The 1153433-nt window shown below is 44.7% G+C and overlaps 2 protein-coding genes and 1 pseudogene across 2 annotated transcripts; all 3 read left to right on the top strand.

Annotated features, from left to right (window-relative positions):
• Nucleotides 1-435455: 435455 nt before the first annotated feature.
• On the top strand, nt 435456-1060346 carry LOC146867498 (gamma-aminobutyric acid receptor subunit pi-like). Its single transcript, XM_085614996.1, has 10 exons — nt 435456-435585; nt 597953-598037; nt 814582-814694; nt 889707-889774; nt 890346-890563; nt 900517-900599; nt 944181-944318; nt 985892-986044; nt 1043357-1043550; nt 1057483-1060346. The coding sequence occupies exons 2-10, from the start codon at nt 597985-597987 to the stop codon at nt 1057792-1057794; spliced, it is 1332 nt and encodes a 443-aa protein (XP_085471122.1). The 5' UTR covers nt 435456-435585; nt 597953-597984; the 3' UTR covers nt 1057795-1060346.
• On the top strand, nt 702897-703215 carry NDUFA1 (NADH:ubiquinone oxidoreductase subunit A1). The gene has a single exon (XM_085614993.1). The coding sequence runs from the start codon at nt 702912-702914 to the stop codon at nt 703122-703124; it is 213 nt and encodes a 70-aa protein (XP_085471119.1). The 5' UTR covers nt 702897-702911; the 3' UTR covers nt 703125-703215.
• On the top strand, nt 758401-760404 carry LOC146867499 (uncharacterized; annotated as a pseudogene).
• Nucleotides 1060347-1153433: the final 93087 nt, after the last annotated feature.

Below are 1153433 nucleotides of genomic sequence, written 5' to 3'. Positions count from 1 at the left end.
CCAATCTGTGAACATAGGAAGGATTGGCTCCTATTTTTCTTTCCTTTTCTGCACTTATTGGTTTTGAGCCAAACCTGATCTTTGCTCCTTGGGCTGGTTGCATGGCAAGATTAGTTTTCAGAACAATATGCAAAAACCTCACCAGGACCCACCACAGGATGCACAGCATTGTGATGTATTCCTCAACAGATGCATTCCAATATTTTTCTCCTTGTTTTCTCCATGTTTATTGCCTTCAGTCAATGCATAGTTCATTTTCTCCAAACAAATAGATCATTCCAAAATGTTACCGCAAGTTCAACATGTGCCTATAATGGCTTTTTTTCAACCTCATGGGGATTCACTTCCCTTCATGGCGCGATGAAAACTTATTTAACCCAATGCATTTCGGGCAGCTCCTGCCCTTCCTCAGGGGTAACTACAATAAAAGACAATGAAACATATTTTAATGCCCAATGCCCTTCCCCAACTCACATGAACTGTTATTATATAATGCACACCTCTGCAAATGTAATTAAACTCCTATTTTCCTACATCCATAGTAAAGTGACCAAAATGAAACAACGTGTTCATACATTCACATCATGCAAGTAACCTAAGAACTTTAACCTTTACTTAACGCAAACAAACATACTCTGTGTTAATAAACAATCACCTTATTAACTGTGGCAATGTCGTGTAACATGAATGCAATCTAATGCAACCTTATTTCGAAAAGGCACTGTTTATTTATTTGTGGTAATAATCATGTTTTATTAGGATAAATGGTGGAGAAATACGGGGGTGTATTTTCACTTGTTAACAAATTTTAGTTAGAGCACACAGAAGCATCGTGTTTTGTGGTTTTCACCACATGGCCTAATTTGAATACACCTGGGACGTTTACGTTCTTTTGATGGAATATTTGCACTTCGGTGTTTGGGCAAGATGGAGCATGGTTGCGGTTGAAGGTACACTGCACATTTAAAGTTGTGAGCTGACAATATGTTTTAGAAACTATACGGCACAGAGCAGTTTCAGTATGTTTTTGATTCCACACAGGGTTTTGTTTTGAACATGGGGTGATGGTTTATTAACACAGGGGCATATTCTCAAGAACGTGTGATAACCATCGCAAATTTAGCTTAACGCAGCTTTGCATATCGCAGTCTATCACGGGAAAACAACGCCGTGTTAACGTAGCATTCACAACCTGGCGGCACCATGTGTTAGTCCCACGATAACGCGTCAAAAGACCGCGTTAAAATTAACGCGAAGCTGCAAAAAATGCGAAATGCGAACGTAAATAAAGTTGCGATGAGGCCAACTGCGATACAAAAATCAGAGATAACCAGCGACAGGCCTGCAATTCCCATGCGTCATGTGGGAAAATGCACTATAAAAGCAGAACAAGAAATACACCAAAAACAAAATAAACTGCGAAGCAACATGGATGCACCCGGAACAAGTGCCCAGGTCAACACCAACCCCACAAGCCCCTCAGATCACCAGCAAGGAACCTCGGGGTCGGGGAAGGCCAAGGGGAAGAGGAAGACAGGGTACAGTCTGCATGACATCCGGATCGTCGTCACGGAGGTGACAGAACACTAACAACAACTGCCCGTCACCTCCACTGTGTCATTGGCAACATAGATGGAAAAATGGCATTCCATTGTGAATGCAGTCTGATTGTCGAGGAGGCCAAGATGCGTCGGCACGATGTGAAAAGCCAAACCAAGCAGAAACCTGCTGCCAACAGGAAGGCAGCAACGGCGAATGAAGTTGGGAGTCCTGCGCCATAGGAGGAGCTGGAGCAAATGGTGGCCAGTCATCAGTGTGGAGACGGTGCAAGGAGTCGGGAGTCCAGACACTGCTCGACATGACCTGACACAACATCAACAGGGTGAGTAACGAACAGGGACTGGGGGCACGGGGGGAGACAGGCACAATGGCACACATGCACAACAACGTGTAGCACACCACACACCCACAATGACCCTGGGTCATGTTCCTGATCCCCGTGGCATACTGCAGCACACATGCAAACATCAAGTAGGCCCCCGTCCACCATGTGCCCAAAGGGATCCCAACCCACACATCACCAATTCCACAACACACACATGCACCCGTGCAAAACACAGCAACGATGCGTATTTGTGAGCCACACTGACAATGCAAGTGACACCACATGACGAGCAGCATGGCTGGAGTACAATCACCATGACATTGTGCACGCCACGAGACTGAGGTGGCTGAGTGTGGATCACATCCGGAAAGGTGCAGGTCACACTCTGACATATCCACCTGCACAAACAACCACTGACGTCAACAATACATCTGTAGACAAACAATGCACAAGAGTACAAAAACCATCCAAGAGCACAAATGACCCAAGTCGCCAACATCACAGCACCTTAAAAGCACACAATTCTAAGGCACACAGCCTCCAAGGGATAAGGGGCAGCAAAATCTCAGCTGCAGGTGCGACTCTCCCACAATGCAGCACACACACATAGCAATGACAGCACATCCACATGGACGACAATGTGGTACACAGTGCAACAATTACACTGCAGAACAGAGGACACTACGGGGTCCGTTTGTGAGTAGAAAATGTCCAATCACATCTGACATAGCAGGAAACTGTGGGATGAAAATGTACATGTACAACCTCACCTACGTCATGTAGCCCAAATGTCCACTGTCCCGCATCAAATAGTCCGCTCCTCCAAAACAGTCACAATGTACATTGTCATGCAGTCTGTATGTAAACGTGAACAATGCGTCAACATACATGCCAACACAATGTCAACAAGCATCTCCCCTTCACATTGCAGAGGAACAAAGAACACCTCCAGCAGAGCAGACCAGCGAACTCTACAGTGATGCTGAAGAGGACCTCCACACTTCCCAACACTGACACCCTTCAACAGTTCATGGACATCTTAGGCAATCGACCTCCAGGTGCAGGGCAACCCAGCTGCATCGAGGATACCCCAACCCCTGCACAGACAACACAGCTTGACGCACCCACCACCACGGCTGGCTCCCAGCAGCCCACCGAAGCACACATCGCAATCCTAGGCCAGGTGTCAGACTGCCAGAAGAGGGTGGCCGAACTGGTGCGGGTGGGGTTCTACCTCATGGAAGCCAAACTAGATCACATATGTGGGTGTGTAAGTCCCATCAGGGACCACCTACACCCCAACAGAGACCTACACTGCGACAGAGACACATGCCTTTGCACATTTCCAGTACTGGACCACACCCAGAGCCACGGGATAATCATCCACACCCCCACGCTGGACTGGCATACGCCGGCCCAGTTCACTCCTCTTACGTATTGAGTGGGGGACGAGAAAGCTACATGTGCAAGATCTCACTCGCTGCCTGCATTGACATGGCTGCATCCGCTGTACACGGCACAATGTAATGTTGTAAGACCTGGGGCCCTAATGCATACATCATGTGCACATGGACACACTCAGATATTTCGTTGAACTGGCTACGGGCACGTGTGCTCGACACCTTTATTGCCAGGGTCACATGTACAGTGACGCATGTGCTGGATGTGTGTGGGGTGAGTGTAAGCCGGCCCTCACGGAGTCGTTGGTGCTGGCAACAACTTGAACAGTGATCACAATTAAAGCAGGAACAGAAAACACCATCATAACAGAAACAACTGTGAAGCATCATGGTGGTAGCCGGAGAAAGTACAGTGTTCACCCAATATGCAACCAGAATGGTCCATGAGTTGTCGTGCACTGAGTTAGTAGCACCTGAAGAGCTGAGCAGGGTATCAAGCTGATGATGGCACCCACAACAGGTGTGGGCAATCTGATAGTCTAGCAGTAAGACACTTCCGACACTGGCACCTGTTGTTTGCAGTTGGTCCTGGCGGTGGTGGTGTGTGCATCCTGCTGTGATGCGACGTCCGGGCAGGTCAGGACTCGATTTGATGTGTGAGCCCAGGTGGACTGCAGTTGAGGCCAGAGGCAGCGGACAGCGCAGGGCCACAGACACATGGCCTTGATGACCCCCAGTCCATCGACCTAGAGGCCATCCAATATGCTATCAGACAGGGTCCATGACTTGAGCTGCACAGAGTTAGTGGCCCTGGATGCACTTCGGCCGGCACAAGCACACCACCACAGGATGATGACTTGCGGTGCAGTGAGATAGGGTCACGCGAGCTGAGGGGAGTCCTCGTCGATGTCCAAGGTGAATGCAGCAGAGGTTTGCAGGGAAAAGTGGAAGGTGTCTTCCATGGCATGATGCAGAGGGCAGAAGCGGGCCGGAAGCGGCAAATGGAGGAGTGGAACGCTACAGCCTCTTTTATGCCACACAGTCAGTATCACTGACATGATGATGAAGACAACCCCCAGTCCATAGACTCAGTTGCCACCAAAGTTCAACCAGAAAGTGTCCATGGATGTCGGGAAAAGACTTAGTGGCACCGGAGCTGAAAGGGGATGCAGTCTGCGATGAGGCCAGTACAATGATATTAAATCTGCCATAAATAAATCATGACTGAGTTCCCAATGTGTGACCTACTTGACCGCAGTGTAGGCCTGAGGCAGCGGTCAGCAGGGGCCCACAGCCACGTGTTGTTGGCTCGCGATGCACAGAGTTAGTGACACCAGAGTAGTTGTTGGCAGTGTTCGATCACCTCCGTAACGATGATCCTTTTTTCTTCCGGACTGAACCGCGTCTTCCTCTTACTCGTCTCCTTGCGTTCAATGATATGAACTCCGCCATGCAGAAATCAAGACTCAGTTCCTAATGTGTTACCTACTTGACTGTAGTGTAGGCCCGAGGCAGTGGTAGAGTATGTCAACGAGAAAGGAGTACAGCCGGCCTGTGTCGCGTTGGCCGTGATGGTCTGAGGAGGCTGCCAAGGTCGCGGGCCTCGGGTATTCGGCTTGCGCCGGCACATGGTGGGCCATCTTTGACATACGCCGGTGTCGGCAAGTGAGCAGTGAGGCCTGGCTGCGCAGGGGTGGGCATGATGGGTTCGGGGACCAGCGGCCTGGGGTGCAGCAGGCGCACAGTATCGCAGGCAACACCGCTTACGGCGTCAGTCTCGTGGCAGGGTGGGAGGTGCCAACCTGGCAGACACATTGGGCTTTCTGGAAGAGAACAACACCCAGAGGTATGTGCTTTTTATTCACACCCCTCCGCTGGCCTGGCATACGCCAGACCAGCCTACTCTGCACACGCTTACAGGGGGAACATCACAAGCTACATTTCCGCGATCTTCCCCACTGGCTGGGGTGACATAGTTGCGTCCACTGTCCAGTACACTCCAAACACCAGCAGTGCATGTAGATATGGATATGTCTGTGGTCTGAATACCGCAGTATGTCCAGCACATCTACGCCACACTTGGCATTGTGTTCATTCTCATTCATGGGTCACTTGCCTCCTTCGCACATGCCTGGTTCCCACCTATCACCACATTCTGCACTTGTGTGGCTGAGGTGCCATGCCATTGATGGCTCATGTACCGTCAGCCTGTGGGCAATGATGGTCAGGATGCAGAGGATGGTTGTCCATTTGAGCCTGTAGTGGGCATTGACATTGTCTGGTGTTAGGTCTGTGAGGCTGGTGCGTTTCCTGAAGGTCGGCTGTCTTTGTCTGCGCTGCCTCTGTGGTGGTCCAGGGCAGGGGCAGGTGGGGTCTGGGGGGGGGTGGCAGTTCTGGGGGTGGTGGCGATGGGTGTTGTTGCCCTCTCGGGCTCCGGAATCCTTGGTCGGTGGCTCCATGGCATCTGTTGTTCTTCTTGTGTGGCTCTGGGCTGGGCTCCCTTTGATGGTGCAGGTTATCATTTGACCTTACACCAGGTCAGAGCAGGTGTTAATTTCCTGCTGCTAACGCGCCTTATCGCCTGTTTTGTTGTCTTATCGCCGATCTGGCTGATCGTTGAGAATGTTGAGGTGTGGTGTTGTCGTGGCTTTTTGCTCGGGAACGCCTCCTCTGCATCTCATTAGCGATAGTTGCCGGGGTCATCTGTGGTGAATGTTTTTTGCAGATGCTATCGCAGGTAAACTGGTGGTATCGGCTGTTTGCACCAGCTTGTGAATAGGGCGATACTTTTATCGCGACTTTGGCTGCGAAAAAGTGCCGTTAACTCGGCGATATATCCTTGAGAATATGCCCCACAGAGTATGTTTTTTCGTGTTAAGTAGAGGTTAAAGTTATTAGGTTTATTGCATGATGTTAATGTATGCACACTCTGGGGTTGTTTCATTTTGATCACTTTACTATGAATATATGAAATTAGGAGTTTAATTACATTTGCAGAGGTGCGCATTAAATAATAACAGTTCATGTGAGTTGAGGAAGGGCATTAGGAATTGAAATATGTTTTTTTATTTTATTGTAGTTACCCTTGAGGAAGGGCAGAAGCTGCCTAAAATACATTGGGTTAAATAAGTTTTCATTGTGCCTTTATGGAAAGCGAATCCCCATGTGGTTTCAAAAAAGCCATTATAAGCACATGTTGAACCTGTGGTAAAAATTTGGGAATTATCTATTTGTTTGGAGAAAATGAACTATGCATTAACTGAAGACAATAAACATGGAGGAAACAAAGAGAAAAGTATTTGAATGCATCTGTTGGTGAATACATTACAATGTTGTGCATCCTGTGGTGGGTCCTGATTAGGGGTGGGCGGAATTTGCGAAATTCACTTTCGCAAATTATCGTGAAAATGTTAAAAATCTCTGCAAACACGTGGAAATATCGCGAAGATGCGGAAGTTTTTTTCCCAACCGTTCGCTGTATTTTCTGCATGGTCGCGGCTCGCCAACTTACCCATGGGGTTGCTCACGGGCGCGACCATCTTGATTTCACTTGTCTCGCGGTGCATGATCGCGAGAAGAAAGACGTGATCAACGACAAATGACGTTACTGCGGGCGCGAACTGTCGCGAGACAGCGCAAATGGCTACCAACAATCTAACATCTCGTGGAGAACGCGACCGGATCGGGAAAACTTGTCGGCGAACGCGGGGATTCAGGTAAGGCGATCGCGCGCACGCGAAAATGTATTATTTTACAGCGCGAGCAAGCAAAAAATTTCCGGTAAAATGCGGATTGTGGAAATTTTGACATTTTCGCGCTCTCCGTGGAACGCAAAAATGTCAAATTATCGCAATTTCCGTGAGCAGAACGGAATTTTAGCCCAGGCCTAGTCCTGATGAGAGTCCTGCATATTGTTCAGTTCAAGTCACGCTTACGGACGGAGCGTGATCCAGGGTAGCACGCAAATATTCTATGCCTTTGAGCATGAATAAAAGTTGATACAAGTAACTAGGTGTGCATCCTACAACATTTGAATGATTGAAGATTAGTTTTCAGTCAGATGCATTAGTGGGCGGATCCTTGCTGTCTGTGGGTGATACAGCCATGTGAGATGATGATTTAGTTGGGAAGCAACCAGTCGCGGTCTTCGTGGTGGGCATGATAGGATAGTTTTTGTTCAGTACTTTCATTGTCAGGCTGCAGCATGTGGGTCACCCTTTAGAGAGGCCTGGGTATAGATACGGAACAGGGAAAGATGCATTGGAACTTCACACTATATACATAGTATGCTAACAAACAGGGTTGAATAGGTTTATAGGCAAGTTAGGCAGTGCCAAAAGAGCTACTCTGATACAACAATGGGTAGACCATTACTCTGGTTTGGTTTTGGGTTTGTTTTATGGTCTGGTGCGCAGGTTTTAACTGTTGAATTCCATGATATTACCACAAACATTGCCTGAAGCAAGCGCAAATGCATGCAATCTCCCATACCTTGAAATAAACAGATAGTGTGTTTTCACAAGTTAAAAACTGCCCAGATGAACAAATGTAGACCACTTTTTCTAGCTCTCTGATTCACTAAGAGGGATCACTTTTATTTTGTTGTTCCTTTCTGTTGGACTTTGCCCTTTTTGCAGGATTATCCCAAACCTTTTTGCCTTCCTCCTCTTATTTTTCTGACCTTTTTGTTGGCTTTAGGACTCTGGGCACTTTACCACTGCTAACCATCAATAAAGAGCATGTCCTCTCTCCTCTAAACAAGGCATGATTGGTTATCACCTGTTTGGGATATTTAATTTACATGGAAGTCCCTTGTAAAGTGGTATCCCATATGCCCAGGACCTGTAAATTAAATGCTACTAGTGTGTCCCAGGATGCTTGTTTCTGCTCCCGGAGGACCTGGCTTGGCAGTTCGGGCTGGAATGTTCCCAAAAGAAACAGGGTCAAGACTGATTTGCATATGGCTAGGTCCAAACTGGGGTGGTGTGGTGAGCAAAAGAATGATGGATTTAACCCAGATCCTTGTGACTGGGAGTGAATGTCTGCATTGTACAACATTCCGCCCATCAATTGTTTCTTTTGCATATGTCGCTCTAAGTGGGAAGGATATGCCCAGACGTGGGTCCCGTGCTCAATAAACCACTGGATTCAAGCTAGCCTGGCTGATGAAGGGTGATGCCCTGAAACCAGTCCCAGGATGCTTGTTTCCGGTCCAGGGAGGACCTGGCTTGGCAGTTCGGGCTGGACTGTTCCCACAAGGAACAGGGTCAAGGCTGATTTGCGTATGGCAAGGTCCAAACTGGGGTGGTGTGGTGAGCAAAAGAATGATGGATTTAAACCAGATCCTTGTGACTGGGAGTGAATGTCTGCATTGTCCTACATTCTGTGCATCAAATGTTTATTTTGTATATGTCACCCTTAAGTAGGAAGGGTATGCCCAGAATTGGGTCCCGTGCTCAATACACTACTGGATTCTAGCTGGCTTGGCTGATGAAGGGTGATGCCCTGAAACCGGTCCCAGGATACTTGTTTCCGGTCCAGGGAGGTCCTGGCTTGGCAGTTCGGGCTGGACTGTTCCCACAAGGAACAGGGTCAAGACGGATTTGCATATGGCTAGGTCCAAACTGGGGTGGTGTGGTGAGCAAAAGAAAGATGGATTTAACCCAGATCCTTGTGACTGGGAGTGAATGTCTGCATTGTCCAACATTCCGTCCATCAATTGTTTCTTTTGCATATGTCGCCCTAAATGAGAAGGGTATGCCCAGATGTGGGTCCCGTCCTCACTACACCACTGGATTCTAGCTAGCCTGGCTGATGAAGGGTGATGCCCTGAAACTGGTCCCAGGATGCTTGTTTTGGTCCAGGGAGGACCTGGCTTGGCAGTTCAGGCTGGACTGTTCCCACAAGGAACAGGATCAAGACTGATTTGCATATGGCTAGGTCCAAACTGGGGTGGTTTGGTACGCAAAAGAATGATGGATTTAACCCAGATCCTTGTGACTGGGAGTGAATGTCTGCATTGTCCAACATTCCATCCATCAATTGTTTCTTTGCATATGTCGCCCTAAGTCTGAAGGGTATGCCCAGACGTGGGTCCCGTGCTCACAACACCACTTGATTCAAGCTAGCCTGGCGGATGAAGGGTGATGCCCTGAAACCGGTCCCAGGATACTTGTTTCCGGTCCAGGTCGGACCTGGCTTGGCAGTTAGGGCTGGACTGTTCCCACAAGGAACAGGGTCAAGACTGATTTGCATATGGCTAGGTCCAACCTGGGGTGGTGTGGTGAGTAAAAGAATGATGGGTTTAACCCAGATCCTTGTGACTGGGAGTGAATGTCTGCACTGTCCAACATTCCGTCAATCAATTGTTTCTTTTGCATATGTCGCCCTAAGTGGGAAGGCGATGACCAGACGTGGGTCTCATGCTCACTACACCACTGGATTCAAGCTAGCCTGGCTGATGAAGGGTGATGCCCTGAAACTGGTCCCAAGATGCTTTTTTCCGGTCCAGGGAGGACCTGGCTTGGCAGTTCAGGCTGGACTGTTCCTATGAGGAACAGGGTCAAGACTGATTTGCATATGGCTAGGTCCAAACTGGGGTGGTTTTGTGAGCAAAAGAATGATGGATTTAACCCAGATCTTTGTGACTGGGAGTGAATGTCTGCATTGTCCAACATTCCGTCCATCAATTGTTTCTTTTGCATATGTCGCCCTAAATGAGAAGGGTATGCCCAGACGTGGGTCCCGTGCTCTCTACACCACTGGATTCAAGCTAGCCTGGCTGATGAAGGGTGATGCCCTGAAATCGGTCCCAGGATGCTTGTTTCTGGTCCAGGGAGGACCTGGCTTGGCAGTTCGGGCTGGACTGTTCCCACAAGGAACAGGGTCAAGTCTGATTTGCATATGGTTATTTCCAAACTGGGGTGGTGTGGTGAGTCTCATCCCTTAGCAATCATGGGGCAGGCCAGGCACTTGAAGGCTGGATAGCCCAGCTCTGTCCCCATAGCACCACTGTGTATAGAAGGCCTGGGAGGGCTGAATTCAGAAGATGCTGGACCGATTGTTGAGGCCCGTCGCGACCTCAGCAGGTGCCTGCCTCCAGTGCCATTTCGGGTGCTCATGATCAGAGACTGTCAAGCCGCCCTGCGCTCTTCCGAGGGCGGCCCTGGGGAGTGCACCGAAGTCTCCTGCATCCCTCCTTTCTTCTTCTGGGATTGCACTGATACAGCTGCACCACACGTTGATGGGCAGCTGCGGTCTATGAGAAGAAGGAAAGGGATCGAGCGAGGTCTCTCAAGTGCCCCACACACTGGTGGCTTGCAATTTGGTCTCTCCTTAGGAGGCATGGTTCTGGTTCCACACTGACTTGGTTCATTGTTTTGTAGCCTTCCTTGGCTGTACGGTATAGGGTATGGCAGGAGGGACAGATTGCTTAGTGGAATAGGCTACCATACTGCATATGGTAGATGCGCAGGTTGGAGTGCACCCTATGTTTGCCTTCTGTGATTCAGGTGCTTTTCTTGCCATATAGGTGGCAGTCTCTAAACCTGATGCTTTACTTGCAATAAAATGGTGATTTATGTTTTTTCTTGCTCTAACCAAGCTGCTGCAATTCATGCCCTGATATTATATATGGTGTGTTGATTTTTGCACTGTCAGAATAATGGGTTTTAGTTCAGTAATTGCATTATCTATACAGTATATACGACATCTGTCGTTGTAGTCTACGTTAAGTACAATTTACTATATTTTTGTATAATCTTTTGTGGAGTCTCTTTTTTGGTGTGTTCAGTGTGTTTTTGTATCAGCATGTTTCGCAAAAACTTTACACATTGCCTCTGATGATAAGCCTGCCTGCTCTGCACCAAGCTATCAGAGGGTGAACACAGGTTATCTTTGGTCTGTAACTTACTTGCCCTGACTAGAGTGGTAGGTTCTGCCTGGCTTAGGTGCATACCCTAGCCAACCAGAAACACCATTTCTAACACTGCCTATTATCTGTCTCAGTCCAACCCTGCTTACAAATATGCCAAACATAACATGAACTACTAAAACAAATATTACACAGCCACAATCATATCACAGGTAAGTCCCCAACAGACTTTGACACAGCTCCCAATGGATCATCGTACAGCAACAACCAGCAGATCATTGCAAAATATGGAACAAATGATCACAAACATCTCAAGAATACCATGAAATACCCCCCAAAACGATATACTGCCACAAACACACTGCTGCAATCTCTCCAATAGATCCTTGCACAGATGCCTCCAACAGACCCCCACGAAGCACCCAACCAATGCTCATAAAGGTCCCAAACACCCCTTGTACTAGCCCAACAAATATCACACAACCATCAACAGACACCCAGCAAACTCCCCAAAACACTTTCCAATAAATAGTCCTTGATGAAATCCTCACACAACTCACAAACACACCCTGGAACAGCAGCCACAAACAGACTTTCGAAAAACCCACAACAGATTTGAACACTCGTATAAAATAACAGAGGCGGCTGGTGACATTTGAAAGTGGTAGGGCGTAAAGGTTCGGGATGTGTCCCTTATGGCGAGGGAGCATAAAGAGCAAGGCAAAAATCATAGCGGGCAAGGTGTTTGCAAAAACCCTACATCAGTCAAAGGGTTTTAACTAGATTCACTAACAGGGAGCACAGCAGCAGACAAAACTTCACCAACAGCAAGGAACAGTACAATCAGATGCGGTAGTGCAATCTTCTCTCGCTCTCTCTCACACATACAAATATACAACAGCTAAAGCATATTCTTCCCAAACACATAGGACTGGGATACACAAATCTATGTGTGTATAATTTTGGAAAGGAAGTTTGGTCGTTTACACCATTCACTCTGAACACAGACATCTCACATATTTATTCACTCAAAAAGTTTTCTTCTAATTTATTCAAGGTATCTTCCAAAAGATATCATCTCACTTGTGCTGTAATTCAATGTGGCTGGGCCAAATTTATAGTTTACAGAGGTCAAAACTGGCCCTCGATAGAAGCAAACGTCACAGAAATGGGTGCCTCCTCACAGGCCAGAGTCTGGGCCCAATGCAGGCTGTGGATACAGCATGGATGGAAGGACGACACGATTAGGGGGCTATAGCAGAAACAGGAGATTGAACTGCGTACGAATACTGCTCACACCCCCTGATTGACAGAAAGGGAAACCGAGCCCACTGCTGTCTATGAATAAAATAGAAAACCTGATTTGACTTTGACAACCTCACAACTACGGAGGGTCACTTAAGTAGAGAATTTATGGTTTATCTTGCCATTTTTAACTCTCTCCTAAGAGCAAATTAAAGGTTTCTGAGGCCTCATGCCAATGCTAGGTATATTTAAAAATCCATAATGAAAAAGTGCAGAGCATCCACTTGCCAGTCGTAAAGTAGGGCTGGGTGAAATTTAGAACGGCCACTCTCCCTGAAAGATCTTTGACCCGAGGGCTTCATGAGACACGTACATCACCAGGGGGGGCCCTAGAGACACCACCCGGTGCCTGTGCTACAGCGTTTTAAAGGAAGCGTGAGACGCCGAGCTAACCTGCACCGCGATATGGAGACACTAAGACAGGAGACCAACAAATGTTTCCACCAAATTTGTACAGACGAACAGTGTTGTAGGTTTTAGCACGCATGTGTGTATGCATACCTGCGACGTGGGGATGAAAAGGCCATTTTAAAGCATGTAAAACACACTATGGCGCGTGATGGACGTAAAGGCTCTCGGTTCGGTCATAACTACCCTTCGGGTCATGTCCCTTTATTTCGTCATTTAAATATCTACAGAGCCATTTACACTAGTCTCACTGCACTACAGAAAGCACTGGGAAGACCTGAATATACATTTTAGCTAGCCCGTTTGACATGAGACAAACTGTCGCTTTCACTCTCTTTAATCAGACAATTTACCCCCAAGCTTCCACCTCCATTAACTTTCACGGATCAGATGTCCAGAACAGCAACATCTTAAGTAACGTGCCACACCACAAAAATAGGCCCTTCTATTAGTGAAAGTCATGTCTTACCGGCAGCGTTTCTTTAAATTCCTTTCCCTTGTGCTGTGCGCTCCTTTACCGTGGCTGCAGGCGCGGCCTTTCTTTTTCAAACTGCTGCAACTGGTGCCTGTAGCCCTGTGGGTTAATTATATCGACTGGAGGGAGCAGCTTAATGGTGTCCGTTTGTTGCGTTGCGCGCCATAATAAACAGTCAGTCAAAACGTGACAAATCCCGTAAGAGCTGAACTAAACTCAGTAACCACCTCCCAGCAGCTTCCATTATCCAATGAAAAAGCCGCCTATCAGTGCAAAGACGAAAGCAGTGCTAATTGTTCCCACCCACTACACTGTGTTGCTGTCGACCAGCCCCACCCCTTCCCCTTAAAGTGCATGAGGCTCTGCTGACCGCGCCCAGGGCCATGTCAGAAGTGCCCCATTTGAAGCCCATTCACTGCTGCTTGGTGCAGCCACTCCCCTCAGGATAATGTGACTCTCCTCGCTTGTGCCTCGAGGGCGAGGAATTATCCTCGCCCAGTTCAGCTTCAGCACATGCGCAGGAGAGGACTCTCGTCCGAGGGTCCGTCCGACCTCTAAAAACGATATTAAAATGTTACTTCCTTAGGGGAGGAGCATGAAGCAGTGAGCATGCCATGATTTAAAGCTGGCAAAATGCTCCATGTGATGTTAATTATTTTCTCCCTTTTCTCCACTCCGAAGCTGGGAGGGCAACGCCCCTTACGCCCCTTAATACCAGCCACCACTGTAAAATAACCATCAACCCACCATTGCAAAGCACTAATAGACCCCTGCAAAGTTCACAGCAGACTCCCACTCAGGCCCATGTGCACCAGCCACCAACTGAGGCTTGCCAAACGCACAACAAATAAATGTTCACACAGGCATTAGATAACCACTACATAGCCACCAGCAAAATCACCAACAGAATCTAAATTCATTCCCAATACAGGCCCTTTTTCCATATATGGACAATTGATGCTTGCACAGGTTCTACAGAACCACTGCAGAAGCACTAATAGACCCTTGCATAGCCATCAAGCTTCACATGAAGTCCCCTGCTAATTTTCACTCAACTCCTAACAGCATGAGACAGCCACTCACACAACTCCCGACAAACTCCCATGTAGCCCCCAACTCAACCTGTAACAGGCCAACACCCACAAAAACAAATAACTTTTTGGGATAAAATCTTTCCTGTTTCCCATATGCAAGTTGTGTACAGAATTGCTTTATAGGACTAAACGAGTCTGTTTTCCATGTCAAATGTCAACAGGAGTCAATGTCATTCCTGCTGAATGACAGCAAAAATAAACATCTCTGTTGAGGGAAGGATGAATCTTCGGACCAGTCTGTACATGCCAGAATCTGGTTCAACTTCCCTCTAGTAACATAAAAAGCTGTGTACATAGTCCGCATTACTTTGAGAAAACTGTGTTGTATGCAGGTTCCTTCAATGTAGCCTGAACTCGGGGTACTCGCAATCCAAGAAGCTTTAATTATGATGGGGGTGAGCATTGTTAGGGATGGGCATGTATAAGGGATTTAGAGAAGGTGAAACATGTCAGCCTATATGTTGTGCATTCAATGCTTATGAAACGAATATGAATCAACAATAAAGGTGACATGTCACCCTGTCCCAAATCCATAATTAAACAATGGCTTGAATTGATATTCCATTGACGTGTGTTTCAAGAATGTGGTTATTAACAAGGCAGACTCCAGAAAAATAAATATGCACACACAAAATAATCCACATCTGAACCTTTACTATTAACATTATGAAGTTCCGGGTGGTGGTGGTGGTGGGGGGGGGGGGGGGCGTGGCTTGAGCCTGAGAACGATGGCTGCTTCAACCGTCTGCTCCACAGCTATCCAGCAGTTTTGAAGGATCAGAACGCTCCATGATGACCTGGGGATCCCTTCTCCCACCATAAAGGCAACTGAAGGCGAGCAGAGGACCTTAGGTACCGTTTTTATTCCAGAATTAACAAGCTTTAAGCGGATTGCACGGGTGGGCGCTCTAGAACCAGGAGAGGCAAGATGGCGGCCTACTGCGGACCCACGTGTCTCTGAGCAGCCGCTCCAAATGTCTCCAGATAAAAAGTAAAGTCGAAATAGGCATTATCCCCCCACCAGATGTAGTCTACCCTTTGGGCCCTGCGGGATCACATAGACTATTCAGACTAAAACCGGGAGTGAGCACTCACAGCGCTGAGCTAATCTCCAAGACTGTGCCACTGTGGAAGCAGACTGGGGGACATTCATGCACGTGGTCTATCATTGCGGCTAACATCCGACCACCAAACAGGTACTAGCATTTGGCTCTGGGTCCCATTTGCAGCCGAAAAGTAACTTGCCTTTTAAGTTCACCAGTGCAAGTGAACTTTAGATGGGGGCCACCCGGCGGCTCTGCATGGCCTACACATCTCAGAGTAGTATGCTTCAAAGGTCTACAGAATAAAGTATGGGGTCCATCCTGAATGGCATGAGGGATCACCTACTAAAGGCAGGAGTGAGCGCCTCTAAAGCCCTATCGTCCACCGCACAGATCACAGCGCATAGCAATCCACCATGACCGAGCCGCTGGGAAACCAACTGTGGTCACTCATGCGTGCCTTCTCACTTCACGGTTAACCATCAACCCCCAAAGGAAAACCAGAAACCACATAGTCCCAGGGGTCGACTCTAAAACAGCTTCAAGCAATTACAGGCAGCATGACAATCATACCATCCATTCACATACCTCAGCAGTTTCAAAGGGCCTCCATAGTGATGCGTTTCTGCTGACAAAATGGTGTCTGCACCCGATATCACAGCCAGCAGGTTGAATTATGGCTAAAACATGTAGGGAGAGAGCCTGGCACATTTCAATAAAGAAACTCTGAAATACGCCTCCCCAATGCCCCTATCCTTACGTCCCCCCTAACCTGTCACCAGCCTGACCACAGCATGAGGTGATCCCTGGGTTAAATCACAACCCATATTACAGCTAACCCAGCTGAATCAAGGGACCCCAGTGAGGCAAAATAATCCCTGCAATCGGCAATCAAACAGTGACCAATAATTCCAATGCTATGTACACAGGCCCTCCTCGACCGTGCCCAGGAGCCCCATGGAAGCCAGACAACACTAAACAAAATGCAGCCTCCTGTGAGTGCTGCAATCCTAGGTCCAGTTATGTCTCAATAATTTAAACCTGTTCTCAGCCATTGATAGCTGTAGCACAGAGCAGGAAGCATTAACTTAGGAGAATTGGGCAAAGCATTCATTGGTACCAAAATATTAAAAAGTAGAAACAAAAAACAATAAAAATCCCACTCCAATTTAGAAAAATAAAACAAAAATGAAATGAGAAAATAGACACAAAAAAAACAAGAATCAGATGTAAGGAATCGGAGATATGATTTTTCAAAGTGTTAGATGTGTCTTGTGCCAAAAAACTGAAAGCACCAACCTCGGGTATTTGGTCAGTCTAGATCAGGTCAAAGTCAAAAGGGTCATGCCTGACTAGGTCAAAGTCAAAATTTAAGGCCAACTGTGATGGAACACAGGTTGGATAGTGGGACCAGCTTAGTCCGGTGAAAAGTTTTACTTTCTAACTTAGTCTCTGGAATATAAGTGGAAATCCTCAGCAGCTAATGACAGCTGGCTGGAGCCAAGACAGGTTCCCTGAGGCTGGATAGCCACTGGTCAAAGTCCTAGTAAAGGTGTTGACATTTGGTGGGAAAGCTCAGACAGGGAGAAATTCAAAATTGGTGCCAAGGAAGGTCCCTCACCGGCTGGATAATGCTGGCACCTTCGCCTAATGAACATTTCTACCATTGGACTTAAAACCATGTTTGGAAATCAGGATCCTTTCAGTGGGGCGAACCAGCAAGTTGAGGCCAACCGGCAGTGCAAAGTCAGGTTACAGCGGCTTGAGGGAATCCAGTGGTAACCTCTGGTTCTTTTGGCACAAATCCTTTAAAAAGATTTCAAGTCCCAGCTTTTACGGTTAGGCAGGAGAAGTACACTCTAACACTTATCCAAGGACCCCAGGACCTTAGTAACAAAACTTGGAGTAGGAATTCACTCCAAGTGAATTCACCAGCAGGGTCCAGGGCAAGTCCATTTGGAAGTGGTCAAATGTGCTCTCCAAGAAGGTTGGCTTCTTGTAGCTTTCATGTCTCAGGAGGCTATCCAACTAGTCCTTGGAGGTCCGGCCCTTGGGGTTTCTCTTCACATGTTACTGTAGGTGCTGTGCTCTTTCTGAAGTCCAAAGGTCTCAGCGGGTGTAGTCCTTCTTCAGTCTTCCTCAGGTGTGGCAGTGTTGTGAAGAAGGTATCATCCAGGGGTGCCACTTTTATGCCCTGCACCAGCTTCTGGATGGGGCACACTCCCTGTCCAGTAGGGAAACGTTCCCAGGGGCAATCCTGCATACTTTGACATAATGTCCTAGGGGATTGACCCTAAACAATCCCATAGTGCATTGCTTTGCCAAATCTAAAAAGGCAGAATCTTCTTCCATTGGGCAGAGCTCTAGGCACACCCATGAGGTGCGTCTAAGAAAATGACAAGCTCCCATTGCAAACTAGTTCTGGAACAGGTTTTCTCCCCCACTAGGATTCGTGCTACTTTGGGTTCTTGGACAATGGGAGGGGCATGCCTAGGTGTGAATTACATGATGGTGGGTGCCCCTCTGAAGCTTATGCAGTTTATTGCCACATCCTGCAGGTCATTCTGTCAGTTCTAGCCAAGGCCCTTTTGTTACCCTTCTTAGAAGCCATTCACACCCCCAGCAGGATGTCAGGTGACAGTTGAGGATTAACTCTGAAAAGGCTACTAGAGGCTTTAGGAAGGAAAAAGCCAAGTTTCTAAAAGTATCAAATCAATAGGTGCCAGTACTGACTTTACTTCAACAATGTATGCATTTATATTCATGGTCACACAGTTAAATTACAGTGATCACCATTTATTTTCATCATAGTATATACAGCACATCTTAGTGATGATTTTTTGAAGTAGTCGTAAACAGTGGAACAACAAACACATTTGTTTACATTACATCAGCATTTTTTGATGATGGTAGGCCACATTACATATAACATAACTTCACATTATCCCATTGAATTCACCCATGCCACCAAAATCCTTAGAAGTGTATGTCAGAAACAATATGTCTCAGTTCTGAAATTCTACGGCCAAAGGAGGCCTATGTCACTTCAACATTAACAAAATCCTCTTCCTATTGGGCTATAACCAGAGGGTGCAAGTTCAGTATGTGTTCGAACAGGATATTAGGAGGGTTCAATCTTAAGCAATGTTGAACTTGAGTATTCCCTATGTGCCAATGACGTCCTGCGCTTCCTGGCTCTTAACACTGTTGATGGACCCCCTGTGCTCCCACGGCTGGTCGCTCCTCACCTCCTGCTGCTGCCTGCCGCTAACGGACGCCTCCTGCTGCCTGTTACTTCGCGACTGCTCCTGCTGCCTCATGCTCGCTCCCCAGGTCCTCCGCTTCCTCTGCCTCACCGCCGCTGACCTTTTGCCTCGGTAGGTGCTGCCGCCCTCCCTCACACGCGCCTTCTCTCCCGCCGCTGCCCCGGGTCCTCTTCTTCCTTCCCGCCGCTGACCCCGGATCCCGCCCCCACTCACTGCCCATTGGTCTCCCGCCTCCCAGCTGACCCCCCCTCCCGGCTCCTTACTTAGGGGACCGAGGCGGGCTGGTCAGTGTGACCCCCTGTGCTCCCACGGCTGGTCGCTCCTCACCTCCTGCTGCTGCCTGCCGCTAACGGACGCCTCCTGCTGCCTGTTACTTCGCGACTGCTCCTGCTGCCTCACGCTCGCTCCCCCGGTCCTCCACTTCCTCTGCCTCACCGCCGCTGACCTTTTGCCTCGGTAGGTGCTGCCGCCCTCCCTTACACGCGCCTTCTCTCCCGCCGCTGCCCCGGGTCCTCTTCTTCCTTTCCGCCGCTGACCCCGGATCCCGCCCCCACTCACTGCCCATTGGTCTCCCGCCTCCCGCCTCCCAGCTGACCCCCCCTCCCGGCTCCTTACATAAGGGGACCGAGGCGGGCTGGTCAGTGACCCCCTGTGCTCCCACGGCTGGTCGCTCCTCACCTCCTGCTGCTGCCTGCCGCTAACGGACGCCTCCTGCTGCCTGGTACTTCGCGACTGCTCCTGCTGCCTCACGCTCGCTCCCCCGGTCCTCCGCTTCCTCTGCCTCACCGCCGCTGACCTTTTGCCTCGGTAGGTGCTGCCGCCCTCCCTCACTCGCGCCTTCTCTCCCGCCGCTGCCCTGGGTCCTCTTCTTCCTTCCCGCCGCTGACCCCGATCCCGTCCCCACTCACTGCCCATTGGTCTCCCGCCTCCTGCCTCCCAGCTGACCCCCCCTCCCGGCTCCTTACTTAGGGGACCGAGGCGGGCTGGTCAGTGTGACCCCCTGTGCTCCCACGGCTGGTCGCTCCTCACCTCCTGCTGCTGCCTGCCGCTAACGGACGCCTCCTGCTGCCTGTTACTTCGCGACTGCTCCTGCAGCCTCATGCTCGCTCCCCCGGTCCTCCGCTTCCTCTGCCTCACCGCTGTTGACCTTTTGCCTCGGTAGGTGCTGCCGCCCTCCCTCACACGCGCCTTCTCTCCCGCCGCTGCCCCGGGTCCTCTTCTTCCTTCCCGCCGCTGACCCCGGATCCCGCCCCCACTCACTGCCCATTGGTCTCCCGCCTCCCGCCTCCCGCCTCCCAGCTGACCCCCCCTCCCGGCTCCTTACTTAGGGGACCGAGGCGGGCTGGTCAGTGTGACCCCCTGTGCTCCCACGGCTGGTCGCTCCACACCTCCTGCTGCTGCCTGCCGATAACGGACGCCTCCTGCTGCCTGTTACTTCGCGACTGCTCCTGCTGCCTCACGCTCGCTCCCCCGGTCCTCCGCTTCCTCTGCCTCACCGTCGCTGACCTTTTACCTCGGTAGGTGCTGCCGCCCTCCCTCACACGCGCCTTCTCTCCCGCCGCTGCCCCGGGTCCTCTTCTTCCTTCCCGCCGCTGACCCCGGATCCCGCCCCCACTCACTGCCCATTGGTCTCCCGCCTCCCAGCTGACCCCCCCTCCCGGCTCCTTACTTATGACACCCCCCCAGCGACCGCACAGCGGACGTGCGCAGTGGGAGCGCCGATTGAGCGCCGAAGGTGCGCCAAAGGTAAGCCCGTCTGCGCCCGTCCGCGCCTGGACCGCGCCCAGCGCCAGAACCCCTGGCCCCCGCGTCCGCCAACCCCCCCGCAGGACCTACGATGTCACCACGCTCATCGCACTCAACACCGCCCGAGCCCCCGGGTGCTACCGAGCATCCCCGCGACACACCCATGGACCCTTCGTCCGCCGATCCTGCAACTTCTCCTGCCTCCGAACCGGCACCGCACCCAACAAGACGGACAACAGCAACCACCTCAAGTGCATCCTGATCAACACCCGCTCCGTCCACAGACACGCCGTGGAACTCTGGAACCTCCTCGACACCGCATCTCCAGATGTCGCCTTCCTCACGGAAACCTGGATGAATGCCTCCACAGCCCCCGACATCGCCATAGCCATCCCGGAGGGCTACAAGATCATCAGGAAGGATCGCGCCAACCAGACCGGAGGGGGCATCGCCATCGTTCACAAAAGCACCATTCGCATCTCGACTGACTCCATCGACGCATTCAACGCCGCCAAATACCTGCACTTCCAGATCCACACCGACCCCAAGACTACCCTCAGAGGCACCCTCATCTACAGACCCCCGGGACCACGCGCACAGTTCTGCGAAGACATCACGGACTTCATCAGCCCTCACGCCCTCCCCTCCGCCGACTACCTCCTCCTCGGGGACCTCAACTTCTACCTGGAGAACAACAACGACCGTAACACCACCACCTTGCTGGACAACCTCGCCAACCTCGGACTCAAGCAACTGGTCAACACGCCCACCCACTACGCCGGCCACACGCTCGACCCCCTCTTCTCATCCAGCAAGCATGTCACCTTCAGCCACTCCACCGGACTTCACTGGACTGACCACAGCTGCGTCCACATCAGCTTCAAAAAGAACACGGTCCACCACCACCCGAAGCAGGTTCCCCACAGAAACTGGAGCAAGATCACCGTCGACCAGCTCGCCACCTCCCTCAGCCAGAACCCACCTGTCAGGACAACGGACCCTAACACAGCAGCCCTCGACCTCACGCAGTGGCTGACCTCCTGTGCCGACGACCTCGCCCCACTGAAGAACCCTCTCACCAGGCCCAGAAGCAAGAAGGCCCCCTGGTTCACCAACGAACTCAAGGACTCCAAGAAGGCCTGCCGCACCCTCGAGAAGGCCTGGATCCTCGAAAAGACCGCCGACAACATGACCGCCCTCAAACTCGCCACCCGCAGACATCACCAGCTCATCCGCACCACAAAGAAGAAAGCTCTGAAGGAACAACTGGACAAAAACGCCCATGACAGCAAGGAGCTCTTCAACATCGTCAAGGAGTTGTCCAACCCCAGCACCGGCAACAACGACATCACCCCCTCGCAGGACCTCTGCGACTCCCTCGCCTCGTACTTCCACCGCAAGATCGCCGACATCCACAACAGCTTCGGCGTCCCACCCCCGCACCCATCGGTCGAACCTACGCACCCCGCCGCCATCCTCCAGACATGGACCGAGGTGACCCCCGAAGACACGACACGCATGATGAACACCATCCACTCCGGATCTCCGACCGACCCGTGCCCCCACCATGTCTTCAACAAGGCCGCCGCTACCATCGCACCCCACCTCCGAGACATCATCAACACCTCCTTCGACACAGCCACCTTCCCGGAGAGCTGGAAGCACGCCGAGCTCAGCGCTCTGCTGAAGAAACCAACAGCAGACCTGACCGACCTCAAGAACTTCCGCCCCATCTCGCTCCTTCCCTTCCCTGCCAAAGTCATCGAGAAGGTCATCAACAAGCAACTGGCCGCCTTCCTCGAGACGAACGGATCCCTCCACCCATCGCAGTCCGGGTTCAGAGCCAACTACAGCACCGAGACCGCCCTCATCGCAGCCACCGACGACATCCGAGCCCTGCTCGACAACGGTGAAACAACGGCACTCATCCTCCTAGACCTCTCCGCAGCATTTGACACTGTCTGCCACCGCACCCTAGTCCAACGCCTCAACGACACCGGCATCCAAGGGAATGCTCTGGAATAGATCATCTCATACCTCTCCGGCAGAACACAGAGAGTACACCTCCCTCCGTTCCGCTCTGAGGCCACCAAAGTCATCTGCGGCGTCCCGCAAGGATCGTCGCTCAGCCCCACTCTCTTCAACATCTACATGAAACCCCTTGCTGCCATCGCACGCCAACACAACCTCAACATCATTTCCTGCGCCGATGACACCCAGTTGATTCTCTCCCTCACCAGAGACCCCGACACCGCCAAAGCCAGCCTATACGAAGGGATGAAAGACGTCGCCGAATGGATGAACACCAGCCGCCTGAAATGGAACACGGACAAGACAGAAGTCCTCATCCTGGGACCGTCGCCCTCCGCATGGGACGACTCCTGGTGGCCCCCGGCCCTAGGCACCGCACCCAAGCCAACGGACCACGCACGCAACTTGGGCGTCATCCTGGACTCCTCCCTATCGATGACCAGACAAGTCAACGCCATCTCCTCATCTTGCTTCCACAACCTCCGCATGCTCCGCAAGATCTTCCGTTGGATCCCGACCGAGACCAGGAAGACGGTCACCCAGGCCTTCGTCACCAGCAGACTAGACTACGGAAACACCCTCTACGCCGGTACAACAGCCAATCTTCAGAAAAGACTTCAGCGCATCCAGAACGCCTCCGCCCGACTCATCCTGGACGTCCCCCGACGCAGCCACATCTCGAGCCACCTGAGAGACCTGCACTGGCTCCCTGTCAACAAGAGGATCACGTTCAGACTCCTCACCCATGCACACAAATCCCTCCACGACCTGGGCCCAAGGTACCTCAACGACCGCCTGACCTTCTACACGCCCACCCGCCAGCTACGATCCGCGAACCTCGCCCTCGCCGTCGTCCCTCGCATCCAGAGAGCCACCGCCGGAGGAAGATCCTTCTCCTACCTGGCGGCTAAGACATGGAACTCCCTGCCCGTCCACCTGCGGCTGACCCAGGACCACCTCGCCTTCAGGAAACAGCTCAAGCCCTGGCTGTTCGAGCAGTAGCAGACCCCCTCCCCCAGGTGCCTTGAGACCCTTCCGGGTGAGTAGTGCGCGATATAAATTCCATGATTGATTGATTTCGAACCCTGTAAGAATTGTATGGGTTCTCCTGCTGGACAGTACATAAAGACAAAAACATAGGGGACACATTTTCAGTGTTCTGACTTGTTTACATAGTGGGCTTAGAGTCAATCACAGTTTGAGCTTCATCAATGCCCTTATGTTCACTTCAGTTGTGCAGTTCTCAATTGATCCATTTCCACATCTATATTTGAGCTCTGGATGCAGCTGGGAGGAACAGTAGGACAATGGTCAATTAGAACATATTTCCCATGTTAAAGAGAAGGCGCAAGTTGTCTGAAAAATGGTAGCTTAATTGGACTCATTTGGTTCATGAAACAGCTGAAGTCGCCGTTTCCTTTGTGGTTTCGCACTTTGTATATCTTTATCCTTTCAGTTGATTAGTAAGACCCGCCAAATGTACGCGGAGGGGTTGTGTGAAACGGATATCAAAGTTTACACCATGTCATAGTGCAGAGATGCGAGCAGTTCCAACTCAGATGAAAACACAGGTGTGTGGTTTGAACAACTACCAAGTTCAGAGTGGACTGGGATGAGGGCACGGGATTCCTCACTCAATGCACTGAGCTTGCTGATTGGAGATAATAGAGGCGGGTGTGCACGGCATGCACACTGCAACCATGTTGCGCTGGCTGACTTGTAACACTTACAGGAACACAAGTTTTGCAACAAAGTATTTTAGCGTTCTTTCAGTATTGGCACCACAGTAACCATCAGGACGCGGCATCAGTGAGGTTCAGGGAATTTCGGGGCCGGCATTTAACACTGTAGTAAACACACAAATAAATCCCCTGTGCGCTCGCGCTGTGTGGGATCATGGCAACTCTATGGAAAAGGAGTAAGGCAGCGCTGAAGCTCACTTTTCCAATGTCGGTCGGTCTTTTGCCTGGTTGCTTTGGTTAGCTTCCGAATGCTGTTAAGTGTAGTCCACTCTGCTGGTTGACCTTGAAGCCTTTAAATGACCTTTCGCGTCATAATGTTTGATATTCAATTTTCTACCAATGGGGGCGCTGAGTTGATGTGAAGTCATGTCCCACATTTTGTTGAGGGTGCCAAAGGCATTATGGGATCGTTAGTTTAGGCGGAATGTGTGATTCTGCATCCCGAATTCCGCATCTTAACGTGAAAGGCATTTTAATGATACAATATCATAGCTGATGCTTTCCATTGCCTAGCTACAGATAGACACCGATGAGGATTTGGGACATGATTTCACATCAAGTCAGCTTCCCCATTGGTGCAAAGTTGGATAATTTAATTGAATGATCACGAATGTAAATGTATAATTTGTTGAAGTAAGGTCAGTGCTGGCACCTGTTGATTTGATATTTTATAATAGCCTAACTTTGCTGACATTTAACTGGCCCAGCCCCTTTAACTTTGTTAAGTTTCTAAAGGTGACATTTAAAAATTGTAATTTCAAATCCGACTGGCCCATCAGATCAGATTTTAAATTCCTATTAAAGTGAGTCTATGAACCATGGTTCTACCTATTACCAAACAGAAGATATGCCTTATAAACGGTTATAAGGTAACCAAGTGCTTTGCTATGTAAGAGCCGCCCGCCTTGCTGCTTTGAAAAAGGACTTTTGAGATGTTTTCTCTGCCAGGATATGTAAAACTTAAAAACTCATGTCCTACTTTTTAAATACCATGCACCCTGTCCTGTGGGCCCTGTGGGGATGTAGTGCTTACATTGGAGGTGTATTATATGTATTAAAAAGGATGTTTTAGGCCTGTTAAAAGGGTGATTTTAACAGGTTGAAATGGTGGTTTTAAAACTGCCATGCTAGGCTTTTGTTGAAGGGCTAGGGCCATATTTTACATGGTCACTGAAGCAGGAGCACAATATGTGCTGCAGTCCACTGGTAGCATTCAACTTACAGGCCCTTGGTACACAGAGCACCATATACTAGTGACTTATAGGTATGTGTTGTGGCCTTTTGTTATATTATGCGTTCTCCCCACAGTCTTGATGTTTTCCGCTGCTCAGCCAGTGAGTGGGGACATTGTATGGTTGGAATATTGAGAGTATTTGTGCTTGGATGAGTGGGCAGTTGGAGAGAGAAGGGCTGAGCAGTAGGGGTGGGCGGAATTTGCGAAAGTGACTTTCGCAAATTATCGCGAAAATTTTAAAAATCTCCGCAAACACGCGGAAATATCGCGAAGATGCGGAAGTTTTTTTGCCGCCCGTTCGCGGTATTTTCTGCGTGGTCGCGGCTCGCCAACTTACCCATGCGGTTGTTCGCGGGAGCGGCCATCTTGTTTTCACTCTTCTCGCGTTGCATGATCTCGCGCGCGCGCGCGAGCGAGAATGTATTATTTTACAGCGCGAGCAAGAAACAAATTATCGCTAAGCTGCAGAATGCGGAAATTTTGAAATTTTCGCGCTCTCCGTGTAACGCGAAAATGTGAAATTATCGCAATTTCCGCGAGCAGAATGGAAATTTAGCCCAGGCCTACTGAGCAGGCGGATGCTGCTCCTGGTGGGGCTTTATCTGTAACCAACAACTAAGCTAATGAACCTACATCTTTAAACGTAGAAGGATCCATCTTCATTGTATCTTGATTGTAACAGCAAGATAAATATGCCAATCAGGGATTAGCCAATTCTGCATGTTTTTAAGGGTCAGAGTACATATACTGGGTGCTGGACGGCAGCACCCAAGTGTTCAGAGTTCAAACAACAGCAATAAAATCTAGCAAAAAAGTAGAGGGGTGATCATGCAAAAAGGACATTTTCTTACAGGGAGTTTGTTTCTAAAACATAAAAAAATTAATGACCCCCACACACTGGGAGTTTTCTCCATAGGTGTAAGGGTCATTATTTGTTTATTTTCTGTCCCTCGCCATGGGTTGTACCTGGTGGTAACAAACAGGAAAAAGGTCATTACCCCATCCTCTCTATATCGGGTAGGTGGTGTAAACCCTTCTTTTGATGGCTACTCCATTGGGCAATCAGAGGAAGTGTTAATTAATGTAGCAACAAAGGCTTCATTGACAGAAACCTTATGGTCCGCCCATCTTTAAATATGTCGGACGGACCAAGAGATTGGCACACAGGACACTCTGTCTTTTTGCAATGGAGTACACTGACCAACAAACTGTAATTCAAGGCCTAAGTTGAGAGCTTTGTGAGTGGATACTGGGAGCCTCTTTTGCAGGTCAGATTCAAAATTCAGTCTAAATTGATTTGGAGGTGCTAAAGGTGGGTGTGAACATTATTTACATCTGATTCACAATCAGGAAAACACTGGAAGAATGCAGCTGTGAAACACTACATATGCATTACCCAAACACAGATCATGACTTTTTGCAACTGTACAAATTAGGTTTTTGTGCCCCACTATGTGGAATTTTCTAAAAGTTATGTTTTAAAAAACACATGTCTGGGTGCCAGTTGAGAGCTTTTATAAAATGTATGGAAAATAATTCTGATTCGCAGAAAGTTAATGTAACCCCATATTACATTGCATGGCAACTGTTGTAAAGTGCCTGTTCTGGTGGCATTGAGTGCTGATGTAATTAGAGAAATTGTGCTGGAAGGCTCATACTTTAACAGAAATATAGCGTGGCCATCAGAATGCCAAAATGATGTCTTGCATTCAATTGAAAGTAATATAAGCATGCCGGAGACAGTGGGTGGATTTGGTACAGTATCAACAGTGCAGAGATCTGATTAGATGCTGTAATTAGAGTATTGGGAGATCTGTGTGTGACAAAGTGAAATTAGCAAGATGTGTGAAGCAAGGCTGAGAGAAGGTGGCTGAAAGTTATTGCCAACAGGAGCCATTAGGACTGAAAGAAGGAGTGGTTCTGAGGCTGACCACAGAAGAGTTAGGCTGTTTAAGGAAGAGTCAGAGTAACGGTGGAGTACCACAGAGTCAGTCTGCATCCCACCAGAGTGATGACTTTAGAATCAAGGATGTTTTCATAACTGTAAACCAGGTGGAAGGCCAGACTGACATTACTTCTACACGAGGACTCTGTGGTAGTGACTGGAGATTAGAGATATGACGAAAGCTGTATTCGTCTGGCCATGAGAAGGGCTTGGCTCCCTGGAGGGATTGACACATTTTGTTTGTTTGCTAGACTATGAAACATAATTAAACCTACTGTCCTAATTTTTCATGATTAACATATTTAATGCAGCTGTTGACCCGTTGGTGATGGCCTCACCACCTTTACAATGTAGACATCAGCAGTGGGTTGATGGCTGCACATGAAAAGAAACTACTTCTAGTAGAAGCACTACAAGCATTTTCTTTTCATGATTCAAAGTTGAGAGGCAAGGGAAGAGCTTCCCTCATATCCTGAGTTTGATATTTTTTTTTGTTTTCCTGTAACCTCACGGTTAAATAAAAAGAAAAGCGGCAAAATCTCCTATCCCTTTTGATCGAAGCTGAGGGGGAGGGTAACTCTGCCCCTAGCACCAATTGACACTGGAGAGGCAGCGTTGTCCCCTCTCCAGTGCTGCCTCTCCCTTCTGGATCACTCCTTGAGGGTGGCACTGGGCATGAGATCCCCAAGCATGGATTCACTCCCCTAGACACCAGGGATTCATAACTATGAGAGAGTGTCACCATTCAGCATGTGACTGTGCTCCCTCCACCCCGTGAGTAACAGTCTTTTTTCCCACCCTGGGGGGAGATAGGGAATTGTTTTTTAGGTCTGGGAGAAATGTAAATTAAGCTTATGTATTTTATATAATTTAGGGAATTTTGTGTTATGCCTATTATGTGGATTTCCCCAAGTGCCACTTCATGCAATTATGTGCCAATCCCAGGACAAATTTACCACAAACGAGCAATTCGTGAAAAAACTTACTGTGATAAGATCAATGGAACGCAAGCAACTTTTTATCATTGAGCTTTTGTCTAAATTCAACCTTGCACCAAAAATTGACAGAAGGACTTATTTTGCTCTAAAATATAGTGTGAAATGACAGATTTGCATTTTACTTGGTCAAACAACAGCCCCTGGTGTTCAGCTTGGGAACAAGAATGGCAATGACACCAGGGACATCTTAGCAGCAGCTATTAGGCCTTCTACCATGCATTAGTGAGGTAATTCTGGGAACTTATGTTCTTAACCTCTTCATCTCATCATTAGCCCTTTGACTAACTTATTCATAAAAATTGTTTTATTATAGGAAAGGTTAGAAGTTTTCTTTATTTGTGTTAATTGTCTTACTTTTCTGAACGCATATCTAGTGTGTCAGCATTTGTGGCTATGATCACTTTTATAGATTGACAGTGTGCATTGAACATACTTTATCTCTTGTAGCTGCTGGATCAGGTGATACATTGGCAACACCAACTCCAAAGTCATAGGTTCAATAGTTGGTCTCACAGACGTTATCCAGATATCAAATATCTTTGGCTTGAGCTGGTGAGTTGATATTGTTGATATATAATAATTCCATGCTTGGAACAACCCTTAATTTCTTAAGTACTAAGTTGAACTGTAGACACAAAACTGTATTTGGTGAACTTAAACTGCCTTTTTGCAGCTACTCAGCACATTGCGCTGGACAATGTTGCTGAAGCATCTATAAACAGAGGATGGCGGACAATTCAAGGAGAGAGTTTACTACTCCTCCAAGCAACTTTCTCAGCTGCCAACAGTGCTCAAAAAGAAGAGAATGAAGAGAAGTAAGACCTGGTCCTGGAAGAGGATGTTGTTGACCCCAAACAGAACACCTTCAAGAAAGCCACTTCATGGCCGGATATCAGTTATTTTCCTTGATCACTTCTGAGGACTTCCAGTGCCCAGCCATTAGCTAGGAAGGTACAGTTGCTTGTTCTACCTATGCATGATTCACTTCCTCACAGCCCTTAGCTAACATATACCTCTGCACAATCTCCTATACATGAAGGTGCATCTCTAGTTTTCCCTCATTCATCTGAGGGAGAGAATGCCCCTGGTGAGGGGCAGCACTACCATTTGTCATTCTCCCAATTGCCCAGATTGCACCCTTGTCAATGCTGTACAAACTCCTGGCCTTGTCAGACTGCCACACATGCATGTCTCGCATGGCCTAATGGTGCACTCTGGGAGGATAATTGTTTTCAACAGCAGTCAAATATACCATATGCGTGAGGACATTTATGCAGTTGGGGCTACTCAAAATGAGAAAGCTGTCTCCCTTAAAGACACACCCAAAGATGATTGACAGGTGACACATGCCTTGGATAATATTAGGAAATATTGCCAAGACATGACAAAGATGCACTGGGACCATCTTTGAAATTTTAGGAAAGAGAGTGCAAAACAATGTGCCTTGGCCATGATAAAGATAGTGGCAATAAGTAAAACATGACAATGTCACTCTTCACAGCCAGCACATACATAAGATTCTAGAGGCACCTAAACCTCTTTCACATCTACTTACACCACCTCCACCTGTACTACCTCCACCACCACCAACTGAACCAGCCCGTGCCGACCACCCACAAGACAAACAGTTCTTAGACAATCTCACAACCAGTATTGTGTAGGTGGAGTAGTTGGGAAAACCTTCAAAATTGCTTTTGTGAAATTTTCTAGCTTTATTTCTAACACACTCACTGAAAAACTTTTGGAAGAATAAAGTACTGTATCCTGTCTTCAAAAAATACCTATGTTACTTTCTTATCTGTGTTGAATCTTTGAAAATCTGATGTTGAGGTTACTAAATAGGAAAGTATTAATTATGTTCTATCCTTCATCTCAAAGTGTATTGCATTTTAAAATGTCATTATTATATTGAAAGCACCTTCTAAATAACTACACATTTCTTTTGCCTGCTATGCAATGCATTAATCTGAACATTTATAAGAATTAAGAAAGATGTGCATGTTTTAAATTTTAGATTGTTTTATATATTATTCGAATTAGCATTTTTTCAAGAAATATTATTTAGGAGCACATTCAAATTTTTCCTTGAGAATGAAAACGTTTAGGGGGTAGTCAGATATCAGAAACATGTCAGAAAACTTCAAGGAAAGAAGTCGATATACAAAAAGGACCAATTTAAAATAATGTCCATAAAGAACCAACAAAAATCAGACAATAAGATAATAATTCTTAATTTAGTTCCAAAAATCAAAGCTCACAAACAAAGTTCATTGTCGTAAAGTATAATAAAGTAAGCGCTCCAAGCTAAAGGGGGAGTCTAAGCCATCCTGGCTTGGGGGCAAAAGTTCCTCGCCATCCTCACCATTCACCACAACTATGGTACAGTCCTCCAATGTGGACTTTAAGTGGCTGGCTGTGGCAGCACTAGACACTCCTTGTAAGAAGGAAACAGAGGTGTGGTAGGGAAAACAGAGATTACAGACGAACTGGGAGATGATGACAAAAGCAGGCAGGGCAGGTTGGGAGGCAGACGCAGTGTTAGATCTACTATCAAGGAGTTCTGTGACAGGAGACTGAAGTACATACCCAGCTATGGGATCTTCCGAGATGCCATTCAGCCTCTCCTCAGGCATGACAGTCCAGGAAAAGGAAGAGAAAGTAATTTAGAAGGATATAGAGAAGGAAATGAGAAAAAGGACAGGTAGAAAAGTGAGAGAAGACAGAGAAAGGACAAGCACGAGGGAGGAGAGGAAACAAGTATAAAAAGAGATGAAAGACTAGGTGCTTGGTCTCTCTTCTAAGTGAAGGACCACACACCAGCAGAGCTCTGAGGATGACACACTTCTCTCCAGAATGACAAAAAGCAGGAATCGGCGAGGAGCACAGCAGGGAGTCGTCCCAGAGCAGAGTCAACCACAAGGAGCCAGAGGACTTGGATCCTTGGGTTCACCAAAGCCCAGAAAGCAGCCAAGCTGACACTCAAGAGGAGTGACCATCACACGGATTAGAGAAGCGCATAGGAATGGAGCATAGTGGCAACCCCAAGAAGGCTGGCTGGGCTGTCCCTTGGCGTGACCCAATAGGATCATGGCAAAGTCAATGTTTTTTTCTTAAACTGGTGTGGTGGCACTAAGGGGGTATTGACAGTAATTAGGTAGGGGGCGGTCATGGCATTTAAACTGAAGGAAAACCAATTGACCTAAAGCATTTAAATTGAAAAAGAAAGTTTGAAGATTTATTTTTAATATTTTGTTTTTATCTGAATATATCAGTATGGAATTATCTGCTTTTTCGGTCTCTGATTCCCAGACACCTGGCATTGAACTTGGGGATAAAATAAGAATTTTATTGGTAAAGCATATTTATTATTTGTGTGAAAAGCCTAGGCAGAAATGTATAGTTTTAGTGAGAAACCTCTAGGATGAAAGAGCGGGCTCGATCAAAAGGTTTATAATTTTATTTTTTAAGAAGTGGGAGAAAAAGAAAGAGTGGACAAAGGAGAATAGAAGAGATTTTACAAGCATGCACAACATCTCAATTACCTGAGCTCTGCTGTTGCCTTTCAAGGGGCTGTTCTGGGGGACAGCTCTAGAGCAGTCTGGGGTGCTGCCACCTCCTAGAGGAAGATTCGAAAGTCTATGCCATCTTGCTCTAAATACAAAGTCTTGGGTTACGGTAGTGTGTTTAAGAGGCATGGAAATAAGATGGAATAAACTTATCTGCTAACATTAGGTGTAGCCTGTTTCTACCCAGCTGTATCCACAACAATCTAATGAGTTAACATAAATTTCGGATTTCTTTAGTGACCATTTATCTGAGTTTCTGGACCTCTCCAACTAAATCTTGGATATCCCTAAAGATTGCTCCATGAATTTCTTTGATTGTCCCCAGGACCTCCATAAGAGCAGCCAAGGACACATAATCTGGGGGAAGGGGGTGAGCTACACAAGAGGGCTATGGGGTGTTGGAGACTAAAAAGTGTCCCTCAGCAGCTGTTGTTGTTCTGGGGAGGCACTTGGAGGAGGAGAAGATGCCTGGGAGCTCGGGTGGTATGGGGGCCTGTGGACTTATGGAGGTGGTAAGTGCAGGCCTAGATGGTGGTTAGGCCTGCTGTTTTGACACCCCTGGTTACTCTTGCTTTAGGCCAAGAGTATCCCCAGTATCTGCTCCTCTTCACTAGTGAGGTACACAGCCCCTGCCCACAAAGTTAGCTGTACAGCCTTCACATTCAAAGAAGAAGAAAGGTTTGGTCAAAAAGGGCGATATTTTACATATTCCTGTGATTATACGTTTAAAAGTTGCTTTGAAACGTCTTCAACAAATTACATATCATGAGTTAAAGGCAACAAAGCATTCTAAATGATTATGTCTTGTTTAGTGCAACATTTTCACACTTTTAAAAAAATGGAACTAGTGAACCTTTGCAAAGGGCCCTCCATTGTGCGGCAACATGTGTCGCTGCATTTGTTTAAACTTTTAAACTGTTTGAGCTAGAAACCGTTTTTTGGGGTTAAAATCTGAAGATTATGCTGCACGTGATGGATTATGTGGCACATGCAGCAAATCTATAATTGTGGCCGCACAATTGCATAATTCCAGTTGCCCTGGTCTCAGGACCCCCACCAGGATGAGGGTATTGGAGTACAGCCCTCATTGATAAAAAATCTCTAATTCTTCATCAGTGAATAGGGGGCCCTCGCATCTTGTCCATCAGTCATGTTAGGGATTTTAATAAAGTAACCAGCAGTAGCATGGAGGAGGATGCTGGTGTGGTGAAAGTATGGCACAGAATGACAGAAGAAAACAACTAAATTTCTATTCCTGTATATGATTTCCTGGTTGTTGAAGTAGGCAAAGGTCTCTCCACCTACTATGGAGATCTCTGCCATGCATGCAGAGTGGAGATGGACACATGTGGGGTGGAAACTCCACATGTGAGAATGAATCCTCTGCATGTAGAGAAAAAACCACTGTGTGCAGGAGGGACACCCCTGCGTGTAGAGAAACTCATTTAAATTGAGAAAATTCAAAGGATTGACCTTGATATTAATTGTGTATGTTATTTAAGTGTTTAAATTAAGATTGTGAGTATGTATGTTGTAAAGCATGAGAGCACTATGTGAGAGCTTGTACTTACGTGTCACTAATGAAAAGTATTTGAATGTAAGTAAAAATGAAGTGGTAATTCATTCATGACTAGAGCATAGCATGTTTGTTGATGAGATTATGTAAATTAGAGTCGTCTCTTGATTGTATGTATGGATGGTGTAGTAGTCCACCCTTCATCATTGACAAGAGACTGTCCAACCACATAAATGTAGCATCCAAACTAGCAGCTCATGAAATAAAAAAAATTCAACTGGTTAATCTCACATCCTGACTTCTTTCTGCACTTCATGCTGGGTACCTGGATCTGGGCATAGACACGGTCAGGATCTATATGAAATCCTGTTGAAGAGCAATGTTGTGCAACACACAACAAGCTACAACAATCTTGAACAGAAAAGGTGATGGGAGGAATGCTTGCAATTTTCAAATCACTGGCAATTGCTCGGGGTAGCATCCAAACCCATTGTTCTTTTGCCCACCATGCCATTTCAGTTTGGGCCCAGCTGTATGCAAATCAGTCTTGAACCTGCTCCAATAGGAACAGTCCATACTGAACTTCCATGCCATTGTACTACATCATACCTACATACATGATGTTAGTGTCAGGGTAAGGTTAGTGTATTGTGATGCAGTGAATAATGAGTAAGTCTGAGATGTAACCCCCAAGGCACATGTAGCCCCAGTTTGAGGTGTTGAAACTTACCAAACAGCCACATGTAACTCAAATATCCAGCAACTAAGTGACGTGCAAGAGGTGATTGACCGAAAATGTAGCTGTTGTGTCTGCTTCCAGGAAAGGCAGCGTACACATCAGTGAAGGAGCCCCTGGCATTGCATACACCTTGCCCATTGACAGAGTGCCAGAGGTGTCTGTTGCACAAAAGGTGCGCTGTATGATGATGTGGCTGAAGTGCCACATGAGTGCAATTAATGGCACCTAGCAAATGAGGAAAGTGGGCAAAGGCATAAAATTCCCTTGCCGACCTTTGCCTCCCCGCCAGTGACTGCCATAGCAAGAAACTGGTGCACTCTTCTGCTGATACATGTCAGTACCTAATCTAAGCATCAAACCTGGTTTGCCTGTGAGATGCCAACATTGTCAAACCTGACACTCTGAAAAGATCCAGTGGCAATGCAATGCAGTGCAGCCATTATTTTGACAGAGGCAGGGGCAGCCTGGGAGTGGGCAGTTTGTGAATTAAGCTCCTTCTCCCAGACTGCAACTGTGTCAAGGACTACATCAGGTGAGAAGCAGAATCTGACAATGACGGCTTCTCTGAACATCCAAATATGTTGATATTTTGCCTGTAAACCCTCTCTCCTCCTCAAATAATTGTTCCTCAAAATGAGGGGGACAGCAGCAAACATGTTCACTGACATAGTGAAGGCAGAAAAAGTTGTTTGGTGTGTGAGTTTATTTTGCATGTAGTCAACCTGGGTATGATTGGTTGGTTTTGAATTGTGTTTCATCTTTAGGTGGGTGGTTGTGTTCAGAACAATTACTCCTGGCATTACTAGGTATGTTGCAAGTATTCTAAGCCTTGTTTTATAATTCCGTAAGATTAACTTCAAAGAAAGTACAATTATTGTATTTGAATACGTTGAAGAGCATCACATTGGATTCCCTAAAAAGTTTTCTTTAAATTGGATCTTAAAAATGTAAACAAATAAAGCTTTATTTTTCTTCCAAAATATTTCTGTAGTCACTTTGTGGCTCTAATATATTTTATGGGAGTATGATGCAGTACCTGTAAGTGTCCATGTGTGGTGCTGGAGTTACTGCAAGGCTTAGCAGGAGTACATTTGCTACTGTTTTCGGTCATTTTTGGCAGTGGCAACTTGAGAAGCAGAGTTTGTAATAGCAATTCTTTTACTCTTTTATGGTGGGTGTCAGAATAATACTATTGTAGTACTGCTAAACATACTAAAAAGTCCATTTTGTGAGTAAGTCCAGTGGTGTCTAGACTACAGGAGTTCTGGCCACATGTGATATCACCCTACCAGTTGGGACATATTAAAGATAGTACTGCAGGGAACAATATCAGGTAAGCTGTGGCTCGATTTGAAATTGCTTACTGACATTAATTCCCGGTGGTGGTTCTTTTTCTTCAATGATGAGAATCCTTTTGACAGAGTGGTTTGAAGATACTTGCTCTGAGTTCAGTAGTAAATGGATTGGGTCCTAATATTCAAATACCTCATCAAATCAAATCTTGTTAGTCCCTAAACTAAGATCAAAGGGAATAGTAAGCTGCTCCAACTACAATGTTAACTAGGGCATCCGATGGGGATGCAATAGCATCCTCATCAGCCTTTGGTCTATAATTGGGATCACTCAAAAAAAAAAATGGTTTTGAGAGTATAAGGGGTATACAAACTAGGTCAGGTCATCCCTAAGCAATCTTGTCTGAAGATGATATTTTATGCTTTTTGATCCCCTGCCAGAGCTATTGACATTATTAGATAATTTCTCCACGTTATCAGAGTATAAGATTAATTTAGGGAAGTCACTGGATATGGGTGTTCATACTGACAAACAGGCTTGTAATCACCTATTTCCCCAGTGTGTTTTGATCTGGAATGCTCGACTCATTCCATATTTAGGTAACAATGTCCCCAGACAGATGTAGGACATATATGATCACAACTTCCCAGGTATTTTATACACTCTTTTCATGAATTTGTGATGGTAGAGCTGACTGGAAATGTCCTGGTTGGATAGGATGGCTGTGATATAAACGTTTTGTCTAGTCCTCTTTATGTTGGAAAATTACACACTCTGTGTTCTCTCAAGTGAATTCATGGCAAGTTGGAAGGCTTATTGTTGGGAGAAAGAAGACTGAAAGTGATGCTCTTGATGATCTATGCTTTGATTGGAGATGGCTACCTGGGATTCCCTCACATTGAAAACTATATAAGAGCTGCACAAATCTGACCATCTCTATACTGGGTCATGCCTGATCAGATTGGCCTGCCCAGATTCCCTGCTGCTGGGTGACTTGTACAACAGCGGAGAGGTGATGAGTGTTGAGTTATGTAGACAGGTCTTCCACTTGACACCAACAGACAGGTTTAGATTATTGCAACTGAGACCCTGGGTTTCACTCCAGGACGTTAAATGTGGAGGTGCTAAACATTTGCCTTTCTTTGAGGAATTGGTCAGGCGAAAGGTTACCGGAAAGGGATTTCCTCAATATAAAATTGCTTACACTTTACATGTCCTAATAGTGCTCACATACATAAAGTTAAGTGAGAGGAGGACCTAGATGCCACCATACACTAAGGGATCTAATTTATAACGTGAACAAGGGCAACTACAACCTCCATATAAGTGACACACACAGAAAATGCTTATAACGTTAATATGTGATATTACTTGACTCCAGATCGCTCGAAGGAAGTTTAGTCAGACAGCTATTAGATTGGTTGTTTACAGATTAGCAACATAGTGCATATCCTGCCATTTTCAAGCTTTGTTGTTACCCTAGTTAACTAAATAACTGAATTGTCCATACCCCTTAGCCCTCTTACATTATATTGGGTTATTCAGGAGATGATGTTGAGTACCACCTGCTATCTCCATTGAGCTGTGTGGCAACGTGAGAATTGTGTTGTTCCCGAGCCACAATCCCTGTCAGGGTGAACCACAAAAGTCACTAAATTAACCTGTGCTTAACCCTCTGGTAGCAAGGTGCAAAAGCAGTCAGGCTTAACCTAGAGGTAATGTGTAAAGAATCTATTCAGAAATCAAACAGTAATACATTGAATACACAACACATAAAAATTCCACACTGATTTACAAAAAAATATATATATTAGATTGATTATTTGACACCAAAATGACAAAAAGCTAATCAGTAAAATCGGAGTTTGAGGTAAAAACTAACACCTAAAAGATCAAATTGCCATCCGCAGACATCTAGTTACACAAGACCAGATCAAACTTAAAAATATGGGCGAACGAGATGGAGTGAGAGTTAGATACAAAAAGTGCCAGGTGATGGCCCACCCAGTCACATCCAATCACTCTGTTGTGTGGCTTTCTGGGAGGAATAAACACAATTCAACTGCCAACTACAGCCAGTCATGTGACCCAGGAATAGCTTGCAGGCACTAAATAGTTAGGTCAGAAAATGCCAAAATACTTTAAGTATCATTTTCAAACTTGTAACCTAAAATCCAACTTTACCATTAAAGAGGATTTTTAAATACAATTTCTCAGACACCATAAACAAATTGTTGACCTTTTCCCAATCAAAATGTCGCACTTATTAAATGTACTAAGGCAACCCAAAGTTATCTGATGGGAGAGGTAGGCCTCACAGCAGTGAAAAATGTATTTAGGAGATTTTCACTACCAAGACATGTAAAACTTAAAAGTACATGCCTAACCTCTTAATTACAATGCACCATGCCCTATAGGCTACATACGGCCTACCTCAGTGGTGACATATATGTAATAAAAGGGAAGTTTAAGGTTGGCAAGTTTAAAACTGCATTCAGGCTGAAATGGCAGACATAAGACATGTTTTAAGGGTCTACTTAAGTGGGAAGCACAATAAGCGCTGCAGGCCCACTAGCAGCATTTAATTTACAGGCCCAGGGTACATGGCACACCAGTCTACACGGGGATTATAAGTCAATTAAATATGTAATTCAAGTTAAAGCCAAATTTTCCATGCTTAAAGGAGAGAGCACAAGCACTTTATCACTAGTTAGTAGTGGTAAAGTGCCAGAGTCCTGAAGCCAACAAAAAGCAAAACGTGGATGGCTAAAGCAATACGCTTAGGAGAAGACCACACTAAGGCTGAGAGGTCTAACTCAACACATATGTTGTTACCCACAAAGCTTACAATAACATAAGCATTGAAGTCTCCTGATACTCCCTGCTTATTTACTTATTTGAAGAGTTTTATATAGCGCTGGCTAGACCCGGAGATATCAGAGAACTTTACATGAGGATATGGTTACAACAGAACAGTGTTACATGGTTACATTAGTTTCTGGAGCATAACATAGCATAGAGAAAGACAATGTTACATAAATATATCCGTTGCTAGAGCATAAGCTAACATTGAAAACAAGTCCTAAGGAGCATAGATGGTAGAGGGGGAAAAGTAAAGGGTTAGAAATACATATCAAGTCAGGTAGACCGGGATGCGAGGATGGGAGGCAACCGTGTCTCAGGTCCAGAAGGCAGGCGATGGCCGGAGGAGAGATCCCCCGCCATCTCCCCAGCAGCCACCAAGGAAGAAGGACATTTTCATCGGTGTTTCATCAGGAAGGCGGGGGAAGGAGGAGACACAGTGGAGAGGCGAGGAGAACTGTGCCCGATGTCCAGCTGGGTAGGTGACAGCCGCGGCGGTGAAACCGGAGCCAATCTCCCCTATAGCTGTCTAGGCAGCTCCACCAGGCATCAGCCATGATTGCTCGGGCTCCGCAGTCAGAACATCAATCACGTTTTCCTCCGAAGATCTCGAGCCCAAATGCGGGAGATTGGAGAGATGAGGACCGCCGTCAAACATGACCCCAGGTGTGTAAAAGAGTCCAAGGAGGCAGTAGAAATCAGGAGATTTGAGCCAAAAAGGCAATCCCTAGCCAGGAGCTCCCGGCCGGAGCTCCTCACCTGTCAGATTTGTCTCTATGGTGGGCTGAGATACAAAACATTAACACCACAGAAAAGCTGTTTGCATTACTACATGACAAGGTAGCTAAATCTGATACGCACCACATTTAAGACTTATATCCTAAAAGATCATGCTGTCGACAATCTCACCAGTATCAGCCAGATGTGATAAGGAGGGCAAGTACAGTTCTGATTCTTCTGGGGTGCTCCCTTGATTTGCCTTATAGATTTACAGCTGTTCCTAATGAATTGCATGGCTTCCTGGTCGATCAAGTTTGGTTGTTCTATGGGCTCTGCCCACTAATCTCAACGCATAAAGTCCAAATTCCTAAGTCATTTGTAGCCTGCTTTTGCCTATTACCTTCCCACATTGTGAAGAATCCTCTTGTAATGTGTAACATTGGTGATACAATATGAGGCCTCCTCTCAATGACTTAATCCTTCCTCTGCTGTTTCTCCCTTTTTTCATAATATTTCAGATTTTCTTTCTTTTTAAAGTGCTTCAGTGACTATCCGATGCACACTGCCTCATTATGAACTTATGTTTGCAAGACCCTTCACTGGTTCTCAATACATTGCATCTCTATGACCAATTGGAGTTTTGGTGGGGGGGGGGGGGGGGTGAATCTTTCTCAAGCAACAACCACAACTCCTGTCAGGGTGAACCACTTTAGTCAGTAAATTATCCTGTGCTTAACCCTCTGGTAGCTTGGTCCAAAAGCAGTCAGGCTTAACTTAGAGGCAATAAGTATTTATGCAGCACACCAACAGCAATAAAGTGAAAACACAAGCAAAATCTCACAAATTTAGAAAAATATAGTGAAATGTAAAAAATAAAATGAGACCAAAATGGCAAAAATCAGAAGAACCAAAGAAATGCAATTTCCAGGTTTTAGGTAAGTATAGCATCCAAAAGCAAAAAGTGCCACTTGCAGTTATCTTGTCATGTTAGATGAAGGGAATGTCACAGGTTCAGGCTGACCGTGATGGTGCACAGGCCAGATTCAGGGACCAGGCTATTGCCTCTTAAATGTTACCTTCTCAAAGTCCAGTGTGGCCTAAAGAGTCCAGTTCATGGTGGAGGAGGCCTTGAGGAGCAGGGAGAGAGTTGTGGATTGTCGTTGCTGTATCGTGAAGAGCAGTACGGTCATCACAGACGATCAGCGCTGTAGTGCAAATATCCTTTTGGGCAACATGGATGGTCGTAGCTGGAGATTGACATTAGCATTCACCAATGCTGTAGCGCAAAATGCAGATCTTGCATTGGCGGTCGACGTTGGCAGTCGCGGTAGTTCAAGGAGTTGGGTCCCCCAGAGCTTCACGTTGGTGGTCATTGCTGAAGGCAAGATCACTGAGTAAACGGGCCAGCTCATGGACTTCAGGATTTCTCATTTTCTTCACAGAGGGAGCTCAACTGATCCCAGCCAAGAGTCTAGTACCTGGTGAGACATCTCTTTTAAAGCAGGGACTCACTCAGCAGCGACCAACAGGGGCCAGCAGGGTTTAGGCAGGACCAGTTGCAGTTCTAAGCAGGTCCAGTTCAGGTCCAGTGTGGCAGGTCAATTGGGCAGTTGCAGGGAGGTCTCTTGAGCTTGTGGTCTCCCTGTAGACACAGAACAGGAGTCCACCTGAGCCTTGGAGTCACTCAACCTGAGGTGAAGTGAGCACTTACAGCCTTCCTTCCCAGACAGGAAGGCAGGCCTCAAGTGACAGGGCAGTCTTCTGACAGCAGGGCAGTCTTTCTGTAGTATCCACAGGTCCAGGAGTGTACTAAAGAGTGGATCTGAGGGTCCTATTTTTATACCTGGACCCAGCTTTGAAGTGGAAGAAACGCTTGGAGTTTTCCCTCCCCAGATGGAATTTACTTCCTCCCTGCCCGGTCCAGGATGCCTGGGGTGACAAAATCCTAGTGTCAAATTCTTTGTGAGAGTGCTGAAGCCGCACCTTTGAAATGTATGCGGGGCTGTGCACAACTCCACCCCTTTTATCCTGGCAGGATGGCCCATCCTGACAACATCTAGTCCACATTTGTGTAACTGTCTGAGAGGAATACGCAAAGGCCAACTGCCAACTATGCTTAGTCATGTGGACCAAGATACAGGCTGTTGGCACCAAGGAGACAACCCTAATGCGTCAGCTCAAACAGTCTATTTAAAAGTTCACTGCATAATTCAACGCGCCTTGCATGGGACATCAACAAATTTCATCTTGAATCAGATTAAAAGATATCTACCCACAAGAACTCTTTGGTCATCTGAGCATTTTTAAATGCTAAGATTCCAAAAGGCACGAACCAAAGGGGGTCGCCCTTTTTCCAGAAGAGCTCCTTTTTATTTAAATAAGTTAAAAAAAATGTTGTACATTTTGCTCAACTCATCTCATCTTCAGAAAAAAAACTGAAAACTCTACTCTCATTATATTCTGGACAGTCCATGCCTATAAAATATTCTCTGATTAGCACCAGAAGACCTTTGGGTGAGAATGTGCTTTATAAGTAGACATGACATAAATACTTAATAAAATAAACTGACAATGATTTGCAGACTTGGCATCCCTGTCAGCCACGAGGTGCATTGCTTCAGATTGGAAACTCACATACACCTTAGAAATATCTCAGTGAGAATACAATCTTTTGAAATAGGATGAGGCAAGAGCTTCACTCTCTATCCTTCATTACTATGATTCCTACTCCCTAGTCCCAGGAGTTCCATAATGAGTTTCGTACCATATGCTCCATTTTCTTACTAACTCCCAACCTTTCTTCTATCTCTGTCACACCAACCTAGGTCACAAACCTATAAAATATCCTCCCTCGAGCCTTATTTAGTTTGAAAGCTAAACATGTTTGAGCTTACCTCTCATTGAATTTTTCTTATTCTTAACAAAGTTTTTATATCTGTAATTTAAGAGCTGAGATGCTTTTGTTTATTAAATATTTACTCAGAACGTACTCTAGTTCCTCACCAAACAATCTCCCAACTCATGAAGACACCTTGGTTCTGGCACTCAGCAAGGGAGCTCCTGACCTGCTGTCATTGATTGCATCTCACCCTGGGATAGACTGCAGCAGTGCACTGTCTTTCTATAAAGGCCAACAGGCATGTGCTATGCATTTTCTCTTCATGCACCACCCACTCTTTTGCATGTATGCATTGCACTGTACAATAGCATGAGGTATATGTTTTTGTTTTAACTAACAGAGCAAATACAGGTCTTTTGTAAATTCAGAAATTGTGGTAATCAGGATAAGTATCTTGACATGTACAACCCCCAGCGTCTGGTGACTATGACAGATTTACACGACTTTGTAAACTCAGAAACTGTGGTAAGTGAGACACCAGGCCTGACATATGCAACCCCGAGCATGCAGTGACTGTGACAGAGATATCGCGGGCACTAATGTGTTAGGATGCTGGTGCTGCATGTTGGCGTTATCAGTGTGGTCATCACTGATGTGTTGCCTCCATGAGGATATGGGCATGTGGGGCACATGCCTCATGTTCCCTTAAAGGGCTGATGTCCCCACACCTCTCTTTCTAATGAATGTACTGGGGGCAGGAGTGCAGAGACAGGTAAACCCCAGCTTCAGAGGGCGGGTGCTCTAACTCAGGTAATGGGTGAACATGTGCCAGAGCTAAAGTCGAATCTGCCTGGAAGACTGCCAGCAGCCAGTGCCAAAGTGCTGCCCTGGCATAGTTCAGTACACGGTCCTGCAGGCCATTTGTCGCCCAAGCGCCACCACAATCACCTGCTTATTTCTTTCTTGATTATGTTGGTTGACGAAAAAAGGGACTGGAGGATTTTTTGTCTTGTTTTGTGACCGTTTACACTTTGAAACACATACATAAATAACCCATGTGTTTAAAGCGGATCTGACAGTTATGTGTGAGAATAGCTGTTTCGTATTCAATTAAGTTACTCGGTAAATGGTACGCAGTATATAGTTGTGCTATAGTTAAAATGGCGCAGTGACCCAGCAGTGCACAATGTATATGGAAATCTTCTATTCAAATAATTAAGAGTAAACAAATGTTTGTTAAAAATATTGAAACTCAAAATAATGTGTTTATAGGCATGGCGCCTCAATTTGTGGTCCATTTGTGATAATTCACTTTTTACAACATCTCAAGCTTACATCTCTGTTCAGAAGAGATCTGTAACACTGATGTTCACCAGGCTCTTTAGATGTCTGCACAAGTCTGTGATGTATGACTCAGTCCAATAATGTGGGCATAATAAAGCAACAAGCCAATGCTACATTCATTTAGTGTCTTCTCTCAGATGTGCTGTGCTCCTTCCAAGCAGAAGAGAAACTGTTCAAGGTTTACTGGTACCTGGTATTATGTCCTGGGGCTAGGCACTGACCTCTCTGTGGGATGCCGAAGACTGACTGGCTTGTGCAGGAAAAGGTCTATGACCTCAATGTGTCAAACTGTCTCTTGTTTGAGGCTTATATGAGAAGAACTGAATAGGTAATAATAAGAGAAAGCAACTAAGACGATTGTTTTCAATATGAAGGCCAGTAGATATTCTTAGAATTCCTGCTAAACTGGAACGGCATGTCAAGAATATGAATCAGATCAGATAGAAGCACCTGAGGGCGCCACTAGTTCTTGACTAAATCTGTGTGTGAATTTTTGGTTGATATGGGCTGGCTTAAAGTGTCGCAGGAATCATGGCTGGAAAGTTTTCCACCAACTAGGTATTTCCCCCGTGCAAAATCATTCCCAATTCAGAGTATTGAATGTGGAAATGGTGTATATATAATACATGGATGTGGTTTTAACCATTCTAGGATGCAAACCACGGAACTAAGTGGCTTTTCCATATTTTTCATCAAGTTTGCCCAGGAGAAAAATGTGCAAAGAAAATAGTGGGTGCATCAATGTCTTCTGCACAGCTAGTAATCCCGATTTCGACAGAAATTCCAGTTTTCACTGGGAACGGGATTTCAATACTACTTGTAATTGGTCGTGTGGAGTGTTATGATAGTTGCAAATATGTGATTTATTTGATGTTACTTCACATTTTTTCAAAGCCGAGAATTGAAAAATGTGCAGTGATACTTTCGTAAAGTCAAGTCGTCATACTACAATAAGGAAAATATTTCATGGCTCAATATATAACATATATAATTATATATATTTACACTGAATAAAACAATTAACAAATTGAGGTAAAGTAATTTATGTAGTCTTCCTATAAATGCAATACACCAAGTCTTTCTCTTTTTCATTCATTTTGTGGATCTGCAGATCTGCCGTTATGCCACCGTGAATCCTCCACAATTCCAGGAACACACCCAAACCTCAGCTTCTCACTGGATACAGTAAGCCTCCACGCATGCACATTGCAAACCACATCCTAAATCAGTTATTTAGTTTCACTTCTCTCTGGAGACAGACTGAAAACCACAGCACTATCCTGTTTTTTTAGCTTTCCTTCAAAAGTGTATAGTTGTAAAGTCAGGATGTCATCTGCTAAAGATAGAAGGGAAGGGGAAGAGCAGGCTAAAGAAGAAGAAGACTTACCACCTCCAAAGAAGTCCTAGGACATTTGGACTATTGCTCCATCACAGGGAAAAACTATTCGCATGGCACATCCTCTATGTGGAAACACCTGACAACCATATTGTTTGGCCTGGCTTTTCCAGCCGGTTTATCCCCAGACTTGTTGTTTTTGGGCCTCCTGTTTTTGTCCCTGTTTTTGTTGTTGTTATTACTTTGGGCACTTTACCACTGCTGATCAGTGCTAAAGTGCATATGCTCTCACTGTAAATTGTGTTTATGGATGGCGTTTCCCTGATTGGCTAATTTGAGTTTCTACTAAGTCCCTAGTACAGTGCACTGTGTGTGCCCAGGGCCTGTAAATCAAATGCTGCCTGTGGGCCTGCAGCACTGATTGTGCCACCCACACAGGCAGCCTTTCAAAGGGTGTGCAGACCTGCCACTGCAATGTCTTCATGCAGTTTCTACTGCCATGTTGACCTGGCAAGTGCACCCACTTGCCAGGCCCTAACATTCCCTTTTCTTACATGTGAGTCACCTCTAAGGTAGGCCCAAGGTACCCCTGTGGGTAGGGTGCAGTGTATGTGAAAGGTAGGGCATTACCTGATGTGTGTGGCATGTCCTGATAGTGAAATACTGCCAATTTTGTTTTTCACTATTGAAAGGCCATCTTTCCCATAGGATAGAATGGGTGTTTGTTTATAACATCTTATAAATATAACTTCCCATTGGGACAAGATAGAAAGATGAAGTTTAATATGCTTGAACTCAGAATATAAAGATGTATCTTTTAGTAAGGATGATTTTTACATTTTGTGTTTGAAAATACCACTTTTAGAAAGTGGGTATTTTCTTGCTTGTGTGCCTCTGCTATGTTTGTGTATTGATTGTCTGGCTTTGGAGGGACAGGGGCTGGGGATGTGTATTCTGTTCAGGAGCCACTCGGGGGTGAAGTGGTGTGTCCTGCCTTTCCACGGTGAGTCAGGGCTGGGTTGAATAGATCTGGGCTGCATTCAGAGTAGGTTTCTTTCACACCTGAATGGGCCTGCTCTGCCTTGGACAATGCTGTTTCCACCTCCTGCCGGGCAGCTGCACCAGAGAGGACAGAACTGGTTTTGGCTGGTCAAAGAGCTTCTCTGCTACCAGTGAACAAAGACATTTGTGCTATAAAAAGTGGGGCCCAGACCCCTAAACTTTAGATCAATTTTGGAATTCAAGAGGAACCTCTGCCAAGTAGAAGAGCTGGGAGAAGTTCTGCCCCTTTACTGTGTGCTGTCTGGGGTTGGCCTGCAGTAGCTGTTTCTACCAAGGAGAGGAACTGTGTGTGTATCTTGCTTGACAAAGTATCTCCAAGAGCTTCAGGTAGAGCTTGCCCCCTGTTCAAGAAGTCTCAGGAACAGCAAAGACGTCACCATCCTTCTGGGCACTGTCTCTGGAATCGCTGGTTTAAGCCACCACAGAAGAAACGAGCAGCCGACTCTGTCACAGAGTCTGTCGTAGGTTCCGTGTCATGAAGGAACTGCAGAAGGCCCCACCGCACTTTGCACCACATCCTTGGTCTCACCGACACCGTCTGGATGATCATTACTGAGCTGTTGTTTGCACCGTGTTCGGTGGCCACCACACTCAGCAGCACCTTGCCTCACCCTGCCTGGACATCACTCACACCGTCGCTGCATGACCCGATCATCGACTGGCTCCATCGCCTGCTCCGCAACCTGCCAGCACTGCATTGAGCACTGCCTCCCCCCGCACTGTAACCCTTGGTCTCACCGACGCCATCTGGATGATCGTACTGAGCCACTGCCTGCACCGCGTCATGAGGGCACCGCACCATGCACCGCTTCCATTTTTGCAACGCAACAGCAATGGTTGCTCCAACCGACTTGCACAAACGTGTAGGCCGCAGCAAGAAAGGAACTGTTCAAAAGTCTGTCAACACTTTATCAGGCCTGTACCAACGCGTTCGGCTGTAACTGTACCCACAGAAGGGGCTACAGATTTGGAGGAACTGTGTTTTGTGGATATTTCTACAATTTAAAGGCTTTCTTGCATACTGCATATTTTTCAGGACTGTATTTTGGATTTTTGTCGTTTTGGTTTTTATTTGGCTTAGATAAAGAATTGCTTATTTTTCTAAACTGGTGTGGTGTCCATTTTGTAGTGTTTTCACTGTGTTACTGTATGCATGCAGAAATGCTTTACGCACTGCCTCTGAGATAAGCCTGTCTGCTCGTGCCAAGCTACTAAGGGTGTGAGCAGGGCTTATTTTAGAAGTTATTCCCCTTAACCTGACTAGGAAGAAGGGTCCCTACTTGGACAAATTTGCAAACCATTGCCAACTAGAGACCCCCATTTCTAGCAGATATGTACAAGGATATATCACAGGATGATGAGAGATGGAAGGTGGTGCATCATCATCAGCAGCTGGACCATCTGTGGGACCCTACCCACCTGACCAGGTGGTTACCATCCCCCACTGTTTCACCAAACTGCGACATATGGTGACTCACTGTGGAAAATGCGATATACCAGTTGCACTCAAAATGTAATCTATTGCCTAGTTTAAGGATGTTGTCAACATAATTGTTAATGTTTTTTTACCTCACCGTTCCACTGTCCCACAGTTCCACCGTTCCACCTTCCATTCCTCTTTAAACACAAGTAGATATCTGAAAAGCAAATATAGAATGCATTTAACTTTACATTACATACTATTAAAGTACAAACTATAAGGAAGTGAGTAGTTACATAAGTTGTGTCAGTGTGTAAGAGGCAGTGCAAGTGTCTAAGTATGGGTGTGTAAATGGGTATATATGTGGCTGTATGGTGGGTGACTGGGTGTATAACTGGGTCTATGGGTGTGTAAGTGCATGTGTGACTGACTACCTGAGTGCTGGGTACATGAATGGCTGTATAGATCAGTGAGTGGGTGTGATAGTGCCTGTATGTATGTGTGAATGACTATGCAAGTGGATGTGTAGGTGAGTAAATGAGTGTGTGAATAGTTTTACAGGTTTGTGACTAAGGGCCTCATTTCTGGCGTTTTGGCATAGGGCAGCGAAGGCACCTTGCTGTGCTGCCCTACGCCAGAGTGACTGGGTAGGACTGCGCCGTATTTAAGCAATATGCTGGCATCATTTTGATGTCTAGCGCAAATGTAGGCACCCTTGCACCATGGTGCAATGCTGCCTCAGTAGCAGGCAGACTTGTTTTTGTACAATCTCTTTGCTGGTGTCCAACTTTTATTTTTTATTAACCCCGGGCGGAACACACGGAGTTGCGCCTCCCCCCCCCCTGCAAAAAATATTTTTTAAATTAAATTTGCAATTAAAGTAAAATAAAAGTGCATTTACCTTATCACAGCATCCCGGGCTGCCCTTCTCCTCCTCGCTGTAATCCTGTACGTCATGGTAGGACTGCGCATGCGCGCGCAGTCCTGCCATGATGTACGTCTGATATGGGGGATTACAGCGAGGAGGGCTGCCCTGGAAGCCGTGATAAGGTAAGTGCACTTTTATTTTACTTTAATTGTAGATTTAATTTAAAAAATATTTATTGCGGTGGTGGGAGGCAGGAGGGTCCGGGGTTGAATTCTGCTCCTCTGTGGAGTCAGAAGTTTTGCTGGAACTTCACGTTCCCCGCGGAACGCGGAGTATGCAAAATTCTGCAAACTCCGCCAGCAGAGCGGAGTTCGTGCCCAGGGTTAATTTTAATATCTGTTTTCCACTGCAAATCTCAAATCAGAAATATGGCAATCCTCCTCCACTCTCAATACAAAAGTACCAATAATGGCTACCCTTCCCATTGTGCTTTCACTCACACTCCTGTACTTAGCAAATCACAGACTTCTTTTCATCTTTTATTTTTGTTATACCACTTCTAAATGGTCACAATTTTTTAACCCTTTCCTGTAAAGAAGCTCAATTTGGTTGGGTTTTTGAAGATTTAAGGATCCACCGCAGGGCTCAGCGCTTGCCCCCTTTGTGAATCCGCCTCTGATCCACAGATCCACACGAAAGCCCTTAAAAGCATTCAACAATCTGCTCTTAATGCTTATCATTTATATTTAATTTTGTAAAATATTGTCGATTACAAGGCATTAACTCCCTACTGAGTAACTTGTGTACACCAGTCTGCTTTTCAGTTTCACATTGCAGTCTCTTTTGTTCCCTTTCCCCACACTCTTTTAGCTCAGTTTCCATAGTAATCATGTGTCTAATAGTCTCTGACTATCAGTAGGTCAAAGTTCACAAGACTTTCTCTCAACCAGGGTGGCTGTTCCACTACGGCGAAGGAGTGTCACCCCACTGCTCTGTGAGAAGTTCAAAAATGAGAAATAAAATTATAGTAATGCAATGCTATTATGTTATTTTGACATACTGGTTTAGGTACGGGGCATGGCTGGGATGGCCAGAGCAGGGGGAGGAGTAGTGGGCACTCTCTAAGTGCGCATGACGGTTGGGCCAGCCGTCTTTTGGGTGTCTAACAGTCATGCACACTTAGCATGTTCTTCACCCGGCTGTATTGCACAGCCTGGGAGGAGAACATGCACAGGCTACCAGTCCCTGTCTGAACACCGAACCATGGTGCTCAGACCAATCACGACGCTGCTGTCATGCTGGTGACAGCAGCGTCACGATTGGCTAGGGGAGCCTGGGAGCCTGTGTGTAGGCCTGGGCCAAAATTCCATTCCGTTTGCGGAAATTGCGATAATTTGGCATTTTCGCGATCCGCGGAAAGCGCGAAAATGTCAACATTTCCGCATTCCGCAGCTTAGCGATAATTTGTTTCTTGCTCGCGCTGTAAAATAATACATTCTAGCATGCACGCGATCGCCTTACCTGAAACCCCGCGTTCGCCGACAAGTTTTCCCGATCCGGTCGCGTTCTCCACGAGATGTTGGATTGTTGGTAGCCATTTGCGCTGTCTCGCGACAGTTCGCGCCCGCAGTAACGTCATGCGTCGCGCGATCACGTCTTTCTTCTCGCGATCATGCACCGCGAGACAAGTGAAAACAAGATTGCCGCGCCCGTGAGCAACCGCATGGGTAAGTTGGCGAGCCGCGACCACGCAGAAAATACCGCGAATGGGCGGGAAAAAAACTTCCGCATCTTCGCGATATTTCCGCGTGTTTGCGGAGATTTGTAACATTTTCGCGATAATTTGCGAAAGTGAATTTCGCAAATTCCGCCCACCCCTACCTGTGTGCTTCCTGCTTCTAGGAGCCGACCAAAGAGGCATGAGAGGCAGCAGCCGGACTGCAGGCAAGTGATATTCGTTTTATTTTTCATCTTACCCCCATCCCACCACCCCCATTAGGTACCAGCCACAGCTGGTGAACTTGTGCGTGCAACCAGGTTGAATAGTTTGGCACACACACATCTCATTTACATGTTTTAGAGCCAAGGCGCTACAGCATTTTAATCTGACGTTCTGTCAACCATGTGGATTTTGCAGCAGAATACATCCATACATTGAGCAACAACATATGCTCTGCAGTTCCTTCATAGGATTAGACGTGGGAACCATATGTATCCATTTACTGTAGATCTACTCGCAATTTTGAGGCAATTGACTTTCGATATGTCTCAATACCCGGTGATCGTGAAGTAAATTCAGAGGAGCAGATTTTCTTTGTGCTGTAGTCCCCAATGCTTTGGCCCTCCTTCCTTCTTGACATTGTCTAGCAGAAAGACAAGAAGCATGTAAATAAAACAAACCGAATCATTTCATATTGATGGGGGACTAATGATTTCATCTCTGTGAGAAAAATTGAATAAGACTAGACCCACATTTTTGTGTAATTTTACCTTTATCACTGACCAGGATTTAAGTTAGGTGATGAAAAAAATGATGTGTAAGGTAAAATAGAAAACGCCATTGATTATGATTTGGTATCTTTCGGAATAGGCTAAGATTCCTTTAAGTTATATCCTCTGAAATAGGTTTTATTACTTAATTTCAACAGAAAGTTTGAAAGTGAAATGTCATGAATTTTACAAGGCGTTCAGAATTCATTAGTTGCACAGTAGGCACTGTCATTCTACTTATGTAACGTGCATGCAATTGTACTGAGTTACCATGTCAGCCCCATCTGTTGTCGAGCTCTCTGCAACCAATGAGCAATTAAAACGCATTTTGTTTGTGGGCGCCTATCTAGGAAAATCTAGGAAATGCCCTTCACCGCTTCCCTGCTGTGCTTTTGCATTTCACTCAGACTGTCGCTCAACCAGCAGAAATACATAAATTCATCTTTACAGCCGATATTACGTTACGAACAACTCAATCGAGAAGCAAATATACGTTTCCGCAGAAATGTGCAGTAAAGCTACAATGCTTTTCTTCACATATTTCATAAATTTAGGAAGCCTTTGCTGTGGAAGGTACTTTACTTTGAAAAATAAAGAGAATCTAAGACAACAGCAGAGTATACTAACGTAATTATTGTTTTGATCCGAGCTTTCTTTAATTTGAGGTTATGATGATGTGAAAACATATTTTTCTATGTATTTCTAGTTCTGGGTATGACATGATATCGGGATGAATATACATATTTTATACGTAGTAAAGTGTTTATTTATTTTTTATAATTTTTGATAAAGCACAGATCAGGCCACTTCAGGTTTTGGATTTCGACAGAGGAGTCATCTATACACTACTCCTAAACAAGCATTGGCTAAGCCAACAGGCCTTGCCTTTTGGACCTATTGGCTTTGCCAATGTTGTTTGCAGATGCTGTTGAATAATAATGGGAACAATATTGCTATTATAAACACAAGCCCAGCAATCATTCCTAGTGACAGCGGGGAAACCATATTGCCCAGCGGGTCAAACAACGCAACAGATAAACAGTATCTACAATTGCACCATGTTCACTCTAACTACTAGTGATCTTAGAACACTCAACATTTTTGAATGATTTTTAAACAGTACACATAATGTCAATTTTATTCATTGTTTTATATGCTCCACACAATTACCATATGTAAGGTTATTGTGATGGTTTTTATTAAATTTCTTAACTTACAACAATAAAGATTGATTGATTGATTGAATGTTGTTTGCGGATGCTGCGGAGCATTGGCAAATAAGCATTTTGCGGATGCTGTACAGCATCGGGCAAAAAATAAGTAATGAAGTAGAAACATGTAATTTCATAGGCATGCACATGCGTGATAACAAAATGCCACTGATGCAATTTTTATGATTTGGCTTGACAGAGCACTTGTTGCCAGACAATTATGTGAGTATCACTAGAAAGAGGCTTTGGCTCCGCCCATATGTTCAGTGCCTGGAGTACATGTTTTAATTTGGCAGAAGTTGTGTGCTTCCACAAAACAATGTGCTTGCCCTTCACACAGCTGTGATCATATTGTTTATTTATTCAGCAACCTGAGATTGAACTTTCAGGGGCACACACATGATATTGTAATGCTATTAAAGTGTCTTGGATAGCAAAATAATTTATGTTGTAGATCTCTGGCACTGGCAGGGGCACAGACGGGAGGAGGTTAGTCATTAACCTACATGGATTTTAAGGTCTCACTTGACAGGTCAACTGTCAACTGACCTCTTAACCTACACCAATATTATTCTGCAGTTATTTGCTTCCACACAAATACATATGCTTTCCCATGCTATTTAATTGTAATGTTTTACATTTCCATACACCATTGTAAGAGGAGCATTGTTTTGTCGCCTCCTACCAATTGAGTTTTCCCAACATGGGCTTTTTAGTGGAAGCAAGTATTATGAGCAAGTGGAACGTAAAATAAATGCTCATTTGACTTTAAGAAACACATATGACTTTTATTAATTTGGAATATATGCACCTGACAAAAATATCTTTACTGTGTGTGGTGTTTTATGCTATATCATCATGATTTTATACACTTCTGGTTTGGGGAACTTTACATGTGCATTCTGGGAACTGTAGGGCTATCTAATATCACATGATGCAGTATATTTAATGAGTGTGAATATGCATAGTGTCATTTAGCTCCCTGTAAACAAGGCTGCATGGGAGCAACTGAAACGTGTCAGAAAATGCTGCCACTTTTGAAACCCTTCATTAAACATGGAATATGCCTTCCTCAGCGGCCAAGTATCCAGGAGGTTTGCCGCAAGAGGACTGTTAGTCCTGCCTTCTATATATATATATATATATATATATATATATATATATCTCCAAACAAAGGGATCCAAATTCCGGAGCTCAATCGCAGCGGGTGCTCTGCATACGGGCCGGATCCTGGCCACGAAACCACATTTAATTCCAAAGACGCGGCACTCGGGAAGGGGGTTTTTCAAGATTGTGTTTATTCACAACACAGCTCAACCAACGCGTTTCAGCCTACACGGTGTTGCTCACGGTCAGTGAGTCCTTTCTCTATAACACTATATATACCCCCACCTGGCCTTGATGTGGCATTGTGGGAGTTGTAGTGCAGTGAAAATACATAATTGCGTTTTTAGCACAAAAGGAATCAAAATTTATACTGTTATTAACAGGAAAAATGATCTTGGTGGAATTTCTAAATCAAGGTATAGTACCCGAAATTCAGTGTGCATAATGTCACATTTGTCAATTTCTCATTTTCTAGTACAAAAGTATTCAATATCATTAGTGGCAAAAGCATCATGGTACTGATTTCATCTTAGTTAACCTGTATAGTACAGTAACCAAGAAAGCAGCAAGAGGGAAATTGGAGGTAGAGGTGAGAAGGGGAAGGTGGAGAAAAAGGCAGAGATAGATATAAGGTTAAAGGTTCCAGTACATAATATTTATAGGAAAGAGACAGATAAGGAGGAGAGAGAGGGAAAGATTCTGATGTCTTGATCTTCATTAAGGTTTGGGAAAGTAATAAGTTCATCAATGTTCAATTCGTCATTCCAGGTGCACAAAAGTTCTTCATCATTGTTCATTCCTCTCGGTGTCATAGTTTTCAATTTGATGATATAGCGGGATTCTAGTTGTCGTAGTTTCTTAGTTCTATTACCACCTCGTTCATTTGGTATGATGGTATCAATCCCATAATAGCACATTGCTCGCCAGTTTCCATTTTGGCACAGTATCATATGTTTAGAAGTTGCATATGAAATATCTTTGTTCTTAACTGCTCGAATGTGCTCGAGGATACGCTTTTTTAGTGGGCAGATGGTACTTCCTACATATTTACGTCCGCAGGTACACTCGATGACGTAGATGGCAAATTTAGTGTTACAAGTTATTCTTTTCTTTAATGTTATTACATTTCCATTAGGCTCAGTGATGTTTCTTACATTTTTGCCAATTTTGCATGCCTTGCATGAATTACATTTGGTAAACCCATTTCGTTGTTCTGCTAGCCAGTTTATTTCTTCTTTTTGTACGAAGTGGCTATTGACGAGCATGTCCCTTAAGGATTTGGTTTTTCTGTATGTTACCGTTGGTTTTGTCCCGACTAATTTGCCTATATCAGGATCTTTTGTAATCAGATGCCAGTGTTTTCTGATTTTACTCATAATAGTACCGCTCTCTTTACTATAAGTAGTAATAAACCTTGGGACTTGTTTTTCGTCTTCAGATGCAGATATCGTTTTGGGTATTAAGGTGTCTGCTCGGGTTTTGTTGTCAATTCTCTTTTTATTTTTCTTTAAGGTGGACTCTGTATAGCCTCTCTGTTTGAGTCTTTCCATGGATTCATGAATTTTTGCTTCCGCATCTTCTGGTTGTGAGCAGTTGCGTTTAAGTCGCATGAATTCCCCATAAGGGATGCTGTCCAATAGGGGTTTAGGGTGGAAGCTAGTTCCATGCAGGATATTATTAGTGGCTGTTTCTTTTCTGTAGAGCGTTGAGTGGATCTGATCGTTCTCAATATAAATCAGGGTGTCAAGGAATGGAATCTCTGACCTACTCATGTTGCATTTTAAACAACAATGAGATTGGCCTATCTTTCACATGCAACATGAGTAGGTCAGAGATTCCATTCCTTGACACCCTGATTTATATTGAGAACGATCAGATCCACTCAACGCTCTACAGAAAAGAAACAGCCACTAATAGTATCCTGCATGGAACTAGCTTCCACCCTAAACCCCTATTGGACAGCATCCCTTATGGGGAATTCATGCGACTTAAACGCAACTGCTCACAACCAGAAGATGCGGAAGCAAAAATTCATGAATCCATGGAAAGACTCAAACAGAGAGGCTATACAGAGTCCACCTTAAAGAAAAATAAAAAGAGAATTGACAACAAAACCCGAGCAGACACCTTAGTACACAAAACAATATCTGCATCTGAAGACGAAAAACAAGTCCCAAGGTTTATTACTACTTATAGTAAAGAGAGCGGTACTATTATGAGTAAAATCAGAAAACACTGGCATCTGATTACAAAAGATCCTGATATAGGCAAATTAGTCGGGACAAAACCAACGGTAACATACAGAAAAACCAAATCCTTAAGGGACATGCTCGTCAATAGCCACTTCGTACAAAAAGAAGAAATAAACTGGCTAGCAGAACAACGAAATGGGTTTACCAAATGTAATTCATGCGAGGCATGCAAAATTGGCAAAAATGTAAGAAACATCACTGAGCCTAATGGAAATGTAATAACATTAAAGAAAAGAATAACTTGTAACACTAAATTTGCCATCTACGTCATCGAGTGTACCTGCGGACATAAAATGTAGGAAGTACCATCTGCCCACTAAGAAAGCGTATCCTCGAGCACATTCGAGCAGTTAAGAACAAAGATATTTCATATGCAACTGCTAAACATATGATACTGTGCCAAAATGGAAACTGGTGAGCAATGTGCTATTATGGGATTGATACCATCATACCAAATGAACGAGGTGGTAATAGAACTAAGAAACTACGACAACTAGAATCCCGCTATATCATCAAATTGAAAACTAAGACACCAAGAGGAATGAACAATGATGAAGAAATTTATGTGCACCTGGAATGACGAATTGAACATTGACGAACTTATTACTTTCCCAAACCTTAATGAAGATCAAGACATCAGAATCTTTCCCTCTCTCTCCTCCTTATCTGTCTCTTTCCTATAAATATTATGTACTGGAACCTTTAACCTTATATCTATCTCTGCCTTTTTCTCCACCTTCCCCTTCTCACCTCTACCTCCAATTTCCCTCTTGCTGCTTTCTTGGTTACTGTACTATACAGGTAAACTAAGATGAAATCAGTACCATGATGCTTTTGCCACTAATGATATTGAATACTTTTGTACTAGAAAATGAGAAATTGACAAATGTGACATTATGCACACTGAATTTCGGGTACTATACCTTGATTTAGAAATTCCACCAAGATCATTTTTCCTGTTAATAACAGTATAAATTTTGATTCCTTTTGTGCTAAAAACGCAATTATGTATTTTCACTGCACTACAACTCCCACAATGCCACATCAAGGCCAGGTGGGGGTATATATAGTGTTATAGAGAAAGGACTCACTGACCGTGAGCAAAGCCGTGTAGGCTGAAACGCGTTGGTTGAGCTGTGTTGTGAATAAACACAATCTTGAAAAAACCCCTTCCCGAGTGCCGTGTATTTGGAATTAAATATATATATATTTCTTTTTTTTTTTTCAGACACCTACTGTCGGTCCCCAGTTTATAGTTATAGTTAGGACCTAGTTTACATCAGTAAACATTTTTTGTTTTGACAATATCTTTGGTGTTGAAAGTTTCGGGCTGATCCATCAAGCGGGAGCCGAGAAAAAGGGGATCCCAAAATGCTACAGCCAGAACCGCCAGACAGAATTACACCAAATTTGGCAGAAAGTTACCCTTTTTGTTACTTGGTGTAAATCTGTTCAAAAGTTTTCGAGATATTTAAAGAAAAACACATTTGTAAATCTACATGCCTGAATACTTCAGGACTAATTCATGACGAATCGCAAATGCATGTGTCAGTAGGAATGCCATGATTGGCTGGCTGCAACCTGAACAAAAAGTTACAGTGCCATTTTATGTAATGGGAAACCGTCCTGAGGGCTCTAAATGTTTATACAAAGTGATAGAGGGGGTCAGGATAGAGGTACCCTGGCCCTGTGGGTGTAATATAGGGGTGATTGAGGGACCCCTTATGCGTAAAACATTTTGAAAAACAGTTTTTCCCCAAATGCAATATTAGTGAACGCGTTGCAATGCTCAGCATGGTCCCAATATAACCTTGTGATGAATTCACTCATAGACATGCTTACACTCTTGTACACCCACTCACAGATGCACTCAAAGGCTCTTGCACTCACTCACAGATCCACACAGACACTCATGCACCCACTCACAGACCCACTCAGAGACTCATGCACCCACTCAGACTCATGCAGTCCCTCATAGACCCACTCAGAGACTCATGCACCTATTCACAGACTCACTCAGATACCCATGCACCCACTCACAGACCCACACAAACACTCATGCACCCACTCACAGACCCACTCAGATATTCATGCATCCATTTACTGGCCCACTCAGGGACTCACACACCCACTCACAGATCCACTCAGAAACACATGCCTCCACTCACAGACCCACTCATGCATCCACTCATGCACTCATTCAGAGACTCACCTACCCACTCACAGTCCCACTCAGAAACTCATACACCCACTGAAAGATCCATTCAGAGACTCATGCAACCTGTTACAGACCCACTCAGAGACCCATGCACCCACTCAGAGACCCAGTGAGACACGCACACACCCAGTCACAGACCTACTCAGACACTGATGCATGCACTTACAGACCTACTCAGAGACTCATGCACCCTTTCACAGACCCCCTCAGAGACTCATGCACCCACTCACACACCTACTCAGAGACTCATGTACCAACTCACAGACCCACTAAGACACTCATGCACCTAGTCACAGACTCACCCAGACATGCATGCATACACTCACAGACCCACTCAGAGACTCATGCATCTACTCACAAACCCAATTAGAGACTCATGCACCCTCTCACACTACCACTCAGAGACTTGTGTACCTACTCACAGACCCACTTAGCGAATCACATACCCATTCACACACCCACTCAGAGACTTATGCGTCAACTCACAAACCCACTCAAACACTCATGCACCCACTCACTCACCCACTCAGAGACTCAAGCATCTACTCACAGACCCCCTCAGACACACACACTCACTCAGACACTCATACATCCATTCACTGACACATTTAGACACTCACACACCTGCTTACATACCAATCAGACACTCACGTTCCCAGTCACAGACCCACCCAGAGACTCATGCTCTCATGCTCTCACTCACAGACCCACTCAGACTCACACTCACCCACTCAGAGACTCATGCATCTATTCATAGACCTATTCAGACAATCACGCATCCAGTCACAAACATAGAGTCACTTATATAGTTGTGAACTTTAAATGTAATGGAGTTTATTGAATGTCTGCTTTTGTTTTGCGTATATATGACACATTTGTGAATTTGAAGGAAAAAAACTATTTAGAAAGAAATTGAACCAGTGTTTTGGAAATTGGATGGGTCTGAGAAGAGTCTTTGTGTTTATTGTATGTAGATGATAACTACACATTAAACAGGATGCAGTGTTTCAAGTTGCTAAGGGACACCCTGTTGCCTTCTGCCTTCATCTGTGAAATCTACTCCGTCATTTCTATAAATACCATCCATGTCAAAGTGTACGTTGTAGAAAGAGCCCATGTTATGGTCTCTGAGAAATGCAGAAACAGTTTTATTGACATGTTTCCTGGCTTTTTCTATCTGTGGACAGAATTCATTTGACCACTTCCATTTCTGTCTTTGGTATATGTTGGAAACTACCCTGGCAGTCTGAGGACAAAAGTACCATAAGTTGAGCAAAGGTATCCTTCATTAGGATTTCAAATCCTACCCCAGTAAGTGTGCCTAGGTCATTGCAACCACAATGCACAATCATGAGGTCAGGGTGTTGGCAATCCTCAATGCTTTCAACCAAAGGCAGCAATTGATGACACTTTAACCCTTTCTAGCCAATCCAAGAAATGTCCAAATTAGAGAAACTTAAGTCCTTGTTAATGCCACTCTTTCTAGCACACTCTCTAGCCCAAAACACAAAGCTGTGACCCATAGTTCACATTCTAACTATTTTGAAGGCAGGGAGGAGTAGCACACAGGAGAAGGTTGGAGCTGAATGAAACAGTTTTCAAAATGAAAGGCAGTTAAAATGGAGGACAGGGCCTGGTTTAAAAAAAACAACAGAATTGATTGGATGGTGTAAATATGCAGGTCTCTAAAAGTAGGTAGTATATCTAAATGGATAAGTAAGTAGATCTGTGATTGTCTCTGGTAAAAAAAAACATGTAATGCAAACTTGGATATGTTTTTAATTCTGAATAGTCAACCACACCTGCTGCTGTCCATTTTGAAACTAGTATGTTGTTTCTAGAATGTGTTGTGAACTTGTGGCCAACTGGTTCAAAAGACTGTTCCAAGGGGATTTGCTATGGAAGCTCAGCTAATATACTGTGGGGGAGGGGTATTAAGCAGACTGTAGCATATTAGTCAAAGTTAGAGTGGTTTAGACTCATTATTTAATGATAGAGGGCTTATTTCCCTAGTCAGCAATTTTTTATGTAGTGTAGTCATAAAGTATTAAGAGTACAAATCGAAATATGTTTTTGGACTCCCATGCATATTTGCAAATTTGTTGTGAAGTTACACGGTGAGAGTTACGACGAATTTGTGAAAAACACGCCCCAAAACACTACCAGATTGGGCTTCTTTACTGAAGTGCAAGAAAGGGTTAAAAAATACTGACCTTTGAGAAGTAGAATAACAAAAGTAAAATATGAAACAGATGTACTGATTTTCTAACTACAACAGTATCACTGAGAGCAAAGTTGAAAAGGTGGCCATTAATGGTTGCTTTGAATGAGGGTGCTGTACCATTCTTATGCTTAGTTTTCACATTTTCTGCGAGAATACAGCACTACTAACAACATAAAATAAATTACTGACCAACCAACTGAATTAACAGGTATGTGAATTAGAGTTTAGTTTGAAAAAAAAGTGACTGAAAACACACATGTGTACATGAGGTTGGTGAAAGTGTGTATGTTATGTGAAAAATTATTGAGAGTGCATGAGGGGATTTGTTAATGAGTATGTGATTGTTTTTGGAGGTTTATGAATGGGTGTGAGTGTCTGTGGATGTGTGAGTGTCTGTCTGGGTCTGAGAATGGGTGTATGAGTAGTCCTTTAATGATGTATGACCCTGGAATGGTAATATGTGCGTGTATAGTTTTACTGCATAGTTGAACTGTAATTAAATACTGCTTGCTAAGCTTTAAAGTCCTGTTTTCTGTAGACTAGTTAACCCTTAGGTAGGGTGTAGGTAAGTCATGGGGGAGAGTGTTATCTGCTTAGAAGGTAAGACATGCACTTTAAAGTCCCAGTCATTCACATGTGCAGTTTCAGGCCCCTAAGTACAGTTTAATATTCAGTATCTCACCCATACTGTAAACTTACATATACATTTACAAACCAGAGTCACTCACCCACCCAGACAGAGACAGAGACACTTACACCTTCAGTCACATGCCCATACAGCAAATATGTATCTAGCAGTAACAGTGCCAGTTGCACACAGTTATACACCACAAGCTCACTAATAAATCTAGTAAGTAATCCATATAGCCAGTAACATACACCTATAGAGACCCATAGAGATACTAAGATAGCTATTCATATAGCGCCAAAGTCACTTACACATCCAGTGAAAATACCCAGAGAGGGACTAATACACTTATTTTGATATTGTCACAAAAAGGGTACCTCTGAGCTGGAATCCAAGGAGGATGAGGTCGAGTGGTGGTGTGTTCCACATCATGTAAAACCTCTTCTATTTTCACAGCCTGTCAATACAGGAGCCTAGACAGGAGAACAGGACAACCACAAAGACATCAATTCGGACTTGCTCCAACCTGGCTCCTTTAAGTGGAGTCGATTGCCTTCATACTCAACCCCTGAAAACGCAGTCATCACCCGCGTGGATGGAAGCCGGGGGTTTGTAAGAGGATCAGAGAAGGAAGCCTCAGGGAGAGACACCACAGCGGAGATGGAAGACGGTAAACTAGAGAGAGAGCTTGAGAGGAGCAAATCCCAGAGCCCACCAGGAGACGTCCGACGAGGAGCAGTGTCTGCAGGGAATCTAGGGGGCCAACAAACCGGCAAATCATCCCTCCACGCTCCTGGAAGAGCATGGCTTACACAGGTACACATGCATCTCCGGGGGCTGCGTGAGAGGAGGGAGGTAGGAGGCACAGACAGGGAAAGCACCAATAACCCCTAACACGCCCCATCGTATTAGACAAAACATGGTGGTGAATTATGTGATCCCTCACTTCCCTTCCCCAAATAAGAGATTGGTAGTGTGATGGAAACACTTACCTTGGTCTCCTCTGTTTCTTTGAGGGTTATCAACCTGTTATCAAGAGTCCAGTGCTTAAAAAAGACAGACAGACCAGGAGAGCGAAGTTCCCTAAGGAAACTTAAGGACAAAGATCTGAAAATAAACCTATATTGTTGAAAAGTACCTTACTGGTCCTGCCTGGTCCTTACATATGTTTACAGCTATGTACTGAAGTACTGATACTCCTAATCATCCATGCAGACAAGTAGCCCTAAAAACATGTATTGGGCCTACTACTGCAGACCCTGTCTATCCAGCTTTACTGCTAAGGTTGAGGTGGCATTTAAAACTTCTTGCAAAGCTTTAAACTTTTCTTGGACTACATATAAGTCATCCCTAAGGAAGGGTGTATGTAGGTTGTAGGGCAGGGTGCTATGTGCTTACAAGTTAAGACAAACAACGTTTATGGTGTGCAAGTAAAAAGCTGAGAATAGAAAAAAGGCAAATTAAATGTTTTACTATAATGTGATATACTGTTACAGCATACGCAATGTGTACTGTTTAATTTCTGGAATTTTGTTAATGTAATAATAACTTTTTTCAACAGTGCTTGGTGTGGAACATCTTTAGAACATACTCTTTGTGCCACCCAAATATTTCTTAAACTAACCACTGGAGAGGGTCTCGTCAGATAAAGAGCACTTGACATGCTTTTCCACCACTTTTTACCCAGAGGGGATGGTGGAAAACTCCCATGCAATTGTTTGCTTCATTGCCGGGGATTCCTCCTCTGAAGAACTGTGCTCCACAGGGTGTGGCTGCTGATCCTAACTGACACCAGATGCCATTTTATTTGGAAATGATTTTTAAAAACCACCAAAATGAACTCAGAAGAAAAAAGAGCAGGTGCTGAATTGTGAACTAATTTTTTTCTACAGTCTTTGTGATTATTTCCCCCCCACACACAGTTCAAGGATGAATCATTATACAGTATCTTGTTTATGGTGTACAAGTACAAAAGATGAAAACAGTAAAAATGGAAAAGGAAATGCTTTACTGCAATGTGAAATACTATTACAGCATAAACAAATCACTATTTTCTTTATTGCATGAACGTATGCATTGCAGAAACTAAAAGTTTATTATGGAGTTTTGTAAACAGTAATACTAACTTAGATTTATGTTGTTTTTCTATTTAAACAGATGAATGACACCATCTATTTTTGTAAAGTAATTTCCTAAATACTTCTTCCTGTGTAGTTCAAGAAACGTACATTGTGAAGCTGTACTCCAATGGAGACCGCCATACAGCCACTGAGACATCAAGACACACACTAATGCAGTCACTCATACACACAGTCACTCACCCATATTCCTCCCACTCACATCCTCACAGTCAGCAACAAACCAACTCTTTTACTAATGCAGGTTTTACCACATGCACTCACTTCCCCATCCAGAAACTCACACATGCTCACTCATAGAGCTATTAACACACGCACTCACTCACCCCTACAGCCATTCTTACACCCACTCAGTGACCCATGCAATCACTAAGACTCCCAGTCACTCTCCAATGGAACCACTGACACACCCCATCAATCACCCATACTGCTAAACAGATTCCCAGTCACTGACCCATACAGCCACTCATATACCCACTCAGTCACCCCTACAATCACTAACATATCCAGTCACTCTCCCATGTAACCAGTGACAAACCTAATCACTCACATATACAGCTACAAACACACCAACTCACTAACCCATACAGCCACTCATACACCCACTCACTCAACCATACACTTACTAATACACCCAATAACTCTCCCATGTAGCCACTCAAACACCCAATCACTCACCAATGCAGCTACAAATACCCCCACTCACTCACCTACACAGTTACTGACACAACCACTCACTCACATATACAGCTGCTAACACAGCCAGTCACCCATGCAACTAGTGACACATAGTCTCTCATAAAGTCACTGACACAGTCACTCCCTCACCCATACAGAAACATACATACCCACTCACTCACCCACACAGTCAGTAACACACCGACTGACTTATCAATACAGGTTGTACCACATGCAGTCACTTACTCATACATATATTCACACATCCACTCACTTGCCCATACAGCTACTAACACACAAACACTCACCCATACAGTAACTCATATACCCACTCAGTCACCCATACAATCACTAACACTCCCAGCCACTCTCCTATGTAATCACTCACACACACTCACTCACCTATACATCTACAAACTCACCCGCTCATTCATCCATACACTCATATACCCTCATATACCCTCTCAGTCCCCCATACAATCACTAACACACCCAGTTACTCTCCCATGTAACCACTTACACAACCAATCATTCACCCATACAGCTACAAACACACCCACTCAGTCACCCATACAGATACTAACACAACCACTTGCTCAACTATACAGCTAACACAGCCATTCACTCATGCAGCTGGTGACACACACTCTGTCTGTCATACAGTCACTCACTAGCCCATACAGACACTCACAAACCCACCCACTCACCCATAAAGATACTCTTGTACCCACTCACTCACCCATACACCCACTCATGCACCCTCTCATTCACCATTTACAGCTACTCACACATCCATTCACTTACCCATATACTCACCCACTAATTCATGAACTCATAAAGCCACTCACACATGCATTCAGACACCCATACACCCACTCACACACCCACTTACTCACCAATACAGCTGCTCATGCACATACTCATGTACCCATACAAACACTCTCACACTCATTCACAAACCTCTTCAGCCACGGGTACACCCACTCACTCACCCACGTATCTACTCACACAACCATTTACACATCCACTTACTCACTCATAAACCTACTCACTTACTAACAGAAACTCACTCACTTATACTCCTTCTTACACATACAGACACATACATTTTATCTTTTTCTAAACCAAGAAAGGTGGTTAAAACAGGAACTTTTTTGTGGTTTTGCAGAACTTTTTTTCAGTTTTTCAACAATATATATATATATATATATATATATATATATATATATATATATTTTTTTTTTTGCACAAAGTTTAGTCGCACACATCAATCCTTCGTTTTAGATGTTTATTCAAAACAGAGCCAGTCTGTCAACCGACACGTTTCGGCTTTGCAGCCTTTGTCACGGTAGGGAAACATTACTTTCATCATCTGTTTTATAGTCACACTCATTAAGAGACAACCCCATTGCCTTCTGGGAATTGTAGTTTTTCAATGTTCCAATGACAGTTACAACCATATTATCATTATTTTGAACTATATACATTTTGACTTTATGGCATTTGCTAATATATTCATACTAATTAGTTTCTATTTTATCACTTGGAGAGTTCAATTCTTTGTATAGTACATTTTTCATACAGTTACGTCACTGTCTCTCACTTGTGACCTCTATTTATTGGATTAGTATCCCGTCACTTGCTGCCATATATGGGGATAATTTCTTGTACTAATTTTTAGTTCTTTTTCAGTTTCTCATTATCTTTGTTTCAGCTTTACAAATGAATGTACATCTCTTCATCATTATTCAATCCTCTCGGAGTCTTTGTACGTAACCGTATTATGTATTTTGACTCCAACTGGCGCAGTTTCTTTTTTCTATCTCCTGCTCTTAAATTTGATGGTATAGTATCCAGTCCGAAATATTCCATCTTCCTCCAATCACTGTTTTGACATTTATTAAGATGTTTTGCTGTTGCATAATTGATATCTTTGTTCTTCACTGCTCTGATATGTTCTAATATCCTTTTCTTAAGCATGCATGTGGTGCTTCCAATGTATTTTTTGCCGCATGCACATTGGATTACATATACAACGTATTGTGTTGTGCAGGTGATTCTCTGTTTTATTGTTATTTTTCTGCCTTCAGGATCATAGATCTCTTTTTTATTTATGGCAATTTTGCATGCTTTGCAATTTGAACATCTTTTGAACCCCATTTGTTGCTGTGTTAACCATGGTTCTTTTGCCGGTGTTGTGAAATGGCTTCGCACAATTTGGTCTTTGATTGAACTTGCTTTTCTGTAGGTGACTTTAGGTTTCATCCCGATTAATTTTCCAATATCATTGTCTTGTATCAGTAGATGCCAATATTTTTGAACAATTCTAGTAATTTTTGTACTTTCCTTGCTGTATGTCAGGATGAGTCTTGGTGCTTTTCCATTTTGTTCACTCCTTGAATCATTATTTTCTTCTTCGTGTGTCTCCTCTGTTGTTCTCGTTTGTTGGTTTTCATTTGTCTTGGACATCAAAATTTCATCATGTGTTCTTAATTCCACTTTCTCTTTGGCTTTATTTAAAATTCTCGGTCTGTATCCTCGCTTTTTTAGTGTCTCAGCACTTGCTTGTATTTCAGTGGTTGCATCAGATTCTTTTGAGCAATTTCTTTTGATCCTCACAAATTCCCCATAGGGGATGCTGTTGATAAGAGGTTGGGGATGGAAGCTTTTGGCATGTAATATGCTATTTGTAGCCGTTGTTTTCCTGTGTAAGGTAGTTTGTATTTTTCCCTCATCTATATACACAGTGGTATCTAGGAAGTTGATCCTGGTCTTACTCATTGTACATGTGAAGGATAATCCAATTTGGTTTTCATTCAGTGTATTAAAATACTGTTTGAATTCCTCTTTCTTTCCATCCCAGATAATAAATAAATCATCTATAAATCGGACCCATAGTACTATTTTTTCTAATGATAGATGATTCTCAGGGCCCCAGGCTATTTCCTTCTCCCACCATCCCATCGTAAGGTTTGCAAAATTTGGGGAAAAGGAAATGCCCATAGCAGTACCACAGAGTTGTTGATATAGTTCGTTGTCAAATAGAAATATATTATTGCTGAGACATGTTTTGATCATTGTTAATAGCATGGCTGAATGTTGGAGTTCTGTGATTTTCCTTTGTTTTAAGAAATAGGCACATGCTTGTAATCCTATGTTGTGCTGGATAGAAGTATATAATGATACAACATCAATAGTGGCCATGATGAAATTTGGGTTCCAAGTAATGTTTGCAAGTATTTTTAAAAAATCTCCGGTGTCCTTTATATAAGAGCTCAGATTTTTCACAATGGGTGCTAGGAAATGGTCAACGTAGGTTGACATGTTCTCATATAGAGAGTCACAGGATGATACGATTGGCCTGCCTGGACTCACCTGGTAGAGCGCTGAACGGACGGAGCGGACCAGCCCCACCCGGACAGGAGTCTCCCCGTAGGTGAGTGAAGCCATCAAGCGTTTAAATTGTCTCCCGCTCGAAGCGACTTGACGGGGAATCAAAGGAAACCCGCAGTACAGCAACAAGCTAGATACGCGATTTTCTCCCCAAAGTATCAATCCTACCGGCATCAAAAAACTAAAAGTAAAGAGCCAAACAACCAGTAACGTGAAAAACTAGGAACATTTAAGGGATAAATACAAGTACAAGCACGCAAGTAATGGAGGCACGCAAAGCGAAGCGAGCTCAAAAACTGGCAACAATGTTTCAGCCGATTACGAGTGAGTGCACGGAAACAACTGGCAAAACGGAAAGACAACGTGATGATAATTCCTCTCCCAAATATCTCTTCTTACAATTAGAAAAACAATATAAGAAAGAAATTAGTAAAAGCTGGGAAATCATGGCCCTAAATAAATATCTCGAACTAGACAGAATTCCGAGAGGTTTACGGATATTTACATTACCAACACATCCAGATACAAGAACGGAGATGTTGGAAGAATGGGGTCAAAACAACATGGAATGTTCTAAAAATATGCTACGAATCCTGATTAAATATGCTGAAATGGATCTGGAAGCAGCACATGCTCAGATTAAGGAATTGGAAAACAAAATAGAAACATTAAACAAAGATGAAGCAACTAAACTGCGCAAGGACATGGAAATACGACTAGAAAAATATGAGGATGAGGTGCAGGAACGCAAACACAGGAAGTTCATAAGAGACGAAAATGATTACAAGCAAGGAAAAATTCTCACGTTTGCCAAACGCTTTGACAACTTAAAATTAAACTATCAAACCAATCTGCGCAAGACAACAGATACAACTAGTGAATCAGACATTAGTGAGAATGAAGCAGCTACAAAATCAGATACAACAACAAAAAAGATTGATTTTTTAGAGGAAATGCGCTTGGTAAACCTGGACCAGAGCTTGTCGAGAAATCGGGGTCGAGGAAGAGGCAGAGGGCGTGGCAGAGGCAGTACAAAATCTACCCCAGCACCAGAAAGACAAGAAGATCAATCCGAAGGGAGAAAATACCCCCTAAGGAACAGAACCTTCAAGAAATAGAAGCAAGAAACACAACGAAAGAAGAAAAAAATTTAATAGTGAATCTCTCAAACTACACTTTATCAAGAGACGAACAGGCTGTACTAAACAAAGGACTCTCATTCTGCCCTGAAAGACATCTCAATTATACAGATACAAAAATCGACATATACAAATATGTACGAAAATTAAAACTAGCTAAAATACACGCTGGAAAAACTAAGGAAACGGCAGATGGAAATACAACAGAAAGCATTGAGAGAAGCATAACAACAAGCCCTGAAATAACTATAGATCAAATACAAGACATAAAAAATCTCTTTGATCTAGAACATAATTTGGATGAGGAGGAATACACAGAAAATCAAATCCTGGGCGAACTGGGAATAGAGACCTCTAAGTATGTAAGAAGTGGACTCAGAAACAAATCCAAACACTGCCCTCAACTAACACCCGGAAATAAGATCGATTTATTCTCAGAAGCAGTCATGAAAGAATTAGAAGGAATTCAAAAAATAAGAAATGAAAATAAAAATGAAAATCTTACAAGGAAGGAAAATCAAGCATTAACAGATCTAAAAAATAACCCCTTAATAATAATAAAACCAGCTGACAAAGGGGGTAATATAGTCATTTTAAACACATCAGACTATATTAAAGAAGCTCACAAACAATTGAATGACAATACAAAATATAAAAAACTAACTTCAAATCCGATTAACAAAATGATTGTGGACCTGAGAAAGAATCTAAATGAATGGCGATCACAAAATCTAATCAATGAGGAGGAACAACAATATCTGTTTAAAGAATTTCCAACCATACCAACCATCTACTTCTTGCCAAAAATTCATAAAACTTTATCCAACCCTCCAGGCAGGCCAATCGTATCATCCTGTGACTCTCTATATGAGAACATGTCAACCTACGTTGACCATTTCCTAGCACCCATTGTGAAAAATCTGAGCTCTTATATAAAGGACACCGGAGATTTTTTAAAAATACTTGCAAACATTACTTGGAACCCAAATTTCATCATGGCCACTATTGATGTTGTATCATTATATACTTCTATCCAGCACAACATAGGATTACAAGCATGTGCCTATTTCTTAAAACAAAGGAAAATCACAGAACTCCAACATTCAGCCATGCTATTAACAATGATCAAAACATGTCTCAGCAATAATATATTTCTATTTGACAACGAACTATATCAACAACTCTGTGGTACTGCTATGGGCATTTCCTTTTCCCCAAATTTTGCAAACCTTACGATGGGATGGTGGGAGAAGGAAATAGCCTGGGGCCCTGAGAATCATCTATCATTAGAAAAAATAGTACTATGGGTCCGATTTATAGATGATTTATTTATTATCTGGGATGGAAAGAAAGAGGAATTCAAACAGTATTTTAATACACTGAATGAAAACCAAATTGGATTATCCTTCACATGTACAATGAGTAAGACCAGGATCAACTTCCTAGATACCACTGTGTATATAGATGAGGGAAAAATACAAACTACCTTACACAGGAAAACAACGGCTACAAATAGCATATTACATGCCAAAAGCTTCCATCCCCAACCTCTTATCAACAGCATCCCCTATGGGGAATTTGTGAGGATCAAAAGAAATTGCTCAAAAGAATCTGATGCAACCACTGAAATACAAGCAAGTGCTGAGAGACTAAAAAAGCGAGGATACAGACCGAGAATTTTAAATAAAGCCAAAGAGAAAGTGGAATTAAGAACACATGATGAAATTTTGATGTCCAAGACAAATGAAAACCAACAAACGAGAACAACAGAGGAGACACACGAAGAAGAAAATAATGATTCAAGGAGTGAACAAAATGGAAAAGCACCAAGACTCATCCTGACATACAGCAAGGAAAGTACAAAAATTACTAGAATTGTTCAAAAATATTGGCATCTACTGATACAAGACAATGATATTGGAAAATTAATCGGGATGAAACCTAAAGTCACCTACAGAAAAGCAAGTTCAATCAAAGACCAAATTGTGCGAAGCCATTTCACAACACCGGCAAAAGAAACATGGTTAACACAGCAACAAATGGGGTTCAAAAGATGTTCAAATTGCAAAGCATGCAAAATTGCCATAAATAAAAAAGAGATCTATGATCCTGAAGGCAGAAAAATAACAATAAAACAGAGAATCACCTGCACAACACAATACGTTGTATATGTAATCCAATGTGCATGCGGCAAAAAATACATTGGAAGCACCACATGCATGCTTAAGAAAAGGATATTAGAACATATCAGAGCAGTGAAGAACAAAGATATCAATTATGCAACAGCAAAACATCTTAATAAATGTCAAAACAGTGATTGGAGGAAGATGGAATATTTCGGACTGGATACTATACCATCAAATTTAAGAGCAGGAGATAGAAAAAAGAAACTGCGCCAGTTGGAGTCAAAATACATAATACGGTTACGTACAAAGACTCCGAGAGGATTGAATAATGATGAAGAGATGTACATTCATTTGTAAAGCTGAAACAAAGATAATGAGAAACTGAAAAAGAACTAAAAATTAGTACAAGAAATTATCCCCATATATGGCAGCAAGTGACGGGATACTAATCCAATAAATAGAGGTCACAAGTGAGAGACAGTGACGTAACTGTATGAAAAATGTACTATACAAAGAATTGAACTCTCCAAGTGATAAAATAGAAACTAATTAGTATGAATATATTAGCAAATGCCATAAAGTCAAAATGTATATAGTTCAAAATAATGATAATATGGTTGTAACTGTCATTGGAACATTGAAAAACTACAATTCCCAGAAGGCAATGGGGTTGTCTCTTAATGAGTGTGACTATAAAACAGATGATGAAAGTAATGTTTCCCTACCGTGACAAAGGCTGCAAAGCCGAAACGCGTCGGTTGACAGACTGGCTCTGTTTTGAATAAACATCTAAAACGAAGGATTGATGTGTGCGACTAAACTTTGTGCAAAATTGAATTTTGGCCCTGGGTCCGGCCCGTAGCCTGCACCCGCTGCTGTGTGATCTGGCGTCCTGACCCCATTGATGTGGATATATATATATATATATATATATCAAATGAAATGACAACTAGAAAAGTTTTTTAATCAAAAAACTCGAAACTTGGGATAGAAGTGTAATTCAAAAGAAAATAGCATTTGTTGACTTTTGCTGCCTCCAGAACTACAGCAACAGATTCTTCCCCTACAGTGAGGACTTTCTTGCAGTCCCAAAAAAATGTCCCAATTGTTTTGAACTCTGGTGACCTCTCAGGGAGATGGTGCAGGACCTCAGTTGGTATACGGTCTCCTGGTGTATTTGGTGTTGTACGTGATGTGGATGCATCTTCGGCACTGCATTCCTTCTGTGCTCTTGCCAGGTGCTTAGAGTGGAACATCTTTAGGTGTGTCCACATACTCGTTGTGCCACATGAATATTTCTTTGACATATCCCTAGAGAGGGTCTTCTCACATAGAGAGCACTTCAAGTGCTTTGCCACAGTTTTCTTTTCCCCAGTTGGGATGGTGAAAAATTCCCATGCGATGGATTGTCTCTTTGCAGGGGTTCCTCCTCTGATTAATTGTCTTCCACAGGGTTAGGCTCCTAGGCTCCACTGCCACCAGATGCCATTTTATTTTTAAATTGAAACCCCAAAATCTTCAAAATGATTTTCCAGTAGATATAAAGCAGGTGCTGGAATGTGAACCTCCCATCTCAGCACTAGAAGTCTAAAGAAAAGAACACTGGGTGGGGTGGGTACTTCCATTCGAATAATGAAAAATGTTTTGTCCAATGAACTCCCTTTAAACATGTGATATTCAAACACCGACTATTCGCGGACACTGACGTATTCGCAATAAGAGGAAATGGAATAAAACAGTGTTGAAACAAAATTACTTATGTTATGTTACGGGTTTTGTACAGCGCACAGCTGTCCCAGAAAAGCGGTGTCCCAGCCTTGACTTGCAGGATTTGGGAGGCTACTAACTGAAGGCAGAGCCTAAAGCAAAGGGAAAAGGTGAGTTTTAATGGCCTTGCTGAATGCCAGGTAGTTGTCCATACTGCAGAAGTGCACAAGAAGAGAGTTCCAATGTTTAGCAGCCAGGGTGCGGAAGGAATGTCCTCCTGCACGCACCCTCCTCACCCGGGGAATAACTGCCAGATGCTGGCCCACAGACCGAAGTTGGCGAGTGGGTGTATAGGGTAAGAGCAGGTTTGCCAGAATGCCTGGAGAGGAGAGATTCATAATTTTGAAGGCGATGCAAAGGGACTTGAACTCGACGCGCCTAGCCACCGGCAACCAATGTATATGAAAACACTACTTTATATGTAATATTAGTAAATTACTGGTCACAAAATTTAATTAAAATACTTGTTTATGTTTTTTACACTTTCTAAAAATCACGCTGAGTTTGCGAATAACAGTGTCACCAGATTGAGCGTATTGCAACTGTTTGTGATTAATTCCCGAATACAAAAAAAGGCTTCTGTGCACACCTTGCAAGATAGAATATTTCTATAAATTTTAAATAATTGCCAGTGGTGCTCCCACTAAATGCATCTGCAGGGTGGACATGCTCTCACATGGTTTAAGTAACCCTCCCCAAGAAGGGGCGTGTCCCGACTCGAGCATCTGTACTGGAACACAGTTTTCCAAGTAAACAAATGGCTAAAATAAAAGAGGCTTAGAGCCGGGGTCCAGCAACCCCTTCAGCTCTCGCAGGTTCCCCATGTGAGCAGCTGAGTACTGGCAAAGTTAAAACTAATTAAAAGAAAAGTGAGAAATTAAAGTCAGTAAAAGAAATTAAAAGAAGTGGGAGGAAACTACCTTCAAATATGATGCCCAAATAAGAAACAGGGAGCCAGGCACCTCCGGACGGCAGTGAGTGCCTACAAGGAAATAAATCAGTGGGCTGCGTGCTCAAGAAGAGCTCATCCACAAAGCCACTTACATACCCATTCGCACATTGATAAACAGCTTCTCACACACCCACTCACTTAGCCATACACCCACTCAAACAACCACTCATTTAACCATTCAACAGATCACTCACCCAGTCACTCACCCATTCGCTCAGCCACTTAGTCACCCATACAGCCACTCACACACCCATTGATCCACTCACACAGCTACTCAGTCACCGGTACAGCCACTCACACCTACTAACCCACTCATACAGCCACTCACTCACCTATATAGCCACTCGCCCACCCATACAGGCACTCACACACCCATTCACTTGCAAAAAAAGCCACTCACAGTCACTCGCTCACCTATGCAGCTATTCACACACCTATTTATTCACCCATATATATAGCCACTTACACACCCACTCACACACCCATACATCCACTCCCACACTGATATGACAGTCACACAGCCACTCAGATGACATATGTTAGAAACAGTATCACTCATTTGTTGTTCAAAAAGAATAGTAATTTAACTTACACAGTAGCTTAGTATATATCTTTAAGTATCAGAAACATTTACGAAACACACTGACTGGATGATGTAATCAGTGATGTTATCAGTGACGTCCTTTGAGCTGTAATCAGTGATGCCACTGACCATTTCATGAGTGATGTAATATGTGAGGTCATAAGCACTGCATTTTAGGGGTGTAAGTTAAAATTAGCTCAGGTAACTATAACAGCTGAATCTCAATGGTTTTGTATGTGTGAAATCTGAGCCCAACTATAACGTCCCTGTAACCTTTGGTTTTTTCACTGAATTGCTAAGGATTTTTTAATCTCTATTTCCTAACTGTAATGTACCTGTAACCTTTGTTTTTTTTTAGTGAATTTCTAAGGTTTTTTAAATTCTTTTTCTAACTGTAATGTCCCTCTAATGTTTGTTTTTTTCAGTGAATTTCTAAGGTTTTTTTACTTCCCTTTCCAAACTATATAATCCCTCTAATATTTAATTTGTACACGGCTTTGCACAAAATATCTACTGAACTGGAGTACTTTCTATTGGCTAATTCGTAAGTACTACCTCGTTGGCCAAATATGTAGTGCATATTTTACAGATCAGCTGCATAATGTCTCCTGAGACCTTGTGTGCATTTCAGCAATGTGATTGTTCCTCATGAATCTTTATCCAGAAATGTGTGATAACATGAATACTCTTATAGAGAAGATTATGAGATTACAAAGAGGTGTATACTTACAATAATTTAAAGGGAGAACCATGTATTCTCCTCTCATCAAGAGAGGGCAGCAGAGAACCCACTTGTCACTGTCACTACGAATATCACTCTGATAGATGAAATAAAATGAAATGAAATGAAATGAAATGAAATGAAACGTGGATTTATAAAGCGCGAATTGCTGCCCTGAGGCGTCCAAGCGCTACCCGAAGATCAATAAGACATCACATTATCAAGCATTTCAGAACTTATTTTAACTTGGAACAAAACAACTTTGTGTGTATATATATATATATATATATATATATTCACTGAAAAAACCATAGGTTTCACACAAGTTATAGTTAGCTGTACATTTCACTCGTAAAAAACCAATGAAATTCCCCCGTTATAGTTAGTGCAGGCAACTATAACTCACGCGACCGCAATCCTCTGCTGATGCTAATACTGTATTTAGACACTTATTTGCCCATGTCTTCTTCCATTAAATTTTAGCCATACATATATTACAAATATTTTTTTTTCATAAAGACACATATGTCATCAGCAGAGGATTGCGGTCGCGTGAGTTATAGTTGCCTGCACTAACTATAACGGGGGAATTTCATTGGTTTTTTACGAGTGAAATGTACAGCTAACTATAACTTGTGTGAAACCCATGGTTTTTTCAGTGAATTTGCAAGATTTTTTAAATGCTAATTCCTAACTATAACGTGTGTGAAACCTATGGTTTTTTCAGTGAATTTGTACGGTTTTTTAAATGCTAAGTTACTTTACGCCATTCGTGGCATGCGCGCCCAGTTAACGCAGTTCGTTCCGTGCGCGCACAGTGAGCACGCGGTGCGCTTCGCGCACCGCGCGCCCACTTTACGCAGTTAGTGCCGTGCACGCACGGTGGTCACGCGGTGCGCTGCGCGCACCGCGTGCCCATGTTACGCGGGATGGGCCATGTACGCACGATGCGCTTCGCGCACCGTGCGCACATGGGGGACATATTATGTGCTTCGTTGTGAAAGGTATTCATTTTTAGTTTCCTTGAAAAATTTATGCCATGCACAAATGGTGCCCTTCGGGCACCATTTGCACACGGGGTGGGTAAAGTGTGGAGAATTTTTTTTTTTTAATAATTTTAACCGTACGCGTACGGTAAGCGTAATTGGCGATTTTACGCAGTTAGTGCCGTGCACGCACGGTGGTCACGCGGTGCGCTGCAGGCACCGCGTGCCCACGTTACGCGGGATGGGCCTTCGGGCACCATTTGCACACGGGGTGGGGAAAGTGTGGATCATTTTTTTTTTTTTTATAATTTTAACCGTACGCGTACGGTAAGCGTAATCGGCGATTTTTCAAAAAAAATTAAAATAGTTTTTTTGGCCTTGGGGATTTTTGGGGGACACCTATATCGATGCTGGGTGGTTAAGAACTTAATATACTACCCCTTTAGATGTTTTTTGACTTTGTTTATGCTGCCCCCCTCAGAGTGCGAGAGAGAAAATGGCGGCCGCCGCTTCCTGGTTTCGACCGATTCGAATGTTTACTTAGATCGAATAACCAATCAGAATTGTGCTCGCGCACGTCACCGTACGCGTACGGTAAGCGCACCGTAAGCGCACCGTAAGCTGGCTCAGATATATATATTGATTTAAAGGCTATTTTCTCAGAATCTACTGAACAGATTTACACCAAACCTACAAAAGGCACTTCCTTGACCTGTAGACTACCTCTCTGCCAAATTTCAAGGAACTCTGTTCAGCCGTTCGGGCTGTAGCTGTGTCTAAAGGTCCTATGGAAAAATGCATGGGAAAAACGCGTTTTGGGACCCCCCTTTTATCTCAGCCCCCGCTTGACGAATCCCCCCGAGACTTTCAGGGTAGGAGCGGAGCTCAGCGCCCCACCTATTTTGAAAATTTCGCGAGGATTCGTCGACCGGCGCCAAAGTTATTCAAAATGAATGTTGCGGTTTTCCTATGGAAACAGGGTCCTAACTATAACTACCTACTGGCGACCGCCAGTAGGTAATATATATATATATATATATATGAATCATGTAATGCCCTGGGTTGGGGGACGGCGCTCTTTAGTCGGGGCGGTGCGTAGTACAACCGGTAGGACAGCTGGTATGAACAAAAAGCAAGAGACCTCTGAGCCCAGAGGTCAAGAGTACACGCACTCAAACGGAATCCAATGGTTTAGTTTGCAGTTCGTTTTAATCCAAAACAAAGTTCATCAGCACAGCCAACAACAACACTGGCCCAACGCGTTTCGGTTCTCACTCGAACCTTGATCACGGGTTACCTACACAATGGCCAGACATTATTTATTTCAATTGTTGCTTCTACTTCCTGTTTTAGTGTTAGCAAAGCATTCTGGTCATTGTAGTGCGAATGTTTTTACACATTATGCTGGTGAGTTACAAGAAACAAAATTTTCAAAGATTAAATAATATAACAAGGGGGGAGAAAAGAAATAAAATAAGTTTGTCATAATAACAATCCTTTAGTGGACCACTTATAACAACGCAATTACGAGTAAAGTGATGAGTTGGGTGATCAGGTTTGCACAATTATAGTGTTTACCGTGCATGATGTGTGAATGCCAATGTGTGAATATATATATATATATGTTTACCCTCTAGTGGGTTTGTAAGGCGTAATGGCAAGATAGACAGTGTGTGAAGGGATCAATTACCCTCAAACCCGGAATCAGACATCGGGTGTTTAAAATAAAGTAAAGATGTTATCTCATCCCTCTGGTGGGGAAGAAGCTTTTAACACAAGGTTAAAAATGAAAAAAAAGCTCAATCTCATCCCTCTAGTGGGTGTTTGAGTATTATTCTTTCAAATGTGTCGAAGTCGGCAGATTGGACTCTTGTGTACCAAATTCCTATAATCACTAATGTGTATACTGTCACACCATTGATGGAATTCAATAGCAAAAAAAAAAAAAGAAAATTTTTTTTTTTTTGGTCATTACTATTATCTGTACGATAGCACGGGGGAATGATCCCTGGTCATCACAAAAGGGTTCACAAATGTACAAAGAGTTCCTCATCCTGATTAAGGCCATGAGGAGTCAAAGTTCTAAATGAAACAATATGCTTAGATTCCTTTTGACGGAGGAGTTTTTCTCGGTTCCCTCCGCGTTCCAAAACTGGCACTTGTTCAATGGCGTAGTAGCGAAGCAGTTCCCATTTGCTGTCATGCATATTTTCCATATGCTTGGCAATAGCATTAGAGCGGTCTGTGTTAATGGTGGCTCTAATGTGTTCAAGAATCCGTTTTTTAATTTCACAAATTGTACTGCCTATATACTTCAAATTACATGGGCATTCCACAACGTACACCACATATTTACTTTTGCAGGAAATATGTTGTTGAATTTTTCAATTTCCGCCTTTTCTGCCCTCCACTTCTTTTTTAGGGATGCCAATTTTACAGGCTTTGCAGTTTTTGCATGGCCAAAAACCCTCGATGTTAGTCCATGGTTTCTGTGGCTTGGTTTTGAAGTGGCTGCGTGTCTGCGCTTTTTATATATATATATATATATATATATATATATATATATATATATATATATATACATATATATATATATATATATATATTAGTTCAGATAACTATAACTCGCGCAACCGCTGTCCACTGCTGATGACGTCACATATTACATCACTCATGACATGGTCAGTGGCATCACTCATGACATCACTGATGACATCATCCTTGTGATAGAGTGGCGGCCGCGCAAGTTATAGTTATCTGAACTAACTATAACGGGGGAATTTCATTGGTTTTTTACGAGTGAAATATCCACCTAACTATAACATGTGTGAAACCTATGGTTTTTTAAGTGAATTTGCAAGGTTTTTTAAATGCTAATTCCTAACTATAACGTGTGTGAAACCTATGGTTTTTTCAGTGAATTTGTAAGTTTTTTTAAATGCTAAGTTATGTATGTATTATTATTTTTTTTATATATTTATTTTACAATAAACAACGTATTAAAAAAAAATGTAATTTTTGTAATTTTTTTTGGGGGGGGTTTTCACCGTGCGCGCACCCCGCAATTTAAAAAAAAAAAATTTAAATGTTTTTTTCTGCCTTCAGGGTCCTTCAGGGACCCCCTGACAAAGGCTTGGGGGTCAGGAACTCTCTACCCTGCCCCCTTTTCACGTTCGCCACGTTCCTTTTTCACTTTCGCACTGAAAACAAACAAAATGGTGGCTGACACTTCCTGATTTCGACTGATTCGAATGTTGACTAACATGTAACCACCAATCAGAATTACGCTCGCGCACGTTAGGGTGCTCGCACGGTGCGCGCACCGTGCTCGCACGGTAAGCGCATGGTGCGCGGCTATAGATATGTATGTGCTTGTAACTGCAATTTTCTCAGGAACTACTGAACAGATTGACTCCATATATGCAAAAGGCACATCCCTGAGCTGAGGACTACCTCTCTGCCAAATTTCAAGTAATTCTGTTCAGCCGTTCGGGCTGTACCTTGGACTAAAGGTCCCTATGGAAAATTGCATGGGGAAAACGCGTTTTGGGACCCCCCTTTTTTCTCAGCCCCCGCTTGACGAATCCACCCCGAGACTTTCAGGGTAGGAGCGGAGCAGAGCGCCCCACCTATTTTGAAAATTTCGCGAGGATTCGTCAACCGGCGCCAAAGTTATTCCAAATAGAATGTTGCGGATTTCCTATGGAAACACGGTCCTAACTATAACTATCTACTGGCGACCGCCAGTAGATAATATATATATATATACATATACACAAAAAACAAAGGCTAAGTTATAGCTAGGAAAACTTTATTTATGTTTAATATATAAACCCAACATAAGCTACACAAACATTAGAATTTGTAGAGTACTAGTTAGATCTTAAATTTATCATTTAGGCCCCAATTTCGCACTAATATAAGTCATACTTATCACTCACATTTCAACTTATGCACCACTTTAAAATGCACATAACCGGTGCACCTCTGTACACAGTGTTCTCACTTCACTCGCCACACTACACTAACTATAACTTGCCACTGTAACATGCAGTTCACACAAATCATTCAATTTGACATGTCATAAGTGTTGCTATTAATGCAGTAATATCACATGTTCTACCTTCTGTAATATGCAAGGGTATAGGTAGGGGAAGGGGAAGGGGTGAGTTATAGTTAATGTAGTGTGGCAAGTGAGGTGAGAAGATTGTAAACAGAGGTGCACAATTTATGTGAATTTTAAGGTGGTGCATACGTTGAAATGTGGGGACACCATTCCCCAGGCCCTTTTTCTTTACAGGGAAGGGACCACATGGTCCCCCTCTCTGATTCTTATTAGGTTTTGGGGACCCCATTCCCTAGGGCCTTTTTTTTGAAAGAGGAGGAGGCCTCATGTCCCCCTTCGCCAAGCCTTATGAAGCCCTAGGCACCCCATCCCCCAGGGCTGTTTTTTTAATTAAAGGGGAGGGGCATTGTTAGACATGGCACCTTGGCGTGGGTCTCCCTTCCATTTTTTTCTGTTGCCTCATATGTTTTTGCTGGTGTTAGTTGCTCAGGGCACTGTGCCACTGCTGTCCAGTGCCACAGTGCAAGTTCTCCCTATTGTACATTAATGTATAATTTGTGATTCCATGATTGGTTGGTTTGGTTTACCTGTCAGACCCTAGTACAGTGCACCTGGAGTGCCCAGGGCTTGTAATCCAAATACTACTGGTGGGCTTGCAGCACTGGTTGTGCGACCCACAGAAGGTCTGCCATTGCAGAGCCTGCGTGCAGTCTGGTACTGTCATGCTGACTGGGCAAGTGCACCCACTTGCCAGTCCCGAATCCTTCCCTTTTTTTCATATCAGACACCCCTATGGTAGGCCCAAGGGCAGGTCGCATTGTACGGATAAGGTAGAACATGCCCTGGTGTGTGTGGCATGTTCTAATAGTGAATTATAGCCATTTTCGTTTTTCACTATTGCAAGGCTAACTGTTCTCCATAGGCCAGAATGGGCAGTTTGGTTATGACATCTTATAATCCTAACTGACTCAGATAACATGGTAGAAATCCGAATTTAGTATGCCTGAACTCAGGATGATAAAATACATCTTTTAGTAAAGTTGGTTTTAACATTCTGTGTTTGAAAATGCCACTTTTAGAAAGTAGGCATTTTCTTGTCTAACCATTCAAACCTGCCTCTGCTAGGCTATGTATTCCTTTGTCTGGTTTCTTTGAGTGACAGGGCTGGGGAATTCCAGGAGACAGGGTGAGGTGTCCCAGTGGTGAATAGAGAGATCTGCATCCAGATGGGTGGGAGGAGTTGCACCTGGGACCTGAATAGGGTTGTGCCTGCCTTCCACAATGCTGGTTCCACCTCCTGTGGGGTGTCTAATGTTTCTGCTCTACACTGTGAAAGGAAAGGAGAAGTCTGGTAAACAGAGTGCTCAGGAACTGGTTTGGACTGGGCAAAGGCCCCTCTGCCTTCAGAGGACAAATGATTTCTGGGTATAAATATTGGGACCCTGATCCCAAAAATGTAGATCACTTTGGGAAAACAAGAAGAACCTCTGCTGAGGGAGGAACTAGAAGAAGCTGAGGAGGAAACTATCCCTGAACCTGGGGGATTGGCCTGCAGTGGTTGCCTTACTGCCAAAGAGAGGAGAAAGGAACTTTGTGTACTTTTGCTCAACTTGTGAAGGATCTCCAAGGGCTTGGAAAAGAGCTTGCCTCCTGCTGAAGTCTCAGGAACAACAGACTTCACCCCCCAGCTCCCCAGAGTTCTTTGGAAGTGCCGGCTGCTGTTGTTAGGCCTTCTGAGGGACTGCGTGTTGCAAGGAGCTGGAAGCACGACTCAAGAAGGAGAAGCGTGCCGCCGTCGGAGCTGTTGTCGTCGCATCTCGTAAAGTGTGTCGCCGCTGCAGAATCGCATAGAGCGGAAGCGTCTCGCATCATCCAGGAAGTGTGTCACAACGCCGAACAAGCGTGTCGCCATCGCAGCCATCGTAGTTGACGCATTGCACCGCATCAAGAGAAGAGTCTCGCATCGAGGAAGAAGCGTGTCGCCATCGCAGCCATCGGAGTTGTAGCATTGCACCGCATCAAGAAAAGCACATTCCATCCACGAAGAAGCGTGCCGCCATCGGAGCTACTGTCGTCGCATCGCGTAAAGGGGTGTCGCCGTTGCAACATCGCATCGAGCGGAAGCGTCTTGCAAACGTCGGAGAAGAGTGTCGCTGCCAAGGCTGCTATCGTCGCATCGTGTAAAGGGTGTCGCCACTGCAGCTGAAGCATCGAGTCGAGTCTTCTCGCAACACCGGAGAAGCGTGCCTCATCTTCACGTCTTTATTTCTTTGCACCAAGAACTTTATCGCATCAACATCGTTGCAACACTTTCGTTTCCCTGCGTGTCTAAAAGGTACATTGACTTAAAGTGTCGCATTTAAGAACTTAAGAGAACTAAGCAAAATTCTATCATCTAAAGTAAAAGTAGTGCGTGTTTTTGTCGTTTAATGGTCTTGTGGTAAATCTATATAAAGAATACTTATTTTTGATATAAAACCTGTGTGGTGTCTATCTGTAGTGTTGTCACTTGGTTACTGTATGTGTTCACAAATGCTTTACACCCGGCTTCTGAGCTAAGCCTGTCTGCTCGTGCCAAGCTACCAAGCGGGTGAGCAGGGGTTATTTTAGGAGTGTACCCCCTTACCCTGACTAGAGGAGAGGGTCTCTATTTGTCACAAGTGCATACCTGTGCCAACTAGACCCCCAAGTCTAACAGGCATGCATCCCCCCTCCCCAAGCCTTGTTATGACCCAGGGCCATTACTAAAATTAAAAGGGGAACGCATGCCCGTGATCCTTGTTAGGCCATTGGGACCCCATCCCCCAGGGCTGTGTATTTTTTTAAGTGGAGGGAATTTGTGGTCACTCTCCCTGCGCCTTTAAAAGGGCGTGTGGACCCCGTTCCCTTGGCCCCCTTCCCTAAGCCTTAAAAAAGCCCCAGGGACCCGATCCCCCAGGGCCATGTCTTTTTTAGGGGCCTCCTCCCTGAACGTCTACCAGCCCTGGGAACCCCATCCTGCATTTCTTAAAAGTGGGTGCCCTGGTGCCCACCCAAGGCACTCACCGTATACATTTTGGGTGACGGGGGAGCCCCAATATCTCATGCAGTGAGAGCCAGCATTACTTCCACCTGGAGGGAGCAACTACTAAGGCTTCTCCCTCGGGTTGGGAGCGATATTTTCATTTGTTTCCTTGCCCACTTCAGTGCGGGCAGGGAAACAGATCAAAAGTCTTCTCCGTGGGTGTGGACATTTTCCAAGCTTTCACCCGCTGGCAACAGACTTTATCTTTGCTCCCACTTGGCGGGAGTTTTGAAAATGCTTCTGCCAAGTTAGAGCAAAACACAAATTACCCTCCCCGCGCCGATGCGGGCAGGAAACCGCTATGTCCCAGGGATGAGCTCCCTGGGACATAGCTTGTGAGCTGGCTCAGGGGATTGGGTCCCCAAGCCCCTTAATGGCTCAGGGTGTGGGCAGCGTGCTCTCTTCCTTAAAGCAATCGTCCCTGGGGGTGGACTCCCCAGGGCGTTTAATGGGTCAGGGAGGGAAGCACTCAGGCTTCATCCCCATTTTGTTAAATTTCCACCCTTGTGGTGGGCTCCCCGGGGACTTTTGAAGCTTAACAAGGGGCTGTATCACCCCCTTCCTATATAAACACATGTTTGCATGGGGGCTCCCTGGGGCCTCTAGAGGCTGGAGAAGAGGGGCCATGCGGCCCTCTCCTCCCCTTTATGAATACAGCCCCAAGGGTGGGCGCACAGTAAATGCAGCCCGTCCTAATATACAACTATTTTTCAACCTTAATTTCTCAAACACTACTGAGTGGACACTTACCAAATCACAAAAAGCACAATCTGTGTACCAAGATCTAGCCTCCTTACAAATCTGGTGTAATTCCATTCAGCAGTTTTTGCTGTAGCCCTACCTGAAGAAGTCTATGAAAAATGCATGAGAATTTAGCATTTTGAGGTCCTTTAATCCTCTGGGAGGCCCAAAATGACCCATAAGCCACTCAGGGTTTGCAAACACACATCAGAGTTTGCAAATGGCACTAAAAAATGTTTAAAATAAAATACAAAATAATAAAGAATAAAAAAAATAAAGAAAAAAAATAATAGGTGCCAACCCCCAATTTGTGCTGCTACAGATCGTGCACTGGCAATGCTGGCAACTATTGTAGCTACTGTCGCCCGAGAGCTCGCAAATTCCAAGGGCAAGAAAATACCAAGGATTATCATCTTTTGGGGAATTGTGGGGATATTTGTTTTTATGTTGATTCCTGCATATTTTTCCCAGTCTTTCACAGGTAGACTACTTTCAACAGCTGATATTTTCCTGAAATTTTTCAAATTTCCACAATTTGAAATCCCAATTGGCAGGTGACTCCATTTACCGTCAATATTTGGATTGCTGTGGAAGCTCGTAAGGAAGCCTTTAGTATGATGTGTCATCGCCGAGCCTATAATGCAAGATATATCGTCATTGGGCCACCGTTCTCTGTGGTGTATTTTTTTCTCAAAGTATTTCTATTGAGTTTTTAAGCATTCATAAGACAATAAGGCAATTCGTCGACATCTAAATAGAAAAGATACAATGTAATGCCTTTTTTCACTGCTGTAAAGATGACGGCCACTGACCCACAAGACTAGAGCCGACAGAAGATCCTTACCTCACCTTGCAGCCAAAACCTGGAACACCCTGCCTCTCTACCTCAAGCAATCTTCATCGCTGACCCGATTTAGGAAGGATCTCAAGACGTGGCTCTTTGACTGACCCTAGCGCCCATACAAATCAGGAGCCCCTCCCCCCAGCGCCTTGAGACCCGCACGGGTGAGTAGCAGCGCTTTACAAACACCTAATTGATTGATTGATTGATTGATTGACTAGAAACTCACGTAGAAAAATATTATTCTGCAAATTGCTTATAATTTCCAGAGTATTGTTTATGTGCACAAATAGTTATATCAATTACTTGGAAATGATTCATATTGTGCTATATATCCTTGTTTAAAGACCATAAGAGCATCATTTATCTAGGCGGTTGCAGGTGGGTTAACCGGTGACCTATTTTTCAGCATCTTGACCGCGAGAAAGAAAACAAAAGACAAAAAATGGAGAAAGAAGAAGAAAGAGAAACATCGGAAAACTTTGAGAGACAAAGCAAGGTTTCAAAGAACATACAAGATAAAGAGATCACAATTAAGGGTCTTGGAAGAAAAAGGTGAGATGGAGTCCAGACGAGTCCGCCTTGGTATTCAACAACCCATATAAAAAAATGTTTTAAAAAAACATGGGAACTTTCACTTGATTATTTATTTATTTGTTAATTGTACAAATTAATCACTGTTAATAGAAACATTTCGATTTTTTTTTTTTTTACAGGACAGTTCACTGCTGCTATCTTGTATTGGCTGCTGCGTGACCATGTGCAAACGCCCTTCCTCACCGCTCAGCAACTGTTTGCTCCCGTGTGTGCAGATTCAACCCAGGGCCCTTGAAGGACACGTCTACTGTGGCATAAAACCCGTGGTCGTCTGTCAGTGTACTTTAATCACGGGATGGCGTGCGGAACACAGCCTGTTGTTCTGCCATTGTCGAGCAGGGTGAGCAGAATCCTAATTTCCTGGCTAACCCAGTCTGTTCGCTGTTGTTCCTCACAGTAATGGCACTTTGTTACTTTTGCCTTCTGTTTCGCTTCACGCCTCCTAAACATCGCGCAACCACAAGGGTGAAATCAAACCGAGTGAACCAAGGAACAGGCACAGATGCAGCCACGGCGATGAAATCGAAAAGAGCTTGTTAGATGAGAACAGTTAGCGGGAGATTGACTTGTTTTCACATTTTGTCAGACGGTAATCATTCTCACTTGGATAAATGCAGGATTTGACTGGCTGCTGGCTGTCTATTTGGTTAACCTTGCCCCGGACAGCGCGGGAATTCTACAGAATGTCACTAGTATTATCTGAGATATAAAAACGGAGGCGCAGCAAACAGAACGCTTCTTTAGACGTATGTTTGAGTATTCTGCAGGCATTAGAGCTGCACGTGGAACAGAAGCAGATTCCAATCAAGCAGCGTGACCTCTGACCTGCTTTAGGAGACCAGGCAGCAGTCTTCAATGGAGGATTAGTAAAGATAATGCGCACGATGACATTCCAAATGTCTTTGTGTTTAATGCACAACACATATTGCCTTGCAAAAGAGAAGGAGTGCTTGCAGATTTGCAATGTCTGCAGAGTATTCTTATTGCAAAGTGACTTCGGTAGGAAACATTTTTAATTTGATTATCAATACCTTTAATTTTCAATGAGCTGATATCTTATTCCTCATTTATAGTTCTCTTGCACACCTTTCTTTCTGTGTCTAATGTCTTCTACTACTTACCGTCTCAACTCACCAGTCAGTCAAAGTCAACCATGTTCTAAACCTACTGGGTGGAACTCTGCGTCTTACCCTCTCATAGGCAACAGATTCAGCCTCTCCTACCTCCACTTCTGTTTCAGAGGATAAGTTCGGGGCACATATTGAACTCAATTCTAGTCTGCATAGGGTGACCTCCTTACTCCATGGATTTACGGAGGTCCATTACTGAACTGTTAATCTACAAATCATTGATTTCAGGTGTGTTAGTCTAATTATTTAAAAAAAACAAAATCAGGCTGCAACATCCAGAAATCATACGGGTATCACACAAAGACCAGGGCTGGAAACAGTGCCCATAATGACGTGGAGCGAGGTGGTCACCCCAAGTCATCAGCGCATCATCCCTTGTTTTGCTGTTGTATTCATCCATCTGCTCAGTTGCAGCTAAATCATGATAGTCAATGCTAAATTTCAACTCACTGCAGCTCTCCTGTCACAATTACTAGATTGTGGTTCTCACATGAAGACTGGACTTGCATTAAAAAAAGTTCAAAGTGTCATTTGGCTCTGAGAATCTATAAGTAGTGTTCGGACCTCAGTGCAAACATCCAATCTTTCTGTGCTAACGAAGCTTGAAGGTCATCTGCTCCAGCAAACACCATCACTCTTGATCAAGAGGCCATGAAATGTAGGGTGGTGGTAGACAGTGACAGATGGATGTCATTTCCAATTATAGGTATGTTAACTGGAGTCCATGTGGTAGTGCTTATGCAGGAGAGAGAGAGACGGATGTAGAAGGAACCATGCCCAGCCTGGTCACACTGACTCTGGGAAATGAACCCCTTCCATGCCCATGACGGAACGGTTCTGTCATGAGCATCGGTTGCGCTGTGCTCATGACGGAACCGTTCCGTCATGGCCCCGCCCGCGCTCGAACCCTTCAGCACCGCGGGGGAATTCCCGCAGCGCTGAAGGGGTTAAGCAATCATGATAAAGATACAAATGTGACGTACATAGCTGGTTTGTTTTTACCAGAAGTAAGGGCAGCCGGGAGGAGGGGAAAAATGAAATTCCCCTTGTACAGCACAGTATTATGACTAGTGAAGCAAAGGTCATGGCAGTGGGAGGATAAAAGAAAGAGAGAGAGGCAGAGAGTAAGAGAGAGATGTAAATATAGGTGTGTCATACAGATGTTTCATGAAGGCACTGTGTTAGTCAGGGCCATTTGCTAAAACAAGATTCCACGACTAAAGATTTCTGTAAAATTATACATTTAGGGACTTAGTATATAATCCACTACTTGCTGCATAATTTATTGATTTGAAATAACAAGCATTTGTAATGCAATCGGTCTCGCCTTTGAGACCTTATATGTATTTAGCTATGCAGCACCTTAGCCTGGGTGCTGAAACATCTACTGTTCTTTAACATGGAGGGAAAGTGAGTACCAAACTGTGTGACACACCAGGTATGGGAACACATGGAGAGGAATTTTGCCTTTCAGCAGGAAATGGTATAGTTCAAAGCTCTGGTCATATCACTGAAAATACAAGATTTGAAAAAAATAATATTGTCTACGGGTGCTCATGGAAGACAATTTCTATGGACTGGAATCTAGAGAATGCTAAAGTGATTCTGGTATTTTACTGACCTCTACTGGCCGTTTTCGATCAAGAAAGTTAAATAGAGGCAGTTGAACAGAAAGAAGAAGTCTCTAAGTGGAAGCATACAAGTCCTGGGGCTGATCTCCAGAGTTCACAAAGTACATACACATATAAGTATATACTAAAGTATATACAAGAGGTCTCGAATGCTCGACCTAAAAAGCAATGTATTTGTACCTCAAAGGAGATTACATGTTATTAAACTTGCTCCACACAAAGTGTAACAGTGCAACAGATACTTTGCAAACATTAACCATCCCAACTGTTGATTGGTTTATTTAGGCATTTAGAGATGTATCAATTTTACCAATATATTATAAACATTCTTAACAGGCGGGGTCTGGGAAGAGCCTTTGTTTGCAGTAGGATACAAAAGCTTAAAATTCTTATATGTAATTCAGGCAAGGTAGAAAGAGTAATTTCTTTATTGTCATGAATGCTTAGAATTTAGAAGAGTCCTAAACAAGTTGCACCTCTTTTTAAATTCCATGGTCTTGAATTCTAAAGCGCAACTGACTGAGAGACATATTGAACACATATGAAATGCACAAGACTGTTCAGTGCGGCTGGTACGTAAAATAAAAGGTGCTTCCAGAAGTCCAATATGTGGACAAGGCTTCTCCTTTCTTTCTCTCTGTTACAGCTACCAGCTGACTCCTCTTTCCTTTTTAACAGTCGCCTCTCCCAAGCCCCATATCTAGAGCCTTGTTTACTTTTTGAGGAACGCAGGTGTGATTTGAGTCAGGTATAGAGAGGAGTGAGCCACTGAAGGCTAGAGCCTGGCTCACGTAAGATATCTGACTGAGCTCGAGCACTCTCCAGCCAAAACAAGCATCTATTTTGTGTGGTTTTCGCATGGCTCCCAATCTCTCACTTCATTCTCCTTCACCTTCTTTAAAGGACAGGAGGGGTTTGGAACCATGGCCTTCCATAGAGTAGCCGGCAATTCAAAAGGACTGATCATTACGCCCGTGGAATGTTCAGAAAGAGACTTTATAAAAGTGTATTCTCAAAATGTTTGGCCACAAACCAGTTACCCCTTTTATAACTTGTACTCACATCGTGATTTTTTTACTGACATTCAGGAAGCATGTACAAAGTTGTGCTGTTTTTGGAATAGCTTCCTCCATAGTCCCATTTGTAATTATTTTTGTGAGCAGAATTCAGAGTTACAGTGTGATTTTATTTTTTCCAACTGGTATAAGGCTGGGGGATTAGTTTGCATGTCTCTGGGGGTAGAATCTTAGGTGAGAGAACATGAGAACGACATCTCTCTATCTCCTGTTATTTGGTGGAACGGCGACAAGTAATTAATGTGTAGTGGACTTGCACCCAACTGCCCTAAAATCAAGCGTGGCTGGTTAGTTCCATAATGGAATTTAGACCCTCTGCCACCATACCACACCACGAGCAGTCTTTCTTTTGGAACCCAGAATATCTGCCAAGTGACTTCTAAAGCCCTCAACCTGGGGACGTTCACAAGGTGCCAAGAATGCAGACTTTTTCAGCCTGCAAACCTGTGTTCGAATTCTGTCTTTGACTCTTGACATAACATTGTGTAATTTCACGCATTTCAATAAGCACTGGATTTAAATCTGGGTGTTAATAAGACAACTGCTAAAAAATTGGTGGCTATTTCACGAGTTTTCCGAGCGGCAGAAAAACCAACATTTTGGCTGTCAGGAAAACCACTGTGGTAGTTTAAACACCAGTTGATAGAATGTTTGTGATTTGTTTTGTTGCTATCTGCAACAGTATTAAGTACTTTGGCAGTCTGAAAAAATAGAATTAAATGTCCCCTGTACAATGGGAAAAAGTACCTAGCATGTCAATAAAATTTGTTTGTATATATCAAGGAGAACTAGCTATAAGGAAGGTGCTCCTAGTGCAGTGGCGTCTGGTGACATTTGAAAGTGGTAGGGCGTAAAATCAATGTCGTACTGCACTGCGGCGAGTGAGCGTAGCGATCGAGCCCGAACAACCTATGGTGAAAGTGATACGATTTGTGAATATGATAGTGGCTTCCGCAGCAGGTCAGATGCTTCACAAGAAAATAACTTATACATGGTGGTCCGTAATTGTGATAGAATCTTTGCAGTTTAGGCACTGTAATGTGTAAAAAATAGTTCGGTATTGTGATGTATTTTCAGTATCCTTGTCATGCTCACATGTTACAGAAACACTATCCATAAAAAGAAGTTTTAAACGCTGGCAAAGAAATATCAGCTTAATTCACAGGTGATGGATCACAAAAGCATTAACATTTAAGGTAAGAAGGAGAGACAAATAGATAAGCATTTAGTAGTTAATTTGTCAAAGTGAAACAGAACACATGGATTAATTGCAGCTTCACCGATTAACCAAAATTTATGATCCTAGACAAATATTTGACTTCACCGATCATTCATTTTCCTCACTATCACATATGAAAGCACCTTCAAATCTGTGAATTTAACAATACCAGCGGTACAAAAACCTATTGCGGTTCATTTAATGGACTATACTGTTGCTTTATCTATAAGAATCTTGACGGGCCGGCTTTAGAGTGACAGGCGCCGAGTGTGGCAATCGTTTTGGAGCCCCTCCATCATGACCACCTTCTGCAAAGATTCCCTCACTCCCACCTTCCAACAGTTCCATTCATCAATGTATAGTCCCTCTACACACATGTATTTCTTGTTTTATAGCTCTGCTCATACTAACCCTAGGGTGTCAGAGCACTTCACATCACACACATTACACAGAGGCAATCTTACGTGTGTTCATCAGTCTATAGGAAATGTTACACAAACCAGTGAGGATTACCATTCTGTGATGTGCATGTACACGTTCTTTGCAGTAGGTGTATTAGTCCTCTGTGCTTCTTTATGGCGAATCAAAACTACCACTAGACAAAACTTCCTTTTCTCTCCAGGAGAAACATTAATCACTTGCGTTATGAGGCGCTAAATAAAATTAAATAAAAAAAATAATCTTTCTGCTCTTACTTGAGGTCATCACCTGCCCCCGGGGGTCTCGCTCTCTCTACCTCAGCTAAAAGGAAAATGTGACATAAATCATTTCCTTTAAACAATGTGTTAGCATCATGTCATGATCCGTCTAGAAAACACACTAATTAGAATCATTATAGTACAATCTCCATGGGGAATGATGTGACTCTCGCTATACCTCAGCTACATATAATTCAATTCTCTCTCAAAACACCTTTCTGTACCCTTTCTCTCTATACCACCCAGTGACTACCACTACCTCCCTACCTACCCGTTGTCTCTACTTCAAACACTCACTGCACCTCACCATTGGAAGGAACAACAAGCATTGGCATAGCCAATAGGTCTCGCCTTTGGGACCTTATAAGTGTTTAGCCATGCAACAGTTGCATAACTAAACACTTATAAGGTCCCAAAAGCGAGACCTATTGGCTACGCCAAGCGGCCGTGGGGCCGTGAAAGTGAAAGTAATCGCGGTAAAAGTGGCGCGCGCGCCCGCGCACATGCACTGTAGCTCTAGGCTGGCCTGGTAGCACTTTTTGGAGCCCTCTCAATAAGTCTCGCCAGACCAGCGCATGCGCTGGTTCAGGCGAGACCTAAAAAGAGGGAGAAATGAGATAGATAGATACTTTCTGTTTCATCACTTTCTAGCTCATAACAGGTATGCACCAAACAAGGGCCCTATACATTGCGTGCCACAAAAAGAAGGCCCATCCCTAAAATAAAGAAATGTAGTTTGGGAAAGTCGTAACTGTGAGAGCAGCGATTTGTGAAAGAGCATTAGGTCTTTAAAATTCGTACAAGATGAAGAGTCACATCATTGGTTAATGTAGTTTCAAAGTACACAAACTAAAATTCACTTAACAAGGACCTTAGGAATGCCACTGTGGGTCTGTCCCCCCTCCCCACCTCGACGTCCATCCAAACGGGCCTTAATAAGTTTTAAAAATGCCCGCCTGGGCATTACCTGGTGACTAAAATCAGGCAAGGATGCATTTTGGACTACAAAAAGTAAACAGCACAAGTGTTGCGAACAACGGCGTCTCTCTTATTCGTTCATGTTTACCTGTGGTAGGACTTGAAATTACATTATGTGGCATAATGATGTAATTTCTGAAAAAATTAGTGTAGAAAGTATAATGAGAAACACCAGAATTTTCCTAGGATTACGCCAGTGGCACAAGCATTTGGCCCTGCCCTAGAGGAAGTCTAACATTTGCAATAGCATTTTGTGATAGATTTTTAAGCAATTTCTGAATAATAACAAACGTTAATCTTAATTACTTGTTCGGAGTCCAGAATTTCATTCATTTTCACCTGTGGCCCCTCTCGCCCTTTGATTGTCACGGCACCTTCTTCGAGGTGACATTTTCAGCGCTACAATACAGGAACAGACCATAAATGCCCCTTCTCCGTGTGCAGGCAACTAAAATGGCCGTAAGTGAGTGACTCTGCAGGTATGTCCTTGTACGCATCAGCATGCACTGCTAGCCTGCTGACTGGAATCTGGGAAAGAGGCCTAACGCCACGGGCCTCAGCTGGCATGCTTGTGGGGGGGGGGAAACGCGGGCTGGGAATCAAATTAAAAGTTAGGTACATTTACCGCCGCCGATACTGTGCCCCTATGGAGGAGCTGCCTTTGCCCAGTGTTAACTTGTGTAAAAAACCCAATTACAGAAGTAATACTATCCCAGAATGGGCCACATTGCGCAAAATAATTAGTCTTTTCTTACCACATAATTTTGTCAACGCTCGGCTTCAGCATTATTTAGCTCCCCCCTGCCGCCTAGTTCTAGTGAACCTGAATAATATGTGTACTAAAAGAAAAGCACCCCCCCCCACGTCACTTACTGGCCTGTGTTGAACGGCGGCGGCCGGCATGCTCGAGGTGGGGGGTTGGTCACGGCCCGCAGGTGGGGAATAAAACAAAATACAATTAAAATAAAAGTAAACATACCTGAGTGCCGCCGGGATACCGCACTGCCTCCGCTCCGGCCTGTACTGGTGGGTCCACGTGTTCCTGCTGCAGGAAGCAGCCTGCTTCCCTCCATTACGCAATGCAAGGGAAGCCAATCACAATGCTCCTAGGCGCAGCAGGCTAGCGCCCCAGCAGGGACATTTTCTCTGCATAGAGAAAGACGGAGAGTGGGCGGTCCTGCATGAGGGCCGGGGGGAGTGGCTTACCCACTGTTGTGGGTACTGACTGTTTGGTCGGCCCTGAGCCGACCAAACAGTCAGTACCCACAACAGTGGGTAAGCCACTCCCCCCGGCCCTCAAGCAGGACCGCCCTCCCACCTGCCCTCAACCAGGCACAGAGGCACTTCTGCTTTCTCGCAGTGCGAGAAGCAGAACCATAAATGGTAGTTTATACCGTTTATGTTTCTGCCTTTTCGCACTGCGAGAAAGCAGTGGGGCAACGCCCCCACACCCCAATGGGGGAGCCGCCACTGTCCTAGTGTATGTTTGTACAGGGGAAACACATTTGTGTTTTTAGAAGACCCTCACTCACCAACCTGGTTGGTGACATGCTTCATCATCGGGTCCCACCCAAGGTACAGAGTGTACCTTGGGTGTGCTTCAACGACTGGAAACAGCGGAGCAGGTTTTGTGTAATGAGTGTGCAGTGAAAGTGAAGGAGGGAGAATTAAAAAACAATCCGAAGGGTCCCAGGTAACAAAAGGGACTATTTTATTGTTTGGGCCCTTGGCAGTGGTTAAAAACGAGAGGGGGATATCAGTAGAGGTCTTTAGTAACTCTGATATCCTTACCGGTCAACATGTTTCAGCCAGGCTCTCTTTATTGGGCTGGCTTTCATCAGGACCTTATGTGAGTGAATATTAAAGTGGTGGTCTAAAAAACAGTGTATTGAAGACCATCTATGTGGCGCACATGCTAAAGTGCGTTATGTGATAGAGGATGGTTTCCTCTAGCGGCGCATTCCTGTGGGGAAAGAAAGTCGATAGGCAAACATACAAACAAAAACATTTTAAAATGCTTTTATGGCACATAGTATTGTGTGACTTAGGAGCGTGGTGTCCGTGCTCTATGAGGGCAAAAGCGTAGTGAGGACGGAGCGTGGCGTTTAGTGACTCGTGTTAAAAGAAAAATGCCCCATTTATATGCGTTACCGTGTGGTAATCAATACACGGTCTACGTGGTGCACATAGTTAAATGCTTAGTACTTGAGAATTTTCTTACTCAGAGAATTTCAGGAAAGTGCCCCATGAGTTCTGTGTGGGGGCCCGACCTATAGTCAAATGCTGTGTGATAAGGAGAGTGAAGAACCGGGGTTTAACCCAGCGGCGTCAGGGGCATGCCTAAAATCTTCGAGGTCACCTGTCTTGGTATACAGAGACACGGAATACTTCTGGATGGCATCAGAGACCAAGTTTATTAGCTGCAGCTAGTAGCAGTGATCCTAGAAATACATCCTGGTCTAAATTCTCAGGAGACTGCTCATTTTACTAAGGCGAGACATCTCCTTTTATACCCAATATTCACAATATAAATGTACACCCACTGCACAAAATTCTAGCTAATAAGGTACATCTTCAAACAAAGTGTCACATAACAAAAACTCAATTTACAGTATCCCAACCCAAAAGTTAATTATTAGGAATGTCCCAAATTCAATCTCCACAAGCTGGACAAACCTATAATTAAAAGCATAACCCATGTAATGAAGAAACATAAAAAAAGAAACTGTAACAGATGCTGAACAAGATAAGGCATGTGCAAGGAAACTAAAAGTTAACGATGTCCTGAACATTGATTGGCAATCTCAGATAAAAATCGATCAGGGAAATTGGCTTTGCGGGGTCAGTTTCAGGTGCAGAGGTCAGTTTCTTACAGTTCGTTTCAGAGTCAAAAAGAAACCTAGTTAATGTATACATGAACTAAGAAGACCAGGCCACTTTATTCGCCAGGCTACCTTCACAGGCCTACGTGAGGGCAACACAAAATTGTGGCACAGAACAAAATGGAGTCAGACTCAAGAATTACAGAACCTCAGACCCTCCTTTGCCATTACGTAGGCAATAACCTAAGACTCATGTTAATCTGAATCTAGGTCTATGTCGATATTCATTAAGTCATCAAGGTGTTGCTGTAGCATCATCTTATTATTCTCTACTTCTCTCCGGACAGGTCTCCGAACACACATAGTAGCACAAAGACTACAAATGGCGGGACCACACTGGATGCAAAGACAACAAGAGAAAAGGATGGTTAAAACCATACCAAGGAATGTCAAAATCTTCCATCCCCATTTGGACAGCAGTCCCCAAAACCATCCCGTCAATGACCAGTCTCCTTCGTCTACATAGATAGACTCAGAGATTTTATACAACCTAGAGATGGCTTGGTACACTGTACGGGCATTATCTGGTATGTAAACACAGCAACTGGATCCGATCAATTTACATACTCCTCCTCGATCTGCAAGTATGATGTCTAATACCATACGGTTCTGCAAAGTCATAAGGCGGTCCGCTTGAAACTCAGCTGTAACATTACTAAGAGCACCTGCTGTCTCATTAATAGTAGCTTAAACAACGCGGACAAGCTGTCGAATATGCCTACTATTGATCATAGGACCCCAAAAGGGAAAGAAGCCCTTGAAGAAATCCTAATTTTCACATACACTGCACCCTGCCCAGGGGGGTATCTTGGGCCTACCGTAGGGGTGCCTTGCATATAAGAAAAGGGAAGGTAAGGGCCTGACAAGTGGGTGCACTTGCCAGGTTGACTTGGCAGTTAACAAACGGCACACAGAAACTGTAGTGGCAGGTCTGAGATACATTTTCAAGGCTACTGATGTGGGTGACACAATCAGTGCTGCAGGCTCACTAACAGTATTTGATTTACAGGCCCTGGCAGTGCAATTTAGTAGAGACTCACCAGTAAATCAAATATGCGAATCAGGGAGAACCAATAGTAAACACAATTTACACAGGGAGCACTTGTACTTTGACACTGATCAGTAGTGTCAAAGTGCCCAAGGCATCTAAGCCAGCAAAAACAAAATCCAGCACAGCATAAAAAATACATCTCCTACTTCGTGTGCTGTGGTATCTTCCTTATTGAAGACACCTCTACCATATCTCGTTCTATGATAGTCTGAAGCAGTAGTGTATGTAGGGGGAAGTAGAAACGCCACATAACACGTTCCTGAAAAATCAGGTGGCAACCATGTGTAGGCTCTGTCATGACAAACAAAATATGTGCCTTTAGCTGGCACAAACGGTGGAGAAGTCCGAGATGAATAGACATAGGTTTGAGCACACACACTCTTACCTAGCTGAGCTTTCGGATTCCGACCATTACCTTGAAAATAAAAGTGGCCTCGGTGGGGCACAATCCAAATAGGGGGAGACCTTTTTTGTCTCTCCTTCTCTGTCAAACTGGTACTATATCCAGTCACGTTCCAACCAACGTAAGGCTGCACCTCATCCTTAGGGATAGCATTATATGCATCAATATCTCGGATCATAGCTACTATTCCCCTTATTAAGGCACTATTGCTCGAGTTATCTTTAAGGGAACGTAAGGGGCGTACCTCATTTGCATAGATAAACATGGTCTGAAAAGCCCACACAGACCCATTAAAAGAAAAAGGCAAAACCAAATATGGCATACCTTTATCTGTCGTATGAGGCATAAGACCACAAACCCAACAATTAGTGGTATTTACTACTAACTGATGCTGATGCAACAACTGTATAAATGAGTTGTTGACAAATTCTGATCTTCTTGTCTGTTCATGTTCAGGCAACGTATAAAACTGGTGCAAAGAAACAGTAGTGAAAGAAAGCATAGGTTGGGAGGTGGGTGCAGATGTCTGTTGTGTAGCATAGACAGTCCAACCCACACAAGCTAATGTGATACTTAAAAACATCAAAAAGCACAATATTATAAAACATTTGCTATGTATCAATGTACAAAATCTTGTCTTAAGATCTATTCTCTCAACATCTCTTTCAGTTACAACAGACTCCATCCTCTAACGTGCTGCTCGCAGCAATTTTCCTTCTTCACTCAAGTGTGCGTCCAGGCATCCTAGACGTCCCTTGAACCGCAGACCTTTCGTCAATACGCGGGCCACCCCTTAAGTTCTTATACCGCGACCCTGCAGCTGAACCCGGATGGTGGTTCGAAAAAGAAAAAGAAAAATAGCCTCTTGTCTGAAAGAGTGTAATTCACAAAAAAATTCAAATTTTATTTGTCCTTTTTAGACCTTAAGTTGTAGCGTTCTTTACCAGGCACAGTTTGATCCTGAAAGAGTGTCTCTGGGTGCGTAGTATCAAGTCTCAAACATGGCGGCACAGCTTCTTGCAAGACTTTATCATCTGCACGTTCTGACTGAGTCCATTCCAGATGTGCATCGCTAAAAGGTACAAATCTCGGAACCCTTTCACTCTCGGAATCGGCAACACCTTCCTGGACCCACTTATCGTACGGTAAGGGCAAAGGTATCTTCTTACAATGGGTACCATGTACCCAGTTTTTCTTGCCGAACACCTTAATAGCAGTCTGAGTTGATAACAGGACTTGGTATGGACCGGTCCATCTTGGTTCCAAGTTCTTTGACCCCTGGAAATTCTTGGTTAGAACCTAGTCGCCAGGTTGAATCGTGTGGCCTGCATCTACAGAAACTGAAGGCAAAGTGTCATGGACCTGTTGGTGAAGTACACGCAATTTCGCAGTCAAATCATGTAAGTAGTTAACCAACATAGGGTACTCGATATCACTGTACTTCTTAGGCCTCGGCACACCCCAGACATTCGCCGGGCGTCCAAAAACAATCTCGTATGGGCTAAGTCCCACGCGAGAATGTACTGTCGTTCTCGTGGACAAAAGTGCCAATGGTAAAGCATCGGGCCATGGAAGACCAGAGCTCGCTTGCACCTTGGCCAACTTCAGCTTCAGAGTGCCATTATAGCACTCAACCAGGCCTGCTGACTGGGGGTGATTCGCAGCGTGGAACTTTTGCCTGATACCCAGACCTGCACACACTTTCTGCATAATCTGACCCACAAATTCACTTCCATTATCACTCCATACCATCCTCGGCAAGCCATATCTGGGAAAGAATTCTTTGAGCAAAACCTTGGCTGTAGACAAGGCAGTATTATCCTTTAGGGGGTAGGCCTCTATCCATCTGGAAAAGGCACAAACAACCACAAGGACATACTTCAAGTTATTACATCTTTCCATATGAATATAGTCTATCTGCAGCACCTCGAACAGATACGTTGGAGGAGCAAAATGACCCGCTGGAGTTGGGGTTCCCTTTCCAGGATTATGCATCACGCAAATCATGCAGTGTTTAACCAAATTCTCAGCACACTTAGGAATTCCACCATCCTGCCATACCGGAGCCAACAACTTACATATCCCTTTTGAACTAATGTGAGCCAACCCATGAGCCATAGTAACCACCGGAAGCACATATGCATCCGGCAACAACCATCGCTGGTGCTCTGACAACTCAACCCAACAGCCTGTTGAATCCAACATTCCCGTACTCTCTCTCCACATACTCAATTCTTTCTCAGTAGCTTCTGCCTGAATCATCTTCACACTTTCTGTTGTATCTTCACACATTCCTCCTTCCACAACTCATCTGGCAGGACCTGCAACATACATCTGACTCGTCACATCTTTCGCCGTTTCTCTTGCTACTTCATCTGCAAACGCATTCCCTTGACCCACATCATCTGTAACCTTCTTATGCGCACTACACTTCACTATCGCAATTTGGGTCGTCAAAGTAAGTGATTCACGAAGTTCACTCACTAATTGTCCATGGCTGTCCTAACTATCATTAAAACCAGCACTCTCACTTCCAACATAATAATCATCAGTGTAGTACTGAGCGGACTGGACGGTCAGAACATTCTGTTGGTCAAAATAATTCATAGAATTCTGAGGGGAAAAGGAACGTTCATTCTGGGGAAACGTACCATGTCCCCTACCCCTCATGTCCCCTACCCCTAGGTACGTGTTGGAAACCACCATGACCTCTCAGACCAGACATACCATTCGCACTCTGTAGCAAGATCGGGCAACTATTCTTGAAGTGACCTTCTTATTTACAATAAGCACACTGATTAGGGCCTAGCGGGAGTCGCGAAGCAAAAGACTCAGGCTTCTGCAACAGTTTCTGAAACTGTGGGGGTTGCTGAAACTGGGAAGGTTGCTGAAACTGACGCTGATTAGGGCGAGGCGGATAAGCCTGCTGCAGAAGAACTTTCGTTTTTAATTCTCGAGTCTTCTTCTCTACTTTATCCTTCTCATCTTTATCTCTATTCTCATAGTATTGTGCAGTAGCCAATAGCTGAGCCGAAGAAGAAACAGCCCATGAACTCTCAGAGTCCTTTAACTTATTAGAAAGTTCAGAAAGTAAATTAAGAACAAACTTATCTACAAACAACCTCTGACCACCTTCTGTACTCATATCCTGACCACTATGATCAATGAATGTTTCCTCAAACCTAGTGATGAAATCAGACACACTCTCGTCTTTCTTTTGTTTGCATGCTGCTAACTTGTCCCAATTCACCCGCAGAGGAGGCATCATAGTTTTCATTAAATTAATAATCCTACCAGGTAGTTCTGCAACTAAGGGTTCAGGTTTGGCACCTCCTACCTGCCGACCATCTGCAGCAGTAATATTAACCCACGTATCTCCTAACTCTGGCGCGTGATCCCCGTGACGGATCTTCGCCCACAAGGGTTGAGGAACTACATTACCCATCAACATATCTATGTCAGCTAAATTCATAACACACGCATCAACTGTCTGAGACAACTCCTTATAATAACCAGCAGGATTTTTACGGGGGTCAGGCAAAGTCTGCTTAAGAGCCAGGACCTCAGCTCTCTTCCAAGGGACATGCACCCACACTCGCTGAAAATGAGCCGGTGCAGCCGCAATACCATGAGCGGCATCAGCCACAACTGCCTCTCTCCATACAGGGGGAACCTCTCTCATCGGATACTGCTTCACTTTTCTCCTAATAGAAGGGTCAGGTTCGAACAATGACTGAGGTGGAAGTCTAGACCTAAAAGTGAGTAGTGTCTCTACCGCTTCCTCAACATCGGAACCCACTATCGTCCCTTTAGCAAATTCAGACTGAACATTAAGCAATTCCAGTGGAATTGAACCCAACTCATTATCTTCCCACTCCTGACGAAGGAAGGTACACATGACATCAAAAACATACCTTTGTTTTGGTGCCTCATACTGTAGGAAGATATCCATAACCACTTGTGGACTGTACTTGGAGGTATTCGAAACCCATCTATGAGCAAGGAGATCTAACACTGCCCGCTCTTCGGAACCAGGGAGCTGACTACGTCTCTGCTTATGTTCAGAAACAGGGGTCATATTCAGTGACCCAAAGAAAGGAGACAAAAGACTAGTGACAGTCTCAGTCATTCGTTGCCGAGCAGAAGGAGAAGAAGTTGACATGAGGACAGGAGACAAAGTGTTTTGAGGTGACAGAGACGTAGGGACAGAAATAAGAGAAGTCGAAGATAAAGGAGTGTAAGGCAAAGGAGTTTGAGGCAAGGGTGGTGGCAAGGCTGGCGGCCCTGGAGGGGGCTGCGCCGGAGGAGGAAGAACCACCTGTGAAGCAACGGGTGGCTGAACAACAACAGGGGGTTGAACGACAACAAGGGGTGCAACAACTGGAGGTAACGGAGGTGCAGTAGCACCCTGCACATAAGGGGGTGGTAATCTCAGTAAATGTGACATCAAAGGATCCTTTTCAGGGTCTACAGTCACATTTGAAAGGGGAGGTGGCAAAGCCGGGTAACATTTGTCAATGGCCATGCAATGTTGTCTGACACTTCAATCGCACGATCTTCTTCATCTTCCTTAAACTGCCTAGCAGCTTGCATTACCGATATATTCCTTTCCTTCCTATATCTCTTAGCTTGCTTCATTTCTCGCTGTTTGGCTTCCTTACGCCAAAGGCGGAAAGAGTGAAACATCGCCAACCGGGCTTTCTTCTTAAATAGTGCAACTTCTAGGTTATCTAAAACATCTGATTCAAAACTACCATGTTGGGGCCATCGTAAAACACCATCTTTCCTTGTATAACGGACCCATACTTCATTAAAGGTAATGGGACCTACACCATGCTTTGAATAGAGCTCATAAGTTGGAGTTCCAACCGGAGGTATCGGACACAAGTCCTCCAATCGGGAATCCCTATTACAACTACAACAAAACCTTTTCCTAAATTTGCTAAAACCAGGCATCTTTTAGCTCACTAGTCTTGCTTCAAACTGCAAGGGGTTATCAAAAATGATACACTCGCAAATATACGAACCCCCCGGCTTCGACTATTGCAATGACCGAATCAAAACCAAGAAACAAAACAAAGTCGTGGGAGCGACCCACTTATACTTAACCAAAATGTCTGTCACGCCACCAGAAGACCGTCTAACGTCTCGCCTTACAAATCATCACAAGAGGGTCCAAGACAGGGCGACAGTCAGGGCAGCAGTCCTTCGCAGCCGTCGGAAAGGGGAAGCCTCGCAGAAAAAAACCTTCGGTCCACATCGACATGCAGGGGTCGATGAAGTGGCGACCGTCCTCCAGAATTTCCTCACGGGGCTCCTCACAATCTTCGGGCTTGGACTAGTACCGCTGAAGTCGCCCCACGTTGGGCGCCAGTTGAAAAACCAGGGTTTAACCCAGTGGCGTCAGGGGCACGCCTAAAATCTTCGAGTTCACCTGTCTTGGTATACAGAGACACGGAATACTTCTGGATGGCATCAGAGACCAAGTTTATTAGCTACAGCTAGTAACAGTGATCCTAGAAATACATCACGGTGTAAATTCTCAGGAGACTGCTCATTTTACTAAGACGAGACGTCTCCTTTTATAGCCAATATTCACATTATAAATGTACACCCACTGCACAAAATTCTAGCCAATAAGGTACATTTTCAAACAAAGTGTCACATAACAAAAACTCAATTTACAGTATCCCAACCCAAAAGTTAATTATTAGGAATGTCCCAAATTCAATCTCCACAAGCCGGACAAACCTATAATTGAAAGCATAACCCATGTAATGAAGAAACATAAAAAAAGAAACGGTAACAGATGCTGAACAAGATAAGGCATGTGCAAGGAAACTAAAAGTTAACAATGTCCTGAACATTGATTGGCAATCTCAGACAAAGATCGATCAGGGAAATTGGTTTTGCGGTGTCAGTATCAGGTGCAGAGGTCAGTTTCTTACAGTTCATTTCAGAGTCAAAAAGAAACCTAGTTAATGTATACATGAACTAAGAAGGCCAGGCCACTTTATTCGCCAGGCTACCTTCACAGGCCTACGTGAGGGCAACACAAAATGGTGGCAAAGAACAAAATGGAGTCAGACTCGAGAATTACAGAACCTCAAGAGAAAACAGAGATCACTTACAGCACACAGGTCTGGTGGCGAAAGGACTCCGCAATGAGCCTGTCGGTGATTCAGAGATTAAGGAGCCCCCCTGCAACAAACCCACTTACTTCATCAAACTCAGGGACCCGCCTCCGTACCTACTTCGGCTGCATCAGAACTCCGACGTTATGTGCCCGGTGCGAGGAGGAGGCTTAAATGCTCTGTAAGCGGTTGCAGGTGCCGGTGGTCTTGCTCTGTGCGTAGCATCTAGGAAGTAAACAGAGGAGAGAGCGCAGGCACGTGTGGCATTGTAAGCTGGCTGTGCGTAAAGTTTTGTTGATATTGAAGAGCCTGAAAAATACTAATATAATACAGTGTATTTACAATGGTGGCTGGATTTGAAAAAATATATATCGTGCGAAAAGAAAGAAAGACTACTCGTTCCACCATGGAGAAGAGTAGGAGCCAATCTTTAATCTCCTGCACTTTGCGTCCATACTAGGCGAAAACATGTAATGTTATTGCAATATCGTGTGATGGGCATGGCTGAAAAGTTTAAAAATATTTCAAAATGTTTGCAGGGCATGGCTCCAAATATTTATATATAGTGTGATGGCCATGGCTCAAAGTATTTACATATTGTATGCGAGGCTCACATGAGACGTGTTGGTAGTAACCATGGAGGGAGATCGCCTGTGCATGGTTATAGCTCCATGATACTTTATGCAGTTGAGGCTTTATAAGGGCGTATAGGGACGTCCCATACTGGTAAACGGGGAGATCATGATGCAGGTTCTCAGTGTTGGTTCAGACTGTTCGACGGGATATTATCATTCAATCCTGTCTTATGGGTCCTGTCCAGCCACCAGATTTGTATTCACATACATTGTAAATACACAATTCACTAAACGCCACGCTCCGTCCTCCCTGCGCTTTTGCCCGCATAGAGCACGGACACCATGCTCCTAAGTCACAAGATACTATGTGCCATAAAAGCATTTTAAAATGTTTTTTGTTTGTATGTCTATCGATTTTCTTTGCCCACATGAATGTGCCACTAGAGGAAACCATCCTCTACCACTTAACACACCTTAGCATGTGCGCCACATAGATGGTCTTCAGTACAATATTTTTTAGACCACCACTTTAATATTCACTCACATAAGGTCCTGACGAAAGCCAGCCCAATAAAGAGAGCCTGGCTGAAACATGTTGACCGGTAAGGATATCTTAGTTACTAAAGACTTACACTTATATCCGCCTCTCATTTTTAACCACTGCCAAGGGCCCAAACATTAAAATAGTCCCTTTTTTTACCTGGGACCCTTCGGACAGTTTTTTAATTTTCACTCAGTCATTTTCACTGCACACTCATTGCACAAAACCTGCTCCGCTGTATCCAGGCGCTGAAGCACACCCAAGGTACTCTCTGTACCTTGGGTGGGACCCGATGATGAAGCATGTCACCAACCAGGTTGGTGAGTGAGGGTCTTCTAAAAACACAAATGTGTTTCCCCTGTACAAACATACACTAGGAGCACCTTCCTTATAGCTATTTCTCCTTGATATATACATACGTACGCGGGGAAGTGAACTGGCCTCAGTACTTTTCCTCTCTCTCCACCTTGATATTTGTTACTTAAATTTGCTTTTCATTTTGGAAGACAGACTTCCACTTTTGGGATCTGCCAACCGGAAGTACAAAACTAGCGCAGACCGGTCTGCTGTGCTGGTGTTGCATTAGGCAAACAACAAAAGTCTTTCGAGGTCTAATTTAGTAATATGTTATGCATCAATTGTTGATCGGCAACCAAATTCAATAAAAAATACATACAAATGAATGTAAACATTAGGAGACCTCAATTATGTATAGCAATCTTTTCTATACATATTTTTTACTTCAGGATCTACAATAAGCCAGAATCGTGCTCTGTGACCAAGTGATAACACAGTGAGAGTAGGTGCAGTGATACAAAAACAGTGACATGAAGAGGGGTGGACAGAACTCGTGGAATTTAACTCTGCTGAATTATGAGGAGTTACATAAAGATTCTGATAGATTCCACAGAATTACGCTAGCTGGCAGAATTTGGCACATCATGCTGATTTTAGCACCGGGAGATGGTTACGAGCTGTAACTTCCTGATTCTCACTTTTATGGTAATTGGACTGAGCGCATTTACTGTCTGTGTCTGCATTTTAAAATAAGGCAGATGCAGTGCAGGTATTGTAAGGGGCACTGGACTGGTTACACGTGAACACTTGTGCACGTGTGCGCACACATGAGCGGGCTGCATGTGAGACTACTGTTGTGGACAGCCTGGTTATTGCACACAGGTAGCCTGGTGCAGAAGGGATTCTGCAAGGATAGGTGCTGACCTGGTGTAGGCCTTATAATATTAGTGGGCATTTATAGATAACTCAGTAGGGTTTACTGGAAGATTTTTAACACATTCTTTGTATTATACATGTAGGTGAAATCTGCCTTAAAATGCAGTTTCACTCCACTTAGTCCTACACAGTTCAGTGATGTGTCAAGCTGGGATGAAACATTCACACCAAGTTTGATTTTGCAGATCACAATAACCTACATACTCATCTTACGGGTCGTCAAAGATCGCCATACTTCTCTGGCTCGGCTCAAAATCAGATTCTATGCTGTTGTCCCTGCTGGGCCAGATTAATTATGCCACTCCCCAGCAGAGAGAACAAAGATCTTTCCACAAAAAGAGAGCAATTTTCAGTGATTGACTCAGTTCCTGAGAAGGAAGATTGTGGGGAGGAAAATCTGCATCTGATATTTATCAGTCAAACTGCACCTGGGCTGTGTTAGCCCAGACCCATTGACTAAAAGTGGAATCCTAGACTTTTGGAACCACACAAGAGGAACTCCACTTTGAAGCTGAAGGTATCTGGCAGCGATGTCAGCTACGGGTGGCGCTGAGGCACTTGTAAGAGTTCTTCACAGAGAAAACTTGACAACACCATTTTGTATTGTCCGAGAATGCTGTGTAGGAAGATTTATACAAGAGTGGAGGAAAGATGGGGCATGTCTGGGTATCCTCCCTGATTCCAAGTCCACTCTTGGAACCCGCATCTACCCGAGACCCACATAGTTTAGCTGGGGCCTTGGACCCCTCACATGGCAGCGAATCGGCCCTGCTGCTGGCTTCTGAATGAGCTTATCGAATTATGAAGGAGAGGGATACAGTGGCCATCTTGATTTTTGACATTAGTGCTGCCTTTGATTCAGCTTCATACAATATTCTGAAGAGCTTTGGAATTGCGGCGATGCATTGCCCTGGCTGTCCTTGTTCCTTGCAGGATGTATCTTTCAGGCCTCTCTGAATTTATTTTTAACCTATTGTAGTGTGCACCCCCTGCAACAGGGAGTTCCACAGGGCTCTTCAATCTCTCAGACTCTCCTTAATGGGTATGTCCGCCCTTTGGTGAAGGTCATTGAGCGACATGGGTTTTCTGTTATCTCATACGCCGATGACACACAAATTGTCATCACACAGTCAAAGAACAGCAATGTTGTGGCCTCCTCCGTAAATGTCTATTAGAAGTAGCAACATTGATGGACTCTAACTACCTGAAACTTAATGCGGGGAAGATTAAGGTAGTGGTACAAGGCAAGCACATTAACATCTGGTCCAATACTTGGTAGCCCAAAGACCTAGGCCCTCTTCCCATAGTTAAGGACAAAGTTAAATTCCTAGGCATCTGGTGTGATGCTATGCTATCTTTTGATGCTCAGATCACTGCCCTTGCTGGGAAGTGTTTTGGGATACTGAGATTACTGAGGAAAGTCCTCAAGCTCCTACCAGAGGCCACCAGGAAAACTGTGATCCAAGCACTGGTGGTATCAAAGCTGGACTATTATAACATTCTATACCTGGGTATGTTGCAGGCCTGTCTCAATAGATTACAATGGGTTCAGAACGCAGCGACATGTGCACTGTTGAAACTCCGTAGGCAGGCTTCTATGACACCTGCACTGGGGAAATTACATTGGCTTCCAATAAGGCATAGAGTCCTTTTTTTTTCAGAATCAACTTTTTATTGCTTTTAAACACTTAGAAACAGTTCAGCATAATCCCGGATAGCAGATACTCATTTACATCTTCAAGAGAAAAAAAACAAAAAACATAGCCCCAAATCGGAACCCCACAGGGAATGCAACCACAGGAAACTGGAAGCTTCATTAATATCCCCCAACAGCGCCCAGCCATTTACCCCACACCCTTCGGTATTTCTTGGGGCACCCGCGCACCGTGTATCAAGCCTTTTCCTGTGTCGCACACCAGTCCACTCCTTTACACCACTTTCCCAGTGCTGGTGAATCGGGACAAATCCATGCTGCCGCTATATCGCTATATCGCGCTTGGCAAATATCATTGCTGTGTTAAAAAAGGTCCGGGACCCGTCTAGCCTGTCTGTTATCCCCAGTAATGAATGTCATGGATTGTGGGGCACTGTCCACCCCAAAACCTCCGTAAGTTCCCCCTCAATGGCTCTCCAGAAAGCTGCCAGCCGGGGACCGGTCCAAACCACGTGAAAAAAATTGGCTGGGGCCTGGCCACACCTAGCGCAGGACGCATCAGAGCGAAGGCCCGGTCGATGAAGGCGTACCGGAGTGAGGTAAGCGATGTGCAAGTAGTATAATTGGATAAGTCTAAGTTTGGCGGAGGCGGTAATGGTTTTAGGCGCCATGAGCGCATCGCGCCAATCCACCTCGTCCAGTGGCCCCACCCAGTCTACCCATTGTTCTTTCAATCTGTCCAACAAGGTGGGAGTGTTGTTGGTTAAAGTACGATATATCCGGGAGATACCCCCTTTTACCAAGTCCCGCTGCAGCGTCTGGGCTTCCGTGGGGCTGTATTGCGGGAGCCGAGTATTGTCTACGATGTGTACGTGAAGGGCGTGTCTTAATTGCAAATACTTATAAAACTGGGAGGGGTGCAGGGAATAACGATTGCGCATATCTTGGAAGGAAAGCATGTGGCCCCTCACCCAGACGTCCCCAAGCTGGAATATGCCTATGAGGTCCCAGGCTTTGAACCCCCGCAGACCACGCACTTCCCGTGCATAGAGTCCTTTTTAAAGCACTTTGTTATTGCTTTAAGGCTCTTTTCTCCCAAGGTCCACACTACCTTCAGCTGATGGGGAAAGCCTATGTGCCCACTGGAAACTTGATACCAGCTGTAGCCAAATAGGCCTTCATCCCGAAATTCAAAAGGGCCGGAGCAGGAGCCAGCTCTTTTGGTCTCCTAGCTCCTAAAGCATGGAATACCCTGCCTGTGGAAATTCGACAAGCCCCATCCATACTCCTGTTAAGAAAGAAGCTAAAGACCTGGCTTTTGTTGCATAGAGTGAGCTATTTCAACAAACTGGGTAACCGCTCGCCAACTGTGGCAGGACCCTAGTGCTGGGACACTCCTCAAGTTGTAGCCTTGCTCTTTATAAATCACATTATTAAAATTACTACTACTATTATTATTATTATTAATAAAGAGGGAAGAGGGTGCCCCACCCTCATGGTGACATGGGGCCTCTGTTCCATATGCCCTCATCTGGGGGCGGGGGGGGGTGGCTGAGCACTGAAGAGTTTACACTTTTCTGGTATGTGGCAGGCAGGGAGAATGAAGATTCCGGCTCCCACGCCGACAACCAGCAAAGTTGACCAGGCTGGGAGCCAGGTGTGGCAGATGGGAGTGGGCTCCCTGTCCTATCCCCACCATCAGTTGGCATCTGGGTGCCCAGCGTGGGACACCCCCAGATATAAAACCAAGAACCCAACAACATGGGTGGTAAGGCCATGGCTTGAAAAGAAGCAGCAGAAAATTCATTTTTCAGCGAGCTGGAGCCCTCCACAATGCCCTCTGCAGGTCTAGTTCATATATTTTTCTTAGCTTGTGGTGCCCCAAGGAGGGACACCACCCAAAAGATTAGTAAGTATTGTGCAGGGTTGCTGGGAGTGCAGTGACCCCGACCCCCGGAAGGTTTTGAAAAATGACCCTAAGTGAAAAGGATAACCTCCAGGAAAGGTGCAACATTATTTAAGCATACTCGAGCTGGGGCTTAGTGCGTTTGAACTCAGAAATTTAAGGACCCCTAGTGGTTGGTCCTAAGCCTTCATTTTATGTGGCCTGAACTGTGTAAATAAATACTCTTGACTCATTATTTTGATTTGCAATACTTTATCTTGAAGCTTTATTGACCATGCTCATTGATGACAATGCACTGTTTAAAAAACAGTAATGAATGGAATTGAACATGGTTATTCATTTTGGTAATACGTTGTAGCATGATTATTGCTCATATTGAAGTAATAACCCCTGAACAAAGCCAATAAGCCTGCCCTATATATTAATGTGGGGTGTTAGAAATTGTGTTACTGATTGACTGCAGTGTGAGCCCTGGTCTAGCAGCAATCACAGCCGTAGTCAGGGTACGGCACAAGCAAACCGCACATCAATCTGTGCTTTACCTCCAGTAGCTTGACACAGAGCAGTCAGACTTAATTTGAAGGCAATGTGTAATGTATTTGTGCAGCACTTCAAACAGTAAAAATGTGAAAACTCCATGCAAAAAGATCCCACACCAGGCAAGAAAACAATAGATTAATTTAATAAATGAAGCAAGACCAAAACAACAAAAATCCAATCGGTAGAACTGGAGTTAGGAATTTATAAAGAATAAACTGTAAAAAACCACCTAGAGACAGAAAGCGCCAACCACGGCTATCTGGTTGCTCTCAACCGGGTCAAATTCAAACGTTCAGGCGTGATGGAACACTCGTCAGATACAGTCCCAGATTAGTCCAGTTGAAGTTTTACCTTCTCAAGTTTTGTGCCAAGAGGCCTGTTCCTGTCGCTGTTTTTATATCGCTGAGAGCAAGGGGAGCGTAGCTGGCAATGGTCGGCATGGTGCAAAGTGCAGGCCGGGTGTCATGGATGTGCATGCTGGAGCCTCGTGGTGGTGATCCACGCCAGCAGACAATGCTCATTGTGTGAGGAGACAAACTTGCGGCGGCTTCGTTTGATTCTTGGTGTGAATGGTGTGGTTCCGGTGCAAATGGGTCTGTTTGCGGGCTGCAAAGAGGCCAAAAGCTTGATTTAGAGGGCCTGAGAGACACAAAATAAGGCCCCAGGACCTGAGAGGTGCCTCTTGGCGGGGTCAGGAGCTCATTGAATGCGGGTCCAGGAGCTGTGGGGAGCCTATTATGTCCCTGAGACTCAGATCAGGAGGCCAGTAGATTAGCACTTTAAGTCACTCTGGAGTTCCGGGTTCAAAATGTGTTCCAGGTCCAGGTAAAAGGGCTGCAGAAAGCAGGTCAGAACAGCAAGGCAGGATCTCCTTCAGCTGTCCAGCAGAATTGAAGTGCTTTCAGCAGCACAGCAGTCGTTGTTCATGGCAGCGTAGCCACAGGTCCAGAAGTATAGTTAAGTGATGGTGTCTGAGGTCCTTCTTTTATACACAGATGTGCCTTTGAAGCGGGGAGAAGTTTCTAGAGGCATACCTTTGAAGTGTCCTGGCTCTAACTACGGGGGCATGCAACCCTTTGCGTGAAGACAGGATATAGTCTATGCAGGTGTAAGTGAGGCTAGTTCCAGTCATTCCCTCCAATTCTGCCAGGGTGGCCCATCAAGCCACATCTAAGATCCCATTGTGTGTGGCTGTCTAGGATAAATACACAAAGCCCAACTGCCAACTACACCCAGTCATGTGACCACAGACAGACTGCAGGCACCAAATGGATACATCAAGAAAATGCCAACTTTCTAAAAGTAGAATAAAAATTGAATTGCCATTGCTGATGATCCTTTAATACATTCACTTTTTTCGTGGGCATGCAAATTAATTGCTGCGACCACTATTTATTTTTTCATATTCTTGAATATTCATAAGTCATTTTTGCATCAAAATCTCATAGACAGTTGTCCAACACAAATGAAAAACAATACCAGCAAATTTTTAAATCACATTAATCACACACAAAACATTTAACGCAAATCCTAACTTACACATGTGAAAACATTCAATAACCTATTCACACCTGTGCGTACACCTAAATAACCTTGTATCCTGGTTCTGAATTGAATATCCCACTGAGAGACACACTCATTTAACAATTCACCTAGCTCCTATCAGTTGGACAAAACCAGAAGGGCCTGACAAGACGTTTAACTGGCAGGTTGACATGGCAGTCTAAAACTGCACCCACAGGCTCCACAATGGCAGGCCTGAGACATGTTTAAAGGGCTACTTAAGTGGGTGGCACAATCTGTTCTGAAGGCCCAACAGTAGCATTTACAGGCCCAGGGCACATATAGTGCACTTTACTAGGGACTTATAAGCAAATTAAATACTCCAATTGTAGATAAGCCAATGTTACCACGTTATAGGGAAAGAGCACAAGAACTTTACCACTAGTCAGCAGTGGTACAGTGTGCCGAATACTAAGGCCAGCAAAAACGATGTCAGCAAAAACAGGAGGTCTGAAAGTAAAACGTTAGTGGAAACCACGCCAAGGTTGCAGAGTCTAACATGGGGATTCTCTGACAAAGGCAGTAGGCCTACCGTATACATAATCACACCCCCTTATATTGTGTTGTAATAATCTGGTATTGGTGAGAGGTAATCTGATTATGGGGGTCATGACCCACTAGGGATCCAAAATGATGTAAGGGTGTCATCAAAAGTATTTCCATCTACCGGGTTAACATAATTGTAAATTATTGCATATGATTTAGCTGTGTGTTTATGTAATAAATGTACTTTTCGTTTTTCAAAGAAAAAGCACTGACTAGACAATGATGTATTCAGTCTTGTTGTTTTGCAGTAAATGTAAATTACTAGATGAGAGAAGTTGGCATGGTATATGTGTGTTTGTACTTGTATAGCGCACTGCCACCCCCAATGGGGGCATCCTGGCGCTTTTACTCATACCGCTGTGGAACCCTTCCTGGCTTTCCATGTGAGGTGTCCACTCCTTGGCACCCCCATGGTGAGGCCAGGCATCCCAACGCTGTTGGGGCTGTTGTGGAGATTAAGCAAGCTATTGCCCAGAGTTGCAGCGTGGGACCCATGATTAGAATAGGGACTGAGGCGAGAATATCCGGTCCGCGGAATTTATAGCCCGAGACCCTGCCATGACGGGAATCGAACCCTGGTCCCGGACCAGTGCTCTGCATCGAGGTCTGCCACTCTAACCATTGAGCCACACTTCTCCACGTGCTCCATATGCTGGTCACTAGTTACAGTGGCCACCATGCACCAGTACAATCGACTCTTATGGTAGATAGGTTTAAGACAACCTTTTTAAGAAAGCTATCCTAGTGGTAGCTCTGGAGAGCAGCTTTCAGGCTAAGTCTTTAGATGAATGTGAAGCAGCTTGTTTTACCTTATAATCTCTTGAATCACTAAATGAAAGGACACCACACAGGTATATATATAAAATATATACGTATTTATTTCTAACACACTCAACTAATCTCTTTATGAGATTTGAAGTCGAGGACATATGCACAAATCAACCTTTCACAACAAGTTAAGCACAAATATGGCTGGGGCCCTAGGGGCGTACCAGACCATATACTAAAAAATAGATTTAGGAATATCGACTTGAGAAGAGACAAGGCCTAGGGCCTTCAGAAGCACTGGGGCCTCACTAATCCACCCAAGGCAGGTAAGTAAAGGACCAACGGGAGACGCATGCAGTGTGAGAACACAGCCGCGGATCCCAATAGACTTCAATGGAGCAAGTCGCGGTTGTAATTTTTAAGTTTTAGGGTACTTCGGGGGAGTCTACAAGCAAGTTACTTACAGGGTAAGTAGTTCTAGAACTACCAATAGAAACAAGGGGTCCCCTGAAGTCAAATGTAGGTAAAGGAGCAGGGGAAAAGACAACCAAACTAGACCAAAGAGAGACTCTACCTGTATCAATTCTAAGGGTGCTTTAAGTCATCTATTTCCGTTAACCGCTCTTGCTAAGCCGCCGCAATCAATAACAGTATTCAAAGAAGCATAGTCAGTGACTAATTTATTATTTTTTGACTTTTCTGTACATAAACATTAATACATTCCTGAGGACAAATCGTGACTATACAGTTTCAGTGAAATTCATCGGATCCCATTGACAAACAGTTAATTCATCAGCATACAATCACTTTCATACCCACAGCATACTCACACGAAATCACCAATACATACATCGCATATATACAAAAGCAGCATAATACGCACTGAGTCCCCTCTCACTGCGTGTTCGTGGACAAAAACAATTATTTCAAATAGGGGGATACCAGAATACACAATACAAGGATACCAGAATACACAATGTTTTTTTCTGATTTTAGCCGGAAGTTTGGTATCATAACACAAAAATGTTTTATAAGTTGATTACATTCAAACAAAACACAATTCCCAAATCGAAAATCAAAATGCAGAATAAATGAACGGAGGGGACTGGTGTGGAGCACCGACGCGCGTTTTGGTGGAACCCTTTATTCTTTTGGGTTATCACCTTCCTCAGGGCGCATGTAGGGAGTTTTCAATTAAAAAAGGCAATGGGACCTGGCAAGCAAAAATAGAAGTTGCATAATATATTCACATTGCATTATTATTATTATTTTTTTTTTTGGTGAAGACTAATAGTAATCAAAAGATAAGATGTGAGATACAGATTTTAAAAGATGCATAAATTGCAGTGGAACACAGTAGCACAGAGGGTTCAAAATATATATAATAGCCTGAATAACGAACTAAAGTAGACAAATGCATATGAAAAATAAAAAAATAATAAATAAAAAAATTTGAAAATATAAAAGAAAAACATGCACATAGGAATAAGGAAATTAATAATCGCGAAGAATCTTAAATGCAGACCTGTGGAACTCAGGTGGGAGAATGCTGACATAGCTGGAATTCTCCCAGTCTTAGAAACAATTGAAAGTGTTGAAAAAGGCAGACTGTGCCCTAAAGAATTATAAACAACAAATTGATAACATAAGAGGTGCTTAATTTATGAAGAGTCAATCACGCCTATTAATCCAATGGAGTAAAGAAGCCTTAGCAAAAATTGAAGGACGAGGTTCTACGGTCAGTGTTTAAATCCAATAGAAAAGAACCCCAAAGGGCATAGGGCAAAAAGCTTGGCCTATAGTATTTGCTGAGGTCGTCCTGGTAAAATCTGAAAAAATAATAATAATGTCAAAGTAAAAGTATTCAAGGATCAAGCAAAGACAAGCGCACAAGAACCGTATTTGTCTGCTCCATCTGTGGAGCAATCATAACTTTTTCTTCTGGCTCCGATGAATTTAACTAATCCTATTCAAAATATTATGAAATAACAGACATGCGTGAGCCAAGCTATCTAATCTTTCTAGGGAGCAGTTATAATGCTGTCCTGCATGTTCCAGGATCGAAATTCAACAGGGAAAGAGGGTCGCTGCCTCTGGGGAGGGAACAATCGACCGTGCTAGATTAACAAACATAACTCACTCCACTTCCCAAGAATTAGAAAACAATCCCCTATTCCAAAACATGAAAAAAGAGGGCAGCATGTTGGAATAGTCCTAACTCGAGCAATGTAAAATCTAACCAGCATGCAGGGTTGCTGTAGACAGAAAAGTAATAGCTCACCGCATTAATATCACACAATTAATGGGACTGATGCCCGAATACAGCTTGGAGGATTTAGCGGAAATGGTGCTGCAGAAAAGACAGAAAATAAACCAGCAATGATTTTATGTAAGTAGTTCTAGAACCAACACCCACAGGAGCACCGTAGTGCTGGAGTTACCTCACCCAGGGAAGCCGGGTGCATAGGTGTCTTTTGGTGTCGGGTCGTGGCGTCGTTTTCAATGGGAGCTTCGGACTCCGGCGGGAGCCGGAAAGTGTGCGACCGTTGATGCAAAGTTTTGGTGCCTGCCAAGCAGGGGAGTCACTCCTTGACTCCAAGGGAGATTCTTCAGCCTTCCAAAGGTAGTGGAACGTCGAAGGTCCAGGATTCTTCTTCAGAGCATCGTCCAGGAATATCTAGTTTGCAATGGCAAGGGTTCCCTAACTTATACTACAAGGAAGGGAGGGACTAGCTCTATGACCACTCCTATGGGAGGGTCAGGGGAGTGGGTGGCTACACCCACTTCCCTTTGTCCAGTTTCGCACCAGAGCAGGGGCTGGTAGCCCCTGAACCGGTTTGAGCTGGCATATGCACAGAGGAGCCTATTGCTCCCCCAGTGCAGGACTTCAAAGCACTCTAGGAGTGCACCCACCCAGCCCCAATACACTAAATCCTGTCTGGAAGGTGGTTACACCTCCCTGTGACAGGATGCCTATTGTTGGGCCTCCTCCACTGCGAGTTTCGGTTAGCAGCAGGAGGGAAGCCCAGTGTCTGTGCTGGTGGCATCCATTTTGTGATGCCAGGGCTCTTCAGGATTCTACCGTGTTTCCACAGTGGGTACATATCTCTCCCTCTAGAAGGGTGGGATCATACTCCCACACCAGTTACTGGTGTGGGGGTATGATTCCAAAGCGTTTGACACCAAACACAACATGTTTTGATGCAGCCATCCCAAAGATAGCATTTACCGCTAGGTTATAATGCACTTAAGAGTATATGGTTTAACCGCATCCACAAACAGCTACAGAGAATAGACTCTGAGAGCTGCAGAGGACCCTGCTCAGGCAGAGGCACCCCCTCACATGGAAACCAAGCACCCTGCCCTCAGGATTGTTAGGGCCTGCCTTAGGGGTGAATGATAGGTTTATATGTGTGTGTAAGGTGAGATATAGGGAACCTATATATCAGTGAGGAGTGCTAACACTACCTCACCCAGGCTGCAGTAGCAGGCCTGTGGTGTCAGATTTAATCTGCTTTCCAGGGGTGGCATAATGCATGCTTCAGCCCCTGGTAGGCCTGTGGAGCACCTATGCCCTTGGTACCTAAGGTGCCATATACTAGGGGCTCATAAGGTACCAAAGTATCCAATCAATAGTGCATCTAATATGCACTCCAAGTTGTTTAGAGAGAACAGAGAGGCTGCGGCCCTGATTAGCAGGGTCCCAGCCAGACTATAGCCAGATCCAGTGTAAACATCAGAAAAAAAGTGGGGGCAACATAAGTGCAGATCCTACTCTCCTACACTAGACCACACCCCCTAGCCTGAGTAAGCATTGCAGTGTTCTTCTTCACAATGCTAGGTGAGAGTTGTGTGTAAAAGTGGGGTACTTTGTTCTCAGTAAGGAGACAATTGGGGATCTGTAACTAAGGGTGGGCGGAGCTGGCGTAGTGCCTCTACGTGCAGCTCCACGGATTTCGAAGAAAACTCAGCGGAGATACGCTTCGCTCCGCTACGTTCCTACCTCCCCTCCCAAATTCTTTAAAAATTATAAATGAAGGCACTTACCTGCGGGTCTGCTGCCTCCCATGCCTGGCTGCTCTCCTTCCTGATCCTCGCGTCCTTCTTCATTGAAAAAAAACACAACATTGTACGCCTTGCACGTGCACATACAGCAATTTCTCCAAAAGCTGATGTCCCTTCATAATGGTAAGGTTAATAAATGTAGATCACTTTACTGACTCACAGCTGTTTTCTGTGATGTTCATGAGGTGCTTGTTGTTATTGATGAGTCCGGTATTACTGATAGTGTCTTTTGGTGTAGCGGCTTTATAGATAGATGAACCCTAGATGTGATGATTGATACAGTTGTAATTTCTTGACACCTTCTATTGCACCAATGTTGGTGTTTATTCTTGGCATTCTATGGCCATAGTCATGTATTTCTTCATTAAATAATGAGGCAGCAGACTCTGCCTATCAGGGGCCTGATTGCACCAAGTGGCCCAGGAGTGCAATGAGGGTGTGCATATATTTTTGTACTCCCAGGTAACTTTGGTATTACAGAAAGGCTGTGCAGTCCCTTCCATGATACAGATTGCACTGGTGCAATCTCAAGGCGCTATTCCCTCATTTGAATGGGGCATGGACCTACGCAAATGATAAAACACTTTAGCTTTGTGCCAACACTGTATTATAGGTGCAGACACAGAGGTGAAGAAGCTGTCAAAGAGATTAGAGCATAGGCAATGAGCTTGATGAGAACGACCCTTGGAAGGGTCTTAGGGGGTCCCATGGACCCCCCCCACACCACAAATAGTCTTCAGCAGGTTGGTGCAGTCACTCACTGCACATGCCAACATGAGAATCTTTGTCCCTCTTTGAAATGCAGACCACATTGCTGCCTGCAAAGTAAAATTGGTCCATCTTTCACTAATGTGGTGCTCTCAGAGCAGGCACAGGTTGGTGGCTGTCCTGAGGGCACCACATTAATTGTAATACAATGCACAGAACTGGTATGAAATAGGTTCACTCATTTAAAGATGCACCACAGAGCACTTCATGGCAGTGTGTCCTTTACATAAGACGGTCCCAAGCAGTGAATTATTCTGCAGTTTGTTAAGGTCCAATTCACATTTCCCTCAATGCAGACAAAAATCTTGGTGTCATTGAAGTAGTTCAATCTAGATGTTAATCCTAATGACATTGACTTGTTTCATATCTTTCGTAGAAGAGTTAAGTTTGAGGTGTACTAATGCAAAATATTATTTTTTTGTATTCTACACTAAGGGCCCGAATACGATGTCGGCTGGACCAGAGTCCGTCCGACATCGTTTGGGAACCAGAACCGAATGCTCTCCTGTCGTCGGTTCCAACCCAGCAAGTAGGATGCGACCGAATACTGTTTGGTTGGAATCCTATTCTTTACAATGGGAGCATGCATTCTGAACGGTGCCCCCTAGTCTGCCATCCGGACACCTTTCACCTATCACCTATGGGGGTCCTGCTGGGGTCCCCCAAAGTCGGTTTCCCACAACCTTTCTGTGTCAGAAAGGTCCGCACAGAAACGCTGTGGGAATCCTCCATCGTAATCCCTTGGCCTGAAAGAGCCACCCAAGGGATTAGTGGAGGATTTCCAAATGGCAGCCGGGCTCTCCGAGCCCGTCGCAAGCCATTCAGAAAGCCGGCTCGGATTCCTTTCTGACCCACCCCATCACAATGGGTCAGTCGGAAAGGAATCCAAACAACTAATTTCGATGCGGTTGGAACGGCTCCGACTGCATCAAAATCGGCCCCTAAGTGTGATAGTGTCACTTAGTGATATGATTCTGTATTCCATATTAGCATATCAGGTGTACGCTACTAAAAATGGGTTGGCCGTTAATTGTGGATAGCAACATCGGTATTGGCATTTGGGTATCTCTGTTTCCCAGCATAATGAGATAGCATGTCCAGGATGGATGGGTGTTGCAGGCATTGTGGTAGCATTCTGGAAGGAGCCTTGCTCTGTTATGGCTTCCTTCATGTCCAACTCTGTACTTTACAGGTATCATTATTATGGTAGGAACTATGGACAGTCCTGTGAGGTAGACGATTGGATGGAGATTCCATGCGGTGTGTTGAGCAGGTGCTCTTGCTGTAAACTCAGGGTTGTACTATTTTTTATTTAGATTTTACAGCTCTTTAGTGAGAGTCCTAGGAAACTATAATTTTAATATACTCTGTAAAAAGTCCTTCATTACCCTCCTCTGTCCTTGAAGCCTAAATCACACAGCAATCACGAAGTGCTTTTAGTCCAAGGTGCCTTCCATTTTACAGATATTACCTCAGGGGTATGCAAGTAATTTTTTGTCTACGAAACTAATAAGATACTGACTACTTGCTCTTCTATTTTTTTAACAAAAGAAAAAGTATTTCATGAGTTGACAAAACTGTAGGGAACTCACATCTTCAAGTAGCCCCGTGTTGCGTGTATATCTATGAATGTATATTTTCATTTTCATAAGCCTTTACGTCAGACAGAGAAAGCATTTTTACATACTTCACATTTAACAGAACAGCAGACAACCTCCACATCCTTCTCCACAAAATCCAAATGTCATTTCATCTTGGTTGCTTATTTTTCTTAATTAGTACAATTCTATAACGCAACTCCATTTCTGTCCTGTCCATTTTTGGAACTGGTTAGGCGGTGCAATTAATAGCTTAATATCTATAAATGGGCCAATTCCAAATAATTAAAACTGACAATCTGCTGAGAAATAAGGTTTGGGAAATTAAGCTGTTTAAGTATTCCAGCATCTACGGTTTAAGGGTTTTAACAGGTTTGTAAATTTCAAAAGGAAGTGACAGATGTTTAATTGAAGGCGCCACCTTTCGCTTCTGATTATCTGTAACTCACTGGAGCTAAAGGGCAAACACATGTGTAGGAGGAGGGAAAGGTGAAACTGGCAGCCCACGCAAGGCAACTTGAGTAAAAGTATCGCTTTGAGGGTGTTTAAGGTCAGAGAATGTTCAAAAGGAGGAGAAGAATAAGGGACATGAAGTTTTGGAGAATGAAAGGTAAGTAGAAGGGGGTCTCTGCAAAATGTAAAACTATCCAAATTGACTAGAAACCTGAGGCATTGGCTTGAGTAATACAAGGAGTTGTGGGACTACTTTTCTATGAAACAGAATACGAGCTTCCATTAGTGCAGCAGGTGCATGGGCACTGGGTTATGGAGGGTGAAGGACTCACGGTATCTGAATTATAGCTGTATTTTACTAACCATTAGGGGGCATGGGGACTGTTTCCTCTACTGCATTTAGGGCTTTAAGCACTGCACCGCTTGGTAGCATTCAGAACAATTAAAAGTTCCCCTGCCCTTTATTTGAGGGTGGGTGTTCCTGCACCCAAATAATAGAGTTGAACCAGTCACAGCCAGGATGCTTTGTTGTATGTTCCAGACAGACTGACCTGGATCTCTATTAATTATCCCTGCCTGTTGGACTCTTGTAACAAGGTCTATATTTTTGCCTATTGGCCCTTCTACATTTTTTTAACAAATCTTTTAACGAGGATGAACTGCCAACATAGTCTGCAAAAAGGCCATTGCTTTTCCACCTCTGAAAACCCCCGAGCTTGATCCCTGTGGTTTGGTTAGTTTAAAAGTATTTTTCTATGTCCTTCAACATATAAGGTCATGGACAGTATTGTGATGCAGCAACTTTTTTGTCAAATGTTTAGAAAATTTCATTCACAGGATTTGTTCTGCAGAAAAAGTCATTTAAGATGTCCACTTTTGCTGATCTTAGGATGACAATGTGTGATGATGGTATCTCTACAATGACCTTACTATCTCTCACTATTGGCTCACACATCACACCATCAGCTATTCTATTTCTCACCTGTCCTAACAAGAAGCTGAACAGCCCTTGGGCTGAACCTATTTTGAAGGTTATTAAAGCTTCCCTTCTTCCGACAATACACTACGAACACCAGGCCTTCCCAGGGGCTTGTGCCCCAATCTAGATTACATACAATACAGGGCCTATAGGAAGTTACTCAAACGTCCAAGATGTATCCGAAGGACCAGATCCGCCTGGAACTTGGTTTATCTAGACAATCGCTAACCTGTGAGGGCGACATCTTGAAATTCTACATCAGGGTTCTGAACGCTCCAGCCAACTCCCTGAAAGCTCATCTGAAAGAGATATTTGAGAGTCCTGGGAAACCTTTGCAATGGCAACTTCAAAACGAAATCACCTCCTTACAAATTGCAGGTGCAGCTTTAAAATCAGACATAGTTCCTTACACAGCCTGGAAAAATACCACAAACAAGCAGCAGGAAATTTCCTCCTATATGCAGGACATATGCTTTTGAAAATCTTCCAGCATTTTAGCACCTTTAAACAACTCCTACGTACCCAGGAAGCCACAAGTTTACCTCACAGAAGCCATCAACAGACAGTCATGTGGAGACATCTTACACATGTACCTACTAGTCCTCCCCGTGGCCGACCTCAACCCATGGGTCTGCACGGGTAAGGAGGGGTCCTGCAGACTCTGTCACTGTAAGCGAGAATCCTGGCTTCACCTTTTATGTAGCTGCCCATCGCTTCACTCCCTCAGGAGGCTCCTCCTGAAACTAATGTACCTAATGAAAGCAGTTCGCTCCTGCTTGGAGGCCTCGTTGCTGTGCTTCTCCAAAACTGATGTAAAGATTCTTTTGAGGTCTGGTAGATGTATTAAAGCACTCACACTTTTCCAACCCCCTCTGCAGCCTGTCACATCCTCTCAAAGATTAATAACGACTATTATAAAAAAAGCTCCTTGAAACACGAACTGACAAGACATCCGAAAAGTGTCTGTGGCTAGTGAAAGTGTGTTTGCCGTCTGGCAATATTGCACTGATCCCTTGTTTACTATGGGTAGTAACTCACCTACCTTAAATCCTTTAATACATTGGGAGTCACATACCTTGTACTTCATACGGTGCATTTTATGTTTCTCTGCACTAGAACTTTAATGCTTGGCGCCTTATTGCTTTGAACACCTATTTTTAACATGTGAGGCTCACTCACATTTTTTTAACAAAATGTAACCAATGTCACTCTTTTTTATGGATGTAACTATGCTCCTGGATAGAAGAATTGTAAACAAGGAGGGGTTGGGCCCGTTTACAGTACCCACACTAGGCCTCAATAATATATAACAAAACTATACAGTGTGTGGGTACTACAATTCATTTGAAAACTCCAGGAAAACGAAGAACCACCGTATTGGGTTGAGTGGTTTTATTGATTTCATCCCCTTTCAATTTACTTAACGTTTTTGAAAACACCTGTCATGAACATTTCAAACATGTCATGCAGGAGAGAACAACGGTTCAAAACATTTATAAGACATACATAATCACAAACATGAATACAAAAATGAGAAACATTTAAATGCATAAACATAGCAATTAATAGGCAGACCTGTCCTTCATTTATAGTTAAAGAAAATGGCGGCGAACAGATTTAAACACAAGTCAAAATGTGAATCCTGCCATTACACGCTAGTTAGAAACAAAAGGAACAACAGGCTAGTTGCCATGTTTGTTGACTGGATGTAGTCTAAGCTGGTTAATATCTTGTCCAACTGGATCAATGCGTTTTGAAACCCTTGAAATATTTGCAGGTTCTCCTCAGGACCAGGACTAGGTCACACACTACAAAAAGAATTATGATAAAAAAAACAATGTTTAATTCATTGTTAGGAATTATTCCCTTTTTACCTACAAACCATCATCTGGTGCAGATTCTGCCCTTTCCATTAGTAATAAATGCAGGAACACACTTGGATGTCCAGTGGTCAGGCTAGTCGTTTTGTTTGTGATTCTTGATTCTGAAAGAAGGAATGAGGGACATTTTATGGATTGTGTGAATAATTTGACTACAGAGTTTGAAGAGGTACACTCTAGGGAAACAGCAGCGTTGCTTGTTGTCGTTTAATCAGCTTTAGCGTACTGTTCTAATGGCTGTGGCTATGAAATTTGCATAGAGTTGGGCGTTTAAAGTCATTAAATGAAGACGAGGCACATTTAAACCCAAGGTTGTTTTGGAAACGACGACACATGCAGAATGCAGTTTTCAAATGTGTGTGCTGTGATAAAATACATGGTGGAAAATTCAAAAGAAGACTTGCCTCGGGGGCTGAAGAAGTTGAGGACACCCTCGTGTTCTAATTTCTTAGTGCAACAATGTTGCCAACCTGGTGAAATTAACACGGAAACCATCCTGTTAGTTTGTGTGCCAACGCAAATGTGGTTCTATAACAAGGCAGATTACATTTCACTCTTTCACTTGCCTTTAGGAGAAGCTCAAATGTTACTTCCTTCTTTACCGGCAGCAGCTTCCAACTGGCACACAGCTCGGTGTGTGTGCCTGACAGGCATCACTTGTAGAAAAGCGTCAATGAGTAATGGATGCGACATTGTGCATGCTGGGCTATGTAGTTTGATGTAACACAGGGTTAAATTGGAACTTAGTCTGGAGAAGCTGCACAGTGCTAACTTATAGACGGTTGATTTCAGACATTTCATTCAGTTCTCTGCTGGCTGTATTAAACTTCATAATTAAATATGCCTCTCATCTGAGCACGGATTTTTCTGAGTCTCCACCTCTCAGGTTGGGTTTAATTACATTGAGAACAGTCCATTGGAATTGCTGTTCATTGTGTTTCAGCTCTTGAAAATGTGCAACTAATGGAGCATTTTGCCCCTTATTTTCCAGCCTAGAACGATGTTGAGCAATCTGTAAAGTATCCGGACTTTTTTGTTTGTCCTCTGCTGTTCTAATTATCCGTTGGCCAATGCTGGTATTCTTCTTTAGGGCAAAAAGTGGCGGTTGTAGTTGCTCATCCGTGTCTTTGATGAGGTGCCAATTTCGTCGAATAATCTTTTTGAATATGTTGGTATGAGGGCCAAATGTGGACACACATACCAATCTGGTCATTGCAGTTTTTGACTTCTTTTTCAATAATTCTTCATGTGGTGTGAACTAGGCACTTTTTCTTGAGTGTTTCAGCAGTTTATGGGGGTACCCTTTTTCATTTATTTATTCAGTCAGCATTTTTGCGTGAAATTCATAATCGTCTCTGCTTGTACAATTTCGTCTCAGATGCAAAAAACTGACCATATGGTAGGTTGTCTTTTAAACTTATGGGGTGGAAGCTGTTAAAGTGTATAACAGTATTTTTATCCATTGGGTTTGTATACAGGGTAGTGAGCAGTCCTGTTTCCGTAAGTCTTCTTTCCACACCTAAGAATGCAAGGCTTGTTTGACTGTAGGCTAAACTGAATTGTATATCGGGGTTCCTGTCATTCAACCACGTGTGAAAATATACAAGATCTGTTTCCTTGCCTGCCCAGATACACCAGATGTCATCGATGTATTGGTACCATTGGACTACTGGTTTCCAAATTGGTTGTTGTTATACACGTACTTTTCTTGATATCTGGACATATACAGCACCGCCATTTCTGAGGCGAAGGGACATCCCATTGATGTCCCTTTTACTTGCATGAAGAAATCGTTCTCAAACTTGAAATAATTCCTCTTGAGTGCAAATGACGCCAGACTTAAAATGAATTGTGTAGGTACTTGATGGGGACGTTCTCTGCTATCCAAATAGGATTCAAGGACTTCCAATGCATCTTATTGGGGGATCTGAGTATATAATGAGACAACATCTAATGTCACCAGTCTATGGTTAGTAGGGTCAAATTCAAACCCTTCAATTTTGTTAATAAAATCCATTGTGTCTCGTAGGTACAATGTAACTTCCTTCAGAAATTGTTTCAGGAATATGTCTACATACTGAGACACAGGTTCCAACACTGAGTCACACCCCGAAATAATCGGGCGGCCAGGAGGGTCTTTGGCGTCCTTGTGCACTTTCAGCAAGAAGTAGATGACAGGTGTTCTTGGATATTAGTGTTCTTTGGGACCTAAAATGCCTAATTGCAATACTTCACCCACAATCTGTTTTATTTATTTCTGGATTTGCTTCATCGGATCTGTGAGGATGAGTTTGTACCAGATTTGATTGAACACGTGTTTTCTTCCCTCATTCAAATAAACGTCTCTGGACCAGATGACCGTGGCTCTGCCTTTATCGGCTGCCTTGATAATAATCTCTTTATCTCATTTCAACTCTGCAATGGCCAGCCTTTGTTCGCGGGGAAAGTTGTTCTTAATGTACATCTTCTGTGTGTTCAATTTGTTGAGGGATGAAAGCACCACTTCTTCAAAAGTTATAATGCCTTTTGGATGATTATAACTGGGAGGGCAGTAGGTGGACTTGTTGCACAATCCTGATATTTCACCCTTGCGTGTTACATCCTTGTCCTTGAAAATGTGTGAAGTTGTATTTTCCGGAACAGTTCCATTGCTTCCATCCTGAGTTGTGTCAAATATGATTTTTGACTGGGTATGAATTTCAGTCCCAATTCCAGAACTGATTCTTGTTCTTTTGTAAAACTTTTGTTAAAAAAATTGATGATCGACGATTTTTCTAAGACTTGTAGTACTGGTGTCTGGTGCGCATCTCCCAGGGCTGGGGTTTGTACCGCTCTCTTTTTTGTTGTTGGCCTACCACAAAAAAATTATTGTTGTTTTTTATTTGTTGGTTTGAGTGGGACAGGCCTTCTCCAGCATCTGATTCCCCAGTCGATTCGGATGAGGATGGTTCAGTTTGCAAAGGGAAGCTTCTTAAGATCATAATAATGGGATTTACATCATAAGAAATAAAACATTCTATAACAATAGTCTATTAGGAGTTTATAAACTATACATATCGAATATTAGTCGAAATATTAGTTCTTTTGGAATATATAAATGAAATATATCAAATGGTCGCATAATGTATGCATTCTTCGGTTTCGTGAAAATAAAACAAAAAAGTAAACAATAAAGTTTTAATTTGTTTAAAAAAAAGTTCCCTTTCAATGAGAAACTACAAAAATCATTTCAGTCACGCTCGCTGATATCTACGTCACATCCGCATAGACGTAACTACATCATTATGGTCTGATCACCTGTTTTTAGTTTCATCCCTTCAAACGTAATTACATCACCACGTTTTTACCACCTGAACGTATGACGTATAGACGCATCTATTTAAACCTGTACCATAGAGCGGAATCATGCTTATCGAGGAAACCGTTACATCCAGCATAGAAGAACACGTTTGAGGCGCGTCTTTTTTCCAAGAAGGTCTTTCATCATTAGGTGAGCAACTCAGCATCTAAATAGTAACGGCAACAATTTGGGGGTCTACGTAGATTATGGTCACCCCCGTATTCATAGCTAATGTTAGTTATCCCTTCACTAGTTAATAGTTTATAGCTCGATACTAAAATCTTGTCGTTTCTATTTTATATTTTACAGACTTATTTTGAAGAGAAGAATAAACCTATCTTTTCATCAGTTAAAGAATCAATAAGAAAAAATAGAGCATAGCTCCATACTAAATCCAAGTGCAATTAGGTAGGTAATATCGCCTGTTCAAGTAGTTTAACTTTTATGAATTGGATATCATATCATGATGATACACTTATATAGCATTATTCAAGTTGCTTATATATAATTATATATTATTTAGACACGATTGGTCTCTCTCGCTGCCTCTTCGTTTCCTTTTATCAAGTCATATATGCCAAGGATGACTGGTATATACTTACACTAATCATAAGGTAACTATTTGTAGCTTGCAGATTGTTATATACATCAACTAATAAATAGTACTAGTATTTATCCCCTTATTTTCTTGTGTGGTTTTTTCCCTCAGTGAACATCACATTTTTAATATCAATCCTTACAAAGCATTATCACCTAATCCATTACTACAAGTACGTTTTTGACTACTTATTTTATGTTTCTGGGTTTCTATCCTTGGTCTGTATCCTTATCGTCTTCACACCAACATCTTTTCTTGGGATATTCCAACTTTTCTTGAACTAATTGGTTCTCTCAATAGCACGGTGCACATTTCACTTTTCATCAATTTGCATATGCAATGTCTATATCAGCTATATGTCTGAACATTATATAGATTACTGTATAAGGTCACTATTGATTTATTTTCCTAAACTTTTTCTTACCTACTCACTTTTAATTACAGTCCAAACTTGGTTCTGTTATTTCTGGAAGAGCTAATTTTATTGTGATAATTGTCATCATAAAATCCATATAATATCATTATAAAGCCAGTGTACCTCTCATTTTTAGGAAACTTGTGTGGCTTTCCTGACGAAGGCGCTAGTGCGCCGAAACGCGCGTCGAAGACTATCTACTGCTGCATTTCATTTGTTATTTTTTATGAATTGTGTACTTGTATTGTTGCATTTGTATCTGTTTTTCACTAATTTTCTGATGATTGTATTTGAAGTATACAGTGTATAATTTTTATAATGTATGAAACATTTTGAAAAAACGTGTTTCTGTTTAAATGTGCTAATGTGTAACATTTATATGTTTTTTTATGAAAACATTAGCTTCTTTCTTTAATAAAAAGAAAAAAAGCCTAATTACAATTCCTTTGTGGTACACTGGTTCTTATTAAAAGTTATCTTGTTTTTTGGCTCTATATAAATACATTTACTGTGATATTTATATCTATGTGATTGCCTAGGAATTTATTATTCATTGTCGATGTTTCAGAGAATGTCAGGAACTTTCTTCTAGAGCGTTCTTGATAGTCTGGTAAGAACATGCGTGACTCTTCCCTGGAGTAGAAATCTTCCCTCAGATAGGGATACACAGTTTCAATGTTAAAGGATTTTTTGTCTCTTTCAAATTTCGTGTTCTTAAAGTTGATGGTGTTGTCCTTAAATGTGGACATTTCTTTTTTGATTTTCTCTAGCAAGCTCTTGGCCTCTGATACCGTGTGATTGTCTTTAATTGATTGTACCAATTTCTCAATTTCGTCAGCCTGTGCTCTCCAAATTCTTTGTGCTGTCAAATAGAGTGTACCATGAGGTCTCTACTGCACTTAGTGCTAAAAAAACTGAAGCCCTTCTTGTATTCGGGGTCTTCAGTAAAAAATACAGGAACATTCTTCACTTGAAGGCTCCATGGAATTGTACCAGCCTTAAGGTGTTCAAGTAAAAAATATCCATGCATTTCTGTCCTAATTTGTTTTTTCTGGAGTCTTAGTCCGGATACTTTACGTCCATTCCTGAAACTTCAATCTGTTCAAGGGCACCATAGATGTGGGAATTGTCAAGCCTGCGCATCTTCAACTGAAGGCACAGTTTTTGTAAATGGTCGAGATAAATCGACACACAAAGAATTCTCTAATTGCTGAACAAAAAACGTTGTTTACACAATCACTTGCCTTTGTTCCCTCATTTATATTGGAAAAACCACACAAGAAATTCACCAACGGATTGCTCAACATCATTCTAGGCTGAAAACTAAGGTGCAAAACGCTCCATTAGTTGCACATTTTCAAGCGCTGAAACACAATGAACAGCAATTCCAATGGACTGTACTCAATGTAAGTAAACCCAACCCGAGAGGTGGAAATCCAGAAGTATCCTTGCTCAGACAAGAGGCATATTTCATTATGAAGTTTAATACAGCCAGCCGATGGCCGAATAAAATGTCGGAAATCAACTGTCTATAAGTTAGCACTGTGCAGCTTCTCCAGACTAAGTTCCAATTTAACCCCATGTTACATCAAACTTCATAGCCCAGCATGCACTATGTCGCATCCATTACTCATTGACACTTTTCTACAAGTGATGCCTCTAGGCACACATTCCGAGCTGTGTGCCAGTTGAAAGCTACTGCCGGTAAAGGAGGATGTAAAATTTGAGCTTCTCCTAAAGGCAAGTGAAAGAGTGAAATGTAATCTGCCTTGTTATAGAACCACATTTGCATTTGCACAGAAACTAACAGGATGGTTTCCGTGTTAATGTCACCAGGTTGGCAACATTGTTGTACTAAGAAATTAGAACACAAGGGTGTCGTCAACTTCTTCAGCCCCCAAGGCAAGTCTTCTTTTGAATTTTCCACCATGTATTTTATCGCAGCACACACATTTGAGAACTGCATTCTGCATGTGTCGTCCTTTCCAAAACAACCTTGGGTTTAAATATGCCTCGTCTTCATTTAATGACATTAGACGCCCAACTCTGTGCAAATTTCACAGCCATTAGAACAGTACGCTAAAGCTGATTAAACGAGAACAAGCAACGCTGCTGTTTCCGTAGAGCGTACCTCTTCAATCTCCGTAGTCAAATTATTCACGCAATCTATAAAATGTCCCTCATTCCTTGTTTCAGAATCAAGAATCACAAGCAAAACGACTAGCCTGACCACTGGATATCCAAGTGTGTTCCTGCATTTATTACTAATGGTAAGGGCAGAATCTGCACCAGATGATGGTTTGTAGGTAAAAAGGGAATAATTCCTAACAATAAATTAAAACAATGTTTTTTATCATAATTCTTTTTGTAGTGTGTGACCTAGTCCTGGTCCTGAGGAGAACCCGCAAATATTTCAAGGGTTTCGAAACGCGTTGACCCAGCTAGTTGGACAATATATTAACCAGCTTAGACTACATGCAGTCAACAAACATGGCAACTAGCCTGTTGTTCCTTTTGTTTCCAACTAGCATGTAATGGCAGGATTCACATTTTGACTTGTGTTTAGATCTGTTCACCGCCATTTTCTTTAACTATAAATGAAGGTTAGGTCTGCCTATTAATTGCTATGCTTATGCATTCAAATGTTTCTCATTTTTGTATTCATGTTTGTGATTATGTATATTTTATAAATGTTTTGAACCGTTCTCTCCTGCATGACATGTTTGAAATGTTCATGACAGTTGTTTTCAAAAAAATTAAGTAAATTGAAAGTGAATTAAATCACTAAGACCACTCAACCCAATAGAGTGGTTCTTCGTTTTCATGAGGTTTTCAAATGAATTGTAGTACCCATACACGGTATAGCCTGGATGGAAGAAGGCACCTTTTTTATATTAACCGGGAGCAAATTGTTATGGTTTTTATTAACTAAAACATTAAAGCAAACTTAGATTGGAGTTGTGGGGTAAAAAGAAAATCTTTTCCTGGGATAAATCATAGTTTATTTGTTGCTAAGTTGATGGGGCTAATCCTCCTTTCTCCTCAAATACAAATTGCATTCCTTCTGGTATTCCTCTGGGTCACCTCTGCCATCCATTTTGTGTCACAATTACACTAAGACATTGCCTGCTCTTACACATCTTTTATTTTATATTTATGATGATGCAGTCCGGATGCTCCTAAAACTAAAGAGCTATCAGGGAGAGCCATCAAAACATTTCATAATATGCCTGTTGGTTTGAGTAGATGCAGATATGGTGGTTGGAAATATCCATACGTATAACAGAGACTGTGGTAGAGGGAGTGACGAGCTCTGGTCCTCAGTGCTGGCCCTTGAGATAGGGACCTGTTCTCTTTCAGTTTTATTCACTCGTAACCCCGGTGTTCGGTTTGATGCATCCTCATCTTTGCAAACTTAAACCAGTGGCATTGAATCTGGATGCTTCCTTCAGGTTTACATTCTGTGTTAAGTTTCACCTGCTCTGTATTTAGGAGTAAATATTACTCCAGGCGTATCCCTTGTCAGTTTCCGAATCAAAATACCAAACAACATGGTTAGTGATTGCGACTTTAACTACTAGAACTGTTGTAGGTATCAGTAAGTTAGATCCATTTTTAATTCTCCTGCATCACCATCATTGGTGCATGACTTTAAAAATGTTTTCCATCGTCTACTGTAACATATAATGGATATCTCTTGCTTTTCACTAGGAAAAAATACAAGGCCACTGGAATTATGTGATTCTTTGGCAGCAGTGTTTTCTGCTTAGGAATGGATTTTCTACATTTGACACATAATTCACCATCTTCTGCATAATTTTCAGATTTCATGCCAAAAATAGTTTCTAGCTGAAATGGATCAAAAGTTACTAAAAAAACAGAATTTGCTTCCACGCACTGGCAGACCCATTGCAAAGGTGGACGGAATACCATTCAGTTCCTGATTGCTATATGTGTCAAACTAATATCAATGAGGTGCAGCGTTGTCCAGAGAGTAATAAAATGTGTTAAACTCACAAAATAGCTAAATGATACTGTCACATATTGTCAGTGGCAGCTGATGAAGTTTGGGAGTGGTGAGGCAGGGGTTGGAAAGGTATGAGTTAACATTAGGGTTGCACTGGATTTTCTTGTGAGGCAGGTCGTGTTTCCCTGCGCAAATCTTGTTTTAAAACTTAAATAATGTGTTTTCAAGTACAATTCTTTCAAATAAAAAGAGCAAAAAACAATAGCTGTTTTTAACGTCAATGGTTCCCAGGTTAATGGAAGTTATTAATTTGGCATATTTTTGTATTTGAGCAAAACATAAAGGAAATTAGCAAGGAATTGAGCACAACAATGTTGTGGTGCGGAAAAACCGAAAAAAGATCAGTTGAAATGAAAATCTAAGAGACAATTTTTAATTAGGTGGCTGTTCAAACAGCCAGGTACCAGCATCCTGCTGACTAGGCATGGAAATTGCAAAAAAAAGCTATCATGCATGCTTGGCACTGCATAGGTAAAAGCTTCAACAGAGATATGTAAATTAATTTTACAATTAGTCAAAGGTACTTCGTGGAGAAACCAAAGAAAAAGAGAGGAGAAAAAGAGAAGGGAACTCTGCAAAGCTAATTCAGTCAGTGCTTTTTCGAGTTCAGATCTAGTTGTATGACCCCCAAATCAGTTGTGAAGAAATATCTGGATGTGGTAAAAATGAACAGAAACTGTGTTTTTAATAAGTCAGTTCTGACATTCTCACACTGTATTTTTTTTGTTTGCAGCTTTTATAAAGGCCAACTCGATCCTAGTTCCCCACTCAAAAAATTGGCCTCTTTGACATTCACATCGTCTCCCGTAAAGAAAATATGCCAGTCATAACATGTCACAAGCACACCTCACAGGATCATTTTGTTTACAATGACAACCAACTACTTAAAATAGCCCTCCGTATTAAACGCTAAAGAATTGTAAATACGTTCCTCCCTGTATTTACAAATTACATTTATACAATAAAAATTCCTCTCCCCCCCCCCGATCCTAAAAAGAAACTTTAAGAAAATATGAAATCGATGTGTCCATTCCAACATCCAAATACAATACATTTATACATTTTGTTGAGAGCATAATACAGCAGTGATGGTTGCTTGAATTGCTTACTTTACTTCCTTCAAATAGGCCAGGCACGAGCGAGTCACTTTCTCATTTCCCCAGCTTCAAAGTTTTTTTTTCTATTTGGTTTCTGGTCCGCCTACTGGATTTGGAACTGAGAGGCATCGTCAGGACTGACTCGGGTGAATCTTCAAGCGAAGCAAGGCAAGTTCTTTTATCTGAGACTGCACAGGACATCTACAGTGTTTGATGTCCATGGGCCTGCAGGAGCTAAATAAAAAAGGCGTTCTAAACAAATGCAGCGTGGGAAGCAGACACCTCTAGTCTGCGAAGTGTGTCTTCAAAATTCCTGACAATAAAACTGCGCAGACTCGATTTCTTGGATTCCCGGCTGCCTGTAGCCTTACATACACCCCTTCCTAGCACATCATGACGAGCTGGGAAAGGGTGTGGTGACCAAGCTCTCCACTCCCTAATTGACAGGAAGCCCCAGAGATACAGGGCTTCAATGAAACACGCCCGGGGCTGATTTTATCCCCACGGCATCAGGGGGTGGAGACTGGTCAACAAAGCCAGGTCTTTGCCAAGCTGATGACCTCACAGGCCTCAGGTTTGTGAGAGAGTCAGCCCGACAAATACTCTAAACTTTAGGCATACCCTGGGGCAGCATTTTAAGGAATGCTTGCTTCTGTTATGGAAGCAAGCAGAGTGAGTGTCAGGGTGCATCAGCCCCTGTGCCAGAAAGCACAAAACATATGCACATTTCATTAAAAAAAAAAATGCTATGTGGAAACATATTGCTTTTATTTAGTCCTGCCCTTGCGATGAAAGTAAAGAGGGCGAAACCCCGACTCCCAACAGCAGAAACCGCCGTTGCATCTTGTGCTGCATTATGCCTCATTGTTTATCTTTTCTTGTTGCATAAGTGTGTCAATTTTGTCGAGCACACCGCGGGTACTTGAGTGGCATAAATATACCAATTCAGATGCTATGGGTCTAGTTAGTTCAGTTCAATATTTATTGACAGTTAATTAAATCAATATCAGTATGAAACTATGATGGAAACAGAATAAGCAATAGAGCAAAATACAATCCTTTCAACCGGCAGTAGACCCTTTGAACATCGCAGCTAGAAATTGTTAATCCAGCATCGATGAAACTTTAAAATATACGAATACTTGAAAATTATAATTTTGTCAAAGAAAAGAAAGTCTCAAGTAAACTCTCACAACATTGGCTTGGCCCTTATTCCAAGCAGCCCAGAAAACTGCCTGGTATTACAAAGAGGGATTACTGTCCCCAGGTATCACACTCTCAGGAAAACTCTAGTTCAGAAGGCTGTTGCGCAGTGGCGGCTGGTGAAGTTTGAGAGTGGTGAGGCTGGGGTTGGAAAGGTATGAGTTAACATTAGGGTAGTACTGAATTTTTTTGCGAGGCCGTTCACGATTCCATGCACAAATCTTGTTTTAAAACTTAAAACATTTATTTTCAAGAACAATTTTTTTTAAATAAAAAGAGCATAAAACTATTTCTGTTTTTAACCTCAATGGTTCCCAGGTTTTTGGAAGTCATTAATTTGGCAGATTTTTGTATTGTAGCAATACATAAAGGAAATTAGTAAGGATTGAGCACAACAATGTTCTGGTGAGCAGAAACAGAAAAAGCTCATTTGAAATGAAATACTTTGAAGAGACAATTTTTAATTAGGTGGCTGTTCAAACAGCCAGGTACCAGCATCCTGATGACTAGGCATGGCAAGTTAAAAAAAAAACTATCATGCATGCTTGCCACTGCCGGCGGCATAGGTAAAAGCTTCAACAGAGAGATGTAAATTGATTTTACAATTAATCAAATGTACTTCGTGGAGAAACCAAACGCCACAGTTATTTGCTCCATTAAGAGAAGGAAACTCTGCAAAGTTAATTCATTCAGTGCTTTGTCGAGTTCAGATCTAGTTGTATGACCCTCAAATCAGTTGTGAAGGAATATATGGATGTGGTAAAAATAAACAGTAAATGTGTTTTTAATAAGTCACTTCTGACATTCTCACCCTGTATTTTCTTTTGCAGCTTTTATAAAGGCCAAACTCCACCGAAGGTACTGGTACACTTTACATGAGCACCAGTTGCACTAGACAAGGACACATTCACGTTCTATAGGCACAGGGAGAGTAAGTTATTTGCTCAGATCCACAGGATGTTGAGCTGACACCAGGACTCGATCCTAGTTCCCCACTCAAAAATCGGCCGCTCTGACATTCACATTGTCTCCCGTAAAGAAAATATGTCAGTCATAACATGTCACAAACACACCTCACTGGATCATTTTGTTTACAAGGACAGTCAACTACTTAAAATACACCCCATATTAAACTCTAAAGAATTGTAAATACCTTCCTCCCTGTATTTACAAATTACATTTATACAGTAAGAAACTTTAAGAAAGTATGAAAACGATGTCTTCATTCCAACATCCAAATACAATACATACATACATTTTATTGAGACCATAATACAGGAGTGATGGTTGCTTGAATTGCTTACTTTACTTTCTTCAAATAGGACAGGCCTGAATGAGTCGCTTCCCAACTGTAAAGTTTTTTTCTATTTGGCTTCTGGTCCGCTCACAGGATTCAGAACTGAGAGGCATCGCCAGAACTGACTCGGGTGAATCTTCAAGCGAAGCAAGGCAAGTTCTTTTATCTGAGATTGCACGGGATATCTACAGTGCTTGATGTCCACGAGTCTGCAGGAGCTAGAAAAGGCATTCTAAAATAACTGCAGCGCCGGAAGAACATCTCGAGTCTGCGAAGAGTATCTTCAAAATTCATGAAGACAAACTGCGCATTCTGGATTACTTAGCTCCCTGGCTGCCTCTAGCCCACCCCACTCTGTGACGAGCTGGGAAAGGGTGTGGTGACCAAGCTCTCCACTCCCTTATTGACGGGAGGCCCCAGAGATATAGGGCTTTGGTGAAATGCCTGGGGCTGATTTTATCCCCACTGCATCAGCGGGTGGAGACTGGTTGACAAGGCTATGGCTATGTCTTTGCCAAGCTGATGTCCTCACAGGCCTCAGGGCTGTGAGAGCGTCAGCACGCTAATACTCTAGACTTTGGGCATGCCCTGGGACAGCATTTTAAGGACTGCTTGCTTCTGTCACGGAAGCAAGCACAGTGAGTGGTAGGGTGCATCAGCCCCTCTGCCAGAAAGCACGAAATGTGTGCACATTTTATAAAAAATAAAATAAACATATACTTAAGTCACCCTGTTTCAGACGTTCTGATCGGGAACAATATTCGTGAAAGTGCTGACCGATTTGGGACTATTTGGACCGCTTACTTGCCCTGAAGAAGCCCACATGGGGGAAACGCGTTGGCTGTTGTGTATAAAAATTGGAATAAAAAGGATCCACAACATCATCTTTTGAAAGAATCATTATTACTGTCATCGCTGTCCTTCGTCCTCTGTGGGATTAGAACCCTATGATTGTTTGCTTTTACAAATTTGCCTCGCTCACCTTTTGTGCTCTTGTGCTGTATTTGAAACCATAGTGAGTGGCTGCTTTCAAGAGGTGGGCATTGTTTGTTAGCAACTGTATGGAGTATTACTTAATATTTTGTGACATACGTGAAAAAAACATTGGTAGTTGGTGCAGCCTCTGATACCCTGCCACCGTGCCCGCATGTAGTTGATCATTCAGGCAGCCCTAGAACATAATTAAAAGTGCTTTCTATTCATATTTGCTGTTCGACGTATGCACAGATAAGTGCTTAAAATGCAGCTTTAGGTGACTGCTTATTTTTGTACCGTCTGGGACATCAAATTAATAAGCTGGCAACCCTAATCATAAGACTGGAAGTTTGTTGCAGGATCAGCATATTATTTATTTCCTCACCCTCGATCCCTGATTAATGCCATAATAGCATAGCTTTAAGTGGGCCGTGTCCTGCCGGTGCTCAGCCCCAGCTGTTCATAAAAACCGGCGCTTAGACGGGTCCCTATCGGCCTCTCCATTTTCACCATCACACTCAGACTGGGAAAAAAATCTTTTCTCTGCAGCAGTTCACTGTTTTGATGTAACTTTTATTTTTTTGTAGTTCTGAAGTGCTAAACTTGAAGTGCTTTACATGAGCCCCAACGAGGACATCTTCATTTATTTTTTGGTAGACATGGACGATTAAGTGATTTGCCCAGAAACACAGGATGTTGAGTTGACGCTGAGACCTACTTCCTAAGCTCCAAAGATGGCAGCTCTAGCCATTACGCCACAACCTCTTGCACAAGAACTAAAGCATTTTCAATATTATATACAATGAAGCCATATTTGTATGTATGTGTGTAGTATATTTATCTTATTCAATAAACAACCTTTGACAAAGCCAATAGTCCTGGCTTGTTGTAGGTGTAATGTTACTTATGTGGAGGCAATAACAGAAGCAGCGAAATACCAGCCGGGCGGCACATTATGCTGAGCACAGATTTTTAGCATAAACGTTTTAAGCCATGCCCTTAAATATATCGCCCCTTTGAGAGACCCCTTGTAGGAAGCTGGCTCTGTATATACTATGCCAAAATTAGATACATTGTGCATAGAGTCCAGTGAACCCCAAAGATAGGCAGAGGTAAAAGTAGATAGCACCTTACTCGCTATCTGTGGTAGTGTGAGCGGGCAGTAAGGCTTTATCAGAGGGTAGTGTTGAAACCTTTATTGTTCACACTCAGGCAAGGAATGCATATGGCCATGTCTGAACTGGGGTGGCTGAGTGGGCTAAAGAACGGTGATGGATTAAACCCAGATTAGTTGACTGGGGGTGAGTGCTTGCAATGTTCAACACTCCGTCCATCATTTCCTTTGGTTTTTGCTTTGTTCGCCATAAGTTGGCAGGGTATGCTCAGACGTGAGTCCCTTGCTCACTTTGCCACTGGATTCAGGCAAGCCTGGCTGAAGACGGCTGAAATGCCAGAAACCGGTCCTAGGAAGCTTGTTTGCGGTCCAGGGAAGACATGGCTTGGCAGTTCGGGCTGGACTGTTCCCATGAGATACAGGATCAGACTGATTTGCATATGGCCATGTCTGAACTGGGGTGGCTGAGTGGGCTAAAGAACGGTGATGGATTAAACCCAGATCAGTTGACTGGGGGTGAGTGCTTGCAATGTTCAACACTCCGACCATCATTTCCTTTGGTTTTTGCTTTGTTCGCCATACGTTGGCAGGGTATGCTCAGACGTGAGTCCCTTGCTCACTTTGCCACTGGATTCAGGCAAGCCTGGCTGAAGACGGCTGAAATGCCAGAAACCGGTCCTAGGATGCTTGTTTGCGGTCCAGGGAAGACATGGCTTGGCAGTTCGGGCTGGACTGTTCCCATGAGATACAGGGTCAGACTGATTTGCATATGGCCATGTCTGAACTGGGGTGGCTGAGTGGGCTAAAGAACGGTGATGGATTAAACCCAGATCAGTTGACTGGGGGTGAGTGCTTGCAATGTTCAACACTCCGTCCATCATTTCCTTTGGTTTTTGCTTTGTTCGCCATAAGTTGGCAGGGTATGCTCAGACGTGAGTCCCTTGCTCACTTTGCCACTGGATTCAGGCAAGCCTGGCTGAAGACGGCTGAAATGCCAGAAACCGGTCCTAGGAAGCTTGTTTGCGGTCCAGGGAAGACATGGCTTGGCAGTTCGGGCTGGACTGTTCCCATGAGGCACAGGGTCAGACTGATTTGCATATGGCCATGTCTGAACTGGGGTGGCTGAGTGGGCTAAAGAACGGTGATGGATTAAACCCAGATCAGTTGACTGGGGGTGAGTGCTTGCAATGTTCAACACTCCGTCCATCATTTCCTTTGGTTTTTGCTTTGTTCGCCATAAGTTGGCTGGGTATGCTCAGACGTGAGTCCCTTGCTCACTTTGCCACTGGATTCAGGCAAGCCTGGCTGAAGACGGCTGAAATGCCAGAAACCGGTCCTAGGAAGCTTGTTTGCGGTCCAGGGAAGACATGGCTTGGCAGTTCGGGCTGGACTGTTCCCATGAGATACAGGGTCAGACTGATTTGCATATGGCCATGTCTGAACTGGGGTGGCTGAGTGGGCTAAAGAACGGTGATGGATTAAACCCAGATCAGTTGACTGGGGGTGAGTGCTTGCAATGTTCAACACTCCGTCCATCATTTCCTTTGGTTTTTGCTTTGTTCGCCATAAGTTGGCAGGGTATGCTCAGACGTGAGTCCCTTGCTCACTTTGCCACTGGATTCAGGCAAGCCTGGCTGAAGACGGCTGAAATGCCAGAAACCGGTCCTAGGAAGCTTGTTTGCGGTCCAGGGAAGACATGGCTTGGCAGTTCGGGCTGGACTGTTCCCATGAGATACAGGGTCAGACTGATTTGCATATGGCCATGTCTGAACTGGGGTAGCTGAGTGGGCTAAAGAACGGTGATGGATTAAACCCAGATCAGTTGACTGGGGGTGAGTGCTTGCAATGTTCAACACTCCGTCCATCATTTCCTTAAGGAATGATCTCAAACACTCAAAGACTGAACTCAGACCAATTTGTTTGTATAAAAATATTATTTTGTTATTTTAATTCTTAAACCAAGCCAGATCTGGTGCTGGTAAGTGAAATAATACTTGGCAAAATCTTATGCAGTGATTTACAGTTGAATGCAGGTTTAAATGCAGTTGGTTTATTTACAGGTACTTCAACAGTTCAAAATTACTTTTCAGTTACTTTACAGATTACTGTGTCTGTTACTTTTTAGATTACTTTTTACATTACTTTTGCTAATCAGTGTGATAAGCCTAGATATGACACTGAGACATTTCCTAGATGAAAGGTAAGTAATTCAGTTTTTACACATATGCAGGTTTTCAATGTTTCATACAAACCAACTCCACACTTAAAAGAATTTTCAGGGAAAAACAGTCAATGCAATCCTATGGGAGGAAATGAAGTTATCGGTTTGCAGGTAAGTACTGGTTTGAGGGAGTTGGTATTCTGGGGTTAGAACCAGGGTTCTCCCAGGGTCGAGGATGCACTCTCGGAACACCCTCAGCGGCACTAGAGCGGCCAAGTGCAGAGTGCTGAGGCCCAATGTTATCCATTTGTGGATAGGGCGCCGCCGGTTGGTGGCTGCTCACAAGCATGCCACAAGGTTTTGGGAGCAAAGCTCCTGGTGTTAGGCTCAGGGCAAATGGGGTCCAAGTTAGCAAACAAAGTGCACCCACAGCGGTACAGGGGCGGCCAGGTGCAGGGTGTTGTTTTGGCATCGGGTGCCCTGTTGTTTTAATGGGGATTGCCGGTTTTGTTTTTTGGCTGTAGGCTCTGTCCAGGAAGACTTCCTGGAGGAACCAACAGCTGGGCAGGTAAGTTGGAGTGCCCGGGGATGTAGGTGCACCTCGGGTTCTCTTCTCCAGGGCAGCTTGATGCAGGGGTGTCTTTTGAAGTCAGTTTTCATCATACCGGGCCACTCGCAGCTGGGGGGGGTCTCCGTGCAGAGGCTGCAGGCGACATCGGGGAGTCCTTGATGGGTCAACCCACAGTGGCCTCAGACTCTTGAGCATTGGGGGACCTCGCTGGGACCGGTGGGCCACCCAGATTTGGCCCGTAGTCGTCGGGTGCAGTGGTGGTTCCGGGCACCGGGTTTCTTTGCCCTCAACAGGTTTAGAGTCTGTCTTGGGAGTTTCTTATGAACAGAGCTGCTGTTCACAGGAAATCCGGTCTTTGTTGAAGGCAGTCAGTCCTCCCAAGGGCTCTGGAGGTAAACTGGCTGCAGCACAATGCGACTTTTGTTGCAGGATCTCTGGAAACTGCAGGAAGACCAGTAGGGCAGGGCCAAGTCAGTTCTTCTCTGCAGTCTCCTTTGCTGGGTGTCTTCTTTTGTCCTTCTTCTTCTTAGGTTGCGGGAATCTGTCTTTGTGGTTCAGGGCTGCCCCTTAAATACTGAATTTAGGGGACGTTGTAGGGGTCTCGAGGTCAGTAGCCAATGGAATACTGACCTTAGGTTGACTACACCCTTGGTGTGTTCACCCCACGTGGGGGAGTGGGCACACTCCCTAATCCTGATTGCAGCGTGCCTGTCATCTGCAAGATGGCAAGCACTGAGGAGTGGGTTTCACCTTGCCTCCCCCACCTGATGGGTGGGATAGGCAGAGGTGAGCACACCTTCTGGGCTGTGTAATTTTGCTCGCCTGCCTTCCCGCTGAAATGGAGGGGAGACAGGAAGGGGGCCTGCTCCTGATAGCAGGAGAGACTGGGGGTCGTGTTACAAAGGCAGCAAGGCCTTTGAAGCTCCCCTGCCACAAATGGCACTTACTAGCCTGGGGGAGGTGTGACCACCTCTGCCCAGGAAAGGCTTTGTTTCTGGGCCCAGGAAGCGATAGCTGCCACCCCAGGGGTCCAGACACATGTCTTATGGTGGCAGGCTGGTGTGTACCAGTCAGGGAACCCACCAGAGGCTGGTTGTTTTTCAGGGGGCATCTCTAAGATGGCCTCTGGGTGCATTGTATAATAAATCCCACACTGGCATCAGTGTGGGTTTATTATGCTGAGAAGTTTGCTACAAAACTTCCCAGAATTCAGTAATGCCATTATGGTGTTGTGGCGTTCGTAATGACAAACTCCCAGACCATATACTCTTTATGGTTTTACTGCACTTACAACATCCAAAAATGGACTTGGACACTGTAGGGGTACAGTGCTCATGCAACTGTACCCTCGCCAGTAAGTATTGTGCACTCAGCTAGAGGGGTGTCTTATCAATATCATTGGCAGTGGGTTGCAGGCATGGCACACAGGAATGTGTGCCATGTCGACTCTTCCCTTTTCTCTGCACCAAAATACGCAGCCTGCAATGGCAGTGTGTGTGTGTTAAGGTACCGGACCTCTAAGGGTGACACAATGTGTGTTGCAGCCCTTTGAGGCCTTCCCTTTTCAAAGTGCCCTTGGTACCCATGGGACCTTTTACAAGGGACTTACATGTGGCCAGAGAGGTGCCAATTGGGGGTACAAAGGTGCAGTTTTGGGAAAGAACACAGGCCCTGGGAAGCTGATTGGCAGGGACCCAGGGCACATCCAGTCAAAGTGCCTCAGAAATCTAGCAAAACGTACGGGGGTTACTACAACAGAAATCCATCTTCCTTCACTCCCCAGTTTTTTCATCTCACTTAAAACCCTGCATAATAGCAATAGTTTAACTTATATCTGAAACTTTATGCCGCCGTCAATAGCATGCTGAGTTACTACAAGTGTCTGGGAATGCACCCTGCATTCAGAAAACTCATGCCTCATTCTCACCCTTCACTTTCACGCTCACCCTGCACTCACAACTATCACAATGCTCTCACACTGATCACCATGTACTCACACCATTCACCCGCTCATCCTGCACTCACAGCGATCCCCCTGCACTCACAATGCACTTGCGCTGTTCACCCTGTACCTCACTCTGTATTTACACGAACACACTACTCACCACACTCATGTGACACTTCACCCTCATGTCCCCCTCACTGCTCAATCTGCAATCTCACTCAAACAAGCCCATTATTAACCATGCATTCATTCATCCCACTCTGCACTTACATCCGCACCATATGGTCACCTCACTCGCCCTGCAGTCACTCCTCTTACCCTACTCTTACACTGTCGCATTGCTCACCGTGCACTCACATGGGCACTCCTGCCACCCACACAGTGCAGAAGATTAATGTGCCTGCTACAAAGAACGTGTACCCTGCAGATCACAGAAGTGAGTGTGAGTATACTATGAGTAGCGCTATAAAAAAATGAAATGTTTGTCAGAAAGGTGCTATGAAGAGATGAGGCGCATTTGTGTTGAGTAGTACTGAGGGCATTCATGGAAAAGGAGGAAATGGGGGAGGGGGCGCCCAAAACAGATGTTGCACCATACGCGACCAGTGCTAGGGCCAGCCCTGGCTGGGAGTTTTAGCCCCCTCCCGAAGTTTGGATCGAGTTGTGCCCCTGGTTAGACTCCACCCCTTTCTTTGCTGAAAAATCTTGAGGATATGGTGAAACTATGTTGGTTCAAGAGGATTCATTCAGGTTCCTGTGATCCTCAGGTAAGGACTGGTGCAGAAGAGAGCAGACCAACTCCCAAATCCCACCACATAATTCTGCCTACCCAGTTGTGGGAGTTGACGAATGCAGGGCCATTCGCAGAGGTTCTCTCATTAGCTGCCGGGAGCATAGGCTCAATGGCGGTGGTCCTCCTGTCTGTCTGGTTGCTTTTGGACTGGCTCCAAATCTGCACACAAATGCCATCTCCCAATCCACAGGAGAGAGCATGCCATGAGTTAGGATGGCAATCTAGGTATTGCTGCATGGCCCTTTCTCAGTCTCCCCAGTGATTCCATGTAAGGCCCTGGTAAGCTTAATGAGTTCTGCGCGTCTTTGCTAGTTTAAGATATATTTGGGTCCAGGTATTTCCAGGATGGGGGATGTAGAAGGATTGGTGATAACTGGAGCTGTATACATTTGGGAAAGAATATGCAGGAATCAGGTTAACTGTTCATATCCCCTCTTCTTTTTTTCTGCTCTTTTCTGATATTCAACCAAGAGACTTTGCCTATATTCAGCAGATGATTCTCTGTAGCTGGAATACCAATGAAGTGCTGTGCTCCCACTATCTTCACAATGAGGGGCCTTAGGAGACAACTTATTGCTCTTTGTCATCTACAGAAACTCAGTGTCTTTTATAAAGCTAACAAAAAGCTCCTCAAACTGAAGATGCATTTCTTTATCAAGTTAGTCACAGCCCTCGCTACCTAAAGATATTTTATGAGCTGTAATTCTGCCTGCATTTGAGCTGCATATTTAGGGCCTCATTTGGACTATGTCGGGCAGCTGTTCATCCGTCTGTCCACCCGTCAGGGTGGCAGAGGAAATTACCCTCGATGGACTACCGCCCACCATATTTAGAAACATCTGCATGCTGTGCGAAGATCTCTGCGCCTCCAGAGTGCAGCCGCTTCCTTCAGTCTGCCGCTCAACAAACTATTCTGTTTTTTAAAGATAAACTCCCAAAGTAGGAGTTTATTTTTGAAAAACAAACATCTAATGACTCTGATACGCAAGGGTTTGGAGGGCCGAACAGAAAAAACAACAAATCACCTACTCTCAGTAGGGCGGATGGTCTGACGCACTTACATCAACGTCCCCAACTACCTCCGGCTGGTCCACCTGTGAAGCCAGTAGGGGCCAGCACCGTCGGATACATGACGTCATGACCGTCAGTCCGACCGAACATTCGAGTGGGCGAGCCATCAGTCTGACTGACAGGATTCTCCGCCACAAACGGCAAATTATAAATCACGCCCTTAATCCCGAAATCTGGAAACGAATGAGCACATTCTTTTGTCGTGCGAAAGGTAAAACAATCGAGGTTGCCCTACGTAAATGATGTAAGTTATTCCACATTATTTTTCCAGCAACCACGATGAAAGATCAGCAATATGGCATATACGTCTTGGGGTCTAATTACATTACACGCTTTATACCATTTTCATCTCACACAGAGCATTAAAGGAACTGCGACAGAGTGGAGGAAACACCTTGTGGCACCTATTATTTTGAGAATATTTGATCATTTTTTTCCATACAATAATTGGGGCCTCTTTACGTACAGATTTGGTGCTTTAAAGCAGCATGGCTCTGAGAGTAACGTGCATGAAAGGAAACGATTGTTATCAGTTTTAGAAAAGGAGACGTAGGTAAAGTCCGTCTAGTATTTCATATATTTTCCTTTTTTATCTTTGAAAGAAAAAGTCCCATTGCAATAATGCAGCACAAAAAGACAATTCTCATCCAGTGTTTAAAGTTATTTAGAAAAAGAACTACTTTAATAACGTCAATCAAAAATGTTTTATGATCTGGGTCATGATTTAAGATGCCTATATCCTTGGTTTCGAAGCATCACAATACCAAATATATTAATAATTATATCTATTTTCACTACTTTATGGTATCATAGAAGTAACTTTAACCTCTAGCAGTACAACTCCAATTCGAATTTCTACATTTTCTTTTATCACTAGATTCTCATTTTTTAGCCTTGAGCCTTTGACTATCCAGAAAAAGATTGAAACTTATTAGGAATCATAAACTGATAAATTGCTTTTTAAAACAACATCTTCTATACTGGAGACACCCTGGAAGTATTACAGAGAACTACAACAATCCAGTCCTTCCTTAGTCAGGAGCAATGCTGACCGGTGTAAAGAAAAAGAGAAATAGATGGAAAATAAGGACATTCAGGCCAAATCTGTCTGCTCTGCATAGAGGGTACATATCTCACATGGCAGGAAAATATGTGCCTGGCTTTTACTGTTCAGATTTAAGTGAACTATTCCGTGTGGACTCACCAATTCGCAATTCCAGTGGTGGTGCTTTAAGACTTTTTTCTGACATTAGCCAACACACCCAAAGTATACCTGTACAAACAATATGGGATGGCAGCAAGGCTAAACGCAAAGGGAACCCTTCCAGTACAAAAAGTAGCTTTTAATACTTTTCCTGTTATGTATGTCTTCTCTACAATGCAGCATACATTGAAAGAAAGAAAGACACGGAAAATGAAGACATTTGTCTAGTTACTCGTGTACCTCAAGGAGGCGTAAGATTTTGGCACAAATCACTGTCTATGATTATTTGCAGTTAAGAATTTGCATCATCAATGGGTGCTTGCTTGGGAATGACCATGTTCCACACATGGAACGTCCCCTTGATGTAATGTAGTGCAAAGCAATGCATGGAGCAAATTTGTGTTACTTTGGGAAACTATTCAACGCAAATCCTGATTTGTAACACAAACGTGGTGCAAATGTTTACTAGATCTGTGCCTAGGAGCCTTTGGCTGAGGAACTCGAAGTTTAATCCATATACTACACCTCATGGCTACGAGAAGGTGACCCAGTCGCCTTGGTGAGGGGACGGACAGACAGCACATGACTGAGTGAGGTTGGTGGATGGGGAAACGGCAACTTCGCAATCCCCCCCCCGCCCCCCCGGGAGGACCCGCACACCACACAGAACATATCATGTAAATGATAAATTCACGAATGCTTCATTAGAATCGGATGGTACCCCGGCCCCTTAGGCATGCAGAGTTTTTTAAGTTTTCTTTTTCTTTTATCTCTTCCGTTTCTTTTCTTCTTTTTCTTTTTCAACGGTTGAATTGTTAATGTTATTGATATAAGAGTGACATTGATGCGTACATTATCTGAATCCTGGGCAGCGGCTTGCACCGCCCACCGAGACAAGGCAGGGAATAGCAGTAGACAGGGGCTACGAAAATCGTGAATGTAATGAGGTTAGATGTTGGTGGTCACGTAAAGAGAGGTGGTCAGTAAGCGATCCTGCACGATAAATGCCACCATGCAATACCCGGAGAAGGAAAATTATGTATCCGCGTCTAAAAGATGAAAGAGATCAGTCCTGAAAAATTGTTGCAAATATTGCTTGTGTAACTGCATTAAACATGTCAGATGTCAATAAAAATATGTTTAAAAAAATATATACTACACCCCATGGGATAACATTGGCCTTGAAGGGTTCCCCAAATACGTGTACTGTAGTAGGTAACCCAATGAACATTATAATTGTTTTTGAGGTCATTTCTTGTCCACAGAGAGTTCTTTGACTTTTGCTGAACGTTCTTTGGCCAGCATGGTGACGCTATTTTGGCAAAACCGATTCAGGGGCCACCATATTGTTGTGACCTACTAAGCCTGTTTTTTTTATTTCTCAGAAACAAACCCCAAAGTCTCCAAAAGTGATGGTGTGGTCCACAGGCGGTTTCTTCCTCCATGTGGGGACTATTACGAAACGTACCTATAGAGGTAAGCCATGGCTCACATGGCGGACCTGTTCAGGAAAAATTCATATTAACAGGGCCACCCTAAACTATAACTAGATTTAAAAAAAATCGGTAATTTATCACATATGAAGAAGAATTTTGACTGAAATACGTTTAATATATAGACTGAAGTGTACTGCACACTTGAGCCTTGATGTGGAAATTTCTTTGTCTTCTCTAATTAAGGCAATATTTTGGGAGGGAATCACTGTATCAATCATAAGAAACAAGTCACTTGGTAAAACAAAATCCACAAATGTGGTAAAGATGTCAAAAACATTACCTAGGTACTGACACAGTAGGTGGTAGATTTGGAGGTGGCAAAGCCTGACTAACCTTCCACAATTTCCTGTTTCAGGAATCAAATGTAAAACTATCAGACAAAGCTGAGTGGCAGGAGGTTGCACCCTTTCATGGACACCAATAGGTGCTGGAGCAGGCAGCTGGTGCTGTGCAGGCGGATGGGTTGCTAGAGCTAGATAAGGCTAGGTTCAAGGCAGGTGGTTGTACATGCTGGGATAAACTGTGAGCTAGACAGCCTATGCCTCATGTTGAGGCAGACTGTGGAGGTCAAGGGTTGTCTTTGTGAGAGATGCTAGTGCACAGACTAGTCTTGATTCCCTGAGTGGGATGCTGCAAGCAGGTGACAAAGGGATGGCTACCAAGTGGCATCAGACCCCAGTTTCTCAGAGTCGCCTCTCATATTTCTTAAACCTCAGGATCTTAGCTCTTTGCTCTGCTCCTGTAGTTTAGTGAAAGTTGCTGAGATGCAATCCATTGCGCTAGCCAACTTCACACATTTAAGACAAAGGGTTCAACAAAACTGTGAAAACACCTTGAAATCTATGCCTAGATTAATGTTACTAATGTAGGCTTGGGAGTTATTATAAGTACTCTGTATAATTTCAATATCTGTTGTATCTGTTATTACAGTACATACTGAAATTATGAGTTGCGTAGATTTTATTGCACTCTTTTAATACTGGATGTAGACATTCACACCACCTGGCAAAAATTCAACAGGTCAAGCCCCCTAAAAAAATATATTGGGGGAAATATTTGCAGAAAATACTGGGACGTGTTTTTTAATGTGGTAAGCACCGAAACCCGCATTTCGTGCCCTTTTTTCCATCCAAAACGTGTAATAGGTGATAATTGGAACACTCAATAAAATATCCACACCTTGATTTTTGTCGCTTCCTGTTCTTTGCAGAGGGTAGAGGGCTCATCTATGGAGAAAGACAACTTGAGCTCTACACGTTTAAGAAGACAATTTATCTTGCGGAAAAAATGTCAATAAAAGGCGTCTCTCAAGAGTTCACCATGGCAGTAGTACACACGTTATGTAAATGGCATATCGGTCACATTTCTTAACGACTAAAAATAGGATGGAATTAATCACTGCTGAATAAGATGTAATGTGAGATATCAAGGCTAAGCTTGCGGAAGTCCTAATTGGCTTTATGTTTTAAAGCTAAGGACGAATTCCCTAAAAAAATCTTTTGATTCAAAACATCATTTCAAAATACAGTCAAATAAGAAAAGGACTGACTCAAAAGTGAGTTCTAGCGCTGAATTTAGAGAAAATATAACGTTTTATTAAGGAATCAATGTGCAATACAAAAATCTGAAAAATTGCAAATGGAGCAGCAATGTCACTGAAATACAAAGAAATCATTTGCCATGCAGGCTCTCAGTAATAGGAAATGCGAAATGATTGGGAAACTCAGAAATAGACTCAAATGTGCAGCAACCTCAGTGAAAAATAGGGAAGCATCCCTAGCTCAGGAAAGTTCTGCAGAGGGTCTCAATGGGAACTCCAAGAATCCAGGGGTTTATGCACAGTTTTCTTACTAGAAATTATAAAGGACGGGAAAGTCAGCATGGCATGATCATTGCTTTAACACATGCTATTTTCACATTCTAAAGAATCACATGGTCCTATCACTTTAGCACTAACAGACCACATGAATATTGATTCGCCTTCTTCTAACCTAATATCACCATGAGGTGTCAGAACAAACTAGCTACATAAACACCAACATTATTTGTGAAGGAGTGCAATGCAGAGTGCTAGCAGGAAGAGACTTGGAGATAGTCACAAACGGTCTCTTCCAGTGAGGCCCACAGTTCTTTGACAACAATATTGTCATACAAAATAATCTCAGGCAGAAATATAAACAGAGAATGAACATTATGATAAGGCATCCTTCTTAACTAAAATAGTGACAAGGCCTAACTGAGGCCTAGTTAATGTAAGCCAGAAAAACCCACTAAAACGTCATAAAGATTTTGTTTCAATTGCAGCCACTTAATCTCAATTCACTCATTTGAATTCAAGTGTAGATTAATTGTTCTTCACTTTATTATTAATGCACATTTGATTTAAACAAACAAAAGCTCCATTACGTACAACAGAACAAACAAATACATAATTTAAGTACTTACAGATACTAGTTCAGTTTGTGCAAATTGAGGTGAATAATTTATTTGGAAATAACCAAACATTTCTATCGGGTGAATGTAGGATCAATTCAGTTCATATGTTTAAACCAACATTTTTTAAAAGCAATAACAATTAAAAGAAAAATATTGGAGAGATAAAACAAGTTTACTATATGCTTCATTCATTTCTGGCCCAAATAATTTGACTACATTTGCCTCTTATTATTACCTGTAATATTTTAAGAGAAACAAGGGGGTAATATTGGATTTCAATAAAGGACTTGGACCAAAATGCTTCCTAGATAACATCAAAGCTTGAAAATTATCGAAGACTTAATTACTCCATGCCTTATTCTTCCCCTTACTTTTAAAATATAGATAGCAATGACTTATTTTACTTTCACAAATTCTGTATTTTTACCAAATCCTTTCATCGTTTTTGAATACCGTATTGCATTAGTGTTGCAATTGGCTTGCACGCAATCACTATACCCAGATTTCTTGCTTTATGGATCACCCGATTTTGGACATTTTACTATGGGCGAGACTCACTACATGAGTTTTACCCACAGTAATCACATGGCAAAAGGACTGCATGTGTTTTCTGCCAGGGTCCGACTTTTAAGACAAGGCTGCTACGATGTAGCAAGGATAAGGAGTCCTTGGCAGGCAACATATGAACATGTGTACACATGTGTGCGTGCTGAACGTGGGACACTACTGTTGTGTGCAGCCCAGTAAGTGCAGCCAGATAACCTGGTGCAGTAGAGACTCTGCAGGATTAGATATTGACCTGGGGTACACAATATAATGTTAGTGTACACTAATAGGGAAAGGCGGGAGGGGCACCTCAGGCAAAGGAGGACTCACAGATTGCAGAGTTCAGCAGGTGAAGCAGAGCTTAAGGAAGTCTTTGATGGCCCTAAGGCTTCAAGAACAGGGGGCAAGCCAGCAAGCCCTTGGAGAAACTTGGGTTCAAGGATGCAAAGAGCAGTTCCAGTCCTTCTTACTCTCAGGCAAAAAGCAACAGGCAGCAGGCCAACAGAGCAAAGCAGGTAGCAATGTGACAGTCCCTCCTACAGCACAGCAATCAGGAGGAGGCAGGCCAACACGACAAAGCTGTCAGCGAAGTGGCATACCCTCCTGCAGCACAGCAGCTCTTCTTCCAGTCAAAATGTCCTTGGTTCTAACCCTGGTCGGTGAACTCTGCTCCGTTCGCAGATTTTGGGGAGTTTTCCGCACTCTGTGCTCCGCAGAGCATGCAGAGTTCCCAAAACGTCAAGTTGGCGAGCGCGAGTGAGGACAATCCTCCTCCTGTGAAATTTTTCCTTGCTCACGCAGGTGGTCAGATTACTCAATGTGAGTTGTCGTGGCAGGTAGCAACCACTTGAGTTGGGAAACCTTCTGTTTGCATTGAGAAAGCTGCCGTCCAGGTAGAAAAGCTACTTGAGCAGCAGAAAGGAAGCTGCTCCCTCTTGCACTGCGCATGGTGCGATGATTTTACAGCACGGGGCAAACACTCGGCGCTCAGATCACCACGAACAGCAGGACCCTAATGTAGTCCACCGCTCGCGGAACTCCATGTAGCGCAACTGAATTTTTTTGTCACTTCGCGGAGTTCCGCAGCGGAACTCAGTGAACTCTGCCCAAGGTTTCTTGGTTCCAACAAAGTTCTGATTTGGTGGTTTCATGGGTGCAGTACCCAGTTGTGCCTTTGAAGTAGGAGAGACTTCAAAGGGGCCTTTGAAGACAACAAGGTCCTTGCCTTTCCTGCCTTGGTTCCAGGCTCACTTTAGGGGGATATGCAGCTCTTTGTGTGGAGACAGGAACAGCCCTATTCAGGTGCAAGTGTCAGCTCCTCCCTCCCAATTTAACTAAGGAAGGCCCATCAGCCTGGTTGATGGGCCATCAGGATACAAACGGCACATCCCAGCTCCCTTTGTGTGTGACTGTCTAGAGGGAATGCACAAAGCACAGCTGGCACCCAACCCAGACATGCATTCAAAAACAGGGAGAGGCACAGAATGTTTAAACTAAGAAAATGCCAACTTTCTAACAAGTGGAATTCTCAGACTTACAATTTAAAATCCAACTTCAATAATAAGTTGTGATTTTAAATTGTGAGTTCAGAGACAGCAAACTCCAAATCTCTATCTTTTCCCAATTGGAAATTCCAGTTAAAAGATGTGTTAAGGCAATCCCATTGTTAACCTACGGAAGAGATAGGCCTTGCAGTAGTGAAAAACAAATGTAGCATTTTTTCCATACTAGGACATGCTAACCTCAAAAGCACATGTCCTACCTTTTAAACACACAGAAGTCTGCCCATTGAGCTGCCTATGGCCTATTTTAGGGGTGACATATATGATAAAGGGAAGGATTCGGCCTGTCAAGTAAGTTAACTTGCCATGTCAAAATGGCAGTTTAAAACTGCACACACAGGCTCTGCAGTGGCAGGCCTGAGCCATGTTTAAAGGGCTACTGAGGTTGGTTGCACAATCAGTGCTAGAGACCCATTAGTAGCATTTAATTTACAGGCCCTGGGCACATTAGTGCACTTTACTAGTAACTTTTGGGTAAATTAAATATGCCAATTGTGGATAAGCCAATGTTATCATGTTCTGAGTACAGAGCATATGCACTTTAGCACTGGTTAGCAGTGGCAAAGTGCCCAGAATCCTAAAGCCAGCAAAAATGAAGTCAGCAAAAGAGGAGGTCAGAAGGCAAACAGTGAGGGGAATCCACATCAAGGATACCAGGTCTAACACACAGGCTGTGTGCTGAATTTCCCCTGTCCTGAGAAAGTAAATATGTTGAAAAGGTCTCTGCCATCCCTAACGTTGCAGCTGTAGTAGCTCACCTTCATAACCTGCCCAAACTCTCCATCTACGTCTAAAAAGGTGGCGAGTTCTGCCACCTATTTTAAAAGTAGAAGGGAGGATAATGAGGTATATAGGTTAGAGGAAGTAAGTGCAAACTCTTGCCAAAGTCTAAATGAAGGTTACAGTGTAAGAGATTCCCATTACTGAACTGGAACCAGCAGCTACAACATGCTCATCTCAGTGAATTGCATATTTATTATACAATCTAAGCATCTGTTGAAGGTGCTGTTGGCAGACCACAATCAGGCTTACTGGTGAAGGTACCTCTCTTGTCTCACCTGTAGACAGGGGTTGCCAGGACTAGGGATGAAAGCAGGTAAGTGCCTGCTCTTGTCAAGTTCTAAATTGAAAACACATTATGAGAGCATATCATTACTTAATTGGAATCAGAAATGACAGACATGCTGATCTCAGTGCATTGTGGCTTTTTCCGACACCCTCATTAGCCACTTCAAATGAAGGAACTTCAGAGCTCTAACCAACATGAACACTTGTCATGCCAATCTAATGCAGTTCACCTTCTGCAGGTGCTCTTCACTCTCGGCAAAGAGCACCCACAGAAAACATGTCTTTTATCTACTTGATTTAGACTTGGGTGAAAATGGAACAACTATCTAAGATCTGCAGCAAATCATAAACCACAGAGAAGTACACTGGTAGATTCTTCTCTGGATTTAACACTTCCTCTAAAAATATATGCATTCCCACTTGCAGTCCAACTTGGAAACTGGTCTTTACCAATACTTTAAGATATTTTTGACTGGAAAGTTGTTCAATTATCTGTAAGTCTGTGGCAATTGGAATAGGAAATATGTGCATAATGTTTTCTCCACATAGAAATACATTGACCGAATACATTTTCTAGAGAACTTGGAATAACTCAAGGTTTCTGTATTTGCATTTAGCATTGTACTTTATAAATTTATCATGTGATGCAATGATTTTGAAATAGGTCTTGTGTGATATTATAACAAAAGCTGAAATTGGGCAAGAAGAAATGCATCAGCTATTCATAGCACAAACTGACAATTCTGTTGCCTCACACTCCTTTGTACTTGGTGGCAGAACCATACTATGTGAGGTTAATCAGCAAAGAACCCAGCTACTATCCGCTCAAGTAACTATAGAACTCTACCTACAATAATGAAAGAATACACATAAAATTCGAACAAATGGCTTCCTTAAAGATTTTTCAAATAATCCTTCAATTCTGTGTTCTAAAAATTTGGAGCATTCCAAATCCTATTGTGTCATCACAAATATTTGGTGCAGTAAATGCCCTTTCCTGATACATTTTCAACTAAAATGCACAATGGACTAAAATATCTAAACCATAATAGGAGCAATCCAAATAAACATAAAAATAGAAAATATGTAGCTTTTTTAATGAATCAATGATAGAAAACTGACCTGGTCACCGAAAACAAATTTTATGCCAATGAACATATTAAAATAAACACATTTAGTGAGACTTCATGTGGTCTGTATTGCAAAAAAAGTTTAATTAATCCACAGTTTAAATTTGCAAATTTGCCTCTCTTGCATGGTCCACTCACATTTTTCACTTTTTCTTAACCATGATTCTGCTGAGACTGTGTCATGAGACACTGTTTGCGTGCTCAGGCCCTACAATGGTATTCATAAAATTGTTTTCACCCAATTGATCTATTTAAATTTCCTGTAAGGCCACAGTAAATAGCACAGCAAATGCACTAACACCATGGAGTTAAAAGTTATATGTAGGCTGCAGTGTATATTTACACCACCCAAATATAGGACCTGCCAGAAGACCAGTGTACTCTGCATGGGCTGCACTTTAAAGGCACATCATTTACACATGGCAAGATAAAGTGCCTTTGCCATGTAGGACATCCTATTTTACATATTAATTTACTTGTTACATGGACGTTATAGTTATTAAACAGAATTTAAAAAACCTTAGAAATTCACTAAAAAAGCAAAAAGGTTACAGGGACTTTATAGTTAGCAAATACAATTTTAAAAACCCTAGAAATTCCCACAAAAAACAAAGGTTACAGGGTTGTTATTGTTAAGCTGACATTTCACTCTTACAAAACCAGAGAAATTCAGCCGTTATAGTTACCTGAGTTAACTATAACTTGTGCCCCCGCAACTGCTTATGACCCTTTCTCCTCCTGGCGCACTGCTGCTTGGGGGATGAAGTCCACTTTAGTCCTGAAGCCCTTAGGATGCAAGAGGACCTCATCACCCCACCAGCAGTGTGCCGAGACTAACGTTTTCAGAGTGGTGGGAAAAGGGGTGTGGCCTCCAACCACCTGTCAGCAATCCCACTTTGTGAGGCTTACTGGAGGTAACAGGTGGGCTAGTTGGCCCCTAAGGACCCTCAGCAGCGAAGGGGACTTGATCCCCCAATCAAGAGCGTGCCAGGAGGTGCGTTTGCAGAGTAGTAGAGAAAGAGGGCGGTGCCTCGGCAAGTTTCCAGCTTTGTTTTATTTTTCATTTTACAAAGGGGGGCTGTGTAGCTCCCCTTCCCTTGATCCTTTTGGGACCCAGGGACCCTATCCCCTGGGGCCTGACCCATTTTCTTTAAATAAAATAAAAAGGGAGGGGGACTGTTTGGCCACCCCTCCTGAGGTCGATTTCGGTCCTGGGGACCCCATCCCCAGGGCTAGGCCTTTATATTTTTACATATAAAGGGGAGGGGGCCATGCCGCCATGCCGTCACCCCAGGACGATTTCAACCCAAGGGACCTCATCCCCCGGGGCCCGGCCAACTTGTTCTACATTTTTGTTTCTTTTCAAGGGCAGGGGACCGAGCAACCACCCTCCCGGCCCATTTTCGGCTCTGGGGACCGCATCCCCTGGGGCCAGGCCATTTGTTTTTTATTATTATTTTATCTTAAGGGAGGGGGACCATGCAGCCCCCTCCCCAGGCCATTTTTGACCCCGGGGTCCCCATCCCTCCGGGCATGGCCGTCTCCTATGGGACTGCTGGGGGAGCCAGAAGTCACCCGCGGTCCTGGCTGGCTCATGCCTCCTCCTGTCATCCCATAGCAAACTGCAATATCCCGGGGGTGGGCACCCTGGTCCAAGGCTAGAGCCAGCCCTGGGGGGTGGCTGTCCCCATGGCTATTTGGAAAATAGCCCAGGGAGGTGGTTTCCCCAGGGCATGTTGGGGGGGGCTGGCACCCACCCCACTTTATTTTTAAATATAGCAACAGGGAGGTGGCGGTTCCCAGGGCTGCGGGCGGGCCATGGGGCCCCCCGCATTTCACATAATTAGCCCCGGGGAGGAGGATATCTGCTTGGCGGGCTGGATCCACAGCGAATCCCACCTAAAATTAAAAAAACTAAATGCTTAGGGGGTCAGGGTGTTTCTACCCTGCCACCTTTTCTTGTTTTTTCTTATTTTTGCCTGCCAATACTTCCTGATTTGAAGTGTTGCCAGCCAATCGGATCTCAGGCACAAGATCAGGAGGGTTCATGGATCCACCGTAGCCACACTTGAATATCTTAGAACTCTTAAATTCACTCTGGAACTACTAAATAGATTTACACCATTTAACAAAAAGAGTGCTCTCTCGACCAATAGCTAAATTTCTGCTGAATTTGGTGTAGTTCTGTTCAGCAGTTCGTGCAGTAGCTGCATCAACAGTTTCCTATGGAAATTAACATGGAGAAAAAGCAATTTAGGACCCCTCCTTTTTCTCTGCCCCCCTAACTATAACTACCTACTGGCGACCGCCAGTAGGTAATAAGTCACTCCTAGATTGCACCTTAGAAGCCTAACAACACAGGCTGCAGAATATATGAAAAAGTTTACACTGTATATTTACAGACGATGCCCTCACAGATCTAAAAACTATTTTACTGGGTAAACCCAGCTACATTTTCCATAGGACACACCTAGAATGCAAATGTCTTTGCAGTGGGAATGTAATTAAATGTAATTTTTTTCTGAATTTTCAAAGTCTGACTTAATGGTGAAATCAAATTTCTGATATCTTAAGTGGCAAAATAGTTTTTAAAAGTGCACCTTAGTCTTCATGAGCCAGAACTGGCTTAAAAGCCATTCTGCAACTTACCACACCTCCAGATCTGGAATTCACCTCCTAAGCTGGGAGAGTTAGTTACCCTTACTCAGAAGACAGTGGCCTTCCTATGAAGTCAGGAAGGACAGGGAGGTGTTAAGTTCTGACCATTTAGCAAGGATTGGCTTACTGGAAGTGGAGACAGCTTGCAGAACAAAAGCTAGCCTTAGCACTACCTCTTTTGACTTGAAGATGCCAGGGAGAGTTTCTCCTGTTCATTCCCAGGGCTCTCCTAGTCAGTCATGCTCTCGTCAGGATAATGGAGAGAATCATTCTGGACACTGTCAGGTAGTAGGAGAGCTCATGTAAATACAAGAGTAGTTAAGGAGGAGAAGACAGGCCTGCCAAGTGACAGATCAGTGCTGCCATTTTGAAAGAAAAGCTCCTGGGTTATTTTACAATAAGGCCAAGAGTACCCTACTGGACCTTTGAAGACCTCTGCCAGGAGTAAAGACTGCTATGCTACAAGCATTGCCACTCTGCTTGAGCACTGAATTTCAGGACAACTGATAATGTGACACTGACATTGATGCTGCACATCCTCGGAGGAGGAAGAGGAGGAGGAGGAGGAGGAAGGAGGCGAGGCGAGGAAGAAAGCGAGGGCAACGGCCAGACACTAAGCGTGGGGGGGGTGATTGAGCGGCTTGTGCCGTGTGTCATGATCCGTGACTTGTGGTGTGCCGAGACGTGAAGAATCCACCTGCCAGCTTTTTGGAGCCTTAAACTCGCTCCAGTTTATAGATGAGAAGGACCTACTACGCTGGTGGTATCAGCGCCTACAAAAGGTCCTGCGTCTACCCTCCTCGGCGTTCCACCCTTCTAGTCTACCAGCCTACCAGCCATCATCTAGGCATCCAGATGTGGTTGCGGGTAAACTGTAGGCAGCGAACAATGAGCAGCAAGTTGGCAAGTAAGCAGCAAGTAAGCAGCTAAGCTAAGTAATTACTCCCATGCAGATGCAGTTGGAACCCTTGTTAAAAAAACTACGTGATCTAGCCTTAGCCTGCTAGCCTCTGCCACAGCTACAGCTCGGTTCTCTGCCCTCTGCCCCATGTTTCAACTCCAGTGCTTTAGCACGTCAGTGCTGTTTTTTTGTAGTTTCATGTCAAATTTATTTTCACGGACTGAACAATCCCCCTGACTCAGCAGAAGCGGCCCAGCTAGGATCGACTGCTTCTTGCAGCCACTGGTGGGGGGCCTGGTGTCAGCTACGTCACTGAAAACAGTTTGTCTCGTCATCTCTCTGGATGCCTAGTTAGACATTTGGCTGGGCATTCACTGCTGGGGAAGTCATTGTTATACCACTGCCACTGCCAACACCATTGTACACTGCTTGATTGATTTGGGAAACCTTTATAACATTGCATTAGGTGCAGGAGGGGGGTTTCCTGTGGAAATGGTCAGTCTAGGTGCTGGTGTGGTTTTCAGGTCACCTTCCCTTTCCTTCCAAGGATCTTCTTCTTCAAAATTCTGCAGCAGTGAGTTGGAACCCTCATGCCATTACCTGCTGTGGGGTAGTGGCGGATTGTTTATTCATGGCCAGTGACCAGTGAAAGGAGTCCGAGCGTAGTACCCATTTTGCATTGGTCACAAATCCTGTGCTGTTATCTATCTATTAAGACCAGGAATACGCTAATTTAATTGCTGAGCTCAGTCATCTTCCTCCTATATATACTCCTATATCTTCTCACATATATCATGACAGCAAAAAGGTTAAGATCACGGAGATTAATCTCCTCAAAGTATTGTTAAAAGGCCAGATCAAATCCATTAAGAAACAAGGCGCCACAATTTGGGTATTTTAAAGGAGAAATCAATGATTCAAACTTATTTTATTAGATCTGCTGAAGAGCACCTCAAGACGGAAGCTGATTTGCTACCTGTGAAAGACCGTTTGAAAATAAAATCACAAATAAAATCACAATTGGATAGACTTTTGGTGAAACTGAAGGGTAATCTTCATGATTCTCTAAGTAGTAAGATCACTCTCAATAATTCTATACCCTTTATCGATAACGATACAGGCCCAGTTGTTAAAGAGCATTCAATCCAAGGCTCTTTTGGTTTTAGATGCCCCTGTGTCCCCACATCAGAAAAGCAATATAGTTCAACAGTGGGACTATCACAGAGATACCTTCTTAATGGCTGAGGATACCCTTCCCTGGATATCACTATTTTAGGATGCCTCTACTGCGTTAAGTAAAGGTTTCTCAGAAAGAGTTGTACCGTTAACACAAAGAAAGAGAAAGTCAATGGAATTCTTCTGTAGTACACCTAATATTAACATCTCGTCAGGGCTAAATCTCTCACACAGCATAAGAATTAACATTTCATCCATCAGCGAATCTCCCTGCTGACTACGTCTGCATCTCTAAAACTATTCAATGCCTTGAGAGAATTCTGTCCTCCATTATGAAATTGTTGGAACAAACTACTGATAGCTCAGATCATTTTCTGGACATGTTATCTGTAATTCTGAAAGAGCTCCTGATTAAATATGAGGGAGTCGAAGTATCATCTGTTAACCCCTTCGCCGCGGCACGAATTCCGCCGTGGTGCTGGGGGGGTTTGGGGGCAGTGCAGCGCCGCTGGGCTCATGACGGAACCACTCCGTCAGGAGTCACGGGCGAGCTGTGCTCATGACGGAGTGGTTCCGCCACGACTCCGCCCACTGCGCTAATCGCCCGCACAGGCGGGGAATTGGGGTGGGAGGAGCGGCCGCCAACGGCCGCAGCATGACGGAACCACTCCGTCATGAGCACACGGTGCCCGTGGCTCATGACGGAGTGGGTCCGTCATGAGCACGGAACGGGTTAAGCAGATTACTCAAGCTAATTCTATTCAAAAGAACAATATTGGACTTCAAGTAGGTTGCCCCATATCGCAATTACTGACGATTCCATAAAAATTGAAGCTGGAGGTAGACCTATCTTCATTGGGGCTTATCTTTACAGAGAAGGACTCCTCTCTCCAAGTGTCACCAAAGGCTGCTTCAGTACAATTCATGGGATCTGAAGTTTTTCCAATTTTTAAAAGGAAAGAAAAAGGAAAGGGGCTGTTGAAAAGCCACAGTCTCCAGCCATAACTCCCAAAAAAAGGAAAGATCTAAAAATATCTAAAAGAAAGGTAAGAAGTCTAAGCAAAAGAGGGGATAGAAAAATCAAGTTACCTAAGAAAACTCTTCCTACTTCATCTTCAGTTGACCTTGGGGAAATGGTGAAGTCTACTATAGGGTTTGAGAATTCACAGTTAGCAGCTGTTTCTGGGAATCCTCAGGGCTTAAGCAGTTTAAATAGTGGTATACGATCAAGGGAGCAGAGTTAGTGATTAAAAGAATCATTATCTTAGATAAGGAGGAGGAAAAGATATCCCTTGATTCGGAGATCTTTGTATCATCTGTTTGTTCACAATGGGACTTGAAAAAGGATATAATAGCCCTAACAATTGCTCTTAACTTGATTTTAACAACCTTTGTGCCTCGTACATCATCTGGTAAAGTGGAAAATGGCCCTCAAGTTCTCCAAACTTGCCAGTCTAAAATGCAAAAGAGAATGTAGGAAATTACAACTTTGGATTTTATTGACTTATTTGAGAATGATTCTTCTTTTTTAAACCGATCCCTTTTGTTGAATCTGTTGGCCCAGGTAGACCAACTTAAGTTGCAAAGGAGTAGTGATTTGGAATTGGTGGAATTATTAGACACTCAACCAGAGAAGAAAACGGGGTTAGATTTAAGTCTTCAGTTATTGTAAATTTAATCTTGAACAACTGTGAATTTTTTATGTCTCAAGGAATTGACATTTGTCCCTCCCCTCTTAAATACAAGGGGCCCGATTCACAGAACTAACTTAAGACAAATTCCTAAACTTACTACCTTTTTCGTATTCACAGAAGGCACTTACTCACTTCGGTATTCACAGAAGTTAGGAGTCCTAACTTTAGGACTCCTAAATGCATTCTGTGAATACCGAAAGTCTTAAAATTTGGATTTTTCTCAGTTTAGGAGTCCTAAAGTTAGGATTCCAAACTTTACTACTACTAAACTGAGAAAAATCCTAATTTTAAGGCTTTTGGTATTCACAGAAGGCATTTAGGAGCCCTAAAGTTAGGAGTCCTAACTTTACTACTACTAAATTGAGAAAAATCCTTATTTTAAGACTTTCGGTATTCACAGAAGGGATTTAGGAGTCCTAAAGTTAGGAGTCCTACCTATACTACTACTAAACGCAGAAAAATCCTTATTTTAAGACTTTCGGTATTCACAGAAGGCATTTAGGAGTCCTAAAGTTAGGACTCCTAACTTCTGTGAATACCGAAATGAGTAAGTGCCTTCTGTGAATACCAAAATGAGTAAGTGCCTTCTGTGAATACCAAAATGGTAGTAAGTTTAGGATTTTGTCTTAAGCTAGTTCTGTGAATCGGGCCCAACGTTTTGCCAGTGGGACGGAATAATGATTTGCCAATGTCATGCCCCATTGAAGAATGTCCCATTTCATAGGAAGAGATGGATACCAACGCAAAATGAACATTAATTTCTTGTAATGCTGGTTCTAGGGTGGGTTCATGCAATGTTTATAAATCGGGCTTGATGTCTTAAAGTGATGATGTATTCTAATGGGCCTGGCTAGCTGGTTGGTTAAACACTGTAAAAATGGCTGCCCCAAAAATGCTGAAGTGGGGTGTTTAGTAGTGTATCTCACTCCTTTAAAATTGTATCATAGAATATAGCGGGCTGCTGGAATATTTATTAAGTCCTGTGGTCATTTGCTTGCAAGAAACAAGGGCTTCGGCCACTTTTGAGGTTGAAAATTTTTTTGTAAATAGTTGTCCTGCTATTAAGTCAAAGTGAGGTCATGCTAGTAGTGATATGGCCTCACTATTGTCTACAAATTTTACTTGGACATATCAAGTGTATTGGCTCCAAACAAACCTATTATATTGTATTGGATTACCAGAGAAGAATTTGGGGCATCACTCAGTTTTCCCTTCATTTTAATTAATCTTTATTTTCTACCAGGCCAAGGAAACACTCATTTGTTAAGTGAGTTCATCATTATATCAACACGATTATGTGTAAAGTGGGTATCTCCAAGGTCCTAATATTGTTAGATCTAAATGAAACTGTTTCTAATCCTTCACTTGCTCTTTTTGCGGACAAAGAGCAGGAAGAGGCTGTTAATATCCCAGCTATCATGTTCCCTTCCTCCTCCAGGACAAATAAAAGAGGATCTTTACTCCTGGGGGCATGTAGGGAACGTGACTCAATTGTCCTCAATGGGAAACTACAGAGCGATATCCCAGCTCATTTCATCCATATTACAGCAAAATCAGCTACAATACTTGACTATTTTATTAGCTCGTATATGGTTTTCCTGTATCTATCTTGTAAAGGTAATAAATAATATTTTGAGTGATCACAATATCTTCTTCTTACCATCAATGGGAAACCTGATGATGTGGATTCATGGCAGATCCCTGAGAGTGATGATGTGTTATTTAGAGTAGCGGACCGGAAAGTCTCATGGACCAAGAAAGATAAACAGTTTGTTGGAAATGGCCTTTTCTGCTGGGTTACACCCCGACTTTTTGCTTATTCCTCCTATTTTTCCTGACCTGTTTGTGTTGGCTTTAGGACGTTGGGCACTTTACCACTGCTAATAGGTGCTAACGTGCATATGCTCTCTTTGTAAATTGTTATTCTTATTGATTATCCTGATTGGCATATTTGATTTATTGGTAAGTCCCTAGTAAAGTGCACTGAGTGTGCCAGGGCCTGTAAATCAAATGCTACTAGTGGGCCTGCAGCACTGATTGTTCCACCCACATGAGTAGCCCTATAAAGGTATCTGAGATCTGCAACTGCAGTGTCTGAACGCAGTTTTAAACTGCCATGTTGACCTGACAAGTGTACCCACTTGCCAGGCCCAAACCTTTCATTTCCTTTCCTTTCCTTACATGTAAAGCACCCCTAAGGTAAGCCCAAGGTACCCCATGGGCAGGGTGCAGTGTATGTGAAAGGTAGGATATGTACTCGTGTGTAGGTTACACATTGGGAACTCAGTCTTGATATATCTTTAGCAGACTTGATATCATTGTACTCCTTTCTCGTTGACGTACTCTACCGCTGCTTCCGGCCTACACTGCTGTCAAGTAGGTCACACATGTGGAACTGAGTCTTGATTTGTGTACGGCAGAGTTCATATCATTGCACGCAAGGAGAGTTGTAAGAGGAAGATGAGTTTGGGTCTGAATGAAAAAAGGATCATCGTTACGGAGGTGATCGAACACTGCCAACAACTGCTCTGGTGTCACTAACTCTGTGCATCGCAAGCCAACAACACGTGGCTGTGGACCCCTGCTGACCGTTGTTCTGGCCTACACAGCGGTCGAGTAGTATGGCAGACTTGATATCATTGTACAGGCCTCATTGCAGGCTGCATCCCCTTTCAGCTACTGTGCCACTAAGTCTGTTCCCCGAGATCCATTGACACTTTCTGGTTGAACTTTGGTGGCGACTGAGTCCATGAACTTTTGTAGGGCGTCGGTGTTGAAAGTGTGGAGGTCCTCTTCAGCATCACTGTAGAGTTGTCTGGTCTGCTCTGCTGGAGGTGTTGTTTGTCCCTCTGCAATATGAAGGGGAGATGTTTGTTGACATTGTGTTGGCATGTATGGTGACGCATTGTTCAAGTTTACATACAGACTGCATGACAATGTACATTGTGACTGTTTGGGAGGAGCAGACGATTTGACAGTGAACATTTGTACTACATGATGTAGGTGAGGTTGTACACGTACATTTCATCTCACAGTTTCCTGCTATGTCAGATGTGGTTGGCCATTTTCTGCGCACAAGTTGTGTCCTCAGTTCTGAAGTGTAAGTGTTGCACTGTGTACCACATTGTTGTCCATGTGGATGTGCTTTCATTGGTATGTGTTGTGCCCCTGCAGCTGTGATTTTGCTGCCCCTTATCCCTTGGAGGCGGCGTGCCTTTGACTTTTGTGCTTTTAAGGTGCTGTGATGTTGGGTCATTTGTGCTCTTGGATGGTTTTTGTACTCTTGTGCATTGTTTGTCTGCAGAGGTATTGTTGACGTCAGTGGTTGTTTGTGCCCGTGGATGTGTCAGAGTCTGACCTGCTCCTTTACGGATGTGGTCCACACTCAGCCACCTCAGTCTCATGGCGTGCACAATGTCATGGTGATTGTACTCCAGCCATGCTGCTCGTCATGTAGTGTCACTTGCATTGTCAGTGTGGCTCACAAATACGCACCTTTGCTGTGCTTCGCACGGGTGCATGTGTGTGTTGTGGAATTAGTGATGTGTGGAACCCCTTTGGGCACATGGTGGACGGGGGCCTACGTGATGTTTGTATGTGTGCTGCAGTCTTCCAGGAGGATCAGGGACATGACCCAGGGTAATTGTGGGTGTGCAGTGTGCTACACATCGTTGTGCATGTGTGCCATTGTGCCTGTCACCCCCCGTCCCCCCGGTCACTGTTTGTTACACACCCTGTTGATTTTGTGTCAGGTCATGTCGAGCAGTGTCCGGACTCACGACTCCTTGCACCATGTCCACACATTTGCTCCAGCTCCTCCTGTGGCGCAGGGCTCCCAACTCCATTCGCCGTTGCTGCCTTAGTGTTGGCAGCGGGTTTCTGCTTGGTTTGGCTTTTCACATCATGCCAGCGCATCTTGACCTCCTCGACACTCTGACTGCATTCACGATGAAATGCCATTTTTCCGTCTGTCTTGCCAATGACACGGTGGAGGTGACGGACAGTTGTTGTTGGTGTTCTGTCACCTCCGTGACGACAATCCGGTTGTCATGCGGACTGAACCGCGTCTTCCTCTTCTCCTTGGCCTTCCCCGACCCCGAGGTTCCTTGCTGGTGATCTGTGGGGCTTTTGGGGTTCACGTTGACCTGGGCACTCGGTCCGGGTGCATCCATGTAGCTACGCAGATTATTTTGTTTTTGGTGTGTTTTTCTTGTTCTGCTTTTATAGTGCATTTTCCCGCATTACGCGTGGAAATTGCAGGCCTGTCGCTGGTTAGCGCTGATTTTTGTATCGCGATTGGCCTTATCGCAACTCTTTTCGTGTTTCACATTTTTGTGGAGTCGCGTTAATTTTAACTCGGTCATTTGGCGCGTTATCGTGGGACTATCGCATGGTGCTGCTGGGTTGAAAATACTACGTTAACACGGCGTTGTGTTCCCGTGTTAGACTGCGCTATGCAAAGTTGCGTTAAGCTAATTTTGCGATGATTATCACACGTTCTTGAGAATATGCTCCCCCTGTATTCTGGTGTTGTTTTACTGTTTTAAGAAGTGAGGCATTAGGAGCTCTGCAACCTGTTTCCTTGAGTCATATTTCAAGAGGCTTTTGTATCACAGCTAGTTGTCTATTTTTATCTCTGAAGTTTGGCACCTTGAGTATTAGTAGTGGATGTAAACAGGGGTGGGCACTAACTTTATGTCAAGGTCCTCGACACACGTTTCCCTTTAGCTGCTCTAAGATTCTTTTGCCATGCCCTAGACTGGATCCCATTTTTCTCTAAATTAATCTGTAGGTGTACAAAGAGTGTTGCATGATCATACAATATTTGTTTGCATTTCTCAAATGGCTTTTGTACGATAACATGTCTTATCTTCAATATCCACTTTCCAGTCTTCAGTCTTTCATTCTATTGTGGATCTTCTTCACGCCGTGTTTCAAAATACCTACATTGTTAGGGTGTTGATCTTGTTCCCTAGTATTTTATTGCCTTCTATGATCAATGTGCTTTGTTTCTTCTCATTGCTTGTGCTCATGTCCTTCACCGCTAAGGTAACAAGTCTTCAGAAGTTGTTTTGTATGAGGCCCCTTTTCTGATTTTATGGAGACTGAATTGATTGTTGTAGTGTGCGTTAGCATTTTTAGGGATGGTGTATGCGCTTCATGAACTGCATGTAGAAGATGTTGTACCGTATTCTAGGCAACAATCCTCCAGGACTATGGGGTTTTATTTATTCTAGAATAGAAAGCAGAATCTCAACATCAGAACCCAGTAATCACATGCAAGTGTAAATTGTGCACTGTGATATAGTCAGAGGCCGTGACTTGGCCTGTGCTGTAAGAGGGGACTACCTCAAGCAGTCACTGCTCGAGTTCCACATGAAGGCACAGGCCACCAATGTGTGAGCTCACAGGTTGTTAGCTCAGTTCCTTTGAGGGACTGGGAATATGAAACAGCCACATTTGTCACATATCTCTCAGAGAGTCTCAGAGTTCCAAAGCTAACCTAGGACTCTAAGACTACCATATGGTCTCTCAAACTGAAACTCAGCCTTCATTGCTTGTCACCAGTCGCCAATGGCACTACAGCCTTCTTTTGTGCCCCCTGCTAGTTCTACAGCCCATTCACCAGATGCTATCTTGGATGTGATGTGAGTTCTGAGTAGTTTCACTCCTATGTTCAGCATTTGAAACTGGCCAAGGGCCATATTATGGATGCAGCACATTTTTCTGGATTGTGCTGGGTGCACCTTTCAAAAGGTACGCCCAGCGCAATCCAGGAAAATGGGCCACATTATGGTGAATGTACTGCCCCCAGGGCAGCCACAAACTCATGCTGCCCTGGGGTAGTGCATTCATGTGAAAAACAGAGCGGCTGCTTTAAAGCCACTCGGTGTTTCACAGTGCAGGCGGCAACCCACCTGCACTTTTGAAGGGCATTAGAGATCCCCTTCCAGTCAGTGACTCTACCCCCCAGCAAGGGGATGTCTGGGGGTCCATGAGACCTCCCTTTCCCCCTGCCTGAGGCCTGCAATCAGGGGGCACACTGACAGTGCACTGCCTTTTAGGTGGCGCACTGTCAGTGCGCCTTCTGAGAGGTTCCTTGCCTCTGCGTCCATGTCTGTAATACGGTGGGGGCACAGAGGTAAAGGGATTTCCTCATTTGCATGGGGCCACGTCCCCACGCAAATGAAGGAATGCCCCCTTGAGGAAGAGCTGGTGCTGTAAGTGCGCCACCGCTTTCAGTATTACAGAAGGGGATGCAGAAGCGTCTATAGCCTGTTCTGCAATAACAAAGTTCCCTGAGGGCACTCAAATGCATGTTGCGCTCCCAGGGCACTTCTAAAATACAGATACAGCCCTAGGTTGCTGGCCTTCTGCAAAGTAACAACATTTTTAAAATGGCTGAGGGATCAAGTTACGTGCATGCCATCAACTGACTATGCATGTTATGCAGGCTGAATCTCAGCATTATGGAATCGCTGTCAAGAACACTGCTTCCTTTTACTCACTCTCTTTTGTATTTTGAACTCTCAGTCCTGCTTTTGCATGTATTGGCTCACTTACTGATATGCAAAAGCAAGTCTATGAAGGAGCTGTCTTGCCTCTGGGCCTTCTCTCTGAGCCAGTGGCCTTCCCTACTGTTTCCCTCTTTAAGACATCTGAAAAGTTTTTCTTAAGTGTTCCTGGTCTGGATGATCGTAACATGAAAATCCATTTTTAACCAATCAGAAAATCAGTTTTCAAAATTCAAAAATATAAATGCCTAATTAAGATATAACATCATATTTTACTTTAAAACACAAAATACTTAAGAAAAATATGATAATCCTACAAAACGGATGCAGTACATTCAAGTGTGGTTTGCATTCCAAAGTTAGTCATTCCCAGGAACAGGGAGAGAAGAATAAAGGGCTATAGTTTGCACCCGGCCAAAAAAGCCCAGTGATAAGGAAGTGACTTAACACCCACAACTAGAGAGTCCTGAATGTCAAGCTGCAAATACAGGTGTAAGTTGTATTGAATAGATTAATATACAAAGTTGTGGGAGAACGCTCCCTAAGAGCATTCTTTCTAGTTTTATACCTGTAACAAAAACAACCCAATGTTGTCATTTTAAAATGTGTGACACATGCTAATTTGGAAAGGAAGTCTTAAAAAAAGATGATCATCAAAAATATATAATTCTAAGCTTTGAATTGTGTTCATTAATGTATGATTTGTTTTGTAAATATTTTACGATAACATATCCTGGAGTGCTGGAGTTCTTCAAAGTGGCATGAAAACTTGCCACCACAGCTGTTTACACTTATCTAACTTTTAATGCTATGTAAAACATTACACGTAAAGCACACACCAAGTGTAGCCGGTACTTTATTATATTCTCTTGTATCTGTACCATAATAAACACTGATTAACCCCTTCCCTGCGGGGGTAATTCCCCCACGGTGCAGGGGGGGCCGCGGCACCGCTGTGCTCGTGACGAGCTCAGCTCGTCATGACCCACAATGGAGCTGTGCCTCGTCACGACCGCGCCCACTGATTAATTCTCCCGCACAGGTGGGGAATTATTCGCGCGTGGGTGGGCTGCGGCCGTTATGACGAGCTCAGCTCGTCATGAGCACAGTTCCACTGTGACTCATGACGAGCTGAACTCGTCATGAGCACGGAAGGGGTTAAGGAATATTGACCATCTTTAATATTGTGCCTGACACATTTTTTTTCTAGAAGTTTTGCTGAGGGTGATATAATTGAGATCTAGAAGTTGAAAGTGGTTAAGTATTAGCAATAGAATTGTGTCCACATAATAGTGTGAGGCCTATTCGCAAAAGCATTTTGGAGTATGTAAACTACGGGAAATATCGTTTACAATGCTGTTTCCACAACAGATGTCCTTACAACGCGGTCGTTACAATGACCGCGTTGTTACCACGCCTGCCACTACATTGCAAGTTGTCAGGTGGGTGCCTAGAGATGCCATAATTTTCTCCACAAAAAGGATCCTACACATTTATCTGATCCTCCTGTGGATCATGGAGGATTTTTAATGTATAGAGAGTAAAGCTATAGCTGGGGCATGTCTACGGAAGTGATGGTCCTACACCATATCTGTAGGCATCAACATGTTTCAGCCCTATGTCAAGGTGGCCAATGGGCCCAGGGCTTTAATCAAGACTTAGAAGCTATGTCCCGGAAAAAAGTCTTTTGTCTCTCAGTTAAACCTAACTCATTTGATCAGGAAAACACACAGCAGGTTACCTAATTCTGGCATGCACAAAGACCAATAGTGCCCTTAATTTTTATCATGTTCTCCTCTTGGAGTCCTGCAGGAGAAAAGACAATGAAACCACACATAATTTGTTTAGGTTTTTGTGGTGACTTGCTTCATGTGCATTACAAAGGCCATCGGTGGTGGTCTGCCAGACATCCAGGGCAGCAGTCCGACCACTGGATTATGATACTGGCGGCTGGAGCTCAGTGGGCAGGGGGAAAGACCGCCATCTACGATGGGCTTAAGGAGCCCGTCGGGGTGGCAGTTGTACCATAATCCCTACAATGGGGGCACTGCTGTAGGGATTAATATGTCTATTTCCCACAGCGTTTTCATGGCTGTCCCACGGCCATGGAAAGGCTGTCGGAAAGGGACTTTGGGAACCCCTAGCAGTGCCCCGTCCTTCGTGGTCCTCTGCTATGTGACCAGGGGGGAACATGTGGTGCCCCCCAAACATCCATTCACCATGTACCAGGCACCACATGGTACCTAGCTCGTGGTGCATGGATGTTTAAAAATCATCCTTTTTTTGATAGCGCCTTGTGCTGCGGCCCCTTCTCTAGTTAATCATGCAACAGCCATGTAGGCAGTCAGAAACATCCCATTTTGATTGCGGCTATATATATATATATATATATATATTACCTACTGGCGGTCGCCAGTAGGTAGTTATAGTTAGGACCTATTTTCCATAGGAAATCCGCAACAATCTATTCCCAATAAGTCTGGCGCCAGTTGATGAATCTTTGCAAAATTTTCCAAACTTTTGGCCAGCTCCGCTCCGCTCCTATCCTGAAAGTCTCGGGGTGATTCGCCAAGCGGGGGCCGAGAAAAAAGGGGGGTCCCAAAACATGTTTTCCCCATGCATTTTCCCATAGGACCTGTTGACGCAGCTACAGCCCAAACTGCTGAACGGAATTACACCAAATTTGGCAAAGAGGTAGTCCTTAGTTCAGACTCGTGCCTTTTGCATAAATGGTGTAAATCCGTTCAGTAGTTCCTGAGAAAATTAGAGTATAAAAGATAGATATATCTATGGCCTCGGAGGATCTGCGCACCCTAAGCGCACCCTAATCGCACCCTCCCCGAACCGAGCGCGCATCCTCCCGATCACGCGCTGAATGCTAATTGGCTGTCAAGTGTCTGTGTACATTCGAAACCAGGAACTGTTGGCAGCCATTTTGTGCCTTGGTAGAAGCGAGGCTCATTAAGTAAGGGAAATAAGTGTGTGAAAGATGTAAAGGGGCAGGGTAGAAATACTCTGACCCTCTAGTGTTGCTTAGGGGGTCTCAGAAGGACCCCCCTGGGGCCCGCTTTTGTAAAAAAAACAGCGAAATGCGCGCAGGGTGCGCGGGTCCGGCCGGAAAAAAAAAATACCCCGTAGCGCGTGCTTCCGCACTTCGTAAATAATTAGCCTCCGGATGGCCAAATCCCGGGGGCAAATTGTTATAAATTAATAGGGGGAGGGGGGCTGCGTGGCCCCCCTCCTGGAGCACTCGAGGGCCCTGGGGACAGCCACCCCCCAGGGCTGGCTCCTACAGTGTCCTGGGGTGCCCACCCCCAGGACACTGTTGTTTGATATGAGAGGGTGGGAGTCTCCCGCCCTCCATAGCAAACTTCGTTAGGATTTTGAAAAGAGAGAGCAGGGAAACCTGCTCTCTCTTTCAAAATCCAAACAATATTGCTTTTCCACACGGGGAGCTGCATGTCAGCAGCTCCCCATGTGGAAAAGCAATGCCGGCTCCCGAAGGACATGGGGAGCCGGCTGGGACCGTGGGGGCGTTGGGTCTCCCCCCACGGTCTCCAACTTTTTTTATAAGCCCCGGGGGATGGGGTCCCCGGGGATAATTAAAATTAGTGATAGGGGCTATTTTCTTTTTTTACGGTAAAATTAGCGCGTAGGATGCACGGTTTCTCTCGTGTTGGGTGAACGGTTCCTAACGCGTTGGGTGCGCGGATCCTAGGAAAAAAAACTGAAATTTTTGGGAGATAAACATCAAGCTTAAGTGTTTTGTTCTTGAGTGGCTCTAAAAAGAGCCGCTGTGTTCATTGAGAGTTTTTGGTACTTATAAGTAAGTACCTATACAGAGTCTAAAGTTGTTGAGGAAAACTCTGTTTTCTTCATCAGTAAAGTGTACTCCATCCCGCCTATACATCGCTGGCATATGAAAGCGCAGATTATTATTGTAAATGGAACCCATTCTATAGTCTCGGAGAAAAGCAGAAACAGATTTATTCACATGTTTCCTAGCTTTCTCAATTTGTGGACAATGATTGGACCAGTTCCATTTCTGCCTTTGGCATATGTTAGAATACACAAAGGCAGTTTTGGGAAAAAGTGAAATCAATTGTGCAAAGGTGTCCTTCATAAGCATTTCCAGACCTACTCCAGTCAAAGTGCCTAGGACATTGCCACCACAGTGCACTATTATGATGTCAGGGTGTTGGACATGCATAAAGGATTTTACCAATGGCATCAATTGGTGCTACTTTAACCCTCTCTGTCCATTACATTTAATGTGGACATTTGGCAAACCTAGGTCTTTGTGAATGCCTTTGTTTTCTGCATACCTTTGGCTCCAGAAAATATAGCTGTGTCCCACAATCCACACTCTAAGCATCTTGAAGGGAGGTCTGGATGCTCTCAGATGGTCTCTGTTATGTTATGTTATGTTAAATATATTTCTAAAGCGCGCGTACACCCAAAGGTTTCATGGCGCTATTGCAGTGTCGTACTGGATCAGGAGGTTACTGGTAGGCTTGAATGAATAAAAGAGTTTTGAGGAGGGATCTGAAGTGAGGCAAAGATATTTCGAGTCTGAGTTCTAAAGGAAGGGAGTTCCATGTTTGAGGTGCTAGGAAGGAAAAACTAAGCCCGCCGTGTTTTTTCCGGTTAAAGCGAGAAGGGGTGAGGAGATTGGCATGCGACGAATGGAGAGCACGCGTGGGGGAATAACGAGTGATTAAGGAGGAGATGAAAGCAGGCCCGCTACCAGTTAGGGCTTTGAAGGTAGTGCAGCCCAATTTAAACAAGCAGCGTTTGGCAACTGGGAGCCAATGAAGAAGTTTCAGCAAGGGCGGACATGTTGGATACAAGATTGGTGAGTAATGAGGCGTGCAGCCTGATTCTGAACCAGCTGAAGGCGATGGAGTTGATAGGCAGGAATGCCAACATAAAGGGAGTTGGCATAGTCAATCCGGGAAATGACTAGGGCCATGAGTATCACAGTGAGGGCCTCGGTGGTGAAAAATTTTGCAATCTTCCGAATTCTGCGTAGGTGTAAAAAGCATGAGGAAGTAACTGCACCGATCTGGGGCTTCATGGACAGGTCATAACTAATTATTACTCCAAGGCTTTTAACTGATTTGGAGGGTGTGGGAGGATTTCCTAACGAGGGCAGCCAAAAATTGTCATTCCAGGGGTTTGAGGGGCCGGTCAACACCAGCTCGGTCTTATCAGGGTTGAGTTTTAGTTGGCTGGTGTTCATCCAATCCCTGATAAAGCATAGAGTAGCCTGAAAGCTGGAGATAGACGCAGTAGTGGGGTTAATGTTAAACACAAGTTTAAGATCGTCCGCATAATTGAAGCAGACTACTTCAAAGTTGCAGAGTGAGTAGATTAAGGGAGCCATGTATAGATTAAATAATAAAGGAGATAAAGAAGAGCCCTGTGGTACACCGCAGGTTAGAGTGGTCTTTTTGGCTGAAAAGGTATCAAGGCGAACGGCCTGCGAGCGGTCCCCCAGAAATGAGGAAATCCATTTTAGGGCCGTGCCCTGAATGCCAGCATCTCTGACACGGTCGATCAAAAGCTTGTGATCGACCGTGTCAAAGGCAGCCGAGAGGTCTAGGAGAACAAGGGCCTGGGAGAGGTTGTTCTCAGCTCCCCTGCGGAGTTCATTCATCACAGCGAGAATGACCAGCTCAGTAGAGTGCGCAGGCCTAAAGCCGGCCTGGTGAGGGTCAAGAAAAGACGAACGTTCAATGAAAGAGCTCAGGCATTGTGTAACATGGGCTTCCAAGATCTTGCTCAAGTAGGGAAGGAGAGAGATGGGGCGATAGTTGGTGAGATTGGTAGGATCGGCATGGGGCTTCTTCAAGATGGGAATGACCTCAGCTGCTTTAAAGGAGGTGGGGACAGCTCCTGTTTGTAATGAGTTATTGAGGAACGCATGCTGGGGATCGGGGCAGGAGATAAAGGCTTCTTGGAGGAATAGAGGGGGGCAGGGATCTGAAGGGGAACCCGAGCTGACCTTTTTTAGAAGTATAGAAAATTCTTCTATGGAGATCAGAGGAATTTGATCAAGGAACTGAGTGTTTTTGGGTGAAGTCCCCAAAGCTGATCGGGGGATGGACGGAGGAATACTCTTCTTGATAGTGGAGATTTTCTGGATGAAAAAGTTATTAAGAGCATCACAGAAATCCTGGGTTGGTGCTGATTTGATGGTGACTCTGTCAGGTAGAGATAGTTCGTTGACAATGGAGAAAATATCTTTGGTAGTGGTAGACGAGTTAGTGATTTTTAGTGAAAAATACGAAGATTTGGCTGCAATAATGGCTTTTTTGTAATCAGTTAGTAGCTTAGTGAAGATGACTTTTGTGTTAGTGGAATAGCTACGTCTCCACCTACGTTCTGCTTGTCTGAGGAGAAGCTTTTTTTGTTTGAGATCCTCTGTAAACCACCGCTGGGCGTCATGAGGCCGCCTGATGATGGAGAGTTTGCAAGGGGCAACAGTATTACTGGCCGCACATAGCCAGTTATAGATAGCGGTTTCTTGAGCGTTCAGACAACTAGTATCCGTGGGCAAGGAGGTGGAAAGTAAGGAGCAGAACTCCTCTTTGTTTGCTCGGCTCCAGTTCCTGGTTAAAAATGTTTCCGAGGTTAGGGGTTTAACTGGTCGAGGCAGGTCCAAGGAAAATTGGATAGAGTAGTGGTCAGACCAGGAGCAAGGAGAGATAGATAAAGAAGAGATGGACAGATTAGCTGTCCATAACTGGTCGAGGGTGTGTCCTTTAATATGAGTGGCAGAGCGGACGTGCTGGGTGCAATTGAAGCCCGAGAGAAGGTCTGTGAATTCTCGGGAAAGAGGTGTTTCATAAGGGTCAGAAGGCCAATAGTTGAAGTCACCAATTATCATTAATTTAGGGTTATTTATTATGAGTCTCTGTAAATGAAATGGCAGTTTGAAAAGAAAGATTTTTCTAAAATGGTGGCTAAGATGCAGTTTTGAAAAAAGACAAGAAATCATTGGTTGTTTGACAACCTTCTACACTGAAAGGTAGGGTGCATGTTTCTGTTTTTTAAACGCATGATTCTTATTGGTTAACAAAAAGTGATTGAAAGGAACATTATATATGATAAGCTGATATGTTAAAAAGTCAAGCACACTTGCTGTTTTGATTAACAACATTGTGTGCTGAACTTGTGACCTGTGTGCTCAGTTCAGTGTTCCATGACCTGTTTCTATGGTAACAGGCAGAAGGCAGATTGGGGGTAGGGTTCAAATTTATGTCATTTGGAAAGGGTTGAAATGTTTCACCAATAGAAATGTGTGTTTGCTTTTGAATTTATGTGGGAAGGAATGTGATTTGATGTTTACATGTATATGTGTGGAAAATGAGAGGGAAACTTTGCCATTCTTTGGTTTTGCTGACAGGTGCACAGTGCAGAGATTCTGTAAAAGAAAATCTGGTGTGTGACTGATATACTTCTTAATCTACAAAACAACTTGAAAGGTGAGTTATTTAATTGTGAGGGGATGTATGTGGTCTATTTTGATTTTAATCAGACTAATGTATTTCTCCTGGTAAAGTGCAGGGAGTACTTTTTTTTGTCTACAATCTTATTGACAGTGTGTGTGCATGTAGAAATCATTCTGTGATAAGCATTTGTGTTTTTCATGTGTTTGCAGACAGATAACTGTGCTGTTTTTATATTTTGGTACAATTAGAAATCAGTCATTGTTTATAAATTTGCAAAATGAGTCATGTTTCTACACTAAAATGTAGTATTCGTAGATTGAGAAATGTGTTTTGGTATAGTGCAAGGGATAGTGTTGTTTGTCTAGGATCACACAGTGAGTCTATGTGCATTTAGGAATCATTTTGAGAGAAACGTTTTGGTACTAATCTGTAGAAGTAGATTTTCTGCAATGTGTGCAGTCACCTTAGATCTTCTAGACTAGTAAATGTGATTTGTACAAGGGATAGTTGTCTGTCTACAATCACACTGTGAGTCTGTGTGTATTTGGGTAAGCATTGTGAGAGAAGCATTTGGTAAAATGATGTATTTGCTGACAGACAATTGTTTTAAAACCTGTCATGTTGTCAAGTTGTAGTAGTATTAAAAGCCAGTCTTTGCTTGTGCATTGATAAAATGAGTCAGGCTTTGACACTAAAGTGCAGTCCTGAAATATGTAGATTGTGTGCAGTCTCCTTACCCCTTCCACAGTAGTGAATGAGTTTTGGTAAACTCCTAGGGAAAGTGTTGCTTGTCTAGAATCACACTGTGAGTCTGTGTGCATTTGGGAACCACTGTGAGAGAAGCATTTGGTAACATCATGTATTTGATGACAGATGACTGTTTTAAAACCGGTCATGTTGTCAAGTTTTAGTAGCATTAGAAGCCAGTCTTTGCTTATGCAATTTCAATTTCAAACGCTTTATTCGACAGTATGTCTTAAAAGCACATTAGTACATTATATACAACACAGTAAATATCATAAAATAATATACATACTTTAAAAAAACATTAAATCCAATTAATTACTGTCGAAAATATAATGAAGGCAATATTATTAAAAAATTCACTGTGCGAAGAAAGGATGTCTTAGCTCATGGATGGCACTAATTAACAAAAGGTTGGGTGGGCATTCGACTGCGTATTATCCAGGACCAGCTTAAAAACTTTGCCACTGCCACCGCTATATAAGGTGAACAATCAGAGCTCAACAACCTTAATGCTTCTTTGTAGCTTCGGGTTGCCAACCTAAGACAGATGGGTCTGAGCCACTTATGACGGGGGTAGCATAGAGAGGGCATACAAAAAGCACATGAGCTAGAGTTTCGATCATGTTTAAACAGTTATGACATCTATCATCCTTGGTCAAAGACCATTTACTTGTGAATGCCTTAACTGTAAGGGTCAAGTATAACAAGATTAGGGAGTGTAGAGGTAAGCGCTAAGGTGGATACATCCTCCACTTAGGTATCAGTTTATAAACAAAAGGATCCACCTTATAGAAGGAGGTACTCAAAAGACCAGATAGCAGGGGTAATGGTGAATGAGTGTCCCAAAACGTGGTTGGGCACACCCAATGTTGTTTAAATACCCCTCACACACCAAGAATGGCCCATGGTGTCATGCTTCATCATTGGGGTCTTCCCGCCCCGCTGCGGGACGGGGCGTGCTACGACCTACGACTACGTGGGAGCAGTTTCGATGAAGTACTATGTGTGATGTAAAGGGAGGGTCTATTGTAGTTGTGAGAATGTGTATGTTAAAAAGCAACTGGCCCAGGGAGACAGAAAAAACTTTAATTTGTCCCAAGAGGGCTGGTGCTAGTAAAAACAAAAGTGCGGAGTTTGCCTACGTAATGTGTGGTTACTCCTTGTGACACAGCGGAACCGCGGGAAGGACAGACTCGTAGCTGAGATTGTCAGCCAGGGCACAACTAAAGCTCCATTACGATCCTACCCGTTCTAGGTTCATGAGGCATTTTCCTCATATACATATAAATCTTCATACATACTATTAGGTATTGTATACACGTGCATTATTTACTGCATTTTTTTTCACTTTTACGTATTTACTAAGCACATGCTTCTAAGTTGGGAGGGATCTTTTCTCTGTCCTGATGAAGATGCCCAGCATCGAAACATGTTGACCCACAAGGAGTAACCACACATTACGTAGGCAAACTCCGCACTTTTGTTTTTACTAGCACCAGCCCTCTTGGGACAAATTAAAGTTTTTTCTGTCTCCCTGGGCCAGTTGCTTTTTAACATACACATTCTCACAACTACAATAGACCCTCCCTTTACATCACACATAGTACTTCATCGAAAGTGCTCCCACGTAGTCGTAGGTCGTAGCACGCCCCGTCCCGCAGCGGGGCGGGAAGACCCCAATGATGAAGCATGACACCATGGGCCATTCTTGGTGTGTGAGGGGTATTTAAACAACATTGGGTGTGCCCAACCACGTTTTGGGACACTCATTCACCATTACCCCTGTTAACTGTAAGGGTGCCTACTCTAAATTGGAAGTATAACTTCCGGTCTTGTGGCCTCTCAATGATGTCCCAGTATAATTCACATTTAGGACATATTTTATGATCCAGAAACCGACCAGTTAAATTCGTGGAAGTATTGATTCTGTAGAATTCTGTCTGGACCATTTCCCAGTATTTTTCTTTTATGTATTTTTTTGTTGGGAAAGTTGATACGTCCGGCTTATTCCATAGGATACTCAAGTCTAACTTTAACAAAAGAGACCTAATTTCCTTTAACCACTGGATTTTATGGAATTGGTCAGCCTCAATAACATCCTTCAGGCCCCGAGCATAATGCATTAATTCTGGGGTCGTCCAAATGCGTCTCCAGTACAACAATAGGCGCAGCTTGGCTATGTCAGAGATATTCCTTCTGCCCAAATCTGACAGAAGCGGAGCAGTTGGAGGGCTTTGAGGCACTCCCACTAATTTACGCAGAAAAGTATTCTCTGCTCTAGCCAGGCAATTCAAGTTGGCAAAACCCCAAAGTTCTGATCCATAGAGAGCTGTGTTAGCAACTTTCATATTATACACCTCAAGGGCTGGAGTGATTGGCCTAGTTATGGAGGACCTATGCTTGAGGGATAAGGCACCTGCAAGCTGATGGAATTTTAACAGGGCCATATCCAAGTGTCGATTCCATCCCATATTGGTTTGTAACAAGAGTCCGAGGTAAATAAAAGAATCAACCTGTTCGAGGGGTGTACCATTAAGCAAAATTTTACCCTTGAAAGAATTTGCTTGGTTCAAAGACATAAACTTTGCCTTTGTGATGTTGATCTCGAGACCACGCTGCTGACAGAACTCCCCGAAAGCATTAACGGCCTTCTGCAGGCCGCTCGGGGTTCGTGAGATAATTAAAGTGTCATCCGCGAACATGAGGACAGGCACGCGAGCTCCATCCAATATAGGGGCATCAGTGGGGGACCTACTAAGGTGTTCCACTATTCCGTTTATATATAGGGAAAACAGGGTGGGAGCCAGGACACACCCCTGGCGGACACCACGCTCAACAGGGAACGGGTCAGTGACCTCTCCCTGGGCCCCCCATCTGATTCTCGCGTAACTGTTCTCATGTAAGCGGACAAGCAAGGTCAAAAGATCAGGCGGCATCCCCTGGTTGGCAAGAACAGACCAAAGTTTACATCGTGGGACTAAATCAAAGGCCGTTTTTAAGTCTACAAACACTGCATAGAGTGTCCCCTTAGAAATCAGCACATTTCTCCAATATAACAAAATAAAGAAAAAAACTTGGTCAATCGAACTGGTGCATGGACGGAACCCAGCCTGGAAAGGGGATAAAATATTTTGATCATCAATTCATGCTTGTATTTTACTCTGGACCAGACGACCAACCAATTTTTGGGCTGAATCTATGAGGCTAATAGGCCTATAGTTGTTTGGTAATGATTTGTCCCCCTTTTTAAAAACAGGAATAATCTCGGCTCCCTTCCATGAGGATGAAATAGGCGCTCCTCTAGCCACTGAATTTGCTAACAATGAAATAAAATTTATATTGCGCAACAATGCAAAGTACCGGCACCATGAGGGCCTGTCACTCAGGAAGATGTCAGCTGGAATACCATCCATACCTGGAGCTCTACCTCTAGTAACACAGTCTAATGTCATGCCTACATCGTCAGGTGTAAACGGGTTATATTGAAAAAGAATGGAAGGTGGGGGGTTACCAACTGATAACAGCTGGTTACGAGCATATTGTGGTCTGAAAGATTCCAACCACAATTGCTGAGGTACATTATTTTGTGGGCGATCCCCTTGTCCATCCCTATCCCATTTCACCATGTTCCAAAATTGTTTGGAGTCTTTAAAAGCACATGCTAATTTCAAATCCTGCCATCTGACCTCATCCCACTGCCTTTTTGCCGCCTTTTGGGCTGATCTATAAAAATCCCTTGCCTCGCGTACTCTCATAGGGTTCTTAGCCTTTACTTTTTTCCTCAATATTGACCTTGCATCCTTACAGGATTTATTATACCATTTAGCTGTGGCCATTTTTATGTTTCTATTTCCCCTAGGGCAGGCCTTCTGAAAAAATTTCTTAAGTCTGGAGAATAGATTGTCATGGGCCTCTAGCATAATGTGAGGGAAGTCCTGTCTATCAATTTGGGTGTTTATTTTCATCAGTTCCTCAGTAACTACATTCTTAAGTGCGGCTATCTGGGCAGGATTCCCTGCTATTTTATCCCATTTAAGATGGCGCATATTGTTAGTGGCTACAATATCCAAGGTAGTAGTTACTCTGACTAAGGGCTCTGTTTTATCCCCAGTTAGGACATTAAAAGATGAACAAAGAGGGTTGTGGTCACTTTCTAACTGAGGTTTAATGACCATATCAACCAATCTGTGCCAAAATCTAATGTCCACCAATAAGTAGTCAATCCGACTACTGTTCCGCCCATTGTCAAAGGTGCATGCACCCTGTTGGTCTGAGGGGGTTCTCCCATTAGCTGCTCGAAGTCCTCTTTCAAGACACATAGATTTTAACTGAATTGCTGTGTCTGACCATCGTTTGATGGCCGGGAGGCTAATCTTAGGGATGCCCCATCTGTTGTCCTGTTCGGCAGAGATATCCTGATCTTCTTGGCCGAGTGGTTCATAGGTGGTGTTAAAATCGCCCCCAACTATTGGGAGGATCTGTACAGGGAGATCTTCTAGTTGGATATCAAGAGCTGTAACAACCTCTGAGGCGCGCCCTCCTGGTTGGCCTCTGGCATAGACATTGAAAACGGCCAGTTTGTTGCCATCTGGCCATTCAAGTCTAACTGCCAGAATATCATTTGACAGGACTCTAACCTTCTGTACCTTGCAGCTGAGGGTCTGGCGAATCCATATCACCAGACCTCCCGCAGGCCATCCTTTTAAGCTTTTAATGGCAGGGACAAAAAAATTTATGTAACCTTCACGGAAAACCGCGTCTACCGACCATGATTTCTGAAAGAGGATAATGTCAAATTGGTCGATAAATGAGCACCATTCCAAAGATGGAATCTTGTTGCCAATTCCAGCAAGGTTCCATGAGATAAGGGAAAATCCATCCTTTCTAGGTTGAGGGAAGTTCAATTTAGTAAAATTATTTTTTGGGCCTCCCAGAGACACAACTTGACTCTCTATACAATGCTCTATCTCTAATTCAGATAAAGAGTGAGGGTTTAAGATTGTGGCATGAGTTATTAAGGATTTTTCTACGTCCCTTGGGTCCATACTCCCGGTAGTTATTAAATGGTTGTTGTGGGAAGACCCTATGATCTTTTTTGGTTCCACCGGGGTACATGTAAATAAGGCTAGACCAGAATGGTCACCCTTAATTGGTGGGAGATGGTTGTTCAATTGAATCTCCCTTTGTGAGCTACTAAGACCATTTTGACCTAGACTCAGCAGTCAGTCGCAATCCTCCATATCTGTCAATGCCCCAAATCGATTCCTCACATCGATTCCATCAAAAGGAGATGGTAAGCCCCCTTTTTTTTGCGGGCGTGTATGAATGGACATTAAACTGGGCCTAAAGCTAGGTCCTTTACACCATGGATGATCATAGAAGAAGTCTGGCATTAATGGAATTATAACCGATCTCCTACATTGTGGGGGAAGTAGGTTTGCTAGGACTTCCAACAGTGCTTGGGGATTTGAGAAATTTAAAACTATGCAGTCGCCCCCAAACCTCTTCTTACACATACCCAGCCAGGGTACCCTTCTGGCCATTTTAATTTCCTTGGCTAGTTGTTGTTTTCCCCTATCGGAGATCCGCATATTATTAGATAACCAATGATAGACCTTGTCAATTAGATTACTTGCGAATTCTTCTTTTCCTGGGCTTATACAAGGAACATTTGCTAGGACAAGTACTAGGGGCATAGCCTCAGGAGTGAACTGGAATGCTTCTCTATCTAAATCACACCGAGCATCCGGGCTAATAATAGGAGTGGAAAATGCTACCCCCTTACCCGGTCTTGCTGGGACCCTAGAGTTCAAATCACATTCGGAGCCTGAAGTTTTTTCCTTCAAGTCAGAGTCAACATCCCTAGTTATGGTGTCAATCTGACTCAAGGGTTGGGGATGAGGTGTAACAGAGATTCGTAGAGTAGGTGGCTGGATCAATGGTTCCAAGGGGGGTGAATCGCAATGATCTAGGGGGGGTATTGTGTAAGCCTTTCACCCTACAACTCCTTTCTATAGTAGTCATTTTTTCCTCTAAGGAGGATATCCTAGCTATGATCGGGACCAGGATATGATCTAATTTCCCTTTAAATACAGGCCAAAGGGAGTCCATTTGTTCCTCCAAAGGGAGATTGGGGGTATTAGATTTGGCTATTTTAGGCCTAAGCTTTTGTGACCCCAACCACTTCGGGGGAGCAACCTTGCTTGATGGCCCCACCCCTCCAGCCCTGGTGCAACGTCTTTTCTTTTGGGCGGGAGGGGGAATAATGCTAGGTGTAATGGCATCTATCACGCCAATTGGGGAGGATCTAGGGGACTGATCATGATTACTCTTATCGTTTTCTAAGTGATCCCTAGAAAGGTCGGATACTATAAGCTCCGACTGCGACTCTATTTCCTCTGGTTCTACATGGACCACTGCAGTGGTGGTTAACCCTGTGTCCAAAGAAAGTCTTCTTTCAGTTCTTTCAATTTCGTCATTGAGCATACTGGATACTTTCACCAAATAGGAGTCCAATGTTGCAGCGCCCCCACCATTGTCATTAACACCTTTTAGTTTCCTTTTCACCATCCTCCCGACACAAATATCACGAACGAGCACAACAGTACCTTTTATATGTCGACCTTAGGGGGGTGGCCCAGCCCAGCCACCTTCAGCCCCTGACGGCCACAGATGGCCCCGCCCTTGTCCCGGTCTTACCCCCGCGCTGCCCGCGCGCGTCCCGCGACGCGGAGGGAGGGGTTCGTATTTGGCGCCTCCGGGCGCGGTAGAGGGAGAGTCAGGGGGCGGTGTTACAGGCGATGATTCTGGGACTCGTAGTCCTTCCTTCCACTCTGCAGCCGCAACGCCCACCAACAGTAGCGGCAGCGGGATGGAAAGGCAACCGGGACACAAGACTGATCAGCGGCAGCCCAATGTCTTCAGTACATGCCCCCAGGTAGGCACGCTCCGTGATTCTGGCACACTAAAGTTCCCCGCTCCACCGAGGGAGCCGTTCGTATTTGGCGCCTCCGGGCGCGGTAGAGGGAGTGTCAGGGGGCGGTGTTACAGGCGATGATTCTGGGACTCGTAGTCCTTCCTTCCACTCTGCAGCCGCAACGCCCACCAACAGTAGCGGCAGCGGGATGGGAAGGCAACCGGGACACAAGACTGATCAGCGGCAGCCCAGCGTCTTCAGTACATGCCCCCAGGTAGGCACGCTCCGTGATTCTGGCACACTAAAGTTATGCATTGATAAAATGAGTCAGTCTTTGACACTAAGGTGCAGTACTTAAATATGTAGATTGTGTGCAGTACCCTTACCCCTTCCAGACTAGTGAATGAGTTTTGGTAAACTCCTAGGATAGTGTTGCTTTCCTAAAATCACACTGTGAGTCTGTGTGCATTTGGGTAAGGATTGTGAGAGAAGCATTTGGTAACATCGTGTATTTGCTGACAGACAACTGTTTTAAAACCTGTCATGTTGTAAAGTTTTAGTAGCATTAAAAGCCAGTCTTTGCTTATGCATTGATAAAATGAGTTAGGCTTTGACACTAAAGTGCAGTACTTAAATATGTAGATTGTGTGCAGTCGCCTTACCCCTTCCACAGTAGTGAATGAGTTTGGTAAACTCCTAGTGATAGTGTTGCTTGTCTAGAATCACACTGTGAGTCTGTGTGCATTTGGGAACCACTGTGATAGAAGCATTTGGTAACATCATGTATTTGCTGACAAATAACTATTTTAAAACCTGTCATGTTGTCAAGTTTTAGTAGCATTAGAAGCCAGTCATTGCTTATGCATTGATAAAATGAGTCAGGCATTGACAGTAAAGTGCAGTACCGAAATATGTAGATTGTGTGCAGTCCCCTTACCTCTTCCACAGTAGTGAATGAGTTTGGGTAAACTCCTAGGGATAGTGTTGCTTGTCTAGAATCACACTGTGAGTCTGTGTGCATTTGGGAACCACTGTGAGAGAAGCATTTGGGTACTTCATATCTTTGAATACGCATAACTGCTTAAAAACTTTCCTGTTCTCAAGTTTTGGTAGAATTAGAAGGTAGTCATTGCTTATGTATTCACCCAGGAACTGTCCTCGCAATACTATAAACATTCAGTTAATATTCAAGTAGTAACGGAGTGAGGCAGGCCTTAGCACATGTATTGGTTCAAATGCTTATCCACTATGCATGCAGTTCTCTAACCATCTACACAGTTCTCTTTCACACCTCTAATTCCACAGTCAGTATCCATACACTTCAAGCAAACATCCTGTCACTCCCCATGTACTCCTCTAGTGACCCATTCAGCACCATGTACTAAACCATTCACTGCGCCAAAACCCAAACACTTATAAATTCACTCAGGCACTCTCTTTGTAGTACTCTAAGCATTCAGTCAGTATCCAAGTACTCATGCAGCGAGCCAGGCCTTACAACATGGACTGCTTCAAACCCCTATGCAGTATGCATACAGGCCTCTAGTCACCTACACACTTGTCTTACACTTCTTTAATTAACTAGTCAGTATCTATATACTTCAATAAACATCCTGTCACTCATCTTGCACTCATCCAGTGACTGATCTAGTACCATGTACTAATCTCTTCACTGCGCCAAAACTGAAAAACTTAAGTTTTACCCAGGTACTCTCCTAGCAGTAGTCTAATGATTCAGTCAGTTTCCAGGTACTCATGTAGTGAACCATGCATTACCACATAGACTGCTTCAAATGTCTATGCAGTATGCATGCAGTCTTCTAACATACTATACACTTGTCTTTAACAGCTTCAATTCCCCAGTCAGTATCCATGTACTTCCAGCAAACATTCTGTCACTCCTCTTGCACTGTTCCAGTGACTTATTCAGCACCATGTAGTAATGCATTCACTGCGCCAAAACTGAAACACTTATAAATTTACCCAGGTACGCTTCTTGCAATAGTCTAATCATTCAGTCAGTACCTAAGTACTAATGGAGTGAGGCAGGCCTTAGCACATGGATTGATTCAAATGTGTTTCCACTATGCATGGAGGCCTCTAACTACCAACACAATTGCCTTTCAGACCTTCAATTTCTCTGTCAGTATCTATAAACTCCAATAAACACTGTGTCACTTTAATTGCACACCTCCACTGACTCATTTGGCAGTAAGTACTAATCTATTCACTGCACTAGAATCTAAAATCTTAAAAAGATTCCCTGAGTCACTCTTTTTGTAGTACTGTAATGATTCAGTCAGTACTCAGGTAGTTTTGCAGTGATCCAAGTGTTACTCTTTGGACTGTTTCAAACGTCTATCCACTATGCATGTAGGCCTCTACCCACCTACATACTTGTCTTTCACACCTTCAATATCCCAGACAGTATTCATACAGTTTCCGCAAACACTCTGTCACTCTCCTTATACTTCTCCAGTGACCCATTCAGCACCATGTACTAATCCATTCACTGCGCCGAAAGCCAACCACTTATAAATTCACCCAGGCACTCTTCTTGCAGTAGTCTAATCATTCTGTCAGTACCCAAGTACTCATGCAGTGAGCCAGGCCTTAGCACATGAATTGCTTCATACGCCTATCCAGTATGCATGCAGTCCTATTGTGGAAATATGGATTTTTCTGGTCAGTTATGTCCCCTATCTTGGACCCCAACGGTTCTATGTGCATGTTACAAGTACATGTATGTTCCCTCCAGTTCTAGTTATGAAGACGCAAATACATGTGCGTCCATCGTTAACATGTCCTCTTTCAGATCCGCCATGAATGGGCCGGATATTCCATTCCTAAGTACAAAAGGCCACCGCCTTTATATGGTTCATTTATGCCATTTTACAGTCCAGGCAAGTAGGCCCTGATTCTGTCATCAAGCTTTTCTTGCTTTCTGTCTCTGAAGCTCCAGTCCGAGCCTGCATCTGTGACCATGAACTTTGTCTCATTCCCTGCGCGGCTCACGATGCCTGACATCAGCTTGCTGCCTGCCAAGAACTGTATTTCACCTTCGAAAATTATCTGCTCCGCTCCCTGCCCAATGCATTCCTGTCTAGTAGTTTGAGTAGGCATTCTGCCAGCTACCGAGCAAAGGCCCGGCTTCTCTGTCTTCATACAAGTAATTCATAGTCCTGTTACTATGGAAGATTCCTGCCCTCGCATCTAGTGTAGACACTTAGACGCTTGTACACGCACTAACAGTCAGTATAGTCAGTATAGAATAAGATTCTACTCCAAGAAGGCCTCTCTTTTGGATAACATAGTTCTTTAAACATAGGATGTTAGATATGATTTGGGATTAGGTTGACTTGACCCTCCAGACATCTGTCGCCACATGTAGAGCTAAATGTCAAGTCCCCTTCACCCCCTAGCTGCACGTCAATCACACGTCATGCTGCTGCGCGCGCATCTCTGCCAAGTATTTCTGCTGACATTACGAAATTCTTTCATGGAACCACCCCATTATGACATCATGCCTGATGACGTTCCTTTGTTACGCCCAATCACGCCCATTTTTGTTTACGCATGAATAATGTTATCTTCCTTATCAATTGTTACGCCTCTCGCATTTGCTCCACTGTAATGCCTATTGTATAAAAGTGAATAATTATCAATAATGTATGTACTTCACTTCCTGAACCTCCGTGGTGATGGAACTTGGAGGCCACGATTTCGAAATCGTCCATTAGAATAAAGCCCATTCTGAACCTCTAATACCACGGATTCTGCCTCTTATTTACTGAGCTATTTTTATTATGTTCTGTATCAAATTAAGTCCCGGTAATTAAATTATTTACCACATAAATGGCGCCCGAATAGGGACACTTTCTCATCTCACGCGCCGGCGGTGCGTTGCAGGCCCGGTCTCCTGCCACAGCTGGACGGACAACAACGCGTACCAGCAGGATTTCCTGTATCTCCCTCCGGTCAAGCGGGGGCGACTGAGGCTGCGATCAACACCCAGACGAGGCGGTGAGAAGTGCGAAGTATCCCGACCAGAGCCTAGCTGAGAGAGCAAGATCCGAGGTATACAGAGGCCCACCAGGTTTCCGATGTCCTGAAGTGTCCGAAGTTATCGAGTCGAGTCCAGTCCGGTCCAGTTCAGTTCAGTTCCGTTCCGAGGCCTTCCGTTCCGAGCTACCCGGTGAGTACCATTACTGGGAAGGCGTTCTGGCGTGCACATAAGTTGTGCCGGTCCAGACGGGTTTGGGTACACAAATCCGGTCTGCACTGTTCCAGCAGTGTATCTGTACTGTTTAGCAGTATATCCAGTATATCAAGTATATAATTTCAGAATAAATCAGTTAAATGCCGAGTATTATGTTTAGTGATTAAGTTTTCTTAGATCATCGTCATCATCATCGTTGCTCATTTAAATGTTAAATGTTAAATGTATTGATATGTCCTGCATGTGGTATGAATGACTGTTCATTATTGTGTTTTATTGTATTAAGTTTGTTCAAAACCAAGTATCAGACCAGTTCTCAATATGCCGCTCTTTTCAAAACTAAGACAGATCACAACTAGAAAAGGGGTACTCGAAGAAGCTGTTCCCATTCCTCCTAGGGACACTCCAGGGTACTTCATGTATCATAAACACGGCCTAGACGCTATATTATTTCTTGATCTATGGGTAGACTACACTAAGGAATTACCAGAAAGTCAGAGGTGGCCCGCAGCTGGGACCTGGGATGCAGAGTGCATCGTGAAAGTAGAGGAAGAATTATGGAAAAAGAAGGCTAGACAATCACAGAAGGACGCCATTGAATTATGGCGTAAAGAATCGTATAGACGCACAGAAAAAGCACGTAGACAGGAAGAGAAGAGTAAAGAGAATTCAAATAAAGTTCAAGAAAATCTATTAATTGAAGAAGGTACACGAGTAAAATCAGAACAAATAGACAGACAAAGACATGCCCTTATGAAGGGTATGTATCCCCTTCTGGCCGAGGGATTACCTAAGGCTACTGCGGGGATACCAAAAGACTTGCCACCCCCATTATTTCCAATAAAGGTACATCCTAAGGGGCATCCTAGAACCGCAGAAGATGTTTTTCTTTCCTCATATTTAGATGACGCAGCTCCCGAGTATGCTAACCCCGCCCCACACAGACCGTCGGCCGGGGAGGTTCAACGCCAAGATCCTGTATCTGTATCCTTACAGCATCAAATCCTGACACAAGTTCCGGCAAGCACGTCCGTTTCCACATCTGTTCCTACAGCTACTTCTATAGCTGTGTCCACACCTATAGTTGCTGTATCGCGTTCAACGAATCCTTTCACGCCCGATACTCCAGACGGGGCTACCGGAGGTGCTACCAATATTTTTTCTACGCCACCCAGAATAAATAAACTTACCTTTCAAGAGTCAGCACACCCACGTACCCCCAAACTCATAAATTCCCGCACGCTTAAAGAACTTCTTGTAGATTGTAGATATGACCCTGTGCCCGGCAAAGAGGACGAAATGATCCTGGCATCATTACGTATCAGACGAGCCGCGGTGTATTTAGGGAAGTTACCAGGAATGACTATGCATCTAGATAATATATATCATTTTGTCCAGACAGGGCGAGATTCTGAATGTATTAACAGAGCTATGGAATACCAGAAAGTGGAGATACAAGGGGAACTGTTACGTTTCCTCATAAATTGTGTGATCAGAAATCAAGACCGACCGGGGGTAGACCCGGAAACAATGGAAACTCTTACCAGATGGAGCCAGAATATATCAGAAGGGAGACATGACAGGCAAAAATGTATAATAGCCATGTGCAGAAAGATCCGTAAAGAAATAGAACGCCTACACGAAGAGAGATTAGCGGTAGACCAGTTTGAACAAAACGAGGAGGAGAAAGGATCAGGACTGCCCACAGGACAGTCAGACACCATAGCCTATGTAGGTAGAGGAAGATCTTGTAATAGTACTAGATGTTTTACTGATCCGATACGTCCGATATGTCCAGATAATAACAGGAATTTCCAAACACCTATAATAAATATAAGGTCCCCCGGGCATTCGTTCCAAGCCGCTGACAAATTACTGCGAGAACGAAGGGGTTATCATTTTCTCGATTCTATGGATGAACAAGAATTAGCCAGGTCAGCCGTTCATTGGGTTGACAGTCCCGGAAAGTATGATGATGATACAGTAGCACACACATTTTTGAATCTCACCCCAGATGAACAATGTTTAGCTGGGATTTATATGATTCAACAACTTCTTATACTATATAAAAGCCAACATTCAGATCCTGGTCCCTTACCTGATATATTGACTGAATTACTCACGTATAGATGGAAAGGTTCAGGTACTAAGTTAATTAAGGAAATACTAGAATCCAGAAGGCAGTACATTCTTTTTGTATGTCCAGAACATGTTTCACTGCCCATCAAGGAAAGACCGATGCATTACATGGACAGACAGAATCCCTTACGAGAAGTACACCCAATAAAGGGCGAGGACAATCAGTTTAAACGTGTATATGTATATACGCCCATATCGAAAATAGAATTGTTAGAAATGAAGAAAGTGGTACCCAGTCATGACAAAGACCCAGCAGGTTTCCACCGAGAAATTAAAGACATGTTACTCATGGGCGAGTATACCTATCCCGACATTATGACAATATTGAAGGTATTAATGCCTGCTGGCATTTATGAAAAACTCAAGGAAAAAGAGTGGGAGGTAGGAGACCAAAAGATAGATTGGACAGCATTAGAAAATGAAGAAAAGGCCCGAGGTCCAGGTTCGGGGCTTGGGGACAAAACTAAAGCACTACCAGGTTTACTAGTACAGGTACTGCCACGTTTATTAACCACGAAAAAGGAAGACTGGGGTGCAATCTCAGCCTGTAAACAAAAGCAAGATGAAGACACTAGTGATTTCTATGCCCGATTCGAAAAATGTTTTGGTATAAATAGTGGTATAAAAGCAAGTAGCGAGTCATACCCACATCTGTTTGTGACAAAATTAGTTGAAAATTCTTTGCCCCAAGTGAAGAATAGAGTATTAAAATTCGAGAGTACATGGCAAGGTAATACCCCATCACAAATGTTACAAATGTTACAGTACCATTACAATAGAATTAGAGAGGAACAAGAACATGAACAAAGACGCATGAAAGACACGAAAATGAAAATGCTAGTCTCTCAGACAGTTCCAGCTGAAGGTCATAAAAAGGGTACGACACATTCCGGTGATTCAGCGGGACCTGTAAAAGGGACATGCAACTATTGTAAACAGCCAGGACATTACATACACGATTGCCCAGTCCTGAAGCGTAATATCGCCACAGGTATTACAAAAGAAAGACCACGGCCACCTAGACAGGATCAGAATGAACAAGGAGCACCGCAGCATGCACAGGCCATGCCAGCTCCACAACAGTCTATACAGTTTGTGCCAGCCGCACCAGCGTTGCCTGCTGCGGCCACACAAACCACGACACGACAGCTGTACCAGACCGCACAGTATGACTATCCTGATTACCAACGATATGCATGAACCAGCCTAGAGAGGGAAGTTGACTTACCCCTTATCGAGGTCCCTGTAGACCAAGAAGGACCTTATGTACATAGTGAATTATTAGGCCAAGATAGAAAAATTTTACTAGATACAGGGGCAAGTCGAACAACTATAAAACGTAGTGAAGTTCCAGGGGCACCCCTCTCAGGCTCACAGAATATTTCCCTTGGTTTTTCAGGAAAACCTATTGTTAATGAAGTATCACAGCCTCTTCCACTTACGATAGGACCCTTGACCAGAACTACAGATTTATTGCTTACTAAATCATGTCCAGAAAACTTGTTAGGTATAAAAACACTGAAAGCTTTAGGAGCTATAATATGTTGTTCTCCGGAAGGAGTAAGATTGTTTTTACGTGATTTCAAAGGTCACTATGTGTCTCGAGATATGGATTCCCGACTGCAGACTTTACCGATACATTTATGGGCACAAGGCCCTACAGATGTTGGTTGCATGAACATTACACCATATCGAGTCACACTAAAGGCAGGAGTGGTACTACCACGAATGCGACAATACAAGTTACCCCCAGATGCTGTAATGGCTTTACTACAAATCATTGACGAGCTTATTGGCCAGGGAGTGGTTGTGGAGACTGACTCCAATGTATGTAATTCACCAATAATTCCGATTCTTAAACGAACTGATCCAAAGGCTCCCCCAGTATATCGATTGGTTATTGATCTGCGCGAATTAAATAAATGTATTGTACCACAATACCCCGTAGTTCCAGACATCTCTTCATTACTGACAGCTATTGATTCCGAAGCAACATTCTTTACTGTAATTGATCTCAAGAATGCCTTTTTCAGCGTCCCAATAGATCCGGAAAGCCAATACTTGTTCGGATTTAGTTTAAATGGACGTAGCTTTAAATTCACACGCGCACCTCAAGGATTTACAGAAAGCCCCAGCATCTATAGCCAAGCACTGAAACGAGAACTTGACAGTATCCACATGCCAGTCAACACTGCTCTGCTTCAATATGTCGATGATCTGCTGATCACCGCCCGAAGCGAACCTGAATGTGAAAAAGCATCACTGACGGTTTTACAATTTCTAGCCGAAAAGGGGCACAAGGTGTCCCCTTCTAAGCTGCAATTCTGTGTCCAGCGAGTTATTTACCTTGGTCACTCGCTGTCCAAGGAGGGAAGGCAGCTTACACCAGATCGTATCCAGCTAATTGCAAATATGCCAATACCCAAGACACAAAAGGAGGTGCGGGCTTTCATAGGCCTCACTTCATATTGTAGGCAGTGGATCCCTCAGTATGCGTTTCTAGCAAAACCACTCATTCAATTAACAACACAGGAGGCAGCCACATCGACTGTCCTCCCTTGGACTCAGGAACACACACTAGCTTTTGAAAGCTTAAAGAAAGCTCTATGTCAAGCACCTGTTTTAGCAACACCATGTTACAGAAAACATTTTACACTCTTTGTTACAGAACGAGAAGGTACTGCCTTATCAGTACTCACACAGGAACAAGCAGGATCACACAAACCGTGTGCTTATTTTTCCAGTACATTAGATCCCGTAGCTCAGGCTCTGCCTGCGTGCCTGAAATCTGTGGCAGCGACAGCTTTAGCAATCAGACAAAGCGATGCCATAGTGTTAGGACATCCATTAACAGTACAAGTACCACATGCAGTAGAGGTTCTTGTGAATCGAACGCAAACACAACACTTGACTATAGCGCGACTTACAGGTTACGAATTAACATTGTTTCAGCCACATATAGAAATCAGACGTTGTAACACATTGAATCCTGCCACACTTTTACCTGTAAATGGAACAGACCCACTAGCTCACGATTGTATTGATGTTATTACAATAACGACGAAACCCAGACAAGACTTGACAGATGTCCCATTGTCAGATCCAGACTTGACGTTGTATGTAGATGGTTCATGTATGAGAACAGGTACAGGAGAGTTAGTGGCCGCTTACGCAGTCACAACAGACACTGAAATTATTGAAACCAAGTGTATAAATACCTTGTCCGCTCAAGCAGCAGAGCTCGTCGCTCTGACACAAGCCTGTATTCAAGCCACAAATAAAAGAGTCAACATATACACTGATTCACGTTATGCATTCGGAGTTGTACATGACTTCGGCGTGCTGTGGCGAGAGAGAGGTTATTTAACTTCCCACGGTGCCCACATTCAGCACGGACCCCTCATTCATGCCTTATTAGATGCAATACATTTACCCATTGCAATATCGATTATGAAATGTAAAGCTCATACGAAAATTACTGATATCATTTCTCAAGGCAATGATCTAGCTGACAGAACAGCTAAACAGACTGCTCAAACTCAAACATCCGACATGACAAAGACAATAGTCCAGACACCAACACATTGCATGATGGTTAAGGATCCCGCTCTTGATGTAATTGACATACAGACACATGCTACTCCAGACGAAATAAGGAAATGGACTGAATTAGGAGGGATCCAAACGGATCAAGGATGGATGACGAAGGAAAAATCTGTATGGTTCCTTCCTGATTCAATGGTCCAAGTCATTATTAACACTGTCCATAGTCCAGCGCATCTAGGAGAGAAAGCTATGCTAGACAGCATTCAACACATTTGGTTCAACAAACATTTACGAGCAGCAGCGAAACAAAAAGTTCGTACCTGTATGATCTGTTGTCAGTTCAACCCAGGAAAAAGCATCCCCGTAGAGCAGGGTGGATTTCAGCCTCCTGATCACCCTTTTGAAATACTCCAGATGGATTATATCCAGATGGAACGATGTCGAGGATTCAAATATGTTCTCGTAGTTGTCTGTGCTCTTTCCCGTTGGACAGAGGCATACCCGGTTTCAGATTACACTACCCCGACTACTGCCAAACAGTTAGTTCGAGAATTCTTCCCACGATACGGTTTACCACGTGCTGTCTACTCAGATAACGGCCAGCCGTTCTCATCCGAACTAATGAAACACGTTTCACTTTTGTTAGGCTATCAGTGGAAATTCCACTGTGTCCGACACCCCGAGGCAGCAGGTCTCGTGGAAAGACATAATCAGACCCTGAAAATTAGATTGTCCAAAATATGCAGGGAGAAAGGTGTCGACTGGGTAGTAGCATTACCAGTTGCACTCTTTTACATGAGAATGGTAGCACACTCTCGAACAGGGCTATCTCCGTATGAGGTGATCTTTGGTAGACCACCAAATATGTGGGGGACGCCTATACCACGTAAAATAACTGATATTGACTGTAATATGCTGACAGATTATTTGGCTTCCTTGATGTCTGCACTACAATATTGTCGTTCACAGGTAGCTGCAGCTTTTCCTGACAACACTGAAGTGAAACCCCATGACGTAATTCCGGGGGATCTCGTTTTAGTGAGGAACTTTGATCGAAAGACTCAGCTGGATCCTAGGTGGAGGTCGCCACAATTGGTCTTGCTCACCACAAGGACAGCCGTGAAGATCGAAGGCAGAAAAGGCTGGGTACATTCAAGTCATATCAAGAAATTTTATGGACTACCATCGGATATAAAAACTACACCTCGTGTGTCTTCACCTATTGACTCAAAACTTCCTTTGGTTGACTCAAGTAGTCACGGACATTATAAACTAAAACTCAGATCTAATCAGTCGGGAAATTTGATTGTTTAAGTCCTCTCCAAGGTGAAGCGGTTGAATTTGTCTCCGACATGTATCCCTTAGATCTGAATAGAGAAAAAACCCGAAAAATGTTGAAACGACATACATATTGTAAATCACTGCGTAGTCATTGCACAGTGACGTTATTAATTTTGTTTTTCTTAAGTTTTTTTATAATTATTGCAAGTATATTGTTGCACAAATATTATCCTATTTCTAGACATGTTTATAATATTACTGCTGAACATTCTTTTAGTGAATTACCCCCGCATGAATTGTCATACAGATTTGCGCTGCGCAATAACACTTTTATTAGTATGTTACATCATTCCCATCAGGTTAGCAATGCTACAAATTGTTGGATATGTGGCCGACTCCCTCCCTATCAGAACTATAAAGGAATTCTACCCCTTTTTCCATACCCATTCACACACAACGGCTCCTGTGGAGCATGGTTTAGTTTAATTAATTCCTTAGATTCAAATTCTGCAGTTTATCAAGACAACTGGGTATGGGGAAATCTGAACTTATTTTTACTTAAAGTCTGCCACCCCAACAAGGAGGGACTTCCCAAAAGAACAGGAACTGATCTAGAAAATGAAGTATATGGATTAGGTAACTTTACGCTTAATCTTATGATCCTAAATATCGAATCCGAAGCTACTCCAATTTTGCCCGCCATGTCAGTATTTCCAGTAAAAGGTGAATTATGTGTAAGAAAGAATGGTTCCATACATATGGGCCATAGTAGATGCACCACTGTAATAGAATTCAGTGATCAAGGCAAGTCGACATTCAGAGCTTCCCGCCATTCCTATTTTATATGTGGTCAGACGGCATATGTACGTTTGCCTCTAGATTGGGATGGTACCTGCTACATTGGATTCCTTTTGCCACCTGTTTTCCTAGCTCCTCCTGATTATCACAGAAATACTCATTTAGTACACAATAGAGAAAGGAGAGATCTCCCAATAGTCGATTACACTGAAACAGCATGGGAAAAATACACAGATTTCAATAAAGGTCTCTTTCCCTATATAGGTACCGTTACTAATAGTAAGCTGATACGTAGATTGACTAGAACCCTTGAAGCAGTAGTGAACAAAACTATTTCCGCCTTAGGCAATTTAACAGAAGAGCAGTCTGCTATGCGGATTGTTGTGCTTCAAAATCGTCTTGTCCTTGACGTCATCCTGGCCGATAGGGGCGGAGCTTGTAGGGTCATCGGATCAAGCTGCTGCGTATTCATACCAGAAAATTCGCCATCTGTATATAAAGCTATAACGCGCCTTCATAAGATTGTGAGCCAGATACACCAGAATCCAGGCACTTGGACTTGGTCCGGATGGTTTTGGAGCGTGTTATCAGCCTGGGGATGGAGAGTTCTATCCTTCCTAGGTATTGGCCTTCTCATACTATTCAGTTGCTGTTTATGCCTACAATGTGGACCAGCGATTTGTGGTCTGTGTGCCACATCGTGTATTCCACATCAAGATTTTCGTTCAAAATCCCGGAAGAAGAAAGAAGAACAAATGATGCTATATGAACAGATCAATGGATTGATGAAGATTGATATCTCTTGACGGGCAAGTAGGGGACAAGGAGGGAATGTGGAAATATGGATTTTTCTGGTCAGTTATGTCCCCTATCTTGGACCCCAACGGTTCTATGTGCATGTTACAAGTACATGTATGTTCCCTCCAGTTCTAGTTATGAAGACGCAAATACATGTGCGTCCATCGTTAACATGTCCTCTTTCAGATCCGCCATGAATGGGCCGGATATTCCATTCCTAAGTACAAAAGGCCACCGCCTTTATATGGTTCATTTATGCCATTTTACAGTCCAGGCAAGTAGGCCCTGATTCTGTCATCAAGCTTTTCTTGCTTTCTGTCTCTGAAGCTCCAGTCCGAGCCTGCATCTGTGACCATGAACTTTGTCTCATTCCCTGCGCGGCTCACGATGCCTGACATCAGCTTGCTGCCTGCCAAGAACTGTATTTCACCTTCGAAAATTATCTGCTCCGCTCCCTGCCCAATGCATTCCTGTCTAGTAGTTTGAGTAGGCATTCTGCCAGCTACCGAGCAAAGGCCCGGCTTCTCTGTCTTCATACAAGTAATTCATAGTCCTGTTACTATGGAAGATTCCTGCCCTCGCATCTAGTGTAGACACTTAGACGCTTGTACACGCACTAACAGTCAGTATAGTCAGTATAGAATAAGATTCTACTCCAAGAAGGCCTCTCTTTTGGATAACATAGTTCTTTAAACATAGGATGTTAGATATGATTTGGGATTAGGTTGACTTGACCCTCCAGACATCTGTCGCCACATGTAGAGCTAAATGTCAAGTCCCCTTCACCCCCTAGCTGCACGTCAATCACACGTCATGCTGCTGCGCGCGCATCTCTGCCAAGTATTTCTGCTGACATTACGAAATTCTTTCATGGAACCACCCCATTATGACATCATGCCTGATGACGTTCCTTTGTTACGCCCAATCACGCCCATTTTTGTTTACGCATGAATAATGTTATCTTCCTTATCAATTGTTACGCCTCTCGCATTTGCTCCACTGTAATGCCTATTGTATAAAAGTGAATAATTATCAATAATGTATGTACTTCACTTCCTGAACCTCCGTGGTGATGGAACTTGGAGGCCACGATTTCGAAATCGTCCATTAGAATAAAGCCCATTCTGAACCTCTAATACCACGGATTCTGCCTCTTATTTACTGAGCTATTTTTATTATGTTCTGTATCAAATTAAGTCCCGGTAATTAAATTATTTACCACACTATAACCACCTACACAGTTGTCTTTCACACTTTCAATTCCCCAGTCAGTATACATACACTCCAGCAAATACCCTATCACTCCCCTTGCACTCCTCCTTTGACCCATTCAGCACCATGTACTAATCCATTCACTGCGCCAAAAGCCAACCACTTATAAATTCATCCAGGCTCTATCCTTGCAGTATTCTAATCATTCAGTCAGTACCCAAGTACTCATGCAGTGAGCCAGACCTTAGTACATGAATTGCTTCAAATGCCTATCAAGTATGCATGCAGTCCTCTAACCACCTACATACTTGTCTAACACACATTCAATTGCCTAGTCAGTATTCATACACTTCTAGCAAACACCCTGTCACTCCCCTCGCAGTCCTCTAGTAAACCATTCAGCACCATGGACTAATCCATTCACTGTGCCAAAACCCAAACACTTATAAATTCACCCAGGCACTCTCCTTGCAGTACTCTAATCATTCAGTCTGTACCCAAATACTGATGCAGTGAGCCAGGCCTTAGCACATGCACTTTTTCAAACACCTATCAACTATGTATGCAGTCCTCTAACCACCTACACACTTGTCTTTCACACCTTCAATTCCCCAGTCAGTATTCATACACTTCCAGGTAGTTTTGCAGTGATCCAAGTGTTACTCTATGGACTGTTTCAAACGTCTATCCAGTATGCATGTAGGTCTCTAGCCACCTACACACTTGTCTTTCAAACCTTCAATATCCCAGACAGTATTCATACAGTTCCCGCAAACACTCTGTCACTCCCCTTATACTTCTCCAGTGACTTATTCAGCACCATGTACTAATGTATTTACTTTACCAAAATACAAATACTTATAAATTCATCCTGGCACTCTCCTTGCAATACTCAAAACATTCAGTCAGTATGCAAGTACTATTGGACTGAGACAGGCCTTATCATATGGATGGATTCAAACACGTGTCCACTATGCATGTAGGTCTCTAATCACCTACACTCTTGTCTTTCACACCATCAATATCCATGTCAGTATTCATACACTTCTAGCAAACACCCTGTCACTCACCCAGTGTGTCTCCTTATAGTACTGTAATCATTCAGTCAGTTAGCATGTAGTCTTTTAGTGAGGTAGGCTTTAGGGCATGAACTGCTTCAAAGTAGTATGCGCTGTGCATGCAGTGTTTTAACCATTGTTACACTTGTGCTTCAGGGCTATAGTTTCTTAGTCAGTTTTTGTATAAAATGTGTTTCTACAGTAATAGAATAGTATACATTTGAAAGTTATTAATATACTTTTATTTGTGATTCTTTTTTACAGATACTGTTTTTAAACGTTAAAATAGAGAAATCATGCCAGAAAAAAAAGAAAAAGAAAAGAACAGAGACAGGAGAATTACTTGAAGAAACATCAACCACAAGTATTGAATGTACAAGATAATGTGGCTCAAAAGAAAAAATCTTCTGGTAAGATCACAAAGCAATTTATTTAAAATGTTTGTAGGAGAAAACAGAATGTACAGAATGCTGAAACCACTGAGAATGATTCAACTAGACAAAAAATTCAAAATAAGAGGAAAAGCCAAAAAGCAAATGTTCAGTCAAAGGAGTCAAAGTATGGTAAAAGAAGGCAAAATCAGTATAAGGAATTACGCCAAAAAATATTTTACAAGAGAGTAGTACATAGTTTGCTGAAAGATGTGACGAAATATAAAAAGAGAGCTCTATTTTATAAAAAGAAGAAGCATATTGAAAACATTGTTGAAAAGGCTTTTGAAGTAAAAAGGAAACTATTCATTTTAGTATTAAACAGAATTTGATCACTAGATAAACCAATCAATTTAATGAAGGCCAAAAGTAGGAGGAAAAGAGTAATTAATAGAAAAAAAAATGTGATTTTTTTTGGGAGAGTGGAAACACAGTTCCAGTTCAGAGCCTTTCTTTAATGAAGAGAGTTATTTACAGAGTAAAAAAGTACTGTATGCAGTTGACACCAGTGGTAGAGGTTATGAGGTTAGAGATGGTTGTCCAATTGAGAAGGAGAAAATGGTTGAAAGAAATGCAGAAGAAGTGATAGCTGATGAAGTTCTAGGGAGACGTCCTAAACACCCTGTGTACACTTGGGATTGCAGTAGTATTTGTAGTGTACGACAGGAATCTATTGATAAATTATGTAGTTTTTTACAAGCATATAGTAAAAAAAGTGTTAAACAAAAGATTGAGGTGTTGCAAGGACTAGACCCTTGCAGAGTGACATTCTCTGGCTTGTCTTTCTAGGAAAGATTGTCAAAGTGTTTTTCACCATTTCACGATGCTGGCAGTACATCATACTCAAATGCGGAAGTTAGTGAGAAGATAGTATTATGTGAAAAGTCCAGCACTAAAGTTAAATGAGTTGAACAGTGCTCTATTGCGTGGCTCAGTATCAGATGTGAAGAAGGTTTGTGATGATATTGAGTTTTGTTACTTTAGTTCTCAGCAAGAGAGTCCAGAACCTGATACATTAGTAGAACAAAATGTTGAAGACAATGTAGAACCGGTAATTACAACAAATTTTGAGGATGAAATCACAAAGTTTAAGGTAATTTCAGGTGAAAGACCAAATGTTTCTTGTATTTGTTGTCGGCGAACTCACTATAAAAATCAGACTAGGGGTGTCAATCTGTATTTAAAAAGTGAAATAGAAGATAATGATAAGTGGATAGAATTTGCAACTTATTTGTTGGTAGAGGATTATTGATTTGGGATCTGAGCAGCATATTTGCAAATATTGTTATAACAAATTAGATGAGAATAAAATGCCTGCTAGAGCTGTTCATAATAATCTAGAGTTGGTTGATATTCCTCCAGAGCTGATAGATTTAAATACGTATGAGTCTATTCTCATTCAATGTGTTCACCCGTTTCAGGCTATTGTTCGTATGGAGCCTAAAACAGGTAAATTACCTCCATCAGAGTTGCAAAGAGGATTGAAAGGAAGAGTTGTGTATTTACCGTTAGATTTAAAGAAAAATATTGAAATTATTGGTGTAGACCATGCAGAAAATAAGCCACTAGTCATTCTAGTTAATGGTGTTCCTACTAAGAATAAGTAAATCTGGCAAGAGTTAGTGGATGTTAGAAAAGTGCAAAAGCCATCATTGTATCTGTTAAAAAATAATGAGTACTATAGAAATGTGTTTGTTGGAGAAGAAGAAATAGATTTAGCAGAAGATACTGAAACATTAAGTGGACAAATGAAAAAAGCAACAGGAAGTCCCATGAGTGTATGGGAAGAGAGCTTGGAAGCTCATTGTTTTCCGCAGCTGTTTCCAACAGGAAAAGGTGGACGATATGATGAACGTCCGGTGCAGATTCCTGCATCTGAATATCGGACAACAAGATTATATGCAGAAGATCCAAGATTTCGACAATGTATCCCTTATATGTTTCATCTTCTGTTTGAAAGTGACTTGTCTGGACTTTCATATGCAGTAAATCACATTTTAAAAACTGGAATGCATCTTCAAAATGTAACTGCAATCGATTTTATGGATAAAGTGCATCAGAGAGATGATCATTTAGAATCTCAGTTGATTAATCTGATGGCATGTCAGCGTGGGACTAATGAATATTGGTACCGTCGTCATGGAGAACTGAAATGTATGCTACAGAACGTGGGAACTCCTACATGGTTTGTTACACTAAGCTGTGCTGAGTATGATTGGGATGATTTACATGAATTTCTTCGAGAGGCAAATTCCAATATAAAAAATATTGAATACAAGACACCTGGGGAATTGTGCTCTTTGGATCCTGTTAATGTATGCAGAAATTTCAATCATAGATTTGAAGCTATGATGTCTTTCATCTGCAATAAAAAGAATCCTCCTCTTGGAGAAGTTGTGGATTGCTTTTGGAGAAAGGAGTATCAGGCAAGAGGTGCTCCTCATATACATATGTTGTTATGGATCAAGGACGCCTCCAAATTTGGAACAGATTCAGATGAAACTGTTTTGTCTTTCATTGAAGATTATGCCACATGTGCTGTACCCAATAGCAGAGAACATAAAAACTTAAAAAAACATGTCTTACGATTCCAAAGCCATTGATGTGGAAAATACTGTAGACGAAAGTATAAGTCAAAGGATAAGTTCTATACCAAATGTCGTTTTGGATTTCCACGTCCTGTATTATCCAAAGGAAGAGTGAACAGTTTTATGTCAGCTATGCGACATACCATCACAAGAAAGTCTCTGAAAAATACCTACAACTTAAGAAGAAGCGAAAAATCAAAATACATAAATGACTACAATCCAGTCATTTTATCCATGTGGAACGCTGACATGGATATTCAGTATGTTGCGGACAATTCCATTGCTGTTGCTCGATATGTAACGTCCTACATTACTAAATCAGAAAAGACTGAATTGAATGAAATGTGGGAAGAGATTTCTCACGAGAAGACTCTAAGTAAGAAATTATACAGTTTTAGTTTGAAGATGTTATCGCATCGTGAAATTGGAGCATATGAATGTTCAGATCGGTTATCATCTGCAAGTCTATATTCCAAAAGTAGAAGAATCATTTGGGTGAGTCTAGGTCTTGCAGGAATGCGAAATCGGGTACTGAAATCTGTTCAAGAAATTGAATATTTAGCAGAAAAAGAACCAGAAAGTACAGATATTTTGAAAACGAATATGTTGGACACATATTACCCAAACAGAAGTCATCATCTTGAGAACATGTGTCTCTATGAAGTGCTGCAAAACTACACTTTTAAACGGAATACTACAGAGAACATCAATGATGGAAAATATGCAGTGATTGGTTCTGAAGGATGTCTGGTGAAACAAAGGAAAGGAAATGTAATTAATCACAGGAAACTGAGTTGCAACACTGCTGATAAAAGGGAATTTTACTATTTAGGCCTTTTGCAAATGTTCAAACCATGGCGTTCAGAACTGGAATTACTTGGAGATTTTCAGAGCTATGAAGATTCATTTAATGCTTGTAAAGATAGCATACAATGCAGTGCTTTTGCAAACTATGTGAAAATGTTGAATGATGAAATTGATCAAGGAGCTACAATTGCAGCTGAGATTGCTAGAGACAGTTCTCAAGACAGTCAAAGTTCTGCTGCACTGAGTCAAGATCCACCTGGACAACCAATTGTTGAAAATGAAGCAGCAAATGCCAAGAATGTGTTGGAAACAGCAATATATCAAGCTCAAGAAGATGTAATACAGTTAGGAAACTTGGAAAAACAACTAAATGTTGAACATAAACAAATATATGAAGAAGTGAAAGAGCAGATTGACCATGGATTACTTCATGAAAAGAAAGGGTGCTCATGTACATCATTTCAACCTATCCGAATGTATGTGAGTGGTCAAGCTGGAACAGGAAAACGTTTCATAATTAAAGTAATTACAAGTTATCTGCAGAAAACAACTGAGTCGCATTTGTCTTGTGTTGTCACTGCTCCAACTGGGTTGGCAGCACATAACATTAAAGGAATTACTTTACATCGTTTACTAATGCTACCAGTAGAGCATGAGAACAAATTGGAATACCACAAGCTATCTGGAGAAGCTTGTTGTGAAGTTTCAAGAGTCCTGAAGAAAATGAAACTTCTCATTATTGATGAGGTGAGCATGGTCTCAAACTTGATGCTTGCCTTTGTGCATTTAAGAATGCAGCAAATTCTTAAAACAGAGTATGACGTGTTATTTGGAGGAAAACACGTCAAAGTTTTTGGAGATCTATTGCAACTGACTCCGGTAAAAGGACAACCGGTATTTAAAACACTTGCACATGAAGATACCAGAAAGTCTCTTGGTAGTGTTGGTAATGTGAACATTTGGACTAATTTTGAATACAAAGAACTGACAACAAATATGCGACAGGCAAATGATGCTGAAGTATTCTTCAAGATATAAGAATTGGAATTCTTACAAAACAGGGCAAACAAGCTTTGGAGAGTCGATTACTTTGCAATGTGTTTCCAAATGAAAATGTAGTTCCTGCAAAAGTGTACATGAAAATTACTGAAAATAAATCCGTGATCTGTTTAATGCCAACACTGCGCGAGTGTTCCATATTCAACGAAAAACTATTGAAACTGGAAAATGAAGAAATTATAAAAATGGAAGGCATCGATAAAATAGAGCATGAAGGAATCACTATTATTTTGATGGGAAAGTTGAAAACCAAACTGGATTCTTTAGAAAAAAAAATATCTAAAACAGCTGGTTTAGAAAAAACACTATATGCGTGTGTAAACTGTCGGGTAATTTTAAGGCGTAATTTGGATGTAGAAAAAGGGTTAGTTAATGGCACAATGGGTAAAGTGGTGGATTCAGTTAATTATCAGAAAAAAGAAGGAATTGAATTTTTAAAAATTAAATTTGATCAGATTGAAGAAGTTAAAGAAATTGGTCGTTGTTCAGTTAGTTTTTTGCTTGTTAAAGATTTATATGTCCGTAGGAAACAATTTCCATTTTCTCTGGCATTTGCAGTGACTATTCATAAATCTCAAGGATTAAGTGTAGACAGTGCATTGGTGAACATTGGATCTACTGTATTTAAAGAGGATATGGCATATGTTGCTTTGTCGTGAGTCAGAACATTATCTGGTTTGTTTTTGATTGATTTTGATGAGACAATGGTTACTGCAGATGCAAACTGTGTAAAAGAGTATAATAGGTTAAGAAGGTTGTATGCTCCAAATTTAGGTCAATATCCTGTATTTCAAAAGCGTATGGTTGGTCGAAAAAAAAGGTTTGAGAATATCTGTTCTGAAGGTGTCGAGAAGGGAAAAGAACAAGATAATGTTGTCATTGCAAGTAAAAAGAAATTGGACACTGTTGAAGAGATTGTTGGTTATCAGTTTGAAAATAGTTCAGGTGTCAACTGCTATGCTAATGTAGTGGTCAATGTTGTCTTTTATCTTGAAGGTTTGCATGAACAAATTATGCAGAATCGACAAAAAAGATTTTGTTCTCTGTTGCATTCTATTTATGAAAAATTGACAACAGATACAAGTAAAATACAATCTGTTTCAGATGTTCGTGATCTATTGGATGTGTTTTCTGGTTCTACACAATTTACACAAAATATCCAACAAGATGCTCAGGAATTTTTAATGTATATGCTTACCATTTTTGAAAATTAAGGTGTAGAAATAGAAAATATTTTTGGCCTTTCTTGCAAATGGGAACATCATCGTGAAAATTGCATGTATACATGTACCACTAATGTAGACACTGAAAGATTTCTGTATTTAACATTACCAGACTGTAAGTCAGTGTCTTTCAATAAATTAGTTAAAGGTGCAAATCAAAACATGGAGTGTAGCCAATGTAAATCAGAAATGTTATCCACATTATTTTTAACAAAATATGGACAATACATAATTTTAATGATGCAACGTTGTACAGCTGATGGAAGAAAATTGGATACTTTAATAAGCAGTTTGTAGCAACACAACTATCAATATCAGGAAGGACTTTGTAGCAATTGCAATAATTTTCCATGATGGTCCTTCCACCACTTCTCGACATTACACTGCCTATCTAAAATGTGATAAAGGCTGGACACTTTGTAATGATTCCCAGTTGGTTTTCAAACAACGTTTGCCCAGGGAATTACCAAATTCCTTCCTAATATTTTTAAAGTCAAAGTTTTAGGAAGATAATTCATTCTCTGAGGAATTTATTATTATAATTTAATAGGATTACCATTTGACAATTTACATAAAAAGGAGTGCAAAAATACCATTTGGCCTCAAGGAAAGGTATATGTTTGAATTATGGACTTTTTCGTGCTCATTGACTCGGTGAATATTTTAAAGCGACAACATTTACAGTTTTTATAAGTTAAAATTATAAAATTTTGTTAGCCATAAGCATTTCATATATGTGTGATTTGTATTTTCTGGTATTTTACTGAGAATAGCATGTTGGTTTTTTTTAAACAATATTTTTGATTGTTTTTTTTTGCCCGCTGTTAAGTGATGAGTACGATTGAAATCACTATTTCTGGTGAAATTTAATATATTCTGAGAACAGCAAAAAAGGCAAACAAATGACTTTGTTTAAATTATGCTGTGTTGTAAAAAATGATTATTACATGTTATAACTATTTTTTCTTTTCTTTCACAGATCCTAATTTTAAAATAAGCAATTTACATCAATTTACATTGCAAAACAAATCTGAAAAAAATGACTACCATTTTTTAATTTCTATTACTGTGAAGGTAAGTTTAACTAAGTATTAATATGCAGAATGGGGAGATCTGCAAGAAGCTACAAAGTTTGAACACGTTTTTAAAAACACTCTGTTTATACCTATGTAGTTTTGAAATCTCCCTGTTATCGGATATCATGTGACCTCCAAAAAAACAGATTTGAGTGGTTCATAATATTTCCCATTGTGCCTTTTGAAGGACTGCAATCATTTCAATCATTCTTCTTTGAGAATCTTTGCAGACAAAACTCTGTGCTTACCTTCTATCATTCGCAAGCAATTTTAAAAACAGAAATATGTCACTTTTTGTAACATAATTATTGCGCAAGACACTCTTTCATATTTACAAAGAGATGAAAAGGCACTCTGTGTACTTTTTCTACTCCATGTAAATACAACTTCATCATACACATCACTTTGCGTTGAAAGGGTGTTCTATATGTGTTGTTTGCATGATTGCAACAAGACACATCTCCAGATTTATCAGAAATCATAAATCTCGATATGTGTGTGAATGCTGCACCATTCTCCAATTGGTGTATGAAAGCACAACAAGGAGAATTGTTTTCATTTTCCTCATTTTTAAATCTTCAATGCATGCTAAAATGTTCAGCATACATTGAAGGAAAAAAATGCTTTTCTGATTCTTTTTGTGCAGGAAGGTGTGTCTTCCTGCACAAAAACAAACAGCACATGGCACAGATATCCTTGCACCATGGTGCAAGGGTGCCTGTGTCACCACATGGCTGCAGTTTAAGCAGCCGTGCAGAGAGAAGCATAGATTTGCAACTTATTTATGTACATATGTTGCATCTCTGTGCTTCGGAAGTACTACAGCACACTGCAGTTAAAGAGGTTACTGTGTGATGCTGCAACACTTCCACATAGTTCTGCACTTATACATTCACAATACGCTACTAATGCATTCATTCAGTCAATTACATTAGAAGAACTTATTTTTTTCTTATTTTTTCTTTTATATTTTTTTGGGTTTTTTGAACAATTTTTAATTTTTTTGGGTTTTTCTTGAAAAAAAACCTGGTAAAAACAGTACTGGAGGAACATAACAATGAACTTCAGGGAAAAAAACAAAAAAGAAACTAACAATGATGGCTTTCTTACATGCTGCAAATTAAGTCAATAGATTGCTCTCCGTAGCATAGCACTGCATTACACTTCAAGATGAGGACTTCCAGTGTGGCAAACTGAGGAAGTATGTCCAGGTGTTGGTCCGATGGATGCACGTGAGAAGTACTTGGCTCTGATGTCTGTGAAGGTCCAGGAAGAACTCTCATTCTTCAGCACTCTTCACATGCCAGGTTTATTGGATGCATGGTTTTGAGATGTTTTTTCATGCTGGCTGTACCACATGAGTACTTCTTTGCTGGATCGCCACGGGAGAGCACTCTTTGACATATCTTGAATGTCACTTTGGTGGCATTGGTCTTGGATTGCCCCTCTGGAAAAGTAAAAAATTTCCAGACGATAGATGAATATCTTTCCGGGCGTGGTGCTTCAACCAGAAATTCATCTCCAGAAGAATGTTGAGATGCTGGAGATCCCTCCTGCCCTGAAGCCATTGTTTTGCAAAAAAGATTGAACTAAGTTTAAACTTAGTCAAAAAAAGTTCTTCTCAGCAGAGAGATGCTCCTCCAAAGAAGGTCTAAGAAGAATGATTGAAATGGGTGGGGTCTTTCAATAGTTAGAACAGGAAGTGTAATGAACGAATCAAATCTCTTTTTTTCAGGTCACATGGGATCCACGCACCGTGCGCTTACGCAGCACGCACCCAGCGCGCATCCGCAAAATTAAATTTAAAAGGAATATAGGATTAGATGTAAATATATATTACTTTCATGAGTAGTTTAGAGTTTGTCTTCAATTAATATTCACATGAAATACATATATATATCTTTTTTTAAATGTTAAATATTTCGCGGGATTCGCGCACCCACCACGTCACACACGCATATGACGCATCGTGGAAGCACGTAACCGTCACGTAACGTGTATCGTACGTGTCGCGTTTAGGCATGGAGTCCCGTACCGGTCGCATTGCAATCGCGCACCAAACACGTAACCAACGCATACTGTACGCGGATGCTTTCGCGTAGGGATTGAGAACGGTGCGCATAGGGTGCACGGATCCCCAAAAAATGGAGAAAAAAAATTAAAAATAAAGTTTTGAAAATGTAGTTTAAAAAATATTTTCAAAATATTTTACAAAATTAACAATTTAAAAAAAAAATATATACATTAAAAATATTATTTTTTCATTTTTAAAAGAATTAATTGTAAAAATACGTTACAAAAAAGGTGATAAAAAAGTATTTTAAAAAAACATAATTAAAGGAATTGACACACTGAAATTGAAAAATTTAGAAATTCAATGAAAATCATTAAACATCATAGCTTTAGAGATAAATTATAGATAGGAATTAGCATTTAAAAAACCTTTGAAATTCACTGAAAAAAACATAGGTTTCATGCACGTTATAGTTAGGAATTGGCATTTAAAAAACCTTAGAAATTCACTGAAAAAACCATAGGTTTCAGGGGTGTTATAGTTAGCTGGACATTTTCCTCGTACAAAACCCTAGAAATTCCCCCGTTATAGTTAGTTCAGCTAACTATAACTCGCGCGCCCCCGCAATGCACTGCTGATGACGTCACATATTACATCACTCATGACATGGTCAGTGACATCACTAATGACATCACTGACGACATCTCAAATGACATCACTGATGACATCACTGATGACATCATTCATGTAATAAATTAGTGCATCTTCTCACACCCTAATATAATCTTTGATACACCCACTCAAAATTTCAGATGGCCATTCTGAAAACCATAGATACTACAATACCAATAACTACATACCCACTCATTGACTCTTAGGTCTACACACACCTCCACTCACTCATCTGTAGAGTCACTCATACTTACAGTCACTCAGTACAGGATTATCATATGCATTTATACACCTACATAGACACTCAGTCACCGCCAATCATACACTCATTCATACAGCCACTCTCACAATCACACACTGTCACATATACCCAGTTATATACTCTTGCACACATATACCCTGCCTTTCACATATGTAGTTACTCACACATGTACCACTGAGATATACATTCAATCACTAACACACCCATACATACACTCAGTCAACCATACAGTCCATCACAGATGCACTCTTAAAACCATGAACCCATAGAATCACCCACTCACACATCCATGCACAGAGTCACACACACCCTACCCACACAAACACTCAGGCACCCATACAGATACCCAGACAACCAATCAATAACCCATATAGACACTCATATAGCTATTCACAAAACCATGCAGCCACTTATACACCAACAGACAGACAGATACAGACATTCACACAGTTTAGTCACTAGTCTGCAGTAAGATACATTTAATGACTCACTTATAGAGTCAGTCACACACCCAGAAAATCATCCATTCACACACTTATACACCCACTCATTCTTCCATAGGTCTTTACCTATATATATTAAACATATTAAAACTCTACAGAAACACAGACTCACTGGATGATGTCATCAGTGATGTCATTTGAGATGTCATCAGTGATGTCACTGACCATGTCATGAGTGATGTAATATGTGACGTCATCAGCAGTGCATTGCAGGGGCGCGCGAGTTATAGTTAGCTGAACTAACTATAACGGTGGAATTTCTAGGGTTTTGTACGAGGAAAATGTCCAGCTAACTATAACACCCCTAAAACCTATGGTTTTTTCAGTGAATATATAATATATATATATATTAACTCCAACTCCAGTTTTCTTAATCCGAAACGGACACCGACACCGGGCTAAGATTAAAGATATATTCCTAGTTTATTGATTACGCTATAACGCGTTTCAGCACTTCCTGCCTTGTTCACAATATATATTTGGCCCCGGGGCATAGCAATCCGATCTCACACTCGTGTCACAATATCGGGTTGCAGTGATAATGATACATGCTTCTAGCACATGCAAAAGGAATGGTTTGGCTGACATTCTGAAGGACTGGGAATTACCTACCATTTACATATGGCCACTAAGATACATGAAAGGAGTAAAGGACATGCTCCTTTAGTCACACATTAGTTCAAGGATACAGAGTGTCAGTTAAGTAAGACAAAATGGAGAGGGAGAGAAAAAACACAAATCATAGTAAAAGTGAACCGATGTGTTATCCTTTGATAGTTTTGTTTTCTACAAAATATAAAATCATCTCCTTACACGATGGCAGAAATCACAGTTAGCAGCATACATATGTTAAAATTATTCTAAAAGATTTCAAAAATGTTTTCAAGTAAACATCTAAAACACAATTACCTTTACCAGCTGATACAAAAAGGATCACGTTCCAATATGCTAGGCTTTTATATCACAGCAGCAGCCATTCTTTTTACCCACATCAGTTCCAAACATGTTGCAACTTCATAAGTAAGTAAAGAACAAGGATCACCTCTTAGAATCCCTAATGTTACATGATGGCTTGAGGTGTCCAGCCGCCTACAAACTGGTGCAATACAAGTGGAGCAGAGCTTGGTGTATGCAGGACACAAAAAAGCACATGCAAAATAGATTCAGTTTGGCCGTCACAAAAAGGGCAGTCCACAGAAACTTAAGTCCTACTTGTTGTGAATGACTTCAAGGGGAGTAACCCCACTCTAAACTGATGATATAGGTTCCTATATAGCAGAACTGTAATCAAGTCCCAGTACAGCTCTACACCATATGATGAGAGAGGTGTGGCTGCAGCATAGCTCACTTAATCTCTCCAACGGCCCCCAGTGCCTTGAAACCTTAAGGGGTGACATGTTTGCACTTCACAAATATGTGTTATTATTTATTATTATTATGGCTTAAAGTCCAGGAACTCCCCAGTCAAGGTTATACCCCAAACTTGTTGTTCCTCCCTCTGTAGAGGGAAAGCCCAATAATGATTTTTCAGGGCACCCTTGGAAGGAATGTTGTCTTATAATAGGATGAGGCCAAATACCACCCAACCCTAGAGAGTTCAGCAGCTCTTTGATTGAAGACAGCCATGGGATTTTATTGGACCTGTCAGCCTTGATAATCTCTTGTAGGGAAGCTGCATAATGCACCAACTCCGGAGTGACCCAGATTTTCCACCAGAAAAGCAGGGGTTGCAACAGAGCCTTATGGGCTAGCTTTTTTGAGCCTATATCCAGGGATAATGGGTACAGTGGGGTGCTAGGTGTAAGTGAGGCTAATGATCTTAAAAGTAGTTTCTTTGGTTCCACCAAGTCAGAAATATCACTAAAACCCCATAACTCAACACCATATAAAGCTCCTCCTAGGACTTTGGCTTCATAGACTTTCTGAGCTGGTACAACAGGCTTTACGTGAGAAGCATGATGCTCTCTTAAAATTCCACCAACTATCTCTCTATGTTTTATCCTTACCTTATTGCTATGTGGTTGCCATGATAAATTGGATGAAAGTTTAATTCCAGATACACAAAGGAATCAGCTCTCTCCAATCTGTCAATCCCCCAGTCCTAGGCTTCCCTTATGTTTTTTATGATGAATAAATGCCATAAGTTTAGTTTTGGCTACATTAATCTCTAAGCCTCATTCTGAAGAGAAGACACTAAAACTGTTTAGTCATTTTTGCAGGCCACTCAGTGTTTTCGAAATCAAAGTTGTCTGCAAACAAAAGTATCAGTGTCTTAATGTTAGCTATAGAAGAAGCATCAACTGCAACCTCAGAAAGATAGTGTACCAAGCCATTTAGATTTAAAGTAAATAGGATAGGGGCCAATAAACATCCTTGACAGACACGCTTCAATACCGGATTCCTGTCAGACAATAGGCCCTGTGAACCCCATTACACCCAAGCAAAGTTCTTATCGTGAAGCCGAATCAACAAGGAAAATATGTCAAGAAGCATTCCCATCTCTCTAAGGACCAGTCATAGCCTTGAGCGTGGAACCTGGTCAAGGGCGGATTTAAGATTGACAAAGGCAGCATATATGTTGCTTTTTCCAATCAATACCATCTTTCAATAAATTATAGCATATCGGGAAAACCTCCTCTATGGTGGATGTTTTAGCTTTAAAGTCAGCCTGTAATGGGCTTATGATCCCATTCCTCTCACTTGTACTAGCACCATGCAGCAGAAGACTTTGGTGCCGATCACGATCCGGCAAAAACCGGGTACGAACCGTCGGACGGAGCATATTCTCCGTCCGACGCGTACCCGGTCGTCAAAATATACAAACATGGAATTACGATTCGCACGGGTACACCATTACCGTACGAATCGTAAAAAAGACCGACCGAACAAAAAACACCTACCAATGCGATCCGGGAAAGCGCCGACCTGACGTCGGGACGCACGCAGCCAGCCATTCACGACCCAGGAATCACGATTCGCACCGACGTCACCCCGCACGGTGAATATTTTGCGGCAGCCAAAAACTGCCGGGAAATCAGGACGACGCGAACAAGGACCACCAGTACGCGACGGACAGACGGCGACGCGAACAAGGAGGACCAGTACGTGACGGACACACAGGACGACGCCACCAAGGAGGACCCGTACGCGACAGGACGACGCGATCAAGGAGGACCCGTACGCGACAGGACGACGCGAGCAAGGAGTACCAGTACGCGACGGACAGACATGGACCCGAACCTACGAGTCATCCCTGCCCTCATAGCAGTACACCTCCTCTACAGGTTACGACGCAGACGCCGCAGAAGGTCAGAATAACTAAGGGAGGGGGGAAAGTGGGGTGGGGTGGGGGTGGCACGACCAGGGCAGGCCACAAAACAACCACATGAGTGACACACTACACATGGCCTGGACATACCTGACTCCCATGCCCTGGTCACCACGAGGGGGTGGGGGCGTGTCCTGATAAGCCAGCGACCGCCACAACGGAAGTCCGTCACCACGCGAACCGGCAACACAACCAGACAGGTACGTCCCGTACCCACGCCTGAAGAGCGTGGGTACGAGTCGGACCACGCCCACACACGTCACCCCAACAATGGCGGGACGGATCGCACCCACGTGGCAAAGGCCTGGGTACGGGCCGCACAAACATCACATAGCGTGGGGACGGATATGTACGGACCCTACCCCCACCCCGTATGCAAGGAGCGTACCCCCCATGCCAACAGTGTAAGTACGACTCGAACCCCCACCCACGAATGCAAGGAGCGTACCCCCCTGCCCAACAGTGTAAGTACGACCCGTACCCACACCCGCGGACGTACGGAGCGTACCCCCAGCCCAACAGTGTAAGTACGACCCGTACCCCCACCCGCGGACGCACGGAGCGTACCCCCAGCCCAACAGTGTAAGTACGACCCGTACCCCCACCCGCGGACGTACGGAGCGTACCCCCAGCCCAACAGTGTAAGTACGACCTGTACCCCCACCCGCGGACGTACGGAGCGTACCCCCAGCCCAACAGTGTAAGTACGACCCGTACCCCCACCCGCGGACGCACGGAGCGTACCCCCAGCCCAACAGTGTAAGTACGACCCGTACCCCCACCCGCGGACGCACGGAGCGTACCCCCAGCCCAACAGTGTAAGTACGACCCGTACCCCCACCCGCGGACGCACGGAGCGTACCCCCAGCCCAACAGTGTAAGTACGACCCGTACCCCCACCCGCGGACGCACGGAGCGTACCCCCAGCCCAACAGTGTAAGTACGACCCGTACCCCCACCCGCGGACGCACGGAGCGTACCCCCAGCCCAACAGTGTAAGTACGACCCGTACCCCCACCCGCGGACGTACGGAGCGTACCCCCAGCCCAACAGTGTAAGTACGACCCGTACCCCCACCCGCGGACGCACGGAGCGTACCCCCAGCCCAACAGTGTAAGTACGACCCGTACCCCCACCCGCGGACGCACGGAGCGTACCCCCAGCCCAACAGTGTAAGTACGACCCGTACCCCCACCCGCGGACGCACGGAGCGTACCCCCAGCCCAACAGTGTAAGTACGACCCGTACCCCCACCCGCGGACGCACGGAGCGTACCCCCAGCCCAACAGTGTAAGTACGACCCGTACCCCCACCCGCGGACGCACGGAGCGTACCCCCAGCCCAACAGTGTAAGTACGACCCGTACCCCCACCCGCGGACGTACGGAGCGTACCCCCAGCCCAACAGTGTAAGTACGACCCGTACCCCCACCCGCGGACGCACGGAGCGTACCCCCAGCCCAACAGTGTAAGTACGACCCGTACCCCCACCCGCGGACGCACGGAGCGTACCCCCAGCCCAACAGTGTAAGTACGACCCGTACCCCCACCCGCGGACGCACGGAGCGTACCCCCAGCCCAACAGTGTAAGTACGACCCGTACCCCCACCCGCGGACGCACGGAGCGTACCCCCAGCCCAACAGTGTAAGTACGACCCGTACCCCCACCCGCGGACGCACGGAGCGTACCCCCAGCCCAACAGTGTAAGTACGACCCGTACCCCCACCCGCGGACGTACGGAGCGTACCCCCAGCCCAACAGTGTAAGTACGACCCGTACCCCCACCCGCGGACGCACGGAGCGTACCCCCAGCCCAACAGTGTAAGTACGACCCGTACCCCCACCCACGGACGCACGGAGCGTACCCCCAGCCCAACAGTGTAAGTACGACCCGTACCCCCACCCGCGGACGTACGGGGCGTACCCCCACCACACCAGTGTCAGTAGACTCGTACCCTCACCTCTAATGCAGTGTGCGTAACCCCACCGTGTATGTGCCAAGCGCACATATCCAGAAATCGGAGGTGTGTGTGCAGAGTCCACCCAGCAGTGCCCTGAGACAGGAGGGGTGGGTGCCCATCACTCCCAGCAGTGCCCAGAGACAGGAGGGGTGTGTGCAGAGTCCTCCCAGCAGTGCCCTGAGACAGGAGGGGTGGGTGCCCATCACTCCCAGCAGTGCCCAGAGACAGGAGGTGTGTGTGCAGAGTCCACCCAGCAGTGCCCTGAGACAGGAGGGGTGGGTGCCCATCACTCCCAGCAGTGCCCAGAGACAGGAGGGGTGTGTGCAGAGTCCTCCCAGCAGTGCCCTGAGACAGGAGGGGTGGGTGTGGAGTCCTCCCAGCAGTGCCCTGAGACAGGAGGGGTGGGTGCAGAGACCTCCCAGCAGTGCCCTGAGACAGGAGGGGTGGGTGGTGAGTCCTCCCAGCAGTGCCCTGAGACAGGAGGGGTGGGTGTGGAGTCCTCCCAGCAGTGCCCTGAGACAGGAGGGGTGGGTGCAGAGACCTCCCAGCAGTGCCCTGAGACAGGAGGGGTGGGTGGTGAGTCCTCCCAGCAGTGCCCAGAGACAGGAGGGGTGTGTGCAGAGTCCTCCCAGCAGTGCCCAGAGACAGGAGGGGTGGGTGGTGAGTCCTCCCAGCAGTGTCCAGACCCAGGAGGGGTGGGTGCAGAGTCCTCCCAGCAGTGCCCAGAGACAGGAGGGGTGTGTGCAGAGTCCTCCCAGCAGTGTCCAGACCCAGGAGGGGTGTGTGCAGAGTCCTCCCAGCAGTGTCCAGACCCAGGAGGGGTGGGTGCAGAGTCCTCCCAGCAGTGTCCAGACCCAGGAGGGGTGTGTGCAGAGTCCTCCCAGCAGTGTCCACACCCAGGAGGGGTGTAACACATGTGTGTGATGCCACAATTACCCACATCCATACTGCCTACAAGGGAACATGTCCCCATGAACTCATGTCAACTGACTCCACACACAAGTACAGTGATCACCAAGGATGCCACGATTGTTGCCGGTGGAGACATGGCCATGCATGCATGGCCAAAGTAGAAGGGCTCCGTCACACACACAGCTCATGTAGACACAGCTCTGCGCTAAACATTGGGAACACCCTGCAGGGAAGAAACTGGGTACACAGAGGAAGGAATACACCCTGGGACAATTGAACCATGCAGTAACTGCTGACATGACCTAAGGAAGTTAGCCAACACCTTGTGATGGCACACAGATCCTAGGGTGGCCCCAAAGAGCAGAACACTACTACAAATCCCACACACCCAAAGCCTTAAACACCACCCAAAACAATGTAGCAGCCCCACCAACACCAATACCACCATAGCAGGAGTGTGATAATGAAAAAAAAAATAAAGCTTTAATCAGCATGAGCACAATGTCCGTGGATCAACGGCAGTTCAAAGTCAACAAAGGCCATAGGGCAGTCAATTATTCCCAGCTGCATGGGGGACACAGTGGGATGTGTGTCCCCTACCTTGCCTGCACAGTCAAATGCCATCGTCTTCCATACTGGTGAGGGCATCAGGGGGGGGGGAAGCAACAGGCACCGCAGGGACATCAGGGCAAAGGGGCGGCGTTGTGGGTGCAGGGATGGAGGACTCAACCACAGGGGGTGTGTCATGGCCAAAGGCGGAGGCCAGGATGGCACTACACACCTTAGCAAGGTCCTCCAGGGAGTCCCCTGCACCCGAAGTGACCTCAGGCCCCAAGGAGGGGGGGGGTTCAGAGGGATGGGTTGCAGCGCCACCGGGGGAGGGTGGAGACAGGGGGGGAGACTCAACCACCCTGACCGAGGACTTCCTTGACCGCTTGCGTGGTGGCGTAACTGTGGGGCTCAGGGACAGAGCTGCCATGAAGGAGTCCTTGGGGGAGATGTGGCCAGGAGAGCTGAGGGGAGGGGATTTGGAGGGAGTGGATTGTGTGGAATGCGGACTCCCACTCTGGCTGCGTGTCACACGTTTGCCCCCCGACCCAGTGGGTGTGCCTATCTCACCCTGTGTGTGCGTGTCAGGAGGAGTGCGGTGGACCTTCCCTGCTGGTGTGGTGCCTGTGTCTGTTGTGGTGGGTGCATGCCGACGTCTGGGTGTACGTGGGACAGGCATGGAAGTGGGAAGTGTGGATGGGGCAGGGGTAGGTGGGGGGAGGTCGCGCTGCAGGAGACCCACTGCTGCAGTCAGTGTGGAGTCTAGGGACCTCAGCAAGTTGCGTTGGTCAGCCTGCAAAGAATGAATGCCCTCCAAGAATGCCTCGATGTTGGTGAGGGTTTTCCCGTGGGAATGGAGGACATTCAGGATCGCAGCCTGACCAACCTGCATTTGCCGCTGGATGTCCATAGACTCAGCATTGGCGGCAGCAGTGGAGACAGAGGCAGGGGGTGCGGTGCCTGGCAGGAAGGAGACATGCGGTGACCGGGCACGCTGGGAAGGGACACGAGCAAGTGGGAGGCGGTTGGTGGGAACTGAGGGGGCGGTGGCAGGTGTTGTTCCACTGTCAGCTGCTGGTGCAGCCTCCGCCAACCCTGAGACATCCTCCTCAGACCTGTCAGCTTCGTAGTCTGATGTGCCAGTCGACAGGTCCTCGGCCACACTATCCTCCGCCTCTGTCCCACTCGATGTGCCAGCCCCGATGTCACGGCTGCCACTGGTGCTCGGTCCCTCCGCCTGGTCCGTGTCCATGTCTCCCTCTGTGTCCCCCGACGATGCTGTGGGCAGGGTGGAGAGACAGAAATTAATCAGACACCTGTACACATCTGTCACATGAGTCCAATCTACATAGTCAACATTGCATAGCCTGAAGAGGCAGATCCCTAACATCTGCAAAACAAGGTACCGATGTAGGGCATGAAACACAGTTGGTTGAGCCACCATGCCACTGAAATACCATGGAGAGCATGAGACAATAGCTGATGACAGGAAACGGAGTCTGACATAGCACCCAGGCCCTGGGGACAATCCTGCACTGCCTCTGCACCACACAGCGTTTGTGAAAATACCTATGACCAGGGACAATATCCATGAACTTGAGACACATGCTGCATAGGTAATGCTGCAAACATGCCCAACATAACTCGGTCACTGCACCTTGCGTGTGTGTCCAGTAACATCACACACTGTCCAGACCCAGCAATTAGGAATCAGGATTTGACACATAGGCATTGCCCGCCCCAAGCAACCCCCACACGATGCTAATTGCTGAGACACAGGTGGCACCAACATCTCATAGTCTGGGTGATAAACACAGTGGCAGGCAAAAGGCAAGATTGGACGCAAAACAGCAAAGGTGCGCCTGTACAAATAATGAGGTACCAGTGCCCATCCTCAGATGAGTATAACAAGACACACAGGCACTGGCAACTGTGAGTATGAAGAGGGACAATCAGGTCAGGCTGCACAGTGGACACCTGTACATAATAGCACGTCTATATACATGGTGACAGGGGACAATGGCACAGAGCACAACCTACGCTGTAGACAGTGAGAGTGTCCACGTTGATGATGACACAAACAACACTGAGGATAAGGTGCCCCAGGGGACAGTATTGGGCACGCAACTACATGCTACTGAATGGCTGAATGGGAATGACTGCTACACACGTCACCATCCCTGCACTATGCGTAGCGCACACTCATGCACATCATGTCACAGGCCACTACATAGGACATGCGCGCTGTAAGGCATGACACATGAGAGACCAACTCCCATGTCTGGAGCCAGCATCAGTGCCAACTGACATGGAACCCACATGCAGTGAACTTGACAGTTCACAGGCAAGGTCCCACAACCTGTTACCCACCACCACCACCCATGATGCTACAGTCATTGTTCTCGTGGACAAAGCGCCAGCCTACATTACCTTGTGAAGGAGTGACTACACACAGACCAGGGAACACATTGCAAGGAGGGGAAGGGTGGCAGGGGCGCAGCGCTACACTTGGGCAAACTGGATGGGCACAGCACCTTTAAACCCTGCCAGTGAATTAATGCCACTGTGCCCTTACAAATGCCGGTGACACACAACAAACGCACATGTACCTACCCCCTTCCGCCTGCTGCATCGCCTGTAAGCGCCTCTCCAGGTCTGGAAAGACCACCGGCAGCACACGCCTGTGGAGGTGGGTCAGACGGCGGCGGCCGCGGTTCTTGTGGCTCTCAGGTGAGTCCCCCAGCAGGAGCCGTGCAATCCTCCGCGTCCAGCACCGGATATCCTGCCAGCGTTTCCTCACCTGGGACAGGCTCCGCCTCCGACCATCCACACGCCTCACGGCACTGACGGCGGTCAGCCAGATCTGCTCCTTGGCAGAGGCGCCTACCTGTGAGGAAGTACAAGTGACACCACATCAATACACCAGCCACATGTCACAGAGAGACATATGTGAACATAATAGCTGGTTACTACATGGCATGTAATGCAGCCGACGCATTGCACCTCTGTCATAGGGACATCATCCTCTGGTGAGGGAAAAGGCAGTACGTGCCATAGTGGGTACTCAGGTGGAATGATGGCAATGTCACAATCAATGATCAAGGCTCACACTGTGCATCACACCCACCCCTCCTGTCTCAGGGCACTGCTGGGAGGACTCCACACCCACCCCTCCTGTCTCAGGGCACTGCTGGAAGGACTCCACACCCACCCCTCCTGTCTCAGGGCACTGCTGTGAGTTATAGGCCCCCACCCCTCCTGTCTCAGGGCACTGCTGGGTGGACTCTGCACACACACCTCCTGTCTCAGGGCACTGCTGGGAGGACTCTGCACACACCCCTCCTGTCTCAGGGCACTGCTGGGAGACATCAGGCACCCCCCCCCTGGTACCCCCCCGACAGTACATGGCATGTGTGTCACACCGGGTCACAATGCCTGAAGACACAGTCACAACATAGGGACAGTCTGTGGCAGTGGCCTATGCACTCACCTGATACCCTGGTCGCCCATACAGCATGGGGTACTGTGGGAGGATCACATCCAGCAGAGCCATGTTCTCCTCCAGGGTGAATGGCTGTGTCCTCTCCACAGCCCTTGACATGGTTCCAGGGAATCAGTAGCAGCAGCTTGGTCGACAAATGCAAAGATGTGCAGGCAAGTAATCCCTCATGGGACCTGGCTGCCTTATATGTGGCCTTCTGCCCAGTCTCATGCACAGGAGTACAGAGTGATTGGTCACTCACATTTGCATCCTATGTTTCCACCAATCCCTTCAAACCTAGCAGTCTGTGGGTTCTCTATCGGTTTCATTCTCCTGCATGATGTCAGCCCCACAAACACATTGCAACAAAGTAGAAGAATTCCAACTGACTTCTGCTGTGCACCTTCCAGAACAAAATCGAAATTTGAACCTGGTCGCCATGACAACCAGCATGCATGTAGGCCTTAATACTTGTCCCCTATGTAATTAGGAGAATCACACACAGGTACGGTGCGTTTCCGGGCCCTAGGGCACCCCAAATGCATGGCAACGGCCCGTACATGCATGCCTACGTTCAAAATCACTATGGGTCTGCACGCGTATGCGTACACGTAGTGGTACGGACCGTACAAATGCCTGTACGCTCACTATCACTATGGGTCTGTGTACCCGTAGTGATAGTGAGCGTACATGCGAGTGTACGGTCCGTACCACTACGTGTACGCATACGCGTGCAGACCCATAGTGATAGTGAGCGTAGATGCGAGTGTACGGTCCGTACCACTACGTGTACGCATACGCGTGCAGAACCATAGTGATAGTGAGCGTAGATGCGAGTGTACGGTCCGTACCACAACGAGTACGCATACGCGTGCAGACCCATAGTGAGAGGGCCGTACACTCGCATGTACGCTCACTATCACTATGGTTCTGCACGCGTATGCGTACTCGTTGTGGTACGGACCGTACAAATGCGTGTACGCTCACTATCACTATGGTTCTGCACGCGTATGCGTACTCGTTGTGGTACGGACCGTACAAATGCCTGTACGCTCACTATCACTATGGGTCTGCACGCGTATGCGTACTCGTTGTGGTACGGACCGTACAAATGCCTGTACGCTCGCCATCACGATGGGTACACATACGGCAGCACTCCCACAGTGATTGGGGAACATACACAGGCCCTCTTAGCAGCAGTACGCCGGTTTGTACACATCACTGTGGTGATAGTCGACACACAGGTAGGAATAGGGCGGACATACTTGTCCATGGATGGACATACTTGTCCAGGAATGGACATCAAGGCATCGTCTGTGCATTACTACATGTGTGGGGCACAGGTGTGACAGGCTGTGATGTGGAACATGCCTCCTGAGTGGAGGAGGCACCAGATGTATGATGAGATGTGTACAGGTGTACTGTGTGAGGGTGCAATGTGTGCCAGGCATGCCCTTGACTCCTTTGACATGTGTGCATGTCGTACTGCGCACTTGGGGTGAGCGTCACTGGCATGGCACGGACACCAACACACGGAAGTGTCCCATGATGGCCGGTACAGGGGTCATGAAACCTGACTTGTCACTACCCACAGTGCACAATGTGACTATGTCATTTATGTGTCCGGGATTTACATCAGGTTGATGTTGTAGCACCCTCAAAAGCTGCAGCCGTTGCAGCAACCAACAGGTGTCTGTGTGTAGATTATCATTGCACACTGTTCCGCACACCATGCCACATGTGGTATCTGATGTGAGGTGCACATGTATGCATGGGACACGGAGTAGCGTGACAAGGCCATGTCAGCATCCTCACAAGGAATGTGTGGTGAGTCATGACATGTGCACCTTCATGGCAAGGTGTGTGGGCAGGCCTAGTGTAATGTCATGTGACCTGTGGCTCCGGTGTTCCGCTACCAGTCTCTACAATCGGCATCCTACTTCTGCTGATGTGTGGGTGTATGTCACTTCTGTCTTGCGTCGGGCTGTTCACTTGCACTGGGACACAGCTATTCCCATGGCGTGGCATGGGGAGGTTCTCAATCACCGTGTGTGGCTGGGTCTTGGAAGGAGTGTCACCTTGCATCCATACGTGTCCTGGGCATGTAGCACATGCCTGACTCCCTATGTGGCATGTGTGTATTGGCAGATTTACATGTGCTCAGTAGACATGCGTTGTTCTCGTAGTGCACTCACTCTTCCTTGTCACTTCCAAATTACTGCAGAGCGCCTCCTGTTGCCCGAAGAATTCCAGACTTGGCCACCATGCAGGAGAATGACAGGATCCGGCTCTACGGCTTCACCCAACCGTTGATTCTGGAGCTGACGGCGAGACTGGCACCACACCTGCAACCGCAGCACAGGTATCCTACGGCACTGACACCCTAGCTGAAGGTAATGGCTGCCCTACATTTCCTTGCCACGGGTACCTTCCAATATACCATAGCTCATGTTGGTGGCATGTCCCAGAGCATGTTCAGCGGTGTGCTGCATGATTTCTTGGAGGCCATGTTGATTCACCTGGATGACTTCATCAAGTTCCCAACCCCTGAACAGATGACTGAGGTCAAACGTGGTTTCTATGCCCTGGGAGGGATGCCCCATGTCATTGGGTCCATAGATGGGACACATGTAGGTTTGGTACCACCACACGCACGAGAGGTGGCGTACCGCAATCGGAAGCACTACCACTCCATCAATGCCCTTGTGGTGTGTCTGTCCAACATGGTGATTTCACATGTCTGTGCTCGTTTTCCAGGATCAGCACACGATGCCTACATCATGAGGCGTAGCGGGATGCCTGATATGATGATGCAGCTGCGCAACGAACGTGCATGTGTTGTTGGTGGGTACAGTCTGTCTGTCCTGTATTCTGTTTGGCCGAGCAGCACTACCGCTTCGCCTGTTCTAACGATATCCATGTGCTTTCCATTTAGGGGACGCTGGCTATCCCAACATGCCTTGGCTGCTGACACCTCTCCGCAACCCCATCACGCCGGCCCAGCTCCGCTACAACACCGCCCATGGCCGGACAAGGCGAGTGATAGAGAGGACGTTTGGCATGCTGAAGAGCCGATTCCGGTGCCTCCACAAGACCGGCGGCGCACTCCCATATGCCCCGGCGAAGGTCTGCAAGATCTTCATGGTCTGCTGCATGCTGCACAACATGGCAGTTGAAAGAGCTGTGCCCCTCATCCTGGATCAAGATGATGAGGACCATCCACCCGTGGAGGACGAAGGGCTTGGCAATGGGGCTAGTGATGTGGAGGATGTGGAGCCGCAAGAGGACATCCGGACTCGGCTCATACGCGACTTCTTTGCTTAGTGGTGAGTACCAGGGTCTGAGTGTGCACGCATTGGTCCCCGTGTGGCATGCGTTGTGATGTGTGTCTCCACCTGCATGTATGGCACGTGGGTCAGAGGTGTGTGTGGGTGTGTCACTGGAGTGATGGTGGCAGTGATGGTAGTATTTCCCCAGACATAATTGTGACCTAGCATGTTGTCATACATACATGTGTCGAGTACATGCACATGCAAGTGGCTGTGCTTCTTGTGGCTGACTTCTTGTGTGTCTCTCTTCCCCAGGTACCTGCGCATGCCGTTTGCTGGTTGCATTGTTGTGGCACTGCTATTCCTCATGGACATGGCATCGTGGGCTGACTCAGCGTTACAGGCACGGACACGTTTGGAAGTCTCCATGGGGTAAGGGATGCATCTGGGGTGTATTGGGTGTGGCAGTTGTTCACGATGTGTGCACACTGCCCCGGTCGGGGTTTGGGTCCTCTGCAGACATGTGGCATCCCCATGGGACACGACATGCAGCTGTGTACACCTGAATAGATGGGCTGCCTGGTTGTCAGTCATCAGTGATGGGATGGTGGATTGTGATGAAGGCATCAATGTGTGTGACACTGCCCTCGGACACATACGGTTAACATTGTCTTGACATGGCGTGGGACTTCCACATCAGCGGATGTATGGTGTATGGCAGGCTCTCCGTGAGCAGCTGTGGGTATTTAGCTATTATCCGACACTTGTGTGCCAGTTCCATGGCTATCACGCATTTGTGCTGCAGAAGGGGGGTGCCAGTGTTGGAGCCACATGTTACTCCACATGATGTGTTCATGTGTACTTCAAGTTGCCTCTGCAATCCCAAACACATGACTATTAAAGGTGTCCCTATGCCTCCAAGGTGCCTCTTCTCAGTCAATGCTGGTGTGTTGGCACGGTGCATCCTGCATGTCTGGCATGGTATTCCCTGATTGTGGCTATGTGTCAATGTGTCGAGTGGCAAGATGCAAGCTGTGTGTGTGTGCTGAGACTGTGTAATGGGCATGATGTCCATGACTGTGTGGGTATTGTGACATGTGCCATCCCCATGCATCCAACGTTGTCCATGACCCCATTCTCTGCATCCACCGGACTCAAGCTTGCAGGACATGGTTCTGCCACCTGTCTACACGTACCTGGGTGCCCCCCAGGACACGGGCCAGGATCCCTGACCTCTGCGCATGACTGTTGCTGTACTCAATGTGTCTGTCAGCACGGTTGTTCGGCCACCCCCTCAGCTGGTTCTGACCATCACGGGTGTGTATGGTGCTCCATGTCTGTCTTGCCTAGAAAACTGTGACCCATGTGTCCTGTGCCAGACTCAGGCCCCAGGGTGTGGATGGTTGAAGTGAACAGATGACTCAGGCATGTTTAGACTGTACAAGACACATGTTAGGTAATAATGCTACCAGCAGGCATCTACTCTTAATAGTGTGATTTATTATTGGGGGGGGGGGGGCAAGTGAGGGCCTTTCCGGGATTAGGGAATCCAAAGTTCAGTAGGGGAGTTGGTGTCCTTGCCATTGGAAATCCTCAGAGTCCATGCCACAGTCTTTGTCAACATTGGTCAGCCAGTGACCAGCAGGGCCATGTGGCAGAGAATGTCTCTTGATGCTGTGATGCTGTTGCTCCAGTGGGCCAGGTGCCAGGCCAGGTGTCCTGGGAGATGGTGATGTAGCAGCCACCCTCACGGTCCTTTCCGTGGACGACCCAGCTTCCTGCGGGGTACCTCAGCAGCAGGCCGTGACGACGTCTGGGATGCTCCGTCGGATGTTTCCTCCTCCTCCTCATGATCCCTCCCTGTGGGTGGTGATGTTCTCCGCCTTCTGGCACAGGGAGGGTCGGCCATGGTGTCGGCCATCCGACGGAGTTCAGCGTGAATCCCCTGGGACGCCGTCACTTGCTCAGCCTGTCTGTCCTCCATCCTCCGTTGGTGTAGCTGTAGACAGGCTATTAGCTCCGCATGTTGCTGGGCCTGCTGGACCTTGATCCCCTCGAGGACGGACACAACCCGGGCCATGCCCGTGGTGTCCTGCCGGTATGAGTCCAGGATGTTACGGACATGGGAAAATACCGGATCCCCAGCCAACTGGTCAGGCTCGCGCCTCCGCCGCTCTCCACTCCCACCACCCCTGCCCACTTGCGTCTGGCCTGCCCTTGTGGGCACATCGGGTCTCCGGGACCCCTGAGGGGTGGCATTGGCGTTGTCGCCTGCCTCCTCCTGGGTGCCCGGGACACCGTGTCCCTCCTGGCGAGCCTGGCTGCATTGTGGTGTTGGGGCAGGGATCCTGGGTGTCTCCTGGGATGTGGCAGGAGTGGGGGTGGTGGTTGGCACGGTTGTACCTGACGCAGGTGCTGCAGGTGGTTGGACACCAGAGGGGCCAGGTCGGTCGGGGTCGTCCGCAGAGTGGTGAGAGTGGTCGCTGCCGGTGGGATCGGTCTCCTGCAGATCCGGGTCCTGTGAGTGTTCCCCCCCAGTGTTGGGGGGTGCAGCACGGCGGTGACCTGTGTGTGAGAGAGACAATGTTACTTTTGATCCATGCAACATCCATGTTGCATCCGTTACAAAGTTGGCACATTTCCTCTTGGAATTAGGATCTGTCTTGCATTCCACTCACAGTGCACTTGTGCATGTGTGTGTCCCTTGGGCACCAATTTGGCCCCTTTAACTATGTGTGGCACAGTCTTACTTGCTGCGTCAAGTGTGACTGCAGTCAGCAGTGGAGTGTGCATGTGTGCCGAGCTATGCGTTTGCGCCTTCCTTGTAGCACTGTACATGTGCACATGGAGTGGATCCACACACTCATATGATGCAGGTGGCTGTCCTTGTGCTCGTGTACAGGTTGTAACATGGCCCTGCGTTTTGCCATGATGAAGAGGGGGGGTTCTGGCACTGGGCACCCTTGTCTACATGCACGCAGTCCACCTGCTGACGAGCAGACATTCCCACACACCAAAGGACTGATTTGCTCTCCCTGTGTCTCCCTCCTTCTCTGTCCCCCTCTCCCTCCCTCTCTGTCCCCCTCTCCCTCCCTCTCTGTCCCCCTCTCCCTCCCTCTGTGTCCCCCTCTCCCTCCCTCTGTGTCCCCCTCTCCCTCCCTCTCCCTCTGTGTCCCCCTCTCCCTCCCTCTGTGTCCCCCTCTCCCTCCCTCTGTGTGTCAGCCTCCTCCCTCTGTCCATCTTCCTGTGTCTCCCTCCCTCTGTGTCCCCCTCTCCCTCCCTCTGTGTGTCAGCCTCCTCCCTCTGTCCATCTTCCTGTGTCTCCCTCCCTCTCTGTCCCCCTCTCCCTCCCTCTCTGTCCCCCTCTCCCTCCCTCTCTGTCCCCCTCTCCCTCCCTCTGTGTGTCAGCCTCCTCCCTCTGTCCATCTTCCTGTGTCCCCCTCCCTCTCTGTCCCCCTCTCCCTCCCTCTCTGTCCCCCTCTCCCTCCCTCTGTGTGTCAGCCTCCTCCCTCTGTCCATCTTCCTGTGTCTCCCTCCCTCTCAGTCCCCCTCTCCCTCCCTCTGTGTCCCCCTCTCCCTCCCTCTGTGTCCCCCTCTCCCTCCCTCTGTGTCCCCCTCTCCCTCCCTCTGTGTGTCAGCCTCCTCCCTCTGTCCATCTTCCTGTGTCTCCCTCCCTCTGTGTCCCCCTCTCCCTCCCTCTGTGTGTCAGCCTCCTCCCTCTGTCCATCTTCCTGTGTCCCCCTCCCTCTCTGTCCCCCTCTCCCTCCCTCTCTGTCCCCCTCTCCCTCCCTCTGTGTGTCAGCCTCCTCCCTCTGTCCATCTTCCTGTGTCTCCCTCCCTCTCAGTCCCCCTCTCCCTCCCTCTGTGTCCCCCTCTCCCTCCCTCCGTGTGTCACCCTCTGTCACCTTGGCCCAGCTTCCTGGGCACACACTGTTAGCAGATCTTTGAGTGGCCCTTGGCCTGTTGATGTGAGTTTGTTTCTGATCTCCAGGCACCCATTTTGTCTGCTGTGTGTCTGTGCGCTGCTGCTGTGGTGGTGTGTGCTGCCACTCTTTCACACTGTTGGCTGTTCATTAGCTGCTGGCATGTGCAAAACGGTGCCTTCACCCCCATGTGTTGATGCAAGGCATTCGCCATTTGCTGGCAAGTCATTCCTGTGTTGGGACACAGTGTTTGTCTGGCTGTGACCTAGGCCATATGGGCAGAGGGCATTGTTGTCTGCTTTGGAGTCGCACTATGTGATTCTTGGTGCCCACACTCCCGCCATCCGGGTTACCGTGTCATGTGTTGTTGTCTTCTGTGGCCTGTGACTTGACATTGTCCAGCTGGGTGCATGGGGCATGGTGGCAGCAGTGGCATGTGCCTGCTCATGGAGTGTGGTTGAGTAATGCGATGGCTTGTGGTGGTTGCGTGCCTGTTAGTAATTTTGTTTGTGGTTGCAGTTCCCCCCATGTGAGGTGCGTTGTTTGTGTACTCACCCGGGTCTCGGAGTCCTTCTACTCCTTCAACTGCCTCCACCGGCAGTATGGCCATCACCCTCTCCTCCCAGGGATGGTACTGTACGGGTCTGCGGGAGGGCCCTCCTCCGGTGGCGTTGGCCTGGTCGTGTTCCTCCTGTCTCTTGGCTCTGACCCTCCTCCGCAGATCGTACCACCTGTTCTGGCAATCCTGCTTGGTCCTCCTGGTGTCCGCAACAGCATTCACAGCATCGACGATGGTCTGCCACATGGCTGTTTTGGCTGCCTGGCTGGTGCTTCTGACCAATGTTCCAAAGATCTGTGGCTCGACTCTGAGGATTTGATCAACAAGGACCTCCAACTCTCGGTGACTGAACTTTGGATTCTTGGTAGTGGGCATGGTGAGGGGTGTGGGTGGGGATGGTGTGGGTGTGGGGGGTGTGTGGATGTTGGGGGGGGTGTGAATGGTTGTGTGTGTGTGTGAATGTGATGAGAGGGTGTTTGTGAGGGTGGTCGTGTGAAGGTGTGCAAGTGTAAGATGTGGTGTCGCTTGTAGTCTGGTTCTGTGGTGTCTGGCAGCAGTGGGTCTGTTGCAAAGGCTCATGGTTTGTGTGTGTGGGCCCTTTTTATTGGTCCATGGGTGGGTGTGGCAGTGTTTGAATTTTGGGTGGGTGTGTTATAAGGAGTGGTGGTGTATTGGGCCTCTGTTTGTTTTTGACAGTTGCAGGTCAGTGATTGTGTTATTTTAGTGGTTGTTGGCCATGTTTAGTGGCTGTGTGCCTTTCGAATGGTGTATTGTTGAGTTGTTTTGTTTTGTCCTTGTTGTGTACGTGCGTTTTGAGCGTGTGTACGGTGTGTACATGGGCCATTTGGTTGTACGATTTGGTCCTTGTGTGTGGCTTTGTACGACTCGTACATGCGGTTGTGATGTTGGGGCATGGGGTGCGCTCCGTACTTAGGAGGTTGTGTTGGGGGTGCGCCAGGAACGTACTGGGGTGGGGGTACGACTGGAACGTACTGGGGTGTACATAGACGGTGGTACGACACGTACAGGGGTGGGGGGGTGTACATAGACGGTGGTACGACACGTACTGGGGTGGGGGTACGACTGGAACGTACTGGGGTGTACATGGACGGTGGTACGACACGTACAGGGGTGGGGTGGTGTACATTGACGGTGGTACGACACGTACAGGGGTGGGGGGGTGTACATAGACGGTGGTACGACACGTACAGGGGTGGGGGGGTGTACATTGACGGTGGTACGACACGTACAGGGGTGGGGGGGTGTACATAGACGGTGGTACGACACGTACAGGGGTGGGGGGGTTTACATTGACGGTGGTACGACACGTACAGGGGTGGGGGGGTGTACATTGACGGTGGTACGACACGTACAGGGGTGGGGGGGTGTACATTGACGGTGGTACGACACGTACTGGGGTGGGGGTACGACTGGAACGTACTGGGGTGTACATGGACGGTGGTACGACACGTACAGGGGTGGGGGGGTGTACATTGACGGTGGTACGACACGTACAGGGGTGGGGGGGTGTACATTGACGGTGGTACGACACGTACAGGGGTGGGGGGGTGTACATTGACGGTGGTACGACACGTACTGGGGTGGGGGTACGACTGGAACGTACTGGGGTGTACATGGACGGTGGTACGACACGTACAGGGGTGGGGGATGTACATTGACGGTGGTACGACACGTACAGGGGTGGGGGGGTGTACATTGACGGTGGTACGACACGTACTGGGGTGGGGGTACGACTGGAACGTACTGGGGTGTACATGGACGGTGGTACGACACGTACAGGGGTGGGGGGGTGTACATTGACGGTGGTACGACACGTACTGGGGTGGGGGTACGACTGGAACGTACTGGGGTGTACATGGACGGTGGTACGACACGTACAGGGGTGGGGGGGTGTACATTGACGGTGGTACGACACGTACTGGGGTGGGGGTACGACTGGAACGTACTGGGGTGTACATGGACGGTGGTACGACACGTACAGGGGTGGGGGGGTGTACATTGACGGTGGTACGACACGTACAGGGGTGGGGGGGTGTACATTGACGGTGGTACGACACGTACTGGGGTGGGGGTACGACTGGAACGTACTGGGGTGTAGGTAGACGGGGCTGTGACACGTACTGGGGTGGGGGTGTGGCTCGAACGTACTGGGGTGTAGGTACACGGGGGGTACGACACGTACTGGGGTGGGGGTGCGACTGGAACGTACTGGGGTGTACATAGACGGTGGTACGACACGTACAGGGGTGGGGGGGTTTACATTGACGGTGGTACGACACGTACTGGGGTGGGGGTACGACTGGAACGTACTGGGGTGTACATAGACGGGTGGGGGTATACATATACGGGGGGTACGTGTCGGACGTACGGGGGCTGGGGGGAGTGTTGGGCGCGTATGCGGGCACATGTCTCCATGGTTGCTATTGGTGTTCGGTGCGGACGGTGTTTTTTCCATACGGTTGTAGGCTCGGACGCACGGGATGGATCGTGATTCCTCGGTCGGACTTGGATTTTTACGTTTGTAAGGTAAATCGTCCGAGGACGTGTCGGACACATTTTCCGACCCGAGGACGTGTGGGGAATGATTCCCGGTGCGGGTCGTATGGACTTTTTACCATGCGAATCGTGATTGCCAGTTCGTACGGCATTTGTACGATTCGTACGGTAAAAAGACCCGATACGAGTCGCACGGGGGAATTTTTTACCGGATCGTGATCGGCACCTTTGTGTATACAGTCAGTTAAGTTGATAGGCCTGTAATTGACCAGGAGCCTCTTGTAACATTTTTCATAAACCATTATTACCTCAGCTCCCTGCTATGATTCAGGAATGTGAGCACCCATAGCTATGGCATTTGCGAGGATTAGAATGCATTCAGCACAGACATCGAAGTCATGAACAAAAACATCTACTGGGAGACTATCTGGGCCAGCAGCCCTACCTCTTGGAAAGGCGGTCAAAGAATTAATAACATCTATTAGTGAAAAAGGCAGTGAGGTAAAATTAGAAAAAAATGACATTCACAGTTCCCTAGGCAGAGGTAGCAGCCTTGTCATAATATAGGGCTGAAAAGTGGGTAAACCAGTCAGAGGGTGGAACATGGGTCTGGGGATCAAAGCCTGTTATATTCTCAACTCTAGCCACCAACTTCCAGAAGCGTGAATGATCTTTAGATGAACACGCTTCCACTAAATCACATCGTCTGTTTTTTGCCCACTCTTTCTGGGCTTTATTTTTACTGTGCTTTCTAGTTGCCGAAATCAAGGGAAAATTTTTCATCTTTATAGCTTTGGCTAAGAACGCCTTAGCTCCCTACACTCTCTACTGAACCAATTATCGCCTCAGTACAAAGACTTCTTGCCACTTTCAGAGAAAGTTAAATAATATGCTGCTATACTCTCAAAAAACATTTTATGCAGCTCAATAATCTCCAACGTATCTTTATTCATTTCCCTACAATACATCAATTTAGGAAGAATTGCTTGAATGTCATTCCTGATATTTAATAAAAGTTCAGGTTTCCCTGCCACATGCCGCCTTTTAAGGTGGTATTTATCAGATGCATGCTCAAAATCGCCAGTATAAGTAAGGGTAAAAGGATCAACCAAAAACGTGTTAAAAAGATCAGACATTGTAAGACATAGAGGATTGTGGCTGCTCTCCAATCTATCTCGAATAATCATATCTTCAACTGGATGCCACAATTTTAAGTCTACTAATGTGTAATCAATACAGCTTTTAGGCACATGATTATTAATGGTATATGCCCCCTTACATCTCATTTACTCCGGCAATTAGTGGCCCTGACTCCCAATTCAATGATAAGTGCTTTCAGTTGTAGAGCAGCCTGCTTCCATCTTTTCACTAGGGTGACCTCTAGCTGGGGAATAGCCCATAGTTCATCATCCTCTTCTGTGAGTTCACTATCATTTTTATCAAGTGGTCAAATGATGTAGTATTGAAATCCCTGGCAAGAATCAAATTTGACCCTGACTGGTTTTTATCCAAAAGGACTTCAAGGGTTTGGATCATTGGCAAGGCGAAACCACCCTTTTTCCTTCTTGCATAGATATTAAAGAGGGTCATACTAGTGTTTCTGCTTGTACTCAATTCAATGCATTGTTTATTCACACTGTCGACTTCCAGTTGCTGTTTATTACAATTCAGGGAAGCCTTTACCCATATTGTCAACCCTCCTGCTGGACTCCCCACCTTGCTTGGCCTTGCTGGGATGTGGTATGATAAATAACCTAGTTCGTATATAGGTTAGCTACACCACATTTCTTGAAAAAGGCATATGTCGTAAATCTCAATAAATCTGCTTCAATGAAGTAACAACTTAGCTTTGAGCGCTGCTACGTTCCAAGAAACAGCTGAAATAATAGATGGTCGCTAGTTCACAGAGGGGCTACTAAAAGGTTGATTAATGCCCTCAGTGTAATTAACAAATCACTTGTAGTGGTGGACCCCACTGTTTCTTTGCCAAGGCATATTAGATGAACGGGACCCAGCTTTCATCTTTCCTGAGAGGAACTAGAATTATGAAGAGATGGTTGGGTGACTTCAAAACTTGGATTATCAACATCATCAGGCAAAGAGGCCACACAATCTTTAAAAAGAGAATCATCTAGGCCCATCTAGTATTTTTGTATAGACCTGTCAATGTGGCATTATCGGATGAAGATGTTAAAGTGTTAGGAGGTTGAACGCTAAGTGGAGAGCTACTTTCAGTCGGATGGGCACCTTCTATGAAACAACCACTAGTATAGGGCACAGAGGCTAATATATGCAGGTCTTTACACGGAAATAGCACTCATTGGCCTCCATTGTTTGAGGTTGATGCCTGAAAGGGGCACCAAGGCCTTCCCTAAGTTAGTTATTACAATCCAGCCCTTATGTGGTGACTGACAAATTAGCTGAATTCCGCAGGTCAGAAGGCCTACTAATCCCCATGTATTTGAACGGGATTCTTGAATTATTAGGAGGACAAGACCGGATATCGAAAGCAACATTGCCATCAACAATGTCCCTATCCGTAAAGCATGATTCAATTGAGTCAAAGGGCAAATCTGTTTCAGAACTTCTTCTGGCTCCAATGATATCATCCCTGATAACCGAGTGGCAGCCCCTGATATGCCTTATTCTGTGGATTGCTTTATTTTAATAGACTCATCGTCTTCAAATATTTTTGGATCTGACAGTTTCAGAACATTAATCATGGCTAGTCTGAATGCAGTCGGAGGGTGGCTATTTGAATGATTATTCCTTCTTTGATTTTGTCATATCTTTACAAGCAGTAGGGAATGAGTTGCTGTTGCTTTTACTAAGATTTTTCGGGTGAGCTTTGGTTTAAATCATAGGACTATCACCCTAGGAGCTACTAGATACCACTTGAGTTAGATAGGCTGGTCTCAAAAGACTCACACTAGGATCATTTGGAGGATAAGACAGTGGAACTTCTGGATCAATTGTACTCATAGGTCCCCTCTTAGGGGTATGTGATTCCCAATGATGCATAATTCCTCCCCTAAGAGACAATACCTGATCCACTTTACCTGTGAGTAGACCTAAAATAGATTTCAACTGCCCCACCTGTGCCTCTAAGTCCATAATCAGAAAGACATAGGTAGCCATATTGGTTGCTGATAGGACATGAGATGGCAATGTATGCACCAGTATGATCTTATTATGATTGCTTACAAGTTCCTCATTTTGTCCAAACATTTGAAGAAATCGATTTTGGCATGGTACAGGGGAACCTAGAAGGGAAACTACAGGCAAATCTGATTCTGGCTGCACATTCCCCAAACATTGTTTGTGGGAATCGTGTGTTGTTACTTGTTCGTTAAAATAACTAGAATTGGTTTTAGATGTTTTTCAGGCTTTGTCTTTTACATCATTTTTAGAAACAGTGACTAGTGGTCTCCACCTCCTCAATTGACTGGTCTATTTCACGTCAGACTCTGGTTTTCAAGATGTCCAGTGGCATTGCTGTATTTGGTAACAACCTGTGTGGGTTGGGACGCTTTATGTTTCAAGGAAACACAAGGAGAGGATGGACGGAGCGTTGAAACTTTTCAGACACTCACCCTCAGTCACAGATCCGAGTTGAATCCATCATTGTTCTTTAGCTCACTTCGACACCCCAGTTCAGTCCCAGCCATATGCAAATCAGTCTTGACCCTGTGCCTCATGGGAACAGTCCAGCCTGAACTGCCAAGCCAGTTCTTCCCTAGACCGGAAAGAAGCATCCTGGGACTGGTTTCTGGGTAACATCCCTCATCAGCGAGGATAGCTTGAATCCAGTGGCAAAGTGAGCTAGGGACCCACATCTGGGCATACCCACCAATGTAGGGCTAACAAAGCAAACACAAGGAGATGATGGACAGAGCACTTTACGTTTCCCCATGTTATATAACCACACCAATTAATCAAAATTCTCCAGGGGCCCAGTTACTAGCCTTGGTCCCACCTCAGATAATTAATGAATGGCAAACATTTCACAAAGGAAAGTCCAATGCCCAAGCTGGTTTACACTATAGTTTAGATTGTCCAATTAGCATCAGGCTTGTATGTTCACGATGCACCCCCAAAACACTAACTTTTCCTGGCAAGCCAAGGGAAGGGACCCAGCCCAGCCTCTGCCAGGCGCTGACGGGCACAGACAGGCCCGCTCTGCAAATGCTAGCGCTAATTAAGGCTGGTAGACAACAACAGAAACTGCATGAAAGGCAACACAAGTGGCAGGATTAAGCAGTAATCTTTTATGTCAGTCGCAGCGGTGTAATGGGTAGCAATTATCAGCACCCTGCTGATTGGCCCCCCTCTGTACATTTTGATCCCACACTTCAGGTAAGGTTGAGGCATCTGACCTCAAAAGATCTTAGTTTCCAGTAACACAAGTCAGTTCAATAAACAGTTTTCAGGGGAAGGGGGCTTTATGATTTGTGCTGGGTCAATTCACAGGGCAGTAAGCAATGGGCAATACAGGGGGATCGTGCTACTTTGTGATATCTTGTGCTAGCGCCAAGCATAGCAAAAAGCCACCCTGAATAAAGTATGTTCTGTTGTCACACGATTCAGCGGGGCATATCCATTAGCCAACCAAGCTCACTCCAGCACTTTCAGGAGTCCCACAAACACCAAGGGTGCCTCAGCAGCACCAGCGCCAGACAGAAGGAAATGACAGGGGCAAAGGTTGGCTTAGCAGTAACAGACGGGAGCCCCAATGAAAATGAGCCCACTGTGTTCAGGTGTACTCACTGCTGTAGCCAAAACCCACAGTGTGGGAGCAGAGGGACCGGCAGCCACGAAGAGGCTTAGCAAACAACAATAAAGGCATACCGGGACAAGAAGCAGTGCCCAATGAAAAACTAAGGGGGGGGTGACCCTGTCCTGGCTCTTCCTGGTGATAATGGGGCCAAGGGTGCAGCGGGACCAGACTGCACTTTTATAGCACTGTCAGGTGAGTATGAGGCAGCAAGGTTTGATGGGACATGTGGTCTCCAGCAGCCCAAGCATCGGCGGCGTCAGCCAATGTAGTCAGACTCCCTCTCAATGAAATGATGCACTACAGCAGCGCTCCTTATAGTCGCGATGACTGGCCCCCAGTCACGCTGGACTACGGTGGGCTTATTTGTTTCCGTGGAGTGTCAGGATCTAGGTCAATAGTGTATGCGGGTGTTGTAAAATGACATACAGAGCAAGTTACACAGGGAAAATGCCCCACAAATTTTGGCAGGTCCCATAAGGTATGTTGTACCTTATTCTCCTGTTTAGGTCTTGCATTGACTACCATGTCCCTGAGACTCATATTTCTCTTACAGGGGAATAGCGGCTTTTCATCGTGTAGTCTTCCACTGTTCAAGATCCACCACTGTTTCATGATGATCTGTATGACTGCATTATAGATATTATTATAAGTACTTACGCAAGACAATTGTCTTGACCAGTTTTTATTTGTCTTCAAACTGCTTCTCTATGATTGTTACATGCTTGTATGTTAGCCCTGTCTATGATTTATTTATGGTAATGTCGAGCCATACATTTTTCTGTCAGAATGCTTTCTTTTGTCTTATAGTCTGTGAGGTCAGAGCAGTTTCTACGGATCCTCCGGAACTGTCCTGTGGGCAGTGCTTAATTTGTAAAATATGAAGTGCAGGTGCTCAAATCATTCAGCTCAAAACGTTTGTTTCTCTCGTCTTCACTGCTTGATTTTGCTCGCCAGAAAGTGTCATTCATAGTTGTTGAAATGCCACTCATAATTACACTAAATTAACTGAAATTATGAAAATGCCACTCATTTGAATCTGAAACCTTGTCTGCTATGCGGCGGGTGTCATTGTTACTGTTACTGGGCGAAGAGTGCGCACTGCAACTAGAGCAGAAGGACTTCACTACCTGGCAAATGAAACACAGGCCTATAAGAGAGAGGGTGGCCCTTTAATATAGCCTTATAGCCCGCCGTAGCTCGCTATACCGGCTGTTAATGGCCCACTGCAGCGTTAAAGGCCCGAGCCGAAGGCGAGGGACTTTAACAACAGCAGCGGGCCATTAACAGCGGTATAGCCCTGCTACGAAGGGTTATAAGGCTATTAGAACATTCTGCCACTAGAGGGCAGAATGTTCTACCAAAACAAAGCCCTTCAGGGAGCGCGAGGGGATTGAAATCCCCTCAGGCTCCCTGAAGTCTTTGTTCACAGCCAGAGCTGTGAACAAAGACAATCATTGGAATGTTGGAGCTCCGGGCTTATACCGGCCAGTATTAGCCCGGAGCGCTCCATTGTCTTCAATGGAGCTGCCAACGTTCCAATGTTCTAATAAGTGGTATTGGCATGCACAGTAGGTTAATCAAGCTGTTAGAGCAGCATTTCCACCCAATGATAATATGATGTTCTAAAATAAACAAGGGGAGCAAGGAACAATAGGCAAACACCGGAATAGTGGAAACATTGGAATGTTGTAGATCTATACCAGTCGTTACTAGTCATCAGCATTCAATTGTCCTAAAAGGAGCTCCCGGCATTCCAGTACGTGGAATTTCTTTGTATTAAGAGCAAGCTGGGTCAGGATTGGAAGAAAAACATTGTACCACCTATACAGAAAATTTAAAGTGCCACAGTGTAAAAAAGGGCTGTATGGAAATTTGAGGCAGCGGAACCACTGGGCTTGTGGGAATTAGATATAGGCTTTACTAGCTTTACCTTATGCCCTTTTTCAACTTTCAGCTTCAAAGTACCCGAGCCAGACACAAACCAACACACACAGGCAACACACACAGACAACACGCAATCAATCAATCAATAACAAGCTTTAACCCTTTCGCTGCCAGGCCTTTTCCCCTCCTGTGCCACGCCCTTTTTTGGCTATTTGGGGTAGTGTGCGCTGAGGCCCCTGTAACTTTTTGACCACATAAGGTATCCACGCCAAATTTGCGTCCTTTTCTTCCAACATCATGGGGATTCTAAAGGTACTCAGGGTTTGTGGATTCTCCTAGAGGGGTTACAGAAATGAGCCAAAATACAGCAAAATGTTGGGTTTTTCGGAAAACTGGGAAAAACGGGCTGCAAATGAAAGCATCTGGGGTTTTCCCTGCAAATGTTATCAAAAAAAGGTTTGTGGGGTTGAAATCACCATTTACCCAGCTTTTCGGGGATACCAGACTTTTGTCAGAAACCCAACACTTTTTACACAGTTTTGGCATTTTTCTGGGACATAGCCTATTTTTGCTATTTTTTGTGCTTTTGACCTCCTTCCAGTTAATGGCAGAAATGGGTACAAAGGAAATACATTTTCAAAAAGAAGACAGAATTCTGAATTCAGCAAGGGGTCATTTGTGTAGATCCATCAAGGTTTTCTTATAGAAACTAACAGTTAAATATAGGATAAATTGAAAATTAGTTGAAAAAAAGAGCATTTTGTGTCAACGTTTTCACCTGTAACTTCGTCTAATTATGACAGCTCTTTGAAAGCAATATACCATTACATCTGCTGGACATTACTGGTTGTGGGGATATATAGGACTTGTAGGTTCACCAAGAACCCGACGAACCCAGAGCCAAAAACTGAGCAGCAACTTGCAATGGTTTTTTATTATGTACCAGGTATATAGTAACTATTCTGTAAAAATGTGTACATGGAAAAATCGGTATGAAAGACACCTATGTATTTCTGAAATGGGAACAAAATATAGAGGTTAGAAACAATAGATATTTGCACATTTCTGAAATTGGGAATACTCATACTAGCATGAGAATTATCAGTCATTTTTTAGAATTACTTATTTTTTACACAATATCTTTCATTTGGAAGGCAGAAATGCATCGAAAGTCAATAGATAATAACAGTTCCTTTACAAATCTAAATTACCCTAAGTCTCCCGATAAAAATGGTACCTCACTTGTGTGGGTAGGCATAGTGCCCGCGACAGGAAACGGCGCAAAACGCAACGTGGTCACAACTCAATATCACAGTGAAAATTTACCCTTTTTTGGCAAAGTGCCTAGCTCTAGTTTTTGAACCCTAGCTCTGCGGGCACCTTGGGAAACCTAGCAAACCTATACATTTTTGAAAACTAGACACCCAGGGGAATCAAGGATGGGGTGACTTGACTGCCTCCCACCAGGGTCTGTTACCCAGAATCCCTTGCAAACCTAAACAATTGTTAACAAAAACACATTTTCCCCTGGGTGGTAGGATATTTGTGTCAGCCCAGTGATGCCACAACTTTCCCACACAAAAATGTGTGAAAAAGGTGATTTTTTCAGCTAAATTTGAGGTTTGCAGGGCGTTCTGGGTAAGGAAACATTGGGGGATCCACGCAAGCCATACCTCCCTGGAATCCCCCGGGTGTCTAGTTTTCAGAAATGTGTGGGTTTGGTAGGTTTCCCTAGATGGCCGCCGAGCACCGGGCCAAAAACCCAAGTGACCCCCCTTGCAAAACCAGGTCGTTTTGAGATAGGCAATTTTCATGTCGCCTCACTACGTTGTCGGCCCTTGCCTGTCGCGGGTACTTGGGCCTCCCACACGAGTGAGGCACTGTTTTTATCAGGAGACCCGGGGGAATGCTGGGTGGTAGGAAATTTGTGTCAGCCCAGTGATGCCACAACTTTCCCACACAAAAATGTGTGAAAAAAGTGATTTTTTCAGCTAAATTTGAGGTTTGCAGGGCCTTCTGGGTAAGGAAACGTTGGGGGATCCACGCAAGCCATACCTCCCTGGAATCCCCCGGGTGTCTAGTTTTCAGAAATGTGTGGGTTTGATAGGTTTCCCTCGGTGGCCGCAGAGCACCGGGCCAAAAACCCAAGTGACCCCCCTTGCAAAACCAGGTCGTTTTGAGATAGGCAATTTTCATGTCTCCTCACTTCGTTGTGGGCCCTTGCCTGTCGCGGGTACTTGGGCCTCCCACACGAGTGAGGCACCGTTTTTATCGGGAGACCCGGGGGAACGCTGGGTGGTAGGAAATTTGTGTCAGCCGGGTGATGCCACAACTTTCCCACACAAAAATGTGTGAAAAAGGTGATTTTTTTCAGCTAAATTTGAGGTTTGCAGGGCATTCTGGGTAAGGAAACCTTGGGGGATCCACGCAAGCCATACCTCCCTGGAAGCCGCCGGGTGTCTAGTTTTCAGAAATGTGTGGGTTTGGTAAGTTTCCCTAGGTGGCCGCCGAGCACCGGGCCAAAAACCCAAGTGACCCCCCTTGCAAAACCAGGTCGTTTCGAGATGGGCAATTTTCATGTCGCCTCACTACGTTGTGGGCCCTTGCCTGTCGCGGGTACTTGGGCCTCCCACACGAGTGAGGCACCGTTTTTATCGGGAGACCCGGGGGAACGTTGGGTGGTAGGAAATTTGTGTCAGCCCCGTGATGCCACAACTTTTCCACACAAATATATGTGAAAAAAGTGATTTTTTCAGCTAAATTTGAGGTTTGCAGGGCATTCTGGGTAAGGAAACGTTGGGGGATCCACACAAGCCATACCTCCCTGGAATCCCCCGGGTGTCTAGTTTTCAGAAATGTGTGGGTTTGGTAGGTTTCCCTAGGTGGCCGCCGAGCACCGGGCCAAAAACCCAAGTGATCCCCCTTGCAAAACCAGGTTGTTTTTAGATGGGCAATTTTCATGTCGCCTCACTACGTTGTGGGCCCTTGCCTGTCGCGGGTACTTGGCCCTCCCACACGACTGAGGCACCGTTTTTATCGGGAGACCCGGGGGAACTTTGGGTGGTAGGAAATTTGTGTCAGCCCCGTGATGCCACAATTTTCCCACACAAAAATGTGTGAAAAAGGTGATTTTTTCAGCTAAATTTGAGGTTTGCAGGGCATTCTGGGTAAGGAAACGTTGGGGGATCCACGCAAGCCATACCTCCCTGGAATCCCCTGGGTGTCTAGTTTTCAGAAATGTATGGGTTTGGTAGCTTTCCCTAGGTGGCCGCCGAGCACCAGGCCAAAAACCCAAGTGACCCCCCTTGCAAAACCAGGTCATTTTGAGATAGGAAATTTTCATGTCGCCTCACTACGTTGTGGGCCCTTGCCTGTCGCGGGTACTTGGGACTCCCACACGAGTGAGGCACCGTTTTTATTGGGAGACCCGGGGGAACGCTGGGTGGTAGGAAATATGTGTCAGCCCAGTGATGCCGCAACTTTCCCACACAAAAATGTGTGAAAAAGGGGATTTTTTCAGCTAAATTTGAGGTTTGCAGGGCATTCTGGGTAAGGAAACGTTGGGGGATCCACGCAAGCCATACCTCCCTGGAATCCCCCGGGTGTCTAGTTTTCAGAAATATGTGGGTTTGGTAGGTTTCCCTAGATAGCCGCCAAGCCCGGGGCCAAAAACTCATGCGACCCCCTTTGCAAAACCAGGTTGTTTTGTGATAGGTAATTTTGATGTCTCCTCAATTGGTTTTGGGCCCTTGCCTGACGCGGACACTAGGCCTACCCACGCAAGTGAGGTACCATTTTTCTCGGAAGACTTTGGGGAACGCGGGGTGGGTGGAATTTTGTGGACCCACGCAGATTCCAGAACTTTCCACCACAGAAATGTGAGGAAAATTTGTTATTTTGGACACATTTTTAGGTTTGCAATGGATTCTGGGTAACAGAACCTGGTGAGAGCCAGTCAAGTCACCCCATCCTGGATTCCGCTCGGTGTATAGTTTTAAAAAATGTACAGGTTTGCTAGGTTTGCCTACGTGCCAACTGTGCTAGGGCCCAAAATCCACAGGTATGCACATTGCTAAAAAAAAGGCGGCGCCCAGTGGGCTTTCTGCCGCCCTGGGGGGGAATCGGGGAAGGGGGTTTCATCCCGATATGCCCCTAAAGGGGCAGAGAGACTGTGGCTATTTTTTGTGGGGGTGGGGGCATTGGTATGACCATTTTGGGCAGCCCTCACCGCCACGCATAAAAAAAGCCTGCGTACTCGCTGGCGCCTAGTGGGCTTTCTGAGGGGCAGATCAGGGGCCGCTGCCGCCAACTACCGTCCCAGGAGGGCGGAAAGACTGGAGTTTCTCTGGGGGTGGGGTGGGGGGATTGTCATGCCCATTTTGGGGAGCCCTACCACCAACACTAATAAAACAAAAAATCCATGGTTTCTAGTGGCCTTTCTGCGCCCCCCAGGGGGGGCCAGATTGGGGGCTACAGCTCCCATCTGCCTCCTGGGGGGCAGAAAGACTGTCATTTTTGTGGGGAGGGAGGTTGGGGGCATTGGCGTGCCCGTTTCGGGCAGCCCCCACCCTAAAAAAAAACCTAGAAAGTAATCCCTGGTATTTAGTGGGCTTTCTGCCCCCCCGAAGGGGCAGATTAGGGGCCAATGCCCCATCTGCCCCCCGGGGGGGCAGAAAGACTGTAGTTATTGGGGGGTGGGGTGGGGGCATGGGCCTGCCCGTTTTGGTCAGCCCCCACCTCTATTTTTTTATTTTTTTTATTCCCTGGTGTCTAGTGGGCTTTCTGCCCCCCCCGGGGGGGGCAGATTGGGGGCCGATGTCTCATCTGCCCCCCAGGGGGGGGCAGAAAGGCTGTAATGGTGGCGGGTGGGTGGGGGCATTGGAGTGCCCCTTGCGGGCAGCCCCCACCCTAAAAAAAAAGTAGAAACGAATCCCTGGTTGTTAGTGGGCTTTCTGCCCCCCGATGGGGGGGGGGGGGGGCAGAAAGACTGTAGTAATTTTAGGGGTGGGGTGGGGGCATGGGCCTGCCCGTTTTGGGCAGCCGCCACCCCTATTTTTATTGCTAAAAAACTTCCCTGGGGTCTAGTGGGCTTTTTGCCCACCCGGGGGGGCAGATTGGGGGCTAATGCCCCCATCTGTCCCCAGGGGGGGCAAAAAGACTAAATTTTGCCAAACTTGCATGGGGGAGCAAAGGCCCTTGCCCAAGGGGCCGCTCCCCCCTCCCTGGTGTCTAGTGGGTGGATCCCTGCTTGGGGATCGCCCTCCTGTGGCAGGGATCCACTGGGGAGATTCTCCCCTTTCCAACGATACCTCTCCCGTCTTTCTACGTGCTCAGGGGGCTGAGATAGCCCCCTGAGCATGTAGAGAGTGAAACCTGAAATGAGCCTCTTGGCTCATTTCAGTTTCACTTTCACTGTAATGACGTCGGCGCAACGTGCGCGCCGATTGTCATTACAGTGAAAGGGGGGGGGGCCTCGGGAGCTGGGGAAGCTCTTCCCCAGCTCCCGAGGCTATTTAGGTTGAAAGGGAATCCCTCTGGTGCCCGCACCAGAGGGATTCCCTAGGGAATGCCTCATGACGAGCTGGACTCGTCATGGGCACAGCGCGACTGTGCTCCATGACGAGTCCAGCTCTTCATAGGCACAGAAGGGGTTAATCGGATCATACAAAATGTTCATAAAAGCATACTATAAAATACATTAAAAATTCATTTATAACCAGATAGAAGCAGCATTATTACATATTTAAAATACACATAATCTTTATACAATTATACATATAATGAAAATACACTTTATATTGTTTCATAGTTCAAAATTTCTAAGTGAACGAGTTCATTCCTTTGTTTAATTGCCGACATTATATAGCAGTTTACTGCATTACAGGCAAATACATTTTCAAAATTTCGTAAACAGTTAAAAGCGGCTTTATAGGAATACAGGGAATTTTCTTTAAAAATTGGACGTAAAAATTGTTTTCTAATTTCTATATAAAATTTACAAAAAATTAAAAAGTGAAGGGTACTTTGTTTGGACCTACCATCACATTGACAATTTGGGAGATTGGCACCCCACTTAGCCCTTTTTGGAAAGGCAAAAAAATAATGTAATGTGTTCATCCGTAGTCTGGTTAGGTAGAATCTATGCTGAACATTTGTTATAAAAAAGAGGTTTGGCTGTATACCCTTTACAATTGGCCCCTCAAGATAGGAGACAATGGTTATCTTAGTACTTGAAACCACATGTCTTGACGCAATCCTAGCGTTCAAGAGGCTCCTTTTTAATTCGACCCTACAAATTTTTTGAACATCTTCGGGTTGATTCCAATTCAATGCCAAGTTGCATTCTTCTACAAGGCTACTAATATAACTTAACCAGGGTATTTTCTTACATCGATCTTGGGATAGACAGTCTAGTATAATATCCCTCGTAATGTGGGTTTCTTCCCTACTCCAGACACGGTGCCACAACTTTAGAGTAGCCAAACTAATCAGATCATAAATATATGATGTCCCAGTTTCTGTATGCAAAATAATCGAAGGGGTGGAGGCAGGTACGGCTAACAAACGTTTTAGAAATTTGTTTTCAAGGGTGTGTATCGGCGTCGTATCTGCCTGACCCCATAAGGCTCCCCCATAGCAACTCCCTGTAATACATTTTGCTTCATATAACTTCAGGATCTCCCGTACAGGTTTATTGCCAATTTTATGGGAGAATCTGAAGATAGCCTCAACTAATTTCACAAATTTCATCTTGCATAAATGTATATGTGTGTCCCAAGTGCCCTTACTGTTAAAAAGGATACCTAAATAAGAGAAGGTAGATGTTCTCTCAATCCGTATCCCGTTAATATAGTGAGTTTTAATTTTAATATTCTTTTTACCACAGGACATGACCAAAGTCTTGCTCAGATTGATTTTTAAGGATTTTTCTGTCATAAAACTAGTAAAATTGTCCATTAAAATTTGTAGGCCCTTCGCTGTCCTTGAAATTAGGACTGCATCGTCGGCGTACAACAAAAGGGGAGTAGGCCGATTACCAATCTTGGGGACGTCTGCCCCCAAGTTCTGTAATAAAACATCAACACCATTTATATAGAGTGAAAACAAAAGAGGCGCGAGGGTACAGCCCTGTCTAATCCCACGTGTAATGTTAAAGTGCTTTGTGCATTCTCCATGTATTCTGTAACGTATCTTGGCGGAAAGACGAGCATAGATTTGAGATAAGAAACCAATAATATCCTCGAGGGGAACCCATCCCTCCCAGCGTCTCCCATAGCTTTGAATGATTTACCAAGTCAAAAGCACTTGACAAATCAACAAAGCAGAGGTGAAGGCAGCCCTCCCTTGCGGATGTATATTTTCCTATTATTAGTTCTAAATTCAAACATTGTTCAATTGTTCCAACACCTCGTCTAAGCCATACTGAGCTACAGATAGGATCTTTTTTGCTTCTACTCATTGTTCCAGCCTGGCCAACAACATTCTGGCCATAACTTTAGATGTTGAATCGAGCAAAGATATAGGGCGATAACAACTAGCACTACTCCTATTTCCTTTTTTGAAAATGGGGACTATCAAACATTCCGCCCAGGTGGCAGGTATCCCCCCGTCAATTGTGGCATTAAAAAATGTATGCAGAACGGGTAGCTAAAAATCCATATTACATTTAAATATGTCTATTGGCACCCCGTCGGGGCCAGCCGCTTTACCACTAGCGCTATTCTTGAGGGCTGTTCTTATTTCCTCTTTACTTATGCTTTCTATTTTGGTGTTTTTCAAAATTATGGCAGTTTTATCCTCATTATTTGTAAAGTCCTGATGTGTTTCATTAAAAATTGCTTCAAAATGGGTCAACCAATCTGCTGGAGTGACTACCGTATCAATTCTTGCTGATTGGACATCTTTAAAAAACAGGTTGGTCCAAAGTTTTCCAAAAAAGAATCACATTTTTAGTCTCCGCAGCTTTAATTAGGTTCTCCCAGGCATTTTCCCTGATCTCCAATTTTCTTTCAGTCGGGGCTTCTTTATATGATTTCCGAAGGGAGTTAATCTCATCCCTATTACGCGGAACAATTTTTAGGGCAGACTTTAAATCTCTATTTAATCTGGAACATTGGTTATCAAACCATCTAGGGAAATGCGATACATTAGTCTTAGATTTCCTTCATAAATTCTCAGAAATTACATTAGAAATATTTTGGAAGGCCATGACTATATCGGTACTGTTTGAGGATTCATCAAGGCAGGTTATAATATGATGATTAACTTTTGGCAAGATCCTATTTGTAAAAACTTCTGGATCAACACCTGCCCATTTAATTGAAATCCCATTTTCCCCCTGCGTTTTTATATCTACGGCATGAGTGCTTGATACAGATTTTTTAAAAGAGAGAGAGTTTAGGGTTAATAACAGGGGGTGATGATCACTCAGTAAACTTGGAGAAACTGTACATTCGAATATCAAAAACCTGAGATTTATTGAAGTTATAAAGTGATCAATACATGAGGATGATCTTGCTCCTTCATAAGTATAAACAGAACCCCTAGCCTCACATCCACTCCCCTTTTTGTCTTTCTCTGTAATTTCTAGATTGTGCTTAAACATGACAACATTTATACTTATATAATTATTATGTGGAAAGTGTGCAAAGGCACTACCTAGTTCCTCTTCATAACCGCATTGAATACCCGATATAAGATTAGAGGGTTCAATATTAAAATCCCTTGCCCAAATTAAAGAGCAATCCGAGCCTGTGCTCTTCATAAAGTCCGTCAATTCTTCGTCTAAGGATGAGATAACATCATGTCTTGAAGCATTAAAAATATTATTATAAAAATTTATCACTATTATATCCTGTAGTCCTTTTGCCGAGAAAAATAAAAACTGGAAATTTGGTGCCTTAACATAGAATTTTTTAAGAGTCAGCCTAGAAGACAAGGATATTACACACCTGTTCAGACCGCTGTGTGTGTGGGAGGGAAACCTACCCATATTTGTACATGTGCTCCGCCTCCACCTCTTTGCATCCCATCCCCGCACCGGCGCACCCCTGGGCCCCCTCCCTCATAGAGACTGAGTCAATCATTTTGGCTTTGGCAACATATAACACAGTTATAGCTTTGACAACAAGAGTGCAAGCTTCCCTAACGCAAAGACCAGTTACACAACAAGACTCAGAGAAAGCAGTGACAGCAGTGCAAGATTTCCTGGTGTGAATCACAAGCTGTGGCCTGCCCCACTGCCATGTGCTGCCATCATCTAGTTATGTGCATTACTTGCGCTTGCAAACTTTTAAAAGTTATAAATCAATAATGAACATTTTGTACAAGTTTGTACATAAATACTGCTGCTTGCTGCACAGCGCTAAACAACACCGCAGTCTTCTCTTGACAGACTACAAACGCACACATGCATGGCATACAATCGTTGGTAACTGCCTCATGTACCATAATTCTAATACGGTTCACAAGACGGTTGGTAGGATCACTGTTGTAAATCTCATAGCTGTTGGTATCACTCAACAGTCTATTACATTCATTGCGATACATTTCCAAGTTCATGAGTACAATCGCGCCCCCTTTGTCGGCTGGTTTGATTACCAGCTCTCTGTTATTCTTCAAGGATTGAAGTGCATTCCTTTCGCCTTTCGTCAGATTCTGGAAGCCTTTTGTATTCTGGAAATCAATTTTGTCCACCTCATTCAAAACTGCTTGTTCGAAAGCTTGAATGTTACACGGTACATCTTGTGATGGTGGTGAGAAAGTAGATTTCTTCCTTAGTCCGGTGTTGTTCTCGGAATTGTGAACCGTATTAGAATTATGGTACATGAGGCAGTTATCAACGATTGGATAACGAAACATGAAGCCGAATTCCTGACCAATGATAATCCTCGTACTCCCAGATTCTACATCCTCCCTAAGATTCACAAGGGCAAAACACCACCACCAGGTAGACCAATTGTGTCCGGCATCGGTTCACTGCTTGAACCTTTGTCATAGTTTTGCGATTGGTTTCTTAAACCAATTGTTCAAAAATCGAAATCGTACTTACGTGACACAAAAGATGTCCTATGTCATCTACGAGACCTTGAGATAAGTAGCACTGAAGACATATTCATTACCATGGATATTGAGGCGCTTTATACCAGTATTCCGCAGAGACGTACTCTGGCGGTAATTGAACAGATTCTGCTGAATATGGAATGGATCTACACCACCCCAATACCTTTCATTTTAGAATGTGCAGAAATTGCCTTAACTGTGAACTTTTTTGACTTCGAAGGTACCATATACCACCAGATCTCTGGTACCTCCATGGGAAGCACATTTGCGCCGAGCATGACATCTTTGTATGTACACCAATTTGAAGAGTATTTTATCTTCAACCAGAATAACCCCTATGGATCACAACTTAAGACCTGGAAGCGCTACATAGATGATATTCTCATCATCTGGCGGGGCACAATGGAAGAAGCTATTCTATTCACACAATTGATTAACTCTAAGGACGAACACCTGAAATTTACATACTCCATTGATAATAACCAAGCCATCTTTTTGGATTTGGTTATCTCTATGAGTCCAGAAGGGATCTACACCAAAGTACATAACAAACCCACTGATAAAAACAGCTTACTGTTATATGAGAGCTTCCATCCAAGGGCACTACGACAAAATCTTCCAGTGGGTCAATTCCTCCGGATACGAAGGAACTGTTCTGATATAGATACTTTCAAAGAACAAGCTAATCAACTGGAGAGGAAACTACTGGATCGGAACTTTCCCATGACCATGGTAAAAAAAGCAAAAAAGAGGGCCAGGAATAACCACCGAGAGAGCCTCTTAGAAACCACCAATAAAGAAAAAAATAATAGGATAGTCTGTGTGACTACCTATACTCCAGTATCAAATCGGATCCAAAACATCATCAGAAAGAAATGGTCTATTCTGAATAGCGCCAACCAACATTGGGAAACCCCGCTTTTTGCATTTAAATGCAGCAGAAGCTTACATGATGATCTGGTCCAGGCACAAACATACCAGAATGAAACCACAGACCAGATCACACTCTGGGGCCAGTCAAGACCATACGGACATTTCCCATGTGCTAATTGCGTAGCATGCCCCCAGACATACACAACCAAAGAAGTTGACATTGGGACAGGCAACCCCTGGAGGTTAAAGAACTTCAGCAACTGTAACACTGAGGGGGTCGTTTACCTTCTGACATGCCCATGTAACCTCAGATATGTGGGCATGACCACTAGAAAAATAAAAACCAGAGTTAACGAACATCGCAGTACTATCCGATGTGGTAGATCTAACACCAAGCTAACTAAACATTGCCTTGAGGCAAACAATAAAGACACTGACATAAGATGGGTGGTTTTGGAGGTTATGCAAAAAAGAAAGATGGACCTAACTAAAGCCCTCTTTCTAAGAGAACAACGTGGGTGTTCCGCTTACGCACTTGGGACGTTGGTTTGAATGACGAAATCCCCTGGCTTCAGATGGGAAGGTAGTAATCTTAATAGGAGCCTTGGGTATAAAAACTAAAAGGGAAACTCAATCCCTTCGGTAAATCCTGTTAGGAACAAGGCACACCTAATGAACTCCCTTCACTAACCTGTGATCCTATATTAGTCCCCCGCATCCCTCAAAAGAATATTTTTATACTTGAACAGGGACTCTCACGCTCTTCCTGCACTAGAGCAGTTTGTATAACTATAGTACTCATATGCACCTGGCACCATTATACCTCTTTTTTTATAAAAAAAAATATCATGGTACCCCTCTATACAATGCAAAGGATCTACTGTATATTTATGATGCCTTGACATAAGAGACTGACAGTGAATTCAACGAAGGGTTATCAGACACCCTCGTTTCACTGATTTGCCTGACTTCCGACTTCTCTGTTCATTGGGACAGAGTCTTCCTTTACAAGCCACGCCCTTGGGAGAGTAGCGTTAGGCAGTGTTTCCATTTACAACACGCAGAGGACGATACGAACACCGCTTCCTCTTTAAATACGGAACTTCACCTTGCACGCACACTAGATGAGATAGGCTCGCCCATTGGGAGCGGCGCGCAAATAGGGGGAGTGATAACTAGGCACTCCAGGTTCACCAAGATTGTATTGGACACTGGGTTCCACGGCAATTCGTAATGACGCATTACTCGTAAGTCAGGCCCGATCAGGCAACGAGATTGCCGGGCGCACTTTGGACACCGGATTCCACACGGGTGTGTCCTATCTATGGTAAAAGCAGGCCCCTCCCTGCATTTTACCAATTTAGGGCGCTATTTATAAGCCTTCCCTATCCAGACTCACTTGTCACCGGGGAGGAGAGCAGTATACAGCTAGGTGATACCGCGGAGAATGCACCTTGACAAAGTAAGGCGATGGGTTATGAGTGGACGTTGGATGCCTGTACAGGAGGATGTCTTTAACGTTCTTCTTTCTTCTTTGTTTGTTTCGGCCAAACCATGCTGCCTAAAACTGTTCTTTATATGCTTACCTCTTCAGGGTTTGACTACAGGGGTTCTCCTTTACTTCCCCCTCCCATGAAGTACATAGGGTTAAGGCTGTAGGTAAGAAGTGGGAGATAATTCTCGCCTGTGTTTTTATTCACCTGTGCATTCACGTATGACAGTCACGTGTTATACACTTGCACCACGCGCACTTAAAATGTGAGTAGTGGCTTTTGTCTTTTCGTGAATGACCTTCATACCTAACGGTTGCTGAGTATGTGTTGTTTATTTATTTTTCTTTTTTACAGGGTACTTATGACCCATAAAACAGCAGAGAGTGACTAAGGTCACCCCACCGCAGATTTTCTCTAACCACACTGTTGATAAGAGTGGAGCCCTGTATATATTTAAGTACCAAGGTCCTGATGAATGCCGAGTACCTCTGTTGACACAAGGCAGAAACATGTCGACCCAATTTCATACGGCGAAGGGGTAATAACTTTCCCAATTTCGCCGTTCACCTGTTTTTATATACCATACAGTCTCCTAGATCATTAAAAAGTAAATGAGGTTACTGTAGTGGTTTTTAACTTCACTCACTCACTTTGGGCCCCCACTTAGTTAGAAGTGCATCCCTGTCGTCAGGTGTATGCCCGCCCTCTATCAAACCGAGTTTTCAGAGGGCGAGGACTGGCCAATGATGAAGCATGACACCGGGTGGTGTATGAGGCCAGTCCTAAACTTTTTGTGAGATGTCCACACTCACATTCACATAACACTACTGAGCATATTTTAGGTCATTCTAATAGGAGCGGCCCCATTTGTGTTTAACAATCAACCAGTTTATTTAACATCTTTTCATGGCACATTTGATTTACTTGCCACTCTTAAGACGAACTGTTAGGGAAGGAATGGAGCCGGAGGATACTTCAAGCCTAGGGCAGGGCAGAACCTTTAGCTTCTTAACGCCACAGAATCCTGGCTGCAACACTACCAGTCATGGTTAATTGCCCATTGTGAATAATTTTCCAAAATTACGTATTGAGCAAAGCGTAAATTATGTCAGTGTACAGCTGCCATTTTACGGTATTCTTGCATCTACTTTTCGGCGCTAAATATTTTTGCAAGCAAAAGTTGGTCGGCACCGCAGCAAGTGTATCTGCAGTTCTGCACTGACGCAAAAGAGAGATGTAAATCTGACCCTAAACAATATTCCAGAGCTTTGATAATTATAGTGTGACCATCCATAGGAGCGCACTCATCACAGTCTTGTCTCTCAACAATGCAGTAGACTCTTCTCCTTACGTGACTCCTCCAGTCCCAGTCTCAAATGCCATCTAGGCCAGGGAGGGCAGGCGTCATCGAATCTTGTGGAGCCGCCGCCTGAGCTACCACAGTGCCCAACAGTCACGCCACTACGCAAAAAAAAAAAAAAGCTGCGTTGCTTTGGCAATGGGCATGGAATGACCTGCTTAGTTAGTGTAATATTACTTCTCGTGGTGGGCCGGGCGTCCGGGGTGCTGCCTTGTTTATTACACTGACTGACCGGATTATATAGCTAGGTAGGTGTGCCTGGTGTGCTGCTGCTGCCTGCCTGCCCTGCTCTCAACCTAACCGTCGTGGGGCTGATGATGGCTCGTGGGGTGCGGCAGGGTGTGCCAGCCGGGCGTGGCATTCACAAAAAAATCTGTGCGCGCCGCGCTGGCTACCCTTCATAACATCCTGCTATTCATGGCATTATTCAGTAAAAGCGAAGCCCCTGTTAATTTAAGCCCTGAGGGAGGATATCAATCATACGTTCAAACACGGCAGTGGCCGGGCAGGGCCTTTAACTTTAAACCCACAACCCGGCCGCCCGCCGGCCGACCCTATATATATGTCAAGGCTTCTTTAACAACTTAACCCCAGCCGGTCCTGGCCCGTTCTGATAAAATTATACTATTAAACACTACTGCTATTAAGTGTACCGTTACCGTACTACCGTGGGCCGGGGCAACAGCAGGCCAGCCAGGCCCAGTGCGTCATCGAATCTTGATGATGGCGATGGAGCTGGAGCTACGGCGGTGGTGGTGCCCAACACGCCAACACGGCGCTAAAAAAAAAAATGGATGCTTGGCATGATGACTGCTGCTTATGGCATGCATACTACATACTAGTACTTACGGTTACGCTCGTGGCCGCCCGGGGCTGCGGGGCACTGCCACAGCCTTTATTAACTACTGGGCCCACCGCCTGTTGCTACTGCTGCACACTGCAGCCTACCCTCAACGTGGTCGTGCTGATGACTCGTGGCTGGAGGTACGGGTGTGCCAGGGCATGGCAATTGGAAACAAATCTGCGTGCAACGCGCACAACCAAATCCAGCCTAGGCCCAGCCCAATCAGTGTTTGACTCTTGGTCTGACTCCCGCCCACCACCGGCAGCAACACTGAACTAACGGCCACCATGACGCCATCACACATATATGATTGATGATGATGCACTAACTGAAATTATACAGTAATCTTTGCTCAATACAGTCTCCGGCTCACAAGTCACAACAAAGCACTCACCGGCACTCAGGAGAGACTGAGAAGTAAGAACAACACTCTGCGCCGAGTCAGTAAGCTAACACCATGTAAAATGTATCATCCAGTCATGCAGACTCGTGTAGACCCGGCCCTAAAAAGTAAGTGACGGTGCTAAGCACCGGCAAGCACCAGCACAAATTAAGCACTGCCTGTGGACATGTTTTCCCTAAATGACCACGGATGTGCGCACTCAACAAGGGCGAAACATGTCCTGGGCAGCTTATATTCTGGTTCAGGAAGGATATGGCCTAGCAGTTCAGGCTGGACTGTTCCCATGAGGAACAGGGTTAAGGCTGCTTTGCTTATGGCTGGGTCAAAACTGCGGTGGCATTGTGGGTGAGAATGATGGATTGGGATGTGGCCCTAGTGATCACCAGTGGCTGAGAATAATTCAAGCAATCCATCCATCACTGTGTTTTTGATGCCTCCATATCTACTAAGATACACTTCTGCTCTCTCATAGCGCTGGTGCACTTCAGGCAGTCTTGAGCCAACACAGGAACCCTTGCACCACGTTGCAAGGGTGCCTGCTTTACACGAAGGATTGTGTAGGAAAAGAAAAACAAAAACAATCCTTAGAAGCATATTATCCTTTCTATATGTCCTGCAGAATGCAGCACATATAGAAAAATGAAGTATTGAGGAGAAATGAGGAGAAATGAGGATCTTTCGCCTTGTTACACCTCTCTCTGGTAGGCACACCATTTTGGTGCAAACACAGGTTTACTACCTTTAGTAAATCTGGGTTTGTCAAACACATGGGCGGATGCATGGGAATGCTCATGCTACATCAATGTAACGCCTACCCGATGCAGTGTAATGCAATGCAGTGCAAGGCATTGCATTGCATTCTTTTTTTTTAAAAGACACGCAAGACTATTCAATTCGGCCCTGGCGTGGCTTTTTAAATCTCAACTAGCATTTTGCGTTGTGGCTGTGCCCAAAAAGTGATGCAACCACAACACAAAATGTTAGTAAATCTGCTGATGGTTACAAACTATTTGCATAAATGTTTTGGAACTCTTAAATCTGACTTGTGTGATATATGAAGTGTGGATAAAATGTGCTCACAAAAACTGCACAACATACCAAATGTTTAACAAATTCTAAATTTGCAAATCAAACTTACAATTTTACATTTGTGATTTCTGATTACCAATTTTCAATTCTTATGTACTATCCACTTGCAAACTGTGGTTAGTCGCAAAGTGATGAAATTGCACGTACAATTTACCATCAAAAGGAAGCAGGTGGTAGCCAAGTGTAAAGTGTAATAGGACACCTGAAATAGAACACAAATTTTCACATTTGCAATACTCTTTGCTATGGTAAGGAAGATGCACATCCTAAGAGGAGCGCAGAGGAGGAGAAAGTAAATCAGAGGGTGACCATGTTTGATCAAACTGGAGGTTTATGGTTGAGACCTAAAAAGCAAGCAAGTGAAACCTGATTGATGAAATACATCCTGTTTTAAGCAGGTACACCCAATGCAATAAGGCAGTTCGCACACACATTCAGGTTTTTTGTAGCCTACACCTTCAGTCATCTGGGAGTTACTAGTGGACAGTTGCAGTTGCTGAGCGAATATCTCAGACTGCCTGCTCCACAGTTTTTCAGAATTTTGAAGATTCTGTCATTGAAAGGATACATTTACTTATTTATTTTCCGAATACCCCTCATGAGCTACAGGCTAAAAGCCACAATGTTATTCAAAAGCACAATTTCCAAATATATTTGTACTTATTAATGACACTCATGCCTTTATTTGCACCCCTCAGAGAGTGGGTATATTTACTGAAACCATAAAAGTCAACACTCTCATTATACGTGTGGTGTGTAATGAAATATCCCATATTCCTGACACTGTTGTATTTTGTCCTGAAAGTATACGTGGCTCATATATGATTAGGCAATCTACACTGTAAAAACCGTCTATTAAGAGGATACTTTTAAATGAGTAGTTGTTTTGTAAGGCTACATGTTATCAGAAATTTGTATAATTATTCTGTGATCTTTATAAAAACACACAATCAAAAATATATCATTCCTCTTACAGATTACAATACTTATTTCCTACACCTGTGGATTTATAACACCATACTTACATCCCCAGACAGTGAGAGAAACAAGAACCAATTCTGTACACAAGAATCCTGGATCAAATATTGAAAGAATATTTTAGTTTTTCTTTGCAGAAGAGTAGGTGAGCACTAGAGTACGATGCAATAACATGTAAAATACTAGCCACTTGTCCAATGTTATACAATAGAGCAATAATAAAAGGCATGCCAAAGGGAAACGTTAATCATAACTCTGATAATGAAGGTGAAAATGTATCCCTAGGGAGGATGCAGGTAGAGCTGTAGAGTTATGTTAAGGATAAAAAAACTAACTTGGCTTTCATGTATGTGGTACCTGTACTATTTGCTAATTTGGGCTCAACAGGAAAACACGGTTCAGACACAACACCGACAGGGAATTTACAATTAATACCTTCAGCAATTGTAACACTATGGTGCCGATTACGATCCTGGAAAAACCGGGTACGAACCGTCGGAGCGTTTTCTCCGTCCGACTCGTACCCGGTCGTAAAAATTTACAAACATGGAATTACGATTCGCACGGAAACACCATTTCCGTACGAATCGTAAAAAACACCGTCCGACGAAAATATACATACGAATGTGATCCGGGAATGCTCCGACGTGACGTCGGGACGCTGTCAGGCAGCGTTTCACGACCCAGAAATTACGATTCGAACCGACAGCAGTCCGGACGGCGATATTTTCACGGCACCCAAAAAGTGCCGGAAAAGCGAAGTATGCCGCAAAACGACCAGAATAGGGGGCCCGGTATGTGCCGTACCCCCCCCAGCCCCCGTGAGTTCGCACCGTACCCCCCGTGTATGTACACCCCCGTACGTACAAGTCGTACCCCCACCCGTGTATGTACACCCCCGTACGTACGAGTCGTACCCCCACCCGTGTATGTACACCCGCGTACGTACGAGTTGTACCCCCACCCGTGTATGTACACCCCCGTACGTACGAGTCGTACCCCCACCCGTGTATGTACACCCCCGTACGTATGAGTCGTACCCCCACCCGTGTATGTACACCCGCGTACGTACGAGTCGTACCCCCACCCGTGTATGTACACCCCCGTACGTATGAGTCGTACCCCACCCGTGTATGTACACCCGCGTACGTACGAGTCGTACCCCACCCGTGTATGTACACCCGCGTACGTACGAGTCGTACCCCCACCCGTGTATGTACACCCCCGTACGTACGAGTCGTACCCCCACCGTGTATGTACACCCCCGTACGTACAAGTCGTACCCCCACCCGTGTATGTACACCCCCGTACGTACGAGTCGTACCCCCACCCGTGTATGTACACCCGCGTACGTACGAGTTGTACCCCCACCCGTGTATGTACACCCCCGTACGTACGAGTCGTACCCCCACCCGTGTATGTACACCCCCGTACGTATGAGTCGTACCCCCACCCGTGTATGTACACCCGCGTACGTACGAGTCGTACCCCCACCCGTGTATGTACACCCCCGTACGTATGAGTCATACCCCACCCGTGTATGTACACCCGCGTACGTACGAGTCGTACCCCACCCGTGTATGTACACCCGCGTACGTACGAGTCGTACCCCCACCCGTGTATGTACACCCCCGTACGTACGAGTCGTACCCCCACCGTGTATGTACACCCGCGTACGTACGAGTCGTACCCCCACCCGTGTATGTACGGTGCGTACCCCCAGCGCTACGCGCTGGGGGTACGCACCATACATACACGGGTGGGGTACACGGTGGGGTACACGGGTGGGGGTACGACTCGTACATACGGGGGTGTACATACACGGGGGGGGTATGACTCGTATGGGGGTGTACATGCACGGGGGGTTCGGCGCGTACTTACGGGGGCTGGGGGGGTTCAGCGCGTATGCGGGCACATGTCTCCATGGTTGCTATGGGAGTTCGGTGCGGACGGTGTTTTTTCCATCCGGTTGTAACATCGGACGCACGGGATGGATCGTGATTCCGCGGTCGGACTTCACTTTTCACATTTGTACGGTAAACCCGAGGACGTGTGGGGAATAATTCCCAATGCGGTTCGTATGGACTTTTTACCATGCGAATCGTGATTGGCAGTTTGTACGGCACTTGTACGATTCTTACGGTAAAAAGACCGGATACGAGTCGTACGGGGAAATTTTTTACCGGATCGTGATCGGCACCTATGTATACAGTATATGTCATAGGCTGGTCCTGCAATAAAGTCTATGTAGGGAGCAGCACATGCAGCCTCAAAACTAGAATTCAAGAGCACATGAGGGCTGTCAAAAATAATGATGACAGGTATCCAGCAGGAACCAACATACATGAATCACATCCCATGGAAACGAAAATCTGGTTCCATGTAAAGGTTCAGGAGAGGGGTGGTAACAGGGAACCGGCATTGAGACAAGCAGAAGCGGGCTGGATTTGCCGCCTTAGAGCAATCACCCTAGGGCTGAACATAAATAATTAACTATGTCATTTTCTGTAAATCAACAATCAGGAGGGAAGTGTATAAAGTATACTTATTGTTGTTGCATAGAGAACTGTTGTAAATTTTGTGAAATTAGGATTTAAATATTCTCTATGGTTTCTATGCACTATGGCTATTGTCAAAATCTATTTAATTATCTACATTGGAAGCGAACCATGAAAAATTCTTATATCCACATGTCCTGTCAACCATACTGCAATCTTCTGGGCCTAGTATCCTATGGCTTTATCATACGATATTAATGGCGATTACCATCGAATGCTGCAAATATCATGCCATCTGAAAATCTGGCATCCAGGATCTCTTCCATTTAGCCTTTGTATGATGATCAATCCATTATATTATCTGGTGGCCCCCACTACACTCTAAAATGGCGGCCATGACAATGCTGGCACTATTGAATTAGAAAAAATAGGTGAATCCTTATAGAGGGCTATATAAAACTAAAGAATCATGGACACATAAAAATATCCTGAATCCGAATACAATTTTAAGACATTTCAAGATGGGGGTTGCAAAATTACATTGAAAGCGAGGAACTTGGTTTCCGAGTTTTCCAGTCTATAATATACCTGGGGTGTGTCCAACTCCAGCGTTTAGACTGACGGGATTTGCATGAAAAGGACTCTTAACTTTCGGCCATATTTGGGTCGAGTTACAGGGTTCTATTTACTTCCTGCCGAGCGAGCCTGTAAATTTTAGGTGAATGCGAATACATTTTTAAAGCAAGATGGTGGCCGCTAAATTACATTGAAAAAGAGGAACATGGTTTCCGAGTTTTCCAGTCTACAATATACTTGGGATGTGTTTAACTCCAACACTTAGACAAACAGGAGTTGCAGAACATGGACTCTTAACTTTTGGCCATGTTTGGGTAGATACATAGGGTTTTATTCACTTCCTGTTTAGGGAGCATATACATTTTACATGTCCAAAAGACACTCTAAGATGGCGGTCGCTTAAACACAATGCTGAGGGGATGCACGCAGTAATTCCTCTCAGGTGAAGTAGGCAGCGGGCTATTTAAATGTGGCTGTTTCAGCACAACAAGTTAGACGATCTGCGGACACAACGCGAGCCACATGCTACTGCTTTGAAAGTAAGTAAGGGACACAATGTGGGCGACTAAAATAATTGAGGGAGACACATTTTAGGGCATTCTTAAATCAACCACCACTAAGTCTAACAGGTGGGAAGTGTAGTAACTCTGTTGCAAATGAAGGGGCTTTTTTGGCGTTGCAGGCGCACCTTTTGATACTTAGAGAACCATATGCTTTTCGGTCTTGTCTCTGTACAAGAAGACCACTAGTACATTGTCTTACAAAGTTCTGCTGTAGTCGTTAATAGATTTGGTCCCCGTTCAGGAGACCATGCATACATTGTTTTCAAAGCCCTGCCTTACTCGTTTATCGAATGGGTCCTTGCACAGGAAGCCATTAATACTTTGTTTTTTCACACTCCTGTCGTCATTGCTTGTCACAATTGCTGAGCCTGATAGTTTGTCTGAGGCTTAACATTGCAGTCCAACATTTACTGATTAATATTGACTGGTGTATAACTAATGCAAACACATGGGAAGGGGCCATGTTAATTTACTGGGATTATTATCTTTATGGACTCATTGCCACTAGCTTGTAGAACTTATAGTGAAACAGTAGTCGAATCGCCTGAGCCTGAAAGCTTTTTGTTCAATTACAGGTTGCGGAATGGGATAACACCCATTATCATACCAAACTTTTGCTAGAGGTCGAATCTAAACAGAAGACTGGACATCAGAAAATTGCCTTATTTATTAATACCTTAACTTTTACATTGATAAGGTAGGAACTGTTTAGAACTTATATACACCCATACAATTGATTTACCTTTGTGGTTTTGGAATTTGACTTATAGTTACTTTGAATTCTACCTGATAGGTTACCACCAGTATCACTTTCAGAAAAAAGGATTGAACATAACGGACAGCATTTATAATAGAAAGCCAACACTTTTTTTGGGTAGGAACCAATTGAATATAGGTTAAAAGTGGGTATCTCTCTGGGAAACAGAGGATAATCAACATCTTAAAGCATTTAAATTAAAAAGTAGATGTAATTCATCCGATCTGGAGAACACAAATAGACAGTATTGGTAACATACAGCATATAAGCTCACTGCTACCTAGATATTTGAATTCAGCACGGATTAATATGAAAGAATCATGCCTATATTGCATACTAATGATATCACCTTGTGTTGCGTGATAAATATTTGACGTCTGTAAAAAGAGTTGTACTGAATTAGATAATGAAAGTGTGATGTATATGTTTTGTCATGAGTGTTTTCTAAATATTGTAAATATAATTTGTATTTGTGTATATTATTTGTAGCCCTGAAGAAGTCCGAGTGGAAGAAACGCGTTGGCTACGGTTTTATTTGTTGTGAAGAAGATTTCACGAATAAAGAAAATTGAAAAAACACCTGCTGAATTAATGTTGTGTATAATCATGTGATGTAATTCGAGAAGTTACAATATGGACCAAATTGTTGCAGAGCTGTAAAATTACGTGCCTGCAGCAGGGGCTTAACACAAGCCACCGTATCCTCCACCGTATCCTCCATGGTGCAGGGGGGGCAGCTGCAGGGGGCCCCCTCAGCACAGTACTGAGGCCTGAGTGCCCTGGATAAAATCCGGAGTGGGGGCCTGCAAAAGAGATGCTACAAACAATTTTTATATGAGAAAGGCTTTAAATCTTAAATAAATCTTTGTTATTTCTGATTATTTCTTTTAAACACAATTTCTCATTTGTAACATTTGTTTGCAAAATTCTTTAATCAATAAGGCTCTCATTATGGGTCAGTGGACCAGAAACACATCATGGAGCATACAATGTCCCACTACCAGAAAACACCTTCCTCTTCCATCCCTCTACTACCCCACTCCCTCCTTTCCCCCACCCCACCCAAAGATCCCTGCGTACATTTACCAACTGGTCAGTGCAGATCGTAAATGTACGAGCTAAACCCGTTGGGATTGGGAATTACAAGTGGTTTAAATAACGCAATATGCAGTACACATATCAATTTCCAATTCCATTTGCCTTTAACTTGGAATTGCACAACACTGAGTGGGTTTACCGCAGCTACAGTAAAACTGCATGCAATTTTCCATGCACCCAGTACCATCCAGCTCAAACTGATGAACTAACTGACCGATTGGCTTGATTTTAAAATGAAAAATAAGTATGCTTTTTTCTGTATTTCATGAAAATATAATATAATCAATTATATAAATGTATTATTTAGTCTAGAACTTCTACTAACATTTTTTTCTTTGGCCCGTTGAGTAACACTACACACTACCCTGCGCAATATGTCTTCTTCGAGTTGTGATTGTCTCTACTGTTATGACACACTGTTATGACACACTGCCAGCCCTTGAAGCCTCTTCAATTTCTATTGGTTCAGGGTTTGTCCAATTGTAGCTTTAGCTGTCTGTGTTTCCCCTAGTCTATCTGTAATTTGAGAAAGGTTTTTGGTTACATCGCCACAGTTGTAAACCATTTCTACTGGTGCGACTCGGAATATCGACCCCTGAATTCAATGAGACAGAATATCAAGGACAAAATAATGAAAAAAAAATATTGACAGGTAAGTTAGTCTTGATTTTTTATAGCTAACTCCACATATATGTACCTGCACTCTACATATATCTTCAAGGTATGTAGATGTAGAGTTAGGAATAGCAGCTAAATACTTCCATACATTCACTTACCTTTTGATATTATGTCCCTTGATATTCGGTCTTCGATAATCTTATATGACGATGTTCGTTCAACTTGTAAATATGCCGTGTGCCTGCACATGGTTGTAGGACTAGATTCCAGCCTATCGAGAGCGCTTCCTAGAGCCTGAGCAGATTTCTGTATACCTTTGCCTACACCTGTTTGTCTCAGAATCAACAGCAACAACTTCACCCAGGTCCTTCACTGTTTAGGTGTATATCAGACATATCAGATCTTAAGACTGAATTTGACTGAGACATGATTTTCCTAACCTCCTTAACCTGACTACTGACTTCACAAATAGTCCTATACTGTTTGCATTGAATTATTCTCATAGATTACTCTAATAAATGAACATGGGGTGTTATAGGAGTGGCTATAGGGCTAGCCCCTAAACAATCATGAATAACTTTACTAGATGACCTCTGCTGTGTGCCTAAAGACTAGTGTATTGACTTGTATGAATTAATGTGTGGTTTTGATTGAGGGACAGATTTATAAAACATTGTACATACTGCAATGCAATACACCTTGCTCAATAGCACCCATTGTGACAACTGCATGCATTTTCATGTCATCGTGTTGACAATTCTCCCAATGCCTACTGATCTTAGCTTCTAGCACCATGCCCTTTAGAACGGAATCCCTTTGTCTTGGGGTTCAGGAGAACAAGCAAGTTAAAGGTATTTTAGAAACAAGTGATCACCTTCAAGTGATCATATAAAGGAGACTTTTGGCTGATGATTTAAAGACGCACCATTTTCACTAAGTACACTTTCCCTGTAACTAAGGGGCCCACATTTTAGGACTCCTTCTTAAATCTACCCCTCATGGCTGAATTGGATAACTGATTTTGAAATTTCATTTTTGTGAGTGGAGATGTGTGTGAGGTGACTAATGTTTTACACAGGGCACGAATGACATGATGGACATTATACCTTGTTTTTCATAGCATGCACATCCAATGATATATTTCTAGTTTGAAGTGTTTTTGTTTTATTCCACCACATGTTATTTAAGTAAGAATCATAGCCTATGTTGTATGTTCCTCTTTTTTTGTACAGTGACAGTTTGCTAGAATTTAGTTTTGACTGCTCAGGGGTCCTACTGTCCTAATGAATAAATTTATACCCAGACAGAGAACAGCTAATAATTCTGTAGAAAACATATTGACATTATTGTAAAGACTGATTAACCACTGGTCCCCAAAACATAATCTCGTAGTCAAATCATCAAACATTTTTACCCATTTGTCGTATGGACGTTTGATAGCCTGATGTGCAGCATTGAAAGGGAGAAAACATCAACAGTACATTTCTAACTTGTGGAGCCAATGTGACCCAACAATAAGGAGTAGGAATCACTGAATATAGTTAAAGGGTTTTATTTCGGCCTGCCAATCAATCCATTATATATGCAAACCAAGAACACGTTCAGTAAATGAAGCACTACAATACGTAAACTGCAAAAATCTCAGTAGGTTGAGGCATAACAGAATTGCATATTGAATTCCAATAACTACAATTATATAAACATAGATTTAAGCAGACAGGTGTTCCATACAGAAACTTAGAAAAGGGAAGTTTCTGCCTCCTAAACATAAATAAAATATAGGGTCATTTATCAAGGTTCTCTAAATCGGGAGCACAGAAGAAGAAGCTGTTCGCGAAAACAGACTTCAATTAAAAATCCAATAATAAAAGGAAAGAAGTGTTTAGCATAAAGTTTCACACTTGCAAGAATAGTGCAAGCAGAGACGTCTGTATCTCCCTAAATCTAAAGAGAATCTGCTTCTGCTGTATGAACACCAATTTAAAAGTAACAAGAGAATCTGAAACGTTCTTATCTCCTTCACACCACCAAGGACCAAGCAGAACACTACTTGAGTGCATCTGCAACAGGGCTTCAGGTTCATATCGCATTAAACTAAAGCTTTGGTTCTCAACCTTGAACAATTTGCTATCCTATTACTGGATGAACAGAAGGCGTTCTTGGACCATAGTTTCTCCATGTTTACTGCCATGTTTCTCTAAGGCCTCCCTATCAGCTGTCTAATACAGATAATAAACCTTTCTCTACCTAACATAAATCATGATAAGGAACCTGCAAGGAAAAGAGAAAACATGCTGGCAAAACAAAAAGCATTTCAGCTGAGGCCCGTAGTCAGGTTAACTTTCGTTAAGCATTTAATGAGCACTTACAATGAATGGTTATACATGTACAAAGGGTAACTTCAAAATAACAGCAAAATGTGAGCAAAAGAATACATGTTTACACATGCAAATGTAACTTGAAGTATAAATGTAAAACGGGAGTAAAGATACAATGTCTTCCTGTTAATATATTAGTACACACACAGATATAGATCTCTAGTTTCTACAGTAATTATGTTTCATTTATGCATTTAAATGCTTCACATGTTACTAAAGTTAAGGCACGTGATGAGTCTTGTATCAGGTGCACGTATATAATTGCATCACTGTGATGTGTGAGTGTGGAACCTAAATTGCGCTTCTCCAAGACTGTGTAGGGTCCTTGTAAGGCACTCAATATCTAATGTGATGTTTTAATATTGTAATAGGAAGATCAGAAAAGAATATACCACACTAATCTTCAATTAAACAATTTTAACCTACCAAACCCCTGAGTGAGGTTTGATCCTATCCTCACCTTCAAATAGCAGCTTCATAATTGACAGAAGCCCACTGTGGACAACTGCCCTCACTAAGGTTTTGATAATGTTGGTCAGAGTTTAGTGACCTTGAAAAGAAGGGTCCCTCCAGTCCAGTGAGGCACTTAGAATATATGTCTAAAACCAGTCCAACACTGCAATAGGGTTACAAAGAGACTACCAGTAATCCTCTCCTATAACTTGAAGTCTTTGGGGCATGAGGGTAACTCAATTCCTTGGCAACGATTTTTATACAAACTTATCAACACTGTGACTGGGTATACTGCAACATTAAAGAGTGAGAAGGGACTACAAAACCCACCACTATGTAAATGATGCCAGTTAAGGAAGCTTGACACCATGCTTGCTGGTTATTCTTCATGTGCAAAGCAGGCTTTGTCTACAAAGTCTGATAATCATTACTTTTCATTTTCTTACTTCTTTGAACTCTTCTTGGTCTTTCGTGTACTTTTGCCAGCAGCATACCCTCTCTTCTTCTAATTAAAATATCACCCATAGCCAAATACCGTTAAAGCAATTAAACTTACAACTTCTTTATAATCTGCATATTCCTTTTATCAATACAATCGCGTCATGTCCCCTTTTATCTATAGTGCATCTTCCTTTTATCAATAGTGCCATGTCCCCTTCACTTGCGACCTCTCGCACAACCACAGACACAAGCAGGCGCGCGAGCCCGCCTAAACACACACACACGCGCGCGCTGCTCCTTCAGTCTTCATATTTCTTTTATAAGTATGCTCTCTGCTTTTCGCCCTATTTCATCTAAATTATACTCTAAGGACCAAAGGTGCTGGAGGCACGTTTATGTCATGAAGCCTGGGAACAGCAACTAAGTATGCTCTTTCAGCAGCCTTGGATTTATGCGGTTTTCCCTGGGAGCATCGCCTTCACGCAGAAGGGGTGAATTATAGTCCACACGCAGTGAAGCTATGGCACGTCTCTTTGAGCCGCACCTGAGCCCGTACCCCCAGACCTCCGACACTGACATTCCTGTGCTCCTGCGAGCCCACTTTTGTGTGAGAATTATGAGGGGCGCAGAGTTTTTCAATCAAATGCTTTAAGATTCATGGCGCGAAAAGCCTCGATAATAACTCTGACGAAATGGCCCTTCGAGATTAGTCTGTGTCCTGAAATCGTGACAGATCGCTAGAATTGTCTCGGCAAATACACGTCTTTTCCATCTTCCTGATTGCGTCTTCACCCCCTGTCCTCTTTCATGGTAAACTGCTGTCAAAAGCCATACATTAAATAGGGCTAAGGAGAATGTATTCACACCATACTAAACATGCCCATCGATCTTCCCTTCCAGTTATATGTTCCTTTTCATTATGACCGTCCTTAATACATCTGCTTGTGTATCTGTTTGAAAGTGAAATGAAATAGCTGTTATTGTTTGTGAAATATGTTCTCAGGAACGACAGATCCCACTGAACGCCCAGCATATGAGCAGCAGTGGACTCTAAAATTAGCAGTTTTGAAAGCCTATCTGCCCTTTGGCACTTCTATACATTGCACTGCTTGCCATGTAAACATTGCTTTAATTGGGTACAGTCAGCAACCCCCTAGAGACTATTTCCACACAAATCTGCAAAGCTCTGAGAGAATTGTTGAACTTGAGAGATATTTTTTGCATCACTCTATTTCAGAACCTCACATTATACCGAAAAGAGTGATTATCAATTTTTGAACTTGTACTGCAAATTTTTTTTTTTATATTAAGAAGTGGATGTTGCCTAAGTTGTTCTAGTGTGGTACCTTAAGAAGTGTATATGGCCTGAGTTATTCTAATATGGTACCATTGTTCTCATTTCAATTTCTCAATTTGGACTTCTCAAGCACTGCGAGGTAGTTGTTTGTTTTCTAGTAGGATAGATGTGATTTTAATAATGCATAACATTTTTCCTGTGAGTCGGTCCAGGGCCATTTCTAGGTGTTTGGCCGCCCTAGGCGAGAATTGAAAAATGCCGCCCCCTCCCTTTTACTACCATCACTCTCTTCCCCTGTCATCCAGGCTAGAAGAATTAATGCATTAGATCACAAAATGTGCCTCGTTATGCTGCATAATTTGCCTTTTTTTGATGCATAGTTTAGCCAACTCTCCACATAATTTGGTTCCCCCTGCGGCTTAATTTCAAGTGGCCCTGAGTATAAATAACACCAACAATCAAAGAGCACATGGCAAAACAGCTGAGTAGATTAACCGCTTGCTACAGAGATCTGCAGTGTTAGCTGGTCACAAATTGAAATATTTACACAGTCTACTCAGTCTTTTATCTTTCCAAGTTAAAAAAGAGTGCCTTTGTGTTCAGTAATATTGCCCTATTATCTAAGCCCGAGGCACAATTTAATTAGCGATGTATGTTTTGTAAGTGGGCGTATAGAGTGCAAATGTAGCCGTAGAACAGCGCGGTAAAATAGTTGCCTGGGTACATTTGAGTGGTAAATCAGAAAGAGCTTCCAAACTGATGCTAGAACCAGGTGGATTGGAGAGTCTCGCTATATGATTTTATCACGCAGGTCAAGCATCACGCGCTTCATATCTAGCCGCCGCTGATATGTCGCGCCGCATAAATCGTGACAAACAACCCCAAAAGCTAAAGCGCAAGAGGCAGAGCACAATGTGAACTTGTTTTTATTGCAGGTTAGAAAATAAATTATGGCTATTTGTTTTTTGATCACTATTTCCAGACCATAATGAGACCAGAACCTGTATTTTGGGGTTAAAAAACAAAAAACGATTTTCAGATTGACGTGATGGAAAAAATAAGCCTCTTGGCACCATATATTTTATTATGTGGGGCGTGCTATTCGCCCCTTGTTTGCACTGCTTAAAAACAAATGAAATTCGTGAATTATAAACCAATTACCTGACACAGTCATTTTATTTCCTAGGCACCAGAGCAGCCGACACACACTGTCTGTCCCCAGCGAAGAGAGAGGGTGGTGCGACGTAGTCACCGTCACCGGCTGCTGCACAAAGCACCGCTCGGTGACTGGCCAAAAATCATGCCCAGGGCCGTCATTGGTAGCGCTTTCCCGCGCTACAAGATTGACGGCCCTAGGGACCCACACACTGGTACCGCCGGCCCGCTCCACACACCACTATGCTAGGGTACGCTGCGCAACATGTACAAGCAGGTGCGCTTGCACTCACATTGTGCTGCTGCCTTCGAATACATTTATTTTTGCCCCTTTCGCCACCCTAGGCGGCTGCCTAGTCTTGCCTAATGGTAGAAACGGCCCTGAGTCTGTATAATAACACTAAGATAAGTTAGTTTTTGGTACTGGGTATTTGTATTTTGCAGCACTCACACATTACTTTGCCTCTCTGCTGTTTTTGCAGACATTACTTTCCGCTTTAGGTTCATCCTGCATAGGTTGTAACCCGACAGATGTTTTTCCCCAAAACACACTGATGTGGGTGGGTGGTTTCGAGGGTGTAGGTTATCCTCATGGCTGTGTTGTGTAAATGGGTTTGGGTGGTCAGGCCTAACCCATGTGAATACTGAGTGGGTAGACCCTGTGTAGTGAGTGGCTTGCAATAGTGATTTGTGTTTGAGGCCGTCCTCCTAAACCATGGCAGCTATGACTGTAGCGGCCGTTTACATTATAAAATGGTGTTGCAAAATGTTTTACCCACTTACTGGCACTGTGAGAAAGCAGCACAGCTCTCAATTGTGGTCCGTTATGAACAGTGTTTATAATGGGCCACGATTGAGAGCTCTAGGGACTGAACCAAGGCAGTGCGAGTTTCTCCCACTGCCTGTAAGTGGCTATGACAGCAATTTTATTAACCCCTTCAGCGCTGCGCGGATTCCCCCGCGGTGCTGAAGGGTTCGAGCGCGGGCGGGGCCATGACGGAACGGTTCCGTCATGAGCACAGCTCAACCGATGCTCATGACGGAATCGTTCCGTCATGAGCATGGAAGGGGTTAAAAAATAAAATAACGACTTATCCACTAAATTGTCCTCGTTTCCTCTTCGGTCCTGCTGCAGTCCAAGGCTCCAAGGCAGCAAGGAGTCTCTGAGCCACTCCCTTCACTCATCCTGATGCTGCTCTCATGCTGCTGATAATACCAGGCAGCATGAGAGCAGCACCAGGATTGACTGTAGCGGGCAGCCTCAATACGCCTGCAGTCTCTGGGGGTCTATTTCTGCTCTCCACCCAGCTGTTTAAGACAGCAGAGTGGAGAGACTTAAAATGCGTGTATCAGGCAGGCTGTCGCAAGACAGCCGGCCAAAATGCCACGTGCAGTTTGAACTGGAGCAGCCAGCAATGTTGCTCCCTGTGACCAATCAGCAGCTATAGTCCCGCCCAGCACTGCCACTCGGCTCGTCTAAACTGAAAAATTAAATGGTAATGAAATCTCTTCACTTCATTACCATTTTATTTTTCATGCTTTCTCCACTGTTAGCCGTGAGCGACGCTCCCCAGCTCCAATCGAGTAACTGCTGCTGAGCAATGGCGGTCTTCTCTCATAGAGACAATAGGCCATGTGACCTTTCAAATGACCCAGTGGTTGTGTGTGACAGTCTTTCTTGTAAGAAGTTTGTTGCAGTGGCGTAATGCAAAATGATGAGGCCACCCTGCAGAAAGTGACGAGGAGCCCATGAATATCCGATATAACACATATATTTATTGGCCTTGAGCTTAATGAGGGTCCCCTTCCTGGAGGTTTGAGGGCCACCTTGCACAGCAGAAGCTACAGGGGCTTGCATTATGCACCTGATTTGTAGATCTTCATCTCAGGTACTCCAGTAACCAGAGGCACTGTTAGACCTGAGACTCTTGAGGTAGTGTTTCCCTAAACCTTTACTTTTTTTCCTGGGTTTTTCTGATTCTCTTTTAGAGGCCTTAGGGATCTGGGCACTTTCCCTCTGTAATGCAGTATGAAAGTGTGTGTCACCTTCCTACACATGTTAGGAAATGGTGCTTACCTGATGTTTTTAGTAATAAATCGATTTTATTGGCAGAGCACAAATCAAGGCAAAACAGGACACTGGCGCCTACAACCCAACGGGCCGGCTAACATCTGATCAGATCATGGCAACGAGACAATAAATGAGAGCATACCGACTGTTATGTAACACAGCATGTCGCCTACAAACCAAAGAGGGCCGGCCGTGTAGTAAAAATGGGGAGAAGGGAGGCGGCCACCGCATCCCCAGCGCATGGGTAGCCATACGTTCCAGTGTGCTGCCAGGCATGTGAGCAGTGGTAGCCGGCAGCCTGTGACAGGTCGTAGGTTCATAGAGGTGCTGCTTTTCACAGAAGACAAAGAACAATGAAAAGAAGAAGACAACTCCCCCTCCCGCCCTCCCCAGTGAGCAGGCAACAAAGAAAAAAGGGAAGAGTCCAGCCTTTAGGCAATGTAGGGTGCAGGACCTCCATTAGTGTAAGGGGTTTGTGAGGCCAACGGGGAGCCACCATATTAGGCGGGGGTATTGTCCTCAGGGATCAGTTTCAGGAGCCAGAGATAACTAGGGCAGGTCAGTTCCCGAAATTCAGTGGAGAGGATGGCTATGAATGGGACCCAAATCTTGGCATAGTCTGCGTAGTTCCCCAGGGTGGCAATCGAGAGTCTCTCCATACCTTGAAGATACCAGAGTTGGTGCAACCATTGCGTATGGTCTGGGATCCTATCTGATTTCCACCCATCCAGAATCACTCTGTGTGCGGCGTTCAGCGCGAGCGTCATCTGTCTCCCTCTAGTAGAACACAGGGGGAAGTTCAGCGCATTGGGTAGGCCTAGAAGAGTGTAAGCTGGAAGCCTGGGAATGACGGTTTGGAAAGCCTTATCAATGTCGTCCAGTATTCTTTTTTTTTATCACACTAATGGGGTTATGTTAAGGGTGCCATTATCATCCACGGTACCACTCCATATAATCTGTACTCACAAAAAATAATAGGACGCTTTAGAAAAGTATATGCCATAAAATGCAAGACTAATGTAAGTGTCAGTGTTTTAAAAGGGACATACGTCCGTTTAAGACGAGAACCCTCACCCATCCAAAGGTAACATGCTTCATCATTGGGTTCCCTCTTGCACACTGTGACCACAAGGTACACAGTGTGGGCTACAACTCTCCCTCAGGAGAGGAGCGTGAGGTGTTTTAATCATCCAATGGAAAAGGGAGTGAGGTGCAGAGTGCAAATTACATATCAAAGTGTGATTTAAAACTCCCCTCCGACAAAGTCCAGTATTCTTTCCCAGTAACGTGTGAGCTTTGGGCAGTGCCACAACAAGTGGAGGAGGGTACCAGGGCTACCACACCCTCACCAGCAGAGGCCATCACAGCGTGAGTGCCACTTAGCGAGTCGGGCTGGGGTATAATACCAATAGGACGTAATCTTAAGCAGTTTCCGCATGACCCATGGAGTGTGTTGTGTGGTGTAATCGATAGAAAATATCTTCCCATTCCTTATCGGACAGTGTGCGCCCTAATTTCGCCTCCCAGTGTCTCTGCCCCGCTGTGCAAACTTTCTGGATGCCTAATGTGAGAAAAGAGTATATTTCAGAAATAAGCCCACGATTGTCCTTTTTATGGGTGAGCCATTTCTCGATTGGGCGGTGTCCCAAGGGGCGAGTCGAGGCTCCCGAGGTCCAATGTGTCATCTGGGTATGTTGGAAGAGATCAGAGATGTGGAGGCCATAGCCCTCCTGCAGGTCCTTAAAGGGGATGAGACCCTGGATGTCGAAGAGATTCACTAAGCGCTTGCAACCTCCCTCAAACCAGTGCACCGCTAACTTTTTGTCCATCCCAGGGGGGAAGGCAGGATTGGAGAAAATCGGGGTCATTGGCGAGGGAACCGTAGTCAGGTTTGCCCACAGTGAGACCCTGTCCCAGACTAACATTGTGGGGCGGGTGACTGGCGAGGAATAAAGCCCCCAGGCACGAGTAGGTCGTGGTACCCAGGCATCACGCCAGATGTGGTGGCCCGCCACTGTCTGATCAATGAAGACCCTCAGTCATAGGGCGGTTCCACTCCACTAGGAACCGTAGCAGTGAAGCTTGGTGGTAACGGGTAATATTAGGAGAAGGAGAGGCCACCCGCTTTCTTAGGGTGTTGTAGCAAAGTCCTCTGCAGGCGGGGGGAGATCGGACCCCACACAAAGCGCTCGATCGCGGTCTGAATATGGTGAAGTAAGTGCGGTGGGGGCTCCAGAGGGAGCGTTTGAAACAAATACAGAGCCCGCAGTTGTACGGTCATTTTAACAGCAGACAGCCTACCAAACCATGTCAAAGGCAGGCTTCTTCTTTGGACCGTTGTACTTTATCAATTAAGTGGCAGAGTCGTTTGGTATTGTCCCCACTTTGCTGACCCGGGATGAAGCCTGATTGGTCTGAGTCGACCAGACCCGGCATGTGAGAGTTCAATCGGGAGGCCAGAATGCTAGAGAACAGCCTTGCATCGATATTCAGTAGAGAGATCGGGCGATAGGAACTGCAAAGCTCCGGGTCTTTCCCCGGCTTAGGGATGACCGAGATAGAAGCCTGTAACATTGAGACTGTGAGGGACACTGTATTCGCGAAGGAGTTAAACAAGCGGGTAAGCAGCGGGGCAAGTTCATCACAGAAGGTTTTATAAAAAAGAGAGCTAAAACCATCTGGGCCCGGGGCCTTCATGGTCTTCAGTCGGGCGATAGCAGAGATCACCTCCTCAATGCGTAAGGGGGCCTCCAGAACCTCCGCCTCGATTGTGGGGAGAGGAGTGACCGCCGCTCCTTGAAGGAACTCAATAGGATCAGTCAGAAGGGAATGATCAGTAGCATAGAGATTTTTATAAAAAGAGCTGAAAACCGACAGTATTTCGGCATCGTCCGTGATCGCCGATTCGCCCTCTCCCTGTATCGCCTTAATAGCCTACGCTGCGTGCTGACTGCGCAGGCAGTGAGCCAGCATACGTCCCCCTTTATTGGAGCCCACATAGTATTTGTACTTCAGTCGGACTACCATGTGCTCAGTCCGGTCGAGGTCTAACCGCCGAAGCTGAAAGCGCTCTTTATCCAACTGCCACCAAATTCTGGGGGCCAGTGCATTTGTGAATAGCTTCCAGTTCACTGACATTAGCTTCTAGATCTGCGCACTTGGACTGTCTGGTTTGATTTTCATAAGCTGATTTGGCGATTAGCGATCCCCTTGCAACCAATTTAAGTGCCTCCCATACCGAAGATAGCGGCATAGAACCCACGTAGTTAATCGCTAAATAGTCAGTGCTTAATGTCGACCACGACAGCCGGGGATCGGAGCAGCGAGTCTTGCAAGCGCCAGTGTGAGGTGGGGAAGATCTTACAGAGGAAAGACGCATGGTCAAGGTAATGTGTGCATGGTCAGACAGGGAGCAGGCCTCAATGCATCTGTAATGCAGGCCCAAGCGGCTGGGGTAACAAGGAAGTGATCTAGGTGGGCATAGGTCTTATGAGCCGCCGAGTAGTATGAAAAGTCCCGCTCGTCTGGGTGCAAGCAGAGCCAGGCATCTCGGATCCCTGCATCGTGCAGCCAGTCACCACCTCCTCGCCGACAGGGCTACTGCACCTCCAGTTCCCGAGCCCAACCCTGTATCCATCACTAAGTTGAGGTCACACCCCACCACGACTATAGGGTCGGGTGTGTGCAGGACGTTGGCACATGCATCTGTTAGGAATTTCTCCGGTCGCTCGTTTGGGGAGTAAATAGAAGCTATAGTGAAGTGAGAATGCACCAAACTAAGGCGCAGCGCTAGGAGGCGTCCTTTGATCTCAGCGATGGGACCCACCACCGAGCCCCTGAAGCGTTTAGAGAGTAGGATAGCTACCCCACCCCACTTACTGTTCCCAAAGGACCAACATTGTGAGGGGAAGTGGCTATGTCGCATGCGGTGTGTGTCACTATGAAGCAGGTGGGTTTCTTGAAGGAGACAAACATCAATACCCGAGTGTTCAAGCAGGGAAAGACCCGTTTTTCGTTTGACAGGGTTATTAAGTCCCCGGGCAGTAAAGCTAACAATCTTGAGTTCCATTTGAAAGGGACAGGCCAATTAGTGCGAATATTGAGGCCCTGATTGATAAACTAGAGGGCCAGACCAAAGGAGAGGCCCCAGGGAGGAGGGAGACAAACAGCATTGGACAGAAGTAAGTGCGAAGGAAAAAAGGGCTCAATGGGGAGAGGACCCTCCCTAACCCAGAAGGAAAAAACAACCCCAACAACAACCAAGTATGAATCATCGCAAGCCAAAGATTACCAACCCAGGACGGGGAAGCGCGGGAAGAGAGAACGTGGAGAACTCCAACTAATAAGCATATGAAGGTAGTACAAAATAACTCAATTCCATAGGGGGACAGTAGACATAGATCCGTCTGCAAGGCAATGCCAAAGGGGGCCGGGCTCTTGGCGGCAGACTGTCGAACAGAATACGAGGAGAGCCAGTAACTGTAGATGGGCATTTCACTGAGCGGAGAGTGATAATCATCCCAAGAGCCCCTCTAGCCTCACTCCATGACGTCCATCCCCGCTTGCGTGTCTGGTGTGCTCAGGGTGAATACAGACGGTTGTGGGGTTGCGAGAGAGAGGAGATTACCGCTTCCCGTTCATTCGCCATCTCCTCCGGGTCTGCTTTTGCAGAGGCCATCGATTTCCCAACAGTGTGCCATTGTGAGAGTCTTCATGCGGCCATGCCTTTGGGGCTCTCCCACCGCTCGGCGTCCACCGTGTTGTTTCGCCCCAGCAGATCAAGAGCCTCAGCGAGAGAGTGGATCGGGCGCAGTTTCCCCTGGTGCTTAAATATGATGCGGAAGGGATGTCCCTACAAGTAGGGAATTCCTTTGTCACGGAGGTAGGAGGTGACCACTCAGAAGTCTCTCCGTTTGGCAAGCGTGGACGCAGCGAGATCCCTGCAGAGGATCTGCTCCTTGAGCTGAAATTCGTGCACACAGACGAGCACATCCGGAGGGGGGTCTTCTCTCCTCTGGGCAGGCCCACGCGGTGCACCCTGTCCGACTGAGTTTCTTGTGGGCCGTCGTCTACTAGGATCTGCTGAAAGAGTGCCAGGATGTAGGATCTTGGGTTATCTCCCTCCGCTCGCCATGGGATCGTTCGGATTCGTATATTATTCCTCCGTGAGTGGTTCTCCAGATCCTCCACGTGGGCTTCGAGATCTAAATTTTGGTCCTGTAGTCGGAGTACTTCTTGTTGGAGCTGGTGCAGATCTTCTTCACAGCACAGTTCGTGGTCTCGAGTATGGCCACTCTCTCTCCTATTTCATCCACGTCTCGCCGGATTTCCTTGAGGTCGTCCAAGAGCTGCCCCTTCAGATCCAGTATGTCCTCTTTAATTGCGGAGAAGAGTTCCATCATGAAGGCCTTCGTGGCTGGCCCATCCGCTCAATCCATTTGCTCCGGGTGTCCCCAATCCCGGGTGATGTGATCGCTGAGTCTGGGCCAGACGTCTGCTTTAGTAGCATATCATTGAGGGTCTTCTCCCTCATCGCCCGGGCCGACGCCATGGTGCTATGCGTGGTACGTAGGGAAGGGCTACAAGGAGGCCGCTAGGGGTCAGGGTGCGACAATGTCATGGCGCGAGCCAGAGTCGGCACGGTGCTGGAGGTCAGTGAGTTGAAGGCGTGTTCGTGCTGGGACGCACCAGCTGCACGTGGCCACCCCTCTAGTGTCGGTTCAGTCGTGCACAGGCAGCATGCGCTGGCCATAAGTCTTCGCCCCCCAACAAATAGCCAGTATGGGGCTCACCAGGCAGTCCGCAGCATCATTGGGCGTTAGTACTTGCGCCAGGCTGGGTAGGTGCTAGGCCAGCTGAAGGGTCCCGGTCAGCGCCAACCGACAACCCGATAAGGTGCTCAGAGCTCAGTCCCTCACTGGCTACAGGAGAGAGCACTGTCAAAGGCGTGGTCAGGCAGGAATGCACCAGCTGCACGTGGCCTATACAAGATTGAGCTGGTTCCAGGAACCAGCTCAATCTTGTATAGGCATCAAGCGCGGGCCCCCAGTCTTTGCCCTTTATCAGCAGTCCAGGCAGTCAGTAGCGTAGTTGGGACCCAGATCCCACGCCAGGCTGGGTGGGACGCTAGGTCGGCTGAGAGGCCTCTGCTGCTCCAGCGGGTAGTCAGGTGGGGTGCTCAAAGCTCAGTCTGTCACAGGCCACAGGTGTAGTCCCACAGTCTTTGACCCCTAACAGCATCCGGGTCCCGGGGGTGGGAGAGGGGAGACCCGGACAGGGCTACCTCCTCCGGAAAGCAGAGCAGTGAGCAGGAGCCAGGCAGGGTCAGGCAGGGTAGTTAATGGCGTGTAGGCCCCACTCACCAGAGATCAAGAAGGCTGGAATGGGCTGAAACATCGTCGGTCACCAATTCTCGCACCTGGCTGGGCAGGTCACTAGGCCAGCCGCTCTCCCGGGCTCCGTGGATGGGGGCCACAAAGCTCTAGGCCCAGCGCCGGGAATGAGGCAAAATGACGGGCTCTCCATAGGCCTCCTCCCGGGCAGCCACTCTATGTCACTTTGCGCTGTCAGCGCACCAGCCTTGACCCGCTGCAGGCTCCTCGGGCAGCGCTCAACCACGTCGCTGGCTCCGGTGCTCGTTCACACAACGCTGTCTCGGATCTCTCACGGATCTATCCAGAAACCCGGCCGTGCCCGCCGTCGCGCCCCACCCAGCCCAAATGCAGCCCGGCCATGCACCTCGCCAGGAGCACCGATGCGGCCACCACAGACCTCTACTCCGGCCCGGTATGAAGCACAAGCCAATTCTGGTCCATGTTTGGCTATTTGGGGTCCGGGGATGGGGCTGATACAATGCTGAGAAAAGGCGAGGCCGGAGGGAACGGAGTTTCACGTCCTACTGTGCCGCCAGCTTGGCCACGCCCCACCTGATGTTTTTAAACATGTCTCAAGCCTACCATTGCAGACCCGTGTGTGCACATGTGCATTTATGCTCAGGTTGGCCTTTCTAAACCTTTGGACGCTCCTGAGGGGACCTTTCACTACCACTAGAGCACCCCTAGGGTAAGTCTTGAGAGGTGAAGCAAATGGTAGGTGAAAGGAAGGACAGATACACATGTGTGTTCGCTGCCCAGGAAGTGAAGAATACCCATGCGTGTTTTCACTACCTATGAGGTTTGCTCTTCCCATAGGTTAACATGGGTGAATGGTCGAAATTACTTCAAGCCGCAATGGTGGTTTGCAGTGGAGCAGCCTCATAATGTTTCATATCATTGGATTCACAATGACAACCCTTCTTCTGCGGTAAAGGTGGATTTGTGATTAAAAGCTTAGAAATGCCACACCTAGGAAGTGGGCATTTCTCTGCTCTATAACTATTTGTGTGCCTTTTAGCTTGACTTCAGTCCACACCACTGGAGGCTGGGGGAGCACATCTATGCTTTCCCCAGAGACAGCTATAAACATTGGGCATGCAACTGGAATGGCAGACCTCTGCCATTTGAGGGCCTTGCTCGATAGATTGGAGGGAGAGGGTTTGACACTCGGCCTCTGGGAATCCAGATCATGGCCCCACTAAAGATTAAGATCAGCATTCCACAGCCTCATGGCAGACAGTACTGAAATTTAAGGGAGACATGTGTGATTCAAAGGGAGCCCTCTGAACTACCCCCTACTTGAAAGGCACACTACAGTATAACCACAGGTACCATACTTCAGCAGGGTATAGATACTCTTGTGGGGACTTGGGACCAGAAATCCTGGAACTATGTGGTGCTCACTGCCAGAGGAATCTGTTGTGCACAAGGAGGATTACTGCCATTGGAAGGGACTATGCACCCTTACTGAATAGTGGCTAGCCGGTGCTGACTGCCTGCTGCTGTGTGACACCCTGAAGTGTGCTCTCCAAGGGCTTGTTGGCTTACCCCCTGCTCTCTTCGGAGGTCTCAGAGACATCAAAGACCTCCTGCGAGGGATTCACACTTCAGACATGTGACACATTTTAAGTGCCCACATCGTCTGCTGAATATGAACTGGTAGCTCAGCATGAGCGTGGAACTAAGTATTGTGCCTGGAGACTGGATTGCCTTGTGCAGAGCTCCAAAGGTTTTGCCCGCATTTAAGGAGTGGGACCCTTGCATCTTTGGGGCGTCAACCTGCATAAGAGTCTTGTTGTGACCAGCTTTGTCGATCGTGCCTCCTTTTGTGTGACACGCTGACTGCATGCTCATTGCATGCGGTGTCCAATTCACAGGTTGCAACCCTCGGAGGGAGTGCCTCGTTCTACCTTGTGTGGCACTGTTGAACTTGCGGTTGTGTGTGTAACCAAAATTGTCGGGTGCAACTTGTATCAATGTGCACCAGGAGTTGTGCCTCATTTCCAGGGAGTTACAGAATTTGCAACTCTTCATTGTGTGTGACTGGTAGTGTCTGGTTTGACCCGTATCAATGCGCACCATACGTGGTGCTTCATTTGCAGGGAGGTACAGTAAAGCACGCTCCAGTGCAGCCTCCCAGCAGACGGGGTCTCTTTAATGGTTGGAGCACGCAGCCTTTAAGACTGCTCGCTGCACCATAAATGACTGCTTGTCATTCTGGAGTCCTGTTACTTTTCCTGCTTTGTGAGTTCTGTGTCTCAGTGCTCCCTGGTTCCTGTTTCCTGTGTTCTTCGTATGTCTCATCCTCACCATCTCAGCTGGAGCGTCGGTTCATTGGATTCGTCGGATCGGTCTTCCTCTGATTTCCTTCTCTGACATTTCTCGAACTATCAGCATCTGAAAAGGAAACAAGAAAAGAAGAATCATTTAAGTGGCAGACTCTTCACTGGATGAAACACGCTGCTAGCGTCTGAGAAGTCATAAATCATTTCACTTATCTAAGAATTTGCCAGTAGTATTTCTGATGACTGTCGCTTGATGAATTTGACCGTGTATAAACTGCGATATCTCAAAAGAGAAGACTGCTATTAATAATGTGTTTGTGATGAACATGAACTTAGGAAGCATTTTTAACATTATTTTTGTTGTGCAAAATATCAGACTTTAAGTACTTTATTCATTTTCTGAATGCACCTTGAGTTTGGTTTGAACTTTACCTAGATGTGCTGCTATCAGCTATGAAAGTGATCTAATTTGTTTGTTCAAAGTTCTAAAAGTGTATGGAAACTCACTTTTTATGTTTTCAAAAAGAAAGAATTTACTAGAAGAGAAAAGGGGCATCTTGTAAAATGATTTAAAGCCATTGAAGAGTAATTTGAAAGGTATGCAGCATAATAACTAGCTAACATTTTTTCCATATAGTTGAGAAAGATAATAATACTTACCCTGTATTTTCTTTATCGTAGATGCAGCAGTAGGTCCCTGGAAATCATCAGCACACCTGACAAAAGATGAAGGAACATTTGGTAATTAAAAGTGAGTTTGATACTAGAATAATCATCCTACGATAAGCCTATTTAAGTCTAAAATATTGTTCTTTATTTTATAGTAACAAGAATGTCAAGACAAGACTGAAGCCTTGAGGTGTCACTCTGACAACCACCAGTTCGTGTCCCTTCATCCCCTTGGGTCTGGGTTGTATCTTGATCCGCTTGACCTATTGGGAAGCTGGGAACTTTCAGTGTATTCATTTCACTCCTGCGAATACATTCTGGTAAGAGTCTGGTAGAACGATGAGGCCATGTAAAAAAAAACACAAAAAAACGCCTAAGTAAAATGGAGGTACGCGATATTTCCCTGGCCGATCTAGCTTATACGATCAGCAATTTACAAAACAGGCTCAGGTCTTAGTTCAAAGAATGGATGCCTTACAGTGTACAATTAATATGAATCCGAGTATATCAGGCTTTGATCAGGGTGGGAAAACCTCAGAGGATACATACGCTCAGTTTGCAACTGCAGGTCCCAATCGGAGTATAGGAGCTTCTATAATCCAAGTTACTGTTCCACCTACTATTCCACTAGCTCCTCCTCAGTGCTTTTCTGGGGATCCTACAAAATTAGCAACTTTTATAAATCAGTGCAAAGTGCACTTTCCTTTTAAGCCTGCTTGTTTCCCTAATGAGCATTTATTTTGCCGTATCTCTTCTTGAGGCAGCCTATCACAGTATGGACAATGCGCAGATGGGCCGGACCTGACCTCCCGTAGGAGATCACTCTCTTTTTTGACAGTCTACTACAACTCCGCTTGGAGTGGGCTTTACCACTCTGTCGGGAGTGTATTTTAATATTGCTCATACTGTGTGGTTCTTTTATTTATAGCACTTTCAGTGCAGGGATATGCCTGTCTCTCTTCTGTTTTTAATGATTATATGTTTTCCCTTACTCACTTTTCAGTTATCATTCTTATTTTAGATTGCCGTTTCTTTTCCAGTAGTGCCGTGCAGGGGAGGAAGCTCTCCTGATGTGTGCCAGGTTGCTGGATCTTGGTTGGTATTTCTTTGCCTGCCCCCCTTGTTTTATGGCCGAAGGATATGCAAGCCACTCTTGAGGCAGTCAATTTTAGTATTGCCGATGCGCGGACGAGCCGGACATGTCCTCCAATAGGAGATCACTCTCTTTTTCGACAGTCTACTACCACTCTGCTCAGAGTGGGCTTTACCACTCTGTCAGGAGTGTATTTTAATATTGCTTATCCTGTGCGCTTCTTTTCCTTGTAGCACTTTCAGTGCAGAGAGATGCCTGGCTCCCCTCTGTTTTTAATGATTATATATTTTTCCCTTTCTCACTTTTCGGTTATCATTCTTATTTTAGCTTGTCATTTTTTTCCCAGTAGCGCCATGCAGGGAAGGAAGCTTTCCTGACGTGCACGAGGTTGCTGGAACCCAGGTTGCTGTTTCTTTGCCCGAAGAATCGACACGCCCTGCTTGAGGCAGCCTATTTCAGTATGACCGAGCCACAGATGCACCGCTGGTGCGCCAAAGGCAAGCCCATCTGAGCCCATCCGTGGCAGTCCAGGACCTAGGACCAGAACACTTGCCTGTTTTAACCCGCAGTGAAGGCCCTACTCTGCCCTCAAACTCAGGAAACTGGCTCCTGCCCTACATATTGACTGCTGCAATTCTATTGAGGTTGGTGGTTCCCGAATCACACGTAGTTCATGTGGTTATTCTCCCAATCTTACTATGGATGAATTCAGGAAGAGTAGCCCAGGACAAAAAGACAGAATACGCTGCTTAACAATAAATTGCCTCTTTGTAGCCAAACACAAACGGGAGATCTTTGATATTATTAGTGATCAACAACCAGATGCCTTATTCCTGATGGAGACGTGGCTTACAAAAACATCTGTCCCAGACATTTTAGATGCCATACCTAACTTTTATGAGATCGTGAGGCGGGACAGCCATTTCCAGAGAAGAGGAGGCATTGTGATTATTTCTAAACAGACTCTGAAGTTCTCTCTTAGAGAGATAGACATAGCTGAGTGTGAGACAGCTCTTTTCTTATTATCCCTTCCCAGCAACTGTAAATTAACAGGACTTTAAAGATATCACCCAAGTTCATATCGAGCCTTGCTGACTTCTCAACTTGATGTATGCCACAACAAACTAATATTCTTAGGCAACCTCAACCTCTACTTTGAGGAGGGTTCCTACAGTGGGGCCAGATCCCTAATTAGAGTACTAGAAACTCCACACCTCATACAATGAGTTTCTGGACCCACATATGTGAAAGGACACACTTTGGATTCCAATTTTTCACATTTTTCTACATTGGTGGTGGATACCCTTATCACAGTACCCTGGTCTGATCACTTGATAATTCCTTTTTCTTTTCCACTCTCTGACTTTTCCCCCCATTGTAATGGCAACACTGCAGCCCTCCCTAGGAATTGGATAAAGATTGATCCTGAGGCCTATACGAAGGCACTTTTGGGTCTCCCCCCCCCCCCGATTTAGGTGAGGATGTAGATATAGCATACATGAACATCAACAAATTGATTGAGGCTGCTCTAGACTCTATAGCCTCCCTGGCCCCTAAAGATCAGGAACGGACCTCCCTCTCGGCACCCTGGTTTAACGAGGCCCTAGCGCCAGCCAAGAAATTATGTAAATGCCTTGAACATACCTGGTGGATTTATTATAGCCAGAGCAGCCGCTTTAACCACAAACAAGCTCTTAAACAATATTACAAGCTTATTAGAAACACTGTAGAGAGTTCTACTCTCAAAAGTTTTATAGGTCCAGCAATTCATCTAAAGAGCTATTCACCATACTCAACTCCCTATCATCCCTCGAACAAGTATATGCCACTGTAATTCCCTCTAAGGAGAATTTTGACAACATTGTTACCTTCTTTGCTGCTAAAGTGGCTAAAATCTATGATATGTTCCCACTCGAGGTGAAGGAACGAAGCAATCCACTAGCCAGTGTGGTACATTTCACCAGTCCCACACTACAGGAACTACAGGGACTCTTTCTACACATTACATCTGGATCCCCTCTTGATGGAGCCCCACTCAGAATATTGCACCTAGGCTTACTCTTTATTCTCCCTCATTCACCCCCATCTTAAACAGTTGATTATTATGTCATTCCACTCTGGGTGTGTACCCCAGAAATGGAAGCATGCAACTGTGCTCCCTAGTCGCAAACACTCACCCGTGATACCATGATCTTGGATCTTTGCTAATATCCTTGAAAAACCCATTAATAATCAGCTAACATGTTTAATTGAATCCAGGGACTTGCTTCCACAGAGTCTGCTTTATTACTTGTGACCAAAACTTTAAGAAAAGCGCTGATGTAGGCCAAACTTCAGCCTTGATATTGCTAGATCTAAGCATGGCCTTACGGTCCTGATTCAGCGACTAGAGGAGTGCTGTGTCGGAGGCGCTCCACTAAGATGGTTTACTTCTTTTCTGCTTAATCGCACATTGCAAGACGCCCAGAGACCCTTTACATCAAATCAAATAAACTTTATTCGGTTTCACAAGAATAAAACCATAAAAGTTGCATAAAATCCATAGTACATTAAGACAGCAATTCATTAAATAACACAATATTAAAAATATGAAGAGAAGACATTGCACAATCTATAACAGTTAAAAACATAGTACCATAAAAGCATCTCCCTTGGTTGGATTTACCCTTCAAGGATAAACTGGTCCTCCTCAACCTCTAAGACCTTAATAATTAATTAACCAGATGGCTACATATCCAGGCAGGCCTTGGTTTTCACAGTGGATTTTAAGTAACCCACGATAAAAAAAAATACAATCCTCCTTCAACAATTGAAGATACAGGAGGGGAGGACGAGCCTGGGTAAAATTCATCCTCTTTAAAATAGGGACTAAAAAATACCTCAGAGGGATCACAAAAAATTTACAAAAAAGCATAAAGCGTAGAAGATCCTGTGGAGACTGTCCGTCGCAGCCACAGGGTACTAACACTTGACCTCTGCTGCATCCTTTAGGCCTGGTAGCAGGAGGTGAAAGAGATTCATGCAAAACCTCGTCAATAAAACTGCTCATGTAAGGATAAAGACCCCAGGAGATAGGACTCGATGTAGGGAGTTGTTTTAAGCATTAAAAAGGTACTAACACTTGGATTCCGAAGTTCCCGCTCGTCCCTTTCCATTTTCCTAAGTGTGAGGAAGGATTCCCTGATTAACTCCACGTCCTTTTTAACAATAGTTTCAGGATTAGGATATAACTCAGCACACCCTAGCCCTTCGAGGCTACTTTTCATATAGTTAAGCCACGGTATATGAGATACATTATCTAGAGACATACACTCTTTTAAAATCAAATATTAAGTGTTAACACCTGATTCAACCAACACTTCAAACAAAACACAAGTGGGCGTAGTGCCAGGGTATCGCTTAAAAAAGGGACCCCCAATTCCTCCTGGGCTGCCAGGTTTGACAGACCACGCGGCACACCCAGCAAGCACTTCAAAAAATTATTTTCAGTCACCTGAAGAGAATCCACAGCGATATATCCCCATATTTCACTTCCCTAACTAGCTATAGCCTCACTTTTCGCTTGGTACACTTTCAACAGAGCTGCAATTGGTCTCTTCCCTAGTTTAGAGGCAAAGTTAAACATTTCCGCACCTGGGCCAAGTCCCCCCTTTTCCTAGAAATTAGTGGCCCCCATTTCATTTGATCATCCAAGAGGACCCCAAGATAAGAAAAAAGATCAGTGGGGGGACTTTAGCAGGGCCAACTTGAAATTCAAAACTTTTTTTTGGTCTAGACCCCACCTGCAATATATACGCCCAGAGACCCTTTACATCACAGACTCTTACTTTACCCCAGGGAGTTCCACAGGACTCCACTCTGAGCCCCACGTTATTTAATATTTACATCTGCCCCCTAACAGAAATCATTGTGAGACACTAGTGTCATATGTTGATGACACTCAATTGATTGTGACTCTCTCCCAGGATGGAGACGGTCCAGTGCAACAGTTTGAATCTTGCCTGGCAGAACTTGCCTCATGGATAGCTGACAGCTGTTTGAAGCTCAATGTCAATAAAAGAGAGATCCTTATCGTGGGTAAGGCCCCATCGGTATGGTCATTGGGGCTGGTGGCCTGATGCACTAGACCAGATCCCTGAACCCAAGCCTAAAGTAAAAAACTTAGGAGTATGGTTTGATTCCAAACTATCCTTTGAACAGCAGATGAATAGCTTAGCTGGGAAATGCTTTGGAACTCTTAAGCCCTTTACTTCTGCAATAGAATCATCTTCCTGAAAGGTCCTAAATACCTATGCACTATGATACAGCCCTAGTCCCCGCTAGGTAATCTGAGATCTTCTAAGGCCAATCTTGTGCAAGTTCCCAAGGTCTTTAGGGCAAAACTGGGTGCACGCTCCTTCTCCTTCCTGGCTGCTAAGGCTTGGAAATCCCTCCTGGCACAGCTAAGAGCTGAATCCTCTGAAACATCGTTTATTAACAAATTCAAAACCTCATTGTTCAGCTCTTCTTAGTGTCTGTTGCTGCTTTTCTGATTCAGACTCCTTGATTGTAGGTTAGGCAGGGCAGGGTATGGTGTAACCAGGCGCTTTATAAATCACTATATTATATTATTATAAATCCCTGTATTATATTATCTAGGGGGCACGGCTGCAACCTGGTGAATACCTTTAGTTGAGAGAGACAATCCATTGCTGTATAATTATTCTGCTTTTAAGACAGAATTAAAAGATTATTGGATTGGCATACTTTCATTCAGCCAGTGGACACTGAGTTGCTAAATTTCCAACAAAGGAGTAAGGATTTATTCTCGTATATAACCATGTTTAATAGGGTAGTGGCAAAATCAGTATGGCCCAAAAGTAAAAAGAGTTCCTTATTTTATATGGGACTTCAAGATGAACTGAAAAACCTGTTGGCTGAAGTGGTGGATCCTCCAGAAAACTGTAATAAACTGATTGCTTTGGTAGTGAAACTAGATCCTCATCTGGCAAATCGTCATCGGGATAAAGGACAGTTAGATAGAAAGATTGTAGTGTATAAAGAGAAGAAACTCAAGGAAGAACCTGAGCCTATGCAGATAGCAAACCTAAAGGGACCATTAAGTGTAGAAGAATGAAAACGTTGCAGAATGTTAAGACTTTGTTTGTATTGTGGAAATAAGGGACACTTCTTACGGGGCTGTCCAGTGAAACCTAAAAAGAAAGATGAGTCAGGAAACTAGATCGCCTGAGACCTAGAGAGGCAAGTGCTTCAGGGTTACTTCAGGAAATAGCCTAAAATATGTTAGCTCAAACATACTATATAAGACAATATCGTCATTTTCTTGTAACAGCCCAATTATCCTGGGATGGGGGTTTGGTTTGTTTTCAACTGTTTATAGACTCAGGAGCAGAAATGTTAAGGTTAAATCCCTAGTGTCATTATATGGTATTCCAGTGGAATGTAAAGATGAAATTGATGAGGTTAAAACAATTGATGGCAGCGCCTTGAAGCCAGGTCTCATTACCCATTCTACTGCTAATTTATGGTAAGACATGCAGGGACATCATTAAGAGAGAATTCAGTTTGATTTGATTAAAACCCCACAGTTTCAGCCCATTTTGGGAATTCCATGGTTAGAAACTCATAATCCAGATATTGACTGGAAGAATCATAGACTATCTTTTTGTTCAACCTATTGTAAGGAACAGTGTTTATATGAATCTTTTAACATGAATCATGAAAATAATGTAGCAATGTCTACAGATGAAAATGTTTCCCCTCGCCCATCTTGCTATCAAGACTTGGCAGACGTTTTTGAAAAACAAAAGGCAACTACTCTTTCAACACACCGGCCATATGATTGCACCTCTCCCTCCTCTCCTTTCTTTTTTCTACCAAAGAAGGAGGGTGAGTTACGTCTGTGTATTGATTATAGAGCCCTTAATATGGTAACTATTAAAAACCGTTATCCTTTACCTCTTATTCCTAGCTTATTATATGAAGTAAAGGATGCTCAAGTATTTACAAAATTAGATTTATGAGGTGGACATCATTTGGTGAGAGTTAGAGAGAGGGAGACGAGTGGAATCCAGCTGTTTGTACAAAATTTAGTCTGATTGAATATTTAGTGATGACTTTTGTCCTATGTAATGCACCTGCAGCATTCTAATATTTTATTAATGAAGTTCTGAGGGATTTTTTGGATTTGTGTGCAGTTGTTTACCACGATGATATTCTGATCTACTCCCCCACATTGGTTGAACATAAGAATCATGTAAGAGTCATTCTACAACAATTAGGAGACAATAAATAGCATGTCAAGTTAGAAAAATGTGAGCTCCATGTTTCTAGAGTCTCTTTTCTGTGATACATATTTTCACCTCAGGGAGTTAGTATGGATGCATTATCTTGTTTAGAACATGAGGATAGAAAATGTGAAACTGGATGATTTTCTATAATACATCCAGAACGTTTGATAGGACCAGTCATTTCTGAAAGCACCTTTTTAACTAAGATAACTGCCGCACAGAGAACCAAAGAAGCAGAAGAAGTCTTACAGAATCTCCATAGTAAGCAAATTGAAGACATGTGTTACATCTATGAAAGAATATTTGTAACTACAACTGTCCTACAGCAACAAACACTGTCGTGGTGTCATACACAAAGTTTAGCAGGTCATCCTGGGGAAAGGAAAACCTTAGAGTGTGTCTAACGACATTTTGGTTGCCCACATTAGTTTCTAACACTAAAAAGTTTGTACAAAGGTGCACTTTGCGCGTACAAAGTAAAAACATAAATAATGCACCTGCAGAGTTATTACAACCATCATCTACTCCCCTATGTCTGTGGCATGCAGTTTCTATGGACTTCATAACTGACTTACCCAAGACAGAAAACAGTCATGGTTACAGTAGATATGTTTCCCAAGATGGCCAATTTTATTCCATTGTCAGAATGCTAAAGAACTTGCATACAATTTCCTATAATCTATTGTACGATTACATGGTTTGCCATCAATTATTGTATCTGATTGGGAACCCCAATTTATCTAAAAGATTTGGAAGGCTTTGTGCAGAATACTACAAATAGAAATTAATTTATCTACAGGTTATCACCCTCAGACAGATGGCTAGACAGAGAGTGTAAATCAAGGTTTAGAACAATATTTAAGATGTCAGCTCTTTAAGACCTTTGCAGAGGTCATCAAGACTCATTTGTTTGTTGCAGGCTGACTGCTTGAAATTCTGGCTCATGCTTCTGTCCTGCTTCCACTAGTAGTTCTTTCTCTTTATAAAAATGTCATGTGCCAGCTGATATATCAGAGCCCTGCAATCACTGTTGCAATGCGAATTTATCAATTTTGCCTTTGGTCTTTTTGCTGAAGCATGCTACCATCACTTCGGCTGTCTTCCCAATTTAAGATGGTATTGTGCCCATTCCATGTCTTGTGCCCGCTGCCAAGAGTTTCCACCTTTCTTGGAAAAAAATACTTGAGCTATATGATTGTTGCAGTCTGTGCACATTTGTGGAGTGCCACGTTTTATGATGGCCTGTAAACAAAATGACGGGCAAACAATTCTATACTGCACGGTCTCCAAATATGTTTTGCATAAATCACCTTTACATACACATATATATCTTGTGCCCTTACTGTCTTTTTCCTTTTTTTCAGTCTTGTGTCCCCTTTTTTCACTTAGTTCTTCTGCCTCATTGTTGTTTCATTCTCGGTATCCACTCACTCAACCCTTCACTTCCCCAATTATGATCTTTTTCGTGCATTTTGACTCTTTCTCTCATTGTCAAATGGCTTATGTTGTTTTCTTTTTTCAACCAATTTACTTCAATCCGATTTTATCTTAGTCTTTACGGTCTTTTTTCTTTCTCTCCACCTCCATTTTTCTTAGTATTCCAGCCTCGGTGCCTTTCTTTTCCCTCTTTTCCTACTATGCTCTCCTGTTCTTTCTTTCATTTTCCTTCTACATCAATATTTTCCGGGTTTCTCCATGTGGCACTCTCCTCTTCAGTGCTTTATTTATGCCAGTGGCTGCATGAGGTGGACAAAATTTCAGATCAACAGGACTTATTTTTTAGACTTTGACTGACCGAGAACAAGAGAAAGGCAGAAAAGGGAGAATGGTGCAAGAGAAAGATAGAAAAATAGCGAATAAGGGCAGGCAGAGATGGAAAGAAACATTCAAGAGTAGACAGGACGTGCAAGATGGTGGAAAAAGAGGCACAAGTTGGAATTGAGAGTAGGCAACCTTGAATATCAACTATAAATGCTGCAGCATGTCACTGAGACAACTAAAAACAATATGGCAATGTCAATGAACAGATTTCACAGTTATAAAACAATAAATGTACTGGGGCACATAAGAGTTATGCTGAGTTTTAGACAGTGCTTAATTTGAGCTAGAGGTTGTTGGTCTCATTTTTGGGGACCAGCGCTTATTTTTCTCCATCAGACTTTGATCCAGAGAAGTAAAAAAATCAGGAGGAAAATAAAAGATAAACAGTGAGGAAGAAAGCAGGGATGTAAAAGACCCTGGAAGAGTGAAATAAAGGTGCAGGGAGTAATTGGTGGTAGATGAAAGAGGTATGAGGTGGATTCAAGACTACGTAGCCTTGATATTCTGTACTCTGACATACATTACCACTGGCCGCGGCTTCTGATCAAAAGGTTGGGTTCCTCCACTTTTTACAAACTAGGCAGTGGTTTTGAGATGGGTGATGCACTGCGAGAAAAAAAATGTATGGGCCTTTGTGGCCTGAAAATGTGTCTAACTAGCATTTGTTGGAATTTCAAACAATACTCAGAACTGGGCAAAAAGAGTTTACAACTAATGTGTAACTTGCTTGGCAGTGCTTCTTGCGGTGTGAGTCTCCACCTGCACCCCATCTGTGCAGTCTGTCACAGAGGCCGCAGTGCTTCCCTTGCACCCCCATGGTTCGACTATTCCCAGCACTGCCAGTAAACCAGTCCAGAGTGTAGGAGAGTAGTTTTTGCTTCTTATGGTTACCCCCACGTTTTGCTGATGCATCACTGTTTTCAACTTAGTCTGACTGGGATCCTGCTATCCAGGACCCCAGTCTAGCTGCTTTCTCCTTTAAATTGATTGCATGTACTTTAGGTACACACCAGATTGGATTCTGGGGTATCCTTATTAGTCCCTAGTATATGGTATACTATGTACCCAGGGCATAGGTGCCACCAACGGCTGGCCTTAGAACCTTCTGTGTTCCAAAGGGTTTGCTTGAAGTCCTCTCCGAAGTGTCCTTAAACTCTAAAATTCCAACCACGACTTTCCCATAGAGTTGTACGGAGCTCGCGCCTGTGTTCTCACATTGCACCCTTCCTCCGTGGGCCCCCTGTGTCACTAACTTGGGTGGTTCCTTGGGGTCCCAGTGATTCTAAGTGCTGTAGGCACTGTGTCTAGTTAAGTCGTGGTTGTTGTACCACTTTCTTAGTATATGGTTCGGTCTCCCCCTGGAACACGCTGGGTATTGTGCTATTTACTGTCCTTCTAGTGATTTCATTTTGTGTGCTTTGTGCTCTAATCTCATAAAAAGATTAGTAGAGAGTGTTTAGTAATAAATACATATTTTTTATAATAACACTTGTGTGGTTCTCCTTTCATTTGGTCATTCAGGATGTTATGATCTGGTAAAACAAGCTGCTTTACATTCCTTCGAGACTTTGCCTGAAGGCTGCTCTCCATAGCTACCACTAGGATAGCTTTCAATAAAGGTTGTCTTTAACCTAATCCTCAATAAGGGTCGTTTGGACTGGTGCAAGGTGCCCACTTTAATTAGTGGACAGCATTTACCAGGCCAACTTCTCACACCGAGGTCTAAGACTTCAATAGAAGACAGTCCTCATACCAGTGCTTTAAATGTGCCGGTACTTTCCCGTTGAGTACCGGCGCTTTTTTATTTTGAGAGGGAGAGTGCTGGAACTTCTCAAGAGAAATACACTTTTAATTGGAGAGTACCAGCACTTCTCAGAAACAAGCAGGTACTCTGTTGTAGAGTACCTGCACTTCAATTTTTCAATTTCAAGCACTGCCTCATACCAGGGGCAGGTTTAGAAGCGGACACGCAAATGAACTTGTTCTGACTTTGAGTCTAATGTGGATTTTGTGGCATGCTATTACCGATGGCATCAGTGAAATATTTGTCATGTGGGAACCCTCCTCCCGTCTCCTGAAAAACCGATGGTCTTCTGCTCCTTCCTGCTGCCGCCTTCCGGTGGCTTGTGGTTGGCTGGCAGGCCTCTGTTATGCCCAGGAGGACATCTGCACAGGACACTCCCCTCTCCTAGAAGCTTTCATTCAGTAGGACACATCCACTCTCCGCCTGATTTATAGGCACGGCAACTGGAATTATGCAGCAGGAGAGGCCCAGATTTTGCAGCAGAGTTGAGTAAATTATGCAGCAAGAAACGGCGAAATATACGTCTTAGTGTAGCACCGTTTGTGCTAGTATTACTTCATTATTTTGTCATTTTTATGCTTGTTAACACTGTCTGGGTAATGGATACATACCATTAGGGCCAGTTTAACACCCACATATAACAACAAGCAACAGAAAGGTTACAGTCATCCTTTGCGAAGGGCCTTCCACTGTGATGCAACAAGTCACTGCATCTTTCATAACTTTTGAACCGTTTGAGCGAGAAGCAATTGTTTTTTCTTAAACTCAGCAGGTTATGCAGCAGATTATGGATTATGTGAAAATGCAGCAAATCTATAATTATGTGAAAAATGTTGTGGTCATACAATTGCATAATTCCTGTAGCCCTGCTTACAAGTAGGCCACTGGAATTACGTGGCAAGGGAGAGTCAAATTATTCAGCAGATTTGAATAAATTATGTGGCAGAATGGCAAATTATACAGCATTATGTGGCACATTTTGTGATAGTATTACATAATTATTTGTCATTTTTAAGCATTTTAACACTGTCTGGGCATTAGTGGTACCTCAATAGTACCAGTTTAACACCCAAACACAGCAATAAGCAACAGAAAGGTGACCAGTCAACCTTTGCAAAGAGCATTCTGCTGTGATGTAACATGTGTTGCTGGGTTTTTAGTAAGTTTTTGAGGTAGACAGGGTAGGTTTGGGATCGAAATTAGGCCACGGCACTCCCAAAAAAAGAGGCCCACATTCCTGGATGTTTAGTATTTTTTGTAGCTTTATTTAGCGTGAACTCGGTGCAAAGTCATTGGGACTATTACCATGAGCACCAGCTACATTGCACAAGATCCAATTCAATTTTATTTTAGGTAGGGAGATTAAGTGATTTGCCTAGAATCACTGGATGTTCAGCTGACGCCATAACTCGAATGTACCCACATGTTCCAACATCACCAGCTCTGAGACCATAACGTTACACCCTATGGGTTTTTTATTTCCTCTGTGAAAGGTAACTTTCCGAGAGGCCCTAAACAAACACTTCCCCAGACTTAAAAATTACTGGGGCCCATGTGACAGCACCTGGCATCTAGCGAGGCCACTCTTACAAACCCCCTCCCCATCCCATCATAGCCTCAGGGTATGACTTGGCAGGGGAGGGGGTTCAGAAAAGCACACAGCTGCTAATGATTCTCTAGGGGGGCTAAAGTGAGAATGCCCTCCCCTGCTAGGCCCATCACACTCTCATGCTGGCCATGGGAAAACAAAATCACACTTCAAACACCCCTGTGGCAGGGCATGATGGGAGGGTTGGCTGGGACCTTTTGAGGATGATGATTGGAGGGACGCCCCCTAAGACCCCCCGGGTGATCACCAATTCAGCCAGATTGAGACTAATCCAACTTTACTACCTTCACTGTGCATACCTCACTCCTGTCAGGCTACAACGAGTGGAACGTCTGCCTGCCCCGAGATGCCCCTGCTGTGCAGAAGAGTCCGCAGACTTTTACCATATGTTTTGGTCTTGCGCCCCATATCAAAATACTGGGCTGATGTAGTTGGGAAGCTCAGTGTGACATTGGGAAGTGAGGATCCATGTATGCCCCTGGTGGTGCTCCTGGGGATCCAGGAGGGTATAGGAGGATCCAGGACAGACAAGGCATTCCTAGGTATGGCTTGTGTGGTGCCTAATAGAGACATTGCTGCCAAATGGAAGAGTTCCACCCCCCTACAATCACTCAATGGAGGAGGGGTTGGCCTGGTGCACCTCACAGGAACAGCCAGTATACATGGCCTGGGGATGCCCAAAGAAGTACAAACGAGTGTGGGGCAAATGGTTGGATCTGCTGGGTTGAAAAAGGGGGGGTCAGAGGTGTCTCCAACTCTGATTCTTCCCTTGGCTACATACGTGTATTAATAAGTCCATGCGGGTGTGTCAACTGGTACTTCAAACGTGGTCTGGGTAAAGCATCCGCAACTCATGTTCAAGTACTGTTGTCTCTACATTGTCTATTAAAACCCAATAAAATTTGAGTATTGAAAAAAAAGATCAATGACATTGCCATGAAACTGGAATGACCTCCTCATATTCGAGTACATCCAGTGTTTCAAATGTCCTTGTTAAAACCTGTTGCTCCAGGACCCGTGTTTCCTGCTAAACCTTCAGTAGTAGTTGTAGCTGATGAACCTGAATTTGAAGTAGAAACAAATTCGTCATTGACTTTATTATTTGATGCATTGGAAAGGTTATGGTCCAAAGGAACGTACCTGGGATCCTGCATGTCATGTGCACGCTCCTCGCCTTCTACGACGTTTTCATCACCGCTATCCTGATAAACCAAAGCTAGCTGGGAGGACCTTAGGAGAGGTTGTACTGTCAGGCACGCTTGAGTACAGCCTCCTGGCAGAGTGGTCTCTTTAATGGGTGGAGTGCGCTCCACCATGAATGACTGCTCGTCGTTCCACAGTCCTGTTGCATTCCTGGTGTGTGAGTTCCGCATCTCTGTGCTCCCTGGTTCCTGTGTTCTCAATACGTCTGCATTCTAGCTGTCTCAGCTGGAGCGTTGGGTTCGTCCAGGTTCATTGGATCTGTGGTCCTCCGATTTCCTTCTCTGACGTTTCTCGAACTATCGCCATCTAAAAGAGAAACAAGAAAAGGAGAATCATTTAAGAGGCAGACTCTCCACCGGAGGAAACACGCTGATAGTGTCTGAGAAGTCGTAAATCATTTTACTTATCTAAGAATTTGCCAGTAGTTTTTCTGGTGACTGTTGTTTGATTAATTTGACTGTGTATAAACTGCGGTATCTAAAAAGAAAAGACTGTTATTGATAATGTGTTTGTGATGAACATGAACATATGAAGCATTTTTTAACATTATTTTTGTTGTTGTGATGGTGCAAAATATCAGACTTTAAGAACGTGTTGGAATTTCTGAATGCACCTTAAGCTTAAGTTTGGTTAGAACTTTACCTAGATGTGCTGCTATCAGCTATGAGAGTGATCTAATTTATTTGTTCAAAGTTCTAAAAGTGTATGGAAACTCACTTTTTATGTTTTCAAAAAGAAAGAATTTACTAGAAGAGAAAATGGGCATCTTATAAAATGATTTAAAGCCATAGAAGATTATTTTGATAGGTATGCGGCAGAATAACTAGCTAACATCTCTTCCATATAGTTGAGAGAGATATGATTAATACTTACCCTGTAGTTTTTTTTTATCTAAGATGCAGCAGTAGCACCCTGGGAATCATCAGCAGACTTAAGAAAAGATGAAAGGACATTTGGTAATAAAAAATGGGTTTAATACTAGAATAGTCATCCTACAAGAGGTCTATTTAAGCTTAAAAAATAGTTATTTATTTTAAAGAATCAAGAAGGTCAAGACAACACTGAAGTCTTGAGGTATCACTCTGACGACCACCAGTTTGTGTCCCTTCTTCCCCTTGGGTCAGGTAGGGTTGTATCTTGATACGCTTGACCTAAAGAGAAGCTGGGAACTTTTAGCAAATTCATTTCACTCATGCAAATAAATTCTGGTAAGAGTCTAACAGGTAAAGAAAATGCAACTCTTCGTTGAGTATGGCCGGTATTGTCTGGTGTGAGCTGTATAAACGCGCATCGGATGTTGTGCCTCATTTCCAGGGAGGTATGGAATTTGCAAGTCTTCGCTGTGTGTGACAGGAACTGTCTGGTGTGACTCGTATCAACACGCAGCAGACGTTGTCTTTTATTTCCAGGGAGGTGCGGAGAAGTGGATTTGTGTTCCATTGTACCCGGATTGCTTGGGTGTTACTTTGATCGACGTGTGTCTGAAGGGATGCCTCCTTATTCCGAAAGGCTCCCCTGCTTTATCCCCCATTCATCGATTTTTTCTTTTGTGCACTCGGTGCGGTGGATCAACAGCCTTCTCCTCGCCTGGCCCCAACGACTTCATGTTGCTAGGTAGCATTGCCCGATTGGGAATGGGTGGTAAGAGTAATTGACTGGGCTGAGGAACTCTTTTGAGAGTGATAAGAAGTGGATCAAGAGACTGTGTGACCCAATCCCATGCTTCGCAGACTTGGGTTGGTGCCCAAAGGCCAATTGTGAAATCCTTTGATTAAACGACCCTCAGCCTCAGCCTGCTTCTGAGATGCATACCGTGGGTGAACTTCCCAAATGGTTCCTAAACCCCCATTGGTCGACTGTCTCCTAACTAGGACTGCTACCTACCCCCACATTTTCCCCTGGGACCCTGACTAAGTGTGACTCCGGCCGCAATCGGCCTAGTATCAGGGGGAGGTTTTCTTTATCTCCAACCCATGGGCATAGGAGGGTTAGGGTTAGCTGAAAGGTGGAGGAGGGTTTGGGCCACAGGGTCTGCATTTGTATTATCAACTGACCCGTTGGATATCAGTTGCACCACATTACGGTGCTGTGTGCATGTGTGTGACTATGCTCCATACGGACATGCCTGATATCCTTTGCATCACATAGCGGTGCTGGGTGAGTGTGTGGGAGTGACTGCATGAGGACCGCCTGCTAATAATCACTCTACTTTACATGTTGATTCCCTGCCAAAAGAATAAAACATTTGCCACTGGTTTTACCCGTGCGACCTTGGCCCACGTGCTGTTTAAAAGTGTTGTAATTATCTGTGTGTACACATTCCTGATATAGTTGTTCTCTGGGGTGCACCCTATAACTGTGTGTTTTTGAATTGTAATAATTGCCAGGGTGGGCCTAGTTCTGACACAGTTTCACACAAAATTAGGGTGCTGAGGGGTAAACGAGGATCCCACCCAAGTGTGCAGACTACCGAGGTCATTTTAACACGGTTGGGCCTAGTAGTGCTAGTAATATTTCCAAATGTGATTTATGCCCAAAAATACATGATTTTCATATTATGTTAATTAATGTGTGTGTTGAATGCAATCTTTATTTACATACACCACGTGGGAAGTATCTTTTGTGATGCTCAGTGTATTTATTGTGTGAGAGTGCTCTGCCAATGCTTTACACATTATCTCTGTGATAAGCTTGAATGCTCAGTGCCAAGCTACCCAAGGGTGGTGTAGGTTCTGCCTGGCTAGGCCACCGCCTCAGCCAACTACAAACTGCCAGTTCAATCATTTGTTGGTCAGTGGTGTGTTGATAGGACTTGCATTTGCACAGCATCGCATGGTAACTAATTGCGCTTCACAACTTCACATAGGCAAAGTATTCCTTTGTTCCTAAGGTGTCTCTGTAAGGGACAGAGAGATAGCTGGCGAGTGGTGATTTTTTTCCCCACAAAGTCCTCAATTTCTACATCCACTAGTTCGCTAACATGTCTGAGGGCTTACCTGAGGTAGTGTTTGAGCTACCGGATCTGGAAACCTATACAATGGCACAGCTTAAGGAGGTCCACCAGGCAAAGGGGGTGGCTTGCAAGGGAAGAGCCAAGAAGGTGGAGCAGCAGGAAGCCTTGAGTGCCTGGAATGAGACCCACCCCAAGGGGGAAGTGAATAGTGGAGGAGATTCTGAGGGTGGGGAAGAGTTAGAGCAGAGCCAGATGGGCCCTGACGGCCAACCTATACAGAGAGAGGACCCTCTTATCCCAGATCTGGTGGGACACTCTAGAACCGGCAGCAGTATATCCTCAAGGAGCCAGGACTGCCAACAGCAGGTCATAGCCCTTGCTAAATTAGATAAGGAGCAAGTCCTGGCTAACTGGAAAAAGAGCACGTTCTGGCAGAAGAGAAACTAGCCATAAAAGAGAAAATGATGGCCCGTGAGCTTAGCTTCAGAGAGTTGGACATTAGAGCCCTGCAAATAGGGTCCAACAACAGTAATGGTGGCACTGCCCCTGCAGTGTCTAATAGTGAGAGCAGAAGTTGAATCCCAAAGGATATGGCAAAGGATTATCAGGTTGGGGGATGACTTCCATAAATGGTTGATGAAGGGTGATGCCCTAAAAACCGATCCAAGGATACTTGTTTCCGGTCCAGGGAGGACCTGGCTTGGCAGTTCGGGATGGACTGTTCCCACAAGGAACAGGGTCAAGACTGATTTGCATATGGCTGGGTCCAAATTGGGGTGGTGTGGTGATCAAAATAATGATGGATTTAACCCAGATCCTTGTGACTGGGGGTGAATGTTTGCATTGTCCAGCATTCCGTCCATCAATTGTTTCTTTTACATATTCATCAAATGGTTGGCAGCCTATGAGTCGGCTTTGAAGGTACACAGGTGCCGGAAGAGAGCTGGGGAGGTAGTCTGTGGGGAGGGACACCCTCCTTACACTTGACGTGGAGAACCAGACTAACTACCCTACCATGAAGACCTTGTTGGTCAATAAGTTTGGACTGACCATGGAGAAAAGCTGCCAGAGGTTTAGGGCCAGCTGCAAACTGACCATCAGTCTACTCAGGTAAGGCATTGAAGGGTTGGGTGAACTTAGTCTTGAAGGAGCACCTCCTTGAGACCTGTTTTATTTACCTGCGCCAACATCTGGTAGACAGCTAGCTGGTTGATTGTCAGAAGCTTGCCGAGGAAGCGGACCTCTGGGCCAGCACAAAGCCATCCAAAAAAGATAACTGGTGGAGACTCCCAAAAGGGGGGCCAGGGTCCTCACCAAAAGAAGGAAGGGGGTAAAAAAAAGAGTCTTCTGTTTGCCCCAAAAACATTCACAGGGAAAAGAGTCTAGCCTGAATTACGAATCTGATCCCCAGAAGAAATGTTACCTGGACAAGAGTCTGCCGCTAAAGACCCCTAAGTGCTACAAGTGTTATGAGTATGGACACTACAAAGGAGACCTTAAGGGGCAGATTTACAAGCCCCCTGAGCCACCACTACGTCACTTTTCGTGATGTACTGGTGGCGCAGGGGGCTCCTCCATATTTACAAGGAGAGGAAAAGCCACCCTTCTTGACTTTTCCTCTCCTCGGAAAAATGGCCCTTCACATGCAGCACTGTGCGTGGAAGGGGCATGTCATGGGTGTTGCTGTGGGTGTTCCCATGCAACACCCATGGAACAAGACACATATCCAGATTTACGAGAAATCATAAATCTGGAGATGCATGTGAATGCTACGCCACCCTAGTGGTGGCGTAGCGAGGCGCAACGAGGATAAATGTTTTCATTGCTCCTCGTTAAATGCGTGATGCATTTTACGGATGTATGACGTTACAACGCATACTTTTACAACGCATGCACTTACAACGCATTTTTTACAACGCACAATCCATTACAACGCATTCCATTACAACGCATGACACTACAACGCATTTTTAAAAACTACCTTTACAACGCATTTCCATTACAACGCATACTACCTTTACAACGCATACCATTACAACGCATAATATTAAATTGCATTTAAGATAAGTATTAGATAGTATAGGGGTAAAAATTACTTTTCTAACTCCAGGGGGTGCAACAGTAGGGTAAGTGTTGGATAGTATAGGGGTAAAAATTACTATTCTAACTCCAGGGGGTGCAACAGTAGGGAAAGTGTTGGATAGTATAGGGGTAAAAATTACTATTCTAACTCCAGGGGGTGCAACAGTAGGGTAAGTGTTGGATAGTATAGGGGTAAAAATTACTATTCTAACTCCAGGGGGTGCAACAGTAGGGTAAGTGTTGGATAGTATAGGGGTAAAAATTACTATTCTAACTCCAGGGGGTGCAACAGTAGGGTAAGTGTTGGATAGTATAGGGGTAAAAATTACTATTCTAACTCCAGGGGGTGCAACAGTAGGGTAAGTGTTGGATAGTATAGGGGTAAAAATTACTATTCTAACTCCAAGGGGTGCAACAGTAGGGTAAGTGTTGGATAGTATAGGGGTAAAAATTACTATTCTAACTCCAGGGGGTGCAACAGTAGGGTAAGTGTTGGATAGTATAGGGGTAAAAATTACTATTCTAACTCCAGGGGGTGCAACAGTAGGGTAAGTGTTGGATAGTATAGGGGTAAAAATTACTTTTCTAACTCCAGGGAGTGCAACAGTAGGGTAAGTGTTGGATAGTATAGGGGTAAAAATAACTATTCTAACTCCAGGGGGTGCAACAGTAGGGTAAGTGTTGGATAGTGTAGTGTAATATTATGCGTTGTAATGGTATGCGTTGTAATGGTAGTATGCGTTGTAATGGAATGCGTTGTAAAGGTAGTTTTTAAAAATGCGTTGTAGTGTCATGCGTTGTAATGTCATGCGTTGTAATGGATTATGCATTGTAAAAAATGCGTTGTAAGTGTAGTGCGTTGTAAAAGTTGCGTTGTAAAGGTTGTTCCCCGCATTTTACAGCATGCATTGAAAGAGCATTGAAAGAGCAAAAAGCCTCTTGTGATTGTTTTTGTGCAGGAAGGTGTCCCTTCCTGCACAAAAACAATCTCCCCATGATGCAGGCATCCTTGCACCATGGTGCAAGGACGCCTGCGCCGGTGCATGGCTGCAGTTTGTGCGTCAGCGCAGGGGAAGCACAGAGATACAACATATTCTTGTAAATATGTTGCATCTCTGTGCTTTCCAAACTAACGCAGCACGGCGCAGCAAAATGACTTGTTGCACCGTGTTGCGTTACTTTGATGTAAATCTGCCCCTAAGTGTACAAAGCGAGTGCCCCCGCCTGCTGGATAAAAGGCTCTGGGGGTGGCAAGCGTAGTAATGGGAGAGGAGGTGATCCAATGTAATGGGTGGAGTTTAGTGGTGTTGCCTTAGTGTCCCTGGGTGACAGTGAGATGGTTCCCAGGATTCAAGTGCCGGATTATACAGCAACGTATAGGTCACTATCAATGGGCAGCAAGTAGAGGCTCTGAGGGATATAGGGGCTAGCATGACTATGTTAAGCAGTCAGCTGGTCTCTCCAGAGCAGGTAATTTCCCAAGCCACCCACTAGGTGGTTGTGGCTGACAAAAGAGACAGTTGTTTCCCGGTGGCCTAGGTGCCATTTGGAGGGGGTGGTTTGGGGTTTGTTGAAGGTCGCCATGAGTCTTGCCATGCCAGTGGCTTGTCTGTTGAGTAATGACCTGGAGCACACTATCTGGAAGGAAGTGTAGCTCCGGGCTCATGTGGAGATGTTGGGTTTACCTGACTGGATCTGTGTTACCACACGGTCCATGGCTAGCCAATAAGGGAGTCAGAAGGGGCTGGGGTCCATGGCTACCCGAGAAGGGAGTCAGAAAGGGCTGGAGTCTGGAACAATGATTCAGCCCCATGCTAAGAAGGGAAGAGGATGAGGATGGGGGAAACCCCCCTCGGAATGTACTTCCGGAGAGATGGATAGGGAACTAACCGAGGCCGCCCCAGAGTCCACTGAAGAGGACATTACTCCTCCTGGTGCCCTGCACCACCAGGGAAGAGTTCTGAGGTGCAGAGAGAAAGTGCCCCACCCTTGAGGGCCTGAGGAGGCAAGCTGAGGCCAAAGCAGCCTGTGATGAATCCCGGACTCATCACCTTTACTGAGAGGACAACGTTCTGTCAGAGTGCCCTGGTGGTCCCCCAGTGTTATTGGGAATTCTTACTGGAATTGGCCCATGACATTCCCCTGGCAGGAATTTTGGGCCAGGCAAAACCTTTGCCCCGCTCACTCCTCATTTTTTATTGGCCCAGACTCAGGGTTTCCTCAGATGCATTCTGCAGGACCTGTGTGACCTGCCAGGCAAGGGGCAAGGTGGGGCGGAAACTTAAAGCACCCTTTAACCCCTTGCCCGTTCTTGACACCCCCTTTGAAAGGGTTGGCATCGACATTGCTGTGCCTATGGATCCTCAGGCACCCGCAGGGCACAGGTTCATCTTGGTTCTGTTGGATCATGCCACTCTGTACCCAGAGGCAATCCCTCTGAGGACCACGACTGCACCGGCAATGGCGAAGGCCCTGATGGGAATTTTTTACCCGAGTGGGATACCCCAAGGAGGTGGTGTCTGACAGGGGCGTGAACTTCATTTCTGCTTACATGATGGCCATGTGGAAGGAGTGTTGAGTGACATATAAGTTCTCCACCCCATACCACCACCAAACTAATGGGCTTGATGAGAGATTCAACAAGACCTTGAAAGGCATGATCAGAGGCTTGCCAGAGGCCCAAGGAAAACATGCGATGCCTGTTGTTTGCCTACAGGGAGGTTCATCAGAAGGGAGTGGGTTTTAGCCCCTTCTAATTTCTATTCAGACACACGGTCTTTTTTTTTTTTTCCTTATCAGCCCTTCTGTTGCTCGCTTTTTGTGATTCCCTTACTATATTCCTTTTCCCTATGTGTTACTTCCTTCAAAGGTGTTTTTTTCACTTTGATTTTTCCAAATTTCCACTCACCGGTTTTGGACACGGGTCTTTGGTTCACTATTTGGTTCTACAAAAGTAAATTAGTATTTTCCTCACCACCGAAAGGGTCCCCCTCCTTCCTGGACAATGCTTTACCTCACTATTCCTAACTTTCCTATCACATTAGGATGTCACCTGCACCAGTCTTAATAAAAGACTTTATTACAATGATACAATATTGACAGTTCTTTTTTATTGTATGACCCTTGCAGCCCTGAAGAAGCCCTTGTTTTGGGCTGTTTTGTATCAAGAGCACACCGTGAATAATAAATAATAAAAGACAAAAGAACCTTAACAACGATGTGAATTTTCTCTTTGTTTCTCTCGAATTGTTGTATTCACTATATACAATTTACTTGAATATTGCCTCTCATACCCCTGTATAAAACTCGGTCAGGGGTCCTCTGCATTTGGTCAAGGAGGGCTGGGAACAGTCTCCTAAGAGAACTCCCAGGAATGTAGTAAGATACATGCTGGCCTTCCGGAGCCAAATGATCAGGTTGTGGAAGCAAGCCTCCCACAGCTAAGAAGCCAGACAGGAAGCCATGAAGGAGTTGTATGACAGGAACAACACTCCTGTGGAATTGAGACCTAGACAGAAAGTGTTGGTGATGGAGGCTGTAGAGCCAGGGTTTCTCCAGGACTGATGGACTGGGCCTTATGAGTTGATTGAGAGGAAAGAGGAGACCATCTACCTGGTGGATCTCAAGACACTGAGGCAGCACATTCGGGTAATACACATCAATCGCCTCAAGCCACACTTTGAGAGGTCTGAGGCCACCATGCTAATGTTGACAGATGGTGAGGAAGAAGAGGAGAGTGAACCTCTCCCCAATCTCCTGTGCTTTAAGGAGATGGATCGGTCGGTGGAAGGAGTAATCCTGTCCCCCACCCTAACCCTCGACCAGCAGAGGGACTGTCACTGAGTGATTGGGCAGTTTTCCTCTCTGATCTCTCTTATCCCGGGGCCTACCCACCTGTGTACCCATGGTGTGGGCACAGGCAAAAACCTCCCTATCAAGAGCAAATCTTAAAGGTTTTCAGATAAGGTGAGGTCTAGCATCAAGGGAGAGGTGTCGAAGATGCTAGAATAGGGGGTCATAGAGTTGTAGGTTCTGCCTGGCTAGGGCACCAAGTCAGCCAGTCAGAAAGTTCCATTTCCAATAGGCACATAAGCAGTGGTGTGGTGACCGAATGTATTCCCGCTCTGCATGTCTCCATGTTTTGTCAGTATTAGGAGATGGCATCCCTTCCAGGAACGCCACTGAAATCCTCAACGTTGTGGTTTAACAATGTTCACCTTCTATCATGTCTCAGTTTTCTTTAAAATAGGGATACAGGTTAAGTAGCTAGAACCTTGCCCTTTGTCACACAAGTCCCACCTACTGATAGCCATTTGTTGAGGTCTCATCAGCAGTACGCATTTTGTGGCGTGTTGTTTTGATTTTCTCATTGTCAGAATGACTTCACAAGTGCTAATATGTTTGCCCCTTCACAGCTATGTAACTGTGCACATAATCATTGAATACAGACTATGGCTCAGTGGAGGATTGTGGAAATGTAAATTGTGGAAAAATGGTGGCGCATTGACCAAACGCTGGCAACAACAGTGATATTAATGTTGGCAGACAGTTCATGTCAGGAGACCAGTACTTTTGTACAGTCAGCATTTTGTCCATCATTTGTTGCCGCAGCACTTTTCACCCTAAGTTGAATGTGTATGCCCAGATGTGGGTATCTTACTCGCTGTGCCACTGGATTCAAGCTAGCCTGATTGATGAGGGGGGAAACCCTGAAACTGGTCCCAGGATGCTTTCTCCCGGTCCAGGGAGGACCTGGTCTGGCATTTCGGGCTGGACTGTTCCCATGGGGAGCAGGGTCACGACTGATTTGCATATGGCTGGGTTTAAAATGGAATGGCACGATCAGCAAAAAACGATGGATTTAGGCCCAGATCTCTTTACTGGGGTGAATGTTTTACATTGTTGAACATTCTGTCCATCAATTTTTCTCTTTTGCAGGAAGTGGAAACAACATTTGCTATGTATTAATTGTGTTTCTTTGTCACGACTTGGTATATGATTGATTGTTCCCCAATAGCAAGGTGAAAACGCCTGTGGACACTATGTCTACTTTATCAAAAGATGTGGGACAAACCCAATCCATTTCCATGATATCACTATCAAATTTTATGTCACCTCCAGTGCCACCTCATCTGTAAAACAAGCACTGGTAAAGCCAATTCGTCTGACATTTATTTATATTTATATGAAAATGTTTCTTCAGTGATTGGCGATTTTGTTGTGTTGTTGTGCAGATTATGAACTGGGTTAATGTGAAAATGAGTCAAAGGGTAGATAAATGGCTGGATGAGTGTTTGGATGCACGGATGAATAGATGATTTAGTGCATATGTAAAAAGGTGAGTGCAAGGGTGAATGACTAGTAAGTGACTATATGAGCGGTTGATTGGATGAGTGTCTAGATATATGAATGATTGAATACATGGATGGCTGAACGAGTAAAATAAAGAGTAAGTACATGGACAGTTGCAATCATGTTAGATTCAGTTTTCCACTCCTGCCGCTGATTCTCACTCACGCACACATTTACCAAATTAATTCTTTAATTTCATGAGACATCCATTTGTGATGCATTTGGTCTTCCGTCCATGCTCATTCACTCTTGGCATCAATCAATAGAAACGAAAGTACTCAACAGGCTGATTCATTCAACAAGAGATACTAATGACTACTACTTCACTTATGTCTGTATTTCTATTGATATTCTCCTTTATTCTGCCATGTTGAAGTCAGAAGAAGAAAACACACCAATATAACTTATGCAGAAAAAGCATGTCATTACCACATGCTCAATGTATAGAAACGAGTCATCTGTCTATGTTTTAAATATGCAAACAGGCAACTTCACAGTCTAAAGCAGCAGCAGATCGGACTGCCAGAGGATACAGCAGAGCAGAGATCATTTAACACACGGCTGGCTTAGCAGAGAAAACAGTAATACCCAGCGCATGCTCAAAGAAGACCTTACAGACTGGGCATAAGTTGCCACTGAGCATTTCCACATAATAAAGACCTGTCTGCTGGGGCCTACCCTTTCTCGAACATCTTTTTTTGTCACCAGTGGCATTCTTCTGTAAACGATCATGCACGTCTGGTGTGACTCAGTGGCCTTGAAATGACTCCACAGGCAGACTTCCAGCATTTGAAGCACTCATCTTTGCATTTTAACCGTGGTAAGTGTCTGTCATCTGTTCATGCTTATTCACTCCTGGCATGAATCACTCCACTGAATGGACTCCATATGCTGACTCATGTCAATAACATGAGGCTGCCGCCGAAGGACAAACGTATGTTTAGAGGAGACATTTGAATCGTCAGTGTTTGCCCAGTGAAGATCTTAAGAGCTGGACATGAGCAGCACCTTAGCATCTTCAGATAATTTTTCTCTGTCTTGTGGGTATTCTCTTTCGTGGATTATCATTTCTGGTTAGTCTGTCTCCTGGTCATGGTCATTCACTCCAAGCATAAAAACGTGACAAGGAAAGCCCTTTATACCTTGACTCGTATAATGTGAGACATCAATCATGGCAAGCCCACTGATGCCCACATTCTGTTGTTATTTACCTTTGATGTGATGTGTTTCAAACTGAAGTAACTGCGCACGTCGGGGCAGATTTATATCAGACTTGTGCCACTTTTACGCTGCCGTTGCATCACTTTTGTGACGCAGCGGCGGCGTAAACCCTGCGCCATGTTGCGCCCCATTTACATCGTGACGCATCTATGGAGATGCGTCACGGTGTAAAGCCCTGCGCCACATGAAACCTGCGTCAGGTTTCATGTGGGCGTCTCTGCTCAGGGGGGGCGTTCCGTCGCAGGAACGCCCCTGAAAAGTGACTCAGTGAAATCTATAAGATTTCACTGAGTCACTTTCCCAACGCTGATGCGTCAAAATTCTGCGCCTGCTTGAAGCAGGCGTAAGGCTTGACGCACCATGTTAGGGATAGGGTAGGTTGGAAAAGTGCTGGAGTTGCGTCGCGCTTGCGACGCAACTTCAGCACTGCGCCAACCTTACGCCGGCAGATGCGTCACGTATCTGCTTGTCCTTGCGCCACGATGCACCTCATTGTAAATGCGGCGCATCTGCGGTGGCGCAAGGGCAAACGTGCGTGACGCATCTTCCCTGGCGCATCCATGCTGATTTGCAGGGATGCGCCAGGGAACATAAATCTGCCCTATAGAGCATATAGCTGCAACAGAAACAGTCGATTATCACATTTAAAGAAGGTGGATGCCAATCATCAGCCGGTGTTCAATATACGCGCCGGACAGCAGGGTGAGGCCAACAAGCACCACAACATACAATCAGAGCATGCGTAGAAGAAGACACCTCTTACTATGTGTTCAGAGGAGAAATACTAATGATCACTGCATCATCCGAGAAGATGTTACACACTGGGCATGATTAGATCCTGAGCGCTTCTAGCTTATTTCAATCGGTTTTGTAGGCACGCTCTTTCTTTGACCATTTTTTTCTATTCATAAAATGGATGTTGGAGGCACACAGGTCACCGGTGCAGGCTCATAGAAGACCTTAGGACATGAGCATTTTAATATGCTTTGCAGTGGGGGGGGGGGGTCTGCCCGGGCGGCACGAGTTTTGGGGTGGCGGCCTCCTCCCTCTGCTCTAAAATGCGGCCATCGCGAGGCGGCAATCAGCGGAATCTCACCAGCAGCCCCCCCCCCACCCACCCTGTTCTTCAATGTGGCCACCGGCGGCAAACGCAGAGACCGCCACGGGCTGCCAAAGGGCTACGTACGCCACTGCTGCTTTGTACGCATCCGCTATCATGAATTATCCATTTGTGATCCATCTCTATCTCCTGCTCATTTACTCCTGCTAACTGCAAACACTAATCACCACAAGCTGACTGTAATCCGTGTTTGCATTCTGCTCCTATTCAAACACTCCTGTCATGTGTCAGTGACAATGAAGGCATTCAATGGGTAAAACTCATACAACTTATCTACCCAGGGGAGTTGCCATAAAATTAAAATACCCCCCACTTTGACCCAAACATCTAATGTCACCGAGTGAGCAAGGAAAGTAAGCCCGACCCTTCCTATAATAGTTTCCGTCATCCTATAATACACTCATCTGTCTATCCATACTTCCACCCGTCTGCCCATCTACCATCCTTTCACCTTTTCATCCTTCCATACAGTCTTTCATTATTATAACTTGCCATTGAAATTCCATCAATCCATCTCTTCACGTATTCATCAATCCTTTTACCCATCCATCTTTTGACGTATCCATCCATCCATCCATTCACCCACCCATCCATTCATCCATACATCCAATGACCATTCATGTCACAAATAGATTGATCATCCTTTTACTCTTCCAACCATCCAACCATTCATCCTTTAACTCTTTTATCCATCGTTCCCTCTGCTTATCAAGCCCTCCATCAATCCTTCGCCCTTTTTTCATCCAATCACAAACTTATCTTTTCACCCTTCCATGCATCCTCTCATTCTTTGCACCATCCACCCTTTCACTCACTTTTTTCACCCCACCATTCATTTTACTTTGCTATTTCCTTCCTTCTTTGCACCTTTCATTATTTTCAAGTTCTTCCTCCTCCCCTTCCTCTTCTTTATTTTTTAAGAACTACAATTCTTTCTTTTCTCACATTATTTTTCCTTACTTGCCTTTCACTCTAGCACACTATTTTCTGCTCTCTCTGTAGGTAGTTCTTGTGTGCATCATCTATTTTTCACTCACCTTTATTTAAACTTGGCTTACGTAGCAGCGCCCAACCTCACCCCATTCTTAGCCATGCCATGCTTCTCCCGTAGAGCGTTTGTGAGATAGCAATGTATGCAGCCCTGCATAGGCCAGTGTAAAACTATTTAACTTTTAGTGGATACCACCCACTTAAGCTGCTAAAGCGGGCGTTCAAATTGCCACTGTATCTACCAATGAAATGCCTTTTTTTGGTTAGTGAAGAAGAAATGCATGCTTGGAGGTGAAGCACAAAAACAAATACAAGATGCTAGGACCTGAGCACATCTTGAGCATTTTCAGAAAATGATAATGTCTTGTGGATAGGCTCATTCATGGATGATAAAGTTGTACGTTCTAACTGATTCCTGTTTATGTTCATTCACTCCTGGCATCAGTCAATGCCAGTGAAAGAACTACAGAGGTGAACTCACAGAACTGGAGACACTAGTCACTGCATGTTTTCTGTAATGGGTGTATGCTTCGTGCTCATCCTCATTCACTCCTTACATGAGTCTGTTACAGTGAAAGAGCTCTATATTCTCAATGCTTGATTATCTTATCCACCAATTAAATGACTGGATGTTGGTGAAAGAAAACATGCTCTAATGAGAAACACTAATTGCCAGTGTAAGCTCAAGGAATATTTTAGGACATAAGCAGCCCCTGAGCATTTTCACATAATTTCAACCAAAAATGCTGCAGCGAAAAAAAATATCAAGAAAGTATTTCTTTAGTTATAGAATGTGTATATGACATAAATAAATAAACATGTGATGGCTGAGTTTTGATGTAAAATAGTCCCACATGCACTGGAAAGCAAGCTTTACCCACGGTGCAAAATGATACATCAAACAGCCAATGGAATGAGGTGTGAGAATAATGCTTCCTTGAAGTGAGGCTACATCCAACTCTATGGGTCATATTCACAAGAATGTGTGATAACTATCGCAAGAGTAGCGTAACGCAACTTTCAATATCGCAGCCCATTGCGGGAAAATAACCCCATGTCAATGTGGAATTCACAACACGGCGGTACCATGTGATAGTCTACCGCCACTGTCCGCGATGCAACCATCCCGACGAAGATAAAAACATAAACCACAACACCAGAAAACCTGCGATGAGCCCTTCCGCGATGAGGAATGCAGGGATAAGCAGTGCGAGGGCAACAAACTCAGGCGCAATGTGGGAACAAGCACAATAACAGCATACGGAAAATGCCACTGAACAAAATACAGCTACAGCGGAGTACCACAGATGCACCCTGACCAACTGCAGAGGACAACATGCACACCACAACATCCAAGCACTGTGGAAGGACAAAACCGACAGGCACACTGCATGAAAGAGACCAGCGGCATACAAATCAGAGCCGTAGCAGCGACACACCCACCGTGCAGCAAGCGCACATAAGCAGAAGTGCACCTCGACATTGGCAACATCCCGGTACAAACAGCAACCCCTACACAACTGAACACAGGACACAACTGGATCGGCAAATGTGCACAACCAGGCAAATCACATCTGTAACCCCAGGGATATGTAACATGACAATGCACAATTCCAACCTGTAACCTGAAAATATGTTTTATTCACACATGCAGTGCAATTGGACATCCACTACTGTCCCATGATTGCCACAGGCGGATACAATGTGACGTGCTCATGAGAAGTAGGTGTCAATGATGTAGTTCCTACGGGCCATTCCTGGCGCAGCTGCAGTGGGATGTGGGCCACCAGCCCCATCACCATCATCATCGTCCGGTACCTCTGGAACTGGGGTCCCTCGGGCCATGGTGCGAACACAGATGTTGTGCAACACACAACATGCAACGATCATCTTGCACACGACGTCCGGGCTGTACAGGAGCTTCCCACCTGTGTAGTCCAGGCACCTGAAACGTGACTTCAACACGCCAAATGTGCGTTCAACGATGCCCCTGGTGCGTATGTGAGCCGCATTGTACTGGCTCTGGGCGGGTGTGTTTGGGTCCCGGAGGGGTGTCATCATCCAAGGGCAGAGTGCATATCCTTGATCACCTGTGACAGTGCAGGGAGAAAATAATCAATACTTGGTTCGGCAGGATGTGATGGCAGGCCCACCAATTCAGTGACGCCTGTGCTGGCTGTGTGTGGTGTGAGTGTAAGCCAGCCCTCAGGGAGTAGCTGGTGCTGGCAACAACTCAAACAGTCATCAGGCACTCAGACATGCAATGTCAGAACCACAAGGGGGATGACTCGAGTCACAAAGGGCCAGTGGCCCCGGATGCACAGCGGCCGATACGGGTCCACAGCCATGGGACGCTGACCTGCGGGAGAATGGGGCAGGGTCATGAGGGCAAAGCAGTGCCTCACATGTGTCATGGCTGCATTCCGCATCTCCACACGTCAAGCCGTTGTGTGGCTGTGGTGCCATGAAATGTCTATTGGGTGCAGGTGTAGCCCAGGATGACCATGGAGTGGTGTAGTCGTGTCTGGTAGGTGGTCGTGTAGTCTGACATGTCGAATGTGGCTTGGTCACATGTGCATCCCCACAGATGTGCCTTGTGCGTTGGTGGCAGTGGGATGTGTGGTGTGTTGATTTGGTACTTACCAACCAGCAGTCCCGTTCCATATGTGCCATCCTGGAAGCGCTGGTTGATGATGGACTGTCGGAAGATGAAGGAATCATGCACACTGCCTGGATAATTTGCGACGACATTGGTGAAGAGTCCCCAGTGGTCCACTATTGCCTTCACTTTTTGGAATGCGTGTTCTTTCTGTTGCGGTAGTGGTGTGCAGTCTCCGCAGGGAGAACAAGTGGAACATGTGTGCAGTCAATTGCCCCCAACACAGCCGGGAATCCGGCTATGGAGTAGAAGCCTTGCTTTGTCTCTAGCTGTTCCTGCGCAGTGTTGGGGAAGGGAAGGTACTGAGGTATGAAGCTGAGGATGGCATCCAGGACAGGTGTGATTAACATTGATATGGCTGGCTGTGAGACTCCTCCGACTCTGGCAGTTGTTGGGTGGAATGTCCCAGAGGCCAACAAGTGCAGCACAGCCAGCAGCTTTGTCTGAGGTGGGATGTTGGTTCACCACTGTGTTGGGACCGTCAGCCTGTGGGCGATGTGTGTCATGATGCGGAGAATGGTTGTACTTTTGAGCCTGTAATGGGCAATGACTTCCGGGGGCGTTAGGTCTGTGAGGGTGGTGCGTTTTTGGTAGGTACGCTGTCTTAAATTGTGGAAGAGTAGGTCGCACACTGCTCGTCACACCAGCAAGTTGCCCCAAAGGACTGTGGGAAATGTAGTGGCGACGGCGGGTACGCCTATGCCACGAAATGTAAATAGAACAGTATGTGTTGCGTTAGCCATCCCTGGACACGTGTTTCGAGGTAGTTGCCTCTCGTCAGCAGGGAGCAGGTCAATGTAAAGGGGTGCCGTGTGGACTGCCAAAATGTAATTAAAAGCAGGTCAAGTACCTCTCCTGGCGCGCAGGTGCAGACCAAGGCTCGTCAGCCCGTTAGCTCAAGGAAGCCGTTTAAATTGTGGAAGAGTAGGTCGCACACTGCTCGTCACACCAGCAAGTTGCCCCAAAGGACTGTGGGAAATGTAGTGGCGACGGCGGGTACGCCTATGCCACGAAATGTAAATAGAACAGTATGTGTTGCGTTAGCCATCCCTGGACACGTGTTTCGAGGTAGTTGCCTCTCGTCAGCAGGGAGCAGGTCAATGTAAAGGGGTGCCGTGTGGACTGCCAAAATGTAATTAAAAGCAGGTCAAGTACCTCTCCTGGCGCGCAGGTGCAGACCAAGGCTCGTCAGCCCGTTAGCTCAAGGAAGCCGTTTAAATTGTGGAAGAGTAGGTCGCACACTGCTCGTCACACCAGCAAGTTGCCCCAAAGGACTGTGGGAAATGTAGTGGCGACGGCGGGTACGCCTATGCCACGAAATGTAAATAGAACAGTATGTGTTGCGTTAGCCATCCCTGGACACGTGTTTCGAGGTAGTTGCCTCTCGTCAGCAGGGAGCAGGTCAATGTAAAGGGGTGCCGTGTGGACTGCCAAAATGTAATTAAAAGCAGGTCAAGTACCTCTCCTGGCGCGCAGGTGCAGACCAAGGCTCGTCAGCCCGTTAGCTCAAGGAAGCCGTTTAAATTGTGGAAGAGTAGGTCGCACACTGCTCGTCACACCAGCAAGTTGCCCCAAAGGACTGTGGGAAATGTAGTGGCGACGGCGGGTACGCCTATGCCACGAAATGTAAATAGAACAGTATGTGTTGCGTTAGCCATCCCTGGACACGTGTTTCGAGGTAGTTGCCTCTCGTCAGCAGGGAGCAGGTCAATGTAAAGGGGTGCCGTGTGGACTGCCAAAATGTAATTAAAAGCAGGTCAAGTACCTCTCCTGGCGCGCAGGTGCAGACCAAGGCTCGTCAGCCCGTTAGCTCAAGGAAGCCGTTTAAATTGTGGAAGAGTAGGTCGCACACTGCTCGTCACACCAGCAAGTTGCCCCAAAGGACTGTGGGAAATGTAGTGGCGACGGCGGGTACGTAGAACAGAATATTTTTGGCAGCCTACGCAGCAACCCTACACACATACCTACTCCCTGCTGACGAGAGGCAACTACCTCGAAACACGTGTCCAGGGATGGCTAACGCGACACTTATTTTCATTTTAAACTTTTGGCATAGGCGTACCCGCCGACGCTACTTCATGGACCACAATTCTTTGGGGTAACACGCTGGTAGGACTAGCAGAGTGCGGCCAATCGGATTTTTGTTTACATTCAGGCTCCCTTGAGCCGGTGGGGCTGACGAGCCCATGGCTACGCACCTGCGCGCCTTGAGTGGTACTTTACCTGAGAATATTTTTGGCAGCCTACGCAGCAACCCTACACACATACCTACTCCCTGCTGACGAGAGGCAACTACCTCGAAACACGTGTCCAGGGATGGCTAACGCGACACTTATTTTCATTTTAAACTTTTGGCATAGGCGTACCCGCCGACGCTACTTCATGGACCACAATTCTTTGGGGTAACACGCTGGTAGGACTAGCAGAGTGCGGCCAATCGGATTTTTGTTTACATTCAGGCTCCCTTGAGCCGGTGGGGCTGACGAGCCCATGGCTACGCACCTGCGCGCCTTGAGTGGTACTTTACCTGAGAATATTTTTGGCAGCCTACGCAGCAACCCTACACACATACCTACTCCCTGCTGACGAGAGGCAACTACCTCGAAACACGTGTCCAGGGATGGCTAACGCGACACTTATTTTCATTTTAAACTTTTGGCATAGGCGTACCCGCCGACGCTACTTCATGGACCACAATTCTTTGGGGTAACACGCTGGTAGGACTAGCAGAGTGCGGCCAATCGGATTTTTGTTTACATTCAGGCTCCCTTGAGCCGGTGGGGCTGACGAGCCCATGGCTACGCACCTGCGCGCCTTGAGTGGTACTTTACCTGAGAATATTTTTGGCAGCCTACGCAGCAACCCTACACACATACCTACTCCCTGCTGACGAGAGGCAACTACCTCGAAACACGTGTCCAGGGATGGCTAACGCGACACTTATTTTCATTTTAAACTTTTGGCATAGGCGTACCCGCCGACGCTACTTCATGGACCACAATTCTTTGGGGTAACACGCTGGTAGGACTAGCAGAGTGCGGCCAATCGGATTTTAGGTACGCTGTCTTACTCTACGCTGCCTCTGTGGTGGTCCGGGGGGTGCGGGTCCGGGTCTGGGGGGGGGCTGACGGTCCTGGGGGTGGTGGCGGTGGGTGTTGTGGCCTTGTTGTGGCTCCGAGCTGCATGAGGAGCAGCTCCATGACGTCGTTTGTTCTTTGGGTATGGCTGTGTGCGGGGCTCTGTTGCCTACTGCAGGTAGGCGTCTGTCTTTACACCTGCTTGAGGCTAGATGCTGGTCTCCTTTGTGCGAGCTGACCACACTACAGCTTTCTAGAATTTTATTTGCACTGTGAGTTTTATAATGCTTTTTTATTAGTAAAATAAACTTGCACTCTTTTAAAACTTTAAGCCCTGTACCCCCACATACTTGATTGCTGCTTCTCATACTTCCGAGCCGCTTTCCGGTCAACCGCAGCTTGTGCTGATCGAGTGGAGAAAGCAATTGGCCCACTTCCGCCCTGGGCAGGTGAGCGTTCTAGTTTCTGGCACACCCTCGCCTTCAAACCAATGCTGCGACTGATGCTCAGCGCATTAGATGCTGGTCTCCTTTGTGCGAGCTGACTACACTACAGCTTTCTAGAATTTCATTTGCACTGTGAGTTTTATAATGCGTTTTTATTAGTAAAATAAACTTGTACTCTTTTAAAACTTTAAACCCTGTACCCCCACATGCTTGATTGGCACTTACTTGTTAGTCTTGCTGCTTCTCATACTTCCGAGCCGCTTTCTGGTCCACCGTAGCTTGTGCTGATCGAGTGGAGAAAGCAATTGGCTCATTTCCACCCTGGGCAGGTGAGTGTTCTAGTTTCTGGCACACCCTCGCCTTCAAAACCAATGCTGCGACGGATGCGCAGTGGATGCGCAGTGGACGCACGCAGCAGGCGCGCCACTAGCGCGCCGAAGGCAAGCCAGTCTGCGCCCGTCCGCTCCCGTCTGTGCCTGACCGTGGCCAGAGGCCAGGACCCCTGGTCAAAAATTAATTTACACCAGGGGGGAGCTCAACACACTTAAGAGTACACTCCATATACCACCCCTCCTGGATTCAGTCGCTGAGCGGCTCTGGTCAGAAAACCTGCTAGCAGGCAGTGGAAGTCCTTAAATGCCTCATGTACTGACACCGAGGCCCAGAGGCATGGGTCCAGAGGTACCCGCTAACTTAAAGATTGCCCTGCTAAATACTCGGTCCCTTCCTAAGCACAGTATTGAAGTATTTACGCTGCTCCAGGAAAGGGAGCTTGATCTCCTCGCATTATCAGAGACGTGGTTGGTGGATACTTCAGGGCCTGATATAGTGGCCTCCCTTCCTCCCGACTACAGTGCACAGACTTGTAATCGGAAGGGAAATAAAACGGGAGGTGGAGTTGCAATTCTCACACACGCAATATTTGCTACTGAGAAAATAGTAGAGGAGAGTCTGGATGGGGCCGAGGTTCTGGGGATTCGGTTGGGACTTACATCCTCATGTTTAATAGTGGTAGTGGTATACCGTACACCCTAGCCAACTCTGCTGTTTAATGATTTGTTCCATGAGGTCATGAGTGATCTGTGCTCGAGATATCAACAGATCTTGGTTGTTGGGGATTTTAATTATCATTGGGATCGAATACCTATAGATTGTACCTCTAGCAGGTTTGAGGAAGCCATGACCATGCTGGGGCTGCAACAAATCGTGGGGCGCCCCACTCATGAGAAAGGCCACAGCTTGGACCTTAAATGGACCACGTCATCAGCCACATTATGTACTGATTGCAGACCATGTAGCTGGTCTGATCACTTTTTGGTCAGTCTCTCACTCCCTGTAGACAGCCGCCCCAAACATCCATCTATAGGATGGAGGGTGGTACGGAATTGGCATAAGATTGAAGATGTCAAGCTGAGGGAAGTGCTGAACCGGACAATACATCTTGGATCTCTGTTTAGGGATCCAGATTTGAAGTATGAAGAATTTTTACATCAGCTAAAGCTAGCCATTGATGAGGTGGATCCTGCCCGCAGGGAAAGAATTGCAAATAGTAGTAAGTGGTCCCCCTGGTACACGCAAGAATTGAGAGGGGAAAAACAAGCTCTCCGTCAATGTGAGAGACTTTGGCGAAAACTTTCTGACCCTGAATTAAAGAATGCTTACAAAGCAAAGTTGGCTCGCTATAAAGCCTCTATTATTAGAACAAAATCTGCGCACTATGAAGCTAGGATTAGCGAGGCGACAGACACTCAGAAAGAGACCTTAACGTACTCAGAGAGCTGAGCTGTCTGAAAGAGTCAAGGACAGTCACCAGTCAGGTTGACTGTGACAAGATGCAGAATTTCTTTTTAACTAAGGTGGAAGATACTATTACAGACATAGGTAACACGAGCATTACCCCCTGCCCCTTGTCAGTGAAGGACTCGCCAGACTTTCAGGGTACTACTCTTTCGGTGTTCCCTGTGCTCGAACCACATGATTTAGCCCATATTGTGGCCAAAGTAAAATCAGGGTCACCTGAGGACCCTTGTCCACCAAAGTTGTTCAAAACCATCATCCCAGTGATAGAGGTTGAGGTGTTGTCCATATTAAATCTGTCTTTGGCTACAGAAAGGGTACCACAGAAGTTTAAGGAAGCCCTGGTGATCCCGCTGTTGAAAAAGGCAGGGGCGGACGCCAAGATTCTCAAAAACTTCAGACCCATTTCCAGACTCCTCTTCCTGGCAAAAGTCCTTGAACAACACATACTCAGAGTCCTCTTGTCCTTTGTTGAACAACATTGGCTGTTACACAGTTGGCAAGGCGGTTTTAGGGCACACATCAGCACTGAGTTGGTGATGCTCTCAGTGCTGGATGACCTGCGGCTTGCAGCCGATAAGATGATCCCCTCAGCCCTTATCCTATTGAACCTCTCAGCCGTATTCGATACAGTGAATCACGTGCAGCTGTTAGCCCGTATCCGGCGGCTGGGAGTCACTGGGACAGTCCTCCAATGGATTACTTCCTTTCTGGAGGACCGGTCTCAAAGATTCCAATTAGGAGATCATACATCTAAGCAAGGCAATTTACAATGGGGGGTCCCACAGGGCTCTTCATTGTCCCCTCTACTTTTTAATATTTACCTTCAGCCCCTGATAGATGCATTGGCCAGAACAGATTGTCATGTGTTTAACTACGCTGACGATACGCAGCTAATTGTGTGAATCGACAACTCTGCTGATTCACAGCGTAACGTCCAGAACATCCTCCGGTTAACCATGAACTGGATGACCTCTAATTCGCTGAAGCTAGATCCAGATAAAACAGAAGTGCTTGCCCTCACTACAGGGGTCTCGCCCTGGTCCAATCTTTTCTGGCCCCAAGAGCTGGGTACGACCCCAATGCCGGTGCCAGCAGTAAGGAGTCTGGGTATAAAGCTGGACACTGGATTAACTCTAAATAACCAGGTATCTGCTGTCGTGGAGAGCTGCGTTGGCCTGATGCGGCAACTTCGGAAATTGGCGACCTTGCTGTCTTCTTCCACCTTACAGACGGTCGTGACGGCATTAATCCTGTCATGCCTAGACTATGGTAATGCAGTCTGCACTGGGCTTCCCAAAAAACTCCTGGGGAAGCTCCAAATGGTTATGAATGACGCAGCAAGGCTGATCTATAAACTGCCAAGAAGAGCCCATGCCACCCCCCTGCTGCAGCAGCTATACTGGCTTCCCATCAAGCAAAGAGTTAAATTCAAGGGGTCGTGCATTGCACACAAGTCCCAGTTTGGAGAGGTACCCAAATACATCCAAGACTGCTTGAGGCCTTATGTGCCCGGACGCTCCCTTCGGTCATCAGAGTCCGGCCGGTTAGTTTGTCCACATTTGTAGGGGGCCGGGCATTTTCAGTTACCGTCCCCCAAAGTTGGAACAAACTACCAGACGGTATGCGTAAGGAAACTAGGTTACTACCGTTCCGGAGGAAACTTAAAACCCTCCTCTTCAGGGAGGCGTTTGGACAAGCTGTGTGTGGAGTATAGTAGCGCAAAAAGGATTCTGGACCTTCTATTCATGTTACAGCGCTTAGAGACCTCCCGGTGATTGGTGCTCTATAAATAAAATATAACATAACATAACAGGTGTTAAATACCTGCGGCAGGCACGGCTTATCGCCTGTTTTTGGTTCGCTTCGCAGTTCTGTCAGTTCCTTGTGAAAGTGTTGTTGTTGTTTTTTTTGTGTGTTTTTGCACGGGAACGCCTACTCCGTGGTGTTAGATTTTTTTGGCAGTTATCGCGGGAATACTGATGATGTCTGCAGTTTGCACCTGCTTGTGAATGGGGTGTTAAATCTATCTCCACTGTTGTTGCGTTAAGGTGGAGATAAATCGGAGATAAGTCCTTGTGAATATGCCGCTATGTGTTTAAGAAAATGATCACAAAAGAATCAGTGGTGGGGAAACTTTGCTTCAGAAAGGAGTGCATGAAGGTTTGAAATGCAAAGAGATATTTTCATGTGAGAGGGAGATTGTGAGGTATAGGACAACATCAAAAACTAAATCGTTTCTGGGTGCCTCTAGTCCATACAAAATACTTCAGTTGTGTATAAACAGTGAATACGGGAAGTTGTACTGTTTCTTTGTGCTGTTAAATTTTGTAAATAAATCAAATGTCGCACAAGGAGGGTAATTAATTTGTCTCGGTTTGTGATAAAGCCAGGAAGTTGTCAGCGTAATGGAGGTTTCATAGTTCCATACTAGGGTGAGCCCACAGTAGTGATAGATTCTTGTCTTTGACGGTGGGGACATGCTCACTGTTCTTCTATGGCTCTTACACTTTGGTTCTTAATAAAAGTCTGCTATACACCAGGAATACCCAAGATTAAAAGCTGAGGCACTCACACATGATCACACATAGTAAGCAGACCACAGTATAAAAGAGATGGAAAAAGCAGGCTGGAACCTGGACTGGGTCAAAGTTGCTGTTCTGGTTTGACTCTTGGGCGCTTGCTGTAACACAGTATATGCGTTACTAAAATAAGAAAGGCAAATCTGTTTTTTCTATGTACAGGGACTTGCAGTTTTAATTAAATGTAGACTAAGGACCTTATTATGAGTTTGGTGGACTGCGGAAACCCATGGTGGCGCAGTGCTGTCAGTGTGGTTACTGCCACGCTGGCCGTCCGACCGCCGTATTAGGACTCTGGTGGTTGGACCACCATAGGACCGCCGCAACCACAGGTGAACAGCAATCCCTGGAAGTGGAGCAGCAGACTGAGGGCATGATATGCTTGGTGGTGGCGCTGCAGCACCCCTAGCATATAACGAGTTTCCGCACTATCAGAGCTCTCATGGTGGCGGTCATGCCATGAAAATGCTGGTGGTGAGGAAACTAAGGGGGTCCTACAGCGCCCCCTTGCCTCTGTCCATACCATGCAGGAACGGGATTTAGCGATCCCATTGTGGTGCCCTTCTAATAGGCACCGCAGTGGAACTGCCAAAGGACCACACGCCAGACCACGAGGAAGCTTGTATCTGCCAGCAGCCAGTGGTTGAGTTTGGTGGGTGGGAGCGGGACGCTGATGTGGGAGCCCCCTCCCACTTTGCCAAACTCGTAATCAGGCCCTAAGACTTTACATTACCTTATATGTAGCAAAATGATGGGTCTTTCAATGTCTTTGCAATACTTTAGTACTTTGGCCCTTGGGGCACAGCAAGACCCCTGAAACAAATATGTCTATATTCTCCCTTTGAATGTAGTGGCTTTATTACATCTAAACTGCTGATGTGACCTGCTATAGGTCAGCTTCGGAGTAGCACCAAATAGACCTAAAATGGAGCTAACAGAGCAGTACTCACCTTATCATTGTACAAGCAAGCCATGCACCCAGGGACATGATTGTGTGTATGGCGCAAGTCTGAAAACAATACCTTCTACCATGCTTACACATTAGCTTTCAGCAATGTGTTGGAACTGGTTGGTCAATGAGTAACCAGATTTGCTACTTCCCATGTCTTGATTGAGGGTGTCAAGCAGTCTTTGGCCCCAAGATGAACAGGAGTCACTGAACATACAGGGCACAACTGAGTGTTTCAGACTGGCAACCTAGCACTGTAGATTTAGATGTTGGATCTCATGAAATAGTTTGAACCGCTGTCCTTGCTAGCACAGCAATAATGAAAGTAGTTGAAGAGGAATCAAATGAGCCTGGTTGTCCATCATGACGCCATACACTGAAGACAATAGCTGCGAGGCTATTTCAGGACTTTGGAGTGAGAATGTGTGTGCATGTTTGTGTGTGTGTAGGCATTGTGACTGAGCAAATGAGCAATTAAATTATCCACACAGAAAGTAATTACATTACACAGTGGAGATCCTGCTTCCATGTATTAAGTGGTATTATAGCAATACATGATAATGCAATGTTTAAAAAAACATTCAAGATTTGATGTGAATAAAGTAAAAGGCAAATTAGGTTATATTCCTGATTTTCCATTCTTTTCAGAATAGGGTAGCTTATTTATGGAAAGCTGTTGAGCACCATTTTATGGTCACAAGCCCTGTGATTCACTAAAGCTTTTTGCTATCTACTTAACTCATGTTATGATTCAGTAAAGCCTTTCGGAATTTAAAATTTGTTTACTGACTAGTTCCGAATAACTATTGGGAAGATCCCCTTTAATTGTGATTCACTCAGAGATTTATCAATGGTTTCTGACCGCAGCTGCAGACACAAACCATTGAAAAGTCACAGACATTTCAAAGGAGGTGATAGCACATTTCCAAAGATGAAGCTATCTCCGTTGGACAGCTTCCCCTTTGAGAATTGTTTAGGGCAACCTTGGGAGGTAGTGGTCCAGGGAGTCACTGCCTGCTCCTCAATATGTTTTACAAATTGGGAAACAGTTTTTTAACGCAGCTTAGACTCCTTTCAGGAACACAGGTTGCTTTAAAAAGAAATGATTTCCCATGTGGATATGTACAAAGGGGGATGGTGGTTTGTTGTTCCTTGTAGGCCAACATATCTGTGTCTGAAGCCAATGAAGAGGGCCACAAATGGTGACTGTCTAGTTCATTAGGCTGATCATTACAACCCATGTTCGACCGGAGATTTTACAACACACGCTATTTGTACGTGTTGCAGTCGAAAATCGACACAGGTCGCAAATAGTCAGCGCACAATTTGCGATCACTACTGTGTTCCTTACAGGAACCTGAGCTGCTTCGAAAAAAGTTTCACATTTGTAAACACACCGGGCGGAGCATGAGGAATGATGCTATCACTGGTATCGCTAGCGGATTGCTGGATTTCTTTTTTCCAACACTGGTTGTCCTCTGCTAGTCTTTAATTTGACAAAATAGAGAAGACCTTGGGACATTTATATTCACCATCCTGCATATATCCTCTTTCAAATGTTTACAAATCATTATTTTTCACCTTGTTTTAATGCTTGAACTGTAAGCCATAAGTGTCAAAACATCAACATGTACAAGTGGAATAATAAACTAGAGGCCACTATCTCACCACTTGTATGTATTTACTGCACCTATTAGTTTTATCATTTGTAATTCACACATAAAAACCAAAAGACCAAAAGACTGAATTCACTGTCAACACTTGAAAACAATATAGGTACACACGCTGACACAGCATTCTGCCTTTGAGTTTCTCTTTTTGGATAATACAGCATCTCTGATTCACTTGAACAGTTGTCCACTCCCTAAAGAAGTGCATGACTCATGATGCATGCAACATAATTTCTGGTTCTTTGTTGAGTAAACGTAGCCTGGTGAACCACTGTTTTTCAACTAAAACTGTTGCGGCAGGGAAGCCTTTCTTGACATTTTCTGTGAGGGTCATATATGAATTGACCTTTGTAGCATGCTTGTGTCAATGGTTGAAAGGAAGTGCTATATGCTAGGGAGTGGAGATTTTATTAAATACATTTGTTCGACCAGGTGTGGTTATTGTATCCTGCATCCATACTTGTGCTGGTTTTAATTTGCTACTTGCTTCTTCAGCAACCTGGTTATTGTCAGTCATGCTCATATACAAAGCAAATACTTGTATAAGAATATAATCTATGTATTTGCTTCGCACACAATCATCCATCTTTTTATTGTTTGTACCTGGCCTGTGTGTGGTACATACATAGCACCTAGGAAATCACCCCAACATTGGTAAATAAACCAATTATACACATTTTTAAGACTCGCCTTTCTCTGTTTTATAGCATTAGAAGCATGTCTCGTATTTATTGAATAAAATAAGGCCTCACAAAGCGCGCAGGCGAACAGATTGTAGCAAACCTAACTAGAGGCCGCATGTTAAGCTGCCTTATGGAGCCTAGCATGCATAGTGAATTGGCTTGGTATAGCTATCTCATTAAAAACAAAGCGATTCAAACAATATTTCACGAAGTCATTAAAATAAGGGAAGCGAAAACTCTTTCCAAATCCCCCCTTTACACTGAGGGGTTATGGGAAGAAGGAATACTTCCTGGTCTGTTTATGCATCTTCACGCTTCTAATATTGTTGGTATTCCTTACAGCAGCCCCGAGGTCAATAAATAACACAGCACAGCCTTTTTACACTGCATTCGGCTCAGTACATCCAGTCACGCGGTTTGCACTTAATATTAGATGAAAGTCACCCTTCTTCTTGGCTGAACATACTTATTTGAATATAAACCTTGTTAGTTCCTGGAAAAAGATATTCATCATCCTGTTACTTTTCACATGAGTTCACTTCAAGATGCAAAGATCTAGTTTGCTTTATATCACGTTTAACTGAATCTGACTTTTCAATCCTCTGTCTCCATGGCAGTGGCAATGTGTTTGTAGTTAATTCACTTAAAAGTAGCAACCTTCGTTGTATTTAATTGGAAGTGCTTTGAGTGCTTACTGAGATATGAAGGAATCCACGAGGGACTGGATTGGGGAAAGAAGCAAGAAGACAATTAGGTGACGTGCATATACTGTAATAAGCTACCTATAGTACCATTCATAAAAGTATTTATAAATAACAAGCTATTTTTATTTTTATCAGTGTTAATATTCATGAATTTATTTCACCTGGATGCTTTCATATATAGAGTGAAAGTAGAAGTACAGCATGGGATATGCTGTTTGCTGCCATGATTTATGAAATGTCAATACTATTACATAGTATGTTATACCATGCTCATCTGCATGGGTGATTTATAACAAGCAGTTTTTAGGTCTTGCTTCCAGACATCGTTTAGTGGTCTTTTGTTAAAGACCAATTATACTCAACACCAATAGCTACAGTGGGCTTTTGGTCAGCCAATTGCTTAACATGGTTGACTTTTTATCAATCTTATTTACTTGCTTATTTTTCAATGAATTTCCTTCGAGTTTAGGCAGTCAAGCATTTCCAAATGTTTTGACACATTCAAAGTAGGTTTAGATCAACATGTTACGCAAATTATTCAATTTACTAATCGTTACAGTTGGGCTATTGACTAACGTTCTGTGATAATAGTTGCCTATATTTTTGCAGAATAATTTTAATTTGTCCATGAACTCTTAAATCCGAAACTAACCTCATGTTATGTTTTTTAAGGCAGCATTGGGCTCTTTTAAAAAAACAAAAAACAAAAAAAACCCTGCACAGTAGCAGTGCATATTTAAACTCTTGGTGAGAAACTCCTATTTGAAGGTTATTTCAATGTAATGCTTGACAGCCCTAAAAACTTATGTCAGCTCTATTTAAGTTCTTTGAGCTGCTTAGCTGTAACCACCTCGTAAACACACCTATTCACACTGTAAACCGCCCTCTGGTCTTACTTCTCAATCAATCAGTCATAATGTAGTAAGGAATCCCTTAATACGTACATACATTGTTAAGTTAGCACAACCACGTTAGATGTTAGAAAGCCATCTTGCTGCTTTTGCGCACGACACTGCGTTTACATGTTATTGCTTAAACAAACTGCTGACTTGAGCTTTGCCTCACACGAAAGCAATCTGTTGTTACCATCCCGAGCTCTGCGCAGCGACCTTGGTCTGTACATGGCGTGACAAAACAGTCTGGTTTGTTAGACAATGCATGTTTTCCACTCTAGGTTGATCGACCCACTATTTAGCCATAACACACAGGCAGCTGCAAATACCTGAAAGTTGGTGCTTTTAATATCACAGACATCATGTTTAATATTCAGACCGAAGACGAGCCTTTCTTGCGAGAAGACTCCTGATGCTCCTGTGATGTGATTTCACTAAGCTGATCTTTGAGGTATGGGGTCCCCTATTCAAGCCTAAGAGACCTTCTATTAGCATAATAATAATATTAGCTTCTTAGTAAAGGGAAGGTGGTAGTATCCACTGTCATTATAACATGATCACCCCTTTTATATTCTATGGTATTGTAACGATGCTGATGGTTTTGATTATAATCATTTGTCTGCTTGTATTAGCCAAAGTACTGCATCTTAGGACACGTGGTCTATAAAAATAAACTCTTTTTATTTTCACCGTGTCTCTGTTGATTCTTGTTGTGGACTGATGTGAGAATAATATACGAACAGGTATTTCCGATTCCCACCATTCCTGAGAGTATACTGAGTCGCTTGTTCTGGGTTGTCTTTTCATTGGGATCGCAGAGCCAAATCTCGGATAACGAATGGGACACTTATGCTAGCCGGATACTGGGTTCTGGGTTCTGAGGTGAGTTTCTGGTACACCACAATTCACTGAGGTCCTGGGGTTCTACGCATAGTTCTGTATATAAGCAGAATCCCTGCAACAATAACTTGTAAAGCGCGACTAATCACCCGTGAGGTTATCCAGGCATCAAGGATCTTGTGAAGGAGGCTCAGTCTAACAGCTAGGTCTTGAGTCCTTTCCGAAGTCCAGTAGCAAGGGTGAGGCCTGGAGGTAGAGAGGGAGATCATTCCAAGACTTGACTGCAAGGTGGGAGAAGGAACTACTTCCAATGCAGCTTTGCTATATGCAATGGGTGTGAGAGAGGTGAAGGGAGACGGTGTGAAGTTGTATGGACATTTGGTGGAAGTTCAGAGGTGGTTGATGTATGCTGGTCCTTTGTTGTGAAGGGTTTTGTAGGTGTGGATCAGTATCCTGTAGTGCATCTCTTCTGAATGAGGAGCTAGTGAAGCTTCCTGAGGTGGGGGGTGATGTGGTTCCGCTTAGGGAGGTCAAGGATGAGTCTGGACACTGAGTTCTGTATGGTCTGTAGTCTCTTCAGGATGTGTGAGTTGATTCCTCCATAGTGTGTTGCTGTAATCCAGCCAGCTGGTAATTAGGGCTTGGGTGGTGGTTCATTTGAATGTCTTGCGATGTTATGTTGTCACATTAGGCCCAGTCAAGAACATCACCATTTTACATGCTCAGGTTTCAAGTTGACATCTTTTCTTGAACGTTGACACTTGGCACCACATTTACATGTGTCCCTGTATGGGATAATGTTTTTGGAAATGACTTTTGCTTACATTTACACTTTTTCATAGGCATATTATCAGATCCTTGAACATTCTGCACTGTCATATCCTTTAGGCTAGTCCCACCATGTACATACTGATCACATAAATTTTGTCCCGTCCACACGACAATAACGGTTTTACACAGGTGACCTTTTACCTAGAAGCTTGCTTCTGTCTCTTGGACATCAGGCTCTAGGTACTATATCATAATCCCTGTACCTGACATACATAAACATGTCTCCAGGCTCGGCAGATTTATTCTGTATAAGGCTCAACAGTTTTTTTTCATCCATGGCCAACAGCCAGCTGTGCATGATAATTTTTGTTTAGAAAAGGATTAGCGAAGGATTAGCTAATGTTTTAAAAACATATTGATTCTAGAAAAACCCTGGAGTGACCACTTTAGTATAAAAGACCCTCACTTCCCCTTACAATTCAGAGAAGAATTCCTACCAGGCTGGATCGAGGTTCTGCAGGCTGATCCTTCGACAGTCAGCGACCTGACGTCCCATACACATTGTAGGAGTACATCAATTCTATAGTTTTATATAATCAGCTTATATTTATCTTTGTAATTCATTTGTCCTGGATACAAAAATCAGTTCCATAAACAGATTCAATGATCAGAGTTTTCAATTTTAATACCACAATTTGATCAAAAATGTGAATTACCCCAGCCAGAATAATTTCAAACACTAAAGATCAAGAAAGCAAACATACAATGAACTGAAACAAACAGTGAGCAAAAAAACAATAATGCACAGAAAACCAGGTATAGGTATACAAACTGAAAATAAAAGACATATAAACATATACAGGCAAGCAAAGAGTGACCAACATTAATATAACACCTTTAGGCAAAAACACTACTGCACCCAAAAACAAAAATACTACAAAACATAGTGTACCGGCTGAGAGTGTATGTCGACGGCATTTAGATTCAATTAGTGCCTGTTCATGAGTACATACGAAGATGAAAAATGCAAGTATCACTACAAGAACTGACTTCTAAATTGGGGGGGATCTCTCAGGATATTGCTGGACTTCAACAACGGGTGGTGGAGATTGAAGAGATCAGTACAAAAACGATATCTACAATCGACAAACATGATATACAATTGTCTGCGCTTGAACTAAAAATTGAAGATTTGGAAAACCGGCAGAGACGTTCCAACCTGAGACTTTTTGGGATACCTGAAGGGTCTGAGGGCTCTGACCCCAGGGCCTACTTAGTGGGGGTTCTCCAGAAAGCTTTCCCAGACTTGGCAGACTGGGACTGGGACTCACAAATTCAGCGCGCTTATCGCCTCCCCCTGGTTCTGAGGAACAGGGGAAACCAGTTCCCACGTCCTTTTTTGATTTTTTTTGGCAATTTTTTACTCCGCCAAGCAGTCTGGCAGAAAGCATGTCCTAATTCCCCCATAGTTATTGGGGAACTTTCAATCTTTGTCCGCTCCGATCTCAGCAAGGAAACGATGGAAAGACGCTGGAAGCTCCGTAAATTGATAGATCCTATCAAATCTAGCGGGGGCCAGGCGTTTTTACAAGAACCGGCTCGTCTAAAAGTCATTAAAAACGGACATACTCATTTTTTTAATGATGTTAAAGCAGCTGAAGCATATGTATCTAGCGCCTATACAGACAAGAATTAGCTGGGGGAAAAAAAAAATAAAACATTTTTTGTAACCCCAATCTTAATATAATTTACAAACGTACATTTACAACTGCGAGGTTCTCCTCCACAAACTTGCTGGCAGCTGATGGATCTCACTATCTTGCTTGTACGAATAGGACGCTTGTAGGATATATAGGACCGTTCTTAAAGAAATATTGGTTAACCCTTTTGGAATATCTCCAACTACTGATATTATGATATGTCTTCATTAAGGGGGGGTAAAATCCTCTTCTTTTCTTTATTTAGTTATCTATCTTTTTTTTTCCCAGCAGAGGGAGGGAAGTACGGGGTTCTCTTGGGTGTCCAGCTACTGCGGCTGCCCTTCCAGCGGCAGCTGCTACTCAAGGGCGGTTCTTCCCCGGTTGGGGTAGGAACCAGGGGGGGGAGGGAGGGAGGGGGAGGGGGTTGGGGGGTGGAGGAAACACAGTAAAAAAATGTTTGCAGGCTGACGAAGATGGATTTTGTGAATTTATATTAGTTCTTTTTTTTCTTCTCTATTCGTGCGTACATTTACAAGTAATAGGAAATGTATCTGGGTATCTCGTGCCTGATCTTGTGCTTGAAGTTAGGCTTTTCTCCTCTCTTAACAAATGAATGAAATAAAGTGTTTAGCCTGGAATGTAGCTGGACTGAATAGTAGAAATAAGAGATCCCTAATCACAGAAGAATTAAAATTACACAACCCCCATATCGCTCTCCTTTCTGAGACACATATAGCCGGGAAAGATAAGAAACTACTTAATCAGTTGGGTTATGATACTGTGACTTGTTCGAGCTTGGGACATTCTATTAGAGGAGTGGCTATTCTAAAGGACAAACGCTTTAGAGCTGAGGTATTACAGACTCTTAGTGACAACGATGGTAGATGGGCGATTGCCCAGCTTTGTTTCGAGAATCTTAAATATGTCCTATGTGTGGTCTATGGCTCTAATACGGATGAACCAAGGGTTTTTGATCATTTGAATATCAAACTCTTGGACTGGGAGGGAGAACTTATCGTTATGGGGGATTTTAATTGTATAATGGATTATAAAATAGACACAACTAGGCCCGGCTTCTTTCAAAGGATGCGTAAAACTAGGTCATCTATTCTTGACCTATGTCGTATTCATAATATCAAAGATGCTTGGCGACACTTATATCCAAAATCACCAGGTTACACATATTACTCAGCACCCCATAAAATGTGCTCAAGATTGGACATGGCACTAATAAGTGATAATTTGTTAAAGATTAGCACTATGATTTTATGCCCCCGCATCTCCTCTGATCACAATGCGATAACTCTTATAATTACCAAACCACACAATAAGACTCTACCTAGACCGTTCTCTTTTCCCAGATATTTGATCTCAGACTCGCAATATCTGACACAGCTTAAACTACATCTCATAGAATTCATAGACATTAATATAGACTCAGCCTCGTGCAGTACGGTATGGGACGCTTGTAAAGCAAGCATTAGGGGCTTCACTCAAGCATATACATTTAGACAAAATTTGGAACGTAAAAAACGCAACGCCCAACTCATATTAAAAATAACTATCCAAGAAGAATTATTGGCTTCAGCGCTTCAATTAAACTCACCACTGACTACAGAAGTAGGACTCAAACTTGGAATTTTAAAAAATGAAGCTAAAACTAAGCTCATTCAAAAGAGCAGCATTAATATACATAAATTTAAAATAGCACAATATGAGGGAGGGGACAAAATCGGAAAAGGTTTGGCTTATAAAGTTGCTGAGGACAGAGCTCGTACTCTGATTACAGGAATTCGAGGGGATGATAATAAAATTTATAATCAACCAACAGATATAATAAAACAATTTGCTGACTATTATAGAAAGTTATATACTCCAGAAAACACCCCCAACCCAGATGCAATTAGGGATTATTTGGACAAACATATAACTAACTTACAACCCATACCGGGGATTGACTCTCTGTCGGACAGCATCACAATGGCAGAACTACACCAGGCTATATCTTTGCTACCCGCAGGGAAAGCGACGGGGGAGGATTTAATACCTCTGGAAATATACAAAGTATGTTTAGCTGAATTGGAGTCTCTTTTTTTGAAGGTATTGCAATCAGTTGGGCTCAATGGGAAAACACCTAAGTCATGGAATAGGGCGAATTTTTTTTTTTTTTAAAGAAAGATAAACCAAAGGAGGAGAGGGGGTCATACCGACCCATATCCTTGATAAATTCTGATGCAAAAATATATGCTAAAATTCTGGCACTGAGACTGGCTCCTATTTTGCCCAAAATCATTAATCCACAACAACACGGATTTATAACTGGGAGAGACACTACCATACATGTTAATATGGCTATCACGGCATTTGATGTAGCAGAGCAGGAGTCCACCCCACTCGGCATGATCTTGCTAGACGCGGAGAAAGCTTTTGACCGAGTGGGGTGGGACTACTTATGGTCCGTCTTGTCTAAGATGGGGTTTAGGGGTCAATTTCTAAGGGGTGTACAGGCTCTTTATGACAACCCAACGGCCTGTATTGGTTACGGTGGCTTGACCTCCTCAGATTTTTTAATACTTCGTGGCACACGTCAGGGATGCCCTCTATCACCCCTGCTATTTGCCCTTTCATTAGAACCGTTTTTGTCTGCTCTTCAGTCCCAAACCCAAATTGTACCTTTTAACTCCGGCTTACAAACGCTTAAAATAACTGCATACGCTGATGATATCGCAGTTTACTCACAAGATATTGAGGAGGCATTAAAAGGTATTGTTTCTGAGGCTAATACATTTGGGGATATCTCTCGGTATAAACTTAACTATCAAAAGACTCAGGTTATCGCTAATTATACCCCAGTCTCTTCGGTCCCCGAGATCTGTAAAAATGCTACATACCTAGGTGTTAAACTCACAGCTAAAATTCAAGAAATCAACAACTTGAATTATAATACACTAACCAAATCTACTATCTTATTACTAAAAAAATGGCACAGATTACCCTTGAATCTAATTGGGAGAATCAATTTGATAAAGATGAAAATAATACCTAAATATGTGTATTTATTTCGCTCTATTCCACTGACTTTAAATAATATGTTCTTTAAACAACTAGATGCTGCATTTAGTAGATTTATTTGGGGCTTTAAAAAAGCAAGAAGATCGCTGAATCTTCTGAAAAACAACATAAACATGGGAGGTCTTAACTTTCCTGATTTCAAGATGTATTTTTGGTCCGCTTTTGCTCTGCGTATTCGCTCTCTACTTAAAAAAGAAGGAACATTTTTTTTCACACTTTTATGTTAAAACAGGATTCAAATATGTTTTTGCTACGAGCTAACGACCCTAATTACTACAAAAGAGTGAAATTCAAGACTGCTAAAGCTTTAATAAAGATCTGGGGCAACATATCAAAACACTGTAAAATTACTTATTTTCATTCAAAGTTACCACTGTGGGGCAACCCGGGTCTGCCGGGAATATTCAACGATAATAGTGCTCATAGCTGGGCTAGGACGGGTATCAGTGTCTTAGGAGACCTTTACGGTACACATGGATTTTTAGATTTTAATACCCTTAAGTTGTTATATGATATTCCTGAAACTATGAGATATAAACATTTACAGATACATGACTACTTGTTTAATAAAAAACAACTTACGACGGTCTTAGATAGCGATATACTGAACTACCTATATTCAGCCAAAAATAAATCAGTAATAAGCGACACTTACCGTCTTCTAACCAGCTTTAAAGCAAATGATTGCTCTAAATTAGCTGATAAATGGGGAAAGCTAATAGGCATAAATATCACACCGAGGGAGATAGAGTGTTCTTTGTCAAATATTAATAAAAGGGTTTGTTCATCTAGTTTAAGACTTCAACAGTTCAGAACGAGCTGTATGTTATATTACACGCCCAAAATAATAGCTAAGTGGTCTCACAACAATTTATACAGCGATCGAACGAAATGCCCTAAATGCTCGGCCGAGGCCGCTGATCTGGTACATATGTTGTTCTCATGCCCTACTCTTGGGACCTTTTGGGGGGACATTCAAAGAGTTTTAAAAATTAAGACGGTTCAACTACCCTCATTCAACGCTGCCTTGGTCTTGTTGGATATATATCCCATAGCTTTTCCACAGGCAGGCCTGGCCTCAATCCTTATGTCTTGTGGTAAGCTAACACTGGCCAGAGCTTGGACCCGCCCTGATCCACCTACGGTATGGGACTGGTGGACATTGGTAACTGAGATTCACTCGATGGAGTTAGCATTAGCAAATTTAAGAGGGACACGCTCCTTGAGCAAATATGAAAAGAATTGGGGAACTTTTATGGAATGATCCGGCTATTGTGATTTGTTTAGTACTACGAAACATTCTCTCTCATTTTTTTTGTTATATTTACAAATGCATGCATCAATGTATATTGTCTCTTTTGTCTTCTGTCAGCCTGTTTACAAATAAAAAAATTTAAAAAAAAAAAGACGAAAAAAAAGAAAAAAGAAAGAAAAAAGAAAAAAAAAAAAGGAATTCATTTGTCCTGGATACAAAAATCAGTTCCATAAACAGATTCAATGATCAGAGTTTTCAATTTTAATACCACAATTTGATCAAAAATTTGAATTACCCCAGCCAGAATAATTTCAAACACTAAAGATCAAGAAAGCAAACATACAATGAACTGAAACAAACAGTGAGCAAAAAAACAATAATGCACAGAAAACCAGGTATAGGTATACAAACTGAAAATAAAAGACATATAAACATATACAGGCAAGCAAAGAGTGACCAACATTAATATAACACCTTTAGGCAAAAACACTACTGCACCCAAAAACAAAAATACTACAAAACATAGTGTACCGGCTGAGAGTGTATGTCGACGGCATTTAGATTCAATTAGTGCCTGTTCATGAGTACATACGAAGATGAATCACCTAAAATATACAAGGAGAGAAAAGGAAGGAATGGGAATGAGAATTAGGAGAATGAAGAAATCATTTTTTATTTTTAAAATATGTAAATTAGGGCCGTTTGACCCTAATATAGGGCCATTTTGCCTGAAAGGAACCCATACAATGACAACATATTAATGTGGAAGAGATATATAGACAATATCTTCATGATTTGGTTGTGTGAGGAGAACACCTTAACCACATTTATCACTTGGCTCAACACAAATTGTAAAGGACTTACATTCACATTCCAATCCTTTCTAGACTCACTGATAAAAGACAATGATGGTCAGCTGTACACCACCCTATACCGTAAACCCACAGAACGTAACACATTACTAGCATACTCGAGCTTTCATCCCAGAGCACAGAGGGACTCACTCCCAAACTCACAGTTTCTTAGGATACAAAGAAATTGCTTTTTCAAAGAGGATTTCTTCAGAGAAGAAGAGGTGCTCAAGACTAAACTGTTGGGCAGAGGTTACCCATGCAAACTTATCACCAAATCCATTAAGAGGGCATGGTTCAGTCCACGTGAGATACTACTCTCCAGTAACACTAAAAAAAGCTAAGACAAAATGGTATGTGTGACCATGTTTTTACTAATTTCTAATGAACTCAAAAAAATTATCCAACGTCATTGACATACCCTCAATACAGATGAATTATCCATTGAGCACCCACGTTTTGCCTTAAAAAAAGCAATAACATAAAAGAGCACTTAGGGGTCCATTAGGATGGCGGGTGGTGGCACCACCGCGGTACCTGCGGTGGCGAAAAATGCCTTTTTCCACACGCCAGCAGCGGGCCTTACGCCCACCACATTAGTATGGCCAAACAGAGCCGATTTCCCAACTGCCGCGGAGCGATGCACACCGCCATCAAAGTGCGCCCGCCACTGTGGCGGTTGGAGCCAATGGAGACTCACCGCCATGTGGAATGACGTCCCGTCCGCTGTACAAATCAGGATGCCTCAAAAAGCCAGTCGAACCGCAGTGGAGAAACCACCCAACTAGAGACGGCGGAAGCTCGACAGCAGAGCGCGAAACCTGATTCCCGGTCCCGACCGCAATGGACCCAGCTCTCCATGTCTTTCCGTTGCTGTACCTGATACATTACCAGCAACTCATGGACCGCCGCGTACGCCGCCGCAGGTACGCAACAACATAATCCCGCACACAACCACAACACATGGGCTGATACAGGGTCCCTGGCCACACCAGACACCCTGGTGGGAACAGGAACACATCCACAAGTGTACCCACATATGTCCTACCTGCCACAAAGTCACCCCTCCGCAGCCAGGTCACACATCATCACGATCTCTAAGTAATGTCCCGGTCACGTCACCGCAGAGGTGAAGACAAGGGAAAGCATGAGCACAATGCAGAAGGCAGGGCCAGTGCCAGGCATGGGCAGGGCATAAAGTACACAGGGCCACACCTCCCCACTCCACACACTGCCCCCCAACATGAATGGACATGCCATGTGCACCCCCCTGTGCACCCCCATGTCCAACACCAAGCTAGGTGAATCCACAACCTGCACCACACAGCAAACAACTAGGGAGACAGCCACAGCAGGAGTGGCTGCAGAGGAACACACAGCACAGAAGCACAGGCCCAGGGCAACCAACACACCACAACAACACCACATCCATGGCAAGAAAGCTGAGTACAAGCACCAAATGAACACACACACATACAATGGTCAAATGTCCTACTGGACACACAGCCTGCCAAGTCACACAGACATACCCCACACTGACACACAGCCACATACACAGATCACATGCCACCAGCAATGGAGCACAACATATAGGAAACCCAAAGTGAGGTTCACACAAATGGAAGGCCAAGGAGACAGCCAACAAGCATGTGCACATCACATGCAGGACAAGGAACAGAGAACAACAGCATCACCCCAGCAAAGCACACATGGCTGGCACAATGAGTGAACTCAAACCACAGTCACCGCAGTGCAACAACTCAGGAAGACAGCAAGGCAACCCATGTATAGGCACAGGGATGAAAGGAAGGCCCTGAACTCAAACTGTGAACTGCCACACATATGTACACAACAACTACACAGGAGTATGCCAGCAGCACAACACACAGGGCACATTGACCTACTCCATGACTGTCAAACACAAGTCGGATACTTCACACATACCCCCCTCACACCTGCAGCACACAACCTCAGTGTCAGACTCTCAGAAGGTGTCAATAATGTCCAGTCAATACAGACAAACAATCACACGCCCTAGGGGTATCCACAAACATCACACACACACACACACACACACACACACACACACACACACACACACACACACACACACACCCACACACACACACACACACACACACACACACACACACACCCACACACACACACACCCCCACACACCCCCACACACACACACACACACACACACACACACACACACACACACACACACACACACACACATGGATTACAGAACCAATGTCTGCACAAAACCAACAGCCAAACACAAAACTCAACAGAAACACACACAGAACCACAACAAGACCACACATGAACTGTGCAGCCAAACTGTGGGAAGGCAATGGGAGCACAGACACAACAGGAGTGCCCCACCCCATCAGTCAGGAACAATGCACCGACAACATACCACAACACAGACAAGAAGTGCACCATCACAGCCACATCAAACACACAACAGATGCACATGACAATCAATCACATAGCAAACACAGCAGGACATCAGGGGATGCACACCAGGCCAGGACAAGGCAACATACACCCACATCACTGTATGCACAACAGGCAGTGTGTTCACACAAAACATAACAGTCCCACACAGCCATGAGTGACACACCATGAACACCCACAACAACAATCAAAACAGCATACTGACAACATCACACTCAGGAAGTCAAGCAGTGCCCCAGCATACACACATACACCTTACACAACATCCATAGATGCACAAGTCTGGGACACAAAAGTGGAAACAACTTGACCAGAGAACTGGGTAGCACAGACAGTTGAACTGAAAATGAGCAACCATTCCTGCTGAACAGTACTAGAACAACACAGATAAATAATTGGGGAAATGTCATGACTGGCACAGTGCTCCTGGCCAAAGACCTGCACCACAAAGCACAGTGTCACAAATGAAGTGATGGGGAGGCACATACACAGGCAACACAAGGGGACAACTGACATCAAAGTGAAGTGGTGTGCACTTCATGAGTGGACATGGCAGGAGTGTTCCATACACAAATAGAGGGAGTGCTGACTCACAATGTCAAGGCATCTGAATCACAGATAGGGGATGGTATGACACCGCACACCACAGGCCACCATGGAGGCAACAAAGCACCATGTGACAGCAATGCATGAGAACATCACACCCACAATGTCAGTGTGGTTGAGCAGGTATGCACAGTGAGTACAAACAGTATCAAGACACACGGCTGTTCAACAAAACAAAACCCTGACTTGCCAGTCACACACTCTGCATACACACAATTGGAAAAAGCAACAAGTAGGCGTCAGCCAGAACTGCAAGGACAAACCAACACACTGCACAGTGCACAACATACAAATCACACATGTACACACAATCACAATCACATGCCTGAACAATCACACAAACAGGCACTCTATTCCTGGGTGACACGCGTGTAGTTGACATTGCATGGGCACACACACATCAACACTCCTGACAAACTCACACCCTTCACACTGCGCACTTCCTGACCACCCAAGTGCACATATTGAAAGTAACTCATGTGACTAGAATGACCGCCCATCACAATATGACCATACACCTACACTGCTGGGCACACAGAAAGTAAGAACACACATACATAATGATCCTGGCCAGCCTACCTGCAAACCTGTGAAAAGAATCACACACTGTGCTGGCAGTGCCCCCAAACCTGACATGTGTACAAGATAGCCAACTTGAACAAAGAATGAAAATTACAACGGCGTACCATCTAAAAGCAACATCATTGCACCCACAAGTATAACAGTCAGGAAGAACTGAAGACCCTGTCACCCCAGTACAAAATTAAACAAGTCAGACAAACCATTGGCAATGTTGAAGTGGCACACAGGGCATGTTGCACAGCAAAACATATACACACAGGAAAAACTTGATTTAGTAAGGACACTGACCAAACAGACAACAGGAGCAACTGTCTTTATTCACAAATTGCACAGATAGGCACCAATATTGGACAAGAGTAAGGCACAAAATGTAGAGCCTGTACATGAGAAGCTGCACAGGCAGGGAACACACAGCAGTGAACGACAGGGCCAGTGGGCAGGACAAAGTGCAGAGTGAGTCCATCAGAAGCTGCACAGGCAGGGGGCACACAGCAAGGGCAGTGGCCAGTCCAAGGTGCAGAGTGAGTCCATGAGAAGCTGCGCAGGCAGGGGGCACACAGCAATGAACAACAGGGCCAGTGGGCAGGACAAAGTGCAGAGCGAGTCCATGAGAAGCTGCACAGGCAGAGGGCACACAGCAAGGCCAGTGGCTAGTCCAAGGTGCAGAGTGAGTCCACGAGAAGCTGCACAGGCAGGGGGCACACAGCAGTGAACGACAGGGCCAGTGTGCAGGACAAAGTGTAGAGTGAGTCCAAGAGAAGCTGCACAGGCAATGTGTGTGACTGTACCCTGCCATGGTCAGCAACACAGTCTGTGGTGTCACGATGGGCAGCACAGGCACCGCTGTGGGAGAGAAAGGTGTGTGAGGTTGAACAACATTCAGACTTGGCTGTCAGTTGGACTGGGAGCTGGCTGTGTGTCGGGCACAGTCGGAGCACTGGACTGGTGAGAGAGAGGCCCAGCTGAGGTAGAGATATCAGTGGCCTGGGAAGCCGGAGGGCTGCTTGGACCAGGTGGGGTAGTGGCACGTGGAGGAGGAGTCATGCTGATGTGAGACACAGTGTGGGTGGGAGATTGTGGAGGGGTACCTTTCCACTTCTTGGGGATTCTAAATGGCTTGCCTGACTTTGGATCAATGGGAAGTGGTGTGGACACAACAGGCACACTCAACACCAAGGCTGCAGCAGGTGCAGACACTGGCCCTCCCTCTGGGGACGTGCTGGATCCAGCGGTACGCTTTGCCTGGCCTTGCCTCTGCCCCTCCATCCCCTGTTTACAAGGTGTTCCCCCTACAGTGCCCTCCTTTCCCTGCTTCACCGGGCTTGGAATGGGAGTCGAGGTAGTGGGTGAATCTGCCTTGGAGCCCTTCTTATGTGTAGCCTTGGCAGGCACCACCTTCTCAGTGGGCACGGCAACTGTCTGCTTGTCTTTGCGAGATGCTTTTAGGACAGGAGAGTCCTTGGCTGGGGACAGCTCTGAGGCATGTGACCCTGAGGTCTGCTTCTTCGCTTTTTGGGACTTGGTGTCACCTGATGGGGTTTTGTCTTTGCGCTCTGGGGTGGCTTTTGTTTTCTGTGGGGATGGTGTTTGTGCTAGGCCTGGGCTAAATTTCCGTTCCGCTCGCGGAAATTGGGATAATTTGACATTTTCGCGTTCCGCAGAGAGCACGAAAATTTCAAAATTTCCGCATTCCGCAGCTTAGCGATAATTTGTTTCTTGTTCGCGCTGTAAAATAATACATTCTCGCGCGCGCGCGTTCGCCTTACCTGAATCCCCGCGTTCGTCAACAAGTTTTCCCAATCCGGTCGCGTTCTCCACGAGATGTTGGATTGTTGGTAGCCATTTGCGCTGTCTCGCGACAGTTCGCGCCCGCAGTAATGTCATTGGTCGCGCGATCACGTCTTTCTTCTCGCGATCATGCACCGCGAGAAGAGTGAAAACAAGATGGCCGCGCCCGCGAGCAACCGCAGAAAACACCGCGAACGGGCGGGAAAAAAACTTCCGCATCTTCGCGATATTTCCACGTGTTTGCTGAGAGTTTTAACATTTTTGCGGCCACCCCTAGTTTGTGCCCTGGACCGCTTGGGCTGCTGCTGCTGTGTGCTACGTGTGCTGTATCGAGAACTTGAGGTCTGTGGAGCGTAGTCACTTTCGTCAGACGTGGCCACTGGCATGGGGGTGGACAAAGGGACTGGAGTTGGACTACGAGATTGTGCCAGTTGAAGGGCTGCCGTCACTGCAGAGGACATTGACTGGACAGTCCGGTGCAGCTCACCCACGTCTGAATGTATGCCCTCCATGAAATCAACCACCTGTGCAAATATTTTGTCGTGGTTTATGAATGCTTTGAGGAGAGCTGTCAGGCCTACACACAGCTGGCGCAAAAGGTCCACAGACTCAGCACCGATGGCAGCAGGGGGGACAGGGGCAGCAGTGCCTGGGGTGAAGGACAATCTTCCCCTCTTACTGGTGCGAACACGGGCAGCACCAGAGGGAGTGGCTGGGAGTGTGGGCATTGTTCGCTGTGTTGTGGAAGATGACGCAGAGTCCCCGTTCCCTGTGCCCGCCAACATGGATGCGTTACCACTGGCATCAGATGACGTAGAACTTTGCGTCTCGGGCTGTGATTCCTCCAGCAGACTCCTGTCCCCCTCCGAGGCGCTGGTCACATCTGTGTCACTGGGCGCCTGTGCAGCTGTTGTGCTTGTTTCCCCACCACTGGTGTCCGTACCCTGTCCCTCCGTGACCTCGGGAGATGCTGCATGAGAGAGAGAGATGTAGTGTCAGTTCAGTGTCAGCCACAGAACAAACATATGCAAGCAAAGCAACACTGAGGATGACTAAATCGACATGTTGCACGCCACCCTGTGCAATAACATTGTGCAAACACACTTTTGTTACTAGAACAGTGCGCATAAACAAGAAAAGCAGGCATAAGTGAGACATGTGATGACCACACAGCACAACATCCTACATGTGGCTCCGTTCAAACAGTAACAAAAATAGCTCTGACCTGAAGCCCACGACCCAGATTGCCATTGAAATGCCCGGTACTCGAATTCCCTCAGGAAGTACAGAGAGGACAAATGCATGACAGCTGCACCCAGCACAGATGCCACTTACAAGCTACTGCATCACACTACCAACATCACATAGCCCAGCACTGGCCCAGCCTTGGTACACATGCAGCCACTCACAGCCAAAGTCACCCTTTCCAGAACACTTACCCCTACTTTGCTGCTGACGCTCCTTCAATCGTGCATCCAGCTCAGGCTGTGTCATGGCCAAGATACGGCACATTAGTGGTGTCATGCTGAGCCGTGCTAACCTGCCAGTTTGAGGGAGCAGCCCCAGTGTCATCTCCGCAACGTTCTTTGCCAGCTGTGAAATGTCATCCCATCTCTTGTGGCAGTGGGTGTGCCTGCGGTTTGAGACACCTAGAGCCCGCACCTTGGTTGCAATGGCCCTCCACCCAGCCTTACGATGGTGTACTTTGAGCTGCAGGCATGGGAGACAAGAGGGGGAAAACATCAGTGACAGACTGTTATGTAACAAAATCTCTAAGTACAGTGGCATTATACTGACTCATCGCAACACCACATATATGTCTTGCAGAGACAGGAATGCATCTCACAGGGTACATCTGCGTGTGAGAAGAACACGTAAATGCATGCATGTGTGAGGGGGGACACAGTACATGCACATCTCATATACAAGCAGGATTCCAGCACAGTAAGCCATGTGTAGTCTGCCCACATCTACTGTCTATTTCGAGGTAGAGCAAGCCATACATCACATATCAACATGTGTTTGAGGGGAACCTCACTGTGTCCAACACGGCGCAGGCCTCAACGACCTTGCCCTGTGAATAGTTCACTGTGTCATGTATGTCACATTGAGGGACCTGATCTCACAAACCCACACCCTTCTCACAGGGCCAGTCTTGTGCAATCTACAGGGCTGATATGGCTCATTGATGGAGAGCCCTGCAAAAAACACACATGTAACACTCTGTACGTTCAGTGCTGTGTCCATGTCAGATTGGGCGGTGACTGTGCAGGCCAGGTGGGCTCACACTGAGATGGACAACGGAACCCACACAGCCAATGACACAAGCAATCACTGTCCTGACTCCTGCATTACCATGTTGCTGCGTCACTGTATGGCTGACAAGACAAGACATGTCACTCCAATCTCGATGTGCAGGCAGGGAAATGTGTATAGTAGGGTAGGCCCCCCTTCACCCTAGGAAACAGCATGTTAGGCAGTGCATGACACAACCCCACACATACTGCATCAGACCGACTACATGTGTGCACCCCCTGCACTCTCACCACCACTGCTGAAAACTTACCACGACATTTGGGGCACCATATAGCCTTGGGTACTGTGTGAGCACCTCGTCCACCAGGACCTCCGGCTCCTCGCTTGTGAAGGGACATGCACGGATCTTCTCAGTCCTTGCCATCACTGTGGACATGAGACAGCAGCGGCGGCAGTGGGTGGTGAGGGGTCTCAGGCAGGAGTCCCTGGAGGCAGCAGCAGGCAATGGGTCTCAGGCAGCAGTCCCTGGAGGCAGCAGCAGGAGAGGGGTCTCAGGCAACAGTCCCCGGAGGCAACAGCAACTGAGGGGTTTCAGGCAATAGTCCCTGGAGGCAGCAGCAGCTGAGGGGTCTCAGGCAGCAGTCCCTGGAGGCAGCAGCAGGTGAGGGGTCTCAAGCAGCAGTCCCTGGAGGCAGCAGCAGGTGAGGGGTCTCAGGCAGCAGTCCCTGGAGGCAGCAGCAGGTGAGGGGTCTCAGGCAGCAGTCCCTGGAGGCAGCAGCAGCTGAGTAGTCCCTGGAGGCAGCAGCAGGTGAGGGGTCTCAGGCAGCAGTCCCTGGAGGCAGCAGCAGGTGAGGGGTCTCAGGCAGCAGGCTCTGTGAGCAGATTTGTTTCAGTGGTTCTAAACTGCTGCAATTGATGTTACAGGTCAGCCATTTTCAATTCCATCCAATGACCGGCTCTGCGGTGGCGGATCACGCCTACCACGATTTACAAAATTGCATCATGCTACCGCTATTGCAGATCCCATTGGCTGTTAAGGCATAGTCCATGGCAGTGACACACCACAGGGTCCAGGCAGTAGCTTCCGCGAGTTGGGTGCCATACAGAGACATGGGTGACCTGGATTTGGATGGTGGAGCATGCCAACTGCCATTTCACAATGTGCGTATGCCTATCACTACCGCGATTGTGTCCCGGGCTTTTGCAGTGATACACCGCAGGGGCCAGGCGGTAGCTACCGCGAGTTGGGTGCCATACAGGGCCATGGGTGACCGGGATTTGGGTGGCAGAGCATTTCACAATGTGCATATGCCTATCACTACCACGATTGTGTCCCGGGCTTTTGCGGTGACACACCGCAGGGGCCAGGCGGTTGCTTCCGCAATATGTGTGCCATACATTGAATATACTGGCCGTGATTCTGGTGGCTGAGCATGCCAACTGCCATTTGAAGCTATGTATATGCCTATCTCTACTGTCAGTGTGTCTTGTAATGCACAAGACACACTGGCCATAGGGATAGGCATATACCTAGCTTCAATGGCGGTTGGCATGCTCCGCCACCGAAATCACGGGCCAGTATGGGTGGTTGCTACAGCGAGCCTGCAGCATCACATTGTTGACTCTGTGTGTTATAGTTTTTTGGGAGCACGTCTCGGGCACCTATGGACACATCATGCTGTGTCAATATTAATGGTAATTCATGAACTTAGAACAGTGGACACTTACATTTAATCATGGCACTGGATGTCATTGACAAATGACAGCCTTCACATAATATCTCCCACCAAATGCCACACCGTAATTACTAATGTTGCACAGCAATTGCCCCCAGTTTCATACCTGACACCATACATGACACCCAATTGCATATCGGAGACCAAATGTCACCCTAAATTTCAATTTTTAATCATAATTCATGCATGAATGTCATCAATGCACACATATGTCACCCTGTTGTCATTTCGGTAAGACCAGTTACAGCCATCATGTAATGTTATTGGACACACTAGCAACTCCTGCAGTGTATGTCCACATGTACATATGTGTGCTCTACATACTCAAGGATGTTGAGAACATCAGCGCCACACTTGGCAAACTGTACATTCTTACTCATTGTCACTTGGGTATATGCCGTAGTGGATGTTTTGTCTCCATATCTGCCACCTGTTGCCACAGTGACATGTGTTGTTTTGTCTGGTATGTGCTCATGTTGTTGGGCCTGTCGTATGTGTTTTTGTCACATGTATATTTCCACAATAGTGAGTTAGTTGATATTGGATTTGAGTTGTGTGGTGTGTTCCGTTGGTAGTCAAAAACGGCCAGTGCTTTTACATTGTTCACATCCATAACATAACCCGTGTATTTGTAAAGCGCACGTTCACCACTACGGGTATCTTGGCGCTGAATAACAGATGTTTATTGTTACCCAACTCAATGGTACTCATTTTATCGACCTCAGATGGATGAAAGGCTGAGTGGACCCGCCGGGATTTGAACCTGTGACCATGAGGTCGAACACAGGCCCCTGCAGCAGACGCATTAGTCCACTGAGCCACCAGACTCCAGAATGTTGCATTGGATGATGGACTGTATGCAAAATTGAGGATGGTGCTCACTGCCTGGGAAGTTTGATATGGCATTTGTGAACAGACAACGGTGGTCCACTATTGCCTGCACATTGATGGAATGGGCGTGCTTTGATTTGCAGTAATTGTGTGCGGTGTTGGTAGGTTGCACTAGTAGGACCCATGTGCAGTCAATTGCCACCAACACAAGGGTATGTGCGTGCTATGGCGTGTTAGACTTGCTTGCCCACCAGCTGTTCATGCACAGTGTGGGTGAACTGAATGTGCTGTGTGCTGGTGAATCAAGATGATGAGGGCATTCCAGACAGGTGAGATGTACCTTGACAGTGCTGCCTGTGACACTCATCCAACACTTTAGTTCATTGTAAGGTACCAGTGGCCAACAAATGATGCACAGCCAGCATCTTTGTCTGTAGAGGGATGTTGATTGTCTGCTGTGTCGGGCCTGCCTGCCTGTGGGGAATGTGGCTCTGGATGCATGTCCTTTGGAACAAGTGGTGTGCAATTTACATCCACTTGTGTCATGTGTCAGATGCTGTTGTGCATTTGTAAGGCACCCATTCCATTCATGCGCTGACTTGTTGGTATACTGTTGTGGGTTTGTCCTGGTAGTGTTGTAGGTTGGTGTAGTGGCACTGTTGTGTCTCCAATCAGCTGGATGAAAATCTCCATGGCATCTGTTGTAGTTCATATGTGTCTTTGGGCAGTGCTACCTTCATACTGCATATCAATGTTCAACTTCAGAGCAGAATAAAGGTTGTCCACACTCCCTGCTGATCACGTACATTATCCACTTTTTGTGTGCCACATTGACTATCTGTGTGCTTGTTGAGAGTATTGGGCAGTGGTGGAATGGTGTCTTGTTGCACGGGTACACATACTCTGCAAATGCTTGGCATTATCTGTCACTGTCAATATTTGGATTCTAATTAGCAGCAGATGTGGCATGTCTACTGATGACAGTGGATATTAGCACATGCTTGTGAATATGTATGTGAGTGTCTATGAACTTGTGTGGATTTTAAGTGGCACTGAACCCCAGAACAGTCCTACTGAACTTTCCACATTGTGTTGCTAATGTGTTCCTTGTCATGAGTGCACAAGAAGGTGTGTCAGGTACAGCAGCCACATGGAAGCCAGCAGTGTCTCTGCTTACCACATGTCCTGTATCATATACTCTCTGGGCTGGGTACACAAGAGTTTGAAATGTAACTATTGACATTCACAGAGATAGTTCCCGTATTGGTTCTGCTCACTGTGCAAATACAGAACAGGTGTACGACTATTTTGTCTCAAGGTGGCACAACATCTTATTTGCGCTGTATGCTTCAAGTGATGCCAGTCAATGTTAGCGCTGTGACCGCAGAAACTTGCAAATTTGGGCACATCTAATTGTGTGTTGCCATGACGTGTCCCCTTTCATCTCACCTAGGAGGCGACTGAATGTGTATTGCTGGCTGACATGGAGAATAATGACGTAATACGCCGATTCTGTCTGGACAGAACAAACCTACAAGACCTATGTGCAATGTTGGAGCCACACCTGCGTCCTCGCAGGATATATCCAAGAGCACTCATAGCAACGTCAAAGGTGATGGAGTTCCTGCAGTTCTTGGCTACTGGGTCATTCCAGAACACAGTGGGCATTGCAAGGGGTATTTCTCAACCAACCTTCAGCATGGTGCTACAGGATGCTCTGTCGGCTATGATTCAATACAAGGACCGATTCATACATTTCCCAAGGAGGCAGGAATTGGCGAATGTAAAGGGGGATTTTTATGCACTTGGACACATCCCGAATGTTGTTGGTGCAATAGACTGCACATATGTTGGCCTGGTTCCACCACAGGCACAGGAGCACATATACAGTAATTGGAAACATTTCCATTCAATCAATGTGCAGGTGGTGTGCCAGGCCAACATGATCATCTCACATGTCTGTGCCAAGTTTCCAGGATCAGCCCACGATTCCTACATCATGCACAACAGCATTGTGCCCCAGATGATGGCCAATCTGCTTCCGGAACGGGCATGGATTGTGGGTGAGTACGCAGAGTCATGTGCTGAATGTGTGCTATGCTGTCCTCGGCCACAGTTAAGACACTCAATCTGTATGTGTATTTCACACTTAGGTGACTCTGCATATCCCAACGGCCCTTGGTTGCTGAGCCCACTACCCAATCCCAGGACACCAGCTGAAGTCTGCTACGACAATGTCCATGGGAGGACATGTTGGGTGGTGGAGCGAACATTTGGACTACTTAAATCGTGTTTTTGATGCCTGGACCGGAGGGGCTCTGCAGTATTCACCCAAAAAGGTGTGTCAGATGGTAGTAGCATGCTGCATGCTACACAACCTGGCCTTGCAGAAAGTAATCCCCTTGATCCTGGATGATGATGACTAGTTGCAGCCACCACCTGCAAACCCCCAATTGTCGAGTGACGAGGATAGTGGAGCGGAGGAAGGTGTTGACCAGCGTCAGCAGCTCATCAACAACTACTTCACTTGAAGGTGAGTGAGAATGTACAATGGGGACGTTGTCTGCTAATGGTGTGCTTGGTGAAAAGGTCTATATGAGCTTTGTGACTGCAGCCTGTTGTTGAGTCAGTGCTGGCTGCAAATGTGTTGGTAACAGGGTCATTTGGCACAGCTACTTGATATCTATGTCGTTACTGTTGCTCATTGAAATGTGTGCAGATTGGAGTACCTTGAAGCCAAGTGTTGTACGATGGTTGAAAGGCCACCACCTGAGTAGCGAATAATGTTCTGTTGTTTTTTCTTAGGTCCCTTCAGCCTCTACTTGCCTGCAGTGAATCCCAGCTCCTGTGACATTGTTGTAATCATGGGTGACATTGCACATACTGTGATAAACATTTATTTATTTAGGAGTTTTATATAGCGCTGTCTGGACCCGGGGGTATCAGAGCGCTTTACAGCATATACAATTATGAGCGAATAGACGGTACAGGTAGACGGTAGAGCAAGAGGGATCGCGCAGGGTGGGGAACAGGTACATAAGCAAAGGGGAGGGGGGTGCACTACAAACCAGATGATCATCCTAGCATATTCATTGTTCAATTGGTTCGTGCAAAGAAAGTTTTCATGATCCGTGACAGTGACATCGGTCCTACATTTAGGTACGGTGGGGCATTGGCTGAGGAACATCCTATGCTCTATCGGTTCGTTCGAGAGCGGTCGAGGAAGAGGGCTTTGAGTAGTGTCTTGAATTTTGGAAACAAGGGGTTTGTTCTGATGTGGGGGGGATGGAGTTCCAGATTTTAGGTGTGTTTCCAGCAAATGATTTGGCTGCGGTTTTCTGCTTGCGAGTTTTTGGCGGGATGAGTAGTAAAGAGTTGGAGCTCCTGAGGTTTGGAGCAGACACAACTACATTGTTGCATGATTAGTGTTTATTTACAATGTGTATCTGTGAGAGGGAAGTGGATAGTTACATAAATGTGAATGGTGAATCAATGATTTGGCAGGGATGGTGGATGAGACAATCGAGTAAGCACAACATTGATGTTGTGACACAGTCCAACAGACGGATGCAATTTCCATGGCAGCGTGTTTGAGGACAGTCTACAAATTCTATGGCAGTGTGAAGAGGGGTGCCATCATGGCTGGCTCCTTGACTGGCGTTTTGCAGGTGCTTTGCCACGGGATGCTCCCAAGGTTTTCTTTGGACGGCCCCTTGATCTTTTGGCAGGGGGGACACAGTTGCAGGCTCATGGGAGTCTGAGAAGTCCCCCCTCTCCGTGACCGCAGGGGAGGATGTGGAACTGTCTTCCTGCTGGCCAAAGGAGGGAGGTGGAGGTGTTGGTTGTGCCACAGGCCTGTCCCTTAGTACCTCCACTAGCTGGCCCAAGAGGTCCATGATTTGGCCCATGCGGTCCACGAGTTGGCCCATGCGGTTGTCTATGGACCTCAGCAGGTGTTGTGGCTCACAGGCATCTTGCTGAGCCTGGCCCATTTGTCCCTGGCACCATTCATGGTCCCCAACAACTCTGGTGATGTTTGCCAGGGCTTCGGACCCAGTGTTCTGTTGGCTTTGAGTGACACTTGACCTCCCACCTGGCCTGTTGTAACGGACCTGTTGCCTCACCACTGTTGGCACCCGTCTACTCTCCCTGACATCCGCAGTTGTTGGGGTGGGGTTGTTATCCTCTGTGACAGGGCGAGTATTGCAGGCAGCAGTGGTAGTGGTGGTGGTTGTGGTGGAAGTGGTAGTGGCGGCACAGGTCGTTCCAGCAGGGGTCAGCATTGATATTGTTGCTGAGGGGGGTGGGGCAGTGGGGGCCTGGGACAGATTGCGCCCTGACACACCAGATGGTCCGGCTTGATCCGCCACATCCTCAGTTTCCTGGTAGTCCGCATCTGAGTGTCCATGTGCCGGGGAAGGAGACTGGCTCTGCAGGTTGTTGTTGTCATCCTCTGCAGTCAGTTGTTGGTCACCTGTGGGACAGTGGGTAGATGGTCATTGCCTTACACCCCTCATGCTTGCTGTGTTTGATGTCTCTTATTTACATGTTTTGCTACACACAGTTAAGTATTTCACACATTGTATGTGTGCACAGTGATGTGTGTCATGACATGATGCTGAATTATATTCATTTTTTTAAATGGTGTGACATGTAATTGGATACCATGCCCCACGTGTGGAATTCTCATTACGATGAAAGGTTGTCATCTGAAAACTGTTGGAAATACAACTTGATGTGAGGCATCTTTGCTGATTACTCTGCCTGGCAGCCATTACATGTGCGCATGAACTAGCCATCGTCATGTCATGCATACCTTGGTCATGTCCTGTGCTTGGATTTCTTTGTTCAACAGACCATGCTTGTTTGTTTTTCCTATGGTCCTTCATGCTCAGCACCCATGGAAGTTACAGATGACATTCGGGGCAGTGCATGTATGTTCCTGGATTTGCTTAAATATGATTTTTGGTGAGTCACAGTTCTGTGTCTGTCACAGTTCCGTACGCTTAACTGTCTGCATACTGACAATATATATTTAGTTTGCTCATATCTTGGTGTGAAGTGAGGCCTTGTGTTTTCATATGGCTCAATGTTTTTGGTGAGGGATGGTGGGGTGCATGCACTGTCTGCTTTCCTGTCCAGTTGTCATTTTGGGGGGGGGGGGGCGTTCTGGCACATGCTAAGGGGGGGGAGTGCTCCATCCTGCTGATGGGGGATGGGGGGTTCAGGGGTGGCTGGTGGGAGTTATGGAGCAGGCCCCCCACCCCAAACATCCCTCCCTGTGAAGATGGCTACCTACCTGTTAGGTGAGGGTGAAGCAGACAATGGCTGACACATGCTTCTGGCTGGGGTTGAGGGCTCCATCCTGCTGAGGGGCAGGGGTGTCTGGTGGGAGCTGTGGAGCAGGCCTCCCTACCCCAAACATCCCTCCCTGTGAAGATGGCTACCTACCTGTTCGGTGAGGGTGAAGCAGACAATGGCTGACACATGCTTCTGGCTGGGGTGGAGGGCTCCATCCTGCTGAGGGGGAGATAGGGGTGGCTGGTGGGACTTGTGGAGCAGGCCTCCCTACCCCAAACATCCCTCCCTGCGAAGATGGCTACCTACCTGTTAGGTGAGGGTGAAGCAGACAATGGCTGACACATGCTTCTGGCTGGGGTGGAGGGGTGGAGGGTTCCATCCTGCTGAGGGGGGACAGGGGTGGCTGGTGGGAGTTGTGGAGCAGGCCACCCTACCCCAAACATCCCTCCCTGTGAAGATGGCTACCTACCTGTTAGGTGAGGTTGAAGCAGACAATGGCTGACACATGCTTCTGGCTGGGGTGGAGGGCTCCATCCTGCTGAGGGGGGGGACAGGGGTGGCTGGTGGGAGTTGTAGTGCTTGTTGGCTTGACACATACAACTAAGTTGATGTTGGGTACCTTTGTGGTGAATCAGGTTGAGTGGAGGTTACAAATGTGAGTCCTGTGTTGGGTATTGTGGTGCAGAATGGTGGACTTGGGCCTAGGAGGTGTATCTTTGTAGTTGTGCAAGGCAGTACAGAGCAGTGTGATGGTATACATTTGTTAGTACTTACCAACCTCCACTCCCCCGGCTATTGCTTCAAGACTCTTTGGGTGCAGTATGGCAAGCACCTTCTCCTCCCACGCAGAGTATGTTGAGTATGTTGAGTTTTTATGCTCAACTATGTGGGTGTGGCAAGCAAGTGTATTGCTGTCAGGTGGGTTGTCCTGTGATTTGTTGGTTTGAATTTGCCATGGGGGTGTGTCATTGTGAGGTTTAAGGGTAATTTGGGGGCATAGCTAGTTTCCTGTGTGCATTTGGTGGCCTTATTGTGTGTTTTTGTCATCGGACGCGCTTTTTTTCATGGAGCCGCCACAGAGATGGCTGTGCTGCAGCCCATCCGCCGGATCTCACATTCATCACTGTTCACGACCGCAGCTGTCGGATACTGTGGAATCGGGGATATCATAATGTCATGGGCGGTTACTCCGCGTGCCTGGCGGCGGTTTGTTTCTTTTTCGCTGCGAATCCGAATGTAGCGGTTGGATTTTAACCAGATCTGCCGGTTACTGGCGGATTTTCGATGCCTACTACCGCCGCGGTCGGAATATTTTGGCCTTTATCATAATCTGACCGGCGTTTTTCCCGCTAGTCCGGCGGGCGGTATTTTCCCGCTACTATGGCGGTCGGGATGGTTTTCCGGCCGCCATCCTAATGAGCCCCTTAGTTAGGGCATGCCTTCCTCTTACTAAGAGAAATGTAACATTGCACGACCTGTGGGGATCCACATCTTTGGTTGGACATTTCAAATGTGGAGAATGCAGTGTGTGGGAATACACAATTTAAACAAAAGAGTTTGTTCACAACAATGTGAGAAATGTTTTAACAGAATTTTCTAACTGCAATAGCCAGAATGTTATTTATGTGTGCTTGCAAAATGATTTATGTAGGGCAAACCACGCAAAAAATATGCATCAGAATTTGCCAACACAGGAGTCGAATGTGATGCAAAGTGGCAAATGCACAACTGGTGGAACATTTCCAAAGGTGTGGACATGATGAGAATGACATCAAATAGCAAGTTGTGGATGTCATCAAAGCCACTATGCGAGGAGGAGACATCTCATCCATCCTCAACAAAACCGAATTAAAATGGATTCTGAAGACTGATAGTTTTCAAAAAGGACTAGACCGGATGGAGGACTGGTCTATGCTCGTGTGATCATGATTCATATAGCTGATTACTGGCTGTATGCACTAAATGACCTTGTCGCACATTCAAACAATATGATTTTGTCAGCATTATGTCCATTTGATGAATTTTTATTACAATATTATTATTTCCACACCAGTGGAAATTATGACGACAAGAGAATGACTTATTTAACAATATAATTTATATAATTTTGATAATAATATGACCCATAATTCTCTTCTTTTTGTTTCTCACTATACAATTGATTGTTTCTGAATAAGGCTTATCGATACTAAGAGCCCTTCCAAATTGGCTGCTGTCTTCTCTTAAACATTTACCATTCCTATTTGAACCGGTCCTATTTCTACTTTCTCTGTTTGTAAGCATGCTCTGCTTTTCCTTTTGAGCCTATCCTATTTCTACTCCCTCTGTTTGGAAGCATGCTCTGTTTTTCACATTGCTTTCGGGTCAGCATGAGACGAATACGTTTTTGTTCGGGACCACTTCTCTTTTAAGGTAAGACCCACCATCCGCACTGATAATTTATTTCTCTTTTGCCAAATAGACGCTTTCCATAACCGGAGGAGCTATTTTTTACACATTGTTCTCATGCTGGATTTTTTTGCTGTAATTCCTCCCAGAACAGGCATTGATTCCCACTTGTGGTTTACTCTTGCATCGCATTGAAAACGTGTGCCAATAGAAGCAGCACTAGCAAGGGTCTTCAGAATTAATATTATACTAGTCTTTTACACCAGAATATAAATTATACTCACTTAATTCCTTTATTTTAGAAAATTGATCATATTGTTATATGGGAATATATTTGGATTTCCCCCAAATCTGCGACAATTTTGGGATACAACAGTGCACTACCTTGAAGGTGTATCTGCCTTTATATTTTTTGATTATTCACATGTGCATGGAACTGCAATCACACTCTTATCAGTCACCTCAACGCTATGGATTATTGATTGGTGCGGTAGTAGTAATCATTTGTTGCCAAGGCACAAGACAACATGTTGCCTTCGTCTTAGGGTTCATGCATGATTGTTTTTGATCCTTTGCTTTCACTACTTCAAGAGAAATTTTCGCTGTACACATCTCTCTAGGTGCATGGCCCTAATATGCATATCTTAAAAATAAAAATGATTCTTCATTCTCCTAATTCTCATTCCCATTCCTTCCTCTTCTCCCCTTGTTTATTTTAGGTGTTCAAACTTCATATGATACTCATGAACAGGCACTTATTGTGTTGGAAAAGCCCGTTGTTTGTTTAATTACAGATTGTTGAAAAATCAGGTGCTTCATGTAATATATCAATTGATATCATGCCAGGCAACTGATCCTCAGTCCTGATGATGATCCCATATTTTTACGGGATTGAAACGTCACCGAAATACACTCTGACCTGGTATACTATGCTTTGTAGTATTTTTGTTTTGGGTTAATAAGAACTGACCTAAAGGGCTTATATTAATGTTGGTCACTGTTTGCTTGCCTGTATATTTGTATATGTATTTTATTGTCAGTTTGTAACACCTGGTTTTCTGTGCATTATTGTTTTTTTGCTCATTGTTTGTTTCAGTTCATAGTTTGTTTGCTCTCTTGATCTTTGGTTTTTGAAATTATTCCGGCTGGGGTGATCAAATTGTGGAAATAAAATTGAAAACTCTGATCATTGAATCTGTTTATGGAATTGATTTTTGCATCCAGGTCAACTGTATTTTATTTTTTGTTGAGGGGTCGTTGTCTCTAGAATTACTCAAGTACCCTTGGTCCCTTACGATCTTTGGGTTTCCCTTGTGTTCATATACTATATTTATCTTTCTAGCACTATGGTAGAACTGTATCTACTCTTTACGATATAGGTGTAAGCAATTACTTTTGTCTGCTCCTGTCTTTTAATTGTCGCAGCAAATATGTTTTACACGAGATGGACGCTTGACCAATCAATAATTATTGAAACCGTTCCAATCGTCATTCTATGTGTATTCTGAGAAAAGTAAGCACGAGTGACTGAGTGAAATATTCCAAATTGTTTTCCACAATATCTGAGGAATCAGGGTTGTCATGTTTAGTGGTTTCCAGAAACTACATACACAGCTGTAGAGCACAAGGGGGTGGTAGTGGAACTGTAGAGCTAGCTGGTCTAACGGCAGAAACGTCCTGTGGGGGTGTCCAGAGTTTGTCTGACACCAATCCCTCAATTTAGGTCATCCAAAACACGCACGTCCAGGGGAGGTCCTAGGAACGATACGACAGTACAAAAGCTAAAGTTCACTGAGCAAAATGTTGTTGTTTGTTATTGATCGCTCGGCGATAGTTTTGTCAGGATACAATCAATATTGACAGCCTGACTGGGGTACAGCATTCCAACATGGGTGAAGTTTATTATATATACAACATAACTCCTTTGCTGACACTGTCGGAGGTCGCCCCATGCCGGAGTTCCAGCCCAGCTGATTACTGTTTACCTCCGGAGAAGGATGGTGCCCAGCTCTACACCAAGACGGGCTCCCAGATAAAACATACCCACAGGTAACTGGGCAGTTAGATCACCTGAAGGGATTCTAGCAGATTCACCCACCCTAGGCACACTAGGACAGGAAGCGCTAGGTAGGAGTAGAACTATAACTATATTTATATGCAAGCATATATTCTATGTATCAGCACAATGGTTGAACTGTTCGCTTTCTTTACCATTCTTGTGATGCTGATTATTCTGTTTTGTTTACTTCTATTGAAAATTGCAGCCCATGTAATATACACAAGAATCTTATTGCTTCAATAAATATTTGAATTGCCAATTTGAGTAGTTCTTGTGTTTCCCTTAGAACATGCATGAGCTACCAAACAAAAGGGCTTTCGAGCTGTATCTATGATTTTCTTGGAGAGTTAAGGTTGTCATGCTCTGAGGTTGCACATACCACCTGTAACCTTGCTGGGTTAGGGGTACAGATGGTGCACTGTGAGCTCAGGCCAACATATCCTGATGGTGTGCGTGAACATAGTATTGCACCGTTTTGTCATTTATTTTCTCCAATAAACCCACAGTTTTATTGAGAAAGTATGAAACGTACAACAGAAGAGCATGTGAAGAGTGAGGAAGCAGGTGCAGGAGACTCTATTGATCTTAATTTTCATGGTGAGTTTGTTGTCCAGGATGATGCCAAGGTTGCGGGTATTGTCTGTTGGCATGGGTGAGGTTCGAAAGGCCACCAGGAGTCATTCCATGGTGAGATGTTGTTCCCAAAGATCAGAACTTCCGTTTTTTATGTGTTGAGTTTCAAGCAGTTGTTACAGTTGTAACTGATTAACAAATCAAGCAATGCAAACTGAGATGTGGTGGGACTTTCTGCTTTCCATTAAAATTGCTCTATAGTGGTATATTATGTTGCTGATCAAAAATAGAAAATGGTATTGTTTGCTTTACTTTTTACAATCAGTGTCATTATTATCATGCATCAAAGAATACATAACATGTGCTGTGTGAATCAGTTGTTATTGTATTTCAATTTCTCCTCTTATTCTGCCATGAAGAGAATAGCCGTTTCTGGAGTGAAGGCACATCCATCCAATTGATGTTCCTTTAATTGGATAAAAAAACTCATGATCTAACTTGAAGTAGTTCCAGCATAGGCAGATCTTGGCCAATTTTAGAATGAATTCAGAAGGCAACACAAGTTACCTTTTATCTTCAACACACATGTAGCAAAATAATTTCGAGAGCTATATTCTGGGGAATTTTCATATACAATGCCCCCTTGTCCTTAGTGACACTCATTCTATATCTTCTTGCATTTAAAAAAAAATTAGCTTTGAGCTTTTTTGTTGGTGTGAAGTCACCCTCCTGTAGTGAAGTGTGTTGATCAATTGTCTAGATACTTCCTTTTTGTATTCTTATTTCTCTTGAATCAGGGTAGGACAGTGTAGGAACCTATTAAAATAAATATGGCAAATGTGCAATAAGGTACAAAGTCATGCTTAATAAAATGCTATATTCTGTAAACAACCTCTCTGTGGGACTGACTAAGAGCACAATTATTTTCAAGTGTTTGTATATCTCTTGATACATTCCGTCTTATTAGGACAACCAATTGGGCATACCTGACATTGGGGATTTCCCAAAACTATCCAATCATTAATTAGACATTTAGATAGATGTTTGACATGTATACTCAAAATCTTATGATTTCCTTTATTTCTCAAGGCCTTGCGGTTACTCCAAACTCAGGACAGGTCATCAAGCCCTTGGACGTTCACCAAGCTCATATTAAGTATCATAAAATGGAACCTGAAACAAAATGTATTTTACATCACTACAGTTGCTCATTTGTCCACTACTTGGATGTTGATCTTCAAATTATTCTTTGCTTCAAATCAATCTATGACAAGTTATGTTATACAAATGTCTTTTTACTTTGTATATTTCTCTGAAAACTGTGTGTTCAAAGATCAATATTTCTACTGTTAAACTAATAGGAGGAAGCCAACAAGTCAAGGTTGCTCTAAACGGAGTATTCTCTGTTTGATTCTCCATCTCATAGTCTGCGCAAAAAAAATCTCAATTGAATTTCCCACAGTAACTGAACTATTTAATTGTTTAATTGTACAAAATTTGTGTTTCTTGTATTGACTAATGACAGGCCTTTAGTTAAGTGGCCCTTCTGTGCTGGTCAGTAGTATGCTAGATAGTTAATGAATTGGAGAATCCTCAGCTACAATTTGTCGGTCTTATTCCTCATTTGTATCTCTCTGGAACCTTGACTCTGCCACCATCTGCCTCTGTCTCTCACTCTCTGCTGACCTCTTCCTAAACAAGTGAATCTGGCAATACTTCCAGTGTTCTGTTTGAAACCTCCCGTGAATGGTCCTTTATCCAAACACGAACCTGCGAGTGATGAAGCTTCTGAAAACTAATAAAATATTTACTACTCCATCCTTTGTATTATTGTAGAACTTGTGGGTTATCCGGTCTATTCTAAAATTCATAATTTACATACAAATAGATATTCTCAAACTTACAATTAGCAATGTCTTAACAACAAATTCCTCTAAGTGGTTTTTGATTCCTAGTAGAGAGGATGTAGCTCCAGCTATTGAAGAACTATTCTTAATCTTGTCTCCTAATTCCCAAAAAGTTTGTCTTACTTTTTGCCTGTACTTTCTACCATTTCTATTGAGAACATCATCCACTTTCTAGAACAATTAGAACCCTATTCACAAAAGTAAATTTACACATGTAGATTTACTCACATGCAAATCTACTCTTAAACACTGTAGAAACTTTACTACTTTAGGCTAGTCACTATTTCCGAGTGTGAAGTTACTCCAAAGGGTTGGCTTACATGTCCCTTCTCCTGAAACCAGGAAGTGGAGCCAAATTTACAAGTGTAAAATTAATTATAGCAAATTTTAGCACATAAGCAAAGGTCTCCACCACCGGGGCAGATATCTCCCAATAGAGAAAAATAAAAAGGTTTATTGAAATTTAAGATACTTTTGCAACAATATTTTGATGCTACATATCAATGTGAAATAATTTATTATATATATTTTTAAAACAAGAACAGATAAAAAGCCGCAGAATCATTATCTCAAATGTATATTAAAATGTTATTAATTTAAATATATTTAATTACTTTATAATAATTATTTAACAATTTAGTGAAACAAAATCTCTCTACATTAAAATGCTCATGTTTTTGTAATCTGTATTAAAACTTCTAAATGTTATGTACAAAGTTAATTTTAATTAGGTTAAATGTTTTACAAAAACATTAAAAGTTAAATTTACTTTCAAATGTTAAAAAGTATATTAGTTTAAAATTAAATATTACTTATTTTTGCTTATTTTTTAATCATGTATACTTTTTAACATTAAATTAGAATTATACATATATTTTTAAAAGTCAAGTAAGTTACATTGTTTCAGCATTATTTCTTGTAGGTTTTTATTTTAAAGGCTTGCTTCCATTATTTCTTAGTGTTTTGCAGTTTCAGTGGTTGGCCATATGTGGTAGTGGATTCACTTAAGGTCTGGGCTGGAGTACATTTACAAATGTTTTGCAATCTTTTTGGCTGCAGTACCTCTAGCAGTACAGGTTGTGAATAGCAATGGCCTTGCTGCTTTGTGGGTGGGTACTTGTCCCTCCCTAAACTTTTCCTTATCCTTATGGAGGCATTCCATGGGTTTTGATGCACACCCATATTTACAAAGAGTTGCATGCATGGATTTGTACCAAAATGGTACAACTGCCTGATGGTGGCATAACGAGGAGCAATAGCCTAATTTCTCCTAGTTATTTCCTCTTTGCATTTCCTCTGCATACAAAGAGAAAAAAGCCATCAAGAATAGTATTTATGCAGGAAGGTGCCTCTCCCTGCACAACAATTGTCTGACCTTAATGCACTTTCTCTATGGCGGCAAGGGTGTTGGAATTGGCGCTAGGCAGCCCAAAATGTGCTTGCGCAGTGAGAGAGCAGAGCTGCGCGATTTATTTGAAAATATGGTGAATTTTTGCTCGCTTCTTTTGGCGCATAGCAGCCCAGCAACTTCACTTGCTGCGCTGCATTGTGTGAAATGTTTGTAAATCTAGGCTTTGGTCTCTGAAGGAAAGGTGAATAGAATGTGAATATTAACATCCATCTATGTACTTCACATACAATAATAGAAACACTAATGTTGCAATGGGTTCTAATGCCTGGGGCAGAAGTGGCAATCCAATCATTAGTTTTGCAGCTTTGCCATCATATCAGCAAAGCTAAATCTTCAGATTCTTTTAAAAGGAGAGAACAGAATGACCCTGGAGAAGGAACAATACTCCTCAAACAGAAAGGCCCATAAAAGAACATTTCTGAGAACTATGACGAAAAACCACAGATTTTAATAAAACTAATGGTAAAAACACTACAGACATAAAGCGGACCCTATGTTACTGAGAGCTTTTAAAACAGCAAAAGCACGTCAAGATATTACAGTGATCCAAGTTGGTAAGTGCTACGAAAAAAGCACAAGAAAAATAAATACACTATGACAACTAAAGTTAGTAAGATACGGTGTATTGTCTGTATAAAATGGACAGTTATGAAGGTAACTAAACATTTGGAATACTTGATTCTTAATGCTTCTTTCAATTACATGAAACCAGGTTACTTATGCGTATGTAGGCCACTGAGCCTATCCCTTCATTATCTGTAGACGTGAGAGGAGCCAGCACTTCCAGGAAATGGCTGTCTGAAAATCACTCTGCATCGCAAATTACAAACCAATTTGTGTGTGAAGTTTGACTTACATATGGACAGCATAACGACTTTTGCTAGTCACAAAAATCTTCAGGGAATTTATTCACATTAAAATTATTTTTAGTAACTTCGTCATGTGGGAGGAGAGCCTGCTTTCCAGGGCCGGAAGGTCCTGGAAGTTTGTGAGCACCCACAAACTTACACTTTTGTGGAGATTCTCAATTCATTTAGGCGCCCTCCCTGCTCTGGAAACTGTCAGCATTGTACTCCTGACAAGGATGGGAGCAAATCCCTTTCCATGAGGGAAAGAGACACACCCTAACAGTTTCTCCAAACTGTAATATATTTTCACCATTGAGAAGAAAAAGGAAACATTTAAGAAAGTGTATTTACAGTTTCTCCTTTTTGCCGTGTGAAAGTACATGTGTATACTTTCACTTTAAAAAATGTATCCAAGTTTTTTTTTAAATGGAATTAGCCAAGTTTTGTTTATGCCTGCAAAGTTGCAACTGGCATAGATTTTCGTTTGCACTGATAATTTAAAAAGTTATAATTCTGCACTCGTGGAATATAGTAAACATTCAGGTGAATTGTTCTGGTTCAGTGGTGTTGTGCAGGAAGTGGCACACTTAGGGTCACCCGGGTCACTCACGACCAATTCTCAGCCTTCCATACCAAATGAAGAGTCGGTCAGACAGTAGAGAATACAAACCAATATATTTATTCAGATACACTCGAGCGGAGCCCAGTCTGCCCAGTCTCTTAGGAGTGCTGCAGAGGGACTGACATCAGCAAACATGGAGATACATTATGTACAATGCAATCTGCCCATAATGAAATTTTCCAGGCAGATGCAACTGAACAAAGAAGTACAGCAGGATAGGTTTAGACTCTGAGGCCAGGCACACACTTTCTCCTACCCAAGGTCACTCTGTTTGTGCCCGCCGCTAGACTGGTGGGAGAAGGCCTCAATCTGGTGAGAAAGATATGCGCTAATAAGAACAGTTTATTCATTAGCAAAGCAAGGCCAAGGAGAAATGAAACTCACCAGAAACCGTTTTTCAGAGAGACAGACATTAGTTTCGATCATGGTTCAAATGGTGGCCAAACATAAAATGGTGCCGCAAATGCTAACTTACATGCACAAGCAAAAATACTGAAAACATTTTCATTACAACAGTTGGACTTGGCCCTTTCTGCTGGGTCATCCCCAATCATTTTGCCTTCACTCCTATTTTTGCTGAATTCGTTTTTGTTGACCGTAGGACTCTGCAACTAGTTTTAAAGTGCTTGGGCTCTCTCCTTAAAACATAGTAATATTAACTCATCCTCAATTGGCATATGTTAGACCTGTCAGCCGTAGGGCTTTAGCATGAGTCTGGTGGTTCACGGACTGCCTGACTCGCAGGGGCACAATGGTGGTGGTGTTCTGACCGCCCCATTATGACCAGGCTGGTCAGGTCGTCCTGGGACCACCACAACCGCAAATGATCAGAGATCTCTGGTGGTGGCGCTGGGGTATTTAGGCCGCAATATGCTTGGCGTGCTGTTGTGGCACTGCCAAGCATATTGCGAGTTTCCTCACCGCCACACTTTTCATGATGGTGCGAACGCCATGAAAAGTAAGGCGGTAAGGAAACAAAGCAGGCCCTACAGGGCCCCCTGGTGCCTCATATCATGTGGATGCACACAGGGGGACACAACATGTGCCCCCGTGTGCATGCACACCAGTACCTATATGGCATGGACTGCAGCAGTCCTTGCTGTGCAGTTACTGCCTTTGATGTTCTCATTGCGGTGCCTATTGCTTAGGCACCACCCTGGGAACGCCAAAGAACCAACCGCCAGAAAGGAGAAAACTCCTAATCTGGCAAGCAGTTTGCACATGGGTTTGGTGGTGCAGGTTGGTCCTGGTCCTGCACTGCCAAACTCATAATAAGGCCCTTAGAGTGGTCTTCCCCCCAAAGGTTTGCCTTCATCTACCATTTGTTCTGACATAGTATTTGCTGGCCTTAGGACTCCGAGCACTTTACCATGGCTAACCAGTACTAAAGAGCATGTGTTGTCTCCTCTAAACAAGGTAATATTTGCTCATACCCAATTGGCATATTTAATTTGCTTGTAAGTTCTCAGTAAAGTGGTACTGGAAGTGCCCAGAACCTGTAATTTAAATGCTACCAGTGGCCATGCAGCAATGACTATGCCACCCACTTAAGCAACCCTTTCAGGCCTGCAATTGCAGAGCTGCGTGAAGTTTAAACTGCCATTTCGACCTGACAAATGAAACCTTTTGCCATTCCCAAACCTTCCTTTTTAATACATATAAGTCACCCCAGGGAAGGATTTGGTTAAACCTTGTTGGATTTTTGACAATACAATAACAATATCTCAATAATGGATCGCATAAATTCACTTCGCTGTCAGAACTTTTCAAAATAATTCATTTAATCCATTTGTACATTTCACAATAATGTTAACAAAAAATACAAGTATCAGATATTAAACTGATTCATTTTCGCCCACTGCATTTCGGGCCTGTTAGTGGCCCTTCGTCAGGGGCATCTCTGTAAATAAATCAAAAAGATATGTAAACATTTAAACTGCGGTATGCAGGAGAACAACATTCACAAGGTATACATGTTATATGACACAACGTGTTTTGTTACATAGACCGAAATGAATGTCTCTTAATCAAATAAGATGTTATTGAAAAAAAAGATCACCTTAAAAACCAATCACCCAGTGTGGTGAACAGATAACAAGCAGAAAGATCCGAAGAAACAAAGGTACCTGATCGTCTTGTACTCTCACTGTCTAAAAAGAGGAGGAAAAAACACTGCTAAAACACAAACTAATCTAACACCTCTCGAAGAAGAAATGGAACCAGACTGGCGTCACTCAAAACTACTGACCTGTGAAATGAAACTGATCCACGTTTGTAAAAGCAACTTCACAGGATCGACTGTGTAAACAAAAGGAGACACACACGAAAAAAAGGCTTACTAACCGCTCTTTTATAAAAAACCACAACCCTCGTCCATATTCCACACTACTTGAAGAGCGAACCCTCACCTTTTGGATAAAACTATCATAGCTCCACGTAGTCACCGGTATCAAGCTGAACGAACTCCACTGAGCTGTGCCCTGTAGTTAAAACGGCGTCTGCCTTATACGGAATCACCGTAATCATCAAAGAAAAAGGACTAAAACAAACTACTGCAAATGTACTCGGCCGCCATCTTAGAAAGGGAAACTATTCTCATGAACAAGACGGACCCGCAAATGATAAATAAAACTAAGTAAGTTTTCGGAAGTACCCCTTCTTATAAATACTCAAATATTCAAAAATTAGAGTGCCTTTCTTCCATTTACATAACCCCAGGGAAGGCCCAGGACAGCCCACAGGGCAGGGTGCAATGTTTTTTAAAAGCAAGATCTGTACTTTTAAGTTGGACATGTCCGGTAGTGAAAAACTCTTAAATTCATTTTTCACTACTGCAAGGTCTATATCCCCCATAGGATAACATTGGGCTTCATATATTACCTTCTATAAGTGTAATTTCCAAACTGGAAGATAAAAGTGGTTCAAATTTGGTGTTTCTGGAATCCTAATTAAAAATACTAACTTATGGTAAAGTCAGATTTCAAATCACAATTTTGACAATGCCATACAAAGGGGTGCATAACCCCTTGTAGTTAGTCTGGAGACAGGGCAGGAAAGGCAGGACATCTGCGCACTTCAAAGGCATGCCTCTTGAAGCACCCCCCACTTCTAAGGCACAAGTGTTTCTTAAAAGAAGGGCCTCATATACCACCTCTTCCGTACACTTCTGGACCTGTGGATACTCTTCCAGGACGAAGGACTGCTGTCCTGCTGAAGGGTGACCACTCAGCTTAACTGTAGTCTGCTAAATTCCTGCTTTGCTGTGCTGGCCTGCTGCCCTCTGATCTGGGTGAGAAGAACTGGACCTGCATTGCTTGAACTCAAACCTTAGAGTGACTTCAAGGGCAAGTTGGCTGGCATCCTGATCTGAAACCTCAAGGACATAATAGGCTTCCAACCATCTTGCTGCACCTGCACCCTGCCATCTGTGAGTCTGCCCAGCCAAATGGTGCCACCTCAGTCCTGGACCCTTGGAAGTAGACCTAAGGTGCTTGCTAGTGGAATTGATGCATCTTCTCTGCTGAGCGACGCATCCCCCAGGAAAACTGATGCATCTCCTCTTCTAAGCAGCGCATCCCTGATCAGAACCAACGTATTGCCACTGGTTCGTGAATTGGGCATATTGCAAAGACCTGCATTGCCCACTGCAGTTCTCGGAACCAAAGGATTGGCCCAGCGGGACAGGCAGTCTCTGCATCACTGCTTCACAGCTCTTTGGAACCGAAGCATTGCCTGCTGTGCACCGCATCCCCGACGCTGGACTTTGCAATCGCAAGCCCCGTGGATGGGACCCTCGACGACAATGCAACAGGACCTCACACTGCAGCCTCGCCACAGTGGCTGCACTGCACAACACATCCCAGACATGGATCCATACAATGCTCCACAACCAGGATTTATGGTACTTTGCTAATCGGACCTAACTGGGTCCCTGCAGGGGGCCCACACTGTTTGCCTGAACTTGTGATTTTGTCCCATTCTGGTGTGACCAGATATCCGCAATTGGCCGCGCTTTGTGATTTTTGGCTCTATTTTCACTAACAACCATAAAATTCAGTATCTCCAAATCAACTAATTGTATTTTTGTTCTCGTCATATTTATTAACAAGTACTCTAGTTTTCAAAATCTGTCGTTGACTCCTTTCAAGGTGTATTTTCACTGTTTTTACTGGTGAAGTGTTGCATAATTTAAGACCAATTTGTTTTTTTTATTCTACTTGATTGGATTTTTGGGGTTTTTCCAAATATTCCTATTAATGGACTGTCTGAGACCATACCTGCAGCAATAAAGTTTGAGCTGGCCAACCTAGAAAGCTACTCAGAGATTGAGCTTAAGCTGTTCTCCAAGGAGAGGGGACTAAAAATGAAGAAGGCCCCCAAAAGTTGGAGCTTCAGAAAGCTCCGATGGCTTGGACAGAGGTCTGCCAGTTGATGGCAGCCATAGAGGAGCAAAAGGATGAGGATGATATAGAGGATCAGGGTCCAGACCAGAACAGCCCCCGAATGTAGTCTTTGGGGGAGGGGGAGAACTCACCCCCTGAATTGGATCCCACTGCCTGAGCAGGAATCAGTGTTTCGTTACATGGTCTGTCCCGGAGAAGCTGGAAGACAGGAAGGCAGAGAGGGAGTTTCAGCTGCCAATGGGCAAGTTGAAAATAGGGGAGACAAAGCTGATACTGTCTCATGAGCTGAAATTGAAAGAGCTGGATCTCAAGGCCAGGAAGGTGCAGTCCAGCAGTGATGGTGGCTGCAATTCTACAGTGTCTAAAGGAGACAGAAAGGTCTGCTTTCCCAAGGATCTGGTGCCCAGTTATGTGGTGGGAGATGATATTGGCAAGTGTTGTTCTGCCTATGAGGTAGCCCTGAGGGTGCACAAGATCCCAGAAGAGCATTGGGGGCAGGTGGTTTGTGGAAAAACATGCCTAACATGGGGCGGAACACACTTCTTACTTTATAAATTGGGGCCCAAACTAGATACATTCCCATGAAAGCCATCTTGATTGCTCAGTTTAGACTGACCCCTGAAAAGCACCGCCAAAGTTACAGGGGCAGTCAGAAGCTCCCCAACCAGTCCTGGGTAGATTTTGTGGATTTCTCCTGCAAGGCACTCAATGGTTGGGTGCGGGACAGTAAAGTTAATGATTACAATGGGCTATACAATCTGATAATGAGCAGGCAAATGCTCAGTATTTGTTTTCCAGAGCTGTACTACCACCTAGTTGTCAGCAAGCTGACTGACCCCAGGATGCTTGCTGAGGAGGCAGACCTCTCGGCTAGCACGAGAGTGATCAAAAAGGTATCTGGGTTGGATTTGCATAAGGGTGGTCAGGAGTTCCATCAGAAGAAACAGGGCAGAGAAAAGCTTAAAAATAAGGAGTTCTCAAAAGGCTCCCAAAACAATTCCCATGGGAGTAGTGGTAACCAGTCCCAGTATGAGCCTAAGAAGAAGGCATTCTTTGACAAACATACAGGAAGGTATGTACCCTAATGCACAAACTGCTACATGTATAGACACTCCAAGGGTGACTCCAAATGTCCCAAGAGGGCACAGCCCCCCACAGTGGGCAGACACGTGGGTTGGTGTGTGTAGGGCTTGGGGAAGAGGTAGACTCAGTTATCTTTGGGGAGCAGACAGAGATGACCCTAGCTTCCCTGGGGATAAGGAGATGGTGTCAAAAGCCTATATGACAACACTTCTGAATACAGGCAGTGGGCCACCATCAATGGGCAACAGGTGAGGGCTCTGAGAAACACAGGAGCCAGCATGACTACTGTAAAGTGTCAGCTGGTGTCCTCAGAGCAGATCCTCCCTAACACAAGTCATAGATAATTGTCAGAGTCTTTTACTGATGGCTCAGGTTTCCTTTGAGTGGGGGAGGGTGGGTTCAGGTTCTCTAAAGGTAGCTGTGAGCCATGCTATGTCTGTAGATTTTCTGTTGGGCAATGACCTGGAGCACACTATCTGGAGGGAGGTAGAGCTCAGGTCACACTTGGGGATGTTTGGATTGCCTGAAGGGGTCTGTATGCCCACAAGGTCCGCAGTTGCCTGAGAAGGAAGTCAAGGGTGCCTGGAGCATGGAACAATGGCCCAGACAGCTGCCAAGAAAGAGAGGTTTGAGGTGCATGGGAAACCATCCCCTGAAGTTCCCAAGGTCAAGTTTGACGGGCGCCTGAGAAGGACGTCCCCGATCCAACCAAGGAGGACACTGCCACCCTTGGTGACCTTCCTGAGCTTGCTGGTTGGCAAGTTGGGAGTGGGCCAAATAGGGAGGAATTCTGCAAGGTGCCAGAAGAGTGCCCCACTCTAGAGGGCTTGAGGCGGCAAGCTAAAGCCCAGGGAGCGTGTGACATTTCTGGAGATCACCTGATCTATTGGGAGAATGACGTCCTTTATAGCGAGCCTAAGGCCAGTGGAATTGAGGCAGCCCATGTGCTGGTGGTCCCCCAGTGTTACAGGACCATCCTACTGGGTTTGACTCATGACATTCCCCTGGCAGGACATCTGGGGCAAGACAAGACCTTTGAAAGTCTTGTTGCCCACTTACACTGGTCTTGAATGAAGATAGCCTCAGAGGCCGTCTGTAGGTCTTGTCCCACCTGCAAGTCCAGTAGGAAGTCAGAGAAAAATGTCACGGCTACCCTGACCCCCTTTCCTGTAGTTGCCACTCACTTTGAGAGGGTTAGCATTGACATAGTTGGAACCTTGGATCTAAGACAGCTTTAGGCAACAGATTCATTCTAGTCTTGGTTGACCATGCCACTCGCTACCCAGACGTTATCCCTCTGAGGTCAGTGACTGCACCTGTATTGGTCAGGGCTCTGATGGGGACTTTTACACATTGGGGATTACCCAAAGAGTTATGTCTGACAGAGGCACTAACTTCCTGTCAGCACACATGATGTCCATGTGGGATGAGTGTGGGTTAACGTATAAGTTCTCTACAACCTATCACCGCCAAACCCATGGTCTTGTGGAAAGATTCAACGCAACCTTGAAAGGCATAATAATTGGTCTAGCCTCTTCAAACTGCTCAATGGTTATCTTGTCAGGGGACTTCTCAGGATTGTAAAAGAGGGGTGGGAGCAAGCTCCCAGGAAACCCCCTCAGGATGTGGTCAGCTACATGCTGGCCCTCCCAAACCCTGGAAAAAGTAGAAAGGCAAACTTGAGGCCAGTCAAGAAGTTATGAAACTCATGTATAACCAGAAGGCCACCCTGATAGATTTTCAGCCTGGCCAAAAGGTGTGGGTTGTGGGTTGTGGGTTGTGGAGCCTCTGGAACTAAAAAGTGAGGTCGACATGTTTCTTGCCCTATTATCAACTCGATGGCAATTCTTCAGGGCCGGCCGATCCGTCTGGGTAGGATCTACTCTTTGACTCCGCTAAGAGAACCGACACTAGAATTCAGTGTCGACGCGGCGACCGGTACTGTTATGGCCTGGATCATAAATAAAGAGGGTTAATACTTGATTAGCTTTTTTCACACCAGAGGTACCCTCACATTTTTTAGGGTGCTGTAAGGGTGGTCACTTTTCACTGCCAGTGCTGGGTGTCCACCACCAAGAAATCTGTAGGTAGTAATCAACTAGGTCCTGAAGAATTGCCATTGAGTTGATAATAGGGCAAGAAACATGTCGACCTCACTTTTTAGCGTATCATAACACAACATAGGATGACTATACGCGACTCTTCATTTTCAATTAGGGGAATAACCAACTTCATTAAAAAAAAATGTGATTGGAATATTTTTCCCTATTTTAAATTCACTTCACACTTCACTTTCACCTACACTAGGACCCTTACTCGCACTTCACCTGCCGGCCTCGGAATAAAGATCTCCGTAAAGTAGGCCCCATCACGGGCGCCTGATCGGGCATTGCAGCGCCGGCCCGAGTAGGAGCAGACCCGATGATGAAGCAAGACACCTACTTGTCAGGTGTGTGAGGGTCTTTTTCCAACAAGGAGATCACTCGCCTGTATTGAACTGGTGCTTATATCACAGTTATTACCTGTCATCTCTTTTTCTGTCAGGAACTGCATACTCTTTGTTCATAAATATTGGCTCATACCCAATTTGCATATTTAATTTACTTGCAAATCTCTAGTAAAGTGATACTATAAGTGCCCAGAGCCTGAAAATCGAATGCTACCAGTGGGCCTCCAGCAGTGCTTGTGCCGCCGCCTTAACTAGCCGTTTAAATGTGTCCCAGGCGTGACAGTGCAGATCCTGTGTGTGTAGCTTAAACAGTCACTTAGATCTAGCAAAATAAACCTTTTGCCAGGTAAAACCCTTTCTTTTTAATACATATAAGTCACCCCCTAGGGTAGGCCCTGGACAGCTCACAGTACGGGGTGCAATGCATTTAAAAAGCAGGACATGTAATTTTAGGTTTTTCATGACCTAGTAGTGAAAAACTCTCAAATTTGTTTTTCACTACTGCATGACCCATATCTCCCATAGGACAACACTGGGATTACCTTGTTACCTTCTATATCTTCTAGACGTGTGATTTCAAATTGGGAAGATATGACTGGTTCAAGTTTGGTGTCTCTGGAATTCTCATTCAAAATCCTTAATTATGGTGAAGTCGGATTTTAAATTGCAATGCTGAAAATGCCACTTTTAGAAAGTTAGCATTTTCTTGCCTTAGCAATGTGGTTCCTGCAGCTTGTTCTGGTCACATGACTGGGTGTCGTTGCCATTTGGGCTTTGTATATTCCTCCTAGACAGCCACACACAATGGTAGCTTAGGTGTGACTCAGTGGGCCACCACTGGCAGGATGGGAGGGCGGAGCTGGGCCCTGCCTCACTTACACCTGAATAGGCTGTGTCCTGTCCCCACAGAAAGGGCTGCATACCTCCTTGATGTTAGCCTGAAGCCAGGGCAGGGAAGGTAGGGCATCTGTGTACCTTAAAGGCATGCCTCTAGAATCTCCTCCCCACTTCAAAGGCCCAACTGTGTATAAAAGAAGGACCTGAGATAGGGAAATACATTAAAACTCTTACATTGCGCTCGCTGCATCGTCGCATCGCCGACTCGGTAATGCGTCAAGCGCACAGTAAGTATTTATATTTATTTTACTTTCCTTATCCCGTCATCTGTCACTTTCACCCCACCTCGCTCCGCCCACAGTGTTTACTTGTATGGGCCGCCACTGGTAAGAAGGACCAGACCTGAATCTCTTGAACCCAGAACCCAGAATCCAGAGTTACTCCAAGGGCTAGCTAGCTGGCCTCCTGATCTGAAACTTCAGGGACATAAAAGGTTTCCAACCTTCTTGCATCAGCACGTTGACTCTGTCATCTGTGAGTCTGCCCCACCAAGTTGTGCGACCCGAGTCCTAGACCCTTGGAAGTAGGCCTAAGGAGCTTACCAACAGAACAGATGCATCTTCTCTACTGAGCATCGTATCTCCATCAGAACCAATGCATTTCCTCAGCTGATCAGCACATTCCCCAGCAGAACTAACGCATCCCCACTGCTACGTGGATTGGGCCCATTGCAAAGACCCACATAGCCCACCGTACTTCTTGGAACTGACGCATCACCCCAGTGTCATGGAACATCCACAGCCCAGGTCCTCACATCTCTTGTTGATGGTAACCTCGGTGACAGACTGCATTGCAGCCTCGCAGCTCCTCAGAACTGACACTTTGCCAGCTGCGCACCACATTCTCAATGCCCAACATTGCATTGCAAGCCCCATCAACGGAACTCACGAAGACGACGCAACAGGACCTCGCACCACAGCCTTGCGCCTCCACCAGAATTTAAGGTACTCTGTTTAGTGGGCCTACCTGGCTCCCTGTAGTCGGCCCACATTCCATTGTAGTCAGCATGGAGTTGTGACTTTGTCCCAGTCGGGTGCGACCACATATCCCCAATGGGCCTTTGGACTTTTTGGCACTATTCTCACTGCAAACTTTAAAATTTAATATCTCCAGTTCTAATAAATGGATTTTTGTTCTTTTGGTCTTGCTTTATTTTTTAAAACATACTTTGTTTTCTTTTAATCTGTTGCGGACTCCCTTTGTGTTGTGTTTTCACTGTTTTGTGCCAAGCTACCAGAGGGTTGAGTACAGGCTTATTTAGGGTTTGCTTGTGCGGTTGCTGCTTGACCAGGGCTCACACCCCAGTCAACCAAAAACCCAATTTGTTACATATGGGCACTAAAACTAACATTGCACCTGATTTTATAATATATATTTTCCCTAATTTGCACAAAGATTGGCTGTGTCACCTGCATTTTAGTGAACTGGGGCGGACAAACCCTAGTGGAAAACAGTGGTATGAGAAAGTTGTATTCTTTACTTCTAAGAATTTTGATTTTAATTACATGTTCACTATTAGTGCTATTCCTCCACATATGGATCATGTCATTATTCGTTCTTGTGCCCATATCACAGATTGGGTGTTCTGCGTCATGGCGCACCTCTGTCTGGGTGCACCGGGTGCAGACAAGGACAGTGCACCCAATTACAATAAATACATTGCTGCCTGCACAGCCACCAACTCCTGCCTGGCCCTGGGGCAGTGCATTAGTGAAAGGCAGACTGGCTGTTTGAAGCTGCCGGTCTGCTTTTCCTTATGCAGGCAGCAACCCAGACTACTATGGAAAAGAGAGTAGAAAGGCCCCTAAAGCCAATTGAAGTGAAACTCACCTTCAGGGGCATCTTTCACTTCTTACAAGGATCGTCTTAGAGGGCTAAATGTTTGTGTCTCATCTCTTTGTAGCACACAGTCAGTGTGCCCCCTGATATCTACTTCACCTCTCAGTGGCGGCTCCTCCAGGCACTGCGGGAAAGCTGAAGTGCCTGGTTGTGGGCGGTAGGGTGGGCAGTCCTGGTCGAGGGCAAGGGGGAAGTGGCCTGGGGCCGACCAAAGCAGTCATGTGCACTCTCACGCAGCCTACATAGAGAAAAGGGCCTCCGATGAGGCGTCTGGCTGGGGCGATGCGCGCCTGCACCTCACCAATCACAACGCTGCCATTGCAGCGTTATGATTGGCGGAGGGGAGAGAGGGTGCCTGTGGGTGGCAGGGCTGCTTCTTGTTGAGTACTGGAGCAGCAGAAAAAGCGTGAATCGGGACCCTGCCAGGAGCTGAGGCGGCCTGGAGAAGGTAAGTTTTATTTATTTTAATTTGACATAAAAACCAATAAGGCAAACCACAAAGGTGTTTTGCGCTAAGACTATGGCACCTTTTGGATAGTAAATACACGCTGAGATTTTGCAAACCGTTAGTATATCTGGGCCTTAGTTTGTGACTGTTCAGTGATGATATGGCGTTTGATGCGTTACATTGCGGATTTAATTATGAAGTATGTATCTTTTCGTTTTTTTGTTGATGGAATATGTTTGCACACGTGCACAAATGTACTGTTTACAAATGCAAGGTGAGATTTCACTGATTTATTATTAAAAAAGCTTTTCACCTCTTTGAGTGTACCAAGAGTAATTATACATGAAGGCACTTCACCTTGGTGATGTGAAAAGTATAAGAAACAATGGGTATGTTTGAAGAGCTGTGGAAGGCTGGGGCCAGAGCCTCGCGGTATAATACATTCCTGACCCCAGTTTGCACTGGCAGGTGATGGGTTTCGAATCCGTTCCACTGCCAGGGCAGGATGAGGGGTTGATTTGAGCACAGCCGGACTACCAACAGGTAGGCAGGACAGAGGGCAGAGACCCCCATAGTTCTCTGTCTGGGGGGTATGTAGGCGGCTTCTCCAATGAGATCTTGAAAATGTGAAAGAGGGCGAAAACGTCACTTTGCCTTCTGTGTAAGTACAGAGCGTGGTTGGTCATGAGGGAAAGCTTGGCGACCACTTTCCAAAAGCACGTGGTGACAACCAGAAGAAAAGAAAGGGGTGCCTGGTGCCCCAACACAATTTCCACATCATCATTTAGAGTCATTCCGGGAGTTTCTTACTTCCAATAGCCTGATTGCTGCTGAAGGGGAGGAACTAACTGAATGCGCGCAGAGAAGGAGCTTGGAAACTCTAGGCGCTGTACAGGTAAGCTGCTGAGTCACAGGAACTGCCACGTGTAAAGGTCGAACTCTGCTGACTCAGTGCACTTGTACGCCACGGTAAACTGGCCTCTTCCCAGCCTGGATTTGTGAAAGGCAGAGCTGGTCCATTTGCACCACAATACACAGCAGGCTGTGCTGTGTGCAGGGGCAGTGGAAGCAATTACTGTAAACAGGGCCTCACATGTGCTTCCCGGAGCCCCTGGCGTTCGTGCGGCCACTTTAAGCCTCCCTGGGGGAAGAAGATGGGGTGGTGTTACTTTCTGTGGCTATATAGGTAAAAGTGCGTGGGTGTAAACCAGTGCTTTAAATGGGAAAAAATAAGTGCAGGTACTCATTAATATGAGCTAGAGGCGTGGTGAGTGGGCGGGGCCAGGGGCGGGGCTTAGGGCAACATATGACGATACATAATGACTTCTATATCAGTTGCAGCAACTATGAAAAACACATGAAAAATGTGTTTATGTAACCAAAACAGGTTAACTCATTACACAAAATGAAACCCAAAAAGCATGATATGTTAACAGTTTATCGTTCTGTAATATTTGCTGCTTCTTAATGCCATGCTGTTATGTGGCACAATACTATATGCTCTCAAGCGTGCACACACATGCTCTATCTCTCCACATTCCCTCTAAAATCTACAGAGTGTCCTGATTCTCTCCCTTTTATCTCCACTTGCCTCTAATCTTCACTCAGCCTATAAACTTCTCACTAGTTCTGCTCCTCTTTTGCTTACTCTCCACAAGTCTTACATTTTCTCCCTGGTTTTTCCGTACTTGTCTCCTGTTCACCCCTCCATGCTGCACTCATCCCCTAAATTTACCGTCTGGAAAATTAAAGTTAAGAAATGCACCAGATTTTACTTTACAGAAATGTGTGTTAAAATACAATTTCTGAGACGATTAATGATTTCAAAACTCAACTACCTCACGTCTTTACATTCATCCCTACTCCTTCCGTCCACAAAGAGAAGCAGCTCCTGTCCTGAACAAAAAGATGAAAAGAAAACCGGCTTTGGCGAAGGCAGAGGATTTTGTTGGGCTGTCACTGCTTTAGAATGGCCAGTGCAATCAATATCCTGACTGACTGCCCGTCCCAACCCATTTACACACCTGATGGAGAGGGGCGGGGTGAGGCTAAAGCACTTTCAGCAGAATAGTCCTCGGGCACATGATCGACAGTGAAGGGTCTCTCTAGACCCTGCACTGTTAGTCACAGCGTGACGCACGGTAAGCCCTCTGCCCCCTGCAGGCTCAGGCCATTCACATGGGCACTGCTGGAATCTCCAGCAGGGACTCAGCATGAGGCTTGGCGCTCTTACAAGCTCCTGAGAAGCAGAGCGGCATCTGCCCTGTGCTAGAGGAGATAAATAACCGGAGCCTGCAGTGACATCTACTAGGGTACCGGTACTCTCCCTGGCGAATGAGAAGTGCCGGTACTGAGGGCCAGAAAATTCAGAAGTGCCGGTACTCAGTACCGGTGAGTACCGGCCCATTTAAAGCACTGGTGTAAACCCTGTGACCTTCGGAGACCAATTTATCAACTTTCCTAAATGTAATTCCCTGTTTTTTTGGGGGTTGTTTTCATACTGAGTAGCCAGCGTGTCCCTGATAAGTTCTTATTGGTTGACTTTTCCAATTTTAATGTGATCTTGAGATCCTCCAGTCAATGCAGGTGCAAGTAGGGCACAGTGTTTCTGCTGCTAGCTGAGCTCGCGTTATGAGACTATTTAAATGCACTCTTTTCTTGTTTATTGCGGATATGGAAACTGCCATTGTGTTTAGCTAAGTTATTTGAACATTCAGTTTTTTGGACTAGTAGTTAAGGGCTTTGAACGAAGATTGGAATGTTCTTAGTAGAGAGGACAAAATATCAACTGTCTTGTTTGCTTTCCTGTAGCCTGAAAAAAAGTTCCAGCTTTCCCCCCCCCAAACGGCATTTCAGAAAAGCGTCATTTTGTCCAGCGGTGCACAGGAGTCTCGCGTGGCATGGGTCCCCTTATAGAACTAGCTCTGCTCTGCAGAGATTCTTGCCCTGATGACATTGATTAATTCTTAATAATACTGTTTTATATACGATTTTACTTTAATTTTTTTTAATGTAGGTGGTGTGAGAGGCTATTATAGACATTTTTCAGAGAAATGAGGTTTGTTTCATGCAACATCCATATAAAAAGCCTATTTTACATCAAAACAGGACCTCACATGTGAAAAATGTGAGGTTGTCACAGATATTATTTGCAGTACTATTAGTGAGCAATATTGATGTTAAAACTAGAATTTAACAATTACTTTATTAACCTTCTTGCTTTCTCAAATATGCTTGAAAATTTACAATTTTTCTGCTCTTTTTTTCAAAATTTTCTTGGGGGAGAAACCCCCCTGGACCCTTCTTTTTGGCTGTCAGGCTTGCTCGCTGCGCTCACTCGCCACAAGCCACTCATCACTAACTTTTATGCCCCACCACTTTCAAGACTGTCACCTGTGTACCCACATCTATAATATGGTGCAGAGACAGCTTGTCCTTATTTGCATGGGCAATGTCCCCATGCAAATGAGGGAATGTCCGCTTGAGATTGTGCTGGCACTACATTTGTGTGAGCGGGATCTGTCATACAAAAGGGGCTACAAATGTTTCATAGGCTGCTTCTGTAATACCAAAGTGCTCCTTGGGCACAAAAAGAGCCCACATGATTTTTGCACTCCTGGGGCACTTTTGCTAATATAGCCACTGGAAAACAAATCTAAAATCTATTTATAGTGGAAGAAGAGGACTGGCACCTTGGTCAGATGTTATGATTTAATAACCCTGAGAATATGAAATGTTCATCGAATGATATACTTAATATAATCCTGTCTTGGTCGTCCTCATAGGATTCAGTAAGAAGGATGTGGCTTGAACGTGATTTGCAAGAGAGCAATTTGTACCCAAGCACATGCAAAATCAAGTCCTTTTCCTATTATTGTGGAATATCTATAGTTTTAGAGTGCATTTCTGCAATAAATAATGTGTTGCATTCTAGTACAATAACATGTCTACTGGAGTATTGTAGTACACAATATCCAACATATCAGAATTGTGTTTTTTTCTGAATAAACATGGGCACCCAAAAAGGCCATTTCCAAGTGGGTAAATTAAGGGTTTACCCCTCATGAAAAAGTGCTTATTAAACACATTACTCCTGTAATAGATGCCCTTGAAAAGAAGAAACAAATACACTGTCTTGGGTTAGATTATTGTGACTGTATTTAATATTTACCTTGCAGCCCTATAGCTCGATAATATATATCAATGGTGTTTTCCATTTCCTAAAATTTTGAACCAAATTGCAAATAAAGGGGGAGGGCATCTGGTTATCGAACCTGGTGATTCAAGTTCTCATCTAATCTAGACCTGGATATTTTCCTGATTGCCTTTGAGTGTTAACTTTGTAGTGCTGGGAGTATTAAAGATCCCTAGTTCTTTAGGATTAGCAGAGGCATAACATGTGGACCGTATGTCAAAATGAAGGTAAATGAATATGTTCACCATACTCTTGCAGAAGTAAATCTGAAATGTGGTATAGCTAAGGGCCACAAAATGAAGAGTGCCTTGTGGATTTCTTATAGTGCCATTTCGATGCCAAGATAGGGGCAAATCCCATTTTCTTTATTGCACTAAATACTGTTAATTTCTATATGATATTGCAGTTGAATATTGGATGCCTTCTCTGTTATTTTAAGCAACAGGGGGATGTTGGATATTGGGTAATAGCTTCTGATGTTATTGAAGGAGTTTTTGAAGAGTGACATCGTGCAGATCTTATATTTAGGGATGATGGAATCACACCCAGTCTGAGGGAGCTGTTAAAGATATCATATTTTAGTCCTTCCTTAATTAATCTTGAGAAGCATGGATCTCCCAGACACTATGACTGATTCACAGCCTTCACTTAACTTGTGATTTCCACCAATGTGATTTTTCCGAATAAGAAGGGGGCACTAAGTTACTGCTTACAAGGTAAATCTCCTAAAACTACCTTGTCACCGGCTTGAGTCGGGTTAGATCTATGCATATTGTATAGTTTGGCTAGTAGATAGTTATTGATGATGTCATGCAAGTGTTTTTCTCGAGAACAGCACCATTACCTTGAAGCATAGGATTAACAGTTTCCTTTAAGGTGTGGAAGAGGATTCCTGAGCACCTGTCTAATAGACATTGAAATGCTGGGAAAAGATGCTACGTTTACTCCAGAAAGGGTTCCACCTCAACAGAGAAAACTTCCAGGTTTGTACCACTGAGGGCTTCTCATCATGAAGCAAAATACTTTAACAGGACCACACAGTGAAGGTTTTTGGTCTTGTGGAGCCTTGTCTGGCTGCAGGATCCAGCTTTGTCCTACTGGAGGATTGCAAGAATCAAAAAAAGGGTTGAGTCAAAAGGCAGAACTTGTGACTGTACGTGAGGTGGCAAAGTAAACCCGCTGAGTTTCCCAATTTGCAGCTTTTTACGCTAAACAGAAGCCTCAATGAAGGTGGATGACGATATTATCACACTTTGAGAGAACATTACTAGCTTTAGTATAATGCCTGGCTCTTCAAGAGAATCTTGAGAATGGGGAAATAACAAAATAGTAGGGTAAAGCATTGATCATATAACTATCTAGGCTTACATGACCCTTGAATGTCTGGGTCTACCGCAACAATGACTTTCAATTGGTGCTTTGTGATATATTAGTGACTTTCCCATATCAGTTTAAAAATTTGTATCTTCTTTTAGCTGTATCTGAGTTTAATAATTTTTATCTATTTTTGCCTATAGATTTTTTGCTTGATCTTTCTGAATTTGTTTGGGAATTTCATTGTGTTGTGTTCTTAACTATAATGTTGTTTGGTACTACTTGAACTTGACATGCATTTCTCTGGAAAATTATATGCTGCTTCTGCTATTCCTAACAAAGGTTGAGCAGAGATTCACTTAGAACTGTGTATGACCTAATTAGACTGTGTTTATTACCCTTCCAAAATTAATAATCCACATTCTGATATACACCTAGATATTGTGACCTCTAACTGAAACATTATCAAATTGTTATAAACCATTCCATATTCTCATTAAGGATTTAGCCAATGTTCATATGCATAGTCAGAATCTGGTCCACACTACGACCAATATGATGTCCAGGCCAAATTGATTAGTTTTCAAACAAGTTAATCTAATGTTGCCAATTAGTGCAGTACCACCTTGCCTTTAGTATCCTGGTACCATAGATTCAAATAACCCAGACTATCAATTTTGTATTAGGTTATATTTGCGGCAAATACACATTAGCATGTTCTCAAAGTCAAATAAAGTAGCTTTATGGTGTATATGTCTTTGCCTCCTTATAATCTGTGTTAACAAATAACTTACTGCTTGTGTGTGTGTATCTGCATGGCAAATGAAAGAAGATAGGATGTGAATTGGCCTGAGTTTTCTGTTTCTGTCGGTATTTCTGAAATATTGGGAAAAAATACAATGGTATTTATCTGTAAGATACAGTAGTTTTAGTAGAACTCCAAAATATTTTTTAGAGCATTTTTGACTAAAATGTAGAGTGAGGAATTTAAGGTGCTATTTATACTGTTTTACTTTGCTTCCCACGAAAGGAGCAAGGGCTGCGATACTTTAGCATTTATGTATATACTGCTACTATGAAGGGTCTTAAGAGACATTAAACCATATCCTTCTTTTATGTGTACATTATTTGCAAACAAATAGGTCATATTCCCAAGTACTACTTTACAAACTCCAACATTAGCTTGTGATTTTCTCCTTCGTTTCACATTTCTTTTCTATACAGAGATCTCTGCCCAGGTGGTGGAGATCCACTCACATTTAGTAGAAAATGTGAGACGGATGTGGCAAAGATGTGAAAATTGCTAATCATTATAATAGAATGGGTGGTGGTTAGGACAATTCCCGTTCACATTCTACATACTTGCATTTTCTTCTATAGTCCTACTGACAAAAAGGCTTAAATGTTCTGTTGCTCATCCTCTGATAAGTCACACACCACACCTGGCCAGTCACTTATTCAGCCACACACTTCCCTAGAGCTAAATGGAGGCATGCAATAACACAAACACATAGAATAAATACAATAAATAAAATAAATTACATGAAATAACATTTGAAATAAACTTTATTAAGGAGCGGAAATGCTGCTTAATAAGTATGGGGTGATCTGCAGAGCTTGCGCTGCGGGGACACGCTGTATACCATTAGCATAATCTTGCCATGTCATTTAATGCAACCTTGTGTGTAATTTTAAACTGCTTCTTCGAATTGCATGTTGTTTTTAATTTCACCCTTTGCTCCAGATACTGTTTTTAAAACACTCACTGTATTAGCTTTGTGGGCACCATTTCTCTCCCCGTTCCACCACAGCTTGTACTGATTGAGTGGAGGGAGGTTAAAACGCAACCCGGTATTTGTTTAAAATTCCTACTTCCTGTTGGACACTTTGCGGGGGCCATTTCGACTAAGAGACGGTCTAGTCTGCTGGCTTACCGGCTGCCAATCAGCGATATAAACTGCAGACGGCGCCAACGCGCAGCAGACACGTGCCAAAGGCAAGCCCGTCTGCGCCCGTCCGCACCTGGACCGGGCCAAAGGCCAGAAATGCTACATCTCCTTTGCCAGGTCTGTCCCTTACAAGGGAGTTTTTACTATCTCTCAATACAGCACCAATTATTTGCCATAACATTTTAGATGCTGCTAAATGGGAGGAACCTATTAGTTGTAAGAATTGGAAAAAGGTGCTAAAGCCCACACAGGTCCAGGAAGTCAAAAAGAAGGCTATGATGAGCAGTCTGCGCGGCGGCCTCATAAATACTGGGTCAATGGGTAAACACACGCTTCATATTTATAATTTAATAATTAATGAAAACCTTGATTGTCTTTTTGTGACCGAAACATGGCTTAAGGCCTGGTGCAACCCAGACATTGCGAATGCCCTCCTCCCCAGATATCTCATTCAGAGATTAGACAGACTAGAGCAACGTGGGGGAGGACTTGCAATTATCTACCTTAGCACCCTTAGGTGCTCTATAGCTCAATTACCTGATTTAAAAGGAGTGGTGGGCATACATTTTTGTCTCCAATTACATGATTCCTTTTCATTTGCCGGAGTACTTATTTACCGTCCACCGGGACCCTATAAAGACTTTCTAGATCATATTGGAGCGGTAGTCAGTACATTAGCTCTTAGATTTTCCAATCTTACGGTGTTAGGAGATGTCAATTTTCACCTGGACTCACAAAATGACTCAAGGGCAACATGTTTTAAGGAGATAATGAATATACTTGGCCTAGAACAACGCTCCTTAGATGCTACAGATAGTGCAGGCCATACATTGGACTGTATCTGCTCCAACTTGGAAACCCTTAAGGTGAAGCCCCCAGTTGGGCAAACGTGGACAGATCACAAATTAATCCCTTTCGAGATTTTGTCAAAGAATGGGCTTCCCTCTAGGGAAAATAAAATTAAAGCCCCTCAACAGGTCAAATCTGGATGGAAGGAATTAATAGCTCTTCCAGATTTGCTCTCGGAAGCACTGATGTGTAGACCTAATTTGCTAGGAGACCCTATTGCCGATACCCAGCTTTTTGGCCATTGGATATATGCCCTAAAAGATCGGCTGGTACCCTCGGTTCCACATCACAGTCGACCAAACAAGAAGCCTTCTGCCCCATGGTACTCGCAAGCCCTGAAAGAATTGCAAGGCCATGTCAGGTCACTAGAATGCAGATGGTGCCGAAATCATGAGGATACAGAGCTAAACAATTTTAAAGTAGCCCTTAGGAAATATCATGCCCTAAAAAAGAATATTATACCGAGGCAATTAATACCACTAATGCAAACCATAAAGTGATTTTTAAAATAGTCAATCAATTTACGAACACTAAAAGCTTACAACAAGAGATTTCCCCCCTCTCAGAGTCTTTGTAATGATATTGCAGAATTCTTTGAAGAGAAAGTTCGTATATTACAGAAAGATTTTCCCCCGCCTATTCTTTCTTTCATTAATAATGATTTGTTGGCATACCTGGACAAAGTCTGTATGCACATTTTAAACCAATTTCCTTGGTAGAATCAAGACAGATGATTCTGTCTATTAAATCTGGCTCCCCTTTAGATCCCTGTCCCCCAATATTTTTACACGGTCTTATTGATATTGAGAACCCCTATATAAATGATATAATAAATTCCTCTCTTTCTAGTCAAGATTCCAGCAGATTGGAAATTTGCAGCTGTAAAGCCTTTCCAAAAGAAACAAATTGTGGATACTGCTACCCTGTCCAATTTGTGGCCCATCTCTCTCCTACCAAGTCTGTGTCAGATGACAGAAAAAATTGTAAAAAAGCAACTCACAACATATCTGGAGAAAGCAAATTTGCTTCATCTCAATCAATCAGGCTTTAGAGCCCAACACTCCACAGAATCTGCACTATTGTATACGGCTGAAACTCTCAAAGTAGCTATGGACCAGGGAAAAAGAGCAGCACTGGTATTGTTGGACCTGTCGGCGGCCTTCGACACGGTCTTACATGCCATCCTTTTAGACCTCCTTGCCTCCTTTGGTATCTCTGGTATTGTCCTGGCGTGGATAAAAAACTTCAAGCAAGTGATCACACTTGGCCAATACAAGTCACAAGAAAAGGCACTTCTCACAGGGGTACCTAAGGAATTGAGTCTCAGTCTGACTCTCTTTAATGCTTATATGGTGCCACTAATCAAGCTTATATTGTCCTTTACTATAGATACCATCTCATATGCGGATGATACGCAGCTAATATTGGTGTTGGAGAATAACACCACACAGGTAGAAGAAAATCTCCGCAAATGCCTTACCGCAACTTTCAGCTGGATGAATGCAAACCACCTGAAGTGTAATTCCGAAAAAACTGACATTTTACCTTTAGGCCAAGAACACATTTTTTCACCCAAACGTTGGTGGCCAGCAAACGCCACCCCTCCTCCAAACACAGTAAATTTGGTCAGGAATTTGCAAATAAAATTTGATACCACTTTGTCATTTAAACAGCAATCTTTGGCAGTTGCTGGAACCTGCTTCCATATTATAAAAAGTCTAAAGAAATTTTTCGATCTGATTCCCTTTTCAGCAAGGCAAACAGTGGCCGTAGCCCTTATTACATCCAGGCTAGATTACTGTAATAGCCTCTACTTAGGAACAAATAAGTCAGTCCTACATAGGCTACAAATGGTCCAGCATGCTGCAGAACGACTAGTACTGAAGTGGCCCAGGAAATCCTCTGCATCGGCGGCGCTAGATATACTTCACTGGCTACCAATCCATAGAGGCGTCCTTTTCAAGGTCCTCCTCATTACTTTTAGGGCTTTCCTCTCCTTGGGCCCTCAATATCTTCACACACGTTTTATGCGTTACAGCCGGGAAACCCATGGGTAGCTGCGCGCTTAATAAATTCATATATAATAATAATAATAATAATAATAATAATAATTCCTTCCCGAAGCTTAAGTTCAGGTAAGGCCAATCTGCTAAAAATACCAGCTTTTAGATTGGCATCGAAGGGAGGAAAATCACTCATAGTGTTAGGCTCAAAGGCATGGAACAAACTTCCCCCACAGCTTCGCCAGATTACATCTGAGTCCCATTTCAGGAAGGTCCTAAAAACCTGGATTTTCAGCGCATCTGATACTCTTTGCAAAACTCTGATCTGCAGTCCCTTTCCTACTATTAGCAGTCAACCAGGTTTGGGTTTTTTTTCATCCCTGGGTTCCGTTTAGAGCCATGATGCTCCTCGGAGTGACAGTTTGCGCTCTACAAATGGATTATTGCCTTACATTACATTACATTTAGAATGGTTTTATAATTAAATATGATTTTATGTAAAAATACATTTTAAATTGTTAACATGCATAATAACGTTTTAATAAAATATATTGTAAGTTAGAACTGTTTCTTAAAGTAAATCACAAATAAAATATTACTTAACTTACATTTATGATTGTGACACCTTCAACACAAATGGTACTGTAAGGATAGGTGAGGGAAAATTAGCATTTAATTTAATTGAAATAAATAAAATAATTTAAATACAAATGATTTTTTTTATAAAGTGTTATGTTTTAGTGCAGGTGTGTTGTCTCCTGTTACAATGTGAATACTAGATTAATAGGAGTTAAGGAAATGTGTTTTAATAAAAATTGTTTTTTATGTAAAATTAATTTTCTTTGCAATTTCTATTGCTTTCTATAGAAACTCTCCTTCCATGTCTCAGCGATCTCCACAACAATCCAGAAATTTACTAAGGCAACTTTATGGCTGTAAATTCTGTCAAAGGAGTCTCCATCCCCTTATTCGAGAGGGTGGGGGCTTGTAAATCTTATTTTAGGAGGAGAGCTCAACATGAAAATAGAGAATTCAATCTATGAGAAGATGTCCACCTAGGTGTAGCTCTCCATGTGTGGAGATCTCCATATGTAAATTTTCATTTCTGAATGAGGCTTATAAGGTTTAGTTGACAAATGTTGTTTATAAACATCAAGCTGTTACTTGTCAGAATACAGTAACACTCCTAATAGAAGTCACAGAAAATTAGATTTGTTATGGTATTCATTTTATTCAATATTTTTATGAAGAACATCAGAAACCGTTTAGAAAAGAGAATATTGCTGCATTAGAGGACCGGTTATTGTGCTTCTTTTTATTATGCAATATAAATACAAATAGTGTTTATCTATTTTCATTAATTGATTCTTGTATTACTTTGATTACAGAAATTGAAATTAGGTGTTGGTACTCAATTTTGAATTATAGTGTGTCAAGAAAGCTATGTTGAGCACAGTTTCAATGCATGTTTCGTCAGTTTCAACGGATCACGAATCAGAAAGCTCACAACTCGCCTCACTATGCAGGTCCTCAAAGTTAAACAACTATCTGGGGCCACATTACAGACAAGGCGCATTTTCTTTGTTTACACTAGGCGCACCTTTTAAAAGGCGGCGTAAACAATGAAATTGCACCCTATTATGTTGAATGCACAGACCCCCCCACCCCCCCCCCCCCACCCCCCCAGCCACAAACTCCTGCTTCCCTGAGGCAGTGCATTTGGTGAAAAACGGAGCGACACCTTTACAGCAATCGATGTTGTTACAGAGTGCAGGCGGGAACCCACTCTGAAGGGGGAATAGAGAACCCCTTGCAGGCAGTTGTAGTCAGTGACTGCACCCATCTGCAAGGGAAATGTGTGGGGTATCCATGTGACCTCCTTTTTCCCCGCTGGAGGGCTGCTCTCAGGGGACGCACTGACACCTTCTAGGTGGCGCACTGCGAGTGCGCCCCTGAGAGCTTCTTTGCCTCTGCGCCCACGTCTGTACTACGGGACAGGTGCAGAGGCAAAGGGATTCGCTCATTTGCATGGGGCACACCCCTATGCAATTGAGGAAATGCCCCCTGAAGATAGCGCTGACACTTTATGTGCGCCAGTGCTTTCGGTATTACAGAAGGGGCGCACAAGCGTCTGCATCCCCTTCTGTAATTCCAAAGTGTCACAGGGGCATGCAAAGCAGGCGCAAATGCCCGTTGCGGCCTCGAGGCACTTTCTATAATACAGCCACTGGTGTATATTCTGCTTCCAACTGCACACACCCAGAGTTGTTCTTCACCACAATCTGTTGCAGCCGCAAACTCTCACGTCGTAGGCCATGTTATTTCTAGTTGACTGATAAATTCCGATATAAATGGTAAATCTAGTTGCTGCACATATCAGGAAAACATGAATTTTGTGGTAAATACTGGAAGATCAAACTTTCTCGGTAAGCACAACAATCTGAATGTTATTCTCCAAAAACTCTCAATAGATTACATTTTCGCACCTGATATGTCCCCAACTTTGCGCAAGTTCTTATCAAGCACAATATTTAACTCTTCCGAATGTGGCAAAACTGTATTGCGGGCTCCAGTCTCCAGAGTGATGCTGGGCATGTCTCTTTTAGGTGTTTAAAAATATCAGCTCCACCCTCTTCTCCTTCATCTTCAGGTAGCAGTCAACAAGAGGCCAGGACACTGATATAAACCTGCTGTACCTCACTATGGAATGCCATGTGGGTTTCACACACAGAATGTTTTAAAAATCCATATTCTTGAGAACATTTTATTATATGCATGTATATAATTGTTTTATGTACATTGAAAAGGCTGGTTTTCCTAGTTTATTATTTATTTTTTTAATTCCTCTGACGTTTTCCCTTCCAGTCTGTTGTATCCACTTCACTGCTTTTCCCAGTGAGGACATTTCTGAAATCTAAGGAGGTGACAGGCAATGCCTACCACATGCCATCTTTTCAACACAATGTTTAAACTGATCCTCAGATCCTGTACAAGTAAAAACCCTGTACATCTTTTCCTAATTCGTGTGGATACCATGCTGTGCTGCTGTCTTGACTTCAATGGAGAGCAACCCCAGGGTCTGAAAGTCAGCTCATTTTTGATAATGTTAAATATTCATCATGGCGCCGATGCATTGCGGCCCGTTTGAGCCCGTCCAATAAAACGTGTGAAACATAGATCATATGCAGAGATTGATACGGCGCTGCCTTCCGTGCCAAAGATCCAGGCGGAATAATTGAATACAGCGAGCGGAAAGTTTGCTTGCTGCTGTGTGGGTGACTGAATCACACGACATAAATAAATGATGCCTCCGCTGAGAAAATCGGTGGGCCATATTTAATTTTACTGTAAACATCACTGTTTGATTCAGAACTTAAAGAGCTTGTTACAGGCGACATACGACGGACATGTAATTTGATGCACTGAAGCAGAACCAGTGTCTTAGCTCAACCCCCCACCAGTGGCAGCCAAGGAGCCTGCAAGGTCAGAGGAGATCTGGAAATTAAGACATAATTAAATCGGACGTCTACTTGAGGAGGGAGTGAAAGAAAAACAGTAGATAAGGTGTAGAGCTCAATTCAACCAAAATAAATTAAATGGTCAAAAACACGACTGGATATTGATGGGCAAATTGTAATGTACAGGCCATGGTTAACGACTAATCACATTCTTGGAAATCTATAGTTATTTAAACAAAGTCTACTTATACCCCACAAATCCCTGACATTATTGGTAAATGTATCAGCAAAATTCACTGTGAATTACAGGGGTGGCTCCTCCATGTGGTCAGAGAAGTGTCGCCCCACTGCTTTCTCGCATTGCAAGAAGCAGAAACATTAAATGGTATTATAAATACCATTTTATGTTTTTGCTTCTCGCCCTGTGAGAAAGCAGAAGAAGGGTTTGGTTGGGGTCAGGCGGGTGGGCGGTCCTGTAACAGGGCAGGGGAGGAGTGGCTAGCACGATGTTGCGGGCCCTGACTGTTTGGTCGGCCCTCTGGGGCCGACCAAACCAGTCATGCGCACTCTCCATTTTCTCCATGTAGGCTGCATGCAGTCTACATGGAGAAAATGGCCTCCCCATAGACACCTGTGCCGTCGGCGTCCCAGCCAATCACAACTCTGCCATTGTAGCATTGTGATTGGCTGAGGTGAGTGGAGGGAGGCTGCCTGCTTCCTGTTCCGGCAGAGGCAGGAAAGCAGGAGCAGGAGCCTGAAAAATGCGGGACCAGGGAAAGGTATGTTTTTTAATTAATATTTAAACCCCCCTCTTGACCCCCCTCCCTGCACAACCACTCGCCTGTAACCCCTGCGCCCACCCCTCCGCCCCCGTGAGCCATGTCGGCCGCAACAGGGTGAGAACAAACTGAGCTAAATGTCGGGGTACTTCAGAAAATCATATATAGAATATAGTATTGCTTAAAAGATATATTGTACCACTGGCTGTAGAATTTTGATTATTAACCATTATGGGGCGCTCATTTTTGTAAATGATATTTAGGATATAATTTTTATGTGACATGATATTCAAATGATGATATTTTGGTACCACGATGTAGTGACCGGCTGGTCACTGTTCTAGTGATTGTTGCACAAGCTACTCCCCGAGGGTTGCTTTACATTATCACCCCACACCCATCCATCACTGCTAATAAAAGGGGCCAGGCGTACATGCCCTGGGCCAGTTCTATTGGCCATATTACGGTGCCGGTGTCATCATTATTATATATATATATATATGGAGGCCTATGGCCCCAAACCTTTACATACAGCGATGAGTGAGTGGAACCACGTGTGCAGTCGCCTTGACGTTGGGTAAAGGGGGAGAATACGGACCGTGTCAAGGGCTCACCTGCAAACAAGAGGTATGAGGTGGGCAAAGCAGATGAAGCCTGCCTGTGACCTTTCCTGCACCAGCTTCTGCGTGTGAGCCTGTGGCAGCGCACCGAGCGTGTCTCCAGTAACAAAGAGGGACAAACTGGGCGAGTGTCCTACCTGGTGCGACCCCGGTGAGGCTATCGCGGAGCAGGCAAAGTACCGCAGACCTGGCGGATTAAGGTGAGCCAGGAGGTGACAGAAATGATATGGGGCTGTAACGACAGTGTGGCAGATGAAGTACCCCCACCTACTGAGGGACAAGAAGGCGGGCAAACTTTATTGTAAAGATAAGCAGCATGTGGTGGCACAGGCGGAGGCCCCGTGCTGACACTGAAGTGTCCGCAGTGTGTGTAGGTGAGGGGATAACAGGAGACTGTTGTGGTCAGAATAAGTGACCCCCACCGGCAGTGTTAAGAACAGCGCCTGCATATAAGTCCCAGGGCTCAAGTGCTGGGCCTGGAGAGCCGACACCGGGCTGAATGCACCCCACAAGTGAAACAAGCATTTGCAATGCAATAGGTCTCGCATTTATATGAGTTTGAGCTATTGGCATTGTAAATGACAGTGCCTTTTATTTATGTTTTAAAAAAAACAAACTTAAATAAAAGGCACTGTCATTTACAATGCCAATAGCTCAAACTCGTATAAATGCGAGACCTATTGCATTGCAAATGCTTGTTAGTGTCTTTCTGACACTCTTCTTGAGCTGCATTTGCAGTTTAAAAGCACCTTGCCCAATATAAATAATGTGAAACTGCTGTGGATTGTGGGATTGTTAGCGGCGTGAAAGATTGTACTATGGATTGAATCTTGGTGCTTGAACATGTACTGGTGGATGGCTGCGCAATGGACTCTGTGTGCTGGCCAAAGTTACCCATGGCAGTTTGATAAGGGGGCCATGGAAAAGACATTTTGAACTTGACAAAAACCATTGTGTGTTCTTGCTTGTTGCTGCCGCTGTCCTGCCCAAAGTATCACTAACCGAAGTAAAAGACAGTTCTCATTTAAGGATTCCCTGGTGCTTCTGAGTTTGTTGAACGTCTACAATTTTTAACATATCTAATCAAGAAGCGGTTGTTGTGTATTTGTTAAGCGCACTATCACCCACCAGGGTATCCTGGCGCGGAGGGTGTCATGGCTTTGGTATGGGTAATGCTCATTAACCTCTCATTAATCATGACCTATATTTGTGCCATTTGTTTAACATACACCCATTTTCAAGATTATGATCAACTGCATACCCATCTTTAAAAAGAATGTAATATTGATTATTTTCCTTCTGATTGTCTGATACCATGGCATAAACATGCAATTCTATAATGCTCAATCTTGGACCATAATCACGAGCAAACTCCAAATCCATTTGCTTACCTGCTCTCTCTTCCACTTCTACATTAGTGAGACATGCTGCTAAAATTATCTTTCCATATTCCGTTGCTGTGCGTTTCCCAAAAGATCTTGGAGTAATAAACGGTAGTGCATCGAATGTCTGACCTCTAAAGGAGTATAAATAAAGACGCTTTGGACAAGGATCATGTCCCCTCTTACCTATAGTTCAAATATTTTAACGATACCTCAAATGAGCGTTGCATTGGGCTTGAAGGCTAAAATTACATGCACAAAGCCCTACCTCGCCATGTATAATGTTATCACCCATCCTCATATGGGAGTGACGTCAGTAAACGTCTGCTTTCTTTAGTCTGACTCGGTGACCCGAACTGCTCCCGTAGCGCTTTTAATGTCTTATTTTAATTTCAGTACCCAGAAAAGGACGTAACGTCTGTCATGAGTGACTGATGCCAGCTAACTATATGCTAATATTCCCACATCTATGAAAGACCTCACAAAGAGTATTTGGTTATTTTCGATTTTTACTTTTGTAAAACGTTACAAGCAAAACAAATCAGAAATGAAAGTTTAACAGCTTCTCCCTTAAGAACGTTATAACAATGAAACGTTACAGATTTGTATTTGAGTGCTAAACGTCATAAGTCGTCAAATGCATTTTTTGCCACCCGAAATACGAAGAATGCAGTTTGGTTCCATAGCAATTCTTGACTGTGTATAAAGCCCTACCTCGCCATGTATAATGTTATCACCCATCCTCATATGGGAGTGACGTCAGTAAACGTCTGCTTTCTTTAGTCTGACTCGGTGACCCGAACTGCTCCCGTAGCGCTTTTAATGTCTTATTTTAATTTCAGTACCCAGAAAAGGACGTAACGTCTGTCATGAGTGACTGATGCCAGCTAACTATATGCTAATATTCCCACATCTATGAAAGACCTCACAAAGAGTATTTGGTTATTTTCGATTTTTACTTTTGTAAAACGTTACAAGCAAAACAAATCAGAAATGAAAGTTTAACAGCTTCTCCCTTAAGAACGTTATAACAATGAAACGTTACAGATTTGTATTTGAGTGCTAAACGTCATAAGTCGTCAAATGCATTTTCTGCCACCCGAAATACGAAGAATGCAGTTTGGTTCCATAGCAATTCTTGACTGTGTATATTCCATAGCGCTTAAATTGATGCTTTGACTTTACTCAATGATGCACAAGTGTTGGAACAAACCTTAGATTCTTTCAGCAAGTTGCAACAAGCAGGAAGGGGGTGGCAAATGGTGTTCACGGGCGCTTTGATGTCCTCAGTGGCCGCGCGGCTCACTGAAAACATCAAAGCGCCTGCGAAATTTAAGTGATCGCAATCGCGATCACACTTCAAAGCGCGGCCATGTGGCAGGCGAAAGTGAAAGTAGTTTTGGAAGTGCAAACAGTGGCTTTTCAGGCCGCCAAATGGTGCGCGCGCCCGGGGCACATGCACTGTACTTGGAGGCCTGAAATGCCACTGTTTGCACTTCCAAAACTCGCTTACTATAAGTCTCGCCAGAGCAGCGCTAAAGCGCTGTCTCAGGCGAGACCTAAAAAAGCAGTGCCAGGAGAAGGGCGATGCTGGTGAAGCGCTTGCAGACCGGAATCCACAGCTCAGCATGTTGCGTCACCGCAGAAAAGAGGGGACAAGGAAGTATCGGTGCTGCAGCAGGAAGTTGGCACACACTGAGAGGCATCCCCACTACTGCTGCTAAGGTGAGGCACATAGCGCCGCCTTTGTGATAGGGAAGGAAGCGAAGTTCTGCTGAGTGAGTACTACCGCATCAGAAGGAAGGGGTCACAGAAATCCGGGAAAACACCAGTCGACTTGCATGCACGGTCCCCCCTCCATCTCGCAGGCAAAAGGTAACACAGCATAGACCACTGCATCATGGAAGAGAACATCAAAGAACTCACCGTCATTGTGATGAGGAGGCAAAAGCCAGTGGAGCCAGTGGAGCCATCAGGAGAGGATTGTGAGGCCCAGAGCACAGCACCCTGCTCGGAGGATGGAAACACTGTTTGGCGGCCTGGCTGCCTCCAAGGCTGAATTCCCACTGCAATGAGGCCTGCAGTGTTAGGAAAGCTGCTAGGCCTATGAACAGAGCTGCAGTAACACCTAGAGGCCGTAACTGGACAATGAACCCATTTATATTGAATATATGACTAAGAAAAGGCCAGCTGTGAGGTGCTGAGGCCCAAAACTGCAAAGGTGTAGGCACCAAGAGGGCATGGCCTGGCAAGGAGACTAGGCAATGCCACCTCATGTGAGAAGAGACTGTGAATGAAACCAAGAGCTGCAGCAGTGTCTGGCAAAGAGGACTGCCAGCCAGTTTACATAACAAAGTGGAATTTCCTGAAAATACAGCCACGGACTGGTGGGCCTAGAAAAAGAGGGGAGTGTGTTGATCAGAGCAGAGAGGCCCCAGATGAGTAAAAGCCTTCAGGAAAAGATGGTGGGTAATGAGCACCCCCTTGCCGTCACGTACCACCACCGCAAGAGGAGAAACAGGGTGCACAAGGTGCCAGAAGAAGAAGCAACCTCCAGTGAAGGACGGAGTGTGCAAAAGTCCAAAACACTGCATTAGAGAAGCTGACAGTCCGGCAGGGAGCCTAAGAGTGAGTACCCTGCGAGGTAGAGGGCCCATGTAGTTACAGGGTGTGATAGATCCTGGAAAGCCTGCCTGAGTGCAAGCTGAAGAGACTGCCATGTCGAAGTAGGTGTGAGGCACAAGGAGTGTGTCAATAAGAGAAGAGGCCTGCAAGAGGTCAAAGAAGAGACCTGTGAGAGGTCGACAAAGAGACCTGCAAGAGGTCGAAGAGAAGAGACCTGCGAAAGGTCAGAGAAGAGACCGGTGTGAGGTCAGAGAAGAGACCTGAGAAAGGTCAGAGAAGAGACCTGCAAGAGGTCAGAGAAGAGACCTGCGAGAGGTCGGAGTGAATGACCAATGAGAGGTCGGAGGAAATGACCTGTGAGAGGTCGGAGAAAAGATTTGTCTGAAGTCGAAGAAATGAAGAAGGTCACAATGAGAGGTCTGGTCACTGGATGAGGAGAAAGCATAGTCCTAGGGGTTGGACATGGCCAGGGAGACCCATGTGAAGCACACGTCACATGGAGAGGTATGGTCAGAAGGAGAAGAAAGACAATAAGTCAAGATGGTACCAGACCATGTCGTGAAGAGGATGAAGATGAGAGTGGAGAAGTGGCATGATGTGAGAAGAGTAAATCAAGAGGAAGAAGATGAAGTGTAGAAGTGGCACGAGGCCACAAGTTTATATCCAAGGATTAATTGAAGAAAGAAAAAGAGAGGAGTGTGTGATAGACATCTGCCACACCACATACAGTGAGTGTTGTTGAGTTCAAGTGCATCTCCAAGAACAACTCCAGAGCTGTTGGACATCTTGAGCGAACAACTGCACCTATGTAACACCTAGAGGTCAGTGATGTATCCATGGCACCATGAGAGCCTGGCTGCCTAGAAGTCTTCGGTTACACCAAGCACACCTGAAGCCTGCGGAAGAGAGCAAGCTGGACCATTTGTGCCATCCACCTTTGGAGTTGCACATGAGACTGGATTGTGGTCCTGCTCGGACATCCTGAGTGACCTTGGCCGTGGGGTCTAGAAGAGGATCTGACCAATCCACACCAGACCTTGGTGATCCAGGGGCAAGGGCCTCAGGGATCACCGGTGAATCCTGACACAAAAGATGCGTCTGCCGCAGCTCCCCTGCAGGCCCAAGGAAGCACGAAGATCTTTTGTCGGAAGCTGGTTACCCCAAGGCTGTCCTTTCAATACCGGTGCACCAGAGTCTGGATGGCAGGAGTAATACGATCTGGAAACAACTACCTTCTAGACGGAGTGAGTGACTTGAAGGTGGGACTCTCAGCGATTCCTCCATGAGCCAAGAGTATGGCATTGGAGAGACACAGCGAAGTACACACAGTCCAATGGAAGCCTGGTGAAGAGGACCTCAGGGGAATCCCGTGAGAGGGGATACCTAGTATGAGAGGGGAATCCTAGTGAGAGAAGGATGTTGGAAATTGCTCCACCATCCTGCAGTTGGAAGCACTGCTGCATTTGTGGAAGACTCTTCAACAATAAACAGGAGGTCATTCATTGTAGGAGGCTTGATGTTCATGGAGCCAGGATGTCTTTGTGAAAACGTAACATCCACAGTCTTCACTATCGCTCCACATGCACCGTCACAGTAAACTGTGCATATAGACCTTGGTTGTAATCTTCCACGCATTGAGTCCAGGGAGGACATGATCCATAGTGCACCGCTGAACTGTGCCAATTAGAACTGGTGATCCTAGTTGCAATTGCACCATTGTCCTTTTCTGAAGGCTGCCAAATAGACTCTGTGGAGTTTTCAGTTGTTGTTTTATTCCCTCCCACAGGTTGGACTTGTTCCAGTTTTAATAAAGTTTGGGAGGGATGTAGTGACAGGCTGGTCACTGTTCTAGTGTTTATTGTACCGGCCACTCCCCGGGGGCTGGCTTACATTATCACCCCACACCCATCCATCATAGGCATAACAGGACATGTGACCCTGCTAATAAAAGGGGCCGGGCGCACGTCTCCTGTGTCAGTTTTAGTGACCATATTACGGTGTTGGTATCATCATTATTACTATATGGGGGCCTAGGACCCCAGGCCTTTAGACACACCACTACATCTATGGAAAAATACATGAACCACTTGGATAGGCTAATACTACACAGCATGGTAAATTGGTAACACCATGGAGAGATGATATCTTTTATAACATATTCATCAATAAAATGAACACACCATCATTGCAAATGGAAGCTATGCCAGATTAAAACCAAAACATAGGAAATTCCTCATATGAAATTTGCATACCTACACATTTTGTTCGTATGCATTTTCAAAAACGCGGTCCTAATACTTTGAACAGCACACTCTTGATAAGAATCTATTTAGCCGGCTCCTAAACTCTAGCTGACCACAGCAGCAGTCTCCCTGCTGCTCCTGCTTGCAATGGAGAGCCCGTAGACCCCAAAGACTGCCATCAAGGAGGAAAAGAAGTGTACAGTAAATGCTTTTGACTTTGGTTATACAGTACTGTGAACTTGTACTCCTCGGTAGATGCCTGCTCCTCCCTTTAGCAGCGCTCACCACAAAAGAGCTATTCTTGCAGAGGCCTTGAACTGCTACTGCCCCATTTTGTGAACTTGCCAAGGAAAATGTAACTGATTTAACAAGCATTGGTAACGCATCGGTTTCGCCTATATAATGAATAAAGAGCTGTTTTCATCAATTATTGTCCCGGAGAAGGAAAGAGCTCACTGACAGATAACAAGAGCGTAGAGAGAATGTGGCGCAGTGGCCAGAGCTCCTGACTCCATAGCTGGCAACATCCTGTGATTCTATGCAAATCACTTAATCTCTCTGTGTGATAAATTGTTATATAAATATGCTGCAATAGTAAAAGGCAAAATGTTATGAAAATATAGTTCCACCAAAGTGGATGTTATCAATTTTTGGGCCGTGGCAAACTGATAAGAGAAGCAGACAAGGAACGAGCCTTGGTAAATGCAGGAACATATGCTACAGCTATTAGAAATGGAAGAAAAGTAAGTGGCACTCACAGGAACCAATGAGAAGCCAGGAAAGAAAGGAGGTGGGATGTAAATCCCTTTTAAGCTTATATGAAAAACAATATGTTTCTCAACTACAGCGCAAGCATTGTGCCTGCGTAACTCAAAAAGGGGTGAGGTTTGTGGCACAGAGCGAGCATGAAGGGTGTGCCTTCTTAAACCAGTAGTCACATGAAGATAGCTCCGGTGTGAATAAGCAGGTGAAGAGGTAGAAGGGGCTTGCAGACCCAGTTTCAGAGAAGAAGGAATCTCTTTTTAAAAAAGCGTACTGAGAATTCCTCAAAGCCACAAGTAGCTCCAATAAACATTGGAAAAATAGCAGCATATATGGTATGAGTGAAGCCTGAAAGGGCTAACTAAAAAGTATACCTTTGCTAGTAGGGCAGGAGGAGACAGGGCACAATACACCTTTCTCTGTGATGGGCTATGCGTAATCTGTTTACAACACCTATATTGTAAGTTTCCCTTAAATTCCCAAATTTGTAAACATTATCTGATATAGCAACCGCTTTCTGCTCTAAGATTGTATGTACATATAGTCCATGTAGCAAAAATATAAATCGTACTACGGTGTGAGATCACATCTTTAGGTGGTTTAGAGAGCTCCGAAGAAGTCAAACATTTTCAAAGGTCAGGTCATGGTTACAGGGTGTGAGATTGAGAACAATGATGTTAATGTAGGCATTTCCGAGAAAAGGCATCCCCACAAAGCAGGAGAGCACCTCCTCTTTATGTAATGCACCGTTGGGTGTGACAGTGCGGCTTTGTGTTCCTTTCATAAACTGATTGATTGATTGATTGATTGATTGATTGATTGATTGGCAGCAGACCTTCACAAGACAGTGCTGTTTTAAATATTTTATAGCACTGCCACTCAGTGCCACATTTGTTTTCCATGTTAACGAACTGTGAGAAGTAAAACCTGTTTTTCTTATTTTTTCCTGCGGCCAGGGTGGAAGCATAGCTCTCAGGAACGAGTGCTGTTTTTTTTTTTACACTTTTACAGTGTCACAGGGGAAGAATGAAACGCCATGCAGAGTGATGCTGTTTATATTTTTTTAAATACATACCTTTTCCGAGATAACTGAACTGCTGAAAGTGGTGAAAATAAAAATAATCTCTGATGGATATATGGTACGAAGCAGATGGGAGTCTTTTTACTACACTGAATGAAAGTGTAAAACCGCGCTTAAATGGCTTCATAATAGTTTCACTGAGAATTAACCAAAATTATGAAATTTGTGTGTGTGGTTGATGTACAGGGGCGGTGAGTTGGGCCAGAGGACCAAGCTGAATGGGTCTTAAGACTTCAGTGCACAAGGACCTTACAAGAGCATAGAGGCCTAAGACTTTGGAGGGTGCCTTGTGATGGTGGGTGCCTTATGGCTGTGACAACAACGTCTGACGCCTGGAAAGTTGTTGTCATTTGATTGTCTTTTCTGTTACTTATAGAGCTTTTCTTTCCCGCAGGCAAGACTGGTAGGCTGAGGCCAAGTTGAGCTTCGTGTAATTGAATGGGACCCTTGTTTATTCAATTGGAGAGGTTTGCCGATATTGAAAACTATCCAGCAAGATCATGATTATGGCTAAGGCAAGGAAAGTCAGATCTTCTTCCAATTGGCAAAGGCATTTCTTCCTTATAGCCGAATTTTGTCTTTTTCTGAAGTACTGAAAATATTTAGTAAACTCATGGTTAGCTTTTCGGTGACTTTGGTTCCTGCAAACCAGGAAATGATCTTCAGGAAAATTCCATAGCTCTCTGACTCCCACTTTCTTGTGGTTTCACAGCAGCAGGCAGGCAAAAGTGAGGGGTAAGAAAGTGAAATATTAATTGGGGTGAATGGTAGCTCACCACAAGCAATAAAGTCATTAACCTGCTAGGTCCAGGGAAAGGGGCTCAAAGCAGACCAGCTTAATTTCCAGAAAATGCGTAACGCGTTTAGATGTACAAAAACAGTTAAAAAGTAAAAACCACAAAACAATAAAATCCCTGTCCAATTTATAAATGATAGAGGAAACTTTACCACCCAAAATGTCAAAAATCTAACAAGGGGAATCACAGAGATGAAATTTAGAAGATTTAAAGAAAAATAGCACCAAAAAGAACTAAGGGCAAATCATAGTCTATGGTCGCAGTACACCAGGGCCAAGGCACAATTTCAGGTCAACCATGATGGAGCACAGGTTGGCCACATCAACCAGGGTTTGTCCATTTTGGATGTTTTACTAGGCCTGGGTGAAATTTAAGTTCAAATCAAATCAAATCAAAACAAGCTTTATTCGGTTGTGCAAAAAAAACAGCCATAAAAGCACAATATATTGACAGTTAGCAAAGTTAAAAAAATTTCAAGAGTATAAAAATCATCCTAAAAATATCGTACAGCTAGCAAGTTCATTTAAGCACAGTACAAATTACTCGATCTACCCCAGGGAAAATAATTTTCTTAAAATATAATTTCTGCCAGCAGAAATTCAAGATGGAGTACATAAAAATGCTGAATACAATCACGACAAAGTGACAATGAGCTTAAAAGCTACAATTAACAAGTATTTAAAAGAAAAAAGTAGGTGCAACAATTTTAGAACAAAAAACAGGCACTAAAGGCATACGCACAATTCCCAAGAGCTTGTCAGAAGGAAAAAACAACCCGTACTTAGTCGAGGTTCTGCCTATGCCTAACAATTAGTTTAAAAAATGAGGCTATGGATTTAGCAAGAGGTTCTGCATCTAGATGTTGGAGAGCAAGAAATGCAGGGCGGCACCTACGGAGACCCCAAATTTTTAGAATCGGAATAAGCCACTGTTTCCTCAAATCCTGATAGAACTTGCAGAACAGCGTAATGTGGATTGTGGATTGAGGGGAAGACTCATCGCAGGGCAAACTTGCAAAGGTTTTTCCCAGGTGTTAATTTTGGGGAAGGTAACCAGATGATGGAAAATATTAAATCTAAATCTGGTTAGCAAAAACCTCTCGTAGCCCGAAAAATTAAGAGTTAAGTAAGGCTGAATTGTCATGGTTGTTTGGACCAGTAGTGAGTGTTGTACAGTGGGTTTAGAAGCTTCACCAGACAGTCTCAGAGACTCTAGATGAGCCAAACATACCTTTTTAAGCTGTTTTCTTGGTATCACAGCAATTAAAGTGGGGGAGTAAAAATATTGTAGCATGCCAAGGTCACTGAGGAATTTCTTAATATAAGAAATCCATCCGATCTTATGTGCGTTATCTAGGGAAAGACAGTCCTCAATGAAGCCTTGAGAAAAGATGGTATCATTTGATGACCAAATGCGGTGCCATAGGAGAAGGGGTTGTATCCTAATCAGGTCTGTAAGATAGGGCAGACCTGCTTCCAAATGGCAAGCATAGGTCGACGTGGCCCGCGGGACAGCCAATAAGAATCTCAAAAAAGTATTTTCTACCTTTTGCACCTCCGTGACCTTGGCAAATCCCCATAAATTATACTGCTGATACATTTTGCCTTATAGATCTCTAAGAGTTCTACCGTAGGTCGTTTACCTAATTTATTAGCAAAGTTAGTCAAAGCAGCAGTGGTTCTCATAAAAGTGAGTTTTCTCGATTCAATAGCGTTTTTCCAAGAGCTTTTATGGTCAAATACAATGCCCAGGTACAGATATGTGGTAGTGTTCTCTAGTTTTTGATTTTCAATAAAAATTGATTTTATGTTCTTAATCCTTGACCCGACAGACATTACGAAGGTTTTTTTTATGTTAATCTTCAGGTCAAGGTTGGCCATAAAGGTATAATATTTCACGAGAGCACGCTGTAATTCCATGGGGGTACGCGCTAAAATTACTGCGTCGTCCGCATAGAGTATAGCCGGGATTGGGCGAATATTTATGGTGGGGAGGTCCTGGGATCCCGTTAACATGGCTTTTTCCAAGCCATTGGTGTAAAGATTAAATAGAAACGGGGCCAGGACACACCCCTGTCTTACCCCCCGGTCCACTCTGAACGACCTTGTTACCTCTCCCCCATGCCGTATCTGACCCTGGCTGTGGCATCTGAATATAATTCACGTAGTAGGGTTGTAAGGGGATTCTCTATTCCCATCTCCGCTAGAATTGACCACAGCTTGGAATGGGTAACGCAATCGAATGCTGCTGAAAAGTCAACGTATGCCATATATAAGGCCCCCCCTTTTGCATCCACATATTTGCTTATTAATAAAGATAAGTTGAGGGCTTGCTTTGTAGTACCCAAGCCCTCTCGGAACCCAAATTGTAGATCAGACAAAACTTTGTTATCGGATACCCATTGCTGGAGGCGTCCCAGAATAACACGACCAAATAGTTTCCCCAAAGAGTCCAGCAGGGAAATGGGCCGGTAACAAGATGGCGATTGACGGTCCCCTTTTTTAAATATGGGCACAAAAATTGATTTGGACCAAGAATCAACAGGGCCCAGGGTACAAGATGCTTGGAGGAACCTAGTTAGAATTGGCAACCATAAATCCGTGGTAAATTTAAATAAGTCAATTGGGACCCCGTCGGGGCCCAGGGCTTTACCATTTTTGCTGGCCATTAGGGCGATCCCCACCTCCTCATAGGACATATTGATAGGGAGAGGGAAAGTTGAAGTACTTGACCCCGGTAAAGTTAAATCTGTTGCATTTGGGGGAAGACTAAATATTTGCTCAAAGTGATCAACCCATAAGTGTTCGTCAATTGCAACATCAATACTAGGGTTAGCCGATGTATCTGTAAAAAATGGGGACTTCACGACCTTCCAAAAAAGCAGCGCTATCCTTAAGAGAGCAGGATTTATGCAATTGGTCCCATAAATCTTTTTTTAGGTTATTCTTCCAGTGTTTTAAAGCCTGACTATAATTTTTCCTGGCGGTAGCGATTTCCTTTGTGTTGCTAACCTTTTTATGGAGGGCAGCTTTGAGATTTTGATGTGCTTTCGAACATGAGGTGTCAAACCATCTTCTAGCTTTATTTTTACTATTTTTGATTTTAACAAATAAAGTTTCCTTAATTGCTGCTAGAAGTACTGCAAAGTTTTCCATGATTCCCTCATTCGAGGTAGCTGGATCAAGACATTTATCAATCACTGGTCTTAAACTTTTGACCAGGATCGTTGTGATAGCCGACTGATCCACTTTTTCCCACCTTAATGAATAACCATTTAACCTATCTAGTATTAAGTTGTTTTGAGATAAGGTTGACTTTATATTAAACCTCTGAGGTGACTTGATAGTATTTAGGGTGATACTGATTGGAAAATGGTCGCTAATAGCGATATCATGGGTTTTACAGGTAAGTAACTGTTTAACCGCTGCCGCGGAGAAAAAAATAAAATCAATTGTACTTTGCTTGCCTCTACCATTAAAAGTAGGCACAACAGGGATAGGAGGATTCACCAAGTCATTAACAAGGGCAAAATCTAGGCTGAACAAGATATCGTTCAGGGAGTGCGCAGCCAGAGAATGCGAGAAATGGGTTACTGGGTCACCATGTTCGTCCACAATACCACAAACACTGTTCCTAATACGAGTACATAGATTTTGATTGAAGTCCCCACCCCATATTAGAACCAACTCCATGTGAGCCTTCCTTGATAGTTCTAGGAGGGAGGAGTGTATCTCCTTAGTCACCTTCAGTAAGCCATCCACAGGGAGGTTGTTATAAAAATTCACAATTACAAGGGCCTTGGAATTGTTCTGATGGAGAACCAGTATTTGGAAATTTAATTCCGATTTTAAACAGACTATAGTTTTAAATTGTAGGATATTAGATACAAATATAGTGAGGCCACCTTTAGCTCTACCAAAGGGAGAAGGTGAAGCTGGGGAAAAATACATTTTATAACCCTCCACGTGCAATTCGGAGGGTGCCCATGTTTCCTGCAGGCATAAGATGCCAAAGTTGCGGACAAAATCAAGCCAAATATTGTTTGCAACCTTTGCACGCAAGCCCGCCACATTCCAAAATAATATTTTCGAGCATGGGTCCTCTTTTTTTGTTGTAAGTTTAGAGGACCTTCCCATGGATTCCTCGCAATGGGCGGTCTGTGACATAGGTAGAAGGGTTGGTTCGATCATATCCAGGTAAACACCAGAGGTAGATGTATGAATCATGGTGTTAGGCGAAAGACCCTCCAATGGAAGTCAGTCCACCCTTTCCAGTTCAGAGAGCTGGTCAAAATGATTAAAGGTTGGGATATTGTACCTAATTCTGGGGTCCTCCGTCAAGTCCGCTTTTGATAAACCCCTATGAAAAGTAATAGGGAATAAGTGGGTAAGTTGGGGATAGAAAAAACTCAAGTCCCTTGTGGAGATATTACTATCACCACAAAGAGCAGGCCAGATGCAGATATGTTGGACCGCTCGCCTGTCCCTAAAATTGATCACAATGCAGTCCCCTGGATCATCCTTTCTTCTGTGACCCAACCAACTTAACCTTCTCGCAAATAGTATTTCTCCAGATATATTAGGCGGAAGCGGCCTGTTCTTATTTAGGCAGTGAGCTGCTTTGTTTCTTAGCTCAGAATAGGTTTCAGAATTTTCTAGGGATAGCTCCGGGACCCCCGCCAAAACTATGGTATAGGGTAGGGATTGTGGAGGGAGATCGATGTGTGGGAATGACCTCTTAGGGTTAGTATTCATAGGAAGTTCCCTGGAAATACCAGGGATACTGGTCGTCGATTCCATGGGTACCGTATCTTTACGTGGAGCACCTGCCTCACTTTCGATGATCTTAGGTTCAGGTACCCTTAAGGCCACCTGGGAACACCTGATCGTAGAAGCGGTGTTCCTCGGTGTTTGAGGCGTGAAGGGGTTATTAGCGGATGGTTACTGTTTATTGTTTCCAGAGCCAGAAGCATGGGGTCTAGTACGTGATTGTAAGTCTATGATCTTCGTATGTGCACTGACCAGCGGTTGCTCTGGAACAATAGAGGTGTTTTTCAGTACTTTCTCCAGATTATCTATCTTAACACTAATACATTTAACCCTTTCAAAAAGTGGGGACAATAAAGATCTCATAAGGTGCTCGATTTTAACAAAGAGTCCCTCACTGTGTGATTGAGAAATAGAAGGAGAAGCTGCTATTTCAGATGGTTGAATAAATAAGCCTGTATCCTTAGGAAAAATGGATATCGTTTCTGGTATATTGTTGCTAACAATTTTCCCTTCTGTTATGTTAGATTTGTCAACAACTTTCTTGAGTTTAGTGCCACCTAAGCTTCCTTTAGGTTTTTTTACGGGTTGCCCCACCTTGTTAGTGTGATTTGTCTTACATCTGGCCTTCTGACCTCTAGTTATTGCCCTCGGGGTGGGACTGTCTGCTCTTTGCGACAGGGCTGAGGGAAAGATCGATGTAATAGGTATGTCAAAAGACCTGTTACCAGCTAAAGACTCTGCCTGGGCGAGGGGAACAGGAAAGGAGTCACTAAGGGAGATGGTGGGAGTCAATGATTGTCTTGGTGGAATAGGAAGAAGTTCTGGGGAAACGATGTCCAAGTTAGCAACAGTACCCTGGGAACTAAAAGTATGATGAGCCCCCGGAAGGGCAACAAAGGATGGAGCCAAAATCGAATCCTGAGAGGTAATGGTGAGGGTCGATGAATTGGTCGGGAGCACAGGGAGAAAGGAACCTGCAGGAAGGGAAAGGCGGCGTTCTGTATTTTGAATTGCGTTAGCAACTACCCCAATAGTTTTCTGCAGCATACGGTCAATGGCTGTCAGACTGGGTAGTGGTTGGTTTGAAGTGTCTTTGTGCTTTGAAACATGGGCAGATGGAGCGGCGCGCGTCTTCCCCATTCTTCACCACTTCAAATGACGGGAGAATAGATTGTGTAATATCCACAGGAAACTGGTGTTCTCAATATTTGAATGGAGTTAGTAATTACACGAATGTCAATAGGACACAGCAAACAAATAGTGCACAGGTTTGATTACTAGACCACAAGACGCAAGAGGGGGGGCCCGGCCCGGACTCACCCGGACACCAACGGACACAAACGGTCCCGCCCTTGTCCCGGGCTACGCTCGGCGCGCGCTCGCGCGCGTCCCGCAAAGCGGGAGCCGCGCTGTTAGTTATGCGCCTCTGGGTGTGACAGGGATCAGCCAGGCAGTGTGGGAGGCGTAGTCCTCTCCCTCCGTGTGGGCAACAGCACTCGCGGCAAGACCTCAGCGGTTCCCGCGAAGCGCGAGCCGCGCTGTTAGTTATGCGCCTCTGGCCGCAACAGGGATCAGCCAGGCAGTGTGGGAGGCGTAGTCCTCTCCCTCCGTGTGGGCAACAGCACTCGCGGCAAGACCTCAGCGGTTATTGCAGTCAATATTGAAGCACAGCACTAACCGATTCAGATGGTCTGTCAGGGCGTTCGATGTATGCAGGCGTGTTACATGCCGCTGCACTCCGTCCAGCCACACGCCGCGGGAAGAGAGATCTGCCGCCGTCTGCCCCAAGACAGCCGCGCCACAGTCCCAGGTGCGACAGCGGCCGATGCCGAGGTTCAAAAGCGGGGCCGCCAAATATGGGACGCCCGGTAGGGGCTGACTTCACCGAGCGGCGCTCCGAGGCCCCGCAATGCTGCAGCACTCCTGCCGCGCCAGGGCACGCCGATCACCAGCTCGCCCTCCGTGGACCACTAGTGCGGGACCCGACTCCGCAGCTGCCACCACAGGTAGGAACCGTCCGGCAAGCGATCCTCCACAGCCCCAGGATCGCGTAATGGCGGGTACCCGGCAAGTCTCAAACCCAGCAGGGCGCAACACAGAGTCACTCACCGCGCACCGGGGACTAGGCAGTTAACGTAGAAATCAGCGGCTCCCGGCAGGTCACCAGTAGAGGAGTCAAAGCCCCAGGATGAGGAGACAAGGGACAAACAAACAAACACTTTCAGGGGCATGTTGAAAGGTCTGAAAGGGAAATTTAAGTTACTCTGGCATAAATCATATATTTTTGGGAATTTCTAATTAATTTTGTTAAATGAAATTTCAGAAATTACTCCATTATGACACTACCTGTGATTACATGCCAACGTGAATACACCATTTGACTGTTGTTGACAGTGTGTATGCATTCTTGTACTTTCTTTTAGCACAATATGCATTCTTTTGTGAAAAAATAATACAAAACGCATTTTGTGCTAAAATATAGCACATAACGACATATTTGTAATTACAATCAATTTGGGGGAATTTTCTGTAATAACATGAATGCAAATTACTAGGAATTCACACACCCCTACATTTTACCTTTGGACCTAGTCTTTGAAATAGAAGTTGAAATTCTCCAGCAGGGCAAGATTGCAGGCTGTCCCAGAGGAAGTCCTCTTGAAGTCGGATTGCTGTTGTATGCATGACCTCTCAGTAGTGTGGAGGAAAATGAGCAGCCCCCTCCTCTGTAGTCACTCAAAACCCATTCTGGGGGTAGTTCCCCTCCCACTAGTTTTGGAGCCAGCCAGCATGGGGGATATAAAGTGATGCATGGTGAACAAAAACACCTCCCCAGACCAATGTCGCTGCTCTGGAAGCAGTTTTCGCACCTCAGTAAGGTCATGCACTGGCTGGCACCTGCTGAGAGCTATTGCAAATTAGCCTCCAGGAAACTCAGGCAAGGAAAACGTAATTTCTAAAAGTTTATTTTCCACAATATTCATTAAATATCCAACTTCATCATTGAATTGGGTTTTTGATAAATATTAGAACTAGTGGTCAAACTGTTTTTCTAATAGGTCCTAAACCTGAGACTCCAGAATTCATATTTTAATTCATACTCCATAGTTTTCCTTGCAGGATAACCAGAACCTTATACAGTGAAAATAGCTGTTGCGGCTTTGTTAAGGTAAGGATATGGTAACCCCAAATGAACCCACAATACTCCCCCACCTCAGGGACCTCCACTGGCTGACTGTCCAGGTAAGATGCCAGTTCAAGATCCTCATGCGCGCCTATCAAGCCCTCCACAACCTAAGACCTGCTTACCTCAACCATCGACTGAACTTCCACCAACCCGCTAGACACCCGTGCTCCTCTTCACTCACCTTCACACACACCCCCAACATCCACAGCAGCGGTGGCCACTCCTTCTCCTAAATTGCAGCCAAGACCTGGAACGACCTCACCCTCCAGCTACATACCGCCCCCTCGCTGGCAGACTTTAGAAAGAGGCTCAAGACCTGGCTCTTCGACAGAGACATAGCACTCAGATACCTCTAGGGGTGACTTGGGGCCCGATTCACAGAACTAACTTAAGACAAAATCCTAAACTTACTACTTTTGGTATTCACAGAAGTTAAGATTTTGTCTTAAGACAGACTTAAGACAGACTTAGGACAGACTTAAGACAAACTTAAGACAAACTTAAGACAGATTTAAGACAGACTTAAGACAAACTTAAGACAGACTTAAGTTAGAATTTTGTCTTAAGTTTGTCTTAAGTCTGTCTTAAGTCTGTCTTAAGTCTGTCTTAAGTCTGTCTTAAGTTTGTCTTAAGTTTGTCTTAAGTTTGTCTTAAGTTTGTCTTAAGTCTGTCTTAAGTCTGTCTTAAGTCTGCCTTAAGTTTGTCTTAAGACAAACTTAAGACAAAATCCTAACTTCTGTGAATACCAAAAGTAGTAAGTTTAGGATTTTGTCTTAAGTTAGTTCTGTGAATCGGCCCCTGTGTGCGCTTTACAAATGCAGATTGATTGATACATATGGAATCAGGGGGTCTGCACATACCACAAATGGGTTTGTACAATTCTCAACTGAAATATTGTTCCTCAGCTATCCCTGATCCTCCAGCCAGGATAGACATATAGTGATCTTCTACCTTCTGAGGATGTATTTGTGATGCATGATAGAAATATAGGTCAACAACACCCCAGTCTGACAATCCAGTAATCAAAACCATGCCTTTTGCATGGAAAGCAGCACATGGTCTCGTGGGAGGGAGACAGTTGAAAATGGGTTCCGCCATTTTAGGTTGCCAGGATTATTTGCTTTATGATCACTCAGGTTTTGGGCCTTAACTGTGGGTGAGTCTCAATATCTTGGGCTCACGCACAATAATTGCATGGTAATTGGACTGGGAGTGTTTACCGCCAATGTCCGTCTTTGAACATAAGGCCACTGTGACACAGCTAGGGTAAGGGGCACTGGCCTGATTACAGATGAACAGGTGTGCACACGCAAGTGTGCACAGGTGCAGACTTAACATTTGAGACTTCAGTTGTGTACAGTCTGGTAGCTACACACAGGTAACTTGCCTGTGGCAGTTTTAAACTGCACATTCATCCTGTCAAAAAACCCCTTTAGACAGGCCAAAACCTTCCTTTTAAAAATTAATAAGTCACACATATGCATGACTTATTTCCCAGAAAGGCAGGGTGCATGCTATTTAAAAGTGGGACATGTAGAAAGTAATTTTGAACTTTTCCTTACAGTGAAATATCCCCCAAAGTACCTCTGAGTTCATGGCACACCATCTCCATGAATTTTATAGTGGCGATGTCTATCAATAAAGGCCACACAGTGATTCTGATGCCATAGAACACTTAACCAAGTTGGGCTTTACCAAAACTACATTTGGTGGTAAGTTTAGTGACTACATTTGCACAAGACATAATCAGAGAACATGGGATACCAAGTTCCCTTATCACAGACTGAGGGACACAGTTTCCTGCCCACTACTTGTGAGAACTGTGTGCAACGATGAAAATAGATGCAAAGTTATCAACTAGTTACCACCCAGAATCAGATTGAGCAACAGAGTGCGAATGATCAAGAACGAAGTGACCTTTAGAAAGAGACTAAAAACATGGCTGTTTCCTTAAGCCAACGTGCTCGATTTCTTCTTGTCTTTTTTCGTATCAGCACTGGGATGCCCCAAAGGTAGCAATGCGCTCTACAAATCCCTAAACCTAAAACAAATGCTAGAACAATATTTACAGATTCTGGCAGTCCAGCAGAAAGAGGAGTGGAGTTCCCATCTATAGATGACATCATTAGTTTATAATAACTCAGAACATTCTGCTTTAGGATATTCACCATTATTTCTCACTTATGGGTATCATCCAAATATTCTACCTTCTGAATGGTCAGCTGATTCCTCTAACCTTTCACTTCAGGAACACCACACAAATTATATACAGTCATCCAGCAAGCTAAGAACACAATTGGAAATAGCTAAAACACAAAACAAATGCTATGCGGATAGAAAAAGAGCGCAGGAACCCAGCTATGGAGTTGGGGTAGAGTATGGCTCTACACAAAGCATTTAGCTCTGAAAGGATATATAAAACTGAACTCTAAATATATAAGACCATATGTGATAATACAGGTATTAAACCCAGTAGTGGTATCTTTGCATTGACCGCCAACCCTTCGAATCCACCAAGTATGTCAAGTCACACTACTCAAACCCTGTCACCTGGATCTGCGTACAGGAGTTCCTCCAGATCCACAGAAGTAGAGAGGTAAATGAAGTATGAAGTACATAAGGTTTTAGATTCCAAATGCAAACACGGGACTTTGAACTACCTAACAGACTAGAAGGGCGCCTACATGTGGCCCACTCAAGCCCTAATTCCTCTATTTTGAACACGTGTCACTTGAAATAATATTGAATATTCATATGATTCTGTGTCCATATCGATTTTTGTTTACATATTTTATTTTTTTGAATTTATTACATCTTGCAATTGTGAATGTGTGAATGTAATGTCTATGGTGTTGAATGATTTCGGTATGAATGTGAAAGTTTGTGTGTGATTGAGCACGTCTGGGACCATGATTAGTATGTTTATTTTTATTTGAAAGGTTACTCTGCATGTATAGCAAATCAGCAATTGTACTGAATTTATCCCTCCAAAATTAATCTAATTTAAAAATAAAACTCTTATAAATTTGATTCTTGTTTATGTTTTGAACTTAATTGTCTGTATTTTTCTCTGCTGTCTTAGTCCAAGTTGTGATATACCAAAAAACGATACTTGTACGTTTCGAAATCTATAGGTAGAGATATCCCCCTTTTTTCGTATTTATTCTAGAAGGGATTTGGACCATAAGAATGATCTTGGTAACCCGCACACCACCTACATGCTCCCAGGCTCATTCAGCAATTTCACAGACAGTTTCTACAGTCACCAGAAGAACAACCGCTGAGACAGGTTTTTAAGTTTGGGCACTGTCATGGTCACACAAGCCAGTCGCAGACATGAGCACAAATCCACTCATGGTGTAACCCCAGACAGTTTATACACATGACCATACACGCTACCCCATAGATCCTGGACACCATGAGTACCTAATTATGATTTACAGTAGTGTGCGTCTGCCTCTAAAAATTAGTGAATGGGAAATATGGGCAACTCTATGGCTTTCATACATGCACCTCATGTGGCCAAGACAGAAGGTATGTGCACTGTTTCAGCACCACAAACATCAAATGCGATTCGAGGCAATCCAGAGATGAAACACTTGTCATGCTAGAACTTCTTTTGCGAGTGTTACCACAATCTCGGCAGTCATTTTGGAAGGAACTATATAAAAAAAGGCCCCATAGAAGCACCCACCTTTTGGTAGGCAATTGGTGCTTGTGGATGAAGATCTTTCATGAGTCCATTGATCCCATCTTACCTGATTGAGTTTGAGTTTAAAACATTTGTAGAGCGCACGTACACCTGGCGGTTTCATGGCGCTTTGAGGTACTGGACCCGGGAGGATAAGGAGATCCGGGAGGAGGGGGAGAATATGATAGTTATAATGAGAAAACTTTTGAAAAAAGGAAGGTTTTGAGCGCCTTTCGGAAATGTGAGTATTGAGTGGAAGATCTAAGGTGGACGGGAAGAGAGTTCCAGAAGGCAGGGCCAAGTGTGGAGAATTTCGTGCCCCCCCCACTTTTTGCGCCTAAAGCGGGAAACTGTCAATAGATGTTGGGAGGATGAACGTAGTTCCCTGATGGGGGCGTAGGCTTTGATTTCAGAGGAGATGAAGGCAGGGGCTGCGCCGACCCGAGCCTGAAAGGTGATACATCCCATCTTGAACTGGGCTCATTCTCGAATAGGGAGCCAGTGCAAGGACTTGAGAAGCGGCGTGACATGGTGGAATTTGGCCAGGTTGTAGACCAGGCGGGCGGCCTGGTTTTGGACCAGCTGTAATCGTCGCATACTGTAGGCGGGCATGCCACAATATAGAGCGTTGCCGTAGTCTATGCGGGAGATTACCATCGCCAGGACAATGAGTTTTAGGGCAGAAAAAGAAAAGAAATGGGAAACTTTACGGATGGTGCGAAATGAAAGAAAGGAAGAGGACACCACAGAACTAACCTGGGAGTGCAGGGTGAGTTGGTCATTCAGCTTGATCCCCAGAGTTCTCACAGAGGAGGAAGAAGAGGGGGGGAACCTAGGGAGGGGGGCCAGAAGAGAGAGGTCCAGGGAGTGGAGCAACCACCTGTCAGAACCAGCTCAGTTTTGTCTGGATTTAACTTCAGGTGGTTGTAATTCATCCAGTCCCGGATAAAGATCATAACAGACTGGAACTTCACCATAGACTCTGGGGATGGGGACAAGGTAAAAATAAGCTGCAGGTCATCCGCGTAGTTGTAGACGGAGACCTCCATTTGCTGGAGGGCAAAAATGAGAGGGGAAATGTACAAATTAAATAAAAGGGGGAAGTGGGAGGAGCCCTGGGGGACCCCGCATTGTACTTTCCGGAAGTCCGCCGAGAAGCCGCCCAGGCGTACTGCCTGGGTACGGTCCTTCAGGAAGGAGGACAGCCAGACCAAGGCCGAGCCTCCAATCCCCGCCGCTCTGGCACGAGAGAGTAGGATGGAATAATCAACTGTGTCAAAAGCGGCGGAGAGGTCGAGGAGGACCAAGGCCTGGGGGTGGTTGGTGTCCATGCCCTCTCTGAGGTTGTCAAGGACCGATAGCACCACGGACTCTGTGGAGTGTGTGGGGCGGAATCCAGCCTGGCGGAGGGCTAATATCCTGTTCTCCTCCACAAAGGTACTGAGCGTTCTGGTAATATGGCGCTCCAGTACCTTCCCCAGAAAGGGCAATAATGAGATGGGGCGGTAGTTGACAAGAGCGGAGGGGTCAGCGCCCAGTTTTTTAAGAATAGGAACAATGGTGGCTGTTTTTAGAGATTGAATAACAATGCCCTGGGACAGTGAACTGTTGAGAAGTTTGAGAGGGGGCTGCACACAAACAGAGTAGATGTGCCTAAGAATGTGGGCAGGGCAGGGGTCCAGAGGTGAGCCTGATTTGACCATAGGGAGGAGGGAGAGAAAAGCCTCCTCTGTCAAAAGGGGGAAGGAGTCAAGGCGTGCCCCGACTGACGGACACTGGGGGTCGACAAAGGAAGGGGAGGGGGGAGGGATGTTTGCTTTGATGTTTGAGATTTTATCCAGGAAATAAGTGTTAAGAGAGTCGCATAAGTCCTGGGAGGGAGAGGGTTTAAGGGTGGCTCTGTCAGAGTAGGCAAGGTCGTGAACAATGGAGAAAATTTCTCTGGTCTGATTTTCGGTGGCCAGAATTTTTGAAGAGAAGTAGACAGTCTTTGTAGCCAAAATAGATTTTTTGTATTGGGACAGGAGGGTGGTATACTGGGTTTTGAGGTTAGGGCAGTAGTCTCGCCTCCAGGCCCGCTCGGCATGGCGCACAATGAGTTTAAGGGCTTTGAGTTCCTCATTGAACCAACGGTTTGCGTCGTTCAGACGTCTGGAGGACACCCGCCTGAGGGGGGCGACCGAGTCGCAGCCTGACAGGAGCCAGGAGTTAATAGAGTCGGCTTGTGCGGAAGATGACAGACCGTGTAGATCCGGACTGGATGCGGAGAGTGTGGCGGAAAGGGCGGCCACATCCACCTGGCTCCAAGAGCGCGCCCAGATGTTTTTGGGGAGAGAGTGCTTCGTGACTGGGCTAAGGTGTAGGGAAAAGGATATCAAGAAGTGATCGGACCAGGTGCAGGGGGAGATGGACAAGGAAGCAATAGGACAATTAAGAGACCAAATCTGATCAAGGATGTGGCCCTGAATGTGGGTGGGGTAGTGAACGTGGGAGTCAAAGTTAAGGGAACAAAGGATGTCCGAGAATTCTTTAGAGGTCGAGCATTCTGCGGGGTCAGAGGGCCAAAAGTTAAAATCTCCTAGAACCAAAATGGAGGAGTTGTTGACCGCTAAGGTTGCAACTAGATCTTGGAAACCGGGGAGAAAAAGTTGAGAGGGTTGGGGGGGACGGTACATAAGCAAGCAGGTAAGTGGGACTCTGAAAGACGGTGAGCGGACGACTACTGACGATCCAATGGAGGAAAAGGTTAAAGACTGAAAGGAGAGTTCTCTACGGGCGATCAGAGCGACGCCGCCTCCCAATTTTCCGGAGGGTCGGTCGGCGTGCAAAGCGTAATATGCGACAGGAAGGGCAGAGTCCGGTCCTCCGTGGCAACACCAAACAACAGTGGCTGACCAGCTTCTCTCGGCAATCTCTGGAGTTGCACTGACATCTTACCTGCAAAAGAGAAGAGAAAAAAAATCACAGACAGTAAGTGGGTGTTTGCCCAAGGCCTAAACAAACTAAAACCTAAGTACTTCTAAGCAATCCCAAACAGTAGCAGCACTCACTACTAATATGCAGACCTCAGTGCACTAAAGAATTGATACCCTCAGGACTTCTAGCTAATCCCTAAATGTAGCAACATTTTGCTTCTTAAATGCTAACCTCAGCGCACTAAAGATTTGTTACTCGAAAAAGGCTGTAAAGTACAAAAGATTCCTTAGAAAAGTCAAGTGGTCAAGATATCCACAGAATATGCCAACACGCGTTTCGTCCTCTGGATTTAACCAAAGACTTCCTCAGGGCACCAATCGCGATATCCAATGCACAGTATTGAATTAAAGGCTACCGTGTAAGGAGATATCGGGGACATAATAGTGTGTTGTCATCAGTCGAATCCAGGCAACACGCCAGGATTCGACTCGGAGTACTGCCCGGACAGAACGTGAGAATTTTAATGACAATACCTGCTTTTATATATGCTGTTTCTGACTGATGACAACACACTATTATCTATCCGATATCGCCTTACATGGAAGCGCTTTGAACCTTGATTTTATTAATTTTGACAAACGGCGGTAGCCATTAATTCCATACTATGCATAGGATATCGCGATTAGTGCCCTAAGGAAGTCTTTGGTTAAATCCAGAGGATGAAACACGTGTTGGCATATTCTGTGGCTATCTGTTCTGATGCTGAAGAATTGAAACATGAATTGTCATGCACAAGATACCGAATAAAGTACCAAGAAGAAAAAACATTAAGAAGATTACTGCGTGGACTAATTGTGGCTGGAAACTAAGTGATTGTAGGTCAGGAAATTTAATCTGTATTTCAATTTAAGTGTGTGGACCTTGTTTACTCTATTGACACTGAGGGGTGGTCGTTGCCCAATTTCCTTTGAGCTCTGTCCCAGCGGACAATAAAATAAACTGTTTCTAAGTACAGGTTCACTTAACCTTGCGCAACTTATACCCCACTACCCTCTTTTTTTAAATTTAAAGTTGGTGGTGAGAACAGAGTGGGGAGACAGGTGGCCAAACCGGTTTTCTCTGTGGGTGTGTTGCGCACAAGTAGCCACACCTCTAGGGTGGGCTATCAAGCTCCTAATATCCAAGAAAGGGTCCCGACACCTTAAGAGTGGGCAGAATAGTGCACTCTGGGACTGCCAGATGCCACACATAGCCAGAAGTCATCATAGGGTGGATTGGATCCTGATAGCCCATTAACTAATGGCTGCATAATCCCCCCCAAGGACTTGCTGGGCATAATTATGGCACCCTGAATCTCAGATCATGACAGAACTGGAGAAAGGACTGAAGAAGGACAGCCCGGCTGACCCCTGGTTCTGATAAGAGAGTCGGCACTGACTACTGGACTGCACCTGCCGCATCTTGGGCTAGCAAAGAGAGGGCTGTCCTGTAGCTCCTGGCTCATGGAAAAGTCACTACTCCTGAGCCCCAGACCAAAGAAATGACTCCAAGGGTCAGTCCTCCAACCCCATTAAAACCAGCAACAGGGCCATCAAAGCTGAAGAAGCCTATTCCAGCATGTCCGTAGCCACATTCTTTCGACCCCCCTCGACAGCCACTTGGCAACTCAAAAGACTGATCCTTGAAGGTCAAAAGTTGCACCTGAGTCTGCTCATTCTGTGAGTGTCATCTAAGTCCAGATTGGCCACCAAAGAGGGACAACCGCGCTCACAAAAGGACACCGCTGGGCCTGATGTGTGCGGATATCGGTAGCCTAGCCTCAGATCGCCTTCCACTGTCTCAAAGAGGACTTTGAGGGTCACCGATCCCTGTGACCAAAGTCATCCCATCTTATCTGTGGACCAAGGAATAGCTGCAAGGACACCCCATTGACTGCAGAGCATCCAGAGCCTCTTTTAACATTCTCAGCATCCTGCATCCCCAGCATCAGGACCACAATATTTAAGCCTATGGCAGTCTTGATGAAAAGTGTGGAGCTGGATTTTAGACTACTTTGGTGACAGGTAACTTTCCAAATACTTCTTAGAGCCGCCCTGACCTTCCTCCTGTCAGATTTGTTTGACCCACTTGGGCCGGAGTAACCGAACACAACTCTTTAAAAGTTTGCAAATGTTTCCAATCTTTACGGTTACCAATGCTTATTTGCGCTTTAAACTTAAAGGCTGAGATTTACATTTTACTTTAAAAATCTATATCTCCAGAACCCTCTGTTGTTATGTTATGTTACTGAGACTTGTAGAGCGCTACAGTTGCCCTAGCAAAGGGGCATCCCGGCGCTGACACCAAGAAAAACTGACACATGCAGATGGAACAGACAAAAGGACTATGGTGCAGGGAAGAGGTGAGTCTTGATGGCCTTCCTGAATTCTAAGTAGTTCCTAGGCCACGGATATGCGCAGGAAGTGCGTTCCAAAGGATGGCCGCTCTACTGCGAAAGGCTTTGAAGGAGATACATAGGGCTTTAAATTCAATTTGCCTGGCCACGGGCAACCAGTGAAGATGACGGATGGCCTCGGATACCGGAGAAGACCTGCGCAAACCTAAAAGGGGTCTTGCTGGCTCTGGTGGATGATGCTCATCATGGTCTCTAAAAATTCATAACATTCATAATTATATACTGGCTTTCTTTTGTGTTGTTTGACTTTATTTTGTTGGTTGCTGCTTCCAAATGCTTCACAGTAGTTCCTTTGTTTAAGCTCTGCTGCTTGAAGACACAGCTACCCAGGGTTAAGCTAAAGTTTTTACAAATGAGCTTGTCTCGACCCTAAATAGTTTTGCGTGTGCATTACATGGTAACGTGGCATAACCATACCATATAATACACCACTATCCTCACATGGTTTAATTGATGTAACCCTGATTGTAATATGTAACTTACCTATAAGTCACTAGTACATGGTACAGAGTGTACCCAGGGCTGTAACTTAAATGCTACTTATGGACTGTAGCAACTATTGTGCCACCCACTGCAGTGGCAGAGTAAACATGGTTTCAGGCCTGCCACTGTAGCCTCACTAAAGCAGTTTTAAACCTCCAATTCGACCTGTCACAAAAAAAACCTTTCACAGGTTTAAAGCTCCCTTTTAACTATGAATAAGTCATCCCTAAGTAGGCCTTAAGCCCATCCGGTGGGGTGCATGATATTTAAAAGAAGAACATGTAGAAATGTGGGCTGGGGGATGCTAGAGGGCGCCAGGCAAGATGACCCCGCTTTAGAGCTGCTTTGCCGACCAGAGTGATAATCCTGTCAACATCCTGCAGTTCCAGCCTGAAAATTACACACCGTTAGCAGTCTCACGACGGTGTTACACCTCTGCCGACTTCTCGACGAGCAAAAACCGACATTAGAGGCGGTGTGAAGGTATAATGAGGCGACTCTCCCTGCTGACCTGACCTCACAAAATGGCGGCCTAACTAACGCACCGATACCTGGGGAGAGCCTGCGTGGCTGCGACAGCGCCGGGGCTGCTGAGGGAAGCGGAGGGGCGAGCGACCGCCTAGCGGACCTTGGGGACTGCGGACTGCCAGTGAGTGCGTGCCGCTGGGATGATCGCGGACTAAGCTACTGGGCCGCCCGTCAGATGCGTATGCCCAGCTTCCTCTGACACCGGGCTCCTGTAGACCGCAGGGTGTGTGGCTTTGTCTGGCGATCCTGCGGCACCCAGGCCCTGCGCGGCTGAGCTTGGTATCAAAGCTGTGGCAATCGCGGTGGCACCCACGGCCCATTCTGAAAGGAGTTTGCACGGTTGGTGGTGTGATGAAGAGGCCGGTGCTGAGGCCTGTGGCACCCTGGAAAACCCGCACCTGGAGTGAGGGTCACGGTGCCGTACCCCACTACGTTGCCTGACGGTGCAGTGGAGGAGCTTGTGCTCACCAAGAGCAGCGGGCCGCCAACGTGGCTAACGCCACCTGAATCCTGTGCTGCCTCGCTCCCACACCACTGCGGGACCCCGGCTGGGCGGCGGCGAATGCCTGATGGTTCAGCGGAGCCACTGGCGAGCCAAATCACACACGGTGCGCTGAGGTGTAGCCCCATTCAAACTGCTGATCGACCGCATTATATAAAGAGCAGTATCTGGAGGCTGTGCTGTTGATACGGGGGGCCATAAACCCACTACAACGACTGTACACTGGTGCGGGGTGTGCCGGCACCCCTTGACAATCGCAGCACTGGGGACCTAGAGGGTGCGATCAACTGAGACCACATGTGATCGGCCTATTTGAGAACCCAGCCTGACTTTCATCGCAGTGCTAACTGCTCCATCTCCGTGGCTGGAAAACACGCTGGGCATTGTTGGGACGAGCGGCGCTTTCTCCACAGCGTTGCATGGGATCCTTGCCGTGCACCGCACTCCCTGTCTCCGTCAGCTCGGGAAAAACAAAAAGAGCCTACGTGCCCAGGCTGCACAATGGGCAAAATGGGCCAAGGGCAGCCCCGGTTCACGTTTGAGCCCTGAAAATCTAGCAAGACACTGCAACATGCCACTCCAGACACTGAATTAGACAGCTCCACAGACAGTTTGGCTGCGATTGAAAAAACACCTGCTGCGGTTCAAAGTAGACGTTAACGACGTTAACGACTAATGTGAAGAACAATGAATGCAGCCGCCCATTTAGCCCTAAATTTACAGAGAAAGGCACCATCTAAAAATGCACTGAAAACACTGCATTGGTTGTAAAACGGTACGTCAGCTAAGATCAACAGGGACACATCAAGTAGACGTCCCAAAGATAAGAAGAGCACGCATGGGTGCACGCTCATTCAGATACTTCAGAGCAAAGAGCTGGAACGAGCTTCCTATTTCCCTCCGAGCGGAACAATCACACACAATCTTCCGAAAGGGATCAAAAACATGGTTGTTCACACAGTTCAACTGAAGGCAACCTAACTGCATGCAAATGGCCCTTGAAGTTATCAGCTGGAATTGAAAGAGCGTGGGGACACACCAGCTGGTGTAACCAGGCGCTTCATAAACCCATACTAAACTAAACTAATGACCCTTTCTGGTGAGAGCGGTACCGCCCTTGGAGACTAGCGACGGACATGCTAGCAGGTGCCTGGTGCATAACTGACATCGTATGGGCGATCCCTACTTGGACCTGGCAGATAAGACCTCAGCGTTATAACAATTGCTTATAGTCGTTCATACTGTTAGCCATGATATATAATGTTTCATGTATTGAATAGGATGGGATCTAACAATACTTTACTCCAATCACCTCCCTTTATATCTGGGAGGGACGTTGTGCTTCTGCGCATCCCCCCCGAGGGTGTTCCCCACTGGAGCTATGGGATCTCTTTTTTCTGGGAGGTTACTGTTTGGGGTGGTTCGGGATGGCTTTGGCAGGTTGGGGTTGCTGAAGTGGGTGGGGGGTCTGAGTGGGAGGGGGGACAGAGGGAATGGGTTGGTGTGGCTAATATGTACTAGGCAATCCGGATGCATGACATACAGAGATATAAAGGGGCTTGTTTGTGGTGCTTGTCATATGTTACACTCACAGTGGCTAGACGGCTCATGAAAACATTGTTTGTTTGACGTGGAATGTGCGTGGTCTCAATACCCCAAATAAGATAAGACAGACCCTAGCTTACCTGGATCGTCATAATGTCAACATTGCATTTATTCAGGTAACGCACCTAACACGCTAAACAGCTGCGCACTTGGGGTCTAGGTGGGCGGGCTACTGTCAGGCCTCTTCATATTCATCAAATGCTTGAGGAGTTCTTACCCTCATAAAAAGGAATCTACCCTTTACCATGATCAAAAGTTACACAGACTATGCTGGAAGATACTCCATAACTCTTGGCAAGCTTGCGGGTCCCTCAGTACGATGGTCAATGTGTATGGTCCCAATGTAGATGACCCTGAGTTTTATGAGCACATATTCTCTATACTGCGGGAATGGCCAGACGCTACTATACTGTGGGGTGGGTCTGAACACCCATCTAGATCCACAGAAAGATAAGTTGAGTGGAGTAGCGGGCCACTCTCCAAAATCCGCGGGAGTAATCAATGCAGGAATGTTGGAGCTTGTGCTATCGGACGTGTGGCGCCTGCGTAAACCGCTCACACTAGCAGGCACACATGTCTCCACCACTCACGCAAGCTGGTGCCGTCTGGACTACTGGCTAATGAGCGACACCAGTACCACCTGGGTATCGAAAATAGAGGTGCTCCCCAGAACATTGTCAGACCATAACCCTGTTAGGCTTGAATTCCACATCCCACAATCCTTCTCCCGACAATTCACATGGTGTTTTCGCAGCGAGGCATTACTTGACCCTCTCTTTACACAAACCATACAAGAGGCAATAGCACAATATTTTGAGATTAACAAGGGCACGGTGAATAGTGTAGCTGCCCTTTGGGAAGCCTTTAAAGCAACGATTTGAGGGTTGTGCATTGGCATGACTGCAGGCATACTAAAAGATATTCGTGGACAGCTGTCCCAGACTGAACACACCCTGCAGGACCTTGAGAGGGAATACGACCGATCCCCTAATCTAGCACTTCTCGCCCAAATAAAGGAAAACATCACCAAATACAATTCATTAGCAGAAGATGAAGTCCGTTATCTATCCAAATGCCATGTTGCCTGCACATATGGAAAAGGGGGTAGGCCGGGCTATACCTTAGCTATGAAGATCAAGACTAGAGAGGACGCACACACCATTGTTAACATAACAGACAACACCGGGTGGATCACTACTCAACCAGAGATATAGTGGATCAATTCCAGTCAGCATACGCAGATATGTATGCATCAAAAACCAGTGCACCAACCGAAGAACTTGACGATTATTTATCGGATGTTGCCCTGGCATGGCTCTCGGATGCCCACAGAGAAAACCTATGCCAACCTATAACAGAGGACGATATCAAAATGGCGATAAAATCCCTGCCGAATAAAAAAGCTCCAGGCCCTGAAGGACTTACCTGCGAATTCTACAAGGAATTCACAGTGGAGCTGACACCCTATCTCCTTGAAATGTACACGGAAGCTTACGAAGTCGGCTCTCTCCCTGCAACCCTTCGGGAGGCTCTCATCATTGCCTTGCTTAAAAAAGGCAAACCACTTAACCGGTGTGATTCCTATCGCCGCTCTTACTCATAAATATAGAAGCGAAGTTGCTGGCTACAATATTGGTGACCAGACTCACACCGCTGATGCCCCTTCTGGTCTTGCCGGATCAGTCCGGGTTTATACCCGAGAGATCTGCATCTCACAACCTCCGTACACTGTGATGTACCATATTCTTGATCCGGAGTTGCAGGCGGTGGCTGTGTTGCTTGATGCAGCCAAAGCATTTGACTCTGTAGAATGGAGTTATCTGTTTTGCATCCTTGATCGCATGGGTTTTCCACCACTATTTACCAACTGGATACAGTTGTTTTATGTCGCCCCCTCGGTGCGGGTTCACATTGAGGGAATAATCTCGGATCCCATCTCTTACGGCAGAGGGACGAGACAGGGTTGCCCCATCTCACCGCTAATATTTGCCATAGCACTGGAGCCTCATGCTTGTATTATCCGGCAACGACATAGGGCGTCGGCGCTACAGTTTGTCTATTGCCCCATGAGAATTTCCCTCTATGCGGACGACATGTTGCTATTTGTAAGAGAGCTGCAGACCTTTTTATCTCCAATTATTAGGGAATACATTTGCTTTTGTTGATTCTCTGGCCTTACCATTATTTGGTCTAATTCAGTGTTGGTCCCGCTCATGGCTTGCACCTCTCCCCACGCGTTGGAGTTCCCTCTACTGTGGTCGACAGAAACCAGTAAAATACCTGGGGGTGTGGGTGCATCGAGAACCAGAAGTTGTAATCCGTGAAAATTATGGAACCGCCTGCACAAAGCTCGAACAGCAAGTGGACGGATGGATACGCTTACCACTTTCGTTAGCAGACCAGATGGCGCTGGTTAAAATGGTCATTCTACCCCAACTCCTCTACTTCTTTAGCATCATTCCCATACCACTACCCATGACATTGTTCAAAACGATATGCAAGATTTTAATTAAGTTGATATGGGGGGTAAACAGGTTCATGTGAGCCGTGCGACTCTCACCCTTGACTACAGCAGGGGAGGCTTTATTGTACCTGATGTATACCTCTATTACTTCTGCGCGCAGGCTCAGTATGCCTTCTACTGGTACCGAACTCACGACTATGTGCCACACGTGGCTTTGGAGGATGGTGATGCGCATCCTGTCCCTTTGAGATTCATACTAACCCACACGCATAGGGGCACCCTCCGGTCAGACATCAGTACAGTAGATACTACCATAGCTGCCTGGCAGGCACTGGGTCGTAGAGCGGGCAAACTTCCGATATACTCTCCACTGCTGCCTATAGCAAACCATGCTGTGATTTCAGTCACACAAGAGACGGACGCAGTACGTACTCTCGCCCAAGCAGGTATTGACAGAATGCAGGATCTGTTCCCGGACGGTAGTTTCATACAGTAAGAGGACCTCGGTTATATACAAAATCAGACCCGTATGTTCATCTTTACTATTCATAGGCTTAGAAAAGCACTGCAGGCACATTACCCCACGATCCCAGCAGAACCTCCGACGCTACTATCACTACAGACACTACTTACTAGACCTACGAGGCAAAAATTGGTGACTAAACTCTATCGAGTAGTGAGGAATGACGTTCCACCAGCACAACTCAAAAGTCTGGAGCTATGGAACAAAAAGCTGGACCCACCACTAACAACAAAGGGCTGGGAATACTGCTGCCAAATAACTACAGCACTAACATCCAATGGCAACCTCAGAATAATACACTTCAAATACTTGCACCAAGTCTACCACACACCAGCTAAGCTATACAAATGGGGTCTCAGAGATCATTATAGGTGCAAACGTTGTAACGCCCCAGGAGCGGATTTCTCGCACCTGGCGTGGGACTGTAACAAAGTGTCAAAATATTGGTTAGCGGTGATAAACATATTACATGACATAACGGACCAAACCATAGAATGTACCCCACAAGCCTCTCTACTGGGATTCATCCGACTCTGCAGGGAACAGTGTGCAGATTTGTCAATATACCGTTATTGCTGGCTAAGCGCAGGGTGGCTATGTGCTGGGAGAGCCGGGTTTGTCCCACGACTGCAAATTGTTTAAAGAACCTGGTGTACTGTCAGGAAACTCTGGTGCGCTACGCTGAGGAATTGCCCACCATATCTAGACCCAATGATATTTGGGAGCCACTATTACAGTATCCCCGTTCACAGGACACTGGTGCACTACCCGACCACGATGTTTAAATTTACTGTGCTGTAACAATTTTGTCAAACCACTACGACCTACATATTGTACACTTGATTGATCTGAATGTATGTCTTACCGTACCGCTCAATGCCACATGTTCCTATGGTTGGTTAAAATAACTGAAATACTTCATAATACCATGTATGTAATGTACATAACTTTCAATAAAAAGCTCCAAAAAAAAACCAAAGAACATGTAGAAATGTAATACTAAACATGTCCTGACAGTGGCTGGCATCTAAAAGCTATTTTGGCTGTAGCAAGGCCTGCTATTTCATAGTGAAATACTGGGATGCAATATTAAATTTTAAAAATGCTATAATTGGCTGGGAAAAACTAGAGATTTCATTTTGGGATTCTTTGTAATATTTATTAAAAGCCCAATTCACTTAAGTTGGACTTTTGATAAATATTAAGGAAAAGGTCCCTTTTGAAGCTTCCATTTTCCCTGCCTAAAGTCTCTTGGGACTAGGTTGCATTGGCCTCCAGGTGCAGCTCTCCAAGTGTTCAACCTTGAATGATGTGTGAAAAGTAGCTCTCAGAGCATAAATAAAGACCTGGGTGTCGGGAGGTATTTCTGTTTCTCTGGAAGGATGAACATTCGGGCAGTGTCCATGAACGTAATTGATTTGAATGGGGCCTCTCCTGTCATAGGCAGATATCAGGAGACACCTGCAAAGGCCCCTTCTTTGTTTCCTCGGTCTGCTGGGCTTCCGTCACAGTGGGGAGGGAGCTGTCCCAGAACTGGTTTTAAATTACCACAAAGAAGGCATTTCTCTGGCTACACCTTTGGGCTGGGCACACAGGCTTTGTAGAAAGGGAGAAGGGTTTCACCATCTTTGATTTAGGCAGAGAGGGGCACTGTGGCATTGGTTGCAATAGTGAACATAGGAAATGCTGCAAAAGTGGATAGGGCCACGCCTATGACCTTTTATCATATTAGTTAGGGAGGAGCCTGTAGTCACCTCCACACACAAGCTGGTGCCAGGCATAATTATGGCATCCCTAGTACCCTCCTCAGAACACTTTCTGGACCTTATGAAGATCAGACGAGAGCTGAACCTTCACTCTAATTCCTGAGAAGGGCCCTGAAGGACTAGACTTGCTCTCCTTCTAGAACAATGAAGTGGACTCCAAAGGTCATACAGCTGACCTCCTGTTCAAGCTAAAGGTATACAACAAGGTGCAAGAGGCCTTTCCTGTTATTTTATGTTATATCATGTTGCTAGTATTTATATACCACATGTACACCAGGTCGGTTTCTTGGCACTACTTGCAACTTCCCAGCTGACCAGTTCCAACTGGACCTGCCCTCGACCATGATGTTGGCCTCTGTTGGAGTGAGTTTTAACTCCAAGTGCTATTTCTAAGGTCCTGCAACCCTGGGCTGTGTGAGACTGTACTCTTCCTAACATCCTAGGAAACCTGGAACCTAGAAACGTTTTGCCTCCAAAGACCTCCTGAGGACTGGGACAAACCTGCCAAGTCAATCCGATCAAGGAGCGTTGCTGCTGGGCTGAAGATTCAGTTTTCTCCCACTCGTAAATTTTCCACAGTAGTAAATTCAATTCAGGGTGACCTTGCAGAGGAGGTTTCCTGGTACATCGAGCCCTTTTTGGCTAAAGCCTGCAGCCTTGCCCCACTGAAGGAATCCAAGCTACAAATAAGTGACTATGGGACAGATGCACTTGTGTTCTTTTGCGGCTGCAAATGGGTTTTAGACCCGTTTGCGACCGCAAAAAACATGTGGCTCATGTACTAATCCTATTTTGCGAGTCGCAAATCAATTTGCGACTCGCAAAATAGGATTAGCGACTCGCTATTAGGAAGGGGTGTTCCAAGGCCATCCCTTCCTAATAGCAACTCCTGAAGCTATGTATTACTGTTTTGCAACCGCTATTGCGGACGCAAAACAGTCGCAGTTTACCACTCTTCACAGAAGGGTGGTAAACCACTCGCAAATGGGAAGGGGTCTCTAGGAGACCCCTTCCACTTTGTGAGTGGATCTCACAATATTTTGTAAGGGCACGCAGTGGGCCCAGGGCAAAGGATTTATTTTGCCAGGCCGACATGTCAGTTAAAAACTGCACACACAGGCTGCAATGGCAGGTCTGAGGCATGTTTCAAGGGACTACTGAAGTAGGTGGCACATTCAGTGCTGCAGGCCCACTAGCAGCATTTAATTTACATGGCCTGGGCACGTTCAGTGCCACTTTACTAGGGACTTACAAGTAAATTAAATATGACAATTGGGGATAAGCCAATATCATCATGTTTTGAGGAGTGAGCACACACACTTTAGCACTAGTTAGCAGTGATAAAGTACACAGAGTTCTAGGGCCAGCAAAAGCGAGATCAGCAAAAATAGAGGAGGAAGGCAAAATGTTGGGGGGATCACCCTAAGACTGACTGTTCTAACAGTTCGATTCTAATCTGAGTTGTTTATAGTTTTTGTTGCAGCTGGAGTCCTGGAATGTTTCTGCTGCCTCTGGGAAATACTTGATTCTTGCAAATGTGGATTAATTCAGATTTATTGTGCAGTGTAGTGGATTGATGAATGGTGAATTGGGTTCTTATTCTACATCGGATAAAATATGCTATAAGTGTGTCCGGCTTTGGTGTGGATAACATTAATTTCTGTGTTTCCATGTAGAAGAATGTGCTTACCTTATTCATGGAAATGTTTGTTTTGTCACCCTGGATATGAGACTCCAGAAATATTAGAATCATTCTCCTGTATTTAGCAGGTAACAAGGCCCAGGTAAACTTTCAGTTATTCACGCATAATGGTGTAATTTTAGGAATTTGAAGTTGCATGAAATTCCGAAAATTACACCATCAAGCCACGTTGCATAATCAGAGCACTGATTGAAGAGAATTATAGCGCTGGAGCAAGGAAATGATGCGAACAACTAAAACGCAAGCGGCTATTGTTTACAGCACTTGTGTTTTTTGCATTATATTTTACTGTGAAGTGTGCCCATGCATCAAAATAGTGCTAAATGACAGGTTTGAAAACATATATTTCACACGCCCCTACAGATAATCCTTCAACTGCATCAAGACCATGGTTAATAATATGTGTTGAAACTGGTACTTTCTGTTTTACTGAGGCAGTGCCCAATCCAGGCAAAACCTACCACTCCTGCCAGAGCTAGGTGATTACACTCACTTTATAACCTGCGCTCACCTTTGGGTAGCTTGGCACTCAGGCTTCTCATATAGACAATGTGTAAAGCATTGGCACAGGACTAACACATGATAAATACAATAGGGCAGATTTACAACAAAGTAACGCAGCACGTTGCAGCAAGTCATTTTGCTGCGCCGTGCTGCGTTAGTTTGGAAAGCACAGAGATGTGACATATTTACAAGAATATGTCGCATCTCTGTCCTTCCCCTGCGCTGGCGCACAAACTACAGCCATGCGCCGGCGCAGGCACATTTGCACCATGGTGCAAGGATGCCTGTGTCGTGGGGAGATTGTTTTTGTGCAGGAAGCGACACCTTCCTGCACAAAAAGAATTACAAGAGGCTTTTTCCTCTTTCAATGTGTGCTGTAGAATGCAGCACGCATTGAAAGAGGAAAAAACGAGGAGAAATGAAAACATTTCTCCTCGTTGCACCTCGCTACGCCACCTCTAGGGTGGCGTAGCATTCACACGCATCTCCTGATTTACGATTTCTTGTAAATCTGGAGATGTGTCTTGTCCCATGGGTGTTGCGTGGGAACAACCACAGCAACACCCATGGAACGTCCCTTCAACGCACAGTGCTGCGTGTGAAGGGGCCATATTTACGAGGAGAGGAAAAGTCACGCAGGGTGGCTTTTCCTCTCCTTGTAAATATGGAGGAGCCCCCTGCGCCACCAGTACGTCACGAAAAGTGACGTAGTGGTGGCGCAAGGGGCTTGTAAATCTGCCCCCATGAGTGTCACAAAAGAGACTTCACATGTGGTGTATGTAAATAAAAGGTTCTATTCAACATACACATTAATTAACCCCTTCGGTGCTCATGACGGAACGGTTCCGTCATGAGCCACGGTTGAGCTGTGCTCATGACGGAACCGTTCCGTCATGACCACGCCCGCGCAAGATTCCGTCAGCACAGCGGCGGAATTTGCGCAGCATGGAAGGGGTTAACAAAACATCAAGTATTTCTGGGCATAAATCACACTTGGAAATATTGCTACTAGTACTATGCTCAACAGTGTTAAAATGATATCAGTGATATAAACTCTTGTGAAAAATCTTATTTTACCCCATCACCGATATGTGGTGCGATACGTTGTCAGTACTGAGCCCTCCCTGGCAAATAACACAATTCAAATCCACACAGCCTAGGATGCACTCCAGGTCACAACGCTATCAGGAATGCGTACTCACAGGAATTTATCAAACTTTTCAGTAGCACTGGGGGTCAAGGCGGCACTGGTAAAACCAGTGTCAAAATGGAGTATTTGTTAGGTAATGATACAAACAAGTAAAACAACACCGCTACGTGGTGCAACTATTAGCAGGATGTTCTCATGCAGCACGCTCTCTTATACTCACACAGCACCGTAAAGCGGTGCAAAGGATATAGGCAAGTCAGTGTGAAGAACACTCACACACATACGTACTCGTCACTGTAACGCAGTGCAAATGATATCCAGCAGGTCAGTTAATATGAATGCATACCCCGTGGCACAATCCCTCCCCCACCTCTCTGTTAGCCTCCCACTAATCTGCCCATACGTTAGAGTTAAAAAAACAACACCCCTTAGTAAACCGGTTTGCGGCCAGAGTCACATATAATCTGGGGCCCAGGGGAGAAGGCTGGAGTAACTATCATAGTAACCAGGCAACAGTCGACAAATGGGGGGTTGGACGCCACACAGGAAGTTCCACCACTTTATGTAGAGCAGAAATGGGTTAGAGCCTGTCCTAGTTCAATCAAGAGGTCCTTCAATTTGCCTTGCAGCACCTGCCCATTTCTGCGACGCACAGGGGGGTCACGCAGTCTCTTGACCCACTTCGATCGCTCTCAGAAGTGTTCCTCAGCCCAGTCACTTACTGTTAGAAGTTGGTTTTGACATTATGGGCCGCCTGGATTTTTCGCTTTTTGAGCACCTAATTGTTGAGGTTTTACTGTGGGGGAGCCTCTTAAATTGGGACTCACCCACAGTGAACTCAGGATGTAAGAGACTGCATGGGGATTTAACTGGTGTCCCCCTGGCTTGACCAGGCCACTGCGCAGCAGCTGGAGTAAGGGACACCGGGCTGGTTACATGCAGACACATGTGTACATGAGTGTGCACACATGTAGGGGCTGCGCAGGGGAGATTCCTAGCGTGCGCAGCCAACGAGCAGGTGCAGATAGGCTGGTGCGGCAGGACTTATGCAGAATGGGGTGGTAACATGGAATAGGCTTTATACACTGGGAGGAAACATGCCATTGAAAGTCAGTGTGTTTTACTGTTTTTCACTTCATTATTCCCCTATGGGGATGTGGAGCCCATGGGCTAGAGTAACTTTCATAAGGCCTACAGATTCCAGACACACACTAAAGTCCACTGTAATGGATGTGAAAAGGAATATTCTGCAGAGTCCAAAGTCATATTTGTACTGCTTTTGGGTCATCCAGAAATGTCACATTTCTCTGAGTCAGTCATAACCAGGGCCTGGCTGAGGGCTGACCTCAGCTGGATGGATTGATAACCTTTCTTCCACAAGCTAAGGCCTCCTCTCCACGAAGAGAAGGTGGGTGGGGCTACAGGCTCATCCATCAGCAGCTATCACTGGGTGCCAGGCACCAGGCTGCATCAAGGAGGGAAGGCAGCAAGGGGGCAAGGGGCTTTTTCAGAGACCATGTGGCAAGAGACCCTGGACAAACCCGTTTTGAACAAACCCAGAGGCTGGGCAGGAAGAAGGGATTTGGGACAGTGATGTGATGTGTCGCTGCTTGATAGGACAAACAGAGACTTCCTGCCAGCCCCCTACTCAACTTTTTAAAAGTGCTTGCACAGAAAGAGAAGCTCTCTCTGGGGTGTGGTCTGCGGAGGCAGAAGGTGCTGGAGCTGGCATTATGGGCAGTTGGAAGGAGGAACACCCTGATTGTCCCAGAAGGCAGAATAGCACCAGGAGAAGACTCCAGGACCAGTGAGGAGCAGCCTGGGCCTCTGTGCAAGCAGAAGAGAGGCACAGGGGGAGAGACAGGCAAAAGGCTGGTGCAGGGAGCCAGTGAAGACAGCTCCCTGCTGCCTCAAAGAGGCCCTGAGGGCAAAGGAGAGTGCCCAAGTGGCTGGGGGGTACCACCAGGAGCAAGAAGACGCAAAAGTGGAAAGGATCGGACCCCCAGGGGCTGAAATATGAAACCCAGAAGGCAGGTGACCTATGAGCTTTCATAGGACCACTGAGAAAGCACGTGGGGGCTCCGCCGCTGGTCTGTCATGGGCCCCTGGGGTCCCGGGTGCTGCCCCCAAATGAAGTAAAGCCAGGGTGCACCGTCGCGCACCCCGTGAAGGTGTCCCCGTGGGATGCCAGGAGCCCACGCTGGCCCCTGCTGAAAACTAAGCTGGGGAGCACCGTCGCACTCCCTGTGAAGAGTTGCAGGGGGAGGTGCCCGGGATCTCAACTCCGGGCCCCGTGTGTGATGGAGGCAGGGAGCGCCGTCACTCCCCACATGAAGAGGCCACCAGGGGCCTGGGACCCCATCCCCGGGCCCTGAAGTAAAGCCAGGGGTGCAGCCATGCCCCCCGTGAAAAGGGCCCTGGGGGCCCGGGACCCCATCCCCAGGCTGTCCTCCAACACCGAGGCATGTGGGGGTCTGGGACCCCGAACAGGAAATGAAGAGCTGCACGGGGCCTGGGTGGGACCGGGCCACCGAAAACCGGCAGAGCAGCCGGGGGTGGGCTCCACGAGCCGCATCCCCTTACCTGGGGGTCCGGGTGGGACAGGACCCCCATCGAGGTCGGCAGTAGCGACGGGAGGCCACCGGCTGCATCGCGGCTCTTCCCAGCACAGCAGGAGAGCCGCTAATGTAATATTCATAAAAAGGAGCACAAAGCGGCCAAGAATGCCTTGCCAGGCATTTGGAAATCTGCAGTTTTGGTGCTTGGTGGCCCCCAGAGGAGGGGGTCACCCTCATGTGTGAAAAGAGGTGCAGGAGGAGCTGCAGGAGCAACGCTGCCTTCCCGAGCACAAAGAAGAACAGTCCGCCCATAAGTTTCAGGGCCATCTGAAAGAATAACCCTTCCAGGGCTCAGCCAGCATTTAAACACACCTACTGGGCTGGAACTTTTGTTCTACAGGTGGATGTGCATGTAGAAGTGTGCTAAGGGATGAAGAGCTGAGTTGGGGATGTCTAGAGAAGGGCATCTCCTGAAGGTCAAGAGGTGCAATTGCACGAGAAGTGCATTTTTAATGTTATTTCTGTAGAGTGCATTGACCAAGGTTATTTCTTTTTAGGAGGACTGGAAGTCACTTGTGTAATGTGAAGTACATGTGTATTGAGAAGTACAGGTGTAATGTGAGTCATAAGCAAAGTGGGGTTATGTTGCTAGACATTCCTGCTAGGGTTTCTGCCTGTATATGCGCAATCCTGTGATTTCATCTGTGATGCCTTTAGGGGCTGTATTTGCAATGCATTCTAATGATACACAAATGTGATAAGTACTGTCATTTTAAGTGATGCTTAAACATGTATTCTTGCTGCTGCTGTTTGGTGAGGAACAACCCAGACTGTTAGCCCGAAGATTTAGAGGTGCATACTTTATGGTCAGTAGGAGATGCTCAGTCAGGGTTGTGTCACCAAGGCAGGTGTACCCATTGTTAATGCTTGTTGAGGTAATGGGAGGGGTCGCCACTGGGATGGTGCAAGTGCGCAGGGTCCACGCCCCAGGTTATGTTCCACTAATTGCTTTAGGGGGCGAGATGATGGGCATTCATGAGAGTGGTGGTGCTAGACCTCACCCCCCTGTAGGAAGGGTGGAAATGTTATGCAATGTCACAAAGTAATTCCAACAGCTTATGTATATTTGTAAATTGGTGCATAGTATTGAGTAATGTGTGCGTTTAATAAATGTACTCTTACTTTTATAAAGCAAAGTACAGACTGGACAATCAATTATTGAGTGTTATTTCTGCGCACCTGCAAATGGCGATTACTAGCCCACACCACCTCCCCTGAGTAAGCCTCAGACTGCTCTGTAACGCTACCCTCTGAGAGTCAGGCGCTACAATGGGGTGTTTGGTTTCCAGTGAAGGACAAATGTTATTTGAGCAGGCCTCACAGATGCTGCCTCGTTTTCCAACACTTACTCTCACCACCCAGGCCTGATCTGGGCAACAATACCATGAAGTTGTCGGGCCGGGTGAGGAGAGGAAAGTTGATTCACAACCCTGAGGGCAAGACGGAACACTCAGTGAATTAGGGATGCAACTGTCCCTGCACCCCATGAGAAGTGATGCACAACGTCTGTGGCACGTTGATCCGAGTCGCACCAGACAATCTGGTCCCAATCAATCCATGGTTGCAATGTGGATTGTCTGTCTGGGTTTTGGTTGACAGAAGGCTGGGGAGTGGCTCCAGATAGTCTAGGTGGGTCAGGAAAGGGCTGAATAGACCTAGGCTGCAATTGGGGAAGGGGGAGGAGATTTCCTTGCACCTCAAAGGGCCTAGTCTGCCTCTGACCATGCTGTCTCCACCTCCTGCCAAGAAGTCACACCAGAGAAGGCAGAACTGGTTCTGGCTGGGCACAGACACTCTCTGCCTAAGAGATCAGAGGATTTTGGGATTTAAATATTGGGGCCCAGACCCCTGAACTTTAGAACTCTTTTGGACCAAGAAGACTGCCAAGAAGATGAGCCGGAGAAGCTGTGGGGAGGGACTACCCCATTGCTGTGTGCTTTGCTGTGTTGGCCTGCAGTGGCTGCTTCTGTCTTGGGCAGTGAAATTACTGGACTGAGCTTTCTGCAATCTTCTTTTGTGAGTTTCTCCAAGGGCTTGAGGTAGAGCTTGCCCCCTGTCCAAGAAGTTTCAGGAACAGCAAAGACTTCAAGCTCTTCTGCGTTCAGCGCTGGGGACTGTGTGTTTTGTGCTGCAGCAGAAGAAAACCAACCCGACAACGTCTACGATGCCACTGCTGACTCCGTGTCCTGAAGGCACCGCAGAAGGCACTGCCACAATGCTGAACCACAACCCTGATCGCACCGACGACTGCTGATGCTGCCACCGAGCCGCTGCTCGCACTGCAACCTGTGGGCACCGCACTCCGCACCGCCTCGCTTCATGACGACGCCTTGGTATCCCTGACGATGCTGCTCCATGCCGAAATCTATGCCGCTGCTTGGACCATGGTTCGAGGGTACCGCTCGTAAAGTTACACGACCGCAGCCTTGGCCTACCAACGCCGGCGCCATCGACTCGAGTTCGTCAGCGCTTCAGCAACAACAACAACGCTGCTTGCACCGTGACCTGCCAGCATTGCGACGAGCACCGCCTTCACCTCGCACTGTGACCCTGGTCCCACCAACGATGCCATCTGATGCCGCCACCAAGCCGCTGCTCGCACCGCGACCTGAGGGCCCCGCACGCCACACCACTGCACTTCGCACCGTAGCACCCGACGCCAGCCGACGCCAGCGCTCCTGACTTCAACCTAGAGGATTTTGATCTGCAACGCGTGTGACTTCGAGGGCCCCGACGACTCCTGCACTGACCATCCGGAACCAACGCATGCAGACGCCATCCTTTCAGAAGCTCAAAGAGAGGTCGCCAACGCCCTTCATTTCTTAAAGGTACTGTTTGTGGGTCTTCCTGACACCGTAGCTAGTCCGCGACACCGCGGTCAGCCAGCTGTTTGGATCTGTCTGCTCACGATGCTGTGATAGCCTCGAACAGAGCTATTGACATCAAGAAACTGTTTTTCAAGCATATTTTCATAGCCAAAGATTTTTAAGTACTGTATTGTGGATTTTTATCGTTTTTGGTCTTGTGTTAAGTATATAAAAGTATTGGATATTTTTCTAAACTGGTGTGGTGTCCTTTTGTAGTGCTTACACTGTATCACTGATGGTTATGTGCAAATGCTTTACATATTGCCTCTAAGATAAGCCTAACTGCTCGTGCCAAGCTACCAAGGTGAACAGGGGTTATTTTAGAAGTGTAACTCCCTTATCCTGACTAGAGTGGTGGTTTCTGCTGGGCTTTGGCACATGCCCTAGCCTACCAAAAATCCAATTTCTAACATCCACGCTCATACCGTACTGTAGTCAGGATTTGGTAGACGAAGTAGGCGCTTCGGAGGGCACCGCTCTCCAGGTGAAACACGTAGACAGTATAGGTCCCCCATGGGAGGCCTCCACAAAGAACAGGAGGCAAGCCAACAAGCCCTTGGAGAGGACACTTCAGGATGCCACACAGCAGCAGGTAGTCAGCCCAGGCCAGCCACTATTCAGGAAGGGTGCACATTCCCTTCAAATGGCAGTATCCTCCTTATGCACAACAGATTCCTCTGGAGATGTGCACTACGCAGTGCAGGATGTCTGGTCACATGTCCCCACAAGTGCATCTCTGCCCTGCTGAAGTATGGCACCAGTAGTCATACTGTATTGTGCATTTGAACTAGGTGGTAGTTCAGAGGGTTTCCTTTGAACCACACGTCTCCCCTAAATTTCAGTCCTGTCTGCGATGAGTCCTTGGAATGCAGATCTTAATCTTTAGTTGGGCCATTATCAGCCGCGGACGGTAGTGGGAGTAGCTGACGGGCGGTGACATGGGGAGGGGGCGGGGCAGGGGGGGTAGTAAGCTATGGATTACGGAGGTTTACAGGTAACTAAACATATAAATGAATAAAACGAATTTCGTTGCATACACTGCATCCCCAAATGTGATTCAGTGCGCGCAACGAAGCTTCTCTACTCTGCTGCTGCTCTGCCCTCTGTTTCTCTGCTCCTGCCTTTAATTTTCTTTCTGTTTTTCTTTCATTTTTTCTCCTTATTTTTTCCTTTTTACTCATCTTAATTTTTCATCTTTTTCTGCCTTTCTGCCACTTTCTTTCTTGTTCTACACTTTGCACTTTTGTGCCTTTTCTCGCTGTTCCCATGCCACTGCTCAGCCCCGTGGCCCTGTCCCACACTAGCACCGCTTTCTGTTTTCTGCTTTCCCACCTCCCTACTGTCCAGCCCTCCCCCTCACACTACTTAATGGTGGCTGCACCACTGGTGTGCCAAAGGTAAGCCTGTCTGTGCCCGTCTATGCCTGGACTACACCGAGTGCCATGGACCCTGCTCTCGGACCATCCACCACTATGACACCAGCACCCTCCATGTTCTCAACACCAGCCACCATATTGCCTGCCACCAGGCATCGCTGAAGGACAACCAAGGCCCTTTTTCATGCCAGACCTGCAGCTGCACCTTCACTTGCCACCTCACATCAGCTTCATTGCACCCCATGCTCTTGTCTCCATGTTCTACATTCTCCTTGGCAACCTCAACTTCTATCTGGATGACTCCATCAACAAAAACACCTTGTTCCTGCTGGATAACTTCACCACCATCGGATTCAATCAACGGGTCACCTCCCAAACTCACTCAGCAGGACACACGCTCGACCCCATCTTCTCCACCAGCGAAAAGATCACCTTCAGCCACACCACTGAGCTCCTGTGGACCAACCACCACTGCGTCCACTTCTCCTTCACCAAACCCACGGTACACCACCACGCCCACTGCTACCCACTCAGAGGTTGGAACAAGGTCACGAAGAACAGCTCCTCACCTCCCTCAGCAAAATCCCTCCACCGACATCCATGGGCGCTATTACCTCAGCGCGCAACCTCCACCGATGGATCTCCAGCTGCACCAACACTTTGGCCCTCCTGAAGAAAGTCCCAAGCAAGCGACATATCAAGCTAGCCAGCTGGTTCCCTCCCACCCTTCATGAGTTCAGACGCACCTGTAGATGGCTCGAGAAGAGATGCAGGACCCTGGAAGACCACTCCACCTTCAAGCCTGCTGTCACCGCACACCACCACCTTATTAGGATAAAGAAGAAAGTGGCCTTACAAGAAAGAATCAACATCAATGAGCTCAACAGTAAAGAACTTTTGGTTGTGGTCAAAGAATTTGCCAGACCCAGGACAGAGACAGCTGACACCCCACCCTCCCAAGACTTCTGCAACAACCTTGGTACCTACTTCCAACACAAGATTAACGAGATATGCGACAGCTTCAACAGCCTTGACATCCAAGATCCTCCCACCACACTTGCAGCCACAGCATCCCACAGCCCCAGACCCCAATAGACCCTACCCAGCTGGACTCCCCTCACCACTGATGACACCCTCAAGATCATTGAAAGAATTCACTCCGGCGCACCCTCAGGCCGTTGCCCACACCACATCTTCAACAGAGCCGACACCACCTTCGCCCCCCGAACTCTGCTGCACCATCCACTGTTTCATCAAATCTGCCACCTTCCTGGAAGACTGAAAGCATGCAGAGATCAACCCCTTGCTGAAGAATCACTTTGTTGACCCAACGGACCTCAAGAACTTCAGACCACCTCTCATCTCCCCTTCCCAGCCAAGGTCATTGAAAAGACCATCAACGTCCAACTTTCCAAATTCATCAAAGCAAGCCACATCCTGGACCTCTCCCAATCTGGCTTCCGAAGTAACCACAACACCAAGACAACCCTCCTTGCCATCACAGACAACAATCGCACCCTCCTCAACTGAGGCAAAACAGTGGTCCCCATCGTCCTAGACCTCTCGCCGGCCTTCGATACCATCTCTCCCTGCATCCTAGGAACAAGTCTCCATGATGCCGGCATCTGTGTCAAAGCCCTGGTAAGGATCCCCTCCTTCCTCACCAGGTGAACAGAGAGTCAGACTGCCATTCTACTCAGAACCTACAAATATCAGCTGCGGAGTGCCTCAGGGTTCCTTCTTGAGCCCCACTTTCTTCACCATCTTTATGGCCTCATTCGCATTCTCATCGTTAGGAACCACAGACTCAACATTGTCTCCTATGCAAACAACACCCAGCTGATTCTCTCCCTCCCCAACGAACCCACAGTCACCAAGAACAACTTCCACAATGGGATGAAGCCTGTTGCCATCTGGATGAAGAACAGCTGCCTCAAGGGGGGCGTGGCCAACTGGCGAACATGGCGGCCGCAAGTCTTTGAGGCTCCGGCCGTTACCCCCGCTTTATCCTGACAGTCATCCTGGGAAGCGGGCAGTCCTGACCTAAATAGTGCTGGTCGGGTGCAGGGCAGTGGCGGGGACACCCCCTGAAATCCGGGAGCCGCGAGGTGACCGCTCCTGGCCGCAATCAGCGAGGCAGCCTACGAGGCGAAGCTGCCCGCTAGCGGCGATCGCCGGCTTGAGGGTGTGTCTGGCGAGCGGAGGACGGAGAGCGCGGTGCTCGGGAAGGCCTGGAGTGCAAGCGGTGGAGGCCTCCCGTCGGAGGCTGCGATGTGCCTGGTACGCTGAGGTGCAGAGGAGTGGAGGCGGTGGCCTGGGCTGCGCCGCGCGACCCGCGAAGACATCGAGGACGACGGCGGGCGGAGTTGTGCCCCGGGGGAGCCAGCCTGGGCGGCCCGTGAGCGGTGCGGCCTGCGGAGGACACGGAACGGGGCGCCGACGAACAGTGAGTGGCTGGGAGCTGCGGGGCCCGCGAGGCGGTCTGCGCCCTTGCTGTGGGGTGAGCGGCGGCCTGTACTTGCGCCTGGACTGGAGCGCCCTGAGTGAGGAGGAGCGGAATCACAGGCTCAAGGCTGCGGGGGCAGAGCGAGACGGAGATCGGACGGCCTGGCGGACCCAGTGACTGGAGGACGCCTACTGCCGGGGACCAGTGGATGGATGCGGGCGGCGGCGGGCGCCACGTTGCAAGGGCCGCCATCTTAAGTGGACCGGCAGCGCACCTCTGGGCGTAGGTTCTCACTGAGGAGGACAGTAGTGCGACCCGGAGTGGTGGGGGCGCCCCTGAGAGGCTGTGCGAGGCGTGCTGGAGGCGGGAGGGGCCCCCGGCCGCCCCTGGTGGCTGAAACGTCGGACCGGAGCCAATCTGAGCACACAGCGGACTGCCGGCGGGCACCGATCGGGTGTACCCGGCGACGTCGGACGGAGCGCCTGCCTCCGCGCGGCTGCGGCGGGGAGCTGAGGGCCGTCTGGAGAGGCTGGAGGGTGTAGGTCGGAGGCCTGGCTGGCCGTGGATGGCACCGGTGAGGGGAGCCACGGAGTGTCCTGGGGGCTGGCGCACGCCGGTAAGGAGGACAGTGGAGCACTGACCAGGGGAGAGGGGCACGACACACTGGCCCAGGAGCCCTGAGGACTTCGGAATCTACTGATTGTCCGCACAGGCGGCCGCACGGAGGGGTGCGCAGTACAGGAGCGGAGCAGCGGCCACCGAGCTGCGCCTGTGACACTGAGATCCGGCCTGCGGATGCCGACGGCCCAACAATACGCGATGGGCCGGCTCCGGGACAAATCACAGCAGGGACAGTCTCGTACAGGGAGCGTAGACACGCAATCCCGCTCAGGAGGAGATGCGGAGCCACAATCTGCAGCACTGTCGGCCAAGATGGACGTTATGCTCGCGGCAGTGGAGAAACTCGGCGCCAGTCTGGAGCAGACGAGGGAGTCCTTAGAAGTCAGGATAGACAAGGTCACCTCCGACTTCACGCTGCTCCATGCAGATCACCGCAAGCTGGCGGAGAGGGTCACAGTCCAGGGCCAGACGCTTCGGGAGCTCCAGCCAATCACTCACAGCCATGGGGCTGCGCTGCAGGATGTGTTGGACAGGGTTAATGCATTGGAAGACCGGGTTGACGAAGCAGAAGGGCGCTCCCGGCGCAATAATGTACGTGTCGTGGGCCTTCCTGAGGGCGTCGAAGGCAGGAACCCGGAGCAGTATATCGAGCGCTGGCTGACGGACCTCTTGCCGCAGGGGGCGCTATCCCAGCACTTTGTGGTAGAGCGCGCACACAGGGTGCCAGCGCAGCAACCCAAACCGGGGGCCCGGCCCCGCCCGTTCCTCTTCAGGCTCCTGAACTATCGCGACCGCGATGCGATCCTGAGGGAGACGCGCAAGTCTGGTGACCCGACGGTTGGCAGTAGCCGTGTCATGCTCTTCCCTGACTACACGGCGGCGGTGCAACGGCGCAGGAGCAACTACCTGGCGGTAAAGAGGCAGCTTCGGGAGCTGGCGCTGCCCTACTCTCTGCTGTTCCCGGCCCGCCTGCGAGTGGTGGCACAGGAGGGGACCCGCTTCTTCGACTCCCCGGAGGATGTCTGGAACTGGCTGGAGGAGACGGGGCAGTGGAAGGGGGAGAGACCCGCGGGCGCGGCGCCTGATGGCCGCCCGGAGAGAGGACCCCGGAGGCGCAGGAGGCGAGGGGCCCGACAGCACTTGAGGATGGGGCTAACAGCGCCTAGCCCGGAGAGGATCAGAGTGGAGCGGCAGGAGGCCCTTGACGCGGTGGCGACTCTGGGGACGTCGCCTGGTGGAGAATGCATGGAGATTGGTGCGAGCAGCGCCCCGGGGACTAGCGGTGCCTCGTCCCCATCCACGATGATATCGGAGGACCTGGCCTTACCGGTGGTGACCCCGCAGACCGCCGATTTGATTACGTGACGAGACACTGCTGCACCGCACTGAGGTGGGCGCCATGCGGGGGTGGGTATGCCCACGCGATTGGCCTGCAGCTGGGCACCTGGAGTGGGGACGGGGCCTTGAGGGCGGGGGGGTTCTCCCGTTGGGGGCGCGGGCTTAGCGCGGGGGGTGTCTAGTAGTGCAGGAAGACCCGACAGTAGCGCGCACCGCTGGGCGGTCTAGTGGGGGGTCCCTACCGCCGCGTCCTAGAGCTCAGACAGCGCGACAGTTTCACGATACGATATGCTACTGCTTTTCCCTTCCCTTAGAGGTGATAGGGGAGGGGGGACATTGCGCCAGCTGGTCGACACTCTCGCGCGTACCCCCTCAGGCACTGTACTGACACATTGCATAGTTAATTGGTTCCTTTGATGTTTGGACGGATGCCCCGTTGGGAATACGCCCCTCTTTGTTCTCTTGTTCTATTGTTTACGGCAGTTACACTGATCACATGGCAGCGCAATTATATGTTCCCCTGGGTTGGGTGGCTGGCCCCTCGTCCCCCTCCTCAGGTGCGGCTGTCCTACCTCCAGCCCGGCTGGTTTTCCTATCTTCACGATGGCGCACACTAATGTGATGACTTGGAACATACGGGGCATGCACACACCGTCCAAGCGCTACTCTGTCTTCTCCTACTTACAGCGTCACTCCGTCGGGATCGCTCTCCTGCAGGAGACGCATATGTCAAGACCAGAACTAGACAGGCTTGCCAAGCGGTGGAGGGGGCACACGTTTGGGACCGTTTATTCGGCGCACGCGCGCGGCACATTGATATGGGTGCGAGCAGGGGTCCCCTTCCGATGCGAGGAGGCGGTGGTGGACGGCGAGGGCAGGTACACGCTAGTGCGGGGAAAATTGAACGGGCAGGAGATCTTGCTGGGGTCGATATACGCGCCCAACGTAGATCAGCCGTCCTTCCTGGAACGCCTGACACAAGTCCTGCACCCCTACGCGGGACTCCCCTGGCTACTGGGAGGGGACTTCAACATGGTGCTAGATGTTCAACTGGACAGATCCTTCCCTCCTCTGCGAGCTGCGGTGGTGGCGTCTAACGCTAGGGCGTTGGGGGACTGGCTTGCGCATTGGGCGCTGCAGGACCTGTGGCGCACTCTCCACCCGAGTACCAAGATATACTCTTATTATTCGGCGGTACACGATCTTCACGTCCGCCTGGACAGGTTGGTGGGCTCGCAGTCGCTACTCCCGCTCATAGCCCGCTCTGAATATCTAGGCCGCACGCACTCAGACCATAATCCCCTGTGGCTCCAGATTAGCTGGGTGGTGGAGCGGCAGCCGGTGCCCACCTGGCGGCTCCAGCCGAGCGCGCTCGAGGATCTGGAGTTTAGATCTTCCCTGGGCACGGCCATTCTGGCATACTTTGAAGCGAACGAAGGAATGGCGAGCGATGCGCTGGTGGAGTGGGAAGCCCATAAGGCGACCATCCGTGGCCACTGTATGGGGGCTACCTGGAACATACGAAGGGGCCTCACGGACTCTCTGACGCGTTTGGAGAATGACCTCCTGCGGCATGAGAGGGAGGGAGAGGGAGGGGGTCGCCACTCACACACTCTGGCAGACCTTCGGGAAAGACACGCGGACCTTCTGGAGCGGCTCCGGTGCCACAACTACGCTGCGCACACGGCCAGGACGCATGCTGGAGCGGATAGGGCGGGCCGCCTTCTGGCCTGGCTCATACGACAGGAGGACCGGCGTGCCCCCATCGGATCGATCCACAGAGCGGATGGCACACTAGTCCATACACAGCGTGAAATACACCGGGCCTTCACTGACCACTACAGGCAGCTGTACACCGCGAGGGGGACTGGCCCCCCGCAGCTTCTCGGGGACTTTCTGGCCTCTATCCAGCTCCCTGCGGTCACGGCGGCACACAATGAGGATCTTACCGGACCCCCCTCTCTGGAGGAAATAGAGGAGGCGATCCGATCGATGGCATCTGGGAAGACGCCGGGGCCGGATGGCCTGCCAGCGGAATATTATAAAGCGTACCGCGAGTCCCTGGCGCCAGTGCTGAGAGAGCTCTATAACACAGCACTGGAGGTAGGGTCGCTCCCTCCCTCTATGCAGGAGGCGTTCCTGGTCTCCCTGCCTAAACCTGACAGGGACCACACGGAGCTAGGCTCCTACCGACCCTTAGCGATGCTGAACGTGGATTATAAAATCCTCGCCAAAGTGCTGGCGGAGCGGCTGGCGCCGGTGGTCCCCCACTTGGTGCACGCTGACCAGAATGGTTTTGTCCCAGCGCGGTCAACATCCCTGAACCTCCGGCGATACTTCAGGGTGGCGACTGAGGCGGTGCACAGGTGGCCCAGGGCGGGGTGCCTCATCCTGGACTTAGAAAAGGCATTTGACAGCCTAGAGTGGGGTTACTTAGCCGAGGTGCTGCTCCGATACGGGTTGGACCGGGAATTCCTGCAGATGGTCGACCTGTTATACAGGCGACCCACGGTCCGCGTCCGTCTGGGCCCTCACGTCTCGGAGGCGATACCGGTGGGCCGGGGTACACGGCAGGGGTGCCCGCTCTCCCCGCTCTTGTTCGCACTGGCGATTGAGCCCTTGGCTGTGGCTCTGCGGGAGACGCTGGGAGATGGCTTACAGTTGGGGGACGCAGTCCACCACGTGTCGCTCTATGCCGATGACCTGCTAGTCTATGTACAGGATGTGGGGAGTGTCCCGGAGGAGCTGCCGCGGCTGCTGAGGACGTTCGCCGATATTTCAGGGTTACGAGTGAACGCCGCCAAATCATGCCTGTATGCCTTTAGCGCCGGTATAGACGACCCGCGATACTACCTGGATGGCACATTGGTCCAATGGAAGGCGGACACCTTCCGCTACCTGGGGATCCAAATCTACCGCTGCCCGGCCGACCTCTTTGATGGGAACCTGGGGAGGGCGGTCACGGCGCTCAGATCGCAGATACGATTCTGGAGCGCGCTCCCATTGACGATCACGGGCAGAGTGGCGCTGGCCAAAATGGTCATGCTCCCCCGCCTCCTGTACTACTTCGCCAATCTCCCGATGTACATCTCCCCCGCATTCTTTGGCAAGCTTAGTCGACTGCTGCGGGACTTTGTCTGGGGTAGTGCCCGGCACAGGCTGGCGCTTGCGAAATTGTATTTGCCAACAGACAGAGGTGGTCTAGCCGCCCCTTGCTTCGAGCACTACTATCTGGCCGCTCAACTACAATGGGTGGCCCGCTGGCTGGCTGATAAAGGCAGAGATGAAACGGCCTCGGGGTTGGCGCCCTACACACTGGAACAATTAACGAGGTCCTTCCACCCCCTTCACAGGGTTGCGCGCCCGCTGCCACTCCTCCTGGAGGTGGCGCACAGGTGCTTCCGGAGGGCCTTGTTCCTCACGCGTGCTGTTACCCCGTATGCGCCGGCGATACCGCTCGAGGGCTCCCCTAGCGGAGGGGGGGTGCTCACGGCTCACATGCTGGCGGACTGGTGGGGGGCCGATGTGCGCACGCTGGGAGACCTCTACCGGGAGGGTGAGCTGGTACCATACGAGACCCTGGTATCGGAGGACGGGCTCCCACCCGGGGGGTTCCTGCAACACCGCTCGCTAATGGCGAGCATGACTGCCCGATGGGGAGACATGACCTCGGAACCCGCCCTGCATCTGACCATGCAATACCTACATGTCATGGGGAGAGGAGGGCACTTGATACGCTGGTTCGCAGCCTCGCTGAGGGAGCTGACGTCCGTCAGCCTGGACCGCCTCCGTGCTAAGTGGGATTTGGACCTGGGTAGGCCGCTAGAGAACAAGGAGTGGGAAAGGATACTCAAGAGCCCAGTGCGTATACCCCGCAACTTGCGATTCCGCCAAATCCAGCTGTTTATCGTGCACAGAGCTTACCTCACGCCGGAGTCAATCAATCGGTACTTTCACCGCACAGATGCGGTGTGCCCTAGGTGCGGAGAGCCGGGGGCGGGACTCCTGCACATGCTGTGGAGCTGCGCACGGTTGGGTGTCTACTGGAGATCGGTCAGTGGGCTGCTACTAGAGAGTGTGGGACGTAGCATTCCATTTGACTGGCCCGAACACATACTACACCACTTTAAGCGACCGCGCAAAGATAAGGTGGCGTCGCGGTTCATTGACCTGGGGCTGGTGGTGGCGGTGCGACTCATCACGAAAAGGTGGAAAGCACATGACCCACCGTGCGTGCAGGCTTGGATTGCCTCGTTTCGGGCATGGGCCGGGGCTGAGGGGACCGCCATCCAGAGGGAGGAAACATTGGGCCTGCGGAGGGAGCCTATGGCGGACCGCTGGAAGCAGCTGCTGGGGAAGCTCAGGCATCTGGGTGCGGAGAGCGAAGAGGAGTTGCAGGGGGCAGCGGACGGCGCTGGCGCGGGCGGGGGTGGAACCGGGGAGGCCCCCCTGCAGTGCTGACATACCCCGGCTATTTCCTGCCTCCCCTGGCGTCACGACGACCACACTTGCATAGTGCCGATCGTACCCGGGGCGCGCATACACACACACACACGGGGGTTCCCGGGGGGGGGTGGAGGGGCGGGGGGACTAGACGACAACCGGGAGGGTATTGGGCCTGTCTGTACGGTTTATGCTGCCATTGTTGGGGGTTCTGTTTTGTATACTCTTTGGGCCTGGTGGGCATTTTGCCTGTTCTTTATAGTTTGGGGGCGGCGGGTAGCGCCCACGCATAGTCACGGAACCCAGTTGCGACACGGTTCCTGCTGTTACTCCTGTTGCGCCCAATACGAGACTGTCAGCGAGACTGTGGTTGGCACCGCTGAGGGCGGCGCTCGCACGCAAGACTGGTTGCAAGTCCTGGCGCAGTGGTTGGGGGTTCTGTTGCGGGGCGCTCCCCTGCCTATGCTCTCAACTCTTTGATTACCTGTTGTGTCACATGCCAAAGAATGTTTTTTGTTTACTTTAAAACAATAAAAACAGATTTCAAAAAAAAAAAAAGAACAGCTGCCTCAAGCTAAACTCAGAGAAGACCGAAGTCCTCATTATGGGCTCCACCTCCTTTGCCTGGGATGAGTCCTGGTGGCCCGCTCACGTGGTGCCCCTCCCACACCCAGGGACCATGCACAAAACCTCAGAATCATCCTGAACTACTTGCTCATCATAAACCGCCAGATCAAAGCTGTCTCATCAGCCTGCTTCCACGCGTTACGCCTGCTCAGAAAGATCTTCAAGTTGATCCCCACTGAATCCAGTAAGCTGGTAACCTACACACTCATCAGCAGCAGAATCGACTTTGGCAATGCACTCTAAGCTGGCATCACCCAGAAACTCCTCAAGAGACCCCAGAACATTCAGAAAGCATCCACTAGACTTATCCTCAACATCATCTTCCACAGCGACATCACCGGCCACCTGAGAGACCTCCACTGTCTACCAAGCAACTGAAGAATCACCTTCAAGCTCCTCATACAGGTCTACAAAGCCCTACATGACATGGAACCAGCGAACCTCAACCATGTCTCCCATTTCACGCACCCACAAGGGACCTCTGCTCTGCCCATCTTGCCCTGACTACTAACCCACGTATGCGCAACATCACAGCTGGTGGAAGATCCTGCTCTTACCTCACAGCAAAGACCTGGAATACTCTGCCTCTCCATCTCAGGGAGTCACCGTCACTGCATCAATTCAGGAAGGACCTATAGACCTGGCTCTTCGAATGCACCACAGTGCCTTCGACGGACCAGCAGCTCCCCCAAACACCTTGAGACTCTTACGGGTGAGTTGTCACCCTTTACAAGCCACCTGATTGATTGACTGAATGATTTCCCATGAATGAGACAACATCTCTAACCTTCTGATGAAGCAAATGGTATGTTAGCTAACAATGGGCTATGTAGAAATCGAAACATCTACAGTAACAAGAAAAAATATTTGACCAACTTCATCCTTTGGAAATGAAAAAGTATGTGCAAAGTGGTCAGATCTAGTTTATGTGATGCATTCTATATGTGATTATTTCTCATAATTCTACAAAACAAGGGGCATATTATCAAGGAAGGAGTTAAAAATTATCGCCACTTTAGCGGCAGAAAATTGCCGCTAAAGCGGCGATAATGGCCTTGATAATATGCTCTTGAGAATTCATATAGAACCCCAGGTTCTGGTGTGAACATGGGCTTCTATGGGAATTCTCCAGGGCGTATTATCAAGCAGATTATCGCCGGTTTAGCAGCAGTTTTCTGCCGCTAAACCGGCGATAATTTTAACGCCGTCCTTGATAATATGCCCCCAAGTAATTTGAAACAGACATTTCAAATCGTCACTGTATAAGTAGAAACATTTTGCAGAGTTTATGTGAAACATTTATTTAATAAAACATGTTCATTGAAATGTCAAGAATTAAACATGTTGTGCATGCTTCAGCACATTTTGTTCAAACTACTTGTTACGCAATGCTGCTTTAACCAGTTTTAAGGCCTAGTTCTAGTAAGTATAGCTATGTATTACAATTTTGCATATTTCAAAACCTAATTTTGCTTATTCAAACCTGGATGTTAACATTGCACATATATTTTTAACTCTTTTATTTTGCATTTTTCTAAGATCCCCCTATCAAAGACATTCGCGTAGTAAAATAATTGATTTATACCCAGGGCCAGACTGGACGTTCTATCACTGGCATTTCCATAGTAGGCTGTATACTAGGGGCTACCTACAGAACTTGATGGGATGCCTATACTTACCCACAGCCCGTGTATCTCCATTGTAGTTGTGATTTCCCACAGTGTGGGGCTGGTTTGAACGTTTTTCCCGAGCTGATTTTCCTTTCCAGTCCAGAATTTAGGCAGCCGGTGGTAGTCATGAGTGGAGCAGTTCATTTTCTCCATTTTTGTGCATCGGCACTCATTCCGTAGACCTGGCTTCACTGTGCATCTGTCTGTCACATACACTAACTGCCCTTCGCCAGTCTTTAACTGCCCTCTTTTACATATGCAAATAGGAGTATCTGATTATTCCATTTCTTAATCAGCTGTTCAAGTGTGGCTGGTAAATGCCTAAATTAAGGATGTCACGAGCATCCCTTCACTTCTCCAGTGCCGGTACACGGCTGCACTCTTTACACCCATCCTGCACCGCCTGCTGTCTGCACATTCCCATAGTAAATGATGAGAGACAGCCACACTTTGTGATCTGCAACACTGTCCTTCAATTTGAAAATGTCTGAGAAAAGTCTGAAAATAGTCGCCATGTTTTAATATAGGCCATCTCCAATGAGGTTCTCCCCAATTTATAACATATAATCTTTCTTTTCTTTTGGCAGGAGATAATTTTATTGGTGGAAAACCCGGTGTTGATGATTTCAGCTGTCTAAACCGTGGCACGTCTGGTGATTTATTCTTGCTTTATAGTGAGCGCTATAATTTCTCATGGGGAGCTGTCCAGAGCTGAATGTAGCGATTTCCCATTTCAGATTTACAGTCTGTGGTAATTTGAAAGAGTGGAGAAATGGAATAATTCCAGTCAGAAACACAACTTTGGTGGTACTCTGGACTGGTTTATCAACAGCATGTTGAAGAGTTGTCAGAGATTGCAGATCCTGCTTTTCTGTTATGCTTCGTTCTTTGAACGTTGTGCGGCAGGTGCGATGTGAGGATCGGCGACTCCTGAGTTAAACAAGAACAGTTTCTATTATTTTTGTTCACAACCTGATATATTCACTCACAGAACACATTCTGCACACACGGCAGCCCTCATCCTCCTGGACCTCTCAGCCGCCTTCGATACCGTCTCTTTCTGCACCCTATGCACAATTGTTCACAATGTCTGCCTTCGCGACAAACCCCTGGAATGGATCCGCTCCTTCCTCACCGGCCGAACACAAAGAGTCAAACTACCACCATTCCACTCAGAACCTACAAATATCAACTGCGGAGTGCCACCGAGCTGCTTCTTGTGCCCCTCTCTTTTCACCATCTACATGGCTTCGCTCGCAGTCATTGTTAAGAACCACGGACTCACCATTGTGTCCTACGCCACCAACACCCAGCTGATGCTCTCCCTCACCAACGAACCCACAGTCACCAAGAACAACTTCAACAACTGGATGAAAGCTGTTGCCATCTGGATGAGGAACAGCTGCCTCAAGCTCAACTCAGAGTAGACCGAAGTCCAAATCATGGGCTTCACCCCCTCTGCCTGGGTTGACCTCTGGTGGCCCACACACTTGGAACCCCTCCCACGCCCACTAACCATGCACAAAACCTTGGCATCATTCAGAATCCTCGCTCACCATGAACCGCCAGATCAACACCATCTCATCAGCCTGCTTCCACATTACGCCTGCTCCGAAAGATCTTCAAGTGGATCCCCACTGAGTCCAGAAAGACGGTCACCCACACACTCATAAGCAACAGAATCAACTACTTCAATGCACTCTATTCTGGCATCAACCAGAAACTCCTAAAGAAACTGCAGAACATTCAGAAGGCGTCCACAAGACTCATCCCTAACATCTCCTGCCACAGCCCCATCACCGGCCACCTGAGAGACCTCCACTGGCTACCAAGCATCCAAAGAATCACCTTCAAGCTCCTCATACATGCCTACAAAGCCCTACAGGACGTGGGATCTGCTTACCTCAACCACGCCTCGCATTACACACACCACAAGGGACCTCTGCTCCGCCCATCTGGCCCCGGCTACCGTCCTACGTATCCACAAGACTACAACTGTCAGTAGACCCTGCTCTTACCTCGCAGTAAAAACTACGAAAATAATAGATTTACGCCCAGAGCCGGACTGGACGTTGTATCACTGGCATTTCCCCAGTAGGCTGTATACTAGGGGCTGCCTACAGAACTTGATGGGATGCCTATACATACCCGCAGCCCGTGTGTCTCCATTGTAGTTGTGATTGCCCACAGTGTGGGGCTGGTTTGAACATTCTTCTCGAGTTGATTTTCCTTTCCAGGCCAGAATTTTGGCAGCCGGTGGTAGTCATGAGTGGAGAAAATGGAGCAGTTTATTTTCTCCATTTGTGTGCACTCATTCTGTGGCTCTGGTTTCAATGTGCATCTGTCGGCCATATAAACTAACTGCCCTTCGCCGCTCTTTGGCTGCCCTCTTTTACATACACAAATCAGAGTATCTGATCCGTGCATTCCTTTATCAACTATTGAAGTTCGGTGTGGTAAATGCCTAAATAAAGGATGTCACGAGCATCCGTTCACTTCTCCAGTGCCGGTACACTGCACTCTTTACACCCATCCTGCACCGCCTGCTGTCTGCACATTCCCATAGTAAATGATGAGAGACAGCCACACTTTGTGATCTGCAACACTGTCCTTCAATTTGAAAATGACTGTGGAAAGTCTGAAAATAGTCGCCATGTTTTAATATAGGCCATCTTCAGTGAGGTTCTCCCCAATTTATAACAGATAATCTTTCTTTTCTTTTGGCAGGAGATAATTTATTGGTGGATAACCCGGTGTTGATGATTTCAGCTGTCTAAACCGTGGCACATCTGGTGATTTATTCTTCCTTTATAGTGATCGCTATAATTTCTCAGGGGGAGCTGTCCAGTGCTGAATGTAGCGATTTCCCATTTCAGACTTACAGTCTGAGGTAATTTGGAAGAGTGGAGAAATGGAATAATTCCAGTCAGAAACACAACTTTGGCGGTACTCTGGACTGGTTTATCAACAGCATGTTGAAGAGTTGTCAGAGATTGCAGATCCTGCTTTTCTGTTATGCTTCGTTCTTTGAACGTTGTGTGTCAGGTGCGACGTGAAGATTGGCGACTCCTGAGTTTAACAAGAATAATTTCTATTATTTCTGTTCACAACCTGATATATTCACTCACAGAACACATTCTGCACACAAGGCAGCCCTCATCCTCCTGGACCTCTCAGCCGCCTTCGATACCGTCTCTTTCTGCACCCTATGCACAATTCTTCACAATGCCTGCCTTCGCGACAAACCCCTGGAATGGATCCACTCCTTCCTCACCGGCCGAACACAAAGAGTCAGACTGCCACCATTCCACTCAGAACCTACAAAGATCAGCTGTGGAGTGCCACAGGGCTCCTTCTTGAGCCCCTCTCTTTTCACCGTCTACATGGCTTCGCTCGCAGTCATTGTTAAGAACCACGGACTCACCATTGTGTCCTACGCCACCAACACCCAGCTGATGCTCTCCCTCACCAACGAACCCACAGTCACCAAGAGCAACTTCAACAACTGGATGAAAGCTGTTGCCATCTGGATGAGGAACAGCTGCCTCAAGCTCAACTCAGAGTAGACCGAAGTCCAAATCATGGGCTTCACCCCCTCTGCCTGGGTTGACCTCTGGTGGCCCACACCACTTGGAACCCCTCCCACGCCCACTAACCATGCACAAAACCTTGGCATCATTCAGAATCCTCGCTCACCATGAACCGCCAGATCAACACCATCTCATCAGCCTGCTTCCACATTACGCCTGCTCCGAAAGACCTTCAAGTGGATCCCCACTGAGTCCAGAAAGACGGTCACCCACACACTCATCAGCAACAGAATCAACTACTTCAATGCACTCTATGCTGACATCAACCAGAAACTCCTAAAGAAACTGCAGAACATTCAGAAGGCGTCCACAAGACTCATCCCTAACATCTCCTGCCACAGCCCCATCACCGGCCACCTGAGAGACCTCCACTGGCTACCAAGCATCCAAAGAATCACCTTCAAGCTCCTCATACATGCCTACAAAGCCCTACATGACGTGGGACCTGCTTACCTCAACCACGCCTCGCATTCCACACACCACAAGGGATCTCTGCTCCGCCCATCTGGCCCCGGCTACCATCCTACGTATCCACAAGACTGCAACTGTCAGTATACCCGGCTCTTACCTCGCAGTAAAAACTACGAAAATAATAGATTTACGCCCAGAGCCGGACTGGACGTTGTATCACTGGCATTTCCCCAGTAGGCTGTATACTAGGGGCTGCCTACAGAACTTGATGGGATGCCTATACATACCTACAGCCCATGTGTCTCCATTGTAGTTATGATTGCCCACAGTGTGGGGCTGGTTTGAACATTCTTCTCGAGTTGATTTCCCTTTCCAGTCCAGAATTTTGGCAGCCGGTGGTAGTCATGAGTGGAGAAAATGGAGCAGTTTATTTTCTCCATTTGTGTGCACTCATTCTGTGGCTCTGGTTTCAATGTGCATCTGTCGGCCATGTAAACTAACTGCCCTTCGCCGCTCTTTGGCTGCCCTCTTTTACATACACAAATCAGAGTATCTGATCCGTGCATTCCTTTATCAACTATTGAAGTTCGGTGTGGTAAATGCCTAAATTAAGGATGTCACGAGCATCCGTTCACTTCTCCAGTGCCGGTACACTGCACTCTTTACACCCATCCTGCACCGCCTGCTGTCGGCACATTCCCATAGTAAATGATGAGAGACAGCCACACTTTGTGATCTGCAACACTGTCCTTCAATTTGAAAATGTCTGTGGAAAGTCTGAAAATAGTCGCCATGTTTTAATATAGGCCATCTCCAGTGAGGTTCTCCCCAATTTATAACATATAATCTTTCTTTTCTTTTGGCAGGAGATAATTTATTGGTGGAAATCCCGGTGTTGATGATTTCAACTGTCTAAACCGTGGCACATCTGGTGATTTATTCTTGCTTTATAGAGCGCTATAATCTCTCGCGGGGAGCTGTCCAGTGCTGAATGTAGCGATTTCCCATTTCAGATTTACAGTCTGTGGTAATCTGGGGGAGGGAGCAACGGAATAATTCCAGTCAGAAACACAACTCTGTTAGTACTATGGGCTGGTTTATCAACAGCTTGGTGGAGAGTTGTCAGAGATTGCAGGTCCTGCTTTTCTGATATGCTTCGTTTTTTGAACGTTGTGCTGCAGGTGCGACGTGAAGATCGTGACTCTTGAGTTTAACATGATTAATTTCTATTATTTTGTTCACAGCCCGATATATCCACTCACAGTGCACATACTGCATGCAACGATTCGTGGAGTATATCGTGCACACAATTTAACCATATGTAGTAAAATGGAACGTTGTAAAAACTAACATCTCTTGGTCTGTTGAAGTTGTTTCCAAACGCGCAGTAATAATTATTGGAAGACATTTTCCTGCAAAATGTATTGGATTGCCTTTTCATTTGTTTCAAAGAAAGAAAAAGACGTCCACCCAAATCAATCGTTTGAAAATGAAGCGTGTCATATGTGCACAGCTTCATGAGCCGCACACGCGTTGCCATTCCTTCCGAGCTCGTCTCTACCAGCCCCCTCCCCTGGACCCCGCCTCGTCTCACAGGGCTTCGCACAGACCACAGGCTCGTGCGCCCGCACAGAACCGCGCCGCTCACAGCTCTCCCGCTCGCTGGGAAAGGTGCTCGAGATCCCAGACCGGGACCGGAACCGCATCGAGAATCCGGCTATCGGACTGAGGGGACAGCCGACTCAGAGCCCGCGCGCTGCTACCCAGGCGCAAGTCAGCAGGTTCAGTTCACAGAGGTATGTTTTCAAAGTATAGCTGGTTGAAAGTTTGCGTTTCTGTAAAAATGCTCCAAACTATACTGCCTGGTGAATCCCTGGTGTGGATATTGACCGAAATGCTTCTTCAGTAATTTTTGGTCTGTACCTCCTGAGATGAAGATAGCACGCGGCGCATTAGTTATTACGATTCCCGTGCACAATAGTGACCGGCCGAGCACTGCGTGTGGTTGGGACGTTCACTGCAACAGAAGGTGTTGAGGTACAGAATGTTCGCTGGAAGCAGCCTCTGAACACCACAGCCACGGAGAACAGCTCTGCGCGCGCGACAGATGTAAACCCACCGCATGAAAATGAATCTAATAGCTGGCAGATGGTCTTCTGGGAAGCCTACTTCATAAACAAACAGCCTAATCCTGACCCATTGGCTTTTGAAAGGCTTCAAAGCTCTGAGATGAACGTTCATGTGCAAATGATTCTTAAATGAGGTTTGTGTTTGCTGAACTGCGCGTGTGCCACTGCCTGGCAGTATACGTGGGATCGCATGAAGGAATGATGCCAGCGCGTGCATTGCATATGTCAAGTCAGACTTAATTCACTGTGGGTGCCTTGCTGGTACATACGTATGTCCCTATTATGAGCAGCTAGAGCCGTCAGCCCCCCGCGCTGCTCCACGCTCTTCAGTCAAAGTCGTGTCTCCCCGGTCTGTTTGTGAATGCAGTCAAAGTCCTGTCTCCCCGGTCTGTTTGTGAATGGCGCTGCGCTGGAGGGACACTAAAAGCGCCCGCGGAGAGCTAATTAGCAAAGAAGTCTTGCTGTCAAGGTCATGTCGTCATGGGTAGACCAATGAACATTCCACCGCAGACAGTCCGGAACATAGAAAGCAACAGCTGGCCCAGCAGGAGTTCACATCCGGCCGCTGTGCGCTCACTTGCTGGTCAGGCCACCAATGGCATTCCACACCTTGTGATTGGACTCTAATTAGCTGAGGCGGCGGCGGCATGGGCGTCATCACAGGTGCACGAGCGCCTCACGGCCTCATCTCATCACCTGGCGTGCAGTTCAAGTGTCAAGTCAGCGTTTATATTCATTAGTCTGTGGTCCATGACTGGAGTTTGGCTCCTTCAGTGACCATTGCTTTGTTTATGGAGACGCCCCCAGTTTACTCGCGCCACTGGTGCGAGTCTGACCGGTGCAAGCGCCGCTCTGAGCCCCACATCCGAAGGGCAGTTTTGTGTACATTGAATATCGCTTTCTTTCAGCCTACAAACCAGGGATGACGCGGGATTACATAAGATTATCTGCATGGATTTGAATATGCAGCACATATGCTTGCTCATTGGATTTCACGTTTAAGAGCACGCAATGGCCACGGCTCTAGGGACCAGCATTCCCCTAAAGCCAGCCTGCCCATGTACCCTGTCACGTCACATTTACTTCGTAACACAATCAAAAATTGAAATTACGCACAACAGTGTGATACAACATAGCCCACGTATGGCACAGTAACTCTTAATTAGTTCTGCTGGCATGTGAACATATGTTCTTAGCACATAATGTCCCTTCTGTCTTTGAGCTGCTGCATACACTACTTAAGAAGGCCCAGAGGCGGCTGGAAAATGGCGCCTCAGTGCAGTAAGGGATGCTTCTTATTAATAAATGTGCTATATTGTGCTTGATGTTGTAAAGTGAATTGGTTTGTTATGTATGACGATGACGTTTTATTTTGCCTGAATGACTCGTGTCCAATTTTAGGTAAATGAATAGAAAAACTTGACAGAGAACATGAATATTGTTTTATATGATAAGGTGTCGTTGGAGTCTCATATTGTTCAAAAATGGTGGCGGGAAACGCGGTAATCTGAGTGAGTTTGAGGGTCTACAGAGATGTATTGGCCACAAGTGGCTCTTCACCCATGAATTTTTGAAAACAATAGGGTAAACTAGGGAGTTTTACAACACATTTTTTCACATACGTTTGCTGAATAGGCAATGGCCCTGGAGGAACACTTATGAAACATTCTACTATTTTTATAGGGTGGCATCTAAGCCGGCCCATCACCAGACTTGTTCAAGGGTGACCTTCCCAAACATCATTTTAACTAAGTAGTGACAAAACGATGCTTTTACAATGCAAAACCCTAAAGAATGGGAAGAAAGCCACCAGTAAAACAGGCAGGTCAGAACAAGCAATTTAACGAGGGCCATACATTTTAATAGGCATTAATCTACAATACTACATTTGATTTCCTTTCTTACTCCACCATCCCACTTCTGAGTGCATTCTCAATGACATCTTATATATCCTGTAAGCTCATTTGAATGGGACGGAGTAGAGATATAAAAGAATGCACGCATCTTGCAGCCTAGAGCAGTGCAGGGGCATGTTCAGCCTCATACAGCGGTGCTATCGCTCAAGATGTGAAAACCTGGCCGTCTTTGAGCAGAAGAGGTGTTACACAGATCACACAGGCCGCTCAGACAGCAGTAGAGATAACAGCGTCAACAGTATGTCTGGAAATGTAAGCATTTTCTCTCCAAATATTTGCTTGCTAGTTTATGAAAAAATACATTTTGCTTTCAAGCACGAGCTTTTTGTTCCAGAAAAATAAACATGATTTGTCCCAACAAAAGCTTACAATTTAATGAAAAGAAAATACGTTCTGCCCTAAAATACCATCTTTTAAAGTTAATGCAAGTTCCATGGTCAAACATGAATATATAATTTCCATCGTGTATTTACATGCATAACTGCCACACATCTGTTTTGCCCTTGTAACTCGTTCTCAGTCATGCCATTGATACCCACCATTATATGGTGAGGGTTTCCATCCATACCTAGGGGCCAGTGTTTGCCTTGGGTAGGTATCAAGTGCCAAGAATTGTCATTATTATCTAATGGGTGCACAACATCCTGCCAAGGATGGCCTCAAAATGTGAAGATTTACCACCAATATACCAGGGCTTACATTTGTGCCTGAGGAGCATCTGCTAGCTATGGATTCCCCAAAAGTCCAAGAATTGTCACAAATATGCCAGGGGCGTTGGTTTACCCACAGATTCATCATCATATCAAGGACAGTGAAGTCCCACAATGCCAAGAATTATCACCAATAGTAGTGGCCAGCGTTTTGCCACTTGTGAACACCATTATACCCTGGATACACCCAACAGTGAAAGAATTACCGTTGATATCCAGTGCCAACCAGCCCCTACACACTGACATGTACATGCTAGCCTAGCATATACACACATATAGAAAATTGCAGATGCATATAGATTTGCACCCACTTGTAAGCATAGACAGAGAGCCACACACTCACTCAGATTCACATACACATATAATCACACTCAGTCACTCCAAGTCTTACTCACACAGATGGTCAGACACACATACTCACATGCACACCCACACATACTCTTACATAAGAACACACAGACATTCATGCCAAAGCAACTGCCCACCCTGGTTCTCACATCTTCTCACCTTTGAGGTGGGTGGTGGCAGTCAATCCCGACTATAAGGACTCTTGAGGCTCCCAGTTACACTGTGGCCCTGATTAAGATGTTGGGCGGACTTGCGTCTGCTGGACATCGTATCGGTCTAGAACCGCCTAACCATAGGTCGGCAGCTCATACTGCCTGATTTGGATGCAACCTCTCATAGTGCGCTAGAAACAACCATTCTCTAATGGGAGTTTGTGCTGTGGTCCGCAGCACTAGCTTCCATTGTAGAATTAACGTTTTTAAACATCACTGCACCATGTGGCAGGCACCATGCGGTGCAGGGATGTTAAGGGGGGGCACCATAGGTGCCCCAGGCCCCATAGCAGAGGGCCAGGGGGAAAGTGGGGCCCTGGTAGGGGCTCTCAATGTGGCTTTCCAACAGCCTTTTCATGTCAGAAGGCCTGACATGGAATGGTTATCGGAATCCGACATCATAATCCCGACGACGGAGCCGAGCCTGGCTCCACCATCATTCAAGGGATTATGGCGTGTTCTGAAGCACCACCAGGCTCCGTGAGACTGTCAGTAGCGCCGCGTATGGTCCCTCTATCCAATGCCTCCACCTGCCACATTATAATGCAGCGGGTGGACCGCTGGGGCAGATGTTGGTGGGTCTGACATCAACATGCCGTCATTGTCAGACCCACCAACATCATAATCATCCCTATTTTATCCTTAGGTGAACAGCAGTTGTGCAGGCTCTCATTGTCTCCGGGATCTGAAACACGTCCATTGCAGCTCTCTGCCGCCAGTGGCATGGAGAAGGTGGGCAGCACGGATACCTAGGGCAGGTAGCAAGGCTCGGCTTTGGGAATAAGGATGTTCAGGAGTGAAGCCAGGGGCTGTCAAGCCAAGGCTTTCATGGCAGAATATACATCTGGCACACAACTATCCTTCGATCCACAGGGTGCAGTTGGAGTTTCCTCCGCTGACTTCAAGTTTTCGCACCTCAGATGAGGTCAGTAGCTCACTGACCACAGCCCAGCTTCTAAGAAAGTTGGAAAAGATGGAGTAGAGATGGAGTCAGAGGAGGGACAGCCTTCATATGAGGCTGGCTTGTAGAGCCCACTGTAACGCATGGGATACAGTTGTAGTCAGAGTTCGTGAAATCTCTTGCAAATAACCATGTGACAACGATTTAAACATCAGGAAGAAACACAAGGTAGATTGTGAGACTAGCGTACTGAAATCCAAAATGCTTTATGATGTCGCTCTATGTACAATCATCTATCCCTATCTCCACACCATACTGACGTATATCAATTGTAACATTATAAACATAAATCACTGCCCCCCTCCATAGTAAGATATGGTGTCTTGACTGTTTGATTAGGGGATGCAGTGTCTCGTGCCCTGCCCATGGCTCGGCAGGACGTGCTCTCCTTCAGAACGTTGTTCTTGGACAAAGAGATGAGCGGTAACGTTGTCTTTTAACATTGCGACAATGTGTGCGAAGTGTTTGTTGTGCAAGTGGTGTCTTGCCTAGACCCAATTCATGCCTAGCCGCGGTTTGCAGAGCTTCCCACTTTTCCTACAGGTAAGCCCCGGCAATATTTCCTCGCAAGCTCTCATTCGTTCATTGGTGCTGAAAATGGAGGTGCCATTTTAGGAAATTCTAAAACTACTTCTCTTGAGACTTTGAGCCTGGATAGATAGGGCTAATCTTTTTTTGTTTAAACAAGTTAATAGCAGTGATTCATTTGAGACGGTGGTTATCAGTCCGTGCCACCCCACTCATTTTTTGGGGACGGGCACTTATTTTTCCACAACAGACATCAACCAAGAGTAAGGGAGGGAAACAAGCAAAGTGTAAAGACGGAGGAAGAGAAAGACGGAAAACCCGTCACAAAGGGAGAAGCAGGGACCGGCAAGAGTGAGATAAATGGGCAGGGAGTGTCTGGTAGTGGAGTAAAGAACCATTATGTGATTTAAGACTATGCAACTTTGGTATTGCATGCGCCAACTTTTAATCCCACTGGCCGTAGGCTTCTTAAAAGAGCTTCCTGCACCGGAACTCCTTATTTTACAAACTAAGCACTGCTTAAGAGGGGTAAGTAAGTCTTGATGTAAGTGTTGAAATCCTCTTGCAGAAATCTCTGCTAACTATGAAGAGTAATCAGAGTACATGTAAGAATTAGGGGACATTTGTGAGGCATGATGATGCCTAGTTCCAGAATCCTGAACTGCCTGAGGGCCAAGTAGAAACTGTGTCAGTGAAGTGACATAACAGGTAATTCCTGAGATTTACTCCTGCACTGTTGTGCATGTGAAGCAGTGTGGGGCGGGTGTTTAACAGAGCATCGCATTCCACACGAAGTTGGATAAATGAAGGGTTACAGGCACCGTAGTGTGTAGGTACACCCCAGCAATGGGTGAGTTTAGAATTCAACGCTGAAAAAGCATAGAATGACTGGGGGAATTTCATCCATCCCTCACAGGCCATTTAATTAATCTAAACTCCTTAAAACCAAAATCTGCTTCACTCCAATTTGCTTTTCAAGCAATTCTCAAGTCTACAAAACAGTCTACCCTCGAATCTCTGTTGAAGATAGTAAAGGCTAAACTCATCACCACACCGGGGTACGACACCGAAGAAACTGGGCACCTTTTTGAATAACGCTCAGAGCGTCGTCTTCAGATCACTGTTTAAGTTCCTTTACTATACCTCAGCATCCCAGATGAGGCTAGAGTTCACGCCAAGCGATCATCTTCTGGTACAGAAATCCAATGTGCTGACATATATGCACTCCGCATGTCCTGCTACAGATGGCACACTGAAGAACTTAGGGCCATATTATCAAGAAATGCGCAAACATTATCGCCGTTTAACGGCAGGAAACTGCCGCTAAAGCGGCGATAAGAGGCTTGATAATATGCCCTAGAGAATTCCAATAGAAGCCCAGGTTTGATGTTCTTGACACCAGAACCTGGGCTTCTATTGGAATTCTCCAGGGCATATTATCAAGCCCCTAAAGCGGCGATTAATGTGGCTGGATGTGCTCTCCCCAAATTGTCCGGCATTCCAAAACCCTTGGAAGAACATCTTCCTTGAAGCCTTGGAACGTAAAGGTGCAACAGCTCTCTGGAACTTGCACCTCTCGCACCAGCAATTCAAAACAGCTTTAAACAAAGAGGTTCATAAGAAATCTTTTGCATCTGATCATCAGACCCTTATAAGAAGAAAACACGCAGGCTTCATCATCAGGAGCTAAGCCCAAAGAGGGGTTCACAATACATCACGGAATCATTCTCACACCATTGCAAAGTTACGTATCGCCACCTCCGTATGGGTTGTTTCTCTTCATTAGACTTTCTGTCTTCATGGGCATGCTGCCCTAGGAGTAATATGTGCCCTCTTTGTGGCTCGCTTTCAGAGTCACTACCTCACCTGCTCTGTAGATGCCCCACGTTATCTCATGAACGCAGAAGTTTTCTGCGCCTCTTCTGGATTAAACAAGGGACACGGACAATACAGGCTACCGTGGACTTCCTCCTGAATGATGCCCACCCACAAGTAATAGCCAGCATGATAACATATTAAGGAATTCAGCCACATGCCCAACCCTTTTAGGGCCCTAAGGACATAACCCCGGCATGCACCCAAAGTCACGATAATGGCATGGCACTTCATTATGTAGCACTTAAGAAGATTTTCTTGGCACATGACCATTTCTTCTTTTCAGAGTGTACAAACAGCAATTAAATGTTACTAAGCTCAGTTCCAAAAGCCTTAAATTAATCACTTTTTCACCACAATTATTGGTAGCTACACGAGCCCTTCATTATCTTTCATTTATCCTCTGTTGAATTTTGTCTACACTGTTATCCCAGAAATTTACTGATCAGTTTCGGATGCTGGAAAATAATTTTTAGAACAGTTTCATGCAAATTTTCTGCATTTTTAATGGTAGTGCATGGCATTTTATGATTCAGTACTTTAATATAATTTTTGTCCCTCGACCAATTCTTGCTTTTTAGAATGTATAACTAATAATTAAATGCTTTTATGCTCAGCTCCAGATGTTTTAAATTAAGAAAAATTTGCACCACAATCACCATTATTTGACTAGACTATCTCAAGATTTCTCACCCTCCAGCTACAGTTATTGGAAACCATTATGAGGTTATTTAGTGAGGCACAGTTGATTTTAGCATTTGATGTAAATACACAGCTAAATGACCTGATACCTGACAGATATTTCAGCAAAATAGCACACTAGGTTTAAACTTCATGTATTTTAGGATTGCACGCCTGTAACTGTAATCCCATCAACTGCCACTGGCCATAGAGGTTTGTGGGTGGTAGGGACCCCTGTGCAGTTTACCAAGGATTAGGGAGAGACGGGAATATTCTGTGACCTGTTGCACATGTACATCAAGGTGCAGAGGAATCACATTAGATTACATTCCAGAGAGGAGGGCAAAAGGGTAGCCTTTGGCTCTGAGCTATAGGATTTACTGCCACATTTTGACCACTGCCTACTCTGAGCTATAGGATTTACTGCCACATTTTGACCACTACCTGCTCTGGGCCACACGCCCAGAATACATCAGTAAGTACCTATTTAAACATAAGCATGGTGTCTTACAGGCACAGAAGTAAATTCTGCAGCCTGTCTGGAGACATTAACACCTCAACCATTCTGAATATATCATTAGGGAGGTGAGTGGGAGAAGTTGGGTGGGAATAAACAAGGGGTGGGCGGAATTTGCGTAGTCACTCTCCGCAAAGCTCCGCAAAACGGTAAAAAATGCCCGCGAGCACCCAGAGTTCCACGAACACGCGGAATTGCTTGTTCTGCCCATTTGCTGTGCTTTTTTCCTGTTCGCGAACGCTTTTTGCGGGCTCGGGGGGAAATATCTCCCAAACACGCATTTTGAAAGCGCAAACAAGCAAAAAATCCCACGAAGCTGCGGGTCGCGGAATTTTGGCAATTCCGTGTTCTCCGCGGAACGCAAAATTACCCAAATTCCGCGAGCGGAACGGAATTTACCGCCCAGGCCTAGAATAAACAGTGGTCTCCTCCATAAACATCATGTCACTACATTGAGGAATTATCAACTGATTCTGATGCAGATGATCATTTCTATGTTGCTATCATATTGAATAATGTACCCCCAGTAGGTATATTTATTATGACTCATGCCTGAGCTATTTTTTTAAATATAATATCAGTACGATTGGGGTCGGCGTTTGCTATAGAAGAATAAATTAAGTTATAGTTTATTTTCACAGAGCTAGCCTAGAACGTCCCTTTAATCACTTCATATGAGTCAGGTCTGTCAGGTGAGCCTGGGTATAGGAGAATGGTCTCTGATTCTGCAGGGGAGGGAAGGGGAGAACATTTGAGCTGGAAGTTCAGTTCTAGAGGGTGGCAATAGGAACAGGGCTCATATTTGTTAAATAAATTAAGTTTAGAATTTTTGGTGTGAACATCAACAGGAAAATAGGCATAATATGACAATGCACCTATTGTGCCATCCTCCGAGGCACCGTACCTAAACACCCACACACTGCCATTGCAGGCTGTTTGGTTTAGAGAAAAGTGAAGAGTTGACAAGATGCCTACAACCCACTGCCTGAAGCCTAGGTTAGCCACCCCTCTAGCAGGGTTCACTAGCCCTCATGTGAGGGTACAGTGGCATGAGCTCTGTGCCCCTACAGTGTCTAAGTCTATTCTTAGACATTGTAAGTTCAATAAAGCCATAAAGAGTATATGGTCTGGGAGTTGGTCTTTATGAACTGCACAGCTCCATATTGCCTTTACTAAAACCTTTTGGTTTGGTAGCAGACTTCTCAGCACTTCTCAGCACTTTAGCCCACACTGATGCCAGTGTGGGATTTAATGTAAAATGCACTCGGTGGGCATCTTAGAGATGCCCCCTGAAAAGCGACCAGCTCTGGGGGTTTCCTGAAAGACTGGCTGCCATTTGCCACCACCTGACAGGATTCTGGACCCCTGGGTAGAGAGCCTATGCTCTCTTGGTACAGAAACAAAGCCTGTCTTGGGCACAGGCATCCTGCCTCCTCCCTCAGGATGGGTGGGTCCATGAAGGGGAAGCTTCAAAGGCCTGCCACCTTTGTGAGCTGTCCCTGCCTTTTGCTGCACACAGCAACTGGTTCCCACCGGTTCTGCCACCAATTTGGGCGGGGGAATCAGCTGGAAAACCAAGCTTGGAGGAGAGGTGTGCCCATCTTTGCCAACCCCACCCCTCAGGCGGGGGAGGCGAGGTGAAGCACACATCTCAGTCCCCTCCATCTTGAAGATGAGGGGACCAAACCAATCAGGAAAAGGCTCTTTCCTCCCGCTGGAGGGTGGCATAATACGGGTGTACCCACCCCAATGAAGGGACCCATTGGTCCCGACCTGCGCACCCCTTCTAATGTCCCTAAATCTAGTATTTAGGGTCCTCCCTGAACTTTGTCTCCTTAGATTCAAAGAAGAAAGAAGAAGGTCTGAAGAGCCATGCTGACTCAGGAAGAAGAGGACACCTACTGCTTTGACCCAGCCCTACCTGCCTGTCCCACCTCCGACCTGCCTACAGAGAAGAACCCAGCAGCCAGCAGCCCCCCAGAGCATGGAGAATCTGCCCTGCACTCACCTTACAGACTTTGTCTCCCGTGAGCACCGGATTTGCTAAACAAAGACTCCAAGACCAGAATCCGGATCCTAGCGACTCCGGGATTCTGCACCTCTCTGCGCCCTATGCCCACGGCCCGAATTCAAGTGGACTAACACCACGAGGAGGTCTCACCAGTGATTTAATCTGATGATCCCCGACCTCCCTCAAGCTGATGCATGTAGCCTCAACCTGAAGGGTCCACCCAACCCGAGATGGTAAGAAAACACCATGCCAGAAGACACTGCTGCACTCAACGCCCCATGGCCTTGGGGGGCCCAATGAACGGTGTTCAGGCATTTCCCAAGAATCCAACTTACCTCTCCAGTCAGTGGTTCCCTTTTAGGAAGCCTCCCTGCCCGAGCCTGCAGCAACTTTGCCGAACCAATGGTCTCCATTGAAAACCACAGGGTCCCCGATGTCCTCTTGGCACACTGCACCCTGCTGCCCCTGTGCCGCTGGTGGTGCAGCTCCTATGCTGATTAGTGGGCCCTGCAGTGCAAACCTTAACCCCAGGAGCCTTGCTCCCACACCTGAGTGGCCTGCTTATAAGTAGCCCCTAAACGAAGCCCCTCTTAGCACTAATCAGTAAACTCGGGCATGCCCCAAATATTTGCTGCTCCCATTGTCCAAATCTGCTACTTAACATTGAATATAAGTTCATCTCTGAACTGTTTGCAATCAGGCTTCAAAAAATAGGGCAAAATCCTGTTTAGAAGGACTAACAAGGATTCCTTGTGAAGTGATCTTTAGTTTACAAACTCACAACCATTTTATCATCCATAATACTGGTTTAGCCATTATATCATATCATGTGATCTACATATTTTAGATATCAAAAGTCCTTGAATGTACATTTATGTGCACTTATGTTGTCCTATGTAGTTTCTTTAACGTTATCTAGAGCAAGTGATCACATGTTAAGGTACCACTTCTGTGCCGGCCAAGCATTTTTGGCCACAATTTATATCTGACCTCGAAGTATCATCCTAGTTCAATCAGTTGTTATTCCTCTAGCACAGGCGTTGTGGGTCAGAGATCCAAATCGAGGTGGCAGAGAATATTTTGTATTAATTGGTTCTTCCAAGTGTGGTGTCAGCACATCTGATGGGTCTGTATTTTATCCACATTTTTCCATAGTATTTGTGTGCTTATCCCACAACCGACCAGACAGGCTCTCCAAAATTCCTTCATGCCACTGCAAAGAGTCTGCTGTTTACTGCACTACCTACTACTAACTATTGTGATGAGCAAGGATAACCCGGGTTACTGGTCATTTTTTTATGCTTCGCAATATCATGAAAGCTCCTTTTCTTTTTACAACTACTACTCTTCTGTATAACATCTGACTTCATGTCATTCTACCCACAAAGGGAGGTTTCATAATCTAATGAGGCTCTCACTGGGTGATCTAGGTATTTGTTTGATTCTCTGCTATTCTGTTTGTCCAACACCCACACCTCATGTTGACAACACTAATATTACTTTTTTCATTGTCTGTGTGGCAATTGGCACTGACACATGAACACAGAATTCTTTCACACTAGGTTCAGTTTAACACTATAGAGTTTGACAGCCATCCCCAACTGAAGCACACTTTTGAAACAAGGATAGTGAAAGGGGTGGGGGCTTCCACAACATTGTAGGAAGTTTCTGGATGGGACATATTTTATGGAAAACATTCATGTGTTTTTTCTTTCATCTCCATCCTCATCACTTCAGAAGCCTCACCCTTTCAGCAAAAAATGTGTACTAAACTACACAGGATCTAGATTACATTTTGGTAGCCAATTGTAGTTCAGTCACACTTCATATTAACTCCTTTATACTTCTCAATCCTCTTACAGTCACATAAGGTATATCTGTTAGGACTCTTGTCCATCACCCAGTACTGTACCATTCTACAAACAAGCCATTACCAACTGAACAGGCATGGAATAACTGAAGAGTTCTACCACAATATCAATAGGATGGCTCTAATCTAGTCCACCACTGTAGGTCCCAACTAGTTACATGCCATGACCACTTCTTTACATCCCACAATAACATTCAGATATGGGATGATAGTAACAACGTCTAGCAGATCTCCCCTTTTCTCACCAGCCATGCTTGCTTGGGACCAAATAATTTAACTTACATATCAGGTTGGACAATACCATACAGTAATCAACTAAGGGGCATATTATCAAGCCAGGCGATAAAATTATCACCGCTTTAGCGGTAAAAAACTGCCGCTAAAACGGCAATAACTGGCGTGATAATATGCTCTATGGAATTCCAATTGAAGCCCATGTTAGATGTGAAGGACGTCTAACCTGAGCTTCAATTGGAATTCCATAGAGCATATTATCAAGCCCATGATCGCCGTTTTAGCGGCAGTTTTCTGCCGCTAAAGCGGCGATAGTTTTATCGCCTGGCTTGATAATATGCCCCCAAGTAGACTATGATGATAAGAAATACCATAAAGATACCTACAGAGCTGCTCAAAGCTGACAACTTACTGAAAAGCATAAACTGCGTGTATATCTCTCACAACCCTTCCCACATCACACTACTAAGCTCTGTGTCCCATATAAAGGTAACCACACCTCAGTTATCATTCCACACAGCATGGGAACACTACTCACATAGGTTCAAAAATAAAAACACACTTCTAACCAGACACCCTACATGGCATAGTTTGCTTCCAATGTTGACAAGCACTTCAGTGCCCTAAAAAGGCTTAGTAAGTGCTCTGTAAATTTTGCAGAACAATATAATGCATGCATATTTAACTCATCCCTTTCATTATGATACTAAGCAGGTGAGTAGACCCCAAGCACCAACAATCCCATTTTGCTTCCCAGTCTAGTTTCTAGATAGCACATCCTATTTTTTCTTATTACTAAGGTTATCCAACTACCCTCCCTGAAAAGGGAATTGCTAAGTAAATGTCTTCCGAAAGAGGAAACAGTGCTTTATATTTGTAGACATATTATGTGACAATTCCCTAAATAATCACAATGAATTGAGATAGTAGATATTTTGGGCGAATTCCCAAAGCCATGCAAGAGTACATAAAAAGTACTCCGGGAGAAATAATTTATGTATTTGAAAATGCATTTCTAAGTAAGCCCCAAAATCTCTTTGCGCCACATGTATCATTATATCAAACAGCGATTACCTAAATGTGATTCTCTACGAACCGCAATTAGGTAATCGCAATTTGAATGTATGAAATTACACGCGTTTCATTTAGCGATTCCTAGGGGGTCGGATATCGACCTAACTCATGAATTATATTGAGGTAGATTTCCATTAGGAATCGCTTGAATCACAGGGATGGTGGCCTGCTGGGATCAGACGACCACCATGTCTGTGATCACTTTTAAATGAAGCAATCCATTTTTTAAAAGATGCAGCCTGTTTTCCTTACAGGAAAATGGGTTGCATTAAAAAAGAAAAATTAAAAGTTTCTTTTCATTTTTTCAGATCAGACTGAGACCACTTCCTGGTCTGAAAAAATGTTTGTACTACCATTCTCAAAGGGGAAGGGGTCCCTTGGGGACCCCGTCCCATTTGCAAATGGGTTACTACCAACTTGAAGTTGGTGGTAAAATGTGAATGTTTTGTGACCGCATTCATGGTCACAAAACATTCATACATACTGTTTCAGTATTTGGAAGGGACGCCCTAAACACGCCCCTTCCAAATACCGAATCACAAACCCATTTTGCGATTCGGAAACAGGTTACTGAATCGCAAAATAGGGTTTGATAGATGGGAAAAGCCTTTTTTACATTTGCAAATGGGCCAATTCTGCAAATCGGCCTGTTTACGAACGTAAAATTGCTTGATACATGTGGCCCTTTGACACCCTTTTGTTTCAACTCTTGTGGGCAATTCTATACTGACCTTGAATGCCATAAGTTCTCTCAACCAGTTTTCTAGGGGGTGTGTTCTCTTTGGGTTCATTCGGGTGTACCTGAATTGTGACCCAAACATTTCATCCCCTTTATAAGGGAGCCAAGAGCATATTCAAATATATTGCAAGTAAAAAATCTTCTCCCTTAATTCCTGGGGCACGAGTGCAGCCAAATTATTATCATTTGGGTTTAGCCCCAAGAGCGACAGGTCTCCATCTCTGTTTGTAAGGAGGGATCCATTCACAGACAGCATCCTCCTCCTGCTGCCCGGGATGACACTGCTCTGTGCCTTCTCTTCCTGGCAGACAGTACACTACAAACTCCTACACCTCTACCTCTTCCCTAAGTTTGATGCCTTATGCATCTTACTGAGCTGTTCCCCTCTTTATCAGTGGCTCTTCCTTCCATAGTATGAAGTACTTGATTTTTGCTTCTATTCTTTCAACCCTCCCTAGTGCCACAGCATCTCCACTCTTCTTGCAGCTCTCACTGTCCTACTGTGACCTGCAGAAGTGCCCGGCTCTGTTACAAGACCATTTGTTACTATTCATATGCATTTGACTCATCTTATTTTTCTCTGTCCATTTCATCTCAAGTATTCTCATCCTTCATGCTTATGGTTCTCTGATCATGTGCCATCGTCTCCCATCCTCATTTCCTACCTCGTCCATCTCTGCAGCACTCTTTAATTCCCACTATTCTGTTCCTTGCTTCTTGAGTTTCATATTTGTCCATAGTGTGTAGCATTACAGACTGCCCTCGCTATTGTGCCTGCATCCTTTTTGCCTCTTGCACCTCTACCTTCTTCACCCCTCCACTCTCTATACATCCATTTTATTACCTTGTTTCTCATGTGAGTCATGTCCTATCTTCACCATACGTCCCATTCTAAGACTTCTAGCATAGTCTCATCTACACGGCAAGGTTCTTCCATTAGACTTACTTTATAAATGTCCAAGGTACAGCCCTATCATCCCCCGCTTTTGTTACTATTCTAGCTTCCCGTCCTCTGTTTAGCTGGCGGGTCGAGTTTCTGACTGATTTTGGCAATATCTCTCATGCTTTCATCATTGACTGAGGATAGAAGTGATGTCAATGTTTCCAAGCTCACCTGTTCTCTTTTTTCCTCCACCCTGGCTTGCCCTTCCTTTCATGCCTATCCTTCAAGTCAGCTGCTGTGCTCCTTTGCACTGGGCCTCGCTAGGCCTCCACTATTCTTCCATGAGTTCTCTTCTTCATGTTATTCTGTATGTGGGTACAATCCTCCATGGGGAACTAAGGTACTTCAGCTGCTTCAGTGCCAGCCTGGTCAGTCTGTTTGCCTCCATAGTCTGCTTCCCCTTTGTGGTGTCTAGCTTGCAGGGAGCCCCACCTACAATGCGCTTTTGCTTGTCTAATTGTTTAGGAACACTCTGAGCTTTGCCAATCAGCCGGAGGCTTATTGTATTGTCAACTTGCACCTCCACTACCTGTCCACCTGCCTATGTCTGACTCTACTTGTCCAACCTTTAACCCTCTGTAGACTTCTGCCTATGGGTGGTCTAATGGTGCCAATAATAGTGTTGATGAAACTGTGTAGACTGCACTCTGTGGATGTTAATTAGCACTTACCTTCACTATGCACTAGCTCTCTAAGTAGCGACTGAAACCCATAAGGCTTTTGTGAACTCCATACCTCCCTTATAGCATGTATGCACAATGTCAGACCCCACTGGGAACAGACCTTCTGGCTAGTTGGGTGTCAAGCAACTGCTAAGCACAATATCACACCACTGCAACAACCAAGTGGGTCATCTAGAGCAAGTGCTATATGATGTATCATCACCACAATATCCACACCTTTGTTTGAGCTCAATGCCCCACAGAGCACTGACCAGCACTTGTGACCAGCCCCTTTCCCCTCTAAGCCCTTTAGTTTCTATTGTTAAGGTATCATGGTCCTTGCAAGGTGCAGCTTCTGGTTGCCTAGTGTGTCCTCCAGATGGACCCAGCTCTCAGCTCTTTGCCACCAGAGGCGCCTTTCATGAAGTTCTTCTTCTGCACCTAGTTGATGGAGCCTACAGCAATGCAACACCCAGCCACTAAAGGAAACAAGCTTTTCTGTGCAGGAATATCACAATCTGGAATGAAAAGAGTGGCTTGGGGCATATAAAATGCTGAAAAAGCAAAGCTACAAACTACAATTACAGCCCACCACCACATAATAACAGATTATTTGTGTCAGGCAGTGTAATGGTAGCACAAAAACAGAACCTCAATGAACCCCGTGCTCAGAAGGCACAAACAGCAAAAGGTCTCTGCTTTCCACCTTCCAAAGATCCACCCAGAGTCATGGGTTATTTCCAGTGCTTAATTTGTAAAAGAATATGCGCCGGGGGCTAAAACTTTGCTCCGGAATCCTCGTTCAGTGCTACTGAATGTCGCCATGCCAAAACCAAGGCTGCGAGTCTAGGTTCCACCTCATGCCTTTTAATTCCCTGCCCCTTTATCTCACTCTTACAGGCTCCTGCTTCTTACTTTTTCCAAGGTTTTCCATCTTTCTCTTCCTTCTTCTTCCCCCTTGAGTGTGTTTCCCTCTGGTACAATGAATCAAAATCTGATGAGGAAAAGTAAGTGCCGGCTCCCTAAAATGAATGCCAGTAGTCCCTATCTGCAACCATTGGCTCAAGCAGAGCTCTGGTCATTTCCTCTCCAATGTCCAGCCCAATCCCTTTTTCCCAGTAGAAGCTCCTCCCATTCTCTGCATGAATGATCTAATCGACCAATCCTCAGGTGCGGGGCTCAATTTATAATCGAGACCTGTCTGCCGCCTGTGATATTTGTCATGTGCGTGACATTGATGCGTCGATGCCAAGTTTGACTTGCGCCCATTGCAGTCCAGTAAGGTACTGGGAACATCTGCCGATTGCAAGCACATAAATAAATTACACATCCCGCAAAAAAAGCAATATGGAAGCACTGTTTTTAGTTCTACATTTTTAAATGCGCTTTTATGAATTCAGTGATGACGAATCGTGGTTTAATTAAAGATTTAAAGCACAGAAAGGTTCTTCTTTGAGTTTTATTTAATATTGTTGAAAGATGCTTGACAGCAATTGAGGGAATTATATTTGATGTAGCAGAGGAGACTTCCTCCCTGAACTCCAGCAGCCATCTTTCTGTGTAATTAGCAGGGCTCGAGCGAAGATCCGCCTGCTTGCTCATTCAGTCTTTGGTTTCTTGCTGGGAGTGCCAACTAGAGCACCTCTTCCCGCTCATTAGTAGACCATTTTATCATATAAACGACTGGATCTGTGGCTGTCTGTGAGGGGCTAATGAGGGCGATATATTTTCAAAATCCTGAACACATGTAAATGATCTCAAGTGGAACATGCTACATACCAATAATTTATGAACCTAAGCCTTGCAGCACACCTTAGATTTCTACACTGAAACTTCCACACAGCTCTGGTGGTATTTGGACAAAATATTGGGAGACAGAAATATCAGGAAACAATTCCAAGACACAAAATTATCGTGAAGCAGAAATATCATTGTTCAAGAATATCGTTTTATCCGGTAAGTAATATAGTTATTAAGAATACCCTTGTGGGAAATACCGTTTTTTAATTATTTTACTGTGTTTTAGTTCATATAATAATTATATGTGTTATTATGGGTTGTTTATTTGCTGCTAATATGTTAAATATAGTTTGTACTTTTAAATGCTAACATATTTTTTTCATTTAATTATTAATAGTAATTTATAGAGTTGCAGCAGATTGCTGTGTTTGTAGGGGGACTGAGTGGGAGGTTAATTAAGCAATTATTAAATTAATTATTAATTAATTAATATTTAAGTAAGTATATGATTGATATTAATTATGTATATTATGTAATACTGATTATTTTACTTATAGTTTAGGTGCAGGTTGCTATGTTTGTAGGGGTATAGGATGGGAAGTTAATTAGGTAATAATTATTTACAATTAATTTGCAATTTATTAATAATTACTTAATTAATTTTTAATTATGTAACCATACATTTTAGTTAACTTTTAGGTGCAAGCTGCTGGGTTTATAAGAGTATATTGTCGAAAGTTATTATTAGTTTATTATTAATTATTGGAGTGATTAATAATGATGTACATTATGAAAATACTGATTTACTTTGATTTTATTTTAGTTATGGGTTTCTTGCTTTGTAGGGGTTATAAGGTGGGAAGTTAAGTAGATAATATTTAAAAAATAATTATTATTAAAGTATATTTAAATATTTAATTGATTAAAAATGATGTAAATTCTGTAATAATTATATAGTGTTTTTATATTTTAGATGTGGGCTGCTGGGTTTTGAGGGTCAATGGGTGAGAAGTTAATTAAATATTTATTCATTAACAATTAAGGGCCTGATTACAATGCCGGTTGGACAAGCGTCCGTCCGGCATCGTTGCAGTAAAGAGATTGGCGGACAGGTAGTCGGTAGTCCCGACCACCAAATTAGGATTCAGCCACCAAGGAGGCCATCGGAAACATGCCTCTTTGCATTGACGCTTGTGCTGTGGCCCGGAAAATGGCCGCAGCACAAGTCCCAATGCCAAAAGGTATGTTTTTAAACATCCCTGCACCCTGTGGCAGGCACCATGTGGTGTATGCAATATGATGCAGGGATGTTTAGGGGGGCACCAAAGTGCCAATAGCGAAGGGCCACGGGGACAGGGGCTCTGCTAGAAGTCCTAATACAGCCTTTCAACAACAGCCTTTTCCCATTGGAAGAACCAACATGATATGGCTGGCGGAAAGGTGGATCCTCACGGTGGTGCCTGAGAAGGCAGCGCCTCCAGTGTAGGGAATGCGATCTGACTGACTGCCCGACAGGCTCCTTGAACCCGTCAGAAGTTGTAGGTCGGTCCCAGGAGCAATTATTCCCAGAATCAAATACTTTTCCTAAAATTGTGAAAATACATTTTGTAATAATATTTTAAAATAATATTTTGTATTTGTTTATATTTTGGATTCCACATTTTTATAATATCTTATGTAAATGTCTGTTTCTCAGTAACATATTCAATGTTTTTGGATTGAATTGTTTATATATATATATATATATATATATATATATATATATATATATATATATATATATATATATATATATATATATATATATATATATATATATATATATATATATATATATATATATATATACTGGCGGTCGCCAGAAGGTAGTTATAGTTAGGACCAAGTTTCCGTAGGAAGAGCATTTTTTGTTTTGCTTATAACATTGGCGTCGTTTGATGAATCTTATTGAAATTTTACAAACAAATTCTTTGTTTATATCAGCTCGTATGTGGGAAGTTTAGGGGTGATTTGTCCCGGGGGGCTGAGAAAATAGGGGGGTCCCACAACCTGTTTTCTCCATGTTAATTTCCATAGGCAACTTTAGACAAGGCTACAAGTCGAACGGGTGAACGGAATTGCCCCCAATTTGGCAGGGAGAAGGGTCGTGGTCTAGAAAGCATGCTTTTGTTTATTTGGTGTAAATCCATTCAGTAGTTTTGGAGACATATTGAAATTTACAGATATCGATATTTCGGAATTCTGCCATCTGATTGGCTGAGGCGTTACGAGCACGAGCTTGCTGCTTATTGGCTGTGAGAGGTGCGAGCGGTTGCAGCTAGGAAGTGTTGGCCGCCATTTTGTGATTCCGTTGAAATGAGTAAGGGGGAAAAGGGGGAAAAAAGTAGGAAAGGGGAGGGTAGGAGCACTAACGTCTATGGGGTGTTTACGGTGTGCTATACAGGGAGTGTGAAGCAAAGTATTTAGTCCTACCGGTGTGAAAGTGCTGTTTTGCCGAGAGTGGGAGGGTGCTGAGGTGAGGTGCTGGTATACTTGGGGAGGAAAGCGTGCGCCTAAACCATGAGCTGAGTGCTGTAAACTGATGTGCTGAAGTATTTATCCCTACCAGTGTGAAAGTGGTGCTTTGCGCAGAGTGAGATGGTGCTGAGGTGAGGTGCCGGTACACTCGGGGATGAAAGCGTGCACCTAAACCGTGAGCTGAGTGATGTAAACTGATGTGGTCTGGGCGCTGTAGCATACTGGCTGCTGTAGGATAGCTGTGCAGGTGGTGTTGGTATGCATTTAGAGTATAGCGGGAGTGGGAAGCAAACTACTCACTGGTACTGGTCTGAAGACTCGGGGATGAAACCATGAGCGTAAGCTGTGAGCTGATTGGTGTAAAGTGATGTGTGTGGGCGCTGTAGGATACTGGCCGCTTTAGCATATCTGTGTAAGTAGTGTTAGTATGCATTTATACGATACAGGGAGTGGGAAGCAAACTACTCACCTCTACTTTCTTAAGACTCAAATGCTGTGTTTTAGGAAGTAGGAATAAAGAAATAATCGTGAAGAATATAATGCAGAATGTTGCAATGCCACAGACGTGAAATGGTGAAATCAGGTGTGTCTAAGAAAGTGGCTGTGTGTAATAAAGCGATGGAGTCTGAAAGTTATATAAAGAGTGTCGTTATTTAAGTTGCCATAAATGGATCCACTGGTGCAAGAGGTAAGACATTCAGTTGAGGCAAATTCCAACCGCTTCTGCTGTATTCAAACGTAAGCTCTTGCATCAGTGAATTCCACATTACATGTTACAGTTCCATGTGACATAAACAATACCTATTACACTGGAATGACTCAAATTCTATAATGAAAATAAAGGTAGGATACGATTAGCACATGTATCCTTTAAGAAAAGAAACCAAAAAAGAATTGCAAAGTGTAATCATAAAACTTCTTCGGTACCCTGGTACTCCTTTGTTGTAACACAAAATTATCAACAGTAGAACAGTCAGCATTCTCTTGTACGGTAGATTCAATCTGGTGCGTGTCAGAATTGGTAATAGTTCTAGTCACATCGGAACTGTGAGGAGGAACACAAAATTGTGCTTCTGAGAAGCACATTAGGTACCCTTCCCGTCAAACCATACATTATTGTCTTCAGCTCTTTAAAAAAAAAATTGTTGTGCAAAGAGCTAAGGCACCGAGCTGAGGCAAACGCCAACCGATTCTGTTATATTCAAATCTGAAGCTGCTGCATTAGCGAATTCCACATTACATGTAACAGTTCCATGTGACATAAACAATAGCTATTAGACATGAATGACTCAATTCTATAATGAAAATAAAGGTAGGATACGATTAGCACAGTGTGCCAACCAGATCCTAAACAATGTTGTGTATTTGATGTTGATTGCCAGTTCGTGAGTAGAGGCTGAGGATGAGTAAATTTGTGTGAAAGGGCTTCTTGGATAACAGGCAGGCAGAGAGACGTGTGCACAAAGAATAGAGATGGTTTCAAAATGGATGTCGGGTTTAGGCTAATCTAGAAAGTAAATAGCGTATTTAGAAAAGCCATATATCACCCATCCCTGGTTAGACTGGAGACGTAAGGGGCAATAATGAAAACAGAGTTCAAATGCCTGAGCATACTTAGAAAGTTATTATATGAAAATAGTTCAATTGAAGTGTATTAAAAAAATTGAAAGTAAAATGTAAAAAAAGTTGGTAAAAATCAATCCAAGAAGAACGTGAATTTCTTACAAGTCTTGGAGATTGCAGTTCGGAAGTTCTTCAGCGGCTTGAGATACGTAATGTTCCAAGAGGTCATTGTTGCCATTGTGTGAGAAAAGGGAAGCGATCCAATTCATATCTTCGAAGGGACAGTAATGTTTCTCGAAAGTTGGAGCGGTAATTTGAATTGTCAGGCAATCTGCGATGTTGTCAAAGGTCGTACTTTGCAGTAGATCTTTTGCGGCTGCGCAGAAATCCCATTCCGCCACGATACCTTTTTGCGTTGCATCCGCCATTGCTCTACTGCCTGAACAATCGAGTTAATGGTTTTCAAGATACTCCATTACCTGCTGGATATCGGGAGCGATTGTTGGGATGTTGGCAAGGCATACATCCATTCGCCAGTCGAATGGGCAAGTTTTGCAATAGAAAGATGCTTGGACGCACATTGGATATGTGTAAATAAATGTCATGTTGTAGCTGGCTCCGATAATAGATAGAGGCAGGCAGCTGAAAAGTAGTTCAATTTTTTCACGGTATTGATGTAGCTTCGCGTAGAAGCATATTCTGCCGGAGATGCTTGTTACCACAGGGAGCGCAGTCATTTTTTACAAGTAAAAATAGTAGTAGGATGGCCGCAAAGAGAGCGAGAATTTTGGGCACTGTTCCTGTTATTCCAGAGATGATCAAATCAATGAAGTGTGGTCTTATACCAAAAACAGGTTGAAAGGCTGCGAGAGGGCCGGAGGAGACCGTATTAAAAAAGTGTGCCGTACATTGAGTGTGAGATGTGTTAAAAATTGGGTAACAATTCACAAAGTGTAATGGGAGGTTCGAATTTAAAAGGGACTGTATTTTACTGGAAGTTCGTGCTATCTGCAGGCCATAAATTTCTTTTGCAGAAGTGAGGGACACTTCTGTTCTGAAGAAAAGCGCTTTAGTTTGGTTAGTTTAATGAAATCTGTTTGCAAAGTAGGGATTCAAGGCCAAGTTGAAGTTTGGGAGTTAGTTTGTGTGGGTGGGAATAGAGATTGATACAGGAAGTTACTCGGTTTGAAACAGTAAGGACATACGGTATGCCACCTCACATTCCATAGGAGTGCATGTTATTGAGAAGCAGATAACTGCCGTTAGAAAGCTGTGTGAATGTTGGTGTGATTGCGGGAGTTGGCGTGCTTTCAAGAAAGCACGCCAGATTGGGGGCTGTAAGATTAGAAGCGTCGTGCAGTTGGACATTCTTGCGCAGTAATGAATGACTGCCATTGTGGTCACAGTTTGCACCTGTTAGAAAAACTTCTGTATGCTCTTTAAGACAGTGATATGTAAATGGGAGAAACCACTGCTCGTGAATAAACGCGCTACCTTATCTAATCGCATACAACATGACAAACAACATGTACACCTATCAAACACAATGACACTACGTACTGTGGGAACCGTGGCTAGCCATGTATACATGGCATAGCACCTCTGTTACACAATGCAGAATGCAGGGAGAGATGGTAGGAAAGTATGTGCGAAGGTGGCAAGTGATTCTCGATTATAAAAGTATACAATGGAAAGTGTTGAGGGGATGTTGCAAACAGACTTGAGTATGCAGAGCACACACATGTACATGTGAACATACACTAAGGGTCTATTGAGTGAAGTAGATAGTGGACGGAACCATAATAGTACAGTCAGTAGGGAAGATGTCGAAAACATAGCGCGTACGTGCCCTTCTCCCCCCCCAAATCTTTGGCGCAGTGGGCTGGCTAGCGTAGGGGTATGAATAAAAGGCACGTTTCTCTGGGTGTGGTTCTCTTCCGGAGTGGCAAACGTGTCTGCCAGGTCTGCACAGCTTACACCGCCAAGAGGTTGACCTCATGGGTGAAGGTGGCTGCGTGAATGATGCTCTCAGCCTGCTGGTCCTCAGAAAACGTTGTGGCCGCTGCGACGCACATATGCCCCACAGTTCACCTTTTGCTACCGCATTATGTGAAAGAGGGCCCACCACGTGCCGGTGGAAGCTCCTGAGGTGAGGTCTGCGAGGTCTGCGAGGTCAGAAGGTTCCTCAGATCAACGCTGGCTACCGCGACACAGGTACGCAGCGTTCAGTTTGAGGCCCAGCAGCGTGAAGTGCTCTGTATACTACTAACACAGTAGTCGAACAGGTGCCAACAGTGGAACGGTGTCTTGATCCCACAATGGAGGATGTTAGAACTGCATCTGAAAGTGGAGATGAAGGTACTCCCTTGGAGCAGGTGCAACCAACTCTAGGCCACAATAGTGGAACGGTGTATTGATTCCAGAATGGACGATGTCCGATATTACTTGCAAGTGGGTTTTCACAGAACTCCTTCTGTTCACGTGCATCAGACTCTGTGCTTCCATATGCTGCACATGATTATTGGACTTTGGCTGACTGCAGTGCCTGGAGTACACCGCGCTATAGCAGGGCCGAACAGTGGAACGGGGTCCTGATCCCAGAATGGACGATGTTAGAACTGCATCTGAGAGTGCAGATGAAGGTACTCCCTTTGACCAGGTGTGACCAACTCTAGGTCACAACAGTGGAACGGTGTCTTGATCCCAGAATGGACGATGTCCGATATTACCTGCTGCTGGGTTTTCAGAGAACTCCCTCCGTTGAGGTGCATCAGACTCTGTGCTTCCGTAGCTAATTGCTGCACATGATTATTTGGCTTGGCTGACTGTAGTGGCTGGAGTACACCGCGGAACAGCAGGTCCGAACAGTGAAACGGGGTCTTGATCCCACAATGGACGATGTAAGAACTGCATCTGAGAGTGGAGATAAAGGTTCTCCCTTCGACCAGGTGCTACCAACTCTAGGTCCCAACAGTGGAACGGTGTCTTGATCCCACAATGGACTATGTTAGAACTGCATCTCAGAGTGGAGATGGAGGTACTCTCTTCCACCAGGTGCAACCAACTCTAGGTCCCAACACTGGAACAGTGTCTTGATCCCACAATGGACGATGTTAGAACTGCATCTGAGAGTGAAGATAAAGGTACTCCCTTTGACCAGGTGCTACCAACTCTAGGTCCCAACAGTGGAACAGTGTCTTGATCCCACAATGGACGGTGTCCGATATTAACTGCTGCTTGCTTTTCACAGAACTGTTTACGTTGAGGTGCATCAGTGTCTGTGCTTCCGTAGTTAACTGCTGCACATGATTATTGGGCTTGGTTGACTGTAGTCGGAGGACTACACCGTGGTATAGAAGGTCCGAACAGTGAAACGGGGTCTCTAATATATGATTGAGGATGTCAGAAGTTAAAGTCTGTGATGATTTCTGTGTACCCCCCTCCGACCAGGTGCCAACAGCACATGGCAGTGAGGTGTTAATGACTACTGCCTCTGGCTTACACTGTGGTTAGCAGGGCTCACAATTCAGATCGAATGGTGATTGTTTAATTACAGAATTCAGTAGGCAACTAACTACAACGTCTTGAAATATACAGAATATTCTTTTAGTATATTTACTTGAAGAATTTAGATGAGTTATATGTTTAGTACAATGGTGAAATTCATCTTGCAAGTTCAAAGGAACACTGAATAGTCTACACTGTGGACAGTAGAAATCACAATTGTAATTGTTTTGATTTATTTATTACAGAGTTTTTTGTAATTTATGTTGTTGTATTTTGGGAAGAGGAAGTGAGAAAAAGTATTAATGGATGTCTGTGTGACTAATGCCTTCAATTTACACTGCAGACAGCTGTGTTCACAATTCAGATTGAGTTGGTATTGTAGATGACTCAGTCCTGTAGGAAAAGACATTGCTGCAGTACGCTCTGTCCGCACCATGCATACGCGTCATCACAGGCTCCGCACACGCTTTTTCTTGCTTCGCGTATGACAAACTGTGTAGCTCAAGTCCACCTTACGTAGCTGTGGGTCCTTGCTGACCGCTCTCTCTGGCCTACACTGCAGACAGCAGTGTTCACAATTGAGATCGAGTCGCTATTGCAGATGATGCAGTGTTGATGGCAAGAGGCATTGCTGCTAGTACGGCCCACTCGCAGCACACTTCATCGCTGGCTGTGCACATGCTGAATGCTTTTGATGTGGCAATCTGAGTGCACTTGAACTGCTGGACCCTTTATGATACAATCTTTTTGTGTATTATTTCAGATCTTTTGCCTGTGTCTGAATATAGCACAAGTTTTGGTTCTGTTACAATATAATTTTTCTGTATTATTTTACATCTACTGTCCCTACCTTACTGCAGCACAAACTATTGACTCTTTTATTATTGAATCTCTGTGTGTGATCCAATGATTACTGTTGTAGTTGATGCTAGCAGCAACCATTCTCTGAGGACTGGTTTACACTCACCCCACAAGCATCCAGCACAGACGTCACTAGATATGTGACCCTGGTAATAAAAAGGAGTCGAGAGCACGTGCCCGTACCCAGTTCCACTATCTATCTGTGTCCGTGTGTTCTTTGTCTATGGATGATAGTGCCCCTGGGCCGTACCACATTACATTGTGCTGTGGATAGTGTATGCAAGCATGTTACCTCTGGCAGTGGGGAAAACTTCGGTTATGTAAGTTTTAGGTGTGTGCCTATCACAGATGGAAGGCTACTTTACAGAGCATGAATATTGATGAAGATGATGGTTGCATGTTGTGTGTAGTGTAAGATATGTGTATATAGCAAAACGTTTTCAAAAAAGCTCTCTAAGCAGATGAGGTGTGTCTCGTCAAATGCTGTAGAGAAAATGACTAAAATGGGTGGCGTTTTCCAACTGGTAGAAAGGAAAATGTTATGAACCAATCAAATGCTTTTTTTTAAGATCATATGGCAATCGCGCACTCAGCGCGCAAGGAGACCGCACCCGACGCAATTTTGAGAAAATATATTTACTACAATATAAGTTTATTACAGTTAGAAATATACAAATGTTTAAAATATTTTAGATTATCGCTTGCTCTCATATACACTTTAAAGTTATGTAGATATAGTTTTGAGACATACAAAAAAAATGAGGGAATGGCGTACCTGGTGCGGCACCATACGTCAATGATGCAAAACAGGGCCTGGCAGCATGCAGTCATCGCATACGCAACGCGCAGCGGGCGTGACCCCAAACGTACATGACGTAATGCGCGGCTTGGTATTGCGTACCCGTCGCATACCAAAGTAGCAGCTGGCTCGACCTCATACGTATATGTTCTTACGCGGGACATGGTGCCACGAACTCGTCGGATATGAAATGCGCATCATTTCAATATGGCGGATAGGATTTGCGTGCTAATGGAGCTTGGTAGACTACCGGTACGGGACTCTAGTTTTCTCAGAATATTTTTTTTTATATAGAATATTTTTTTGAAGATATAAAACATTACATAATTTTTAATGTTAACAAAAGGTTTATAGAGTTCCAAAATATTATTTAAAAAAATAGAAAAAATATAGGTTTTATAAATATTAAAATATGAAATTAACATTTAAAAAGCCTTCGAAGTTCAGTGATGTCATTTGAGATGCCATCAGTGATGTAATCAGTGATGTCACTGACTATGTCATGAATGATGTAATATGTGATGTCATCAGCAGTGCATTGCGGGGGCGCGAGTTATAGTTAGCTCAACTATATATATATATAGTGCTTTTTATAGTAATACATTTAAATAATTCAACAAAAATGAATAGAATGTAAACATATAGTTTTTAATAATTGTGTTACATTTTGTATATATCATATATATACGTAATATACATAATATATATATATGTATGTGTGTTTGTATATATATATATATATATATATATATATATATATATATATATTCACTTAAAAAACCATTGGTTTAACATGTTATAGTTAGGTGGATATTTCACTCGTAAAAAAACCAATGAAATTCCCCCGTTATAGTTAGTTCAGATAACTATACCTCACGCGTCCGCAATCCACTGCTGATGACGTCACATATTACATCACTCATGACATGGTCAGTGGCATCACTCATGACATCACTGATGACATCATCCTTGTGATAGAGTGGCGGCCGCGCGAGTTATAGTTATCGGAACTAACTATAACGGGGGAATTTCATTGGTTTTTTACGAGTGAAATATCCACCTAACTATAACATGTGTGAAACCTATGGTTTTTTAAGTGAATTTGCAAGGTTTTTTAAATGCTAATTCCTAACTATAACCTGTGTGAAACCTATGGTTTTTTCAGTGAATTTGTACGGTTTTTTAAATGCTAAGTTATGTATGTATTATTATTTTTTTTATATATTTATTTTACAATAAACTACGTTTTTTTGAGGGGGTTTTCACCGTGCGTGCACGGTGCGCGCACCCCCGCGATTTAAAAAAAAAAAAATTAAAATGTTTTTTTCTGCCTTCGGGGTCCTTCAGGGGGTCAGGAACTCTCTACCCTGCCCCCTTTTCACGTTCGCCATCTTCCTTTTTCACTCTCGCACTGAAAACAAACAAAATGGCGGCCGACACTTCCTGATTTCGACCAATTCGAACGTTGAATAACATGTAACCACCAATCAGAATTACGCTCGCGCACGTTAGGGTGCTCGCACGGTGCGCGGCTATAGATATGTATGTGCTTTTAACTGCAATTTTCTCAGGAACTACTGAACAGATTGACTCCATATATGCAAAAGGCACATCCCTGAGCCGAGGACTACCTCTCTGCCAAATTTCAAGTAATTCTGTTCAGCCGTTCGGGCTGTACCTTGGACTAAAGGTCCCTATGGAAAATTGCATGGGGAAAATGCGTTTTGGGACCCCCCTTTTTTCTCAGCCCCCGCTTGACAAATCCTCCCGAGACTTTCAGGGTAGGAGCGGAGCGGAGCGCCCCACCTGTTTTGAAAATTTCGCGAGGATTCGTCAACCGGCGCCAAAGTTATTCCAAATAGAATGTTGCGGATTTCCTATGGAAACACGGTCCTAACTATAACTATCTACTGGCGACCGCCAGTAGATAATATATATATATATATATTATTAAATATTAATATGAGTATCACATAAAGCCCTGCTAGTGCATCTTGCTCTTGGTCTGTAACTGCAGCCACACCCATTGTTGCCTTTAACCTTTGCTTCCCACTACCCACAAATAACTCTATGAGGGCAACATTCTTTCGTCCAATTTCTAAGGCAGGAAGGCTTAGTGCAAGGAGGTTGTTGCGCTTGCTGTTTGTCTCCTGCACATGCTCTCCCAACCCCAAGTATTGTTACATTGTTCACCATATTATCACATTCTTGCCATCTAGCACTGCCTCTTTTTCCAGTCCGTTTTGAGAACCACATTTTATAATTCCAACTAGTTCTTCTGATGCCCCCAGCTTTACTTTATAGACCGGACAGGCAAATCTGGCTCTGACCTCCAGCACCTCATTACATGTTAGTACTGGAAGCAGTCTTCCCAAAACCTGCCCTACAGCTCAGCTTGTATTCCAGTACTGGTGCTCGCAACAAATGTACAGCTGTATCAGAGCACTTTCGTCCATTTGTGCTGCACCCATTGCTATTTCTGTATTGGAACTTTTGCCGTTCAGTTTTGACACTGAAGTTTCTACTGCTATTGCAGCACAGCCACACATAAACACACACAGTCATGATTATTATTTTCATCATGACTTGTAGACCTCCCTCTTGAAAAGAAACAGTAGAAGAACTCACACACACACACTGCCTCTGTCTCTACCTGATATCTATCTATCTATCTATCTATCTATCTATCTATCTATCTATCTATCTATCTATCTATCTATCTATCTATCTATCTATCTATCTATCTATCTATCTATCTATCTATCTATCTATCTATCTATCTATCTATCTATCTATCTATCTATCTATCTATCTATCTATCTATCTATCTATCTATCTATCTATCTATCTATCTATCTATCTATCTATCTATCTATCTATCTACATATGATTTTATATTAGAACATCTTCATTATTTAGTTAATTTGTGATCACTTGTTTGGGCGGTTTGCCTCTTTACTAATTTCACATGGAGCACCAACTAACCCACTTGGGCGTGATTAGCACAACCCCTCACATGCTCTACATCGAGTCTTGTACTCCCCTATGGTTTGAAATGATTGACACTTGGGGGACTTATCCCAACATAGGGATTCAATATGTTGGCTTACGTTTGTAGCCCATGGGCCAATTTAGGCCAGAATTTTAGGGCATTCAAACTTGCTTATTGTATCACCTTCATGATGTTGATTTGCCATTTGAAACGTTATCTGTATTCTCGGATGTCCTTGAGGCCCATCTGATTTGTTGTTCTCATATAAGTATCATTGACTTTTCCTTACTTTCTATGGTGACCTGATTATATCAAGCAATATAGACTTTGACATTTTGTATATATGATGTTATAACTGCAATGGTAGAGGATGGACCAAAATAACAACATGCACTTGTAGTTGCTTCATGGTATGAACAATTGTATTTCTTAATGTTTGCACATGTTACAAAATTGCTGCCAACCTGGATGAAGACTTATGTCACTTTTCCATGCCTATGATTGTATGCACTTATACTATGGTGCTGTGCACTAATGTTATACGTGAGGAACGCCAGGAGGGCTGAAACATGTTGCATTTTGCTGGTGTCCATATTCTATTAAACACCCGTGGAACTGAGTCACGAGTGCCCGTGAAATAATTTTCCTGCAAACGCTGGTATTTTATGTTTAATCGGGTCTGCTCCCGATAAACATGTGCCACCCCGCTGGGAATTCAGCCCTGTTGTGGACTTTGTCATTTGCAGGATATATATACATCTATATATCTCTATATCTATATCTATATCTATATTCACTGAAAAAACCATAGGTTTCACACATGTTATAGTTAGCGGAAATTTTACTGATAAAAAACCAGTGAAATTCCCCCGTTATAGTTAGTGTAGGCAACTATAACTCACGCGACCGCAATCCTCTGCTGATGCTAATACTGTATTTAGACACTTATTTGCCCATGTCTTCTTCCATAAATTTTTAGCTATACATATATTTCAAATATTTTTTTTTCATAAAGACACATATGTCATCAGCAGAAGATTGCGGTCGCGTGAGTTATAGTTGCCTACACTAACTATAACGGGGGAATTTCACTGGTTTTTTATCAGTAAAATTTCCGCTAACTATAACATGTGTGAAACCTATGGTTTTTTCAGTGAATTTGCAAGGTTTTTTAAATGCTAATTCCTAACTATAACGTGTGTGAAACCTATGGTTTTTTCAGTGAATTTGTACGGTTTTTTAAATGCTAAGTTACTTTACGCCATTCGTGGCGTGCGCGCCCACTTAACGCAGTTCGTTCCGTGCGCGCACGGTGCGCTTTGCGCACCGCGCGCCCACTTTACGCAGTTAGTGCCGTGCACGCACGGTGGGCACGCGGTGCGCTACGCGCACCGCGTGCCCACGTTACGCTAGATGGGCCATGTACGCACGATGCGCTTCGCGCACCGTGCGCACATGGAGGACATATGATGCACTTCGTTTTGAAAGGTAATATTTTAATTTTTCGTAATTTTTATAAGCCATGCACAAATGGTGCCCTTCGGGCACCATTTGCACACGGGGTGGAGAGAGTGTTGTTAATTTTTTCTTTTATTATTTTTGTTTAAAATATTGTGGTTTTTCACACTTCTAATAAGCCCTGCACATTTGGTGGCCTGCGGCTACCAAAAGCACAGGGGGTGGGGAGAGTGTGGATAGTGTTATTTTTTTTTTTACATTTTTTACCGTATGCGTACGGTAAGCGTAATCGGCGAAATTAGCGAAAAAATAAAAATTGCATTTTTGGCCTTGGGGGGTCTTTCGGGACTCCCTCAACATGGCTATGTGTGTGGGAGCTGTCTAAACAGCCCCTTTACATGTTTATTGGTTTTATTTAACAACCTAGCTCTCAGTGCGAGAGAGAAAATGGCGGCCGCCGCTTCCTGGTTTCGGCTGTTTCGAATGTTTACTAAGATCTAAGAGCCAATCAGAATCGCGCTCGCGCACGCCACCGTACGCGTACGGTAAGCTTACGGTAATCGTACCGTAAGCTGGCTCAGATATATATATTGATTTAAAGGCTATTTTCTCAGAATCTACTGAACAGATTTACACCAAACCTACAAAAGGCACTTCCTTGACCTGAGGACTACCTCTCTGCCAAATTTCTAGTAATTCTGTTCAGCCGTTCGGGCTGTAGCCCTGTCTAAAGGTCCTATGGAAAAATGCATGGGAAAAACGCGTTTTGGGACCCCCCTTTTATCTCAGCCCCCGCTTGACGAATCCCCCCGAGACTTTCAGGGTAGGAGCGGAGCGTAGCGCCCCACCTATTTTGAGAAATTCGCGAGGATTCGTCGACCGGCGCCAAAGTTATTCAAAATAGAATGTTGCGGATTTCCTATGGAAAAGGGGTCCTAACTATAACTACCTGCTGGCGACCGTCAGTAGGTAATCTATATCTATATATATATATATATATATATATATATATATATATATATATATATATATATATATATATATATATATATATATATATAGATATATATAGATATATATATATATATATATATCAGGGGGCCAATTGGAGCCAAATGTTGTAGGGGCTTATACATCCAGCAATGTAGAGCCAAGTTTCGGGTGGGGGGCTAATACTTCCAGCAATGTGTCCTTGTATAATGTAACTGGTGCTCATGCAAAAGTTTCTCAATACCTTTGGGGGGAGTTCGAGCTGTATAAAAGTGCAAAAAATCAAAGCCTAACTTTACTTTTCAGGAAATGCATTCTCACACCGTGGCAGCAAATGTAATTTGCTACTTTAAGGAATAGTCAGAGTGGAGATTCTCTAGGAACGGGTAAAAAATAACAAACAAAGCCTCTTTATCAAGCAAATGGTCTTTTACGAGTGTGAAATATTTGGGTGTGGCTGCAATAGGACGCCAGACCTGCCAGCCCACAGTGTCTCAAGAACTAAGTGTGGGGAAGCTGTCTCAACCCGGGCTGACATACATGACGGGGGGAGGGTGCTGAAGCCCTTTGAGCCCTATGGGCATTGGACGCCTGATATATATATATATATACATATATATATATATATATATATATATATATATATATATATATATATATATATATATATATATATATATAAAACCATAGGTTTCAGGGACGTTATAGTTAGTTTGACATTTCTCTCGTACAAATCCATAGAAATTCCCCCGTTATAGTTAATTCAGCTAACTATAACTCGCGCCCCCGCAATGCACTGCTGATGACATCACATATTACATCACTCATGACATGGTCAGTGACATCACTGATGATATCACTGATGCATTCTCAAATGACATCACTGATGACATCATCCATGTGATAATTTGATGCATCTTCTTACACCCTAATATAACCTTTGATACACCCACTCTAAATTACAGACTGCCATTCTCAAAGCCATAGACACTCCAACACTAATAACTACATACTCACTCACTGATTCTTAGGTTTACACACACATCCACTCACTCACCGTACAGTCACTCATACTTATAGGACAGTACTATCATATGCACTCATACACCTATATAGACACTCACACACCGCCACTCATCCATAGAGGTACTCACACACCTAGTCAGTCATGCAAATAATTAATCACATGGCATTTACTCATCTATACAGTTATACACACACCAGCTCAATTACTCATACAAATACTAGCACATCCTTATGTTCTTATACAATCACTGATACAGGCACACACTCATCCATACAGCCACTCTCACAATCACACACTCTCACTTATAGCCATTTATATACTCCAACACACATATATACTGCCTTTCACATATGTAGTTACTCACATATGTACCACTGAGATATACATTCACTCACTAACACACCCATACACACACTCACCCACCCATACAGTCCATCACATATGCACTCTTGAATCCATGCACCCAGTGAATCACCCACTCACACATCTATGCACAGAGTCACACACACCCCACCCACACAAACACTCAGGCACCCATATAGATACTCAGACAACCAATCAGTAACCCATATAGACACTCATGTAGCTATTAGCAAACCCATGCAGCCGCTTACACACCAACAGACAGACGGATACAGACATTCACACAGTTTAGTCACTAACCATGCATTAGGTCCAACTAGCCCACCAGGTGCTTCCAGTAAGTGCCACAGAACTGCTTTGCAGAGAGGTGTAAAAAGGGGAATGGCCTAGACCACTTCTCTGCAACGCAGAGCAGTGGCGCTTACTGGAAGCACCTGGTGGGCTAGTTGGCCCCCAGGGGCCCTCAGGATTGAAAGGGAATTAATTCCCCAACTTTAAACGCGCCACAGGGCGTGTTTGCACACATGTCACCTCAGGCCCCACCCCCTCCCTTCACCACTGTGCAAATGCGCCCCGGGCGTGTTTTAATTTGGGAGATTAAGTCCCCTTGAATCCTGAGGGTCCCTGGGGTCCAACTAGCCCACTAGGTACCTCCTGTAAGCGCCACAGAGCTGCGTTGAAGAGAGGTGTAAAAAGGGCCGTGGCCTGGACCACATCTCTGCAACTCAAGCCTGTGGCGCTTACTGGAGGCACCTGGTGGCCTAGTTGGACCCCAGGGGCCCTCAGGATTGAAGGGGAATCAATTCCCCCACTTAAAATGCGCCACAGGGAGTGTTTCCACACATGTCACCTCAGGCCCGCTCCCTCCCTTCACCACTGTGCAAACACGCCCCGTGGCGGGTTTTAAGTTGGGGGATAAAGTCCCCTTGAATTCTGAGGGATCCTGGGGTCCAATTAGCCGAGGAGGTACCTCCAGTAAGCGCCACAGAGCTGCGTTGTAGAGAGGGGTAAAAAGGGGCGTGGCCTGGACCACCTCTCTGCAGTGCAGGCCTGTGGCACTTACTGGAAGCACCTGGTGGGCTAGTTTGCCCCCAGGGGCCCTCAGGATTGAAAGGGAATTAATTCCCCAACTTTAAATGCGCCACAGGGCGTGTTTGCACACATGTCACCTCAGGCCCCACCCCCTCCCTTCACCACTGTGCAAATGCGCCCCGGGCGTGTTTTAATTTGGGAGATTAAGTCCCCTTGAATCCTGAGGGTCCATGGGGTCCAACTAGCCCACTAGGTACCTCCTGTAAGCGCCACAGAGCTGCGTTGCAGAGAGGTGTAAAAAGGGCCGTGGCTTGGACCACATCTCTGCAACTCAAGCCTGTGGCGCTTACTGGAGGTACCTGGTGGCCTAGTTGGACCCCAGGGGCCCTCAGGATTGAAGGGGAATCAATTCCCCCACTTAAAACACGCCACAGGGAGTGTTTCCACACATGTCACCTCAGGCCCGCCCCCTCCCTTCACCACTGTGCAAACACGCCCCGTGGCGCGTTTTAAGTTGGGGGATAAAGTCCCCTTGAATTCTGAGGATTCCTGGGGTCCAATTAGCCGACGAGGTACCTCCAGTAAGCGCCACAGAGCTGCGTTGTAGAGAGGGGTAAAAAGGGGCGTGGCCTGGACCACCTCTCTGCAGTGCAGGCCTGTGGCACTTACTGGAGATACCTGGTGGGCTAGTTGGCCCCCAGGGGCCCTCAGGATTGAAGGGAAATTAATTCCCCAACTTAAAACGTGCCACAGAGCGTGTTTACACACGTCACCTCAGACCCCGCCCCCTCCCTTCACCACTGTGCAAACACACCCCGTGGCACGTTTTAAGTTGGGGGATAAAGTCCCTTTGAATCCTGAGGGTCCCTGGGGTCCAACTAGCCCACCAGGTACCTCCAGTAAGCACCACAGAGCTGCGTTGCAGAGAGGTGTAAAAAGGGCGTGGCCTGGACCACCTCTCTGCAACACAGCCCTGTGACACTTACTGGAGGAACCTGGTGGGCTAGTTGGCCCCCAGGGACCCCCAGTATTGAAGGGGTATTAATTCCCCAACTTAAAACACGCCACAGGACGCTTTTGCAGAATGTTGCTCGGAGGAGCTGGAGCCTCCAGCACAATCTTTGTCTTATTTTTAAGAAGTGGGGCTGTGTGGCCCCCCTTCCTTTCCTATTTTATGGGCCCTGGGGACCCCATTACCCAGGGCCTGACCCCTATTTTGTTTTTAAAAGGAAGGGGGCTGTGTGGCCCCCCTTCCGAGGCCATATTCGGCCCTGGGGACCCCATCCCCCGGGGCATAGCCAGTGTTCTTTTTTATATATTTGGAGGGGGGCTGCGTGGCCACCCTCCTCAGGCCATTTATGGCCACGGGGACCGCATCCCCCAGGGCCGGCCTTTGCGTTTTGAATTTAAAAAAAAATAATTTTATTATTGGGGAGTGGGCCTCATTGCCTTCCTTCCGGGCCACTTCTGGCCCAGGGGACCCCATCCCCTGGGGCCTGGCCACTTCGTTGGGGACCGTGAGGGGAGCCCCAATGCCCCCACGGTCCCTGCCGGCTCCCCGCCTCCAGCAGGAGCCAGCATTGCTTCTCCACACGGAGAGCTGCTGACATGCAGCTCCTGTGTGAAAAAGCAATCTGGTTTGGATTTTGGAAGAGAGAGCAGGTTTCCTGCTCTCTCTTCCAATATCCAAACCAGAGTTTGATATGGCAGGGCGGGAGCCGCGAGGCTCCCGCCCTGCCATAGCAAACAGCAGTGTCCCGGGGGTGGGCACTCCAGGACACTGCAGGAGCGGGCCCTGGGGGGTGGCAGTCCCCAGGGCCATCACAGGCTCCAGGAGGGGGGACGCGTGGCCCAGCCAGGGAGGTGGTGGTCCCCAGGGCTTGAGGGTCCGTTACGGACTCCCGCAGTTAAATATTAGTGCCCGGAGGAGGTGGCGGTCCTCGGGGCGTGTTGGAGGTGTATTTTATTTTTTAAAAGCCCCAGTGGGTGGCTATCCCCGGGGCTGCGGGGGGGCTGTGTGCCCCCACTAATTAGTTAATAAAAGCCTCGGGGTGGTGGTGCCCTGGGGCTTGGGGGGGCCTCCAAGGCCCCCCCCACGGATTACAAAAGAAGCCCCTGGTGGTGGCGGTCCCCGGGACTGTGGGGGGGGGGCAGCGTACCTGGCCTACTCGGGGGCTTAAATACATCGAAGCGTGGGAATCCGCGCTTCGTTTTTTTTTTTCTCAGCCGGATTTGCGCACCCAGCATGAATTCGGGCGATTTTCTTTTTTTGTTAATGCTTTTTTGGGCCCTGGGGGTTCTTGTGGGACCCCCTGACCAGGCCTAGGGGGTCAGGGTGTTTCGAAACTTTCTAACCTGGCCCCTTTACTTGTTTTTTGCATTTTTTTTCTGTTTTCTGGCTGCCAACACTTCCTGGTTTGGAGTGTTGATAGCCAGTTAGAATGAAGCTTGTGGTCGGGAGGGTGCGCGGATCCTCCGTGCCTTTAAGTATCAAAACTTTTATTTTTTGATTTTCTCAGCAACTACTGAACGGATTTACACCATTTAAAAAACAGCGATTTCTGAACCAAGCACTACCTTTTTGCCAAATTTGATGTAATTCCGTTCAGCAGTTCGGGCTGTAGCCTTGTCTAAAGTTTCCTATGGAAAATTACATGGAGAAGACACGTTTTGGGATCCCCTTTTTTTCTCGGCCCCCTCTTAGCGAATCACCCCAAAACTTTCAGGGTAGGAGCTGATCGGAGTGGGCCACAAGTTTTGAAAATTTTGCGAAGATTCTTCAACCGGCGCCAAAGTTATTGGGAAAAGAAAAAAGCGCTTTTCCTATGGAAACTAGGTCCCCCCTTCACTCTCCTTCTGTGTCTTCCCTCCGTTTTTCACTCGTTCTTTACCCTCATCTCAATCTCCTCCTTTTACTCTCCTGTGTCCTCTGTTTCTTTAATCCACTCTTTCTTGCACTTTTTCTGTCGTTTTCCCCTCATTTCAAGCTCCCCCCTTCACTCTCCTTCTGTGTCTTTCCTCCATTTTCACTCGTTTTTTACCCTCATCTCAATCTCCCCCTTTCACTCTCCTGTGTCCTCTATGTCTTTCCTCCACTCTTTCTTGTACTTTTGCTGCCTTATTTGCACTTTTCTCTCTCTTTTTGCCTTTTTCCTTTTGCCTTTTTCAGCCCGTTTTTCCCCGCTGCTGCTGCCCCCGCGGCCCCTCCCCCCAGCACGACCAGTGCGACCAGTCAAATCCAGCTCCCCTCCCCGCTCCCGCCTCCCAGCTGTCCAGCCCTCCCCGACCCCTACTTAATGGCGGCCGCTGCAGGGACAGGCGAGCAAGACCACTGACTCATTGTCGGGGCACCAAAGGCAAGCCTGTCTGCGCCCATCGCGACCCGACTGCAACCAGCACCAGGCACCCTGGATCTCTGCACCACCAACGCTACAACCCAGCGGCACTCCACGCTCTCAACCCAGGCCGCAACAACAACTGCAAGCTAGCATCACCAGCCAACACTCACGGACCATTCAGCTGTCACCGCTGCCGGCACACCTGCAGCACTGCCAAGACCACTGACCCAGCGCAATCCGCCGCAAGAACACAACCAAACCAATGACCCTGCAATGCATCCTCCTCAACGTCCGATCCCTCCACAAACACGCCACCGAAATCTGGGACCTCCTCGACAGCACTACCCCAGACATAGCATTCTTTACCGAAACCTAGGGACCGGACACCGCCCTCGCCATTCCCCTAGGATACAAGATCTTCAGGAAGGACCGCCCCACCCGCCCGGGAGGAGGAATCGCCATCGTCCACAAATCCACACTCCGCCTGAGCACACTCCCCGACGAGCCCACAGACCTGATGGAACACCTTCACTTCAAGATACTGGCCAGCCCTACCTCCACCCTCCGAGGAACCCTCATCTACCGACCCCCTGGACCCCGCAGACTTTTCGCCAACTCCATCATGGACATCATCTCCCGCATGCCATCGTGTCCCCCAACTACACCCTACTGGGAGACCTCAACTTCCACCTTGACAACCAACTGGACCCCAGCACCACTTCCCTCCTGGACAACCTCCACAACATTGGACTCCACCAGATCGTGACCGAACCCACGCACTCAGCAGGACACACCCTCGACCCCCTCTTCACAACAGGAAAATCCATCGCCTTCAGCCACTCCACCAACTCCCATGGACTGACCATCGATGCGTCCACTTCACCTTCAGAACACCCACCATCCACAGACACCAGCACCTGCTCCCACAAAGAAACTGGACCAGAATCACCGAAGACCAGCTAACTTCATCACTCAGCAACTCCACCCCAACCATCACGGAAAACGACGACGCCAACACTGCAGCCCGAACCCTGCACAGATGGCTCTCCAACAGCGCCAACACCATAGATCCCCTCAAGAAAAACAACAACACCCACACCAAGAAAGCCAGATGGTTCACCACTGAACTTCGAGAGTCCAGATGCACTTGCTGCCGTCTCGAAAAGGCCTGGAGGAACATCAAATCCACAGAAGCCCACAACAACTTCAGAGCCGCCACCAACTCTCACCACCAACTCATCAGAAAAACGAGGAAAAAAGCGATTGAAGACAGAATCTCCACTCATGCACACAACAGCAAAGAACTCTTCAACATCATCAAGAAGTTTACCCAACCCACTAGCGAGTCCACCAACATCCCTCCCTCACAAGACCTCTGCGACAAACTCACCACCTTTTTCCACCACAAAATCAAAAGCATCTATGACAACTTCGACGAAGACAACCTACTCACTGAACCCTCACCAACCACCCCCGACACCCTGAAGCCAGCGATCGACAACTGGACAGCCCTCACCACCGAAGACACACTGAAGACGATGAAGTCAATCCACTCCGGGGCCCCCACGGACCCCTGCCCCCACCACATTTTCAACAGAGCCGCTGACACCATCGCACCCATGCTCTGCCACACCATCAACCGCTCCCTGGCAACCGCCTCATTCCCTGACGACTGGAAACACGCTGAGATCAACCCCCTCCTGGAGAAACCCTTGGCAGACCCCACCGACCTCAAAAATTACAGACCCGTCTTCCTGCTCCCGTTCCCAGCGAAAGTCATCAAGAAAGCCATCACCAGCCAACTCACCACATTGATCGAAGAGCACAACATCCTCGACTCCTCCCAATCCGGCTTCAGAAAAAAACACAGTACGGAAACCGCCCTCCTCGCCGCAACAGACGACATCCGTACCTTACTGGACAAAGGAGAAACAGCAGCCCTCATCCTCCTCGACCTCTCAGCGGCGTTCGACACAGTCTCTCACCACACCCTAATATGCAGACTCCATGATGCAGGGATCCAAGACAAGGCCTTCGACTGGATCCGCTCCTTCCTCTCCGGCAGAACACAGCAGGTCAGACTCCCCCCTTTCCTCTCAGATCCTACACCTACCACCTGCGGAGTCCCCCAGGGGTCCTCCCTCAGCCCTACGCTCCTCAACATCTACATGGCTCCGCTCGCCCCCATCGTCAGAACCTACTGACTCAACATTGTGTCATACGCAGACGACACCCAACTCATCCTCTCCCTATCCAACGAACCCAACACCGCCAGATACATCTTTCGAGAAGGCATGGAAGCCGTCGCCAAATGGATGAAAAACAGCTGCCTACAACTAAACACCAACAAAACGGAAGTACTCATTATGGGCCCAAACTCAGATGCCTGGAATGACACCTGGTGGCCCCCTGCCCTCGGAAGCCCGCCTACCCCCACGGACCACGCACGCAACCTGGGAATCATCCTGGACTCAGAGCTCAAAATGGACCACCAGATCAACTCCGTCTTGTCCTCCTGCTTCCACACCCTCCACCTCCTACGTAAGACCTTCAAATGGATCCCCCTCGAACACAGAAAGACCGTCACTCACGCCCTGGTCACCAGCAGGCTTGACTACGACAATGCACTCTATGCCGGAATAAACAAAAACCTCACCGCAAGCTACAGAACATCCAAAACGCCGCTGCAAGACTGGTCCTCAACCTGCCAAGACACTGCCACATCTCTCAGCACCTTCGAACACTCCACTGGCTCCCCATCGAAGCTAGAGTCACCTTGAAGTTGCTAACCCACGCTCACAAGGCCCTCCACGACACCGGACCAGCATACCTGAACAGCCGACTCAAATTCCACACACCCAAAAGGACCCTAGATCAGCCCAGCTCTCCTACGCAGTGGTCCCCCACACCAGAAAGACCAGATCAGTACGCCGCTCATTCTCCTTCCTCGTGGACAGAGCCTGGAACGACCTTTCGCTCCACCTCAGACAGATAACATCGCTCCCTGTCTTCGCAAGCAACCTCAAACCCTGGCTCTTTGACAGACCCCCTCCTTGATGGACTGGAACCTGCAACCCCCCCCCCCCCACACCCCCAGCGCCTTGAGACCCTTAAGGGTGAGTGGTCACGCTTAACAAACACCTGATTTGATTTGATTTGATTTGGGGTTGAGAAAAAAGAGGGGACCCAAAACGCATTTTCCCATGAATCTTTCCATATGAACTTTAGACACAGCAACAGCCCATACCAATGAACGGATTTACACCAAATTTGGCATAAAGCTAGATCTTGGTCCAGAAAGAGTGCCCTTTGTACTTTGGTGTAAATCCGTTCAGTCGTTTTTGAGCAACTAATGCTCAAAAACTTTGTATGTGTCACACTTCGTAGGATCCGCAGGCCGACAGAGCTCATGCTGAGATGTGATTGGCTGCCACCACATCAACAATGATGTAGCATCGGTCATTTTAGGACTTGGTACTCTGCCCAAAGACTTAACAAAAACATTAAAAAATACATAAGGAGTCAGGATAGGGATACCATGAACCCCTTTGCCCAAACCATTTTTGTTTTTTAATGTTGCTTCAAATTCATTGAGGATTTGTGTGTATCCGTGGTAAAATTTAAAAAAGAAAAGCGTGGGCTTTTTAAAAAATTACCCCCTTTGGTGTGGAGCATTGACAAATAAGGGGGAAAAGGGCGCATGGTTTTATTAAAGAGTAGGGGTTGCCACGTGACCCCCTCCCTGAGCCTCCAAGAGGCCCTGGAAAACCCATCCACTTAGGCCGCCATTCAAATAAAAGAACAGGCTTTGCACAGTGCCATCCACGCTGAGCTAGAAAGGGACAAAGTCTTTTGCCATTTCCACAACATAGGGGCTGATTACGATGTCGGTCAAAAAGCCTCTGAACGGCAGTTGGATTCTCCTATACCATGTTGGAACCTTTGAGTCGGAAACATTTCTGACCGACCAATTACGATGTACGCGGTCGGAAAGGAAACAGTTCAGTCATTCCGAATTGGTTCCGACTGGCATTCGGAGAATCCGAGTCATCAAAGCCAAATCGTACATCTCTACGGACCGTGTTTCCGACCGCACGGATTACATTGTTGGATTCTGACAGCCTTTCCGACTCGGTCTGTCCGTCATGGAAAGGCTGTCAGAAACTGACTTTGGGGTCCCCTAGCACACCCCCTTCATTCTGTAGCCTCCGGTTGGGGCCTGTAGGGGTAGCCAAGGGACCACCCTGTACAACCATGCACAGTGTGGCATGCACCATGGGGTGCCCGCGACAGGGTGCAAGGTTTTCCGCAACCACCCATTTTTTCAGTGGGAGCTTGTGTTGTTGGTCGGAACACAGGCTCCCAGTGAAGTCAATGGGAGAATTTTTGAACGGTGTTCTGTTACATTGTAATAGGTCATGCGGACACGCTGAACACGAGTCGGTTGGAACTGATTCTGGAAAGAAGTCGGTCGGTCTGCTTTCCGACCGACATCATAATGAGTCCCCAAGTCATTAGGCATAGGACTAGCTAGTGTCTTCCATGCTGAGCAGTAAAATGACAACTTAAGTTCATGCTGCTTGAGACCATGACTGCCACTCCTCTCATTACAATCCGGCTAACTTTGGATAGTCAGGCATACCCTTACTTTCCATAAAAATTAGGACTGGCAGCAAGATTTAATAATGATGAAGGGCGACATACCCTGAAACCAGTCCCAGGATGCTTGTTTCTGGTCCAGGGAGGACCTGGCTTGGCAGTTCGATCTGGACTGTTACCATGAGGCACAGGGTCAAGACTGATTGGCATATGGGTGGGTCCAGACTGGGGTGGTGTAGTGGGCAAAAGAATGATGGATTTAACCCAGATCTCTTGACTGGGGGAGAATTTCTGAATCATTCAGCATTCTGTCCATCATTTGTTGCAGTTACACTTTTCGCCCTAAGTGGGATGGGTATGCTCAGACGTGGGTCCCTTGCACACTGTGCCACTGGATTCAAGCTAGCCTGGCTGATGAAGGGTGACATACCCTGAAACCGGTCCCAGGATGCTTGTTTCCGGTCCAGGGAGGACCTGGCTTGGCAGTTCGGTCTGGACTGCTCCCATGAGGCACAGGGTCAAGACTGATTTGCATATGGCTGGGTACAAACTGGGGTGGTGTAGTGGGCAAAAGAACAATGGATGTAACCCAGATCTCTTGACTGGGGGAGAATGTCTGACTCATTCAGCATTACGTCCATCATTTGTTGCAGTTAGCAAGATTTAATAAACCACTCACAAACACTTGCTCAGAGATTTAATTGGTATGAAAAACGTGGGGGTGGTGTTCTCAAAAAGGGGTGTGATAAAAAGTCTAATTATGAATACAGTCCAAGAGGTGAGGTCCATGTAATTAAGGATGTGGCTTAAAATATGTAAACTAAAATCCATAGTGTGCCAGACAACCATTATTTGTATACCTCTCTGTGAGCTTTCAAATATTGCATCCATGCATATCACAGAGTAGCAAACATGCCCCTAAAACAAGGCAGATCTATTGGCTTTTCCACTACTTGTTGGCAGCATTAGATAAACGAGTAACAACTATAATTTTGTTGTGAATAACTGGATTGTCAAGGGTTTCAATTCTGAAATTATGAGACTGTGAATTAAGCATTACTTATGTCTGTGGAAGGGGTAGGGGTATTTAGAGTGCCCCAGTCACCTCCTCTTTACTCTTTACACAACTTTCTCCTGCAGCTTCTCACTTAGACACTGATGCCATTCATCATCCTCTCACTCACACACACAAACACACACAAAACGCACACAACCCATCCCCTTGTAAGTGCTGCATTTTCCTTAACTTCTGCCTGTTAAATATTTTGACAGCAATTTAGAGTCTTCACACACTTTGGCATAGAATCCAAATTATAATTGGCATACTTGAAAATTGCAAAGTATACTCTGAGGCCAAGGATCAGATGAGCATATATTCTGAAAAGCTGAATGTCCCACTGGCAGTGTACAAAACTCACAGTGCCTTCAGCCTGAACTCCAGAACTTTCTATTGTGGCCCGTTTTAAACACCCACCCATAACCTGAACTCACACAGATACCCATAGGTGACTCTTCACACTGCACACTATACATGAGTAATATGTTGCATCATTTTTTTTTTTTAATTCAGCATCCTGCGAAATGAAATTACTCTTAGGAAATGCAATAGTAAGCCAAACTTGAAGTGTATTTAGAAACATCATTGGTGACATGGATTTCATTCATGTGTTTCATACAGTCTTTGTGCAGAAAATGATCAGCGTTTTGTTTTTTGGTTTTAAAGTTAAGGGCATCAATATAGCAGTCGCCGCCGGCACGACTCGCGGGTGGGTGGGTTGCGGGGTCACGTGCGGGGTGGTCGCGCAGGGGTGAGGTTAATTTAATTTACAATATATATATATATATATATATCACATATATGTGATTGGTCAGGACACCGACCAGCCAGGGGCTACTGGGAAGGCCGTTTTCACCATGTAGGCTGCATGCAGCCTACATGGAGGAAAGGCAGAGTGCGCGTGACTGGTTTGGGCGTCCCCAGGGGGCCCACCAAACAGTCTTTGAACACTCGGGAGTGGGCAGGCACACCACTCCACCACTCCACTGCTCTCAGAGCAGCCCTGCCCACCCGCTCACCCACAACCAAACATAAAATGGTAATAACGGAAAGGTATTACCATTTTATGTTTCCGCCTCTCGCACCACGAGAAGCAGTGGGACGATCCTCCTCCGCCCTAGTGGAGGAGCCGCCCCTGCAACATAGGGTTCAGTTTCAACTTTAGTTTTTAATTACTGCCACGTCTGAAACTCGGATGGACTCATCTCAGCCTTACTTAAAGCACTGCTCCTATTTCCTCCTTTTCCGGGCTAAGAGCTAGCAGTAGCCCTAGTGCAGGTGGTGACCCTCCATCATGGCCAGTGGTGTTCCACTTGGCAGTCACATTGGAGACCTGGCAGGCAGTAGATTGGACTTCAGCTCACAAGCAGCAAGCTGCTCTCTGAGTGCTGCAATGCTCAGAGGTTCCACTCTTTCTGCTTTTATCTGCCCTGCAGCGCTGTCATGTCTGGCCTAGCTCCTGGCCTGAACCCCACATGTGTATTCATCAGGTCGGCCACATGGCAGGACTTCAACACCGGATGACCCGCTTTTGACATGGGGTGGCCGATGACCACGACACTTTCTGGCCACAGCCTAGTCATCCTTGCTCTCAAGTCTGGTTAGGCTGCCCCTGCACCACCCCGGAGGGAGGTGGTGGGTGGGTAGGCAAGTTACAGCTGTGGAACCGATTGCACCTATGCTCCCTCCCCAGTGAGTCGCGAGCTGGTATCACATAAAAATTAGGGGTGGGCGGAATTTGCGAGAGTGACTTTCGCAAATTATCGCGAAAATGTTAAAAATCTCCGCAAACACGCGGAAATATCGCGAAGATGCGGAAGTTTTTTTCCCGCCCGTTCGCCGTATTTTTTGCGTGGTCGCGGCTCGCCAACTTACCCATGCGGTTGCTCGCTGGCGCGGCCATCTTGTTTTCACTCTTCTCGCGGTGCATGATCGCGAGAAGAAAGACGTGATCGCGGGACCAATGACATTACTGCGGGCGCAAACTGTCGCGAGACAGCGCAAATGGCTACCAACAATCCAACATCTCGTGGAGAACGCGACCGGATCGGGAAAACTTGTCGGCGAACGCGGGGATTCAGGTAAGGCGATCGCGCGCGCGCGAGAATGTATTATTTTATAGCGCGAGCAAGAAACAAATTATCGCTAAGCTGCGGAATGCGGAAATTCTGACATTTTTGCGCTCTCTGCAGAACGCGAAAATGTCAAATTATCGCAATTTCCGCGAGCGGAACGGAAATTTAGCCCAGGCCTAATAAAAATCAAAGGAACGCAAACCTGCAGGCCTAACAGTGCTTTTGCCCTTTTCCTCCTGAATCCTCTTTATCCCCTGTCTTGCTACTTGCTACTTTATGCATACGCCATCTCTCTACCTGTGTTTATGTGCTGGTGGAAAAAATATTTTTTTTTCACTATCCAAAGCCAAAACATTTGACTTCATCAATGCGGGTTCTGTTTTCGGCTGCTAGAAGGACAGAGCTGCAATAAGAATCCGACCTTATGTTCAGCTTGTGGTTAGTGGGATTTTGGGGTAGGGGATTCAGTGATTGCAGTATTTATTAGAGTTAATGTTGGCTGATAAAGAGAAGACTTGCCAATGTTTCCCCTGGTCCGGACACCGAGGTTGGAGATGGGATACCTTCTACATCAGAGGAGTTCCATAGCATCTGGCTGGATACATGATTATTGGAGAAGACTGTGTGGGTTTTATAGTCATTTATTTATATGTGTATATTTTAAAGATTGTTATTAGGCGGGTGTTTTCGGTAGGTGCAGTGACATCGGACTCCAGGGGTTTGAGGGACCCACTGCACCCCTGTTATGTCTGTCGGATTCATTGCTTACCTTAGAGCTAACGAAAACTTTGTCAGGCCACTGGCATTCAAATACAATAATTGCGGTTCCCACTAAAGTGTGTTGACGCCTTTTTAACATGAAATCGCCTTTGCGTTTCCTCTAATCTCACCGATGCTTTGTTGTGATTAATTATGCATGCTGCGTTCACCGTGGAATGCCTTTTTTTAATTACACATGTTAGTGGTCTTTAATATTGATTGGAACTGTTGTACTCTGGCAAGGAATGTGGCGAGGGCGGTGTAGAGGAGGGGCGGGCAGGGTCATGCATAGGGGGCACATTAAATTATACAAACATGATGTGTTGGTTAAAAACAGCGAACGCCTGCATACGATGACCTTCCGGTGTCCTTTTTCAAAGGCTACACTGGATGCATCCTGATTTTCCGTTACCCGTGTCCCCGTAAATTGTGATTGCATTTCCTAGCATAGTGCAATGTTGCTTAATTCATCTGCACGCCAGACTCACAACCCCCCCATCCACAAACACACACACCGCTTGTTAAAGCAGGTGTCTGGCACAGTGCTGACCAGAGACTCGTGCATTTCATAAACGAAACGTCACAACTTTGGAGACAATTAAGGGGTTTTCAATAGGGGTGGGAGGAATTTGCGAAATTCACTTTCGCAAATTATCGCGAAAATGTTAAAAATCTCCGCAAACGCGGAAATATCGCGAAGATGCAGAAGTTTTTTTCCTGCCCGTTCGCGGTATTTTCTGCGTGGTCGCGGCTCGCCAACTTACCCATGCGGTTCCTCGCGGGCGCGGCCATCTTGTTTTCACTTGTCTCGCGGTACATGATCGCGAGAAGAAAGACGTGATCCCGCGATGAATGACATTAGTACGGGCGCGAACTGTCGCGAGACAGCGCAAATGGCTACCAACAATCCAACATCTCATGGAAAACGCGACTGGATCGGGAAAACTTGTCGGCGAACGCGGGGATTCAGGTAAGGCGATCGTGCGCACGCGAGAATGTATTATTTTACAGCTCGAGCAAGCAAAACATTTCCGGTAAAATGCGGATTGCGGAAATTTTGACATTTTCGAGCTCTCCGCGGAATGCGAAAATGTCAAATTATCGCAATTTCCGCGAGCGGAACGGAATTTTAGCCCAGGCCTAGTTTTCAACTTGCACACATGTATTAGATCTCAGTAAGTTCTTGGTCGCCTATTATACATATTGGCAGTGGTTTTTATTGGTTCCACTTGAGGTTATTGTGTTTTGGGCAGCCCATCGTGTGTGCTCAGCATTTGGCATCTGGATGTGAGGAAAGAGATGCCTAACAGGTCAGCTGGTATTTCTGTTTTAGAGCAATAAGTGAAGGATATATGTTTCTCCACCCAGCCAGATAGCCAGTGATTCTATACAGCTGCCCAAAGCTTATCAGGCAGGCAGTACAATCAACACTAGCATATGCTTTCCTGTTGTTAGTGTTTTATGTTTGAATTGACTGCTTCATGCTAAGTGCTGCCATAAACGGACGCTGTTTCATGGATCTCAGCTTTTTTTCAAATATTTATTTGTGACGGTTTATTGCAAAGAATCCTCAGACCATGCCTCTGAGTTTGTTTTCCATAGTGGACCTGACATTTGTTACTGTTTTGAGGGCTTGGAAACCTGCTTTGCCTCAGTAAAACAGTGACGTTTTGAATCTTAGCCACTTTGCTGAGATCAGTAAGCTGGCCCTGCTATCAGACTGACATTTTAGCCACCTCAGAGTAATGGGGTAACCCAGTCACCCTCAGAACCTGGGAAATCTAGTGGTATGCAACAACAGTTGGTTCTGTGGGGGAAAATATTTCTTCTATGAAACCATAATCAATATGATTATGGTTTGATAGAAGAAATATTTCCCCCCACAGAACCAAATGTTGTTGCATACCAGGACATTTTAGCCACGCCCGGCTGGTATGCAGCTGTCTGTGGCCGCACTTGTTCTATGGTATCTGGTGTGCTTTTTGTGCACTGATGTGGGTTGTTGGCATGTGTCATTCCACCAAGCTAGGATGCGTTAGAGAGAAGAGGTAGCAATGTCTAATTAGCGGATGTGTACATTCAATCACACGGTGTAGGGAGCATGTGTGTTCATGAAGTGATTTTGTTGTAGAGGAATGATAGTGGGTTTTTGGATCAACACCTTGCTTATGATTGGATGGCTTTAATGTCTGAGACACTCCTAATTATTCATTGGATTGCCTTCCATTCTTGTGTTTATTCTGCCACTGAGGCATCTCTTCTTTACATCTTTTCTGATTGGATGGGTTGTATCATTCCACTGCTAACGAGAGGGGCCTAAAGCATCGCTTGCCTAACCCTCCATCTCATCCTCCAACTTATTATTTACTTCTTTATTTTTTATTCTTTTTGGAAGGGCATTTGCTCCCACTTCATCCCCAGCTTTATTTATTTTTATATTCTATTTATGAAGACTCAGCATTTGCACACTGCTACCAGGCCACCTGCTTCTGGCTGTCTGCTCGTTCTTACCCTTTTCCATAACTCCTGCTCCATCCCCGATTTCCACTATCTTTTTAAAAATGTTGAAATCTTTTTGCATGGGCCACACAACTGCACACACTACTGGGCTGCTGACGTCTCTGACTGCTCATAGGAAATACTTTATTTCTCTGTTTACTTTTCCAAAACGGCTCTCTGAGTACTACATTTATAGAAAAGTTAAGAAAAAATAATTCCAAGACGGCCCCTGTGTGTGAGCATGCATGACAGGCATCAGCAGCCATTTTACTATCATTTTGTTGCACTCTGGAAAAAAAAATGGCGGTCTGCATGCACATGTCTGTGCACACAGAGCGGCCATCTTGAGTTTCTTCTTCTTAAGCTCAGTAAAAAATGTATTCCACTATGGCCTCCATGCATGCACGGACAATTATGTGCACGAATGGCAGTTTTCTTGAAAAGCTTTCCCATAATGGTTAAGAAGAGGGCTCCAAGATGGACACTTGCACGTCCCACTATTTGGTAACAAAGAACCATTGATAAAGCTGACAGCTCTCTGTCTGGCAAGACCTATTGGATTTGCCAATGCTTGTTATTTTGTAGTCATCGTTGGCCTAAATTATCGTCATTTTACAGCAAGTCAAAGGATACAGTACTTTTTCTTTGCACCATCAAGAAAACATATTTTCCTGCCATTTTCAAATGCCCCAAACATTTTGGGTATGAGTTTCACGAAGCCATTTGCCGGTGAAAGCTTGGCTGACTGCAAATTGACTTTTTGAGCCAATGCAAACCCACTGATGGACTTCACAGAAGACACTTTTAGACTCGTACAATGATTTAGTTCCACATAGACTTTTGAATGAATTAATCACCTCATATGGCTTGTGAAGTACTAGATATTCCAGGGTTTGAATGCCTTGTGCTTTTATGTATACTCACAAAATCTATTTGTTTGCAGGTTTGCACAAAAATCCCTCTGATAGGAAAAAATCCCTTTCAGGGTAGGAGTAGGAAGGACAAGGAAGCTTGGATACTAGCAACAGTTGTATGTTTGCAGGTCCAATCTACAACAATTTTGTGAATTTAAACAATAAATATATCAATAGTCATGGCAAGATGTAGAGTTATGGGTATAGATTTTACTTATTTTTGTGTGAAATAGGTGCGTATTATCTTCTTCTTCCATTTCAAAATTCTGCAGGTCTCAGGTTTCTGACCCCACCTCGCCTCAGCTCTGAGGTTTCTGACCCCGCCTCAGCTCTGAGGTTTCTGACCCCACCTCGCCTCAGCTCTGAGGTTTCTGACCCCGCCTCAGCTCTGAGGTTTCTGACCTCGCCTCAGCTCTGAGGTTTCTGACCCCGCCTCAGCTCGTCTTTAACATACATGATCATATGAGCTGACAGCTGCTGCACAGAAGGGCGCTCTAATTGAAAGGTGGCTGCAGAGAAATGCGCACATCTGCGCCGTTTCCATTGTTCATATAACCTTGTTTTAATAAATAAAATATCAACTAATTTTTTCTGATGGTAACGCTTCCTGTTACGAAATTCGGAAGGTAAATGTGACTTGTGGCGATTCCCGCCCTTTATTTGGCAGGATAAAGTGTCCTAATGCATATTTTTATGAAAAGTTTAGAAACAAATCCACTGATGAGCCTCCGCTGCTATTCAATGGTGCTAGCTTCATGGATATAGGGGATTTCTAGCACATTCTAAAATACTTCTATTGGCAAGGACGTGTTGGGACCGCTTGCCTTTGTTATGCCTTTTCAGAAAAAAAATATTTGCACAAGCATCCAGAAAGCAATCCTTTCAATTCAACAGGGCCAAAACAGCCTTCATGATTCAAAATCCTGATCCTAGTCCAACTTTTTGAGATCGCTTTTCATTGTTTCATTTTGAATTTCTCTGGCTTGCCCGATCGCTTGCCTAACATTACCCTGCAATAGCATATACTCGTTGAATCAAAGCTGTGATCTAGTGCACCTTTCACTACCTGAGCGTGTCATAGGTGCAAACTCATCCTCAAACATCGCATAAGCGTTATAATGTCGTTCTGTCTCCTGCATAATATTCACATCCTCAGACCAATTATAATTTTCTCTACTAATAATGTTTGCCAGTTTAACAGGAGAGAGGCACTTAACATTTCAACAAAGTGACACACGTGGTCTAATTATGATGCAGCCAAGCAGAGTATGCGCATGGCTTTTGGAATTATGTGATTGGGTGGCCGCAGCGTTTTTGCAGAATTCTTGGTTTGCCACATAATCCACCATCTGCTGCCTAATGTGCAAATTTTAACCAAAAAAACTGTTTACAGCACAAATGGGTCAAAAGTTACGAAAAATGCAGCAGCACGTGTTGCCAAGGAGTGGAAGGCCTTTTGCAAGGTTGACAGGTCACCTTTCTGTTGCTTATTGTTATATTTGGGTGTTAAACTGTGTTAGAAATGGGGTTCTCTTGTTGGCAATGGTTTGCATCATTGTCCAAGTAGCAACCCTTCTTCTTAGTCAGTGTAAGGGGGATACGCTTCTAAAATAACCCCTGCTCACCTCCTTGGAAGCTTGGCACGAGCAGACAGGCTTATCTCAGAGGCAGTGTGTAAAGCATAGGTAATCTTTATCTAAACCAAACAAGACCAAAACAACATAAATCCACAATACAGTAATCAAAATATGACTTTTAAAAGGTAGAAACAGTTCTATCCATAGCAAATTATAGTTGCAAAACTTCCCACACAAAGTACCTTGGATGTGTCATGTGTCAGAAACTGCCGCACGGAAGGTAATGCATTGGTTCCCTATGCCCAGGGAAGGCGATGCATCTGTTCCTTACTCCAGGGGAGGTGATGCGTCGGTTTCTTACTGTGCGGGGACGGTGAAGCATCGGTTTCTTACTGCGGCCACGGTGTTTTTGCAAACTTGGCACCCAGATGCGATGCATGATGATCGGGGATGCCTAGGTTCTCGATGCTGCGGTGGCAACGATGCTGCGTTGGTCTCTCCAGTCCCAAGATGCGCTGGTTCCTGCAGCCGCAAGGCAGGGCCTGCGTCGGAATCGGTGAGGTGATCTTGGACTTTGGAGATCGTGCACGGGATTCGGTGTGCGGCAATTTCTCGAGCCACTGGCAGGCGCGAAATCGGTTTCCTCAGCGATGCATCGGATAAAGGTGTGGATGCGTCCCGCTTCTTGAAGCTACGTTTCTTTTCCAGCTCCCAACAGCAGGAACAACCGCCGGAGGCCTAAGACAGCAACAGACACCTATTGGTAGGTCATAACTCCCAGCAAGGAAGCTCAGGGGTTCTGGTGGTGAAGTCTTTGTATCTCTGAGACTTCAAAAACAGGAGGAAAGCTCTACTTCAAGCCCTTGGAGATCTTCCTCAAGCAGGAGACACAGCACACAGAAAAGTCTTTATCCTCTCCTTGGCAGAAACAGCCACTGCAGGCCAACCCCGTACAGCACACAGCAGAGGGCAGTACCTCTCCTTCAGTTTTCCCAGCTCTTCTTCTTGGCAGAGGTTCCTCTTGAAATCCAGAAGTAATCTACAGAGGCTCCTCTTGAATTCCAGAAGTAATCTAAAAGTCTGGGGTTTGGGCCCCACTTTTTATAGCACAAATTCCTTTGTTCTCTGGTGGCAGAGAAGCTCTTGGCCCAGTCAAAACCAGTTCTGTCCTCTCTGGTGCCGATTCCTGGCAGGAGGTGGGGACAGCATTGTCCATGGCAGACCAGGCCCATTAAGGTGTGAAAGAAATCTCCTTCCCCCTACTCTGAATGCAGACCAGGTCTATTCACCCTAGCCCTGACTCACCCAGGAAAGGCAGGACACACCTCATCCCCCAAGTGGCTGTCTGAAAAGAATGCACATCCCTAGCCCCTGTCACTCCAAAGCCAGCCAGTCAATACACAAACCTAGCAGAGGCACACTGGATGGCTAAGCAAGAAAATATCCACTTTCTAAAAGTGGTATTCTCAAACCCAGCATATAAAACTCATCCTAACTAAAAGATGCATCTTTAGTTCAGGCATACCAAACTGCATTTTCCTATCTTGTTCCCATGGGCAGTTTTACTGATAAGATGTTATAAGCAAACTCTCCATTCTATCCTATAGGACAGATAACCTTTCAATAGTGATAAAAGAAATTGGCAGTATTTCACTACCAGGACATGCCACACATATCAGGGTATGTCTTACTTTTCACACACACTGCACCCTGCCCAGAGTGGTACCTTTGGCCTACCTTAGGGATAACTCACATTTAGGAAAAAAGGTTAGGCCCTGGAAAGTGGGTGCACTTGCCAGGTCGACATGGCAGTACTAGACTGCACACGGATACTGCAATGGCAGGCCTGGGACCCTTTTGCAAGTCTGCTTGTGTGGGTGGCACAATCAGGGCTGCAAGCCCACTAGCAGTATTTGGTTTACAGGCCCTGGGCACACACGGTGCATTGTACTATGGTCTTAACAGTAAACCAACCAGTCAATTATGTAAACACTATTCCATGACAACAATTTACAGAGGGAGCACTTGCACTTTGGCACTGAACAGCAGTAGCAAAGTACCCAAAGCATCTAGACCAGTAAAAACGAAGTCCAACACACGGTAAAACCACAGGCAGCAAAGGCAAAAATACAGGGGAAACCCATGCAGAGGATGCCAGGTCTAACTAACTGGTACTAATGAGGTGCCACCAATGTCCAGACAGTGTTAACAAGTGTAAAAATGAAGTAATACTATTTCAAAATGTGCTGCATTACTCCACACAGTTTCTCTTAAATTGCTGCATAATGTACTCAACCCTGCTGCATAATATGGCCCTTCCCTACTGCATGATTCCAGTGTCCCTGAGTATGCCGCACCTCATTTCTGTCAGCTCCCATTGTCAGTACATATTCGAGTATATAAGCCCTTTCAGAAGTGGTCGGGAGGAGGATTTTTTAATCCTAATTCTTAACAACATAAATTGGATTTTCAAGCCGATTTGTCTGAATTACCATCATACCCCCAATTGAAGTCTCCTAAAATAATTATCTTTGAAACAGGAGTCATATGGAGCAGGCAATGCTCCGAAAGCATTGTTCAAAGTCCCTGATCTGCTTGTGAGGTCCATGTATGAGCATCAAGGTAATGTCTTCCCTGTCTGACACTTCGGAACCGTGTATTCAGAGAGATATTTTGACAATGAGCTACTTGACTGACTAGACAAGTTCAATTTCTTTTGTCAATGTTATCCATCCATATTATCACATACGAAACAAGATTTTGAGCAGGTGATCAATCCTGGAATCCTCCCCCAAGCAAATTACCGTCACTCACAGCATATCCCACTACTAATGTAAAATAGTATCTTTAGTTACATTTTTATGCTATTTTCATGCAAAGGGAAGCTTTCAACCTCATTGGAGCCCCCCCACATTAACACTCACACTGAAAGTACACATACAGACATGAACCCACATAAACACCAGATTACATGAAGACAGTCACATATCCACTAACACACCATTCACAGACTCACAAACTCACTCAAATTCTCATATACAAATATACTAGCACTGATACTTGCTCATGCTGACTGTCAGTGTGCATGGCTGTGTAACTATGAATGAGTGTGAAGATATGTGAGTGAAGTGAGAGAGGTCAGTTTGATGAACGGTGTAAAGAGATGAGTGGGTAACGTTAGTAATGAGTGAGTGTTGAAGTGAGGTGAGTGTGCTGTGTGTTTCAGCAGATGAATGCTTTCAGAGTATGAGTAACCGATCAATCAAGGATTAATGAAGTGTGCATATCACCCATGAGGGTCTCAAGGCGCTGGTACCTGACTACTTCACGGTGATCTATTCATTCGAACAGTCAGGTCTTAAGTCCTTTACTGAATTGCCGTAGCAATGAGGCAGTCCTGAAGTGCAATGGAAGGCCATTAAAAGCTTTGGCTGCCAGTTGTGAGAAGGAGCATCCTCCGCTCTTGTCCTGGAGAATTCGGGGGGAGACTGCAAGGAAGAGGGAGGCGGGTTGTAGTTGTCTAGTCGGTTGGTAGAAAGTCATGTCTTTGTTGCTGTATGCTGGTCTTCCGTTATGCAGGGCTATGTATGCATGGGTGAGCAACTTGAACTGGCATCTCTTTTTGACCGGGATTCAGTGTAGCTTTTTGAGGTGGGGTCTGATTTGGGTCCATCTAGAGAGGTCAAGGATGAGTCTTGCTGCTGAGTTTTGTATTGTCTGTAGTCTCTTCAGGAGGCATGCGGTGATTACTACATAGAGTGTATTCCCACAGTCCATCCTGCTGGTGAAGAGGGTCTGTGTGACGGTCCTTCTGGGAAGATGGGAAGGTGTTGACAGTGGTGAATAGTGATGAGAGAGCTTCTTTCGGAAGAGATTTGATGACGGACATTGGTAAGACATCATCTTTCATCTTCTCAGGAGGTGGCTTTGAGGGAGTTGGGTATGGCAGCAAGATCTGCATGAAATGGGACTTTGAAGAAGGTCTGTTGCAGTATGCTGCAAGAAGGGTTGGATCTAGGAGAAGAAGCAGGCTTGTCATTGTCGATTTGCTGTCCGATCTTCTGTATTTTTTCACTGAACTATTGCTATGGCAGCACTGACCTTCATGAGAAGATGGTGCATGTATTTGCATGACTTACAGTGGTGCAGACAACAAATGAGTCAGAATATCTGATTTTCAATTTCAGTTCAGTTAGGGATTTAAACGTTCAAGGGCGACTTACGAAGGAGAGCTCAAAGTGAGTGGAAAGGTAGCTGATTTTGGAATTTATGTTATGGAAGCTGAGCATGGTTGACATGAAACCCAAAGTAACGTAGAAACAATGATTTGCCTTAGTTTCCATTTTATGAAAATCAGAGGTGTGCATGAATAAGTAGATAGGAGATGTTCTTATGGTTTTATGGGGCTGATTACAATCATAAGAGTTTCTATCTTCAAACTTTTGGGTACTTCTGTAAGCTCCATTGTTTAGTGAAACTGATTGACTCGGATAGCAACATGGTCAGAAAAAAGGCTGCAGAATACCTTTCTGTGGAGCCAAAGCCCCTAAATCAAGTGATGACTGCTGTTAATATTTGTTGTGCCTGTGGAATGGCCAGCTAGGATTTACACTTATAGGAAGTTTTTTCCTGAGGTGACCGCAACATTTGTTTTGTATTGCCTTTTGGATCAAAGCAGGTTGGGAGAAAATGTGATATTTAATGACATTTGGAGCCCTCTACCATGTAACTTATTGTCGTTGCTATTTAAAAAAAATTCTCATGGAATTTTAACAACCCTTTTCTCCCACCAGCTGGCCCGATGGAACCAGATTGTTTCTTCACTTTTTAGGGAGACTTGAAGCTTATAGAATAGATTCCTCTTTGTATCTTACAGTTTGACACTGTCTGCCTTTACTGACTTATATTTATTCTTTATCACTGACATTTCCAAACTAAATAGAAGCTTTTTCCTCGGCCCATCTATAAAGATATGAATGACTGGAAGTCTTTTAGACGCTATTGTTCTGCTACTCGAAATCAATCTAATCTTTATTTCATGTTTGGGACATGTCAGGAGGCAGCAATATTGTTTCTCCATAGTTTCAGATCATTTCAAGTGATGATAAATTCTCAATATGGAGGTCAGCACTGAGATCACATGTAATACTTTTAATTCAATTAAAAATAAAATTTAGACTCTGCAAGTTCATATTTCACTTTAATCTGTGGATAAGAATTTGAAGACCTGCACAGTTACACTATTTCAAAGCTTATATAAATGTGTAAAAACAATAACCATTAAATAATGAGCAAAGAGAGGAAATGGGTCGAGAGGTCAAAGAATAAGAGGAAACAGAGGATATTAAGAGGCATATGTATGAGGAAGTGGTGGAGTGAGGTGTTAGCTGTCATGGCTTAACGCCTCACTCTGCCACTTCTGAAAGGCAAGGCTGCACCATAATTACAAGATATGGTGCAGCCTTGCGCTTCCACCTGCGCTACTCTTAGCAGTGTAGCGCCAACGCAGGCACCCTTGCACCATAGTGCAAGGGGGGTCTGCTTGCAGGGGAGGATTGTTTATGTGTAGGAAGGTGTCCCTTCCTGCGCATAAACAATCCTAAAATTCAATTTTGTCACTTTTATGTGTGCTGTTTCATGCAGCACACATGAAAGTCACCACATGGCATTTTGTTTTACAGATTGTTTATGTACAGGAAAGGGAACCTTCCCCTATGGGATTCCAATGCAAAGTTCTAAGTTGGTTTGATTCTCTCTTATCCAATATGTCTCAAATGGTGAAATAGGTGATCACTTTTCTCCATGTTCAAAAATTAGGTTGTTGATCGTTGACTAGGATGTGAGCCCCGGTCAAGCAACAGCCACAATCCCTCGCAGGGTGAACAACAAAAATTCTCTAAGTTAACCTGTTGTTAGAAATTGGGTTTCTGGTTGGCAGAGGTATGCATCCTGTCCAAGGAGGAACTACAGTCCAAGTCAGTGTAAGTCAGATACACATCTTAAATTAACCTGTCACCCCCTGATAGTTTGGCACAGAGCAGGAAGGCTTAGATTAAGAGGCACTTTGTAAAGTATTTGTGCAACACTTTAAAAAGTAAAACAGTAGAAACACCACACAAAAAGAAACCACACCTGGTTGGAAAAATAGAGTTTAATTTAGTAAACAAAACTAGACCAAATCAACAAAAATCCAATAAGTAGAACCAAAGTTATGATTTTTAAAGGATATCTTGAAATATAGTGCTTAAAAGCAGAAAGCACCAACTGGGGCTATCTGGTCGTGCTTGACAGAGACAAAGTCAAAAGTTCAGGCCGACCGTGATGGAGCATGGGTCAGATGCAGAGATCAGCCTTGGTCCGGCGCAAAGTACCTTATTGCGTCATGGTCGGATCCGAGATGAAAGTAGTGAAGGGGAGGTGCATCATCGTCAAGCTTACCGCTGAAGGCGATGCATTGCACATTCAGTAAGAGATGGACTGGATCCTCCCAGATATGTCAGTAAGGAAGGTGCTGTGCCACACAGTCAGCAAGTGATGTACTGGATTCTCGCAGATGGGTTGAGGAAGATGCACCAGTTCCGATTGGCACAACATCGTCGATGCGTGAGTTCTGGCAGATGCAGCACTTTACACCCACTTCCAAAGGTCCAGGACTGGATTGGCACCACTTTGCAGGGCAAGACTCATATATGGCAGAGTCCAGGTGCTGGTTGTGGAGAGATTATAAGTCTTTTGTGTCCCTAAGACTTCAAGCAGGAGGCAAGCAGACGCCCTTGGAGTCACTCCTGGTTCAAGTGGGGTAGGTCCAGTGCTTCTCATCCAAGCAAGGAGGGCAGCAGGGAGCAGGCAGGTCAGCACAGCAGAAAAGCAGTTCTTCCAGAGCAGCAGTCCAGCAGGGTGGCAGACCTTCAGCAGCACAGCAGTCCTCCTTCCTGGTCCAGAAGTGTACTGAACTCGCAGCATCAGATGTACAGGTCTAATACCCAGTGATGCCTTCGAAGTGGGAGAGACTTCAAAGAAGGGCTTTCAAGTGCACCGGGGTCCTTCCTTCCTGCCATGACTCCAGACACACTACAGGGAGATAAGCAATCCTTTGTGTGGGGACAGGACAAAGCCTATTCAGGTGTAAGTATGAGGCTGTGCCCAGCTCCTCCATCACATCCTCCCCATTATGGCCCATATGAATGGCTCATTAAGTCACACCAAAGCTCTCATAGTGTGTGACTGTCTAGAGGGAATGCACAAAGTCCACCTGCCACCCACCCCAGACGTGTATTGGAGATAGGCTGCAGGCACACAGAGCTAAGAACAGAAACATGGCATCTGTCTAAAAGTGGCATTTTTAAAACTGTAATGATAAATTCGACTTTACCAATAAAGAGGATTTATCATTACAATTTCATATGTACTAAACATGACAGGTATACCACCTTCCCATTGGAAATTACAGCGTATTAGATATAACAAGGAATCCCCAATGTTTACCTCTGGAGAGGTAGGACTCAAAAGCCTCACAGTAGTGAAAACAAATTGGGAATTCTTCACTACCAGGACATGTAACCCTTAGAAGCACATGTCCTACCTTTTAATTAGATAGCACCCTGCCCTATGGGCTACATAGGGCCTACCTTAGGGGGTGATTTGTACATAAAAAAAAGGGAGCTTAAGCCTTGGCAAGGGTTTGTGAATGCCGAGTCGACCGGACAGTGTAAACTGCACACACAGGCTCGCAGTGGCAGGCCTGAGACATGTTTAAAGGCCTACTTACTGGGTGGCACAATCAGTGCTGCAGGCCCACTAGTAGCATTTAATTTACAGACCCTGGGCACATGTAATGCCTTTTACTTGGGACTTATAAGTAAATTAAATATGGCAGCTGTGGATAAGCCAATGTTTCCCCATGTTAGGGTCAGAGCACATGCACATTAGCACTGGTTAGCAGTGGTAAAGTGCCCAAAGTCCTAAAGACAACAAAAACAAGGTCAGGAAAAAGGGGAGAAGGTAGACAAAAAGATTGGGGGTGACCATGCAGAAAATGGCCATTCACAACACATGTCCGTAAACCTGGATAGCTTGTCATAAAAAGCAATCAGGCTTAACTTTGAGGCAATGTTTAAATTATTTATGAAGCACACAAACAGTAATAAAGTGAAAACATCACACAACAAAAATCCCAAACCAATTTAGAAAACTAGAGTAAATGTTAATAAATTATTTGACACCAAAACAACAAAAATCCAATCAGCAGAACCAGAGTTTATAATTATTAAAGTTTTAGTGAAAGATCAAAACGCCAACCGCAGACATCTAGTCACCCGAGAAAGGATCAAAGTCGAAAAATATGGGCAACCATGATAGAGCGTGGTTCGGATACACTGCGTGGATTGGGAACGGTCAGCATTTACCTTCAAACTCAAAACATTCTGAGAAGGAGTATTGAGGAAGGTAAATATTTAGTGGGGCAAGGCTACAGGAAGTCGTCACAGAAGGGAGCGTCTTCATCGGATAGATATGAGTCGTGGAAAAGGTGAAGATTTCTACGTTCCGACTTAGGGCCTGATTCTGATCTCATTCGGACAGCATACCAAATGACTCGGTCCAGAATGCTTTCCATACGACTCGGATCGGGGGAGTCCGACCAAACGAGTATGATGCATTTGAATGCATCCGGATACAATTCAGTCTGACTCCCATTGACTTCAGGCTCGCATTGACAAAAGGGATGGTTGGGGATAATCGTGCACCCTGTGGCGGCACCCCATGGTGCCTGTCACACTGTGCATGGTTGGGAAGAGGGGACCCATGGGTAGCCCCACGGGCCCGATTCAGAGGGCCCCGGGTGAAGGGGGGCCTGCTACGGGCCCTCAAAGACCGATTCTGGAAGCCTTTTCGGACAAACAGAATCGGAAAGGCTGTCCGAATCGTTCATCGTACTTGCTTGCTCGGCAAACCTAGTCCATAGAGTTGTACGAATTGGCTCTGGAAGGATCTATCTCTCTGAAAGCCTTTCGGAACTGATTCGGTCAGTGCTAAGGCTTTCCAGGCATCTTACTTGGTCATTCAGAACTATGAACGATTTGGCCGGAAACAAGGGCTCTGGATTGGTTTAGGCAATTCCGAATCCGATTCGGAGCCCTTCCGACCGAGATCGGAATCGATCCCTTAGTCTCTGGAATAGAAGTGAAAAATCTCCAGTGAGATGAGGCAGAGGGCAACAACTGAAGATAGTTTTATGAGTCAGGATACCTCTTTTGTTGAAGGATCGCTGAAAAGGATTCGCTGCTTAGGGGAAAAATATAGCAGGAGAAGCCGCAAAGTCAATCCGTCCGACAATACACCTTTGGCAGACAGGCGAGCAGGTTGGTCCTGGTCTACTCCTGGTTCTAAGAGCACTTTTAAATTTTGACTATCTGGGTACATTTAGCACCACTTTCAAGGGTCCAAGATCATAGTGGCACCACTTGGAGGGTCAGGATTCACTCAGGCTGGGTCCAGGTCTGGGTTCAAGATTGAGGTAGCCTTTTGTGTCCCTGTGCCTCTGAATATGAGGGGAGCAAACTGAGTCACTCTAGAAGTCCTGGGACAGATGAAGAGCCAGTCATTGTACCCAGGCAGAAAGCAACAGAACAGCAAGGTACATGGCAGAAATACAGCAGGGCAGCAATCATTCAGAGCAGCAGTCCAGCAGAGTTGCAGTCCTCCCTGCAGCACAGCAGTCCTTATTCCTGGCAGAGTATCCACAGGTCCAGAAGTGTACTAAAGAGTTGGTGTCTGAGGTCCTATTTTTATACCCTAGTGCCCTTCTTCTCAAAGGTGAGAGACGCTTCTAAACAGTGCATTTGAAGTGCAAGGAATTTTCTCCTGCCCTCGATCCAAGCTGGCTGTCAATATGGGGTTGTTAGGCTCATTGTGTGAAGACAGGGCACAGCCTATTCAGTTGCAAATGGCCCTGTGTTCATTCCGCCCCCATTCCTGCCAGCAGATGGCCAGTTCAGGCACCACTAATCCCTCTTTTGTGGGACTGAGTGGGAGGAACTCACAAAGTCTAACAGTCAGTTAGACCCGGTCATGTTACTCAGGCCAAGCTGTAAGCACAAAAGGGCTAAGGGCAGAAAAATGGCAACTTTCTCAAAGTGACATTTTTAAAATTGTGATAAAAAAATACAACTTTACCATTAAATAGGGTTTTTCACCACAATTCCAGATACACCAAACATAATGTAACTTCCTGCTCCCAATTGCAAATGCCAGCTTATTAAATGTAAGATGGAATCCCCAATGTTATCCTAGGTATAATAGTGAAAAACAAATTAAGGAGTTTTTTCACTACCAGTACACGTAAATGTAAAAGTACACACCCAGCCTTTTAAGTGCCCAGCACCTTATCCTATGGGCTACCTAGGGCCTACCTTAGAGGTGTCTTATCTGTAATAGAAGAGGCATTTAAGGCTTGGCTAGGGAGATTTAATGACAAGTTGACATGGCAGTTTAAAACTCCATTCAGGCTGCAATAGCAGTCCTGGGGCATGTTTTAAGGTGCTACTTATGTGGGTGGCTCAGTAAGTGCTGCAGGTTCATTGGTAGCATTTAATTTACAGGCCCTGTGTATATAGTATACCAATCTACCGACCTATAAGTGAATTTAATATGCCCAGTGTGTATAAGCCAATGTAAACGTGCTTTTAGGGGAGTGAGCACAAGCACTTTAGCATTGGTTAACAGTGGTAAAGTGCACAGAGTTCCAAGGCCAAAAAAATAAGTGCAGCAAAAATTGAGGAGGTGAGGCAAATGATTTGGGAGAAGACCACACTAAGGCTGACAGGTCTAACACTCACTCAACTACTAACATCTTCGGTGTTCCCCAAGGCTCCATTCTGTCTCCCACTTTATTTAATCTCTTCTTAGAGCTACCATGCCTCATCACTAACCCTGGGCGGTGAACTCCGCTCCGCTCGCGGAGTTTGCGGAGTTTTACGCACTCCTCGTTATGCGGAGTTCTGAAAAACTCCGCACCACATAGGGGAGCGGAGCTTTTTACCTCGCTCGCGTTCGTCAACGTCAAGTTGCCGACCACGAGCGAGGAAATCAACCTCCTGGCAAGATATTTCCTCGTTTGGGATAGCCAACATCAAGTTGGCGAGCACGAGCATGGAAAATCACCCCACCGGCGCGATTTCTCAACGCGGGGTGTCAGGTTTCTCATTGCGAGTGGTCGTGTATGCTCACGACCGCTCGCGTTGAGAAACAGCCCGTTCGATTTGAGAAAGCTGACGCTCGAATAAAAATCTGCTCAAGCGGCAGAAAAGGAAAGCAGGGACAGCTTGCTCTGTGCATGGTGCCGTTCGCGATGATTGCACAGTGCGGATAAGCATCCGGCACTGTGCAATCACCACGAACGACATTTTTCTATTGTACTCCGCTGCTTGCAGAGATCCGTGTAGTGCGGCAGAGGTTTTTTTTTGTACTTCGCGGATTTCTGCGTAGTGCAACTCCGCGAACTCCGCTCAGGGTTACTTATCACCCACAACACCGATGTCACCCTTCACCAGTACTCTGATGACACTCAGTTCTTTCTAAAGACTTCAACAGTTGATGGCATCCTCCTCCTCAGAAAGTGTCTATCTCAGATTCAATCACTGAGGCATCAGAACATCTTTCTTCTCAACCCCCCTCAAAATGGATTCCTTCCTTTTGTCTTGTCCTTTTCTACCAAAAAACAGATTTGATCCCTAGTTCCTCAAGTATCTGAAGCCCAAAGGCTTAGCCCCCATCACAACCTCGATGACTAAATCTCTCAGTTTCTTTCTTGACTCTATACTCAGTTTTACCCCAGATATCAGCAAGATGGCAATCACAGCAAATTTTTATCTTCATACATTTAAAAAATCTGCCCCCTTTTCCCTCTGGTTCTGCTAAAAATGACTGTTCATTTTGAGATTTTACTTTGGGAATGCAGTGCCTCAAATGTCTCTGGCTCCTGACAAAGCAGCACTTCATTTGACAGCTAGGATTATCCACTCTGCTAGTAAATTCAATCACATTAAATCTATACTTCGCAAGTTGAATTGGCTGCCCATTTCAAAGAGGAGAATCAAATTCAAGATCCGCTGCCTTGTCCACATGGCCTACTATGGTAACAATCCACTTTACTTGGTCGACTTGCTTAAGATCTCAGGCAATCAAAGAGGACTAAGAAGTCATAATTCTCTTCTTCTTAAAATGAATCTCCATTGAATTATTTAGAAACTAGAAAAGGAGCAGAAGTAGTAAAAACATAGAACACATAAAAGAGTTTATGGGAATAATGCTGCAAATAGCTGTAATATGCACAAGTGCAGAACATTCATGAATCACAAGAGATAAATGTATTAAGTACTCACAAAGTATGCGTACATAAGAGCATGACATATGCAATGGATTGTGAAAACAGACAAATATATCTATATATGCACATGTTTTAACTTAGATTTCCAAAGTGGGCCTGAGCAGCGGCCAGAGAAATATAGTTTGCATTAGGCTACCAATAACAAATTATGAGAGCTTTGGATAAACACACATATATTCAAATCAAGTTGACATTGCTTAGTAGATTCCACAGGATACAATACATGTTTAAGTTAAAATAGTATTACCAATTTCAAAAAGTCGATTTTGCTAATTTCCTAATGTTTAAAACTCAGCAGTTGTGTATTAACAGCACTTATAAGAACGTAGCTGAAAACATTTCTAATGTAATTGTTAGTCTGAAGCACATTTCATATATACTCAGATATTTCACTTTGTTTGACCCTACATGATATTACCAGATATGCGCTTGGTCTTTTGTGGCTGTTTCTGTAGTCTTTGCACTGTGGTACTAACATCAAATACATTTCTTGCCGCAACTTGCAGAAAAGATAAGCATTTTTAAGATGGACTTGAGCCTGTTGACGTATACTTATGTCACACACATTTATTACACTTGGGGGCATATTCTCAAGAACGTGTGATAACCACCTCAAGTTTAGCTTAACGCAACTTTGCATATCGCAGTCTATCGCGGGAAAACAACGAAGTGTTAAAGTAGTATTCTCATCCTGGCGGCACCATGCTATAGTCCCATGATAAAGCGTCAAATGACCGCGTTAAAATCAACGCGACGCTGCAAAAATGCGAAACACGAATGCGAATAAAGTTGCAATGAGGCCAACAGCGATACAAAATCAGCGATAACCAACGATAGGCCTGCAATTCCCATGCGTCATGCGGGAAAATGCACCATAAAAGCTGAACAAGAAAAACACTCCATAGACAAAATAAACTGCGTAGCAACATGGATGCACCCGGAACGAGTGCCCCAGGTCAACGTGAACCCCACAAGCCCCACAGACCACCAGCAAGGAACCTCGGGGTCGGGGAAGGCCAAGGAGAAGAGGAAGACGGGGTACGGTCCGCATGACAACCAGATTGTCGTCACGGAGGTAACATAACAGTAACAACTACTGTCCGTTACTTTCACTGTGTCATTGGCAACACAGACGGAAATATGGCATTCCATCGTGAATGCAGTCGGAGTGTCAAGGAGGCCAAGATGCGCTGGCATGATGTGAAAAGCCAAACCAAGCAGAAACCCGCTGCCAACAGGAAGGCAGAAATGGCGAATGGAGGTGAGAGTCCTGTGCCACAGGAGGAGCTGGAGCAAATGGTGGCCACATTCATCAGTGAGGAGATGGTGCAAGGAGTCGGGAGTACGGACACTGCTCGACATGACCTGACACAACATCAACAGGGTGAGTAACGAACAGGGACTGGGGGGACAGGCACAATGGCATTCATGCACAATGACGTGTAGCACACCCACAATGACCCTGGGTCATGTCTCTGATCCCCGTGGCACACTGCAGCACACATACAAACATCAAGTAGGCCCTCGTCCACCATGTGCCCAAAGGGGTCCCATCCCACACATCGCCAATTCCACAATGCCAGCCCAGTTCGCTCCTCTTACGTATTGAGTGGGGGATGACAAAGCTACATGTGCAAGATCCCACTCGCTGCCTGCGGTGACATGACTGCGTCCGCTGTACAGAGCACAATGTAATGTTGTAGGGCCTGGGGCACTAATGCATACATCATGAGCACACCAACACACTCAGATAGTTCGTTGAACTGGCTACGGGCACGTGACTCGACACCTTTATTGCCATGGTCACATGTACAGTGACGCATGTGCTGGATGTGTGTGGGGTGAGTGTAAACCAGCCCTCATGGAGTCGTTGGTGCTGGCAACAACTTGTACAGTGATCACAATTAAAGCGGAAACAGAAAACACCAGCATAACATAAACAACTGAAGCATCATGGTGGTAGCCGGAGAAAGTAGTGTTTACCCAACATGCAAGCAGAATGGTCCATGATTTGTGGTGCACTGAGTCAGTGGCACTTGAAGAGCTGAGCAGGGTATCAAGCTGATGATGGCACCCACGACAGGTGTGAGCAACTCTGATAGTCTGGCAGTAAGACACTTCCGACCCTGGCACCTGTTGTGTGGAGTTGGTCCTGGCGGTGGTGGAGTGTGCATCCTGCGGTGATGCGACGTCCGGGCAGGTCACGACTCAAATCGATGTGTGAGCCCAGGTGGACCGCAGTTGAGGCCGGAGGCAGCGGACCACGCAGGGCCACAGACACATGGCCTTGATGACCCCCAGTCCATCGACCAGAGGCCATCCAATATGCTATCAGACAGGGCCCATGACTTGAGCTGCACAGAGTGGCCCTGGATGCACTGCGGCCGGCACAGGCATACCACCACGGGACTGTGACTTGCAGTGCCGTGAGATAAGAACACGCGAGTTGAGCAGGTCCTCGTTGATTTCGAAGGTGAATGTAGCGGAAAGTTGCGGGGGACAGTGGAAGGTGTCCTCCAGGGCATGATTCACAGGGCAGAAGTCGGTCGGTACCGGCAAATGGAGGAGTGGAATGCTACAGCCTCTTTTGTGCCACAAAGTCAGTATCACCGACATGATGATGAAGACAACCACAAGTCCATAGACTCAGTCACCAAAGAAGTTCAACCAGAAAGTGTCCATGGATGTTGGGGAACAGACTTAGTGGCACCGGAGCTGAAAGAGGATGCCGTCTGCGATGAGGCCAGTACAATGAGATAAAATCTGCCATAAATAAATCAAGACTGAGTTCCCAATGTGTGACCTACTCGACTGCAGTGTAGTCCAGAGGCAGCGGTCAGCAGTGGCCCACACCCACATGTCGTTAGCCCACGATGCACAGAGTTAGTGACACCAGAGCAGAGGTTGACAGTGTTCAATCACCTCCATAACGATGATCCATTTCTCCTAGGGACTAACCCGCTTCTTCCTCTTACCCATCTCCTTGCGTGCAATGATGTGATCTCCGCCATGCAGAAATCAAGCCTCAGTTCCAAATGTGTGACCTACTCGACCGCAGTGTAGGCCGGAGGCAGCGGTCCGCATGGGCACACAGACACGTGTCGTTGGGATGCTATGCACAGAGTTGCTGGCACCAGAACGAAGGGAGTACAGTGACATAAATTCTACCATGAAGTGTGTACTCTGCCACTGCATAATCAAGACTCAGTTCCACATGTATGACCTACTTGACTGCTGTGTAGTCCGGAGGCAGACATCAGCACAGGCCAACTGCTGTTCAGCAAGCTCATCCTGGAACTCTAACACATGACGTTGAAATGGCATGTGGGGATGACTTGTGGTTGTTGGAGGTAGAAGCACCAGAGCTGAGCAGATTAGTCAGCGACAATGCTGTGTCCTACCGGGTACGGACTGGATTGGATTGGTGTGATGCCTGCTGGACTGCAGTGTAGGCCGAAGGTGTAGTCATCAAGGGCCCACAGGCACGTGTGGTTGGGATGCCATGCACATACTTTGTGTAATCACATCGAAGGGAGTATAGGGATTTGAACTCTGCATTGATATGTGTACTCGGTCATTGTATAACCAAGACTCAGTTTCAAATGTGTGACCTACTTGACCGCAGTGTAGGCCCAAGGCAGCGGTAGAGTACGTCAACTAGAGGGTAGTAAAGTGGGCCTGTGTCGAGGAGGCCGTAATGGTTTGAGGAGGCTTCCAAGGTCGCAGGCCACAGGCTTGGAGCTTGCGCCGGCACGTGGTGGGCCATCTTTGACACACGCCGGTGTCGGCAGGTGAGCAGTGAGGGCTGGCTGCACAGGGGCTGGCATGATGGGTTCGGGGACCAGCGGCCCGGGGTGCAGCAGGCGCACAGGATCGCAGGCCACACCGCTCAAGGCGATGGCGTCGGTCTCGTGGCAGGGTGGGAGGCACCGCCTTGACAGACACATTGGGCATTCCGGAAGAGAACCATGCCCAGGGCTATGTGCTTTTCCTTCACACCCCTACGCTGGCCTGGCATACGCCAGGCCAGCCCACTCCACACATGATTACAGGGGGGGAACGTCACAGGCTCCATTTCCGTGATCTTCCCCACTGGCTGGGGTGACATGGTTGCGTCCACTGTCCTCTACACTCCAAAAACCAGCAGTGCATGTAGACATAGACATGTCTGTGTTCTGCATACTTCAGACTGTCCAGCACATCTCTGCCACACTTGGCATTGTGTACAATCTCCTTCATGGGTCACTTCGCACATGCCTGGTTCCCACCTCTCCCCACATTCCGCTATTGTGTGGCTGAGGTGCCATGCCGTTGATGGCTCATGTACATGACTCACCAAGGTTGCCACAGTAAGTTGTGCTGTCGTGTCTGGTGGGTGGGCATGTTGTTTGGCATGTTGTATGTGATTGTGTGATGTGTGCATTGCCAGAGTTGTGAGTTGCATGATTGTGGAGTTGAGATGTGTGGTGTGTTCATTTGGTACTTGCCAACGAGCAATGCATTCCCATAGGTGCCATCCTGGAAGCGCTGGTTGATGTTGGATTGTCAAGGAGAATGAATCATGCACGCTGCCTGGGTAGTTGGCAACGACATTGGTGAAGAGTCCCCGGTGGTCCACTATTGCCTGCACATTGATGGAATGCGGGTGCTTTCTGTTGCGGTAGTTGTGTGCAGTGTCGGCAGGGGGCACAAGTAGGACATGTGTGCAGTCGATTGCCCCAACACGTGCGGGAATCCAGCTATGGTGTATAGTCCTTGCTTGGTCTCCAGCTGTTCCTGCCCATATTGTGGGGGACGTATAGGTACTGGGGGACCTAGCTGATGATGGCATCCAGGGCAGGTGTGAGGAACGTGGATGGGGCTGGCTGTGAACCTCCTCAGATTTTGGCGGTTGTGGGCTGGGAGGTACTAGAGGCCAACAGGTGCAGCACAGCCAGCAGCTTTGTCTGAGGTGTGATGTTGGTTGTCCGCTGTGTTGGTACCGTCAGCCTGTGGGCAATGATGTTCAGGATGTGGAGTATGGCTGTCCTTTTGAGCCTGTAGTGGGCATTGACATTGTCTGGTGTTGGGTCTGTGAGGCTGGTGCATTTCTAGAAGGTCCGCTGTCTTTGTCTGCCCTGCCTCTGTGGTGGTCCTGGGGGGTGAGGGGAGTGGCGGTCCGGTGGGTAGTTACGGTGGGTGTTGTTGCCCTCTCGGGGCTCAGGGATGTATGGTGAGTGGCTCCATGTCATCTGTTGTTCTTCATGTGTAGCTCTGGGCTGGGCTTCCTTTGATGGCACAGGTTGTCGTCCGACTTTACACCAGGTCAAATTAAAACATAAACAAATTATTGCCAGTACCACACTTTTTCTCTTTCTTTGCCAAACTCTAACATCCCTAATATGTTCAAGATGCACCACCTATTGGACAGTACAAAAATGACACACTTATCCGGCATTTTAAAAGGGAAGTACAGTATATGCATTGTTTAAAGTGATTCGTTGTCAATAGTCAAAATACAGACATTCCAATAGGTATAAAAAGTATGTAGAATTGTCGTTTTAAGGCAAGAAACTTTTATTACCACAGCCTATAACCCCCCCTTGCTGTACTCTGAATAATTTTGCCACCTATATTATTTGTATATATATTTTCAAGTAAAGATATCTTATACTATCCGAAATCTAAAATAACACATTAAGATTTGCCAAGTGATGAGTAAGAGAACCAAACACACAATTTTACTAGGATGTCTGCTCAGTTCTTCCCAAGATGAAATTTGACAACCGCAAAATGTTATTTCCTCAGTTCCACTATCGTAAATAGACGCAAGCCCCCTCCCCCTCCCCTTCCCCACCAGGCCTATATGCACCGAGTATATTTATAATTTATGTTAGTTGCGCACTTTTCACTCACGAGAGATGTTGTATTATTATCAACACATTCAGAGACAATTGTTGCAAATTTTCATGTCAGCAGTAAATCGCATCCTCACAACCCTACTCCGAGGAAACACAACGATGCCATTTAAAAAAAAAAAAAAAAGAAAAAGATCTTACAGCCTCTATTTGCATGGTCTCAGGTGTTATATGCACTGAAGGGCAAAGATCCAGATTTGCTTCCAGAAAGCGTATTAACACTATTTATCAGAAAGACATTCGGTTAGTAAACTGATTAATCAGAAGTGTCGGTGTCATCCTTTCACTGGCAGGAAGGAGCCTGAATATTCATCGGCTCTCCTTCACAAATCCCTCTTTCCAGCTGGGACGCTCCCTCGGGTCAATGGAACCGTTTCAGCTCCTGGTCCAGAGTGGGGCTCAGCCTTCTCTTTAATGGAAGAAGACAAGTTGGAATTGGATTATATGTTACTGCTCGATTGGATTTGTGATAAATATACTAGCCTATTGGAGAACACACCAAGTGGTTGGATTATGGAATTACAACTACCTGTGATACTGCAGGCTATAATATTATTATCATTATTAACAACAAAAATGGTAACAATAATATTATTAACAATAGCCAAACAATAATAACAAAAATGATAACAGCAACAACAATAATAATAATAATAATAATAACAATAATAATACTACTAATAATAATACTAATAATAATAACAATGATACTAACAATAATAATAATAATAATAACAACAACAATAATAATAATACTAATAATACCAATACTAATACTAATAGTAATAATAACAGTAATAATGATAATAATAATAATAATAACAATAATGCTAACAATAACAATGATAATAATAATAATAACAACAACAATGATAATAATAATAATAATAATAATGATAATTATAATAATAACATAATACTATAAAAGCTCGGTAGGCAGGGACCATCTTGTTCCACCATAACTGTGGTTGATGTACAAACCGGATGTGACGCTTCAGCTATGAGGCAAGAGTATCAGTGCAAGTGGGTGATATGGAAATTGTGCTGCTGTTGATGACACTACTTCTGGTAAAACGTACATATCAGTGCATTCACTGCAGTGTCCCCTGGCAGATGCATCGGGCGCATGCATTGTAGCAGCTGCATTGCAAGGACTTTCAGACGCCCGCTCCCTCTCCTAACAATGCAAGTACAAAAAGTGGTCTCTGTGGCGGCGACCTAAGGCGGCTGCATGGTATCACCGCAATATAATGCCACCCTCATCCGTGGGTAGTAAGTTGATGTTGGTATGCGAGCACATCATTTTGTGCTGGCGTGTCCTCTTCTTACCAGCTGAACCCACATCTAAGTGGAGATGCTGAGTAGGAGTAATTGTCTGAACTTCATCGTGGACAGGCTGTGGTAAAGGGAATACAGAAGATTCCCTGCGGGGGGCATTTACAGAACTGGCAGCACTTTAGAAGAAGGCTCTGCGTGGAAGGGATATTGACTAGTACCACTAGTACCACTGTTACAACAATTCCATGCTGCTTCTTCAATTGAACTCACAATATGTGGCAGAGAAAATAAAAAGGGACACTTTTACACTTACCCTACAGTACTTTTTCAGGAAGAGACCTTCACACCTGCGTACCAGAATGTAGAAAAAATAGGGAACCAAAATAACCGAGGTGTAACAAAGATTCCTAGTAACTGATGTAACATGGGTCGTAAGGCTCAGTGCTGTGAAGATGTCCTGAGAGTTGAAACCAGTGATACTAGTACAGACGTAACAGATACATTATTTTGTGTTTCTTTAGAGGTGTTTCTACAAATGACCTTACTATTAGGAATCAGAGACAACCATGTGAAGGTGCTGGCTGTTTCTGGTCCAAGACTGACTATAATTTCTATTGAAAGGCGTCTGTCAAAGTTTTAAAGAAAAGGTAAACAAAATGACTGGGGAAACAGAAGTGAGTAGTCAAGTGTGATCTGTGTATAACAGCCACGCTTAGCTTGTAGCTAAAATATATTTTTTTAGTCTCCATCATGATTCTTGAAAGCTGAGCAAAAAAAGATATCCAAGGGATAAGCATTGTGTCTTGAACATCTTCCTGTAGAGCAATGTATACTGCACTGGGTCAGTAGACAAAGATTGATTGGAGGATGATGTTCGGTGTCTGGCGGGTGGGAAAGGTAACACCAACTCTAATGAAAATATCTACTACCATTTACAAGCAAATTACTAGATTACTGAAGGCAAGGGCGTTCAAATGGCGTCCAAAAGTGGTGAAGGCAGGATAGTGCGAAAAAGAGTGGCTGTGTAAAAAGTGACACCACATACAACAAAGCACTGTTATCGGACAACACATACAACAATGGCATTACTATTGTTTTATTTTGTTTTTTTTTTAACGGAAAACCCTATTTTGATGTGTTCCGGAGATGAATAGGCAGTGCAAATCAAATGGAAGTGGATGGATTCGTTTTAGAAATATTGTGTCAATGGCGTAGGATAGATTTGATGTATTTAAAGCAGTAATAAGGGACAGGTAAGGGAGACTTAGTGAATCTTTAATTGTTGGGGGAACCTAGAAAGGGGAAGTTGGTAATTGAGAAATCATGCAAAAGTTGGATACATCAGTGACAAACTACTATGGAGTTTCAATAGTGCCATTGATTAAAATAAAGACAGATGATAACTGTGACAAAGATGATATCTCCATGGAAACAGAAGATCAGGCAAAGGACCAAAAAAAAGGAAAGAAAGGAAAATGTTAAATGGGACGTGGATGTGGGTACGGCACCTCGGATGTATATCAGAGTTAAGGAGGGGAGTGCACCAGTCTCCTATCAGGCAGCAACTCCTTCATAGTGCTGCGCTCTAATGGGAAATTGCAGTCTATTTCTCTTGTTGTTAAGAAAATGTGCACATCTCGCCACATCATTGGAGTGTCGCAGAGAGGATTAGAATATGAGGGATTTTTGGGACATTAGGGTGCATGCGCTCTGTGTGCAGCCTTTTGGAAAAACATCTTCATTCGTATGTCTGGCTTTCTGGCCTGGACATTGTTTAAATGTCCACAAATAAGCATGTGACAGAACTTCCTAGTGTATGCCTTTCTGCACTCAATGGGGCATATGTTGTGGCGGAGTGAGGCGTTGGCCTCCTCGGCTTAGCGCCTCACTTCGCCACTTTAGAAACGAAGGGCTGCATCATATTTACAACGATATGTTGCAGCCTTCCATTTCCCCCTGTGCGGGCGCTACACTTAGCAGAATAGCACCAACGCAGGCACCCTTGCACCATAGTGCAAGGGAGTGTGCGTACAGAGGAAAGATAGTTTATGTGTAGGAAGGTGTCCCTTCCTGCACATAAAAAATCCTAAAATGCCATTTTGTCACTTCCATGTGTGCTGCTTAATGTAGCACACAGCACACATAGAAGTCACAAAATTTCATTTTCTTTTAGTTAAAGGTTGTTTATGTACAGGAAGGGTGGCCTTTCCGTACCTAAACAATCTGAGGCATTTTGCTTTTCCATGTGTGCTGCACAGGGCAGCACACATCAAAAAAGAAAAAACGAGGAGAAATAAAGCATTTCTCCTCGTTTTCTCCAACTTAAGACCAGGTTTTCCCTGGTTTTAATTTTGGCGCTGCCTCCTATTTACGCTGCCCTTGTAAATAGGGGGCAGTGTCAAAATCAATGGGTGTTGCAGTGGAACGCCCACCACAACACCCACTGGCCACTGCCCACCCCTTTAACACTAATCATAGCCTAAAAGGGGGCCTTATTTACAGGGCAGCGTTAAGCCACGTTGAGTGGCTTAACGCTGCCTGGTAGATAAGGCAATGCCCCTATCGCCACCACAACGTCATAAAAAGTGATGTTGTGGTGGCGATAGGGGCTTGTACATATGCCCCAATGTATCTTACATTGTATACATTATACTAGTGCATGATGAGGTGTATCTGATTGTCACATGGATGATGTCATCAGTGATTTCATTTGAGATGTCATCAGTGATGTCATCAGTGATGTCACTGACCATGTCATGAATGATGTAATATGTGACATCATCATCAGTGGATTGCGGGCGCGCGAGTTATAGTGAGTACAACTAACTACAACGGAGAAATTTCAATGGTTTTGTACAAGTGAAATGTCCAGCTAACTATAACAGCCATGAAACCTATGGTTTTTTCAGTGAATATATATATATGCATCATGCCGATCATTGCACTGCAAATAAAGGAGTTAATTCTACTTACCTGCGTGGGCTCAAGTCCTTCTCTGATGGGGAGGGACATTGGTTCTGATGTTTGGTGCTCGCCACGAGCACTTCGAGCCCCGATCCTCAAGAGTCCGGCGATTTGTGGAACTTTTGGTTTTGCCTCAAAGCGCTTGGGGAAGCGCCGGACCGCCACACTCAGCAGCGATGTGTTAAGCCAGGATCCGCTGGGCCATGACTACTTGGCTACACCCATGCTCACTGTAGTGGTGGGTGTCAAGACCCGTTGTTGTGAACTGCGGCTGGATAAAGGAGTAGAATTTCCGTTCCTACACTACAAGATCCATGATTCAGAGGTGTAGCTGCAGGCACCGCCCACTTGGGAAGTACTGACACAGGTGTTACTGCAGCTTGGAAGCTTGAGACATCTCGTTTGGAGTACCCGCCCCTGGACTCGTGAATGAGTGCCTCAACCAATCGTAGAGAGACACTCTATTTTAAAAGGTGAACAGTGAATGACTATGTTAGAAGGCATCTGAGGAAGGCGACTACGCTGAAATGCATCATGCCGATCATTGCACTGCAAATAAAGGAGTTAATTCTACTTACCTGCGTGGGCTCAAGTCCTTCTCTGATGGGGAGGGACATTGGTTCTGATGTTTGGTGCTCGCCACGAGCACTTCGAGCCCCGATCCTCAAGAGTCCGGCGATTTGTGGAACTTTTGGTTTTGCCTCAAAGCGCTTGGGGAAGCGCCGGACCGCCACACTCAGCAGCGATGTGTTAAGCCAGGATCCGCTGGGCCATGACTACTTGGCTACACCCATGCTCACTGTAGTGGTGGGTGTCAAGACCCGTTGTTGTGAACTGCGGCTGGATAAAGGAGTAGAATTTCCATTCCTACACTACAAGATCCATGATTCAGAGGTGTAGCTGCAGGCACCGCCCACTTGGGAAGTACTGACACAGGTGTTACTGCAGCTTGGAAGCTTGAGACATCTCGTTTGGAGTACCCGCCCCTGGACTCGTGAATGAGTGCCTCAACCAATCGTAGAGAGACACTCTATTTTAAAAGGTGAACAGTGAATGACTATGTTAGAAGGCATCTGAGGAAGGCGACTACGCTGAAATGCATCATGCCGATCATTGCACTGCAAATAAAGGAGTTAATTCTACTTACCTGCGTGGGCTCAAGTCCTTCTCTGATGGGGAGGGACATTGGTTCTGATATATATATATATATATATATATATATATATATATATATATATATATATATATATATATATATATATATATATATCAAAACAAAAGTCCTGAACTCCCAAATGCAAGCTGGGGAGTTTAGAAAGCAGGTACGGACCTCAATCTATGCACGATGCTGCCGTCCAAAGAAAATACACCAAGCGGTTTAACATTTCAGTTCTGACTTTTATTCCATGTAGTCAGACAAGTGTCCGCCTCAGACGCGTTTCGATCGCCTCCGCGATCTTGATCACCTGACGCGCTGATACCGGACCTTCCTTTAAAAAGATAGTGTCACCCAATCAGATCTCTTATAATCAATGGACATAAACAAAATACTGGAGAAGTGAAAATGCATCATCATGAGACTATTGTAAATTCATTTCAAAACAATAAATAACCCAGAGAATCACAATGGATAGTACAAATCACAGTGATAAGCATGCATTAGCTATAGAAAGAATATCTGGCAAGTATATATATATATATTTCAAGAATAGAAAAGAAAAAAGAAGTACATACATTTTTAGCAAATAGTCATACTCAACAAGTAAGTAGACAGAAATACCTATACATATATCTATATCCAGGGAACCCCCTAGTTAACTCAAAACATTTCCATATACGACCAAATCTTTGCAATGAACATATACTTCTAGTTTTAGCTAGTGCTCGTTCCCTTTCATAAATGTCTTTCATAAGAGCCAACAATTCAAAAAAAGTAGGAGGGTTAGGCAAGATCCATTCTCTCGCAATCCAAAGACAGACATCTACTAGTAAAATAGATACAAAGCTCCTAGTAGCAGGATTATCATACGCCTTAAACCCCAACATAATCTCTTTAGTAGTGAAAGATAGATTAAGTTCTCAGCATTGACCAGCATATTGTGTTACCTTCTCCCAAAAGTCCCACAGCATAGAGCAGGTGTAGAACATATGAAGAATGTCGGCTGCCCGTTGGCCACACTTGGGACAGCATGTTCTATCCACAGGCTAATATTAGACTCCTTTTATAATCCAAACATCTGTAATGAGTGGATTTGAAGAGTGAGACTCAGGCCCAGGTTAATAAAACTGTCACTCAATGCAGTTCAGTACCCACAGTTGCTGGGCTGTGTTGCGTGCCAGGGAGGTAGCAGAAAAGTGCATATCTACAGATATATGGCATTATCCTGCCCTCTCCCAAGTGCCAGTGCACTATTGGGCAGCCGAGCACCATGCACACACCTTTCCATCATAGTGCAATAGTGCAAAGGTGTTTATGTGAGTCTTGAAGAGGTTTTGTACTGGACGAGTACCCTTCTACTACAAAATACTACACCTTTCCAAGGTTTCCTACTTCCTTGGATACTTTAGGAGATGGTACCATATCGTCAGGCCAGGGGCAAAGTTGCTCATAATTTTTCCAATCGCCACATTTGAGTATTTCAGTTTTGAATGCATTCAGTTCAAGATGACTCCATATCATCCACTGATCAACAGCTCTGAGGTAACTGAAGATTTTGGGAGTTTCCAATGTCATGTGGGATTTCCAGTTTAAGAAGTATTTATGTGTCATTGTTGTAGTTATAGAATGCAAGCTGAAATTAATTGATCATTACTACTAAGGACTTCATGTAAAGGTTGAAAAGCATGGGTAAGGTGATAGAGCCTTGAGGGATCTCTGCTTTTGTAAAGTCTGATTTGGATGAGAAAAAGAGTGTATGGATGATATTTGTTCTGTTATGAAGGTGAGATGTGATTATGTCGAGAGCAGTCCCCTCTGTGCCGACTTTATAGAGTCTTTGGATTAGAGTATCATGATCAACTGTGTCGAAGGCAGCTGAAAGGTTCAAGAGGAGTAGTACAGAAATCTCATTCCAGTCTACTGTGTTTTTAAGGTCATCCCAGATGGCGATGAGGGAAGATTATGTGCCTCCTACTGGACGGAATCCTGTTTGGAAGTCGGAAAGTATGGAGTTATCTTCAATGAACTGTGACATCTGGGTGAATGTCAATCTTTCTATCCGTTTGGCAAGGAGAGGTCCATTTGTAATACGTCAGTCAGTAAATGAACTTTATTCGCTACACTTCTGTAGCATGCAAGTGCAACTAAAACAAAACAAGCAATAAAATATTTTCATGACTTCAATTACCCTCTTAAAATACAGTTAAACCACAATATTCACTGAGGACTTCATTTAAGCCAACATCACCCTTTAAGTTACAAAACTTAAAATACTCCATCCCAATAAATGCATTTGAAACAACATTTCAATAAAAACTACATTTGAACTACCCCCGCTCAAAGAATCCAAATTATTAAGTGCTATCCTTCAACCTTGCAGCATATTGTATCTACAGTCTTTTAAAACCACAACGCAGAAATAAAGACTTTCTACGAAAATGCTAAATGTGTGTATATAAAGGAATTCGGTGGTGCCATAAAGTTGCAGCTAACAATAGGCCCCGGCCCGGGCTCCCAAGTGCAGTTGCAGTGCCATCTCAACCGGCTCCCTTCATAGCAAGGCAATCTTTTTAGCTTTAGGCAATTCCAAATGAAGAGGACCATAGCCTGACAGAACAAACGTCCATCAAGTTGTTGCAGAAATTGAAGAGCAGGTGTGCACTGTCTAAAATTATAACTTTTAAGTGGAGGATCGATATAATTTTTCCTTATATGCAAGCTGGATTGAGTGTAAGTTCTATTACACGGGCAGGGACCTAACTCCTTCAGAAAGTGACACTTTTCAGGATAACCCACCATTAGAGGTAAATAATTAGGATGGAATCTAGTTAGAAAAAATCAATGCTGCTGGTTCTGAATAGCAGACAAATGAGATTGCAGGCCTACAAAAGAGGAGACTGAATTGTAGGAAAGTACTGGAACTTTGTCTTTATTAGACTCTGATATTTTTACAGCAGCATTTGCTAGAAATGTCTGCTTCAACTTTGTCTTGCTGCAGGCCAAACATGAATATGGTGAAGAGAATAAATCAGGAAGCCCAATTTCCTCCAAGGTCGACTTAACATAAGTGATCCAGGATATGTCGACGACTGCTTGTAATTTCAGGCAATCCTCAAATACCCACTGATTTAGCATTGCGGTTTCACTTGTCCAATTTGAATGCCAGAACAAAAGTAGTGCTAACTTTATTTTGTCCATGATATACAGGGTTCCAAAACACATCATGGCACATGACGTTGGGGCAGCTATGTGGAACTGCTAAAAGTTATTTTTATGAAAGCATTCTCAACACACTGGATTTCGTGGATGTCAAACATGCCCCATATACCAGTCCCATTTACCAGCCCCATAAGTGGCTATTGCCACAGATTTTGCCGATTAGCTGGTCAACAGCTCATGCACTGGTTTCACATATGGGGGATATTCTCAAGAACGTGTGATAACTATTGCAAAATTTGCTTAACGCATCTTTGCACATCGCAGTCTATCGCGGGAAATGAGTGCTGTGTTAACGTTGTATTCTCAACCCGGCGGCACCATGTGATAGTCTCACGATAACGCCTCAAATAACTGCGTTAAAATCAACGCAGCGCATAAAAAAGGCAAAACACCAACGCGAACAAAGTTGCGATGTCCCAAATCGCGAAACAAAAATCAGCGATAACCTGCGATAGGCCTGCAATCCCCATGCCTCATGCGGGAAAATGCACCATAAAAGCAGTGTAAAACAAATACAAAAACAAATAAACCGCGTAGCACCATGGATGCACCCGGACAGAGTGCAGAGGACACCGCAAAAACCTCAAGCCCCACAGACGACCAGCAAGGAATCTCGGGGTCGGGGAAGGCCAAGGAGAAGAGGAAGAGGAAGACACGGTTCAGTCCGCAGGAAAACGGGATCATCGTGACGGAGGTGATAGAACACTACCAACAACTGTACCTCACCTCCAACGTGTCATTGGCAACAAAGACGCAAATATGGCAGACCATCTTGGACCATGTGAATGCAGATGCAGCATTGAGGAGGACAATGGAAGAGGTCAAGAGGCGCTGGAAGGATGTGAAGGGCAAAACCAAGAAGAAACTCGATGCCAACATGAAAGCAGCAACGCTTATTGGAGGTGGGGGTCCAGTAGCACACCAGGAGCTGGATGACATGGAGAAAATGGTGGCCACAGTCAGCAGTCAGGACACGGTGCCAGGAGTTGTGGCACCGGGCACTGCTCAACATGACCTGACACAACATCAACAGGGTGAGTTCCGACCAGGGACTGGGGGGAAGGGGGGAGATAGGCACAATGGCACACATGCACAAATTAGCAGAGCACACTGAACACCCAAAATGACTCTGGATCATGTCCCTGACACCTGTGGCGCAATGCAGCACATACAAACAAGTAGCCCCCGTCCACAACGTGCCCAAAGGGGTCCCACCGCACACATCACCAATATCACAACTAACACATGCACACGTGCGAAACCCAGCAAGGATTCGCATTTGTGAGCCACACCGACAATTCAAGTGATACTACACGACGATTAGCATGGCTGCTGTCCAATCATCATGACATTGTGCACGCCACGACACTGAGGTGGCTGAGTGTGGACCACATCCGGAATGGAGCAGGCCACACTCCGACACATCCACGTGCACAAACAACCCCTGACACAACAAAAAATCTGCGGACAAACCATGCCCAAGAGTCACAACTCGACCAAGAGCCCAATATAGCCAAGTCCAACACATCCCAGAACTGTCGAAGCACAGAAGTAAAAGGCACACCACCTGAAAGGGATAAGGGGCAAGCAAATCTGAGCAGCAGGGGCGACTCACCCACTATGCAGCACACACACATAGCGATAACATCACATCAACATTGACGACAATGTGATACAAAGTACAACACTCCCACGACAGAACAGAGAACACAACTGGTTCCGCCTGTGCATGGAAACTCGCCAATCACATCTGGCATAGCAGGAAACTGTGAGATGAAAATGTACGTGTACAACCTCACATCATTGATGTAGTTCAAATGTCCACTGTCCCGCATCAAATAGGCAGCTCTGCCCAAACAGTCACAATGTACATTGTCATGCAGTTCCGAGGTAAACATGAACAATGCGTCAACATGCATGTCAACACAATGTGAAAATGCATCTCCCCTTCACATAGCAGAGGGACAATCAACACTTCCTGCAAAGCAGACCAGACAACTCATCAGTGATGATGAAGCGGACCTCCACACCTTCGACTCCGACGCACTACAACTGCTCATGGACATCTTAAGCAACCCACCTCCAGGAGCAGGGCAGCCCAGCTGCATCCTGGAGACCCCAGCTCTTCCACAGATCACACAGCAGGAAGCAAACACCACCACGGATGGCTCCCAGCATCTCACAGAAACACATCGCATTCCACGGCCAGGTGTTAGACTGCCAGAAGGAGGTAGCTGAACAGGTGTGGTGGGGTCTGAAATCATGGCAGCTGAACTCGATTACATATGTGGGTGTCTAATTTCCATCAGGGACCACTTACACGCACGAACAGACACACACACTGCGACATAGCCACACGCATTTGCACATTTCCAGTACTGAACCACGCCCAGAGCCCCGGGACAATCATTCACACCCCTACGCTGGACTTGTGTACGCCTGCCCAGTCCACTCCTCTTACTCCTGAAGGGTGGGGCGACAGAGCTACATGTACAAGGTCTTACCCACTGCCTGGTGTAACATGGTTGCGTCTGCTGTACAACGCACAATGTAATGTGGTAGGGCCCGGGGCCATCATGCATACGTAATGAGCACACAGACACACTTTGATAGTCAGTTGAACTGGCTATGGGCACGTGCGCCCGGCCACTCTTTATTACCAGGGTCACCAGACCAGTGACACCTTTGCTGAATGGGAGTGGTTGGTGCTGGCAACAACTTGAACAGTGATCACCATTAAAGCGGAAACATAAAACACCAACATAACACAAACAACTGCGAAGCATCATGGTGGTAGCCGGAGCAAGTACAGAGGTCAACTAATATCCAATTAGAAGGGTCGGCGAGTCACAGTGCACTGAGGTAGGGGCACCAGAGCTGATCGTGCTCGTGTGATAGAATTGTCCAAGATTGTGTCCCTACGGGATATTCCTGCTTCAGCTGCACTAGGGTGTGTTACACATGCCACATCTTCCCCATCATCGTCCCAGGTCTTCCCCACTGCCTGAGGTGACATAGTGGCATCCAAAGTCCACAGCATATACCTCATACATGGCTCCTGGTGTGTAGCTGGACTACCACCTCCAATCTGGATTGCTGCCTTCACGTTGTTGCCTCCTGCCCTCCCATTGTCCGTGCCTTCACCCCTCAGCACACCGGCCACATCATCCCCATCATTGTCCCAGGTCTTCCCCACTGCCTGGGGTGACATTGTTGCATCCACTGTTCACTACACTCCAAACACCAGCAGTGTATGTCGACATGGGCATGTCTGTGGTCTGCATACTGCAGTCTGTCCAGCGCATCCACGCCACACTTGGCATTGTGTACATTTTCAATCATGGCTCACTTGCCTCCTTCGCACATGCCTGGTTCCCACCTCACCCCACATTCTGCTATTGTGTGGCTGAGGTGCCATGCCATTGATGGCTAGTGTACATGGTTTGTCTAGGTCACCTCAGTAAGTTGTGCTGTCGTCTCTGGTAGGTGGGCCTGTTGTTTGGCATGTTGTGTGTGAGTTTGTAACATGTGCATTCCCTGAGTTGTGAGTTGCATGATTGTGGAGTTGAGGTGTGTGGTGTGTCCATTTGGTACTTACCAACGAGCACTGCATTCCCATAGGTGGCAGCCTCAAAGCGCTGGTTGATGATGGACTGGCGGAAGATGTAGGAACCATGCACACTGCCTGGGTAGTTGGCGGCGACATTGGTGAAGAGTCCCCAGTGGTCCACTATTGCCTACACATTGATGGAATGCGTGTGCTTCCTGTTGCTGTAATTGTGTGTAGTGTCAGCAGGGGGCACGAGGAGTACATGTGTGCAGTCAATTGCCCCCAACACGTGCGGGACGGCAGCTATGGTGTAGAAGCCTTGCTTGGTGTCCAGCTGTTCCTGCGCAGTGTGTGGGTAGTGAGGGTACTGGGGTATCAAGGTGATGATGGCATCCAAGACAGGTGTGGGGAACTTGGATAGGGCTGGTTGTGAGAATCCTCCGACTCTGGCAGTTGTTGGTTGGAAGGTCCCAGAGGCCAACATGTGCAGCACAGCCAGCAGCTTTGCTTGCGGAGGTTTGTTGGTTGTCCGCTGTGTTGGTACCATCAGCCTGTGGCCAATGATGGTCATGATGCATAGGATGGTTGTCCTTTGAGCCTGTAGTGGCCAATGACATCCTCTGGTGATAGGTCTGTGAGGCAGATGTGTTTTCTGAAGATCCGCTGTCTTTGTCTGCTCTGCCTCTGTGTTGGTCCGGAGGGGGGTTGGGGGGGTCCGGGAGGTGGTGGGAGTGGGTGTTTTGGCCCTCTTGGGGCTCCGAGCTGCATGGTGAGTTGCTCCATGGCATCTGTTGTTCTTCAGGTGTGGCTCTGGTGTGAGCTCCCTTTATGGTGCAGGGTGTCGTCCGACTTTACACCAGGTCGGAGCAGGTGTTAAATTCCTGCTGCTAATGCGCCTGATCGCATGTTTTGTGAACTTATCCCCGATCTGGCTGGTCATTGAGAATGTTGCGAATTGGTATTGTCGCGGCTTTTTGCACGGGAACGCCTACTCTGCATCTCATTAGTGTTACTTGCCGGAGTCATCTGTGGCGATGTATTTTGCGGCTGCTATCGCCGGAAAACTGGTGATGTCGGCTGTTAGCACCAGCTTGTGAATAGTGCTATGATTTTATTGCCACTTCGGCGGAGATAAAGTGCCACTACCTCGGCGATAGGCCCTTGAGAATATGCCCCATAGTTTTTTGCTGAAGCTTAGCAGAGCCAAGATTGTCTTTTCTAACATAGCCACTCAGTCAGACGCCATTGGCTTCAAGGAATATTTAACATCATAGAGGATGCCCAGATAGGAAAAGCTTACCACATCACCCACCCTAAGCTTATTGATACAAATCACAGGTGAATCCTTGGTCTTATTCCGCATTTCATAGTAAAGGTTTTGCTTTCATTTAGCTATAAATCTAGCTCCTGCATAAAGAAAATATGTTCCTCAAATAGACATTGCAGCGTCCGTTCTGTTCTTGCCATCACACTGCATCGTCCACATAGAGTAGTATTGGCAGGGCATGTGTACAGATGCATGGCATGTCTTTAGCTCTCCTCACATGAGCTGCTTTATTACTCTATTAGTGCACAAGGAGAAGAGGAAGGGGGCTAGAATGCACTCTTGCCTTATCCCCACTTGATCTTAAACAACTTTGTGCATTCACTCTCATTATCAGAAATCCCACAGGCACTCGCATCAGAATACAGCTGCCTGATAAAGGTAATAATGACATCCTCAATTCCCATCTCAGAGATAAGTGCCCAAAGCTTGAAGTGTAAAACACTATCAAATGCAGCTGTTAGATCCATAAATGCCAGGAAGATGGAACCTTCTCGGAAAGCGGCATACTTGCACATTAGCATACTCAATTTTAGGCATTGCTCGATGGTACCTAGACCCTTCTTAAAGCCATTCTGAGTGTCCACTAGAATACTATTAGCTGCAGCCCAATCCTCTAATCTGTGAGAATATGACCCATTACTTTGGCAGTGGAATCAAGTAGGGATATTGGTCTGTTATAATTTGGATGTGACCTATCCCCCTTTTTATAGATCGGAACAATTATTGACTTTTGCACAGTAGCCGGAGGACTTACCCTTGGAATGGCGATAAAAACATTCACAAGCTGTGGGGCCCATAAAGCCTGACAGTCCATAAAAACATCAGCTGTTATCCTATCATGGCCAGGTGCCTTATCATTGCTGCATTCACCCAAAACCCTCTGCACCTCTACTAAGTAAAAAACCAAAGGGGTGTCGATCAGTAGGTTTCCTGAAGTAGGGGGCGTTTCACACCTTCTAAAAACCAGAACTATCCTTAACCGTGCTAGCTGTCCGAAGAGCATCCCAGGTCCTCTCCTTCAAATCCCATATGTTGACTGCTCGGGCCTCTTTTTAAACTGTGTGTAACCATCCAACGAGACCTCTATCTTTCAGGTCGGTTCACAAGGCTAGGTGTAATTTAGCCAAGGCATTTGCGCATGTTGAATCACACCATCACAGGCTTGCAAATTTGTGGGACAGTATTCACATGACAGAGCATGATTTTTTATTGGTCATAATACCCAAGAAGGCCGGCATAACCTGCGATGGGACCGCGTCTGGGTCCAGGCATACAGAGACCTCTGCCTGGCGACAGTTAAGAAAAAGACACACAATTGATGGACGGAATGCAGAACAAATCAAAACATTCACCCCCAGTCAAGAGATCTGGGTTAAATCCATCATTCTTTTCCTCACCATGCAACCCCAGTTTAGACCTTACCATATGCAAATCAGTCTTGACCCTGTGCCTCATGGGAAAAGTCCAGATTGAAATGCCAAGCCAGGTCCTCCCTGGACCGGAAACAAGCATCCTAGGGCTGGTTTCGGGGTTTCACCCCTCATCAGCCATGATAGCTTGAATCCAGTGGCACAGTGAGACTGGGTCACAAGTCTGGGCATACCCGGCACACTTTGGGCGAGGAATCAAAAGACACACAATTGATGGACGGAATGCAGAACAAATCAAAACATTCACCCCAGTCAAGAGATCTGGGTTAAATCCATCATTCTTTTGCTCATCATGCCACCCCAGTTTAGACGTGGCCATATGCAAATCACTCTTGACCCTGTGCCTCGTGGGAATAGTTCAGCCTGAACTGCCAAGCCAGGTCCTCCCTGGACTGGAAACAAGACTGATTTGCAAAGCCATTTTTTCTCATTACCACGGTTTAAATCCCAGCCTGGGCCGAGATTTACTCACCCTCTCCAGCTTCAGACTACAGGTCAGTTTGGCATGGCCCCTAAAGCCCAAGAATAAAACCTCGATGTCAGCTATCAAAGTGCCTATTACCCCTGATGCTAGAATGTAGTCAATTGTAGATTCACTATCAACCCCCCAAAAGGTAGAAACGAGACAACCTAGTGGATCTAACATCTCGTTTATCATTAAAAGGTTTAACTTCACCAAAAGACTACAAAGAACGTTACCATAATCATTGTATTCAAAATGTACCAAGGCATCCTCATCATTATCTACTAGCCCGTAAACTGGCTTCCCAACCTTTAAACAATGATGGGCATTAAAATCACCCACCTAAAGAAATTTCAAGGCTGTGGGATGATCATTTCCAATAGAAGTAAGGCTGCCTCAAGTGCTGCAGCAACCTGTGAGGCATTTCCGTCAAAACAGTTATTATAACAATTAATAATTAAGAGATCCTAATCCCTAGCAACATCACACACAAGACAATGGAAATAGGGGGAATCATTATAAAACTTAACTCCTCAAAAAGGGTTTGTGATTAGTCTGAATATGCCACTGTTAGCTCTACCAGCATTTGAATCTAGGGCTGGAGAATGATATGTACAGAAATGCATCTCAGTAACTTGGCTCAATCTACCAAATTTCTTGTAGGCAAATCACATGATATATAGCCACTAGCTTGAGCCAATCTTGAACACCTAGCTTTCTCATCAGTCCTGCAATATTCCAGGTTAAGACCTTAACTGGTTTGAAGGTTTTAACAATCATGTTTACATCTGCTGACACATAAGTCTGTAAACACCTCCCTGCTATTAGGAACATCCACATCTGGTAGAGTAACCAGTCAAATGCACCCCTCCAGCCCTTCCAAGTGTGTATATTTGTTGTTAAGCACCACCCCGGCAGGACCAGAAACACATTGTAGTCTCTAATTTTCCTGCATTAGCTATGGGTGGGCGGAGTTTGTGCGGTTTATAGAAATACCCCAAAGGGAGGACAGATATCTGGAAAACTCTTGAAAGAAGAGGTGGAGGTTGCTGTAAGGGAGTTGAAACAATTCTTGGATTATTAAATTTGACCACTATACAGTCGTCGGGATTGTTTTAAGAGATGGCCATACCCAATCAACACTCCTTGCCATGAAAATATGTTCAAGTGAGGGGTGGTTATAACCTCTGAATTTCATAAGCCAGTGGAGAACTTTTAAGTTCAGCTGGCCTGCAGTCTCGGCCTGAGCCAGTTTGAGCCTAGGAACTTTCGCAGGGACATAAGGGAACGCTGCCGAGGAAAGATTTAACACTTGAATTTCTATACCAAGACTTCCCTTGCTCATCTCCCTACATTTTGTACCTGTCTTAGAAACTCCCCTTTCCCCATCACCTACTTGTCCAGAAGGTAAAACTGGTGTTTATTGCGGGGGGAGGAGTAGAGACTTTGGTCTCATGTGCCTAAGTAGATGGCATTTGTCTAATTTGGGTCTCAGATAGCATAGCACACCTACCCCTCAAATGTCAACTGATAGGGACAATGAGTTGGATGCACTTAATGTCAAGCGCCATGCTACCCAAATTACTGGAATGGTAGAAGAATGGGAGAGGACTAGGGGCATCTCAGGGGCGGAGTTAGTTTTAACAAGACTAAGGGCCTGATTTATATATGGCTAACGGATTACTCCTTCACAACAGGGGTGGATATGCCATCCGCTGAACTCTAAATCCCATAGGGTATTATGGGATTTATTTTTTGGTGAATGGGATATCCGTCCCCTTTATGACAGAGTAACCCATCATCCAATATCTAAAACAGGCCCCAAGTATTTATTTTCTCCAAATGCTCCAACAAATGACCATTGATCCTCAAGATTCCTTTTACCTATGTACCATTGATGTCACAGCCCTTTACACCTCTATCCCACACGCAGCAGGCCTTGAAGCGGTAGAATGGGCTTTATTCAAAATGGAAGACATTGACATTGAGAAGGTCTTTATTTTGCAGCTTTTGAAGTTCTGCTTACACAACAGCTATTTTCAGTACCAACAGAAATTTTACGCGCAACTGAATGGCACTTCAATGGGCTTTTCGGGAGCACCTGCTTATGCGAACATCTATATGGCACAATATGAACAAGATCATATTATTTCAAATACTGCATGGTGGTCCAAAATACGTTTATATTGTCGCTACATAGACGATATATTCCTGATTTGGAGTGATTCAGCACAGTCTTTCATCTCTATGATAGAGACACCCAACAGGACTCATACCCATATCCAATTGACCTATACCATTCACAAGGACTCCATTCACTACCTGGATGTACAAGACACTAAAACATCAATGAACAAATTTCACACTACAGTTTTCCATAACCCTACTGATCGCAACAGTCTTCTAACCTTTGCAAGTTTTCATCCCCGCCATCTCATCAACAATCTACCGTTGTCTCAATTCACTCGAATTCGCAGAATTTGCTCAGACCCTGACAACAGTACCCTTCAATTACAAATCACTTCCGAAAAATTCTCATCAAGAGGATACCCAAAGGAGGTGCTACATAAATGTCTTACACGAGCAATGACCACTCCAAGAGCAGATTTATTGCAACAGAAACCACGTACTGCCTCTAAAAGACTTGTATTTGTTAGCAACTTTTCTACATCCTCAAACAAAATCAAGAAGCTTATTCTCTCACGGTGGGAATTGTTACAACAAGAACAAGATTTTCAAAACCTTTTCTTGGAGAAACCCATGTTCGCATACACCAGAGGTAAAAACTTACGGAACCTCCTGAAATTCTCTAAAACTACTGACAAACCTGATGCTTATCATGGAACTCGTAAATGTCATTCATGTATTCACTGTAATAACGTTATAACAGGAAACATCTTAACTCATCCCACATCAGGGTCCAATATATGCCTGAAACATAACAGTGACTGTAACACTACCCATGTCATTTATTGCATAAAATGCCCCTGCGGCAAGGCCTATGTAGGTAAAACTGAGCGCAAAATAAAAACACGCATTACGGAGCACAAATCCAGGATTAGGAACAAAAGTAGTACCTCAAGCCTTGCTATGCATTGGCTAGAAGCCAAACACACAATTTCCCAACTTCGATTCCAAATTATTGAGACTATTGATGTTAGACCAGGCGTAGATACCACTAATTTACTTCTGCGTAGAGAACTCTTTTGGATTCAGAAATTGCAGACCTTGGCCCCATGTGGGCTTAATGACCGTTTAGACTTTTCATGCTTTTTGTAAATATAGTAATTACATGTCTGTTCATTGCATTTTTGTATCCAGTGAATCATTAATGGTCCCCTTGTTTTACACCTTCATTAAGTACTCTCACTTTTGTTGTTATTTTGCATTTCTTTCTTTGACTATCCTTTTCTCTCATTGGCTATCACGTTTATATAAGCACTTTTCTAAACTCTCTAATACCTTCGCTATCATCTGATTTCACATTTTTCACAACCCATCTTATATCATCTCGCATCCAGATTTCCATTAGTTTGTCCTTTATTAGATCAAGCATACCTTCATGTTCCCATGACCGGGCACATTTATATATACTTTACTTATGGTCCTTTCCCTTATCACATGCCTTACGGGTAATACACGCACACGTTATTTCTCTGTTCCATCTTTTAATTCACCAACAGGATCTCTTCAACAATGGTGACTGTGTATTCCTATAGACACTTTGTTTCAACAGCACGGCAGCTACGTTTTTAGATTAAGCGAACACTTGGTTGTTTTTTCTGTTGCTTGGTTACACAGTGCACTGATTTTTTCCGTGGTTGACTTTACCGTGTTAGTTCACATGATCTTTCATTGTATACACTTCTGTAGCCTTTTAATTTTATGGTTCCAGATTCGGGTTTTCCTTTTTTAAAAGGGTTATATATACTCTTATACATGGCGCTACCTGCCAGTCCTCTTTCAATCGTTATTATTTCTTCTTCCGTTTTCGACATCCTCATCGCATAAATTGGCGCGCGATTCGCATTTCTAACATCCCGTTGCACCAACAGGACGCCAGTGTGTTTTCTAGACCACGTATTATCGTCGGGTCTCTCGAGTAAGTAACCTGAACTCGTGTAGTTGCTCTTTAGTCATTGGCTCTGAACTCGCTAAGTTAATATGCCAGGATTAGTCCTTACTCGTTACGTTTTGTTTCATTTTAGCGCTTCCTGCTTAGTCGGATTAAGCACAATTGTTCTTCCACGTCCCATTTGGATTGATTGATCTACTTCGGATCGTGCATTATTTATATCCTGCACCACGCTTTGGAATACGACTTTCTTCTTTTTTATTCCTTGTGAGTACAGTCATCGCCTGTTCGCGTTTTTTCATTAGAGTTATTAATGCACTACCCTTTTCCCTTTTTCAACATATTGTGTTCTCATGTTTTTTTCAGTCATTTGTCTCATCATTTACTTAATACCATACAGTTGGTAAGTTGAACCTGGTTTTTTTCCCACGCATCACTTTTCATACAAGTATTTGCATTTACTCTATTATTATTTCGTTTTCTATTTTTTTCAGTTGCAGTTAGCTGTACACATTCATTCTTGTTTCTGTTATGGACTTGCATACATAATATTCGAGGTGAGGTTATATTCATCCTTCATTCCATCTCATCACATCACACCATACACTTACTCTGGACGTTTCTTACATTACTTGCACCGTATCGACTTCCATTACTTTTTCTTGAGCTACTTTCGCCTGGTATACAGTCACACTTTTGGGTGTCTACACTAATTTTCTCCTTTCAGCTTATGTAAGGTCTATCTGTCATACGTTTGGGTCATTGGATTGTATTATTGATCCTGTTAATTGCACAGCTCCCCACCATGGACCCTTCTTGTATAAATGTACCTATTGCTTTGCTATTGACTATGTCATATATGTACTCTTTCCACAGATTGCCCCTGACGAAGGGACAGTTAAGTCCCGAAATGCATTGGGCTCACCAACACATCATCTTGTGACCATCTTGAAACATTATGTTGTACATTACATTTTTTGAATCGTTTGTGGTAGATGACTACCATTATGCACACTTGTTGAGTTCTTTTTGATCCTTGTAATATGATGTTGTTCCTACATATATGCTGAAAAAATATATGTTTAAATGAACACCACTGTTTTGCATTTTTTGATGTTTTGCTAATGAGATTAAACCATTGGTAACCTCGTTACCCATAGCACAGTGCGCAGCGTCAATCACTAGTTGGTTGTCTATTACCCAAGTATTTAAGACACATTTTCCTCTATAGAATCAAGATGGTCATGTACAGGCTTTAGGTTTACTTTGACCATACCTTCTATCCTGGTGTGCAGTTCATCCATGTTGGCGGAAGCCATCAGTGGCATGGCATTGTCCTGAATCACTTTGGTCTCATTGTAATCTAATGACCTCTTCTTGCGCAGCGTGTCGCCTTTCTTCTTTTTCACTGGCGGTTCCATACAAGACGAATTATCAGCATGGGGCAAACAGGCAATGTCTAGCCTTAGTTGGGAGTCAAGCATTAATTTTTCCTCCTGGATTGGCCAAACAGTCAGGAAAAAGCATGTTACTCCTTACCTCCTCCAAGGAGAGGCATCTTTTTGTGAGTCGGGAAAAGTTATATCAAATAATATTGGTCTGATCTGTTTATTATAAAAATGTATGACGAAGACAATAGGCCTGAATTATTTATTGTGAAAAGAATATGGTAAAGGTGGTAGGCCTTATGGGTGAATTATTATTACACTGTGTCAATTCCTGAAGACCCGCATTTACTAATGCAGACCCCAGGTCAAATACTGTAGGAATGGGCTTTGCATGGTGACCAATACAGTAGGAAGGAGTTTTTCATTGTGAACTCTGTCAAATAATATTGGAAGGGGTTTTACATTGAACCGCTTGTCAAAAACCAAAGTCAGTGGCTATATATTGTATATACTTTGTCAAATAAAAATAGAAAGGAGTTTTACATTGTTAGCTTCTTGCCAAACACCATAGACATGATCAAGTGAAACTACAATCTAACAGGCAACTCAACCCTTCCTCAACTGGGTCCAGTCCATAGCAAAATTGAGATGAATTTGCCTCTTTCTGCCTGGAAAAGACAAGAAAGATTGGCAGTGACTTTCGGTCAGCATTGGAGCACCTTCTGGTCATAACACAACAGCCCCCTCCACCCCAGATCGATGAGCCCCATTGTTTCCCAGGGCACACACCCAAAAACAACGCTTTGTGGAAAATTTTTAAAACATTTGATGAAATCGACTTTCTCAATATTCAAAAAGCTCTGAAACCTTCCCCCTACTTCAGCAAACTGAACTTCTGCAGTAAGATGAAGACGTTCATACTCCCACCTTGGAACAAGCAGGTAACGCTTATTTTGAATAACCCCATTTCATATCATACAGATCTAAACAACTTCCCACCAATCTCTAACATTCCGACTCTGGCGAAGCTCCTTAGGAAATGTGTCCATGTCCAATTCTGCAACCACATAAAATGATCCCTCTTTTAGACCAATTCCAATCTAGCTTCTGTCAAAGCCAAAGCACGGAAACGGCTCTCACTCATATAGTCGATGATGTGCTAGAATGCAGGATCAGAATGAATCTTGCCTTCTAATCCTTCTTGACCTTTCATCAGATTTTGATACGGTCAAACATGACAGCCTCCTAGACGTACTGGAATGCAGGATGGGGCTTTCAGTGTCCGCCCTTAACTGGTTCGCCTCATTTCTCCATAATAGAACTCAAAGAATCCACGTTAATCAGTCCCTGTCCAACTCCACACAGGTAACATTAGGTGTCCCACTGGGGCCCACGCTCTCACCCACTCACTTCAACCTGCTCATCTAGCCTTTAACTGAAATTTTCTGACATCCATTATCGCATGTATGCCGTTGACACCCAACTATACCTGAAAATCTCTTCCCCAGAAGATATCCAGTCACTCAACATAACTCTACTAAAACTCCAAATCTGATTGACCTGTAATCGCCTCAAACTAAATGGTCTCAAAACTGAATCTCTTTTAATCACCCCACCCAACCAGTCACCAGATATTGAAGAATGGATTAGGCATCTAACAGCTCTTACCTGTGTATCACACGTTATTGATTCCACAAAATCACTCAGAATAACCCTAGACAAGAACCTGAAAATGCAGCAGCATATTAATTCAGCCACCAAAGGAGTGAACCTCGAATTGAACATCTTAAAAAAAATAAAACCCTTCTTTCCCCCTTGATTACTTCAAGTCAGCTGTTTAATCCCTAGTGATTTCTAGATTGGACTATGGAAGAGAAACCCTCTGTGGCCTACCTAGATATAAGCTGGCACAACTATGGGCCTCTCTTAAGTCTGCTGCAAAGCTCCTCAAAGGATCAAAAAAATACAATCATATCACTCCTGATTTGAAATCTCTAAACTGGCTCATTTATGTGGATATGATACAGATAAAAATTGTTTGCATGAACCATAACGCCCTACACTTCAACACCCTGAAGTATTTTGCTGAAAAACTGAAGCTATCTGGTGGCTGCAGATCCTCTACAAGCACCAGCACCTTACTGTTGAAACCAAAGACATTTCATACAAAAAAAAACCTACAACCAGGCCTTCTTGGGTATTTCTGCGAGAATTTGGAACTCCCGACACCCTGAAATCAGACTGATCCCCTCATCTGCATCATGCAAAAAATAAGTAAAAACGCTAGTAATGAACACATTTCTGACCTAGAACCCACAAACTCTGCACATGGGGCCACAATCTGGCTCAGTGTCTACAGTCATGTTAAATATTGTTTTTTTATCCTTGTTTACCTGTATGTTAGCCTGGTCCTTTTGAGGGTCGTGTCCCTTACTTTGGGAGTGACCACATCATGTATTGGTCACAAATATGATTTTTATGTTGTTGTTTTGATCTACCTGTTTCTCCTTTTTGACCACTTGTAAAGCACTTTGACACCCTCAAGGGTCCTGTTTGCGCTTTATAAAACTTTATAAGCAAATAAATAACATAAATAAAAATATACATTGTGAACTCTCTGAGGAATGCAATAGGAATAGGTTTTACATTATGAACTTTGACAAATGCAACAGTAAGGGCTTCAGGTTGTGAAATGTTTGAAAAGTGCAATAGGAAGGGGTCTGAAAGGTCACTTCTATGACAAACCCAATAGGGATAGGCTTTATATTTTTAAACTATTTTGCAAACACAATAAGAATGAGTTTTACATTGTGAACTCTCTGCTAAAAGAAATAGGAAATGGATTTACATAGTAAAGAATTTTTGAAATACAGTAGAAATGGGTTTTTACATTTTGTACTATGAGACACCCTCAATAGGAAAGGGTTTTACAGTGCAAAATCTCTGATACATGCAATAGGAATGGGTTAGTACATATCCCTTTAAGGACTGGCCATAGTAAAAGCTTGGTGTCTACAGATGGAAAGCCAATGTTTATGCCAATGTATACTTTGATTCTGCATAGGCAGAATGTGTGCTAATAACTTCTGATTCTCCCTAGACCACCTGATATGGATTTCTCTAATACAATATGAAGGGAAGTTTCATAGGGAACTATCTGTCAAATACAATAGGAAGGAGTTTTAGAGTACAGACTCTGCCAAACACCACAGAAACGTGATTTACCTTGTGAACTCCCTCACACATGCAATAGGAAGGGGTTTTACATTCTGAAGTCACTTACAAAACCAATAGCAAGGAGTTTCATACGTGAACTCTCTATTAAATGCAATCGGGAAGGGTTTTACATTGTGAACTCCATGATAAACACAAAAGAAGGGGCTTTACATTTTTGAACTATGTGACAAATGCAATGGGAAAGGTATTTTCATTGTGTGCTCTCTGGCAAATGAAATAGCAAAGGGGTTTAGCACAGATGCCCCTTTATATGCCTAGTCACAATGAATGCTTGTTATTATTAAATGGAGACTTTACGTTCATGTCAATTTATACTTTGTGTCTGCGTAAAATGTTTGAAGGGTTTCTTTATGCACAAACCATATGGTAATGCCTTTTTCATGTTAAAACCAGCAGGAATAATTTATTGATTTTAAATGTGATCACAAAAGGAGAAAGGCTCTCTTTATACACTGTGAATAGGTTGACAAACCCTATAGGTTTAACCTTGCAGATTGTGAAAAGCGTTATTTGTTGCAATTGGACTATATAATGACATTGCTGGCTTTTAGGATTAGAGGCTGATGGTGAACAAATTGTCACCTGGTAACACACAAGTAATGGAGCAGACTGGGTGTACTAGCACCCTTTGGTATTTTTTTGGCGCACCCTGCAATTATGGCATGGACTTTTAGGAGGCGGTTTTATTTACAATTCCATTTGAAATCTTGTAAATATTTGCAATTTTGTGCATAGTTTTTAGTTGTATGCTCTTTACAGTACCTTGCCTTTTTATTCAAGCATGGGACCGACATCATTTTATTGGTAAATTTGTTAAAGGGTTTTTATTTTCTAATCCATATAGTCTCTCTGAGCCAACCTTGAACTCCTCTGCCTTATTACCTGTGATTTAAATGGCAAAAGGTAGGCCTGGGCGGTAAATTTCGTTCCGCTCGCGGAATTTGCGATATTTTGACATTTTTGCGTTCCGCGGAGAGCGCGAAAATGTCGAAACTTTTGCAACCTGCCGCAAAACGGAAGTATTTTTCTTGTTCGCGCTTTAAAAATGCATTCTCGCGCGCGCGGTCGCGACTTACCAGGTCCCTGCGTTCACCGGCGAGTTTTCCTATCCGTTCGTGTGCGCCACAAGATGTTGGATTGTTGGTAGCCGGTCGCGCTATCCTGCGAGAGTTTGCGATCGCGAACACGTCATTGCGATCGCGAACAGGAAATAAGCATCGCGAGGAACTTTGCAGCGCCCATTAGCGACCGAATGCGCAAGTTGGAGATATATTTCCCAGCAAGCACGCAAAAACACATCGCGAACGGGCGGGAAAAGCAATCTCCGCATCTTCGCGAAAGTTTCGCATGCTCGCGGAGATTTTGCGCAATTTTGCGATAATTTGCGAAAGTCAATTTCGCAAATTCTGCCCACCCTTAGCAAAAGGTGTGCTTGGTCCCCAGTTTGACGAACCAAGTTACAGAGGTTCCAGGACACCAAAAAAGAAAGACCCGTTTAGCACAACTTGGACAGCCTGCACTGAGACATCCTGACCTGGATATCTGAAACAAATAGGAAGGAGACTTGCATAGTGAACCTTCTGATAAATACAGTAGGAAGGGATTTTACACTCTGAACGTCTTGCCAGGCTCCACAGGACAGAGCTTTAAATTGTGAAGTCTGTAACTAATACAATAGGACGCGGTTTTACATTGCAACGTCTGACAAATGCAATAAGGAGTTGGTTGTCAACAATGACACTGTGTCCCCTTCTTCCTCCTTACACTATCTTGTAACTGGTAGATGAGTGTGGTCCGGCCTCCCCTGGGGGCTCTCACCATGGGTTTTTAGTGTTCTTGCCTTGCTGGGGTTTGCTGTGATTTTTTGTGTTTGCTTAAAATTGAACCTTTGCACTTCTCTTTGTACTGTACTGGGGACGCATCACTGTTTCTAATTATCGATGCTGCCGAACCTCCGGGTTGTCGGCTGAATAGCTGTGTCCTGATTTTTAAATAAAGGTTTTTCAAAAAAAAAAAAAAACAATGACACTGTGTGAGTAGGTTAACTTTTTGACAACTTTAATGGGGAGAGTGTTTATATTGTGTACTCTGAAAATAGAACAGAAAGTGAAACTCTAAGAACAACTTCATAGAATGGTCTTTTTATTATGAACTCTCTTTCAAATACAATAGGAACAGGCATTAGAGATTTCTAGCAAATGCAAAAGGAAGTGGCTTTACATGGAGAACACAATGGGAAGGAGATTTCCTTTTTGCATATTGAAATAAAAAGGGGTTTCATCATATGTCTCTTTCTTGGTCTGGCATCAGAATTTTTTTTTATTCCAAGAGGACATTTAAGATTCATTTCTCTGTATATTTTGCACCTTCCTCAAATGTCTCATGGGTCTCTGTAGGCAGAGACCACATGGTAATGTGTATTTTCATATTAAATCAAACAAGCTTGCTTTATGTTTTATTAAATGTAGTAGCAAAGGCAGTAACACTCTCTTTTTACATTTGGAAAGAGCTGACAAAGCCTGTAGGCTTAACTGTTTTGATTGTGAGATGCCCCATCTTTCCAAAAGTCTTGCATAAAAGCATTTCTTTTGTCAGGATTAAGGCACAATGGCATATAGAGTGCCATATAGTACTCACAGATAACACTCTTTCACATGTTTCTTGCTCCATAGTGAAGATATTCCGACCATACAAGTTCAGAATGAGCTGTGTGCCTCTGAGAGGTCAGGGCACTGCACAGTAAAGTCAGACCTTTTTGGCATTTCCAGTGTCATTTTTCAGAAGGGGTCTTAAACCTATTTGTATTGTCTTCAGTAATACCAAATTGAGGCAAGTAGACGAAATCAGGATGAAAAACCATCCTCTCTTAGAGAAGCAGACTTTGTGTTCTGGGCAGACCGCCGTGCACCCCATCTCCTTCTGATGGGATTAAAAGGCTGCCTCAATGAGCACGCACCAAGAAGTCCAGCTGTGCAGCAGACCTTACAACCAACTCACTTCCCGGTCATCTGCACCACATATAACACTGCGCGCATTTGTAATTTGTAAAAAAAATATATATATATATATTTGCCCTTTTTTACTATTGAAAATGTGCCTACTTCCATATTATGTCTGCTCCATTTCCCCATTAAAAGCACGTCATTACATTCTCAGTTACTGCTTAGCGAGATTGCTTTGCTCAACGAACCTTGAGGTTTCTCTGCTCTTGTTATTTTCAGGGGCCAGGGCTGCATGTTATCGTACCAAGTACTGAAGTGTCCACCATGGGCTGTGAAATGTACTTTTAGTATGTAATAACTGAGGCGTAAATACAGAAAGACCTTCTCAAAAGGAAACCATACTGTGGTGGCCAAGAAATGTGTGCGCGCACACACAAACTTGAACACACACACACACACATATATATGAATATAAATATATATAAATATATGTGTATTTATCTATACACATATAAATCTATAGATAGATAGATAGATAGATAGATAGATAGATAGATAGATAGATAGATAGATAGATAGATAGATAGATAGATATTCTCCCTAAACTTCCTGTTTTATCAAAATGACTTCCTGAAGAAAATATTAAAATGTATGGTTTGGGTGTTAATTTTTGTGCCTGTCGCACCGCTGTAGCATTTTGAGTCCCTCCCCACCATGAGAAGTCCGAACTACTACGAAAAGTTGGAGGGGTGTGCTGAGGAGTTCGGACTTCTCATGGTGGGGGAAGGACTCAAAATGCTTCAGCGGTGCAACAGACACAAAAATTACTGTCCGGACAAGTGCTTCTTTTGTCAAAAATAGAAGGACTTTAATATGCTCCAAAACAAAGTACTACACAGAGAAATAAAAAAGGAACACAGAATCTATATTGGTTTAATGTTGAGCAAGGGCTCATGCCCACTATCAAATGAATGGGAAGCTTCCATGGCGTAGCTAGGCCTCATGCCTAGCTCCGCCAACCCTGGCTGCCCCTGTTTTTGCTGCGGCGGTGGAACCCTGGCGGCCCCTGTTTTTGCCACGGCGGTCGCCAAATGTAAGAGCGGTGGAAGTGCTGGTGATTCCTGTGGTTGCTGCCCTGTGACCGCCGCAGGTAAGAGCAGGGGACCCTTGTAACGCCGCTGAGCTTCCCTATTTCTGTAACCTGGAGGTGAGCCCTTACAGATGTCCCAGTATTGAGTCTCTAACGTTATGGAGTTGTTCCAAACCACTTTCGGTCAATGTTTTAGGAACTCATGAAAGTTCAATTGTTCCTGGTATTACGTGTTGTTCAGATGTCATGAGCACTGGTCGGGTTCAGGAGTTAGATGCAAGGGTAAGCACACTTTCCTTGGATTCTCTAAGCGCATCAGCAGGCTGTTCTTCAACTCATGGGCCATCTTAATGAGCCCGGGCACTCTGCTAACATGTGGATGTGTAAAGACCTCGGGGTCAGCAGAGTCATCACTAGTACATTTGGCTCTTGCCATTAACATTTACTAGTTGGCTCAGAGCATTTCCTCATAGCTGCTAGTGTTTCAGGTCATATTTTCTCCTAACTGGTCCGTATCTCAGATCACAGTCACTCCTATCTTCAAGTACTTTAATTGGTTGTCACTTCTAGCTGTATAACTCTCAGGTGGATCATCACAGCAGCAGCTGTACCTCTTGCTGGAGGAATTGTTTTTTTTAGATTAGGTCAGAGAAACTGGGAGATCCATTCAAAGTTGAGTCAGCATCGTTTACACTACCCATGGCAGGGCAGTCTGCAATTTCTGAGGCTGCTATATGCTTCTGTGCACAGAATTTGGGAATATCATTCTTACACTTGTCTTCCTCCTGCATGGATCAAGCACTCTTTTCCCTCTGTCAGTAGTCCAGCAATTCCAAGATCACAGACAGACCCAGAGCTCTTATCAACCATATTGTAGTCTTTAGGTGATATTCCCTTCTATCTGGGATTCTTCGCTGTGTATGACATTGGCCCAGGAACTCAGTGTTTCTTTGGGCACTTGGTTGGTCAATAAATACACTGGAAACAAATGTGCAATGCCACTTTAATAGTCTTCTTCCAGACAGGGGATGTGGATAGGTGAGTCAAAGCCTTGGAACTGGTTTGGGACAATTCTACTACTTTGTGGATTCCATCTCTCTGGAGCAGACATACGGCCTGAATACACGTTTGGTGGAGTGGGAGCAGGCCACCACACCGCTGCACCGCTCCCACGCTGCAAAATGGGGCCACCTGCTGCCTGCTAGTTTATGAGTTTTCCCATAGTCTGGCAGGCGGTCCTTTGGCGTTCCCGCGGTGGTGCCTTTCAAAAAGTCATCGCAATGGGAACGTCAAAGCTCATTCCTGCATGGCATGGACTGTTAATTCCATGCCGTGCAGGAAAGATGGTGGATGCAGACAGGAGGACCCACCATGTGCCCCCCTACATGCATCCCATACCCTTGAGGAAAGAAGGGGCTGTAGGGCCCCTTTTTTCATCACGCCACACTTTCAAATGCAGTCTCACCACCATGGTTAGGGTTGCAGTGAGGAACCTGGTAATATTCTTAGCGATGCCGCAGTGGCACTGCCAACCAAATTGCGGCCTCAAGACTGCCAAGCCAGGGATAACGGATCCTTGTCAGCTGTTGCGGTCCCATGGAGGTATGACCGCCGTACTCATAATACGGCTGTCGGGCCCCTGGTGCCGCAGTTCCGGACAGCCACCACACCTCCGCCGCTAGTTTGGGGGTCTGATGAACTGCTCAGAAGGTAGGGGCAAGGTGTATCTCCAACCAACTGGAGAATCCACAACAGCAGCCCTGCCTGAGAGAATTCCCTTTCCACCTAAAAAGAATTTGTTTATCTTCCCATGCCCACTATATGCCCTGATGGCAGTGCTCTGAAAGAGATAGGGACTACAGGGACTCCTCCAAATGATACCCGTTGAATTTCTAAAGCAGCCCTGTCACCATCCTCCCACATTTCAGTATCAGGGGAAGTTCCCTTCAACCCCGAAAAGCCAGTAATACACTTCCTTACCGCCATCTTGTTCTATGTTGAACCAATGGCCATCCAAAATAGATTTCCACCCATCAGATCCAGCACACACATTTAACATGGATCCCTGCTAACAGCACCACATACATGCATTACACGTGCACATTCACTCTGGATGTCAGCGCAGGGTCTAGCCTCTATATTCACACAGAACTTTAACAAGATTGGGGCCAAGAGGCACCACACTCTCCACCAAAAGGAACAAGCATTTGCAATGCAATAGGTCTCGCATTATTTAAGTTTGAGCTATTGGCATTGTTAAATAATGCAACACCAATAGCTCAAACTTTAATAATGCGAGACCTATTGCATTGCAAATGCTTGTTCTGAAAGGTACTGTGTATTGTCATGTCTCTTCTCCTAATGCTGATTGTCTTTTACAGATCGGCGTTGCCATTTTGGTGCCGATCACGTTCCGGTAAAAAATTCCCCCGTGCGACTCGTATCCGGTCTTTTTACCGTACGAATCGTACAAGTGCCGTACGAACTGGCAATCACGATTCGCATGGTAAAAAGTCCATACGAACAGCATTGGGAATATTTCCCCACACGTCCTCGGGTCGGAAAATGTGTCCGACACGTCCACGGACGATTTACCGTACAAACGTGAAAAGTCAAGTCCGACCGAGGAATCACGATCCATCCCGTGCGTCCGAGGTTACAACCGTATGGAAAAAACACCGTCCGCACCGAACTCCTACAGCAACCATGGAGACATGTGCCCGCATACGTGCCCAACACTCCCCCCAGCCCCCGTACGTCCGACACGTACCCCCCGTGTATGTACACCCCCACCCGTCTAGGTACACCCCAGTACGTCCGAGTCCTACCCCCACACCTGTACGTGTCATACCCCCGTGTACCCACACCCCAGTACGTGTCGTACCACCGTCTATGTACACCCCAGTACGTTCCAGTCGTACCCCCACCCCAGTACGTGTCGTACCACCGTCTATGTACACCCCAGTACGTTCCAGTCCTACCCCCACCCCAGTACGTGTCGTACCACCGTCTATGTACACCCCAGTACGTTCCAGTCGTACCCCCACCCCAGTACGTGTCGTACCACCGTCTATGTACACCCCAGTACGTTCCAGTCGTAGCCCCACCCCAGTATGTGTCGTACCCCCGTGTACCCACACCCCAGTACGTTCCAGTCGTACCCCCACCCCAGTACATGTCGTACCACCGTCTATGTACACCCCAGTACGTTCCAGTCCTACCCCCACCCCAGTACGTGTCGTACCCCCGTGTACCCACACCCCAGTACGTGTCGTACCACCGTCTATGTACACCCCAGTACGTTCCAGTCGTACCCCCACCCCAGTACGTGTCGTACCCCCGTGTACCCACACCCCAGTACGTTCCAGTCGTACCCCCACCCCAGTACGTGTCGTACCACCGTCTATGTACACCCCAGTACGTTCCAGTCCTACCCCCACCCCAGTACGTGTCGTACCCCCGTGTACCCACACCCCAGTACGTGTCGTACCACCGTCTATGTACACCCCAGTACGTTCCAGTCCTACCCCCACCCCAGTACGTGTCGTACCACCGTCTATGTACACCCCAGTACGTTCCAGTCCTACACCCACCCCAGTACGTGTCGTACCACCGTCTATGTACACCCCAGTACGTGTCGTACCACCGTCTATGTACACCCCAGTACGTTCCAGTCGTACCCCCACCCCAGTACGTGTCGTACCACCGTCTATGTACACCCCAGTACGTTCCAGTCCTACCCCCGCCCCAGTACGTGTCGTACCCCCGTGTACCCACACCCCAGTACGTTCCAGTCGTACCCCCACCCCAGTACGTGTCGTACCACCGTCTATGTACACCCCAGTACGTTCCAGTCCTACCCCCACCCCAGTACGTGTCGTACCCCCGTGTACCCACACCCCAGTACGTGTCGTACCACCGTCTATGTACACCCCAGTACGTTCCGGTCCTACCCCCAACACAACCTCCTAAGTACGGAGCGCACCCCAGGCCCCAACATCACCACCGCATGTACGAGTCGTACCAACCCACACACAAGGACAGCACCGTACAACCAAATGGCCCATGTACACACCGTACACACGCTCAAAACGCACGTACACAACCAGGACAAAACAAAACAACACAAGAATACACCATTCGAATGGCACAAAGCCACTAAACATGTCCAACAACCACTAAAACAACACATTCACTGACCTGCAACTGCCAAAAACAAACAGAGGCCAAATACACCACCACTCCTTATAACCAACCCACCCAAGATTCAAACACAGCCACACCCACCAATGGACCAATAAAAAGGGCCCACACACACAAACCATGAGCCTTTGCAACAGACTCACTGCTGCCAGACACCACAGAACCACACTACAAGCTACACCACACCTTACACTTGCACACCTTCACACAACCACCCTCACAAACACCCCCTCATCACATTCACACACACACACACACAACCATCCACACACCCCCCAACATCCACACACCCCCCCCACCATCCCCACCCACACCCCTCACCATGCCCACCACCAAGAATCCAAAGTTCAGTAACCGAGAATTGGAGGTCCTTGTTGATCAAATCCTCAGAGTCGAGCCACAGATCTTTGGAACATTGGTCAGAAGCACCAGCCTGGCAGCAAAAACTGCCATGTGGCAGACCATCGTCGATGCTGTGAATGCTGTTGCGGACACCAGACGGACCAAGCAGGAATGCCAGAACAGGTGGTACGATCTGCGGAGGAGGGTCCGAGCCAAGAGGCAGGATGAACACGACCAGGCCAACGCCACCGGAGGAGGGCCCTCCCGCAGACCCGTACAGTACCATCCCTGGGAGGAGAGGGTGATGGCCATACTGCCGGTGGAGGCAGTCGAAGGATTAGAAGGACTCCGAGACCCGGGTGAGTACACAAACAACGCACCTCACAAGGGGGGAACGGCATCCACAACCAAAATCACCAACAGGCACGCAACCACCACAAGCCATCGCATGACTCAACCACACTCCATGAGCACGCACATGCCACTGCTGCCACCATGCCCCATGCACCCAGCTGGACAATGTCAAGTCACAGGCTACAGAAGACAACAACACATGACACGGTAACCCGAATGGCGGGAGGCTGGGCCCAAAAAAGCACATAGTGCAACTCAGAAGCAGACAACAATTCACTCTACCCATATGGCCTAGGTCACAGCCAGACAAACAGTGTGTCCCAACACAGGAATGACTTGCCAGCAAATGGCGGACGCCTTGCATCAACACATGGGGGTGAAGGCACTGTTTTGCACATGACAGCAGCTAATGAACAGCCAACATTGTGAAAGAGTGGCAGCACACACCACCACAGCAGCAGCGCACAGACACAGACACTACACCCAATGGGTGCCTGGAGATCAGAAACAAACTCACATCAACAATCCAAGGGCCACTCAAAGATCTGCTAACAGTGTGTGCCCAGGAAGCTGGGCCGAGGTGACAGAGGGTGACACACGGAGGGAGGGAGAGGGGGACAGAGAGGGAGGGAGACGGACAGAGGGAGGAGGCTGACACACGGAGGGAGGGAGAGGGGGACTGAGAGGGAGGGAGAGGGGGACAGAGATGGAGGGAGAGGGGGACAGAGATGGAGGGAGAGGGGGACAGAGAGGGAGGGAGAGGGGGACAGAGATGGAGGGAGAGGGGGACAGAGATGGAGGGAGAGGGGGACAGAGAGGGAGGGAGACGGACAGAGGGAGGAGGCTGACACACGGAGGGAGGGAGAGGGGGACTGAGAGGGAGGGAGAGGGGGACAGAGATGGAGGGAGAGGGGGACAGAGATGGAGGGAGAGGGGGACAGAGAGGGAGGGAGACGGACAGAGGGAGGAGGCTGACACACGGAGGGAGGGAGAGGGGGACACAGAGGGAGGGAGAGGGGGACACAGAGGGAGCGAGACACAGGGAGAGCCAATCAGCCGTGTTGCGTGTGTGAATGTCTGCTCGTCAGCAGGTAGACTGCGTGCATGTAGACAAGGGTGGCCAGTGCCAGAAGCCCCCCTCTTCACCATGGCAAAACACATGGCCATGTCACAACCTGTTCACGAGCACAAGGACAGCTACCTGGATCATATAAGTGTGTGGATCCACTCCATGTGCACATGTACAGTGCATGGCTCGCCACACCTGCCCACTCCACTGCTGACTGCAGTCACACTTGACGCAGCAAGTAAGACTGTGCCACACATAGTTAAAGGGGCCAAAGTGGTGCCCAAGGGACACACCCATGCACAAGTGCACTGTGAGTGGAATGCAAGACCAATCCTAATTCCAAGAGGAAATGTGCCAACTTTGAAAATGATGAAACATGGATGTTGCATGGACAAAAATTAACATTGTCTCTCTCACACACAGGTCAACGTCGTGGTGCACCCCCCAACACTGGGGGGGAACACTCACAGGACCTGGATCTGCAGGAGCCCGATCCCACCGGCAGCGACCACTCTCACCACTCTGCGGACGACCCCGACCAACCTGGCCCCTCTGGTGTCCAACCACCTGCAGCACCTGCGTCAGGTACAACTGTGCCAACCACCACCCCCACTCCTGCCACATCCCAGGAGACACCCAGGATCCCTGCCCCAACACCACAATGCAGCCAGGCTCGCCAGGAGGAACACGGTGTCCCAGGCACCCAGGAGGAGGCAGGCGACAACGCCAATGCCACCCCTCAGGGGTCCCGGAGACCCCATGTGCCCACAAGTGCAGGCCAGGTGCAAGTGGGCAGGGGTGGTGGGAGTGGAGGACGGCGGAGGCGCGAGCCTGACCAGTTGGCTGGGGATCCGGTATTTTCCCATGTCCGTAACATCCTGGACTCATACCGGCAGGACACCACGGGCATGGCCCAGGTTGTGTCCGTCCTCGAGGGGATCAAGGCCCAGCAGGCCCAGCAACATGCGGAGCTAATTGCCTGTCTACTGGTACACCAACGGAGGATGGAGGACAGACAGGCTGAGCAAGTGACGGCATTCCAGGGGATTCACGCTACACTCCGTCGGATGGCCGACACCATGGCCGACCCTCCCTGTGCCAGAAGGCGGAGAACATCACCACCCACAGGGAGGGATCAGGAGGAGGAGGAGGAAATATCCGACGGAGCATCCCAGACGTCGTCACGGCCTGCTGGTGAGGTTCCCCGCAGGAGGCCGGGTCGTCCACGGAAAGGACCGTGAGGGTGGCTGCTACATCACCATCTCCCAGGACACCTGGCCTGGCACCTGGCCCACTGGAGCAACAGCATCACAGCATCAAGAGACATTCTCTGCCACATGGCCCTGCTGGTCACTGGCTGACCAATGTTGACAAAGACTGTGGCATGGACTCTGAGGATTTCCAATGGCAAGGACCCCAACTCCCCTACTGAACTTTGGATTCAAACATCCCGGAAAGACCCTTACTTTGCCCCCCCCCCCGCCCCCCCACTAATAAATCACACTATGATGAGTAGATGCCTGCTGGTAGCATTATTAACTAACATGTGTCTTGTAAAGTCAAAACATGCCTGAGTCATCTTTTGTCTTCAACCATCCACACCCTGGGGCCTGAGTCTGGCACAGGACACATGGGTCACAGTGTATTAGGCAAGACAGACATGGAGCACCATACACACCCGTGATGGGCCCAACCAGCTGAGGGGGTTGCCGAACAACCGTGCTGACACACACATTGAGTACAGCAACTGTCATGCGCAGTGGTCAGGGATCCAGTCCAGTGTCCTGGGGGGCACCCAGGCATGTGTACACAGGTGGCAGAACCATGTCCTGCAAGCCGGAGTCCGGTGGATGCCGAGAATGGGGGCCTGGCCAACGTTGGATGCATGGGGATGGCACATGTCACAATACCAACACAGTCATGGACATCATGCCCAATACACAGTCTCAGCCCACACACACAGCTTGCATCTTGCAACTCGACACATTGACACATAGCCACAATCAGGGAATACCATGCCGGACATGCAGGATGCACCGTGGCAACACACCAGCATTGACTGAGAAGAGGCACCTTGGAGGCATAGGGACACCTTTATTAGACATGTATTCGGGATTGCAGAGGCCACTCGAAGTACACATGAACACATCATGTGGAGTAACATGTGGGTCCAACACTGGCACCCCCCTTCTGCAGCACACATGCGTGTTTGCCATGGAAGTGGCACACAAGCGTCGGCTAACAGCTAAATACCCACAGCTGCACACGGAGAGCCTGCCATACACCATAGATCCGCTGATGTCGAAGTCCCACACCATGTCCAGCCAATGCTAACCGTATGTGGCCGAGGGCAGTGTCACACACATTGATGCCATCATCACAATCCCCTATCCCATCACTGATGCCTGTCAACCAGGCAGACCATCTATTCAGGTGTACACAGCTGCATGTCGTGTCCCATGGGGATGCGACATGGCTGCAGAGGAACAACACATCGACAGGGGCAGTGTGCATACATCGTGAACAACTGCCACACCCAATACACCCCAGATGCATCCCTTACCCCATGGAGACTTCCAAACGTGTCCGTGCCTGTAACGCTGAGTCAGCCCACGATGTCATGTCCATGATGAATAGCAGTGCCACAACAATGCAACCAGCAGACGGCATGTGCAGGTACCTGGGGAAGAGAGACACACAAGAAGTCAGCCACAAAAATGCACAGCCACTTGCATGTGCATTTACTCGACACATGTATGGATGACAACATGCTAGGTCATTATAATGACTGGGGAAATACTACCATCACTGGCACCATCACTCCAGTGACACACCCACACACACCTCTGAGTCACGTGCCATACATGCAGGTGGAGACACACATCACAACGCATGCCACACGGGGACCAATGCGTGCACACTCAGACACTGGTACTCACCACTAAGCAAAGAAGTCGCGTATGAGCCGAGTCCGGATGTCCTCTTGCGGCTCCACATCCTCCACATCACTAGCCCCATTGCCAAGCCCTTCGTCCTCCACGGGTGGATGGTCCTCGTCATGTTGATTCAGGATGAGTGGCACAGCTCTTTCAACTGCCATGTTGTGCAGCATGCAGCAGACCATGAAGATCTTGCAGACCTTTGCCGGGGCATAAGGGAGTGCACCGCCGGTCTTGTGGAGGCACTGGAATCGGCTCTTCAGCATGCCAAACGTCCTCTCTATCACTCGCCTTGTCCGGCCATGGGCGGTGTTGTAGCGGAGCTGTGCCGGCATGATGGGGTTGCGGAGAGGTGTGATCAGCCATGGCATGTTGGGATAGCCAGCGTCCCCTACATGGGAAGCACATGGTCATCGTTAGAAGTGGTGAAGCGGTCGTGCTGGTAGGCGATACAGAATAGAAGACAGACAGACTGTACCCACCTACAACACATGCCCGTTCGTTGCGCAGCTGCATCATCATATCAGGCATCCCGCTACGCCTCATGATGTAGGCATCGTGTGCTGATCCTGGAAAACGAGCACAGACATGTGAAATCACCATGTTGGAGAGACACACCACAAGGGCATTGATGGAGTGGTAGTGCTTCCGATTGCGGTACGCCACCTCCCGTGCGTGTGGTGGTACCAAAGCTACATGTGTCCCATCTATGGACCCAATGACATGGGGCATCCCTCCCAGGGCATAGAATCCACGCTTGACCTCAGTCATCTGTTCAGGGGTTGGGAACTTGATGAAGTCATCCAGGTGAATCAACATGGCCTCCAAGAAATCATGCTGCACACCGCTGAACATGCTCTGGGACATGCCACCAACATGAGCTATGGTATTTTGAAAGGTATCCGTGGCAAGAAAATGTAGGCCAGCCATTACCTTCAGCTGGGGTGTCAGTGCCGTAGGATACCTGTGCAGCGGTTGCAGGTGTGGTGCCAGTCTCGCCGTCAACTCCAGAATCAACGGTTGGGTGAAGCGGTAGAGCCGGATGCTGTCATTCTCCTGCATGGCAGCCAAGTCTGGAATTATTCGGGCAAGAGGCGGCGCTCTGCAGTAATTTGGAAGTGACAAGGAAGAGTGAGTGCACCACGACAACAACTCATGTCTACTAAGCACATGTTAATCTGGCAATACACACATGCTACATAGGGAGTCAGGTATGTGCTACATGGCCAGCACACGTATGGATGCAAGGTGGCACTCCTTCCAAGACCCAGCTACACACGGAGATTGAGAACCTCCCCATGCCACGCCATGGGAATAGCTGTGTCCCAGTGCAAGTGAACAGCCAGACGCAAGACAGGAGTGACATACACCCACACATCAGCAGAAGTAGGATGCCGATTGCAGAGACTGGTAGCGGAACACTGGAGCCACAGGTCACATGACATTACACTAGGACAGCCCACACACCTTGCCATGAAGGTGCACATGTCATGACTCACCACACATTCCTTGTGAGGATGCAGACATGGCCTTGTCACGCTACTCCGTGTCCCATGCATACATGTGCACCTCACATCCGATACCACATGTGGCATGGTGTGCGGAACAGTGTGCAATGACAATCTACACACAGACACATGTTGGTTGCTGCTACGGCTGCAGCTTATGAGGGTGCTACAACATCAACCTGATGTAAATCCCCCACACATAAATGACATAGTCACATTGTGCACTGTGGGTAGTGACAAGTCAGGTGTCATAACCCCTGTACCGGGCATCATGGGACACTTCCGTGTGTTGGTGTCCGTGCCATGCCAGTGACGCTTACCCCAAGTGTGCAGTACGACATGCACACATGTCAAAGGAGTCAAGGGCATGGCTGGCACACATTGCACCGTCACACAGTACACCTATACACATCTCATCATACATCATGTCCTCCATGCCCACGGCAAAACCCTCACCAACATCGAGGCATTCTTGGAGGGCATTCATTCATCGCAGGCTGACCAACGCAACTTGCTGAGGTCCATAGACTCCACACAGACTGCAGCAGTGGGTCTCCTGCAGCGCGACCTCCCCCCACCTACCCCTGCCCCAGCCACACTTCCCACTCCCATGCCTGTCCCACGTACACCCAGACGTCGGCATGCACCCACATCAACAGACACAGGCACCACACCAGCAGGGAAGGTCCACCGCACTCCTCCTGACACGCACACACAGGGTGAGGTAGGCACACCCACTGGGTCGGGGGGCAAACGTGTGACACGCAGCCATAGTGGGAGTCCGCATTCCACCCAGTCCACTCCCTCCAAATCCCCTCCCCTCAGCTCTCCTGGCCACATCTCCCCCAAGGACTCCTTCATGGCCGCTCTGTCCCTGAGCCCCACAGTTACACCACCACGCAAGCGGTCAAGGAAGTCCTCGGTCAGGGTGGTTGAGTCTCCCCCCCTGTCTCCACCCTCCCCCGGTGGCGCTGCGACCCATCCCTCTGACCCCCCCCCTCCTTGGGGCCTGAGGTCCCTTCGGGTGCAGGGGACTCCCTGGAGGACCTTGCAAAGGTGTGTAGTGCCATCCTGGCCTCCGCCTTTGGCACTGACCCACCCCCTGTGGTGGAGTCCTCCATCCCTGCACCCACAACGCCGCCCCTTTGCCCTGATGTCCCTGCGGTGCCTGGTGCTTCCCCCCCCCCTGATGCCCTCACCAGTGTGGAAGACGATGCCATTTGACTGTGCAGGCAAGGTAGGGGACACGCATCCCACTGTGTCCCCCATCCAGCTGGGAATCATTGACTGCCCTATGGGCTTTGTGATTATTGAACTGCCTGCGATCCACGGACATTGTGCTCATGCTGAATAAAGCTTAATTTTGTTTTCATTATCACACTACTGCTATGCTGGTATTGGTGTTGGTGGGGCTGCTACATGGTTTTGGGTGGTGTTTCAGGGTTTGGGTGTGTGGGATATGTAGTAGTGTGCTGCTCATTGGGGCGACCCTGGGATCTGTGTGCCATCACAAGGTGTTGGCTAACTTTCTTTGTTCATGTAAGCAGTTACTGCATGGTGCACTTGTCCCAGGGTGTATTCCTTCCTCTGTGTACCCAGCTTTCTTCCCTGCAGGGTGTTCCCAATGTTTAGCGCAGAGCTGTGTCTACATGAGCTGTGTGTGTGACGGAGCCCTTCTACTTTGGCCATGCATGCAGGGCCATGTCTCCACCTGCAACAGTCGTGGCATCCTTGGTGATCACTGTACTTGTGTGTGGAGTCTGTTGACATGAGTTCATGGGGGCATGTTCCCTTGTAGGCAGTATGCATGTGGATAATTCTGGCCTCACACACATGTGTTACACCCCTCCTGTCTCAGGGCACTGCTGGGAGGACTCCACACCCACCCCTCCTGGCTCAGGGCACTGCTGGGAGTGATAGGCACCCACCCCTCCTGTCTCAGGGCACTGCTGGGAGTGATAGGCACACACCCCTCCTGTCTCAGGGCACTGCTGGGAGGACTCCACACCCACCCCTCCTGTCTCAGGGCACTGCTGGGAGTGATAGGCACACACCCCTCCTGTCTCAGGGCACTGCTGGGAGGACTCCACACCCACCCCTCCTGTCTCAGGGCACTGCTGGGAGGACTCCACACCCACCCCTCCTGTCTCAGGGCACTGCTGGGAGGACTCCACACCCACCCCTCCTGTCTCAGGGCACTGCTGGGAGTGATAGGCACACACCCCTCCTGTCTCAGGGCACTGCTGGGAGGACTCCACACCCACCCCTCCTGTCTCAGGGCACTGCTGGGAGGACTCCACACCCACCCCTCCTGTCTCAGGGCACTGCTGGGAGTGATAGGCACACACCCCTCCTGTCTCAGGGCACTGCTGGGAGGACTCCACACCCACCCCTCCTGTCTCAGGGCACTGCTGGGAGGACTCCACACCCACCCCTCCTGTCTCAGGGCACTGCTGGGAGGACTCCACACCCACCCCTCCTGTCCCAGGGCACTGCTGGGAGTGATAGGCACACACCCCTCCTGTCTCAGGGCACTGCTGGGAGGACTCCACACCCACCCCTCCTGGCTCAGGGCACTGCTGGGAGTGATAGGCACCCACCCCTCCTGTCTCAGGGCACTGCTGGGAGGACTCCACACCCACCCCTCCTGGCTCAGGGCACTGCTGGGAGTGATAGGCACCCACCCCTCCTGTCTCAGGGCACTGCTGGGAGGACTCCACACCCACCCCTCCTGGCTCAGGGCACTGCTGGGAGTGATAGGCACCCACCCCTCCTGTCTCAGGGCACTGCTAGGAGTGATAGGCACACACCCCTCCTGTCTCAGGGCACTGCTGGGAGGACTCCACACCCACCCCTCCTGTCTCAGGGCACTGCTGGGAGGACTCCACACCCACCCCTCCTGTCTCAGGGCACTGCTGGGAGGACTCCACACCCACCCCTCCTGTCTCAGGGCACTGCTGGGAGTGATAGGCACCCACCCCTCCTGTCTCAGGGCACTGCTGGGAAGACTCCACACCCACCCCTCCTGTCTCAGGGCACTGCTGGGAGGACTCCACACCCACCCCTCCTGTCTCAGGGCACTGCTGGGAGTGATAGGCACCCACCCCTCCTGTCTCAGGGCACTGCTGGGAGGACTCCACACCCACCCCTCCTGGCTCAGGGCACTGCTGGGAGTGATAGGCACACACCCCTCCTGTCTCAGGGCACTGCTGGGAGTGATAGGCACACACCCCTCCTGTCTCAGGGCACTGCTGGGAGGACTCTGCACACACACCTCCTATTTCAGGATATGTACGCTTGGGACATACACGGTGGGGGTACGCTCCATGCATTGGAGGTGAGGGTTCGAGTCATACTTACACTGTTGGGGTGTGGGGTACGCTCCTTGCATATGCGGGTGAGGGTACGGGTCGTACTTACACTGTTGGGGTGTGGGGTACGCTCCTTGCATACGCAGGTGAGGGTACGGATCGTACTTACACTGTTGGCATGGGGGGTACGCTCCATGCATACGCGGGTGGGGGTTCGAGTCGTACTTACACTGTTGGGGTGTGGGGTACGCTCCTTGCATACGCGGGTGAGGGTACGGGTCGTACTTACACTGTTGGGGTGGGGGGTACGCTCCTTGCATACGCGGGTGGGGGTACGGGTCGTACTTACACTGTTGGGGTGTGGGGTACGCTCCTTGCATACGCGGGTGAGGGTACGGATCGTACTTACACTGTTGGCATGGGGGGTACGCTCCATGCATACGCGGGTGGGGGTTCGAGTCGTACTTACACTGTTGGGGTGTGGGGTACGCTCCTTGCATACGCGGGTGAGGGTACGGGTCGTACTTACACTGTTGGGGTGGGGGGTACGCTCCTTGCATACGCGGGTGGGGGTACGGGTCGTACTTACACTGTTGGGGTGTGGGGTACGCTCCTTGCATACGCGGGTGAGGGTACGGGCCGTACTTACACTGTAGGGGTGTGGGGTACGCTCCTTGCATACGCGGGTGAGGGTACGGATCGTACTTACACTGTTGGCATGGGGGGTACGCTCCATGCATACGCGGGTGGGGGTTCGAGTCGTACTTACACTGTTGGGGTGTGGGGTACGCTCCTTGCATACGCGGGTGAGGGTACGGGTCGTACTTACACTGTTGGGGTGTGGGGTACTCTCCTTGCATACGCGGGTGAGGGTACGGGTCGTACTTACACTGTAGGGGTGTGGGGTACGCTCCTTGCATACGCGGGTGAGGGTACGGATCGTACTTACACTGTTGGCATGGGGGGTACGCTCCATGCATACGCGGGTGGGGGTTCGAGTCGTACTTACACTGTTGGGGAGTGGGGTACGCTCCTTCCATACGCGGGTGAGGGTACGGGTCGTACTTACACTGTTGGGGTGTGGGGTACGCTCCTTGCATACGCGGGTGAGGGTACGGGTCGTACTTACACTGTTGGGGTGGGGGGTACGCTCCTTGCATACGGGGTGGGGGTAGGGTCCGTACATATCCGTCCCCACGCTATGTGATGCTTGTGCGGCCCGTACCCAGGCCTTTGCCACGTGGGTACGATCCGTCCCGCCATTGTTGGGGTGACGTGTGTGTGGGCGTGGTACGACTCGTACCCACGCTCTTCAGGCGTGGGTACGGGACGTACCTGTCTGGTTGTGTTGCCGGTTCGCGTGGTGACGGACTTCCGTTGTGGCGGTCGCTGGCTTATCAGGACACGCCCCCACCCCCTCGTGGTGACCAGGGCATGGGAGTCAGGTATGTCCAGGCCATGTGTGGTGTGTGACTTATGTGGTTGATGAAAAGCAGATCTACATTTACCAGAAAAGAAAGAAAAAAGTATGCTTTGATATGGAACTAAAACACATACATGCTAACACTCTCAGTTTAGGCGGGAGATTTCTATTTTCTCGGCAGATTTTGTAAAAATATTTTCCATACTTTGTATTCAAAGTCTAAGTCAATGGCCAAAATATAAATTTTGCTCTTTCACGCTCGTAGAAGTTCTGACTTGTTGGCAGTTAGTTATGCACTCGGGATGTGTGGGGAAACTAGAGATGTCACAAGTATGATTTATTGTTAAACAGGTATAAATAATGGAAACCCAACATCCCACAATTAACAGTTTAAACTTTATCAGTTTTACAGTGCTGTCAAATGTAGTGTAGACATACTGAACTGTAAATCATCGTAAGCACTAATTCAGTGCAAAATAAAGGCCATTTTTCCAAAAGAATTGTAAACTAGTGACAAGTCTTCATTTTAGAAGTAGTCTTGGCGCTATGTGTGTGAGTTACACAATGCTGTGTTGTCTTTTATAAAGATGTTCAGTGTGGTGAAGTCTCTGCCATAGATTTGTATCTCAGTGACTTAGTATGTTCTATTTTCTTCTACAATATTTGTAGGGCTTTGATTATCAGCAGAAACTCATTCAGTTACAGAATGAAACCCAGGATTTCGCTCCTTTGATGGAGACATTCACTGTATCCGATCTAAGAATGCCCTGTGTTTATCGCCTTTCTCTGCTGCGACCTTGTTGTGACAGTGTGTCTTGTCCTTGTTCACTGTTATCCTTTATGAAGGGATTTGTTGCAGTCCACGAAGATGTGACCTGTTGAATTACCGCTCAATAAAGAGACTTTCAATATAAACAGCTGTTCTCAATGTTTTCATTTGGACGGCTGAGACTTATGCACAATTCACCACGGGGTTCAGTGAGGGAATAAAAATACCACCACTTGTTAGTTAAAGCACATACAATCTGCAGAAACACGGTATAAAGCGCTATAAGAAAGCACGTTGCTGATATTATTAATATGTGCTGAGAGAGCTTCGCGCACACTGTGTGAGTTTGCTTCACCCCTTGGGGACCAGGTGTCCGAGTTAAGCTGATTGTTGTCTCGTGCGAAAGTGTTTGTGTGCCCCCCACACAGCTGGGGGATCAGACGCTCTCCTGCAGGATACTCTCATACACGAGTGAGGTCTGACACCACAGAGAGGAGGGCGGGGCACTGATCAGGGTGAGGGGTGGCGGAAGTGTGGGTGGCACAGTGTGCATGGGCATGCTTCGGGTTCGAGGTGCTGCATGCAACACTTTACTTTTATTTACATGCATAGCTATTGTACAACATTCACCCTGTTAATAAACAGGGCCGGGACACAGGTCTGACTCTTCCTTATAAATTAACTTAGGGTATAAATTGGCGCTGCATTGACTCCTATTCCCCCCCCCCTCCCCCCCCCACTGTAACTCCTCCTCACAGCTGACACCTCTTGAAGGTTCTCTAAAGCGCGGATTTCACACACCAGTGAATTCTGATTTATGGGAGGACGGGGGTGCTTTGGTGATGCTCACAGCTGCAGCCCTGTGGCTGTTTTTTCAAAGTTTTATATAGCTCAAAGCCTCGAACTCGCCCCAAAGGTCTTGGAGACGGTACATGAGCACCAGTTACATTACTCAAGGACACATTCATCTTTTGTTGTCACGGGGAGAATAAGTGATTTGCTCAGAATCACAGGATGTTGAGGCGACGCCCAGACTCGAAGCTAGTTTTCCCAGCTCCAAAGTTGGCAGCTCCGCCGCTAGGCCACATCCTCTCACATCTTGTATTACCTCCTCGTCAGCCCTCCCCGTCCCAGTCCTAACCAGTTGAGCATAGCTCCTCCCACCAGACACTTACAAGCAACTTGAAACCCATCCCTTCCCTCCAGGCCACACCCATACCCTGAGGCATATAGCACCGTGACCCGCCACTCCACATCCTGTTTGGTTTTTCTGCTGATTCACTTCCGGGCAAACTTCGACGGAGATAGGAGGTGCTGGGTCTTCAAGCCTCCTGTCAGGTGAGTGTGAAACGGGTTGTTTAGCGCCCGTTTAAACCCCTTAGGTGCCGTTTTTGAATTATTGAGGCATTTACTTTGAGTCCCTGCTGTAGCGGGACCGTGGGGTTGGGGGGTCAGGACTACCTGGTGTGGGGTGGTGACTCCCTGCTGCGGCCTCCTCTCTTCCGAGTTTGTTCCCTGCTCTAGCGGGATCGCCCGGGGGGGAGAGGAGGTGTGTGAGGCGCGGCTTGCCTTTCTGCGCGCCAAGGGCGTGACGGTTTTGGCTTCTATATCTTTTTTTTGTCAGTGGGGGCATGTCTCCTGTTTGTTTAGCGTTTATACAGATTGGTTTACTGATTACTGTTTGACTGTCCGTTTCGCGCTTCCTCGGATCTTGGAGTGGGGTGTTATTCTCCTACTGGTTGGGGGTTGCTGCATTGTAGGTGCCCTGGGGAGGAGTTTCCACTGTCCTCATGTCTGTCTCTATTCGGATGGGGGTCGTCTGGGGTTTTTTGTGGCTCTAATCTCCTACTGCTCTTAAGAGTCACTGTGGCCTTCTGGTTTATGTCTGGGGCTCTGACTCTCAAGGTTACAGGTTCTACTCCCTTTGATTCGGTCTAGGCAGGTTTCTTCAGTGGGCTTTGGGGGTATTTCTTACCTTGTTCACTGGTTCCTGGTGCGGGGGCTTCTGGGTTCTTGGTATCCTTAAAGGTTGGGCCCTGTCCTGTCCTTTCCTTTTATGGGATGGGTGGAAGTCTCTGATTGGCCGTTTTGGGGCCGGCCTTCTGTCCTGTTGGGGATTGGCTGGGGATCGGTGGGGCTTTCCCTGGTTGGCCTTTGGGAAAAACATTTTTTTTTCCCCTGGTTAGGCTCGGTATTTAATGGGGTCTGTTTCTCTGTTCTTATGTTCACAACATGGAGGGTAGAGGTGCAGATGTACGTGAGCTCGGCTGTGTGGATGAGGAGGTGGTCGCTGGGTCTTCCACTGCTCCTTCCTTAACAGATATTCAGAAGATGATTGAGGCGGCGGTGGCGGCTGCCTTTGTGGCTCGTGATCCCATTGGGCCTAAGAAACGGAAATTGGATGCCTTGGCGGAGGTAGATCCTGACATGGACTCTGATGAGGAGGTGAAGGGTCGTTTTGTCCAAGGGTCGGACCTTAGTTGTGTTCTACAGCATGTTCGGGACAATTTGGGGTTCCCTGGTCCCGTGCCGGGTGGAGAGTCTGAAGACTTCTTCGCTAATTACCTGAAGAGAGAACCTGAAAGCCTCCCCATTCATGCTTCTGTGCGGAGGGTGCTGGAGGGGGAATGGAAGGATGTGGACAAACATGCCTTTCCCCGGTTTCTGGCTAGGAGGTATCCCTTGCAGGGTTTCTCGGAGGAATTCCCGGCCGTGGTGAAGGTGGATTCCCTGCTTGCTGGCATGGCGTCTCAGAGCCTGGTGGTGTCTGAGGATGCGGTTCCTTCTGATCCTGGGGACAAGCGTGTGGAAGGGGCCTTGAAGCGGTCCTTTGCTGCCTCTAATCTTGCAGTTCGGTCTGCAGCTTACACCAGCTATCTTGTGCAGTCACTTCTTAAAGACTGTCAAAGTATTTCTGCGCAGCTCATGCAGGATGAGGATCCCTCGGAGTCTTTATCCATGTTGGAACAGCAGTTGCGTTTCTTGGCAGATTTGTCCTTTGACTCCCTTAGCGCTGCTGCGGCGGCTGCAGGTGCCTCGGTTGCTGCTAGGAGGCAGTTGTGGCTTAAGTCTTGGAAGGCGGAGGCTGCTCAGAAGGCGGCCGTGATGAAGATCCCCTTTACGGGCTCTAAACTGTTTGGTGAGCCGTTGGAGGCTTTGATTAAAAAGACTGCGGAGGACAAGAAGTTGTTGGCTCCGGTCCGCTCTTCTCAGAAAGGGAAGTTTGCGGGTTATAAGCGGGCTTTTGGGCAGGCGTTTCAGTCTAAAATGGCGACCCAGCCCTTTCGTGGTAGGGGACGTGGCCGGGGTGTCCCTTCCTTCCACAAGTCCCGGGGTCAACAGGGTGCTTCCTCTTCGGCGGGTCCCTCCAAGTCGTGACTATGTGATGATGGGGTTGCCGGTTGGGGGTCGCCTCTCTTCTTTTTTTCCTGTCTGGGAGGAGTTCGTTCGGGACCAGTGGGTCCTGCAGGTGGTCCGGCTGGGCTACAGAATAGAATTCGGAACTCCTCCGGTGGATGTGTTCAGGTCTACCCCTGTTCCCAGGTCTCCGGCGAAATGCCGTGCTCTGTTGGACGGAGTTCGGGACTTGGTGTCCAAGGGGGCTGTGGTGCAGGTGCTTGTGAGTCAAAGGGGTCGGGGGGTTTACTCGATCCTGTTCTTGATCCAGAAGCCAAATGGGGACTTCCGTCCTGTGCTAGATCTGAAGGCGGTGAACTTATGTATCCCTCATCGGTCCTTCAAGATGGTGACTCTACAGTTGATTCTTCCCTTCCTGTCGGTGGGGGATTTCCTGACTTCGCTCGATCTCCGGGACGCTTATTTTCATGTACCAGTGCACGCGGATTCTCAGAGGTTCCTGCGTTTCTGTGTGGGGGTGGATCATTTCCAGTTCCAGGTATTACCGTTTGGCCTGTCGGCCTCTCCGAGGGTGTTTACTAAGGTGTTGGCTCCCTTGGTGGGTTTGTTGCATGCTCGGGGTATTCAGATGTTCCCTTACTTGGACGACTGGTTGATTTCTTCCTCTTCTTTCCTTCAGGCTCAGGCTCAGTCCATGGAGGTTTGCAGTCTCCTTCAACGGTTCGGGTGGATTCTGAACTTGGAGAAATCCCATCTTCACCCCACTCAGGATCTGCTGTTCATTGGGGGGGTGTTCAACACCAGGTTGGGAAAGGTCTTCCTGTCGGAACCTCGCAGATTGACTCTTATGCACGAGCTGAGGAAGGTGTTGGGGGCTCAGTCTTCCACGGCTCGCCAGTGGTTGCGTGTTCAGGGGCTAATGTCAGCTACTGTTATGATTGTTCCTTGGGCCCGTCTACACTTGTACCCCCTGGTGAATCATCTTCTGGAGCATTGGGATCCGGCCTCTCTGAATTACGAACAGTTGATTCCGGGGGGGGTGTCCATCGCCCGAGAATTGTCCTGGTGGCTGGTGGATTGGAACCTCTTACAGGGCTCGCCCTTTGTGTCCCAGGAGAGGTTGGTCCTGACGACCGATGCCAGCGAATTGGGTTGGGGTGCGGTCTTGGGTCAGGAGCCGGTGCAGGGTCTCTGGTCTGTGCCAGAGGCGGGCATGTCCTCGAATTGGAGGGAGTTGAAGGCGGTTCTGTTGGCTTTGACTCATTTTCTGCCTTGGATCCTCCAGAGGGATGTGATGGTACGGTCAGACAACACGGTGGTGGTGTGTTATATCAACCGCCAGGGGAGCGCGAAGGTGGCTTCCCTCAATTTGTTGGCACGAAGTATCGGCCTGTGGGCGGAGTCTCACTTGCTGTCTCTGAGGGCTTTGCATCTACCGGGGATTTTGAACACGGAGGCGGATCGCCTGAGCAGGGTGTTTCCCTCCCTGTCGGACATGTGCCTGACTCAGGAGGTGTTTGGTTGCCTGATGGCTCAGTTCGGGATCCCAGTGGTGGACCTGTTTGCCGCTCCGGGGAACGCCTTGAGGGAGAAGTATTGTTCTCTGGTTCGCTCTGCGGCGGTTTGGAGGGTGGATGCCCTGTCCTTCCGGTGGGAGGGGGGTCTGCTGTATGCCTTTCCCCCTATTGCTCTGCTTCCGCGTGTTCTCCTGAAGGTCAAGCGGGATCGGGCTTCTGTGATCCTGGTGGCTCCGGTTTGGTCCAGGAGGCCTTGGTTCCCTATGTTATTGAAGTTGGCGGTGGGGCCCTGCTGGAGGTTGCCGGTGGTCCCTTGTCCCTTGTCATTTCCCCCTCTGTCTCGGGAGTGTCTGGTCCGCCTGCGATTGGCGGGTTGGCTGTTGAGAGGATGAACCTTGTGGCTTTGGGGTGTTCTCCTTCTGTGGCGGAATTTATTCAGAGGTCCAGGCGCCCTTCGACTCTCAAGTCCTATGCCCGGCATTGGGTTTCTTTTCGGTCTTGGTGTGAGGCGCGTGGGTGGTCCGCGCTGGAGGTGGATCCGGTGCGTGTCTTGGAGTTTTTGAAGGACGGGTTTGACTTGGGTCTCGCTGTGTCCTCCCTGAGGGCTCAGTGGGCTGCTGTCCGGGCCTTTCGGGGTTCGGTCTGTGACCCGGTGGTTCCCCTGGTGTCCCGCTTGTTGCGGAGTTGTTTCCTTCAGAAGCCTGTCATTCGGACCTTTGCTCCTAGTTGGGATCTGCCTCTGGTTTTGGGGGCTTTGCAGATGGCTCCCTTTGAGCCTCTGCATGAGGTGTCTTTGAGGTTTCTGACTATCAAGGTTCTGTTCCTTGTGGCTATTACCTCGGCTCGGCGGATTGGGGAGTTGGGCTCCTTGCTTTGTTCTGCCCCTTTTTTACGTTTTTTTCCTGATCGGGTGGTTCTTCGGCCTGATCCTTCCTTTGTTCCCAAGATCCCTTCCTCTTTTCACTGCTCTTCGGATCTGGTGTTGCCTGTTTTCTGTCCTGATCCTCTTTCGGAGGTGGAGGTGCGGCTGCACTGTTTGGACGTTCATAGGGCTCTGGAGGTCTATTTGTTGCGTACTGCGCCTTTTCGTAAGGTGGAATCCCTTTTTGTGACCTTTGGGCTGGCTGGTCAAGGTCTGAAGCCTTCTGGGGCTACCCTCAGTCGTTGGCTGCGGTGGGCTGTGGGTGCTGCGTATGAGGCCTGTGGGGCGTTGGCTCCTGGTTCTGTTCAGGGGAGGTCGACTCGGGGGGTGGCGGCTTCCTGGGCTTGTTTTCAGGGGGCTTCCATGGCCGAGATCTGCAGAGCTGCTACCTGGAGTTCTCCTCACACGTTTATGTCCCATTATCGTTTGGTGGTTGGGGGGACTGAGTCTGCTGGGTTTGGGGACGCTGTGTTGCGTTCTGCTCCGGTGGTGTGACTTTTATATGCTTATTAAAGTCTGTTTTTCTACTGAGTGAAGCCGATTATTGCTTTGGTATCTGCTCAACTGGTTAGGACTGGGACGGGGAGGGCTGACGAGGAGGTAATGACCGGTTACTCACCGGTAATATTCATTACTCCGAGTCGTAGCCCTCCTCGTCCCAGTCCAGGTTCCCATCCCTCCCTCCCTGTTCGGCTTCTTGTGCTTGGTTGATACAGGATGTGGAGTGGCGGGTCACGGTGCTATATGCCTCAGGGTATGGGTGTGGCCTGGAGGGAAGGGATGGGTTTCAAGTTGCTTGGGAGTGTCTGGTGGGAGGAGCTATGCTCAACTGGTTAGGACTGGGACGGGGAGGGCTACGACTCGGAGTAATGAATATTACCGGTGAGTAACCGGTCATTACGATTCATTTGCATTTAACAGTACGATAACTATTTCCCCTCCAACACTTTACCATAATGCGGACTTCTTTTCACCCCACGTGAGGCTGAGTGAAATGTGCACACACAACACAAGCCACTCAAGTCCGCAGACATACATCAGTGACAAGACGTGCTACCTTCTCACGAGGTCACACAATAAACCACGGACCCCCTCCCTGCACCCCTGAGTCTGCGCTTGAATGGATGGATCTGAAGCTTCCAGGCGTTTCTCACACTGAGGCCCAGTTACCAACTGAAGGGACAATGTGAGGCGGAGTCCGGCCGAGCAGCAGCTGCAGAGAGGAGGGGGCAATGGGTGGAATGTGAGGAGGGGGGCTAAAGGTGAGGGTTGGGGCAATGGACGGAATGTGAGGAGGGGGCTAATGAGACGTGAGAGAGGCAATGAAAAAGAGCAGATGGTTCATGCATCTGCCAGAGTCACCTGAGAGCCCCCCGCGGACGCTGCTTCTAGCCGCTTCAATCCCTAAGAGGTAAACAGAACAAGTCCTTGTTATTTACAGGCCCACCAAGTACCACAAATGTGGCACGAGAATAACATATAGAATCACTTTCACAGCCGTCAGGTCTAACTTTACCGTAGTGTAAAATTCTAGTGCATTGACCAAGAAGCTGTGTTTGTGCATACACTTCCTTGGGGGATGCATACACATGCGTAAGGTGTAAGTGGCCAGCGGACGCACTGAAATGTGTATTCGGAACACACTGGATTTCGAACAGTTCGAGCAGAGTGCTTTTAGCTAAAACGTTTTCTAACGAGAAACTGCTGAAACACTACATTGCTTTTTTAGGAGCGCTACGGCCCCAGCAATCAAAACAAAACAACTTGTTTCTATATAGCTTTCAGTAAGGCTTTTTACTGCCGCCCCCCCCCCCCCCAAAAAGGGTCAGTTTCTAAACCCCCTACAAAACGGCTCACCTGCGCGAGCACTGCTGCGCAGTGCATCACGAGGGGTGAGCCCTAAAAAGGCCTGTTGATGACTATCAGTTTGAACACATATGCTGCACTCATACCACCACCGCTTACTGTATATATCTCAAGACACAGGGAGTACTCTCATGTCAGTTCAAGGGTAGGCTCCAAATCACAGAACCAGCCTCTAGGTCTAAAAAGTTAGAGGATCGGATAGGTCACAGTGTGCACACATGATGGTCATGGTTGATAGCCTAAAATAAATCTGTAAATATACCAGCTCATGAAGCTGGGTTACTCAGGACAGGGGTTGCACATCTGTGTTATCATGTGGGGAATTTCCCATACCAACAACGAGGACCACCTTTTAATGCCAGAAGTGTGTACATGTAGGCTTGTTTTCTGCTGACTGCAGCATTTTATATATTTACACAATCTTACTTTGTGAAGCAGAAAGGACAATGTTAATGAAATGCCTATTCATGCGTTTCTTTGCAAGTCAAAATCATTAATTGTAGGTCAACAACATTTTTAACCAGATCTGCTTAAAGTGCATTTCTTTTCATAAGAAACCTATGTATTTGTTGCACTGGGATTCCTCATGTATCACTGTGTATTTAGAGTGTAATAATCCTTTAGAATGTGCTCCACGAGTGTTTTTATTGACATACTATTGTCCATAATCTGCCTTTTGTGCTTCAAGATGTTCCTTTGAATACAATTAGACCATCAAGCCACATATTTTAGTCCTTGATTACTGCATATTTCCAAAGGTCCTGATTTTGGGATATGAGCTCTCACTGTAGAAAAGTCACTGCAGCAGTCACAACTGGAAATTGCTACAGCCACAGCCACTGCAGGTAAGATAGGTGGGCTGGTTGGAGAAAATTGAGAGAGACGATCAAGATAAAACAAATTATTTATTTAATTTCCCCTTATGGTCGTCTCTCGAAACCCCCCCCCCCTCCCCCCTCCCAGCTGGCCCCACTGCCCTACCGCTCTTAACTGCAGCCGCTGCATCTGAATTTCTATCCAAAAGGGCCAGAGAAAATAAAGAATTAAAACAGAATTTGACCATGCACCCACTCAGCACAACCTGTGAAGGTATTTAGACAAAATATTGAGTTTGAAATATTGAGCTGCGGAAATACCGGAAAGAAAATATTGTGATATAAAAATATTGTGATGCAGAAATATTGTTGTCAAGAATATTGTTTCTTTTAGGTAAGAAATATCGTTTTCAAGAATATCTCTGTTGTTAATATGGTTTTCAGTGATATAGTTGTAAAAAATACGTTGTTTAATGATCTTTATGTGTTTTAGTTCATATATTAATTTAATTGTTTGCATAGTTGTTATTATATTTTAAATATAGCTTGTGACTTTAAGTGATTTATAATATTTGATTTCACTGTAAATAGCAATTTATAGTGTCGTATGAGGTTGCTAGGTTTATAGGGGTATAGGGTGGGAAGTCAATAAAATAATAATAATTAACTAGCAATTCATTTATTATTAATTCGTCAATTGAATAATAATCATGAAAATAACAAATTCACACTTAATTATTTTTTATTTTTTCAATTGACTATTAATTAAGTGAAGTGTGCATTCATTATATTTTGCAAGTTATATATTAGATGTGGGTGGCTGGGTGTGTAGGGTTGTAGGGTGGGAAGTTAATTAACTAATCATTAATTCATAATTAATTATCGATGTATTAATAATTATTTAATTGATTATTAATGATGACAATTTGTTTTATTTATATATTTTAATCTATATATTGGGTGAGGACTAACCAGTTTATAGGAGCATAGGGTTGGAAGTTAATAAAGTAATAATAATTGATTATTAATTGATTATTAATTATTTAATTAATTAATAATTATGTAAATTGTGTTATACTTATTCATTTCGGTTATATTTTAAGTGTGGGCGGCTAGGTGTGTGGGGGTATAGAATGAGAAGGTAATTAAGCAATATATATTTTGTAATTGATAGTTCATTATTTAATTGTTTAATAATCATGTAAATGTGTAATTGTTTTATTATTTATATATATAATGTATTTTTTGGGCAATTAATAATTTTCCTATTATGAATTTTATATTTTTCGAAAAATTAATAGCATAATATATTTTGTGTTTAAAGTGAAGTACTTTCCTTAATGTTGCACAGACTGGAGTGGAACAGAAAATTCTACCCCTCTGAAGTCCAATGCTTTCCCTATTGTTGCACAAACTGGAGTGAGAATAGTACATTTTCCCCCCTCCGCTCCCAAATTCCAACGTTTTCCACACAAGTGCATAGACTGGAGTGGGAATATGAACTTTAATCCCTCCGAAATCCAAAGCTTTCCCTACTGTTACATAGGGTGGTGTACGAATAGCATATATAAATTATTGTTAGACTTTTCCTAATATTGTTTGAATATATTTATTATTTGCTTATTTTTACTTGTAACTTTTTTTATATATATATATTTAATTTTTATAATGTTCTAAGCAAATGCTTTTTTCTGGATTCAAATTGTTTCATATTTAATTAATTTGGTAATTTTGTAATATTTTGTAACTGATTTGTTAATACCTTTAAAGATATACAAATATGTATATATATATATATGTATATATATATATATGTTTTTTATAAAAGTACGCCTTTAAAAAACAAACTGAAATATAATGTAAAATATATGCATTTGATACTAGTGCTACTTTATATATTTGTATATATAAATGCACACACGCATATATTTCTACTATATGAATGCTATATATTAACATATTTAAGATTTACTCATTTAAACTATATATATATATATATATATATCATATATATATTAAAAACAACATTTTTGTATGTTTTAAACGATATTAGAGTAAAACTATATTTTTTAAACATGTTGGTACTTACCATTATAAGTATAGCAAAACAATATTTTTTAGATCACTATTTTTGACACAATATCTTTGGTCACAATATTATTGGTTCTGATATTATGTGAGACATCCCCTGTGAATGTGTGTTCATGTTTGTGTATTTATTTGCATGCATTTGAGTCTGTGCCAATAGATATGTACAAGATAATGTCTGAATGTTACTTTCTCATGCAGGTAGTTCTAATACGTGTGTTTGTGTGCATTTGTGTTTTTTGTGTCTGTAGGTGTTACACAAGCACGTACCTCACTTCACCCTAAAAACTTAAATTAAAAATCCCATTAAAAATAAACATACATATGTGCACTTGCATATAAATCTGTCTATGTGTGTTTGTTGGAAACAAAGTATTGAATACCCACACATAGATTAGCAGAGGTACAAAACCCCTCAAAGGCTTATCACACAACGATCAAAATACATAAATAAATCCACTAGAATGTTTAGGTGAAGAGAGAGGTACAGTTTCGTCCATAATAGATACTAATACGTGCCTTTCTAACTTGTTAAAGACACCTTTTACCACTACCAGCCCAGCCACATCTAAATATTGTCTACCACATTCTCAATCATTTGCTGGTTGCAATGTGAAAGAGGGTTCTTTGATAGCCATTTCAGAGCTCGTTTCGGTAGCTTCACTAAGTTAAAAGGTTTGTTTCAACAAGTGGTAATGAGTGATGGAGAAATGTAAGTGCAAAACATACTTTCCTAAGGTATGGGAAGGAGCTCTAGTAGTACCTAGCTAGGTGGGGGGATGAGGGCCTAAGGAGGTTATAAGAAGGTGGTGAACGGATTGGTGGATCACAACAGTAAATAAAGTACAGCGTAGGATTATTTATTTATTGCAGATGTATAATGCGCATGGCTGCCACAGCAACAAGGCGTCCCAGCGCAGTCCAAGGACCAGAAACGAGAGACTAAGCGAGAGTCGAGGCAATTAAATGGTAGAAGTGGGGAAAAGCCATGTCTTCAGAGCTTTACGAAATGCCAGATGGTTGGGAATAGTTCTGATAAGGGTTGGAAGTGTGTTCCAAAGTTTTGCCGCCAACCAGTGGAAGGAACGCCCCCCGGCCCTAGCCCTCCACACTCGGGGAGTACAGACCATAGCTATGTCGGCAGATCGCAACGAGCGCTTAGGCACGTAGGCCTCCAACAGATGAAAAATGCCCAGCGGAGCCTGTCATGACAGGGTCTTGTGTGAAATGCACAGTGCCTTAAATTGTATCCGTTTGTCCATTGGCAACCAATGGAGTTTGGGGAGAACCTGCGCTACTGAGCAATGTTTAGTTAATGAGACCAGAATCCATGCTGCCGCATTCTGAACCCTCTGGAGGCGCTTGATGCTTGCCCTAGTCGCTCCCAGGTAGAGGGAATTGCCGTAGTCCAATCTTGACAAAACAGACGCCTGGGCGTAGGAGGGAAGAACCCGAGCAAAGGTTTTAGACTCCGCAGGACTGTAAAAGACATGAAGACATGTGGGGGCACACTGTGGTGGATAGTAGGTGTAATTTTGAGAAGGGGTGGCGTAGTGGGCAAGATGCATCAACAGGTCAAAAGTCTGTCTTGAGAAGAAGGTTGCTCAAACATTCCATAAATATAGGTACTTGAAATGCTTGCAAAATCTTGACCTGTACTCCTCTTCCAATTTCTCACTATAATTACTTGGGCAAGATGGGCCCGATTCAGTGGCGTAATGAAACTTGAGGGCCCCCCTGCAAGGTATGTTGAGGGGCCCCCTCTGGGCTCAATCAGGAGCTCCCGGGCCGGAGCATTGTGCTGAGGGGGCCCCTGGAGCTTGTGGGCCCCCCCCGCACTGCGGGGGATGCGGGGGCCTGTGTTACGCCCCTGGCCCGATTCACAAAATTAAAGTTCGACAAAAGTATAACTTTACGACTTTCGGTATAAAGGGCATTTATTACTCGTAAATGCCCTTTGTGAATACTGAAAGTCGTAAAGCTAGACTTTCGTCTAACTTTACCTTTGTGAATCGGGCCCGAGATTTATGATCTAATGACTAATTACACACAATCGGGCATAGAGTGAAATAAAACTACTTTTTTATTTTTCAATTCCTAATTTAAGAAAAGATGCCTGAAAGACCTTTAGTGTAAAGGATAGGGTAATCTGGAGATCAAAGGAAATGTTAACTCAAAAATATTCAATGCATCTTTCTATACAGAGAAAACGTTCTTCTTTGACACTTTAAGTAATACATGCCACATACTGCCGCGGCCCATGCAGGTAAGAGTGGTGAGGCGGTGGAGCCAGTTGGCGGGGGGGGGGGAAATTCGACGGACGATCATGAGAGAAAATTAAATAAATAGCACACTTTCCCTTGTCATCATCTGTCAAAATCCCTGCCCCCCCAGCCCCACTGGCCCACCGCTGTTACCTGCACAGGCAGCGGCTGGTGGCATATTTTTATATATATATTATCTACTGGCGGTCGCCAGTAGATAGTTATAGTTAGGACCCTGTTTCCATAGGAAATCCGCAACATTCTATTTGGAATAACTTTGGCGCCGGTCGATGAATCCTCGCGAAATTTTCAAAATAGGTGGGGCGCTACGCTCCGCTCCTACCCTGAAAGTCTCGGGGGGATTCGTCAAGCGGGGGCTGAGAAAAAAGGGGGGTCCCAAAACGCGTTTTTCCCATGCATTTTTCCATAGGACCTTTAGACACAGCTACAGCCCGAACGGCTGAACAGAGTTACTTGAAATTTGGCAGAGAGGTAGTCCTCAGGTCAAGGAAGTGCCTTTTGTAGGTCTGGTGTAAATCTGTTCAGTAGTTCCTGAGAAAATAGCATTTAAATCAATATATATATGTGGGCGGAGCCTAACCACACATCTCATCCTGAGATCTGATTGGCTGTCAGCACTTCATCCAAGAAGTGTTGGCAGCCATCTTGGGACCAATATACATGATAGCACCTCATTAAAAAGCATTGCAGTTAACAGAAGATTTTAAGACTTTAGTTACATTATAAATCATTTGTTGATGGTACCATACTCATTTTAGGAATTGTGGTATGTTCTAAGGTGATTTCACCATGTGAAAAAGCCTTCTGCTGGGATATCATGATTGAGAGAAAAATATTTTCTCATGCTTTTACCACAGAGGTTTGGAAGGTGATCTATAAGCTAAACTGAGAGCTTATTTTCTGTAAATTCACATTATCTTTCTCAGTCATGTGAGAATGAAGTCTGACATTCTCAGTAAAACATGTACATCCAACAAGGGCAGAGACTGTCAGTTGATTCCTTTGTGTTCTACTGCAGCTTTCCAGAGTGTTCCAAAGAACTACTAGAGCGCTAACCGTCCTACTTATGATAAATGTATGGCACACCTGAAGCCATCTTGCTTGGATTAAAGTGGTAACTCTTAAAACATTTAATTTAAAAAGGAACAAAATGAGGGGGTTCATTTTTCCATAAAAAGTATGATTAGTGCTGCAGAAAGAAAAATTAGGGCACATTTTGAGTGACTTCTCAAATCCTGACATGCAGACTGAAACATGCACTTTCAATACCAGCAGCAGTTTTCCCTGGTGAGCAGTAGCTTTACTACAGTGATCTAATGAGCAAAAAGAGTGCTAACATTCTGATTTTATGGCAAATGTGTGACACATTTGAATGCCTTCTTGATGGAATCAAAGTAAAAAACTGAAAGTATTTTCTACTGAGGAGACTGCAGTAAATGAGGAAATTAGGAAACTTCATAACAAATAAGTCTCCCAAGATGGCCACCAGAGACAAAAGAGCCCAAATGTAGCCCAAATATCACCCAGATGTAGCCCAAGTATAGCCCAATGACAGAATGTCCAAGAATGTTCTTAAAAACAACTAGAGCACTTACTGTCTTCATTATGACAAAAGTATGGCACACCTGAAGCCATCTTGATTGGAATAAACTGGTAACACTTAAAACATTTAATTTAAAAAGGAACACAATGAGGGGGTTCATTTTGCCATAGAAATTATGATTAATGCTGAAGAAAGAAAATGAGGGCACATTTTGAGTGACTTCTCAAATCCTCTTCTATTTCATTAAAAAATTCTGACATGCAGACTGAAACATGCACTTTTAATACCAGGAGCAGAATTCCATGGTGAACAGTAGTGTTACTACAGTGATCTAATGAGCAACTAGAGTGCTAACATTCAGAATTCATGGCAAATGTGTGACATATCTGAATACCTTCATGATTGAATCAAAGTAAAAAACTGAAAGCATTTCCGACTGAGGAGACTACAGTACATGAGGAAATTAGGAAACTTCATAACAAATAAATCTCCCAAGATGGCCACCGGAGACAAAAGAGCCCAAATGTAGCCCAAAATCACCCAGATATAGCCCAAATATAGCCCAATGACAGAAGTGTGCAAAACACTTATTATTTTGTGTTTTTGCAGTGTTATATAGTGCAGACTTGTCAGGTATTGGAGTGCTTTACATGAGCATTGGTTACATCACACAAGAACAAATTCATTTTGGTTGTAGACATGGGGAGACTAAGTTATTTGACCAGAATCACAGAATGTCGAGCTGAAGCAGAAACTTCAACCTGGTTCCCCAGTTGCAAAGTCTGCAGTTCTGGAAGTAACACCACATCCTCTCCCCTAAGTGCAACATTTAATCAAGTTGTCAACTAGATAAAAAAACATAAAGATAACAAATAATTTAAAAGTGCTTTGTCGCTATTTGAAAACTCAGAAAATATGTCCTTATTTTAGTCTTTTAGAGCACTAACCATAATTTTGATGCCAATAAGACCCTCTCATATATACAATTTCTAAAGGAATGCTCTAGGTATTACAGTTTTGATTACATCAAGATGATGTCAGGCGTTCCACACTTTTGTAATAAATATAGAATGTTAGCAATCTAGTTGTTCATTAGGATACTGTTGAGAGGCAGAGGCCAGGGGCACGGACTCTGAAAATTGAAGGCAGGTAGGAGGGTGCAAAGGCAACAATTTAACCACACTGAGCAGGCAGGAAGGGCCGTGGAAGCACAACAGACTATGGAGGGCAGTGGAAAGGGGGGCAGGGGCAACAAACCAACAATACAGGACTTGCAAGAGAGGCTGTTGGAGGGAAGATCTATTACGGGTCAAGGAAGCTAGGGGCGGTCCCCAGAGCCCCGGGAGCCACCACAGAACTGAGCAGGAGAGTGAGTCAGGGACAAAAGGGGCACCTTAATTTGAGCCGGGGTGCCTAGGAACGCTTGCTCCAAAAATGAAGAAAACAGACATATGAGACATGGAATTGGAGACAGAATACAATGGCAGTTTAATGAGAAGATGCAACTTCAAAGAAACCGCAGAATAGAGACATAAAGTACAAAATACAGAATCCAGATAATCATACAGCTGTCATGATATTCTCTGTATCTCAATTAATGGACTGACAGAGAGAGAGAGAAAACACATCTATAAATGCATCATGAGAAACAAGTTACACTAAGGAAAATGTTACCTAGGGACACTCACATTTACTCTTAGAGCAAGCATTCCTGCAATTACAATACAACATCTTTTAAATGCAAAAGTAAAGAGAACAATGGTTAAACATAACATGACATTTCATATAGGTAAAATAGAATAAGATACTTCAAGCAAAGCAGAGCAAGACATTTTAAGCAAAGGAAGACAAGAGCTCCCAGTTCTTGGGGAAAACCTGCACAGCCTGTTAACCTACATACAGACGGCGAGGTTGTCCGTCGATATCTGTGGGTGCTCCCTTTTTATATCATTTTGTGGGCTCCTTTGCACGCTACATCTACCTACGTATGCTACCCAAAAGCTTCGTCTGCAGATTTTACCAGACATTTCGTCATTTACCCACTTAATGCTGACAATGGACTGGGTGAAAAGGTCAGTCTCTCAGGCCAATCGCTTATCGTAAGTTCCATAGAGCAAGCAGAAAATAATGGGTATTGTACAGGAATTCAATATATTCATGTATAAAATCTCCTCAGTTCTCCTAACTTGACGCTCTGCGGTTGCCACTTCCTTAAAAGCGGGAAACCTGCCCAGGAAGCAAGTACCAGTCCAGGATGCAGCCTACTGTATGTCGACAGCTTCAGGGGGATGTTGAACTTTGATACCGAGCACGGAGCACTCGGGTAGGGTGGGGGCTACTAGTTTGGAGCAGAAGGCCTCGCAGACCTGCCTTCAGACTGCTATACACTAAAATTGCAGAGCTATGGTCAATTTAACAAAGAGGCCTACATATTGAACAGAAGGGCCTACACAGGGGTTTTATGCTGGCTGAGTGGTAAGGATGTCTCAGGATAATTATAGAGCAACACAGGACCCGCTGGTCAATTTAATACGGCCTACAAATGCGGCTGGCAGGGCAAGGACAAGGGTCTCATACTTCAGGTGTGGACAGAACGGGCCAGGGGCCCCCTGTGATACAAAATCTACCCTCCTTCAAGGCTGTGGCAATGTAATAGACCATTGTGGGCAGAAGGAAGAGGCAATGGTAGTACAACCATACATGCCAACAGACCCGATTCAGCCAGGAAACGTCCAATGTTTTTAAGCTCAAATGGGCTTTATTTGATCTGTCTCCTGTCTACAATATCCTCTTTTTCAATGTAACTCAAAGGGGAAAATCAATACCCCAGGTTTTTTTCAAAATCTCCCTCTTACCAAGTTCAAAATGTTCGCAAGTATGGTACATTGGATCATGGAAGGAAATGGGATAGGGACATGGACTTGGATAACAGAGGACAGGAGAGACATGGAGAGGTGCACCAAACTGACCCTGCAGGGCAGGCATCAGGGTTTGCAGCAGCACAATACACCACACAGGGCATGCAGGACGGGAGTGCAGCACAACAATCCATAGAAAGCAAGAGGGAGGGGACAGGACCATGCACATGGACAACAGAGAACAGAGGGGCAAGAGGCAATGGTAGCTAGCTGACCATAATGGACAGACAGGAGAGAAGGCTGCAGCATAACAGACCATAAAGGGCAGGAGGGACGGATCAGGGGCATTACAATGGAACAGACAAGCCAGGAGGGAGGGAGTAGGGGTCTGCACATGTAAACAGAGGGCCGGGGGCAAGGGGGCAGGGCAGGAGCAGCAAGATAGCCATGGAGGTCAGGCAGGATGGGCACTAGAAGCAAGACACAACATGAAGAGCAACAGTGAGACTGTGATGGCATACACACAGACCATGGAGGGAAGGTGGGAGGGGGTCAGGGGCAGCTAACTGACCACACAGGGAAGGTGGGAGGGGCCATGGCAGCACAGAAGACCATGCATGGCAAGTGGGAGGGTTAGTGGCAGCACAATGGCTATGATGGGCAAGAAGGAGGGTGCAGGGGCATGCACAAAGGACGATGGAGGATAGAAGGGAGGGTCAGGACCTGTGCACAGACAAGAAAGTTCAGGGGAAGGGGCCTCACAACAGACCACACGGGGCAGGCAGGAGGAGCAGTTGCAGCACAACAGACCAGGGAGGGCAGAAGGGTGTGGCAGTACAATGGACCATGTAGGACAGGAGGAAGAGGATAGAGGCATGGCATGTGGACAGGCAGGGTGGAGGTGGCAGGGACAGGTTACAGTCATCTGACAATGCTAGGCAGGTGGGAGGGGAGTGGCAGCTCAACAGAACACTCAGAGTAGATAGGAGTGGCAGGTCCATGGGACATGGTGGGCAAAAAGGATGGAGCAGGGGCATGCACAAAGACATCGGAGGGCAGGGGGAAGGAGAATAGGGGCAGCAAGCTAAGCACAGAGTTTAAGCAGGAGGTCAATGATGGGGCATAGAATTGGGCAATGGAGGGCAGGAGGAGTGGACTGGTACATCATACTAAATTGAGGGCAGTGGCAGCACATCAGACCATGCATGGCAGGAGGGAGGAGGCTAGTCCATGGATTCACACAACAGAGGATAGGGAGGAGGGGGATGGGGCAGCAAGCTAACTGTTCAGAGAAGGCGGGTATTAGAAACTTTATTGTTTTTAAAACATTTTGTCTGTGCAAACTACTTAAAATATGAACAAGTATGCAGCATAATCTCACTTTTATTCAGGAAGAAGAAGACGTTAGTGACTGTGACTCCGGGCTCACTTGGCAAAAACACCCCCTGACCCTCCACCCCCTATCGCAAAATGTAATGCCCGTGAAAAGGGTAGGTGAACACAGTGTTATATAGAACATAGTCCTGAGAGCACGATTGAAAATGAAAACTAGATATAGTGTATGGTATAAACTATGCACCAAAAAGTGTGATATAAGATGAACCAGGCGTGAAATATAATATGCAATACATTGTGCGCAATGACAGATTCATTGGAGAGCGCGAGATAGCACAGGCACTAGCGCGTGCTATGCGATATGTGCCTTGGAGTGTAATATGCACAGGGCAGTGTTGTGTAACCTAACTAGTCTCTAAAGTTGTAATATAAAATATGTGCTGGGGAGTGTAACGTTGCATATGCACTGTGACAAAGATATGGATCCCAAATTGTAATATGTATGGCATAGCACTGTGCGTTATAACATAGGCATCGAGGAAGGCACGTTAGATGGGGCAATATAACCCGTGCGAAGACAAGTGTGGCATGACATTTTCACGGGGTGGTGTTACAGTGCACATGGGCTAGAGAGTGTCATAGCATATGCACTAGCTAGTGGAATACAATACAGAGGTGTGTGGCACTCGGCAGGCAATGGTGGGTGTAACACAGCATTGGGCTCTGTCAGGAGCGCGCTGTGACTCGCAAGTGATGTTCGTCCCCTTTCCAGAGAGTAAAATAAAAAGTATTACACATCCGGCAGTGGATGTGTGTTTTATTAACTGTGAGGGGGGTTTCTTGCATAGTTTTGGTCGAATTTTTGTCGAATCCCCTTTGAATGGCTTGGTGTGCATGTGTATTAAATGTGCCCGTCAATAGCTACCCATGTTTGTATAAATAAACGACAAGGGTGTCTACCGGGATTAGGCACGGTAGAGCATCAGACATGTCAGAGCGTCACTAGTGGTGTAAATACATTCCACGTGGATTAATTGCATGCATAGTCGCCTTTTAATGAATATCACGCAAATCGTCATGGTGATAGGTACGTACGGTTTGTCCAGCATGTCCTAGGTGTGTCTATAAATATATATTTTTTAAAAATAATAAAAAACAGTGGCCGGCCCTGGGGATTGGGGTCAAAAAAATATAATTAGGAGACAGGCCCTGGGGGATGGGGTCATCAGGGCCAATAAATTAGAATAAGAAGGGGAACCACACAGCCCCCCTTCTTAAAAAAATAAAATAAATAAAAGACTGGCATCGTGCCGGAGGCCATGCCCTCTCCATGCAGCACTCTGCAAACGCGCCCCCAACAGGCATCTCCAGTATGCGCCAGGGAGCTGCGCTGCAGACAGGTGTTCTGAGGCCAAGCCCCTTTTTACACCTCTCTGCAACGCAGCTCTGTGGCGCTTACTGGAGGTACCTAGTGGTCTAGTGTGACCCTAGGGACCCTTAGGATTCAAGGGGACTTAATCTCTCAACTTAGAACAGCCACAGGGCGCGTTTACACAGTGGTGAAGGGAGGGGACGGGGCCTGAGGTGACGTGTGCAAACACGCACCATGGCACGTTTTAAATTGGGGATATAATTTCCCTTCAATACTGAGGGCCCCTGGGGGCTAACTAGCCCACCAAGTGCTTCCAGTAAGCGCCACTGAGCTGCATTGCAGAGAGGTGGTCCAGGCCGTGCCACTTTTTACACCTCTCTGCAACGCAGCTCTGTGGCACTTACTGGAGGTACCTAGTGGGCTAGTTGGACCCTAGGGACCCTCAGGACTCAAATGAACTTAATCTCCCAACTAAAAACGGACACAGGGCGTGTTTACACAATGGTGAAAGGAGGGGACGGGGCCTGAGTTAACGTGTGCAAAAACGCCCTGTGGCCTGTTTTAAGAGGTAGTTTTAATCCCCATGCCCTATTATATACTAGGGGCTTATAGAGGAGGTAAGGCTAATCACAGGGGGACCCCAACGCATAATGTTCCCTAGTGTATGTAGGTGTTTTCACTGTATTCTAAGTGTCTTTTAACATAGCACTGGCTCTAGGACTGGTTAGTCAGACTCAGTTACCACCAGTATCCGTCTGAAAAAGTTGAGGGTACAGGATGATTTTGCAACAAGGCTTCTTTCTGCTCTTCTTTTTGTTCTTTCTGCACGTTATCCTTCTTCCTGCACTTATCTTCGTATTTGAGGACTTCTGTTGCTTCTTTCTGCACTTCTTTTGTTTCTTTCTGTGCATTTTTTCTTCTTTCTTCACATGTCCTATCTCTGTAGGCATAGTTAGAAATTAGCATTTAAAAAACCTTTGAAATTAACAGAAAAAACCATAGGTTTCAGGCACGTTATAGTTAGGAATTAGCATTTAAAAAACCTCAGAAATTCACTGAAAAAACCATAGGTTTCAGGGGTGTTATAGTTAGCTGGACTTTTCACTTGTACAAAACCATTGAAATTCCCCCGTTATAGTTAGTTCAGCTAACTATAACTCGCGCGCCCGCAATGCACTGCTGATGACGTCACATATTACATCACTCATGACATGGTCAGTGACATCACTCATGACATCACTGATGACATCTCAAATGACATCACTGATGACATCACTGATGACATCATCCTTGTGATAGAGTGGCAGACCTCCTCTCACCCTAATATAACCTTTGATACACACATTCAAAAATAGAGACTAAAATTTTCAAAACAATGGACATACCAATACCAGTTACAACAACCTCTTCAGTAATTCTAAGATCCACATACACATCCACTCATTCACCAACAGTCCAATACAGTCACTCATACATGTACTCACTCATCATATGTACTCATACACCTATACATCCTGTTACACAATGCCACTCATCCATAGAGTTACTCACACACATAGTCACTCATGCTAATAAAGAATCAAACATACATTTACTTGCATATACAGTTATACACACACCACCACACTTACTTCTACGGAAACTTACACATACTTAGTCTTTTAAACAATCACTTATAGAAACACATACTTATTCATACAGGAACTCTTTCAATCTCTCACTCTCACATATACTCACATATATACACCAATAGTCACATATACTAGTTTAAAACATATGTAGTTACTCATAAAGACACTATTGAGACAGTCATTCACTCACTAACACACCCATACACACACTCATCCACCCATACAGTCCTGCACACATACTGTGTTCAACACATACAAACAGTGAGTCACTCATTCATGCACCTATGCACTACGTAATACCCCCACCGAACCATGCAGACACTCAGACTGATACTCAAAAAAACAACTAATAACCTATATAGACACCCATGTAGCTACTCACCAACCCATGCAGCCACTTATACACAAAGTGAGAGACTGATACAGATATTTACATATTTAAACATTACTCACTAAGCCATGTATTCACTATGATACACTTAATCAGTCAGTTACACAATCAATTTTTCAAAAACAAATCATCCATTTAGACACTTATATACCCATTTATTCTTCCATCGACCTTGAGATATACATATATAAAACATATTTAATTTTCAGAATAACACACATTCACTGGATGATGTCATCAGTGATGTCATCAGTGATGTCATTTGAGATGTCATCAGTGATGTCATGAGTGATGTCACTGACCATGTCATGAGTGATGTAATATGTGACGTCATCAGCAGTGCATTGCGGGCGCGCGAGTTATAGTTAGCTGAACTAACTATAACGGGGGAATTTCAATGGTTTTGTACAAGTGAAAAGTCCAGCTAACTATAACACCCCTGAAACCTATGGTTTTTTCAGTGAATATATATATATATATATAGTATATTTCTATTATGTTTGATTAATTAAAGTCATTACAGTCATGCACTTTGGTTTCACATGAGTACAGTAACCAACAATTATTGTTAAAAACTTATAGAAGGATGTAAAATGCAATCTAAGATGTTTCTAATAAGGTGCAATGCCCTCTGTACAAAGTTTAAAATTATTAGGAATAATAAAGGATAAAAGTGGACTCATAGGGGCAGATTCACAGAACTAATCTGAGACAAAATCCTAAACTTACTACTTTTGGTATTCACAGAAGGCATTTAGTAGTAGTAAAGTTAGGATTTTGTCTTAAGTCTGTCCTAAGTCTGTCTTAAGTCTGTCTTAAGTCTGTCTTAAGTCTGTCTTAAGTCTGTCTTAAGTCTGTCCTAAGTCTGTCCTAAGTCTGTCCTAAGTCTGTCCTAAGTCTGTCCTAAGTCTGTCCTAAGTCTGTCCTAAGTCTGTCCTAAGTCTGTCTTAAGTCTGTCTTAAGTCTGTCTTAAGTCTGTCTTAAGTCTGTCTTAAGTCTGTCTTAAGTCCATCTTAAACCAAACTTAAGACAAAATCCTAACTTTACTACTAATAACTGCCTTCTGTGAATACCAAAAGTAGTAAGTTTAGGATTTTGTCTCAGATTAGTTCTGTGAATCGGCCCCTAATAGAGTTTTGACATTTCTTTGCTGTGGGCGTGACGTCTGGAGTTGTAGAAAGGGGGTGGAAAGTGAAAAGTGCTTTTATTTAAACATGTGCGGCCACAGTGACTGGGCTGAGTGCTCTGGGGATACTTAGTTTGATAAATAGAGAGTTCTTAATGGCTCCTCAGGCCTGGTATGTTGACCCTTGTGATGTTTGAGACTTAAAGTACTTAACAGATGGAAGCTCCATGGATATTTTATTCTATTTTTTTAAAGGGAGGGTGGTCACGCGGCCCCTCTCCTGGGCCAATTTTGGCACCTGGAACCCCCGTCCCTCAGGTCCAGTCCACAATACTGGGTGCCCACCCAGTACACCCAGCTTCTCACGTTGGGGACCGCGGGGCAGAGCCCGTGGTCCCTGCCAGCTCCCCACATCCTGTGGGATCCAGCATTGCTTTTGGACAGAGGGAGCTGCTAAACATGCAGCTCCCTCTATCCAAAAGCCATTCTGCTCCACTTTGTGCAAGTGAGAGCATTTTACATGCTCTCGCTTGTACAAAGTGGAGCGAGTTTGCCTGCCAAGCATAGCAAACTGCAATGTCCCAGGGGTGGGCATTTCAAGACATTGCAGGAGTCAGCCCTGAGGGTGGCATCCCCAAGGCCATTATTGGGTCCAGGAGGGGGGCTGTGAAGGCTCCCCTTTGATCTAACGTGGATGGGGAGGTGGTGGTCCACTGGGGCTGTGGAGGGGGGCTAAAGCTGCCCCCTACATTCTTTTAAGAAAAGCCCCGGAGAGGTGGCAGTTCCTGGGGCTGGGGGGGTCCAAGAGGCCCCTCCAATTATAATTAAATTAGCCCTATGAGGTGGTGGTCCCTGGAGCAGCGGGGGAGGCCATACAGACCTCCCTCACTTTCATTTTTAAAGAGGCCCCAAGGGGGTTGTGGTCCCCCGGGCAATATTGAGCCCTGGTAGGAGGGGCCTGTGTGCCCCCCTCTATTATAAAAATAATACCCCCAGGACCTGGCCCACCTGGGAGCGGATAATGAACAAAGCGCGGAAGCCCTTCTTTTTTTAGCAAAATAAATGATTTTTTTGGCACTGTGAGGCCCTAGTGGGACCCTCTCAAGAGGCCTGAGGTTCAGAATGTTTCTTCCCTGACCTCCAGGAGGCTTAGGGTGTCAGGGTGTTTCTACTCTGCCTCCATTTGTTTTTTTATTTTTTGTGGAACTCAGCTTCAAGCCGAATCCCAAGATGGCTGACGAAACTTCCTGGTTGAAGTGTTGGCAGCCAATCAAATTTAAGTATCATTTCAGTAGGATTTTGGGCTACCAGAATTCTATATTTTTACACTTAAATATCTCTGAAACTATTGAACAGATTTATATCAAATTACAAAAAGCACACTTTCAGGATAAACATCTGGCTTTCTGCCAAATTTGGTGTAATTCCGTTCAGCGGTTCAGGCTGTAGTCGTGTTCAAAAAATGAAAAATCCCCATAGACATAACATGGGGAAAATGCGTTATTTAGCCCCCCTTATTTCTCGGCCCACGCTTTGTGGATCACCCCGAAAAATGTTTATCACAGCAGCTCAACCAAAAAAAGAGACGTTTTTTAAAAGTTCGTGAAGCGGCGTCAAAGTTATTGAAAATGCTTTTTCTATTGAAACTTTCGTCCTAACTATAACTACCTACTGGCTATCGCTAGTAGTCCTAACTATAACTACCTACTGGCTATCAACAGTAGGTAATGTATATATGTATATATAATAATCGCTGAAAAAACTAAAGGTTATAGAGACATTATATTTAGGCTTAAGCTTCACTCATACAAAACCAGAGAAATTCAGCAGGTATAGTTAGCTGAGTGAACTATAACTCGCACCCCGCAATGAACTGCTTATGACCTCACATATTGCATCACTCATGATATGGTCAGTGACATCACTGATGACATCTCAAATGACATTACTGATGACATCAGCCACAGAATCTCTGACTCAGCCACTCACGTCCCATGTAACCTTTCAAACTCCCAGTCTAACTTACACTGGCACACCCATACCAGTACCTACATACCCACTCACTGATTTATAGGTCTACACACATCCACCCAGTCACCCATACAGCCACTTGTACACCTACTCATTCACTAATAAAGCAACTGGTATATCTACTCATACAGCCACACAGCCACTCACACACTCTCAGTCACCCATAGAGCTACTCACACACCTACTCACTCACCCATAGAGTCAATCACACAGTCACTTATTCACCTATACAGTTATACACACACTAACTCCCTTATTCATACAGAAACGAACATATATTTACTCACCCATACATCCACTCTCATAATCACTCACACATACAGTCACTTATATACTCCAACACTCACCTATACTGCCTTTCAAATATGCAGTTACTCACCCATATACCACTGACACATCCATTCTCTCACCGATACAGCCATAAGCATACTCACTCACCCATACAGCCCCTCACTGATGCACTCACAAACTCATACAGCCACTGATTCACCCACTCCATCAACTATGCAGGGAGTCACACAAACCCTCACCTACCTGCACAGGAACTCATATACCCATAATGTACTCAGACAACCAATCAATAACCCATACAGCCACTCATGTACCTACTCATCAACCCATACAGCCACTTACACACCAACTGACAGACTAGTACAGACATTCACACAAATGAGTCCCTCACCCATACTTTCACTCAGACACGTATAATCACTCACTTATACAGTCAGTCATGCAACCACTAAATCATCCATACAGGCACTAATACACCCCCTGATTCATCAATACACCTATCATGCATACAATTTTTGAAACACTCACAGTCACCCGATGATGTCATCAGTGATGTAATTTGAGATCTAATCAGTGATGTAATCAGTAATGTCACTGACCATATCATGAGTAATGTAAATGTGAGGTCATAAGCAGTGCTTTGCAGAGGTGTGAGTTATAGTTAGCTGCTGAATTTCTCTGGTTTTGTAGGAGTGAATCTTGAGCCTAGCTATATCGTCTCTGTTTTTTTCAGTGAATGTATATGGTTTTTTAAATTCCATTTCTAGCTGTAACGTCCCTGTCCATTTTAGAATTTATGCTATCTTTACAAAATGCATTGCGTCACAACTACTTTTTGCTGAACTGCTCTTCATGCAACTGGAGAGCATCAATTTGTTAGCAAAATAAATTGAAGGGTTGTGGTGTACCACTTTGTGAGGCTTCCTGAAAACACAAAAGCTAAAGTTATCAACACTATCTCCTCTGTCTGGCTATATTGCCTAATTAGCTTGGGAAATGGTGCTGTAATACACAAATGATTTTACCGGGGAAACCCATGTACCTATCCTGGCTCTGTGATTACAAAAACCTCATCTCTTGGAACAATATAAGCATGGTGTCCTTTAAACTTCACTCGGCTGTATAATGAGAGTGTGTTTCAGATAAATCACAAAACCAAAGTATGCTCATAAATTACACTGTCAGAGGCTAGCTTGCATAAAAAGATGTTGAATGACTGTAAATCAATACAAAAGACACATCTGTAAGTGTAACAATATTGTGCTCAAGGTACTGTACTGACAACTCAGTATGTATTGACACATGCAGGCAGATATCATCATGGAGTCTGGTATATTGAAATAGTAGTGGATTTTCATAAAATAAAATGCAGAAGAACAAATACTCAGGTAAACAAATAACCCTGGTGTCCACTGGTTTACAGATGGATCTAATACAGACAGACACACAAACATACAAATACATAAACATAGATAGGCAGATGGCCAAAGGCACAAACACACACACAATAAAATATTTAAAAAGACATTCATGCATAAAAGACCAATAATTAGGTGGACATGCAAATTCTGATCATCTTGTTTACACCTTACTCACACATGCATAGACACACACATGCATGCGCGCAATTGCACGCACACACACGCACCCATACACACACATACACACACAACACACACACATATATATATATATTAACTGGTAGCAGTTGCCACTAGGAAGTTATAGTTTGGTCTGTTTTTCCATAGACAGAGCGTTATTTGGTATGCTAATAACTTTGGCCTCATTTGACGAATCTTCACAAAGCTTTAAAAAAAAAAGCTCATCCACCTTAGCTTCTTCCTGAAAAGTTTCAGGGTAATCCATCAAGCGGGGGCCGAGAAAAAAGATGTGTCCCCAAACACAAAATCCCCATGCATTTTCCATGGCAATTTACAGCAAAAACTGCTGAATGGAATTACAACAAATTTGGCAGGAAGGTAGATGTTTGTCCCTAGGATGTACTATTTATGATTTGGTGTAAATTTGTTCAGTAGTTTTTGAGATATTAAGGGTAAAACAAATATAGATATTTGGTTAGTTGGGCTCGTGAGAGTTTTTCGAGCGTCCCTTGAGAGCACGAATTCAAAAATGGAGCTCTGTGATTGGGTGAAAGGCACGTTTTCCCAGGAGCTTTCATGCTCTTGTGGAGCTAGATTTTTTTTTTATATAATGCAAATGCCTCTGACACCATAAATCACGATTTTTACTTTTCTCAGCAAGACTATTTATTGACTGCGAGTTATGATTCAATTATAACAATTATTGATTCTTTGAAACAGAAGGAACACTTCGACAAGTACATGTCCTTTTCATAAAACATTAGGAACATTACATTTTTTACAGTAACTTTGATGACAAATCAACAAACATAAACAGAATACTTTGAACAAACAAATAGATTTGTTACACTACAGTACTCAGATATCCTATTTTGTAGAATGTGGGGACTCAAACTTATTGTTGCCTCAACGTTAACTACTTGTTATGGTCCTGTGCTGGGTCATAGAGGAATGTTTCGTAGTAGTTATAGAGAGCATTAATTAGGTATGTTGTTTAAGCTCTTCTGGGGACGTTATTGTCTAATTTTTATCCCAAACGTGTCTCTTTCTCTGTTAGCCGACGCGTTTCGACCTGTGTTGAGATGGACCTGTATTTTGTTCATAAGGTCTTCGTCAGGGCTCATATGTGTTTCCGAATGGACATCTTTATCCTGTGGGGGTAATAATATGTCTGCTTTTAATATTTGGATACTCTTATTTAAAAAAAAAAATTGATTCAAGAGACTTACGTACTAGCGATTGTGGGTTACTGTCGCCTTCTTTACCTATGGTACAAAAGAAAATGGATCTATAAGGTGCGGGGTTCCCTGGTATTCTTGTAATTTGTAAGAATGTTACATCCCAGCTATATACAGTTAATCTTCACATACCAATTGGGTTAATCCATGGTGTAAGGGGACTGGCATGTGATTCTGATCCAATCGTACTTGTGCGGGCTGGGGTCTCTGTAAATGCGAATGAAGAACAACGCTATATTGACAGTCAGATAGAAACTTCTGATTCTCTACTTGTTCAAATCATGCTTCCATGCGAGTTTTATTTAGTGGGCTTGTGCCGATTTTTATTTCTCGTAAGCTGACAGTATGCAAAGCATGCAGAGAAAGGGCTTTGTACGTTTTTTTGAGTGCTCGTTATCATTACAAATGGCTTTAGTTGTGAAACATCCCTTAGTAGCATCTCAGTGTCGTGTGGTAGATACTCTTATTAAGTTTTGATTTCTCGTATCCCCGTGCTCTTAGTGTCTAGGGAAATGACCTTAAGGTGCCAAATACAGTGCATACGTTGGTATTCTGAGAAAAATTCTGGGCATGTTTAATGCATTTCGGATCGAGGAATCATCGCGTTACTAGAGTGCTCGTTATCCGTGGCGGCTTTTTTAGTGTGGAGTGCCCGAACAAATCCTCTCTTAGTGACACTGTGATATCAAGCATAATCACAGGTGATTTTCATACCTTATTGTTCGTAGGGTTTTAGATGCCGATATATTCCTTATCCGGTGTTTCCTTCGTCTACTTCCTCAGCTCTTGGAAAACGCTCCATTTCAAATGAGTATTTTGATTGGTTTATTTATATTTCCGGCGTGGTTACGTCCGGCGTTTTTCCCGTTGCTTTGCTGTGGCAACGTTAGGTGTGTTTACGGCTGGAGTCTCCTTCGTCTCTTGGGGCTCGACTGTCATTTCGTTTTGTATGTTTCTTTCACTGTGTTATTGTCAAGGTTTTGTGGTATAGCGATATCGTATGGCGTTTGTAAGTTGTTATGTACTGAAGTTGCCGAGAAGTAGGCATTTGTTATGGCAGGGATCCCTTCACTCTATCCCATTTCTTTGGTGTGTGTTATTGAGCAGGCGTTTGCGGAACTTGTCCTTGTTAATAAAGTTTCTTAAAGTTCTACTCTTTTTTGTGCTATGACAGACAATAAAGACCTCAAACTCTGTGCCTCGGGAGGAGGCAAATGGAAATCTTCTTTTAAAAAATGTGTGTTAGTTCTGTCATTTCGTTCAGACCATTTTCTATGGTCCTAAGAACATTATGGTTTTTGCTTCACTTTTTGATAATGATGCATCGATGTTTTTGCTTTGAATGTGTCGTAGAACTGTCCATTTAATGTTGTTTGGGCCGTGTTTTTTTTCAATACAATACAATGAGAGACCATGGGGGCATTGAGTGTTTTGCATTTGATCCTGGAGCGGTGTTGGGAAATGCGATTTTTTATAGGTTGGATAGTTTTCCCAATGTAGGCCAGTGGACATGGACAGACAACGCAGTATATGACGTTGTGGGTGTTGTAGTTTGTAAAGTCTTCATGATTTACATATTTGTGACCATACACAAATCTGGTGCCTTCTATAGTGCTGTCACATGATACACATGTTCCACATTTTCTGTGACCTTTGATCGGTGGTAATGACAGCATGGACCTCAAATTTATATCTGGTTGTCTGATGGTTGTGTTGGCTCGTACAAGTTTCTCCTTGATGCTTGTGTTTCAATGCAAATATTGGAATTTGTGTGAAAACTGGTATGCTCTTTATTGTATTCCAATTTTTTCGGATGATTTTTTGCATCTCTGTTGTGCGTCCTGAAAAAGTAGTGACGCATAATAATGTTGTGCTTTTATTCTCTATCCTGGGGGTCAGGAGGGAGTCTCGTGGAGTGTACCAAGCTCGTTTTAGAGCCTTCTTGAGAAGTTTTTGGGATAGTTTCTCATAATTAATTTCTCAAGTAGTTCTGTCGCGTTTCTAAAGTAGTCTTCTTTCTTTGAGCAGTTCCGTCTTAACCTCAGGAACTGGCTGAGTGGTAAGTTCTCGCGCAGATTGCGTTGATGAAAACTTGAGAAATGTAAAAATTTATTTCTGTCCGTTTTTTGGGTGTAAAGTGTAGTGTAAATGTGTCCTTCTTCATGCTTAATTAGGAGGTCCAAAAAAAAATTCATTTCTACATTACTGTAGTTAACTGTAAATTGGATATTCGGATTTCTGTTGTTTAGCCAGCCCACGAAGGTTACAAGTTGTTGTTGATCACCTCTCCACAGTAGGAACACATCGTCATTGAAGGTGAAGAAGTTGTGTTTCAGGCATATTTCTGCTAGCTGGATTAAGAAGATCGTTGGTACATTGTGTGGACGGATACGTTTGTCCAGGAACACTTGAAGAGCTTCCAGACCAGCTTCCTGGGGAATGTTGGAATACAGACTCACAATATTCAAGGTCACTAAGAGTTCATTTTCATCATCAAAGGGGAAGTGTTCCAGTATGGTAATTGCCTGCATAGTGTCTTTGGTGTAACTTGGTGTGTTGCAGACTAGTGGTTTTCAAAAACGTATCAACGTATTTTGCCGGTCTTTCTAATATCGAGTTGACTCCCGAGATTATGGGTCTGCCCGGTGGATTATTAGGATCCTTATGCACCTTGGGGAGGACATACATTATTGGTGTTCGTGGGTTGTCATTGATCAAAAATTGTGACTCTTTTTTTGTTAGCCACCCTTCTTCCTTTCCAATATGTATGATGGGCAGTAATTTCTCTATAATTTTTTTGTTCCAGTCTTCGTTGGTCTTCCGGTAATATCTGTTATCCGCTAGTTGTCGCTGTACTTCCAGCTCATATTTATCTCTCGGCCAAATTACAATTCCTCCTCCCTTGTCAGCTGGCTTTATTATGAGGCTCTTATTGAGTGATAGATGTTCTAGTGCATTTTTTTCGCCTTTTGTGAGGTTCCTTGTGGAGCTAGAGGCACCCATGAGTCTTGGGAGAGCAACAACTCTGACTGGCTGGCTGTTACAGTTTTAGAAATTAAATGGCTGCCATTACTGTTTACTGGGTAAAAGTGCAAATGTTGTAGAAGTTAGGTAAAAAAGCTATATAAGGGGGGAAGCAGAAATGCATCCTGTTCCCCTAGATTTTGAGAGGAGGCCCGTAAGGTATAAGAACTGTGTTGAAAGGAAATCCATATTATTAAAAAAAAATATATATACTATCTCATGGTACTCTCGTGGGAGCCGGATGGTGATTGGCAAAAAAGAGTAGGTGAATTTTAAATACACTCTACTAGGAGAAATGGATATTGCACACCTTAATATTGAGAGGAGGTGTATGAGATATAAGTACAATAAGGCAAGAAGCTGTAACCTCTCTTTCAGTCTGTGCTGAATCACCCGCAGCCTGCGCTGAATTGATCACTGACCCGGTTAATCCAGATCTCACCTGCAGAAACAGATTTACCATTAGAAGATCCTTCAGATTTAGAGAAGCAGGAGGGTGAGGGGGCACCTATAGAGACACATAACGAGATAGCCCTGCACAATGCGGGTGCTCTCAAGCTCATTCATGACCTAAGAACATAAATCATTGCTCCTAGGTCTAAAATAGAAGCTCTCACTGGTCAGGTGAACCAACTGAAAACTATAGGCGGGGTGATTAATATTCCAGCAAAATCCCTGTCTCCCTGTACTACCTGCTCCTCTTGGAAGAAGCATTCTTATGGCCCTAATGACCCTTATACTTATCCATCTAGAGCAGGCAGGGAAGGAGCTGAATGTAGTAGGCCACAAGCAGCCCCTATTAGATTAGGCCCACTCAGCAATAGCTGGGCCCGCAGTATTTTTATGACTAATGTGCCCAAACATGGTCCACTTGAAACATACGAAGATGAGAACTCATTGAAGAACTAATCAATCCACTGGATCCGTCGCGTGGATATTCTGTGTGCTAGAAGACACTGCCTCCCTAATAGTCCTACAGACACAAATTAAGTATTTCTAGTGGAAGGGAGGCTTGTACATAATCTAATAGCCTTGGACGCCAGACCTTGCCCTCCCCTTTCTTCTGCCATCCAATTTAGGCACCAAAGGGCCTACAACCAATCTTCACTCTTGCCCACACTCCTTTCCACACAAGCAGGCCAATCTTACCCATTGGCTGTGATAGACTGGCTCCTGAAAGAAGTAACACATCCAGACACAGAGCCCGCAGCCCTCTTGCCTACTTCAAACCATGAAACCTTAAGGGCGGGTGATTCCCAAGTATCAGATTTTGATTCACTAGGGAACTTGCTAAGCAATCCTTTTAACAGGGTCTCTCAGGCATCACAGCAGAGTTCCCTATTGGAGAATCTCCTATTATTTTCCATCATATAGATACACCAGCCGCAGACCCACTGGTAGATCCTAACCCTCTATTTCATTCTTCCTCTAAAGGCAATGCCAAGCTCAAGTTGGTCTAGTGGAATGTGGCAGTGGTCGGCAGGAAAATGTCCCTCCCTCATTGGCTTGAGTTTATTGACTCCTATGATATTTGTATTCTTTATGAAACTTAGAGTGTAGTACCAGTCCATATGCCTGGCTTTGTGTTATATCATCGTCCCGCAAGTGCGTCCAAGCTTGTGCGCCCCTCAGGAGGTTTTTTGATATGGGTTAAAATTGTGCTTTGTTGCAAAATCCAGGAACTACCGTCAGATAGTCCAGACATTCTTGCAATTCATTGCAAGAATTCCTCAGGTCTCTCCCTTGATATTTATAATGTTTATGCTAGAGGCACTAGAGGGGGAGGTAAATCAGCCACTCTGAAGGCCCTTGAGAATAAGGTTGCTGATCAGCTCTTGGTTATAGCAGGAGATTTTAATGTGACCTTTGAACCCTTGGACATAACAGATATGCACGAGGTCAGAGAGGAGCACCAATTTTGGTCAGTTCCCTCACTGTAATTACCTCCAATCAGGATATGGTCCAAGTGGCCTTGCAACTATACGCTATCACTCTGGAGTACGGTCTGAGAGCCACTAATGGAAGGTCAAAATCAGATCCAGGGGGGGAAATATCTTTAACAATCCTACCAGCATGGGTGATATAGACAATTTTTTGCTTGATTTACAGGTCTGGCCATGTTCACATGACATGGCAGTTGGTACAACCACCAAGAGTGATCAAAACCCTTTATGCCTAAGGTTGGTATCCCCTAGGGGCGAAATATTTGTTACTACCAGAGGACACCTCCTCACAAAGGAGTTGACGCCCTCAAATGGCAAGCACCGCCTCAATTGGCACAGACTTCAAATGGATGAAAGTAAAAAACAGCTAATCAAGCAGGACTTAATAGCATGTAGAGAAGAGTTCATCGCACAACTAAAGAAACCGTGGGGCGGGGGTTGGATAAGGTTAATGATGTCCATAGTCACCATTTTGAGCAGATGGCCCTAAGATTTGTTATCCACTCACAAAGTGAAAAGAGTAGCCAGGTTATTAACTCACAAAAGCCCTGGTTCTCGAGGAAGTGTAGACATTTGAAGACCAAACTATACATGGCAGTCAAATCCAAGAACACACCCCTTGTGAGAGATTTAAGAAGACCGGAAAACTTAGCTATCGCAAGAGCCAAAATGGAATGGGTTGAGACGAAGTGGAGACTTTTTGGGGAAGCATGTGCCCGTAAAGACTCTAAAGAATTCTGTTCTTTAGTCGCTAGGGGGGACCCCAACAGCCATCCACCACTAGCTAACAACATCTCAGCACTAGCCCGGCACGATCACTTTAGCTCCCTATATTCATGTCCAGATACCACCTGCTCCTAGGTAACCCCTTTTGAACTCCCTATAGTTAACACCAATGACCTCTTTACTCTGAGTGACATTCTGGTTTTGATCAAGTCAATTATTCCATCAAAAGCCCCAGGACCAGATGGAATCCCAGGCGATCTCTTCCTTCACAATAAAGCCAACAGGTCGGAAAACATTTTAACACTTTGTAATGCTGTAGCAGGGGGCCCGCCAATACTGGACTCTTGGAGGGGGGCTGCGGTAATCCCTATCTTTAAGAAAGATGACAGGAGCCTTCCATGTGATTACAGACCTATCAGCCTTATCGATTCCACCAAAAGGTACTATGTCGTTTTCTTATGTCTAAAATCCAGGATTGGTCTATTGACAATAACATTCTCTGCCCTTATCAAGCGGGATTCCGTCGGAAGATGGGCTCAATCGATCAGGTGTTCCATTGTTCTCCTCATATACTGGAAAACGGTGGTTATTGGCAAAGGGAGTCTTTATGTTGCTTTTATCGATCTGAAGACTGCCTTTGACCTTGTGCCCCGTACTAAACTGTGGCAAGTACTATCAGGAATGGGTATGCCTACGGATATTTTGCCCCTAATCATTTGTCTTCACAAATAAAACTACGCCTCTGTGCGCTGGGACAATCAAGGCTGTGTTTAGGTGCCAACCCTCTTCTCCATCTATATCAACCAAGTAGTTGAGTTTCTATAACAGATTCATACAGATACACTAGAACTGGGATAGGAAAAAACTGTTACCCTTCTATTTGCGGACGACACCGTGTTAGTGTCCAAAACTCCTGGAGGTCTGCAAACACTTCTAAATCAGTTCAAAGTGTTCTGCTATATGCGTGGCCTTGCAATCAATTCACTAAAAACATGATGAGAAATCCCCACAAAACCTACAAGGGGCGTTTGACCCTAAAGAGCATCCCGTTAGAGATGGCTAGCAATTTTGACTAGCTAGGTATCAGAATTTTGGATGACATGTCATGGAATCCACATATAGCTAAGGTGACCCTGAGGTTTAAGCAAATAACAGGGCTCTAAAGAAGGAACATTGCACCTCTTTCAGCAAACCAGCCGCAGCGGCTCTCTGAATTTATGACACTAAAGCTGTAAGCTGTGCTTTAAATGCAGCCAAATTGTGGGGCTTCGAAAGGCAGACTGATCTCACTCTAGCAGAAAATAAGTTCCTGAGAAACTTGATGTTACTACCACAGAGTACTCCTCTAATCCCATTAAAACTGGACTTGGGCCGCAAATCTATTTCTGATATTGCAAAACGATGCCCATTTCTCTTTTGGCTGAGGATCAGATCTACCCCCGAACTGCATTCCTATGCCATTGCATTGGAGTAGATTAGCACTCTTGAAGTTGTTAACAAGATAAATTGGCTTAAAATATGAAATGTTTACTGAAATCTCTGGGGATAAAGGACCTTTTAGACAACACAAAGCCCCTGCCACCTTTCAGCAAACATAAACTGAAAGCCATGTACATGGACTGGGTACCCTTGTCTGAACTTAATAATTCCTCGAGGGGTAGGTTAACAGTGGAATTTGTTGACTTCAAATTGACTAGATCATTTGAAGACTATCTGGACATTATCCACTCACCCCAGACAGGAAACTTTACATGAGTTTAGGTTCGGAGCTCTTGCTTTAAACTCCTTTACCAGTTCATGGCTTTGCAATCAGACACATCCCCAGTCATGTACCTGCTGTTTTTGATGTATTGAATCAATTGCACGTGTTTTATTCGCCTCTCCGGGTTATACATCCCCAAGAGCAAGGTGTCTCATGCCTTTATGCCAAACATTTGGACACCCGAGAGCATGGCGATGCCTTGTGTATTCTTAGTTCTGACGCAAGACCATTGTTTGCTTGTTCGCTAGCTAAATCTTGGGCCACATGTGGGTTATTAGAAAGAATTTACAAATTTCATTGTGCCAAACTTGTTTTAATAATGTTACTTTTATTGTAGGACCTTTTTCTACTGAATATTAGCTACATACAGGACCTCTTAAACAGCCAAGTCGGCCCTATCGCCTTTCATGGCCTTTTGAGGCTTTTGATGATTTTATCTGATCCTATGAAAATGTAAATTTTAGTCTCCTTTTAATGTTAAAACTTTTGTAATATGTATCGTATTCCTTGCGCCTGATTTTATTGATCCCCGTTAAAATGTATTTATCATTTACTGTGCACACTTGCACTTTTATGGTCTCACAACCAAAATAAACATTACAGTTAGGTGAATTTGCCAGTGGCGACTTTACCGTTCTGAACTAAGCAAATCACAGAAATTCACCAGTTATGGGTGGCAGAGCTACCTGTAACTTATGCTCCTGCCATGTACTGCTTATGACTTGACATATGACATCACTCCTGACACGTTCCACGACAAGACTCCCTTGATAAAAAACAACTTCAACACCTGCAGAAGCACTGTAGCCACCTGGATGAGATCCAACTGTCTCAAGCTCAGGCAAAACTGTAGTGATTTTCGGAAGGAAAACCCTTGTTAGGATTTACCTGGCAACCAGCAGACTTTAGCTCCACAACAACCCCCTCCACCTTTGGCAGAAACCTAGGAATCATCCTAGAGTCACCACAAACACACAATGATCAATACATGATAACATGACTCAATAAAAGGATTCACACAAATTTATAAAAACAGCAACTATCTTCTGCAAACAGGTATAGTACAGTGACTTAAAGGACCAATCTCCATGAGTAATGGTGAATGGTGAGCAAGGTCCAAGCAATACGCCACTAGCAGCACAAGGATGGCCGGGTGCAGGGTGCAAATCAGCATCGGGAGCCCAATGCGTTTCAGTGGGGATCTGTTTCTTTAAAAAGAGACTGCAGGCTCTGGCTAGGAAGCTAGCTGGGCTGAACCAGCATGTGGGCTCAGGCCTTATGATGCTGTGGATGGGGGGACCTTTGGTCCTCTTCTCCAAGGCCCAGGGGCAACGGGTGCAGAGTTTTCTTTAGGTGTTGGGTTTTTCCTTACTGGAGCAGTTGCGATAGAGGGGGCCTGTGTACAAAGCTGCAGGTGACTTCAGGGAGTCCAGGAGAGGTGAAACCATGATGGACTCTAGCCCTGGAGGGCTGGGGAACTGTGTTGGCACTGTGTGCCTGCTTCAACTCGGGCCGGAGGCAATGGATGCAGTGGCTGCTTCAGGTGTCTGGTTATGGCAGTTCCGGAGGGTAGTAAGGGTACCGAGGGGTATCCACTCCAGTTCTTACCCCTCAGTGCCCTTACATGCCCAGGACTGGGAGAGGGAGCAGCCCCTGTTTATATATATATCACTGCAGATTAAAGATTAATCCGCATTTATGTTTTTTTTTTACATAGAAGGACTGCTCCCTCCCTGTTTAAAATCCAATTACAGTGCTGGTTAATTCAGCCGGCGGAGCAGCCGAATTTATTAGTAATTCTGCATTACATTTGTAATGTAGAATTGCTAAATACCTCGAATTCCGCCCACCCCTAGTCTGGATCATTTAATTTGTGGCGAAGACGACATTTGTGTTTTGAGGCTAGCTTGAGCTGTTTTTTTTTTACTTATTTTTTTATAACAAACTTTATTGAGCGCCTTAAAAAAGAATTCCATGTATCATAGCAGGTACAATATGGCATTTTCTTTTTCCAATCGTATGCAACTATCACCTTTGCATAAACCAAATGGTCGGCTTGCATATGCCAATCAAAATCTCAGGCAATCTTAGTGACTATGAAACAATAAGTGCATGCACATGAGCTGTTTAATAGCTTTGAGGGAGAACTTTTAGAAAGTTCTATCCTCAGTCAAAATTGTTAGGATGATACAGGAAACAGTAAATAGAAAATGATACAATAATGAAACACTCCATTCTGGGCTATTGCGAAAAAACCCATTCCATTTAAAAACAGGGTGGAACCAAGAATAAATGAGTTTCGCGTGGGTTGTTTTAAAACGAAACAAATAGCGTGGAAATCTTTACCGTGTGAAACATTAGATGGGTGAAGTGAAAACGCCAAATGCTAAGAAATCAGTATCAGAACATAAGATGCATACATAAGTACGTTGCGGACATAAGAAATGTGTTTTTAATTAATAACATTAGGAAATAAGGCATAGGGCGGTCCTTTGAAGAATAATACATTATTCAAACATGTAGTTGCTATGAGTGAAAACCCATTTGTAAAAGAACTTGAATAAAAAGGACCCATGAGAGAAGTGGGATGAGTTTATAAATGACCAGCTCATGAGCCATGTTATTGAAGAGCCTGGAGACTATGTAATAAATGATACATGACGAGTTGAGGCGGAGAAAGTAAAGAAAGCTTGCAGGAGATCAAAGGAACAAATCTCTCTGAGCACAGCTGTGCTACCAAGTGTCTCTTTGAAAGTTAACACCCTCTTGGTGACATTAATTTTTCAAAACATTGAAGCTGCAGCCTTAAAGAATGGGAGCAGACAGATGTGGCTGCTCAAACAAAGTCTGCTGGAAGATGCACCATTTCACAGGTATCCCTGGCAGATGTGGAGTCTGGAGAATATAGTAATTCAGTTCAATGGGAACGCTGTAGCCTAGGTGTGATGAATACTATGGGTTTGATTTAGTACTTGGGTGATGGCTTACTCCGTCACAAACGTAAGGGATATCCTGTCCGCCTTATTGCAAGTACATTTTGTCCTGTGGCACTTGTAATAAGGTGGGCGGGATATCTGTCATCTTTGTGATGGAGTACCCATCCGCCTAACTCTGAGTCAGGTCTTTATTACTATCAGTTTAAATAAAAGACTTACTAAGCACTTAGACTGTTTGGTAGGAAAAACAGAAAGCTCATGAAATCGGGATGAGGCCACTGTGCAAGTAGTGGCTGACTGAACTGAAGGGGAAGCATGTATCCTTTTCTGGAAGATAGTGAAAGAAATCTCCAATGCTCCAGTACATTGAGTGAGCATTAAAAACAAGTTTGATTGAGGTGTAAAAAATGTGAGTGTAATATGTCTGATCGAAGACATGAAATGTAGTGCCATCTTCTTTAAGAGCAGTAAAGACTACATTCACACATACCACCAGAGTGATCGAAACACCCTCATGCTGGAGACCTGCCCTCTTGCCAATGCTTGGTTTGCCTACAAAACACAGGGGCTCATTTATGAGAGGCTTGTGCTGCTGGATGTCACTTTTTTTTACACTCCAGCGTTGCAAGCCCCTCAATCATATTTATGAGGTGATGCAAAGCCACTTTGTGTGGCTTTGTATGACCTTATAGATATGGAGTAAGGAAAGGCAGCGCAAGTAGCTGTGTTGCCTTACTCTGATCAAGGAGGCATTCCAAGGGCATTGTGGTGGGTTTCCCTACGTAACACCAATGGATTTTGAGGCTGCGAATCATTTACTTAATCAAGTAAACCTGGGGCATCATCATCGAAATCTTATGCGTCCCCAGAGAAGCCGCAACGAGGAAAATATTTATATTTCTCCTTGTTTCTTTACTCTTTCCATGTGAAAGAAGAAAACACCACTCAACATTGTTTTTGTGCATGAAGGTGCCCCTTCCTTCACAAAAACAATCCTGCTTGCAACGGAGGCACCCTTGCACCATGGGTAGTCAAAATGGTTCTACGTTGGTACTAGGTAGCAAATTGTGCGCCAGTGCAGGGGGAAAGGACAGAAATGCACTGTATTGCATAAGTATGGTGGCATTTCTGCCCTTTCACATTGGCGTTGGGTAGCACAGCAAGAAGACTTATGGTGCTGCCCTACGGCAATTCCTCATAAACGAGGCCCACAGTGTCACCTAAGTGAGCGGGATAGAGACTCACAATCATCATACCAGTTAGTCAATGCAAGTGATTAAAATGTACCTAAATGGCAAAACAGATTCAAAAATACAGATTGTGGTCAGGACCATCCAGTAATTATACCAATAAAGTGAGGGTGACTTACCCTAAAATAATATTTTTATAATATAATAGTCTTTGCAGTTCAGGAATTTGTGAAAAAGTGAAATGAACACAATGGTAAAATATATCTATCTCACAAGGACAGCACATTAGCTGTAATTTGGACAGTAACAATTACAACCTGGAACAATTATTTACCTACATGAAGATGCACACAGAAAATCGCGTCCATTAGAAAAATAATGGTCAGTCATCTCCAAAGCGCTCGCTCACCTAAGATGCACCTTCACCTAATACATTTGAGGAAGAAGGAACATTTGTAGCTCGTACTGCCATGTGAAAGTGAACAAGAAGTTCTCAAGATGCGTATAGCCAGGTCTTTAATTTTTCTTGTAGTTGACATGACGAAGTTTGCTATTGGGAGTTTCTGACACAAAGCTAAATAATGTTGCTTCATGGAAAAGCAGAGTCTGCCTCCAAAGGCTGGCAGCAGTAATCAAATAAATAGAAATGGGCTTTGGAAACTATCACAATGTTCTCATAAGCATCTATTTGTGGAATTGATTTCTCAGGAAAGTAGGTCCCATATCTTAACAGTCCTTCTGTCTCACACATGTGGCATTCAGTCGGCTCCATTTTGTTGTAATTGAAGCAGTTGTAAGAAATGGAACAGTCGCGATTCATGATTGAATTTTCTCAAAAGAAAAAGATGTGGATAGTGAATGCCCCCAAAGAAATGCAGACATTCAGGAAGATTACCCCTTAAAACATCGGCATGTAGACAACTGTTGTCAAGAGCTTTGGAAGATAGAAGAAACAACTCAGTGATGTGTGGTAATGACAATGTAGAATCCAAGTAATGGTGCGTAATATGCTTATTGTAAACAGCCTAGAGAAATGTGATACCCTCCTGCCAGCCATACATCAACTGGCAAGAGTCAATTCATAATAGAATGGTAAACATGAAGGCTCTATGTCTGGGAAAAAAAGAGTTACAATAAAAGACATAGTGTTACAACACAGTGCTAAAATAAATTGGGAAGACGAGGCAAGGCCAACATTAATGGGGAAATGCAGTGAATGATGTCACAATACATCTCAAAACAAAAGCTGATATCAACAAATAAACCAACATTTTAGAACGCCTATTGTTGGTAATTGTTAGAGAACTGGGCAAATAAAATTGTATCTTTTCCCTTTTTGGTGGGGAAAAGCTGAATATCTATGCTGCCATTGGGCTGATGTGGGCAATATTTGGCCCTTTCTTGTCATAGTAGTAGGCCTAGACACCAGGGCATTTTCATCAGACCTCCTGGCAATTCGAAGGGTGCACTTTGCAGGGAGCTTCATCTACTGTCTCCCTGCCCAAGCCTTCTCCTCCACCTGGCTCCTGCTACCCCTCTCCTGCTGGTGGGGGCATCGTCTGGCACAGCCCTTCAGCAGCCAGTCAGCAGAGCACCCCCATGCCCACACTCTCAGGCCTCAGAGCCAGGGAGTGTGGGCATGGGGGTGCAACCCCCCTCCCCCAGAGTACCTGGGGGAGGGGGGGTTGAATTCAGGTCTTCCCCCAACTGGTCCTCAGGTAGGATATGGGGGCCAGGGCCTCTGGTGCTGGAGAGACCCATCCTGGTACTGCTAGTCAGCTTGTGACAAAGTCACTAGCCCATCTTGCAGGGCATCAGGTGGTTCCTCTTTCCAGTTGGTCATTTTTCCTCTGGTGTCACTGCCCAGGCCCACAATTGTTTTCCCTGTCTCTCCCCAGTGCAGGAGATTTTAAGTGGGGGTGGGAAGTTTTAGATACCAGGCACTCCTGGCCAATCCTAGAATGCCACATCATCACTCTACCCCTGTCCCAACCATCCTGTACAACATTCTAGGAAAATTCCATATGCCACCATCAAGTTGTTTTAGGACAAAGCTCCTCTGAGGGCTTCAGCTCTTCACCAAACTGACAGTACTGTCAGTTCCCGTACCACCAAATAGACGAGGCCATCCTGCCTTGGTTCAAGGTATCTCAGCTTCATCCTTGTGTCCAAGACCCGGTGAAGTGTGTAAAGATAACTATAAGACACAGATTTTCCTTTTCACTCCTTCCTTACCAGGAATTGAATCATTAACTAATAATTGCTCCTTTTGTGTGGGGAGGCCGTTGGTCCCTTTGGTGGGAAAGAGGAGTAATTAACTTTGACCAGTTAGGTTGGAGAAAGGCCGGAAATCTGATTATGAGCTGAGACAGAGAAATATGACAGTTTCTGAAGTCCCATAAGGTATGGATGTATGTTGTTGCGAGCTGCAATTTCAAACCCAACTGTTTTACCTCAGTTTTACGACCCTGCCGGCCTAAGTGGCACAGCACTGCACTTTAATGCACATTTTGCCTATTTGTATATTACAGTGAAAGCACTACGGAATTTCCAGTAAACCCTATTTATGAAGGCCAATTAATATGATTAGGCCTATCCTAGGCCAGAGCCATAAAGAGTCCATTTTGTGCCAGGGGACCTGTCTGCAATCAGCAGGCTGAGCACAACTGTAGTCTCACATGAGTGCACACCCAAGTGCACACATATTTGTGTGTAACCACCCAGCACCTCTTACACTAGCTATGTCAAAGCAGCCTTATCCTAAAAGGTGCACATAAGTAACAAACACACTCAGTCTAATTACTGTGAATTTTCTGTGAGTGAGCCTCAGGAAGCGAGACTGACCCACAGTAAGGTTTCAAAAAATAGCTATCCAAAAGTGAAAAATCCTGGTGGAATAAATAGGTGGAACCAAATTGTTACAATGACACTCTGTCAATCATAATCAATGGATGCACTTATGACCTGTTTCAATCTTTTGGTGATGTGAGGACTGGCTGAGATTGCATTACTTTTGAAGATGGTTTCACACACCAATGGTATAGTAAGAGTGAAGTGTCAATTATTTATGATGGAATGGACATTAAATATATGTTTTTGTCACAGTCTATATTCAAAGTTCTTTGTTCATCTGTTTGGATGAATCACAGTGTTTGTTTATGTATGCACTCAACACTTTTGATGTCCTCACTATGTAACCTATCGAAATTACTGTGGACTACTTTGATGTGTATGTATGTGGATTAATGGGAAAGCGAAAACTGAGAAACTGCATTGGAGGACACCAAATCATAGATAACCAAGGGGTCACGGATGGGTCTAGTTTAGGTGTATTTAGGGGTGGTGAGAGTTCAGCGGATTATAAGCAACCAAAGTAATTGTTTGGATATGTAAAATATATACATCTGAAACAATGTCTCCTGATATAAAGGATTGAAATAAATGCCTTCAACAAAAATATGTCTGAAAGTAAGACCTGCTTTCATATTATTTATACCGTAAAAAATAAGTATGCAGAAGCCAATTCCGAAAAAACAAATTCTATGAATTTGTTTCTATGAAATGCCATTTATCCTGAAAATTTCCATTAACCATTTAGATGAAATGGTTTCTTAGCAGCCGCAGTTGTTAGTAGGAGTGACTGAAGGGCGGTGACGTGGGAGGGGGAGGGGCAGGGTGGGTGGTAGTAAACTACGGATTACGGAGGTTTACAGGTAAATTAACATATAAATTTATAAAACGAATTTCGTTGCGTGCACTGCATCCCCAAATGCGATGCAGTGCACGCAACGAAATTTGTTTTATTAATTTATATGTTAACTTACCTGTAAACCTCCGTAATCCGTAGTTTACTACCCCCCACCCTGCCCCTCCCCACGTCACCGCCCTGCAGTTACTCCTACTACTGACCGCGGCTGTTTCTTAGTAATTGAATTCCATTAAATTGTTTTTTTATGAAGTCATTTACAGCCACAACTCATGAAAACTGTATTTCAATCAAAACGCAGGAGCTGACCAAGGTGCCTGCTTTATGGAGTCATTATCTATAAAATTGTTAAATAAGTTATTTTCTGGTTTGAAACCAAAAAGTTAAGCCGAATTCTATATAACTCAAAGCAAACATATACGTAAATATTTTCCCTCCCCTATCAATATAACACTTCATAACTCTATATTTTCTAATTCCACAAAATTTGTTGTTAGGTGTAAAGATCAATGATAAAACTATTAAGATGACTACCAAATTTACAAAAGCTAAAACCTTAACTAAAGATGTGGTATGAAATGAAATTTGATAGGGTGAAGTAGGCCCTTGATAAAGATCAATGAGGGCTGGCACAGATACCAGTGTCATTGGAAGAACATGCTTGCTATGTGGAAACACCATTTCTAGGTCTTAATCATAACTTGAAACAGGCATTTAAACTATACCTTAGCAAAAGAAAGAGCCATCTTTAGATTATTGGCTGTTGTGAAGATCCAGAAAAAGAGAAGCCTATCACATTTTTGCAGCATGTCATGGTCACAAAACATGCTGTATTATGACATGAATTAAAAGAAATGCCTTCACTTACAGGATGCACCGCCAACTGCGCCAATTGCGCCAACTGCGTCATGAAGAAAATAGATCTGGCAGACATGATTCCAGTTTAAATGTTTGGAACCAGCGCTCCAAAATAGAGTGGATTGCCCTCTGTAAATTTCATTGTCATTGTGCGAGTCAATCATTGAAAACATTGTGGTTTTGCTCAAAAATCCATAAAATGTTGGTGATGTGCTGGGTGAAGACTTCTAATATGTTAGAGACATTTTTAATGTGGGTACTGACAATTGCATGAAAGCATGGTGAAATTACCTTCCCAACATTTCCCCTGCTGGTGTGGTAGTGATATTCGCTCCACCACAAAAGTGATTTGGTGGTCTAACCATGAACCTACACATTATACCCCCAGAGTCAGGCACAGCACACTGTTGGCACACTGGGGGACTATACATGCATGCATGGAAGCAGGATCTCTCAGAGTGCTGTAATGAAATACTACCCATTTTACTTTCCAAGTTATTAGGTGTGTTACTTAGGTAGACAAGAATGCTAAGACAATGTACGGACGAATGTCTTTAAATACCAGTCACCCTGGTGTTTTGTGGTCTGATGTTAGATTTTCTACTGTGCTGAATCTGCTGGAAGAGAGCAAGTCTCTTCTAGCCTGAAGACGGCTGAAAGAGGGAACAACCTTTACAACGAAACTTTGACAACGCGTGCAGTTACATCGCGGATTTTACAACGAACGCGATGTAACCACGCGATGCCATTACAACGCAAGTCTTTACATCGACTTGCACTAGATGGCGTGCTAACATTACAAATAGTGTAGTTTACTATCCCAACACCTTCCCTACTGTTAAGTGGACTGGAGTTGGAATAGTAAATTACGCTTTTCTACTGTTAGCACGCCATCTAGCGCAAGTCGATGTAAAGACTTGCGTTGTAATGGCATCGCGTGGTTACATCGGTTCGTTGTAAAAACCGTTATGTAACTGCACGCGTTGTAAACCCACGCGTTGAAACATCCGCTGGAAGTGGTCTCCAACTGAAAGTCAAGTGACTACTTTCCCCTTCTACCGTGAGACAGAAAATGAACAGTTTTAGCTATTTCTACATCTCTTTCTGATAAGGCAACCAAAGTGGTTTTGCACCGTAAAATGAAAACAGGGCCATGCAGGTGCTTGAGGCCACGGGGCACCACCCCATTGATTAGAACTAGGCATAGAGGTAGGAGGAGAGCCAGCAGTATGCAGATTCGGTCATACCAAAGTTAGACAATGTGGCTATTCAACCATCTAAAGAGAGAATTTCTAGTGTTTGTAAATCAATGCATTATTGAAATCTGATGCATTATCAAAAGGTTTTTGCATGAAAAAGCCGCACAAATACACTTACGCCAACAGTTTTTATCATCTATTCACTATTTTTAGCACAGAGTACTACAATATACAAATATCATTTACCATCTGTTTAAATTGTGTTTGAATAACAGTTTCTTTTGGAAGCAGAGATCCTTGATTACTCATAAGACAATTAAAATGAAGAGCCATGCAGTTGTCGAGCTTTTGATTCACATGGGGCATATAGTTGGCCTAGTGTAGCGCAAATATATGTTTGACATCCAGCTTTAGGATATTAAGACAAAGTTTATATCTCGATTTATGCAGGTTTCCATTCTGACTCATATTATCACGTTTGATCAATTTAATATATCTGTAAACTTTGCATTTTGAAAACTGCAACAAATTCCAATCAAATTAATGTATACTTGCTAGAATTTGTTTTGTGAGAGCATGGTTTTTAATATCCTTCTCTACATTTCAATTGAATACATTCTAATGACGTTAGAGTTGCACGGTTGCGTCAATAAATAACTTGCAACATGATCTTTATGGTTTTGTGCCTTTTGTAATGTTCCAATACATTGATTCCAAAATGTATTTAAAAATGGTGTGCCCCTCCTTAAATTATTATTTATTTTTAGTCTCAAACATGTTAATTCCAAGTCATATTGGTAAATATGTATTCCCTATTTTGCCATACATTTATATTATTTATGAATATTGTTTTATACCTACGTTTTTTACTGTCCTCTAGTTTATATCATCATAAGACATTTTAATAATGTTCTACTGGCATTGAATTGGCGTCATTTAAGGGCCTGCATGGGTACCTCCGCACCTTGCGACCTCTAGCTTTTGCAACTTCTAACCTCAGAGGTGGGAAGCGCAGTACCAAGCACAGAGGGAAACGAGTCTTCTAAAGAACACTGTTTACCTTCTGCAGATCCCACTGGGAGATTATTTTTACATTGCAAAATACATTCAAAAGTGGAATGCCCATTATTGATATTACAAATACAATAAAACAAATTAAAAAACATTAAACACATTTTAAAAAGTCAATTTTTTAAAAATTGTTGCCAAGGTTCATTACTGTGAACACTTGAATGAAAATATGTTTTTGAACAGAACCGTCTCCTCTGCGTTGTTCATTGGTTGATATTTAGTATTTAGTCCCTACAAATTAATGCTAGTGGATCTGGCCACTTCATTTCCCAGTGAATTATAAATACCTTTTCTTTTAGAGGTCTAGTGTATACCTCTTCAATTAAGTCAATTATTATGATGTCAACGGGACATAGGCCTTGTGCATTATTTCCTATGATTCAGGGTCAAACGTGATATAACGTCACTTCCTATGATGCCATTGAGTTGTGAGGTCACTTCCGCTACCCCTGGCATTTTTGTGAATCAAAGTTCATGAGGCCAATGCTGTAGCATTGGGATGGTGCAGATGGCAAAAGGTTTAAAGGGAGGAGTTTTGTGATTTGGAACACATTGGGTGTCGCAAGGAAACAGACAAACACAAAACTGTTGCTATACAAAAAAAATTGAATTTATATTTGTTTCCGTTTTTATTGGGTGTGTGCACATACTCTTGAATGTAAGGGATTTAAAAGGAAGGTACAAAAGGGCAAATGGCAATGTGTGAGCAAGAGGATAAGCGCCTCTTCAGGGCAGTCACACTCACCGCATCTGTTCTCTGTCCCTCTGCCCTGACACCTATGCCTGCTTAGAAGCTGCACAGCACTGGGGTAATGGTAAATACGCATGTGCTTTTACCATTATCATGAGGTAACCCCTAACCAGCACTGTGCAATTACAAATAAATCTCATGAAATAGGGAATAATTGTGTAGGATTTACTTTTCTGGCCGTAAACCCCCACAGAACTCCCAATTTCCTGGGGTTTTAGTGCACATCTTTACCACCTAACCTACCAGAAAGTAAATTAACGGGGGACCAGGGAGTAGTGGGGATGGGAGGGAAGAGGATGGGTTTGTTTCTTGCAGACAGGAGCATTGAATGATCACCTTATTATGGAAAGAGTACCCACTCTAAATCAGGAGAAATTCAATGCGGTCAGTTCACTCCAACTGACTGAGTGTTGGGACCCTGAATGCGCAGTGGACGAGTCACTGAGGCTTATGGGCGATCCGTGGTGAATCAATGGAAAAAGCAAGAAGGATTACTAGATCAGGCTGAATGAGGCTGCAGCCATCCCTATGTTAGTCCAGTAGATGTCCCATACTGATCCCATAAACGTGTGTGCTGCCTTGCCTGTGCGACCACTGTGACGAAATAGTAAATATCTAACCCTGAGCTTGGTTTGAAATCCACGCACAGAAGTGACTTGCTCTCAGCTGTGAATGTCGCTTATATGATTGCTGGAACAGAGGGGGTACAATCCCACACCCTGGTTCCGCAGCCAATCATAGGCAACCAAAGGAGAGTGCCAAGCAATTCTCTCATACAGCAGGGTGTGGTGAGGCGTGCATGAGGAATGCACAGTCCATGCTCCACTCCCTTGTCCACACCCATATTCACATGACCAAGAAGATGGACCCCTGGACACAGAGGGGAGGAGAGCAGTGGCAGGCACAACGACTTTATTGGTCATTTCTCTTAACTGCTTCCACTCAGAAATCCTGCTAGTTCCACAGGTAGTACAGGCGTGCACATAGGTCTAGCAAGAACCTGGACAAAATCAGAACTAGCAGTACTTAGTAATAGTGGACACAATTCCATTACATTTGTGGTTTGTTTACTGTGGGTTTCAGAAAGCCGCCACGCCTATTCACTATTATGCATCATGAACACAAAGGCATTCTTTCAGGTTTTTTTGTTTACTGCTGTCATTGGCTGTGAGAACCTTGGTTGACTTTGTATCCAAAGAATTAAATATTATTGATTGGCCTAAAATAAATTCCCATATTCGTAAAGAATTTGCAGTGTGTCTTACATGTGCACTTTATTTTTCTGCATTTCATAATGATTAATGCCCTATATTTTTTATTCAACATCCTAGGAACAAATACACCATTTGGGACCTTTCCTACAATGGCCGTTAAGAGATTGAAATCCACAGCACTACTTTTCCTTTCATTGTACAGGTAAGAAATACTTGTTTTTCTGCTTCTGTTCTGACAGTAGTAAAAGTATGGGAATTCATATCCGTGAGTGCAGAACGTTACACACACTTCTGTGTCCTGCAAATAGAACCCTATGCATTTGTACGGAACAGTGCTTAATCTGTACAAAAAATTAAGTGCCAGAGCTCTTGTCAGGAGGTCACTGCAGCTTGCACCATACATTCAGGGCCGGCTTTAGCGCTGGTGGCGCCCGGTGCGATAATCATTTTTGGCGCCCCCACTCCCAATGACCGCCTCCTCAGATTCTCTCACTACCATAGGGCCCCTTATCTCTCCAATAATAAGTTTTTGCTAAACACAGCGCTCCCCCTGAGGTCAGCGCCCAGTGCGGCCGCACCTGTCTCACTGCCCTAAAGCCGGCCCTGCGTACATTGCCCCTGCTAAGCTGCCAATGATAGTAACAACACAACTATTAACCATCACATTCCTGCAAGTATGACATTTCGAACTATTTCAGGCCCGAAGCTAGAAGAATGGCTTGGGCGGCCGGTAAAAGTAATTTTTAATGTATATTGAAATAATAATTAACTATTGTGGTCATTTTTAAATTAGCCAGACAGTGCCATCTTGTGGCAGAATGTCACAGACAAAGGTGTTGACAATTAAGTGCCGGTGCTGAACACTGGAAATCACCATCTCAAATTTAACACTGGTACAGAATACACTTGAACGTTTTATTATATGTGTATGCTAAGGCCGTTTGCCAGGATGCTTCAATAATACGAAAAACGCATTAATAATTGAAAAAAAGATTTAAGTAGCTTCTGTTCGGTTTTATTACACAGGTTACTTTTGTGCACTTTTATTAAAGCTTCTCATTTTTGAACAGTCACAAACTGGTAAAATTCCCATTCTCTAAAAGAGATATGTCTGGTGAAATTGCCTTTCTGAGTCCTATATTTGGAATGATGAAACTGAAAACCACATAAACATTTTATGCAAGAAAAGTGCTTTTTTAACATTCAGTGCAAGTTAGTGATAAAAGGCTTTTACCAATGACTGAGAAATTACATTTATAGGATCATAAAGAACATTTGCCATTGATTTTTCATCTTAAATCCCAGGCCGTGCACACTTTCGGGAATATATCAAGTCGTTCTTTTTCTATTTCATTCTCTCTGTGCCAGGAACTTCACTTTCTATCAGAGGAATCTCAGGGCTGGGAATGGTGGAAGTGAGCATGCTTATATGTTTGCTCACTTCGATTACTTTACATATAATTGGGTATATGTAAGCGATGAAAGCTGAAACCTCTGTGCTTCCTTCTCACTTTTCCTCACTCTACTCACCAAACCCTTTTATTTTCTTTGTTTCACCAACAGTCTTTCCCAGGGGCTGCCTCCTTGCCTCTGTTTGCCACAAAAAGAAATTGACAGGTTATATTAAAAAAAACGGAACATGATGCTGGCCAGGGCAAAAGTATAAAGATAACGTCATGTGATGTAAGCTTACCCCCCCTTAGGATAAAAGCACGACCCCGTAGATTACAGCTAAGCATCTCCTTGTCTTTGTTCTGACGCACACAATGTGTGAATCGTTGCATGCTCATTATCTCCTGTAGTCATGTAAGTGAAACTTCAAACACGACAATTCCTGAGATGCATGAAATATACAAATGCCTCACAGTGGTGCCAATTAAATGTAGCCAGCTGCCACCACTGGCATGCCTTTTGTACAGATGGCACTGGCCTCACTTCCCAAGATCTCGGGAGTCATTAAGGAGTTTACTTTCTTTAATGAGTTTTCTGCTGCTAAAGTGGCGATAATTTTATCGCCTGTCTTGATAACATGCCCCTAAGTGAGCTAAGCAAAGGTTAGCACAGGTCCCTGTGTCACCTTCTGAAACATATAGGGGCAGATTTACAAGCCCCTTGTGACAATTTTATGCCGCTGTTGCGTCACTTCTGTGACACAGTGGCATCGTAAACAATGCGCCACGTTGCAACATATTTACAACGTGACGCATCTAGGGAGAGGCGTCACTTTGTAAAGCCCTGCACTACATTATACCTGCGTCAAGTATAATGTATGCAGGGTGGGCGTACCCATGCAGAAAAGCCTCGTTGACTCAGTGAAATCTACAAGATTTCACTAAGTGACTTTAACGACGCCACTGCGTCAAAACCTTACGCCTGGTTGAATCAGGCATAAGGAGTGACGCAGCATGTTAGGAAAACCATTCCTAACCATTGCTGGAGTTGCATCGTGCTTGCGACATGACTCCAGCCTGTACGCCAAATGATGTGTCACGCATGTGTCTATCCTTGCGCCACGGTGCGCCGCATTGTAAATGCAACACATCCATGGGGGTGCAAGGGTATTTTTACGTGATGCATTTTAACTGGTGCATCTCTGCTAATATGCAGAGTTGCACCAGTTCTTGTAAATCTGCCCCATTTTATTTGTGAAAGGGAGTATAAGGAAATATGCTATTTTTGTGCAAAAGTTTGAAAGGAAATCCATTTTTTTAGCGCAATAACACATTTCTTTGGTTTGAACGTCAGGTATGTTGATTTTTGCTGTGGTCATATTAGTAGGCACAGCATTGTGTGCTCTGTTTAAGTAGGTAATTTTTTTAATTTAAAAATTACCATAAATACACCTCTAGTAAGTCAACTTTGCATGTATAATGTCCCTCCTCAGTTATAAATTGCAAAAATGGGGAATGGATTTTATATTTGTTCCTCACCATCCGAATAATAGCATGCCTTTTTAGAGTAGATATATTCCGCAGTTTGTACTGCAGGGATTATATTTCTACTGTAAACAATGTATTTACACCTTTCATTTTTTCCTTGCAATAAGGAATCAAAGCGAAGTTCTCTTGAACTTTGTCTTAAACACCAATGGCGATCTTAGATTTGCATTACCTATTATTCTTATAACAGTTTTATAATATGAATTACATTTTGCCTGAGCTGTACTGGACTGTATTCTACAAGAAATACATTTTTCTGTCTGAGTGTATATGTCTATCAAGCTTTAGTGGCCTTAGTCTTTACAAGAAGATTTACAAGAACTGGCCCATCTCTGCATATTAGCAGGGATGCGCCAGTTCAAATGTGACACGTAAAAAAACCTTTGCGCCCCAATGGATGCGCACCGTGGCGCAAGGATAGACAGATGCATGATGCATCTGTCGATGTAAAGGTGACGCAGTGCTGGAGTCGTGTCGCAAACGCGACGCAAGTCCAGCACTGCTCAGGGGCGGCCAATACTTGCTGTACTGCGGCACTCCTTACGCAAGCAGGCGTAATGTTTTGACGCAGCAGCGTTTTAAAAGTGACTTAGTGAAATCTTGTAGATTTCACTGCGTCACTTTTGCGGGGCTTCCTTGCGACGGAACTCCCACCCTGCATACATTATACCTGATGCAGGTGTAGCACAGGGCTTTACAAAGTGACGCATCTCCCTAGATGTGTCATGTTGTAAATTTGGCGCAACGTGGCGCATTGTTTACGATATCGCTGCGTCACAGAAGTGATGCCACGGCGGCGTAAATGTGTCGCAAGGGGCTTGCAAATCTGCCCCATAGTGTTGAAGATGAGAGGGAGGAGTTTACTGGGGACTGGCCAGTGGGTTGTATGTGCTGGACCAGACTTCTGTAGCAATTCTCTCATTCTAGGTGTCCCTCCTGACTCAGTGGAACCAGGGTCTACAGTGAGCCTGGACCAAGTGGTGGCTCGGGGATGATACTTCTTTGAAACTCAGAGAGCTTGCTTGCGAAGGTCAGGATCAGAGTTGGGAAGCTGGAGGGAGCTGAGATGGGGTGCACCATCGTGGTTTTTGGTGTAAGGTCCTGATAATTTGAGTATGTCTGCTTAATGTAGCACTGCTACCGGAACTTGTAGAAGAAGCTTGGACTTTTCACTGCTGTATAAAGACCTGTGGAGCCTTTCCTGTTTCAGTTTACAGGCTTGGAGCAATCCTAAACTCCTTATACGTTACAAAGTGTAAAATCGTTCAATGGGGCCACCCACCCATTTCTGTCCAGAAGGAATCTATTATGTGATGGCAGGTGCACATACAAATACCTTCATTTAATCTGTTCTTGGAAATGGACCCCACTATAATTTCCTCAGCACCAGAAATGCAGGGCAAGATGGAAACATGGCTCATGCCTTTATGCCCTGGCTATCAGTTTTGCCCAGTTGCAATAACTATACAACAGCACTTTAGAAGAGAGACACGGTACACATGCAATGGTGCACAGTATTCTAACTTTCATCGATTATATGTGAGAGAAAAGGGATGTATTTTTATTTTCTATTGACTTTTTTATGAAGTGAAAATGAATGAATATGAATGGCCAGGTTCACAGGACGTTTGTGTAACTTAGGTAAGCAAAAATCAATTTGAAGGAGTAAAGTTTAGATCCTAGTTCACAGAATCAGAATTTATAGTAATTTACTGTCAGTGAATTTTCCCTCTTCTGCATTCACAATCACGGTGAACACTAAACAAATAGGAGGTGTGTGCATATTCACACAAAATGAAAGCCCATTATTTAAAATAGATGTATTTTTCCAGGATTGTTAAACAGATGGCACCCAATTTTTCAACATGAGAATGAGAGGAGTTTCTCCGCATGGAAAAATCATTTTGCAGTGGAGTAAAAGAAATTATCGATGCTTCTGCACATTTAGGCATAATTTACTAATGCTACATCTTCTTTCTTTTGGAAGTAATCTGTGCACAAAATAAACATATTGCAGCTCTCTTGGAAATCTAAGGGCCTGATTATAAATTTGATTATGTACGAGCGGGGTAGCGATGCCGCCGCCCCGCTCCCACAACGGCAAAGCCCACCACCAGTCGCCCGCCAGACTACGAGTTTTCTCGCTGTCTAGTGGGCGGTCCTCTTACGGACCCAAAGCGGGGCCTTTGAAAAAGGCACCACAATGGGAGCACCAAAGCCCGTTCTTGCACGGAATTGACTCTGCAGTCCATGTTGTGCAGGAAAGGGGGTGCATGCACACAGGGGGACACAACATGTGCCCCCCTGCATGCGTCCCCTTGCCTGAGGGGTCCTTAGTTCCCTCACTGCCAGCCTTTTCTTGGCAGACTCATCATAATGAAAAGGCTGGCAGTGAGGAAACTTGTAATATGCTTGGTGGTGCCGTAATGGCACCACCAGCATATTACTGCCTCACACCGCTGTAACACCGCTGGGAAATGGTGGTTCCTTGGCGGTTGCAGCGGGCTTGTGGTGGTTCAACTGCCAAACTCAAAATAGGGTGGTTGTCCTGCCAGTGCGGCGGTAGCTGCCGCACCACCGCCGGTTTGGTGGTCCTATGGACTGCCAAACTCGTAATCACCTCATTAGACTACTGTAGGTTTCCAGCCGTTCTTCTTTAATTCTTTGTAAATTTCATAACAGCCAGAAATTTACTAAAGACATAGGAGTTGTTCCATGAAAGTCAACATCCAACTATTAATCCTGCACTTTATGAATCGGGCTGTAAATGAGCAGTATAGTGCTATATGTTAAGATTTTTTGTAGTCGGCTGATTATTGCTCGATTCATTGCTCAGATGTATTGAATATTTAATCTGACAGGTAAACTAAGGCATGGGAAGGCGCGGGAAATTAAACCAGACCTCATTTTACCTTATCAACTAGATTAGATTAGATGCCTCTATATTCTTTACCAACTTTCCCATTACTTCTGATCTTTGGACCTGATTATTATGGTGGTGGGACCACCACCGTCAGGCTATCCGTGGTTGTCCGACCACCATCGGCCCCTGCAGGTCAACCCGCTGCATTACGATTCGGCGGGCAGAGGCATCTGGCAGAGGGACTGTCTGCCACAGTTCGGACAGGCTCAAGGAGCCAGTCGAACCATCGGACATACAGTAATCCCTACAGTAGGGGCGGTGCCTGCTCAGGTAGCGCAGTAGGGACTAGAATGTCCCTTTCCGCCTGCCTTTTTCATGGCGGTTAGTCCACCATGAAAAGGCAGAAGGAAGGTGACTTTGGTGGCCCCTAGCGGACCATCCTTCCCACCTGGCCCTCCAATATGGGGTATGGAGGGCACCTATGGTGCCCCCCTAACATCCCTGCAACATGTGGCAGGCACCGCATGGTGCCTGCCACATAGTGCAGGGATGTTTTAAATGTGTGTATTTTGTATTGTGGCATGTGCTGCAGCCTGCATCGAACGCCACAATACAAAATCCGACCAACATCATAATCAGGCCCTAAGTCACATGCAATATTTTGGAGCATTTTGAAGCATTTCAATTCTAGCTGACTGCTTTTAAAACATATAAGATATAATTGCAGTTTAATGTAATTTGTGCCTCGTCCACATATGTAAATGCCAATTTGGAACCTATGTTTTGGGGCTATTTAACTTTGATGATTTGCTGGATATGTTGGTATCATACAATAAGTAGTTCTTTATAATTAATTAAATATACCCCAGGATTGCAAGTGGCGTGGTTGGTCTTATGCTTCATAATGGTAGACTTGTTCATACTATGCAGGGTCATATTGAACATAGCAGGTGACCCGAAACTCCAGCAGATCCAGGGAGGTTATAGCACCTGCTCCCCTTACCGAGGACCACAATCCAGATTTAGAGATCCCGTCAAAGCAGGTGGGGATCTCTGCGTCTTCGTTTAGGTCACTGATCCAATGGCTGTACTGAAGGCACTTGATTTTGTTGAGCAGGCAGAATGTTTGCTTTACCTACTTGCATATTTGTTTGTTTTCAACACAATAATCTCATGCAAAGATGGCAATTGGTTCTTGTCAATAAAAAAAGTACAACAGCAAAGTTTTTGTCCTTGCATGTCGTGGTGATAGTTTGGTTCCCCTCCCCATAGCAGTTCTGGGCAGGTAAATCTAGTAATGGTCACCCAATCCTAAATATGGCACATTAACCTTCACTCTCACTTGTTGGCACAGCAGTGAGCGGGCCTTGAGATAAAAGGTGTATGCCACTGGATCCAGCTGTGTCTCTACCTGCAGTAAACCTGGCTTTTCTTCACCCACCTATAAATGAGGCAGGATAACCTCAAGTTTTATGGAGTGGGAGCCCGGCTAGTTTATGGTGTTGTTACTGATCCGACAATCTCTAAATGTTGCCTTTAGTGTTTCTGTATCTTTGGTAGCCTAATTGCTGATTAATTGAAATGGTTGTAGCAATACAAATCTATCAGTTTGGGGTACTGATATGTTTTTTACTCAGAAGATAAAACAAGGAAAACATTTTTGGATATTGTTATTTCATGATTTTGCACACTTCCCTGCACTTTGGTAGTTCAAGTATTCTACATTTGGTCACTTGTAGTGAAGAACTGGGAATTTAAAGCCCAGTGGTGCAGGGGAACACACCCTAAGACTTCGGGCTCTTCCTGTTTCAGACCTACAGAAACACAGAGTCTTCTGGGTGAAGTCAAAAATCAGTTTATTGGCTGCAGACCAATTACAGGTATCCGAGAAGTACAACAGCATGTATGTTCTCAGGAGACTGCTAAAAATTACAGAAACGGGCTTCTCCTTAAATACAAAATATCCTGCTTCAGGCATACATTCCTTGTTTTATGATATGGCCATATACATGTATACATTACAAACGAAAAGGCAGAGTCATGATGACCATCCCACATTCCAGTTAAGCCAGCCCGCAATTATTTACCCAGCAAGGCTCAGATCCCACATCAGATATCAACAGGCCCCAATAAACACGAACATCTCCTGTTTGGGAAACAAGCCATAAAGCAGGAAGAGTCAGGTGTGAAAGAGATTAGCCGGCGGCTTGTGTGGGATGAAAAGGCTTTATGGTGTGTCAAACCCTGATGCTAATCACAGGTGGCTGTAGGACGGGGAGTTCGTGAGACCGGACTGACCTGGGGCAGCGGAGCCAAGCTGCCCAGGTCACAGAGAAGTCAAAGGAAGGCACATGTGCTCTAAAGGCCCGTATTTGCTTCATAATATGTAGCCTATGTGAGGGCAACCATAAGATGGCCACCGCTCTAAAATGGAACCCACGAAGTCAATGCATAATATCGTATACATAGTGCATTTATCAATGAAACGTTATATGAAGCACTTGTACATACCGCATTGACCATTCGCGGTTCGCTAATACCGGGATAGAAAGGGGTAGGGCCCTGCCTCCCACGCGGTCCCGAATTTCAAAGTACCACAGTAGTTTATATAATGTGATTTTAGAATCGTATTCACATTTTGCAACATATTACATATAATGTTCCTATTTAATGCTCTAACCCATTTTATGTTTAATTTTGGTCACTGGGATTTGATTGAGTGTTTTTTACCTCCTTAGATTTTTGTGATGTCATTATAACATTTTGCACTCTCCATTTATTCATTTGTTTATTTTTTTAATTATACTTCTGTTTTTCATGCAATAAACCTCTTTATCTTCCCACCAAAAATATCAGAAGCGTGAGAAAAAGATACGGACAGAAAGAAATTTTGAATACCAAGCATAGCTAATAAATTAGGGCTGCATTGCTGGATAGGCAATAATACAATCTGGTGAGGAATGCCCCAAATAAATTTGGCAAAGCAGCGACCAATGATATTGTTACAGCTATTGTTTCTCTGTCTTGGTAGCCACAAATATGAAATTATGATGATTCATCTTCATTCATAGTAGGCTACACAGGACACAGAGGAAACTTCTGATAGGCGAAAGGAGAGAGACCTACGTTTAGGTCTGGTTGTACTGCAGGACCTTCATCCCATAAATCGGGCCTGAAAGGCAGATACACATTGTAAGAAAATAAGTTTAAGGGGCAATGCTACCCATCTTAAACAACAAACAGTCCTTGACAGCCTTAACCCCTTCGCTTCTAGGCCTTTCCCTCCACTGTGCTAAGCCTTTTTTTGGCTATTTGGGGTAGTTTGCGCTTAGGCCCCTGTAACTTTTTGACCACATAAGGTATCCACACCAAATTTGCATCCTTTTCTTCCAACATCATGGAAATTCTAAACGTACCCAGGGTTTGTGAATTCTCTTGGAGGGGACCGAGAAATTATCCAAAATACAGCTAAATTCTATTTTTTGTGTGAACATTGTGGAAAAAGTGCTGCAAATAAAAGCATCTGTTTTTTTCCCTGCAAATGGTATCAACAAAGATTTTGTGGGGCTGAAATCACTTTTTTCCCAGCTTTTAGGGACTGACAGACTTTTGTCAGAAAACCAACATTTGTTACACAGCTTTGGCATTTTACCGGGACATAGCCTATTTTTGCTATTTTTTGTGCTTTTAACCTTCTTCCAGTTAATTGTAGAAATGGGTATGAAAGCAATAATGGATCCTGGGAAGCTATACATTTTAGGAAAGTAGACAAAATTCTGAATTCAGCAAGGGGTCATTTGTGTAGATCCTTCAAGGTTTCTTTATAGAAACTAACAGTTGAATATAGTAAAACTTGAAAATTAGTTGAAAAAAACAGCCATTTGTGCCAACGTTTTCACCTGTAACTTCTTCTAATTATGACAGCTGTTTGAAAGCAATATACCTTTACATCCGCTGGACCTTTCTGGTTGTGGGGATATATAGGACTTGTAGGTTCACCAAGAACCCGATGTACCAAGAGCCAATAACTGAGCAGAATCTTGCAATAGTTTTTTATTATGTACCGGGTATATAGCAATTAAATTTGGAAAATATATACATGGAAAAATCGGTATGAAAGACACCCATGTATTTCTGAAATTAGAACAAAATATAGAGTTTAGAAACAGTAGATATTTGCACATTTCTGAAATTGTGAGTACCCATACTAGCATGAGAATTATAGGACATTTTTCATTTGGAAGGCAGCAATGCATCAAAAGTCAATAGGTAATAACAGTTGCTCTACAATTCTGTGTTACCCTAAGTCTCCCAATAAAAATGGCACCTCACTGGTGTGGGTAGTCCTTGTGCCAGCAACAGGAAACGGCTCAAAATGCAACGAGGACACACTTTATATTTACAGTGAAAACTAACCCTTTCTTGCAAAGTGCCTAGCTGTAGATTTTGAACCCTAGCTCTGTCGGCACCCAGGGTAACCTAGCAAACCTATACATTTTTTAAAATTAGACACCCAGGGGAATCCAGGATGGGGTGACTTGTCTGGCTCTCACCAGGTTCTTTTACCCAGAATCCCTTGCAAACCTCAAAATTTGTCAAAAACACACATTTTCCTCATATTTCTGTGGTGGAAATTAACGGAATCTGCATGGATCCACAAAATTCCACCCACTCCGCATTACCCAAAGTCTTCCGAGAAAAATGGTACCTCACTTGTGTGGGTAGGCCTTGTGCCCGCGACAGGAAGCGGGCCAAAACGAAACGTGGACACACCACATTTTCAGAGTGAAAACTGACCCTTTTTTTGCAAAGTGCCTTGCTGTAGATTTTGAACCCCAGCAAACCTATACATTTAAAAAATCTATAGGTTTGCTAGATTTCCTAGGATGCCAGCAGCGCTAGGACCCAAAATCCAGAGGTAGTCACATTCCGCAAAAAAGTCTTTGCCTAGTGGGTTTTCTGCCATGATGGAGAGGGGGGAAATCGGGGGCTATTGCCCGATATGCCCCCAAGGGAGGCAGAAAGACTGAGGCTATTTTGTTTGGGTGGGCGAGGACATTGAGATGACCATTGTGGGCAGCATCCACCCCTACGTATAAAAAAAGCCAGCATAATCGCTGGTGCCTCGTGGGCTCTCTGCCCCCTCCCCAGGGGCAGATCAGGGGCTACTGCCCCATCTGCCTCCTGGGGGGGACAGAAAGACAGTGGCATATTTTTTTGAGGGGTGGGGGCTGCCCAGAAAGGGAATGCCAATGCCAATGCCAATGAAAAACATTTACCCCTGGTGCCTAGTGGGCTTTCTGCCCCCGATGGGGCAGATATGGGGCTATTGAACTGAGGACAGCCCCCACCCCTGGTGTTTAAAAAAAATTCCCTGGCATGTAGGGTGCTTTCTGCCCCCCCTGGGGCAGATTGGGGGCCACTGCCCCATCTGCCCCGGGGGGGGGGCAGAAATGCTGTCTGGGAAAATTAAATGGGGGGAGCAAAGGCCCTTGCCCAAGGGGCCACTCTCCCCTCCTTGGTGGCTAGTGGGTGGGTCCCTGCTTGGCGATCGCCCTCCTGGGGCGAACCCCAAGCAGGTATCCACTAGAGAAGGGTACCATTGGAAAGGGGAGATTCTCCCCTTTCCAACGATACCTCTCCCATCAGTTTCGGTGTTTGGGGGGCTGAGATAGGCCCGCAAGCACCGAAACTGAGACAGAAACTGAGAAACATTTTCGTTGCAATGACGATGGCGCGCCATGGAAAGTTCTGAACAGGCCTGGGGAGGTTTTGGAAGCTCTTCTCCACCACCCAGGCAAAACAAAGAATGGGAAATCCTTCTGCTCTCTGCAGCAGAGGGATTTTCTGAGCAAGTGCTCATGACAGAATGGTTCCGTCATGAGCACAGGAGCACTGGTGCCCATGACGGAACTATTCCGTCATGAGCACTCAAAGGGTCAACAAAGATTGTGCTTGTTGCTTAAGGTGGTAAAGTCACAAAATTAACCTAAGCTCAACCCCTTATAGCTATGGCAAAGAGCACACAGGCTTAAATTAGAGGCAATGAGTACAGTGTTTATGCAGTAGCAAAAACGTAATAAAGTCAAAATACAACAAAAGGAAAATCCCAAACCAATTTAGAAAAAAATAGTGTACATTTTAATAAACAAAATGACAACAAAACGAGAAAAATCCAATAAGTGGAACTGCAGATATTATTCTTAGAAGTTTAAAATACAAAATAGCTCCAATAAGCGTTATGCGCCAACTGCAGTAAACTGGTCATGGTGAATTGAGACCTAGGGGGGATTTCAGGCCGACTGCAATGAAGTGCAGATCAGATATAGAAACTGCATCTGAACCAGTCAGAAATGTTACCTTTGGACTTAGTCTGAAACCTGCAAGTCCAAAGTATTCAGCAGAGCAAGGCAGCAAGGTGTAGCTTATGAGGGCTCCACAAGGTCCTACAGCTGTTTCTTACGAGGTCCTGGTATAGCCATTGATTTTTGGTGGAAAAGCTCCGAGCAGGGGAAATTCACAATTTTTGTTCAATGAAGGTCCGTCGCTGGCTGGATACTTTTGGCATGTTCATCTGGTCAAAATGTCTTCATTGCACTTAGTCACTTTTTTGGAGCTTGTATTACTTCAGCGGAGCAAGGCTGCATGATATAGCTGAAGAGTGATTTAAGACTCCAGATACATTCTCTGTGATGTACTGCTGAATTGGATGTGCTGCTGCAGAAAACCTTTGAACAGGGAAACCTGAGTTTTAAGCCTAGCAGCAAAGCACCTTGGTGGATTGGCTTGGCTGGGTTGTCCCGGTTCTCCACAGGTCTTTGGAGCCAAAAAGGGTCCAAGTCCCAGGTCTTCAGTGGTGAAAGGAGAAGTCCTCTCAGACAATGGCAACAGTTACAGGACCTTCAAAACAGGATTTGGGGGTCAGGACACACTCCATCAGAGGCCAACAGCAGAGTCTAGGGCAGGTCTGGTTGGTATTTTCAGGAAAGGCCTCTTGCAGTTTGTTGTGTACTTATAGCTTGAACAGGGGTCATCCTTATGACCCTTAGAGTCCACTTCTTTGTCCTGGGTACAGTAGATAGCAGGTCTAGCACTTCAGGCCTCTTCGGAGGCCTCAAACAGTAAGTTCAGCTGTCTTCTGATCTTCCGTAGGTCCAGTAGTGTTCTGAGCAAGGTTCTGGGGTATGCTACATTTATGTCTGGTACCAGCTTGTGTCATGGGTGACTCCTGACTCCTCCCCAACCTATGAGGTAAATATTCCCATGATTTACCCCACCCAATTTTGCAACATTTTCTGTGTGCCGTACTGCAAACAATACCACAGTGCCGTGTCTGCCTAATAGATGGTAAAACCCTTCTCCCATTGTGCATAGCCTATGTGCCCACCCAGGGGTGTGGTCAGAGAAATGACAACCGTTCCTCTGTGGACACTTTAGGCAAGTTCCAGGAACAGCTCACACCCCACTGAGATTGGAGCCTGTCTGACTAGGGGAAGAAAAGGAAAGGTCAGTCAAGGTTTCATCTAACATTTGCTTGTGACAGGGGAGGCCCATTTGAAGTAGATTATGTTCATAGGCACTACCCAAGCGGTCATTCTTCCAGAGGCCCAGAAGAGCATTAAACATCCTACACACACATCCAGGCATTTGTCTTTGCTCTGGGGGAGTTTTCACACCTCATTTAAGGTTTGAGCACTCAGGTCTACAGCTGGCAAATTAGTTTACAGTTGCTATAGTCAGAGAATGGCAAGTTTCTAAAAGTACTTTTTGCTCAATATTTATTAAAAATCTGACTTCACTGGTACAGTTGGCTTTTAAAGAGTATAGGAATGCCATTTTGTATATGTTCCTAACTGCATATAGCATTATTATATTTAATAGTCCATCCCAGCTAATCTTGTTACAGTAAAATAGCTTTAGGGTGCTAGTCATTTTAAAGAAAATGTTTAACAATATATTTAAACATGTCCTGGTATAATATACCATGTACCTATCTTATGAGACATAGGATCTGCTTAGAGGTGGCTTATTAATATTTGAAAGGGAGGTTTGGACCTGTTGAAACTGTTTATTTAGTGTGGTCAAATTACAGTTTAAAAACTCCTTCATTCAGGCAACAATGGTAGGCCTGGAGCCATGGTTATATTGCCACCGTAGTTGATGGCACACTATATGCTGTAGTCTACTAGTGGCATTTAACTAACAGGCCCTAGGTACAGTTTATACAATATACTAGAGACTTTTAAAAATGTTAAATGATCCAGTAAGTCTTATGCCAATTCAACCATGTTAAAAGGGGTGTCACTAGCACTTTACTACTGGTTAGCAGGGTTAAAGTGCACAGAGTACTACAGCCTGAAAACACAGACAGGAGAAACATCTAGGGGTACACAGCTGAAAGAATGGTAATTTCTTACACACATGCTTTTTTTTTCAAAAGACTCATATATCATTTGCTGCTACAGAGATAAAAAGCTCCAGGCTACTATCTCAGAACTTGAGGTAAGTTAATGTAGTATTTCATGAGATTTTTTCCAAAACTGGCGACAGAAATGATTGATTACAGCTAAATATTAGCAAAAAAGGCGAGATAAAATGAATTGCTTCATAAATAAATATTGGGGGGCAGGGCCATCTCAGCCGTCAGAGCCCAGGTGCAGTTTTGGAAGACACTCCCACTAAGGGTCATGGGCCGAATAACACTAATTAAAATGATTATCTTACCGAAACTGGTATATTATTTCTCAAACCTCCCGATCTATGTCCCGGCCAAAATATTTTGCAAACTTGAACAACTGTTCTGAGACTTAATTTGGAATAAGGGTAGACCCCGTGTTGCAGTGTGGAAATTGTATGCCCCCATCAGTAAAGGAGGATTAGCGGTCTCTAACATGGAGCTGTACTATCTAGCGGCGCAGCTACAATGGGTGACGAGATGGTTGAGTGGCATGGGACTGGAAGACACATCGACTACGCAGCAATCATAGTCTCAATCTCAGATCTACCGTTTATTTCACCCCATCGCCCGGCTCCCACGTCCGTCTCAGATACATCTGGGAATCGCACACAAATGTTACAAGAGAAGTATATACCTTAGCAGAGATGTGACCCCTTACGCCCCGTCCCTACTGCTTGAGGGGATACCTAGAGGAAAGAGAAGCACCTCAGACAGGGTGCTCATGCGCAGGCTTGGATACACTAGGCGACCTCTACGCCGACAGCTCGCTGCTACCTTTCGAGACACTGTTGACAGAATATGATTTACCGGCGGGACAATTTCTCCTACATAATTCCATCATGAGGTCCCTGACGGCGGCATGGGAAGACCTAACAGTTGAACCAGAAACACACCTTCTGCTCCAATATCTACATGTTATGGGAAAAGGATCACACATAGTACATTGGCTAGCAGAAGCGCATTCACATGTTAAAACCCATGTCGACCCTTCGCAAACGGTGGGAAACGGACAGAGGACAACCATGGACAGAGAAAGAATGGGACGCAATTCTGGCCAGCTCCATGTACATACCGAGAAGCTCGAAGTTCAAACTAATACAGACATATATAACACACAGGGCATACCTCTCCCCTGATAAAATAAACAGATACTTTAACGTTACCACCTCAGCATGCCCACGGTGTCAACAGGCAAATGCAGATCTCCTACACATGCTGTGGCTCTGCACTACCCTAAATGCCTACTGGCACACAGTCAACCCAACACTTACAAACTGCTCCAATGAGCCACTGACAATATCGTGGGAAGTCTGTATTCTAGGCCTTTATCCCAGATCCAAGAAAAACAGAGTCACTTCTAGATCTAGAGACCTTGGACTGATTGTAGCTTAGCGACTACTTACTAAAAGATGGAAAGACACTGCTCCCCCAACAGTAGACAGCTGGAAAACGTCTCTCTCGGTGTGGGCACAAGCGGAGAGTACAACATTACATAAGGAGGAAATAGCTGGGCTACGCAAATACCCGATAGCGCAATACTGGGACACTATCCTCACAACACTCTTACATGGGAATGGGGAGGATAGCAGCACCTCCTCACGAGATGATTATGAGCGCGTTGAGGCCACAAACACATAGGAGCGCCACACTTCAGTTTCAGACAAGACCTAAACCCCTGCTAGCACATGACTTGAGCTTATGGGCTAAACACAACGCTTAAAATAATGACCCTGTACCTGTTGAACCAGGCCTCTGATAGCGCTAACAAGTTGGCTGGCCACCCAAGCGAGCATGCATACGCTACAAACACCAAAACCCAGCTCTAACAAGTTATCGATGGCGTTTTCTCTTTTTTTTTGTTAGTTAGTATATTATTAAATCAGAAACATATATATCTTATTTGCATTCCCCACTGATCCTACAGTTATATATGGAGATGGCCTCTAGTGGGCCACCTCCATAGGACGCAAAAATCAACATTGCATTTTGCATCTAGGAACACATGTGTTCTGAGTGACTGAGAGTTACAATGGCACCATTACTTAGGAATCAAGAAGTTACATGGAATATATTGGACATTGTGCACAATTGTTCACCTGATTAAGATGTATGAGCAACAGTTTTAAAAGGTTTTGCCACTGTAGCCGAATCGTGAACCCACAATATGTGTTTTATATTATAATACATGTTCATATATGCATATTTGCGGTTCCATATGACCCATGTGAATTTCAAAAACGCAATAAAGATATTTAAAAAAACAAATACATAAATATGGGGGGAGAAATCTTGATTACATGTGCACAAAAGAAAATACTTATAGTCACAGTTATTGGAAAAAATACAAGAGATGAGTGGTGATAAGAATTTAGACTAATAATCTACTCTTCCGTTATTTGTTTTTAGTCTGCACATTTGCATAATCCCATCTTAAATTGGACAGAAAATGTATTGCTTTTCACAGCCATATTGTACCCCCACCATTCCAGCTAAGTGACTCCTGGGAAATAAAAATGGGAGGTCATTTATTTTTCTAGAATAAATGTATTTCCACAAACTTTTTGCACGTCCCTTTGTGAACATTAGTGATTTGGAGCGATGATCTTCGTTAAAATTACTGGTACACCTGTTTCGAGGGTTACCGATAGCTAAATGCAAGCATCCACTTTAATTTAAACATGGCATTTGCAATATAAAGGATGAGTGCTGCACTCCATCTCCCACTCCTTCTGACTGCTCTGTATCTTTAATGTTAGTTGACTGGAGGGAATACACATGGTTTGGTACCAGAGAGCTAATGGGGTGTCCACCAGAGCCTTTGCATGCAGACAGAGACTAATTTCCCAGACTCCCATGAGAGGGCATGGATTTTTGTATCTCACTCTTCCACTATCATCATTAAATAACTCCCGCCATTTGTGTATGAACTGTTGTTAGTCAACAAGAAGAAATGAGAAGGAACAATCATGTACATCAAGCAACATGAACATTGAGGCCCATTGGAGACCTCAAGAGAATTTCTAGAGAGAGTTGGGGTGAGTTAAAGACATTTATGAACAATTTTAATAAGCTCAAATTGTTTCATGCGTAAATGTTAATCTTTTAGTCTTAATTTTCACAAATTCAAAAAATTCATTAGTCTATATTTGAAAGCAAGGTAAAATACCAAATTATTAAGTATAATAACTAAAATAGAGAGAATACAACAGGTGTGTTCCAGCAAGGAATCCCAAATATAGATTAAACAATAGTAAGGCAATTTCTTCATTAAGTATGAAACTAAAGATGTCAGCTCAGAAGCCCAAATTATGAGTTCTAGTGACAGAAAACAAATATTGCAGCATGAAGCCTTGACGTTCCAACAATAGAAAAGATTTTAAGCTGGAAAGTATTCTAAGCTATAAATCAGCAGACATCTCTGGAAAACATAAGGGCTCAAAACTGAATTGGACAATATACTTATTAAGGTTGAAGTTAGGCTTTTTTTATTTAAAGTACTTCACAGATGGCACTGGTTACCACTACACTTCCATAAAGCAAAACAATCCCCAACTTCTCACTGTTGGAGTTGTGTTGATCCAGAGAGCAAAATATTCTTTGAGAATGGTTCAAACTGCACCAGTATGTGGCACGAATTTCGAGAAGATTATGGCCAGAATCAGATGTGACAGGGGAACTAGGTGCTCAGATAGTCCTGCTACATAATACCACAAACTTCCTGATAATAACACACCAAAGCTGGTGATACTTTTCAACTTCACTAGCAATGTCCACAATAGGGATGTTGCAAGACTGGAAGACATCTGTTGTACCACAATTCGACTCTTGGATATATGGCATGAACCAGATGGCTCTTTATAAAAAAGACTATCTGTTCATTAAAGGGTCAACTAGAAAAAATGTAGGCAACATGGGGTGGTTTCTTGCAATCCTGAAACTTAGAAATAGTGTAAAATGGTTAATAGTAATAAGAACCACGCTAGTTTGTTATGATAAAGTCATAAGAAAAAGCTGATTGTTATGCAAGACACGTGTCTATTTTATATTTTAGAATAATTTCTGATATGATATTGTCCTTCTACAGATATTGTGCAATGTGGCAAAAATATGGGGCTACTTTCAAAAGGGGAATTTATACATAATTTTCCTTTTTTCCATCGGTGAATACTGAATTTGGTTGTTGTTTTGATATACAATGGAAGCTGTGCGGGAATAACATGAAGGTAAATGCGACAATACATATGATATGAGCATATCTTCAAATTGTGGCAAGAGCATGAATGTTCAAATATTTTTTGTAACTTATTTTATCGTCATTATACTATGTGTGTTACTATTCATTTGTATTGTGATAGTTATTGTGATATTCAATAAAGAATTAAATAAATTGCATGTTATATAAAAGTGATAGCATTTCCATATGGGAAATTAGGCAGTATGTAAAATAAAATGCAACATCTGCAGTTCTTCCACACTGCCGAAATAGCTCGCTCATAGATTTCAAGACATATGCCATGGATGCCTGGGGCTTTCATGGGGTTCCAGGAATATCCCAAGAAACATTTGTGCATTAAAAAATGGCTACACTTTCAACTATGCAAGTTTGTAAACCTCGAGTGTTGATTTACTACTTACTTTGACTTACGGTTCCCTTTGTTTTCCCTTTTGCTTCCCACATCAGTTATGCCTTCTTTTTCTGTGCATAACTTGGATGACCCATTCAAATTGACTTACTACTTCTTAATAGTTATTGGCCCTTTTTTAGCCCATCGACTCCTTGAGTATGACAACCATCAGGGTGTCGAGGGTTTTGTAATAGGACATTTTTTAGACTGTCTTTGCATTTGGTAATTTCCCTTCTTCCTTCCTTTTTAGTTCTAAGCTACAGACAGCTTCAGTTGTCAGTTGGAAAGACATTATTTTCAATGCAGTGCAGTTACTTAGAGTGGGCTTTGGGTCACACTCTTGTTCATGATTGGATACTTTTGTTATATCTCTCACTCTCCAGCTCCTGACTTAATGACTTTTTTCCATATAATTATGCTAGTACGCCCAGGAGCATTTTGACTGGATGATGCATCTTTCAGCTATTACCATCAGACATTGTTTGCATGCGAAGGACACATTTCTCTGGTTTTGTATGAGTGAAATGTCCAACTAACTATAACGTACCTGAAACCTATGTTTTTTTCAGTGAATATATATCTATATATATGTGTGTGTGTATATTATTAATCTTATCAAAGCAGAAGAACAAATCTTAGCAGTTGTGCTCAGAATAATCTATGAACTACAGCCAAACGAGAGTGGACATATATACGTTTATCAGAACTTGAAACTTACAAAAATTCTAATGTCACAAACCGGACCAATATCAAGAGAGAAGACTGAGAGGTGAACCAGGAACAACTGAAATCTTGAAGATTTCTGATGTTCATCTCAGTAAAGAACTGAAAGAGCTGGAGAATTAAACTTTAGGGATAAAGGGAATCTTTACAGAGGATGCACTGTTAGAATCTTTAGGGTTGGATGTAAATGGTGAAGCTACAACGAACTTTAAACTAACATCTGCATTTTATACAAATCTACAGAGAGATGGTATTGACATTTATGCAGAGCTTGTAACACAAGAAATAAAAACACTGTATCATGATATTGGACACAGGAAACTGAAGACTTATGGACAAATACAATTTAAATTTGACAGTCTAATGAAGAAGATAAAGTGTAGATAAGTTATAGTGGTAAGAAGAGCAGACAAAGTGGGTAACACAGTACTTTGCCGACCTAAAGCTGTATAAAGAAGAGGCGTATAAACCACTACACGATAGTGATTGGTACAAGAGAACCACAAATGCAAATTTGAAATAGGCTAGAACTGAGTACATCAAACAGCTATATACTTGGAAAGATCGAGGTTGACTGAGTCAAGAAGAATACTTTTTCCTTAAGAAAAACCACCCAAAGACTCTGGCTTTTTACCTCATTCAAAGGTTCATAACAATGAGAGCGTACCACAAGGCCATCCTATAATATCAGACATAGATGGATTGATTGAGAATGCCTTGAGATTTGTAGACCACTTTTTACAAGAGTATGTTAAAACACTACCTTCCTACGTGAAGGACACGGGAGACTTCCTGAAGGACACGGGAGACTTCCTGAAGAGAATTTAAGACATTATATGGGAGAAAGACTATGGGCCTTATTACGATGCCGGTCAGAAACCATTCTGACCAACTCGGTCCCGGAATGGTTTCTGACTGAATTGGATTCGGGAGTCTGACCGACTGATTAAGATGCTTCCGAACACCGTTCGGTCAGACTCCTATTGACTTCAATGGGAACCTGTGTTCTGACCGACAACACAGGATCCTATTGAAGAAAGGGGTGGTTGGGGAAAATCATACACCCTGTGGCAGGCACTCCATGGTGCCTGCCACACTGTGCATGGTTGTAGAGATGGGTCTCCCTTTACCCAGAGCCTTCCGGAAGTCTCTGGGTAAAGGTGGGCCTGCTACGGGCCCCCAAACTCAGATTCCGACAGCTGATCTGTGTCGGTACAACCATTTTTGGTCAGAAACGCGGTCCGTTGACCTGTATGAGTCGGCTCCCAACAACTTGGTTACTCTGAATGTTATTCGGAACAGAGTCAAAAAGTCCGAATGGTTTCCGACTATCATATTCAGTCAGTTAGAAGGGTTTCCTAATCGGTCGGAAAGACGAGTTCCGTATCGGATGAACCGAATGCCATTCGGAGACTTACCAATTGACATTGTAATTAGGCCCTATGTACTAATGACACCAGATGTAGCATCGCTTTGCGCAAGCATACACCATGAAGATGGACTGAGAGCTATAAAATACTTCTTGGAGGCATGACCAATGAGTTTGCTGAAACACAGGTAAATGTTACTAGAGATGACAAAATCGTGTATTACTAATATCTTTTTTCTCTTTGATAAAGAAATATTCCAGCTGATCACTGGTACAGCAATGGGCACCTGATTCGCCCCAAGTTATGCTAATGTGCATATTGGCTGGTGGGAGGAATAGGTGCACCACCAAAGATTTGAACATGAGTGGCATCACAACGTGTGACGGATGTGTTTTAAAGGCGATTTGTTTGTAACATGGAACAGGAGAGTAGAAAGTGCAGCTAATTTTGATAGGGCATTATACAGGAAGGATCTGAACATCAAACTCACTAGTATCATTAGTACAACAGAGGTTAATTTTCTAGACCTCACCTTTACATAAAAGAATACAAACTACATTTCAGAATATTTAAGAAGCTCACGGCGGGAAACACAGTTTTACATGCCAACAGTTTCCAGCCTACGAGTCTCAAAAGAAGTATCCCTTATGGGGAAAACCTAAGATTAAAAAGAAAAAACAGTGAACATGAAGAGGCAATGCTGGCACAGAAGGATCTAGTTATTAGATTTAAGTAGAGAGGGTATGCAGAACAAACGCTAGAGGTAGCAAAATAAGGGGCATACACAATTAAAAGAGAAGATATGATCTCTGGCAGTACAAAGAAAAGGAAAAAAGTCAGTGCCAGGGAAGAGAACAGATTTATTACAGAAAATAGTACTGAGTGGCAGCAAATCAGAAGGACTATGACCAAACACTGGCATTTAGTCAAGAATGATCCGATAATTGGAAAAAAGAAGCCAAAGAATGCCAATGACTTACAGAAGGGCAACATTGATGAGGGACAAATTGGTCAAAACTAGTTCAGGAGTGTCAAACAATGCAGATTGGCTAGGAAAGAGTAGGAGATTCAGGAAATGTACAAAATGAAAAGCATGTCCATATGGTATTAACAAGACAGTATAAATCACCCTTTCAGAAAAGATCTTGTAGAATAAAGGGGGCATTTAACTTTAAAACAGATTTTGCAGTATATGTTTTAATATGTTCATACAACCTCACACATGTAGGACGTACAGTGAACCAGATGCATAAACGTATCCTACAGCACATTCGAGCTATCAAAAACAATGATAAAACGTACCCAGTTGTACAACATTTCAATGCAGTACATAGAGGTAAAGAAAAGCTTCAAAGGTACTAGAGGTTCAGAGGTTCAAGACACCTCCGTATCACACAACAAGAGGTGGTGATAGGGAGAAAACCCGTGCCAGCTGGTGTCTAGATATATATACTAAAGCTTGATAGTAAAGTCCCTAATGATTTGAACATGGAAGAGCATCTGCTCACAAACCTTTAAATCTCTTTAAAATTTGTTAAGAAATGATAAGAGTTTTTTAGGGTTTAAATCATAAAATGAATGAAATTAAATACTCATTTATAAAGACGCACTAATACCGAGGGTGTCTAGGTGCAAGACTCAAAAGGTGGAATGCCGAACTGATGAGAAGGAAGGCTGGTAGAGTTACTATTTGAAAAGTCACATCTACTGGGCCATCTGGAAAGTAAGTAGGTCCATTTCCTTTTTTAGTGCAAGTGATAGGCGCTTCCAAAGTGAGGTACTGTCAACAAAGCTTCTTCCCCTCCACTGAGATTTATTAAACCTAGGAATAATCGGGTTGAACGCTGTTGCTGAGTGAAGGGGTCTGGGGGAGTACCAGCAAAAGTTTTGTCTGAAGGAATCTGGACCTTCTCCGTGGAGTGCCCTAAGGGAAATGCAAAGAGCCTTAAAGTTAATATGTTTCTCTAAAGGGAAGCCAGTGTAGAGGGGAAAGTCAGGCTGAAACTGATTCTTTTTTTGGAATGCCTAGTAGTAGCTGTGGTGCCAAGTTCTGCAGAATCTGCGTTTTGTTGAGACTTTTCTGATGTTGACAAAAAGTGAATTGGCATAACATTAATCATTAATCATAACTCCTATGTGGTGATGCAGAGGTGCAATATGCACAAGAAAGGTGTGTCAATTGATGCAGTAAAAGGTAGTGTAGTGTTTAATTGAACAATCCACTCAGAATTTGATGATATCACTATTCAAATGCCGCATGGGTGTATATATATATATATGTATGCCTTAAAAAAATGGCGCTTCTTAATTGTGAGCAAGGCCATTTTTTTTAGGCTGAAACGCTGTAAGCATTAATTCTCAATAAACTCGAGAAGGAACAGCTTTGATTGTCGCCCCTTGTTTCTTAAACAGTTTGCATGTGTGAAACATGGAGAAGCTGCCTTTGCCGACACCTGTATATGACATTAAAGAGAATTGTTGGACATATATATATGTGTGTGTGCATATATATATATAATTTTTTTAGATTCATAAACTTTTTAAATTTTTTCAGAGCTTGCTGGCCCAACTGCAGAGATTCTATAGTGAAGTATTGGGATAATTAAAAAAGTTTAATACATTTGAGAAAATATATTAAAAGCAGTTTCTATTCTCTAATCACCTGGGTATGATGAAGATTTGTGTTTCCCACAATAGTGTGCCTAAGATCACCAGGTGAATTGCCAATGTTAAGTCGTATATACAATCCCTCAGCTATCAAACGCTGACTGAGGGCTTGATTTATATCTTGGTGGACAGGTTTCTCTGCCACATTGGTGACAGATATCCCGTCCACCGAAATATAAATCCCATTATATCCTAGGGGATTTATATTTCAATGGATCAATCAATCAATCAATCAGGGGGTTTATAAAGTGTGCTACTCACCCGTGAGGGTCTCAAGGCGCTGGGGGGGGGGAGCGCTGCTCTGTTCAGCCGAAGAGCCAGGTCTTGAGGGTCTTCTTGAAGGTGTTCAGGGAGGAGGAACGTCTGATGTCTGCCGGTAGCTTGTTCCAGGTCTTTGCCGCAATGTGGGAGAACGATCTTCGGCCTGATCTGTCTCTGTGGATCCACGGGGTATCGGCCAGTACGAGGTTGGATGATCATAGGTTTCTTTCGGGTGCATGGAAGTTTACTCTGTCATTTAGGTATTTGGGTCCGTAGTTGTGCAAACACTTGTAGGCGTGAGTGAGGATTTTGAAGGTAATCCTCTTCTCCACGGCTAGTCAGTGGAGTCGCCGCAGGTGTTGGCTGATGTGTTCGCATTGGGGGATGTTGAGGACGACTCTGGCCGCTGTGTTCTGTATTGTTTGCAGTTTGCGTAGTAGGGACTTGTTGATGCCGGCGTAGAGTGCGTTGCCATAGTCGAGTTTGTTGGTGATCAGTGCGTGGGTGACTGTTTTCCTTGATTCGAGGGGGATCCATTTGAAGGTCTTTCGGAGGATGCGGATGGTGTTGAAACAGCTGAAGGTAACGGCGTTGACCTGTCGGTTCATGGAGAGTGATGTGTTGAGTATGATGGCGAGGTTCTTTGCATGGTCTGAGGGGTGGGTGGGCTTCCGAGGGTGGTGGGCCACCAGGTGCTGTCCCATGCTGAGGGGGTGGTTCCAAGGACGAGGACTTCTGTTTTCTCAGCATTGAGCTTTAGGCAGCTGTTGGTCATCCAGACTGCCACTTCTTGCATCCCTCTCTGGAAGTTGATTTTGGCGGTGGTGGGGTCTTTGCTGAGGGAGAGGATGAGCTGGGTGTCATCGGCTTAGGATATGATTTTGAGGCCGTGTTGTCGGACGATGTATGCGAGGGGGGCCATGTAGATGTTGAAGAGGGTCGGGCTCAGAGATGATCCCTGGGGTAATCATCACTGTTGTGACAGAGTAACCCATCCACCAAGATCTAAATCAGGCCTTGAGTCTTCACCAGTACTATATCGTTCTGATATAAAACAGATGGAGGTGGTATTATAAGGAGTAAACCCTTGGCTGTGTGTTTTGCACCACCATATTCCCAATTATTTGAGCTCAGGCTTTAGTTTCTCCAATTATCCTGGGCCAGGGATCTCGTCCTATCCAAGGTTATGATACAGTCTTAGTTTCTACCCTGCAGAAAATTTAAATCACCTCTCTATTACCAAATGGCCTCTATGAGGGCTCTCAGCTTTCATTGTCATTGGGAACCAAATGTTAGTGGCTACATTTCATGCGTATAAAGTGCAACATACAGATGTGGAGTGGGCCTGTTGATATTTTGGAAAAGAACATAATGGCTCTAAATACAAGAAACCACAATATTCGATGCACTCATCAGATTAAAAAATCTCAGATTGCTTTCCTTGATGTATTAGTTTCTATAGTCCGAATGGAAATAAACATTAGCATGTTTAGAAACCCCACAAATAGGAACAATGGACTTCAGTAGCAGAGGTTTTGTCCAGAACTTATTAAAACTCTCCTCCATTTTCTCAGTTTATAACACTTTAAAAAATTAACATCCAACATTGAAGATATTGCAAATTTGAAAGAGATTTACAAAGAAAGTTTACAAAAACGGGGTTTTCCAGACTCTGTCATGTCCAGTTCAATTTAATATATCAATAACAAAAGTAGGGAAACTTAACTGCTAAAAACTGTACGAGAAGAAACCATCAGAATGACCTTTGCCTACAATGTTTCCAGGAAATCCAAAACCTAAAAAAAAATAGAAAATAAAAATGTGAATAAGCTAAAGTTTATTTTGGTAATTTATTCAGAGACAGGCCTCCCTTTACCTATAAGCCGTCTAACAGCAGTAAAGAGATTCTCTCATTGAAGAGAAGGAAGCCAACAAAGATGTACCTGGGGAAAGTGAAATACAATATTTGCGTGTGATGTAGCGCGGAATGCAAAATCCCTCCCCTCGTCACAGATCATAGATCACACTCAATCACTACATTCGCTGGTGGGGCCCATAACACCAACATTCATCCTCTATTAACTTGTTTCCCAGGAGGCGATTGTTCCATCGCTGTAATGGAAGGAAGTACTCATTTATCCCTAATGAACAATAGATTTCCCTACCTTTCTCTATTTATTAAGGCCTAAACTTCACCTTTTAGTACTCCTCCCATGAATAGGCTATGAATCAGCTAGCTGCTGGTTGAAGTGATAATTAAATCTATAATTTATTTACATAAATACACTTTTCATAATAACGACCCAACACAGTTCTTGTAATAAATCTTAAATCTTTATCTAAATAATTGAAAATCGAATCTTTTGTTTAATCAAGCAGTAGACCATCATATTTACCTATTCTGGCTAAAAGTCGTCCTCTAAGTCAAAATCTTGGTCATCAGTTCATACTGTCAAGAGTCTTAGGAAACAGCTGTCCTGCAGTGTCAAAGTCCTCTCCGTCAGCATAACGTCAGGAAATCGAAAATCTTCTGAAGGGTCTCGCTCTCAACCTCTCTAATCTATGGTGTTTTATAGTAAAATTACATTCCAAAAGTAACGAGTAATATTTTTAAATGCTTCTGATTGGTCCGTTAAAATGGTTCAACAGCTTTCCCATGTGGAAAATGTGTCTTTAGATATAGTTCATAATTTCTTCGGAAAAGTATCTTTTATTGTTGTCAGAGTAGCTGGCTGGTAGCCCGGAGTGTCCTTGAGTGGCACAGTTGAGTTAGGGTCGCGTAGAGGCCACTGCTGCTGCAGGTGACGCATGCGCACTTCACCCAGAGACCTTCACAATAGAGTTGTGTTCGTCAAATAGGGATGTCGGCCATTTTGTGGCCACCAAATGGTCAACTTAAGCAAAGAAACACACAAACGTATTTAATACATGGAAATGACTAATAAAATGTTATCCCCTTACTAATACCCATATGTGTGTGTACTTGTCTAGCATAAGCAACACTTAATGCAGGTTATATTCACATTAATAAAGCACAAATCACAAATACATCACGAGAGCAACATATATTCATGCAAAATTCTAATTATCTATGATCAATATGCATATACAATTTAGTTTACGTATTAGTTAGGCCATGCAAATGCAATTCCCACGTGTATTCTTATTAGTAAGGTTGATTAAATTCCACAGCAATCCAATGAATACAATTACGATTAGTTAATTATTGTTATTAATAAAAACATGCAAAAATGGAGAGGGTATACAAAAATTTTAAAAATAGAACCCGCTCCAGCACGTGCACTACAATAACGTCATTTATGGCAACATTGTGATTCATAACCATAATGTATTTAAGATTCCTTTAAAACATTCATGAAAGTGTGGTAGCAAAAGCTGAATATCTTTGTTGAAATGCCCACATGGCTTTCAGCATGTGGAATAAACAAAAAGAAAAAAAGAAATTTAGAATATCTGAACATAAAAGCAGCATATAGAATTGTCAGAAGGAGTCCAGTGTTGTTGCACACTAAATAGAACATAAACACATCAGTTAACTCCAGTTTCAGACTCTAGGGGCCTCATGCAGGTAGCCAAATACCGGTCCGTAACGGCCGATTTTCGGTAATTATACCGTTACCGACCAGTATTTAGGCTTTTGGTATGTAGGGGGACAATTTCTGTATTCGGAATTTACCAAATCGGTAATAATTACCGAATCGGTAATTTTACCGATTCGGTAAATTCCGAATACAGAAATGAGATGTAGGGGGAGTGTGTGGGTGTTGTTATGAGTCGGTATTTACCACCAACTAATAGTTGGTGGTAAATAATGAATGGATGTGGAAATGCATTTCATAGCGCCTACAAGTGTGCAATGTGGCAGACATACATGCCCTTAGGGCATGTATGTGTGCCACATGTGCACACATGGCCGATTCAGGGGTGCAACAGGGTGTCAATGTGACACCCTGCCACCCTTGCATGTGTTCCCCCCATTACCGAATCGGTATTTACCGATTCGGTAATGAGGCATACCTTCCCATCAATGGGAAGGTATGCCTCATTACCGAATCGGTAAATACCGATTCGGTAATTACCGAATTTTAACGAATCGGTAATTATTACCGACTCATTACCTACATAGCATTTACCACTTCATAAATACCGAATCGGTAAAATTCGGTATTTATGAAGTGGTAAATGCAAGCCCACCTACATATGGCCCTAGATGTTTTAACAACTATGCAGTCATGGTTAACATCAAAAACCTTCTCCAAAGGAAGATATTTGGACGAAACTGTTGAACACTTTACATCCCTTGGGAATGAAAGAAAGACTTGAAATGCTTTATTTTCTGTCGGGGTTGAAATTGCATTCACATGTCTGTATTCTGTGTGACTTTGCTTTTATTGATTTGCCACTTGTATTCTTCACAAGGCACTATACCTCCCTTTTTTCCTCCAGGTTGGCTTTGTACATTTTGTTTCATAGTTTGCACAGTAGTGGTGATATTTATTATTTCTTTGTCTTCTGTGATAATTTGTTGTCACCACGTTTGATGTCTGCCCCGTTGGCGCCTATTTTCAATAGCTTTGCATTTTATATGAGATTTCTTGAGTTGACATATTTCATCCATTTTCTTTCTTTTATACCTTAATCACTGGGTTGAGACCGTTTGTCTCTAGTGTTTACCATGTAGTTGAATTTGAATTTGAATTTAAAAGCATTTGTTAAGCGCACGTATACCATGCGGTTTCATGGCGCTTTGAGTGATGCAGTAGCGGTCGGCAGAAGGGCTAGACAATATAGGCTTGCTCAAATAACAGGGTTTTAAGGTCTTTCCGAAACTGTGTATATGAAGGAGAAGATCGGAGAGCAGGAGTGAGAGAATTCCAGAAAAGCGGGGCGAGAACAGCAAATTTCGCTCCGCCAGATTTCTTTTTCTTGAAGCGAGGAATGGTGAGGAAAGCCCTATGGGCAGAGCGGAGTTCACGACCTGGGAGGTACGGTTTTATGGCGGCGCAAATGAACTCGGGGGCTGTACCTGATCTAGCCTGAAAGGTAAGGCAACCCAGTTTAAAAAGGGCACGCTCCCTCACCGGGAGCCAATGCAAAGCTTTAAGCAGGGGAGTGGCACGATGGTATTTGGGTAAGCCATAGATCAAACGAGCCGCTTGATTCTGAATGAGCTGCAAGCGATGGAACGCATATGCTGGAGCTCCATTGTAAATGATGTTACCATAGTCAACTCTCGACAGTACCATGGCCAGCACAATGATTTTTAAAGCAGGAAGGGAAAAAAAGCGGGATACTTTCCTAATTAGTCTTAGAGAAAAGAAACAAGCAGAGACCACTGAACTCACATGTGAATGAATAGAGAGTTGTGTGTTAAGAAAAATCCCAAGAGTTTTGACCTTAGAGACAGGAAGAGGGGAGCACCAAGTGACAAGGGCCAGTGGGCAGGGGTCCATGGACTGCAACCACCTCCGGTCAGGACTAACTCAGTCTTCTCCGGATTGAGTTTGAGGTGGTTGCAGTTCATCCAGTCCTGAATGAATGTCATTACGGTCTGAACATTGGAAGCAGATGAAGGGGAATTGGAGAGATTAAAGATTAGCTGGAGATCATCAGCGTAGTTAAACACCGTGACCTCCATCTGCTGTAACGAAGAAATGAGGGGATAGATGTACAAATTAAATAGATGTGGGGAAAGTGATGAGCCTTGAGGGACTCCGCACTCCACTTTGCGAAAGTCTGCGGTGAAATTGGCCAAATGGACGGCTTGGGCCCTCCCTGTGAGGAAGGACTCAATCCACGAGAAGGCAGAACCTTCTATGCCCGCCGCCCTGACACGGCTGAGAAGAATGGAATGATCCACCGTGTCAAAGGCGGCGGACAGATCTAATAAAATCAAGGCTTGCGGAAGGTTGGTGTCAATGCCTTCACGTAGCACGTCCATTACCGAGATCACCACTTTCTCGGTGGAGTGCAATGGGCGGAAGCCGGCTTGACGGGGGGAAAGACAGTGATTGATTTCAACATGAGTGCTTAAGGTGGTTGTGACATGAGTTTCCAAAATTTTTGCTAGGTAAGGCAGTAGGGAAATGGGACGATAGTTGGAGGGGGAGGAAGGATCAGCGTCAGGTTTTTTAATAATAGGTATGACAACCGCTGATTTGTGTATGTCAGGAACGTTTCCCTTCTTTAACAAGTCATTGAGGAGGGTCAAAGGGGGAGTGGGGGAGGATAAATAGATTTCCCTGAGGATATGGGCGGGGGCAAAATCTAAGGGAGAACCGGATTTGACTCGGTGAAGTAATGAGAAGAAGGTGTCCTCAGTTAAAGATGGAATGAGGTTAAGTTTGGGGACAGTGGGGGGGGGGGGGAAGAATTGACGAATGCAAGGGAAGGTGGTGGAATGTTAAGTTTAATTTTGAGTATTTTATCAATAAAAAACTCATTGAGCGAGTTACAGAAGGACTGAGAGGGGGGAATGGTAGTCGTGGTTCGACTGGATAATGCTAATTCATGGACCGCGGTAAAGATTTCCTTTGAGCGAGACTCAGCTGCCATAATCCTGCTAGTATAGAATGCAGTTTTAGCCGCCAGAATACCTGCTTTATAAGTTTTTAAAACAGACAGATATATAGTCTTTAGCTCTGGGCTATAGTTTTTCCTCCAGGCTCGCTCGGCTCTTCTAGCTGCTAGTTTCTGTTCTTTTAGCTCTAAGGTGAACCATCGATTGGCTGCATGGGCCCGCTTGACAGTGAGTCGCCTCATGGGGGCGAATTCGTCGCCTGCCAAGGTCAGCCAATTATCAATGGCGGCCAGTTGCGACGTAGCAGTAAGATCTGTAAGGTCAGGAGCGGTTTTGGCCAAAGTTGAACAGAAGGAGGGCATGTCCGTTTTACCCCATTTCCTGACCCAAATGTTTTTAGGAAGAGGAGGTTTGACCAGTGTGGTCAGTGCAAGGGAAAAGGAAATAATAGAATGGTCGGACCAGGAGCACGGGGAATTTATGGGGGGTGTGGATGGAATATTTAGCGCCCAGATTTGATCCAACATGTGACCATGGGTATGTGTGGGGCCATGAGTGAGCAGTGAGAAGTTCAAGGAAATCATGAAGTCTGTAAAATCTTTGGATTGAGGGCTCTCAGCAGGTTCATTGGGCCAAAAATTTAGGTCCCCTAGCACTAGTACCGATGAATTGTTAACCACCAAGGTGGCTAAGAGAGCCTGAATGCTAGGGAGAAAGGATGGGGTTAGCTGGGGAGGACGATAAATTAAGACAAAGGTGAATGGTACCTGATGGTGAGTTGAACGAGCTACAAGGTAATCTACCTCAGGAATGGGTAAGGAGGGGAGAATCTGGAAGCAGAAGTCAGTCCGGGCTATTAAGGCTACTCCGCCACCCCGCTTGCCCTCAGGCCGATCTGCTCGAATGGCAGAGTATGATGGAGGCAATGCGGCTAATACATTGGGTAGGGAGTCTGCCTTAAACCAGGTCTCCGTTAAGAATATGAGGTTTGGATTATGGGTGTCAATATAATCAAATAGCTCGTATTGATGACTAACCGCAGACCTGGTGTTTAAGAGTATTGCTGAAGTGTTACAAATTGGTGCTGGGGGGGCTGGGGGGGGTAAGATGGTGCATGATGGTGTATTGGATAAAGGAACTAAAGGTTGACTGATACTAGGAGGACGATAAGGTGGGGAAGAACATAAATCAAGCTGTCTCAGGTGGGTACTGACCGAAGGGTCAACCGTTCCAGGGACCCAATATGAGAGTAGTAGTGCAGGAGAGTACGTAAGTAAACGGGCAGCCTTTCGTGCCCCTAGCCCCGGTCGGCCGCGGACGGGCGCAGACGGGCTTAACTCTGGCGCAACTCCGGCGCGCCTACGTCGCGCCCGCTGCGCTCGTCCGCTGCGCTGACACATGCTGCACGATTAAGTAGGGGCGGAGCGGTGGAGGAGGGGCAGGGCTAGGAAGGAAGGCAGCCCGATCTAAGATGGCGCCCGTTGCTGCTTAGAAGCCCGCAAGTGCACCAACCCGCCCTGGCAGCCCACCTCTGAAACCGCAAAAGGTAAGAGACCTGCACAAACTTTGAAGAGAAGTTAAAAACAGTAAAATACAATACAAATGTACGTCGCCTGCGCTAGTAATCAGCGGGGGCGGGGAGCAGGATGATCGCGACCAGCAATCCAAGCGTCAACCAGCAAGCCCACTGCCACCGGGCTACTGGCAAACACAGTAGAAGGACAGGTCAAGGTTCTTAAGTAGGGGCGGAGCGGTGGAGGAGGGGCAGGGCTAGGAAGGAAGGCAGCCCGATCTAAGATGGCGCCCGTTGCTGCTTAGAAGCCCGCAAGTGCACCAACCCGCCCTGGCAGCCCACCTCTGAAACCGCAAAAGGTAAGAGACCTGCACAAACTTTGAAGATAAGTTAAAAACAGTAAAATACAATACAAATGTACGTCGCCTGCGCTAGTAATCAGCGGGGGCGGGGAGCAGGATGATCGCGACCAGCAATCCAAGCGTCAACCAGCAAGCCCACTGCCACCGGGCTACTGGCAAACACAGTAGAAGGACAGGTCAAGGCACAGTTTTCGTATACACTGACACATTACAAGATGGCGACCTTCTTTTCTTCTAGCTGAACATTATCGGGTCACATTTTATTGTTTTCCACACTAGATGTATCTTCTCCTTACTTAGATGGGATGATGGTGTCTCGCTCTGTAAACAGTTTACTCACCTACCAAAAGTCTTTTGATGAGCATTATAGTTGCATAGTATTATGTCTCCTTGTCTTGTTTGATTCCGGACTGCTTAGATTGCATGGTTTCATGTACATTTGGCGTATTAGAGACGTGTTGCATTAGTTTATTTTTCACAGCACTGCTTCTTGCAATTGAGTGCTCTTTAACACAAGGTGTGTTTAGTTATTTGGTTGCTACTTGCCATTTTGTTAACCCACGGGCATTGAGTATTGGGGGAACACTTTGTTTTCCTTCACAATACAAGTACATTGACATCAAGAGTATATGCTCTCACTTGATGTAGCCTGTTGCACTGTTGACTGGTATTCCTCTACTATTTATTCATTATTTCTTCTTGTTATCTTTGTGTTTGGGTTTCAGCTTTCCCCTGATGAATGGTAAATGTGACCCAAAATACTCTGGGACGTAAAGTTTAGTAGCAAGCACACTCATGTCATAACACGATTAAGGGAAATATGATCTGTATTTTCATTTTTATAAATCATGATATTAAACAAGCACAGGCGAATTTAAAATCTATGGTTCATTTACTCAAGAATTTTTGACAATATTTTTGGTAATCTTCAGTTAAATTCTGTTCAATCCCATCAGTCTTTTGGCACCTTTTTTAGATTGTGTGCCTTGGACCTGGTTGCAGACCTCTGCAACCAGCAAGCATACTGAAATAGTAGTGTTTATGGAACACACCAAGGCAGTACATCTCATAAGATAAAATTGGATGTATTGGCAGAACAATACTAGTGCATTCCAGCATACAGATAATACAGATATTTTGCCATTCGCGGCATCTCTGATTAGATTCAGATTTAAGTATGGAGGAGGAAAGACCATGATTTGACCGAAATACATCTATGAATGCTTGAGCTCTTTTGCTGATAGGCCTGGCCAAGCTATTTTGGTAAGAACGTTTTGTGTTTGGCCTGTATTTCTTTAAATATAGATATTTCTGGCTGGTAAAATTGCTGAAAACTGCACATGAACAAAATCTCGCATCAACAAGAAATGACATGAACAAGAACTTTGCCATTTCTTGCTTCCCATCTCCTCTGCAGTGCAGAGAAGGGTGTTTCCCTGGAGGATTTGTAACAGCTCTTTTTACTGATAGCGAGTTGCCAAACGCTTACCATCTGGAAGCCATTTCGTGAACTTTCAATCCATTTAAATCAACACATTTAAAGAGCCATCCATTTACTTTTCCAATTCAATTATATACCATGGCTCCTTAGAGAATCAGAATTTACAAATTCAGTAAGGCGGAACTCTAGTTCTTGTAGAGGAAGTGGTGAAAGAGGAGTAACAACTAATGTGACATATAGTTTAAAAAACAAGTGTCAAACAACTCTCTACACTGTGGAAAAAGCTCTCAAATAATGGAGAAGAAGTGTCTGAACATCCCTTTACAGTGCATGAGCATAAAAACAATATAATATATTTATATGCATAGGGAAAATGTGTCTTTTAAAATTTTTTATTTGTTACTATGTGCTTGCCTTTCACTTAATTATTAAATGTATATGTTTATTAAATTCGGGCCTCCTTATGAGTTTGTGAGATTTGGCTGTGGAGATTCAGAAGGGCCTGATTTTAAAGTATCTCAGCTTCAACGAACTGCTATTCGAGTACTTTCCTCAAAATGGAAAATAAATGCTCAGACCAGTATTTGTGGAGGGTTTACCAAGAAGTTAGTCACCATTTTTGTAAAAATAAATCACAGACATGCTCTGAGCAGGTGGAAAGTATCTGTGGGACTGCTGTATGGGTGGTTGGGCGGATTTTCCTACTGAACATCGAGCCCAAGAATATTGATATACAAGAAGATAGTGGAAAGAGGATTGAGGGACAAAATATCAAAAGGTACGTCTATTACGGTATTAGTTGGGAAGCATGAGTACCCACCTCAAATAATAATCACAACCCTTGCCAGGGTGAACTCTTACAGTCACTAAATTAATTTGAGGTCACGTATCTGGTTGATATGGCACAAAGCAAATAGGCTACATTTAGCTGCAAGGTTTAAAGTACTTATGCAGTACTCAAACAGTAAAAAAGTCAAAACACAACACAAGAATAATCCCAAACCAATTTAGAAACATAGAATACATTTTAATAGATTTAATGACCAAAGTGACAAAAATCCAATGAAGGAAACTGGAGTTATGAATTGTTAAAGTTTAAGGTTAAAAACAGCACCAACAAATGTTAAGATCCATCTGCAATCATCTGGTTGCACTTGACCGGTACCTAGGTGCAAGTTAAGGCTGATTGCGATGGAGTCCAGGTTGGAAACAGTAAACATGTTCTACATGGTTGGAAGTTTTAACTTTAATCTTAGTCCTTGAAATGGAATTCAAAAATCATAAGTGCAGCAAGACAGCAGGGTGTGGCAGAAGAGAGCTCCACGTCATCAGATAACCGCTGAATAAAGGCTCAATGAAGCTGTAGACTTTTGATGGAAAAACTCAGAGCAGAAGAAATTTGTGTCCTGAGAAAGTCCCTTGTTGGCTATTATTTGCGCCTTCTCCCGGTAAAGATTTCTACCATCAGACTTAAGGCCTGATTGCGAGTTTGGTGATCATGGACCGCTGTGGAAACGGCGTCAGAATCACCTCCGCACTTTTGGCGGCCCGGCCTCCCTATCACGATGAAGAGGTTTCATAGACGAAAGATGTCCGCGGCCCCTCTGCCAGGAATTCTTGACCACAGCCGTGGCAAGATAGGCTAATGCCTCTGTCCAAAGTATGGGCCACCAGTGTTACTGACACCCCAATTACGATGTGCTTTCCCAATGACGTGACTGTGGTGGTCCAACCACCACATCTGAGCTGGCGGGCAGGGAGGGATAAAAGGCTGAAACTCACCTGTACTCAGCTTCACAAGTGCCGCGCCTCCATGGAGCTGATGGTACACATACTGTTGCTGCTGCTCCTGCTTGATGATGTCCAAAACCGACACATTCATGAATGCAGCAAATGGTAAGCTATACTCCTAGCCATTTACATAGACTCCTCAGAAAATAGATGCCCCGCCATGGACCTTGTAAGGGATTTGGAGTCCCTGGACTAAAAATATTTTGTGGGCCTCTGTTCAGAATTGCTCACAATGTATGGCACGATTAAAGCTCAATTATGCCCTCTTTGGCCAGGTCACTGACACTGCACTGGCTCACTCTACCTATGTCAATGTGTTAACGTCTCATAATCAGGGATAGTAATGTGTGCATTTAATTGTGTCACACAACAGCACCTCCTCATCAAGATCACACCTATTAATTTCTGTGACACCCTCAGATTGCTCACATGCTATATCCTTTTGTGATATCAAAGACACATCTGTATGAATGTGCCATAAAACTGAAACACACCTCCTCTGCTAAATCTCTGCAATGGACTCTCATACATCACCCACATTAAATGGTAGTGTCAGGTAAATGGGATTCCAAATAATCAGTGACAAGAGTGTGCGTCGGATGCCCACCGACTCAGAAATGCAAGTGCCACATATCACCACTTTAAGTGCATCCCACTCTGAAAGAGGGGATGACCCAGAGCCTGCGTTTTCATGAAAAATAACTGCGCATGGCAAACCCGATCGTATCATGGAATACCGGGTCCACTAAGGATTCCGGTTTCAACCTCCATGTTGCAATGCAAGGTTTGGTCTTTACCCAAAGCAATGGGAGAGGATTGTGATCAGAGGTAGTTCGGGATAGGTATTCTTTAGCGCGAGCCATCTCATGCATGTCAAGGGGAGCACAGAAGTGCATATAGATGCATGTGCAATCTTTTAGGCTAGAGGAAAATGAATAGTCCCATTCTCCCATATGCTGTAACCACCAGGAGTCCATCATCCCCCATTCTCTCTGCCAAGTGGTGAACGCGTGTGCCACTCGGTGGATCAGCAACTCTCCCAGTGGCGTGTCGGATTGATCTAGTACAGGATCCACCACACAGTTATAATATCCTCCCAAAATAAATGAGCCCATCAGGTGAGGGGCTAAAACTCGAAAAAGGTCATAAAAGAACACTGCTTGGTCTATATTGGGGTCATTGATACTACCTATAGTAACATCTCACCCATCGAGACGGTCTGTAACCAGAACATAACCGCCAGCAGAATCCAACACCTGCCTCCTAAATTGAAAGGGGGACCCGTGCACGCCTATACCATGACCCCCCTTGCATAGGCCGAATAAGTGGTAAAATAGGCCTGTCCTCTCCACCTTTGAAGTAAAGCTGTACGTTCTTTGGCAAGAAGATGGGTCTCATGGAGGAGTGCTATTTGTGCCCACTGTCTATTAGGATAGGAAAAAAATATGTGTTTTTTCCTTGGGGTATGTGTAAGAGTAGAATCATGGGGTATCCTATACGTCTAACTGTCCAAGCACAGAGCCACTCCTCCCAGAAGCCAAATGGGATATGTCTACTGTGGGCACACACCATGGTCTCCCCTTCAACAATCAAACTAGAAACACCCCAACTCCCACACCCCAGGACAAGCACGTAAGTACCCCCTTCCAAACAAACAACCAACTCATAAGCATCAGTGGGTGAACCCCCAGAACTGTAAGGAAGGCCAGAAAGGACTGTTCCACCCAGCCACCCCCCTTCCAGCTATTAGCAAATAGTAATGGAAAACAATGACCACACCTCCCAACACCCCCAGTTCCGTATCAAGGTGCACTAGGAACCTGAGCAAACATCTCACATCAGTCAACAGTAATCCGACCACTCATCAATAGTGTCAGATAAAATCATCTGCCATTCTAGGAGTGACAATTGGTAGATGTTCATTAGGGTTCTCATCTGAGCTGGCTTCAACTGTTAGATCGGATTCTTGGGCAGTGACTCTAGCCAGTGATGATGACAGACTCATTTCTCGTCCACTCAGCACTGCTACTACTTCCACAGCTCTCTGTCATTCCCGCTGGGCCTTCTCACCCAATGGAACCGCCCCTTGTAGCATCCCAAATCCCCATCTTGATCGTCTCCTTCTACGTGGTTGATCCGGTGATTCTCTGCCAGTCTTGGTCTGTGGATGGGTCGCAAGCCAATCCCTCAATTCCTTTGGGGAACGGAAGAATGGTACCCCCTCTGGGGTCACCACCATCAGTCGGGCTCGGAATAACATTGCATAGTTCATTACCAATCTGCATAGGCACCGCTTGGCCTTTATGAATGTACACTGCTGCCTCTGTACCTACTTAGTGAAATCAGGGAAGGTCATCACCTTGCTATTTCCCACCTTAATGTCACCTTTAACTCTGGCCTGTTCAAGGATATGATCATAGTCTCTATAACAGAGAAGCCTTGGCAATCACTAGTCTAGGAGAGGCAACCAGCAGAGGCGGCCTGGCAGGAACTCTGTGTGCATGCTCTAGGGCATAAAAGGAGGAAGGGCCCTCAGTGCCACCTCCTCATGAAGCCATCGTTCCAGAACGGCCACCATGTTCATCCCATCAGTGGGCCCTATGACGCGGATATTATTCACTGTCCTCAGTCCTGACTTCCAAGGTTTGTTCTCCATGCGTGTCATCCTCTCCCACATTCATGCCTTGTCCGTCCGGAAGCCACCCATGTCCCTTTCCATTGTTGTGACCCTGTCCGCCAGTCAGTTGTGATCCTCTTTTAGTAAGCTTAACTCTGATCTCAGTCTGTCGAACGTCGAATCCAGTGCCTCCCTAGACCCAGCAATGTCCTGCAAAATATCCAGTAGTGTGGGCTCACTTTGTAGACACTCTGTAGGCAGTGGCCTCGCATTTCCCGCCACATCAGCCCCACTGCAGTTTCAGCCAGATCACCAGCACCCAGGTTGCACTTTCTGGAGATCTTATCCATGAGAGGGAGCAAGCAATGGAAATGGGCCCTCAGAGGAAGGCAGCTTGTAATAGTTACAAGGTCCCACTGCAGGTTATGTAATCCAAATGATCCCTAGTGCGAGTAAGCATCCTTGAAGGTGCAAGAAGCAGTCGCAATGGAACTGGTTAAAATAATCCGTAACAGAGGATCAACTGTGAGTTGCAGCTGTAGATGCATAGGACTCCTCTGGATAGCAACTAGTTCCCAATCACACACGAGTGTCATAGAGCATGGCCGCCAACTATTAATAATAGCAAGTAGTGGCAGGGAAGAGAGGCAGACTGCTCCCCAGTTCAATAGGGCACTACAATGGGCCCAATCATAGCATGTCCTAGGCCCGCAGGTAGCGCCTCCCAGCATAAGACAAAATCTTCCTGGAGTCCAAGTAAAGGGTCAGTGGACCGGCAACAGGATCCCACGTTTGATTATTTCAGACATGAAATTAAGCCAATGTCAGTAGGGCCTTAGCTGCTGGTGTTGAGCAGCTCTCCTCAATGCCATAGGCCCCAGTTGAGCCACAGTGTTATGGTGCCTATAGAATCAGCTGGCCTTTCACTCCCCATCTAGCCCTCCCTCTCATTGTCAGTCAGGACAGGTAGGATCCTTTACTCAGCGGCTGGATCGGGAGGAGTAGCAGTGGTCCCTGGAGCCACTAGACACAAGCTCTGCACACAGCAGGCAGTGCCCCTAGGGTTGGGCACATCGCACAGGAAAGGCACCACTGGCGGAGCCCAAGCAGCACTTTTCTCGCTCAGCCTCCTACCTGTTCCGCTGCTCTCTTCGTCACAGAGGTCATCAGTGAGCCCCAGCTCGGCCTGGACAGGCCGCCACAGCTCCAGTCGAAGCCGGTCGAGGGCCGGGGCTAAACAGCCATGATACGGCTGGGGGCTCTACCGACTGCTCATCGGGTGCACCACTGCTCGCATAGCATTGGAGCACCAACTCTCGGCAGCAGGCATTGTCGCCGTCCTGTCACCACGAGGCCGCCACCATCTTGGAATGTGACCTCACTTTGCAGTGTCATCTCGGGGGAAATCAGCAACGGCAGCCTGTTCAGCCAGGGTGTTCCGGCCTATCTCTGTGCCCCCCTGGGAGGGGGTAATGATAGGGGGTCCTGGTTGTCCCAGGAAGGGGTACTGTCATCAGGATAATTCCAATGGGGTTTGGCTGAGTGGAGCGTGCATCTCACTCCATTGGCATCAGGCCACTTCCCCATTGATAGATTATTGTTAATTAATTATTACCTGATTAACTTCCCAGCCTAGACCCTTACAGACTGAACAGCCCACCAAAAAAAATATATTAAATAGGTATTGCACAATTTATTTATTTAAAATGCAATGACATAATTGATTTACAAATAATAGTAGCTAATTAAATATTGCCTAATTAACTTTCCAACGTATACCCCTACAAACCTGGCATCCTGCAACTAAAATATAAGTAAAATAAATCAGTATTGCATATATTTCATAGTTAAAAATCAATTAAATAATTTATTAACAATTAATAACATATTGTTAATTGAATATTACTTAATTAACATTCCATCTTTGCCCGATAAAAACCTAGCAGCCTGCAACTCAACAAAAATCTAAGTAAAATAAGAAAGTATTATATAAATTGCATATTTTAAAACAATAAAAAAGTATTATTAATTAATAACGAATTTTTAACTATGTATTACTTAAGTAAGGGCCATTGTACGACCATCAGAGTTTGCAACTAGCAAATTGCGATTTTTAGTGACTCACAATTTGCTGGTCGAAAAGCCTGATGTACAACAGTGTCTGAAACACTGTTTGCGATTCTCAAATGGGTCACAAGAGACCTGCCTCATTAATATTCACAAGGCAGGTCACAGCTTGCGACCCATTGGGAACGGCTGGCCCTCATGGTAGTCTTTTAAGGTCAGCAGACCACCATTAGTGTGACTGCTTTTTAAATAACTAGTTTATTTTTTTTAATGCAGCCCCGTTTCCTTAAAGGAAAATGGGATGCTTTTCAAAAATAAAAATGAAATATTTTTATTATTTTTTTCAGAGTGGGCAGTTGCCTGCTCTAAAACAAATGTTGCCGCCCCCATGCATAAGTGGAAGGGGCCCTGTAGAGACCCCTTCCCATTTGCGAATGGCTTACTACCAATTTGAAATTGTTTTGCGACTGCGTTTATGGTCACAAAACATTCCTACATACCAGTGTGACTTACTATTAGGGAGGGACACTCTTGGCACACCACAGTAATAGGTTACCAACTCACAAAACAGGGTTGGTACATTTGAAAATGCATTTTACCAGTCAATCCTTGGACTACATCAACCTACTAGTTATAATGTGTGATAGCTATAAGAGATGCCCAGGTCTAACACTAACACTTGCTATATGGTATTATGTTATTTATCTATTTTTTTCCTCATAATTAGTGTGTGGCTATTAAGCACATCACCCCCTTCTTGACCAGATAACTGGTACCCCCTATAATATAGGGTAAGGGTAAGGAGTAGTTGTTAAGTATTTATTTATTGTTTGATGACTTAATGAGTTGATATGAAAAATGATTTAGCAGCAATACTACTTATATGATGATGGCTTGGGGCCTCAGGGGGCTCAATCGCCTTTCATCCAACATGTGTGACACGTTGCAGTGTATTGAAGTGACATTTATCTGCTTGCTCACAATTGTATTTTTATTCACTTTAGGCGGGTGTTTTGAAAGCTGCCCTGCTTTTCTAAAAGATATTAAACCTTTTTTAAAAAAAAATAATAGTCTGTATTTTCACTCCAAATGTGTTCAATATAATGCTGTTGGTTGTAATCGCCCCAAATAGGTTAACCTATTAAAGTTCAAAACTCAGGTTGGAATTACCTGGCTGTTTGATAGATTTGATGTGTTACCACATTGGGCTAATTGAGCCTGGACATTATATTTAGGGATCCTAGAGCCCTGACGAATGCTCCAGACCAGATAAGCTAATTACTGTGTCAGAATCATTTTGGTTAGTAGGAGACGGGTTTGAGCAATTGTTCTCTGTTTAACCACCCAATATAGTGTTTTTAGATATACCTAGAGTTCTCAAAAATAAAGGTGACAACCGAGGAACTCTAAGGTATTTTTAGATTGTCTGGATCACGCTTTGTCCAGTAGTTTTTTTAAGAACTCCCTCCCATTGCCAAATCTTTGAGGAGGTTGAGTCCATTCTGTTGGTAGTATCCTACCAGGGTGGGAAGAGGCTGCCGATGAAGAAGCATGACACTATTATATGTGTGAGGCATCCTCTTTCATAAAGGATGGCTTTCCTACTTGGCCTGACAGAACTCCTGTATAGGTCTTTTTTGTGCAAGTGCTGAACACTTTCCGAAATTTAGGAATCTGTTTTCCATGTGATGCTTTGTCTTGGTGAGTACCTGTCCCTTTTTGTGACGAGCTAGATACTTTGAAGGAACGTACGGAACCCTATCCTCCACCTTGTGAGAAGAGACCTGACACTCTCCTGCCTCATCAAACATGGAATAGATATGGAATAGAATATAACAGAGTGAAGATAGAAATGGTATAAAGTACCCAATGTTGTATATATTAAGGATACTGCAAGTCACCAAGGAGATTTGTGACAATATAGGGGTCAAGGGAAAAAAGAGTTTCCGGATATGATGGTAGCGGAGTTCAGTCTTTACACTGAGCGAGTAGTGAGCAGATTTAAAAAAGTCTATTGGAACACAAGACTTTTGAGTGTAAGTGTCTTGATATACTAGAGTCAAAGCTGCTTGCTACATTCTAGTTCTCACTTGTGTTTGTTTGTTATGTGAATCTCACTTAGCGGACCCCATCTTGGTTTGGGAAAGATCGACCAGATACCGGCCAATTTAGCTTCTGTTTTAAAAGAATGGAGTAACACATACATCTGCATTTGATAATGAATATGTGAAATCAGCATTCAAGATATGCATGTTCAGAATGACTAAATGTACGGAAACTTAATTGTACTTAATGCCTATGTCCACTTACCTTGAAAGACCCCAATACAAAACCTCTCCTAATTTGATCATTAGTACTGCATTCTCTGCTGATTGTCCTGAGAAACTTTCCTCATAGTATGAAATCATAACACACACAAACAATATGCAAACCTATGCTCATCCATGCTTTCTAGCATATACATAAACATTGTAAAAAAACTCACAAACCAAACATTCAATGCTTATTAATGTATACTTAAATATATGTCAAACAAGTTACAATCAATTCATAATATCATAACATTGTTCCATAATTACATGTTTGAATACACAAAATGAAAGCAGTAAAAAAGTAAAAACAAGTGTTAAAAAAGACAAACCATCTGCTCTTGAACTTTGTACCTGTTGTTTCATGTCTTAGTAGTAAAATGTGGCATGAAATATTTGTAAACCTGATATAAACCTTCCGCTTTGTTGTGATGATGAGTCAAGCTTCCGCAGACTCTCATAGAAAGCACATCATTAGGTGAAATGGGTTAGAGTTTTGCCTCAATATTCCAACTAAAGCATATATAGTATTCATATTAATGCCCTTCTCCATCTAATTACCCGTTACTTACCTAAAGGACAATTGGGCTAGTTGGGCTAAGCAAATGTATTCTCATAAGGCTTTTCATCAAGGAAGGGGTTAAGATTAAAGAAAGAAATCGCCTGCAAACAGTGCTGTCTTCTTTTCCAAAAACATTGTGAAGAAACTATTCTCCATCTATTGGTGATTTGCATTGTGTGAAACAGTTATAGGCAGTTACTCATGAATCTCCAAAGACTCCATAACAAACACCTACACATATTTATGATTGAAGGTTTACCACCCAACTTTGCAACTTAATGCTATTAGGAACCTGATTTGGCAAATTTAATCCACCAGATAAACAATGGCAGATACATGTTTGAGGCGAGAGCCTGCTAGAGAGAACTGAAGTAAGAATCAACTCTACCACTGCCCATATTCTTTGTCTTCATATTTATTTCAAGGTTTGCTGATGAGCATCAGTTTTCTAGGATTCAACATTGGTGCTTTGAGACTCTGGTCATCTTTGCTAACAGCACTGCAACATCTGCCAAGAGAAGCATTGGGACCTCAACTGCCAACATTCCATAGCACATCCCTTTCTGCTCTGAAGAATTCTTGCAGGGGGCTCATTAAAATTTGAATTAAATTGTGAGGATGCTAGAAAGTGACAATTCCATACCCCAACGGGATACTGAAAAATCCTAAGTGATCCGGAAAGAGGAGCCAACAAATACTCCTGCCAGGTTTGTCCCACCTCCATCAGAGGAGCCTACGTTCCTGAAACCTTCAGGCCAGTCAACAATGACTCACAGCTGCTTCATTCAAATGCCTGCCATAATGTACCAGTGCTGGATGCAAGGGCTATTTTTTCAGTTTAATATAATTAAGTTGAATTAAATGCATCTGAGGATGCCCTATTCTGCTATTGCTAGGCTAAATCCAGTCATAATCCTAATTAGAATGCCCTTGTCATCAAGCCACTGACTCAATCTAGCCAGAGGACTCTAGCATGTATGTGTTGGAGCAGGAATCAGTTTAAATAAACTTGGTTTACCATCACACACAAAGCTGATCCCCACTGTGCTGCAGCCCAACAGGTCAACGACCTTGGATTTGTAGTTGAGACGATCAGGAGCCGTTCATAAATATTAATCTCTATTTCCATCTAAAGATAAATCAGAATGAGAATTATTTAACAGTTTTAGTTTCCAAATTTTAGTAGATCATCCTTATTCAGAAGTATAAGTTTAATTCATATGATTGCAAATAATCAATCTTTTACAGAATTGATAAAGAAAATGTTAATTCAATTACAATAAAATGCATTAAGCATGTTCCATAAGGGAAGAAATCCCTTTTCTAAGAATAGGACAGTAGGGAACCATAAAGAGTTCAAATTGCAAAGAGTGTGAGATAAAGCATACAGCTCAAATTATATTCAAAAGTCAATAATTGATCAAAGCAGAACTTCCCATAAAGAGAGGTTCTCGAAACTCAGTAGAGTCCCAAAGCAATAAGCAATAAGGCAGGAGAAATATGCAATAGCTGTAGCACCCACAATCAGCAATGGTGTCTGGGCAAGGCAAAAAGGAATGAGGGGAAAAATCGCGTGGCGAGGGCAAATGGCGTGGCATAGTGGTAACCTACTCTAGGAACACGTACTATTAAAAACAGACAAAAGTTATGTTGCAGTTTGTGTTGCATCCTCTCCTCCACCCGCCAAATCATCTTTCGGGGCTCTTCCTGAGAATAGGTTCACTCCTTTCCTTCTCAAACAAAATACAATAGCTCAAAGACTAATCTTCAAGTGTGCAACTTTGTTTTTTAAGTCTAAACTACACATGAGGCTTTTACATTCAAAAACATATTTTCCTACAAATGGGACTACATACTAACCTAATAAAACAAAATGTATGTTCACCAACAATGGGCTATGTAGAAATCGAAACATCTGCAGTAAAAACAGAAAATTAATTACTCAACATCACCCTTTGAAAATGAAACAAATATGTTAAAAGAGGTCAAGTTCAGTAAATATCCTGCTTTTTATGTGTGGCTTTTCATAATTCTACTAAATGATAAAATCTAAGCTAGCATTTCAACCCTTTCTTTGTATATGTTTGAAACATTTTGCAGAGTTATGTCAAACATTTATTTAATTTAAACATTATCATGGAAAGGTCAATAACTAAACATTTGATGAGTGCTTTAGCACATTTTAGTCAAACTACTCCTTAAACAAACCTGCTTTTACCATTTTTAGGCCTAGTTCAAGTAAGTAAGCTATCCATCTACATTTTTGCATATTTTGTTCATTTAAATCCGCATGTTAAGATTGCACATATATGTTGACTATATTATTTTGCGTTTTGCTAAAAACACCTCTTTGTATGTTTGGAGTGGATATCCAACATTAAGGGGCCGATTCCGATCCTGTATTTTTTTTTCCGTATGACTCGTATCGGTATTTTTTTCCGTACGAATCGTACAAGTCACGTCCGACCCGTGAAGGACGATTCGTATGGGAAAAAGTACATACGGATCGGCCCGATCCGTACAAATCGTATCGGGAAAAGTTGTACGAGACGGACCCGGACACTTTTCCGTACGAATCGTAAAAATACAGTCCGAGCTCACAAGTACGATCCGGACCGGCTTTCCGATTTACGATTCATATGGAAAACGTCCCATACACGGGGAATGACTTTACCCGCTATGAAGCGAAGTTTGTACGACTCGTACAGGCCCCCCATGCATATGTACGGTGCGTACCCCCAGTGCGTATGTACACACCATACCCCCAGCACGTATGTACGGTGCGTACCCCCAGCGTGTATGTACGCACTGTACCCCCAGCGCGTACGCGCTGGGGGTATGGTGTGTACATACGTGCTGGGGGTATGGTGCGTACATATGCGCTGGGGGTACGGTGTGTACATACGTGCTGGAGGTACGCACCGTACATATGCGCTGGGGGTACGGTGTGTACATATGTGCTGGGGGTACGGTGTGTACACACGCGCTGGTGGTACAGTGTGTACATACGCGCTGGGGGATGGTGCGTACATACATGCTGGGGGTACGGTGCATACATACGCGCTGGGGGTACGCACCGTACATACACGTGGGGATACGCACCGTACATACGTGCTGGGGGTACGCACCGTACATACGCGCTGGGGGTACGCACCGTACATATGCGCTGGGGGTACGCACCGTACATACACAACGCACGGGGTGTATGCCTGTACGACTATTACCCCTGGGGACTCAGCTTTTACGGCTGTTATTGGCTCCCGTAACAAAAAAAGCCGTACGGAGTGACGTAGGGACGAATCGTACTTGCTGGGCCGTAAAACGCTGCTTAAATACGTACGGACGTCGCGTACAGGCTGTTCCGGATCAGAATCGTAGTTTTTTTTTTACCCGTACGGTCTTTTGTACGATTCGTACGGAAATAAGCTTTCTGTACGAATCGTACTTCTTAGGTAGTACGGGCAGTTTACCGGGTACGAGTCGTATGGAGAAAACGCTCCGTACGACGATTCGTACGGCCTTTTTCCAGGATTGGAATCGGCCCCTAAATATTGCCAGTTGACTGATAGTAAACTGAATCATTTCTTTCTTTCTTCATCAAGATTGCTACAATCATGGCCTCCCTCCAAGAAAATGAAAGGATGCTTCTCCTAAAGCTGAATTTGATTCAGCAGTGAGAATGGGGACTGCAAGTTTAAGTTTGATATATATGGGCCAATTGTCATGATAGATTGATTGGATGCACTATTGCTCTTCTGCAGCTGAAGAACCTCTCCCACCTCAGCAATGGTAAAGGGGTACAGAGGCAGTCAGACACAGGTGCAATAAAGCTGAGGCCCTTGCCCAACCAGGAGAATACACAACCCTAATGTGAGAAACCATACTATTGCATTTAGAGTAGATGCTTTATATATTAACATGGTTAATGCTCATTCATTGAAAGCATTGAAATGCAAGGTCACCGTTTAGGGCCTGAAAGACAGGTATGTAAATTACTAATGAGGACCTTTTAGTTTAATACAGACTTCCAAAAATGCTTGCTAAAGTTTTATGTTTTTCTCTTGCTCACGTTAACTAGCCTGAGAAAGGATTGTTCCTTTCTGAGCAGGTTTAGCTCGGCATCCGCTAAGTAGATGTAAGCATCCTTGTATGGTTCCTTCCCAGAGAAACTGGAGAGATACAATAGTTGCAGCTTCCGTGTGCTTCTTGAAATCTGAAAAGAGGCATAGTTTACTGTCCTGTGTAACAACTACAGGCTCTCTCTAAGCATCCATATCCCTGGCCATATCTTGAAAACAGGGGGGCTGTAGGTGGCAGAATGTCCAAAGGTTACTGAGACTAGAAATCTTTTTAATGAGTAGTGGGCCTTTCTCTCTGATCCATGAGGTAATTTTCAAGCATTCTCATATAACTACACGCTCCAATGTCTTGACTAGGAAGTGGTCAGAAAATTCGGACCCCTGTGCAAACCAGTGATTACACATAGTATGGAATGATGAGTTTTGTGGCTTTTAATACACTCAGTAATTACCATGACGATAAAGTCTGCAACCTTGTAATTCTCCCCAGGTACATATTTGAAGTTCAAATATGTTGACATATACCAAGGGGAATTTCCTAATAAGTACTAGGGCGCAAAGACTTTGTTATGGTAACCACTAATTTTGAAGAGCAAAACCCTTAATATATATTTTTAATTTACTCATTAATTCTGAGCCCCTTTATTTCAGATTTGATTGGGTGCAGTAAACAGTGCATATCCCTCCAGGACAATAGTTTAGCTTAAATCTTCAAAATTCAGCACAATGGCAAAGCACACAGGTCATGCATTAATCCTTTCTAAGGGGACCTCAATGGTACTTGTTTCTTTTCCCGGGAAACACATATGACCATCCGAGACAAAAAGATAGAGCAAAACAACTTTCTTTTTTGAGATGCCACAGGAGGATTTGTGGGGAGGTCTTGCTCCAGGCAGTCTCTTGATTGAGTACATAGTCCCCTGAATCATATGCACCGACTAGTTCGGTATATTCAGCTTAGGGTCTTCAGCGAGGATGTGGATATCTGCTGTGCAGGTCTGCAAAAGCTGGACACACAATCTGTGCATCCCTGTAGTGTTTCCCAGTAGCACTGCTTTCTACCTGAAGCTTTGGTAGCACCCAAAATACCGAATCTATCTGTGGTTAGCTTTCTGAACTGTAGGGACAAATAGATCATGATCATTCATAGTGCATGACTTTTCAGAAGAAAGATTTTCCTCAGGTGGTGCCCTGATTCTTTTTTTGTGATCAGACAATAGGTGCCCAAGTGGATCATACTTCTGTGCCTTAGATTTATGTCTTCCAAATGCCAACATCTCAGTGCCCTCTGTTATAATCAGTGTCCACTATAGTGAGTCCCAATAATGAATGACTTTTCCATGTATTGGTATATTAACCTCCTTCCCTCTAGTTTGTGATGTATCCTTCTTGGCCTGACTTTAGGAATAGTGGATCACTTGAAACCATTAATATCTAAGACTAAGTAGGGAAATGCACTGAAATAGCCCTTATTGCCAATCCAGGGCCACTCTGTACCTCATTACTTTAATGATTATTTTCATCTCTGAAATCCCTTTTTGCTGTTGACCTTTCAATTTTAATGTTTTAAAATCTCAGATAATTAGGTATTTTCCAATGGGATACTGGTGAGGTATATTCAAATATGTCTTTGTCATGGTGTAGATTACCTTACTCTCCTTAACCAGCAATACTAGTTAAATTGACAGTTGCACCCGACATTTACTTGGATTCATTTTTAAGCTTTGTCTCATTCCTCTTCCAGGGAGACTAAAATGCATTCCACCAATCTGATAAGGTGTAATCGTTGGCTTCATGCGATTTCAAACAAGTTCCCCTAATTTGTGAGGACTTGCTTCCACTGATATGGTACAGCTTCTTATAGTCACCTGAATACCAATCTACTGCAATGTTTCCTCTTTAACTGGACCACTTTACATTCCTGTTGCCTTTTCTGCTGTATTTGAGGGCTATGCCAGAAGATAGGTTGAGATGAAGACTCTTTGGCTTATAGTGGTTGAGGAAAATGTCCTAGTGTCTATTGCATCTGTTTGTTTTCTTTTTAGCTAGTGCCAACATTCCAATCACCTGCACAAGTGCTTCCTTGGGTCTGTCAGTGGTACTCCCACAGATTCCAATTTAACGCACAAAGAAATTAGCATGGGTGTGCAGTTTTGTTGGAAGTATCTAATGTAATCACTGTTTACATCATTTATTTATCCATGCATAGCTTATTTTAGATTTTCAAGGGTACAAGCTTGCAATGTAGAGGGATTTTAGTCTAGATTCTCTATGCACAGGTTTCAGATGTTTTGCATTCTAATTGGGCAGTTTGCCCTTGCACAAATTTCCTGATTTCAAGTTGGTCAACCTCAGTCTATGCTATTGTAATGCCTTTGATATTGATATGTCTAACATACTCAAATGAAGAACCAGACTCATTTGGGAAGAAGGAGCTGATTCAGATAATGGGCCTCATGTAGGTAGCGAAATACCGGTCGGTAACGGCCGATTTTCGGTAAATATGCCGTTACCGACCGGTATCCAGACAAGTGAGATGTAGGAGTCCAAAAACCACTTTTCGGTAAATATGAGGCGGTAAATACCGATTCATAGTTACCGAATTCTAAAATACCGATTCATATTTACCGAATACATAATTAACGAATCGGTAAATATGAAGTGGTAAATATGAAGTGGTAAAAATTTAAAATGACATGTAGGAGCAGTCGGTAATTAAGAAATCCAGGAAAATCGGTAAATAAGAGTCGGTAATTAACACGGATTGAAAGCAGGTGGTAACCATCAACAATGCACATAAGCAATCCCAAAATGCAACAGCGTGGAGAACATGGCCGCCATGTACGTCATTGCAAGGCGCCTACGTCTACAGGCAGCAGGACTGAGGGTGTGGCGACGGGAGGAACAAATCTACAGACAGCGCATCACACTACTCCAGCTGACTGATGCAGAGATACATGAGAGGTACAGGCTACACCCCGAAACCATCATGGACCTGATAAGGGACCTGCACCCACTCCTGGACCAGCCAACAAGAAGGGCGCACGCCATACCACCACATGTGCAGGTGCTCTGCAGCCTACATCTACTGGCATCCGGCAGTTATCAGGTGGTGATAGCTGCGGTGGGTGGTGTATCCCAGAGTTGCCTGTCCCGTTTCTTCAGGAAGTTCCTGGATGCCATGATGCAGAGAATGCACCACTACATAAGCTTCCCAAACACACAGGCTGCACTGCAGAAAACAAAAACAGACTTTTATCATATGGCACAGTTCCCCCATGTCATCGGCTGTATTGATGGTACACACATCCCAATCTGTCCACCAGCTGATACAGAGCACATCTACAGGAACAGGAAGTCCACCCACTCCATCAATGTGCAGGTGATCTGTGATGCAGGGAACATCATCACAGATATTGTTGCAAAGTTTCCTGGGAGCACCCACGACTCTTACATCTTCCAGAATAGTGGGATCTACACACGACTGAGTGCCGGAGAATTCGGAGAGGGATACCTGCTGGGTAAGTAACAGTGACGCCCCTTGAAACCTGCAAATCAGAGTGTATAGAGGCATGTAACTGATGGTTCCCTTTTACTCATCCAGGCGACAGTGCATATGCATGCCGTTCATTCATCCTCACTCCCTACCTACACCCAGCAACCCAGAGTGAGAGACGATACAACGTGGCCCACAAAACAACACGCAATGTGGTGGAGCGCACGTTTGGACTACTGAAGAGCAGGTTCCGCTGCCTCCACAAGAGCGGAGGCGCACGCCAGTACAAACCCATCACCTGCTGCAAGATTATTGCCACTTGTGCAATGCTGCACAACCTTGCCACGAAAAAAGGTACAGATGTGGAACTAACATATTTTGAGGACAACGAGGATGAGTCAGGCCAGCCAGAGGGCAGCGCAGCTAGAGTGCCAACTGCAATCGATGGGAGAGAGAGACGGGCAGAGATCACATGCAACTATTTCTGAGTAAGTGAGGGGACACAGCGAGTTGTGAGAAGTCATGACGTAGTTTAATGTGGCACCACGCCATGAACACATGAACATGCCAATCTGGCAATATACCATCTATACAAGGAGTATGTCCAGGGTTACGTCACCCAATGGGAAGTGGCTAAGCAGGGCCACATCAATGTTTGCGCATACGCGCTGCAGTGGTGGATTGCACGGCCTGTGCATCCTCACTAGAGCCAACCCCAAGCCGCCTGCTGCTCCTGCGTGCTTCGGGGACGGGGGGTGTGATGCTGCTGCTGGTGTCGATGCTCTCCGCAGCATCCCCTGCAGCAGTTGTCGACGCCTGACTAGTCAATAGCACCCCTAGTGCACTTGTCACCTGCACCATCCCCCGAGACAGGTCGCTGCAGCACTGTGTTAGGCCCTCCTGCATCGTCACAGAGCGCCGGCAAAGTAGGGAAGTCGCAGTTGCCAGACGGTTGAGTGCCCTGCTGGTAGTGTCCCTTCTCTGGCGTTCCCGGCGCCGTGCTTCGATGTCAGCATCTAATTTGCTGCACAACTGCTGGATTGACTGTGACATGTCCCGAATGCCCGCAGCCATGCCGCCAATGTTTGTGTCCATGTTGACTAAGCTTGTCTTCATCACCCGCATGTGCCTCTGGACTGACATAACTGCCTTTGATTACAGGCGCTGTTGCTTCAACATTTGGCCCTCGAGCCCCAAGAAGACACCATGGCCGTCAGTTGGTGCTGGTGGACTCTGGACACGCGACCTGCGGCGCCCTCTTGCTCCCGTCTGTGCTGCCTGTGAGGTGTGGGGCACAGTGGGATGGCTCCCTTCCTGGGGCCCGGTGCGGTCTTCTGGGCCCATGCTGTCGTCTGACGAGGTGTCGAAGGCTCGTAGCCTGGCTGCTGGACGCCTCCTCATTCTCACACCTGCAAGCGGAGATGTGGCCGGTGATTCGAACATGAGTGGCGATGCTGGCTGTGGTTGTGGTGATGCTGGCTCTCGGTGAGGTGATGCTGGCTCTGTGTGCGGCGAGGCTGGCTGTGTTGGTGGTGCGGCTGCAAGTGGGCCTGCTCCCTGGTCTGAACTCGTGCTGGCTAGAGGTGATTTTTGTGGCCGGTGTGCCGTCTCCCCTGCAGCATGCCCTGTACTGCATGATGTCACATCTGTGGACAGAAAAACAACATTGGCTCAGTGTCCCCGAAGGGCTGCATTGCAAGCGTCACAATAAATCATTTCACATTCCAATCTGTCCTCTGTCTCCTTGTGCCTCGAGTGCGTGACATGCCTTGTTGCCCTGTAACATTTACGTCATGGTTAGTGTTGCCCTGACTACATCTCCCGGAATGCAATGCCTGTCTGCACTGACACGTGTGGACTGCAGTGTGATTCTCGTTTCACAATGGGGAATGTGGGATAGGGGTAGGGGAGGCTACATTGCTGTGCTTTCGTCTTACCTTGGTGTGTTGCGGCTCTGGCAGAGCTGTCGGCGTCCCCAAGACCCACGACGCTCTCTTGCTCGATTGTGGCCGCCACCAGCTCCTCCAGTTCGGTGAGGGCAGGTGCCCTGTTGGTTCCACCTCCGGTCTGGCTGGCCTCCTTCTGGATGTCGCCCATCTTCCTCTTGGTCACAATCCTCAGGTCATACCAGCGCTTTTTGAGGACCTCAATGTCCCTGTGGGTCACTCCCACAGCATTGACCTGCGCCTGGATGGCCAGCCATGTGTTGCGCTTTTCGGCCTCAGGCACTTGCAGGGATTGCCTCCCAAACAGCTTCTGGTGCTGCTTCACCACCTCCTCCACCAGCACCTGGAGTTCCTTGGGGCTGAATTTGAGCTTCCTCCTCCTTTCCCCTCCGTCTTTCTGTGTTCTCTGGCTGGACATGCTGTTCGTTTCCCGCTCGCACATGCAACTGCTCCCTGCCTCTCCTCTGCACTCCAAGCCTCTCCAGGGTCGGCTAATTATGTACACCTGCCTGGGTGTGGCCACTTCGGCTAATTGTGTACACCTGCCTGGGTGTGGGCAGTTCCTGGTTGGGTGGGCTGTCGTTGCACAGGATTAGCTGTTTCGTCAAGTCATGTGATGTTATTTACCGAATCCGTACATACCGATTCGGTATTTTCCGATTCGGTAGATACCACCTCGGTATTTTCGGATTCGGTAGATACCACCTCGGTATTTTCCGAATCGGTAATTATCACCTCGGTATTTACCGAATCGGTGAATTCCGATTCGTATTTACCGAATGTTACCGAATCGGTAACTGTTACCGAATTTTTACCTACATATAACTTACCGATTCTAATTTACCGATTCGGTACGGCTCGGTATTTAAGAACCGGTAAAATTTATTTACCTACATGAGGCCCAATATGAGCAAGATTGACAATAAAGAGATGATCAGTTTTTAGAGATATCTCACTTATTATCTTTCTCAATAGTTCCTGGGATTTTCCCAAGATGCCTACTGATATTTAACAAACTTTCCTACTGCAGTCTGACACACGGTGCATATGCATAAGTTATGTTGAGTTTTATTTATTATGATTTGTTATGCTGTCAGCCATGCACACGTAATGAACACTCAGGAGAATACTTAAATTGAACATAACTGCTTTGTTATGTATGAGTAACAATAGGTTTTTGATGATATGCAATTCCTGTTCTATTTTGAGTATTGTAATTTTTTCAACTTCTACCATTGATTTTTTTCCTTTTTTCAAGGTCGTGTGTCAATTGTAATTTATACCGCTGGTGTATATTTGTGAGTAGGGGGAATCAGATGACATGGCATAATTACAAAATGAGGTTTACACGGTCTGTAGAATTAACAGTAATGATGCTGCTCCCTTTGGACATTTTTGTTAATTTTATATTTGTTTGAAGACAACAAAATGCGTGAGAATTTTAGCGTCACTGTTCATAATCGTAATTGGCCTATAAGACCCTGGTTCTCTAGATGGCTTACCCTTTTTTTAAAATATTATAATATCCGCCCCAGCCCAGGACTTGGGAACAGAGCTCCTTTGCTGAGCTTGACAGACTGTATCAACCAAGTCGAGTCCGATTACATCCAAAAAGGTTTTGTAGAACTCTAACGGAATCTGGTCTGGTCCAGCTGCTTTCCCGGAGGGAAGACTACCTAGTGCACCATAGATCTCCTCCTGAGTCAGTGGGATCTCAAGTGCCTCCCTATCTTCGGGGGCGATACATTGTATTGGAATTCTACTTAGAGACACTTGGATTATGCTCTGCTCCATCGTTGTTCCTCACTATACAGACTTTTATAGAATTGTCGAATCCCTGGTGAGTCCTCAATTTAGATTCCCACTATTGTCTAATATTTTATGAATCTCCCCCGCCGCACTCTTTTGTCTCAGTCGGTCTGACAGGGTATGCCCCACCTGCTCGCTGAACTCATAACAGTGCTCCCTCCTGGCAAGAAGTCTTTCCGCTGCCTTTGCTGCTTTAATATCTCCTATTTCTGCCTTAGCTAAAGCCAACCTAAGCAGTATATCATCCAATGGTTTGCCCATCGTCATTGCGGCAGCGTGCTCCTCCTCTGCCCCCATTAATGTCTTACAAAGAGTTTTCTCCCATTGTGCCTCCCTCTTCTGCCGATGTAAACTATAGCTCAGTGTCTCCCCTCTGACCCAGGCTTTAAACACATCCCAAACCACCCCAGAGCTGGCACTCTTCCTATTAATATCCCAGAACCCCTTAATCCATTCATTCATGTGGAGCACATACTCTGGATCCTTTAGAAGCCCTCTTTCAAAGGTTCAGACCCGCTCTGGCCTTACCCCCCCTTAAAAAGGTAACTGTTAAGATTGAAGGATTATGGTCTGATATTATCCGGGGGTGTTTCTCTATCCTGCACTTGGAAATTAGTAAATGTGAAACGTAAAAATAATCAAGTCTAATAACTGACTTATGAGGAGCGGAAAAGAACATACTACCAGGATCTTCAGGTTTAAGGTGTGCCTACACATCGGTAAATCCGTTATTCTGTTCTAAATTAGTAAGTGCCCCGAAAACCTTTCTCTTCCAACCCGTATAACTATCTTTTGCTTCCCTCCAGAGTCCACTCAAGCCATTAATATTAAAATCCGTGCACATTATTACTGGGGTAGGCCATGATGCTAGCTCAAGATCCAGAGATTCTAAAAGATCAGGGTCGTCCCCGGTCGAGTCATAAACTGAGCAAATAGTAAATGTTTCATCATATAACATGCATTCTACCAGTGCCCAGCGATCCCACCTATCAGCCAGTTTCCTCTTAGAAGTTATATCGCTTTGCCGGGAGAGAATGACAACCCCTCTTGTTTTAGTGCCTTGCTTGGTGTTAACGATAAGTTTAAACCCTAACTGCTCCATGATACTTTCTCTAGTGCCCTCTATGTGAATCTCTTGAACACATAAAATGTCTATGTGTAATGCTTTCAAAACTCTTTGTCTCTTGGCCTGATCGTTTAGGCCACAAATAATAATTGAGGCAACTTGCAGATTCATTAGCTGGTATTATACACATTTCCTATGAAATTCATGGCTTTATTAACTTTTCCCTTTCTGTACCAGTTTGTCAAATTTGTCCTCAAGTGTTGTGCTGTGCCCTCACCCACCCATCCTTCCCTGACCCCCACCCCACCCGTCTGCCCCCCCCACCCCCACCCCCAACCTCCCTCACGAGCAAATAGGTCAAGCATGACCTATGAGAGGCAGCCGATACTCACAACTTAAGTCGCCGCAGAGTCCCGCACCCCAATCCCAAAATACACCACTGTGTTCCGCACCTGGTTGATATATATAAAAAAGAAAGAAAGGAGAGTCTTTACAATTACTGTGATCGAAGAATTCCACTACACCGTACACCCTCACAAGTAAGAGGTTCTCAGCCTACTGTAGGGTCCCCTTGTGACGGCCGCACCGCTCCGGCCCTCCCCTTTGCATCTTACAAACTCCATCATATATTCCTGTGCCTTAATTTCGTAAAAAAACATTTGCACCCTCCCATTTGAGGTAACCTTAAGCTGAGCAGGGAATAACAAATATGCCCCAAAGCCAATCCCCTTAAAGGGAGTTATCATCTGCCAGAGTCACCATCTCCTTTCGACCGTGGCATGACAAAAGTCCGGTCGAGCAAAAATGTATGTCCTTTGAATGTCCGTTTTGCGTCTGGCCTTGCTCTATCCAAAATGGCTTTCCTAAGGAGAAAGTTACCAATATAGATTAGGGTTGCTCTGGCACACTCCCCTTGCCCTGCTGCTTTGCCTTTCCTTTGTGTCAATGGGAAGCGATGCGCCCTCTGAACCTCCATGTCCCAGTTCCATTGGGTGAGATCAGGAAATGCTCCCTTTAGAAGGGCTACCACAAATGACATAATGTTTTCCCCTTCAATGTTGTCGGCAAGACCCAGCAACCTCACTTTGTTTCTTCGTTGCCGATTCTCGGAGTCTTCAAGCTTCCATTTCATATCCTCTGATTGCTTCTCGTGCGATTCTTTGTATGCCTGCATGCAGCTTTCCAACTTCCTCCTGCAAAGTAACAGTTCTTTCCTCAACGTGGGCTACCCTTTCTGCCATGTCTGTGCATAGTTTGTTTACTTTCCATAGGGACCCCTGCAGTTTTTTAGTAACTTGATGCGCCCTGCGGCTCTCCAGTTTAGCCTCACCCTGCATCTGTTTTAGGGTGGAATTCACTAGATCTAGTGAAGGTGGGGCAGTAGAGGGGTATGACAGCCTCCTAAAGTTTTTATTATGATTTTGCTGAGTTGGTACACTGTGCACACTATGGGGCGATTATGATTGTCGCAGTACAGGGACCGGTGTAGCTTCCACTGCTGCTGAGTAGGTGGTCCGACCTCCTGATTACGAGCATGCTGGTCGGACTGTCACAAGACCGCCACCACCGCCAGAATCCTAGATCCTCCGACAGCAGTGGTGTGAAGGGCAGAGGATTGGCACTGCTCTGCCAATTATGAATTGCTTTTCCGCCAACCTTTTCACGGCGGGGACCCCACCATGAAAATGTCGACAGAAAGGCATGGAAAGAACCCCAACGGGCCCCAGGTGCTATTACCCATTGGCATTGCGGCTGGGGCACAGTTTGTGCCCCCCATGCTAGCACTGTTGTGAGTGCACTGTGTGCCATGCATGACATGGTGCCTCACAAAAGTGCAGGCACAACAGTCGCCCGCTGCAGTGTGGCAGAAATGCCTTCAGGCTCACTCTGTGCCACCGCCTCAAGACTGCAGCCGGCACACTGCCGGGATGGCAGTTTACTTGTAATGCGCCGGCTGGGATAGTGCCGACTTGGCAGCGTCCTCCCAACCTCCACAACAGCGGTCCGGCGGTCGGTCCGCCAAAATCATGATCAGAGCCTGTGAGTCTCCTTGGTCAAAATGAAGTCCTCTATTACAGGCGAGAACATCTTGTTCAAATTATGCATCATATAATTGTGCAGATTCCTAAAGATTGACTCATTCAGAAATACCTAGAAATCTCAACTTGCATTTTCTACTTCTATGCGTCTTTAAATTTACTGGGAATGGTTGTACTCTGATAATCATGACTTCTGGCTCACGGCTTCAACTCATTAGCAGCCAATTATTTTTCTTCTGATATAGAAACAGCAAGGAATAAATACGCCGGCTCAGAGCAGAGTGCTGGTCTTAATGTTTGCATTGTCTAAGGTGCATTCAAATAACATGGTGTTTCTCAGCGCTACTGCATGAAAAGCACAAAACAAACCTTGGAAACAGTGAGCAGCCAATGTCTGTCCCTCTTACTTAGGTTTGCTGTCTGCGGTGCATGCACTAACTGGGTGAAATTCTGAGTTATATGACAGCACAATTAACACAAAAAGTAGGCATTTGGGCTTGCACTGAGTTTGCAAAGTCATTCATGATTTGAACTCTCATCTGTTTGTCCAAACGTCCGTAAACATTTTTCTCCTGCTTGGCTTTTCCTCACTGTTTCTTGCGCTTCATAAATGCTGTCCCCCCTCTACCTACACTGTTCACACCAGCAAAAAAGAAGACCAGAGATTAAGAATCATGAAAGGACCATTGAGAAGCAATCATGTACAAATATAAAAATAGTCAATGTTATGCTAGGTCCTCAACTTTCATTTGGCATTGTTATATCATGCATGAATAATTAAATAGTGCTAATCCTCTTACTAATGCACTCAAAACTCAAGTAGAGCAGGAGTGATATTCTGAGATTCCTCCCACTCCTGCCATCTTCTTCCTTCTTTCTAGTTGCACTTGCAAAGTGATGATTGTGATGTTTGAATTGAACTGGTAATAAACCTATGTTCCTTTCAAAAGGCTGTGACTAGTTTGTGCCACGCTGTGCACTGTCGTTATACTGGTTCCAGATAGCATATTCAGCTACGTTCACCTTATGTTGTAATATGTCTTCTTTTAGTAGGGTCAAATGGAGAGAATCGCTGGTGACTTTTCAATCTGGGGTGATTTGCTCTTTTTTATTTTTTTTTAGTCCTCATTTGCCTCGGTTAACAATAGAGATATTCCGTACTCCGGGGCCTCCCTTAGAATAGCACCAGCCAGAGATCTTTGTTCCAAGGGTGGGTCACTCTATACCTTGCTTACTAATCTCCAACCATAGGTAACTTGATTTCACACAGCCACCTGTGAAGTCACCAAAGGAGTAATCAAGCAGTATAGTATAGAGGCCTAATCATTGGACTGAATTTAAGTAAGTTGCTTCACCCAGTTCTCATAGGGTAGCCAAAACTCGTTACGCTTATTCTTAGATGTCCTATCCAGCCAATTACTATACTTTACTGACATCCTCCTTTCTATTTTATTTGGGGGAGTGGATTTAACCCAATTTTTGCAAATTTCTCTACGGCCAAGAGTATCAGGTAGAAAATCTATTTTTTAGTGTTATGTGACAAAACTTCACAATGCTCCGTGATCCCAAAGAAGACAAGAATTTTGCTTACCTGGAGTGTCTCTCCAAGTATTAAAGACATACAGGCACATGCATCAAGCAAAATACCGGTCGCAAACGGGCAGATTCTCAGAATCTGACCCTTTGCTCCCGGTATTTTTGCATTTGGGATGCATCATCCCAAATGCAAAAATCGCTATTTAAGGTATCTCAAAATTGGGATTCCTTAAATAGCGATTGCATTTAAGGAATCCCTAATTGAGATTCCTTAAATGCAATGCATTACAGTTTAAACAATAGCGATTTCGCTATTAGCGTGAGCAAATTACCATGAGGCTGGACCTCATGGTAATTTGCGAAAACTTAGAAAAATGCACTTATTTGCATTTTTCTAAGTTTCATGTTGCCCACACACATGCCCTTAGAGCATGTGTGTATGCAACATTTGTGCAGAGTGAACATACATGGGTGCAATAGGGTGTCATTTTGACACCCTTGCACCATCGTAATTGCGGGAGCAATTTGCGAGTACCTACTGGTACTCGCAAATTGGTCCCGCAATCTCTAATTCATTCCTATGGGCCTGGAGGCCCATAGGAATGAATGGGAAGACATTCCTTAATTGCGACTCGCAATTTGCGAGTCGCAATTAAGGAATTTGTGGGAATCGCTATTTCTTTAGCGATTCCTACATGCATAGGGTTTTGCTATTCCTTAATTGCGATTCCTTAATAATCGCTATTAAGGAATCGCAAAACCCTATGATGATGCATGTGCCTGATAGTGTTACTCACGTCCACCCAAAACCCCTGGACTTCGGAACATTCCAAAAACCTGTGAGTGTCGTCTCCTTTTCCCTTGCCACACTTTGGACATCTCGGCGTGGGGCCTTTCCCCAATTTGGACAGTTTATACGGAGTTCAATAAACTCTGTGAATATAGAAAAGGTGGTTCCGCCTTAAATTTGCAGCACGAACCGTGGAGTATAGAAAGTTACAAGATACTTGCCATAATTCTTCCATCTGTTCTCCGGGCAAGATCTTCTCCCACAGTAACGATGGTAGATTGAAGTCTCCGTCTGCTAATTCCATTAATAGTCAATACCAGCCTGCCACCTCTTTTTTCCGAGTCACATTCGTCATCATCCTAGATTCCAAATCATTTGATATTCCAAAACCAGAACCAACAGAAAGAAACCAGCTTTTTATTTGAAGAAATTTAAATCTTGAAAGCTGTTTATTGGCTATTCCTTGACACTCATCCCAGGAAATCAGAGCCCCATCTGATATCAGTTGTGCTCAGTATACTATTCCTGCTTTTTTCAATGGGAGAGCCAGGCTATCTTTGGACCACTCCGGAGAACCAGGCGAGTTCCAGAAAGGCGCCATTCCGCTGTAATAATTTAATTTGAATTCTTTCCTGATTTTATACCATGTCTCCACATAAGACTGTAAAATCTTAAGTCTCATTTTTTAAAGAAACGCGGGTCTCCATACTTATGTATAAACCCATATTTACCCCCTTCTACCTCCTGGAGCATTGCCTTAAGCATATTCCCGAGATCAGAAATATCAGGTATACTAAATAGCATTTTCCTTCATTTTAAAATAATACCCAAGCGTAATACGATAGATCTGGCAATCGTAGACCTCCTTTATCATACTGCCTCCTTAGCTTTTTCATTGAGATACAGACCCCTTTTGAGGCCCAAATAAAGCTGGTGATTTTGGATTGAGCCTTTTTGAGCCACTCTTCCTTAAACACCATAGAAATATTCTGAAACATGAAGATGTACTTAGGAAGAATGGAAATTTTTACGAGGTTGATTCTCCCATATAATGTCAAAGGAAGATGGGCCCAACTTAGTATCAATTTTCCCACTTCTTTATTGATCTTATAAAAATTGGATTCCGGAATTAGTTTTACTTTTAGAACTATGTTAATGCCCAAGTTTCTCATCTCCTCCTGTATACAATTCAACTGCGAGTCAATATTCCAAGTCATTACTACTGTTTTATTTTCATTTATCTCATATCCTGAGATAGCTCCGAACTGCGATGCTAGTTCGTAACCCACCGGAGTCAGTTTCGGAGGAGTAAACCACCAGGTCATCGGCATATAACCCAACTTTTTTCTCCCATCCTCGGAATTTAAAAGAGGAAATACTCTCATGATTTCTTATCTTTTCCGCTAAGGGCTCCATATATATGTTAAATAGAAGGGGAGATAAAAGGCACCCTTTCCTTGTCCCCCCTAAAGATGTTAAATGATTTTGACTGATTCCCATTCACTACAATTCTAGGTGTAGGACTTCTATATAGTAGGTCTATTGCCCTGCAAAAATTCTCTTCAAGATTAGATAATTTAAAAATCTTCTGTAGATAGGACCAATTTACCATATGGAAGGCCTTGGTTGCATCCACTGTAATCACTGCCAGTGATACTTTAAACGTGGTGGCTATATTTATGGCCCCGACTAGACTATATGTAAGGTCTTTAATTCCCCTTCATCGTACAAAACCAAAGACCAGAAATCGTTCCCAAGTAAAAACAATTCAGTGTTCAGACAGAAAATATTAATATTTCAAAGAGAAAGTCCAATACACGTATTTCAAAAGGATGATCTTCTTTATTGTCTTAATTATCAGGATCTCCCCTTATAGATATGACATAGTGGTTCATGATGACAAGAAGACAGAAATGTTTGCAGCCAACACGTGTTTCGTCATAGGGTAAATGGCCCAACGACTTCCTCAGGGCTACAAAAATAATAAGAAATCTATTCAAACAGTATATTGTTGCCAATAACATATATTCAAAATTGACAATAACATTTCAAGAATCAAACGTAGAGTCTATATAGAGAAATGACCCAGATTGTTTGAAATGAGTAATCAAATTAACACCCAGTGAATACAGCCACAGATTCAGTTGTGCAATCTGATAGAGGAAAAAAGGGAATATAAAGAAAAAAAAGAAAAGGAAAAAGAAAAAGTGTAAAACAACTACAATAGAAAAACCACTACAAATAAATCAAAAGAGCCCAACTTGGGCATTTCATCACAAAGGATCTAATCCAACCTGATTTTATACTGATAGATCTTCTTGTTGACAAAGTGAATATCACCCTAAGTATCGATATTATTAAGTTCAAGTGCCAACATACAATCAATAATCATAGACATGGCAGCTGAAAAACACCATATTCAGGCGCGATAAAAGCGTTCAAAATTGAGGTCTGAGTGTAATAGATAGCACTCACCATATAAAATCAGCACTCCACCCATTGGGTAAATCTACATGTGGTATCCATACCAAGTAGGGTAAATATTCTAACCAATAGCCGTCAGGAACAGTGCATTAAAGGCGAGTATCTAAAAAGACAATATGGAGCGGCATTAGCAAGTTTACTGTTGCTCAAATGCCAAAGTAGGAGATTGCTTAAATATATAAAAAGCATCACAAAATGTTTGTAACACCACGTAAGGTGTAATATATATATATTATACATCTAAATCAGACACATCTAAACACTAAATATACCGAAGCAGCAGTATTAGACATAGGGTTATTATCCATACTAATAAGTGTATAAACAAAATACTTCGAAACGACACGGAGAAAATATGTTCTGTTGAGCGAGTCGTGTAGCTGGAGCAATAATAAGTCTAGAATTAAAAATACCATAACGGGTCACCACAGTATTCATGAAAACAAAAAAACAGCCCTAATACGTATCCCATATGCATGCTACCCATACTCAATCATCCGATGTATAAATCATTCATATGTCACTACTTAGACGTCAGAGACAAACTATATTTTGATCCAGTTTCTAAAATTAAAAGTACAAATGCGGGCGGAGACCTCCATATAAGAAGGGCAAAATGTAAATCGCCCATGAACAGTAAGCCATTTACAAATCACACAAGTTCTTACCGGATAAGTAGAGAGTACATCGTACGTAATCAAAACCTTCTGGAAGTATAAATCCGGCCGCCATGACTAGCCCGTATATATACACGTACAGGCACAAACGCTAGCGTCTCTACGCAATGATTAGAGAAAGGACTCTAAGTCAGAATACAATAACATTAGTCACCATCTTAAGACGGTGTAGTTTGACGGAAAGCGATCAGTTTTAAATATTAGGTAGACTGATTAGATTCTATAAATGAAGAAGGCCATGGTAAAAAATTAAACATAAAAGTATCAGTTAAATTGATCTCTAGATATTAATGATACAATATTAGCCACAACCTCAAGACGAATATATATCGTCAGCTCATTCAAAGAATATCATCCTGGAATTTAAGTAATAGATGGAAATTCCACTCTAAGCAGCACAATTTAACGCTATCATAATTTAGAGTTGATTCACTAAGACATATCAGTACTGGTAAGTAAAGTCATTATTTCATTAATATATTCCATTATTGTAATCTCTGTCTAATCATAGGTCACTACCCTAAATCCAGGATAGAATAGTAGGCAGAAAATTGTTTTATCCAACCACCAAAAGTAGATCTATTGAACAGCCTCAGAGAAACACACTAGAGAAAGAGATTATCATAAATCGTGCAAAAAGGGGAAAAGAGATACCCATATCCAAAAGTTTGCAAAACCCTTCTGATCTTCATGAAGGAGGTTATTCACCACCCCACTAAGCCTATCTGCCAATATTTTCGAAAAGATTTTATAATCTGAATTAAGTAGCAAGATAGGCCTATAGGAATCACAACTATTTGGTGGTTTGTCAGGTTTTAGTATCTACATCACAATGGCATCATCCCAGGATGGTGGAATCTCCCTGCCGTTTTTAAAGATAGCTGATAACAGCTTGGCCGTAATCGGGGCTAAATATTCCCCTAACTTTTTATAAATCTCGATAGGGAGACCATCCGGACCTGCTGCTTTATTTGATTTCCCTGCTCTAATGGAGTTTCTTATTTCCCCTACTGTTATTGAGCTATTAATAGCTTCTCTCTGGGCATTGGGAATTTTTCGTGGGGTATCTTGACCCAACCATTCTTCCACCTCTCCCTACTTCGTGGTTAGATCTTCCGAATATACTTCTCTAAAATGGTTCATAAAAGCCTCCTCTTTACCTTCTCTTGTCACAATTAGACTCCCTGTGCCTTTTTGCTTTAGTTCTTTAATGAAGTATTTTGCCTGGTCATTTTTGATCTTCCACGCAAGCAATTTGCCACATCCTTCACCATAATTAAAACGGGCAAGTTTACTTGCTTGCCACCTTTCTTGTAATCTACCTTTCCTCACTCCTGCAAGATAGCTTTTTAGAGCCTGGATAGAGGTTTGTAAGGGTCCTTGTACTATCCCATTCTCCGACAGCTGCTGTTCTAAAAGCCAAATCTTACTCTCGCTACTCGCTATCTATTCTCTCCATTGATTGTATTTGTGGGATTGAATGGATTTTATTTCCCCCCTTAAGAAAGCCTTATAGGCATCCCAAACTATACCTAATGGAACTGTATCTATGTTTTTCTAAAAAAACTCTTGAGTTTCCATCCCGAGTTTTCCTACTATATCATCATCAAACAGTATAGTGTGATCCATAGACCACCTCTTCTGTACTACACAATTTAAGGGGGCCACAGTTAAAGTGATGGCCGAGTGGTCTGACATGTGTGATCCCACATGATTAACACCTCCAACCTGATCCTTTATATTTTGACTAATTAAGAATAGATAAATTCTTGATTGGTGCCCATATTTTTTATTATTAAAGGTATTGCTCTTAAGGGATCCCTTCCTCTCTCTCCAGATGTCACACCAGCCTCGATCCTTTATTGAGTTTTTTATCAGGGATTGAGTTTTATTGTTTGTCACAGCTCTGCTTTTTGGTGGAACAATCTAAATTAATATCTGGTACTACATTAATAATAATATTAATAATAATCCACATTTGTAAAGCTTGAACAATCACCCGTAAGGGTCTCTAGGCGCTGGGGGCCATTAGGAAGATTAAGCAAGCTATTGACCAGAGTCACATGGTGCTGGGCTAATCTGCCCCCGGTGCCGGGGATTGATCCATGATCCCCAGATTCCGGAGTCAGTCGCCCTGGCCGCGGCGCCACACCTCTTCCCTGACATTGAATTCCCCTGCCAAAATGACAGGGCCAGGGAAATCCAAATGTTCTGTAAGCAAGTTACCAAATGGAGTAGGGACATCTAGATTAGGGCCGTAATAGCCAACCACTGTATAGGCCTGATTATAGCATCTTATCTTGGCTATCGCCCACCTACCTGCCCAATCTACTTTGCTATACTCTATTATTATCTGGGGATTCGTTTTAACCAGAATCGCAACCCCTCTAATGGTAAGCTGTTGATCAGTGAATACCGCTTTCTGCATCCTTTTCCTTGATTTAAGAACCTCTTTCATCTCTTCACTCATTAGATGGGTCTCTTGTAAAATTATAATCTGGGCTGGGGAGTCTGTTAAATATTGCAACATCATCTCCCTTCTATGTTTCATTCTAAGCCCATTAACGTTCCATGATAGGATTTCTATCTGTGGTTTCTGGCTGGTTGTCATCTTTTATTTCTTTCATCATCTTATTAGAGGCTAAATATATCTTTTCCACTGAGGACCAATTTTTTTTGGTCCTTTTTACCCACTGCTCCCTCACCCGTGCACTAATAGCTACCCGTGACTCCCCTTCCCTCCCTCCCTCCCTCCCTTGGTAAACCCTCCTCTTCCTTCATGATGGCCTAAGCCTGAGGAGGCCCCCTGAATTTAAGAGACCAAACTAAAATAAAAAGAAAAAAAATAATCATTCCGCTGATACACAGTAAGAATCAAAAACAACCCGGAGAGTGAAGTGGTGCATACTAACTGCAGGAGAGTGCTAAAAAGCACGGGCCTTTACCTTAGCCCTGTGTCTAACGATTTAAGAAATTCCACAGCGTCTTCTACCCTTCGGAAATTCGGCAGTTTGTTGTTATACATCATCCGAAGACTGGCCAGAAATCTCAGCTGGGCTGTCGCCCCCATTTTTTTAAAAAGGCTCAATCATATTACTCAATTTCCACTGCTTATTAGCCATAAAGTAGGAGATGTCAGATCTTATTTCAAAATTTATGACATCAGCTGTTAAAGTTCTCTGTTATACGACCATTATAAGAATTTCTTCCTTGACCTTATATGTTTTAAAGTTAACAAGAATTTTCCTTGGTTTTGTCTTATTCGGGGACGCCTTAAAGTCTCTATGAACCCTCTGTATATCCTCCTCCATCGATCTGTGTACTTGATTTCAAAAGTCTTGCAACAAAGGCCTTCAAACCCTCGCCCTCTGAGCCTTCCAGGATTTTTAATATACAGAGGTTGTTTCTTCTCATGTTGTTCTCTAATGATCCCATCTTTTCCTTCCATATCACCTCATTCCCCTTTAATAGTTTGCTCTCCTTAGTGTTGGCTTCTGTTTGAAGTGAAAGATCCTTCATTGAGGTTTCCAACTGAGTGGTCCTACTGGCGGGATCATCCATTTTTTATTCACATGCTGATTTAATCTCTCTTTGGTTTAATTCTGAAACTTCAAACCTATTTCTCACCTCAGTTGTTAACAACCAAATTAAGTCTATAACTGATTGAGACTGTGATTGAGGCTGTAGTTGGGAATGGGACGTCGCTTGTATTTCTGGGTTATGCTGGGCCTGGTTTACCTCGTCCCAGACTTCAAGAGATAATAGTGAGACTTCTGAGGGCACCCCGTCTAACTCTAGCTGGATTTCACCAGTCTGCAGAATGCTAGGCTCCTGAATTCCTTGTCCTGTGATGACCTGGGCTTCTCCAAAATGGCTACTTCCTGAGGTTCTGGGAGACTTGCCAACACCTGAAATCTATTTGGACTTATTATATCTTTATCCTCTCCTTGTCTATTCTCTGGACAAGCTAGAACTGGGTTTTTTAAATAACAAGGTCTTTGGCACTACTTTAAAGAAGATCCTTAGTGATGGTGTGATCCTCAAATTTGTTGTCGGGATCTCCCCATTTTTCCTTGCAGCTTCCTTCTTCTAGGGGTCTCCCAGTCACTGTCTATTATGACGTCTTGTTTTGAGGCAATAGCCTCTGCAGCCTTGGTTGCCGCAGAGTCTCCCTGAATTTTTGTTAGTGTTTTCCTCATAGGATATTTGGCCCCCCCCGGCTTCTCAGCTGATACCCGTTCTAGTGAGTGCCCCTTTCTGAGTCCTCCTCCACACTTTTTAAAGTTTGCGATGCCACTTTATTTATTTGGTGTCTTTCTATCAGACCAGGGAAAACTATATCTCTTTTTTTTAGCTGTGTCTGCCCCTTTTCCTTCCCCACACAGTTATTTTTCTCCACTTTACTCTTCCGATATTTATCGGTTGTACCTCCTAGTTTGCTGTGCCACTGACCTGATTCTAGTGCTGCGTGTCCTGCCGTTACACTGGTTCCCAGGATCACCAAAGACTTCTGTCCTGCAATATCCAAGGACTCCTGCAACTCATTTGGGTTGCCTTCTTGGTGTATGGAGCTCCCAGTTGTTCCTGTTCTGCCTCTGCCTAAACTGCCCCGGATAGGGCTCTGTGTTACCGCCCTCCATCTCCTGCCAATCTCTCTATCTGCGAGTATCCAACAGGAGTTCCAGCCAGGCACCCCCGAGGGTTTCTCTGAAGCCGGTCGCCCGCCCAGCCTTCACGCCTCCAGCCCTCTCTCCGCCAGCCGGCCACGCCCGGAAGACCTGAGCAGCCGGAAAACCGCGTTGCTACAGGTGAGAAGCTGTTTCTTTCCTCCTAGCCTTTAAAAATTACTGCAAAACTCTGCCACTTAAAACTCCTACTCCAACCATCATATCATATAGATCTCCGCTTTGTCTCTCCTCCGACCCTGTCACTCAAACGGAATGTCATGATCACATTTGTCTCTCAACTCGGGAGCCTCCACGAACGCGTCTCAAGCGGCCGCCATGTTTTCCCGTCCGGGGGTGATTTGGTCTTGTGACAAAGGACCTATTTCTGCATAGTCATCCTCTTTTTTTTAAAACTCTGCACACTAGGGCAATGAGGAGCAATACAGTGTATGTGTTCTGTTGGACAATGGCCCTCTCTGTAGAGTCACACCAGAAGGATTGCCTTCCTCCTCCTATTTTTCTGACCTTCTTTTTGTTGGCTTTAGGATTCTGAGAACTTTAACACTACTAAAGTGCATGTGCTTCTCCCCTAAACATGGTAACATTGGTGTATACCTAATTGGCATATTTAGTAAATCCCTAGTAAAGTGGTATACCGTGAACCCAGGGCATGTTATCTAAATGTTACTAGTCGGCTTGCAGCACTGATTGTACCACCCACACAAGTAGCCTTTCAAAGCTGTCTCAGGCCTGCCATTGCCATTGCATGTCCTGTGTGTGCAGTGTACTACCACTTTGACTTGGCATTTAAAATCACTGTCCAAGCATTAAACTACACTTTTATTACACATCTTCCACCCTAAGGTAGGTCCTAGGTAGCCCTAAGGGCCTTGTGCTGTGTAAGTAAAAGGTAGGACATGTACTTTTAAGTTTCCTATGTCCTGGTGTTGACAACAACTCAAATTCGTGTGAGGCCTACTCCTCTCATAGGCTAGCAATGGGAATTCCTTAATACACTTTTAAGCTCTAATTCCTGCTTAGAAAGGAGTAGCTGCATCATGTTTCATATTCTTGAAATGGTAATGATAAATCCTGATAAGGTTGGGTTTAACATTACTATTTTAGAAATGCCACTTTTAGAATGTGGACCTTTCTCTGCTCTTACTGCTCTGTGTGCCTTTCAGCTTGTCTCTAATACATATCTGGGGAGGGTGACAGCTATATTTTGTGTATACCCTCTAGACAGCCACAAACACATGAAGGGCGTGTATGACAGAGAACTCATCTGCATTCTGCATTCTGATAGTTCTTCGTGGGCAGGAAGAGAGGACGGGAATTGACACTTACACTGAATAGGCGGTGTCCTGTTTCCTACTGATTGTCTGGATCCAGGGCTGGGAAGAAAAGACCTATTTGCAATTCAAAGACCCTTCTTTGAAGACACCCTCACTTCAAAGGTACAACTGGGTAAAAGTACTGGGGGTCTGATGCTACTAAGACAGTACATTACTGGACCTGTGAAGAACTCTGCCAGGAGTAAAGAGTGCTGTGCTACTAGGATTGCCACTTTGCCTGACTGCTGCTCTGAAGGACCTGCTTTCTGCTTTGCTGTGATGCCCTGATGCCTGCTGATCTCTTCCCTGCTGAGAACAAGGACTGGACCTATCTCACTTTAACCCAGAGTGACTCCAAGGCTTTGCCTCCTGTTCTGGAGTCTCAGGGCCATCAAAGACCTCCTTCAACCCTGCAACAGCACCTGGACTCTGCCATCTGTGAGTCCTGCCCTGCCAAGTGTTGTCAATCCATTCCAGGGCCCTTGAAAGGTGACTTCTGCTGTACAGAACCATCAATATTGATGCAGTGACAACTTTGTGCCAGTCGAACCGCCGCATGCCCTTCGACGTAAGAGCTGATTGACAACATCGCTTCACAGGCTGCACGGCTCGACAACAAAGGACAGCGCAGCTCGACGACGACGAAGTGCTGGCATGGTAAAGGAGGTTGTCAACGAAGTCTTCATCGCCTGCGTGTATCGGAACCGACGCATTGAGTCTATGATGTCGATGTTTACTACAGCCAAAGCACTTTTTCAGCAGGATCTGCATGAGTCCTCTATCCGACCTGCCCTCCATTGTGGTCAGCTTGAAATTTGGATTTACCCTGGTCCAGCGCGACCACAAGTAGCTCCTAAGTGATATGTGCTTCTAAGCACTACTTTTTGGTTTATTCCTTAAAAATTCATAACTCCGTTTCTACTTCTTAGAGTTTTGTCATTTTTGTCTTGTTTTACTCATAAAAATATAATCTATTTTTCGAAACCTATGTGGAGTATTTTTGTGATTTTTCCATAGTGTTACCTTGTGTGTATGTGTGTGTTGCGCAAATACTTTACACATTGACTCTTTAGATAAGCCTGACTGCTCTGTGCCAAGATTCCAGAGAGTAGGCATAGGTTACCTTTTAGTGTGTATCTAGCTTACCCTGACAAGAGTAGTGGTTCCTGCTTGTACAGGGTGCATACTCTGACAAACAGAAACCCCAGTTCTAACATGCTCTGACTCCTAAAACGTGATGAAATTGACTAACTGCTAATTGGCATATTTAACTTTCTAGTAAGGCCATACTAGATCTGCAAGAAAATACATCATTGTCATGGGAACTTAAATATCACTTTTGTACTGCAGCACATAGTGTGTCATCCACTAGACTGACAAGGAAAACATGGCGTCAGGTCTGTCTGTATAATGTGACTACTGCAGTTTTCAAACTCGCAGTAGAAATAGTTAAAATTGCCTTTTTCAACAGGAAAACTACGTTTAAATATTAAACAAGTAGGCATATTACAACACAAGGTAGGATGCCCACTATTTAAAAGTGCTACATGCATGGATTTTGTGGTGGCATGCACCTAGAGTGATGAGCCCACAAAAGGTATTTTTACTATAAAAAGCTGTAGCTGTTCCTATGAAAAATATAACATTTCAAATAAACACTGTTTCTGCTAACTCAGGTTTGGGATAGGCTACAGGAATGATTCAGCCACTAATTAAATATTTCATTAACTTGTGAAGTCAGATTCTTTATAGATAATTAGGAAAAGTAACTTAGCTAGACTTTAGTTAGACTTTGTCTGCCTGAGCCTCCAGTAGTCTAATTGGCATTAACCTGCCAGTAGCTGGACCCTGCAAATCCTTTCCATTAATGAGATGTGAAAACCACTACCAGACCAGAAACAATGGCCTGTCCATTTAGAGTAAAGTGTAAAGAGATAGCTGGAAAAATGTCTTTGTTCCCTGCGCCAACTTAGCTAGCTTGACACCAACCAAGTAGGATAAATAAAATAAGAATGAAGGCACTGCTGGTTTCCCTAGACACACCCCTTGCTAATGCACCAGTCACCTCAAGGGCGGAATGGTGCTTTCTATGTTGGGTGTTACTCAACATGGTGCACTGCTGGATCATTTGTAGCAAGGCATACAGGATATGGTGCAAATGTTGGAAGGGATGCCCCTTGGAACTTTTTCTCATTTATCAATAGTGTCACACCACCCACTGGTTAGTGAATCCTACAAAGTAGCACTTCACCCACAACTCATCAAAACACTTTTGAGACCTGAGAAAGAACTGATCTGTGGGGAGACCTGAAGGGATGGACCTGTTCTCACTTGCATGCAGGGCTGAAATGTGGACTCCAAGGGGCATATTATCAAGGGCAGTTCCGCCGCTTTAGCGGCACTTTTAGCCTCTAAAGCGGCGATAATCCCATCGCCCTATTACCAAAGCGGCACTAACATGCATCAGAGCATGTTAGCAGCCGAATTACTAACGCCACGCATCTTAGGGATATACATCGCTAATGAGATGCAAAGTAGGCGCTCCCTACTAGGACAAACAGTGCAATGCCCGCAAAACCTATATCGTGGTATTACCAACGCTGCCCCTGAACAGCGAAGCGATGATTAAAGGCGCACTAAGCACCCATCATCGCAATATTCTATCACCTGAATAAAACCTGACTTGCAATTGATGCCTATGGGAGGTGGATTGTAAGGTTAAGTCTGCACTCCCCTATTACCAAGCTTGACATTAGCGCTGTGAAATCATCGCAGGATTTCACACGCTAATGTTCATTATCGCAGTTTATCGCAGGATTTCACATCGCCTGTCAGCTAAGCGTTGCTAATAAGCCACTGGCCCGGCGATGAAATCCAGCGATAGCCGGCGATAGTTAAAATTGTGCTAAGCGCGCTTTGCGATAATTATCGCAGACTGTAGATAATATGCCCCCAAGTGCCAGTTGGCTGAATTCTTGTGTGCCTAAAGGGATATAACAGGACCAGTGTTTTTTTTTTTTACTTAAGTTACCAGTTGCCTAATAACAACTAGACCTGGACTGGACTCTGTTGGTGGCATTTGTTGGAGTAAGACCTGACCCCTAAGAGCTGTCTGTGAGGTGCTGGGTAAACCTGGGCAAAGCACTATGCTACGCTTGTGTAGGTTGCGCTACTTCGCACTACGTGAATTGCACGTAGCACAGTGCAAACACGCATAGCATAGCGTAGCGTAGTGCAGCGGTCTTTTTTTGCTTGCTCACGGTCCTCAACGTCAAGCTGGCGACCGCGAGCAAGCAAAATGACATCCCGGCAAGACTTTTTCCTCATTCGCGATCAGCAACATCAAGTTGCCGATCGTGATCGTGGAAAATAAACCTTCCAGCGAGCTTCTCAACGCGGGGAGGTCAGGTTTCTCAATGCGAGTGGTCGCATATGCTCGCGACCGCTCGCGATGAGAAACCTACCAGTCCGCGTTAAGAAAAGTAGAAATCTACTAGAGCGGCAGAAAATGACCGCTTGTAAGGCAGAGGTACTGTGCAATCAGTGCGAACAGCATCTTGCACAGTGCACTATGCAGTTTGTGAAGCTACGCGTAGCTCGCGTAGTGCGAAGTGCACTTCGCATAGCTACGTGTAGCGCTACTTCGCAACCTACACCCAGGGTTAGTGCTGGGTAGCCTAAGAAGAGACCAACCTTGACCTGGAAGTGATACCTTGTGCTATTTTGGATTGGGAAGGAAGCATGCTCAAGTTTGGTCAGAGGTACCATGATAAAACAGGTATTATGCTACCCCCTGCTGGTACTTCTTAATGACTTGTGGATTCCATTATGGTTCATTGTAGTTTTCATGTCCTTCTTGTATATCTGTGCATTAGGATGACACAATGTTTCTCTGATGATGAAGACGGTGAGACATTTATACAACCATGACATCTGTGTTTTTAATCTTGCGCGCACTAGGACTAACTCAAACTATCTCAGTCCTGCACACAAAACTGGACATACTTGAAACCTTGTGTTTGTTCCTCCTATTGTTTACTGTAGCCCACCCCTGCCGCTTTTTGGGGTCATGCCACGTAGCGTTACAATTTAGCATTCATTTTAAACTTCTCCCCCTGAGCGTTAACACATTGATTTCATCTAATTTTCATAAGATCGCTCCTTTAGCTATATCTAGGAGAAACTGCCACCTTCCCTCAGAACCCTCATCAAACCAGGCCTTGAAAGCCAATTAACTTTTATGCATATAGGCAAAAAGAGAATAACAATGGTCTTATTCTGTTGTGGCTCATTCACATTATTGAACTTTATTCTGTTCATGTAGAACATATTTCAGGACAGTCTGTGCTTCCTACCATGAAGGAAGGATCATTCTCACATCTCTCTCTTCTAACCCTGCATAAATATCTAAAACCCACCCAGATTCAGTGTGATTCATTCTTCACAATCTGAGCTTGTTCTAAATGAGTTTTCTATCACTCTGAGCTTTGCTCCCCCTTCTTCTGTATTGGACACAGGCTCATGTAGTTCTATTACTTTAAAAAAAAAAAAACTCAGCTGACCCAAGGCAATGAGCAACTATAGGCCTTTTTCCCTCAACCCAGTACCAAAGACAATTCTTGAGAAACAAATCAACTTGCAGCATTCCTCTGTTCATATTTGATAATTTCTCCAGTTCAAAATAGCACAAAAAAAAGGTACATAAATAATTAGACCATTGAAATACAAAAAGTAATGAGGAATGTATTCATAAAATGTAAATATATAAGACACTATTGACCAAAAGAAAAAGCGTAAGTTTAAACAGAACAAAGTAGAGCTACTAATCTGCAATGGAAATATATTAAATGTAACACAATAATATGGAAACATATTAAATGTAAAACAATATATAAACTATTACTAGCATAAATTATAGATATAATGCAATATAATCATCAGCTGGTTTCCAAAATAGTTGGTAAGCTGAAGCTTTATGAACAAAACCCATAAGAGTTAAATTTGCTCCACATCTAGACAAATATTCCGAAACCACCAGGAGTGAACAGATAATGAAGCATTTTTCCAATTTTTTGTGATTCATTTGAGAGCACAAGATAGCACAAATCAAACAGTTTTTTAACCCCTTCTGTGCCGATGACGAGCTGGACTCGTCATGGAGCACAGTCGCGCTGTGCCCATGGCGAGTCCAGCTCGTCATTCCCTGGGGAATCCCTCTGCTGCGGGCACCAGAGGGATTCCCTTTTACTGAAAATAGCCTCGGGAGCTGGGGAAGAGCTTTCCCAGCTCCCTAGGCCCCCCCCCCTGCTTTCAGTGTAATGACGATCGGCGCGCACGTCACGCCGACGTCATTACACTGAAACTGAAACTGAAATGAGCCAAGAGGCTCATTTCAGTTTCACTTTGTACGTGCTCAGGGGGCTATCTCAGCCCCCTGAGCACGTAAAAAGACGGGAGAGATCCCTGCTTGGGGATCACCACAGGAGGGCGATCCCCAAGCAGGGATCCACCCACTAGACACCAGGGAGGGGGGAGCGGCCCCTTGGGCAAGGGCCTTTGCTCCCCCAAATAATTTTGGCCTAATTTAGTCTTTTTGCCCCCCCCGGGGGGGCAAAAAGCCCACTAGACACCAGGGAATATAAAAAAAAATAAAAAAGGGGTGGGGGCTGCCCAAAACGGGCAGGCCCATGCCCCCACCCCCCCCCAATTATCACAGTCTTTCTGCCCCCACCCGGGGGCAGATGGGGCATTGACCCCTAATCTGCCCCTTCGGGGGGGGCAGAAAGCCCACTATACACCAGGGATTTGTTTTCAGTTTTTTTAGGGTGGGGGCTGCCCGAAATGGGCACGCCAATGCCCCCACCCACCCGCCACCATTACAGCCTTTCTGCCCCCCTGGGGGGCAGATGGGGCATTGGCCCCCAATCTGCCCCCCCGGAGGGGGCAAAAAGACCACTAGACACCAAGGAATTAAAAAAAAAAAATAGGGGTGGGGGCTGCCCAAAACGGGCAGGCCCATGCCCCTACCCCACCCCCAATTATTACAGTCTTTCTGCCCCCCCGGGGGGCAGATGGGGCATTGGCCTCTAATCTGCCCCTTCGGGGGGGGCAGAAAGCCCACTAAACACCAGGGATTTTATTTGCGCAATTGTTTTTAGGGTGTGGGCTGCCCGAAACGGGCACGCCAAGGCCCCCACACTCCCCCCACAAAAATGACAGTCTTTCTGCCCCCCAGGAGGCAGATGGGAGCTGTAGCCCCAAATCTGACCCCCCCTGGGGGTGCAGAATGCCCACTAGAAACCATGGATTTTTTTGTTTTATTAGTGTTGGGGTAGGGGCTCCCCAAAATGGGCATGACAATACCCCTCCCCACCCCCAGAGAAATTTCAGTCTTTCTGCCCCCCCCAGGAGGCCAGATGGTGGCAGTGGCCCCTGATCTTCCCCCTGGGGGGCCAGAAAGCCCACTAGGCGCCAGCGAGTACGCAGGCTTTTTTTATGTGTGGGTTGGGGGCTGCCCAAAATGGTCATACTAATACCCCCACCCCCACAAAAAATAGCCACAGTCTTTCTGCCCCTTTAGGGGCATATCAGGATGAAACTCCCTTCCCCGATTCCCCCCCAGGGCAGCAGAAATCCCACTGGGCTCCGAATGTTTTTTAGCAATGTGCATACCTGTGAATTTTGGGCCGTAGAGCAGTTGGCACCTAGGCAAACCTAGCAAACCTGTACATTTTTTAAAATTAGACACCGAGGGGAATCCTGGATGGGGTGACTTCACTGGCTCTCACCAGGTTCTGTTACCCAGAATCCATTGCAAACCTAAAAATGTGTCCAAAATAACACATTTTCCTCACATTTCTGTGGTGGAAAGTTCTGGAATCTGGGTGGGTCCACAAAATTCCACCCACCCTGCGTTCCCTCCCCAAAGTCTTCAGAGAAAAATGATACCTCACTTGCGTGGGTAGGCCTAGTGCCCGCGTCAGGCAAGGGCCCAAAACCTATTGAGGAGACATTAAAATTATCTATCACAAAACAACCTGGTTTTGCAAAGGGGGTAACCTGGGTTTTTGGCCCGGTGCTCGGCGGCTATCTAGGGAAACCTACCAAACCCACACATTTCTGAAAACTAGACACCCGGGGGATTCCAGGGAGGTATGGCTTGCGTGGATCCCCCAACGTTTCCTTACCCAGAATGCCCTGCAAACCTCAAATTTAGCTGAAAAAAATCACCTTTTTCACACATTATTTTGTGGGAAAGTTGTGGTATCACCGGGCTGACAAAAATGTCCTACCACCCAGCGTTCCCCCGGGTCTCCCGATAAAAACGGTGCCTCACTCGTGTGGGAAGTCCAAGTACCCGCGACAGGCAAGGGCCCAAAACATATTGAGGCGACATGAAAATTGCCTACCTCAAAACGACCTGGTTTTGCAAGGGGGGTCACCTGGGGTTTTGGCCCGGTGCTCGGCGGCCACCTAGGGGAACCTACCAAACCCACACATTTCTGATAATTAGACACCCGGGGGATTCCAGGGAGGTATGGCTTGCGTGGATCCCCCAACGTTTCCTTACCCAGAATGCCCTGCAAACCTCAAATTTAGCTGAAAAAATCACCTTTTTCACACATTTTTGTGTGGGAAAGTTGTGGCATCACCGGGCTGACACAAATTTACTACCACCCAGCGTTCCCCCGGGTCTCCCGATAAAAACGGTGCCTCACTCATGTGGGAGGTCCAAGTACCCGCGACAGGCAAGGGCCCAAAACGTATTGAGGCGACATGAAAATTGCCTACCTCAAAACGACCTGGTTTTGCAAGGGGGTCACCTGGGTTTTTGGCCCGGTGCTCGGCGGCCACCTAGGGGAACCTACCAAACCCACACATTTCTGAAAACTAGACACCCGGGGGATTCCAGGGAAGTATGGCTTGCATGGATCTCCCAACGTTTCCTTACCCAGAATGCCCTGCAAACCTCAAATTTAGCTGAAAAAATCACCTTTTTCACACATTTTTGTGTGGGAAAGTTGTGGCATCACGGGGCTGACACAAATTTCCTACCACCCAGTGTTCCCCCGGGTCTCGCGATAAAAACGGTACATCACTCGTGTGGGAGGCCCAAGTACCCGCGACAGGCAAGGGCCCAAAACGTATTGAGGCGACATGAAAATTGCCTACCTCAAAACGACCTGGTTTTGCAAGGGGGTCACCTGGGTTTTTGGCCCGGTGCTCGGCGGCCACCTAGGGGAACTTACCAAACTCACACATTTCTGAAAACTAGACACCCGGGGGATTCCAGGGAGGTATGGCTTGCATGGATCCCCCAACGTTTCCTTACCCAGAATGCCCTAAAACCTCAAATTTAGCTGAAAAAATCACCTTTTTCACACATTTTTGTGTGGGAAAGTTGTGGCATCACGGGGCTGACACAAATTTCCTACCACCCAGCGTTCCCCCGGGTCTCCTGATAAAAACGGTGCCTCACTCATGTGGGAGGCCCAAGTACCCGCGACAGGCAAGGGTCCAAAACGTAGTGCGCCTCAACAGGCATGGGTCCTAAACATAGTGCGCCTCACTACGTTTTGGGCCCTTGCCCGTGGCGGGTCCTTAAGCCTCCCACACGAGTGAGGCACCGTTTTTATCAGGAGACCGGGGGGAACGCTTGGTGGTAGGGAATTTGTGTCAGCCCGGTGATGCCACAACTTTCCCACACAAAAATGTGTGAAAAAGGTGAATTTTTCAGCAAAATTTGAGGTTTGCAGGGCATTCTGGGTAAGGAAACCTTGGGGGATCCACGCAAGCCATACCTCCCTGGAATCCCCCGGGTATCTAGTTTTCAGAAATGTGTGGGTTTGTTATGTTCCCCTAGGTGGCCACCGAGCACGGGGCCAAAAACCCTGGTGACCCCCCTTGCAAAACAGGTCATTTTGAGGTAGGCAATTTTCATGTCGCCTCAATACGTTTTGGGCCCTTGCCTGTCGCGGGTACTTGGGCCTCCCACACGAGTGAGGCCCCATTTTTATTGGGAGACCCAAGGGAATGCTGGGTGGTAGGAAATTTGTGTCAGCCCGGTGATGCCACAACTTTCCCACACAAAAATGTGTGAAAAAGGTGATGTTTTCAGCTAAATTTGAGGATTTACTGGGCATTCTGGGTAAGGAAACGTTGGGGGATCCACGCAAGCCATACCTCCCTGGAATCCCCCGGGTGTCTAGTTTTCAGAAATGTATAGGTTTGCTAGGTTTCCCTAGGTGCCGGCAGAGCTATGGTTCAAAAACTACAGCTAGGCACTTTGCCAAAAAAGGGTCATTTTTCACAGCGAAATTGAGGTGTGCCCACATTGCGTTTTGCGCCGTTTCCTGTTGCGGGCACTAGACCGACCCACACAAGTGAGGTACCATTTTTCTCGGAAGACGTTGGGGAACACTGGGTGGGTGGAAATTTGTGGATCCAAGTAGATTCCAGAACTTTCCACCACAGAAATATGGGGATAATGTGTTTTTTTTGGCAATTCTTTAGGTTTGCAAGGGATTCTGGGTAACAGACCCTGGTGGGAGGCAGTCAAGTCACCCCACCCTGGATTCCCCTGGGTGTCTAGTTTTCAAAAATGTATAGGTTTGCTAGGTTTCCCTAGGTGCCGGCAGAGCTATGGTTCAAAAACTACAGCTAGGCACTTTGTCAAAAAAGGGTCATTTTTCGCTACGAAATTGAGGTGTGTCCACCTTATGTTTTGCACCGTTTCCTGTCGCGGGCACTAGGCTGACCCACACAAGTGAGGTACCATTTTTCTCGGAAGACTTTGGGGAACACTGGGTGGGTGGAAATTTGTGGATCCAAGTAGATTCCAGAACTTTCCACCACAGAAATATGGGGATAATGTGTTTTTTTTGGCAATTCTTTAGGTTTGCAAGGGATTCTGGGTAACAGACCCTGGTGGGAGGCAGTCAAGTCACCCCATCCTGGATTCCCCTGGGTGTCTAGTTTTCAAAAATGTATAGGTTTGCTAGGTTTCCCTAGGTGCCGGCAGAGCTATGGTTCAAAAACTACAGCTAGGCACTTTGCCAAAAAAGGGTCATTTTTCGCTACGAAATTGAGGTGTGTCCACCTTATGTTTTGCACCGTTTCCTGTCGCGGGCACTAGGCTGACCCACACAAGTGAGGTACCATTTTTCTCGGAAAACTTTGGGGAACGCGGGGTGTGTGGAAATTTGTGGATCCACGCAGATTCCAGAACTTTCCACCAGAGAAATGTGGGGAAAAGGTGTTTTTTTGGCAATTTTTTAGGTTTGCAAGGGATTCTGGGTAACAGAACCTGGTGGGAGGCAGTCAAGTCACCCCATCCTGGATTCCCCTGGGTGTCTAGTTTTCAAAAATGTATAGGTTTGCTAGGTTTCCCTAGGTGCCGGCAGAGCTAGGGTTAAAAAACTACAGCTAGGCACTTTGCTAAAAAAGGGTAATTTTGCATTGTGAAAATGTGGTGCATTCACGTTGGGTTTTGAGCCATTTCCTGTCGTGGGCACTATGCCTACCCCTACAAGTAAGGTACCATTTTTATCGGGAGACTTAGGGTAATTCAGATTTGTAAAGGAACTGTTATTACCTATTGACTTTCGATGCATTTCTGCCTTCCAAATGAAAGACATTGTGTAAAAAAGAAGTCGTTCTAAAAAATGACTGATAATTCTCATGCTAGTATGAGTATCCCAATTTCGGAAATGTGCAAATATCTACTGTTTCTAAACTCTATATTTTGTTCCCATTTAAGAAATACATAGGTGTCTTTCATACCGATTTTCCATGTACACATTTTTACAGAATAATTACTATATACCCGGTACATAATAAAAAACCATTGCAAGTTGCTGCTCAGTTTTTGGCTCTGGGTTCGTCGGGTTCTTGGTGAACGTACAAGTCCTATATATCCCCACAACCAATAATGTCCAGCGGATGTAACGATATATTGCTTTCAAAGAGCTGTCAAAATTAGAAGAAGTTACAGGTGAAAACGTTGACACAAAAGGCGCTTTTTTTCAACAAATTTTCAATTTATCCTATATTTAACTGTTAGTTTCTATAAAGAAACCTTGATGGATCTACACAAATGACCCCTTGCTGAATTCAGAATTTTATCTACTTCTCTAAAATGTATAGCTTTCCAGGATCCATTATTGCTTTTGTACCCATTTCTACCATTAACTGGAAGGAGGTTGAAAGCACAAAAAATAGCAAAAATAGGCTAAGTCCCAGAAAAATGCCAAAACTGTGTAAAAAATTTTGGGTTTCTGACAAAAGTCTGGTATCCCCTAAAAGCTGGGAAAATGGTGATTTCAGCCCCACAAACCCTTTTTTGATAACATTTGTAGGGAAAAACCCAGATGCTTTCATTTGCAGCCCGTTTTTCCCATTTTCCCAAAAAAACCTAAATTGTGCTGTATTTTGGCTCATTTCTGTGACCCCTCCAGGGGAATCCACAAACCCTGACTACCTTCAGAATCCCCATGATGTTGGAAGAAAAGGACGCGAATTTGGCGTGGATACCTTATGTGGTCAAAAAGTTACAGGGGCCTCAGCACGCACTACCCCAAATAGCCAAAAAAGGGCATGGCACAGGAGGGGGAAAAGGCCTGGCAGCGAAGGGGTTAAGCAATTTTGACACAGTAGTGGACAATGAGATAGATTTACAAATGAGCATTTCTTAAGTATTTTCCCTAAAAACAACCAACACCTCTTTCCAAAAATGTGAAACAATAGGACAGTCATACAGACCATGTCTTAAAAAGCTGGGACTCAATTTACAATGCAGGCAATTCGGGGAATCCGAAATATTTGAAGTATATAATTTCAAAGTAGTCCATAAACAATTAAATAGGATAATGAGCTAGTTGGTATAAAGCGACAGGAAGCCAACCAGAAATATTTGTCACGCATATTTTTCTCCAAGTATCCAAAGAAACAGATGTGGCAAGCTCATCATTTCAAAAAGTAATAAGAAATTTTTCATTGTTATCTTTTGAATAATGTAGTTTTTTGTAAACTTTTGAAACAGCAAAAGGAGATACAGCAAATGTCTGAATACAAGTTTCTCACAGCATTAATTCTTTCTAAAATCGACTACTGTAATGCTCTTTATTTGGGAGCAAAGAGGAGTGTCGTACGTAAACTACAGACACAACAGAACGCAGCGGCCCGTGTTCTACTCAAAATTCCTAAATTTGGCCCCATTAGCCAGTCCATTAGGGACCTGCACTGGTTACCATATCAGTCAAGGATTACATTTAAATCCATGTGCATTCTGCATAAGACCCTATACGTGGCCGGGCCAGCCTATCTCAACCAGCATGCCAGGCGCTACCTACCACAGCATCAGCCTCCTTACTGGTAGTTCCCAGGATAAAGAATCTAAAATGGGGGGGGGGCAGACGTTTTTTACATCTGGCCCCGAAACTATGGAACACAATGCCCATTAGTATAAGAAATCAACCCAATTTATTGCATTGCATGAAAGCGCTTAAAACTTGGTTATTCACAACCTAATCTGCAGCCGTTTCCCATGCTTCCTGCACAGATAAATGAGAGCTAGCGCTAAGACGCCACGGCAAACACGCGCTCTACAAAAACCCCTATTTCATTTCATTTCATTTCAAGTTTCTAAATCAGGGATGGCGATATCAGGCAATTTGTTAGGACAAGTCAATGTGTCCAAACCATAGGGGACCTTGCGTTAAAATAAAAGTCTAATGACATTTATGAAAATACAGCCAGCCAAGACCCCCTTTAACTTTTGCAATTTTAGTTTTTTATAGTTTAAATTAGGTGATTTGTGATTCCAAATATATTTAGATATACGTTTATCTATATTTTTATAAAACTGTAAAGGTCATTTAATTGGAAGCAGAGATAAAAAATGAAAAATGTGTGGGGTCCTTAACCATTTTGATAGATTCACTTTTCTTCCACCAAGATAAATGTAAGGAAGACCAATTGTGAAATGTATCTTTAATTTTAGTGAGAATTAGTGAGAATGTAATCACAATTCAAAGTAATTGATTGTTTAATAGAGTGAGAGAATAGAATGCCAAATTATTTTTGTTTCCTTATTTCCATTTGCCATAATATATAATTATTTGTGAGCATATTTGAAAAGCAGTGGACATTTAAAGAGAAAATCGGTTTTATTAGTGTTCAATTTGTATCCTGAATCCTGTGAGTAGTTTTGTAAGAGAATGAGAAAATGAAGAATGAAGGAATACGGATAACTAATATATAAAAGAACATTGTCAGCAGAAGTCGAGGCTTTAATGATAACGTTGTTAATAGTAAGACCTTGGATTTCATTTGAAAGTCTGATGGCTGAAAGTAACTATTGGAGTGCCAGTAGGAAAAGTAAATGTGATAGAGGACAGCCTTGTTTAGTGTGTCTAAAAATTTGAGAAGTTCTCGAAAATTGGTCATTCATAAATAATCCGGCAGAGGGCAAGAGCAGAGAGCTGATATCATACGTATAAATAAATTGCCAAAATTGAATGCATAAAGTGTACGGAATATGTATTGCCAATTGACTTTATCGAAAGCTTTTCCTGCATAAAGTGCCAAAAGGCCAGAGGGGAGATATAAGATGAACTAGCTTCAATTGCATGGAACAACAGTCTAGTGTTATTAACAGAGTGTCTGTTTTTCATAAAATCAGTCTTATCTACATGAATTACATTAGAAAGAATGGAGGATAATCTTGCAGCTACAATTTTTGCATAGAGTCAACTATCTAGATTAATTAAAGATATGGGTCGATAGTCTGATCCCTTCCTACTGGCACTAGACAGTCCCTGCAAGTCAGAGCTGGGCTGCCATTTTTGTTAGCGTGCTAGTTGTTTGCTCGCACCACACTACAAAATGAGCACGCTGACGCGACCGTGCAGCGCTGTCATTTTTAAAGCTCGGAGCTGTGTTAAGACTCCAGGGGGAATTTTTAAATTGTATTTGTGTGTTCTAGCTGTAATTGCTCTTTACCTGCTGCTGTTTTGCAGTTCTGATCCCTTCCTACTGGCACTAGACGGTTCCCGCAAGTCAGAGTGGGCCGCCATTTTTGTTAGTGTGCATGTTGTTTGCTCGCACCACACTACAAAATGAGCACGCCGATGCGACTGTGCAGCAGATGTGCGCAGCGGGCGTGCTGCCGGCTCACCAAAGGCAAGCCCGTCTGTGTCTGTCCAAGGCCGGAATGTGTCGTGCTCCAAAACCCCTGCTCAAAATTCCATTATTACCTACTAAAAAGAGGCATTGCAGAACATTGGAGCTAGAAGTAAGCCTAGAGAATGTAAACCAGTTAATTCACAGAGGGAATTCATGGTACAATACTGCCCCACGTATAAGTTTGCTACTAATAATAGTCATGTCAATGTTCATAACAACAAAACTAGGTCTGTCGAGCGCATTGGACGAGTCAAAGGAGCCCGCTTTAACATGTGTCCTATTCAATAACAGGTCACTTTCTAAACATAAATACAAACTTGCAGACTTTTTTTATCAATTCAACCCGGATATAATGTTCCTTACAGAGATTTGGACTAATATTTCCTGCGAACCTGACCTTAATACGGCCATACCAAATGGATACGACCTGTTTAGAATTGACAGAAAAGAACAACAGGGCGGAGGGGTTGCTATTGTTCATAGCACTAACATCAAGGCCTCATTTGCAGTGGTCCCTCAATTGAAGGAAGAAGCTATTATGTTTACACTCAAATGTAATAACACAACAGCTTTCAGTGGGATATTAATCTACCAGCCATCTGGCCTTAGGAATCTGTTTACTTCCTCCATACAGACCGTCATGAAGTATCCCAACTTCTCCCAACTGGGAGACTTTAATTTTCACCTAGAGTCCACCGAATGGCAAAATACCATTAACTTAATCAATGGGCTAAAGAGTTTTGACTTAAACAAATAGTTACCAAGCCTACTCATAGGGGTAAACATACCTTGGATAGCATCTTTACCAACAATGCTCGGATAAAATTTACTATAACACTACCTATCACCTGGACAGATCACAATGCGGTTTTCTTTGATCTATCACTTCTTGGACAGCACCTCAAAGAATAAAACAATATTAAAATGTCTATAACACGTTCTTGGCGAAAAATAATGATTCCAGATCTTGAATCTGCCTTATGCTCCCACAGTCCCTGTCTAAATATAGACCCCGATTCTGCAGCCTTAAACTTTGATGGTTGGATTGACTTTGCGGTCACTAAGCTAGCCCCAGAGAGGCATAAACTTAACAGCAGAGAGCAACCATCGGCCCCACGGTACACACCTGAGCTTAAGGATCTAAAGAAAAAATTTAAGGCTCAGGAACATGCATGGAGGAAAGAATACTCGGAAATCTGAAAAAGTCACTATAAAAAGGTGATTGAAAAGTACAAAGAGGCAATAATCTCAGCGAAATCAAATTTTTTCACTAAGAAAATCAATTCTGCTAAAAACACTGCCAGAGAACTTTTTAAAACAGTCTAAATGTGGCGAAAGTAAACATTTCACCCCTAATACTGAGTTCTGTGACAAATTAGCAGAGTTTTTCCATGACAAAGTAAAAAAGGTATACAATGAGTTCTCCAGCTACCACGTGGAGGACAACCGGGAGGGGGTGAACAAAGGCGAGGTGACCATGCAGGCTCACCTACAAAAGTTTAATCACCTAACGCCGGAACGAGTCAAGAAGCTCTTACTGTCAACAAAATCAGGATCTCCACGGGACCCGTGTCCAGCTATGGTCCTTCACACAGTCCCAAACATTATTGCAGATCACTTTGCACCCCTCCCTAACAACATCCTGGATGCAGGACGTTTCCCTAACACCTGGAAAAGATCTATGGTTAGACCCATTTTAAAAAAACCTTCCCCTGATCCTACGGAGGTTAATAATTTTCAGCCCATCTCTTGCCTGCCATTTCCATCAAATTTTTTGAAAAAGCTCTTAATGAAGAACTGCATCTTTTTTTAGAGTCTAGTGATAATCTGGACCCTGTGCAACATGGATTTCGGCCCTTACAGAGTACAGAGTCTGCATTGATTGCTGCTATTGAGGAGATCTGTGTTCAATTAGACAGCGGGGTAAAGGCTATACTGATTTTGCTTGACCTCTCAGCCTGGTTTGATACGGTTAGTCACCAAATACTCATCCATCGCTTGTCCAAAATAGGGATCACAGGGGAAGCATCCAATATACTTAGATACTACCTAACTGACAGAGAACAAACCATAGTGGTGGGAGAACATAAATCTCACCCTTACGCACTGCTGTGTGGGGATGCCCCAGGGATCCTCGCTATCTCCTACTTTGTTCAATGTTTATGTTACTCCACAGGCCAAATTCATCTGCTCTCATGGCTTTGCTGCCGTTTGTTATGTAGATGACACACAAATAGTGGTGTCCCTATCTTCAAAGCCTGAGGATGTGGCATTCAAATTTAATGATTGTATGGCTCATATTATCAGGTGGATGCGTGACAATTGTCTAAAATTAAATACTGATAAAACCGAAGTGGTACTGTTTGGCAAATATACCTCCTTCTGGCCGGAAGCAGCCGGGATTTGCCCATTGCCAGTAAAAAAGGTAAAAAAAATCTCGACGTCACTCTAGATGACCACTTATCATCATCTGATCAGGTTAACTGCATCACATCATCATGCTTTTTTACATTTAAGATCTTATGAAAAAATTTAACTTTCATTCCTATGGATCTTAGGAAAACAGTCATCGTTGCTTTGGTGTTATCAAAAATTGACTATTGCAATGACCTATATTTAGAGGACTATACACAAGCTGCAATCATTACAAAATGCAGCGGCACGCCTACTGCCCAAAATTCCCAAATTCAGTCCCATATCCCAAAGTCTTCAAGATCTCCACTGGTTCCCAGTCCAGGCAAGGATCCAATTCAAGTCAATGTGCATTGTGCACAAGACATTGCACGGAGCTGGACCTGTCTACCTCAGTATCAGACAATTGTTTAGGAAATCATTAAAAACATGGCTTTTTGCAGCAAAACCATAGTGCTCACCATCTCCCTCTGGTCTAATGTCAATGACAGCTAGCGCTAACACGCCTTGGCATACAAGGCTTTATAAAACCTTAATTTCATTTTATTTCTGAAACTTTAGTGAGATCTTTATCTGACTTTGGGAGAACAATAATTAACACTTTAGTGAATTAGCCTGAAGTTGTCACAGTGATAATACAATGAGTAAATAATTGGAATGAGGATAAAGTTGAGGAGAAAATGATTTGTAACATTTTGCTGGAATACCATCCGGGACTTATTTATGCTTTAATTGGTTTCAGTTATTTAATGGCTGACGTAATCTCTTCAATAGAAATGGGCATGTTTAGTGTGATTGAGGGATTACAGATAAACCACAAGACTCTAAAAACTTATCAAGAATATGATTGTCAATGGGAGTAGGATTACTGTAAATGGAGGAGTAAAATTCTAAAAATTCATGAACAGTTTCTGTATAGGTTAATGCAATTTTCCCATTCGGTCTATGAATAGCATTTATTTAATTTTTGTCTTTATTAATATGAAGGTAATTTGCCAGATGCCTCCCAGATCTGTTAGCATTAAAACTACATTTTGCTTAATTATTTGAAACTTGGATGCCAGCTCTTTTGCTTAAAAGTGAATTAAATTCGTATCGAAGTAAATGTACTTTGTAAGTAAGATTATTACATGTAATACATTGGCATTCAAATGCTGCTATTTTTTTTAATTCAAATCTTTAAGTTTAGAATTGAATGACATATTTTATGTGCCATTATAGATATTGTTACACCTCCAATATAAGCTTTAAATGCATCGCAAGTTTGGCGTGAGAAGTAATACCTTTCAGATTAAATTGAAAATCATTAATGGCAGATAAAATGACCTACTATCATCATAGAGTGCAAAAACAGTGTTCATACACCATCCAGGTTGAGAATTCTGAGTAGTACCCAATTGCAAAACCAGAGAAGTGAGAGCATGGCCAGAAATATCAATATTTGTTAATAATGTGGTTTTGAATTAATTTAATTAAGTTTTGAAAGGTTAGTAAATAAGAGTAAGAATTATGAATATTAGAAAACTATTTAAAATCTTTATCTGTTGGGTGGTGTAATCGCCAAATATCCACAAGTATGGTAGTTGTGAAGTAGGTTTTGAAAGCATAAAACTCTTTGGGAGGACGATATGAGATGGAAGCAATTCTGTCTAAAAGGGGATCGCATAACAGGTTAAAGTCACCTCCAACCTAATCTGAGAAGTTCAGAAGTGAAATGGGTCCAAAAGGTTGGATCCTCTTTTGTTTGACTTTAAATATTAATTAATTGTAAAATTGTATTGTCAATTTTGATTTTGACTTTTGGAAATCAACCCTCAGTATCTGAATGTTTACCTAATATTTGAAGATGAAGTTTCTTAGTGAAAAGAATAACAACTCCTTTTTTTATAGCAAGGTAAGACAGTATATGACTTACCCATTTGCTATTCATATACAATAAAGGTTTATCATATATATGTGTTTCTTGAAGCAAACAGATATCAGCTTTATGTTGTTCCCAATAATCTAACATTTTCATAAGTTTAACTGTAAATTTGTCTCTCTTTCACACAGTATTCCGCTTTAAAGGGGCATGTCATGGGTGTTGCTGTGAGTGTTCCCACGCAACACCGATGGCTTTTTGACACTGCCCCAGATTTGCAAGGATTGGCAAATCTGAGGCAGCGCCAAAACGAACGCCTTTTGAGGGGAGGTGGTAAAGTGGCACAATGAGGAGAAATACTTTTATTCACCCTCGTTGCTTGCTCATTCTATTTGTGCTGCATTCCGCAGCACACATAGAAGGACTAAACGCCACCTTGTACATATGCCCCTTTCCGATGCAGTCCTCTGCTGCAAAGGGGCAGTCAATGGATGTTGCAGCGGGCGTTCCACCGCAACACCCATTGTTTTTTTTACACTGCCCCAGTTTTACAAGGCTGAGGCAGAACCAAAAACTGATGCCAAGGGATACTTGTTCTTAGCATGGTGATACGAGGAGAAATTATTAATTTCCTCTCAATTTTAGCTCTTTCAATGTGTGCTGCATTCTGCAGCACACATAGAAAGAGCAAATCACAATTATTGATTGTTCATGTACAGGTAGGTGTCCCTTCCTGCACATAAACAATCACTCCTGCAGCAACATGGCGGCAGGGTGCCGTAGCTGGTGCTAGACAGCTTTTTTTGTGCCAGCGCTAGGGGAAACACAGAGGTGCGCTGTATTCTTGTGAATACGATGCATCCCTGCATTTAAAAGATGTCAGAGCGCGGCATTGCCAAATTTGGTGTAGCACTGCACTCTGACTTTCTTTTGTAAATATGCCCCCAAATGTGAAACAAGCAAGGGCAAGAGAACCACGGTGGCTTCCAGTCTTTGGTCTTTGTTAATGCTTATTTTGATTTGCAATGGTTTTTGCTAAACTTAATTGTTGGAGAAGCTGCCTGCTATTGTTAGACTAAGAAAAAGAAACATTGGCTAAAACAACAAAAATATGTTTTGGTCTAAAAAATCTCACATTGTCATACCCTCTGGCACTGAAGGGAACTACATTTGTGTGTGGGTGTGCTTGTATATTATACAACTAATTTTAGTAAAATCAAAATGTCTAGGCCGATGCCAGACCTAAAAAGACAAAGGGAAGGTAAAAATGAAGATATTCGTCCAAAAACGAATTTTAAAGCATGACAAACATAGGTTAGGTATGTAAAGTAAATAGAAGTTAAGCAGAAAGTCAATTCCTAGCACTATCCTGAGATAATGTACCACCTTTATACCTGCTAGACAGTGCAGTGAAAAGACATAAAGAGAATTTTCTGGTAAGAAGACAGGAAACGTAACACGTACAGGGAGGGCCATGCTTGAGAAAGCTCGGCCATTTTTAGAAATGTTTTTTTTCCTTCCAGTGACCTTTGCTCTATCAGTCGAAATTGCCTTCGTGGAGTAACTTTTTCATGCCACAATTTAAATTGGTTATTTGCTTTCCGTTATAACATTGTTTCCCTTTCCAGCAAATTATGTAACCTTTCAATGCTAATCAGTTTGGAAATCGAAGTTTGTATGATTTGGTGTAACTGTATACATTATGAGAGCCATTTGTTTCTCTTTGGATAGACAGATGTAATATATCTACTGCATCGATAGATGTAATACACATTTGAATGCACTATTACTGGGTGTATGTTGCACCTGCAGTAAAATATGGCGAAATAGCGTTTTACATTACTGCCCTTGGTCATGTATTTAAATGGTCTGTGATCGAACGCAGCTCAGTCCTGCGGAACGTTCCTTGCTCAATTTTGCCGTGGGCATGCCCCCAAACAACAACTAAACTACTGCTGAACAGAGAATTAAAGGGCAGGCCAACTGTAATACAGACTGCATGTTAACAACTTTGGAAAATAATGATGTTGCCTCTTTCTAAAGTAAGGGCAAAAACAACAGATGATGAACGGAATGCTGAACAACTGAAGCATTCACCCTCACTCACAGATCTGAGTTTAAACCATTGTTTTTTTGCTCACCACACCACCCTAGTTTTTTTAATCAGCCATATGCAAATCAGTTTTGACCCTGCTCCCCATGGGAACAGTCCAGCCCAAACTGCCAGGCAAGGTCCAATTACCACGGGAAACAAGCATCCTGGGACAGGTTTCAGGGTATCACCTCGTAGGCCTGGCAGATCGGGCTGGAGTTTTCCCATGATGCGCAGGGTCAACTGATTTGCCTATGGCTGGGTCTAAACTGGGGTGGCATGGAGAGGAAGAACTATGGATTTAACCCAGATCTCCAGACTGGGGGTGAGTGTTTGAAAGGTTCAGCACTCCATTCATAATGTTGCTTCGTTTGCTTCTTTCTAAAATAAGACATTATTTTTCTGCATTTTCAAACCCTTTGCTGTGTGGCTGAGTAGTTGAAGCTTGCTTCCTCTAGAAATAAGAGGATTTTCCTTACCTACCCAACTCTCAATCAGGTCCGCAGTCCAAAAACGTGTTTAATATGTGGATAATGGGAGCACACATTCAGTAATCAGATATTCAACCATTGCTCCACTTTTGATTTATGTCTCAGTTTTCATACCTTTAAAAACTACTTTGATACTATAGTTAAAGCCCTGAAAACAAAAATATACACATAATGATGAAAAGGTAAGACGTCTTGGTGTAGAAGTGTCAGGTTAGCCAAACCTTAACGTCTACGAGTAAATAACATTTTAGCTGAGTAAATACATCTTTTCAGAAGCCAGTAACTCGAGAACTTATCACATTGGTAAAGTTCCTAAGATGTTGCCACCTTTGCTGCAAGTGTCAGTAAGAACTGGGATAAATATTTCCTTTACATTATCTTTTGTTTGATCAAGAGGAGATTGAGATCCAGAGATTTCAAAAACTTACTACACTCTATTAATTCCCAAATGACATTTTAACATCATCTGTAGTCTTTGATGTCTGCTTAACTTTGAATCTTGTTGAGTTTTATTCCTAACATTCAATCAAAAGGGAGCATGTCCTGACCACTGACCAAAAGGGCAGTGAGATACAGAAGCTTCAGTGGCTCAGCACCGGGAAGACATTATTCTGAACCTGTAGGTCTATCCAACATTATTCAACATCACCTGTGGGCCTCACAGCATTCCCTTGATGCCCAGGATGCTAGCAGAGCAATGATGGGAGAGTACAGTATTCTGATGCAATGAGTTGGTGGACTTCCTGGAACTACCCTCGTAGGCCCCACAGTGACAGGGACCTTGGGTGAGCCTGAGGTACCGGAGCCACCTGGCCCGACCGGGTTGCCTGTCTCTCTCTCCCTACCATTTGACTGCCACGCTGCTGCCTTCTATCCCCGGGTCCCTCTTCTGCTCCTATACGACTGGGTATGCTGTGCTGACACCTGCCCAGGAGCTGCCTGGCCCATCCCGTGGGCCCTTCTGGTCGCCGGCTGACCTCAATGGCCTGAGCCCACATGTCCCTGCGGCCCCAATGGGCCCACTCCAGTTCCACGTAATGCACCCCCCTCCTTGCCTCTAGTTGTCTACGCTATACATGACTGCTGCTTGGTGGGACTGCCACCGGTGCACGCATGCTTTCCCTGTTGCAGCCTGGTGGATGTGGTGCTGTCTCGCCCTTAACGTCTCAAGGACTTTTGCTGTGGCGCTGGGCGGCTCGATATTAAGGAGGCCAGTCGACATCCTGCCAAGGGCCCCTATGGATTCGCCATTGATGAATAACTTGCCTTCATTCAAGCTGCGGCGTGGCACAGCCTTTCTCTAGGTAGCCCTGGGCTGTCTACCACTCAACACCATTGCCAGCAGCAGCCCCTGTCCCTCTTGAGACCATCGCAGGGGGAAGCTTGCTCCTCTGGGGGAACTTGGCTGCCCTTCCTCCCCCATGGGGTGTAGCCTGATCTAGAGCCCATAATCATCCCACTTTACCCTCGGCTACCGAGGGCCGAAGGGCTATTGAAAACTGGTAGAACGCTGCAACAGATAGCACATCAGTGCATGTTTTACTCTCTGCTCCGGCTAACGGCATTTTCCTGCAAATCTTATGTCATGTTGCATACTGGTCGCAGGGGCATCATTGGATACACTCTTTTTGCTCTTACCCTACCACCCATTCAATGTCTACTTGACTCCCTCCAGCCTCATCCTTCCTTCCCTCCCTGCGCCACAGGTGGACCTGTCCCAACACCCCTGTCATTAATGTCTCCATTGCCTGTCCCACTGTTTGTCCCAGCTGTAGGCCCACGGTACAGATACGCTATCTGGCTTACCAGTGGCATGCGCTATCAAGAGATATCTCCTACTGTGGTGCTGCCCATATCCATCACACATCAGTAATGGTTTGAGGCAACAGATGCTTGCCTTTGACAGGCCCAAACACTCTAACATCACAGAGCCTGCATCCCTGCTGGACAGGGCACCACAAGAGGCCAGGAGTACATACACGTATCCGGAACGGAGGCCATAATGGTGGAGCTGAGGGCCTACATCATGCCATAGATGGAAGGTTTGACACCCTTGCTGGCCAAATCGGCACCATGAATGAACACGTCGATAGGCATGGTGTCAGGATAGATGCGGCTGAGGAGAGGGCTTCAGGACTTGAGGCAGCACAAACCACAAAGCGCTTGGAGAAACTATAGAAACTGTTGAAGACTGTGCTATAAAGAATGAAGACCTTGAGGCCAGGGGACGCTGCAATAACTCTCCCATCCTAGGGGTTGCAGAGTCCACAAACACCGGGCACATGGACCTCTTTGCACCTACTGTTAGACCTCATGGGCAGACAATACTTCTCTTCTACATTTGTGGTGGGACAAGCGCATTGCGCCCTGGTGCCACATACCAAACTGGGATACCCTCCCTTGCCAATCATTGCCAGGCTGCTCAATTTCTGGGTCCTTAATGTTGCCCTCAGGCTGGCACAGGAAAATTCCTGCTGCACTAGCATGGTTCTGAAAACTCGTTATTCCCCGTATTCACTGCAATGGTGCAAAACGTTAGTCACAAATTTAACTAAGTTAAAATTTCCCTGTGGAAATTAGGACTCAGTTACGCCATGCTCTATCCTGAATGCCTCATTGCAGAATTGGATGGGCCCACTTCTTTGACACATCGACAGCAGCACAAACCTTTTGTAAGCAATATTCCAAGGACCAGGATTTTCCACTCCAGAAAGGTCCCCCCCCCATGTATATCCACTCCAGTGCAGATCTATTTCCAATGGGATGAACTTTGCATTAACACACCGCTTTTAACATGCTCCCCCATGGACCAACGACTGCGGGGTTCCCCACACTCTGCTACAAACTGTATCCTGTTCCCAATGTTGTCGCAGATCATGTATTCATTCTATAACCTGTCATCTTTGATCTGGCTGTATCACGAGCTACAGCTGTGGTGTTGGCATCCCTCAGTGGTATACACAGTAATGTTTACTGTTTTTGTTTTTGGGAATTTTGGGGTTGTTTTAGTAGGGATTCACTGGGCCATCTATTGCTTAGTGTGGGTGACGGGTGGTGGGGCAGCATTTGAGTTGACGTTTATGTTTACTGATAATGTTTTACCATGCATCCAGTCTTATACCTGTGTCATATATATGCACGGTCCAATTGCTTCTGGTACACTTATTGATGATTCCATCGCACACCCCTAAACCACACTCCATATGATGCACACTGCTGTCATGGAACATACTAGGCCTCAATAACCCCCGTAAAGGTATTCTAGTCCTATGGTGACTCACCTGACATGATAGCAAATCGCCTTTCTACAGGAGAGCCATCTACCTCCCAGTAAACCACACAACTTTGCCTCTCACTGGGGGTCTCACTGCAATTTTTGCATGCTACAGTACCTCCTCCAGTGGGGGATGGGTCTGCTTCTTAAGTCTTAAAAGTGCACCTTTCAGCCCAGTGTCTGTTGTCCTGGATGAACATGGATGTTATGCCCTAGTGACTGGGACACTAGCAGGTCACCTAGTATTAATGGCTAATGCCTATGCCCCAAACATAGATTCCCCTGAATTGTTTCAGATGCTATATACCCAGGGCCTCATTTACTACAAAATGACATAGCGTAACGCAGCACTTCATTATGCTTCACCGAGCGGCGCCATTTTAAAACACAGGGATACATCATATTAACAAGATGCATCTGTATTCTTTTGTCTACGCTGGCACACAATTGGCTGCCATGCACCAGCGCAGGCACCCTTGCGCCATGTTGCGAGGGTGCTTGCGTTGCAATGATTATTGTTTTTGTGCAAGAAGGGATACATTCCTGCACAAAAACAATCATTGATGGCATTTTCCTCTTTCTATGTGTATTGCAGAATGCAGCATGCATATAAAGAGGAAAAAACTAGGAGGTTAAAAGTATTTTTCTCTTTGCTCAACTCCTACACATCCCCTGAGAAGTCGTAGGAATCTGACACATTCCCAGCTTTACAAAATATTGAAAATCTGGGAATGTGTCAGGTTCCGTGGATGTTGCATTTGAACACCCACAGCAACACCCATGGAATGCCCCTTTCACACAGAGTAATGAGTGAAAGGGGCCCATATTTACAAGGCCATGAATAGCCACGCAGAGTGACTTTACCTGGCCTTGTAAATATGGGCAAGCCCATTGCCTGCCGGTGTTTCAAAAAAAAGTGATGCACTGGCGGCACAATGGTCTTATAAATGAGGCCCCCAATTCGCTAGACTTGACTTTGATCACCTTGTCTTAGAGGAAGATCTTAATCTACTAATGAATATGTCCTGTGACACCACAGCTACCTCCCCAACTAGGAAACTGTGATCACTCCACATCCTAAATTATATTTGTATCACCTTTGCACTACGAGATGCCTGGTGCATGAGATGCTCTTCCCCCCAACATATACTCACTACTCCACCCCTCACAATACCTGGATATGCAGGTGCGTAATATCTACATCAATGGGCACGTAGCTAGACTCTGTCCATCATTTACTATGCACCCCATCAGACTATGCTCCAGTGCACACCACTTTTATTCCGCATTTGGGGTTATCGGTGAGAGACAGTGGTGGTTAACCAAATTAGCGCTACAGGACACCCTCTTTTGCCATATACTTGCAGAATGCAGTACTGGAATATTTCTGTCTTAATGAGGGCTCTGTAGACACTCTATGGGAGGCATTAAAAGTATACATTAGGGGTACATGTATCTCTGTCACTCCGGGGTACTGCGGGAACAGCGCAGGGGGTTGGCAAGCATCGACGGGGAATATGACTGAGCTTGACTCAGTTAGTCCTCAACATCCAGGACCTATGAATTCCCTTAAGCACACTGGACTTCTTGCAGAATACCATGACCTTGCTGTCTGTGAGGTGCTATGTCTCATTAACTATGCCAGGGCTTGCGGGGGGCGTGGCCAAGATGGCAGCGAGAGCGGTTGCGCTGCCTTGAGCTCTGCTCCGAGCCTGCCGGCAAAATCCTGTCCTTACCTTGCCCTGGCTTAATATCCCCTGAAACTTCTGTGGCAGAAGTCTTCCGGCACCATCTTCCGTGCCCGCCGGCACTGTCAAGTGACCTGCGGGGCAGCTGTGAGCCAGAATCCGGAGTGCTCCAGCGCTGTACCGGTGAGGCCCGAAAACTCCAGACGGAGACGCAGCGACTCTGCACAGGCAGCCGCCTACTCGGCCTCTGCATGCCCTGAGCCATCGTTGGTGATCGGGAGCTATGTTAGCTTCCGACCCTGCTCCTGCATTGTCAATGACCCAGGCTGCGCCACACTCAATCCTGTCTCAGAGGCACGCTGCAACATTGGTGAAAATGGCCCGGAGCACAGGTACACTGGACCGCATGGCCTGCGACCGCGATAGACTGTCTTGAGGCGAGGGAGCCTGCGAAGCGGCGCAAGGTCAGAGGGAAACGGAGGCCCCCCTATAGTGGAAGTGGGGGCAACATAAAGGCCTCAGCTTAGTTTTCTTGGTCCTTCCTCCCTTCACACTGTGCAGAGCGACCTGGGCCTAGGCCTCAACCCTTCAACAATTACACACGGGCAATCCGCCTCGTCCTCACGCCTGCCAGCACCGGACTATCCACCCACACCTCTTTGGGGGCTGAAGGGATGTTGGTGCAGCGAAACTCAGGAGCACACCTGGTATCCCCGCATGGTGGGGGTGGGAAACCGGCGGGGCCCCGGACCTGGTATCCTGCCAATACTTGGACCTGGTGGCTCTAGGCCTGCTGCTGATGCCCACTGGGGGAGGGGCCCCCTGAAGAACCTCTAATACCATGGACGCTGGGGTGGCCCGAAGAACGGGGCACCTCCTGAAAAGCCTGCTGAATAGACTTAGAGCATACCCACAATCAGGCTGATTGCGACACCTTGCCCTCACAGCCCCACATCTTCACCTGAGTCGACTGGGGCTTGCTGCTCACATGTGGGCTTGTACTCAGGCCCAACAACTCTAGACGCACCCCTAAGGGCCCAAAAACTTCTCACGCAAACTCTCATCCCAGAACCATCCACCACTGTTGGTTCTCTATACCTGGACCCCTGCCTCCTGATAACGACACAATGGGTAAGCCCAGAGTGGAGAAACCCAAGGCACAGCCCCCAGAGGTGGAGCCGGCACCCCTGAGCACAAAGAGCGCAGAGCACCCGGGGCCCTCCACCTTAGGGAACCGCAATGATCACTCACACAGATCCGATGAGCTACTGGTGGCAATACTCGACATTAAAACCACCCTAGGCACGAAGATCGACTAACTGAGTATAGATATGGGATTCCTCCGGGAGGACAACATGAAGCTGAAGGGCAGGGTGGAGGAATCCGAATCTACATTGGCGTCACTGCGTCCCACGGTGACAGGGACGGCCACCCAGCTGCAGTCCCTCCAGCAGGAGGAGGACTTTCCAAGAGCACGCGCGGAGGACCCGGAAGGCGCTCACGCCAGAACAATGGGCACATCGTGGGTCTCCTCGAGCGAGCAGAGGGCCCTAAAATAGAACTATATCTGGGGGAATGGTTCTCCCAAGACATCCTGCAAGGCAAGATCTCGAAGTTCTTTGCGATAGAACGTGCACACAGGGTGCTGGGGGGCTCCCCACGTCCAGGAGCCTTCCTCAGACCGGTGATGGCGATTATTGCCACTGGGACCACATACTGCAAGTCACTCTGGCTCAGAGCCCATGGCAAGTTGACAACTCCATGGACCATATATACCCAGACTACAGTTTATCAGTACAAAGTTGTCGCTCCTCCTACCTGGAAGTTAAAAAATGCCTGAGTGACCATGACATCCAGAACTCACTACAATACCAGGCACGCCTCCGCAGTCGCCATAAGGAGGGTACAGTGTTCTCCAACACACCTGAGGATGCATGGAACTGGATTGAACAGCAAGGCCTTGCAGACAGACCACCTACAATATTGACGGACTCTCCCCAGGCCCGGAAACTAGTAGAGCCCTGTAGGGGCCATGGCAGAGGTCAGATATGCCATCCAAAGAAAGCCCAATGGGCCCATGAATGTGCACAAGCCATTAAAACAGCAAAATACATTGGTAGCCCCACATTCTCTCTAAGACTGGACTTGGACTCGGACATAGCAACGGATCAAACATTGCTCATCACGGCCTCACATCTCGAGGCACTGTTGGGGGGTGGCCCGGCCCTCGCCCCGCAGACCGCAGACGCACTGGGCTGAAAATTCCAGAAACCTACCAGGGCTCCCATTGCAAAGACTGGATGTTACGAGCACACAAGCCAAGTCATGAGAGGCGGCACCCCAGCAATGTCAACTAGTTCTGCTGCGCCCTCGTTAGCGAGTGATAAGTAGCTGATATAGCACTGATATTGTTTATATTTGTTTTATGTTATTTTTCTTCCTGTTTAAACTGCATTTTAGTGTGAAAGGCCAATTGCCTGTTTGCAAATCGGACTGGGGTGGGACGTTGGGGAATCTTCTTTATCATATCGATCTCTCTATTTGTCCGCATAATGCGGGGAGTGTGGGCTGTTTGTACACTTTTAGCACTATGCACGAGGGTGGGCTGCGGGGGGAGTCTTGTTAACCTGGAACATGAGGGGCTTGGAAGGCTGTGCTAAACAACACAAAGTGTATCAATATTTACACATTCATGGGATCGCGTTTGCATTATTGCAGGATATGTATCTCACCGCAGAAGCACTTGCATCACTCCGTAAGCGCTGGAGGGCTACGATCCTTGGCACTACTTACTTGGGATATGCCAGGGGCGCGCTCATTCGGGTGCCACCGGGGACCCTGATACAGATCACAGACTCTAGAGTAGATGCACAAGGCCATTTTGTTACCATGGAGGGCCTCCTGAATGGATCCCCACTGGCATTGGTGTCCCTATATGCCCTAAACTCAGGCCAATCCTCATTCCTGCAATTGCTCACTCTGTCCTTACTGATGGACCCCACGGTTCCCATGTACTGGGGCGGTGATTTTAACAGGGTACAGGACCTTGAATTGGAGCGCTCCCGCCCCCCCCCCCTTCCGGGATCGCAGTCCATCAAGCTGGCACAGCACATGACGGAGTGCGTATCTAACATGCAGGTAAACAATCCATGGCGCAGCTAGCATCCTCTGGCACGCACTTATTCACACTATTCGGCATTACATGACTTATACACTCGGATAGATATTATATACTGTTCAGACAATGCCCTAAGCAGCATACTGCAGGCAGACTATTTAACACGTGCGTTTTCAGATCATAGCCCGCTACAATTGAGTTTGTCCTGGGTAACAAGACGACCTGAGATCTTGACTTGGCGACTGTTGTGGGCCACGCTTACTGACACATCCTACCGCGCCACCCTTTTGCGCTCCATCAACTGGTACTTTTTGATGAATGCTGGCACTACTTCAACAGTGGGGGTGAAATGGGACGTGTTTAAGGCTGTCTTTCGTGGACATGCCATCAAAACCATGTACAGCACCCGAAGGTTGCTGACAGATGCACTCCAAACTCATGAATCGGAAATACGGAGATGCGAGCAGCTCATTCCTAAAGACCTGCCTAGCGTACAAGGGCCCAATGGATGACCCATGCACGTTAGATTAGAAGACATACTTAGCACGCAGACACAAGGAGGGAGACAAAGCGGGCAACCTGCTAGCATGGCTGCTGAAGTCTGGTACTTCCCAAGCCCCCATCACTGCCATACACACCCATGCCGGGACTCTTGTGAACACGTAGGAAGCCATTAATACGTTTTTCTATGAATACTACACAGCGCTGTATGCGGCCCCCATTGTCCATGACCCTGCCTCCATACAGGGCTTCCTTGCAGGGATTCAAATCCCACAAATCACACCGGCACATGATGACACCCTGGAAGACTCCATCGCGGTAGATGAGATCACGGAGGCAATCGTGCAGCTGGAAACTGGTAAGACACTGGGTACAGATGGCTGACTGTTGGAGTTTTACTCTACCTACTCCGAACAACTAACACCTCCGTTGGCCAGTATGTACGCCGAAGCCTTTGAGAAGGTTGAACTCCCGCTCACTCTGAGAGAGGCAACGCTAGTGATCCTACCGAAAACAGGCAGTGGCCGTCTGCAAATGGCCTCATATCGCCCTTTGTCGATGTTGAACGTCGACTATAAGATCTTTGGGAAATTACTGGTGAATAGGTTGGTCGCGGCTGTCCCTCTATTGGTCCATGAAGACCAGAATGGCTTTATAACGGGGAGAAACACTGGCCTGAGCCTACGTCGACTGTCTGCATTGTTGGAGTGGGCAAAGGGGGAGGTGGAGATGTCCTGGATAGCATCCCTTGACATCGAAAAGGCGTTCGACAATGAGCTGGGGTTATCTGCTGGCGGTGTTAACAGGGTTCGGCAGCAGCCCCAACTTCATACAGTGGATACGATTACTGTTTCACAAACCACGGGCCAGGGTGAAGACAGGTCGCACTTTCTCCTCACCTTTCCCGATAGCATGTGGCACACGCCAAGGTTGCCCCCTGTCCCCGATTCTCTTTGCCTTGGCCATGGTGCCATTGGCATTTATACTGCGACAACCGGTCACGGAATGGGTCCTACATATAGATCATCGGTGGCACATAGTGTCGCTGCATGCGGACGACGCATTAATTTACCTGCACGGCCGGACTGAGGTCCTGCAGTTGATAATGGACCTCTTAAATGAGCATGCACGGCTCTCTGGACTCCAAGTCAATTGGTCTAAATAGGTGTTTTTTCCGATGACACCTATGTCACCAGCCCAAAGACAAGCTGCACCAAACATGCCACTGGAATAGGCGTTTGACACTTTTAATTACTTGGGGGTCCAGGTCTACCATTCAGGGGTGGATACCATTGACGGAAACCTGGGACGGGCCATTACCAGGGCCCAATTGACTCTGCCATTCTGGCTGGGCCTCCCCTTGTCTCCCATGGGACGGGTGGCCATCTCCAAGATGTTGGTCCTCCCGCGTCTTTTGTACTTTTTTTATACACTCCCCCACCGCCTGCCTTGGAAACTCTTTAAGGAGCTGGAATCCCTTTTAATCTCCCCGATATGGGGGAATTCTAGGGCCGGGGTGGCTCTCCATAAATTATATCTGCCACCATGGGATGGCGGCCTGGGTGCCTCGAATTATGAATGATACTATGCAGCAGCACAACTGCAATGGCCAATGAGATGGCTGGCTAAGAGTAACCTCACCGAGTTGGTCACGGCGGCCCGATCCTGGGACCACCCGGTACTACTGGAGTGGTTGTCAGACACAACTACTTTGACCCAGAAACATCAAGGCAACATCCTAATGGCGGCGGCTAGACAGAGCTGGTCCAGATACGTGCAGACCAAGTGTCGGAGCACTCAACATGCCCATGGCCTGCCTCTAGAGGTACTCCCGGGTATGTTTGCTTGTGACGGACACCTGGAACTGGGGCCCTGGAAGGAAAGGGGATTGGACCCATGGGGAGACATGTATGTAAACTCACAGCTACAAACATTTGAGGAGTTAGCGGATGCCCACGAGGTACTGCAGGGCTCATTCCTGTTACACGCCCTGCTTACATGCCACTCCCTACGAACATATAATAACCGCGCTGAACCTCCTACATCGCACCTTATGCAAAAGCTGCTAGTGCATGGATGTGCAACAGCTGGGTCTGATGGCTCAGTGGACTAATGCGTCTACTGCAGGGGCCTGTGTTCGACCTCATGGTCACAGGTTCAAATCCCGGCGGGTCCACTCAGCCTTTCATCCATCTGAGGTCGATAAAATGAGTACCATTGAGTTGGGTAACAACAAACATCTGTTATTCAGCGCCAAGATACCCGTAGTGGTGAACGTGCGCTTTACAAATACATGTGTTATGTTATGTTATGGGGTAGGCATGCTGTAACTGCCATTTACACCTCTCTTAGATTAGACGATACACCCACCCTAACAACATTACATGCGTACTGAGATTCCGAGCTGACCACAACAATCTCTGATAAACAATGGGTGCAATGTCTCAGCCACCCAAAAACTATTTCGACCAACGCCAGGTTGAAGCACACCCAATTCAATTACTTGCATCATACGTACCTCACACCCCATAGGCTGTCACGCATGAACCCCTTTACTGCTGATATATGCCCCAGGTGGCGAGAACCGGAGGCCACATTTACACACATGGTATGGACCTGTACAAGTATTCAAGTGTACTTGACTGATGTAGCCACTATACTCACGGAGGCAGCGGCTACCCAGGTGGAGGGGAAACCAATGAAATGCAGTGCTTCTCGTAAGGGCCTCAAAACATTTCTAGACCTAGTCCTGGGCCTCGCCAAATGTAAAATAATCATGGCATGTAAGGCGCCAATGGGTCCCAACATATATTCGTGGTTGTTTGACCTTCGCAGGGCACTGGTGTCGGAACAGGTACAGAGTCATAATATAGATGTTTAAATATAGATGTGCCATAATATCGATGTTTACATATCGATGAGACACAATATCGACCTGCAATAGTATCGTTGACCAGAATATCAACATGCAGGTAAGAAATATCGTTTTTGTTACTATCAAAGTTAGTAATATCGTTAAGTCAAATATCGTTGTTAATAATATCAACATTTATTTTAGTTTTCTATATTTTAGTATTTGTGTTAAAAGTATATTTTATTTTTCTAATGTATGTTTGAAATTTTTAGAAGTAATCAATTTTTATGTCAAGTAATTTTTGCGTATTTTAGTTCCGTAGCGGGTTGTGGGTTTATAGGGGAATAGGGCGGGAATAAATAAATAATAATTAATTAATGAATATGTTTGTATTTAATAATGTATATTGTTAAGTATGTTAATTAATTTGTTATTCATTAGTTATTAATTATTAATTATTAATCAGTAAATATGTTAATTGTCTTATTTTTTTAGGAGCGGGTTGTGGGTTTATAGGTGAGCAGGGTGGGAAGTAATTTAATTATAAATAATTAATTAATTCATACTTTTTAATAATTAATATTTGTGTATTTAATATTTTATAGTGTTAAATAGCTTATTATTAATTAATTGGTTATTATTTATTAATAATTAATTGCTAAATATGTCAATTGTGACATTTTTGTAGTAGTGGGTTGTGAATTCATAGGGGAATAGTGTGTGAAGTAATTAAAATTTAATATATTTTGTATATAATATTTAGTTATTGCTATTTTATAGTCTTAATAGTGTGAATTATTTTATTACTGATTGTTTTTAATTTGTTTTTCATTGTTATTAGTAAATTAATTAATTGTTGAGCAATTATGTTAATTGTGTCATGTTTTACAATATTGGTGGTGTCATTTATAGGGGGATTTGGTGGGAGGTAAATTATTTTTTATTATTTAAGTATTTGTTCATTAATGTTTATTATTTTGCTGGAGTGGAAATAGTAAATTATTCTTCTCCGCTATCCAACACTTTCCTTACTGTTGCAATTGTTGGAGTTGGAATAATAGTTTTATCCCCTCCGCTATCCAACACTTTCCCTACTGTTGCACTCGTTGGAGTGGGAATAGTAGTTTTATCCCCTACGCTATCCAACACTTTCCCTACTGTTTCACTCAGTGGAGTGGGAATAGTAAATTATTACCCTCCGCTATCCAACATTTTCACTACTGTTGCACTTGCTGGAGTGGGAATAATAAATTATTCCCCTCTGCTATCCAACACTTGTCCCTACTGTTGCACTCCCTGGAGTGGGAATAGTAATTGTATCCCCTCAGCTATCCAACACTTTTCCTACTCTTGCACTCCCTGGAGTGGGAATAGTAATGTTATACCCTCCGCTATCCAACACTTTCCCTACTGTTGCACTTGCTGGAGTGGGAATATTAAATTATTCCCCTCTGCTATCCAACACTTTCCTTTTGTTGCACTTGCTGGAGCTGCAGTGGGAATGGTCATTTGATCCCCTTCGCTATCCAACACCTTCCCTACTCTAGCACTTGCTGGAGTGGGAATAGTAATTTTAACCCCTCCGCTATCCAATACTTTCCCTACTGTTGCACTCCATGGAGTGGGAAAAGTAAATTATTCCACTCCGCTATCCAACACTTTCCCTACTGTTGCACTCGCTGGAGTGGGAATAGTAATTTTATCCCCTCCGCTTTCCAACACTTTCCCCACTTCTGCATTCCCTGGAGTGGGAATAGTCATTTTATCCTTCACACTATCCAACATTTTTCCTACTGTTTTAGTTAATGTAGTGTAAAATGTTGTTTTAAAATTAACTAATTATTTTAATATTTTAATTTATTATATATATATATTTTATTTTTATGTTTATGTTACAGCTGTATGTATATATACATGTATGTATAATTTTTATTATGTTTCTAACATTTTATAATTTAATAAAATAAATATTTATCAATATTATTAAGTAACTACATAGAATATTTTTTATATATATGTATGTTTAATTATTTTTTATATTACATTTATTATTATTTTTTTTTTACTAATTCTAAATATGCTTTTATTAATTAAATTTATAATTTAATTTATTTTATATTATTTTTAAGACATTTAACAAAAAAACGATATTTTGGACAACGATATATTAAACAACAATATTTTGGTTTTCGATATTTTTGTACTTACCTTTGTAGAGATTGGATGTCAATACTGGCATCGATATTCTGAACATAATATTTGTGTACCTCGATATTCCTGTCGTCGATATTCTGTCAGTGATCTGTCGGAACATACGAATCAGCTAGCGAATGCAGCACGAGCGTCAGCACCCCTGTGACCCAATCCCACTCAATGGCAAGACTGCCTGACACTAATCAAGGCCAAGCTGGTCGCAGCACATACTCCCTCTTTGCTCCGGTTTTTAGAAGGGGGCCTTCGGCTCTCTCAGCTTCACGGGACCCGCCTCTGTATGCATACACATCCCTGGCTGTCAGGCTCACTGGGCCCCTGCCTCCTTCTCCTCTCTCCTCTCCTCCTCCTCTGGCTCGCCCTTTTCACCGCGCCCCACGCTCCCCTCCCTCTGTCAGCGCATTCACCACCAGGCGGACCACCACATCCAATTAGCTACATATGTGATGCCCACTGATATGCATCACCGACAGGTACACTTTGGCCTATGTCTACATACAGAGATCGACCTTTAGTTCTTCTTTTTCATGTTATTTTACTTTGTTAATCATGTATGATTCAATGATGGAATTGATCTTTGTAATAGTGACGGGTTTTCCTTTTGCTCCTATGACTCATTTAATTGTTAGTAAATATACTGAACGGGATTCTCCTGGCATCCTGCTTACGCCATTCAAAATATTGTCATTATAATATCAATGTTGGATTATGTTGTCATGCAGATGCTAAGGATATTATTTTGTTAAAAACAATAAAAATCATTTATTAAAAAAAAACTATGCCAGGGCTTGGAGATATGGGGAAGGCGAACACCCGGGCCGCATGTTGGCCAGACTCCTTTGCCCATCTAGAGGCATCTCCTATATCACTGAATTTCAGACCTACGAGGGTTCTAGGGTAACTTCCAATGATGACTTCATGCATACTCTTCTCTGATACTACACACATCAATATACCACCTTGATCTCCGATGATGCCTCGGCCCAAACCACATACTTGGAGGAGATTGCCTTGAGATGGCTTTCAACAGCACAACAGCAATTCCTCAATGACCCCATCACTTTCTATGAGATTGTGAAGGCTATAGACTCCATGGATGGGCCCAAGGCCCCTGGCCTGGATGGTTTCACCAGGGAGTTCTATAAATGCCTTAAACATATCCTTGCACCATGGCTACTGGCCATGCACACAGAATCTATCGACATCAGGGTGCTCCCCCCTTGCTCAGGGAAGCTGTCATATCACCGCACCTCAAATCACGAAAGGATCAAAGACATTGTGGATCCTATAAACCCTTTTCACTTTTAAATTTTGCAGTCCACTGTCCTCATATCAAGAATACCCTTTTCTGCTACCTCATGTGGTACGAGATCCTCCCGGGGCTGGCCGTCATGACTGGTTGTCTGATGGTGCCGGGTCTTTCCACCATCTGGATTCACCGCTTTACCAATGGGGGCAAGGAAAAGAGAGTGGCATTGCTCCCGTACCAGTGGCACTTGATGGAACGAGATAGGCGAGTTTCTGGGGTTAACCTTTACTATAAATCAAAGGGATTGGAGAATATTGACTGAGGAGCTCGTTGGGTGAAAGAAGAATTCAACACTGTGTAAACAACTTAACAACGCAAATTCTGCTTTACTCTGTACATAGATACCTGGGAAATAAAGATAAGAAAAATACTCTTTAAGGCACATTGTACTCTTGATGGAACAAAATCTCCCACACATTCTGCACCACTGCACCTTTCTAAACCTACTTAAGGTATTCTTGGTGCTCAATAAGATTTCCCCCGAAGTGCCAGCCACGGTAGCCTTCCTTGATGCAGGCAAGGCTTTCAACTCTCTAGAGTGACCCTTCCTCCATACCACATTACATAAACTGGGCATCACTCATAGAATATCTCCTCATTGTTTAGTCTCCTAGACACTGAGCCTGTGGCACGCTTCAGGACAACTCCTCCATGACTCACCCATTTCACACGGCAAATGGCAGGGCTGCTCCTTAACCCCTCTGCTTTTCGACATTGAAATAGACTCTTTAGTCTGGCACTTTTAACGGGATCGCATGCACCGTGGCCAACAATTTTGCTCCAGACCACTACTCATATCTCTCCATGCAGATGACGTTCTGCTGTTTATCTATCATCCACAATAAAACCTGGCACTCCTCCTTTGAGAGGTGGTACAATTTGGGACCCATTCCGGCTAATGATTAATTGGTAAAAAACCTAAATTTTACCCCGACTGACTCCACTACTTCTTTTCAATGTGAATATACACAAACCTGGTGCAATGGTCTGGTTAAATACCTGGGCATTCAGCTACACCCGGACAAATAACAGGTTATGAGTCTGAACTACGGCCCTGCCGTAGACACAATGACCATGCAAGAGGAACGTTGAATTTGTCTGCCACTATCAATGGCAGGACGTATTGCAATTATTAAAATGGTGTCCTTCCTCACTTTTCATATTTATTCCAAAATATCCCAATCCCGCTGACCAATTCTTTTTTCATCACATTACCTGACCTACTGTTAAAGCTGTTATGGGCTGGTCAGTGCCCTCGCATCTATTGGGACACACTGGTTCTTCCATATAAGAGGGGTGGGTTTGGAGTACCAGATTTCTGCCTGTATTATTTAGCAGCACAGTATCAATGTGCGTATCACTGATTTCACAAAGAGGTCATGCTTGCGTACATCAAACTGGAGATTGACCAAGCCACATCAGTACCTCTTGCCTCCATTTTACCAATGGGACTCACCCTAGACCCCAATGATGTACAGACCTTGTTAAGTACCAGCTGAGCCTGGCGCAAACTCCATCAACAATTACTAGCCTCAATACTATACTCACCTTCCTTGATAATAGCTTATAACCTGTGGATCCTCTTACCATAGATAAACGAACTTTAGCGCACAATGGTTTCCGCACATTTGGTGACCTTTTCCCAGACAGACACGTTATCTCACATTTTACAGATGTACATTTTACCACAGCTACCATAATGTTCTGCATACTGTTGAATATTGGACACCGGCATAGCTCTATACGGTTTTCTTTTGGATTACCTGTGTAATATTATGTACAGAAACCACTCATTTGTAATAGCCTTCTACATGAGACAGCATCAGTTGCAATAGGACAACCACAGTTCCGATTGGTCTGCGGCTGGTCTTCTATTTTGCCCTGAAGAAGTCCTATTTTAAGAGGATGAAATGCGTTGGCTGATGGCGTTTAGTCAAAATGGAATTTAAAAAAAGAATAAAACACTCCAATTTTGCATTAGCAGTGATTTTTTGTACCATATTTACGGACTTTTTCGTTGACAATTTGTGGTGCAGAGCCAATCCAGTGGTGTTTGTACCATAATGGATCACTTCATGCTGCAGTGCCTACATAGCTCACTTCATTTACAGACCCCATCTTATTCACTGGCACCCGATGATTTCAAGCCATTCACACTCTTGATAGGTGATGAGGGTGGGGTCTGATTAGCGTCGAAGCAATATCATACATGTTTGGGTTTATTGCCCACCTTTGACCAGAAACTTCAAAACTCTTGTGAGCAAAATTTAGGTTGACAACTGATGGATAGGTTGTGGACTGCCTGCTGTGTGCAGACACATTCTGCACCCCCTAATTATCACCATAAACGAATCCATTTCAAGTTTTTAAGTCGCGGATATATCACTCCAGTAGACCAACACAGGTTCGATCACACCAGCTCCCCCGAATGCCCCAAATGCCACAAAACAGGAGCTGACTTTCTGCAGATGGGCTGGACATGTAGGTGCATTGCACACTTCTGGACAGAGGTCTTTTCCCACCTGGCCCTAATGGTGAAGGTGGATCCCAATTCGACCCCACTCTTGGCATTGCTGGGATATGTGCAGGATCTCCTGAAAAGCATCTGTCGATATACGGGAATGGTCCTTCTGTTTGCCAGGTGTGAGATTGTCCTGCATTGGGGTGGACAATGCCCCCCCACGGTTGAGGGCTGGCTCGCGAGTCTAGCTTACTGTGACAATACAGGCAAGCTATTTGCCTCTCTCCAATCCCCATCTTGGAGAGCGAGAGAGATATGGCAGCCCTTCCGTAATTATTCTCAGAATATGTGTGACATGATACCAGGTCGTACCCCCACACACCACTCCTTTCCACTCCTCCACCCAGCCCACCACAACTGCAGAATCACCTCAGTCCCCCTCTACAAAAACCCCACGCTGCCTCCCCTCAGGCACAAGCCCTTATTCACTATCTGCCCTCTCTGATGTACAACCTGCCGTGCTACAACTGGGAAAGTACAGTTCATTCGCTTTTTTATTGTTTTTTGCTGTTGTCTGACTGCTGAATGTGGACTGTGGCTCCTGGTGATGCCTAATGAGAGTGTGTTACTCTTTACAACTGTTCTATCCAGCACAACAAGACGAACGGCTGTAACTCCAATTACTGTGGTACAGAGGCGGCTGGTGACATTTGAAAGTGGTAGGGCGTAAAGGTTCGGGATGTGTCCCTTATGGCGAGGGGGCATAAAGAGCAAGGCAAAAATTATAGCGGGCAAGGTGTTTGCAAAAACCCTACATCAGTCATAGGGTTTTAACTAGATTCACTAACAGGGAGCACAGCAGCAGACAAAACATCACCAACAGCAAGGAACAGTACAATCAGATGCGGTAGTGCAATCTTCTCTCGCTCTCTCTCACACATACAAATATACAACAGCTAAAGCATATTCTTCCCAAACACATAGGACTGGGATACACAAATCTATGTGTGTACAATTTTGGAAAGGAAGTTTGGTCGTTTACACCATTCACTCTGAACACAGACATCTCACATATTTATTCACTCAAAGAGTTTTCTTCTAATTTATTCAAGGTATCTTCCAAAAGATATCATCTCACTTGTGCTGTAATTCCATGTGGCTGGGCCAAATTTATAGTTTACAGAGGTCAAAACTGGCCCTTGATAGAAGCAAACGTCACAGAAATGGGTGCCTCCTCACAGGCCAGAGTCTGGGCCCAATGCAGGCTGTGGATACAGCATGGATGGAATGACGACACGATTAGGGGGCTATGGCAGAAACAGGAGATTGAACTGCGTACGAATACTGCTCACACCCCCTGATTGACAGAAAGGGATACCGAGCCCACTGCTGTCTATGAATAAAATAGAAAACCTGATCTGACATTGACAACCTCACAACTACGGAGGGTCACTGAAGTAGAGAATTTTTGGTTTATCTTGCCATTTTTAACTCTCTCCTAAGCCTAAGAGCAAATTAAAGGTTTCTGAGGCCGTGTGCTGACAAATAAAAGGATAATAGTCACATATGGAAGATCTCACAATATATTGCCCTCACGCTAGAGCTATATGTTTCTGGTTGGTCACTTATTGATGTAAGAAGAATGGTTCTCACCTGAACTCACGGTGCATGCTATATACCATAGCCTGTGATAGCACCTCCCACGTAGAGAAATCATAAATTCAACACCAACCCTGGGAGCACATTTGTTTGTAGTATCAACAAATGTTTGCAAACGTCTTGAGATAACAGCTGAACTAATGTAAATTTATCATATCAATTTGTACCTAGCCGTGAACAAGTCGCATGTACAATAATACTACAGGCGACGAAACACGTGTTGGCTTGGGAACCACTGTGAAGACTACAAACTCACTATGAAAACTTGAATATTAAATTGAAGAAAGAAACGGAGATTCACTTGTTGTGTTACATGTTTTAATTAACGCATTAATATTTGTAAACGCTAATTCTGCGTGTGCTTAGGTACCTTTGTTGTTGACTTTTGTGGCTCTGATCACAATCCTTTTGGGAGGTTAGTGGTTCTCCCTTACCCTTGAGCACCGCCACTGATTCAGGACGTCACTAATATTAGGTGTACTCACTACAAGCGCCTAGTCTCTATTGAAAACACCACTGCCTAGTCTAAAACCAGATGTCCAGAACAGCAACATCTTAAGTAACGTGCCACACCACAAAAATAGGCCCTTCTATTAGTGAAAGTCATGTCTTACCGGCAGCGTTTCTTTAAATTCCTTTCCCTCGTGCTGTGCGCTCCTTTACCGTGGCTGCAGGCGCGGCCTTTCTTTTTCAAACTGCTGCAACTGGTGCCTGTAGCCCTGTGGGTTAAATATATCGACTGGAGGGAGCAGCTTAATGGTGTCCGTTTGTTGCGTTGCGCGCCATAATAAACAGTCAGTCAAAACGTGACAAATCCCGGAAGAGCTGAACTAAACTCAGTAACCACCTCCCAGCAGCTTCCATTATCCAATGAAAAAGCCGCCTATCAGTGCAAAGACGAAAGCAGTGCTAATTGTTCCCACCCACTACACTGTGTTGCTGTCGGCCAGCCCCACCCCTTCCCCTTAAAGTGCATGAGGCTCTGCTGACCGCGCCCAGGGCCATGTCAGAAGCGCCCCATTTGAAGCCCATTCACTGCTGCTTGGTGCAGCCACTCCCCTCAGGAAAATGTGACTCTCCTCGCTTGTGCCTCGAGGGTGAAGAATTATCCTCGCCCAGTTCAGCTTCAGCACATGCGCAGGAGAGGACTCTCGTCCGAGGGTCCGTCCAACCTCTAAAAACGATATTAAAATGTTACTTCCTTAGGGGAGGAGCATGAAGCAGTGAGCATGCCATGATTTAAAGCTGGCAAAATGCTCCATGTGATGTTAATTATTTTCTCCCTTTTCTCCACTCCGAAGCTGGGAGGGCAACGCCCCTTACGCCCCTTAATACCAGCCACCACTGCTGTGGTATGTACCAAGATACGGTACTTGGGGGCATATTATCAAGCCAGGCGATAACATTATCGCCGCTTTGACGGCAGAAAACTGCTGCTAAAACGGCGATAATGGGCTTGATAATATGCTCTATGGAATTCCAATTGAAGCCCCTGTTAAATGTGAAGGACGTCTAACATGGGCTTCAATTGGAATTCCATAGAGCATATTATCAAGCCCATTATCGCCGTTTTAGCGGCAGTTTTCCGCCGCTAAAGCGCCGATAATTTTTTCGCCTGGCTTGATAATATGCCCCTTGATGCTTTACTTGTATTGATCTGGAGACTGGCTTAGTCGATGCGCGCGTGTAGTATGAAAACAATAAAACATGTTTAAAAAAGGCATGCAATCGAATGAACAACATGCACTTACTTTTGACAGCTTTTGTCTTTATTAAAGCTGTCTAGTTATAATGGAAACTATGAGTGGAAAATAACTCTTCATGTAAGTCATTTGTTTTGTTTTGCATAATACATCACTTTGTTTTTGGTGTACAATTCTAAAATGGCAGTTTGCTCGATCCCTCTGCATTCACAAAAGTCAGGAAGATAATGAAAAGTTAGTTGTGAAGTATGGACTTTCCTTAGTCTTTGTTGAGTTTTGTCATTTAGATCTCCACATTTCAAGTGGCACTTTTCACACTGGGCCATTATAATATAATCACCTCAATTGATGATACATGTGAAAATGAGTCCCAAGCAGCACATTATTGAGGACAGCAAACCACAGAGGATTATTGTATCCATATAGAGAAATTAATGTATAGTTGTGGGTGTATGATTCCACATAACAAGTGGGCGTTACAGAGCTGAAACGTTATACCTGATCTGGAATCCTGTTTATTGTTGTTGCATTCTGGGAATTGTAGTCTTGCTTTTAAGTTACAAATAGAGACTACTTGACCCAGAATGCAAGCAAAAAACTGTACTGGTTGTGCTGTTCTTCTCTGACTTGGAACAGTTGAGCATCCAAATTCAAATTGGTTTTAGCCCTCAGAATCCAAGTTGGCCAGGGAAAAGTAGACCCTTCCTTGATTTGCCCTGGCCGGCCCATACTTCCGGAGAGCTGTCAGGCAGGCGACAGTAGAGTACGACCAGTACTGGTCCATACAATGAACAGGAGTTAGAGGTCACATACAGGACTAGCTGCGATCTGGTTGCACCCCTTGCATGAGGCCTTGAATGCCATGCAGCAAGTTGGCCCCAACCAGCAGCATGAAGTGTAGAGGTGGGCAGACCCTGTAGTTTGGATCCCCACCTCTGCGGCTTCACTCTCCCCGGGCTATGCTGCACAGATGACTGCTAGTGCAGCAGAGCCAGGATTCAGCCATGGACATGGACACTAGCAGACCAATGAGAGAAGTGCTGACATCTTACATGGTGAGTCCCAGGTGTTCAGGTTGGTACAAGAGTGACAGCCTGCAGCTGTAAGGGAAACACTTCTTGGAGAATTGCAGACATCAGAGCTAGAGCTAGGTGCAGGCTCCACGACATCTCCTCGCCTGGACCACAGATCAGGAAGACTGTTATGCTAGAGATGTAGCAGACAGGGTATTCAAGCAGAATAGGCGACCAGATGGGTGGGCGGTGAAGTGAGTCCAGTGGTTGTTGTGCATTCTGACACCTGAATCCATGCCCTGCCCACCAGTATTTTGGGATTTTTTCCTGTGCTGCAGGCCAAAAAGCCTCCCCCCTACTGTGTGTGAGGCTTCAGAAGGAGGAGGGGGCCTTCAATGGGGAAAAGCAGAATGTGCTTCGTGATGTCCCTACTCGATTGTAATATCTTATAACAAGAAAGTAGTGACATAACTTCGTTATTTCAAGTGCGATCTGACTTTAGAACTTGACTGTAAAAGGAAAACATAGTACATTAGTCTATAGGGCGATACCAGCCTCCCCGGTCCTCTGTTAGACAGGTAAGAAATGTCATGACTTCATAAACCATCATAATTACCTATTCTCTAATTTCTATCCTAGCCTTTGAAAAATAGCATGAATACATCTTAACCTTTTCATTTTATGCAGCAAAACCTCAGGTGATCTAATATGTATTACACTGAATTTGTCCATTTGCCAGAAAGAGTAGACAGCCGCGTAAGGTGAACAGCATAATTTATATACTGTATCCCGATCTTGTGCTAGCAAATGCTTCTTTCGGCTGCACTTAGTTGGTGACATTATCACTTCACATCATGCCCAGAGCCCCCAGCGCAGCTCTTTTGGATCAAAATGTGTTACTGTAAAAGTAGGGCAAAGCCATTACCTTTCATGCAAACATTCCAAGGTGCTTTTTAAAAGCTAATGTCAAGAAACTGGTCACTGCTACATAATCTGCAGAAAGTGCAGCCATACATATTATAGGACGTCTGTATTAAGAAGTGTTCGAATTCTGTATTTTCTATACTCTGTGTTATCCTCTGTGAAGACGTTCTGGCACGTTAGAATATTTTCTTTTTCATTATAACTATGCACAAAATGTCTTGAAGTTTCCTATCCAGCATGCAACCATTTTAGATCCAGTTTTCATTTATTGAAAATATGATTAGTCAATATTATTGCTTTAAGCAATGGAATGCATATGTGTGATTTTATTTTAGGACTGATTTAATAATGAGCAGACAGATACATTTATCAAAAGGCAAATAGCTACAGAACAGGATTTCTTACCCATCTTGAGAGAGGCAGTGAAGCAAAACCTACTTTAGAAAGCTGCATAGACGTTTTAAGGCAAAGAGGGCAATTGTTCACTTTCCATCTCCAGCCCCGTAAAACTAAACTGATCTCTCTCTCTCCTTCTCTCTCTCTCCGTATCTCACCTGTGTCTCTTTCACAAACTCATCCCCTCTCCCTCCCTCTACTTCAGAGTCTGTCTATACCTTACCACATCTTTCTATTTACCTCTTTACTCCTCTCTATATACTTCTCTGTCTACCTCCCTCTAACTACTGTTTGCCTCACATGCTTTTGTCTACCTTGCATCTCTCTTTTCCTCACCCTCACTTCTACCTCACCTTTCTCTCTGTGAACTCTCCCTCTGCGTCTCTAGCTTGTATTTAATTTCTCTCTGCCTCCCACTCACTGAAGGCCTGAATATGAGTTTGGTGATCTGGAAGCTGGCCACCATGCTACCGTCCCGCTCCCACTCTGCCAAACCTCACCGCTGCCTGCCAGTTTACGAGTTATTTTGTGGCCTGATGCGGCCCACGGGAGTGCAGTACAAAGGCTCATATGTGACACTTAGAACTGCACCACCACGGGACCGCCAATGCACGTTCCTGCATGCATGGACTGTGCAGTCCATGCCGTGCAGGAACAGGGGTGCATTCACACAGGGGGACACATGCACCCTATGTACAGGGGCTCTTTGTTTCCTCACCGCTTACAGTTTCCTGGCGCGAGAACTGCCATGAGACCGCTGGCGGTGAGGAAACTCATAATATGCTTGGAGGTGCCGCAGCGGCACCACCCAGCATATTGTGGTCTCAAGACTGCTGCGCGACCTCCAGGGATTGTGGATCCCTAGTGGTTGTGGCGATCCTATGGAGGTCTGACCAACGTACTCTTAATACGGTGGTCAGACCGCTAGTGCAGCAGTCCCAGACTGCCACCACACCTGCACCACAAGTTTAGCGGCTCCATGGACCGCCAAATTCGTAATCAGGCCCTATGTTCCTTTCTCGGATCACTGACATAATATCATGGTAAACAATATTGTGGACAAAAATACTGTGTTAACCCCTTCAGTGCCACGCCCTTTCCCCCTCCTGTGCCGGGCGTTGCACTAGTGGGTGGGGTTCATGACGAGATAGTCTCGTCATGGGCACAGCGCAACCGTGCTCCATGACGAGACTATCTCGTCATGGGCACTGAAGAGGTTAAAAATATCGTTTTTACCACAATATTGTGCTCCTATAATTATAATGCTAATTACAAAAATATTAGAAAAAAAATATTGTTGACACTAATATTGTCACAAATATAGACAAAATATCATTTCCACATATAAAGCCATATGTAGGTAGCCTAATACCGGTCGGTAACGGCCGATTTTCGGTAAAAATCCCGTTACCGACCGGTATTCAGGCTTTTGGTATGTAGGGGGGACATTTCAGGATTCGGTAATTTACCGAATCGGTAAAATTACCGATTCGGTAATTTTACCGATTCGGTAAATACCGAATCCTGAAATGAGATGTAGGGGGAGTGTGTGGGTGTTGTGTGGATTCGTTATTTACCACCAACTAAAAGTTGGTGGTAAATGACGAATGGCTTAGAAAAAGCATTTTTTGGCACTTAGAAGTGTGCAATGTGGCAGACATACATGCCCTTAGGGCATGTATGTGTGCCACATGTGCACACATTCAGGAATCAGGGGTGCAACAGGGTGTCACTGTGACACCCTGCCACCCTTGATTGTGCTCCCCCCCATTACCGAATCGGTATTTACCGATTCGGTAATGGTAACTGGCTTCCCATTGATTCCTATGGGCCTCTTGGCCCATAGGAATCAATGGGAAGCCAGTTACCATTACCGAATCGGTAAATACCGATTCTAAATTACCGACCAATTCCGATTCGGTAATTTTTACCGACTGATTACCTACATAGCATTTACCACTTCATAAATACCGAATCGGTAAAATTCGGTATTTATGAAGTGGTAAATGTTGGGCTACCTACATAAGGCCCATAGAGTTTAAAATAGTACATTTTAAATATTTTAAAAATATAAATGTAGTATAATGTAAATGAAAAATATTGCACTAATATTTAAAACTGTATATAAATATATACTTATATTAAAAACATATACATGTGTTTGTACATATCTATAAAATATATCTATATAGTGTAACAAAATTAATACAAATATTTATTTTACATAATAAGTTTTTTATATTTGCATTTTATTCATAAAAAAATTAAATATATATATATTCACTGAAAAAACCATAGGTTTCAGGGGCGTTATAGTTAGCTGGACTTTTCACTTGTACAAAACCATTGAAATTCCCCCGTTATAGTTAGTTCAGCTAACTATAACTCGCGCACCCACAATGCACTGCTGATGACATCACATATTACATCACTCATGACATGGTCAGTGACATCACTCATGGTGTCACTGATGACATCTCAAATGACATCACTGATGACATCACTGATGACATCATCCAGTGAATGTGTGTTTTTCTGAAAATTACATATGTTTTATATATGTATATCTCAAGGTCGATGGAAGAATAAATGGGTATATAAGTGTCTAAATGGATGATTTGTTTTTGAAAAATTGATTGTATAACTGACAGATTAAGTGTATCTTAGTGAATACATTGCTTAGTGAGTAATGTTTAAATATGTAATTATCTGTATTAGTCTCTCACTTTGTGTATAAGTGGCTGCATGGGTTGGTGAGTAGCTACATGAGTGTCTATATGGGTTATTAGTTGGTCTTTTGAGTATCAGTATGAGTGTCTGAGTGTCGGTATGGTTCGGTGGGGGGTATTACGTAGTGCATAGGTGCATGAATGAGGGACTCACTGTTTGTGTTGAAGACAGCATGTGTGCAGGACTGTATGGGCGGATGAGTGTGTGCATGGGTGTGTTAGTGAGTGAATGACTGTCTCAATAGTGTCTCTATGAGTAACTACATATGTTTTAAACTAGTATATGTGACTATTGGTGTATATAAGTGAGTATATGTGAGAGTGAGACATTGAAAGAGTTCCTGTATGAATAAGTATGTGTTTCTATAAGTGATTGTTTAAAAGACTAAGTATGTGTAAGTTTCTGTAGAAGTAAGTGTGGTGGTGTGTGTATAACTGTATATGCAAGTAAATGGATGTTTGATTCTTTATTATCATGAGTGACTATGTGTGTGAGTAACTCTATGGATTAGTGGCGTTGTGTAACAGGATGTATAGGTGTATGAGTACATATGATGAGTGAGTACATGTATGAGTGACTGTATAGGACTGTTGGTGAATGAGTGGATGTGTATGTGGATCTTAGAATTACTGAATAGGTTGTTGTAACTGATATTGGTATGTCCATTGTTTTGAAAATTTTAGTTTCTATTTTTGAATGTGTGTATCAAAGGTTATATTAGGGGGAGAGGAGGTCTGCCACTCTATCAGCAAGGATGATGTCATCAGTGATGTCATATGAGATGTCATCAGTGATGTCATGAGTGATGTCACTGACTATGTCATGAGTGATGTAATATGTGACGTCATCAGCAGTGCATTGTGGGCGCGTGAGTTATAGTTAGCTGAACTAACTATAACGGGGGAATTTCAATGGGTTTGTACGAGTGAAAAGTCCAGCTAACTATAACGCCCCTGAAACATATGGTTTTTTCAGTGAATTTCTAAGGTTTTTTAAATGCTAATTCCTAACTATAACGTGCCTGAAACCTATGGTTTTTTCAGTGAATTTCAAAGGTTTTTTAAATGCTAATTTCTAACTATGCCTACAGAGATAGGACATGTGAAGAAAGAAGAAAAAACGCACAGAAAGAAAAAAAAGAAATGCAGAAAGAAGCAACAGAAGTCCTCAAAGACAAAGAAAAGTGCAGGAAGAAGGATAACGTGCAGGAAGAACAAACAGAAGAGCAGAAAGAAGCCTTGTTGCAAAATCATCCTGTACCCTCAACTTTTTCAGGCGGATACTGGTGGTAACTGAGTCTGACTAACCAGTCCTAGAGCCAGTGCTATGTTAAAAGACACTCAGAATACAGTGAAAACACCTACATACACTAGGGAACACTATGCGTTGGGGTCCCCCTGTGATCAGTATGACCTCCTCTGTAAGCCCCTAGTATATAATAAGGCAGGGGATTAAAACTACCTCTTAAAACGCGCCACAGGGCGTGTTTGCACACGTCACATCAGGCCCCATCCCCTCACTTCCCCACTGTGTAAACACGCCCTGTGGCCATTTTAAGTTGGGAGATTAAGTCCCCTTGAATCCTGAGGGTCCCTAGGGTCCAACTAGACCACTAGGTACCTCCAGTAAGCACCACAGAGCTGCGTTGCAGAGAGATTGAAAAAGGGGCATGGCCTAGACCACCTCTCTGCAACGCAGCGCAGTGGCGCTTACTGGAAGCACCTGGTGGGCTAGTTGGCCCCCAAGGTCCCTCAGGATTGAAGGGGAATTATTTCCCCAACTTAAAACGCACCACAGGGCTTGTTTGCACACGTTAACTCAGTCCCCGTCCCCTCCCTACACCACTGTGTAAACACGCTCTGTGGCCGTTTTTTGTTGGGAGATTAAGTTCATTTGAATCCTGAGGGTCCCTAGGGTCCAACTAGCCCACTAGGTACCTCCAGTAAGCGCCACAGAGCTGCGTTGCAGAGAGGTGTAAAAAGTGGCACGGCCTGGACCACCTCTCTGCAACGCAGCTCACTGGCGCTTACTGGCAGCACCTGGTGGGCTAGTTAGCCCCCAGGGGCCCTCAGGATTTAAGGGGAATTATTTCCCCAACTTAAAACGCGCCATAGGGCGTGTTTGCACACGTCACCTCAGGCCCCGTCCCCTCCCTTCCCCACTGTGTAAACACGCCCTGTGGCCGTTTTTTAAGTTGGGAGATTAAGTCCCCTTGAATCCTGAGGATCCCTAGGGGCAAAATAGCCCACTAGGTATGTCCAGCAAGCGCCCTTGCAGAGAGGTGTAAAAAGGGGCACAGCCTGCACCACCTCTCTGCAACGCAGAGCAGTGGCGCTTACTGGAAGCACCTGGTGGGCTAGTTGGCCCCCAGGGTCCCTCAGGATTGAAAGGGAATTATTTCCCCAACTTAAAATGCTCCACAGGGCGTGTTTGCACATGTCACCTCAGGCCCCGTCCCCTCCCTTCACCACTGTGTAAACGCGCCCTGTGGCCATTCTAAGTTGAAAGATTAAGTCCCCTTGAATCCTAAGGGTCCCTAGGGTCAAACTAGCCCACTAGGTACCTCCAGTAAGCGCCACAGAGCTGCGTTGCATAGAGCTGAAAAAAGGGGCGTGGCCTCAGAACACCTGTCTGCAACGCAGCTCCCTGGCGCATACTGGAGATACCTGTTGGGCTAGTTGGCCCTCAGGGACCCTCAGTATTGAAGGGGAATTAATTCCCCAACTTACAACTGGCCAGGGGGCGCGTTTGCAGAGTGCTGCAAGGAGGGAGCGTGGCCTCCGGCACGATGCCGGTCTTTTATTTATTTTATTTTTTTAAGAAGGAGGGCTGTGTGGCCCCCCCTTCTTTTTCTAATTTACTGGCCCTGGAGACCCCATCCCCCAGGGCCTGCACCCTAACTTTTTTTGTTGAAAAAAATTAATTTGGCCCTCCTAAGGCCTTAATCGGCCCCGGGGACCCCAACCCCCGGGTCATGGCCTTTTTTTTTTTTATTCTTTAGGAGGGGGCTGTGATGCCCCCCTCCTCAGGCCACTTATGGCCCCCGGGACCCCATCCCCCGGGGCCGGCCTTTGTTTTTTATTGTTTTTAAAAAATATATATTTATAGAAACACCTAGGACATGCTGGACAAACCGTATGTACCTATCACCATGACGATTTGCGTGATATTCATTAAAAGGCGACTATGCATAGAATGAATCCACATGGAATGTATTTACACCGCTAGTGAAGCTCTGACGTGTCTCACGCCCTACCGTGCCTAATCCCGGTGCCCCCGCCGGTGGGTACTCTCCAAGTAGACACCCTTGGCGTTTATTTATACAAACATGGGCAGCTATTGACGGGCACATTTAATATACACGCACACCAAGCCATTCAAAGGGGATTCGACAAAAATTCGACCAAACTATGCAAGAAACCCAACGCACTGTTAATAAAACACACATCCACCGCCGGATGTGTAATACTTTTTATTTTACTCTCTGGAAAGGAGACAAACCTCACTTGAGAGTCACCGCGTGCTCCTGGCTGAGCCCAATGCTGTGTTACACCCACCAGTGCCCGCCGAGTGCCTCACACCTCTGTGTTGTATTTCACCAGCTAGTGCGTATGCTATGACACTCTCTAGCACATGTGCACAGTAACACCACCCAGTGAATATGTCATGCCACACTTGCCTTCACACGGGTTATATTGCCCCATCTAACGTGCCTTCCGTCGATGCCTATGTTATAACGCACAGTGCTATGCCATACATATTACAATCTGGGATCCATATCTTTGTCACAGTGCATATGCAACGTTACACTCCCCAGCACATATTTTATATTACAACTTTAGAGACTAGTTAGGTTACACAATACTGCCCTGTGCATATTACACTCCAAGGCGCATATCGCATAGCACACGCTAGTGCCTATGCTATCTCGCGCTCTCCAATGAATCTGTCATTGCGCACAATGTTTTGCATATTATATTTCACGCCCTGGTTCATCTTATATCACACTTTTTGGTGCATAGTTTATACCATATACTATATCTAGTTTTCATTTTCAATCGTGCTCCCAGGACTATATTCTATATAACACTGCGTCCACCTACCCTTTTCACGGGCATTACATTTTGCGATAGGGGTGGAGGGTCAGGGGGTGTTTCTGCCAAGTGAGCCCGGAGTCACAGTCACAAACGTCCTCTTCTTCCTGAATAAAAGTGAGATTATGCTGCATACTTGTTCATATTTTAAGTAGTTCGCACAGACACACATTTTAAAAACAATAAAGTTCCTAATACCCACCTTCTCTGAACAGTTAGCTTGCTGTCCCATCCACTTCCTCCCTATCCTCTGTTGTCTGAATCCACGGACTAGCCTCCTCCCTTCTGCCATGCATGGTCTGATGTGCTGCCACTGCCCTCCATTTAGCATGATGTACCAGTCCACTCCTCCTGCCCTTCATTGCCCAATTCTATGACCCATCATTGACCTCCTGCTTAGCCTCTGTGCTTAGCTTGCTGCCCCTATTCTCCTTCCCCCTGCCCTCTTTGTGCATGCCCCTGCTCCATCCTTTTTGCCCACCATGTTCCATGGACCTGCCACTCCTATCTACTGTGAGTGTTCTGTTGAGCTGCACTCCCCTCCCACCTGCCTAGCATTGTCAGATGACTGTAACCTGTCCCTGCCACCTCCACCCTGCTTGTCCACATGCCATGCCCCTATCCCCTTTCTCCTGTCCTCCATGGTTCATTTTACTGCCACACCCTTCTGCCCTCCCTGGTCTGTTGTGCTGCAACTGCTCCTCCTGCCTGCCCCGTGTGGTCTGTTGTGAGGCCCCTTCCCCTGAACTCTCATGTCTGTGCCCAGGTCCTGACCCTCCCTTCTATCCTCCATGGTCCTTTATGCATGCCCCTGCACCCTCCTTCTTGCCCATCATAGCCATTGTGCTGCCACTAACCCTCCCGCTTGCCATGCATGGTCTTCTGTGCTGCCATGGCCCCTCCCACCTTCCCTGTGTGGTCAGCTAGCTGCCCCTGACCCCCTCCCACCTTCCCTCCATGGTCTGTGTGTATGCCATCATAGTCTCATTGTTGCTCTCCATGGTGTGTCTTGTTTCTAGTGCCCAACCTGCCTGACCTCCATGGTCATCTAGCTGCTCCTGCCCTGCCCCCTTGCCCCCAGCCCTCTGTTTCCATGTGCAGACCCCTATTCCCTCCCTCCTGGCTTGTCTGTTCCATTGTAATGCCCCTGATCCGTCCCTTCTGCCCTTTATGGTCTGTTATGCTGCAGCTTTCTCTCCTGTCTGTCCATTATGGTCAGCTACCTACCATTGCCTCTTTCCCCTCTGTTCTCTGTTGTCCATGTGCCTGGTCCTGTCCCCTCCCTATTGCTTTCTATGGATTGTTGTGCTGCACTCCCGTCCCGCATGCGCTGTGTGGTGTATTGTGCTGCTGCAAACCCTGATGCCTGCCGTGTAGGGTCAGTTTGGTGCACCTCTCCATGTCCCTCCTGTCCTCTGTTATCCTAGTCAATGTCCCTATCCCAATTCCTCCTGCCTACCATGATCCAATGTACCATACTTGCGAACATTTTGAACTTGGTAAGAGGGAGATTTTGAAAAAAAAACTGGGGTATTGATTTTCTCCTTTGAGTTACATTGAAAAAGAGGAGATTGTAGACAGAAGACAGATCAAATAAAGACCATTTGAGCTTAAAAACATTGGACGTTTCCTGGCTGAAACGGGTCTCTTGGCATGTATGGTTGTACTACCACTGCCTCTTCCTTCTGCTCACAATGGTCTATTATATTGCCACAGCCTCTCTTGCCAGTCCTGTATTGTTGGTTTGTTGCCCCTGCCCCCCTTTCCACTGCCCTCCATAGTCTGTTGTGCTGCCACTGCCCTTCCTGCCTGCCCAGTGTGGTCAAATTGTTGCATCTGCACTCTCCTACCTGCCTTCAATTTTCAGAGTCCGTGCCCCTGGTCTCTGCCTCTCAACAGTATCCCAATGAACAACTAGATTGCTAACATTCTATATTTATTACAAAAGTGTGGAACGCCTGATGTCATCTTGATGTAATCAAAACTGTAATGCCTAGAGTAATTCCTTTAGAAATTACATATATGAGAGGGTCTTATTTGCATCAAAATTATGGTTAGTGCTCTAAAAAACTAAAATGAGGACATATTTTCTGAGTTTTCAAATAGCGACAAAGAACTTTTAAATTATTTGTAATCTTTATGTTTTTTTATCCAGTTGACCACTTGATTAAATGTTGCACCTAGGGGAGAGGATGTGGTGTTACTTCCAGAGCTGCAGACTTTGCAACTGGGGAACCAGGTTGGAGTTTCTGCTTCAGCTCAACATTCTGTGATTCTGGTCAAATCATTTAATCTCCCCATGTCTACAACCAAAATGAATTTGATCTTGTGTGATGTAACCAATGCTCATGTAAAGCACTCCAATACCTGACAAGACTGCACTATATAAAACTGCAAATACACAAAAAATAAGTGTTTTGCACACTTTTGTCATTGGTCTACATGTGGGCTACATCTGGGTGATATTTGTGCTGCATTTGGGCTCTTTTGTCTCTGGTGGCCATCTTGGGAGATTTATTTGTTATGAAGTTTCCTAATTTCCTCATTTACTGCAGTCTCCTCAGTAGGAAATGCTTTCAGTTTTTTACTTTGATTCCATCAAGAAGGTATTCAGATATGTCACACATTTGCCATAAATTCTGAATGTTAGCACTCTAGTTGCTCATTAGATCACTGTAGTAAAGCTACTGCTCACCACGGAAGTCTGCTGCTGGTATTAAAAGTGCATGTTTCAGTCTGCATATCAGAATTTTTTTAATGAAATAGAAGAGGATTTGAGAAGTCACTCAAAATGTGCCCTAATTTTTCTTTCTTCAGCACTAATCATAATTTCTATGGCAAAATAAATCCCCTCATTGTGTTCCTTTTTAAATTAAATGTTTTAAGTGTTACCAGTTAATTCCAATTAAGATGGCTTCAGGTGTGCCATACTTGTGTCATAAGTAAGACAGTAAGCGCTCTATTTGTTCTTAAGAACACTCTGGGACATTCTGTCATTGGGCTACACTTGGGCTACGTCTGGGTTATATTTGGGCTACATTTGGGCTCTTTTGTCTCTGCTGGCCATCTTGGAGATTTATTTGTTATGAAGTTTCCTAATTTCCTTATTTACTACAGTCTCCTCAGTGGGAATACTTTCAGCTTTTTATTTTGGTTCCATTAAGAAGGCATTCAGATGTGTCACACATTTGCCATAAATTCTGAATGTTAGCACTCTAGTTGCTCATTAGATCACTGTAGTAAAACTACTGCTCACCAGGGAAGTCTGCTGCTGGTATTCAAAGTGCATGTTACAGTCTGCATGTCAGAATTTTTTTATGAAATAGAAGAGGATTTGAGAAGTCAAAATGTGCCCTCATTTTTCTTTCTGCAGAACTAATCATAATTTCTATGGCAAAATGAACCCCCTCATTCTGTTCCTTTGTAAATTAAATGTTTTAAGTGTTACCACTTTATTCCAATCAAGATGGCTTCAGGTGTGCCATTCTTTTGTCATAAGTAAGACTGTTAGCGCTCTAGTTGTTCGCTAGAACACTCTGGGACATTCTGTCATTGGGCTATACTTGGGCTACATCTGGGTGATATTTGGGCTACATTTGGGCTCTTTTGTCTCTGGTGGCCATCTTGGGAGATTTATTTGTTATGAAGTTTCCTAATTTCCTGCAGTCTCCTCAGTAGGAAATACTTTCAGTTTTTTACTTTGGTTTCATCAAGAAGGCATTCAGATGTGTCACACATTTGCCATAAATTCTGAATGTTAGCACTCTAGTTGCTCATTAGATCACTTAGTAAAGCTACTGCTCACCAGGGAAGTCTGCTGCTGGCATTCAAAGTGCATGTTTCAGTCTGCATGTCAGAATTTTTTTATGAAATAGAAGAGGGTTTGAGAAGTCAAAATGTGCCCTAATTTTTCTTTCGGCAGCACTAATCATAATTTCTATGGCAAAATGAAGCCCCTCATTTTGTTCCTTTGTAAATTAAATGTTTTTAGTGTTACCACTTTATTCCAATCAAGATGGCTTCAGGTGTGCCATACTTTTGTCATAAGTAAGACTGTTAGCGCTCTAGTTGTTCGTTAGAACACTCTGGGACATTCTGTCATTGGGCAATACTTGGGCTACATCTGGGTGATATTTGGGCTACATTTGGGCTCTTTTGTCTCTGCTGGCCATTTTGGGAGACTTATTTGTTATGATGTTTCCTAATTTCCTCATTTACTACAGTCTCCTCAGTAGGAAATACTTTCAGTTTTTTACTTTGATTCCATCAAGAAGGCATTCAGATGTGTCACACATTTGCTATAAATTCAGAATGTTAGCACTCTAGTTGCTTATTAGATCACTGTAGTAAAGCTACTGCTCACCAGGGAAGTCTGATGCTGGTATTGAAAGTGCATGTTTCAGTCTGCATGTCAGAATTTTTTAATGAAATAGAAGAGGATTTGAGAAGTCACTCAAAATGTGCCCTAATTTTTCTTTCTGCAGCACTAATCATACTTTCTATGGCAAAATGAACCCCCTCGTTTTGTTCCTTTTTAAATTAAATGTTTTAAGAGTTACCACTTTATTCCAACCAAGATGGCTTCAGGTGTGCCATACGTTTGTCATAAGTAGGACTGTTAGCGCTCTAGTTGTTCTTTAGAACACTCTGGGAAGCTGCAGTAGAACACAAAGTAATCAACTGACAATCTCTGCCCTGGTTGGATGTACATGTTTTACTGAGAATGTCAGACTTCATTCTCACATGACTGAGAAAGATAATGTGAATTTACAGAAAATATGCTCTCAGTTTAGCTTATAGATCACCTTCCAAACCTCTGTGGGAAAAGCATGAGAAAATAGTTTTCTCTCAAACATGATTCATGATATCACAGCAGAAGGCTTTTTCACATGGTAAAATCACCATAGAACACACCACAATTCCTAAAATGAGTATGGTACCATCAACAAATGATTTATAATGTAACTAAAGTCTTAAAGCCTTCTATTAACTGCAATGCTCTTTAATGAGGTGCTATCATGTATTTTGGTCCCAAGATGGCTGACAACACTTCTTGGATGAAGTGCTGACAGCCAATCAGATCTCACGGTGAGATGTGTGGTTAGGCTCCGCCCAGATATATATGTGATTTTACTTTTGATTTTCTCAGGAACTACTGAACAGATTGACACCATATATGCAAAAGGCACATGCCTGCCTGAGGACTACCTCTTTGCCAAATTTCAAGTAATTCTGTTCAGCCGTTCGGGCTGTACCTTCGACAAAATGTCCTATGGGAAAATGCATGGGGAAAACGCGTTTTGGGACCCCCCTTTTTTCTCAGCCCCCGCTTGACGAATCACCCAGAGACTTTCAGGGTAGGAGCTGAGTGGAGCGCCCCATTAGTTTTGAAAATTTCACGAAGATAAGTCAACCGGCGCCAAAGTTATTCAAAATAGAATTTACAGATTTCCTATGGGAACTCGGTCCTAACTATAACTATCTACTGGCGACCGCCAGTAGATAATATATATATATATATATATATATGTATATATATATATATACAAATAGATATATATCACCATCAAACTCCTCCTCGCGAAAGAGCAGAGGCCACACAGGGGAGAACCATGGAAGCACTTTATTCACAGATTTATGGCGAATGCATTTCGGCACAGATTTGCCTTCATCAGCGCCCAAGTGTTCAGGAGGCTTCCGTCATCAAGTTGTATAAGTCCTGCTGCCTTCTTATTAGTACAAGCTGGCTCCGCCCCCGAAGATGTTTGCTCACCTATTCCAGTTCACGAAATTCTTGTGAACTGCAACTCCCAGAATGCAAGGTTCGGCTTCCAGGTAGGTACTGCACGGTGTGTTTGTAAAACCTGATGGTTAAGCGGGGTGTAGGGTTGCGATGTTTAAAAGACCAATTTTCCCTTCTTGTATTGAAAACAAAACGCCCCCATGGGTCCCCACACCGCTTCAGCCACAAAGTTCAGGATACAAATCAGCGGGGGCAGTAATGAAAGTGCCTACTGAACAGCATGAGGTTGATAACCTCACAACCGCCCCATCTCTTCCCAAACACAGTGACGGGCTCCGGCCAATCCAATCCCTTGGAACACAAAGAAACTGCCGAAACAGAGCCAGTGAAGTCCGGGCCAACTTTAGAAGCGGGGGCCTCTGTACTGCGTCTCTGGCTGATGCGGAAAATATCACCATCAAACTCCTCCTCGCGAAAGAGCAGAGGCCACCAATGGGAGAACCATGGAAGCACTTTATTCACAGATTTCTGGCGAATGCATTTCGGCACAGATTTGCCTTCATCAGCGCCCAATGGTTCAGGAGGCTTCTATCATCGCGTGGTATAAGTCCTGCTGCCTTCTTATTAGTACAAGCTGGCTCCGCCCCCGAAGATGTTTGATCACCTGTTCCAGTTCACGAAATTCTTGTGAACTGCAACTCCCAGAATGCAAGGTTCGGCTTCCAGGTAGGTACTGCGCGGGGTATTTGTAAAACCTGATGGTTAAGCGGGGTGCAGGGTTGCGATGTTTAAAAGACCAATTTTCCTGCTTGTATTGAAAAAAAAGCGCCCCCACGGGTCCCCACACTGCTTCAGCCACAAAGTTCAGGATACAAATCAGCGGGGGCAGTAATGACAGTGCATACTGCCCAGCATGAGGTTGATAACCACACAACCGCCCCATCTCTTCCCAAACACAGTGACGGGCTCCGGCCAATCCAATCCCTTGGAACACAAAGAAACTGCCGAAACAGAGCCAGTGAAGTCCGGGCCAACTTTCGAAGCGGGGGCCTCTGTACTGCGTCTCTGGCTGACGCAGAAAATATCACCATCAAACTCCTCCTCGTGAAAGAGCAGAGGTTACACAGGGGAGAACCATGGAAGCACTTTATTCACAGATTTATGGCGAATGCATTTCGGCACAGATTTGCCTTCATCAGCGCCCAAGTGTTCAGGAGGCTTCCGTCATCGTGTTGTATAAGTCCTGCTGCCTTCTTATTAGTACAAGCTGGCTCCGCCCCGAAGATGTTTGCTCACCTGTTCCAGTTCACAAAAATCTTGTGAACTGCAACTCCCAGAATGCAAGGTTCGGCTTCCAGGTAGTACTGCACAGGGTGTTTGTAAAACCTGATGGTTAAGCAGGGTGCAGGGTTGCGATGTTTAAAAGACCAATTTTCCTGCTTGTATTGAAAACACAGTGCCCCCACGGGTCCCCACACCGCTTCAGCCATAAAGTTCAGGATACAAATCAGCGGGGGCAGTAATGACAGTGCATACTGGCCAGCATGAGGTTGATAACCTCACAACCGCCCCATCTCTTCTCAAACACAGTGGCGGGCTCCGGCCAATCCAATCCCTTGGAACAAAAAGAAACTGCCGAAACAGAGCCATATATATATATATATAATGAATCCACCATCCCACTCCAATGAAAAAGAAAGTACGTACTCAAGGAAGTCAGGTATGGCCTTCTTTAATGTTTTGGGTCTCGCTCGACCCCCTGGGTAATATATATTACCTACTGGCAGTCACCAGTAGGTAGCTATAGTTAGAACCCAGTTTCCATAGGAAAAGGATTTTTTGATTTGCTAATAACGTTGGCGTCGTTTGACGAATGTTCACGAAAGTCTTCCAAAAAAAGGTCTATCTAGGTCAGCTCCTATCCTGAAAGTTTGGGGGTGATTCGTCAAGCGGAGGCTGAGAGAAAAGGGGGGTCCCATGTTATTTTCTTTAGGAAGTTTTATTACAGGCTACAGCCCGAACTGCTGAACGGAATTACACCAAATTTGGCAAAAAGGTAGAGCTTGGTTCAGAAACCGACCTTTTTTTAAATGGTGTAAATCCGTTCAGTAGTTTCTGAGAAATTAAAAAAATAAAAGTTTCGATATGTGGGGCAGCGGTTGGTTAGAGCACCCTCCCAACCACGTGCTTCACTGTGATTGGATGCCACGACCACGAGCTTCACTGTGATTGGCTGCCAACACTCCAAACCAGGAAGTGTTGGCAGCCATCTTGTGACTCGGAAGAAACGAGTCACAAGAAAACAGTCAAAAAAGATTAAAAAAGAAGCAAATGGGGCATGGTAGATATACCCTGACCCCCTAGGCCTGCTCAGGGGTCCCACAAGGACCCCAGGCACAATTTTTTTTTGTTTTAAAAATGTCTGTATGCGCGCTGGGTGCGCGAATCCAGATGAAAATGTTTTTTTTCAAATGAACCCCCGGGTGGGCTAGGTTCCGGGGGCAATCCTATAATTATATTGCGGGATTGCTCTTGGGCAAGGGGAGCTGTATGTTAGCAGCTCCTCTTGGCCAAAAGCAATGTCGGCTCCAGCAGGAGGCGGAGAGCCGCTGGGACCGTGGGGGCATTGGGGCTCCCCCCACGGTCCCCAACAAAGAGGCCAGGCCTCGGGGGATGGGGTTCCCGGGGCTAGAAGTGGACAAGGAAAAGGGAACCATGCGGCCTAATGATTAATAAATACATTCAAGAATTGGGCATGCCCCGGGGGATGGGGTCCTCGGGGCGAATATAAATTAATGGAAGTGGACTGTTTTTTTTAAAGAAAAGTTAGGAGTGGCAATCTTAATGCTGTGCTCAGCACGGCCCCCTAGTGTGAACGTGCTGAGTGCGCGGCTCTCAGCACGACCCCCTAGTGAGAACGCGCTGGGTGCGCGGCTCTCAGCGCGGCCCCCTAGTGTGAACGCGCTGGGTGCGCAGCTCTCAGCGCGGCCCCGAGTTATTCACAGGTCTTTAAAAGACCATTTAGCTGTAAAGGAGGCTTTGTGGTGATTTCACCTCTTCGTAGATCCCCTGCATCTCCACTCTGCCTATGACTGGAAGCATTAGCCCCCCCACAAAATTTTTATCAACCTCCCCCGAAATTTGGCCCTAGTTGTGCCCCTGACTGGCATACGCTGGCTCTGCCCACTCCGCTTACAGAATTCCGTAGATTCTATCCGCCGTATGTCAATGATCCAGCTGTGGGGCTGAGAATTTCTTGCAGACAGGATCTGGGACTTTCCCGAGGCTTGGTTTGCAATCCTGACGCTCCGCTGGGGTTGCCATTGGTTGGCAGCCAGTTAGAGCCAAGTTCGTGCTCGGGGGTTAGGCTCTGCCAACATATGTACTTTTCCAATCACTCCGCCAATCCCCAAGCACATATAAATTAACTATACACTCTCCTTGCAGTACTCTAATCATCCAGTCTCTACCCATGTACTCATAGAATGACCCAGACAAAGTTACATAACCGAGGACTTCCCCACTGCCAGAGGTAACATGGTTGTGTGCTCAACAACACAATGTAATGTGGCAGGGACCAGAGCCATCATGGATACATAATGAACACACGGACACAGTTAGATAGTGGAACTGGCTATGGGCACGTGTGCTCGGCCCCTTTTTATAACCAGGGTCACATGTCCAGTGACGTCTGTGCTGGATGCGTGTGGGGTGAGTGTAAGCCAGCCCTCAGGGAATGGTTGGTGCTGGCAACATCTACAACAGTGATAATTGGATCCCACACAGAGATTCAATCATAAAGGGTCCATGACTTGTGGCGCACTAATGTAGGGGTACCAGATCTTAAATCACACAGAAAATATTGTATCGTAAAGTGTCCATGACTTGTGGTGCACTGAGATAGGGGCACCAGAGATGAGCATGCTGATGTGAAGAAATTGTTAATGTCCCTTTGGGATATTCCTGCCGCATGAGGTGACATTGTTGCATCTGGTGTCTACAGCATGAAAGTCAATCATAAGGGGTCCATGAGTTGTGATGCACAGAGTTAGTGGCACCTGAGGAGCTCACCGTGTGTGCAGCCAGAGATGATGGTGTGTCCTTGCAGGACAGGATTGGATTGGATATGTGAGAGACCTGCTGACCGCAGTGTAGGTTGGAGGCAACGGTCAGCAAGGGCCTACAACCACGTGGTGTTGACTCAGTGATGTCATTTGAGATGTCATCAGTGATGTCATGAGTGATGTCACTGACCATTTCATGAGTGATGTAATATGTGACGTCATCAGCAGTGCATTGCGGGCTCGCGGGTTATAGTTAGCTGAACTAACTATAACGGGGAAATTTCAATGGTTTTGTACGAGTGAAAAGTCCAGCTAACTATAACGCTCCTGAAACCTATGGATTTTTCAGTGAATTTCCAAGGTTTTTTAAATGCTAATTCCTAACTATAACGTGCCTGAAACCTATGGTTTTTTCAGTGTATTTCAAAGGATTTTTAAATGCTAATTTCTAACTATGCCTACAGAGATAGGACATGTGAAGAAAGAAGAAAAAATGCAAAGAAAGAAAAAAAAGAAATGCAGAAAGAAGCAACAGAAGTCCTCAAAGACGAAGAAAAGTGCAGGAATAAGGATAACGTGCAGAAAGGACAAACAGAAGAGCAGAAAGAAGCCTTGTTGCAAAATCATCCTGTACCCTCAACTTTTTCAGACGGATACTGGTGGTAACTGAGTCTGACTAACCAGTCCTAGAGCCAGTGCTATGTTAAAAGACACTCAGAATACAGTGAAAACACCTACATACACTAGGGAACACAATGCGTTGGGGTCCCCCTGTGATTAGCATGACCTCCTCTGTAAGCCCCTAGTATATAATAGGGCAGGGGATTAAAACTACCTCTTAAAACGCGCCACAGGGCGTGTTTGCACACGTCACCTCAGGCCCCGTCCCCTCCCTTCCCCACTGTGTAAACACGCCCTGTGGCCGTTTTAAGTTGGGAGATTAAGTCCCCTTGAATCCTGAGGGTCCCTAGGGTCCAACTAGACCACTAGGTGCCTCCAGTAAGTGCCACAGAGCTGAGTTGCAGAGAGATGTAAAAATGGGCACGGCCTAGACCACCTCTCTGCAACGCAGCGCACTGGCGCTTACTGGAAGCACCTGGTGGGCTAGTTGGTTTCCAAGATCCCTCAGGATTGAAGGGGAATTATTTCCCCAGCTTAAAACGTGCCACAGGGCTTGTTTGCACACGTTAACTCTGGCCCCGTCCCCTCCCTTCACCACTGTGTAAACAAGCCCTGTGGCGGTTTTTAGTTGGGAAATTAAGTTCATTTGAATCCTGAGGGTCCCTAGGGTCCAACTAGCCCACTAGGTACCTCCAGTAAGCGCCACAGAGCTGCGTTGCAGAGAGGTGTAAAAAGTGGCACGGCCTGGACCACCTTTCTGCAACGCAGCTCAGTGGCGCTTACTGGAAGCACCTATTGGGCTAGTTAGCCCACAGGGGCCCTCAGGATTGAAGGGGAATTATTTCCCCAACTTAAAAGGTGCCATAGGGCGTGTTTGCACACGTCACCTCAGGCCCCGTCCCCTCCCTTTCCCACTGTGTAAACACGCCCTGTGGCCGTTCTAAGTTGAGAGATTAAGTCCCCTTGAATCCTAAGGGTCCCTAGGGTCAAACTAGCCCACTAGTTACCTCCAGTAAGGGCCACAGAGCTGCGTTGCATAGATTTGTAAAAGGGGCGTGGCCTCAGAACACCTGTCTGCCACGCAGCTCCCTGTCACATACTGGAGATACCTGTTGGGCTAGTTGGCCCTCAGGGACCCTCAATTTTGTAGGGGAATTAATTCCCCAACTTACAACTGGCCAGGGGGCGCATTTGCAGAGTGCTGTAAGGAGGGGGCGTGGCCTCTGGTGCGATGCCGGTCTTTTATTTATTTTATTTTTTTAAGAAGGAGGGCTGTGTGGCCCCCCTTCTTTTTCTAATTGATTGGCCCTGGGGACCCCATCCCCCAGGGCCTGCACCCTAATTTTTTTTCTTGAAAAAAATTAATTTGGCCCTCCCAAGGCCTTAATCGGCCCCGGGGACCCTAACCCCCGGGTCATGGCCTTTTTTTTTTATTCTTTAGGAGGGGTGCTGCGTTGCCCCCCTCCTCAGGCCACTTATGGCCCCGGGGACCCCATCCCCCAGGGCCGGCCTTTGTTTTTTAATATTTTAAAATATATATTTATAGAAACACCTAGGACATGCTGGACAAACCGTATGTACCTATCACCATGACGATTTGCGTGATATTCATTAAAAGGCGACTATGCATACAATAAATCCACGTGGAATGTATTTACACCGCTAGTGAAGCTCTGACGTGTCTGACGCCCTAACGTGCCTAATCCCGGCGCCCCCGCCGGTGGGTACTCTCCAAGTAGACACCCTTGTCGTTTATTTATACAAACATGGGTAGCTATTGACGGGCACATTTAATTCACATGCACACCAAGCCATTCAAAGGGGATTCGACCAAACTATGCAAGAAACCCCCCTCAAGGTTAATAAAATACACATCCACCGCCGGATGTGTAATACTTTTTATTTTACTCTCTGGAAAGGAGACGAACCTCACTTGAGAGTCACAGCGTGCTCTTGGCTGAGCCCAATGCTGTGTTACACCCACCAGTGCCCGCAGAGTGCCACACACCTCTGTGTTGTATTCCACCAGCTAGTGCGTATGCTATGACACTCTCTAGCCCATGTGCACTGTAACACCACCCCGTGAATATGTCATGCCACACTTGCCTTCGCACAGGTTATATTGCCCCATCTAACGTGCTTTCCTCGATGCCTGTGTTATAACGCACAGCGCTATGCCATACATATTACAATCTGGGATCCATATCTTTGTCACAGTGCATATGCAACGTTACACTGCCCAGCACATATTTTATATTACAACTTTAGAGACTAGTTAGGTTACACAACACTGCCCTGTGCATATTACACTCCAAGGCGCATATCGCATAGCACGCGCTAGTGTCTGTGCTATCTCGCGCTCTCCAACGAATCTGTCATTGCGCACAATGTATTGCATATTATATTTCACGCCCGGTTCATCTTATATCACACTTTTTGGTGCATAGTTTATACCATATACTACGTCTAATTTTTCATTTTCAATCGTGCTCTCAGGACTATGTTCTATATAACACTGCGTCCACCTACCCTTTTCACGGGCATTACATTTTGCGATGGGGGGTGGAGGGTCAGGGAGTGTTTCTGCCAAGTGAGCCCGGAGTCCCAGTCACAAACGTCCTCTTCTTCCTGAATAAAAGTGAGATTATGCTGCATACTTGTTCATATTTTAAGTAGTTCGCACAGACACACATTTTAAAAACAATAAAGTTCCTAATACCCACCTTCTCTGAACAGTTAGCTTGCTGTCCCATCCACCTCCTCCCTATCCTCTGTTGTCTGAATCCATGGACTAGCCTCCTCCCTCCTGCCATGCATGGTCTGATGGGCTGCCACTGCCCTCCATTTAGCATGATGTACCAGTCCACTCCTCCTTCCCTCCATTGCCCAATTCTATGGCCCATCAGACCTCCTGCTTAGCTTCTGTGCTTAGCTTGCTGCCCCTATTCTCCTTCCCCCTGCCCCTCCTTCCCCCTGCCCTCTGATGTCTTCTTGCATGCCCCTGCTCCATACTTTTTGCCCACCATGTTCCATGGACCTGCCACTCCTATCTACTCTGAGTGTTCTGTTGAGCTGCCACTCCCCTCCCACCTGCCTAGCATTGTCAGATGACTGTAACCTGTCCCTGCCACCTCCACCCTGCCTGTCCACATGCCATGCCCTTATCCCCTTCCTCCTGTCCTCCATGGTCTATTTTACTGCCACACCCTTCTGCCCTCCCTGGTCTGTTGTGCTGCAACTGCTCCTCCTGCCTGCCCCGCACGGTCTGTTGTGAGGCCCCTTCCCCTGAACTCTCTTGTCTGTGCCCAGGTCCTGACCCTCCCTTCTATCTTCCATGGTCCTTTGTGCATGCCCCTGCACCCTCCTTCTTGCCCATCATAGCCATTGTGCTGCCACTAACCCTCCAGATTGTCATGCATCGTCTTCTGTGCTGCCATGGCCCCTCCCACCTTCCCTGTGTGGTCAGCTAGCTGCCCCTGACCCCCTGCCACCTTCCCTCCATGGTCTGTGTGTATGCCATCATAGTCTCATTGTTGCTCTCCATGGTGTGTCTTGTTTCTAGTGCCCATCCGGCCTGACCTCCATGGTCATCTTGCTGCTCCTACCCTGCCCCCTTGCCCCCAGCTCTCTGTTTCCATGTGCAGACCCCTATTTCCTCCCTCCTGGCTTGTCTGTTCCAGTGTAATGCCCCTGATTCGTCCCTCCTGCCCTTCATGGTCTGTTATGCTGCAGCTTTCTCTCCTGTCTGTCCATTATGGTCAGCTAGCTACCATTGCCTCTTTCCCCTCTGTTCTCTGTTGTCCATGTGCCTGGTCCTGTCCCCTCCCTATTGCTTTCGATGGATTGTTGTGCTGCACTCCCGTCCCGCATGCGCTGTGTGGTGTATTGTGCTGCTGCAAACCCTGATGCCTGCCCTGTAGGGTCAGTTTGGTGCACCTCTCCATGTCCCTCCTGTCCTCTGTTATCCGAGTCAATGTCCCTATCCCAATTCCTCCTGCCTACCATGATCCAATGTACCATACTTGCGAACATTTTGAACTTGGTAAGAGGGAGATTTTGAAAAAAAACTGGGGTATTGATTTTCCCCTTTGAGTTACATTGAAAAAGAGGAGATTGTAGACAGAAGACAGATCAAATAAAGACCATTTGAGCTTAAAAAAATTGGACGTTTCCTGGCTGAAACGGGTCTTCTGGCACGTATGGTTGTACTACCACTGCCTCTTCCTTCTGCTCACAATGGTCTATTATATTGCCACAGCCTCTCTTGCCAGTCCTGCATTGTTGGTTTGTTGCCCCTGCCCCCCTTTCCACTGCCCTCCATAGTCTGTTGTGCTGCCACTGCCCTTCCTGCCTCCCCAGTGTGGTCAAATTGTTGCATCTGCACTCTCCTACCTGCCTTCAATTTTCAGAGTCCGTGCCCCTGGTCTCTGCCTCTCAACAGTATCCCAATGAACAACTAGATTGCTAACATTCTATATTTATTACAAAAGTGTGGAACGCCTGACGTCATCTTGATGTAATCAAACTGTAATACCTAGAGTATTCCCTTTAGAAATTACATATATGAGAGGGTCTTATTTGCATCAAAATTATGGTTAGTGCTCTAAAAAACTAAAATGAGGACATATTTTCTGAGTTTTCAAATAGCGACAAAGAACTTTTAAATTATTTGTAATCTTTATGTTTTTTTATCCAGTTGACCACTTGATTAAATGTTGCACCTAGGGGAGAGGATGTGGTCTTACTTCCAGAGCTGCAGACTTTGCAACTGGGGAACCAGGTTGGAGTTTCTGCTTCAGCTCAACATTCTGTGATTCTGGTCAAATCATTTAATCTCCCCATGTCTACAACCAAAATGAATTTGATCTTCTGTGATGTAACCAATGCTCATGTAAAGCACTTCAATACCTGACAAGACAGCACTATATAAAACTGCAAATACACAAAAAATAAGTGTTTTGCACACTTCTGTCATTGGTCTACATGTGGGCTCCATCTGGTTGATATTTGTGCTGCATTTGGGCTCTTTTGTCTCTGGTGGCCATCTTGGGAGATTTATTTGTTATGAAGTTTCCTAATTTCCTCATTTACTGCAGTCTCCTCAGTAGGAAATGCTTTCAGTTTTTTACTTTGATTCCATCAAGAAGGTATTCAGATATGTCACACATTTGCCATAAATTCTGAATGTTAGCACTCTAGTTGCTCATTAGATCACTGTAGTAAAGCTACTGCTCACCACGGAAGTCTGCTGCTGGTATTTAAAGTGCATGTTTCAGTCTGTATATCATAATTCTTTTAATGAAATAGAAGAGGATTTGAGAAGTCACTCAAAATGTGCCCTCATTTTTCTTTCTTCAGCACTAATCATAATTTCTATGGCAAAATAACCCCCCTCATTTTGTTCCTTTTTAAATTAAATGTTTTAAGTGTTACCAGTTAATTCCAATCTAGATGGCTTCAGGTGTGCCATACTTTTGTCATAAGTAAGACAGTAAGCGCTCTAGTTGTTCTTAAGAACACTCTGGGACATTCTGTCATTGGGCTATACTTGGGCTACATCGGGGTGATATTTGGGCTACATTGATTTGGGCTCTTTTGTCTCTGGTGGCCATCTTGGGAGAATTATTTGTTATGAAGTTTCCTAATTTCCTCATTTACTGCAGTCTCTTCAGTAGGAAATACTTTCAGTTTTTTATTTTGGTTCCATCAAGAAAGCATTCAGATGTGTCACACATTTGCCATAAATTCTGAATGTTAGCACTCTAGTTGCTCATTAGATCACTGTAGTAAAGCTACTGCTCACCAGGGAAGTCTGCTGCTGGTATTCAAAGTGCATGTTTCAGTCTGCATGTCAGAATTTTTTTTATGAAATAGAAGAGGATTTGAGAAGTCAAAATGTGCCCTAATTTTTCTTTCTGCAGCACTAATCAAAATTTCTGTGGCAAAATGAACCCCCTCATTTTGTTCCTTTATAAATTAAATGTTTTAAGTGTTACCACTTTATTCCAATCAAGATGGCTTCAGGTGTGCCATACTTTTGTCATAATTAAGACTGTTAGCGCTCTAGTTGTTCGTTAGAACACTCTGGGACATTCTGTCATTGGGCTATACTTGGGCTACATCTGGGTGATATTTGGGCTACATTTGGGCTCTTTTGTCTCTGGTGGCCATTTTGGGAGACTTATTTGTTACGAAGTTTCCTAATTTCCTCATTTACTACAGTCTCCTCAGTAGGAAATACTTTCAGTTTTTTACTTTGATTCCATCAAGAAGACATTCAGATGTGTCACACATTTGCCATTAATTCAGAATGTTAGCACTCTAGTTGCTTATTAGATCACTGTAGTAAAGCTACTGCTCACCAGGGAAGTCTGCTGCTGGTATTGAAAGTCCATGTTTCAGTCTGCATGTCAGATTTGTTAAATGAAATAGAAGAGGATTTGAGAAGTCACTCAAAATGTGCCCTAATTTTTCTTTCTGCTGCACTAATCATACTTTCCATGGTAAAATGAACCCCCTCATTTTGTTCCTTTTTAAATTAAATGATTTAGGAGTTACCACTTTATTCCAATGAAGATGGCTTCAGGTGAGCAATACGTTTGTCATGAGTAGGACTGTTAGCGCTCTAGTTGTTCTTTAGAACACTCTGGGAGGCTGCAGTAGAACACAAAGGAATCAACTGACAGTCTCTGCCCTTGTTGGATGTACATGTTTTACTGAGAATGTCAGACTTCATTCTCACATGACTGAGAAAGATAATGTGAATTTACAGAAAATATGCTCTCAGTTTAGCTTATAGATCACCTTCCAAACCTCTGTGGGAAAAGCATGAGAAAATAGTTTTCTCTCAAATGTGATTCATGATATCACAGCAGAAGGCTTTTTCACATGGTAAAATCACCTTAGAACACACCACAATTCCTAAAATGAGTACCATTAACAAATGATTTATAATGTAACTAAAGTCTTAAAACCTTCTATTAACTGCAATGCTTTTTAATGAGGTGCTATCATGTATATTGGTCCCAAGATGGCTGCCAACACTTCTTGAATGAAGTACTGACAGCCAATCCGATCACACGATGAGATGTGTGGTTAGGCTCCGCCAAGATATATCTATCTTTTTAACTCTAATTTTCTCAGGAACTACTGAACGGATTTACACCATTTAAGCAAAAGGCACGAGTCTGAACTGAGGACTACCTCTTTGCCAAATTTGGTGTAAGCAGTTCGGGCTGTAGCTGCGTCAACAGGTCCTAAGCGAAAATGCATGGGGAAAACGTATTTTGGGACCCCTCTTTTTTCTCTGCCCCCGCTTAATGAATCACCGTGAAATTTACAGGATAGGAGCGGACCGGAGCTGGTCAAAAGTTTGGAAAATTTCGTGAAGATTCGTCAATCGGCGTCAACGTTATTCCAAATAGAATGTTGCGGATTTCATATGGAAAATAGGTCCTAACTATAACTACCTACTGGTGACTGCCAGTAGGTAATATATATATATATGTATATATATATATGTTTAGCGATGGGGTACTGGGAAAAGGAGGTAGCATAGAGTGCGAGCAATGACAGAATGTTGAATAAGGTCGTCAGTTGGAGACGCTTTATTGATGACTTATTCATTATAAGGGATGGCACAATAATTGAATTCAAAGAATACTTTGAATTGTTAAATAACAGTAAAACAAACTTAAAATGTACTTATGAAATCAGTAAAGAAAAAGACAACATTGCACAGAAAAAGCACAGCAACAAATGCTACCTTGGAAGCAACAAGCTTCCATCAAAACCCCCTAATCTCAAGCATTCCTTATGGGGAGTTCTTGAGGATTCGGCGAATCTGCAGTGAAGAAGAAGAATGGCGAAAGCATGGAAATATCACCATGGAAAGATTCAAGAAAAGGAAATACAATACTAATATTGTTAAAAAATGCTGGTAAAGAACGAACAGCAAAACACGAGAAGAGTGTTTATCTCGAAAACAAAGGATAACAGAGCAAGAAACAATTCGACTTATAATGGATTACTCACTAGAGAGCAAACAAGTAGTTGGCATCCTAAGAAAGAATTGGAAGATATTACAGCTAGATGCCACTGTAAAAGAATTAGTAGGGAAGCATCCACCAGTGACATACAGGAGAGCTAAAAACTTAAAAGAGCATCTAATTCACAGCCATTTTAAAGGAAAAGGCAAAGAAACTACATGGCTGAATACAAAAGGCTTCATAAAATGTCATATGTGTAAAGCCTGCCAAATCGCCAAACAGACAAAGGAAGTAAAAATGTCGGGTAACAAAACATGAGAAATCCGACAATTGATAACATGTAAGACTCAATATACAATCTACATATGTGCCCATGCCCATTGAGGCCCATGCCCATGCCCATTGAGGTATGTAGGGAGCACGATTTTTGAACTCAAAAAGAGAATATTAGAACACATAAGAGCGACAGTACACAAGGACAAATCCAATGCAGTAGCCAAACAATGTCATCAAGGGGACTGGAAGCAATTGAAATTCTATGGAATTGAGACAATCCCAAGAAAAGAACGTGGTGGAGATCTGGAAAAACAATTGCACCAGAAGGAGTCACGTTACATTTTGAAATTGCGAACACTGCAGCCGCATGGCCTCAACCAATCAGAAGAGCTCTACATACATTTATAATTAACTACAGCTTCCCAAAAAATAATGAAAATAAAAAAAGATATAAAATGAAAATAAGAACTGAATTATACTATAAAAGCAAAGTGGAAATATTAGAAAAAAATATGGACTGAGTGAAATAACGAATAATAATATATAAAAAGAAAATCAAGTAATGAAAGATGGGAAAAGGAAAGAAAAGAAAAGATGAATGGAGAATTCATGTCATTTCATAACAATAAGGATATTCCCCACCAGAGGGGCAAAAATGAGGAAATTTTAAAGGGAAAATGGGAATGAACTTTCCATCTTCAAAAATGGTAACAACAATGGACTAATAATGACATTCCCCACTGGAGGGGTAAAAATGAAGGAATACAAAAGGAAAAAAGAAAAATGAATTTTCTGTCTTTTCATATAAAAAAGAGACACTGAACTCTTCTCTCCAATCTTTTTAATTATATAATTATCATTAAATCCTTGTTTTTGTGACTTCCACGTATAAAATGATAAAAATACAAAACGTTATTCAAAAACTACATCCTCCGTAATGCAAAGGGGAACTTAGGCCACTGCCAGGAAATGATGTAACAACTAGTAAATTCAAAGGGGGCGGTGCCAAGTAAACAGTTGATCGTGAGCAAGGTATCTGGTATACTGAAACACGTAGATCTGTTCATGCCTGTATCCCGTAAAATGAAGGAATTAAGAAAATAAAAAAAGTTAAAAAGGTTGCAGAGAGTGCGTCCCGTTTGTCTTTCCAGCTGGAGGGATTACTTGTGGATTTAAAGCGGCGTGGTTCTGCCACAGGGATAAGCACCCACGAGGAGCGCTGCAACTGCCCGGTGACTGGGGAACCGTAAGAGTGGATATATATATGTATATGTATGGATATTTCTAGTAATACATTGAAAAATTATGAACAATTAATGTTTAATAAATATCTGTATTACTTATGTAAGTGGTTGGTGTCTTGTCTGCCCCTGAGTTTCTGATCATGAGGCCAGTGAACTACCTCTTGGCGTTACGCTGGTGGTCCTGGGTCACAAACTCACTAGCTCAGAAATGAAACATTTCCACTGTTAATTATTTATAACAAATCATTGTTGTTACTCATTTATTTTAAACAGCTAACACCCATTGACATAGCCAATCGTAGTGAAAGGTTTTAGGTGGTAGATCAGTTGTTACGTCATTTATCTGGATACAAGTACATCTCAGAGAGGAACCAGTAAACCAAAATGCCGGTCAATTGGCACACTATGGGAATCACAGAAATGCATTTGACATTTTCCTTTATAGAGAGACCCTACTTTTTTCATCCCACTTAAAGACCTGTCTGCACATATTTCTATTTGACTGGTTGCAGCCAGCAGCTGTGGGTGCTTCCCGAACCCTGGTGGTTAGAGCATTGTTTTCCAGAGTTAATGCTCCATGCAGTGCAAGACAATGGGCAAGTATACATTTTGAAGAGCAAAAGTTGTCATGCTGTACAAATTACACATCACATTAACTGCTCAACATATTAATGCAGTAAGATATGGGGCAGTTTTTTATGTGTTTAATATTTCACGACTATACTTTATCGCTACATTCATTTCCTTTGAAATGTACCATTTGGCAATCTTTTTTTCATTTTTTTTTTGGCAGAGAGACCCACCCTAGATCCCAGGTTTGTCCAATGAACCTGTTCACGTCATTCGCAATATAAAGGTAATTTCCAATGCTTACGGCTCACCACTTTCAAATGTCACCAGCCGCCACTGTCACCCGACCTGCCAGCCTACTGTGGCATGGTACCCGATTAAAAATACATATTTGCTGGGTGTTCTTCCCATATGTCCCTGATGAAGATCCTCGCAACTGGGTTGTGTGTAGTCCTACACTACCCCATAATTGCAAATGGGCTCATACTGCACACTCCGTAGCAGGCCCTTTCAGAGCCCGTATGTAGCCAGGTCGCCAAAACACGTGTGCAAATCCTTATTTCAAGGCTCGAGTGGCATTGACGAGTATTTACCAGTTCTAAGCACAAGTGCCTTCAAACATTCCTTCTATTCAAATCAGTTAGTACATCTCCTAGAAATTGAAAGGAGTTCAGTAAATGAAGTAAGTAATTAGCTAAACCAGTACAACCACGGCACATATCTACGTGTAACATAATCTGCAGGTCAGTTTATAATCACATTAGTGAAGATTTCGAGCAAGGACGACACCACACTCACCAATGAGCAGGAGATAAATCATATCTGCATTCTCAACAAAACAGGGCATCACGAGCTAGCTTTATGAATAAATAAGGGTTCATAGAAAATTGCTTTTGAGAGAAACTTCTCATTTATGCAGAAGGAGCTTTTTCAAAATGACTAATTACAATAGAGACCTTTTGTTAAAAAAAAAAAAACCCGAGGCCATTGATTGATTAGTGACATATCAATGATGTCTCCTTCCCCGTTCAGTAGATAAAAAACCTGAAAATATCTGCTGTGTCCTTTGGAGTACAATGAAGGCTGGCATTGGTGAATGACGGTGAGACAGGGCGGATATTTTGCCAATAGTCTCAAAGTTTCACTGGAGGGATGCACGCTTTACCGTGGTTGTTAGGACCCCTGGAATGGAAAAAGGTGCAAATGCACCAGGTAAAAATGTGTTTTAGCATGAGGGGGCCTCACCTCTGGCAATTTGGGTACCAGTAAAGTGGTTGCTATAGGAAACATTTATATTGAAAGCAGTCTATTATTATTATTATTATTAGTATTACTAGTATTGATGACAATGATAATAATACATTATTATTATTGTTGTTTTGTTGTTGTTATCATCATTATTATTACAGCAGCAGCAGCAGCAGTAATAGTAGTAAAAGTATTATCTAGTCATCCTCAGCACATTGACTTATTATTACAGAATGATAGGGAAGGGCTTGAGATTCACGGGGATGTTGACAGCATTCTCGTAAATAAAGCCACAACAATAAAAGACACAGGTAATCAATTGTCAGTTTGGAAATAGCGTTTAAATCAGCCTCTGGTGAGGACAGAGTGCAAACCACAGAGCAGAAACATCACAGAATGATCCCACCCGTGAAAAAAAGCAATCCGAGGTGAGATGTTGTGCTGTAAAAAGATTGTGTTAATAGTAGGTATGCTACAACTGGGGAGCCTTATGTTTCATGCAAGCTTTGGACTGCCACCCGAATCTGTTCATTTATTTAATAAGTATTTGCACACTTATAATTTCTTGGCAAACTGCCTACCTATTGTGTTACTCAAACTCTGTCTCTAAGTACTCATCTTAAATTCACGTTTATCTGTTGGGATGGAAAAGTCTTTTACACCCGCCCTGAGTGCCCAACTGTACTGTTGTCTGGATCCCTTAGGTTCCTTTTTTTTTAAAGGATTATGTGTATACACCATGCCATAGGCTTGTCTCATAGATTGTAGTCTTGTTAGATTGGGAGGGATGCACAAAGAGCTACCATCTTAATGATGGAAGGGTGCCGCCTTTACCAGCACATAAGCAGCATGAGCGAGGTGGTGGCAGTATAATGTGTTGTTATCAGTAGAAGTGAGTAAGTCCTTTTTAGGTCTCACCTGACCCAGCGCATGCGCTGGTCTGGCGAGACTTCGTGAGGGCTCAAAAAATGCTACCATGGCCAGCCTAGAGCTACACTGCATGTGCGCGGGCGCGCGCTTAGGGGCAGAGGCTGTCAAACCTCGTCATGCTCATTAAGCGCCCGCGATCACTTTCACTTTCGCCCACGATCACTTTCGCGGCGCCCCTTTGATGTTCCCGTTCAAAGAATATCAAACATCGAAGTACATGTGTTAATGCTTTGCTGCACCCGTTTGACTTACAATGTGCTTTCTCTTTCCACAAACTCAATGTTTGTGTTCCTTTATTTTGAGATGCTTTTAGTATTACTGTTTTGTGATTTAAAGAACATTAAGGAAATGTTACTGTGAAACTGGACAACTTCACAGTGTTTATTTCTGATCGCAGCGGCTGCTTCATGTCCGTTGCACCATTCAGGGAGTCCTTTCGTTGGTGCTTTCATGAGGACATGATGAGAAAGCTGGAAACTTTTGGCACATTCTCTTTAAAAGCACAGCATGTTGGCGACTGGTTAATCGATTAGACCTATGTAGCGCTTTAGATCTCAAAGCGCTATGGTGGGTGCAGCAGTTACAACTCATGAAATATGGGGTGCAACTCACAAGGAGGGGGCAGGTTTGAGTGCACATTGGCTGCAATCGAACTCTTAAGACGATGGGCTGTGTGTATCCATTATCAGCACTCAGTCTGCGCTAAGGGATCTTGTTTGTTTTGTTGTTGTGTTAATGCTTTGCTGCGCCCGTTTGACTTACAACGTGCTTTCTCTTTCCACAAACTCGATGTTTGTGTTCCTTTATTTTGAGATGCTTTTAGTATTACTGTCAGACACACAACCACACACACACACACACACACACAACCACAACCACACACAACCACAACCATACATACAACCACACACACAACCACACACACAACCACACACATACACACAACCACACACACACACACAACCACAACCACACACACACAACAACCACACAACCACACACACAACCACACACACAACCACACACACACAACCACACACAACCTCACACACAACCACACACACAACTACACACACATCCACACACACACAACCACACACACACACGAACAACCACACAACCACACCCACAACCACACACAACCACACACACACACACAACCACACACAACCACACACAACCACACACACACACACACCCACACTCACAACCACACACACAACCACACACAACCACACACACAAACACACACAACCACACAACCACACACACAACCACACACACAACCACGACCACACACACACAACCACACAAACAACCACAAACACACAACCACACCCACAACCACACCCACAACCACACACACACACAACCACAACCACACACAACCACACCCACAAACACACACACACACACAACCACACACACATACAACCACACACACACAACCACAACCACATGAAAAGATTTGTATAATAGTGCCATCATATGTTGATATGCAGTTATTTATAGAAATGTAATGTGTTTTTTAACTACATATCTCAATCTGTATGACTATTGACTAGGAATTCATGAACAACAACAAGGAGAGTCACTGAGAAGATGCTACATTTTCTGTATTTTTCTACTTTTAAAAATATACGCAGACTGGAAACACATTGATTTCTGTCTGTATTTATCAGTGAAAATCATTAAAAAAGGAAAACTTAGAGCCTGAATCATAAGGAAGGGGAGAGAAAGTCTATGTTTCTTTGGTCGTGAAAGGAACATCTAATCTAGGTTTCCAGCTAAGGGTTGCGCTACTGATTTTATAACGAAATATGGGGTGTACAGACAATCAGATGCCACTACTCATTGAAGTGACTCCTCGTCTCAGAAAACCTTCAACATGCTGCCATCTGCTCCCTCCCCCAGTTTTTAAAAATGGACAGGTATATAGAAACGTAAAACAGAGCCATACACCCATGACAGTCAGGTGAGGAACCCCGGATGTTCTGATGCATCCTCGGTGCACACAGGAGAGATTACTTGCATGTAGATGAATTTACCAGGCTGACACGCACTACTCATCTTATTTTTTATTTATTTATTTACGTAATTTGTTAAGCGCACAAATACCCTTGGGTGTCTCGGCACTATGGACGGTTGATGATGGGACAGAATGGGTGCTGGTCTGTTATTGGTTGAACAACCATGTTTTGAGTTGTTTACGGAATGCAAGGAGAGAGGGGGCTGTCTTGATCTAAAGGGGCAGTGTGTTCCAGAGTTTGGCGGTGGCGACTGTGAATCTTCTGTCACCCCACGATGATTTTTTTGTTCTGGGGACATTTATCAGGTTTGCTGCGGAAGAATGTAGGGGTCTGATTGGCTTATAGGGGCATAGCGTTTGTTTTAGAAATTCAGGTCCTGGGTTGTTTACTGCCTTATAGGCGATACATAGGGCCTTGAACTTTGTACGGCTTCTGATGGGCAGCCAGTGAAGCTTACGTATTAGGTTGGATGTGGGTTTAAATTTGGGGGTGTTGGTCAGGATCCTTGCTGCTGCGTTTTGCACCATTTGTAGTTTGTTTAGAACTTTTTCTTGGATGTTAAGGAATAGACCATTACAATAGTCTGCCCTGGACATGACTAGTGTGCTCATGAGAGTTCTGCCGGCACTTGATGGAAGGTAGGGTAGAAGTTACTTTATCATTTTAATGGTGTAGAAGGCCGAATAGATGATGTTGTTGGCGTTTATTAGTAGAAATGATAATTTATCATCAAAGATGATACCTAGGTTTCTGACTTTTGTTACGGGGAATGGAGGTGGACCCAACTGTGCTGGCCACCAGAGTGGAGACCAGCTGGGGGAGAGGTTGTCAAAGATCATTACCTCCGTTTTCTCGGAGTTCAGCTTAAGGCAATCATTTGCCATCCATGTACTTATTGCGAGCATTCCATTTTGGAAGTTTGCTGCAACTTTTTCTCCATCATTGTGGGTCTCTAGAACTAGCTGTGTGTCATCGGCGTATGAGGTCAGTCGCATGCCGTGAGACTTAATGACCCTTGCCAAGTCGGACACATATATGTTGAATAAGGTCGGACTCAGCGAGTATCCCTGTGGAACACCGCAAGGGGGGGTAAAGGATGGGGATTTGAAGTCGCCTAGCGCTACTGATTGAGAATGATTAGAGAGGAAGGAGGTAAGGAGGGCGTTGGCTTTATGTTTAATACCTATGACAGAGTCACGGTCGATGAGTGTGGAATGATCGACCGTGTCAAATGCTGCTGAGAGGTCCAGCAGCACTAAAGCTGCAGCTCCTCCCGATCAAAGATCATTCTGATCTCGTCCGAGGCCTTGATAAGGGCTGTTTCGGTGCCGTGGCCCTTCCTGAAGCCAAATTGCATGTCGTCTCAGAGGTTATTTTCATTGACAAAGTGAGAAAACTGAGTATTTATTACTTTTTCAAAGATTTTGGCGGGGAAAGGGAGGCAGGCGATAGGTCTATAGTTTTTTGTTTCTGTGGTACTGGTGCAATGATCTAGGGTATCAGTTTTAAAATGGTGGGATGGCATGGGTCGTTGGTAGATCCAGATTTGATGGAAGAAATATGGTCTATGATTTGGTCTGGCGTGACTTGGGTGAATTCCAAGAGGGTAGGGACAGTGCTGTCCTTGGTGGGGCCCTGTTGAGTGGAGTTAGGTGTGTTGGTATTATCGGTGGGAGCAGTGGCAAGGTTGTTGGTGAAGAAGTGAGCTGCGAAGTTGGTATATATTGTACTGACCTTTTCTGGAAAGAATGTGGCTAAAGAGTCACAAAGTGTTTGAGTGGGGGTTGTGGGCGGGTTGGGTTTAGGGCTTAACAGTCTGGTTACGACCTGGAACAACTGTTTGGGGGAGTTTTGTGAAGTTTCGATTTGATTTAGATAGTACTTACTTTTTTTCTGTAATTATAAGGTGTTTATATTTGGTAAGTGCTAGCTTGTATTGTGTTTTCTGATTTTGGTCGTAATTCCGGCGCCATTGTCTTTCTGTGTTTCTACATATTTGCTTTTCAAGCCTGAGTGCTTCTGAGAACCATGGGGCTGATGGTATTTTTCTGTTTTGGGAAGTGTTTTTTAGTGGCACTAAGGTGTTGAAGGCTGAGAGGAGCCAGTGAGTGTACAGGTAATGGAGTGGTTACCGAAACCAAAAGAGACAAAGGCACCCTATGAGGAGGAGCGACCAATTTCAATTCTCACTATAGACAGCAAATACGAGAACTCCTAGTATTAATAGATCACTGTCCTGGTACAGTCTACTCCCAACCTATACAGGGCTGGGTTTAGAACTACAAGGGGACACAGAGAGCCATGCTGCTAAAAACTGGTGGAAAGGAATCTGATATGCCCATATCTTTTTGCTGCTCATGAAAGAGACGCGTAGTCCCACAAAATCAATGTCCTGTTGACGTCTTCTATTCAGCCCTGTTTCTATCTCGGGCATGAATATAGAGAAAATGTGAGACATACTACCAGATTTCGAGGCAAAGAAAGGCGGAGCAAGGAGGTGCAGTGGAGGGCCTGGTTCCTTTGTGTTGGATCCATTGATCAAAAAGTTTCAAGGGTCTGGTGACTGGGATCCATTGAGCCTGTGGGTCTGCTTTCCTTCGGGTCCTTGTGGTGGCCCACTTGCTAGGATCAAATGAGTCTGTGGGTCAGCTTTTCTTCAGATTGTTGTGGTGGATCGCTTGCAGGGATCCAGTGAGCCTGTGGGTCGGCTTTTCTTTGGGTCCTTGTGATGGATCACTTGCTGGGATCATATGAGTCTGTTTGTTGGTTTTTCTTCAGATCCTTGTGGTAGACTTCTTGCTGGGATCCAGTGAGCCTGTGGGTTGGCTTTTCTTCAGGTACTTGTGGTGGATCACTTGTTAGACGGCAGACATTGGAGAAAGGGGGTCTTCCAAGCTTTCAAGGAAGCCCTTTGGATAAAATCAATAAACTGAAAATGAACCAGTCTGCTTTGAAGAAAAAATCAGAAAAATGAAAATACATTGTAAGCATACTTTGATGCATGGATATGGCTACAGCTATATTTTAATTAGCAAGTGTACCAAAATTAGGAAGTCTTTAGCATCTTACAAGGAGGGCAAGGCTTATTGTCTTAACCATATCTGATTTTGCTCGCTCTTTTTATTCGTAGCCCCCTTGTAAATACACCCTGCTTGCTGCATACATCATCCTGATATCAGCCACACTAATTCTTCACGTCAAATTGTTTTTTTTTTTTAAACAGATTTTTATTGAGTTTCAGTAAACATACATTCAAGTCTGTGGTCCTCGGGATGCGCAAGGGAGAAAGTCAGCATACAGTACTATAGATAATATAACAAGCAGGGCGCAAGCTCACATCCAGCCCCCACCAAGTACTCATGATGCAGCTCATTCCATCAGCATGTTTGACCCAGTCCAATGATGTGAAGCTACAAGAAGAACGCCTGATCCCCTCCCTCCCCTCCCCTCCCATACCCAAAACACCCCCAACTGCGCCCTCCCATCCCAACCACCCACCCAAGCATGTCGCTGCAGCATCCAGAAGGCAAACAAATCTCCCACCTATCAGTCTCCCTACCTTGGAGGTCGGGGCAGCATGGGGATCAGAGACACAGGGGGAAGCCTCTTATCATACTCGCAGTGCACATTGTACTCCCACAGGCGGGCAAGGTCATTCAAGGGGCCCATTCCACATTCCTCCCATCAAGGGTATCCTCCTCATCCAAAGCCGGATGCTTGACCAGTTCCAGGAGTGCTACCCATGCCTGGGCCATTTCCAATGACTTCTCATTCCCATTACGCTGAGCCATACAGAGGCTATAGTTCCCTTCGCTTTCTGTCCATTTCACCAGCTCTTTATTCCAGTGCACTAGGCTAGGCCCCTGCCTCGCTTTCCAGTGGGAAGTAAGATCTCTCTTAGCTAAGACCAACCCTAGGTCAATGAACCTGCTGGTAATCTTAGTTTTGGCAGTGTGGGGGAAGCAATGTAACAAGCAGACCCCTGGAGTCACAGCTATCTCCCTCTCCATTACAGCCAGCAGGACAGCCATCACCCCTCTCCAGAAGCCTCCCACCCACGGGCATTCCCAAAACATGTGGAGAAAACTTGCCCCAACCTGGGCACACCGGGGACAAGTGGTCGCCACCCCAAAGTATTCAGTAAATTTACCAGGCGTGAGGTAGGCCCTATGGAAAACATAGAATTGAATGAGCTGGAAGCATGCATTCTGAGAACATTTCCATGGCCGCTCCACAATCATCTCTCAAGGTTTGTCTGCAATGGACTCCCCCAGATCCGCCTCCCACTTGAGGTGCAATCCCGTCAGTGGCTGCCGCAGATCTCGGGTAATCCGGCGGTAGAGACAGGTCACTGCCTTAAAGGTACCCGCGGCCATCACCACATATTGACAAGCGAGAGATGTATCTGGTTCCAAGAGTCCCCTTCCCCAGTGCCTTCTGATAGCCGCTGTCAAGGCCGCGTGGAATAGAAAATCCCCTCGCGGGAGATCATGTCGCTTTCTAAGGTCATTAAAAGGGAGAAGGTTACCGTCCTCATAGAGGTCACCGAGCGCCGTAACCCCCGCCTCCTCCCAGGCCAGCAACTGACTCCAATCCCCCCCGTGGGGCAACACCTCACACATCCGCAGCGGGATATCAGGCGTATACGGTGTCTTGACATGTGCCCTCCTGGCCAGACGTGCCCAACACTGTCTCACCGCACGTAAATCCGGCTGCACTAAGACACCAAGCAACGGGGCCTGTAACAGCACACAGGACAAGTGGCGCCAGCTCGGATCCGACCCACCCTGTTCCTCCGGGCGCCGAATATGGCCCGCCACCCACTTCGTAAACCATTGAAGCTGCGCAGCATGATAATCACGTCAAATCGATACAAACATAATGTAAACTTGTAGAGCCGATTTGATAACTCAGGGTTGGAGACTGAGTGGCTTCAATATGCAAAGGAGCCCTATAATTACATATGCATGCACACGCAAATATAGAATCTGATTTATGTCCTCTAAGTCCTTCATACAGAACACAACACCCACGGCAGTATAAATCATGTTGCCTGGGCGCTACATTCATGAGGCTTTTTTTTCATAGACATGGTGGCTGAATACTTTTCATCGTTTACTAGCTGCGAAATCCTACGCAATTGCTAGAAAATAATGGCCCATGTTTTATTGGTCTGCAGAGGCTAACATGGTGGCCTGAGGCTACACCATCTCATTGTGTCTGCTTGTGTTCTCTCACTTTATGCGTGCATCCTACTCCTACTCATACTCCTGCCAGAGGCAGCTTCTTTTATATCATTATATACACATTTATCAAAATAAATGAGACCCACTGTGCCAGAGTGGCTTCATAAATCTATTTTTGTAAACTTGTTTCCTTGGCTTCTTGCTGTTGAAAAGGATCTCTCTTTATTCATTTCATTCCTGCCAACGTGACGTGACACTTGTGTTTAGAGTCCCTGCATCTCACTGTTCAGGTAGGGCTTTGGGAAATAAAAGTAGGTTTTCTTCAATTGATCTAGTCTTAAGCCGTGCACGAATGAAATGTATCAAATGGGGGCGAACGACAAAATGCGGCAGAAACTGGTATTTAAATCATATCGCTCTATAGCGAATTGCTGCACTTAATACACATTTATTTTTCATTTGTGGACTGCAGCGAGAGAGAAAATGCTGATCTTAGATGAATTTTAGTTAGGGCTCCCGGTTTTATGATATTTATTTTGCCGACATTCCCATCTGTATTTATCCATATTTATTTTTGGTCATTTTATCTGTATTTATCCATATTTATTTTGTGTTTTGTGAATAAATGAAGCAGTAACTGGTACATTTCCAAATTTATTTAACCAATAAATGTGCACTCATACTTTGATGCCTGTCCGATTTTAGCTAATTTAGAAGCCAAATATAATAAAACTATAAAGCCACATGAACATATTTGCATAATAGTGCAAACATATGTTGATATGCAGTTATTTAAAGACATTTAATGTGTTTTTTAGCTAGATATCTCAATCTGCATGACTGTTGGCTAGGCATTAATGAACAACAAGGTGAGTCACTGAGGAGATTTAAAAAATAAATACAGACTGGAAACACCTTGGGGCATATTTACAAGGAACTGTAGGTGCGCGGAGCTGCGTCAAATTTGGCACTGCTGTGCTTCGACATTTCCAAAACACAGGGATGAGCCGTATTTACAACAATACAACGCAGCCCTGTGTTTTCCCTAGCGCTGGTGTTGAATTAGCTGCCTAGCGCCAACAGAGGCAGCCTTGCATCATAGTGCACGGGTGCCTGCTTTGCAGGGAATGCTTGTTTATGTGCAGGAAGATGTCTCTTCCTGTACATACACACTCAATAATGGTGATTTGTTACCTCTGTGTGTGCTGCAGAAAGAAGCAAATAGTCATTATTAAATGATACCTTCCTGCTCAAGGGATACCTCCCTGCTCATAAACAATCATTAATGGCGTTTTGCTTTTTCTATATGTGCTACACACAGCACACATAGATAAAGCAAAAACTTGGAGAAATAGAAATATTTCTCCTCAGTGCGCCATTCTAATGCCTGCTTTTGCATGGTGTTTGTTTTTGGCGCTGTCACAGATTTACAAATCATTGTTAATCTGGGGCAGTGTCAAAAAGCAATGGGTGTTGCGGTGTTACTCCCACAGCAGCACCCATTGCAAGTCCCTTTCATGCAAAGTTATGCTTCTAAAAGGGCCATGTCTACAAGGTGGGATTAAGCCACAAAAAGTGGCTTAATGCAGTTCTGGTGGCGCTATACCCTTGCAAATATACCCCATTGTTTCCTGTCTGTATTGATCTGTAAAAATCAGTAAGAACGGAAAACTGGGAGCCTTAATTAAAATCGTGTTTTGCTAGTCTGTGAAATTCCCCTTGGATGTTTTCACCATGAATAATTAGTATCAGCCTCTATCAATGTTGAGGATGATCGCTGCTGAGGTCTTTTGGTATCCATAATTTATTTCTCTATCAGATTCAGAATTTTGAGATTGGACCAAAATGTGCTGTCCGGCCACATTCCCTAAAGAAACCTTTCATTGGTTTCCTTTCTCAGTGCCTGCGTCCACTGCCACTTCCTGCTGTCTTCCAGGGGCGGCTGCTCCGCAATTGCAGAGGAGCTTTGCCCCACTGCCTCAGCCAGCAGCTGAAAAATAAAACAATATTGTATGCTGGATGAGCCAGCGTGTGTGAGGATGGTGGGGCGGGGTCGGGCGTTGGGAGTGAAGTGCACTAACAACTGTGCATGTCTGTTTGGCAGTCCATCTTAGGCTGGCCAAACAGACACTCCCAGTCAGGTTTCTCCAACCTGGCTGTATTGTACAGACTCCCTGACCTGAGCGGAGCGGAGCATCAAAGCATCCTGCTCAGGCCAATCCTCGGGCAGCTCTCATTCAGCATGAGAGCAGCGCGGGAAGTGGATGGGCAGTATGCTGCCGTCCCATTGACCAGAAAGCAGAGAAGTTCTGAGGCACGAGGCAGCAGAAGCAGCAAGACGTAAGTTTTTTATTCTTTTTTTTCCTCCCCTCCTCCATGCTCCCCCATGCCCCCCCACACGCTCCCCTCCCCAGCTGCTCCTTTCACCTAAACCACCACTGTCCATATGTATCGGCCACAACAGCTGTTTTCACACTCTTCCCTGAAGGAGGCTCCGCAAGGCAATTCAATTCAATTTAAAAGGTTTATTCAGCTGTTTTTCAATACAGTCATAAAAGCACATAGTTATAATCAAATACAGTTAAAAAAAGAGACACATATCATACTCAGTTAAAAAACATAGTACAAAATTTGCAAATTCGTAATAACTGATTTCCTAATTTGTAGCACCTTTTTTAAAAACTTTGTTATTCTCCACGCTATGTGCTCATTTTCCAGAAGCTGGAGTAAGTGCATGGCCTGGCGGCACTGCCTAAGCCCTAAATCCTTTAAAAAAGGTATAATCCAGACTTACCTTGGCTCCATATAAAATTTTCAGAATAAAACTACATGCATGGTCGACTGGTCTGAGATCTTATCACAAGGGCATGGTATTAGTTTGCGTGACCAATCGTTCATTTTCGGCAGAGATGTTAATCTATGGATAATTCCCAGTCTAAACCTAATTAAAAGGAATCTATCAAATGTTCCAGGTACGAATGATAGGTAAGGCTCCATCCCTAAGGTTGCACGTGTCAGCTGATGTTGCCTCACAGTTGTTTTGTTTGAAATTTCCCCTATCATTCTGTTTGTTTCCATTAACTGCAGACATTCTGTTTTTTAAGGTCTTTCAGGGAATCTCCAGCATGGATATTGGTTTTAAAAAGTACTCTGGATGTCCCAGGTCATTCATAAAATCACGGATGTATTTAATCCAGGGTATCTGCAGAGCCCCCTCTAACCTCAATGTATCTTTCAAAATCTCCCTATTTAGTTTTGTTTGGTCTTTACACCAAACTCTATGCCATAAGAGTATTGGCTCTACTTTTACTAGGTCAGATATATAGTGTAGACCCAGCTCTTCATGACAGATAAATGAGGAGGTCTTGGTGGGTACGGATAAGATGTACCTTATGAAAGTATTTTCGATTATTTGTATCAGGGTGGCATCTGCAAAACCCCACACCCCAGCCCCGTAAATTGCCATAGTGATGCATTTTGTCTTATATATTTGTAGGAGTTCTGAGGGTGGTTTCCTACCTAAGTTTTTAGCAAATGTTACTAGAGCTGCGGTGGATCTAGAAAATGCCAGCTTTTTAGCAGTTAGGTTAGCAACCCAAGAATCATAATGATTCAAAAGTATACCTAAATAGGAAAAGTTTTTTGCTGTTGATAATTTCTTCCCATCTAAAAACATTTCTCGGGTCTTGCCTACATCTCATGACATATATTTTAGCAATGTTAGTTTTAAGACCTAAGTCATTCATAAATACAATGAAGTTATCCAGGGCTCCCTAGAGGCCATTTTGCGTACGTGCCAATAACACGGCATCGTCTGCATAAAGAAGTGCGGGAATGGGCCGACCGTTTACTTGCGGAAAATCGTTACCCTGCAGGAGTAATGCTTCTTCTAATTTATTGATATAAAGATTAAAAAGGATAGGGGCCAGAACACAGACTTGTCTGACCCCTCTCTTGATTGGAAAAGTCTGGGGGCATTCTCCCTTCAACCCATACCAAACACTTGCCATAGCTCCACAGTACAGTCGTCTTAAAAACATAATAATTTGGAGATCAACCCCGACCGTCTCAAGGACTGTGATGCCTAACTGAATCAAAGGCCGCGGTAAGATCTACAAAGGCCAAGAAGAGACTTCCTTTTTTTGCTCTGGTGTACTTGCCAACCAAAATTGACAAATTCAGACTCTGTTCTACTGTGCCTAAACCAGCACGAAAACCTTACTGCAGGTCTGATATTATCTGACTATCCTCTGCCCAGTCTTGGAGGCGCTCCAGGATGACCCTCCCTACCACTTTGACCATGGAGTCCAGGAGGGAGATCGGTCTGTAACATCCTGGGTGTTGGCGATCGCCTTTTTTGTAAATTGGGATTATTATTGACTGCACCCACGTCAGTGGGAGATCGGACTTGATGCTGGCATTGAACACCTAAGTTAAGAAGGGCCCCCAGAGAGGAACGTTCAATTTCAACAAATCGACGGGGACCCCATCGGGTCCTGGGGCTTTGCCACCCAGACTACTGGCCAGGGCCCTACTCACCTCATCCAAGGTGATTTCCAGGTCAATCCCGGTGCCACTACTTAGTGCACCATCATCTAATTGCCGCCCAATATTGCCCTGCTCATTGTGCACCATTGAGAAGTGGCTAATCCATTTTTCTTCTGCAATTGCTATGTCGACAGAAGGGCCACTACTAGAAGATAATAGGGGGTCCTCAAGACCTTCCAGAATGCAGTGGAGTCTTTCTGCTGGGCCGCATTGTGTAGGGAATCCCAGGATTGGTTTCTCAGTGTTTGCTTTCTTTCTTTTATTGCCGCTCTATAATCTCATCTAGCTTGCCTAATTTTAGATGGTGATCTCGGTTGGTTGTGAAATTCCTTCTTAAGTTTAGCGTAGGCCCTGGTACATTTTCCATTAAACCACCCTGGATATGTTGATCTGTTCCTTTGTTGCACTGTTAACAAGTTTTTTTCCTCCCTCATAATATCATTAAAGGAATGAACAATAGCAACATCGGATACAGCCTCACCCAGGCAAATATCCAGAGCAGACCGGCAATTCACTATCACATTTTTAGTCAGCAGGTCTGCATCCACCTTATCCCATTTTAGTGTATAACCATTAGTCTCTCCCAGTGCTACATTCCCGAGCACTGAAGTAGATTTTGTAGACTTTTTGGATCTACGAATGGGTAAAAGGCTTATGGATAGGGGGAAGTGGTCGCTTATAGCAATATCACCCGCTTCAAAGGCAGCGACCAAGTGCGCATGAGGGCGTGAGGTCAATATGAAATCAATTGTTGTTGCAAGCCCTCTCCCATTAAAAGTGGGGGGCATACAGTGTGGTGAAGCCAGCAATTCATTGGCATAGGCGAGATCCATACCAAAGGTGAGTTTGTTAAATAAATCCCCCGCTTTGGAAAGTGTAAAATGCGTACTATAATCCTGACCAAGGATAAACCGCACATTTTATCATCAGTATAGCTACATCGGGTACAATTAAAATCTCCCATCAGCAGAAACATAGTATCTTTACCTTCCGGGGTGCATAAACCTTTAGAAACCTATATGAAATTCTTTACCACTACTCCTAAGACGTTTTGGGGAGCATTGTTATATAAGTTAATCAATATGAGGCGATTATTTGCATTTAATACTAGTTCCACCAAATGATAGTAACAATCCCCTTCGTGAAAATAGATATTGCTTAGGGGTATTTTGTTAGAAACATAGGTGCAGATGCCACCTTTTGACCTTCCTCCCAAAGCCTTCAATGCCTGAGTGTGATATGTCCTAAAACCATTTATATGGATGGGTTCTATTGCACAAGTCTCCTGCAAACACAATATATCTATATTCTCTATGAAACCCACCCAAACTGAATTCTGTACCTTTGAGCATCAGCCTGATATATTCCATGTAACAACAGAGGTAGTAGTAGCAATCTGGTTGGACAACGAATTAATGGAAGTCGACCCTACTTCAATAATAACATCTGAACTAGATGGCTCCAATAGACCGTTATTATCCTCATTCTGTTCTAGTACGGGTGCTAAGTTCTCATGATGGTATCTCACGTCTATATGTTCCTCTGTTCTTTCGAGAGGTATAACCCCCGCTAAATCCACTCGTGGGTGTAACTCAACCTGTGGAGATGGGTTCAGCCGGCTAGATTTGCTTTGTTCACCCCGATCTCCAACTATATCAGCAGATGGCTCCAGTCAACCAACCCCATCCAAACCATAGAGGGGCTCAAAGAAGTTAGATGCGGGATACCAAATCTCTGTTGACAAGCACCTCTGATATTCTCTATCATTGGTACAAACTGGGGGGTTATTGCAGGACGATAGAAAAAACCCAGGGAACCACTCTTATCCTGCTCTTCCTGACTGGATAGTGACCGGTCCTGTCTAGTATGCTCCTCACCAAATCTGGGGACCTAAAGGAAATCACAACACAATCCCCTGGCGATGATTTAGGAGAGCCTCCAACCCACGGAATACGGGGTGTCATCTTAAATTCCGAGAACAATATATCTGCGTACCCTGGGCCCAATTCACAGAACTAACTTAAGACAAAATCCTAAACTTACTACCATTTTGGTATTCACAGAAGGCACTTACTCATTTTGGTATTCACAGAAGGCACTTACTCATTTCAGTATTCTCAGAAGTTAGGAGTCCTAACTTTAGGACTCCTAAATGCCTTCTGTGAATACCGAAAGTCTTAAAATTAGGATTTTTCTCAGTTTAGTAGTAGTATAGTTAGGACTCTTAACTTTAGGACTCCTAAATGCCTTCTGTGAATACCGAAAGTCTTAAAATTAGGATTTTTCTCAATTTAGTAGTCCTAAATTTAGGACTCTTAACTTTAGGACTCCTAAATGCCTTCTGTGAATACCGAAAGCCTTAAAATTAGGATTTTTCTCAGTTTAGTAGTAGTATAGTTAGGACTCCTAACTTTAGGACTCCTAAATGCCTTCTGTGAATACCGAAAGTCTTAAAATTAGGATTTTTCTCAATTTAGTAGTCCTAAGTTTAGACTTAGGACTACTAAATTGAGAAAAATCCTAATTTTAAGACTTTCGGTATTCACAGAAGGCATTTAGGAGTCCTAAAGTTAGGAGTCCTAACTATACTACTGTTAAACTGAGAAAAATCCTAATTTTAAGACTTTCGGTATTCACAGAAGGCATTTAGGAGTCCTAAAGTTAGGACTCCTAACTTCTGTGAATACCGAAATGAGTAAGTGCCTTCTGTGAATACCAAAATGAGTAAGTGCCTTCTGTGAATACCAAAATGGTAGTAAGTTTAGGATTTTGTCTTAAGTTAGTTCTGTGAATCGGGCCCCCTGTCTCCATTGTCAAAAAATGTAACGCCATATTTTTCAGGGTGGAGCAATCCTCAAGTTCTCCATGAGGAAGTCTAGGTACATTAGTAAGAACAATGGTGTAAGGGGTAGCTTGCGGGGGGAGATGCAACTGCTTTGGCTCAGATATGAAACTTTCCTCCATGTTTTGTTTCGCCGGGTTATTACCATTCTGTCTCACGGTGTTAGACTTATCAGAAATTTCACCCCAGTTCGTCTGCTTAAGCTGTGCATACACACCTACAATACCCTCCTCCCTTCTGCTCTCAGGCTGACCACGGGCTAAGGAGACCTGTCGTCTCTGTTGGGAAGATGCAGTAATATCTGTCTGGACCCCAGCTCTCATCTCCAAGTTAGTTGTAGGCAGAGTGTCCAGTGCATGTGAATTCTGTGGCACTCTCGGAGCAGGGATTCTCTGGAAATTAATTTCTGTGGGCCCACCTCTACTGCCTCCGCTACCTACCTCCTCAAACTCACCCCTTTTTTGCACTACAAACTGCGAGTGTGCTAACGAGCGTTTGACTGCCCCTTCTAGACTAAGCAACCTTTCCTCAATAGAGGACAACATGGTTATCATGGGTCTAATTATGGCTGTTATTGTGCCCTCCAGTTGCCCACAATTCCAATTGGCTCATACTTTGAACCCCCCCAGCTACTAGATTTTCAGACGGGGCAGGGGGCACTCCTGTAGTTGAGGAACCACTCCCTTCTCCAGCACCAACCCTTGGCCTTTATGCCTGGGGGGGAGGTTTATGGGTGATTGTTGTTCCCTGTCCCCTTCTTTTTTTCGATGGGGGGGCTGTCCCTTTCCCTTGGCTAATCTTAAATTTTTGGCCCCTCGTCAGAACATTTGACTTTTAGTTGGATTTAGTATTTCCTGTGAGTCTTTTGCCGGTGCTTGGGCCGCTAAAACTGGCGAGACTTCCTCTACTGAGGTTAGCAGGTCAATTTCGGCTGCTTCTCCAGATACAGAAATTGGTTGCTTTGACGTATTGTTGTGGTGCCGTGGTAGTCCTGCTATAGGCTCTAGGGACAGCCTACACTCAGTTAGAGCGATTTCATGTATCAAAACTGTTTCTGCCCTGGAGAGAAATGCATCTAATGTCCCGGCTACCCCGTGCCCTGTTTATTTACGCTTACTCATACTAAACCCCCTCAATACACGAACATATAATTAATAGCTTAGGTTTATAAGTCTCACCCAGTCTGTTTGATAAATGGTTCCTGTGGGTTAGTCAGCTGTCAGGGTAAATCAGGGTAAACCAGTCACAAATCCAAAATATCAATACCGTGGCCCAGCCCAGCCTCCTCCGAGCTCTGACGGGCGCAGAATTTTTTACTTTTTTTAGATGATTTTCATGCACACATATCATACACCTAACGTTTACAACAGATAATCATGACATTAGTATTTACATATCGTATTCAACAGGTCCTCGGTGTTTGTTTCATTAGTTATGCAACATCCTGCCTCTTTTCATGGACTTATGCACAAGATCATTTAATTTCTCTCTGATGCATTTTCCACTGCATCTCTCAGCCCCCCGGTACAAACTCTATTATCTTCTGTAAAATTGAAATTTTCTGCATGACTATTCGCTTTCTTAAGGGATAAATGCGTTTCCAAAATCTGTGAAGGCATCAGTATTCTCTCTGACGAGTATTCGCCAAGGAGTGATTATTAGTTTCACTGAATAACCTCCTGCAGTCTTCTTTAATGCCAGAAGAACTCAGACAAACGTTTCTCTGAGAATTAAGGTCATTTTTGAAAACGCTTTGAGAATCATTTAGGGATTGGAGCATTTAGGAAATCGGCCAATAATCAGCAATTGTTCCATCCGCCAACCCTGCATTTCCCCTGTCTCCTCTAGAGGTGGGGGAACTGCTCGGATTTCGACAGAGGTGCCCCATGGCTGGTAGCCTGTATACCAAAGAGCTACCAGTTTTAGAGCATCAAGGGCCTGACAAAAGGGCTTCCGACCAACTCCAGTACAAAAGGAACAGGATGGTTGGCAGGAAAATTAAACAAGCATTGGCAAAGCCAGTAGGTTTTGGCTATACTAAATCTATTGGCTTTGTGAGTGTCAGTTTTGGTGTGTGCTGTAGCTGTACCTAGTCGGATGATTCAAACTCAGTGTTGCTGTACTGCAACAGCGTGTGTGGATTGATTAGGAACAGCTAGTGGCAGGTGTTTTGCAGCAATAGAAGGCAGGGGCGTGAAACATGCATTGCGGGGGCATCCACGCTCCAGGGGCCCCCTCCCTTTATTTATTATGACATGATTTTAATGGTGAGCAGTGCGCACGGCACACCCGGCCAGGCCGACCTCAATAAATTAAAGGGTGCACACGGCAGGGGCAGAACACAGTTGCGAGGGGGGGGGGTTGTGGGGGGGAGCCGCGCTCCAGGGGCCCCCTCACTAACTTTATTTATCGTGATTTCAGCAGCACACGGCATGCACGCCAGCTCTTCTAATTAAATGGTGGTGCGCGCACACGCCTGCTCGCCCTTTGACTTTGATTAATTTAATGGTGCGCGACTGCTGTGCAGTGTGCACACGTGGGCCCCGGCTGGGTCTCACTCTGAGCCTCTTGAGTTAATGGTGCGCGCCGCGGACCCGGCCGTGACTCTGCCCTCTGAGGCTAAAATGGTTAGTGGGTGCGTGCGGCGCGCATTTGTCTCCGCGACACGCCTGCCCGGGTTTCAGGGGTGGGTCAGGGGCTGGTGGTGTCGTGACTTGTGACCAATGCACTGAATTGAATACTGGTGCGGCGCCGGTCATGCTAACATGCTTGCCGCCTTGCGCTTTGCAGAGCGAGCAATTAAAAGTGCGGCGTGCGCATGAGCGGAGATCGGAGATCCGATACCGATACCGATACCAGGTCAGACCCAGGCAGACCAGACGCCACGCTGAAAGGACCGTCAGAGGTCCGGCGACGTCCGTCACCGACTGGCCATAATTTACACATTTTTAATAGCCCAGGGCCCTGCCTGGCTAGCCTTGCCAAGTTGCCCTGACAGACCCAGCTCAGGCTCCGTAGGATCAGCATGAAGCAGCCAACCAGTCACTGGCAGCTTCCCTCTGCTCCAGCCACTGCTCGGAGTCAGCAGATGCGAGCAGCCCCCGCAACTGTCAGCCCATGGCCACGGTAGAAATTGTAAAGCCCGGCTGCTCACGCGGATGCCCCCATGCCCTTGGCTGGGCTCTCCCTCTACTCGTGTTTTACCTCCCCTTGGTGAAAGTATTGTGTTTTTGTGCCATGCCCAGGTCTGAGCTCGCTGCTCAGCACCATGGTCCCCTGTACTGCAGGGCAGCCCCCTGCCCTGCTGATGCTACTGTTTCTTCTACCCCCTCTGGTTCTACTTCCACCAGACCCTCCTTGGACAGATCCGAACCAGTGATCCAAAGGCTGAACAAACGGTGGGAAGTGCCCCTCTATCCCATCCCACCCCCTCCTATTCTCTCACAAACCCGGGTGCATATGGGCCGGGTGGGTCTTCAACTCGCAGCCTCATTGGAACCTCACATCCGAGCCTGGGAAATACCCGGGCAGATGGCGAGACGGCAGGAGCATCCAGGAGAGCCGGAGAGAGGATGCTTCACAGTCCGGGGGTGGCAGAGCCGGTTGCCAGGAGAGAGGGTGGTAAAACAGAGGGGCCGATCTCTGCAGCAGTGAGGCAAAGGGACTACGCTCACACTGGAGGGGTGGTAACTCAGTACACCCCGTCGGAAATAGAGAGGACAACATTTGTGACCGATTGGAATCCAGTGCAGGGGTCAGGTCACCACCTCTCGCAAATAATGGACCCATCCACGCAGGAGAGCATGCAGGCCAACGTTACACCAGGGACGAGAAAAGCACACCCTCACGTCTCAACAGAAGCAAGGAGGCGAGAGGAACAAAGTAACATTCTATCTGAGCCAGACAGACAGGAATCACAAACTCACACCCCATCTCAACCAGGAAGAAGAGAAGCACAAACTCACATCGCATTAGAAGCAGAGACGACAGAAGCACAAACTCACAGCTCATCTCAATCAGTGAAGCTAGAAGCACAGACACACATGCTAGCTGGACCAGGGATGGTTGAAGCACAAACTCACATCCCATCTCAACCAAGGGGACGCGATGCACATATTCACATCTCATCAGAACCAGAGATGGCAGAAGAACACACGTATATTCCATATGAATCAGGTAGACAAGAAACATACACTCACATAGCATCAGGAAGACAAAAAGAACAGGCCAGCATCCCTTCAGAAGTTACAAGAGCATATACTCAGGCTCATATCCCATCAGAACTAGAGAGAGCAGTACCAGAAACTCACATCCTATCAGAACCGATGAGTGCGGAAACTTGCAACCCACCACGATCAGAGATGGTGAAGGTGCTGGTCTCTTCAGAATCAAGGAAATCTGAAGATCTGACATTCTCGCAACCCTGGAGGCCAGAGGCTGGGCAGACAGAAACACATATCCCTTCAGAACTGGCTAAGGCAGAGCCCCAGACGCTACCAGAACCTGGCAGAACTGGTGGTGGATCTCGAGGCCGATTAATACATGCTAGGTCACCTCGTAACAAAATTGTTGGCTATCACACTTTCCAAGAACAAGATGCTTCTTCAGTTCAGACCCAAGGACCCCGCCTGAACCGGTGAGATCACAATCCCCATCAGAATGGAAAGGAGTTCAAGCTCTGAACCGATCCGAAAGGATGGTGATAGTGACAAGTGCATCAGGTGCAACCAGAAGCTCTCTGGGTTTAGATGTACTGGGACAAGGAACAGCAAGGCCTGCTGAGACTCTGTCAGGAGAGCCAAGAGACCCAGACCTATCAGAGCCACCAGACACAAGAGGTGAAGCCTCCTCAGAACCACGTATGAGGACACTTGTAACCCTGCTAGAGCCAGGACACCCCCACAGCTGGATGGAACCAATAAAGGGACCACTTCCAGGGCATTGGAGGCCAAACTCATTCCCCACCGGAACCTGGTGGGGCAGCAACCCAGACCCCAGCAGTCCAGAGTCTGGACAGAGAGCAGCTGAGGCAGACAGGAAGTCAGCATGGACAAGCGCTCAGGCATCCAGAGGTCCTAGGCCATCTTGGATGAGAGACCCTTTTTCAAGTGAGGCAGAACCAGATAGGACAGAGGGCCACATTTCATCGAAGGCTTGGAGTAGTCCGCTTGGAGCCTTGGATCGAGACTGGAGAGGAGGTCTGGAGTGCAAGCAAGTCGATCCAGTTAGCATGTCCAAGCCAGGTGAGCCCAGTCTGTGGCTGCAGTTATAGGACTGTGTTCAACTCCCATTGTAGTCTGTCAGCGGGTGTTGGGAACGGTGTCTCCTTTTCTCTTAATAGAGTATTTGGAGCTGTATGGATGTTTAGCACCTCTTGTTTATTTCACTGTTCTCCTTTGTAAATTATTTGGTTCAGATAATCACGCAGTCCTTCATTTTTGGCTACCCCACAGATACACAGGTGGCTACCCCACAGATACACAGGTGGAGAAGTGTGGCTCAATGGTTAGAGCGTCAGACCCTGATGCAGAGGTCTGGCCCGGGACCAGGGTTCAATTCCCACCTTGGTGGGTCTTGGGCTCAATTTCCTCATACCTGTTAATTCTCGCCTCGGTGCCTATTCTAATCATGGGTGCAACTCTGGGCAATAGCTTGCTTAATCTCCACAACGGCCCCAACAGTGCTGGGATCCCTGGCTTCACCTTGGGGGTGCCCAGGAGTGGACTTTTCACAGGGAAAAGCCAGGAAGGGTTCCACAGCGGTATGAGTACAGCACCAGGCCACCCTAGGGTAACAGTGCGCTATACAAGTACAACACATTTTACATTTTACTTACAGTTCTGCAGGGGTGTAAGAAGCTTCCTCTAAATTGGTGAAACCCACTATACACAGCAATAACACATTAACCGCCCCTATAGAGAGAATATAAAGGTGGGAGGGACTCCTCATACAATGGTGTGACTTAGCAATGATAAGAATGTAAGGTTCCTTCCAAATGAGTGTAACGCCCAGTGAAGGAGCAAAGGGCTAATTTTCAATTGGAGTAATTCACTAGTGTTAGGAATGTTGGTCTCCTTCCACATTGATGTAACTAACTAATGATGAAAGGCTGAACTTCTCTTTCATTGTTTTAATTCACTAAGAGTAGCAATGGTGCACTCCACAACCAATTTGTGTAATTCACTAATGATGGGAGCGAGGGGCTCCTTTCTCATTGGTGTCACTCAGCAGTGTTGGTAAAGTCTAATTTCTCGCATCTCACTGTAACTCACTCATGAAAGCAGTGCTTGTTCTTTCATTTAGGTGTAACTCACTAACAGCAGTAATGTGGGCTCCCTTCTACACGAATGTATCTCACTATGTTAAACAAGTGGGCTCCTCATGCGTTGAAGTAAATTATAATGGTAGGAATGTTGAGCTACTTCCACAGTGATGTCACTAAAATGGCAGAAATGTTGGGGTCCTTTCACACTGATGTGACACACAAGTGGCAGGGGTAGTGAGCGCTTACCAAACTGTTGTAACTCACTAATGATACACATTTTGGTGGGGCTCCATATACGTTTATGCAACTCACTAATAATGTAAGAATGTTGAGATGCTTCCAAACAGATATTACTCACTACTAGTAGTAACGTTGAGCTCTTTCCACATTGTTGTAACTCACTAATGGTAAACATGTTGTACTCCTTCTAAGTTGATGTAACTCACTAGTGGTAGGAATGTTGGTCTCCTTCCACACTAAGGCAAATCACTAACGGTAAACATGTTGGGCTCTATATGAGCTGATGCAACTCACTAATGGTAGGAATTTTGAGCACCTTCCGCACTAAGTCACTCATGGTAGGGTTGTAAGCTCTTTCCACATTGATGTAACCCTCTAATGGAACACATGTTGGGCTCCTTAAACGTTGATGTAACTCACTAATGGTAGAAATGTTAGGCTCTTTTCCACTGGTGTAACTCACTGTGGATTGGAAGGAGGACTCTTCACCCATTCACCTTTCACATTGGTGTAATTAAGTACTGACAGGAAATTAGGGCTTCCATTCTGCAGGTCTTGCTCTGCAATCGTAGGAATTAAAAGCTTTTCTTTCCCATTGGTGTACTTTATTACTAATAGAAATGTTGTCATTCAAAACCTTTGAGGAGTGTCTGCTTAATAGAAGGCACCCTTCCCGCTGTGTGTGAGGCGCTTGTGCTACGGATACTGTGCTACTTCCCTGTGGGTGTATTTCATCAATTTCATGAATCCTGAACTTCTTCCCCATCTAAGTAACTCCCTTCTAATGGCAAGTAGAGGCTCCTACTTCTCTAGATGCCTCTGCAGTGATAGGAATTAATTTCCTACTCGATTGGTATCCCCGTGTTAGGAGAATGGTCTCTTTTCCTAGTATCGTAACACTCCCCCATGTCTTCCCTAGTATGGTAAGACTCGCCCATGCTTTCCCTAGTATGGTAGGACTCCAGGGGTGTAACAAACGCTCTCGCAGCCTCAGCGATGCGGGGGGCCCCCAGACTTACCCATGTTGGAGGGGGCCCCCTCAGCCCCTACTGATGTGAGTGTGAGGGGCCCCTTCAGCAAATCTTGCAGGGGGCCCCCTCACGTTTTTTTACGCCACTGATAGAAGGCAGGGGTTGTCTTGAGCGCACCTGTGTCATGTAGGTAGGGGTACTTGGGACCCTATAGAAATGCCTAGACCCCAGACACCACCAATATGTGTGGCTGATGGGTGTGCCAGTATTAGATGTGCACATGGGGATGCAGCATGTAAGGGCAGGGGCTCTGTTCTGGAGAACAACATTATTATGTCTGGAGTGCAGTTCATTCACAACACTGATGATGGCTTCACAGCTGTAAACAGTTGGTGTCTTTGAATGGTTAGTGTATAACAACCACGATATGGATAGGGGCAAAGACCCATGCAGTAATACACCTTACGGGTGCACATTTATCCGTGCATGCAGTGAAGGGTATGCATGTAAAAGCACATATGTCCATCTTGAGCCCGTTCCGAGGCATGCGAAAAGTGTGCATTTAAACACAGTGAACTGAGTGGGGCGTCATTTACGCCCCGAACCAGTCGCACAGCAAATCCACAATACTTGAGATTAATCCTTATTTTACCAAATATTCATACAATTTTCTTTAACAATTCTTTTACAGCTCACCTCCACTTCATCCACTTTTGAAAAACCATGCTATTTTCCAGGTTTCTTATATTTTTGATGAGACCATCCGGACTTCCATCAAAAACACGATCAACACATGATTCATCCCAGGCTTGCTCTTTATTGAAAACCCAATGCATTTCGGACTACACGAGTCCTTCGTCAGGGGTAACTACAAGTAAAACATGTTATAAATTAATAATGAACATGTACATAAAACATGATACATTTGTTCAACAAAATCCCGCTAACAGCAATAATCTACTGTACACTAAAAATTATTTTGCATAATGTAAAAACAAAAAACTAAATATGAAAGCATCCCCCTTTGCTATCATCCCCCAGTAAACACCCCCTTCTGCGATGTGAAGCTTCTTATCTAGCTACCAACATCTCCCAAGTGTTTGTAAAGGTCAAAAACCTTCTTCATAACCAGCCACTCGACAACACCCTTAAAAACGGCCCCTAAATATAACAAACTGTTTCTACACCATCAGTTATTTGCTTTTGTGATAATTTCTCCACTCCTCAATAAAGCGTTGCGCCCGTGAGGTCCCAACCGTACTCCGCTTTTCTGTATTTACCCATTTCAAACAAACATACCTAATAATATTCAACGTAATGCGCACGTACCTGCCCGGGGATATTACAGATTCACAGTCCTCATCTCAGGAACAGAATGTTAACCCGCCCGTGAAAACGCTCAGTTTTTAAACCTCGCGTGTAAATTCGAGTCCCTCCCCGATACGTTTGTGTACTAATTAATCACCTGATTTGGCCGTTACCGCTCACACAATTAACAAAAACTACGGTTCCCAGAGTGCTTTACTTTAGATGCTCTCAGTTCCTAAATCAACATGAATATGCTTTTAACCCCTTCGGTGCTCATGACGGAACGGTTCCGTCATGAGCCACGGTTGAGCTGTGCTCATGACGGAACCGTTCCGTCATGACCACGCCCGCGCAAGATTCCGTCAGCACAGCGGCGGAATTTGCGCAGCATGGAAGGGGTTAAACTTAACAAAAATCAAACGTTCCTCAATTAATAAACGTACATGCAAAAATGCTGTTTGCGGATACTACATTCTCTTTTTGTTGACGAAACTACTTATGCTCAACCCGCAGTTCATAAGAACAAGATGAATTGGCCTTTGTGTGGATCAAGCTTCCAAATCCGTTTAGTCTTTTCATATGATTTCCGTGCCGGGTGCAAACCATAATTAGGGAAATAATTCATGGTTAATGATACAATAGTAATGGAATGCACACCATCTACTCGTTTGATTCCTTGTTTGTCCAAAAATCCTCAAAGAGTGCGTGCGTTACTGGTATAGTTCCTTGCCCTGGTGGCACTCGTGATACAGTGAACTGAGTGGGGCATCATTTACACCCCGAACCAGTCGCACAGCAAATCCACAATACTTGAGATTAATCCTTATTTTTAGGGCTGGGCGTAGTTCGCGAAGTAGCACTTCGCGAAGCTACGCAAAGTGAAGTTCGCACTACGTGAGCTACGCGTAGCACTTCGCGAACTGCGTAGTACCTTGTTCACACTGTGCCAGATGTCGTTTTCAATGATTGCACAGTGCTGACAAGCAACCGGCACTGTGCAATCATTGAAAATGGCATCTTGCACAGTGCGAGCTGTAGTTTTCTGCTGCTCGAGTAGATTTTTACTCGAGCTTCAGCTTTCTCAACGCGAACTGGTAGTTTCTCATCGCGAGCGGTCGCGAGCATACGCAACCACTCGCAATGAGAAACCTGACCTCCTCGCGTTGGGAATCTCGCCGGGAGGTTTATTTTCCATGCTCGCGATCGCCAACTTGAAGTTGCTGATCGCGAACAAGGAAAAAGTCTTGCCGGGATGTAATGTTGCTTGCTCGCGGTCGCCAACTTGACGTTGAGGACCGCGAGCAAGCAAAAAATGACCGCAGCACTACGCAACACTACGCTACGCGTGTTCGCACTGTGCTACGTGCAGTTCGCGTAGTGCGAAGTAGCGCGAACTTCGCAAACTACGCGAGCGTAGCGTAGTACTTTGCCCAGGCTTACTTATTTTACCAAATATTCATACAATTTTCTTTAACAATTCTTTTACAGCTCAGCTCCACTTCATCCACTTTTGAAAAACCATGCTATTTTCCAGGTTTCTTATATTTTTGATGAGACCATCCGGACTTCTATCAAAAACACGATCAACACATGATTCATCCCAGGCTTGTTCTTTATTGAAAACCCAATGCATTTCGGACTACACAAGTCCTTCGTCAGGGGTAACTACAAGTAAAACATGTTATAAATTCATAATGAACATGTACATAAAACATGATACATTTGTTCAACAAAATCCTGCTAACAGCAATAATCTACTGTACACTAAAAATTATTTTGCATAATGTAAAAACAAAAAATAAAATATGAAAGCATCCCCCTTTGCTGTCATCCCCAGTAAACACCCTGTTCTGCGATGTGAAGCTTCTTATCTAGCTACCAACTTCTCCCAAGTTTTTGTAAAGGTCAAAAACCCTCTTCATAACCAGCCACTCGACAACACCCTTAAAAACGGCCCCTAAATATAACAAACTGTTTCTACACCATCAGTTGTTTGCTTTTGTGATAATTTCTCCACTCCTCAATAAAGCGTTGCGCCTGTGACGTCCCAACCATACTCCGCTTCTCTGTATTTACCCATTTCAAACAAACATACGTAATAATATTCAACGTGATGCGCACGTACATGCCCGGGGATATTACAGATTCACAGTCCTCATCTCAGGAACAGAATGTTAACCCGCCCGTGAAAACGCTCGGTTTTTAAACCTCGCATGTAAATTCGAGTCCCTCCCCGATACGTTTGTGTACTAAGTAATCACCTGATTTGGCCGTTACCGCTCACACAATTAACAAAAACTATGGTTCCCAGAGTGCTTTACTTTAGATGCTCATATGAAAAGTTAGAACAGAAGTTGCGCACTCAAAATTTCTCCAGGTCAATATTTTAAGCAAAATTAGTTGGTGCAAACGAATTAATCCCCCTGAGTAGGGAATTCAAATCGTAGATAATGATAGCACGTTCCTGAATAGGAAAATGTCTTTCGTTATGCACTCAATCTCAGAGATATGATCTCTTTTGTGAAATTAAACTCAGGTAAATCGGAATTTATTCAAGTGTAACTTGAGTTTATTAACCGTTGTTCAAAGTTAATGAAGTCAAAGAATTGTATGTCATTCTTTATCAATGCATCATATATCCAACTGCCCAATGCATTTCGGGCTTTTTTTAAGCCCTTCTTCAGGGGCGGTACTCTGAAAGGATAAGGTATAGGGTTCAGTATATATATACATTTTATAAACACTCAATGGAAAAGAACAATTTTTATCCAAACAATTATACAGTAGATTTTGATTATAACAAACATGGTCATGTTGAAACAGTATTAAAAGTAATACGTTCGTAATGAGTAAAAAAACACAATACCAGTGTTGGTAATTACCAAAATGGAGGTACACTACACATCAAAGTGATGTGAAAATATCCACTTGTTTTACATGTTAAAACAACATACTGTGATGTGCATTTACCAAGGTCATAGGAAATAGTGAAGCCGAAATGGACCAAGAAAGTTTGGGTGGTAGTGTAAGTAAAAAAATTAAATGAAAAAATGAAAATGCCATATAGGACAAAGTAATGTGGTGTGTTTTTGCCAAAATTGTAGGAAAAAGTAAAAACGAAATGAAAAGAAAAATCTAGATGGTGGTGTGGGTAACAAAAATACATACAGCGTGGGGCCTTTTAAAAGAATACAATCACTATCTGACAAGTAACGGAAGATCAAACTTACAGTTGGTATGGTGATGTATAGGTTCTCCTGAACCCGGGAGAATCATATTGGAAATGCTCCGGTCAGTGTAATGGATGGTAATCATGTGATATATAGACATGTGATAAGGAAAAGTGCGGGAAAACGAGAACTACAAAGAAAACAGACTTGTAGTTCCAAGAGGTAATCATGTGATATGTAATGAAGAAAAATGCGGGAAAAGGAGAACTACAAAGAAAACAGACTTGTAGTTCCAAAAGGTCAATAAAGTTTAGTGAAACTACCCGTGCAAACAAAATATAAAATAATAAACAATATGTAAAATAATAAACAAAAGTGAGTGCAGTTAAATCTGTAAAGGAATTAGGCCAAAAGTAAAAAGAAAAATGGAATAGACAGCGTGTGACACCGAAGAAACACATGTAATTCGAGTGATTCGAACCAAAAGCGATAGTTCAAAAAATGTAAGATATTATCAAATCCTGGAGCTTGTAAGGAAGCGTCAATGTAATAGTGCAATAGTACATGTGTATAAGATGAAATTAGTAAGTTAAATAAAATAAAATAACTGTAAGGTTCAACATGAAATGTAAAGTTACACAAGGTACTAGGGTATCACAAGTCGGGTGGAAAGTTCAAATCTCCAATTTAAGGTGAATAAAGGAGACCTTAATTACAGAAAACAGCCCAGATCATAACGCTCGTTAAGACCTTTCGGATGTATGGAATTCAGCTTGTGGATCCAAAATGTTTCTCTTTGTAATAGATATTTACTATTGTCACGACCCCTCAGCTGGGGAATCTGTTCAAGAACCAAAAATCGCAGTTGACAAATGTTATGCTGATGCTGGTGAAAATGAGTTGCGATTGGTGATTTCGCCTGTTTGGTACGTATATTGCTTTTGTGTTCATTGATCCGTATACAGATTTTTCTCTCAGTTTTGCCCACATAAACCAAACCACATGGACATTTCAACATGTAAATGAGATTCTGACTATTACATGTGGCTGTAACCTTGAGTTTGATCGTGTTGCCTTGTGAAGGATGTTGGATGTTGGTACCTTTGATGATAGAGTTACAGTTACCACAGTTAAGACATGGTAAAGTACCTTTGAAGGAGCTGGTAGTGAGTTCATCAGCTTTAGACAATATTTGTTTGATATTGCGTGATCTTTGGTAAGCAAATCTAGGTGATATTTCAAAAATGTTATTGAAATCCATTTCCATGCTTAACATAGGCACAAATGTCATTCGTTGATCAAAAGTTTTTGGTGGTTTGGGTGAAAGAAGCATCTGTCGGGTAGATTTGTTAGACTTCAATATGGCGCTGTCAAGAACTTTGGTAGGATATTTTCGTTGTTCAAATTTGGAAATGCAAGCGGATTTGCTTGATTCAAACAATTCATTGGTACTTGAGATTCTTTTCAATCGTAGTAGTTGTGAGTAGGGCAAATGATTCTTGAGAGATGGTTGGTGGAAACTGTGAAAGTGCAGGAGATTATTGCGGTCAGTAGGTTTAGTGTAAACCTCAGTGGTGAGGTTTCCTTGGTATAATGTTACCTTGGTATCCAGGAATGTTATAGATTCTTTGTTTATACAATGAGTGAATTGAATTCGTTGGTCAACTGTATTAAGTGATTCGATTAATGATTCCAGATGATCAATTGAGCCATTCCATAAGATAAAGATGTCATCAATGTATCTTTTATAAAGGGTAAGATGTTGGGTCCACTCGTGTTTGCAAAGTATGTTGTCTATTTCAAAACGGTGCATAAAGAGGTTCGCGTATGTTGGGGCGGCACAATTGCCCATGGAAGTTCCGGAGCATTGAATGTAAAATGTTCCTGCCCATTCGAAGTAACTGTGATAAAGGGTGAAATGCATGAGTTCCATCAGAAATACTTTGAGATTCTCTGGTTTGTCTGTGGTCATCAGAAATGACTCGATTGCCTCAATGCCTTTATCATGGGGTATGGAAGTGTAAAGTGAGTTTACATCAATGGTACATAGGACGGTTTCCATGGTTATCAAATTTTGAATGGACTCCAGGATATTGAGAAAATCAGTAGTATCCTTAATGTAGGTAGTCATCGACTGAACAGAAGCTTGTAGATGTTTATCCAAGTATTTCCCTACGGGTTCATGTAGTGAGTTCACTGTAGACACAATGGGTCTGAATGGCGGTCTTGTGGCGTTTTTGTGCATTTTGGGGAGCATATAGATATAGGGTGTAGATGGGTTGCTTTTGATCAGATATGTTTTGTCTTCGTCGTTGATGACACCCTGTTCTAAAGCTGTATTAACGATGGTTTTTAGCACAATCATGAAATCATTGGTTGGATCCGTTGGGGTGGGCATGTATGTATCTGAATTGTTGACGTGATCATTAACATTTTTAGTGTAAAAGATGGTATCCATAATGACCAGTGCTCCACCTTTGTCGGCTTGACGGATGGTAATTTCTGGTTTGTTTGCTAATTCTTTTAAGGCTTGTTGTTCCTTTTTGGTTATGTTAGAGTATGCCTTTTTGTTATGGTAGCCAATTTTTTTGAGTTCTTTATTAACGATTGTTTCGTAGGCATCCAATACTTTATGACTCATGGGTGCTGTGAAGGTGCTCCTATTGCGAAGTCCCATTAGGGTGTTCTTCCGTGGTACATCTGGAATGTTAAGGATGTTTCGAAAGTAGTGTTTAAGTCTCAGTAGACGCATGAATTTAAAGAAACTTATATCAGTTTCTAATTGATTGGAATGGTAGGTGGGAACAAAGGAGGTTCCTTTTTGAAGTGTAGCAATCTGGAGTTGTGTAAGATTATAAGAAGAGATGTTTATCACGAGGTTTTCTGACTGCGCGTGCTCTTGGCCACTGATTTTGTTGATGTTTTTCCTCCTGGATCTCCGGGTGGCCTTGTGCCTGCCTCTAAAAAATGAGATTGTCCCGAACTGCTGGTTGTTGGGCCTTCACTGGCTGTATGCTGTGGGTCTCCTGTCTCTGTTGATCTAAGATTTGGTTGTGAAGTTTGGGGTGCTCTGGTTGTCTTATCTCTACTAGATGAGTCATCGGAAGATGTAGTGTCTATATCCGATCTTTGTCCTGTGTGTTGACGTTGTTGTCTTTTGTAAGCATAGGCTTCTGCCCATGTGTAGACCTCTCCTAATTTATAATCCGTACTGTCACGTTTGAATTTTCGTGTTTTCCTTTCATTAATCTCTTTAGTATATTCGTCAAGTTGTTTGTTAAGATCTGCAAGTGTTGCATTCCAATCAATGTCAGAGATTTTACTAGAAATTTCTTCACGAAGTTCATCAATTTCTTTCTGAAGGTCTACAAGAAGTTTGGATAACTCTTCTACTATTAATAATATTAGATCCAGTGAACACTTATTGAGTATTGCTTCCCATTTTTCTGTAAACCGTGGATTATTTTTACATAGAGTCGATTTAAGGGCTATTCTTAACCCTCTTGGGATCCTTTGTACCTTGTGGTAACGTATTAATGTGCTCGCATGGAGCTTTTGGTTGATAGCTCGTTTGGAGGTATATAGTAACTGTCTGATGTTAGATTGAACAGTTGTTGTACTGTGACTGGACCCTGTGGTATCCTCAAAGAGTGCATAAATGCGTTGAGTTTCTTCATTTGTATACGTGAACGTTTGTGTTCTTCGTTCAGAGGTATTCTCTTCTTCATCCATTTATATGTTGGTGCGCTTTCCGTGTCACTCAGGAAAGGGGACTCATATGAAAAGTTAGAACAGAAGTTGCGCACTCAAAATTTCTCCAGGTCAATATTTTAAGCAAAATTAGTTGGTGCAAACGAATTAATCCCCCTGAGTAGGGAATTCAAATCGTAGATAATGATAGCACGTTCCTGAATAGGAAAATGTCTTTCGTTATGCACTCAATCTCAGAGATATGATCTCTTTTGTGAAATTAAACTCAGGTAAATCGGAATTTATTCAAGTGTAACTTGAGTTTATTAACCGTTGTTCAAAGTTAATGAAGTCAAAGAATTGTATGTCATTCTTTATCAATGCATCATATATCCAACTGCCCAATGCATTTCGGGCTTTTTTTAAGCCCTTCTTCAGGGGCGGTACTCTGAAAGGATAAGGTATAGGGTTCAGTATATATATACATTTTATAAACACTCAATGGAAAAGAACAATTTTTATCCAAACAATTATACAGTAGATTTTGATTATAACAAACATGGTCATGTTGAAACAGTATTAAAAGTAATACGTTCGTAATGAGTAAAAAAACACAATACCAGTGTTGGTAATTACCAAAATGGAGGTACACTACACATCAAAGTGATGTGAAAATATCCACTTGTTTTACATGTTAAAACAACATACTGTGATGTGCATTTACCAAGGTCATAGGAAATAGTGAAGCCGAAATGGACCAAGAAAGTTTGGGTGGTAGTGTAAGTAAAAAAATTAAATGAAAAAATGAAAATGCCATATAGGACAAAGTAATGTGGTGTGTTTTTGCCAAAATTGTAGGAAAAAGTAAAAACGAAATGAAAAGAAAAATCTAGATGGTGGTGTGGGTAACAAAAATACATACAGCGTGGGGCCTTTTAAAAGAATACAATCACTATCTGACAAGTAACGGAAGATCAAACTTACAGTTGGTATGGTGATGTATAGGTTCTCCTGAACCCGGGAGAATCATATTGGAAATGCTCCGGTCAGTGTAATGGATGGTAATCATGTGATATATAGACATGTGATAAGGAAAAGTGCGGGAAAACGAGAACTACAAAGAAAACAGACTTGTAGTTCCAAGAGGTAATCATGTGATATGTAATGAAGAAAAATGCGGGAAAAGGAGAACTACAAAGAAAACGGACTTGTAGTTCCAAAAGGTCAATAAAGTTTAGTGAAACTACCCGTGCAAACAAAATATAAAATAATAAACAATATGTAAAATAATAAACAAAAGTGAGTGCAGTTAAATCTGTAAAGGAATTAGGCCAAAAGTAAAAAGAAAAATGGAATAGACAGCGTGTGACACCGAAGAAACACATGTAATTCGAGTGATTCGAACCAAAAGCGATAGTTCAAAAAATGTAAGATATTATCAAATCCTGGAGCTTGTAAGGAAGCGTCAATGTAATAGTGCAATAGTACATGTGTATAAGATGAAATTAGTAAGTTAAATAAAATAAAATAACTGTAAGGTTCAACATGAACTGTAAAGTTACACAAGGTACTAGGGTATCACAAGTCGGGTGGAAAGTTCAAATCTCCAATTTAAGGTGAATAAAGGAGACCTTAATTACAGAAAACAGCCCAGATCATAACGCTCGTTAAGACCTTTCGGATGTATGGAATTCAGCTTGTGGATCCAAAATGTTTCTCTTTGTAATAGATATTTACTATTGTCACGACCCCTCAGCTGGGGAATCTGTTCAAGAACCAAAAATCGCAGTTGACAAATGTTATGCTGATGCTGGTGAAAATGAGTTGCGATTGGTGATTTCGCCTGTTTGGTACGTATATTGCTTTTGTGTTCATTGATCCGTATACGGATTTTTCTCTCAGTTTTGCCCACATAAACCAAACCACATGGACATTTCAACATGTAAATGAGATTCTGACTATTACATGTGGCTGTAACCTTGAGTTTGATCGTGTTGCCTTGTGAAGGATGTTGGATGTTGGTACCTTTGATGATAGAGTTACAGTTACCACAGTTAAGACATGGTAAAGTACCTTTGAAGGAGCTGGTAGTGAGTTCATCAGCTTTAGACAATATTTGTTTGAACACAAAGTTTCAACATAAAAAAAAACATCCTCAGGTATTGGCCTATGTTAAGCATGGAAATGGATTTCAATAACATTTTTGAAATATCACCTAGATTTGCTTACCAAAGATCACGCAATATCAAACAAATATTGTCTAAAGCTGATGAACTCACTACCAGCTCCTTCAAAGGTACTTTACCATGTCTTAACTGTGGTAACTGTAACTCTATCATCAAAGGTACCAACATCCAACATCCTTCACAAGGCAACACGATCAAACTCAAGGTTACAGCCACATGTAATAGTCAGAATCTCATTTACATGTTGAAATGTCCATGTGGTTTGGTTTATGTGGGCAAAACTGAGAGAAAAATCCGTATACGGATCAATGAACACAAAAGCAATATACGTACCAAACAGGCGAAATCACCAATCGCAACTCATTTTCACCAGCATCAGCATAACATTTGTCAACTGCGATTTTTGGTTCTTGAACAGATTCCCCAGCTGAGGGGTCGTGACAATAGTAAATATCTATTACAAAGAGTAACATTTTGGATCCACAAGCTGAATTCCATACATCCGAAAGGTCTTAACGAGCGTTATGATCTGGGCTGTTTTCTGTAATTAAGGTCTCCTTTATTCACCTTAAATTGGAGATTTGAACTTTCCACCCGACTTGTGATACCCTAGTACCTTGTGTAACTTTACAGTTCATGTTGAACCTTACAGTTATTTTATTTTATTTAACTTACTAATTTCATCTTATACACATGTACTATTGCACTATTACATTGACGCTTCCTTACAAGCTCCAGGATTTGATAATATCTTACATTTTTTGAACTATCGCTTTTGGTTCGAATCACTCGAATTACATGTGTTTCTTCGGTGTCACACGCTGTCTATTCCATTTTTCTTTTTACTTTTGGCCTAATTCCTTTACAGATTTAACTGCACTCACTTTTGTTTATTATTTTACATATTGTTTATTATTTTATATTTTGTTTGCACGGGTAGTTTCACTAAACTTTATTGACCTTTTGGAACTACAAGTCTGTTTTCTTTGTAGTTCTCCTTTTCCCGCATTTTTCTTCATTACATATCACATGATTACCTCTTGGAACTACAAGTCTGTTTTCTTTGTAGTTCTCGTTTTCCCGCACTTTTCCTTATCACATGTCTATATATCACATGATTACCATCCATTACACTGACCGGAGCATTTCCAATATGATTCTCCCGGGTTCAGGAGAACCTATACATCACCATACCAACTGTAAGTTTGATCTTCCGTTACTTGTCAGATAGTGATTGTATTCTTTTAAAAGGCCCCACGCTGTATGTATTTTTGTTACCCACACCACCATCTAGATTTTTCTTTTCATTTCGTTTTTACTTTTTCCTACAATTTTGGCAAAAACACACCACATTACTTTGTCCTATATGGCATTTTCATTTTTTCATTTAATTTTTTTACTTACACTACCACCCAAACTTTCTTGGTCCATTTCGGCTTCACTATTTCCTATGACCTTGGTAAATGCACATCACAGTATGTTGTTTTAACATGTAAAACAAGTGGATATTTTCACATCACTTTGATGTGTAGTGTACCTCCATTTTGGTAATTACCAACACTGGTATTGTGTTTTTTTACTCATTACGAACGTATTACTTTTAATACTGTTTCAACATGACCATGTTTGTTATAATCAAAATCTACTGTATAATTGTTTGGATAAAAATTGTTCTTTTCCATTGAGTGTTTATAAAATGTATATATATACTGAACCCTATACCTTATCCTTTCAGAGTACCGCCCCTGAAGAAGGGCTTAAAAAAAGCCCGAAATGCATTGGGCAGTTGGATATATGATGCATTGATAAAGAATGACATACAATTCTTTGACTTCATTAACTTTGAACAACGGTTAATAAACTCAAGTTACACTTGAATAAATTCCGATTTACCTGAGTTTAATTTCACAAAAGAGATCATATCTCTGAGATTGAGTGCATAACGAAAGACATTTTCCTATTCAGGAACGTGCTATCATTATCTACGATTTGAATTCCCTACTCAGGGGGATTAATTCGTTTGCACCAACTAATTTTGCTTAAAATATTGACCTGGAGAAATTTTGAGTGCGCAACTTCTGTTCTAACTTTTCATATGAGTCCCCTTTCCTGAGTGACACGGAAAGCGCACCAACATATAAATGGATGAAGAAGAGAATACCTCTGAACGAAGAACACAAACGTTCACGTATACAAATGAAGAAACTCAACGCATTTATGCACTCTTTGAGGATACCACAGGGTCCAGTCACAGTACAACAACTGTTCAATCTAACATCAGACAGTTACTATATACCTCCAAACGAGCTATCAACCAAAAGCTCCATGCGAGCACATTAATACGTTACCACAAGGTACAAAGGATCCCAAGAGGGTTAAGAATAGCCCTTAAATCGACTCTATGTAAAAATAATCCACGGTTTACAGAAAAATGGGAAGCAATACTCAATAAGTGTTCACTGGATCTAATATTATTAATAGTAGAAGAGTTATCCAAACTTCTTGTAGACCTTCAGAAAGAAATTGATGAACTTCGTGAAGAAATTTCTAGTAAAATCTCTGACATTGATTGGAATGCAACACTTGCAGATCTTAACAAACAACTTGACGAATATACTAAAGAGATTAATGAAAGGAAAACACGAAAATTCAAACGTGACAGTACGGATTATAAATTAGGAGAGGTCTACACATGGGCAGAAGCCTATGCTTACAAAAGACAACAACGTCAACACACAGGACAAAGATCGGATATAGACACTACATCTTCCGATGACTCATCTAGTAGAGATAAGACAACCAGAGCACCCCAAACTTCACAACCAAATCTTAGATCAACAGAGACAGGAGACCCACAGCATACAGCCAGTGAAGGCCCAACAACCAGCAGTTCGGGACAATCTCATTTTTTAGAGGCAGGCACAAGGCCACCCGGAGATCCAGGAGGAAAAACATCAACAAAATCAGTGGCCAAGAGCACGCGCAGTCAGAAAACCTCGTGATAAACATCTCTTCTTATAATCTTACACAACTCCAGATTGCTACACTTCAAAAAGGAACCTCCTTTGTTCCCACCTACCATTCCAATCAATTAGAAACTGATATAAGTTTCTTTAAATTCATGCGTCTACTGAGACTTAAACACTACTTTCGAAACATCCTTAACATTCCAGATGTACCACGGAAGAACACCCTAATGGGACTTCGCAATAGGAGCACCTTCACAGCACCCATGAGTCATAAAGTATTGGATGCCTACGAAACAATCGTTAATAAAGAACTCAAAAAAATTGGCTACCATAACAAAAAGGCATACTCTAACATAACCAAAAAGGAACAACAAGCCTTAAAAGAATTAGCAAACAAACCAGAAATTACCATCCGTCAAGCCGACAAAGGTGGAGCACTGGTCATTATGGATACCATCTTTTACACTAAAAATGTTAATGATCACGTCAACAATTCAGATACATACATGCCCACCCCAACGGATCCAACCAATGATTTCATGATTGTGCTAAAAACCATCGTTAATACAGCTTTAGAACAGGGTGTCATCAACGACGAAGACAAAACATATCTGATCAAAAGCAACCCATCTACACCCTATATCTATATGCTCCCCAAAATGCACAAAAACGCCACAAGACCGCCATTCAGACCCATTGTGTCTACAGTGAACTCACTACATGAACCCGTAGGGAAATACTTGGATAAACATCTACAAGCTTCTGTTCAGTCGATGACTACCTACATTAAGGATACTACTGATTTTCTCAATATCCTGGAGTCCATTCAAAATTTGATAACCATGGAAACCGTCCTATGTACCATTGATGTAAACTCACTTTACACTTCCATACCCCATGATAAAGGCATTGAGGCAATCGAGTCATTTCTGATGACCACAGACAAACCAGAGAATCTCAAAGTATTTCTGATGGAACTCATGCATTTCACCCTTTATCACAGTTACTTCGAATGGGCAGGAACATTTTACATTCAATGCTCCGGAACTTCCATGGGCAATTGTGCCGCCCCAACATACGCGAACCTCTTTATGCACCGTTTTGAAATAGACAACATACTTTGCAAACACGAGTGGACCCAACATCTTACCCTTTATAAAAGATACATTGATGACATCTTTATCTTATGGAATGGCTCAATTGATCATCTGGAATCATTAATCGAATCACTTAATACAGTTGACCAACGAATTCAATTCACTCATTGTATAAACAAAGAATCTATAACATTCCTGGATACCAAGGTAACATTATACCAAGGAAACCTCACCACTGAGGTTTACACTAAACCTACTGACCGCAATAATCTCCTGCACTTTCACAGTTTCCACCAACCATCTCTCAAGAATCATTTGCCCTACTCACAACTACTACGATTGAAAAGAATCTCAAGTACCAATGAATTGTTTGAATCAAGCAAATCCGCTTGCATTTCCAAATTTGAACAACGAAAATATCCTACCAAAGTTCTTGACAGCGCCATATTGAAGTCTAACAAATCTACCCGACAGATGCTTCTTTCACCCAAACCACCAAAAACTTTTGATCAACGAATGACATTTGTGTCAAAATTTTCCACACAAAGTTTCAACATAAAAAAAAAACATCCTCAGGTATTGGCCTATGTTAAGCATGGAAATGGATTTCAATAACATTTTTGAAATATCACCTAGATTTGCTTACCAAAGATCACGCAATATCAAACAAATATTGTCTAAAGCTGATGAACTCACTACCAGCTCCTTCAAAGGTACTTTACCATGTCTTAACTGTGGTAACTGTAACTCTATCATCAAAGGTACCAACATCCAACATCCTTCACAAGGCAACACGATCAAACTCAAGGTTACAGCCACATGTAATAGTCAGAATCTCATTTACATGTTGAAATGTCCATGTGGTTTGGTTTATGTGGGCAAAACTGAGAGAAAAATCCGTATACGGATCAATGAACACAAAAGCAATATACGTACCAAACAGGCGAAATCACCAATCGCAACTCATTTTCACCAGCATCAGCATAACATTTGTCAACTGCGATTTTTGGTTCTTGAACAGATTCCCCAGCTGAGGGGTCGTGACAATAGTAAATATCTATTACAAAGAGAAACATTTTGGATCCACAAGCTGAATTCCATACATCCGAAAGGTCTTAACGAGCGTTATGATCTGGGCTGTTTTCTGTAATTAAGGTCTCCTTTATTCACCTTAAATTGGAGATTTGAACTTTCCACCCGACTTGTGATACCCTAGTACCTTGTGTAACTTTACAGTTCATGTTGAACCTTACAGTTATTTTATTTTATTTAACTTACTAATTTCATCTTATACACATGTACTATTGCACTATTACATTGACGCTTCCTTACAAGCTCCAGGATTTGATAATATCTTACATTTTTTGAACTATCGCTTTTGGTTCGAATCACTCGAATTACATGTGTTTCTTCGGTGTCACACGCTGTCTATTCCATTTTTCTTTTTACTTTTGGCCTAATTCCTTTACAGATTTAACTGCACTCACTTTTGTTTATTATTTTACATATTGTTTATTATTTTATATTTTGTTTGCACGGGTAGTTTCACTAAACTTTATTGACCTTTTGGAACTACAAGTCTGTTTTCTTTGTAGTTCTCCTTTTCCCGCATTTTTCTTCATTACATATCACATGATTACCTCTTGGAACTACAAGTCTGTTTTCTTTGTAGTTCTCGTTTTCCCGCACTTTTCCTTATCACATGTCTATATATCACATGATTACCATCCATTACACTGACCGGAGCATTTCCAATATGATTCTCCCGGGTTCAGGAGAACCTATACATCACCATACCAACTGTAAGTTTGATCTTCCGTTACTTGTCAGATAGTGATTGTATTCTTTTAAAAGGCCCCACGCTGTATGTATTTTTGTTACCCACACCACCATCTAGATTTTTCTTTTCATTTCGTTTTTACTTTTTCCTACAATTTTGGCAAAAACACACCACATTACTTTGTCCTATATGGCATTTTCATTTTTTCATTTAATTTTTTTACTTACACTACCACCCAAACTTTCTTGGTCCATTTCGGCTTCACTATTTCCTATGACCTTGGTAAATGCACATCACAGTATGTTGTTTTAACATGTAAAACAAGTGGATATTTTCACATCACTTTGATGTGTAGTGTACCTCCATTTTGGTAATTACCAACACTGGTATTGTGTTTTTTTACTCATTACGAACGTATTACTTTTAATACTGTTTCAACATGACCATGTTTGTTATAATCAAAATCTACTGTATAATTGTTTGGATAAAAATTGTTCTTTTCCATTGAGTGTTTATAAAATGTATATATATACTGAACCCTATACCTTATCCTTTCAGAGTACCGCCCCTGAAGAAGGGCTTAAAAAAAGCCCGAAATGCATTGGGCAGTTGGATATATGATGCATTGATAAAGAATGACATACAATTCTTTGACTTCATTAACTTTGAACAACGGTTAATAAACTCAAGTTACACTTGAATAAATTCCGATTTACCTGAGTTTAATTTCACAAAAGAGATCATATCTCTTACTTTAGATGCTCTCAGTTCCTAAATCAACATGAATATGCTTTTAAACTTAACAAAAATCAAACGTTCCTCAATTAATAAATGTCCATGCAAAAATGCTGTTTGCGGATACTACATCTCTTTTTGTTGACAAAACTACTTATGCTCAACCCCCACTTCATAAGAACAAGATGAATTGGCCTTTGTGTGGATCAAGCCAGGTGAGCCCAGTCTGTGGCTGTAGTTATAGGACTGTGTTCAACTCCCATTGTAGTCTGTCAGCGGGTGTTGGGAACGGTGTCTCCTTTTCTCTTAATAGAGTATTTGGAGCTGTATGGATGTTTAGCACCTCTTGTTTATTTCACTGTTCTCCTTTGTAAATTATTTGGTTCAGAGAATCACGCAGTCCTTCATTTTTGGCTACCCCACAGATACACAGGTGGCTACCCCACAGATACACAGGTGGAGAAGTGTGGCTCAATGGTTAGAGCGGCAGACCCTGATGCAGAGTTCTGTCCCGGGACCAGGGTTCAATTCCCACCTTGGCGGGTCTTGGGCTCAATTTCCTCATACCTGTTAATTCTCGCCTCGGTGCCTATTCTAATCATGGGTGCAACTCTGGGCAATAGCTTGCTTAATCTCCACAACGGCCCCAACAGTGCTGGAATCCCTGGCTTCACCTTGGGGGTGCCCAGGAGTGGGCTTTTCACAGGGAAAAGCCAGGAAGGGTTCCACAGCGGTATGAGTACAGCACCAGGCCACCCTAGGGTAACAGTGCGCTGTACAAGTACAACACATTTTACTTACAGTTCTGCAGGGGTGTAAGAAGCTTCCTCTAAATTGGTGAAACCCACTATACACAGCAATAACACATTAACTGCCCCTATAGAGAGAATATAAAGGTGGGAGGGACTCCTCATACAATGGTGTGACTTAGCAATGATAAGAATGTAAGGTTCTTTCCAAATGAGTGTAACGCCCAGTGAAGGAGCAAAGGGCTAATTTTCAATTGGTGTAATTCACTAGTGTTAGGAATGTTGGTCTCCTTCCACATTGATGTAACTAACTAATGATGAAAGGCTGAACTTCTCTTTCACTGTTTTATTTCACTAAGAGTAGCAATGGTGCACTCCACAACCAATTTGTGTAATTCACTAATGATGGGAGCGAGGGGCTCCTTTCTCATTGGTGTCACTCAGCAGTGTTGGTAAAGTCTAATTTCTCCCATCTCACTGTAACTCACTCATGAAAGCAGTGCTTGTTCTTTCATTTAGGTGTAACTCACTAACAGCAGTAATGTGGGCTCCCTTCTACACGAATGTATCTCACTATGTTAAACAAGTGGGCTCCTCATGCGTTGAAGTAAATTATAATGGTAGGAATGTTGAGCTACTTCCACAGTGATGTCACTAAAATGGCAGAAATGTTGGGGTCCTTTCACACTGATGTGACACACAAATGGCAGGGGTAGTGAGCGCTTACCAAACTGTTGTAACTCACTAATGATACACATTTTGGTGGGGCTCCATATACGTTTATGCAACTCACTAATAATGTAAGAATGTTGAGATGCTTCCAAACAGATATTACTCACTACTAGTAGTAACGTTGAGCTCTTTCCACATTGTTGTAACTCACTAATGGTAAACATGTTGTACTCCTTCTAAGTTGATGTAACTCACTAGTGGTAGGAATGTTGGTCTCCTTCCACACTAAGGCAAATCACTAACGGTAAACATGTTGGGCTCTATATGAGCTGATGCAACTCACTAATGGTAGGAATTTTGAGCACCTTCCGCACTAAGTCACTCATGGTAGGGTTGTAAGCTCTTTCCACATTGATGTAACCCTCTAATGGAACACATGTTGGGCTCCTTAAACGTTGATGTAACTCACTAATGGTAGAAATATTAGGCTCTTTTCCACTGGTGTAACTCACTGTGGATTGGAAGGAGGACTCTTCACCCATTCACCTTTCACATTGGTGTAATTAAGTACTGACAGGAAATTAGGGCTTCCATTCTGCAGGTCTTGCTCTGCAATCGTAGGAATTAAAAGCTTTTCTTTCCCATTGGTGTACTTTATTACTAATAGAAATGTTGTCATTCAAAACCTTTGAGGAGTGTCTGCCTAATAGAAGGCACCCTTCCCGCTGTGTGTGAGGCGCTTGTGCTACGGATACTGGGCTACTTCCCTGTGGGTGTATTTCATCAATGACATGAATCCTGAACTTCTTCCCCATCTAAGTAACTCCCTTCTAATGGCAAGTAGAGGCTCCTACTTCTCTAGATGCCTCTGCAGTGATAGGAATTAAGTTTCCTATTCGATTGGTATCCCCGTGTTAGGAGAATGGTCTCTTTTCCTAGTATGGTAAGACTCCCCCATGTCTTCCCTAGTATGGTAAGACTCGCCCATGCTTTCCCTAGTATGGTAGGACTCCAGGGGTGTAACAAACGCTCTCGCAGCCTCAGCGATGCGGGGGGCCCCCAGACTTACCCATGTTGGAGGGGGCCCACTCAGCCCCTACTGATGTGAGTGTGAGGGGCCCCTTCAGCAAATCTTGCAGGGGGCCCCCTCACGTTTTTTTACGCCACTGATAGAAGGCAGGGGTTGTCTTGAGCGCACCTGTGTCATGTAGGTAGGGGTACTTGGGACCCTATAGAAATGCCTAGACCCCAGACACCACCAATATGTGTGGTTGATGGGTGTACCAGTATTAGATGTGCACATGGGGATGCAGCATGTAAGGGCAGGGGCTCTGTTCTGGAGAACAACATTATTATGTCTGGAGTGCAGTTCATTCACAACACTGATGATGGCTTCACATCTGTGAACAGTTTGTGTCTTTGAATGGTTAGTGTATAAGAACCACGATATGGATATGGGCAAAGACCCATGCAGTAATACACCTTATGGGTGCACATTTATCCGTGCATGCAGTGAAGGGTATGCATGTAAAAGCACATATGTCCATCTTGAGCCCGTTCCGAGGCATGCGAAAAGTGTGCATTTAAACACAGTGAACTGAGTGGGGCGTCATTTACGCCCCGAACCAGTCGCACAGCAAATCCACAATACTTGAGATTAATCCTTATTTTACCAAATATTCATACAATTTTCTTTAACAATTCTTTTACAGCTCAGCTCCACTTCATCCACTTTTGAAAAACCATGCTATTTTCCAGGTTTCTTATATTTTTGATGAGACCATCCGGACTTCTATCAAAAACACAATCAACACATGATTCATCCCAGGCTTGTTCTTTATTGAAAACCCAATGCATTTTGGACTACACGAGTCCTTCGTCAGGGGTAACTACAAGTAATACATGTTATAAATTAATAATGAACATGTACATAAAACATGATACATTTGTTCAACAAAATCCCGCTAACAGCAATAATCTACTGTACACTAAAAATTATTTTGCATAATGTAAAAACAAAAAATAAAATATGAAAGCATCCCCCTTTGCTGTCATCCCCAGTAAACACCCTGTTCTGCGATGTGAAGCTTCTTATCTAGCTACCAACTTCTCCCAAGTGTTTGTAAAGGTCAAAAACCTTCTTCATAACCAGCCACTCGACAACACACTTAAAAACGGCCCCTAAATATAACAAACTGTTTCTACACCATCAGTTATTTGCTTTTGTGATAATTTCTCCACTCCTCAATAAAGCGTTGCGCCCGTGAGGTCCCAACCGTACTCCGCTTTTCTGTATTTACCCATTTCAAACAAACATACCTAATAATATTCAACGTAATGTGCACGTACCTGCCAGGGGATATTACAGATTCACAGTCCTCATCTCAGGAACAGAATGTTAACCCGCCCGTGAAAACGCTCAGTTTTTAAACATCGCGTGTAAATTCGAGTCCCTCCCCGATACGTTTGTGTACTAATTAATCACCTGATTTGGCCGTTACCGCTCACACAATTAACAAAAACTACGGTTCCCAGAGTGCTTTACTTTAGATGCTCTCAGTTCCTAAATCAACATGAATATGCTTTTAAACTTAACAAAAATCAAACGTTCCTCAATTAATAAACGTACATGCAAAAATGCTGTTTGCGGATACTACATTCTCTTTTTGTTGACAAAACTACTTATGCTCAACCCGCAGTTCATAAGAACAAGATGAATTGGCCTTTGTGTGGATCAAGCTTCCAAATCCGTTTAGTCTTTTCATATGATTTCCGTGCCGGGTGCAAACCATAATTAGGGAAATAATTCATGGTTAACGATACAATAGTAATGGAATGCACACCATCTACTCGTTTGATTCCTTGTTTGTCCAAAAATCCTCAAAGAGTGCGTGCGTTACTGGTATAGTTCCTTGCCCTGGTGGCACTCGTGATACAGTGAACTGAGTGGGGCGTCATTTACGCCCCGAACCAGTCGCACAGCAAATCCACAATACTTGAGATGAATCCTTATTTTTAGGGCTGGGCGTAGTTCGTGAAGTAGCACTTCGCGAAGCTACGCAAAGTGAAGTTCGCACTACGCGAGCTACGCGTAGCACTTCGCGAACTGCGTAGTACCTTGTTCGCACTGTGCCAGATGTTGTTTTCAATGATTGCACAGTGCGGACAAGCAACCGGCACTGTGCAATCATTGAAAATGGCATCTTGCACAGTGCGAGCTGTAGTTTTCTGCTGCTTGAGTAGATTTTTACTCGAGCTTCAGCTTTCTCAACGCAAACTGGTAGTTTCTCATCGCGAGCGGTCGCGAGCATACGCGACCACTCGCAATGAGAAACCTGACCTCCTCGCGTTGGGAATCTCGCCGGGAGGTTTATTTTCCATGCTCGCGATCGCAAACTTGAAGTTGCTGATCGCGAACAAGGAAAAAGTCTCGCCGGGATGTCATTTTGCTTGCTCGCGGTCGCCAACTATGAGGGAGTGGAGAAATGATCACAAAAGCAAACAACTGATGGCGTATAAACAGTTTGTTATATTTAGGGGCCGTTTTTAAGGGTGTTGTCGAGTGGCTGGTTATGAAGAGGGTTTTTGACCTTTACAAACACTTGGGAGAAGTTGGTAGCTAGATAAGAAGCTTCACATCGCAGGACAGGGTGTTTACTGGGGATGACAGCAAAGGGGGATGCTTTCATATTTTATTTTTTGTTTTTACATTATGCAAAATAATTTTTAGTGTACAGTAGATTATTGCTGTTAGCAGGATTTTGTTGAACAAATGTATCATGTTTTATGTACATGTTCATTATTAATTTATAACATGTTTTACTTGTTGTTACCCCTGACGAAGGACTCGTGTAGTCCGAAATGCATTGGGTTTTCAATAAAGAACAAGCCTGGGATGAATCATGTGTTGATCGTGTTTTTGATAGAAGTCTGGATGGTCTCATCAAAAATATAAGAAACCTGGAAAATAGCATGGTTTTTCAAAAGTGGATGAAGTGGAGCTGAGCTGTAAAAGAGTTGTTAAAGAAAATTGTATGAATATTTGGTAAAATAAGGATTAATCTCAAGTATTGTGGATTTGCTGTGCGACTGGTTCGGGGCGTAAATGACGCCCCACTCAGTTCACTGTATCACGAGTGCCATCAGGGCAAGGCACTATACCAGTAACGCACGCGCTCTTTGAGGGTTTTTGGACAAACAAGGAATCAAACGAGTAGATGGTGTGCATTCCATTACTATTGTATCATTAACCATGAATTATTGCCCTAATTATGGTTTGCACCCGGCACGGAAATCCTATGAAAAGACTAAACGGATTTGGAAGGTTGATCCACACAAAGGCCAATTCATCTTGTTCTTATGAACTGGGGGTTGAGCATAAGTAATTTCGTCAACAAAAAGAGAATGTAGTATCCGCAAACAGCATTTTTGCATGTACGTTTATTAATTGAGGAACATTTGATTTTTGTTAAGTTTAAAAGCATATTCATGTTGATTTAGGAACTGAGAGCATCTAAAATAAAGCACTCTGGGAACCGTAGTTTTTGTTAATTGTGTGAGCGGTAACGGCCAAATCAGGTGGTTAATTAGTACACGAACGTATCGGGGAGGGACTCGAATTTACACGCGAGGTTTAAAAACCGAGCGTTTTCACGGGCGGGTTAACATTCTGTTCCTGAGATGAGGACTGTGAATCTGTAATATCCCCGGGCAGGTATGTTCGCATTACGTTGATTATTATTAGGTATGTTTGTTTGAAATGGGTAAATACAGAAAAGCGGAGTACGGTTGGGACCTCACGGGCGCAACGCTTTATTGAGGAGTGGAGAAATTATCACAAAAGCAAACAACTGATGGTGTAGAAACAGTTTGTTATATTTAGGGGCCGTTTTTAAGGGTGTTGTCGAGTGGCTGGTTAGGAAGAGGGTTTTTGACCTTGACAAACACTTGGGAGATGTTGGTAGCTAGATAAGAAGCTTCACATCGCAGAAGGGGGTGTTTACTGGGGGATGATAGCAAAGGGGGATGCTTTCATATTTTATTTTTTGTTTTTACATTATGCAAAATAATTTTTAGTGTACAGTAGATTATTGCTGTTAGCAGGATTTTGTTGAACAAATATATCATGTTTTATGTACATGTTCATTATTAATTTATAACATGTTTTACTTGTAGTTACCCCTGACGAAGGACTCGTGTAGTTCGAAATGCATTGGGTTTTCAATAAAGAACAAGCCTGGGATGAATCATGTGTTGATCGTGTTTTTGATAGAACTCCGGATGGTCTCATCAAAAATATAAGAAACCTGGAAAATAGCATGGTTTTTCAAAAGTGGATGAAGTGGACCTGAGCTGTAAAAGAGTTGTTAAAGAAAATTGTATGAATATTTGGTAAAATAGGGATTAATCTCAAGTATTGTGGAATTGCTGTGCGACTGGTTCGGGGCGTAAATGACGCCCCACTCAGTTCACTGTATCACGAGTGCCACCAGGGCAAGGCACTATACCAGTAACGCACGCACTCTTTGAGGATTTTTGGACAAACAAGGAATCAAACGAGTAGATGGTGTGCATTCCATTACTATTGTATCATTAACCATGAATTATTGCCCTAATTATGGTTTGCACCCGGCACGGAAATCATATGAAAAGACTAAACGGATTTGGAAGCTTGATCCACACAAAGGCCAATTCATCTTGTTCTTATGAACTGGGGGTCGAGCATAAGTAGTTTCGTCAACAATAAGAGAATGTAGTGTCCGCAAACAGCATTTTTGCATGTACGTTTATTAATTGAGGAACGTTTGATTTTTGTTAAGTTTAAAAGCATATTCATGTTGATTTAGGAACTGAGAGCATCTAAAGTAGAGCACTCTGAGAACCGTAGATTTGGTTAATTGTGTGAGTGGTAACGGCCAAATCAGGTGATTAATTAGTACACAAACGTATCGGGGAGGGACTCGAATTTACACGCGAGGTTTAAAAACCGAGCGTTTTCACGCGCGGGTTAACATTCTGTTCCTGAGATGAGGACTGTGAATCTGTAATATCCCCGGGCAGGTACGTGCGCATTACGTTGAATATTATTAGGTATATTTGTTTGAAATGGGTAAATACAGAAAAGCGGAGTACGGTTGGGACCTCACGGGCGCAACGCTTTATTGAGGAGTGGAGAAATTATCACAAAAGCAAACAACTGATGGTGTAGAAACAGTTTGTTATATTTAGGGGCCGTTTTAAGGGTGTTGTGGAGTGGCTGGTTATGAAGAGGGTTTTTTACCTTTACAAACACTTGGGAGATGTTGGTAGCTAGATAAGAAGCTTCACATCGCAGAACGGGGTGTTTACTGGGGGATGACAGCAAAGGGGGATGCTTTCATATTTTATTTTTTGTTTTTACATTATGCAAAATAATTTTTAGTGTACAGTAGATTATTGCTGTTAGCAGGATTTTGTTGAACAAATGTATCATGTTTTATGTACATGTTCATTATTAATTTATAACATGTTTTACTTGTAGTTACCCCTGACGAAGGACTCGTGTAGTCCGAAATGCATTGGGTTTTCAATAAAGAACAAGCCTGGGATGAATCATGTGTTGATCGTGTTTTTGATAGAAGTCCGGATTGTCTCATCAAAAATATAAGAAACCTGGAAAATAGCATGGTTTTTCAAAAGTAGATGAAGTGGAGCTGAGCTGTAAAAGAGTTGTTAAAGAAAATTGTATGAATATTTGGTAAAATAAGGATTAATCTCAAGTATTGTGGATTTGCTGTGCGACTGGTTCGGGCCTAAATGACGCCCCACTCAGTTCACCGTATCACGAGTGCCATCAGGGCAAGGCACAATACCAGTAACGCACGCACTCTTTGAGGATTTTTGGACAAACAAGGAATCAAACGAGTAGATGGTGTGCATTCCATTACTATTGTATCATTAACCATGAATTATTGCCCTAATTATGGTTTGCACCCGGCACGGAAATCATATGAAAAGACTAAACGGATTTGGAAGCTTGATCCACACAAAGGCCAATTCATCTTGTTCTTATGAACTGGGGGTTGAGCATAAGAAGTTTCGTCAACAAAAAGAGAGTGTAGTATCCGCAAACAGCATTTTTGCATGTACGTTTATTAATTGAGGAACATTTGATTTTTGTTAAGTTTAAAAGCATATTCATGTTGATTTAGGAACTGAGAGCATCTAAAGTAAAGCACTCTGGGAACCGTAGTTTTTGTTAATTGTGTGAGCGGTAACGGCCAAATCAGGTGATTAATTAGTACACGAACGTATCGGGGAGGGACTCGAATTTACACGCGAGGTTTAAAAACCGAGCGTTTTCACGGGCGGGTTAACATTCTGTTCCTGAGATGAGGACTGTGAATCTGTAATATCCCCGGGCAGGTACGTGCGCATTACGTTGAATATTATTAGGTATGTTTGTTTGAAATGGGTAAATACAGAAAAGCGGAGTACGGTTTGGACCTCACGGGCGCAACGCTTTATTGAGGAGTGGAGAAATTATCACAAAAGCAAACAACTGATGGTGTAGAAACAGTTTGTTATCTTTAGGGGCCGTTTTTAAGGGTGTTGTCGAGTGGCTGGTTATGAAGAGGGTTTTTGACCTTTACAAACACTTGGGAGATGTTGGTAGCTAGATAAGAAGCTTCACATCGCGGAAGGGGTTGTTTACTGGGGGATGATAGCAAAGGGGGATGCTTTCATATTTTATTTTTTGTTTTTACATTATGCAAAATAATTTTTAGTGTACAGTAGATTATTGCTGTTAGCAGGATTTTGTTGAACAAATATATCATGTTTTATGTACATGTTCATTATAAATTTATAACATGTTTTACTTGTAGTTACCCCTGACGAAGGACTCGTGTAGTCCGAAATGCATTGGGTTTTCAATAAAGAACAAGCCTGGGATGAATCATGTGTTGATCGTGTTTTTGATAGAAGTGCGGATGGTCTTATCAAAAATATAAGAAACCTGGAAAATAGCATAGTTTTTCAAAAGTGGATGAAGTGGAGCTGAGATGTAAAAGAGTTGTTAAAGAAAATTGTATGAATATTTGGTAAAATAGGGATTAATCTCAAGTATTGTGGATTTGCTGTGCGACTGGTTCGGGGCGTAAATGACGCCCCACTCAGTTCACTGTATCACGAGTGCCACCAGGGCAAGGCACTATACCAGTAACGCACGCACTCTTTGAGGATTTTTGGACAAACGAGGAATCAAACGAGTAGATGGTGTGCATTCCATTACTATTGTATCATTAACCATGAATTATTGCCCTAATTATGGTTTGCACCCGGCACGGTAATCATATGAAAAGACTAAACGGATTTGGAAGTTTGATCCACACAAAGGCCAATTCATCTTGTTCCTATGAACTGGGGGTTGAGCATAAGTAGTTTCGTCAACAAAAAGAGAATGTAGTATCCGCAAACAGCATTTTTGCATGTACGTTTATTAATTGAGGAACATTTGATTTTTGTTAAGTTTAAAAGCATATTCATGTTGATTTAGGAACTGAGAGCATCTAAAGTAGAGCACTCTGGGAACCGTAGATTTTGTTAATTGTGTGAGTGGTAACGGCCAAATCAGGTGATTAATTAGTACACGAACGTATCGGGGAGGGACTCGAATTTACACGCGAGGTTTAAAAACCAAGCGTTTTCACGGGCGGGTTAACATTCTGTTCCTGAGATGAGGACTGTGAATCTGTAATATCCCCTGGCAGGTACGTGCGCATTACGTTGAATATTATTAGGTATATTTGTTTGAAATGGGTAAATACAGAAAAGCGGAGTACGGTTGGGACCTCACGGGCACAACGCTTTATTGAGGAGTGGAGAAATTATCACAAAAGCAAACAACTGATGGTGTAGAAACAGTTTGTTATATTTAGGGGCCGTTTTAAGGGTGTTGTCGAGTGGCTGGTTATGAAGAGGGTTTTTGACCTTTACAAACACTTGGGAGATGTTGGTAGCTAGATAAGAAGCTTCACATTGCAGAAGGGGGTGTTTACTGGGGGATGATAGCAAAGGGGGATGCTTTCATATTTTATTTTTTGTTTTTACATTATGCAAAATAATTTTTCGTGTACAGTAGATTATTGCTGTTAGCAGGATTTTGTTGAACAAATGTATCATGTTTTATGTACATGTTCATTATTAATTTATAACATGTTTTACTTGTAGTTACCCCTGACGAAGGACTCGTGTAGTCCGAAATGCATTGGGTTTTCAATAAAGAACATGCCTGGGATGAATCATGTGTTGATCGTGTTTTTGATAGAAGTCCGGATTGTCTCATCAAAAATATAAGAAACCTGGAAAATAGCATGGTTTTTCAAAAGTGGATGAAGTGGAGCTGAGCTGTAAAAGAGTTGTTAAAGAAAATTGTATGAATATTTGGTAAAATAGGGATTAATCTCAAGTATTGTGGATTTGCTGTACGACTGGTTCGGGGCGTAAATGACGCCCCACTCAGTTCACTGTATCAGGAGTGCCACCAGGGCAAGGCACTATACCAGTAACGCACGCACGTTTTGAGGATTTTTGGACAAACAAGGAATCAAACGAGTAGATGGTGTGCATTCCATTACTATTGCATTTAAACACAGCCATGTCACAAGGACTGCAAGCATTAAATGCAATTACTGCATGGACAGTGTTGGACTTGGCCCTTTTTGAAGGGTCATCCCAGAACTTTTGGCTTCCTCCTAGTCTTTTTTTGACATGGTGTTGGTGGTTTTAGGACTCTGGGCACTTTAGCACTGCTGTTCAGTGTAAAGTGTGTGTGCTCTCTGTGGTAAATATGGTAAGATTGGTCTACACCTGTTTGGATTATTTAATTTACCTGTCAGTCCCTTGTAAAGTGGTAGCTCATATAACCGGGGCTGATAAATTAAATGCTACTGGTGGGCTTGCAACGCTGATTGCGCCACCCACCAAAGTAGCCTTTCAAACCTATCCCAGACCCCTGCCACGGCAGGGCGTGTGCACGCAGTGTTACTGCCGCTGTGACATGGCACCTAAAGTGTGTGCCACGTCTGTGACCCCCTTTTTACTACATGTCAGACACCCCTAAGCTAGGCCCTAGCTAGCCCCATGGTCAGGGTGTATTGTAGGTAAAAGGTAGGACATGTACCGTAAGTTTGTGACATGTCCTGGTAGTGACAAACCGCCATTTTGGTTTCTAACTGCTGTGAGGCTGCCCTCTCATAGGAATGCATTGGGGATTCCCTGATAAGTGTTTCAGTGGTAATTCCTGATATGAGAGGAGCAGCATGGTCATGTTTGGTATATTTGGAATAGTGATAATAAATGCTACACAATGGTGTGCGCAGATTTATTATACCTACTTTAGAAGTGCCACTTTTAGAAGTTGGTATTTCTGTGTGCTATGTTTCTGCCTGTTTGATGTGGATTGCATGTCTGGCTTTGGAGTGACAGGGGCTGGTGAGGTGTGTGTGGCTCCAGGGAGGCAGTGTGAGTCAGTCCAGGCTGAATAGGGGATCTGCATTTGGAGTAGTGAGAGGAGTAGTCCCCTGACCCTGAATAGGTCTGTGCCTGCCTGGGTGAATGCTGGCTCCGCCCCCTGTGGTGTGTCTGATCACCGAGCCCCCACCTGACAAAGGTGAAGAGGAGCCTTGTCAACAAAGTGCTCCAAAACCCCCCAGAACCAGTTCAGGCTGGCTCCCCCAGCCCTGTTATCCACAATTGGGAGCTTAGGGGGTACAGTAGAACAGGTCGCCCCCCACTCATAAACTTCACCTCATAATAGACCTGTTCCATCTTTTTGTGTGAACGAATATCAATGTTCACCATATACTTTTAGAGAAGACACATAACTTTGTGTGTCACAGCAGAGAATTCAAATCTTACTTCTGCCATACAGTGACCAAAATCACTACTTTTAACTGTGGTGTATGCTGTCTACTTGTGCATGATCCCCCACCAATGTGTGGTTGAATGAGAAGGAGAAACAAGAAGAGGAAAAAAGTTAAAGAAAAAGGTGAGGATAAGTTGGCAGTGCCTCACGGGAGTAACACCAAGGGATCCTAGGATCCTCACCACGCCACCCCAGTTCAAGACTGATTTGCATATGGGAAGGGTAGGCCCAGACGTGGGTCCCGTGCTCACTCCGCCACTGGAGTCAAACTATCCTGGCTGAAGAGGGGTGAAACCCCGAAACCGGTCCTAAGATGCTTGATTCCGGTCCAGGGAAAACATGGCTTGGCAGTTCGGGCTGGACTGTTCCCATGAGGCACAGGGTCAAGATTGATTTGCATATGGCCATGTCTGAACTGGGGTGGCGTGGTGAGCAAAATAACAATGGATTCAACCCAGATCTGTGACTGGGGGTGAATGTTTTGCCAATGTGCAACATTCTGTCCATCATCTTGTGTGTTTTGCTGTTTGCCCTATGTGGGAAGGGTATGCCCAGACGTGGGTCCCGTGCTCACTACGCCACTGGAGTCAAGCTATCCTGGCTGAAGAGGGGTGAAACCCCGAAACCGGTCCTAGAATGCTTGATTCCGGTCCAGGGAAGACAGAGTCAAGACTGATTTGCATATGGCCATGTCTGAACGGGTGTGGCGTGGTGAGCAAAATAACGATGGATTAAACCCAGATCTGTGACTGGGAGTGAATGTTTTGCCAATGTGCAACATTCCGTCCATCATCTTGTGTGTTTTGCTAAATATAATTGGTGCAAGAGTGCAAAAATGTGATCATATTTTTAGTAATTGGTCAAGATGTGGGATTTGGGAGTCAGAATGCACTGTAAGGACATCAATATGTATTTATGCTTGACAGGACAGACACTATTGTCATATTATATATGGGCTTCACTAAAGGTATTTACTGCTTGAATCTGGTGTGAAAAATCAAGTTGAGTAAAGATGTGCCTTAAACGGTGCAGATAAAAAAGACCAGTTCAGAATGTTTGCATTTATTTGCTTTTTGATTCACAGGTCTTCATCCAAAATTATTCCAGGAATTTTACAGGCACTACATCTCGGGGCATGTACTCTTGGTGGGATAACCAGAAATGTTGAGGCCAAAATGAAATGTGCAAGTTGGTTTGAAAGATCTCAATTTCACAAGGATTTAGCTTTGACAAGGTAGATGAAGCCCACATGTGGACTACTCCATCCATTGGTGGCATTAAAAGCTTGTTCATGTATTAACAGCATGAAAATTAATATACCAGCACACTGTTTGCTTTGGCACCAATTTATTGCAGGCAAGCAATCCAAATGCTTTGATGTTATCCAAAGCAGCTCATACCAAACACCTTTTGGATTCTTGAGGTTAATTCTCAAGTGCAAATAAGACGTGAGTTTAGGATAGTTAGTCAGATCTGTGGAAAGAATGGTGAACCTTTGAAAGCATGCTTCATAATTAGGTACACACCTGAAGGTTTGTTAAGATCGCTGCAATGAGGAGAGCAGTAAACCCTTGCAATATCACAGCAAATCTAATTGCAGCCGTCTTAGAAGAAGTGCTACCACTGGAGGTGATAGTGAACATCTAGGACTCCAAGCTAACATTATCTGTATTTAAATGTAAAGTCCTGTCTGAAATGTAAATAGGTCTGTAAAGACTGCTGAGGGATTTTGTAGGAGAGTAGGATCTGCTTCAAATGGGTACCCCCACTTTTTGCTGGTGTTTCACTGTTTTTCGACCTAAGTCGGGCTGAGGCCGTGCTAATCAGGACCCCAGCCTAGCTGCTTCCTCTCTAAAATGGTTTCCATGTACATTAGGTACATTTCTAATTGGATTCTGGAGTGCCTTATAATCCCCTAGTATATGGTATACTATGTACCTAGGGCGTAGGTACCTCAGAGGTCTACCAAGGGCTGAAGCATGTATTATACCACCCCTGGGAAGCACTCCAAAATGACACCACAGGTCTGCTACTGCAGCCTGGGCAAGGTGGTGCATGCACCCCTTACTGTGGTCTAGGTTACTGTTAGAATCCGGGTTCTCTGGTTGGCACAGGTAGGTACTTGTGACAAGCAGGGAACCTTTCCTCTAGTCAGGGTAAGGGGTTACACTCCTAAAATAACCCCTGCTCACCCTCTAGGTAGCTTGGCGCAAGCAGACAAGGCTTATCTCAGAGCGTTATAGGTTAAGCATTTGTGAACACATACAGTAACCAAGTGACAACACTACAAATGGACACCACACAGGTTTTATATTAAAAATAAGGATTCTTTATATAGAGTTACCACAAGACCATTAAACGAAAAAAATACACAATACTGTTACTGTAGGTGGTAGAAGTTTGCTTAGTTCTCTTAAGTTCTTAAATGCGACACTTTAAGTCAATGTACCTTTTAGATGCGACACGCAGGGCAACGAAAGTGTTGCAACGTTGTTGATGCGATTAAGTTTTTGGTGCAAAGAAATAAAGACGTGAAGATCTTCCAGATGCGTTACGCTTCTCCGATGTTGCGAGAAGACTCAACTCGATGTGTCAGCTGCAGCGGCGCCACCCTTTACGCGATGCGACGACAGCAGCCTTGGCAGCGGCACTCTTCTCTGACGTTTGCGAGACGCTTCCGCTCGATGCGATGTTGCAGCGGCGACACCCCTTTACGCAATGCGACGACAGCAGCTCCGACGGCGGCACGCTTCTCCGTGGATGTGAGGCGCTTTTCTTGATGCGGTGCAATGCGACAGCTACGATGGCTGCGATGGCGACACGCTTCTTCTTCGATGCAAGACTTTTCTCTGGATGCGGTGCGATGCGTCAGCTACGATGGCTGCGATGGCGACACGCTTCTTCGGCGTTGCGAGACACTTCTTGGATGATGCGAGACGCTGCCGCTCGATGCGATGCTGCAGCGGCGACACCCTTTACATGATGCGACGACAGCAGTTCCGATGACGGCACGCTTCTCCTTCTTGAGTCACGCTTCCAGCTCCTTCCGACATGCAGTCCCTCAGAAGGCCCAACAACAGCAGCAGGCACTTCCAAAGAACTTTGTGGAGCTGGGGGGTGAAGTCTGTTGTTCCTGAGACTTCAGCAGGAGGCAAGCTCTATTCCAAGCCCTTGGAGATCTTTAAGCACAAGTTGAAATAAAGTCTTTGTAGTCTTTGTCCTCTCCTTCAGCAGCAAGGCAACAACTGTAGGCCAATCCCCCAGGTCAGGGACAGTACTCCTCCTTACAGCTTTCCCAGTTCCTTCTCCTCAGGCAGAGGTTCTTCTTATCAAGCATGATCTAATTTCTTGGGAGCAGGGTCCCAATACTTATACCCCTAATTCCTTTGTTCCTCTGGGGTAGAGGGGCCTTTGCCCAGTCCAAACCAGTTCCTGAGCACTTTGTTGACATGACTCTGACTTTCCATTCAGGGTGCAGGGCAGAGACATCAGCCGCTACACAGGAGGTGGAGCCAGCATTGTGGTGGCAGAGCACAACCCTATTCAGAGTCCAGGTGCACTCCTCCCACCCATCTGGATGTCAATCTCTCTATTCACCACCAGGCTACCTAGCCCTGCTCCTCTGGGTTTCCCCAGCCCTGTCACTCACACAAACCAGACAGGCAGATACACATCATAGCAGAGGCGGGCTGAAATGGTTAGGCAAGCAAATACCAACTTTCTAAAAGTGGTATTTGCAAACACAGAATATTAAAATAAACTTCACTAAAAGATGTATTTTATTATTCTGAGTTCAGGCATACTAAACTCGAATTTCTACCATGTTCCCTGGGTCTGTTAGGGTCATAGGATGTAACAATTCTAACAGCCCATTCTGGCCTATGGGAACAGGTAGCCTTGCAATAGTGAAAAACGAAAATGGCTGTAATTCACTATTAGGACATGCCACACACATCAGGGCTTGTCCTACCTTATGCTTACAATGCACCCTGCCCTTGGGCCTACCATAGGGGTGACTAATATGAAGTTAAGGGAAGGTTTAGGGACTGGGAAGTGGGTGCACTTGCCCAGTCAGCATGACAGTACCAGACTGCACGCAGGTTCTGCAATGGCAGACCTTAGACACATTTTACTAGGCCGCTTCTGTGGGTGGCACAGCCAGTGCTGCAAGCCCACCAGCAGCATTTGTATTTACAAGCCCGGGGAACTCCTGGTGCACTTTACTGGGGTCTGACAGTAAACCAAATAAGCCAATCATGGAATCCAACCAACATATACATTTTAAATAGGGAGCACTTGCACTGTGGCACTGGTTGGCAGTGGCACAGTGCTCTGAGCAGCTAACACCAGCAAAACACATGAGGCACAGTGACAAAAAGTGGAAGGGAGACTCACGCCAAGGTGCCAGGTCTAACACGTGTCCCCTCCAGCTGAAAAGTGGGGAGAACTACCCTACCCCAGGGAGTTCCTCATCACTAAGGCGGAAAAGTCTGGACAGACCGTCAGCATTGGCGTGATCTGTACCAGGGCGATGTTCCACCGTGAAATCCATACCCTGTAGGGAAATGGACCACCTCAACAGCTTTGGATTCTCACCCCTCATATGCATCAACCATCTGAGGGGCCTGTGGTCCGTCGGAACCCGGAAGTGAGACCCAAACAGGTAGGGTCTTAGCTTCTTCTGCGCCCAGACCACAGCAAATGCCTCACGCTCAATAGCACTCCATCTCTGTTCCCGTGGAAGTAACCTCCTGCTAAGGAAGGCAACAGGTTGATCTAGGCCCTCTTCATTAATCTGTGAAAGAACAGCCCCGACACCATGCTCTGAAGCGTCTGTCTGAACGATAAACTCTTTGGAGAAGTTGGGAGCCAAGAGCACGGGCACCGTGCAGATAGCAGCTTTCAGGGCCTTAAAAGCTTTCTGACAGGTGTCAGTCCAAATCACTTTCCTGGGCTGCTTCCTAGAAGTCAGCGCTGTCAAGGGGGCAACAAGGTTGCCATACCCCTTGACAAACCTCCTGTAGTACCCGGTGAGACCTAGGAAGGCTCTCACCTCTGTCTGGGTTTTGGGCGACTCCCAGTTCAGGATGGTTTCTATCTTGGGTTGAAGTGGCACCACCTGGCCGCTCCCAACCTGGTGCCCCAAGTACACCACGGAACCCTGCCCGATCTGGCACTTACTCGCCTTGATCGTGAGGCCTGCCCTCCGCAGCGCCATCAACACTACCCAGAGGTGGCGCAGGTGTTCTTCCCAAGTGGAGCTGAACACTGCAATGTCATCCAGGTAGGCTGCACTGAACGAGTCCAGTCCAACCAACACCTGGTTGCCCAACCTCTGGAAGGTGGCAGGGGCATTCTTCATCCCAAAGGGCATAACCCGGAACTGGTAGTGCCCATCTGGGGTGGAAAATGCTGACCTCTCTTTGACCCCCTCGGTCAAAGCGATCTGCCAGTACCCAGACGTTGAATCAAACGTGCTGAGGTAGTTGGCAGCCCCTAGCCGATCTATGAGCTCATCAGCTCTGGGGATGAGGTGTGCGTCAGTCCTGGTGACTGAATTGAGTCCTCTGTAGTCCATACAGAACCGGAGATCGGGTGTGGCTCCCGGCGCTGCAGCCTTTGGGACCAAGACCACTGGGCTGGCCCAAGGACTGCTGGAGGACTCAATTACCCAGAGTGCAAACATCTTGGAGACCTCCTCCTTGATGCTGGCCCTCACCCTGTCAGTCACCCTGTAGGCCTTGTGCCTCACAGGTGTACTATCCCCAGTGTCCACATCATGGACGCACTAATCAGTGACACCGGGAACCAGGGAAAACAGATCAGAAAATTGTCCCAGCAGCTGGCGACAATCATTCTGTTGCTCAGGGGTCAGGGCGGAAGAGTGGATGACACCATCCACTGACCCATCTTGCTCCTGGGCTGACAGGAGGTCAGGAAGAGGCTCGGTCTCCTCTTCCATCCCAGCATCTGTTGCCAAGAGCATGCCCACTTGGGACCTCTCCAAGTGGGGCTTGAGGCGGTTGACACGAAGGACCCTTAAGGGGTTCCTTGGAGACCGCAAGTCCACCAAGTAGGTAACTGGACTCTTGCGCTCCACAACCTCAAAGGGACCGGTCCACTTATCCTGGAGCGCACAAGGCTCCACAGGGTCCAAGACCCATACCTTTTGTCCAGGCTGAAGCTCTACCAGAGTGGCATTCTGGTCGTACCACCGCTTCATCTCCTCCTGGCTGGCTTCCAGATTTGCCTCAGCAAGTTGCCTGAATCGCCTAGTCTGATTCCTGAAGGCCAGCATGTAGCTATATACATTCTGGGGAAGTTTCCTGGGAGATTGCTCCCAGCCTTCCTTGACCAGACTTAGAGGTCCTCTCACTGGGTGGCCATACAGGAGCTCAAAGGGGCTGAACCCTAGAGACTTCTGTGGCACCTCACGGTACGCAAAGAGAAGGCATGACAAGAGGACGTCCCACTTACGCCTCATGGGTTCTTCCAGACCCATTATCATGCCCTTGAGGGTACGGTTGAACCTCTCAACCAACCCGTTTCCTTGGGGGTGGTAAGGTGTGGTGAACTTGTAGGTTACACCACACTCTTGCCAAAGGGATTTCATATATTTGGATATAAAATTGGTAGGTACCCCGGTCAGACACCACCTCTAGAGGGAATCCCACTCTGGAGAAAATTCCCATCAGTGCACGTCCCACCACGGGGGCTGTCACTGTCCTCAGAGGGATGGCTTCTGGGTACCGGGTGGCATGGTCCAACCAGGACCAGGATAAACCTGTTGCCCATGGCTGTCCTGGGGTCCAGTGGCCCCACAATGTCAATCTCCACTCGCTGGAATGGGGTACCGACCACAGGGAATGGCTGGAGTGGAGCCTTCTGGTTCCTTCCACTCTTTCCACTTGCCTGGCAAGTCTGACAGGTCCTGCAGTGAGTGTCTGAACTCCTGCGCATTTGAGGCCAATAAAAGTGGGTGACAAGCCTTTCAAAGGTCTTGTCCTGCCCCAAATGTCCTGCCAATGGCACATTGTAAGCCAGCCCCAGTAGGAAGGCTCTGAAGTCCTGGGGTATCACCAGCGCATGGGCTGACCCAGGCTCAGCAACCTTAGGCTCTGTATATAGGAGGTCGTTCTCCCAGTAAATGAAATGTAACCCAGACTGATCACCTGCGGCCTGGTCTGCAGCCTGCTGCCGCATACCCACGAGAGAAGGGCACTCTTTCTGTGCCTTACAAAAGTCCTCCCTGGTGGGCCCTCCTTCCTGCTGCCAATGGGTCAGCTCAGGCAGGTCCCCCAGTTCAGCTATCTGTTCCCGGTAGGCTCCAGGGCATCCCCCTCATGGTCTGCTCCCTCCTGGGCCGTGGGAACTTCAGGGGCCAGTTTCCTGCGCCCCCTGCCTCTTCTCTCTAAGGCCGGTCCCTGGGCCTCCCTCTCAGGCTCCAGGACCCCTTGAGCACCTCTACTTGCTGCCATGGACCGTGTGGTGACACATGCCCAATCCGGCATACCCAACATCTCCAGGTGAGCACTCCGCTCCACCTTAGCCCAAGGTGAGCTCTCCAAGTCGTTCCCTAACAGACAGTCTACAGGCATGGTGGGCCTCACAGCTACCTGAAGAGTACCAGAGACCCCCCCACTCAAAGGGAACCTAAGCCACCTTGCAGTGACTCCCTGTGTTGTCAGCGGCAACAACTGGATAGAATGCTCCTGGGACAACCTGCTCTTGAGACACCAGGTGACACTTGACAGCTGTCACACTGGCTCCTGTATCTCTGAGAGCTTCCACTCTACGGCCATTGATGGTCACCCACTGCCTGTATTTCTTAGTGTTATCAGGCAGCTGGGTTTGGGGGACCATCTCACTGTCTCCTAATGAGACAAGGGACATCTCTGCGGGACCCCACCCACCTTGGACTGCCATCTCCTCCCCCAAGGCTATACTAGTTATCTGCCGGGGCGGAGCACCAGTGGGTGCTGGTTTACCATACAAAGAACACTTTAAATCAGAGGCAAAATGCCCCATGTTACCACACTTGTAACATTTTATGGGCCCCTTTTGAACAGGAGGACCTGTCGGGGCCCCGGTCGGTTTCTGTGGTGGGGGAGGCTGAGAACCTTTCCCTTGGTTCCCTTGGGGATTACTTTGGGGCCTTCTTGGGAACTCCCTCTGTTTACCCTTGTCCCCCCACTGTTCTGCTGGGGACCCTGCCCACCTTTAGTGGAGTCTCCCACTGGACCCTTGTGGACCCTGGTACTGACCCAGCGGTCCGCCTCCTCAGCAAGCTTCCTAGGGTTAGTCAGCCTACTATCAATCAGGTGCTCGCGTAGCTCAGGAAAACAATTACTGGACAAGTGCTCCCATGCCATTAAATCAAGAAGCCCTTGAAAATCATTAACCTTACTACCCTTCACCCAACCATCCAGTGCTCTGCAAAAAAAAGTCACATACTCAACATACGTACTGTTTGGAATCTTGGTGCAACCCCTGAACCTTTGCCTATACAACTCAGGGGTCAACCCATACCTAGCCATCAAAGCTGCCTTCATATGGGGATAAGAATTATAATCATCTGAAGGCAAGTCTAGCAGTGTGTCCCGCCCCTCACTAAGGAACCGTCCCCACAACCCCGCTTCCCAATCCTTCTCAGGGACCCGGTGGGAAGACATGGCTACTTCATAGGCTTTGAACCACTGCCCTATGTCATCATTTACAAAAAAATATTTTACCACATCTTTGGGCGCACTTGCCCAGTCAGCATGACAGTACCAGACTGCACGCAGGTTCTGCAATGGCAGACCTTAGACACATTTTACTAGGCCGCTTCTGTGGGTGGCACAACCAGTGCTGCAAGCCCACCAGCAGCATTTGTATTTACAAGCCCTGGGCACTCCTGGTGCACTTTACTGGGGTCTGACAGTAAACCAAATAAGCCAATCATGGAATCCAACCAACATATACATTTTAAATAGGGAGCACTTGCACTGTGGCACTGGTTGGCAGTGGCACAGTGCTCTGAGCAGCTAAAACCAGCAAAACACATGAGGCATAGCGACAAAAAGTGGAAGGGTGACTAACGCCAAGGTGCCAGGTCTAACAGTTACCTATATCACTGCCATTGCACACACATATAAAACCTATAAGTCACTCCTATGGCAGGCCTTAACAATCCTGAAGGCAGAGTGCTTGGTTTTTTTGTGAGAGGGTGCCCCTGCATGAGCAGAGCCTCTCTGCAACATTCGGAGTACCTCCTCTGATGCTGTTTGTGGTGCAGCCTGACCATATACTCTTAAGTGCATTATAACCTCGCGGTAAATGCTAACTTTGGACTGGCTGCACGGAAACAAGTCGTGTTTGGTGTCAAACGCTTTGGAATACTACCCCCCCACCAGTTCTAGCGGTGGGGGTAGCATTCCACCCTCTAGAGGGAGAGACATGTTCACACTGGTCTAATCCGGTAAAGACTTTCTAAAGCCCTGGCATCACAAAATGGATGCCACTGCCACAGACACGGGTCTGGCCTCCTGCTGCCGACGGAAACTCCGGTAGGGTAGACCTGGACCTCCCCAGACAGGCAGATGTGTATTGGGGCTGGGCGGGAGCACTCGCTGGTGCTTTAAAGTCCTGCACTTGGGGCACACTTGGTGTCCCTGTGCATAGTCCAGTTTAAACCAGTAGCAGGGGCCACCTGCCCCTGCACTGGCGTGAAAATGGACAAAGGAAATGGGTGTAACCACCCCTCTTTCCAAACCCTCCCATAGGTGGGTCCCTAGAGTATGTCCAACCCCCAAACTTTGTATAAGTATGGGAACCCAGTCCTTGCAACTTCAGATTACCCTGGACAAAACTCTGCAACATATATCCTGGACCTTCAATGTTCTACTTTAACTAGAAGACTGAAGAAATCTCCCTTGGGGTCAAGGAGTGACTCCCCTGCTTGGCAGGCACCAAAGAAGCAACTGCCTGGTCTGCAATTCTGAGTCTCCCGCCAGACGCCAAAGTCTCTGCATCCCCAAAGGTAGATTTCCAGTCTTCCCCGAGGCTACCCTGAGTCCACAGCAAAGATGAGGCACATGGCTATCGTGGGTGATGTGAAACCGTGACCCCTGGACGCCGTGATCTTTTGCTGCTCCATCATCTTCCTGGTCTTCCTCGAAGTTGTGCTTTGGGCTCCTAGTAGCCCCAGCCTTGAGCATCTCCTGCACTGAAGATTTCTGGCCTTCACTCCATGAGTGATCTGTGGGCCTGTTTCCAGTGCGACCGCTTGAGGCTCCTTCGCGATCGCCAGCCAGTTGGCTAGTGGTTCCCCACTAAGGTGAGTCCTCTTCTGATTGGGTTTTTGTGGTTGCTCCAGACATGCCCCGACTTACCCTTGCTGGGTGAGTCCCCCAGACCTTGCTGGTCTGCACCGATGTCCTTTCTCTGTTTCCAAGTGACTTGCTGTTGCCAAGGCTTGTTGGGTCCAATCTGGTCACCGACACTGCAGCACTCGACAAACTTTGTGGAACAGTTTGAATCCAGCTCCTGGTTGTTGTTGCCACCTCCCGGACCTCGTGGCTGAAGAGTCAAGACACCCGTCAACTCACCTAAAGCACCCAACATCTGTGGGCATTGGACTATCGTGCCCTTGGTCGCTGGTAAGTGACCCAGACTCTGTCCCCTCTGCCTTCAGGTTCCCTCCTTCCTAGAACCAGGCTTGGATCTCTCCGGACACTTCTCCTCTTCACGGCAGCAGCAATTCCTGAGCAGCTTCCATTGAAAACAGCGACGTGACCCGGCACCATTTGACACCTATGCACCCGGCTTCCCTGGGTGAGGTAACTCGAGTTCTCTGGTGCTCTCATGGGTGTTGGCCCTAGACACCTCTAAGTCCAAAAGGGTTCACTGCTAGTCATCCTCTAAGTGTCCTTAAACTCTTAATTTCCAATCGTGACTTTCCCCATAGAAGTTAACGACGATTTGCGGCTGTGTACTCACACTGCACGTGTCCCCCGTGGGTCCCCTGTGTCACTACCTTGGGTGGTTCCTGGTGGTCCAAACACTTTTACAGGCTCTAGGCCTTGTGTCTAGTTCAGTCGTGGTTCTTATACCACTTTATTGGTATATGGTTTGGTACGCCCCTAGTGCCCAAACGTGTATTTGTGCTTTTACTGTTGAATACTGACTTGTAACTAAAGTACTTCAAACTCCAGTCTCATAAAGAGACTAGAGGGGTGTGTTTTATCTTAAATACATATATTTTAATAGATATCTGAAGTGGTTGTCCTTTCATTTGGTCATTCAAGAGATTATAGACTGGTAAAACAAGCTGCTTTACATTCCTCCAAGACTTAGCCTGAAGGCTGCTCTCCATAGCTACAAGGATAGCTTTCAATAAAGGTTGTCTTTAACCTATCACCATAAGGGGTTGTTTGGACTGATACAAGGTGCCCACTATAACTAGTGGAAAGCATATGTCAGGCCAACTTCTCACATTGGTGTGCAGCGTGTGGGATTCCAGCTTGCTATTGTTTTATCAGATAATCTCAATTGAATTGATCAACTGAAAACCACTAAAGGTACCTTAGGTATATATAATATCAAGTTTAGTATACAGTAAGTTCTATTGAATTCAGAGTTGTGTGTTAAGGGATAGCACACCCTTTCTACAACTCAAGAGAGTGTAGTAGGCCACACTAGTGTAGGTAGTGCAATACACCACACCACACTAGTAATGTCTAATCAGCCAGGAACCAGTGGGTCCCTGCCAGAAGCCAGTGGGCTTCTCCCCTATAAATATGAGGATCTCAACTTTGCACAGCTTAGGGCCTTATGTTCCATTAGGAAACTGAAGACAGGCAAAAGCCCAACCACCCAGCATCTTTTACAGATACTCAGGCTGGATGATCTCTCAGGGCCTAGTGGGCCTGAAGGGGTAGGCAGAGTGGTTGGGACAGCAGCTGAGGGTGGATCTGAGGGTGGAACTCCCCCTGGCCCAAACTCTGCTGCTGACCAGACTGATGACAATGATCAGGATCTGGTGACCACAGCTCAACTGGATGAGGATGATGAGGAAGAGTCCAATGCTCCCCTCTTTGTCCCTCCAGGAAGAATTGAAGGTGGGGATAGAAGGAATAGAACTCTCTCAAGGGAGTCTGTTCAATCTACCTCATCTGTAGGGACCTCTGTTTCTTCTCACAGAGGGAGGGAAACCTCCCAGGAGAGGAGAGAGAGACTGCTGAAGTATGAGCAAGATAAGTTCAACCTCAGAAAGCAGCAGATAGCCCTAGATAGGGAAGCCCTAGAGCTCTACAGAGCTAGTAAAAAGGAGGGACTAGAGTCCCTTGGTGGCAGCAATTTCCCTAGAGATAGGGAGAGGTCTTATGACCATAGAAACCTAAGTAAGATTGTCCCTCCCTACCAGAGTGGGGATGACATCCACAAATGGATAACTGCCTTGGAGAGAGCCTGTAAAGTACAGAAGGTCCCTCAAGGGCAGTGGACAGCAATCGTATGGCTTTCCTTTGCAGACAAAGGTAGAGATAAGCTCCTCACTGTAAGAGAAGAGGATGCTGATGATTACCAGGTCTTGAAAAGTGCATTGATAGATGGGTTTGGCCCAACCACTGAACAATACAGGTTAAAGTTCAGGGATACCCAAAAGGCACAAAATCAAGACTGGGTGGACTTTGTTGACTGTGCTGCTAAGGCTCTGGAAGGTTGGTTATTGGGCAGTAAAGTGTGTGACTTCATAGGATTGTACAATCTGATAATGAGGGAGCAAATTCTTAATAATTGTCAAGATCAGCTGTTGCACCAGTACCTGGTGGACTCTGATCTGACCTCTCCCCAAGAATTGGGAAAGAAGGCAGACAAATGGGTCAGAACCAGGGGTAAGGCAGAAGGTACAGAACCAAGGTGGTGACACAAAGAAGCAAGATTCAAAGAACTCTGACAAGGGTGGGGACAAGGGTAAAGACCAGAAGTCTTCTCAAGGGCCCCAAAAATCTTCTTCAGGCGGGGATTCACAGTCCAACAAACGGAAAGGCCAAAAGAAACCATGGTGCAAAGTCTGTAAGCAAAAGACACACTGTACCAGTGATTGCACCAAGTCCAAAGAGAATACTCCAGCCCCCACCAATACCACTAAGGCACCTGCTCCCCCTAGTGCAGTTACAATTGGTGGTGAGAATACACAGCCAAAGGGTTTGGTAGGGTTGCCCTGGGTACTGAGTTGGGCTCTGGCCTAGTCAGAGAAACCTCTCAGGCTGTTCTTATCTGTGATGGGGGCATGGATATGACCCCCTCTGTGAGTCCCAGTAACTTGGGCAAGAACAGGCAACAGCCTTTAATCAATGGAGTACAGGCTTTGGCATTCAGGGACACAGGAGCATGTGTCACTATGGTGACAAAAGATCTTGTGGATCCTGGGCAGATTATACTTGGTGAAATGTACCAAGTGACCAATGCTAGCAATGTCAGAACAGACCATTCTCTGGCAGTTGTTAACTTCTCCTGGGGAGGGGTAACTGTCCTTAAGAAGGTTGTGGTGAGTGCAGACCTACCAGTCGAATGCTTGCTTGGCAATGATCTAGAGACTTCAGCTTGGGCAGAAGTAGAGCTCAGGACTCGTGCAGAAATGCTGGGCATCCCTGCAGATGTGTTTGCTGTGACCAGGTCACAGGCCAAAATGTCTGAAACTGTACAGGCCTTGGATTCTGGAAAAATGGACCAAGTGCCATCCAAGAGGAGGAGCAGAAGGGTTAAGGCAGAACCTTCCCCCCTGACTCAGGAGGAGGATCAGTCTCTTGAGGGAGATGATCACAGTCCTGAAGAAGGAACTGTCCCAGAGGAGCTTGAGTCTGATCAGGTTGAGTTCTTGGGGACAGGGGGACCTTCCAGGGCAGATCTGATCCAGGAGCAGCAGAGCTGCCCCTCTCTTGAACCCCTCCGACAGCAAGCTGCTGCTGAGGCTACTGGGAGTGCTAGTGGTACCCATAAGGTGTATTGGGATGATGGACTCCTGTACTCAGAGTGTAGAGACCCCAAGCCTGGTGCCACCAGGAGGTTGGGTCATACCTCTGAAGTTCAGGGGCTTCCTATTGACCCTAGCCCATGATATCCCTTTAACAGGTCACCTAGGCCAGAACAAGACTTGGGACAGACTTGTCCCTCACTTTCACTGGCCCCACATGTCTGAAGACACAAAGGAGTTTTGTTGCTCCTGTGTAACCTGTCAAGCCAGTGGCAAAGCAGATGGCACTACAAAGGCCCCCTAATACCACTACCTGTGGTGGGGGTGCCCTTTGAAAGGGTAGGGATTGACATTGTTGGTCCCATGGATCCCCAAACACCATCCGGGCACAGGTTTATCCTGGTAGTAGTGGATCATGCTACCAGGTACCCAGAAGCTATACCCCTTAGGACCACTACAGCACCTGTGGTGGCAAGAGCCCTGTTGGGAGTTTTCTCAAGAGTGGGTTTTCCTAAGGAGGTGGAATCAGACAGAGGTACCAACTTCATGTCTGTATACTTAAGGGCAATGTGGAAGGAGTGTGGAGTGACTTACAAATTCACCACGCCCTATCACCCACAATGCAATGGTTTAGTTGAAAGGTTCAACAAAACCTTAAAGGACATGATCAAAGGGCTCCCAGAAAAGCTTAGGCAAAGATAGGACATTCTCTTGTCCTGCCTTTTGTTTGCATACAGGGAGGTGCCACAAAAGGGGGTTGGCTACAGTCCATATGAACTTTTGTTTGGTCACCCTGTCAGGGGTCCATTGTGTTTGTTGAAGGAAGGATAGGAGTTACCTCTCAAGCCCCCAAAGCAAGACATAGTGGACTATGTACTTGGTCTCCGCTCCAGGATGGCTGAGTACATGAAAAAGGCAACTAAAAACCTTGAGGCTAGCCAGGAACTGCAAAAAACCTGGCATGACCAAAAGGCTGTACTGACTGTTTACCAGCCAGGACAGAAAGTGTGGGTGTTGGAGCTTGTGGCCCCAGCAGCCCTCCAAGACAAATGGAGTGGACCCCACACTATTGTTAAACAGAAGGGAGAGGTTACCTACTTAGTAGACCTATAAACTCCCAGGAGTCCCCACAGGGTTCTCCATGTCAACAGGCTAAAGCCATATGTAGACAGGGCTGACATGGGCTTGCTCATGGCTACTGATGAGGGACAGGAGGAAGAGAGTGACCCACTCCCTGACCTCCTCTCACAGAACCCTGATGATGAGTCAGTTGATGGTGTGGTCTTGGCAGACAGCCTCACTACCCATCAGCAGACAGGTGCTCAATCAGTTCAGAAACGTGTTTTCTCTGACTCCAAGTCAGACTACCTGGTGCACTCATGAAGTGGACACTGGGGACAGTCTGCCTATTAAAAATAAGATTTATAGGCAACCTGACCATGTCAGGGACTGTATCAGGACAGAAGTCCAGAAAATGTTGGATTTGGGAGTGATTGAACCGTCAGATAGCCCTTGGGCTATTCCAGTGGTCCTTGTGCCAAAACCTCACACCAGTGGTGGGAAAAGTGAGATGAGGTTTTGTGTGGACTACAGAGGTCTCAATGCAATCACTAGGACTGAGGCCCATCCAATTCCAAGGGCAGATGAGCTTATAGATAAGTTGACCTCAGCCAAGTACCTTAGCACATTTGACTTGACAGCTGGCTACTGGCAGATCAGACTAGCTGATGATGCAAAGTCAAAAACAGCATTTTCGACCCCCAGTGGGCACTACCAATTTGTGGTGATGCCCTTTGGTTTGAAGAATACACCTGCCACTTTCCAAAGGTGGGTGAATACAGTTCTCACAGGTCTAGAAGCCTACAGTGGAGCATATCTAGATGATATTGCTGTCTTTAGCTCCACCTGGAAGGATCACCTGGTCCACCTAAGGAATGTTTTAGAGGCCCTGCAAAAGGCAGGCCTCACTATCACGGCCACCAAGTGCCAGATAGGGCAGAGTCAGGTTGTGTACCTGGGCAACCTTGTAGGTGGAGGCCAGGTTCAACCACTGCAGTGCAAAATCCAGACCGTCATGGACTGGGTTGCTCCAACCACCCAGACTCAGGTGAGAGCCTTCTTAGGCCTGACTGGGTACTATAGGAGATTTGTCAAGAGGTATGGATCAATAGTGACACCCCTGAATGACTTAACTTCCAAGAAAATGCCCAAAAAGGTTCAGTGGACCGCTAGCTGTCAAAAGGCATTTGATGACCTGAAGCAGGCCATGCGCACTGCTCCCATTCTACAGAGTCCTGATTACTCCAAAAAGTTCATTGTCCAAACAAATGCATCTGAATTGGGGGTAGGGGCTGTACTGTCACAATTGAATGATGAAGGTCAGGATCAGCCAGTAGCATTCATAAACAGAAGGCTGACCCCTAGAGAGAAACATTGGTCAGCCATTGAGAGGGAGGCCTTTGCTGTGGTATGGGCTCTGAAGAAGTTGAGGCCATACTTGTTTGGTACTCACTTCCTAGTTCAGACAGACCTTAAGCCCCTCTTATGGCTAAAACAAATGAAGGGAGAAAACCCCAAACTGCTTAGGAGGTCCATTTCCCTACAGGGGATGGACTTTAAAGTGGAACATAGACCTGTGAATAACCATGCCAATGCAGATGGACTCTCTAGGTATTTCCGCTTAGAACATGAAGACTCAACTGGTCAAGGTTAGTTTAATGTCCCTGTGTTTGGGGGGGTTGTGTAGTGGAGTAGGATCTGCTTGACATGGGTACCCCCACTTTTTGCTGGTGTTTCACTGTTTTTCGACCTTAGTCGGGCTGTGGCCCTGCTAATCAGGTCCCCAGCCTAGCTACTTCCTCTCTAAAATTGTTTCCATGTACATTAGGTACATTTCTAATTGGATTCTGGAGTGCCTTATAAGCCCCTAGTATATGGTATACTACGTACCTAGGGCATAGGTACCTCAGAGGCCTACCAGGGGCTGAAGCATGTATTATGCCACCCCTGGGAAGCACTCCAAAATGACACCACAGGTCTGCTACTGCAGCCTGGGTAAGGTGGTGCATGCACCCCTTACAGTGGTATAGGCTACCTATATCACTACCATTGCACACACATATAAAAAGTCACTCCTATGGCAGGCCTTAACAATCCTGAAGGCAGAGTGCTTGGTTTTTATGTGAGAGGGTGCCCCTGCATGAGCAGAGCCCCTCTGCAGCGTTCGGGGTACCTCCTCTGATGCTGTTTGTGGTGCAGCCTGACCATATACTCCTAAATGCATTATAACCTTGCGGTAAATGCTAACTTTGGACTGGCTGCACGGAAACATGTCGTGTTTGGTGTCGAACGCTTTGGAATACTAACCCCCCGCTAGTTCTGGTGGCGGGGGTAGCATTCCACCCTTCTAGAGGGAGAGACATGTTCACACTGGTCTAACCCGGTAAAGACTTTCTACAGCCCTGGCATCACAAAATGGATGGCACTGCCACAGACACGGGTATGGCCTACTGCTGCTGACCGAAACTCCGGCAGGGGAAGCCTGGACAATAGGTTTCCTGTCCCAGGGAGGTGTAACCACCTCCCCAGACAGGCAGATGTGTATTGGGGTTGGGCGGGAGCACTCTCTGGTGCTTTGAAGTCCTGCACTGGGGCACACTTGGTGTCGCTGTGCATAGTCTAGTTCAAACCGGTTGCAGGGGCTACCTGCCCCTGCTCTGGCGTGAAACTGGACAAAGGAAATGGTTGTAACCACCCCTCTTTCCAAACCCTCCTATAGGTGGGTCCCTAGAGTATGTCCAACCCCCAAACTTTGTATAAGTATGGGAACCCAGTCTTTGCGACTTCAGGTTACCCTGGACGAAACTCTGCAACATATATCCTTTATCTGCGACGTTCTACTTTAACTAGAAGACTGAAGAAATCTCCCTTGGGGTCAAGGAGTGACTCCCCTGCTTGGCAGGCAACAAAGAAGCAACTGTCCGGTCTGCAATTCTGAAGCTCCTGCCGGACGCCGAAGTCTCTGCATCCCCAGAGGTGGATTTCCAGACTTCCACAAGGCTGCCCTGAGTCCACAGCAAAGCTGAGGCCCATGGCTATCGTGGGTGATGTGGAACCATGACCCCTGGACACCGTGATCTTTTGCTGCTCCATCATCTTCCTGGTCTTCCTCAAAGTTGTGCTTTAGGCTCTGAGTAGCCCCATCCTTGAGCACCTCCTGCACTGAAGATTTCTGGCCTCCACTCCACAAGTGACCCGTGGGCCAGTTTCCAGTGCGACCGCTTGAGGCTCCTTTACGATTGCTGGCCCATTGGCTAGTGGGTCCCCACGAAGGTGACTCCTCTTCTGATTGGGCTTTCCTGGTTGCTCCAGACGTGCCCCAACTTACCCTTGCTGGGTGAGTCCCCCAGACCTTGCTGGTCTGCACCGACGTCCTTTCTCAGTTTCTAAGTGACTTGCTGTTGCCAAGGCTTGTTGGGTCCAATCTGGTCACCGACACCGCAGCACTAGACAGACTTTGTGGGACAGCTTGAATCCAGCTCTTGGTCATTGTTGACGCCTCCTGGACCTCGTGGCTGAAGAGTCCCTCCTTTCTAGATCCGGGCTTGGATCTCTCCGGACACTTCTCCTCTTCATGGCAGCAGCACTTCATGAGCAGCTTCTATTGAAAACAGCGACGCGACCCGACACCATTTGACACCTATGCAACCGGCTTCCCTGGGTGAGGTAACTCGAGTACTCCTGTGCTCCTGTGGGTGTTGGCCCTAGACACCTCTAAGTCCAAAAGGGTTTGATCGTAGTCATCCTCTATGTGTCCTTAAACTATTAATGTCCAATGCGACTTTCCCCTTAGAAGTTAACGGCGATTCGCGGCTGTGTTCTCACACTGCACATGTCCCCCGTGGGTCCCCTGTGTCACTACCTTGGGTGGTTCCTGGTGGTCCAAGCACTTCTACATGCTCTAGGCATTGTGTCTAGTTCAGTCGTGGTTCTTATACCACTTTATTGGTATATGGTTTGGTACGCCCCTAGGGCCCAAACATGTATTTGTGCTTTTACTGTTGAATACTGACTTGTAACTAAAGTCCTTCGAACTCCAGTCTCATAAAGAGACTAGAGGGGTGTGTTTTATCTTAAATACTTATATTTTAAATATATACCTGGTGTGGTTGTCCTTTCATTTGGTCATTCAAGAGATTATAGACTGGTAAAACAAGCTGCTTTACATTTCTTCAAGACTTAGCCTGAAGGCTGCTCTCCATAGCTACCACTAGGATAGCTTTCAATAAAGGTTGTCTTTAACCTATCACCTTAATCGGTTGTTTGGACTGATACAAGGTGCCCACTTTAACTAGTGGACAGCATATACCAGGCCAACTTCTCACAGATTTCCAAAAAGAAGTATGCTTGGTTGACTTTGGCAACCATCACACAACCATTTATTCACGGTTTTTATCCAGGCTGAATTTCGATTGATCCGATGCTGGAAATCAATTTCACCTGCTCAATAGTGCAGACAATGTGGTCATGTTCTTGAAACATTGGCATACATATTTTAAGTATTTGTGGATTTATGTTGCAATTAAGTTCTACCTATTCAGTACTCCTGGTTTTTTTTGGTTTTTGGATGAACCGGTTTTGGACGTTTTACTGTGGGTGTGTCTCACTACAGGTGTCTCACGAGTGGTAATCACATGTATGTGCACACATGAGGGCTGCACGTGGAAGAGTACTGTTGTGCGCAGCCTGGGAACTGCGCACAGGTAGACTGGCACAGAGGGGACTCTGCAGAATTAGATATTGACCTGGGGTAAGCCTTTTAATGTTAGTGTACACTTATAGGGAAACTCAGTGTTATTTACTGTTTTGTCTGCAGTGACACTTTATTATACATATAGGAGGAAAACTGCCTTTTAGGGCAATTTCGCTTCCCTTTGGCCTACAAAGACCAGAGGTATAACCGGTGCGAGAAAATCAAGTCTACAAGTTCCAAAAAGATATCTGTACAACTTATGGGTCATTTAGAATTCTTATGTTTCTCTGGCTGAGCTCAAGATCAGAGTGCTGACCTTTTGTCACCCTGTTGTGCCAAGTTAATTTAATTTCTCTCCAGAAGCAGGAACAAAGGCATCCCCACACAAAGGGAGCAGTTAACAGTGCTTCACTCAGTTCCTGAGAAGGAAAGGGGTGGGGATGAAGGATCTGAATCAAACAATCAACTGTCGAGCTGTACCAGGGATGGGCCAGCCCAAGCCCATTAAACACAGGAGAGAGCCCAGACCTCTGGGATCAACACAGAAGAGGACTCCGCTTTGAAGATTTGGTGAGAAAGGCCCTGGCAGTGACTCCTGGATGATGCTATCTTGAACTGTCTAAGTATGCTGTGAAGAAGGGTTAGGACAGGGTTGAAGAGGTGACGTGGCACCCTATTATTGGCCAGGGGTGCCTGGCTTCTAGAACCTTCCACTTCCATTAAAAACTCTTGTGCAAGGGGGTGACTCTGCCTTGGGTGCTGTTTTTCTGCTTTGACCTGCTGGACCCTGGGGCTGCCTTGGACAACACCCTGATGCCCAGAAAAGACTAAGGACTTTGCTCCAGTTGACCCCAGGACCAGTAGGTCTCCCAAAGGGCCAGTGGGGCTTGCCCCCTTACAACCTCTGAGGACCAATTAGGGGAAAGTTTTGGACTTCTACACCCAGAGATAAAGACCAGGAGCAAGGGTGGTGCAGGGAGCCAGGAGACCCAGCTATCTGTGGATTACATCACTTCGGAGGTGAGAAGATATGCAGAATCTGCTCCTGGTGGCGAGTGATCACCACCAGGAGTAAAATGCGCCCAGGATTGTCCAGATAGACCCAACGTGTTCCAAGTTATGTCATTCGGAAGATTGGTGACCTATTCCCCTAATGGAGCATGTGGGGCTCCACGGCCTTTCCAAAAGTGACCCCTAGGGTGGGCCAGAGACTGGTTGGCTCAAGATGCTTTATTTAATTTTTCCAGGGAGGGGGGTGTGTGGGTCCCCTCACTAGATTCTCCCTTGGCCCGGAAACACCATCCCTTGGGCCGTATTCCAAAGAAGGGCGCAGGACACCATCTCTGACCTCAGAAGAGCAGGAGGAAGGTGGAGCGCCATCGCCCCCATGAGTAATGGTGGGCTGCCCTGCTCCCTGTGCCCATGTCAGGAAACCAGAATCCCTCTGGGATTCTTCTTCATGTTTCAAAGCACTCCCAAGGCTGGAGCTTCTGCTCTGCTGCTGCAAGTGCAGCACCCTCTAGGGGTTTATACTATGACTGCTGTTATTGTTGCCTGAAGGTGTTTAAAGAAAGGTAAATGTTGTACAGTGCTTTCTAGGAGCTAAATCTGTAGTTGCATATTATGTGATCAGAAGGTGATACCCTGTAGGGGCTAGGTTTATGGTTGCATTCAATATGGCTGAACGTATACTAAAGTACACAAACAGGTTTTGCCAATTGTAAAATGCTTTATTGCTATAATAATTGCTATCAGAAGGTATGCACGAAGAGGTGCTGAGGCTCTGGTCTACCTCTCCAAAAATACTGGCATTGGTTTTCCACTTTCCCATTGTTTTTAATGCGTTTGCCTAATTACTGATTGTTGCACCGCTGTTCTTTGTTATCATTCATTTGCACTGTTTCATTTTTTATTTTGCCTGGTAGTTCTTTATTTTTTAACTGTGCTGCCTTTTGTGTTTATGGCCGTGTACCACATGCATTTGTTTTGTAAAAGCCTGGGTGCTCGAGCTGCCAACCTGTCAAATGTGAGTCTGGCAATCCAGTGGCGTAACATTAGTCCCCGCAGCCCCCCACAGTGCGGGTGCTTAGCTCCAGGATGCCCACTCTGACAATGTGCATATGCGGCGGGCTCCTGGTCTGAGAACTGCTGACTGGGTGGGGGGGCTCTATGTTACTTTGCAGGGGGCCTCCTCAAGATTTGTTAGGTCACTGAGGTAATCCTGTAAGAAACAGATTATGTGGGCAGTGTGATGTTAGTAAGGGCTCTCAAGAAGACTGTGGCACTGCTTCCTCTAGCTAAACTAGTAGATCCATAACTATAATGGAGAATGTTAAACTAAAAGCCCCACCTGCTTACTACAACCAGAAAAACACGAACATCAGCATCATGACAAAGCCAGTTGTAGAACTATGCTCATATGCGAAAGAATGCCAGGATCAGAGGAACTCACTGGACTGAGAGACATTAATTAGCCATGTGTGTGTCCCCAATGTAGTCTCTGAAAGAAAACAGGGCTATTTATTAACCACCGAGAGGTTGTGGCATGAGCAGCTGTATTTCAGTCTGGTGCAAAACCAACATCGTTTGCGCTTGCTTAATTCTGGTTGTCAAATATTCGTTTTGCATTTCGTGTCCTTCATTTCCTTACTTTTTCCTTTTTTTTGGCCGGAATGACCATTGCTCCCTCTAGTAGAATGGCACCTATTTTTATTTTGTCCCACACATTTGCATCAAACTATCTTCTCTTTTTCCTCTAATTATCTGCACATCTACTTCATTCACATTGGATTTCCCCGCTTTATATTTCTACCACATGCCTTTTCCTCCAAAGTGAAATATTGGAAGGTGCATAAAGGGATCAGTTTTCAATTATATCTGTAGTCTTACCTTAATGAATCCTCACAAATCATGAAGTTGTAACGCAAAAGATATAACACTTACTATAAAATGGAGAGTTCTAGCTTACTAAAAATCCTAATAATCTATTTTATTTTTATTAGTGTAATAAAGAATTGCCAAGTGAACGCTGATGCCAAAGAAGGTGAAATTCTTCCTCCAACAATCCATAAACTAATGAAAGGGTACAACAAGTACCTCCGTCCATTCTTTGACAGTAAGTAGCATTATATTCTGTCCGCTGTATATCTAACAATATGTACGAATGCTGTTAGAAGCAACTTCTATAAATGCATTTTAAGTGATTAGAAGGTGCAAAAAATAAGGACAAATTAATTAACTGCGTCTACAAATCTTTTACCAAACAGAAAACATACCTGTCTTTGTGATAGCAGTGCATTCTGACGCATGAATGCTATGCATTTTAAATGCTTCTAATTATTTGCTCATCAGTAAAGTGATATGTAATATTAATTCACTAATTTAAAGCTTTCATGAATCTATGCGAAAGCAGTGCTGTTTTTCCTATTTAGAGATATTTGGTTTTAATGTATATAAAAATGTGATAATGCAATATAACATAATTTTTAAGACATGAAACTAGCACTGGCAGAAAACGGATGCTACCTCTACAGATGTAAAACCATAGAAACAAATGGAAACACTATTTCTGCATGGTATTCCCCATTCAAGTCTTAACAGGCTTATTTATGGGATTTGGGAGTAGGGCAGCAGAGCAAGGTACCTTGCTGCACTGCCCTACGCCAAAGTAAAAGGGCAGGAATGCACCGTATTTAAGCAATACCGTGCATTCCTGTCCTTTCTACCTGCGCTGGCACCGTTTTGGTAGCCCAGCGCCAATGTAGGCACCTTTGCACCATGGTACAAGGGTGACCCTGTTGCACACAGGATTGTTTTTGTGCATTAAGGGGCATCTGCCTGCATAAAAACAATGCTAAGAGGCGTTTTCCTCTCTATGTGTGCTGAAGAAAAAAAAACATATTTCTACTTGTTATGCCTCACCTCTGGAGGCATATGGATTTAGTGCTTCCCCGGGTTTATATATTTTTTTAATTCTAGGGCAACGTCAAATTCAATTGGTGTTGCATGGGAAATCCCACGCAGTGCCCATGGAACGCCTCCGGGGCGCAGAGTAAGGCAACGCAGCACACACAAAAGTGGCAAAATGGCATTAAAAAAATATATTGTTTATGTACAGGAAAGGACACCTTCATGTACATAAACAAACCATGACATTTAGCTTTTTCCATGTGTGCTGCACAAGGCAGCACACATGGGAAAAGCAAAAACGAGGAGACATAATGCATTTCTCCTCTTCTGGCAACTTAAGACCAGGCTTTAGCTGGTCTTAATTATAGTGCTGCCTCCTATGTACACCACCCTTGTACATAGGGGGCAGTGTTAAAATGAATGGGTGTTGCAGTGGAATGCCCACTGCAACAACCACTGCCCACCCCTTTCACGCTAACCATAGTGTGAAAGGGGGCCTTATGTGCAAGGCAGCGTTAAGCCACGTTAAGGTGCAGCCCCTATGCCCACCACAACGTTGGTAAAAGTGACGTTGTGGTAGCGATAGGGGCTTATACATTTGCCTCCTGATTTCTTCATTTGTTGATGTTCAGAAAGTGACTTAAGACCTGATTATTGGTTATGCCCATCTGTTCGGGTCTGTTCTGGTGTTTCTGTGCTTGAGTCAAGTTATGTTTTTTCTTTAGTGTTAGGGTACCCTCGTTAAGGTATTAGTAGTGCTTTATGGATGCCAATAATAAGTAAAAAATAGATCTACAAATTCAAAGCGTCCCCATCTCTGACTGAGCATCCTGTGCTCTCCTAGCTGAAGCATACTACAGGAATGAGTTCCACAGCATTGCACTGTTGGCAGTACAAGTCTACAGAGGAGTCTGGTCGTGCATGGTTTTTAATTTGATTTGATTGAGTTCTTTAAAGAGGACATGAAGCATTGGGAAGGAAAGAATTGGAAAATGAGCAACAGCAGACGTCACTAGAACAATAAGGTTTCAAAATCGTCATTAAATAAAGGTGATCCTGACTGCTGCACAAAAACAATCGTAGGTAATTTCAAGGTTTTGATCAATGGACCGGAGAGTCCTACCTCCAGTGCATGACTCTTGAGATGATGATCAACAGATCGGCAAAAGGGCAGAGTAATGACAAGCCGATTAGAATCCAGGGACAGAGATCACTCACATTTTCAAGCCAAAGATATCTTGTGGCACAGAGATAAGCGTTTGAATTGCTCTCTGTTCTCAACACGCTACCGATGGAGATTGAGTAATATAGTCAAACTTGCAAAAGTGACTGCCCATTCTGACTGGGAACCGTTGCACTCATTGCAGAACTGAAACAATAGTGCTGCTGTCATAGCATGATGGGCTGACAGTGATCCAGTCTAGAGTGTCACCAGATGGCAACCAAAGGGGCATGTAAAGACTGAGGCAGGAGTGGTGAAACCTTCTTCAGGATACGGAGTACATGGAAGCAGGAGCTCATCACCAAATTCACCTGGTTTTAGGGAGATTTGCTGGTAACACCCAAGGCTTGATATTTGATGGAGGCAGAATGGCAGAGCCCATATAAAGGTGCCATGAAGAGTCATCCCAGTGTTCACGGTTGTTTCCAATCAAAAGTTGCTCGTTCTTGTGGGATTGAGATTTTGGAAATGTCTCCCCTTCCTCGAATGAATGTTATCCAGACAATTATGCAAGCAAGAAACAGAGCCAAAGCCATTGGAATCATGTCTGATGATTAGGTAAGTGTCATCTGCATAAGATAGGGCACTGCATCTACCTTGTATAGTAAGATCGAAAAGTCAGCATACTAAAACGTGCGCGAGAGATAGGAACAACAGATGTACTTTGCAGAGCGAAAAGGAGAAAGCAAGAGAGACATTTATAAACAAATGAGCCATTTAAGTACCATATCACCTATTATCCCCTCAACAGGGCGATACACTAGGATACCATGATCCACAGAGTCAAATGTAGCCAGGGGGGAGGATAACCCAAGAAGTATCACTGGCATATGCGATGCCTCTGAGTTAATCCACAGCATGAAGAGCTGTTAAGGGATTTCGAGTGGCAAACAGTTGTTTAGCAGAATATCTTGGTGCTTGAATGCTTTGTGGTAAAAAGTGAGTAGTAAAGAGCCCTTAGTTATGAAATCTAGTTTGCAGTTGAAAGCCAACTCTGGTTTCTTCAGAAAAGCATAATATCTCTGCCCATTCAGCTTGGCTGGAGACCATGCCATGACTCACAAAGAATTAGTGAACTAGGTGTTCCGTAGTTTATTTGTGCACAGTGTAGTCTTCGCGCACTGGACATTTTTATGCAAAGTGGCATCCAAAGTGGAGGATAAAGTCTTCAAAATTGGATCAGAATCCTTGAAGGGATTGATGGAATTTAACAAGATAGTTAAACCATTCCTGATGGCAGTCAGATGAACCTTTCTGCTGGCTCCTGGAAGGGTAGGAGAAATCAATTGTGAACCACAAGTTGGAGCATTGAGTTGGATCTAATAACGATAAGCCCATTTGAGATGGATGATACTGTGCAACTTTGGCCCGTCATCTTTGGACTATATAGAAGATGTAAGGTGTGGCCAGGTGTTTGGGAGCATAGGGAAGCCATAAGGTTCCACAATGTTAATCTGGATCACCCTGAGAAAGGGAGATGTGCATGTAGACCAGGACTTGAAATGACACGCGGCCTGCTCACAATTCTGAATCAACTTGGTCTGCTGCTCACTCTAAAAGCTCACTGTCCAGGTGCTGCCACCAATACAGAGAAGCAGAGAGAGTCGTATGAGACTATGTACAAGAAGACATGAACCTGAACTCATCAGCAGCTTCACCCGTAATTTGGTCATGAATGCAAATCCATCATTGAATTGGAAAAGCTGCATCAGCTCCGAGATTTCAAGAGCAAGAGGAGTTTCATGGCAGTGAGTGATTGATCTTAAAATCCTAAGATGGTTGCCTGACATTAACCCCTTCCACGCGCATGACGGAACCGTGTCGTCTTGAGCCACGGGCGGTGTGTGCTCATGACGGCGTGGTTCCATCATACTGCGGCCGCTCCGCCCACGCGGCACTAATTCCCCGCCTGTGAGGGCGAAATACTGAGTGGGCGGAGTTGTGACGGAACCACGCCGTCATGAGCACAGCTCGCCCGTGACTCATGATGGCGTGGTTCCGTCACGAGCATGGCGGCGCCGCGCTCACCCCGCACCCCCCCAGCGCCGCGGCGGAATTTGCGGCGCAGCGAAGGGGTTAAAGAATGTAGCTTGTGGCTCTGTGCCAGGCTGGACTGGTCCCCTCCAATACAACAGCAGTAGATGCCCTGACGTCCTGAGTACGGAGGCAGGGGTGGGTGTAGAGGGGGAGGAGTTACTCCACAAGTCAGGCGGGGAAAATCACTATAAAACCAGCAGCAAACAACACAAACAAAACACATACAACTGCGAAGCACCATGGAGGTAGCCGGAGAAGTACAGAGGACAACCAGAATCCCAAAAGCCCCATGGGGGACCAGCCTGGGACCATCATTGGGGAGACGGTGGCAGGAGTTGGGGGACCGGACACTGCACAACAGGACCTGAGCCAACAGCAACAGGGTGAGTAACGACCAGGGACTGGGGGGACAGGAGGAGATGGGCACAATGGCACACATGCACAATTAAGTATAGCACATCTGCAGACAAACCATGCCCAAGAGTCACAACTCCAACCAAGAGCCCAATTTACCCAAGTCTGCAACATCTCAGCACTGTATAAGCACAGAAGTGAAAGGCACACCACCTGAAAGGGATAAGGGCCCACAATATCAGAGCTGAAGGGGCAACTCACCCACAATGCAGCACAAACACACCAGAATCTGAGCACCACAACATTGTCAACCATGTGGTTCAAACTGCAACACTTTCACAACAGAACAGAGGACACAACTGCTGCCGCTTGTGTGCAGAAAAAGGCCATTCGCATTTGGCATTGCTGGAAACTGTGAGATGACAATGTACAAGTACAACCTCACATCCGTGATGGTGTAGAAATGTCAACTGTCCCCCATCAAATAGGCATCTCCTCACAAACAGTCACAATGTACATCGTCACGCAGTCTGTTATTAAACTTGTACAATGCGTGAACATGCATATGAGCACAATGTCAATCTGCATCTCCCCTTCCCATTGCAGAGGGAGAATAAACACCTGCTGCAGAGCAGACTCAACAACACAGCACTGATGATGAAGAGGACCTCCCCAACATCAACACTGATGCCCTCCAACAGCTCATGGACAGCTCTGGCCCCCCACCTCCAGGAGCAGGGCAGCCCAACCGCATCGAGGAGACCCCACCCCCTGCACAGACCACACAGCAGGAAGCACCCACCACCACGGTTGTCTCCCAGGACCCCCATGACCAACACATGGCCTTCCAATGCCGTGTGTTAGGGTGCCAGGAGAAGATGACTGATCAGCTGCGTGTGGGGTTTGACCTCATGGCAGCCAAACTAGATGCCATACGTGGGTGTCTAAGTTCCATCAGGGACCCCTTCCAGTCCCTAACGGACACCAACTGTCCGCTCCATGCTCTACAACAATCCATGGCTGACATCGCTGGAGTCATGACTCTGAGACAAGAACAACTGTCTATTCAGAGTGGCTCCAGCGATGTCACCTGGGAGTTGGGACACATAAGGAGAATGATGGAGAGCTTGGAGCGGATGCAGGTGGAAAGAATGTTTGCCACGGCTGCACACCAGAGAGATGTAGCTGGGATCTTCCATGCCCTGCAGATCCTCTTCATGGCATTGCTACCACAAGGCCTGGCGCAGATGAATGCTGCTGCTACCACGCCATCCACATTTCCGCCCCTGAAGTGTCAGTGCCACATAGTGCAGCAGACATTCCACCTCCGACCCCTGATGTACTGCTTCAGCTTCTACGCACCACTGAATGTGAATAAAACATTCTAATTCACACAGATGCGTCATGGCTATGATCAATCACGTATGTAAGTATGGATGAATATAGGGACAGTGATTCAACAAAAAGGTACGCCCTGGGTAATGCTATCAATGCGCATGTATGGCCATTACCCAGATAGGCAGTGAGACACATATTGACATTCAAATCAACAATCAACACACTTGAATACAAGTAAAGGTGTGTAGACTTTATTAGCATATGCGTGTCTGTATGGGCAGGATAAGTGCCACAACATGCGGACCAATGAAGCAGTATGTCAGAATGAGGAACGTTGCCAAGCACCACTGTCCACTCCGGGGGAGTACCTCACCTTTCACAGGTGTGTGTTAACCCGCATTGTTGTCCGCTCATGTAGTCGGAGTCCAGGCGAATGCAGCCATGTCCACTGTTGTCGTGGGATATGTGACCAGATCTCCAAGATGCAACAAGGTGTTGGGACATGTGCAATGGGTTCATATCCGTTGTGGGTGCAGTACATAGTTGCTCGTCCATGAAAGCGATTGCAGCTTCATAGGCCATCATTTCCAACATGAAGTCGTTGTCGACTTCATCAGGACTGCGAGTCCATCCATTAGCAGGTCCGGACAAATGTGCTGCGTCCACCCCCTTTCACCAATTAGCACTACAGCCCAACAGGGGAGCGGTTCAATGAGGTCACTGCACATGAGGATTTGTGCAATCTCCCATGTCCAGCTGCCAGCATGTATGCCAAGTAGCAAGGCATCCCATAAACGGGTATCATGGTGACACTCCTGGTCGTTTGCCAACGGGGGCACACACACATCTCAAAATCCAGTTCATCTACCGTCCTGTTGGATAGGCAGACATCCATGCACCACTCGAATATGCACGATCGACAATGCAACACAGGCAGAACGCAGGTGACGTTGGCAAGGTGGAAGCTTAGCCAGTAACTGACTTGCAGCACTGCCAATGGCAGTGCCCCCAGTAAATGCAGCATATGTGCATGGTACAGTTCCACGTGACAGGAGTTGTGCATGTGTCCCCGATATTCTGCCATTGCGTCAGTGGCTCTGGTTGAAGCGGCACTATTCTGACTTCTGTGGATGAAATGTCATAGCTCGGATAAATGAGTTGTTTTAGTGTCCAACGGTTGTACGCCTAGGATGGTGTGGGAGTAAGTGTGAAGGCCATTAATTGCAAAATAACTTCGAGCAAGGACTTCTGTCTGTGGGGGGTGTATATACATTGGTCTTTTGTCGGGCTGTGCATAGTGTGGGAGTCATCAACAGCTGTCAGGGGGTGCCAGGCACATGCAATTCCGAGGTCGGAGGACCAGAGGTGCTCCCGCCTGATAGTTCAGACAAAGGAGCTTTTATCTCTTATTATGGTTAGTCATCGGCTTGCATTCAGGAATTGTGAAGTGGCTTGTTGGAGGTGGGATGTGTGCGACTTTGGCATTCATGTTTGACATGTCTAGCATGTGGCAAATGTGCGGCATCACTGTGTGTTATGTTGCCTCACAGCTGCTCCTCCCTCCCCGTTGCATCACTTGCACTCCTAAGGCACATCTTTGTTATGCCTGTCTGTGCATGTCCACAAGCCTGACAATGACACAGTGATGTTGGCCGTTGAAGGTGAGCGGCCACCTGAGTGTAGGCCTATGGTAAGAATAGGGTGGACACAGATGTAGAGTTCATGCCTGGCTGAACTCGCGCTGCGAGGAGGACTAGGAATTTGGCTCATGCTGCGGCAATACAGATACACACAACACTTGGCATGTATGAGCCAAGACCCCGAGCGGTCCTGCGCTCCTTCGTTTCTCCATTCATGCGAGCCCGCCCTCCGGGTGCATGCTACATTGCAACATTGTTGATTGCGGGCCGGGAGACACTACAACAGAGACACATGCATTAGTTACTTCCTTGTCCAGGCCGGAACTGAACCACACCCAGAGCCCCGGGCAAATTCTTCACACCCCTACGCTGGACTGGCGTACGCCGGCCCAGCCCACTCCCCTTACGCTTACAGGGGGGACACCAAAGCTACATGTCCAAGGTTCAATCCACTGCCTGAGGTGAAATGGTTGTGTCCGCTGTCCACAGCACAACGTAATGTGGTAGGGCCCGGGCCCATCATGCATACATACTGACCACACAGACTTAGATAGTGGAACTGGCTACGGGCAGGTGCGCCTGGCCCCTTTTAATACCAGGGTCACATGTCCAGTGAGGCCTGTGCTGATGAGTGTGGGGTGAGTGTAAGCCAGCCCTAAGGGAGGGGTTGGTGCTGGCAACAACTATAACAGTGATTACCGGATCACACACAAAGATTCAATCATAAAGGGTCCAGGAATTGAGCTGCACTGAGGCAGGGATACCAGTTCTGGAATCACACACAAAAGATTCAATCATAAACGGTCCATGACTTGAGCTGCACTGAGGTAGGGGCACCACAGCTGAGCGGGCTCATGTGAAGAAATTGTTGTTGGTTCTGTCCCTTCGGGATAATCCTGCTGCAGCTGCAATGGGGTGTCTGAGAAGTTGGCCTGATATATGCTGTCCACTAGTTATAGTGGGCACCCTGTATCAGTCCAAAGAACCCTTTATGGTGAATAGGTTAAAGACAACCTTTATTGAAAGCTATCCTAGTGGTAGCTATGGAGAGCAGCCTTCAGGCTAAGTCTTGAAGGAATGTAAAGTAGCTTGTTTTACCAGTCTATAATCTCTTGAATGACCAAATGAAAGGACAACCACACCAGGTATATATTTAAAATATATGTATTTACGATAAAACACGCCCCTCTAGTCTCTTTATGAGACTGGAGTTTGAAGTACTTAAGTTACAAGTTAGCAATCAACAGTAAAAGCACAAATACACGTTTGGGCCCTAGGGGCGTACCAAATCATATACCAATAAAGTGGTATAAGAACCACGACTGAACTAGACAGAAGGCCTAGAGCCTGTAGAATCGCTGGGACCCCAAGGAACCGTCCAAGGTAGTGACACAGGGGACCCAACCGGGCCGTGTGCAGTGTGTGAACACAGCCGCAGGTTCCTGTTAGCTTCTATGGGCAATGTCGCGGTTGGAACTTTAAAGATTAGGGACACTTAGAAATGAGTCAGGACCAAACCCTTTTGGACTTAGGAAGTTCTAGGGCTAGCACCCACGGGAGCACCGGAGTACTCGCGTTACCTCACCCAGGGAAGCCGGGTGCATAGGTGTCTTTTGGTGTCGGGTCGCGTCGTCGATTTCAATGGAAGCTGGCGAAGAAGTGCTGCTGCCATGAAGAGGAGAAGTGTCCGAAGTGATCCAAGCCTGGATCTAGGATGGAAGGAACCTGAAAGCAGAGGGGACAGAGTCTGGGTCACTTACCACTGACCAAGGGCACGATTGACCAATGCCCACAGATGTCGGGTGCTTCAGGTGAGTTGACGGGTGTCTTGACCCTTCAGCCACGAGGTCCAGGAGGTGCCGATGACCACCAGGAGCTGGATTTCAGCTGTTCCGCAAAGCCTGTTGAGTGCTGCGGTGTTGACGATCAGATTGGACCAAACAAGCCTTGGCAACGGCAAGTCAATTGGAATCAGAGAAAGGCTGGCGGTGCAGACCAGCAAGGTCTGGGGGACTCACCCAGCAAGGGTAAGTCAGGGCACATCTGAAGCAACCAGGAAAGCCAAGTCAGAAGAGGAGTTGCCTTCGTGGGGACCCACTAGCCAATGGGCTAGCGATCGCGAAGGAGCCTCAAGCGGTCCCACTGGAAACTGGCCCACGGGTCACTCATGGAGTGGAGGCAAGAAGTCTTCAGTACAGGAGATGCTCAAGGGTAAGGCTACTCGGAGCCAAAAGCACAACTTCAAGGGAGACCAGGAAGATGATGGTGCTGCAAAAGTTCATGGTGTCCAGGGGTCATGGTTCCACCTCACCCATGATAGCCAGGGGCCTCAGCTTTGCTGTGGACTCAGGCTAGCCTTGGGGAAGTCTGAAAATCCCCCTCTGGTGATGCAAAGACTTCAGCATCCAGCGGGAGCTTCAGCGATGCAGACCAGTCAGTTGCTTATTTGGTGCCTACCAAGCAGGGGAGTCACTCCTTGACCCCAAGGGAGATTTCTTCAGTCTTCTAAGCAAAGTAGAACGTCGAAGGTCCAGGATATAAATTGCAGAGTTTCATCCAGGGCAATCTATAGTCGCAAGGACTGGGTTCCCATACTTATACTACGTTTGGGGGTTGGACATACTCTAGGGACCCACCTATGGGAGGGTTTGGAAGGAGGGGTGGTTACACCCATTTCCTTTGTCCAGTTTCACGCCAGAGCAGGGGCAGGTAGCCCCTGCAACCGGTTTGAACTGGACTGTGCACAGGGACACCAAGTGTGCCCCCAGTGCAGGACTTCAAAGCAGCAGAGAGTGCTCCCACCCAGCCCCAATACACATCTGCCTGTCTGGGGAGGTGGTTACGCCTGCCTGGGGAGGTGGTTACACCTCCCTGTGGCAGGAAACCTATTGTCCAGGCCTCCCCTGCCGGAGTTTTGGTCAGCAGCAGGAGGCCAGACCCGTGTCTGTGGCCGAGGCATCCATTTTGTGATGCCAGGGCTGTAGAAAGTCCTACCGGGTTAGACCAGTGTCAACATGTCTCTCCCTCTAGAAGGGTGGAATGCTACCCCCGCTGCCAGAACTGGTGGGGAGGGAGTAGTATTCCAAAGCGTTTGACACCAAACACAACATGTTTCCGTGCAGCCATCCCAAAGTTAGCATTTACCGCAAGGTTATAATGCACTTAAGAGTATATGGTCAGGCAGCACCGCAAACAGCATCAGAGGAGGTATTCCGAACACTGCAGAGGGGCCCTGCTCATGCAGGGGCACCCTCTCACATAAAAACAAGCACTCTGCCTTCAGGATTGTTAAGGCCTGCCATAGGAGAGACTTATAGGTTTTATATGTGTGTGCAATGGTAGTGATATAGGTAGCCTATACCACTGTAAGGGGTGCAAGCACCACCTTACCCAGGCTGCAGTAGCAGACATGTGGTGTCATTTTGGAGTGCTTCCCAGGGGTGGCATAATACATGCTTCAGCCCCTGGTAGGCCTCTGAGGTACCTATGCCCTAAGTACATAGTATACCATATACTAGGGGCTTATAAGGCACTCCAGAAGCCAATTAGAAATGTACCTAATGTACATGGAAATCATTTTAGAGAGGAAGCAGCTAGTCTGGGGTCCTGATTAGCAGGGATACAGCCAGACTAAGGTTGAAAAACAGTGAAACACCAGCAAAAAGTGGGGGTACCCATGTGAAGCAGATCCTACTCTCCTACAGGGTGTGGTACACCTGCCTCATCTTCATCATCATCGTCCCAGTTCTTCCCCACGACCTGAGGTGACATTGTTGCATCCGCCGTCCACAGCATGAAACTCAACCATAAAGGGTCCATGAGTTTTGGTGCACAGAGTTAGTGGCACCTGAAGAGCTGAGTGGGTGTGCAGCCAGCGATGATGGCTTGCCCTTGCAGGTCAGGACTGGATTTGATATATGTGAGCTGCTGACCGCAGTGTAGGCCGAAGGCAGCGTTTAGCTAGGGCCCATAGCCACGTGGCGTTGACTTGACCTGCACAGAGTTAGTTGCACCTGAAGAGCTGAGTGGGTGCGCAGCCAGCGATAATGGTGTGTCCTTGCAGGTGAGGATTGGATTTGATATGTGTGAGCCCTGCTGACTGTAGTGTAGGCCAGAGGCCGTGGCCAGTAAGGTCCCACAACTACGTGGCATTGACTTGAGCTGCACAGTGTTAGTAGCACCTGAAGCGCTCAGCGGGTGCGCAGCCGGCGATGATGGGTCGCCCAAACCAGCCGCACTCGAAGCAATGTCTTTTGTCTACTGGACTGCGTCATAAATAAATTAAGACTCGATTTGAATTGGGGGACCTGCTGACCACAGTGTAGGCTGAAGGCAGTAGTCAGCACACACATAACTCCTCCTTGCTGTTCCGCTGGGTGCGCTGGGGGCCTGTGACGCGGAGGCCAGCGATCGGCTGAGGAGGCTGGTGGTCACAGCGGCGTACTCGTGGAGGCTGAGGGGTGCCACCCTGGCAGACGCGTTGGCCATCCCAGAAGTGAACCACGCCCAGAGCCCCGGCCTAATTATTCACACTCCTACGTAAGACTGTCTGAGGTAACATGGTTGCTTCCACTGTCCACAAAACTACAAGCACCAGCAGTATATGTCCACATGGACATGTCTGTGCTCTGCATACTGAAATCTGTCCAGCACATCACTGCCACACTTGGCATTGTGTGAATTCTTATTCATGGGTGACTTACCTCCTTCTCACATGCTTGGTTTCCACCTCTCCCCACATTCTGCAATTGTGTGGCTGGGGGACATACCGTTTTCGGAAGGTCAGCTGTCTTGTTCTGCGCTGCCTCAGTGGTGGTCCGGGGGGTCCTGGGGTGGTGGCGGTGGGTGTTGTGGCCCTCTTGGGTCTCCGAGCTGCATGATCAGTAGCTCCATGACATGTGTTGGTCTTCAGATGTGGCTCTGGGCTGGGCTCCCTTTCATACTGCAGGTTGTCATCCTGCTTATACACCAGTAAAAGGCAGGTGTTAAATCCCTGCTGCTAACGCACCTTATTGCCTGTTTTTGGATTGCATCGCAGATCTGGCTGGAAGTTGTGTTTTCATGTGTTTTTGCACAGGAACGCCTACTCTGCATTTCATTAGCATTAGTTGTCGCTCTCATCCATGACGATGTTGTTTGCACTAGCTTGGGAATAGGGCGATAAATCTATCGCCACTTTTGCGTCACTAAAGTGCTGATAGATCGGCAATAAGTCCTTGAGAATATGCCCCGAACATTTGTAAAATGCCGCAAGATTCATGCACAAACTCTACCTAAACACGGAGGCAATAAAAAAGTCCTAGAACATTGTGTGACTCGCTTTTAAACTTCTCAGCGTTCTCTTGATTGTGCTACGAGACAGCCTTCTGAAGAACAATAACAACACATTAAATAAAAAAGGCTCTATAAAAGCTGCGATAAACCACACTACACATCTCAACAGTTGATTTATTTATTTCCCCCGGGTAATCTACGGTGCACATTTAAAGTCGTATAACGAAAAAACGATGTTTCTTATTTATATACACTTACTAGTACTCGCCGAAATCAATTATAATCAGGTTTTCAGCTCAGACAAATCACATTTCTCACACACAATTCTATAATATGCTTTGATTTTTTTTAGCTTCGTTTTAGTTGTTTTAAACTGGGCTCTCTTAAAATAAACTGTAATAGTTTTAACGTGAAATAATATGTTTTAGAGATTTGTCTTGAAACATCTATGTAACATTTTGTTTGGTGGAAAGCCTTGCTAGACAGTTAAATACACATTAATGCATGGCAGTATTGAATACTATTTGATAAGAATTACTTTTGTTGTCTAAAGTGCCAGCTTAGTGTCAGGTAAGTGTGCTATGGCCATCATGCAAGATAAATGGATCCCTGCCTCCTGGATAGTTATCAAAACAGACAAAAATGTGTTGTACGACTCCGTCAAACTCCTGGGCCACTGTGGCACTGCACCTGTTGCACTATTGATAACTACTTCCCGGAGCCAGGTCTTTACATGTTTTCTTTTTCTTTTTTAATTCCATAGAAGTAGAGTTTTGAAGATAAATAACTCAAGGTTGTAGGCCAAGCCGAAGGAATTTCTAAATATTTTAACCTGATATATACGTGTCTTATTTATTTGCTCTTCTAACCTTTGTGGTTGATGTACAGAAGGAATTTTTTATTTTCTATTTGAGGACTCTTGATAAAATTTTCAAACATGTTCCTGCACCTTTGGTAAATTTCAAGATCCCCTCATCCGCACCCTGAACTCATAGTTCCATTATTTATAAAAACCAAACCGTGTTCCTATGTAATATTTATTACTTGCTTTTATCAATTGAAAAATACTCTGATGTATGGCTGAGGTTGTAAATCCAGCAAATTGAGAAATCAATCAAGGTTCTCAAGATATGGTAAAATGAATATAAATAAGAGAAAGTTACATTTTTATGCTGTTGTATTATGAGTTTTATACACGCGGAATACATAGTTCTCTTCTACCTGATTTGCTGGCTTGCTGTTTAAGAGGATAACTGTTTCAAATTCCCGGTAAGAGAATCTTGCCACTAGTGACCTTGTCATGGTATTTGTGGTTAGATCCTGCTGCAGAGGTTTCTTGAAGTTCAAATTATTTTCTTTAATTCTGACAGCTGTTGTGACAATTTCACCGCCTGCACCTATTTGGAAATGAGAGGTGGTTGGTAGTGACATTGACCAAAGACATTGTGTGTCTGTACCTATTATCAAAGCCCATTGAATGTAAGCAGGAAAGGGCATATGACTGTTGGCATCTAGACTGTACTCTGATGGCAAAATAGCCCTGCCAGCCGTGCATATATATATAGCCTTGGACACTCAACCTGAATAAAAGAGGCAACAGCTGTCAACAGGGGACATCGATGTCACAGATATGATCTTCAGGTCTTCCCACAGGTGCTACTTTCTCCTCTTCAACCATGAGGAAGAGGAAAGGGCACGCTCTTCGGGTTTCAGTTATCATGGGATGCCAATCAGAGCTGCTTCCTAGGTTCCTACAGCCATCCTAGTGCTGGTCTACAAGGCACAAAGTCACAGAAAAAAAACAGATTATTTTTTTAATACAAATATAAGGCTCATTGCTCTCCTTTTTGACTGATTTTTACAGATAAATGTAGACAAAATCATATATTTTCCTGTCTGTATTTATTTTTAAATGTGGATAAAAAACAGAAAGTATGTTGTTTTTAAGTGATTCCAAATGACTACCAGGCCAATAGCTGTGCAGATTGAGAGGTATGGGGAATAAATAATAGTGACATTTTAGTAATGCGATCTAAACAGCAGCGGAATTGCAGAAGGGTGATACTAACATTTTCATGTTTTCATAGAAGTGTATTGATTTATTGTCTGTGGGTGATCCTATCATTGTAACCTGTCAGGAATTCAAGTAAGAGAGTACATTTATCAGTTAAATAAATGTGGAAATATCCTAGTTTCGGCTATATTTTTTCACAAAACTGAAATTAAATATGGATAAATACAAATACAATTAGCAAAAAATAAATATGGATAAATACAGTTGGAAATGTCCAAAAAATAAATATCATAAACACGTTTCACAGCTATAAAATACTACCACTTCCTCCTAGAAGTGAATGGGAGTGGAAATATTTGTTTGTTAGTCTATTTGTATTGGGAGAAACTAGCTGAAAAAGTAATGGGGAACTAGAAAATGTGGGTTGTGCATACATACCACTTAAAGAAAATCCAGAGAGTGGAGTAAGTTGAGGAGAGTGTGCATGGGGTCATGTTGATCTGAATTGACAGCGCGCATAATGAAGGTAAGTGGCCACATTCTATGTCCTGGGCAGTGTGATCCAGGATGATACATTGTGAGGTGCTGCATGAAGAGCTGGGTCTTGAGCTGCTTTCTGCAATGAAGGAGAGAAGTAGTCTGGCAGCGTTCCACTGTGATGCCATTTCAGATCCCTGGGGGTGTCATTGAAAAATGGCCAGATGTTGTGTTCTTTATTCCAGGATCTCCTGGACTATTCTGCTCCTGCTCTTTCTTCAAGCTTCACAAAGCCTTCTTGACATTTTGATCTTGGCAGCCAGGTTTGCTAGAGCGCCTCCACTGATTTACTTGTCAATGTTTCAGCCAACATTTGTAGACAATGGTGGCAGGCAGAGGGAGGTAATTGAAAACTTTGAACATGGACCTTATCCAGGGAACTTCTGGTGGTCTTTTGTGGCATGAAGTATCCTGAAGTTTGCTCTTTATTCGAGATTGAGGTGTCTTTGAGAGGCGAGCAAGCAGGATGTTGCCTCGGTTGAGGTGATAGAGAGCTAAAGCTTGTACAGTCATTGTCATTTCATCTCCCCAGAGGAAAGCAAGTTGGGGGCAGATGAGTTCATTTTACTTGCAAAGTGTTTTGGATTTGAAGTTGCTGCCTACATGGAAGCTCAGCAAAACCAAAGGGGATGATGGACGGAGTGTTGAACAATGCAAGCACTCACCCCCAGTCAACTGATCTGCGTTTAATCCATCATCATTCTTAAGCTCACTTCGTCACCCCAGTTCAGACATGGCCATGTGCAAATCAGTCTGACCCTGTGCCTCATGGGAACAGTCCAGCCCGAACTGCCAGGACCGGAAACAAGCATCCTGGGACCGGTTTCTGGCTAATCAGCCGTCATCAGCCAGGCTAGCTTGAATCCAGTGGCAAAGTGAGCAAGGGATCCACGTCTGGGCATACCCTGCCAACGTAGGGCGAACAAAGCAAAACCAAAGGGGATGATGGATGGAGTGTTTAACAATGGCTGGGTTCAAACTGGAATGGCATGGTGAGCAAAAGAATGATGGATTTAGGCCCAGATCTCTGTACTGGAGTAAATGTATGACATTGTTCTGCATTCTATCCATCAACTTTTGTTTTTTCATCTGTCACCCCGAGTGGGACCATATGCCCAGACGTGGGTCCTGTGCTCTCCATGCCACTGGAATCAAGCTCTCCTGGCTGAAGAGGGGTGAAATCCCGAAACCGGTCCTAGGATGCTTCTTTCCAGTCCAGAGAGGATCTGGCTTGGCAATTCGGGCTGGACTGTTCCCACAAGGCACAGGGTAAAGACTGATTTGCATATGGCTGGGTTCAAACTGGAATGGCATGGTGAGCAAAAAAAAGATGTATTTAGGCCCAGATCTCTGTACTGGGGTGAATGTATGACATTGTTCTGCATTCTGTCCATCAACTGTTGTTTTTGCATTTGTCACCCCGAGTGGGATGGGTATGCCCAGACGTGGGTCCCGTGCCTTCCATGCCACTGGAATCAAGCTATCCTGGCTGAAGAGGGGTGAAACCCCGAAGCCGGTCCTAGGATGCTTGTTTCCAGTCCAGGGAGGTCCTGGCTTGGCAGTTCGGGCTGGACTGTTCCCACGAGGCACAGGGTCAAGACTGATTTGCATATGGCTGGGTTCAAACTGGAATGGCATGGTGAGCAAAAAAACGATGGATTTAGGCCCAGATCTCTGTACTGGGGTGGATGTATGACATTGTTCTGCATTCGGTCCATCAACTGTTGTTTTTGCATTTGTCACCCTGAGTGGGAAGGTATGCCCAGACGTGGGTCCCATGCTCTCCATGCCACTGGAATCAAGCTATCCTGGCTGAAGAGGTGTGAAACCCCGAAACCGGTCCTAGGATGCTTGTTTCCAGTCCAGGGAGGACCTGGCTAGGCAGTTCGGGCTGGACTGTTCCCACGAGGCACAGGGTCAAGAATGATTTGCATATGGCTGGGTTCAAACTGGAATGGCATGGTGAGCAAAAAAACAATGGATTTAGGCCCAGATCTCTGTACTGGGGTGAATGTATGACATTGTTCTGCATTCTGTCCATCAACTGTTGTTTTTGTACATGGAAGCTCAGTTGTGGATTGACATCTTCCAGATGTATTTTTTCCAGCCATCATTGGCTCTAGACTTGTTTACTAACATATATTCCTGGGCATCGATGCTTTAAAAGCTGCAAAGACAGTCTGCAGTAGAGTGATATCATGACATAATTTGGATTTTAGCCATACTTGGATGTCATAAGTGAAGTTTGAAGTACATATCTGAAGTAGGGTACTCAGAGGTTTCATGAAATTGAAGATTATTTGTGAGATGGTGTAGCCCTGAGGAATGATACAGGTAAAGCAGATGGGCTTAAATCTACAGGGATTCATCTGGATCAACTATGATCCTCTTATTCAGGGTGAACATAATCACCGCATAATGGTTCTATGACATATTATCAGACTCAATACTATTAATTTGGAAAAATACTGCCCAAGAATATTGTTAATAAAATGTAAAGTTTCTATACTTAAGCAAGAAAAACACAACTATTGACTACAAAAATATCATAGTTAATAATAGCTAAAATACTCTAATATCGTAATCACCTTAAACATATAGAACTCTACTAAAATATTGAAAACAACATAGAGTACCAAATTAATACATAATAATACAATAATATATAAAAAATATATCTAAATTAAAATTCCATTAACTTTACATTTTATGTTTAATATAAAAACTAAATAACACAATAAATATTAAAATTAATCTATTAAATATATAAACACAAACAAATACATATATTAAAAAAAATATATTTAACTAACAAACAATAAAAAAACTAAAACAATAACATTAAATCAACATTTAACAAAAGTTTTAAAAAATCATATAAGGAATATTTATTTATTAAGCATAACATTAACTTAAATCTAAATGAATTTAAATTAAAAAATAAATATATATCACAATATTAACTAATAAACACTAACAAACATCCATCAAATAAGTACTAAACTGGCACATAATCAAACAACAAACAAAATAGCCAATAAAATTAAAGTTACAAATAATTAACCAAAACACTTTTAACTTAACACTATAAGAAGCACACAAAATGTACATTAATTTGCAACAGAAAGGCATGACCTGAAGGAAGCAACAATGCTGGACTCTAGATACAGAAATGTGGAATCTACCTACAAAAAAGAAAGCTAGACTTAAAAAGTAAGTAGCATAATCTAAATTAATTATATCTAAACAAAGATAACTCTAAAACCTAGAACTTAAACACAAAATATATATACTCCTCTATATTTCCCGAATATAGGAAGCATTGTCTGAGTAAATTCAAACACACACAATGAAAATAACAGAATCACCTCTCCAAACTGCAAACGCTACAAGCACACTATACCAAGTAGGTAAATCCTAGAAAACACACTATAAGACGAAAGTAAACCCTAGAAAAAAAAAACATATTATACATATAATTCTAATAAACACTCGTTTTTCAACAGGCACAAATCAAGCACCTATCCCATAAGTTGCTATAATAAACAAAGACTCACAGAAACATCACTTTAAAATAAAATAACATCATATCAGTAAGTATAAAATGAAAAAAGTTTAATGCATGTTTAAATATTAATGGCAATTAATAATGTAGTTATTACAAACATTTAATTTAAAATATAACTCTAGAATTTACAGATATAATTTTGCGAAGAGCAACTTTCATCATATCTCAAAAAGGAAAACTGTTAATATCTCATATGGAATATACTTACAGTCATGAGAGCACAAGCATACCAAATACACACTGGAAATGCAAAAAGTATTATTTGAAGGCTTGTTATGGGAGGGCTATGACTTGAAACAACCTAGTTCCTAAGAACCTATAGGAATGAAAGATCATACCAATAGTTCCTTACTACACTACAGTGCAACTCCCAGGAATTCCAAATTTAAAGAAATTATAGCACAATCCAGAAACTCAACAACTGGAAATCCTGTTGCTCCTAAACGTTCCAAGACATAAATATCCGCAATAACAACACAGAGTGAAAAAACACGAAACCAGAATAATAGTATATGCAATAGAAAACAACCTGCTAAAATTGATACAAATAAGAATGTGGACGATGGCTGACATATTTGAATCGTGCCCTCCACCACTCATACAGATTTATTACATACACGGTGAGTACCTATAAGAAATTGGACTACTGGTTGAGGGGAATGGAAAACCTACTGAAGCGACAACAACAGCCCTTGTCATGGTGAGCCACAAAAGTCACTAAATTAAACTGTTCTTAATCATCTGGTAGCTTGGCACCAAAGCAGTCAGGCTTCACTCAGAGGCACTGTGTTAAGGACGTATGTATGCAGCAAACAACATCACTAAAGTGAAAACACAACAGAGGAAAAATGCCAAATCAATTTAGAAATAAATGTTATGGGAGGGCTATGACTTGAAACAACCTAGTTCCTAAGAACCTATAGGAATAAAAGATCATACCAATAGTTCCTTACTACACTACAGTGCAACTCCCAGGAATTCCACATTTAAAGAAATTATAGTACAATCCAGAAACTCAACAACTGGAAATCCTGTTGCTCCAAAACGTTCCAAGACATAAATATCCGCAATAACAACACAGAGTGAAAAAACACGAAACCAGAATAATAGTATATGCAATAGAAGACAACCTGCTAAAATTGATACAAATAAGAATGTGGACGATGGCTGACATATTTGAATCGTGCCCTCCACCACTCATACAGATTTATTACATACACGGTGAGTACCTATAAGAAATTGGACTACTGGTTGAGGGGAATGGAAAACCTACTGAAGCGACAACAACAGCCCTTGTCATGGTGAGCCACAAAAGTCACTAAATTAACCTGTTCTTAATCATCTGGTAGCTTGGCACAAAAGCAGTCAGGCTTCACTCAGAGGCACTGTGTTAAGGACGTATGTATTCAGCACACAACATCACTAAAGTGAAAACACAACAGAGGAAAAATGCCAAATCAATTTAGAAATAAATGAATAAACAAATTAAGACCAAAATGACAAAAATCCTATCAGTAGAACTGAAGGTCTGCAAATTCAAAGTTTTAGGTAGATATAGCACCCAAAAACACAAAGCTGCATTTGTAGTCGTACGTTTAAGCCAATCTTGATGGATTGTGGTCCGGATACAGGGACGAGGTTAGTCCAGTTGAAAAGATACCTTCTCAAAGTCCAGCGTGAAGAGTACACTCTGATGCCAGCCAAGGGTCCAAGGCCTTAGGTGTAACCCTGGTTGGAGCTTGCAGAGTTTTACTGGAAAACTCTGTGAAATTCTGCGGAGTTCCGTGCCCTGCTGGCGTAACTTGCACCAAGTGAGACCTTCCTTGCTTTGTCTCACTTGGTGCATCAGTGCGACGCGTGCAACCCCACCACGTATTAAGGCTTCCTACCTGAGTCTCCTCCTTCACTTGGTGGGTGCTGCGCTGACTATCCAAGGCAGTGCAGCCCAGCCACCTGTCTTTCCTAGCCAACATGGCCTGCTTTCTGCTACTCCTGCTGGCTGCACTCTGCTTAGAAGCCTGAGCCTCTGCTGCTCCGGCTTTGAAGAAATTCAATGCCGGAGCCACCCTCAGCCAGCTTAGGGAGTGCAGCACCTAACCCCAACTCAAAGGCCAGCAAAAACTGCAGTGCACATGTGCGCGACATGCTCACTGCAGTTCTTGCTGGCCTTGAGTTGGGGTTAGCTGCTGCACTCACTAAAGTAACAGAAGAGGTAGTTGCCCCCCAAGGACCCTCAATAGCCAAGCGGACATGATCCCACTACTAGTAGTGCACCAGGAGATGCATTTGCAGAGTGGTGGAGGAAAGGGCATGGCTTTGGCAACCTCTTAGTAATGCTGCTGTGTGGCACTTACCTGAGGTAGCAGGAGGGGTAGTTGGCCCCCAAGGATATTCTTGTGGGCCAACTACCCCAATACAGTGTTCACTATTCCAGTTTACTCCACTCCGTTGTGCCACACTCCACTGTATGCCAATCAACAGTACACTATATTAGTGTACGATATCCTAATATATGCCCAATACAATACAATACTCCACTCTATTGCACTCAATTGTAGGCCACTACAGTCTACGCAAATAGACTCTACAATATTTATAGGACATAACTCAACTTTACCCCACCCCACTCGATGCTTTCCCACTGTATACAACATCGAGGCTGAAGAACATGGTGGCTTCCCCGCGAAATACAAAGCAGCCTGAAGGTGAATAACGAGCTGTTGTCATCAATCATCACCCGCCAGAATTAAAGAGCTCCCTGACAGATAACACAGGAATGGAGAGGATGTGGCACAGCGGCCAGAGCTGCAGCCTTGAGAGCTGAGGATCCCTGTCTGAGTCTTGGTAGTGCCGCGCAACATTTTGTGATTCCACGCAAATCACTTAATCTCATTGGGTGATACATTGTTATATAAATATGCTGCAAGAGTAAAAGGCAAAACCTTTTGAAAATATAGTTCCACCAAAGCGGATGTTAACAGTATTTCGGATGTGGGAAACTGATAAGAGAAGCAGATGAGGAACAAGCATTAGTAAATACAGAAAAATATGCTACAGCCAATAGAAATGGAGGAACAATTAAGTGGCGCACACAGGAACAAATGAGGAAAGAGAGGAGGGTGGATGTAAGTGCCTTTAAAGTTTATGTTAAAAACAATACATTTCTCAAGCCTAAAAACAAAAAAGCTAAAATAATGGTCTCAGACCGAGAAGACAGTGGAGAAACAGCAGGGGATGTCTGTGGTTTTTGGTGAAATATTTACTAAAGTCTGTTGACATGTATGCCTAGTAGCTACAACTTTCCTTTTTGAAGAAAGGTGAGGGTAGAGCAGGAGACAAAGTTAAAGAAGCATTGTCAAAGCCAATAGGTCTAGCTTTTTTTTAATCAAAGTGCATTTCGTGGCCTGCCCACCCTTACAATCACGTATAAACACACACACAATTTCACCCATCGATTGCGAATCACTTCCACTCATAAAAACCAAGGACTATTAGCTTTGGTTTTGTCTGCGTGGTGAACATTGTTCCATACTTGCTTGATCAAACCTCATTTTTCTACAACCAAAACTGGAGATGCATATACTTTACACAATGTAAACAATCAAATGAGGAAAGAGAGGAGGGTGGATGTAAGTGCCTTTAAAGTTTATGTTAAAAACAATACATTTCTCAAGCCTAAAAACAAAAAAGCTAAAATAATGGTCTCAGACCGAGAAGACAGTGGAGAAACAGCAGGGGATGTCTGTGGTTTTTGGTGAAATATTTACTAAAGTCTGTTGACATGTAGGCCTAGTAGCTACAACTTTCCTTTTTGAAGAAAGGTGAGGGTAGAGCAGGAGACAAAGTTAAAGAAGCATTGTCAAAGCCAATAGGTCTAGCTTTTTTTTAATCAAAGTGCATTTCGTGGCCTGCCCACCCTTACAATCACGTATAAACACACACACAATTTCACCCATCGATTGCGAATCACTTCCACTCATAAAAACCAAGGACTATTAGCTTTGGTTTTGTCTGCGTGGTGAACATTGTTCCATACTTGCTTGATCAAACCTCATTTTTCTACAACCAAAACTGGAGATGCATATACTTTACACAATGTAAACAATCAAAACCGAGAGAAAGCTGAATAGGAAGTGCAAACCTTGCAAATATGAACGTATACTTGTTTGCAAAGCTGTTCTCATCCAAACTGTTTGGTGGCAAATGGAGTGCCTTACACACTGTTTTACAGAAATGCCATTTTCATTATGTGAGAGAAAATAATTAACTGCAAGTACAATACACTAGCTAGCCTGTGTAGGAAACGCATTTATGAGGAAGTAAAAGATTCCTTGTCTATTATTTTAAAAGGTTCCTTTTATGGGTAATTTACAAAATGTATCAACATTTGAACATGGATAAGACATTTGGGTGGGTTATATAGCTGTCTGTGGCAGTGACTATGCATACTAACATCCAAGGGAACTGAAGCCTGCCAAAGTAATTAAATAAATTGAATTTTTCAGTATGCACGCACAGCAGATCCATTTCGAAAGCAGCAGCGTTTGCACCAAATATGACTTTTCATTTCACCTGTAAAACATCTATAATTTCTGAATTTTAAAAATGTAGATGATCAAATGACAAATCAGCTCTAGTGTAAAAATGCGTGCAGAGGATTTTCGCTCCGATTTGTATGTCTGATTTCGCGTGCAGCTGTCAAACAGACTTCTCCTTACAATACATTTACACTGTTGTGTTTGTTACCCTTATATATATGTTCATTCAGTTCTTGTTTCAAAGACATGCGTTGTCGTGGTACCCACCACCTGCCACCGCCTCTTCTTCTGGTCCTAGGAGCTGCACCAAAACAGGGACTAGCCACACACACACATCAGACAGATGGTAGAAACTGGTAAGTCTCCACTTTCGGTTTTGGTTTGAAGATATCTCTCTCTTCAAAAGTGACATAGTAGGTTTATGTCTCCTCTCACACATCCATACAACCACCCATGTTCCTATTTCATTCAGTCATTTAATGTGATATCCCTTCTCACTTTTTTTAGTTCTATAACATGGCATTGTATTTTCAGCACAACAATCTTTTCTTTAGCCGAGATGATGACATCCAAGAAGGGATCCTATTTGTGTGCATCCAACATGTCTGAATGGTAGCAGAATGTATCTTCTTGTTTGTCTCACTACTCTAAATATGCTTTGCTTGTCAACTGGCGTCAGACAACTTCTCTTGGTGTCTGCATTGCGACCAACATCACAGATGATATCTGAGGACATTCTTCCAGAAGAAAGTCGTCTCTCCACCATTGGTCAAGAGGCAATTTTCTGTTTTTTAATATGTCATCGAATAGTGCTTATCTTTTACGTATGTAACTATGCATTGACATCTAGTGTGTCTAATACCACTGTTATTCTTGGATGCATAACTCTTGCATTCAGATTTCACATTAAACTTCTATCCATCTGCTGGATCAGAGGATACCTTGCCACCACGAGGGCAGTAGTTCATCAGCTGACATCAAGGGATCCATCCAAAGCAAGCGTCAATTGCTGGAACAGGTAGATTGATGTTTCATATTTGCAACTTCCATGCATGGATCAACCGTTTATGTACACTCTCATGTGACTTTGTCAATGGGTGACCTCATTTAGAAATCTATTGTAAAACAAGTCTCGTAAAGTATTGAGAACACAATTATTTAATGTACTTTAATGTTTATCATCTTCTTCTTGCAGGTACTGTGGACACTGAGACTGACAATGGTGCAGCATCAATCACACGTGGAGGAGGGCAGGCAATCACAGTGTTAAATCCAGTGCTCCGCCAAGCTGCTATCTGTCAGGAAACAGTGGCACATAGCTAAGTCTGCCCATTTGTTATGGGCTATCTTAAGCAAACATATTCTTTGCATCTCTTGGTCCAAGCTGTGGAATGCTAATTTCATGGGGGCATGATATATGAGGGCATTCTTAACTAAATCTTATCTCTTGAGTGCATTCTTTCCTGATATTGTCTTTTCAGATCCCTTAAGAAGATACTTCAAACAACACTGGATAATGGTGTTCAGGTGGCTGGGGCAGAGTTTTTCAGCAGACCACAGTCCCTGGGGCTGTATTTGCCTTGCTTGATGATGATTCACAGTAGCTTGGGCAGTGTTTTCTTCTTCTGTAGGTCGTTAACTGTCTGGGGCCGTCTTGCAAATATCATTAGACTTCTGAAGACTCAGCAGTCATCTTGAAAGGCCAAGTCTACTTAACAGTGGCATAACAATAGCCCCCACAGCTCCTGCGTTGCGATGGGACCCGAGATCTAGGGGTCCCCCTCCGGCACTGTGCACAGGCCACAGTCTTTAATGGGTCCGGAGCATGGGGGCCCCCTCCATTTAACTTGCAGGGGCGGCCCCCTCAAGTTTTTTTACGCCCCTGCTACTTGAGCTATGTCCCTGGAGTTCCTGATGCTTCACATTGAGAATTCATGATGGGTGCTGGCTTCTGCAGAGTACCCCCAACCTCGATGCCAACAGATATGTAGGCAATGGCCCTGAGTTTGTGACTATGGAAAACACACTTATTTGCATGGTTTCTGTACTTAATCTCTGCTAGCTGTTTTTGTTGAGTCTGTGCATTGAAAAACCACTAGCTGGTATCTCAGTTTATGCTTTTCCTTTATGGTGCATACATGGATTGTATTCGGTTTCCAGCCGCATGTGCAAAACCTGCCTGTTCTTTGCAAAAGAGAGCTTTAGGAGGTCTTGTTTACCTTTGCAGAACCTCAAAGGGATCTGAAGAGGAGGAACCGGGGGAACTGCCACCTTTCTGGGAGGGCCAGTGGAAGAGACGAGAGGAATAATCTTTAATGAATCTTGAGAAGAACTGGCTGGGCTGGGATATGAGAAGGGAAAAGATATATTTTAGATTGGCCGCTATTGCAACCTAAAATCAGAGGTTGTCAAACCAGTTTAGGAAAGACCAACTTTAGCATTCGATAGTAGGGGACCAATGTAACTGGCCCAGTTTTTGAATGCTGCAAGTGTAAATGTTTGAAAAGCTTGAACTGATCAATCATATAGCAAAATCTTTGCCAAAAAGGAGAGACTGCTGTACCTTGTGGGTGAGGGGAATTTCAATACTGGCAACCCCCTCCCCCACACCTCTGCTAGATTTGTTGGTGTTTCAGTGAGAGGCGTTGGACTGGATTGGACACAAGAACGACATACGTCTGCTGCCTTTAATTTGCTTGAGTGGCACGGAAACACAGACTCTCTGAAGTAAGGGAAGGTTAATAGCCGCTGTGCCCAGAATGAAAGGCAGATTGAAGTCTGAGAAGAAAAGGAATACCAAACCCACAAGTTTGCATGGTGCAGGACTTTGGAAGTGGATTGAGTTAGTCTAAGTATGACTCGGAATGTGACTCACCCCAACGAAGCTAATTCTCCAGTTGGCTCAACCGGACCACCTAAGGGAGCCTGAGGACTCTTCTTCTGAAGTAGATCAGATGACCAGTTGCAACTGGTCTGGAACTGGACTTGAAGATTTGTTTTTAAAACTGAAAAATGTGAGTGCCGGAGCAAACTTACAGCCACTGTGGACTGGTATCTAGAAAGGGGACTCTCCAGAAGAAGGTGAATTCTTTGGAGTCAACGCCAAGAAAATGGCTGGGAGCAGAAGAGGAGAGGAGGGAGGTGCCATACACTGGATAGGCAGACTCAGAAAGACCATAGAGACTGTCTGCCATAGAGACGTAACAAGCCAGAGACAGCCTTAGAGGAACTCTCTGAAGTTTGAAAGCTATGAACTGTGCCTGCCTACACAAGACAACTGACTGTTCCTCACTCTCTCTGGCTTTACTGAAAGCTAAAGGCAGACTTCAACTGGGAATCACTCTATGTGACTTGAGGGAGAAGAAGTCTCCGTTGACCACTTGTGAGTATTGCACAGGAACTTGCATTCACTTTTTTCCATGCAGAAATGAGAAGACATGGAAAGGAACTGTCATTGTAAGAAGCTATAATTCTGATTCAAGAGTTCTTGTTGGCCTTATTTTAATCATAAAATACATAGGCCAAGTACAAAGATTTTGCATTACTTTTTTAACGCAAACCCAACGCAAACTTTTTTTAGAGATTTACAAACCAATGGAAATTGGTATTAGAGTTGGTTTGGTAGGAAAGGTAATGCAAACCAGTGCGAATCATTGCTTTGCATCACTTAGTGTCACAGGGGCATTACATAAGTGGTACATGGGTGTTTGCATGCAATCACCCATGCTTTTTGATGCAAAACCCTATCTACTGACATTAGTAGACAGGGTTTTGCACCAAAAAATAATGCTGTCAGAAAGCGGGTGTTAAAAGGAGAAATGTTTTCATTTCTCATCACTGTTCCAGCTTTGCATGTTTGTGGCAATGTACAACACACATACAAAGTAGTAAAAGTTTTAAAACTTGTCTAGTCATAGTATATCAAACTGAAAGGGAACCCTTACAGTTCAAAACCTTTGCTAGACTCATGCATTGAACCGTGCATTATGGCGCAAAGGTGTGTGTGTGGTGCTTTGCAGCAAAATTCCATGTTAGGGAGAGTGTAGGAGAGTGCCATTTCTCTGTAGATATGGCTTTCTCCTGGTCTCTCCCCGTTTTGCAATGCAGCAACTTTTGGCGCTGAGCTACCTTGCATGACACCTTTGTAAATCTGGGCCTTAGTTTTGCAAAATTGGTTTGGGAGCTTTACTGAGGGCTTTCCTGATGCAAGTGTGCTGGTACTGTTAACCTTTAGCACCCATTCTCTGAAGTGGTCTTGTGGCTTGGTCCTGCACTACTAAGGAGTAGATGAGGCTGCCCTAGAGATACAGTGTTTGCCTGATTAGGAGATAGGTTTGCACAGTGGTTGGACAATTTTCCCCACTGAGCAACCAGTTTCATAGAGTGACTAACATAATGAGCCAATGCAATTAGAGCTTTGACAGTCTGAGAAAGTACATTCTTTTTTAATTTTAACACATAGGGATCGATTACGATGCCGTCCGGAAAGGCTCCCAATAGGATTCAGATTAGGTGAATCCGATTCAAAACATATGTTCCCGACCGAATCGGACACCTTTCTGGACGACCGATTACGATGCAAGGAAACCGTTCGGACTGTTGGAATCGGTTCTGAACGGCATTCGGACAGCCTGAGTCATTCTGATCTGATTCGTACAGCTCTATGGAGACGGTTTACGAACGAGCGATTCCGATGACCGATTCGGACAGCCGTTCCGATTTGGTCTGCCCCACACGAAACTGCTGTCAGAATCTGAATACAGGGTCTCGTAGCAGGCCCCCCTTCACCCTGAGGTCTCCGGTTGGGGTCCGTTGGGAGTACCCAAGGGACCCCCCTGTTAAACCATGCAGTGTGGCAGGTACAATGGGGTGCTTGTCGCAGGGTGCATGGTTTTCCCCAACAATCCGCTTTTTAAATCGGAGCCTGTGTTCTCGTTCGGAACACTGACTCCCATTGAAGTCAATGCAAATCTGACCAAACGATATTCGGAGGCACTGTAATTGGTCGGTCGGACTCTCAGAAACCGAGTTGGTCGGAAATGGTTCCGAAACCGATTCGGTCAGAAGAGTTTCCGAACGACATCGTAATCGACCCCATAGTGTCTTTGTGGAAATTTGATGATTTAACATTTACATTTTCACTGGAAAAAATAACCATTGTTGTGCTTTACTCAGCCACATTTAATTCTTGTACAATGTTGAATTTTGGTGTTTGTAGAGATCCGTTCATAGTTGTATGAGTGAAGTTGATGACTTTTCTTGTGAGAAACAAACAAGCTTCTAACACTGTATGCTAATCCACATCAAGCTGCAGGTTTTTTGGATATTTTTTATATAGTTTCACTGCCAGCTACCTTAAGAGCTTTGTTCTGTGTGATAGATAGCATTATTGCTCCTACCATGAATGTTTTATCAAACTGTTAATGTGAAAATTGTTATTGTGCATGACATTTCTTACTAGAATCTTGAGATTTAACCTGATGATTTTTGCAATAGTATTAACAGCATTCCAGTAAGCCTAAACCTTCTCAAAGGAAGCAAGAACATTAAAGCAGGTTTGTTTTGGAACACGAAGGGCATTAGAGGTCAAATCAATTTTGTGCAGGTTCAGTTATTCATAGTTTCCTAATATTTTAATTGGCTTATTTCTATAGGGCAGGTGCTATACGTTCTCTCAAATAAGACTTCACATCTCATGGAACATATGTGCAGTCACTAAAGTGAGATTAGGAGACTTTAAGGGTTAGCTTACATAACCTATAGGGAATTAAGAGAACATATTCAGTTCAAAATAAGATTGGTGACCTTTGCATTTTCTGTCTCCACATTCAAAAAGGTGGATCTGTTTGCCTTTTCCTTAATAAACTTTAGTTCACACAATTCAAAGAAAGACACAACTATAGGTGATACACCCTTGACAAAACAACATAAACCCTCTGAACAGGGCCTTTTTAGAGCAAAGCCAGGCTCCATGACAGGCACCGGTATCGAGCACATGGCAAATAACGACCAGGGTCAGGGGAGCCAGCCTATCCCATCACCCAATATTTTCACCATCAATTCCTCAGGTTTAAATGATTCCGCACCCTTTGGGCATTCTAAAATTAAGTCATTTATGCAAGACCATACAACTAACTCCCTGCCAAACAGTGGGACCTGGCAGCAATGAATTAACACACAGGACACCAAAGCTAAAGCCCTGCAATACCAGTCCAACAAGTTTTTTATCTTGAAACATTAGCCCAGTATATTTCCACCATGTTTCAAATGGCTCAACGCCACTAGAAGCAGTTTACTCTCAGACGTTCACAATCCATCTACTCATATCTCAGCTGCCTCAAGCACCCCTAACACCCCAAATGTGTGCCATTCTTATGGATAAACTGCTTGTTTTACCCTTAATAGTGGGTGATCTTTTACAGGAAGTAAAAATGGTTGGCAAGGGCAATCCACAAATGGCAATTTTCATATAACAATGCCATCAACGGCCCTGCAAGGCACAGTCATTCAATCATCAACAGTCCTACCTTCAGTAGAACCTCCCAAAAACATCATTAACTCCAACAACTGAAAATCCCCGAAGAATACTGTGTGTAGTCAGGGCGGAGGTTTACTGAGCTAATAATAGCAACAAGCTCACTTATTTCAAAGGAATAAATACAAGGCAATCAAACAATGCAACAAATCTCCCAGTCACCGTGGGAAATAAATCGGACGCCTTGTGGGGCTCCTGATCAGAACAGTTATCGAAGTGTAATAGGAAGCGACTCAGGAAACTAAACAAAAAAACAGGCAAAGACCCAGAGAGGCACGAGACTGGTAGTGGCGCTCAAGGACTACTTTAATATTGACAAAGAGGCAACACCAGCAGGGCAAAAGATCGTTGACACCCCAAATCCTTTGAAATTAAATTGCAGTCCTTCATCTCAGAATTACAGCGCCAAGCAGACAATTCTTCCAGGGCACAAATTACTATTAATGTAGCTTCTAAAAATCCATAAGGCATAAACCCACGGCTCCCTCCAATAGCAAAAAAAAAACATATTCCAGCAGAGTTTTAGACTCTGTTCCTCAACTAATAAATTACGAGGAAATTAGGTCTCGTCAGCCTCCTGTCACTACTGCATCCCGTAGTTGGCAATGCAACACTGGTAGCCTAAATACTATCTCAACTCAGGCAACAAAATCAAGCCACACAGACATCCAGAGAATACACGCTTAATCAGACCCAAAAGTGACTTTGTCAAACACAATTACTACAACCAATCATGTCAACATAGGCCCTTCAGTAACTAAAGGGACTACCTGTAAAATTGCAACATCGCCTAACAGAAACAACCAAAATCATTTGAATGATACTAGTGCAGACAAATAGAGCGCGCAACAGCAACCACTAGAACCGTTGGACCAATATACGAAAAGAGAATCCACAAGTGTAACTCAGTGGAGCTCTACCACTTCATTGGTCCCATTTCCTGATACTACATCCCCCCAACCCACTTTCAGTCAAACAGCACCCTTGCTTCCTCTGGTGACTTAAAATCAGGAACTGGAACAGACAACACTCAAATACATGGACCCACACCAACTTTGTCTCTCACAGATACAGATCTTTCACATCACATCACTACACAAGATGCCCAAGCTTTACAACAATATGGCACTCTGACTATGTGTCACAAGGCAACAGTGATTTTCTGAATCGAGGGAAATTAAAAAGCTACTAGCTTCACGCTTGAATCTTTGCCATTTGAAATCTAAAAATATATTTGCCATTCAATGTATTCCATCAGATGTGTTATCTCACAAAGAGGCGGCGGCAGTAACATGGTCCTCTTGCGACGCAGTTAGCACTATTTGTGAAAATCGAACGATTTTATGAAGAATGGGGAATTCTGATCACCCTCCCAAAAAAGGCACACTCTCCAGAAGCGCTTTTAAAGAAGGAAAGTGAACCAGATCTCATTTCTCCTCTCTCTAATCATGAAAGCTCTTATCGACATCTCGGCAGAGAATCCGCCCTTAAATCAGCATCTCCTTTAAGAAATGGGGCAGGTCCTCTTCGATCAATGGTACCAATCAACCTGCAATCATTAGTCATTTCCGCGAACAATAAGAATGGAAGACAGTGCAAACTAGCTGCATCACCAGCTGAAAATCCTATGAGGATTGGAGCTAGCTTGCCCCACCTTTGGCTAGCTCAAAAACACATTGACAAGTCCGAACCAGGAAATGTGATCAAGGCCCAAAAAATGTCCTTAGTTTCCTGGAATGTGGTAGGACTAGAAAATCTTTATACAGACTCCGAGCCAATGTCCTTTCTAACCTTGCATGACATTATATGCATTCAGGAGACCTAACGAGAGATGGATACACCAGTAGAAGGCTACTGTGAGTTCCACTCCCCCGCAACCGGTTAGCCCACAAAGGGTCATGCAATGGGGTGACTTTCAATTTTTCTGCCTGCCTACTGGGATTTTGGAGCTATTGAGCACGTCACTGGTCATAAAGCTTTCTTATGCATTGAAATTAAAAACTGGTGACAAAATCACACAAATTGCAATTTTTTCCTGATGAATGTGTATATACATCCATCATCTCCATGGAAGGACCAGAGTAAGAAGAAATTAGAGCAGATGATCGCTGATATGAAGTTCAAGCATGTGAATGCACACCTTCTCCTAACTGGAGTGTTCAACTTAAATCTGCTACAAAATCCTTTTTGTGCCATTGCAGAAAAAATAGTGGACACTCAGTGGTGGATTCTTTTGCAGGTCTGAAGGTCACAAAGAACAGACTCCATCGGACGCACCCTGTTAGCAGCCTTAGAGGCCTTCTCGCTGTGAGCACTGACTGGGCGATTTGCTAAAGACCAACCTACCTGCCCCACCCATCAATGCCCGAAAAGATTAGCAGTGCTAGATTACACGTTCAGCTCAGTCACCCTTTTTAACAACATTACGTCATACTCCATTCTTCAGCACTATGAAGGCAACCATATGCCTCAAGTCTGGTGCCTATAAACCCCAATCAATGCTCACAGCACTCTAAGCCTTATTGGCTCAAATGACTTGCAACACAACTGGAGACGCGTCAAATAGAGCTCAAACGTTGCCAAAAAGTATAATATTTGGAAGGAACAGAAACCTAGTCTGGACAGGCCAATAATGCATACAATCGATGACTGGGAAGTCTTAGTGCAAAAGATACTTTTCCCTCTGGTCAGCAGTCAACAAGGATCTTCATCCACAAACGTTACTGTCAATAAAACATAGTTCACAAAAACTTCAGGTAGCTGAAAAAAACATTGAGTAAAAAGTTATGATTGCTTAAAACACGAGCAAACTCCACCCTGATTGCTGAAGTTGAAACTCTGCGCAGCCTGTACAATAAAACAAATTTGGCAAGCTAAACAAAAATACGAGGAATCACTGCAGACAGAACTCTTCCTGGCATGCCGAAACAAAAACTAAAAATGTTTCTGGATAATAATAAACCATTTGAATAGCTGATAAGGACCAACTACGATAAATAGAAACAATGTAACCTCAGATAACTGGACAAAATATGTCACCCCACTCTAAAGCCACAACTAAAAAGCCTGACCAACATTTAGCTCCTAGCAATTGTGGTGAAACTTCGCCAATACATGAAACTTTCAACGCTACAAGAATAGCAACTTGGATCCGTAAAAGCAGAGTTGATAGTGCCCCAGGTCCCAATGGCATACCAGCATCGGTCTACAAACATGACATCTATTTCTGGCCCAGAGCTCAGGAAAATCTGTTCAATGGCTTCATAATTAGTGAATCTATTCCAAACTCATGTCATGGTTCGGTCTCACACCCTAGCAGTAAAAAAGGTCCTGTCTCGCTCCCAGATAGCTATTGACATATCTTTCTGCTGGATGTTGAGGCAAAATATTTTGCGTCACTCCTGTTGGAGGATCGCGAATAATGGGCAGCTACAAATAACATTCTGTTCTTCAACCAAACTGGCTTAAGAGCACTGTCTGGCACCATTGATAACCTTGTGGTCCTACGGATCCTTGAGAAAAACAAATCAAGAAGAAGGAACAGCTCTACTGTTGTTTTATAGACTATAGCAAGGCTTTTGACCATGTTAATCGACAACTACTGTGGCACAAACTTATAGCCTGGCAAATCCCGGAACCACTATGGATAAATCCGACACAGACTTTGGGAGGCTTCATCAGGCTACAATACTTATCAGGGTCCCATGCTGCCACATTACTTTCCCGCCGGAATTCTCTCTTGACCCCATTTCCAGGGCACAATGACCATGTGATAATTTCACAGAGTTGGTGGAACTTCATGAACAAATTATTTTGTCTCAAGAAAATCCTAACTAAATAGACTTGAGGAAGTCTTCAGATGAAGGACCTGTCGGCTGCCTTTGTCTAAAGAAGAATGTATATTCACTGAATCACCATACGTCTGTGCGGAGAATAAAGCATCGACAAATACAATCTACAACTCTGGAATAAGAAGATTATTATATCTCAGCTATACTTTAAATATGGACCGCCTGTGTGTGCTTTGCTTGTTTTTTGTGAGTATTGCAAACCAGGATTTCTGTATTCTGCTAAGACTCCCCAGGTGGCGAGTGGATTGCCAAAAGAGCACCACACAACACAAATGTTGTGTTCTCAGTTACTTGCCAAAATGTCCCTGTCCTACCATATTTGTGCGGAGTTGTATGGCATAACCACCGGTCCTTTTTCATTTGATAAAACTGGGATGTCACACAGTAGTCTCTGACATAATAAGCATTGAACAAGGCATCAAGCAGGGGTGCATATAACCACCAGCTCTTGTTGATCTGTTTATGAGCCACTTGGTACTCACATTAAACCTAGCAATCAGTCATGCACCAATACTGGGCGATCAGCATATAACCTCACTTATTTATGCCGACGATGTTGTTATTTTAAGCCAAACCCAAAGGGCTTTAAAGACTGCTAGATGTCCTATCTAATCGCTGTTATGCAAATGATATGACAATTAACTACAAAGAAACGAACGTCATGATTTTTGGCTGTAAAAAGATAAAACGAGGCTACTGGCACCTTAACAACCATCCCCTGACTATCTCGAACACATATGAATATCTGGGATGCTCGCTGGAGAGCAAGGGAGGTCACTTACTACACCTAAACCCACTAAAACTGAAAGTGGTCTCATTACAATCTGCCTTACGAACAATTTTCAAAAGCACAAAAAAGTACTCCTTTGAGTCGATCCTGAAAATAGTCACTGCCAAACTTATTCCAACGCTGACATACAGGAGAGAGGCTTTCCCAGGGAAATTGGGCACTTTCCTGAATAGCTCACAGAGGGCCATATGTAGGTGGCCTAACATTTACCGCTTCATAAATACCGAATTTTACCGATTCGGTATTTATGAAGTGGTAAATGCTATGTAGGTAATCCATCGGTAATATTTACCGATTCGGAATGGGTCGGTATTTTAAAATCGGTATTTACCGATTCGGTAATGGTAACTGGCTTCCCATTGATTCCTATGGGCCAGGAGGCCCATAGGAATCAATGGGAAGCCAGTTACCATTACCGAATCGGTAAATACCGATTCGGTAATGGGGGGAGCACAATCAAGGGTGGCAGGGTGTCACAGTGACACCCTGTTGCACCCCTGATTCCTGCATGTGTGCACATGTGGCACACATACATGCCCTAAGGGCATGTATGTCTGCCACATTGCACACTTCTAAGTGCAAAAAAATGCTTTTTCAAAGCCATTCGTCATTTACCACCAACTTTTAGTTGGTGGTAAATAACGAATCCACACAACACCCACACACTCCCCCTACATCTCATTTCAGGATTCGGTATTTACCGAATCGGTAAAATTAACGATTCGGTAATTTTACCGATTCGGTAAATTACCGAATCCTGAAATGTGCCCCCTACATACCAAAAGCCTGAATACCGGTCGGTAACGGGATTTTTACTGAAAATCGTCCGTTACCGACCGGTATTGGGCTTCCTACATATGGCCCAGAGTGCGGTATTCAGATCACTATTCAAACTGCCCTACAACACCTCCCCAGCCCAGAACTTGATGGAATTTGCATTGAGTGATCAACTACTTACTCAGAAGGCTTCTATCCTAAAGCACGTGCAGCAGAGCCAGGATCGTTGAAAAATATAATTTGGCTGGAGGTCTCATTTGCCAATAGCTCATGTCAATCAAACGCCTTGGCCCATGCCTCTACAGATGCACTGAAACTAAGACGTGAAGCAGATCGGTGAAATCTAAAACTACCACATCCACAATTCATAGCAGCATTGAATAGCAAGGTACAAATTGAATCTTTTGCATCAGATCACTGGGCTTTTTTCAAAAGAGAACACGTTGTTTTAGTTTTTTCTAGCTACGCCAGAAGAGGGATTCAAAAATACATCATGGAACCGTTTTCATCATGTAATAAATTGAAATTCTGCCAACTTTGGATTGGCTGTTTTTCATCATTAGACTTACTGCCTCAGTGGGCATGTCAACCCCACACTTAAACATGCCGCCTATGTGGCTTGTTCCAGGAATCTTTATCACAGCTGCTCTGCATCTGCCCTTCTCTCCTTGAGGAATGCAGAAGATCTCTCCTGTATCTGCTGATTAAAGAATATTTACAGACAATGCCAGCTGCTGTTAATTATCTCCTGAACAATGCCCCGCAGACGATTTCTAAATGTATAACATTTTTGGACACCGCAGACAAATTATTAAGGAAGAAAATCATTGTCTCAAACGTGGCAGCGCCACAGGGCGAGTTTTTAGAGTCACATGGTATAAATTATGCAGCCACAGGTTTTTACACAGAGAAACAGAAATAGTTGGCTAATTTGTAATTCTCCTATTCCTGAAGATTTTTATTCTCTGTTTATTAATAATGTGCCTACATTATGTGGCTGCAAGAGAAAAGTATATTGACTGTTATGTCATGCTCACTATAAAAAGCACTGTAATTTATCGTCTAGCGTGAAACCGCCTGTTCTTTATGCTATTGAAAAGGTACATTTTATACATTCATTTTTTTTAATCAAAAATGTGCTTTACACTATCTTTTTTATATGAATTGATTGAATCTGTATGAATGAGTCGCTGCTACTTGCCAATCATTGTTTTAACAGCATATGGCAGAAAAAGAATTGTAAGGATGTCTTTTTTAATCCTTTTATGGCACTTGCCACTTTAATGGACTTGATTGTCTAAATAAAGTATTTCTAATTGACTGATTATTTGCCTTTTGGTATTTTAGTCCATGTTGTCAATTGTTTCTTCCAAAATCCACTTCCCTTGGGGTCATCAGGTGATTAGTGTTTACTGAACCTAGTGACCATCAGACGTGTTTAGGGAATTGTTGGGGTCATGCTTCCTCAGCGATCAAGCAGTGGGAAGAAAATATTTCTCCATTTTGATTTTCACTCTATTTTGGCGGTCACCACTGTGGAAGATGAAGAAGAGGATGAGCAGAAAGAAGTGTGGGTGTTGGAGGAAGAGGAAGAGGGGAAGGAGGAGGATATTATCAGTCCCACTCAGAAACCATTATCTAAAATCAATGCACAGTAGTCAAGAGTCTTCTTCCAAGATCCCTGCTCAGGATTACTTGTCCCTCAGCCACCTGCAAAATAGTAATGGACTCTTGCCCCGTCCAAGTAAGACTAACTTCCTCATAGCCCTTAATGTGCCCTTACATGCTTCTCCAAGGTAGGTTATTTCCCAGCCTTGTCTTAATAATCTGATTGAAATTACACCCTTGGCGAGGAAGAGCTCTCCCCCTTTCAGCTATTCTCCCCCGCTACCTCCCAAAATGAATTCCTCTATGTGATAGACAACTTGCTGGCTACACATGCAGGGGAGACGGGTTGGCGTTGCCAAATATTGTCATTTTGGAGGACCATTATTTTCCAACATCAATCCACAGTGCGGGGAGATAATCATAATATGGGAAGACTGCCTATGTATGATATGGTTGTCCACCTTAAAGGACTCCCTCAGATGGTTTACAGACCCATGACTTGGATAACTTTGGGAAATTTGATCAATGCCTGGCAAAGATGCACCATAATATCTTCCTTATTTTTAGGGAAGGAAGTGTAAGCAAACATACTTTTACCTTACAGATGATAAAGACAATAACAAACAAGGGCCAATGCCAATTTGCAGTTTTAATAAATGCATAGCATTCAACTGAAACAAAGCAACCCATGAGACCCATAACCCTCGCAAATCCTCCAGCACTCACAGACCCTCAACCACCACAAACACGCCATCAACAATACAATCACAGCAACAATCACAACAATAAGCACAGCCAGTAATGCATTTCTAGATAAGTAGACAACCACCTGCCTTTGGGACATTCTCATTCCTCAATTCACTTTTCTACTCCCTTAACACCTCACTCACTGAACATATATATTTAAATATATCTTTGCCTGAACCATCAATAAATGCAGATTTTTAAAACTCTAACCTGTGAGGGCTGCAGAAAACAAATGTTTTTACTACTTAACCTAAACTCTTGTGAAAAGTCATGTGTGTGTTGACTTGTAAATTGTTTATGTTGGTAATATTCATGAAATGATTTCATACCAACATTCGTATACATAGATAGTTTATACTAATGTCATGCAATTACTTATGTGTAAGTTAAATCTTCCATTTACGATAATGGTTAGGTACAATCTTTTTAAATAGTTAGCCATGATTCCAAAAACTATCACCCAGACCCTCAGTGGAGGACATCTTTCTTGAAATTGTGGCACATATGTAAGATTGGGTCATTACAGAAAAGGCAACTGTCCCCCTAACATACTACTTACAATGAAAAATAGTTATTGATGTAAAATAGCTCTTGAGTTTTGTTTGTGTATATAAAATGAAGATATATACTTACAAGTTATTATTAGAGCTTCAAAGAATATATTCAAAGCTCATCGGAGTTTGAAAAAGAAAAACACTGCATGTCTGGTTGCAATAAATAATGTCAACCTTTAATACATTCCTGTTGGGTTGCCAAAAATGAAATGTACTGAGTCAATGTTCAAAATGTGTGATAACTGATAGGATTCACACCAAATATAGTGATGTCAGAATAACTTTCACTTTTGCTTAGATATGTTTCAATCATAAATGATTTTATAAAAGAATAACATGAAATGAAAAAGCAATCAGGACTACAAATGGTACATGTACAGGTAACATGGACATACTACCAATAAAATAAATTGTAAACATAGCTAGTAAACTCTTTTACAACATATTTGAATATTTCACTTACTGCTGTTCTACTGCTCGCATGCTTCCTGCTGGGCATGGAGGGCCGGCAAAGCAGCTTAAAAGACACAGTCATGCAGTCGTGTCAGTAGGAAGTGATGTGAAGTTGGCTGGGAGGACAGCCTGAGAACATCTTGGACCGTAGTATGTTCTGAATGAGTTTACCCTTTCCCTGTTTCTCTTTTATGCTACCTTTGTACTTTTAGCACACCTTGCACGGTCACATTTGCACTACATATCCGGTTTTATGGACAGGTCATTGTCAGATAAAATGTTAATTGCAGATATTACAATATGAGGGGGCGGAGTAGATTTTTTTAAAATTGATGTCTTTCATTTTTAGCAAATTTTATCTTGTCACATCTCCACTTTATATCTGGTTTTAGGAAAGAGGCAGTGTAAGACAATAAGCAACAATGTGGAACAAGAGGAGCTGGGGCGATACTGCTGTCTAGAAATAAGTTTACCCTTTCCTTGTTTCTCTTTTTTGCTACCCTTGCACTTATAGTACAGATTTGCACTGTATATCCGGTTTTATGGAAGAAGTATTGCACGACAGGATGGGATTCAATTTGAACAAGATAAGACGGGATGATATTGCTCCCCTGAAAGAGGTTATTGTTAAATAAAAAAAAAATATTTATCGTTTTGTGATGTGTAAAATTATGGTTTTAATTAACCAAAATAAACTTGACATTGACTTTGGTCCATAATATGTGCCCAGCACTGAAGGTCCTCTCAAAGCTTGTGGCACTTATTCCCTCTGCGAGTGAGGACATGCACTGCACTGCAGCACATGGCAATCTCAATCCAAATCTAGGCCTGTGCTGAAATACTCAGATGGGGTACACAACTCCAATAGAGCTGAGGCTACATATTGAGGGTCCCTCACAATAAATCTCAAGTTCTTCTTCACAGAAGCTGGGAGTCCTCTTTTCCTTTCCCTCATCCATTTTGGTGGCTTCATTTAGAAAGTACTAGCAGAGGAAGAAGGGAAGTTTTGTGGTGGGAGGATGGCTCAGAATGACTACAAAATGACTGACTCCTGTATGGCATTTCCTCTGTTTAGTGGTAGATGGAGATGGATGCCCGAGAATGAAAGCTCCTAACCTTCATGTATAGGTTTCTGCCCAGCACATGCAGTACTCTGCCTGGGATACGTAGATCTCTGCTCTGCATATAAAAATGTCAAGAAACAGCAGAGTGGGCTATATGCTGAAGTTGCTATTCTTTAAATGGAACAAGAGTAAAAGGCTAAAAAGAGTGTGCATATGAAGATATGTAAACTATGTGGATGGTGAAGTTGTGTATGAGACTATTACCATCCTGCACAGAACTTCAGGGGGGTTAAAAGAACACCCCCAAGACATCTGAAGCACGGCTCAAGGATACCAAAATATGCATTCAATGAAGGGTTGTGTCCCTAAGTGTTATTTTTTGTACCTCTGTGAGGCAGTGTGGCTGGACTTTGGAACGGCATGAGGAGATGGGAAGATAGAACATACCCGATATCACCTGCAACAAAGACATGGGTTACGTCATAAGATGCAGTTCTATTCTAAATGTACTACATTATCAATGCATGCATGCAGCCTCTGCTAGGCTAATGTGATAGCTAGAACTTTGATAGAGTGCCAGACTCGCCTATTGTGAAAAAGTTGTTCCTTGTAGTGAGGTGGCTGGAACGCCACATGGAAGAAAACAATAGCATCTAATAAAAGAGAAATTTGCAAATACATAGCACTCCATGCCACCCTTTGCCTCTCTGCCAGTGACTGTGGCATGAAGATTAACAGGAAATGCCTTCATTTACAGAAGTGTTATCTCTGCAATTAGTAGCCAGAGCCAGTAGCCATTAAATGGAATGTAGTCAGTATTTTGACATGGGGCTGGTATGGTCTGTTCCTAGCCCCCCCAGTTTTTTAAAATGTATTTATATATATGTATATATATATATGTATGTATGTATGTATATATATATATATTCACTGAAAAAACCATAGGTTTCACACATGTTATAGTTAGCTGGACATTTTACTGATAAAAAACCAATGAAATTCCCCCGTTATAGTTACTGTAGGCAACTATAACTCACGCGACCGTAATCCTCTGCTGATGCTAATACTGTATTTAGACACTTATTTGCCCATATCTTCTTCCATTAAATTTTAGCTATACATATATTACAAATATTTTTTTTTCATAAAGACACATATGTCATCAGCAGAGGATTACGGTCGCGTGAGTTATAGTTGCCTACAGTAACTATAACGGGGGAATTTCATTGGTTTTTTATCAGTAAAATGTCCAGCTAACTATAACATGTGTGAAACCTATGGTTTTTTCAGTGAATTAGCAAGGTTTTTTAAATGCTATTTCCTAACTATAACGTGTGTGAAACCTATGGTTTTTTCAGTGAATTTGTACGGTTTTTTAAATGCTAAGTTACTTTACGCCATTCGTGGCGTGCGCGCCCACTTAACGCAGTTCGTTCGCGCACCGTGCGTGCACAGTGAGCACGCGGTTCGCTTCGCGCACCGCGCGCCCACTTTACGCAGTTAGTGCCGTGCACGCAGGGTGGGCACGCGGTGCACTACGCGCACCGCGTGCCCACGTTACGCTGGATGGGCCATGTACGCACGATGCGCTTCGCGCACCGTGCGCACATGGAGGACATATTATGCGCTTCGTTGTGAAAGGTAATGTTTGATTTTTTGAAGTGCAGGTCATTATCATATGCCATGCACAAATGGTGCACTTCGGGCACCATTTGCACACGGGGTGTGGAGAATATGGATAATTTTTTTTATTTTTAAATTTTTTTACCGTACGCGTACGGTAAGCGTAATCCGCGATTTTTTGAAATAAATTAAAATTGAATTTTTGGCCTTGGGGGTTCTTTGAGAACACCTTCAACAAGGCTAGGTGGTTGGGAGCAGTCTAAACATCCCCTTTATATGTTTTTTGTCTTTGTTTTTCTTCCACCCCCTCAGAGTGCGAGATAGAAAATGGCGGACACCGCTTCCTGGTTTCGACCGATTCGAATGTTTACTAATATCTAACAGCCAATCAGAATCGCGCTCGCGCACGTCACCGTACGCGTACGGTAAGCGCACGGTAAGCGCACCGTAAGCTGGCTCAGAAATATATATTGATTTAAAGGCTATTTTCTCAGAATCTACTGAACAGATTTACACCAAACCTACAAAAGGCACTTCCTTGACCTGTAGACTACCTCTCTGCCAAATTTCAAGGAACTCTGTTCAGCCGTTCGGGCTGTAGCTGTGTCTAAAGGTCCTATGGAAAAATGCATGGGAAAAACGTGTTTTGGGACCCCCCTTTTATCTCAGCCCCCGCTTGACGAATCCCCCCGAGACTTTCAGGGTAGGAGCGGAGCATAGCGCCCCATTAGTTTTGAAAATTTCGCGAGGATTCGTCAACCGGCGCCAAAGTTATTCAAAATAGAATGTTGCGGTTTTCCTATGGAAACAGGGTCCTAACTATAACTACCTACTGGCGACCGCCAGTAGGTAATATATATATATATATATATATTATCTACTGGCGGTCGCCAGTAGATAGTTATAGTTAGGACTGAGTTTCCATAGGAAATCTGAAAATTCTATTTTGAATAACTTTGGCGCCGGTTGACGAATCCTCGCGAAATTTTCAAAACTAAAGGGGCGCTCCGCTCAGCTCCTACCTGGAAAGTCCCCATGCATTTTCCCACAGGACCTTTAGTCGAAGGTACAGCCCGAACGGCTGAACAGAATTACTTGAAATTTGGCACAGAGGTAGTACTCAGGTCAGGCATGTGCCTTTTGCATATATGGAGTCAATCTGTTCAGTATTTCCTGAGAAAATTGCAGTTAAAAGTACATATATATCTATATGCGCGCACCGTGCGCACACCGTGCGCGCACGGTGCGCGCACCCTAACGTGCGCGAGCGTAATTCTGATTGGTGGTTACATGTCAGTCAACGTTCGAATCGGTCAAAATCAGGAAGTGTCGGACGGCATTTTGTTTGTTTTGTGTGCGACAGGGAAAAAGGAAGGTGGCGAACGTGAAAAGGGGGCAGGGTAGAGAGTTCCTGACCCCCTAGCCTTTGTCAGGGGGTCCCTGAAGGACCCCGAAGGCTGAAAAAAACATTTAATTTTTTTTTTTTTAAATCGCGGGGTGCGCGTACCGTGCGCGCACCGTGCACGCACGGTGAAAAATCTTTTTTAAAAAAAACACTTTTTAAACGAGCCATTCTATATTACAGGATACAGTCAATCTACAACTACATACATAGGTAGTTTATTGTAAAATAAATATATAAAAAATATTATAACACATACATAACTTAGCATTTAAAAAACCGTACAAATTCACTTAAAAAAACATAGGTTTCACACACGTTATAGTTAGGAATTAGCATTTAAAAAACCTTGCAAATTCACTTAGAAAACCATAGGTTTCACACATGTTATAGTTAGCTGGACATTTCACTCGTAAAAAACCATTGAAATTCCCCCGTTATAGTTAGTTCAGATAACTATAACTCGCGCGACCGCCACTCCATCACAAGGATGATGTCACCAGTGATGTCATGAGTGATGCCACTGACCATGTCATGAGTGATGTAATATGTGACGTCATGTGCAGTGGATTGCGGGCGCGCGAGTTATAGTTATCTGAACTAACTATAACGGGGGAATTTCAATGTTTTTTTTCGAGTGAAATGTCCAGCTAACTATAACATGTGTGAAACCTATGGTTTTTTAAGTGAATATATATATATATATTTATATATATATATATATTTATATATATATAAATATATATTTATATATATTACCTACTGGCGGTCGCCAGTAGGTAGTTATAGTTAGTATCTTGTTTCTATTCAAAAAGCGTTTTTTCTTTTTTTAGATATCTTTGGCGCCAGTTGACGAAACTTTGCGAAATTTTCAAAACTAATGGCCCGCTCCGGTCAGGTCCTGTTTTGAAAGTTTCGGGGTGCTTCATCAAGCGGGGCCTGAGAAAAAAGGGGATCCTAAAACGCGTTTTCCCCATGTTAACATGGCTACAGCCCAAACTGCTGAATGTAATTACACCAAATTTGGCAAAAATGTAGCTTTTGGTTCAGAAAGGGCACTTTTTAAAAAAAATGGTGTAAATCCATTCAGTAGTTATAGAGAAATTCTAGAAATTAAAAATGTATCCATCTGAGCACGAGGAGGAGACACGACTCCTCCCCAACACGAGCTGACTTCTGATTGGCTGTCAACACTCCAAACCAGGAAGTGTCTACCACAATTGAGCCCATAGTGGGATGTTATTCGCTTCCATGCAACCTTGTTGGTATGTAAGCTCAAATGTACAGGGAGTGTAGGCGGTTTTGAGATATCAATATTCACAGAATTATTACATCATTAAAGATTTCTAAATCAGAAGTAAATTATAAACAGGATGTGATGTGTAACAATGCCAAATTTATTATAAAATTGGGTAAGCTCTCTTTACTGTTTAATCTATTTGGTACCTTGGAATCTTTGGAATCTAGATTCAATATATACATAGTCTCCAATTGCCTCAATTGTTTTACTCAGTCCCCCCCTCTTTATTGTTTTGAGGGACTGATTCTATCACATAGTATGTTAAATGTGATATTTTACTGTTGTATAGCAATGCGCAATGTCTCGCCACTGGGTAGGTGTTGGCTCTATTTTTGATGTGCGGCATTATGTGCTTGTATACCTACAGCACAGTGCTGCCAACATATTTCAGACTGCTGCTGCAAGTTAGGACAATTTTCTGGATGATCTGTCACGTGGGGGCAGAGAAAAAAGTATCCCAAAACACATTTTCCTCATCTTTCCCTGTCTTAAAAACATATTACAGTGGCATGGTAGTCCCCCAGAGTGGGCCAGGGCCCAGGGGGGTGGACATAATGTTTTGTTTTTTTAGGTAGGAAGGAGATGTGTGTATCCTCTCACCAAGCATCCTAGAGGCCCTTGGGACCCTATCACCCAAGGCCGATTAATGTTTAGGGGAGAAGAGTATCAAGCACCCCATAACAAGCCTTAAGATGGCCCTGGCGACCCCATACCACAGGGTTGAGCTTTGTGTTTTGGAGTTGGGGGCATAAAGGCAACCACTCTGAGCAGTACACCGGCCTCGATAGTGAGCAGAGTCTTGGGGAACCCATCCCATGGTACAATAGTGTTCCCAGCATGGGACAGTATATGCATATACAATTATAATGTATTTTTTTCTTTTAACTGGGAACCCGCCAAACCACTCCATTTGTTAATTTACTCCTACCTCCCTTTACCACTGCCCACTTCTAAACCCTAACATTACCCTTACCACCATTCACCATTACCCACTCCTAAGCCCTAAAATTACCCTTACCACCCCATTTACATATACTTACCTTATCAACACTTACCATGCATGGTAAAGGCAGGTGTGGTAAAGGCACGTGTTGTAAAGGAAGACTGCATGATAAAAGCATTGCATGATAAAGGTATTGTTTAAAAGACTGTCTCCCTGTGAGTGGTTGATGTTGTAATGAGTTTTACCTGTGGATGGGTAGTGGGGTCTTGACTGATCATACTCTACGTGCTGCTTTAACATGTTCAATCCATGTTTTGTGATCCTTCTTAGATTTATTTAAGAAACATCAGAGTTGAAACGTTATAAAATATTTTATGTCAAAAATCACATCATATATATATATATATAAAATTGGTAATCCGTTACAATAAAATAATTGTACATTATTTTCATACTTTTCTGTGGTGATTTGGCGCCTCTGTTGATTTCTATGCCATTGTGTTTAAATATCACTAACTGGACGTGTGGTGCTTGAAAAACTCCTAGGCATGAGTGGAGAACATTTGTAGTTACCACTGCATACATTTCCATACATCCAACCCATTTTTTTAGTAATTATTAACAATTTATCACTATCCTAAATGCCTCTCCCACATTTGCTACATGTATGGAGATCTCCGCACACTTGTCAGAGATCTCCATATAGAAAAGATCGGTGAGAAGATGTGAAGATCACTGGCCATAGGTCCACAAATTGCATTATGCAGTATGTAAAGTATTACTACGGGGTATTACTTTATACACTCCAAAATGTAGTTTGTGAACTGATTACTACATTGTAAACAAGCACCATTTGTAGGGTATGAGCTCAGAGACTCTGCCATAGGGGGGAGCTGCATAACATTTATAAGCATTGGGCTTTTTAGTTTTATTTGAAATATTTACATAGTACAATCAGACCAGTAAGGTGTGCTTTGTTTCTCAGAACAGTGGACCTTCCTTAGACGGTAAAACGTGCTGCTAAATATGGAGGAAGGTTTCATGTGTGGCCTTATAAGTCAGGTCACAGATATTTAAATATATCCTAGCTGGTATGGGAAGCCACTGGAGATCAATATGAATTAGAGTGATACGATCAAATATTTTTGCATTATGAACCAGCCTTGCCTCTGAGTGAAAGACAACTTTGATTTGGGCCAGTGTAATTGATTAACTCCAGCTGGTGTGGGATTACCCAAATTTACTCTTTGTATGTGAAGGCCCAGCAATGCTGTATTGAGATAGGTGGACGGGATTGGTTAGATATATCTTATCTTCTACAACATATGTAAATGGAAATTAGCTGCAGTCTTGTTAAATGTTTGTGATGGATCCATGGTGAATCCCAGTGATATTACCAATAATGCAGTGTATCAATGTCATGAATATTTGATGTATTGGTGTATGTTTATGCCCCAGTCTTTCATTACTGAACATAATGGTTCCATATAAATGTTGAAGAGATCTGGAGCAAGAATTGATCCATTGGGGAATCCACATTGTAATTCAGCTAAGGCAGAGGTATGTTTTTACCTGATTGATATATCGAACAACTGACTTCTGTCTCTTCCTGTACACGGAATATGTACAGGGAGAGACAGCCTAGAAGTCAACTGTGCCCTATTATATTACTTGCCTCCACCATACTCCCATGAGCCCCTAGACTGGGATGGGAGTACAGACACACAGAACACATGAACTGAGTTGTAGGAGATGGCCAGTGGGTGATGCATAGTCATAATCCGTGTATTTAAGAGGTTAACATTGTTACCATGTGAGGATGTCACACTGCATTTCAAATTCCAACTAGACATCATCAAAATGACTTTTTGGGAAACTTGTAGTAGGTGTTTGGTAAAGAGCATTGTTTTTTTCCAATAGATACGTTAACTATCAGCAAACATTTTTAGAACTTCAGTTGACCCTAATTTACTTTCTCTTTGAAGCATAAAGATATACTTTTAGAAATCATTTGCAATTTGATTTTAAATAACACGGGACACAATACAAAAAGCTATTTACACAGACAATTCAGCCTATCTAGGCAAAAAGCTTCTTTTTATGACGTTAAAGACATTATGATTCACAAAATAGAATGTTATTCTGGTAAAAATATTTACTCATGCAGAATATATGGGTGAGTACATTTTCTCCGAGGGGCATAGAGTTTATATTGAAAGGAAGGGATGCCCTAAATGCGTGAGAAAAAGCTCATAAATACATTCATGCCGCATTCCCTCCCTTACTTCTTTGGAGGAGACTTACTCCTGTCATAGAATATACTAAATCAGTCTCCTTGGTGGGAGTGCACTAGAACACTTCCAACACTGGTAGTGGTGTAAGGACATAGGGGTATCTAGAGGTTGGCAGAAACAGTACTTCTTGGCAAATGCAACAGAGTACCCTGTACCCCACAACTTTGGCCCATCTGCCTCAATTAGAGTAAGACGAACTTCCAGCTTTCTGTCAGTGAAGCCTCCATTGGCTTTGTTGAAGGAAAGTTTTCTTTAAAGGTGCAACAGATAGGGGAAGGGACGGAAGAGCAATACACTGCCCACCCTATTTAGAGTGGACAGTGTGTTGCCCTTTTGGTCTGTCAGTCATCGCCAGATAACGCGATGACGAACAAAAAAAACGAATAAGGAACCCACACCCAGGGAAAAAACACTCTGTGAGTGTGGGAGGATCATTATTTTTCTTTTTGTTTTTTAGTAACAAACTCCTACTTGGGAGTTGGCTTTTGAAAAACAAAATCTTTGTAAGTGCTTGGTGGACAGCCATCAAAACTGACTGCAGCCATCCGCAAAACCTTTTGGACCTTGACAGGATCCGCCAATACAGCGATTCTCAAGATGCTGACATCACGGCTGGGCCAGTGGTGATCTCTTAATCTGGCAGACTGTAGTCTATCAGTGTAGGGGGTGTAATGCCCCCCGCCACCCTCATGGACAGAGGCACTTTTGCTAAACTTTGGATCAGGTCGTGTCAATCATAGAGTTTCTCTATGATCATAAAAAAAAAAATCTTAGAGTGACAAATTGTATTTGCACTCATTCTAGACATTTCCTCGTGTGAAAATGCACAACATACATATTTATGTATGTAGAAACTTGCTCTCATGCCAGTAAATAGGAATTCAGGTGTGTTTCCCTGGTGTATTCCTGAGAACCAGTGACTGGTAGTATTCTAATCATACTCTGGGAACTCCAACACCCAGAAATTCCCATCAAACTTAAGAGGAAAGCTATGGGAGTAAATTCTCAATGCTTCTGTGAGTCAGACCATGAGATGTTAAATGGACTGTCCACTGGAGTAGTTCTCCATAGTGTGCTTTTCCATGAGGATGTACATGACCTTCAAATACAAATTGCTTGGCAAATGAGCTGCCTATTTTGAAACATAAAGCTGTAGCACCGGGTTCATCACTCTGTTCCTATTTCAAACATTATGCTGCAAATAAACAATATTAAAACTTTGCAAAAACATCTTACAACTGAGGGTACATATTATCAAATGTCTAATTATGGGCCATGTCAGGGTTGTGTTTTAGGTCAGCATGGGGGACTTCATAAGCACAAGTATCTAGATTCCATTTGTTGAAAGACATAGTGGTGTTATTTCCCTTAAGTGTTAGTCAGCTTCTCTTACTTTAGACAAAACGTGCCCTTGCATATAGATTTCCCAGAGCTTCTCTGGTGTTATAGTGGATCCCTGCACGCAGGAACCCCAAAGGAAGGACCATTAAGTAGTAAATTGAGCCAATTAAACTATAAATCCTTTTTTAATGCAATAAGACAGAAACAGTTGAACAAGGCCAGGGATGAAAGGGCGCTGCATATATAAATAACGGGAACGTCATCAGAAGAAAGGTTAGAGTTTAAATTAAATGGTATGTTTCCCATTGAAGCAGGCGTAAATCAACAATGCTGTACACGTAGGGCTGTTTTAAACAGGGGAATGAATACTTAAAGAATGGAAACAATCTAAATGGTGAATGATTTGAGGGAAAGATGATTAATTGCAGAATTTTTACGGAGGGTTTAAAAAAAACACATATACGAGAAGGCTGATGGATTGATCACTAACGTACAAATGCACCGAGGGACTGATAAATGTCCTCTCCTTGCTCTACTCACACACAACCTGTCTAGATTCTTTTTCTTCCTCTCCAGGAACAGAAGCCCTATTTTTGTGTTATTGTGATATATACCTAGGAGCACGGGTTCTGCACCTTCTAATCCAGCTCCCAGTCCCCCCCCCCTTTCCCTCTGTCGAGGAAACTATTTTATACGTGTCCTTTTTAAACCACTGGCCAATCTTGAGGGGACATTTCACCCTTTCACTACCACTAGGGCACCCCTGGGGTAAGTCTTAAGGGGTGAAGCAAGTGGTAGGTGAAAGGCAGGGCAGGTACACATACGTGTTTCCTGCCCAGGTAATAAAGAATACCTATATGTGTTTTTGGTGATGAAGAGTCGGCATCGAGGGACAATGTGTAAAAAATCCAGGCATGCTGCATCAATGTGATGGCAGCGATGCAGGTGCTGCATCGATTTCACACAAAGCAGGTGCTGCATCAGAGTCGGAGCGGGTGCCACAGATATTGGTGACACTGTACGTGAGATTCACGCTGTGGCGATTAGTCAACCTCAAAGCAGGTGCTGCATTGAGAAAACATGCACTGAGAGTCAATGCATGGATTTTCTCACCAGGGTGCACTTTCAAGGGCCCAGGAATGGGAATTGTCACCACTTGACAAGGCAGGATTCTCAGCAGAGGAGCTCAGGTGCTGGTAGGAGAATACTTTGATGACTGTCCGACTTCTTAACAGGAGGCAAGCATACACAAGTCCTTCTAGATCCTTGGAAACAGAATATAGAAAGCCAAGTCCTTTGAGTCCCAGGACAGAAGTAGCAAGCATCAAGCCAGCACAGCAAAGCAACAGGCAGAGTAGCAGCCCTTCCTACATCATCCAGCTCTTCTTCCTGGTAGAATGTCCTCAGTCCAGAGGTGTTCTGATTTTGGCATGTCAGAGGTCCAATACTTATACTCCTTTCTGCCTTTGAACGAGGCATATTTCAAAGGATAGTCTTTGTAGTGCTAAAGACCCGGACTTTCCCTGACCTGGCTCCCAAACACACTACAGGGGTGGATGGAGATAGCCTGAAGATGGCCCATCAGGATATATAAGGTACACCTCTGCTCCCTTTGTGTGACTGTCTAGAGTGAATGCAAAAGAGCTCAACTGTCAGCCAACCCAGACGCGTATTCTACAGACAGGCAGAGGCACAGAATGGTTAAGCAAGAAAATGCCCACTTTCTTAAAGTAGCATTTTCAAACACACAATTTAAAAACCCACTTCACCAAAGTATATATTTTTAAATTGTGAGTTCAGAGACTCCAAATCCCTATTTGCTCCCAATGGGAATTTACACTTAAAAGATATTTCAAGGCAATCCCAATGTTACCCAATGGGAGAGATGGGTATTGCAATAGTGAAAAATGAAATTAGCAGTATTTCGCTGATTGGACATGAAAAACACAACATTACATGTCCTACCTTTTAAATGCACTGCACCCTGCCCATGTGGCTGCCTCGGGCCTACCTTAGGGGTGACTTGCATGTAGTATAAGGAAAGGCGTGGACCTGGCAAGTGGGTGAACTTGCCAGGTCGAAATGGCAGCTTAAAACTGCACACACAGACACTGCAGTGGCAGGTCTGAGATATGTTTGCAGGGCTACTCATGTGGGAGGCAAAATCAGTGCTGCAGGCCCACTAGTAGTATTTGATTTACAGGCCCTGGGCACACCTGGTACACTTTACTACAGACCTACTAGTAAATCAAATATGCCAATCATGGATAAATTAATCACCAATGCATTTTACCTAGGGAGTACTTGCACTTTAGCACTGGTCAGCAGTGGTAAGTTGCCCAGAGTCCTAAAACCAGCAAAAATAGGTCAGAAATAATAGGAGGAAGAACGCAAAATATTTGGGGATAACGCTGCAAAAAGGGCCAGGTCTAACACATGGTCCCATGGTAGACAGGTCTGAAATTTAGGGGAGACATTTGTAGTTTAAAGTGAAACTTACTCAGCAGGGGATAGATACAATTGTGGGGACATGGGACCAGAGATCCTGGAACTGTGTGGTGCACACTGCCAAAGGAATATGTTGTGCACAAGCAGGATTACTTCCATTAGAACTGCGCAACCTCCCTGAATAGTGGGAGACGTGGGCTGACTATGTGCTGCTGTTTGGCACCCTGAAGTGTTCTCTCTAAGGGCTTGTTGGCTTCCCCCCTGTTCTCTTTTGGAGGTCTCAGAGACATCAAAGACTTCCAACGTGGGGCCCACACTGTCTACTTGTGACACCTGGAGAGCGGTACCCTCTAAGTGCCCACATTATCTGCTGGATTCCAGCTGGTAGCGCTGAGTGGAGCCTGGAACTAAGTATTGTGCCTGGAGACCAGATTGCCCTGTGTGGAGTACTAAAAGTACTGCCCGCATCTTAGGAGTGTGCCCCATGCGTCGCTAGGCATCAACACACATAAGCCTTTTGTTGGTGGTGAGCAGGTTCACGAGTTGCGGGACCCCGCGGGGCCTGCTATACCGATCATGCTGCATCTCTCTCGTTGCTGCACACCGATTGCATGCTCATTGCGTGCAGTGTCCAATTCACAGGTTATAACCCCGGAAGTGAGAGTGTACCCATAGTAATTCCTCATTGTACATCTGCAACACTGCTGAGCTTGCACCTGTATGTGTGACCAGAAGTTTCTGATGCAACACGTATCAATGTGCACCAGACGTTGTGCCTCATTTCCAGGGGGGTTACGGAATTTGCAACTCTTTGTTGTGTGTGACCGGAATTGCCTGGTGCGACTCAGATCAATGCGCACCAGACATTGTGCCTCATTTCTAGAGAGATATTGAGTTTGGAACTCTTCATTATGTGCAACCAGAATTGCCTGGTGTGATTCACATCAACGTGCACCAGACATTGTGCCTCATATCCAGGGAGGGGCAGAGGAGTTAATTAGTGTTCCGTGGTGCCCGGATTGCCTGGATGCTACATGGTTCAACATATGTCTGATGGGGTGTCTCCTTCTTCTGAGAGGCTCCCCTGCTTCACCCCACATTCATTGATTGTTCATTTTGTGTCCTCAGTGCAGCGGACCAACTGCCCTCTCCGCACCCGGCCCTGACAAATTCATGTTAGTTTTGCCCGGATCGGGCTGGGCAGTGAGCGTCATTGACTGGGCTAAGGAACGCTTCCTAGAGCGATCAGAATTTGGTCACGAAATAGCATTACCCCCCCTGTGCTTTGCAGAACTGGGCTAGTGCTGGAAGGCACAGAGTGGAATGCTATCAGTGAATGACTATTGCCCTCCACCTGCTTCTGCTTCTGCTCTGCATACCATGTTTGAACTTCAAAGTAGTGGCCAAACCTCCTGCTGCCTAATTAGCCCTGCTACCCCCCCACTTTCTTCACTGGGACCCTAAGTTTGACTCTGGCCATGATGTGCCTAGTTTCAGGGGGAAGGTTTTCTTTATCACAAGCCGGTGGATGCAGGGTAGTCAGGGTCAGTTGAATGGCGGAGGAGGCCTTGGGCCACAGGATCTGTATGTGCATGATCGACTGTCCGGCCAGATATCAGTTGCAACTGCATAACAGTGCTGTGTGTGTGTGTGTGTGCACGAGTGCTCTCCATATGGACCTGTCTAATATTCATGGCACCACATAGTGGTACTGAGTGAGTGTGTGGGAGTGACTGCCTGTTATTAATTATATCACATGGCAGTGTTGCTTTACACATTGATTACTTGTCAGAAGAAAACTACGTATGACATTAGATTTTACCCGTGCAGCCTTGAACCAAGGTGCTGTATAAAAGCATTGTAATTATCTGTGTGGACACATTTCTGATATCGTTGTGATCTGGGCTGCACCCTATAACTGGGTGGTATAGAATTATAAAAATTGTCAGACAATGTTTCACATGGAATAAGGGTGCTGGGGTTAAAGTAGAATCTTTCCTAAGTGTGCATATTGCTGATGTCTTTTTCACAGGATTGGGCCTAGTACTGCTATTGAGATTTCCAATTGTAATTTATGCCCAGAAATACATGATGTTCATGTTTTGTTACTTAATGTGCATGTTGAATACAAACTGTATTTACATACACCATATGTGAAGTCGCTTTTCTGATGCTCAATGTATTATTTATTGTGTGAGAGTGCTGTGCCAATGCTTTACGCATTGCCTCTGTGAAAAGCCTGACTGCTCAGTGCCAAGCTACCCAAGGATAAGGGCAGGTTATACTGTGAGTGTAAGCACCCACCCTTGACGGGAGTGATAGTTTCTGCCTGGCTAGGCCTCTGCTCAGTCAACCAAAGCATGCCAGTTCCAACAGGTAACCTTACAGAACCCCATCCCCCAAAATAATCACTATGTCACCTACGTTTCCACATGCTCGCTGAAACTCACACTGTCCAACGAAGGCAATGATATCTGACTCCTTATTATAGGTGGCCTGTACATCTCAACCTAAACCAATGACGTGCTCTATTGCCACATTTTTCAAAATATTTTATACACATCACAACACAGCTATACAATGTCTCCTTTGTAGCCTCATATGTGACTAGCGGACAGTACAAACAGCAGAGGAAACGATTATTTTAGTGAGACCCATGCCTCAGATTTCCATAAATCTGCTACTAGATCGCACTCATCGAAACATACATATCACACTGAGGATGTAGTTGATACTTGTCTTGTCAGGTTTGGTGCAATCTTGGCACAACACAGTGGGCAGCTGAATGCTCGGTAACATATTGTGGCATGCGCAGTAAAAGCATGTCACAAATAGAACGTGCTTACTCACAACCTGAGAAGGAAAGTTTGGCAGTGGTCTGGGCTTGGGAATAATTCCATGTGTTCTTGTACGGAAGCCTTTCACAGCAGTGACTGATCATCATGCGCTGTTGACAATATTTGGCAATCCTAAAGCCAAAATGCCTCCTCGATTTGAAAGTTGGGGTTTGAAATTGTAAGAATACAACTTTACAATTCTCCATCATCCAGGTAAAGATCAGTATAAGTGTCATTGCAGGGTCCTGGTACCTTCATTAGAACACGAAGGAGGCCTACACCAATTTAATTATGAAATCAAGCACACTCAGTGCCATATCTTTAAAACAAATTGTCACTGCCACAAGCCAAGATAGTGGCATATTAGAGTTAAAAGATATTATCGCTCATCACTTGTGGGACCAGCACTCTAGACCTCGCACTAATGACAGTGAGTACTTGACGTTCAGGAACGTAACAGATGGAATTTCAGTGACCCAAGAATGTGTCATTCTGCAAGGTACACGAATTGTGATTCCCAAGAGTTTACTGCAACAAGTGATTGACATCGTTCATGAGGAACATCGAGGAATAGTTGTCACAAAGACAGCTCTCCATGACTGAGTTCGGTTTCATGTCTCAATGAAAGGGTCAAAAGAAAATTAAAAATTTGTCATATATGCAACTGTGTTTCATCTCAAGTCATTCAGCACCCTTTGAATATGTCAGAATTGCCACATCATGCATGGGAGAGAATTGCTATTGATTACTTTGGTCCACTTCAGAATGGACATCATGTAGTCATTGTTAATGAATGCTTCCATTTTCCGTTGATAGAAGACCTTCCATCCACTACAAATGAAAAAGTTATTCAAAAGTTAGATGGCATCTTTGTGACACGGGGTGTACCTGCAATCTTGAAGTTGACAACGGCTCACCTTTTTCTATTCGCGAATTCAACGACTTCCCAAATCACCCCAATATAAAGCATCATAAAAGCACTCCTCTTTGGCTCCAGGCCAATGATCTGGTGGAATGGTTTATGATTACTGTTCAGTATGCTGCATTGGTGAAGTTTGACCTCAAAGGTGTTTTTAACACTGCTCTTTCAAACTTACCATTCGACCCCTCCCTCAACGCCATGAGAAAACCCTGCAACTCTAATATTTGGAAGAGCCATAACGACCAAGCTGCTCCAATAGACCAACCTCAGAACCAAGAATGAGGGAGACATTCATACTATGGACTTTGGTCACAAACACAAGATGAAAATATATGCTGACAGACAACATCATGTAAAAGACTTATCTTTACAAGAAGAGATCAAGTGCTTGTCAAACAACACAGGAAAAGAAATATAGATGCTCCTTTTGAGGCTGAACCATTTATCATCACTAATACCAAAGGACACATGGTGACTGTCCAGCGCCGTGGGAAGTTCCCTATTGGAGACTCCTTTCACTTTTGACATGTGGCCCATCACTCCTCCAACATTGATGTTAATGTAGACACTAGGTCCAGACAGATTGTTGATGACTCTGCATCTGCTGATGATTCCAACTCACCTTTGCAGATCACCAACACTTCAACTGCCAATTCCAGTGACCCAATCGGTGTGATCCAGGTGCCAAGATGATTAATTGAAGAATTATAATTACCTGTATATCTTTAATCATCTGTGTATTTATTCATTTATTGATTTGTGTATTAATTCATCTGTTTAGTTTATCTATTTTGAAAAGTAATAACTTTACATTTAATAAAGCGGGAGATGTAGTGTCATGTAGATAAAGAAAAGCTGGAACTCTTTTGGTCCCCACTGTGCACCGTAGGCCGGTGATGCAAGCGTTGGAGGGATGAGTAGAAGACAGGCTTATAATTTTGAGTTCTGTCTTACATGCAGCAGAATTAAAGGCTTGTACAACTATTCTTTGTGTGTGGCTTGGTTACTGACTAGTACCGGGACTGGTAGGATGCCACACCTGTGACTAAAAAGTAGAGGGTGAGGTGAAAAATCAAGAAGTGAAAACTGAATCTGTTCAGTGCATTCATTACACAAATGTCAGATTTCAGTTTCCTGCTTCAGCGCCTGAGGCAGAAAGGAACTGTGTACCTGCCTGAGGGTCTGTGCATCAGCAGCTGAGGAGATGCAATAGACTGGTGTAGGCATTTGAAGTCAGGTAAGGGGCAAAACCTGAAAAATATTGTGTCTATACGAGTGAGTGTGTGTGTGAGAGAGAGAGAGACAGAGAGAGAGGCAAAGAGTGAGAGAGAGCAAGAGTGAGAGAGAAAGTTAAAAGGAGATGTAAAATCACTTTGGCTAGCCCTGGCATTTTGGTGAATCGAAGTCCATGCTTGTGACCATGTGGTAAACTGGCCGGCAGACCAAAGATGTGTGCCATGGAACTAGCTGATGCTCTCCTGCGCACTAACCTCTATATTAGGCAAGAAGCCTTTGACCATGGCGAGGAAGGTGAATCGCCACTTTAAGGAAGCTCAACCCCCCTCATGAACTCTATTTTGGTTCTGTAAAATGCATTCAGATGAAAAGTAAGTTAAACTTTGTTTCCACATTTGTGCATGCTGGTGCATTTTCTCCTATAATTAAAAGACATTGTCAAATAAGCTTCAAAGCAATTTTTTTATACTAATTTGTGCTTATGCTATGCAGCTAATATAATAACTCTTTACCTCTCACTTCTTTAACATCACAGGAGTCTCCTCGGTTGCCTCGTTTGTTCAATATGTATGTAGCTCTACTGGCTGCGCTCATCATTGCCCACACCCTCCATATATACACAATTATAGACAGTATTGGGATTCTACCCCATCTGGGTGGTAAAGGCAACTTGTTGATTATTTTTCAGGAGAGTACGTTGTTGCCAAGAACTGTCTGGGAAGCAAGTCTGGAAAGCTTAACTCTGATAAAAACCGATTTTAGTTGTAGGTGGCAGGACTGATCATCAGTCCCCATCCCTTAAGTGAAACTGAACTTTTCTCTGTTCTGGTCAAGGATGTTAAGAACTGGGGAACTAAAATTGATGACATCATGCAGCTTGATGCTCTGCTCAAGTCTGCTATACTTATATCTTCGTAAGGAACATAACATGGGTATATGCGTCTTGCTCTGCAGTTGTCTGGACTAATGTATAAAGCCTTATATATTTAGGGCTCCAATCAAATCTATACTCTTGAATAAATTGCAAGTATTCCAAAGCAACGCTCCAAGCTACCTTTCAAATCCATCTTTTGCTCTATAGTTTGTTTTGGTTACTTGTCAGGGCAAGAGATTCTTTGAAAATGCGATGCATTATCGACCAAGTCTATATTTGATCATGCTCTTTTCTTTTTGAAGAAACATCTCTTCCCTTGTACCCCAGGAAGAATGATTCACTCCCCATTGGACAACTTGATTCCCCATTTAAGACAGATTTCAAATCTGCTTGCCTGTTGCAAAAAACAAAAAGTGTGACTGTCAGAATCTTTTGAGGTCAGACTGTTATCAGTAGTTCTTTCTTCCTAGCACAAATAGATCTCTGGGTGATGTATGTGCTTCATAAATAGCTGTTAACATAATATAACAAGACATCAAACAAAAGTTTTCCGTCAAAGCACTTCATCAATTTGAGAACTGCTGGGTAAATTGCAGGGACGGCTGAATAGCTAGTTTGGCTGCCAAGTACTGCTAAGTTATATAACATGTTATAATTCAGAGTTCAGAACCTGGAGAACCATGAGTCACCTCTCAGCTGCAGAGGAGGATTCTGCTTTTTAGTACAAAAGTCTGTGTGCACTGCTTTGCATTACAAATCTCTTTATCAAGGCAGGGAGTACATCTTCTTTGTTTGAAAGTGAAAGTGGAAGCAGTAATGTGGGAATATAGAATGAGTTAGGGACTCTCGCTAATTACCAACTAGGGGCCAGAAGTACAACCCTTCCAATTTTAGAGTCGCAAATTGCATCATTTTGCGAATCGCAAATTGGAATTTACAACAGTGTCTCAGACACTGTTTCCGATTCCTTCTGGGGTCTCAAATTGCCTGCCTCATTCATATTCATGAGGCAGGTGCAATTTGCAACACATTGGGAATGGCCAGCACTCACAAGGATGGTGGCCTGCTGGGGTCAGCAGACCACCATGTCTGTGACTGCTTTTTCAATAAAGCAGCTTTTTTTAAATGCAGCCCGTTTTCCTTAAAGGAAAACGTGATGCATTCAAAATATAAAAATGAAACAATACTGTTTTATTTTTTAAGAGTAGGCAGTGGACCGCGGGACCACTGCCTGCTCTTAAAAAATATTTTCAATGCCAGTCACAAAGGCTGGTAAACTGCAAGTGTTTTGCGGCCACAAAACAATCTTACATTAAAGTGCGAGTAACTTTTAGGAAGGGACACCCTTGGCACACCCCTTCATAATAGCGAGTCTCAAACCCTATTTTGCGAGTCGGTAATAGGTTAACGACTCGCAAAATAGGGTTTGTAAATAGGGCAGACCTATTTTGCGGTCGCAAACGGGCCGATTTCCCATTTGCAACTGTGAAAACTGTCGGTCATCTGGCCCTAGATCAGAATTTTAAAAAATGTGCCTGACCCACAAAGAGACAACCTCAAAGGATCTGAAGAAGAAATGTGATTCCTTCGGCCAGTTGTCCCATCATCTGAGTTATATATTTGCCTTCAATTTTTAGTGGTCTATAACAGTTTACATTATCAAATGTTTATGTTTAACCACCTTTGTTTGGGCCCAAAGCCAAACACAGGGGAAAGAGAGGAACTGATTAGAACCAGTTTTAGGGTCAACCAAAGGGGTGTGTCCCACTCACAGGCAGGCAGTGAGTACAAAAGTGGCTTCCCCAGTGCCTGAAATCAGGAACACCTTTGGGCCTGAGAAGATTCAGAAGGAGGACTGCCCTGTTGTTTGAAGAAGGAACACTGGACCTTCTTATCTTGAACCCAGGATCACAGAAGTGACTCCAAGTTTCAGTTGGCTAACCTCCCATTTGAGCTACAGGGAGACAACAAGCTTCCAGAGTCCAATCTCCTTGCAACAGCCCAGGTGAGCAATTCCAACTGAACTTTCCTTGGACCCTGCTGCTTGTCTCAGTGGGAGTCCTGACCCACTAGTGGTGCCCCCCTGGCCCTAGACCCTTGGTTGGTGTTAAAGTGTACTCCTCCTGACCAAAATGCACAGGCTGGAATTTAGAAACTTTGTACCAACTCTTTCTACAAAAAATGCTCAGGAGACCAGGAATGCTGCAGAGCCAAAGCCATTGGGGATGAATTGCCAGTCGGATTCAACTTGCTGGCTGGCCATGCTGAATGAGATCTGACAGAAGTCAGATCTCATTCAGCATGGCCAGAGAAGTTTCCAAGTCTGAACGTAGAGGTTTACAATGAGACAGGCAACAGGCAGAATCTCACTGACCTCGAGCCCTCCCTGGGCACTGACATTGCCTGCTCGAAGGCTTCCTGCCTTTGTTAACTACTTCACTGGGACCTGCTCTTCAGCAACCCACCAGCGGTGGGCCCTGCTTTGGATCCAGCTTGCACCACCAATGACTTGTCAATGACCCCTTTTTTCCATCAAATGTTATAAGTCTGTAGGTAAAGTAGGCCAGAATGGAACAGACTGGGAGTTTGGTCCTGCAGGCAGGCAAATATTGCGGCTTTAAACCCAGAGTACACAGCCTTAAACATAAGCTTTACAATTTTTATTTATCATGTATATCGTAAATTTAACCAGCAAATTGCAGGCCCGGTAGCAACTTTAAAGAGGGCCACAGGTGTTTAAAACAAAACTGTAGACCCACAAAACTTTATTTTGGTCTCACCGGGCTCTCTATGCCTGCAATATTAGGGTATGCGATCTCGAGGATTCTATTTTTTGACAGCTATTTTAATGAAACGTTTACACTGAGCCAAGCTCTCTGGGTCTCCTTAGAACTCTGGGCCCTCTTCTTAGATTCTGACAGTAAAACTTATTTCCTTGTTACATTATTAACATTTTTGCTGCTACTTAGTTTTAAAATTTGAATTTTTATATAATTCTCTGACATTTTAATTATCTTTTTTGCATATGTGTGGTATGTATGTCCTGCTTTTATGATTATATTTTAATCAAATAAAGTAAATTCTTCCACAGGTAAAGTTTCTACCAAGATGAGCCTGGCCCCTGTATCGGACCTGTGTTACATTGCAGTTAGCCTTAAAGTTTGACTGGGTCTAGCACGACCAGATAACTATGGTTGCTGCTGTTTGGCACTCTTTTTTAGTTTAAACTTTAAAAATGTATCTCCTGTTCTACTAATTGGATGTTTGTCATTTTGGTGTCATTTTATTTCTGAAAATATTCTTTATTTTTCTAAACTGGTTTGAGATGTTTCTTGTGGTGCACTTTCACTTTATTATTGTTTGAGTGTTGCATACATATTTTGCACTTTGTCTCTAAGTTAAGCCTGATTACTTTGTGCCAAGCTGCCACATGGTTAAGCACAGGTTTATTTTGTGCCTTTTGTGGTTCACCCTGACAAGGATTGTGATTATTTTTTGAGGTGGGCTCTCACCCTCCTTAATTAATACTCCAATTTCTTACACTAATGATTCACACAGCCACACCACTTGTGCAAGGCAAATTACAATAGTTTAATTCATAACCTTCAATTTAAATCTGTCTGCTTTACAAAAAGCCAAAATGTAATTCTCTTAATCACCTGCTCAGTAGAACTACAAGCAGCAGACATCATAAACACAACACCTCACTACCTTGGTACAATTTTCATGATAGAAACCTGAATCACCCTCAATATGCCCACATTGATGGCATTAGCATTCACACAAAATATGACTGATACAAGTAATGCCACAAATCATGACAGACACGCTCCAAACCTGAGGCAGCTAATATGAACACCAAATTGAAGATACCTGTTCAAGCCCTAGTGTACTAGTGCCCAAATGTGGCAATTACATAAATGCAATTCCTTTTTGTCCTGTATGTACAAAAGAAGATGAAAGGTGGAGCCTTAATACATGTTATTGGAAGTGTGTCAGAACATATGCCAAGATGTAGATTGTGCATTGACCAGTGTTATTCATCACAAAATGTATATGCACTGTAGTGAAACAATTTTGTTTTGCGAATACTGCTAAATGTTGCACTTCATTAATGTGGTCACATGGCTTTAATCTATAGACAGATGTGTGTGTGTGAGTAGAAGATATCCTCCACTTCTATGAATGACTTCGATTTACCATCCATAGGATTAGAAATCGGAAGGAACTTATATTTCTATGCTTAGTAGAAACTTAGGGGCATATGTACAAGCCCCTATCGCCACCACAACATCACTTTTACCGAAGTTGTGGTGGCGATAGGGGCTTAGCCTTATTTACAAGGCAGCGTTAAGCTACTTAATGTGGCTTAACTCTGCCTTGTAAATAAGTCCCCCTTTCACACTATGGTTAGCGTAAAAGTGGTGGCCAGTGGGTGTTGCGGTGGGCGTTCCACCGCAAAACCCATTGTTTTTTACGCTGCCCCCTATGTTCAAGGGTGGCGTACATAGGAGGCAGGGCCAAAATTAAGACCAGGGAGAACCTAGTCTTAACTTGGCGAAACAAGGAGAAATGAATTATTTCTCCTCAGTTTAGCTTTTTCCATGTGTGCTGCCTCATGCAGCAGACACGGAAAATGCAAAATGCCATGGATTGTTTATGTACAGGAGGGTCCCCCTTCATGTGCATAAACACTCTTTAAAAAATGCCGTTATGTGACTTTCATGTGTGCTGCATTAAGCAGCACACATGCAAGTGACAAAATGGCATTTGGAGATTGTCTATGTGCAGGAAGGAACACTTTTCTACACATAAACAATCCCCCCCTGCATGCAGACACCCTATGGTGCAAGGGTGCCTTTGTTGGCGCTACACTGCTAAGTGTAACGCCATCGCATGGGGAAATGCAAGGCTGCACCATATCGTTGTAAATGTGGTGCAGCTTTGCGTTTCAGAAGTGGCTCCACTTCCTTGTAAGTATCCCCCTTAGGTCGATTACTATCCACAAAGTACCAGGAGGTGATTACCACCTCCTCCATCCCAGTTAGGCCCTATCTTCCAGAACATCTGGCTCATTTATGCTTAAAATACATTTTTCTAACATGCTCAAAAACTAGACTCCCATTAAATATAATTTTGCTTCAATCTCAATTACATGAACTCTATTCCACTGAGATGAAGACCAGCCTCCCTCAATTCACTGGTTTTACCAAGTGCAGTTTTCCTATGGATTTCATCTTGCCACTCTGCCATAATTGATCTATCTTCAAGTCATTGTACTAATCTTTTCCTATCCCCCTAAATGTTAGTATGCCCGAGGGTTCTGTCCTGAGTCTCCTTTTCTTCTCTCTCTACATAACATGCTTTATACTGACTCTCTACCCAAGTGACATTTCTTACCACCTCAGTGCCAACATCACACATTCTTCTTCACTACCTGCCACACACCTCAAATTCAAACCAAAATTAACAATTGGGGACATCTGACAATGTGCGGACCTCTGGTCCCTATTGCTCATTTCATCTAACAATAAGGTTCTTCTCTGTAAACCTTGCATCTACAAGCCATCCACTTAGTATGAACTCCCCCACAAACACTCAAGTCACTCTCCATCAGCATGTTGTTCAACTCTTCTACCAAATGGAAATCAGTTATTTCAACTTTTATGTCATTCAAGCTACTGCCCATCTTTGCCACACAGCAAGATAGCTAAGTTGTTGTTATAGTATTGCATTTTATCTGACATTTGAAGAATGTGCAACTACCAAGAGTGTTGCATTTTGGCACTCTAAAATTCTGGCGCACTTACAGGTGGACCAGTGTTGAGTTGGAGAGTGGTTGCAGAATGATCTTGTAGAATTACCTATGTGGCAAGAGTTGAGTGAGATTGCATGAGATTCTGACCCCATGTCTGTAATGCTGCAGAGCACTTGTTTGTGCTTGTAGACCTGTTGATCATTATGGGATTCGAGACGTGTTAGATCATGCTTCATGCAGCCATTCACTAGCATGCGTTAATTCTTTAGTTCTAACCTGGAGTATAAACTGACCTGGGCTCTCCTTTGTGATTCAGCGGTACAGTGGTTGATTGGCAATACATTTATAGGTGTCAAAATACATAGAGCTGAATTTACAGTCATCCAGATGGTTTAGTCCTTCATTTATCTGGATGACTAGGGATATGTCGATGCTTATGACTATGGTGATATCTGGAATCTTGTTCAAAACCCAGGTGATGGGAACCTTTGAAGAGTGTGTGCCTTGGTGTGCTTTGTTGGGTGTGAGTTAATGATGAATATTTTGACTCATTCTAGGGTGGATTATATATCTGGCTGATTTCTGCCAGTTGTGGTATAGGGAGGGCCATATGAAAGTAGACAAGAGCTCAAGGAGACTGAGACAGGTTGTGATGCTGATCTCAGATGATCATTAAAACCCCTTTGAGGCAGTGTTTCCCATCTGAAGCCTGACTGGATAATGCTGAGGGCAGGAAATGTTGGAGCTCAGACATGACTGCCTTATTATTACACCTGAAGGAATGTGAGTGGCTGTTGTGTGGGGTGGAAGTTTCCCATGTGATGTAACCAGGTAAGTTGTTCCTCGTGGGGCAGTGATAATGTATTACATGAAAGAACGCCGGTCAACCAGTCATGCACGTAATCACTTGAGGGGTGTTAAAGGGGATCAGAATCTCTGGATCAGTAGGCATCGCCCAGTACCTGGGAATGTAAAAGAGTTGGCAATGACACTGAAGTAATCTAACGGGTGAGTGCCAGACTGCATCGGTGAAGGCAGGTTTCACGAAGAGCTTGATGTTTTGCAATATTTTGCTTTATTTACTGTTGCCATTCCAACAAATGAAGCATCGCGATGAAGGATATTTATGGGCAGGGCCGGACTGGCCGTAGCGGGCTCCGGGCAATCCCCCGGTGCGCCTCACGGGTGGGGGCCCTGTAACAAAATCGGCCGAAAACCTGCCCTGGCAAAGAGCTCGGGGGCCGGCCGAGCACGTTGCCAGGGCCGGTTGTGGTTCCCAGTCCGGCCCTGTTTATGTGTGCTGTTTTCTCTCACTAGTAGTACGAATGTTTGCCAGAAATATAATGTCATTCAGAAATGGACATGATATTACACAATTATGTCTAACATAGCATTTTACCTTTTGTGGAGTAAGAGTTTGCTGTTAAGTGCTGTTCATAAAACAATAAGGCTCTCATGCACAAACATCCCATTTAAGAATTTGAAAATTACTACAAATAATACATTGTAATTTCCTATTTCTTAAATGAAATGTACAGAATTCATTCTTTAGAAGTGGTTTCAATTTGTGCTCTGATGCCTACAGAATGCATTGGGGTTTTCTGAACAGACCTATGTAATACTAGGTCTGTTCACAAAATACTGACTCGTAGTGGGGCTCAGTTCAACCTACGTCATAAATATGCATTAAATAGATCACAAATTGTGACTCAACTACAATTGGCTGCATTCACAGGCATGTGGAAGCAGACCACCATATCAGTGATTGCTTTTAAATAAAGCAACCATTTTTTTTTATATGCACCCCGTTTACATCAAAGCTTTCCTCCACTTCGCAACCAGTGATCGATTCCAGCAGAATTGCAATGAGAAGCACACCACCTCTGCCTGAGCCAAAAAGAAGACAAGCAAGGACTTGCGTGTGTGTGTGTGTGTGTGTGTGTGTGTGTGTGTGTATATATATATATATATATATATACTTATATATTTATATAGCTAAACACGTTCTCTCTTGAGAATGATATCGGCACTCCAATGGATTTCACCACAATTATGTCATCCTCAGAAATGAATAAATCATCAACGCGTTTCGGCTGCCAGTCGCAGCCTTGTTCACAACTATATATATATATATATATATATATATATATATATTGGTTTTTTTCAATTTAAGACACCACACCGCCAGTTGCTTTTGAGGCAGCAAAAGAGTTAAGTTGTACATTTTGGGGGCTGCTTCACAAAGTCACTCTGAATTGGCTGCAAAGTATCAAAATTGGAACAAAATGGGAGTATTCAGGAAATATACCTGCCAGTTCTTAGATATAGATAGAACTGTGCCCTTTCTGTACTTCTACTAATAAGTAGCTGGACATTTTGGGGCCGAATGATAAGTGAATATAAAAGTATGCAAAAGAGTTCTACTGTAGTTCTAATTCACGTAACTATAAATGCTTTTGTACCGGCCTCTATATTCATGACTCTTATGCGATATCATAAGAAATTTTAGGTCTGGTTTGGAGACAACTTTTGCAGTCTTGCCAGTCGTAGGTAATAAAAATAATCACTAATAAACATACTTAAATTTACACGTATATAGAGGGGCTTGAGTCTGTTCTCTTCGTCCATTGATCAGCCACGCCCGTATAGGGCATGCTACCGGGGCGGTGACATAGGGTGGGGAGGGGCAGGGTGGGGGGTTGTAAAATGCGGCAAAAAACAAAAACAAAAACAAAAAACGAATTTAGTTGCACGCGCTGCTTCGCCAAATGCGATGCAGCGCGCGCAACAAAATTCGTTTTTTAAATTTTCGTTACTTACCTGAAATCGGCCTTATGCCACATTTTACAACCCCCACACCCTGCCCCTCCCCCGCCCTACGTCACCGCCCCGGCAGCACGCCCTATATGGGCCGTGACTGCCATTGATCTGTTCAACTGTCGGTCACATTTTGCTTCTACCCACCACCATAGAGCATAGGACAGTGGGTCATCCCACTTCTCTTGTACTGTGAGTGATGGTATTTTGGTTGATCACATGTGCAAATCTGTCTAAAAAGAAGTGTATTTCAGTGTCAAAACTAGTGGACAACTATCTCATTTGGCTAATACTTTCTCTTTCTATTCTGTAACTTCTTTTATTTTATTTTACTCATTCTTGTGCAGTTATTCTATGTCTTTATAGTAATTCGAAGCCAATAGTATAGTTGTTTTGCACCAATTACAATCTAATGTTTTAGTATTGTTCATTTGAAAGCAAAAAAGATTTAAATACCTATCATGAGTACAATTGCATGCTTGGAAGCACCTATTTTGTTGTATTGAAATTATATGAAAAGGCTATTTTTCAATTTTACATTTTCATAGCACGTACATAGCTGCACCATTTAGGCAGAGGCACAGTTTCAATGTTTTATTTAGATCTTATGGTGTTTGCTTGCCATTAAGAATAAAAAATGTAATCACTGCACCAGCTTACCAAGACCAGACCTATTGACTGTGATAATGCCTGTTAAAACTGTATCCATCACTCCAAGTTCCTACTGTATCTTCAGAATCTAATCCTGTTTCCATTTTCCTTTATCTTTAGCATCAGACCCATTCCATAACTTAAGAATTTTGAAAAAATAACTAAACAAAAACAGACTATTCCCAAAAATCCATATATCTGTGTCATCTGGTGGTTTAAAATATCCATTGTTAATGAATTGTTTTCATAGCACAGAACATCTCAGCAATATATTTTTCAAATTTTTATTTTGACACTTATTCATAGAGATCATTTAATGCCATAGCTAACCAATTATCAATTGAGCATGGACAATCCAGTTTTTCTCTTATATTTCTCCATTTACTTCTAAAATGGTGTACTGAAAATGCAGAAATAGGTCTTCTGAATTGTTCAGTCTGATGCTCCTTTCCAGGTGAATACATTGGACCCAAATTACCCTTGAATTTTATATTCAAAAATACTTTCTTTTGGTCATTTTGACCATAAAAGTGCATGTGCAAGAAAATAACATTTATTAAAACACTCCATATGGTAACCAGGCCCAGACCCCATGGCCCTGTGTTAGAGTTGCCTATAAAAGTGCATGTGCATTACAGTAACATTTCAATAAAAAGAATCACCCCATCATGATTAGGGTTTCCAACACAAGGGCCAGCCCACCCATATCGTATTCAAAAGTGTGCTTAAATATAAAACATTTCTAAAAACAAATATGAATTATATTACAATCACCGAAAACACACTAAAAGTCTTAGATATTAAATACAAATTAAAAATGTACCAGATCTGGTTTAAAATATTGTAAGGTTATCAGCTAGAGCCTATGGATTAGTCTTCAGGAGAATTCTGCGTACACTCCACATAGAGGATAAAAAGCGCAAGACTGATAATACAATAGGCAGATGGGTGTTATAGTTCAGTAATTCTAAAAGCCTCTATGCAGTGCTTGGTTCCCAAATTTCTACATATCTGCATCAACCATCGGTGCCTGGCCTTCCTATAACCTGGACAAAAGAAAAGTACATGGTATTCTGACTCCACTATATTACTACAGGCCGGACAGCCCAAAGGAGATGAACCAGCCCATTTGTTTGTGAAGGCACGCAGCAGGAGAACCCCATACCTAAATTGCAGGTAAAGCTTCATGGCAATCACAAGTTGAATGTCATCCAATACTGGCTTTAGGCAGTACTGGTCTTTAATTACCATGGACACTGTTGTAAGAGAGACAGTTGTGAAGCTCCCCTGCAGGTGGGCAAGTTTACTCTCCCTATATCTCCGTATCAGATCCTTCCTAGATATTGTAGGGCAGATTACCTCAGGGTTGTACCGTAGGTTACTCCTGCCCATGGCCAAAAGTGTATCCTTGACAAAGGCTAACCATGGTAGTTTTCCCACACCCTGAATGCTCAGGACCTCCCTCAGCTCTGCCCTACATTGAACCAGTTGTGGGGTAGCCCACAGGCGACGCCAGAATGTAAGGGATCTGTGAGCAATTTCATCTGCAATTGGCCTTACCCCAAACCAGGTGAAACGGTGTAAGAGGGGAGCTTGGGGAAGACCAAATATCTGCCTGGCGAAGGTGTTCTCAATCTTAGTTATGTTACAAGGTGAACAATGCCCCCAAATGTCAGCCCCGTACAGAGCAGCACCCCTGGCTTGCACTTTAAACATTTTGACCATCGGGACAACGGGTTTATGAGTAGAGCTCCTGAATACCTTTGTCAGGTCCCCCGTGGTCTGGGCCAGCTTTAAGCTAGCTTTTTTAATTTGGGCACTCCAATCCATTTTTTCAGTTAGGGTGATCCCCAGATACTCGAATATGGGCACCCTCTCCAGAGGGGTGCCTTGTAGACAGGGGTTTGGCCGTGTAATACTGACTGGATTGAAGACCATATATTTGGTCTTCTGGATGTTAATCTCTAGTCCCCTACATTTACAAAAGGCATTGAAGTTGTTGAGGATCCTCTGTATGCCCATAGGTGTTTTGGGGAGCGAAAGAGTATCATCGGTAAACATTATTGCCGGTACTTTGCGATTCACCAACTTTGGTGCATTTATATCCTTCCCCGCAGTCAATGACTCTACAAGTCCATTTATAAATAGGCAGAAAAGTGTAGGAGCAAGAACACAGCCGTGTCGAACACCTCTGTCTATGGGTATGGGGGCAGTGAGTTCTCCGTGTTTGCCAAACTTGATTTGGTCATAGTTGCCTTCATGCAACCGCTTCAGCAGGTGGCAAAGATAAGTTGGGGCCCCCAGATCTCTTAAGGTTGCCCACAGTTAGTCTCTCAGCACCAAATCAAACACAGATTTTAGGTCCACGAATATTAAATAGAGGCTACCACCCTCTATAGACACAGTCTTCCAGTGCAGGAGTTGGAGCCTAAATATTTGGTCTGTTGCGGACATCTGTTCTCTGAAGTCGGCTTGAAATGAGCTAAGGACTTTGTGCTCCTCCATCCAATTCTGGGGTTGGCCCAACAATACACGGGCAAATATTTTTGGGCTGCCGTCAATTAGGCTTATAGGTCTATAATTTTTAGGGCGGAGTGGTGAGCCCTTTTTGTATACTGGGAGGATTTCTGCTCCAGCTCAAGTGGCAGGAATCACCATTCATTGTAAATTAGCATTATACAGGGTCCACAGATAGGGGGCCCAAATAGTGGGTTCACTTCTAAAGAGGTCCTCTGGGGTCTGATCTTGCCCTGAAGCTTTAGATTGGGCTACATTTCTTAAAGTGTTAGTAATCTCTTTGAAAGTTATCTCAGGAGCCTCAATACCGTTTACCTGTAGAGGGGGAAACTCATTATCTATGATGCCACCCTTCTCGTCCAACCTTGAATAAAGGCTCTCAAGGTGTGACTTCCAAACGTCTGCCCCAATATTAGGCTCTGTGGCCTTTTTTCCCTCAAAGCAGCCTGTGTTTACCATGTTCCGAAAGCCCTTCATATCGTGGTTGGATAAGGCCCTTCTCAGGGAGTCCTACTTATCAAATTCCCACCTTTTTTTAGCATCTGCAATGGTGCTTTTGAAGAGCCCCCCTTTTTAGGTCTCGCCTAGCGGTGCAGCGCATGCGCTGATCGCTTTGCGAGGCATGCATTATACACTATAGGTGAGGGAAGCCCCGCCCACTTCCCTGCCCACTTTTTCATTGGCTTGTGGTTTTTCCTTTCTAAATGCTGCCTTCTGATTGGTTTAGATGCTGCTAGTCCCGCCTTATGACGGCCATGTATTCTTCCACGGCTATTGGCCCCTTTACTGCGTGTTTCTTTAGCACTACTTTGTTGCCGTGCCACCCCTCCCGCAGTCCGAGCCTTCTCTCCCGCCCCCTCTTCCGTTGTTCGTGCCTTATTAACAACCGCCGGAAATAGGCGTGCGGCAGCGTCAAAATCATAGCCCGGAGACACAGAAAGTAGAAAACGGCCGGAGCGCCGTATATGGATCAGGCAAACATCGTTGATCCACTTTTTTCTGGCCATGGCCATTGACTATACATGGCTATGGCAGAAGACGTGGCTCCGCCTACATGCGCAGTCTATTCAAGGAGTGCGGGACTACAATATCCATCACCCATCACGGTTTGTTTTCGTTAAAAAAAAAAAAAAATCCGCAGTGGCGGCGGTCAGAAAGAGGTGGCACATCTAGGAGGGAGTGCAGTACTATCCTTTAGAACAAGCGGTGGGGGCGACTGCTGACCCCAACGTGGAGCCGAGGTGATCTAGCACACGTCGGTGGTTCGCAGTCTGGTGCATTCTGCTTCCCTCCTTTTGCATTGCCTTCTCCTGCTTCCCGCAACCGTTGGGCCCTGCGCTGTCCCGCCAGCTTTCCCTGTGGCGGTTGATGAGACCCCCACCTCTCCCCGCCCCTCACCCGCTCAAGCACACCTAGCATGAAGGACAAGAGGAAATGACGGGATGCACGTGGGCCGAAGCAGCATAAATGGTAACCCCTAGGTGGTGGGGGCAGCTATTTGGGGTATACAGTTTAGACGGGGAGCGGTATCCATGATTTGGGTGTGGGCGAGGGGTAGCACATGGGACTAGCCCCAGCGAGCTACACATGGATTATGAACACAGTTTTATAGTTACAGTGGGGTTTATGAGTGAAGCGGTTGGTTCAGGTATTCTTGTAGCTACACATGGTATGGTTGTTTTGGATTTGTGGTATTCCCTCAAAGGCATGGGTTTGACGGCGCACCATGTGTGTGGGATGGGAAAGGGCTTATGGTAAACAGGAAGTAAGATGGTCTGGAGAGCACAATGAAGCTCAGGGGGAAGTGGGTGGGGTTCTGTGGGATGAAGTGCAGCGGAGAGGACGGGTGACGAACGAAAAGTGATGGCATGGTTGGTGTGCTGTGTATTCCAACGGGAAGTGTGGCTCCTGAGTTTTGTAATAGGGAATGTGTGTACAAATGGCATATTGCCTCGTGGGATGGGGCGTTTGTTTGTTGAGTGTTGGTATCCAATGTAGAGTCTTATGAAAGGCATGTATATTTCTGGGCATTACATTTTGCGCTTTGTCTCCTTGTGTGTTTTTTTTTTTAAATATGCTATTTAAAAATGGTACAGCAGTGTTGCTCAAATTAAGTTCAGAAAAACAAGTCACCAAATGCATATACAAAATAACCTTTATTTAAGCTGCACTCATGTCTTTGAAGGGTGTATCTATTTAACAATCAGTAGTGCCTGCAGTGGGAGCGAGGCAGCGTCCTTGAGGTCACGTTGATATATCAACAGTGTGCACCTTAATCCACTGCGCTATCTATCTAACAAGCAGTAGTGTCTGCATTGGGAGCACAGCAGCATCCTTTAGGTCAGACTCATGTCTCGGCAGTATGTGTGTTAACCCACTGAGCTATCTAATAAGCAGACGCACTGGCTCCGGTATGAACACGCCACCACTTAGCGGTACACGCAGAGGCATGAACTACCAACGTCCAACTTGACTATCCAATCACCGGATCGAGTGATTGTACTCGTAATTCCTCGTGGTTGCCGGCTTGAATATAGGTTAACGAGCTGGATAGCTCGTTCAGTTTCCCGTTCACCGTCCCAATGCAGGGCTTAGCCTTCTTGCAGTTGGCAATTATTCGGGAATGTATCTAATATCCTGAAGATGTATCCACAATTCTATGTATAGGATCGACTCCCTGACACCCTATCACAATCATAATCATTATTTCAAATGTGTAATGGTGTCCCTCTTTATTTATGCTTGCCAAATTGATGAAGTATTTTCAAGCATCAAGTTTTGCCTGAGCCTTTCTGTTTTTTTAATCTTGCTTGATGCATGATTATTTTCCCACTTCATTGTTTGTCACAAATTCTGTAACATTAAATATATTCCTGTCCGGCTGTACTGTGCAATATAGATCTAATTGAATTTCTATATTTATTTCATCTCTCCTATTGTCCCTGTGAGGGACCATTGTGTTTATAGCATGCTGCACTGTAAGTGTGGCACGTTTTTCAGGTCGCATTCATATCTCAGCAGTCTGCACCTTAACCCACTAAGCTATCTATCTAACAAGCAGTAATGCCTGCAGAGGGAGCGCAGCAGGGTTTCATGTCACATTCATGTTTCAGCAGTGTACAACTTAACCCACTTAGCTACCCATATAACAAGCATCAATGCCTGCACTGGGAGCTCAGCAGTGTCCTTCAGGTCACATTCATGTCTCGCCAGTGTGTACATTAGCCCACTCAGCTATCCATATAACAAGAAGCAATGGCTGTAGTGGGAGCGCAGCAGCATCCTTTCTAGAGGTTTCGCACCTGCTGGTCTTGCTTGGGTATGGAGGTGACAGGATGTGGCCAGGACTCGACTCTGCACCCCCAGGATCCAGCACAATGCTGCAGACACTGCTTCAGCTGTTACGCCTGAGCGATATCTGGCAAGGTTAGAATCCATCCAGTGGCCACAAGGGGGGGCCGCCTAGTGCCATAGCTGTAGGACAAGAGGTGTGCGCACTGAGAGCAGGATATAACAGACATTGATAGCGATATCAACTTAGGGTGGTAGCTCAGTTGGTTAAACTCTGTCTGTAGGACCACCTCTGAACCTCGACTGATTCAGCCTTACATCTTTCCAAGAGAAATACCAGGAGCGTCCTTGCGTTGGATAAATAAAAGACCTACTATGCAAGAGGTGATTCATAATACACTGTGCGCTGTATAAACAGATCGCAGCTCATTCAAACTTGCTCACTCCTCTTTTCATGTTGTCAGTCCTCCACGTGTGACTGGTGCTGTAAAGTCCATATGGCGAGATTTGCGATTTGTTTGTGAACTACTTAATATTGAATACATTTAATACACCAAACATACCATGCCATACTATACAGTGACAGGCCATACCCTACCCCACACAATTTAACAACTAACAATTCCAATTCAAACCACATATTTCCACATTACGAACAACATACATCCACTCCATGCAAACAAAAAAAGGAAAAACATCTTGTACAACGCCAATAGCTTTAACTTTCCCAAATGCGAGACCGATTGCTTTGCAAATGCTTGTTTCTCTTATTAGGAGTCCATTCTCAGCTTTTAATTGCAGCAATAGGGCTAGCTTAGCCATTGGGGAGCTTTTACTAAACGATGAATGTCAGGCCTTTTTATGCTTGCTTATTCTCTTAATTGGGAAAAAGGTATTGGCCAGTGTGGACATCAATGCTTTGTGGTTCTCATCAACTTGCATAAGGGAGATGTATATGCCATTGATAGAAATTAAGTGTTCTGCAGCCGTTAAAAACTGGATGATGGATTCATATGAAGTGGACAGCTTATCGTGGGATTGATATATATCCATCCATTGAACTCTCCTCCTACAGTTAGTGAGTGTTAGTCTGTCATCAGGTGAAGATTTTAGGTCAGATACAGTCTCAGCGGTTGGCATTGCCGCCTCTAAAATCATGTGCTACGCAAACAATTGATGGATGTAATGCTGAATGAATCATACATTCACCCCCAGTCAAGAGATCTGGGTTAAATCCATCGTGAGCAAAAGAATGATGCATCAAACCCAGATCCTTGTGACTGGGGGTGAATGTTTGCATTGTCCAGCATTCTGTCCATCAATTGTTTCTTTTGCACATACCTCTAAAATCATAGCATTATGATCGCTGTCATGGTGGGGCACAATCCTAAAGTCAACCACCCTGTGCTAAAACCTCATGTCTACCAAATTGTAGTCTAGGATGGAGGAATGCCCTGTTCTAATAAAAGTATGGTTCCCCGGTGAGTGCAATTTGGTATGGCTGTTACATGCCCCAGAGGAATGCTTCAGGGTAAGGGAGTTAATCTGAAGCACCAATGGGTTGAATTTTATATCAAAAACACCATTCCTTACGTTGGAGACAAGAATCATTTAAAAGAAATTCAAAAATGTAATGTATAATTAAATAAACTAAATTAGACTTTTCATCTAAACCTAGCCTAATTAGCATACATCTTTTCCTATAGACATAACCTTATGTACAACATTTAATCAAATTGGGAACAACATAATAGCTGGATCTTTATTATGCCTATTTTGTTCTGGTTTCTGTCTGCCATAGAAATGTGTTGATTTGCTTTCTACATTTTTTGAAATATCCTGTAAAAATCTGCGGATGGAGATATCTAAACACATGCATCAATTTTGATACTGCAACCAACAAAGTTACATCATCTTTGCTAACTATCTTTAAATGCAGCTGACCCCATACATCCTTGCAGAGTTTAACTGCTTTCATCAGTAGTCTCATATTATCTCAAGTAGTGATATCCTGAACCAGTAGCAAATAACATATTAGCATATACATGTACAAAATACTCCAAGCCAGGGATATCTTCATGATGGGGGAATCTTAATTTAATGTTGTGTATTTATATAGGGAAACCAGGCCTGGGGTGTATGCATGCACTTTACATACAACCAATCATATAACCAATGAAACTAATAATTGATAACCTGAAGTGGGCTGGCGCACTGCACCATAAAGTATGATGTAGTGGGTGAAAGAAAAATGTGAATGAAACAACAGACCCGTAGATCAGAGGGCTGACTGAAAGCCTCTAGAAGGAAATATATTGTATATATAATTTCATTAAAACTAATGGTTTTCAAGATATGGATGAGAGGAATGAATTTACAACAATTGAAGAAACTGGAATATATACAGATCTATCGGTCAAAAAGTTTCACGCGCAGGAAATAGGCTAAAAGCTGAAAAATGTATCGTCACCCTTTAGATTGTGCTATCATTTGGTTAGAAATTCTTTGGATAGATTTGTTTAGAGCTGTCTCCTGTAAGTATTGAGAGCTGTGAGATTGCTAAAGTCTATGGGTAGAGAGTTCCATGCAGTGATATCTGCTGCAGAGAAAGCCTGTTTTCTTGGTAGGGAAGACATACATTTGGGAACTTCTGGCAACAGAGTGTCTTGGTGGTTACATATTTTGCTAGGTACAAAAGACAGGATTCATGTATGGCCTTATGGGTCAGGACTGAGAGCATAAAACATATCCTAACTATGGGCAGCCACTGGAGGTCAATAAGTATTGGAATGATACAGTAAATCATTTTTTGCATTATGAACCAGTATCTCTGCCAAGTGAAAGATAGCTTCAAAGATCTATGCACTGAATTGCACGTCTTTGAAACTACACTCATGGTATTTTATTACTTTCAAACGAGCATAGCATATGTAAGTTTGATTTTGTATTCATTTAAAAAACAATATATTGGGTGAATTTTATAGGTATAAATGCAATTTTCTTGTACAATTTGAAACATACATACCCAATTACAATATCTTCATGTGCTTCTTTTTATTGCAGATGGTCCTGTTACAGTGGGAATGAGTCTTGACATTGCAAGCATTGATACAATATCCGAAATAAACATGGTATGGCGCTTTTGTTTGAGTCTGTTGTTTGATGTGTTAAATATTTTGCCTATGATTTATTGAACCACAGGGTCATTAAGTGCATTTCTATTAGTTTAAGCTGCATATATAATTAAATACCATACACCAGGTTTTAACTTTTGTCTAATGGAAATGAGTTATCTCACAAATATTAAAAATAAATACAAGTTATATTGAATTATATTTAAACAATTCAGTTCTAATGGAGACGTATTACAGTAGATAACTGTACAGCATGCATTTTTATCAATTTAACATTGTAAATAAACTATTAGCTTAGAGAGTCAAAGTTGAAAACATTTAACACATCATTTTGCTATTAAAATGTGCTTAGTAACATGTAACGGTTGAAAATCTAACTTGGATTTGCAAAGAGGTATTTTGTGCTATATATTTTGAAAATTAGAATACTGTATATGAAAGTAAAACAAGATAGTTAATTGTAGGTATTAGTGCTGAGGATGTGACGCATGTTGGAAAGCATTCAATAACACTGAGATGTGAGGGAGAAACATATTGCTGTAAATAAGTGAGAAATTGTGTTTTCTAGGATTACACTGCAACAATATTTTTAAGGCAGCGTTGGACGGATGAACGTCTCTGTTTTGATGGCAATAAGAGTCTAAGCCTAGATGGTCGACTGGTGGAACTATTATGGGTACCAGATACCTTCATCGTCGATTCAAAGAAGTCTTTCCTTCATGATATCACAGTGGAAAACCGCTTAATAAGAATCTATCCGAACGGGACAGTCTTGTATGCCTTACGGTGAGTATAAAACATTTTTCGAATCTATAGACCCTGCATTTTATTTATATATATTGATAAATGTTCTTATTAGCTAAATTACTAATGTGAAGGTTTCTTTCCAATTTGCTGCACATCATTTCTATAAGACCCATTTTAAAATATAATAAACAGATGCTTTACTTTCAGAAACAATGTGATAAACATGCATTAAAAAAAAAACATTACAAGGCAAAAACATTGAAAATAGTTAGGTCTTATTATGAAACGTACACAAGCCACCCAGACTAGTGCAAAACTGGTGTGTGTGGTTTGTTCCCCCTCAGCGCATGCTTGCATAAGGATTGGAGGTAAATACAAACTCCCCTGGTGGATTTCTAGTTAGGTAATGTGCAGACTTAAAACCATTTTAGGATTGTAATCAGTCCATGTGGAACTTTTGTGGGGGAGTCAGGAGATTCCAATGTGTCCGGCATTGACCATTTAAAGGGTGGTGCCCTGACAGATGGAGTCAAGCTATCCTGGCTGATGACGGCTGATAGCCAGAAACCGGTCCTAGGATGCTTGATTCCGGTCCAGGGAAGACATGGCTTGGCAGTTCGGGCTGGACTGTTCCCATGATGCACAGGGTCAAGGCTGATTTGCATATGGCCATGTCTAAACTGGGGTGGTGTAGTGGGCAAAAGAACGATGGATTTAACCCAGATCTCTTGACTGGGGGAGAATGTCTGCATTGTCAGCATTCCGTCCATCATTTGTTTGTTGTAACGCTTTTCGCCCTAAGTGGGATGGGTATTCCCAGACGTGGGACCCGTGCTCACTACGCCACTGGAGTCAAGCTATCCTGGCTGATGACGGTTGATAGCCAGAAACCGGTCCTAGGATGCTTGATTCCGGTCCAGGGAAGACATGGCTTGGCAGTTCGGGCTGGACTGTTCCCATGAGGCACAGGGTCAAGACTGATTTGCATATGGCCATGTCTAAACTGGGGTGGTGTAGTGGGCAAAAGAACAATGGATTTAACCCAGATCTCTTGACTGGGGGAGAATGTCTGCATTGTCAGCATTCCGTCCATCATTTGTTTGTTGTAACGCTTTTCGCCCTAAGTGGGATGGGTATTCCCAGACGTGGGACCCGTGCTCACTACGCCACTGGAGTCAAGCTATCCTGGCTGATGACGGTTGATAGCCAGAAACCGGTCCTAGGATGCTTGATTCCGGTCCAGGGAAGACATGGCTTGGCAGTTCGGGCTGGACTGTTCCCATGAGGCACAGGGTCAAGACTGATTTGCATATGGCCATGTCTAAACTGGGGTGGTGTAGTGGGCAAAAGAACGATGGATTTAACCCAGATCTCTTGACTGGGGGAGAATGTCTGCATTGTCAGCATTCCGTCCATCATTTGTTTGTTGTAACGCTGACAGATTGTGAGGCATGCCTAAGGCAGGCCCAGGTGCGTGTGTGCAGATTAAAGAATAGTTGCTTTGGGCACCAAATGCTTTCTTGGTATAAGAGGAGTAAACATCTCCTTAAATCTTTGGGGCAGAGGGGTGACACTGGAAAAAGAAAATTTAAATCCCAAATATGCACTGCTTCTATACTGCATGTACTGTGATGAGAGTAACTTGAGCACTGAAAGGAATACATATCAACATTTTTATTTCATGCTTTGGAACTCCTTTGAGGTCCACATAAAACAAAGACACACAAATATATATTATATAGGTGATAAGTCTTCAAAAACAAATTAGATTACTACCCTTAGTTTAAACAATTGGATTAACAGATCAAGAGACCAGTAATTAGCATTAGTACAAATTTAAAAAGGATTTTAAAAAGTTAAAAACTTGGAAACAAAATATTTCATTTGGAGGGTAAAATAGCAATTGGAGAGTTGGACGGGGGGGGGCCCTGCCCCACTCTATGTGTGAAACAGTCATAATGTCCCTTCTTAAGCCGGATAGAGACCCACTACAAATGGGATCTTACCGACCCATAGCGTTATTGCCGACGGATTACAAGATTTATGGAAAGGTCCTAGCAGACAGGAATGCTACAATCCTTCCGCAGTTGATACACCCGGATCAGAATGGGTTTGTCCCAGGACGACACACCTCTTATAACATCCGCCGGCTATTCCATGTACAGGATCAGGTGCGAGAGCGGTTTCCACGGGCGGCGTGTCTGGTGTTAGACCTCGAGAAAGCGTTTGATACTCTCTCATGGGATTACTTGTTTCAGGTCCTGCGACGTATGGGTATAGGGCATAGACTGCTGGCTTATACTCGACTTGGCTACTCTGCGCCGAGCTCTAGAGTGCGGATAGGCCCCATGATCTCGGAATCTTTTCCGATCCGTCGCGGCACCAGACAGGGATGCCCACTTTCCCCCTTGCTCTACTGCTCCGAGTAGCGGGTGAGGAGTGGGGCATCCCAATAGGAGATTCCACCCACTCGGTATCGCTATACGCTGATGATGTACTCATATATGTCCGGGACATCACAGCCGACTTGACTCCAATATCCTGCATCCTACATGACTTTGTGGGTGTGGCGGGCCTTAGGGTCAATTGGTCTAAATCCACGGTCTATCCCCTGACTCAAGCCGTGGCCCCATGCCGCATACAAATGGGGAGTGCGGAGCTCTCCTGGAGTCCCCAGGCGGTACGCTATTTAGGAGTTCGACTGTATCATACGCCGGACGATATATACGAGGGGAACTACAGAAAAGTGATGGGCGGCATTCGATCTTCTGTCCACTTTTGGCAAGATTTATCGTTGGCGGTTACGGGGAAGATAACAGTCGCAAAAATGATCCTGGTGCTGCGTCTGTTATATCTTTTCTCCAACCTCCCGGTGGTTCCCCCACGTTACTTTTTCCGCGAGCTCGACACCCTATTGGGGTCCCTCATCTGGGGCACTGATCGCAGACGTATTGCTTTGGCAAAATTACAACTGCCCCTCGACCAGGGTGGGCTAGCGGCTCCGTCATTTGAGGCGTATTTCTTGGCCGCCCAGCTGCAGTGGGTGTCGCGCTGGACGGCAGACCGGGCACGGGGAGAGCTGACCACCAATACAGGGCGTATTCAAACCCCCACTGTTCACCGTATGTTACTGCCGGGTGCGGTGCCGATTCTGGCTGGGCCCCTGCAAGTCAGCACGGCGCGTGCCTGCTTGGCTCGGGTCCATCGTATGGACTGGGATGCGCCCCCGTACTCTCCGCTTTTGCCGCTGGTGCGGCTCCCCAGGGGTCGAGCACATTATACAGAGAGCATGCTACAAATATGGATGGAACATGCCGTGACGGAGGTGGGGATGTTATATTGTGAGGGGCGTCTACAGACATTCGACGCGCTGGTAGACAAATTCGAGCTTCCCAGGGGACAGTTCCTAAGACATAGACAGCTTCTCACAGATTGTCGCAAACAGTGGCGCGTGATTGATACGGAACCCCCCACACACCCAGTCATCCATGCGATTTTTGCAGATGGGGCCCGGGCAACACCTAGTTACTTGGATATACAAAGCCGTCCGGACCCTGAGGCAACCCACACTTGCACCCTTAAGGGAACACTGGGAAAAGGACTTCCGTAGGCCACTACACGACAGGGAATGGATCAGGGCCCTTGAATATACCAAAAAAGTGTCTCGTAACTACCGCTTCAAGAATATACAGTTACACATCCTACATAGGGCGTACCTCACTCCTGAAAAATTACAGAAATACTTTCCTGATAAGACGTTCGCCTGCCCTAGGTGTCTGGAGCCGGCTGCCTCTTTCCTACACATGCTCTGGGAGTGTCCGACACTGCATAATTACTGGAGAGCGGTGCATATTGCCATTCGTGCAGTCACGGGGTTGCAGCACCTACACACATGGGAGGCCAGCGCCCTGGGCATACATGGGCGGCACAAGAATAAGAAGGTAGAGAGGCGTTTTGCTTTCCTGGGGCTTATTCTGGCCAAACGCTGCATAACTATGCACTGGAAGGCACCAGAAGGACCTCCCCTGGCGGCGTGGGTGGGGGCAGTTAAGAAGTGGGGGAAAGCGGAGGAAACGCTACTTCGAACGGAGGAGGCTCGGGGACACCGCAAACACCCGATTTCCCTGCCCTGGGCGATGCTAATGCATTCCTTCGCACAGGAAACATTACCGGCGGTGGGTCCGCGAACGGTTGGCTCCCAGGAGGCGCCCGGCGGTTCCTAAATGCAGCCTGTAAATGTTCTCCTATGGGACCCGTACACGGAAGAGGAGCAATACTCCCGCATTTGCCCCCCTCCCCCGACCCTTCCCCGCGCCTGCGAAACCTTAACACTGCAACAGGCACAGAGACTGCTTCCCGACATTAGACTCCCAATGCTTCTATTCCCAGATATGGTGTATTCCCCAGTTTATATATCCCCAGTTCGTTAATAGCAATTCGGTGGCTGCACTTCAACGACCTATGTGACACCCCACACAGGGGCTAAGGATACATGTAGCAGCCCCCGCATGGGGCGGCGTCCACGGCGCACATTAGCGGGATGGGCCCAGACATAGGCTTAGTTAGCCGGCTCCCAACTCAGAGATAAGGTTGGGACCATAACATTATGCGCCTGCACGTTCTGCTGATTATACAAGCAGCGCCAGTACACTCCGGTTCAAGGGCTCATATCTACTGTAAATTCGATTGTGGAAATGTATGCAATGTTTATACTACAAATGCCAATAAAAAGAGTTTATAAAAAAATAGCAATTGGAGAGCCTCTGCTGTGGTTTGCAAGCAAAACTTCAAGAAAAGAGGTCTCAACAGCTTTCGGCTGTACCATAACAGAGCAGGACAAACAAATAAGACGTGTTTAAATTCCTGGATACCATTTTGGCATATGTTACATACGTTTACGGTACAATACCATTTAGAAGTTAAAACATTTAATGGAAGTATATCCAATATTAGTAAGGTGCAAAAGTGCCTAACCCCATTCGGCAATTCCCACCTTAAAGATGGATGCAGACTTTTCATATTAGCGGATTTCACTAACGCATTGTACCTCTTTTTTATACTACAAAACTCCAGGCGATGATTTAAGTTTACAGAAGCTTGTTTTAGACATGCGTTTAATTAAGTTGGCAATAAATAAAATACCACATGTTGGTCTAACTCCAATTGTTAAAGAGCATACTTAAAATTTCTAACAGACAAAGACATTTCTCTCTTCAGGTCAAACATCTCCTTACATTTAGCAGCTCCTTCGGCCTCGATCCATAGGATCCTACATATTTTTGCAATCTTTAGTGCATACACTATTAACTGGACAAAGTCTGTTCTGGTCATGCTTCAGGGTTCAGTGCCACGGATGCCTAAGGGCACCAACATTAGGGTGGCTACTGAGGGTTTCCGCTATCTTGGCATATACGTTACTCAACACCCGGCCCAATTCTATGACATTAATCTTAAGGCCCCATTGCCTAGACTGCACAACGACGTTCTCCACTAGTGGTCACTGCCCCTCACTCTGCTCGGTCGGCAGCGTTGTTCAAAATGCTGGCGCTGCCTCGATTTTTATTTGTGCTGCAAAACACCCCCCATAGGGTCCCAGACGCCTATTTTGTCAGTGTAGAGAGCGAGGTCAGAACGCTTTAATGGGATGGGAATAACCCAGGCATTGCGACACACAAATTGACCAGGGTCTGACAGTGGAATCGAGTTGCCTGACCTAAAACAATATTATTGGGCCTCCCAGCTTGGGTCTTTGCCTCATCGTCTGAACCGGCGTACCGCACAGACAAATGGGTAATGGCACAGGGGGGGGTACCGATGTGCATTTTATTCCAATCCAAATGACAGCACATCACTGACCCCATGGCCCATACAGTTGCACTTTGGCACCGCGAGATAAAAACACTGGGGTGGCACAAGAAATTGGCACTGATCACTCCCCTGTGGGAATCCGAGCAACTCGGTACGCTGAGTAGATGCCAGGCTTTGATAAATGGACTTAATTGGTATCTCCTTAGTTAGTGATCTGTGGAAGCGAAACAAGATGGTCCCGTTTAAAGATTTACAAGCAGAGTACCAGCTGGCAGGGTCAGAGACGTTCCGCTACTTACAAATCCACGATGCACTAACCACTGTCGTGGCTGGTGGTGAGGCTCTACCCGAGGCCTCCCCACTAGAAGATCGACTTTTAACAGATCACCGGCCACGCAAAGCCATATCGCTCACATACCGTAAATTATAAATAACAAACCAGACCCATTGGTGCCTCTACGACAGTTGTGGGAATCGGACCTTGGGTTTCTAAAAGACGATGACTGGCAGGAAACACTTTCCTCCCCCAAGGAAGTTGCTATTCCAATGAGATTACAACTGAATCAGCTTAAAATCCTACATAGAACTTACCTATCTGTGCATACACGGGTCAGGGTGGGACTTTGGCCGGATCCTGGGTGCCTTAGAGGGTGCACAGCAGAGGGTACATTTTTCCACACGATCTGGGAGTGTCCGAATATCCAGCCGTACTGCGTGAAAATCATCTCTACACTTGCAAGGGTAAGTGGAAAAAACATTGTCAACTCCCCGCGACTGTTTTTACTAAATGTGTGGGAGGCTACGGACCTGACCCACACTGAGCGCACATGGGCATCACTGGGATTTGTTCTTGCCAGGAGAAACATAGCTCAGTGGTGGGGGACTGGAGATTTGCCTAAGTACCAAAAATGGGCTAATGACATGGATAATGCGATGATCGCAGACAAGGATGTTTTTAAACACAGGGGTTTGCCCCGAGAAATGGGATCACAAATGGGCTAAATGGAATGTATCACGTGGTGAAATATGTGTATCTCCATCAGTCGAACTGCAGAGAGCACAGTTGGTCATTGATCTTCTTCCTACCTAATGTGTTTTATCTGTAAAAATGGTCATGAGTCTTTACCATTGTATTTTATTGCTTTGCGGCCTTGTAGCCATCCACTTGTACTAGCACAACTGTTTAATAGAAAGAGAATTAAAAAAAAAAATCTCCTTACAAAGTCCGTTAAGGAGGAAAGGTCACTTTGCATCAGGCAAGACACCCATCATATCACTGCCCCCAAGCCTTATACAAAAGAGTCTTTAATCTCAAATTCTAGTCTTAGAGCAGCAACCTACATGAAAGTATTACACATCTCAGAATTGACATTTGATCTTGTCCAGAAAACCCCATGTTGCCACATCTATTAGCTCTTGGGAGGATTTTGGCCTGGATTCAGTGAGTAGATGGGAAAAATGTCTCATACCAATGGCATTGAAAAATTCTAACCCCTCGGCCTGAGACTGCACTCAACCCACATTATTTGAGATGTGATCTGAATCACTGAGGGAGCTAGACATGATTTTTTCTACGAAGCAATTTGATCTAACCCTCTGCACTCTTTGAGAGCCCAGATACCATGAAACGTTAAAATTTTTTAAAGGAACAAGAAGCTCCAGATGTTCCTTTTCCATCTCATCTACATTGTTAGATGCAAGGGTCCGTTACCAACTGGACAGCCCCTGGAGCTAAACTTGAGCTAGCACCTTCTGTATAACATAAGGATTTGTAAAGCACACATTCACCCGTAGGTTTCTTGGCGCTGAATACCAGATGTTTATTGTTGCCCAACTCAATAGTACTCATTTTATTGACCTCTGATGGATGAAAGGCTGAGTGGACCGGCCAGGATTTGAACCTGTGACCATGAGGTCGAACACAGGTCCCTGCAGTGGATGCATTAGTCCTCTGAGACACCAGACCCTGTATAAAAACATTTTCTAAAGCTATTCAGACAGGAGACACATGGAGTGTAGAGAGATTACTGCAGTTCTCACTCACAACCACACCAATAGAAACAAGACAGACCAGTCAACCAAATGCTGTACTTTTCCCTATCTCATGCAGTACAGACATTAGCATATTGGAGAGTAGCCTTCCACAAAATGGGCCTCTGCAGACAACTGTCACAAAACTCTTGGGAAAGGAGGAAACCTGATTGAAGAAGCTGTACAATTTTACCTGTGTGCTCAATAGAACCTGTTTCTTCAGTTCTTCTGTCACAGAAGAATTCCAGGAGTGCGACAGCTTTGGTAGATTTACTGGAAAAGAACGCAGGGCGGGAGATGTTCCCTTTAAAGTGTAGTAATAGTCCTCTGGCAAATGTGAAAAAGTAGATTATTTTTCTACTTAAATTAGCTCTAGCTCCTGGCCCATTTCAAAGGCAACCGGCAGTACATGCTATAGCTATGCATAAGAAACATTCTAAGAAAACTACACAGCATTCAATGGCATCAAACCCACAGCATTATACTAGAAACTTGAAAGCCAAGTACTAGTGACATCCCTCCCTAAACAATAATACATTCAGGTTACATTTTTAGCAGAGCGAACAAAACAATATGTGCAATAAACTATACGATTCTCCACCTTAGCAATAATGAAAAAATTGAACTAAAAGTAAATATGGACAACAAAACCACTAAATGAAAACCAGTTAAATGCCTGACCAGTGAGGAGGGAATTAACCCCTCAAAACCTTTTGGGAAGTGAAGATTTATACTGGTATCCCTGTTAATCTTCGTGAGGATGGCAACTACTGGAATTCATTTACACAATATGCACTGAAATGGGACCATTTCCTTAATGTTTCTTAGGTGTTTGAGACTTCAGGAGGGGATGTTTGCTTTATAAATGTGTGAATTCGTTGACCACTGATACTCCAATAGGGAAGTGTTTGGAAAGTCTCCTAAAATTCCTTAAGAGGCGGATGTCAGGGAGTGGAGGTTATTTTTGTTTTCAAGAGAAAGAGTGTGTACTGTGGCCAATGGATGAAAAATCCTTTTAATTTGAATTGTCAACTGTATATATACTCTGTGTCTCGCTATCATCTGTATGCCATAAATCCTATACATGCATCCTGAATCCAGCCTTTATGGGCCTTACCACAAACCATAAAGACAACATATCTGCCTTCCTCCACAGCCACAAAGTAAATGTTATTCTAGAATGGAGGACCTTGATGCTGAAATGGCTGTACCTTGGTTTGCTTTCTGTCCAGGGTTGGACTTGGATGAGAAACTAGAGTTTCCCCAAACAGCAGTTAGACATCTATTAGTCAGTAAGTTGGGGTCTTGAATTTTTCTTGGCATCTTTGATGTGTTGGGGGGTCTTTTCATTTAGTAGAATGTGTCACCTTGAACTGAGAAGGTGTCCCAGGACATAGGAGAGGGAAAGTCTTCCTCCGTATAGCCACCACTGATGGGGGCAGTATAACTTATAATACCTAGCACAGATCCCTGACTATCCATCAAGAAAACCCCACACATCAAACATGCCATTCCATAGGACCAGAACCTGTATTCGCAGACACAACTGTGAACAGATGCTTTCCCTACAACACGCTTTTTGAGAACAACCTGATGTTCAGAAGGGTAGGAAATTAGGAGCTATAGTAAATATAGACCCAGGAAAAAACTCCACATGCCTCACATCTCTACATAGCAGATGCTAAGATGTTTCAGACAAGGCACAGCTGATCGAGGCAGCATTATTAACAACCTGAACACAGGGCTCATTTCATGATACGCAAAATGTTCACAAACCAAAAATTGAGGGCCATATTATCAAGACCGGTGATAACATTAATGCCGCTTTAGCGGCAGGAAACTGCCGCTAAAGCGGCGATAAGGGGCTTGATAATATGCCCTTGGGAATTCCAATAGAAGCTCAGGTATGATGTCCTTCACACCAGAACATGGACTTCTATTGGAATTCACAAGGGCATATTATCAAGCTCATTATCGCCGCCCAGCCGCTAAAGCGGAGATAATGTTATCGCCGCTCTTGATAATATGGCCCTGAGTCTCATTTCCTGGTAAGTACTCACCATTGAAATCTAACAAACCACCTGCAAAGAATTTTAATGAAAATATGTACTAAAAATCCAGGGGTGACTAAATATTTCCTCCTCTTGGTCCAGGATTACCACAACGGTTGCATGCAGCATGGACTTGACAAAATATCCGATGGATAAGCAGACGTGTACTCTGCAACTTGAAAGCTGTAAGTATATGTCATATTTACATGCTGTCTTTCAAACTAAACATTAACATTGACAATGTTTCTGGCTAGGCAAAATCTTTCTACAGCTAGAGGCCAGGTGATTGCTGTTGCTTCGTCTATCAGTGTTGGCTGCATAGATTGGTTCTCCAAGGGGGTCATGGGGAGACAGACGCTGAGTACTCTGTTATTTTTGCTTTGGTTCTTTTGTTTATTCGGCTGCACACATTCTGATCACATTCTCAATTATAACCTTTTCCAATATCCCAACACAGATGCGTCTAATAGACGCACTTCTATTCTATAACATATCTATGAAGGATACATGATGTAGCCTGCGTAACCCGTTTGTAATCATGAAAAATGAAGAACAACTGTGGAAAAAACATTACCTATCCATACTATCACCCAAAGCATCATTGAGCCCTTTCGGAAACAGATAAGCGATATCAGTATCACCGAACAAGCAGACAATGTGATGTCATGTAAATTGATAAAAAGACAGCTGTTCTTTGGCACATTCGAAAACATTTCACAAGTCTTGGATTTGGCCTACTCTCACGTCATAGGATTTTTCCCTCTTTGTCCACAAAATAGGAAAGGGTTTTGGCCCACTTTCACGTCATAGGATCTTTCCTTCTTTGTCCACCAAGGAGGAAAGGGTTGTAACACATGCCAGTGCCTAACACAATGTTTCAAGCATACGGAAAGGCAAATACAGGGTCGAACTGGGAAAAAAATCAAAAATAAAAGTGGCCCCCATTAGGGGATCAGATAGCTAAGAAAGTTGCCCATTTTTGCAAACCAGGCTGGTATTGAACTTTTCAAGACAGACTGTATGGATATTGACAAGGTTTGGGAGACTCTAGGCATTTGTATTTACTGCAGCTAATATTTGAGGTGAAATCAGGGAAATCAACAGTGAAAACTGGCCCGCACACTGCTAAAAAAAAACGGCCCACACATTGATCTGTCAGCCCAGCCCATCAGGCACTTCCTGATAGCTCTATATGTTCAGTTTGACCCTTTAACACATAATGAACGTGGGTCCACATTTACGGGGAATCGACGTAGGACAGCAGCGCAAGGCTTCTCAGTGTGCTGCCCAACACCAATGTGAAAGTGCAGGAATGCACCATATTTATGAAAAAATTGTGCATTCCTGTCCTTTCCCCCTTCTCTGGCGCACACTTTGCTGTCTAGTGTCAAGGCAGGCATCCTTGCACCATGGTGCATGGGTATCTGCGTTGAATGCCGGATTGTTTTTGTGCAGGAACGGGCACCATTCTGCACAAAAAAATCCCAAGTGGTGTTTTCTTCTTTCTATGTGTGCCGCAGAAAGCAGCACACATGGAAAGAGGAAAAAAGAGGAGAATTACAAATATTTCTCCTTGTTCCGCCTGCTTCGGGGAGGCATAAGCTTTTGGTGCTGCCCCAAGATTTCACGAATAAGTAAATCTGGGGCAGAGTCAAAATCCATGGGTATTGCGTGGGAAAACCCACCGCAATGCCCATGAAACTCCTCTTTAACACAAAGTAAGGCAAGGCAGCAACTTGCACTGCTTTGTCCTACTCCATATCTAAGAGGCCATGCAGAGTGGCTTGGCGTTGTCTCATAGATATGATTGTGAGGCTTGCGCTGCCAGAGCTTCAAAACTGACATTCTGGCAGTGCAGACCTCTCATAAATTACCCTTGCGGTCTCTGGAGAGCACATTCTAAAGGAAAAGTTCTATAGAATGGACATTTGGCAAACTAGCAGGCAGCATGCAGCTTTGTCTTGGGGTTTTTGGGGCCAAGGACAAAACATATTTTGGAGTCCCATGTTTGTAATTTTACTTACAATTTTACAAACTTTCAAAATGGGCTTAACACAAAAGCAGTTGAAATATGGGCATTCTCATGCAACCACCAATAGGTTTAGACACTAGTCTCTGTTTTGTAACATGCATAGCAGGAATTTGCACCAAAACGTTAAGACTTTTCGAGGCAGAAGTAACAAGAAGAAATGTTTTCATTTCTTCCTATTTTTCAACTTTACATTTGTGCTGTATTGTACAGATCACAATCAAAGTCGTAAAAGTATTAAAGGATAGCTTGCATACTGGAAGGGTCCCCTACCTGCGCAAAACTTTAGAGAGTGCATGCACCCTTTGTTGGACTTGGCCCTCTCTTCAGGGTCCACTCAAACTTTTTCCCTGCACCCCTCCTGTTTTCTGAATTTGTTTATTTTGCCATTAGAACTCTGTTCACCTGGTTGGCATATTTAATATACTTATAATTCCCTGGTATATGGTACTACATGTACCCATTGTCTGGAAATTACATGCTACTAGTGGGCCTGCAGCACACATTGTGCCACCTACTCAAGTAGAACTTTAAAACATGTCTCAAGTCTGCCACTACAGCTTGTAATGCAGTTTTAAAACTGCCAATGTGGCCCAAAAAATTAAAACCCCTGTGCTAGGCCAAAAGCCTTTGTTTCAAAATATACCTCACCCCTGAGGTAGGCATAAAACAGCCAATAGGGCAGTGTTCAATGCACTTAAAAATTAGGACGTGTTTTTAAGTTGTACGTGTCCTTGTAGTAAAAAGCTCCTAAGTTCATTTTTCATTACTGTAAGGTCTATATCTCTCATTGGCTAACTTTGGGGTTACCTTAATATATTTAATAAACGCTACCGTTTAGATGGGAACAGATAGGAAAGTCATTGTGTGACTAAATTGAATTATAGTTGAAAATCCTCTTTAATTGTAAAGTTGGATTTTAAGTTACAATTCAGAAAATTGCACTTTCAAGAAAGTTGGCATTTTCTTGTCCAAACTCTTTGGTTCCTGCTGCTCGTGTCCTGGGTCACATGACTGCCCAATAGCTTGGCAGTTGGTCTTTGTGCATTCCTCCCAGACAGTGAAAAAAAGGGGGACGATTTGTTGGTAGGATGGACCATCATGTACGATGGGTGGAGTGGAACTGTTCCCTGCCCCACTTACATTTCAAAGGGCTGCCTCCAGCACACACAGAGGAACCTGACACTAGTCTTGTGGCACCGCAGACTTCTTGGAGCTTTGGGAAGAGAAGGGAAGAACTTTCCAGAATCAGATTTGTGGGTAGTACATGAAATCCACAACTTGAAAGGCTGGCCCTGGGTATAAATATTGCACCTCCTGAACCACCTCTGCATTACACTCCTGGACCTGTGGACACTACATAAGAATAACTAATGTGTTCCCCTGAGAACTGCCCTGCTGCTTGAGGCCTGCCTTGTTCTCCAGGGGATTGCCCTGCTACTTGAAGCCTGCCCCACTTTCTGAGAAGGAAGACTGGACCTGCTTCCGTCATCCCAGGCTAATCCTATTGACTCCAAGGGTCAGTTGGCTGACCTCCTGTTCTGAGCTACAGGGACGCAACAAGCTCCAGAGGCCTACTCACAACTTCCCAGATGACCCGCAGCTCTGAACAAGCAAATGGACCTACAACTGGCCTTCTGGCTCTGCTAGAGGGAATCCCTGATCTCAAAGAGATGCCTCTCCGGGCCCTAAACCCTTGGCTGCCATCAGAGTGCACTCCTCTGTGAAGAAAGGTGAAATCCTTGCATTTTGGGCTCTCCGCTACCAGGAACAGGCCCATTCGCGCCAAGTCTCTGCTGCCCACATTGACTGTCAAAGCAAAGCTCTGGAAAACGGGAGTCTCCATGCTATTGCAACCTTCAACAATGACCGGCAACGTGAGATCTGCACTTGACCCTACAATATCGACAGCCTGCAGTAAGAATCAATGCAAAGTTCCAGTAATGACCAAGTGCAGCACATCTTCACGCTACAGCAACAACTGTCCGCGATGGCAGGCCTGCTCCTCACGCTACTGTGGTGACCATCCACAACACTCTCCGTGTTCTTTGCGGCCTCCTCAACCATGAATGGAACTCTTCACATCAGGCTGTGAGAAGGTAACATTTTCAACAGAACTAACCCAGTCCGCCTGTCTGGCCCACGCTCCATCGTGGCAAGTCTGAAGTTATGACTTTCTCCTCGGTCTAGCACAACTAGATGACCATGGGTGGCGCTTGGTGCTTTTAGGCTCTATATCTACATAAATGTTTGGAATTACATATCTCCGGTTCTTCTGATTGGATTTTTGTCATTTTGGTCTCATTTTATTTATTAAAAAAGACTATATTTGCCACCTATTCTTCTTCCTTGGTCTGACCACTTGGCAGTTCTATTTATTATCAGAATCCCGCCACTGCCATCGACAGGACACCCCAAAACTATAATCAAGTTCAGGTACTGGTTTAAACTGGATGCCCCTGCCCAGAATTCACTGCTTCGAAGCTTTAAAACAGACCTAAAGGAGAAGGTCGAAGCAGATCAGCCTTTGATAGATTATTGGATAAGAAACTCTCTGGAGTCTGTTCTTCCATCGACATTTAAGGCTTTGGTAAAATCCCATCCTCCGGCCCCAAGGTTCAACAATGTGCTTCATCTAGAGACAAAACGCTGCAAGGGTCTCAGGAGACTCCGGAGGAAAATGTATAACCTGGTGGCTAAAGCGGAATACAACATTTGTATTACTAAATATTACACACTGTGTGGAGCAGCACAGGCTTTTTATTACTCAGATCAAATTACTCATGTTCAGAACTTGCCTAAGACGCTCTTTAATGTGGTCAAAGAACTGCCCGACCCAAGTGAATTGTCACCTGCGCCTCTTCTTTTCCACTACCAATGTGAGAACTTGCTGGCCTTTTTGTGGAAAACGTGGCTACAATTCAAGCACAATTAGCGGTGAGCCACAGGGCAGGAATAAAAGTTGGGGATTCTGATAGTGTCACTGGACAATCCCCCTTTAATCCTCTTTAATCGGTCCTAAACCTCCTCAGAATATGCCAGGCCTGGCACAAAAAATTGAGCCATGGCCTCGATTGGACCTTTCTGGATTTTTGTTTATTTTGCAATCAATCAAATCAGGTTCTCTACTCGACTCACTTTCCTCCAGCTCAGTGGGGGGCTTCTCGATCCTGACTTGTTGCTTGTGGTGGTGGATTTCCTCAATCGCTCACTGTATGAGGGTTGTGTCCCACGGTCATGGAAACACGCTATGGTCCTCTGACTTTTAAAGAAGCTCAATCTTCATCAAACTAATTGAGTTAATTTTAGACACATTTCCCTGCTGCCCGTTCTTTCAAACATTTTTAAAAAGCATGTAAACTCATGGCTCACCACTTTTGTGGAAGCCCAGCAATTCCTTCACTTCTCTCAGTCTGGTTTTAGGACCGGGCACGGTATGGAGTCCGCTCTCCTGGGAGTCACAGAACATCTAAAATGACTCCTGGATGAGGGCGGAACATCTGCTCATATCCTATTATAACTCAGTGCGGCCTTCAATATGGTGTCCCACTCCACCCTGCTAGATACACTGGCAACATTAGGGTTTGATGGAAGAGCCCTTGCTTGTCTGACTTCCTTCCTGAAAGATAGGTCATTCCAAGTCTTTTCGTCAGACGAAGGGCAGGGATTTGTGCCTTGGTGGTACCCCAGGGCTCCGCATTGAGCCCCATGTTGTTCAACCTGTATTGTTCTCCTCCCTTATATGTGTGGAGAGTTGTGGCTTGACACTTTTTTCATACTCAGACAACACACAAATGATCTTTTCTTTGCAGTTCACACAGGGGCACAAGCCATATGACCTTAATTTCAGTCTAAGACGAGTTGCTTCCTAGTTGGATAGTAACTCGCTTAAACTCATCTACGACAAGACTGTGGTTATGATGCTCTGTAGGAATCCACAGCTCTGGGATCCACAATACTGGCCTCTGTCCCTGAGGGCTCTTCCAACACTATCTCCCAAAGTAAAAAGCTTGGCTTTCTGTCTGGATTAAAACCTTTCTATGCGATCCCAAGTTGGAATAGTGGTCTCCACTTGTTTTGCAGTGAGGAAGATTATATGGATCAGTCCCCATTTGGCACAAAGAACACTGATTCAGGCCTTGCTCTTCTGACAAGTAGACTATGGTGACATTCTCTATTTGGGAATCAACAAGGCCTCAATTAATGACTGCAGGTTGTACAGAATTCAGCGGTGAGACTCCCATAGTGGCCTTCTTTGCAAATTGCATTGACTTCCAAATGAAAGGCGAGTTCAATTCAAACTCTTTGTTTTATTTTCAAAGCTAAGGCTGGTCTAGGCCCTCGCTATATTCAGGATATGGTGATTCCTACCAGCCCAGGTGGACATTGAGATCTGGGAATCAGGCTTTATGCCATGTGCCCAGAATTCATCTGGTGTGTACAGGAGGTATCCCATCTGCATACCTGGGCCCAGAACTTTGGAATGCCTTCCCGGAGTTTCTAAGACATTGAAAGAGCCTGAAGACCTAGTTATTTCAATCTTCCAGTTAGGCATTTCTACCTATGCTTAGCGCCGAGAAACCCACTGAGTAGCCTCACGCTCTATAAGTGGAAATAATAATAAAAATAAGTTGGTGTGGGATTTATGTTGTGTATATAGAAAGGGCCATAGACTTTGTTCCTTTCTAGCTTGGCGTGCAAAGTACAGTGTTAATCTTACGCTTAAAAACTTTGCTAGAAAAACAAACATTTGAGATGAGCAGATTCAGAGTGCCACTAGTGTTGTAGGGTACTCTGTATATTAGGTGCTCCCAACTTAAATTTGGGAACTACCCAGAATTTTATGATTTCTTTTTTGTATTAGGTATTCAGCACCTAAGTCTGAAAGGCTATTGTCTTGGCTTTTTTTCAGTGCTCCCTTGGGTCTGGACAAAGCTAAATCTCTCTGAAAGGCTGCAATGATAGCAAAACACATGTCGGAGGCTACTTTTAATCATTGCAGATTAGCTTGGATGGTATTTTGCCAATCTAAAGTTGTAGTACTGTGCCTTGAGTGGTAAAAAGCTTTAGTCATTTCACAACTCGACATGAATGGCACTTGCTACTCCTATGCGTAAATAGTTTGCTGAGGAAAAATACTAAATTCTTTGGGCCAGATTTAGATCTAGGAGATACTACCGACGTCCCGCTGCAGTGGTGGTTCCAAATACTCAGTCGAGCTGGCGGCAGTCTGCCCACTGTATTTAGATGCTACAGCAATGGACAGTAGACCACTGTGGTGGCAGTCTTCTCCACTGGCTAACAGTACTCCGTGGCCTTCAGGCCGGCGGGTTTGCAACAAGCCGATTTAGATGTTCCCATTGTACTTTCGGTGTCCTGGCCGCAGTTGTCTGATGGAGTGAGTTCCTGGTGCAGTGGAGACTGGTAAGTACAACTTATTAATGTGTCAATACAAATATGTCATGTTTGCATGAAAAACATAAGTGGGCAGGGTGTTATGTCGCTGTGTGTTACATATTGCATGCCACTCACACAACATACACACACTATTTAATGCCCACCCACAGGCACAACTAGCACAACTCCATCAAGCACCACAACAACAAATATTTTTTTCAGTGTCAATAGTGTGTTCAATTTACTTGACAAGATGAAAAAGAACACTACTGCATTACAGATAAGAAACATATTGCATGTAGGAGCAATGTCAACACACGATACACAGGACAATCGTACTAGCAGCTTACCTTAGATCTCGGCGACAACGTAGGCGTTTAGCGTTGTGGTGGAGTCGGAGCAGCAAAGGAGGGACCTGGACGATGTTGTAAAAGATGGAAATGGGAAGTAGGGAAAAAAGGTAAGTTTTTACCTCAATTCCTTTGATTCCGTCAACTCAAAATAGGAGGGATTTCTGCCACAGTTGCCTTGACAGAAAGGCACATCGTAATCAGCTCAGCGGAACTCTTGGCTGGAGTCCCGCCACCAGCCACTTCTGCCTATGGTGCAATTGACGCGGATGAAGAATCTTGGCGGAGGTGGTTGACTCTGGCGTTTTTTCATCCATGCACCCACCAACATCTAAATACAGTAGGCGGACCGCCAAGTAGGTGGGCAGGAAGTCCTGAAAACAGCAATGGTGAGACCTGATCCGCCAACATCCAAATCAGGCCCTTTGTCCCTTTAGAGCTCTGTATAAATGGCACTGTGCTAATCCTATGCTTAAAAAATCTGCAAGAACAAAAGAAATTTGACATGACCAGATTCAGAGCGCTGCTGGTGTTGTACAGTACTCCATATAGGAGCTTCTCTCCTCCTAAACTTGGGAACTACCCAGAATTCTCTGCTTCAGTTTTGGAATATTTCTGCAGCACTCTAAGCCTGTAAGGGTATTGGTTTGACTTATACTGGGTGCTCCCAGTTGTATGGACAAAGTTAAACCTCTCTGATGAGCTGTAATGACAGTGAAACACAGCTGCGGCCTATGCAGGTAAGAGTGGTGGGCCGGGATGGGGGGATTCGGCAGACGACCACAAGGGAAAATTAAATAAATACTTCATTTTCCCTCTATGTCATCTCTCAAAGTCCCCACCCACCCGGCCTCACTGCCCCACTGTTCTTACCTGCACAGGCCACGGCTGGTGAAACATGTGCCAGGGTTGCTTATATTCATTCCAGGTTGGCTTGGATGGTACTTTGCCAATCCAAAGATGTAATACTGTGCCTGCAGTGGTAAAAGGCTATTGTAATTTTACAGCTGGGCATGGATGGCAGTTGCTAAACCTATACTTAAAGACTTTGCTGTAGGCATGGCAAAAGACTTTGTCCCTTTTTAACTCAGCATGGATGACACTGTGCTAATACTATGATAAAAACTTTGCTAGAAAAACAAACATTTAAGGTGAGCAGATTCAGAGTGTCACTGGAGTTGTAGGGTGCTCTTTATAGGAGTTGCTCTCCACCTAGACTTGGGAACTACCCAGAGCTCTCTGCTTCCTTTTTTGCACAATAGAGTATTGTTTTGACTTATACTGGGTGCTGCCTTGTGTCTGGACAAAGGTAGACCGCTCGGAAGGGCTGTAATGACAGCAAAACACGTGACAGAGGTTGCTTTTATTCATTCCAGGTTGGCTTGGATGGTATTTTGCTAATCCAAAACTGCAATACTGTGAGTGAAGTGGTAAAAAGGCATTTGATATTTTACAGCTTGGCATGGATGGCACTTGCTAATCCTATGTTTAAATTAACCCTGGGCGCGACACTACGCTTCGCCCACGTAGTGTACGTAGCGCTGCCTGCTTCGCAGTTTTCGAAGTAGGCGAAGCAGGCAGCGCCTACGCACACTACGTGGGCGAAGCGTAGCTGCCTGCCGCCCACCACCCGCCTCCCGCCCGCCGTACTTTTAAAAGAAAAAATTAATTTGTAATAAAGGAAATTAGGCACTTACCTGACGCGCGGCGTCTCCCGGGGCTCCCTCTTCCTGTTTTTCAATTTTCCTGACTAATGCGCATGCGCGGACGCCCGCGCATGCGCATTTCTCGCAAGAAATGCGCATGCGCGGGCGTCCGCGCATGCGCATTTGTCAGGAAAATTGAAAAACAGGAAGAGGGAGCCCCGGGAGACGCCGCGCGTCAGGTAAGTGCCTTTACTTTGCTTTATTACAAATTAATTTAATCTTTTAAAAGTAGGGTGGGTGGGTGGCGGGTGGCGCGTAGTGGGGCTACGCGAAGCGCGTAGTGTGCGTAGATTTGGGCACACTACGTGCTGCTTCACGTAGCCCCACTACGCCCACTACGCCCACCCTTAGTTTAAATACTTTGCTATAGAACTGGCAAAATACTTTGTCCCTTTAGGGCTTGGCATGGATAGCGCTGTGCTAATCCTGTGCTTAAAAAACTGTCCAAGACAAACAGACATTTGAGGTGAGCAGATTCAGAGTATCGCTGGTATTGCAGGGTACTCTATATATATAAATAGGAGCTCCTCTCCTCCTCAACTTGGGAACTACCCAGAGTTCTCTGCTTCCTTTTGTGCATACTTTATGCAGCACTGTAAGCCTGTAATGGTATTGTTTTGACTTATACTGGGTTCTGCCTTGTGTCAGGAGAAAGCTAAACCTCTTAGCTGTAATGACAGAAAAATGCATGTCAGGGGTTTATTGTATTCATTCCATGTTGACGTGGATGGTACTTTTCAATCCAAAGCTGTACTACTGTGCCTGGATCGGTAAAAGCTTTTTTTTCATTTTACAACTTGGTCTGAATGTCACTTGCTAATCCTATGCTTAAAGACCTTGCTGTAGAAATGGCAAAAGACTTTGTCCCTTTCTAGCTCTGCATGGATGGCACTGTGCTAATCCTATGATTAAAATCTTTGCCGTTGGTGTTGTGGGGTGGTCTATATAGGAGCTGCTGGCCACTTAAACTTGGGAACTACCCAGAGTTTTCAGCTTCCTTTTGTGCACAATTTATGTGGCACGCTAAGCCTGTAAGGATATTGTTTTGACTTATACTGGGTGCTCTCTTGTGTCTGGAGAAAGTTAAACTTCTCCGGAGAGTGGTAATGACTGCGAAACACTTGTCAGGGTTTGGTTTGGAGAGTACTTTGCCAATCCAAAGGTGTAACATTGGGCCTGGAGTTGTAAAAGGCTTTTGTCATTTTACAGCTCGGCATGGATAACGCTTGCTAACACATGCAAATTATTTCTTTTCTGAACCTGACATCAGTTCATTTAATTCAGAAAACTTTACAGCTATAGATACGTATGCATTTATTCGATCATCCTGATCCCCTTGAATGTATATAATGTAGTTCTTAGTTTGGCAACACAGCCCACTTTTTTACTTCTCTGGACCAACACCTCCTTTTGTTTAACACCTTCTTGTACATTTATGACTTAATCGACACTGTCTGCCGCAAAACCCCTCGGTCTCTTTCCATGCCACCACCTCCTCTATGCCCTAGTGAGTGGTCGCTGCATGTCTGCTAGCACCTTTCCAGCTGTCCGTTGTATCTGCTTTCTTGTTATGTGAACCTTTCACTTATATATAATCCCCTTTAAAAGTGCGGCCAGTGTAGCCTAGACAGTGAAAACACGGAGCGGCTTCAAGGCAACCACTGCTTTTTTCACATGAATGCGCTGCCCCCAGGGCAGCTTGAGTTCATGGTTGCCCTGGGGTTAGTTCATTCACTCACTCAAAATGGCACATTTTCCTTGATTGCGCCGGGCTCACATTTTAAAAGGTGTACCCAGCACAATCAAGGAAAATGAGCCGTATGTATAATATGCCCCTGGTCTTGATTCGAGGCACTCTGGAAAATTCATGCACCAAAATGTATATAATAGTACATATGTTTCCTGCAGGCTGTATTATATGAGCCTTTGTGAGATGTATTTGGTTTTGGATCTCCTCTTCAGCACTTAAGTGCCATTGGGGACTTGGCTGCTCTATTTACAATTCTAAAAAATAAATAATAACAACAAATTCTGCTATGCATGCTACTCCCAAAAAGTCTCCCATGCGCTTTTTCTCCTAACCCTATGTTTTAGTCATCATCATCATCAGATAACTTTATTTCGGCTCATGGACTATAAAAGAGCGCAGTACAAATATCAAAATGCACAAAGAAAACAAAATAAACTGCTTAAGACAAAAAAATCAGAACAAGTCTGTTTGATGAATTTCATTCAGAACATATTACAATCATTGTCACTAAGGAACCTTCCTGCTAAGACAAAAACTAAAACTAAATCTTTGGAAGAAAGCCTAAAAAAGCTAGATGCAAAATTAACGTGCCTTAGGCTAACATATAAAAGCTGTTAACGTACATAGGGCAAATAATATAAATAAGAATGAAAAGATAAAAAGTAGCAGCAGATCTTACAAAAAGGGCGATAAGCACAATTAGAGAGCATATTCTCAATATTTTCTGCGAGTTTGCATTGGGCTTGTCATATAATCTAGCACAGCATATATAATGTCAAAGTTTCCCAGATTATGTACGTTTTGAAACGCTAGCTCATAAAACCTGAATTCAAATAATCTAACCACTGGGCAAATAAACCGTTTTCTCTAAGTGTAGTAAAAAGGGTAGAAAAGGGTAAAGTGCATTGTGGTTTTTGTGGTAGTACCATCGCAAAGACAAGGTGATGATGAGGTAAACCAAGGGGCATATTATCAAGCACGGCGTTAAAATTATCGCCGCTTTAGCGGCAGTAAACTGCCACTAAAGTGGCGATAATGGGCTTGATAATATGCCGGAGAGAATTCCAATAGAAGTCCATGTTGACACCAGAACATGGGCTTCTATGGGAATTCTCAAGGGCATATTATCAAGCCCATTATCGCCGCTTTAGCGGCAGTTTTCTGCCGCAAAAGCGGCAATAATTTGAACGCCGTTTCTTGATAATATGCCCCAAGTACCTTGAGTGGGAAAAGCCATGAACGAAGGAATGGATTTTAGGCGAAATCTGGTCAATAGAAGTTTTTGATGCTCTTTTGGGATTGTTTGGAGATAAAGTGCAGGTGCTAGACTCATGGTAGGAGTTGTTTGGGAGTAACCATCTACACTGACACTCCTATTCACAGATGCAATATTTTTGGGGCATATAATCAAGAAACGGCGTTAAAATTATCGCCGCTAACTGCAGCTAAAGCGGCGATAATGGGCTTGATAATATGCCCTTGTGAATTCCCATAGAAACCCATGTTCCGGTGTGAACATGGGCTTCTATTCAAATTCTCTGCGGCATATTATCAAGCCCATTATCGCCACTTTTATAAACAACCGCAATGGAGCGCACACCGCTAGCTCCTCCTCCGGGTCGCCCCATGGGAAGCTGGTGCATGAAGTTCTTAAGTGGCTCACCCCAGTGGGTGCAAGTAAGTACTTGTTGATAATCTCTAGACCCGATACATGTCCCGGGTTTTAAAATATCGCCCGAGACATGGCTCGGGTTTCGGGATAACTTCCCTCCTCATTAGAGAAAATAGTTAGGGGTGGAAGAGAGGGCCGCCAAGCAACCGTCATGGGCCTCAGTGCCCACACAGGCACGCAGGTGCGTCGTCCAGGAGCTCGTCAGCTCAAAGCTCGAGGGAGACATTTTTATAAACAACCGCAATGGAGCGCACACCGCTAGCTCCTCCTCCGGGTCGCCCCATGGGAAGCTGGTGCATGAAGTTCTTAAGTGGCTCACCCCAGTGGGTGCAAGTAAGTACTTGTTGATAATCTCTAGACCCGATACATGTCCCGGGTTTTAAAATATCGCCCGAGACATGGCTCGGGTTTCGGGATAGCTTCCCTCCTCAGTAGAGAAAATAGTTAGGGGTGGAAGAGAGGGCCGCCAAGCAACCGTCAAGGGCCTCAGTGCCCACACAGGCACGCAGGTGCGTCGTCCAGGAGCTCGTCAGCTCAAAGCTCGAGGGAGCCATTTTTATAAACAACCGCAATGGAGCGCACACCGCTAGCTCCTCCTCCGGGTCGCCCCATGGGAAGCTGGTGCATGAAGTTCTTAAGTGGCTCACCCCAGTGGGTGCAAGTAAGTACTTGTTGATAATCTCTAGACCCGATACATGTCCCGGGTTTTAAAATATCGCCCGAGACATGGCTCGGGTTTCGGGATAACTTCCCTCCTCAGTAGAGAAAATAGTTAGGGGTGGAAGAGAGGGCCGCCAAGCAACCGTCAAGGGCCTCAGTGCCCACACAGGCACGCAGGTGCGTCGTCCAGGAGCTCGTCAGCTCAAAGCTCGAGGGAGCCATTTTTATAAACAACCGCAATGGAGCGCACACCGCTAGCTCCTCCTCCGGGTCGCCCCATGGGAAGCTGGTGCATGAAGTTCTTAAGTGGCTCACCCCAGTGGGTGCAAGTAAGTACTTGTTGATAATCTCTAGACCCGATACATGTCCCGGGTTTTAAAATATCGCCCGAGACATGGCTCGGGTTTCGGGATAACTTCCCTCCTCAGTAGAGAAAATAGTTAGGGGTGGAAGAGAGGGCCGCCAAGCAACCGTCAAGGGCCTCAGTGCCCACACAGGCACGCAGGTGCGTCGTCCAGGAGCTCGTCAGCTCAAAGCTCGAGGGAGCCATTTTTATAAACAACCGCAATGGAGCGCACACCGCTAGCTCCTCCTCCGGGTCGCCCCATGGGAAGCTGGTGCATGAAGTTCTTAAGTGGCTCACCCCAGTGGGTGCAAGTAAGTACTTGTTGATAATCTCTAGACCCGATACATGTCCCGGGTTTTAAAATATCGCCCGAGACATGGCTCGGGTTTCGGGATAACTTCCCTCCTCAGTAGAGAAAATAGTTAGGGGTGGAAGAGAGGGCCGCCAAGCAACCGTCAAGGGCCTCAGTGCCCACACAGGCACGCAGGTGCGTCGTCCAGGAGCTCGTCAGCTCAAAGCTCGAGGGAGCCATTTTTATAAACAACCGCAATGGAGCGCACACCGCTAGCTCCTCCTCCGGGTCGCCCCATGGGAAGCTGGTGCATGAAGTTCTTAAGTGGCTCACCCCAGTGGGTGCAAGTAAGTACTTGTTGATAATCTCTAGACCCGATACATGTCCCGGGTTTTAAAATATCGCCCTAGACATGGCTCGGGTTTCGGGATAACTTCCCTCCTCAGTAGAGAAAATAATTAGGGGTGGAAGAGAGGGCCGCCAAGCAACCGTCAAGGGCCTCAGTGCCCACACAGGCACGCAGGTGCGTCGTCCAGGAGCTCGTCAGCTCAAAGCTCGAGGGAGACCATTTTTATAAACAACCGCAATGGAGCGCACACCGCTAGCTCCTCCTCCGGGTCGCCCCATGGGAAGCTGGTGCATGAAGTTCTTAAGTGGCTCACCCCAGTGGGTGCAAGTAAGTACTTGTTGATAATCTCTAGACCCGATACATGTCCCGGGTTTTAAAATATCACCCGAGACATGGCTCGGGTTTCGGGATAACTTCCCTCCTCAGTAGAGAAAATAGTTAGGGGTGGAAGAGAGGGCCGCCAAGCAACCGTCAAGGGCCTCAGTGCCCACGCAGGTGCGTCGTCCAGGAGCTCGTCAGCTCAAAGCTCGAGGGAGCCATTTTTATAAACAACCGCAATGGAGCGCACACCGCTAGCTCCTCCTCCGGGTCGCCCCATGGGAAGCTGGTGCATGAAGTTCTTAAGTGGCTCACCCCAGTGGGTGCAAGTAAGTACTTGTTGATAATCTCTAGACCCGATACATGTCCCGGGTTTTAAAATATCGCCCGAGACATGGCTCGGGTTTCGGGATAACTTCCCTCCTCAGTAGAGAAAATAGTTAGGGGTGGAAGAGAGGGCCGCCAAGCAACCGTCAAGGGCCTCAGTGCCCACACAGGCACGCAGGTGCGTCGTCCAGGAGCTCGTCAGCTCAAAGCTCGAGGGAGCCATTTTTATAAACAACCGCAATGGAGCGCACACCGCTAGCTCCTCCTCCGGGTCGCCCCATGGGAAGCTGGTGCATGAAGTTCTTAAGTGGCTCACCCCAGTGGGTGCAAGTAAGTACTTGTTGATAATCTCTAGACCCGATACATGTCCCGGGTTTTAAAATATCGCCCGAGACATGGCTCGGGTTTCGGGATAACTTCCCTCCTCAGTAGAGAAAATAGTTAGGGGTGGAAGAGAGGGCCGCCAAGCAACCGTCAAGGGCCTCAGTGCCCACACAGGCACGCAGGTGCGTCGTCCAGGAGCTCGCCAGCTCAAAGCTCGAGGGAGCCATTTTTATAAACAACCGCAATGGAGCGCACACCGCTAGCTCCTCCTCCGGGTCGCCCCATGGGAAGCTGGTGCATGAAGTTCTTAAGTGGCTCACCCCAGTGGGTGCAAGTAAGTACTTGTTGATAATCTCTAGACCCGATACATGTCCCGGGTTTTAAAATATCGCCCTAGACATGGCTCGGGTTTCGGGATAACTTCCCTCCTCAGTAGAGAAAATAATTAGGGGTGGAAGAGAGGGCCGCCAAGCAACCGTCAAGGGCCTCAGTGCCCACACAGGCACGCAGGTGCGTCGTCCAGGAGCTCGTCAGCTCAAAGCTCGAGGGAGACCATTTTTATAAACAACCGCAATGGAGCGCACACCGCTAGCTCCTCCTCCGGGTCGCCCCATGGGAAGCTGGTGCATGAAGTTCTTAAGTGGCTCACCCCAGTGGGTGCAAGTAAGTACTTGTTGATAATCTCTAGACCCGATACATGTCCCGGGTTTTAAAATATCGCCCGAGACATGGCTCGGGTTTCGGGATAACTTCCCTCCTCAGTAGAGAAAATAGTTAGGGGTGGAAGAGAGGGCCGCCAAGCAACCGTCAAGGGCCTCAGTGCCCACACAGGCACGCAGGTGCGTCGTCCAGGAGCTCGTCAGCTCAAAGCTCGAGGGAGCCATTTTTATAAACAACCGCAATGGAGCGCACACCGCTAGCTCCTCCTCCGGCTCGCCCCATGGGAAGCTGGTGCATGAAGTTCTTAAGTGGCTCACCCCAGTGGGTGCAAGTAAGTACTTGTTGATAATCTCTAGACCCGATACATGTCCCGGGTTTTAAAATATCGCCCGAGAAATGGCTCGGGTTTCGGGATAACTTCCCTCCTCAGTAGAGAAAATAGTTAGGGGTGGAAGAGAGGGCCGCCAAGCAACCGTCAAGGGCCTCAGTGCCCACTCAGGCACGCAGGTGCGTCGTCCAGGAGCTCGTCAGCTCAAAGCTCGAGGGAGCCATTTTTATAAACAACCGCAACCCACTTTAGCGGCAGTTTTCTGCCGCTAAAGCGGCGATAATTTTAACGCCGTGCTTGATAATATGCCCCTTATTGTCCCTAAAAAAGAGCTCTTTTACTTTTTACACGGACCAGCTGACAGTATCAGATTGGTTGGAAACAAATTCTGGAAGGCTGAGCTCATTAAAGCTCTGCTTTATATATTGCAGCCAGGGGATAACTAATGAGTTATCTAGGGTCAGGCAGACAGTCAGGATCTCCCTGCAAAAACATTTGCAAATCCTAAATTGCGATTTTTAAGAAATCGCAATTTAGGAATCGCAAATGCTTATGCATGTAAGAATCGCAAAAAAATTTGCGATTCCTAAACATTCCTTACTTGAGACTTTCAAATCGCGATTCGCAAAAATGAATTGCTTCCTATTCATTCCTATGGGCCTCTAGAGAATTGCATGCGCAATTTGGGAGTACCAAATACGTACTTGCAAATTGCACATTCAATTTCATGAGGGCAAGGGTGCCAAAAGGACACCCTGATGCACCTCTGAAATTGCAATTTCAACACATATTGCACACACACATGCCCCAAGGACATGTATGTGTGCAACATAGAAGTTTCAAAAATGCACTTGTGTGCATTTTTCAAAGTTCTCGCAAATTACCATCAACTTTGAATTGATGGTAATTTGCGTTTCTTAATTGCGAAATCGTATTTTTTGGGGGGTTGTTGCATTGCATTTAGGGAATCGCAATTAGCGATTCCCTACATGAAATCGCAATTTAAGTATTCGCAATTTTAGCGATTACTTAAATAGCGATTTTTTCCATTTGGAATGATGAATCCCAAATGCAAACATTGCGGTCGCAAAAGGGCAGATTCTGCTAATCTGCCCCTTTGCGACCGCAATTTACAATGATGCATGTGGCCCAAAGACCCCGCTGCTTTATGCCATGGTGATTTAGCAAATCATAAAACAGCCTCTGTAGATCTTTGAAATTGTAATGATCTAACACTCATCAAATACTTCCAGTTGAAAGCAATATCTACCAGTATACCCAGATATGTGTAGTGGGAAACCTTGGCAATTTTTGAGCCACCCAGCATAAATTTGAGCTATTTTGGGACCACACTTCATTATAAAAAGATTTATTAAGATTCGTCCTTAGTCCCAGATTGCCCAGGAATATGTTGAAAGCACCTAAACGTAATTGGAGGCCATGAGCTGTTCTTTCTATTTAAACCACATTGTCTGCATAAAACGGGGACTAAACATGAACCCATCCTTGGGATGTCCTTTCCTGCACTATACAGATGTTCCTCAGGCTCCTTAATGTACAGCAGGAAAAGGAATGGGACCAGTACACAGCCTTGTCTAAAATGAAAAGCAAGCATGGTCAAGGTCAGAACCTTTTAAAATCTTTCATTTTAAGTTATGATTTTTTTCTTTCAGCCTTATTTTCATGGTACCCTAGAAAGGCTCCCTGATATGACAAATGGAGGAATTGATGCACTTTCCCTTATTTTTATCAGCACTTACACCTTGGTCAGTGTGGCCTATGCATCCATTCTTGAATAGGAATCATCAATGAGGGCCTCATTCCAACTCTGTAGTAAAACTGATTTGGCTGGTAACAGGTGTTACTGATCGAACCAGGCTTGCAAATTATGTGGGAACACCATAATTCCGACTTGTTGTCCCTGTGCAGCATTTGCCAGAAAAAACACATGTAGAAGTGTGCAAAGGGATATGTCCCTGGAATGAGAGGAAAACATAGGGAAAACAGCCTGTGAACACCGCTTCCTTGTGTCACCCTCCTATTCAAAGGCATCTAACTTGCAATCGTGCTTTAATAACACACCTTGGATTTACTGGAAGGCTCCAGGAATCCCAGCTGTGGGTTTATCACATCAAGGGACGTGTAATGAGTCTCTAAGTATGAATTGAGAAGTCGTTTATCGCATTTGCGTGGGGTTTTACTTGCTACTGGGAACGCCCATTGGTCTAATTTGAGATCACAATTACAGCTGTATAGCTTCCTCAGGAGTATGTATTGCATGCTTTAACACCTGCTTCATATTTTGTGATTCAGGCATAAATTCATAATAAATATTCAAGGTGTAAATCAGACTTGCATTTTGAAACAGCTTTTGTGAAGCAGGTTCTCTCTCCGTAAAAAACAGAATGTAATCTCTGAAGTAGAAAGATGCTGCTTACCTTTATTACACGTACTTGTTATATAGAACATTTGGCTGGCCGGGCTGCAATTTTAGTGTCCTTGGAATTGGGGGTTTGGTGACCACTGTTATGTTTTTTTCTGTGCCAAAGTCTGGTAGCCAGTGTAGCTATTGTCTCCAAAATGCCTTGTTTAGAATTGCTTTGAAATAATGTTATTAAAGCCAGAGTTCAATGCAAAAACAGAATAAATAATAGGTATGATATGACAAGTGGGAGTCCGGTGTTACTCTACATTCTTCTGCGCTCTCAGAGAGTATTACAATTACACAATAATCACAGTCTTGATCAGTTCGTTTTATGCTACCAAACCAGATCTAAATGCACATCTTATGAGTATTAATACTTTATGTTAGACATGTCAGCCTTAGAAGGGTCTTCCCCCAATATGCCTCTTCTTAACTTTTTTATTAAAATTATTTTTGTTGGCCTTAGGACTCTGTGCCCTTTACCACTTCTAACCTGTGCTAAAGTGCTTGTGCACAATCCCCTTAAACTGGATAAATTGGCTTCTACCTAATTGGCAAATTTAATTTACATGTAAGTTCCTTGTAGAGTGGTATATTATATACCAAGGGTCTGTAAATTAAATGTTAACAGTGGACCTGCAGCACTTATTGTGTGTCCCACTTAAGCAGCATTTCAAAACATATCCTAGTCCTGCCATTGCAGCCTGAATGCAGAGTTAAACTGCCATGTCAACTTGCCATTCAAGCTCCCTTACCAAAGCTTAAACTCTCCTTTTATTTTCTATTACTTATAAGTCACCCCTAAGGTAGACCCTAAGCAGCCCATAGGGCGGGCTGCTGTATAAGTAAAAGGTGGCACATGCACCTTTAAGGTTTATATGTCCAGGTAGCAAAAAACTTTCAAATTCATTTTTCACCACTCTAAGGCCTACCCCTCATATAGAATAATATAGGGCATTCCTTATTACATTTAATAAGCTGTAATATCCAATTGGGAGCAGGTAGCTATATCATGTTTGGTGTCTGTGAAACTGTAATGATAAAGCCTCTTTAATGGTAAAGACAGATTTTTCAGTAGAATTTAAAAAATGCCCCCTTTTAGAAAGTTGGCATTTTCCAGCCTTAGCCCTTTTTTGCCTGTAGCCTGCCTTTGTTCATATGGCGGAGTGTAACTGACAGACGTTGCAAATTCTTCCCAGACAGTCAAAAAATGGAGGGATTTGGAGTGCCTGGATGGGCCATCTGCTGTCAGGATGAGGTACGGAGTTGAGTATAGCCCTACGTGCAACTGCATAGGGATAGCTCTATCGTCACACAAAGAATCTATCACCTCCTTATTGTCACAGCAGGCAGCTTGGAACCATGGCTGGGGAGAAAGGAAATTCAGTGCACTTCAAAGTCATTGTCTAGAAGCTTCTCTAACCTTCCAGAACAAGGGCGCTTGGGTATAAAAGTAGTACCTCATATACCAACTCTCCAGTACACTTCTAGACCTGTCAATACTCTGCCAGAAAGAAGGACTGCTGTACTGCTAAAAGGACGGGCACTCTGCTGGACTGCTTCTCTGAAAGAACTGCTGCCCTGCTATTCTGCCCTGATGCCTGATGCCCTCTTGACTGTTTGAGAAGAGAACTGGACCTGCAACTTCACCCTTAAACTCCAGACATCAGAGTGACTCCAAGGGCTAGTCTCCTGGCCATCAGATCTGAGCCCCAGGAACATAAACAGCTCCCCAACATCCAGCAACAGCTCCGGGACCCTGTTAAAGTGGGTTCCTGACCCCAAGTGCTGTCCCTCAGGTGCTCGACTCTTGATGTGGCTCAAAGACCTGCTTTCAAGCTTTTGAACTCTTCATGATAGCGAATGAGCCTGTTCACGCCACAACTTCTACTAGCACCGCAATTCAATGCGAAATTTGGAACAGCAAGATCCCTTCACCCTGCAGCATTGACCGCTCGTTGGAACAGCTAGTGCTAAGTTCCTGCAACTCCCATCTTCGATAGTTGGTCTGCTCTTCGTGCTACTCCAGCCCTTTCAGCAATGCTCAGTCTACTCCTCGCTGCCCCATTCACTGTGAACGGGACTCTTGACATGGATTTGACAAAGTAAAACTTCAGTGGGCCTATCCTGATGACTGCTGCTGACCTGTGCTCCATCGCGGTCAGCCTGATCTTGTGACCATGACTCAGTCCAGCACAACCAGATATCCATATTAGGTCCTTTGTGTTTTTTGGCACTATTTTTCCAAAACATTTTAAACATTTATTTCTCCGGTTCTAAAGATTGGATTTTTGTGGCTTTGGCTTCATAACTTTAATAAAATGTACTAAATTGGTTTTGGATTTTTTTTGTGTTGCGTTTCCACTTTATGGCTGTTTGTGTGCGGCATAAATACTTCACACATTAAGTTAGGCCTGACTGCTCTTTGTCCCAAGTTACCCATGGGTTAAACACAGGTTAATTTAGTGACTCTTTGAGGTTCACCCTGCAAGCATTTGTGGCTGTTGCTTGACCAGGGCTCAAAACCCAGTCAACCAACAACCCAACTTCTCATACTGGTGGCTGAAGTGGGATCAGGACTTGTGTTTGTGCAGTGTCATATAGTGATGTATGTAACACAAAATCCCAGGTAAATAATTTGATACCAACTTGAGCCTTTTTACGTTCTCCTTAGTCTCCATTGGCTCTTTTAATTTTTTCTAAATTTAAATGACCCTACCCTCCTCTACTACCATGGAGATGGAGCTGATTAATGTTGACACTCTCACCAAGCTTGCATGACAATGGCTCTGTAAGGAGAGGGGAGGCTGATTGTGAGCAGGAAAGCTTCCAAACTGGATCTACAGATAGCCCTCAGGGCCTATTAGGAAGCCAAAAGGTTGCAAGCAGAAACAGTGGAGTATTACCCTGAGAGGGACCTGGATTTTAATGAAGGTGAGGATGAGGACCCAGAAAGGAACCCTGAGCTGCAGGAAGGGCCCCATTTCCCCCCAAAAGGTTCCAGGATATGCAGGATGGGCATGGAGCGGTGCGTCTTCCAGAGACCTGTCACCAGAGAAGTTGGAGGACAAGAGGGAGGAGAGGAAACTCAAGCTGGAGCTGGCCATGTTAAGGCTAGAGGCTAAAACGGAGAAGGCAGAGGCCGAGAGGGCCTTGGCAAAGGAGAAGCCTGAGAAAAAAGCTTCTGTTGGAGCATGAAAAGAACAGGACAGAGCTGGGGCTAAAGGCAATGCATCCTTCAAGACCCAACAGTGATGGTGGCAGTATTCCAACAGTGTCTTCTGGAGAGGTGAGAGTCTACATACCACAAGAGCTGGTGCCTAACTATGTGGTGAGAGGTAATATAGACAAGTGGTTTGCTGCTTTTGAAATTGCAGTCAGTGTACACAAGGTCCAAGAGGAATATTGGGGGTGGGGTAGCCTGTGGAAAAACATGCCCATCTTGGGGAGGAAACCACTCCTAACTCTCGAGACAGAGGATCAGACTAGGTATGCCCACTTGAAGGCAATCTTTGCTGTTAAGTTTGGGCTGACCCTGAGAAGTACCATCGGAGGTTCAGGGACAGCCACAAGCTCCCACACTAGTCCTGGGTAGACTTTCTAGATTATGCCAGTAAGGCATAGAAGGCCTGGGTGAGGGGCAGCAAAGTAGAAGATGTTACTTTGCTGTGCAACCTAGTTATGAGGGAGCACATGCTCAATAGTTGTATTTACAGAGCTGCAACAACACCTAGTGGACAACAGACTTACTGATTCCAGGGAGCTTGCTGAGGAGGCAGACCTCTGGGTCAGCACCAGAGTGTCTAAAAAGGCATCAGGGGGAGCTTCAAACAGTGTGGTCAGGGTTGTCAACAGAAGAAAAAGGGGGAAGGTAAAAATAAAACCAAGGAATTCTCTCAAGGTCCCTAAAACAGTTCACATGGGAAGTTGTCCCAATCCCAATCTGTTCATCTGAAAAAAGCTTCATAGATCAAAAAACTGGAAAGTTTATCCCTAAATTCTATGAGTGCTATCAGTATGGGCATGTCAAGGGAAATGCCAAGTGCTCCAAGATGGTACTGCCCCCCAGTGGTTGGCAGTCACAGGGAATGGTCAGTGCAGGGCTTGGGGAGGAGATCGCCCCAGTTAGTGTGGGGGAGACTAGTGAGGTTACCCTAGTGTCTCTGGGTGACACAGAGATTGTAACAAAAGTCCACATGCCCGCCAATACTTCAAAGTATAGTCAGTGGTTCACCATCAATGGGCAGAAGTTGGGGTCTCTGACAGACACAGGAGCCAGTATGACTACTGTCAAGTGTCATCTGTTATCCTCACAGCAGGTGATACCCAATACATTCCACCAGGTTGTGGTAGCAGACAACCGGTAGAGCCACTACCCTGTGGCTCTTGTTTCCTTTGAGTGGGTGGGTGTCTAAGGTCTTCTGAAAGTTGTTATGAGCCCTCCTATGCCTGTGGATTGTCTGTTAGGGAATGACCTGGAGCAAACTGCCTACAAGTAAGTGGAACTCAGGTCACACCTGGAAATGTTAGTGTTGCAGAGTGGATCTGGGCGAGCATCAAATCCATGGCTGCCAGGAGGGGAGTCAAGAAAGTCTGGATCCTGAAAGAATGACCCAGACAGCTGCTAGGAAAGGGACGGGCAAGGGGCATGTGAAACCAGCCCTTAAATAGCCTGATCACGGGTAGATGGTGCACTGGAGGGGGCTGACCTGGAGCCTACTGGAAAGGACATTGCCATCCCTTGGTGATCTGCCAAACTTCTTGGATGACAAGTAGAAGGGGACCCACTAGAGTGAAGTTCTTCAAAGGTCAAAAGGAATGTCTGATCTTAGAGGGCCTGTGGCAGCAAGCCGAAGCCCAGGCAGCTGGTGACACCTCTGGAGATCACCTCATATAGTTGGAAAATGATTTCTTATATAGTGAAACTAAGGCTCCTGAGCATCGGTCAACTTGTGTGCTATAGTACTTCAGTGTTATAGGGCCTTCCAACTGGGATTTGGATCATGAGATACTCCTGGCAGGACATCTGGGGCAGGTAAATAACTTTGCCAGGCTTTTCCTCCACTTCTATTGGACCCAGATTAAGACAACAATTTATGCTTTCTGTAGGACTTGTCTCACCTGTCAGGCTCATGGAAAGTTCCCCTGACTCCCATGCCTGTTGTTGATACACACTTTGAGAGGGTGGTAATTGATATTGTTGGACCCTTGGACCCCAAGACAGCCATAGTCAAAAGGTTTATCCTAGGCTTGGCGGACTATGCCAATAGGTACCCAGAGGCCATTTCCCTGAGGTCCGTGACTTCACCTGTAATGGCTAGGGCACTGATGGGGATTTTCACCAGAGCAGATTTCCCCAAAGAAGTGCAATCAGAAAGGGGCATCAACTTTATGTCTGTGTACATGAAGTGTATGTGGAAGGAGTGTGGGGTTACCTATAAGTTCTCCACATCCTACCATCCACAAACCAATGGGTTTGGTGAAAGGTTCAACACGACCCTTAAAGACATGATTATGGGCCTGCCTGAGCTCATGAGGCAGAAGTGAGACATCCTCTTACCATGCCGGCTTTTTTGCTTACAGAGTGGTGCCACAGAAAGGAATGGGATTAAGCCCATTTGAACTTTGTATGGCCATCATGTAAGGGGATCTCTCAGTCTGTCCCAAGAACCCCCCCACACGTGACGTGGTTAGCTACATGCTAGCCCTCTGAAACCTGATGGGCAAGTTCTGGATAAAGGCTTCTGAGAACTAGGACGTTAGCTAGGAGGTAATGAAGCAATAGTATGAGCAAACGGCTATCATGGTGGAATTCCAACCTGGGCAGAGTGTGTTGTTATGGAACCAAGGGAGCCTTGGACTCTTCCAGACCATCTCAACTGCCTCAAACCACATTATGCGAGGTCTGAGGTCACCATTACGTGACAGATGATGGGGAGGAGAAGAGTGAACCTCTCCCTGATATCCTGTCATCTACAGAGAAGAATGTGTCAGTGTAGGGTGTCAACCTCTCCCCTACCCTGACCCCAGAGCAGCAGAAGGACTGTTGCCAGGTACTGGAACAGTTTGCCTCTCTATTTTCCCTCACTTCTGGGCTTACACACTTGTGTACCCATGATATAGACACTGCAGAGAGCCTGAATTAAAAAAATAAAATGTACAGGCTGTCTGACAAGTTTAGGGTCAGCATAAAAGATGCTGGAACTGGTGGTCACTGAGCCCTCCAGTAGTCGATGGTCCAGCCTAGTGGTGCTGGCACAAAAGGCGGCCCCACCTCACAACTCAGGTTCTGTGTTGACTACAGGGGACTTAACTCAGTCACCAAGACTGATGTACACCCCATCCCCCGAGCGGATGAGCTAATTGATAGGTCAGGGTCTGCCAAGTTCCTGACCATTTTTTAGTTGACTTCAGAGTCCTGGCAGATTGCCCTGACTGAGGGGGCTAAAGTAAGGTCAGCCTTCTCCATCCCAGAGGGCCACTTTCAGTTTAAAGTGATGCCCTTCATACTCAAGAATGCCCCAGCCAACTTCCAGAGGCTGGTGAACCAGGTCTTAGCTGGGATGGAGGCCTTCAGTGCTGTTTACTTAGATCATATAGCTGTATTCATCAGCACTGGCAAGGCCACTCATTTCGCCTTCAGGAAGTGCTTCAGGCCCTGCAACAAGCAGGCCTGAATATCAAGGCCAGCAAGTGCTATATAGGGCAGGGGATCTGTGGTGTACTTAGGATATTTTGTGGGTGAGATAAGGTGCAGCTCCTCCAGCCCAAAATAGAGACTATCCTTACCTGAGAGCCCCCAAAGATTCAAACAGAAGTGATAGCCTTCCTGGGACTCACTGGGTACCACCAGAGGTTTGGCAAGGAATATGGTTCCATTGATGCCCCCTTGACTGAGCTCATTTCTAAGAAGCAGCCCAAGAAGGTGATCTGGACACAGGCCTGTCAGAAAGCCTTTGACTCCCTAAAACAGTGCATGTGCACAGTTCCTGCGCTCAAGCCCCCTGACTTTTCTCAGGAATTTATTGTCCAAATTCATTGCTCAGAGCGTGCTTAATGGGCTGGTCTATCACAGAAAAATGAGGAGGGCCTAGACCAACCTGTAGCTTTCACCTCTAGGAGGCTACTTCCCAGGGAACAGCGGTGGAGTGCTATCAAGAGAGAAGCCTTTGCTGTGGTCTGGGCACTGAAGAAGCTGAGGCCATACTTCCTTGGAACTCACTTTTGGGTTCAGCCCTGTCAGTCTTAGGGTGGTCTTCCCCCAAACTTTTTGCCTCTCCTTCTCCATTTTGCTAAACTTAGTTTAATTGGCCTTAGGGCGCTGCGCACTTTACCACTGCTAACTAGTATTAGCGTGTTTCTGCTCACTCCCCTGAAATGTGGTTAAATTGGCTTCTACCCATTTGGCATATTTCATTTACCTGTAAGTCCCCTGTAGAATGGTATACCATATACCCAGGGCCTGTGAATTAAATTCTACCAGTGGGCCTGCAGCACTTATTGTGCCACCCACTTAAGTAGCACTTTAAAACATGTCTCATGCCTGCCATTTCAGCCAGAATGCAGTGCTAAACTGCCATGTCAACTTGGCGTTTGAACCCCTTGTCAAGCTCTAAACTCCTTTCATTACATATAAGTCACGCCAAGGTAGGCCTTAAGTACCCCATAGGGCTTGGTGCTCTGTAATTAAAATGTGGGACATGTACCTTTAGGGCTTACGTATCCTGGTAGAGAAAAACTCCCAAATTAATTTTTCACTACTGTGAGGCCTGTCCCTCCCATAGGATAACACTGGGGATTCCTTATTGCATTTAATAAGCTGTAATTTCCAATTGGGAGCAGGTAGCCATATCATTTTTGGTGTCTATGAAATTGTAATGATAAAGCCGCTTTAATGGTAAAAGTCAGATTTTTCATTAGAATTTAAAAAATGCCCCCTTTTAGAAAGTTGGCATTTTCCACCCATAGCCTTTTTACTAAAATCTTAAAAAAATAATATCTCAGGTGTATCTGATTGGATTTCTTTATTTAAGTGTCAAATACGTTATGAACGTTTACTCAATTTTTCTAAATTTGTATCAGATTTTAATTTTGTCATTTTTTCACTTTATTACTGTTTGTGTACTGCATAAATACTTTACACATTGCTTCTAAGTTAGGTCTGACCGCTCTTTGTGCCAAGCCAGCCAGAGTTAAGCACATGTTAATTTAGCGACTTTTTGTAGTTCACCCTGCAAGGGATTGTGGCTGTTGCTTGATCAGAGTTTACACCCCTTTTTACCAACTACCCAATTTCTCACACAATTTTAATATTTAAACAGGCTGTTAATTGCTTATACAAAATGTTTCAGATCGAGGATTTCAGTTTTTATATTTTAAAGTTTGCCATATTGTTGCGTCAGAACTTTTCAACTGTGTCAGACCTGATAGCCTTTGGTGTGGTCTTTCCCCAAACCTTTTTATTCTCTGCTACTTTTGCTGACATTTGTTGGCTCTGTGCACTTCACTACTGTTAACCAATGTTAAAGGTCTTGTGCTCTCTACTTTAAACATGGTAAAACTGGCTTACATTCAATTGGCACATTTAACTTACTTATAAGTCCTTACTAAAGTGATACTATATGTAGCCAGGGCCTATCAATTAAATATTACTACTGGGCTGGCAGCACTTATAGTGTCACCCACTTTAGTCCTTGAAAACCACATCTCAGGCCTGCCACTGCATCCTGTGTGCAGTTTTAAACTACCAATTTGACATTGTAAAATAAACCTTTTGGCAGGCTTAAGCCTCCCTTTTTACTACACATAAGTTACCCCTAAGGTTGGCCCTTATAAGCTCATTGGGCAGGCTGCAGTGTATTTAAAATGTTTGACATTTACTGTTAAGTGTCCCGGTAATGAAGAACTCATGAATTCATTTTTCACTACTGTGAAGCCTACCTCTCCCACAGCATAACATTAAGTTACCTTATTATATTTATTCAGTGCTAATTTGTGATTGGGAACAGGTAGAAATGTCATGTTTGGTCTTAAAACAATTATCATTTAAAATCCTCCTTAATGGCAAGGTCATATTTTAAGTTACAATTCTGAAAAATGTCACTTTTAGAAAGATGGTATTTTCTTGTCGTAACCATATGATGTCTACAGCCCCTGTCCTAGGTCAAATGACTGAATTGTTGACAGTTGGCCTTTCTGTATTCCTCACAGACAGTGAGACAAAAGGGGGCTATGTGTTGGCAGCATGGGCCATCCTTTTAGGATTGTTGGTTCATAGCTGTTCCCTACATCTTAAAGGGCTGTCTCTAGCCCACTCTATTTTTCAGCAGGCTATTGTAACTGTAGTATCTCAACATAAATAGGAGAGGGAGAATCGAGAGCCAAGACCCGACGTTCTTCCAAATCAATCAATATAAGAACAAGATGAGAATGAGTCTCCTATTTCATTAGCTACTGTTCCTATAACCACTTTCTCATAGGTTTTTAGGTGCACTGCCTTGTAAACCACAGGGTGATTTAAAAGAACTCTCACTCACCTACCTGGTAGGTGACATGCTTCATCATTGGGTTCCTACCCTGGTCGCCGAGTGCTTCTACGGTATGCAGCGACGCCTGATTACAGCGGAGTGAGTTAATGAAAGGTTCAGTTTTAAAACTGGCTGAAGAATTCCTGTCAATGGACGTAAAAATTTTAATGAGCTTGTTTGCCGATCTGCCCAACGTGCATCCCTGGTCATACTGACTTTGAAGTAGCTTTTGCTACGTTCTTCTTCAGCAAACCCTGTTCAGCTGCTCCTCTTTAGACAGGGGGGTCTGCCCTTGTACAGCTATTCTTGGCTACAGTACTGCTGGAGATTTCGACTTCCAAAAAAATGAACAAAGTTCGAACGTAGAAACCATCACTGCGACTTTTTCCAGCCGCTCCCCAACAACGATGCTTCCTCCTCGGACACCACCGGCTACCTTGTACAACTGAACTTTACCTTCTCAGACATTTTTCTTTAAAACTTCTCAGTCTGAAGGTAAGCCAAGACTGGGCCCAATCCACCACATGCGCCTGATACTTGCACCATTGAGGTCGGCCAATACTTTTTATTTTGGCCCGGTCTTGCACGGCTATAATCCTGTTGTTGGCACTTTGATATTTCAGTTGCTAATTTTTACTGAAGTCTTTCAAAATTAATAACTCAGATTCTACTGATTAGATTTCTGTTGTTCTTGTGTCAAATTATTTTTAAAAAAATTCTTTCTTTTTCTAAATTGGTAAAGGCTTTTCCATGTGTTGTGTTTTCACTTGTAATAACATTTGAGTGATGCATAAATACTTTACTTATTGCCTGTTAGTTAAGCCTGACTGACTTTATGCCAAGCTATCAGAAGGTAAAGCACACGTTAATTTAGTGACTTTTTTAATTTCACCCTGACAAGGATTGTAGTTGTTGCTTGAGAAGTGTCTTCAACCCCCTCAATCAAAAACCCAATTTCCTACAAGGTGTATAACACGGCTCATGTTTATCTTTTTCTGTACAATTTTTTGTATAGCTTCCTTTATAAAATATAGCAAAAGTAAAAAAAAAAAGGTAAACCTATAGACACTCAGCAACACTTGTAATCTATTGTACCATTTAGAGAAGAGTAATCAGACCACATGTTCATCCCGGTTCAAAAGAGATTTGTGAAATTTTCAAAACAGTGCAAAATACCTTCTTTGGTACCTCATTGTTCAGAGTAGCTGAAATTATATCTTTAGGATAAATATTTGCAAATGACCAGCTTCTCTGTAAGGGTTTCTTTTACAAAGCCCAACACTTTACTTGCATGGTGTGTAGATGTCAAGAATCGATTTTTTCTTTGTTGAGGTTGATATTAGCTGCCACAAAGCAAAAAAGCAGTATTTATTATTTCTGCTTTTGCAAAATGAAGTTAAAATTTGCATCCTATGCTTGATTTCACAATGCAGGAAATTCTGAAGATATAAAGAAAGATGAACTCTATTTTGTGTTTATTCAGTGGGAGCAGATAAACTACTGAGGCAATCTGTCCATCTCTTCAGTTTTGCGGCTGAAGCTGGCAGATCATTAGTAGTCAAACTTAGGTGTACGTGCACAACCTTTTTGGTATGGCAAAACGTTAAATAGTTTTAGCTATTTTGATGTGCTCCCGGGGTAACGCTCTCCGGTCCTGAGCGTAAGGTCAATGAATTAATATAGTCGCGCACCCAAGTATTGGGTGAGTCCCCCTGGGCACAATCTGAACCCTGCAAAGGGTTATTTTGTTTTATACAATTTCAAAAGAAATACTCCGCAGTCAATTGAATATTTCAGATATATTCTCCAAGTTACATGAATTTAAACTTTCAATCCATGGTAATTCATGACAATCAAATATTAACGCCAGTGCCCGTGCCCGTGTACATTACGGCTTAATGATAATCCTCTTTGATTTATGCGTTCCAATGCATTTCGGGCATATCGCCCTTCATCAGGTAACAACGTAATGGCATAAATAAAGTAAAGTTCATGATGGTAGCCAGCTTCCGCTCACCGAGTAGACTATTTGATTACACTTTTTAAATAATCTGAAGATTCAGATGAGGATTTTTTTCATTGTTTATTGTCACAGTTATCTCTACTCTGCCAATAAACAACACTGTCACCATCAGTTTCACATGTATGTGAAGCGGCATAAACAACATTGCCCCCATGGAAGATACCTAAGATAGATGCATGGCAGAAAGAGAGCAAGTAATCCCAACATGCCTAGTGACAGAAGAGACATTGACGGCTCATCATAGGTGCCAGTGACTCCCCAGAACCATAGCCTGAGTCTTGGACGGAACAAACCTGAAGTACTTCCCACAGGAATCATGAACATATGGCTTCATTCCATATAAAATAGTGGCAGGCACTGATAAAGGAGATTTACTACTGATGGCTCCTTTCTGCCCAAGTGTGGATAATCATATCTGAAGTAAGGGTGCAAGAACTTGGGTTGCTGGTTGACTGGGGTGTGAGCCCTGGTCAAGCAGCAACCACAACCCTTGTCATAGTAAGGCCCAAGCAAACCCCAAATTAATCTATGCTCATCTATGCTCAACCCCCTGGTAGCTTGGCACAGATCAGTCAAGATTAACTTAGAGGCAATGTGTAAAATATTTGTGCAACACTTCAAACAGTAAAACAGTGAAAACACCACACAAAAAGGATCCCATTCCAAGTTATAAAAATGGATCATAATGTAATAAATAAAACGAGACACATACAACAAACATTGAGTCAGTAGAACCGGAGATACTGAATTTGAAAGTTTTTAGGCAAAACCATGTGCCAAAAGACATATGGCGCTAACTCCTGATATATGGTCCCCCGGAACCAGGACAATTTCACAAGTTAAGGACTACCACGATGGAGCACAGGCTTGCTACAGGGATCCAGTTAGGCGAGCTGAAAATACTACCTTAATTCTGGTTTGAGGAGCGTGCATCCGTGCTGAAGATGTTGCACAGCTGAAGTGATGCATCGGTTCCGAGATGTGGTGACGCTGTGGTGTGAGGTCCTTTTGCGTAGATTTTGAGGATCCTGTTGACAAGAGCTTACGATGCGAAGTCCAGAGTCAGGGATGAATCACACAGTTGGGGCGATACATCGATTCTGAGGAACTGTGAGGCTGCAATGCAGAGTCCAGCATCATCATTGAGTCTGCCATCAACAAGAGATGCAAGGGCCCTGTGCAAAGGATGCATCATGCAGTGGCGGTTCTGAAGGCGATGTGAGCTGCGGGGGCGATGCAAGTCTTTGTGACGGGTCTCATCCACGCAGGATCAACGATGTGCCAGTTCTGCTCGGGTTTGCGCTGCACAGCAAAGGAGATGTGTCTGTTCTGCTGAATTCACAGGCAGGCAGAGCACCTTAGGCCCACTTCCGAGGGTCCAGGACTGGGGTGGCACCACTTGGCAGGGTAGACTCCCGGATGGCAGAGTCAGGTGCAGATCCAAGGTTGTTGAAAGCCTGCTGTGTCCCTGAGACTTCAGATCAGGAAGCCAGCCAATTAGCCTTTGGAGGTACGCTGGATTTTGGTTTCAAGAGATGCAGGTCCAATTCTTCTCACTCAATCAGGAAGGCAGCAGGCATCAGGTCAGCAGATCAGCACAGCAAATCAGGAGTCCAGTTGAGTGCAGTGCATCAGTCCAGCATAGTGGCAGTCCTTCATCAGCAATATGGCAGAGTATCCACAGGTCCAAACGTGTACTGAAGTGGTGGTTTCTGAGATCCATCCTTTTTACCTTGGTGCCCTGAAAGGTGGGAGAATCTTCTAGAAAGTGGCTTTGAAATGCAAGGAATTCTACGCCTCCCCTGCCCTGGCTCCAAGCAGACAAGGCAGGGTCATTAAGCCCTTTGTGTGGTAACAGAACACAGCCTATTCAGGAGTGAATTAGGTTGTGTCTAGCCATCCTCCCTCACATCCTGCCAGTGATGGCCCATCAAGTCACACGAAGCTCCCACTGTGTGTAGCTGTCTAGGAGGAATACACAAAGACCAACTGCCAACTACATCCAGTCATTTGACCAGAGACTAGTGGCAGGCACCAAATGGCTAAGACAAAAAAATTCCAACTTTTTTAAAATTGCATTTTCAGAATTGTAATTTAAAATCCAACTTCACCATAAATTAGGATTTTAAATTAGGATTCCAGAGACACCAAATGTAATCTGGTTATCTCTTCCCATTGGGATATTGCCCTTTTAAACTGTAACATGGGTACTCCAATGTAATCCTTTGAGAAATGAAAGGTAAAATGTATTAGTACATGCCCTACTTTTTAAATACATTGCACCCTGCCCTCTGGACTGTCAAGGTCCTTCCCTATGGGTGACTTATTTGAATTAAAAAGAAAGGTTTGGGTCTGGCAAAATATTTAGATTGCCAGGTAAAAATGGCGGTTTAAAACTGCACACACAGCTCTGCAATGGTAGACCTGAGATATGTTTAAAGGACTACTTGAGTGAGCAGCACAATCAGTGCTGCAGGCCCACTAAGAACATTTAATTTACAGGTCATGGATAACTGTCGTGCCACTTTACTAGGGACATATAAGTACATTAAATATGCCTATTGGGGATGAACCAATATTACCACGTTTAAAGGAGAGTGCACATGCACTTTAGCAGTGGTTTGCAGTGGTCAAGTGCTCAGGGCCCTAAGGCCAGTGAAAATGAGATCAGTAAAAATGGAGGTAGAAGGCAAAACATTGGGGAGAAGACCACCCCACGGCTGATAGGTCTTGCAAGGGGTGTGCAAAGTGTTTTTTTACACTAGTGAAGTTTTGTCAAGTTTCATTTTTTTTGTGCTTCTGAGTTCTTCAAAAGTGCTGTTTTAAATTCACCCTTGCCTGTGAAAAAGGTTTTCTCCTCCTCCTAATATAATATTCACCACATTAGAAAGTAATTTTCAGTTCAATCAAATCTAACAAAGTTGGAAAATAAATGCATCCTTCATCTCTGCAATTCTTCCATTTGTAGAACACTTTATGCAGAAGGGCAAGTATCTGCATAATTTTCCTTTGCAAGATAACCTTTTGTGACATATTTTCCAACAATCTGAATACCTCAAGGAAAACTTTATTCGACTGTTCGTAGGACAATCATAAAAGCACATAAAACACACAGTTAAAATTCATTATAAACTGTAAACATAACAAATAATAAAAAATAATAAAAACAAACATTTTTCACAAATGTCAGATAGACTAGCAAACATTATAACATTAAAACCACCGTCCTCGGTCAATAAAAACCCAGCTATTAACAATCCTCAAATATCATAGCTTTCCTAAGCCGGAGCACTTTCTTCAGATACAGAGCTATCCTCCAGGCAATATGTTAATTCTCCAAAAACTGGAGTCGGATTAACGCTGGGCGACACTGTCTAAAACCTTGATTTTTTAAGAGAGGCAGCATCCAAACTTTCCTTAGTAACACATACAATTTACAAAAAACATTACATGAATGGTGGACTGGCCGATTGCGAATCACAGGGGCAGGGCAACAAAATTTGTGACCAATCATTCAATTTAGGGATAGAGAATAATCTGTGGACAGTGTCCAATCTAAATCTAGTTAAAAGCATTCTGTCAAAGCAACTGGGTACAAAAGTCAGGTATGGCTCCATCCCAAAGCAAGTAAGTGTTAACTGGTGTTGCATCGCGCAGCATTTAGATGTTTCATCTGCTGCTCTTACCTCTCCCAATAATAAGAGACCCTTGGATTTTAAGCCCTTTCTAGACGTCGATAACATGGAACTTGGGTTTGTAAAGTATTCCGGATGACCTAGATCAATCATGAAGCTCTGCACATACTTGACCCAAGTAATCTGCAGAGCCCCTTTGAGTCTCAGGGTGTCTAACATGATCTCTCTATTTAACTGAGTCTGTACCTTTGACCATATCCTATGCCAGAGAAGTATTGGTTCAAGTTTAATAAGGTCCGATAAGTAAGGAAGACCCAGCACCTCATGGCAGGCAAAGGAAGGTGTACTTTGGGGGACAGACAAAATATAACACAAAAACGCATTTTTCACGAGTTGTAGAGGGAGGGTCTTAGCAAAACCCCACACCCCTGCCCCGTACATTGCCACAGATGTACATTTTGCCTTGTAAATTAGCAGGAGCTTTCCTGGCGGCTTCCTACCCAACTTCGTTGCGAAGGTGGCAAGGGCACTAGTTGTTCTTATAAACGCAAGCTTTTTAGTAGCTATCGTTTTGGTCCATGTATCATTACCATTAAATAGGATGCCTAAATATGTAAAGCTTTTTGTTTGGGCTATCTTCCTACCCTCCAGGAAGATCTCCCTTACCCTACCCCTCTGAACCCCTTGGCCACAGCTCATAATAAAGGTTTTAGAAATGTTGATATTTAAGCACAAGTCCATCATAAAGTCATTAAAACTGTCTAAAACCCTTTGAAGCCCATTGTGTGTGCAAGTCATTAAGACTCGGTCGTCCGCATCCAGTAACCAAGGTATCGAACAACCTCCAACCTGTGGAAAATCTTGACCCATCTTAGGAAGTTCGTCTCCCAGTCCATTGATATATAAATTAAAAAGGAAAGGGGCCAGGACATAACCCTGCCTGACCTCCCTCCTAATGGGAAAAGCATTAGTTCACTCCCCATCTACACCATAACGGACCCTGGCAGAGGCACCGCTATACAGTTGCTGCAGGAAGGCTACAATGTTGAGGTCCACCTCCATGGCTACAAGGACCTCCCACAGTTTACTATGTCTCACCGAGTCAAAGGCCGCTGTGAGGTCCACAAAGGCCAGATATACTCTTCCCTTCTTCGCTCTAGTGTATTTCCCAATTATAATTGCTAAGTTTAGACTCTGCTCTATCGTCCCTAATCCTTCCCGGAAACCATATTGTAGGCCAGACAAGACCTTGGTGTCTTCCGCCCAGTCTTGTAGACGTTCCGGGACAACCCGTCCCACCACTTTGACAATTGAATTTAACAGGGAAATTGGTTTATAACACCCTGGATTTTGACGATCCCCCTTCTTGAAAATAGGGATTGTTGTGGATTCCGCCCAGGTCTTTGGTAATAGTGTCTTAGTACTGGCATTAATTATCTGAGTTACTAAAGGACCCCAAAGTTGGACTGAATACAAATGTGGGTATGCATAAAACTTTACAATTTAAGGAAGGTTGCTTGAAAAAAACCTTGTAATTTGCACAACTATGATCTGATGGAGGCTGAAGCTATAATACTGTGGTATGCTCCTTAGTTAAAAATCCAATGACACTCGTGTTATTCACTTGTCACTTGCTCAGTACAAACCCGTATGGATAATTGTAGCTTGTATGAAGAATTTTTATGTTGCCATATGGAGGCACATGTAGCACTATTCGTCAAACGAATATCACAGTCCAGTCTGAGAGGTGTTAAGGGGGCTGTTTGATGGCCTCATGTCAAGATGCACTGACCTGAATTCTGTACACAGCGGGAGTGATTACCTTTTCCACACGTCTCCAAATCCAGTGTCAGTCATACACTGAGAGAATATGTTTGGTTAGCAATGGACACGGGAAAGTGGAACAGAATAAGAGAGAAAACAAAGACACTGAACATTGTCACTCTGATTCATCATTTCACGGGCCACTGATGCTTAGTGGATCATAACAGATATCTAGAGGTAAGATTGCTGTATTTAGTATCTTATCAATGTATTCGAAGACTTGCTGTACCAAATAAAATACATTCAAAATATCACACTCTCTGTAGTCTAGTACAACTCTAGCATTCCTGGAAGTGAATCATAAATAATATTTATGCAATTTTAAGAGTTTTCAAATTATCTCACACCCTTCTCTAATATAGGTAACTACCTTCTATGTTTGAGAACAAGCTCTCTGCTTTGAATATATATTCCAGGCTGTCTTCTTAATCTGTAATGCAACAAATCATATAGTTTAAAATGATACAAAATAATCCCAATGGCCTGACTTAATAGCATGTATGTATCATGAGAAAAGTATCTAACTTATTTTAGACAGACAATGGCCGTTCCTGTTACTCAAATGGATTAACAAAAAAGTGGGGAAAAAAAATTGAGTTTATACAACTTTTAGATTAACTCGGAAATGGTACTTTAACAATGGAAGTGTGTTTCCACAGTGCGAATGGATTCCTAAACATTCATCCATTCATTCAGCTCGGAGAACAAACATGCCTCCAAACCTTAACCCCTTCGCTGCTGCGGACATTCCGCTGCAGTGCTGGGGGGGCAGGGGGGCAGCGCGGTGGGCCTGTACTCATGACGGAGCCGCTCCGTCATGAGCCACAGTTGAGCTGTGCTCATGACGGAACGGTTCCGTCATGACTCCGCCCAATTGCGTTGTCGCCCCGCACAGGCGGGGAAACAGCGCCGCGCAGGCGGAGCGGCCGCCAACAGGATTGTCATGACGGAACCGTTCCGTCATGAGCACACGGCAACCGTGGCTCATGACGGAACGGTTCCGTCATGAGCGGGGAAGGGGTTAAACAATCTCAAAGCTTTTTCCAGAGTTCTGCTAAAAATGTCCTGGTTGCTGCAACAAGCTACTTGATTGCCTAGCAAGGATGAGTTGAAACATGGAGAAAGTACATTAAATGTAAACACAAATGGGGCTGCCCCTAGTTGAGGTTTCTACAGGACTTTTTAGAGATGCATGTGAAGTAGGGGCATCTCACAAAAAGTGAAGGACTGTCCTCACACACCACCTGGTGTCATGCTTCATCATAGGCCGTCCTCGCCCTCTAAAAACTCGGTTTGATAGAGGGCGGGCATACACCTGATGACAGGGATGCACTTCTAAACTAAGTGGGGGCCCGTGAGTAGTGAAAGTGGTTTGAAAACCATTACAATTGTCGAAAGGAATAATTTTTAATTAATTGGGCAACTATATGGTATTAAAAGAAGTGAGCTGTGATTTGGGAACTAATTATCCCTTCACCGTGATGCATGTGGTCAACATGTTTCTGCTAAGGGTCCCCGGTGGGTACGTGGCATTCAACAGGACCATGTATCTAAGGGGCTCCATCTTTATATGAAAAGTGAGTAAATAAAGACCAACCACTATATGTGGTGTATGTTATCACTGTCCCCGCCGATATTGTACTACAGAATATGCCTATAGAAAAGAGACAAACACGCACAGAATTTATGGATTTCTGTTGGTTGTGATGCGAAATAGCATTCATCACCACACTTTTAATCGCGCGTAGTGATTTCTAAGTTCAAAACACGTGTCATTCATACGTGTTAACACTTCCTTGTAAAGGAGAGAAAATGTCGCTCCTGACTTATCCTGGGTAACTACCCTACTTTCTCCATGGGAGGTCGAGTGGGGAAGGCCCTACATTGACATTCTGGAAAAAGTGGGAGAGAAAAACACAATAAGAAAACCTGTCCATAATAAATGATTTAAAAACTGCAGGTAAATATTAGCAACTGGTACTCTCCATGAGTGGTAGATGGATATACCTACACCAGTGTGGTGCACGCTCTAGCATCCATCCATACATCATACACACTCTTACTGTCTTAGGTGCGCCCTCCGCCGTGTATCCTACAGCTGTCCGCTTCGCCTCCCCGTTGATGAATGGTAGTAGAAAGGAAGCGTGCTTATATAGTACTCCTAAATACGTAATTGGTATTAATTAGTAGTATACCGGTAACACCTGGATAAGATCCGGTGTCCCCGTGTGGTGGTGCCTGATTGCCTGATCAAGGGCGTATTTGGTCGAGGAGTTGTGGTTTCTGCTTCCTTCCTCTATAGTGTGTGACGCTATGGGACGCTACGACACTACCTCCCAGATTACTGGGTGTGGTTTGAAGGAGAGGCTTGATGTACGTGTCCCGTAAGGTGAGGGTGTGTGTGCCTCCAGCTCTCCTCCCCGCTATGGGTGTAGCAACGTGCAGGGTGTCTGACAAGCATGCTTCTGACGCGCATGTGTCTGATGCGCTTGTGCGTCATTTACACTATCCAGAGTCAGGCAAAAGCCTGGACTCACATAGTGCAACAGCGGATGCCTGCGCTCAAATGCAAGGCAAGGACAAGTGTTGCTAATCTGTGTGTGGGCACTACACTTGGAGTAAATAATCAGAAAGAATGAGCCCAACCGTGCCCTAGTTTATGGAACGTTGTATCTAAAAACCCGAAGGGCAAGACATCTCTTGGTAATCTGTGTGTGCGCATTATGATTAGAATAATCAATAAGAAAAATAAGCCCAACATCGCTCTTGATTTTTGAATGATGTATCTCATCCACAATGGGGGTATATAGTGTAAAAGCACCTTCGGGTAAAACCAACGAGTGTTGCTCCGATGTGGTTGTGCCGCGTGTGGTGTTCTATCCTAGTGCTGATTGACACCTCTCCATCCTGCGGTCTTTTTCAAGGGATTTGCTTGTCTCATTTTATGCCATATAAACTCGGCGTGCGTTCCAAGTCTGCACATGTTTTAATGATGGGAATCATAAGACGAGGTGTATGTTTTAGGTATGCAGTGTCTGGATATTCGCGGAGTGTACCTGTTTCAGTTCTCCATTATCTCAGTGGTTCGATCGTAGTCATGATTTTGCTTGATGTTACCTTGTTAAGGAGCGATTATGTCATTTTGTTCGGGTTACCGTGCCATCTGCCTTCATGGGATTTCATCATTCAGGCCCGTGTCCCATGTGCGCAAGCGGTATACCCAACGTTGTTCCCTGACGTGCAGATTTCTACTGATGTGCGTTTTTTTTTTTTCATCCCTTCCAGTACTACCCATTGTAGATCTGATTCCTTATGGTTAAGGTCCAGGAAGGGTTTCGGCATTCTGGTATTTGATTTCTTACACCGGGTGGTACTTTGGTGTTCGTTGAGCGGTGTCTTTACTTTCCTTGTAGTCATTCCCATGTACTTCAGGTTGCACGGGCATTTCAAGAGGTAGACTACATTCTCAGTATTGAAGTTGCTGAAGTCCTTCAGTTTCCATGGATTGTTGGTACCGATATCCACTTCTTTCGTGGTGATGGTCAGAGGGCAGGATACGCAAGTGCCGCACTGGGAATGGCCTGTAGGCCTTGGCTGGCTCCAGAGAGTGTTTTGACTTTCAACCTTATCGTGCTTGATTTTAGAGTGTACCAGGTCATCCCTGAGGTTCCTGCTCCTCTTAAAGGCAAATAAAGGGGGTGACCACTGTTGCTGTCCGCTATTCAGAATTGCCCATTTTTTCTTTTATGTTTAAGGAAAGTAAAGACACGGATCAACCAACACCGAAGTAGGTCGAAGTACTGCAAATTCATGCCTGCTAAGTGCAAACCACAGAGCATGACACCTCATCACCTCTGATGAATGATACCTGCTCATATGAAAGGGTCGACTTTTAACTGTTCAGTGCCCCAGTTCCTCCCACAACACAGCCATTTCTAGGCACTAATCACAGAGAAGATCAAGAGCTTCTTCATGCTTGCCTTCCCCACATCATACTGATTCCGAACCTCCAAATGCAGCCCCATGAGTTGAAAGGATACTATGCATCTCCATTCTGCTCTGATTTCACTATGACTTTTTCTGCTAATTCTATAAATGGCACCATTTACATGCCCTTATAGGTGTATACTCCTTTGCTTTGAGGAGCAGGGGGATGTCACGTTCATATCCAAAGCAACACATAAACATACAAATTACTGCAACTTGCTCTGTGCTCACATCCGTGGACCAGTGGTGCATGGCACAGTAGCACAGGTCATTTCCAGGTTTAGTGTACATTTCTGTCCATGAATGTTATTTTATTGGGTTTTTCTGAAACAAATACTTTCGAAGTTGTAGTTTTTGTGAAGAATTGAAAAGTGCCAATTATGTTCAATGCCAGCTTTGAACCATTCTTTTTAGTTGGTGTGTTTAACACTGAGTTCTAAAGAACTTTTTAGATTTCAAATCCTTTGGATTTTAATCAGAATGTAAAATACAGCTCTGCCAAGCATAACAATTTGCTGTTTCAATTAATCTTCTTATCACTAAGTCAACATGGAAATACAGTTCTATTTTCAGTGCTTAGTTTGAGCAGATGGTTCTTGGATGGGGCCCACTGCCACATTTCTGCTTGCGGACACTTATTTTTTCACATGGGACTTGACCTAACAAAAGAGGGAAAAACACACCAGATAAGTGGAAAAGAAGGAGAAAGACAGAGATACCGCCACATAGAGAGAAAGCAGGGACCTCAAGAGTGAAGTAAATGGGCAGGGAGTGGCTGGTAGTGGATTAAGGAGGCATGAGATGGATTAAAGAGTATGTAGTCTTGGTATTTGGCATTCCTACATTTAATACCACCTGTTGCAGGCTTCTGAGCAGAACGTAGGACACCAGCACTTATTGTTTTTCCAATTCATTTACATATTCAGCACAGTCTATTACAGATTTGACAAGAAAAGAGTGCTAACAGTACTGTAGATTAGAGTACAGAGAATAACTAAGGTGCAGTGGTGGCTCTTCTGCTAAGGCGGAGGAGCGTTGCCCCACTTCTCAAGGAGCTGTGTAAATGAAAATATAAAATGATAATAACTGAAGGTATTATCATTTTATTTTTCATCTCGTCAGGGTAGGGCGGGTGAGGCTTCGCTCCCCTAACGTCGGGGAGAAGGTGTGGTTGGGCGATCTGTAAAGTGAGCATGAATGTTTGACTGACCCTCTCGGGCCGGCCAAACAGTCATGCGCGCTTTGCATGTTCTCCATGCAGGCTGCATTACAGCCTGTATAGAGAACATGCCCAAGCCCCCATTCCCTGGCTGAGTGCCGAACCACGGCGCTCAAATCGATCACAACACTGCATGCATTGCAGCGTTGTGATTCGCTTAGGGGAGCCTGTTCTTACCAATCACAATGTGGCATTGCAATGTTGTGATTGGCTGTGGGGAGCCTGGGTGCCTCCTGGAAGTGACTCACTCAACATGAGAGAGATGGAGGAGAGATGCGGCAAGATCAGGTAAGTGATTTTTTTTCATTCAAACCCCCGCAACCGGCCACCACTGCTAAGGGGATACCTTCAATATATAACAAAACAAAGTTATTCTTTGCACATGACCTTCAAGTGTATTTTTGCAGCGTGGGTTGCCAGTGCCCAGGGCAAGGCAATGATCCTTACACTTTTCTCTCAATGTTTTCTACCCCTAAGAAATGTCCCTGCACCCCTAAGAATCCCCCTCACAATTTTGCACCCTAGGAAACACTAAGCCACTGTTAGGAGTAAATTAATGGGACTATATTTCTGAACTGCAGCCACCATAATTGATCGGGAAGAACTGGCGCTGTTGTGCCAAGAAATGGGCTCTCCTCCGTCTTTGATGGTTTGGCTCCTCCAGGAGCTATTGGACACGTATGCCTATAGAATGCACCTGTGCTCTGGAGTGGCACTTAACATGAGAGACAGTGAAGAGCACTTCAAACACTCCTTACATGACTTATTACTCTTTGCTGATGATGAGGGAAAGGAAGGTAGGAATACATGTCCAGAGTTAAAATGCACTGGCTATGTCAACACATGGGAAATACTCTACTACTTCTGAGTGATTTAAAGTGACTGTCATCTTGAACTCCTTCTGCCATAAACCATCTAGGAGATCTGGTGCTGTTATGCCAAGCTCTGTGCTCCCCTCCCCCTCGTTTCTTTACTTCCATTTTGGTTTGTGTAAAACGGCTGGCAAGACACTTGGGGACCGATTATGATGTCATTAGCAAAGGCTCTGGATGGGATTCGGTTTTGCAGAGTACGATTTGGAACCCTTGTTTCCTACCAAATCCTACAGATTTCCCAACAACCATTTACAATGCCCAGAAACCGTTTGAGCAGACCGAATCAGTTATGAAAGGCATCAGGACAGCCCGAGTCTTTCAGACCCGATTCATTCAGCTCTATGGACGCGGTTTCCGGACGAGCGATTACAGTGACCGATTCGGACATCCATTTTGATTCGGTTTCCATGAAACTAAACAGCTGCTGGACTCTGTCTTTGGGGTCCTGTACGGGCCCCCCTTCACACAGAGGCATCCAAATGGGGCCCGTGTGGGTACCCAAGGGACCCCTCTTCCCAACCAAGCACAATGTGGCAGGCACCAAATGGTGCCTACCACAGGGTTCAAGGTTTTCCCCAACCACCCCTTTTTTCAATGGGAGCCTGGGTTCTCGTTCGGAACGCGGGCTCCCATTAAAAGTCAATGCAAATGATGTTGGGAAGAATTATAATCGGTCGTCTGGACTCACAGGACCCGATTTTTTTGGAAACTATTCCAGAACTGATTAGTTCGGGACTGTTTCCTAACGACATCGTAATCGGCCCCTTAGTGGTGAAGGGTCACTGCACTGGATGTCTGTCTTCTATTGCTGTGAACAGTTGGCAAAATAAAAGGACTGTTCCACAGCCTCCAGCTGTTCTGTAAATGAAGACTGCTGCAGACCAGGACTGAGAGAGTGCAGGGAGGTGGTAAAGAGGCCAGTGTAGTACCTTCCCCAGCCCAAGAGAATACAAATTATCACGGCACACATGAAGCTCTGCAACAGACTTCTTCATTCCTCAACATACGATCACACTCTATATGCATTATGTCAGAACTTTCATAACCACACATTAAAACCTCCCAGCAATCTACGTAATTCCTGCTTAGAGTCCACCCAGAAACGCAAGGGTCCTGGCACGCACAATATCGAAGACAGTACATCCTGGTCATCTACTGACACAATTTAATTACTGGAATCTAACTTTGCTATCACTGGCTCCATATTCACATTTCTGGGTGGAACTGAACATATGGTTTATTCCATACTGTGTTTTTTCATGTGTAGTAGTTATAACATAGAAACATATTAAAAATCCATCCTGAGAGACAACATGTAATTCAATTGGCTTGGTGAATATGGGCGTGGTTGAAATCTTGGCGGACGGGATAGTCTGTCAGAATGGTGACAGATATCCCGTCCGCCGATTTATAAATCCCATAGGATAAACTGGACCCTATGCCCGAGATGTTTTTCTTCTATAATGTGACTGAAACATCTGTGAGGCAGTAAACAATGATTTTACAGTTTAGGTAAACATTTTAGGTTTTACAGTTTATGGCAATAAGAAGCAATGTAAGCTTTTCATTTTATCAATAAATATCAGAATATGTGTGTTGTCAGTACATTTCTTTCAAATAATGTTTTCTTGAGCTACATATGTGTTCACTGTCATTTTATAAATAGGTGAAGATGTTAAAAAGTTTATTGAATGCACAAATGAAGCAAACACATATTCCTTGTGCTTGTGTTTTCTTCAAAAGGGGGATATAACATCAATGATGTGATGTTTTATTGGACGCGGGGAAATGATTCTGTTAGTGGACTGGACACGCTTCGCTTGGCACAGTACACAGTGGAAGGCCATTACACATCCGTGTCGGAAGCTGTGTATGAAACTGGTAAGCACACGCACATTTTTTTAACTTTTGACATTAATCAAGCCATTTATTCGCAGGCTGCCTCCTCTAGTTTATAAACTGCCAGGAATTTGTGGAAAACCTGCACGTTAAATAGGAGCTTTCATTAAATAGTCATCTATAATGGACAGGGTAATTTCAATATTTAATGTTGGTTTCCATCTGTGGTTTTGTAAACAAATGATAAGCCCAATTTAAATTCAGACTAGAGGAAACCACGAGTCCATGATTTATGATACACTTGTGATTCTATACATTACACTAATGATATCTTGAATTTAAAAATGAAGGGATGCACACAGCTGAAAATTGACCCGTCTTTGTACTTATCTGTATGTGATATATGTTGAAATAAGATGTTTCCATCCGTTCACATAAAAAGCTACAAGAGGAAGTTCATGTTTCACAAAAAATGGTCTGTGCATGGGCTATTCCAAAATGGTTACACAAAAAATGAGCTCATTAGTGCACAAGTAAAGCGGATGCTCTGCAAAAGAAGTCTCTTTAGATGGTAAGGGGTGGTAGTGGGGCTCATGCTGGTTAAGGATATGGCGCTAGTTGGATCTTTTAAACTCGCACCTGCAGGTCTTAGGTCAAAGGCGAGGGAGTACCTGCGTCAGGAAGCTAGAGGAGCTAAAGATGAAAATCATAAGGTAGCAGGATGCCCTTCCCGCACATAAACAATCTTGAAAGGCGATTTGCTGTTTCTATTTATGCTGAACTATGCAGCACACATAGAAAGAGCAAAATATGAAGAGAAATTAATGATTTCTCCTCATATCGCCATCCTAAGACCAGGAATTCCCTGGTCTTAGTTTTAGGCTCTGCCCCAGCCTTGTAAATATGGGGCAGCATCAAAAAGCAATAGGTGTTGCGGTGGAATGCTCACTGCAACACCCATTACACGTCCCTTTCACACTACGTGAATCGTGAATAGGGGCCTTATTAACAAGGCGGTGTTAAGCAATTGCAAGTGTTTTAACGCTGCTTTGTAAATAAGGGGAAGGGGATATCGCCACCAGAACGTCCCTAAAAGTGAAGTTCGACGTTCTGGTGGCGATATCCCTTTGTAAATATGCCCCCAGGTTTGCACAGCGAGTCAACGTGTTTGATGTTCATAGGGAGAGACAGAGGTGGTTCTTGCAAGGCTGCATATGAGTTAAAAAAGAAAGGGCTTTAACAAGTGTGGCAGAATGGATTCAGTGCACATCTGTTGCTGAAACCGCACTGTAGATTTGAAGTACCTCTGAGCAGGAAGAGACTATAAAATGAAGTTTCTGGGGTTGCATCTATTTTGGGTAGGCCTAAAAAATTGTCCTAACTTTAGAAATAAGTTCTGCAACTGTACTTTGTGAAGCCCAACAACCTCCAAACTGTCAGTGTTGTTTCCACATACTGCAATCCACGGGGTTAATTTACACAATGCTTTCTCACAACTCCAGTTCTGCTCAACAACCAAATGTCTAGTTCCAATTGGGTCATGAGCTTTGCCTGCGTGAGCTCCAGTTTCCATTGTCTAAAGGACCTTCTGCACTCCCAAGGTACAGAAGAAATGTCCAGTTGCATCGGTTTTCCTGTGTTTCTTCCAAGTTGGCCACACAGTTTCATGACTATTTTCACTGTCCAGCCATAGAAGTGAAAAGCAGGCTTCACTGGCAGGACCTAGGCACCTATGTCCTTGGAAGTCAGAAAAATGTCCTGGAGAGATTCTAGTCATGAGCTGGGATATTGCTCTCCTATACTCAGGCGGGATTTCTTGAGAAGTGTTAGCAGGTAAGTTCCAGGCAACTCTCTTGTGAGACTGTCAACCAGGTAAATTTAAAGGGTAAGAACAGGCAGTGATTGTTGATGACCTGTCTGCAAATTAAACTAAAATTCCCCGACGTTATCCTCCCACCCTATGCAGTGGTGTATCACAAAGTTTCCCACTCTTTACACATCACAAAAACCGAATTTGACCAATTTATGACATCATGAATGAACGTGCTTTTCGCACACGAGTTACATGTCTTTTTGATTCTTACACTTTACACCTGATACTACTGATGCAGAGAGTCTTCATTAAAATTCCCAGGCTCTATCCTCCCATCCTATACAGCAATATAATTCAGTTCCTGTTCTATGGTTGTGGCTTCAGGCAAAATCTAGCCCTCAGTCCATTTCATGATAGAAATCCATAATGCTAGCATCTTTGTTCCCTTCTTCACATCTCTCTCCTTTCTTCTACCCCTTAAAAGTCTGGCCCGGTTTTTCCTTCCAAAGGTCAAAGTAAATATTAATTTCCAAGCCCTCATCTTTAATCATGTTAGCAATAGCTGATTCTCTACAGCCACATTCTTTTTATCACCCACTGCTAAAAGAGCCACTCTGATTGTTTCACAAGTTAGGAGTGGTATGTACATAGCACCACTCTAGAAGATGGCAAGTTGCAGCCATTAAACATTCTCACTGTAATTGTAAAGGGTTGCAATTTGTACACCCTTCTTTTTGCCACATAAAGTCTGAGGCTGGTCTCTCAACTCAAAAGAAAAGTTTTCATCGGAGGCAATTCACAGCAGATGTGATCAGGAAAGACGGGCACATTTCCCTCCATTTCTCAGACTATTATGAAGATTCACTATGAACTGACAACTGTTGTCTCCATCACTGTGGGGACGCGAATGTCCCCTGCCTGGTACATGGATGTGTTACCCTGCCCTGAGTGGCCAACCTTGTGTATATCGGAGGCTGGTCTCTTAGGCTCAAAATGCTTGTTTTCTACACATGCAGTTTGCAAGCAGATGTGGTCTGGAAAGACAGGGGCATACTTACCTCCATTGGTCAGTCTATTTTGCAGGATTCACAATGAACTAACAACTGTTGGCCATCTGCCCATAGTGTACAACTTTGTGTATATCTTCTATTCTGACTTCATTTTTGCCCTGGCCTCAGTCCAATATAACTCCATGTGGCACTGACCTGTCCCTGACTATGTGAGGTCACTGGTCTATTCTGTGACATGGATGGGTTTACCAAGATGCAGTAGGAGGAAGAGGTGTGGCGCCGCGGCCAGGGCGACTGACTCTGGAATCTGGGGATCACAGTTTGAACCCCAGCACTGGCGGCAGATTAGCCCAGCACTGTGTGACTCTTGGCAAAGGTTCCTCCTGAGTCCAGAAGCTTGCTTAATCTTCCCAACGGCCCTCAGCGCCTAGAGACCCTTACGGGTGATTGTTCGCGCTTTACAAATGTGTATTATTATTATAGAGTGTTCTTAGCAATGCCTGTGGGGTGCAGTTTATTCTTTGGGTATAGCACATATAGTGGTGGTGGTAACTGCACCAGATGGTATGCTAAGGGTGTGTGTGTTTTTAGAAACTGTAACCCCTCCATAGTGTACCCGTGAGCCAGAAAAATGGAGCCCAGGTGGATCGAGTTTGGATAACCCTAACCCAGTTTAGCACAAGTCGGGGGAACTGTATTGCCTGCACTGTAGCTGTACGGAGGAGACCCAGAAACTGAATTGAGGAAATGGAGACAGGGCTATCTTTAGATATTCTTTAAGTGATTTTGGTTAGAAAGGAGCTTCTGATTAGTGTTCCTGAGCATTGCCATTTGGAGAAAGGCTAGGGCGTGGTGTGGGACTGCATACTCTGTTATTAAATGTGAGGACATTTCAAGGTGGATCCTGCCCTAGAGTTTGTACCTGATTACTCATTTGATAGGGCTAGTACAAAGACCTTACACCACTAATCTTGTGAGAATTTAGAATCCCTCCTACAGATGGTATTAAAGTATCAAAGATGTCTCCTACAAGTTCACTTGCACCTCTTTTCATTCTCCCATGCTGCTCTTTTGTGGATTCCTCAATTTGTCCCACATTATATATTTTTCTAAAAACTATTCCCATGTAACAGGTTCCATACCATCTTCCAGGTAATCTATAAAAGGCATTTTTACCACAAATGTAATATACCCCAGGAAACATTCCTCCCAAATAGCGTCCCCAATGTCTATGAATTTCTGATTTATGGTCACGTTCACTAGTACCTACATAATTTGTGTTAGTTAGTAGTGGATCTTCTCATGAATATGCAAAGTTTCCCTTTATGTTAAAAGTCCAGAGCCTGGGAAGCCATATTTCCCACTATTCTCTGTTCTTCTTCGTGTTGTACCCAAGATGACACTTTTGAATGATTGGCAGCTTTAGCCATAATATCTCTTTGTTAGAAATGGGGTTCTCTAATTGGCAGAGGTAGGTACCTTTGTCCAAATAGGCATCCTTGCTTCTAGTCAGGGTAAGGGGGATACAGACTTTAGATAACCCCTTCTTCCCTCTTGGTAGCTTGGCATGAGCAGACAGGCTTATCCTAAAGGCAATGTGTAAAGTATTTATACTTAAAACACACAGTAACACAGTGAAAAAACCAAAAATGGACTCCACACCAGTTTAGAAAAATAATGTATATTTAGCTAAACCAAAGGAGACCAACATGACAAAAATCCAACATACATGTATCAAAACATCACTTTAGAACAGTTATTGCAAAAATAGCCCTTCTAGAAACAAGATAGTTCCACCTGGGGCAATTACAGCGTTGTGACAGGCATTAATTCAAAGTACAACGCTAACTGCAAGGGGCGAGGCATTAGGAATGGTGTCACATGGACCCCCAAACAGCAGTGTCTTGGAAATGAAGTCTATGAGCGATGCACAGCTTCCTGGAGGTGAGGCATCAGTGCAGAGGTCAAGGCCGGTTCCCTGGTTGCCACGGAGGGCGCGAGGCGTCATGTCTGCAAGGAGGCGATGAGTCAATTCCAGGACAGTGGAAGTCAGTGGTGAGGCATCGGTTTTGGTGAGGCGATGCGAAGTCAAAGAGTTTGTGAAGTCACCCTCATCCGTTAGCGGCTCCGTGATAACGGATGCAGGCGCTGGCAGTAACGGTGTCAGTACGATGTTGGTGTCGGGAAGGCAGATAACTGCAGGCTTTGAAGGGTGTCAGAGTTGCGGTGCAGGCAGGGCGGTGCATCGTACACTTCACGAGCATTGCCCCCGTCCTTGCTGCAGGTTGCAGCATCACTGGCGGCATTGCTGAGGGCATCAAACTTGTTTTTCTTGCTTTTCAGCACCAACCACACAATTCTCAGGGCCCAGGAACTGGAATTGGTGCCCTTTCGAATGCAGGATTCTACACAGGATCAGGTGCTGGTCAGTGGATTGCAGTTGACGTCTTTGTGTCCCTGAGACTTAAGAACAGGAGGCCAGCACACACAAACCCTTGAAGATTCTTCTTCAAGCAGGTTTCACAGCACATTTCCAGTCTCTGTCCTCTCCTTGGCAGAAGCAGCAATTGCAACCTAACCCAGCAAAGCACACAGCAAAAGGGACAGTACTCCTCCTTACAGCTCTCCAGCTCTTCTCCTTGCCAAAGATTCCTCTTGAGTCCAGAAGTGATCTAATTTTGGGGGATTTAAGGTCCACTACTTATACCCCATTTTGTCTTTGTTCTGTTTGTGGCAAGGGTCTCTGAGCCCAGTCCAAACAAGAGCTGTCCTCTCTGGTACAGCATGACTAAAGAGGGTGGAGACAGCATTGTGCAAAGGAGACACAGCCTATTCAGGTGCAATGGAAACTCCGCCCACCACTGTAAATGCAGCCAAGGTCCATTCAGCTCAGCAATGAGTCACTCAGGAAAGGCAGGACACACCTCAACCCCCCTTGTGGCTGTCTACAGTGAATGCACATCCCCAGCCTGTCACTTCAAAACCAGACAGTAAATACACAAAACAGAATAGGCACACAGAATGGTTAAACAAGAAAATGCCGGGTGTAGCCAGCCATCATGGCCATGAGGAGGTGAACCACAGAAGCTCCACACAACACCCTTCGGATCCACAATCCTCCATGTCAATTTGCGACCAGAGAATAGCCAAAAGTATTGTGTCCCGTTGGAGGTCACCCTTAGTGGGTCTCAGAAGCAGACGGGACTTCATAGGTGATATTTCCCTAATGCGCTTACATGTGACAGACTCCTCCGGAATGAACTCTGGAGAGAGATAAATGAGTTTTTTCAAATGAACGATCCTAAAGAGACCTCCTATTTTACTACTTGGGATGCGTTCAAAGCAGTCATACGAGGGAAATGCATCTCACTGATCCCCACACTCCAACAAAAAAAAGCTGAAGAAAGACTGGCACTGGAGAACTAGCTTCTCCTGGCTGATAAAGCTCGTAAGGCTAACCATTCTCTTGACTTGCAGCGGAAAGTTGTCTCTCTGTAAGGGAAACTTCATGTAATTTATACCTCTAGAGTCGATCATACTCTCTTGCTTCTGAGATTAATTGGTTATGAGCGCAACAATAAAATTGGTAGCCTCCTTGCAAAACAATTGACAGTTAAACAGGAAAAGGAATATATTGGGTTGATTAGGCATGAGCGAGGTCCACTCCATCAATCTGAGAAAGGGAAGGTGTTTCGGGATTTTAATCAAAATCTTTACTCAGCTGATTCTTCTGACTTCATGGCCCATGCAATGTATCTGGACTCACTTAACTTATCGTGAATACCACCGGATCTCGTGGTCACCCTATTGAGAGGGAAGAAGTCCAGCTAGCCATTGATTCCCTTAAGCCTCATGAAGCCCCAGGCCCCAACAGCTTTACTGACCAATTTTATAGAACATTAGCTCTGCTCTTACCCCATACCCAGCAGACCTTTTCAACTCAGTGGCCAATGCACAATCAGTGTCTCCTTCGATGAGTGAAGCGTTGATTACAGTTATCCCAAGCCGGGTAAGAATCCTCAACAATGTGCCTCTTATAGGCCAATAGCTCTACTCATCATTGATGCTAAAATATACTCCAAGATCGTGGCCATTAGGATGGAAGAAATCCTGCTCGAACTGATCCATCCTGATCAGGCTGGGTTTATTAGAGGTCATCAAACCCATGATAATTTATGTCGGGTTATTCACTTAATAGAAAAGGCTAACAAGAAACACGTCCCTTCGGTCTTGCTGACGCTGGATTTCGAGAAGGCCTTTGACAGCGTGGATTGGGCATTCTTACTAAAAACACTCCGATTTTTCGGCTTTGAGGATCAATTTATTAACATAATAATGGCTAATTATCAGAGTCCTCGATGGTGGGTATTAATAAACGGCACAGCTTCGGAGTTTTTTGGGTTGGCGAGGGGGACAAATCAAGGATGAACCCTTTCCCCCATGCTTTTTGCCCTTTGTATAGAACCCTTGGTGACACAAGTAAGGATCAAACCAAATATTCAGGGGATTCTGATGAACAAAAAATATCTCTCTTTGCTAATGATATTCTTCTGCCCATCACTTCCCCCGCATCCCTTTACCTGCTCAACAGGAGGTGCCCAGGAATTGGAGATGATCTATGGGTTTTGGGCTAACCTCTCGCAGTTCTTTCTTCTCAATCTAATGATTCCCCAACAGAGATGGAGGTGATATCATCTATTTCCCCATTCCAATGAGTTAACAATGAAATCACATACCTAGGGATCAAGGTTAACCCCAACACAACAGATCTATATAGAGCAAATTTTCCCCCCTTCCTGCAACAACAAAAATCGGACTTCAAGCGTTGGGCCATGTTATACCTGACCTGGATAGGGTGTATTAATGTAATACAAATGATAGCCCTTCACCACATTCTTTACCTTTTCCAGGGACTAGCGGTTGAGCTACCTAGAGAGTTCTTCTTTGAACTTCTCACGATGCTCACCAATTTATTTTAGCAGGGCCATAGATCCAGAAATTCCTACAGGGTTCTGACATGTTCTAAATATGGGGTGGGCTAGCTTTGCCTGATGTGCTGGCCTACCATAGGGTGGCGCAACCTAGCATAATTTGGAATGGTCCCTCAAATCCTCAGACAACCACTGGCTTCATATGGAAAGAACTATAGTGGGGCGGACTATTTGGGACATCCAATGGAAACCTAAACAAGACTTACTGTGCAATGCTTATCTTAGCACGCCCACAGCCACTACTCTTAAAGTATGGGACACTGTGGTTAAAGCGCAGGAATTAACAACTTTTCCATCACTATATACACCGATCCAATTTTGGTAAGTGGTGGGGAGGGGTTTGCATCACCATTTCAGATTTATTCAATGTTTGGGATATTTTAATATTTGAGAACTGTTGTCGCAACTTCCACCTGTCCCCTTCTGAGAGATTTCATTACCTCCAATTAAAGCATTGGGTATTACAACCCCACATCAGACTTGCAGCCACCAGGGAGCTTCTCCCTATCGAACACTTTGTGAGGGGCACGGCGCGACCAAAGTGTGTATCTCATTCCTCTCGGCGCTCTTGCTCTCTACCAAGCACCTCCCTGCACCCAACACATCTCTTTTTGGGAAACTACTTTGGGAATTAGCATTGGGATAAACAGTGGTGCACGCCCTACAGTGATATCCACAAATATAATCGATCTATGGGATTAAGTGAGACACATTATAAGATACTTTACAACTGGTATCTTTATCCTAATAAACTTCACAAGATATTTCCCAACATCTCGGGGACATACTGGAGGGGATGTGGGTTGCTGAGAGACTTTGGGCATGTCTGGTGCGACTGTCCCTCCATCCAGCCTTACTGGAAAGAGATACTGTTGTAGATAAGGGGGATATGGGTTACCTTATCCCAGAGAAGCCGGAGTGTGTCCTACTGATTCTCTGACATCAGTCACTGAAACATCAGACCCCGGGAGATCGCTCTATTAAGTGGCTCTGTCTGGGGGCAGCCAAAATGGCATATAGCTCAGCTTAGAAGAAACCTGATGCCCCATCTATCTCCCAGTATCACTCCCATCTCTGGCAAGCTCTTGCTATGAAACGCATGGTTGACATATTGGCTGGCACAAGAAAGGGTTTGATTATATTTGGGGCCCGCTGATACAGTTCCCCTCACTTAAGTTGGTCTCACCACCGTCCTTCTCGCAGGGAATGGAAAGACCCCCCTGAATTAATCACCTCCTTTGGGAGAATATTCCTGTCTCCTGAACCTGTCTCTTTTGCAATTGCTGTACCCTACCATGAATGTTTAGTAGAGGTTTTTATTTCTATTTGTCCATTAGCAGTGGCAAAGTGCCCAAAGCATCTAAGTCAGTAAAAACAAAATCCAGTATACCAAAAAGAATGGAAGAGGTTGAGGCAAAAAGTTAGGGGAAACCACACAAATAATGGCAAGTCAAACACTCTTCATCTATCTTCTACTGAGTCTATGAAATTCTTTTCAACACTCTGCAAAACATAGGTACGGTTGTGTTGTGTGCAAAAGCTACATCCAATGAAAGAGTTGGTCTAAAGAAATATCCCATAGTTTTAGCTAGTTTAGCTTCAGGATGAGGATTTATAAACATGTAATCACAGGAATCTCTGAAAAGACTAAGTCATAACTTGAATAATAATACTGGGAATGATTAGTTCCATAAAATAAACTGCCAATAAACTGCAGTAAATTCCGTACATTGAAGGAATACAATGGTATCAAATTCCTTCTTCAACTGATGTAGATAATTGCACACACAGATAACAATTTCTAGCATCCATAGTGCCAACATACACATACAACAGCTTAGTAAATGCATTAAATGAATACTCTCCCTGAGAAACATCTAAGTGTACGGTTTTATCATCTAGTGTGGTAAGACTTTTACTAGTAATGAGGAAGTTTTAAAATGATGTATGGGTTTTCAATAGCAGATAATGACGCAAAGTCAAAATTATAAGCAAAACAATAATACTACTTTAACAACAGCAAATACTACTGCACATACACATCTGCATCTAAGAGAGGGTGCAATAGAAGGCTCCATGAGTTCTCAAGGTCAGACTGTTTAGCTTTTAGAGGATTAGCAGCAAATTATCATTTGAGTTCAGTTAATCGGCACAAAGAACAAAGCACAATTCGAACATTCCTTTTCAAAACTACTAGAATGTAGTTTCTTTCAATAAATGTGCAGATCAGCTTCATTGATGAGTATTTCCAGAATAAAGTGAGTAAGTCCATTCAGTGGTATCATGAATTCTAATTTACATTCCACCACAAATTTCAATTTTAAGGAGGTTCAGGTGGACATAAATTGTTACAGCAAAAAGTATGATGCTCTGTCTCCCAATCATTTGCTGCCATATACGTCCATTCAGGAGAGGAGTACTTTTGACTGGGTCCTCTTGCTTTTTGACCTTCTCACTGCTGGCCCTTCTTTATCACTGTCACTCTGGTCAGACTGGCCAAACCCTCAGGAATGGTTTGAGGAACTCTTACTTCGGTCAGCATAATAGTCTTTCTTTTCTTCAGGGCCAATGGTCTCTGAGTACAACTCTAGTTACCTTTGCACTAGGCCCTTTGCTATGGTCTGCATCTGGCATAGTCAACACTAATGGCTGTGACTATTCTGTACCAGTTGACTCTTTTGGACCCCATCAGGCCAAGTTAGTGCTGTCCCAGCTGCTTGCTGGTCCCAAATAGCTTGATTAACCTGCTTCCTCTGTCTCACTGTAACCACCGGAACATCAGGAACAAGTGCTATTATATCATCAAGGGGACTCTGCGAGTATGGGCTGCATGTACCCAATTCGGGAGACATTTACACTTCCTTGCAGTAGTGGTAACCAGAATGGTAGGGCTCACATTAATGATGTGAGCCGTACGACTTCTGTACGTGCTTCTTCACCATCACTCAGTTGCCGGGACTGAGTTCATGACTCATGGCACTGCTCCTATGGAGTCAAAGTTGTAGCTTCTCTGACCTGGCGAGATACAGCACATACCACATCAGTCAGCCCTTTGCAATAATTAAGAATCATGTAATCTGTGATATTTATGAGTAAATTGACAGCAACAGCTGGCAGTCTCATAGCTCTTGCCCTGATAAATTCATGGGGTGACAATCCTGCTTTCTGGTCTGGAGTGCTCTGCAGACTCATCAACCCAAGAGGCAACACATCAGGCCACTTCAAAGATGTAGAAGTACACACCTTTGCCAATCTGGATTTCAATGTGCCATTAATGAGCCAGCACCTCGAGACCCTAACGGGCGATTTGCCACACTGTACAAATGATTGATTGATTAACTGGCTCCACAAGTCCAGAAGCCTCTGGATTGTAACTGCACTGGAATTTATGCTCAACTTAGAGCGCTGCACATAACATCTTCAAGACTTCATTACTAAAATGGGTCCCTCGGTCTGACTTTCAAGAAGTTGGGAAACCGAACCTCTGTATCAATTCTCTCAACAACAGTTTGGCTAATGTAAGACTGTCATATCTTCTTCTCAGGTAGGCTTCCACTCACCTTAAAAAGATGTAAATGATCACCAGGACATACTTCAGCCCATTATAGATGGGCATCTCTATGAAGTCCTGCTGCATACAGTTGAAGGGACATCCTGATCTACCTATGCGGCTCATTGTTCATGGTGCTTTCCTCCCTGCATTCTATTGCTGACACACCACACATCTTTGACATAGACTCTCAGCCATCAATCTGAATCTTGGGTTAAACCAAGTCTAACGGAAAAGGCACATCATTGCATCTCTCCTTACATGTGTGAGACCATGATAATGTCTAACCATTGATGATAATAAGCTATCAGGATAAACAGGTCTTCCATCAGATAAAACACATGTCATCTTCCTCTCTTTTGGTACAACCAGCTCTAACACAAGCTTCTGGCTATTCCTGCTGTAATCTCTTCACTACCTCCCAAGTATCGACATCAGATAGTAATAGAATTCAATTTGTGACATCTGAAGTTTCAGTGGTTGGATCCCCATTAAAGGTACAGACATTCAAAGCATATTACCTAGCAATCTCATCAACATAACAGTTGCCAACAGTCAAATAGTCAGTGCCTTGCCTGTGGGCAACATTCTTCACCACTGCAATTCGGAGGGGCAATTGTAGGGACCACAAAAGGTTCCTCACACTTTGTCCATTACGTATAGGTGAACTGGAGGAGTTATGAACCCACAGCTCTGGACACAATTGCCCAAAGTCATGTACGATGCCAATTCTGTACTGACCATCTGTGAAAATTGCCGCTTTCAGCTGGTCAGAGACACAGCATGCCCTTGTCAAGGCACCCAATTCTGCCACTTATGCTGAAAACACTCCCAATCATCGGCTGAGTTTGTCTCTGTTTTGATGAACCAAAAAGTGCTAGTTTAGCCTCAGGTTCTCCCCTTCTCTGCAAGCCAAGACTGAGCGCAGAACAAGCTTTCTCCCAGAACTGTCTTAACATTGGGCATATAATTAAAATATGTAGCCAGCCTACCTCTTTCAACCAGTGACACCTAAAACATTTATTCTCAACTTCTGGATACATCTTATGGAGCTCTTTAGGAGTATAATATGCCATCCAGCGAGATAAGAATGCCATTCTTTTAAAGTTTTCCGCCCTTAATGCCTTGCTGCCATATTGTGAAATAGCTTGCCACTCCCCATCTGACAAACTACATTGCGTTTCCTGTTTAATCCGCTCCAAAATGTTATTGACAAGAGGGACTCTCCTTGGTTACGTAATAATCTATACCAATTTCCTACCCCTTTTAGCTTTGTTCTAAAGAGAGCAGCTAAAAAAGGGGTGGTACCTATGTTAGCTGGAAGGGTGCCCTTAATCAATAAATGTATACTCTGGAGATAGCCCAAAAAGAAAAACTTACTCCGGTCTCCGCATCTAGCTTGGACCTCCTGCCAGTTAATACATCTCCCTCCAGTTAAAAAATTACCCAGCTCTTTGAATCCGTTAGCTTCCCAAAATCTTAAAAGGCTATTCTGGATTTTGAGGCCCAAGCTTTTAGATTCGCCTTTAAGGAGTAAAATGCCTGAAGTCTGGAACCAAACTCCTGCAGTGTCTTGTGTCTAGTTTTTCGGGGAAGTTTTGTTGTTTTTATAAAAACTGGAATCTGCAACCTGGCTTCCTCGATCATCTTGACCACAAAAAAACTATCCAAGGATCCCTTTCTTTCCATTGGATGCACAATTATATCTAAGAAGGATGCTTCGTAATAGGTACGAATTTGGGGGAAGTGCAAGCCCTCCCCAATTAATATCAAATTGAAGTACAGAAACCTTTTCGCCACGGGGCCTTCTTATTCCAGATAAACTGTCGAAAGATTGTTTCCAGCTCTGTAAAATATGCCATATTGATTTTAATCTGAATGTTTGTAAAAAGAAAAATTGATAGCGGCAATATCGACATCTTTTTAAGGGCTATGCGGCCAATTAAAGTGAGGGGAAGAAGTATCCATTTATCCAGTAAGTCTTTAATTTTTTTCAACATGGCCTCATAATTCAATTTATAAATTGCCACATATTGGCTTGTGACGTATATCCCCAGATGTCGAATCGGATCGGGAGAAAGAGCTTGTTGCTTTAGGTTATCTGGAAGGAAATCACTAGGAGCATTTAATACCAGAATTTCAGTCTTTTTGTGGTTGAATTTATACCCACCAATTAAGTTAAACTGTGCAAATTCTCTTAAAATCATTGCGATATTCTGTCTTTCTGGTCTAAGATACAAAATGATGTCGTCTACAAAGAGTTTTAGTTTTGACATTCCTGCTATTTGTGATTTAGGGCCCTATGTAGGTAATTTGGAAATACCGATTCCTAATTACCGAATTTTAACGAATCGGTATTTAGAAATCGGTATTTCCGATGTACGTAATAATTCGGTAAATATTACTGAATCGGTAAAAATCAGTAAATATTTACCGAATCCACAATACCGATCGATCTTTCCGATTCGGTAAATACCGAATCGGTAAATGTTACCAAATCGGTAAATATTACCGAATCGGTAAATACCGAATCGGTTAATACCGAATCGGAAATTCAAAAAACTGCAATTGAGAAATCAGCCAATCCTGTGCAACCACCACCCCTCCCAACCAGGAAGTGGCCACACCCAGGCAGGTGCACACAATCAGAACCTTCTGGAGAGGCTGGGAATGCAGAGGAGAGCAACAGAGCCACTGCCTGAACTTTTCCTGCAAATCTTGCACAATGGCCAGCCAGGACACAGAAAGAGAAGAAGAGGAAAGGAAGAGGAAACTGAAATTTAGTCAGAAGGAACTGCATGTCCTTGTGGAGGAGGTAGTGAAGCAGCACACAAAGCTGTTTGGAAAGCAGTCCCTGCAAGTTGCAGATTCAGTAAAAAGAAAAATCTGGCTTGGAATCCAGTCCCAGGTGGATGCCATTGGACTGACCCCCCGGGTCATTGAAGTGTTCAAGAAGCGGTGGTATGACATCAGGATCATCACCAAGAGGAAGATGGCTGATCTTAAAAATTAAGCCAGCCAGACAGGAGGAGGAAGGAACAGGGCACCTGCCCTGACTGAACTTGAGCAGCTCGTAGAGTCCACGATAGAGCCAGAAAGTGTCTGTGGAATCGGGGATGCAGACAGCTCTGCCAGAGCTGCTTCCAAACAAGGTAAGAAGCATGCACAGCATTGTGCCCCCCCTTCCCCTATCCCAAATCCCCAATTGGGCTATGTGAATCCCACAATCCCACTCCAGTACAGGTTTTTGTTCAGACCTGCAATGCATTATGGGAGATGTAGTCAGTGAAACCCCTATCATGACAGGAATCGCACTGAACAACAAGGCATGTAACACACATCAGCGATAAGCAGGCAGAGGACAATGAGATAGCGTGGCAGAAATGTAGTTTAATTTTTGCAATGCAGGGCTGCAGGTACACTGAGCTAATGTACATCGCGCAGGACTGCTCAGGACAAGGGAGAGAGGGCACCCCGGAAGGACATCACAGAGAAGGCCAGTACGAGTGCAGGGCACACAACACCACCACAGCCAGCCTCACCACCACCACAGCCAGCCTCACCACCACAGCCAGCCTCGCCACTACTGCTAGCCTCACCAGCATCAACACCACCTGCAGTGGTTAGACCTAGGAGGTGTGCTGTTACCAGACTGCAAGAGTTTGAGTCCTCCTCAGAAGACTCGAGGGGGGGGAAACATCTCTTGTGCCACTGGATGACAGCAATGCTGGTTTGCTGTCCACTTCTGAGGGAGCACACACAGGTGCCAGACGCCACCGCAGGGCTTGTGTGAGCAGTCCATCTCCACAGGGTGAGAGCCATGGTGTCTTCGGAGGGCTGGAGGCAACCATGGTGAAGGTGCAGCACCTACAAGGCAAGGCAATTCAGTCAGTCCAGCGACAAATGAGAAGCCTCAATGACAACATGACCCACATTGACAAGGGTATTAGCTCAATGGCTGAGGGCATGAAGGAGATGGCTGCGGGCATGCGGGACATGTCCCAGTCTGTGATGCTGCTGGGCAGCAAAATGGATGAGGACAGAGTAACACGGCGCAGGGAGAGGCAGAAAATGGAGCACCATACGAGGGCAGTGAACCGCCTAGAAACTGCCACTTCTCTGCTCTGCAGATGCTCCGTGGCCATGCAGGAGGGTCTGGCGCACTGCAGCACTGATGTCTCTAGGGGGCTGGTAAAGGTGACCACTGGTCTTGAAGTGCTGCTCACGAGTCAGTCTGCCACTACTGGTGCTGTGGAAGTTGGGGACAGCGAGGACACGACCAGTCGGAGCAGCATTACCCCCCTGTAACAGACACCCGGAGGAGAAGCAGATGGCATGGGGCTGTCACTCGTTCCACAGCCAGTGAGGACAGTCAGTCAATGGCATCCAGCACTGTTGTGCGTGGTCGCAGACGCTGATGCAGCCCACACTCTCAGGACAGAATTGGGTGAAGTAACCCATGACTTCCTACTATGGATGTCACAAATTGGAATGCCAAGTTTGTCTGTTTGTGTTGTGGCGTAGTGCCCAGAAATTAAAACTACGTCATTACATTCAGCAACTGGCTGTGTCTCCTTACTTACTTAAAAATAGTTGTATGTGATCTCTGCCCGTCTTTGTCTCCCATCTATTGCCGGTGGCACTCCTGCTACGTTGGGCTCTGGCTGTGCAAATTCATCATCATTGTCCTCAAAATCAGTTAATTCCACTTCTGTACCTTTCTTTGTGGCAAGGTTGTGCAGCATTGCACAAGTTGCAATGATTCTGCAGCAGATGATGGGTGTGTACTGACGTGCGCCTCCGCTTTTGTGGAGGCAGCGGAACCTGCTTTTCAATAGTCCAAATGTGCGCTCCACAACGTTGCATGTTGATTTGTGTTCCACATTGTATCGTCTCTCACTCAGGGTTGATGGGTTTAGGTAGGGTGTGAGGATAAATGACCGCACGACATATGCACTATCACCTAGGTGGGTAAGAGAGTGCCATTAGTCACATGCACCAATACACATTCATCTGCAGTAAGTTTAAGGGAGTGTCACAGTGATTTAGCAGGTATCCTTCTCCATATTCTCCCGCAGCCAGGCGTGTGCAGATCCCACTGTTCTGGAAGATGTATGAGTCGTGGGTGCTCCCAGGAAATTTGGCCACGATGTCAGTGATTATGTTGGCAGCATTGCAGATTATCTGCACATTTATGGAGTGAGTAGACTTTCTGTTCCTGTAGATATACTCAGTGGCTGCTGGTGGGAGATTGGAATGTGTGTGCCATCAATACAGCCTATGACATGCGGGAACTGTGCCATCTGGTAAAAGTCTGTCTTGGTTTACAGCAGTTCCACCTGTGTGTTTGGAAAGCTAATGTAGTGATGCAATTTCTGCATCATGGCATTCAGGAACATTCTGAAGAAATGGGACAGGCAACTCTGAGACACCCCGCCTACCGCAGCATTCACCCCCTGGTAACTGCCAGATGCGAGTAGATGTAGGCTACAGAGCACCTGCACATGTGGTGGTATGGCGTGCGCCCTTGGTGTTGGGTGCTCCAGGAGTGGGTGCAGGTCCCTTATCAAGTTCAGGATGGTGTGGGGATGTAGCCTGTACCTTTTATGGATCTCAGCCTCAGTCTGTTGGAAGAGTGTGATGCGCTGTCTGTAAATGCGCCCCTCCCATCTCCAGATCCTCACTCCTGCTGCCTGTAGACGTAGCCGTCTTGCGATCACATAGAAAGCCGCCATAGTGATCACACTGTTGCATTTTGGGATTGCTTACATACACTGTAGCTGATTACCACCTGCTTTCAGTCAGTGTTATTTACCGGCTACATAAAATTTGGTATTACCGAATTTACCTACATCTCTTTTCTTGTTTTTACCGTTTCTTGTTTACCGATTCGGTAAATAAGGAATCGGTAATTCCAAATCGGTAATTTTGAATTCGGTAATGATGAATCGGTATTTACCGATTCATAATTACCAAATCCTTCTTTTTGGCCTCCTACATCTCAATTGCCTAAATACCGGTCGGTAACGGGAAATTTACTGAATTTCAGCCGATACTGACCGGTATTTAGCTGCCTAAATGTGGCCCCATATCTCTGTGTTATCACAGATCCTAATGACCAAGGGTTCAATAAAAAAAGTAAATAATACAGGGGATAGGGGCCTGTCGGCTTCCCCGGTTTATGTCAACAGTGCCTGCTAAATTAGAATTCATGCAAACCTGCGCCTGAGCCCCTTGATATATTTTTTGTAGCATGATAATATCTGGGGAGGAATACCAAACCTTTCAAGACCATAATAAAGCATGTCCCAATTTATCAGATTGAACGCCTTCTCTGCGTTGACCATCATTATAAGAGCTGGTGTTTGGTTAAAGTTAAAAAAGTCAAGTGCTTGAACCAAAAATCCCGTATTGGAAGACATTGACCTGCCTGTCACAAACCCTGTTTGATGCAAATGTATCACATGCGGGGCCACTGGGATAAATCGATTTGCCCAGAGTTTCATTCGAATTTTGCAATTCCATCAATGGGTTTACTGTGTCAACAAATCAAATGTTGCTGAATTACTGTTGTAATCTATGGTCTCAACTCATGCACAAACATGTAAACAAAATGCTCCATCTCTTTCTTGGCAACATTTTCCAATCCACTAAATTGCCCTAAAGCTTGCAAAAATCTTTCATAATAGGCATGCACTGATTCTTTGATTTCTTGAGTCATTCTGTCAATTTTGACCGAATCGATCTCTTTAGGAGATATTTTGTTTTTCAGGAAGGTACTCACCCGATTATATTTCGTCATTACTACTAGGGATGGGGCACCAAATTGAGGATGTCTCATTGGTTCCACTTCAGGTCAATATAGAACAACTGTACATTCTGTCCAGAAGTCACATGGGACCATAATTTCAAATAAGGTATACAGATCCTTCCACAAAACATTTGAATTCTTCACAAACCACTCAACTTGTCTGTTCCATTCTATCTGATTATCTCTTAATTTTGGGAAATCATTTATGAAGGATATATTTTCAGCCCTACTCCAAAGCATAAGGACATACCCTCCTCCAGGCACTTCTCTCATGGGGAGCATTCGTACTTCTTCTTCTCCCCGATCAATTATAAACAGAGGCATCTGAATCCTAACTTTTTTTTACTGTAATCTAAATGCTAGGTTTTCTGCAATCCTTTAGATTTTTGTACATCAATCTCATATTTTTTAGCCAATTCAGTTAATCTTTCATGAGTCCGTCTGGCTCGTCTAGTAATAACTTTACACAGAAATATTACCTCTTCGTCCTAGTATGTATTTAGTTGGGAAAAACTAAGGGGCATATCAACAACAACCTGCGATAATTATCTCTAAGCGCACTTAGCGCTAGGATAATTATCGCCGGCTAACGTGAATTTTTATCGCTGAGATAGCGTGTAATTAGCAATGCTTATCTCAATAGCGATAAAAATCCTCACGCTAACAGGCTAACGTGAGATTATCGCTGGAAACCCAGCGATAATCTCACGTTACCTTGTCGATAGGGACAGGCAAACTTAGCCATGATATCCTCCTTCCATAGGATATCATGGCTAAGTCAGAAAAATACCAGACGTAAAAAAGCAGCGTTAACCGCGGTTAGCGCTGCTTTTTTTGTCTCTAACAGGGTTAGCGACATTCTTGATAAGAGGAGAAATGTCGCTTAGCGACGTTTCTCCTATTATTGTACTCTGGAACGCCCCCTTTGCATCTCATTAGAGATGCAAGGGGAAGCGTAGAGTAAAAGGGTGCTAACATGCAAATTTGCATGTTAGCACCTTGTTGTTGATAGGGTGCTAGTTTTATCTCTGCTTTTTTGGCTTTTAAAATCCCTTGTTGATATGCCCCTAAGAGTTCCAATGATCATCTCTTCTAACTCTAGCTTCAGTCTTGCTACATTCAGGACCCGTTCTTTCTCTAGAACCTGAGTTTTTGTTTAGGGGTGGGCAGTGAACCCTGCCCGCTGGTGCAGTTCATGGAGTTTTGTCCATTTCGCTCTCCACTTGTATTGCAGAGTTCGGCAAAAGTTTGCTTAATCGCCACATAGCAGAGTTTGCTGCCAGCACCCACCCCTGATGCAAGCTACCGCATATAGAGGGCGATTAAAAAATGAGTCAGTTATTGAACCTGACACCACAATTGCCTCCCCTTTAATCCCTTTCAAGGAAGGGAATCAGGGCTGTAAGAACTGGCTGTGTGTGTTCAGCATAGTATGAAATGAGACTAGGAGCATGCCGCACACCAAAAACATCCTCAAACTGTCATAGAAAAGTAGATGTTCAAGGGTCATAAATCTGCCACTTTGCAGTCAAGCGTCAGTAACTTTGTGCACACATTGATGATTTGCAGTGGCAAACAGTGTCTTTTGGGAGGGGGTTGTAATAGTATTTCATTTCTCTTTCATATATTAAATTCCTATATAAAAAGCACCTACAATAAAAAGGTGATTAATACATGCAAACATTTCTATGCTACTTTGTTCTCATCACAGCTATGGTTCACTGATAGAATATCAACCCACAAAATATACCCATACACAAATATCGAGTTATAAATATTGATGTAAAAAATATCGACTTTCTATATTTATAATGGTAAGTACAAAAATATAGTTGTACGAAATATCGATATTAATATATGTATACAAAATAATATTACATACATTTGATTTAATATACATTTTACCAAATATAACAAAAACATTTATTTAAAAAAATGTAATCATACGTATATAAAATGTAATATATATATTTACTTTAAAACAATTAATTTTAATTTATTTTATAAATGTATATATGAAAATTTACAAATAAATATATAGATAATATATACATACACTATTAACATAAAATCTAATAAAAACCATTATATAATAAATTAAAACATTTAACTATTTAAAAGTCTTTAAATCTACAGTTTCCACTTCATTGAGTGCAACAGTAGGTAAAGTGTTGGATAGTGGAGGGGTAAAAATGACTATTCCCACTCCAGTGCGTGCAACTGTAGGGAAAGTGTTGGATAGCGGAGGGGTAAAAATTGCTATTCCCACTCCAGTGAGTGCAATAGTAGGAAAAGTGTTGGATAGCGGAGGGGTGAAAATTGCTATTCCCAATCCAGTTAGTGCAACAATAGGGAAAGTGTTGGTTAGCGTAAGGGTACAAATTACTATTCCCACTGCAGTGAGTGCAACAGTAGGGAAAGTGTTGGATAGCGGAGGGGTAAAAATTACTATACCCACTCCAATGAGTGCAATAGTAGGGAAAGTGTTGGATAGCGGAGAAATAAAAATGACTATTCCTACTCCAGTAAGTGCAACAGTAGGGAATCTGTTGGATAGAGGAGGGGTAGAAAATACTATTCCCACTCCAGTTAGTGTAACAATAGGAAAAGTGTTGGATAGCAGAGGGGTAAAGATGAATATTCCCACTCCAGTCAGTTCAAAATTAAAAACAAACAAAATATCACCAACACAAAATATTTTTCAAAAAATGAAAAATATATAAAAATATTTAACAAATCTCAAAAATAGAAACATATTATAATGTTAAATAGATATGACAAATACCTAGAAATATTATATTAAATACATTTAAAAATAATCTACAAACAAATAACTATTTTTAATTAGAAATTATTTATAAACAAAAACATTAATTATTACAGAAATGTAATCTTTTGTATTTCCTACCCTATAACTCCGCACAATTCACAACACACATCTAAATGTAAAAAATTTGCATCTCCATAATTAACATAATTACTATCAATTAAAGAAATATTATTGATTAAAAAACACATTCAAATAGACAAACGTTACACCTATAAAACCAAAACAATGACACTAATTAATTATCAATTGGTGAATTAACATTAATGATCAACTAGTTATTAATTAATTAAACATAAGTTACTTTCCACCCTCTACCCCTATAAACCCCACAACTCACACCTAAATATCATTACACATTTTCCATAATTAATTTTAAAATAATAAATTAATATCAATTAACAAGTACTTAATAATGAATTAAAAATAAATTAATTCCCACCCTTTACCACTATAAACCCCACAACTCACATCTAAAATTAATTACACAATTGCCATATTTAAATGTTAATAAACAAATTAGCATTAAGTAACAAATAATAATTACTTAATTAAAAATAAATTATTCCCATCATTTACCCCTGTAAATCCCACAACCCACTCCTAAAAAAATGACAGTTAACATAATTAATTGCCTATATTTAATTAATAATAATTAACAACCAATGAATAATTAATTAATAATACATTACTTGCCACGATTAACACTATACAATCTAAATTAAATAAATATTAGTAAATAAAAAATTATCATTAATTGATTATAATTACATTACTTTCCACCCTATTCCCCTATAAACGCACAACCCGTTATGGAACTAATAAACGCAAAATATAATTCAATTAAAATTGATAACTACTAAAAATTTAACACATATATTAAAAAACAATACTTATACAAAAAAATAGATCACATACATTTAAAATACATACTTAAATACATAATACTAATTAAAAAATCGATATTTTAAACAACTATATTTTTGCAAACAATATCAATGACTTCGATAAGTTTAAAAATTATATTTCTTACCTTAAAGTCGATATTATTGACCACGATATTCTTGCTGTTGATATTTCTGTCACGACATTTCCAACTCGATATTTGTGTAAGTTGACATTTCCAACTTAATATTCTGTCTGCATACCCACAGCTATCAAGTGAAAGGTGGGGAGGACCAGTGCAAACACCTTCAAAGGATTTCGCCAAGGGCTTCCCCAAGGGCTATGCAGGAAACCATGGAAGCCTACATAAAGGGTCGGGGGAGACTGCGGAAGGGAGTACCTATCTGAAAATAACATAAGGCTCTTTGGTGCATGGCAAACTAATTGTACATAACACATTTTAATGTCTGGAGAAAGCAAGTCTGCGCACACCTCTACAGGTGAGCTCTGACCGGCATCTAACGGGGGCATCTACAAGAACCATTTGGATTGCAAACAATGTCACCCTGTCTTGGGTGCTACCCATCCTTTGACACTGAGCTAGTAAACTAAGACATGAAGCTACCAGAAATGAGGCGAAAACGGAGCCCCCACTGTGAATGTGGGCAGTTCACGTGTTTGTTACGTACAGCAACTTGCAAGTCTCTAAACCTACAAGGATCACCTCTTGCAAGGTACCATGGTCAAATGAGGTCTGTGTTCTACCAATGTGGCCGGGCCTGGGCAGAATAGCAGTCCTAGCATCTGCTAGGAGGCACACTGCAAATGTGAACTCGTCATCCATACTGGAAAAGCACTAGAAGGTCTGGGTCCATGCCAATTGACCAGTCTTTCTGATAATGTCCTACAACGTATCTATGGGCAACAAAGACATGAACTGGTCACAGATGGTGTTCATATAGTACAGGATCAGGGCAGTACGGACGTGGACTAGACACATATACTCTACACGCAGTACAAGGTCTTGTCGTTCACTGTGTCAGCGTCTCCATTGCGTGTCAGTCAGCCTGTCTTTTTTCTGGTGCAGTTGCTCTGCATCTATGTGTCACTCTCTATCTCTTGTGTGTCTGTCTCTCGTGTTGTCAGTTTGTGTCTCCTGTTAAAGGGCTGGTTTGGGGCATGTTTACCAGGATCACCTTCCTGAGGTTCTGGACTTTTAAGAGTCCAGAGGTGTCAGGGAAACAACACCCGAAGACCCCTGAGTTCCCCCTGTCCCGGTGCACAAACAAACAGAGACACGGGCTTCTCGATGGCGGCGTCAAAGACCAAGGTTTATTTACTGCAGGGACACAGAAATCATAGGAACCACACAGAGGCAGAATCTAGGAGACTGTTCGAATTGCATTAAGTGGGTTGTTTCTTAAATACAAGAAAAATGTCTTGGGGCAACATTACACGAATATTTCTCATGCCCAACCCGGTATCCCAAACAGATAATAAATAAATATCAAACAATGATTCGTTGTAGGTTTTCGGTATTCGATCAGGCTCTCTTGTCAGTTCTTCATTCTCTACTTGATCCTCCCCGTCATAAAAATCGTAACCTCCCCATTGTAAAAGCCCAGAAGGAAAGGAGCAGAGCCAGGTGCAAAGGATTGAAATATAGGATAAGAGGTGTTTATGGATCATAAACGGGCAGGGCAATCGTCTTCGGCCTTTCAGTCAGGACAACGGACACGAGAACCAGTATAGCAGGACTGGCCTCAGGCAAGGGAGGCGGCTTGATTCTGCCTAGTCACGCATCGTCAGCCTTTCTCGGGCTCGAGCTTACGTGTCCTTAACAAGGTGATCCTGCCGGGGTCATCGTCCGTTCATTGACTATGTGAGGGCAAGAAACAAAATGGATGCCGTAACTAAAATGGGTGCCATGACTTTAGTGACAGAATGCCCTATTTTCCAGTGAATTCATGCTAGTTGCGCAGCGAAAACACCGTCATGTATACAATGGATCATTTGCGGTTCATTGGTACCAAAATCGTGTCAGTACTATGATACCGAATTCACGGGTTCGGATCGCTACAGAACCTCAGACCGTCCTTTTGCCCTTACATAGGCAATAACTCACTCTATGTCAGAGTCCATTTCTATGTTCATTAGGTCACTGATATGTTGTTGTAGCATTACTTTATCTTGTGGTGCATCTCCGAAAACAGGTGGTCTTCTTACGCACGATGAAACACAAACGCTACATAAGGCAGGGCCACACTGAATAATGAGACAGCACGAGAATAAAAATACTAACGTAACACCAATGACCATTAGAACCTTCCACCCCCATGCAGATAACAGATTCCAGAACCATCCCATTAGTGACCAGTCACCTTCCTCTACGTGAATGGAGTCGGAGATTTTGTGTAACTTAGAGATGGCCTTGTATACTGTTGGCGCATTATCTGGGATAAAAACGCAGCAACTTGATTGGATCATCTGGCATACCCCACCTCGATCTGCAAGTAACACGTCAAGAACCATACGGTTCTGTAACGTCATGAGTCGATCCGCTTGAAGCTCAGCTGTCAGGTTACTAAGGGCACCTGTAGTTTCGATAATGGTGGATTCAACTACTCGTGTTAATTGACGCAGGTTTCTACTGTTGGCCATAGGCCCCCAGAACAGGAGGAAACCTTTGAAAAAGTCTCCTGCTTCTTGGCCAGCAGTATCCTCTTTACTGAATACACCTCTCACAACTCTCGTTTTGTGATAGTCCGGTGCAGCAGTGTATGTCGGAGGTAACAGTTGAGCGATATAACATGAGCCTGAGAAGTCAGCGGGCAGCCATGTATATGCTCTGTCTTGACAAACAAAATAGGTACCCTTAGCGGCTAAGAATGCAGGGGAAGATTGTGACGGGAACACGTATGTTTCAATACAGTCACTCTTCCCTAGTCGAGCTTTCGGATTCCTCCCATTTCCTTGCAAACAGACCTGACCTTGGTGGGGTACGACCCAGATCGGAGTTGAGCTCTTACGTTTGTTCTCACCCAGAGTAATGCCGTATTCTGTAATATTCCAACCCATGTAAACTCGCAATTCATCCTTGGGAATGTACGGAGTATTATTGACATCTCTCACCATATCAGTGATTCCTTTTACCAAGGCTCTATTAGCAGAGTTATACCGGGTGGAACGCGGAGGTCGTGGAAGGTAGGTCTCTAGAGCATAGGCGAACATGGTCTGAAATGCCCAGAATGATCCATTATAACTGAAAGGGAGAACCAAATAAGGGATGCCCTTGTCCATGGTATGTGGTATCAGGCCACATACCCAGCAGTTTGTTGTGTTAACCACTAGTTGATGTTGGTGCAAGAGCTGAATGAAGGTGTTATTTATAAACTCAGAGCGTCGAGCTTGCTCGTGGGCAGGAAAAGGATGAAAAGAATGAATAGAACCAATAGTCGGGGAAACAGAAATATGGGGAGATACTGTAGACGTAACAGGTGCAAAGATCAATTGAATACCAAAAATAATTCCGCCTATCAGAGTTATAAAAACAATCAGAAGTGTCAGGGCACATTGCATTAGGAAACATTTACTATACAATATGTCATATAATTTTGTCTTGTGCACATTTATGACTTTAACCCGTCGTAATTCAGGAAGCTCCATCTTCTACAACCGTTCGCAACGGATGGTTTGTACATGTTCAAAACTTACCTCTGTTTATCCTGGGAGTTCCCAAGACAAACAGAAGAAACCGACCTAATGTCTGATTCCCTGTAAATTAAAACAAGGCACACGTTACGACCCTACGGTAACCCAGACGGCAAGGTAAGAGGATAGCAAAAAATAAAAGCAAACTTCCTGACTGTACGGGATGCAATACGATCAAAACAGTTTTACAGTTATCAAACAGAAATGTAATAATGCAATGTCATCAGTTCATCACATGAGAACGTAGATTATATCTGTACTTTCCAGGCCTTGTTTGGTCTTGAAATAGCTGGTCCACAGGTGCAGAAATGTTCGATTCCACAGGTGACAAGTGTTCACTTTGTACAATACTCGGTTCAGGATTCAAATGAGCGGTTTCTGCTGAGGTGTCAAAGTTCTGCGTTTTAGTTCGTGGATGGTCCGTTAGGTACTCTGCATCACTGAAAGGGATGTGCCTAGGAACAGGTTCTGTCTCGGATACACCAATTCCCTGTCTAACCCAGTTGTCATAGGGGAGTGGGAGAGGGACACGCTTCGTGTGGCTGGCGTGCACCCAATTTTTCCTGCCAGCTAGGCGTACTGCAGTTCTGGTTACGAGGAGGACCTGGAACGGGCCCACAAATCTTGGCTGAAGGTTTCGAGTACGTTCAAAGTTCCGCACTACAACCTGGTCGCCGGGTTTCAACGTATGGCCTGGACTCTCCGGCAGTTTAGGCAAGGATTCGAATACCTGTTGATGAATAAGGCTCAGTTTAGCAGTCAGATCATGAAGGTAATCAATCAACATTGGGTATTCTATCTGTTTGAATTCCTTTGGCCTAGGGACTCCCCAACCATTAGCAGGGCGGCCGAACACAATCTCATATGGGCTAAGCCCTACTCGAGAGTGTACAGTCGCTCTGGTGGACAGTAAAGCTAGGGGCAGTGCGTCTGGCCAAGAGAGACCAGTGGAAGCTTGAATTTTTGCGAGCTTCAGCTTCAGGGTGCCATTGTACCCTTCCACCAAACCTGCTGACTGTGGATGATTCGCACTGTGGAATTTTTGTACAATTCCTAGACCTGCACACACACTCTTCATAACTTTCCCTACAAACTCACTTCCGTTGTCTGACCAAACAATCCGTGGCATACCATACCTAGGGAAGTATTCTTTGAGGAGGATTTTGGCAGTGGACATGGCAGTGTTATCCTTTAATGGGTATGCTTCAATCCATCTTGAAAAGGCACATACTACCACTAGGACATACTTAAGATTGTTACACCTGTCCATATGGATATAATCCAATTGAATCACCTCAAAGGGACAAGAAGGGGGAGCAAAATGACCAGTTGGGGTTGGGGTTCCCTTGCCAGGATTATGCATCAGGCATACCATGCAGTTTTTCACCACTCTTTCCGCACACTTAGTAATTCCATCATTCTTCCATACTGGAGCTAACATTTTACAGATCCCTTTCGAACTGATGTGCGCCGCTCCATGCGCCATCGTGACTACTGCAAGTACATACGCATCAGGTAACATCCAGCGTTGCTGCTCAGACAGATCAATCCAACATCCACTTGGATCCATTTTACCCGTTTTCTCCTTCCATTCATTCTTCTCATTTTCAGTTGCTTCATTCTGGATTGCTTTCACACTGTCAATCGTATTCTCACACATTCCTGATTCAGCAATCCATCTTGCAGACGTTGCAACATACATTCGGCTCGTCATGTTCTTGGCCGTTTCTTTAGCGACCTCATCAGCAAACGCATTCCCTGGGCCAACATCATCCGTAATCTTTCGATGTGCACTGCACTTCACAATCGCAACTTCATTCGGTAGGGTCAGGGATTCTAATAGATCGTTGACTAACTGTCCATGTTGGATCTTAGTTCCATGGGACGTGAGAAAACCTCTTTCTTTCCAGAGACGCCCAAAATTGTGTGCGACGCCAAAGGCGTACTGGCTATCAGTAAACACATTCACTCTCTTTCCCTCAGCTAAAACACACGCTCTTGTCAATGCAATTAATTCTGCTGCTTGGGCAGAATTCTGACTCACTCTTGCAGTCTCAACAATCGTACTCAAAGTCGTAACTGCATACGCGGCCGTCACATCACCATTCTGTAGTTTAAAACAGGACCCATCGACATATAACGTGCCGTCTGGGTCTGATAACGGAGTATCTTTCAAATCAATTCTACCTTTTGTCTCTTCCTCAGTTCTGAAACAACAATCATGGGGCTCTGAATCACTCGACTCCTGAGTAGTCGGCAACAGTGTTGCTGGATTCAATATGTTACATCGCTTGATCTGAATGTGACTTGCCAAAAGCGTCAGCTCATAGCCTGATAATCTAGCACTGGTGAGGTGCTGAGTTTTCGTTCGATTCATGAGTGTATCCACAGCATGTGGAACCATGACTACTAACATGTTGTTCATGACTAGTCCAGCAGACTGTCGAATAGACACTGCGGCTGCTGCCGTGGCTCTTAAACAACTTGGCAATGCTCTGGCTACCGGATCTAATGTGGATGAAAAGTACGCACAAGGCCGTTGTTTGTCGCCGAATTGTTGTGTTAATACACCCAATGCACAACCTTCTCTTTCATGGACCTATAGTGTAAACGGCTTACTGTAGTCAGGAGTACCCAACACAGGAGCTGAACACAGCGCATCACGTAAGTCGGAGAAGCTCTGTTGACATTCATCAGACCATGGCAAAGGGCTCGGAACACCTTTTCCAGTCAGGGCTACCAATGGTCTCGCCATGAGAGAAAAATTTGGGATCCATTGCCTACAGTATGACGTAATACCCAAAAACGCACGCACTTCTCTTTGTGTGCTTGGTACAGTCATCTGTGAAATTGCTTTGATTCTCTCTGGGGTCAACCTTCTTCCCTCCTTTGACAAAAGATGACCTAAGTAGGTCACTTCTTGGCAACAATATTGTAGTTTAGAAGGTGACACCTTGTGATGTAAGTCTGACAAATGACGCAATAAAGAAATTGTAGCTGCTTTGCAAGTTTCCTTGTCATCAGCAGCCAGTAAAAGATCGTCTACGTATTGGATCAGAGCAACACCATGAGGAAGTACAAGAGCGTCTAATTGACTTTTTAATGCTTGACTATAAATTGAAGGGCTTTCACAATAACCTTGTGGAGCGCGTTTGAATCTGAAACTGCATCCTCCTAAGGAGAAACCAAAAATGTCTCTACTTTCTTCTGCTATGGGAATGCTGAAAAATGCATTTTTCAAGTCGATCACCGTAAACCATGATGCCGATGCAGGAATCAACGTCAATAATGCAGTGATATCTGGGACTACAGGAAACTGTGGAATCACTATTTTGTTAACTTCTCTGAGGTCAATCACAAATCTGTAAATTGGAGGTTTGGAAGGGTCAGTACGTTTCAGAATCGGCAGAACAGGACTATTGCAGACGTTTCCTCTAGTTTCCTCTATCACATCTTTCTGTATCAAGTCTTTTACAATCAGCAAGAGTGCTTGTTCACCTTCGTTTGAAATCCGATACTGTGGGATTCGTGGAAATTTAACATTCGCTTTTAGACTTACCACGTAAGGGGGAATTTCCAAGAGGCCTACATCGTTGGGACCAGTTGCCCAAAGAGTATCAGGGAGAGAACGCAGCTCCGGTGGGAGCTTGTCCATCGACATGTACATCGGGGAGATGACTCCTTTACCTAATGTGAGCTGTACTCCCGAAGGAGAACAGTACAACATCGCATGCAGGCGTTTCAACAGGTCTAAACCAAGCAGATTCTCATTACAACCGGTTGTTAAGATGAGGGGTGCTTCTAGCTCGCATGGCCCAACAGTGATAGATAAAGGACTGGACACAGGATTGTGAACAGGGGCGCCTGAGAAACCTACTGAAGTGTTCGTTAAGCCGGACAAAGGTGCGCCAGGGAGTTTCGCGCACATGATTGAACTTTTTGCCGCACCAGTATCCAACAGAAACGGTTCGACCACGCCTGAGGTAACTACTGTGACATAAGGTCCACTCTGATCAACTGGAACTGATACTACTCCCTCTCTCTGCCTGCGGCTGTCCTATTGTTCGCTTCTTTGAATCTCTTCATTATGATCATAGTAATCTTCAACATGATACTGTGGAGATCTACCTGGCTGCGTAGGTTGTACATTTCGCTGGTCGAAATAATTCGATTGGCGGTCAGCCTGTGGTGTCATCGTACCACGCCCTCTACCTCTAGGAGCTTGCATAAACCCAACATTACCTCTCTGAGCTGGGACACCACTAGTTTGTGGGTGTAGTACTGGACACTCATTCTTATAATGACCCTCCTTTTTACAATAAGCACACTGATTCCATGCTAACTGTTGTCGGGGAAAACTATAATTAAATCTCTGGGCCGTCCCTTGCTGGAATTGTGGTTGTGGCTGAAACTGGGGTCGCTGCTGTGAATCTGACTGATTCGAACGAGGCGGATATGCCTGTTGCAAAAGAACTTTGGTTTTTAAATCTTTCGTTTTCTTTTCTGATTTTTCCTTCTCTTCTTTCTCTCTATTCTCATAATACTGAGCAGTTGCAAGTATCTGTGCTGTCGTCGACACTGCCCATGCACTTTCAGAATCCTTTAACTTGTTACTAAGCTCAGGTAGTAAATTAAACACGAACTTATCAACAAACAATCTCTGACCTCCCTCGGTACTCATATCTTGCCCACTTTGATCTACGAAGGTCTTTTCAAATCTAGTGAAGAAGTCAGAGACGCTTTCGTCCTTCTTTTGCTTGCATGCTGATAGTTTATCCCAATTTACTCGTAACGCTGGCATCAGCGTTTTCATCAGATTAATTATTCTGCCAGGTAAGTCAGCAATCAGAGGTTCAGGTTTAGCTCCACCAACTTGCTGTGCGTCTGCCGCTACGATAGCTGGCCAATCACCTCCTAAGGCGACCGGGTGGTTCTCTTGCCGAATCTTGGCCCATATAGGCTGTGGCACTACATTACCAAATAGCATTTCAATGTCTGCCAAATTCATGATACACGCTTGGCCTGTCTGTGTTAATTCTTTGTAATAACCTGCAGGATTTTTACGAGGGTCTGGTAATGCTTGTTTCACTGCTAATACTTCAGCCCGTTTCCAAGGAATGTGTATCCACACTCTCTGGAATTGTGCTGGAGCAGCTGCAATACCCAAGTTCCCATCAGCGGCAACTGCTTCGCGCCATATGGGCGGAACTTCTCTCATCGGGTACTGACCTCGTCTTTTCCTAGTTATCGGTGTACCATCAGGGTCTCTTGTCGCCCGAAAAGGGGACTCATCCCTATAAGCTAAAATTAATTCTATCGCTCTCCCTACTTCTGAACCTATCACCATTCCTGCGGCAAATTTCTGCTGAATATTTATTAAATCAGAGGGGACGGAATCTAAGTCATCATCTTCCCATTCCTCACGTACAAGAGAACACATCACGTCAAAAACATAACATTGAGTTGGTTCATTCCACTGCATAAATGTGTCTAACACTCTTCGTGCATCATACTTCGCAGCTTTCGACATCCACCTAAGAGCTGTCGAATCTAACGTCTCTCGTTCCTCGGGACCAGGAAGCTGGCTACGTCTCTGTATAGAGTCAGAAACGGGGGTCCCAGTTAAGGACCTGTAAAGAGGGGTTAAGATATTAGTTACAGAGTCGGTTATTTTCCGACGAACGGAAAGCGGAGTCAGAATGACAGGGCTTGGGGACAGGGCAACTGGAGCAGATGATATAGTAAGGGTAGGAGTAGTAGGTAAAGCAGTTTGCGAAACGACAGGCAAAGGCGGAATAGGCGAACCAGGAAGAGGGGGTGCCGTAGGATCATTGATCACGGGAAAGACAGGAGCTGGATTCAAAGGAAGTGGAGCACCTATCCCAGGCTGACCAGCAGCTGGCTGTACAACAGGTAGTAACTGTGGTGCTGTAATACCCTGTGCATACGGTGGAGGTGAACTCAACAGGTAAGACAACAGGGGATCCTTTTCAGGGTCCTCTATCGGCTTAGCAGGACATGATGGCAATACAGGGTAACATTTATCAATTGCCAAATTATATTTTCTATTCGCCATCTCCATTGCTTTCTCAGTCTCGTTGACATGCAGCTGCCTAGCAGACTCCATTAAAGTCAACCCTTTCTCTTTCTGTTCTCTCTTTGTTTTCCTAATTTCTCTCTGTTTAGCTTCTTTGCGCCATACGCGAAAAGAATCAAACATCGCCGGCCGGGCTTTTCTCTTAAACAACTTCATTTCTAAATTATCTAGAATTTCCGTTTCGAAACTACCATGCGGTGGCCAACTGAAGACACCATCCTTCTTGGTATAACGGACCCATACTTCATTATACGTAATAGGACCCACACCATGTTTACAATAGAGCTCATATGTAGGAGTCCCAATCGGAGGAACCGAACACGAATCCTCCAACCGTGAATCCCCGTTGCAACGTAACCAGGACAAAAAACAATTGTTACCCTTAGTCATGACAACAAAGACAAATTCCAACCAAAATGCGCAGAGAACTTAGGCCTACCAAAATGAACCAATACCAAATACAAAGGATTATCTTAACAAGAGCAACCAATGATAATCTACAAATCCAAAACAAACGTATCCAAATAACCAAACTGAGCACAACCCACTTAATACTTAACTGAAATGTTGAAGACGTCACCAAGGAGAACCCGTCTACGTCTCGCCGTACTAAGGTCTGCACCTCGGGTCCAAGACAGGGCGACAGTCAAGGCAGCGGTCCTCTGTAGCCGTCTGGGAACGGGAACCCTCGTGGAAGAGATCGTCGGGCCACTTTTACGACATGCAGGGATCGATGAAGCGGGGTACCTCCCTCCGGAATCTTCACACGAAACTTCTCGAACTTTTCAGGCTTTGGACCGGTACCGGATGACGTCGCCCCACGTTGGGCGCCAATTTGAGGTTCTGGACTTTTAAGAGTCCAGAGGTGTCAGGGAAACAACACCCAAAGACCCCTGAGTTCCCCCTGTCCCGGTGCACAAACAAACAGAGACACAGGCTTCTCGATGGCGGCGTCAAAGACCAAGGTTTATTTACTGCAGGGACACAGAAATCATAGGAACCACACAGAGGCAGAATCTAGGAGACTGTTCGAATTGCATTAAGTGGGTTGTTTCTTAAATACAAGAAAAATGACTTGGGGCAACATTACACGAATATTTCTCATGCCCAACCCGGTATCCCAAACAGATAATAAATAAATATCAAACAATGATTCGTTGTAGGTTTTCGGTATTCGATCAGGCTCTCTTGTCAGTTCTTCATTCTCTACTTGATCCTCCCCGTCATAAAAATCGTAACCTCCCCATTGTAAAAGCCCAGAAGGAAAGGAGCAGAGCCAGGTGCAAAGGATTGAAATATAGGATAAGAGGTGTTTATGGATCATAAACGGGCAGGGCAATCGTCTTCGGCCTTTCAGTCAGGACAACGGACACGAGAACCAGTATAGCAGGACTGGCCTCAGGCAAGGGAGGCGGCTTGATTCTGCCTAGTCACGCATCGTCAGCCTTTCTCGGGCTCGAGCTTACGTGTCCTTAACAAGGTGATCCTGCCGGGGTCATCGTCCGTTCATTGACTATGTGAGGGCAAGAAACAAAATGGATGCCGTAACTAAAATGGGTGCCATGACTTTAGTGACAGAATGCCCTATTTTCCAGTGAATTCATGCTAGTTGCGCAGCGAAAACACCGTCATGTATACAATGGATCATTTGCGGTTCATTGGTACCAAAATCGTGTCAGTACTATGATACCGAATTCACGGGTTCGGATCGCTACAGAACCTCATTCCCTTGGTCTGTGCCCTGTGCGCCAGCATACATGCAACCACACATTAATTAAAGCACCAAGACAAGGTTCAGTTTGCTTTGTGCGCTATATAAAGAATTGGCACAGTGATCGGTGAGTCCTCCTTCCCTCCATGACAGTACCCTCCCTCAAACAGTTCAGGTGTCCAGTGTCCTAAATGGATAATGGGATTAGCACATCTCAGACAAGTCAGTTTTAGCTGGATCCCAGGCTCAACAGAATAGGGTGGGGGTCACACAGACCTTGAACTGGGACTCAATAGTGTTTAAGAGCGCTTTACAATGCAATTCAACTGGTTTCTAAATGCTTGAGAAATGCAAGACATTAGGGGATATGCCAAGGATCACAAAGTCTGTTCACACCTGGGCACCAGGATTACAATGGATCGAGGCGAAAGTAGCGAGCCGAATGCTCTTAAGTTATTGAAGGTGAATCCTCTTGTCAGAGATTCTTGCTTGGTCAAAGCGAGGATGCATGCTGCTTCCGTTGCACCAAAGACAGCTGCATACTGTAAATTGAGCTGGTGTGCTGAGATGAACAGGTGGGGCACTTCGTCACACATACTGTCACTGAGAACTGGGGAGTCGCAGTGACGTTGTGCTGCAGCGGCTCCTGTGATGCAGCGCGCGCAATGAAATTCATTTTATTTATTTATTTGTTTACTTACCTCTGTTCAGACGTATGCTGTAGTTTACTACCCCCCACCCTGCTCCTCCCCTGCCCCACTTGCCGCAGCACTCCCTCCAGGAGCCGCTACTGACGTTGTGCCTGTCTGGCGTGGACGACTCTCAGGACTTCCGCAGTCGCTGTTTGGTCCGCGGTGGTTGACCGGGTGATGCGAAGGTTGGAGTTCTCAGTGGTTGGGCCTCCACCGGACCATGCCATGCAGTAAGCATTGCAGCCCCAGCCCCACATGCCCCTGGGGGTTCTCCTGGCCTGGGTACTTTGACCTTGAAAGCATGGACCCCTGCATGCGCTCGTGGAGTGCATGGTTCGGGGTCCCATCATCTGCTGAGCCAGAGAGCAGGATCAGAAGCTGCATGGGGTGAGTGTGGGGTGCTTCCCTATGTAGTTTTTTCCAGATCCATGGTTTGTTAGCGGTACATGTCACTCGCACCTGTCCCATCGCCATCTTGGCTGGCACAGGCCCATCGGTTGCTTTTAGTTGTTTTGTATGGTGCATTCCATGCAGGCTTGAGTTGACTTGAAAGTGACTCCTCCCTCAGTAACTCTGTGGAATTCCGCAGAGTGAAACTCCGCGAGCTCCGTCCAGGCCTATTTTAGTTCCAGTAGTTTCAGTATTTCCAATAACAACTGGATCTATCCCTCTAAGCCAATCATCAAATTCATTGGATGTAAGACCTGATTCTTCTGCTGGGGTATTCAAAAGTATTTCTCCATTATATGTGCCTCTACTCACATTAGGTGGTGAATGGTTAGAGGAACATATCAGAGTAAGTGTTCCCATGGGCACTGTCGTTCTGGAGGTGCTACAGTTTACTTGTGGAGGCTCACCTGTCTTAGGCATGAAAAATGGTGATGATGTTTGAACCATTCTATTGACATGCTCAAAGCTCATCTGATTGTACGTGGAATCCACATTTGTAATATGTGTGACAATTCCCTGAGTCAGTACCATAGATGTCTGAAGAACTTGTCTCATGGTCGAATCTATAAGTGTATTAGCTGAAGCGTTTATTCCTGTAGGAACAACTAATGTATGGGCAGTATTTTTGCTGCACCCCAGACTTATAAAGGGGTACAACAGGACCAATAGTTACCGGAACAGTCAAAGCGTATGTAGCATTTAAAGTAATTAGATGTAAAAGGTCTCTCATTCCCATATCTCCTCCTATTGGAGAGAAAGGTATGTGTACATTTCAGTTCACGGGTACAGAAGATGCATTAGCGATTCCATCTGAATTTGCATTTGTTAGTCCCCCAGATTGAGACTCATTATATGATGGTGGAGGATTCAGCAATAGGCTGTTTAAAAATTCATCATCTATATCATTGTCTTTATATTTAGCTATAGCGTCAGTCTTGGCAGTCTCTTAATTCATTTTCTTCTTTTTTAATTTGTTTTTTTCAAAGGGAAAATATCTGAAGGCACAATTCTATTGCCTGGTTAGTTTTAGCTGGCTGTGGGAAATTGCTAAGTGTTCTGTAGGTGGGGAGAAGGATGACAAAATAAAGCATTTGATCAATTTAACTGAATATTTAGAGTCTCCTCAGAAGTTGAATACCCAGTACAACTACTTTGATGCGGTTGATGGACGTGCTGGTCATTATGGCTCAGATTTACAGAATTTTGACACAGGAGAAGATGCTGCACCTCTTTGCCTCACAGAGAGAGAGAGAGAGAGAGAGAGAGAGGGGAAATGTGCCATATCTACTAAGATATGATGCAGTTCTGCTCCCTTATAGTACTGGTGCACTTTGGCTCCCTAGCGCCAATACAGGCACCCTTGTGCCATGGTGCAAGGGTGCCTGCGTTGCGGTCAGAATATTTTTTGTGCAGAAAGGTATAAATTCCTACACAGAAACTAATACTTAGAGGCGTATTCCTCTTTACATGGGTACTACAGAATGCAGCACACGTTCAAAGAGGAAAGAGAAAATAACGAGAAGAAATAAAGATATTTATCCTTGTTACATCAGCCTTGTTTAGGCGCACCATTTTGCTGCAAAGTCATGTTACTTTTAGTAAATATGGGTTTATGTCAAAATACATGGTTTGATTCATGTGAACTCTCATGCTTCACCAATTCCCACCGTTTGGCCTCTCTCTGCTCTGTTTGTGCTGCACTTCTGTTTCTCCTGCATACACCCTTGTTTCCTGCTCTTCTACCTCCTTAGCACCTCTTACATTTCCCATCTTCCACTCTCCCACTTTCTGTCTTCTGCCATTTGTGCCACACACTGCCCCACACATTGCCCCCTGCACTCCTCACCCCTCCCAGGACCTATTTAATGTTGGCTGCAGTGCAGATCAGCCATTAACCAGGGGACTAGCCCAAGCCCTCCAAGGACTTACCTGTGACTGGTACTCCCCTCAGTCAGGACCCTTTCGGACCCGGCTTCATGCCTTAGACTCCTGCTTTAGACCACTCCTACCCGCTTTCTCTCGCACTCCCTCTCTATTGCTCAATCTCCCTCTTGATCAATCTTTCTCTCTCTCTCTCTCTGACTTTCTCAGCTCTCTCTCTAGTGCCTTGCTGTAGTCATTTGCACATATTTTCTTATTTTGTGCATCTCTTTAATAGTTTCATGCTTCTCTTTCACACTTTGTTTTCTGCCTCTTTTTGCACCTGTGTTGTACTCTGCCCACCGTTTCTTATCTTTACTGCTCACCTTTTGTACCTCTTTTTCATAATTTTCTGTGCATCTTTTTTATCTTGCTCATTGTTTTTGCCCTCTTTGTGTGCCTCATGGTGTAACTTTTTCCCATCAGCCTCTCTCTGCTCTGTTTGTGGCACAACTTTGTCCCCCCTGCCTGTGCCCTTGTTTCATGCCCTTCTCCCACCAAGAATAACTTACCTTTTCCCATCTCTTTCTTTCACTTCCTGCCACCCACCGCCTATGCCCCTCTCTACCCCACTTGCCATCTACTGCTATCCTCCCTCCTTGCAGGACACACTTTATCACAGCCAAAGCATGTACGTGTACATGTACAAAGGACATGCTTCTGCCACCCAAAAATGCACCAAAGGCAAGTTTGTCAGCTCTCGTCTGAGTCTGGACCATGCTGTATACTCCTGTTTTTCCCTGACCCACCTCTATTCTGCTGCATTCCTCCAAGTGCCCAACCCTAGCCACCACTCTGCTGCTGCAACAATCCTCACAACACAGAAGGTACAGTCACCTGTTTCTCCTGCAGATTTGCATGTGCTCTATCTCCATACCCTCCACAACCTCAACACGCACTATCCCCACACTAAAAACAACCAGCTCCCCGGCGGTCCATGCACACCTGAATCAACAACCAGCCATACTACTCTAATCACTCACCTGCATACTACTCAACACCTGCTCACTCAGCAAGCACACCACAGACAAATGGGGAAAAAAAACTGCTCGGAAATTTGTCTGAACACAGTTGCAGCACCGATCAATGCCACTGTTATCCCTGCTGGATACAAAATCTTCAGACAAGACCATCAACAGATGCCCGGAGGAGGATTCACAGTCTATTTATGGATTCTATCAACTACACCACATCCGCAGCCTCCACAACCAGCTACATGAAGTACCTCACCTTCAAGCTGCAGATCACAGCAAGCTTCACCAGTGACATCATGGATTTTGTGCACCACTAAACCTCAGCAACTTCATCCTCCTGGGAGAATTTTTACTTAGAGACTACACTGACCACCAACTCCATCACACTTCTTGAAAGTCTAGAGAACCTCGATCTCACTCAGCATGTCACAGAACCCACCCACACTGCTGGAGACCTCCTAGATTCAATCTCCTCACAATAACATCACAGTAAACAAATCATCACTGGCCACCTAGATTGACCACACGCTCTTCAGCTTCATCATCACCACCCTGTACCATTGAAGACCGACCACCTGGGGACTTGCCAGCCACAGCTGGAAAAACATCTGAAAAGAGGACTGGGCTTCTGCCCTCTCCAAGCACCACTCTGAGCAAACCTGTAGCCTAACGAAAGACATACATTTTTTTTATGTCTGGCCCCTGGCCCCTCTCAAGCGGGGTGAAACAACAAGAACACAAGCACAAACCACCTAGTACACAAAAGAACTCCGGATGAAGAGGCGGCACTGCAAGCAACTGGAACACAAGTGGAGAATGAGCTAAAACACAATCGACAAAGACATGTACAAATCTCCCCTGAGATGCTACCAACAGAAAATCCCGAACGACAAGCAAACAGCCCTTCACAGACCGCATAAAAGACAGCTCCAACAACTGCAAAGAAATCTTCTCCATCATGATAGATTTAACTGCACCCGCAGCCTCTGTCAACACATCATTCCCTCGAAAGACCTCTGCAACAATCTCTCAGACTTCTTCAGCAACATGATCACATCCATCTCTGATAAATGTGGCCCCCAATAAGACCCCATCAACCTTATAGCAAGCCTTTGGTATTGATTGAAGAATGAATCCTGATCACATGTACCACAATCACCATAGACAAGACTGCCACCAACAAGAACTCCATCAGCTCTGGGGCACCTTCAGACAAGTGCCCTCACCATGCCTTCAACAAAGGACTGACCCCATCGGCGAAGAACTCACTTATATACTCAATACCTCCATTAAAGCAGACATCTTCCCATAAGCTTGGAAACACGCCGCAATAACTTACCTATTGAATAAACTGATAGAGGACCCAGCAAGCTCACAAACTACTGGCCTGTCTTCCTTCTACCTTGCTTAGCCAAGATCCTAGAGAAAGCAATCAACAGGCATCTAACTGAACATCTCCTCAACCACAGGCTCTTCAACACAACACAACACAACACAGTCTGGATTCAGACCAAATCACAGCATGGAAACAGCTCTCATCACAGAAACAGATGACATCCCCATGATCCTTGTAAGAGGAGAAACTGCAGCCCTCGTCCTACTGGACCTCTCTGCAGTGTTTGACACAGTTTCATTCACACCCCATCCTCATCAAAACAATAGCATGAGGTGCCTATTCTGGACCTGCTCTTTCTGGATAGGAAGAACACAGACAGACTACTTTGCCCCATACTCCTCAGAAGCCTGACAACTCATATGCAGAGTCCTTCAAGGCTCATCACTTTGCCCCACCCGTTTCAATGCCTATATGACACTTCAGCGCAACATTGTCTGTGCCCACAATCCTCTCTTATGCCAACAACACACAACTTATACTGTTGCTCTCAGACAAAACAGAAAGAACAAGTTTACCACCTCTATGTCTGAGGTAGCCACCTGGATGATGCCTAACTGTCTCATCCTTAATACCAACAAAATAGATGTAATGATCTTCAGAAAAAACACCTTCTAATAGGAATCATTACCCAGCCTACCTCAGTCCGACTTCTACCCCCAGCTCACGTGCCGCAAAGCTTGCGATTGTCATTGACAACAAGCTGGAAATGTCCATCCAGGTCAGCGCAATCGCCCCATCCTGCTTCTTCACCCTGACAAGGCAGATCTTCAAATGGCTCCCGAGCAACACCAGAAGAGCTGTCTCCCACACCCTCATCATCAGAAGGTTGGACTATTGAAGCTCTCTCTATGCAGTGATCACCAAACACCTCACCAGAAGTCTTCAAACCATCCATAATACAACAACCAGACTCATTCTCAACCTCCCATGCAGGACTCACATCATAGCCCACCTGAGGAAGCACCACTGACTTCCGATACACAAGCATGCACAGTTCAAGGTCCTCACCCACACTCACACAACATCGGCCCGGTCTGCCTAAACAGCCGCATTTCCTTCCACCTACCATCCAGTCACCTCTGCTTAGTTGGACACCTTCTTGCATACATCCCACACATACACAGCAACATAACTGGAGAGCAAGCCTTCAAAGTAATCACTCCAAAGGCATGGAATGACCTCCCCTTTACATCACTTTACATCACATCACTTCACATCCCATTCACCTCACTTCTAGAATTACGAAAGAGGCTGAAGACCTGGTTGTTCAACTAGCTCCCCTTCCCAAATCCCAGGGCCAAGCTCCTACACCTGCTTAGCACCAGGATACCATTGCAGCTGATAGTTTGCTCCACAAACACACAGAACATGTAATGCCACCCCAAAGCAAGGTAATGTAAGGCAGGATATAGGGCTGCCTTGTATAATTTCTTTTTTACAAAGTCATGCAAAACCACACAAATCAGCTTTGCATGGCTTTGTAAATAAGAAACTAGATTTTGGGTCGAGCTGCACTAAGTAAGTGAAGAAACCTTGAAACTAAATCTTAGTACATCTGGGTCTATGTGTTTTCTTATTGATGGTACTTCCCAGGGTCCGTAGATCCATTATATGATGGCTGCTGGGAGGTGACTATGGGGAAGGGGCAAATGACTATTTCAAGGAATTGAGAGTGTGAATGTCCCTAAATGTTGAAAACTTGAAATCCTGACCCACATCTTCCGGGAATCTCCCAACAAATTACTCAGGTTTATTTAGTTATTGCAACTTGGTCTAGATAGCCAATTTATTATAATTTAAAAGGAAACTATTTGAAGTTGCAAGAAATTTATGCATTTTAATTTATATTTCTCTTCTGTATACTAAACCCAAATTAAATATTTATTGAACCAGGTGAGGCTTTTATGAAAAATGAACTTAATTCATCATCTACTGATTCCCTCTAGGGAGTTTTAACTATCACCTCCATATTGTACAATTAAAATATGCATTTCCAGATAATCTCTTGAAATCTTTTAAATAAAAGATCCTTCTTGGTTCTCATGAATGGACACGTTTGATAAAGTTCAAGACCATTGCAGAATCCTTTTTAAACAAATATATTACGTTTACAGTATCTGCCATGCTATAGCAACTATTAGGGAGAACATTAAAATGTTTTTTGATCTCTTGCTGGGATTCATCTTCAAAGGCACACAGTTATTCCTTACCTTAAAAGGTTCTTTTGCAAAGAAGCTCTGCATTGTTAGACAAGATAGTTCCAATTAAAACCACACACTTACTCAAGTTTGTTGTGTTAACATTTGAAATTCTAACATAAACATAAATGCATTTTCTTAAGAAGTACCTTGACAAGCATATTGGCATGCGCTGAAGATAATCCTGTGAGTTATGCACCAACTCTAATAAAGATGGCTAAGTTTTATTGCACTTCCTGATTGTACCTTATACATTTCACCTTTGTATCCTATGCAGATATACTTCAAAGTATTCATTCCTTTTTTTGGATACAGCAAATTTCAAATGTGTACACAATTCTAAAAATTAAATTATTTTTATTGGCGTGCAGAAAGAGCATATCTCTGATCTTCTAAAAGTTGTTGCTCATGTTATCATTGAAGAATAGTATCTAATTGCGTTGTATTTTTTTTTTTTTTTTTAAATATACACTGTTTATTCAATATGTCTTATGCTATATTGTTAAAGAAGAGATACTTTTTAGTATAGTTTTCCATTATACCACTTTTGCCAACTTTTGACTCTTTTTCTTTGAACAGGTCGCTACCCAAAATTAGTATTTCACTTTGATCTCAAAAGAAACATTTTGTACTTTATCCTGGAAACCTACGTACCGTCGATACTACTTGTTGTGCTTTCTTGGGTGTCGTTTTGGATCAGTCAATCATCTGTACCAGCCAGAATCTGCATTGGTAAGGAATGGATAAAAATGGCAAACACTTAAATCATAAGGTCAATAGTTTGTTTTGTTTATTTATGTAAAATGTTTTCTATAGTGCGAACATGACTACCGGGGTTATCAGAGCGCTTTACAGTAAATAAGTTAGGGAAGGATTCAAGGGGTAAAAAAAGAAGAAAAAAACAGAGCAACCAAACAAAAACAATATTAACAGTCTCATAAAGCAAGGCGCCCTAGGGAGCAATGGAAGCAATGAGTCCAGGCAAATGTTTCTTCATCCATAATGTTTTCACTTCCTAGATAAAGGAAGTATAGGGATAAAGCCTATGTTGCGAATATGGTCACAGGGGGTATCATAGTACATTACCATATATCAGTTGCAAACGGAATGAAGCAGAGTTAATAGAGGACCGAAGATCGGCAAGACCATTCATATACTCCGACCGGCAAGGGTGTCATCTAGCGACTTGGAAGCTCCATTACAATGGTAAGAATTTCTTCATCAGTATCAATTTTACTTCCTTTTTGAAAAGGGCAGTAGAGGGATTCAACCTGACTTCATGGGGTAAGACGTTCCATATACATATCCTTTGTTGTTGTTACATTTTTGTGGTTTGAGCAGTAATGTGCTGGCACTTCTCAAGGATCTAGATTCACCTAGATTCACCTGAGAGCTCCAACCTTTGAGCGAGGTACATTGGGTATTGAAATGAATGGCTTTATGTGCCATACATGTAATTTTTTATTGTATCCTAGTTTCATAAGGGAGCAAATTTAGGGATATTAGCTCTGGCGTGATATGATTGTATCTTTTCAAGCCCGTTATGATCCTGGCAGCAGAATTGAGGGTAGCCCTGAGAGGGGCAGTCTTCGCTCTAGGAAGGCCACAAAGGGTTGTGCTTCCATAATTAAGCTAGGAGATCACCAGGGCTTGCACCACAACCTTCAACTCATGTGAATGGAGGAAAGGTTTTATTTTCCTTAAGAGGCTGAGTTGGAAATTCGCTCCTTTGGTGAGTTTACTAATATGCTTCTGCATGTTCAGACTCTTGTGGAATCAATGATGTGTGGCGTGCAATTTCGAGCTGTCAGTTGACTCATCCATTCTTCAATGATTGGAGACTGGTTGGATGGTGCAATTAGGAGGAATTCAGTTTTAAGAGTCTTGGCCTTAAGGTGGTTCCATGTCAACCAGCTTTGTGTTTTCAGTAAGACAGAGTTGCGGGACCTGATGTCCTCAGGGGAGGCGACCTTCATGTACAGTTGGGTATCATTGACATACATGTGATAGTGAACGATGGATGATTTCAAGATTTCTGTTAAAGGCTCCATGAACAGGTTGAAGATAGTGGGTGAGAGCGTAGATCCCTGTGGAACCCCCAGGGTGACCGGTGAAGGATGAGATAGGGACTGGTTCACCTTGAAGCTTTGGGTTCTAATGTGGAGGAATGAGGAGAACCAGTTTAGTACAGGCCCAAAAAGCCCCATCCTGTGTTCCAAGAGGTCAATTAGGTTATCATGTTTAACAGTATCAAAGGCTGATGAGAGGTCGAGGAGGATCAATAGGCAAGATTCGTTTTGATCTAGCAATCTTAGTGCGTTGTCTACAATGTGAGTGAGAGCAGTTTCTGTGCTATGACCCTGGCCGAAACCAGATTGAAATTGGTCCAGGAGTCGGAATTGTTCAATGTGGTCACAAAGCTGGACATGCACACATTTCTCCAGGAGCTTTGCCAAAGTGGGAATGTTAGAAATTGGGTGGAAGTTGTATAGGTCAGAGGGATCTGCGGATGGTTTCTTTAGAATAGGGGTAACCTGCCCAGATTTTAGGCAGTCCGGAATAACACTTTGCAGAAGTGAAGCATTGACAATCTTCATCCAGAGTAAGAGTAAGGAGGCTCTGATCTCAGAGAAGAAGTTTGATGGCAAGGGATTGTTGAAATGGTTAGATGGTTTCAGAGTGGCTAGAGTTTTGTGTGTAATACTTTCCTCCAAAGTTTTGAAAATGCTCCAAGAGGGGTTATTTTTGGGGGGGCAGAGCCGACTGAGCAGGACGTCATCTGACCCAGTAGGAGGGAGGGTGTTAAGAGGTGCGATCAAAAGGTCTCCAAAGCTGAATATAGTTTAACTTTGATCTTAGTAGTCTTATCGGAGAAGAAGTCAGCAAATTCATCACAGTTAGGCTGTGAACCAAACCCCAGTGTGGAAAGGTTCGGTTGATTGTTTGATTGGAGCTTGATGAGCTCAAGCAGCTTGTTTGGACGTTTGTTTGCACGCTCTAATTGGTTTCTGAAGGATGTGGCTTTAGAGCATCTGATGCATTTGTTATAGATATTTCTTACTGTTAGAAATGGGGGTCTCTAGTTGACAGAGGTAGGTCCCTTTGTCCAAATAGGGATCCTTGCTTCGAGTCAGGGTAAGGGGGATACACTCCTAAAATACCCCTGCTCACCCCCTTGGTAGCTTGGCATGAGCAGACAGTCTTATTCCAGAGGCAGTGTACTGCCCCTGTGCTGTTTGCTGACAAGTAAATCAAATAAGCCAATCATTAAATCACTAATACATAACAATAATTTACAAAGGGAGCACTTGCACTTTGGTACTGAACAGCAGTGGCAAAGTGCCCAAAGCATCTAGACCAGTAGAGATGGAATCCAACACATAGTAAAACACAGAAGGAAAAGGGAAAAAATGGAAGGGAGACCCACACCAATGGTGCCAGGTCTAACACTTACATATCTCAATTGGTTGAGATGTTCATGGAAGGGAGAAGATCTCCACAATCTTTCCGCTAGTCTCAGATTCCGTCTTTCAGTATTTAGACTGTCATTGTACCAAGGTTTGGAGACTTTGGAGGACAGTCTTTTTAGCTGCAAAGGCGCCATTGATTCTGGAACACTAGACATGGAACTGTTATAGTTGTCCGTAAGGGCATGAACGTCAGACATATTCACTGGAGGGGGCAGGGTGTTATCACAGAGAGCAGTCAAATCACGCAAGTTGATGTTTCATAGACATCTTTTCCAGTGCCTGGGGTACTTAGGCTGCACTCTGTTAGCTCTCACAGAATCTGAGATGAAGAAGGCGATGCAGTGGTGGTCAGTCCAGTCACACAGGACGATAGATTCAAGGTGAATGGAGTTGAGATTACCGATGACTAGATCTAGGGTAGCACCTTTAATGTGAGTGGGGCTGTCACAAATTTGGAATTAAGTTAAGGTCTTCCAGGAAGGATTTGAGGCTATTGACAGCCACATCATTCATGTCGTTCCAGTGGAAGTTGAAATCTCCCAAGAAGATCTGAGTGCCATGAAGTTCTGCATTAGATGAGATGATATCCATGATCTGTTCTATGAAGGGAAGATTGTCACGCGGAGTGTGGTAGAACGTGTGCTCTTTGCATGGATGATTATTGCTACAAGCCACCTCAATGTACAAGTATTCGCAAGACGGCAGGAGAGCCGAGCCATGTTTGGTGACAATCTAGTTGGTGGGGAGAACAGGAAACATGGTGCCCGAGCTAGATGGGGCACATGGTTGAGGAGGCTATTCTTAGAGGCCTCACTTAGCTTCAGATTAGCGGACAACTCTGAGGTGATATATAATAAACTTCAAACCTCTGCCTTAAGTTGTTGGCGGCAAAGTGCAATCTCATTGAGTCTCGGTTCCAATGAGGCGAGGGAGTGGGTTTTTGAAGCTTGGAGCAGGGGACCCTGTGGAGACGGGGAACTAGTGGAGGATGGGAAAGCAAGGCCTGAAAGAACCTGTGGCTGGATTCAGGGCCATGGGTCTGGGGGCTAGGATGGGAGGGTGAGTTAGGGGGAGAGGGGTAAGGCGGATATTGACCCAAAGGCACCTTCAGAAGCAGGATAGGATTGTGAAATAAGTTGGAGGATGAGAGGTGCAACCCTAGGCCAAGAGGCAGCAGAGGGGACTTGAGAGACATGTTGTTGTTAGACCAGTTCAGATGATCAGACACCGGGGGTGTTGCCAATTTTAATATATGGAGAGTATGGGCACACTCATACTATCTACCGTACTGGGCTCGGAGTTCAAAGGAATATCTGGGAAGATAGTGTGGTTTATGGGGCATGTCAAGTCAGAGCTAGCTGTTCCAGAGGAGAGTTGGCCATGCATTCTATAAGGATGGATGTACTGGAGGGGCTCATTCCCAACTGGAATAGATGGAGAGTTGCTATAATGTGTGGTGGCCCCTAAGTGGGAGCCACGAGGGGCCAAGGTAGGGTCAAAAGAGGAGTTGAGGATGAGAGATGATAAACTTTCAGGAGTCTGGGGGACCTCTGAGGATCTGGTGGCTCCTAGGGAGGGTGTTATCAGAAATACATGAATAATTTCTGTATTTTTCAATGTCATTTTCTGACGCACAGTCCTGTCTCGATTCCATGTCATGAAATGAAAGTGCAATTTATTTCATAGTACATATTATGGCTGAATGAAAGTGTAGGGATCATTCACTAAATATACACATCTCCACAGTCCTGTATATTTGTGGCCATAGTAATATAGCATAAGCAGAAAAAAAAAGAAGGAAATATCTTCATGATCACACTTTTTATTATTATAACCTATTCTGTGATCCTTTAGAAAGAGATACAATACATTATTCCAGTACCTCAAACAAATCAAAATTAGGGGTGGACAAAAATTGTGTAACTTTTTTTGTGAAATTGATGCAAAATTACAAATACTGCGATATCTCATGTGACGTTTGCATGCAAAACCATACCTCATATCGCAAATTATGCAGGATATGAGCAGGAGACTAGTTTTAGCTGAAAATGGTTCACGGTAATGATTCTCTCATTGCCTCGACACTTTGCAGCTCAAACCTGTTGGTCCTGTGTGTAAAAAAAATACGGAATACCACAAAATCAAATTTTGGGTAATAAGACTCACTCACTGAATTACAGATTGATTGAGATGGAGCAGAATGGAAACACTTGTCAATTTTAGTAGCATATAAAGTAAAACATGTTTTAAATGGCACGTGAACATTATTCAGTAATGATACGGCTCAGCATGTCCTCCTTTTAGAGATGGTATTCAATATACAATAGTGCATATAATGTATGTGTCATTAGAAGCTACAACAAGATACATTGCCATTTGTCGCATTTGTCATGTCTTCATTTCTCTTGTTAAACGGAATTTGGCAACTTTATCAATACGTTTAATCACAGAGATTTCACCTTTTTGAAATTTAGAAAAAAACTGTGTTCCCCCATATTATGTGATCCACGAAAGAGTTCAGCTAGTACCTCTGGCCCCAAAACCTAGCCACGAATAGGTTTTTAAACGTATGAGTGAAGTTGGTTTATAAAGTAAACTTTGAAAACTTTTGCAAGTAAGATTTAAATTTCCCAGAGCCCGTTTGACACCAATCTACTTCTTTTAAATGAAAGGAAAGATTGTGGCCATAGCTTGCATGGCTAATCTTATTGTCTGCGGGGGAAATACTGTGAGCAATTTGTCAACTTCACTTCACAAGCAACATCGTTTGCAATGGACCATATTATAATTTTTTTGAAACATTAATTTCTTTGCTCATTGACCAAAGCACAATGTCCAGAGACATTCAGAAATGTATTCATGTTCGTCTACAAAACAGTACCTGCAGTACACAAGCTATATTTTTTAACTACACCACGTTTTTGAAAGCTGTTGCCTCTGGGGTATAACCCTCAATTTGTTGGCATTATGGTGCCTTATTCATAAAGGTACAATCGGTTGTAAACGTAATGTTACCACCGAATTAGCATTATTTGTGGCCAGTCAAGAATTCTTAAAGTGATTGTATAATTGCAATTGCAATTTAAATATTATTAGAACATTGGAATGTGGATCACACCTTTGAATACAATGGAGTGCTCCAAGCTTCTACTGACCGATAAAGGACCGCAAAGCAACATTCCAATGTTGTTTGAATAAAGGCCTCTCAGAGCACGAGCGGATTTAAATCCCCTCGGGCTCCGAGAGGCCTTTGTTTTATTGCCAGTGGCAGAATGTTTTAATAGCCTTATAGCCCTTCGTAGCTGGGCTATACCAGCTATTAAAGTCCCGTTCCCTTGTTAAAGGCCCTCGCCGAATGCTGGAGCGGGCCTTTAATAGCCGGTATAGCCTGCTACAGTGGGCTATAAGGCTATCATACATACAGTAGAATCGCAGTCCTCATGCCAAGTGGAAACAACACTGATCTTCCACTTAGCAGATGAAGAACGTATTTGCTTGATTACAAGCCAGAGAATAGTGCACCGCATGTTGAGTCAGGGGTACTTCCTGAAAGCAACTGACAAAATAAGCAACAGAGTATGAACTAATTTGAGGAATCTGATGGGATGACACATATGTGAACAAATAACCACCCAGCTGCCAAGGAAACAGAAATCTCAATAAAGTTAAATATGAGTCATGTAGAACATGAGAAGAGAAATTACACTTTCACTAATGATGGGTGATCTGTGCTTTTGGCGATGGTGGAAATCGACAAATTGGAGAAACGTGGGTAACCCTTTAAAGATTGTTTTTTCAATGCAAGACTGGGTAGGATGTTAAGAGAACCTTAGGACTTATGTAACAGAAATTAGCCAAAGCTGAAAAGCAGTCCCAGCTATAACTCAGCAGGCATACCTAGTCTCTGAATAAGAAAAGTAAGGGCTCTGATGGGTTCTCTTATTTCTTCTCCTGAATAAACTAAAGAACACAGTAATAAAATTCTACCAAAATTAGCAACAACACTTTTGAATGTCACCATGTCTACCAACCATTACATTTCCAGCAGACTCTGCGTGCAGATAAATTCCCTAGTTTCTCATGTCTTCACAACATAGTACAGAATCAAGCCCTTGAGTTGTTCTATTTGATAAAGTCTTGTTGTTCAGACAATTCTTCCCTTGAGTCTAGTTTCCCGCTATCTCTTTTCCTCCCGGTGAGAACCTCACTATCAGTTGTCTAATATATAAACGATGCCTATGCACTAGCTAGCAGAAGGCTTCTGGAAAATTACAGCATCTGCAGGGGAAGAGGAAAAACATCTCATGCAAAACAACAGTTTAATGTAAAAACAGGCCTCTTAACCCTAATGGGTAAAGTTTACATTTAAAATGGCATTAGTAGTCAGGCGAAATACATTAAAGCAGTATGTTACATTTATTTTTGTACTTTTAATGTCGAAATGTGATTACATGCTACAAATTAGCATTTATCATGCATGTGATATTCAGCATAGACATTTGCACTTTTCAGTTTGGTCAGAGTTTCCATACGAAGAACGTTGTTTTGTTTTAATTAATAACTTTGGCACTGTAAGATGAATCTTCACAAAACATTAAAAAAGAGTACATTCACCTAAGCTGCCTCCTGGAAAGTTTTGTGGTGATCTGTCAAGCGAGGGCTCAATAAAAGGGAGATCCCAAAACATGTTTTCCACATGCAATTTCCCTTCTGAATTTTAGGAAGCATTTTAGACAAAAAGCACCTGAACAGAATGCCACCATATCTGTCAGAAAGCTAGATCTGTACTCAGAAATCATACTTTTTGTGCTTTGGTGTATATCCGTTCTGCTGTTTTTGAGAAATTAAGCTCCAAATGTTACTGATATCTGGACAGTTGGTCCAGCAAATGTCTTGCAATAATCACAATTAAAAAAAAAGAAAAGGACTAAATTTGAAAATGTTTGGTGGGGTTCCATTGGGTGTTAGCCAGTGGAAGGTCTTATCTGTCATCTGTGGTTGGGCACACAGCCTGGACCCATGCCATGCGTGGGCGAAAGATGTACGCAGTGATGGAGTTGAGTAAATATGATTACAATAAAACAGAAATTCACTGAAAAAACCCAAGAAGTTTAAAGTGACCATATAGTTAGATAGTAAGATCTTACTTTAAACTAAAAAAATCTTAGAAAAAAGAAACAAAGGTTTAAGTGACATTATTGTTAGGTATGGTATTAAGAGCTTACTATATGTTAAAAAATATATAAACTTTCACTGACAAAAACAAAGGTTAAAGTGAAGATATAGTTGCGTGCCTAGTGATAATATAAAAAAATGTGTTTAATGCAAAAAAGGGCAACCAATTACAATTTACTGAGCAAACTATAAATTGCGCCTCCGCCATTCACTGATTATGGCCTCACAAATTACATCACTCTTGACATGTTAAATGACATTATTGATGGCATCACTGATAACATCATATAATATGTAACACCATCCTATATGGTTTGTGGCCTCGAGTAATTCAACTCACACACACACACACACACACACAAGGTGATGGGAGGAATGCCTGAAATAATTATAACCACTGGCAATCTCTCAGGGTAGCATTCCAACTGTTCTTTTGCCAACTCAGCTTGGACCCAGCCAAATGTTTATCAATCTTTACCATGCTCCTATGGAAGCAGATAAGCCTGCACCTCCAGGCCAGGTCCTTCCCTGACTGGAACACACGCAACCCAAGACCCATTTTCCCCTGACTGAGGCTCATCAGTCAATGTAACTTGGTTGCAGTGGCACAGTGAGCACAGGACCCTTGTCTGTGCATACCCTTTCCACTTAGGACATTACATCAAACCTACAAAAGGTGATGAGGAGGAATGCTTGTAATAAGTCTAATTCAACACACTACAGATGTGCACAATTTTGTATTCACCTTAATGGATTTACCCTCCTACATGATCTGCAGTTTTAAATGAAGAAGTTGACAGGTACACATTTGCCACTATAAAGGCACTTTCTTCCTGGCCCTGTGGACTACACTCTGTAGTTTAGTGAGATACATTACACATGTACATGAGATGGTCAGAGTGGCATACAACCTTAGAGCTTGCATCACCAGTGAAAGATAAACCATCTCAAAGGGGGACACCGCTACATTCTCTATTATTTAACAGTATACAATTCTCAAAACGTTCAGTGAAATTCTGGAAATAAACAATCACACTTAATAAACATCCTTGCTGCAGAGAATTTGTCAGTGGCACTGCATTACAACCATTTAATATTGGCACATGCCACATAGCCACTGGTGGATTATCTATTGTGAACTGAAGGTTTGGTTTTCTTACAAATCTTAGGGAAATGGCTTTGGTTTAAGCCCCAACCTACTTTCAAACATACCTCTGTAACCAAAATTAGGAAGCAGATTTACTAACTTTAATTCAAGGCAGGACATCAAGTAAACGTGCTGATCAGTGTTGAGTGAAAGAGAAAGAGCAGAAGTGCACCATATCTACTAATATATTGCTCACGTCTGTACTCTCACAGAGCTGGTGCACTGCAGACATCCTTGCACCATTGTGTAAGGGTGCCTGCAATATGGGCAGGATGTTTTTGGGCGGATGTTTTTGGGCAGGAAGATATACCTTCCTGCACAAAAACAATTCTTAGATCAATATTGTTCATTCTATGGATGCTCCAGAATCCAGCACATGTGGAAAGAGTAAGTAATGAAGATCTTTCTCCTTGTTACTCCAGCCTTGGGTAGGGGTAGCATTTTGGTGCAAACCCAGGTTTACTGCCCTTAATATATCTGTGTTTGGCTCAAACTCCATGGGTGGATGCACTGGAATGCCAATGCTCTACCCATGGAATGGCTCCCTGTTGGATCTGACTCATTCTGCAGGGTCACCTCCAAACCCTTTGCCTTTTAACCTCCACTTTTTACTGAATTTGTTCTTGTTGGAATTTAGGACTATGTGCACTTTACCACTGCTAACCAGTGCTAAAGTGCTTTTCCTCTCTCCTTAAAACATGGTAAAATTGGCATATACCCAATTGGCATATTTAATTTACTTACATGTTCCTTGTAAAGTGGGTCTACATGCGCCCAGGGCCTGTAAATTAAATGCTACTAGTGGCCTGTAGCACTGATTGTGCCAACCACTTTTAAACATTTTAAACGTATCTCAGACCTGCCATTGCAGATCCTGTGTGAACAGCTTAAACTGCCAATTCAACTTGGCACAGTAAACCTTTTGCCAGGCCCAACCCTTCCTTTTTAATACATATAACCCACCCCTAGGGTAGTCCCTGGACAGCACAAAGGGCGGTGTGCAGTGTATTTAAATGTTAGGACATGGACGTTTAACTTTAACATGTCCTATTAGTGAAAAACTCTTAAATACATTTTTCACTAAATCAGGGCCTATTTCTCCCATAGGGTTACATTTGAGTTGCCTTATTGCATTCTGTAAGTGTAATTTCCAAATGAGAAGAGATAACTTGTTCATGTTGGGTGTCTATGGAATCCTACTTTAAAATCCTAACTAATGTTGAAGTCAGATTTTTAATTACTATTCTGAAAATGCCACTTTTGGAAAGTTGCCATTTGCTTGCCTTAGCCATTTGGTGCCGGCAGCCTGTCTCTAGTCACTAGACTGGGTGTAGTTGGAAGTTGGGCTTTGTGTATTCCTGCTAGACAGCCACACACAATGGGAGGTTAGGTGTGACTGGATGGGCCATCACTGGCAGGATGGGAGGAAGGAGCTGGACCAAGCCGCACTTACACCTGAATAAGCTGTGTCCTGTCACTACACAAAGGGCTGCATACCCTCCTGCAGTTAGTGTGGCACTAGGGCAGAGAAGGCATGGTATCTGTACTCTTCAATGGCATGCCTCTAGAAGCTTCTCATCTCTTCACTGGCACAACTGTGTATAAAAGAATGACTTCAGACATCACCACTTCAGTACACTTATGGACCTGTGGATACTCTGACTGGAAGGAGGGCTGTTATGCTACTACAAGGACTACCACGCTGGACTGTTGCTCTAAAGGAACTGCTGGCCAGCTCTGCCGACCCACTGACTGCTGCCCTCGTTCCTGGGAAGAAGAACTAGATCAACAATCCATTATGAGCCCAGTACCCCAGAGTGACTCAAAAGCCTAGTCTGCTGGCGTCCTGATCTGAGCCTCAGGGATATAACAGGCTCCTGGACCCGTTTTCAGCAAGTTTCTGAATCCCAAGTGTTGCCTCACAGGTCCTGGACTCTTAGGTGCCGATTACGATCCGGTAAAAATGTTCCCCGTACGACTGGTATCCGGTCTTTTTACCGTACGAATCGTACAAGTGCCGTACAAACTGCCAATTACGATTCACATGGGAAAAAGACCATACGAATCGCATTCGGAATAATTCCCCACACGTCCTCGGGTCAGAAAATGTGTCCGACACGTCCTCGGACGATTTACCGTACAAATGTGAAAAGTGAAGTCCGACCGCGGAATCACGATCCATCCCGTGCGTCCGATATTACAACCGTATGGAAAAAACACCGTCCGCACCGAACTCCCATAGCAACCATGGAGACATGTGCCCGCATACGCGCCCAACACCCCCCCCAGCCCCCGTACGTTCGAGTCGTACCCCCGTGTATGTACACCCCCACCCGTGTATGTACACCCGTGTACGTTCGTGTCGTACCCCTCCGTATTTACACCCGTGTACGTGTCGTACCCCCGTGTATGTACACCCGTGTACGTGTCGTACCCCCGTGTATGTACACCCGTGTACGTGTCGTACCCCCCGTGTATGTACACCCGTGTATGTGTCCTACCCCCGTGTATGTACACCCGTGTACGTGTCATACCCCCGTGTATGTACACCCGTGTACGTGTCGTACCCCCCGTGTATGTACACCCATGTACGTGTCATACCCCCGTGTATGTACACCCGTGTATGTGTCGTACCCCCCGTGTATGTACACCCGTGTACGTGTCCTACCCCCGTGTATGTACACCCGTGTACGTGTCGTACCCCCCCGTGAATGGACACCCGTGTACGTGTCGTACCCCCCCGTGTATGTACACCCGTGTATGTGTCGTAGCCCCCCCCTGTATGTACACCCGTGTACGTGTCCTACGCCCCGTGTATGTACACCCGTGTACGTGTCGTACCCCCCGTGTATGTACACCCGTGTACGTGTCGTACCCCCGTGTATGTACAACCGTGTATGTGTTGTACCCCCTGTGTATGTACACCCGTGTACGTGTCGTACCCCCCGTGTATGTACACCCATGTACGTGTTGTACCCCCGTGTATGTACACCCGTGTACGTGTCGTACCCCCGTGTATGTACACCCGTGTATGTGTCGTACCCCCCGTGTATGTACACCCGTGTACGTGTCATACCCCCGTGTATGTACACCCGTGTACGTGTCATACCCCCATGTATGTACACCCGTGTACGTGTCGTTCCCCCCCTGTATGTACACCCGTGTACATGTCGTACCCCCCGTGTATGTACACCCGTGTACGTGTCGTACCCCCGTGTATGTGTCCTACCCCCCGTGTATGTACACCCGTGTACGTGTCGTACCCCCGTGTATGTACACCCGTGTATGTGTCGTACCCCCGTGTATGTACACCCGTGTACGTGTCGTACCCCCCCTGTATGTACACCCGTGTACGTGTCGTACCCCCCGTGTATGTACACCCGTGTACGTGTCGTACCCCCCATGTATGTACACCCGTGTACGTGTCATACCCCCGTGTATGTACACCCGTGTACAAGTCCTACCCCCAGTGTATGTACACCTGTGTACGTTAGACTCGTACCCCCACCCGCCTATGCATGGAGCGTACCCCCACCACAACATTCTAAGTACGGAGCGCACCCCAGGCCCCAACATCACAACCGCATGTACGAGTCGTACCAAGCCACACACAAGGACAGCACTGTACAACAAAATGGCCCATGTACACACCGTACACACGCAAAAAACGCACGTACACAACCAGGACAAACCAAAACGACACAACAATACACCATTCGAATGGCACAAAGCCACAAAACATGTCCAACAACCACTAAAACAACACATTCACTGACCTGCAACTGCCAAAAACAAACAGAGGCCCAAAACACAACCACTCCTTATAACACACCCACCCAAACTTCAAACACAGCCATACCCACCAATGGACCAATAAAAAGGGCCCACACACACAAACCATGAGCCTTTGCAACAGACTCACTGCTGCCAGACCCCACAGACAACCTACATCACCATACTAGAAGCTTTACCACACCTTACACTTGTACACCTTCACACACACACCTTCACAAACACCCCCTCATCACATTCACACACACACACATGCACAACCACACCCACACACCCACAACCATCCTCACACACCCCCCCCACCATCCACACCCACACCCCTCACCATGCCCACTAACAAGAATCCAAAGTTCACTAGCCGAGAGTTGGAGGTCCTTGTCGATGAAATCCTCAGAGTCGAGCCACACCTCTTTGGAACATTGGTCAGAGAGACCAGCACTTCAGCAAAAACAGCCATGTGGCAGACCATCGTCGATGCTGTGAATGCTGTTACGGACACCAGAAGGAACAAGCAGGAATGCCAAGCCAGGTGGTACGATCTGCGGAGGAGGGTCCGAGCCAAGATGACGGATGAACACAACCAGGCCAACGTCACTGGAGGAGGGCCGTCCCGCAGACCCGTACACTACCATCCCTGGGAGGAGAGGGTGATGGCCATATTGCCGGTGGAGGCAGTGGAGGGATTAGGAGGACTCCGAGACCCGGGTGAGTACACAAACAACGCACCTCACATGGGGGGAACGTCATCCACAACCAAACTCACAAACAGGCACGCAACCACCCCAAGCTATCGCATGACTCAACCACACTCCATGAACACGCACATGCCACTGCCGCCACCATGCCCCATGCACCCAGCTGGACAATGTCAAGTCACAGGCCACAGAAGACACCAACACATGACACGGTAAGCCGGATGGCGGGAGGGTGGGCCCCAAAAATCACATAGTGCAACTCAGAAGCAGACAATAATGCCCCCTGCCCATATGGCCTAGGTCACAGCCAGACAAACAGTGTGTCCCAACACAGGAATGACTTGCCAGCAAATGGCGGACGCCTTGCATCAACACATGGGGGTCACGGCACGTTCTTGCACATGACAGCAGCTAATGAACAGCCAACACTGTGAAAGAGTGGCAGCACACACCACCACAGCAGCAGTGCAGACACAGACACAACACCCAATGGGTGCCTGGAGATCAGAAACAAACTCACATCAACAATCCAAGGCCCATTCAAAGATCAGCTAACAGTGTGTGCACAGTAAGCTGGGCTGAGGTGACAGAGGGTGACACACAGAGGGAGGGAGAGGGGGACAGAGAGGGAGGGAGACACAGGGAGACGGACAGAGGGAGGAGGCCGACACACAGAGGAAGGGAGAGGGAGACAGAGAGGGAGGGAGACACAGGGACACGGACAGAGGGAGGAAGCTGACACACAGAGGGAGGGAGAGGGGGACAGAGAGGGAGGGAGACACAGGAAGACGGACAGAGGGAGGAGGCCGACACACAGAGGGAGGGAGAGGGGGACAGAGAGGGAGGGAGACACAGGAAGACGGACAGAGGGAGGAGGCCGACACACGGAGGGAGAGGGGGACAGAGAGGGAGGGAGACACAGGGAGACGGACAGAGGGAGGAGGCTGACACACAGAGGGAGGGAGAGGGGGACAGAGAGGGAGGGAGACACAGGGAGAGCAAATCAGCCTTGTGGTGTGTGGGAATGTCTGCTCGTCAGCAGGTGGACTGCGTGCATGTAGACAAGGGTGGCCAGTGCCAGCACCCCCCCTCTCCTCCATGGCAAAACACAGGGCCATGTCACAACCTGTGCACGAGCACAACGACATCTACCTGCATCATATAAGTGTGTGGAACAACTTCATGTGCCCACGTACAGTGCTACACGGAAGGCGCCAATGCACGGCTCGCCACACCTGCCCACTCCACTGCTGACTGCAGTCACACTTGACGCAGCAAGTAAGACTGTGCCACACATAGGTAAAGTCGCCAAAGCTGTGCCCAAGGGACATACCCATGCACAAGTGCACTGTGAGTGGAATGCAAGACATATCCAAATTCCCAGAGGAAATGTTCCAACTTTGAAACTAATGAAACATGGATGTTGCATGGAACAATATTAACATTGTCTCTCTCACACACAGGTCAACGTCGTGGATCACCCCCCAACACTGGGGGGGAACACTCATAGGACCCGGCTCGGCGGGATGAAGGAGCCACCGGCAGCAACGACTCTCACCACTCTGTGGACCAACCCGACCCCGACCAACCTGGCCGCTCTGGTGTCCAACAACCTGCAGCACCTGCGTCAGGTACAACGGGGCCAACCACCACCCCCACTCCTGCCACATCCCAGGAGACACCCAGGATCCCTGCCCCACCACCACAAAGCAGCCAGGCTGGCCAGGAGGGACACGGTGTCCCGGGCACCCAGGAGGAGGCAGGCGACAACGCCAATGCCACCCCTCAGGGGTCCCGGAGACCCGATGTGCCCACAAGGGCAGGCCAGGTGCAAGTGGGCAGGGGTGGTGGGAGTGGAGGACGGCGGAGGTGCCAGCCTGACCAGTTGGCTGGGGAACCGGTATATTCCCATGTCCGAAACATCCTGGATACATACCGGCAGGACACCACGGGCATGGCCCAGGTTGTGTCCATCCTCGAGGGGATCAAGACCCAGCAGGCCCAGCAACATGCGGAGCAACATGCCTGTCTACTGCAACACCAACGGAGGATGGAGGACAGACAGGCTGAGCTCGTGACGGTGTTCACGGGAATTCACAGCACACTCCGTCGGATGGCCGACAACATGGGCAACCCTCCCTGTGCCAGAAGGCGTAGAACATCACCACCCACAGGGAGGGATCAGGAGGAGGAGGAGGAAACATCCGATGGAGCATCCCAAACATCGTCACGGCCTGTTTCTGAGGGTCCCCGCAGGAGGGCGGGTCGTCCACGTAAAGGACAGTGAGGGTCGGCGCTACAGCACCATCTCCCAGGACACCTGGCCTGGCACCTGGCCCACTGGAGCAACAGCGGCACAGCATCAAAAGACATTCTCTGCCACATGGCCTTGCTGGTCACTCTCTGACCAATGTTGACAAAGACTGTGGCATGGACTCTGAGGATTTCTAATGGCAAGGACACCAACTCCCCTAGTGAACTTTGGATTCCACACACCCGGAAAGCCCCTCATGTCAAACTCCCCCCCCCCACTAAAATAAAAAGTCACACCATGAAGAGAAGATGCCAGCTGGTTGCATTATTACCTTACATGTGTCTTGTAAAGTCTAAACATGCCTGAGTTCTCATTTGACTTCAACCATCCACACCCTGGGGCCTGAGTCTGGCACAGGACACACAGGTCACAGTGTATTAGGCAAGACAGACATGGAGCACCATACACACCCGTGATGGGCCCAACCAGCTGAGGGGGTGGCCGCACAACCGTGCCGACAGACATATTGAGTACAGCAACAGTCATGCGCAGAGGTCAGGGATCATGTCGAGTGTCCTGGGGGGCACCCAGGTATGTGTAGATAGGTGGCAGAACCATGTCCTGCAAGCTTGAGTCAGGTGGATGCAGAGAATGTTGGCCTGGCCAACGTTGGATGCATGGGGATGGCACATGTCACAATACCCACACAGTCATGGACATCATGCACAATACACAGTCTAATCCCACACAAACAGCCTGCATCTTGCTACTCGACACATAGACACATAGCCACTATCACGGAAAACCATGCCAGACATGCCGGGTGCACCGTGGCAACACACCAGCATTGACTGAGAAGAGGCACCTTGGAGGCATAGGGACACCTTTATTAGTCATGTATTCGGGATTGCAGAGGCAACTAGGAGTACACATGAACGGGTCATGTGGAGTTACATGTGGGTCCAACACTGGAACCCCCCTTCTGCTGCACAAATGCGTGATAGCCATGGAACTGGCACACAAGTGTCGGCTAACAGCTAAACACCCCCTGCTGCTCACGGAGAGACTGCCATATACCATTGATCCGCTGATGTGGAAGTCCCACAGCATGTCAAGCCAAGGCAAACCGTATGTGTCCGAGGGCAGTGTAACACACAATGATGCCATCATCACATTCCACAATCCCATCACTGATGACTGTCAACAAGTCAGACCATCTATTCAGGTGTACCCAGCTGCATGTAATGTGTACCATGGTGATGCGACATGTCTGCAGAGGAACCAAACATAGACAGGGGCAGTGTGCATACATCATGAACAACTGCCACACCCAATACACCCCTGATGCATCCCTTACCCTAAGGAGACTTCCAAACTTCTCCGTGCATGTAACGCTGAGTCAGCACACGATGACGTGTCCATGAGCAATAGCAGTGCCACAACAATGCAACCAGCAGACGGCATGCGCAAGTACCTGGGGATGAGAGACACACAAGAAGTCAACCACAAAAAGCACAGCCACTTGCATGTGCATGTACTCGACACATGTAAGGATGACAACATGCCAGGTCACAATTATGACTGGGGAAATACACATCACTGCCACCATCACTCCAGTGACACATCCACACACACCTTTGACTCATGTGGCATACATGCAGATGGACACACACATGGCAACACATGCCACACGGGGACCAATGCGTGCACACACAGACACTGGTACTCACCACTAAGCAAAGATGTCGCATATGAGCCGACTCCGGATGTCCTCTTGCGGCTCCACATCCTCCACATCACTAGCCCCATTGCCAAGACCTTCGTCCTCCACGGGTGGATGGTCCTGATCATCTTGATCCAGGATGAGTGGCACAGCTTTCTCAACTGCCATGTTGTGCAGCATGCAGCAGACCATGAAGATTTTGCAGACCTTCGCCGGGGCATATGGGAGGGCGCCGCCGGTCTTGTGGAGGCATCGGAATCGGCTCTTCAGGAGGCCAAACGTCCTCTCTATCACTCGCCTTGTCCGGCCATGGGCGGTGTTGTAGCGGAGCTGGGCAGGCGTGATGGGGTTGCGGAGAGGTGTGATCAGCCATGGCATGTTGGGATAGCCAGCGTCCCCTACATGGAAAGCACATGGACATCAGTAGGACAGGAGAAGCGGTCGTGCTGGAAGTCTACGCAAAATACAGGACAGACAGACTGTACCCAACAACAACACATGCTCGTTCATTGCGCAGCTGCGTCATCATTTCAGGCATCCTGCTACGCCTCATGATGTAGGCATCGTGTGCTGATCCTGGAAAACGAGCACAGACATGTGAAATCACCATGTTGGACAGACACACCACAAGGGCATTGATGGAGTGGTAGTGTTTGCGATTCCTGTACGCTACCTCCTGTGCCTGTGGTGGTACCAAAGCCACATGTGTCCTATCTATGGACCCAATGACATGGGGCATCCCTCCCAGGGCATAGAATCCACGCTTGACCCCAGTCAACATTTCAGGGGTTGGGAAATGGATGAAGTCATCCAGGTGAATCAACATGGCCTCTAAGAAATCATGCAGCACACGGCAGAACATGCTCTGGGACATGCCACCAACATGAGCTATGGTATTTTGAAAGGTACCCGTGGCAAGAAAATGTAGGGCTGCCATTACCTTCAGCTTGGGTGTCAGTGCCGTAGGATACCTGTGCAGCGGTTGCAGGTGTGGTGCCAGTCTCGCCGTCAACTCCAAAATCAACCGTTGGGGGAAGCGGTAGCACCGGATACAGTCATTCTCCCGCATGGCAGCCAAGTCCGGAATTGGTCGTGGAAGAGGCGGCGCTCTGCAGTAATTTGGAAGTGACAAGGAAGAGTGAGTGCACCACAACAACAATTTGTATGTACTGAGCACATGTTAAACTGTCAATACACATATGCTACATACGGAGTCAGGTATGTGCCACATGCCCTGGATACGTATGGCTGCCAGGTGACATTCCTACCAAGACCCAGCTACACACGGAGATTGTGAACCTCCACATGCCATGGCATGGGATTAGCTGTGTCCCAGTGTAAGTGAACAGCCAGACGCAAGACAGGAGTGACATACATCCACACATCAGCAGAAGTAGGATGTCGATTGCAGGGACTGCGAGCGGTACACTAGAGCCACAGGTCACATGACATTACACTAGGACAGCCCACACACCTTGCCATGAAGGTGTACATGTGATGACTCACCACACATTCATAGAGAGGATGCAGACATGTCCTTGTTACGCTACTCCGTGTCCCATGCATACATACGCAACTCACATCCGATACCACATGTGGCCGGGTGTGCGTAACAGTGTGCCATGTCCATCTGCACACAGACACATGTTGGTTGCTGCAACAGCTGCAGCTTTTGAGGGAGCTCCAACATCAAGCTAATGGAAATCCCCCACACATACATGACATAGTCACATCGTGCACCGTGGGTAGTGACATGTCAGGTGTGGTAACCCCTGTACCGGGCCTCAGGGGACACTTCCGTGTGTTGTTGTCCGTGCCATGCCAGTGACGCTCATCCCAAGTGTGCAGTACGACATGCACACATGTCAAAGGAGTCAAGGGCATGCAGGGCACACATTGCACCGTCACACATTACATGTGTACACATCTCATCATACATCTGGTGCCTTCTCGACTCTGGAGTAATGTGCCACATCACAGCCTTTCACACCTGTGCCCCACACATGTAGTACTGCCCAGACAATGCCTTGATGTCCATCCATGGACAAGTATGGCAGCCCTATTCTTTCCTGTGTGCTGCCTGTCACCACTGTGATGTGTGAAAACCACCGTACTTTCGCAAAGAGGGCCTGTGTACGTTCACGTATCACTATGGGAGTGCTGCCGTATGTGTACCCATAGTGATGGTGAGCGTACAGGCGTGTGTACGGTCCGTACTACTATGAGTACGCATACGCAAGAACACCCATAGTGTTACGGCCCGTACACGCGTGCCTACGTTCACTATTAGTATGGGTGTCCTCGCGTATGCGTACTCGTAGTGGTACGGCCCGTACACACGCCTGTACGCTCACTATCACTACGAGCACGCATACGCGAGGACACCCATAGTGGTACGGACCGTACACGCGTGCGTACGTTCACTATCACTATGGTTGTTCTTGTGTATGCGTACTCGTAGTGGTACGGCCCGTACACACGCCTGTACGCTCACTATCACTATGGGTGTCCTCGCGTATGCGTACTCGTAGTGGTATGGCCCGTACACACGCCTGTACGCTCACTATCACTACGAGTACGCATACGCGAGGACCCCCATAGTGATAGTGAACGTACAGGCGTGTGTACGGGCCGTACCACTACGAGTACGCATACGCGAGACCAACCATAGTGATAGTGAACGTACGCACACGTGTACGGCCCGTAACACTATGGGTGTTCTTGCGTATGCGTACTCATAGTGGTACGGACCGTACACACGCCTGTACGGGCCGTTGCTATGCATTTGGGGTGCCCTAGGGCCCCGGAATGCACCGTACCTGTGTGTGAAGCTCAAAATTACATAGGGGACACATGAGGGACAAGTATTAAGGCCTACATGCATGCTGGTTGTCATGGAGACCAAGTGTAAAGTTTGAATTTGTTCTGGAAGGTGCACAGCAGAAGTCAGTTGGAATGAATCTACTTTGTTGCAATGTGTTTGTGGGGTTGACATCATGCTGAAGAAAAAAACACAATAAGAACCCACTGACTGTGCTAGGTTTGAAGGGATTGGAGGAAACATAGGATGCAAATGTGTGTGACCAATCACTCTGTACTCCTGTGCATGAAACAGGCCAGCAAGGCAGATATAAGGCAGCCAGGTCTCATGAGGGAGCACTTGCCTGCACATCTCTGGATTCCACGACCCAGCTGCTGCTACTGATTCCCTGGAACCATGTCAAGGTCTGTGGAGAGGTCACAGCCCTTCACCCTGGAGGAGAAGCTGGCTTTGCTGGATGTGATCCTCCCACAGTACCCCCTGCTGTATGGGCGACCAGGGTATCAGGTGAGTGCAGAGTCTACTAGCACAGACTGTGTCCCTTGTTAGTGACTGTGACTTCTGGCATTGTGTCCAGGTGTCTCACACATGCCATGTACTGTAGGGGGGGTCCCAGGGGGGGGGAATGCCTGATGTCTCCCAGCCAGAGCATGCTGTGGTGCATGTCTGCCGTCCTCTCTTGCATCGTGTTTACTGTGACAATCACTGCATGGTCCATGCCACATTCTGCCTGTCTTATCCTCCTGGGAATGTTGCCTCTACAGTCCTCATGTGATTATGTGGTCAGCACAGTGTGACAGGTGACTGTACCCACAGATGTGTGTTAGTTCTGTGTACCTGTGCTGAGAGTGTCCACATGATGTGTTCGTACCCTGGACATCGGTGTGTGTGTAAGTACCCTGTCATGTGGGTGGGTGCATATGTGGAGTGTAGCACCCCAGCTGCATGAGGGATGGATATACCCTGGCCATGTGATGTGAGCAGGTAGCAGTGCTGTGTGTCTGACGTGCAGAGCCAGCCCCACACCTGTGAGCCCCCCCCCCCGTCTAGTGGCACATGTGCAGAGTGAGGTTTATCGCTGCATTTGGCAATGGCAGGTGAATGTCCTGTGCCTGTGTGTGTCTGTGTACTCTGCTGCGGTAGCGTCAGTGGCCTGTGGCATGTGACTGCTTAGAGGTGCTGCACATTATCCTGGTGTACCTTCTGATGCACAGTGTGAGCCTGGATCATTGATTGTGTAGTTGCCCTCATTCCACCTGTGTCCTTTCAATGGCACGTACTGCTTTTGCCCTTCCCCAGAGGATCATGTCCCTATGACAAAGGTGCAATGCGTTGGATGCATACTATGCCTTGTTGTAAACAGCAAATGTGTTCTAATATTTGTCTCTGTGACATGTGCCAGGTGTATTGAAGTAGTGTCACTTGTTCATCCTCACAGGTAGGCGCCTCTGCCAAGGAGCAGATATGGCTGACCGCCGTCAGCGCCGTGAGGAGTGCGGATGGTCGGAAGCGGCGCCTGTCCCAGGTGAGGAAACGCTGGCAGGATATCCGTTGCTGGACGCGGAGGATCGCACGGGTCCTGCTGGGGGACTCACCTGAGAGCCATAAGAACCGCGGGCGCCGCCGACTGAGCCACATCCACAAGCGTGTGCTGCCGGTGGTCTTTCCAGACTTGGAGAGGCGCTTACAGGAGATGCAGCAGCAGGAAGGGGGTAGGTACATGTGTGCTTGTTGTGTTTCACCAGCATTTGTTAGTGCACAGGTGCATGGATACACTGCCAGGGTTTAAAGGTGCTGTGCAGATCCAGTTACCCACTGTATAGCTGTGCTCTCCTGCCTCCCTTCCCCTCCTTGCAATGTGTTCCCTGGTCTGTGTGTAGTCACTCCTTCACAAGGTTATCTAGGCTGGCACTTTCTCCACGTGAACTATGCCTGTAGCATCATGTGTGGGGGTGGTGTGTAACAGGTTTTGGGACCTTGCCTGTGCCCTGTCCAGTTCAGTACATGTGGGTTCCATGTCAGTTGGCACTGATGCAGAGTCCAGACATGGGAGTTAGTCTCTCAAGTGTCATGCCTTACGGCACGCATGTCCTATGTTGTGCTCTGTGCCATTGTCCCCTGGCACCATGTATATTGACGTGAAATGTAGTACAAGTGTCCACTGGACAGCCTGACCTGATTTTCCTTGTTCATAGTCACAGTGGCCAGTGCCTGTGTGTCTTGTTACAATCATCTGATGCTGGCCATTTGTATATGATTATTTGGACAGGCGCACCTCGGGTATTTTGCGTCCAATCTTGCATTTATGCATCCCCTGTGTATTTCAGCCAGACTAAGAGATGTAAGTGCCACCTGTGTCTCAACAAATTGTCTCATGTAGGGGGTGGTTGGTGCGGGGCAAGCCTACATGTCAAAACCTGAAATCTCCTTGCTAGTTCTGGCCAGTGTGTGATGTTTGTCTGGACATACACTCAAGGTGCAGTTAGCCAGTCATGTTGGGCATGTTTTCAGTATTACCTATGCAGCATGTGCCTCAAGCTCATGGATTTGGTCCCTCCTCATCCCTATTGTCGGCAACGCTGTGTGGTGCAGATGCAGTGCTGGATTGTCCCCAGGGCCTGGCTCCTATGTCAAACTCCATTTCATGTAATTTGCTATTGTGTCATGCTCTCCATGGATTTTCATTGGCATGGTGGGTCTACCAACCGTGTGTTGCATGCCCTACATCTGTACCTTGTTTTGTAGATGTTACTGATCTTTCTTTTCAGGCTATGCACTGTAACCTATGTAGATTGGACTCATGTGACATATGTATACAGGTGTGTGATTAATTGCTGTCTCTTCACCTTGCCCACAGCATCATCGGGGGACACGGAGGGAGACATGAGCACAGACGGAGCGGAGGGACTGAGCACCAGTGCCAGCGTTGACATCGTGGCTGGCACATTGAGTGGTACAGAGGCGGAGGAGAGTGAGGCCGAGGACCTGTCCACTGGCACCACCGAATATGAAGCCGACGGGTCCGAGGATGATCTCCCCGAGTGGGCGGAGGCTGCACCACCAGCTGACAGCGGCACAACATCGCACCCCGCCCCCTCCATTGCCATCAGCCACCTCCCACTTGCTCGTGTCCCTTCCCAACGTGCCCGGTCACCACATGTCTCCTTCCTGCCAGGCACCGCACCCCCTGCCCCTGTCTCCACTGCTGCCGCCAATGCCGAGTCTGTGGACATCCAGCGGCAGTTGCAGATTGGTCAGGCTGCGATCCTTAATGTCCTCCATAGCCACAGCCAGGTCCTCAACAACATGGAGGAATACTTGGAGGGCATTCACTCATCGCAGGCTGACCAACGCAGCTTGCTGAGGTCGGTAGACTCGACACTGACTGCAGCAGTGGGTCTCCTGCAGCGCTACGTCCAACCCCCTACCCCTGCCCCATCCACACCTCCCACTCCCATGCCTGTCCCACGTACACCCAGACGTCAGCATGCACCCACCACGACGGACACAGGCACCACACCAGCAGGGAAGGTCACCCGCACACCTCCTGGCACGCACACACAGGGTGAAGTAGGCACACCCACTGGGTCGGGGGGCAAACGTAAGACATGCAGCCAGAGTGGGAGTCCGCATTCCACCAAATCCACTCCCTCCAAATCCCCTCCCCTCAGCTCTCCTGGCCACATATCACACAAAGACTCCTTTATGGCCGCTCTGTCCCTGAGCCCCACAGTGACACCACCCCGCAAGCGGTCAAGGGAGTCCCCGGTCAGGGTGGTTGATTCCCCCCCTGTCTACACCCTCCCCCAGTGGCGCTGCGACCCATCCCTCTGACCCCCCCCCTCCTTGGGGCCTGTGGTTCCTTCGGGTGCAGGGGATTCCCTGGAGGACCTTGCTAAGGTGTGCAGCGAGATCCTGGCCTCCACCTTTGGCCCTGCCCCACCCCCTGTGGTGGAGTCCTCCATCCCTGCACCCACGACGCCTACCCTTCGCCCTCCTGTCCCTGCGGTGCCTGGTTCTTCCCCCCCACATGATGCCCTCACCCCTGTGGAAGACGACGGAATCTAACTGTGCAAGCAAGCTAGGGGACACGCATCCCACTGTGTCCCCCATCCAGCTGTGACTTCTGGACTGCCCTATGGGCTTTGTAAATATTGAACTTCCTACAAACAAGATTTTTAGGTTCATGCTGAATAAAGCACTTTATTTTTTTCCCCTTGGAACACTACTGCTTTGCTGGTATTGCTGTTGGTGGGGCTGCTACATGGTTTTGGGTGGTGTTCATGTGTTGGGTGTGTGGGAGATTTTGTAGTGTGCTGGTCATAGGGGGGACCCTGGTATCTGTGTGCCATCACACGGTGTTAGCTAGGTTTCTCTGTTCATGTAAGCAGTTGCTGCATGGTGAAATTGTCCAAAGGTGTATTCCTTCCTCTGTGTAACCTGACATCTTCCCTGCAGGGTGTTCCCAATATTTAGCGCTGAGCTGTGTGTACATTAGCTTGGTGTGTGACAGACTCCTTCAACTTTGCACATGCATGCTGAGCAATGGCTCCACCTGCATCATTCGTGGCATCCTTGGTAGTCATTGTACTTGTGTATGTGGACTATTGACATGACTTCATGTGGACATGTTTTCTTTTCTGCGCTATGCATGCGTATACTCCCAGCCTCGCACACATGTGGTACATGTACTGCAGGGTCTTTGTGCACCTGACTGAAATTTGTGGGCATGGTATCTGTGGCTACTCCACCCTTTGCGTTCCATGGGCACTGCTGTGAGTGTTAGGCACCCACCCCTCCTGCGTCTGGGCACTGCTGGGAGTGATAAGCACACACCCCTCCTGCGTCTGGGCACTGCTGGGAGGACTCTGCACACACCCCTCCTGTCTCTGGGCACTGCTGGGAGGACTCTGCACACACCTCTCCTGTGTCTGGGCACTGCTGGGAGGACTCTGCACACACCCCTCCTGTGTCTTGGCACTGCTGGGAGGAATCTGCACACACCCCTCCTGTGTCCGGGCACTGCTGGGAGGAATCTGCACCCACCCCTCCTGTGTCTGGGCACTGCTGGGAGTGATAGGCACACACCCCTCCTGTGTCTGGGCACTGCTGGGAGGAATCTACACCCACCCCTCCTGTGTCTGGGCACTGCTGAGAGTGATAGGCACACACCCCTCCCGCATCTGGGCACTGCTGGGAGGACTCTGCACACACCCCTCCTGTCTCTGGGCACTGCTGGGAGGACTCTGCACACACCTCTCCTGTGTCTGGGCACTGCTGGGAGGACTCTGCACACACCCCTCCTGTGTCTGGGCACTGCTGGGAGGAATCTGCACACACCCCTCCTGTGTCTGGGCACTGCTGGGAGGACTCTGCACACACCCCTCCTGTGTCTGGGCACTGCTGGGAGGAATCTGCACCCACCCCTCCTGTGTCTGGGCACTGCTGGGAGTGATAGGCACACACCCCTCCTGCATCTGGGCACTGCTGGGAGGACTCTACACCCACCCCTCCTGTCTCTGGGCGCTGCTGGGAGGACTCTGCACCCACCCCTCCTGTGTCTGGGCACTGCTGGGAGGACTCTGCACCCACCCCTCCTGTGTCTGGGCACTGCTGGGAGGACTCTGCACACACCCCTCCTGTCTCTGGGCACTGCTGGGAGGAATCTGCACCCACCCCTCCGGTGTCTGGGCACTGCTGGGAGTGATAGGCACACACCCCTCCTGCGTCTGGGCACTGCTGGGAGGACTCTGCACCCACCCCTCCTGTCTCTGGGCACTGCTGGGAGGACTCTGCACCCACCCCTCCTGTGTCTGGGCACTGCTGGGAGGACTCTCCACCCACCCCTCCTGTGTCTGGGCACTGCTGGGAGGACTCTGCACACACCCCTCCTGTGTCTGGGCACTGCTGGGAGGACTTTGCACACACCCCTCCTGTCTCTGGGCACTGCTGGGAGGACTCTGCACCCACCCCTCCTGTGTCTGGGCACTGCTGGGAGGACTCTGCACACACCCCTCCTATTTAACAATATGTACGCTTAGAACATACACGTGTGTGGGTTCGCTCCATGGGGGTACGGGTCGTACTTACACTGTTGGGGTGGGAGTACGCTCCATACGTACGTGGGTGGGGTACGGGTCGTACTTACACTGTTGGGGTGGGAGTACGCTCCATACGTACGCGGGTGGGGTACGGGTCGTACTCACACTGTTGGGGTGGGAGTACGCTCCATACCTACACGGGTGGGGTACGGGTCGTACTTACACTGTTGGGGTGGGAGTACGCTCCATACCTAAGCGGGTGGGGTACGGGTCGTACTTACACTGTTGGGGTGGGAGTACGCTCCATACGTATGCGGGTGGGGTACGAGTCGTACTTACACTGTTGGGGTGGGGGTACGCTCCATACGTCCGCGGGTGAGGGTACGGGTCGTACATACACGGTTGGGGTGGGGGTATGGGTCGTACATACACAGTTGGGGTTGGGGTGGGGGTACGCTCCATGCATACGCGGGTGGGGGTACGGGTCGTACTTACACTGTTGGGGTGGGAGTTCGCTCCATACGTACGTGGGTGGGGTACGGGTCGTACTTACACTGTTGGGGTGGGGGTACGGTACGTACATACACGGTTGGGGTGGGGGTACGCTCCATGCATACGGGGTTGGGGGTACGGGTCGTACATACACGGTTGGGGTGGGGGGTACGCTCCATGCATACGCGGGTGGGGGTACGGGTCGTACTTACACTGTTGGGGTGGGGGTACGCTCCATACATCCGCGGGTGAGGGTACGGGTCGTACATACACGGTTGGGGTGGGGGTATGGGTCGTACATACACGGTTGGGGTGGGGGTACGTTCCATGCATACGCGGGTGGGGGTACGGGTCGTACTTACACTGTTGGGGTGGGAGTTCGCTCCATACGTACGTGGGTGGGGTACGGGTCGTACTTACACTGTTGGGGTGAGGGTACGGGTCGTACATACACGGTTGGGGTGGGGGGTACGCTCCATGCATACGCGGGTGGGGGTACGGTCCGTACATATCCGTACCCACGCTGTGGGATGCTTGTGCGGGCCGTACCCAGGCCTTTGCCACGTGGGTACAGCCGTCCCGCCATTGTTGGGGTGACGTAGGTGTGGGCGTGGTACGATTCGTACCCACGCTCTTAAGGCGTGGGTACGGGTCGTACCTGTATTGTTGTGTTGCCGGTTCGCGTCGTCAGGCACTTCGGTTGTGGCGGACGCTGGCTTTGCTGGACACGCCCCCACCCCCTCGTAGTGACCAGGGCCTGGGGGTCAGGTATGTCCAGGGCATGTGTGCTGTGTGACTTTGGTGGGGGTTTTGTGGCCTGCCCCTGGTCCTGCCCCCCCCCTTTCCCCCCTCCCTTAGTTGTTCTGACCTTCTGCGGCGTCTGCATCCGAACCTGTAGAGGAGGTCGACTGCTATGAGGGCCGGGATGACACGTAGGTTCGGGTCCATGTCTGTCCGTCGCGTACAGGTACTCCTTGTTCGCGTCGTACTGCTTTCCCGGCAGTTTTTGGCAGCCGGAAAATATTGTCCGTGCGGGATGACGTCGGTGCGAATCGTAATTCCTGGTTCGTGAATGGCAGGCTGCGTGCGTCCCGACGTCACGTCGGCGCTTTCCCGGATCGCATTTGTATGTTTATTTTCGTCGGTCGGGGTTTTGTATGATTCGTACGGATATTGAGTTTCCGTGCGAATCGTAATTCCATGTTTGTATATTGTTACGACCGGGTACGCGTCGGACGGAGAATATGCTCCGTCCGACGGTTCGTACCCGGTTTTTACAGGATCGTGATCGGCACCTAAGTTTGGCTTTGAGAGTGTTAACTCAAGCTTTTGGGCTCTTCACAACTGTGAACGGGCCTGTTCACATCGAACCATGCCACTCACACCGAAAATCAGTGTGAGCCGCCAGCAGCCAGTCTCCTCATACAGCAACATTGACAGCCTGCGTGGGATCACCAGTGCAAAGCTACACCCTACCCATCAACGACGCCCGGCCTGCATTTCGCACCATGCCGATTATGGCCTACAACGCTCTGCTCCTCGGGATTCTCTTAAATGTGAACAGTGCTCTTGGCACAAAACTTGAGAAGGTTAACCTTTTGCTGGACGAATCTAGAACTGTATCCAACTTGCTCTCTATCATGGTCGGCCTGAACATCTTAATTTGACCTGTGACAGTGTGTGTAGATTACTACGGTTGGTGCCTTAAGCTTTTAGACACTGTATTGCAGTTTATTCTTTAAAAATTAATAACTCCGGTTCTATCAAAAGTATATTTATCTTTTTGGTCTTTTTTTATTTATTGAATCTGCTCTGTACTTCTAACCTCGTGTGTGATCTTTTTGTGTGGTGTTTTAACTGTATTATTGTTTGGAGTGTTGCACAAATGATTTACACATGGCCTCTAAGTTAAGCCTGACTGCTCTACACCAAACTACCAGGGGGTTGAGCACAGGATAATTTTTAGTTGCTTGTGTCTTACCCTGACAAGGATTGTGGTTGCTGCTTGATCGGGACTCACACCCCAATCACCCAGCAAACAATTTCTAACACTCCCCGGCGCAATCTAACACAAGGCAGCACTATGCGCTGCCCTATATAACTTTTGTTTTAAAGCTTCCCAGAAGCATGCAAATCAGACAGTGCATGGCTTAATAAATCCTGAAATACATTTTGCAATGGGTCTGCATCAAAAGTAATGTAACCCTCAGCGCAAAATATTAGTAAAACCAGCCCTACTTGCACCAAACCTTTTTTCTTTTATAAAAGGGAGTAACACTTGGATCCCAAACTTTAGAGATTTCTAAACGGTGCACCACATAATTTTCTTTATGCACAATAATGTTTTTATCTAGATCTTACACTATTTTCATGCTATAGATTCACACGTGTACTTTTAGTAACTCAATGCAGTATATGACTATTTTTGGTGTTTTCAGCGTTGGCATCAATGACGTCATTTAATATGTCACGAGTGAAGTAATTTGCGTGTTCATAAGGAGTGGATGGTGGGCGCACAAGTTATTGTTAGCTCAGTCATCTATAACTGATGAATTTTGATGTTTTGCTTTTGTTTTCCAATGATAGTTTTTATATTATTACAAGTGGTAACTTTAATGTCACTTTAGCTTGGGTTTTTTTCACTGCATTTTTACTTTATTAACATAAAGTCAGATAGTATTACCATATCTATAAATATATATACAAATAAATATATGCAGTGCAAATTTCCTAAATAAACTGTATACATCCTTTTCATACTGTTTTTTTGAGGCTGAGGTAAACAAATGTTGCTTTGCCTCAATAAATGGCACAAATTTAAAAAGAAGGTACATGGATTTCTTTAGGCAATTTGAAAAATTGTTATATATGTAATGCTAGCACACAACAAGTGTCAACGCAGTTAGGACAAATTCCATTAAACAGCAAGGAAGTGATCATGAAGAGGATAGAGAATATAAAAAGGATAGAAAGAAAGAAGAAACTTTCCATTTTCCTCTTATCCTCCCCTTCTCAGGAATCCCTGCACACCTTTGGCACCTTTGGCAAGGTGAAGGACAGGTTGTGTCAGAGCTGGATGGTCCACCTCCTTGGGGAGAGATGACCTTTTTCCAAATCCCCCCAATTGCAGCCAGCGACTACTGAGTTACAATTGTCCCTGACTCCAGCCCAGGGGGAAAGGGGAAATGGAAAGACAAAATAAGAGACACTGCCTCTAGGTTCAGGTCTTCTTCAGGATCTCGCTTCTACCTGGGAAACAAGCACAAACAATTACTTCTCTCTGTTTCTACCTCTACTGCTATCTTCCCTATTTTAATATTTATACCTGTTATTAACCTGAGGAATGCCCCTCTCTTTTTAGTTCTGTCCATAAATCATTTGATCAACTGTATAGAATTTCGGTCACTTAAAGAAGGGCTTGTTGATTTTGTGATTATTATTTCAATCAGCTAACACAAATGAAAGTTAGTCTCTGCTCATTAGTAGTCGATTAAATCATGCAGCTTAGTATTTCTTTCTTGAAAAATGAATAAGTTCTCCTTGTGAATTTATATGAACAATGTTAGAAATGGCGATTTCTGGTTGGCTGAGGCTTGCGCCAAAGCCAGGCAGAAACCACCACTCTAGTCAGGGCTGGGGAGTTACACGCCAAAGATAACCCCTGCTCACCTCCTTGGTAGCTTGGCACGAGCAGTCAGGCTTATCTCTGAGGCAATGTGTAAAGCGTTTGCGCGCGCACCCAGCAACAACACCCAAGGCCCACCACAAAAGAAACTCCACACAAGGTATTGTATAAGAATAACCTTTGTATTATACCACAACACATTAGATAAAAACACACACTCTACAATGTGCCAACAGGCACGGGCAGAATTTACAAGGGATTATATGTACAGGGGACAGGGCCACATGGACCACTGTCAGGAATTAGCACTTTTGGAAACTAGCACTTAGAACATAGGAATAATACTGTAGTACAAAATAGCAAATGTAGCACACAACCAGTAACTACTGGTATCAGGTAAGTACCACCTACGCAACCCTAACCACCTTAGGAAAATATTGCGCAGGGAATCAGGACCTCACTAGCACCACCTGTACTAGGGAGAAAACAACCACCTAAGTATCACAATACCTATAGGGGTAAACGCACATTACACATGATGCATCACATTCAGAGGTGTAGAACAAGGCACATGACGCATAAACACATTCAGAGGTGCAGGTTAGGAAGAATAGTGCCAAACTCACATTAGCCACACTCTGTGGCAGTCCCTAGGCCAACTGGCCTCTTTGGGGCTAGGGCACACTGTCCAGATAAGGCTGCGCCAGCTGCGCAAGCCAAGAGCGTGGAGTTCCCAACCTAAACGTTGCAGCTGCCCACTAAGTGCTGGGCAGCTGGAGGAATGAGCGTGGCACCACTGTGCCCTTTAAAACAACTCTGTCGCTCCCGTGGAGCCTCCCTGGGCTCTAAAACAATTAAAATGCCCCCTAGAGCCTTCGTGGCCCTAAACGTTACTGTGGGGCAAGGGGGGAGCGACCCGCTGCCATCTGGGGCCGCCCCGTCACGAAACAACTGGTGCCCCCTTTAGGTGGAGCCTCGATGGGCTCTCGCAAATCTTGCCCCGGGGCTCTGAGCACCAGAAAATGCCCCCTCAATACATGCGCGGAGTCCCCCAGCCCTTTGCACTTACCGGGCTGCCTTCAGGGGACTCCCGCGTCGCCTCCGGTCTCCGGGGACTCCGAGGCTTCTTCTCCACGCGGAGGGGCAGGCACCGACAATGTGCCTCGCGCCCCCTCCGCATCCGCTTCTGCCGCCCTCCTCTCCTGAGCAGAGCGCCCCGGGGCGCAGGGTAGGCTCCTGCCTGCTCCGGGGCTCTGAGTAGCCGCGACGCTCGGTAGGAGGCGGGGTAGGCTCCCGCCCTCCTGTTCTCAGTTCCGGTTGTCCCGGAGGCCCGCCCTCTGCCGGCCTGACTTCCGGCTGAAGCCCGGCCGCGGCGGTGATTTCCTCGGCAATGAGAGGGGTAGGCTCCCTCGCAAACGAGCACAACGGTGGGGTGGGCACCCGCCGAACTTGGCAGACACCGGCAGAATCGCGGGGTGGGCACCCGCTATCAGAATCAGAGCGCTCACAGCGCTATAAAGTCAAACAGCGCTCCCAGCGCTATAAACAAAAAGAGTCCTGCAATAAAGTCTTCCAAGAGCAGGGGGGCAAAGACTGGGCCCAGAGCCAGCTCACAGGGCCCTCCAGCAGGGAGGCAGTCCCCAGTGGCAGTCTCTCCTGGCGCCCAGCAGCAGCAGGCCCCCCTCAAGTTGATCCTGGAAGAGAACAGTTTCTGTGGGGACACAGCCCCATTTTTATACAGTAAAACCCTTTGTTCTGGGTTCAGGGTGAGGGGGAAAACCAGTCGAAGCTGGTTGGGGAGCACCCTTGATGTGCTCAGCCCCTCACTCTATTCACTGGCAGGGCTAGGGTCATCAGTCGCACCACAGGGGGCGGAGCCAGCATTGTGTGGGGAAAGCCCTGCCCTATTCAGGTCCAAGGTGCACTCCTCCCAGGCCATCAGCATGCTAATCTCACACTCACCACTGGGGCAGACCCAACCAGACTCCTGGAGCCAGGCTCACCAGCCAGCTCCAGCCAATCACACGCCAGACACCTTTTACACTAATATGCCAACTCCTAAAAGTGGCACTTCCGCACATGACATAATCACGCATCATACATCATTGCGAAGCATTCGATCACACGAGTCCGCACATACCAGACTCGACCAGGCACACCCCACGCATCAGGAACTACTAGGGACACATACATTCCCCATGCATTCCTATGGGAGGGCAGGCCTATCTCACCACATGCACTCAGAGTGCGCACGCACTTTACCCTGGGACACAGGGAAAGTGCGCAGAAACCAAAAACCACTATCACCAAGTCACCAAGTCACCAATAAAAGCAAAAAAGTTCAGGGGTGAACCTGCCAGAAGGGCCAAGTCCAACACAACTCCCTTCCAGCCAAAATGCAGGGCAGACCAATCACCACCGTGATGGACTTCCCTGCTTGGGGCGATAGAACACGGACGCGGGCCCGCAACTGCAGGGACACCCTCCGGTTCTACGCCACGGTGAACCCATGGAATTCTTTCTAACACCACTGTCTGGACCAACTGGGCTACCCCACTGGTACTCCCAAGCTGTCCGCGGCCAAGACCAGGCCCTAGGCCACCCAGGTGCCACCGGTCCTTGCCTAATCACAGAGTGGGGGGTAGTAACCCCTGGCACATAGCGGCCATTCTCCACTCTTCCTGTCTGCAAGACAGGACTAGACTGCCACTGGTTCTCCAGCCTAGGGTCTGCACCCTCAGCCGGACCAGGAGTCTCAGGGAAGGCTCTCCTCCCCCTACCTCTTCTCCTAGGGTTCCTCCTCCTCTGGCGAGGGGTACACCTAGAACACCATTCCAACCCAGGGTTTAACCCCTCAGGTTGTACCGGGGCCAGAGGTGGGCTCTCCCACCCTCTGCACCCCCTTCCAGAGCCCTGCTCCCTACCAACTGGGGCAGTACCTCTGGAAGAAGAACCGGTCGGGACGCTGGTTACAGACGTCCCACCCTTCAGGTCAGGCTGACCCCGAACCTGGCCTTCCAACCTCCGGCCTAGAACCTTTGGTGGAATAATTGCCTGGCACTCCAGGACTTTGGGGGATTTACACTCCATCCCCCTGAGGCTATCAAATGGCACATATGTCGAGCGACTGTCTGTCTGGCGCTGATCTCCCGTCCCCTGTCCACCTGACAGTGCGCGGAGATCCCCCAGAACAAAAGTGGTGTCCCCATGGTCACTACACGGGATCCTAGCCCAACTGGGAAGTCCCTGACCCACTGGTTCTTCCACTGGCGAACTCATCCCCCAATCACTCCTCACACTGGACTCCTGTACCCTCCCTACCGGAGCGGTACTGCCAGACTCTAGAACCACAGGAGCCCTGGTTACAGGTGCTCCAGGTCCTCTACTCACTAAGAGATCTTCCTCAAGTGGAGTAACAGGACAGCCTAGGTCCCCAACTTGGTGTTCCCTCAAGAAACCATCCAAGTCCTGAGGCAGGGTTTCGTGCGTCTGGGGACCCTCGGTCACCCTCTCACTCCTGCTCCACTGAGCCAGGCAGTGAGCTCCTACACCCTCCTCGCTATCTTGGGACCTAGCTGGGCTACACTGAGCCTCCTCCACCACGCTGGGCTGGAGGATCTCTGAACCACTACTGTTGGAATCACTCTCCCATTCCTCATCAGAACTTGGGACCCCTTCCCAACGGTCTGCTTTTCTTGCCAGGGTCCAAGGATCCAAGGCATCACATCCCAACAGGTGTTGGCGCAACCCGGGATAAAAACTACTGCATAGCTGTTCTTTGATAACCAGAGCATACAGTCCGTCAAAATCCCGTTTCGTGTTTACCCTTAACCAATCATCCAGTGCATCCTCACATTTACCCATAAACGTGTCCCAAGTCTTGTGAGACAGCTTCCTACTGCCCCTGAATTTCAACCTCAACTCCTCTTCCTGGGGAACAGGTGCCAGACTGGGGGAACTGGGACTGGGATTTCCTACACTGAAATCTATATGGCTGCCACCACTGGACTCAACCCTCCCTGGGGAGCCCAGAAAATTAAAACTGCGCGCAGGGGATAGTCTACCCTCCAGAGCTACTTTGCCTCTGGTGGAGGCCCTCTCAGCCTCCTCTATCCTCTCCTGCGCCAAGACCCTCTCAGTCTCTAGCTGTTGCTTCTTGACCTCCAGCTGCGCCATAGCCTGTGCATGCTCTAACCTGAGCTTCTCTCGCGTCAGCTGGTGCTCCCTTTCTTTCCTCCTATCTTCCCACTCCTCTGGGGACAGGGAAAGGGGTGAGGCGCTGCCTTCTACGCTGGACCCAGCAAGGGACGCCCTACCTATGGGGTCCTCACTCTCTACTGGCGTCCAGGTACTGTCATCTTCTTCCTCCTCTTCTGAAGCTTCAGGGCTCCCCACAGACCCACCACCCTCCAGGTGTGAGGCCCGGGCCCTTTCCATACTGTGCTCAAGGTCCCATGGACCCTTTTGCCATAGGACCAGGTGGTCCTGAAGTTCGTACAGAGTGTCGGACTCTCTCTCTGTACGGGACCTTCCTAACTCCTGCCTCTGGCGCCAAGCTAGCTCATAGGGATCACAAGCAGGCTCCATTCTGGCGGACGTTTTGGTGAAAAGATTATATAGGGAACCTAGAGGTCTGAGCTTAACACAGGGTACACAATTCACAAAAAGGATTCAGCAAGCTCTCTAACCCAGAGAACTCACACTCACTTGCCTAGTGCCACACACCATCCATCCACACACAACCCTCCCCTCGGACTGGTAAGGCAGATTCTACCACCCCTGATTCCTCAACCTGACCACAAGTGACACAGGTACCAACTCTGGGCGCAGGGCGGGGAACAAATGTACTGGACACTATTACGCTGCCACCACTGGATCCCACCCTCTGGTGAATCCAGAAAACACAATGCACTTAGGGGGATGATCTACCCTCCCGAGCTAGGGACACCTAACTCACAGTGCACAAAAACACATTTCCAAAGAAATGACAATAACAAACTTAGCACAATTTTTGCACAATAATCCCTATACCATGTGACTATCTAAATGCAGAGTTTTGTGGTGCAGCCAGTCGCTGCTGCGGTACAGCGCAAATGCAAGTCCAAATCCCACCGCTGATCACCAATGTTAGAAATGGCGATTTCTGGTTGGCTGAGGCTTGCGCCAAAGCCAGGCAGAAACCACCACTCTAGTCAGGGCTGGGGAGTTACATGCCAAAGATAACCCCTGCTCACCCCCTTGGTAGCTTGGCACGAGCAGTCAGGCTTATCTCTGAGGCAATGTGTAAAGCGTTTGCGCGCGCACCCAGCAACAACACCCAAGGCCAACCACAAAAGAAACTCCACAAAAGGTATTGTATAAAAATAACCTTTGTATTATACCACAACACATTAGATAAAAACACACACTCTACAATGTGCCAACAGGCACGGGCAGAATTTACAAGGGATTATATGTACAGGGGACAGGGCCACATGGACCACTGTCAGGAATTAGCACTTTTGGAAACTAGCACTTAGAACATAGGAATAATACTGTAGTACAAAATAGCAAATGTAGCACACAACCAGTAACTACTGGTATCAGGTAAGTACCACCTACGCAACCCTAACCACCTTAGGAAAATATTGCGCAGGGAATCAGTACCTCACTAGCACCACCTGTACTAGGGAGAAAACAACCACCTAAGTATCACAATACCTATAGGGGTAAACGCACATTACACATGATGCATCACATTCAGAGGTGTAGAACAAGGCACATGACGCATAAACACATTCAGAGGTGCAGGTTAGGAAGAATAGCGCCAAACTCACATTAGCCACTCTCTGTGGCAGTCCCTAGGCCAACTGGCCTCGTTGGGGCTAGGACACCCTGTCCAGATAAGGCTGCACCAGCTGCGCAAGCCAAGAGCGTAGAGTTCCCAACCTAAACGTTGCAGCTGCCCACTAAGTGCTGGGCAGCTGGAGGAATGAGCGTGGCACCACTGTGCCCTTTAAAACAACTCTGTCGCTCCCGTGGAGCCTCCCTGGGCTCTTAAACAATTAAAATGCCCCCTAGAGCCTTCGTGGCCCTAAACGTTACTGTGGGGCAAGGGGGGAGCGACCCGCTGCCATCTGGGGCCGCCCCGTCACGAAACAACTGGTGCCCCCTTTAGGTGGAGCCTCGATGGGCTCTCGCAAATCTTGCCCCGTCGTTGGAGCGCCACGCACTCAGAAACTACAATGTCCCCCACGTTGGAGCCTCGGGGCTCTGAGCACCAGACAATGCCCCCTCAATACATGCGCGGAGTCCCCCAGCCCTTTGCACTTACCGGGCTGCCTTCAGGGGACTCCCGCGTCGCCTCCGGTCTACGGGGACTCCGAGGCTTCTTCTCCACGCGGAGGGGCAGGCACCGACAATGTGCCTCGCGCCCCCTCCGCATCCGCTCCTGCCGCCCTCCTCTCCTGAGCAGAGCGCCCCGGGGCGCAGGGTAGGCTCCTGCCTGCTCCGGGGCTCTGAGTAGCCGCGATGCTCTGTAGGAGGCAGGGTAGGCTCCCGCCCTCCTGTTCTCAGTTCCGGTTGTCCCGGAGGCCCGGCCTCTGCCGGCCTGACTTCCGGATGAAGCCCGGCCACGGCGGTGATTTCCTCGGCAATGAGAGGGGTAGGCTCCCTCGCAAACGAGCACAACGGCGGGGTGGGCACCCGCCGAACTTGGCAGACACCGGCAGAATCGCGGGGTGGGCACCCGCTATCAGAATCAGAGCGCTCACAGCGCTATAAAGTCAAACAGCGCTCCCAGCGCTATAAACAAAAAGAGTCCTGCAATAAAGTCTTCCAAGAGCAGGGGGGCAAAGACTGGGCCCAGAGCCAGCTCACTGGGCCCTCCAGCAGGGAGGCAGTCCCCAGTGGCGGTCTCTCCTGGCGCCCAGCAGCAGCAGGCCCCCCTCAAGTTGATCCTGGAAGAGAACAGTTTCTGTGGGGACACAGCCCCATTTTTATACAGTAAAACCCTTTGTTCTGGGTTCAGGGTGAGGGGGAAAACCAGTCGCAGCTGGTTGGGGAGCACCCTTGATGTGCTCAGCCCCTCACTCTATTCACTGGCAGGGCTAGGGTCGTCAGTCGCACCACAGGGGGCGGAGCCAGCATTGTGTGGGGAAAGCCCTGCCCTATTCAGGTCCAAGGTGCACTCCTCCCCAGCCATCAGCATGCTAATCTCACACTCACCACTGGGGCAGACCCAACCAGACTCCTGGAGCCAGGCTCACCAGCCAGCTCCAGCCAATCACACGCCAGACACCTTTTACACTAATATGCCAACTCCTAAAAGTGGCACTTCCGCACATGACATAATCACGCATCATACATCATTGTGAAGCATTCGATCACACGAGTCCGCACATACCAGACTCGACCAGGCACACCCCACGCATCAGGAACTACTAGGGACACATACATTCCCCATGCATTCCTATGGGAGGGCAGGCCTATCTCACCACATGCACTCAGAGTGCACACGCACTTTACCCTGGGACACAGGGAAAGTGCGCAGAAACCAAAAACCACTATCACCAAGTCACCAAGTCACCAATAAAAGCAAAAAAGTTCAGGGGTGAACCTGCCAGAAGGGCCAAGTCCAACAAACAATAATAAATTGGTTCTGGAACTGGAATTATCGTAAAGTCTATGCTTTCAGTGTTTAGTCTCTTCTCAGTTAAATTTTGGAATTAAATAGGTGTAGTGGCTGGTGCGTAACACAAACCTATAAAGTAGAACTCCTTGTAAGCTGTCAAAAGTTCTGCCTTTTGAATTTAAAAAATGAAAGCAGGAACTCCAAGACGGGAAATCTCAGTCACAAGTTCAAAAGTTCAGTTTTATTCATATTAGACCTGTTGGACTTGGCCCTTTTTGCAGGGTCATCCCCAAACTTTTTGCCTTTCTCCTAGCCTTTTTTCTGACTTGGTGTTGGTGGTTCTAGGACTCTGGGCACTTTGGCACTGCTGTTCAGTGTAAAGTGTGTGTGCTCTCTGTGTTAAAAATGGTAAGATTGGTCTACACTTGTTCGGCCTATTTAATTTACCTGTCAGTCCCTTGTAAAGTGGTAGCTCATATACCCAGGGCAGGTAAATTAAATGCTACTGGTGGGCTTGCAGCGCTGATTGCGCCACCCACCAAAGTATCCTTTCACACCTATCCCCTGCCATTGCAGGGCCTGTGCGTACAGTGTTACTGCCGCTGTGACGTGGCACCTAAAGTGTGCGCCATGTCCGTGACCCCCCCTTTTACTACATGTCAATCACCCCTAAGGTAGACCCTAGCTAGCCCTATGGGCAGGGTGCATTGCAGGTAAAAGATAGGATATGTACCTTAAGTGTGTGACATTTCCTGGTAGTGACAAACAGCCATTTTGGTTTCTCACTACTGTGGGGCTGCCCTCCCAAAGGAATGCATTGGGGATTCCCTGATAAGTGTTTCAGTGGTAATCCCTGATATGAGAGGTGCAGCGTGGTCAAGTTTGGTATGTTTGAAAAAGTAATAATAAATGCTAGGCAATGGTGTGCACAGATTTATTAGAACTATTTTAGAAATGCCACTTTTAGAAGTTGGCATTCCTGTGGGCTTTTTGTCTGCCTGCCTGATGTGAATTGCATGTCTGGCTTTTGAGTGACAGGGACTGGTGAGGTGTGTGTGGCTCCAGGAGGGGCAGGGTGAGTCAGCGCTAGGCTGAATGAGACATCTACATTTTGAGTAGTGGGAGGAGAAGTCCCTGGTCCCTGAATAGGTCAGTGCCTGGCCTGTACAATGCTGGCTCTGCCTCCTGTGGTGTGTCTGATGGCAGAGCCCCATCTCTGAAAGAAGGGTGTGAGTACTGTAAACCGAGTGCTCACGGACCAGTTCTAACTGGTTCCCCCAGGCCCTGTGATTGCAGACAAAGGAGAAATGAAATATAAATATAAGGGCTGTGACCCCATGAAGGGGTGCTGTTCTGTGCTTACTTGGGCTGGGGGAGACATTCTTCCAGGAGGAACCACCGTGGGACCCAGCTGCAGCTTCTTGGGGGTCCCTGTGTGCTGGCCTGCCTGGCTCGCTGTGCTTGGGTGTCCCCAGCCCCATGGACTTGTTATTCCTGCCTGCTAAAAGACTTGGTGGCTCCTAGCACCTTGTGAGCGCTGTATTTAAAGTTGCCTAAGGAGAGGGGAGTGTGTGGGCCTCGCAGCGCTGAGCTGTGTCCTCTACCGAGGGAATCCCAACGTGGGGATTCCCAGGGTTGGGGGAAGGCGAGCAGGAGCCCACCCCGCGTTTTGGTGCGCTTTTGTGGGAGTCTACCCTGCATTTTTAAAGACTATCTGATTTGCGGGTACCCCGTTGTGTTTTTATGCCTATTTAATTGGCGGGTGCCCATCAAGCATTACCGCCTCTTTTGCAGGTGCCCACCCGCATCTTTGCCGTTTTGTATTATATACACTTGGCGGATGCCCACCTCGCAAGTGTCTATTTAAAATGGGTATTGCCACCGCAGAAGAAGAAAAGAAACGGCTTCCGCGATCGCGCGGTGACCCGGCAGTCAGGCGTTGCCTTTGCCTGGTTGTAGGAGGGGCCTTGTGGGCAGAAGCAGAAGAGGCGAGAAGAAGTCGGCACCTGCCAAGCAGGGCTCCTGTGTCCCGGTGGGAGCTCTGCCTGTGACGAGTGACTGCGGCCAGGAGGGAGGACGAGAGCCTACCCGCCTCCCAGGGCGTCCCAAGCCGAAGGAAGAAGCCGGCAAGTCCACACGGGGCTCACGTGAGCTGAGAGAGCCCAGCCCGCCGCCCAGGTAGAGCCCTGTGTGTGCTGCACCAGCCTGGAGACCGGACGAGCCAGCTCCAGGTTGCCTAGAAGATGGAGCTGCAAAACCTAAACTGGTGAGTGGGGGTCGCAGGCGAAGTTGTCCAAGGAAGGCCCCCCACCCCCCTCCATTCGAGGTGCATTGTCGGCACCTATTCCAGAGCACGGCCAGCTCCAACGTCGCGGCATGTTTTGTTTTCAGGGTCCCAGTGTGGGACTCCAGAGGGGCATTATTTTGGCTTCGCCGGCACCCAGAGGGCCAGTTTGGCGGCCTCGTGCTAGAAGGGGCATTTGTGTTAGGAGTCCCGGAGTGCGGCTTCAGGAACATTGTTGGTGCCCTCCAAGGTACGGTGGTTCCCCAATGATCTTCTTTTTGGCTGCATTGTGGTGCCTGATAATGGCAACAGATGAGCCCCAATAAAAGGGGCTCCCCAGGGCACGGAGGTGCCAGTGCCATTCCCAGCTGCCCTGCAAAAGCGCAGGCAGCTGCAACGTGGGGAGCAATTGGTTTTCTTTAAATAAAGAGGAAAGAGTGAGATACACCCCTTGGCCCCCAGCACTTTGCGTCCTTTTGCTTTGCTGCATTGGCAGCCCCAGGGGCCAGTAGAAGGCCCCCCGCTGGCGCTTACACCCTGACATTTTTGGGACATAGGGCATTTAATCCGCATAAAAAAGGCCAGTTGGCTGAGGGGGTCAGTTGAGAGTGTTGCTAGGGCACCAGGCCCTAGCGTGATGACCAATGCATAAATGTTCATGCCTACAGTGATTGCATACCTGATTTATGCTTAGGATATTTATGCGCAATTTTCTGGTCTCATGGTGATTGTGATTGCGTAATGTGATTTATGTGATGTCCTTTATGTGCCCTGATTTATGCCTCTAATGATGTTTATGCTCATGATGTTATTGCTTAATGTGTTTATGCTGGTAAGTCCTAATGCGTAATGTGTTTATGCTTAGGAGGGTGTCTAATACTAATATGATAATGCTTAGGTCATTATGGTACCACTAGTTACTGGTTGTGTTTTGCATTTACTTACCTGTTCTGACCATGGCCCGATTGGCCTGGTCTTGTATATAATCCCCTGTAAATATTGCCTAGTGCCAGTTGGCACAGTGTAAATGTGTGATTATGATTCTAATGTGTTTATGATAATACAAAGGCTATTTTTGATATAACCTTGTGTGGAGTTTCTTTTTTGCTGTGCCTAGTGTGTTGCTGCAGTGTGTGTTGCGCAAACACTTTACACGTTGCCTCTGAGATAAGTCTGACTGCTTGTGCCAAGCTACCAAGGGAGTGAGCAGGGGTTATCTTCGGTGTGTAACTCCCTTGCCCTGACTAGAGTGGTGGTTTCTGCCTGGCTTTGGCGCAAGCCTTAGCCAACCAGAAATCCCATTTCTAACAAGACCAAATACTCTTACTTGGGAATCGTTGAGCGGACTTCTCTTCACAGAAGTCCAACTCCTATCTCCTTCGACGCTCACTCTCCAAAATAGACGAGTAACTTATCTGCCGGGAAGTGAAGAGCTGCGTTGAATCTCTGCGAAATTAAAAATTAAAGGTCGAAACCCTTCTTTCAACAAAATACACATTGGCCTCATTTTCTTCCCTTAGCAAATAGGCTGGAACGAAGTCTGTAAATTCCTTGAGAATTTCTCTCAGAAACGGAGCGCTGAGAGAAACGTCAATTCAGCTGTTTCCTCACAGTTGAAGTGCGCCGCGCGATACTCGCGCAGGCGCGTTTTAAACACTGGGGGGTCTCGAGACCAAAAGACTAGACCGAGAACCCCCACAGGCAATGCAAGCAAATGGACAACAGCTCCAAGGAAAGAAACCTCGCAATCCATGTAAAATGGATCGAAGAGATGCCTTCCAACCAGGGTGCAATTTTCTCCAATGTGGATATTTGGCAAAACGCTTTCTCTGTGACAGGAAAGCAAAACGGGTTGAAATGACACTGGAGCAGCTCAGTGGATTCCTGAGAGTACCCCCACTAAGAAGTGTCCTTTCAACCTTGGTTTCATAGGGTTGGCTCTGTGAAAATCTTGAATTAATCTTGGAGCGTGAACATTAAAGTGTGGCTCCCATGATCTCTCTTCCAGACCAAAATTCTTCCAGTCGATCAAATAATACAATTTACCTTTCCTGTAGGTGGAATCTAAAATCTTATGAACTTCAAACTCCTCTGTTGAATCAAGCAGAATTGGCTTAGGAGTGGAATGTAGTCTCAATTGGGGTGGGCTTTTCTTAAGTAAGGAGATGTGCAAGACTGGGTGTACCTTGAGATAGGAGGGTAAGTGGATTTTAACTGTCACTGGGTTTATCCTCCTATCTACTTTAAAGGGACCAATAAACCAAGGTTGGAATTTTCGATTTTCTTTTAATCTGAGATTCTAATTAGACAACCATACTTTATATCCTGACTTAAAAACTGGACTCTCTCTCCTTCTCTTGTCAGCTTGCATTTCGTAGGAATTTTTTGCCTTCACTATGTTCTCTTCAACTAGTGCTAGTGTACCCTGAATCTTTTTTACAAATTCTTCAACTGCAGGTACAGATCCCTCATCCTTTTCTATTATTAAACTGGGGTGTCCGCCATAAGTTAAATAGAAAGGGGAGTATCCTGTAGAGGAATGTTTAGCATTATTGTAATCAAATTCTGCTGCCCAAACTAACTCAGACCAACCTGCTTTCTGATCCAACAAATAGAGCTGAAGGTACTGTTCTAACTCCTGGTTGACCCTTTCCATCTGTCCGTCAGTTTCAGGAGGAAAACTGGTGGAGTAACGGGCATCAATTCCCAATCTCTTAGTAAAGGCTCTGAAAAAGTGTGAAACAAATTGTGAGTCACCATCTGAAACTACAACTCTTGGGATTCCATGCAATTTTACAATGTGAAGAGTAAATAATTCTACCTATTGTGACGCTTGAGGAATTCTTTTTAGTGGAACAAAATGCGCCATCTTAGAAAATGTATCCAACAATACCAAAATCGTTTTGTAACCTTGACTAAGAGGAAGATCTACTATTAGATCCATGGAAACCGTATGCCAAGGGTGAGGCGGGGTAGGCAGTGGCATCAGTAACCCTTGAGAAGCCAAACAATCAGATTTCCCTTTTAAGCATCTCTCGCAAGTGGACACATACTGTCGTATCTGCAACTTCATTTTAGGCCACCAAACATTTCTCTACACCAATTCCATAGTCTTTTGCATTCCTTTGTGTCCTGCAAGCAACTCATCATGACAAGACTTCAAAGCTCTTTCTTGAAGTTCTGTGATTGGAAGGTACAATCGTTCTCCAAGATATGGAAGACCTATTTTGATTTCTCTTTCAGAGTGCTCCTTGGCCCAAAGGGTCATTTCTTGGTCTGACATTGCTTTCTTAATTTGAGTTGAAAAATCTGTACTGAGGGTGGCTAAAACTATTTTTTCTTCTGGAATGAAGGCTTGATTATCTTGTTTTGATTCCGATGAGTCAGAGTTTATTTTGGAGAGTGCGTCGGCTTTAGCATTACTAGCCCCGTGTCGAAAGTTAAATACAAATCAAAATCAGCAAAAAACAAAGACCAATGTACCTGTCTGGCTGTTAATGTACGAGCCGATTTGACAGCCAACAGCTCCTTGTGGGCAATGGAATAATTACATTCTGGAGGTGTCAACTTTCTAGAATAGTAGGCCACTGGATGGAGTTGCCCAGTGTTTGGGTGACGCTGGAATAGAATTCCCCCAATGGCTACATCTGAGGCATCAGCTTTAATGTAGAACGGATCTTCAGTTCTTGCATGCAATAAAATGGGGGCCTGAGTAAATGACCTCTTCAGAAACTGGAAGGCTTCTTCAGCTTCAGTATTCCAAATGAATTTATCTGCCTTCTTGAGTGATTGGGCTTACTTTGTGAGAAAAATCAGAAATGATCCTTCTATAAAAATGTTAAAATCCGATGAAGCTTTGGATCTCTTTTACACTTTTAGGAGATGGCCAATCTTGTACTGCTTTAACCTTTGCTGAATCCATACTAACTCCTTCCGGGGATAACACGTATACAAGAAACACAACCTTTTCCACATGGAAGGCACACTTCTCCAGTTTTACATAGAGGTGATTCTCTAATAGCTTCATTAGGATGGCTCTCACGTGGGTCACGTGATCTTCTACGCTATCAGAGAAAATCAAAATGTCATCTATGTAGACCACAGCTACTCTATCCAAAAACTCTCGAAGGACATAGTTCACTAAGTGCTGGAAGGCTGCGGGTGCATTACACAACCCGTATGGCATCACCTGATATTCTATTAAGCCATAACGGGTTCGAAACGCAGTCTTCCACTCGTCTCCGGGGGCAATTCGAATCAGGTGATATGCCCCACATAAATCCAATTTTGTGTAAACTTTTGCATTCTTCAGTTGGTCTAGTAACACAGAGATTAAAGGGAGAGGATAACGATGTTTTATTGTCACTTGATTTAGGGCCCTATAATCAATACAAGCACGTATGTATCCATCCTTCTTTGGGAAGAAAAATAAAGGGGAGGAGACTGGGGATTGGGAAGAGCGTATAAATCCATTGGCCAAATGTTGATCCAAATAAGTTTTTAAATAGTTATTCTCAGATTCAATTAATGCGTAGATGCGACTGCGCGGCAGCACTGCTCTGGGTTCAATTTCAATTTTACTATCATAGGGGCAAAGGGGGGGGAGCTTTTCTGCCTCCTTCTTATCACATACGGAAGACAGATCTTGGTATTCCAAAGGAATCTCCTTGGTTTCCTCTTATTGAGCCTATCTGCATTGGCTCTTCTGAGGATTCATGCTCCTGAGATCTTTGACCCTTAGCCTTAACGTGGTCAAAACGAGGAGGCAGTGGACGTACTTCTCTTCTTCTTTCATTTCTTCACTCACTCAAGCAATGATCAATTTGTAGAAAAAGTTCAATCAGCTCTGAGATTTCGGTGGGTCTTCTCGGGATTTGAGCCAACGCATCCTTAAGATCGTCTTTTAAGCCTCTGTAAAAAATGGCTGCCCTTTTCTCCTCCGGCAATTTGTTTCCACTATCAATTTATTAAAGTGGGCAGAATAACCAACCAGGTCTCTGTTGCCTTGCTTAAGCTCCAACAACTCATTGTAGCTTGTGAAGCTGTCTGACGATCAAATATTCGCAGAAATTCGGTTTTAAAATTGTCAAAATAATATAACACTGGATCCTTTTGTGTGACCAACAACATCCACCAAGCTGCTACATCACCGTTTAGATGCAACAGTATGAATGCCACTTTTGATTGATCCTCAGCAAATATTACAGGTCGACACAAGAAATGTAGGGAACACTGAGTTAAGAATATTTTTGCTTTCTGAGGATCACCACTAAATATCTCAGGAGGAGCCAGAGGAATGATTGGTGAGATTGCATAATTAACCTGTGTTGAAATATCTGAGGAAGATGGGTTACTTGGCAAACTTTGAGTTTCCCTAAAAATAGAACTTAAAGCTACGAGTTCACCTAACTTCTGCCTAGTCTGCACGGATTCTTGACTCGACCTCCTGACTTCCTCCTTCAAGGAATTATTTTCTTCCAAGGCATTATTTAGTTGTGTCTGCATTCCTTCTAATATTGTGGCCAAGGACTTTAAATCTATTCCCTGTGCCATACTGTCCAGGAGGAGATCTGAATTCCTCAATAAAGAGGTTTTTAGAGCACTTCAATCTGTCAGAGCTGGATGATCGTCCTCCTCGGGATCAGATGACGTTTCGCCAAATCACCCAACTGTAGCCAGTGACTACTGATTTACATTTGTCCCTGACTCCAGCCCAGGGGGAAAGGGGAAGTGGAAAGACAAAACAAGAGAGACTGCCTCTAGGTTCAGGTCTTCTTCAGGATCTCGCTTCTACCTAGAAAACAAGCACAAACAATTACTTCTCTCTGTATCTACCTCTACTGCTATCTGTCCCTATTTTAATATTTATACCGGTTATTAACCTGAGGAATGCCCCTCTCTTTTTAGTTCTGTCCATAAATCATTTGATCAACTGTATAGAATTTCGGTCACTCAAAGAAGGGCATGTTGATTTTGTGGTTATTATTTCAATTAGCTAACATGAATGAAAGTTAGTCTCTATTCATTAGTAGTCAATTAATTCATGCAGCTTAGTATTTGTTTCTTGAAAAATGAATTAGTTCTCCTTGAAAATTTTTATGAATAATAATGAATTGGTTATGGAACTGGAATTATCGTAAAGTCTATGCGTTCAGTGTTTAGTCTCTTCTCAGTTAAGTTTTGAATGTAAATAGGTGTAGTGGCTGGTGCAGAACACAAACTTATAAAGTAGAACTCCTTGTAAGCTGTCAAAAGTTCTGCTTTTCGAATTCAAAAAATGAGAGCAGGAACTCTAAGACGGGAAATCTCAGGCACAAGTTCATAAGTTCAGTTTTATTCATATTAGACCAAATACTCTTAGTTGGGAATTGTTGAGAAGACTTCTCTTCAAAGAAGTCCAACTCCTTTTCTCCTTCGACGCTCACTCTCCCAAATAGACGAGTAAATTATCTGCCGGGAAAAGAAGAGCTGCTTTGAATCTCTGTGAAATTAAAAATTAAAGGTCAAAGCCCTTCCTTCAACAAAATGTACATTAGCCTCATTTACTTCCGTTTGAAAATAGGCTGGAACGAAGTCTCTAAATCTCTTGAGAATTTCTCTCAGAAACAGAGCACTGAGCGAAACGCCAATTCAGCTGTTGCCTCACAGTTGAAGTGCGCCGCGTGATACTCATGCAGGCGCGTTGGAAACACTGTGGGGTCTCGAGACCAAAAGACTAGACCGAGAACCCCCACAGGCAATGCGAGCAAATGGACAACAGCTCTAAGGAAGGAAACCTCGCAATCCATATAAAATGGATAGAAGAGATGCCTTCCAACCAGGGTGCAATTTTCTCCAACGTGGATATTTGGCAGAGCGCTTTCTCTGTGACAGGAAAGTGAAACGGGTTGAAATGACGCTGGAGCAGCTCAGTGGATTCCTGACAGGTTGGTAGCAGTAGCCTTTTCCTCCAATTCTCACATATATTCTGTGGAGATCCAAACCCTGCAGGGGAATGTAGCATTTTTTAATAGATCATTTCAGCTGGTATTGCAATGTGCGTTTGGCTAACAGCTATGGGCCTCATTTACGAGGCCCTAAAGGCACTTTTGCACCGCCAGAGTGTCACTTTTCTGATGCTCCGGTGGCACAATGTGCCGCAGCATATTTACAAAGCCATGCAAAGCCACTTTACTTAGCTTTTTATGGCCTTGTAAATCTGTGCCCCTTTCACGCAGAACACTGCGTGAAAGGAGCATTCCATGGGTGTTCCCATGCAACACCCATGGAATCGGAAGCATTCCCAGATTTACAAGGTATCGTAAACCTGGGAATGTGTCAGATTCTAACGCCACCCCTGGAGTGGCATTAGGGAGGTACAATGAGGAGAAATATCCTTATTTCTCCTTGTTTTTTCCTCTATGTGTGCTGCACTCTGCAGCACACGTAGAAGGAGTTAATCACCTCCATTGATTGATTTTGTGCAGAAAGGTGTCCCTTCCTGCACAAAATAATCATCCTGCACTGGGGAGCCTGCATTGGTATTAAAATGAAAAATACAATGGGTAACCCAATCAACCCTTGACAGCTTGGGTAGTATAAAGTAAACAGGTAAGTGTGCCAACAAGGGATTTGTTTGTACAATTAGTTTGAATTATTGCTACTTTTTACTTAAAGCAAGCTTTTATGATATGCTTGCAAATTAATTTCTTTTGAAATAATTATCTGTACACAAACAACTCATATAATTTTAGTTCTCTAAGAATATGAAAACATCAGCATATGTCAGAAGAATATATGAAACAAATTTATCAATGAATAACGTTTCAAAACACGGGTGTATAATGAAAAAATAGATTTTATCTTATTAAAAAGAAATGCTCAGGGGTACTCGATCATTGAACACACAATGTAACAGGAAGTTGCATACATAAAAAGTTGTTCATTGTCCTTCTTAGTGACAATTGTGTACACTTTTTTCAAAAGAAGTCGACTCTTGCTAGCGAACGTAGACTTCTGCAAGTGAGCACAGACTTTGAAGCCTATTGCCACGACACAATTCGGATTTATATCTATCGCGTACAAACTGCCAGGATCACTGTTTCTTTATAAGAACAGTATCAGGCGCGCACTACGTGGGCGATTGCAGTTTTTGATGCAAACCGCTATGACATTATTCAGATCTGGATCCGATCCTTCAGACAGGATAGTTTGCATTCATCAAACACCTGATTTTCCAAATATATTCAAATTGGTTTTTTGAGGGGCAACCATTGCAAACTCCTACAGTCCTAAAGATGGTCGAATAGACGACAGCGCATCGACCGAAACATTGACAACCACACTTATTTTCTGTATAACATTAATATAGGCATACTCATTTGTTTTATTCTTTTGGATTGCCCTATTTCTATTTTGAAAAAAGTTGGCACACTTACCTGTTTGCATTGGTATTAGGCTGCTTTTTTGGCACCTGCGCAGGGCTCAGTATAGGAATGCACTGTATTCTTGTAAATATGGCGCATTTATGCACTTTTAGGGCCAAGCGTACGACCCACCTATTTGTGACCTGCAAATTGCATAGCATTTGCGACTCTCAAATTGGGATGTACAATAGTGTCTCAGACACTGTTTGCGATTCCTAATGTGCTCACAAATTGAAGGCCTCATTAATATTAATGAGGCAGGCGCAATTTGCACCTCATTAGGAATGGCTAGCACTCACAGGGATGGTGGCCTGCTGGGGTCAGCAGACCACCATGTCTGTGACTGCTTTTAAATAAAGCAGTTTTTTTTTAATGCATCTGGTTTTCCTTAATGGAAAACGGGAAGCATTTAAAAAAAAGAAAAATGAAACTTTCCACTTTCATTTTTTATGGGTAGGCAGCGGTCCCTGGGACCACTGCCTGCCCTTAAACAATATTTTTTGACTCATTCACAAAGGGGAATGGTTTTCCACCTAGGTGGTAAATTGCGAGTATTATGCGACCGCAATTGTGGTTGCAAAACATTCATACATACAAATGCAAGTCGCTATTAGGAAGGGACGCCCTTGGCATGCCCCTTGCTAATAGTAAAATACTAAAATTTGCTGATTCTCATAATGAGGTTTGTACATGGCCATGCCCTAAATTGCGGTCACAAATGGTCCGATTGCCCGTTTGAAACTGCAATTTAGGGTCGTACATCTGGCCCTTAGAATGGCGCAGCACTCAAAATAGCTTGAGGCACTGCTCTGCACCATTCTATTGTAAATGAGTTTGTGTGTGCACATGTTATAGATTCATTATTAAAATCTAATCTATGGATTCATAAGATTAAGACTGAAGCCACAAATTATAAGAAACTCAGATTTTGGGAGAGAAATTCGAAAGGACTTTTAGACAAAATTCAGCAAACACTGTCTCCTGTCTGTGCAAACTAAATTCAGTTTAACAGTGCAGAAGGCATAACTCATGGAATGTGCTGTAACGTAATTACGTAGAATTACGGGCGCTTATGCAGAATTACCCGAGGAACATAACCCTGCATGTAGTTCTATTTTTATAACGGAAAATGCACCTTTGCATCTAAAATTAACCTGAGAATGCATTTTGTGATATAAAAATAGCGCTAAATACAACAGAACACGAACAGCAGCAGCTCGCGCTCTGTTCCAGTGCTCATGGGTAGGCATTATTGCTCCAAATTACTCCAAATTATGCGAAATGGCACGGTCACATACTTTTTGATAATTTCACATCACAAGAATAACACAAAATTACTTAAATGGCTACCCACCATTTTGAAAGAACTCTACATCATGATGCAGGAACAGCCCAAAAATCCAACTACTGCTCCAATCGCTGGATGACTGTATCCTTACCTTTCACACTGAACCGTGCTCCTCTGCCCCCTGGTCAGGTTTGCGCTATATAAATGCCACATACAATTTGCCGTTTATATAATTGCTTAGATGGGTTCGGTTGGGTTTCCTTTAATTTACATATCTTGGAAATGGTTTCAGAATTAAAACCAGACAACAAGCCCTACTTTTGCCTCACATGACCTGACAGTTAGCGTGTTTAGCAGCAGTAGGGACATGAGGTCACCTCACGTCTCTCAGGCTCCTCCCTACGGCAGGAGCACAAACAACTCCATCTGAAGCACTGTTTTTCTGTAAAGTACATTAAACAGCATTCGTCAGCTCCCCAGTGCAAACCTTAGACTCAAGTGCCATCTGCTGCTTTTAAACGAACATTGACGCTCTGCTTAAGCAATGTTTAGTTTCATGCAGACGCATGGTACCAAAAAAATAAAAACCTCGTCATGAACGGGAATCATCTAATTCCACTTCCCGACTGCGAATGATATGGGGAGCAATTTTTCTGCTAGTTTAAATTGGCTATCATTAACAATTCTGAAACTAGAAAGTGGAATGTTTTAGCTTGTTTAAAAATATTGAAGCTGTAAGACAGCACATTTGAAAAAAACTGTTATAAGAGTCAGTAGAGGGAATAACAGATTCTAAGGAGGAAACGTAATATATCATGCAACGCAGCACCGCAAACAAAGAGGCTAGGTAAAAGGGAGGATGGCAAGCATTGCCTCGAGTCATGCACACACCTTTACACCACAGGAGAAAAGTGTGTGTGTGAGTCTAGCATTGATGTTTTACTATGCTTAGATTAGCTTTAAAACTTTTCCTACTTTGTATATGTTGTACAGTGCAGAACAACTGCAAAGTTTACAAAGTTAGAGAAAAAACGATTCTCTTCCTTTGCACCTGCTTCAATGGAGAGTATTTTTTGCGCCAAGTCCTCTCTGCCACTATTAGTTGAGAGAGCTTTGCATCAAAAACCATGGGTGGTAGCTTGGAATACCCATTTATGACACATGGGGCACCCCCTGGATGCACACTGTAAAGCACTACTTTGCATTACTGTTAGGGAACGGTAGCACTACTTTGAAGGAAAGTAAATTACAAATCAAAACTTCACGCCAGTGTGCATTACTTCTAGCGACTTTAAACGCTCGCACTGTTTTGTAAATGTGACCATTAATGTTGTCATTGACTGCTTTGATGACAACAGAGGCAAATAAAAGATGTTTCCTATTGTTCATACAACATAAAGCAATTCCTTGCAGCACCGACGGAGCAATTACAGAGCATGTCAAAGCAGCACTAGCCTTCTGCTTCAATGCAAAGCAGAGAGCACAGACTAGAGCACGGAAGGAAGGAACAGAAAGTGGTGGGGGTGGGTGGTAGATTCGTTTTTTTTTGTATGGAAATTGGGTCACTGTTTGAGGGGGAGAAACCCTACTCAAGCAGCAGCCACAATTCTGTTAGGGTGAAGTCACAAGCAAACCACAAATTAACCTGTGCTTAACTATCTGGTAGCTTGGCTCAAAGCGGTCAGGATTAATTTAGAGGCAGTATGTAAAATATTTATGCAGCACTTCAAACAGTAATAAAGTGAAAACATAATACAAGAAAAACCCTACACCAACTTTTTTAAAAAAAGTTATAAATTATTTTAAACCAAAATTACAAAAATCCCATCAGTAGATCGGGAGGCATGCAATTTTCAAGTTTGAAGTGAAAATAGTGCCTAGATGCACAAAGCGCCAACTGTGGATATCTGGTTGCACTGAACCGGGACAAAGTAACAAGTTCAAGCCAACTGCAATGGAGGTTGAGCTGGAAGCAAGTAACAAGTCAGGCTATCTGAACAAAAGTACCTTAAATCCTGGTTTGTGTAGCATTGCAAGTTCCCGGGTCAAGGATGCATCACGCAATGGCGGTTCTGAGGAGTTGCGAGGTAGGGATGCAGAGTCCTGCATCGTTGTTGAGGATGCTGTCAATGGGGGGCATATGATGCAATGTCCTACGTTGAAGATGTGTCAATCACCAGCAGATACGAAGATGCTGAAGGGCTGCAATGGGAAGTCCTGTATTGTCATCGAGGATGCCATCGATTACGGGGCTTGTGATGCAATGGCCTGCATCGAGATGTGTTGCGCAGTGGTGGTTCCGGTGAAATTGTGGGCCGCGAAGGCCCACAGTCTAGCTTTGGGGATGCCTTGCACTGCGCGTTCTAAAGCAGAGCTGCAAGAAGATGCACTGCACTGTGTCGGTTCCGCTTATAGACCACAGCTGTGCTGGAAGAGCACATTCAAGCCCAATTCCAAGGATCCAGGACTCGGGTAGCACCCCATGGGGCAAGACTCACCCCAAGTGGAGTCCAGGTGCTGGGTTCAAGATGGTTGGAGCCTTTTCTGTCCCTAAGGCTCTGATCAGGAGGCCAGCCAACTCGGCCTTGGAGTCACTCTGGTGGTCCTGGGGTCAAGATGCAGGTCCAGTCCTTTCACTCAGGCAGCAGGGCAGCAAGGTGGCATGGCGTTTTAGTAGTCCTTCTTGCAGAGCAGCTTTCTGAGTCATCCACAGGACCAGAGGTGTACTGAAGAGTTTAGTCTGAGTTTCCATTATTTATAACTGGTGCCAACTTTGAAGTAGGAGAAGGTTGCAAAGGTTTCCACTCCGTAGGTGTTTGGAATTTCCTGCCCCCTTGCCCTAGCTCCAGCTTTTCTGGTGTTACAAAACACTAGTGTTAAACCCTTTGTGTGTATGTCAACGCAGAGCCTTTGTGATGTTCAAATGTGGTAGGGGACAGCTCCACCCCCTAATCCAGTCACAGAAGCTCCATCCTGCTAACTCCTATTGCCTATTGCCCTGTATGTTCACTCTCTGGGAGCAATACACAAAGACCAACTGCCAGCTACACCTAGGCGTGTGACACAGGAAACACCCTGCAGAAAATTGATACTTATCACTTATTAAATGTAATAAGTTAACCCAATAGGGTTGCAGTGGTGAAAAATTTATTTGGGAGTTTTTCACTACCGGGACATGTAAAAGTTAAAAGTACATGTCCAACCTTTTAAGTACTCTGCACCCTGCCATATTGGCTACTTAGTGCCTACCCTAGGCCTACCCTAGGCATGACTTATATGTATTAAAACGGAAGGTTTAGCAGTGGAAAAAGGTTTATTTTGCAAGGTCACAATTTATGTTTAAACTGCAAACTGAGGCCACAATGGCAGGCCTGAGGCATGTTAAGAGGCTACTTAGGTGGGTGACACAATCAGTGTTTCAGGCTTACTAGTAGCATTTGATTTACAGGCCCTAGGTCCATGCAGTACCACCTTACTAGGGCTTGCAAGTAAAGTAAATTAAATGTGCCAATTGGGTGCAAGCCAATGTTATCATATTTTTTGGGGAGAGCACTCACACTTTAGCACTGGTTAGCAGTGGTACAGTCCAAAACATCCTAGGGCCTGCAAAAACAAGATCATCAAGAATGTAGAAGCAAGGCAAAACGTTTGGGGGAAGACCGACTTAAGGCTATACAGTTTAACAGGGGTGTTAACCCTGTTTAAGCAACAGCCACAATCCATGACAGGGTAATCCATAAAATGTCACTAATTTAAACTGTGCTTATCCCTCTGGTAGCTTTGCACAAAAACAGTCAGGCTTAACTTAGAGGCAATGTGTAAAATATTTATGCAGCAGACAAATAGTAATAAAGTGAAAACACAACACAGGAAAACTCCCATACCTATTTAGAAACATTGAGAAAATACATTTTAATAATTTGACACCAAAATGACAAAAATCTCATTAGTAGAAACAGAGTTATGAATTTTTAAAGCTTAAGGTAAAACCTAGTGCCTTAAAGGTCAAAGCACCAGCCAGGGACATCTAATGAGGTGAGACCGGGTCAAAGTCAAAATATATGGCCGACCACAATGGAGGGCGAATCGGATAAAAAAAAATGGATTGGGCCCAGTGGCGCTTACCTTCATAACTTAAAAGAAATTTGAATAAAAATGTTCTCAGAAGGTAAAGCTTAGTGGGGCAAGGCTGCAGGTGATGTCTGAGGAGGAAACATCATTATCTGTGGGCCACTGGATGAATCCGCGGTGAAGATTTCTTTGTTCGGACTTAGTCACTATTTTCAAAGTAGAAAATCTCCAGTGGAAAAAGACTGGATACCCCTTTGGCAAAGTACCTCAGGAGCCAGATTTGCTACTGTGGAGAACGTAGTGGGAGCTGTCATGAAGTCAGACAGACTGGCAATGCAGCTTGGGCAAATAGCTGAGCAATTCGGTTGAGGTATTCCCTCGGTTCTCAGAGCAGTTTTTAAACAAATGTCTATTAAATCTCAAGTTTTTGGTTTTGGCTATCTGGGCACATTTAGCACCACCACCATGGGTCTAGACTGAAGAAGCATCACTTGGAGGGGGTGGGGGGGGGGGGCGGGTTAGACTCATTCAAGGTGGAAGTTCAAGATGGTTGGAGCCTTTTCTGTCCCTGAGGCTCTGATCAGGAGGCCAGTTCACTAGCCCTTGCTGTCACTCTGGTAGTCCTGCTTTCAAGCAGTGGAGCAGGGCTCAAGCAGTAGGGCAGGCCTCTGAGGGTTGAAGACAGCCTCCAGGCAGCAAAGCTGGCCTTCTCGGTGCAGCAAAGCAGTCTTGTGGAGTACACAGCAGCCGGAAGTCCTCTGAGTGTCCTTCTTCAGGTCCAGAAAGTGAACTGAAGAGTGGCTCTGAGGGTCCTATTTTGTATACCTGGTGCCTTCTCTGAAGTAGAAAATTACTAGAGAATTCCCTCTGAAGTGCTTGAAGTTTCCTGCTGTACCTGTCTTTACTGTCTGTAGAATGCAGCATGAAATGAGGAGAAATTAAGACATTTCTCCTTGTTGTGCCTCGCATTCTGATATATTTTCAGGTTTACGATCGTAAATCTGGAAATGCATCAGTGGTCATGGGTGTTGCGTGGGAACACCCACAGCAACACCAATGTCACACCCCTAACACACAAAGTGTTGTGTGAAAAGGGTTGATATTTACAAGCACATGTAAAGCTATGCAGGGTGGCTTTATGTGTGCTTGTAAATATCATGCAGCAGGTTGTGCCACCGATGAGTCACAAAACGTGGTCACCGGCGGCGCAAGGTTCTTGTAAATAAGCACCCAAATAGGCACGGGAGGAAAATGCAAACTTTCTAAAAGCAAATTGGTATTTTCAAAATTGTATCTTGAAATCCAACTTTACCATTAAAGCTGATTTTTTATTAGAATTTCTAAGACACCAAACATGTGATGTTTTCTTGTTCCCAATCAAACAATCACACTTATTAAATGTAATAAGGCAACCCAATATTATAGAGGTAGGCCTCACAGTAGTGAAAAACGAATTTAGGAATTTTTCACTACCAGGACATGTAAAACTTAAAAGTACAAGCCCATCCTTTTAATTACACTGCACCCTGCCCTATGAGCTACATACTACCTATGGCCTACAATGGGTGAGATAAGCAATAAAAGCTGAGTTTAATGCTTGGCAAGTGGGTTATAGTGCCAACGCAAAATGGCAGTTCAAAACTGAGTTCAGGCTGCAACAGCAGGCCTGAGACATATTTAAAGAGCTACTTAAATGGGTGACACAATAAGTGCTGCAGGCCCACTATCAACATCTAATTTACAGGCCCTGGTTATAGGATATACAACTCTACAAGGGACTTATAAGTAAATTAATTATGGAAATCAGGTGTAAACCAATTCTACCATATGTATGGGAGAGCACTTTAGCACTGGTTAGCAGTGGTAAAGTTCACAGAGTCCTAGAGCAAAAAAACCAACTGAATGTCAGCAAAAAGTGGGGGGTAAAGGCCAAAGGTGTGGGGGACTATCACCCTAAGACTGACTTGCCTAACAGGTGGTATGAGATAGCTTGATGCCAGGTATCCCTTTTAGGGTGGGGAGAGAGAGGAGTGATGGTCATAGTTTCCATTTTGGCAGTTTGGTATGAAGGTTGCAATCCTCCAGTTTACATTGTGTTGATTGCGCTCTGTTTGCAATGACAATCATCACGTTTGTGAGCATTGTCTAACCTTTGGAATGTTTTGGTAACTGCGTTGTTTGGTATCTTGCTCTTGCTCTCAGTATTGTGCTGATATTCACATTTGTTTTATATTTGCAACAAGTATATATTGTTAATTGCTGCATGCCCTGGTTTTATGCTACTTTTTGTTGCATTTTATTCAAATCTTTATTGAAAATGTGATAATTATGTTGTCCTGTACCTAATCTTTTCCTACACTATCTTACATGACATAAATCTTGACTATTTATCCAGGGCTACCTCAAGAGTCAAGGAATCTTGGGAAGCCAACTATACACTGTAGACCAAGGGTCATATTTATAAGTGGCACAGTGCAGCGCAGCAAGTGACCTTGCTGCGCGGCACCTTGGCCTGGGAAAGGGCAGATATGCACCGTATTTAAGGCATACAGAGCATTCCTGTCCTTTCAAACGGGGCTGGCGCACAATGGTCTGCCTAGCGGCAATGCAGGCACTCTTGCACCATGGTGAAAGAATGCCTGCTTACACGCAGGATTGTTTTTATGCAGGAAGGGGCACCTTTCTGCACAAAAACAATCTATAGAGGCATATTCCTCTATCTATGTTTGCTGCTGCTGCACACATAGAAAGAGGAAATATCTTTTTGGAGCATTCCCAGGTTTACCAGGTTTAGTAAATCTGGAAATGCATCAAAAACCATGGGAGTTGCGTGGGAACACCCATGCAACGCCCATGGAACTCCTCCCTTGCGCGGAATAATGCAATGCAGCGATTTACACAGCTTTGCATTACTCGAGGTTTTTGAAACCATTCAATGCCACACAAAGTGGCTTTGATTGACTTCAAAAAACTGCATGGTGCAAGCATTACTAAACATACACACTCAATTTTGCTAATGTTTGGCTATCCCTCCGACAGCACGAGCGTGAGAAAACTCCTTATTATTAGAATTACCTACTAAATTAGGCGCTGATACAATTTGTAGCGAAAACCCTGTCACAGTTCTTGTAAATTATATTGTCACGCAGGTGTCACAACAGTTCTAACCATGACAACGCTGATGATGGGAGCTAGAACATCACTTCCTAACGCGAATTGCTTCATAAAGGCAATTGATGTTTACCTGGGCATCTGCTTCAGTTTCATCTTTGGGGCCTTGCTGGAATATGCTGTTGCTCATTTCTGCACTCTCCACCGAACAGATTTGAACGCATTTAAAACGGTAAGGTTGTCAGTACTTTTGTGTTTGACACAGATTTACATGTAAACCATGTCTTGTGAATGATAAACTTTAATTTAAAACGTAATACGCCTTGTTATCACAAAACCATTTAAATGCACTACGCCAAGCTTACAATATTGAAACGCATGCAATGTAAAATGTAAAATTATTAGTTTATGTAAGTGGTTCAATAGGAATAACCCTACTGCTACAATAAATCAGTTTTGGTCCTCAGTTAATTGAATGATGACCACTTATTTCTATTCAATAGCACAAGTTAGATTGGTCAATAGGGAAGCAATGGGTAAAAAGCATTTTTGTAATGTTAGTCCAATTCTGATATTGCCATTGCAGGCTGCACTCTTTGGTAGTCAAAAGACACAGCAAGACCTCTGCTTGAATTCTAAGGGGCATATTTACAATGGAAGTGATGTAGTGCTTCGTTAGCATTCTTGGCTTAACGCAGCGCTCCGCCACTTCTGAAACACAGGGCTGCACCATATTTACAAATACATGATGCAGCCCTGCATTTCCCCCTGTGCTGATGCTATATTTAGCTGCCTGGCACCAACGCAGGCACCCTTGCACCATAGTGCAAGGGTGTCTGCATTGAAGTGTAAGATTGTTTATGTGCAGGAAGGTGTCCCTTTAAAGATTGTTTATGTGCAGGAAGGGACACCTTTAAATGGATTTAGATGAAAAATCTTTAAATGGCGTTTTGTAACTTCTATGTGTGCTGCTTAATGCAGCACACATAGAAGTTGCAAAACATCATTTTTTAAATAAATGTTTATGTGCAGGAAGGGACACCTTCCTACACATAAATAATCAATGGCGTTTTGCTGTTTCCATGTGGAAACCGCAAAAATATGGGGCAGCGTCAAAAGCAATGGGTGTTGCGGTGGAACGCCCACCAGAACACCCATTGCCCTTCCCTTTCACGCTAAGTATAGCGTGAAAGGGTGCCTCAGTTACAAGGCAGCGATAAGCCATGTTAAGCGGCTTAACACCGCTTTGTAAATAAGGCGAAGCGCCTATCGCCACCACAGCGTCCAAAAAACTAATGTTGCGGTGGCGATAGGGGTTTGTAACTATGCCTCTCAATGCACAGGACTGCCAATAAACTGTAGTGTTGTGTTATGTTACGTTATATTGTAGTATTTGGTAATATGTTATGTATGTGATAAATATGTTTTGAAATGCATGGTCGTCCGTCAGGGATAATGACCGAAGTGACGACAAGTAAAATGTGTGTGCATGGCAGGGACATAGGAAGCAGCTAGAAATTTAGCCCTTACCTGAATTTGTGATGCTTGTGCCAGTGCTAAATTTGTGAAAAAAGAAGTGCCAGTGGCAGCACCAATGCTAGCACTAACCATTGCACTTCTACAAGAATGCCATTCAGATTATTCCAAGCCCCCAAAGCTTTGAGAATGGCTTGGCTACAGGTATTAATCAATTTAAATGTTTATTTAATTAATAAACAACTGTTCTGTGCTCATCTTAAATTTGGACAAACAGTGCCACCTTGTGGCAGACTGTCTTAATACCAGTGATGAAAATTAAGTGCTGGTACCGAACACTGGATATCACAGGCTCAAATTAAGCACTGTTTATAGCACATACATAAAGTTGAAGCTGCTTACATGCTTTGAGTGCCAGATGGATAAAAGAGACTCCATCTTTGGTTACTCAGCTGGTCATGGTTACTTTGAGTACATTGTAGTCTCCTGGTCGCTGCGGGCCATTTGGATAGTTACGTGTCGGTTTTGATCTAAGAAATTCAGGGCTCTGTTTTTCTCAATTAAATGTCATGACATAAAGTGTGGCAGTCTATGTCCTTGGCACCTCACTACACCTTAGAAAAACTGTTGATGAATTTCCCTGAGTGCAAATGCTACAGGAATGTTGCCGAGATATAATAGAACATTTTCACACTTTGTTTAGTTCCACGAGTGATTCTTCAACACTTTCACTAATGGTGTTTGACATTAAGGAGCCATTGTCATTATCCAAAACTAAAACAAGGACTAAACCAGAGATTAGAATGTAGAATGTTTATAACTGAATCAGAATAATGATGGTGAGAATAAAGCTATTAACGTTGCCATGAAGCTCGTTTTTGTCAGTTGATACAATACCACGTAAGCTTATTTAAAATATCTCCCACTATTTGCAGGGAACTTGAATGTCACCTCTGAAGCTGCTGAAAACAGTGCTACTGAGATCATGCTGAGGAAAAGTGTCAAGGGTTCACTGGAGCTGCTTGTCTTTACAAACACCATTGGTGCGAGTGCGCACACCAGCCTGCAATGGCAGGCTGGACCCTGGTCTTAAAACATAAAGGTGCAAGTGTGCACCCACCGGTCGGCCATGGTAGAACTGACTGACATTAGAGAAGCCTATTGCATCTCAACGCAAGGGGAGAGCGACCACCACCCCAAATATTAACTCCATCATTTAACTTTCCCTGTCATCAGGCAATTGCACACACTGTTACTCAGAGAACTTAAGGAGAATGAAATGGACGACCTGTTCCATCCCCTCCATAACATAAAAATGCAGATCTCTTCTTTGTTTATTGAGCGAAAAAGACGTTGTCATCAGCGACAGCTGGGAAGCTTTTGAAAATCGATTAATTTGTGAATTACCGTCCATGTGTCGTAACCAGCAACCCATAACACAATCTCGCATTTCATTAGAAACTTAAAAGTTAAAATCTCTAAGAAACTTGGCCCTACGCCAGGCTAGGAAAAGCCTAGGAAATGCAACCCTATTCAATAACTACAAGCGAGCTCAAAAAGCTTTCAGGTCATCCATTCACAGGGACAAACAAATAGCGTCTGACCAGATCTGGCTAAAACTAGTTCATACAAGTAAGATTTCTAACACAAAGTCATTTTGGTCGCTAGTTAATAGGGGGCCACTAGGCGGAAGCGGGCATGGTAGCTCAAACATAAGCGAAGAAGAATGGACCCTGTGTTTAACAAATCACTTTAGCGATTATACAAGCAGGGATGGGTATTCTAACTGTTTACCACAAAAGAGCTGCTCCTAGTGTGATAACCCAAACGAGTTACAAGAACGTCGTAAGTGTGGGCATCTCACAAAAAGACACAGTCGGGAGGACCGGGAGCGGACGTATAGGATTCGGGACGCATCCATCACATGTCATAAGGACAAAAACTGTGGATTCCCTCCACCCCTTTCCCCATGGGACAAGTTGTCCATTTAACTAGGGCTTCACCTTTGGAAGCAGCTATTAAGCAGTGAAGTGTGACCAACGCCATACTCACAAAGTGGTAAATTCTTACCAATATTTTGTAAGAACGGAGCCCCTTTTCTCATTTCTAGGTCCTGATGAATGCCATGGACCCAATCGGGCCGCTTAGGCAGAAACATGTCGACCATTCACTAGACGGTAGGGGCCACTAACCACCCCAATTACCGTCACTTTCTCATTTTAATATCATATAGTTTTCATTTCACATTAAAAACGCCGCTGACTACTATAATGATTTTTAACCTCACTCACATATACACGGGCCCCCATTTAGTCACTTAGAAGTGCATCCTTGTCGTCAAGTGTATGCCCGCCCTCCATCAAACGAAGGTTTTGGAGGGCGAGGACTGGTCAATGATGAAGCATGACACCAGGTGGTGTGTGAGACCTGTCCGTAACTTTTTGTGAGATGCCCACACTTACGACGTTCTTGTAACTCGTTTGGGTTATCACACTAGGAGCAGCTCTTTTGTGGTAAACATTTAGTACTGGAGGCTGCTAGCTCCTAGAACCCCACGCCTCTCGTTCCCTCCTCCACACATTCAGTGGAGTATTCTTGTGATTAGATGGGTATTCTAACTCCCTTCCATCAACAGAATCAGGGCCACCACCACTTGAAGCCAAAAGTATAAGCAAGACTGGGCATATTAATTTAGTCAATCATGCTCAGGAAGCAATAATAAATAACAGAAAGGACAAGCTTGAAGATACCATGATAGAGATTTTGACAGCACCTGAAGTACGTGGAAATAATATTGCCCACACAATTAGTAAAGCCAGTTTAGAAGGAGCTCCTGGTCCTAATGGCCTTCCCCAGGCCCTATTTTAATTGGATGTAAGCCTGTGGTCAGAACACTTGGCTCCCCTGTTTTCATACTGAAGGCTTAACCATAACATCCTGGAGTCATGGACAGGAGCCATCATACACCCCATCTATAAAGGTGGTAGGAGAAAAATTACAGTATGATAGCTGTTCTTAACGTGGAAGCTAAATACTATGCTAGTATCTTATTGGAAGAGGCCTTGGCAGAAACAACAGGGTGCCTCCCTTTAACCAGACCGGCTTCGTGGCAAAGTCAGGAACTACAAGAAACCTACTTGCACTATCCGTGTTGATGGAAAAAGCAGCAGTCCAATGTATCCAACTCCACTGCTGCTTTGTCGACTTCAAAGTGGCCTTTGATCGGGTGCCACGGGGTCACCTATGGCAAAAATTGGAGAGCTGCAGAATACCGCTGGCCCTTCTAAAAGCCATAATCCAACTCCACTCAAACACCTGGATTCAATAAAGTTGGGAGAGGGCTCCCATGTTTCAAGGAAGATACAGACTGCAAGTGGAGTCAAACAAGGCTGCGTGTTGGTCCCACTCCTTTTTAACCTCTTCATCTCAGACCTATCTCACTCACTTGACAATGTTAACTCCCACCCCCCTCAAATAGACGGAACGCGTACCAGCAATCTGCTATATGCTGTCACCTTGTCTTATTAAGTCACACAAGAGTCGAGTTACAGAGGCTACTCGATCAGCTGCTCCCCTACACAACAAATAACTCCCTTGAATTAAATCTGTCAAAAACATTCACCGTTGGGAAGCGGAAGCAGCAGAGAGGCGGGTGGTTCTTCAACAGCAAAAACATTGAAACAGTATCCTATTATAAATACTTGGGTATTTTTTGTATTCCAGAGGTTCCTTTTCAAAGCAGAAAGAAGTGGTAAGGGCTAGAGCCATGTCACTCGAGGTTGCCTCAGCAAAACTGGCGAAATCGCTACTCGGCCCAAGCCTAACTCCACTGCTAACTGTAATAAAGGCAAAGATCACAAGTTCCCTATCATACGGGCATGAGATCATGTTGGGGGTAATGAGTATTACATTGAACAAATTAACTACCAAAATCTTCAAACGAGCATGGCGCTTGCCAAGATCCTCATCGCCAGCCCAAGTCAGGCTAGAACTCGGCCTATTAGATCACCATGGCGTCAAGGCCAGCGCATTCATCAAGCTCTGTAACAGATTGCGCAACTCTCGGGAAGGTAGCCTGGAGGCAAGACTCTGGAACGAAATATTGACCAGCCAAAAACATCAGCACCATCTGGAACATTCTCTGCAGTTACTCGGTGTCAAGGAATACTGGGGAAAAAACCCATCCCAGCAGGCGTTAAAATCTGTCATCAAGAGAAGTTTCCAGCTCTGGTCGTTTCATTCTGACAGGGCAAAACTGTCTAGAAGGAAACACGCTTGGCGGTTATTTCTGACTTCAAACTGGGGGTCGAATCACCTTATCTATCTAGCACATATGCACTTTTATGGAAGCTAAAGTTTACGGCACTGAGGATGGGCGAATGGCCTTTTTTAAAGGGCAGTTCCCTAGTGTTAATACCGAATGTAGGGAGTGCGGCTACCATTCAGAAGCAATGGAGCACATAGTCTGTGCATTGCTTAAGGACTGAAGGACCGTGCTGAGGGATGAATGGAACAAACTCGGAGTTCGAACATGCCGACAGGCTATAATAGCAGCCATGAACCCAGAAAACACGATGCTGAACATTCGGTTTACTAAATTTGTTACCAGAGTGGCCATAACACTTGGGAAAAACAGGGCCGTAAATCCCTTTGCCTCTGACTGCACCGCCAAGCTGCCCTTTGATCAATTTACGAAACCTCGATCCTCCTGTGTTGTTTATCCGAACATTGTTTCTTCTCTAATCTTAATTGCTCACAGCTCCCATTTTAAAACCCTTTTGAAGATTTATGTCTGGCTGTTCCTTTCTAGATTTTAAAAATGATACTACGATCATCTGGCATCCAAGGTTTTGGACATCAACGGCAATTAATCAATTCGGGACATTTTACCTTAACCCATTTTTAGCTAGATTATTGTACTTGTTTAGTACCAACATGTTGTCTTTGCAACTTTTTGTATACATGAAATACACGTTTTTAAAAAGGTTTATGGTTTTAAGTAATCAAACAATAAAGATTAATTCAATTCAATTCACTTTCACTAATGCTGTTTGACATTAAGGAGCCATCGTCATTATCCAAAATTAAAACAAGGACTAAACCAGAGATTAGAATGTTTATAACTGAATCAGAATAATAATGGTGAGACTAAAGCTATTAGTGTTGCGATGAAGCTCGTTTTTGTCAGTTGATACAATACCACATAAGCTTAGTTAAAATCTCTCCCACTATTTGCGGGGAACTTGAATGTCACCTCTGAAGCTGCTGAAAACAGTGCTACTGAGATCATGCTGAGGAAAAGGGTCAGGATTCACTGGAGCTGCTCGTCTTTACAAGCACCATTGGTGCGAGTGCGCACACTAGCCTGCAATGGCAGGCCAGCCACTCTTAGCACACTCTCAGTGCCAGGTGCACACCAACTTGCACTGGCAGGCCGGACCCTGGTCTTAAAACATACAGATGCGAGTGTGCACCCACCGGTCGGCCATGGTAGATCTGACTGACATTAGAGAAACCTCAGGTGAGCACCGCTTCATTACGGTCGCAAAAAGGGTGCTTGCACTTTCACGCTGCACTTACAGTGTGAAAGTGCCCCAGGCCCTGGAGCCTTAACCAGAGAATCAGCCACACCCACGAAGTGTCCCATAGGAAGAGCCGACCACCTAGTTAGGGAAGCCCCACATGGAGTTCTTTCCTATTCGGGCAGTACACACACAGATGGACCTAGCCGGCCACTCACCTACCCCGGTTTGGTGATAGTAATCGGCCCCCTCAGGGTTGGCTATGGAGTGAGAAATTTTTGACAGGCTATTCAGGTGGGTGCCACAATAAGTACGGCGTCTCCCTATTAGCCTGTGTCGAACTCGCCCTGGGTATGTGGTGTACCTTTTTAGAGGGAACTTACAGATATGACACCTAACCCAATCAAGTAAGCACCCTAACCTGACATGTGCAGGAAGGGCACACACACTTTCCAGCTGCAGTCCAGTGGGAAAGTGTTTAGAGTCCTAAGGTCAGGAAAAGAGAGTTGGTAAAAACCAGGAGGGCAAAAAGTAAAAAGCTTTAGGGAAATCCCCTTATGAAGGGCATATCCAACACTAGCTCACACTCATCTTAATGACAAGTATGCTAAGATATCTTTTGGAGTGAGAGCTGAAGTCACCAATAGAATACCCATTAGCAAAGGGATAAGATAGAGCAGTGTGAATTGTTGCATGCCTTTTAACCTTCTTATTAGTGCCAGGGACTAGGACTTTAAGATTCGAGCATGAGCATTTCCATACTGAGCAGTACACCTACCCCAAACCTCTTCTTTCCTAATGATACTTTCAATATTACAGTGAATAGGCCAAAAACGCTTCTGCAGCAGGTAAGCAGTTCTGAATGTTCTCAAATATAAATTGATAGACTTCATCCTTAAGAAAAATTCAAAATTATGCTTTAATATTAATTCTTGTCAGGTTTCTTCTGCAAATTTTGCAGTTGCAGGGGAAAACAAACAAAATCAAAGGTGAGATTGATGGTTTCCCTACTAGGCAGAACACTGACATTTTAGGGCCTGATTACGATGGCGTACTGATTTCTGTCCGACCGCCATCGTCCCAGGGATGGGGACCGCCCGCCTATAAGGCGGCGGCCCCACATATGGCATTATAATGCGCCCGCCACCACGGCAGTCGCAAGAGCCATGTTTTCCATTGCGGCGGGTGCTGCTGGCTGCAACACCCGCCACATTGAAAAAAATGCAAGTTTTGCATTTCCCTGCAATACGTGGCATGCACCATGCGGTGCCTGCCACATGGTGCAGGGAAAAAGTGCAAAACTGATCTGCCCCAGCTCAAGGGGGGTGCGCAACAGGCCCCCAAAGTCCATCCCCGCCAGCATTTCATGGCGGGTGAACCGCCATGGAAAGACTGGTGGGGATCCAGCTTCGTAATCAGACCGGCTGAGCCTTCTAGGCACCGCCGGCATGCATTGGATGCCAAGGGCCTGCACTGCCCTGGCAGGCTTAAGAAGCCCATCAGATTTGTGGAGGTCAGAGTTCCCTACCACCACAAAATATGGCGGGCCGGAAAAGGCCTCAAGATTGTGGTGAACCCGCCACTGGCAGCCTGTCGGTGGCGGGTTCACCGCAATCGTAATCAGCCCCTTAGTCTGTGATGGAATGTTGGCCTAGGGGTGTGAATATGTTAGTCGAATTGTAATTATTTGTATAAAAAAAATGATGGTCTGACTGTTAAAAACACACAAATCAAATAAACAGTAAAAAGGTAATAAAGTAAATACTGCATGCCAGAAATGTGTGCTTTGCATGGTCTCCCCATCTTCATGGGCCTTGATAGATGATTTCTGGGACTCAAGGCAGTTTGAGTTTGCTAAAAAAGGCCCTTATTGAATGTGTCTTTCCCCAGAATGTGGAAACCTTTCAGTATTCAGTTGTCACAATTGACTCTTTAGAAGTCAGCTGTAAGGTGTGCACAAAGGACGGTGGCTTCATGGAAGTAAAAGCACAAATATGAGCAGCAGATACCTTTTTCTCTACTCACACTTGAGGCACGACATGAGAACGTGAGCTGAGAAGCAGCCATGTACCAGCTATAAAAGGCCAGGATGTGAAAAGTAAGAACAAATCCATTTTTATATTTACAGTGACATATCTATAGCTTTGTAAGCAGGAGCGTCTTGTGCAGGTAAGAGCGGTGGGCGGTGGCGTGGGCGAACTCGGCAAACCACGATGAAGGAAAGGTAATTACAGCTTTTCACACCTCATTCACTGTTGAATAGGAGTGCTGAACAGTAAGATGTTCTAAGCTTAATCTGCTTAAAGGACCATCCTGTCCCAGTCAGATCTCATCTGCCTGCCAAAAGGTCCTCTGACAGCCATTTTCTTTGAGGTCTTAGGTGATGGCAGACCTGGAGGAGCCACTGACCCTGGTGAATGAGATTATGTTCCCAAAAGGAGTGCAAGTTTTCTTTGGTCCTATAGGAATCCAACATAGATGGCTTTGGGAGGAGTTAGGAGACAAAGGGAATACTGGGCTAGATCCAGGTCTGCCATATTAGAAAACTAGAAAACAACTGGTTCATGATGTTGGAAAAGACAAGCAGAATATGAGAGAAATCTACTTGGATTCAATTAGTCATTCTCGGACCACAGCTGAGTTCATCCCAACTGCTTATAAAACAGAGAACTCAATTGGAATGAAGGAGATTAGATGATCTTTGTGGTGAAGAACCGACGAGCGGAGCTAATCTGATGGGCAGAGAATATGACCTCCTGCTGACCGACAAAGATAAGGGGATGAGAAACCTGATTGGAAGAGCTCTTCCTGCTGTAGAACCTCTTTTCTTGAGACTGTGAAGGTAAGGAAGATTAAATGAACATGCATTGCTGCATCTGTCTGGAAGAAAGCCAACAAGAATTGCAGAGAATGGACTGTTGACTCTGGCCCTGAATTGGAACACCAGAGTAGATATATTAGAGCTACTGCTGAAAGAAGGAACTTAGAAAAGGATCTATTCTCCTCTTCTGGAGAATCAGCATAAGAGGCAAAGTTTGCCTGAAAACAACAAAGCTTTTGCTTCTAATATTTGCTGTGAAGTTTGAAAACTGTATCCGTTTTTGTGGAGCATTAATTTACCACAGCTCCCATTCACGCCCCACTGAAGATTTCAAACATCCAAAAATGCTTCTAAGCCCAAGAGTAAAACCTCTGACAAGGGTAAACTAAAAACCCCTATTCGACCTCGCTCAGTAAATAATTGGCCAAAAATGGTGGCTTAGTCTCAGTACTACATAAAAATAGATTAGGGAAATACAAAACCCTGCACAAAATCATGCACCCAAATATCTTTCATTATGTTTTTGTTTTATTCTATAGTGGGCAAAGTAACTATTTGGATAATTTCATAACTCCTGACACGCGAATCCTATTTTAGTCATTTTGTGTTCATTTTAATCATGGTATCTAAAGTGGATTTGGAATTTTGACATATTTGTTTCTTAGCTGTGATGTGTTAGCTTTGTTTGCTGTACATATATCACATGCTTTATGCTTTTTTCTGAAGTAGGGCTCCTCGTTTGTACCAAGCTATCAAGTGTAAGCTAGGGACAGTTCTCAGTAAACCTTTTATTTATTAGAAACTAAATTGTTCATGTAAAGATCAGAATAAAACTGTAGCTTTTCTCACTTATACTTTACCATGCACACAATGCATGTGAATATGTTCACTCACCATAAAGAATATTAACCCCATTTCAATCAATTTAGATAGGAAGGCCTGTAAGGTTGTATTTTGAGTTCAGCTACTGCACCACAAGATTGCTCAGATACTGTCACCAGGAAAAGGATTTACACTACTGGGTGAAGAGATCAATGGAAAGCCTCACCAATCCAAGGGAGGAGTGTCCATGACGAGTGTCAGATCTGCAGTCTGAGGGGGTTTCTTTTGAATCTGTCGCCCCACAAACTGTGCCTAAAAAGGCAGCAAATGCAAGGAGGCCAAATGCAAGGACAAATATGGTTGAGCTGCAGAGATGTTTTCATAGATGTGCTTCTCAAATTATGGGGTCGATTTAATAATTGTGTTGAAACCTCAGTGATTTATGAACCAATGATCTTCACTCTGAAAATGTCATTCCCTAAGCCCCTATAAGTGTGGGCTGTAGGAACATGTGAATAAGGGTCTGGGAAGACTACACCAGCAATCCCTACACTGGATCCGTGCAAAACAATTATCATTATAGGAACTGAAGACATCCACTCTTAGGCTAGTTACCTTTTCAACTATATATTAGAGTAATCCCTGCACCCTTATCAATATGCAAAAACCTAATAACATTTTGGGCGCCGGGGGCACATGGGCCTTTGTTTGATAGCTTTAGTAAATAACATACTCAGTAAACATGACACAGTTTGCCTCTGGACTACTCCCAACTTAAATTAAAAGCTTCATCCTTTTCAGGATAAAGCAATGAGACAATATAGCTCATATCATGGTCTACTGTGATTCTCAGGTGTTTTTTTATGCTTCTAAAAAGTATACATGCCATACTCCTAAACAGGATAGGAGACTACTGTATTTTAAGAAATTAGGTACAATTTTAGCTTTCTCCCACTGAAAGTTTCCTCTACCCTGATTTTGTCTCCAAATCTATCTAGCATATGTTCTCTAATGTTAGCATATATATGCCAAACAGCCTGTTTGACAATGCTATTTGCACATCGTAGTGATAGCATTTTGTGAAAATAACACCATTGGACAGCTTAAATTGAACATTTTCCTTCTCCAAACATTCATTTTCACTCCTTAATGAATTTACTCACAGCTAAAATAACATAATTTTCGTGTTATTTTACACGTGAGTATATAAAGAAATTGTGGTTTTGGATGTTGCACGTTGGAGACACCTGCAAAAATTGTTGAACACCCACAAACCTGCAGGTGGGAGCTCACAAATCCTTTGCAGGTAGTTTCCCACCATGAAAAGTCTTGGAGATCCACTCCTGTTAACAAGGAGCAAGTCTGCTTTCGGAATTATAAAGGTGAGAAATATTAGAGCCAGCAGTGGTGAGGGGGTTTCTTCACAGGAAACATGTTTTACAGTAGAGGAAATGAACATCTTAGGGTCCTATGTACTAAAAGAGTGAAGTATTTGCAAATTGCACTCAACTATTTGGGACCATCCTTCAATTTTGTGATGCGACCTTTGTACTTACAGGCAGTATCACAAAACCTCCAGTTGCATGTGATCTCCAATTGCAGAAAGATCTGCCTGATGTATATTAATTATGCAGTTTGCTATTTTCGACCCCCTTACAGTTGTGGCTCCTCTGCTAAGGTGGAGGAGCCTCGCCCCACTGCTCTTAGAGCAGCGCAACAAGGAAAATAATATGATAATAACACATTGTTATTATCATTTTATTTTTGTGTACAGAGCGAGGTCGGGTGGGGCAGGGCTGGTTCACAGGAGGAGAAGTGGTATGGGCACTAATAAGTGTGCATGACTGTCCCAAGGCTATGCCTCAGCAGCTAAACAGCCGCTCAGAAAAATCGAAACGCAGCTGACATGCTTGTGACAAATGCCAAAAGAACAATTAATGGAGAGAAGGCAACACAATGTCGAACATTCGCCCCAGTACAGCGATCTGGGTATAAACCTATCATTTTTTTGCTCTCCATGCTATTCCAGTTCAGATCCAGCCATTTGCAAATCAGCCTTGACCCTGTTCCACATGTGAACAATCCAACCCCAACTGCCAGGCCAGGCCCTCCCTGGACTGGAAACAAGCATCCTGGGACCGGTATCGCGGCATCAACCCTCATCAGCCAGGCTAGCATGACTCCAGTGGCATGGAGAGCACAAGACCCACGTCTGAGCATACCCGTCCCACTCGGGGTGACAAATGCAAAAAGAACAATTGAGGGACAGAATGCTGCACAATCTCCCGAGTACAGAGATCTGGGCATAAATCCATAGTTTTTTTGCTCCCCATGCCATCCCAGGTCAGACCCATCGCAGCGGTGTTGGGGCATCGCCCCTCATCAGCCAGGCTAGCTTGACTTGAGCGGCATGGAGAGAGCACGGACCCACGTATGCTTGTGGCAGCAGCGTTGTGGTTGGCTCAGGGCAATCTGGGAGCTTCCTGCTTCTGGAAGTCAGGAGGAAGAAAAGAGGATGGAGGAGATGCGGCAGCCGTAACCAGGAAAGTGATTATTTTTCAACCACCCCACCCGATCGTCCCACCACCCCCGTTCCTTAGCAGCCGCCACTGCCCACGTACCACAAACACAGGTATGGAGGCCTGCAAGGAATAGTACACCATTATCCTTCTGTTGCATTCCAAAAGGGAAAAGCAGGTTACATTCCTTAAATGAACTGGATCTGTTTGTAAAAACAAAGATTCCAGTTTGTAAAACATTGGGGAAAGCAGACAGTGGCCCTCTGGACCACTGCCTGCTTCCCTCTGAGGCTTCCAACAGCATTCTCCAGCGGGGCTCCCAAAAGAAACACCTTCAACTATGTGAATTACCCCATCCCTTGGGGTGTCTCTAATAATCAATGGTTAGGGTTACACACCATTGATGCATTACACTTCAACTTGCATTTAGGGCTGTACACACCTTTCAAGCCCCTTCCTAACTGCATATTGGATCACCAAACCCATTGTATAGTCACAAACACTGTGATGTTACGAATTGCAGGGATGCATTTTCAAAATTCTCTCAGGGAGAACGATTCACCAGTTCAATGCCAGTTTCAGTTCCAAATGTGTAAGTGTTTTGCCTTTGCTTACTCCCTGACTACTGTGACAGCCACATATTTCAATGTATACAACTGTATATCTTTGTGACCTTCAGGAAAATGAGAAATGTGATCCACATGCAAAAATGAACCTCTGTGAGCAAATATCTAACTTTCTTTGTGAATCGTGACAAATATTCTAAGAATAGAATCTAGAACATTAGATTGAGTGTTCAATCATCATGGCTGCATAACTGCTGTGTTTCTTGGAATCACCATGGCCATTCAAAAAGATATTGCTTATTGATTCAACAATATTGGTTTTGGCAGCCTACAGTTTTTGTTTCCTGGCTCACTTGTATTGCAAGTATCCTTTTCCATCCCCTAAAATCAATTTAATTATCAATCACAAATACCTGAAAATGTTGCATTTTTTTTTAGGATGATGCAGAGGATGAAGAAGAGAGGGAGATCAATGGGATCATTTCTGCAATTTCCAAAAGTAAGGCGGCTGCCAAAAGCAAATTAACCAATAACAACCACACAGAAGACAGAACTAGCAGAAAACATGAGAAAGGCAAAAGCAGTCGATGCAACAGCACATCGATGTCTGTGATGAAGAGGCTCTTCTGTATTTTCGACTGTTTTCAAGTGAATAATCCACACCACATCGACAATTATGCACGGCTCTCCTTCCCAATATCGTTTATGTTAGTAAATTTAATCTACTGGGTGTATTATTTGTACTTTTGAGCCCCTGAAATTTCGAACTTATCTACTGTACAAATGAACAACCAAACGGACAGTGCCCAGGGCAAATAATGAAGATTGTATTTCCGCGTCTTGGAAATATTGTGGGGCTGTAGCAAAGGATTGCTCCTTGCATCGAGTGGACCTTCCTTGAGTCTTCTGTAAAGGGATCGAATCACTATACCTGTGTCATGACTCTTGCATGCAAAGCCCTCCTGTGCCATTTCTTATGTGCCAGGGCTGACGGATGTTTTTAAAGGTTAATGGTAAACATATCTATAAGATATGACTTAAGTTTACAGGTGTGCTTAACCTATACATGTACTAAATATTTTTGAAAGGGGGCTCAATAAACAGTAATGTATTTATTTGTTTTGTGCAATCCTCTGTGCCCTGGCTTTTGTACATTTTAGGCAGAACACAGAATGTTCAAAGAGGATGCTGTGCTTATATTCTGCCAAGGATGTTATATTACAGATATTTATATTGAAGGTGTTGAGAATAGCTGTAAAATATGTGAGTATCAATCTCTAAATATACCTTTGTGTAATTACGCCTTAAGGTTAAAACATTTAGGACACAATAACTTAGTCTTATTGCAAAAATGAGATGCCAATAACGGTCTGATCTTATTCAGCTGTGACTAATAGTTGTCCTTCATCCTCCTAGCAACTCGATGCTTGATCAATGTTTATTTTGCTCTAGTGCCATGATTGATAGTTCTGGAAATGTATCAAGATTCTTCAGCCAAATTCAAGAAATGCTGCATACTTTAAATCGTCCCCTAACACATAATGGGCTCTATTCACGAAAGATCTCATAAAAGGATGTACTGAAATTTGCATCTTTAACTGAGCATACTTTTATAGGTTTGTATTAATACACAAACATTACCAGAAGTATGCCTGGAAAGCCAACTAAGGCACAGTACTGCTGTCCAACTTCTGGGAATGTAATGTAAAGTTTTCTAAATGCTACTATGTTCCCCCCTACATGGAATTCTTCAAAGTGAACAACTCTACACAGGTGGAATGGGACTTCCTCTGTAAATTCATATAGTTTTCTCTGCAGAACATATATTTCTCCTAATGGAACCAGACCTTTCCCTACACCACAAGCAAATCTGTGGATGGTTCATGCCCCTTCCCAACCTGGAAGAGGATAGAGTGACCTCCTCAAACTCAATCCATGTTATAAAGGAAACTATTTCCATTGCTGGGTTTTGTCCTGACACCCTAATTCATTTTGGGTTTTGTAGTCTTTTGTCTATTTTCATTGAACACCCGATGAAAACCCAGCTTTGGAAACAGTGTTTGTGATGACTAGGAGTAAGGTGGCCAGCCCAGAATGAGAGTGACTCCAGCCATTGGTGTAAGTAAATGTCTGACCATTTCCATGGTGGAAAGGGGTCTGAGAGCAGTTTGGGAATGTCCACAAATGTACATGTTTGGTGGTGTTCAGAAATTGCCAAGTTAAAAAACGCCTTGGAACACCCACTTCAAACCACTTGAGTGGGGTGTACCATCAAAGATGTCTCCATACTATTGAAATCAAAATCCTAATTAGTATATGCAGGTACGTCAACCAAGTATCTTCTTGCCAGGCATAAAAAGGCAAATTCAGTCATAAACGTATGTTCATGACTGTATTTAGCTTTGTGAAAATGGCCCGAACTAGTTTTTCTATTATTCCAACAATGTCTAGAACTGAAAACTGAAGACACGATTTATTTAATGAATGAAACTCTCCTTACAGTTTCAAAACTATCACAATCTTTAGTCAACAAAAAATACATTTCTGTTTAGGGACAGTTTTACAGAGCCTTTTGCACACCTACATTGAACACAGTAGTGAGCAATGATCAATTTGTGCAAGTAAGTTCCCCATCCTGACTCAGCAAATCAGGATTGGGGGATTTTACATACACAAAATGCATGTACCAATTTGGAAATTGGGCATAGAAGTAAAAGTATGTGTAGACCCACAAACTTGTAAGTGTGCCTTTATGTACTTCTTCCCAATAGTTCCCTCATTAAAAAAATGTACAATTTCGTAAGTCAAAAGCAGAGAGAAAAGAAGCATTTCTAGGATGAGTTTGGGAAGGGAATACCCATGTTTATTGAGGCTATTGGCTAACAGGGTTCTCAGTGGGTGAATGTGTCCTGTCTATGAAGGAACAGAACAAACATTAAGCAGAAAACCCATGCATGCATAGTTTTCAATGAGGTGGAACTTTACACGTGTTATTTTTATCCATTTGAGGACTCGATGAAATCAACACCTGCCTTTAATTCCCTTCAAACTGTTGAGTAAGTCTAATGAAAGCTGGACATTTTGGGAAGAGCAATTAATGATTTCGACTTCCACAGTTTTGTCACTTAGACCATATTTCAGAATTCACGGATATCCATTTTCAGCAACTCTTGGGCAAGGAAGGTCTCCATACCTGAGCCCTACCAGAATGTGGGCTTGTGATCTTACTCGAATAGAGACCAGCTTAATGTTGGAATGCAGTTTTTAATGATAAAAATGTATTGACTAAAAGTGATTCAATGTTTACATGTTTACACTCAACTCACCTATTCTGGCAGTTGACATTTCTAAGAAATATGTTCCATCCTAAAATTATATAAACTTTTATGTCTGAAGAAATACATCCCTGTGTGTTTGGTGTTTGCTATAAATTCTCATGCTGGTCAATTACAGCATGTGAAGTTCTCTAATCCAGAAGATACAACAGTGGATAAATTGACCATCTGTACTTGGAGGAGCCGATGATTAAAAAAACGATCATAAGTAAAAGAATGCACAGTTTATGGCTTTGCTTGCAGTACGTCAGGATTTTTTAGGATATTTGCAAGCATTTGTTGCTGAATACTCATGTACAATCTTCCTTGAACACCTGCTGCATGGCAACTACAAAATAAGCTATTTACGCTTCTCTTACTAATACGATATTATGACCACTATTCCTTACAAACTTCACAAACGTTCAGGGGTAGGAAAAAGAATACCTTCACATGGTTTTCCTGAAACTTTACACCGTCATTTACTAATGTTTTTTAGGGGCACTCGCATTATGCAACACTATTTGATGCATCCTCAACTGGCCTTTAAAATGGTAAGTAAATTGGCACTATCATGTGTGTCTCATTGCATAGCACGAACATCCACACACAACTTTAGCAATAGAGGACTATAGTTGTTTCCCATACATGTTGCGCTATCCTGCAAATCTGGTACAATCTACACAGATTAGTGTACCATATGTCACACTGTGTACCAATGAGATCTGTTTGTTGTGGTGTGAGATAGGTAAATGTGGTAAATGCAGCAAATGCATGCCAGGAGTGTTATGAACACCTTGAAAATGACTACTTTTTAAGTGTTGGTCTAAATTATGTAGTATGTCTTCTCTCATTTCTCTTAACACTCAAATGTGAATTGCCAGTTTTGCTCATAAATGTGGATCTTGGGACCGGTTCAGTGACTAAATATCGAGGAACATAATATGGAATACCCAAAATATCGACTCCACAATATCGACGTACAGAATATAGAATCCCTATCTCCAAACAGGTAAGTACTAAAATATCGATTCCAAAATATAGAATGTTAAAATATAGTTAACAAAAATATCTAATTTTTTAAATGTATTAAAAATAATATAAAAGTAATTAAATATTAAAAACAATTATATAAAACATACCTAAAATAATATAAAAAAGCTTAAAATGTAAAAATAATAAATGTAATGTAAAAAAAAGTAGAGATTTTGTTGGATAGTGAGAGCGTAACAATTACTATTCCCACTCCAGTGAGTGCAACAGTAGGGAAAGCGTTGGATAGCGGGAGGGTAAAAATTACTATTTCCACTCCAGAGAGTGCAACAGTAGGGAAAGCGTTGGATAGCGGGAAGGTAAAAATTACTATTCCCACACCAGTGAGTGCAACAGTAGGGAAAGCGTTGGATGGCGTAGGGGTAAAAATTACTATTCCCACTCCAGAGGGTACAACAGTAGGGAAAGCGTTGGATAGCGGGAGGGTAAAAATTACTATTCCCACTCCTGAGAGTGCAACAGTAGGGAAAGTAATGATTTAATATTAAAATAAGATTAAATGAATTATCAATACCAATAAAAAATTAATTAAAAATAATTACCATTTAATAAAAATTGATTACCATTGATTTTTTTTACCAATTAATAAAAAATAATTACCAATAAATAATGAATTATCAATTAATTATGACTACACATAAATAAAAATTTATATTTACTTCATTACAATTAAATTACTTCCCACACAATTCCCCTATAAACCCACAACCCGCTCCTAATAATAAAAAATACAATTAACATAATTATCAATTAATCAATTAATAAAAATTAATTACCAATTAATAAACATTCATTACCAATTAATAACAATTAATCACCAATTAATAATTAATTATCAATCAATTAATTATCAATACATATAAATAAAAATTAATATTTAATTTACTATAAATAAAATACTTCCCACCCTATTCCCCTATAAACCCACAACCCGCTACGAAATTAAATTACGCAAAAATTAAATTACATTACATTCATTACTTTAAAAAAATTAATCATACATTACAAAAATAATACATAATTTTAACACATATACTACCATACATAACACTAAAAAAAATCGATATTATGGAAATCTATATATTAAATCCCAATTTCGATTTTCTGTCCTATCTATATTTTGGTAATTCGATATTCTGTCCTATCTATATTTTGGAGTCGATATTCTGTCCTGTCTATATTTTGGATTCTATATTTTGGTCGTTTACCCTTGGGGGACCATAACACATAAGAATACATTGCATACTCAGGGCCTGATTCACAAATGTAAACGTAGAACTGAAGTCTAAGTTTAGACCTGATGTCTAAACTTTAAACTTCAGGCCTAAAGTTAGACTTTAGGAGTAAAGTTAGACCTCAGGTCAAAAGCAAGACTTCAGGTCTAAACTCAAACTTCAGGTCTAAAGCTAGGCTTCAGGTCTAAAACTAGACTACAGGTCTAAAGCTAGGCTTCAGGTCTAAAGCTAGGCTTCAGGTCTAAAGCTAAACTACAGGTCTACATTTACCTTTGTGAATCAGGCCCTTAATGCTTAGGTAAATCAAAAATCTTTCTGCACAATGTAGCTTAGTGAATTTCATGTTGTTATATACACTTAGGGACCGATTCCAATCCGGGTCGGAAAGCACTCTGACCGAGTCGGATCCGGAGTGTTTTCCGACAGAGCCGGACCCCTACATGTGCACGTATGCTGTTGCACTCGGTTCGGTCGGACTCCCATAGAAGTCAATGGGAGCCAGTTGTACGATGCGTACATGCGCTCCCATTTACTGAATGGGTAGGTCTCGAACAAGTGCGCCCCCTACAGTATGTATGCTTCGGTGCCATCCGCACCGTACATGCCTGTGTTGGGGAGACCCATAGGTTTCCCCCTGTGTCCGAGTCATAGGGCTGCGGGTGTCAGGGGGTCCGACACGGACCCCCGAAGTCCGACTCCGGAACCTTTTGCGAGCCGGACACTCCGGCTCGCACAGGCTGTCCGACGCGTGCATCGTACTGGCTCGGTTGTAAATCGCATCCATTGTACGCCACGGTTAGCTTCCGACCGAGACGTACAGAGCGGTTCGGACCTCGGTCGGTGAATCTCACGTAGCTCGCATCATACTTGCTCGCTCGTACAGCTGTACGAGTTGGCCGGAAAACACGCGTACGGCTCGTAGTTTTTCCGGCCGGATCGCGTTCGGTGGCCTTCCGACCCAGATCGGAATCGGCCCCTTAATGTACCACTCTTTCAACTGTATGGATTGCCAAGGTGTCCAATTTAACGTACAAGAAGCACAGTTAATTGTAATCTTGCAGGTATCTTTAACTCACTGCCAAAATTATTTGTAGACATACAATAGAACTATAAGCTCAAGATCTCAGTTACTTACTGGGTGATGAAACTTTACCACAATGGAAGGACTGCTAAACATAAGGGTTCTAAAAGTGCTTTATTGGCAGAAATTTCATGAGGTAACTGAAGAAATATACAAATCAGTGTGCATTCAATTGAACAGCTGCGGCCGCTGCAGGTAAGAGTGGTGGGGCCTAGTGAGGGGGTATTTCGAGAGACGACCATGAGGGAAAATTAAATAAATTATTAATTTTCCCTCGTGGTCGTCTCTCGAAATCCCCCCTCACCTGGCCCTGCCGCCACACCGTTCTTACCTGCAGCGGCCGCGGCTGCATTTGAAACAAGTTGCTCACGTTAAATAAATCCAAGCGATGCGTAAAAGTCCTTCCCCATGGACACTTTTCAATTCCTTAAGATCCTGTTGTTACAGCACTCCTGCCTTGCGTCTTTTAATGTCTCCGTGGGGTCATGGGGGGAAAAGCCTTGGGATATCGTTATGTCTGGCAATAGTCTGTGTCAGGGTTCTGGGGATCCGAGGCGGTGTCCTGAGTTACAGCAGGAATTTAGCAGAGCAACTTGTGAAGTCAGTGTTCCCTCCATGGGAACCTGCAAACTGTTGCCTGTCTACATAAGGTTACAATAATACGCCCTATGTGAATGTTTGTCTAACAGGAACATCAGCCACAAAAAATGAGTACTAACATTTATTTAATCAGAGACCCTGCCAGTCTCACAAAATCTAAATCTAGAAATCAGAGATATAATTCTATAGTGCCTTCTTGCATACACAGATGAAGTTTTTTCTTCAAAATACTAAACTACCTTTGCTAGGATTTAAACGATAATTAAATAACAAATATTCTGTCTACAACACATAATGCATTTTTGTTGTTAAAGTATACCATGATGTGATTTACTCATGAACGTGTGATGACAATTCCTTCTAGAATGGAGCACTTCTCCAAAGTGCTCAAAAATGAAGTGTAATAAGGAGGAGTCATAAAAGCCCAGCTGTGCACAGCCCATACAATGTATTTCTAAAGAAGGCAGCAGCATTATAAAAACATGGCTGTTACTGTAGAATACTTTGTTCTCTTACAAACTGGGTCCAATATCAATTTCATTTATATTTATTTATGTATCTGTTTATTCGTTGTTTTTTTTTATGGTTCCGTATAGTGCAAGCCAGCTCCATAAGGGTCTAGCTGCCAAGTGAATATAGGGCCAGATGTACAAATATTAGGAGTACTGATTCCCTAACTGTGATTCTCTACGAATCACAATTAGGAAATCGGTATTCCTAATGTATGATTCTTTGAGAGTTACAAATCGACCTACCTCATGAATATTAAAGAAGTAGGTCACAGATTGGGACCCATTAGGAATCAGACCAATCACAGGGATTGTGGCCTGCTGAGGTCAGTAGACCACCATGTCAGTGATTGCTTTTTAATAAAGCTATCTTTTTTTTTCAAAGCAACCTGTTTTCCTTAAAGGGAAACGGGATGTGATTAAAAAGCAAAAAATGAAATGCTTGAAGTTTCCTTTTTTTAAATTAGGAGGTGGTCCATGGGACCACGGGCTGCTCTTACAAAATAATAATATTTGCATTCTCAAAGGGGAAGGGGTCCCTTAGTGACCTCTTCTCCTTTGTGAATGTGTTACCACCACTTTTAAACTGGTCGTAAAGTATTACTACTTTGTGACTAGAATTTAGTCGCAAAACAGTAATACATACCATACCGATTCGGTATTTGGAAGGGATACCCTAACATGCTGCTTCCAAATATTGAATATTAAATGCAAAATGCATTCAATAACAAGTTACCTAAATGCATTTTATACATTTGCAAAACACATTTTTCTGGTAGCAAACAGCTTGATTGGCAGAATCAGGCCATGTGTTACCGAAGAAAGCTTTGCAAATCTGGCCCTAAGAATGAAGGCGAGAATCTAAGCTTTAAGTCACTCCGAAGGCAAATTAAAGCTAAAAGCAGTGCCATTGCAAGAGGAGAGCTTTCAGATCCTTCTAGAAATTCTTATGGGATGAACTAATCCAGTGGTTAGGTCAGAAACAATTTCAAATTTTAGGAGCAATACCTGCACAAATATTAAGCTTCAGTGGACTTTTTGGTTGAAGACTGAATGTTCCAAATAATTTTGAATGCTTCTGAATGAATAAACTGCCGGAAATGGTTAGTTTCAAAATGAGGTCACTAACAAAAACAGTGTGCACAGCTTTATGTGCAGAGCAGGCTGGTTTAAAAATACCCCTAGCTTCAGTTGCAAGAGTGTGAGAGAGTTGAGGTAAGGTAAGCTCAACATCGTGTGCAGATACTCACTCTGTGCTTAGGAGAAGGTCGCGTGGGGTCAGGGAATGAGGCCAGGTGGCATGCAGACAATTTCTAGGTGCAGGAACAACAGCACACTCCTGATTGACTGCAGTGAAATTACACAAGAGAAAGGGCATACATGAATCTTAATCTCACACACTGAAGCAGGAAAACACTGACGGGCCGATTCTGATTCCGGCTGCAAAACGAACCGACCGACACGGACCCGGACCGAATACCGACTGACACGGACCAGCGCCATACGACCCGTGCAGTATGATGCAACGCAAGTGAATTACAACGACACGTACGGAATACAATCTGTACGACCGAGCCGGAGGGAAAATAGTGATCCGGCCAGAAAACCAACACGATTTTCACTCACCGACACGAACCCGGAATCAACCCGACCGACCCGTACCCGCGATGTACGATTAGCGCAGTACGATGCAATATGTGTTAAACCAGACCGACTCGCACAGAGACCAAGCCGCATGACCGACACGCACAGACCACCCGGCACACAAGCAATAGAGACCGCCACGAACGACGCCTACCAAACACAGAAGACAGGCAGCGTGAACGAGGCGGAGAAGCCCGCACGAGACAACAGCAGCGTCCGTTTCCGTCACATGAACGTCTCATACATGCCTACAAAACACAAAGGAAAAAACACAAAAAAAGGACCAAACAAGCAATGACTAAGCCAATAAATACCCAACACAAATTAATTGGACAAAGACACACCCACAACTACAACTATATAAAGGACTACAATCACTACCATCATCCCTTGCAAACAGGAGACACAGCCAGCAGCAAACACCAGTACACAGCAACCACAGACACACTCACAACTCACCCATCACACAACTCACACACCATCAGCACCTCATACAAAAGCACACACACATACACACAGCAAAACCAACACCAAACCAACATCACTTGCACCCTCACACACACATCCCTCACCACCACCACCCATCACCATGCCCCCAAAGAAGAATCCAAAGTTCACAGATAGTGAGTTAGAAGTGCTGGCTACGAGATCATCAGAGTAGAGCCACATTTGTTTGGTACATTGGTTCAAAGTACCCCATCTCACAGAAAACAAAGATGTGGGCAAGGATTGTGGACAAGGTGAACGCACAAGCACCAACGTTGCGCACAAAGGACGATATCCAGAACAGGTGGTACGACGTGCGCAGGAGGGTCAAGAAACTAATCGAGAAAGATAATGCCTTGAGTCAGCGCAGTGAAACCATGCACCCCAAGCAAACCTACACTAACCAATAGATAATCAACCCAAGATGTGTATGCCAGTCACACAAACACAATACCTGCCATCTCATAGTGACTGGGGACTGTGTCATGACATGCACCAACCTACAAACAAATAGAGCAAGCCACTGGCACTAAGCCAAATACATCCAGCAAGACAGTTTGCCACCACAAACACACCACCTCACAGTGCAGCTGACTGTCAGGAAGGAATAGTGGGGATGCAGGTGAAGTGAGTGTAGCCAAAAGCATGATGGGGCCTGTAGTCACAGATAATGCTCCCCCTCCTGATTGGCCCATCAAGACCTCTCTTAAACATGCCCACATAACAGGGAGTGGAAAATGACTGACAAGATGGCTGACACTGGCTCCTGCTAGGGGTTGTGTGCAAATCAGAAGCAGGACACCACTGACTGACATCCTGAAAGACAACTTGCAAGCCCTACAATGGATGCTCGTGTCATGATAGGAAGGAGGACTGACAGCCCTGACCATACTAATCAGCATGGGGAGACACCCCCCCAACACGAACTCCACACAACTCACCGAGTACAATGCTTTGACACATACCTCATTGAAATATCAGCAATAGATCCCCCGTACGGGCTGCTGCTGTGTGAAGCACAGGGGCTCACTTGGGACTTGTAGCCAAACAAACATCAGGATTTCACTGTCAACCATCTTGCCATTGCTGTCACACCCCCTGACAGGGAAGCAGAGTCAAGAGGGAGGAAGCATGGGCATGCTGGGAAGGGAGGGTGTAGCCAAGAGTATGATGGGACTCGCAGTCACAGACAACCTACACCCACCCACATGGCCCAGCAAGATCAACCTGAACCATACTCGCCTCACAGGAAGTGGGAAGGGACCGACAAGATGTCTGACACTGGGCTCTGTTGTGGGGAGCACAAGGCCATGCTGGGACTGCTAGCCAAACAAACACCAGGATTCCACAGTCAGCCATCTTGCCATTGCTGTCACACCCCCACACAGGGAAGCAGCGTCAAGAGGGAGGAAGCATGGGCATACTGGGAAGGGGGGTGTAGCCAAGAGTATGATGTGACTCGCAGTCACACACAGCCTACACCCACCCACATGACCCAGCAAGATCAACCTGAACCATACTCGCCTCACAGGGAGTGGGAAGGGACCAACAAGATGGCTGACCCTGGGCTCTGTTGTGGGGAGCACAAGGCCATGCTGGGACTGCTAGCAAAACAAACACCAGGATTCCACAGTCAGCAATCGTGCCATTGCTGTCACACCCCCTCACAGGGAAGCAGAGTCAAGAGGGAGGAAGCATGGGCATGCTGGGAAGGGGGGTGTAGCCAAGAGTATGATGGGACTCGCAGTCACACACAACCTACACCCACCCACATGGCCCAGCAAGATCAACCTGAACCATACTCGCCTCACAGGGAGTGGGAAGGGACCGATAAGATGTCTGACACTGGGCTCTGTTGTAGGAGCACAAGGACATGCTGGCAAATGGCCAACAACAAGATCAAACTCTGTCCGTGACAAGCTGGGAAAAAGCAGTGTACAGGCAGGCATCTGTTATAAAAGTAGAAAATGTCATGTTTGTGAACCAACGATGCATGTAGAAACATAAATCACATTGTGTGTCTCTTCCAAACACAGGTCGTGCTGGGCACCCACTGACAAATGACGAGGATACCCAGTCCCAGACTCTGTTGGACACTGAGCTCTCTGGTCTGACTCTCTCACTGTCCTCTTCGGATGACGATACCAACCTGGCCCCTCCGGTGTGAGCCATCATGCAGCACCAGCAGCAGCAACATCTGCCCCCCCTGCACCCACGCCTCTGACATCTGGACACCGACAGGGCACCCCCGCCAACACGGACAGACCAAGGACAATCAACACCCACAGCACAGGGACACAGGACCCCCCGGAAGCTACAGCCAACACCACCAGCAACACCACCCAAGGGGTCCCAGGGTCACCTGTGCGTACCGCCGCTGGTCCTGCCCATGTGGAGAGGGGTGCTGGGAGGAGTGGGAGGCACAGGGCACGCCTTGCAGAGGGGTCTGGACTGCATGATGACCCCCAACTGGCATGCATCATAGATGCGTACCAGGATAGCACCGGAGGATTTGGCCAGGTAGTGGGGATCCTCAAGGACATGCAACAGGAGCAGGTCGCCCATCATGCCCGCATGGAGGTAAAGTGGGATGCCCTTACTGCGGTGCATCGGGACATACTACAATGCCTCCGCCAGATCAACACCAACCTGTCTCCACCCCCCTGTGTGCCCACAACATCTGTCACAACACCATCTGCCAGTGCCACAGGGAGGGAGGAGGACTCTGGCGGAGAGTCCCCTGCACCGCAGAGGCCTGCACATGAGGATCACCCCCCCCCCGGGAGAAGAGGGGTCGTCCGAAGAAGGACACGTGAGAGGCAGATGTCCCAACACATTCCCCAGGGCCTCTAAACCTGTTCTGGACAATGTTCTTTGTGCGCAACCCGTTCACCTTGTCCAATCGCACACAACTCGCCCACATGACATGGAAGGTTCATGTTGGGCCAATGTATCAGATAACTGTGGACTTTACTCTGGACATTTCATCTACCAGCACGTCCAACTCAAATGTGAACTTTGGATTGCCAAACCACTGTACAGCACCCAACATCCTGTGCACCTCACTCACACATGTTTGTAAATAAACTCACCAGTACACCATACTTGCCTCTGTTGTGATTCAAACTTGTCATGTTCAGGGCGAAGTCGATCTGCTACACAACACAGTGCATGCCAAATACTGCAACAATGTGACCAACGTAAGGTCAGTCATGGGGATGTGACACATTTGAGGGAAACACACCACTATGGCAACACAAAACATACTCGCCATGTGACTCCTCACACACAATGATGTTGACCTGAAACAAATTGGCATGCACAGACACAACACCAAGCACAGTCAGTGGTAACAAATCCACAGGTGAGGTAAGCAGATATCACTCAGATGTGGGAAGACAGACAACGCACATAACAAAGCGTAGCACAGGTTCATTACACACCAGCAACACGTTTATTCCACAATAGTTGCACGGTAATTCTACGTAACAGTGGACACACGCCCACAAGGTTTTGGAGAATGGAAGTCCAGGGATGTGTGGTACATCAGTTGATGGGAATTCTCAACTTCCACACTGGTGTTTGCTTCTGGGTGTTGGGGGTCAGTGTTGACCACACAACAGGCAACGGACCCTGGGAAGGACAGACAAGATACAGTCAAAAGCACAGACGAACAGGAGAGAAATGCAATACACATGCACAAAACATGTTGCAAAACACCTACACAAAAACTAGTTAGCAGTACTACCCTATTGTGGAGTACACACCACCTGAATGGACACATCACAGCACGCATCCAGTCAAGTGGCACACAGACACACTCAGACAGCAACAGAGCTGGCTCAACACATTCTTGGAAACTCACTTTCAGCTGAAGAAGTTGTTGATGAGCTGGGAGCGGACGTCACCATCATCTTCATCATCACTGGCATCCTGGCCCAGGCAAGGATCCTCCACAGGTGCCGAACGTGGTCGTCGTCATCCTCATCCAGGATGAGAGGCACCTCCTTCCGCACCGCCATGTTGTGTAGCATGCAGCAGACCAGTATTATTTTGCACACCTTTGCAGGCTCATATGGGAGGGCCCCTCCGGTCTTGTGCAGGCAGCGAAAGCGGCTTTTCAGGAGGCTGAATGTAAGCTCAATCACCCTCCTGCTCCGACCATGTGCCTCATTGTAGCGCAGCTCGGCTGGTGTCACAGGGTTCCTGAGGGGTGTCAGAAACCACGGAAGTTGGGGTATCTGGAGTCACCTACACACACAAAAAAAAAGTAGATGAGTTTGGTAGGAGTGTGGAATACAACAATGACAAACACACACAATGAGAAACAGTCAGTACACACCGACAAGCCAGGCATGCTGAGCTGGCATCTGTGACATCAGCGTTGCAATGTGACTACTCCTCATTATGTAGGCATCGTGCGCCGAACCAGGCAACCGTGCACACACATGTGTGATCAACATGTCAGCAAGACAGACCACCAGACCATTGATCGAATGGAAGTGCTTCCTGTTACGGTATGCCTGCTCATGTGCCTGCGGTGGTATCAGGGCAACATGTGTCCCGTCAATGGATCCAATGAAGTTTGGCATCCTCCCCAGTGTATAAAAGGCATCCTTAATTTCAGGGAGTTCATCTTGGCTCGGGAACTTGGAATACAGGTCGAGGAATTGCAACATCCCCTCCAAGACATCGTGTAGCACCCGAATAAACATCGTTTGCGACATACCACCAGCAGTAGCCACAGTATACTGGAAGGTACCAGTAGCAAAGAAGTGCAGGGCTGCCATCACCTTCACCTCTGGGGTCAGTGCTGAAGATTATGTCCGGCCAGGTAGCAGATGTGGCGCCAACTGCTCCACCAACTCCTCAATCAGTGGCCTGGTGAAGCGGTAGCGTCTGATGCTGTTGCGTTCCTGCATGGTTGCAAGGTCTGGGAACGGACAATGCACAGCTGGTGCCCTGCAGTACAGAGATGCACAAAGGAAGATTGTCAGTACATCCCCCCATGTGGCCATGACCACGATCACTCTCACATGCTAGTTCATGACATTACACAATGTACTGAGGTGTGTGCTGTTGGTCATGGACACATGTCACCTACAAGACCACCACCTCACATCTCAATTCCACATGTCCACATGAGTTCCCATGTAGTGCAATGGGCTAATCATCTGGCTGTGTCACCCAACCTATGTGCTGCTGCAACGTTCAAAAAACCCACCCCAGTGACTAATGAGGACTCATGTCTCCCAGGCATCACAGATCTTTGCCATGCTGAAACCCAGGCTCCCTGTATTGCCACATCAACACAGCAATGGACATGGCATAGCACGTACACACCCCAAGGCAAGCGTAAGTCCCACAGGTAGTGGCCACTGTTGTCCATGCCAGCCCTACATGTACGTCTCTTAGACACACACCCCATCAAGGTTGATGCATATACCACATGGATGTGGAGACTGTCACCCATTGGTAACATGTGATCAGACACATCTGAGACACAACATGCACACAGACTGTGGGTGCACATCAGTATTGGGGCTACAGGTCTCACTGTGACGTACATGTCATCACCCCCAGGACTCAGGGTGTATGTGACATGCCCCACACATATCCAACCTGACACTGTGGCCTTCACTCATGCCAATTACTGTCCAATGGCACATCACAGTGCTAATGTGCACAACACACAAAGTACTCTCCCCCATGTACAAGATAACAGCCCGGGAGTGGCTGCACAAAGTGCCAGACAAACAAACTGCTGTGGCCCCCTCAAACACCCAGGGAATGTAGCCTCACATGCCATGGGACACTGTGTGGCCAATGCTATAGTGTGGCAGGTGTGTGCAGGTGTCCATGGCCAGTATATGTGTGTTGCATCCGTCTAATAGTCACACTAATGCGGTCCGACGCGGGTGACAATGTGTACGCATTGCATGGGTCATATCCGAGCCGTGCGTACGCCTTGTCATTGAATGCAATGAGGTCGGACGCGGGTGACAATGCATACGCATTGCAGGGGTCATGTCCGAGCCGTACGTACGCATTGTCATTGAATGCAATCAGGTCCGACGCGGGTTAAACTATCCATGCATTGTTAACATGTCAGACATGCATGTGAATTTTCATTCCCCAGGGTTGCACTACCTGTGTAATTATTTTCCCTTTGTGATGATGACATGTATATCTAATTGTGTGCTGCACAAATCTCGGGCATGTGTGTTAATGTACTTTTCACTTTGTCCTGCTCACAGGTTGATGCCCACTAGAAGCAGGAGATCCGGCTGACCATCGCCTGGGCTGTTCGTTCTGTGGACGTCTACAAGCGCCGGATCCGCAACTGCCAGAAGAGGTGGCAGGACCTTCGGGGCTGGACCCGGAGGATAGCAAGAGTCCAGCTGAAGCTGTCACCTCCATGCAGGAGGGGCAGACACCGGACCCTGACTCCCCACATGCTCCGGATACTGACGGTGGTCTTCCCAGACCTGGATAGGCAGCTGAAGGCCAGACAGCAGCAGGAAGGGGGTAAGTCCATGCCTGATCTGTGTACTATGTCTGACATGCAAATAGCAGTCTTTTGTCCGGGTTACACTTCCACATTACGTAGGCCTTGTAGTCCCCAAATCAGGTCCCTCATCTGTGTGATGCACCCCCCTCATCTGTTCTACAGGTGTGGCCCCTACAGTCTTTGGATTGTGTCACTAGGGCACCTTGTCCCTGCACTCAGCTATGTATCAGGTACCAGTCAGCATCAGTTCCCGTGACTCTGTTGTGTGTGTCATGGGTGGGTCAATTGTTTACACAATGCCTGAGATCTGACATGTGAACTGTGTGTGCCCTTTAGATGTGTACCAATTGCTGGTCTGACTCGCAACATGTTTCTGGGGTATTCAATACAAAACCATGCAGCAGGGTACTCCAATTTTTGGGCATCAGGAGTAGGTATGGCAAGTATGCCACAATTGCTTAGCCACCTGACTACTGTCCGGGGCAAAACACTGTTTGACTTAGTCCTGCCCGGTCCTGCCCCCTCAATGGCATTCAGAAACACTCTGTAATCCCACTCCTGTGTGTGAAATTGCAGGTTGTGCTTCGTGACATGTGCCCTCAGGTGTGTGCCTCTGTGTCATTAGGGTGTGGTTTGTTGCTACGTACAACTGGGGTGTCCATGATTCCGAGGCTCAGCATGACATCTGCAATGTGACTGTGGGAGACAAGATCTGTGTGACATATAGGTGTGTGAGCATCTGACAGCGCACAATGGTGTATGCAACTCTGTCCCTCATGCAGCTGGGTTATATGCATGGCAGACTGTGATGTGTTAATGTACATGGATTCGTGTTTGCTGAGACTCATATGTCTGATTTTCATGATGTGGGGTCTTCAGGGTCCTGGATATGTTGTTTGCATGGGATGGGCAAGTGCGCCGGTCATCTGCAGAGACAGATTTGCCCCTGAGCTAGGATTGTGAGTCAGTGCATATTGTTGTTGTCTGGATGCCCTGCCCCTGTGACAGGAGACAGTGTTGACTGACTTACAGGGCATCCCAGTACCATGGCATTGAACTTGCTATGAGTGAGCCTGCGTTGTGTTCAAGTGTGCACCATGCACCCCATTGTGGCCTTGCCCATCAGGACATGAGTATATCATAGCGTGTGTTGCTGGCATGCATCCCAAGCATGTGAAATTAGTCTCTGTCCATCCCTTCATCCGGACACCTGTGCTGAGTCAGTCGCAAGAGATGTGCTGTGGGTCTAGTGACATACTCCTACATGTTCACTTGCATGTACAACTAATGTGTGGGTGGTGCATGTTGGCACATTGGGATATTAGCATCCAACATGCAACAGACATATATGTGCAAATCAAGGAGGGATATGTGTGCCATGGTTGATGTTGGAAATGACAATTGTCTTATTCTAAACAGTGTTGGCACTTTGAGCTGTGTTCAGCTGATGATGCCAGGGCTTGCCTTGTGATGTGATGTACTCACTGTGGTGTGTGCAGTCGGTGCAGGTGACTGATGTTGTTGTGTTACTTCCTATTCCTATCCAGATACATCCACGGCCAAAGGAGGGGACAGCTCCACGGAACAGGAGGAGCCACAGAGCCTTACAGGGACAGAAGGAGAAGAGTCAGGTGGACCCAGTGGCATGGAGGGCGATTTCAGCTACACAGAGGAGTCGTCAGCACCATCCCCCCCAGCTGAAGGCCACAGCAGCTCTGAAGATGACTCCCCTGTGGAGGCGAGTGTCAGCAGCCACCAAATCCCAGCTAGTGAGGCTGTGTCCGCCACCACCACCACCACCCCCCTCCCATCGGCTCCCATCCCAGAGGTCCCTGTGGGCTCCTGTGTTCGTGAGCATGTCTCCTTTGTGCCAGGCACCGCACCCCCTGCCCCTGTGTCCCCTGCTGCCCTGAGTGAGGAGTCTGTGGACTTACTTAGACAGATGCATGTGGGGCAGACATCGATGCTAAAGGTCCTCCATACACACACAGGTCTGTTGACACAACTGGTGTCATTCATGGAGGGCATTACCTCTGGTATGTGTGCCCTACGGAGGCCCAAAAATGTCCGTGGCTTCCTCCCTGACAGCAGCAGTGTCCCTACTCCAACAGTCCCACAAACCTTCTACCCCTGCAGCACCCACAATTCCTAGCACACTACCTGTCCAAAGCACAGAAACCCCCAAACAAAGGGCTAGACGTGCACACAAGCAAGCACAGGTGACTGATTCCACACTCACAGGGGCTTGTTTGCTGACACACACACAGTCATCCACAACCACTCCACAGTCCTCCGAGACCTCTCCCTCTCAGCCCCTTCCCTTGCCTCACCTGCAACCCCATCCCCCCAGAAGCTCTTCCTCTGTGACCTTGGCCTTTCCCCACTGACCCAGCAGATCCTGATTACAAGGGGAAGAGGAAGTCCCCACACACAGAAGGGAGTGCCCCTCACACCCGGACACCCTCCTCCAGGCGCACTCAGACCGAGACGCCCACCCGCAAGTCCCCCGGCACAAGAAGAGCAAGACCCCCCACCAGCACGCAGCTCCAAGGCAAAGTCTCCGTCCTCCATCCCCCAGGCTACCACTCCAGAGGTTCCCCCGCCACTCCCTGCCCCGTGTTCCCCCACACACAGATACACCATCCCCAAAATGCTAAGGCCATCCCCCCCTAGCACTTGCTCCTCCACTCCTGGTCAGACAGTTGCTGCCACTGATGTGGGGACCGTGTCACCACCCCCTGCCCTGCAGACCTCACCTGTCCCCCATTGCGATCCCATGGATGCAGTCACTGCTTTGGAGTCCACGCCCACCCCGTCTGACTTGGGCACTGCAGTGGTGAGCCAATCCACTCCATCTGACCTGTCCACTGGAGTTGTGCCGGCACCCACCCCATCCGACTTGTGCCACACAGTTGTGACAGCACCCACCACTTCAGTCATCTCCACTGCAGTTGCAAGTGTCTCGCCTGCATCCCCCACCTCTTCACTGCCTCCTTCTGCTGTGCCCTGATCCTGTCCCTGCGGTGCCTGGCCTGCCCCCACGTATGTCCCTCCGAGGGGATGACCCCGGTCCGTAGCAGTGCAGGCAAGCAAGGTGTGACAGTTGTCACTCTAGTTCACTCCTTGGCAATTTGACATGGACTGGCCATTGGCCTTTTGGTTGCACAGACGTTTCAAATTTCATATACTGAATTTGTGACTCTAGTTCGCTCCTTGCTCTTTGGACATGGACTGGCCATTGGCCTTTTGTTGGAACAGATGTTTCACTTTTCATATGCTGAATAAAGCTTTTTACTTTGTCCCTGTGAACTCGATTTAGCTGTACATCATGTTGAGGTTGTTTTAGATGCCCTTGCACCTGTAATGCTTGGTTTACAATGTTGCATACTGATGTGTTGATGTGAGGTACTCCCTGTGGTCCATGAGATATGTATCCTATTCTGGTGGGTATCCATGTCATCCTTTGCAGCTACCTGGGTGTGTCTGGATCAACCATTTGTGTACATCTCTCTGTGAGCATTTAATTTCCATGGTCACATCTGTGCCTTGCACCCCTGCACATATGATGTGCTTCCCATTGTCCAAATTGTCACTTCCACATACGTTGTGCTCATCACTACTGGCCCTACATGTGTGGGCATCATTGGTATAGGAGCAACTGGGTCCTCTGTGCAACTTGCTGTACATATGTATTGAGTATGTGCAGATGACTTAAGGGAGACTCACGTACCCAGGCTGTTGTGACCAGAGCCTTCATTGTGCGGTAACTGATGGCTGACTGACCAAGTGTTCTGCAGACATGAGTGGGACTTGCAGTGAATATGTTTGGCACAGCTGGGCTCCCACAGGAGTTGTGTCCCCTCAAGTTAGTGTGTTGTCCAGTGACATGGCCTGGGCCCATGGTGTGTATTGTATGTGCATGTGTGTATGTCCACATCCCTGTTCATACACAGACAGTGTTCCCTTGATATGTTCGTGTTGTTGATGCTTGCTGAGTGGTACTGGGTTAATCCCACTACTTTTCCAATGGGCTACCAGATGTGTGGGTGCATGACTTACTCCTGTTAATTGGTGTATCATCATTGTGATTTGTCAGTTCTGAGTGTTGATGATGTTGTCAGACACAGATGGGACACAGTGAGGGTTCCTCAAGGCACTTGTTTGATCGCAATATCATGTAGTTGTCCCTAGGTGGTAGTTTTCAGTGATTGAGACATTTGTATGTGTGTGTGACTGTTCCCACTTGTCGGGTTCATGGCAGCGATGCTGGCAGGTGTCAGCATGGGTGCCTTGTGTTCCTCCTTGGCATCTGCATAGTCCTGGGACAGTGGCAGGGATTGTGAAGGTCACATGAGCTTTGAGGTCATGGCCATGTACCGCATACTGTGCAGTGTGTCTGTCATTCCCCAGGGTTGTAAACAGTCCTTGTGTGATGTGTGTGTGTACCTTAGTTCCTGCGAACATTCCTGTGTTTGTCATGTGGGCATGTGCAATGTCACCTGTCCATGTGGCCTTCACAGATACACATTGTTGCAGTTCAGGTGTGTGGTATTGATGGTGGACCGATGTGAATGTTTGCATGGATGGTCCCTTAGCTCCCGTTTGTCCATGGATGAGGGGCCATGCTGAGTGATTGGTGTTTGTGTATGTGTGATGTACATTTGTGGCACAGGACACATGTCTGGGTTTCCCAGTTTGTACGACATCTGCCTTTGTCATCACAGTGGAGGTGTCATGCATGCTTGTGTCACACCAATGTCTTGTCCCTGGGGATTGTGCTGTTGTGTGTCAGTCTCTTGCTGTGTTAGTTGGTGTTTATTCCAGCTAGTGTCACATGTGTCTGTTGTGCTCCCTCTCATCTCCCAATGCCTAATTGCCCACTGAGGGTGTCCCAATGATGGTTTACTTTTGTATGGCACTGTGTCCACATCTGTGTCACTGTGGTTCAGCCCCTCTCATGTGTTGTGTAGTTGCCTGTGGATACTGTGACATACACACACACATGTTGTGTCCAATGTGCAGTGTGAGTTTGCCTGTTTGTGTTTGTGCATTTGCACCAGTGCATTGGTATTGCTGTTGTGGGCCTTTGTCTGGATGCTGTTTGTGTGATTTTGCATGCTGTCCCTGTGAGTCATTTCACATCATTGTGCTCATTCATCCTGGTTGTTGGGTGCCATTGATGGCATGGAATGTGAGTTAGTGAGCTGACACCTACAGTCTACACATGTTGTTTTGGTTGGTGTGTCTATTTTGGAGATGTGTGCATGCTTGGTGATGGCCACTTCTGCTGTTGTGTCATTGTACGCTGTGTGCATTGTCAGCCCCCATGTGTGGTGCTTGTCTGCACATGGCCGAGAGTGTTATGTTTTCACAGCACTCTTTGCCTCAACACATCTCTGTGTGTATGGGACACAACCACTATTTTCCCCCAGAAGTGTTTGATGTGTTGGGAGCAGGGATCATACATGCTGTTTGTTATTTGCAGCTTTGACCATGATGACACTTACCTTTTGGTCACTGTGTTGAGGGGGGTTTGGTCCCCATCCCCACAATGCTCCACATCTGCTGCATTTAGTGAGCCCCCACTTGACTTCTGTTCTACACAGTGAGGGGATGTTCTTTTTACATTGCCACATTGCTATGGTGATGCTTGCCTTGTGTATGTCACACTTATGTGTTGGTCCCACATGTGCTGTTACTTACATTGTATGCTCGTAGCCATATTCACTGTTGTGGGCATTTGTCAAAGACTACACACTGTTGTCATGATGTCATGGGGGATGTATTTTGCGGACATACCTGATGTTTGCGTATGCTGGATGTGTTGCACATCACCCATCCTATGGCTGGGGATGGCAGGGGTAATGGCCAACAGGTCCCCTGTGAGTGGGGGTGGTAGGGGTGATGGGCAATAAGCCCCCTATGGGTGTGGGTGGCAGGGGTGATGGGCAACATAAGCCCTGTGAGTGGGGGTGGCAGGGGTGATTGGCAACATAAGCCCTGTGAGTGGGGGTGGCAGTGGTGATGGGCACCATAAGCCCTGTGAGTGGGGGTGGCAGGGGTGATGGGCAACAGGTCCCCTATGGCAGGGGGTGGCAGGGGTGATGGGCAACAGGTCCCCTATGAGTGGGGGTGGCAGGGGTGATGGGCAACATAAGCCCTGTAAGTGGGGTTGACAGGGGTGATGGGCAACATAAGCAATGTGAGTGGGGGTGGCAGGGGTGATGGGCAACATAAGCCCTGTGAGTGGGGGTGGCAGGGGTGATGGGAAACAGGTCCCCTGTGAGTGGGGGTGGCAGGGGTGATGGGAAACATAAACCCTGTGAGTGTGGATGGCAGGGGTGATGGGCAACAGGTCCCCTGTGAGTGGGGGTGGCAGGGGTGATGGGCAACATAAGCCCTGTGAGTGGGCGTGGCAGGGGTGATGGGCAACAGGTCCCCTGTGAGTGGGGGTGGTAGGGGTGATGGGCAATAAGCCCCCTATGGGTGTGGGTGGCTGGGGTGATGGGCAACATAAGCCCTGTGAGTGGGGGTGGCAGGGGTGATTGGCAACATAAGCCCTGTGAGTGGGGGTGGCAGTGGTGATGGGCACCATAAGCCCTGTGAGTGGGGGTGGCAGGGGTGACGGGCAACAGGTCCCCTATGGCAGGGGGTGGCAGGGGTGATGGGCAACAGGTCCCCTATGAGTGGGGGTGGCAGGGGTGATGGGCAACATAAGCCCTGTAAGTGGGGTTGACAGGGGTGATGGGCAACATAAGCCATGTGAGTGGGGGTGGCAGGGGTGATGGGCAACATAAGCCCTGTGAGTGGGGGTGGCAGGGGTGATGGGAAACATAAACCCTGTGAGTGTGGATGGCAGGGGTGATGGGAAACAGGTCCCCTGTGAGTGGGGGTGGCAGGGGTGATGGGCAACATAAGCCCTGTGAGTGGGTGTGGCAGGGGTGATGGGCAACAGGTCCCCTATGGCTGGGGGTGGCAGGGGTGATGGGCAACAGGTCCCCTATGAGTGGGGGTGGCAGGGGTGATGGGCAACATAAGCCCTGTGAGTGGGGGTGGCAGGGGTGATGGGAAACATAAGCCCTGTGAGTGGGGGTGGCAGCGGTGATGGGCAACAGGTCCCCTATGGCTGGGGGTGGCAGGGGTGATGGGCAACAGGTTCCCTATGAGTGGAGGTGGCAGGGGTGATGGGCAACATAAGCCCTGTGAGTGGGGGTGGCAGGGGTGATAGGCAACATGTCCCCTGTGAGTGGGGGTGGCAGGGGTGATGGGAAACATAAGCCCTGTGAGTGGGGGTGGCAGGGGTGATGGGCAGCATAAGCCCTGTGAGTCGGGGTGGCAGGGGTGATGGGAAACAGGTCCCCTGTGAGTGGGGGTGGCAGGGGTGATGGGAAACATAAGCCCTGTGAGTGGGGGTGGCAGGGGTGATGGGCAACATAAGCCCTGTGAGTGCGGGTGGCAGGGGTGATGGGAAACATAAGCCCTGTGTGTGGGGGTGGCAGGGATGATGGGCAACAGGTCCCCTATGGCTGGGGGTGGCAGGGGTGACGGGCAACAGGTCCCCTATGAGTGGGGGTGGCAGGGGTGATGGGCAACATAAGCCCTGTGAGTGGGGGTGGCAGGGGTGATGGGAAACAGGTCCCCTGTGACTGGGGGTGGCAGGGGTGATGGGCAACATAAGCCCTGTGAGTGGGGGTGGCAAGGGTAATGGGTAACATAAGCCCTGTGAGTGGGGGTTGCAGGGGTGATGGGCAACAGGTCCCCTATGGCTGGGGGTGGCAGGGGTGATGGGCAACATAAGCCCTGTGAGTGAGGGTGGCAGGGGTGATGGGCAACAGGTCTCCTGTGAGTGGGGGTGTCAGGGGTGATGGGCAACAGGTCCCCTATGGGTGGGGGTGTTGATGGTGCTGGCCATGCAACACCTATGGTGGGCTGTTGTTAGTGGCCAGGATATGTATCCCCTGTGTGCGTGTGCCATTTTGCAGGTACGTGTCGTTTGTTTATGTGGTAGGTGTCTGACTTACCGTCTGCGCCGTCGGCATCGGTCCCTGATCCGGTCATAGATATAGAGTACTGGTATGACCTGCGCGATGGGATTCATGATGTGTTCGTGTCGTACACACTGCTTATTGCTCCATCTCGTACCCACTGCAAGCTGTTCCGTCTCGTAGCCGTGTATTGATTTGTGGCGCGAATCGTAACTGATATGCTTGTTTTCCAGATGCTGTGACGTGCCGTACGTGACGACCCGTCCGCCGCGTAGGAAGTACACATCGTACTTGTCATGCCGGAAACTGCTATGGGTACTGCTTCCGGGCGACACGGTTCCTCTTTGGGAGTTACAGCTCAGACGGAGAATGGGTCTTGATTCACAGCCTACATGTCGGTCGTGTTTTTGGCAGTTATGCGCATCGTACTTCCTGTACAGGACGGACCGGCTCCGGGTACGTGTCGGTAGCAGGGTAAGGCTACGGACAGCTGTCCGACCGGCCATCGGAATCGGACCCTGAGTGGGAAGACTATGACACAAGAATAGTCAGGTAGAGACATGGGTATCCAGATCCTGATTTATAGACATGAAAAACACAGTGAATACCTACATGACCCTCTGAACATTTACTTAGTTCTTAAGGAAGATTTCAAGATTCAGCATCCACACAAAATTGTATTGCGCGAATCACAATGACAGTATTCATGTTCTCCTGAAAGTTGCCCTGTCTTTTGTTTCCAGAGTTGTTTCAATTTGAAATTATCTTAGTGGCTCACTAACACTTCCTCGAGATTCACTTTTCATTTCGGAAGTATAAACATAGCATATATGTGCTAAACCAAACTCCTGGTCCTGAAGAAGGCCCAATATTGTGTTTTGCCTGGTTCATACACAAGAGCTTAAAGGCTGCACTTTATCTACAGTTGTAAATTCTTTATGGAACAGTTGCCATTCTTCTGCACAGTCTGTCCCTCCTAGGTTTGGGTTACATTTTTATGATATCAGAAAAAGAGATATCATAAAAATCCATTCACAGCCCAACTTAAAACGGCAGTTGGGCCAAAAGGTGCAATGGTCGTCGAGTGTCTTCCAAGACGCGAGCAAACAAATTTTCAAATCCCTTGATGATGCCCTTCTCTTAGTTAGGCTTGTGTGACTTTGGGTGAATGCGTTCTATTTGTCCGGTAAAAGTCATATTAAGCCAGGGGCATCAAGAAAACAGTGCAAGTTTCTCTTCAGGTCCCAAGAGGCGTGCCCTATATTCACTGAAATGCCCTATGCAATCCTTTATAGTGTTTCTGCCGAGTTGAAAAAGTGCAGACTGTATTACCACTCATATGAGCATTGCCATTGGTGTAGCTATGCAATAATACCCAAATTATACGTGATATCTAGTAATGCTCTTTACCAGTAACTGGCTGGTGGAAAACAAATTCAAGAAAATGCAGGAAAATCAATTGGTATCTATGTGTGTTGGACCTGGCTTGTCCAGCGGGTTTATCCCCAGAATGTTTGCTTTTTTGGCCTTCTGTTTCTGACCTGTTTTTGTTGACTTTATGACTCTGGGCACTTTATCACTGCTCATTAGTGCTAAAGTGCAGGTGCTCTCCCTGTAAATTGTGTTTATGGATTGGTGATTCCATGATTGGCATGTTTGATTTACAGGTAAGTCCCTAGTACAGTGCACTGTGTGTGCCCAGGGCCTGTAAATGAAACGCTGCTAATGAGCCTGCAGCACTGATTGTGCCACCCACACAAGCAGTCTCTCAAGATTTACTCAGACCTGCCACTGCAGAGCCTGTGGGCAGTTGGGACTGCCATGTCGACTTGGCAAGTGCACCCACTTGCCAGTCCCTAACCTTCCCTTTTCCTACATGTGAGTCACCCCTAAGGTAGGCCCAAGGAACCCCTGGGGGCAGGGTGCAGTGTATGTGAAAGGTAGGACATGTCCTGATGTGTGTAGCATGTCCTGATAGAGAAATACTGTCAATTTTGTTTTTCACTATTGAAAGGTTATCTGTCCCATAGGATAGAACGGGAGTTTATTTATAACCTCTTTTAAATATAACTTCCCATTGGGATAGAATAGGAACTTAAGTTTAGTATGCCGGAACTCAGAATATAAAAATATATCTTTTAGTAAAAATGATTTTTATATTGTGTGTTTGAAAATACCACTTTTATAAAGTAGGTATTTTCTTGCTTAGCCATCCTGTTTGCCTCTGCTGGTTTGTGAATTTACTGTCTGGCTTTGGAATGACAGTGGCTGGGGATGCACATTCTCTCTGACGGCCACCGGGGGTGGGGGGGGGGTTGATGTGTGTCCTACCTTTCCTGAATGAGTCAGGGCTGGGCTGAATAGACGTGAGCTGCATTCAGAGTGTTGGGAGGAGGTTTCACTAGCACCTGAATAGGCCTGGTCTGCATTTAGAGTGGTGGTCAGAGATATCTCTTGCACCTGAATAGGCCCTGTCTGCCTTGGACAATGCTGTCTCCACCTTCTGCTGGGCAGCTGCACCAGAGAGGACAGAACTGGTTTTGGCTAAGCACAGAGCCTCTCTGCACCAAGAGAACAAAAGAATTTGCTGTGTAAATATTGGGGCCCAGTCCCCATAACTTTAGATTACTTCTGAACTAAGGAACCTGCCAGGAAGAAGAACCGGGAAAGCTGAAAGAGGAGTACTGCCCCTGTGCTGTGTGCTTTTGGGGTTGGCCTGCAGTGGTTGCTTCTGTCTTGGACAGGGAAAGGCCTGGACTGTGCTTTCATCATAATGATGTTAGAGCTTTCTCCAAGAGCTTGAAGTAGAGCTTGCCTTCTGTTGGAAGTCTCAGGGATAGAAAGGACTTTAAAGACTACTTCTGGAAATCAGAGGAAACTTTGCCAAGGAGAAGAGCTGGAAGAAACTGGAGGAGGAGTACTGCCCCTTTACTGTGTGCTGTCTGGGGTTGGCCTGCAGTGGCTGTTTATGCCAAGGAGAGTAACTGTGTGTGTATCCTGCTTGCAAAGTGTCTCCAAGGGCTTGAGTTGGAGCTTGCCCTCTGTTCAAGATGTCTCAGGAACAGCAAAGAAATCACCATCATTCTGGGCACCACCTCTGAAACTGCTGGTTTCAGTCACCGCAGAAGAAAAGGGCAGCCGACTCTGTCACTGAGTATGTTGCAGGATTCCATGTCCTGAAGGCCACGCAGAAGGCACCGTGGCACTTCGCACCGCATCCTTGGTCTCACCGACGCCGTCTTGATGATCGTCACTGAGCCGTTGCTCGCACCGCATGCTGTGGGCACCGCATTCTGCACCGCCTTGCTTCACCCTGCCTGGACATCACCGACACCATCGCTGCCTGACCAGTATATCGATCGGCTCCGTCACCGGCACAGCAGCCTGGAAGCACCACATCGAACACCGCCTCACTCTGCACCAACAAGCCTTTACCTCACCGATGCCGTCTGGACGATCGTCACCGAGCCACTGCCTGCACCTCATCAAGAGGGCACCGCACCCTGCACCACTTCCATTTTGCGCTCAACCACGAAGGTTACCCAACCAGCTAGTACCAATGTGTCAGTCGCAATGAGAAAGGTACTGTTTTCAAGTCTGTCTTTGCTTTAGCTGAACCCGCATCAACGCGGTCAGCTGGAATTGTTAGACTCTGTCATTTTCAGCATTCCGGTAGCCCCGGACAGAGCTACAGACTCGGACGAACTGTGTTTTTCAGCTATTTCTGCAATTTAAAGGTTATCTTGGAAAGTAACTATTTTTACAGTATTGTATTGTGGATTTTTGTCGGTTTTGGTCTTGTTTGGTTTAGATAAAATTGTACTTCTTTTTCTAAACTGGTGTGGTGTCCATTTGTAGTGTTTTTACTGTGTTACTGTATGCATGCAGAAATGCTTTACACACTGCCTCTGAGATAAGCCTGTCTGCTCGTGCCAAGCTACCAAGGGGATGAGCAGGGGTTATTTCGGAAGTGTAACCCCCTTACCCTGACTAGGAAGAATGGTCCCTATTTGGACGAAGATACAAACCATTGCCAACTAAAGATACCATTTCTAACAATGTGACTATGAGGTATCACCCCATTTACATGAGGCAAATTTCCCATGATTTTGTGTTGGGTTTCCATCACTTTTTTGGCGTCAGCTTCAATGCATAATGATTTTTGATATTTATTAAGCCTTGCAAAGACTCTTTGCACTGTCTTGCATTATCTTGCATTGGGAAGGCGTTCCATGGGCGGAGCATGGGAATTCCCATGCATCCACCCATGGATTTTGGCACATTGTCATATTTACTAAATCTAGTAAATTTGGAATGTGTTAAAATGGTACACCTTCCAAAGTGAGGCATAACAAGGAGAAATATCTTTATTTCTCCTAGTTATTTCCACTTTCCATGTGAGTTTGCTTCTAAGGATTAGTTTTGTGCAGGAACATGTCCCGTCCTGCACAAACACAATCCTGCCTGTAACACAGGCGCCCTTGCACAATGATGCAAGGGTGGCTGTGTTGGCTCTAAGCAGTCTTGTGCGCACCAGCGCAGGTAGAATTTAAGAGCATCATATCTTATTAATAAATCTGCCCCAAATTCTGCATTAAACTCTAAATGAATATGCGGCTGCTTTCTAGAGGCAAAAAAAGTAGTAAAGATCTATTATCTAATACACAGAAAGCACATATCTGCAATCATTAAGTATTTCACTGCTGCTTAATAATGTAACCCAATCATACCTGCAACATTGTAGCTTAACTCACAGCACAGCAAATAAATAATGACATACGCATACGTAACAGCATGATCTCAAATAAAAGCAGACATAAAGGCTTGTTTCTAATTTTCTGAAAAAATGTGTTGTCTTTAATTTAGTTAAATAGATATTGTGGTGCTTTTTTACATACCATATGGCACATTTACAAAGAAATAAAGCAGCACGGTGCTGCAAGCAATTTAGCAGTGCTGTGCTGCGTCATTTAAAAAATTCAGGGATGCACCGTATTTGCAAGAATACGGGCACCCCTGTATTTTCCCTTGCGCTGGCTCTAAAAAAAGCTGCCTAGCCCCAATGCAGGCACCCTTGCGTCATGGTGCAAGGGTGCCTGCATTGGAGGGATGATTGTTTATGTGCACATAAACAATCAATAAAGGTGATTTGCTCCTTCTATGTGTGCTGCAGAATGCAGCACTCATCGAAAGATAATAAAACAAGGAAAAATAGAAGTATTTCTTCTCGTTGCTCCACTGCTATGCCTGCTTTACAATAGTGTTAGTTTTTGGCGCTGCCTCAGATTTATATATCCTTGTAAATCTTGATCAGTGACATAAAGCAATATCTACTGCACTCTCCTTTGATGCAGAAAACTGTGTGAAAGGGTGCGACATTGACAATGCAACTTTAAGCAAAGCAAACTGGCTTAGAGCCGCATTGTAAAGATTGAGCAGGGCATTGCACCACCAGAGCGTCGCAAAAAGTGACTTTCCGGTGACGCAATGCCCTTGTAAATATGCCCACATGTGCTGCAAATGTATTTCTAAGAAAGGAGTTTTTGCAACTCCCTGTTAAGTCACAGTTCAAAAATCAAGTCAGGTCATAAGGCAGATTGCAAAAACCTTAGAAGACGATATTGTTTAGGGTTAGATTGCTACTCTTACGCATTATGTTTTAGCAAGGTATCACGTTCAAAGAAGGTGAAAGATAGTTGTCACAGGACCTTGTATCAAAATGAACTTCACTCTGGTTAATGTGCCTCAATGTGCACATATTAAAGCATTTTTCCACAAGGTATAACACAACACTTACCTATACAATTCACAGTACATCAAGCTAAGGAAGTATTCACCTTGTATACGATTTCTAGAAAAATATTTTATGTTAACAATTTGGAAATACTTTACTGGTCACAGATCATGTTTTGTGTTCCTGCAATGCCTCTTCAAACATAATATGCATAAGTAAAGTAGGTACATTTAAAAGCGGCACACATACAAAACCCTTCCCGGAGTCCACCACAGAACAAAAACCTTCTATTCCCCTATGGGACCAAATACATTTCCCTGGACTCCATGCACACTGAAATGCTTGCGCAAAAAACAATAAAAACCAAGGCATTTTTGCACCACCAAACGTCACTTTTTTGACATTCCGGGGGCGCAATGTGCCACTGTATCTGTATAAGGCCACATAAAGCCACGTTACATGGCTTTTCATGGCCTTATAAATATGTGCCCCTTTCACGCAAAAAACTGCGTGAAAGTGACATTCCATGGGTGTTGCTGGGGAGATTCCCAGCAGCATTCACGGCTTTTTGACACTTCCCAAGATTTTTGACAAATCGTAAGTCTGAGGCAGCACCAAAATCTTACACCTCCCAGGGAGGCACAACAGGAGAAATATCATTACTTCTCATCGAGGGCTCGCGCCCTAGCGTTGCAGTGCGCAGCACTGCTCGCGCAGGCGAGAGCCCTTTTGTCCGGGGATTGAAAACGGAGCCTGGAATCGCACACGCTTGTGCGTGTGCTTTTCCTTTTGGCTTCCGCGATTGGCCTTTGTGTGCTTGTTTTTCCAAAGACGGCACGCAATAGGCCAAAGGCGCATGCATTGCTCCGACCACGGCCTATTGGTGTCTATTACGCGCACCAAAGGCCATGTGGTTTCAATTATCGTGCCCAGACACAAGCGCGATAATTGAAACCACATGTTCTCTGTGGCGCGTGCTCACGCACCACTCGCGGGTGTCTTTTTATTTTTTATTTTTACAATAGCGATCGCAAAATTGCTTTCACTGCCGCTTGTTACTTGTTATTAATTGATATTCATGGCAATGGTGCATGCATGGTTCTTTTTGCAGGCCGTGTTGCGCCGAGGGCTGAGGCTTGGGAGTCCTGTCTTGAGCGTCCTGTTCTTAGTCAGTTTTGCTGTGCCTCTGAAAACCTGTTTGTGCCCCGTTGTGCCTTGTTGTGTATCCTACTGGATATATAGCTGTGTTTAAACACATCTACAATAGATTTCTAATCTCAATGACTCAAACATTCTCGCTACCCAAGGAATGGGGCAGAGAAACGATATGTGCATTGGGACACTTGTCATGTCCCATTCACATTCCTTGGGGAAGGAGTGTGACGGGCCTTAGGTGAATTGTAACCTCACAGAATCAGACGTTCTCGCTGCCTAGTAAAGGGACATCGCTTTCGGTCATCCATAAAACTGTCCAGGAGAGGCTGCACCAGTTTTTGGAAACTATTTCATATATTGATCTGAGACCCTTTTTTCCACTAACTGGTGCTTAGTAGAGGTCCTTCAGTTTAGGGGAGAAAGGCTAGCTGGCAGGGAATCCTCTGTCTCAGCCCAGTGGAATTACCATGCTCATTAGATCTGGTGGATCCCCGAGTTGCCGACTTTTAGGAACCATCATAAAATGTGTCTGTTAATCAGCTTTTGCGCAGAGGCTGCCCTCTCCTTGCCGTCGTAGTGCTAAGAAGCCCATGAGAGTGAGCACTTGCTCTACAAAAGATATAAAACTGAGAAGGTGTGTGTGTACTGTGACGTAACAACTGCAGACAGCTGATGGACTCCGTGTGTTGTCGATCACGGGCCCTACTAGCATGGTGGAAGGACTGGGCAGAATATGACTCAGCGCCTTTTAAATGCTCGTATAGGATGCACCTCGCACCACTCACTCACACATTCTAGCTGCACTAGGAAGATGAACCTCACACATCACCCCACCCACCTGTGGGGATGAGGAGCTCACCGCCGCAGGTGGCTCTCAGACCTCAGACGAGGAAGAGCATGAAAGATGAAGCACGGCAACATGCCTTTCTATCTATGCAGCCCCTCCAACCCACTGCCCCAGCTCTGCTCCCGTGTGGGAAGGGTCGCAAGAACAGTCTGTTTCTGTGCCCAGAACCCAGCTCCCCTCCAGTCACTGGATGACTCTGCCTGTGACCCTAACAATGTACCGTTACAGACAACGGCGGACAGTGACCGCACTCTCCTGCTGTGTACCCTTTGTGTGAGGATCAACAATTATTCAGAATGGGTGTGCATTAGCCACTCCAGCACCTGCCATTGTTTGGTGCTAACTGCAATGCAGAGAAATGCTGAACCCAAGATATGGAGTGGTGCACCACCGGATGTGTAGACAAAGTTGTTTTGCAATAAGTCTTATAGTCTTTTCTAGGTTTTCATAAACAGTCCTTTATTACAAAAAGGTTCAATTTCAGGAAATTGTCAGCCAACGCATTTCGTTCATAACAATGAAATTCTTCAGGGCATATGATTATGTGGCGTCTTGTATGAAGTATAAGCGTTTACAGTGGGCTGCGTGGGCCTCCTTGATAAGGGCTCGCGGTCTGACGCATCGCCAGCTGGGAGCCTGTGCCTGCAGTGGAGAGGAGCTTAGAAGAGCACGGTGCTGTGATCTGGCTATGCGTCAGACCTCAAGCCCTTATAAAGCAGGCCCACAAAGGAAGGGCAACGCTGGAAACTCTCTCTCGAGGAAGCAGCTGAAAATATATATATATACACACACACACGCACACACACATATATATATACTAGGCACGAAATTTAAATCTAAATAAATACCTTTTTCCAGCATTGGCGACTGAAGTTGTCCGTTCCTGTTGTTGTGCGTGACGGCATAATCTGGGAAGTTTTTTTGATATTACCTACTGGCGGTCGCCAGTAGGTAGTTATAGTTAGGACCACGTTTCCATAGGAAATCCGCAACATTCTATTTTGAATAACTTTGGCGCCGGTCGACGAATCCTCGCGAATTTTTCAAAATAGGTGGGGCACTACGCTCCGCTCCTACCCTAAAAGTCTCGGGGGGATTCGTCAAGCGGGGGCTGAGATAAAAGGGGGGTCCCAAAACGCGTTTTTCCCATGCATTTTTCCATAGGATCTTTAGACAGGGCTACAGCCCGAACGGCTGAACAGAATTACTAGAAATTTGGCAGAGAGGTAGTCCTCAGGTCAAGGAAGTGCCTTTTGTAGGTTTGGTGAAAATCTGTTCAGTAGATTCTGAGAAAATAGCCTTTAAATCAATATATATATCTGAGCCAGCTTACGGTGCGCTTACGGTACGCTTACCGTACGCGTATGGTGGCGTGCGCGAGCGCGATTATGATTGGCTCTTAGATCTTAGTAAACATTCGAATCAGCCGAAACCAGGAAGCGGCGGCCGCCATTTTCTCTCTCGCACTGAGAGAGATGATTAACAAACAAAGCACAAAAACATTTAAAGGGGCTGTTTTGACAGCTCCCACACACATAGCCATGTACAGGGAGTCCCCAAAGATCCCCCAAGGCCAAAAACGGAATTTTTATTTTTTAGCTAATTTCGCCGATTACGCTTACCGTACGCGTACGGTTAAAAAAATATGAAAAAAAATAAAATATCCACACTAACCCCACCCCGTGTGCAATTGGTGACCGAAGGTCGCCAATTGTGCATGGCTTATCACGTAAGTAAAAAACGAAAATATTAAAAAAAAAAAAATTAAAAAAAAAAATTATCCACACTCTCTCCACCCCGTGTGCAAATTTGTGCATGGCTTATAACTACTGCGAAAAATTAAAATATTACCTTTAAAAACGAAGTGCATCATATGTCCTCCATGTGCGCACGGTGCGCGAAGCGCATCGTGCGTACATGGCCCATCTAGCGTAACGTGGGCACACGGTGCGCGTAGCGTACCGCGTGCCCACCGTGCGTGCACGGCACTAACTGCGTAAAGTGGGCGCGCGGTGCGCGAAGCACACCGCGTGCTCACTGTGCGCGCACGGAACAAACTGCGTTAAGTGGGCGCGCACGCCACGAATGGCGTAAAGTAACTTAGCATTTAAAAAACCGTACAAATTCACTGAAAAAACCATAGGTTTCACACACGTTATAGTTAGGAATTAGCATTTAAAAAACCTTGCAAATTCACTGAAAAAACCATAAGTTTCACACATGTTATAGTTAGCGGAAATTTTACTGATAAAAAACCAATGAAATTCCCCCGTTATAGTTAGTGCAGGCAACTATAACTCACGCGACCGCAATCTTCTGCTGATGACATATGTGTCTTTATGAAAAGAAAATATTTGTAATATATGTATAGCTAAAAATGTATGGAAGAAGACATGGGTAAATAAGTGTCTAAATACAGTATTAGCATCAGCAGAGGATTGCGGTCGCGTGAGTTATAGTTGCCTGCACTAACTATAACGGGGGAATTTCATTGGTTTTTTATCAGTAAAATTTCCGCTAACTATAACATGTGTGAAACCTATGGTTTTTTCAGTGAATATATATATATATATATATATATATATATATATATATATATATACATATATATATATATATATATATATATATTACCTACTGGCGGTCGCCAGTAGGTAGTTATAGTTAGGACCCTGTTTCCATAGGAAATCCGCAACATTCTATTTTGAATAACTTTGGCGCCGGTCGACGAATCCTCGCGAATTTCTCAAAATAGGTGGGGCGCTATGCTCCGCTCCTACCCTGAAAGTCTCGGGGGGATTCGTCAAGCGGGGGCTATGATAAAAGGGGGCTCCCAAAACGCGTTTTTCCCATGCATTTTTCCATAGGACCTTTAGACAGGGCTACAGCCCGAACGGCTGAACAGAATTACTAGAAATTTGGCAGAGAGGTAGTCCTCAGGTCAAGGAAGTGCCTTTTGTAGGTTTGGTGTAAATCTGTTCAGTAGATTCTGAGAAAATAGCTTTTAAATCAATATATATATCTGAGCCAGCTTACGGTACGCTTACGAAACGCTTACCGTATGCGTACGGTGGCGTGCGCGAGCGCGATTCTGATTGGCTCTTAGATCTTAGTAAACATTCGAATCGGCCGAAACCAGGAAGCGGCGGCCGCCATTTCGTGTGTTTCACTCAGAAAAAAAAGAGTGATAACAAGAAAAGGGGGCAAGGAGGAGAGTTACAGACCCCCTTACATTTGTGAGGGGGTCAAAGAAGGACAGAAAAGTACAAAGAAAACATTTATTGATTTAAAAAAAAATCACGGGGTACGCGTACGGTAAGCGTACGGTAACAAAAAAAAAAATAAAAGAAATGAAATTCAGATTTAAGTGTTTAGTTATTAGGGGGCTCTAAAAAGAGCCGTTGTGTTTATAAAGTTATTTTTTAGTGGTACCTACAAGTAAGTACCGATGCAGAGTCTAAGGTTCAAGAGGAAGACTCTGTTCCCTTCATCATTGAAGTGCACACCATCTCCTCTATAAATGTCTTGCATGTCGTGACGCAAGTTGTTGTGGTAAATGGAACCCATACCATAGTCACGGAGGAAAGCAGAAACAGATTTGTTGACGTGCTTTCTTGCTTTGTCAATCTGCGGACAGAAATGATTGGACCAGTTCCATTTTTGCCTTTGGCATATGTTGGAAAACACAAAGGCAGTTTTAGGGAAAAGTGAAAACAGTTGTGCAAAGGTGTCCTTCATAAGCATTTCCAGACCTACCCCAGTCAAAGTGCCTAGGTCATTGCCACCACAGTGCACTATTATGAGGTCAGGGTGTTGGTTTTGCATGAAGGATTTCACCAATGGCATCAATTGGTGCCACTTTAACCCTCTCTGACCAATCCATTTAATGTCTACATTTGGCAAAGCAAGGTCTCTCACCATACCTGTTTTCTCTGCAAACTTTTCACTCCAGAAGACATAGCTGTGCCCTACAATCCACACTGTGAACATCTTCAAAGGAGATCTGGATGCACTCAGGAGGTGTAATTCAGTAGAATGGTAAAAAGAAATGAAGGACAGTTTGGAAATGGAGGCATACATATTTATTTTATAAAAAAAAAAGAACTGATTGGCTGTTTCATACCATTCTACACTAAAAACTAGGCTGTATGTGTAAATTTATAGAAGCATGTTTGGTATTGGTACAGAAAAATGTGTTACCAAAGAACAGTACTATGGATTTGCTGTAAGGTTTGAAAAGTCAAGCACTCTTGCTCTGTGGAATTGAAACATTGTTTGGCGAACTTCTGACCTAACTCCACACAGCAGTGTTCCATGAGCTGTTGCTATGGTAGCAGGCAGAAGTCAAGTTGGGGGAAGGGTACTAGGCAGAAGTCAAGTTGGGGGAAGGGTACTTTTGGAAAAGGGTTGGTTTTCAACCAATAGAAATGTGTGATTACATTTGAAAAAAAGGGGGAAGCACTGAGATTTGAAACTTACATGTATATGTGTGGAAAAATAGAGGGAAACTTTGCCATTATCTGGTTCTGCTGAGAGGAGAGAGGTGTAGAGAACAGAGATCCTGGCTCTGATAATCTGCTGTTTGAGTGCCACATTTCTTTCACAACTAACTAATTTTAAAGGTGAGGTTAGAGTTTGAGAGGAGATGTATATGGTAAATTAAGAAATGAATAATAGAAATGTAATTCTTTTTGTTGAAGTTGCGTTTATTATTTTCTGTTTTGGGAGAAATTTAAATGTGAGGAACATGTAAAATAATTTGGACTATGTTTTCACGATAAATTAAGGTGTATTGGTATAAAAAAAGAATAGTTTAAGGGTTTGAGGTTGGACTCAGTAATGCAAATACATTCAGCATCACTAAGGCTGGTTGCCCTTGGTGGAATGTAGGCAGTCACCCAGGTTACACATGTTGGGAAATATAGGCAGAGATTTATTGTGTACAACTCTGGTAATTTTATATTTGCATTAGTAGGAAAAAGGGGGAGCGATTTTTTGGTGCAGTAGCAGACTCTTAGCACACACCCAGCTCCTTTCCATGTATAATCATGCACAGTATTTACAAGCGAGTGGGGTTTGAGGTTTCAGTCTGTAATGCAAATACATTCAGCATCACTAAGGCTGGTTGCCCTTGCTGGAGTGTAGGCAGTCACCCAGGATACACATGGTGGTGGTCTGAAAAAGCAGTTTGGACATGTGCATTTAAAAAAATCTGAAAAGTGGATTCAGAATGTGTCAGTCTGTAAAAGTGATTATCACTTGCCAAAAAAAAGAGCAGTAAGTGTGCTTTCAAATTGGCAAAGAAATTTCGTTTTGTGACTAATGTGAAAACATGACTCTGTGTGCAAATAGGAATTACAGGCAGAGATTTATTGCGTTTTGCTCTGGTGATTTCACAGTTGCATTAGTAGGAAAAAGGGGGAGCGATTTTTTGGTGCAGAAGCAGACTCTTAGCACACACCCAGCTCCTTTCCATGTATAATCATGCACAGTATTTACAAGCGAGTGGGGTTTGAGGTTTCAGTCTGTAATGCAAATACATTCAGCATCACTAAGGCTGGTTGCCCTTGCTGGAGTGTAGGCAGTCACCCAGGATACACATGGTGGTGGTCTGAAAAAGCAGTTTGGACATGTGCATTTAAAAAAATCTGAAAAGTGGATTCATAATGTGTCAGTCTGTAAAAGTGATTATCACTTGCCAAAAAAAAAGAACAGTAAGTGTGCATTCAAATTGGCAAAGAAATTTCGTTTTGTGACTAATGTGAAAACATGACTCTGTGTGCAAATAGGAATTACAGGCAGAGATTTATTGCGTTTTGCTCTGGTGATTTCACAGTTGCATTAGTAGGAAAAAAGGGGAGCGATTTTTTGGTGCAGAAGCAGACTCTTAGCACACACCCAGCTCCTTTCCATGTATAATCATGCACAGTATTTACAAGCGAGTGGGGTTTGAGGTTTCAGTCTGTAATGCAAATACATTCAGCATCACTAAGGCTGGTTGCCCTTGCTGGAGTGTAGGCAGTCACCCAGGATACACATGGTGGTGGTCTGAAAAAGCAGTCTGGACATGGGCTTTTTAAAAAATCTGAAAAGTGGATTCATAATGTGTCAGTCTGTAAAAGTGATTATCACTTGCCAAAAAAAAAGAGCAGTAAGTGTGCATTCAAATTGGCAAAGAAATTTCGTTTTGTGACTAATGTGAAAACATGACTCTGTGTGCAAATAGGAATTACAGGCAGAGATTTATTGCGTTTTGCTCTGGTGATTTCACAGTTGCATTAGTAGGAAAAAGGGGGAGCGATTTTTTGGTGCAGAAGCAGACTCTTAGCACACACCCAGCTCCTTTCCATGTATAATCATGCACAGTATTTACAAGCGAGTGGGGTTTGAGGTTTCAGTCTGTAATGCAAATACATTCAGCATCACTAAGGCTGGTTGCCCTTGCTGGAGTGTAGGCAGTCACCCAGGATACACATGGTGGTGGTCTGAAAAAGCAGTTTGGACATGTGCATTTAAAAAAATATGAAAAGTGGATTTATAATGTGTCAGTCTGTAAAAGTGATTATCACTTGCCAAAAAAAAAGAGCAGTAAGTGTGCTTTCAAATTGGCAAAGAAATTTCGTTTTGTGACTGATGTGAAAACATGACTCTGTGTGCAAATAGGAATTACAGGCAGAGATTTATTGCGTTTTGCTCTGGTGATTTCACAGTTGCATTAGTAGGAAAAAGGGGGAGCGATTTTTTGGTGCAGAAGCAGACTCTTAGCACACACCCAGCTCCTTTCCATGTATAATCATGCACAGTATTTACAAGCGAGTGGGGTTTGAGGTTTCAGTCTGTAATGCAAATACATTCAGCATCACTAAGGCTGGTTGCCCTTGCTGGAGTGTAGGCAGTCACCCAGGATACACATGGTGGTGGTCTGAAAAAGCAGTTTGGACATGTGCATTTAAAAAAATCTGAAAAGTGGATTCATAATGTGTTAATCTGTAAAAGTGATTATCACTTGCCAAAAAAAAAGAGCAGTAAGTGTGCTTTCAAATTGGCAAAGAAATTTCGTTTTGTGACTAATGTGAAAACATGACTCTGTGTGCAAATAGGAATTACAGGCAGAGATTTATTGCGTTTTGCTCTGGTGATTTCACAGTTGCATTAGTAGGAAAAAGGGGGAGCGATTTTTTGGTGCAGAAGCAGACTCTTAGCACACACCCAGCTCCTTTCCATGTATAATCATGCACAGTATTTACAAGCGAGTGGGGTTTGAGGTTTCAGTCTGTAATGCAAATACATTCAGCATCACTAAGGCTGGTTGCCCTTGCTGGAGTGTAGGCAGTCACCCAGGATACACATGGTGGTGGTCTGAAAAAGCAGTCTGGACATGGGCTTTTTAAAAAATCTGAAAAGTGGATTCATAATGTGTCAGTCTGTAAAAGTGATTATCACTTGCCAAAAAAAAAGAGCAGTAAGTGTGCATTCAAATTGGCAAAGAAATTTCGTTTTGTGACTAATGTGAAAACATGACTCTGTGTGCAAATAGGAATTACAGGCAGAGATTTATTGCGTTTTGCTCTGGTGATTTCACAGTTGCATTAGTAGGAAAAAGGGGGAGCGATTTTTTGGTGCAGAAGCAGACTCTTAGCACACACCCAGCTCCTTTCCATGTATAATCATGCACAGTATTTACAAGCGAGTGGGGTTTGAGGTTTCAGTCTGTAATGCAAATACATTCAGCATCACTAAGGCTGGTTGCCCTTGCTGGAGTGTAGGCAGTCACCCAGGATACACATGGTGGTGGTCTGAAAAAGCAGTTTGGACATGTGCATTTAAAAAAATATGAAAAGTGGATTTATAATGTGTCAGTCTGTAAAAGTGATTATCACTTGCCAAAAAAAAAGAGCAGTAAGTGTGCTTTCAAATTGGCAAAGAAATTTCGTTTTGTGACTGATGTGAAAACATGACTCTGTGTGCAAATAGGAATTACAGGCAGAGATTTATTGCGTTTTGCTCTGGTGATTTCACAGTTGCATTAGTAGGAAAAAGGGGGAGCGATTTTTTGGTGCAGAAGCAGACTCTTAGCACACACCCAGCTCCTTTCCATGTATAATCATGCACAGTATTTACAAGCGAGTGGGGTTTGAGGTTTCAGTCTGTAATGCAAATACATTCAGCATCACTAAGGCTGGTTGCCCTTGCTGGAGTGTAGGCAGTCACCCAGGATACACATGGTGGTGGTCTGAAAAAGCAGTTTGGACATGTGCATTTAAAAAAATCTGAAAAGTGGATTCATAATGTGTTAGTCTGTAAAAGTGATTATCACTTGCCAAAAAAAAAGAGCAGTAAGTGTGCTTTCAAATTGGCAAAGAAATTTCGTTTTGTGACTAATGTGAAAACATGACTCTGTGTGCAAATAGGAATTACAGGCAGAGATTTATTGCGTTTTGCTCTGGTGATTTCACAGTTGCATTAGTAGGAAAAAGGGGGAGCGATTTTTTGGTGCAGAAGCAGACTCTTAGCACACACCCAGCTCCTTTCCATGTATAATCATGCACAGTATTTACAAGCGAGTGGGGTTTGAGGTTTCAGTCTGTAATGCAAATACATTCAGCATCACTAAGGCTGGTTGCCCTTGCTGGAGTGTAGGCAGTCACCCAGGATACGCATGGTGGTGGTCTGAAAAAGCAGTCTGGACATGTGCTTTTAAAAAAATCTGAAAACTGGATTTATAATGTGTCAGTCTGTAAAAGTGATTATCACTTGCCAAAAAAAAGAGTAATAAGTGTGTTTTCAAATTGGCAAAGAAATTACGTTTTGTGACTATTGTGAAAAGAAATGTAGTAATATATTTAAATAAAATAAAGGAATTTTTTTTTAGTTTTTTTCAGGTATTGCTGAAGAGCAGTGAACAAAATTTAAGATGCCTACAAAATCCAGAGTTCAAAAAACTCACAAAAAAAAACTATATTTGAAGACAACTGGAGGACCAAAGTTAGTAGAAGATGCTCATGTTGGGAAAAAGAAAAAATCTTCTGGTAAGCAGAAAAAACAATTTCTAAAAAATATATTCAAAAGAATGAAAAATGTACAAAATGTCTGTACTGGAAAGAATGTTTTGAAAAGAAAAGGACAGGAAAAAATTGAGAATTTAGTTAATGCAAATATACCTTCTGCAACTGAAAAGATTTACATAAATAGAAAAACAGCGTTTAAAGAGATACGAAGAAAAATGTTTCAGAGAAGAGTTATGTCCAATTTGATAAAGGATGTGAAGAAATATAAGCAAAAGACTAAGTTTTATAAAAGAAAAAAAGAAATTGAAGCCATTGCAGCAAAGGCATTAGAATTAAAAAGGAAACTATTCATTTTAATTTTGAATAGGATGCGTACATTAGACAAAATGGTTAATGTACTGAAATCACATAGCAAAAGGAAAAGAGTAGTGAACAGAACAAACTTTTGTAAAGTGTTTTTAGGAAAGTGGATGCATAGTTCAAGTAGTGAACCTTTTTTTAATGAAGAGAGCTATTTTCAAAGTAATAGTTTGCTGCATGCAGTTGACACCAGAGGTCGTGCTTACGAAGTAAAAAATGGTTGCATAATGGAGAAGGAGATAATGGTTCCAAGAGATGAGGTACAAGTGATGGCAGATGAGGCTATGGGGAGACGTCCTAAAGCCCCAGTGTACACTTGGAATTGTAGTAGTATTTGCACTGTGCGTCAGGAATGTATTGATAAATTTCGTGAGTTTCTAAGAGAATATAGTAAAAAAAGTATAAAACAGAAGATTAAGGTGCTTCAAAGTCTGGATCCATGCAGAGTGAGAGAGAATACTGGTTTGCAGGGTCATTCTCTGGCTTGTCTATCTAGAAAAGTGTGTAATAGTGTTTTCCATCATTTTAGGATGCTGGCTGTTCATCATACTGAAATGAGAAAGTTTGTGAGACGGTTGTATTTTGCCAAAGGTCCAGCAATAAAGTTAAATGAATTGAATAGGGCTCTGTTCCGAGGAACGGTATCAGATGTAGAGAAGGTTGTTGATGAAATTCAGTTTTGTTACTTTGGTCCTGAACAAAACAGTGCAGAGAAGGACACAGTAAATGAGGAAGAAGTGGAAGAGAATGTAGAACCCTCTGTAAGTAACACATTTAATGATCACATAACAAAATTTGCAATAATCTCTAATGAAAGACCAAATTTTACTTGTATTTGTTGCCGCAGAACTCATTATAGAAAACAAACTAGGAATGTTGATCTCTACAGAAAGAGTGAAAATGAAGATAATTATAAGTGGAAGGATTTTGCCACATATATATTTCTTGAAAACTGTTTTGATTTGGGTGAAGATCAGCGTATTTGTAAATACTGTTACAACAAGTTAGAGGAAAATAGAATGCCGACCAGAGCTGTACATAATAATTTAGAATTGGATGCTATTCCTGCTGAACTTTCTGAATTAAATACATATGAGTCTATACTCATTCAATGTGTTCATCCGTTCCAGACCATAGTACGTATGGAGCCCAAAACTGGTAAATTACCTCCTTCAGATTTACTGAGAGGTTTAAAAGGTAGAGTGGTGTATTTGCCCTTGGATTTGAAAAAAAATATGGAAACTATTGATGCGGATACTTTGGAAACTGAACCATTAATTATTCTGGTTAATGGTGTACCTACAAAGAATAAGAAGATTTGGCAGGAGCTGGTAGATGTGCGGAAAGTACAAAGAGCAAATTTGTATTTGAAAAGGAATAACAAATGGTATGAATCAATTTATATAGAAGAAGAAGAAGAAGAAGATTTACAAGAAGACACAGAAACACCAACTGGACAAATTGAAAAAGTGGACAAGTCAAAGGAAGAAGAAATTTATGAACATTTTAGCATACATCCTCTTCCTTCAAAAGAAGTGATGGGAGACAATATTGATCTCTTTCAGATGAAGAAAGCAAAAGGAACTCCCATGAGTGTATGGGAGGAGAGCTTGGAAGCTCGATGTTTTCCCCAGCTGTTTCCTAAAGGAAAAGGAGGACGATACGATGAACGTCCGGAACAGATTCCAGCTTCTGAGTATCGGACTACAAGACTATATGCTGAAGATCCCAGATTTCGACAAAGTATTCCTTATTTGTTCCATCTTTTATTTGAAAGCGACTTGTCTGCACTGTCTTATGCAGTAAATCACATTTTAAAAAGTGGAGTACATTTACAAAATGTGTCTGCTAAGGATTTTATGGAGAAAGTGCAGCACCGAGATGATCATTTGGAAACACAACTGATCAATCTGATGGCTTGTCAGCGTGGGACAAATGAATATTGGTACCGACGCCATGGTGAATTAAAATGCATGTTACGGAATTTAGGAACACCAACATGGTTCGTTACACTAAGCTGTGCCGAGTACGCTTGGGATGATTTACTGGATTTTCTACGAGAGGCAAATTCAAACATTAAAAACATAGAATACAAGACAGCAGGAGAACTGTGCTCATTGGATCCGGTTAATGTTTGCAGATATTTCAATCATAGATTTGAGGCTATGATGTCCTTCATCTGCAATAAAAAAAATCCGCCTCTTGGAGAAGTAGTAGATTTCTTTTGGAGAAAAGAGTACCAGGCAAGAGGTGCTCCTCATATTCATATGCTGTTGTGGATCAAGGATGCCCCAAAGTTTGGAACAGATACTGATGAAGCAGTGTTATCTTACATTGAAGAATATGCAACATGTGCTATACCAAAAAGCACAGAAGAGAAAAAGTTAAAGGAGCAAGTTTTACGTTTCCAAAGTCATCGGTGTGGAAAATACTGTCGACGGAAATACAAGAGCAAAGATAAATACTACACTAAATGTCGATTTGGATTTCCTAGACCTGTTCTTTCAAATGGAAGAGTAAACAGTTTTATGTCAGCTGTGAGACATACTATCACAAGAAAATCACCTAAGAATACCTACAACCTTAAAAGAAAAGAAGAATCAAAAAATATAAATGACTACAACCCAGTCATTTTATCCATGTGGAACGCTAACATGGATATACAGTATGTAGCTGACAATTCCATTGCTGTTGCTCGATATGTAACGTCTTACATTACGAAATCAGAAAAAACAGAATTGAAGGAAATGTGGGAAGAGATTTCTCACGAGAAGACTGTCAGTAAGAAGCTGTACAGTTTCAGTTTGAAGATGTTATCGCATCGAGAAATTGGATCCTACGAATGTTCAGATAGGTTATCTTCTGCAAGTCTCTACTCGAAGTCAAGAAGAATAATTTGGGCAAGTTTAGGCCTTGCAGCAATGAGAAATCGGGTACTAAAATCTGTTGGAGAAATTGAATATTTGGCCGAGAATGACCCAGAAAGTACAGATATTTTGAAATCAAACATGTTGGACACATATTATCCCAAGAGAAGTCAACATCTGGAGAACATGTGTCTCTATGAAGTGCTGCAGAACTACATTTATTCACGGAAAGCCGCAGAAGACATCAACAATGGAAAATATAAAGTCATTGGTGAGGAAGGATGTTTGGTGAAGCAAACAAAAGGAAGTTTGATAAATCACAGGAAGCTGAGTTGCGACACTACTGACAAGAAGGAATTTTACTACTTGGCTCTTTTACAGTTGTTTAAACCATGGCGTACAGAGGATGAACTACTGGGAGAATTTCAAAGCTATGAAGATTCTTTTAATGCTTGCAGAGACAGCATACAATGCAGTACATTCTCAAGTTATCTGCAAATGTTAAATGAAGAAATTGAACAGGAAACTACAATTGCAGCAGAAATAGCTAGAGACAGTTCTCAGGACAGCCAAAGTTCAGAAACACTCAGTCAAGATCCCCTAGGACAACCAATCGTTGAAAATGAAGCATCAATAGCCATGAATGAAGTGGAAATGGCTATGAATCAAGCTCAAGAAGAATTTATAGACTTACAAAATTTGGAAAGACAACTGAACGAAGAGCAGCAACAAATTTATGAAGAGATCAGAAACAAAATTGATCACGGATTTCTACATGAAAAAAAAGAGTGCTCATGCACATCATTTCATCCAATCAGGATGTATGTAAGCGGACAAGCTGGAACTGGAAAAAGTTTCCTAATTAAAGTCATCAGAAGCTACCTACAGCAAAAAACGGATTCTACTTTGTCTTGTGTGGTTACTGCTCCAACTGGGTTAGCAGCATATAACATAAAAGGAATCACTTTACATCGTTTGCTAATGTTACCAGTGGAGCATGAGAACAAAATACAATACAACAAGCTAACTGGAGAAGCATCCTTGGAAGTTTCAAGAGTCTTGAAGAAGATGCAAGTTCTCATTATTGATGAGGTGAGCATGGTTTCAAACTTAATGCTTGCCTTTGTGCATTTAAGAATGCAGCAAATTCTGAAGAAAGACTATGACATGTTATTTGGTGGAAAACACGTCATAGTTTTTGGAGATCTTTTGCAACTTACTCCAGTTAAAGGACAACCAGTGTTTAATACTGTCACACATGAAGACACGAAGAAGTCATTGGGAAGCATCGGAAATACAAATATTTGGTCCTTCTTTGAGTACAAGGAACTTACTACTAATATGAGGCAAGCAAGCGATGAAGAATATGGAAGTATTCTGAAAGATATCAGAATTGGACTACTCACAGAAGTTGGCAAAAAAGCATTACAGAGTCGGCTGCTACATAATTTATTTCCAAAGGAAGAAATAGTTGCAGAGAAGATATACAAGAACATTGCAGAAAACAAAAGTATCATCTGCTTAATGCCAACTCTACGTGAATGCTCAATATTCAATGAGGAGCTTTTGAAATTGGAAAAGGAAGAGATCAGGAAATTAGAAGCAGTGGACAAAATTGAGGATGGAAGAATTACTGTCACATTAACAGGCACACTGAAAAATAAATTGGATTCACTAGAGAAGAACATTTCCAAAACAGCTGGATTAGAAAAAAATCTATATGTTTGCATGAACTGTAGAGTATTTTTAAGGAGAAATTTGGATGTTGAAAAAGGTTTAGTTAATGGAGCTATGGGAAGAGTTGTGGGTTTTATTAATTATCAGAAAAAAGATGGAATTGAATGTTTAAAAAGAAAATTTGATCAGATAGAAGAAGTTAAAGACATTTGTCGTTGTTCAGTTCGTTTCATGCTTGTGAAAGACTTATATGTACGTAGGAAGCAGTTTCCGTTTTCGCTAGCATATGCTGTAACTATTCACAAGTCTCAAGGATTGACTGTAGATTGTGCATTTGTGAACATTGGTTCAACTGTGTTCAAAGAAGGTATGGCATATGTTGCTCTGTCACGAGTGAAAACATTATCAGGTTTATTCATGATAGACTTTGATGACTCAAAAGTTAGTGCTGATACAAATTGTGTAAAGGAGTATAATAGATTAAGAAGAAGCTATGCTCCTCATTTAGGTCAGTATCCTGTGTTGGAGAAACGTGTAGTTTCTCGTAAAAGGAGAAATGAGAATATCTGTGATGAAGATGTACAGAGGAGGAAAAAAAAGAGGAGTGATGTAATTGCAAGCAAAAAGAGTAAGGAAAAAGAAGAACAGGTTGTAGGATGTCATTTTGAAAATAGCTCTGGTGTCAACTGCTACGCAAATGTAGTGCTGAATGTTGCATTTTATCTGGAAAGTTTGCAAGAGCAGATAATAGTAAATCAGGGAAAAAGATTCTGTTCAGAACTGAGTCTCCTTTTTCAAAAGCTGAGTAATGATAAAACTCAAATAGAAAGTGCTACTGAAATTAGAAAACTTTTAGATGTATGTTCAGGACGAACACAGTTTTCTCAAAATGAACAGCAAGATGCACATGAATTTTTGATGTTTTTTCTTCAGGTACTGGAAGAAGAAGAAGTTGCAATTGATAATTTATTTGGTCTCTCTTATAAATGGGAACATAGTTGTGAAAACTGTTATAATATATGTGGCTCTAATGTTGATAATGAAAGGTTTATTTTTTTGACATTGCCAGAGACTAAAACAGTCACTTTTGCTAAATTAGTTAAAGATGCTAATCATAGCATGCAATGCGGTGAGTGTCAATCTGACATGTTTTCAACATTAATTTTAAAGGAATACGGACAGTATGTAATTTTAATGATGCAACGATGTAGAGCTGATGGTTCAAAATTGGATACTTTAATAAAGAAGTTTACAGGACAGCAATTATCAATTTCAGGAAAAACTTTTGTAACTGTTGCAATAATTTTCCATGAAGGACCTACTGTTACTTCTGGACATTACACAGTTTATCTTAAATGTGAAAAAGGCTGGACACTGTGTAATGATTCCCAATTGGTTTTTAAGCAACGTTTGCCTTTTGATTTAGCAAATTCCTATCTAATCTTCCTGAAACCTAAATTTTAGAGAGACTTGGCAAGATCTGGACAAAACAATTTTACCATTTTATTGGATTACCATTGGAATTTTCAAAAATAAAGATTTTTTAAATTATCATTTGGCCTAATGGAAAGATAACCAATTGTAATGTGGACTTTTTTAATTTTTAATGAAACTTTCGAAAACCAAAAATTTAGAGAAAATCGGTAACATCTGCACAATTTAAATTTTGGAATGTTATTGGAGTGTCATTGGAAATTTTTTCAAAAAAGATTTTTTAAATTACTATTTGGCCATGTGGAAAGGTAAACAATTCTATTGTGGACTTAATAAATTATTAATAAATATTTAGGGAACCAATATGTTACAGAGAATCGGTGAGATCTGTACAAATAAAACTTTCGAATTTTATTGGATTACCATTGGAAATTTAATCAAAAAAGAATTTTAAAATTACTATTTGGCCTAAAGGAAATGAAACCAGATGTAATGTGGAGTTATTTGAGATATAATATTGTGATTATTCTTCTGAAACAAACATATCAGACGGTATTTTAAAGAAATAAGTATTGATATTAGATGATATTTTTTTAGAATATTATGCATTTCTATAATGTTAAGTTTAAGTAAAAAGAGATTCTGGGCTTTTTTAATACAATCTTTGAGATTGTTATTTTTTTTTGCCCGCTGTAAAATGATGAATGCAATTGCTTTCACAATTTATAGTGAAATGCAATATATTCTGAAAACAGCAAAAATAAGGCAAAAATATTTTTTGATAAATATGTAAATATGTGTACTGTATTATAAAATGTTTTAAAAATATTAATACTTTTTTCTTTTTTTTCAGATTGATATAGAAAATTTTCGAAAACTAGAACCATTTTTAAAGCAATTTTTTTAAAAAACAAATGAATAAATATTTTTTTGAGTGGGTATGGTAAGTCAATAATAATAATTGTAGTCTCTCAAAGACCTTGTAATGTGATAATTGATTTTTAGTGTTTTTAAAAAAAAAAAAAAAAAAAATACGCGCACGGTAAAAAAAAAAAAAAAAAAAGTTTTTAAAAACATATATAAAAAAAAGATGAAAGATAAGGTTGGCTCTTAAAAGAGCCGTTGTGTTCATGCAGGGACAGAGGAAAGAAAGATTGGGAAAATTAGTCTCTGCGACAAGTGTGCTGATCTATTTTGAGGTTCACTAGGGAAACACTGGTCTCCCTATGACAAATTAGATCATGACAAGAGGCGCATCGAATATCAACCCTCAGAAATCGAGGGTTAATTTCCAGAGGGCCAGCAAAAGGAGATGCTCCCCCCACAGATGAAGGGCTCACCTGACCTGCAGAAGAAGGACTCAGCCCTGCAGATGATGGTCCAGGCTGAGCTGCTGTGGATGTGCTTGGTTGACTTACTGAAGGGTTACCTCCAGTAAGTCAAGCATGTGTCCTTTTGTGTACATCCTTGAGGTGCCTCATCATGGTATGATTCCCAAAGGAATACTTCCTGTCAGGATTACCTCTTGAAAGTACACGCTGACACAGCTTACAAGTTACTAAGGGTGCATTTACCTTTTGCTGGCCTTCAGGAAAAGTAAAATAATCTCATACATAAGAGGTCTTTTGTTTCCTCGCTCTCTGCCTCAAGGTAGTGCTGCTAGTGCTAGCCTCACTCTCAGAAGGGCTCTGCTGTTCTGCCATCGTATCACAAAGACAACCCAGCTCCTTCTCCTAAGGGATCACAAGCAGAAATGAGGGGAATGGGTGTGGTGTAGGAGAGTTCTAGAACTTAAAGTAGTTTCAACCAATCAAAAGTTGTGTTTCATGATCACATGACCTACCGTACGCTTACGGTACGCTTACGGCAAAAGTACGCATGCGCGTAAAAAAGACACGCGCTTGCGCGCATGCGTTTAACAGTCACTCCCCGACACTTCCGCATAACGTGCGCGTGTAGCGTACACGCGTACACGTCCCGCGCAGAGTACGCGCGGCTACGCAAATTGCGTAAATATACGCAAACAGCGTAGATAAATTACGGACGTAGCGTAAACCGTACGCTTACCGTATGCTTACGGTACGCGTACTAAAAAATAAATAAAAAAAAAGGAAAAAATGTATTGCTAATAAATTTTACATGTTTATTTTATAAAATATATTAAAAAAACATATTATAGAATTTTAAAAATTTAACCATAGTCTTTAAAAAAGGATAGAAAATTAAAATAAAAATATGTAAAAAAAAATAGAAGAAAAAAAAAAAATTAGCATTTAAAAAACCTTGCAAATTCACTGAAAAAACCATGGGTTTCACACACGTTATAGTTAGGAATTAGCATTTAAAAAACCTTGCAAATTCACTGAAAAAACCATGGGTTTCACACACGTTATAGTTAGGAATTAGCATTTAAAAAACCTTAGAAATTCAATGAAAAAACCAAAGGTTTCACACATGTTATAGTTAGCTGGACATTTCACTCGTAAAAAACCAATGAAATTCCCCCGTTATAGTTAGTTCAGCTAACTATAACTCGCGCGCCCGCAATGCACTGCTGATGACGTCACATATTACATCACTCATGACATGGTCAGTGACATCACTCATGACATCACTGATGACATCTCAAATGACATCACTGATGACATCACTGATGACATCATCCTTGTGATAGAGTGGCAGACCACCTCTGCCCCTAATATAACCTTTGATACACACATTCAAAAATAGAAATTAAAATTTTAAAAACAATGGACATACCAATACCAGTTACAACAACCTATTCAGTAATTCTAAGATCCACATACACATCCACTCATTCACCAACAGTCCTGTACAGTCACTCATACATGTACTCACTCATCATATGTACTCATACACCTAAACATCCTGTAACACAATCCCACTCATCCATAGAGTTACTCACACACATAGTCACTCATGCTAATAAAGAAACAAACATCCATTTACTTGCATATACAGTTATACACACACCAGCACACTTACTTTAACAGAAACTTACACATACTTAGTCTTTTTAACAATCACTTATAGAAACACATACTTATTCATACAGGAACTCTTCCAATCTCTCACTCTCACATATACTCGCTTATATACACCAATTGTCACATATACTAGTTTAAAACATATGTAGTTACTCATAGAGACACTATTGAGACAGTCATTCACTCACTAACACACCCATGCACACACTCATTCACCCATAGAGTCCTGCACACATGCTGTCTTCAACACATACAAAGAGTGAGTCATTCATTCATGCACCTATGCACTACGTAATACCCCCCACCGAACCATACAGACATCAGACACTGATACTCAAAAAACCAACTAATAACCTATATAGACACCCATGTAGCTACTCACCAACCCATGCAGCCACTTATACACAAAGTGAGAGACTGATACAGATATTTACATATTTAAACATTACTCACTAAGCCATGTATTCACTAAGATACACTTAATCAGTCAGTTATACAATCAATTTTTCAAAAACAATTCATCCATTTAGACACTTATATACCCATTTATTCTTCCATCGACCTTGAGATATACATATATAAAACATATGTAATTTTCTGAAAAACACACATTCTCTGAATGATGTCATCTGTGATGTCATCAGTGATGTCATTTGAGATGTCATCAGTGATGTCATGAGTGATGTCACTGACCATGTCATGAGTGATGTAATATGTGACGTCATCAGCAGTGCATTGCGGGCGCGCGAGTTATAGTTAGCTGAACTAACTATAACGGGGGAATTTCATTGGTTTTTTACGAGTGAAATGTCCAGCTAACTATAACATGTGTGAAACCTTTGGTTTTTTCATTGAATTTCTAAGGTTTTTTAAATGCTAATTCCTAACTATAACGTGTGTGAAACCCATGGTTTTTTCAGTGAATTTGCAAGGTTTTTTAAATGCTAATTCCTAACTATAACGTGTGTGAAACCCATGTTTTTTTCAGTGAATATATATATATATATATACATATATGTGTATATATATATATATATATACACATATATGTGTGTGTGTGTGTATATATTTATATAATATGTTAAACACACAAAAGTGTGTATATAGCCCTTTCTAACAGTACTGTGATCTTTTATCCATGGACCGTCACTTTCAGCAATTTTCCCTTGTGTTTTCTGGGTGAGAAACGTGTTCTTCATCAGCAATTTAAACTTGCTAGAAACGCGTCATTTCGTTACACATTTGCTTTCTTTTCTGTCATATTTATCTGGAACATACCATTCCTAGGGGTGACGTTTTCAGCTGCTTCCTCGCAGCCAATTGAAATTTCACTCTCAATACACCAGAATGTGTTTTACAAGTCGTATTAACGACAGGGACAGACGAGCAAAACAATTTTTAATATTTTATTACAGTGACTTCAAATCAATAAATGAATCATTTTCAATTAAAAAAACAACATATTAAATACATGTTCAGACAATGACGGGCATATAAACAGATTCAAATTAAAATATCACTCAGTTAAAAAAGAAAAATCCCTTACGATGTGATGTCATCCTACCTTGCAATTCAAACTCTCGAAAAGATTTCCCGTCGGCAGCTTCTTTAAAAACAAATACATCAAAAATCACAACAGAGCATGCCCACGTCTTCTAGTGCGAGAGAGGCTTTGTGGCACTTTGATTGATATGTAACCCTGATTTGACATACTGACGTCATAGGCGGGCTGTGCTTGCAGCCCTTTTAGTCTCAGCGTTTGCTCCAAGGCTCACACCAACACTTGTGAACATGCTAACACTATCGACTTTCTAAGAGTGCTTCGATTACTATGCCGTGGTGCCACTAGGCACTTCCATCTAAATGTCTCCATTGTATGGTTCTTTTTAAAACTGCCTGACCCGCAAAGCTTCGAAGGGTCTTTGCTTGGTGTGAGCAGGTGGGAGTATTCATTCAGAATGTGCACAATTGTCAGTGAGGCATACAAAAAACAGCAGCACATCTGGCTGTCGCTTTGCACATCTGTGTGCAACAGGGGGCCACCTCCTCCTACCACACCCACCTCCCAGGACAGTAATCACAAGTGTGCTGCTCACTGAAGTGCAGGTACCGTGGGAGCCAAATGTTGTGTAAGCATTGCGTGTACAGAGGGGTCCCAATGGTGTGTGAGAAGTGTGTGTCCCGTGGGGTCCCAATGATGTGTGAGAAGTGTGTGTACCGTGGGGTGCCAGAGGTGGTTAGAAGTGCAGGTACCGTGGCGGCCAAGTGGTGTGTATAATAATGTTCTATTACTTACCGGTAATCTTCATTACTCCAGGTCCCGTTGTCCTCGTCCCATTCATTAACATATTGGAGATAACCATCTCCCGACAGAAAAAAAGAGCAGAGGCATGCTGGGACCCTAATACTGCCCCTCCCACCGGGAGTACATAAGCAGTACTTACCCAGCATCCCGTCTGTACAACCAAGCCCAGACAGGAAGGCTGTCCGCCCGGGAGTGAGGGAGGGGCGCATGAATGGGACGAGGACAACGGAACCTGGAGTAATGAAGATTACTGGTAAGTAATAGAATATTACCCCCAGGTCCCTTATGTCCTCGTCCCATTCATTAACATATTGGAGAATACCAAAGCAGAAAACTGGCCTTCCGCACCCACAAGCAACCCAGGAAACCACAACAAAAGCTGCAACCCAAGGGAGCACTGAGAAGGAGGAAAGGGGAACCGCAGGAAACAACCAGCCCGGAACCCAGAACAGGACAGCAGGGCCAGAACAAGGACCGGAGACAACACAAAAAAACAGAAGGCCAGAGCCCCAACAAGGAGGCCGCCAACCAGAGAAACCGGAGACAGGGCAATCGGAACCAAGACCCAAAGGACACGGCCAAGCAACCCACCAGACAAGGCCGCCCAGCCCAGAACCACCGGAAAGGCACACAGGGCACGCCAGCCACAAAGACACAGAGCAAACTGTGACAGCCCCAAAGAAGGCCAACAGAGCGCAGGCACAAGCACTGAGACCATCAAGGAAGGAGGAAAGCATAGGCTAGAAACCGGCCCACCCCACCAAAACGAACGACCTGACCCCAGAGAGCCACCGGCCACAACCCCCAGAAAACCCCTAACCCCAAAAGGGAGGGAGAACAGGGCAGGAAAGAAGGCCAGAGCAACCGGGAACACCCAGCAGCCCCAAAACCAGGAAACAACCAGGCAGGAACCCACCAAACCACAGAGGGCAGACAAAAACAGGCGCCCATGCGGCAGAGGACCGCTCTGAAACCCACACGCAGGCCAAGCATGCAGCAAGGCCAGGAGCAGCCGAAAAAGAAACGTCCCCAGGGAACACAGCACCCAGACCAAAAGCCCCAAGGCCCAATCCCAGCCACACCGGAGAGGAGCCAAGAAAACAGCACAAACCAGGGCAATAAACGCCAAAAGGAGCCAGGAAGCCAGGACCAAGGCCAAGCAACCCGACGACGCAGGAGGACCCGCAGGCCCAACCAAACCCCGGAAGGAGCCCACGCAGGGCCAAGGCCAAAGCAAAGGGCAGGGAGGAACAGAGTACCCCGTACACCACTGCCGGACCACACAAAAGGCGGAAAACGAAACAGAGGAAACCGCCAAAGCGGAAGCCGCAGAGAAGGCAGAGGGCCAAGCAGCAGGAAAACCCCAGACAACCCGCAGCCAGGAAGGAGGACCCCACAGGGGCAAGAGCACCACAGAACCACACCCCAACCAGAGAGGGGCGGGAAGGCTGCCAAACAGACACACACTGGGAACAAAGCCCGGAGAAGCAAGGAGCGAGCCAGGATACCAGAACCAGGAAAGAACCAGGAACGCCCAGCAAAACACACCACCGAGCCGGCCCAAAACGACAGCACAGCCACAAAGCGAAACAAGCCCGGGAAGAGATCCGCCGGCAGGGGAAGGCCCCGAAGGACCCACCAGGACACGGCCACAGCTGCACAGCACACCGCCAGGACACAAAAGAGAGCCCATGCAAGGATGCAGAGCCCAAAAAGGCGACCAAACGGCCACACAAAACCCCACAGGAGTGAAAAAGCCCCAGCAGACACGCAGCCAGGCACCCACCATGGGACCAGAGGAGACCAGAACCACCCCGGCACCAAACGCACCAGAGTGCAGACGGACCAAGAAATTAACGGCACCCAGCAGTGACTTCGGGGGAACTGAACAGAAGAGGGGAAACAGGCGCCACGCCAAGAACACGGCAGTAGCGAAAGAAAGCCAGACCCAAACAGCAGCGGCACGAACCTCAGGGACCAAAAGGCGAACCACCACCGGAAACACAACCGGGGGGGACGCCAAGGAAAGGAAGAGCAGACGCCCAACCACACCAGACAGAAAACCAGGTGGGGCGGACAGGAAACCTGGAAACAAGCCAAAGGCAAGCACAGGGAGAGCCAGGACAGGAGCAAACAAAAACAGAAGCAGCCAGACCCCAGAAGCAACCCCAGCACACAGAAGGCCTCGGGACAAACACCCGAAGCCCCAGGCCGGAGCAAAGGAGAACAGAACAGCCACACGCACGGCAGCACGAGCCACCCAGGTGCAGGCAGAGGAGGCAGAGAGCCCCAGGCATGACACCAGAAAGCCACAAGAGGAACCAGGAGCCCCCATGCACCAAACCCCAACCAACCACTCAAAAGCCAGGAAGCGAAAGCGAACACCCAGAACCCACAGCGGAGCAGAGGCTACAACACAACAGCCAGCCCGTGGCGGAGGGAAGGCCACCCAAAAAGGGGCGGACAGACAGACGGACCCAACACACCCAAGGCAAGGCCACGACACCCGTACCCACGACACCCCGCAGAGGGGCAGCAAGAAAAGCAGGGAAAACTCCAGGCAGGCCCAACAGGAACCCAGGGGAGCCAAAAGGACCCCTTCATAGCCGCCCAAGGAGCAGGACAGCGACCCACCACCTACCAGGGGCAGGGAGCCGCAGAGGCACTCAAAGGAGCGGGGACCAGAGGGGCACCCCAACAGGCCACCACCGATGAAGCGAAAGGCGACCCCGACACAGGAGCAGCAGAGCAGAAGGCGCAAGCAAGCAGACAGGGAGACCCCAGCAACATAGGGAACCCCAGGAACGAGCACAGACAGAGCAAGCAACAAAAGAAACCAGCCATCACAGAGGCGACAGGAACCCACGCCAACCCGACACAGGCCCCCAAATAGAAGAGCGCATGCCAACAGCCCAGAGAAGCAGCAAACGAACCCAGAGGAGAACCCCCCCCAATAAGGCCCGAAAAGAAAATGCCGAAGAGCTGGGAAAGAGGAAGAGGCAGCGGCGGGCCACCCTACGCAAGCCACCCGACCCAGGGTCGCCAGCAACCAGGGGAAAAACCGTGACCACCCCCCACAGACCACACACCCCAGGTGGGGGGTGGAGCGCGGAGCAACCGCAGGCACAGGGGGGCACAGCCTCAACCAAGGGCGCACTCGAACTGGGCAGAGCAAGCCCAGAGAAGGGCAAAGGAAAGAGTTGGCAGCAAGCGAACCAAGACGGAGGAGGAGAGCAGCCCCAACAGAAGCAGAACTCGCACCCACAGAAGCACAGCCCAAACCAAGGCGCAACGGACCAGGGCAGCAGACGCCGGAGCCCGGAGACCACAGCAAGCCCCCCGCGAGGAGCAGAGCGGACCCAACAGGATGCACCCCAAGGGGAGCCGGACGAAAGCACAGAAAGCCAACCCCAGGCCCCAACCCGGAAACCCAGCCCCAAAACAGGTAGTGTCACAGGCACAAACCCCGGCAGTAGGAGAAGGACCCGGACACACAGCAGGCAATCGGGCAGAAGGCACCGCTAGGAGCCATGCACCCCAACAACACCGGAGCAGGGCAGCCCAAGCGAAGAGCAACAGCACAGCGCCAGCCCACAGGGAAGCCGGGAGGGCGCCGACAGGGAGGTAGCTCAGAGGCAGAGTGCATGCAGCGGAAGCATGAGGTCTCGGGTTCAAATCCCGGCATCCCCAGGAGCCACCGCAGCCCAACAAAGCAACAGTAGGCAAAACAAGACAGAAGTACAGAACCAGACATGTGCAGAAACAGACAGACTGAAACATTGCATTACCCAACAGAACACCTGCAAATGCAAAGCACACTCATCACCCCGGGGTCGCAAGGCGCCGAATAACAGATGTACATTGATACCCAACTCAACGGTGCAGGAATATGAACAGCAAACCGTGAAAGAAGGAGCTGGCAGCGGGACACAAACCCCAGCAGCGTAAGGGGCCGTTACACCAATGCCACAAAATGCAGCCACTGAGCCACAGCCACCGGCGCCCTAATGCGAAGGCAAGCGGCAGAGAGAACAGCACTCCAGGGAAAACTAGTGCGAGAGCAGGAAACTATGAAAGGAAATCGCTCAGGGCATCGCCATAGTCCCTGGGACACAGCACACAGGACGAGGCGCCACCCGTGAAAGCACGGCATGAAGTTAACCCATGAGCCCACAGCAACTCTCCTCCCAAAGAAAAGGAAGACAGCTACGCGGTACTCACCCGGAGGGGGCGGCTGAGAAGCCACCAGGAAGACAGCCCCCCTCCAACAACCCCAGCGATACGACCCGGCGGGCCCACCAAACCAGGAACGCCAGGAGACCAGCAAACCCGGCGCGCCTTCCACACGGCCTGGCCCCAGGAAGACGCGCACGCGAACCGGAAGCAACCCGGAGGCCAGCCACAAAGGGCTGGCTAGAGCAACACAGAGGAGTGGCACGCGAACCCCGGAATCGAGCAGTAGAAACCAGCAGACTCCACCAACAGCAAATGCCAGGGCACCCACAGCCCTACCTGAAGAGCCATAGGGGGCAGATCGGGCCACGAACAGGCCCGCAACCCAGCAAGCCCGGCAGGCCAGGAGGCGGACCAGAAGACCCCCCGCCCTCACAGCCAGGCAGCAGGACGGGGGGAGGAGAAAAGAAAGACCACTCCAGTCCAGCAGGAGCAGCAGCAGCAAAACCACGTCCCTTCTGTCGACAGACAGAAAAAAAGAACAGATGGTATGCTGGGTAAGTACTGCTTATGTACTCCCGGTGGGAGGGGCAGTATTAGGGTCCCAGCATGCCTCTGCTCTTTTTTTCTGTCGGGAGATGGTTATCTCCAATATGTTAATGAATGGGACAAGGACATAAGGGACCTGGGGGTAATACATAATGGTGTACTTTTGAGTGCCAGTTCTGTGCAAGAAGTGAATTTACCGTGGGGTCCCAGTGGTGTGTGAGGAGTGCGTGTTCCTTGGAGTGCCAGGGGTGTGTAAAAATGAAAGCTGTTGTAGGATCCTGCCAGTGTAATATGAACAGCATTCCATGCTGGTGCATATGTATGTTTGTGTAGTAAATTACTTGTCTACTATTCTCCACAGTACTGCTCTATCTGGAACCAAGCTACTAATAAAGAAGTAACCTACATGTACCGATGGACTCTGTATCTTCCTTCACAACAGTTTGCAATACACAAACTAGGTTGCTGCGTCCTGTGTGTGTGTAATAGATTAATTTAAATTAGCAATATTCCTGTGTCTTGCCTGTGTGTGCCGCGCTGGTGTGCTATTGTTTGTGTCTGCGTGTGCAATAAATGAACACTATTACCGGATCCTGTGTGTCTGTGTGTTTAATAGATTAACTGAAACGAGCACTGCCCCAGGATCGCGCACGTGTGTTTTCATTACATTAACTGTATTGCTGGGTTTTTCTGCATGTGTACTTTAGAGACATAACTGTGTGTGTTTGTGCGATAATAAAAAACAAGCATTTGCAATGCAATAGGTCTCGCATTATTAAAGTTTGAGCTATTGGTGTGGCATTATTTAGCAATGCCAATAGCTCAAACTTTAATAATGCTAGACCTATTGCATTGCAAATGCTTGTTCCTTTTTCAAGGTGTGCTGCATTCTGCAGCACACCTAGAAAGAGGAAAAAGCCTTGTGATTGTTTTAACAACCCCACAATGCAGGCACCCTTACACATTGGTGCAAAGGTGCCTGCGTTGGCACACGGCAGCCCATTGTGCGCCGGCGCAGTAGAAAAGAAGAGGAATGCGCTGTATCTTATAGATACAAATGCAAAAACAACAGTTGATGGACAGAATGCAGAACAATGTCATACATTCACCCCAGTACAGAGTCCTGCCCTTTTATTTTGTCGTAGGGCAGCGCAGCAGCAAGGCCTGCTGTGCTTCCCTGCGGCAAAAAACCCCATAAATGAGGCCCTAAATGTGCCAATGGTATCCTATAACACAACAGAACTTAAAATACATATAATACCATCCAGCACATTATAAAATACAGATGCAGCATAAAATGCCCTTGACTACAAATCTATCTATATCGGATTCCCACCGAATCAACCGCCTTACCCCCTGGACAAGACCGATGATGCACACAAGAGTGGGGCTAACATTGACAGGCAGCGCCTGGAAGGAACAACAAGGCGGAATCGCTCCAAACTGAAGCAAGCCTTAGTTTGAGTGGCCAGTTGGGTCTAAACAGTGGAGATAAAGGGATGAGAAAAAACATGGCGGCCTCTCCAATGCATGTGCACCTAGAGCCAGAGTTGGTACATAGTACCACCAGGAAACATCGGGGCTTAAGGTGTGAGCCCCTGCCAGGAGATGGGCCAAACGCTACATGCTAGAGCGAAAGTGAATTTAAGTGCTGACATCAACATCTAACAGCAAAAAATGCTTTGTTAAATCAGAGCATGAACAATGGGACTTTTTGATTTTAAAAAGATGGGTACAAAACAAGAGATGTGAAAAACTCTTTTTAACAAACTGGAGGCAAAAGTCCGAGCGCTAGAACTTCATGAAGTGAAACAAATTTGAAATTCAAAGGTCATGCTTAGAGACACTAAACTAAAACAGTATATTGTATCCATTGACTCCTGCTTTGAAAGACATCAATACTGTCAGAGAATGACTTGCCACTGCCCAAAATGGGGGCTCATATAGCACAACCAAGCCCTCCGTATGAATATATAGGTAATGCAATTCTAGAAAAATTACATCACTTACCTCTGTTCTTGCCACTTTAGCAGGAGAAATTAAAAGTTTGAGACTCAACATGGCAGTAGAATATAACAGAAGAGGAATTATAAACCAGGCGGAGGAAACTCCTAGTGCAGGGTAGAAAACAGTAATCTCACCTGTAAATAAAATAATGACAACTTGAAGAACTCTGCTACATGTGGCTGAAGTGCATAGAGAATGGGATTAGTAGACACTTAATTCAGAGGAAGACATAACCTAAAAACATACAGGGATCTGACAAAAGCACAATCAAACTGACCGATTCTATGGAGTGTAAAGAAACTTTGACCGGTCAAACAATGCCTACCAGTTTTCCACAACTGTCTTTGACAAATAGACAATGGGAAACAATATGAAAACAGTATAAAAAGCGTGAGAGAGAAGCTAAAGCTCAAAAATTAAATGGCACAACTGCATCGGTGTTTCCAGTTTTTAGGATGGCCGTGCGGTGGTCAGGGGGATGCCCCTCAAATGGCTGTTGAATTGAATTACGATGCACACCACATTAAAACAATGAAAACTTTCTAAAGTTGAGGAATGAATGGTTCTAGACTATGGATGTTTCTGTGACATGCGTATTTTTACCGTGTTAGTAGAATTGAATTTTTGGGTGTACCCTACCTTATGCTATGGATAGGTCCAGTGTGATCAGTGCTACCTTCTGGTCTTCCTCCTGGGCAAAGAGAAGGCCCTTCTTGATGTGGGCTATTGTGGTTTCCACCCTTTCATGAGTCTGAATCCTGATAGGTGATCACAGAGCAGTTTGCCTTGTTCCATAAATGATAAGGAAAAGGCTTTCTATAGCAACAACTGATCAGGAATATAAATGTGGAAAACTGACAATGGTGCATAGAATGGCTGCTTTATTATTATTACATTTATTAAACACATACTATAGCTAGACTTGTTCGATCTACCATTAACGTCATCAGACAGACAACTCGCTAAAGAATATATCATGAACAGACTGGCAAAAAACAGTGATAAATTCAAATGTAGTATTTACATTGCAATACACTAATGTAAATGTGCTTAGAAAAGAAAGAAAGATAAGAAAAAACCTCCTGCATTTAATATTTTTTCACAAAATGTTTTAGGCATCAATACATTTAGTTACTCTTAAGGACTGCCTGCATTAAAGCTGCTGTTGTTGTACAAGTGTTTGTCAGAACACAGAGAACAAAAATATTACATCGAGATTATCGACTCCCAAAATGTATTGAAGGTGAATTGTGAATTGTTGCCCCATATGTTTTATTGGCTAAAACTCTGTGCACTCTACCCCTGATAAATAGGGTTAAAATGCTTGCGCTCCCCTTTTAAACATGGTTACTTTGGATTACCCCTGATTGACATATTAAACTTGCACGTAAGACCCTAGTATATGGTGTAGAAGTTACACCGAGGGCATGAAAGTTAAATGCCACCTGTGGCCAACAGCACTTATTATGCCATTCATAGATTGGGCCTGTATAACATGGTTGTAGGCCTGCGCTATGTAACCTGACTTAGCAGTCTAAAAACCTGCTGTCAAACATGTCACAGCAACCTTTTTTGGCACGCGGCAAAACCTGCTTTTGAATATTAATAAATCATCCCTGAGTACACCTTGTAGCCAACAAAGTAGGTTGTCTAATATTTAAAAGTAGAACATGTGAGACATTAAAGGTGGTATGTTCCTCCAGAGACTAGACCCTAAAAGCTATTTTCATTGGCAGAGCTGTAGCTGGATCCTAGACAACGTCAAAGTACAGATTATAAACTTTAATCTGTAATTTATGAAAGGAAATGGCTAAAATATGCATTCAAATACTATATTTGATTTTTATCAAAACTCCAAGTCATTGGAAAAGTTACAATTTTAATAAATAATTAGAAAAAAAAACTTTTAGAAAGTTACCTTTTCCCTGCTTGATGCTCCTGCAGGCTAACATTCATTAGCAAGCTAACAGCTGCCCTGCCAATGATTGACTTTAATGAGGTGTGAAAACTGCTTCCAGAGCAAAACAATGACTTTTGCCTAGCGACGAGATGTGCTGGATAGGGGGTATTCGATTCCTACTAGCTCAAGGAAGACAGGGGTGGACCCAGAAAGAAGAAGAGAAAACCTTTGTCCCCAACGCCCACACTTAGTGGTCTGACACCAATCAAGTAAGTGGGTTGCTATCTTCAGAACTGGTTTTGAGTGGACACAGGGGAGCGGAGTGCCCAGTTCCCTGGTCACACATCTGAGCGGAGTGGGCAAAATGACTCTACACAAGGAAGGAAGGGTTCCTCCAACTTGAAATTTAGGAGTGAGGTGCACAAACCTTTCCCCAATTGGTTAGGGAGTGAACAGAAGTCACTACCACTCACTAGTTCTGCCATCCATAAATGTGATACCCCAAGGAACCCTCCTCTGAGCACTCTCTGGACCTGTTGATGATCAGAAGACAACTAAACCTGCTGTCTGTGACTTCACAGGAGCTCTGAAGGACTGGACCTGCTACCAAGGACAAAGGCACAGTCTTCAAGTGTAAGCTGACTGACTTTTTGTGTAGCTAAAATGAATGTTACTGAAGTGACAAGTTGACTACTACTAACTAGACCTGAACAGGACTTGCTGGTGCCCTCTTCTAGACTGAGTCCTGCTCCCTGAGTGCAGTCCCTGAGGCCATGGAAGCCTTAAAAGTGACACAAAGGAGCTGCTGCAGAATACCTGAAAATTCAGAATTTGAACATTTTTGGTCTTCCAAGAACTCCAGAGCAATCATCAGGATCTCCCGGCAAAGCTATCTGTTTTGATACCCTTTAGTTGGATAGAACTTCAGACTGGCCCGATGCTGAATATTGAGTTCACTGAAAAAGACTAAGTCAGAAGGTACTCTGACCAGGATGAACCCTCATGGTGTATCTGTCCTACCCTCCATTATGATCAGCCTGAAAATGCGCCTAGGTCCTGGCATTCTGCTTCCATAGACTATTGTTGGCACTTATGGGTTTTCACTTACAATAATAAAATCTGGATCTCCTTAATTATTTTTGTAGTTATGATGTCATTTGTTCTTGGACATTTCACTCTATTTTTTCTAATTTGTTTTAGGAATTGTTTTTTATTTTTTTTTACTTGGTATTTGTTTTGGTACTTCATAAAAGCTTTACATATTATCCTAAGTTAGGGATGTCTGATCTGTGCCATAGGTACCAAGGAATTGAGCTTAGGTAAATTTAGTGACTTACAGGTGCACTTTGACAAATTACTTTTATTAGACCTTCAGGTGGTCAACTTCAAATAATAGTCCATCTTCTTAAGGTAAACATATTTAGGTTAACATAGACTTATTATTCTTAACTTTAGATATATGTACCTTGCATACATATCAAGCAGGGGGCAAGAAAAAGGAGGCGGAGGGTGGGTTCCAAAGCACATTTACCCATGCAATTTTCAATAGAATAATTGAACAGCAATACAGAAAAAAATGTCTGAATAGAATTACACCACATTTGACAGAAAGCTAGATCTTTACCCAGAAAGCATGCTTTCTGTGATGTGGTGTAAATCAGTTCAGTAGTTTTTTAGAAATTGAGGCTTAAAATGTATGTATATTTCAGCCCTGTGTCAAGAATAAAGAATGAAAAAACATATAGGAGGGCAAGATAGGGACACCCTGACCCCTTAGGCCTGGTTGTGGGGCAAAAAGAACAATTTATTTTACATTACTGCAGACATGAGAAGGATCTGTGGATCCGTTGTAAGAATGTATTAAAAATGGTCGGCTTGCGCCATTCTTAAATAAAAGCCCCCTAGGGAGGACCATGTGCATCATTTATCTTTTTGGGAGTGGGACATACAACCCCACCTCCCTGAGGCCTTTGAAGGCCTCTGGGAGCCCATACCTGATGTCATTTCTTGCAGCTCCCCTGTGGAGGACCATGGGGGGTCTGTGCATCATTTATCTTTTTGGGAGTGGGACATACAACCCCACCTCCCTGAGGCCTTTGAAGGGCTCTGGGAGCCCATACCTGATGTCATTTCTTGCAGCTCCCCTGCTGAAGCCATTTAATGGCTCCAAGGTCTCCATCCCCTCAGGCAATACAGGAGGGGGTGTAGGGCCCCCACCCTGGAGCCATAGTAGAACCCCAGGGATCCCATCCTCTGGGACCTGATGTATTACGGTGTCTCTTGCCCGATGAGAGCAGAAAAAAAGCTGTTTGCCCTCTCTCCATACACTGCTTGTACCTTCACATATTACATTACTCATGTCTCGTTCAAGGACTCCATTGATAACATACCTGAAGGCATCTGAAATTATATCATTGATAAGAACATGGTATATTGTGAGAGGCATTACTTAAGGTTACTTTAGAGCACGAGTTATAGTTATTTGAAATTACTATAACTGATGAGTGTCAGTGATTTGTTAGTTTAACATGTTTAACTCAGGTAAATAATCCTAGTGAATGCTGGCGCTTAACTAATCGGTGGTTATGATGCCAGTCTAGGTTTAAAATTCACAATTTGTTATTATTTTTATGACCAGGTATCTTATAGATGTAACAGTGTATCCTTCCCATGAAATAAAGGAGAGTAACTAACTTAGATGATGAGACTGAACTATCCTGCACATCAACACTTGTATGATATCAAAGTGTTTTGGCCCTGATGAAGAGACTTACAAGGTCACGAAAAATGTGTTGTCTGGTTGTGTATGGGAAGAACAAATGGATTCATACATTTTTTTTTTAGAAGTCAATCAAATGGTCTGACTGAATTTCTAATGAACTTTGACTCTTGAAATGTACTAAATGACCTCGAAACAATTTGGGGCATATGTACAAGAAGTCAACGCCACCTTAGCAGCACTTTTTTGACCATACAGTAGCAATTTTTTTCATCACCATATGTACAAGCTGTCGCTAACCTCAGTTAGCGGCAGTTTTTGGGCGAAAACGCGCATTTTAAATATCGCCACTTCTGTTAGCGATAGTTAACGAAAATGAAATGCAAGGTTTTGGTGCTGGACAGCGCTGCAAGGAATGTTGCTGTGCTGCCCTGTGACAAAACTACAGGGCACAAATGCGCACCATCAATAAGATAAGCCGCATTCCTGGGCCCCATACATGAAAAGTCTTGCAGCGCTGTGACAAAACAGCGTTGCAACACTTTTCACTACGCCCTTCTTGCGACACCATAGATGCGCTGTACTCACTGTACGGCACTCCATGTCGCAATTAATGACAGATACCTCTGGAATCCTGATGAATCTGTCAGCGCTAAAGTCACGCATTGTTGCAGTTGTGTCACTAGCATGACGCAACTCCAGCAATGCATGGGGCCAGCCTCTCCATGTGGCACTGCACCACCCTTACGCCTACCATGTGGCAGTCGTAAGGTACTGACACAGTGCCGTCCTACAATTGGCTCAGTGAAATCTGATGGATTTCACTGTGCCACTCCTATGAGACTTTGTTGCGTGGGAACGCACACCCTGCATAGTGCATACATCATACCTGATGCAGGTATAATGTGGCACAGGGCTTCACAAGGTCACGCATATGCCTACATGTGTCAGTTTGCAAATACAGCGCAACGTGGTACAAGAATCACGCTACAAATACGTCAAGAAACTGACGCACTGTTGGGGTGAAACTGTCAGATCGGGCTCATGAATAAGCCCCTCTGTCTTTTTCACCTACGTTCGTGCACAATGGCTGCCATGCACCAACGCAGGCACCCTTGTGCCATGGTGCAAGGGAGACTGTGTTGCAGAGTTTATTGATGTTGTGGCTCCATCCCTTCTCAAGACATCTGCAGGGTATCTGGACTAGTGGAGGGCGAGAGAGAACCAGTTGGCCTTCTTGGAGTGTTGTCTGCCTGGTCATTTCTTGAGGGGTGCCAGGGTTTTGGCACAGTAGGATTTCCATCGGTGGAGGTTGCGAGCTGCGGTGTTATCATCTGTAAGCATTGGTGGTGTGGTGGTGCTGATGGAGTTGACGAGAAGTTCTTTGGTGGCCTTGATCCAGCTGCAAGGGTGGCAATGATAGTCTGTTCAGGAGAGTCCGGTGGTGTGGCTGTAGTTGAAGTTCCTGCTGGCGGAGGAGATGTGCTTGAGCGTGTGTCCTGCTATGTGGATTGGTGCGGTGACTAGCTGCTTGAATCTGATGTTGATGAGCTTCCCCAGTAGGGTGGGGTGTACTGGTCACTGGGGTTGCCCTGGTGGAACTTGAGGTCTCCTAGCAGGATGGGAGAGCCTAGGGTGCAATGAGGTCTACAATGGCATCCGTGAATGAGGGGCCATGGCCCAGGGGGCCTGCAGATGACAGTGCTGCATAGGATGGATTTGGTCTGGATCTGGTAGTGGAGGTGTTCCATGGTCACCGCTGGGTCATTTGAGTGCGTGGTTAGTCGGAGTGTGCTTTTGTAGGAAATGGCAATTCCTCCTCCTATACGGTCGGGGTGGTCCTTGCGGTTGATATAGTAGCCGTCAGGGATGGTGATGGCGATGTCCGGACCGGAGCAGAGGTTGGTCCAGGTTTCCGTGAAGAAGGCTATGTCTGAAGAAGATCCGTCGATGAGGTCCCAGATTTTTGTTATGTTTGTGAAGTGACTGCACATTGAGGAGGATGCAGTTGAGCTGGTCAGGTGCAATGTAGGTATGCTTGGCGGAACGAGGCACTGGTGTGCTGATGAGACAGAAGGTGCATTTGTAGTTTCGACAGGCGCAGGGTTCAAGTGACTTCCACAGTGTTGCTAGATGGTAGGCGATATGGCATCCAGGGTTGATGGCAAGGAGGGTGCTGGCATCGTAGAGGTGGAGTGTCTGAGAGGAGAGGTCCTTGGTGCTATGCACGGTCCAGGGGTGGACGGACGCAGACTGGCTTGCCTCTTGGCTTGCCTTTGGAAAGGAAGGCGTCCATTACAACACAGGCATTACAACACATTGAAAGGTTAGTAATGGAGAATTTTAAGTTTTAGGGTGTGTATGGGTTTTGGGGGGCAAAGGTGAATTTTAGGGTTCATGATGTGTTTTGGGGGGCAAAGGCAAATTTTAGGGTTTAGGGTGTGTTTGGGTTTTGGGGTTCAAGAGTTAGTCTTAGGGTTACACTCACTGGAGTGGGAATAGTGATTTTTACCCCTGCGCTATCCAGCACTTTCCCTACTGTTGCAATATGCATAGTATTAGTATGCATTGTAATGGAATGCAATTTATTGGTATGCGTTGTAACGTCATATATTCCTTTGGCACACTAGTGGTAAGCATGCTTCGCATGGGCGCACATCGCCCGCCATTGAGAAGTGCTGCGGGGGGCGGGGAGGGGGGCGGACAGCTGGGAGGTGGGAAATGTGGGAAAGGACACTGGAGGGGTCCTGCTCTCCTGAGTCTGCTTCCAGGAACAGGAAGCAGGCAGTCAGGCTCCCTTCCCTAAGCCAAGCACAATGCTGCAATTTGGCATTGTGATTGTTCTTGAGCGCTGTGACAAGGCGTTCAGCCAGGGGCTGGAGGGGTGGGCATGTTCTCGTTGCAGGCTGTAATGCAGTCTGCATTGCGAAGAGGGAAGTGTGCATGACTGCTTTGGGTGGCCTGAGAGGGCTGACCAGACAGTCATTGCTCACTTGAGTGGGCATACCACTCCGCCCATGCCCTGCTCAGTGAGTGGAGCAGCCCTACCCACCCTCCAGCCTGCAAAGGAAACAAACATAGCATGTGGGCATCAGTAAGTTATCATCATGTTATTATTTTGCCACTTCTCGCACTGCTTGAAAGCAGTGGGGCGATGCGTTTCCACCATAGCGGATGAGCCACCACTGGAGGTGCGTCATCCACAGGTGCTAGGCCTGGGCGACTCGACCCCCAGGTCTCCTCTGCTAAGCGTCCCACCTTCTCCTTACCTGGACATTGACACCGTGGCGCCATCTTCTGAACTCTCTCCAAATCTGTGCCACAGCCAGCAGGAGCCTCAGTCAGGTGGGATTTCACAAGCCTGGGTACAGCAGTCAACGCCAAATCCGCTGGGGAACCTCCCGATGCAGGTGATGCAACAGAGCCCCCTTGGGCGTGAACTTGTAGCGCTACCGCCACACAAGTTCTACGCAGCTCAGGGCCCTCACCCTCCACAGCATCCGGCCAGTGCAACATAATGTAGTCGTGGATTGTAGTATGCGATGCAGACCTCCCTACATTAGTGGTACAAAAGATGGTGGTGATGGACGGAGCATCAGAACCAATCAAACACTCACACCCAGTCAACAGATCTGGGTTTGATCCATCACCGTTCTTTAGCCCACTCTGCCATCCCAGTTCAGACATGGCCATATGCAAATCAGTCTGACCCTGTGCCTCATGGGAACAGTCCAGCCCGAACTGCCAAGCCATGCCTTCCCTGGACCGGAGGCAAGCTTCCTAGGACCAGTTTCTGGCATTTCAGCCGTCTTCAGCCAGGCTTGCTTGAATCCAGTGGCAACGTGAGCAAGGGACTCACATCTGAGCATACCCTGCCAACTTATGGCGAACAAAGCGGTACAAAAGATGGTGGTGATGGACGGAGCATCAGAACCAATCAAACACTCACACCCAGTCAACAGATCTGGGTTTGATCCATCACCGTTCTTTAGCCCACTCTGCCACCCCAGTTCAGACATGGCCATATGCAAATCAGTCTAACCCTGTGCCTCATGGGAACAGTCCAGCCCGAACTGCCAAGCCATGCCTTCCCTGGACCGGAGACAAGCTTCCTAGGACCGGTTTCTGGCATTTCAGCCGTCTTCAGCCAGGCTTGCTTGAATCCAGTGGCAACGTGAGCAAGGGACTCACGTCTGAGCATACCCTGCCAACTTATGGCGAACAAAGCGGTACAAAAGATGGTGGTGATGGACGGAGCATCAGAACCAATCAAACACTCACACCCAGTCAACAGATCTGGGTTTGATCCATCACCGTTCTTTAGCCCACTCTGCCACCCCAGTTCAGACATGGCCATATGCAAATCAGTCTGACCCTGTGCCTCATGGAAACAGTCCAGCCCGAACTGCCAAGCCATGCCTTCCCTGGACCGGAGACAAGCTTCCTAGGACCGATGGATTTAGGCCCAGATCTCTGTACTGGGGTGAATGTATGACATTGTTCTGCATTCTGTCCATCAATTGTTGTTTTTGCATTTGTCACCCGAGTGGGAAGGGTATGCCCAGACGTGGGTCCCTTGCTCTCCATGCCACTGGAATCAAGCTATCCTGGCCGAAGAGGGGTGAAACCCCGAAACCGGTCCTAGGATGCTTGTTTACAGTCCAGGAAGGACCTGGCTTGGCAGTTCGGGCTGGACTGTTCCCATGAGGCACAGGGTCAAGACTGATTTGCATATGGCTGGGTTCAAACTGGAACGGCATGGTGAGCAAAAAAACGATGGATTTAGGCCCATATCTCTGTACTGGGGTGAATGTATGACATTGTTCTCCATTCTGTCCATCAATTGTTGTTTTTGCATTTGTCACCCCGAGTGGGAAGGGTATGCCCAGACGTGGGTCCCTTGCTCTCCATGCCACTGGAATCAAGCTATCCTGGCTGAAGAGGGGTGAAACCCCGAAACCGGTCCTAGGATGCTTGTTTCCAGTCCAGGGAGGACCTGGCTTGGCAGTTCGGGCTGGACTGTTCCCATGAGGCACAGGGTCAAGACTGATTTGCATATGGCTGGGTTCAAACTGGAACGGCATGGTGAGCAAAAAAACGATGGATTTAGGCCCAGATCTCTGTACTGGGGTGAATGTATGACATTGTTCTGCATTCTGTCCATCAATTGTTGTTTTTGCATTTGTCACCCCGAGTGGGAAGGGTATGCCCAGACGTGGGTCCCTTGCTCTCCATGCCACTGGAATCAAGCTATCCTGGCTGAAGAGGTGTGAAACCCCGAAACCGGTCCTAGGATGCTTGTTTCCAGTCCAGGGAGGACCTGGCTTGGCAGTTCGGGCTGGACTGTTCCCATGAGGCACAGGGTCAAGACTGATTTGCATATTGCTGGGTTCAAACTGGAACGGCATGGTGAGCAAAAAAACGATGGATTTAGGCCCATATCTCTGTACTGAGGTGAATGTATGACATTGTTCTGCATTCTATCCATCAATTGTTGTTTTTGCATTTGTCACCCCGAGTGGGAAGGGTATGCCCAGACGTGGGTCCCTTGCTCTCCATGCCACTGGAATCAAGCTATCCTGGCTGAAGAGGGGTGAAACCCCAAAACCGGTCCTAGGATGCTTGTTTCCAGTCCAGGGAGGACCTGGCTTGGCAGTTCGGGCTGGACTGTTCCCATGAGGCACAGGGTCAAGACTGATTTGCATATGGCTGGGTTCAAACTGGAACGGCATGGTGAGCAAAAAAACGATGGATTTAGGCCCAGATCTCTGTACTGGGGTGAATGTATGACATTGTTCTGCATTCTGTCCATCAATTGTTGTTTTTGCATTTGTCTCCCTACATTAGTGCGCAGGAGCACCTCTACCATTCACAGCTCCAAGGGGCTCAAGGCAGTCTTCTCACACAAGTCTGCAACGTGTCTCCATGCAACCTGCCAGAATTCACCACCAGGTAAGGGCGATTGTCACGCCTCAATGTCTACTGCCACGGCCCAGCAACTACACAGCACCTCCGCATCCCACTCCGGGTCCCAGGTGCAGGCCCAGCAAGGCCTCCAGGCCCCAGACGTAGGCCAGGCAAGGCCTTCGGTCCCTAGGGACTGTGCATGCTTTCAAGGTTTTGGATGCCATGGTGTCGCAAGGAGTGCGCAATGAAAAGTGATGCATCACTGGTTTTGCACCGTGATGCGCATCTTTTTATAGATGTAGATCTGAATTTCCTCTTCCCATGGTACTCTAGCTGGTCATCCTGGATGTTGGGGCCTTGAGGGGGTTGTTGATCTGTGCTGCACTTGGCCCTGGCTGCTCCATTCTGCATTCCATTCATTTTTTTCCCATTTTTCATTGGAGGTAGACTGATAGGCTATTTTTGCCTATAGAGGAAAAAAAACTCACGTTGGGCTGACTAACATGCGTTTTTTTGCCGCTAATGGGCCTTTCACTAGTTTTTGCCCACTAACACCAGTATTCCTATCGCCTTCATGCTAGTGTTAGCGGCAGTTTTTACCTCGGCTCCCTCAAACTATCACCATGTAGCGACATCTTGTACACACGTCGCTAACAGGGCGATAGTTTTCAGTAGTACGCAGCGGTTGGAAAACTGCCGCTAACTAGCGTTAGTGGTAGTTAATGGCAGTCCTTGTACATATGTCCCTTTGTCATTTAGCCATTGATGTAAATAGAGATAGGAGCGCTGTTATAACACTATGAGACCCTCGAAGCAGATATTGCCCTTAACTGCATTGTCTCCCCAATTTCTTTGTGTTTGTTTATTTTTTCTTCTCCCTATAGGATGACTGCAGTTGATGTCATCAATGGGAGTCAAGTTTTCTTTGCCTTGCCGTGATTCTTTTCTATCATTGTCTCCTATGGGATTGACCCCTGTCTTTCAGTTCTATTACTTTTGCTCCTACACTCTTGTGTGTATTCCTCTGCTGATTTCCAGAGGGTAGTTATATTACCAGATTTTCTGTGACTTATTCTCCTTCTCTCTTCCTTGGTATGCAATTGCACATGCCACCTTCGTGGCATGCACTCTTGCTTCACACATCTTTGGAGGTGGCTGTGAAGCTTGACAACCCACGGTCCACACAGCTCCATCATATTTTCATAGCACAATCTCTAGATGCCCAGGTCTCTGCTTAGGTCTCCTCTGCTGGTATGCATCACTAGATAATAGCATTGTGTGTGAGGTCTTCGACTGTGAGTTGTGATGCTCAGTGACCTTTGTTTTGTGAAGACCTTAACTTTTATCGCCTTTTCTCCTCCTTACATCTCTCTTTTGATTGCACTGAGGTGTTTTGTCTATTGCCAGTTCAATTGCTTTGACACTCTCAAGTATTTTGTGAATAGCCTGCATTGTGTGGTTGTTGAGAACCAGCCCTCACTGACTCTTATCGCATCTTTATCCCGAATTCATTGAAGGTGCAGTATTTTTCCAGGATTTCTAGCTTTGCAGTAAAAGCCCCAAGGATTGTTCTCACTCCTGGCATGCCGAGTGAAAATATGGCATTCTTGTTTCACATTTCTCTTGGTAGATTTCTTTTGGTAATTCTAAGTCTTTCTAATATAAAGAATGTTCTTATTAACGGTAAGCCGTTTCGCCCTACTAGATCAATTAGAATCAGCAGCTTCTGTCAGTTTAGTGATTTTCCTTTTGTTTTGAGAGAGTCATCCAGCACACCAAAATCCCTTTATTGATGTCTGTGATTAAGTTTGTTTTAAGTTTAACTTAAGACCAAAATATAAGATTAACGGAGACAAAATCCTAACTTTAGTACTCCTAAATGCTTTCTGTGAATACCGAAAGTCATAAAGTTAGGATTTTATCTCAGATTATGTTTGTGACTCGGGCCCCAAGCGTTTACTTCTCTGATGGTAATCTCAAATTTGCTTAAACTTTACAGTAACCCTAATTAGCTTGAGTTTGTATTTCTTTGCATTAATGATCTTTCCCAGTTCACATCTCATTCGTTGAATAGGGAAGCAGGCTGCAGAGCTCTGCAGCTCTACTTCTCACATTTGCCGATGAGCAGCTTTTCCTTGAGGTGAAACTTTGAAGACGCAGTTGTTGGGCTGCTTTAGTGTTCCAGACTATATATGTGCATATGCAGAGCTCACAAATAGAGTGAACTTCATTTTGATCTGCTTCAGTCTTACTTCATAACCTTACATTTATAATTTCTTCAGATTACCTTTTGTGTTCGTTAATGCTGCACTGAATGTCACCTTCTTGCTATACCTGTTGAGATTAAGCAGCACTTGCAATTCTCAAACTCATTTTGTGTTTCATTCCTTTATTTAATGAATGTGCTTATGTGTTAATATTGCAGTATTGTTACTTGCTTGTTTCTTTGAAACTCTGCTGCAAATTGTACCGAATACTTTTCCCCCTACTTTCTACTTTCTCCACAGACCGGACTTTTTGAAGCCCTTCTCTCCTGGATAAATTGCCTGTCACATTTAGTACCTGGTTCTCTTTTGTTACTCCACACAGCAATGGGATACCATCTCCCTATGCACTGGTGTTTCTCGTAACAGAATTGGTGCCAGCTACATTATTCACATCATTTTTACCTTCAATAGATATTTCTGCACACAGAACTGATTTTTCTCAATGCCTGGAACACCTTCAAACTGCCTTCAGTGAAAGCGTTTGCAAGTTGCAGTTTTGCAACTAATCACCCATTGGAGTTTACTGGCACAGGGCATGCTCCTGGTAGAGCGCTTTCAGCACTCTGTATTGTATGCGTGCTCTATACTCAGGATTAAGACGCACTCATGTGTATTCTTATCGTTTGTAGTGTTTTATGAATATTAAGATGTATTTAGTTGAATCATTTAAACATTAAATCGTAGTGAAACCATTGTAGTATGATCATGTATGTATCGTCATTCCTGCATGTATAAAATAAAAGGATGATATTATATTCACATCATGTAATTGTGTTTGGTTTAAGTTGCCTGAGTTCTTAGGCCCAAAATCACACATTGTTGTTAGTTTAACATCTTCTTGGTCTCCCGAGAAATAAATAATTAAATGCATGTTGTGTTCGAAAACAGAGTGTTCTCACCCTACTGCAGGTGCTGGAATGCAAACTCGTTATTTTCAGATTAAAGAAGATACCCAGCATGTCTTTGAAGATGGCTGGAAGGCGAGAAGGGAGGATGCCTTCCATTTCTGGCCTGCCTGGGAATCAAGGCCATTTCAAACAAAGAAACCTTAATTGAAAATCTCCTGAAAAGTTGCCACACAGAAAAAGTTGCAATGGAAATTTTATAGAGATGATGCAATAGCAATCGAACCCCATTTTTTGTATGATGCGCAGGAACAGAGAGAGCAGACTTCTGCTAGCTTTCGGAGGAGAAGGAGCATCTTAGAGCAAGCTTCAAAGCCTTAAGCTTATCAACCTGTTTGACGTGAGTACTTCTTCGGAAGTCAACACGTGCTGACACCTTTGAGAAATGATGGAAGGGAATTAGGTAGGACCTCCATTTAGAGCAGTGTAGGGAAAGATATTTTTCTTTCTTCCTAATGAAAAGGGACCTAGACTCTGCATCTAGTCTTTGTTGCATTCTGATTTTGGAGTTTATCATTTTATATAATACAAAGAATACTGTGGGTCTAGAGTTCTGTGTGAAAAAACTGATATAATGGAAAGAGTGAAAGAAAAGACCATCTGGGGCTTGCCAAGAAGTTAAGTTCCCATCACCCACCAAAGGTGGCTTATCATCATCTGGGAACTATGGACCTTACCATAGAAACCAACCAGATGGATGATTGTGGTGGTTATGTGGTAGTCCCAGGCGTGGATGCCAAAGATGGGGTGATGGTTTGCAGTGCAAGAAGTATGAAAGAAACACTGATATTTTATAAAATTGAGTTGATTTCTTTCTTTCTTCAATTTTACTAGGTCTCTTTCCCTGTAAAAACCCAACGGGAACGTACTTGAACAATCAGGTCGTATTGGGTACCAACCCAAAACCTTTTTTGCATTTATAAGTTTCCTTTTCACACGTTTTGCAGTAGCGTCAGCATGGTCCTGATGAGAGCTTGGACTCCCAAGTCCAGTAGCCGAAACATGTAGACCGACATCTTGACAGTTATTTGTGAAGCTGTCTACGCACTACGACAGCACCAGAATAAAAATGTATTGTGTCTTGTTAGCCATTTTTAATAGCACTTTTTTCTTTCATACTTTATGTGGTAGTCCCAGGCGTGGATGCCAAAGATGGGGTGATGGTTTGCAGTGCAAGAAGTATGAAAGAAAAAAGTGCTATTAAAAATGGCTAACAAGACACAATACATTTTTATTCTGGTGCTGTCTTGATGCCACTTTAAAAACAGTGCGTAGACAGCTTCACAAATAACTGTCAAGATGTCGGTCTACATGTTTCGGCTACTGGACTTGGGAGTCCAAGCTCTCATCAGGACCATGCTGACGCTACTGCAAAACGTGTGAAAAGGAAACTTATAAATGCAAAAAAGGTTTTGGGTTGGTACCCAATACGACCTGATTGTTCAAGTACGTTCCCGTTGGGTTTTTACAGGGAAAGAGACCTAGTAACAATGAAGAAAGAAAGAAATCAACTCAATTTTATAAAATATCAGTGTTTCTTTCATACTTCTTGCACTGCAAACCATCACCCCATCTTTGGCATCCACGCCTGGGACTACCACATAACCACCACAATCATCCATGTGGTTGGTTTCTATGGTAAGGTCCATAGTTCCCAGATGATGATAAGCCACCTTTGGTGGGTGATGGGAACTTAACTTCTTGGCAAGCCCCAGATGGTCTTTTCTTTCACTCTTTCCATTATATCAGTTTTTTCACACAGAACTCTAGACCCACAGTATTCTTTGTATTATGTCTGTTGATTGGGGATTTATACTGTAGTTGGTCTTTAAATATATCCCTCGGACCCCCCTCCCACACCCTCCCTTCATGTGTAGGGTCCTTTTGTATTGAGTCTTAGAGCAGCTACGGCTGCGGGTCCTATATTTGGGAATATTCCCCCCTTTTTTTCACTGCCTTTGGCAGTTTAAGAACATGGCAGAACTCACAGGTCTATCTTTTAATGAAGATGTGCTCCAATCCATACTGAGCACTAATCCTAGCATTTTGGACTCTTTACCTTTAGTCACAAATAACACACAGGATGACTGGCAGTCTTTACTTAGCCTGAAGAATTCTCATTCTCGCACCTTCATCCATGGTGCGATTATGACGGAATATTTGAGAAGCAACAGTGCCCCTATGGGCTTAATAGTGACAAATGCTCCTAGACTCTTTCTATCAGACAAAGCATTCCTCAAAGACTGGTCACTAATCGCGTGGCATTGCACACGCGATTGGTTGATCCTAATTATCAACACGGCTAAAAGGGTAGCTGACGCCATACTCATTGAGATACAAACATTGGAAGGGCAGATCAAGACCACCATATCTAGCGCCATTTTCAAAAGGAATATGGATGAGACAAATAAAACCAATAAAGAACATAAAGACACTATCCTACTGACGAAAATAAAGAAGTTCAAAAAAGATCTAGCGCGCTTCTCTTTAGAAAAGGTCTATCCTTACACCAGTGAGCAGTATGTTCCACCTGAGTACAATAGAAAAGGCAAGAGGTATGGCTCCAACTATTCCTCATCTGGGTCAGATACCTATTCTAATGACTCAGATACCCAGAATAATGCACAACAATCCAGGAGGGGTAGAGGACAATCTCGACCTAACTTTAGACAAGGTATGCCGAACCCTTATCAACCAGGAGCATCATGGTGGCCCCCTGCACCATGGGGGTATCAACCGCCTTTTACTCAGCCATTGCCTCCATTTACAGCTCAGCCTCCATTGGTCAACCGCCTTTTTTAGGAGTAGGCCGTGGACGAAACAGGGGCAGAAGGAGAGGGCAGCCACAGGTACATTGGCAGATGGATCAACAACCACCCAATACCCGCAGCAGAAAAGGACAACCACAACCAGGGACAAGCTCGAACACAACGAGCTAGTTGTAAACTTGAGCACCAGGGTCCTCACACCCAATGAACAACTGGTCCTCAATAAAGGTTTGGGGTATGTTCCAACCAATGTAGGAGATCTATTCCAACTACGATGTGAAATGGCCAATTTTTTCAGAAAAATTCGTCTACACTTCTTCTTTAAAGACAAAGAACTTACAAACTCTCCAGATGATTCTTCTGATAAGAACACAGACCTTAAAACACCTTCCACCTTTAACCCTCCAATCCATCTTATCCCAGATCGAGTCAAAGTATTTGAACAAGCGGTGATTCAAGATATCACCTCTTTCAGCACTAGAAAAGACAAAGTCTATCATAATCTTTCTAAAAGCGACAAACATGCCTTAATGGCTCTAGCGAAAGATGAAACCATAACGATAAAACCGGCCGATAAAGGCGGTGCAATCGTCATTTTGGACACAGAGGCCTATCGCACTGAATGTCTAAGACAACTTAATGATCTAACAGCATACAAACCACTAACTGAAGATCCAACTCCCAGACTCACGAGAGAGATACAAACCCTTGTAGATGATGCCAAAGCTGCAGGTTGGATCACAGAGCAAGAATCACACTTTTTAATTACCACACATCCGGTGATGCCATACTTTTATGTTTTACCAAAAATACATAAAAACCAAAGGCCACCCCCAGGGCGACCCATCATATCAGGTATAGGTTCCTTATTAGAACCTCTCTCCACCTTTGTCGATTTTTTCCTTAGACCTCTCGTCAAGGAAATGCCTAGTTACCTGCAAGATACCAAGGATGTCCTCCGTTTGCTTCCAGACATCAGCTTTGATACGGAAACAGACCTCTTGGTCAGCTTCGATGTGGAATCTTTGTACACCTCTATTCCACAAATGGAAACCTTAGAAGCCATTGAGAGTCTTCTAGAGATGAGAAATCTAGACACCATAACACCGGTCCATTTTATAATGGAATGTGCCAGGCTGGCCATGATGGAGAACTTTTTCAAGTTCGAGGAGACAATATTTTTACAAGTCTCGGGTACATCCATGGGCAGCATTTTTGCGCCGAGCCTGGCCAACCTGTATGTCCATCTTTTTTAACAGAACAATGTACTCACACAGTCCAATCCATTCAGAGATCAGATAAAGATTTGGAGAAGGTACATTGATGACATTCTGGTTGTTTGGCATGGGCCTGTTGCCTCCTTGCTAGATTTTCATGCTTGGCTAAATGAAAAGAATGATTTCTTGCGCTTCACAGTTGTCTATGACAAAACTCGACTACCCTTCCTAGACATTGTGATATGTCCTGATCACGGCAGACTTGGTAGTGAACTGTATAGGAAACCTTTATCAAAGAACTCCCTTCTGAGTTTTCATAGCCATCATCCTAGATCTCTTCGGGAAAATCTACCCGTTGGACAGTTCCTGCGCATTCGCAGAAACTGTTCCGACATAACTACTTTCAATCAACATGCAGAAGATCTATCTAACCAATTGCAAGACAGACAATACCCAAAATGTCTGGTTAGACATGCTTGGAAAAGAGCCTCCAACAATCATCGGGGAGCCCTTCTAGAACCTCCTGTGCCGAAGCCTCCTCTGTCCAGAATGACCTTTGTTAATACATTCAGTACGTGGTCTAACCAGGTACAAAAAACAGTGCGGAAGCATTGGCGGATATTGAATGTAGGGAATGAGGCCTTACCACCCCCTCTTTTTTCTTTTAAAAGAGGCACTAACCTCAGAGATAGTCTCGTGCACACCAGACCGAGAGCCAAATCTCCCACCACTACTAACACCTTGTGGGGTTTACCACCAGTACAGGGGCATTTCCCATGTGGCCAGTGTTCTGCATGGCCACAGACCCAGCCAACTAAAACCATTGACATAGGCACAGATACTCCATGGATTTTAAAAAAACATACCAACTGCAACACAGAAAGAGTCATCTACCTCATTACCTGCCCCTGCTCATTGCGGTATGTAGGTATGACCACACGAAAGATCAAGACACGCATCAATGAACATAAGAGCACTATTAGGCGGAACAAACAAGCGACTAAACTCACTAATCACTTTCTGTCGTTGAGACACAAACCAGAAGATTTGAGATGGGTGATCTTGGAACAACCTTTCATCCCTATGCATGTGACAGATATAAGTAAATTTCTGTTCATCAAAGAACAGAAATGGGTGTTTAAACTTAAGAGTGATCAACTTGGCCTAAACGATGATATTCCGTGGTCATCCCTCTAATTCTGAGGATACCCACGATTTGTGTATTCAATAAAGTTACATTCGTTTATCTCACAAGTCTAGCACTCAAGCCCATAGAGCTCCTCTCAATTTCATATTTCGAGGTGCATTCCTAATTTAAACTAAGCGCTCTTCAGTGTCAACGAGTCTTGAACTATCATACCGCTCTCACGGTGTTAGTAATATCCATCACGTGGTGTCCTTTTTCCCGTTTTTCACTAATCATTCAACAAAAACGGTGAAACACACCCGACACTACTGTTCCCAGCTATCTAGATACACGTGATATCACACGTGGTATTGTGTACTTCTGAGCGCCCCACAGTTTACAATACGATGGTACGCTCACAAGAGCTAATATGGATATATCGATCTGCTCTTAACTAAAACCCTGCTCCTTTCAGTGTGAGTACATTATGAACTTTCATAACGATCGGACGCTATTTTGAGATGTTGCACATGTTTTTCAAGATCTCTTCGGACTCCGATCACTAAAGGTTTTTTCCCGTTTTTTTCACCAACTACATTACAAAGACGAAACCGCACCCTACACTACATTTCCCAGTTTCCCTAAAGACGTGATATCACATGAGGTATTTTGCACCTTTGAGCGCCCCGTAGTAAACAGCACGGAAGCACGCTCACTGGAGCTTTTAAGGACACTCCTCCTGTCGGTTCGCCACCTCCCTTTCCAGCTCAGTTGCCAGAGCGGGGTACCGACGGACAGGTGGGTTTCTTTTCCGTTCCTCCGTTGTTGTTTTATTTGTTACGGCGCTACCTCTTGACGCCGTGTTGTACAATTTCGATTGCTTTGTCCAAACGTACTGCCGCAACCACGAGACTATCTTCAGGTCTAACTGCAGGTACTGACAACACACAGCGTTTAGCCTTAGTCCCCTTCATTATGATTTTTCCGAGTCATAGAGCACATCAGGCATCTTCGTCTAGGCTTGGACGCTAATATGAACTAGCAGGTCCCTTGATGCTCCTTCATGATACAAATACTCTACATCCATTGTTAGCGGCTCAGCAAGCTGTAACCACACTAATTTATCTACACCTGAACATCGTGTTTTTTAAGACTTTTGATCCTGCCATGTTCCCATAACTGTTTAATCAAACGACTCCTGTTGGAAGTTTTTCTCCTCCCCCCTCTTAGAACTATACAGGTTAAATCTCCTTGGGGTAATTTTGTTGTTTGACATTTATATTTTTTAGAGCGGTGCCTCAAGTCCTGAGCGGATGCCAGGCGAGGCGAGGTGCGTACCCAAAACTTTCCGGGTAAGTGCACAAGTTGAGTGTTGATATGATTATCACCCTGCAAAACAATACATCATTAAGTATTGATTTAATGTTGCTAGCATATTCTATCTAGCATAGTTCTGTGATTAACACTGATATTTTATAAAATTGAGTTGATTTCTTTCTTTCTTCATTGTTACTAGGTCTCTTTCCCTGTAAAAACCCAACGGGAACGTACTTGAACAATCAGGTCGTATTGGGTACCAACCCAAAACCTTTTTTGCATTTATAAGTTTCCTTTTCACACGTTTTGCAGTAGCGTCAGCATGGTCCTGATGAGAGCTTGGACTCCCAAGTCCAGTAGCCGAAACATGTAGACGGACATCTTGACAGTTATTTGTGAAGCTGTCTACGCACTGTTTTTAAAGTGGCATCAAGACAGCACCAGAATACAAATGTATTGTGTCTTGTTAGCCATTTTTAATAGCACTTTTTTCTTTCATACTTCCTGCACTGCAAACCATCACCCCATCTTTGGCATCCACGCCTGGGACTACCACATAACCACCACAATGATCCATGTGGTTGGTTTCTATGGTAAGGTCCATAGTTCCCAGATGATGATAAGCCACCTTTGGTGGGTGATGGGAACTTAACTTCTTGGCAAGCCCCAGATGGTCTTTTCTTTCACTCTTTCCATTATATCAGTTTTTTCACACAGAACTCTAGACCCACAGTATTCTTTGTATTATGTCTGTTGATTGGGGATTTATACTGTAGTTGGTCTTTAAATATATCCCTCGGACCCCCCTCCCACACCCTCCCTTCATGTGTAGGGTCCCTTTGTATTGAGTTTATCATTTTATGCCTTTTGTGCCGAATAACCTATATTCGTAGACTCGGCTCTGTATTGATCTTCCTGTATCTATATACTTTGATTCTTCGCTGTGTCTACATCCAATTATTTTTGGCCTTATAATAAATTGACGAAACTGAAGTTCGGAGTCTGTGGTCCTTTGAGGCATGTTTATATTGAAAGTATAATCCTGAATTGTTTTACTCCCCTCAACCACTTTTAGTAGGTAAATAAAAGACCATCTGCGCCAAATCTAGTGAGGAAGATAAGGGGTGCAATTTGGAGTAATCACTCCTAAGGAGAATAGCCACCACAAATTATTCCATACAGAGGGAGGTCCTCCCATAATCAGGGCTTTTTTTTAAGCAAGTCTTTGAGTGGTGGTTATCCTCCATAGGCAAATGCCCTGTACCTGTGAACTTCATTTGAAATCTAGAGCTCATATTTGATTTAAACCTGAACTCCACCCCAGGTACCTGAGGCACAAAGCAGACCGGCTTAATTTAACGGAAATAGGCAAAGCATTTAGAAGTAACAAAACCGTTAAAAAGTCAAAGATATAATATAATAAAATTCCCACTGCAATTTATAAATACAGTAAATTTTGACAAAGGAAATTACACAAAAACAGTAAAAAACCAATTAGGTGACCTGGATATATGAATTTTCAAAGATTTAAGGGAAAATAGTGTAAAAAAGCGCAAAGCATCAATGATAGTCAATGGTCACGGTAGGCCAAAACCAAGGTGTTATTTCAGGCCTCCTCAGTGGAGCACAGTTCAGATACACCAGGTAGACTGACTTTGTTCTGTCCTAGAAGTAGGAAAGTTAAATGCATATTTTAAGCCCCAATCTGAAATTTTTTAGCAGATGGTCCCCTTGAAGCTCTGACGCTCCAGAGCAAAAGTTTTGAATACGTTCCCAAACTACTTTTTGTGCCCAAACAACCATAGAAGTACACTTCCAAGGCCCCAATACATCAGTCAGAGCACTTAAAGACTCTCAGGGTGTCAGGCAGAGCTTTAAAGCAATAACCAGTCCAGGTCCAGTTGCCACTGCTCAGCTGGTACTCTTCATAATACTGTCCTCTTCAGCTCTTTTTAGGTTACTGGAGCCACCCAGGAATTTATCATTTTTATCCTTGGAGATCTTCCTGATTCCAAGTGGAATGGGGTCCAACCTCATTAGCTCTTGATCACAGGTCACAGATCCCAAGTGCAATAGGTTAATTTCACCTGCTACCCTTTTGCAAGCTGAGCAGTTTTCTGACGAATTATGCATAAGGGTTCAGCTTTGTAGAAGTCAACAACCTGTGGGTGGAGGACACCCTAGGACACTTCAAGTTCCTGTCTGAACAATGGAGTAAAGGTTCCTAGGCACTGACTCACCTACTTTTGCAATAGTTCATGTTTGCTTTACTGCAACCAGACCCAAAATGTAATATGTCAGGGCTAATCCAAGATGGCGAAGGTCAATGTCAACACTAAACATGGGCTCTGAGGCTGGGGGCGTGAGTGGAGAGTGTACTATTGTACACCTAATGTCCTTTCCCATTTAACTATTAAAAAAATCTATTTTGAAGCAGGCACTGGTAGGACAAAAGCAGGGTCTTTCAGCAACGAAACTGGGTATACCTAAGAATTGTCCTGGCATCCAGTGTTCTTCCTTAAAGGGCACAAATCTTTTACATGTGCCTGAAACAGATTTGCATGCAGGATTTGTCACTGGGGCTTCAACAAGAAGGCACAGCTTATGGGAGCTCTTTAGCTTCACATTTGCTCTTCCGTTCCTGGGCCAGAAAATGGTGTCCAGTGTCCTGGCTATGGACTTAGGAACTTCTGTTCTGCGGTGTGCTTGCATCCTTTTCGAGGCATGACAAACACTTCACTGCCATTATAACTAAGTGTGTACTTTAGAAGTACTAGTATACATTCAACACACGTTCCTTTATCAGAGATCTCTAAGATAATGGCCTAACTGGTATTGGATCGTGACAAATTTAATGGAGCACTTGTGAAAATCAGAGAAAGGTCAGGCCCCCACCGAAGTATCAATTTCCCTTGGTAAGAATATAAAATATATATATATTTTTTTTTTTATAAACCAATATACATGAACCCACATGGGCAAATAATAGAGGGGGAGAGTATGGAATGAATAATGCCGCCAGTACACTTAATGCAAAGAAATTAAGCCCTAAACTGTTTAACATATTTGACCAGCCTTGTGCTAACCCCTGCATTACTGAAGCAGCAGCAGTTATGTCCAAAGGTGACACGGTGACTAGGACAGTGACAGTATTTTTTAGAGAGAAAGGTTCCGGAATGTGTTTGAGTCTTTTACACATGTTTTGTAACTATGTTTGTGTAAAACACGCCAGGCCAATATGTATTGTAATTGCACTCTAGATTAAAATAATAACGCGTGGGAACATTTGTATGCAAAACCTCAAGTGATCAGGAGATGGCACTGTTCCCTAAAGGGAATCCTTAAATGGTCCAAACAGTTTGCCTGTTGCCGAACTTCGATGTATTTTTTTGTGCATGCTCCGTTCTGAGATTTATATCAAATAGATAGATGTATGGTTTACATGAATCTCCTTTATCTACCGTATAAGAATACAAGAGGAGGCAATTGCCCTGTTGCTGTTTCAGACTTACACGTCCTGCCTTCTCCCGCTTAAAACTGTTAAAATAAGAAATGCAAACATAAAGCTGTTTGTACAAATATAGGGCAGACTCGCATACCTGCAAACCTCCCATGTGTGATGAGGGGCGTGGCCTCGGAAGGGGCGGAGCCTCGTGCTGAGAAGTACCTAAGAGGCACTTTTGCCCCCACCCTGCCCCATGCCCCCTTCTACAAAAATAAAAAAAAGCTTGCTGAGTCAGGTGTTGATGTCCTGGGGCGTCAGCAGTTCAAAGCCTCGGAAAACGAGCTGGACGTCCACTATTTACAGTATTTTTAGGTCTCGCATAGGGCAGCGCATGCGCTGCCTCTCCGAGGCATTAAGTAATTTGTAAATGTGTTGAATCTCCGCCTACTGCAGCTCTTTGTCAGTAATTGGTTCCTGAGCTTGTCTGTTTTAGTGTGTTGGTTTCTGACAGGCTAATGCCCTTTGTCGATCAGCCTTTACTTTTTTAAGAACGCCCACGCAGCACCGCCTAACTACAGTAAACATGCTTTATGTGGCATGAAGTGTTTCAGTTGGAACTCTTTTGTTTCTTTTCGTGGCTATTGCTGAAAGAGTTTAGCTGTGTTTAGTTTGAGGCATTGGAATGAAGTGAATTGGGTCAGTAGCGTGTTTTATTATTATAGCTGTGTTTACTTTGAATTGGGTCCATAGCGTGTTTTATTAGCTGTGTTTTCTTTGAGGCATTGGAATGGAGTGAATTGGTTCCGTACTTTTAGTGTACGATGGTCCGTTTCTGCTATTTATTTTGTTTTCATTTTTTTTTTCAGAACAATTACACTGTTATTTAGCGCGTTTTACTTATGTAACTAGAAGGGTTTAGCTGTGTTATTTTGCTGCATTGGAATGGAGTGATTTGGCTCGTAATTTTAGTGTACGATGTTCCTTTTTCTGCTTTTTTGCTTATGTTTATTTATTTTCCCGGGAGAGTTGCATTGCTATTTAGCGCGTTTTGATTTATTTTCCCGGGAGTTTGGCTGTCTTTACTTTGTGGCATTTGAATGGAAAAGACCTTTCGCATCACTCTGTGTCTTCATTTGCATCTCTTTGAGGCTGGGAACGAAGAGATTACAATCTATACTGCCCATTTTAATGTACTTCATTATCTTGGCCTGGTTTCGGTTCTCAGCTGCCACAAACAAGCTGACACTTCACACCATACCAGACTTTCTGTCTTCCGATTTTTTTACCCTTTTCACACATTATTCCCAATTGAAGGGGACTGCGAAGTGGCTGTGTGCGCGTAGCGTGGATGCGGGTAGGAAACCCTTGAATAATAGTGTACATGGGCGCAATGCTTCAGGCTCTTTTATAATTGTCCCTTGTGCCTTTATGAATATATAGCAAATGGCACACCATGTACTGACTTCGTAAGGATAGCAGGATGATTTGATGTGTGAATGAAGTCCCGTAAATATACGATCATACTTGATATCAGCAGCGAGCGTGAAGCGTGTTGATGTGTAAAATGGTATACATTTGCCCAAAACAAACGTTTCTTATTTACAACTGTGCTCGTGTTATAAGGAACATCAGTTTAGCCTTTGGTGCTATTTTGTTGTTGTAACCACATGGGCTCACTGTTTTCGGGTGTTTTATACTTGCAAGCTCTAACTTTATTAATCCCTCTCGAATCTCATCCCATGTTCTAAGTATGTAAAGACGGCAGGATGATTTCATGTTACAATTTCGTGCTGTAACTATACTATCGCAGCTGATGTTAGCAGTGAGCGTGAAAATTCATCATTTTGTAGACAAGCACGCCGTCGTGCATAAAACTAAACATTTGTATTTGAAACTATGCTTGTTTTATAGTGTATATGGGCTCAGTGCTGCAGGCATTTTTTTTAGTTGTAACTTCTGCCCTTATTAATTCACAATAAATGTCACATTATATTCCGAGTGTGTAAGGATAGCAGGATGAGCTGAGATAACAATTACGTGCTGACATTATACTATCACACCTGCTGTAATCTGCCAGTTTTGCGAGCATTGGAATGGAGTGATTTGGCTCGTAATTACTATCGCAGCTGATGTTAGCAGCGAGCGTGCAAATTCCTGATTTTGTAGACAAGCACGCCGTTGTGCTTAAAACTCAGCATTTGTATTTGAAAATATGCTCGTCTTATTGTGTATATGTGCTCACTGCTGCAGGCAGTTTTTTTAGTTGTAACTTGTGCCCTTATTAATTCTCAATAAATGTCACATTATATTCCAAGTGTGTAAGGATAGCAGGATGAGCTGAGATAACAATTACGTGCTGACATTATACTATCACACCTGATGTAATCTGCGAGTTTTGCGAGCATTGGAATGGAGTGATTTGGGTCGTAATTACTATCGCAGCTGATGTTAGCAGCGAGCGTGAAAATTCCTGATTTTGTAGACAAGCACGGCGTCGTGCTTAAAACTCAGCATTTGTATTTGCAAATATGCTCGTCTTATAGTGTATATGGGCTCAGTGCTGCAGGCAGTTTTTTTAGTTGTAACTTCTGCCCTTATTAATTCTCAATAAATGTCACATTATATTCCAAGTGTGTAAGGATAGCAGGATGAGCTGAGATAACAATTACGTGCTGACATTATACTATCACACCTGATGTAATCTGCGAGTTTTGCGTGCATTGGAATGGAGTGATTTGGGTCAGAATTACTATCGCAGCTGATGTTAGCAGCGAGCGTGAAAATTCCTGATTTTGTAGACAAGCACGGCGTCGTGCTTAAAACTCAGCATTTGTATTTGGGAATATGCTCGTCTTATAGTGTATATGGGCTCAGTGCTGCAGGCAGTTTTTTTAGTTGTAACTTCTGCCCGTATTAATTCTGAATAAATGTCACATTATATTCCAAGTGTGTAAGTATAGCAGGATGAGCTAAGATAACAAGTACGTGCTGACATTACACTATCACACCTGATGTAATCTTGGAGTTTTGCGAGCATTGGAATGGAGTGATTTGGGTCCGTAGTTTTAGTGTACGATGGTCCATTTCTGCTATTTATTTTGTTTTAATTTATTTTTCCGGAAGAGTTGTACTGCTATTTAGGTCGTTGTATTTATTTTACTAGAAGGGTTTAGCTGTCTTCATTTTGCGGCATTGGAATGGAGTGATTTGGCTCGTAATTACTATCGCAGCTGATGTTAGCAGCGAGCGTGAAAATTCCTGATTTTGTAGAGAAGCACGCCGTCGTGCTTAAAACTCAGCATTTGTATTTGAAAATATGCTCGTCTTATAGTGTATATGGGCTCACTGCTGCAGGCAGTTTTTTTAGTTGTAACTTGTGCCCTTATTAATTCTCAATAAATGTCACATTATATTCCAAGTGTGTAAGGATAGCAGGATGAGCTGAGATAACAATTACGTGCTGACATTATACTATCACACCTGATGTAATCTGGGAGTTTTGCGAGCATTGGAATGGAGTGATTTGGGTCGTAATTACTATTGCAGCTGATGTTAGCAGCGAGCGTGAAAATTCCTGATTTTGTAGACAAGCACGGCGTCGTGCTTAAAACTCAGCATTTGTATTTGGGAATATGCTCGTCTTATAGTGTATATGGGCTCAGTGCTGCAGGCAGTTTTTTTAGTTGTAACTTCTGCCCGTATTAATTCTGAATAAATGTCACATTATATTCCAAGTGTGTAAGTATAGCAGGATGAGCTAAGATAACAAGTACGTGCTGACATTACACTATCACACCTGATGTAATCTGGGAGTTTTGAGAGCATTGGAATGGAGTGATTTGGGTCCGTAGTTTTAGTGTACGATGGTCCATTTCTGCTATTTATTTTGTTTTAATTTATTTTTCCGGAAGAGTTGTACTGCTATTTAGGTCGTTGTATTTATTTTACTAGAAGGGTTTAGCTGTCTTCATTTTGCGGCATTGGAATGGAGTGATTTGGCTCGTAATTACTATCGCAGCTGATGTTAGCAGCGAGCGTGAAAATTCCTGATTTTGTAGAGAAGCACGCCGTCGTGCTTAAAACTCAGCATTTGTATTTGAAAATATGCTCGTCTTATAGTGTATATGGGCTCACTGCTGCAGGCAGTTTTTTTAGTTGTAACTTGTGCCCTTATTAATTCTCAATAAATGTCACATTATATTCCAAGTGTGTAAGGATAGCAGGATGAGCTGAGATAACAATTACGTGCTGACATTATACTATCACACCTGATGTAATCTGGGAGTTTTGCGAGCATTGGAATGGAGTGATTTGGGTCGTATTTACTATTGCAGCTGATGTTAGCAGCGAGCGTGAAATTTCCTGATTTTGTAGACAAGCACGCCGTCGTGCTTAAAACTCAGCATTTGTATTTGAAAATATGCTTGTCTTATAGTGTATATGGGCTCAGTGCTGCAGGCAGTTTTTTTTAGTTGTAACTTCTGCCCTTATTAATTATCAATAAATGTCACATTATATTCCAAGTGTGTAAGGATGGCAGGATGAGCTGAGATAACAATTACGTGCTGACATTATACTATCACACCTGATGTAATCTGCGAGTTTTGCGAGCATTGGGATGGAGTGATTTGGGTCAGAATTACTATCGCAGCTGATGTTAGCGGCGAGCGTGAAAATTCCTGATTTTGTAGACAAGCACGGCGTCGTGCTTAAAACTCAGCATTTGTATTTGGGAATATGCTCGTCTTATAGTGTATATGGGCTCAGTGCTGCAGGCAGTTTTTTTAGTTCTAACTTCTGCCCGTATTAATTCTGAATAAATGTCACATTATACTCCAAGTGTGTAAGCATAGCAGGATGAGCTAAGATAACAAATACGTGCTGACATTACACTATCACACCTGATGTAATCTTGGAGTTTTGCGAGCATTGGAATGGAGTGATTTGGGTCCGTAGTTTTAGTGTACGATGGTCCATTTCTGCTATTTATTTTGTTTTAATTTATTTTTTCGGAAGAGTTGTACTGCTATTTAGGTCGTTGTATTTATTTTACTAGAAGGGTTTAGCTGTCTTCATTTTGCGGCATTGGAATGGAGTGATTTGGCTCGTAATTACTATCGCAGCTGATGTTAGCAGCGAGCGTGAAAATTCCTGATTTTGTAGAGAAGCACGCCGTCGTGCTTAAAACTCAGCATTTGTATTTGAAAATATGCTCGTCTTATAGTGTATATGGGCTCACTGCTGCAGGCAGCTTTTTTAGTTGTAACTTGTGCCCTTATTAATTCTCAATAAATGTCACATTATATTCCAAGTGTGTAAGGATAGCAGGATGAGCTGAGATAACAATTACGTGCTGACATTATACTATCACACCTGATGTAATCTGGGAGTTTTGCGAGCATTGGAATGGAGTGATTTGGGTCGTAATTACTATTGCAGCTGATGTTAGCAGCGAGCGTGAAATTTCCTGATTTTGTAGACAAGCACGCCGTCATGCTTAAAACTCAGCATTTGTATTTGAAAATATGCTCATCTTATAGTGTATATGTGCTCAGTGCTGCAGGCAGTGTTTTTAGTTGTAACTTCTGCCCTTATTAAATGTCACATTATATTCCAAGTGTGTAAGGATAGCAGGATGAGCTAAGATAACAAATACGTGCTGACATTACATTATCACACCTGATGTAATCTTGGAGTCTTGCGAGCATTGGAATGGAGTGATTTGGGTCCGTAGTTTTAGTGTACGATGGTCCATTTCTGCTATTTATTTTGTTTTAATTTATTTTTCCGGAAGAGTTGTACTGCTATTTAGGTCGTTGTATTTATTTTACTAGAAGGGTTTAGCTGTCTTTATTTTGCGGCATTGGATTGGAGTGATTTGGCTCGTAATTACTATCGCAGCTGATGTTAGCAGCGAGCGTGAAAATTCCTGATTTTGTAGACAAGCACGCCGTCGTACTTAAAACTCAGCATTTGTATTTGAAAATATGCTCGTCTTATAGTGTATATGGGCTCAGTGCTGCAGGCAGTTTTTTTAGTTGTAACTTCTGCCCTTATTAATTTGAAATAAATGACACATATTATTCCAAGTGTGTAAGGATAGCAGGATGAGCTGAGATAACAATTACGTGCTGACATTATACTATCACATCTGATGTAATCTGCGAGTTTTGCGAGCATTGGAATGGAGTGATTTGGGTAGTAATTACTATCGCAGCTGATGTTAGCAGCGAGCGTGAAAATTCCTGATTTTGTAGACAAGCACGCCGTCGTGCTTAAAACTCAGCATTTGTATTTGAAAATATGCTCGTCTTATAGTGTATATGGGCTCAATGCTGCAGGCAGTTTCTTTAGTTGTAACTTGTGCTCTTATTAATTTGAAATAAATGACACATTATATTCCAAGCGTGTAAGGATAGCAGGATGAGCTGAGATCACAATTACGTGCTGACATTACACTATCACACCTGCTGTAATCTGCGAGTCTTGCGAGCATTGGAATGGAGTCATTTGGGTCCGTAGTTTTAGTGTGCGATGGTCCGTTTCTGCTATTTATTTTGTTTTAATTTATTTTTCCGGAAGAGTTGTACTGCTATTCAGGTCGTTGTATTTATTTTACTGGAAGGGTTTAGCTGTCTTTATTTTGCGGCATTGGAATGGAGTGATTTGGGTCGTAATTTTAGTGTACGATGGTCCGTTTCTGCTTTTGGGCTTATTTTTATTTATTTTCCCGGGAGTTTGGCTGTTTTTACTTTGCGGCATTAGAATGGAAAAGACCTTTCGCATCACTCTGTGTCTTCATTTGCATGTCTTTGAAGCTGGGAACGAAGAGATTATAATCTATACTGCCCATCTCAATGTACTTAATTATCTTGGCCTGGTTTCGGTTCTCAGCTGTCACAAACAAGCTGACACTTCACACCATACCAGACTTTCTGTCTTCCGATTTTTTTACCCTTTTCACACATTATTCCCAATTGAAGGGGACTGCGAAGTGGCTGTGTGCGCGTAGCGTGGATGCGGGTAGGAAACCCTTGAATAATAGTGTACATGGGCGCAATGCTTCAGGCTCTTTTATAGTTGTCCCTTGTGCCTTTATGAATATATAGCAAATGGCACACCATGTACTGACTTCGTAAGGATAGCAGGATGATTTGATGTGTGAATGAAGTCCCGTAAATATACGATCATACTTGATATCAGCAGCGAGCGTGAAGCGTGTTGATGTGTAAAATGGTATACATTTGCCCAAAACAAACGTTTCTTATTTACAACTGTGCTTGTGTTATAAGGAACATCACTTTAGCCTTTGGTGCTGTTTTGTTGTTGTAACCACATGGGCTCACTGTTTTCGGGTGTTTTATACTTGCAAGCTCTAACTTTATCAATCCCTCTCGAATCTCATCCCATGTTCTAAGTATGTAAAGACGGCAGGATGATTTCATGTTACAATTTCGTGCTGTAACTATACTATCGCAGCTGATGTTAGCAGTGAGCGTGAAAATTCATCATTTTGTAGACAAGCACGCCGTCGTGCATAAAACTAAACATTTGTATTTGAAACTATGCTTGTCTTATAGTGTATATGGGCTCAGTGCTGCAGGCATTTTTTTTTAGTTGTAACTTCTGCCCTTATTAATTCTCAATAAATTTCACATTGTATTCCAAGTGTGTAAGGATAGCAGGATGAGCTGAGATAACAATTACGTGCCGACATTATACTATCACACCTGATGTAATCTGCGAGTTTTGCGAGCATTGGAATGGAGTGATTTGGGTCGTAATTACCATCGCAGCTGATGTTAGCAGCGAGCGTGAAAATTCGTGATTTTGTAGACAAGCACGCCGTCGTGCTTAAAACTCAGCATTTGTATTTGAAAATATGCTCGTCTTATAGTGTATATGTGCTCAGTGCTGCAGGCAGTTTTTTTAGTTGTAACTTCTGCCCTTATTAATTCTCAATAAATGTCACATTATATTCCAAGTGTGTAAGGATAGCAGGATGAGCTGAGATAACAATTACGTGCTGACATTATACTATCACACCTGATGTAATCTGCGAGTTTTGCGAGCATTGGAATGGAGTGATTTGGGTCGTAATTACTATCGCAGCTGATGTTAGCAGCGAGCGTGAAAATTCCTGATTTTGTAAGCAAGCACGCCGTCGTGCTTAAAACTCAGCATTTGTATTTGAAAATATGCTCGTCTTATAGTGTATATGGGCTCAGTGCTGCAGGCAGTTTTTTTAGTTGTAACTTGTGCTCTTATTAATTTGAAATAAATGTCACATTATATTCCAAGTGTGTAAGGATAGCAGGATGAGCTGAGATCACAATTACGTGCTGACATTACACTATCACACCTGCTGTAATCTGCGAGTCTTGCGAGCATTGGAATGGAGTGATTTGGGTCCGTAGTTTTAGTGTGCGATGGTCCGTTTCTGCTATTTATTTTGTTTTAATTTATTTTTCCGGAAGAGTTGTACTGCTATTCAGGTCGTTGTATTTATTTTACTGGAAGGGTTTAGCTGTCTTTATTTTGCGGCATTGGAATGGAGTGATTTGGGTCGTAATTTTAGTGTACGATGGTCCGTTTCTGCTTTTGGGCTTATTTTTATTTATTTTCCCGGGAGTTTGGCTGTCTTCACTTTGCGGCATTGGAATGGAAAAGACCTTTCGCATCACTCTGTGTCTTCATTTGCATGTCTTTGAAGCTGGGAACGAAGAGATTACAATCTATACTGCCCATCTCAATGTACTTAATTATCTTGGCCTGGTTTCTTTCGTTTTTTAGCTGCCACAAACAAGTTGACGCTTCACACCATACCAGACTTTCTGTCTTCCGATTTTTTTACCCTTTTCACACATTATTCCCAATTGAAGGGCACTGCGAAGTGGCTGTGTGCGCGTAGCGTGGATGCGGGTAGGAAACCCTTGAATAATAGTGTACATGGGCGCAATGCTTCAGGCTCTTTTATAATTGTCCCTTGTGCCTTTATGAATATATAACAAATGGCACACCATGTACTGACTTCGTAAGGATAGCAGGATGATTTGATGTGTGAATGAAGTCCCGTAAATATACGATCATACTTGATATCAGCAGCGAGCGTGAAGCGTGTTGATGTGTAAAATGGTATACATTTGCCCAAAACAAACGTTTCTTATTTACAACTGTGCTCGTGTTATAAGGAACATCAGTTTAGCCTTTGGTGCTATTTTGTTGTTGTAACCACATGGGCTCACTGTTTTCGGGTGTTTTATACTTGCAAGCTCTAACTTTATTAATCCCTCTCGAATCTCATCCCATGTTCTAAGTATGTAAAGACGGCAGGATGATTTCATGTTACAATTTCGTGCTGTAACTATACTATCGCAGCTGATGTTAGCAGTGAGCGTGAAAATTCATCATTTTGTAGACAAGCACGCCGTCGTGCATAAAACTAAACATTTGTATTTGAAACTATGCTTGTCTTATAGTGTATATGGGCTCAGTGCTGCAGGCATTTTTTTTAGTTGTAACTTCTGCCCTTATTAATTCTCAATAAATGTCACATTATATTCCAAGTGTGTAAGGATAGCAGGATGAGCTGAGATAACAATTACGTGCTGACATTATACTATCACACCTGATGTAATCTGCGAGTTTTGCGAGCATTGGAATGGAGTGATTTGGGTCGTAATTACTATCGCAGCTGATGTTAGCAGCGAGCGTGAAAATTCATGATTTTGTAGGCAAGCACGCCGTCGTGCTTAAAACTCAGCATTTGTATTTGAAAATATGCTCGTCTTATAGTGTATATGGGCTCAGTGCTGCAGGCAGTTTTTTTAGTTGTAACTTCTGCCCTTATTAATTCTCAATAAATGTCACATTATATTCCAAGTGTGTATGGATAGCAGGATGAGCTGAGATAACAATTACGTGCTGACATTATACTATCACACCTGATGTAATCTGCGAGTTTTGCGAGCATTGGAATATAGTTATTTGGGTCCGTAGTTTTAGTGTACGATGGTCCATTTCTGCTATTTATTTTGTTTTAATTTATTTTTCGGGAAGAGTTGTACTGCTATTTAGGTCGTTGTATTTATTTTACTAGAAGGGTTTAGCTGTCTTTATTTTGCGGCATTGGAATGGAGTGATTTGGCTCGTAATTACTATCGCAGCTGATGTTAGCAGCGAGCGTGAAAATTTCTGATTTTGTAGACAAGCACGCCGTCGTGCTTAAAACTCAGCATTTGTATTTGAAAATATGTTTGTCTTATAGTGTATATGGGCTCAGTGCTGCAGGCAGTTTTTTTAGTTGTAACTTGTGCCCTTATTAATTCTCAATAAATGTCACATTATATTCCAAGTGTGTAAGGATAGCAGGATGAGCTGAGATAACAATTACGTGCTGACATTATACTATCACACCTGATGTAATCTGCGAGTTTTGCGAGCATTGGAATGGAGTGATTTGGGTCGTAATTACTATTGCAGCTAATGTTAGCAGCGAGCGTGAAAATTCCTGATTTTGTAGACAAGCACGCCGTCGTGCTTAAAACTCAGCATTTGTATTTGAAAATATGCTCGTCTTATAGTGTATATGGGCTCAGTGCTGCAGGCAGTTTTTTTAGTTGTAACTTCTGCAGGATGAGCTAAGATAACAAATACGTGCTAACATTACATTATCACACCTGATGTAATCTTGGAGTCTTGCGAGCATTGGAATGGAGTGATTTGGGTCCGTAGTTTTAGTGTACGATAGCTCTAAAATTTACAAATGCGAGACCTGTTGCATTGTAAATGCTTGTTCAGCTTGTTTTCCCTGCCACCATGTGATATCGGCTCCTCACCGGGTGACTAAGGGGCATATTATCAAGGACCGGCGTTAAAATTATCGCCGCTTTATCTGCAGAAAACTGCCGCTAAAGCGGCGATAATGGGCTTGATAATATGCCCTTGAGAATTCCCATAGAAGCCCATGTTCTAGTGTCAACATGGGCTTCTATTGGAATTCTCTGCGGCATATTATCAAGCCCATTATCGCTGCTTTAGCAGCAGTTTTCTGCCGCTAAAGCGGCAATATTTTAACGCCGTGCTTGATAATATGCCCCTAAGTGATGGGAGCCGATATAGTGCGTCACACGGTGGCACCATGTGAGTTGGCAAGTTTGGACTTGTGTTGCTTGAGGGACACTCAGCTGATGATTTCGCTTTCTTAGAGCCTCATTCCAAGTGACCTGTGATTCCAGTTTAGCCCCTAACAGGAGTTACATTGTATTTATTATTCTTCACAATTCCTGGGAGTATTTGTGCCCTTTGAGCTACTTTACTTGCGGGATATTGGAATCTAGTGGAGCAGTGTAGTTTTGGTTTCACCCTTTCATGTCTTGACTATGCCATATAGACGTGCCTGTAGTACCATATATTTGTGTACTTCATTATGTCATTTACATAAAGTGGTGCACTTGATCAAATACTGGAGGTGTATTCGCTGTATAATTCAGACATTTATATGAGTGTGCTATACTAATGTTTTTCTTATAGTAATACCAAATTAGGGTTTTCATATAAAACTATATTTATGTAGGTAGAGTAATTTTGTTGACATCACATATATTTTCACAAGTTCATTTGAATAGTATCATTAATTTATTTTATATCTGTATCTATGACCATGCAATGATTTTCTCTTCTTTGAAAGGTGCTTTCCCATGATCTCTTAGTTAGTGAAAGGCACAATGTGTATGAGAGATAGTGAGGCTTGGGAGGACAAATTTTGGCAAAGACAAGAGGTGCTAACAAACAAAGGGAGGCCCCCAATTTATGGAGACAGGAGGACTACAAGGGCGTTCTGATGTCTGGACCAAGATAAGGGAGTATCTATGACATACAGGGTGAATCGGCATATCCATTAAACAAATGGGCAATTGGAAGTACTCCATTAATCGCATATCTGTATAGTGGGGGTGGGGGTGATGGTCTTCTCCGGCATAAGAGTAGTGCTAGACCTATGGGGATAATCACTTAGGCGCTTGAAATGATGGGGCTGGCAAATGAAACGGATGCCGCCATGGCAGGCTGTATGCTTCCACAAGTGGCCACCTTAGTGGGATTACGGAAAAGTCTTATCAGGATATCCACCCTGGGGAAATGTATGCAGTGCACCGTCATTAAATCATTCCCATCTCTGCAGTTTGAATATCAACTCCACCATAGTCAATTACACAGATATATTCAACTCTGCCACGCAGTGGCCCCCTATATATCCACCCTGTTTGCTCTTCCCAAATTTAATCCCTAAAAGGGAAAACTTATTATTGGCAACCTGGGTGACCATAAAGTTGCAAAAATCTACCAAACACTCATTTCCAACCAACTGGATTAATTTGGCGCCCTTCATGCAGCGTGGGAGGCAGATGTGGAAGAGCTGAAATATGAAAATTGGATTAAGGTTCCAGAAACGCTATGGGAGGAAGCCATCGCTGCCAAGCGCCAGTCATTCAAATCAAATACCTCCACACAGGGTCTACTTTACACATCATCTGCTTTAGCTCATAAAGTGATTGCCTCCCCAGCCTGTCTTAGTTTTGCTGTGGGAGAGGGTACATTTCTCCACATGGAGTGGTGTTGTCCGGTTATAGATTCTGATAGGGGTAAGGTCCTATCTTGGCAGATCCCGAGGGACCCAAGACTTGCCCTCCTCTACCTCACAGATGACCTGGGTGGGGACAGATATAGGTTGTCCTTGCTTTACCTGGTATTGAAGTGCTGGGGCACGTGATATGGGTTCTGTGAAGTTTTAATTAGTAGTCACACTCTAGCCTTAGGCAGATTCTCTTTAGACTCAGAGGGATGCAGACCTCTTTGCTTTATTTCTGTTGTGTGGCTTTATGCAAAGCAAAACTGCTGATTTAGAGAACTTCTACATATGTCTATACAATGCTGACACCTTCCTGCTTTACTGGGTCTAATTAGAGGTTCCCCAATTAGTTCTACTTAGTTTAGGCTCAGTTTAGGTATTTAGATTTACTCATGTATAGGCAAGAAGACCGGAAATCATATACTGATCACCAGGTTTATAACTTGTTCTCTGCATTGCCATCACTGCATTTATTGTATGCTTCATGTTATGAAGACTGAAATTTGCCAGACAATTTGGTCTGCCATTAGTGATTCTGTACTTTTACAATATATTCTTCAGACTTATATACATCAGTTCTCGGCTTTGAATTTATAGGAAACCTATATTTAATCCCATTTATCAACTTTTGGGCCCTCACTGTGTAGC

This window comes from Triturus cristatus, chromosome 1_2 (genome assembly GCF_964204655.1).
Source record: "Triturus cristatus chromosome 1_2, aTriCri1.1, whole genome shotgun sequence".
NCBI classification, from domain to species: Eukaryota; Metazoa; Chordata; class Amphibia; order Caudata; family Salamandridae; genus Triturus; species Triturus cristatus.
The sequence above is the reverse complement of the archived record's forward strand: the minus strand, read 5'-3'. Positions and strand labels throughout refer to the sequence as shown.

Coding starts and splice junctions, on each gene's coding strand:
- LOC146867498 (XM_085614996.1), top strand. CDS start 597,985: ATGGCCGTTAAGAGATTGAAATCCACAGCACTACTTTTCCTTTCATTG. Junction 814,695..889,706: donor CCTCCGTCCATTCTTTGACA/GTAAGTAGCATT, acceptor TTTTTATTGCAG/ATGGTCCTGTTACAGTGGGA. Junction 900,600..944,180: donor TACTCTGCAACTTGAAAGCT/GTAAGTATATGT, acceptor TTTCTTCAAAAG/GGGGATATAACATCAATGAT.
- NDUFA1 (XM_085614993.1), top strand. CDS start 702,912: ATGTGGTACGAGATCCTCCCGGGGCTGGCCGTCATGACTGGTTGTCTG.